The 1031543-nt window shown below is 36.2% G+C and overlaps 3 protein-coding genes, 1 non-coding gene and 1 pseudogene across 53 annotated transcripts; 3 read left to right on the forward strand and 2 right to left on the reverse strand.

The window, feature by feature from the left end:
- Positions 1–165480: 165480 nt before the first annotated feature.
- LOC101442176 (heterogeneous nuclear ribonucleoprotein A1) lies at positions 165481–166815 on the reverse strand. The gene has a single exon (XM_058306984.1). The coding sequence runs from the start codon at positions 166769–166771 to the stop codon at positions 165809–165811; it is 963 nt and encodes a 320-aa protein (XP_058162967.1). The 5' UTR covers positions 166772–166815; the 3' UTR covers positions 165481–165808.
- A 238544-nt stretch (positions 166816–405359) lies between these two features.
- RIMS1 (regulating synaptic membrane exocytosis 1) lies at positions 405360–944127 on the forward strand. 50 transcript variants are annotated; one of them, XM_058306985.2, is made up of 32 exons: positions 405360–405879; positions 490337–490417; positions 625325–625538; positions 682466–682806; positions 684766–685631; positions 731039–731106; positions 737046–737156; positions 739111–739210; positions 743206–743329; positions 746652–746698; positions 753731–753843; positions 758336–758466; positions 758927–759098; positions 759224–759377; positions 760447–760518; positions 765247–765403; positions 766116–766241; positions 767652–767714; positions 771381–771458; positions 772321–772410; positions 788707–788778; positions 794538–794720; positions 795796–795908; positions 799811–799840; positions 809618–809730; positions 814443–814609; positions 853462–853697; positions 923550–923688; positions 924468–924580; positions 939532–939633; positions 940095–940234; positions 941843–944127. In XM_058306985.2, the coding sequence occupies exons 1-32, from the start codon at positions 405716–405718 to the stop codon at positions 942059–942061; spliced, it is 4899 nt and encodes a 1632-aa protein (XP_058162968.1). In that variant the 5' UTR covers positions 405360–405715; the 3' UTR covers positions 942062–944127. The 50 variants fall into 50 exon arrangements, with proteins under 50 accessions (XP_058162968.1, XP_058162975.1, XP_058162969.1 ...); XM_058306992.2 differs by lacking the exons at positions 788707–788778; positions 794538–794720 and adding an exon at positions 779336–779419; XM_058306986.2 differs by lacking the exon at positions 799811–799840.
- LOC139440050 (ras GTPase-activating protein-binding protein 2 pseudogene) lies at positions 914023–915475 on the forward strand (annotated as a pseudogene).
- A 7365-nt stretch (positions 944128–951492) lies between the features above and the next one.
- On the forward strand, positions 951493–951599 carry LOC111761544 (U6 spliceosomal RNA). The gene has a single exon (XR_002794879.1). It is a non-coding gene; the product is annotated as a U6 spliceosomal RNA (small nuclear RNA).
- Positions 951600–1002182: 50583 nt separating this feature from the next.
- LOC139439945 (endogenous retrovirus group K member 8 Gag polyprotein-like) lies at positions 1002183–1004177 on the reverse strand. The gene has a single exon (XM_071218377.1). It carries the CDS (start codon positions 1004175–1004177, stop codon positions 1002183–1002185), a length of 1995 nt encoding a protein of 664 aa, XP_071074478.1.
- Between the last annotated feature and the right edge of the window lie 27366 nt (positions 1004178–1031543).

The following is a 1031543-nucleotide window of genomic DNA, read 5'->3' on the forward strand; positions in this document are numbered from 1 at the left end:
AGCTTAATATGCAAAAATCTGTAGCATTTTTTCTATACACTACTAATCAGTGATGTGAGGAGGAAATCAGAAAAAAAATGCTATTTATAATAGTGATTTTGAAAGCAAATATTTAGGAATAAATTTAACCAAGGACATAAAGGACATGTATTCAGAAAATTATAAAACATTGCTAAAAGATACTGAAAAAGTCAAGTAAATAGAAGGACATTTCATTTTCCTGGATGGGAAGACTAAATACCATTAAGAAGTCAATTCTACCCAAACTGACTCAAAATTCAATGCAATTTCAGTAAAAAATCCCCACAGCCTTTTTTGTAGAAATGGAAAAGCCAATTACCAAATTTATTTGGAAGGTTAAGTATAGGCCCAGAATTGCCTGTCTTAAAAAAGAAAAAGAAAAACAAAATTGGGTACTGTTACTTCCTGACTTAAAAAAATTACTTAGTTACAGTGGTAAAAACAGCTTGGTACTGGCATAAAGAAAGACAGACTGACCGATGGAACTGAATCAAGTTCTCAGAAATTGTCCCTCACATATCTGGTCAAGTTATTTTTGACAAAACTCTCAGCCTTCCCAGCTGGGTCAACAAATGGTCCTGGGAGAAATGGATATCCATTTCCAAAAGAAAGAAAGACAACCCTTATCTCACAACTTATACAAAAATCCACTCAAAATGGATCATGGACCTAAATATAAAAGTAACAACCATAAAACTCCTAGAAGAAAATGTAGGAATACTGTTGGAGAAAAATACAGTGCTTACTGGGACATGGAGACTGAGATGACTATAGACAAAGAATTTATTGAGAAGCTCTCTCAATGGAGGGGGTCTGAAAAGCAGACTTCAGCCCCCCCTTGAAAGGGGGGAACTTATCTAGGAAATGATAGTTGGTGGAAGGGGTTGAGGGTTCGAGTGAAGTACAGGGGCCAATAGGAAGCCCTAGAGGTGAAATTTTTTCTGATAGTGACCAGAATATAGTGGGTTAGGGAGTTATGGTGTTTTGGAATGCTGCAGGAGCAGATGTTTCTTTGTTCTATAGGAATTTTATCTCCCTCTGATATGTAGGTAGAGAAGGTTTTCATTTCCCTTTACTTCTGTCTCTATGTGTTTTTTTAATTTAACATTTAGGGAAGTGCCATGCTCTTAGGCAAATAGGCTTATGGGGAATGGAATTAGCCTTTTCCCAATGCATATTAGGGGAAACTGAGCTACAGCTTGTTAATTATTGCAAACCTCTAACAAATACATTTTCAAGGTCTCGTGGTTACCAGTAGTTTCTTAAACTTTACACCCAAAGCATGAGCAACAAAAGAAAAAATAGGAGTTCATCAACTGATGAATACATAAACTGTGGTGTATACACACAATGGAATATTATGCAACTCTAAGGAGAAAAGAAGTTGTGAAGCATATGCCAACATAGATGAACCTGGTACATTATGTTGAGTGAAGGAAACAGACACAAGGACAGATATTATATGATTGTGATCTTATGAACTAAATATATTACGTAAACTCATGAAGTTAATAATTAGAATATAGGTCACCACAAAATAGAATGAGTGTAGAGAATGGAAAGCTGAGGAGTAATCTGTGCTGAATTGCTTGTGAGGTTTTCTGTAAATCTTTGGAAATGGACAGAAATAGTGAAAGAACATCATAGAACTTGTAACTAGCAGAGCTATTAAGTGAGTCTCACAGTTGTTGAATGGGAAAGTCAAAAGACATGTATACTGCTAGAAGGAAATCTTAAAAATGTAACATGGGGCTGAGTAACATTGGAAAACCTCACATGAAATACAAATACGGTAACATTGCATATATAATACTTTTTTTTACAAAATATAAATACAAATAAACTATAGAGATGGTAACAGAATAGCAGCAATGAACAGTGGGGAAAGCACAAAGAGACTGAGTTGTGATATTTTTGTTTGTTGATTGGTTGGTATGGTTTTTGTTTATTATTATTTGGATAATGAAAAATCTCTAATAGTGATTGAAGTAATGAATGCAGTAGTTTGTGATTATTAACTCATCAATGGTATTAACCAAATACCATCGATTTTACACGTTGAATGGATTTATTCTTTATTAATATGTGTCAATAAAATTTATTTGTTTAAAAAAAAAGAAAGAAGATATTGGTCTCCTTGGCCTCAGTTAAAAAGAAGTTCAGCATAATTTAATAGACAATCATTGCACCTACTTGCACATTAGCTGTTACCCAGGCTGTTAAACAAATAAACAAAAAAAAAAAAAGAATGAAAAATAAAAAAAAAACAGGTTCAAGGCTCTGTGAGGAAAAGACGATGGTGTTCCACAATTTTATTTCACATATTTATAGCTTTCTCACTTTTGTGAAAACACTTTGCCTCTTCCAATATGCCCCACAAACATGTTATGATTTTTTGTTTCTATTTGCCACAGTCAATCTTATAAAAGAAGTGTACTGCCATCTTGTTTTCCTTTCCTCATGAACAATTCACTTTGAAAATTAATTTTTGATTCTGTAAAAATGGTACATGACCATTTAAAATTAAATATAAGCAATATAAGAAAGTTTTTTAAAATGAAGAGAAAGGAACCACTAAAAATATCTCACCACCAACCTCCCACCTCCTCCAAATTATCATCATAAGCATTTGATGAATATTACTTAGGAAATCTTTCCTTTCAAAAAGAAGAAAAATCTAAGCCAAACTCAGCATATAAATGCACTACCTTTCCCTGGCGTGATACATGACTCCCTAGCACAGAGGGATTATTACCAAGCACCAACTAGCAATGCATTTGGAAAAATACTTTGATCAAAAGAGGGAAATATTAAATACAAATGAGTTTTTATGGCTAAGAAATTTCAAAGTGAGTCGGGAGATCATTCCAGAAGTTAACACTTATGCACATCTAAGAGGGATTTCATTGACTTCCTCAGTAAACAGTGCCTCAAACAGCAGGGCTCCTGAGGGCTCTAAAGATATCTAGACACTATAGGCAGGGCAGACAATCTCAGAAATTCAGCATCCTGTCAGCAGGCCCTACTTTGGAATATATGCTTCCCAATGTAGTAGAGTTAGACTAATTTATAATAAGTCTTCATGCTTCTGCTCCTTTTATTTGATTCTATAATTAGCACTATACTTGTTAAATATATGTCTCAGCGCCTTAAATCCTTGGTCTGTTCGTATGTTGGTTGGACCCTGAATCTCAGCAGAGTTGCAACATCTACTCTCCAATTCATTGGACTCACTCAGGACAGCTAACAAAGGAATGATAATGGACAATGTCCAACCCACAAAACAGATAGTATCCACAACTGCAAGCAAGATAGTTCCAGCCATCTGCTCCATGGTATCTAAGCCCACTCTCAATCAGAAACAGAGTGGGAATCACCATTCCAAAATTCTCAATATTGAGAAATGAACAAATATAAGGCAAGAATGCAACTATGGACTAAAGTAGACCTAATATTATTCTAGCAATGGAAGAACTTGTATCATTGATAGAAAGGCAGTGGCCACCAGAGGTTCTGAGAGGAGGGAAAGGGAAGAATAGGTGTAACATGGGCATTTTGGGGGCATTAGAATTGTCCTGTATGACATTGCAATGGGAGTACAGGCCATTATACATTTTGTCAAAACCTACAAAATTGCACAGTGCAAAGTGTAAACTATATTGTAAACTATAGACCATGCTTACTAGCAATGCTTCAATATGTGTTCATTAATTGTAATGAATGTACCACACTATTGAAAAATGTTGTTAATGGGGGAAGTGGAGGAGAGGAGATAGAGTGAGTGGGGAATATGGGAATCCCCTATATTTTTGATGTAACATTTATGTAATCTAAAGCTCCTTTAAAAATAAATAACACCCTCACAAAAAAGAACATGAGAAATATGTATTTTAAATGTTAGCAGAATGGAATTATACTATTTATTTATTTTTTTTTTAAAGATTTATTTATTTATTTAATCCCCCCCTCCCCTGGTTGTCTGTTCACTGTGTCTATTTGCTGCGTCTTGTTTCTTTGTCCGCTTCTGTTGTTGTCAGTGGCATGGGAAGTGTGGGCGGCGCCATTCCTGGGCAGGCTGCACTTTCTTTTGCGCTGGGCGGCTCTCCTTATGGGTGCACTCCTTGCGCGTGGGGCTCCTCTACGCGGGGGACACCCCTGCGTGGCACGGCACTCCTTGCACGCATCAGCACTGCGCATGGGCCAGCTCCACATGGGTCAAGGAGGCCCGGGGTTTGAACTGCGGACCTCCCATGTGGTACATGGACGCCCTAACCGCTGGGCCAAGTCCGTTTCCCGAATTATACTATTTATGCTCTTTTCAAATTAAAGTTATTCAATTATTTATAGTTCTTATCAACTTTAATTTACATACAATAAATTACATCCATTTAGTTGCACATTTTTGAGTTTGACAATTGTATACACCTATCAAATCACCAATTTAATTAAGACACAACAAATTTCCCTCATCCCCAAAAGATTTCTTATACCCTTAGCATTCCATTCTTTATTCTGTCCCCAGTCTCAGCCAACCACTGATCTCGTTTTTGTCACGACAGAGTTGTTTGTATTTTATATAAATGGAGTCATATAAGTATTTAATCTCCTGTGTCTCTCATGGAGAAATTTCCTGAGTACAGCATTGCATAAATATCATGTAGGTCAATGTCTTCACTGATTTTTTTATAGTTTTTCTATTAATCATTCAGTCAAGGGTGTAAAAATTTCCTTCAAAGATTGTGGAACTATTTCTGCTGCTAATTCTAGCAATTTTGCTTCATGCATTTTAAAGTTCTGTTATTAGGGATGTATGCATTTATAATTATTGTTTCTTATTGATAAATTGAATCTTTTCTTATTAAAATGTGCTCTTCTTTTTATTTGGTAGTATTCATCTTGAAGTTTATTTTTGAATTTCTGGCATCATTTCTCTTCAACCTGGTGGGTTTCCTTTAATATTTCTTGTTTTACAAATCTGGAAGCAACAAGTTTCCTTAGTGTTTTTGTTTTTGTTGCTGTTCTTTTGTTCTTAAATTTGAAAATGTCTTTTATCTCACTATTATTATTAATGGATATTTTTTCTGGATTTCGAATTTGGGGCCAACATTTTATTTTTTTTTCCCCACATTTAGGTATTGGTCATTATTTTCTGGTGTCCATGGTTCCTGATGAGATGTCAGTGGTCATTTGACCATTATTTCCCTGTATTTAATGTGCCATTTTTCTCTGGCTGTTTTCAAGATTTTCTTGATATCTCTGGTTTTCAGCAGTTTGACCATGATATGCTTAGGCATAGTTTTCTCATAATTAATCCTGTTTGGATTTTACTGTGCATCTTGAATATATAAACTTATGATTTTCATGAATATTTTAATCCTTTTGGGCATTATTTCTTCAAATATTTTGTTTGGGCCCCATTCTCTATTACCTTTTCCTCTGGGACTCCAACTACCCATATATAATTCTTTTAAAATCATCCCCCATTAATGATGATTTGCTTTGTATAATCTCAAACTCTCTCTTCTGCTCATTGAATGTTTTCCATTTATCTCTCTTCAAGATCACTAACTCTATCCTCTGTCATTTCCATTCTGCTAATGAAATCTTCAAGTTAATTTTCATTTCAGATGTTGTATTTTTCAGTTATGAAATTTTTAATTAGATCTTTTTTTTACATTTTCTAGTTTTCTGCTTAAATTTTCAATCTTTTCACTTATGAACATATTTTCTTTTATCTCACTGAGCAGAATTAAAGAAGTTGTTTTGCAGTCCTTGTATGAATTTCAGCATCTGGGTCATCTCAGAGTTGACATTTCTTGATTGTATTTTTCCTTAGGAATAAGTCACTCTTTTATGGCTTTCTGTGTGTTGACTATCTTTAGATTATATCAGGGACATTGTGAATATTATGTTGTGCTGACTCTAGATTCTGTCACATAGCCTCAAAGAGTGTTGAACTTTTTTTTTTTAAGTGGGAATTGAATTGATTAGATTCAAATTGTACACATTCATGCTTTACAGTGACAGCTCAGATATCACTTTAGTGTTACTTACAAACTACTTTCTGTTTATCCCATGAATGTGTGGCTCATATATAAGACAGAGACTTGAGCTGAATTTAGACACACAATGTTGGGTTTTACTTCTCTGCCTCTCCACTTACGGTTTTCTTCTCACTCTCCAGCAGGCCTGAGTTCTGAGGCCTCTCATTTTGTGGCACTAAGTTATGGCTGCCTTGGAAACAAGACACAGGCTGATATTTGTTTCCAGACATAAAAAAATACATTTAGAGTGTCATGATCTGCCAAAAATCTTTCCCTAGGACTTTTGTTTTTGTCATTGGTATCATTGTTTGTCTAACCTACATTTGATTATCTAATCATTTTTAACTCTGTCTCTGTTTATTATCCTTTGTTTCAGAAGTTCAAATTCCCACACTTCTTTTTCCATCAGCTGTCTCTCTTTCATAGTGGCAAATTTTACTGTGTAGTTTAATCTGTACCATAGTTTGTATGAGAAACCTTAGAGAGGGATTTCTTTTTGCCTTTTCAGGAGAATTACAGATTTTCACATGTCTCAAATATCTTTCATGGTGTGTGTGTGTGTGTGTGTGTGTGTGTGTGTGTGTGTGTGTGATGTCAAAATACTATATACAGTACTTTATTGAAAAATAGCAAAAACAATGCAGGGCTTTTTTTTTTTTTCCTTTTTTTTTTAATTGACTTTGTAATAATATTACATTAAAAATATATATGTGAGGTCCCATTCAACCCCACCCCCCCACCCCCCCTCTCCCCCCCCAACAACACTCGTTCCCATCATCATGACACATCCCTTGGATTTGGTAAGTACATCTTTGGGCACCTCTGCACCTCATAGACAATGGTCCACATCATGGCCCATACTCTCCTCCATTCCATCCAGTGGGCCCTGTGAGGATCCACGATGTCCGGTGATCACCCCCGAGGCGCCATCCAGGGCAGCTCCACGTCCCAAATACGCCCCCACCTCTCATCTCTTCCTGCCCTTCCCCATACCCATCGTCCACCATGTCCACTTTTCCCAATCCAATGCCACCTCTTCTATGTGGACATTGGATTGGTTGTGTCCATTGCACCTCTATGTCAAGAGGAGGCTCAGATTCCACATGGATGCTGGCTGCCATCCTCCCATTTTCAGTTGTAATCACTCTAGGCTCCATGGTGTGGTGATTGTCCTTCTTCAACTCCATCTTAGCTGAGTGTGGTAAGTCCAATAAATCAGATTGTAGGTACTCTAGTCTGTTGAGGCTCAGGACCTGGCTATCACATTATCAGTCCAGAGATTCAAATCCCCTAACTATATCTTAAACCCCAACGTTAACTGCACCTCCAGCAGATTAGTATGAAAGTCCTATGAAGGGAGATCCCATCTGAGTCCAGATTCATCACACATAAACACCATTTCCAGAGAGGGGCCATCTGCCCTTGTAGTAAACCCCGTCGGCCATGACCATAACTCTCATGGGTCTCTTTAGCCTTCATAGGAACCAATATCTGGGGGTTGTATCTGCTTTATCTGTCTCTCTGACTCTGCTCAGTTGTGCATGAGGGCAATCCTTCTGCCAGCCTCCAGACTCTTTTTTAGAAACTCGTAGCCATATAAACTCATTTCTCCTTTCCATTTCCCCCTTACTTTAGGTCAAACAGCATTTTAAAGTCATGTTATTTTATGTAGACATGGATATTCTGCTGATCCGCATTGAACCTTCCATATAAGGTCCTTTTCCAGTTGCATCATCAGTTGGTATTTGATAGTGGTCCCTCGTTGCCAGGGAGGCTCATCCCCGGGTGTCATGTCCCATGCTGGAGGGAAGGCACTGCATTTACATGCTGAGTTTGGCTTCGAGACTGGCCACATTTGAGTAACATGAAGGCTGACAGGAGGAAATTCCCAGGCACAATGTTGCTCTAGGCCTTGTTCTTATTTTAGGTTTATCAGCTCACAAGCATAGTCATTAGCATCAGGGGCTCACTGTTGAACCCTCACTCCCTCCCGGTCCCCGCCGCTGTACCTGGGAGACTATCGCTGCTCCCCTAGGGACCACGACAGAGCACCACTGGCCAGGAACCCAGTACCCCCCCTGCTGGGTTTTTAATTGTTGCCACTATGAGTATATCCAATCATTACCATGCACCCTGGACATATGTTCTGTCAGCTATATATCACCTGTCATTGGTATCCCATACCAGTATCCCTCCATTGCCATTGTTGAAACACTCTGTGATCCAGAACTCCCCGAAATTTGAAGCCCAATATAATGTCATGGTCCCTTACTAGGGAATGGCATGAATATTCAACTAGAAGCTTCTAATCCTTATTTGAAACTTAACTTTGATGGGTATATTAGCTTAACTGACATTCGCTGACTTAGGAAAAAGTATGATCCAGCATTGTTTAAATTAAGGCTTTGCATTTCAGTTTTTATTTTTCTTTTTTCCAAGATAATTTTTCAGTCAATTTCTCAGAAAGGGGTTTCTGTTCCACATGGGTCACAATAATTTAAACTATACATGTGTGCAACACAGGACTTATTTTATTACTTCTTAGAGATGAATCTTTTTCTAACAATGGCTCTGGGAAGACAGTAAAGTTTTTAGCACTTTTCCAGGGCTGGGTGGATATAGAATTTTTCAAATCTGTTGCAACTGCAGAAGAGCACCTCCTGACAGTAGGCTGTATATCAATAGCTCAGTTCCAGTTCCCAGCATACTTCCCAAGGCAAATTTAACATCTAGACCAATTCTTTGTGAAGATTTCAGATTCAATTACTGTGATGGTTAATTTTTTTTTTAATTAGAGAAGTTGTGAGTTACAAAACAATCATGCATAAAATACAGTATTCCTGTATAGCAACCCACCACCAACACCTTGCATTGGTGTAAAACATTTGTTACTATTCATGATAGAGCTTTAAAAAATAATTTTACTATTTTTTAACAGTAGTTACCTTTATTGCAATTGATGAAATATTATTAAACTAGTTCTATTGGGGAGTGTATGTGGCTTAAGGACTTGAGTGCCTGCCTCCCATGTGGGAGGTCCCAGGTTCAGTTCCTGGTGCCTCCTAAAGAAGACAAACAATGAGCAGACAATGAGCAGACATTGTGCAAAAAAAAAAAAAAAAGCAGACAATAAGCATAAGCAATGAGCAATGAGCAGACAATGAGCAAAAACAAAATGAGCAGAGAGCAGACGTGACTCAAGTAGTTGAGTGCCTGCCTCCAACATGGAAGGTCCTGGGTTTGGTTCCTGGTGCCTCCTATGGGAAAAACAGACAAGCAGATAATGAGCAGACAACAAGCACAAACAATGAGCAAAAACAATAAGCACAAACAGCAGGCACAAACAACAAGGAAGCAGATGAAGGAGCCATCTCAGGAGGGGAAAACATTTTTTTTTAGAAAGTTCTATCATCCATTTTTTTTTTACATTAGGTGCATTTCCCCCCATATATCACCCTATTATTATCACCTTGTATTAGTATCACACTTATAAGTTATAATTCATGAAAGAACATTTTTATGCTTGTATACTTATATACCTATAGGCTATCATCTACAATAGGGTTAACTGTGTTGTAAAATCCTATGTTTTATCTAGTATATTGATTTTTATTCTAGTATTATATAATCATCATAATGTTTCCTCTTTTAACCACATTTCCTATACAGTTCAGTGCTGTTGATTACACTCAAAATAATGTAATACTGTCACTATCAACCATTTCCAAACCTTCACCATCAGTCTAAATAGAAAATCTGTGTAATTTAAGCATTAACTCCCCACTCTCTAACACCAGTTTATCTCCTGGTAACCTGTATCATAGATACTAATTCTATGACTTTGCTTATTACAATCAGTTCATAACAGTGAAATCATATGGTATTTGTCCTTTTGTGTCTGGCTTATTTCACTCACTATAATGTCTTCAAGGTTCATCTATGGTGTCACATGAATCAGGACTTCATACCTTTTTACAGCTGAATAATATTCCATTGTACATGTATACTACATTTTGTTTATTCATTTTCATCAGTTGATAGACAATTAGGGTGCTACCATCATTTGGTAATTAAATTAGAAATTTTTGTGCATCAAAGGATTTGTCAAGAAACTGAAAAGAATTTCCTCAATGGATGAAGTATTTAGAAACCAAATATTTGATAAGGGCATAATATCCAGAAAATATAAGGAAATCCTATAACTCAATAATAAAAAAACAACTAACCCAATTTAAAAATTGGCAAAAGACTTGAATAGACATTTCTCCAAAGAAAAAATACAGATAGCTAAAAAGCACATAAAAAAATAGTCAACATCATTAGCTATTAGGGAAATGCAAATGTAAACCAAAATGAAATATAATTTCACGTTTAGTAGATTGGCCACTGTTAACAAAATAGATAACTACAAGTGCTGGAGAGAATGTGGAGAAATAGCAACACTCATTCATTGCTGGTAGGAATGTAAAATGGTGCAGCCACTGTGGAAGACAGTTTGACAGTTCCTCAGAAAATGAAGTATAAAATTATTATATGAACTGGCAATCACACTATTACACACACCAAGAAGAATTGAAAGCAGGGACTTGAACAGATATTTACACATCAGTGTTCATAGTGGCATTATTCAAAATTGCTAAAAGATGGAAGCAACTCAAGTGTTTATAAACCAATGAATGGATAAACACAATGTGGTATATGCATACAACAGAATATTATTCAGCTGGAAAAAGGACAGAAGTCCTTATGCACATGACAACATGGATGAACTGAGGATATTAGGTTGAGTAAAATAAGACAAACACAAAAGGACAAATATTGTAAGGCCTCACTGATTTGAACTAATTACAATCAGCAAACTCAGAGTTAGAATCAAGAATATAGCTTACGAAGGGATAGGTTGAGGGTAGAGAATGGGGAGCCGATGTTTAATTTGTGCATAATTTTTAGTTTGGTTGATTGTAAAGATTTGGAAGTGAATGGTGGTAATGGTAGCACATTATTGTGAGTATATTTAACAATGCTGAATTACGTATATAAATGTGGTTGAAAGGGGAAGTTTTGGGTCATATATCTTACTATAATGAATGGTGGAAGATAAAACATGGGGCTGTATAATAGTGAAGGAGGATGGACTGGGGTTAATAGTACAAGAATGTTCTTTCATGAATTATAGCAAATGTGCCACTAATGCAAAGTGTTAATAATAGGGTGGTATATGCCAAAATTACTCCTAATGTTAACTATGGACTATAGTTAACAGTACTATTTTGATGTTCATTTATCAATTGTAACAGGTATCACACTAAGGCAGTGTCAATAATAAGAGGGTATATGGGAATACTGTATTTTTTCATGACTTATTTTGTAAATCCACAACTTCTCTAATTAAAAATTATAATAATAATTTTAAAATATCGTGCTAAGTAAAAAAAAACAAAGTATAAAATGTAAAGATAAATAAGTCTGTAGACACAGAAATAGATTAGTAGTTAAGTGGGGTTGGGAAAGACAAGAAAGACTGAGAAGTAACTGCTAAGGTGTATGAGATTTTTCATTTTGGAATCATGAAAATGTTCTGAAATTGATTGTAGTGATGAATGCACAATTGTGATCATACTAAATAGCCATTTATCTATTTTTTTCTTTTGTCGTTCATGCTCTGGGTGTAAAGTCTAAGAAACCATTGCCTAACACAGGATGCTAAAAATGTTTCCCTACACTTTTTTCTATGAGTTTCATAGTCCTTTTAATTAGGTCTTTGATTCACTTTAAGTTGATTTTTGTATATGGTGTGAGATAGGGATTCTCTTTCATTCTTTTGCATATGGATATCCAGTTCTCCCAGCACCATTAGCTGAACAGACTATCTTTCCCAATCGAATGGACTTGGCACCCTTCTCAAAAATCAATCACCCTGGACAACCAGCAAGATGGTGGCAAAGTAGAGTCAGCTCCTGCTACAGGGCAGTTAGTAAACACCCCCAGCTCTCTGGAGCTAGCTGAAGCACCTGTTTGGGGGCTCCGGGCGACCAGAAGAGCATCCTGCAACATCTTGAAGGAGTGTAAGGAGGAGTCTACCCATCTGCAGAGAAGACTTGTAAGTAGTGCGCTCCATGCCATGGAGGTCAGTGTCCATCCTCCACTGGAGGCACAAGCCACCTCGGGAGCTGTTCTGTGGCTGGAATCCAAAGCTCCACTTCCCCAAAACAGGGGAGGAAGAGAACAGTTGGGCACCAATTTCAGCTACTGATGAGGAAACCCAGTGGGCTACAGTATAATCCTGAACACAGCTTAAGTTTGAGCCTGTCCAAGTCAGAAAGAGGCTGAGAGCTGCCATCTTAATACCATCTGGCATGAGGGGAATTGGGGTGGACTGAAAATCCCAGTGCTGGTGGAGACCAGCTTCTTCCCATCCAGATCATATTGCAGGTCTAGCCTAGGCCCCAGTGCCACCTCCAGCAGGGAGGAAGCTGCAGGCACCTGCGCCAGCCTCTCTGGAAAATTACTGGACAAGCCACAGAGGCCGGTGACTATACTACTCTGGCAGCAAGAGCCGCTCCAGGAACTGTTCTATGGCTGGAATTGGAAGCTCCATTTCCCAGAAACAGGGGAGGAGGAGACTGTTGGCTGCTGATTTTGGCTACTGATTGGTAGACTTGGCTGGCTAAGAGATAACCCTGGGAAAAAAGGGGGTGTGAACCAGCCCAAGACAGAGAGAGGCCAGTAGCCCCCATTCTGACTCCACCCCTGGCCTGAGGGAAGCCGATTGACTGAAACTCTCAGTGTCAGCAGGAATCAGTTTCTTTCATGCAGATCAGCCTGCAACCCACCTAGGCTTCAGCACTGCCTCTGGCGGGGAAGAGGCTGAGGAACCCTGCACCAGTCTATATAGGTAACTGCAGGTAACTTTGGCTGCCATTATTGAAAATCAGAACTTTCTACCAGGGCAACTGCAGTCATTTTGGACCCACACTGCATAGATTGCTGCCCACACCTGGAATCCCATCCCTACCCCAGGCAGGGGAGAAAGGGATGTGAAGCTTCATCAGTCTCTCTGGGCAACTACAGTCTAGGACTGTATTTGGATTATTCCACATAGCTGTGACTCTGTCACTATCCCTGGCAAAGGAGAAAGTTTGAAGAAGCTGCTTTGGTCCCTGGTGCAATGAGGGCAGCTTGAGCCTCCACAACTTACAGCACCAATTACATGCTTGGCTCCTACTGCACAACCAGCAAGGGAGAAATGATAGGAAGCCCTAAACTAAAGAGAAAAACAGCACCCAGAATAAATACTCTAGGAAGCCAGATGCCAAGACACCAACAAAGAATTACAATCCATACCAAGAAACAGGAAGCTATGGCCCAGTTAGAAGAAGAACATAATCCTCCAGATGACATAAAGGAGTTGAGATAACTAATTATGGATATTCAAACGAATCTCCTTAATAAATTCAATGAGATGGCTAAAGAGATCAAGGATATTAAGAAGACACTGGATGAACACAAAGAAGAATTTGAAAGCATACATAGAAAAATAGCAGCTCTTATGGGAATGAAAGGTGCAATCAATGAAATTAGAAAAACATTGGAATCATGTAATAGCAGATTTGAAGAGGCAGAAAAAAGGATTGGTGAGCTTGAAGAAAGAAATGGCCTCTGAAGGTGAACATACAAAAGAAGAGATGAAGAAAAGAATGAAAAAAATTGAACAAAGTCTCAGGGAACTAAATGCCAGCAAAGGACATGCAAACACACATGTCATGGGTGTCCCAAAAGTAGAAGAGAAGGGAAAAGTCACAGAAAGAATATTTAAAGAAATAATGGTAGAAAATTTCCCCACCCTATCGAAGGACAGAGATATCTCTGTCCAAGAAGCACAACATACTCCCATCCGAAAAAATCCAAATAGACCAACTCCAAGACACAAACTAATCAGAATGTCAAATGCCAAAGTCAAAGAGAGAAATCTGAGAACAGGAATGCATAATATATAAGGGATATCCAATAAGATTAAGTGTTGATTTCTCACCAGAAACCATGGAGGCAAGAAGACAGTGGTCTGATATATTTAAGATATTACAAGAGAAAGACTTCCAGCCAAGAATCATATACCCAGCAAGACTGTCTTTCAAAAATGAGGGTGAAATTAGAATATTCACTGATAAATAGAAACCAAGAGAATTTCTAAGGAAGAGACCAGAATATCAGGAAATATTAAAGGTTGTGCTAGAGCACAAAAAGAAAAGACAGGAGAGAGAGGCCTGGAAGAGAGTCTAGAAATGAAGATTATATCAATAAAAGTAACTAAAAGTGTCAAAACAGTGGTGAAAATAAAATATGACAGATAACCACTCAAATAGGAATAAACTTAACCAATGATGTAAAGCATTTGTATTCAGAAAACTGCAACTCAATGTTAAAACAAATCATAAAAGCCCTAAATAAATGGAAGAACATTCCATGCTCATGGATTGGAAGACTAAATATCATTAAGATGTCAATTCCACTCAAATTGATATACAGATTCAAAGCAACCCCAATAAAAGTAACATCAGCATTAAAGAAACACGATCATTAAATATATTTGGAAGGGTAAGGATCCTGAATAGCCAGAAACGTTATAAAAAGGGAACGTGAACCCTCATCTCCAGACTTTAAATCATAATACCTACCTATAGTGATAAAAACACCATGGTACTGGCCTAAAGACAGACACAATATACCAATGGAACCAAATTTATGGTTCAGAAACAGACCCTCACGGGTATGGTGAAGTGATTTTTGACTAGCCTGTCAAACTCACACAACTCGGGCAGAACAATCCATTCAACAAATGGTGCTAAAAATATTGGACATCCATAGCCGAAAAAAGGAAAGAGGACCCCTATCTCACACCTTTTCAAAAAATTAACTCAAAATGTATTTTAAAAAAACTAAAAATAAAAGCAAGAACCATAAAAATTCTAAAAGAAATTATTGGAAAATATCTTCAAGACCTGATGGTAAGTGGTGGATTCTTAAAGGAGATAAGAGAAGGGCTGAGTGAACTACTGAAATTTAATGTATGTGGAAGTTTTAATTAGCTTTACTGTAAAATTGAGGAAATGTATAGAGTGGATGGTAACACATAATGAGTAACAGCTACTTTATAAATGGAGATGTGACTGAAAATAGTCTAGTTATGTAAATGCCAATTGATAGAATGCTTGAGAATAATCTAGGAACAGGATAGCACAGTAAACCAAGAGGTGTGTAAGAATTGTGGTTGATGGTACAGATGCAAGAGTGTCCTTTGTTAGCTAGAACAAATGTATATCACTACTGCAGCATGTTGGGAATGTGGAGAAGCATGGGAAAAATACAGCTGAAGTGACCTATGGACTGTGGTTATGAGTAATAATATAATATTCTTGCATCTATGCAAAAGATGTAATGTGTTGATACTGAAGCAGTATGAAAAATGTGAGCCAAATGTACACTATGGACATGGTAATAATCAGATGATATTATTTTATCTGTAGCAAATGACACACCACATTGTGGTGTGTTGATGGAGGGGTGTTCTTTGGGAATTCTGCACATGTGCATGATTATTTTATAAGTTTACAACTTCTGTCATAAAATATATATTTAAAAAAGAATAATAGGGTGGGTTGGGGTAAAAGCACACCAAATGTAAGATAAGGACTATGATTAGTAATAAGATTTTGACAGTGTTCTTTCATAGTTTGTAACAAATGTCTCATGACAATGCAAGTTGTTGGTGGAGGGTTGATGTATGGGACCCCTGTATGATTGTATGCATGTTTGCTTTGTAAGTTCACAACTTTTACTATACACTTGATTGTTTATGTATGTTCATATATAAATGATAGAAAGATAATAACAATCGGATTGGTTAGGGGAAACCTACTTCGTTTAGTAGTAATATTTTGACAATGCTCTTTAATCATTAGTTAAAAATGTTTAAAAACAGTGCAAGTTATTGGTGGTAGGGTGAGATGTTATATATGTTTGTTTGATCTTATATATGTTTGGTTTGTAAGTTCACAACTATTATACACTTATTGTTTATGTATGTTTATGTATGAGTGATATATTTCAATAAATTTTAACAAAATCAATCACCCGTAGGTGTGAGGATCTATTTATGAACTCTCAGCTCAATTCCATTGTTCATTATATCTATCCTTGTGCCAGTATCATGCTGTTTTGACCATTGTAGTTTTGTAATATGCTTTAAAACCAGAAACTGTGAGTCCTCCAACTTTGTTTTCTTTTTAAAGATGGTTTTGGCTATTTGGGACTCCTTCCCTTCCAAATAAATTTCATAATTGTTTTTCCACTTCTTCCAAGTAGGCTGTTTGAATTTTACTTAGGGATGCATTGAATCTGTAAATCATTTTGAGTAGAATTGATATCTTAGCATTAGTCTTCCAATCCATGAACACAAAATATCCTTCCATTTATTTAGGACTTCTTTGATTTATTTTAGCAATGTTTCGTAGTTTTCTGTGTTCAAGTCCTTTACATCTTTGGTTAAATTAATTCCTATGTATTTATTTTTTAGTTGCGATTGTAAATGGGATTTTTTCTTGATAGCCTCCTTAGACTGTTCATTACTAGTGTTTAGAAACAATACTGATTTTTGTGTGTTGATCTTGTACCCCACCACTTTGCTATTATATATATTGGATCATGCCATCTGCAAATAGTGAAAGTTTTAGTTCCTGCTGTCCAATTTGGATGCCTTGATTTCTTTTTCTTTTTCTTTTTCTTTTTGCCTAAATGCTCTGGATAGAGCTTCCAGTACAATGCTGAATAACAGTGTGATAGGGAGCATCTTTGTCTTGTTTCATTATTAGACGGAAAACTTTCAGTCTTTCACCCATTTAGTATGATGTTAGCTGTGGGTTTTTCATATATGCTCAATATCATGTTCAGGAAGTTTCCTGCTAGTCCTTCTTTTCGAAGTATTTTTATCAAGAAAGGATGCTGAATTTTGTCAACTGCCTTTTCTGCATCAATTGAGATGATCATGTGGCTTTTCCCTTTCATTTTGTTGATGTGATGTGTTACATTAATCGATTTTCTTATGTTGAACCACCCTTGCATACCTGTGATAAAATCCACTGTTCATGGTGTATAATTCTTTAGATGTGCCATAGAATTCAATTTGCAAGTATTTTGTTGGGTTATCTGCATCTCTACTTATAAGAGAAATTGATCTGTAATTTTCTCTTCTTTGTAATATCTTTTTTGGTATTAGGGTGATGTTTGCCTCACAGAATGAGTTAGGTAGTATTATCTCCTCTTCAATTTTCTGGAAGAGTTTGAGCAGGATTTGTAATAATTCTTCATGAAATGATTGATAGAATTAACCTGTGAAACCATCTGATCCTGGGTTTCTTTTTTTAGAAGATTTTTGATGACTGATTCATTCTCTTTGCATGTAATTGCTCTTTTGAGGTCTTTTTTGTTGTTGTTGCAGACTCAGTGTATGTTATTTGTGTGTTTCTAGGATTGTGTTCGATTCATCTAGGTTGTCTAATTTCTTGTTGTTCAGTTGTTCACAGTATCCTCTTATGATTGTTTTTATTTCTGTGGGTCAGTAGTAATTTTCTCCTCTCAATTCTGATTTTATTTATTTGAGTCATTTCTTGTTTCATCTTTGTCAGCTTAGTTAAGGGTTTGTCATTTATTGATAAATGGTGTCCTTCTTTATCTCTGAATACAGCTTTTGACTTAAAGCATATTTTGTATGATTTTAGTATAGCTACTCAAGCTCTTTTTTGGTTCCTATTTTCATGGAATATCGTTTTTTTCAACCTTTTCCCTTTCATCCTATTTGTATCTTTGGGTCTAAGATGAGTTTCTCATAAACAACATATATTAAGGTTGGATCATGAGTTTTTTTAATTCGTTTTGCCAACCAGCGTTTTTTGACTTGGGAGTTTAACCATTAACATTCAATGTTTTTACTGTAAAAGCAGTACTTATGTCAGCCATTTTATCCTTTGGTTTTTATTTATCATATCTTTTTTTATGTCTCTCTTTTTCTTTATTGCAACTCTTTTTTTTGTATAGTTTATCTTTTGTGATATATCTGTCTGATCCTTTTCTCATTTCTCTTTCTATATATTTTAAAAATACTTTCTCTGTCATTACCCTTGGGCTGACATTACACAATTTATAGCTATAATGTATTAATTTGAAAAGATAACTTGGCTTCATATTTTACATGATGGTTCACTGTTATACCATCCCAAGTTTCAGTTTTCAGCTTCTCTTTTAGTAATATACATGTCCTTAGACATTCCTTTTAGACCACTGTCACAAACACCATGATGAACTCTCACCATTTCCATTCATTTCCAAAGATTTACAGACAACATTTTTACATATTCTGCACATATTAATCCTCAGCTTTCCATTCTCTACCCTCATTATATTTTCTGGTGACCTATATTCTAATTATAAATTCCATGAGTTTATATGATATATTTAACTCATAATAGTGCAATCTATTTGACCTTTTGCCCTTTCATGTCTGATTTGCTACATGCAACATAATTCCTTCAGGTTCATCCATGTTGTCATGTGCTTCATGACTTCATCTCTTCTTATCAATGCATAATATTCCATCATGTATATACACTACAATTTGTTTATTGACTCATTAGTTGATAGACACCTGGGTTGCTTCCAACTTTTGGCAACTATGAATAATACCATAAAGACTGTCAGTGTGCAGATGTCTGTTCGTTACTGCTCTCAGATCTTCTGAGTATATACGTAGTAATGGTATTGCCAGCTAATATGGCAAGTCTATATTTAACTTCCTTTGGAACTGCCAAACAGTTCTTCTGACCAACAGTGAATTCCTAGCTCTCCACATCCTCTCCAACATTTCCAGTTTTCTGACACCAGTCTAAAAGATGTGAAATGATTTCTCGTTGTAGTTTTGATTTTTCATTTCCCTAATCCCTAGTCATTTTGAACATATTTTCTTCTTTGGACAATTGTTTTTCAAGTCTTTTGCCCATTTTTAAATTGGGTAGTTTGTCTTTTTATTTTTGTGTTGTATTATCTCTTTATATATCATGGATATTAAACCTTATCACATATGTGATTGCCAAATATTTTCTCCCATTGAGTCAGCTGCCTTTTCACCCTTTCAACAAAGTCCTTTGAGGTGCAAATGTATTTAATTTTGAGAAGTTGCCATTTACCTATTTTTTTTTTTTTATTGCTTGTGCTTTGGGTGTAAGGTTTAAGAAATTATTGCCTACCACTAGATCTTGAAGATGTTTTCCTACATCTTTTTCTAGGAGTTTTATGGTTGTCACTTATTATATTTGTGTCCTTGACCCATTTTGAGTTAATTTTTGTATAATGTGTGAGATAGGGGTCTTCTTTCTTTTCTTTTTTTTTTTTTTTTTTTGACTATCCAGTCCATCCAACATCCAAGACCAGTTGTTGAAGAGACTATTCTGACCTAGCTGGAATACTTTTCAGCCTTGTCAAAATAACTTGACTGTAGATGTGAGGATTTATTTATGAATTCTCAATTCAGTTCCATTGGTTGATCTGTCTATCTTTATGCCAGTACCATGCTGATTTTTATCACTGTAGCTAAGCAATATGCTTTAAAGTCAGGAAGTGAGTGTCCTCCAATTTGATATTTTTTTTCTGTTATTGATTTCTAGCTTCATTCCATTCTTTTTTTTTTTTTAAGATTTATTTATTTATTTCTCTCCCCTTCTCCCTCCACCCCCCACCCCGGTTGTCTGTTCTGTCTATTTGCTGCATCTTCTTTGTCCGCTTCTGTTGCTGTCAGTGGCACGGGAATCTGTGTTTCTTTTTGTTGCATCATCTTGTTGTGTCAGATCTCCGTGTGCGTGGCACGATTCCTGGGCAGGCTACACTTTCTTTTGCGCTGGGCAGCTCTCCTTACAGGGCACATTCCTTGCACGTGGGGCTCCCCTACATGGGGGACACCCCTGCGTGGCACGGCACTCATTGTATGCATCAGCACTGCACATGGGCCAGCTCCACATGGGTCAAGGAGACCCAGGGTTTGAACTGCGGACCTCCCATGTGGTAGACGGACGCTCTAACCACTGGGCCAAGTCCACCGCCCCTCATTCCATTCTGATCAGAGAAAATGTTTTGTATAATTTCAATCTTGGAAAATTTATTGAGACTTTCCTTGTCACCAAAAACCTGGTCTACCTTGGAGAAGAATTCACAAGCACTTAAAAAGAACGTATATCCTGCTGTTTGAGGGTTCAGTGCTTTGTTGATGTATGCTAGTTCTGGTTTATTTATCATATTGTTCAAGCTTTCCAGTTTTTCTTTATTCTATGCCTAAATGTTATATCCAATACTGAGAGTGGTGTATGTAAGTATCCAACTATTATTGCAGAGACATCCATTTCTCCTTTCAGTTTTGCCAGTGCTTTTCTCATATATCTTGGAATACCCAGGTTAAGTTCATAAATATTTAGTAAAGTTATTTCTTCATGGTGAGTTGCCCCTTTTATTCACATGCAATGACCTCTTCATCCCTTATAACAGTTTTGCATTTAAAACCTATTTAGTTCAATATTTGTATCACTAGTCTAGCTCTTTCTCAGTACTATTTGCAAGCACTAGCTCTTTTTTCCACCTTTCCCTTTAACCTGGTTGTATCCTTTTGTCTGGGGTGAGTCTCTTGTAGACAACATTTAGATGGCTCGTATTTTTTTATTCATTCTATCAGTCTATGTCTTTTGATTGGGGAGTTCAAGCCATCAACATTCAAAGTTATTACTGTAAAGGCATTACTTCATTCATTTTGTCTTTTGGCTTTGTGTTGTCCTATTTACTATTGTCTGTATTTTTAACCTTTAATTTACCCTTCCTAGTAGTTTTTATTTCTGCACTCTTCCCCAAGTCTCTCACTCTTGTTTTTTCCCTTCAGGCTGTAGCACTCTCTTTAGTATCTCTTGTATTCTGGTCTTTTGGTACCATATTCTATTAATTTTTGTCTGTGAGGACTTTGAATACACCCTCATTTTTTAATGACAATTTTGCCAGATACAGAGTTCTTGACTGGCAGTTTTTCTCTTCCAGTACCTTATATACATCATGCCACTTTCTTCTTACCTCCACAGTTTCTGATGAGAGATCAGCACTTAATCTCATTAAGTTCTCTTGTGTATGCCTATTTACTTTTCTTTTGCTGCTTTCAGAATCCTCTCTTTATCTCTGATATTTGTCATTCTGAATTGGTCTCAAGGTAGGTCTATTTGGGCTTATTCTGTTTAGGGTACATTGTCCTTCTTGGATATTGATATATCATAAGTTTTCATAACTGTTTCATAAGGGTTGAGAAGCTTTTCGTCATTATTTCCTCAAATATTTTTTCTACCCTTTTTCCATTCTCTTCTATTTCTAGGAAACTGATAATGCAAATGTTTGTTCATTTCATGCTGTCATTCAATTCCCCAAGACCCTGTTCTAGTTTTTATCATTCTCTTCTCTTTTTGTTCCACTGTCTTTTCTAGTTCATATGTTCTGTCTTTCAAATCACTAATTCTATCTTCAAGCAATTTGATTTTGCTCTAATGTGCCTCTAATATACTTTCAATCACATCCATTTTGTCTTTCATTCCTATAAGCTCTGTTACTTTTCTTTGCAATTTTTCACATTGTTCTTTAAGCTCACAGAGTAGCTTCTTAATATCCTTCATCTCTATAGTCATATTTTCTTTCAATTGTTTGACTTGATTTAGGAGATTTGTGTGTTTATCATTGATTAGTTTTCTTAAATCTGTCTTCTGTCAAGATATTTGGCTTGTTTGTCTGGGCCATTTCTTCCTGTTTCCTAGTATGTCTTGTAAGTTTTCACTGATGCCTGGGCATCTGAATATGTTGGTGAATATACTCTGATGGCCAGTTGCTCTCTCTTGCATTTTTTTTCACAGCTCTTCTTTGATATTTGGTTAAACTTATTCTAAGTATTTAAATTGCCCAGCTGAAGTTATCATAATCAGGCCAGGGACTCACTACTGGGGTATACATTTTCTCCCAGGATTTAAGGTACAGTCAGACCCAATAGCGGTTTTTGTCTTTGCAAAATCCAGACTGGCCAGTGAATGGCACTCATTGGCACACCTTTTCACTGAGGTATTCTTTCAAGCTCTGCTTTCCTGTGTTTTGAAGAGGCCAGAGTCAAGATTCAAAGTGAGCTCTGTTGTCTGAATTCGCTGAAGAGAAGCCCTCCGACATCCCCTGTCTTTTTCCTTGCAGGGAGCCAGGGTTTTACCCAGATGCCATATCTTGGGGATGGGGGGAGGGGAGCCCTTTCTGGCTGCCAGGGAGTTTGATAACTCAGGTTTGTTGTTTAGGTTTGAGTGTAAGCAATTTTTTGAGATATGCAAAAACTTATGTGATATGAAATGAATATTACTGCAATTGACTGCATATATTCATAAGTGAAGGAAATGCTAGATTTTAGTTAGAGATTGGAGAAAATAAAGATAATAAGTAGATTTTTTTCAATTCAAGCTATGGACCCCTGAAATCTTTCCATGGACCCAGTGGGAGGTCTGTGGACCCCTGGTTAAAAACCCCTGCTTTAGGAGATTTGTTTGAACATCTTTGACTAATTGTACTAATTTCTGTGTCCCCTCTGAAGATTTGTTCATTTGACAGAAGCATATCTTCCTGTTTTTTAGTATGTCTTTTAATTTTTTGCTGATGTCTAGGCATCCAATTATCTCGATGAGTTAACTCTGAACGTTTTTTTCTATCTCTTATCTATGGTTTTATTGATTGGCTTTGTCTTAAGAGTCTTCTTTGAAACTAGGTCCTCCTTATTCTGGACCTCTAAAGTAGCCCATGTATAACTGTTCAGATTTTCTCAGCTCTTCTTCATCTGATTCTTGCCCTGGATATGTGGTGCAATTTTTAAGACTGCACTTTTTGTGGACTTGTTTCACCTCCAGTAGAGATCTTCCTTTCCTCGATTCCTTCTCCAAGAATCTTGATCAAGTTTTTGGTGTTTGTGCATGCTTTTCTCCCCTTTCTGTTTAAAATTTCCCCCTCACTCAGAGCCCCACATTCCTTACACTTTTTAGTTCTGGGACCCATGCTACTTTAAGACAATTCAGTTTAACCCTTACCTTTTTTTTCCGTAAGGCTTTTCTGCCTCTGTTTTCTTCCCCATTAAGGTAACCTGCCCTGGGGGGCCTGATGGGGTCAATCCAGAAGGTGCATCTCTTTAGAAAAATCTTTTTTGCTTTTAGGTGGTACGACTGACTGAAATTAGATAGAGAGAGGATAAAACAGTTCTTACCAGCCTTTCTATCATGGTCCCTCTCTCCCCCTCCCTGGGATTCCTTTTGTAGGCAGCACTCCTCAACATTTTGTGTTCTGCTTTAGGTTACTGCAGACTTAAGATGTGTGCCTGTATATGCATGGTATTCTCACTTGCTGCTGTGAGTTGCTCTACAGTCTGTTTGCAGTGCAAGAGAACTGGGCTATGCTGCCTCTGTGTGACTCCTAACCTGCAGGGCACTGTGTATGGGGAAGGGAAACAATGGGTCTGGGACAAAATTTTCCTACCTGGGATTTTTCTTTTTCATAGATTCAATATTTGTGACATCCTTTTCAAGTCTCTACCATCCTCCAGAATTCCAAGCAAGCGGAGTTTATCCTGTAATTCACTAACTCTCTGGGAAGGCTTTCTCAGGCAATATCTTATGTCGTCATGTTGACAACACTTCCACCACATATCTCTTGATATTTCTACCTTTTATGTCTACTCTTTCTTTCCATCCTTCCTGATTGGGAGTTTTTTATGTGGCATCATCCCTGGCAGTTTGTTTTCTTCTGTGTATGTGCATATAATTAATTCATTCTCAAAGCTAACTTTTACCACGATGTATATAATCCCCAAATGTATCACTACAGTTCTGACCTCTCATTTTAGCTCCAAGCCTGTATCTCTAACTGTGCAAAATATCTCTACTGCAGTGTCCAGCTATCATTGCATACTCTCGATCTGGAAAGGGCCCAGTTTTCCCTTCCAACTCTTTGAAACTTCACCGAAGCCATGATCCATATAATCTAGCTTGGGAGTGCCATCCCAGTCCAACAAGACACTCTGTGGCCAAAAATATTTTCATAATGGTTGAAATAATTTTCTGATGACTATGAAGAATAAGAAAATAATATATAGTCCATATAAATACTTCTTAAAGTCCTGTTTTCCTCTCCCATCGTCTTTCATTCCAGACCATCAACTTCTCCCAAGTATTTCTTCTCTCAGTATCTCCTTCAGCATCTATAGGTCACTCACCTCTCTCTCCTCTCTTAATTCTGCATCTCAGGAGTCTCCATTGCTCTTTAGTAATAAAATATCTCTCCCTGGAGGACATGGGAGGAAGAAAAGATCAGCATTAAGAGCCAGCAGTCTCTTTTCCAAAGGGGCAGGTATACATCAATATTTGACCTTGACATTACCTATTTCTATTACCCATTGGTTTCAAATCACAGCCCTGAAAACTCTTAAAAGTTTATTTTTTTAATCAGCTCTCTAATAAACACTTCTTGGAGTGTCTGCCCAGCCCACAAAGGCTCCTTAACTTTCTTCCTCAATCACAGTGAAGGTTCTTGGTTGTCATTTTATTAAATATAACCATAAAGCACTTGGCCACAGATAACTAGACCCAGACTCAGGCTGGATCAATTACTGTCTGCTTCTGTGAATTTTTGAAAGAGGACTGAAAATGATAATTTCTCTAGCTAGCTGGGTCTGTAACTTACAAGGTCAAGAACTGCATTCTCTGGTAGACGTCAAGAAGGAATGCACATGATGCTCAGACTAATGCCACCTCTCTTCTGGTCTACACACCTCTACTACGCAGGGTCAAATGGGGGCCCCCCACACTTGGGGTGTGACTGAATTTTTGTGGAATTTGTGCTCCATTTTCAGAATTTAGGAGAGAACCAAGTTCATCCCTCTATGGACTCCATGCCTCCATTTTTGAGGTCAAGTGGACTCTTCTTTAAGATCCATCTCTCCCTTTCCTAATAGTCACAACCTTCATTGGCACCATCAAGAAAAATCTTACCATATTCTCGTTTATGGAAACGACCACAGAAATCTCCTATAGCTCTGTACTTCCCCTTTTCTGACTCCAGGTTTAGGAAGTATCTAAACCTCTTGTGTACCTCCTGGAATGTTTGGTTGGTCATCAGTGTAAATCTGTGTGTCCAACCTCTTTACTGAATGCTCCTTTATCTTAGTTTGACCAACATCTGGTTCTTCCCTAAGGATATGTTTTCTTCTATAACTCTCATTTTCCTGAGCTGGGAGGGAGACTAGAAATCTTTCTTAATCCTCAATGCTGCTTCCAGACTCTTATCCCTCTCTTTCCTAAAAATCTCTAGCCCGAATTTCCCATGAAATGCTACCATTCATCAGCCCTCCTTGCTGAGTCTTTGACCAACCTCTGGGTTCCTCTCCTCATCTTAAAGAACTTGGTTCCTGTATTACTGCCATCCTCCGGAGAACCACTTTGGTCATTATCCTTGATGAGTTCAACATCCCAACATGCTGGCCTTTTAACAACCTAACCTCTTCTCTACTCATGAAATGCCCTTTTATATCTCAGTTTCCTTCTTGTCAGTAAAATAGAAATAATAATGACTTCTCTACAGGGTTGTTGTAAGAATTTTTAAGTGATATTCAAAAAACATGCTGCATAAAGGTTATCCAAAGTTCAATCTGAATGACCTAAAATAACCATTTCAACGGTTCTGATTTAGCTTGAAAATTGTGCTTTAAATGAAATATTATACGGAAGTCTAAAGTGTATAAAAGTGGAATTACTGGGTGCTGTCCTTGAAATAGGACTGGGTGTGGGGTTGGTGTAAATGGAGTGTTCTATGGAATACAACCAGCTCAGCCCAGAGGCCTAGCCTGGAACTTCTAGATCTCAGCCCTTAAGAGTTTGAAAATCACTGAACTACAAGCTATTTAAACCTTGTTCTTTCCTATTTATGATGTACACATCAAATGAAATAATTAACCTAAAAATAAACTTTCGTGCCTTATAAACACAAGAGAAAGACAGTATTTATTCCTTGACTGTTATCCACAGTTAATAAGTGAAATCTGGTAATATGACTGTTTTTAGTATTTTTGTAAAAATTGTATAGGCGATAATTTTTCCTTCTATAAATTTTGAAATGATGTATTTTGATCTTTAGAGATTAATGCTTGGAAAAAGTCTTTTTTATTGAATTATTGCATTTCTTTTTGTTGGCTAATCAATATATAACATAGTGTGCTTTGTTTTTTGCCTTACTTGCCAGGAAGTTCAGAGAAAAATTTATACTAGCTGCTCTTAGCTTATTATTTTGTGATACAAATATCTTAATATCTAGTTACCTGAATTAGATTTTTTATATTAGTAATTTTAATGATATGATTTATTGTGAACACTGCAAGTAATTTTGGCAACAGAAAACATATGAATTGAAGTAAGCATGATCTAAATAATAATGTGTAACTAACTAGTTTCTAACAAAACTGCCTCGGTTTTGTTAGCAACTCAAATTTTTAATTATTTACACAACATTTATATTGCCAGCATGTGAAAATACTGCTTAAGTTCTTTACAGCACTCTGTAGGAAGGCATTTATTGAGTCAATAGTATATCTTTAGGAATTATAGAAACCTTAACTCCCTAGTAAAAGTAGCTACACCTAGTCTCTTAGCAAAGTGATCTTTTAAGGAGACAAGAAAATGAGAACAAATTAGATTTTTCTATTCACTTCTGTAAGAGATTATGTTAGTTTGTTTTAGAATATGTAAAACATGTTCTAGTTCTATTATACCTAGTTCATTTCAAGAAAAAGTATACTTATTAACTTTTAGAACCAAAGGTCAATGAATGATATCAAATAATACATTTCTTCACTATTAGATCACTTAGAAATGTGCTTCTTAGAGGTATCAACTTACTGGCAACATATTGCCAATGCAACCTGAATAAGTAGTATCCTACAAAATTTTATACAAGTCTGTCTTTTGATAGATTTATTTAAAATGATACTTTTAGCAGATTAGATTATGCAACAAATAGTGTTATTTTAGTGCAAGATTTCCATGTCATTACTACTCAAATTGCATTTCCCCTTCCAAAAACATTCATAACAAAAATAGGTGAATTACAGAATGTTCTAAAAAGGTCAGCAGCAAGTTTTCAATTTTAAATCCAAAAGATAAAAAAGAGACAAAGAAAAATTTTAAATGTTTTCAAATAGAAATAGGCATATAGAAAAAAATTCCAACACCCCAAAACAGATTAGATTACAAAACTAACATTACTAATGGGTTGAATAAAGCAACACACTATGGCATAATAAAAAGAATGAACTTAAACCTTTCATAAATAAAATTAAGAAAAAATACTTTGCTTCAAATGAAAAGGCAAGGGGAGAAAACTTGACCTTTTGTACTTATTTGAGAAAATGTATATTGGGCACATTTCCAAAAAGACTTTAGAAGGAAGAAAATAACTACAAAGAAGCCTATGTTTAAATATTATGGTTGTGACATAAACTGACAAACACCAGGCCCTTCAGTCTGTCATTCTCCCAGCTGAAGAAAGCAAAGCAGAGACGGGAGGGAAGAGTGGCATGTCCGCTGAACGCACAATTTTCTGGCTTTTGTCATCATGTCACACATTGTATTTCTTTTAAAATTTGCTTTTATATTTTATACAAAACTCTCACGGACCTGGGGCATGTGACAAGCAGTCTAGAAAATAAAAAAATAAAAACAAAGACAGGGGTGAAATTTAAAAATGTATCCCTTAATCAATCATATTAGGTGACATGAGACACATCATTGTGAGCAGCATGCTAATGTTGTTAGGGAGAAAATAGAGAGACGAACATGACACATTTTAATCAGTTGCACTTTTGTGTTTTTGATATGTCTAAAATCAAAGTTAAATTTTTGCTTATTATTTCTGTCTCACCATCTCTGCAATCATCAGCTGGTAAAAGATTAGGAAACAATAGGTCAGAAATGCAAAAAAAGAAGTGTAGCATAAAATACTGTGCTTGGTCATTTTGCCTAGTGTTTATTCAAAATACTCTAAGAAAGATGGTCTGACCCAGAGTAGTGTACCTTGGTTACTGAACATTAAAAGGTAGATATAACCCTTCCGATAATGGCTTCACTTCAACCATCATTGCAACAGTTTTCAGATGTGCAGTTCATTCCAACATTCATACTCTAGCATGGGGTGCTGTGTACATAGTAAGTACTTAATACATACCCAGACTATACTTTGCTCCTGGGTTTTGACCTAGGCAACAATGTGTCACCTGGCTATGACCTAAGGGCCTCAGGCAAAGCACTCACCATAATTATACCAAATAGAGCTATACTGGCCACAGGAACATAATTGATCTCTGACTTAAGGCACTTATTGTCTCATGTTACTGAAAACTTTAGATATCTGCAGGCAGAGGCCAGATCCAGGTTGCCAAATGAGGTCATTGAGATCTCTTTTTTCTTATCTTTAGGTTCTGCTTTCCTGTGTTTTCCTCTTTATCAGACAGTTTTTTCTCCATTTACTGGCAAAGATAGTGACTAGCAGCTCCAGGCTTACAGCCTAGCATCTCAGCAACCCCACCAGAAAGAGCCTCTCTTTTCAACAAGTTTCAGCAAAATTTCCCAGGATGACACTCTTCCAGGGGTTCTTAACCTTTTTTTGTTCCATGGATCCCTTTGTCAATCAGGGAAAAATTATGGATCCCTTCTCAGAATATTGTGGCAGACAGTTTTATGACACTCAACACTGGAGGCCAGAGAAAATAAAGATAGTAAGTCAATTTTTTTTTCAATTCAAGCCCAAAGACCCCCTGAAATCTTTCCACAGACCCCTAAGGTGTCTGTAGACCCCTGGTAAGAATGCCTGCAACAGATTCGAGCACTTGCCCCTCTCTAAGCAATCATCACCACCAGGGAGTAGAAGAATTGATTAGTAAGACCTGGGGCATATCTCTATGCCCAGAGTGGGGCATGGAGGCAGATGGAGAAGGATGGAGGTCTGAGTGCAGTCAGACTTATACAAGCATGGGGGGAGGGGAGCGGGAGGAGGACATGGTTTTCCTGTGAAAAACCAGAAAGTCAAAAGGCAGGAGACTAACATGATAATCCATTCTTACCAGCCCCAACTATTCACATTCTCTGTTTTCAAGATGTCTCTAGACCCTTAAGGAAAAAGACACGTATTTTACTGATTAAACAATAATTTTCAAAAATGCTCCATAGTTGTAGTCTTTATATGTTTAAGTGATAATTTCATTACACTAATATCTGATTCGCAAGTTTCCCTGAATTATCCATACACAAACCAGTACTGTTTGCATAAATCCCTGCAATTAAGGGTTGGTATCTACTTTGTATATATTTTCCTTTTTTATAAATTTTTATTTTTAAAGAAGCTTTAGATTACATAAATGTTATATAAAAATATAAGAGATTCCCATACACCCCACTCCCTCTCCCTCCCACACTTTCTCACATTAACAACAACCTTCATTAGTGTGGTACATCTGTAACAATTGATGAACCATACTGAAGCATTGTTACTCACCATGGACTATGGTTTACCTTATAATTTACACTTTGTTCCACACAATTTTGTTTAAGTTATGACAAACTATACAATGGCCGGTATCCATCACTGCCCTGGTATACCAATGCAAAGACAAACAATTTACAATGGGGAAAATAAATGGCCAATGACAGCATATTTATCTTCCCCTGAAAAGGGTAATTGGTGAAGTGCAGGGGGAGGAGGCTCATGCAGATTCTCCACTGCCATCATGGAAGTGATTTTGCCCAGAGCACTAAGTGACTTTACTGTGACCTAAAACTTCTTTGAAGACAAAATGAAAAGAAAGTAAGATACTGGGGAAGAAAAGGAAGAAAATGTCACTGTACATACAGGACAATAGATGTTACAGTGGCGAAAGGCAAAATGTAAAAAAATTTTAAAAATATTTTTCATTATATTTTAATATCCCAATTTAAAAATTTTATTTTAGTTTTTCTAAATTATTATGTATTTTATTTCTGCATATATTTTTTAATCCTTGTTTTAAAAAAATAGCAAGCCATACAATTGTGTATAACCACACTTCTACAAAATGAATTCAATCTAGTTATTACTCTTCTCATACACTTAATAGATGCCTTTATACATCCTAGCTGAGTGAATATCAGCCTGGGTCCAGTGAGGAGAGGAGTGAGCAACCACATCGTGAATTGAACAGGGTATGTTTAATATAGACAGTTAATAAGTATAACTTGGGATTAGACTCAATGTATTGGGTAGTAGGAATTGAGAGAACTCTAAAAGAATACAGGAATAGCAGATATAAGGAAGAGCACTCCCTCTAGGGCTGACACAGGTCACCCAAGGAAAAGTCACCTGGGCTGAGATCCAGACCTTGTTGGAGAGAGCATGGTGAGAAGTTCCTGGCAGTGTAGTTGCTGTGCCGCCATGTAGGTGGAGCCAGCTTGAAATCCCCCTTCTGGAGTGTCAGGGAGGTATCTCACAGGAGGCATTTCACTATGAAACAACCAGGGCGAGAAGGAACTCTGTGGAAAGCTGCTGGGTGCTGCCTGCCACCATGTGCGGCAGAAGCTGGGCATGGGAAATTTCACAGTGCTGCAGGATCTTGAGGCACTTAGCTACAAAATTACCAAGAGAGGGTAGTGGCAGCAGGGTTAGGGTGGATGGGTGGTGGCGGGTGGCATTGCTTGAGGAAGCTGCTAGTCACTGAGCGCTGCTGACTATCGTGCACTGCAGAAGCCAGACACTGATGCAGGAAGGGCCTGCTGAGTGTGCACACTGGGACCAGGAAGCAAAACCCCCTTTTCTGGCAGTTTCTTTCCAGCATCCTGTACTGACAAACTTCAGTGCCAGCTGACAAAGAAAAAATATTTAAAAGGCTCAGATCCATTTTCACTGAGCAGGAAAACAATATGAATTTGGAGGTGAGAGGCAAAAAATAGGCAACTAGCACAGAAGCATTGTAAAGCTATATTTTTACTTTGGTACTCTCTATTATTTAAAATGCACATATTCTTTATTTTCCCAAGTTACATTTCCTTTTCCTATGGGATAGTGAGTATAAACATGTAAATCCATTTGTTGGGCAACATAGAGATGATTCCAAACATCTGCTGTCTAGCTGCAGAGGAAGAATTTGTGAGAAACCACATGGGTGGATTTGAGAAGCAGAGATCAAGTTCGAGATAATTTTTATTTTGCCTAGTAGTTTTTTCAAAAAACTAAGGCACAGGGAAATGGCTGTGGCTCAGTCAGTTAGGCTCCCGTCTACCATATGAGAGGCCCTGGGTTCGCATCCCAGGGCCTCCTTGTGAAGGCAAGCTGGCCTGCAGGCTGCAGACAGCTGATGGCTCACGCCACGGAGAGCTGATGCAGCAAGATGACCCAACGAAGGGAGATAAGCAGACACAGAAAAAATGTGCAGCGAATGGACACAGAGAACAGACAGCAAAAACAAGCCACAAAGTGGGGGAATAAATAAATAAACCTTTAAAAAACAAAACAAAAAACTAAGGCACATAATTTATATTACCAGTATAGAAACAAATTTTCTAAAGATTTTAGGAATCCTTATCGTATATTTACCTTGTGACATGGAGAGGGTTAATTATTACCATGCATTTAAGTTTAGCATTACAAAAGCAGTGGTTCTTAAACTTCCAAAAATAAAAGTCCTTTATCAGGTGTACTATATAAAATATTTTATACATACAACTTGACAGATTTTCATAAACTGAATCCACCCATGTAACTGGTACAGAGTTCCATAAACTGCTGAAGTGCCAGGAGCTCCTTTGAGAATCTGAAGAAAGTTATTACTTCTTGTTCTAGAAAATGCACAAACCCAAAATGTTTAACTTGATATTTGAGTTTTCACAAAACCCCAGTAAGAACTCCCATACTAAATAAACACGAAATTGTTTTCTTCTTCCCATGTGAATAGAACAGCATACTTATTCTGTTTTAGTTTTGTAGTCCAAAGAACAAGAATGACTGATAAGCACTAGTAATCACTAAATAATTTATGTTGTGTTTTACATTTTAATTTGCAATGTATACTAAATAATAAACTGACATTGCCTTGATAAAAGAGGAATGGATTTTGTTGCTTTTTTTCATCTTAAATATATAAACATATAGTCAGATGAATTCAAATTTTTCTTGGATGATAGCTGAGGAAATTTCCTTAACTTTTCTATATTTGATTTTTACCTCTCTCAGATTCAATTGAATTAAACAATTTATTAACCATATACTCTGTGGAAAAGGCGAATCACAAGTAGAAATGGTAACATTCTTGAGACTACATTTATATTCTAAATTCCTCAAATATTTGGACTCAACTGGACATTTCCAATTTAAGAAAATAGTTCACCAGTCACAGTCAAAGATGTTATTGACTGGAAATTATTACTTTGGCCACAAGATGGAGCCAGGATTGTTTCAGAAATTCAATGAATCCTGATAATTTCACATTTTCCTACAATCTCTCAACCTAAGAGTTTTAAATTTGCTTCCGAATTTGGTGAAGGATTCCAAAACAACTATTATTCATTGGATATATTCTTGTTAATTAAACCTATTTCCACTATTTCCTACCAAAACATACCTAAAGTCCTTATATATAAAATGAAGGGATTGTGTTAGGTGACCTTTGGGGTCTCTTCCCAATTTAGAATGCTACAATGTGTGCAGGGAATATTTTAAGAATACATTTCAAATTCCATTATGCTATCTTAGAAGCATTCTTGAATATTTCATTATTCACAATCATGACATCAATACTGATGTTATGTAAGACAAGTTAAAGCATACATTAGGGAATAAAATGGAGGGAAACAGAGATCGAGGTACACAATACCCTTAAATGGTATCTGTTAGGAAAGTCTGGTGAATGCCTATACAAGAGAATGTAAGTTTGTGTTAGTTTGAGGTCTGATCCTGAGGACTAAATCCTGAATAACCTTGTCAGTTACCATCAGGAAGATATAGGGAGGTAACATTGTCATGCTTATGTTAATTGCAAAAATCTGAATGTTTGAAAATTTTTATCATATATGAAACTTCTAAAAATTTAAGACTCTCATAAATTAGAATTTATGATGTATTGAAGGGAATATATATATATTTATATAATTTTTTGGTTTCTGCTGGACTTTTCTTTTTCCTTTCCACCTTTTGTGCATAATAAATATCTGTATTCCAAGAGATTGAGATATAAAATTCTTTTTGTAATATCATTTTTCAACTTTCCTTTTTTGCTGTTCACTTATTCTCTGACCAATCAACATTGGCACCAAATCTGAATATAGGGTTGCTGCTGAAACAGAAAATTGGATCTGAGAGAAGAAAAAATACCCTAGAAGAGCAGGAAAGGGCTAATCCAAAATGAAGCCAAGGTATTCTTTTAGGGAGGTTGTGTGTGTATTGGCGGGTAGGTGGTGACAGAGCTCAGCAACCTTTCAAAGCTGGGAACTCAGGGGAATGGGATTCACACAATTAGTTAAGCATGAATTGTGAGAACGGATTTGACAAAATGTGAATGGCAAGCACATGAGGCAGTAACTGATTTCCCTGGTAAGAAGCCAGAAAGGAGGCTGGAGGTGAACAACAGGAGAAGTTGAACGTTTGATGTTATATACACTTAATGGGAATAGTTTGGAAGCAGCATGTGGTCTCTAGGTTACTTTCAATTACAATTTATAAGTAAGGAAACGTTGCTGTTGCTAGGATTGTATCTAAATTGAATTATGCGATGATTAGTCTAATGGAATATAATTGTGTTTGGGGGAGTGCTCACTCTCTAAATGTGAAACTGGAGTAAGAACAAGGATGAAAAGGAACAAAGGAGTAGAGCAAGTGGCTTACAATACAGACTGGTGATATTGTGAGTTCTAAACCCTGTACCACCACTTCCAAACTGGGTTGCTTCAGCTTTCCTTGTCTATGTTTTTCATCTATAAAACAGAATAAAAGAGCTAAATTGCAAGGGGTGGTTGTTAGGATTATTTTAAATAATACATGACAATGGCGTTCAATTTGTAATAAATGCTCAATAAGTTAATAATACTGAAAAATCTTAATATCTTTAGGATCTTTGTTCCAGGTGATACCTGCATGGAACTGAACAGCAAAGGATATCTCATAAGAAGAGACAGGTGTATCCTAGTTACTTAGGTGAGGAAATAGTAAATGGCTAAATTTGCCAAAGAACTAAATGCTTCTTAGTCTGCCAGGAAAAATGTAATCCATCCAATGAATGAAATTCCTTGGTGAAATACTAAAAGAAGAATATCTACCTTCTAAGGTATAGACTTACAAAGCTCTTACTTGTGGGTCCTTGTTCCAATTTACTAGCAGGGACCTTGGGAAATGTTGCTTAATGAACTAGGGAAAGTATACAAGAGTACCACCCACTGTACTTCTTTAAAGCCTTGTAACTTGGGAAAGTGTCAAATTCTTAAGAGGCTATTTCACTGATAAGGAAATTTTGCTTACAGGAGTAAAAGAGATACAAATGTGATTCAGGGGATTTGAACTTCAAATTTTCTACCAGAAATATAATACTGCTAAAAGCAGAATGTATGAAAATTCTTGACTTGCTCATGAGGACATTTTCATTACATAGAAGATAGAAAAAGCAATGAAAAGATTGGAAACTTCAGATTTAACTTGAAATAGTTGTGTTATGAACAAAAAACAATTAAATGACATGACCTGTCCCAAAGAAAGAGACCCTGGCTCCAGATATTAAAATATGGGGCATATTGCTAATATGGTGCATGATAGAATAAAAATAAAATTATTCTTCAGTCTTCAAAAATGGTTTTCAACTGGGAGTGATTTTGACCATCAGAGGATGTTTGGAAATGTCTGGAGATATTTTTGGTTTTCACAACTGGGGAGTGCACTGGTATTTGGTGATTATAGACCAAGGATATAGCTAAACATCCTATAATGCACAAGACAGCCCCCTACAATAGAGCACTATCTCACTCAAAATGTCAATCATACCAAGATTGAGAGAGCCTGGCCTACAATGATGATCCAAACCTAAAAGAATAATAATAAAAGGAATAAATATGAGGCATAGAATATAACACAGTAGATGGTAAAAGATGAGAAAGACTCAAACTCAGGGATGGGTCCTAGCACTATGGGACTCTGGCAACCTGAGGTCATGAAGTGCGGTCACCCCTCGGGCTGAAGTGTGGTTTGCTGGCCTGGCGGGGGAGCAGCCGCAGCAGGCCAAGCCGCTGCCCCAATAATAGGGTGGCTGGTCGGACTCACCGCCACCCCTGAAGGAAGCTCGGCATGGGCGCAGAGTGCCCTCGGGTCTCCCCTTCTTGGCAGCCATGCTTCCACGGCCACCCCTCCTCCCGGATAGCGCCACACGATGCCTTGTAGGGCGGCACCCTTCTTCTTCTTTCTCCCTGCGCAGGCGCAGGGCGGAAGATTCCAGTCTGCCCTTTTCCCTTCCCCCGACAGCAGCAACAGCCAGGCGTGGGCGGAAAAATCCAGTCTGCCCTTTTCCCCTCCCCCGACAGCAGCAACAGCCAGGCGTGGGCAGAAAAATCCAGTCTGCCCTTTTCCCCTCCCCCGACAGCAGCAACAGCCAGGCATGGGCGGGAAACTCAAGTCTGCCCTCCACCCCAGCAACAGCAGCCACCACTCCCTAAACCCTGCCCCTTCCCCCAGCAACAGCGACAGCCAATCCCTAACCACCACCCCTCCCCCGTCCAGTACCGCCCACTGACCTTTCGCCGGCAACCAATCAGAACAGGGCGTGGCTTCGACCAATCAGCCTTCCCCAGCCCCTATAAAACTGTTGCCTCTCCCTCAATAAAGTGGACTTGCGTGTTTACCTTGTCTCCGCGGTAGTTCTTCTGCCATGCGCCCTCCAGTCCTGAGAGCCCCCGACAAGGGCCTGGCCTCCCTTGTCCCCAGTTCGTCGCCTGCTTCTCCGGGCGACCCCTTCGTCGCCGGCTTCGCCGGGCGACCCCGTCAGCCGAACCGCACAACCCCTTGTGAGACCGATCCCTCGTCTGCTGCCGGACCGACCCCTCGTCCCAAGTGGGACCGACCCTTCGTCCCAAGCGGGACCGACCCCTCGTCCAGAGCTGGACTGACCCCTCGTCCGCAGCCAGACCCCACCTCTACCGACCGAGCAAGCCGCCGCAATGAAGGAAGACTTGTGAGCCTGGTCCAGGTAGAAAAGCCCCTTACAACAGAGAGACACAAGCTGATGGAAAATAATTTCTCAGGAGGTTAAAATTATAGAATGCATTAATTTGGTTTGATGGTTTTGTCTTCTAAAAAGTAGGAAACAACAATTTATGGTGTCAAATTGGAAAAAAACGAAGTCAACTTATGATCTTTATATGGAATAGCTTTTTCAGCTCTATAAAATGTGACGAAGAGGAGCAGCAGTTCCTTTACCTACCATCAACACTAAGTCCATACATCCCTGTGCATAGATTTGGTCTCTAATACTTGTCTTCACAGAGGAACATCAGAGTTTTTAGGGGAATCACTGATTCCTTATCTTGGGAAATGAGAGATTCAAACCATCTTGTAATATCTTGAAAGCAGAAAATCTTTTCAAGGATGCTGGGGGTTGTGCTAAAAGAATAAAAAGCAGTTTAATGAGGCTCCTTTTGGCCAAGTTTTGCCAGTTTGATTAGAATGAATAGAAATAAGTGTTTTATTAATTCTTGAAAATTCAAAAATAGTTAATATAAAATACACAACTAATAAAAAAGAAGAAAATATAATGATGTATTTTATTGATTTTAATAAGTACAGGAGTATTTATATATGTATGTCTTATTTTTGTTATCAAATTTATACTATATTGATATGCACTTCTTTTATTCTGTGAAAGTAGGTAGTGAGAGAGACAAAGAGACTTGAAAGATTGCACTATACCTGGAACTTCTGGTACTAGTGGGCACACTACACAACCAGGTAGAACAGGGTCCCACACCTATGAATTAGGATCTTTGAAGATATTATTAGTTCAGATATGCTCAAACTGAATGAGTGTGGGTCTTAATGCAATGTGTCTGAAATCCTTATAAGCAAAGGAGATTGGATTAGAGAGAGAAGAACCAGGATCAGCCAGAAGCTGAAAGTCAACAGAACCTGGAGGAGAAAGAAGCTACTACCATCTGTACTATCAAGTGACAGAAAAGCCAAGCAGCCCCAAAAATTGCTGGTCAGCCAGAAGATCCCAACTCTGGGAGGAAGCAAACCTTCTAGCCTTTGAAACTATGAGTCCATAAATCCTGTTGTTAAGCCAACCCATTGTATGCTAATTGTTTTAGCAGCTGGGAAACCAAAAGAGTTTTTGATACTATAAAGTGGGATGCTGTTATGCAAATACCTAAAAATGTGGAAATGACTTTGAAATTGGGTAATGAGTAGAGATGCTTGATGGCAAAAGCCTAGATGCTTTGAAGACAATATTGGTAGAAATGTAGAAAGTAAACATACTTCTGATGAGGCCTTAGAAGGAAAAGATGAATGTGTTACTGGAAATTGAAGGAAAGACTATTCCTGTTATAAAGTGGCAGAGAACTTGGCAAAATTGTGTCCTGATGTCAGATTGAAGACAGCACTTGAAAGCAATGAATTTGCATGATTAGCTAAAATTTCAAGCTAAGTGTGAAGAGTGAAGCCTGATGTCTCCTTGCAGCTTATAGTAAAATATAATTGTAAAGGGATAAGCTGAGAATTAAACTCTCAAGAACAAAAGAAACAATTGATGATTTTGAAATTTCTCAATCTGTCCAGATAATGTACTCTGAGACAAGGGCCAGAAGTTGCTCTTTAAGATTCTTTCTTGAGCCTTTGAGAAATGAATTCCAGAGAACAGGATTCCACGTGAGGGTTTAACTGAACAACCCTTTGCTAAAGAAGGTGTGTCTGAACATGGATCCACTCAGGTACTTCAGTGGAAGTCAAGGTTGGAAATGTAGGAGGATATATAGAAAGTTCTATTGTCTGATGATTTGGACACACTTGCACTTCAAGCAAATCTGGCTTTTGCAAAATTTATATGAACAGAAGCAATGTGTGAAATGGACAGAGAAAGGACAACTTGAAGAATAACTTCAAGGACAGAACCATGGAAGCCAAGATCTGGACAGAAGAGATATTCTCAAATCAAGAAAGTAGGTCCAACCACATTTGTGGAAAGGGCAGTGAATTAGTCAGAGTTCCCTAGGGAAACAGAACCAACAGGAGATATCTGTAAATATTATGAGATTTTATAAAATTGTCTCATGCAACTATGGCAAGTACAAATTTCATAAGGCAGACTGCAAGCTGGGAACCCCGATAAAAGGTTTTCGATGAAGCTGACTGGTTGAAGTAGAGATGGGAATTCTCTCTTCTGACTGTTAAAATCATCACTTCTTTTAAGACATTCATCTAATTAGATGAGACATCTCTCATTGTTGAAGGAAATCTCCTCAGTTGATTTAGATGTAATAAGCCACAGAGAAAATCAACTTACTAATGGATTAAGTCCACAAAGTGTCCTCACAGCAACAAGTAGGCCAGTTCTTGTCTGACCAAACAACCTGGCATCATTACTTGGCCAAGTTTACACATGAGTCTAACCATCACAGGCAGGTACTTCCCTACAATTGGAGGGGGCAGGCCATCTGTCCCAGGTATTCAGGGAGCAGGCTTTGTGCCTATTTATTCAGGAGCACTTCCACCAACCAAATGTTAGGAGAGGGTGGGCCTTGCACCCCAGTGTTCTGGGAGAGCACAACAGCTGCACAAGCATATGGAAAAGGTGAGGTTGCTTCTGCATCAAGTCCAGAGGATGAAACATTGGTCCAGAGATGACTCATAGACTTTGAAATCTAATGGAATTTGCCCCGTTGGGTTTCAGACTTGTTTGGGACCCAGGACCCCTGCTTTCCTTCCAATTTTTCCCATCTGGAATAGGAATATTTATCTTATTCTTGCCCTACCATTGTGTATAAGATAACGTGTTCCCTAGGTTTAATGAGTCTATAAACAGAGAGGGTAGAGTTATAACAATTGGCCAGGCAAGATTAAAAAAAAAAAAAAAAATGAGAGGGGGTTAGGTGTCAAGTTGCCAAAATCTAGGTAAAAGCATGAAGTTAAAAAGTTTTAGTTAACTAAAAAATAAACTTTAATAAAAGCAAACCAAATAAACAAAACCTCAGATAGATAACTAGTAGTTTACATGTGAATTACCTTGGAAGAAGCAACAAGATGCTTATCCCCTGTTTTCTGGCTGATGCCTTCTTCCTCTGGAAGCAAGCATGTTAGGAGGCTAAATCATATTTAGAATCTGGCATAATGGTTGGGGAATCACAAAAGGCAAATGGCTTACAATGGCCACCTTTTCAGTGTCTACCATGCACCAGATGCTTTGCAAACAGTATCTCATTTAATATCCTTATGATCATCCTACATGAAGGGTACCACCTGAGCCCCACTTTACTGAGTAGGAAACAGAGAGGTAAAATAAAATCCCAAAGGTGACATGGCTAGTGAGCGTGGAGCCAGGATTTGAATACAGTTGTTCAGTCTGAAAGCCTTGGAATTGTCCTTGATAGTTATCGCTCTCACAATTCATATTCAATCTTCTGAGAAATCCTGTCTGCTCTACCTTCAAAATATATCCAGAATATGACTTTACCATCTTCATCACTACTACCTCAGACCCTGCCACCATCACCACTCAACCAAATTGTAGCAGTCTTCCTTGCAATGGCCTATAGTGGTCTTTTCTTTTGACCTTATCTCTTTCTAATTTACCATGTTCTCACTAAACTCCTGCCCTCCTTGAAATTCCTCAAACATGTCTGGGAAATTGCTCTAGTTGTTCCCCCTATCAGTAATGTTCTTCCTATTAGTAAAGTTCCTCACCACCTTCATATCTCAAAGATGACTCATTCATTCTAATCCTACCCTTCCTTAAAAGGCCTCGCAATACCTTATATCTTACTTTATATTTTCATGTTCCATAGCACCCATTTGTTTCAAAATATTATATAATTTATGTGTGTATTGGGTTTAGCGATTATTGTCTTTGTTTCATTGGAAAAAGATCTTCATCTGTTTTGTTCCCTGATACATCCTAAGTGTCTAGAAAAAGTACCTGCACACAATAGGTGCTATGTAAATATTTGTATAATTAATGAAAGATTTATCTGACTGGGAGGTCCTTGATTCTTCCACCATATGATTTCAGAATTTAAAAATGTCTTTTCCACTGTAAGACCATTATCTCAATAATAAAGAGAAAATCTAACAAGTCCAAGTCTCTGATCAAGGATGTCCCTTATTGAAAGAATTCTTAAATGAATAATGAAAAAGTTTTCTTTTCTAATTTTGCTTTCATAGCTCATCTGTTCCTTTTTGACATATTCTTCCCAATAAGACATATTCTTCCTCTATATATGGAAGAATTTTAAAGTATGGACCAGCCAATTCTGGCGTCCTAGAGCTATTATCTTTAACATGATTTTTTATGTGTCTATTTTCTGAGAGTGACCTTCGTCCCAGTTTTTAAGGACGAGGTTTATTTCATGGCACCCTCTAAACTGCCAATACCTTAGTGCCCATAAATCACTGAAATGTACCAAATTTCCAATATTGTGTTCAAATGATAGTTTCCATTTATATAAAAATAACATTAAATTTCTTTGACAAGTCTTTTATAAAGGATTTTGATTTGGAAAATATATTTATTATACATATTGATGAATTTTTGTTCTCAAGGTCAGTTCTTTGCACATTTTGAGCAGATCAGAAGAACACTGGTGCCCATAGAGTCCATGCTATTAGAAAGTGGTTGCCTGCTCCCACCAGCTAGTGGCTCACTCAAGCAAAGAAGCAGGGTCAAGGAAAGGGGAGGATCTCCACCTCCCCAATGTAAATAGTACCAGAGATTCCACAATTTGTTCAGGGAGGATAAAAGCAAAGGACCAGCAGAATCTTGACTAACCTCAACAGAACTAGTGGACATTCCTCAATTATGCATCTATTTTTTCTATTGTCTACTATGAGAAGAGGCAAATGTCAAGGAAGAGTATTGGAAAATGGTGAAACAACACCAGCCTATTGTGCAAAGATAGCTGCTACTTCTTTTTCTCTGCCCTACACACTGTACATGGGAAGAGCTTGTTCTCAGTGCATAAGGATGTCGACCATGTATTTATTCTTTCCCACAGTGAGGTGGACAGGTGACATGAGCTAGCTTATCAGAGTATTCTTTCCTCCCAAATACAGGGATTGGTCCAACTGTGGCTTGTGACCCAAGGAAGGTCAGTGCTGTAGAGTGAAGGTAAGGCCTTTTCAAGAAAATTAGAGAAAGCAGTACTCCTCATTCCCTAAATGCCCTGCTACCTGACTAGTAGATTTTACTAACAAAAGGAGAGGCATTCTCTAAGTTATCTTTTTTACCATTTGCCACTTACTAGCTGTGTTACCTTGATCAAATTCTCTAACCCCTCTAAGACTTAGTTTTCTTATCTGTAAATGACAATTATGCTATCTACATTGAATGCTCCCAAAGAGTAGTAATGCAAAAAGACAAAGTATTTAAACTGACTGGTTCAGAGTATTCAATAAATGTTAGCTATTTTTATATTATCACTATCACATTACTTTTGCTCACTATATTTAGAATCAGGAAGGAGGATGACGTAAAGAGGTATTCTTACTCAGTCTTTAAGAATAGCTGAGGAAATAGGACATTGCTAGCTAAGCAAGAAAATTTGTGTCTCTATTTCATGCCTACTTTTGCAGTAATGTGAAATAGTTACAAAATTAAGTTTCTGATCTAGAATAAATATTTTAATAGCTATTTTATTTATGGTAGGCTCCATGTTTTCTATCTTTCTATCATTGCTTTCTTATTTTTCTCCTGTGTTAAAGATTCTATTGAAACGATAAAACCAGTGAGGTGTATCAGCAGAAGTGATGACGTCCTAAGGGAGAGAATGTTCTTTACTCATATGCAGATTCAGCATGGCTTTTCTGTAACAGAGCAAACCAAGTTTTAGTGAGTGAGCTGCACATTTGACTGCAGACACTTCCCCTGAAGCAAGAATTTTACCAAGCCCAATAATAGCATCTATTTCTGCTGTACTGTTTCCATTATATATATACTATCTATGGCCTAAAATTCTAAGTATGCAAAGTATGCATGTAGCCAGAGAGGGTAGAAGGATGCTGAAGGAAGATTAAGATGGAGACATTGCCTGGCCGCTTTATCAGTTTTTCAGAGGCAAAGATTTTTCAGGGTGTTTTTAAATTTTCCAGTGACTGATAAAATGTTCATATCAAAGGTAATAAGGATCCTTAAATATAACAAAAAATCTTAATGTTCAGAGTTTTTTAATAATCATGTAACATGGTCTTGAATTAATTCTTTATTTTTCTCATAACTGATATGAGTAAAAAATGTCTTACATCTTCACAGTGCTTTAAGACCTTACAAAGTGTTTTCATATTTTATCTCAATTTACCCTCTTAATAAAATAGTGATAGAGGTAGCCTACATGCATCCTCCTCTACATTTTAAAGCTGTATAATCGAGACTTAAAGCATTTAAGTAATTTTCCAAAGTTCACAAAGCTAGTAAGTGATATACCTAGGGTAGTTTTTTGGAGCTCAGCATAGTGATCTTCTGTGCTGTACCAGATTTCAAGGGTTGTTTTCTGTGTTTGTTGCTCATCAATATATTTTATTTGCTTTAAAGCATTAAACTTGATTATATTTTGTTTATTAAGAAAGTCTGTTTGTCGGACAAATGCAGAAGAAAGCCTTTGTTTTAATTTGATTGAAGGAGAGAATCAGTGGGCTTTTTAAAACCGTATCGGTCCTACAAGATACTGATGATGATGCCTCATCATCTTTTAATAAGTAGAGAGTGGTGATTTGGGAAGTATCAATGGTTGGCTGATAGTACATTCAGTTCACTGTTTTTTCTGGGGTAAAGAGAGCTTCAAACCACCACACCCAGGTTCTGTGCATTCTTCTATCCCTCCTTCATACCCTATCCCTCTCTTTTTCTTTCTTCCCTTTTCCAGTAAATGGAAAAGGAATGAGTCAATCAAATTTCTCTCTGTCAGCCACAGTTAGTACCTGAGAATATATCCAGATTGATATTGTCTCCTGATTTAACCAGGAAGAGTATTGTCATTTATTAAGCATAGAGGAAAGCAGAAGATAAGGGGCTAAAAGCTAGGAAGAATTTCAGAGGTCTTATTCCTGTTGTGGAGACAAAAATTATGGATGAAGATTCACTAATGTGTGAACCAGGTAATTACCTCTGGCATTCATGTAGGATTACAAAAGATCTAAACCCTAGGAACTGAACAGACCAGGCCTTAAAAATAGCAAAATCAAGATTTGACTCTTGTTCCCTGATTTGATTAAGGTGATAACATACTACACTAACTGTTTGGCAGAGCTAAATGTAAATTGTTCATCAAATACAATGAATGTGCCACAGTGATGAAGAAGGAGGTTGTTGATGTGGGAGGAGTGAGGGTTGGGGAGTGGGGATATATGGGAAACTCTTATATTTTGTAATGTAATATTTTGTGTAATCTATGTATCTTTAAAAAAAGATAATAAAAAATGTAAAAAAAAGGGGGGCTTAATTGTCTCTGGAAAAAGCTAATAACATCCAGAGCTTCTAGAATATTTTATATGCAATGCCCTGTATTCAAGAAACAACTACCAGATATGCTAGAAGATAGGGCCAAGAGATAAACAGACCATAGAAATAGATCCACAGGTGATTCATGGTTACCTGGGCAAAATTTTATGTTATTTGTGATTACTATAGCAAAGAAAATAATTGAAAAGGAAGATAAACTAAGAATTAGAATCTATAAGTAATAAAAATTCTGTAATTATAAAATGCAATAACTAAAATTAGTAAATCTATAGATATGTTTAATGACACCTTAGACACAGTCAAAGAAGGGATTTGTGGCTTGAAGGTAGGCTAGTAGAAAATATGCAAACAAAAGCACAGAACAAAAGAAAATTGAAATGAAGAAAATAATGCAAAAATTTGTGGGATTCAGTGAGAAGATCTAATGTTTGTATTATTGGAATTTCAGAAAAGAAGGAATGATAGTATGAGGCAGAAGTAATACCTAAAGACATACCAATGGAGAATTTTCCAAAGGGCATATTTGGGTACTACTGTCAAATTCAAGCTAAGGAAAGCAAAAGATTAGGGAACCACTAGTGGGAAACAGAACTAGTCCCTATCAAGGAATATTCCCTGTCCCTAGATTAGTGGGCCTTAACAACATGTGCCTGGCAGAATTTAAAAATTATTATGGGCCAGAGATTGCTATGATCCTCTGCTTTTCTCTGTTTGGGATGCAAGTGTTTAATTAAAGTTAACTTCTTCTTGTTTTATCAATGTGTGTTGGATGTATGGGGTGCAATAATTTAACTATTTAGTTCAGAGACCTCTGGTTTAAGAAAAGTAGCTTCAAAGAAGCTACACTTGAAAATTTTTACCTAAGAAGTTTTAATTGCATCAGGATCTTAGGCAGATTTTTGATACTGGATGTCAAGCCATATGCAATGGTTGGATGAGATTTTAGGAGTCCTGGAAAGGGGGATAAGTTTATTTTGCCTATGGAAGGGATGTGTGCTGGTTTGAGTCTTTTATGAGGACCCCAGAAAATTATATTCCTAAATTGAACCTGTTGTGAACCTTTGATTAGATTGATCAGTCAAGGGCCATTTGATTAGATTGCTCCAGTAGGATCTTAGCCCAGAGTGGATCTTAATCCTCTTATTGGAATCCTTAATAAACAGAAGAATAAGCCACAGAACTGCTTATCAACAGAAAGGCTAGTGCTAAGTGTTTCTACCAGAGGCTTCTATTCTAGATAAGCACATCTCATCTGTTACTCTGAATGTACCTGTTTCACCAGAGTTCGGGGTGAGAGTTTGCCATGATGCTTCAATTCTCAGATGGGTACCAAAAAAGGTCATTTATTTTTCAGTTATCTACATTTTTTGACAGGAACAATGGCTTCCACAATTTTACTGGTCGGAGCTGAAACCAGAAGTTTCCCTCAGTACATTTGTTTTTAAAGAAAATATCTGCACATAGAAAAGGAAGAAAGAAACAACACAACATCTAAGAACTGTGGGATAATTTTGAAAATGGAAACGTGAGCAAGTGGAATACAAGAAGAAGAAGAAAGAGAAAACAGAACAAAAAAAAATATTTGAAGTACTAATGACCGATAACTTTACAAAATTAATGATAGACACCAAACCACAGATTCAGGAAGCTTAGAGAAAAATAGTAGGAGAAAGGATAATCTTTTCAATAAATAGTGCTGAATAATTGGATGTTCTTATGCAAAGAGAGAGAGAGAAGAGAGAGAGAGGAAAGAGTTTAGACATGGACATTAATCCTTACAGAAAAACTAGCTCAAAATGGATCATAGCTCTAATAGCAAAATGCAAAACCATAAAACTTCTAGAAGAAAGCATAGGACTATATTTAACTGACTTTGAGTTTAAGAGCTTAATGAGGAGTTTTAAAATACAACATCAAAAGCAAGATACATAAAAATAACTTGTTAAGTTTGGACTTTTCAAAATCAAAAAACTTTATTATTTGTGAAAGTCACTGTTAAGAGAATGAAAATACAAGTCATAAGCTGGAAGGAAATATTTGCAGAAAGTTTATCTGATCAGAATTTGTATACAAAATAAACAAAGATTTCTAAAACTCAATAATAAGAAAACAAACAACTCAATGAAAAATAACAAAATTTCTAACAGATGCCTCACCAAAGAAGATATCCACGTGGTAAATAAGCATAAGAAATGATGATCAATATCATTTTTCATTAGGGAAATGCAAATTAAAACAACAGTGTGATGCCATGGCACTTTTATGAGAATGGCTAAATTTAAAAAAATTGATAATACCAATTGCCAGTGAGGGTGTGGAACAAAAGGAATTCTCATTTATTCATCATGGAATGGAAAATGGTACAGCCACTTGAAAGACAGTTTGGAAGTTTCTTACAAAACTAAACATTCTCTTATTATATTAGCCAGCAATCATGCTAATAGGTATTTATTCAAATGAGGTGAAAACTTATTTTCACACAAAACTTTGCACATGAACGTTTATAGCAGTTTTATCCATAATCAAAAGCTGGAAGAAAGCAAGATGTGGTACAATTTGTGACACATCCATAAAATGGAATTCTATTAAGCAATAAAAAAGAATGAACTGTACACAAAGATATGGATGAATGATAAAGGCATATTGCCAAGTAAAAGAACTTAGTCTTAACTTATACCATATAATTCCATTTTTACAGTACTTTGCAAAAGGCAGATTTATAGAGACAGTATACAAAACAGTGGTTTTCAGGGGTTTGGTAGGTCAGAAGGAGAGCTGAATATGCAAAGCACAGGTGATTCTTTTTTGTACAGTGAAACTATTCTGTATGGCATTGCAATGGTGGATATATTACACTGCGCATTTGTCAAAACCCATAGAACTTTACAGCATAAAGAGTAAATCTTAATTTCTGAAATAAAAAAAAAATCACTTAAGTGTTCAGGGGATCCCAGGATGTAGAATGTGACAACAGAATATGATTGCATTACAAATGTAAGAAACAATTTCACTGAAGTGTATGTGAGAAAACTGTTGACTTCAGTAACAGTAAGACTAAAGCAAAAGAAACTGTATGTAAGTACTGTACTATAGTTGATAGAGTTGATTCCCATGGGGGTATGAGTTAACATTTCTGAAATTATTGCCACTATACATGTCACTATAATGGGCAATAACTATAGTTGTCATTTAACAATTAAGTGAATGGATGGCAGATGGTGGGAGTCAGATTTCTCACTTTTGGAGTGAGATATTACATCATATTTATGTATTCAGTTAAAACTGAATACATCAATAAATGTATTCAGTTAGAACTGAATACATCAATAAATGTATTCAGTTAGAACTGAATACATCAATATGAATGCATGATTAGCTTAATATAGTTACATATAAAAATATTTATAAATATGTATATATACAGAGGCTAGTATACGTAACATACGTTTTCTTGCTATTTTATCTGACTGGATCTTGAAGCAACAACACTCCACTACAATAAGCACACCTACCATCCAGATCTTGGTTTTTAATACCATTCTCCAAAACAAGGAACCAGGATTCCTTGGAGAAATGAGTGGTTCTAGGACTGGGACAGAAAACATCAAGATGAGCTTGGAACATATTGTAGGTCCAGAGATTAAGGATGTGTTAAAAAAAAAAAGAGAGAGAGAGAGAGAAAGAAAAGTGAATGGAATATGTCAAAGGGACAGAAGAGTAAACTGAGGGAAGAGATGTGGCTCAGGCTACTGAGCTCCTGCCTACCACATAGAGGTCTGTGGTTTGGTTCCCAGTGCCTCCTAAAGAAGACAGCAAAAGCTAGCATGATGGGCAGATGCAGCAAGCTGACACAAGATGATGCGGCAAGAAACACAAGAAGAAAAACATAATGAGACACACAACAAAGCAGGGAGCAGAGGATCCTGGTGGCTCCTAAAGAAAATGAGCAAGACAGCAACACAACAGGCTGACACAGTGAGCTGACTCAGCTGGATGATACAACAGAAGACAGAAAGAGGAAAAAACATAATGAGAGACACAACCAAGCAGGGAGCAGAGGTGGCTCAAGAGATTGGGTGCCTCCCTCCCACATTGGAGGTCCCAGGTTCAGTTCCCAGTGCATCCTAAAGACACAGCACACAGCAAGTGCAAACAAAGAGGGGGTGGGGAGAAATAAATAAATAAATAAATTAATTAATTAATTAAATCTCAAAGGAGAGTGAACTCAAAAAGCTCCTAATGGCCAGAGTTGAAACAATTTGAGCAAAAAAATACAGTAGTATTGAATTATACCTTCAAAGTATAAAATAAATATTCCTTAGTCCATAGTGATATAAATAAATATTGAATAGTAAATAAATAGTGGAGCAGACAATGCTAATGTAAGATGTTATAATAGGGGGAAATCATTGTGGGCCGTAAGATAGCTCTCTACTATCTTTGCAATTTTTCTGCAAATCTAAAAATATTCTAAAATACCAAGTTTATTTAAAAAATAAAAGAGTTGGACTACATATTAGTAATTGCCTAAAATTCTCTCTCTCTTTTAATCTCTTTTCATCTCTTTTAATTGTGGTAATAGGCACTGGTCATGGTCTAAATGAACAATATGAACCCCCAGTAGCTTGTTTAATTCTGTTATTTGAATGTGTATTTTTAGATATAACTCTTCAAGATGCTTTCATGGTATAATTCTTCTAAAAATTAGGTAATTTATCCTATGGGTTGCTTTTAAATTGATAAAATTGTCAGTAGTTACAATCTTCCAGATATTTTTGTTTTGTCTAAACAAAATGATATGGAGCAGAAATCATGGATGTTAGTCCAATATATTGTGCTTCAGAAGATCTAAAAATTTAGCTCTAGAATAAAAGGAGCCTGCACACTTGGATTGAGACCAAGCCTCTCTAGCCTTCTATCCCTAATCATCAATGGTGAAAAGGATGCATCTCCCATTAAAGCACTCCCAAACCTGATAAAATAGCTGGGCTACCCAGGATTTCCACTTCTACTACCAGAGTCTCAGACAAATGTACACATTTGGACTAAAACCAACTATTCTCCTAGGTCTTTGACTTCATGTTCTAGGATCAAGGTAAGGTTTGAGATGGAATTAAGACCACATCTCCACTGTAGCTTTTAATCCATTACAAGGTTGCCAAATTTAGCAAATAAAAAACCAAGATGTCTTGTTAAATTTGAATATCAGATAAACAGCAAATCATATATTACATAAGACATAAACTTTAAAAAATTGTTTTCCTGAAATTAAAATTTAACTGGACACTATGTTTTATCTGGCAGCGATACCACTCTCAATTGAAGATGGGGTCCTGAAACTCACCTCTTTCTACACCCCAACACACATGAACTTGCCACCTCAATCTGACTTGAATCCACTTGAGTTAATCTCATTATGAAATTTTATCTATGTCAGCTACCATAAATGAACCAGACTCCCAAATCAACCCTCACATTCCCTACTTTAATTCCCATAAAGTTTTGTATTTACAGTTTTGTCCCCTTTTAAATCTCCAGAACACCCAAGCATAATTACCCCACTGTATTTCCAGAGAATTTATCTCCTACCAATATAAATTTATTTATTTATTGTATTACTCATCGTGAAGAATGTAAGTTTCAAAAGGGCAAGACTTTTTGCCTGATATATTCCAAGAACCTAAAATATTGCTTAGCACACAGTGCTCAATTAATCATTCTTCTGGCTGAATTGAGTGAAAAAATGGTTTTACCTGCAATGTTCCCTCTGACATTATGAAGTGGAATGAAATATATGGGCATTTTTACAGCCACTTTTCTGTACCTAACAACCGTTATTCTTACTTGAACAGTGATTGTGACCATCTGGTCTACAGAGTTAGCACTGCAGTTACATATGTGGGCTTTGTAAATTCCATTACTTTAAAATAGTCTGTACAGGAAAACCTCCTTAAAAACTAAATACATCTGTAAATTTGATAAAATTTTTTTTTGCTCATATTATGAAAGGACTGTTTTCCTTAATACATAGAGTTCATAAAATAATTTTTAAAACCATACCATGCAATAGAAAAAACGGTCAAAGGATATGAGCTGTCAAAAATAAAAAAGAAAGAAAAATAAATTCAAATACCTCTTAAAATATACAAATATATTCAGCATCTCTTATAAAAGAAATGCAAACTTAAACCAAAAAGAGTATTTTTCATGTTGTCAAAAGCAGTAAGGCTGTGGGAAAACAGGCACTCATATATTACTTGATGGAGATTAAATGGAAACATTAATGATGAAAAGAAATTTGATAATATCTAACAAAATTACATATGTACATGTACTCTCAAGAAGATTTTCTACCTCTAGAAATTTATACTAAGTGTACTTAGTGTGAAATAATATATGTATAAGATTAATCCATGTTTATTTATAACAAAAATTTGGGGAAAATATCCTGAAGTTCTATCTATAAGACATTGTGTGGTTAAATAAATTGATTTATTTTTACAATGGAAGTCTATATAATAGTTAAGATGAATGATGTAGATTTTTATCTACTCATGTGGAAGGATCTCCAAGATAAATTTTTAGGGTTATAAAACGAAGTACAGAAAGCACACATAATATATTAGCCTTTGTGTAAGAAAAGACCCTGTGTTTGTATATAGTATATATATACCACCTGTAGAAGTATATGCAAACTTATAAAGTGGTTGCTGCTTAAAAGGAAACTGCGGCTGGGGACAGAGACAGGAGGGAGACTTAATTTGTGCCATTTTTCACTTTTTCCAAATCCATACCATGTTGTATTTAGGTCTGGGATCAAACAATGGTTCTACCACATAATTGGTGTCAGACTCCATTGCTCTTAGCCTCGGTTATCTCATCTGTGAGGTGTGGACAACAGTATTATTATTCCATAATTGCTGTGAGAATTAAATAAAGCATATGTGTGTGACAAGTGGTTAACATAGTGACAGTAGCTGACAAGCTCTTAATAACTATAATTTTTATCTTAGGTATAATAGCGAATTCATTTAAAATTTGACTGTGATTGTGCAGTTGCAAAAGTCTAAATGAGACCTCTGGTATATATTCTTCAGTGCCCCAGGTTGTCTTAAGTTCTAAGGTATATGTTCATTTCTTTCTGCAACTCAATTTCAAGTGATTAATATTCATGCTGCCCTGTATTTTATTCCAGGGTCACCAAATAGCATCACTACTTTATACCAGCAGTAAACACACTCTAATCTGAGTCATGCTAATTCTAGTGCTTCATGGCACCCAGTTCACTAAGACTCTTACCTCTGCTGTCTGCCTGGCAAAGTCCATATTAGTAAATGCCAGCACCTCCTTCCTCATGTACTTGTGTTTCTTCAAGCTACAGAGATCAAAGTTTAGAATAAAACTGAGCAGAAGCAAAGACAGTGGGCAGGGAAAAAAGGACAAAATAATGAGACAGATTTTCTTTTAACTCCATATATTTTTTTCTGATATTAATTTCAAAATCATTTGATTGGTTTAGGTTATTATAGGACAATATTTGTTTAGATGTAACATTGTAGTACATTTGCTCAATGTATAACCACTTTTTAGTCTTCTCATTTTATAGTTTATAAAAAATAAGAATTAAAACAAGTGTAATCACTATTAAAAGACACATTGTGAAGGAATGACACCATTTCAATTAAACTTTTGAATCTTTTGACATTTTGAAGCTGAGAATTCACAGAGGACCAAAGGTTGGTTTATGCATTTTAAGGCAGTCAGCCTTACATAACATGTACTGTGACCAGGTGATGCTGCTAGTTCTATGGAATGGAATCTTTAAAAAGGACACAGCTTTGAGTTTTGATGATGCAGACCCATTCATTACATGCTATCTCCTTCTCTTCTACTCCCTGTGTTTTCATGTCGCCCTTGGATTCTCCAATAAAGTGACATCTTATTGAGAGTTGTCTTTCCATATGGCAATTTTCTCTTTACTCCTACATGATTAGAGTAATATATATTTCCAAATTAAAAATATCAGGAGGAAATTTTGCTTCCAACCAAGATGTAGTAACAGGGGCTAGATTTGCTCCAATGCCTAAAACAACAAAAACTGGACCAAAATATATGAAACTATGTTTTTTTAAGATATTGGGCATCAAACGAAAAGCACAGTGATCCCTAAGAGAGAGGAAATAAAGGAGGGGAGCCATATTTTTACCCCATATTATTGCCTTGAGAAAGTTTCCAGGTTGCCATGTAAAGAGAGGAACACAGAGGACAGCAAACTCTCTGGGATGAGGAAACAGAGGTGAGAGTCTCAGAGAACAAGGTTACTAGAGTTTATAGAACGGAGAGAAAACAGCTGTACAGAGAAAAACTCTGAAGATCTGTAGAAGGTGCTGCTTGGGTACTTAGTAGAGTCCTAATCAGGATATTCAAGGAGCAAACTACTGAAGATCTGGTAAGGAATCTCACATATGGCCCCAAATAGTGCCTTTTTCTACCTGCCAGACAGGAAATCTCACGATTAGTAAGGCATTAGGTAGAATACACAAGGATCTTGCTTCAGTTGTGAGGAATAATTAGCCTTAGACTGAGAAATTGCTCCAGTCCTACCCAATGGATCTTAAAAGATAATAGTTTTATTTTTTTAAGATAAAACATATGTCATTTCAAAATAGTTTGAAATGATCAAACTATTTGCAGGTAACTAAAGTTTACAACAAAAAAATAAGAGTACTTACAGTAGTACAAAGATATCCAGCACTCAACAAGGCAAAATTCACAATGTTTGGTATCCAAGAAAAAATTAAAAGGCAGGCAAAGAAGCAAGAAATTATGATCCATAATGAGGATAATAATTGATCAATTGAAACAGACCGAGAATTGAATCGATCAATTGAAATGGACCAAAAATCTGCTTATACACAGAATTAGCAGAGAAAAACATTACACACTTATTATGACTGTATTTCACATATTTGAAAAAGACCCAATATTGAATTTCTAGAGATGAAACACTACAATGTGAGATAGGAAATGTAACTGGGTGGGATAAACGGTAGATTAGACATTGCAGAAGGAAAGATGAGTAAACAAAGTGCAGCAGAGAGAAATGAAAATTTTTAAAAAATGAGCAGAGCATTGGCTACTTGTGGGACCATATTAAATTGCTTAATATGTGTGTAATTTAAGTCCCTGAAGAGAGGGAAAATATATTTAAAGAAATAATGGTTTAAAAGTAAATTAAAAGTATATTTAAAAAAAGAAATAACAGCCAAAATTTTTCCAAATTTGATGACAATGATAAACCCATTTATTCAACAAGTCCAATAAACCCCAAGTATAAAATACATGATTAAAACAACATGGATGCTTATCATAATAAAATTCATAAAAACAAATGATAAATAGAAAAACCTTAAAATCAGTCAGAGAGGTAATACATAGAGGAACAACAACAACAAAAAAGGATAACAACAGATTGCTTCTTGTAAACAATGCAATCCAGAATCAGTGGAAAACATTTTTAAGTATTTAAAGAAAAACACTGTTAACTCAAACTTCTGTAACTACTAGAAATATCTCTCAAACAAAAGGTGAAATAAAGACTTTTTCACATATTAAAATAAAACTGGTTGATTTCACCACAAGCAGATCCTCACTACAAGAAATATTTACATCCCTCAGGCAGAGTGAAAGGATAGCAGATGAAAATATTGGATCTACACAAAGGAAGAAGGAGCTCTGGAAATGGTAACTACATAGGTAAGTATATGAGATTTTCTTCTTATTTTAAATCTCTCTCTCTCTTTTTTTTTTTTTTTTTTTTTTTTTTGCTATACTGGGGCTGGGAACTGAACCTAGGACCTTGTATGTGGGAAACCAGCACTCAACCACTGAGCCACATTTGTCCCCTGAGTTGGTTTTTGGTTTTTCCTTTTTTTGCTTGTTGTTTTTGTTTTTTGGAGGCACTGGGGACGAAAACTGGAACCCCCTATCCCCTCTGTGGGAAACAGACGCTCAACTGCTTGAGCCACATGCCCTCCCCTTAAATCTCTTTTAAAACTGTCTGTTTTTTGGTGTGTATTATTGTTATTGTTGAAATAATGAAATGCTCTAATAATGACTGAAGTGATGAATGCACAACTATGTGATTATACCAAATACCATTGATTGTACACTTTGGACAAATTGTGTGCTTTATTAATATGTATCAAAAATTGATTTGTTAAAAATCATTGAATGCTTAAACAAAAATAATAGCAATGTAGTATGGCGTTAATAGTATATGTAAATGTAAAATACTAAAAAAGTAAAAAAGGAGGTTACAGGAGAAATGGAGGAATACTTTTGTTAGGTCCTTACATTATATTAATAGCAACATGGTACAATATCTTTTGTTTGTTTGTTTTTTTCAAGAAACATGGATCTGTCCTTTTATTTTTTATTTTTATTTTTTTCCAGGCACAGTTATCTTTTTTAATCCTAAAACCAAACAATTCTTTCTCCAGTGTTCAGGAAGCCATATAAAGCACAGGTTGGTTAAATGACATGACCAAGGTCTCCTTGTTAGTGAAGAAAATGAAGAAAAAATGCTTAATCAGATTCATATCTCATAAACTAAACCTCATATTCATTTTTTGACTTTCAGCATTAAAAAAGTATCATCTTTGCCTTTGCTACAAAACTATTACGTTATTTTGTTAACTACACTCTGTTACATTAGTTGTATTTTCCACATATATCATCATATTCTTGACACCTTAAAATAGAAGACCTTTCTTGTATTTATATTATTATTATTATTTTTTTAAAGATTTATTTATTTATTTAATTTCCCCCCCTCCCCTGGTTGTCTGTTCTTGGTGTCTATTTGCTGCGTCTTGTTTCTTTGTCCGCTTCTGTTGTCGTCAGCGGCACGGGAATGTGGGCGGCGCCATTCCTGGGCAGGCTGCTCTTTCTTTTCACACTGGGCGGCTTTCCTCACCGGCGCACTCCTTGCGCGTGGGGCTCCCCCACGCGGGGGACACCCTTGCGTGGCACGGCACTCCTTGCGCGCATCAGCACTGCGCATGGCCAGCTCCACACGGGTCAAGGAGGCCTGGGGTTTGAACCGCGGACCTCCCATCTGGTAGACGGACGCCCTAACCACTGGGCCAAAGTCCGTTTCCCTGTATTTATATTATTAACCAAAATCCTCATCTACCACCAAAAGCACTGTTATATAGTCCCTAGATTATTCTCTAGCTGTCTTTCTTTTTTTCCTTTTTTTCCTATTTTTTTAAGTTAATAGATCACACAAAACATTACATTAAAATATATAAGAGGTTCCCATATACCCCACTTCCTACTCCCACCCCATCATTTTTTTAATCGTATCTTTTTAAAGATATATAGATCACAAAAAACTTAACATTGAAAAAATGAGAGGTTCCCATATACCTGCCACCCCCTCCACTCTACTCCTCCCACATCAACAACCTCTTTCATCATTGTGTCACATTCATTGCATTTGGTGAATACATTTCAGAGCACTGCTGTACCGCACGGATAATAGTTTGCATTGTAGTTTACACTCTCCCCCAGTACATTCAGTGAGTTATGGCAGGATATATAATGTCTAGCATCTGTCCCTGCAATATCATTTAGGACATCTCCAAGTCCCGAAAATGTCCCCACATCACATCTCTTTTTCCCTCTCCCTGCCCTCAGCAACTACCGTGGCCACTTTCTCCACATCAGTGCTACAATTTCTTCCATTACTAGTCACAATATCTTTTGGAAGTAGACTGTGATAAGTTAAAGATATATACTATACATTCTACAGCCACCACTAAAATAATTAAACAAAGAATTAGAACTAATAAGCCAACAAAGAAGATGAAATGGAATAATTTAAAATATTCAATTAATTTAAAAGAAGGCAGAAAAATAGGAAAAATGGAACAAAGAACAGATAAAACGAACAGAAAACAAATAACAAGGTGATAAATTTAACTCTAACCATATCAATAATCATATTCTATGTAGACTGTCTAAACACTTCTGTAAAATCAGAAATTATCAGATTGGATAATAAATGAAACCCAGCTCTATGCTACCTACAAGAAACACACTTTAAATAAAAAGACATAGTAGGGTAAAAACAAAAGCAGAGGGAAGTGGCTGTAGTTCAACAGATAGAGCATTTTCCTATCACATAGGAGGTCCAAGAGTTTGATACCAAGGCCTCCTGGCTCGTGTGGTGAGCTGGCCCACACATAGTGCTGCTGAGCACAAGCAGTGCTGGCCCATGCAGGAATGCCCCCGCGTAAAGGTGCCCCCTGTGCAAAGAGTGGCCCCTGTGCAAGGAAAGCTGCCCTGAGCGAAACCGCAGCCCACCCAGGAGTGGTGCCTCACACCCAGAGAGCAACACAGAGAGATGACACAACAAAACAGACACAGATCCCCAGTTCCACCTGATGAGAATACAAGCAGACACAGAAGAACACTCAGCAAATGGACACAGAGAGCAGGCAATGGGGGGGGGGGGGGGAGAAATAAATAAATCTTTTTTTAAAAAAGCAGAAAACATATGTATCATGCAAACATTAATCAAAAGAAAGCTCGACTCTGTATATTCATATCTGGAAAAGTAGATTTCAGAACAATGGATATTATCAAGGATAAAGAGGTTATTTCATAATGCTAAAGAGTCATTTCACCAGAGGAAGGATAAAGAGGTTATTTTATAATGCTAAAGATTCATTTCACCAGAGGAAATAACAATCCAAAGTGTTTATGCAACTAATAACCTAACTTTAAATTATATGAAGTAGAGTGGAATCACATTAAGCTGGTGGCATAAGACATACCCAGAATTGTTTCCCCTTAGAGATAGTTAAATGAAAGGGCAGATTCAACTCTTGTGGAACTCTGGAGGGTGATCAGCACTGGAAACTAACTTTATGAACCATTGCATTGAGGGGGAAAAGAGCCCACCTAAAAAAGGTAGGAGAGGGGTGAGGCAGACTTGCCAGTCCAGACCCTTCCCCCATGCTCAGATCTATGTGTTTAAAGAAACACACAGGGCCTGTCCACCCTGGCCATATTCTGCCATAGTTACTAACCATAGAGCTACCTACAGCAGTGGCCTAGGGTCCCATGGACTTTCAGGCACAGAGACTGAAGGCCTCATAGATCCAAGGTGGGGCCTGGTAGTTGGCATGTGCTTGCTTTCGAAGCCCGCCCCCCCTCCCCAGGAACCAAAGTAACCAGCAGCAGAACTTTTTGGCAAGTTGTACACACTCCCAGCTCAGAACAATTGCTGGTTAACGTAAGTGAAAAAAATTGGATGTGTTTGAATATTGACCCATCTGACTCCATGGGTCAGAATCCCATAATGTGAAAGTTACTGGAGACACAAAAGCCACATGGAAAGAGAAAACTGACCTGTTATATAGTAGTCCAGACTCAGAGCTGAAAGCTGGAGTGAAAGGGCAAGCAAGAGTATGGAAGAGAATTTGAACAAAACGTAGATACTGGAGAATAAAATTTGTATAAAAGCAAAGAGAACAGTCCAGACAGAGGGACAGAGAAAAGATAATCTTCTCCTGGAGGGGAGCCAGTTACACATGTTAAGGTAATTTTGAAAGTTATACATTGCCCGGCATAAGTAAAAGATGTAATAAAAACTAAACTATTGACCACAGGTTGCTCTAAGTGTACAGTATAAACCAGACAAGCATTGAAGAGGAGCCTTAACATACAGTTGATATACACTACAATGTAAAGCAAGACAGAGAAACTGACATCCAGAGTGAGCACATTAAAATAAATGTCCAGGCATCAGCACAAGATCAAAAGTCATACAAAGAAAGGAAGAGATGGCCATTCAAGGGAAGAAATTTAAAAAGGGGGAAAGCACAGAAATTGGAAAAACTAATCAAAGCATTCAGTAAAATCTCCTAAATCAGACCAATGAGCTCAAGGAAAATACAGCTATAGAAGAAAAGAGCATAAAAAAAAGACAATGCACAAAAAAATAGAAGAATTAGGAAGTTTAAAAAGAAATAAAGAGAATGTACATAGTTGAAAATGCAATAACTGACATTAAAAATACACTAGAGGGGAGCAGATGTATGAGGTCCCAGATTCAATCTCCAGTATCTCTTTAACTTCTGGTAACATGTTACCTGTGGGAGAACTTCTGGTAAGATGGCATTGTAGTAGGCAAGCAGGGGCTTAACTCTCTCACAAAAACAATGGAGAAAAGAAAAAAAAGCTGTCTGAGGTAGATGCTTTGGGGGTAAGTAGGCCAGGACAGTGCTAGTTAACCCCCAGATAGAGAGACAAAGAACCTGAAATGACAACTGTGAGCTACTAAATCCCCAAGGGGGCCTGGATTGGCACCTATCCTGCAACAATAAGGTGCAGAGCTGGGATAAAACCTGTGGCTTACTGCAGCCTACTAAGAGAGGTACAGGCAATTTATTCCCTAGCATGACAGAGGGTGCAGCAGAGAAAGGGGAGTGGTTTCCCTTCAGTGAATTTGGCCAGCAGAGCCCACTTTGACCCTCAGGTCTCACCAGACCTGAATTATGGGCAGGTGGAAGTTGATAGAGACACCACTGTGGAAATATTAGTCAACAAGCATCATCTGCTGGTCAGCTGGGAACCTGCATGGAGAAAAACCACTTTTAGGTCTCTCTTGTCCTGAATACATGAGAGAATATCTGGCCCCATTAGTGAGTCCCTGACCCAATTCTGATAACTTAAGCTGGCAATTTTAAAGACATAGAATAAGTTGGCCCCCAAATCAAAAGAAAAGCAGTGAAACAAAATCAATACACAAGAGAGAAAAATTGACTCTAGAGTAAATTCATCAACATATTCAGATGCCTAGACATCAGCAAAAATTTACAAGCCATACTAAGAAACAGGAAGAGATGGCCAAGCCAAAGGAACAAATGAAATATCATGATGAGATGCATGATTCTAAAAAACTAATCAATGACAATCACACAATTCTCCTAAATCAGTTCAAGGACTTGCAGGAAAATATGACTAAGGAGATAAAGGATATTAAGAAGACACTGAGTGAGAATAAAGAACTATTTGAAACCATGCAAAGAAAAGTAACAGAGTTTATTGGAATGAAAGACACAATGGATGAGATTAAAAAAACATGAGAGGGAAACAGATGTGGTTAAAGCAGTTGGGCTCCCATCTACCATATAGGAGGTTCAATACCCAGGGCCCCCTGGTAAAGGCAAGTGGCCTGCACAGTGAGCTGACTGATGTGGAGTGCCAGCCCATGTGGGAGTGCCTCCCAACACAGGAGTGCTGCCCCACAGAGGAATACCACTTTGTGCAGGAGTGCTGCCCAGCATGGAAAGCTGGTGCAGCAAGATGATGCAACAAAAAGAGACACAGAGGAGAGACAATAAAAGTCATAGCAGAACAGGGAGCTGAAGTGGTGCAAGAGAATGATTGCCTCTCTTCCACTCTAGAAGGTCCCAGGATCAGTTTCCAGAGCCACCTAATGAGAATAAAAGCAGACACAAAAGAATGCACAGTGGATGGATACAGAGGGCAGAGGGGAGGGGGAGAGAAATATATCTTTTAAAAAAATACTTTAGAGGCATTTTTAAGGCAGATTTGAATTGATGGAAGGCAGAATTAGTGATATCAAGGACAGATCATCTGAACTTGAAAAAACAGGAGACCAGAAAAAGAAGCGAATGGAAAAATTGAACAGGGTCTCAGGGAATTGAATGACAATGTGAAACACACAATCATTTGTGTTATCAGTGTCTCAGAAGGAGAAGAGAATAGAAAGGGGGCAAAAAGAATCTTTAAGGAAATAATGACTGAAACTTATGAAAGACATCAATATCCAAGAAGGACAATGCACCCAAACAATAAATATGTATAGACCTATTCAAAGACACCTACTTTCAGAATAACAAACAACACAGATAAAGAGAGGAGTCCAAAAGCAGCAAGAGGAAAGCAAAACTTCACATACAAGAGAACTTCAATAAGATTAAGTGCCTAACTCTCATCGGAGACCATGGGGGTGAGGATAAACTAGTATGATGTATTTAAGGTATTGAAAGAGAAAAACTGCCAACCAAGAATTCTGTTTCTGGCAAAACTGCCCTTCAAAAATGAGAATGACTTTACAGTTTTTGTGAACAAACAAAAACTGATAGAATATGTGACCAGAAGATCAGAATTACAGGAGACACTAAAGGGAGTGCTGCAGCCTGAAAGGAAAACAAACAAACAAGGGTAAGTGACTTGAAAAAGAGTGTAGAAATGAAGATTATTAGGAAGGGTAAATTAAAGTGTAAACATAGACAATCATAAGATATGACACCAGAAAGCCAAAGGGTAAAATGGATGAAGTAAGTAATGCCTTTACAGTAATAACATTGAATGTTAATGGATTGAATTCCCCAATCAAACAACATAGACTGATAGAACAGATACAAAAAATAGAAGCCATCTATACACTGTCTATAAGAGATTCATCTCTGACAAAAGGACACAGATTGAAAGTTAAAGTTTGGTGAAAGATATTCCATGCAAAGAGTAGTCAAAAAAAGTCATTCTGAGTAGTGGTCCTAATATAAGACAGATAGATTTTAAATGTAAAACTGTTATTAGAGATAAAGAAGTTCATTAAATATTAATGAACAGGAGAGTTCACCAAGAAGATATAACTAAAATAAATATTTATGTGCTGAACCTGGATGCCCCAAGTTACAAGAGTCACACACTGGCAAAACTGAAGGAGAAAGAGATGTCTCTATAATATTAGTTGGAAATTTTAATACCTCACTCCGAGCATTGGATAGTACATTTGGGCAAGGGTAAAAAGGAAACAGCTTGAGTAATATGATAAATGTACTAGACCTAAGAAACATTTATAACAATTACTCTCCAAACAGAGTAGAATAGACCATGTGTTGGGTCACAAGACAGATCTTAATAAATTTAAAAAGATTGAAATTATACAAAATACTTTCTCAATGGAATGAAACTGGAAATCAATAACAGACTAGAAAAGGGAAAATCCACAAATATATGGAGATTAAACAACACACTCTGAAATAATCAGTGTGTCAAAGAAGAAATTGGAGGAGAATTCAGTAAACATCATGAGATAAATGAAAAGCATGACCCACTCTCTGGTACCTATTAGTCAGCCAAAGTGGTGCTGTTGCAAAATACCAGAAATTTGTTGGTTTTTATAAAGGGTATTTATTTGATGTAGAAGCTTACAGTTACCATGTCATAAAGTATAAGTTACTTCTCTCACCAAAGTCTTTTGCCATGTTTTGGAGCAAGACGGCTGCCGACATCTGCCAAGGTTCAGGCTTCCTGGGTTCCTCTCTTCCCAGGGGTTCATTTCTCTCCAGGATCAGCTCCTTTGTTTTCTCCACAGGTCAGCTGTAGACTAGGAGCATCTCTAGGCTTTACCTTTCTCCACAAGGCCTGCTATAGACTATCAGGTGACCTGCTATGTCTCCCTCTTTAGGGCTTGATTCCCTCTGGGCTCAGCTTCTCTGCTCCTCTGTGTGCTTACTTCCCAGGCTCCAGTTCAAAAACTACAGCATCAAAACTCCAACATCAAAACTCCAACTAAACTGGGGGTGGGGGGGAAGGGGAGAGAAATAAATAAAAAATAAATCTTTAAAAAAAAACAACAAACTCCAACTAACTCCTCTGCTCTGCTGTATAGTTTTATCTGTGAGTCCCCACCCACCAAGAGGGCGGGGACTCACTCTCCTATTGACTTGGCCCAATCAAAGCTCTAATCATAATTTAATCATGTCCAGGTACAGATCAATTTACAAACATAATCCAATATCTATTTTTGGAATTCATAAACTATATCAAAATGCTACAAATATTATGTTGAGTGAAATAAGCCAGACACAAAAGGACAAATATTGTATGTTCTCACTAATATTAACCAAGTACAATGGGTAAACTCTAGAGTATAGGTTGCTAGGAAATAGTATGTAGGTTGAGAATGGGAGGTGATGCTTAATGTGTGTAGCATCATCAATAAGATTAATTGTGAAAGTGTAGAAATGGATAGAGTAGATAGTATAACAAGCACTGCTGATTTATAAATGTGATTGTGGATTAAAGGGGTAGTCTGTGTATATAAATGTCAATTGAATAATTGAATAATATAAGGAATGTGTAGCATAGTGATTCTGGTGGTGGATGAGGATTGTGGTTAATAGTATAAATACAAGAATGCTCTTCTTTTACAAAGTGCAGAGAATATGGTGATAGATGGGGAAATTACAACTAATGTAACTTATGGATGAGAGTTAACAGTAATGTAATATTTTGTAGCCATGGCAAGAATTTTTTTTCAATTCTAAGAGTCAACAATAGGGGTGTATAGAGGGTTATGGGATTTTTTCTTTTGGAGTAATGCAAATGTTCTAAAATTGAATGAGGTGATGGCAGCACAACTCTGTGATGAAAATGAGAGCCACTAATTTGAATCCACTAATTTGAATGGATTGTACAAAGCCTGGGATTGTATAACGCAGGGAATCCAGTGGTAGAAAATGTACTGTGGTTAACAGGACAAATATAAGAATGTTCTCTCATGAGTGATAACAAATATATAATACTAATAAAAGGTGTTAATAATTGGGAAAGTTGGGGGAAAATATTCCAAATATAAAACATTGGCTAGAGTTAGTAGTAATATTTTGATGAGCCTTTTTGCAGTTTGTAACAATTGTTTCATAGCAATGCAAAGTGCTAGTGGTGGGGAGATATATGGGAGCCTTATATGAGGATATGCATGCTTGTTTTTATAAATTCATAACTTTTACTATATAAATTTTGTTTATGTATGCTCATATATGAATGTTATATACTTCAATAAATTTTTTTAATTTATTGAAATATATGACTCATACATAAGCATACATAAACAATAAGTGTATAATAGTTGTGAACTTACATACCAAACATATATAATATCAAACAAACATATATAACATCTCACCCTACCACCAATAACTTGCATTGTTTTTAAACCTTTTTAAATAATGATTAAAGAACATTATCAAATATTAAGACTAAATGAATTATTTTTCCCCTAACCAATCTGATTATTACTACAATGTGGTGTGTCATTTGCTACAGATAAAATATCATCTGATTATTACCATGTCCATAGTGTGCATTTGGCTCACATTTTCCATACTGTCTCATTATCAACACAGTACATCTTTGGCATAGATGCAGGAATATTACATTATCACTGCTAATCGCATTTCGTTGGTCACTCCAGCTGTATTTTTCTCATGCTTCTCCACATTCCCAACACCCTGCAGTAGTGATGTACATTTGCTCTAGCTCACAAAGGACACACTTGCATCTGTACCATCCACCACAATTCTCACCCACCTCTTGGTTTACTGTGCTATTCATTTCCTAGGTTATTCTCAAGCATTCTGTCAATTGACGTTTACATAACTAGACTACCATTTTCAGTCACATCCCCATTTATAAATCAGCTGTTATACTGTGTGTTACCATGCACTCTATACATTTTCACACTTTTACAGTAATGCTAATTAAAACTTCTACATACATCAAACATCAGTAGTCCACTCAGCCCTTCTCTTATCTCCTCTAAGAACCTACCACCTACCACCAGGTCTTGAAGATATTTTCCAATAATTTCTTCTAGAAGTTTTATGGTTCTTGCTTTTATTTTTAGTTTTTTGATCTATTTTGAGTTAATTTTTGGATAAGATGTGAGACAGGGGTCCTCTTTCCTTCTTTCAGCTATGGATATCCAATTCTTTCAGCACCATTTGTTGAATGGATTGTTCTGCCCGAGTTGTGTGAGTTTGACAAGCTAGTCAAAACTCACTTGATTCTACCTGTCAGGGTCTGTTTCTGAACCATAAATTTGGTTACATTGCTCTATTGTGTCTGTCTTTATTTAGGTCAGTACCATGCTGTTTTTACCAGTATAGGTAGGTATTATGATTTAAAGTCTGGAGTTGAGAGTTCACTTTTCCTTTTTATGATAATTCTGGCTATTCAGGACTCCTTACCCTTTCAAATTAATTTAATGTTCATTTTCAATTTTTTCTTTAATGCTGGTGGAATTTATCAGGATTGCATTAAATCTGTGTATCAATTTGAGTAGAATTGACATTTTAATGATATTTAGTCTTCCAATCCATGAGATTGGCATGTTCTTCCAGTTATTTAGGGCTTTTTAAATTTGTTTTAAAATTGAGTTGCAGTTTTCTGAATACAAGTGCTTTACATCATTGGTTAAGTTTATTCCTGACTATTTGAGTTTTATCTGTCATATTTTATTATCACCACTCTTTTGACACTTTTAGTTACTTCTATTGATATAAGCTTCATTTCTAGACTTTCTTCCAGGCCTCTCTCTCCTGTCTTTTCTTTTCAGGCTCTAGTATGCCCTTTAATATTTCCTGATATTCTGGTCTCTTCCTTAGAATTTTCTCAGTTTCTGTTTATCTGTGAATATTCTAATTTCACCCTCATTTTTGAAAGACAGTCTTGCTGGATATATGATTCTTGGTTGGAAGTTTTTCTCCTGTAGTATTTTAAATTTATCAGACCACTGTCTTCTTGCCTCCATGGTTTCTGGTGAGAAATCAACACTTAATCTTATTGGATATCTCTTGTTTGTTACGCATTGCTTTTCTCTTGCTGTTCTCAGAATTCTCTCTTTGTCTTTGGCATTTGACATTCTGATTAGTATGTATCCTGGAATTGGTCTTTTTGGATTTTTTCGGGGTGGGAGTACGTTGTGCTTCTTGGACAGGGCTATCTATGTCCTTCAATTGGGTTGGGAAATTTTCTACCATTATTTCTTTAAATATTCCTTCTGCCCCTTTTCCTTTTTCTTCTTCTGGGATACACATGACATGTATGTTTGCATGTCTTTTGCTATCATTTAGTTCCCTGAGACCTTGTTCAATTTTTTTCATTCTTTTCTTCATTTGTTCTTTTGTATATTCACTTTCAGAGGCCATTTCTTCAAGTTCACCAATCCTTTCTTCTGCCTCCTCAAATCTGCTATTATATGATTCCAATGTTTTTTTTTTAAAATTTCATTGATTACACCTTTCATTCCCATAAGATCTGCTATTTTTCTATGTATGCTTTCAAATTATTCTTTGTGCTCATCCAGTCTCTTCTTAACATCCTTAATCTCTTTAGCCATCTCATTGAATTTATTAAGGAGATTTGTTTGAACATCTATAATTAGTTGTCTCAACTCCTTTATGTCATCTGGAGGCTTATCTTGTTTCTTTAACTGGGCCATAGCTTTCTGTGTCTTGGTGTGGATTGTAATTTTTTGTTGATGTCTTTGTATCTGGCTTCCTAGAGTATTTTTGCTGGGTGCAGTTTTTCTCTTTATTTTAAGTCTTCCTATTGTTTCTCCCTTGCTGCTTATGCAGTAGGAGCCAAGCATATAGTTTGTGCTGTAAGCTATGGAGGTTCAAGCTGCCCTCATTGCACCAGGGACCAATGCAGCTTCTTCCAACTTTCTCCTTTGCCTGGGGTAGAGACAGAGTCACAGCTTTGTGGAATAATCTATGTGCAGGCCTAGACTGTAGTTGCCCTGAGAGACTGATGAAGCTTCACATCCATTTCTCCCCTACCTGGGGCAGAGATGGAGCTGCAGGTGTGGGCAGCAATCTATACAGTATGGGTCCAAGATGATCACAGTTGCCCTGGTAGACTTGTTTTTCAGTCTATGCCAGCCAAAGTTACCTTCAGTTAACTATATAGGCTGGTGCAGGGCTCCTCAGCCTCTGCCCCACCAGAGGCAAGGCTGAAGCCTAGGCAGGCTGCAGACTGATCTGCATGAAAGAAACGGGTTCAAGTGGACACTTCAGCCTGGCTTCCCCTCAGGCTGAGGGTGGAGTCAGAATGATGGCTACTGGCCTCTTTCTGACTTGGGCTGGTTCACACCCCAGCTGTTCCCAGGGTTATCTCCTAGCCAGCCAAGTCTCCCGTACAGTAGCTGAAATCAGGAGCCAACCATCTCTTCCTCCCCTGTTTCTGGGAAATGGAGCTTCCAATTCCCATCACAGAACAGCTCCTGGGGCGGCTCGTGCTGCCAGAGTAGGATAATCACTGGCCTCCTTGGCTTGGCCGGTAATTTCCTAGAGAGGCTGGCGTAGGTCCCTGCAGCTTCCTCCTGCTGGAGGTGGCACTGGGGCCTAGGCTGGAGCTGCAATCTGACCTGAATGGAAAGAAGTCTGTCTCCACCAGCACTAGTATTCTCAGTTGGCCCCGCTTCCCCTTGTCCCAGGTACAGATTTAAGATGGCGGCTCCTGGCCTCTTTCTGACTTGGACAGGCACAAATTACAGGATTATACTGTAGCCCACTGAATTTACTCCCCCATTTTGGGGAAGTGGAGCTTTCAATTACAGCCGCTGAACAGTTCCCTAGGTGGCTTGTGCCTCTAGTGGAGGATGTGCACTGGCCTCTACAGCGTGGAGTGCTCTACTTACAAATCTTCTTTGCAGACGGACAATCTCTTCCTTTCACTCCTCCAAGGACATTGCAGAATGCTCTCCTGGCCTCCTGGAGTACCCAAACAGGTGCTTCAGCTAGCTCCAGAGAGCTCTGGGTGTTTACTGACTGTACTGTAGCAGGAGCTGACTGTAAGAGCTCCTTACTCTACTGCCATCTTGCTGGTTCTCTCTACTTCAATAAAATTTTATTTAAAAGCACACTAGAGACATTCAACAGCAGATTTGAACAGGCAGAATAAAAAATCAGTGAACTAGAAGGGAGGGCAATCAAAATCATACTGCCTGAAGGGCAGATAGAGAAAAATATGGAAAAAAGTTAACAGATAATAAAAGACTATGGGACAACATGAAGCATACCAACATATGCATTATGGGAATCCCAGAATAAAGGTGAAGGGAGATGTGGAAGAAAGAATATTGAGAAATTAATGGAAGAAAATTTCCCAAATCTAATGAAAGACATGAATATACACATCCAAAAAGCTCAATGAGCTCTAAAGCAGATAAACCCTAAGATGTCAACTCCAAGACATGTATTAAAATGTTGAATCCCAAAGATAGAGAATTCTGAAAGCAGCAAGAGAAATGTGACTTATCATATGCAAGGGTCTTCCATTGATGGGCAGATTTCTCATCAGAAACCAGAGAAGCAAGAAGGCCATGGTACGACATGTTTAAGGTACTGAAAGAAAAAAACTGCCCATCAAGAATTTTATATCTAGAAAAACTGTCCTTTAAAATGAGGGAGAGTTTAATACATTCGCAGATAAACAAAAGCTGAGTAAGTTTATAATCAAGAGACATGCTTTATAAGAAATGCTGAATGGAGTTCTTCAGGTTGAAAGGAAAGGAAAGGAAAAGAAAGGAGAAGTATGAAGAAATGAAGTTTTCCAGTAAATGTAATGCACAGGTAAATGCAAAACTCAGTAGTATGGTATATTCAATATGTAACTCTCATCTTTATTTCTTATAAGATTTAGAATGCAATTAAATACACAATAATTATATTTCTATATTATGGGTGTGCAAAAAGAAAGAGGCAATGTGCGGCAAAATCTACATAAAGAGGAAGAAATGGAAGGATAGAGCAGCAGAGACTATGTATGGTATTGAAGTGAAGTTGGTATCATTTCAACCTAGTAGGTTATACATTTAGGTTGTTCATTATAAACTCCAGGATAATGGCAAAGAAAATATTTTAAATATATACAGAAACAGAAATGTAAAAGGGATCAATCAATTACACTAACAAAGATCAAATATACAAAAGAAGGCAGCAATAAAGGAAAAAAGGGACCAAAAAGATAGGCCATATAAGAAACAAAGAACAAAATGAATAAATTAAGTCTTGCTTTGTCAATAATTATGCTGAATGTAAATGGATTAAGCTCTCCAATCAAAATGATACAACCACTTGAAAAAACAATTTGACAGTTTCTTAAAATGTTAAAGATATACTTACCAAATAACCCAGACATTCTACTTCTAGGTATTTTCCCAAGAGAAATGAAAATTTGTCCAAAGACCTTTACCTAAATGCTCATAAAATCCTTATTTTTAATACCCAAAAACTGTAAAAAATAAAAGCCTGTCATTATGTGACTAAATAAATATTCTCTGGTATATCTAAACAATGGAATACTACTTATCAGTAAAAACAAATAACCTATCAATTCATACTACAATATCAGTGGATCTCAAAATAATTACACTTAGCCAAACAAAAGAAGTACATACTTTATGATTACATATATAATATATATATATAATTCTAGAAAATGCAAACCAATCTACGTTAACACAGAAAGCAGATCAGTGGTTGCCTAGTTGAGTGGAGAGACGGGAGGTTGATAGAAGAGGGGGGCCATGAGGAAACTTTTGGTAGTGATGGATAGTCCTTTATTTTGATTGTTATGAGCATTCCAAAGGTGTATATATACTTGAAAATGTGTCAAATTGTAAACCTTAAATACAGTTTATTGTATGCCAATTATAACTCGATAAAATGTTTTAAAAAAGAAGAAATCAGAAAAATATCAGGATATATAACTTTAAAGGTTTTTTTCCTAATTTTTGAATTTATATGATGAAAATCTTGGAAAATATAAAAATTATCTTCAGTAATACATTAATCAGTTTTAAAACTATGAGAAAGTGTATATTTCAAGGAAATCCAGAATTTGTCATTATAATATGCTTATCCCAACCTAACTTCCACTTACAATAGTTATCTGATGATCTGATTTTAATTGTTAATTACAAGTCATCTCTCTATTAAATATCATTGGGGGGATATTATAGAAAGAGTATTATGCTTGGAATCTTGGCTCAGACATTTGCTATCCCTGTGATCTTTAGCAAGTTATTGTGCTTTCTGATATGAAAGCTGTGCTCTACCCACTGGGATCCTTTTACTATTTCCTTAGACCCCTACCCTGGCTTCTGTGAGTCTGGTAGTTTGTTTCCATATGCCCATGCCATCCCTGAAGATAGTTTCATAAATTCAATGGGGATGGCAATCCATATCTTGTAAAATCATTGCTAGCACCATGACATAAGGGCAAAAGCCCCTGGCCCACTAGGGGCTTTGTTTAATAGTAATTATACTCCTCTCTTTACCTAGTGCAATTTAGCCCAAAGCCAGGTATAATTATTTAGGAGAAACAGAATTACCAAGTAGAAAAGAGGATGAGCTACTTGTCAGAATTACATGAGTTCAAATTCCAGTCCTGTCATTTACTAGTTGCATGGCTTAGTAAGTGACTTTTTCACTTTGAGTCTCCTCTTCCTTCCTGTAAAATGGGAGCAATAATACCTACTTCACAAGGTTGCTTGGTTGATGATGAGTTATAACTGAGACTCAGATCTGGCATGGGCTAAGCAATCTTTCCCTCTTCTGTAACTATCTATTGGGGTGTCCTGAACTGTCTTTAGACTGAAGAATATGTCCGTATTCATATCCATGGGCATTTGGGACTTAGGTACATTTGAGTTACATGAAAATCAAATGATAAAATATATGTGAAATGCTTAGTATAAGCCTAACTTTATTTCTTTCTCATTTTCTTTCTTGCTTGTTCTCTTATACAAGAGCAATTTATGATATATATATACTCATATTACAATATTCTAATTAGCACTTTTAAGGAGAAAAAATATGATGTAAAAGGCATCAAGGGAATAGAAATTCACAAAAAATTATACTTCCTTCTAAATTATTTAGATGAACACATTTTATCGCATAACCTCTATGAAGAAAAGCCTTTTAATAAAGTTTAAGACATGTATCTGACATTCTTTCAATAACTCAGAATTAAAGAAGTCTTGCCAAGTATGATATCGTGCCCAAACACATTTATTACTTTCAGTTGTGAATAAAAATATTCAATTCTTTATCCCCATCCGCCTTCAAGAGCCTGCTTAGAAACAGTGCAGCAGTGTAGAACACAAAGGTTTTCAATCTGTATTCCAAAGAGCCTTAAGGTTCCCCACAAAGTTTACTTAAGAGGAGGTTTGTAGGTGGCCAAGGGAGGGCCAAAGATCTTCCATAAGTTTTCTGTTTTAGATATTTATTGTGGTTCCAAGTAAGATTCATTTTAAGAAAAAAAAAATTCTGCTATTAGAAAAACTAAAGGGGGCAGAGACAAAGCCATAGATATAACAGAAATACCATTGACTTGAAATAAAGATTCCCAGGATGTAATCTAATATATGACTTGGGGAAAATTCTTTAATTTTTGAGTTTGGATCTCAGCTGCTGAATTTGTAGAATAAGGGTAATGTAGCAACTATAAAATAAACCTACAATGGATCAACAAGGTGATGTTGCTTTCACCTAAAAAAAATTGATCGTCTGAATTTCAATACCCTATTTATGGTCATATGGCAACTATTGAAGCGTTTTCTCCTAGGTAGATCACATATATATTTTTTTAAATTATCATTTCCTTGCCAAATAATTAAAATTACCATTTATTGAAGGATTATGCCATTTAATCAAATCCTTCCAACAACCCTATCAGTTAGGTATTATCCCCATTGTACTAATGAATAACAATGACTCTCAGAGTAGTTCAATGACTTGTCAAAATTGCTCAGCTCTCCAGATCTTTCTGGGGCCTAAGTCCAATCCTCCTATGCAATACGTATCCTTGTCTTAAGATAGGTTTGGGCCAGTGGTTGGACTTATTTTTTAAATCAATGACTTAAATGTCAGGTTACTTTTGGTTTTGTCATTGTTTCCTTGAGTCAGAGTCTGGATAAGGATATTTACATGCCGATCATATGATCAAGATTTTCTTCAAGGGCCTACTGGATGGAATGGAGGAGAGTATGGGCCATGATGTGGACCATTGACTATGAGGTGCAGAGGTGCCCAAAGATGTACTTACCAAATCCAATGGATGTGTCATGATGATGGGAATGAGTGTTGCTGGGGGGGGGGAGAGGCGGGGTGGGGGGGTGGGGTTGAATGGGACCTCACATATATATTTTTAATGTAATATTATTACAAAGTCAATTAAAAAAAAAAAAAGATTTTCTTCAATACACACAGTTGTGATTATTCCACTCCCCCCCCCCACCACCACCCTTTTATGCATTAAAGGCAGCACTTCCTTAAATAGAATTTACCCAGCTAGTTAAGTGGCAGAACTAGGATTCAAATCCCTATTGGGTCTAACAGCTATGCTCTTCTGTCTCCCAAATACTTTCCCATTGAATTTCAACACACTCTACAATTAACACTTTAATTTCAAAATGGTAATTCAGTTAAGAAAGCTAACTGTTTGTAAGACTGAACTTCTTCCTTTTTCCCTTATGCACTTGACACACTTAAATGCTGCATCATTTATCCTGACAGAGATCCTGTATCTGAAGGCATTAAAAAATATTCAATGTCTGCATAAACCACTCTCTAAATTAGTGCTGTCTGAATTAATGAGGTATGTTTATGTGTACACATACAGTTACATGAAATACCATGTCTCAATAAAACGCATTTATGTAGTTTATTAGGTTTTCCTATTCTTGGGTGGTTTAATGGTTGCTGAATAAACTGCATTAAGTGATGCTTTAATTATTGACAACTTAAGACAGTGGAAAAATGCACACCTCTATTTGAAATGTGCCTCAACATTATAACAGTCAATTACACTGTTTAATGATTGTTAATTTTGCTTCTGAGGTGGAAAGTTATTTTTCCTGGCTGTTAAACCAATATTACAACTGGATCTAAACTGTCACAGATCCTTTGAGCTTAAATATTTAATATTTAAGGAAAGTTAATACTCAGTGTCTAAGACCCCGGATGCCAGCATAGGGCTGCAGTTTAGATGTTCTTTCTTTCTTTTCTTCTTGTAAATCAAAAATCATAGGAGCGTCCTGTTACCATTGGTGCTTACTGCTGACTGGGTTTCTGTTTTAGAGTGAGAAAAAAGGTCTGCACATGACTAGGTGTACAGGAAACAGTCATACCTCGTATAATTACCCTTCACTATGCTTTGCAGAGACTACGTTTTTTACAAATTGAAGGTTTATGGCAACCCTATGTAGAGCAAGTGTGTCAATGCCATTTTTCCAACACCATGTGCTCACTTTGTATCTCTGTGTCACATTTTAATTAAAGTATGTATATTGTTTTTGTAGAAATAATGCCATGGCAGACTTAATAGAATATAATATAGTATAAACATAACTTTTTTATGCACTGGAAATCAAAAATTTGTGGCTCACTCTTTTGTGATACTTTATTGTAGTGGTCTGGAATCAAGCCCACAATATTTCTGAGGTCTGCCCATATGAAACACTTTATAATTGAGTTGTATTTTATAATGTCCAAAACTGATATAGGAGGAATTAGAGTTCAAAATTCTAATTCCTAATACAAAATTCATAATTGTATTAGTTACTAATGCTACTAGAGTTCCTGCCCAAAAAATTTATAAATTTATATTATTATGGCAGCTCTTCTCCCAATAGCCTAAGACACTTTTCACAGTGTAATCCTTCCCATGCCTCTGGGAAAAAGGGAGGAAACCAACCAAAAATCCCTCCTTTTCTAATTCTAGACCAGTTTCAATACTCTAAGTAGTATTGTGGGAAGGGTATGTTCTTAACCCTAATATACCAATGGTTATATATCATATCAAATTAATATTATATATAATTACATTAATTTAACAGATTGAAAAAAAAGAATATAAAGAGTATCTTTTAATATTATTAATGTTTTTAAGGGAGATAATTATACATAGGTGCTACATGTCTAGATTCTTTATTCAGACTGCCTGAGTTTGAATTCAGGTATCTGGACAAAACAACCTTAATGATGGATTACAGCTAATGTAAATTATCTCTTCATTTCTCCTTCTTCCTTCCTTTTTCTTTTTTTTAGGGGGAGATGCAAGGTGTCACAATGGAATAAGTGTATTCTAGCTCTGCATCCCAACCTGCTTCATAATTTGGATTCATTTGTCACTAAGGGAATTGAGCAAGATCACTAAACGCACTTTTACTTTCAGACTACATAGGGAATAAATTCAACATGGTTTTCTCTGGAATCCAGAGTTTTGAAATATTTGGTTCAGACAATTCCTGCCTGTTGAATAGTTTTGATGGTAGAGGGACTGATTAATGGAGCTTCCTATTCTACCATATTCCCACAATCCTTTAATCATTGTGGATCTTAAACAGCTACTCCAATTAGGACTGTAGACTATTGCTTACCCACAACAACTGTCACTGATGAACATTCAAGAAAGTTAATAAATCAAAAAAATATATATAGGAGAACCTGCAAGATAGCAGCAGAGTAATGCTTAGAGTCAGCTCGTACTACAGGGCAGTTAGTAATCACCCAGAGCTATCTAAAGCAACTGCACATCTGCAAAGATGATTCACAAGTAGAGCTCCCTATGTCCTGGAGCAAGTAGAGCTCCCTATGCCCTGGAGGCCGATGCCCATCCTTCACTGGCTGCCCAAGCAGCCTTGGGAGTTATTCCGTGGCGGGGATTGGAAGTGCCACTTCCCAAAAATGGGGAAGGAATAGAATTGGGCACCAAATTCAATGAATGATTAGGAAATTTGGTGGGCTGAAGTGTAATCCTAGTAACAGCTAAAGTCTGTAACTGTCCAAGTCAGAAAGAGGTTGGTAGCCATCATCTTAACTCTACACCTGGCATGAGGGGAATAAGGAGGCCTGATAATGACAGTACTGGCAGGGACTGGCTTCTTTCCATCTAGGTCAGATTGCAGCCCTAGCATAAGCCCCAGCCCCCTCTCCAGCAGGGAAGAAGCTGGGGGGACCTGCATCATCCTTTCTAGGAAAATACAGGCCATGCTGCAGAGGCCAGTGATTATCCTACTCTGGCTTGTGCCACCTCAGGAGATATTCTGTGGCTGGAATTGGAAGCTCTATTTCCCAAAAACAGGCAAGGAAGAGATGGTTGGCCACCAACTTCAGCTCCTGATTAGCCTCTTTGCCTGGCTAAAGTATAACCCTAAGAAGAGCTAAAGTTTGAACCTGTCCAAGTAGGAAAGAAGCCAGTAGCCACTATTTTGACTCTGTCTCCAACATGAAAGGAAGCAGGGCTGACTGAAAATCACAGTGACAGTGGGAACTGGCTTCTTTCACCCTGATGGGCCTGCAGCCCTAGCCTAGGCTTCATCCCTACCTCTAGCAGGAAGGAAGCTTGTGAGCCAACCTCTCTGGGTAACTGTAGGTATATTTCGTTGGCACAGACTGAATAGTTAGAAGTCGACTGGGGCAACTGCAGTCATCTTGGACCCATACTGCATAGATTGCTGCCCACACCTGCAGCTCCATCCCCACCCAGACAGGGGAAAAAGGGGTGTGAAGTTTCATCAGTCTCTCTGGGCAACTACAGACTAAGCCTGCATGACTTGGCTTACTCCACACAGCTGTGACTCTTCCTTTCCCCTGGCAAAGGAGAAAAGTTGGGAGAAGCTTCATCAGTCCCTGAGGCAATGAGAACAACTTGAGCCTCTACAGCTTATAGCACTAACTATATCCTTGGCTCCTACTACACAACTAGCAGGGGAGAAAAGGGCAAGAATGTCTTAAATTAAAGAGAGAAACTGTAGCCAGAATAAATACATATAGTAAGCCAGATGCCATGACACAAACAAAAAAATTACAATTCATACCAAGAAACAGGAAAATATTGCCCAGTTAAAGGAATAAGATAAGCCTCCAGATGACATAATAAAAGAGTTGAGACAATTATAGATGCTTAAACAAATTTCCTTAATAAATTCAATGAGATGACTAAAGAGATGAAGGATATTAAGAAGACATTGGATGAGCACAAAGAAGAATTTAAAAACATAAATATAAAAATAGCAGATCTTACAGGAATGAAAAATGGAATAAATGAAGTTAAAAATACACTGTAAGTATATAATAGCAGATTTGAAGAGGCAGAAGAAAGGACTGGTTACCTGGAAAAAAATGGCCTCTGAAAGCAAACATACAAAAGAACAGATGAAGAAAAGAAAGGAAAAAATTGAATACATTCTCAGGGAACTTAATGATAGGAAGAAATGTGCAAACACATGTCATGAATGTCCCAGAAGGAGAAGAGAAGAGAAAAGGGGCAGAAGGAATATTTGAAGAAATAATTATAGACAATTTCACAACCCATTGAAGGATATAGATAGCCATATCCAAGAAGCACAACATACTCCCATCAGAATAAACCCAAATAGACCAACTCCAAGACACACACTAATCAGAATGTCAAATGCCAAAGACAAAGAGAGAATTCTGAGAGCAGCAAGAGAAAAGCAATGCACAACATATAAGGAATACCCAATGAGATTAAATGCTGATTTCTCATCAGAAACCATGGAGGCAAGAAGACAGTGGTATGATATATTTAAGATACTGCAAGAGACATACTTTCAGCCAAGAATCTTATATCCAGCAACATTGTCTTTCAAATATGAGGGTGAGTTTAGAATAGTCACAGATAAACAGAAACTGAGACAGTGTCTAACCAAGAGTCCAGATTTGCAGGAAATACTAAAGGGTGTGCTATAGTCTGAAAAGAAAAAACAAGAGAGAGAGGGCTGGAAGAAAGTCTAGAAATGAAGATTATATCAGTAAAAGTAACTAAAAGTATCAAAAGAGTGGTGAAAAATAAAATATGACAGATAAAACCCAAACGTTTTGTAATAAACTTAACCAACAATGTAAAGCATTTGTATTCAGAAAACTACAACTCATTGTTAAAAGAAATTTAAAAAGACCTAAATAATTGGAAGAACATTCCATACACACAGATTGGAAGACTAAATATCATTAAGATGTCAATTTTACTCAAATTGATATACAGATTCAATGTAGTCCTGTTAAAAAATTCCACCAGCATTTTAAAAATAAATGGAAAACACAATTATCACATTTATTTGAATGGTAAGGGTTCCCAAAAAGTCAGAAACATCTAAAAAGGAAAATTGAAGTTGGAGGACTCTCACGTCCAGACTTTAAATCATATTACCTAGCTACAGTGGTAAAAACAGCTGGTGCTGGCATGAAGACAGACACATAGACAAATGGAACCAAATTGGTTCAGAAACAGACTCTCACATCTAGGGTCAAGTGGTTTTTGACAAGACTGTCAAACCCACCCAGCTTTGGCAGAACAGTCCATTCAAGAAATGGTGCTGAGAGAACAGGATATCCATAGACAAAAGAAGGAGAAAAGACCCCTATTTCACACCTTTATACAAAAATTAATACAAATCAATCAAAAACTTAAATATAAAAGCAAGAGCCATAAAACTTCTAGAAGAAAATATAGGAAAATATCTTCAAGACCTGGTCATAGGTATGGATTCTTAAAGGAGATAAAAGGACTGAGATGGATTACTGATGTTTAGTGTATGTAGAAGTTTTAATTAAGTTTCCTGTAAATGTGTGGAAATGTATAGCATTGATGGTGACACATTATAGTGAGTAACAGCTGGTTTATAAATTGGAATGTGACTGAAAAGGGTAGTCTAGGGATGTAAATGCCTGTTAAAAGAAAGGTAGAGAATAATATTTTTGCTCTTCTTACTTTCACTTATTTAAGTTTAAAATTTAACATATATTTCTTAATAACAAAAAGGTTTTTAAAAAAATAAGGGGTCTAAATACTTCACATATTGCTTCAGAAATAATAAAAGGAAAGAATATCACTAATTTTGGTGGTTGGTGTTTTTGCTGACAAATTTAAATAAATATTTTAAATGAAAGAAGAATGCTATATTGGGAGAAGGTCAGTTACAAAAGGGAAACCCCATGAATCATGTGGTAGAACATGTACTCCATTTTAGACATGTTCTTAATCTTATTCAACATTTCTGCAGGTGTGAACCCATTTTAAATAAGATTTCTTGAAGATATTATTTGTAGTTAAGGTGTGGCCCAAATGAATGAGGTTGATCTTAATCTGGATTACAGGGGGGCTTATAAAGAGAATAAAAATAGATGCCAAAGTTAAGAGAAGGCCACTGGGAGGAGGTGGAAGCCAGAAGTCAACAGAACTGGAAGAGAAAAGAGAGGACATTGTAACCAGATTTTGTCTAGGTTCTTGACTATGCTTCAGAAATGAATTTCAAGAGTACATTGGGTGAGTTAGGCCAGTAATTTATTAAGGTAGAGAGGGAAGAGAAATGGAGAAAATAACAGATCATGGGTCCCAGGTAGAGAGGAAGGGGCTGAAAAGTGCTAAAGTGGGCTAATTTACAGACTACAATTGCCCATTATAGATTATAAATGCCCAGGTTTTACTTGAGTGTTGATCCATGTCGGGGGGACATGGCAATAGCAGGGCACAGAAAGCAGGAACAGGGCAGGAACAGTGCAGAACCAGCACAGGTACAGGTCAAAGGCAAGAGAGCAAGAGAGCTTGGCACTTGCTTTTTAAACCATTAATTATTCCACCCCTTTGCTAATGGCGGGGAGGAGTTCCAGCTGTTTGCTGTTAGATTGATTACCCAACCCATCAATCCCCCAGAAGGGCCCAATTATAAAGTCCTTGGGGAATATCCAAGACTTCTCCTGGCTTCCAGAGGAAATCTTGTTCTGAATGTCAGAATCTTGTGTGGGGTGGGGCGTGGGGTCTTCCAGCAGCCATCTTGGGGTTATTGATGTCAATGTGGACTCTTTGCTAGGTTCCAGATCCATCTATTGATTCCCTGTCTTACTAGCTGGCTTCAAAATTACCATGTGACAGGAAAGCTAAGGAACTGAAGGATTGCTGGCCAGTCAGAACTCTACAAGCCCTGGGAAGAAGTAAGTTCTAGCCTCCAAAATCATAAGACAATAAATTCCCATTATTTAAGCCAAATCACTATGTACTATTTGTAGGAGCAGTCTGGAAAACAAAGACAAATTGTAGTTAGATAAAGTTTCTGTATTTGTCCAGGGTCCTTCAGAGAATAAGAACCAATGGTATACATACATACACACATATATATACACATACACACACACACATACATTTTATATATATATATATATATATATATATATATATATATATATATATATATGAACTGGCTCGTATAAACGTGGAGATTGGCAAGTCCAAATTCCATAGGACAGGCTGCAAGTTGAGAACTCTGAGGAGGTTTAACATTGAATTCTACAGGAAAAGCTGACTGGCTAAAGTAGAGATAACAATTTTTTTTTGACTGCAGAAATAATCAGTTCTCCCTTTAAGGCCTTCAAGTGATTGAATGAGACATCTCTCATAGCAGATGGCAATCTCCTTTGTTGATTGCAGATATAATCACCATAGACACAATCAACTGACTATCAATTTAAGTCCATGAAATATCCTCACAGTAACAATCAGTTTAGTGCATGCTTGACCAAACAACTGGATATCAAAAGCTAGCCAAGTTAACACATGAACTTAACCATTTCATCCTCTTTATTGATTATTAAGCATTTTGTTTTAGTGAGTAGGAAGTTTTAAATGATGAAAAATGTTTATATTCCTTCTCACTTACCAAAAGTCACCACAGCTTGAAACATTCATTTTTCTAGTATTCTGGCTTCCCTGATTTCCAAGCAGTAAAATAGAAAATGAACCAGACCTAGAGAACCAGATTTGAATCCTGCCTGTTTCTTTTTCCTTTCTCCTTTTATTATTATTTTTTAAATGTTACATTAAAAAAATATAAGAGGTCCCCATATACTCCCACCTCCCTCACCCCACACCTCCCACATCAACAACCTCTTTCATCATCATGGGACATTCACTGCATTTGGTGAATACATTTTGGAGCACTGCTGCACCACATGGATAATGGTTTACATTGTAGTTTACACTCTCCCCAGTCCACCCAGTGGGCCATGGCAGGACATAAAATGTCCAGCACCTGTCCCTGCAGTACCACCCAGGACAACTCCAAGTCCCTAAAATGCCCATATCTCTTCTTCCCTCTCCCTACCCTCAGCAGTTACCGTGGCCACTTTCTCCACATCAATACTACAATTTCTTCCATTACTAATCACAATAGTTCCATAGTAGAATATCAGTAAGTCTGCTCTGGTCCATACTCTATTCCTCCATCCTGTGGACCCTGGAATGGTTATGTCCACTCCACCTCTATATCAAGAGGGGGCTGCTTCTTATTGTTCTAAGCCTTTGAAAAAATCACCTGTAAGCATTGGTGTCCTTATCTGCATTAATTCATTATTTTCATTATGTCCTATACCAGGCTCTGCTGTAAATTATAGGGAGACAGTAGTGAGCAAGAAAGATATAAAGTACTTTGACTTATAGATCTAACCTTCTAGAAGGGGACATACAGATAATAAAAAAGCAAACAATTTAAATAATGTCTAAATTCAAAACATGCTATGAAAACAATAGGATAGAGTAGGTGAAAGTGATTCACTGTCTTGCTTCACATAGGGTGGTAGTAGAAGAACTTTCAGGGAAAAGATGTTCAAACTGAGACCTGAATGTTGAGAAGGGGATCTTGGGAAGCTCAGGTAAAGAGTATTCCAGGACTAGGGACAGGAGGAGCAAAGTCCTGAGGTTGAGAGAAGTTTGTTTGTGTCAGAAACAGAAGGAAGGTCAGTGTGATAAGAACATGAGTGAGTGGTCAGACATGAGACATAGGTGTAGTTACGCACCTTATCAAATAAGGAATAATTATAGATAACACTTACCTGAGCTCTTACTATATTGCAGACAGTTCTTTAAGACTTTTCTTGAATTAATTCAATTAATTTCACCCACACAACTCCATGAGGCACCTACAAGTGTGGTAAGCCTTATTTCTTAGATGAGAAAACTAACATTTACGTAGATTAATTAATTTGATCAAACACGTCACTGAAAAATGGCTAGGCCAATCTTTTGAACCAAGGAATGCAGTCTCAAAAATCCCAAACTTAATCAGATGCTTTTCCAATTAATTTAATCAGGCTATCAGTAAGGTTCCTTTCCAGGAATAGTTCTGTGATTCTTTTGTATATTAATTTCCTCTTCTTTAACTCTAGAAGCCAATTTATTAGGAAAGAAATTAAGCATAGAGTGAATCCTCCTGCAATGAAATTTATTTCATCAATTTCCACTCCTTAAGAACTAAACTCATCCATGAGGTAGTATATGGAATATTAGGGGAGCTCCAGTTGTAGGTCAGCAGTGATAACTGCCTTTCTTCTGTTTTCATTTCAGGAAAGTAACCATTGAGAATTAGGGTGCTTAAAAGGAAGGCAATTTTAATAATAATATTAACAACAGCTAACATTGAGTATATATGAGCCAAGTACTGTATCACAAGATTTCAGTTAACCCTAATATTTACTGTATAAAATTATTATTATCATTTTTAAGATATTGAAATGAATCTTTAAATTGGTTAAGTTCTGTCCTGAAGATCATAGACTGCAAGTGACTGAGCTAAGATTAAACTGTGTGAAAACTGTACCAACTGATACATTTCTGTATAAAGTGACACATTCATCTGTGAGTAAATGATTCTCACTTTCCATGAACATATAGTCCAAAAATGGGAGAAGAAAAAGGCACAATAATTAACTACTAGTATTGTCATTGTGTTAGTAGCTAACAATCATTAAGGGTTTACTCTGTTCCAGGCACCGTTTTCCATGCTTTAAATGTATAAATTATTTGACAAGTCAACTGCATTGATATGGCAGAGATTATTTCTTCTCTCCTCTTTTGCTATAATAGTGGAAGTTTTAACAAATCATAAGGTTTCCCTTGATAATAGGTGTGGCCATTAACTAGATTCTGGCCAGTGGTTGTGAGAGGAAGGTGATATGGTAAAGTTCTGGATCGTGTCCTTTAAGGGAAAAAAGGCATGCTCCCCTTTATCTTACTTCTCTCCTGCTGCCTAAAATGTGGGCATGATGATGGGTATCAGAGCAGCCATCGTAGTCCATGAGATAGAAGCCATATTTTGAGAAAAGCAGAATGAGACACAAAGAGACTAATTTCAGAGTTGTGGAGCCACCTTATCAGTCTTGGACTTCTCTCTCAGAGAGAAGTAAACTTGTATTTCAAGTGGCTATTACGTGTGCATTAATTATTATACAGCCAAAGCAATGTGCTTGCTAACACCATTATTCTTATTTAAAAGTTGAGTTTAAATGGAGGCACACAAAGGTTAAGTGACAGAATGGTAGAGTCAGGATTTGAACCAGGGAGTCTAGCTCCAGAGTCAGACCTCTTAAAAGCACTAAACCGCCTCTGACCAAGTGTCATGTGTGTCTATTCTTAAATAATTACCAAATGTAATTTTCTGCCATTTTTTATTTAGGGATGGGGAGCTTTTCTTTGCCCATTTGCACCTTGGAAGAGGTAAGATATGTGGTTAAAGTCAATCTGGATATGGCTAGATTTAGATAAGGAAGGACAGTAGGGATAAGAAAGGAAACCAGGAAAATGGTGGCACAAGGAATGGTGGGTGGTGTGGGGAGGTAACAAAATGGAGAAGAGAACGTGATTAAAGAGATTCAATTCCTGCACAGCTGACCTGGTGAGCAAATAACAAGTGTGATAAAGAGACATGAGATAAAATAAGTGTTTTAATACAAGTGGCGTATTTGGTTCTATAGTAGGTGCAATCAAATTGCCTGAAATCTTGCAGTTGATCCTATCAAGTGCAAATGGACATGATTATTTTCTCTAAGGATGAAGCCTAGAGGAGCATATCTTTGTCTAAAACCTTGAGTTTCAGTATGATCTGCTTTACAGCAGTCTTTCAGTTTTAGAAAATCCTGATAACCTGGAAATCACTAACAAGAAACATGTACCCAAAATGAATTTCATGAAGCAACATTTAAAGCTGTTTCACTCCTCTTCCACCTATCTTAACTTCTCTTTCTGTCATTTTCTTGATAGCAGGAGCAAGATAACACTGGGAGTAGTAAGGTATGATACCTTAAATATGATTCTGAAACTATCTTGAATTGACCTACATTCCATTTTAGAGCAAGCCATGAAATAGGTGAGCATGTTATTTCACCTCTATGGTGGTTTGAAGCTGTATGTACTCCAAAAGAACATGTTCTTAAATTTAATCCATACCAGTGTGTATAAACCCATTGTAAATAAGACCTCTTGATGAGATTACTTCAGTTAAGGTGTGTCCTACCCCAGTCAGGATGGATTTTAATCCTAATGCTGAAATCCTTTAGAAAAGAATGAAATTCAGGCAAGGAGAGAGAAAGTCATGGAAGCAAGAAGCTGAAATCAATGAAACCTGGAAGAGAAGGGAGAAACCAGGAGACACTGCCATGTGCCTTGCCATGTGGCAGAGGAGCCAAGGATCCCCAGTAGCCAGTCTTTAGGAGGAAACCACTGCCTTGATGATGCATTGATTTAGATATTTTCCTCAGCCTCAGAACTGTAAGCTAATAAATTCCAATTGTTTATAAGCCAAGTCATTTCATGGCATTTGCTAGAGAAACCTAGAAAACTAAAACAACTCCTCCGAATTTCATTTTCCTTGGGTGTAAAAAAGGTTTGGACTGAGTGCTGAGGTCATTCTTAGGAATAGAATTTCATGATTTATCTGTCTCCATAGCTTCAACGTCCCAGAGCACCAGAAAAGAAGTCATAGACCATGCATTTTCTTAAACACTCCTTTATTCTTCACTGCTCCAGTTACTTAGATAATTGGAAGTTTTATGCCGTCACACCTTTGTCTAAGAAACCCTGAGAGAGGTAATGTCTCATTAGAAAAGGTGGCTTGTATTTGCTTCTACTGTGACTAAGGCAAAAAAGACAATTCCATCTTTAGGAAAGTAAAATTGTTCCAGGGAAAACAATAAAAAGATTCATCCAGGCTTCACATTTCTGCTATCCAGGCACAGAATTTCTCATTGAAAGGAGAATTTCCCAACTTTTAATTTCATGAACATTGCTTCAGGAGAGGAGTGTTGTTGACTCTCACTAACATAGAGTGCAACACAATTCAGAATAAGCTTGATGCAAATCATCATCTAGGTGATAATGCTTTATGATGGGCAAAGTGCTTTCACAGTACAAAGCCTCCTGCCCAATGTGGGTGAAACACAATAAATAAAATATGATGCCTGCTCAGGAGGGGTCCATATCTAGGGTAAAAAATAGACACATAAATAAATAATTCTCATTCAAGACAGACCCTGATATATGGTTTATTAGAGAAACAGATAAAATACTAGGAAAATAGAGGAAAGGGAGAGATTACTTCCCAGGAGTTTGGAAACAAAGGTTTCTTGGAAGAAGTAAGAATTATCAGAATTTATTGCTGACAGCAAACCTAATTAGTTACTTCATATAGATTATTCATTTTATTTTATTTTTTTAGTTCTCACAATAACCCAGTGAGGAAGTACAGGATGAATAAAATTTATAAAATGTGAAATATATAAGGTATTATGGATATATGTAGTAGGAATAGATGCTACAATTATTCACCCTGGAGCAAACCACGTAGAGTTATCTGTGTCAGAAGCATACAGATATCAGATCACTGTCTGCAATTACACAGTCTGCCCTTATGACTTTTGACATAGGGTTCATAAAGGAAATTATACAAGACTCACAGCTTATATTTTGACTGACAATACCTAACATACCTTCCAGATTTGGAAAAGATCCTCTAAATATTTTTACCTTACATGGTGATCAACAAATGGAAAAATGAAGACTCCATTTTATAATGTTGAACCACATGAAATTACCATCTTTGTAGGTCAATATTAGTCCAATATTGAAAATTTCATTAAGTTTGGACTTGGATTGTCTTGAATGATATTGCAGGGACACACACATGACATTATATATATATATTATATATCCTGCCATAACTCACTGAAAGGACTTGGAGAGAGTGTAAACTACAATGTAAATTATAATCCATGCTGTGTAGCAGTGTACCAAAATGTATTCATCATATGCAATGAATGTACCACACCAATGAAAGAAATTATTGATGTAGGAGGAGTGGGGGGTGTGGGGAGTGGGGTATATAGGAACCTCATATTTTTTCAGTGACATTTTGTGTCATCTATGGATCTTTTAAAAAATTTAAAAAGAAAGATTAAAAAAAAAACAAAAACAAACATATACGTATATAGATACATTGGGTAGCCATTACTTGACTTTAGGCTGTAGGGTAACATTATCAGATGTAGGTTATGTATGGCTAAGTCTAGGAAGTTTAGAGGATGCACTGGAGCAAGGAGGCTCTGGAGACAAGAAAGACCTAATACAGTAGTTTTGGTGAGAGATGATGTCTGGATGGTAGCTGTTCTTCACTAGGTTGCAGGCTTCTTAAGAGCAGATACCATGTCTGTGTAGAATGCCTACTGAACCTGGAATAGGTGTCCAAAAATACTTATTAAGTGAATGAGTGAGACGGTGGAAGTAGAGAATAAAGAAAGGATATGAGAACTATTCCAATTGTAGGATCAAGAAATTTGTATCCTTGAATGTAGAAATGGGGTGGATGGAGTAAAAGAAAAAAGGAAGTTATTAAAGTTCCAAGACTAAGAAGGAAACTTAAGAAAAGAAAAATCATCAAATAATAGGATAGCTCATCTTCCTGACTTCTTCCATTGGCTGACATTTCTGACAGGGAAAATTTAGAATCTGCCAATGTTATGCCAAGAAAAGACTCACAGACATTGGGAATTCTGAAAGCTGAATGCTATACTCCCAGATGTAGTTTCCAAATGCACAGGATTCCTAAGTGACTTCATGTTCCCTTTCATTTATGGCCTAGATGATTTGAAGGCCCCTGTCTTCCTGTGTCTTTCCTTATTAACCACTATAGGACAAGAGTAGCCATATGGAATAATATTTTCCTTTAAAAACTCATCATTGGAAATAACTCTGGAGAAGAAGCTAAGAGGATGCAAACCAGAGTTTGTTCCTATTTCATAAGACACTGATAAGTGCAAAACATTTAAAAAATCATGTACAAAAACATTTAGGAAATGTTGAGCTGAAAAAAAATTAAACAAGTTTTTTCTTTTCTTAACTACTGATTCGTTGAAAGATTTTTGTAAAGTACATTGTGAATCTCCAAAATGGGATGAGGATGTGAAATGTTTCCAAAATTTATTTTACCAGTAAACTTTTTTCTTAATACCATTTCATGGTTCTAATATTTTATGGCACACACTTAAGGAAATGTAGATCTAAGGGAGTTGAAGCTTATCTGAGTTATTTATTGACCCTTGAGTTTGGGGCTGTTCCCTTACTGTTGATTAAATTTTTAATAACAACTTGAGTAACTATAGCAGAAATTCCACCAAAATATAACTGGTTATATAGGATAATTATAGAAATGTTTTAAAAATATCTAGCTCTCGGGAAAAGAATAAAAGGAATTGTTTTATATTATCAACAGTTGTATTAATATAGTAGAAATATGTGACTTTTTCTTATTTAACTTATTACAGCCTTTTGTTGCCCCAATGCATACTTATACAATGATAGAAATTTAGACCAGGACAGCCCAGTGGACTCCTGTAACGCTTGCTCCAGATTCCAGGAGGGGAATCTTAGGCCCAAAGAAAGAAATAGTTCAAAGTCATAGAAATGGTTCTTAATGGAGACCTGATTCATCTTGAAACTCCTGTAGTACCTATATATGAATCACAATGGTTAGAACTTGATTATACAGTTAATCTTGAGATACAACTACTTGCCTGTAGAGATTAACTTGATGAGGTGTTCAATTTAGATTTTATAGGCTCCCCTTGCAAACACCTGCCAAGGGGTCATCTTCATAGCTGTAAACCTAGCACCTGTTGACTTAAGTTTTCCTTTCAGAATACTTGGGTTTGCTTAGTTATAAGAGTGATGGCTTTGGGTTTCATTTGCATTCTTAAAATCCTTTCAATTATGACTTTTTTTAGTGTTAATGTTCAATTACATAAATAATGAGAATCACCTATGTGCTTTTTTGTGAGCATAGTCTTGAGTTAACAGTAGCAAAACCAGGAAAGCTAAAGGAACCCAGTCCCCTGCCATATTACAAAACAATTCGGGTAGGGAACTGCCTTATTATCTAGTGTTCTGATTATTTTATTAGCTCTTGAAATACTCGTGTCTATTTTAATGGAATTGATATTGTTTTGGCATAAATCAGTGCTATTTTGTGTACCATAGCTCCAAAAACAAAAACAAGAAACAAAAAAACAAACAAAAAAACCCTGACACTTTTCCCTTAATATTAATGATAATAAGTTTTCAATTTAGGAGAAATAACCCCATGAGAAATTTTTTTCAGTATGGAATTATCTCATTAGGCAGGGAGAATGTGTCTTACACTTACGCCTAGTTTCCTGTCAACTGTCTCTTCTGAAGGCGCCAGTAGGCTCAGTGATCTTGATTATTGGATCCTCATAGCCTGAAGCACAGATGATTGCCGGATAACAAACCCCTATGGACAGTCAGGACTCTACACAAACCAGGCAGGAATTCCAGGAGAGTTTTAGAAACGCTTCTGCACTGCACACGACTTCAATCACAATACCCCATTTCTAAAGCGTTCTTCATGCTGCCTTTAGACATGGGTCATCCTCCTAGGAACTTTTGTGCAATTTGTATTTTGTGATTTTTAATATTTAGTAATTCCATATAAGTGCAGATATTTAGTACTGTAGTCAAGTTACTAAGAAATAATGATTTAGGCCACATCTCTTCAAACATATTATACACTTCAAATTATACCTTCTCAATCCTATCAATGGCCAAAATTAATTTTCACAGGTCTCTTTAAAAACAAAAAAGAAATAAAAAGTGTGCGTGGGGGGGAATTTGACGTTTTTCCAAGTGGCTCTTTCGGCCGCAGACAACTACGTCACAACAGTGACAGAGCGCAAGTCAACACAAATACCTGCCACTTGCTAGTCAAGTGCACTGGCGGACCCGCACGCGCTCTTCGTCCTCTATGCTCAACATCGTGACTTTCCAGGAACCCAGCACTGCGCTTCGCTGCTTCTCTTTGCGTTCACAAAGGAGCCAGTGCCCCGAAGCAGACTCACGCTCCTGCGGCCCCACCCCAGCTCTCCGCTGCGCGGTAGAGCCCAGGCGCCGGGAGCACTTCGCCGCCGCGCCCTCGATGCTCCACCAACAGGTGTCGCTCAGGAGTGCGGGGAGGACAGCAGGGGGCAGTGGCTCCGGGGTTTGAGGGGTGGATGAAAGTGGCAGGAGGAGAGGAACAAGGCCCGCACTCTTTTATCATTACCTGACAAGAAGGATTCCATGTTCTGGCAGCAGGTGCAGGAACCTAAAAACTCGTGGATATCCCAGGGCTGAGCTGGAGGAGCCATCTTTCCCATTGCAGAGTTGGGTGGTGTCCCATGCAGCCTTGCTGTCACAGAATTATACCCCGATTTTCAGAATCTTGTTAGTCAGAATTTCTAACCCCACTTTCAAGATCTTACCAAAGGTTCTTCTGATTGACTACTATAATTTATTAATTTTCTCTTTTAAACCGGCAGCAATAATTTTTTTCACTGTGAGCACTCTTAAATAAACCACGCTTCTCTACAACTGTGTATCAGATTTTTTTGGTCTGCAACTTCATGCTTTACCTACCATTCAGCCCCTTATTTAGTGTCCTCTAATCCAGGGTACATTCAAGTCTCCCAATACACAGCTAACTCTTTGAAAGCATGTGGGACATCTGTCGAAAATATAATAATTGCCCTGCGGTGTAAAATATTGTTTGCCAGTTAGCCTTTTTCTTATTCTAGTAGCATACAGCATGAATCACACTAGGAACATTACTGGGGAATTATAACCCATTAATTAACATAATTTTCCTTAACACTTATGAGTCATGATCATGAGAAAACTGCTGAGAGTTAGAAATAAGGGCAATGCACACACCTTTTCCAAATGGAGATGCATTCTCCTCCTGTCCTTATCCTAATTTCCCTGGGGATTAGTGGGTAATATTTTAAAACTGTAAAACTATTAGAGATGGGGATGCCAGTGAAAAAGCTGCTAATTTTATTTAGCTCTAACAACTCAGCTAATTAGCTAAATAATAGTAATAATGCTACAAAATGCTGAATTGTAATAATTAGTGCCTCATCCTTCCAGGAAGCAAGGCCTAAATCAGGTGTGGTCAGGGTAGTAAGTATACAAGGAAAGGAGGGAGGGCCAGGGTGAGGCGTTGGAAGGAAGGGCCTGAAATTTCCAACTCCTCTCTCCCTCTCTGAGGGGGAAGTTGAACTGTCCACTGCTTGCCCAATTTGGGTGATCCCAGGGAGCTTCCTGCCAGGGTGAACCTCCACGCGGCAGTCTCTTCACAGCTCAGTGCCCCTCTCTTACTTGTCAGCTGATCATACTGCCCTCTCTTATCCACAGGCAGGTCACTCTGCTCAAGATTTCTGTAGCAGGAAAAGTGTGAATATTTCATCTTCTTCCTGTCTCCAAACAAGTGTCTGAACCTCTTAAAGTTTTGAAGTTTTTTGTCTTCCTCTTACTATGTAAATATAAGAAATGGAGAAGTTACAAAATGACATAATAATTTTGCAATAAAATTTTCCTGGAAACTGATAAAGTGCTTTGGACTTGGAGGCAAATTTTATTTGGAACTTCACTAGCTTGGCATTTGTAGACACCCAGTTGGTGAGTTGGCTCTATAAGCCTAAGAGTCTTCATTTAAAATTGAGGACGACACTATCTTATCCTACTTAAACTTCTCACAATTGTTGTGAGGATTAATCTAATTTATAACATATAAGCCATATATTAACCTGGTTAATATATGATTTCTAAATAAGTGTTAGTTGAAGTTTTAAATTACAGAAAAGTTACATCAACGTATAGGGGATTCTCGTATATCCCACCCACTCTCCCTCTCATGATTTTTCCCTATTAACAACATCTTATATTACTATGGTACATTTGTTATAACTGATGCAGAAATATTGAAGCATTGTTACTAACCAAGGTCTATAGTTTACATTATGGTTTATCCTTTGTACCACACAATTTTTATGGGTTTTGACCAAATGTGTTATGGCCTGTATCAATCACTGCAATATTATGCAGAACAATTCCAATGCTCAAAAAATGCCCTGTGTTCTACTTATTCTTTCCTCCCTCTCAGAACCTCTAGTGACCACTCTTTTTATACTAATATTACAAGTTCTTTCATAACTACAATAATAAACCTGCTTTGGTCCATGGTTGCATTTCCCCCCTTCTGTTTGTTCATTCCTCAATCTGGAGGATTTGGGAGGCCCACTTTGCTTCAGACTGTGAGAGAGGGAAAGTTCAGTGTCATAACACTTGACCTAAGAAAAAGAGATACCCCTCCACTCGGAGGAGGCTACTTCTTACGCCTAAGGTTAAAAGTATCCCTGTGCGGTGGTTTTGAGAATAGTATCAAAACTGCTTATCTGGCATCAGAGGTTGGGGTGGGATGGGGGTTGGGATGAGAAAGAATATGTTTCTATTACAAATTTTAAAATGTTTAAAAATTGTTTGATTGTCAGATCACTTGACTGTCAAACACTTGATTCAACTTTCTCCTAATTTTCTCTAAAATTGAAGGCTTTTATAAAGACAGAAGGCACAGTTCTTCCTAACATACAATGCTTGATCTTTGCTTTATTGGCCAGTGCTTTAGGGTTAAAACAATATAATTTGTGCAAATGTCTGAGAAAGATCTTCAAACAAGTTTATTTTCTGGAACAAAAATTTTTATAGGGTTGAGGCAGGATGGAAATGAGGGCTAAGAAAAATCTAACAAGACTGCCTGTGGGATGTAGATCCTTGCTTCCTAAATGAAGACCGGCTGCTGAGGGTTTTAGATCCGGTGATTATGCAATCTATTACAACATAAGAAGGTATCAATTTTAAGCTCAAAATGGATTTTCCTAGTGGGTCACGTGTAGAGGCTCTTCCCAAAAGAAAAAAAAAATCTGATTGTAGTTAGCTGTAATATATTTTAGCTGAATAGATCTGTGAAAGAGACTGATTTGGGTAAGGAACTTACCCGTTTTCATTATAGTCTTTTTTTCTGAAACACAAAATCAAAAGCAGATAGGTATATGTGGCTTAATTACCTGAGTAATCCAGGAAATGGTCTCAGTTATGCTGGAATTGTATTTGTATAGAATTTTTTTCCTGTTAAATTATGGTTTTACTTTCATAGGAAATAACCCAGTGTGAACTAAATTTGATTATCTATAGGCAAGATTTTATGCAGTTCTATTGAAGAAGAGAGTCAAATTCCTGGCCTGGCTTCGCAAAGGGACTGGGGTCCACAGATACATTCATAAATATGCATTTCAGATTTCATTTATAAAATATTACACAATTTATAGGAATTGTGCAGATTATTTAGAATGATCAGTATTGCTAATTTCCAAAGAAACAAGAAAAAGCTTTGACCAAAGTTTCTGGAACATTTGTGTGACTACTATTTTGAGTTCCAGGGATACGTTTACAAAAGGCAAAAAGAGTTTCAGAACCCAATCCCCTCCCCCATACCCTGAAGCTTATTTTCACTAATAGGATTTTGAAGTAATGTTAAATAATTTATAATTTTCAGCTATATTTAATTAATTTTCCACTTCATTACTATTTACAAATGCTATCTCATACTGAATAATGACTTTGTGTTTGTTTGCTGGTTAGACCATTACAGGCAGAATAAAACTACAAATTTGCAAATATAGTGAGGTGGTGTTTAAACAATGAAAAGAATAAGAAGACTTAATTTATTCTATGACATTTAATTATGTTAATTGAAATTTAAAACAGAGATTCTTAACGTGAGGTTTGTGGACTATGGTCAATTTTAGGCTGCAGAAGCTAGGCCAATCCACTGATACTGTAAACAGAATTTCAAAAGTGTGTACATTTGTGTTTTTTACTAGATCTAGGTTTCCACACTTTCATCAGATTTCCAGTGGTATTCTAGACTTTTAAGAAAAATCATTTAAGTACCACCATTTTTAAAGATTTATGCTAATTTTATGCTGATTTTACACTAATTTTTAAATAAAAAATAAACGAAGTCATAGAAAATTTATAAAAGTTGTCGTAAGAATTTGATACTGTGAGGATGTCTGAGAGCAGCTTTTGGAAATAAATGTATTTCTAAAATGCTTATTACAAACAAGGAATACTCTGTACTTTACTGTCGTAAAGTACTCATCCTAGTATTTAAGACTTGAGTTTTGTCCTATTGAATAATAATAGCCACTTGTAAAATTTGATGGCATGGGATAATAGAACAAACTTGTTATTTTCACAGGAAATTGAATCTTTCGGTTATCAAAGAATTAACTTATGTGCTTTAATAAACATGAATAATCAATCTCCAGCAATTTAAAACAATGTTGTTCACTCATTTTTGTTTAACATTTCAAAGTTTCCCAATCACTTTCATATCTACTATCTGGTTTGAGCTTCACAACCACTTTCTGATGCATATTTGGCAAATATTACAATCATCTTTTTAAAAATGAGCAAATTGAAGTAGTTGCATGATTTTACCACAAACTTGAGACAAACTTAGATGTAGGTCTTTTGGCTCCTAAAATTGTATTCTTTTTAAAATCACAACATGTTGCCTCCTTTTATATAACAATAACAAGTATTATTCTTACTTGAATAATTTGAATAATTCAGAAAGCACCCCAGGAACATATGTTAATTATTATTGTGATCATTGTTTTCACCGTACAGTTCAAAATAAAACTTCTCACGATTTAAGCATTCTAATTACTTGGATTCTGAACAAGGTGATAAACACTGCCATAAGATTATGTTCTAATAACAAAAGTGATTGTAAGCAAAATTCACTTTACACTATATGGCAGGTTTGAGACTCATTTTTAGTCACTTCAGTAAAATTACTTACTCTCTTAACTTCATCATTTAATTCCTAACTTACCTAGACCAACACTTTCCCACATTTGTATATGTGTTATATATAACATAGCAAGAAAGCATACTCATCTCCACAGAGCAGCACCATAAAAAAACAAGCATGCTATGTTCATGGATTGAAGGCTTAATATTGTTAAGATGTCAATACTATCCACAGTGATCTACAGATTTACTTAATTCCTATCAAAATTCCAGTAGTCTTTGTAGAAATGGAAAAGCCAATCCTCAAATTCATATTGACTTGCAGGAAGCCCTGAATAGACAAAACAATCTTAAAAGAGAAGAACAAAGTTAGAAAGCTAATACTTCCTGATTTCAAACCTTATTACAAAGCTACAGTAAGCAAAAGAGTGTGGTACTGGCTTAAAGACAGACATATTGACCAATGGAATTCAGCTGAGTGTCCAGTAATAAACCCTGATACATACAGCCAATTGATTTTGACAAGGGTGCCAAGTCCATTCAATGAAGGAAAGAATAGTCTTTCAACAAATGATGTTGAGAATCCTGGATATCCAGGTGCAGAAGAATGAAAGAGGAAACCTATCTCACACAATAAATATTAATAAAAATCAATTCAAAATGTATAGAGGATGAAAATATAAGAACCAAAGGTATAGGGAAACGGACTTTGGCCCAGTGGTTAGGGCGTCTGTCTACCACATGGGAGGCCCGCGGTTCAAGCCCCGGGCCTCCTTGACCTGCGTGGAGCTGGCCCATGCGCAGTGCTGATTCGAGCAAGGAGTCCCGTGCCACACAGGGATGTCCCCCGCGTAGGGGAGCCCCACGCGCAAGGAGTGCACCCATAAGGAGAGCCGCCCAGCGTGAAGGAGGGAGCAGCCTGCCGAGAATGGCGCCGCCCACACTTCCCGTGCCGCTGACGACAACAGAAGCGGACAAAGAAACAAGACGCAGCAAAAAGACACAGAAAACAGACAACCCGGGGAGGGGAGGGGAATTAAATAAATAAAAAATAAATCTTTAAAAAAAAAAAAAAAGAATCAAAGGTATAAAACTCATAGAAAATAACATAGAGAAACATTTTCAGCACCTTGTGTTAGGTAATGGTTTCTTAGACATGACAACAAAAGCATGGACAACAAAATATATAAATAAACTGAACTATATTAAAATAGAAAATTTTGTTGCATCAAAGGGCATTATGAAGAAAGTGAAATGATTTACAGAATGGAAGAATATAGTTTCAAATCATATATCTGATAAGGATTTAATATGAGAAATATATAAAGACCTCCTACATTCAACAACAAAAAGACAAACAGCCCAAATAAAAAAAGGGGAGAGAATTGTGGGAAGATGGCATCAGATAAGACAGGCAAGGGTACAAATCTCTCACCAAAATAACAGAGAAAGAGGCAAAACCAGTCTGATGGATCAGCTTTAGGGGTCAGCAGAATAGGACAGTGCCCAATAACTCCCAGTAAGGTGAAGGAAAAAGAAACAAAGAACCTTAAACAACAAACATGAGTTACCAAACCCCCACAGTGGCTGGGAAGGGATGGCCTCCCCTACTGCAAGATATTAAGCTAGGATAAAACCCCTGGTTCACTGCAACTAACTGAGAGGGGAACAGATATCCTCCTTCCTGTCAGCTGTTACAAGGGATAAGGGAAGGAGAGTCAGGAGGCATTTCTTCAGTGAATTCAGGCAGCAGAGTCCACTTTGAATCTTGGCTCTGGCCACACCTAAGCACGAGAAAACAGAGAGTTCCTCTCCTTAGAAAGGTGCACTGATGAGTGCCTTCTGCTGGCTGGTCTGGAAATTACATGGAAAATAATGGCTTTTAGGGCTCTTTGCCCCCTAATTCCTGGGAGAAAATCTGTGCTCCACTAGTGAACCCATGGTCCAATTTTTAAAAATTAATTTATTGAAGTATATCACTCATACATAAACATAAACAATAAGTATATAATAATAGTTGTGAACTTACAAAACAAACATATATAAAATCATACAGGACTCTCATAACTCACCCTACTACCAATAACTTGCATATTGTTAAATCTTTTTAACAAATGATTAAAGAGCATTGTCAAAATATTACTACTAACCAAAGTATTTTCACCCAACCAAACCTATTATTATCTTTATATCATTTTTATATAAATATACATAAACAATTAAGTGTATAGTAAATGTTGTGAACTTATAAAGCAAACATGCGTTATATCACACAGGGTCCCACACAAACCTTGCATTGCCGTGAGACATTTGTTATGAATTATGAAAGACTATTGTCAAAATCTTACTACTAATCATAGTTCTCATTTTATATTTGGTGTGTTTTCCCCCCAACCCACCCTATTATTATTTTTAAAATATATTTTTTATGACAGAAGCTGTAAATTTATAAAACAATCATGCATATGTGCAGAATTCCCAAACAACTCCCCTCCATCAACACACCACACTGTGGTGGAACATTTGCTACAGATAAGATAATATCATCTGATTGTTACCATGTCCATAGTATACATTTGGCTCACATTTTCCATACTGCCTCATTATCAACACAGCACATCTTTGGCATAGATGCAGGAATATTACATTATTACTGCTAATCACAGTTTGTTGGTCACTCCAGCTGTATATTTCCCATGCTTCTCCACAGTCCCAATACCCTGCAGTAGTGATGTACATTTGCTCTAGCTCACAAAGGACACTCTTGCATCTGTACCATCTACCACAATTCTCATCTACCTCTTGGTTTACTGTGCTATTCAGTTCCTAGATTATTCTCTAGCATTCTGTCAATTGGCATTTACATACCTAGACTACCATTTTCAGTCACATCCTCATATATAAACTAGCTGTTACACACCATGTGTTACCATCCAAATTGTACATTTTCACACTTTTATAGTAAATCTAATTAAAACTACATACATTAAACATCAGTGGCTCACTCAGTCCTTCTCTTATCTCCTTTAAGAATCTACCACCTACCACCAGGTGTTGAAGATATTTTCCTACAATTACTTCTAGAAGTTTTATGGTTCTTGCTTTTATTTTTAGGTTTTTGATCCATTTTGAGTTAATATTTGGATAAGATGTGAGATAGGGGTCCTTTTTCCTTCTTGCAGCTATGGATGTCCAATACTTTCAGGACCATTTGTTGCATGGACTGTTCTGCCCAAGCTGTGTGACAGTCTAGTCAAAAATCACTTGACCATATATGTGAGGGTCTGTTTCTGAACCATCAATTTGGATCCATTGATCTATATATCTGTCTTTATGCCAGTACCATTCTGTTTTTACCACTATAGCTCGGTAATATGATTTAAAGTAAGGGTTTGCTTTTCCTTTTGATGATGTTTCTGGCTACTCAGGAACCCTTACCTTCCAAATAAATTTTATGATCATGTTTTAATTTTTTTTTAATGCTGGTGGAATTTTTATGGGATTTTATTGAATCTGTATATCAATTTGAGTAGAATTGACATCTTAATGATATTTAGTCTTCCAATCCATGAGCATGGAATATTCTTCCAGTTATTTAGGCCATTTTTGATTACTTTTAACATTGAGTTTCAGTTTTCTGAATACAAGTGGTTCTGAATACATCATTGGTTAAGTTTATTCTTAGCTATTTGAGTTTTATTTTTCATGCTTTATTTTAATCACTCTTTTGACACTTTTAATTACTTTTATTGATATGATCATTTTTGAAAGAAATGAGGGTGAGATTAGTTTGGTTGCTTTTATTGATATGATCTTCATTTCTAGACTTTCTTCCAGGCCTCCCTCTCTTGTCTTTTCTTTTCAGGCTCTAACACACCCTTTAGTATTAAAATATATATTATTTGACAAATATATTTTTTATGACAAAAAAATCTGGTCTCTTGTTTAGAAATCCTCTGTTTCTGTTTATCTGTGAATATTCTAATTTAACCCTCATTTTTGAAAGAAAGTCTTGCAGGATATAAGATTCTTGGCTGGAAGTTTTTCTCTTGTAATATCTTAAATATATCAGTCCACTGTCTTCTTGCTTCCATGGTTCCTGGTGAGAAATCAGCACTTCATCTTATTGGGTATTCCTTATATGTTATGCATTGCTTTTCTCTTGCTGTTCTCAGAATTCACTTAATTTTTGGCATTTGACATTCTGATGAGTATGTATCTCGGAGTTGGTCTATTCGAGTTTTTCCAGATGGGAGTATATTGTGCTTCTTGGACATGGATATCTATGTCCTTCAATAGGGTTGGGAAATTTTTGACCATTATTTCTTCAAATACTTCTTCTGCCCTTTTTCCCTTCTCTTTTCCTTCTGGGATACCCATGACACATATATTTGCACACCTTTTGCTGTCATTTAGTTCCCTGAGAACTTGTTCAATTTTTTCCATTCTTTTCTTCATCTGTTCTTTTATATGTTCATTTTCAGAGGCCATTTTTTTTCAAGCTCACCAATGCTTTCTTCTGCCTCCTCAAATCTGCTATTATATGATTCCAATGTTTTTTAAAATTTCATTGATTGCACCTTTCATTCCCATAAGATCTGCTCTTTTTCTATGTATGCTTTCTAATTCTTCTTTGTGCTCATCCAGTGTCTTCTTAATATCCTTAATCTCTTCAGCCACTTCATTGAATTTATTAAGGAGATTTGTTTGAACATCTATGATTAATTGTCTCTACTCCTTTATGTCATCTGGAGGCTTATCTTGTTCCTTTTTCTGGGTCCTATCTTCCTGTGTCTTTGTATGGATTGTAATTTTTTGTTGGTGTCTTTGCATCTGGATTACTAGAGTATTTATTCTGGGTACAGTTTTTCTCTTTAGTTTAGAGCTTCCTGCCCTTTCTCCCTTGCTGGTTGTGCAGTAGGAGCCAAGGTTGTATTGGTGTTAAAAGCTGTTGAGGCTAAAGCTGCCCTCATTGCACTAAGGACCAATGAAGCTTCTCCCACCTTTCTCCTTTGCCATGGGTAAGGACAGAGTCACAGTTGTGTGGAGTAATCCAAGTCATGTAGGTCTAGACTCTAGTTGCCCAGAAAGACTGATGACACTTCATGCCTCTTTCTCCCTGGCCTCGGGTGGGAATGGAGCTGCAGGTGTAGGCAGCAATCTATGCAGTGTAAGTCCAAGATGACTGCGGTTGCCCCAGTAGACTGCCGATTATTCAGTCTTTGCCAGTCAAATGTACATATATTTATGTGGATAGGCTGGTACAGGGCCTGCAAGCCTCCTCCCTGCCAGAGGCAGGGCTGAAGCCTAGGCTATTACTGCAGGCCAATCTGGGTGAAAGAATCTGGTTCCTACTGTCACTGTGATTTTCAGTTCTGGCTTCCCCTCAACTGGGGGCAGAGTCAAAATGGTGGCTACCAGCCTCTTTGCAGCTTGGGCAGATTCACATTCCAGCTGTTCCCAGGGTTATATCTTATCCAGCTGAGTCTACCTATCAGTAGCTGAAATCGGCAGCCAACCATCTCCTCTTCCCCTGGTTTTGGGAAATGGAGCTTCCAATTCCAGCCACAGAATAGCTCTATGGGTGGCCCATGCTGCCAGAGTAGGATAATCACTGGCCTCCATGGCTTGGCTGGTAATTTCCTGGAGAGGATGGTGCAGGTCCCCGCAGCTTCCTCCCTGCTGGAGGTGGCACTGTGGCCTAGGCTAGACCTGCAATCTGATCTGGATGGAGAGAAGCCCATCCCTACTAGGACTGTGATTTTCAGTCTGCCCCTCTTCCCCTCATGCCAGGTGCACAGTTAAGATGGTGGCCATCTGCCTCTTTCTGACTTGAACAGGTTCAAACTTTAGCTGTTCTTAGGATTATACTTTAGCCTGCTGAATTTACTCATCAATAGCTGAAGTTGGTGCCCAACAGTCTCTTCTTCCCCTGTTTTTGGGAAGTGGAGCTTTCAATTCTAGCTGTGGAACAGCTCCCATGGTAACTTGTGCCTCCAGTTGAGAATGGGCACTGACCTCCATGGTGTGGAGTGCTCTACTTATGAGTCTTCTCTGCAGATGGGCAATTTCCTCCTTCTATTCCTTCAAGAATGTTGCAGGATGCTCTTTGCACCTCCTAGAGCCCCCAAACAGGTGCTTCAGCTAGCTCCAGAGAGCTCTGGGTGTTTACTAACTGCCCTGTAGCAGAGACTGACTCTAGGAGCTCCTTTCTGCCGCCATATTGCTGGTTGTCCCCCTGGCCCAATTTTGATAACTTAAGCTGGGAAATTCTAGACTTAGAAAAAGTTGAACCAAATATCAAAGAGGATTTGTGGGGGGAAAAAAAGGCAAGAGAGAAAAATTGGCCTCAGAGTAAATTCACCAACATATTGAGATGCCTACACATTAATAATAAATTACAAGCCATACTAGGAAATAGGAAGAGCTGGCCCAGTTAAAATAACAAACCAAATACCTGAAGAGACACAGGATTTAAGAGAATTAATTATAATCACAAAAATCTCCTACATCAAGTCAAAGAATTGATAGAAAGTATGACTAAAGTGATAAAGGATGTTAAGGAGACACTTGGTGAGCATAAAGAACATTTTAAAAGCCTGCAAAGAAAAGGAACAGAACTTATAGGAATGAAAGATATGTTGGATGAGATTAAAAATACATTAGAGTCACCTAAGGGCAGATTTAAATTGCTCAATGACAGAATTAGTGATTTTGAAGACAGAGCACCTAAACTGGAAACAGGAGAAAAGAAAGAGAGGAGAATGGAAAAAATGGAACAGGGTCTCAAGGAATTGAATGACAATGAAAAACAAACAAATATACACATTATTGGTGTCACAGAAGGAAAAGAGAATGGAAAAGAGAAGAAAGAATATTTGAGGAAATAATGACTGAAAACTTCCAAATCCTTATAAAAGACACAAATAATACTATCCAAGTAAAACAATGCACCCAAAACAGAATAAATCTGAATAGACCTAGCCTGAGACATGTATATAAAGAATGACAAATATCAGAGATAAAGAGGATCCTGAAAGTAACAAGTGAGAAGCAAAACATCACATACTTCAATAAGTTACCTCTAATCAAAAACGATGGAGAAGAGAAGAAAGTGGTCTGATATATTTAAGGTACTATAAGAGAAAAATTGTCAGCCAAAAATTCTGTATCTGGCAAAACTGTCCTTCAAAAATGAAGGTGAGACTCAGATGGGATCTCCCTTCATAAGACTTTCATGCTAATGTGCTGGAGGTGCAGTTAGTGTCGGGGTTTAAGATATATTTAGGGGATTTGAATCTCTGGACTGACAATGTGATAGCCAGGTCCTGAGCCTCAACAGACTCCAGCACCTACAATCTGATTTATTGGACTTACCACACCCAGCTAAGATGGAGTTGAAGAAGGACAACCACCACACCATGGAGCCTAGAGTGATTACAACTGAAAGTGGGAGGATTGCATCCAGCATCCATGTGGAATCTGAGCCTCCTCTTGACATAGAGGTGCAATTGACACAACCAATCCAATGTCCACATAGAAGAGGTGGCATTGGATTGGGAAAAGTGGACATGGTGGCTGATGGGTATGGGGAAAGGCAGGAAGAGATGAGAGGTGGAGGCGTCTTTGGGACATGGAGCTGCCCTGGATGGTGCTTCAGAGGCAATCACCGGACATTGTAAATCCTCACAGGGCCCACTGGATGGAATGGCGGAGAGTATGGGCCATGATGTGGACCATTGACCATGAGGTGCAGAGGTGCCCAAAGATGTACTTACCAAATCCAATGGATGTGTCATGATGATGGGAACGAGTGTTGCTGGGGGGGGGGGGAGAGGTGGGGGGGGTGGGGTTGAATGGGACCTCACATATATATTTTTAATGTAATATTATTACAAAGTCAATAAAAAAAAAGAAGAAAAAAAGGAAAAAAAAATAAAGTATACTTTAAAAATTAAAAAAAAAAAAATGAAGGTGAGCTCAAAGTCTTCACTGAAAAACAAAACTGACAAAATATATTACCAGAAAACCCGAATTACAAGAGATACTAAAGGAAGTGCTGCAGTCTGAAAGGAAAACAAGGCAAGAGACTTGGAGAAGAGTGTAGAAATAAAGATTATTAGGAAGGGTAAACTAAAGGGTAAAAAGAAGACAATAATATTTCATGACAACAGAAAGCCAAAGGACAAAATGGATGAAGTAAATAATGTCTTAACAGTAATAACATTGAATGTTAATGGCTTGAATTCCCCAATCAAATGACATAGACTGATAGAATGCATAAAAAAAAATTGAACCTGGTATATATATACTGTCTACAGGAAACTCACCTCAGGTTAAGAACACAAGCAGGTTAAAAGTGAAAGTTTAGAAAAAGATTTTCCATGCAAAGTAAACAAAAAAGAGCTGGAGTAGAGATACTAATATCAGGCAAAATAGATTTTAAATGCAAAACTGTTATAAGGAAAGAAGAAAGTCATTACATAATAACAGAAGGGGCAATTCCCCAAGAAAAAATAACTGTACTAAATATTTATGAATCTAACCTGAATGCCCTGAGATACATGAGGCACACACTGGCAAAACTGAAGGGAGAAATAGATGTCTCTACCATAATAGTTGGAGACTTCAATGCGCCACTCTCTGTATTAGATAAAACTTGTGACCAGAGGATAAATAACAGAGAGCTTAAATAATATGATAAATGAACTAGACCTATCAGACATCTATAGAGCATTACAACTCAAAACAGCAGGATATACATTCTTCTCAAATGCTCATGGATCCTTCCCCAAGATAGACTATATGGTGGGTCATAAGTTTCAATAAATTTAAAAAGACTGAAATTATACAAAACACTTTCTCTGATCAGAATGGAATGAAGCTGCAAATCAGTAATTGATGGAAAAAAGAAAGTTCATAAATATATGAAGATTAATATTCTAAAATAATCAGTGGGTCAAAGAAGAAATTGCAAGAAAATTTAGTAAATATCTTAAGATGAATGAAAATGAGAACACAATATACCAAAACCTATGAGCTACCACAAAGACAGTGCTGAGAGGCAAATTTATAGCCCTCAATAAATACATTAAAAAAGAAGAAAGTGTGAGAATTATAGATCTGACAGACACCTGAAGGAGCAAGAAAAAGAAAAGCAAACTAATCTCAAACCAAGCTGAAGGATAGAAACAACAGATAATCAGAGGAGAAATAAATGAAATTGGGAACAAAAAAAACCAAGAGAGATTCAACAAAACCAAAAGTTAGTTCTTGGAGAAGATCGACAAAATCGACAAACCCTTAGCTAGACTGACAAAGAAAAAAAGAGAGAAGATACAAATAAATAAAATAAAATCTGAAAGAGGGGACATTATCACTGACCCTGCAGAATTAAGGTAGAACATAAGAGGATACTGTGAACAACGGTAAGCCAAAAAACTAGACAATATAGACAAGATGGGCAAATTCCTAGAAACACATGAAACACATACACTGACCCTACAAGAAATAGAAGACCTCAACAAACCAACCACAAGTAAAGAGTTTGAAAGAGTCATCAAAATCCTCCCAAAGATGAAAAGCCCAGGACCAGATGGCTTCACAGGTGAAGTCTGCCCATCATTCAAAGATGATCTAAGACTAATCTTGCTCAATTTCTTCCAAAAAAATGTAACATGAAAGAACACTACCAAACTCAATCTATAAAGTCAATATCACTCAAATACCCAAACCAGGTAAATACTATGAGAAAAGAAAATTACAGACCAATATCTCTAATGAATATAGATGGAAAAATCCTCAATAAAATTCTTGCAAACCAAATCAAAAAACACATTAAAAGAACTATACACCATGTTTAAGTGTTTTTTGTCCCAGGTATGCAAGAATGGTTCAACACAGGAAAATCAATTAGTATAATAAAACATATTGATAAGTTGAAGAAGATAAATCACATTATCCTTTCAATTAATGCAGAAAAGGCATTTGACAAAATACAGCAACCTTTCTTGAACACTCCAAAAGATAGGAATAGAAGGAAGCTTTCTCAATATGATGAAGTGCATATATGAAAAATCTACAGGTAGCATTGTACTCAGTGGTGAAAGACTGAGAGCTTTACTGCATGAAATCAGGAACAAGACAAGGATGCCCACTGTCATCATTGCTGTTTGATATTGTGCTAGAAGTTCTAGATAGAGCAATTACACTAGATAAAGAAATAAAGGTACCCAAATAGGAAAGGAAGAAGTAAACTTTCTCTATTCACTGATTATATGATCCTATATTTAGAAAATCCTGAAAACCCACAACAAATCTACTAGAACTAGTAGACAAGTTCAGCAGAGTGGTACGATACAAAATTAGTATGCAAGAATCAACAGTGTTTCTATACACTACTGATGTGCAATCTGAGGTGTAAATCAGAAAAAGAAGACGTTTATTATAGCGACTAAAACAATCAAATATTTAGGAATAACTTAACCAAGGACATAAAGGACCTATATTTAGAAAACTACAAAACATTGCTAAAAGAAACCTAAAAAGACTTAAGAAGTTCATTCCATGTTCATGGATTGGAAGACAAAATATTGTTAAAATGTCAATTCTACCCCAACTGATTTACAGATTCAATGCAATCCCAATAAAAATCCCAATAGCCTTTTCTGCATAAATGGAAAAGCCAATAACCAAATTTATTTGGAAGGGTATGATACCCAGAATAGCCAAAAATGTCTTGAAAAAGAAGTACAAAGTTAGAGGACTCTCACTTCCTGCTTTAAGCATAATACTTAGCTACAGTGGTAAAAACAGCATGGTACTGATATAAGACAGACAGATTGATCAATGGAACTGAATTTAGAACCCAGAAATTGACCCTCACATCTATTAAAGAACTTGTCCACAGGATGAAAAGATAATCTTAAGACTAGGAGAAAATATTTGCAAACCACATACCTCACAAAGGACTTGCATCTAGACTATATAAAGAACTCTTATAACGCAGAAGTAGAAAAATAATTCAATTAGATAATGGGCAACAGACTTGAACTGACATTTCACTGAACAGAATATATAGCTGGCAAATAAGTACCTGAAAAGATATTTAACATCTCTAACCACTAGGGATATGTAACTTAAAACCACAATGAATTATCTCTCCACCTATGAGGAGGGATAACATTTGAAAGAAAGTAAGTATTGACAAAGATGAAATGATTGAAACCCTTATATATTTTGGTGAGAATATTAAATAGCACAATTACTTTGGACATCATTTTGGCAGTTCCTCAAATGATTAAGCATAGAGTATATATGCCCAGAAATTTCACTAACTCTGTATCCAAATATCTTCACAAAACTTGTATAATATTCATAATAATCTAAAAGGGTAAACAGCCTAAATGTCCACTGACTAACGAATGTATAAGTAAAATGTAGCATATCCACCTAAAAACAAATGAAACAATAACAAATACATGCTACAACATTGATGAATATTGTAAACATGGGAGAAACAATTGTAGAGTATTAGGGAATTTTCATTTCTATAAGTCTAGCATAATTCTGTATTCAGATTGCTTTACATGAATCCTTAAGTTCTCATTCTATTTCAAAGAGCTGGAAATCGTTATAGATATTGTTTATTAAAAAAAAAAAAGGTGATGAAGTACAACTTAGCAGCTTCCACATGTTTAAAGTTGAAATAAAATGGTTAAGGTTAAAAAGAAAAAAACACAGTGAGATATCATTTCACATTTATTTGATTAGTCACTATGAAAAAGTCAGACAACTATAAATGTTGAAGAGGATGTGGAGAGATAGGAATGCTTATTCACTCTTGGAGGGAATGTAGAACCATACAGCCACTGTGGACTGTTTGGCACCTCATAAGGTAGGTGAACATAGAATTGCCATGGAACCTCACAATACCATTATTAGGTCTATACCCAGAAAAACTAAGAGCAGTGACACAAATAGACATTTGTACACCAATGTTCATAGCTGCATTATTCACTGATAGCCAAAATTTGGAAAAAACCCAGGTGTCCATCAACTGATGAATGTATAAACGAACTGTGGTGTATTCACATGATGGAATATTATGCAGCAGTATATAAGAAAAGAAGTTGTGAAGTACATGACAACATGGATGAACCTGGAAGACATCATGTTGAGTGAAGGAAGCCAGACACAAAAGGACAAATATTGTATAATTGTGCTATTATGAACAAGATATTATGTAAACTTCTAGAATTAATAATTAGAATATAGGTCACCAGAAAATAGAACGAGGGTAGAAAATGGAAAGCTGATGGTTAATCTGTGCAGAATTGGTAAATATGTTGTTTGTAAATCTTTGGAAATGAATGGAAATGGTAAGAGCACATCATGCCATTTGTGACTAGCAGAGCTATTACAGGGATATGACAGTGGTTGAAAGGGAAAGCCTAAGAACATTTATGTTACTGGAAGGAAAGCTGAAAAATGTAAAGAGGGACTGTATAACATAGTGAAACTGTGTAAAATATGAACATAGGTGGTATTGCATATATAAGACTTTTTACAAAATAGAAGTACAAAAAACTAGAAAGAAGGAAAGAGAATAGCAACTATGTACAGTACGGGAAAGACTTACAGAAAGATTTAGAGGTGATCAGTTTGTTTTGTTTGTTTGGTCTTTTTTTATTCTTATTATTACTAGATTAATGAAAATGCTCTAAAAATGATTAAAGTGGTGAATGAACATCTATGTGATTGTACTGAATACAATTGATCAAACATTTTGAATGGATTTATGCTATATTAATATGTATCAAAAATTGATTTGTTTAAAAAACGGACAAGTAACATACCTTGTTACAAGAATAAATTAGCAAATGCTGAGGGGAAAAAATGAGCAAAGGATTTGAACAGACATTTCTCCACAGGAAATATAAAAATAGCAAATAAACACATGAAAAGATGCTCAGTGTCATTAACCATCATGGAAACGCAAATCAAAACCACAGTGAGATACCATTTTATACCCACCAATGCTCATTGCAGCATTATTCGCAATAGCTGAAAGGTGGAAACAATCCAAGTGTTCATCAACAGCTGAATGGCTAAGCAAAATGTGCCTTATACATACAATGGAATATTATTTAACTATTAAAAGGAATGGTCTTCAGTTATATTTTACAGCATGGATGAACCTTGAAAGCATGCTTAGTGAAATGAGCCAGACACAAGAGAATAAATATTATATGATTCCACTGATATGAAATGAAAACGAGCAAATTCATAGAGACCAAAAGTAGATTAGAAATTATCAGGCTCTGGGTGGAGAGGTATATAGGAATTATTGCTTAATGGGTATAGAGTTTCTGTTTTGGATGATGAAAAATTTTGGTAATGGAGGGGGTGATGAAAGCACAACACTGTAAATGTGATTAATGTCATTGAGTAGTATGCTTTAAAAATGGTTAAATGGAAACTTTTATAAATATATTAACAAACTTTTTGATAGAAAAGGAAAAAATATATTTATGGACTAGATATGTCAGAAAATTGTTCAGGTGATTTACATATGCTTGTTTTATATTATAAAATTATAAGCTTAGTTCAAAATTATTGAATACCTTGATTGCCAGTCGTAGTGATGAGCTATAGGGATACATGGTGAATATAATGGGCCCTGTTCCTACTCTCAAGGAACTTGTATGTAATGGAGATTTGGATTATGCTAACTGACTTTTTAAAATACATATTTATACAATACTTATGTCATGACTATGTATGAAAGAGTAGAAACCAGGATATCCAGATATGGGTGTTGATCTCTAGATTTCATAAATAGCTTCAATTGGAAGTTACAGAGTCCATATTTGAAATTGCTGTTAGTGCTTTCCAAAGATATAAACTTTCCCTCTTGAAGAAAACAAGTCCTCTGTTATGAAAGTTCTCCCAGCAGAGATTTTTTTTAAAAGATTTATTTATTTATTTATATTTATTTCTCACCCTTTCTGCCCCGCCCCAGTTGTCTGTTCTCTGTGTCCACTTGCTGCATGTTCTTTCTTTGTCCGCTTCTGTTGTTGTCAGTGGCACCGGGAATCTGTGTTTCTTTTTTTTTTTGTTGTGTCATCTTGCCGTGTCAGTGCTTCGTGTGTGTGGCACCATTCCTGGGCAGGCTGAATTTTCTTTCGTGCTTGGTGGCTCTCCTTATGGGGTGGGGATCCCCTACGCAGGGACACCCCTGTGTCGCACAGCACTCCTTGTGCTCATCAGCGCTGCGCCGGGGGCCAGCTCCACACGGGTCAAGGAGGCCCGGGGTTTGAACCCGGAACCTCCCATGTGGTAAACAGATGCCCTATCCACTGGGCCAAGTCCGCTTCCCCCAGCAGAGATTGGACTAGCTCTTGTGAGAGTTCAAAGCCTTTAATTCAATACTACCTTGAGTTTTTTCAGCTTTTAAAAGGATTTTAAAAATATTTAGTCTATCTACATCATAGGATTGTGATGGCCCTCTGGATAGGTTGACAAATACATAGTGGCATAAAATTACTGATGATTAATAATTTGCCTTGCTAAGTTTTTGCTTTTTTACAGTTTTGTTTTCTTGTGAAAAAAATTTACATATTTCCTGAAACTAAAAAAAATAGCCCAAATTGTCTAGTTCTTGATAAAATCTCTTGTTACTTCTGAAAAAAAAAAAAGCATTAAATACAGACATATTAAATTTACCATTGTGCTTGTTTATTTAGAGCAACATGGAGGGAAAATAAGAATCTATATTCCTTTATTCCTTTTTGTAATGGCCTTACAGAGGTGTAATTTACATACAAAACAATTTCACCTTCGAAAGAGACAATGAAATGATTTTTAGTAAATTCATTAAAATGTGCATCCATCATCAAAATTCAGTTTTAGAAACTTCTACAATTCAGAAATATTCCTCAGACCCATTTGCAGTCACTTCTTGTTCTGAATTCCAGCTCCAGGGAACCACTGATTTGCTTACTCTTTTCATAGATTTGCCGTTATTGGTAGTTTCAGATAAATGGAATAATACGATCTGTATCTTTAAGAGTAGGACTTCTTTCAGTTCACATGTTTTTGAAGATCAGCTATGTTGTAGCATGCATTAGTATTTCATTCCTTTTTATCACTGAACAGTAGTCCTTAGTAGAGATATATACATTTTGCAGATTAATTCACCACTTGATAGATGTTTGGGTTGCTACTGGTTTCATCTATTACCAATAATGCTGCTGTGAATATTTATGTATAAATCTATGCATGGATTGGGTAGATACCTAGGAGTAGAATTACTGGAATGTATGGGAAGTATATGTTTAATTTTAAAAGAAACTCTCATACCATTGGCCAAAGTGGTTGTACCATTTGACATTACTACTAACAATGCATGAGTGTCCCAGTTTTTCCATCTCCTTCCTTGTCAACACTTGGTATTGTTAGTCTTGTTTTAAATTATAATTCTTCTATGTGCAGTTGTATTTATTTGTGACCTTAATTATTCTTTTCCCTAATAACTAGATATTAAACACCTTCTCAAATGCTTATCAACTATTTGTATATTTTCTTTAGCAAAATATTTATGCAAATCTTTTGTCCTTTTATTTATTTTTTGTTTTATTGAAGATGTCATAGGTTTCCAGGATAGTCATGCATAAAATAGAGGATTCCCATACACCACCCTATTATTAACACCTTGCATTGGTGTGGACATTTGTTACAATTAATGAAAACACATTTTAATAATTGTATTTTTAGTTATAGTGCATGGTTTAACTTAGGGTTCACTGATGGTGTAGTGCAGTTCCAAGAATTTTTTAAAAAAATTTTATTCTGTTACCATATATACAACCTAATGTTTCCCCTTTTAACCACCTTCAGATATATATTTCAGTGTTGTTAATTATGTTCACAATGTTGTGCTACCATCACCAATATCCATTATCCAAATATTTCCATCGTTCCAATACCCTATCTCCACCCCATTCCCTGGTAACCTATGTTCTAGATTCCTACTCTGTGAATTTCCTTATTCTAATTATTTCATATTAGTGAAATCATTCAATATTTGTTCTTTTGTGTCTGCCTTATTTCAACCAATGTGATCTCTTTAAGGTTTGTTCATGTTTCCAGTTTTAATTGGGTTGTTTTTTTTTTCTCTATTATTGAGTTGTAGGACTTTTTAAATATATTCTGAATACAAATTCTTTATCAGATACATGATTTGAAAATATTTTCTCCCAGTCTTTGAATTGCCTTTCAATTTTTAAAAGAAGTCATTCCCAAAATCAGTTTTCAATTTTTTGGAGTACAATTTATTAATTTTAGCTTAGGAATTTTGCTTTTGGAGTTATATCTAATCAATATTCACCCAACCCAAGGTCTCAAAATGTCTTATGTTTGCTTCCAGCAATTTTATCCTTTTAGGTTTTACATTTAGGTCCATGACCCATTTTGAGTTAATTTTTGCATACGATATGAAGTAAGAGTCTAAAACTGTATGTGTGTGTGCATGTGAGTGGGTGTTTGCATATGGATATCCAATTGTTCAGCAGCATTTGTTAAAAAATAATCTATGCTTTCTCGATTGAATTGCTTTTGTATCTTTGTCAAAAATCAGTTGTCCATAAATGTGTATGTCTATTTCTGGACAGTCTATCATGTTCCTTGGTTCTGTTTGTCTATATTTATGCTAATACCACACTGCTTGATTGCAGTAGCTTTGTAAAAGTTTTAAAATCAGGTAATGTAGGTCTTCCTATATTGTTCTTTTTTGTCAAAATTGTTTTGACTATTCCATATTCTTTGCATTTCCACATAAATTTTAGTATCATTTTGTCTATTTCTAAAAGTTCTCTGGGATTGTCTTGAATTTATAAATCAATTTTGGAAGAATAATCTTTAATACTGAGTGTTCTGATTCATGAACACAGTATATTCTATTTATCTATGTTTTATTTAATTTCTCTCATCAATATTTTGTAGTTTTCTGGTGTACAGGTTTTTCACATATTTGTCAGATTTATCTTTAAATATTTAATATTTTTGAAGCTATGTGAATGGTATTATTTTTAAAATATTGATTTCCAATAGTCTTGCTAAATATTAAATACAATTGACTTTTGCATATTTATATTGAATCCTGCAATTTAGGTCAATTCAATTAATAGTTCTAGTAGCCTTTTTGGTAGATTTAATCAAATTTTCTATATAAATGATCATGTGTAAAAAAGGAAATTTTCATTCTTCCTTTAGAGGGTAGATGCCTTAAATCACTTTTTATTGCTTTTTTGCATTAGCTAAACCCTCTAGTTCAATACTCAATAAAAATGGTGAGAATAGATGTTTCATGTCTTGTTTCTAATCTAAGCGGGAAAGCATTTAGTCTTGTAACCATTAAATATGAGGTTAGCCATAGTTCCATTGACAACCTTTATTAGATTGAGAGAATATATTTCTATTCCTAGTTTGAGTATAGATTTTTTTAAAAAATCAGTAATGACTGTTGAATTTTGTCAAATGCTTTTTCTGCATATATCAAGATGACCATATGGTTAATCTTTTAAAATTTGTTAATATGATGAATTACATTGATTTTTGGCCTAAAGATCAACTTTGCATTCTTAGGAAAAACCACAGTTGGTCATGATGTACTATGCTTTTTATATATTATTGGATTTAATTTATTAAATTTCCTGATAGAAATTTTTGTGTCTATGTTTATTAAGGATACTGGTCTCTACTTTTCTTCTAATACAACCATCCGATTTGGTAGCAGAGCATAGTATGAAGTGGAAAGTATGCTCTCCTATTCTATTTTCCTTCTAAGACTTTTTATAGATTTGGAATTGTTTCTTTTTAATATTTGGTAATATACCCTAATGAAGCCATTTGGGTCCAGAGTTTGCTTTGTGAGAAGGTTTAAAACTACAAATTCAATTTATATAAAAGATATGACTATTCAGATTAGATTTTTCTTCTTGGTTGAACATTCGTGGTTTCTATCTTTCAAAGAATTTGACAATAGCTAAATTATAGAATTATTGGCATAAAGTTGTTTATATTACTTATATATTCATGTTCATATATTATTCTTTTAATGATTATCTAATCTATGGTTACTAACACTTTTTTGATCCTAATTATTCATTTATTCATGTTCATAAGCTATCTTTAATATCTATAGGAGCTATTGTTACTATTCATTTCTTGATTCTGATATTGGTAGTTATGTCTTCTCTCTTTTTCTCCCTCATCAACGTAGCTAAAGTTATAAATTTTACTGATTTTCTTAAAGATTCAGTTTTTGGTTTTATTGATCTTCTCTAATGCTTTTCTGTTTTCTATTTTATTATTTTCCACTCCAACATTTTTATTGCTTTTTTGGGGCCATTTTTGGGCTTAAATTTATCTTTGTTTCTAGTTTGTTAAGATGAAAGCTTAAGGTATAAACCTGGGACCTTTCTTTTTTCCTAATATGAGCACTAAGTGTTACAAATTTCCTTTTAACTATTGCTTTCTCAGCATCCCACCAATTTTGATATGTTTTGTTTCTATTTGCACTCAGTTAAAAGTACTTTCTAATTTTCCTTTTGATTTCTTTCTTGACATATAGGTTAGTCTAAAGTATCTTATTTCGTTTCTAAATATTTATTAATTTTCCAGAGATATTTCGGTTATTGTTTTCTATTTTAATTCCATTGTGGTCAGAAAAACATTATATATGAGTTGAACCCTTTAAAGTTTATTTAAACTTATTTTATGGCACAGAATATGATTTACTTTAGGAAATGTTCCATAAGAATTTGAAGAGAATGTGTATTCCACTGTTATTGGGGAGAATGTTCTATATTTATCAGTTAGGACAAGTTGATAATGTTTTCAGATCTTCTACATTCTTACTGATTTTCTTGTTTGCTTTTCTGTCAATTATTGAAATCTTTTATTAAAACTGAAGCTATTTCTATTTCTTCTTTGCAGTCTATCAGTTTTTGCTTTATGCATGCTGACAATCTATTAGATTTTCTTTTCTTTTATTTTGAGGTAATGGGGCCAGGGATTGAACATGGGACATTGTAAGTGGGAAACCTGCACTCAACAGCTTGTTGTTTGTCTTTGTTTTTAGGAGGCACTGGGAACTGAACCCAGGACCTCCCATGTGGGAAGCAGGCACTCAAGTGCTTGAGCCAAATCCACTCCCTCTTTTAGTTTTATTAAACATTTGGGATTATTATATCTCTTGAAAAACTGAACCTTTGTAATTATCAAATGACTTTCTTTGTCCCTATTTATTTCCTTTGCTCTGAAATTTGCTTTTTCTAATTGTTCCCAGTGTGGCAAGGAACTGTGTACAGCACAGCTTCCAGTGGAACTAGGTGGATACTCCACACCAGAGAAAGTCTCAGACAAGTCTATCCTTGCCAGTGATGTGTATTTACTTAGAGGGCTTATGTGGGATCCTCATTCTCAGTGGTAGGAGGATGAAATGGTTCTGAGCCTAGCTGTGGCCTAGTCCTCCATTTCGGTGGCAAGAGGAGAGATGGTGCTTCCCAGATTTGGCATCTCCACTCACTGCCAGAGGAGAAGAGTTCTTATGGGGCATGTCTACCTGCCCCTGGGGGGCGGGGGAGGGGCTGGTTTCCAAGCGATGCAGAGAATTGCTCACAAACCAAAAGGACAATAATTACAGAAAACACATCCTAAAGGAACAGATGTTTTTAGCAAGGCAGAAAAGGTTTGTTGATATTGGGGTGATTAAGCAGTTTGGAGAAAACAGATGCCATAGACGGCTTCTGGAAAAAATAGGTTAGCTGCTTAGTGCAAGATCCATTGATGAATCACAAGTTTACAACGAGTTTCTGAGGCTTGCAGTTTGAACTATTTAGGAATGTGCCTCCAATTTTGGGAGGAAAGAACTGGAAGGTTTGAGGGAGAAAATACTTTGTATATCTTTTACCTTTTTTTTTGGAAGTGCTGAGGATTGAACCCAGGAATTGCTACATGAGAAACAGATAAGCACTGAGTTGCATGACTCCCCTTCATTTCCTTTTAAATCATTTTCTCTATATATTTAAAGTGTTTTTCTTATTGTATAGTCTAAAATATAAACCACAATGTAAACCCAAACGTTACCTTGTTTGAAAGCTATTGTCTCAATATCTGTACATTAGTTTCAGTAAATATAGTATGAATATGTAAAAAGATTATTGCTGTGAAAGGGAAAAAGGTTTTATGTTGGATATGTGGGAGTACTGTATATTGTATATATGAATTATTGTGATCTAAAACTTTGTGAAGATAAGCTTAATAATTAGGAAAAAAAAGAGAAAAAGATAGGACATAGACACTGAGGAAAAGACGGAAGTAGTTGCCTTGCCAATTTGCATACAGGGCAACACTTATTGCAGTGATGGAAGGCAAAATATCAAAAACAAAGCTTTTGCATTTTTAAATTTTTTGATACCCCTATTTATTTTTATCTTAATTTTTCTAAATTAATATGTATTCTATATCTAACCTTTAAACTCATCACTATATTCCATTTTACTATTAATGGAACCTGGCAACATATTGGGCTTCACTTTTGAAGAAGTTTTGGATCACAGAGAGGTTCAACAATGGCAGGAGAGGAATACTGGTGTGGGATGTTATTGACAGGAGACACATGGTTGGCAGAGAGTTCTACAGGGCCTATATCCAGGGCACACAAAAATATTTGGATATTTTCATAGTGGTTACAATTAAAAAACAACTGAGGGAGTGCTGAGTTCCTAGCCAGGGGAGCTCTATCACAGTCCCTAAAGGAACAGCAACAATCCCCCAAGTGCAATGGCAAAGTCCAAAAAAGAAGGAAGGTCCAACAATGAGCCCTTAATACTAATGACATGCTTGTGAGCCTGTGCACCTGAAATAAGAACAAGGCCTAGAGCTGCAGGGTGCCTAAGAGTTACCTCCTGAGAGCCTCCATATTGCTCAAATGTGACCAGTCTCGAAGCCAAACTCAGCATGTAAATATATTGCCTTCTCCCCAGTGTGGGACATGACTCCCAGGGATGAGCCTTCCTGGCGCTGAGGGATTACTACCAAGTACCAGCTGATGATTTAACTAGAAAATGACCTTGAGTAAAAGGGTCAACTCGGACCAGTAGACCTGAAGACCTGAAGAAAAGGGGGAAATGGAAAGGACAAATGAGTTTATACGGCTATGAGTCTCCAAAAAGAGCTGGGAGGTTATCAGAGGGGTTGCCCTTATGCACACCTGAGCAGAGTCCCAGAGACAGATAAAGTAGATACAACCACAGGTATTGGTTCTTCTGAGCACTACAGAGACCCATACGTTCTATGGTCATGGCAAATGGAGTTCAGTGCCATCTCAGTTGGCCCTACTTTGGAGTTTGTGTTTCTGTGCGATGGAGCTGGACTTAGATGTGATCTTTGTCCACAAGTCTCTCCTGTTACTTTTACCGGAGCTGTAGTTGGTGCTGGGGTTTAATGTATACCCAGGGGGCCTGAATCTCTGGACTGACCATGTGATAGCCAGGCCCTGAGCCTCAACAGACTTGCAACTCCTACACTCTGGTTTATTGGACTTACCCCACTCTGCTAACATGGAGGTGAAGAACCACCTCACCACACCACCACACCAGGGAGCCAAGACTGCCTCCAACTGAAAGCAGGAGAATTGCATCCAGCATCCATGTGGAATCTAAGCCCCCTCTTGATATAGATGTGGAGTGGACACAACCATTCTAAGGTCCACAGGATGGAGGAATAGAGTATGGATTAGAGTGGATTTACTGATATTCTATTCATGAACTATTGTGACTAATAATCGAAGAAAATGTGGCCTTGGTGTGGAGAAAGTGGCCATGATGGCTGCTGGGGGTAGGTAGTGGGAGGAAGAGATGTGATGTGGGGGCATTTTTGGGGGTTGGAGTTGTCCTGGGTGGTGCTGCAGGGACAGTTATCAGCCATTGTATGTCCTCCCATGGCCCACTGGGTGGACTGTGGGAGAGTGTGGGCTATGATGTATACCATTGACCATGAGGTGCAGTGGTGCTCAGAGATGTATTCACCAAATGCAATGAATGTCTCATGATGATTGAGGATGTTGTTGTTATGGGGGGAGGAGTGGAGTGAGGGGGGTGGGGGCATATGGGGACCTCATATTTTTTTAATGTAACATTAAAAAATAAAGACAAAAAATAAATTTAAAAAATAAAGTGTTTTTCTTGTTGACAATGTATAACTTGGTCTTGTTTATAAAGTCTAACTTTTAATTGGGGTGTTTAGGTCATTTATATTTAATGTAATTATTAATATTGTCTTAGGTAAATATTCGATCTATTTGTTTTCTATTAATCTTGTTTTTCATATTTTTTATTTATTTTAAAAATATACATAGGTCACACAAAATGTTGCATTAAAAATATGAGTTTCCCATATACCCCACTCCCCCCACTCCCATTTTTCCCACATCTACAACTTCTTTCATTAGTGTGGTACATTCATTACATGATGAATACATTTTCGAGCATTGATTCACTGCATAGATTATAGTTACATAGTAGTTTACACTCTCTCCGAGTCCATTCAGTGGGTTATGGGAGGATATATAATCTCCTGCATCTGTCCCTGCAATATCATTTAGGACAACTCCATGTCTCAGAAATGCCCCCATATCACACCTCCTTTACCCTCTCCCTGCATTCAGCAGCTCCCATTGCCACTGTCACATCAATGATATAATTTCTTCCATTGCTAGAGTCACAATAATTCTATAGTTGACCACCAGTAAGTCCACTCTAATCCATATTTTATTCCTCCATCCTGAGGGCCCTGGGATGGCAATGCCCACTCCATTTTCACCTGAGAGGGGGCTTAGATCCCACATGGGTGGTGGATGAGACTCTTATGCCTGTAGCTGTAACTCTCTCAGTTCCTTGATGTGATATTTGCCATCCTCACCTACCTGTCAGCTGACCTGGGTAATCCAATGAACTGGAGAGTGGGTGCTGCAACATCAGTAAGGCTCAGGATCCAGCTGGCACATGGGCAACCCAGAGATTCAAGTCTTCTGGGCATCCACCAACCCCAGCACCAACCATAGTTTCAATAAAAGGGACAGAAGAGGCATGTGTAGAGGAGTCACATCTGAGTCCAGCTCCCTCACATTCAGGAGCTCAAATTCCAAAATAAGGCCCACTGGGCAAGGCACTAAACTCCAGAGACATCCACCATGAGTGTAGGATCTGGGTTTCTCTGTAGCCCTCAGGAGTTTAATTACCTGGGGCTGTATCTACTTTGGCTGTCTCCAAGATCCTCCTGAGACATGCACAAGTGCAACCCCTCTGATGACCTCCTGACTCATTTTGAAGTCTCTTAGCCATATAAACTCATTTGTCTTTACCATTTCCCCCTTTTATTCAAGCTCTTTCTAGTTGTATCACCAGTTGGTGCTTGGTAGTAATCCTTTAGTGCCAGGGAAGCTCATCCTTGGGAGTCATGTCCCATGCTCAGGGAAAGGTAATGCATTTATATACTGAGTTTGGCTCAGAGAGTGGTCACATTTGAGCAACATGGAGGCTCTCAGGAAGTAACTCTTAGGCACCCTGCAACACTAAGCCAAGTCAAAATTCCAAGCTCAGCAGGCTCCTAAGCATAGTCATCAGTATCAAGGGCCCATCATTGGACCATCTTTCCTCACTGTCCATTGCCCTTGCACTTGGGGGATTGTTGCTGTTCCATTGGGGAATATGACAGAGCTTTCCAGGATGGGAACCCAGCACTCCTTCAACTGTCATGCAAATCTCTACCACTGTGTCAATACCCAATGAACATTTGAACATATCTATATATGCTGTATGCATACCCAGGCAAACTGCTTCCCATGCATCCCCCATCAATGACACCCCACATCAATGTTCCTCCTCTGCCAGGTTGAGCCTCTCTGTGATCCAAAATGTCTTCAAAAATGAAGCCTAATATGCCAAATTCAATTAATAGGAAAATGAAATAGTAATGATAGGTTTAAAACATTAGAAATAAAATGCATAATCATTTTTAAAAATTAATATAATGTAAAAAATGGGGTATTAAAAAGGAGAAACATTATAAAAATAATTTTTTGATGTTTTGCCTTCTGTCACTGTAATAGGTATTATCCTGTATGTACAGTGGCAAGGCAATCTCTTCCATTTCTTCCTCAGTGTCTTACCTCTTTCTTTTCTTAATTATGTCTTCCAAGAAGTTTTAGGTCACAGTAAAGTCACATGCAGAATATTGGGGATGCCCATATACCCAACATCCTCCTCCTTTTCCCCTTCCCCAGCTATGATATCTTTACATGTGGATGTTACATTTGCTACAGCTGATGTACAAATATTGAAACACAGGTACTGACACATTATGGTTTACATTTTAGACTGTACACTTTTATGAATTTTTGATGAAATTTACCATGACCTGCACCCATCATTGCATGTTCATGAAGAATACTTCCATTGCCCTCCAATTGCCTCCTCTTCCATCTTTTCTATTTCTCTCTTCCCCTCCCCTCCAGGCCCACCTTGACCACCAAACTTCACTGCTTGAAGGACAAGATTCATAGATACTTGCAACAATGCTGAAGGCTTGACACACTAGTCTGTCTTCCCCCATTAGGAGCCATGCTCTCAGGAGACACCCTCCCCTCTGTTTGAGAATGTCAGGCCTCCCCAGGATGGGGGTACAACACTTTCCTGTTCATTGTATGGGTCTCCACCCACTGATATAACATGCTATGATAAGATGAGCATTCATGTATTCCCTAGAAGCCTGCCCCAGGTGCACCCTGTGCCAAATGTCCCCCATCCAACCCCCAAACCAGCAACACTTCTTTACTATATTGTCTAGAGTGTTGGTAATATTGTCTTAGTTAAATATGCCATCTAGCTATTTGTTTTCTATTAATCTTGTTTTAACTTTGTTCTTTGTTGCCTGTTTCTTCTCTTTCTACCTACTTTTGGATAATTTAGAACATTTTTCATGATTGCATTTTCTCTCTTTTTTGTTGTTGTTTATTAGCTCTACCTCTTTGTTTTGTATATACTGGTTGCTTTAGGGTTTGTAGTAATAATATTTAAATTATTACATTAAATACTGTTCAAATGATATCATATCACCTCATGTATAAAAAGAAATTTATAATAGTATATTTGTATTCTCCCTGACTCTGGCCTTTGTGTTGTTGCTGTCATAATACACTTCATTTTCCATGTTATAAATTTCACGCATTATTTTTGTTTAAATAATTATATTTTAAATATATTTAAGTAATGAGTATATATGTGCATATGTAAGTATGTATACATATTCACATATATATGCATGTGGTTACCATTTGTTACCATTTCTGGTATCCTCTTTCCTTTGCATATATCTATATGTCCATCTAGTATCTTTTTCCTTCTTCCTGCAGGGCTTCCTCTAACATTTCTTATAGTGAGGGTCTGCTGGTAACACATTCTTATAAATTTTGCAGGTGAAGAGAACTTTATTTTGGCTTTGATTTTGAATGATATTTTCCCTTGGTATAGAGTTATAATTTATCAGCTTGATTGGTTAGTTGGTTGGTTTGATTCTCAGCATTTTAAAGAGGCTGCTTTATTGTCATGGTGCTTGCATTTCTTCTGATGAGAAACCGATGTCATCCTTATATTTGTTCCTTGATAAGTAATGTTTCTTTTTAACTCTGAATGATTTTAAGATTTCCTTCCTCCCTCCCTCCCTCCCTTCCTTCCTTCTTTCCTTCTTTCCTCCTTTCATCTTTCCTCCTTTCATCTTTCCTCCCCTCCCCTTCCCTCCTCTCCCTTCCTCTCTCTCTTTCTTTCATTCTTCCTGTTAGTTTTAAGCAATTTGATTGTGACACTGTAGTTTCCTTATGTTTTTTGTGCTAGTAGTTGGCTGAGCTTCTTGGATATATGAATTTATAGTTTTCACAAAATTCAGAAAAATATGGCTATTTGTTCAAATACTTTTTCCCCCTCTGCTTTCACCTATTCAAGGACTTTGATTGTGCATATGCTGGGAAACTTGAGGTTGTCCCATAATTTATTGATGCTCTAATAAAATTTTAAATTATTTTTTCTGTGTTTCATTTTGGTTAGTTTTGATTGCTATGCCTTCAAGCACACTTATCTTTTCTTCTTCAATGTTCAAGCTGCCATTAATCCAATCCATTGTATTTTCCAACCTACACATTCTAGTTTTCTTCTCTATAACTTTGATTTGGGTCTTCTTCCTTATTTCTACTTACCTTTTAAGTACATGCAATACAGTTATAACAACTGTATTAATACTCCTCTTTTGAATCAGCTTTAACCTACTGATTTTTTTTCTTACCATGGGTCTTATAGTTCTACTTCTTTTCATGTCTAGTAATTTTTATTGGATCACAGACATTATAAATTTTATATTGCAGTTATTGGATATTTTAGTATTCCTCTAAACATTATTTAAATTTATTCTGTGATGCACTGAACTTTCTTAGAAACAGTTTGATCCTCTAGAGTCTCGCTTTATAGTTATGTTAGGTGGGACCAGAGCATATTTAGTCTGGGGCTAATTATTCCCCAGTACTGAGGTAAGATCCTCCTGAGTACTCTACAGAATACCCTGTAAATTATGAGGCTTCCAAAATGACTGGTGGGAACAAACACTATTTTTGGTCTTATGTGAGCCCCATGTACTGTTTCCTATTATGGTTTCTTCACATCCATGCAGCCAAATACTCTAGGGAAGGCTTTGCAAATATCTAGAGTTCTCCCCCTCTGTATTTCTCTGCTCTTCAGTACTCTTCCCTGAGAACTTTAACTGCCCTGGTTTCCCTTATTTAGGGGGTCTCCTGACCCCTACTTGGTTTCTTTCTCCATCTCATGACCTGGAATCTTGCTCATGTCAGTAGGCTTAGTCAATTTTAGGGCTCACCTCATGTATTTCAATTCTCACTTTGCTTTCTTGTCTGATGTACGTTGCCTTGAAAATTATCATTCCATATATTTTTCCTTTTTATTTTATTGTTTTAAAAATTCATTCAAGTTAGAGGCTAAAGATGGCTGTTGATATCCCAATTTTGCAAAGCAAAAGTCCCTCTTAATCTACTTTGGTGAGAGGAATTTCTTTATTTTCCAATAGAAAAGATAAGGCTTATTTGGGGATACAATTTGCTTTCCACATATTTGCTTGCTAAAGACCCAATTTTACAAGTTAATCTCCTGAGGAGTCTTCCTGATCAATTTTCCCAACAGTAGCAAAGCATCTTTTCTTTAATCTCAAGTGATCCTTATAAAACATAATTTAATTGATAACGCTATTTTTATTACACAATTCTCATTAGTCCTGGTAGCTTTCTTTACACTGCTTTTCTTTTTTATGACTTGATTGGATTGTAAAACTAGCAAAGAAACCCCACTGCCTCTGAAATAGATACCTCTAAAGAAGTTTTCTTCAGGCTGACTAGCCTAAAGATGGTTTCCTCCAGCAACAATTTAAAATGTGGAGCTGAAAAGAAAGTCCTAATTTGTTTTAGTCCTGATTTGTATGATAGCATACAGCTCTCTGTGTACAGTAGAGAGCTAAGGTCAGCTGCAGCTAATCATTGCAGAAATTGAACTTCAGAAAAATGGAAATAGTGGTTTTCACAGAAAGCTCTTAGATCCTTTTGCTTCCTTTCCAAGATTTGCAAGAGCATAATGTTTTTTTCAGCAGAATGAAATCATTATTCAGACTTGTCCTAAGGGATAAGCATCTAACTAAATACCCATTTAAAAATATTTCCTTTTCTCAACATGTACATTCCTCATTGGACTTTGTGAGGATTACAGAGCTCTTGTTTGTGTTTTTCATTTTACCTTTTAATAAAATAGGCCATGCTCCTTAGAGAAAAGTCATTCAATAGAATACTTGTCTAAATTGTGAGGTTTAAAGACATTTGCTTGAGAGGGCTAGACAAGGGAAAAGGGAGGAAATGACTTATGTATAGAGGCTCCTCTATGCAAACAAGCCCTTTCATTTTGTGGCTGAAGAGTTACTGGCAGATTCATTAGGCATGCAGGGGAGGCCTTGGGCTCTGAGCTAGGTACCTGAATTCAAATCCTGATTTGTCCCCTTACTAGCTGAGGATAGCTCAGAGGTTATATAACTTCTATCTCCATTTCCCCAACTGGAAGTATGGGGAGTGATAGCACCTCTTTTATAGGTTTGATTTGAATATTATTCAAGTTATTACATATGAAACACTTATATTATTAGTTCCTGGCACATAATAAGTGCTATGTAAGTGTCAGATGAAATATGATTTCTTAAATATATTAGCTGGGAAATATAACCATTTGGTGACCCAAGAATCACTCCTTATTTGGAGCTGTCATTTTACACAAATGTTATAGAGGTTGAGCTCTAGTGGAAAATTGAACTCAAATATCAGTAGAAGTATTTGAATAGTAAAGTTTATTGATTCCTGCCATAATAAATTAACCAAGTATTTTTTTTTTATCACATATGTATTGAGAACTTCCTGGGACTTAAGCACAATGCAAGGTATTAAGAATTCAAATATAAAAAAGGACTGAACTGTGATTTAAGGACTATTATGTTAATGGATAGGCAGATCCATAAACATTTCAGTTTAAAACAATGTGCAGATGCTGTATTAGTCAGCCAAAAGGGTGCTGATGCAAAATACCAGAAATCTGTTGGCTTTTAATAAAGGGTATTTATTTGGCATAGAAGCTTACAGTTACCAGGCTATAAAGCATAAGTTACTTCCCTCTCCAAAGGCAGTTACCACATGTTGGAGCAAGATGGCTGCCAATGTCTGCAAGGGTTCAGCCTCCCTCTTCCTGTTAAGGTTCCATGGTCCCAGCTTCTTCCAATATCAACTGTAGACTGGGATAAGTCTTGTCTCTCTCATAGGGCTCATTTCTCTCTGGGCTCAGCAGCTATGTTCTCCCCATAAGGCCAGCTACAGACTTTCAGGCCTCTCTTTTCCCAGGCCCTTTGCTGTGTCTATGGATAGTCATCTCTATTCCTCTGTGTTCTTCTCCTGTGTGTATATTTCCCAGGATTTCAGCATCCAAAAAACTCTGCTCTGCCATGTAGTTTTCTCTGTGAGTCCCCACCCACCAAGGGGGTGGGAAGTCAGCATCCTACTGAAGTGAACAAATCAAAGCCTTAATCATAATTTAATCAAGTAAAAGTGAAACCTCTGAAGTTAATACAATCTAATATGCCCAGAGGAACAGACCAGTTTACAAACATAATCTAGTATCTATTTTTGGAATTCATAAACAATATCAAACTGCTACAAATGCAGTAGCAAGAATGTACATGAGTACTAGATAATAGCACCTAACACAGGAGAATGTGCAGGGTTGGGAAGTAGGTCAAGGAAAGCCTTCTGGTCTTGGTGAGTGTAAGTCAACAGGTCATGAGGAAGGTAAAGGTATTCCTGCCAGAGCAAGAGAAACAACATTGTGATGAAAGGGAAAAAGTAAGTCTTTCATTCAACATCGTTGATGACTAAGTAGGAAGCAGTAAGTTCTGAAATTTTGTAAACACTATTCCTATTTTTAACATTTTTCAAAAGTGCTTTTGTTATATTGGGCCATATTGTATTTAAAAAGATAGTAAACAAGAAAAAGAAGTTGGATGACAAGTTAGAGGCTGGGTCCTGCAAATTGGGTAACTATAGATTCTGGGATTTGATTCCAGCTCTGAAGTTCAGGACACAGTTTTATTACTTCTGCCACAGGTGAACCAAGTCTCAAGGTTGACACTTAATAACCAGATTCATAAGAAAATGATTTCCATTTAGATGTCATATTTTTAAAAATACACGTGACTCTAAATATTGCACAATAGGAAATTGATCATATGCTCACAGTGCCTCCACTACCCATTCCATTGGTCAAATCCATTGAGGAAATCAAATTAGAAATCAAAATGCTGATTGGTCAGCATCATAACTGAACAAAGTTAATAGGCATTGTTGGGATTTCCCATCAGGAAGACTCTTCAAGGATAGGACTAGAGAATTGCTCACAGATAAGGGGCAAGGTAAAGAAAGCAGAGGATGCTTCAAAGGAGTGTCATAGAAACAGGGGACAAAGAGTAAGTGAGAAGAACATGCACGTCACAGAAGAAAAGAATGGGTAACTGGAAGGGGTCTTTGATTGGCCAAGATATGGTCAGAAAGATGAATTATAAAAAGAACATTTCTTTAAAAATGGAAAACTACAAAGAATAGTAAGACAAACATATATTTTCAGGATTCAAGATTACTATCTGTGAACATTCAATCACATTTGTTTTCACCTAACTCTATTCAAGAACATGGCAGAACTGGATAAATTAATTAAATGGTAAACAAACTATATATTTTTTCTTCAATACTACATATTCCACAGTCTGTTAAAGAAGAGGTCTTAAAGAATCCTATAAATTTGGGACAAAAATAATGGAAGTACATGAATTAGGAAAAAAGTTCTTAAATAGCAGATATTAATCATTTTTTACTATTAAGATTTTGTTGAAAATTTATTCTAATATTTTTATAACTACTTTTTATTTAAAATCTCCAAATACCTGAAGTGAATTGCTTTCTTCCCATCATCAACTTTATTTTAACTAATTGCTACTTCTGAGAAATTTTTTCTGTAATGAGATGTAGATATTTTTATTTGCATTTTGAACAACCTATATTAGTGGATGACCTACTCTTTTTCAGTTTGGAAATATCCCTAAGACAGTGGCACACATAGTTCCTTGAGGGTTAGAAAAAGTGTTCTCTTATGGAGACAACTGAATAAAAACTTACGTTTTCTTGCTTTATGATTCCTTAATTTTAGAATCTGTGCAGGATTTGTACTTATTATAACTTAGCCTTATCTAAGACTATTATTTTACAATATGATTGACTTGGCAACAGATTTTCTAATACCAGATCCATAAATACACAACTAGCATTAAAGAAATACTGTGGTCTTCTTGACTGCAAGCAGTGGGTTCCTTGGTTTCTTGACAAAACAGTTACAAAACTTTTCCCAATGTTACCTATTTCTACCATGTTAATATCATCCACGTGTTGATTTTTATTAGATTTCAAAGGATAACTAATTCTAGACCTTATCACTTTATTCAGAAGACTTTTTTTTTTTTTTGCAGCTAATTACTTATTTACTAAAGACTTTAAGTATATTTCCTGGGCCCAGCAATGAAGGAACCAATTTCCAGAAAGTAGAAAGCATTGGGATTAAAAGGTAAAGATAAAAAAAAAATACAATGAAAGAGAATGTAACTCTGCTTCATTTTAAAAATTCAGAAGCAGAAGAAAAATCCATATGGATTATATTTTCATTCTTTGTTGCTCTCTTTCTTTGCTTTGTCACCTAGACCAAATCAATACCTTGACCTTGTCAACACATCCGGGTCAATCCCTTACCACATAAGCTCATTAGATATTTTCCGTGTCTTTTGAATTTTGTTTTACATGTAATCAAAGAATCAATAATGATTTACTGAGTCCAGCACTGTAATATCTGCTATATGGGAAAACAGAAAGAGCTCAGAATATTGTTAAGGTAAAAAGATACATACAATGCACGAAAAATATTAAATGTTATTTATATTAAAAGTCAGTATATAAAATTTGTTTTACTGGAGAATATAAATACTAATGAAGTTTGGTAAAGAAATATTACAAGCATTTAGAGCAGTTAAGGTTTTATGATTCAGGTGGGACTTGTGATGAATCCTAAAGAATAGATACATCAATCAGTAAAGAGGCAATGGGAAGGACATTTCAGAAATGTTAAGTATAATAATGATGACAAAACAGTGACATGTGTACATGTGCCTATGGGTGTGTTAAAGAGCAGACTGTACTTACAAGTGACCTGGGGAGGGGAGTGTTCCTGTCTGGAAATATTGGCAAATATATTTGAATAGGTAAAAATAGTTATCATTTATAAAGTGCTTATGATCCTGAATATCTTACAAATGTTCTCTCTTTTTATCCTAAACAAAGACCTGTGTAGTTTCCATCGTCATCCCCATTTTATTATTCATTATTTTTATTTTTTAATACACTTTATATTTTAGGGAAGTTTTAGATTACAGAAAAGTTACATTGAAAGTATAGGAAATGCCCATATAACCCCCCCACACACACACATTTTTTCCCTATTTGTTTCAATTGATGAATCAATATTGAAGCATTGTTACTAGGAAAGGTCTGTAGTTTACATTATGGTTTACACCTTGCCCTGTACGATTTTATAGGTTTTTAAAAAATGTATAATGGCCTGTATCTGCCATTGCAATATCATGCAGAACAATTCCAATGCCTGAAAAATGCCCTACGTTCCACCAATTCTTTCCTCCCTGCTCCTCTCAAAACCTAGGGTAACCACTATCTTAATTTCAATGTTGCAAGTATCTCCATTACTACAACACTAATAAGTCTACTTTGGTCCATGGTTGCATTCCCCCCTTATATTTGTTCATTCATAAATAGGCTTTGGGAATGATGTTGCTGCTCTTCTCCAGATTAGGAAGGGGCTTAGATCTTATGGGTCAGATGGAAGGAACTGTCTTGCTTGTAATTGTAGATACTCTCTGTTTTTTGGGAGTCCATCATCATCATTTTGTCAGTTGTCTTGGGTGAGTCCAATGAACTAGAGAGTAGGTGTTAACTGCAACTCTGCTGAGATTCAGGGTTTAACTGGCATATGAACAGACCAAAGATTTAAGTGTATGGGACATATATTTAATGGTTATAGCACTAATTATAGGCTCATATTAAAGTGGTAGAAGAATCATGAGTAGGGAAATTATAAATGAAACTAACTCTGTTATATTGGGGAAACATAATCACATATACCAGGGTAAGGCCTCCGCCATGGGTTGGTAATTTCATGAGGCTGTGTGTCTTGCCTATAGTGTCCAGATGTTTCTAGAGCCCTCAAGAGCTCCCCTGTGTGAGGTTTTGTTTACAGTGGCAGTTAGGGAGGTCTGCCTGAGACGTCATAAATGTAACCCCTAGAGTGACTCCCCGACTCACTTTGAAATCTCTTAGCTACAAAAATTCTTCTGTATTTAATGTTTCCTCCTTTTGATCTAGGTCTTTTTCCAAATGCTTTGCTTTGTTGGTTAGTACAGAGAGGCACATCTCTGGGAGTCATATCCCACAACCGGGGGAAGGATGTGAGTTTATTTGATGAGTTTGGCTTAGAAAGAGGCCACATTTGAGTAACGAGGAGGTCTTCAGGAGGTAACTCTTTGACATTAATTTTTATTAGGCTGAATTTCACTTTCACAAGAATAAGGTTCAGACATTAATACTGAAGTCTTGGCATATTGATTTGTTTTATTTTATTAGGTACTGCCTATACTCCAGAGATTTTAACCACTCTATTTGAGAAAGTAGCAGGACTTCCCAGGATAGGAGTTTAATACTTGGTTGGTTATTTTGTGGGCTTCCACATATCTAGAAAACACCCTATGACCACATGAACACTTTCGTTTTCTGTAGTGGACTGCCCCAGGCGTGCCCCTCCCCACACATCCCTCCCCCACTGGCCTCCTGCACCAGTGACACTCTCCTGCCATAGATCCCACAAGAATACTCCCACCCTTGTCTTCTCAACCATGGTCCTCGGCCTCCCCAGTTCACCAAGCCCCGAATTCACCTGTTCCTTCATCCATCTCCATTTTAAAGATGATGAAACTGAGACTTAGGGCTCAAGGTCTTACAAACAATAAATAGTGGACACAGGATTGGTACCTAGGAATACTGACTTCTGAATCCAGGCTATTCTGTAGGGAAATCAAGCCACATATTTCAGAGTCTTAATGACAAGAAACAGGAATTCTGACTTGCTGCCTTAAGGGAGCTTCTCTGAGTGACATGAAGAAAGTGACATATAAGAATGAGTAGCCTGTCAGGGAAAAAAGGGTGATTTGGGATGAGCTCATGAAATAAGTACTACAGTGAAAAGGTAGATGGTTCAGAATGAAAGGAAAACTTGAGAAGGGATAAAAGTGAGGATAAGTCAGTGGCAAATATTATCACTATATCTTTTCCCTCTCTGCTTTTTGTGGCTCTACTACTGATGGTTATTTTGGATACGGTAAAAACGCTGAAAAGGTTAGACTCCCCCCATGTCACACCCCACCAACCGCCTTTCTGCTCTGGAGCTTTTTCCAATTTAACTCAAAGAACTTGACGAGTAAGATACTTTAAAAAGTTCCGTAATTTGGTCAACTGGGAAGAGATTATTTTGTGAGCCAGTAAATCAAATGAATTACACCCTAGACACATCTGGAGTGTGTGTAATTTGTTGCTTGAACCATGCATCATTCTCACCTTAAGCCTCATTTGACTTTCCTATAATTCAGGATATGCTGTTATTTTGTTAACACACACCACTACCGTGAATATATTTCCTGCCTGATCTGATATCGAACTTCCTGATTTCTACTTCCACTTACACCTTGGTTCTTAACTAAACCCCACAACACTGATTGTCGTTTTGAATGATTCATGCTTTTAATTTTTCTCAAAGCTTCCAATGTGATTTGATATAGGAAGTTCCATAAATCAATGAAATAAGTAGAGAAACAAGTCCAAGCAGTACTAATAAAAGTATTCTTTTGACTGTGCAGGCAGAAATGGTTTTCTAACTCCCTAGTCTACCCATTACAGAAAAGCATATTCCTGTTAAAAAAAAGGAAAAAGAATAACATAAAAGTATATATTGCCTGTATTCAGAGGCTACAGTCTCTGAAATCTTCCGAAACAATAACAAAACAAGCATGCTTCTAGTTTATACGTCACCAAACCTTAAAATTCAATGAATGACATTATTGCCAAAAGTAATTAAGCTATTCAGATTTTGAACATATGGGATATAGTTATAATAACCATTTTAATGTCCTTTTCTACTAATTCTATCATCTATGCCATTTTGCAGGCTGTTTCTATTGATTGAATTTTCTCTTTATTATGCATTGTATTTTCCCATTACTTTGCATATTTTTACTTTTTTATTGGATGCCAGACATTGTGAATTTTATACTATTGGCCTGATATTTTTGTTTTCTTTTAAATATCTTAGAACTTTTCGGCGGGCTGGGGGTGGGGGGGCGGGGTGACAGTTAATTACTTGGAAACAGTTTGATCCTTTATAGTCTTACTTTTAAACTTCGTTATGTGGGACCAGAGCAGTTTTATATCTAGGACTAATTATTCCTCACTACTGAGGCCATACACTTCTAAATACTCCACTTAATGTCTTTTGTATTATGAGTTTTTTCTATTATGGCTGGTGGGAATGTGAACTATTTTCAGCCTATGTGAGCTCCAGACATTATACTGCCCACTCCTTTCTGGTGGCTATTTCCCCCCCTCGGGTGCTCTCGGCATACACAAGTGCAGGTTAGCAATCAGCTGAAAACTCAAGGGAACCCTCTGCCCATCTGGATCTCTCTCTTCTCCTGTCTTCTCTCTTCTCTGTGTCTCTCCTCCATCTGTGTGTGTCTCTCTCTCTTCTCTGTGCAACTCTCTTGTATCTGTGTAGTGCTCTCCTCTGTGAGCAACTTTCTTTTTTCTTATTTTATTATCTTTTTTAAATGACACGTAGATCACACAAAATTAAAAAATATAAGAGGTTCCCATATATCCCACTCCCCACACCCCTGACTCCTCCCACATCGACAACTTCTTTCATTAGTGTGGTACATTCATTGCATTAGATGAGTATATTTTGGAGCATTGCTACACAGCATGGATTATAGTTTATGTTGAAGTTATCACTTTCTCCCAGTCATTCAGTGGGTTATGGCAGGATATACAATGTCCTGCCTCTGTTCCTGTAAGGACAACTCCAAGTTCTGAAAATGCCCCAATATCACACCTCTTTTTCCCTCTCCCTGCCTTCAGCAGCTCCCATGGCCACTGTCTCCACATCAATGGAGACAGTGCTAGAGTCACAACAATTCTGTAGTAGACTACCAAAGGCCACTCTAATCCATATTTTATTCCTCCATCCTGAGGACCCTGGGATGGTGATGCCCACTCCACCTCTAAACGGAGAGAGGTCTTAGATCCCACATGGCTAATGGATGGAATTCTCCTGCTTGCAGCTGTAGAGTCTCTTGGTTTCCTAGTGTGGTGGTTGACCATCCTCACCTCCCTGTTAGCTGACCTGGGTAAGTCCAATGAACCAGAGAGTAGGTTTTGCAACTCTGCTGAGTCTCAGGACCCAGCTGGCACATAGACAGTACAAAGATTCAATTCTCCTGAGCATAGACCAAACCCAGAGCACCAACCACAGGTTCAGTAAAAGTGATAGAAGCAGCATGCATAGAGTGATCACATCTGAGTTCAACTCCATCATATTCAGGAGCACAAATTCCAAAGTAGGGCCCATTGGCAAGGCACTGAACTCCAGAGCCACCTGTCATGACCATAGAACCTGGGTGTCTCCATAGCCCTCAGGAACACTACTACTTGGTTTGTATCTATTTTTGCTATCTCTGAGATCCTGCTGAGATGTGTGTAAGCGTGAGCCCTCTGATGACCTCCTGACTCAGTTTGAAGTCTCAGCCATATAAACTCATTTGTCTTTACCATTTCCCCCTTTTATTTAAAGCCTTTTTCTAGTTGCATCACCAGCCTGGTGATTGGTAGTAATCCCTCAGCACTAGGGAGCCTCATCCGTGGGGGTCATGTCCCATGCTGGGGAGAAGGCAATTCATTTACATGCTGAGTTGGCTCAGAGAATGGCCACATTTGAGCAACATGCAGGCTCTTAGGAGATAACTCTTAGGCACCCTGCAGCTCTAGGCCTAGTTGAAATTTCAAGCACACAGGCAATAAGCATGGTCAGCAATATCAAGTGCCCATCATTGGACCATCCTTCTTCATTGGTTTTGCCTTTGTACTTGCAGGATCGTTGCTGCTCCATTGGGTAGTGTGACAGAGTTTCCTGGAATGGGAACTCCGCACTCCCTCAGTTGTGTGAAACTCTACCTCTATGTCCATACCCAATGAACATGCGAACATATCTATGCCCTTGCACTTGGGGGATTGTTGCTGTTCCGTTGGGTAGCGTGACAGAGTTTCCTGGAATGGGAACTCCTCACTCCCTCAGTTGTGTGAAACTCTACCCTCTATGTCCATACCCAATGAACATGCGAACATATCTATGACAAGATGAGCACTCACACACTCCCTAGAAACCTGCCCCAGGCGCACCTTGTGCCAGATGCCCCTGTCAAACACCTTAAACTAGTAATCCTTACTACACTGAATGTTAATGGATTAAACTCACCCATCAAGAGACACACATTGCCATAATGGATAAGAAAATGTGTGCAACTCTTTCTACTCCAATCCTCTGCTCCGCAAATTCTATGCACCTTGACCTCCTGGAATTCTCACCTCTGTCACTTTAGCTCAGGAAAACTATCAGATCCCCCATGCTGTGACCTTGAAACACTTGGCTGGCAGGATGCTGGGGAAACCCTAGGGCTCACCTTGTTTGTCTCCCACATGTCAGGAATTGCTTTCCCTCATGGCCTGCTGCCCACTGTCTAAATACCATTGTTCTATATATTTAGACTGAATTTTAGTTATTTAAGAATGGAGGGTCAACTTGGCCCCCATTATTCTGTCTTGTTTGGGAATAGAAGTCCAGTTATTCAGATTTAGGATATGTCAAAAAATAAAATAAAGTTTTGAACACTTCTTATGTTTAAAATAAATTATGAGGAACTTCCTTGTGCTCAAAACCAAATCTGAATTCGTTTGTAGATATTCTGTAAGTCCTGGGAGAACATGTATCTCTTCCAGATCCTCATTCTGCCTTTTCACCATGAAAAAATTGATGTTCCAAAAATTTTGTTATCCTACACATCACATTTTTGTGATGGGGAATGAGCCAAAAAAAGGAATTTCAAGCCCACCAGGTGTAGAAAGCTATTAACTACCCTCGGGGCCAATACTGTGATGTGTATATTTATGTATGTACAGTTTCTTACATGGTTTTTGGCTTGTGGTATAAATGATAACTGATAAAAATGTTTGGGTGTAATAGATATTATGATTAATTAGATCTCTGGTTAATTAATTTTTATTAGTTACATCCTGTTTCTTGCCATGCATAGAAAATCTTTTTAATATTGTGTTATTTATTTACCTGGTGTTTTAGCTGCCTAGGACTGCCATAACACATGTCCATAAACTTGGTGTCTTGAAACAACAGAAATTTATTCTCCCACCGTCTTGGAGATCAGAAGTCTGAAAATAAAGGCATCAGTAGGGCTGTGCTCCCTCCACAGGCACTAGGGGAGAATCCTTCCATGCCTCTTCTAGCTTCTGGCTCAAGGCATTCCTTGCTTGTGGTGCCTAATTCCAATCTCTGCCTCTGTCTTCACATGGCCCTGTCCTCTGTGTCTCTGTCCTCTTCTGTCTCTTACAAAGGCACATAATTGGATTTGGTGTCTGCCTGGATAATCCAGGTTTAGCTCATTTCAAAATCCTTACATGAATTGTCCAAGTAAGGTCATATTCACAGGTTCTAGGAGTTAGAATGTACACATACCTTTTCTGTGGCCACAGTTCAACCCAATAGAGCTGGTAAATAGAGAAATGTCAATATAAATTAGCATTTCTCACCTATCTGTAATTCCAGTAGTATTTTCAGGTCAAAGTGTTGAAAACCAATACTTACTTTGTAGTACTGTAGATGTAGGTAATGTAGTTTAAATGGTGCAGTTGTCAATATATGATCAAATAAGAGATACTTAGCATCCAGAAAAGTAGACACAGACATATTCCTACATCAGGGCTGCCAAACTGCCAAGGGGAATTTCAGGGGAGCCAGGGGGATAAGTCCTGACTAGTGCAGACTTGGCTACCAAAAAATCAACAGGAGGAAATAGGTGACCTGCAGGTAGAAAGGAAGATCTATAATTTAGAGCGGAATGTTCAAGATAAAGGAGGAATGCAATTATTTGGAACATCTGGGTGTATGTAATATGAGCAGACACATGGAAATTATAACTTTACCCTGAAAAAGATGGAGTAGGGAGAGACAGGCAAGACCCTGCTCCCCATGGAATGGTGGGGATGAGAAGAGGGGGCCTGGAGAAAAACAGGAGGGAAAATTACCAGTAGTATTAGGAAGTCACTTGGTTGAAGATACACTTGCGACAGGACTAAGGATACAGCTAATGTAAGGCTGTGGCTATGGCACTGATCCCCTTAGTTTTATGTAGGGTTGAGCCTAGGATATAAATGAATTTATCACCAGTGTGAGAGGCTTCAGAGGGAGTCAGCCAAACAGATTAATTTATAGCTTTCCCATTTAGTGGTTGGAGTCACCTCTCTGAGCCTTGGTGTCTCCATGTATGATTATAGATAATACTTTGCAACTGTGTCAGTTATTAATTTATTGCCTCAGTTCCAAAGGCACCCTTTGATATGTGCTCTGTGGTAATGGAATTCCTTACAGCATTTCTCCTAATCAAGCCTGATATTATGTTTCCTTAGTAGAGCGTTCTGGAAGGAAGCTGCAGGAGGAAGGGGTTTCCTGCAATTTCAGGTATGGGTCAGAGGGCTCAGCAGGATGGGTATGAGTACAGCCTGTCAAGTCTCCCCTAGCCAAGGCCAGAGCATGGTCCCCTTGTGGTCATGCAGTCTCTGCCGACAATGATATTTCTGCAACCCTCTCAATACAGAACTCAGAGCTGGGCACAACCTGCACACAGACACCCATCTGGAGTCCCTTGAGAAGCTTCCCCTTGGCATCCTCTACAGGGCCTATAGGAAGCCACGTGGTCTAGAGGCTCACATAACAGTTGTTCTTTCTGCCACCTCTGCTGCAGTTCTCACATCCTGAAGGCCTCTACCCCAAATGGCACACAGACTCATAATGCACACCCATGCCCCTGGTTGCTGATCCCCTGCTTTCCCTTCTGTACTCTGGAGAGTTGTCTATTGTTTGCCCAGAAACTCCAGACCAATTCTCGTTTGGCCAAATCAGCAAATTTCTCTGTTATCTGGCAGCCAAACCATACCTACTCCAACGAGGTCTGAATCCTTTCCAAGTTTGTTCGTCCTTTTCTCCTTCAGCCCTAGGATAATATGCAGTATTTCTTTGTATTTTAGTTATTCTTTCATCAGAGTTTAATAATTATTTATATTAAACTTCTTCTTGTTTAATACACTGTGTGGTTTCTATTTCCTGATTGGACCCAGACCGCTGCAGTAAGTTCATCATGAGGATTATACAAAACAGCATTTGGCAGAACAAATGATAGTAATTATAATTATTATTGTTTCTTCTTCCCGATATGCCTTTCTAGCACAAATCCTAAAGTTTGCTTATAAGAATGTGCGAGGGTGTGGGTATGTTTAAAAGCTCATGTGTGATTGTATGTTTACTGCTAGTAGTGCTTCCCTGCCCTTCAGGGAGCTACAATATCATTTATTTCCAGAGATACAGATTTTAGAGTTACTAAGGAAGGTTTAAGATCATCTAGTACAATTCTAAATTAAAAAAATGATTAACAGGTAGATAAAAATTCTTGCTAAAGGTCACACAGTTAACTCTGTGTGGAACTTAGATAAGAAGCTATCTGCCCTGAGGACCAGAACAAGGTATTCTCTGTAACTGGAACTTGTTCTCTGTACAAGTTTGAATTACAGAATTCTCTAGATGGCTTTATTAGTTTCCTATGGCTGACATAATGACTTACCACAAACTGGGTGACTTAAGCAACAGAAATTTACTCTTTTACAGTTCTGGAATCTAGAAATCTGAAATCTGGCAAGACCATGTTCCCTCTGAGAGCTCTAGGTGAGAAGCTGATCTTTGCATTTTCTAGCTTCTGGTGGCTGCCCTGAGACACTTCTTTTTTTTTTTTTTTTTTAAAGATTTATTTATTTATTTCTCTCTCCTCCCCTCCCCCTGCCCCGGTTGTCTGTTCTCTGCATCTATTTGCTGCATCTTCTTTGTCCGCTTCTGTTGTTATCAGAGGCACAGGAATCTGTGTTTCTTTTTTTTTGTTGCATCATCTTATTGTGTCAGCTCTCCGTGTGTGCAGCACCATTCCTGGGCAGGCTGCACCCTCTTTCGCGCTGGGCAGCTCTCCTTATGGGGCGCACTCCTTGCACATGGGGCTCCCCTACGTGGGGGACAACCCTGCGTGGCGCAGCACTCCTTGCGCGCATTAGCGCTGCACATGGGCCAGCTCCACACGGTCAAGGAGGCCCGGGGTTTGAACCGCGGACCTCCCATGTGGTAGACGGACGCCCTAACCACTGGGCCAAGTCCGCTGCCCCTGAGACACTTCTTGATTTGTGACTGCATCACTCCAATCTCTGCCTCTGTCTTCATATTCCCTCTGCCCCTGTGTTCCAATCTTCTTCTCTGAGTTTCTTTTATAAGGACACTAGTCATTGAATTTAGGGCCCACCTGGATAATCCTGGAGGCTATTTTTTCAAATATGATAACATTCGCAGATTCAAGGGATTAGGATCTATCATTTTCCGTGGCCACCATTCAGCCCACTGTAGTCCATCCTCTGGGCCCTCATAATCTATGCGCACCTCATGTGCAAAATACATTCATCCCACCCTGACATCCTGAAACGTCTCAACCCTTTACAGTGTCTACCCAAGTCCAAAAATCTCATGTAAATATCATAAGCTTGAATCAAGTATTGGTGATATCTGAGTATGATCCATCCTGGGGCAAGATTCCTATCTATTTGTAGCCCTTTGAATGTAGAACACAAGTTATCTGCTTCCAAAATACAATGGTGGGACTAGCATAGTATAACATTTATAGATGCTCCCTATTTAAAAGAGAAAAAATAGGAGAAATAAAGGAGTTGCGCGTGACAAACAATTTCAAAATTAAGCAGGAAAAATTCCAGTGAGTTTAAGGTCTAGGAATAATCCTCTGTGGCTTCAGGTACTGTCTTCTCGGTCTGTGGTCTGCCCTCTGGAGGTGGTTTGGCCTACTTCTGCCCAGTGGCCTTTGCCTTTGTACCTGCAACTCTGCCCTTGGAGTCATTCTGCAGTTTTTCATGAAGGGTAGTATGTGTTTGCAGCTGAATCCTAGAAGTCTAACAGCCTTCCTTCATCTCATTCTGTCTCTTTCCCTTTCAGTCTAGGCTGACAGTATTTCTGCTAATACAAAACAATCTTATTGATATCCTACAAGCCATCCTGTGGTTATCCTATATTTGATCAGGATGATATCCTGATCTCAAACTCCTTACATTAATTGCATCTGTAAAGATACTTTTTCCAAATAAGGTAACATTCATAGATTCTGAGATTAGGATATTGACATTAATTTGAGGTCCACCATACTGTCCATTACAGCAGCTTTTTATAGACTTAGATTCCAAGGGTGCTGTGGCAGTTTGAGATTATTTTATGAATCCCAAAATGACGAAGATTATGCTTGTAAACTAATCTATTCCTCTGGGAATGATACCTTTTGATTGCATTAAATTCAGCTGAAATGACTTTGATTAGATTACCTGTTAAGATTAGGGTATTTGATTTGACTATGCCAGGAGATGTGACCCAGGTTGAGTCCCCACCTCCTTGCTGGGTCTGATATAAATGGATACTTACTGAAACAGACACAAGAAGAGAGAGCTCTGTCATTTTTGATCCTGCCATGTGACAGAAATGAGAAGGCTCAAAGACCTAAAGCCATGGGGAGAGATGAACCATTTTGCCTGATAGTTTACAGCTGAGATTAGGAAGAACAGCTGAGACTAATATGGGAAGCCCTATGCCAGCCTTCAGCTGATTCAGGAAGAAACAGAGTAACAGAACCTCAAGAGGAAGAGGAAGCCCAGAGGGGAAGGCAGAGACCAGCCAGAGATTGGCTACCATCTTGCTTCAACACATGGCACCTGGCTTTGGTGAGAAAGCAATCTTGAGTAGGACTCTTTACAGCCTTTTAACTGTAAGTTTTTACCTCAAGTAAATACCTTTTATAAAAGCCAACAGATTTCAGGTACTTTGCATCAGCACCCCTTTGGCAGATGAATACAGGTGCCAGGATAAGTACTATACTAGCTCAGTGAATAACACCAAGGGTATCTTGCAGTAGGTATTTATTCTACAGGCATATTACTTTCCCAAGTGATTTGCTTAGGTTTTGTATTAAGAGTCACACTATGGAAGCTTAATTCAAGAAATATTTAGTCTTTTCATTGTTAAGCATTATAATCAATTGGTTAAGCTTTAGAAAGCATACCTGAATATCTGAAAGGTTATGTGAAATATTAAAATGTCTAGGTAGAATTTTGGGACAGTGATCCTGTGGACAAGTCTGTTGGTTGCATTCTATAGAGGTTTATTCACAGAATTCCTTCAGAGGTTCAAATATAACCCATTATTGCTGCCTGGATGACACTGACATGATTATTAGAAGATTTCTCCCTATATTCCATAGTTTCCCTTTTCTCTTCCTCTTATATGCATGCCAACCAAAATTAAATCTAGGGTTTAAGTAGAAGTGTTTTTAATATTCATTAAATTAAATGAGGTTTATTTTTAGCACAAAAATGGGCACTGCTAGAGCAGCAAGAATGTGTTGATGCAAAAGCAGGGAAAGATATTGTTAGTGATCTCAAATAGGAACATTGGTGAAAAGATATGGATTAGATTGAGAATAATTTCTCTGTCACTTCTAATCAATTCTGGAATGTGTACAACTGGAATGTAAGGTCTTTTCCCCTTCCCACCATGGAATCAGATCTATAAAACTATACCTTCTAAAAGGTAATTTTGTTCCATTTCTTACTTGTACTCATGGAAAACAAGAGACAACATTTTTACAAAATGTATTGATGGCTACCTTTCTTCCCACACAGAACAAACAAGGAATGATGACTTTTCCTAAGCCAATTTTAGGACTTTTAAGGAATAAATTAAGTTAAATTGACTAGAAGTTAAATTCAGATGAATTTATTTGCAAAACTATATGTGAAAATACTAAAAGTCATTTCTTCTTTTCTGCAACAGCTAAAAAATACAAAACAAAACACAAAACTCCTACCTTCTAGAAAATTGTCTTCCCCACTTGGAATATTACCTACAGTTTTTTCTGTCTGACATTTACTATGACATTAATACCACAGATTCTTCCTACATATGCTTTCTAACAAGAGGAACTCAGGATCCCTTTTCCATGCACATAGCTTCAAAAGACTTCAATAAAGGACAAAGCCATGAGTATTTGTTCTTGACTCACAAACACTTTGGACATTTGCCCTCTTTTTCAAGTGCTCTCCATTTCAGAGCTCTTTTAATTCCTATGACCTCAGAGGGAAATCATAATCAGATGCTCTCATTAACATCTGCAAATATCCCTTTTCTGCCGGAAGATGTTGGCAGACAGCATCAATAGCAGTCAGGGAGAGACTGGGCGTGAACCTGGCAGTGTACCACGAAGCAGCTATTAGTGTCTGAGAACCTAGACAACTTCCTGGTCCTGCCCCTTTTCACAGCACTACTGGTGAATGGACCTCTAGGAAGATGAGAAAGAGAGGAAGAAGGGAGATGAGTCAGGAAATAATGAATCTCTGGCTTGGATGAAAGAGGCTGCTTATGTTCTCTAACATTTTATTCTGTCTCTTGCCTTCCCTTCCCTCATCCTTCTCTTATTCCATCCTAGCCATTTCAGCCTGCAGCCCATCTACACACTAGGAAAAGTCTAGGCATCTATTCATTCAACAAATATTTATGGGACTTAACTATGTACTTTGTACTATGTTGGATACAGGATATAGAGTAATGAACAAATATAATTCTGGCTCACATGAGCTTTTAGGCTAGCAGGGAAGTTGGATACTGAACTAACAGTTCTGTGAGTCACAAGGCAGAGGAAATCCAGAGAGCTGTTCCCTGTAAGAGAAAAATTGTCAGCAAGCTAATCCAGAGTCCACATCCAGGGCTGATTTAGGACGGAGGATTCGGAGCAGAGCAGCAGAGTGGAAGGGTAGCACACTAGTGGTAAAGGGACTGGGGAAAGGAGGGGGCGTTTTGTTAGCTGAAAGTAGTGAAAATTTTTAAGGAGACAGATTTCTAATGTTTTTTGGAAAGCCTTCTACATGAAGCACTATGTAAAATAATTGAGCTTCTAGGGTTTGTTTGCTGTTGTTGTTTTTGAATTATTCTCCAGGGTTTCCAGAATGGGATTTTCACTTGTGTTTGTGTTTCTGGGTAGCACAAACTCAGCTATATTCAGAAGGATCAAATAAGACGAGTGCTGTGACCAAGAAAAGTACAGGAAATAAAAGAAGCCTCCAATAGGTGGGGGGTGAGCAGTGGGCCTTGCTCACTCAACCCATCTGGTCTCTCTTGCCTGCTCTTTGTCTTTCCTTCTTCTCCATGTCTTGGTTCTGCTCTTAGCTCTGTTTATCTAATTCTCAGCTAGGCTCAATTCTGATGGAAAGAAACCTCTTTCCCAATAATTTCTGCCAAACTTCTACTAAAACCTTTGACTGGCCCAGCTTGTGTGATAGGTCTATCCCAGACACATTCATAATATTTTGAGTAGCCTTGTAGAATGGGTCTCATGGTCATCCCCCAAAGCCATGGGACCTGGGGGTGGGGGAGAAGTAGCACCCAATAGAGAAAGAGTTCCTCAACCATGAGGAGAGAGAAGGAATTCTGGACAGGCAAAAGAGCAGGTATTCACTACAATATTTAATAGAAAATACCAGCTTCCATCTTAAATATTTCCTCTCTTTTCACCTTTGAAACTCTTCTGCTTATCTTTTCTTAATAGTATTGTTAATTAAAACTTTTCTATTAAATAAGTCCTTTGTTATTGTACACTTAACTTTTAATTGACTTGCTTCTCCTTCCAAAGGTGAAAAAAAAATATCCTCTGGGGTAAGGCTATGGTGAAAATGGGATTTTCTGATATTGTGGCTAGACATATAAATTGATACACTCTCCAAGAAAATGAAAATATATATAATAAATTTAAAGAGGTTCATATTATTTGATGCAACATCTTTATAGTAAGATGATTTTATATAATCAGAAAGGTAAATATTTATGAAAGTTTTTGTTAACCTTTTTATTTATAAGAGTGAAAAATGAAGAATAGTTAAGTTCCAAACATAGGGTATTCATTTTAAAAAGTATGAAATATCTACATAATTATTTACTAAGCATGCTTAAATTTCAGGTCCTGAAAAATATTTAGGAATGGGAAATTTTCAGTATGAACAGTTAAAAATATTTAAAGTACAGAGAGTTGTAAGTACTATGTATTATTTCAGTCTTTCATTTATAAAAATTATTGATAAGCAAAGTTTTAAAGAAGTAGAAAAATATGAGTTTTTAAAATAAAATTTTATTGAAGTATATAATTCATACATGAACATATATAAACAATGTATAGTAAAATTTGTGAATTTACAAAACCAACATACATCTCCCATACATCTCCCCACCCCTAATACCTTGCATTGTTGTGTAATTTTGTTATAAACTATGAAAGAGCATCCTCAAAATTTTGCTGCTCACTATAGCCCAGATCTTATATTTGGTGTATTTTTCCACCAACTCACCCAATTATTTACACTCTATATTAGTATGATATATTTGTTATCATTTAGGAGTAAACCTTCTCATATTTGTCCTTTTAACCACAGTCCATCATCTATCACTGGATTCCCTGTGTCACACAGTCCCACGCTTTGTACAATCCATTCAAAGTGTACACATAGTGGCTCCCATTTTCATCACAGAGTTGTGCTGTCATCCTCTCATTCAATTTTAGAATGTTTTTATTACTACAAAAGGAAAAATCCCATATCCCCATTTGCCCCCTATTGCTGTCCCTTAGTATTGAAAAAATATCTTCTTGCCATTGCTGCAAAATATTACAGTATTACCATTAGCTATCATCCATAAGTTACATTAGTTATAATTTTCCTGTGTATCACCATATTCTTAGCACTTTGTAAAAGAAGAGCATTCTTATATTTATACGATTAACCCCAATCTTATTTCGTCACTGAAATCACTGTTATACAGTCCCTGGACTATTCTCTAGTTTCCTGTCAACTGACATTTTCTTCAACAGATTACCCCTTTCAGCCGCAATCACATTTATAAACCAGCAGTGTTAGTTATACTCACTATAATGTGTTACTCTCAACTCCATTCATTTCCACACTTTTACAATAGACCTTATTAATAATGTTGCCTACATTGGGCATCATCTCCCATTCTCAAACCATCTTCTATTTCCTATACTCTATAGTAACCTATAGTCTAGAATTTACCTCTGTGAGTTTACTCATCATTTTCCGTTCATATTAGTGGGACCATACAATATTTGTCCTTTTGTGTCTGGCTTGTTTCACTCAACATAAGATCCTGTAGGTTCATCTGTGTTGTCATATGCATCCTGATTTCATTTCTTCTTACAGTTGAACAGCCTTCCATTGTGTGTATATACCACATTTTGTTTATCCATTCATCGGTTGGTGGACACTTGGGGTGGTTCCATATTTTCATCTCCTGTAGGGGCTCTTGAAGAATCTCCTAACCTCCCTTATGTCCCCAGAAGAACTTAGTCTTTAGAAAATGCAAGACTGATCACTAGACATGCCTGCTAATATATCCTTTAGTTTCCTTTGCTCTAAGGATACAGGCAAAATACTTAACCTAACATGCTCTCAAGGATTGCTGTATTTATTTTCATTACTTAATTCTTTCCTTCCCTTGTTGTCATTCAGTCCCTGCTACTTACCTCACTCCCCTGCACCCCTGAGATTGTGTATATGTTGTTTTCTCTGTCTAAAGTACACTTCCTTTACCCCTTTCCTCTATGGAACTCCTCTATGGAACTGTAGCCTCTAGTTTTTTCTCATAGCATAGAGAAGACATTCAGTAACCTTTGGCTGAATGAATGAATCGATAAAATGTGCATTTAATATTCTAGAAGTGTTACATTCATATTAGAGAGCCAGCCTCACCTAACATTTTCTTCACCTAGTGCCTCTTCTTTAGGAAGGGCTAACTTTCAGGTAAACAAAGACATTTATCTTTTAGCTTTAGGGATATGATGGGGAAAAAAACATACAGCTATGTGGCTGTTGACTCAAAAAATATATGCTACCCAACATCAACTGCACCCTCAGTGGCACTTAGCAATGCTTTCCACACACTTAGCACAGTCTCCAATTGCCCACAGTGGCTCTTCCAAATCCAAATTGTTCTCTTTAACTTATCTGCTCTGACACCATGCCCTTCATCATTCTTAGCCCAGTATCTTAGCAGAGAAGAGAGTTTCTATCAGGTTTGAAGTCCATCCTAATACATACATCGTTCCTGAGCCTGTCTTAATCCCTTCGTCCTATCTAAAACTAATCTTTCCATTTGTGTTCTAAATCCACGTCCTCCTATTCCCTCTAGGGCCCTACAACCTCAATAAACCACTCTTTCTACAGTATTTTCAACTTTCTCTTCACTGTCTCTCACCCTCCAATGCATGTATTTTATTAAAAAGAATATAAGTAAAACATAATACATAAATGTATTGTAAAGAACAATGAAAATTCCTCCTTGTAAATTAAATATACCTTATTCTAAAATTATGAATGCTGGAATTTTGCTAACAGTATTTATATTATAACAATAGTAATATCTTCTCTCTCTTGGGCCTTCCAAAATCTCCTCCCCACTCTATACTCTGTCATTAACTTTGCTTCATGCTTCTTGGAGAAGATAGGAGCAAACAAAAGAAAACTTTCAGTACTTCTACATAGTAACTGCTGAGCTATTGGCATTTGCCCATATGCAGTTTACCTCTGCTTACTGGGAAAGACTTGACTTCTCTTCCCCTCATAACCTACCCATGATCTATTGATAAATTTTTTTACTCTATCTACAATTCACCACTCTCAACACTTTCACTATTACCTTCTTTCATCTAGATTATGACAATATCCTCTTTTGTGGCCTCTTGTTTTTGCTCTTGTTCTTGCTTGCCCCCAGCACACACACACTGTCTGATCTCACAAAGCAGACATAGAGCTCTTTTAAAAAACATAAGCCAGGGAAGTAACTGTGGCTTAATCAGTTGGGCTCCCTTTTACCATATGGGAGGCCCTGGGTTCGCGTCCCAGGGCCTCCTTGTGAAGGCAAGCTGGCTAGTGTGCCACAGAGAGCTGGCACAGCAAGATGATGCAACAAAGGGAGACAAGCAGATACAGAAAAAACGCACAGCAAATGGACACAGAGAAGAGAGATAGCAAAGAAAGGAACAAGCCGCAAGGCCAGTGGGGGTGGGGGAGTAAATAAATAAATAAATAAATCTAAAAAAAATAAATAAATAAGCCAGATGCTGTCACTCCTCCATTCCAAACTTCTCAAATGGATTTCCACAGAATGAAAGTCTAAGTCCCTGTGGTGCTATCTTCGTACACATCTCTAGAACCCTGCTACTTTTCTATCTCTTCTGTCCACGTTTCCCTTCTCACTCTCTTCCAGCAGCACTGCCTCTTTGCTGGCCCTTGAATGCCCTGAGCACATCCTCAACAGAGCGTCCTTGTACGGCTGATTCTCTTCCCTGAACACTCTTCCTCCAGATAACTTCATGACCTCTACCTTGATTCTGGCATCTTTTTAATGCCACTTTATCAGTGAGGCCTTCCATGATCAATATGTATAAAGTAGCCTTCTCTTATCCTCAAATTCCCAATAACCTTTTTACTCTTGTTTTTCTCCAGAGTAGCATTTGTCCTAAGTTCCTCTCCTCTAAAAGAATCACATTTCTAAAAATAGGATTGGCTCACTAATTGATTAGTACTTTATTATCATTTATAACTACTCCACATCAAAACCTGGAATTTGGAAATTCCCCTCTCTGCCCACGCCCTTCCATCTATCCTTTAAACATCCCTTTTACTACTTCTTCATGGTGATCCCATCTATTCCCACATTCCATCTTCCCTCCTGGCTGGACTTGTAACTTGGTTTACTTCCTCATTTAACTCCAGTCTTGCAAGTAGCCCATTCCCATGATCAGTTTCCCCAGGCAGTTTTGTGCTGGTAGACATTGCTATCAGAAGGCCCGGCAGGAACTGTGCCCAGTAGCTCTACCATGGCAGGTCAGCCTTTACCCTTAACTGGGGTGTAAACACTGCTCAGGGCTAGTTGACTCCCCTCCCTCTGATTCACTGTACATTCTTTTCTTGCAATGACTCCTCCAAACTTTCCCACCTGCCTTAAGGGATCCACTTCTGCGCTCACTGACTCTGAAAACTTCGTTGCTTTTCTTGTTGTTCCCAGAGACCTTTGCACTTATAAAGATTGCACTCCATCAAGTCTGCCTTGTGTTAGTTATATGCATAACTTATTTTCTTTATTTCACTCCAAGAGTCTTTGTGGAAGGAATTGTGTTTTAATAGCATTACATCTTCTTTTGTGTCTATCAGTAGTGTGCATGAATATGCTAGGTGCTTGCTAAATTTTGTTGGAATTGAATTAATTGATATTTGAGAGATCAGGATCATGGATTAGAGAGCATCATCCTGTTCCATGGTCACAGGCCAAGCCAGGAACTTCAAGTATTTGCAGTCTCTGAGGCAAAAGGTGAAGTAGGTAGTAGGTGTGGCCAAATTAACAAGACATGACAAATCTTGTGAAAACAAATAAAAATCATGTATCTGAAAAAAATCTTGCATGTATCTTATGGCTAGCTATCAAATTTCCTTAGAATTGAAAAAAATGAAACCCCAATATAACTTTATCCATCAGTTAAATCATAGGGTTTTTAATATTTATTTTGCTTTCTGACTCTTACAACTGTTCTTTGATTGAGAAGTAGGAGATATGAAAGAATATTACTACAGCTCTAAATATTGGACATAATCTGTAGGAATGAAATTAATTTTTGGTTTAGTTATTTATATAAAAATTAGAATTATGTATAATTAATTTCTATTAGAATTATTATTTATATTTATAAATGTTTATTGCTATACTATCTATTTCTTATAATTGATTATATTAAATCTAACCTCATCTTGCATTCTATTTTAAAATTTGTAATTTCTTTTAATCATTTTTCTATTTATTTTACAATTTTACAATAAATGACTTTTTAACAGCTAAAAAAAAGCCATTGATTATACGCTTTGGACAGATCACATGGGTGTGAATATATCTCAATAAAACTGCTTAATTAACAAATAAATAGCTGTACATTAATAACCAGAAATCGCAGCTATGTACAGCAGGGGAAACAGAGAGCTTGAGAGGGGAGGAATTTCCTTATTTGTATGTTTCTTATTTCTTAGTCATCGGTTTTTGTTTATTAGTATTACTGAAGTAATGAATGCAAAACTATGGGATTATACCAAATACTATTGATTGTACACTTTGGGTAAATTGTATGCCTTATTAATATGTTATCAATAAAATTGATTTGTTTAAAAAAATAGGGTGGGTTGGGGAAGATATCACAAATGTAAAATGTAGTAATATTTTGATGATGCTCTTGCATAGTTTGTAACAAATGTATCAGAAAAATGCAAGGTGTTGGAGGGGTGATGTATGGGATCCCATATGATGTTATACATGTTTATTTTGTAAGTTCACAATTTTTACTATACACTCATTGTGTATGCATGTTTATATATGAATGATATACATCAATTAAAAACAAGAAAAAAAAAAGAATATTACTATTTGTTAGCTACCATAACTATGTGTCAGGCATGGATGGAACAATTCCATTTGATCCTCACAATACAGCATGTGAACTATGATAATTTTCATTTTACAAGTGAAGAAAATGAGACTTATTTATGTAGAATCATTTGCCCGATGTGGATCAGTAGAAAGGAAACAGTGTCCACCTGACTGCAATGTCCCTGGTTTCAAATAGTGTGCAATCTAAGTGGGAGTCAGACACCTAGAAGCCGAATCTCTCTTGTCAGAGGTGTTGTGTTTGGATGTTAGAGTATTTACATATATTCTCTCTGTATTTGACTTCTTTAGGTTGGATGTGCTCTAGCCCCAGCTCTCCCTCTAGATGAATATCCAGCTGATTGGCACACCAGCTGTGCCTAATACCTTTAGTAACTCGAACTATCCACTTCCAAGATAAGGCACCTTTACTGCCTTAACTGAGTTTATGTTAGAGTTGGAGTGGTAAGAATAGAAATCCAGAAAAGATAGAAAATATAATTTTAGTAGAGGCTAGGGCTATTTTAGGGATCCCCATAGGTGGAAGAAATGAACTATCTAGCTATAGCTCACATTTATTAAGCTATGTGCTGGAAACTGTACTGGTTAATAATTATCACCTGATTTATGTATCCCACTAACTCTCTGAGTTGGGGCTTTTATGAACTCCATTTTACCCTTGAGATGCCTGGACTTTGGAAAATTCGGGTCATTTCCCAAAGCCACATGGCTGGTACATGGTGGAGCCAGCACTCAACCACAGGCCTTTGGACTCCAAGTCCAAAATGCTTAACCACCACTCCATACTGCTTCTGTTTAATCTTTTGCATTCTGAAAATGGAGAAGGAACAGTCTCATGTTAAAAAATATAACATGGGACTGTATAATATAGGGAAACCTCATGTGAAATACAAACGTGGGTGATATTGCATATATGACTGTTTTTACAAAATATAAATACAAATTAACTAGAGAGAATGAAACAGAATAGCAGCTATGTACAGTAGGGGAAGCATGCAAAGATTGAGATGAGATGGGTTTTGTTTGTTTGATTGGTTTTTGTTTTTAGCTTTATTATTACTGTAATAATGAAAATGCTGTAAAATGATTGAAGTGATGAATGCATGACTATGTGATTATAGTGAATACCACTGACTGTACACTTTGGATGGATTTATGCTTTATTAACATGTATCAATAAAATTGATTTGTAAAAAAGGGGGGAGGATATGGAGGCACTTATAATGGGATTTCAAAAAATGGTTATGTTGAACAAAATATACACTCAGAAAAGTGCACATATCAGAAATATATACCACCATGAATGTTCACAAGCTTGCCACACCCAGAAAATCACTCAAATAAAAAAGCAGATCACTACCAGCACCTCAGAAGCCCCCACTTGTGCACTGTCCCCACCCCAATCCTCAAGGTTAAACACTATCCTGTGTAGTAGCATAAATGCATTCTGCCTGTCTTTCTGATAAATGGACTGCCACAGTATGCACTACTTAGTGTTTGCCTTCTCTCATTTATTACATTTGTGATATTCATCCATATCATTGCCTGCATTTTTTTAGTACATTTTGTTTCATTGTGGTATTATTTAATGGAATTTTATTACAACATTTTGTTTTGTTTCAAATAAAGATACTGCAAAATGTTTTCTCTCCTGACACTTAAAAAAAATGATGCTCAATTAATGATTCTTCAAACACTATCATTTAAGTAGAAGCAAAGAGGGACTAAAAGTTAAGAACAGCTCATGCTAAGTGTACTTGTAAATTTATAGCAGCTGTGATGAGAAATGTTGTGGCCTGTTTTGGAAGTTTACATATATTCCCTTAGTTTTAATCACCTGTCATGCATACTTAGCTTGTTTAATGGGAACTGCTTGTTCTTACTGTCTTTAAGGAGGCTTCATATTCTGAATGAGTGATATATGATAAGATGGAAAAATGTCATGAGCTAAATATTAATCATAAATATTTAAATAAATCTCACATCTATATTTTAAAATAGATTCTTTAAAAAATAGGGGTGATAAAGAAGAGTGAATGGTATATATTAATATTAGTTTAAAATTTTCAAATTTTATAGTCACTTAATTGCTTTATACTCCATTTTGTCCTCTTCAAAAGTTTCTTCAAACAGCCCTTACACTATGAATCTGAAGGAAATTAAAATTTTATAGTTCATCTCCAGTGAAATTTTTTATTTTATGAAGTTGCTCTCTCCTCTAGGCTTTTCATCCTATTACTATATCCCTCCACTTTCCCCCCCAGGGATAGAAGTTAAACAAACATATCAGAAACAATTACACCCCTTTCAGTTGTAGTTTTCTTTTTTTCTTTTCAGTGAGAATTAGCTAAGGTAAAAAAACTTGTGGCACACAATAATGATTATTTTAAAGTAAAACAATCTACCAATTGCCTTGTGTTAGTCTCTGGTGAATATCCATGACCCTACCTTGAACCACTCTCTCTTAGTTCTGATCTACAGCTGTGCCTTGGTTGTGGATTTCCAGAAAAATATCAGGCCAGGCTTGCTTCTACTCTTCTAGTCTTGCTTTGGTCCTTCTGGGTTAGATTTCCTTCCATCTCCACAGCTTTCTCTGCCTGATCCAGATACTTTCAATATAATTTTGAAACTTGTGACTACCGCAGTTATCTTTTTCCCAAAGTCTGAAGATAGTTGATCACTTGTCAGCCTGGGAGTTTTGTTGCCTTCAGAGATAACAAGGGAAGTTTATTCTGCTTGACAAACTGTCATAGTTTGCCTGAGATGCTTTCACACATAAAAACAGACAAACAAAAAACCTGATTTTGGCTTAAATAACAGGAATGTATTGGTTCACGGTTTTGAGACTAGATATCCAAAACCAAGGCATTAGCAAGATGATGCTTTCTTCCCAGTCTGTAGTATCCTGGTGCTGGCTGCCAGTGACCCTTGGGGCTCCTTAGTTCTGCCTCCCATCAAATGGTGATGTCCTCTCTTTACTTCTTCCTTGACTTCCCAACTCTCTTTATTAGGCCTGCAGTAATCTGGGGTAAGATCCACCCTCAATTAGCTGGCCACACCTTAACTAAAAGAACAAATTCAAGAGGTCCTTTTCACAATGAGTTCACACCCACAGGAATGCAGATAAAGTTTAAGAACAGGACTGTGTTGGGGTATACCACAGCTATCACCCTAGAGCAGTGGATCTCATCCTGGCTGGCCATGATAATCACTTCCGGTGCTTTAGAAAAGCACTGAATCCCAGGACCTAACTCCAGATTCTGATTTATTTGGCATGGGGTATGGCCAGGACACTGAGATTTTTAAAACTTGTGCAGCTAAATTTGAGGAATACTGGTACAGGATTATCACACTTGCCTCTTTTCTCTGAAATCTAGGGCATTCTAATTAGAGGCAGACTCGTGTCTTAACAATGTAGGGAAGCCCTGCATTTGGGACCATAATAACTGTTTCCTTTGCAGGTACCCTATTCTTGTGGCATAATATTTTTGTCCAACTCTGACCATGAATACACTTTTCTTCTCATCTGAGTTCTTAATCCTGTTACCTGCCTATTGGAACCTCTTTTTTTTTTTTTTTTTTTTTAACTTATTTATTTATACCCCCTCCCCTGTTCTTTGCACTCGCGGTCTAATCGCAGGCCATCAGCTCTCTGCGGTGGTGTGGGCTTGCCTTCAACAGGAGGCCCTGGAAATCAAAGCTGGGGTCTCCCATATGGTAGATGGGACCCCAATTGCTTGAGCCACATCCGCTTTCCTGGAACCTCATTTAGATTATAGGATCTTACGTCATCCTTCACATTTGGCCTCTCCCAGGGAGCACAGTTACCCTGCTCTCACTGCACACCAAGCCCTTTCCCATACCTGTGGCTTCTCTGTGAGCCCTGGCCTCCAGCCACCTGCCTGCCTCATCCGACACCTCTTTCTATTGATATGTGTTTGGCTTACTTCACCTCTCCTGGTTTTTGCCTCTTAAACTGAATATGGTACCTTACATACACTATGGCATAGTTAGGGAGCAGAGGGCAGATTGTAGGCCTACTTTAAGTCCCTGAGCTTAGAGCTTAATTTGTGCTCTCTCGACCTCCCTAGAACTATTTGTGATCATTATCTGGCATGTCTTTTTCTAACAAAGCCCCTTGCACTGATAGAGTTAACAACATCAATTTATTAACTCATTCATACAAAATCATTGTGTAACTTGTGAGTCTACTTTCAGTTTTATGAAGTAATCAAAGGTTGATTTTTTTTACTCCATTAGCTATTTATGCATTTTCACATACAAGTAAAGACCAGAGTGGAGAAGCCTCTTTTCAGAGAATCAATTAGCGCACTACCAATTTAAAGATACAACAGAAGTAGGCACTGATATCTTTGATACTGTCAAAAATACATTCCAGCGTCTAGATAGCTTATTCAGGGTCAAGGAAATAGTACTACAAAATGATCCTGATTCTTTTTTTCATTAGTCCTTTGATTCATGCAACAAAAGTTATTGGGTATTAATCACATGAAAGACATTGTCTCTGCCTTTTATAGTTTAATGGAATACTCAGACATGTAAGAAAAATAATGAGAGTGATATGTGATACAGACACACATTTAAGAGAGATAATAGATAATGTGGTAGAAACATAGAACCCACAGAAAGTAACTCTGTGTGGGGAGATGAGCAGTTGGAGAACTCTTACTAAGGAGGTGCCATTTAAACTGTGTCTTGAACAGTGAGCAGACTTTTACAAATGTGAAGATGGGGCATGGATATCCCAGACGGGACATCATGTGTAAGGGCATAGTGTAGTTAAAAGACTTTTGGGAGGATTTACATGTGTTAAAATAGTAACATGAGTGGCTTGCAAGAATTGTGTACCCAGTATTTAGCACAGAGTAGACACCCCATAAAAGGTTATCAAATGAATGATTGGTAGGAAAGAATCCTTAAGGAATTCTCTAGATGGCACTCTTTCTTCTTTGGCAGCTTCTACAAGCTAACTGGCAGAATGTTTGGAATTATTACTTAACTTTGGGTGTCCTCCAGATGGATGGTGTACAGAGATACAACCTGAGGCAGTACAGCCTCTCTGTCTCTGTGGATGGTTAGGAAATGCTAGGAATGAAGATTTTCAAGTGACATGGGAAGCCCTTAACAGAGTAATTGAGAATTTTAATGTGTGTGACATAGTCTGGATTTTTTTTTTTTTTTTTTTTTTGCCTTGGCAAATTTTTGTCTGTATTCTCAATTCCTCAATTTCAGTTCTTTATTTAAAAGTTTTCTACTCCTGGGGAATATTTGTAAAATGTTTTGAATACTTGCATTTGTTTGAAAGCCATTTAAAGAATCTATTAGGATTAAAATATTTATTTCAACTTTCATTTTAGAAAGATAAATACTAAAATTTAAGTTTCCATAATTTCTAAGCCATATAATAGATAATGTCATGAAAGTATTTTACAAATGTAGAGAAAATTTTTAATTACTATCAATTCAATATATTCTGGAAATTGTTTCAATATGTAAAATCCATCAATAAAATTATAGCATATATTGGGTCACATTTAATTTTGAAATATATAACTTCTCAAGTCAATTCATCAGGTATTATTTTTGCCATTGATTTTGACATCTTTGTAAAGAGATTGGCAGGTATTTTAATAACATATGCGGTGCAGTGATAATTTAAATTCAAAATTCTCTTGAATAATTACACTTCCAATTATCCCTAATAGTACTGCAGATCACATTTTGTTGTTGCTTTTTAATGAAACATGAAACATTGTCCTTATGTACCCTTTTCAGGTTCTTTACTTTCTTAAATTTTAATTATTTAGGAAAAATATTTGAAAAGTTGATTCCAATAGTACCTAAAATTTAAGTAAGATCATATTCTTAAAGGAATTCTGATAAGAACATGGGAACAAATTTTCATATGACTCACAGAAAAACTATTCAATATTTTCCTTATTGAGGATTTAACAAGAAACTTAGGGGAAGATAAAGATAGGAAAACAAAAAAAGCAAGTAAACAAAACTTAGTAAAGAAAGTTTGGGAGTGGTATTGTTGTATATTAGATGCATGAGAAGTTACACATAGTAAAAATATAAGCATAATGAAAGGAGAAGAAACTAAAAAATAAAATATAGAAAATGTCTTTTTGTTTTTCTTTTTCCTATTTTCTTATTGTTTGGACCTAGAGTAGGGTTTAGAAGTTGATTGCTAACTTGGTTTGGAAATACCCTTGTCATGAACACGGACAACCATTTTGAAAAGTAGTTGCCTTTTATATGTAGGCTTAGTTCCTCACTTCTGCCATGCATCCTCTACCACATTTCCCTTGAGATCAATGATAAATGTATACCAAGTTAATGCCCTTAACATATTCTGTTTTTGAGGTTTGGAATACTAATTACTAATCTCCCACTGAACTCTTCAAGACTCAGAGTGAATATTTCCTTCTTTTAAATATCTAATGACTACTTCTCTGTTCTCCCCTTTCTTTCCCATCCACCAAAGCTGATCACTTGCTTTCCAGAGAATGCCAGTGCTCACAAACATTCAGGTTTCTCTCCTTCCTACATGCCCAGTAAGCTCTATTTCAGTTTAGTGGAACCATTTTGATTCTGGCCAATTAAATATGGATGAAAGTGATAAGTGCTACTTCTAAGTTTGCTCCATAAAACTTTCTCACATGCAAAACTTCACTCTCATCTACTACTTGCGCTGGTGACTACTGAAGATGGTGGTATCAATAAGATGGAAGGAGCCAGTGTCCCCTGTGTCACAGCATGGAGGAGCAACCCTCATTGGACTGTGGAGTGAGGAATTAAAGTTCATTGTATCTAGCCACATGATATTTGTGGGTTAATCTATTACAGAAGCCAGTATTTCTGAGGTCCTCCTCTCTCCCCACTACATTCCTTGTTCCCATCATCCCCCTTCTCGCAAACTACTTTGCGAGATTCTTGGTGGCCTACATGTTGCTAAATCCAGTGAGGACCTGCATTTGATGGACCCTTCATTTCCCTGATTACTCTTAAAGCAATAGCCACCCCCTTCTTTCTTGTTTCACACACATATAATCTGTGCTCATTGGGTGTCATTGCCTAGATATTTCCCAAACATCTCAAATTGAATTCTCCATCTTCCTCTCCTAATCTCTTCTCTTGTATATCAGCATTCCACTTACTGGTTCCCCTTAACAAATCCAGAGACCCTACTTTCTCCCCCATATCAGTCATCCAGTCAAGTTTAAGCCCTACTAATTTTATCTCTAATCTCTCTTATGCTTTGCTTTTCTCCCATCTGCCACCATCCTGGTCCAGGATCTTTCTCCAGATTGTAAAATCGCCTTTGCTTTTCTCCTGCCTGCCACCATCCTGGTCCACAGTCTTTCTCCAGATTGTGAAGTTGCCTTTGCACTGGTCTCCTGACACTCAAGGTAATCTGTATTCTGTCCTGAACTGGGGTGATGAACTTCCAAAAATGTAAATCTGATCATGTCTCTCCCCATTTAAAACTCTTCAGTGATTTCCTATTACCTTTAGGGTAGAGCTCAGTATAGCTTTGTTGGTTTTATTAGGCCTCCCATGGCCATTACCCTGCATATTTCTCCAGTTTATCCCTCTTCCTACTGTCAGTAGAGGCTTCTAAGATAAAAATTTCATAGCTCTTGTTATAGGCCAATTCTATCTTGCCTCTAGGTCTCCACACTCACCTTGTCTCAGATCTGGTAAAATCCTAAGCAATCTTCAGATAAAAGCTTAAAGATCACTTCAGGGATGTCTGCCTATTGTCCTGGATTATACCTTTAACCAACATGTTTCCTGTATTCAGTTTATGTCTTTAGAGTCTATTCTGTCCACCATTAGATGCCCAAGTCTTTGTTCAGTGCCTAGCACAAAGAAGTAAAATAAATTAATTATTGTATTTATACAGTAACATAAACATTTATTTCCATGTAACTTTCTTCTACTATATTTTGAACTCCTTGAAATAAGAGGCCAGAATTTCCATTGCTAGCTCAGAACCTGGTACAGAGTTGGTGTCTAAAACATTTAAAGAAGGAGCAAATGAATGAATAATCCAAAGTGGTGCTGTGCTTGGACTCTGCTAAGTGCTGGGATGTGACAGGTAAGTGTGATCAGGGCTATGATGGTGGGAGTAGAGACTCCTGAGAGACTATAATCCTTGTGTGCATGTGAGTGTGTATTAGAGTTCTATGCATCACATATTTTTTTAAAAGGAACATAAACTACAAATGTGTGAATATTCATGGCCTATATTTTCTCTCCCTTTGAGGAAAGATTTTGAGGGAGCAAATGGGAGTTGAAGAGGAAAGCTTGCACTAGCCAGGTAAAAGTAATAGTTTTTGGTGCAGGGTTAAGAATAAGGCATACGAGGAGAAGATTCAGGGCAGATAAAAGATAAGTGGATTATAAATTCATACTCAAAAAATAAAACTAATGGAATCATTAAGAAAATCATGGGAAGTAGACGTGGCTCAACTGATAAAGCTTCCGCCTATCATATAGGAGGTGCAGGGTTTAATACCCAGGACCTCCTGGCCTGTGTGGCGTGTGCTGCCATGGGCAAGAGGTGCCCCACACGCAAGGAGTGCAGCCTGCCCAGTAGTGGTGCCGCCCACATGGAGAGCTGACACACACACAAAAAAAAGATACAGAGAAGAGACAGTATGAGATGCAGCAAACTAGGGAGCTGAGGTGGAGCAAGAGAATGATCACCTCTCTCTCATTCCAGAAGGTCCCAGGATGGGTTCCTGGAGCCGTCGAAGGAGAATACAACAAACACAGAAGAACACACAGTGAATGGACTCAGAGAACAGACAACAGAGATGGGGGGAGAGCGGGTAGAAATAAGAAAAGAAAAAAAAACTTAAAAAAAAAGAGATCATCTCAAAAACCATTTTATAGTTTTATAAGAAACAAATCTTGCCTTTACATGCTTTGAACATCAAGCTTATGTGCCTATTACCTGATGAGAGACCTGTTTATATTCAAGCCTGTTTCCTACAGATCACAACATTGACTGGGTGATTTTTCAATTCATTCATTCTTTTATTCAGCAAACATTTATGAGCACTTACTGATACCTGCCAGGAGACTGAAATAAAAATAAAGAGAGTCCCTGTTCTCAAGAAGTTCACTCTCAGTGGGCAGGAAGATATATTAATAGAACATGAGAACACTATGAAGTTAAATGCATTTATAGGAAATAGACACAATGTTAGGAGATCATTAAGATGAGTCATCTAATTTAGTCTGGGAATAAGGTCATGAAAAGCTTTGTAGAGCTTGACCTGAACTGTTTATAAATGGAGAAAGAATTTCAGACCGTTGGACCAATATAACTCTAGCTGGAGTGGAAAGACACTGTGTGTGTATATGTGTGTGTGCATGTTGGATTGGACTACAATCAGGTATGACTTGCTGAAGCTTAATTAACGAATAAAGACAGATATGACCAGGTTATGAAGGGGCTTGTATGTCATGTCAAGGAGTATAGACTTTGTTATAGTTGGGGAAAGTCATTGGATAGAGAAGCATGATTATATCTGCATTCAGATAGATGCCATAGATATTGGGGGAAGGACAGGCTTGAGCAGAAGACTGGAGCTTTTTATTTAATTATATTGGGCTCATATATCTTATGAAGTGAAGATCAATCTAATTCATATATTCATATAAATGAAGCAATGGAAAAGGAAATGAATAACCATACAGGAATAGAACCCAATTCAATTTTCTCATATTTTATAGTGTTATCTATGTAAACAGTGTCTGATAATTTTGAGGCTTCAAACCCTTGGCATATATTATAACTTAACAGGGTAAGAGTAAGGAAATAAAAAAAATGATGACAAAAAGTATTCAATAATGAAATTATTTAAAAAGAGAAATTAACTGCTCAATACAGAAAAGAAGGATTTAATAAAAAGTGTTTCTGAAACAATCAGAAAGAAAGAATTCATGAGAAAGATGAGACAGTCAATGATCAGGGTTGACAAATAAGGACATATTAAGTTTGTGTAGCAGTTGGGACATTTGGACCATACGGACCAAAGTTTTCATCTAAAGGATTTGTCTTTAAGAGAGAGCTCAAAGACCCTGGAACAATAAAGGATTAAAAATACAGCCAATCTTTTAAGGGTTAGAGGTGATGGATATCATGGCCAAAATTCTCTTTCTCTTATCTTTTTCATAATAAAATGAGGGATATATACATACCTTGAATTTACAATCAATTACAATTACAAAGAAATTATACTACTATATTTGGGATCACAAATTATTTTCTATTGATCAAGATTTCTGGCACTCAAATATACAAATAGGCATGAGGGAAGAACAGTTTTAAAATTTAAGGGATAAGACTGAATTTCTACAGATGGTATTAAGTAAAGTTAATGTGATGCGTGGCAGCAATTGCCACAGGTCTCAGTGAAGTATTTTAATCTCCGGCCATATTTCCACATTTCCCCCTTTTTGTTTTTGTAAAGTAATGAATACAGCTTCAGTGGGTTTGAATATTGCATCTGAGGGCGTCTTCCTCTCAAGAGCAGGGGGGATCTGATGTCAGTCATTGGCATAAGCATGAAGGAACTTATGGGGATGTCTATGAGCTGTTGGCGAGTAACAGGCAGCTGCAAGTGCTGGGCTAGGCACCACAAGGTTTGGTACTCACGGCGTTTGCCTTTTCAGTGGAGCCACGCTGCCTTTTTTCAGGTTTCGGTGGTAGGGTCCTGGAACTTCACAAAGGCATCTGCATCAACAGTCCTAAAAGGGAGGTTAGTGGAGTGGGCAGGGACATGACAGTCACCTGTTACTGCTAGCAGGTATTCCGGATGTTTTTCCATAATCTGAGGGTGATTTATAACAGTCCATCATTTCTCTCTTGGTTTTAGTATTTGCAATCTACCCCTGGATAGGGATGGCAGTCTTTAGAGTGACCAGACACAATTGGGTTAAGTCTTTCACTTTTAGCAGGGCCTCCCATACTGCACACAATTGTCTTTATATTTTGCTTTTAACCTCTTTCCAGAATTGTGATTAAAACCCAAGAATTACTTGTTTAGAATTTTGCTTTTGCCACAAATCTACCCAAAGCCAATATGTGTGCTTGCTACATCCAATTCATAGGCTAAGTTAATGTCCACAATCTACCTTTTTATTATTATTAAAAGCAGCTTGCTGGAGGTTTTCCTACTTTCATGAAGGACCTTTCCCAATTAATAAATACAATGGTTTTAATATTTGAGACTAAGTGAGAGATGAAAGCTCTTCAGTATTCCAACAATATTACAAACTACATTAACATGAGAAAACATTGTACTTTATCAATTACAGCAGGTTATGGTTTTGTTTTACCGAACTAAACATCACTGAAGAATTTGATAGAACAGCAGGGATCCTGCAGCCTGTCCCAATTGTTTGCTTAGTTCAGGCTTTTAAGCGAAGATACTATTATCTCTCATGTTTCTTTTCATTCTGAAAAAAGGATTACTGGTTAACATAATGTCATCAGTAGAGTTTCAGCCACCAATTTTTTTCTGTGCAGATAGATTATTATCACCATGCCAGGACAGATGGTTGGGCTATGCACACAGCCTTGGGGAGGCACTGCAAAAGTCCATTGTTGACTTTTCTACAGGTAGGAGAATGCAGGCTGGCTTGATGTGCCTAAGGAAATACTAAAGAAAGTCTTAGCACATTTTAAAACAAAGTGAAAGTGACATAGTTGGATGTTGACTTCTTGCAACAAAGTAGCAATATTTGTGACTGCTGCATACTACAATGTTGTTATTTTAATTTATGATAAGAGGTTGTTTCTGTGACACATACCTTTTTATAATAATTAAAACCATAATTAACCATATTGTACTTCTGTTTAATATTATGCTGAAATATTGGTAAATTTATACACTCTTAAGTATTCATTTGAAACTTTTACTCATACAACTTTAACAGGGGGTTAAAAAATCTTGCTAATTTTATAACACTTTTAAATACTCTCTACTTAACTTATAACATATTAAATGAACTTAACTGTTACTTTTAATTTTTCCTTCAAGGTAAAAAAACAAATCTCTTTTTAAAAATTTTTTTTAAATTTTTTGTCTTTTTTTTTTAATATTACTTTCAAAAAATATGAGTATACCCCCCACCCCTCCTGACCCCCCCTCCTCCCCCCATAGCAACAATCTCCTCCATCATCATGAGACATTCATTGCTTTTGGTGAATGCATCTCTGAGCACTGCTGCACCTCATGGTCAATGGTCCACATTATAGCCCACACTCTCCCACGTTCCATCCAGTGTGCCATGGGAGGACATACAATGTCCGGTAACTGTCCCTGCAGCATCACCCAGGACAACTCCAAGTACTGAAAACGCCCCCACATCTCATCTCTTCCTCCCATTCCCCACATCCCGCAGCCACCATGGCCACTTTCTCCACACCAATGCCACATTTTCTTCGATTACCAATCACAATAGTTCATGAATAGAATATCAGTAAGTCCACTCTAATCCATACTCTATTCCTCCATCCTGTGGGCCTTGGAATGGTTGTGTCCACTCCACATCTATATCAAGAGGGGGCTTAGATTCCACATGGATGCTGGAAGCAATCCTCCTGCTTTCAGTTGTAGGCACTCTTGACTCCATGGTATGGTGGTTGACCTTCTTCAACTCCATGTTAGCTGGGTGGGGTAAGTCCAGATAAACCAGAGTGTAGGAGCTGAAGTCTGTTGAGGCTCAGGGCTGGCTATCATATGGTCAGTCCAGAGATTCAGATCCCCTGGGTATATATTAAACCCCAGCACCAACTAATCAGTTTGGAATAAAGAGCTACTTTTTAGGATTTGATTTTTAGAAAACAGGTTTAAACATTATTTTCCTTTAAAAGAGATAAGACCCTTTCTTCTTCAAACACTGAGGAAATGATGAAGTTAAAGCACAAGAAGCTATTTTGATAAAACAGACTTTCTTTGTATACTGATTATTCAGGAAACTTACTAAAACAGACTAATGACTTGAGAGACTTTGAAAAAGATAAAGTTCTTATCTTTGCATTAGTATACTACTTGATACTAAACCTTTTAAAACTTTATAGACAGACCCATCAAATCTTACTCCACTTAAATCATAAAAATTTCTTTTCCATGAACCTTCTACACTTTCAGTATTCCTTTAGGTTTTGACCCACTATTTTACTCTTTCCCAATAATCAATCATTTTATCTTAAGACAAAATCATCTCCTGTTTCCTTAACAATAAAAACACATTCCATATATCCCACATACTAAATTACCAGGCAAACTTCTTACAACATATAATTGCCATCAATACTAAACAAGCTTGTTAAAATAATGAACTTTTCTTCACTTTAAATACTTAGTAGCATGCAATACTAGAAACAGTCCCCTAGAAGCAAGTTGGCAGGGGAGACTGGCCACCAACAAGTTTTCTTGTTTTAAAATTACTTTTTGTTATTAGTATTATCAATTCAGGTTTTATTTAATAATGCCTTTTTGGATTAGCCATTTAAATACCTTAATTTAAACAATGCTTCATTAAACTTTTTATAATTATTTATAACCATATAGACTATAATTATATTATTTTAAGACAAATTTTACCTTCACAGAACATATCCCCTTACTTAAAGTTATCACAATACCTTCTATAATTTGCCACATGCATTTAAGTTCCAAGAGTTTATGAAAATTAGCCATCCTACTTTAGGACAAAACACACCTTTTAGAAAAAAACTTATTAAATTTCAGTCAGCATTTCCACAAACTTTTAACCTTCTTTAATATTCATTTAAGTTTTACATCCTTCATTTTATCCTGTGAAGAAAAATAAACTATTCATTTCAATCTAGGTAAGAACAACTTTTTATGAAAACTTATAGTAATTTTGTTAATGAAGACTTACAATTTTTATCATTGTAGAGATCTTATTAACATTTAAACTTAAGTATTAATATAAGTGCTTATTTTTGGCCATTCGAATAGAGCTCTTTTTAAAATTTTTACTTATTAATTTATATTACCATCTGGAGGTATCATAATATACACTGACATTGAACAAACAGACAAACACAGAACAATTACAACACATTAACAGAAACATACTGTTCACAATTGACTCGTAATTCTTACTTTCTTGGTATAGTTGCTTTTAAGTTCTCTGTTATATCACATCTTACATTGCACTTTTTAAGATTTCTTCTGGAATCCATGTTGCCTGTAACATGCAAGCTTGTGCTTGGAAACATTTTTATTAGTTATCAGCAATCAGTTAAGATAACTTGAGCAGCATAAATGTAGCTAAGCTCTTATTTAGCAGTTTAGACAGACCATTAACACACATTTTTGGATTACTACTCTGTAAGACTATACTGAGCACCTCAAGCTTCTGTTCTTGTTCCAATTTACTTTCTTTCATTTCAAATTTACTTATGGGCTTAGGAAATATAGTAATTTCATCTTTCTCTCCTTCTTCAGACTGTAAAGGATCTAAAGCTGCCGCTATCTGGTGGCATAAGGCCCATACTGATAATGGAATGAAGTCCCTTTTTTGATATGCTCTTCATAAAGCTTTCATTACACATCTCCACTGTTTCAAATTTTAAAACATTACATCCCTGAGGCTGAAGCCAGAAACAATGCTTTTGTATGGAAGCAAACATTTCTTTTAACTCACAACTTTTTTACAAGCACCCCACAACCTTTCAGTAAAGTTTCTAACGCGAATATCCTTCCACACATCCCATTCGATTACCCATTACCCTGATGACTTTGTGGAAAGTGTTACTTACTTAAAAGAAGACTCGAGTCACACTGCTTTGGATGTCACATGACCTTCAACGAGGTCTTTTCCGCAGTTCCCGATACTGATTTGGAAGACTCACTAATTTCTTCTGGCCCCACGTTGGGTGCCAGATGTTGGAGATTTGGACCCAAAGGGTATCAAGAATGAAAGAAAGAGAAAAGAAAGAAAAAGAAAGAACGAGGGAGCTGGGATCAGGGGGTCTGCAAGTAATAACTCCTCAGACAACTTTATTGTTTACAAGGGGCTCTTTATATACCCCAGTGTATGTAGCCTACATGCCAATAAGCATAAACACATAGCCTACGTGTCATCAAGCAGCAAAACGTATTAACTATCAGCATTACCCATAGTCTAAGGAATTTTTTAAAAATCTTATCACAAGGTACAAAGTCTAAGTGTTCTATTCACTACAAAAGGTATGTGCTCATCTTTTCAGCCTTTAACAGCTTCATCCCAATTGCTGGGAACTCTTAAATTACCGCATTCCTTAGGTTGCAAGCTTAGCCATGGAGACACCACTAGTGTAGAGATAGCACGTCTCTCCTTGTAAGGCCACTGTGCCTCAGTTTCCAAAAATTAAGCATCTTTTGAAGGATAATATATTCACTATTATAAAAATAGTATAGTTAGAAATAATCCAAAAAAAATAATTGGTGAATTTTTTTTCCAAGGAAAACTGTAGGTCTACCTTGCCTGTCAGACTGTTTGGAACAACATTAGACTCATTATAATATTATTATAGTTTCAAGAGAGTTCTTCCTTTACTCATTCTGTGGGTAGAAAATCAGAGGCTTCATACAGTAACTTCATTGAAGTTACTGCTAAAAGCAAAACACTGGTAGAATATTTTTCCTAAGGAAAAATATATTCACTCAAAACTTATCTGTTTTTTAAAATTCTGCTACATCCAGCCAATCTTAGCATTCTAATTGTTCTTAAATTTTATTGGGCATTAGAATCACTTGAAGAGTTGTTGAATATATATGTCCCTGCACTTCACCCACAGTCTAGTCAGATATTAGGGAGCATCCCACAGTTTATATGTGCTTTGTAAAATATAAAAAGAGAAAACTGCTTTTAGATTGAATAGTGAATTATGGTCCAGTGCAATAAAGTGATTTTTAAAAAATGAAAGCCACTGCTCCTGTCCTATCCACACTGAAGCATACAGACTTTTCAGCATTTATGTGATTCAGGGAAAGGAAGGATCAGTACAAGATGGTGTGGTAAAAAATTTATCAATCATGGCAAGTTCCAGTTAGTTAAATTCAAGGATTCAATTTTCCAAAAAAGAAGAAACAGTGGTGGTAATATTTGGATTTTTGCAGTGATTATTTCTGAGAACTGGTCTCTGTAGAAATCTTGATCTGAAGTAGGAAGAGTGGTCTTGAATCTGTAGCTTTCTTTGTTTTGTTTTTTTATACTGTTTTTTTAATTAAAGTTAGTAGATCACAAACAACTTTACATTAAAAAACATAAAAAATATGAGGTTCCCATATACCCCACTCCCCATTCCATCATTTTTGTGAACTGTATTTTTTTAAAGATAAATACATCACAAAAAAATGTTACATTAAAAAATATAAGAGGCTCCTGTATACCCCCCCCCCACACCCTACTCCTTCCACACCAACAACCCCCTCCATCACTGTGGCACACTAATCGCTCTCGGCAAATACACTCTGGAGCATTGCTACACCACATAGATAATAGTTTACCCTGAGGTTCACACTCTCCCCCAGTACATCCAGTGAGTTATGGCAGGATACATAAAGTCCAGCATCTGACCCTGCAACATCATCCAGGACAACCCAAAATCCCAAAAATGTCCCCACATCACACCTCCTCTTCCCTCTCTCAACCCCCAGCAACTACTGCCACCACTTTCTCTACCTCAATGCTTGGATTGGAACAATAACTCAGAAGAGAAAAAATTTAAGAGATTTGTACTGTAAATAAACTTTGAAGTATTGGCATAGACACTTGGGAGGAGGATGAAGGAAATGTCAGGCACTAGATCTTTTGGTCATCACCACACTCTGTGAAGAAGAGAATTTCCCAGCATCTCCTTGAATGCAACAGACTTCTGGGAGACTGGGAATTATCACAATTTCTTAATAATAAATTGTCTATATTTAAACTGAAACATTTTTGGCTCAGGGATCTTTTTAAAGTTTCTTTAATTCTTTGTATTTTGGATTCCACAGTAATTAGCTGTAAATTGGCTCATAGATAAATGAGGTTTCTTTTTGTGATTTTCTTTATTTCTATTTAGTACTGGAAATGATTTAAGTTAAAGATTCATACTCTTTCATCACCTTTTTTTTTTTTAGGATTAATTGTCTTTGGGCTATAAGAATGTCCTCCCCCCAAATAATGGGTAAACAGAGATCAAAATTAAAAATTTCAAAAAATTCACAAAATTAGGAATTCAGTTTACATTTAAGAGAGACACACATTTGAACATGGAAGTGAATTTTATACAAATCCTTGTCCTTTCTCAGCAAATGTTTTTTGATCAGCATTATATGGATGTGACATTTGTAAGATGGGAAAAATTGTTTAAATATCCAAAAAGGTTTAAAAAGGAAATGACACACTTTCTGGAGTACTCTGACATGGGTTACAAAACATCAAGCTTATTTTCCCAAAGAAATTTTCATTTCCTGTATTGAAAAAAAAAATAGACCACTGTACAATGACTCCATAGAAAAGCTCATAAAAACAAGTGCCTTCCCAAGTGACTTCTAGTGAAAATACTTTATAACATATACTTAGAGCAGGTGTAGTCAGTGGTTGATCACCTGTAACTCAGTGGGTGAGCACCTGCTTGGCACGTACATGGTTCCTGGTTCAATCCCCAGTACCTAAAAAAAGAACTACACACACACACACACACACAAGCACACATATAAATATTTAGAAATATGCAAGAAAATATTGTATAAGATGATAAACTTTTCATATTTCACGTGCATTTTTATTTTAATGTGTTTAACTAATAAATTATAACAGTATATGCAAAAGTATAATGATAATATTTTGTAATTTCTCCATGCAGCCTACACAGAGTAAATAAAAAAGGTTTGCACATGGCCAAAAATCACATGAAAAAAATGTTCAACATCATTAGCTATTAGGGAAATGCAGATCAAAACTACATTGAGATATTAATTCACACATTATAGAATGGCCATTATTACAAAAACAGAAAGCTATAAGTGCTGGAGAAGATGTGGAGGAATAGGAACACTCCTTAACTGTTGGTAGGAATGTAGAATGGCCTTTGTGGAAAACTAAATATAGAGCTGCTGTAAGATCCAGTTGCATCTCCTGGCGTCCATTGCTCACTCACTTGACTAGCCCATTCCTAAGATCAATGAAGACCATGCACAGAGTCCCTTGGATACCTCCTAGGTGGAACAAAATGTGGAGTATTTCAAGCCTCCTGATAAACACCAGGATAATGTGCGAAAGAGCAAATATGAAAGATATCACGGAGAGATGTGGAGAGATAGGAAGTGGGAGGAAGTGACTTTGTCAAAGGGACAACTGAACGTGTAAGAACATCAGTGGGATGATCAGTGCTAAGGAAGGGAAAACTGTCATTTATGCTCCTGAGGCTCAAGGACATATCTGATATAACAATATCAACCTTTACCCAACAGTAGGCTCACTTTTGGTGCTTGATATTCTTTATATTACTGTGTCCAGGCACACCGCTTTTCTGGAAGAAGTTTTAAGAAAAAGGGCTTGATTATTATCTCCAGACAGTTGTATGAAATTTTGTCTGTCTTTGGCTTACACATTTCCCAACCAACTTTCAAAATGCAAAGTAATGTAATGAAAGGCTCTGCAAACTGAGGGATACATACTTCCTGAGCTATTGAACTTTCAAGGGAAAACTAATATAGCACCAACTTTACTTTCTTTTGATCAGGGGAAGGTTTAGAAGATTAACTAAAGATTCATTAATTCATATAGAGAAAAAATCAATTTGTTATTACATAATTTTATATAATAAAACAAAAGTGACTATACTATGATGTGGGATAAAAGGTTTCCATAAATTTTAAGATAAAACAAAAATTTTGTGAAAATTAAATAAATGAAATTTAAATTCAGATTTTTAAAGTTTAAAACTAATGGAAAGTAAAGTTTGAGGCAGAATAATAAATTATGAAATAAGATTTAAAGTTGAAGAACACAAGAAAAAATAATAGAATAATAATAGTTTTAAAAATAGCAAATAAAATTCAAATTTTTTTTAAAAAATTGAAATAAAAAAACAAATACAATATTTAAATTTTTTTGGACATTTTGACTTTCATCACTGTAAGATCTGTTGTCTTTATGTACAGAGACATTTTCTTCTGTTTATTCCCCCAATGTCTTATTTTTTCATTTTGTCTTCAAAGAAACTTTAGGTACTGAAAAGACATGTACAGAATATGGGTAATTCCCATATATCATTTTCTTATTAATTGTATTTGGTTATTTTGTTGGCTTCCATTTTGAAGAAGTTTTGGATCACGGAAGGGTTACAGCTGTGGCAGGGGAAGATCATTGGTGCAGGGGTGTCAGAGATGGGGGAATGCATGGGAGGAGGTTCACCTGGGGCATACCTATAAGGCATATGAATGTGTTCAAGTGTTCATGGAGCATTGTCGTGGTGGATGAAGTTTCACACAATAACCAAAAGTATATAAAATTCCCATCCTGGGGAACTCTGCCACATTCTCTAATGGGACAGCAGGAATCCCCTGAGTACAGGGGCAGTGACTAAGTGATGGAGGATGGACCATTGATGGGCCCTTAATAGCGTTGACTGTACTTATGGACCTTTACTTTTGAAATTGAAACTTAGTCTAGTATTATAGGGTACCTAAGAGTTACCTCCTGAGAGCCTCCTTATTGCTCAAATATGGCCCCTTTCTAAACCAAACTCAGCATATAAATACAGTAACTTCTCCCAAGCGTGGGACATGACTCCAGGGGATGAGCCTCTCTGGCACCAAGGAATTACTACCAAGCACCAACTCACAATGCAACTGGAAAAAGACCTTGACATAAGGGGGAAAAGGTAAAGACAAATGAGTTATATGGCTATGGACTTCAAAGTGAGTTGGGGAGGTCATTCCAGAGGTTATGCTTATGCACATCTCAGCAGGATCTCATTGACTGCCAAAGTAATTTTGCCTCAAATAGTAGGGCTCCTGAGAGCTCTTAGAGACATCCAGACAGTATAGGCAAGGCAGACAGCTCAGGAGTTTGGCACCCTGCCAGTGGGCCCTACTTTGGAATTTATGCTCCCCAATGTGATAGAGTTGGATTCACTTGTGGTTTCCTTATACATGGCTCTTCTGATCCTTCTACTTGAACCTATAATTAGTACTAGGGTTGATAGGTGTATGTCCAAGAGTCTTAAATCTTTGGATTGTTCCTGTACCAGTTGGGTCCTGAATCTCAACAGATTTGCAACACCTACTCTCCGTTTGATTTGACTCACCCAGGACAACTAACAAGGAGATTATGATGGACAACAACTATCCCAAGGAAAAGAGAGATTCTGCAACTGCAAGTAAGATAATCCCATCCGTCTGCCCCATGGGATCTAAGCCCCCTCTCAATTAGAGGCAGAGTTAGAATCACAACCCCAGAATCCTCAAGACTGGGGAATGAATGATGGACTAAAGTAGGCTTACTGGTATTCTACTATTGACTTATTGTGATTCTAGCAATGGAAGGACCTTTATCATTGATGTGGAGGCAGTGGCCACTGGAGGTAATTTGGGGGTATTTTGAGGACTTGGGAATTGTCCTGAATGACATGCAATGACACATATCATTATATATAACTTACAAAAATGAGCGGGAGAGAGTGTAAACTATAATCTACACTTAGTGGCAATGCTCCAAAATGTGTTCATAAATTGTAACAAATGTACCACACTAATGAAAGATGCTGTTAATGTGGGAAAATGTGGGAGGGTAGGAATTCCCTATATTTTTTTATGTAACATTTACATAATCTAAGTATCTTTTTAAAAGAAAAAAGTGTGTTTTTTTTAAAAAAAAGAAAATAATAGACTGAAAGAATTTAGAAAAAGAGTTAAAAGAAAGCAAATAACATTAGTCTTTAGCAGAATTTAGTTGTTCATTTTTGTAATATTTTTATTCTTAGTTTTGTGGATGATATATTTATTTTCTTAAAGACACAGTTTTGTATCTTCCATTTTTCTGTGGTTCTTTTGTTTTCAAATTTCATGTTAACTATTTTATTCAACATCTAACTATAAGATTTTTATTTTTATCTCTTCTCCAGTATCACTTAATTTTGCATGTACAAATTATCTTGTTTAATTCCACTTTTAAATTGTTGATGGTATAAAGAGATGATTTTGTATCTAGCCATGTTGCTAAATTCACTTATTAATTCTAATAGTATGTAGATTCTTTTGAATTTTCTCTAGGAATATAAAAACGTTTCTTTTGAATTCTTATCCTTTTTATTATTTTTTTTCTAACTGCATTGTATTAGTACAAGTACAATGCTGAATAAAAATGGCAAAAGCAGGTATGCTCTGTATACTCTGTAGAACATCAGTTCTTTGGCATTTTTTGAAATTATTTATGGTTCACATTTGGAACCATAATTTTGGAAAATATATCATAAGGGCCTGAAAAATGTAAATATTGAATATAGTGTTCTATATATCTCAAGTCAAATTTGTTAATTTTGTAGTTTGTCTTTCATATCTTTATACTTTTTAATATCCATGTTCTATCAGTTACTGAGAAAGATGTGTTAAATCTTTAATTTTGGAATTTTTTCTTTTTTATTGTTTAGTTATTTTTTCATTAGGTATATTGAGGCTGTATTATTATGTGCATATAAATTTATAATTCCATGTTACTTGTTCATTGAATCTTTTTTTTTTTTTTTTTTTTTTTTTTAAAAAGACACATTTATTCAGCGTCATGATCAGACTATTACATTTAGCAATCAACAGCATGGGTGCAAAAAAAAAAAAAAAAAAAAAACTACATTAAAACCCTTTGTTGGAATGCTTTACACTTTCCACAGAACAGAAACTAAAATAACCTGTTATACAATTAGTCACAAATACAGTCCTCGTGTTTTTTTTGCCCATACACATGAGTATTGTCTAAAACATGTCTTCTTTGTAGCAGCTAGGCCCTGCCACCACTGTGCTTGGCTGAGTTCACAAATCTGTTGTAACCTGTAGCTTCCCTGTCACTTCTCTGGCTCTCCTCTCCTGCTAAGCTTTGTTTCCTTGCAGTAATTAAAACCTTCTGCCACTGCCGTAGCTACTGCTGCTGCTGGAACCGCCATAGCCACCTTGATTTCGTGGTTTGGCAAAGTATTGGCCTCCACCCCCATAAGGGCCAGAGCTTCTGCCTCCAAAGTTTCCTCCCTTCATGGGTCCAAAATTTGAAGACTGATTGTTGTAATTGCCAAATTCATTGTAGCTTCCACCACCTCCAAAATTGCTTCCATCATTACCAAAGCCATTATAGCCATCCCCACTGCCACCATATCCACCACCACCTCGGCTGCCACCAAAGCCACCTCTACCACTGAAGTTTCCTCCACGACCAAAGTTGTCATTCCCACCAAAGCCACCTCCACGACCGCCACCAAAGTTCCCTGAACCACTTCGACCTCTTTGGCTGGATGAAGCACTGGCCATCTCTTGCTTAGACAGGGCTTTCCTTACTTCACAGTTGTGGCCATTCACAGTATGGTATTTCTGAATGACAATCTTATCCACAGAGTCATGGTCATCAAAGGTTACAAAAGCAAAGCCTCTCTTCTTGCCACTGCCTCGGTCAGTCATGATTTCAATTACTTCAATTTTCCCATACTGCTCAAAATAATCTCTTAGGTGATGCTCTTCAGTGTCTTCTTTAATACCACCAACGAAGATCTTTTTCACAGTTAAGTGGGCACCTGGTCTTTGGGAATCTTCTCTTGAGACAGCCCTCTTTGGTTCCACAACTCTTCCATCCACCTTGTGTGGCCTTGCATTCATGGCTGCATCCACTTCCTCCACAGTGGCATACGTGACAAACCCAAAGCCTCTGGAGCGCTTGGTGTTTGGATCTCTCATTACCACACAGTCCGTGAGTGTTCCCCATTGCTCAAAATGGCTTCTCAGACTCTCATCAGTTGTTTCAAAGCTTAATCCTCCGATGAAGAGCTTCCGCAGCTGTTCCGGCTCTTTAGGAGACTCTGACTTAGACATGACTGCAGCTGGAGGAAAGACTGTATCGATGCTTCCTCAGCGCCGTCCACCTGTTCATTGAATCTTTTATCATATGAAATATTCTTCTTTATGTCTACCAAAGATTCTTGCCTTAAAACCTACTTTGTCTGAAATTAATATAGGTATACCATCTTACTTTTGCTTAGTGTTTATGACTTTGTCTTTCAAATTTTGATTACTATTATATTAACGCAGGAGTTCTTAACCTTTTTTGTTCCACAGACCCCTTTGCCAGTCAGATGAAAACCATGGACCCCTTACTAAGTCCACACTATTCTGTGTATTATTTAATAAATATATCACACCCTCGCCAACACATCCTCACAAGAATAATGCTTTGTTGAGGACCCCTGTATTAAATGTATGCCTCATTTTAAAAAATGTAGTCTGGCACACTTTATATTTTATTTAGGATATTTAGCCCAAATAATTTAAATGTAGTCACAGATACATTTGGGTTTAAACTATCTTACTCTGTTTTCTGTTTCTTCTTTTCTTTTATTTACCTTTTCCTCTTTCTCCTCCTCCTCTTCTTTTTCTATGATTTTATCATTAATTTTTCCATTTATTAGAATTATCATGATATAATAAATAGGACTTTTATTCACTTTCCAGAAAATGCAAAAAACTTAGAACATTTTAACTATTTTTAACTCTTGCCCACATTTTGGACTATTATGGTTATACATTTTCATTCTATGTAGTTTAAATCCATATGACATTAATAACTTTGTTGTAGACAACATGTTGAGTTATACTTACCCACACATTTACCCTTTCTGTTGTTTTTAATTCCCTCCTACATTTCCAACCACATACCTGGGGCAGTTTTTCTTTGGCCTGAATTGACTTTCACTTTTCTTTCAGAGTTCTTTTATAGAAAAATATTCTCAGTGGTACTGCTTTTATTTTTTACGAACTTTGTTGCTACATATTGAATTCCAAATAGGTTTTTTTAAAATCCATTTAAGAATATCAATTCATTTTCTTCTGGCTTACATAGTTTCTGTTTAGAAGTTAGCTTTTAGTATTTTTGTTGTTTATTTGAGTGCAATATGTCATTTGGGTGGCTACTATAAAGATTTTCCTTTGTCTTTGACTTTCAGCAATTCAGCTGAACTAAAAAGTAAAGGTTCAATATCAAGGGTCCATCAATGGACTATCCTCCTTCCCTGGTCACTGCCCCTATACTCGGGGAATTTTTGCTGTTCCATTAGAGTATGTGGCAGAGCTCCCCAGGATGGGGATGAGATTTCTGAGTTGTTTCTTGGGTTTTGGGAATTAGTTCTCTAAACTAATTGGGTTGAAATCCACTATGACTCTATTTCCAATGATCAAGATGGCCCTTACTTTAACAGCAGATATGCTCAACTGCTTCAGCCACATCCGCTCCCCGTTATACTTTTGAAATCCACAAAACTCTGTAAGGTATCAAATACACTGTCACCCTGATCCTTGCCTCTTATAAGTGTTTGAGTAGGGTATCCAGTTGAGTGCCAACCTCCCACATGGGAGGTCCCATGTTCAGTCCCCAGTGCCTCCTAAAAAACAAAATAATAAGCAAAACAAATGATAGGGTCAACTCAGGGAAGCTGATATGGCTCAGTGGTTGAGTGACAGCTTCCCACATTCAAGGTCCTGTGTTCAATCCCCAGCCTTGGGTACCTCCAAAAAAAAAGTATAATTGCATTGGATGGCTGTTCCTAAATAAGCCGCATACAGTTGTTAAAGAAAGATGAGTTCAAGACTTCAAATTCCAAGCCAAAGCATTTCATAAAGGATTTCTGTGTGTGCCCTGAAATAAACTCTTATTCCTTGAAGCTGCAGAATCAAGATTTCTGAAAAACAGACCCAGAGTCTCATTGTGCAAATGACTAAATTACAACATAAATTGAGTACCCAATGTTGCAGCATATCTGCTTTTAAGTAAGGGCATTGACTGGGAAGGAATGGGATCCTGAAAATTGGAATGGGGCACATAGGCTGATACTGATGATGGTAGGAACATTGAAACCCTAGATTCTGCCAGGTATTAGCTTGCAAGACACTGTTAATTTCTCTTATGGTACACCCCGCCCCGCCATCCCTCATTTCTTGAAAACCTATAACTAGAATGAAGTCCAAATAGGCCCCAAAAGGTGAGGTATAAAGTGTGACCCATGAGGAAACATGCTATACTCTTAAAGAACTACATGACTTTTCCAATTTATATAGTGAGAAATCAGGGGAATATGTGTGTAAAGTGAATTTTAAGGCTATAGGCTAATGGCAGAAGGAACATAAAATTGGATCAGGCTCAATTTATTGATATGGGTTCATGACACAGCGATTCTGGGTTCAACAGTGTCACTAATGAGATAAGAAAGGGCTCTAAAAGTTTATTCAGATGGCTGGCTGAAGCATGGATGAAAAGGTCAAAATTCCAGAACTAACCTGGTGTAATACAGGTGAAGGTATCCAAAGGCTTAGAGATATTTGAATGTCAGAGTGGATTTCTCATGCAAAACCTGCTCATCTGTCCCAGGAAGTCTAAAGGATACACCTTTCACCAGGACTGTGAGGAATAAATTTGTAAATCTAACTCCATCTTCCCTGAGGAGCTCCATGGCCACTCTTGTCTATAGTTCACATATTAATGTGGGAATTGATTCCACTGAATGTGGATCCTTAAACACAATGAGGATGATAAGATCCCATGTTGGCAGAAGCCAAGGGGCAATTTTACATTGCCAAAGACAAGGTGGGCATGGCTACCATAGTGGACAGCAGGATCAAAGCAGTAATAAGAACAGTCTGACTTGCAGAGACCTCTGGCATTGGCCAGGTGATCATGGGGTACCTAGAAGTGAAATAGATGAACAGTCTACTAAATGCTTACTTGATCTGTATAAGCACAATGGTCCTATGGTCAAGTAAACAAAAGCCTGATTTGAATCACTAAAACAGCGAATTATGGTCCCTCAGTCACTTCCAGACTGAGACAGTTAACACAGTCAGAACACCTTGAATTAAGAGAAAACTAGTTCCCATTGAGGAAGGACCCTTCTGCACTGCCAAAAATTTATACTGTTAATTTTACTCCTAGCCTTCCCTAAACGGACCTATAGCCTTTTACTAGGGTGACTGTGCATTTGGGAAAAGGAGATTATCAGACATTTCAGGGATTATTAGACACTGCTCTGAGCAGACATCAATCCCATAATGTCGCTATGGTCCAGTGGTATAGGACATGCTGAGATACCCCTTCTATGGAGCAGGATAAGCTGTTGTATATGGTCCTTTCTACATGAGGAAGTGACTCAAATGCCAATGGCCTCCACTCCTGCCACATTACCTTCTCTTCCCAGTGCACAATTCTGGCATCTTAGGGAATTCCCAATAATCAGTTGACTGAGGAAGAGAAAACTCAGGTCTGATTTACAGGTTGTTCTGTGCAAAATGGACAACGGTAGCCCTACAGCCTGTTTCTGGGTCATCCCTGAAGTGATAAAGGGAAGTCCACTCAGTGCGCAGAACTTCCAGCAATGCACTTGGTTAACTTCATGTGTCTAATTGGCTCAGTTATAAATGTCCAGCTGTTTAGCCAAAAAAGCTACTTCCAGGATTTAAATTATTAATCAGTCATTGCATCTGTGGCTAATTACATCTACAATCAACGAAGAAGTTTGCCTTCAATGATGAGAGAAATCCCATCCAATCAGTCAAAGACCTTAAAAGCAGAACTATTGAATTCAGGAGTCAGGAAAGACAAATTTCTATCTCTACTTCACTCAGCCAGCTTGTCCTGAGGAGTTTGTCATAAACTACATCAGAGTTCTCAACTTTCAACCTGCCCTATGGAATTTAGGCTGACCAATCCCCAGAGTCACTTGAGCCAATTCCTATAATACACATCATAATTATATGTCCTATTGTTTCTGTTTCTCTGGAGAACCCTGACTAATACAATTGGCTTAATTTTCAAGCTTTACCTATAATTAAAATGATAAACCCCAAGAGAAAGTCATGGCTATTGGCTTCTCAAACTCAGTGACAATTTTCCACATCCTACTTCTACCCCTCTCCAATCTCCCATCTTACATGTACAAATGATGCTGAGAGGTAAGGCTAGATGAGCATGACTTGTGAAAACTGTAGACACAAGATAGGTAGCTGACTTCTGATATGGTAATAACTACATTGGCTTTACTGTTTCTATTCCTATTTGCTTTGGGCACAAAATTCTAGAAACGCTAAAGCTGTTTACCACTGTCAACATGTTCCAATAATGATCACTGTGTAAGTGCCAGCTGTTGCTCCAGGGAATAGATTTTTTTTTTCCAATTTTCCTGCCTTTAGGGAAGGAAAGAAAAAAATGTTTTAAATTTTTGGAAGACAAGTACTTAGAAGTCATCCCTTCCCTGGTTCCATATCTTCTACCTGTGTTGTACGGCTAAGGATAAAATTCCCCCATTTGCTCTTTAACTAAATTTTGATGCTTAAATTGTGGATTACATCCTCATTACATTCAGAAATGGTTGGGTTGCATCATTACATTCACATGAAAACAAGAGAGAAGTGCCAGCTCCCCTTCTCCTTAGCCTCTCTGCTTGCTTACATTCTTTAAAATTTCTGAAAGGTTTTCAAGGAGAATCCAGGGCTTCAAACAGTCTCCATTTAATTTCCTCTGATGTCTGGAAGTAGCACTGATCACATCCACACTTAGGGAGCACACCTTCTCCTTGGAACTAATAGCCAGAACCAAACTCAGTCAGTGATAAGGCACCTCTGTCTATGTGGGGCATTCTGGGAAGGGGAGCAGGGAGGCTAATTGCACGCCACAATTCCCAAAGCCACCTTGCCACGGTGTTCACATTTATTTCAGCTGTGGCCCTGTCAGGTTGATTACATAGTTGAAACCAAGAGTCTTTTGCATAGATTTCTGGAGCAACTCAGATGCTTAGTTCCCTGGAAGCACTAATAACCTGGAATCAAAGATACAAGAGAGTTCCAGGCCCTAGACCTCTACTATGAGCTGCCGCCAATGTCTGTCTGTTTTTGGGCAACTGGCAAGTAATAAGTTTGCTCATGCCATTTCTCCTTGAATAATAAATACTTTTACTGCTCATTGATGGCTTATTCTGTGCCAACTAGCTTACATAAATGATCTTTAATTCTTACAACCTAGCTAGAAAGCTATTTTGGTTTCCATTTTTAAGGTAATAAATTGATGCTCAGGGAATTTAAGGGATTTCCTAAAGCCACACAGCTAAAGCTGGCAGAGCCAAGATCTGATTCAAGATTGCCTGACATCAAAACTTGGGCTCTTTCTCCCGAACACTTTCCCACAGCCATAGTGGGAGAAAGAGGTATATCCTGCCCAATATTAGTATCAACATGATAGAAGGAAGTGAAGAGAATAATAGTTTGGACATGGAGAATGGCAGGTAAATTTGTTATTACTGGGGAAGAAAATCAGTATTTAAAATTTACTAGAGATTTTTAAAAAATTTTTTATTGACTTTGTAATAATATTACATTAAAAAAAAATATATATATATATATGAGGTCCCATTCAACCCCACCACCCCCACCCCCCCCTCTCCCCCCCCAGCAACACTCATTCCCATCATCATGACACATCCATTGCATTTGGTAAGTACATCTTTGGGCACCTCTGCACCTCATGGTCAATGGTCCACATTTTAACATGAAAAAAGTTCATAATATTTAAAACCAATTATGAAAACTTCACAGTAAAGATTTAAACTGGCCTATTTCCCAGCCACTCATCACTTTCTCTCTCCTTTTCTCACTCCACACTGGGAAGGATCTAGGGCACTCCCCAGCCTATGTAAAATATATCATGTCACTCCTTCCCTTATAAATGGTCTGAGTTTCCTGGCTGTTATGAAAAATACCACACAATGATTTGGCTTAACAACAAGAATTTATTGGTTCACAGTTTCAGAGGCCAGAAGTCCAAATCAAGGCATTGACATATAAGCTCATTTCCTTCCAGGGTCGGTAGCATTCTGGTTGTCTGGCAATCCTTTGTTCCCTTGGCTAACATGTGGCAATGTCCTCTCCTTTCTCTTCTGGGTTCTGTTGACTTCCAGCTTCTTGCTCCTCCCATTGACTTTTTCCCTGTTGCCTTCTCTATAAGATCTCCAGTAATTGGATTAAGAACCATCCTGATGCGGATGGACAGCATTAATGAAAAACTATACCTTCAAAACCTATTTATAATGGATTCATACCCACAGGAATAGATAAGATTAAAACATGTTTTTTCCTGGGATCCAATAATCCAAACTACCACACAGACCTCCAAAGATTTTCCATCATCTTAAAGAGTAATTCTAAACTCCCTAATGTTCTAACTTCTGCAGCCTTACCTTTCATCTCTTCCCCATTAAATTCCCTGTCCCCTCTTGGTCTACAAATATTGAATTATTTGGAGTTCCTTGAACAAACTCTCCTCCTGTTTCTCTAAGGCATTGTAGACTGTTACTTCTAGCAGGAATGCTCTACCACCCCATTCAACCCCTGTGCCCATCCCACCTGTGCTCACTCCATGGCTCTCTTCTGAGACTCAGCCAGTAACTTAAGAGTCACTTTTTTCTTGGAGGTGTTCCTCCACTGAATATCACTTATCTTTCCACATTAGCCCACATTAAGTGCTCTTCCTCTTTACTTCTATCATTCTGTACTGACCATATCGGCACATATTCTGATGAGCTGTGATTTAGTTTACCTGAATTCTTACCAACTAGACTGTGGACTCCATGGGAGTGTATTTTGTTCAACTCTATCCATAGTGATACATACTAAAGGAGTTAAGAACTGAATACAACCACTGAGTTAGACTCTCTAGCAATTTCTAGATTCTTGGGTCAGAGAGGCATAAGAGTTCTGGATAACTACTTTCTCTACAAAAGGATAATTACTTTTGAATCAACAGTGTATTTGTTCACATTGAAGATCAACTTCGAGTATTCGTTGAACTTCTACAAGATCATCTTTGAGTCCTATTATTTCAGGATAAATAGAAATACTGTTTATCTAAAATGGGAGTTAAAATAGAAGAGATTGCATGTTAAAATTTTTGAAAGAAAAATTTGCTTCAAATAATATGAAATGTTTATTGTATCCCAAATAGATCATATGCAACAGTGAGTCAGTCAGTAAACTAATAATCAGTCTGATAACAGGTGCAAGGAATGGATGAATGTCTTCCAGGGGAGATAAACAATGAAAAAATCTGCTTAAAATATTTCCTTATATGAGAAATAATTTAAAATAATATGGTATAGTTTGACTTCAAATGTTTTCTTTCTCTATATTTTTGTCTACATGGAATTAGAGGTGTAAAAATATATTGTTTTTATGAAAATTGTAGTTTGAGCCTGAAATTAACATATATATAATTCAAAATGCCGTATTCATGGACAATGATCTGCTTTTTGTTATAGGTTTAGCTTAAGTGATTTAAAAAGCATAGATGCCACTGTACTATTTCATACATAAATATCAAATAGACATAGTTGAACCACAGGACTGGAAGAAAGGAAGTTGGGGTTTTCAATGCCAACCTTATCATACTCTGTGGTTCACAGCTGAATGTGGTATAGACTCGCAAGTAATAATAATATCAGGAGCAGAATGAGTGCTTCTATGTTCAATCACATAATTTACAATGTATTTTTTAGAGGAGTACTTTGACAGAACTCTTCTAAAATAAAGCAGCATAAGTTCTTAGTGCAGTAAGAAGTAAAACATATTGTACATACATTTCTCAGTTTCACAATAATTTTTAATGTTGACAAACTAAACCAATATATGGATAGTTTGTACAATTATTTTGCATTTGAGAGTTAAAAGCAAAGCAAAAACAGGGTACAGTTGTTCAGTGTGGTCGAAGAATAAGCAATATTTACCTAGGTTAAAGAATTTGTTTCTAGATGGCTTCAGCAGCATTTCTCAAGCTTTTTCAAAACCTCTTAGCCCACTAACCACAAAGATTTGATGGAGCTTAAATTCTCTGCAATTTGAATTACAAGCTCAAGTTTACTTTGTTTATTTCCCAAATGTAGTAATATATTATTAGTCATGCTTTTTCAACTGCACAGTATCCTCACCTCAACTCTTTTATGCACAGAAATTAATCCATCACTTGACCAAACACCAGACTTCAAAAGAAATGTTTTATATGAGAAATGCTTTGAGGAGATCATTTTCTAACCAGAGTCATTAAGCAATGTAGGAGATATTTCCTACCTGGTCCAAGAGGTTTATTCTTGTAGGGGAATCCCAGCCTGTAGGAGGGGTTCAATGGAGTGACTAAAACTTTGGGGAAGAACTAATTACATAGAAGTCCGCTTGCTTAAAGGGAACAGGGAAAGCACTGACTTGTGCCATTATAATTTCAGCTTTTCCTTGAACTTCAAGATGTAATACTTTGTCTCTGTAAATACTTATTTCAAGTCTTGAGTTCCCTCATTTCTAAATATCATAAAACTCTCAATTACATTTTCTAAAAATAACATTTTAAAAACCTCCATGTTTATTCTTGAATCTGGATACATGATGAAACCTTATTAATTTTACCTTAGATAACTAAAATCTGAATTAAACATTTGAAGATGAAAATATAAATATTTTACCATTTTCCCCCTTGGGGGTTTTTAATTTGGTAATTTGCTTACTGTTTCATTAGGTGAGCAATGCAATATTAGACACATTGTAGCTATAGAAATTACTGAATTTAATCAGTCAGGAATTCCCCTGAAGTGAAAAGAATAACTAAACTGAATAATCTAAATTGATTAGTATTGCTTGTATCATAAGATCTCTTGAGACCATAATATTAAATCTATCACTTGAATATTTTTCATTAATTCATTTCATGTATATTCTAGTATCCAAAAGCAATTCTCCCAATGCAGTTTACCATTTTATTCTTTTTTTAAAATTGTTTTTGGCGGGAAGCGAATGTGGCTCAAGTGATTGGGCTTCCTCTTACTATACAAAAGGACCCGGGTTTGGTCCCTGGAGCTTCCTGGGAAAAAAAATAAATGTGCTTGCACAGTGAGCCAAGTGTCCGCACAGTGAGCCAAGTGTCCGCACAGAGAGCCAGTGCCCGCACAAGTGAGTCATGCAGCAAGACAATGATGCAACAAAACAGAGACAAAGGGGAGAGTCAGTATGAGTGGCAACAGAAATCAGGAACTGAGGTGGCGCAAGTAATATGGAACCTCTTTCCACATCAGAGGCGCCCAGGATCAAATCCCAGTGAATCCTAGAGAGAAAAAGAAGAGAAGACAAAAAAGAGAAATAGATACAGAAGGTCACACAGCAAATGGACACAGACAGCAAAAAACAGTGGAGGGAGAGAGGTACAAAAATAAAGTTAGTCGTTTATAATAAATAAATAAATGAATAAGTAAGTAAATAAAGGACTGGTTAAAAATTGTTTTTGGCTCTGTCCTTTGGAGACTTTTATCTCTTACAATGTGAAATCATTATATAAATATCACAATCAAGGATCATTTACAATATAAGGACTATTTCACTTTTTAAATGATATACTGAAATACTGAACACATTGTATGGCCCTGTTAATTAGTGCTTTATAACCAACTGCACAAAAATATAGCATTGTGAAGAATTTGAACATATGAGGTAGAGGTGCTTACAATCTTTGATTTTGAGAAGACAAAATATTTTTTCAAAATTTAAATAATAAATGGCAAATTGAGGTAATTAAAATACACAATGTTATTTGTACATTCAAAAGAATGTTGTCATCCAAAGAGCCTCTTTGGCAAACTCTCCATTATATCCACCAGGGCTGCCACAGAGAAACAATCTTAGAATGCTGTCATTTGGATTTGCCTTCAGAGTTAGTTACAAAACCACTTAAATGTGCCTCTCTCTAATTAACATGCTTTTAAAAAATCTGAATATGGTTCAGATTTTTTTGATTGACTTAGCTTTTACTGACATTTGACTGCCTTGAAAATCAAATTTCTCACGCTGAGGATATTAAAATCATACAAGTGCTCAAGTATCTGAGAGCAATTCCAATAAAGCATTGCCCATATGGGGTTACCTTAACATAAATGTATGGATTTTCAGATGACACATTTGAAGGAATGCACATCGAGGACTTCTATTATATTTGTTTACTATGTATTTACAATATTTGTATAAATGTATGCATTATTTTTATAAAAAGTTTATATCTACATGATACAGAGTAAAATGCTATAGGATTTCAAATGAATAAGATTAGGAGAGATTGAAGGGATGGGATATTCCTGATGGTTAAAAAGGAAAAAAGAATGGTAGAAGGAATTAAATGCCGTTTCCACCCCAAGGAAGAGGCCAATAAGTACTTCAAAAGATGATGGAGTTTGATGGTGACACATTTTGAAAAGGATAAAAAAGAGGGAAAAACTCAAACATAATTGAAAGATTTCTAGCTTGGGTTATTAGTGTCCCTTACAGAATAAGAGGTGTTGATTCTAAAGTAAATAGGGTGATTTTGTATTTAGAAACATGGAATAATGTTATTTTAGAGCTAGAAAAGACTTTACATGTTATGTAGTTAGAACAACCTTCATTTTACAAAAACAAATAGAGAAGATATTTGTCTACCTCTACCAGCCAGGAGAGGTAGAGCTGACACCTGATTAATATTTCCACTTTAGAATAGGGGCATGCCTTTCTAAGGAGGGTAAACATTCCAGTGGAGGCAAGAGTAATTTGGAATAAAATATAAAGTGGGACAGGAGAGGTTTGGCTTTATTCCCAGAGAGACAAAGGTAACTCAAAGCCTCAAGAGTCTCAGAGGGAAGGAGGGTAGACAAGTAGGCAAAGCAGAGGCCAAGAACACTGGGAACCTTTGGACACCAAGTCAATTAGAGAGGAATGTGGTGGCCATTCCTGCTTTATAATTAAAAAATAATAAACTGGGAGCAGTTCTGGAATGTCAGAGTAATGACCTACAGAGATATGCTTTTCCATAAAAGCAATGAGAACATAGGTAAAAACTGTCAAATTAATTTTTTTAGACCTTTGGAAATAACTAAAGTGTTTCAACATCTGAGGAATGTTTATTCAACAGTGGACTCTCAGTAAATACAGTGAACATTGTGCTGTTTTAACTTGTCCTAATCTAAACCCCTTCTCCCTAGTAGCCTTGAATACCAAAAGCCTCACAACTATGATAGCTGTGAAAAGCAGTACTCTGCAGCAACTGGAGAGGAAGGAAAAAATTTGGAGATCACTAAAAAGCCCCATCCCCCGAAAAATTGTTACTATTTTATGTGCCTGGCAACTCATTGAAAAGCTCAATTATAAGGACTTGTCTTTATTATACCTGAGTCAGAGCTAATCTGTGCAAACAGCCATATACCCACAGCATTTGTTAAAAATCAAGAACAATTATTTAGCATCACAGTAACATGAGGAAGTTTTACTAGATGGGGCAAACAAAGGATTGATCAAAAAACTTGAAAGGAAAAAACTAGGAAATGAGACATCCATGAGGGCCTTGAAAAGCTCCAACATGTTCCTGTAAATCTAGAAGGCTACAAATATGCACAGGCTGTCTGCATGTCCAGGGCTTTTTGCAGGCCCCGGAAAGACCTTAGGAGGCCCAAGTATTTCACTGGTGACTTAGCTTGAGGCTTTGCCCAAGGAAAAGGTGAAGGCTAAGGCAAAGTTCTAAGCTGCTTGAAGGAGCATTGAAATTATGCCCGGTCACACACATACACAGACACACACACACACACACACACACTCACACAAGAACAGATAGAAAAAGTTGCATGACAAAGAATGAGAAACTGATTCAAAGAACCTAAGGAAATCTTGGTCTAATCATTAGTCCAATCATGGAACTAACTAAGCTGAGACTTCGCTGGCCATATGTGACAAAGAATACAGACTTTTCAGAATTAGTGCAGTAAAGTTACTAAAAAACATCAACAGTACCAAATCCTTGGAAGGGAGATTTGATTTCCAGAGTTTCCATTTTCAAGAAAGATTTTATAAGACATGAAAAGAAACAGGAAATTATGGCGCATGCACAGGAAAAGAATATGTCAATAGAAATTGTCCCTCAGGAAACCCAAATGTTGGACTTACTAGACAAAGAATTTAAATTGCTGATTACAAATATGTTCAAAGAACTAATGTAAACCATGACTAAAGAATTAAAGGAAAGTATAAGAATCAAGTATAATCAAATAGACAATATCAATAAAGAGACTTTTTTTAAAGAACCAAGTAGAAATTATGGAATTGAAGAGTAAAACTGGGATGAAATATTCAGTTGAGGGGGGCTCCACAGAGGATCTTTAACTGGCAAAAAAGGAATCAGTGAGCTTGAAATCAGATCAATTGAAAAACCCATTATAAGGAACATACAGAAAGGCAGATTGAAGGAAATTGAACAGAAGATCAGAGAACTGTGGAACACCCAAAAAAATCCAACATATGTATAGTAGAACTCCAGAAAGAGAAGAAAGGGAATATCTGAAGAAATAATGGCTGAAAACTTCCCAAATTTGATAAAAATCATTAATTTTTACATCCCAGAAGCTCAATGAACTCTAAATTGGATAAACACAGATAAACAAATATAATCGCAACAGAGCAGAATTGTCAAAACCAAATACAAATGCTTCTCTTAAAAGAAGCAAGAGAAAAGCTGGTCATCATTTACAAAGGATCCTCAAGACCAACAGTTAATTTATCATCAGAAACAATAGAGGACAGAAGGCAGGAAGATGATATATATTCAGAATACTTAAAGACTATCAAAAACGATGGAGAATTTCTGATTCCAGAAGAAAGTAAATGTACCTTCCCCTACTTCTCCCACTAAGTGCAGCTAAAAGTCTAGACATCAAATACAAAATAAACAAAAAAGATTTGGAAAGATTGAGAGAAGTCAGACTAACTAGAAACATCAGAATGTGAGAAAAAATATGGTTGTCAGTTTCCTAGATTTTCTTTTTTCTTTATATAGCCTGGACTTGAGTGTAAAGAAGCTGAAAAATCTGAAATGGAAACAGACACAGACAGTATAAACAGTCCAACAAACTCCTGCTCTTCCTAGTCAAAGGAAAAGGAAAGGGGCAGCCTAGCAAGGTGAATTCTTTAGACAATAACCTCTCTATTTCAATCAAACATAAAGTAAAGCTTTGTACCCACCCTCACTCATTCCAGCAAAGCCAAATGGGAAGCCTAGACTTCTACCCTCATGAGGCTTTAACAAAGCACCCCAACATATCCACTAATCATGATTATAGAAAGCCAAGTAAAGGAGGCAAAGTAGGGGTTTTCATTCCTACTAATTGCTAGTCAGATGCACCCCTTTCCAATGGGGTTTGTGTTTACCATGTAGGGATCCTGTACATTCACCTCACCTGGCAGGAATAAGGCACCTTCACCTCAGAGGAGCCCTAGTGGATAGTTAGGACTTTCATCAATTCCCAGCAGTAACAAGGCCATTTTCACTGTAATACCAGCAGAGACTACATGGGGAGCAGGAATTCCTATCCCCAACTAACAGTAATGAGGATCCTACCCTCATCTTTGTAGTCAATGTTGGCCAAGTGGAGAACGTGAACTTCTACCTTCATCTTGCAGTAATGAGACAACATCCCCCTAGCCTGTCTGAGAGGTTTATCAGAAATCTAGCTAAAACAGAATAACCAGAGTCTTAAAACATAGTATTAAAATGCCCAAGTTTCAATAAAAATAACTCATCATACTAAGAACCAGGAATGTCTCAACCTGAATGTAAAAGATCAATAAATAAATGCCAATAGCAAAAACAGCAGAGAGATTAAAATTATCTATTTTTACAGAGATTTAAAAGCTGCCATGATAGAAATGTTTCATCAAAAATTATGAACACACACAAATGAAAAAATAGACTCAACAAAGAAATAGAAAACATAAGGAAGGTCAAAATGGAAATTTTAGAACTGAAAAATTTCAGTAACCAAAGTAGAAAGCTCAGTGTATGAACTCAACAGGAAGATGAGGGAAAAGAATTAGTGAACTGGATGATAGAACAATATAATTATCCAATATGAACAATGCAGAGAGAATAGACTGGAAAAATAATTATTAAAATTACAATTATTTAATCATTTATTATTTAATAATAAATGAGATTTAGGAACTTGTGGGACTGTAACAAAAGATCTAATTTTAATGTAATCAGAGTCCAGGAAGGAATGGAAAAAGACGGTTGGGCTTACAAATTAATTAAAGAAATAATGGGTGAAAAAAACCCAGATTTGGTAGTAGATATAAGACTATAGTTTGAAGAAACTGAAAGAACCCTCAAACAGGATAAACCCAAACATACCCTGTTCAATACATTATCATAAAACTTCTGAAAACTAAAGACAAAGAAAAAAATCTTGAAAGCAGCCAGAGGAAAACAATGCTTTACCTATAGGAAGAAAATAACTGTATGCCAGCCAATTTCTCATCAGAAACCTTAGAGGCCAGATAGAAGATACACAATATTTTTCAAATTTTTAAAAAAAGAGAGCTGTTAACCCAGAATCCTAAACTCAATGAAAATATCTGATATGAGGGGAAATTAAGACATTCTCAAACGAAGGAAAGTCTCCAGAATACCTACCCTAAAAGATTGGGTGAAGGAAGTTCTCCAAACAGAAAGGAAACAGCAACAACAAGCAAAGTAGGAACTTTGCAATATCATGAATATCATGAAGGAATAAAGAATAAGTAAAAATATTGACAGATATAATGTGACTTTCTATTCTTGTGCTACATTACACACCAAGAAGAAAGTGAAAAGATAACTCACTAAGTGGAAGGACATATTTGCAATTCATATATCTGATCAAGTACCTGTGTCCAGAATATATAAAGAACTCTGACAACTCAACAATAAAAATAAAAATAACTAAACAATGAACAAAAGATTTGAATGTCATCCAAAGAAAGTATACAAATTCCCAGTAAGTACATGAAAAGAATCTTAACATCATTAGTTATTAGAGAAATGTAAATCAAAACCACAATGAAACACCACTTCACAGCCACTAGGATGGTTATAATAATAATAGAAGGGCACTAGCAAGTTTTGGCAAAGATGTGGAACTATTGGAACCCTGACATATTGCTGGTGGGTATGTAAAATGGTACAGCAGCTGTGGAAAACAATTTGGCAATTCCTCAAAAAGTGAGACATAGAGTAATCATAAGACTCAGAAATTTCACTCCTAGATATATAATCATATGTCCAAACAAGAATGTATACACAAATGTTCATAGGAACATCCTGTATTTATAATAGTCAAAAGTGTAAGCAATCCAAATATACTATCAAATTATGATTGTAGTGACAGTTTGAAGTTTTTGTGGACCCCAGAGAAGATCATATTTTTAGAGCTAATCCATTCCTGTGTCATTCCTATGGAAGTGGGACCCTTTTATTCGATTGGATTCAGTTGGGGATCTTTAATTGGATTGCTTCAGTAAAGAATGACCCAGGTGAGTATTGTTCCTCTTGCTTGAGTTCTTCCAGAGAAAAATCCACAGAAATGAAGAGAAAGAACCCAGGAGCTCAGACAGGAACCCAGAAGAAAGGAAGTCACAGGCAGAGCAACCAGAAGCTGGAGCAATGAGACCCAGAAGAGAAGCAGATGCTTCCATGTGCCTTGCCATGTGCCAGAACTGCAGGACCTCCTGCAGCCCACCATAGGTGAGACAGTATCTCTGATGATGCCTTGATTTGGACATTTTCACAGACTCAGAACTATTAGTTTTTAACCTAATAAATTCCCATTATAAAAGCCAACCCATTTTTGGTATATTGTTCTCATCAGCTTTTAGCAAACTAAAACAAACATACAATCAAAAGTTTCTATATCCATACAATGAAATATTATTTGACTTAAAAAAGAATGAAGTACGGATATGAGTTACAACATGAATGTATCACAAAAATATGCTACATGAAAGAAGCCAGACAGAAAAACTCATATATCGCATGATTCCATTTATATTAAATGCCCAGAATAGGCAAATCTTATACAGACAGAAAGTAGATTAGTAGTTGACAGGAACTGTGGGGAGAAGAGGATGAGAAGCGAGTGCTAATGATTATGGGGTTTCATTGGGGGCTAATGAAAATGTTCTGTAATTATAGTGATGATTGTCACACAACTCTATGAATATACTAAAATCCACTTAACTGTACACTTGAAAGGGGTGAACTTTATATATCAATCTTAATAAAGTTGAAATTAAAATAATAGTGACAAGCTTATAAATATAGTACTTTAATATTTTTTAATATGTTAAATAATATTTTAAATATTTAAAAGATATTTAAAATCATTTCATTGATAAGAAGCATTAGAAAATCAACTTTCTTGGAGTAGGCTAGCTGTGGTCAATACACCGAACATGAATGTTTTCTTTTCCATTAGAGAAAAGGCATGGATTGCTGAACTCAATAATTGAAAATTTTATGAAAAGAAAAATTAAATAATACAAAGGTCTATTGGTATTTGTCTAACAATTGCTGCCAATTACAATTTCTTATTCTTTATAGAAAAGTGAAAGCATTATGAGGTTGAAATGCTTCTATCTTATATGAGATCTTGAAATTTGTAAACTAATCTTACAAAATCCAAAAAATGCATCTTTACTCTATTTTTAAAATCAGTGGGAATCTGGTAAATTAATATGCAATTTTGTTATTTAAAATTTTCATTTTAGAACATTCACTGTCTCTCTTGGCAAGGACAGACCCTGAATATTTCTGAAAGTTTACCTATACACAAGCAATGAACAGATGTTCTGAAAAAAAATACATATATATATATTATATATATACATTTCTCCAAAGTTAGATAAACCATTCCTGCCTCATTAGGAAAACCTTGTGCTAAAGTGATTCTATTACTCATGATGATAATCATGTATATGAGAGTTTATAATAACCAAAACAAGCCCACTGTATTATTCTTGGTGTGATTATGACAGAAAACCTATAGGTTTTTTGTTGTTGTTATTGCTGTTTGTTTGTTTTTAAGGAAGATACCTGCTTTATTGAGTGCTATCTGCTTATAGGAACTTACAATCAATGTTAAAGCACAGAACTCACTTAGTGAACGGTGAAAACACTATCTTGATTAGTTTTATAATTTAAAAAAATTTTTAAAGATACTTAGATTACACAAATGTTACATAGAATACATAGGGGATTCCCACGTGCCACACTGCCCACACTTCCCACATTTTCCCACATGAGCAACATCCTTCGATAAATGTGGTACATTTATTGCAAATGATAAACACATTTTGGAGCATTGCCATTAGGCATGGATTATAGTTTACATTGTAGTTTACACTATCTCCCACTCAACTCTGTAGGTTATGGCAGGATATATAATGGCCTATATATGTCATTGTAATGTCATTCGGGATGAAGGCCTGTAGGCTTTTGTTTATGCTGTTGTTGATTTGTTTCATTGTCTGTGATGTGAATAGAAAGAGGAGGGAGGGGCCTAGAATTACTGGTCAGATGCATACTTGGTTTAGTTACCATAAGTCTCATATTGGGGTGTCAGGAGAGACCTCCCAGCCTATAGCTTTATTGACCTAGGCTTTATAACTAGGCTAGTATTTTGTTTGCCTGTAGTGCTGAAGTCCTCTATGGACATTAAGACCTGCTCCAAACTGAAGTCAGTTTGGTTGGTATCTTGTCACCTTGCATAATTCGTACAATGTTGCTCTTCTGGGAAGATAGATCTTTTTGAGAATTGTTCTTTTGGTCCACAACTTCCAATATATTATTCCAACTTTTAATATATTGACCCCTGTCAGAACCAAGTCTAACATCGCCACGTGCCACACCCCTGCTTTGGATTCCCAGTAATCCCTCCATCCCTGTTCCCACTCTCCATGTTCCAAATCCCCTCACCCACAACACACACAGTGAGCTACCTGTGCATGTCAGTCTGTTTTCCCTTATTATTCTTGGTCTCAACGTCCTTCCTTAGCCTCTAGTCCACAGTTCCTGGAGCCTGAAACACTGGTAATTAAACCTTCTGGTATTCCTTGACTTGTTATGTTCTATACTCTTCTCATAGCCCTTTGTGAATTGATGGGCATGTTAGCACAGTATCTAGTCAAACTTAAGGTTGCAGTAATTGAAGATGTTTTATTTAATGAAAGAGTAGTATTTTAGCTTGGCCTTGGTGGATAGATAGACTTTATGCCATTCATAGATATTGAGAAGGGTTTATACTCTAGGAGGCAAATATCAAGATAAGGAAAGCCCAGGCCAAGAGTGCAGGGGGCCTTGTATCCCATACTGAGAGGAGGAATTTGCTACCCTTAGGCATTGGAGAAACCCTGAATATTTGATAAGTGAGTCAAGTACAACAGAATTTTTGTCTCTGTATTATTATGGTACCTCTTAATGGTCTCTATCTCTAATCTGAATGTGCAGCATATTGTTACACAAAAACTAGTCTTCTAATAATAATCATTTCATGTTTTAAAGTCATCATTAATTTAATTTCTACACAACTCTAATAGTGATGATGAGTCAGATGCATTACCATCATTATAACATAAATTTTGTGTCAAATGCTAACTAGGTTTTTCTATTTCTAGTTAAATATTTTATCACAGACCCTTAGATTTCATGCTAGTTGTTTTGTAGCTGTGACTGAGCAACATTAATGTTCAAAATTTTTAGCACACAGGTTGCATAAGTTAAAGATAAATAGCTTCCTTAAAATTAAAAAAAGAATCGATAATCTATAACATAAATTCTTTGGTATCAGATAGATGAGAATGTGAGGTATGATTCATTTGCAAATAACAGCCACATAAGCAGATATCTTTTTTGTCACTGGCCTCCTGTCAACTTGATTTGACATAATTTTAATAAGATTCTGACAGGATCCAGAGAATCAGTTTTGATCACTGCTGCTCTATTTTCCCTTCAGTCCATTTAGGTGATTATTAACTTACTTATCATAATTATCATCATTCTATTTACAAACAGTGTTTAGAATATTCTCCTATGCACTTTTTTTCCCAACTGGAATTGATCTCTTCCTCCCTTCAAGTCTCTGATGTTTCAGTTCTCATTTATACCTTTCAATTCCTACTTTATACCTACTTACTATATACAACTAGTCTTTTCCAATCTTGATAAGCAAATTGATGGCCAGAACCATGCTGTTTTTCCAACCCTCCATTGTCCTACCAGAGGACCAAGAAAGAGGAGGAGCTCAATTGTCTAAGAACAAGTGAATAAATGAATGGTATTACTATATTTCCACGTGGTCCCTTTTTAAATTCCCCTGTTGACCTTAGTTAACCTTTACTCCTCTCAGCCATGCACTGAAATTCCTTTTGAACTTATAGATATCCATCATATTTCAGTATAAATTATTGAATATCTGCTTCGGGAAAAGCACTATATTAAGAGGGTAAGAAATAGAGTACCAAAAGAACTTCAAGTAGATTATACACACACACACACACACACATGCTAATATTATGTAATCTAATCTCACCTAATATCAGTTTTCCAAAGAACAAAAGTCATGAAATTGGGCATTGTCATAGATACATTTTATATATCTTTGTAGCAGTTTGATATGGTTTTGAATTCCAAAAATAGATATTGGATTTTTTATAAACTGATTTATACCTGGGCATGATTGAATTATAATTAGGACTTTGATTGGGCCATGTTGTTAGGGCATTGTTGGGTGGGGACTCACAGATAAAAGGCATGGCAAAGGGCAGAGTTGAGGGCTCTTCATGTTGGAGTTTTGATGTTGGAGTTTGGTGCTGAAGTCTTAAACTGGAGCCCCAGGGAGAGACAGAGCTGTTCACCTGATAGTCTACAGCTGACCTTGTGGAGAGAGGCAAAGCCTAGAGAGCCTCATAGTCTACAGCTGACCTTGTGGAGAAAACAGAGGCGCTGAGCCCAGAGGAACCCAGGAAGCCTGAACCCTGGCAGACATCAGCAGCCATCTTGTTCCAACATGTGGAAATAGACTTTGGTGAGGGAAGTAACCTATGCTTTATGGCCTGGTACCTGTAAACTTCTACCCCAAATAAATACTCTTATAAAATCCAACAGGCTTCTGGTATTTTGCATCAGCACCCCTTTGGATGACTAATACATCATTTTTACTAGTTGTTTGTTTGTTTGTTTTTATTGAATGAAAAGGAAGTTTCAAAGAAATACTGGAAATCCATCTCTTTCAAATAAGCACTCATGGCTTGTCTGCTTTGAGAAAAACAATGTCTATTTTGTGCTACTCTTGGTTAATTTTGATAAAATATTTGTTCCTTTAAGTTAAGGTCACGTGCTCTTTCCCTAACCAAAATTATGTCTAGATTTTGGTTGACAATTAGCAAGTGTTTATTCTTAACATAATTATTTAACTTTTTTAACAATTCAAAGATTTGTTAACTACTTTAAACTTTTATGTCACTCAGTTCCTATATAAAACATTGTTATATATGTTTGGATATATCTAGGTGTTGTAATTGTTTTTAGTGTCTCACTGTTAAGTGACACAAAGAAAGGACTGGTGATAGGTTTGGAATTCTTTTTGTAAATTGATATGTAACACATTCCAAAATAGAATACCTGATATGCCCATATTAGGTAATGAATTTGGAGTACACAATATTATTGCTACATTGCCCAATAGAAGGAAGTAAATTCTACATCTCTCAGATCTTCATTAAGATTTAGTAGGTAACTTTATTGGCCTCAAGAGTTTGTTGGCTGGTGAGCAACCTTGGCTGATGGGAAAAGATTCCTTTGTAGCTCTGTGGATTTGTTTCATAAATTAAATTTGTCAAGGATAAAGATATACTGAAGACAGAGGATAACTTAGTGAAGAGATGAACTGTTGTAAAGTAGGTAGAATCTTGAAGCATAACAATTCTGGGAAATAAGAAACTTGAGCAGGCCTGCCATATAAACCCAAGGATATGAGGATTTGAAGCCTGAAATAAAAATCTAAGAGAACATATAGTCCTGTGTGGTAATTTTGAGACTATTTATAAATCCCAAAAAGAGAAAGATTATGTTTGTAAAGTAATCTATTCCTCTAGGTGTGATAACCTTTGATTGTATTAAATTCAGTTGAGGGACTTTTGATTGAGATTACTTGATAAGATCTATTTAGGGCTTTTGATTGGGCTGCATCAGTTAGGCATAATCAGGTTGGGTCCCCACTGCCTTACTAGATCTGATATAAATAGAAACACAGAGAAAGACTGACTGAGACACACATGGGAAGAGAGAGCTCTGTCATTTTTGTTCTGGCCATGTGACAGAAAGAAGGCTCAAAAGGCTAAAGCCCAGGGAGAGATGAGCCATTGCCTGACAGTTAACCTCAGGAATAGAGCTGAGACTGATATAGGAAGCCCTATGCCAGGAGAAAGAGGATTTTGCATAAGCATTAAGCCTCAAGAGGAAGAGGAAGCCCAGAGAGGAAGGCAGAGACCAGCCAGAGATCAGCAGCCATCTTGCTTCAACACGTGGCAACTGACTTTGGTGAGAAAGTAATTTTGGACTGGACTTTTTACGGCCTTGTAACTGTAAGCTTTTACCCAAAATAAACACCATTTATAAAAGCCAACCAATTTCTGGTCCTTTGCATTGTCAGCCCTTTGGCAGACTAACACAACCCTCTATGAATGATTAACAAAATGCAAAATAATTAGCCAGAGTCACAGAGTTCAAAGTCATTGCCAAAACTAAAATGTGCAATATTTTTTGAGCTAAAAACAATGAAAAAATACCATAAAATTTCTAAATACAGTAGCATTTTGGTGCTGCTAAGATAAAAGGAGAATATTGAACTAGAGAAAAAGATGTTCAGAATATAATTTTGAGGAGTACAATTGCATCATTTTAACTTTGCAGAAATTACTGTGTTTTGGGTTTTCTTTATGAAAAGCTTTTCTCTATGAAAAGGAATATAGTTGAATCAGATACATTTGAGCATTAATATAGCCCTAATATAGAAGTTTTTTTAAATTTTATTTTTAAAGAAATTTTGGGTTACAGGAAAATTGCATAAAACAATATAGGGGATTCCCATATACCCCAACCCTCCTCCTCTCATATTTTCCCCTATTAACAACATCTACATGAGTAAGGAACATTTGTTACAATTGATGAACAAATATTGAAGCATCACTACTAACCATGGTCAATAGTTTTCATTATGGTTTACACTTTGTACTATACAATTTTATAGGTTTTCATAAAATATATGATAGCCTGTATCTGTCATTGCAAAATCATGAAGATCATTTCCAATCCCTATGTCCCACCTATTTGTATATAAAGATATAGTATCTTTATATCAATGTTACAAGTTCTTCTATTACTACAATAATAATTCTACTTTGGTCCATGGTTGCATTCCCCACTTTATGATTTTGGGATGGTGATGCTTTCCTGCTTCAGCCTGAGAGAGGGCTTAGACCTTATGGTGCAGATAGAAAAAAACTATTTTGCTTGCAGTTGTAGATACTTTTTGCTTTTTGGGATGGACATTATCCATCATCATTTTCTAAGTTTTTCTGGGTGAGTCCAATGAATTGGAGAGTAGGTGTTGGCTACAACTCTGCTGAGATTCAGGGCTCAAAACAGCATATGAACAGATCAAAGATTTAAGTCTCTGAGACAAATATTCAATGGGTATAGTGCTAATTATGGGTTCAAATAAAAGGGATAGAAGAATCTCGCATAGAGAAATTATAAATGAACCTAACTTAGTTAAAGTGAGGATATAGGTTTCATATATTCCAAGGTAAGCCCCAATGACAGGATGGGCTGTGTGCCTTGTTTATAGTGTCCAGATATCTCTAGAGCACCCCTATTTAAACTTTGTTTTTATGGCAGTTAGTGAAAGCCACCTGAGATGTGCACAAGCGTGACCTCTGGAATGACATCCTGAGTCACTTTGAAATCTCTTAACAATAAAAACTCTTTTGTATTTTTTTTTTCTCTCCCTTTTGGTCAAGGTATTTTTCCAAATGTATTGGTGGCTGGCACTTGGTAATAATCCTGTAGTGCCAGAGAGGCTTATCCCTGGAAGTCATGTCCCATGTTGGGGGGAATATGGTGAGTTTATTTGCTGAGTTTGGCTTAGAGAGAAGTCACATTTGAGTAAGAAGGATGTTTTCAGGAGGTAACTTTCTTCCAGATTCTACCTCTGTGATTCTGTTCATAGCCTTAGTTTATAACAATAAAATCATGCAATATTTGTCCTTTAGTGCTGTCTTACTTCACTCAATACAAGGTCTTCAAGATTCATTCATGTTGTTGCATATGTCAATACTTCATTCCGGCAAACAGAATGAAGCTGTGAAAGGCTGAAAGAAAAGATGAGCAGATATACTTCAAAGTTAGATGGAATGCTTGGACTTTGTACCTTGAGATAAAGATTTTTTGAGTTCCTTAAAAAAAAAAAACAACTTCATTCCTTCTTACAGTTGAGTAATATTCCATATGTATATACCACATATTGTTTATCCATTAATTTATAGATGGACACAGGCTTCTTCCAACTTTTGGCAGTTGTTAATAATATCGTGATGAACATTGGTGCATATATACATGTTCACATCCCTGCTTTCAATCCTTCTGTGTATATTCCAGTAATGGGATTGCCAGATCATATGGCTATTCTATACTTAGCTTCCTGAGGAACTGCCAAAATGTTCTGCATTCCCATCAGCAGTGGATGAGTGTTCCTATTCCTCCACTTTCTCTCCAACTCTTATAGTTTTGTTTTTTTTAATAGCAGCCAGTCTAATAGGTTTAGGAAGATATCTCATTGTAGTTTTGAATTGCATTTCCCTAATAGCTAGTGATGTTGAGCATCTTTTCATGTGCTTTATAATCATTTGTATTTCCTCTTTGGAAAAGTGACTCTTCAAATCTCTTACCCATTTTTTTAAAATGTGTTTTTTTCTTTTTATTTTTTTTTGAGACGTAATAGTCCTTTATATACTGGATATTTGGCCCTTATCAGCTTGGTGGTTCCCAATTATTTTTTCCCATTGAATGGGATGTGTTTTCACTTTCTTGACAAACTCCTTTGAAGCACAAAAGTTTCTAATTTTGAGGAGGTCTCATTTATTTATTTTTTCTCTTGTTGTATGCATTTTGGGTGTAAAGTTTATGAAACCATTTCCTATTACCAGATCTCATAGAAGCTCCCCTACATTATCTTCTAGGAGCTTTATGGTCTTGGCCCTTATATATAGGTCTTTCATCCATTTTAAGTTAATTTTTGTATAAGGCATGAAATAGTGATCCTTCTTCATTCTTTTGGATATGGATGTCCAGTCCAAGTCTCACTTATTGAAGGGACGATTCTATCCTAGTTGCATGAGCTTGGTGACCTTGTTGAATATCAGTTGTCCAAATATTCCTGGGTCCATATTTGAACTCTCACTTCAGTTCCATTTGTCAATATGTCTATTCTTGTGCCAATAGCATGTGATTTTGATCACTGTAGCTTTGTAGTATGCTTTAAAGTCTTGTATTCTGTTTCTCCCATTTTTGTTTTTTTCCTTTACAAGATGCTTTTTACTACTTGAGGCCCCTTTCCCTTCGAAATAAATTTGATAATTGGCTTTTCCAGTTCAGCATAAAGTGCTGTTGGACATTTTATTGGGATTACATTGAACATAAATCAGTTTGGGTAGGATACACATCTTAATGATATTTAGTATTCCAATCAATGAATATGTAATATTCTTCCATTTATTTAGGTCTTCTTTGTTTTCCTTCAGCAATGTTATGTAGTTTTCTTTGTACAAGTCCTTTATATCTTTAGCTAAGTTTATTCCTAGATATTTTATTCTTTTAGTTGCTATTATAAATGAAAATTTTTAAATTTCCTCTTCATATTGCTCATTATAAGTGTACAGAAATGCTACTGAATTTTGTGTGTTGATCTTCTATCCTCCCATTTTACTGAACTCACTTATCAGTTGTAGAAGCTTTTTTGTAGATTTTTCTAGACATACTATATATAGGATCATCTCGTCTGCAAATAAAGTTTTACTTCTTCCTTTCCAACTTGGATACCACTTCTTTCTTTTTCTTGCCTAAGTGCTTGAGCAAGTACTTCTAATACAGTGTTAAATAGGAGTGGTGACAGTAAGCATCACTGTCTTGTTCCAAATCTTATAGGGAAAACCTTTATCCTTTCACCATTGAGTATGATTTTAACTATGGGTTTTTCATATATGCCCTTTGTCATGTTGAGGAAATTTCCTCCTAATACTATCCTTTAGATTCTTTTTGTCAAAAAAGAGTGCTTTATTTTGTTAAATGCCTTTTCTGCATCGATAGATAGGATTATGTGTTTTTTTCATCTTTGATCTGTAAATGTGGTGTATTACATTGATTGATTTTCTTATGTTGAACTATCCTTGCATACCTGGGATAAAACCCACATGATCACGGTATATAATTTGATTGATGTCTTGGATATAATTAGCAAGTATTTTGTATCTAAGTTTATTAGAGAGACTGGTGTGTAGTTTTCCTTTCCTGTGACATCTTTATGTGGCTTTGGTGTTAGGATGATATTGGCATCATAGAATCAGTTAGATAATGTTCCCTCCTCTTCAGTTTTTAGGAAAAGTTTGAGCAGGATTAGTATTAATTATTTCTGGAATGATCAGTAAACTTCACAGGTAAAACCATCTGGTTCTGTGTTTTTCTTGTTTGGGAGGTTTTTCATGACTTGTTTAATCTCACTGCCTGTGATTGCTCTGTTGAGTTCTTCTATTTCTTCTTTCATTAAGGTAGGTTGCATGTGTTTCTAGAAAGTTGTCCATTTCCTCTAAATTGTCCATCTTGTTTGCAAACAAATTTTTAAAGTATGCTCTCATGGTCCTACTTATTTCTGTGGATTCAGTAGTGATATCCCCTCTCTTATTTCTGATTTTATTCATTAATGTCTTCTTTCTATTTTTCATTGTTAGTCTAGCTAAGGGTTTGCCAATTTTATTAATCTTTTCAAAGAACCAATATTTTGGTTTTGTTAATTATTTCTAGTGATTTTTATTCTCAATTTCATTTAATTCTGCTCTAATCTTTGTTATTTCCTTCCTTCTGTTTGCTTTGGGATTAGTTTGTTGTTCATTTTCTAGTTCTTCCAGGTGTGCAGTTAGGTCTTTGATTTTAGCTCTTTCTTCTTTTATTAATGTAGGAATTTAAGGCTAAAAATTTCCCTCTCAGCACTGATTTAGCTGTATCACATGAATTTTTATATGCTGTGTTCTTATTTTCATTCTCTTCAAGGTAGTTACTGATTTCTCAGTCAATTTCCTCCTTGACACACTGATTAAGAATGTATTGTTTAACTGCCTATTCCAGTTCTCCATCCTTTATTGATTTCTTGCTTCATTCCCTTGTGGTCAGAGAAAGTGCTTCGTATAATTTCATCTTTCTAAATTCATTGAGACTTTTTCTATGACCCAGCATGTAATCTATCCTGGAGAATGAGCACTCAAGAATAATGTATATCCTGCTGTATTGGGGGATAATGTTCTGTATAAGTCCATTAGGTCTGGTTTCTCTAATATATTATTCAAGGTCTCCATTTATTGAAACTCTGTTGCGATTTTCCTTTAATGGTGATAATGGTGTATTAAAGTACCCCCATGACTGTAGAGGGATCTATGTCTCCCTTTAGTTTTGGCAATATTTGCCTCAAGTATTTTGGGGCTCCCTAGTTAGGTACATAAATATTTATGATTGTTCCTTCTTCTTGGTTGAATATCACTCATTAAAATATAGTGTCCTTTTTTTTCTCTTACAATAATTTTGCATTTAAAGTTTATTTTGTCTGATACTAGTAAAGCTGCTTCTGTACTTTTTAGGTTATTGTCTGCATGGAAAATCATTTTCCAACCTTTTACTTGCAACCTGTTTGTGTCCCTGTATCTCAGATGATTTTCTTGTAGACACCATATAGATGAGTCATATTTCCTGTTACATTCTGCCAATCTGTATCTTTTGATTGAAAAGTTTAATCCATTAACATTCAATGTTATGATTGTAAGCACAGTACTTACTTTAGCCATTTTTTTCTTTGGGCTTATATATGTTATATTTTATTGTTAATTATTTTTTATCCTTTTAGTTACTCTTACCAATAATCTTCCTTTCTACACTCTCCTCCAACCCCCTCACTCATTTTTGTTTTTTTTTTCTTTTCAACCTGCAGAACTCCCTTATTTCTTTTTTTTTTAAGATTTATTTATTTGTTTGTTTGTTTGTTTATTTTATTTCTCTCCCATCTCCTCCCATGTCGGTTGTCTGTTCTCTGAGTCTATTTGCTGTGTCTTGTTTCTTTGTCCGCTTCTGTTGTTGTTAGCGGTACGGGAATCTGTGTCTCTTTTCTTGTTGCGTTGTCTTGTTGTGTTAGCTCTCTGTGTGGGCGGTACCATTCCTAGGAAGGCTGCACTTTCTTTCCCACTGGGCAGCTCTCCTTATGGGGCATTGGGCTCCCCTACGCAGGGGACACCCCTGTGTGGCACAGCACTCCTTGCGCGCATCATCACAGCACATGGGCCAGCTCCACACGGGTCAAGGAGGACCCGGGTTTGAACCACGGACCTCCCATGTGGTAGACAACGCCCTAACCACTGAGCCAAGTCCGCCGCCTTAAGTATTTCTTGAAGGGCAGGGCACTTGTTGACAAATTCTTTCAATTTCTGTTTACCTGTGAATATTCTGAGCTCCCCCTCAATTTTGAATGACAATTTTGCTGGATACAGAATTCTTGACTGTTGGTATTTTTGTTCTTTTTTTTCTTTTAGCACATTAACTGTGTCATACCACTGCCTTCTTACCTCCATGGTTTCAGACTAGAAATCAGCACTTAATCTTACTGAGCTTCCCTTATATGTAATGGATGTTTTTTTCTTGCAGCTTTCGGAATTCTGTTTTTGTTTTGAGCTTTTGACAATCTGATAAGTAAGTATCTCAGGATAGGTCTGCTAGGATTTATTGTGCTTAGAGTATGCTGCCCTTCCTGGACATATTTATCTATGCCCCTCATAAGAGTTGGGAAATTTTCAGCCATCATTTACTCATATATATATATATATATATAATGTATATATACCTTTAAAAATATTTAAAGATACTTGGATTACATAAATGTTATATAAAAAATATAGGGGATTCCCACATGCCCCACTCCCCACCCCTCCCATATCTTCCCATATAAACAACATCTTTCATTAGGTTGGCCCTGCCCCCTTTCCCTTCTCTTCTCCTTGTTGAATTTTACCTCTTTTTTTTTTGTTGTTGTCTATCTGTTCTGTTATCTGAGTGATTTCAGATATCCTATTTTCTACATCACTAATTCATTCCTCTGCCTGTACAAATCTGCTGTTATGTGCTTCAAGTGTATTTTTAATTTCTTGCATCTTGTTTTTCTTCACCATAAGATCCATTGTCTTTTTATGTATGTTTATAATTTGTTCTGTCTGTTCCTCCAGTGTCTTCTTAATATCCTTTATCTTTTCCTTCATTTCCTCCAGTTGATTAAGGATGTTTGTTTGGACATCCTTTATTAGTTTTTCCACAATGTGCATCTCCTTCTGCTTTTTAGTTTGTTCATTAAACAGGTCCATGACTTTCTGTTTCTTAGCATGCCTTGTAATTTTTTGCTGATGTCCACGCATCCGCATTTCTTAATGGGCTTATTCAGTTGTTCACTTTCTCTTTCTAGTCTAGGATTTTATTCTTATTTATTTTGTGTTAGGAGTCCTCTTTATCACTCGGTTCCTCTTAATTTGTATCCTTGTGGTTGTTTGTGTTCAATAAAAATTATTAGATTCACAAAAAAGGAAAGAAAGAAGAGACAAAAGAAAAAGGAAAGAAAAAATAAGGGAAGGAAAAAGAACAAAGAAATAGAAGGGAAAATACTAAGAGGGAAAAGTAGTAAACAGAAATAAAAAGTTTTAAAGGTGAAAAAAGACACAGGAAAAAATTAAATTAAATTAAATGTCAGTAAAATGAGTAGAGAAGAAAGACAAAACAGGGAAAGATAGGAAGGAATAAAAGAAGAGGGAGAATGACAGAAAGCTAAAAATGAAAGAAAAAATAAAAAGAGGGAGGAAGAAAAAAGATAAAAGAAGGCAAAGTAATAAATAAAAGATAAAGGGAGGAGAAAAGAAAAAAGGGGGGGCGGAATAAGAGATGGAAGTGGAAGAGAGGAAAGAAAAGAAGAAAAATAGGAAAAGAAGGAATGAAAATGAGGAAGAGTAGAAGAAGAAACAAACAAGCAAAAGGAAACACAAATCTGGGTCTCTACCTTAAACCACCAGGAACAGCTAGGCTCCTCTTCTCAGACTGCCTGTTTGGGAAAATAAAAAATTTTAAATATAAATAAAATATGAAATAAAATAATAAAACAAAACCAACAGACCTCCCTTTTAGGCTACCAGTTACTCACTTGTGTACTCCTCTCCTGCTGCTTTTACCTGCCAATTAATCCCCAACAGCCAGCCTCTCCACCAATACCTGGATAAAGAAAAAAATGTTTACATAATGAGTAATTTTAAAAAGAGAGAGAAAAAGACCTCTGGCTAAGTTCCCTCAACTCTCGCCATAGCTCCTGGGCTCTGCCTACCCTAAGAGTGCTGGGCATATCCCTGCTGATGGGATCGCTCCTCAGCAGCTCCTTTCTCCCCCAGAGCTGGCTGCATGGCTGGGCAATCTTTCTCTCCTCCTGGGTGGGCAGGTACCTTCTTCTCTGGGGCCAGCTGATAAGCTCCTTCCTTCTCCAGGGCAGGGGCAACATGTCCCCGTTTACCAGGTGCTCAGCTGGGAACCCTCCCTCTCTAGCTGCCCTCTTCTTATGGCCCCTACAACACAGCAGATTACTTTATGCCCTGGAAGCCTGCCTCCATCCCCACAGTTTCTTGAGTAAGAGTGCAGTTTGCTGTTCCTTACTCCATTATCTTGGATCTCCTCATGATGTATCTATAATGTTGTTTTGTTTTTAATAATTTCTAAAATACTTTCCCATTTTGAATCAAAGTAAAATTATAAGTTTTACCATGGCTAAAACCCCAACCTGATCTGACTCTTGCTCCACAACCAAGCTTTCTGCTCTCATCTCCTACAAGACCCCCTACCCACTTAATCCAGTGTTTCAGCTACACAGGCTGCCTGTGCTGTTCCTGGAACATGCCATGTAACTCTACCTCAGGGTCTTTGCACTTGCTGTAACCTCACACTAGAGGCTTGGCTTTTGTATAGCCAGCTTTATTTCTTATAGGTCTTTGCACAAATGTCCCTTTACTGATGCATCCTCCCTGATAAACCTGTAGAATATACCATCCTTTTGTCAATTTCTGTCCCCTTACCTTGTTTTAATTTTCTTTATGACATGTAATGCTCTCTGACATGCTATTTGCTGACTTAATATTGTCTCCCAAATGTATCATGCAAGCTCGGTGAAAACATGGACTTCATTTGATCATCACAGTACCTTCAGTACTTGGAACAGTACTTGGAACATGGTAGGCACTCAGGAAAAGTAAGTGGCGATATATATCTACATATCTATAGATATAGAACTGATATAGATATATAGATATATATCTATAGATATAGATATAGGTCTGTAAGACCTATGGTTTTAGAACTCCCTTGAAATAATTCTTCTAAAGGAGAGAACTTATCTGGTTATTCATGAGAACTTACAGAGGGCAGGGGTGGAGTCATATTTGTTTGCTTGTATCTACTTTTTGTTACTGCTGGAAAAGAAGCACCATAGACCAGGAAAGGCAGATAGTTAAAATCAATTTATCAGTGAATGGTTGGAGGGAGCAGTAACACAGATAAGCCAAAAGAGCAAGCAATTGCCAAATCTTCAGAGTTGTGCATTGATACTGACATCTGCACACCTGGAGTGACTTGTCCCCTCTCAGGAGCGAGAGCTTCTGTAAGACATAACCTCTTTCTCTGCTGGATGTTGCAAATCTAGTCTGGGTATTTTTAGTAGGCACATGCAGAGTGAGGCTCAATACCTATTAATATATTAGGGAATTATCTGTAAAGTAAATATGCTTACTCATATACAGCCATTACCCCATTCTAAGTTGTTGTTTTTTTACACCTTCTGATATATGGTGATTTTCACAGAATGTGTTCTACCGATACTAATCATATAGTTACAGAGTCAGGAAAATGGCTTCTCAAAACAGTCTGAGTTAAATTTGAACAGGTTTTCCTATGATAAGCCTTCTCAGGGCTTTTAAAGTGTTCTTGGGAAGTGGATGTGGCTCAATTATAGAGCATCTGCCTACCATATAAGAGGTTCAGGGTTCAGTAGTCAGGGCCTCCTGGCCTACCACGCACAAGGAGTGCCATGCCATGCAGGGGTGTCCCTTGCGTAGGGGAGCCCCTTGCACAAGGAGTGCCCCCCACAAGGAGAGCCACCCAGCACGAAAAAAGTGCAGCCCACCCAGGAGTGGTGCCACACACCCGGAGAGGTGACACAGCAAGATAATGCAACAAAGAGACACAGATTCCCGGTGCCACCTGACAAGAATGCAAGCAGACACAGAGGAACACACAGCAAATGGACACAGAGAGCAGACAATGGGGGTGTGGGGGAGTGGGAAGGGGGAAGAAATAAATAAAAAAATAAATCTTTAAAAAAATAAAATAAAAAAGTGTTCCTCATGAATAGTAGAAATCAGGCCTTTAGATTAGAGTTATTTGCTGTTTCTGACTGAATACTATGCCTTTCCTTTCTGTCCCTCCTTTTGATGTTTGTAAAATTTGCAAAAAATAAAAAATAAAAAATAGCACTCTCTTTCTATAACCAGCACACCAAGTAGTTGAGCATTTATTTTTTGCACTTATTTTTTATTATTTGTTTGGGAAGAACATGTCTATAATATAGACTTTTTTCATTCAAGAAAATGTTGTTTTGAGAAGACATAACTGTGGGAGAAGATAAAATGCAAATTCAGGTGACTTGTTGACTAATTCTCCCGGATTTGTACATCAGTTTTAGTATTCTCCCTATCACTCCCTTAACAACAGGCAGTGTTGGGAGGAGATCAGATGATGGGGAGCATTTGCCCTCTGTGCTCCATATGCCCATGCACACGTGCCTGCACTGGAATACCAGTCCTGAGCCTGAACCCAGCCTCTTCCTTTATTGGCTTTCACCTTGGAGAAAGTATGAATTATCGATTTGGTGGACCATGGATGTTGATCTATTCTTCCATTAGGGGCTGATAATCTATTGAAAGACCATAAACTTGGGTGATTGGTTGATTGCTTTTCTCTTCTTTCCTCATCACTCCAGATCAGGGTGAGGCAGAGATCCTGGGCAAGTGTCCTAATGACTTTGTAAAAAAATGATGTAATGCTTAGCAATGAATGGGACATATGTTACTCTGTTCAATTTTTTAAAAAGAAGCCTTATTCTTTAGAATGGTTTCATATTTACTAAAATTTTGCACCAATAGTACAGAGAATTCCTGTAACCCTTCTCCTGGTTTCCCCTATTATTAACATCTTACATTAGTATGGTGTGCTTTTTACAATTAATGAAACAATGTTAATATATTATTATTAACTGTAGTCCATACTTTTTGGTATTTTCTTAGTTTGTACCCAATGTCTTTTTTTCTGTTCCAGGATCCCACCCAGGCTACCGCATTACATTTTGTCATCATTTCTCCTTAGGCTCTCTTGGCTCTGACAGTTTTTCAGATTTTCCTTGTTTTTAATGACCTTGACAGTTTTGAGGCATACTGGTAGGTATTTTGTAGAATGACCCTTATTTTGGATGTTCTGGCTTTGTCCCATGTTTAGACTGGGTTTATGAATTTGCAGGAGGAATATTACAGAGGTAAAGGCCATTTTTATCACATCATATCAAGGGTGTATACTATCGGCATGACTTATTACTGTTAATGTTAACCTTGAACCCCTGGCTGTGGGATCATTTGTCAGGTTTCTCCCTGAAGATATCCCCCCCACACCATCACCATTTCTACCCTGTATTATTTGGAAGAAAGTCACAGTGCATAGCCTACACTTAAGGAATGGGGAGTTATCCTTTACGTCCTTGATGACTGAGCATACTCTGTTCAATTTTAACATCAAGTCTTTGATATATGTGTTTGTTGTCTTGTAACTTTTACAAGAGGATTATATTGTTCACTTACTAAGGTTATTACATGCAGTATAATGCAACTGACAAAATATTGTGGCTTGGGTAAAGGTACACTACAGGGTAAAGAAAGAAAATCTGTTCTTTCATTAATTTGACACTTTTTGAGCAGGATGATCCTGCTCAGCTTGATGCTATGGGCTTCAAAGACCTGCTATCAAGAGTTTATAGTTAAGCACAGTAAAAAAAAATGAGTTTTTAATAATATATAACAAGAAATATGCTCAAGAATTTTGAGATACAAAGAAACCCAAGTTGCTGCCTGAAGGCAAATTTCCAGAGTAGTGCAAGGCTGTTTTCCAGACATTTATGGGAATCTAGTGCCAAAAGACACATAAAAGTCTATCTTTCATGTAGCCAGAATATAACACTGTTGATATTCTAGAGAAGAGGCTTGGTATGTACCCTCAGTTATCATATTTGGGTCTTCTACAGGGCTTGAGGGCATCATGATTCCCCAAGGCATCAGAGAGGTAAATAAGAAAATGACTAGGCCAGTAAAAAAATTTCTTCCACCTTATCCAAATGACTTTTTCTCCAAGCTGCTGAGATTTATTAGCATCACTCCCATTTGGAATAAAAGAGCAATTTTAGTTCATTTTTAAAATCATCAATTGGGGCTTCTTGTGTATCTTGGACAAGTGCCCAAAGAATAGTCCAAATCACCAGGTCACAGTATGTCCATAAATAGTGCACAGCAATTGTTTCCCTGGTTAAACAATCTTGGAGTTCATGAGGCCTGGGGAATTCTGAGATCTATTTCAATGTTTTTCTTCCTGTGACCATTTGTGAGCAGGAGGTATGTAGCCTGGGAAATTCAGACATGCTAAGGATGGCAGAACAGAAAGATGAATACAATTTGGTGCCCATGATGTCACTGGACAACTGATTAACAAACCCTACAGCTATTTGTTTGTGATATAATTTTTCATCCTTATTGTGCCCATGATGTCACTGGACAACTGATTAACAAACCCTACAGCTATTTGTTTGTGATATAATTTTTCGTCCTTATTGTTAATCAATTGAGCCAGGGTTTTATTTTGCTATTTGCAGCTAAGTCATTCTACCAGATCTAGGACCCTCTTGATGTAGAAGGGACTGGACATAACCATCCCAGGGTCCACAGAATGGAAGACTAGAGAATGGATTAGAGTGGACTTACTGGTGTTCTGCTGGGGAACTATTGTGATTAGTAAGGAAAGAAATTGTAATAGTGATGTGGAGAGGGTGGCCATGGTGGCTGCTGATGGTAGGGAGATGGAAGAAGGGATACGGTGTGGGGGCACTTTCAGGATTTGGAGTTGTCCTGGGTGGTGCTGCAGGGATGGATGCTGGACGTTGTGTGTCCTGCTGTGGCCCTCTGGGTGGCCTGGGGGAGAGTGTGGACTACAATGTGTCCATGTGGTGCAGCAGTGCTCCAGAATGTATTCGCCAGGTGCAGTAGATGTGCTGTGATGATGGCAGAGGTTGTTGATGTGGGAGGCGTGGGGTGGGTGGGATGGGGGTATATGGGGACCTCATATTTTTTTAATGTAACATTTAAAAGAAAATAAAGAAGAAAAAATAAATAAATAAAGTGAAGGAAAAAAAACACGTGCATGAAGAGACTTAAGATAATATAAGGTATTTCAATGATAATTTTATCTCACTTGGTTTTGCAATGTGCACTGACTTTAGAACTTAATCCATACTTAAGGGGCAACTCCAAGGAATATGCTCACTATATAAAGCTGGTAATTTCTCTTTCATGATGTCGTTCCTGTTGTCTTAGACACCTTTTGGTTAATGGACTAACCTATGCTTACCTTGCATGGAAACTTCTCTGTCCCACTAAAGTGGTATGACTCATTGTATCTCAATATCCTACCCTGAGCTATAGTTTGGACAAGAATGGACATCTGGCCCAGGCTGGACCACTTAGATTCACTCTTCAGGGTATTTGGATTGGAGTCTCTGAGACTTCGGATCAATCTTTATTAGACCCTGAACTAAGATGTGATGCAATTAAGGTTTAGGCCAGCCATGTGTGGCCTTGTACCTGCTAAAGTAGAGAAAGAAATTGTTAAAAAAAGAGAAAAATGAAGGGGAGAGAAGCAGGAACAAGAAACCATGTCACTCTGGAGAGGTAGAGAGAGTAATTTCAGTTTCTAGTTATCTGGTTTCTGGATCCATTTGCTTCTAAGTACTGACTTTGTGTTACAGGACATAAATGTATATATGCTAATAAGTTTTACCCTTTTGTTGAAAGAAATTGAAGGGGTTTATGTAACTTGCACTTTTTAATACTTGACCAAGATACTTGTGAACTAAAAGATTTGATTTTTTCCTTTTTTGGTAATGCCACAGCAAATCATTCTTTTATGGTACTAATTTCAATCTGCTTTTATTAGATCTGCTTTGGTGACTTGTGTAATCCACTCTAGTAGGTTGGGAGTTTGAAAGCAAAGATTTGCCAATTTTTTTCATCTACTAAATCATGATGCACTACCCTTCACCTATAAAAAGAATTTAAAATATTTTTTGAAAGGGAACTGTAGCCTGAAGAAGGAAATGAGACTTTCATCCAGCTAAATGGAATGATTATTTTAGGTATGTTACAAATACCCTGAGCCATTGAAGAAAGACATATCCAAATAAAGACCATTTTGTTTATTCACAGCTATTCAATACAATTAAATCCTTTTGTAGCACTAATCAACACTGTTACACTAGGAAAGTTTCAAAATCATTAGGACTGCTTTTGAAATGTTTGTCCATATTGTTGGAGATTAAGCAATACTTTAAAAACCCACAAGCTTCTTTTTAATTAATTTAGAGAAAATAAATCCAAATGGGATTTTATTGACAATGATCATAGGAGTTTTACTAAGAGAAGGCTTTGCTGTACGGTTGGCACAGTTCTAATGACCCTTATTTTAAGCAGTGAAGAATTATGCCCTTTGAATACTAAGAGTCAAGGAAATCCTATAAATATTATGTAAAAGAAAAAGGCATTTTCCCTCAGCAATATTTATAAAATGTTCTTGGAAAACTATTATTCTTAAATGTGTTAAATATTAAGATATTTAATTGTCCTACACATTTTATTTGTGAGGTAATAATATATTCCCTTTAAATAAGAATATGCTGATAGGCCTGCATCACTTGCTGTCAGAGATTGCCCTACCCAGATTTACTTCTGCTGAATTGCGTGAGGAGTCATTCTATTCACTGTTAGTACTGGGTGTCTGGAATTTCTGGAGGCATTTACTTCCAAGACTCAGGGTGCTTAAGAGCTCCCTTCTATAATAAACAAGGATTATCCTGTTAAAGGTTGTCCACTCCCTTCTTTCTGATTTTTAATACTTGTAACACTTAATTTATAAACCTTCATGTTTTGATAACAGGCATTTTCATCTTTTGCCAAATCTTTTTCCCCAGGTCTGATCAGTGTATCTTTTTATGTAAGTGCACACATGTTCTGGAACTAGCTGCAGGCAAATGATCAAGCTGCTTTCTGTGCTTTCTTCTTGCCTCCCACCTCTGCTTACTTCCCCAGGTATGTGACCCCTTCAGGTGGCTCATTTTACCTGAGATTCCCCACCAGGGAGGCTCTCTAAAGACTGGATTGGAGTTTTACTTACATCATAAGGATGAGGGTGCAAAGGAGAGCACACTGCAAAAAAGTGTCATGGAACTAGGAGAAAAAGAATAAATGACAAGCCTGCATGTCATAGAAGATAACAATGTGCAACTTGAAAGGGCCTTTGGTTGGCCAGGAAATAGTCAAGAAAATAGGGAATTATGAAAAGAACATTTTAAAATAAGGAAAACTTCAAAGGATAAGAAAGACACACTTATTTTATGACAAGATTACCATCTGTAAACATTAGATGGCTGAGCTGATTAAATTAATTAAATGGTAAACATCCTACATCTCTTCCTCTATACTACATAACCTGCAGTCAATTACAGAAAAGATTTTATAGAATCTTATAAATTTGGGACAGGAATAATGGAAGTATTTGAATTAGCAAAAAGTTATTAAATAGCCTATATTCATTTTTTTAAATATTTAGATTGAAGGTTTATTCTAAATTTTAAAAACTATTTTTTATTTAGAATCTCCAAATAACTGAAGTGAATTGTTTTCTGTCCATCATCAATTTTATTTTAACTAGCTGCTACTTTATGAGAGATTTTATACATAGTGAGATGATATTTTTATTTACTTGAAAGGTGACCAGTCCTCCCTGGTCTAGTCATCTGGGAGAGAAGTTGGCTGGGTGAAGACTGGGCTAGGGGTTGTGCATACAGCAGGGAAGGTGAGGTCACTGGAAGGTGCTCATTTGCAGAGGATGAAGTCATTGCGTTAATGGAGGGTCAAAGAGAGAGCGGAATCCTGGATAGTAGTGTGGCAGTAGAGTGACTTTGGGAAGAACAGAAATTGGAATCAGTTTTAATTAAGCTGATTCCTGTATAGTGTACATTTAAACCTTCCATGTTATCCTCAAAATGGTGCAGCAAAACCAAAGGAAAATTCCTTAAGGAAAATCTACATTTCTTGTTCCTACTTTTGATGTGAGATGATTATGGTGAGTAAAGGCTAAAGTTGGCTTCAACAGAGGCTGTGCATGAGTCAGCTGCATCAAGGTTGCCTGTAAATGACTTGATATGGAATTCCTTCACCATCTACAAATGGAAAAGCAAGTCAACTGGTAGCATTTAATGAATACCCAGTCTGTGTCAATTTTGTTCTAACACTTCAATTGATTTCTATGTTCGATAAGAATTGACATAAGCTATTGACATTGTCTATTTTACACAGAGAGTAATATGATTTGTCCCACCATTTTTACATTTTATATTTTGGTTAGATTTAAATACATAAGCATGGCCTTTTATTCCTTGGTTATGGAATTACTCACTTAGAAAGCATGTATTAGGCATATACTATCGCTATTCTAGGTACCAAAATGCCAGAGATGGCTCTCTCAAGTAGCTCATGCCTGAGGAGCTGAGAAAGACGTCTGAATAGATGATTATGATACAACACAACATGTGCAATAATAGAGGAATTTTTAAGTGTTATTACATAGGAAAAGGTAGTGATTATTATCTGAGAACAGAGCAGATATAGAAAGACATTAAATAGTATACCTGTTTATACTATTATCTTCCAAACCAGAACTTTCCTATAGACTTTAATAAAGGCTTTCCAATTATGGTTTACCAAGTAGGAGCCATTCTAATAACACAATATAGTTTGCTAGAATACAGTTTTTTTCTGGTCAGTTAAGAAACATTGGCATTAATGTTCTAGTTATGTAGCTTGGCACCCGTACTTTAGAACAGGGAAAAATCAAAGCAATCTGCTCCAAAATGAAGCCAACAAAATATTTCTGCCAAGAGATGATGGCAGTGTTCTAAATCGAATATTCCTGTGCTGGTAGAACTGTTTCTCATTTTCCTTTCCTGTATAGCACATCTTGTTTACATTTGGATAATAAATGCAAATGTAATTGTCACCACAGAGCAGGCCATTTTAAACAAGTCTGTTTGCAGTGAATTTCATTTAGACTATGTTTGACCCACATTTGTCTATGGAGCACCATCACCATGTTACCCATTTTGAGTACATGTAGATAGCACCTAGTAATAGGACCGCTGTGCACATATTTGGGTTCCATGTGAGGCATATGCTCACTTAGGCAGCTACTATAGTTTCTGTTATATCAGTGGAATTCTGTAATGTGATCAAGACAGCACTTACTAGCCCAAAGACCTGAAAACCAGTGATTTTCTTTTTCCAGTTGAGGTAAGACTAATATTCTTGGATAAACCAGAAGTACAGACATCAAATATTAGAAAATGAATAGTAGCAGTAAAATTTGTATTAAAAAAAAAAGGTTGAAGAAGAATTGTGGTATAGGTAGGGTAGAGGACACCTACTGCAGGAAAATACTTTAGAATCTTGGTTGCAGCATAATGTGTAGAAAAGAAAAGGCCATCTCTGTTAGGATACCATCTCCAGATGTGGTTGCTGTCTGTCTATAGTTGGTGGCAGTGGTGATAGTTTTTTTTTCCCCATCCTTTTTTTTCTTATTAGAGAAGCTGTAGGTTTACAGAACAATCATATATAAAATACAGTATGCCCATATACCACCCTTTTATTAACACCTTTTCTTTGGTATATTTGTTGCATTTTTGTATCATGCCAGTAGTGATTCTAATTTGGTCAGACTCTAATTTTCCTGAGCAAGCATAATTTCTTCAATACCAGTGGGATCCAAATTTTGATTGGTTCTTAGTCAGTGGTACTGAACTGAAAATGTAGCTACCCATGATTCTCCTTATAAATTCTGTGTGAGTATACACAGGAGGTAGGACCTAAGAAGCTGTATTCCTATAAATAGCCCTAGATAATTTTATCTTTGTTTACTGTTAATATGTTGGATATACATTTGAATATGCCACTTGTAATCTTTTGTAAATTGCTACTTCATGTCTTTAGCCAATTTTCTACTTTCTTTTTTATTGATTTATAATAAATTTTGATATATATTACTTTGGTCTCTCATGAATATTGCACAAATTTTCTCTGTGAGGTGTTAGTCTTTTAATTTTGTGTATGTTTGTGTGATAAAGCAAATAGTGATAGGCAGTGATTCTTGGTCCCATGATCTTATACATAATCCACTGATTAGCTAGTAAGAACTTGAGTTGCCTTCTGTGGAATAATGTTTTTGAAATATTAACCAAATCTTTCCCAATTTCCCCCTGAGCATTTTCTGTTCCTCTGTTCCTTTATCCCTGGTCAAGTTTAAAGGTTATTCTGAGCTCATTGCTTTAGAGAAAGGGTGTGTTGGCAAAAACAGCAGAGAAAGAGATACTCTACCTTTTACGTTTCTAGACGTCTGGCCCTGAAAAAATTGAAAGGGCTAAGAGAAGCACACAACAGATTTGAGATAATGATATGATAAGTGAACCCTAGGATATCTGTCCCAATTTTAGGGGGAAAATGTGTTCCTCTGGCCTAGAGATGGGTCACTTGAGAGAGAATCCAAGGGTTCTTAGATACCATGGAGCTGCCTGTGAGAAAAAGTCATGGTCTCTGCTTCCCCAGGTGGATAGAATCTTTAGTGGGTTTGTGAGATCTGAGAGAAAAGGCAAACTCTGGCCCTTTTCTTGGTTGATTCCTTAATAGATCCCTGGGGATGCAGCAAGTCCCAAGAAACCATTTCTCTGTGTCTGGGAACCGAAGACCCTAGATGGCTTCATAATTTTCTAGGTCCCCAACATGTTGGGGGAACAGAATGAGTTCTATATGCCTGAGATGTAGGGAAAAAATAGGAGAGAGAAATGCTGGATTTGGAGGGAATTTTTAGACAGAAATAAGAGTGGCCTCTGGCTAATTGTGTGAAAGAGCAGTTGAGAATCCCTATCTCTTGCACTCCCTTCACCCCACATCTTAACAACATGCAAAAACAATCTGGGTGGATGTAAGAAAGAAATCTTCTTCTGGAAGAAAATAAGGCTCACCCAATTGTGAAGAAAAGAATTTATTCTCAATCTTGCAAGAAGGGGCACACAACCAGAAAATGTGGCTGGCACCCTGAACAAAGGAAAATGACACAATTTACACACCTAAGTCCAGCATGCAAGCCCTTCCTCTGTTTCTCCATAGATTGGATACTTCAGAGGTCACAGCCTATCCAAGAGGTCTAACTTTCCTGCACAAGTCCCCCAGTTTTTTATTAAGTTTCTCCCATCAAATTCCAACCATTTTTGCTTTTACCTGCTCCTTCTGCCCAGTAAGGAACAGAATTTAGTGCTGAATTGCTATTGATTTAGCTCTTCCTGTGCATCCTTTACCAGTTATCAAATTTACCAGGTATAGAATTGGCCTTTGTTCCCGCTTAACCCGGGAGTGGAAGACTGAGGCAGCAGGCTGCCAGGTTACATTAATAATTTTTTTTCCTCCCTGCTTTATAGTACCTTTATGTGAAAACTAAAACTGATCTCCATCTCTTACAATCGCCCCTCTTTCTTTTAAACTCCTTTTAGTTTTCACTTTTCCATTCTTCAAATTTTCTAAGAGCTATCTTCACCATAGGGATCCCCTTCTTTAAGGGGGTATAGATAGTTTTGTCTATACTATATAGGCATTTGTTTGGTTAGGGTGATTTCAATGAGTCTTTCAACTAACTCTTGAGCACATGGAATGATACATCTGACTGTGGTAAGCACCTCAGCTGAGATAATGAGGGAAGTTAAGATGGACAGTGCATGCCTTTCCCCTGGTGTGGGACATGACTCCTGGGGATGAGCCTCCCTGGTGCTGAGGGATTACTACCAAGTACCAGGTGATGATGAAACTAGAAAATGACCTTGAAAAAAAGGGTCAACTCAGACCAGCAGAATATCTCAGCCTACGTGTAATATCGGGAGTTAAAATGCTTTTTGACCCTGAATAAAAGGGGGAAATGGAAAGGACAAATGAGTTATTTGGCTATGAGTCTCCAAAAAAGATCTGGGAGGTCATCAGAGGGGTCGCCCTTACACACACCTCAGCAGAGTCCCAGAAACAGCTAATGTAGATACAACTCCCAGTATCGGTTCTTCTGAGGGCTACAGAGACCCACAGGTTCTATGGTCATGGCAAATGGAGTTCAATGCCATGTCAGTTGGCCCTACTTTGGAGTTTGTGTTCCTGAGTGTGATGGAGTTGGACTTAGATGTGATCTTTGTTTACAAGCCTCTCCTGTTACTTTTACTGGACCTGTGGTTGGTGCTGGGGTTTAGTGTATACTCAGGGGACTTGAAACTCTGGATTGTCCATGTGATAGCCAGGCCCTGAGCCTCAACAGACTTGCAACTCCTAACTCTGGTTTATTAGACTTACTCCAGCCAGCTAACATGGAGGTGAAGAAGGTCAACTGCCGCACCAGGGAACCAAGAGTGCCTACAACTGAAAGCAGGAGAATTGCATCCATCATCCATGTGGAATCTAAGCCCCCTCTCGATATAGATATGGAGTGGACATAACCATTCCAGGGTCCACAGGATGGAGGAATAGAGTATGGATTAGAGTGGACTTATACTGATATTCTATTCATGAACTATTGTGACTAGTAATCAAAGAAAATGTAGCACTGATGTGGAGAAATTGGCCATGGTAGCTGCTGAGGGTAGGGAGTGGGAAGAAGAAATGTGATGTGGGGGCATTTTCAGGACTTGGAGTTGTCCTGGGTGGTACTGCAGGGACAGTTACTCGACATTGTATGTTCTCCCATGGCCCACTGGGTGGACCGGGGTAAAGTGTAAACTATAATGTGGACCATTGACCATGTGGTGCAGCAGTGCTCAGAGATGTATTCACCAAGTGCAATGAATGTCCCATGATGATGGAGGAGGATATTGTTATGGGAGGAGTGGGGTGAGGGGGTTGGGGGAGTATATGGGGACCTCATATTTTTTTAATGTAACATTAAAAAAAATTTTTTTAAATGATGGACAGTGCAACCCCTTTCCATTTTCCACTCCAATTTTCTAGCCATCCTGTGAGTGAATTGCTAATGCCAGAATTCTTTGCTAATTCTCAGGGCTGTTAGACCTTGTAAAGCTTTAGTGATAGTTCCATCAGGGGCAGTGATATTGGGGATGAATGTACAGCAACTACCTCCAATCATAACACAGACTCCCCCTTTCTCAGCTAACATCTTATCTAAGGCCATTTTATTTTCCCATGCCATTCTGCTAGTAGTATCTAAGTGTCCTGCAATTCCCTTACCTGCATCCCTGGTGTAATTAATAAATCTCTGTTGATTATAATAAATGTAATTAATCCAATCTACATTTTTTATTAATGGTGACCTATCAGAACAAGAATGACTCAAACCCAGCTGCTACCTGATTTCTAGACTTAAATTCATCTGGGATTCCTCAGGGAACTCCTATATGGTCTAGATAGATCTGCTCATCAGAAGAACCAAGTAGACTTCTCTCTCCCTCCCTGGGATGTTATTTTAGCTTTTTTTCAAATGCCAAGGTGAATGGGATAGCCAATTGGACCAGAGCACAGTTTCCACCCCACCTCTCAGGTAACACCAATTGGAGGATGCACTTTCTGCAGTACCACCAAAGGTCTGCTTGAGGTATGGCCAAACTAGAGAAATTGCCAGTACTACCCTCACATTCCATACTTGTGTACACAAGGCCATGGTCCCAAGATCCTGGAGCCCTTTTCCCCATCTAGAGAGACAGGTAGTGACTTCCTGGACCAAGGTAGGAAGTGGTATGGCTTTGATGTTTCCCTTTTTAACAGGAGGGAAGAGAGTGGACAACATACTACAATTTTCATCAGGAATAGCATTCTGAAAGAGGAATACCATGCATTTAAACTCCCTTTCATGCTCTTCCATACCTAATGGAAAGGGTACAATAAAAACAGTGTGCCGTCCTGTTGCATAAGTGTAACAGTTGCTTTTGTTCAGACTCTGGACTGTATATTTGACCCATTCTACCCAGGCATTTGTGTCTCCATATCTTGTCTCTATTTCTATGGTCTGCATTAAATCCTCTGCCTTAAGTATCCTGACTGCTTTGGGATCATTCTGCATTGGGGAACTGGTCTTTGGTGGGTTTTCCCTTGGTATCTCTGTAGGGTTAGCTGGAAGGGACGTTGTTGACACCATATCCACAGGGGAAGGAAGAACTCAAGTATGGAACCTCCCCAGAGGATCTTTACCTGTAACGTCCACCCCCATCCCATAGACTCTGTTAGGGGAAGAATAACGGTTGTTATTGCTGAATTTGTCTGCCTTTCTAATGGTTATTACTATCAGGTTACACTGGAGGTTTTTGTAGTCTGGTGTAGAATTACCTTTATAAAAGGTTATCTTGTCCTCTAATGGTTTCAGGTGAGTATGGTCTCTGTTCCTGGCAGTCCACCCCTATTACGTGATAGTCCACTACACAAGGCTCCAATTGAGATGGGGGAGAGTTGAGATAACTTCTCCATGACTCTGGGTATAGATATTTATTTTGCTCATTCATCTGCCACTGCTGTCCTAAATCTCCACACCTTATCACTTGACAGGCATCAAACTGCACAGTCTGGGAATCTAGGCCTTCAGTTATATTTACTAGCAATTTAACGGGGCTTGTGATGACCTGAATCTGAAACATCATAGTCAGTATAGTTATTCTCATTTTCAGAAACTTTAAATCCTTCCTCTGCTAGTCTCTTGAGGCACTAGACAAGGTGGATATAGATAATAGTCTTCCCTCTAAGTGGAGGGATATCTTCCCACAAAGTTCACTGATACAGGTTCTGAGCAGTTCCTCCCCCTTTCTGATATGCCCTCCCAACTATTGCCTTCTCAGAGAGATCTTTAAGGGATATGAAGTTGAAATTATGTCCCAGGACTTGGACAGTGTTACTGGGGACTTATCATCTGGCTCAGGTACTGGTCCCTTTACTCGAGTGTAGTGAGTCCAGCCTTTTTCTGCCATTCGGACTGTGGTTTTAATTGTCAGCAAGACTTGATATGGTCCTTCCTAGGTTGGTTGGAGTTTGGAATCTTTCCATGACTTGATTACACCCAGCTGCCAGGTTGATGTTGGTGTACTGCAAATTCAAGAGACAGAGGCTGAACCAGCAAACCATGATATCTGAAGGGTGACAAAGTAAGAAGACAAGGCCAGTATATAATTTTGAAGTAAAAGATCCTTTAACGTGAAGAAGGGGAGTTCTCCAGGCTTCTCAGGGAAGGGCAGACCAAGAGCATTTCATAAGGAGAAATTCCCAGTTCCTTCCTAGGGGCAGTCAGGATCCTTAACAGAGCTATAGGCAAACATTTAATGCATGGTAATTTGGTTTCTAAGACCAAATTAGAAAGTTTTTTTAAAGCTTTGGTTCATTCTTTCTACTTTTCCTGAGGATGGTGGGTGCCAGAGTGTATGGATGTTCCATGCAATGCCTAGACCCTGAATAATATTTTGAAACACTCTGAATGTAAAGTGACTATCATTGTCTGAATCTTTATTTCTACAAATGCATTTTGGGGAATGATTTGTTCAAAGATAATTTTTCAAGTCCCTAATGCTGTAGCAGAAACTAGAGGGTATGCTTCTACCCACACTGTCAGGTGATCTACAATAACCAGAACAAAATTTAGTGGACCTACGGGGGGCATTTCAGTATAATCAACCTGAATACTCTGGAATGGTCTGAGGCCAGGCTCCCTCCCCCTTGGCACTTGCTTTCTTAAAACTTTCTTATCAACCCTCTGACAGATTATGCACTATTCACTTATTTATTTGGCTATAGTATAAAGGCCCTCACACCTGAAATGCTTGAGGACCAGGTCACACTTGGCTTGTACCCCACAATAACTCCCTTGGTACAAAACCACTAGTACTCCCCTCATTATTTGTTTACTCAACATCTGCTGACTGTCTGGAAGAAGCCACTTCCCTTGGATATCTAAGGTTACCCCCCAATTGTTCTAGTTCTTTCACTTCCTTTTTGGAGAATACAGGGATTCCAATTTCTTTGGGGATGGAGGGCATCAGGACCATCAGTTCCAGAGAGGAACAGAGGTAAGCTTCTTTGGCCTTTTCATCAGCCAATCTGTTGCCTTTTGCCTCAAAAGTGTGACACTTCTGATGCTCATTTATATGTACCTGGTTGGACCTTTCCAAAAGAAAAAGGCTGGGTTCAGACTATGATCTATTGTCAGTATCAAATTGTCTTTTTCCATTAGAATTGCCTCATATTTCAGAATTCAGGAATCTGTTAACCACCTTCCTACTTGTTGAGATAAAATAGTCCTGACCTGATGAGGGATGCTAACAACTAAGGCCCCTCCAAAGGTCAGTTTTCTGCTTTCTTCTACTAAGAGAGAGGTTGCTGCCATGGCCTGAACACACACAGGTCATCCTCTGGAGACAGGGTCCAGGATTCTGGAAAGAAAGGCCACAGGCTTCTTTTGGCCTCCCAGATCTGGGTTAGGACTCCCAAGGCTGTCCCCTTATTTACTGTAACAAACAAATGGAAAGGTTTTTCAAGGGAGGAGAGGGCTAGAACAGGGGTTTGCCCCAATGCCCATTTGAGCCCCTCTAAGGCCTTTACTTCCCTCTCCTTCCATTCTAATTTGTCAGGCTTCTCCTCCAATAGTTTTAGGTATAACCCCTTGGTTTGGGATGCATAAGAATCTATCCATAATCTACACTATCCCACCAATCCCAAAAATCTTAGTTCTCTTTTTGTCCAGGGAAGAGGCAATTCAGTAATGGCCTGAATTCTTTCCGGACTTATCTTCCTTTCTCCCTCATTAATGAGATGACCCAGGTATTTGACATACTTTTCTATAAATTGTAGCTTACTTTTTGATATTCTAGCCCTTGATCTCCCAGGAAATTCAAAAAGCTCTTTGTAGTTCAGGCCACCATTTGCCTTCCTTCACCTGATATTAGCAGATCATCCACATCTTGTAAAAGGAAAATTTCAGGCAGTACTGCAAAATTCTCCAATACTTTTTCCAGTTCCTGCCCAAAGAGGTTGGGGAATTCTGTGAAGCCTTAGGGTAGAACTGTCCACCTATATTGCTGTTTTCTTCTGGTAGAGGGATCCTCCCATTCAAAGACAAACAGGTCCCCACTCTCTGGATCAAAGGGATGGACCCAAAAGCCATCCTTTAGATCTATTACACTAAATCATTTATGTTGGTAGGTTATCTTACTAAGGAGAGTGTATGGGTTGGAACTACTGTGTGGCAGATCTGAACAATTTGATTCATGGTCCTGAGATTTTTGCCATCCTCCAACTACCATCCAATTTCTGATTGGGCAAGATAGGAGAATTGAAGGGGGACATACAGAGCTCCAAGAGTCCATCCCAAAGAAGACCTCCTCCTAAAGGGAATGGGATATTGTCTTCAACAAGCAACTTCCCTTTCCTTTGTCAATTTGATCTTATTAGAGGATACCTGCAACCTCCCTCTATTCCCTTCTCTCACCTTCAGTGAGCATGGCTAAGACTACTTCTATCTGCCCATCCCTTACTTCCAAATCCAAACCCATGAATACTATTAAGTTCCTTCCCAACAAATTACTCCTGGCTTCTGGGATGTACAACAAAGGGCCTACCCTTGATTGTCCTCCCAACAAATATTAGTAGGATAAAGAATGGGGGCCTCAAATCCTTCTCCTTTTGCCCCTGAGACTATAAGGGAGCCGGGGAGTTTGACCCCTTTGGGGAGATGAGCCACAGAGGATCAGGCTGCCCCAGTGTCCACTAAAAATGTAATTTCTTTTTTTTTTTTAAGATTTATTTATTTATTTCTCTCTCCTTCCCCCCCCTCCCCAGTTGTCTGTTCTTTGTGTCTATTTGCTGCGTGTTCTTTGTCCGCTTCTGTTGTTGTCAGCGGCATTGGAATCTGTTTCTTTTTCTTGTGTCATCTTATTGTCTCAGCTCTCCATGTGTGCAGCACATTCCTGGGCAGGCTAAACTTTCTTTCGCACTGGGCTGCTCTCCTTATGGGGTGCACTCCTTCTCTTGGGCTACTTCAAAGGCCTTCTTCAAGTTTTGAGATTTGGGTACAGCCAGTCTGATCCCCTGTATAATGAGGTCTCTAAGATCTTTCATCTGTGCTCTATCCACCAGGTGGTTATTATTCCAATTAGGGTCCATGTTTGGGAACGTCTGTTCTGCTGCCATTACCCCCTGTCTGGGTGGATGCTGCCTTTCCCACTCCTTCATACCCTCCACACCATTCCTCTTTCTTCTCCCATAAAGAGAATATTCAGTATGGACATAAATTCAGGCCAGGTATATAAACTAGGACCTAGGAATTGATTTGTTTGTCCAACCAGACCTGCTGGATCTTCCATTAGTGATTTCATCTCCTTTTTGAAGTTCCTTTCTTCAGTACTCATCAGTGTGGCATTTACATAGCCAATCTCCCCTGGCCCCATTAGTACTTCTCTCAGTGGATACAAAGGCTCAATGGAGTTTTGCTCTTTCACCCTCTTCTCCTCAGGTGCTCTGAGGAATGGGAAATTTTGTATATCTTTCTTACACTGTTTTAGGTCTTTCCTCAGCTCTTGGTGGGTTGTAACCAGTGGTGCTGTTGGCCCTGCTTGATTCTCTGTTTGATTCCAGGGTTTAGAATGGGTTCTATTGGGCCCTCCAAGTCTAAAGGCTCTTGTACCAGGATGGGAGGGGGAACATAAGGAGAATAAAGATTCAACAGGGGGTACCAGGGTTTGGTTTCTGTGTCTTTAGTTTCCATAGCCTCAATTTCTGCAGCCTTAGTTTCTGCAGCCTTAACTTCTGGGTCTAGAGTTTCAGCTTTCATAGGATAGAAAGTAGCCCCCTTTCCCTGTAGCCAGCACACAGCATATCAGATTCTTATTTGGAGAAGGGTGTTTTCCTGTTAACATACAGTACAAGGTAAGCACAAAGCCAATCCTCATCTGCCCCATATTTTGGCCAGAATACATTGGACAGTAAAATACTTTCCTTGGCCCAGGTACAACAGCAGTATTTAATCATTTTCTTCTTGTCTTTTCCCTTGGTCAGTCACTATCAACCCAATGCCTTAACATCTTCCCTAAAGGAATATCTGGAAGAATATCTCTGGAGGATCCTACAGATATACCCTTCCCCTTTTTCCCCACCTACCAACTTTCTCTATTTTCCATTCCAAATCTTGTTTGGGTCTCTTTCTCTCAAATCTTTCACTTCACCCATCTCTGGCCCTTTCCCTCACAGGAGAAGGGAAATGCAAATTGGAACTCCACATTCACTTTGCCCAGTGTATCACGTCGCATGCACATACAATCAACTTCAGACTCAACCAAATTTCTGACCACCAAAGTAATACTTAATAACATTTGTTCTTACCTTGGTCCATGCACCAAGTCACCTAGTCAATGAGAGCCAGATTTTCCCTTCCCTTTTTCTCACTCATCTACAATCAGGAGATCTAAGCATCTGTTCTGGGTCCCTTGGCTGTCAGAGGCAAGTCCCCTGCCTGTGGAGTCCAAGACTGCTTAAACAGCGGGGCATGCCTCCCCATCATCCACCCCAGGGGTCTGCTTTCTGAAGCTTCAGAATCCCAGACAAGCCCTCAGAGTTTGTAAGAAAGAAATCTTCTGGAAGAAAATAAGACTCACCCAATTGTGGAGAAGAAAAGAATTTATTCTCAATCTTGCAAGAAGGGGCACACAACCAGAAAATGTGGCTGGTGCCCCGAACAAAGGAACATGACACAATTTATATCCCTAAGCCTAGCATGCAGGCCCTTCCTCTGTTTCTCCATAGATTGGATGCTTCAGAGGTCACAGCCTATCCAAGAGGTCTAACTTTCCTGCACAAGTCCCCCAGTTTTTTATTAACTTTCCCCCATCACATTCCAACTGTTTTGGCTTTTACCTGCTCCTTTTGCCAAATGAGGAATGGAATTTAGTACTGAATTGATATTGACTTAACTTTTCCTTGTGCATCCTTTTTATCAGCTATAGGACTGGCTTAAATTGGTTTCCTTTGTTCTTGCTTAACCCGGGAGTGGGAGACTGAAGCAGTAGGCTGCCAGGTTACATTAGTTAATATTTTTTTCCACCCTGCTCTATATTACCTTTATGTGAAAACTAAACTGATCCCTATCTCTTACAGTGGACTCAGAGGCAACCTCAGTAAAGGAAGAGGGAGGTATCAAAATATAAACTAATTTTATTTCTGAAACATCTAGAAAGGTATACTTTGTGTGCATCCATTTTGTGTCCTAAGCTTAGCCTTGTAAAATGTCACCTTGGAGCCTACGCCCTCTAATCTTTCCAATGGTTTTAGAGGAAGAGTCCTATATAGTCTTTCCCTCTATAGTCTGTTCTGGATTAAAGCCAAATGAAGGTTACGTGCACACAAAAGCCACATGCCAGAGAGTACTCTGGAACAAGAGACACTTGATCCTCCTCCAGATCACTCCTGATTTCAAAACAGCTTTGTGTTAGTTGCATTGAGAAACTCCCATAATGATCCTGATTACCAGTGTGGGAGGTAGCAGGGCTATGGGTTCAGAACAGAGTATCATCTTTGCAGTAAGGCTTTGTATGCTATGTCACCGAAAAGTGTGCTCTTGCAGTGAATGGAATTTTGCTAGATGAGCTGCTGAACTTGTTTCACTTTCTTTCACCTTGCTCTTTTTCTTGACTATGATTTTGCTGGGCTATAATTCTAGGGTTCTGGTTCAGTTTAGTCCTTTAGGTTTATTCACCAGGGGCTAGCTTTCTAGATCTGACTGCCTCCTACTTTTCCTGACCTTAGATCAGGTGTCAGTAAATTTTTTCAGCAAAGGACCAGATAGTAAATATTTTAGTGTTTGTGGGCCGTATGGTCTCTTTTACAATTACTCTACTCTGCCCTGGCAGCACAAAGCAGCCACTGCTGACTTGTGAATGATGGGCATGGCTGTGTTAAGATTTACAACAATGCAATGGATTTCTCAATCTGCCTGGGATATGAGGACATTGTGGTCTCTCTTGGGGTGTGAGCACATAGTTGGGGGGTAGAGTTGCATTTCTTTTCTGAGAAATGGAGGGTCTGGTGAGTAGGAGCAGAGGAGACTCTCACCATGTTAGGGACCAGTTTATCCCAAGGCTGGCTTTGGACACCCCACAGGGTCATTTCTTGTAGCAGTAATTGGCAGGTTTCTGGACCACACTTCCCTTACCCACAGGCCCAGAGAAAGATGGAATAAATGTCACTACTTTTCTCCCTGTGCTGTGGGGGACAAAGTAGGCTACCAGTGGTTCCAGTGCAGAGCTATCTGCAGCCCAGGATCAGCAGGGCTGTGAAAAAGAAGCTGAGGGGCTTGCCTGGAGCTCATATGAACTAGTGACCTGGGAAAATCCCATAACAGTTGCCAGGAATGCAGCGAGCATGGTGGATCTTTTGACAAATGCATCAGAGGGCCACTGGAGTTATGTTAATTGGAATATAAAATGAAATATAATCTCATTTCGTATTTGGCTGCTGATGAGGCCACTGAGAGAGTTGCAATGATATCTAACCCATACATATGCACTTATCTATGTACATAGGTTACATTCTATTAGCAGTCTTATCTTTGGAATTCCTCCATATATTTAGGAGGTTTCAAATTTTTCAACGTTATAAATAATTTTTGTAAATCTGTTTGTGTATAAAGTGTAGTCTGTGTTTCTCAAATGATCTGCTTGAGATAGATTACTAGAAAAAAATGGCTGAGTCAAATTACATGAGCCTTTTTAAGTTTCCTGATACATACTGATGTTTTATTTTCTAGTATGGTATGAAAGTGCCTGTCTGGTTTGGCCTTCATCAACACTGGGGATTTGGGGAGATCTTTGCCAATTTAAGAAATATTTTAACCTTATTTATTTGATTATTAATGAAGTTGAATGTTTTATGTGTTTATTCACTATTTCTATGTTATTTATGTTTGAATTGGCAAGAACCATTATTGTTATTCCCCAGATGAGGAAGCTGTGACTTAGAAAGTTTAAGTGACTTGTCTGAGATCAAGCAAGTAGAAAGTTACGCACCTGGGACTTCAACCTAAATTCTGATTCTCATTCCATTATACAACAATACCCTGAAAGAAGATGGTAGAGGGATTTCTCAATTCTCTGTTTATGATTCTCTCTCAAAGTAACCTTTTAAAAAATTCCTGGAAATTGTAACTGATACCAGATACCTCAGGAAAATTTATTATAAGCACTTATAAAGAAGCTTCATTCAAAGATGAAGGGCAACAGAGACAAAGTAGATACAATTTCATTCTGTTTTAATGAATCAAGATTGATGGAATGAATTTTTTGTGCATGTGAGGAAAAAAAAAGACTGTTTCAGTGGTTTCCTCTTAAAGATTTTATTCAGTCTTTGATTAAATGAAACAGAATATAATGTTTCAAGGACAGAATTCACATTTTCCAGCTGTAGAAACACCTTCTCATTGAGATTCCATACTTACTTTCCATTAGAAATTAAATTCATAGAAAATGGGACTGGGGTTATATAAAAAAGACTGAAGACTAAGAAAGCCCTTCAGCAAAAGCCAAATGCCAAAAGAAGTATTTAATCTAGTAGATGATTTTTTTGAATAACTGAAAATCTTGACTATCTGGCTAATCTTCTGTACCTGTCCTTTCCCCTGTTGGTGGCCTGCGTTAGTGACAACATTACCTGTGCTCTCCTCTATTGCACATGCCTCTGATTTTCAAGGGTTTTCTTTAGGAAACTTCTTTCTTATTTTCCCTGGACTCCTCTATATTTAGATAAATTTCTTTTAAGTAATCCAGATTTTGCAAGAAATCTGTTTTTCATCTTCTGTTTCCTCCTGTTAGATTTTTACTTTCCTTCTTATTCATCCTTTTCTTTTTCTTATTGCCCAGTGTCTCCTGTCACCACAAGCAGTCTCAATCCTGGGCAGAAGTATAAAGCAGGGAATGCTTGTTTATAGTGTGCCCAGATTTCTTCTTATGTACCCATTTTGCCTCCCAAACAGGGTAGGAATGGCAGCTTCCTCTCATGAGGATGACATTCTTCTAAGGAAGATTTTCTGTCTTCTGGGTGAAATAAACTCTACCAGCCTCTGCAGTTTCTATTCATTCTGGCTTCTATTTCCATTCTCCAATTGGTGCCCTCCATTGTCATCTACCACTCAGGTGTTTGCTTTTCTCATTCTTTGCTTTGCTAGCCCTCTATCTCTTCAGTTCATCTCTTTACACCATCATGGAAAATATTCCATTCTCTTCTAAACTCATTTATAGGTTAAAAAAGCAACACTATTTCACTACCCAAACCACTTCCCCTTCTGTACTCAGCAACTTGTGTTTCTAGAGCCTCAAATGGTCAGAGAAAAGTGAGCATGAAAGAAAACAGAATTATCATTCTTTATTTGCTTGTTTCACCCTACTTTATTTCAGAAAGGCTTTAAAGCAGAGAATCAGAATATTGGCTTTTTCACTTGACTCCATGGGAGCAAATTTGTGAAGGGAACTTGGTCTATCCACTCCCTTATTGCAACTAATAAAAGAGTTGGCCAGATTTCTGGGCAACTGTGATATGGTCACTGCCATCCCCACCAGCCTCCAAGAGGACTCACAGCACACAGAACTCCGGCAGACACACATATTTATGATTACCCAGAGCATTAACACCCTCAAATCCCCATCTGGTCTATGTTGATGGGCTGAGCCTAGCAACCCCAAACCCTGGGCTGGGTACCTGCTCTTTGCCAGGGTCCACTGGGGTAACTGATCAGAGGACTATGCTTTTTCAGCTTTGAAGATATTCTCCAAGTTTTTACCCATTCTTTCCTCTTCTTCCTCATTCTCTGATATTCCTCAAACCTGTAAATTTCACTTCCCACTTTGAATTTTCCCTTTTTTCCACATTTCCTCACCTGAGGAATCCTTCTAAAAAAGACTCCTGAACTGGCTTAGGGACTGTGTGTACTTCTTCAGTCTGCTCACCCAGGACCCATGAGGAATACTCTCCTACGAGAAGCTGCTGCTTAAAATTTCCATTTTATTTAGGCTTGAAATTTCCTGGACAGCTTTCCTTCCTCTAAGGTTAGCCACATTTCATCATCTTTTTCTGCCATGGATTTTTTCCTGAGAGCCATTCTTTAGTTCAGGTTAGAAGGTTCGGGGATGTGTGGGTGTAATTTCTCTATAGATAGGGCTTGGGTTTGGAAGGCTTCTGGTCCAAACAAGGCTTTAAAAAAAAGTAATTAGAGTACAAACGGGAAGCCCAGGGACCCGTGCTCAGGTCCACGTGTAGGTTGAGCTTGTACTAAAACAGCCAAGAATAGATGAGAGCTGTATGTGGGCTAAGTGATTTTTTAAAAGATGGGAAATCAGATGGAGAAGTGGAGCCAGGTTAACAATAAGCAAAGACTTACCTGATGGCGGGGCTGGGGTGGGGAGGATTTCCACACTGGGAAGCTATTAAAGACCCAGATTTTTGGAACAGCAATAATCTCTTTCTCTTGGAAATTACTTACATTTACTATGAGCAAGTACTTCATTTTCTTGGCCTGCTGATGCTAGAAGCACTTTAAAGAGGGTTTAAGGGTTTAAGGACAGTATCACATTGGTGCATATATAAAAACTAACCCATATTTTGTGAGACAAGTTATTTTCTATTCACTATAGACTATTGCCCTTAAGTACTAATGTAACGAAAATTCTTCAGAAGACATTCTGAATAAAAATCAATTTAAACCCTAAGTTAGTACCTCATAGATTTTGTGAATTTTCTTGATTTGTGTACCCAAATTCTGAGTTATTACTGTGACTTATCTGGCCCTTTATTTTAAAATAAGTAAAATAGTTTCCCAAACCAAAATTATATAATTATATATATTTATTTATATTTTTTCTTGGCTGTATCCTATTTCTCTGATGAACATATATATATTCATATTTTATTTTAAAACATACAATTTAAAAGCCTGTCTACACAGATCAAAGGACTTTCTTGAATATATTTTTCTTTCTTTAAGCAGACCAGTTTTGGGTACCACCTGTATGACTTTAGGAAGGTTATTTAACTCTCTCAGACTCAGTTTCACCATCTGTAAAACAGAGATAATTCTCCTCCTTAAGGGATTTTTTATGAATGTTAAGAGATAATTAATATAAAGATTTAGCATGGTTTTTGGCTTATAGTAAGCTCTAAATTTATTATAGACTTTATTATACTTATTATTATAAATGAGTCTATTACCTTCATTTTATTAGATGGGGAAGTTGAGGTCCAGGGAATTCAAGCCCAAGGTATTTCAGCTTCTCTAATTCATTCCATGATAGATTTATAGAATCTAACCTGATTCCCTAATTGAAATAAGATTTGCAATCTGAACACTGGGGGTTCTAAACATTCCCTAACCTCTATATCTCTCCAGAAATATAAACATAATATTACTGAGCACTTGAGGGATGCAAACTCAAATCACCCCTCCCATTTCATAAAGCAAAATGTAGCTATACACACACACACATACACACACAGAGAGAGGGAAACAAAATATATTATGTGTTTATTTGCCATGTCACTGTAGAACACCTAATCCTGAATGATCAAGGGAATATTTTATGAATGTTCTGCTCTAGAGACATCTGTGGGATAGTCAAAGCTAGCAACTATTCACGGGTCAGAAGACCTCCACTGTAGTCCTCGTCCCCTTTTGTGCCATGTCATATAAGCAAGAAAATCAATCTTTCTGAGCCTCCATGTGTACATCTATATATGAGAGATGATGTTTACTTCTCAATGCTGTTATAAACTTCAAAATGTTTAAGGATGTAAATACGGATTTCAAACTCTAAACATCGTAAAACTGAGAGAGATTAGGGGACAAGTTTAAAACCCAATGGGTAGGAGGTAGTTACAATAGCTTTTTTGAAAACATGTTTCAATTAACAAGATGAAAGGAACACATACATTTTTGAGCTAAGGGAAAATATACAAATAACAGTTGAAAATATAATTTGAGGCTGGACTGTATAGTAATATGTATACTATATATAATTTTATGCTATTTTTTGCAGCTATTTTCTTTCAAATAATTGTATATTTTTATTTGACTCCAATAGCACAGTTTGTAATAAAAAAGTAACAAATGTTTTTTAAAAAACTCTTAATTATAAGCTGATAATTTTGAAAACAGAAAAAATGAGGAAAATGACACAAGTCTTATAAGTTGGAAAAATATAAAAGAAGGGAGTGAATAATATAGATCAGAAAAATGAGAATGAAGAAGATTTAGGAAGATAAATGCCCTTAATCTTTTCAGTGATGTTGAATTTGAGTTTGGCATTAGTCATCAGGATGAAATCAACTAGACACTGAGATGCAAAATGTGTGATTATTTATTATGCAGATGGTGGTTTGTGTGGGTAAGATGAAATCACCTTAGATAAAAGTAGGGAGAATAATGGAAGTCAGAGACAGAACGAGAAACATTTTTATTACATTATTTTCAAGAATGAGCAGTGTGAGAAGACAACTAGCAGAGAACATAATCCTTAAATCCAGGGCAATATAAAGCTGACAGATTAAAGGAACAAGAGGAGAGGAATGGAGCAGAGTAGAAGGAGAGAAAAAACCCCACAATATACAGAGAATAAATTCCATGGATAGAAATGTTGGCATTTTGTAAAGCCACTGGAATTTATCCAGTCATGATCAAAGACAAGATTTTCATTGGGAAGTAGATACACAGCAGAATGTAGATAATAAAGTAGAGGTGAGGGCAGGAAGGATAAGAAATAAATTCCAAGCCAAATTTTAAAATTCTCTTCCATTTGATTAACTTAGGTAATTTTTGCTAGTATGTGTGAGAAATTATAAAGAGCTGGGGGAAAAGAGGTGGTCTGCAATTATTCTTTCATCATTTTCTAAAAATGCATTTTATTGAATATATTTAGACATTGCCATGTGTATATGCGTGCTTGCGCCTAAAATTAATGACATCTGTGTAAGGGCTACAATATTAATCTGAATGTGCTAAAAGATGTTCATTAAGATATTGTACATAAAAGAGGAAAAAAATATGTAATAGTGTCAGGCATAACAGACATAAAAAGTGCCTTTTGTTTTAGAAGGTGTTAATTGGCATATGCAGAAAAATCACAGCATTTTATCTTGGAATGATTTCCAATATTAATAAATTATTGGGCTATAGGAAAATAGCCCCTAATGGAAAAGATAGGTTAATGATTCAAAGCATTGTGATTTAAAGGCATATGCTTTTTAAACAAACAAAACATTTATGTCAACAGTTCATTTTATAGAAAACACTAACATATTAAACATAATGTTGGTAAAAATGCAAGACAAAAAGTTAGTGGAATTATCAAGGTAGGTTTTGTAATTTAAATATCATAAAACATAAAATGCTTCTCTCATTACCTGCTAGGGGGTTGAAAGTTGAAAACTTTAATGTATAATAATGAAAAAAATCTCAAAAACCATATGAGGTTTGCATAATCACAAACAAAAAAATAAAGTGGTAACTTGGCAAAATACCCATTCACTGATTCACTTAAACCTTTGACATATGTATGGACTGAGTACATACTAGGAGCCAAGGACCATTCTGTGTCCTGGGTACAGCAGTGAACAAAACAGACACATCCCTGATTATATGCTGCAAATATTCTGGTGGGAGGAGACAGAAAATAATATACAAATATATATATTTTGGTTGCTTCTAAGGACCATGGAGAAAAGTTGAGAAAAATAAAATGAAGAGAGAGACTTGGATGAGAAATAGTATTTTAGACAAGTGTTTAGAGAAGGCCTCCCTCAAAGGACGACATGGTGCAATAACATGGAGCAATAAGATGAAAGTTAAATAATGGTAGTTTGGAGCAGGATGGTAGGATGGAGCTGATAAAAATATTCATAGCCAAGGTAAGTTTTGAACATAGAGCCTACAGTATTCTCCAATTGATTGGCTATGGGGAAGTAAAGATAGAGAAGAGTCAAGGATGATTTTGAAGTTTAGAATCTGAGCAACTGGTTGAAGTACAGGTTCAAATACTGAGCAGGGAACACAGTATATGGAGCAAGTTTTGGAGGGTTAGGAGTATCAGGAGTATAGTTTTTGTTACAATAACTTCGACATGCCTGTTAGACATAGAAGACTCAGGAGTTCAGATGAAAGGTCTTGAACAGAGATGTAAATTTTGGAGTATTTGCCAGTAGAGATGATATTTAAAACAGTGACTGTATGAGCTATCTAAAAAGTATATGTAGCTGAAGATGAGATGAAGTCAGAAGACTTATCCCTGAGACTCTCTAATATATAAATGGTGGGACAGTGAGGAAGATCCTATAAAGAACTAGCAGGAACTGCCAGTGTGTTGGGAGGTGAAGTGAAGAAAGTACTTTATAGCAGGAGAAATGACCCATATGTCAGATTTGAATAACCATTGCATTTGCCATCATGGAGGTGACTGATGATCCTGACAAGAAGAGATTAGGTACAGGAATGGTGATAAGAGCCTTACTGGAATGGTTTTAGGAGAGGACATCAATGGAAGCGAGAGAGTGAGTGCAGTCAAACCTTTCCTGAGTTTTGCTGTAAAAGGAGGCAATGAATGAAGCACAATTTTTTAGAGAAGGATCTGAGAGGTGAGTTTAAATATCAGTTCAAAATATTTTTGATAACTCAGATAATACATACGATTAGGAGTGGTAATATAAGAAATTCAGCTATATTATTTTCAGTAATTCCAGGTGCTTCATTTGCATTTCTGAAAATAAATGTATGTTTTTATGCACTCAATTACACTTAAAATTCACTGCGAATAACTTGCCCAAAGCACCAACAGCTCTTCTGTTTTTTCTCATCCAAATCCCTCCTGATCTCTGTATCCAAATATTACATATATTTTCAACTTGCTACAGGTAGTGATTGCAATTGCCTTTAAAATTATAATTCAGAACATTTTAAAATCATGAATATTGTGTTAAATGCTGTTAACTGCCTACCCATCAGCCAGAAATCCTTTTTCTTTGTTAACAGATTCCCAATTGTGTATAGGCTGGCAAACTACGTAACTCTCATCAATGAAAATCCCCTTCCTCTCTGCCAGATATTATATTTGTAGCTCTGGCAGCCATCTTGTGACCATAGGAAAAACTAAACAATAAGCTGAGCATGGTAGAGGAGCAAGATAATATGAACCTTGCTGCTTGATAGTATTGTACTACTGCACCAAATCAGTGATGTTTACCATTAGTCTTCTTATTATGTAAAAGATTTTAAATTTTCTTTATTGATTAATGATGGCAACTCAATATGCTGTTGTTTGTAAAGGAAAACATTCTTTATTGATGTAATTTTTATTTTAGTTGGTGACTAGAAAATCACAAGGTAGAAGCACCTTAGATTTCTCACTGAAGAACATTCTTTATTTCCATTTACGTACTTTCATCTAAAGGAGACTGTAAATATAATAATTACCCTCAACATAATAATAACAACAACAGTAGCTAATACTGACAGCACTTACTATGTTACAAGCTTTATTCTAAGTATACCTTAATTATAAATAACATTTAACCCAATGAGATAAGTTCTACTATGTTTCCCATTTTTGCACATGAGAATGCTGAGGTACAGAAAGATTAACAACCTTCCCAAGGTTACACAGGTAGATATTGACAAAACTGAGATTAGAATCTGCAATGTCAGCCTCCAAAATCTGAATTTACAAGGACAAAGATTCCCCAGGATTATGAGGAGGACCTCTGTTTATCCCTGCCTTCAATTTCTTCCCTTCTATTTTCCCATTCTGCCCCTATGGTCAACAAGATCTGATTGCCAGAAGTCCCTGATTAGTTTGATTCTTTTCCTTCTTAATGTGCCCTAATCATTTCATTCTAATTGTAGTACCAAACAAAGCCTTTGTATTCTAGGAGGAAGGGATGTGAATGCATCAAGTATCCTCTCCTCTTCGTACCCTAAATTTTATTTTGAAATAACTTCAAACTTACCAGAAAGTTGCAAAAAATAATACAAAAACAACATACAGAACTCCAACATACTCCCCACCACAACACACCAATTTACCAACTATTAGCATTTTGGTCTTCTTTGTTTCTTTGTTTCTTTATTTCTTTTTTCTTTCTTTCATCTATCTCTATCATCATCATCACTCTCATATATCATCTATATATATACATATATCTGCTGTCTATTTTCTAAACTTTTAAGAGTAGATTGCATAAATCATGCTCCTCTAACACCACTTCCTTATATATTTTCCCGAGAACAAGGATAGTCAATTATGTAATCACCTTAAGTATAGCTATCAAGTTCAAGAAATTTGACATCAATAGAAAACATACAGTCCATATTCCATTTTTATCAGTTGTCCAATGTCTTTACTCCTCCATTATTAGTTCTAGTCCATGATCATAGATTGCATTTAATTTTCATTGTCTCCTTAATCTCTCTCTCTTTTTTAATTATGGTAGCATATATACAACTTAAAATTCCTCATCTCAACGATTCCCAAGAATACAATTCAGTGACATTAATCACATTCACCATGTTGTACTACAATTACTACAACCCATCACCAAAATATTCCTTCACCCAAAACAAAAACACTGCATCCATTATGCATTATCTCCCTATATCCCTTACCCCCACCCCTTGTAACTTGTACTCTATAGAAAAGGTAAAAGGTTGCCTGCAATATGTTTTGAAATTGGGAAGTATTAGTCCTTCAACTTTGCTTTTCTTTTGCAAGATGGTTTTGGCTATCTGGGGTCCCTTCCATATGAATTTGTTGATTAGCTCATTCTCTCTGCAAAGAAGGCTATTGAATTTTGCTTGGGATTACATTGAAACTGTAAATCACTTTGGGTATTATTGATATCTTAGTGATATTAAGTCTTCCAATCCATGAACACAGGCTAGCTTTACATTTATCTAGGTTTTCTTTCAGCAATTATTTGTAGTTTTCCATGTACAAGTCCTTTACATTCTTGGTTATATTTATTCCTAGATATTTTATTCTCTCACTAGCTTTTTCTTTTAACTTTTTAAATTATAAAAGTTGTAGGTCTACAGAAAAGTCATGTGAAAAATACAGCATTCCCATATACCCTCCTATTGTTGACCCTTTGCATTAGTGTGGTATCTTTGCTACAATTGATAAAAGAATATTACTAACAATAGTCAATAGTTTACATTAAGTGGATTTCTCCCCTGTGCCATCCTATTATTTACACCTTGTAATAGTGTCATACCATTTTTATAAATCATGAAAGAACATTCTCATATTTTGTTTTAGTTTGCTAAAGGCTGCCAATGCAAAATACCAGAAATGGGTTGACTTTTATAATGGGAATTTTTTAGGTTAAAAGCTTACAGGTCTGAGGCTGTGAAAATGTGCAAATCAAGGCAGAGATGCCGTCTCACCAAAGGCGGACTGCTGGTGATCCTGAACTCCTGCCACATGGCAAGGCACAGCAGTGCTGGTCTCCATCAAGGTCTCCGCCTTCCCCCCAGCTCAGCTGTAGGCTATCAGGCACATGACTCACCTCCTCCCCTTCCCCTTCGCCAGGACTTTCAACCTCTAATGGGCCTCTTTCCATATCTCTGTGTTCCTCTGATTCCAGCATCTTGGGGTTTCTCTCTCTCTGCCACTTTTTCTCTGTATGTTTCTTCCATTTGTAAAGGGCTCCAGTAAGAGGATTAAGACCCACCCTGAGTGAGATGGATCACATATTAAGTTAAGATCATACTTGCCAAAACTCCTACTTACAATGGATCCACACACACAGGTATGGATTAACTTTAAGAACATACTTTTCTAGAGTCCGTACAGCTTCACATACTTCTAGCTGCTAACCCCAGTCCATTTTCCACAACAGGGTTCACTGTGCTATACAGTCACCTGTTCTATCTTCTAATTTATGCTAACAATATACATGACCCAAAATTTTCCTTTTCAACCACATTCACAAACATAATTCAGCGCTGTTAATTATACTCACAATAATGTGCTACCATCACATCTATCCATTCCCGAACATTTACAATCAACTGGAATAGAAATTCTGCACAAATTAAGCATCAGCTCACCACTCTCTACCCCCAATCTATCTCCTAGTAACCAATATTCTAGATTCTAACTCTGTGAGTTTGCTTATTATAATTAGTTCATATCAGTGATATCATAATATATCCTCATCCATTTTGTTGTTTGCATTAGGACTTCATTCCTTTTTACAGCTGAATGATGTTCCATTGTATATATATACCACATTTTGTTTATCCATTCATGGGTTGATGGGCATTTAGGTTGCTTTCATCTTTTGTAATTGTGGATATTGCCACTTTGGACATCACTGGGCAAATATTTGTTTTAGTCCCTGCTTTCACTTCTTCCAGGTATGTACCTAATGGCATGATTGCCTGGTCATATAGTAATTCTGTATTTAGCTTCCTGAGGAACTTCCAAACTGTTCTTCCATAATGACTACACCATTTTACAATTCCACCATCAAGGAATGAGTGTCCCCATTTCTCCACACCCTCTGCAACACTTGTAATTTACTGTTTTGTTAATAGAGCCATTGTAGTGTATGTGAAATGATATCTCATTGTGGTTTTTATTTGCACTTCCCTAATAGCTAGCAATGTTTAGCATCTTTTCACGTGTTTTTTAGCCATTTGTATATCCTCTTTGAAGAAATGGCTATTCAAGTCTTTTGTCCATTTTTTAATAGGGTTGTTAGTCTTTCTATTGTTGAATTGTAAGGTTTGTTTATATATTTTGGATGTTAAACCCTTATAAGATATGTGCTTTACAAATATTTTTTCCCATTCAGTCGATTGTATTTTAACTTTCCTAATAAAGTTCTTTGATGCACAAAAGATTTTAAGTTCAATGACATCTCATTTATATATATTTGCCTTTTGTGGTTTGTGCTTTGGGTATAAAGCCTAAGAAACATAAGATTGTCTAACACAAGTTCCTGAAGATGCTTCACTACATTTTCTTCTAGGAGTTTTATAGTCCTGCTTCTTATACTTAGGTCTTTGATCTATTTTGAGTTAATTTTGTACATAGTGTGTGATAGGGGTCCTCCTTCAGTCCTTGCATATGGATGTCCACTTCTATGAGCACCATTTGTTGAAGAGGTTATTTTTTTCCTAATTGAGTGGACTTGGCAGTCTTGTCAAAAATCAAGGTTCTAAATGTGAAGGTCTATTTCTGAACTCTCAATTCAATACTGTTGATCGATATATAGATCCTTGTGCCAGTATCATGCATTTTGATCACTGTAGCTTTGTAATAACTTTATTTTTTTTAAAGATTTATTTATTTATTTCTCCTTCCCCCCACCACCCCCAGTTGTCTGTTCTCTGTGTCCATTTGCTGTGTGTTCTTCTTTGTCTGCTTCTGTTGTTGTCAGCGACACCAGGAATCTGTTTCTTTTTTTTTGTTGCATCATCTTGCTGTGTCAGCTCTCTGTGTGTTTTTGGTGCCATTCCTGGGCACCATTCCTGGGCAGGCTGAACTTTCTTTCATGCTGGGCGGCTCTCCTTACAGGGCGCACTCCTTGCGTGTGGGGCTCCCCTACATGGGGACACCCCTGCATGGCAGGGCACTCCTTGCACACATCAGCACTGCATGTGGGCCAGCTCCACATGGGTCAGGAGGCCCGGGGTTTGAACCACGGGTCTCCCATGTGGTAGACGAATGCCCTACCCATTGGGCCAAGTCCAGTTCCCACTTAGTAATAAACTTTAAAGTCAGGAGCTGTGAGTCCTCCAACCTCATTCTTTTTTTTTCAAGATGTTCTTATCTATTCAGGACCCTTTGCTCTTCCAAGTAAATTTGTTAATTGGCTTTTACATTTCCACAAATTGGGCTGTTGGAATTTTTATTGGGATTGCATTGAATCTCTAAATCATTTAGCAGTAGAATTGACATCTTAACAGCATTTTTTTAGGTTGCCTTTGATTTCCTTTAGCAAAGTTTTGTAGTTGTACAAGTACTTTACATCCTTGGTTAAATTTATTCTAGTAATTTGATTTTTACTTTCTATTGTAAATGGAATTGTTTTCCTGATTTCCTCCTCACATTGCTCATGACTAGTATATAGAAATGCTACTGAATTTTATATGTTGATCTCATACCCCACAATTTTGCTGAACTTGTTAGCTCTAGTAGCTTTGTTGCAGATTTTTTGAGACTTTCTATCTATAGGAGCATGCCATCTGCAAATAGTGAAAGTTTTAGTTCTTCCTTTCCAATTTGGATGATTTTTACTTCTTTTTCTTGTCTAAGTGCTCTGGCTAGGATTTCTAGCACAATGTTGAATAACAGAGGTGACAGTAAGCATCATTGTCTTTCTCCAGATCTTAAAGGGAAAGCTTTCAGTCTTTCACCATAGTGTATGATAGCTGTGGGTTTTTCATCTATGTCCTTCATCATGTTGAGGAAGTTTCCTTCTAGTCTTATTTTTCTAAGTATTTTTATCAAGAAAAGATGCTTAATTTTGTCAAATGAATTTTCTGCATCAATTCTGATGATCATGAAGTTTTCCCCTGTATTTTGTTAATGTTGTGTATTATATCAGTTGAGTTTCTTATTTTGAAACACCCTTGCATTCCTTGGTTAAAACCCACATAAGCATGATATATTGTTCTTTTCATATGCTGTTGGATTTGATTTGCAAGGATTTTATTGAGGATTTTTGCACCATATTCATAAGAAAAATTGATCTGTAATTTTCTTTTTTTATAGTATCTTTATATGACTTTGAGATTAGGGTGACATTGAGTTCATAGAATGAGTTAGGTAGCATTCCCTCCTGTTCAATAGTTTGAACAGGATTGATACTAATTCTTGGAATGATTGGTAGAATTCACCTATGAAGTCCTGGCTTTTTTTTGTTGTTGGGAGGTTTCTAAAGACTGGTTCTATCTCTTTGCTTGTAATTGCTCTGTCGAGATCTACTATTTCTTCTAGAGTCAGTGTAGGTTGTTACTGTGTTTCTAGGAATATGTCCATTTCATCTGGGTTGTCTAATTTGTTAACATAGAGTTGTTCATAGTATCCTCTTATGATCTTTTTTATTTCTGTGCGGTCAGTAATAATGTCCTCACTCTCATTTCTAATATTATATATTTGCATCTTCCTTCTTTTTTCTATGTCTGTCTAGCTAAGAATTTGTTAATTTTATGGAATTTTTCACAAAACCAACTTTTAATTTTTTTTAATGCTCTAATGTTTTTAATTCAATATTTCATTTATTTCTGCTCTAATATTTGTTATCTCTTTCCTTCTGTTTGCTTTGGGGTTAGTTTGCTGTTCTTTTTTCCAGTTCCTCCAGGTGTGCAGTTAGTTCTTGAGTTTAGTACTTTATTCTTCTTTAATGTAAGCTTTAAGGCTATAAATTTCCCTTTCATCACTGTCCTCACTGTATCCCATAGGTTTTGATATGTTGTGTTCTCATTTTTATTTATCTGGCAATATTACTGATATCTCTTGCTAGTTCTTCTTTGACCCACTGAATGTTTAACTGTTTTATTTAGGTTCCATATATTTGTGGCTTTTCCAGCTCTCTGCCTGTTATTGATTTTCAGCTTCATTCCACTATGGTCAGAGAAAATGCTTTGTATAATTGCAGTCTTCTTAAAATTTTTGAGACATGTTTTGTGATCCAACATGGGGTCTCTCCTAGAGAAAGAGCCATGTGTCCTTGAAAAAAATGTATAAACTGCTGTTTAGGTATGCAATGTTCTCTACATGTCTGTTAGATCTAGTTCATTTTTCATATTATGCATGTTTCTGATTCCATATTTATCTTCTGTCTAGATCTTCTGTCTATTGATTAGAGTGGTTATTGAAGCTTCCAACTATTATTACAGAGATATTTATTTCTCCATTCAGTTTGCCAGTGTTGGCTTCATTTATTTTGGTGCATCATTGTTAGATGCATAAATATTTATGATTGTTATTTCTTCTTTAAGGATTGCCCCTTTTATTAATATATAGACTCCTTCTTTGTCTCTTATAATAGCTTTTGATTTAAAGTCTATTTTGCCTGATATCAGTATAGCTACCCCACCTCTTTTGTGATTACTATTTGCTATGAATATCTTTATTCATCCTCTCACTTCCAACCTGTTGGTGTCTTTGGATCTAAGTTGAGTCACTTGTAAACACTGTATTGTTGGATCATTCTTTTTATCCATTCTGCCAACCTGTTTCTTTTGACTGGAGAGTTTAATCCATTAAAAGTTAGTATTATTATTGTAAAGGCAGTGCTTACATTAGCCATTTTATACTTTTGTTTTTACATGTCATATCATTTTGTTTCTTTTTCCTTTATTGCTTCCTCCTTTTCTGTAAAGTTGATCTTTTGTGATATAGCTAACAGATCCCCTTTTCATTTCTGTTTCTGAATATTTTTAAATACTTTCTTTGTGATTACACTGAGATTTATATTACACAACCTATATCTAAGATGTACTTACCAAATGCAATGGATGTGTCATGATGATGGGAGTGAGTGTTGCTTGGGGGAGGGGTGCAGTGGGGGTGGTGGGGTCGAATGGGACCTCATATTTTTTTAATGTAATATTTTTACAAAATCAATTAAAAAAATCAAAAATAAAATAAAATAAAATCTATCAATTTGAAAAGATACCTTCTTAGCTTCTATAGCATACACATTCTCTGCTCCCATGTCCCTCTGTCCCCCTCTTTATGTTTTTTGGTCCCACTTTACCCCTTTATATTTTGCACATCCATTATCAGGAAATACATTTTTTTTTCCTTGTTATATCTTAGAGGATACCGTACTATTAGGTTTTGCATTTACCTTTTTAGTTACCCTTACAGAAGATCTTCATTTCTTCACACAACCCCATACATTCTCTCCTGTCTTTTCCTTTCACTTGCAGGACTCCCTTTATTAATTCTTGTAGGACATGCCTTTCATTAATGAACTCTCTGTTTCTGTTTATCAGTGAATATTTTAAACTCTTCCTCATTTTTGAAAGACAGTTTTGCCAGACAAAGAATTTTGGGCTGGTAGTTTTTTCTTTCAGTATCTTAAATATATCATACCACTGCCTTCTTGCCTCCATGGTTTCTGATGGGAAATTGACATTTAGTTTTATTAAGGATCTCTTTTATGTGGTAAATGACTTTTCCCTTGCTCCCATCAGAATTATCCCTTTGTCTTTGGCAGTTTACAATCTGATTAGTATGTGTCTTAGAGTAGGTCTATTAGGATTTATTCTGTTTGCAGTATGTTGTGCTTCTTGGACATGTATATTTATATCCTTCATAAGAGTTGGGAAATTTGGGGCCATTATTTCCTCAAATATTCTTTTGCTCCTTTTCCCTTCTCTTCAGATTTTGGGACACCCATGATGTCTATGTTTGTGTGCTTCATGCTTTCACTCAAATCCCTGAATCACTGCTCAATTTTTTATATTTTTTTCTCTATCTGCTCTGTTGACTGTATGATTGCAATTGTCCAGTCTTCTAGTTCTCTGATTCTTTCTTCAGCCTGTTCAAATATGCTGTTGTATGGCTGTAGTGCATTTTTAAGCCCTATTATTGTGTCTTTCACTTCTCACTTCTCTTATGTTTCATTTTATATTTTCAAATTATTCTTTATGCTCACACATTGTCTTCTTAGAATCTTTTATCTCTTTCTGCATGCTTTCCTTCATCTTCTTATATTGATATAGGAGATTTGTTTGAACTTCTTTGATTCGTTGTTCCAAATTCTTTGTCTCCTCTGAAGTTTCCATTTTTTTTCCCTGCTTCTTTGTATGGTTTATAATTATTTTTGCTGATAAATGAGTATCTGATTCTCTTGATGAGTTAAGTTTGAAAGTCAGTTTTCCACTGTTTTCTACAATTTTCTTGTTGATTGACTTTTTATTAAGGCTCTTCTTTGATGCTTGGTCCAACTTATTCTGGACGTTTAAAGAACATCATGTTTAACTGTTCAGATTTTCACATCTCTTCTTCATCTGATTCTTGTGCTAGATATGTGGTACAATTTTTAATGTTGCTCTTTTTGCAATTCTTTCACCTCTATGAAAAAATTTCCTTTCATTTCTTCCTCCTCCAGAAATCCTGATCTGCTCTCTTTGCTTTTGTGCAGATTTGTCTCCCTAGCTCCTATGACTTGTTTAGATTCTCTCCCTCACTCAGTGCCTTCTTTCCTTCACACTTTTCAGTTCTGGGATTTCCTGTCCTGTCTTACAGCAGTTCAGTTCCCCTCCCCCACTTGAATTTTTTTTGTTCTGCCTCCTTTATCTTGCCCATTAAGGTATCCCTCCCTGGGGAGCCAGATAGAGTCAATCCAGAAAATTCCATTTAAGTGGTCCAGTCACCAGAAACTGTGGGGTTCTTTTGTATGTAGCACAAAGACCCAAAGCACTATTGGCCAGAATAATAGGTGTCCCTTTGTCTCAAGTGTTTCATGAGTATTTATGAGGATGTCTGTACAAAGAAACTGTCATCTCTATCACCCTCTGCCTCATATAATTATTTCTCCTTTAAGGAATATTACCCAATGATTTTTCATACACCATGCTAAGAAAAACGAGCTTCAAAATCATTTCTAGGCTACGAGTTTCTAAAAAAGAGTCTGGAGGCTGGCAGAAGGATTGCCCTCATGCACAACTGAGCAGAGTCAGAGAGACAGATAAAGCAGATACAACCCCCAGATATTGGTTCCTTTGAAGGCTAAAGAGACCCATGAGAGTTATGGTCATGGCCGATGGGGTTAACTACCAGGGCAGATGGCCCCTCTTTGGAAATGGTGTTTATGTGTGATGAATCTGGACTCAGACGGGATCTCCCTTCATAAGACTTTCATGCTAATGTGCTGGAGGTGCAGTTAATGTTGGGGTTTAAGATATATTTAGGGGATTTGAATCTCTGGACTGACAATGTGATAGCCAGGTCCTGAGCCTCAACAGACTCCAGCACCTACAATCTGATTTATTGGACTTACCACACTCAGCTAAGATGGAGTTGAAGAAGGACAATCACCACACCATGGAGCCTAGAGTGATTACAACTGAAAATGGGAGGATTGCATCCAGCATCCATGTGGAATCTGAGCCTCCTCTTGACATAGAGGTGCAATGGACACAACCAATCCAATGTCCACATAGAAGAGGTGGCATTGGATTGGGAAAAGTGGACATGGTGGACGATGGGTATGGGGAAAGGCAGGAAGAGATGAGAGGTGGAGGCGTCTTTGGGACATGGAGCTGCCCTGGATGGTGCCTCAGAGGTAATCACCGGACATTGTAAATCCTCACAGGGCCCACTGGATGGAATGGAGGAGAGTATGGGCCATGATGTGGACCATTGTCTATGAGGTGCAGAGGTGCCCAAAGATGTACTTACCAAATCCAATGGATGTGTCATGATGATGGGAACGAGTGTTGTTGGGGGGGGAGAGGGGGGGTGGGGGGGTGGGTTTGAATGGGACCTCACATATATATATATTTTTAATGTAATATTATTACAAAGTCAATAAAATAAAAAAAAATTAAGGAAAAAAAAAATCATTTCTAGGCTCAAGTTCCCTTCTAAGGAAATCCACTGTCCATATTCCCTCATGAGTGAAGCATCTTTATGTAGTTCCTTAATCATAAATTGCCTCACTGTAACTGCCTAACCTCAGGCCTGATCACAGATAATGGAATTGGATGTGCATTTGATAAAAGTAAAACATAGTAGAAGGCTTGGCAAGGAGCATTGAGGGTAAGTAACATCTTGATTGTCTCAGCAATTTTAAAAGAAAGATACAGAGGAAACTGAGGATTTAGGTAGTAGAAAAAGATACTGAAAGGACAAGAAGAGACATAGCAATAGGTAGAACTAATGAGATAGTAGGGGTTGGCAAGAGTACGTTTTTCTAGTTTGCATGTCTGTATGAAAAATAGGAAAGTTGAGGTAAACATGTCTAGATGGTCTAATGCCCTAAGAGAATTTTTTCTGTTAAAATGCTGTGTTTCTGTGTAAAATCAGACTCCTTTTTATAATATTCTTCTTTGGAAATTACTTTTAATAATGTTCCCATAGTATTTTCCAAGATATAAAACTAAAATTCACATTTTAAAAATAATTTCCAGGTTTGGTTCTTTTTACTTTTGTAACAATTATTTGCTTTTCATTTTGCATTTTCCAGAAAACACATCATCTGTCTATAAATTGTCAGAATTTTCAGTTTGCGGTTTCCAGGATATTCTGCAAGTTCTCACACTACATTTTTAAAGTGGCCAATAATGAGTATGTATAGAATTTTAGGAAATAATTTTACTAGAAATGCAGTACTCATATAGGGAAAGGAGATAGTCATTGATTATTTATTAGGTGTTAGATGCAGGTATAGTAATGACTTGAGTAAATAGGATTTGCTAATTTTCTGTCTGAGTAAATACAATAATAAAGGAGACTCAAATGGCTGTTTATCATGATTTTTATTAGCCATCTGACTGAGACATGGTGATTCAGCTGTGACTGTAGACTTTCAACATATGCAGTACAGCCCTATAACTGGTCTCTTGCCACAGAATATGTTTGGCATAATTCAGAGTCACCAGGAAGCAATAAGGGACACATTGGATAACTAAACATGTTCTGGTGTATTTTGCAATCAGCAGTATTGTTATTAATTTGATTTTCTTTTCTAATAAGTTGTCAAGATATTTTAAATTGAATATATTTATTCTAAGCTAGTCGTGGCAATTTTGTACTTTTATCAAATTATTTTTAATTTTTCCTTCTAATACATTTCTCAAGTTTCTTTGACTTGATTATTTTGTTTGCCTTTTATTTTGTTTTGTTTATAATGGATAGTGGCAATTGTTTTTGTCAATATTTTTTAAAAGCTTTTCATTGTCTGATTCTCATTATTTTTGTTGCATAATGAAATTGTTATCATACTATAATACCTGGAAGAAAAAAATAGGGTAAGTTCAGGTGTTGTGTAGCTAACATTTCTTTCATTTAATATCGATTGAGAAAATTTAAACTACAAGGGATATCATATGTATTTTAACTATAAGATACAAATGAAAATTTGAACCAACTCCCAGAATTCTAAATATTTATTAACTACTTTTACAACTAAAAAATGAGAAACAAGAATAATCCCAATTTTTGTATAAAGAAAGATAATGAACGCAAGAGTGAAAAATAATAAATTAGAAAAATTATGTGTAAGAGTGAGGATTGATTTTTTAGGGACCATTTTTCGCCATTATCTATTCTTTTTTTTTATTTTTAGTAATATAATATGCTATTTTTACCTGGACACAGAATAATAACTACATTTATAGCTAGGTGTAGTTATGGGAAAAGGATTTGGCCAGTGGTAGGTTTGTGAACTGTTTTGTAGAATCGTCTGGGAATTTTCTTTAAAAGACAACAATTTGGTAGTTTTTCTCCATTTCTTATTTCTTTCTCTAACTTGGACCATGTTGTCAAAGATGAAATGATGTACTGGAAAGCAGCTTCTCCCTTGGTGTCTTCATGACATAAAGCCACTAGGATGAACTTGGAAAGCCCTTCTAGACTTGGAAAAATGGAGAAAAAATTGTATGTATTAAACTGTTGTTATTTGGGCTTTCCCTGTTAATGTCATCTAAAATAAACCATACCTGATATAATAAACTAAGCCAAAAAAATGGGTCTTTGAATTTTGTTTTTAAATTGCACATATCTAGGTAGAGTTACCTGTCCCTCCAAAAAGGAAAGGTTAATGAAAAGGAAAAAATGATAAAACACAGAAGACTGAAATATGTAATTGAGGGACTAGAAAAAGGAACATTACTATCAATTCTGCTGGTATTACAAAGATAAGAAAAACATGGAATGTGAAATATTATATCAATAAATTTTAAAATGTAGATGAAATTCTAAGAATTCTTATCAAATTGATTTAAGAAATAGAAATCCTGAATATTCTTATAACCATTGAAATGTAATGAGTGTTTAAAAATACCCTCCCACTCTGTATTAGTCAGGGTTCTCTAGGGAAAAGAATCAAAAAGGGATAGCTGGGAAGCAGACTTGGCCCAGTGGTTAGGGCATCCATCTACAACATGGGAGGTCCACGGTTCAAACCCTGGGCCTCCTTGACTCCATGTGAAGCTGGCCCACGTGCAGTGCTGATGCGAGTGCGGTGCCATGCAGGGGTGTCCCTGCATAGGGAAGCCCCACACACAAGGAGTGTACCCCGTAAGGAGAGCTGCCCAGCATGAAAGAAAGTGCAGCCTGCCCAGGAATGGCGCCGCCCACACGGAGAGCTGACACAGCAAGATGACGCAACAAAAAGAAACACAGATTCCCATGGCTGCTGACAACAACAGAAGCAGACAAAGAAGAACACGCAGCAAATAGACACAGAGAACAAACAACTGGGGTGGGGGGGAAGGGGAGAGAAATAAATATAAATCTTTTTTTAAAAAAAAGGGCTAGCTGTCAATAGTATGTGATTTTATCCGAGTCTCTCATGTGATGGTGGGGATGCACAACTCCAGGTTCCACAGGCAGGCTGCAACCAGGGGCTCCAATGAAAGTTTAGTGAAGGTTCTTGATGAGTTCTGGGAGACATTGGCTGTCCAAAGATGAGCTGGGAAATTCCACTCAATGCTGGAATCACTTCCCCTTTTAAGGCGTTCAACAGATTGGCTAAAGCGTCACTCATTGCTGATGGCATCTCCCTGATGGATGTAATCATAATCAGCTATCTATGATTTCCCACTGCAGTAAAGTCAGTGGTGACTAAAGTCCCTAAATGCCCTTGCATTGCAGTTAGCCCAGTGCTTGCTTGACCAAACTATTGGACACAATTACCTGACTGAGTTGACACAATAGCCTAACTATCACACACACGCACACACACACAAATAAACTTATGGTGACATCACCAAGATAGCAGAGTGAGGCACTGCAGAGTTCCATACACCAAAAGAAGCTTTAAACAACAGGCTAAAACTGGCAGAATAATCTTTCTTTAATATTTTTCCAGTAACAGGGTAAGCACTGAATCAAGAAAAAAGCAATTTGAAAATCAGACGAAAACCTGAAAGCGCCTTTGCTGGCTCTCCCCTTACCCGTTTGGAATTAGGTGTGGCGCTGGCCCATACTCCCTGTGTAGTTCTCGGTTCCTAACACTAGAGAGAGCAGAATAACCACTGGGCAAATAGTACGGTGCGTATATATCTGTGGCAATCTGTCTGGTTGCAGCTGGAAGAACTGGACCAGGACACTTCCTCAGGCTCATCATCCTAGAACTTGCTCTATTCATAAGGCAGCTTGCAGGGTGACTAGAATACTATTGTAGAAGAGTCAGATCACAGCTACCTGGCGTGAAGGATTGCCAGCTGTGGAACAGACAGTGAAGCACTCGGGACTCAGAGAAAATACTATTTTCTGGGAAAATGGGGTATTTGGATCAATATTATATAGGAATTCCTAGAGGCATGCATCTCCCCAGGACAAGATGCACATTCATCAAAGCCTGGGGAGGGCCCTATGATTTTATCTCTGTCTTTTCTTAAACTCATTGTTAGGCAACCAGTTAACCTAACTTAGGTTAAGTTAGGCAATGTAACCAAGCTCTGAAGGAGAACATTAACACAGGTCAATCTGTAAAGAATGTAAAAGATAGTTTCCATTCTTTTTTCCTTTTTAATTTTTGTGTGACCTCCTGGTATTGAAGGGAATCTGTGTCATAACACTAGCTATATGTAAGCTTAGGGAACAGATGCTTCAGTGACAAAATTCCAAAGGTAACACATGAAAATATCAAAATTTCCAGTGTGCAACAAAAGCTTACATGATATGAAAAGAAAAAGGAAATGATGGTTCATGCAAAGGTGCAAATTAAAGCAATGAAAAGGACCAGAATTTGCACATGCCAAACAAAGGTTTTTAAACAATTGTATCAAATATGCTCAATGAGCTAAAGAAATACGTGGACTAAGAACTAAAGGAAATCAGGAAAACAGTAGATAAACAAAAAGAGAAAGTCAATAAAGATAAAGGATATTTAAAAAAGGGAAGAAACAGAGCTGAAGACCACTGTAAAAGAAATTTAAAATTCCCTAGAATGATACAACAATACATTGGAACTGGTGGAAGAAATAATCTTTGAACTCGAAGTTAAGACAATTGAAATTATTCAGTTTGAGGAGTCGAAAGAAAAATAATGACAAAAAGTGAAAGAGCTTGGATGACCGGCTGGATACTATCAAGTCCATCTTCTCACGTTTTGGGGTGCCCAGAAGGAGAAGAGACAAAAAAAAGAGTAGAAAGAATATTCAAAGAAATAGTGGCTGAAATTTAATGACCAACATGTATATACACATCCAAGAGTATCAGTGAATCCAAATAGGATAAACCAAATAGCCCCACACAAGACACATTATAGTCAAATTTATGAGTGACAAATCCTAAAAGCTGTAACACCTAATGTACAAGGGAACTTTGTAGGAGCCCAGAAAGACATATTCTTAAACTTAATCCATTATTCTTGTAAATAGTACCTTTTGGTGAGGTTACTTCAGTTAAGGTGTAGCCCAACTGAATCAGGATGTATCTTAAAACCATGACTTTGTCCTTTATAGACAGAGGAAATTCAGGCACATGGACAGAAAGCCATGGAAAGGAACTGAAAGTCAACTGAACTTTAGAAAGCCAGGAGAGGCCACCATGTGTACTGCCACATGACAGAAAAGCCAAGGACCAGATCCAGAGAGCCACGGTCTTCTGGAAGAAAGCATTGCACTGATGACTTCTTGATTTTGAACTTCTCCTATCTCAAAACCATGAGCCAATAAATTCCTGTTGTTTAAGACAACCCATTGTATGGTATTTGCTTTAGCAGTCAGCAAACTAAAACAAACTTCAACAAGATTTAATGCCACTTTCCCATCAGAAACTATGGAGGCAAGAAAATAGGGGGATGACATAAAGTGCTGAAAGGAAAAAATAATTGCCAACCAAGAATTCTATATCCAGTAAAACTCTTTCAAAAATGAGGGCAGCATTAGGACATTTTCAGAAAAGCAAAAGCTAAGGGAGTTTATCACCACAATATTGGCCCTACAATAAATCTACTTCATCTTGAAAGGAAAGGACTTTAGTCAAGAGATTGAGGTTGCATAATGAAATTAAGATCTCTGGTAAAGGAAATGACATGGGAAAATACATATGCCAGTACCATTTTATATTTGGTTTGTAACTCCACTTTTTATTTCTTATAGTATTTAAAGTGGTAATTCATAAAAGTAATGATAAATATATGGTTTTGGACTTATAATGTAAAATATGTAATTTGTGAAAAGAACAGCATCAGGGTGGGATGGAAGGATATAGGAGCATGTTCTGTGTATGCTACTCAAATTAATAGCAAATCAAATGAAATTGTTACAGATTTAGGCTGTTAAATTTAAATCCATGGTAAGAAAATATCATAAAAATATGTACAAAGGAAATAAGAAGGCATTCTAAAGGCTTCATTACAAAAGATCAACTAAATACAAAAATCAGCCTTAATGGAAGACTTAATGGACAGAAAAGGTATAAGACTTACCAAGAACGAAGAGCACAATGGCAGAAATAAATCATCAGTAGTTACTTTAAATGTAAATGAGTTTAACTCTTCAGTCAAAGGCAGAGTTTGGAAGAATGGATAAAAGAAATGTATGATCCAACTATATGCTGTTTATAAGAAACTTGTCTGAAATTAATGGCACAAATAGATTAGAAGTGAAAGGATGGGTAAAACATTCTGTGCAAATAGTAACCAAAAGAGAGCAGGGTGGCTCCCTTAATAACAGGCAAAATAGAATTAAAGTCAAAAACTTTTAAAAGGAACAAAGAAGGACACTGTATTAATAAAAGTGTTAATTCCTCTATTTGGTATAATAATTACAAATACATTTGTACCTGATAACAGAGCCACAAAATATATAATGCAACCACTGACAGTTTTGAAGGGAGAAATAAACGGTTCTATAAAAATAGTAGGAGACTTCAATATATCACTTTCAATAATGGCTAGAACATCTAGACAGAAGTTCAATAAGGAAATGGAGGACTCGAACAATACTGTAAACCAACCAAACCTAACAGACCTATACAGAACATGAGTTCACACTGATACAATCAATTCCAATCCAATACCTAAGAGTTCATTCTAGTCTTCCCTCTTTCCTTATTTGTTACTCCTTTCTCTGACCTGGCTTTTGTTATCCTTAGTATATTCATCAATTACTCAATAATAAAAAATGCACATTATTGGTTTCAGAATTGCTAACACATACCTCCTAGAAAAATTACTAACTAGAACACAATATTTGTGTACAGTTCTTTTGCCTTACTTTAGTATATGTTGTTAAAATACTTTTTCCAAAATACTTTAGTTCTTTCCTTCCCACCTACTTTAATGTGGCTGTGTTATTTATTTGTAATACAATTAGGTTCATTTGTAACTCTGCATATTCCCTTGGGGTTTCTCCACACCATGCTTGATTTTAGTTATATATTTATTTGTTTAGCCTGCAAAAATTAACCTGTTTCAAAAATCCAGAGTAATAGAAAAAGATTTCCTCTCAGAAATTTCACTTCTCCTCATCCCTTCTACTTCAATTCCATTGTCTCGTTCTTTCCACCCTGTTCTTATACAGCCCTGTAGGTAGCTATTGGTTTGCTAGGGCTGCCATAATGAAGTACCACAACCTTGCTGGCTGAAAACAACAGAAATTCATTCTCTCTCAGTTCTGTAAGCCAGAAGCCTAATTATGTTGTTAACCAGGCAGTATTTCCTCTGGAACCTTGTGGGAGCAATCGCTCCTTGCCTACTTTATCTTAACTGGTGGCATCTAGCAATCCTTGGCATTCCTTGACTTGTCGCTACATCGCTCTGCCTCATCTTCATGTGGTCTTCTACTCTATGGATCTGTGTGAAATCTCCCTCTGCCTCTCACTTAGAGGGATCCTTGTGATTGCATTTGGGGTCCACCTGGATAAAACAAGTTATTATCATTCTTAAAGATTCTTCATTTAATGATGTTTTCAAATATCCTTTCTCTAAAAGTTCTGGGGATGAGGATATGGACAAATCTTTGGGAACCATGATCAGTTTACTACAGCAATCAATCTCATTCGTTTCTTACTTATCTTTCCTGTGATTTTTTTTTTTACACAAATGAGCAGATACATATAAATGTATTCTTTCCTTTCCTTTTTAACGTGAAAGGTAGCAATCATATGACAGATAATCTTTTGCACTGCACTTTTTTTCACCTAACGGTGTACCCTGGAAATAAATCCATATCCATTCATACATATCACTTTTTGTTTTTAGTTTCATAGAACTCCACTGTGTGGATGTACCATAGTTTATACATCCATTCTTCTATTTATGGATATTTAGGTTGTTACAAGTACTTTGCAGTTTAAAACAGTGCTGCATATTTTTTCTAGAAGTTGTGTCTTTGGAGTAAATTCCAAAAGGAGAATAGCTAGGTCTAAGGTAAGTGCATATATATAGTTTTATTGATATTTCTAAATTCCTTTCCACAGCAGGTTTGTATTCTTACCAATAACATATGATAGTTCCTCTTCCCAAGAACCTCACCTCAGATTATGTTGTCTTATGTTTTAATATTCAGCAGATAAATAAGACATGTTTTAATTTTTACTTCTGTAATCATAAGATTGGACATCTTTCCATACATTTAACATATTTTTATATATATATTTTTTTAAAGATTTATTTTATTTATTTCTCTCCCCTCCTCCCCCCACCCCAATTGTCTGTTCTCTGTGTCCATTCGCTGCATATTTTTCTTTTTGTCCGCTTCTGTCGTCAGCGGCACGAATCTGTGTTTCTTTTTGTTGTGTCATCTTGATGTGTCAGCTCTCCATGTGTACAACTCCATTCCTGGGCAGGCCGCACTTTCTTTCATGCTGGGTAGCTCTCCTTACGGGGCACACTCCTTGCCCATGGGGGGCTCCCCTACGCGGGGGACACCCCTGTGTGGCAGGGTACTCCTTGCACACATCAGCACTGTGCATGGGCCAGCTCTACATGAGTCAAGGAGGCCCGGGGTTTGAACCTTGGACCTCCCATGTGGTAGGCATATGCCCTAGCCACTGGGTCAAGTCCACTTCCCCATTTAGCATATTTTAATTCTTTTCATTCATATGGGAACTTTCTTAGTCAGACAAATTATACCTATAAAAAAAATCTACAGAAATAAAGAAATATTTAAAGTATTCCATTTTAGTTTAGGAATACTAAAAGAATGACTGCTATTACCCCTTTTATTGAACACTGAATTTATGTCCTGCCTAGTGAATTGAGGAATGAATAGAAATAAATGGTAAAAGGATTCAGAAAGAAGAAACAAAACATTTTTTCACAACTTACACATTTGTCTATGTAGAAAAATCAAAAGAATCCACAACTAGTATATAAGAACTAATGAGATGGCTTAACAATATTCTTGGTTGTAAAATCAAAGATTGATTGCATTTCTAAATACAAAAACAAATTTATAAAAAGATACAATGAAAAGTAGAATAAAATGTTAAATACCTAGTAACAATTCAACAAAACTACTCAAAGCCATTAAGGAGAAAATTATAAATTTTATATTTCATTGAAAAACATTATAGAAGACCTAAAAAGTAGAGGCATTTATTTATGGACAAAAAGGATACTTTGGTTACAGTGCTATAATATTCCTACTTATAATATATACCAGACACACTGGTTACAAAATAGAGCCAGTGTAATTCCATTCAAAATCCCAATAAACCTTTGCGGTAGAGCTTACAAACTGAAACTAAAATTTAAGCAGAAAATCAAAACCATTCCCAAATAATTAAGAATGAGATTAGAATACTTAGAGCATGAGAAACCATGACTTCACAGAAAAGTACACCTGAATGGTTAGTAAGCACAAGAAAAGATGCTCAACCTCGCCTATACTGATGGAAATGTAAATTAAAAATCACAATAAGAACCATCTTACATTTATCTTGTGAGCAAAACAAAAAGATGGGCAAGTATTGGCCTAAATCAGAAGCAAATGGATACTTATATTTTGCTGGTGGGAATGTAAAATGTAAAAAAACACTTCTTAACTCATTTATTTGCATCCAAAAGAAGTTAAAAATGAACACATATTTTCACTGCAGATGTTCCTTTTCGAGACATACACCCTAAAGGAACAATTTGAGATGTGCACCCAGAGATAAGGACAAGAATATTCATAGCAGCAATATTTTTAAGAATAAAACATTGATGAGAACTCAAATGTCCATACACCAGGGAATAACTTAATAAATTGTTGTATAGCCTTAAAATAAATATACCATGTAGCAGTGAAAATAAATGATCTTCAGCTACCTAAGTCACCATGAAAAAATCTCAAGAATAACACTAAGCAAAATTCAAGTTGAAGAGTACATGTATTTTAAGATTTTTTAAAAATTTGTTTCTCTCCCCTTCCCCCCTTCCCACCCCAGTCCCCCCTGCCATTGTCTGTTCTCTATGTCCATTTGCTGTGTGTTCTTCTGTGACCGCTTCTATCCTTATCAGTGGCCCCGGGAATCTGTGTTTCTTTTTTTGTGTCATCTTGCTATATCAGCTCTCCATGTGTGCTGCGCCATTCTTGGGCAGGCTGCACTTTCTTTCGCACTGGGCAGTTCTCCTTACGGGGTGCACTCCTTGTACATGGGGCTTCCCTATGCGGGGGACACCCCTGTGTGGCACGGCACTCCTTGTGCACATCAGCACTGTGCATGGGCCAGCTCCACACGAGTCAAGGAGGCCCGGAGTTTGAACCTCGAACCTCCCATGTGGTAGGCAGACATCCTATCCATTGGGCCAAGTCCGTTTCCAGTACATGTATTTTATAAAGTTTATGTAAGTAAAGCTCAACAATGTATTGTTTAGAGAGACGTTATTCGAGATACATGGTAAAATTGTTTTAAAGAGTAAGAATAAGGCAAACACAAAATTCAAGTTAATGACTGCCTCAGATGTTGGGGAGGGGTTGGGCTGGGATCAGGAAAGGTCACACAGGATTTTAAGTTACTGGAATGTTCTATGGCTTAAATTAGATGCCAGGTATACTTCAAAGCTACATATGTGTAAATACTTATTTTGAATATATAAAAACTGCATAAAAGAGATAGATACCAATTAGAAACAGTAACATGGCCAATAACCTTTTGAGAAAATGGTTGTGTGCTTTGACTTGAGAGTTCTAGTAGCATCTCTGTCCCCTACTCCACATAGTGTGTGCATGAATATTTATTCACTTCTAGGTTGGTCTATTGTATTCTCCACTAAAGAAAAATCAAGGCTCAGGAGAGTCCCTGATACTATGTCTTGAAACAAGAAAAGTCTTTGAGCTTTGAGGTCTTGTTAATAGAAAGCAAGGAGCTTCCAGAGGGACAGAGGAAGAAATGTGTAGTAAATTTAGAAAAGATAAAGTGATCTTCACTAAATGAATGCCTCCACTTTCATAATACAGATAATTTGTGTATCTAAAAGAAAACAATGATATAATTAATCTGAACCAATTGAGTTTGGGAAAGGTAATAAGACCATAATAATGCCCAAGGGTAAAATGCTATAAAATGCTAGAAAATATCATACCCACCAATGAGTTCAACTTGACTTCAGTTTCTCATAGAAGGAGGAAGAGGTTAATTCACCTGACTGGTAAAGAAAAGTGGGCTACTTTGGTTTGTTTAATTAGAACAACACCATCCTCTCACAGAGTAATTCAAGCGGTTATTGAAGTATTCGTTCTTCTCTGGCTGGGCTGTAGGAAATGTTTTACAATGACAAATAAAGATGAGCCTGCTGAATTAACACCGTGTGCTATTAGTCTGAGGACAGCAGCTGGATTGCAGAGATGCCTAAAGATTTGTACACCTGGGTACTGAACCTGCAGCATGAGCAAAGATGATTCCAGTTATTTTCACCTCACCTGATGAACCTGCAGGCATGCAGCCAGAAAGCAGAAGAGCTGGGAATGGAGCTTCAAAAGGAGCTTCCTGGGATCATTCCAGTCAGGGGGAATTACTGACACCAGGTCTTATGGCTGTGAAGGCCAGTGTTTTGTGTGCCTGTTCTGTGAGGATATCTATTATATCCTTTATTTACATTAAAGCCCATGTATTCTCAGTCTGGATCTGCCTTTTCATCAATCACTGACATTATTGTGACAGCTATGCATGCTCCAAAAGCACTAGTTCTAAGACACTTAAAAATGTGTCATTAAAAATAAAAAGTACTGTGAGATCAAATGAATTTGGGGAATTCTGTGTCAATCAGAATTAAACAGGAGTCATTGAGACTTCCCAGAGCCTTTAATAGGCCTTGTGAATCTCCATGAAAGGGATTGCATATAGGCTGGGGCCTCCATCCTGATTTTAGCTTGAAACACTTATTCTAAGGAAACTATCCCTTCCAAGATTAGTGTTCAGAGGAATTGTGAAAATGCTTAAACCTCTCACTGTACTGGCTATTCCTACCCCTCTGTCATAAGAACCATTGATGAGTTACCTGGATGACAAGGAAATCAGTAAATGATTATATATATATGTATATATACATATATATATATAATCTTTACATTACCATATTAGAGTACTGTGATTACAGATTATAGATTGTGATCATCTGAGGTTTTTGTGGGTCCCAGAAAATTGTGGTTTTAAATTAATCTATTCCTGTGGCTGTGAACCTATCACAGGTGAGACCTTTTGATTAAATTTCTTTAGTTAAGGACCTTTGATTAGATTGCTTCAATAAGGTGTGACCCAGTGTGGGCCTTAATCCTTTTAATGGAGTCCTGCATAAACAGGATGACTGCAGAGAGAAAAGGCCCAGGAGCTCAGGGAGAAAGCCACAGAAGCTAAGAGAGAAAGTCCTGGAAACTAGAAGCTGAAATCAATGGAAGCTGGGAGAGAGAAAGTCAGAAGCTGAAAGCAATAAGACCTGGAGAAGAGAGAGACAACAGATGCTGCCACTGTGCTCTGCCATAGGACAGGAATCCAGGAAAGTAGGCAGCCATATTTTCAGAGTAAGAGCTTCTCCTGATGACTTGACTTGGACATTTTTCTCAACCTCAGAACTGTAAGCCTGTAAGTTAATACATCTCCATTGTAAAAGCCAACCCATTTCTTCCTTTAACAAACTAAAACTGTTTTTGTAGCAGGGCACCCACATGAGATTATGGAATCTACCTACCTTTCTACCTTCAGCCAGGTGAGGTGTTATCTATATTTTGCCCAGACAAAGCCCATAAATGTTAAATATGTGTCCACATTTGGCCTGAAGTGGGAAGTGTATCTAGAATAGAGGTCTCTGAGTTGTAAGGGAAATGCCCGAGTTTCTTTATAAGAAGTTATAGACAGAATACCTTTCTCCAGCTCCCTTCCTCCCCACCAAAAAATGTCAAAGTTTTATCCCTGTAACCTGTGAATATTTTAATTAAATTGAAAAAGAGACTTTGCAGATATGATTAAGGTAAGGACGCTGAGTTAGAGAATAGCCTGGATTATCCAAGTGTGCCCATTTAATGACATGACTCCTTAAAAGTAGAGAAACTTTTCCAGGTGTGGTCAGAGAGGAATTAGACTACAGAAGAGTGACAGAGACACAATGTTGCTGGCTGTGCAGATGGCGAGAGAGGGTCATGAGCCAGGGATGCAGCATCTCTAGAAGCTAGAAATGACAAGGAAACAGATTATCTCCTAGACCAGAGTCTTCAAAAAGAAGTACACCCTGTTGGTACCCTGATTTTAACTCAGTGAGACACACGTCCAACTTCTGACATACAGAAAAGATAATAAATTTGGGGTGCTTTAGGCCACCAAATTTGCATGACTCATGTTTGCAGCCAAAGTTAAAAAAAAAAGAATGAGAAAATAAGAATTGTTTATTATTTAAACTTTCCATAGAAGGTTTCAAAATAGAGCATATTCCAGTAACTAAGGTTCAAAGGGTTGGGGTAAAAACATTCACTGGCTGGCTGGCTGTTTCAGGAACTGACTTGTCTAGGGTTAAAAAATCCATATAACACTAAATCCTCCTTCACAAAAGAGCAAAAGGTATATTTTTCCACTGTCAAATGTTGACAGTTTCTTGGGAGAACTATAGCTCTGGTGCTAGCAAAAGGGTTTGCTTATTGTTTATTTTGTTTTGTTCCTGATGTGGTGAGATAATATCTCATCCTTGCCATGAATTTGGGAATTAATGAAAATTTAGAATTCTTATATATATGAAAGATGAAGAGTTTTAAACACAATTTGAGTTTTATAAAGATGCCTGTTTTTAGTTAATTTATTATTTATTTTTGAGACTATGTGGCAGTTATTGTTGCTTCACCTCTTTCATTATAGAAGGTACAATCTTCTCGTTTATGATTCATCTTCTTTTCCTGCCTTCCCCAAAAGAAAACAGAAAGCAGGTATACTGGGAATTAGAACATCCATCATGCTCAAAATACTTAATTAAACAACACATTTGGTTACTTCTAATCATGTTGAATTAATCTGCTTAGTTCTTTCCTTCATCAGAAAAGTCTAGGGTATGTTTCAGGAATGTGTAAATTCTTGGAGGCTAAACACAAAATAAGCATATCTTTTACACGAAGTCTGCTATCTTGCTAACACGGATTCTGACCAGGTAATAAACTGAAAGTAAAGATTTTTCCCAAGTGTGACTAGACTTCTTACATGTGCCTGGGCAAGGGCAGAGAGCACTGGACAATTTCAGTGAAATCATTCAGCTTTTTAACACTTTAGTTCAAAAATGTTACTTGTCTCTTTTGCTCATATCCCTTTGCCAGAACCCATCACATGGCCTACCAGCCTTCATGGGAGCTGAAGAATTAGGAGGATCACATGGATATTCAATGAAAATTAAATGTCTCTGCTACCACTCCCCAAGTCCTAATACCCGGTTTCCCCAGGAAGCAATTATGACATGAAAAATTTCTATTGGTAGTTTAAGGAAAATAAATGCTGTAAGTTGTACTTCTTTGTCATAAGCCACCAATTTGGCCAGCTATATAAACAATTATCTATATTTTAGAAGTTCACACAGAAGGAAGGAAAGAAAAAAAACCAAAAAACTAATAAGGCAATAGATAGATATGGTCCCAGTAGCAGATAGCAGAGCAGATGCAGCTTGTAACAAAAGCACTAGATGAGGAATTGTTTCTGGACCTATCTCTGTACATACTGGAGCTCCACAAATTCCTGAATGAATGAGTGAACTCCTAATGAAATCCAGATAAAACCTCTCCATGCCTGTGTCTTCATTTATAAAATGGAGACAGGTTAACAATCATTTAGACATTTTCCATGTCTAAAATTCTATTAGTTGCAGAATTATAGAACCCCAAATATCAAAGTGAATAATTCCATTTATATGTGTAGAGAAATCATTCACAAAGTCTGGTGTTGGAGACCCTGAGGGCCCCAAAAACTCTGTCAGGGATCCATAAGGTCAAAATCATGCATGAGTAAAATGTCCATTCAAAGTGCAAGCTAAGCCAGTCAGTCTTAATGTAACAATATGAAAAGTTGATTGTTACGGTTTCAGAATTTTTAAGAAATTATTACATATTAAGTTTTTAGTATAGCTTTAACAAAGAATAGCCATTATAATTTTAAAAGGCACTGTATATCTATGCAAAGTTATATTTTATTTTAACCAAAACAACATATTACAACAGATTGAATGCAGAATCATTTATAAAGATTCAGCTGTCTTCTATTAAGCCAGACACAAAAGAGATTTGCAAAAATGTAAGATAATGCCATTTTTCTCACTACAATTTCTTGTTTTGGAAAATATAATTTTGTCACAAAAATCTGCTTTTTGTGTTAACATGTAATCAGTTTGTTATTTTTTAATAAGTCATTTTTAATGAAATTATTTTTGATGTATTAATATATGTGTAAAATATTTGTCGGTTTTAATTTCTAATATGAGAAATACCAATAGATATAACTTATATAATCAAAAGCTCGTTGGTCTCTTTAGTAATGTTTTTAAGAGTGTAAAGGAGTTCTGACACCAAAAAAAAAAAGTAAACAACTGATTTAGAAGGTAGGCATGGAATTTATTTGACTTTGAAACATATTTCTAGTTAAAATGAACATGGCCTCAAATGTGAAGACATTTTGTACTGCAGTTAGGAGCATGATTTTTAAGATTTTCATTATAGAATTTAGAATTATAGGTTTACACAAAAATCATGCAGAAAATACAGTTCCAACATAGTCCCCTCTTACACAGTTTTCCCTATTATTAACTCTTTGCATTCATGTGGTAACACTGTTAAATTTGATAAAACAATACTAATACAATTATGCTGTTTAACCAATATCCATAATTTACATTTGGCTTCACTGTTTGTGTTGTACAGCCCTAGAATTTTTAAATTTTATTCTATTAACATATATACAGTGTATAATTTCCCTTTAACAACATTCAAATATATAATTCAGTGATGTTAATTATATTCACAATATTGCTACCATAATCACCATCCATTATGAAAAATTTTCCATCACATCAAACAGAAACTCTACAAATTAACAATTAATTCCACATTCTCTATTCCCAACCCATCCGCTGATAACCTATATCTAGATTCTTGCACTATGAGTTTCCTTATTCTAATTGTTTCAAATCAATGCAATCATACAATATTTGTCCTTTTGCACTTGTCTTATTTCACTCAACATGATGTCTTCAAGGCTCATCCATGTTGTTGCATGTATCAGGACTCCATTCCTTTTTATGACTGAATGATATTCCATTGTATGAAATGCCACATTTTGTTTATCCATTCACGTATAATTAAACACTTGGATTGTGTCCATTTTTTGGCAATTATGGATAATGCTGCTATGAACATTAGTGTGCAAATATCTGTTCAAATTCCTGCATTCAATTCTTTTGAAATTGGGGGTCATTTGGTAATTCTACACTTTACTTTCTGAAGAACTGCCAAAATATTTTCCATAGTAGCTGTATCATTTCACATTCCCAGCAACAATGAACAAGTGTTCTTATTTCTCCATGTCTTCTCCAACACATGTTATTTCCCACTTTTTAAAAATAGTAACTATTCTGTTAGGTATGAAATGGTACCTCATTGTGGTTTTGATATTTCCCTAATGGCTAATGATGTTGAGCATCTTTTCATTTGCTTTTTGACCATTTGTATATCTTCTTTGGAGAAATGCCTTTTGCCCATTTTTTAATTGTGTTGTCTTTTTGCTATTGAGTTGTAGGATTTCTTTATATATCTCAATAGATGAAAAGTCCTTTGCATAAAAGTTTAATTTTGATGAAGTTCCACTTATCTATGTTTTTTACTTGTGCTTATAGCATAAAGTCTTATAAGGCATTGCTTAATGCAAGGTTCTGAAGACACTTCCCCATGTTTTCTTCTAGGACTTTTGTAGTTTTGAGTCTCATACTTAAGTCTTTGATCCATTTGGAGTTGATTTTTATGGTGTGATAGGGGTCTGCTTTCAGTGTTTTTTGTAGTTTGTTTGTTTTGCATATGTGGAGGTCCAGATTTCCCAGCATCATTGGTTGAAGAGACTGTTCTTTCCCCTGTGAGTGGATGTGGCATCCTTGTCAAAAATCTGTTCTCCATTGACGTAAGGATTTATTTCTGAACTCCCAATTCAATTCATGGTCCTATATGTCTGTCCTTGTGCCCATACCATGCTGTTTTGATACTGTAGCTTTTCTATAATTTTAAAATTGTGAAGTGTGAGTCATCTAACTGCATTTTTCTTCTTCAAGATGATTTTGGCTATCCAGGGCCCCTTACCCTTCCATATACATTTGATAATTGGCTTTTCCATTTCTGCAAAGAAGGTTGTTGGTGTTTTGATTTGGATTGCTGTGAATTTGTAAGTTGTTGGTAGAACTACATCTTAACCATATTTAGCCTCCCAATCCATGAACATGGAATCGACTTCCATTTATTTACATCTTCTTTCATTTCTTTTAGCAATGTTTTGTAGTTTTCCATGTATAAGTCTTTTGCATCCTTGGTTAAATTTACCCTGGGTATTTGAATGTGTTGTTATTGAAAATGGAATTTTTTTCTTGATTTCCTCTTCAGATTGTTCATTACTAGTGTATAGAAACATTACTGATTTTTGTATATTGACCCTTTGTCCCAGCATTTTGCTGAATTGCTTGTTAGCTCTAGTAGCTTTGTTGTGGACATTTGGGAATTTTCCATATATAAAATCATACGATTTGCAAATAGTGAAAGTTTTACTTCTTATTTTCCAATTTGGATGCCTTTTATTTCTTTTTCTTGACTAATTGCCCTGGTTAGAACTTCCAGTACAATGTTGAATAGCAGTGGTGACAGTGGGCTTCCCTATCTTGTTCTTGATCGTGGAGGGAAAGCTTTCAGTCTTTCACCACTGAGTGTGATGTTAGCTGTGGGTTTTTCATATGTACCATTCTGGCTTTGGTATTAGGGTGATGTTGAGAATTACAACTTAACTTCAATAGCATATACATACAAGGTTCCTGTACCAGTTTATTCCCCCACTTTCTCTGTTGTACCTGCTACATATTATATATTTATACATTGTATATCCAAAATCATACATTTATTTTTACTTTTAATGCTTTTGTATTTTAGGATCTATAAGAAGTAAAATGTCCAGTTAATTACTTACCAAATAATACAATACCATAGTACTGGAATTGATAATTACCCATATAGTTCTCTTTACCAGGAGACTATTTATTTATTCCATTTTGACACTCTAGCTTCTTTCATTTCAGCCCATTTAGCATTGCTTGTAGGGCTAATCTAGTGGTGATGAACTCCCTCAGTTTTTACTTATCTGGGAATGCCTTAATCTTTTTCTTTTTTCTTTTTGAAAGACAGGCTCACCAGATATAAAATTTGGATGACATTTGTTTTCTTTCTGTACTTTAAATATTCCTTCCTACTATCATCTTGCTTCCATAGTTTCTGATGAAAAATCAGGACTTAATCATTTTGGGACTTGATTGTACATAACATTATGCTTTCCTCTTGCAGCTTACAGAACTTTCTTCTTGTTTTGGTATTTCAAAGTTTGCTTACTATGTGTCTCAGCTTTGTTCTCCTCTAATTTATCCTGTTCAGTGTTCTATAGGCTCTTTGAATGTGCAATTCATATCTTTTGTTAAATTTGAAATTTTTCTTCCATTATTTCTTTGAATATTCCTTCTCTTCTCTTTCTCTCTTCCCTCTGGGATTCCCATATTATATATGGTGGTTTGTTAGATGGAATCCACCTGTCTTTTAGGCTCTATTCACTCTTTTTCATTCTTTTCACTTTCTGCTCTTCAGCCAGAATCATTTCTATTCCTTGACTTCGAGATTACTGGCTCTTTCTTCTTCCACGATTTGGAAGCTCCAATTTGCTGTTGAAACCCTCTAGGGATTTTTTTCATCTCCCTTATTTTGGTCTTCAACTCCAGTATTTCTGTTTGACTCCTTTTTAAATTATCTATCCTGTTATGAGAGTCTTATATTTTTCACTCACTGATCGTGATATCCTTTAGTTCTTTATCTTTGTTTTATTTTATCTCCTTGATCATATTGGCAATCATTTTTTTTGTCTTTGTGCAGTATGTGAAAATTCTGTTCTCTTTGATGGTTTCTGGACTTTTTTATCTTGTTCTTTGAATAGGTGAGCATGTCCTCTTTCTTTGTCTTGTAATCTTTGTTGCACATTGTCTGTTTTAATATTTTAAATTGTTAACACTGGGGTTTAGTCCCTGAGTTTTTGTTGCTTAAATTTATATCCAGGTAGTGCTATGATAGAGATTTCTTCAAATACCAGGAGTTAACAAAAACAAATGAACCAATGCAAAAAAAACATGTTTCACAGCCTTTGCAAACTGGCTCTGCATTGTTTGGTGATCTGAGAGTTTAACCATCCAGTCAAGGATATTAGCCTGGGGCATATGTGAAGTACAGGGTCCGCTTTATCTTTTCCAAGCCTGTGTGGTATTCTAGGATTGTGGTTGTTTTAGCCTTAAAAATTCCCCATTTATGGAATTTGCATGCTCCTTTTCCATCCTATGAAATACTTTCCTCGTGCTGAGGAGGGGATAAGGAAGAGGTTAGTAAGGTATAACAACCTTCTCCACCATTTTTGAAGCTGGGTTTTCTTGAGTCATCACTCACTCAGTTACTGCAGCACTTTAACTGTTTGCTGGAGTTTTATTAAAGGTAGTTCTGCTGCTTTTGCTAGTTGTTCAAAGGTTATGTGGGGTAACCATACCCTGGAGCATCTTGGTTGACCAGAGTAGGTGTATGTTTTTAAAGGAATTTACCAAATGGAATAACTTAATACCACATTCTAATTGTATTGTGTGAAATAATTTACAGCTGCTTTTATGTACTGCTGCAGAGTATTAATTTTCTCCTTAATATACATTCTTTCCTTCCTCTTTCATAAGAAAATTACAATTTTGGGGGGAGTGTCAGTCTTACCAGTAAAAACAAGCTCCCTTGCAGATAGATAAATGTGTCCTGGCCAATAAAATATAATTGATATTATAGGAATTCATTGTGAAGAACTTTGGGGAAGTTTTTTGTTTAAGTTAAGAGTAGATATTTTCCTTGTTTTCTGATTTTACTCTTGTTCCTTTTGCTGTTCTCCCTTCTCCTTTTGTATATAATTGTTATGTATTAGGTTGAACTCAGCACCTGTTTTAGTTTGTTAAAGACTGCCAACGCATTATATCTGAAATAGGTTGGCTTTTGTCATGGGCATTTATTAGGTTAAAAGCTTATAGTTCCAGGTTTGTGAAGATGGTCAAATCAAGGCACCATTAGTGATGCTGTCTCACTCAGAATTGGCTGCTGGTGATCCTGGATACCCGCCACATGGCAAGGCGCAGTGACGGCTCTACCAGTCTCCACCTTTACCTCCAGGCTCACTTTCTTCCTGAGCTCAGCTGTGGGCAACCAGCCAATGGCAGGGCAGAATGGTGGTGTCAACTTTTACCTCTCCTGGCTTCTCTTTGTCTCTAGCTTTTTTCCCAGTGTCTGAGGCTTTTATTCTCCATTTGTAAAGGACTCCAGTAAGACAGTTAAGACTTATCCTGGGCTATGCCCTACAGGAGCAGTCTAATCAAATGGCCTTTAACCCATCTAATCTAATCAAAGTTTCACAGTAGGTTGATTTAAGAACATAATTTTGGGGGGGTTCACATAAAAGACTCAAACCAACAGAGCATCTGTACTGAAAGTATGAGGAGAAGGGTCCTACTAAGTATGGAAGAACAAAAAGTAGAAGAAGCTTTAGTCCCTGATAGTATCAAGTCACTGCACTAATCTAGGCCTGCTTCCCTATCTCTTCTTGGTATGTAAGAGAGAAATATATTCTTTTCTTATTTAAATTGATGTTATTTATGATTTCTCAACTCAGTTCCTAATTAAGGCATAGGCATTATCTCACTTGATTTCAACATTTCCTTGTGAGGTAGATAAAGTTACTATTATTTCCATTTTATTAATGAAGAGACTCACGTTCTGAGAGTTTATGTAAAGGATCCAAAATCACGTAGCTCTCAATCGGCAGAATGCTACACTACAATCTTCCAATCTTCTAAATTCAGTGCAATGCCTTTTCTTCTAAAGCAGTGTTTCTTAAATGGTCCATCATTCACTTTGTCAGAACCACTTGAGCATGAACATGTATGCATTTTAACTTGTAGATACCTATGCCCTGCCTCAGACTCACTTAATCAAATACTTTGAGGGTAAGAAACTTGGATTTTATTTTTTTAATATATATGTAATCTTATTTTTAAAATTAAAATATAGTAATAATGACATTTTTGAGATAGAGTTCTGTGGATTTTCACACATGTATAAATTCATTAAACCACTAATACAATCAGGGAACGGAGCAGTTCTATTTCCTCAAAATGTATCTGATGCATTCCTTTTAGTTATCCTCCACCCCCACCTCTAACCCCTGAAACCCTAGGTCTGTTATCCATCACTTTAGTTTTGCTTTTTCAAGAATACAAAATAAATGGAAACATACAGTATGTAACTTTTTTAACCTGGCTTCTTTAACTGTAAATAATGACTTTGAGATATAGACACGTTATTGCATGTATCCATGGCCCTTTCCTTATTGTTGCTGACCAGTGTTCCATTGTGAGGAAGCATCAGTGTTGGCTTAGCTGTTCACCCAGTAAAGGACATTTGGATGGTTTACAGGTTTTAGTGATTATTAATAAAGGGGCTATTCGTGTATAGATTTTTGTGGGAATTTAAGTTTTCATTTTCTCCTTGGAATATGGTTCTGGGTCATATGGAAAGTATATATTTAATTTTAAAAGGAACAGCCAAATTGATTTCCAGAGTGACTGTACCGTTTTGCCCTGATTCTGAATTTTTAACAAGCATTCTGGGTGATTTTTATGTACCAGAAAACACTCCTGCCTAATGTGTCCATGGTTCATCCAGAGAGCAAGTCTATTAGTTAATAATGATATCGTATGTGGTAAAGTGCAATTTGTTTTTCCTCTATGGTAACACTCACTGTGTCTATCAAGTAAGTTATAATCCATCTTCAGAATTTAAAATATGTTCCTTCAGTGATGGGAATACAAATACCCAAAGACAATATGCCTTCACATCTAAAAATAACTTGTTTTCTATTAACAAAATCCTTATTAAAGCAATTTTAAAGCATGCTACCTTAAATACACACAGAGAATGGAGATTGGATATAAATAGTTGTATTGAATAATTAATCCAGATATCTCCCTGGATGTATATATTATTTATAAAAATTGTCTCAGATATGTTTTTAATTTTTAGGTTTTCCTTTATAAATAAAATAAAATCTGATTTGAGACTTATATTAATAAAAATTCAATCCTTGATTTTCAAAACCCATTACAGATTGAAGTTTGTCCCTCTTTTCTGTGGGATACTGCCAATTAATATTGATACAAACAATACAACTGAAAATCATAAAAGCATCTCATGACCCTATATAAAACATCTGAGGAACATTGATTTCAATCATTGCTATATGAAAAAATGCAATTGGACCAGTTAAACTATTTTAAAACAACAACAATAAACAATCAAAACCCTATATGGGTCATTTCGGTAGCATTGATTTTAACCTCTATTACTGGAATCAATCTAGTACCATCTCCAGGGAGCCAAGAGTGCCTACAACTGCAAACAGGAGAATTGCATCCATCATCCAAGTGGAATTGAAGCACCCTCTCAATACAGAGGTGGAGTGGACATAACATCCCAGGGTCCACAGAATTTAGGAATAGAGTATAGATTACAGTGGACTTACTCTATTCTGGAAATAATGTGATTAGTAATGGAAGTAAATGTAGCACTGAGATGGAGAAAGTGGCCATGGTAGCTGCTGAGGGTGGGAATGGGAAGAAGAGATGTGATGTAGGGGCATTTTCAGGACTTGGAGTTGTCCTGGGTGGTACTGCAGGGACAGTTACTGGACATTGTATGTCCTCCCATGGCCCACTGGGTGGACTGGGGGAGAGTGTAAACTGTAATGTGGACCATTGATCATGTGGTGCAGCAGTGCTCAGATGTATTCACCAAGTGCAATAAATGTCCCATGATGATGGAGGAGGTTGTGGTTATGGGAGGAGTGGGGTGAATGGGGTGGGAGGGTATATGGGGACCTCATATTTTTTTAATGTAACATTAAAAATAAATTAATTTTTAAAATCTAGTACCGTCTATTTTCTGCAGAATAATCAGTATGATGACTGAAATTTTCATATATAGTGTGGTAATAGAGAAATATAACATGTAAAGTGGATTTCTGTAGAAAACATATTCTGAAGTATACCACATGGGAGACCCTAACAAGAAAAATAGTAACAACAGCCCCACACCTTTTTTTTCAACTGTGTGCTTTACAGATCTCATCATTTCTGCATCAGCCAAATTAACTACTTCCTTGCTTCTCACCTCTAAATTTGGCACCAACTAGCATTATTGCAAGTTGCAAGCATCTCTTTTGTTAGGTTTATAGAGGAATAAATAACGAATATAAAGTGCTCTAGAAATTTAATATGTTATTTAAGTACTAAAAAAACCCTTGTTTGCTTAATGAAAATAACCATTGCAGTGTACTAAAATTTGTTTTTGTTTATTGGACTGTGTTTTAGTCTGTATAATTGAATATTGGTGGGGTCTTTTGTCATTAATGTTCTGATTTTAATACACTCTTATGGTCAATAGCTACTAGATTCTGTCAGTAGGACTTGTAAATGTATTTGATAACCAGCATTAATCTTAATACCATAAAAAGTACACATTTTATTGGTCATTTTTAAAGCTTCAGATATGGTAGGTAACTTAGTCGTATATGTGCAAAGTTCCTTAATATTCTTGGTGAATAAATAGAATTTTAGCATGTGGCCGGGTTTATGAGTGTTTGTGTATCAGAGTTGGATGTTTATTATTGTTTTACAAACTAAATTATACTTAATTTTTACTTCAATTTCTTATATATGAAGACTGATATTTTATTTGATATAGGTACTGAAAAGTTTAATTGGTATGGCAACATTCAGTTTTCTAGATCTTATAAAACTTTCTGCTGGAAAGCCATTGAAAGAAGACCATCATAGCCTACTCAAACTTTCACTAATCTGGCATTTACTTCAATTTTCAGAGGCATCACATTAAAATTTTTCTATTTGTCATGAAACAAATGTTCCCTAGAAGCCTCTAAAAACTTACTAGGTTTACATTAGCTTGTTTTTTTTTTTTCAGATTTTTAAAATTTCTCTCCCCTTCTCCCCCACCCCAGTTGTCTGTTCTCTGTGTCCATTTGCTGCATGTTCTTCTTTTAGTCAGCTTCTGTTGTTGTCAACAGCACGGGAATCTGTGTTTCTTTTTGTTGTTGTTGCGTCATCTTGCTGCGTCAATTCTCCGTGTTTGCAGCACCATTCCTGGGCAGGTTGCACTTTCTTTCACGCTGGGTGGCTCTCCTTATGGGTCGCACTCCTTGCACGTGGGGCTACCTTATGCGGGGGGCACCCCTGCATGGCACGGCACTCCTTGCACGCCTCAGCACTGTGCATGGGCCAGCTCCACATGGGTCAAGGAGGCCCTGGGTTTGAACCATGGACCTCCCATGTGGTAGATGGATGCCCTAACCACTGGGCCAAGTCTGCTTCCCTACATTAGCTTCTTAATGGCCAAGCACAGAAATTTATGAGTCTAGGACTGGAAGCATGGATGGTGCTTAATAAATGTACCAATAAATGATTAAAGGGAGTTAAAATAAATGCAGTTCTTAAACTAGACAAAATGATGCATGTTCATGTCTGTAAGAGATATAAAATTCTTCTATAAGCATATTGGAATCCCCTTTTCCATTTTATTATTCAAAATGGAAGTAGCCAGGATTATAAAATATGCCCCATTTATTACTGTTGGTTTTTTTAAAGATTTATTTTATTTCTCTCCCCCTCCCCACCCCCCCATTGTCTGCTTTCTGTGTCCATTCACTGTGTGTTCTTCTGTGACCACTTGCATTCTTGTCATGCAGCACAGGGAAACGTCACTTTTTTTGGTTGTGTCATCTTTCTGCATCAGTTCTCCATGTGTGCAGTGTCACTCCTGGATGGGCTGCACTTTTTTGGGGGGCGCAGCTCTCCTTGTGGGGCACACTCCTTGTGCATGGGGTACCTCTATGCAGCACAGCACTCCTTGCATGCGGCAGCACTGTGCGTGGGCCAGCTCACCACATGGGCTGGGAGGCCCTGGGTATAGAACCCTGGAATCTCCATATGGTAGGCAGATGCTCTATCAGTTGAGCCACAACCACTTCCCTTGTTGTTTTAATAACATAGAGTTTCTGCCTTTCAAAGGATGACTTTAGAATTGACATCAGGAAGTTGAGTGCCTGTATCATAGAAATCAGATGAAGAATGAAGAAATGACCTTTGCTGACACTCTTGTATGTGAAATACAAATTATTTGTCCTATCAGATCAATACATATGTATTTTTTTAAACCCACAGAAAAAGCAATGATTTGACAGCAAACCAAAAGATAGCAAAACAATGACAATCTCTGAAAAAATTGATCTCTGTAAAATTTCAAAGTTTGACCCAGCAAATGTGCTAAATATTGAAAATAATATCCTGGTATATTGTTTCTCATTGCTTAGCAATTTCTGAAGTTCACTGAATCTAAGATCCCATTGATTGGAAGGCATACCATTATTTTATATAAAACTAAGGGGAAAATACTGTGAATTATTGCTGAATGTCATCAGTTATACCAATTTTAGAGATGAAAAAAACTGTGCATTGTATAATCAACAAAGTATAATATATAAAGCAATGATTCAAGATAACAAGTACTGCTTTGTAGCTGAAGCTGAAACTTAACTTATACTAAATCTGCAACAATTTGAGCGTCAAAATAAATAGTATTATACTATAAAGTATTACTGGGTTATAGTCCAAAGTAAAATAAATATCTGAGGCCTTACTTATATAAATAAATGGTTGAAAAATAAATTGGAGGAAGAGACATATTTCCCAACAGAAGTATTCCAAAAAAACTTGTATATAACTTGCCCTCAAAGAACTGAAGCATAACTCCCACCGTTTAGTTCTGACCTGCACATAGAGACTTCCTTCCAAAGAGTAGAGTATGGAAAGGGCAAAAAAAGAGTGTTTTACAATGGACAAACAAGACAAACACAATCTCAGTGAGGTGATCAAGATTAACTTCAACAGTGGTAAGTCATGCTGATATATGCATTTTAGTTTCCTAGTAGCAGATATCACGGTTAGCTTTAAACAATGGGAATTTCTTGACTTACGGTTTGAGGCTGTGAGAATGTCCAAATCAAGGCAATATGAAGGTGATGCTTTCTTCCCAAACACTAGTTGTCAGCAATCTTTGGCTCCTCTGCCACATGGCAAGACATTTGGTGGCATATGCTGGTCTCTTCCATTTCTTCCAGGTTTTATTGATTTCAGCTTCTTGCATCCATGGTTTTCTCCTCCTCTCTGTGTATTCATTTTATTTATGAAGGGCTCCAGTAAGAGTTGATTAAGACCCATCCTGAATGAAGTGTTTCATACCTTAACTGAAGTAGCCTTATCAAAATGTCCTAATTACTATGCAGGAATAGATTAGCTTTAAGAATTTGATTTTCTGGGGTGCATGCAACAGTTACAAAACACCACAGAATGTGATGAAAATAACACTTTACCTCTGTGGTCTTCTTCTTTAAAGCCAATAACACTAGTCAAATGAGAAAAATTTCAGACAAACCCCAAAGGTGGGACAGCCTCCAAAATACCTGATCAGTACTCTTCGAAACTGCCAAAGCCCTCAAAAATAAGGAAATTATGAGAACTGTCAGAGCCTATAGGAACTTAGAGAGACAAGACGACTAAATACAATGCTATATCCTGAATGGGATCCTGGGACAGAAAAAAACACATTAGACTAAAGAAATCTGATAAAGTATTGACTTGAGTTACTAATAATGTATCAACATTGGTTCGTCAATTATAACAAATGCCCCGCACTGTAGTGAAACCTGGGTGTGAGGCATATGGGAACTCTGTACTAGTGTGCATGATTTTTCTGTATATCTAAAACTGTTCTATAATAAAATGATTTAAAAATGGCATTATAATCAACAAAATACAGTATATAGAGTACCAATAAGGGATAACGAATACTTCCCTCCCATTTTCAGTCAGAAGAGAAACATTTCTTGGTATATTTGTACCTAATGGATCCTTAATGAACTTGGTAAGGATAATTAATGAATATGTTATTTCATGATGTGAAACTAAGGGAAGGTGATAGTTTCTATATTTATTGAGCATCTTCATTTTTCAAGGCACCATGCTAGGTGCTTAATTTAATGTTCATATCAGCCCCATGGGAATTATGCCTTTTATTAAATAAATCTGAATTTAAGATGTTAACAAGTTTTAAATCGTTCTCCCTGTCCCGCTCCGTCTCCACCCCAGTGATGGTGGTGTGGTTCTAATTCAGGTTTTTATGACTCCAAAAACTGTGCTCTTTCCTTTATAGGCCATTGTGCGTTGTCATTAGGCATAATTTGTTTATGTTTCCTATGATAGTTAATTCACAAAAGTTAGAAATCTTCCAGGTTTTAAAAATAGATTTTACTGCATATTGAACATTTTATGTACAAGTGGGAGGTAGTGGTATCGCAGAAAGAACACTGGTTCCCTCCAGGGACACCTACATTTAGATACTCGATCTTCTGCTATGTAACTATGTTATCTTCAGCAACTTAATCTTCTTTGTTAGTAAATTAGAAACAAAGCACTTTCTTTCTAGGAGTGTAGGGAGCACTGGATGAGATTATTTGGCAAAAAAAACTTAGCTTGAAATAATTATCAGCATTCCACACAGAGAAAACAATCATATAGCAAATATATCTGCCTAATAACTACAGTAAATATTTAAAGACTGCAGTGAGATGTTCTTCAGTAATTTGGAAATAAAAGAAATAAGATTGCTTTTTGAGAGTTGAACTTGAAAGTCATCATATAATGGATAAAAACAGACACTTTTTCTAACAGCAGGAGTTGACATAATCTGACTAGAGCTATTAATACAACTAACGGAAGGATGTGTCACTCTGAGGTAGGGGATTAGACAACCCATGGAAGTTTGAAAAAGGAGTCTCAGAGACAAATAGTAGCAGAACCCATCTGGGCCCTGTTTATGAGACAGGGAATTTTAGCCAGTAGATTTTAAAGTACTGAGATCCTATTGCCAAGTACCCTGTTGTGGGATAAATCCTTCAGCCTCTTTTAGTCTTTAACCATAAAATATTCACAATGAGTTCCTGTAAAGACCTGATCAAAATATAGTTTACATATGCTTATAGATTGTGTGTTCTATCATGCTACCATGGGTATTCAATAACTTTTTAAAAATTTTTCCTAAAGTAAATAGACTTTTATGAACTTGGTTAATATGACTGAATTATGGACACAACGTATGTTACTGAGAGGGTCTAGTTTCCAACCCTGAAAGGCTGTGGACCCAAGTCTAACATATTGTGAGTTTAACCTATGAGAGCAAACAAATAAAAATATAGAATGTCCAGTTAAATTAGAATTTCAGATAACCAAAGAATGACTTTTTAGGTTAACTATGTCCTATGCAATATTTGGGATATATTTATGCTAAGAAAAGTTGTGTTGTTCATCTGATACTCAAATCTAACTGGATATTCTATATTTTATCTGGCAATTCTAAAGAGACCTCTCTTAATACAGCTCCTGGGTTTGATGAGCCTAAAGCCCTTCGCACAGATTCTGGCACATAAACATTCTATAAATGGTAGCACATTCTAGCTTTATAGAAATTATATTGAGTGAGTAGTAATCATGTTTGCAGATATGTTAACTAAATGGGAAACAACAAATCTTTGTGCTTTTACTCTTCAAATGAAAACCTCAAAAGCCAGTTATTGCCTTCTGATTGAACAAGATTTTATTGCTTCTATTTTGCCTATGAAGTCTCCAATAAAGAGGATATTTATGAAACTTCCCAAAAGTGTCAATTTCTCCTAAGCCTAGATGATTATAAAATAATCTAAACTCCAATTGAGATTACTTCTTGCTGATAGGGAACAAATTTATGATAGACATTAACTCGACATTATCCCAGTTTTTTTGAAGTACTTCTTTTCAATCTAAGCCCCACCCCCTCACCCTCAAATTATGCCTGAATCTTGGGTCATGTGGGTGTGAACCCATCTGTAAATAGGACCTTTGAAAATGGAGTGAGGGTTTGGCTTAATCCAATATAGTTGAAGGCCTTATGTGCAAAGGAAATCAGACACAGAAAGAGAAGTCCCAGGGAGCAGTCAGAGTTGGTAGTCAACAGAACCTGGACCAGAAAGGATAAGGCACCACCATGTATACTGCCACACAACAAAAAAGCCAAGGAACCTCAAAGATTGCCAGCCAGCCAGAAGATACCAACCCAGGAGGAAGCAAGTCTTCTAAAACCATGAGTCAATTAATTCCTTTTGCTAAACCAATTCCATGCATGGAATTTGTGTTAGCAGCTGGGAAACTAAAACACCTCTCTATACATCTGATCACCTATTACTAGCAGGAATAGAAGCAGCATAGGTGGGGTAACTGATCTGAAAGGCTCTAACACATTCCTAGGCACAAAATATTTGACATTCAGGGTAGATGAATGTCAGAAAAACCAGAAAGGTTTGGCAGCTACAGTCTAAGCTATGTAAAGCCTTAACAGACTTCAAAAAAAAAAAAGGAAAACTTGGTGAGTAAATTTAATTTAAAAGTCCTTTTTTGTCCAGGTTTTCTGTTAGACAAAAATTTCCATAAATTAGAAAGCTCTTTTCAATCATTTGGTGGATTGCTGTTAAGCAGCAACCTTCTCCAGATAAAGTGTCAAGTCAGTCAATACAGTATTCCCTTTCTTTCTTCCTCCTCTTTTCTGCATTTTTCCTTTAAAGAGACCCCTGATGTCATGAAATAGGCTAACTGGCTCACTCTCTGTTGGAGGGACTCCTCTTAAAAATGGCCACATGGAGAAGAATTCTTCCATTCTAAAGGAATGTTCAACATGCTTCCTGACTTGGATATAAAAGACAAAGTGTAAGTGACCAGTCAAAACATATGGTTAAGCTAGAGCTGAGGAAGCACTTTTTCCTTTGAGTCTGTTTGCTTCCTCTCTTTTCTCCATTATGAGAAGAGAATGTTGTCATTAAAAAGTCAATGCCCAAAGCACATTAATAGATGTGTTTTATAAGAGTGCTGTATATTTTCACTCAGCAGTCTACATTCGTGTATGAATCTGTTTAATATGACAACAATGAATATGAAAGGGAAATAATTGTAAAGCCAATTTTCATTTGTGGGAATTATACATAAAAGCTCTGAACTTCCTTGTTCAGCTCATTTTAAAGAAGCAGTTAAAATAAACTCTCCTCCTGTTACTTAATTTCAACAAGTCAGATAAAATGGTGGCTTAAATTACGTGTCTGGTGGAGTGATGTGGTTGGCAAAGCCGAGGTGTGTGCATTCTTTAGGAAATAATTACCCTAACAACAACATGCATTTCCTTGGCTTCTTTTACAAAGATTCACAAGCTGCTTTACAATTAAAACGCAGCAAGCCGACCTACTTTCTTAAGGGTGTTCAGGAAGAGGAATGAATAGATATGTGCTTAGATTTAAGTGTCCAGACAGAAGGGTACTAAGAATAGATTTTGGGTGGAAATTCCAGGACTCCAAGAGCCTGGAGCTATGTGCGTGATAAAGCAAATAACCTGCTGACTCTGACCTTAATGATTAACCAGGGACATATGGTCATCACAAAAGATCTAACAAATTTCCTGGGCCTCAGCCATTAACTGACTCATCAGTGAGTAATACACCATTTAAGTCAATATTGAGTTTTATGGAGATTCAATTCTGGAATGTATACCTGGAGGGCTGCACCCCCTGAGCAAAGCAGCCAACAGCATGGACTGAGGGCTATCACACCTAAAACTGCAGGTCACAGGAGGGCACTGTATCACTAGTGACCAAGGCCCAGGCTGTACTCTGAAGTATGTGTGGTTGGAGGAGTCTGCACCAGGTCACACATGCAGCAGCTCTGATGGAGCAGACTCCTCTGGAGTCAGCACTAGTAAATCTCAGGGAGGCCTGTGGCGCCAACATCTCCAAAGGCTTCATCTGACTTTTCAAACCAAAACAGCTTTAGCCAAGTTGCTAATCCACACAGTCAGAATGTTAAGGGCGCATTTATCATCTCTGACCAGACTTTCTTATATTTAGAGTCCTCTAACTGGGAGGTGACCTGAAGGAAGAACCTGAACACTTCCCAGGGATTTGAGCTTAGCCCCAGTATGTTCAAGGCTCTAGGCAGGTATTTGGAAATAACCAGCCAGCACATTTTCATTACAGAAATTATACTTGTTGAATTACGTGCCATGCCTAAATTCCTTTTTCAATAACAAATATAAAAACCAACTTCAGGGTAAATCAGTGGTTCCTAACAGAGGGCAATTTGCCCCCTCCCCACTGGGGGACATTTGGCAGTATCTGGAGACATTTTTGGTTGTCACATCTTGGGGGTGCTGCTACTGGCATCTACTGGAAAGAGGCCAGGATGTTGCTAAATATCCCCTAATACACAGGACAACCCCTCATGACAAAGAATTTTTGGCCCAAAATGTAAACAGTGTCACAATAAAATTATCTCGGTCTGGTTCACAAGGCATTTAGATAATTTGAGAAACTTTCAATCACGTAATTATGGCCTACAAGTAGAGTATAGGTCTACATGCGGCAGGATTTGAGACTTCTCCCAACCTATACTGACCCATCTATGAAGGATTATGAAGCATTGCCAATTGAACAGCAGTGCACAATGTACTGCTGGTTGGGAGGCAGTGCCAACAGCCATGGAGCCTTGTGGGCTCCAAGAGGACTTAGCTACTCAGTAAATTCAGAAACTTACAAATTAATGCACATCTCAAACTGTCATGCCTTTTACATTCCCTACAGTCACTGTAAGGGGCTTTGCTTTACTCACATGGGTCTTATTACCAGAATCTGTCATCTATTTCTTTGTCTTGTGAGGTAGCAAAAGTTGTGTGACTCTCAAGCCATTTTAGTGTTTCAGTTGGCCTGAACACAGAATATGTCTGCCCTTAAGTACTCAGAACATGTGGACACAGTAAGGTCAGTACCAGGTTAGGGAAAAGGGACTCTTTGAAACTGAAGGTAGTAATAGGTTAAGCTGCCCTTTTACAGATATAACTCTCCCTATTAGATGGGTTTGGTGACATTTTCCAAATTCCATTTACAGACCAGAATATACTCTCAGTTTACAGGGACTTTACTTCAACAAATGTGATGAAATGGTTATCTGCAATGGTATTGGTCTATGTGATGAGTATTAAGAGTTTAATAAGTAGTACTACTGTTTACTAGAAGTAATTGGTTTATAAGTAATAAGTGAAGTATCTGGCTGGCAATTTGCTACCAGATAAGATGGTAATCTCTGTGGAGTCAGAAAAACGGAAATTTAAAGGGCCAGTATTTGGGAATTGTTATTCATCAGTGTACAGGAATATAATTTTCTGATTCCAGAAACACATAATTTTTGAGTTAAACAGAAAAATTGTTCCTCAGTAAGGTGGGTCATTTCTCAGACACTTGGAGACTGTTCACTTTGTTTTGATACTATTTGATTTAATGGGCTTCTGATCTTGAATTTGTTCCCTTGAGCAGCCCTGCCCAGTAGAGGGAATGTCTTATACATGGGTGCTGGGAATTTTTTCAAGCTTAAGACCTCTGCCAGGACTTTCAATTTGTAGAACGCTTAAACTTCCTCATAATTTTGCTCCAGGCTACAAACTCAGTGAGTTCAAGGAACAGTAAATATAATTCACCCACTACATTGAAAAAGAAAATGAAAATCAGAAATCCCAACTGGTTTGTCAAAGTTCAGTCAGTTAATAAGCACCATAGCTGAGACCCAAATGCAAGCCTACCAAACCCTTCCCATAATACTGCTATCCTAGGAGAGTTAATAACTTGGAGGTCAGGAGGTAAGAAAATGAGCCCCAGGGATGCAAAATGTGAATATTTCTCTGTCACACTTCTTGCAAACTATGCCCCTCCCAGGTCTACTGCCTTCCCTCTCCCTTTGTTTTATGTGACCATGGTTTCCATTCTGGAGCCTGTTGGCTAATGCATATTCCTCTTTCCCACCCTGGAGACATTAGAGGATGATATCAGAAACGAGGGGGAGAAAAACTTTGGCATTTCCAGAGACATGCTTAGAGCAGGAAAGATTCCTTCTAGCCTGTGAGAGAAAATGACAGTTACTGACGTGAATGCCACAGTGGTCTGAGGAGTCAGATATTTTGAATCCTTCTTGATTTGCCCTTCTTTGTCTTTAGGTAATTGGACAAATTATTTTGTCTTTCTGCCTTGGTATAGTTGTGTGTAATACTAGAATGAGGATTCAAAAATTACTTGCTAAAAAAATAGTAGGGGGAGACAGATGTGGCTCAAGTGATGGGGCTTCTGCCTACCATGTGGGAAGACCCAGGTTCAGTCCCAGGACGTCCTGGTGAAAAGAAAGAGACAGCTTGCCTGCATGGCAGGTTAAGTGCCCGCGTGGCAAGCCAACTGCCCCACAGTGAGTCGAGTCCCCTCACAAGTGCCCACATGGTGAGCCAGTGCCCACATGGTGAGCTGAGCACTCACGAAATTAGTCAGTGCCCGTGCAAATGAGTCATGCAGCAAGATGATGACACAACCAAAGAGAGACAAAGGGGAGAGTCAAGGTGAAGAACAGCAGAGACCAGGAACTGAGGTGGTGCAATTGACAGGGAACCTCTCTTCACATTAGAGGTCTCCAGGATTGAATCCTGGTGAATCCTAGAGAGAAAAAGAAGAGAAGACAAAAAGAGAAATAGGTACAGAAGATCACACAGCAAATGGACACAGACAGCAAAAAAAAAAAAAAAAAAAAAAAAAAAAAGCAGGAGCAGGGGGAGGGAGGGGGAAGGAAGGGGAAGAAAAATAAATAAATAGTGGGTACTTCATTTTTAAAGATATTAAACTAAATGGTAAATGTGTCATAATGAATTGAATGTCTCAAATCATTCTGCTCATCATTTCTTTCATAGACTCCCCACATTTAATCAACCTGATAAATTAATAATGTTTTCTGACTTTTTTGTTTTGTTGTAGTAGTTTACTGATCCAATTCCTTTGTGAGTGGGGGAGTGATATATATGAGACAATTCCTGGGATATAGCTTCTTACCTAAAATATCCCATATTATTACTAAAAGGACTATCTTAAGAAATATTGAAAAGCAAAACCTTTAGAGAAACTTCTAAGTGAGAATTATGGACAAATTCAATCACATTTAAGACTATAAATTGAAAAACAATTTCATACAAATATTTAGGGTGGTTAACATTAACTTTCATTTTATCTGTAAAAGACAAATGGGGGTTTGAGAATTTGAATTATTAAAATGCCACAGAGTCTGTGGTGCAGAGTTAAAAACCTCAGAAAAGCAAAACCTAGCCAACAACAAGTTAATTATTCCTTCTTGTTTTAAATTGCCAGTTATCAGATCTCAAATTTACTTAACAGCTTTAAGGAAGAATGCATAAATTTGTTTATGTGTATATATTTTCAGATGCAAAGGTTTGTCACCTTGTTTCAGTTCAAAGTGTTTTTTGTTTTTTTACCTCAGAGGATGTGAAATACAGATATTCTCATCATATTTTTTCAGGAAGTGCCATGTGCCTCTGGAGCTGCCTAGGTTCCATGATTGTGTACTTTATGTTCTGCCAATTTTGATTCATTCTAATTCCTTATGAAATCTCTGTACCAGAAGATTTGGGAGTAAAAAGATTTGCAACAAAATCTCGTTAGTACTTGAACCTGCTGCTGCCTATTGTTTTTATCTTCTTTATATAAGGAAGAAAAATATCCCAATATTTTACACTGCAAAACCCCGAAGAACTTTCTCTAAATGAAGATCGAAATTCAAAATCCCCGAGCTGAAAACTAGGACTTTATTAAAATACCCCTGATCAGTGTTTGTCATCTAAATTTAGCTGCAGTACATGGACAGGTTTTTAATTAGGAAAGTGTGAAAACAAATGGAATCCTAAGCAAATGTCTTATTTTGGAATATTCATGTGACTCTAACACTGAGAGTTTGCAAGAACGTGCCTTAGTTTTGTAAAACTTTTCCTTGTAGAAAAAAATTGGGGAACAACAGATTTCTATTTTTTCAATAATATGTGTGTGTGTAGGGGTGATTGTTTATAATAACACATGGTAAGCCTACTGCTTTCTGGGTGGAAAGTGCATTCTTATTGTGAATCTGATTTTTGAGACTCTCTTGATTCATTTACGCTTCATTCTAGGTAAATATTTCTTGAAATTCCCCTCCTTCTTTAAGTGTGTTCCATAGTATAGCAGACAATCAAAATTATAGCACAGCAGTCTAAAAATGTTAGAAAGGCATCTGTGAAAAATATTGAGAAACCATAGACAATTTGAGGATGATTTATTTTTGAATAGAGAAGTGGATGCTTCATTAATATGATCCAATAAAGAGAAAAGCTAAAGAAATATTTGTCATATTCCCTTGAATAGAAATTCAAAATTTTAGAAATGGTAAGATATGTTCCTAGGAATCTGTTTTCCATTTCTGAGAAGTTTCCTTTCTTGGCTTGGTTACCCCTGGAAGTATTCAATTGAATTAAACAGAATTGAATTTAATGCAAATTACTAAATATACTAGAGAACAAAAAAAGCTTAGTAAGACATTGTACTATGTTTTTCATAACATGTCTCATATAAAAATAGCATAAAAATTCTACTAGGATATTTATGTCTATTGTAATTGTGCTGCTTCCTCTTCCCTATTAGACTGTAAGTCCCTTGAATATGAGGGCAGGGACTTGTGTATCTGTATTACCAAACACATAGTACAGTGACAGAAACATAGCAGACACTTGAGATTACTTACAGAGTAAATGCTGAGGTTTGTTTTAGTATACAAAATGAAATGATATCTAATGTAAATCTATTTCTCTGTAGGTTTCTTCTATTGACACAATTTTGCTAGGTCTTCCAGATTAAAATAATGATTTTTAAAAACCTCCCAGATGTAATGGGTTGAATTGAGTCCCCTTAAAAACATATGATGAGGGAAGAAGACTTGGCCCAGTGGTTAGGGCATCTGTCTACCACATGGGAGGTCCACGGTTCAAACCCTGGGCCTCCTTGACCTTTGTGGAGCTGGCCCATGCACAGTGCTGATGCGCTCAAGGAATGCCGTGCCACGCAGGGGAGCCCCATGTGCAAAGAGTGCGCCCTGTAAGTAGAGCCATCCAGCGCGAAAGAAAGTTCAGCTTGCCCAGGAATGGCGCCACAGACACGGAGCGCTATCACAACAAGATGACGCAACAAAAAGAAACACAGATTCCCGCTGACAACAACAGAAGCAGACAAAGAATAACACACAGCAAATAGACACAGAGAACAGACAACTGGAGTGGGTGGGCTGGCAGGGAAGGAGAGAGAAATAAATAAATCTTTAAAAAAAAAAATTAAAAAAAAAACATATGATGAATTCCTTACCTCAAATGTGACCTTATTTGGATATTGGGTTGTGGCAGGATATAATTAGTTAAGATGAGACCATACAAGTGTAAGAGGGGCCCTTAATCCAACATGAGGAGTATGTCCTTCTAAGAAGAGAAGAAGAGATACAGAAATACAGAAACTAAAACATAGACACAGTGAGGGGAAGATGCCGTGGGAAGATGAAGGCTGATATCGGAATTGTGCTGCCACAAGCTATGGAACACCAAGGACTGGCGGTCGCCACCAGAGGCAAAGAAAGATTCCTCCTTAGAGCCTTCACAGGGAGCCAGTCCCTGCTGACACCTTGGTTTCAGACTTCTAGTGTTGAGAATTCTAAGAGAATGCATTTCTCTTATATTAGGCCAACCAGTTTGTGGCACTTGGTTGGGGCAGCCCTAAGAAATTTCATTAAGCCAAGATTTTGGTTTACTACATACAGGTAATATCTAAAAAATATTACTCGTACTTTGTAAGTGAGAGTGTCACTTTAATCGGCCCAGAGTCATCTTTTGGGGAAAGGGTTAGTAGTTGGGAAAATAGGCATACTACAAGGATGACTATAAAGAGAAAAAATCTAGGTAATATGCAGCTTTGGACTCTCAAAATAGATTTTGCAGTTAGTCAATATCCTTTCAAGCCATGCTATTTTTCAGGAAAAGGATTTTCCAAATTTCTTTAGCTCTAATTTAGCATATCAAAGTTTTCATTGGCTTTAGAATCAGCCAGAAGGATGTGATATAGTGATAGTGATAGTGAAGGGAAACTCAGCACCTGGAATTTTCTAGTACCTGGAAATTGTGCCATAGCACAATTGGAAAAGGCACCAGGAGCAGAGAGAGCTAATCAATTTTATTTGTCTGTTTTCCTTTCTATAGGCTTAGCTCACTAAAGGTAGATAAGTTAAGATCCTATTGTGGGTGATAGGACCAGAGAAAGGCTCTCCTCCATATATGCAGTTTGAGACTGGAAAGACATATATTCTTGAGCTTACCCCAGATAACCAGGGACATGACAATATCAACTTAAAGTTCAGTGGCGTTTAAAAAGCAAGAACCATTTTAGCTTTCCAAAGTCACTCATAATTTCCATGAGGCATAAATACTGAGTTGAGCTTTGGAGGACCAGCCATCAGGTCCATTCTGGCAGGGGGAAGTAAACCTGCCAACAGGGGCCAAAGGTAGATTACCAGGCCAGAAAACTAAAAGAAGGGAAGTGCTGAGTCAGGGGTCTTCAGGCAGTAGGATTTGAGAAGGGAGCCAGAGAGCTCCACCAATCTCTGACCAAACCAAGGCCACACTGCACATATCACCAGTCAAGGACTTAGCTATGAGTATGGGAGCAAGCAGCTGAATTTTAAAAAAAACATGATCCCCTGAGACTACATGACTTAACTTGACAGCCTGTAGGAAAGAATTTCTGAAGAATATCTAATCATATATGGATGAATATGTTACATTTTGTCTGCACATCCAAATTGTAATTAAATATTGCAACCATAATTATGAGAGCAGCAGTTTTGTTCACAACACTCTGGGGGCAGAATGGACTTGTTTCAACTTGTCAATGATCAGTTGCTATTAGTACAGGGCAAGGTATCTCTTAATAGCCATTTGGAGAAGTGCAGTTGCAATTCTGTAATCAAAAAGTGTTACTGAAAAGAGAACTTCAACCTGCCTAAATCCTTTGAGATTTGTCATTCCAAGACACAGTATAAACAGACTTGAGTACATTAGTTTTAGGGTTAGAATAAGGAGGCAACGACTACTTTCAATTCTCTCCATAATATCCACAATAATAATGACTCAATAATATAGGCTCCTAGTTAGAAATGCTTGTTCCATTTTGTCCTGTTCAACTGCAACAGCAGCAGTAATAAGTTTATAATATACTAAATTCAATTTACATATATAACCTTCTAAAATTTCACAGTCATTCTGAGGATAGAAATTGTTACCTCCATGTTTGAAGGAAACTGGTTCTCAAATAGTACATGGAAGTTGCCAAATAATACAATTAATACGAGAAAGGGGCCTGAATTTGTGGGTGCTTACCATGGGTCAAGAGTTTTACGTAAATGATTGGAATTACTCTTCCTGAAAACCCTGTCATGAGTATTAATATGTGTATTTTATAGATGAGAAAAAGTGTGCAATTTGCTCAAGATTGTATAGATTAGAATCCAGGTCTGATCTATCTAAAATGCTGCTGCTCTTTCCACTTTTTGATCCTGCCTCATAATTGTGTCTATTTGAAGATCAATTTGACCACTCTGGAATTCATAATTTATTTTATAGCCTCATACATTATTTGGAACCTCATATATTATTTGAAGGATGAAAGAGCAAATCCAACAAAACAGATTGAAATGCAGTCTAAACTTTCTGTCTTTTATTGCCCTATGTTTAGTCTGCTATGTTGCAGGGATTAAATGAGATAATATCTGAAATGTGTAAAACATAGGCCTGGTATATAGTATACATTTAAATCATTTTATTCTTCTACAATATCAGAATATATTCATATATATAGAGAGAGCGAGAGATATGTAATTTCATTTGTGTTATACTATACAGTTATAAAACCTAAAAGTAAAATATTTTTTGCCCAATTTGCTTTTGTATGTTTTATAAATGCAAAATAGGGAAACAGACTTTGGCCCAGTGGTTAGGGCGTCCGTCTACCATATGGGAGGTCCGCGGTTCAAACCCCGGGCCTCCTTGACCCGTGTGGAGCTGGCCATGCGCAGTGCTGATGCGCGCAAGGAGTGCCGTGCCACGCAAAGGCGTCCCCCGCGTGGGGGAGCCCCACGCGCAAGGAGTGCGCCCGTGAGGAAAGCCGCCCAGCGTGAAAAGAAAGAGCAGCCTGCCCAGGAATGGCGCCGCCCACACTTCCCGTGCCCGCTGACGACAACAGAAGCGGACAAAGAAACAAGACGCAGCAAATAGACACCAAGAACAGACAACCAGGGGAGGGGGCGGAAATAAATAAATAAATAAATCTTAAAAAAAAAAAAAAGCAAAATAATTTAAAATAAGATTCTTACAAAGAATACTAATTGAATACCCTAGTAAGGAGAAATGTCACAATTTGATCAAGTTCCAAAATTTGAAATTAATATCATTAAGATTATAAATTATTTGTTCTAGTGTTAGCTGGTTATACTTTGTTGTTCAAAGAAATAGTATTGGGTATAATTAGGGAAAGGAGCTTAACTGTATTTTGCAAAACAAAATGCTCTAAAATAATACAGCAAGTTGTGGTTTTAATAAAAATTATAATTAAGGAAAATACACTTTGATAAATGCACAGGGCAAAGACACTTTGCAATGCTGGGCAATGGAATGTTTAGCTCTCTTGCTCTCTGGGATTTCAGCTAGGTTAGTCCATATGGTTATCTATTAGGGGGCCTGAAGACTGTGGGTGATCTCAAAGACCATATGTGCTGTGATACCTAGGAACAACTAGGGCTTGGCTAATTATGTGGCAAGAACCTAAATTTGGAATCAACTCATTTTTATTTAGCAGAACCTAAACCTCACTGTTATTTTTATACATTGCTTGTTTTGTATATCATTAACTTTGAAATGGGGCTGCAAAAATATATCTGTTTTCAGTAGAGACATGTCTCAAGTGACCTGTTTTACAAATATCATACCTCTCATTCTATGGGAAAAAAATGTCAGAGTCAAGAGAAACAATGTTGCAATTCTCCTTTAGCTGAGGGCATTGAGAATGGAGCCACCAGTGGGTTGTCATTGGTATTACAGCTGTGAATGACCAGGGTTACCTCATTGTGCCAAGTCTCCCTTAGTTTCAGAGCTGAGGTAAGAAAACATGAATGTTCAGCCACTGAGATTGTGATAGAAGCCTATGGGGGGTGACTAACTTCAGGAGTGGGCACAAGGAGAGTCAAAATAGATGGAAAATAAAGGTCTGAAAAGATGATCACCAAAATCATGAGATGAATGGAGACGATTTAAGTGATTCAGCTTCCCCAAGTCCTGTGTGCTTTTGGCTGTGAAATTGTCCCTCCTATCTTTACTCTGTTGTCTGTTCCTAGATGAGCATCCTCCTTTGTAAGAGACCGTTTTATTTATTCTTTTTTCTTCCACTTATTTTATTTTTTAAAAGATACTTCGATTATATAAATGTTACAAAGAATATATAAGGGATTCCTATATGCCCTGCTCCACACACCTTCCACATTTTACCACATTAGCAACATGTTTCATTAGTGTGGTATATTCATTGCAATTGATAAACACATTTTGGAGCATTGCCTCTAAGCTTGGATTATAGTTTACATTGTACTTTACACTCTATCCCATTTGACTCTGTAGATTTTGGCTGGATATATAATGGCCTGTATCTGTCATTGTAATGTCATTCAGGATGATTCCCAAGTCTCCAAAATGCTCCCCAGAACATCCATTTGTCACTGCCTCTACAACCATGGTATTTCTTCCATTGCTAGAATCGCAATAAGTCTATAGTAGAATATTAGTAAGTTTATTTTAGTCCACAGTTCATTTCCCAATCATGAGGACTCTGGGATTGTGATGCCCACTTCACCATTAATTGAGCTGGGCTTCAGTCCCATACATCCTATGGATGGGATTCTCTTGCTTGCAGCTCTAGACACTCTCAGTTCCTTGGTATGTTGTTTGTCCATCACCTCCTCCCTGTTAGTAGTCCTGGGTGAGTCCATTGAACTAGAAAGTAGGTGTTGCAGGTCTCAATTGGCACATGGACAGCCCAAAGATTTAAGTCTCTTGGATGTACACCTACACACTCTAGTACTAATTATAGTTTCATACAGAAAGACAGTCAGAGTCATGCATAGGGAAACCACTGCTGAGTCTAACTCTGCCACACTGGTGAGCATAAATACCAGATTAGGGTCCACTGGCAAGGGCCAAATTCCTGAGCTATTTGCCCTGACTACAGTATCCAGATGTCTCCATATCCCTGGGGAGCTTTGCTATTTTGGGTAGTATCTACTTTGGCTGTCAATTAGTTTCTGTTGAGATGTACATAAGTGCTACCTCTGGGATGGTCTCCCAACCCACTCTGGAGTCTCTTAGCCATACAAACTCATTTGTCTTTAGCTTTTCCCCCTTTTGGTTAAGTTCTTTTTTTTCCCCCAGATACATTGCTTGTTGGTACTTGGTAGCAGTCCTTTGGTGCCAGAGAGGCTCATCCTTGGGAGTCTTGTCCCATGTGGGGGGAAGTTATTGCTTTTATATGCCGAATTTGGCTTAGAGAGAGGAGAGGCCATTTCTTTTTAATACTCTGTCTTCCTCAAATCACTTCAACACCATTTACAAATACAGAAAAATGTATCATCAGAGAATAGGGAATAGCAGACAGAACAAAGTAAGAAGACATTCAAAGGGAGTGATAGTATTCTGAGTTGTGTTCCCTCTTTAAATTCACCAATTAATTATTCATTTTATCTTCAATTTCACGTTGATCATTAGACCTTATTAAAAAAAGATAATTGATATTGAGAAGCTCTTTCTCCATTCAAGATTGGTGCAAAATATTATATTATGAAATCAAAGATATTTATTTTTACATTTAAATAGGGAAATGTCTTTATAATGACTGATGCATTTATTTAGCAGAAATTCTATACCTCTAAAGAGGGAAATAGATTTATTACATTTAAAGAACTACTTTTCTACTGCCATATCTTTGTGAACAATTTACACTGGATTAAGGAGCATTAACTCTGATCCTCCTTCTTAGGTTATACATAACAAAGTCTACATTTGATGTTTAGAGGCAAATTATAAGATTCAGTTAAATGATATAAATTTAATTTAATTTTATAGGTTAGAAATCAGAAGGATATGGGGATAATACATAATTTGTATTATGCTATTTTAAATTTTGTTCTGGCTCACCATTTTAAAACTTGAAAATGTGCCAGGGAGATGCCATATTCAATTCAGCTATGTGTTGTCAGATTGTTAGGAAGTAATTTTTTTCTTGAACAGAAGTAAATCATTTGGGTAATATTAACTTTTATGTTCAAAATTGACAGGTTACTCTCAAAATTATACTTAATGGAAAACTACAAAAAGGGAGAACTAATGCTTAGGCATGTGGAGCATTCTGGACATTTTAAACACTGAATTCTTTCAGTACAAAGTATCACTAAGTAAGAAAATTTATTTTATATTTGTGGAAACTGATTTAGAGAATGTTATTGAGAATATGAGTGGTTTAGGCATGTAGCAACTGTGTCATGAGAAGTATACTCCTGTTACTAGTTCTACAATAAGGATGTTGGATTTCATATTGAACATAAATTCCCAATTAGTTTAAGTGAGCAACTATAATTCATAATACACCATACAATTTTTATTCAAGATAGAGGCAATTAAAAATAGTTATCCAATGGAACAATGAAATTGTGGTGATTGAACTAGATCTAAAATGAGATTGAGCCCAGATGATGAGAATTCTCCCATCAAAAGTCTTATGTGTATTTCTCTGAAATGTTTTAGGCAGAATCTCACAAGGAGCAAATTGTTTTACTGAACTATTCTACAAATATGTACTATTTGTATCAGTCAGAGCCCAGTTAGAAGGCAGAAACCACATCCTTAGGTAAGTTGAGTAAATATATTATGAAGAGTCAATAACTAAGTACACAGTTACTAAGTACCTGAAAGGATAAAGAAAGAATCTTAAGTGTCATGAAGCAGCAACTACAGGAACCTTCTACCATCCCACAAAACTGAGCAAAAGAAATGATTAATAAAACAATCTGTAAATCTATAGATTATAGGGCTGATAGATGTATTATGATCACGTAAGGCAGAATCAGATCCTGAATAGACATCTGTTTTTGCAAGTACAAATTTCTGCCCCTTCCATGATGGAAGAGATCCACTGTAATAAATCTGTCATCAAGTGCTGACTGGTCCCCCAAGGGCATAGTGCCATATTAGGGGCACAGTGTTGGTGTCTTCTGTTGGTTGGCAGGGAAGTCCGTAGCAGTTGTAGACAGGTCAGACTTAGGGAGGATCACTTTTTGTGCAAGCAGTGGGCCCATTGGGGAAAGAGAATAACTGACGTTTAAAAAACATACTATTTATTCACCTATTTACTAAAAGCCTTTTTTGTAGTTAATGCTCTTTGGTAAATATTTACATGGAACATAAAAATCCTGACATTCTGTGCCTATCCTGAAAAGTCCATCTGCACACCTATTTCCCAAATGACTTTATCACCAAGCTTTCAATTCTGTTCTTTCCAAATCCCTAACCATCCAGTCAAATCATTAGTTACCACCTATAAATTAGTGCATATAGGTACTTCTGACAATCTATTTCCACACAGAGTGAAAAGTTAAACATGCTTCTCAAAGCTCTTTCCACTGAGAGGATTTCCTTTCACTATTATTCTTCAGGTCACCTCTAAGTAGGGTTTTAATACTACAGAACTCCATTATTAAGCATCACTCTCATTTCTAACAAAACCATCTGGAAACTAGGACCAATGTTTTTTCTCCTCAATTAAGTAGTCAAAAGAAACTCCCCCAGGAGGCAGTAAGTGTGGATTGAGGGAGAGGACTCAGTGCATCAGGAGTCTGTGTCAAAGAATCTGAGACAGAGCTCAAGTATCTTACTTATGTTTTCTATACCTGCTCAAACTTGAACTTTTATATACCATTTCCATTTGTTGATATATGGCAGATGTACCTGCAAAGTGTTATGATTTTGTGGGTCAGATAATAACCAGTTTATGATGGACATTTGATGTCCCATGGTTAAGTGTTCAGTCTCTACCAGAACCCAATTTAATATGCCAGCTGCTATTTCCCAAAAGGAGAATGATCATCTTCAGAAGAGAGTAAGTATTTGATCCAAAATGCTTGAGATATGATTCTTTTGTAGCTGCTTGCCAGAGAGCCCATTCAACACTATTTGTCACAGCTATTAAGAATATCTTTGGATATGCTGGATCTCTAGGTCCAGGAAGAAGAGCAGCTTGTACTAACCTCTAGACTTAATGCAGAACCTTGCTCTGTTTTTCACTAAATACTGGAATAATTCTGGATTACTTTATACATAAGTCAAATTAGAACACACAAATGTGTAATGTGTTGCCTTCCAAACAAATGAAAAGAGCACATTAAATATTGTGTTTCCTTTTTGTGGTATGTGTTGCAAGATGCCACAACTTGTCTTACACTTTAGATGGGATATGTCAACAGGCTACGCCACTAAACTATCAGAAACTTCATTGAGGTGAAACGTAACTAAGTTTTTGTATGGTTTAATTCTAACTCTCTACTTCAAATGTGTCTTAATAAGGCATTTAAAATACTTGTTATGCCAAGATATTTGAGTCCAATTGGGATATTTTCATTTTATATAAGGGCAGCGGAATGTTGGGTAGAATGCCATGATGGGCAAGATCTCTAGACTGTATCACAACAGAATACAAGAATGGACTTGTACCAGATATAAGACTGTGAAGGCATATTGTTGTCCCTGTTAGGTAAAAACAAACTGCTTTCAGCCATCTTTACAAATTTTTATTGAAAGAAAAACATTCTCTAGGTCATATATGCAAAACAGATGTCAGAGTCTGTGGTGATTTCTTCTGGTAAAGATGTTCATCTTTACCACCTACAGTTGGAGTCACCAAGTGATTGATTTTACAGCAATCCATAATTGTTATCCAAACTCCATCTCCCTTCTGCATGGTCTAAACAGGAGAGTTAAATGAGAATGTGCTAGATAGTGATGCCAACACATTTCCCAAGTCTTTGAGAGTAGTCCTAATTTTCAATTTTCCCACTGATGTTCTATTTTGGTTTAATACACTCGTGGGGGAGTATATTTCTAGGGCTTCCATTTTGACCTTTTGACCATAATGGACTTTATTCATGTTGACAAAATTCACAATGGTGGATGCTATGTTTCCTGGGAGGGGTGTACTTTAGGACTGAAAAACTCATTTCCCCAGCTGGTATGTAGGCTGTATATAGTTCACAGTGGCATACTGCTTCAGAAATTTTCCTGAGCTGAAGGAAGCAGCTTCACCTAAAGTTGTGCCCACTTCCTGGGCGGCATTGCACACCCAATGACTGTTAAATACAAGGGTAAAAGACCTGAATCCCTAGCCTCAATTCAAAGTATCTCTAAATAGCCACCCCATCTTAGAGCTTCCTATGGGATCAGTTGATTGTATTACAACTGCATCACAGCCCCAATTTTTTCCCATCCAATTTTGTATCCCTTTCTTTCTCCCAGTATTTCTCTTGGGGTACTCACATAAGCCCCTCCTGAATAAATATCTCAAAGTCTTAGAGTCCATTTCCTTGGGACCTGAACAATGAGGGTAGGTGTGAGGAGTTGTCCTAGGAAGCAGATTGTAGAGTTAGATAACCAGCAATTCAACTTGCAATGAAGATCTCATCACTGTGGTTAACCTCTCATACGGTTAAAAATTTTACCAGTGGTGTACTGAGATTAGATAACAGTGGAAGAACTTGAAAACCCATAAGAGAACTTTATTCTTCAGGAGGGCCTGTAGAATACCCTGCTCATTGAAGTACTAAGGAAAGTGCTCATGAGGGAGCATCAGTGTTATTGTAAACCTAAAAGTGCCTATTTTCTGTAGTTCAAGTCTAACAATAGGAGATACTGTTGAAAAACTGGGTTCTCTGAGGATGATAGGATCCCAGAAATAATAGAGTACAAGAAGTGATTCTTATTCAACAAAAGCAAGGTTAGCACAATTATTGTAATGAGTAGCGGGAATAGATTGGAACCCAAGAGGGCCTGACCTGCGGAAATCTATGGGGATGTTTAATAAAACCTGATGGTCTCAGAGGCAAGATAGATAGGAATCCAACAAGGATTTTGTTTGTTCTATGCAATCAAAATAAATCCATGATTGATGATTAAGGGGCTGAAGTAACTACTTGAATAAAATATTATGATCCTTTGAACTATTTCTAGACCTAGGCCAGTTTTCAGATCCAGAAGCCACAACTGAAGAAGAAGCTGGATTGCCAGGAGGAAGGACCCTTCAACGCCATGGCAATTTTATACAATAATTTTATTCCTGCATTCCTTTCCCCAAAATGACTGACAGCTTCAGGTTTCATATACTGAAAGAAGAATACTGTTACACATTTTGAGGACTGTTGAGCATAAAGTGTGAGTTGACACCTATTCTAAGAGGCCCAAAATGTTGTCATCATGTCCTTCCTACTATAGTGAGAAGCGTGTGGGCAACAGGTAATAGCTGCAATCATTGCTCAGATTAAGATCCCAGTGGGTTGCCTATGTCTACTCATCTACCCAGTAATCATTTCCTAGCTTCCCTAATGTATAATTGGAATTGACATATTCTGTAGTTGACAAAACCTCCACATTGCTTTCTTGGTTTATGGGGTAAGAGCTATCATAGTGGCTAAGTAGAACTCCTGAAACCTCCTCTCCCAAGGCAGGATGTTACGTCAAACCCAATATTGCATACTGAGGAAACTGCATAGATTGTTGCCACTCTCGAGGACCTTAAAACTTAGGGTGGGAGTTGTCATCATATCTTCATTTAATTCATCAGTCCACCCCTGCATATACCAGACAGATTCTGAAGAATAACAGCAGACTACCACAAACTTTTACCAAGTAGTTATTAGCCCACTTTGTAACTGCTGAGCAGATGTGATAATCTTTGCTAGAACGGACTAACACAGCTTCAGTGTCAAATATGGCTATTGAGCTGGTGTACTGGCTATCCTAGGGGAATATTTGGCAATGTCCAGAGTTATTTTCATTGTCATGACTGGAGTGGTGCTATGGACATCTAGTAAGTAGAGGTGAAAGATGCTCCTAAAGAACTTACAATGCCCAGGTCAGACAACTGCAACAAAGAATTGTTCAGTACAAAATGCTAATAATAGTACTGATATTGAGAGACCCTTAACCAGTGAATGCATTTTTTCCCATCTCCATCAAGAGAGAAGACCAGAAGCAATACACATTCAAATACATCAAAAAAGAATATAGAGAAGAATTGTGGGAACATGGCCACCAGGTTAGACAGATAGCCTCAGCTCTCACAAAAACAACAGAGAGTGAAATCCTGCCCAAGGGACCTGCTTTGGGGATCAGCAGACAGGACAGTGCTTCTCAACTCCCAAGAGAGTGAGGGACAGAGAGATGAAGAAGCAGACAACAAACTGTGGGTTACTAAACCTCCCTGTCTTGGGAAGGGCTCCCTCCCCCTCCCCCCGAGATATTAAGAAGGGTAAAACCCCTAGCCCATTGCAGCCAACTAAGAGGAGAGCAGACATCTTCCTCCCTGCCAGCTGTTATAAAGGGAAGAGTGAGTGGAGGGCTTTTTTTCAGTGAATATGGTCAGCAGATCTCACTTTGAATCTTGGGTCTGGCCAAACAAAAACAAAGGAAAACTGAGACAGAGACACCTCCTCCGAAAGGTGCATCAATAAGCACCATCTGCTGATTAGTCTGGAAATTACATGGACAGAAATGGCTTTTAGAGCTCTCTTTCCCTGACTCCAGGGAGAAAGTCAGCTCCCCATTAATCAGACCCTGGCATGATTTTTGTATCTTAAACTGGGCAATTTTAAAGACTTAAGATAAGTTGAACCAAATATCAAAGACCTGTGGGAAAAAATGATAATAGACAAGAGAGAGAAATTGGTCATCAGAGTAAATTCACCAACATATCAGATACCTACACAACAGCAAAAAAATTACAAGTCAGACCAGGAAACAGGAAAAGATGCCCCAGCCAAAGGAACACACCAATATCCTGAAGAAATTCAGGATTTAAGACAATTAATCAGTAATGATCACACTCCTCTCCTAAACCATTTTAAAGAATTGAAAGAAAATATGACTAAAGAGATAAAGAATATTAAGAAGACACTGGGTGAACATAAAGAACAACTTGAGAGTATGCAAAGAAAAGGAACTGACCTTATGAGAATGAAAGATATGATGAATGAGAGTAAAAATACATTAGAGGCACATAAGAGCAGATTTGAATTGCTTGAAGACAGAATTATTGATTTTGAAGATATAACATCTGAACTGGAAAAGACAGGAGAACAAAAAGAGAACAGAAGAGAAAAAATGGAACAGGGTTGCAGGGAATTGAATGACAACATGAAATAAACAAAAATTCACATTATTGGTATCCCAGAAGGAGAAGAGAATGTAAAGGGGACAGAGAGAATATTTGAGGAAATAATGACTGGAAACTTCCTTGTCTTTATGAAAGACATAAATATCAATATTCAAAAAAGACAATGCACCCCAAAGAGAATAAACACGAACAGACCTACCCCAAAATACCTACTTTTCATAATGACAAATATCAGAGATAAAGCCAAGAGAAAAGCAAAGCATCACATACAAGGGAAACTTGATAAGATTAAGTGCCAGCCTTTCATCAGAAACCATGAAGGAGAAAAGAAAGTGCTATGATGTCTTTAAGTTATTGAAAGAGAAAAATGGCCAGCCAAGAATTCTGTATCCAGCAAAGCTCTCCTTCAAAAATGAAGGGAAGTTCAAAGTATTAACAGACAAACAAAAACCATTAGAATATGTTACTAAAAAGAGTGCTGCAGCCTGAAAGGAAAAAACAAGGGTGAGAGACTTTTGGTTTTGTTGATTTTCTCTTTTGTAGTTTTGTTCTCAGTTTCATTGATTCTGCTCTAATCTTTACTATTTCTTTCCTTTGGCTTGGTTTGGAATTAGTTTGCTGTTCTTTTTGTAGTTCTTCCAGATGGTTAAGAAGCCCTTCATGCTCAAGTTCATTCCCTCAAATATTACCAGTCCATTGCCAGCCAAAAACGTCTTTAAAAAGAAGAATAAAGTTGAAGGACTCTCGCTTCCTGATTGTAAGCATATTACTTATCTGCAGTGGTAAAAACAGCATGGTACTGGCATAAGGACAGACAAATGGACCAATGGAACTGAATTGAGAACTCAGAAATTGACCCTCACATCTAAAGTCAAGTGATTTTTGGTGAGGATGTGGAGAGATAGGAAGGCTTATTCACTGTTGGTGGGAATGTAGTAGGATGGCACAGCCACTGTGGAGGACTGTTTGGCAGTTCCTAAGAAAGTTGAATATATACTTGCCATGGGACCTGAAAATACCATTGCTGGGTATAAACCCAAAAGAACTGAGAGCAGTGATACAAATAGATATTTGCACACGATGTTCATAGCAGCATTATTTATGGTAGTCAAAAGTTGGAAACAACCCAGGTGTGCATCAACTGCTGGGTGGATAAACAAATTGTGGAGTATATACATGGTGGAATATTATGCAGCAGTGAGAAGAAATGAAGTTGTGAAACATATGACAACATGGATGAACCTGGAGGACATTATGTTAAATGAAGCAAGCTAGACACAAAGGAATAAATACTGTATGATTGCCCTATTAGGAAGTAAATATATTATGTGAAATATAAATATATGTGAAATATGAATATGGGTAGAATTGCATATAAAAGACCTTTTTTCTTTGAATTTGAATAAATATATGTTTATAGTAAAGAATGTTAGTATCAGACAAAAGAAAGTATTCTAAGTGAAGAAGAACAGACACAGAGTACTACATATTGTATGATTCCACTTATAAAAAATGTAAATATAAATTTACAAAGGTGAAAGGAGATAGTGATCATGTAAGTCTGAAGAAGGAATGCTAAGTGGGGTGGAGCCCTTCTTTTTGGAGTAATGAAATGGTTCTAAAATTTTTGAGATGATGAATGTACAACATTGTTTTTGTACTAAAAGCCATTGATTATACACTTTGGATAGAATAGCCAAAAACAACAGCTATGTACAGTGGCGGAGGCATAGAGAGATTGAGAGGTGAGGAATTTTTTTGGTTTTTTTTTGTCTGGTTTTTGTTTATTATTATTATTACTGAAATAATGAAAATAATAATGATTGAAGTGATGATGCACAACTATGTGTTTAAAGCAAATACCATTGACTGTACACTTTGGATGAATTGTGTGTTTATTAATATGTATCTAAAACTTGATTTGTTAAAAAAAAGAATATACATTTTCAGTCCACTCTAGGGCTATGTTATTTCCCCCTTCTTCTATCATAATAGTCCAAAAACATCTGAAGCATTTGGAGAGTCCACAAAATGTCACACCATCCACTACATGGATAATTTCGTATTAATCAGAGAAAATGGCAAATACGTTAAAGGTCTTGGTAAAATCATGTGTTTCAGAGGGTGGGAGATAAATCCTTCAAGGTGTCAGGATACCTTAGTATCAGTGAAATTTATAGATGTCCAGTGGCCTAGGGATGCTGAGATATCCCCTCCAAAGTATAGGATAAATTATTTCATCTTCCACTTCCCACAGCTAAGACAGTTGTACAATGTCCTATAGGCTTCCTTGGGTTCTTGAATACTGGGGGAGTATATTCCACACTTAGGTTCAGATCCATTTACTAAGTGACATGGAAAATGGACTGCTTTGAGTGGGACCCAGAGAAGGAAAGGGATCTAGAAGTACTGGCTGGAGGATAGTACTAACTCATGGGCCGTGTTACCCAGAAAACTCTGTGCTATTAGAGATAACTGTGGTGGGAAAAATGCTATGCAGAGTGACTACTGTGAGGTTAACGAGAGACGCGGAGGCATGAATAAAAGCTTTAGTGGAGGAGACAATGAGAAATATTAAAAAATATATTCAGATATATTTAAGAATTGAAGATACAGTAATTGATTGGATTTGAGGGTTATAGAGCAAGTGGCAAATCAAGCATGATTTTCTGCCTAAGCAACTGAGCCCATGTTCGACACATTAACAGAGATTAAAGGAAGAGAACATTTTAAGTGTGCAGGTGTGACTTGAGAAGGTATCTTTTGCAGCATAATAGAACAGGGAAGTAGCATCCCAATTTTTGTGCTTGCACTGGGCTGGTCATTCTCATATTTGAGGGAATGAGCTTGAGTATGAAGGGCTTCTTAAGCAGAATTTTTAAGTCTTCAGTCCTTAGTGGCACCTGGTTAATGAAAACATTGGAGGATTGGGTGAGGGAGTGGAGGTAACAGGGATCTTTTCACTTCAGTTGCTTAGCTAGAGAGGTGAGTCATGGAAATCTACCTGTTACTATTTATGTGAACTTTTTATAGCTCTGAGCTATACTGGTCAGGAAAAACCTGTTGCCAATTCAACCTCTGTCTTTATAGAAGTGCAGTGGATTTATGCCCAAGCATCATGATCCTTAAGCAATAAAAATCCAAGAGCATCTGCAGATTCCAAAGGTTAGAGTGCTTTTAAGACATGCAGCTGTATGAAGGATCATAAACAACCTATCAAAATCCCATTATCAGCAATATTAAATGCATCTGATAGGTCTAAATACTAAAGACTCGAATTTCATTGGGGAACAGAAGAGACTGTCATCAGGTGTTGAAATTGCAGTGTTCTCTCTTAAAAGAAGACCTTTTTCTAAACATTGCACAAAATCATTTTTTTTTAATTAATTTTTTTATTTTTTAAAGAAGCTTTAGATTACATAAATGTTACTTAGAAAATATAGGGGGGGCGGTGGACTTGGCCCAGTGGTTAGGGCATCCATCTACCACATGGGAGGTCCACGGTTCAAACCCCAGGCCTCCTTGACCCATGTGAAGCTGGCCATGCACAGTGCTGATGCACGCAAGGAGTGCCCTGCCACGTAGGGGTGTCCCCACATAGGGGAGCCCCACATGCAAGGAGTGCACCCCGTAAGGAGAGCTGCCCAGCGCAAAAGAAAGTGCAGCCTGCCCAAGAATGGTGCTGCCCACACGGAGAGCTGACACAAGATGACACAACAAAATAAGAAACACAGATTCCCGTGCCACTGACAACAACAGAAGCAGACAAAGAAGATGCAGCAAATAGACACAGAGAACAGACAACCGGGGTGGGGGGGGAGAAGGGGAGAGAAATCTTTAAAAAAAAAAAAAAGAAAATATAGGGGATTCCCATATGCCTCACTCACTCCCTCTCTCATACTTCCCCACATTAAAAACATCCTTTATTATAATATTTGTTACAATTGATGAACACATATTGAAGCACTGTACTAACTATGTACTACAGTTTACATTATAGTTTATACTCTGTCCTGCACAATTTTGTGGCTTATGACAAAATTTATAATGGCCTATATCCATCATTGCAATGTCATGCAGAACAATTCCAATGTCCCAAAAATGCCCCCATATCACATCTATTCTTCCCTTTCCCTCCCCTCATAATCTCTGGTTGCCACTGTCTTTATATCAATTATAAAAGTTCTTCCATTGCTAGAATAATCATAAGTCTATAATAGAATAATAAGTCTACTTTATTTCATTGTTCATTCCCCAATCTTGAGGAGTTTGGGATGGTGATGCCCACTTTGTTCCTAATTGAGAGGGGGCTTAGATCCCGTGGGGAGATGAATGGAACTATTTTGCTTGCAGTTGCAGACACTGTCTGTTCCTTGAGATGGCTGTTGTTCATCATTATCTCCTTGTAAGTTGTCCTAGGTGAGTCCAATGAGCTGGAGAATGAATGTGGTTTTTTTTTCCATCTCCATCAAGAGAGAAGACCAGAATCATTACTCTGAGATTCACGACTCAACTGGCACATGGACAGATCAAAGATTTAAGTCTCTGGGACATATATTTAAAAAGTATAGTGCTAATTATAGGTTCAAATAAAAGGAGCAGAAGAGCTATTTGTAGGGAAACTATAAATGAGTCTAACTCTGTTACACTGGGGAGCATAAATTCCAAAATAAGGCCCACTGACAGGGTACAGAATTCCTGAGCGTGTCTGTCCTGTTTATAATGTCTGGATGTCTCAAGAGCCCTCAGGAGTCTTGCTATTTAAGGCTGTCTACTATGGCAGTCAATGAGATCCTGCTGAGACATGCATAAGTGCAACCTCTGGAATGACCTCCTGATTCATTTTGAAATCTCAGCCATAAAAACTCATTTGTATTTACCATTTCCTCCTTTCTATCAAGGTATTTTTCTAAATGCATTGCTAGTTGGCACTCAGTAATAATCCCTTGGTGCCAGGGAGACTCATTCCCAGGAGTCATGTCCCATGCTGCATTTATATGCTATTTGTCTCAGAGAGAGCCCACATTTTAACAACAAGGAGGCTTTCAGGAGTTAACTCTTAGGTAATATATAATAATAGGCTAAGTTTCAATTTCATAAGAAAAGGTTCATAAGTATAATCATCTATTTCAAGGGCCTGGTGTAAAGTCTGTCTTCCTTCACTAGTCACTGCCCTTTTACTCAAGGGATTCTCGACATTCTGTTAGAGATTGTAGCAGAATTTCCCAGGATGGGAATTTGATATTCTTTCAGTTATTGTGTGGGTCTCCACACACTGAGACAACACCCCATGAAAACTTGAGCATATTCTTATACCTTAGAAGCATGCCCCAAGTGAACCCCTTCCCATGCATCCCCCCATCACCAATACCCCACACCAGTGATCCCCCCTGCCACAGCGGTGATCCTTCTTTGATCTAAAATCTCTCCAAAAATGAAGCCAACAAAATAACCAAATAAAATTAATAAGAAAATGAAATAATAGTGTGGAAAATAACACATAAAATGTTTTTAAAGATTAAAAATTTGAAATAAAAAATTTTAGACATTGTATCATTCATCACTTTTGTCTTGTATGTACAGTGACATTTTCTTCTATATATTCCCCCAGTGTCTTATTTTTTTCATTTTATCTTCAAAGAAGTTTTAGGTTATAGAAAAGTTATAGAGAATATAGGGGATTCCCATATATCCAACACCACCCCTCTTCCCCTCTCCCCTATTAATAACATTTTACATGCAGAAGGTACATTTGTTACAGTTGATGTACAAATCCCCTCGAGACCTATGGCAACCACTAAGTTTCAATTTTTGAAGAATTAGATTCATAGTTACTTGAAATAATATATTAAAAATTCTTCAAGTATATTATCAGATAAAAGAGCCCAAGGAATGCTGCAATAAAAATATATGTTTTTTTAAAAATAACCTACAGTTTCCAAATGAAATTGTTCAGTCTTTGTGCATCATTCATAATATCCAAAGAAACACTAGTGACACACTGATATATTTTGAGAATACTGCTATAGGTAATTTAGACATAACCTGCACCCTCCAACTGTGCAAATATTTGGGTTTTAAAACAACACATTGTGTTTTCACTTGCTTTTCCCTGTTTATCAGTAAGATGAACATCTGTTCAGATGTTTAATGAAAGGTCAGAAGGCTTTCAGGGTTGCTGTTTGTGGTTGTGGATAATTCAGATAAGGGAAGAAGCTCCACAATATATAGGAGACAGAAACTAGTGTTCTGGGGCAATCAGTCATTTAGAGGCAGAGTCCTGGGGTTTTTACTGATAAAAGTGCAGGTTGTGGCATGGCGTTCCCTCCATGAAACTTTTTTTCAAAATGGTGATATTGGAGGGCTTCATAGCATATTCATCTGTGTAGCCTGAAAACTTAGCTCAGCACATGCTAGGCTCTTAAAAGATGTCTGTAGAAAGAAAGGATGAATGATCAACATTCCTGCCATGACATTCCTGGACCTTGATAAGGGTTCATGGACATTATCCCAGCAATTGTACTTCTAGGTGGTCTAGTGACACTGCTTTAGGACTTTTTATAATGGACCTTGAGTCCTGCATTCCTTCTCTCGCCTGAATCTAGCAAACTATTTTTTCCCGTCAGTCTTCTTGCATATCTGTCCATCTCCCACACACCCTCTCTCACACTCTGTCTCACTCTGCCTCTGTCTCTGTCTGTCATCTCTCTCTCTCTCTCTGCATGTGTGTGCATGTTCCAGAGAGAGAAGGCGCTTTGTTTTTTATTTTCCCTTAGGAAAGGGGTTTCTAAATAAGTCAGGCCATTAGGAATATTCTAAAAGGGCTTGGGTGTGCACCAGAATCAATTAGAATCGAGACACTGGCCATATTTCTCCTCTCCTGCTGAGTTTTCTTGAAGATATACATCTTTGCCTGACCTCTCATGACCTCTTAAGAGGTTTTGGGAAATGCCTGACAAATTTAGGATGTTGACTTGTCTAGCTCCAAGAGTGATTACAAATCTATTTTTCTTTAATATTGCTTATTTTATACAATCTAAAAGAGGCTAAACCATATTAAATAAGGCAAGAAGACCTTTACTCCACTATGACAAATCTCTACAAAGTAGAGAATATCTTATATACCCTAATTATATCTAGATCTGCTCTTTGGTCACTGAAGAGTTCCAAGAGAATTTTCTCTAAATGTAAGGTTTCTAACCATTTCTATTACCTGATATTACAGGCTTTTTTTTTGTTTTGTTTTACCATTTTTCTATTCTAAGTGAAGCAATTAAAAATGAAATACAAGAGAATTCTGACAGAATAATATTTGGAGCTGTCCTTTCATTATTTTTTTCTGACCATTGGGAAGACATACTGCATTATTAATGTTGTCATCTCATTAAGTTAAAAGATTTAGGACCTATCAATATTTTATATTTTTCTCTGTAGTTCTCAGTCACTTGGAGAAAAATACTTCTATCTGCTTTTTCATTAGCGAGAGAGAGGAGACTGTAAATCAAATCCCCTCACCATCCCCACTTGTGTTGTACGGAATTTCATGCTATGGAGAAAAGATGGCAATTACAATGCTTAATTAAATTTGATATAGCATAATTACTAAATTTATTTTCTAGGAACTTAAAGCATTGTCATTTATATAAATTTAGTTGGTTACATATAATAGTTCATAAATATCCATGTGACAAGAGAAACAAGAAAATTTATCTATAAGCTAAAGACTGTGCGAAACAACAACATAAATTGATTTGGAGAAAGAATCTAATCCATGTGTAATCTTGTTTTTCTTTGTAAATCTAATCCCTATACTATAATAAGGAGTACAATTTACCTATTTGTATAATAAGTACAAGTCTATTTCCTCTGTATGTTTTTCAGACAAAGATTTTAGGTCTTTGAATGCAGACAATATACCAGTTTCAGGTATCATTTATGTATTTACACATTTTAGCCACTGTTTAGAGAATTCTACCTCAGCTATTTAATGTGAGAAGATGTCGTGTTTAATATTTTCTTGTTTATTTTTGGGTCCCCACTCACTGAGATAACACATTATATAAGAAGATGAGCACTTTCGTATTCCATAGAAGCCTGCCCCAGGAGTGCTCCATCCTGCATATCCCCACCCCCGATGCCCTGCACCAGTAACCCTCCCCTGCCAAATTGTCAGAACATTCCCACCATTGTAGTTTTAACCACAGACCTACATCCCTAGGGTTCACCTGCTCCTTCCTCCAGGCTTCCTCCCAGTTCCACGGATAGTCCTACCCAACTCCCCAATTCTGTTCCCCCCTTACATTCCAGTATCATTGAACCCAATCACATCACTGCACCACTATCACCCCCACCCACTCCCCAAAGACCCCCTTCTACCTTATCATAGGTTTTTACCATATTAAGCATCAGCTCACCACCCTCTACTCCCTTTCCATCTCCTGATAACCTGTCTTCCAGCTCTAGCTCTGTGACTCTGCTCAATTTATATCAGTGAGGTTATGTAATAGTTGTAATATGTAATATGTAATAGTTCTTCAGTGCCTGTCTTACTTCATTCAATGTAAGGTCTTTAAGATTCATCCACATTGTCCTGTGTGTTAACACCGCATTCCTTCTTACAGCTGAGTAATATCCCATTGTGTGTATGTACCACAATTTGCTTATACATTCATCTGTTGATGGACACTTGGGTTGCTTCCAACTTTTGGCAATAATGATTAATGCCGCTATGAACATTGGTGTGCATATTTCTGTTCATGTTCTTGGTTTCAATTCTGGGGAGCTCTTTAGAACAATTTTACTTCTGGCTCAACTTCTCAGGGGAGAAATTTTGGTGAAATTGTTCAGGCTCTAACTCACGCTAAGGTCTCTACCACTTACTGCCTGGGGTCTCTCAGGTATCCAAGCCTAGTTTCTCACCTCTAAAGTGGGTGTAAAAATTGCATCTTGAGATTATGACAAATATGTGAATTAATACATATATTAATAAAATAACTAAAATAAGCTAAGGACTTGGTAAGTGATAAAATTATTAGGTTATAGGGAAAATTTGTTTCAAGAACTCCTAAATGATAGCTGAACTGGTGAATAGAAAACAATTGGGGCAATGAGGATTCTCAACCTATTGGGAGATCGTATAGAAACAGGTTTACTGCTCGAACAACTGTACCATCTGTGCGTGGTAGAATTCCTCTTCCCTTCTGAGGAGTGGGAAAAGACACTCAGTACAGGATTATGGCTTTTTCATTTTTTGTAATCCCAATAACCCAGCATGGTGTCAGAAACCTAGGATGTGCTTAAAAAATGTTTATGGCTAGGTCTGGCTACTTGTGGCTATTAAATCTTGGTACAAGCAATAAGAGACCATTCTCCCATACAATGCTAAAGAAAATATATTAAGTCTTTACCAAGGGATATTAAAAAAGAAAAAAAACTTGAATAAATGAAAAGATGTCATGTTTCTGCATTAGAGAGAGTAAATATTTTAATATTATTTTTCTCAACTTAAATTATGTGTTCATTACCTTCAGTAAGAATCTCAATGAGATTAGATAGATAATAGACAGATAGATAGATAGATAGATGATAGAGATGGATACGTTTAGAAACTTCCAAGGCGATTTCAAGTTTATTCTGAAAAAAAGCAGTGTAAAAATTTTGGGAAAAGTTGTCGTGAGTGGGAGGTATCCTACTAGATATAAAAACAAAGGCTCAAACCAATCCTATGATTTTCAGTGACTTTTGATTTTGATTTGACTTTTTAAAAATTTCTTTAAGAATCAGTCCTGATTATTTAGAGAAGTAGTTGGCCATTATCCCTATACATACTCATTGCTTATGGCCTCAAATCAATGGTGCACTTAGCCCATTTGGCAATAGAGAAGGTTGTTTTTTGTTATCCACCTCCTCTGAACAACAAAACTATATTCACTAATAGTCATAAAATAAGATTAAAATTAATGTCCAGCAAAAATGCAGTGAATTTTTTTAAATTTTCATATATATGTTCATGCTAGTAAAAGTTTTTAAGAATTAAAAAATAATTTAACTATAAAGTACAAAAAGGGAAAAATTATGTATTTAATAATGTCTAATTACAATAATGTTTTTGAAAAATAGGGGAAAACCTTGTGCCTTTTGACTTGTCAGAGTGATAATGAATATAAAATTGTAGTTACTATTTTCAACACATCAAATTATTAATGATTTTATGACAGTTGATAGGGGTTTTTTTGCATACTCATATTCAAAAGAGTACAGCCAGATTTGTCAATATATCTTCACTTATAACTCCTCAAAGAATACTTTTTTTTTTTACCATTTTACACTCCCACCAACAGTGAAGGAGTGCTTCTATTTCTCCAAATGTTTTTTTATCATTTTACACCCCTATCAAATAATACTTTACATTAGTTTTAACTTCAAAAATGCTTCTTCTCATGAAAAACAGACACACAAATTGTTAGGAAAAGTTTTATGCATAAGGACATGTTTGACAGATTTGTAAAATCCCACTTCGCAATAAATTCTAGAAATTTTAACATCTTTTTTTTCCTCAGGACCAATTCTAGCAACTTTCAAATGTCTGTAGTGGAAATTTTTAAACACAATTAAAAACTCCAAGTAGTCACAGTAGTCGCAGAAGTGAAGTAACTCAAGTTCTATTCACCATTACAATAACTGTATTATTACTGTTTAAATATAGAAATATGTAGTCCTTTGTGGGTTGGACATGCAAACTGCTCATGAAGTAATCTCAACTTATTCTGACTGTGGCAAACTTACTCTTAAAACAAACACAACTGACTGACTCATGCGTTGGTGGACTGACTGTACAACTGGAAGTTTTCCAAATTAATTCTGAGGTACAAGACAATGTTTATTAAAGAAGAATAAAACGTGTTGATAAGAGTATTACACATGTATTATTAAAACTCATCTGTAACTGCAGCAAATGAAAAATCAGAGCAACAAAAATTTGATTGTTTTCAAAAGAGTATTTTATCACCGACATTATCTGAGATTGCAGGTTACCTTTATTGCCTGCACCCAGGGCAGAGATTTCCCATCTGCTCTTTTTTTTGAGACCGCATTGTTAAAAGACCATTTTTCATGGGTTTCTCATATTTCTGATTGTGTTGTGAGTTAAGGCACTGGCTGTTTTGTTCCAGACTGTCTTTCCCAGGATGTTTGTATTCAAAATAGTCTTAGAAGACAGCAATAGTATCTCCTTTTAAAGCAAAGGGCAAGTTTGTTTACTGTCCAACATAATAAAGATAATATCTCCTTCCCAGGCAAAGATGTGTTTACTATCAATTATAAAAGATTCAGGTTCCCAACCTTGGAATTCTCTTCTGTAATATAACTCACTTTGTGCAAAACCATCCCAAAGCCCTCTATGTGTCACCCTGGGGGAATTGGAGCTCAGGAAACTGACACAAATGCTTATGTTCTACCTACTGCTATTGCAGTGTGTAATAAAGTCCTTTGTCTCTGACCCAGGAGTCTTGTGTCTTTTGCCAGCATCCGTGAAACTGCAGCAGGTTAGCTTGTTAGCTTACAAGTAGGCGAAAATCTCACTTAACGTATAACACAATCATATTGCTAATATTTTGAAGGTAAATTAACCTGTTAAAAGTGCAGAAGAAAGTATGTGGCTTAAAAAAAAAGAATGAAGATTTGTGTTTTTTTTTATTTCTTGGGTGAAGTAATATACAAAATGCTGTATCCGTCATACTTGGGTCATCTGTGTGTCACCATGGCGACAAGCAGCATGTCAAGATAAACTCACAAGCATTCAAGAAGTGTGCAAAGAATGAGAGTGAAAAGAAGTTAGATATGTTCCTTAACAAAAGCAGTGGCTTTTGGGGAGAGGCAGGCAGGACTCAATATGAACATGAACAGTTAAAAAGGAAATACTAGAAAGAAGGTGGGTAAAAAGTGGAGGACGAAAGTGAAGAATGAGTGATACCAAAAGAAGGAAAAGTAGCTGAAACCTGGCTTAAAGGAGGCTGTGCTACTGCTACTGTGCCTTATCCCTGGTTCTTTAAACTTGCTGTGAGGATGTATATGCTATATTAACCAAATTCAATGAATCTGCTACACTAATGAAAGAGGTCGTTGATGTGGGAGGAGTGGGGGGGGAGTGGGGTAAATGGTAACCACATATTTTTTAATGTAATATTTTGTGTGATCTATGTATCTTTTTTAAAAGGATAATAAAAAATTTGCTAAAAAAATGATGCTGCCTAGGATCTGTAAATCTGTGGGCATGGTACAAATCTAACTTTCATTAAATCTTATTTCTTTACATATATTTTTTCACTTTGGATCACTATCTTCTAAGTCTGAACAGTTAAAGAAAAACATGAATTAAAGTTAGTTCATCACACTTTACTACCTCTGCATACTATTGCAGAACATTTTGTTTTTATGCTTCCCTTTATTTTAATTTATTGTTCATGATCTCCATTACAACTCATTTAGAGACTTCTTTTTCCTGGTTTCTAATCCCTGTAGAGCTGATGACTATATCACAAGTATTATCATCATCATTACTATGCACTGGCATGTTCTTAAGGAGACAGAGTAGGAAACGGAAAGCATTGACACCTTTTCCCTGGAGGAAACTCTAAATGGACTCGATAGAGGCTAAAGAAACTATATTAATGTCATAGACTCTAATGATATATTATCTGCAGACATGTTGTAATCATACAGATATTACTAGAGTGGCAATGTATTAAAGTACCAAAAATATAATTTAGGCTAGAATTCTAGAAGTCTAAAATGACCATTAAAAATAAAACAAGAGGTTATATGAAATGATGCTTAAAAATTTTCCTCATTCCCTTGTATCTAGAGTTGATTTTCAACTGTAAGAGAAGACTCTAGCATGAGAGACAGACTATCTGGACTTAATTAAATACAATTCCACATATACTGAGCACCCACTAGAAGTCAGCTTGGGAGTTGTTGCTGAGGATCAGAGGTGAATTAAAACGCAAGGCCTTCCCTTCCAGAACTATAATATTAATACAGGTAACTGGGCATCCGTATGAGTTTCATGAAAAAATATTTCTGATATTTTAGAAAGAAAAAATGCTTTTGAAGAATAATTCTTCATAAAAACTGGATAAGGTACCATCATCTTTCCAAATGTAGAGACATTTTTACTCATTTTTGGCTATAGTAGTGCTCTGATTTTAAGGACAAAGATTTTCATCAGGCAAACTTCTTTGAACAAAATAATTCTTTTTATTTGATGCTATAAGCAATATCTTAAAGGCAACTTACAGAAATGATCAGTCTATCAATATGTGTTCTAAAAAAAAAAGCTCGTGATGAGGAAATCTCATAAAGGAGGCAACTTAGTTTCTTGAGACTGCACCTAATCACATCCACTCAGTCACAGTTTCAGATGGGAAGCTTGAGCAATGTGAGTGGGAGCAAAATAAAACTTCCCTCCTTTGTGAGCAAGCATCAGCACAAGTGAGCAATGCAAAATGCTTCTCAGCAAGCTGGGCATGGGAGATGAAGCAAGAGGCCCCTTTGTTTTGCCACGTGCCCCCCCACCCCCTGCCCCTTATTTTTATAGTATTTCACATTGTTTTTCAGACATTTATTTTTATTTTCTTTTGTTTATTACATTTATCAAAAGGGGAAAAATAAGCCCTGCTTATTATGGGAAGTGGAAATTATTGGATAAGATGAAGACTTAAAAATAAATTCAGTTTGAAAAGTGATTAGAGAAAGGAAAACAATTTTAAAAACCGTGGGGGTTAAGAAATATAGCTGAAGAGTAATTACCATCTTTAGCGTCTCTCTTCATTTGACTTATTCAACCTTTACAAACTGATGTTTATGATGGATAGATTTTTGATTATCAGAGCTGGAGATATTTGTACTGTTTACAAAGAAGTGAGAGTTGCTGTAGATGTCTTGATCTTGTCCATGTGCTGGTTGCATGCTATGCCAGACAAAGATCATGTCTCCTGACATGATCTACTGAGCACCTAAGAGCCAACTAATAATATGCAAGGTGCTCTGTAGACACTCAACAAGTCCTTACTAAATGGACTAGTTTGTATATAAAGAAGAGTGAGGAATGTATAAAGAGATATTCTTTAAACAGGTTTCTAAATTCATCTTTTCATGCAACTTTATATTCATTCTATTATAATAATATACATATCTTTTTGCCTCAACTATTCGACCTGTAAATTCTGTCAGGGAAGGGATTATATATTTTTCATATTTTGTAATCCCAATGAGCAGCATGGTGCCAGAAACATAGTAGGTACAAAATATATGTTTATGGCTTTATCTAGCGTCTTGTGGCTACTAATGCTTAGCACAAGCAACGAGAGACCCACCCCCATTCAAAGGAAACACATGTAGTCTTTACCATGGGATATTAAAAAGCAAAAACTAAAAACTTTAATAAATGATAAGCAATACCATGTTTATTAAATGGAAAGATTGAGAGTTTTAATACTAATTCTTCCCAAATTAATGTACATGTTCAATGCAATTAACTAAGAATCCTACTGAGAAAGTAGATGATTGATAGATATAAATCAAAAAACAGGTAGATAGGCAGACAGACAGACAGATAAATACATAGGTACATAGATACATAGATAGATACATAGATACATAGATAATGTTTTGGAAACTTAAAATGTGATTTCAAGTTTATTCTGATAAAAACAGACAAAAAGAAATTTGGGGAAAAAAATTGCCATGGGTAGGAAATGCACTAACAGACATAAAAACAAGAAGTTACACTATTTAGAAACTTGATTCTGAAAGATTAACAGCCCAAAAGAACAGACCAAATAGCCCAGAAATAGATAAGGCATATATAGGAATTCCATCTATGGTAAAGATCGTATAACTAGATATTCATCAGAAAGATTATTCCATAATTTAAGCTGGGAAAATAAATATAAAGTTAAATGATCACTTCTAACCAAAACTTTGTCAAAATGAATTTCAGAGTTTCTAAAACATTAAGTGGAAGAAGTGAAACTATTAGGAAAAACTAAAGACAATATAGAAGATTACTGATTTTAAATTCTACACATAAACATAATGCAAGAGCACTCAAGGGAAAAAATTCATATTTTTATTAAAAAATTAAAGTGTCCTATATATTATAACAATTCAAAGACAAAATGATAAATTGGAAAATATATTTTGTAACATCTAACAAAATGTTTTATTGTTTATATGTGCAGACTTAATGGAAAAATCTCTATAAATTCCCCAGTTAAGATGGGCAAAGGACATCATAGGGAAGCGGACTTGACCCAGTGGTTAGGGCATCTGTCTACCATATGGGAGGTCCGCGGTTCAAACCCCGGGCTTCCTTGACCCGTGTGCAGCTGGCCCACGCACAGTGCTGATGCACGCAAGGAGGGCCTGCCTCGCAGGGGTGTCCCCCATGTAGGGGAGTCCCACGCGCAAGGAGCGTACCCCGTAAGGAGAGCCGCCCAGCGCGAAAGAAAGTGCAGCCTGCCCAGGAATGGTGCCACACACACACAGAGCTGACACAAGATGACGCAACAAAAAGAAACACAGATTCCCGTGCCACTGACAACTGACGACAACAGAAGTGGACAAAGAAGAACATGCAGCAAATAGACACAGAGAACAGACAACTGGGGTGGGGGGGGTGGGAAGGGGAGAGAAATAAAATAAATCAATCAATCTTTTTTTTAAAAAAAGGACATCATAGTAGCCTGCCAGCTGCCCAGTGAAACCCATTGTCCTCTCTTCTACAGTAATGGAATTGTAGAGTAGAGCATGGCAATACTCATTTCTAGTCTCCCTCATAGCCACAAATCTAAGTTCTATCCAGTGCAAGAGGGGTAATATGATTTACCAACTGGTGGCCACAGCTTTAAATAGAGTGGGTATGCCTGCTCCACATACTTCTTCCTTCCCATTCTGCCTGCTGAGATCTGTGCTACGTGACCCAGCCTCAACAATAGGGATTAATGTGGTGGCAGAGGCAAAAGAAAAAAAGAAGGCTGAGTGTTTCTGTCACCTTGTGGAGGCTATCCACCTGCAAGCCTAACACCTGCACCAAAGAATGATAAATGAGCCTTTATTGACTTTATGTGGTAGCCATTTGATATAGCAATTTAGCCTAATTGCTATATGAAGATACACAAATGGCTAGTAACCATTTAAAAAATATATTTACTAATTCAAAATTATATTTTAATATACTGGCTCAAATTCTTCAGAAATAATTTTGCAATAGATATTATTTGAAGAGTTTTAGAAAATCATATATTTGATAAGTTCTCTTTGATAAATTTATTCTAAGTAAGCAGTTATTAATAAAGATTTATATGCAAATATGTTCACTACATTGTTCTTTATAATAACACACCTTTGGAAGCAAACTAATGTTTATAAGTAATTAAATGGTTAGCTAGCATTTAGAGTAGTGATGTGATGGATTATTATATAACCATTAAAACTATGTTTAGAAGATTTTTTAATTAAATGGAAGAAATATTCATATCAAAGTAGTTGACATAAAAAAGCACACAAAGCAAAATATAGAGTGTAGGTCTAATATTTGAAGAACCAAAATGATATACATTTATAAATAAAAATAATTATAGAGTGATATTTGAAAGTATAAATACTGAAACAGTAATTGTATTTAGTACAAATGATTTATATAATCTTCCCTTTACCTTTCTACTCTTTCCAGAATTCTTTACCACAAGTATTTTATTAGTTTATAATTAGAAAAGAGTTATTTTGAAAAGAGAAAACAAGCTGTCATAAACTGAAGTACGTTTGTGAAACTATTTGTCAATGTAGCAACCATTATAACAATTTTAAATATGCTGTTATTTAGAAGACAAAGTTAGGTTTATTTTTGTTCCCTGGTTATGAAAGTTTTTCTAATTTTATTGCTTTAAAGATGTAGCTTTTCTATAGAGTGGTATGAAGCCTGATACTTTGGATGCCAAATATTTTAAAAACCTTTTTATTAAAGTATAATATGCATGCAAAAATGTGCACATCTTCAGTGTATATCATGAATTCGCACAGACTGAAAGAACCCAAGGAACCGGCACCCAGGTCAAGAAACAGAACATAAATTTCTTATGCTCCCTTCTAATCTCTTACTCGCAAAACAACTGCAGAGACTAGTCTTATCTATTTGCTTATGTATTTTTCTTATAGAAAAAGAAATGAAATCATATAGTGTATTTTTTCTTGTGTCTTGCTTCTATCACTCAAACTTATTTGTGTGATTCATCCATATTATTGCATGTTGTTTAGATTATTCATTTGCATCGCTTGGGTGGTATTCCATTGTGGAAATAGACCACAGTTTATTTGCACGTTCTGCTAGTGATGGGTCTTTGTGTAATTTTGAGATTTTTACTACTTTGAATAGTGCCCAAAGCATTCCAATACATGAATTCTGGTGTACATATGTCTGCATCGTGGGCTTAAAAATGTAAGAGCCAAAAAAAGTACATTTTTAAAAAATCGTAAGGAGGACATCTCTCAAAGCTTAAGCGAAAATGAATTAATTGGATTAAGAAAAAATTGATGACAGTTTGTAACTCCAGTAGTATTAAATTCTACTTAGGTTCTTGTAGTCCTTTAGGATCCAGTTCTATATTATGTGTTTTGGAAACTCTCATATACTTTGTTATCTCCTCAGTCTTATAGAGAGTCATAGGAGAAGGGTTCCAGATTCAATCAGACAGACAGGGAAGTTAATTTAGAAGCTTCGAATTTAGAAGTTTTGAACTCTCAAGTTTACCACTGACTTACCACTTACTGTTGCTTGACACTAAGTCAGCTTCATACTCGTACTTGGTCCCTGGAAGCATTTACATTTGTGGCTCCTCTACCTGGGCATGTATCAAGGGCTTTTTTATGTGATGTTTAAAATAGCCTTTTAAAAGGCAGAAAACTGAAGCTTAAAAACTTTAAGTAACTTGCTACGTAGTGATAAATGAGGATTTGAATATCAATCCCTCTTTATTTCAACATTTGTTCTCTTTTTACATAGTCATTTGATTCTCTCTTGTTCTACTTATGATGATGACAGGGAAAAGGCACAAAAGGACAGCCAAGAAGTCAAACCCATGTGTGTGAGTGGTGATTGCCTTCTACTGAACTTGAAGACTGGGAGGCTGGATGTGGAGAGAGAAAAAGTAGTTTTAACTGGCCTCACAAATGCGAACCTAAAAGTGAAGCTAAAGGCACAGTAGTAAATTTGTGTACCAATCCTAAATCAGAATATTTAAAGGAAAAACTATGTCTGTTGAAGTCAGGTAGACCTGTGCTCATCTCAACTCTATTACTTTACTACTGGTTTAACTTTGGGCAAGTTACTTCAAATTTGTAAATTTCTATCTCCTAATCTGTAAAATACAGAGAAGTAATACTTATAACCAGTGGTGTGCTGATAAATGTTAAACAACTTGTTCTCTGAGGAAAATATTTCCATATTTATACATAGATAAGTTTATTATAAATATTGCTGATATTAATAATTATGAATATTAAATATAAAATACTATTTGTTCACATTTGAAATAATCATAAAACTTCTGTGTTACTTACCATTTCTGTAAAAATCCACTATTACTCTTATACTTTTTATAATTCTATTGCCAACAATAATGTCACAATTTTAGACTAAAAGTAAATGTTTGAGTACTATCCAATTCAGCAAAGAAGTTGTTCATGTCATTGACAAGAGAGCATAGTTATGACACGAATGTCAGGTGATATTTTCATTTATATTAATGAGTAAGACAAAATGCAACATTGAAGACCCAGGTTAGAATTTCACTCATTTATCAATGGCTTGAGGGACTTCTTTGCTGAATCAAACAATAGTTTTCAAATACTGGATGAATGTTTCCTTAATTTTTGTCCATCCACAATATAAGAGCTATAGACATAAAGAAGCAAGAGATGTTCTGCTTTTTCCTTCTTAATGAAGATTAGGTTAAGGGAATACTGTAGCAGCACTTTTAACACTTTACCATTAATCTACATAGATACTCACTTTCTAGACAATCAACAAAATAATGGATATGCCCTGATTTGTAGTGTTGGCTGATTTCCGTCCATGGCATTGACTGTGGAGTTGAAAAGAGAACTGCAAGTAGCTCACATATGATTATGGTAGCAATATGGTGGAAACATATTGCTACCATAATCATAAATAACCTCGAGAGCATAGATACTGGTAAAAATTAGTAAAATAATTTAGGAAGTGATGGTTTTTTAGTATTTATTACTTTTGTTTTTAATATGATTAATTTTAAAGTATGTTCAAATGTATTAATATAAAGTATGTATAAATATATAAAAGGTAAATTAATATAATGCTCATCTTTATTAACTGGCTCAAAAATTTCCTGAAAATTTAACAATTAACTGGTACAGCCAGCTCTAGCACATGACTACTTAATTGCAGGACAGTTGAGGTGCTTAGTAGGTAAATTTCCTGATAAATAGAAGTTGCTCAACCAAGGTTAGCTATAAACTATATAACGGCCCTATGCCCCACTTCCATGCCTAACCAAGAAAGATTGGCTCACCAGAAATATTTTTATTTTGTTGTGGAAAAAAAAGAGTGGCATGTTGTAGAAAAATCTCTAAGGTAAGGACACAGCACAGGGGAGGTAGACTCAGAATGGTCGGCATATTAAATAAAGGAATGCACATAAAGTCCTTATAATAGCACTCCACAAGGATGGTGTTAAATTTACAGTCACAGGGCAGCAAATTCATCTCTAACAGTTCCTACAATGTATTAATAACAAAGGTCTTATTTATTCTTCCCTCCTCTGTGGGCCCGTTTATACCCGCTGCAGTGTCACTCATCTCTGTAGCACTAAAAATCTTCCACAACCCTTCCTGCAACACTTGAAAGTGCTCATCTGATAATAGCGCTTTACATGCGCATGTACACGTGTGTGTAGGAAATAACAGCAGAAACAAGTCAGTCTCCAGACCTGTGACAAGACTACACCTGTCAAACTGTTTTTAGCAGTATATTACATGCATTGAAATGCTACAAAGCATAGATTTGTTATGTAAATTAAAGTGATTTAAGATTTGATTTGGCTTAGAGAATTTTGGGGGCATTACATGATACTCCTTGAGTTAATAGAAAACAATTGAGGTGTCGCAAAATCAGGAAAGGGAATAACTGAGAGACACTTAAGCAAAGCATTAGTAAGCCGCGAGGAAGAAGAGTGCAGCAACCTGAGGCCGCTGAACCTGGTACTAAACGTAGAGAAGAAGGTTGTGAAATAACAAAGAGAAAGGGAGCCTGAAATGACTCTCTTTCCTCCATGAAGCTATGTTGGGGATAGAATGAGAAAGGAAGATCTTGTAAGAAGAGAAAAGTGAGAGAAAGCAAGTAGTCTTTCCCTGTTCCTTCTTTGAAGGCCATTTTGCATGGGATCTAGAACTTTCAGAATAATTGCAGAGGTGGGCACGAACTAGGAAAGACAGCAGAGCTATCTGCTTCCCAAACCTAGTTATAAGAGAGTTGGAAGTTAAGCATTCAAACAAAGAGATAAGAGAATATGTTGGAGGAACTGATGTCAAGGAGCTTGATACAGGAAGATCTCACATATCTGCAAATATCATGAATAAATTCAAATATGTATGATAGTCTTAGTGGGGGGGCAAAGAAGGCTTGCAGCTTCTTCTATCATTTGACATGCTAGTATAGTTTACACCCAGGATTTTATTGTAACCAATATAATGATGGGCTGAACTCAGCAAGTAACACTTTGTTTTTCTCCATCCTTTCTTTCACACAAACTGCATCATATCTTCCAAGCTCTTGGCTGATGCCATAATTTTAGGTCATTTTCAGGTATGAAGAACAGGCCTATTTTTAGTAAAATTCTAGCCTAGCATAAATCCAGTTCTTAGATTTTTTTCCCTTCTTAGAACCCATAGATTGGAGTACAGCAGTAGGAAGTAGAGTATGTGTATATGTTGTAATTACAATCTTCATCCACCTTTCTCTTTCTTGCGCTATGTTGTTTATATGTATGACTTCTTCAAGTTTGAGAGGGAGGAGGGGCAGGAAGAAAGAAAGAAGAGTAAAGGTCTTTTCATTCAGCCTGGGAAGCTTGTGATTCCTTTTAGTAAGAGAATGTCCTTTGTCATGGCAGGTAAACAAATACCAGCTTTTCTACAGAGCACCTTATTGGTCTCTCTAGATATCACTTCTGGGAAAATTTCAAAAACACTGTTTCCCAGTATGAGTGATGTCCTTTCTACCCAATTCCCTTTATCTCCAGTGTCTTCATTTGCTAGGGCTGCTAGGAAACAAATACCACAAAATGTGGCTTAAACAAAGAGAAATTTATTGTCTTACACTTCTATAAACTCGAAGTCCAAGGTGGCAGCAGGGCTATGACTTTTCTATAGAGTTATTTTTAAAATTACTATTTTTATTTAATTATTTGGTTGTATTAAACTGTAATAGTATTCATTACTGTGACGGGCAAATATGTAGATATATTTCCCCAAAATAAATATTAATGTGATTATAAAGTGTTAAACTACAGTTATTTTGTACTGTAATACAATTTTGTTTTTACTTATTTTTATTGGCATTATTATGTATATGAAGCTTGAGAAAAAATGTTTACAGTCTACTTTTATTTTCTGGACAATATTTGTTTTATTTTAAGATTATTACTGAGGAGGTGGGTGTTAATAATGACTGGCTCTGGGTATGAGATACAGGGATTGCCGTTGAGTTGGGAATTAAGATCCCAATATACTCACCTTGTAAACACTTTTCCCACTGTCTCCAGAGAGTTCTTTTGAAACCCTCTCACTTGGTTTGGGTGTTTCAAATCATTCAGACTTTGAGATTAAAGGGAACCTTCACAGTAACTGCAACATTTGCCTCATTTTTCCTTATATTAAAATTTCTTTCTAAGATTCTACTACCCTTTCAGTAAACACATCTGCAGATGCTTGTACAGATTGGAGTTTACATCTAATGGAGATAAAGGGATACAGTGGCAAGAAGGGGGTACTCTCTGACCCATTCCTCGTGGGCTTCCGTCAGTGGGGAAGTGGAGCGATGGTGTAGTGCCTCAGCAAGGGAAGGGCCCAGATAAGAGTTGTTAGACAGTGCTGGAGAGCACCCACAGGGAAGCCAGCACACACAGGAAGGCCCACCATTTCAGCAACCATGTTGCAGAGAAAATCTAGGGCAAAGATTTAGACCAAATTTTGGATTGCCTTGTCAATTAGGAAAGCCTGCTCTTCTGAAAAGAGAGCAAGAGGCCCCAGGGAACTCCTGGGTTACAACCCTATCCTACAAGTGTTTGCAATTTATGATGTGCCCTGAAAAGGACAGAGCCTGGTTCAACGTAATAGATACTCCCTGGTGTGCTATATACCCTACAAAGCAAGCCATTCATCCTGATATTTGTGTCTGCAAGAGTCAGCACAGAAGTGCCTTTCAATTCTGACATATTTCTTACTACACTCCTGAAAGCCCTCTGCTCCAGTCCCAATGACCACCACACTGAAGCTGATATACACTGTATTTCAACATCTTCACACCTTGCTGTTAAATCATTTCCATTCTCTAAATTTGAACTCAAATGCCACCTCCTTGATTAAATCTTCCCTAAATCCCTTAATTAGCTACATTTTCTTCTTTCTTCTCATGATCCTGATTCTACTTATTTTATAATTTTTTATTTCATTTCAAATGGTAGATGATTTGTTTTCAATTATTACCCTTACCAAATGTCATAGACTGAAGTTAGAGTTCACGTCCTATGTACCTTCAGACATATATCTACTTTTGTCTTCAGTGCTTATTGAAACACATTTTTAAAAATTTCACCCCAGCACTTACTCACTAAACATATTTGGAAAACAATTGAATTCAATGCCAAAATAATGGCCATGGATGGAGGTTATTGCATATTAATCAAACACCAAACACGACGTTTCTTGGGAAAAAAATCTAATTTTTATTGAATACCTACTATTATCTATAGAGTATTCATAACACAATATATATTTCAGTCAATGAAGAAAATGAAAAACAATTTGTCTAATTGATTCTAAGATTAGAAATATAATAGCATCCAGAGTTGGAGAAAACAGGGAAAGAAAGGGTGCCTTATCTGATGAATCACTGGGAATAATTTAATGAGTCTATGCTCAGGTGAAAGGCAAAAACCCTCAAGTCAAATTGTCATTAAAGGGATGAAACCAGGCATCAGAATTGGGTTACCAGACTGGGTTCAGAGACATCGAGACAGGAATCTGCCAGTGAAGCAAATTTGAAAAAAGTAAAAAGAAAAAAGATAACACAAAAAAGCCAAATTCTGAATAAAAAGGAGAGAAGAGGTAATTTTGTTTGCCCATTATTGAAATAGAATGGGTCGGAGGATTAGATCTTCATCCGGAAAGGACTCTGAGGTGCTCTAAAGTTGGTGGAATCTGATAGTGTCTTTTCTGTTTACTTTTCACTCCCTTTTACTTCTCTTTTGCAAGCTATAATTCATGTTCCAGAACAGCTTCTATTAAGAATATTGATTGAGTTATGATTTGTGAGAGAAACAAACACAAATCAATCAATATTCAACAAGGAGGCCACTTTCAAAGGTAGTATATAGTTTTGATATAGAAAAAGACATTCTGCTTTAGTGTCTCATTCCTCATCTGAATGTTCTATTTATATTTAGTCTCAAATAATAGAGATGTGTCCCACTTTCTTAAGAAGAACAACATGCAAGGATTCAGATCTTCGGCATGGAAAATAATAATTATTTCAATTATGAAAGAAATATTTTAAAATTCAAAATATTGGTGCTACAAATAATACATTATTTGATTCCACTAAAAGTGTTTTTTTTGATATAAGATTCTGGTTCACAATGCTTTACCTGGGAAAGTGTTCAGAAAATTTAAGGTCTCAGGTCAGTGACTATAAGAAATTGAATATCCTTTCATTCCTAACTCAAATTCCACTCTCCGAGTAAAACCTTCCCATTCTTTCCAGTCAGAATCTCTCATATCAATAAGTAGGAAGGAAACCAAAATCACTCTATGAAGTAATATTTCTTAATATACTAAAAAAGTAATTATGTACAACTTCATAAACTAATACATCACATAAAGTTGTCTGTAGACATACCTTCTGCTAAGCAATGAAATACTAAAAATGTATCATTCAGCATGACATCATGGAAAATCTAGAAATACCAGTTCTTTTGATTTCCCAATTTAAATCTTACATTTATTGTCCAGCATTGTAGAAGCAAACAAGAATAAAAAATTCATTTCATTGGTATGAGATGCATAATTCATTTCTGTTCTCATCAGAAAACTTAATTATGCTTTAGTGAGAAAGTATTAAACTAGAACACAGAACATCTGAGTTTGAAATTGGACTTTTACATTTTTAGTTGGTAAACTTGAACAAGTCATTGTATCCTTCTGAGATTTAGTTTACTCATCTACAAAACAACATAAGTTGATACAAAAAGCTGTTGTAAGAATTTATTGGGATCACATATGCAAAACATGTATTACACAATATCTGCCACTGAGCAGAAGTTCAAAAAAGACTTATTTGCTTTTCATTTTTACCCACATAATGATGAGTTGTCTGCCCTTTCATTCATCAATTACTTTCCAAAATAGAGAAGACAGGCATGAAAACTTATTTGTGAAAATGTAAACCAGAGAGAGCTGTGTATCAGAGCACATCACAGAACTTTTCTTGACAGGTAAAAGCCAAATGTGTAAATCTAGAAGGTACTTTGGAAAACTCCAGATGAGAAGCTGCAGCTCCTGGAGCGAGTGCTTCCTCGAGATGTACGGTTTGCTCATTGGGTGGAACAGGTATGGAAGAATGACCAGCACATAGTTTTACTATTGATATTGATATTGCTTTAATTTTAATTCAGTTTCCTTTAGATTGGGCGTTTGCTCCCTCACTCTCCAGCTCTCTACAGTCTGCATCCCTCGTCCTTCTCTTATATACCTTGTATGTTGCAAAGTGATGCAAGTTGCTAGGTCTTAACCCCTACAGTACCTGGATCTCATCTCTCCCACCCCTCAGTTTACACTAGGTATCTAAGGAAGGTAACAGGACTGTTCAAGGATAAAAGAGCTCTTCATGGACAGAGTTACTGAATTGAGAGGCAGTGTTCTAGTTCCAACCTCAATCAACAAAACCTTTAATCTCTCTGGATTTTCAGTTTCCTTATTTGTAAAATCTTGGTTATGGCTAACACTAGATGATCTCTAAGATCTCAAATTCTCAAACTCTGAATTCAGGTCTTATGAAGCTGAATCAAATGATCTTTTTGCTATAATTGTAATGCCTCCCTTCTCTCCTGTAAGGGAATAGGTAATGTCTACACTTAGGAACCATTATAAATTTAATTTCAAAAAAGGTGAGTATATAAGTTCTTTACAGATTCACTTTTGAGTACGGAAACTAACATATTTCTAACCTATGAAGTCCAAAAGGCATTGAAATGTAAAAGGAAAGTAAAAGGCCAAATAATTTTACTTTTTCTGACATAGAAATAAAAAGTAAGTTTGGTTCTAATATTGTGACTATTTATGACAATTCATCATATCAGAAAAAATGGGTCAGGTTTAAATATCCTGCTGTTCATAAAAATACATGAAACTATAAAGTCTATATGTATCTTTTTTTAAAGAGTGGATATTTTAAATGACCTGGCTAGCTTTGTGGACCAAGTCTTTGTGTCGATGACAGTGCTAATGGCAAAAGACAGAAAGCTAGTTGCTTCTCTGGCTTTTTCTAAGAGGCAAAGCAGATTGCAGCAGTTTGTTTCCTAACACCGATAAGCACTTATTTTATTAACTTTTAAAAGAATAATAGAAATTATAGTTTCCTTCAATTTTATTTTCACCTAATTCTTCTTTAAGTTCTAAATGTGAATTGAGAAATTTCCAGTGACAAAGATATACATCACACATTATATTCTTCACTGATTTGTATTCCTCATTTTATGATTCTCTTCCTCAAATCCCTCATCATGTATATTAAAGAAGATCTTGTCTCAAGGCCACTTGTAGGGTGATCAAATCACTTATTTTTATTGCATAGTCTTCCATATACATCCATATGATCGATTTTGTTTTAATCTTATGCTAAAGACTAGAATTTCTTGGTTCTGTCATGAACTCCTTTGTATTTGGACAATTGCCATGATCTAGCTACAAGATTATAAATCTATTTAAATAGCATAAAACTTTCAACCTGACACTTAACCAAAAATACATTTAATTCTCTTATTTTTTTTTATTTCCCCTCCTAGAAAGTTCATAGGACCTCTTACCTCAGGGAGGAAAGGGGTGACACTGGAATGACTTATTGCCACCTATAAATTGAATGGGAAGGAGGAGAGTGGCAGGAGAGGGACATAGGAGGTTCCATAGACCTTGAAGAGGCCACTTGGGGCTGCTCTTGCTGCCAAATCATCAGTATTTATGATCTCTTCTTTGATGTTGTAAAATGCTGGCCCTGAGTATTATATGGCAGTCGTATTACATGGGTCACCTATCCTGCTTCTTTAATTTTTGCTCAAAATATCCCTTATGCCTAGACTTGTCTCTCCCTGATCCTTCAGTTTTACATTTCTGTCTAAACTTGATTCTAAATTCTAAACTTAATTCTTTAAGAAATCCTGTCTGAGTTGATGCAAAACGGTGTTCCACCTTACCAATTTAAGCACTCTTCTTAGCCTTCCATAGATAATTATTTCTATTAAATTTAAATTTTAAGAATACAGTAAGTACCTGATATAGTAGGTACAAGCACATTTGTTGCATTGTCAGACTATACAGATTCTCAGATTTGAGGGGGACTGGGTAGGACCTCTGACCAAAAACAATCCTCCCATATATTAGAAGAGGGAATCCAACCATACCTTGGCTCTCTCTATTGTTCTAAATTAAACACACTAGTCCTGAGTAAGGTGAAAACAAAATTTGCCATTAACACTTGCATGTGATAAGTTTATTCAGCACTTTAAAATGAAGGGTGTGGAGAAAGGGAAGCAAGCCTGTAAGGAAGAGAATATGCTATAACTGTACCACAATGGCGATGATCTGAATCAAGCCTACAGTTTCCATATGCATCATGAGGAAGGCAAAGGAGTTTTCCAATTACTTTCCAGGAAAGCCTAAGAGCTCAGTACAGTATAGTCTTCTCTGCAAGTCTTCCTCTTCAGACAAGCAACTCTAGAAGGAAAGAGGAAAATTTATTGCACATTCAAAAATATCAAAAATTTTAATAAAAAGTAAAGAGCTCAAAATGTTCATTGACATCTCTAAAGAGAGGTTGTTATACTCTCCGTTATCCTAAGCAGAAACTTCAGCACCATTGCTTTCATAACCTGAAATCACTATCACTCCCTGCATTGATAATGGTCTTCATAGTACCTCTCTATCTCCATTAAGGCTGCTTATGAAGCAACATCATCAGTATCAAACCCCATACTTCCCTTTACAAACATTTGATACTAAGATATGCATTTCCCCCACACATGGGTTTGAAGTTCATTTTTTATTTTATTTTTTTAAGGATTTACTTTTTATTTATTTCTCTCCCCTCCCCCCCCCCCCCCCCCCCCGCCCCGCAGTTGTCTGCTCTCTGTGTCCATTCGTTGTGTGTTCTTCTGTGACCACTTCTATCCTTATCAGTGGCACCGGGAATCTGTTCTCTTTTATGCGTCATCTTGTTGTGTCAGCTCTCCATGTGTGTGGTGCCATTCTTGGGGAGGCTGCACTTTCTTTCATGCTGGGCAGCTCTCCTTACAGGATGCACTCCTTGCACATGGGGCTCCCGTACGCGGGGGACACCCCTGCATGGCAGGGCACTCCTTGCGTGCATGAGCACTGTGCATGGGCCAGCTCCACACGGATCAAGGAGGCCTGGGGTTTGAACCATGGACCTCCCAAGTGGTAGGTGGATGCCCTATCCATTGAGCCAAGTCCGCTTCCCCATTTTTTATTCTTATTAGCAAATATGTCAACAGTCATTTATTACCCCATTTCTGAGAGATGAGAGATAATGAATAAGTTTTCTTTAACATGTGAATTAAAATTTTATTACTTACCCTAAACCTAGTACTTGTTTATCCAAGCCTACTAGTTATTTAGTTATTTGTCCCATGCCGACTATGGAGCATTTAAGGAATAAAGGGGAAGTTTCTTTATGCATTTGGACTTATGAACTTCTTCTCTGGGCTCTTTCACCTTATCATCTCTGTGCCTTGATGTTGCTTTGTTCTTCTGATCTCACTGACCAGCAGTCATTTTATCTCTGGCTTATCAGCCAGCCCAGTGTGAGTATGGGCCTTTCAACTTTACTTGCTTCCTTGGCTTGGCATCCCCTGAAACCACTCTCAGGGAAACACCCTCTTTGTTAGCTTGTCCTTATTTCTCAAATACATCTACCCCTCATCCTAACACTACAATAGGACCTGGAAAATTGCCTTTATTTCTAAAAGTGTGGAATCTGGGCTTTAGTTTTCTCACTGTCAGTGTAATTTTATTAATAAATATCAGGTATTGAAAAAACAGTACATTCTTACTTTCTTTCAACCTCCTAAACAGAAATTGCTTTTTTTCTCACCTAGGACCATACATTTCTACATTTGGAAATATTTGTGTATCTATGTCACTTATAACTGGAGGAATGATCAAGGATATATCTAATACATTGAAAAATCCAAGTCTGAATGCCTTTGTCCATACCTGCTAAGTACAGAATGTTATTAGTCCTTAGAGCACAGTTTTAACAAAACAAATAAAAAGTATTTCATGTATATTGGAAGGTACTGCATTCAGGTGAATTCTGTATTTGGAGTTCCTGGAGTATTTATGGGGATGCATTTTAGCAGGAAAGAGGCTGGCTACTCACACATAGTTCCTTATCTTTATTTCCTATCTCTCATCCACAACAAAAGTGATGAGTGTCAATCATATCATCAGTATCAAACTCCATTTTTCCATCTACACAATTTTGGTACTAGATCATGCATTTTTATGGGGTATCAGCAAATTCCAATCCCTGGAGGCCCTCTATCCTGACCTTATTGCCCAGATGGCTTGTGTGGATTCCATTATGTGCAACAAAGGAGCCAAACAAGCAGACTTGCTCCTGTTTATTTAGAAAAGCTAAGGTCCTCAGGACTTGCTCAGTCTTCAGGTAGGGTGTCACTACTGGGCTCTATGATTTGCCAGGTGTACTAAATTATTTTTATAAATAAAAAGAATTTTGTTTATAAAATAAATAAACCATTATTATTTATGAATAAAATTTAGAATTAAATTAAAATTGTGCATTAAATATCACAGGTACCCAGGAAGGAAAATCTCAGTATCCCTGAGGGCTCTGCAATAAGTGTTTGACATGAGAGAAAGAAATAACTGAGTGCAATCAAAAAGAGGTGTCTTATCTGAGAATAGACAGCTGTCCCAGGGAAATTGCCTCTTCCTTCTTTTCCTCCTTTTCCCCCTCCTTTTCACACACACAATACTCCCACTCAAAGGGCTGATCTCACCTAGTGTGAGTTTATTAAAGCAGGTGACACTGAAATGCTATGGCTGAGAGGTTTAACCCATTCAGAGAAGAGTTTTTGATCCAATTTCTATATTTCTTTGAGATATAGTTCTTCTGGCATCGCCTATTTGTTCTGAGAGGTCCCTAAATTCTGATCTACTGGGATTTATCCCCTTTTCCTCTCAGACTCTAGACTGTATTCACCACACATGCGTCTCACCTTGGTCAGCTGCTCAATACTTTCACAGGGTTCAGCAAAGTCTTTATCCAGAACAAAACTTCAGGAGCTGTCAAAGCAAATGGAAAATCCAGATGGAGATCTCCCCATGCAGAGGATCTGAGTAAAAATTCAATTGTGAATATAAATGCTGCTGTAACAAAGAAATCATGCCTACTTTTAGTGCTAAGTATCACATTTTTCCTTTCACTCTTTTTGTAATTACTTCAAAAATGTTTTTAATGATATTTTTAAAAATATTTGCCAACTAATACCTAAATACAGCTTAAGTCATGTGCTCTAAATGTCAGTCTTATGTTCTACCTCATCCTATCCCTTATTTTTGATCCTCATAAACAACCACATTTAACACTTTTAGCTCTTTCTCTAGCATTTACTTTCATATTTGTAACCAGTATTCTTATTCTGCCATTTGTTTCTAAATAAAGTTTAGCCAGCCATTTACTATTTAATTAATAGTCTGCGTATAGAAAGCTGGGGTGAAAATTATTTCACTGAGGATTTTGAAAGCATTAGCCTATTGCCTTACACCTCTCAATGTGAATGTTGAAAGCTCATACCGAAATAGGGATTCCCAAATTTGGAACAGAGATGGAATAGAGATGCCAAACTTCTATATAGAGGACAGCTGGAATAACAACAACTTTATGCAAGCAAAATAAGCTTTTGTTGTGTTGCTACCACAGCAAAACCTTGGGTATCCTAAGTGATTCAGTTTCCAAGAGGCTTTCTTGAGATTTCATTGTTCTCTTTTTGTAGCATCTTGTCTTCATTCATGAGTATGATAGTTTTTCATAGCCTATTTTGCTTGTTTTGGTCTCTGAATTTTCTCAAATGTTAGGGGATTCTTGTCTCTCAGTTCCCTTTAGAGTGAATCACTAAAAAGCTGATTGGAAACTCCGTATGTATGGCAGGACTTATTGGTTGTTGAACTTCACTGTAGCATAGCCAAGTGAAAGCTTGCTTTTCCCTGGAAGAATTCCAAATATCATACCTGCATGTGTGGGGCCATTCAGGTTCTCCAGAGAAGTTTCCTCACCATCATTTCATGTTAGATGGGATAAACTTGGTTTCAGGTGTGGTGGGAACCAAGCTGAAGAAGGGATGTTGGAATTTGTCAAATGCCTTTTATACATCAGTTGAGTGGTCATATATTATTTTTCTTCCTTCTGTGGTGTATCACATAAATTCATTTTGTTATATTAACCACCCTTGTATACCTGGGATAAATCCCACTAGATCAGAATGTATAATTCTTTTAATGTGATGTGGAATTCAGTTTGCTAGTATTTTAAGGATTTTTGGATCTATATCCTTAAGAGATATTGACCCAAACTTTTCTTTTCTTATGGTGTATCTTTATGTGGCTTTGGTATGAACATGATTTTTGGCATCATGGAATGAATTAGGGAGTTTTCCCTCCTCTTTAAATTTTTGTAAGAGTTTGAGCAGATTGGTGTTAATCCTTCTTAGAATGTTTGGTAAAATTCCCGTGATGTCATCTGGTCCTGGGCTTTTTTTGTTGGGAGGATTTTGGTTACTGATTCATTCTCCTTATTGGTTATTAGTTTGCTGAGATCTTCTATTTCTTCTTTACTCGGTATAGGTGGTTTGTGTGTTTCTAGGAATTTGTCCATTTCATCTAGTTTATATAATTTGTTGGCATACAGTTGCTCATACTTTGCTCTCATCACTTATTTCAACCCACTTGCATCTTGTGTCCATGTTTTCTAATGAGAAACTGGCACTTAATCTAATTAGGACTTCCTTGTACATTGTACCCTGCTTTTTTCTTGTATCTTTCAAAATTCTCTCCTTATCATTTGCATTAGATGGTTTGATCAATATGTGACAGGGCATAAGTTTCCTTAAGTTTTTACAATTTGGTGTTCTCTGGGCTTCTTGGAGATGCATATTCATTTCTTTTTGCTAAGTTTAGGAAGTTTTCTGTCATTATATCTTTGAATATTCCTTTTACCCCTTTCTCTCTTTTATCTCCTTCTGGGACTCAACATGCATATTGGTATGCTTGATGGTATCCTTCAGGTCTCTTCAGTTCTTTGGGGTTTTTATCATTCTTTTTCTTCTGGTTCCTCAGCCTGATTCTCATTTCAATTGACTTGTTTCAATTTCACTGATTATTTCTTCTGCCAGCTCCAATCTGTTCTTGAAATCTCGTGGGAATTTTTAATTTCAGTTATTCTCATCTTCAACTCCAATAATTGTTTGGTTCCTTTTTAAGATATCTTTCTTTATTGAAATTTTCATATTGTTTATTCATTGTTTTCCTTGTATCTGTTAGTTCGGTTTTTTTTTTAAAGATTTATTTATTTAATTCCCCCATCCCCCCCCCCCCAGCTGTCTATTCTCTGTGTCTATTTGCTGCGTCTTGTTTCTTTGTCCGCTTCTGTTGTCATCAGCGGCACAGGAAGTGTGGGCAGCGCCATTCCTGGGCAGGCTGCACTTTCTTTCACGCTGGGCGGCTCTCCTTACGAGGTGCACTCCTTGCGCGTGGGGGTCCCCTATGCGGGGGACACCCCTGTGTGGCAGGGCACTCCTTGCGCGCATCAGCACTGCACATGGGCCAGCTCCACACGGGACAAGGAGGCACGGGGTTTGAACCGTGGACCTCCCATGTGGTAGACGGATGCCCTAATCACTGAGCCAAGTCTGTTTCCCAGTTCTTTCTATTCTTTCCTTCATCTCCTTGTTCATAATGAAGATAATTTATTTTTTAAGGTCTTTGTCCAAATGTCCACATTCTGATCTTCTTTGTTGATGTTCTCTGGTTTTTTACTTTCTTTGTTTGCATTGGCCATCTTTTCCTGTTTCTTTATTTATCTTGTAATCTTCAGTCATGCGATATACATTTTAATATTTTAAAATGTTGAATCTGGGACTTATTCCCTGTGATGTCTGTATTAGTTTGTATCAAGCTAGTGATATGAAATTTTCTTGAGTGTCTGAAGCTAACAAAACCAAGCAAACCTAAACAAAAACACCTTTTACCATCTTTGCAATTTGGCTTTGCATTGGCTGGTGCTCTCATTCAGGGTTCAGCTCTCCTAACATGAAAGTCAGGCTGAGGTAAATGCAAAGTGCAGGGTCTTCCCTATCTTTTTTTGGATATAGCTTGTCCTCATATTGTGTTTGCTTGTGATCTTAGGAGTTCCTCAGTTTATAGGAGTTTGAATGCCCCCTCTACCTTTAAAGAAACATAGTGTATTAGTCAGCCAAAGAGGTGCTGAGCAAAATACCAGAAATTGGTTGGTTTTATAAAGGGAATTTATTTGGGGTAGAAGCTTATAGTCACAAAGCCATAAAGAGTAAATTACTTCCCTGACCAAAGTTGGAGCAAGATGGCTGCTGGTTTCTGGGAGGGTTCAGCCTTCCTCTTCAGGCTTCATGGTTCCAGCTTCTTCTGGTCTCAGGAGTAGGCTGGGAAAGTCTCATCTCTCTCTGGGGGATCATCTCTTCCTGGGTTCAGCTGCTCTGGTCTTTCCACAAGTCAGCTGTAGACTATCAGGCTCTCTCTCTTCATGGGGACTCTGCTGTGTCTATGGAGCTATTTCTGTGTTCTTCTGTGTATTTACTTCCCAGGACTCCAGCATCAAAAACTCCAACACTCTCCTCTGCCATGTTGTTTTCTCTGTGAGTCCCCACCCACCAAGGGGGCAGGGACTCGATGTCCTACCAAATCAACTTAATTTTAATTTAATCAAGTAAAAGTGAAACCTCTGAACTTAATGCCATCTAATACTCCCAGAGGAATAGACCAGTTTACAAACACAATCCAATATCTATTTTTGGAATTCATAAACAATTCCAAACTGCTACACAGACCTTCTCCCTCTCCTGCATGATCCACTACTGGACTTGAAACAGGTGAGCCTTTACCCCAGGCCACCTGCCTCAGTTGTATCTTACGCTGCTTTTGTTGTCTCAAGCTGCTTTTGCCTACAGGGAAATTTCTGGGAGGGGGTGCACACCAGAGAGGAGTTTCCCAAACCAGTGTATCCCAGGTTCCTTGACTTAGCACTTGTCCAAGAAATGCAGTACTTTAACTGTCCTTTGCCGCTCTGAGGGAGTGTATAGTCTTTAAGTCTTCTCTGCTACCTTTGTCCAGGAAGGGTTGGAACAATGGCCTCCTTCAGAGCTGGGCCCTCAGGGATCCAAAGTAGCTAATGAAAAGTAGTGATCAGCAAATGGAGCCCCCTTTCCCAATCTTTGGGAACCAGTTTTCTATGTTCCTCTCTAGCATGAGCAAGCTACACGAAGAACCAGAGCCCACTGCTGCCTGCTGCAAGAGTAGCAGGATAAGATGGTAAGTGCTGTGCAGAGAAAGCAGTTTACTGGTATTTACCATAATTTACCAGCCTCTTCCTCCCACTCTTTCCTGGATGATGTACAGTGTTCTGTTGGACTCCAGAGTTTTGAAATAATTGATTTCAATCATTTCTGCCTATTTAATAGTTTTTCTGGTGGGTGGACTGTGTCCTGTAGCTTCCTACTCCACTATCTTCCCACAATTCCATTCCTGTCAGTATGACTTTTAAATATATATTTAGGAACTTAAATTGTAAATGAAGACTTGGGAATTAAGAGCGTGTGTAAAAATGAGAATAGAAAACCTAGGAATGAATCCTGTGGAGCATCTACCTTTGACAGTTGGATGGGAAAATATTCTGAAAAGAATTCAGAAAAGAGTAGTCAAAAGGAAAGGGAGAATGTCAGTAGAGCATTATGCTAAAGTCTAGGATAAATTGCATTTTAAGGAGAATGATCAATAGTATACACCGCTAAAATGACATCGGTGAATTTAAACATTGAAAATAATGGGGTCAAGAAAGATTTAGGAGACATAACTTAAAAGTATCAGAGACTGAATATGTGAAGTGAGGGGGAATTGCTATCTCCCAAGTTTCTACCTTGGGTACCCAGATAATCAGTGTTACTAATTCCTGAGCCTAAAAATCTCAGAAGAATGGTCAGATTTGACAGGCAAATGTTTCAGGGAGTTTGAGCTGCCTCTGAAATATTCAGGAAAATATTCCTTATGCAAATTTATGTTGGGTTCAGTCTTAAGAATATCATCTGAGTTTCCCAAGGTGAGGGAAGATAAGGAAATAGTCAAAGGTTTTGCAATAAGCAGTGCATCAGCTATCTTGGAGAAGCAATTACAATAGTCTGGTGTTAGATAGCAACCAGATTGCAGTGACTTTGGAAGAAAACTAGAGGGAAAGTAGAGTCAGCTACTGTGTGTCTTCCAACATCAACATCTCAAACTCAGTTCTTTAGTAATTCAGGGTAATTTCTTTAGTAATATCCACTTTCCACTCTACTGTCCTCTGTCCCCACTCTCTGCTCCTCCAAATTTACCCATTAATTGCTGGTTTCATCTACATATTCATTAAAAAATGGCATTTCCACTATAATTACTGAGCTAACCCCTAGCACTAAATCAATAGTCTTTTCTGCTCTTATACATAAGTTGTTATATAATTTAATTTAATATCCACAACTATCTGTTTTGTTTCCAATAAAAACTCATGGTCACCAACCCTATTACAACCTGTAAATCTTAAATAACTATCTCCTCCTCATTCCTCAGAATCTATTTCAAACCTCCAAATTTTTTAATAAAACGTAATACTACCATTTTGCCTCCATAGGAAAAATCTCAGCCCACTGACCTAGAGATTCTTCAACTTTCTACCTGTTAAAATATGCATCTTAAACCTCAATGTCCTTTTCTTCTTTATGTAAGAACTAATTTAGCATTTTTAGCACCTACTTCCAACCACGGGTGAATCTCTATAGATAAGACTTAGAAGATATAGCTCTGCTTGCCCAATCAACCTTCTCTCAAGTAGCCTGGATGCATCTTTTTTAAAATGTAAATGAAGTATGTCACTACTGCTTAATATTATTAAAAGATTCCCATTGTCTTCATACTGAAATGCAAATTCCTTTGCATCCTTAAACGCTTTATATAAAGGCATGGAATTGTGAATAAGCATGACTCTTTAAAAAAACTGAAATAATTTCGGATAAATAAAATATTGGTTGAGATGGGACTGAAGAGGTAGGCAAGGGACAGATCAGGGAGGACTTTGTATCACAAGCCCGGTGGCAGGTCCCAGGAGGAACTGAAAAAGACTGAGAACATAGGCTGATGTATCAATATGCAAAGGCTGGTCTCCTGGGATCAGATAGAGGCTGAGTTGAAAAGACAAGTGAATATTTTGCATGCTACACTGCCCTTAAGATGATCTCTTCTGATCTCAGAGTGAGTCCTTCCTATTTAATTATTACTTTGAATGTGTCCATTGCCAAGCTAGGCTTGGTGGAAGGGGAGATGTTCATAGCTTTAGAGGCTGAGGTCAACCTTCATTCTCAATTGATATATTCATTTTCACCCACATGAACAATCCTGACCAAATCGACTGTGCTTGCTTGCTCCTGCCTGGACCTTGAAGATAACCAATTGTACAACCCTAAATCTTAGTCAACCTTATAAAATGGCAATCAGAATATGCAATGCATAGTCATTATTAATACATTCCACCCATTCCCAGGCAACTTCTTTGTGTCATTATAGATTACTTGACAATTTCTAGAGTTTTATATAAATAAGTTATGTAACTCATGCTCTTTTTTTCCTGATTTCCTTCAATCAGCATAATTACTTTGAGATATGTCCATGTTGTTGCATGTATCAAAAGTTCATTATTTGTTGCTGACTAGTAGTCCATTGTATGTTCTCAAAAATGTATTTATTCATTCTATTGTTGATAGCTATTTGGATTATCTCCACTTAGAGGCTATTATAAATAAGTCTGCTATAAATACTGGAGTACAAATCCAAGTCTTTGTATGGACATGTATTTCCATTTCTCTTGGATAAATACCTAGGAGTTGGATGCCTTGATAATGTTGTTGGTATATGTTTAATTTTTAAGAAATTGCCAAACTTTTCTAAAGTAGATGTACTATTTTACATTCCCATCAACAGGGTATAAGAATTAAAGTTGCTCTACATTCTTACCCAAATTTGGTGTGCTCAATTTTTTAAAATATTTGACATTCTAGGGAAGCTGCTGTGGTTTAATCAGTTGGGCTCCCGTCTACCATATGGAAGGTCCTGGGTTCACATCCTGGCACCTCCTTGTGAAGGCAGGCTCACCCTTATGCCACAGAGTGCCACCTGGCCGGTAAACCATGTGGACAGCTGACTCAGCTGATACAGAAGAGCGCACAGCAAATGGACATAGAGAGCAGACAGCAAGCAAGTCACAAGGGGGAGGCGGAATAAAAATAGATATTCTGATAGGAATGTATCTCATTATGGTTTAAATTTGCATTTTCCTAATTACAATCATGTTGAGTATTTTTTCATATGCTTGTTTGTCATATGTAGATCTTTAGTGAACCTGTTTGTTCACATCTTTTATTGGTTTGTTTTTTTATTATTTGGTTTTGAGAGTTCTTTATATATGCTAGATATGGTTCTTTTATAAGGAATAAACTTTGCAAATATTTTCTGTCTGTGGCTTGCTTTTCATTCTCTTAAAAATATTTACATAAGAGAAGATTTTTAAAATTTCTTAAGCCCAACTTTATTTTTAAATGGTCATGATTTTGCATCATATCTAAGAAAACTTTGCAGAACTGAAGGTCACAGCAATTTCTCCCTTGTTTTCTTATAGAAATTTTACAATTTATAACTTACATTTATCATATGGTCAATTTTGAGTAATTTGGTATTTGATGTGAGGTATGGATGGAAGTTTTTATTTTTATTTTTGTATATGGATATCCAGTTTTTCAACATCACGTGGTTGAAAGACTATCCTTTACCGACTCAATTGCATTTGCAACTTTGTAAAAAATAAAATATATTGGTGTGTTTCTGAACTTTCTATTCTGTTCCATAATATATTTGACTAACTTTACACTAACATCACACTGCTTTGGTTACCTTAACTTTATAATAACCATTGAAAACAGATAATGTTTTCCTCTTACTGTGTTTTTCTTTTTTGAAATTCTCTTGGTTTCTATGTCCTTTGCATTTCTATAATAAATTTTAGAATCTCCTTTTCAATTTCCAAAAAAAGAACACATAAAAACAAAAAACCTCAGATTTTGGTTGAGATTATGTTTAATCTATGGATCACTTAAGTAAGAATTCTCATCTTCACAATACTGATTTTTTCCTATCCAGAAAATGGTATATTTTTTCATTTATTTAGGTTTTCTTTAATTTTGCTTCCTTAATTTTACCCAGTAATGTTGTACAATTTTCATTGTGCAAGTCTTGTGTCTTTTGTCATATTTAAGAATTTCATATATTATGATATAACTTTTTTAAAGTTCAATTTATAATTTTCAGTATACAGAAATAGAATTGATTTTTTTCATATTAGTCTTATATCCTGCAAATTTACTATTTGTTAATTATTACAATTATTTGTTCCAGTAGTTTATTTGTAGATTCCTTCACATTTTCTACATCAATGAATGTCTCTGAATAAAGATAATTTTAATTCTTCCTTCCCAATATAGATGACTTTAATTTTTCTCACCTTATTCTACTGGCTAGACTCTCAAGCCCAATGTTAAATAGAAGTGGTGAGAGTAGACATCCCTATTTTATTCCTGAACTTATGGGTAAAGCATTTAGTTTTCTGCCAATAAGTATAATGCTAGCCATACTTAGTATTAATATATTATGCTTCACAGTAATTCTCTTTATCAGGTTTAGAAAGTTCCCTTTTATTCCATGTTCACTAAAAGTTTTAATGGAATGGAATGGTTCTTGTCAAATGTTTTCCCATCTATGGAGATGATCATATGGTTTTCCTTTTTTATTGTGTTAATATGGTAAATTATACTGATTGCTTTCTAATGTTAAATCAAGTCTGCATTGATTCTGATTTGCTACAATTTTGTTACATTTTGGGGGGATCTCTGTTCCTAAGGTATACTGATATATACTTTTCTTGTGATTTCTTTGCATGATTTTGATATCAGGACAATACTGGATTCAGAAAATGAGAAGGAAGTTTGTAGGCCTTGATATTTTGTGTTATCGCATGCATAAACCTTTAAGATTTTTATATCCTTTGATAAGTTGACACCTTTACAATTATGAATGCCTTTCTTTATCCCTGGTTATAGCTTTGGCTCTGAAGTCTACCTTGTGTTATATTAATATAGTCACCACTGCATTTTTATTTTTAATACTATTTCATGGTATATCTTTTTTACATTACTTATTTATGTATGTATTTATGTATTTAAGGATGTACCAGAGATTGAGTCCAGGACCTTGCATGGGGGAAGCAGTGTGCTCAACCACTGAGATAACCAGTTCCCCTACTCTTTATTTTTAACTTCTCTGCACATTTACGTTTACAATGTTTTCCTTCTATGCAGTATATTGTTGGGACTTTTGTTGCTGTTGTTGTTGTTGTTTGGCCAATCTGAAAATCTCTGCCTTTAATTGGGGTATTTAGACCATTTATATTCAATGTGATTAATGATTTTGTCGGCTGTTCAAGGATTTTATCTTACATTTTGTTTTCTATTTTTCCCATTTGTATTTGTTCCCTTTTCCTCTTTTCTGCCTGCTTTTGAACTCATTTTCTTATGGTTCCATTGTATTTCTTTGGGTGGCATAATAACTATAACTTTTTTTTGTCATTTTAGTCATAGCTTTAGGAGTAATAGAAAACCTCTTTATCACAGTACTATCTTTGAACAATACTGTATCATTTCACATATAGTACACAACCTTACCTCCATTTTTCCCCTCCCATAAAAAGCATATATGATATTGTCATATATTTTAAACATGCATATTCTACAACTCCCATAATACATTATTTTTAACAGTCAGTAATCTTTTAAAGAAAACTTTAAAATGATTTAAAAATTTTATGTATTTACCAACATCATTATCATTTTTAGCAGTCTTCAATCTTTGTTGAGACATCAGTTTCCAACTAGTATCATTTTTCTTTTGTGTGTAGTATTTCTTACATTTCTTTTAGTACCAGCCTTCTGATAGAGTCTTTCTATTTTTGTATGTCTACACCTTTGTTTTTGAAATATATTTTGCTACCTAAAGAATTTTAGGTTGGCAATTTTTCTCCTTCAGTAGTCTAATGATTTTGCTCCACTGTCTTATCAGATTACATTGTTTCTAACAGGAATTTGGCTGTAATCCTTATCTTTATTCTCATATACATAGGGTGTCTTTTTTCTCTTTCTACATTTAAGATTTTCTCTTTGCCTCTGGTTTTGATCAATTTGATTATGATATTCACTGGTGTAATCTTCATCATTTTTCTGCCTAGGGTTTGTACAGCTTCTTGTATCTGTGGATTTATAATTTTATCAACTAGAGAAAAAGTTTGGTTATTATTTCTTTGAATATTTTTCTGATCTCTCTTCTTTCTCCTCCCCTTAATGACTCCCATTACACATATATTACTCCACCTGTAGCACCCCACAGTTCAATGATGCTCTTTTCACTCATTCTTTTTTTCTCTTAATGTTTCTTTTGGTATAGTTTCTATTTCTGTTTTCAAGTTTACTAATCTTTTATTCTTCAATGCCTAGTCTGTCATTAATCCAGTCTAGTGTATATTTTATCTCAAACATTGTATCTAGAAGTTTGATTGGGTTCTGTTTGTTTTTTATTGTCCATATCTCTACATAATTTTTGAGCATATGGAATACAGTTAAAGCAACTCCTTTAATATCCTTGTCTGTTCATTCAAACATCACTGTCAGGTCTATGTCCACTTCAATTTATTGATTTTCCCCTTATTATGGCTTGTATTTTCCTGTCTCTGGGTATGCATTCTAACTTTCATTAGGTGCCAGTTATTGTGAATTCTATCTGCTTGGATGCTGGATTTTTTATGCTTATAAATTTTTTTAAACTTTGTTCTGGGATACAGTTAAGTTTTGCAAACAGTTTAAGCCTTCCATGTTGCATTTGTAAGATCGTATATTGGACCATTGGAGTTACTCATCTAGGGCCATTTATTCTCCACTACTGACATAAGACACTTCTAAATACACAACCTAATGCCCTGAGAATTAAAATGTTTTCCAGTCTGGCTGGTGGGAACAGACACTATTCTCAGACCTGTGTGAACAAGAGCCATTACTCCTTCTAAACCTTTCACATGTTTTATTTCCCCAAATTCATGTAGTTTCCTCATGCACATGTACTGGTGGGAACTCAGCTGAATGTTTGAAGGGGACCCTCTACAGATCTCCAGAGCTCTCTCTGTGTGCAATTCTCTATTTTCCATTACTCCTGTAGACCCTAGCTGCATTTGTGATCCTAAGCTCTCAACTCCCTCTCTTCAACACAGCCAGCCTGTCAAGCTCCATCTCAGGGACCCCCTCAACTGCAGCCTGAAAACTTTGTCAAAGCAGGGAGGTAAGGGAATTATAGTCCTTTATTGCTTGCTTCTGGTATCCCACAACCTGTATTCAGATTTTTTTGTCTAGTTTTGTGGTTGTTTCAGATGAGAAAGGAAATCTAGTCCTTTGTACTCCATCTTGGAAGAAAGCCTAAGTCCTGAATCATTAATTTTTAAAGTTTGCTTTTAAATGATAGGAAGATTTGGGTTTTGCTTCTACATACTCACTCTCTGGTATATCATTTTAGCTTGCAGTATATTTTTATAGCAGGTAATAGTAGCTTCAATTTATGCTTTGTAAATCATTGATGCGGGTTTTTTTTATCTTCTTACTTCCCTCTACCCTTGTATTTAGGCATACCAGTTAGATAGCTTTCTGATTCACAGAAAAATGTTTGCATAAATGATGATTTTGGCATGAAATTTCCTTGGAAGTCTCTACATTATCAATTCTTTTTACAGATTTACCCAACCCTTTCTCAAGTTTATAGCATACTTTTATTTGCACCTTTCTTAAATCCAATAAAACTTTGTAATGCAAAAGATGATGAGTACTAGCCCAAAATGGCAGTGGTCATTGATTTCTATATAATTTTATTTGCAAGATGGTCAGGATTTTATCTTTAATGAGTTGTAACAAAGCCATTCTTTCACTAATATACTATAATTTAATGAGGTTCTGAGGTAAAAACTGTAACTTATATAAGTGTTTATGTATTCTAGTAAAAATCACATCATGCTCTATATTATCTATTTATGAAAACAGTTATTGAAATAAAGTGTTTTGCTTTGATGAGGATAAGTGTGACTCAGGAAGGATCTTCCCTGAAGCAACCCGACTCTCTTTCAATAATTGGCAACAGTCAAGATAAAAAGTCATGTAATAGGTAAGTCTGATTATTACATATTTAGATTTTCTCTTCATTGATTTTTAGTGATGAGAAGTCATGGAAATACTTTTTACTTTTTTTTTCCCTCAGTGCATTGATTAAGTAAAATCTTGCTTGAAAACTCAATATGAGAAACAGATGAATACAGGTGGAGCTACTGACACCTTGAAAGCACCAAGCACTGCAGTGTAGCAGTTAAGAAGGTAGTAGCACAATTTGTATTACCAAATGGTAGGCAAAGCATCCTGCATTTTCTCAGAAAGCCAGTGGTTAATATCTGATACCAGGCCAAAGTTGGTGTGGACCAAGTCCTTAGACACATGATGATTAGAGAATTGACTCCTATGTCCTCCATATTGGCTGACAGAATATGAGAGCTTTCCCTGACAGGGGCATCTTTCAATAACCATCTTTATTACTTGTATATTACCATCTGTGTTCATTCACCTATTTTAGAGCATCTCTTTTGAGGCTATAGTAAAGAATGATATGGAGGACTGAGAAAAGTTAAGTCTATGGTGCATGCCTAGGACTTTGAATTTATTTTCAGTTCTGATGTCCCCACTACTTTATTAAAGAAGAGGATGAAGCTGCATCTTAGCAACAATCAGAGACAGACTAAGAGGCATTCAATATCAAGGGAGGATTTGAACAGATTTGAAAAGTTAAATTTCAGAGCAAATTACTCCTAAGTCTGACCCTATAAGTTGATCATCTGGTGGTGACTGCGTAGTATAATTTGTGAGCCAAAGACACCATAGTTCCTTTGGGCTAAAATCTTTTCTTGTCTGATAATCATTCCTAAATATAAAATCATTATTGTATTAATTACTCCCAACTTCGTTTAGTTGGATCTATGGGGAGTCAAAAACCAGATTCATATTTTCAGTGTGAAACTTCGCTAAAACTCAGTAGGTGATAAAATGTCCTTGTGGGCTTCAGAATTCTATTTTTGTACTTCTTTTTCTTTTAAATATGTCCTCTATTTGTGGACTCTGTGTTTTCCTGTTGACCTATTATAGCCTTAGAAAATGTCAAGGCTGTTACTTAGGAGATTTTCACGCTCATCTTGGTGCTACCACTGACTAGCACGGGGATCTTTGGTCTCAGTTTCATTTGTAAAATGAGAGTTTGGTCAGTATGATGCCTGAGATTCGTTAAGGTTCCCACCTTCTGAAATACTAAGTTTTCCATTAAGGAAGAAAGAACTCAGTATGTTCAAATGAAATGCTAGTGACAACACGTGTCACAAATCACAGAAAAATTGCATCTAAAATAGAGGTATACTTGAAATGGGTATGCTAAGTGTTGAAAACTTGGGAGTTATAGCATCATTATTTCTACTAATGCACTCATTCTAAACCACCCAAATATAATCACTTTCCAGTTCCATTTGAATGTGCTATTTATTTACTGGTCTACTCCACAAATATTTCAAGAAATATTAAGTGCCTGCTATGTAGTAGTCATTGTCCTGGGTGATATTGCAGATGCCTTTTATTTCAGATCATTTTTCTGCATACTAATATCAAGAGAGAAAAATTATGAGGGCTGTTACATGTGTTCTAGAAAATTGTGAAAGACTGAATTATATACAAGAGGATGGTCTATCACCAGAAATCCATCTCTTACACCCTAGCCAGTACTTTAAAATCCCTTCTCAAATATTTTGATTGGAATGAGTGGGGGCAATTTTGACATATATGATAGTACACAGAAAGCAATAACAGGGTAAAATATTCAGGCTGGCATTCTGTTTCTCCAGACATGGGAGAAAAAGAGCCAGGAGAGAGAGGGATCTAAGGCAAAAATGCATATTTTTGCATAGTGTTTGTCATCATGCATCCCAGGAATAGCTTTTGTGTTTGGAGGTGAGTGTTGTGTAAAGGCACAGCTTGGGTATGAGCATATGCATGTGTGTGTCTGTGCTTACACATACACAAACACACACGTACATACAGATTTTTTCTATTAATACATTATAGATATTACATCTTAAATGTCCAAAATGTTTTGCTTTGTGTTTTTTACCAGATTACATTCAAATTTCCAATTTACTTTACCCTATTATTGTGATAAGTCTGCAATCTATGTATGCTAAATTATTATGTAAGAATATGCTTGTATTAGAAATAAGGGCCTTAAATTAATACATGTCCCTGTGAGTGCAAGACTAAGTCCTGCTTGTCTTAATGATAGCATCCATTTTTTCTGTTTTCTCCAACTCTCATAATGCATATTTGTCATCTTCATTTCTTTGTTTACATGTTTATTTTGGGAATGCAACATTTAGAAAACTGGAATATGCTTCACGAAATATGAAGTGAGAATTCCATCACAAAGTAAATACTGAAATCGAGTGGCATTTATTTTTCACACATCTTTTATTGGATTTTGTATTTTTGGATATCACCTTTTAGAGAGCTTGTAGCGAACAGGATATAAAGCACCAACCAACTGTCAATTGAAATAAACATGCTGAATTATGGTAAACGTTTGAAAATTTGAACTGATTGTAAAGCAGTCTTCTAAAAGTCAAAAAGGTCTTTCTTTTTGACTTCAGAAAAGTGAACAGTTAATGGTTTAGAAATTGAACAACTTTTAATCCAAAGTATATGCCCAGTATTCAAAGATATCACTCAGAAAGGCCTCAGAATATTTGCACAGGACAGGATTTATTTTAAAAATGCATATTGGAAACCTAATATTTATATAACAGAATGCTGGGCATAGGAGGTGAAAGAGAAAATTACAGAAAACTATAAGACACAACCCCTACTCCAATAGTTTACAAAAGATACGAAGAATAACCTCTGCAATTCTAGTGATTGACTTGTTGATAAAATACATGTCAGATATTTATTTTTTAAACATCTTTTGGGGAAACACTATGAATCATTTGCCTGAGGGCTTCTATTATCATACTGAGCAGAATTGGTCTAAGAGAAGTCCTTTAAATCCATTATGAAGAGTTCACTGCAGCAGGGAGCCACCATCTCAGAAGGAAATCACTATTCCTGCCCTTTAATCAAGAGGATCAGTAAATATTAATGGCAACTCCCACTCATATCTAGGCAGTTCATTTATAGCCACCACCATATATTCAGGTTCTATAAAGGCAGATTTGTCTGTTGTAAGTTGTCCTTGACCACAAACATCACCTTCAGTTCCATGAAATGTCTAGGTCCACAATTCATGGTGGGAAGGTTTTCCAGAAGCAAAAGCAGAAGGTGTCTAGGGGATTGGAATAAAAAGGGAGTTTTATAGGAAATTCCTTCTCAATTCATTCTGTAAACTAGCTTTTTGCACTTAGCCACCACAACCAATTGTAACCCAGGTGACCCTATTCCATAAATTTAAACATGGATGAGACTAAATTTGTTTTCAAGCTTATCTTTTCTGTATCTGAATTACTCACATAAAGTAAAATGCTGACAGCAATTTACTATTTCCCCAACAAAACAACATAGTTACAATGATTCCCTGAATTTTTAGTGTTTATAAATATAACCCTAAAATAAATCCTTTAGATGAATAACTAAACAGAAGAAAAATATTTAAATAAGCACATAAAGACAAAGTGAAGGCAGGGAACAAGATATAAGAGAAGCTATTTCCAGCATTTGAATAACATACATTTTAACACAATGCTAATCATATAGTAGTGGTCTAGAAAACTTACAGAAAGTGAGCAAGGATAGGGTAAATACAGAGAAATCTACAAAAGTGGCGGAATCTACACTTTTTAAAATATTTATTTCTCTCCCCGCCCCCCTCCCCCGTTGTCTGCTCTCTGTGTCCATTCCGTGTGTTCTTCTGTGACCGCTTCTATCCTTATTAGCGGCACCAAGAGTCTGTGTTTCTTGTTGTTGTGTCATCTTGTTGAGTCAGCTCTCCGTGTGTGCAGCGCCATTCTTGGGCAGGATGCACTTTCTTTCGCGCTGGGCGGCTCTCCTTACGGGGCGCACTCCTTGCACGTGGGGCTCCCCTACGCAGGGGACACCCCTGTGTGGCACGGCACTCCTTGCCCCTATCAGCACTGTGCATGGGCCAGCTCCACATGGGTCAAGGAGACACAGGGTTTGAACCGTGGACCTCCCATGTGGTAGGTGGATGCCCTATCCATTGGGCCAAGTCCACTTCCTTGAATCCACACTTTAAAAGCAACTTTGGAGTGTTGAAACTTACAGGAGTATGAAGCTATAAAATAAGTGGGGTCACTGGTTAGCAGGGAAGATATATAGGATGTTTATTGATCTCTGCTACATAACTGTATGGGGAACATTACAAAGAATTTGTTGATTTTATTGTTTGTTTTCTTTTTGAAGAACTGCTCTGTTTTATGGCCTTAAGTTCTTCTTGCTGGTTCTGATTAAACAAACTCCTTCATTTTGTAAGCCAAGAAATAAAATTAGACATATATAAAATGCCCATAGCAATTGTTTTAAGTACAACTCTTTTTTTTTAAAGATTTATTTATTTATTTCTCCCCATCCCCTTGTTTGCATTTGCTGTGTCTGCTTATTGTGTTCTGGTCTTCTTTTCAGGAGGCCCTGGGAACCAAACCCTGGACCTCCAATGTGGGAGGGAGGTGTCTAATCAACTGAGCTACCTCTGCTTCCTGCTTTGTTGAGTCTGTCATTATGTTTTCCTCCTTGTGTCTCTTGTTGCATCATCTTGTTATGTTAGCTTGCCACACCAGCTTACTGTGTTGTTGCTCATCTTCTTTAAGTGGAACAAGGAACTGAACCTGGGACCTCCCCTAAGTAGGCAGGAGCTCATTCACTTGAGCCACATTTGCTTCCCAAGTCACAACTCTTTGTGCACTAATTTTTAAGTCCAATTGCAAAAGTTGCTAATATCCTCCAATCTGTTATTGGAATATGCAATATATCTGGGCAGCAAAGAAAAAGGTAAAGAACTTTCGATTCAATATGGCAATGCAACATGAAATGGGAAACTTTTCCTGCATTATAATATTATAGGTGATTCAACTGAGATGTCTCTCCCCTTTACCTAGCCATAATTGAATAAATAGTAGATGATAAACATATATTTGCAAATCTACCAATTTTATTATCTTTACCAATGTGGCTGCTATAAGGTCCAGAAGAGGAGCGACTTGGCTTGATTTATTCACTGCTGCATCCTTTCAGTATAGAACTCGGTGGTCATTAAATAAATATTTGTTGGCTAAATGTATGAATGAATGGATTTCTCTAGTGGATATATTTTGTCTATAACTGTCAATGAAGTAGTAAGCAAATAATTTAATTTCCTTCTTGTAAATCAAAATTTTATATATAAAACAATCTTAAATACATCAGCGAAACATCATTAAGTTATCTAATAATCTTGATAAGTAAGGTACCCTCTTATACATTTTTTTAATTTAGCTTTGTGTATTAGTATATATAGATTTCCATATATTTGAACTGGATTTTATAAGTGGAATATCTACTAGTAGAATATTTAGTGAAATTTTTTTATGTGGCTCTATTTTGAAAGAGAATTTTCTTTTAACAACAAAAAAGAAAAGTATAAAAGGGAAAAAAAAAAACTACTAAAGCCTTTTCCCTTCCTGAAAATTCATAAAATTAATTTTAATCCACTCATTCGACAGACATTTAACATGCTCATTTTATGGGTAGGACTGTTTATAAAAGAAGGTTAACCATGACCTTACATAATGGATTTACCAAGAGTTTTTCTCCATTGGGAGTACAGAGCTCTTGGGGATGTGCCAAAACCTCTGTTCACTTTCTTCTGAGCACTTGGTCCAGGTCGTGGAAAATATCAGTGGCAATGGGACCTTGCCCCATTTCTCTTATATTTTATAACTTTACCCACTTTCTGGATCTTTACCCTCAATATAAAACTACTCTCAAGTCTCTCCCATCTTCCTTCCTAAACTTAAGGATCTTCTAGACCAGGGGTTCTTAACAAGGGATCTGTGAACTTGAATTGAAATTTTTTAAAAACACCATTATTCTTGTGGGGATGTGTAGGTTGCGGGTATGATATATTTATTAAACAACACACAGTATAGTATGGACTTAGTAAGGGTTCCCTGGTTTTCACCTGACTGACAAAGGGGTCCATGGAATGAAAATGGTTAAGAACCCCTGTTCTAGACACCACTCTATTTATTTACTTCCATTCTTCACTAAAAAAGAAAAAACAAAACAAAACAATAGGATTTGTTGTCTCCACTGCCTTCCACTCTACCTCATCTTTCCCCAGCCCATGACAATTAGCTGTACGTAGCAAGGTGGTTAGGAGTGTGGGCTCTGAACCAGGCAGACTGCGTTCTAAACCTGCTTGTGAATTTGACCAGACCCACAAATATAGTACCACTTCAACATGCAGTCCTGCAGTTATTATGTTTACAAGCATTAATATTGAAAATCACCTAAATGACATTTAGGAAATAACTATTCCCTACCCCAAGACTTTGCTAAATCCTTTCAGTAGTTAGATTTCAATTTCTTCTCCAGATCTTCAGCTTCTGCCCTTTGAAATCAAATATTCTTGCTTTAGGTCCAACCCATGGCCTCTTCAATAGGTAAAAATATTAAGGTGAAAAATGATGGAAAAAAATTATACATATGATTTGGGAGGTCCATTTCTGAGAAATTACTTCACCATGCCAAAATGCATAAAACACTCATTGAGTTTCAATCTCTGAAATATACACTTTTTTTAATTTAAAAAAAATTTTACAATCAATGACTTTTAGTATAATCAAAGCGTTGTTCATTCATGTCAATAATCAATTTTAGACATTTTCATTGCTTTAAAAAGAAAAGCCCTATACCCCTTAACAGTCACCTCTCAATCTCTATTCTTCTCCCACCCTACATCATCACTAATCTATTTCTGTCTTTCTGGATTTATTTATATTTAAATATTAAATAAATGGAATCATGCAACATGTAGCACTTTGTGTCTGGTCTCTTTCACTTAGCATAATATTTTAAATTATTATTATACTTTTTAATTAGAGAAGTTGTAGGTTTACAAAAAAGTCATGTAAAAAATACAATGTTCACCTATACCCACATATTCTCAACACTTTGCTTTAGTGTGGTACATTTGTAATAATTGATGAAAATACATTAAAATACTAGTGTTAACCATAGTTCATAGTTTATATTCTGTGTATTTCCCCCATATACCACCTTATTAATACCTTGTAATAGTATAATACAATTGTTATAATTCATGAAAGAACTCTCTTATAATGTACTACTAACCCCAGTCCATTATCCAGAACAGGGTTCACTGTGTTTTGAAGTTCCATATTTTATCTTCTAACTTTCATTCTATTACCATACATGGCACAAAACACCCCCCCCCCATTCAACCACAATCATATACATCGTGATACTACGATCACCCCATTCATTTCTAAATCTTTACAATCAACCTAAATAGAAATTCTGTACAAATTAAGCATCAGCTCCTCATTCTCTACCCTAGTCTCTGGTAACTTATAGTCTAGAGTCTAACTCTGTGAGCTTGCTTAAAGTAGTTCATATCCATGAGCTCATACAATATTTGTTTTATTTGCCTAGTTCATTTCACTCAGGACAATGTCCTCAAGATTCATCCATGTTTTCACATGCATCAGGACTTCTTTTTTACAGCTGGATAATATTCCATCATTTGTATATACCACATTTTGTTTATCCATTCATCAGTTGATGGACACTTGGGTTGCTTCCAGCTTTTGGAAATTGTAAATAATGTCATTTTGAACATCAGTGTGCAAATATCTGTTTGAGTCCCTGCTTTCAATTCTTCTGTGTAAATACTGAGTAACAGGACTGCCCAGTATATGGTAATTCTATACTTAGCTTCCTGAGGAACTCTCAAATTGTCTTCCGCAGTGGCTGCACTATTTAACAATCCTACCAGCAATGCATGTTTTTATTTCTCCAATCCTCTCCAACACTTGTAATTATTAGTTTTATTAATCATAGTCATTCCAGTGGGTGTAGATGATATTTCATTATGGTTTTGATTTGCATGTCTCTAATAGCTAGTGATGTTGAGCATACCCAACATAAGAAGCTAGTAAAGAACAATAGAGTAAGTCCATTAGAAGTTGATGGAAGGAAATAATTTATGATAAGTGAGGTGCCTTTTTATATATTTTTTTTTAAGTTTAGCTCTGTGTATTTCTGTATGGAAATATTTCTAGTATATAAAAATAAGAATAAAAATTAAAGTAATAGGAAATAAGTATACAATATAGAGAATCCATAAAGCAAAAAGTGAAAAAAGTTGCCTGAAAATATTAAGTATTGGAGGGAATATGGGGCTCTGGTTTGAACATTTATATGCTTTCATATTACAGGTACAAGTATAACTTGGTACCATCACTTTGGAATATAATTTGGGATACCTTTTGTAGTTGAAGATAAACATATCTCATCTCTCAGCAGTTCCTGTCCTGGGTAGCTATACCAGAGAAACTCTTGGCACTGTGCACCCAGAAACAAGTGCAGGAGTCATCTTAGATGCCCTCTCTGTAATAGCAGGGGGAAGTGGTACAACAGCATGAATGATATTGAAAGTAAATGGATAAAACATGGTATATTATAAAATGAAATGATATACATAGATTAAGATTAATGAATTACAGCTACATGCAGTAACACTGACTAATCTCAGGAGCATAATATTGAATTAAAAGAACAACTCAGAGAATAATGCATACTAATATTATATAAAATTAAAAGAACATGTAAAACTAAGTAGTTTATTATTAGGGATCAATCAGTACTTGGGTGGTAAAACTGTGAAGAAAAAAAGGGAAATACAAATAGCAGTTTTCAGGAGAGTTATTTGTCTCTGAGATTAAAAAAAAAAAGGAGATGGGGTCAGAAATGCGTACACAAGAGCATTAGGAGAAATAATGTTCCTTTCTGATATTGGGTTCTGGATTCAGGGTTGTCCATTGTGTCGGTACGCTTTACACTTTACAGATATTCCATTAATATTAGTTTGTTTCTACTCAGAATTTAATTTTAAAAACTTTTTTTTAAAAGAAATGGGTCCTACATTTGTAAAATGGGGCCTAATGAGAAAAGATTCCATAGCTAAAGAAACTTGGACTTGCTGTGCATTTAAGTTGTGGGTAGACTAGACCCTCTAACATACAGGATCCATTCACCAATAAGAGGGTCAAAATGTTTTTTAAAACCTATTTTTTAAATAGAAATGTTTTCAGGAAGAATCAATCCTATCAAACATTTACTCTCCTCAGAACATTACTTCATTCTGCTATTTCTCTCATCCATCCAGTTCTCTCCATCTCTTCACTGCTATCCTAGTTCAAGTTGCCCTTATTTTTTTCCCCTTAGATGACTGCAGTCATCTTGTAAGCAGACACCACAAATTTACTCTAAATTTCCCCAATCCAATTTTACTTTGTAGCTAGGGTGATTCCACCCCCCTCAAAAAAAAAGAACACCTTCCCCCAAAACTCCTATTTACAGTGCGTCCCTTTGATAGCTTGTCAAAGGTCTCTCTCTGCGGTATAGTTACAGTGGCTTTCTAGTTTCTGACAAATGTGACAAATGCCTTTGCTCCCTCTCATTTCAGTGCCTCTGCAAATGCAGTTTCCTTGGAGGAGAATGTTTTCCATACTCCTCAATTCCGGTTGCTTTAAAATCCTCGACAATTCATGTTATGCATGTTGTTTATTACTAGTTAAAAGTGGAGTTGTAAAAGTGGAGAGAAGAGGAAGAATTAATATAGGCTTATTAGTGGAAGGGGAAAGAGCAATTTGTGGAAACTTTATACCATCAGAGAGTAGGATATTAATATTTATGACTAAGGGAAAGGAAATATTAAGAGTTAGGAGAGGAGAGCAAAAGAAGAGTTAATAATAATACCTTTGTTTGTGGTGAATTTGAGGAACCAGATAGAAGATGAACAGCCGAGGAATTAACACGAATCAAGGCTTGTTGTATTCTGTGTCCATCCTAACATTTGTTTCATACCGCTACCTCCCAAAATACACCCTGCCCTGTGCAGCCCAGTTTACCTCGTGACCACAATTAGTAATTGCGGCTTTCTCTCATTTGCCTTTGCTCAAGACGCAACTCTTTCCCAGAATGCCATTCCTCCTCGCCCTCCATTCAAATCACGTCTTATTCAAGGCAGAACTCGTTTCTCCTCCCACAAGATGACTTCATTGATCATTCTCTACTCTAAAGTACTTTGGACTCTCTAGTCCATAAGACTCAGTTTAGCATTTAATTATTTGTAGTGAGGTACAATTACCTAAGAGTCAGACTTCTTCAACTTCAACCATCCAGAATAATTCCAGGGAATTTGGAAGGAAATATTTAAAAGACAGATGACTTTAGAGAAAATAACTGTCTTAAAAACCATGCATGCATGAGTCAGGGTCACTTGAGGTCATGCACTGGGCTCTAAGTGTATTGATGAGCCTTCTGGTCTCTTTAGAACACACATAAGGTTCATGAACTCTACCCTATTCTCTAAAGTCCTGTTATAAGGACAGGAAAAGTTTTGTTTTGTTTTTACTTCTTTCACTGTTTTCACTGTTTGACAACCTGGTTACCCAGACCACTAAAAATTTTGAATTAATGTACTACTATAAAAAGTCTCCAATATCAGGAAGCGATGTAATGAGATCAGCAATGCCAATAATTTATCAAGGAAGGAGTCTTGGATGAAAGGCTGTGTTAACTATATTCAGGTTGATTTGAGGTAATTTTGAATGAAGGAACTCAGCGTGCATGGAGTGAATCAGATGAGTGAGACTGGAAGTATACTGAATCTTAAAGGAAAAAGGAGAATTGTGCAATATTGTGGAGTTAGAATCAGCAGAATTTAATGACATTTATACATCCAGCTCTGGAAGTTTGAGATGAAAATTCAAACTTAATCAAATCTAAAGGTTACCTCTTACGTGGTACTCTTAGATAATGTCTTTCTTTTCTGCTTTCAGTGCCCAATCCTCCATAGTTCAAGAATCCCAGGGGCTTTTTCAGTGAATTCCTCAATAAATTACCCCAAGCCCTAGTGGAATAGGAAGCATCTGATACATCAGTAGGCAAGCCCCATTTACTGATTACTGTTGAGCTGGCTGTTTAGTAGTTATTCAAGGGCATGCTTTTCAGTTTTCTCTTATTATGCCCCTCCCCAAGGAGACTTTTTACACATTTTTCCTAATTATCCTCTATGAGCTCCATGAAATTTTAATACCATATATATACTGTGTGTCTGTTGATGTAGTGTATACGTCTCTGTGCTTTATGTTTAAAAGAATAAGCGTAAAGCTTATTAGTTTTATTCAATGCAAGGTTAAATTCAGATTTTAAATTTAAAGTTAAATTAAAAATTGAAAAGATGTTAACACTTAACTTTTTAACTGTATTTGCTGAAATATTTTAATATAACTTATTTACTTATATATAGTAATGTGTCAAATTACCTGTGAATATTAGCAATTTATATAAAAATATCATAACAACCACAATATAATCAAAGTTTTAACTTCATTCAAACTTATTTTCCCACAAGTTAAACAAATGAAAAAATTAATTTCTTTAAAAATATTTTGGTGGACATAACTTTTCATTATTTACTTGATATGGAAAAAAATAAACCTTAATTTAAATATTTAGATATTTAAATAATGTTGCTAGATATTCATTCATATTTTTTGACATTTTTCAGCACTTGACATAATTTTTCACAGCCTGAGTAACTTGAGTAGAATGAAATGACAAAATGTAATCTTTTTTTTTTTTAATCTCAAAGTCCAAATCACACATAAAAGCACTGAGGAGGATCAACCATAAACAACATCCATGGTTGCCAATGAGAACCAAGAGAGCCTCCTGCAACTGGACTTGAGACGGAGCAATCAACTACTACAAGGTCCTCTAATCACAGCCATCTTTTCACCATATTTTTGTAGCACTAATCTTGCAAACACTTTGTATATGTCCATGAACTCAATATAAATTCATCTAGTGCAATACTCAAAAAACCCAAAACCTAGTGAGAGAAACTATTCTAGGGACTAAGATTTTTATCAGATAGAACTGAGTTTAAAAAAAAACCACAAGCCATTGTAATAACAAAGATCCTGAAAAACCAAATTTTGGTTTGATTTTGATAGTTATCTTGAATTCTGTAGATTTGCTAAACTTAATTATAGTATTTTTAAGATATATCTTGGAATTTTCTGTATATGTCTTCCTTTCCAAACTGTATGCCTTTTATTCCTTTCTCTTGCCTTGCTATATTATCTAGATTCTCTAGTACAATACTGATTAGAAAAAGTGATAGTATTCAGTCTATAACCACTAGATAATTAGTTATGCCTCTGTTTTATTTTTTAATGGTTGCGTCAGAGTTTACAACATACATGTTTTACTTATTCCAGTCTACCTGCAAATAATACCAGTTCACACAGAGCATAAGGACCTTAAAACATTCCTTACATTTACCTTATGCATTTTATCATGTAAACATAAATTTTACTTCACAAAATCTATAAACCCTCAATATATTATTAATAACTTTCATTATACAATTATTTTAATGAAATAAAAATAATTTTAAATATATTTTAAGTTTATCCTCAGTTTTTCATTGTCGAGGCTCTTTACTTTTTTCAGGTAATTCTGCATTTCCATCTGAAATCATTTTCCTCATCTGAAGAAATTCTTTTAACATTTGTTGTGTGTACCCTTGCAATGAGTTCTCTTAGCTTTCGTTTTGATCCAAATGTCTTTAACATTCATTTATAAAATTTAATTTTGCTGGATCTTGAAATTTAGGTTGACAAGTTTTTAAATTTGCTTCTTTTTCATCAGTACTTTGAAAAATGTCCCAATGTATACTGGGTCTTACATAGCTTCTGAAAATAGGTCTTTCATCATTCTCCTTCTCCATTTACATGTATGTTTGTTTGATATTGTCCCACAGCCCTTAAATGCTTTGTTCTCTTTTTTTCTGCTCATTTTCTCTTTTGTGTTTCTGTTTGGATAATTTCTATTGACCTGTCTTCAAGTTCACTGATTCTTTTCTCCCTTGCATCTGTGAATAGCCCCACAAAAATTCATCTCTGTTATTATGATTTTCCTTTATAGTAGTTTCATTTGATGCTTTCATCTCTCTGAAAAATTCATCTTTTCATCCAGTTTTCTACCTTTTCCACTTCATCTTTTAGTGTATTAATCACAACTACTTTGAAATCTATATATGATAGTTCCAACCCCTGGATAATCTTTGAATCTGGTTCTGTTGACTATTTTATCTCTTGAGAATGTCTCCTTTTTTCTTGCCTTTCTGTGTATCTTGTTAGATTTGATTGAATAACTGATACTGTGTGTAAAAAAAACAGCAAAAACTGAAGGAAATTTTATATATGTCAAGAATGGTTATGTCTTTTCTATACTTAGGTTTTTAATGTGGAGGGCTGAATCAACCTAGTCAGGTACATTTAAGTTGGGGATGGATTTTCTTGTTGCTGTAGTTACCTGCAGTGTACCATAGCCTTCTAATTCCTCCAGTAGTAAATTACTGTTTTCATATGCTTAGAGTGTGGCCTGGACTGCCAGAGGATGTCTTACAGTGCTCCTCTTCCACCCTAAGATGGAAGCAGAGCCTGAACATCTGTGCCATTGACAGGTCCTCTCATGTGCCCTTTATATTATTCCTGCAGCAAATAGCTGTTGCTTCTTACTCAGTACAAGGTTATTTATGTGAGCAAGGAGAGGGATTCTTGATTCTTCTGCTTCAGCATCAGTTTTAGGCAGGTATTTTCATTGTTAGAATTTGAGCATGTTTTCTTAAGGTTTTGTTTACCCTAATTGGATGTAGAATTCTGAATCTTTAAGGAACCTTGGAGACAGTATTCCTTTAAGTAAAACATGAATAAAAAATTATTAAGAAAAAAGAAAAAGAAAATTTTAAAAACTTATTAAAAACATATTGCTTCATCCTATAAGCCCATGCTTACATGCCTGAATACTTTTAAGGACCCCATTGCTCTAAAGCTGTCATGAGAGGGGTGCTTTTTCAGTGCATGCTTCCTTGGCAGGACCCAGATTGATTGAGGTGAGAATCTAGAAGTACATGTACAATAAGGAATTTAGTTTTTAGGGAATTTAGAAATTTACTGCTCTGCTTTATCAACCCCAAGGATATTCTTACACAAAACACTTAAAATAGAAATTATATGCTAGTGGGCTTTTATTCTGAATGAAAGTCCCACTTCAGCTTGGTATATGTCTTCAATTCAGTCACTTGTTCATTAAAAATATTTTTTACTTAAGCAGTATATTTCAAATTTTTAAAGAAAAATCATGCATACCATACAACCATCACCCTCAACCAACAACTTAAATTATTGTGACACATTTGTTACAAATGATGAAAGAACACCATCACAATATTTCTGCTATCTAAAGTCCATAGCTTATATTTGGTTTATTTTTTCCATAAACTATCCTATTATTAACACCATATATTAGTATTATATATTTGATGTAGTTCATGAGAGAATATTCTCATAATATATTGTTAACCACAGTCCATCATTCACCATGGTGGGGTTCACTGAGTTATACAGTCCCTTGCCTTGTACAATCTATACAAAATTTATACTCAGTAACTCTCAATGTCATCAGAGTTGTGCTGCCATCAGCACAGTCCATTTCAAAGCATTTTCGTTACTCCAAATGAAAAGCCCCATATCCCCTTATTCCACCCCATTATTGACCCTTAGCATTGAAATAGTACTTTCTTTTCCATTGTTGTAGATATATTACAATATTACTATTCACTAGAATCAAGACATTACATTAGTTATAGTTTCCATGTGTATCTCCATATTCATAATACCTTATGAAAGAGTACCATTCTTGTATTTGTACTATTTTACATAATCATCATCCACCAACAAAATCACTATAAGTTCCCAGATTTTCCTCTAGCTTCCTTTCTATTGAAATTAACCTCTCTAGACTACATCTATTTATAAATCATTATTATTAGCTATACTCACTATAATGTGTTAACATCTACTAAATATATCTCAATACATTTACAATTCATTTACTAAACATTCCACATACATTCAGCATCAATCTGCTCAATCTGCATTCTATCTCCTAGTAACCTATATTTTATAGTTTAACTCCATGAGTTTACTCATCATATTTAGTTCATATTAGTGAGACCATACAGTATTTGTCCTTTAGTGTCTTGCTTATTTCACTCAACATAATGTCCTCAATGCTCATCCATGTTTTCATATGGATCCAGGCTTTATTTCTTATAGATGAACAGTATTACATCATATGAATATACTATATTTTGTGTATCCATTCATTGGTTGATGGACACTTGGATTGTTTCCGTATTTAACAATTACGAATAGTGCTGCTTTGAATATCAGTGTTAACAACCTTGCTTTCAGTTCTTCTGAATATATTCCTAGTAACAAGATTGCCAGATCCTATTGGATCTGGAAGCTATATTTACAAATATAGAGGAACTGCCAAACTGTCTTTCAAAGAGGCTGCATCGTTTTATACTTCCACCATGTGTTACTATTTCTCTGTATCATCTCCAAAACTTGTAGTTTTCAATTTTTTAAACAATGGCCATTCCGTAAGGCACGGAGTGATATATCATTGTAGTTTTGAGCTGTGTTTCCCTAATAGTGATTTTGAACATTATTTTCATGCACTTTTTGACCATTTGTATTTCCTCCTTGGAAAAATGTCTGTTCAAATCTTTTGCCCCTTTTTAAATTGGGTTGCTTGTTTTTTATTACTAAGCTGTATGATCTCCATATATAAAATAGAGCTCAAACCCTTATTGCATATGTAGTTTCTGAAAAATTTCTCCCATTCAGTAGGCTGCCTTTTAACCTTCTTAACAAAGTCATTTGAAGCACAAAAGTGTTTGAGGAGGTACAGTTTATCTATTTTTTCTCTCATCGTTTGTGCTTTGGGCTTAAAGTTTAAGAAACCACCACCTACCACAAGATCTTGTAGATGTTTCCCTACATATTCTTCTAGAAGTTTTTGAATTCTAGATTTTATGTTTATTGGTCCTTGATCAATTTTGAGTTAATTATTGCATAAGGTGTGAGATAGGGGTTCTCTTTCTTACTTGTAGCTATGGATATCCAGTCTTCCCAGCACCATTTGTTTAATAGATTGTTTGAACACAGCTAGTTGGGTTTGACAGCCTTGTCAAAAATCACTTGACTGCAGGTATGAGAGTCCATTTCTGAATTTTCAGTTTGATTGCATTGGTCAATATGTCAATCCTCATACCAGGACCTTGCTGTGTTTTTTTTTTTACCAATGTAGCTAAGTAATATGCTTTATTTTATTCTTTTTTTTTAAAGTAGCTTTAGATTACATAAATGTTACATCAAAAATATAGGAGATTTGATTAGAATGGACTTATTGGCATTCTACTATAGAACTATTGTGACTCTAGTGATGGAAGAAATTATATCATTGATGTGGAGACAGTGGCTGCAGGAGTTGCTGAAGATAGGGAGAGGGAAAAAGAGGTGTGATAGTGGTGCATTTTCGGGACTTGGCATTGTCCTGAATGATATTGCAGGGACAAATGCAGGACATTATATATCCTGCCATAACCCACTGAATGGACTGGGAGAGAGTGTAAACTACAACATAAACTATAATCCATGCTGTGTAGCAATGCTCCAAAATGTGCTCATCAAATGCAGTGAATGTACCATATTGATAAAAGAAGTTGTCGATGTGGGAGGAGTGGGGGGTGTGGAGAGTGGGGTATATGGGAACCTCTTATATTTTTTATTGTAACATTTTGTGTGATTTATGTATCTTATAAAAAGGGATAATAAAAAATTCTTAAATTTAAAAATAAAAATATAAGGAATAAAAATATATATAGGAGATTCCCATATACCCAACTCCTTTCCCCTCCCACATTTTCCCTCATTTAAGAACATCTTTCACTAGTGTAACAAATTTCATCTTGCGTTTGTTACAATTGATGAACACATGTTGAAGCATTGCAACTAAGCATGGTCTATAGTTTACATTATGGTTTACACTTTGTACCACACAACTTTATAGGTTTTGACAAAATCTGTAATGGCTTGCATTCATTGTTGCAATATCATGCAGAACAATTCCAATGTCCTAAAAATGTGCCATGTTGCACCTATACTTCCCTCTCTCTCCCCTCAGAACCTCTGATGGCCATTGTCTTTATATCAATGTTGCAAGTTCTTTCATTACTAGCATAATAATAAGTCTATTTTAGTCCATAGTTGCATTCTCCTCTTGTATTTCTTCATTCCTCAATCTTCATGATTTGGGAATGTTGAGGCCCACTCTGCTTCTGATTGAGAGGAGGCTTAGATCCCATGGGGCAGATAGGAATAGTGTCTTGCTTGCAGTTGTAGATACTCCCTTTTTTAGGGAAATGGGCTTTGTCCATCATTATCTTTTTGTTATTTGACCGAGGTAAGTCCAACCAATTGGAGAATATGTGTTGGGTGCAACTCTGCTGAGATTCAGAGCTCAACCAGCATATGAATAGACTAAAGAATTAAGTCTCTGGGACATATATTTAATGGGTATAGTGTTAATTATAGTGTCAAATAAATGGGGCAGAAAAAAACATATTTAGGAAAATTATGAATGAATCTAACTCTGACACATTGGGAAAATAGGTTATCATATATTCCAAGGTAAGACCCACCAACCGGGTGCCAATTTCTTGGGGTTGTCTACCCCACCTATATTATCTAGATGTCTCTAGAGACCTCAGGAGCACCCCTGCTTGAAGCACCATTTACTGTGGTAATCAGTGAGATCCTCCTGAGACATGCATAAGCATAACCTCTGGAGTGATCTCCTGACTCAGGTTGAAGTCTCTTAAATATAAACTATCTTTTGTATTTAATATTCCCCTCTTTTGATCAAGGTCTTGTTCCAAATGCACCACTAGTTGGTGCTTGGTAATTATCCCTTGGTGCCAGGGAGGCTCATCCTCGGGAGTCATGTCCCACATTGGGTGGGGGGCCAGGGAAGTAGTAAATTTATATGCTGAGTTTTGCTTAGAGAGAGGCCACATTTGAGCAACAAGGAGTCTTTCAGGAGGTAATTCTTTGGCAATAGATGTTACTAGATATAAGTTTCAAATTCACAAGAACAATATTCATAAGTACAAGCATCAGTATCAAGGACCTGGCATATTGGTCTGTCTTCCTTTGCTAGGCACTGTCTATGTATTGTAGAGATTCTTGCCACTTTATGCGAGAATGTAGAAGAACTCCTCAGGATGGGAATTCAGTATTCTGTTGGCTATTCTGTGGGTCTCAGCCCACAAAGACAACATCCCATCACCATATAATCACATTCATAATCCATAGAGGTATGCCCCAGGTACCCCCTCCCACACATTCCCCACCACCAATTCTCCACACCAGTGATCCTACCCCAGCCCAGTTGCAACACTTCTGCAATCCAAAATCTCCCCCAAAGCAAAGCAAGCAGAAATAATAGTAGTAATTTAAAAATGAGAAATTTAAAAAAACTTTTTGCATTGTGCCATTCATCACCATAAGAATTGTTATATTTTGTGTATAGTGACTATTTCCTCTGTATGTTCCCCCAGTGTCTGATTTTCATTTTCACTTTATTTTCCAAAAAGCTTTAGGTTACAGGAAAGTCACATAGAAAATATAGGGAATTCCCATATGCCTTACCTCCTCCCCTCCACATCCTCCCCTAATAGTAACATCCTATATAAGTATGGTACATTTGTTACAACTGATGAACAAATATCAAAGCATTGATAGTAACCATGGTCACTGGTTTCTGTTATGGTTTCCTTTTGTACCACACGCTTTTATAGGTTCTAACAAAATGTGTAATGGCCTGTATCTATCATTGCAACATCATGCAGCACAATTCCAATGCCCCAAAATGCCCTATGTTCCACTTATTATTCCCTCCCATCTCCACTTGGAACCTATGACAGTCACTAAGTTTCAATTTTTGAAGAAGAAAGTTCATAGGTACAAGCATTAATATTGAGGGCTTGACATACTGGTCTGTTTTCTTTTATTATATGCTGTCTATGTACTCAAGAGGTTCTTACCCATCTATTTGAGAATATAGTAGGACTCCCAAGGATGGGAGTTTAATATTTTCTTGTTTATTGTGTGCATCTCTGCCCACTCTAAAAACACCCTATGCCAAGATGAACACATTCATATTTGGTAGAAGTATGACCCAGGTGCACCCACATATCCCTGCGTCACCAATGCCCTGCATCAGTGACCTTCCCCTGCCGTATTTATCAAAACAAAAACAAAAACATTCCTGTCGTTGTGGTTTTAACCACAGACCTACACATCCCCAGAGTTCAACTGCTCTTTCCTCCAGTCCTCCCCTAAGTTCAATGGATAGTCCATCCCAAACCCTCTACCCTGCTCATCCTCAATTCCAGTACCATCGACCCCACTCATGGCCATGCACCACCACCATCACCCTCCACTACCAAGCCACACCCTTCCACCTTATCATGGGTTTTGGCCATATTGAGCATTGGTTCACCACACTCTACTTACTTTCTGACTCCTGATAACCTATCTTCCAGACTCTAACCCTGTGAGTCTGCTCAATTGGCTTAGGTCATATCAGTGAGAGCATAAAATATTAGTCCTTTAATGACTGGTTTACTCATTCAACATAAGGTCTTCAGGATTCATCCATGCTGTTGTGTGTTGATACTTTTGATACTTCATTCCTTCTTACAGCTGAGTAATATTCCATTGTAGGTATATACCACATTTTGCTTATAAATTCATATGTTGATGGACACTTGTGTTGCTTCCAACTTTTGGCAATAGTGAATAATGCCACTGTGAACATTATTCATGTCCCTAATTTCAATTATTCTGGGTATATGCCCAGCAGTAGGAAGTCTGGGTCATATGGCCATGCTGCAGTTATCTTCCTGAGGATCCACCAAACTGTCCTCCACAATGGCTGCACCATTCCACATTCCCACCAGCAGTGGGTGAGGGTTTCCATTCCTCCACATCCTTTCCAACTCTTGCAGTTCCATGTTTGTTTAATAGACACCAATCTAACAGGTGGAAGATGATATCCCATTGTAGTTTTGATTTGCATTTCCCTGATAGCTAATGATGTTGAACATCTTTTCGTGTGCTTTTTAGCCATTTGTATTTCCACTTTGAAAGATGTCTATTCAAATCTCTTGCCCATTTTTAAAATGGGTTGTTTGTCTTATTTTTGAAATGTAGGATTTCTTTGTATGCTGTATATTAGACACTGTAGCAGTTGATATTATTTTGAAATCCAAAAAGAGATATGGATTTGTTGGTAAACTAGTCTGTTCCTCTGGGTGTATTGTATTAGAGTCAACTGAGATGTCTTTTATTAAATTATGTTAAGATTAGGGCTTTGATTCAACTATGTCAGTAGGGTGTAACTCAGTTTAAGTCCCTGCCCTCTTGGTGGGCTATATAAATGGACATTCACTCAAGAAGACACACAGATGAAGGCACAGGAAGAAAGAGAGCTCCATAGACATGGAAGAGGAGAGAACTTTGGTCATTTCCATCCTGCCATGTGAAGAAAGGAGAAGACTCAAACAGCTGAAGCCTCTGGGAGAGCTGAGCCATTCACCTGATGGTTGGCAGCTGAAGAGACCAGAGCCCTAGCAGCTGAGAAGAACCAGAAAGAAATGAGCCCTCAGCCCACAGTTGAGATCAGAAGAAGCTGGTCCCACAGAGCTTAAAGAGGAATAGGAAGGCTGAACCCTGGCAAAGATTGGCAACCATCTTGCTTCAACACAAGGCAACAGACTTTGATGAGAAAATACCTTTATGGTAACTTAAGTTGGACCCTGTATGGTCTTGTAACTGTAAGCTTTTACCCCAAATAAATACCTTTATAAAAGCCAACAAATTTCTGCTACTTTGCATCAGCACTCCTTTGGCTGAATAATACAGACCCTTATTGGATAACTGGTTCCAAAATATTTTCTCCCATTGAGTAGGCTGCCTTTCCACTTTCTTGACAAACTCCTTTGAAGTGTAAAATTTTTAATTTTGAGGAAGTCCCATTTATCTATTTTGTTGTTGTTGTTGTTGCTCACACTTTAGATTTAAGTTTATGAAACCATTTCCTACTACAGTGTGGGGAGCCGCCCGGAGCTACGTGCATTTGCGGTCTCCAGCAACATGACGGTTTTCATAAGTACGCCTACTCCACCCCTGTGCTTCCGCCTTCTTCTTCCCCTTTCCCCAGTTTCCCGGGCAAAAAGTGTCGCACCTGCGCAACAAGATGTTGAAGCCATGACCAGCATTGAAGACTCGCAACCTATAGCAAGTGGTGTAACAGCATTTTATTGCCTTATATGGAAGAGCCGCTTCATCAGCCTATCACCCCCTCCTAATACCCTCCCCTTAGTATATATTCTGATGCTCTACCCTCAATAAACGGAGACTGTCTTGTCAGAATCCTGTCTTGTCTCCCTTTCTCTCGCCTCTTGTCCCCCAATTCCCACTCCCTCTTTCAGGTGCTGGTTCGTTTGACCTGCGGGCCGGGTCACTATAGGATCTCATAGTTAATTCCCCCCATTATCCTCCAGGAGTTTTATGATCTTGGCTCTTATATTGATCCATCTTGAGTTAATTTTTAAATAGGGTGTGAGATGGTGATCCTCTCTCATTCTTTTGGAGATGGATAACCAGATTTTCTAGCACCGTTTGTTGAAGAGGCCATTCTGTCCCAGTTGAGTGGGCTTGCTGGGCTTGTTGACTATCAGATCATAATGGTTGGGAAATTTCAGTCACTATTTCCTAAAAAATTCTTTCTGTCCCTTTTCTGTTCTCTTTTCCTTCTGGGACACCTGTAATGTGTATGCTTCTGCATTTTCCATTGTCATTCATTTCTGTAAGACATTTCAATTTTTTCCATCCTTTTTTTTTCTGGCCTCCTGTCTTTTCAAGTTCAGATGCTCTGTTTTCTAATTCATTAATTCTGTCCTTAACCAATTCAAATCTGCTGCTATATGTCTCATGTATTTTTAGCCTCATTTATTGTGTCTTTTAAGCCCATAAGATCTGTCACTTTTCTTTGCAGGCTTCCAAATTGTTCTTTATGCTCACTCAGTATCTTCACAATATCCTTCATTTCTTCAGCCATATTTTTCTTCAACTCCTTGAATTTATTTAGGAGATTTATGTGAACATCATTGATTAGCTGTCTTAAATCCTGTACCTCATCAGGATTTTTTATTTGGTCCTTTGACTGGGACATATCTTCCTGTTTCTTAATATGGCTTGTAATTTTCAGCTGATATCCATGCCTTGGATTATATTGGTGAATTTACTCTGATGGTCAATTTCTCTGTCTTTCTTCATGGCTTTATTTCATGTGCTTTTTTATTTTTTGGTTCAAATTCTTCCAAATTTTTAAAATTGCACAGCTTACAATAACAAAACAGGGCCAGGTTCAAGAGGGCCTGAGACATGAGAGACTCCAAAACACTTTTTCTCTCCTTGCAGTTTCCAGGCCTGCCAGCAAAAGGTGCTCTTCAGCTAATCTTTCTACAGAGGTGTCTCTTTCAAGCTTCATTTACAGGACTGGCAAGAACCAAGACTCAAGGCAGGCTCTGCTGGCCAACCTCACCAAAGAGAAATCACTCACCACCCTCCACCACACCCTCCCTCTTCCCAGGAAGGACACACTTTCCCCTCTTGGTTGTAATGAGCCATGGGGTTTACCAAGGGTGCTTGCCTTGAGGGTGGGGGATGGGTGCCATTCCCAGCTATGGAGGTTGAGTAGCATTTGGTTTTCATTTTGGCCTCTTCACTCTCTGCCCTTCTCTCTCCTGTATATACACAGCACTCTCCTGGTCTGCAGATCTTCAAATGGCTCTCTCAGACAGTTATTTGTCTTTCCTTTCATTTTGTAAGAGAGTTGAGCCCTGCCAGCCTTCTCTGACACCATCTTCTTCCCAACAGCAAGCCTGAGCACGTATTTATTAGTGTTACTGTGTGCTAGACATTATGCTATGCTCTGAAGATAAAATAGTCAACGAGTCAAAGACCTTGCCTTGTTGACTCTGCTGACATTTTTACTGATGAGACAGTCTACAAAAGTATATTTGACTACATAATATAACTGAAGTTTTCAATTTTAAAAAGCAGTATAAGGCAATAGAGAATAAGAATGGCTTCAATAAGATCATCTGGATTATGTGCACGTATTATTATATGACCTAGCCTGTACTACTGTAAGAGCTATGTTTTGGGCCATCAGAAGGTAATGCTTAAAACTACAAAACTAATGAAAATCAACATGTCAGTGAACTTAAAATGCATTTTGAGAAATAATGTGGTTTAGACTGATCAAAGTGATATGCTTTTGAAAAATAGTTGTATATATAACAAATCAAAGTGAAAACATTACTGCAAGCAAGTTACACAAGTTTAAAATTGAACATTCTTAGGCCAGATGTTTTTGATAAATGTGTGAAAGATTCTTTGGTGTCATATATTTACAATACCTAGAGTAAATTTAAAAATTTTTAATACCTTGACAATTAATAAAAAGTAAGAATTTTGTAAAATCTTAAATCCATTCACTCATTCCTTTAAAATGCATATATCAAATTGATATAAACTGACCTACCTTATTAAATAAGAATTGTTTTCAATTAGACCATTACCTGTTTTTTTCCAAATTAAATGAGTGCTTATCAGTGCTTTTAAAGCTGAATCTAAGACATTAATATAGGCTCCCCTGAATATTATTTGTACCTAATTTTAATAATTTATCTAACAGATAGTACAACTTTAAAATCCCATACTCTTGCTCCTGTACATTGCAAATTTTGATAAGACTCTACTGATTGAAGATAGTCTAATTTTATGAAATTTTTCTGTTTCTGTTTTGGTTACTTGCTTGAACCATAGTCTTTCAGGAGCCAGATCAGGAACTTCAGATGCTCACAGTAGATCAGGCACAGAGAGACTTATATTTAAAGAGATAATGAGAGCCAACATTTTAAACTTAACAGGAGCGATGTTTTCAAATTATGGGATTCAGTGAGATTATCTCATACTCCCCATAGATGAAGCAGAGATTCATCTATCTTATGTGCCCTATGACAAAAGTGTTTAATGAAATTATTGTGCAATTCTACAAAAATGAAAAGCTTTTCTTTGTGGATTCCGTATTATATTTGACATGATATATGAAGGGGAAAAAGTCAAACTTTAAAAATTTTAAAGATTCTGACCTTTTTAACTTAAAGATCACCCTCGGAAATGGAGGATACAATTTTCCAGAGATTAGAAAAGGAAGAGGCAATCTGACTAGAGACCAAGAAGAAACATTGAGAATTACAGGAAGATTGGTAATAAGTTGGGGTTGTATCAACTGATTTTATTAAAAAACAAAAGCTTACCTAGCTGCTCTGAATGAGTTCAAGTTTCCAGGCTCTAAATGATTTCATTACAAGTAATGAAAATACTTGCAGATATGATTATATAATACATGCTTGTAATTATAAGGGGCTGGGGGTCAAGCAAGAAGCAGAAGAATATAAAAGATGAACAAATTCATTATTCAAAATTTAGGAAGACTGTGGATTACAGCTGAAAATAACATGGGATTAATAATTCTAGTAAAACTTTAGAGCTGTGCTTTAGGCAGATGAATTGTGAATGTTAAGAATAGGAGTTCACAAGAAACATCATGAATTTTCTAAGAACAAGTCCTATCAACCAAATTAACTTCATTTTGAGGCATTTGACAAAGTCTCATGTGAATACATTGTGGACCCTTGTAAGTAAGTTGTGAAGTTGGTTCATGGTTTTGTTCAGTGGGCTGAGATAACTCTCTGATAGGCTCTGCCCTATTTAACATTTTTATCAACAACATAATTGAAGATAAGCATGCCATGCTTAGTACATTCTGGAGGTATCAGAACTAGAAATGGTTAACATGTTAAATGGCAAAATAGAACATTTGGAAGAACAAAATAGATGAGGTGATGGGCTAAAATAATATCTAACCATGGTAAACATAAAATCCTGCATTGAAATTTTAAAAGTTTCAAAAATCAACCATGTAGCATATACCTAAATTAATTTTAGGCCTAAAAACCATCTAGTCACTACTTTTAGCCTATATTCAGACTGACATATTGGCTGAGGACATTGCTTTTTTTTTTTCCTTTCATTTTGCTTATTCTTCTAAGTTTGCCTATATAAAGGGGCCACTCTTTAGCAGGGAACAATATGTATGTCAATGCACATTGGTGCTGGCTTGGCAGAAATCGACCAGCTTGCTTCAAATCAAGTCAGGGACCCAGACCGTGGCTGGAAAAGGAAATGGTAAAGGATTTACAAAATAAGGATATTTGCCTAGGTCCAGAGGTTCAATGTAGAAAATAAAGGTCAGATTAATTGGACCTGCAGGCCAAATCCAGACTGCTGCCTGTTTTTGTGCAGCCCTTGAGCTAAGAATGGTTTTTACATTTTTTAATGTTTGGAAAAAATTTTAATAGTATTTTATGGCATGTGAAAATTATATGAAATTTAATTTTGCATCCATAAATAAAATTTCATTGAACTATAACCACACTTAATCATTTGCAGTTTGGCTATGAATACTTTCACACCACAATGACAGAGTTGATTAAGTGTGATAGAGATCATATGTATTAGAAAGCCAAAAATATTTATCTGACCCTTTACAGAAAAGTTTGCCAACCCCTGGTGTGGCAGTTTGAAATTGTTTTCTGAATCCCAAATGGAGAACTATTATGTTTGTAAACTAATCTATTCCTCTGAGTGTTTCACCCTTTGGTTGCATTAAATTCATTTGAGAGGCCTTAGATTAGATTACTTGATAAGATCACTTTAGGGCTTTCGATTGGACTAAGTCAGTGAGGCCTAATTCAGGCTAAGTTTCCACCCCCTTGCTAGGTCTGATATAAATGGAAACAGAGAGAGACTCGCTCAGAGAAAGAAAAAGGGAGCCAACATATTTGATTCTGCAACGTGAGACAGAAGACTGCTTAAGCCCAAAGCCCCAAATGGCTGAACCTTTGGGATAGCTCAAGAGGAGACAATGAGCCTGGAGGGGAAGGCTGAGACCTTCACAGAGATCTGCAGTCGTCTTGCTTTACCACAGGCCAACAATGCCAGGAGCAACAGTAACTGACTTTGGTGAGAAAGCACTCTGTTGATGCCTTGGAACTAAGCTTTTACCCCAAATAAATTCCCATTATAAAAGCCAACAGCTTTCTGGTACTTTGCATTGGCATCCCTTTGGCAAACTAAAACACCTGGTTTAAAGGAAAGACTCCATTAATGAAGCACAGACTGGTGCTATGATTCCTCCAAATTCTGGTAATCTAATGATGATATGAACATTCATTAAACAGTTATAAGTTCTCCCTTTTTCTGTAATAAATATTATTTGAACTGTAGTAAAAGTTGATAATGAAAAAATACATCCTAGGATTTGATAAAATTTTAAATCTTAAAGCTAACTCCTTTTACAACCAAATATTTCAGAAAGTCACCAATTGTCCCCCTGCTCACAGATATCCACTCTAAACATGAATTGCCTTCCCAGCTATTGTTGGACAAATTATCTTTTATCCATCTATTTATTTATCTATCGTTCTATCTATCTATCCATCAATTGATCTATCTATCTAAGTAAAAATGAACTCAGAATAAATGTGCTGTTCTGCAATTTTCATTTTTACTTACTATTGAGTGGTGAATATTTTGCCATTAAATATTTTTCTGCCTCACCTTTAGGGACCATGGCACATTCTTTTTGTACAAAACATATTTGATGAATCCCTCATTAAGATACATTTTTAAATATTTTTGAAATGCTTTTATAACCAGTTCTATCACATTTGATCACAATGAACTTCACATGTTCATCAAAGTAATTGGGTACAGAGAGAAATTCTACCTATGTCCCACTTCTTAAAAACATTAAATCTTTGATGGGTATACATTATATTAAAACATAAACTGTTACTTTATTTGGGGGCATAGAAAATGCTCAGTTTTTACATATGTAATTTAATTTTTGTATTGTTAGTTAGGAGTTTTGTCCAGATGGTAAGCATAAATATAATTGGTGAAACGGAAAAGTAGAACTCAAATTGTATTTTCAAGGTTAATGGACTTTTAAATTCACTAAATTGTATGAAGGAGAGAGTAGGAAGAAATGAGAAAAAAACAAAAACAAATACTTTCCATCCATCCATGATATTTCAGCATCTAACAGAATAATCTTCAATTTGAAAGTTTACCCTCCTCGTGTCTCAAAAAAGAAGGTTAGATTAATGAATTTAAATGCCCTGTCAAATGCTAAAATCTCATGATTAAAATATTATTACAAAATAATTTGTTAAAAACTGGAACAGTTGGACAACCCTGGCAATTTTTCCCCAGGGAAACTTTCCATACATGTGCATTAGTGAAATTGACTGGTCTCAGCTTTCAGCTACAGATGAGAGCTAGGTGTGAATCAATATAGGATCTAGAGTCAAGTGAGGCTGTCTCCAGTACCCTGCTGAAGCATGCTTAAACATCACCCCCTAATGACCTCCTGTCTCTTTTTTGGATACTCTTAGCCATATACACTCACTTGTCCTTTCCATTTCCCCCTTTTTATCCAAGTCAAAAAGCAGTTTTTAACACCTGATATTACATGTAGGCTGAGATATTTTGCCAGTCTGAGTTGACCTCTTTGTTCATGGTCTTTTTGTAGTTACATCATCAGCAGGTGCTTGGTAGCAATCCCTTAGTGCCAGGGAGGCTCATCCCCATGCTGGGGGGGAGGCAATGCATCTACATGCTGAGTTTGGCTTAGAGAGTGGCCACACTTGAGCAACATGGAGGCTCTCAGGAGGTAACTCTTAGGCACCCCACAGCTATAAACCTAGGTGCTGATTCTCCTGAGGGCTGCAGCGGCCCACAGGTTCTATGGTCAAGGCAGATGGCTCTGGAGTTCAGGGCCATGTCAGTTGGCCCTACTTTGGAGTTTGTGTTCCTGAGTGTGATGAAGTTGGACTCAGATATAACCTTTCAACACATGCCTCTTCTGTTACTTTTATTGGACCTGTGGTTGACATTTGGTTTGGTGTACACTCAGGAGACCTGAATCTCTGAACTGTCCATGTGACAGCCAGGCCCTGGGCCTCAGCAGACTTGCAGCTCCTACCCTCTGGTTTCTTGGACTTACCCTGGCCAGCTGACAGGGAGGTGAAGAGGGTCAACCACCACACCAGGAATCTAAGAGTGCCTACAACTTCAATTAGGAGAATTGCATCCATCATCCATGTGGAATCTAAGTCCCCTCTTAATGTAGAGGGGGACTGGACATAGCCATCCCAGGTCCACAAGATGGGGGAATAGAGTATAGATTAGAATGGACTTACCAGTGTTCTGCTGGGGAAATATTGTGATTAGTAAGGGAAGAAATTGTAGTAGTGATGTGGAGAGGGTAGCCACAGTGGCTGCTGATGGTCGGGAGAGGGAAGAAGAGATATGGTGTGGGGGCATTTTCAGGATTTGGAGTTGTCCTAAGGGGTGCTGCAGGGACGGATGCTGGACATTGTGTGTCCGGTTGTGGCCCACTGGGTGGACTGGGGGAGAGTGTGGACTACAATGTGGACTACTGTCCATGCGCTGCAGCAGTTCTCCAGAATGTATTCCCTGGGTGCAGTGGATGTGCCACAATGATGGAAGAGTGTGTTGATGTGGGAGGGGTGGCGTGGGTGGGGTGGGGGGTATATGGGGACCTCACATTTTTTGAATGTGACACTTAAAATAAAGAAGAAAAAATAAAAGAAAAAATAAAACAATATGTTAAAAGGACCAATCCTAAAAAAAAAAAAAAGAGTCAAGTGAGGTGTGCAGGAAATGAAGTCAGAAGAGTGACGTTAAGGTGCATCTGCAATAACTAGGTTGGAAGTGGTTGTTCACACCAGTTCTCCTTTCAAAGGTCTAGAACTTGACTGCCATACATTTCTTGGTTTGAAGACAAGTTGTTTGAACCCTATGTCTAATAAATCAGTACTCACTGGCTTGGTTTCTATGAGTTTCTGCTTGTCATCTTCATTTCTGCTGTGGGGCAAGCTGATAAATTGGTGCAAATTCGACTGAACAGAGTCCTGTCCAGGGTAAATAAATAACAGACTTAATCATTATGATAATTTCTCATGTAAGATTCTGGCAACTCATAAACCTAAGAACAGATACAACACAAAAGAGCATAGATCTTGGTCTCTCCCCTTCTTCATCCACACCAGTCCCTTCGTGATCTCATCTAGTCTCATGAATCTAAATACATCTATAATCCTACTACTCCCACATTTATGTATCTACCTCAGCCTTTCTCCTGAATTCCAAATAAGCATGTGTCCAAACAGCCTATTCAACATCACCTCATGGATATCTAATAAGTGCCACAGACTCAACATGTCCAAAATTAAAATCCTGACGATCTTCCCAGAACTTCTCCACTTGTAGCTTACCCAGCCTCACTAAATGGCATCTCTTTCCTACTAATTCCTCAGAACAAAAACCTGGAACTCATTCCTGACCTTCCTTTTTCTTTCCCCTCTCACATCTTATTAGCTCCACTTTAAAAATAAAGCCAGAATCCAAATGCTTACCACCACCACCTTTTTTATCCTACTGGTGTGAAACACCATCATATTTCACCTGCACTACTGTGCCAGGTCTCCGTTTCTACCTTTGCCCTTCTATGTCTAGTCTTAACACCAAGCCAAAGAAATACTTTTCAAGTCTGTAAATCATACCAACTCTCTTTCAAAACCTGCAATGGTTCCCCTCTGCTTAGATAGTAGAAGGCCAGTCCTTATACTGTCACTCAAGGCCCTTGAACATCTAGCCCTCCTTACCTCTTTCACATTACTTTTTCATTAGTTTTCTACTTTTTTTTTTTTGCAACAAACTGTCACAAACTTATGGCTGAAAACTATACAGAGTTATTATCTTACAGTTCTTTAAGTCAGAAGTCTGACATAGGTTGCATGTGACTAAAACCAAGGTGTCAGCAGGACTGCATCCCTTCTGGAGGAACTAAAGGAGAATTGGTTTTCTTGCTTTCTCCAGGTATAAAACTTTTCTCCAGGTTTCTAGACACCACCTGTGTGCCTTTCCTTGTGGCCCCTGTCCTCCATCTTCAAATTCTCACATCACATGACTCCAACCTTGTTGCCTGTTTCCTACTTCTGCCTTTAAGAACCTCTGTGGTTACATAGAGCCACCCAGATAATCCAGTATAATATCTCTATCTCAAGGTCAGCTGATTAGCAAACTTAATTCCATCTACTTTCTTATTTTTGCTTTGCCATGTTACATAACTTATTCACAAATTCTAGGGATTAGGATGTACACATCTTTAGGGGAAGGGGTCATTATTCTTCCTACTGCTCTATCCTTACCCTCATTAATCTCTAGACACAAACTTCTCTGAACACTCCAGGGACACTCCAATTAGGGCTGTTGTTCCAGGCATTCCCTCTGCCAAGGATGTTCTTGACCTCAGTCATGCTTGGCTAATTTTTTCACCTCCTTATCAATGGGACCTCCCTTGCCATCCTATTTAAAATTTTCAACCTTCCCCAACCACTGTTCCTGAATTCTGTAAAACTTATTACATTCTAAAATACTTTATTTTTCTAGTTATTTGTTACATTTATTGTTTATCATCTATCTTCCCTTCCACATGGACAGGATATTTGTATGTTTTATTTTCTGAGTCTCCCCAAACTTGGCACAGTGCCTATTACATAACAGTATTTAACAATTATCTATTGAATGAATGAAGAGAGCAAAATATTTTATTGCCAGAAACCCTCAGTTACTCTGAAGTAAGGTGTGATTGTAGCATTATGATCATGAAATCCACAGATACCCTGAAACCAGGTAGGGAATTTCTGATGTGTTCCTGCTATATGTGGCACAATTTTTATGAAAAATATCATTGTGCACATTGCAAACTTTTAACTTGTCAGGCTCGCCACCAAAGCAATCACCGAGCTTTGTAATTAAGTAGTGCATGTGTGTGTGCTTGCTTCTGTGATGGACATAAGTCATAGTCAGCCAACTTGACTGTGCTAGTCAAATTTTATATTTCATAACTTAGTATCTGTCTCTAAGTTACCATTTTCCTGGACTAGGAGAAAACTGAAATCTATCCTCCTAGGAACAGTTCTATGGGAGCCAAGACATTGGTGGGAAAGGGACTGAGGGACAGAATCCAGCCATCCAACCTAGGTCTAGCAAGTTGCCATGAGGCCACCATCACCTCGATCCACCTCTCTTCTTCAGGTTCGGTGGCCCTCCCCTGGGAGCTGAAGATCTCTTACTAGGCTGTCTGTGACCAAAAGGATTGTTTGGGAGCAAGATACAATTCCTTACCTTTGGTTTACCAACAGGCCTTTCTCTTGCTTATACTTACCAATCTGGTGAAATCTTTCTGTAGTCTTTTCTCTTCATGTTTCTTTAGATATTCTATCTGCTAACCTTTTACTCTTTTTTTCCAAAGATTTATTTATTATTTATTTTATTTTATCCTCCCCCTAACCCCCACCCCAGTTGTCTGTTCTCTGTGTCTATTTTGCTGCGTGTTATTCTTTGTCTGCTTCTGTTTTTGTCAGTGCATGGGAATCTGTGTTTCTTTTTTTGTTGTGTCATCTTGTTGTGTCAGCTCTCCGTGTGTGTGGCGCCATTCCTGGGCAGGCTGAACTTTCTTTCGCACTGAGCGGCTCTCCTTATGGGGTGCACTACTTGCACATGGGGTTCCCCTACGCAGGGGACACCCCTGCGTGGCACAGCACTCCTTGCGCTTCAGCACTGTGCATGGGCCAGCTCCACATGGGTCAAGGAGGCCCCAGGTTTGAACCACGGACCTGCCATGTGGTAGACGGATGCCCTAACCACTGGGCCAAGTCCACTTCCCAGCTATCCTTTGTTCAACCTCATGAATCTTCTTTACATGTCCTAATTTCTCCAAAGAGCTTAGGCTTTTGGAAAGCAAAAGCCACAAAGACTTTTATAATATTCCTGTTTTTCACCTTGTTTTATAGCTTCATGAGGCCATTAACAGCAGTTGTCTCTTTGAGGGGGAAGGGCAGAAAAGGGAGGAAAAATATGAGCGATAGTACCTCAAATTGTACTAAACTCCTTTTTAAAAGCACATTTTCTCAGGCGAGGAGCATTATCTCAGGTTGGTTGTTAAATTCTCTGCCTACTTATTTTGTTAAGTGATTTTGTACCAAACATATGACCTCTCAGATAATTTTCACAACTATTTTTTCAATCAATGACATTTTTAATGAAACAGCTTTTATAGTAGCACTGATATCAGCTTTACTGATATATACAGTCATATAAAAAAAGAAAACTCCATATGATGTGGGAGTAGCTTTATTTCTAGGTGTTCTACTAGAATGGGGACTACGGTGAAGACTAATGTAGACCTTAGGAGATGTTTCTGTATTGGAATTCCTCCCTTTACCTAATTTTTATTGAAAACATCTTGTAAGCCTTTTCTTGGAGTTCTCAGAGAACTTCCTTGGAGTCATTTCTCAATAAGGATTCACTTTTTTTCTGAATAAGATATACATAACCTTTTCATGAAAAGGGAGGAAAGTAGTTTCAATCTCTTCTCCAATGGACACAATTAATTTCCTTTTAAAGGGAGTTGTGTTCCCTGTATTAGGAAAAAAGCTGAAGTTTTTATCACTTTAACTCACTTGTAAACTTTCACCCAGTACTTCAAAAATCAACCTATAGCTTTTCTTAAAACTAGGATGTTTCACTTTCTCATTAGATAACTGAAATTATGCATTTCAGTCTTTAAAGTAAATTCAATAAGTCTCTTCCACAATCATCTCTATCCTATAACAAACTTTGCCTAAAATCAGTAGTACTACAATAGGACCATGATGTGTGGTTTTCTGTTAAAGAACCAGATTCCCACAACTAGCCCTTGCTGCCTACACTCCCCTCACTGTCCCATCAAAGCTATCAAGATTTCTTCTGAAACAAGCCTAGCCTTAACCTCTAGTTGTTTATAACTGACCTACTCCTCATCTCCTTAAGAATGTATTGCCACACTAGTGCCTTCTTTAGAGTATCACACTCATTAAAACTGACAAGGTTACAGTAAAATAATAATTCCTCATAATTCTCATCACTGATAAATTCAACACTTTACAAATACTGGTAGTTAAAAAGCAATAGGAAAATGAGCAGAGTGCTAATGTTGGATCTAAAGAATCAGAACAAAATCTCAAACGTGCTCCTTAATACCTGCTCATGTTCCTGCACGAAGATGCTCATGTTAGTAGGTATTTTTAATAAGCATAATTATATTGTATATATCACTGGGTGAAATAAAGAAATGGCTTAATCATTGTGTGGAATTAATAAGTGGCTGAGACACAAAAGAGAAGAAACCTAGCTGCCATGTAAGACATAGTCTTAGTTTATTTTCATATATATTCTTTCAAAAGAATGACATACGGCTATATGTTCTGTTTCATAAGGATAGTGTGTGAAAAAAAAGATTACAATTGAAATTTTAAAATTCAGTACATGAAAGAAATGTGAAAATTATTTTAATGCATTAAATCCCATGATGAAACAATTCATGGTAAAATAGTTTGGCCTCAGGGCAATTCTGAGTAAGTGTCTTAGACTGTCTGGTCTCTAAATCAGCACCCCGAAGCATGTGTTCAGACGTTGGACTGTTGATACCTGTTCTTTTGAGACTAATGCATCTGAGAGTGTTCCCCAAGGAGCCCGCTTTCCCGCCCCTATATTCCCCAAGGCTGGTGACGGCTGTAGTCGCCAGGGCTTTGGGTTTGCTTCCGGGACTCTGGGACTCTCACCGCCTTTGTGAGGAGACTCCCGACAGAGCTCACAATTACCTTCAGTACTAACCCTCCAGGACTGGAGCTGTGCCATCGTCTTTAAGGCATAAACCTTTCTCTTGCTATCATATTTGGTTACTCTTATTGTGTCTATAGGATATCATGGAATAAATCAAGATAAAGCAAGCTAATAAACACAATTTTTAAAAAACTGAAATAATATAACTAAACTGCTGTTTAAATTATTCCCATATCACATACAAAAGCTATTGCAGTTAACTCCAAGGCATAATAATTTCCAGTTTCTTCTGAAAGGGGAGCATATTCAAGCTGTCATTATATGCTAAGGACCATTTCCCTAAAAATTGGGGAATGTTGTTCTATCTGTAATTATGCTGCTTCCACAAAGCATTATTCCAAAGATCAAAGAAATAGTATTCCATCTGGAAAAGCAGTCATTTCAAATTCAGTATCCCTGCTAATTATTATGGTATAGGCCTTCTAGATATAATTTTAGGGATTCCAAGGAGCATTTTGCTTATGATAAATTAATTATGAACATTTCTGTACCTTATGAGCTACTGAATCATGCTATCTCTGTCTCTTACTTCTGCAATTACTTGGAGAAATACAGGTGGCTCTTAATTTACACAAGGAACATAAAAATGACAATTATACAAGAATAAATTGGGATGCATTTTTTTTTTTATAAAAAGGAAATTAACAAAACCTTAGCTTAGATTGGGGATGAACAAATTTGAACCTGCAGACCAAATCTGGTTCACTAACTATTTTGATAGATAAAGTTTTATTGGCATGCAGCCACATCCATTATTTACATTTTGTCTATATGCCTGTTTTCCGGTTACAAAGGCAGAGTTGATTAATTACATCAGATACTATAAGGGCTGCAAAGCCTGAAATATTATCTGCCTTTTTTTACAGAAAAAAATTGTCAACCACCCCTGGCTTAGATTTTCAAACAGGAGTATTTTCAACAGTAGACATCTCCGGTGAATTAAGAGATTTCCTTGATAAAACTTCAAATTGTTCATGACATTTTGAGAATGAATCTCTTATTAATAGAGGGATCCACCCATACTTACAATGACTCTAAAAGGCTCCATCATTTTCTTTGAATGCAGAAGGGCATTGACTTATGTTCTAAATGATGAAAGAGGGCAAATCATCCTTGTCCCTAACCTGCTTTCTCCCCTTTTTAAAATTAGGATACAACTGCTTGTCCAAATGCAGCAGCCTGTGTTTACATTTCATGTCAGTGGATAGGGCTGTCAATTTGGGTGAGTTGGACATTCCTACTTGTTTTTCTTACAACTACTGTAGAAAGTGATTTTATATCTCTTTAAACTCGTAAAGTGTAACAAGCATGTGTTTATCCAGAATCCAAAACTCATTTATTTTTTCCTCTGCCTCTACTTTTTACAACATTTTTGTCAGTTCCTACAACTCTCTTTTCCCTTATATTTATTCTATGCTCATGTAGAAAATCTCCAGCCTTGAATGAGTCCAGTCTTCCATTCTTTCTGCTCCTGTGTCCAGGCTGCCAAATTCTATTTTAGAAAAATCTCCTATCAGTTCAGACATTCATGGTCAGCAACCTTGACCAGGCTTTCTTAGATATCTTGTTCACATCTCTAGGCATATCCATTTCCCATTCTCACAAAAGTTATTTTGCAACTTCATGTCTATTCTTCCCTCATGAATTACTCTTAAGTGACAATCTTCACCTTTTGGATCTCTAGCTACTAGAATGGTACCTGTAATAAATTAGATGTTTAATAAATGTTTATTAAAATATGAAAATACAGAGATCTCTGCCTTTTGATGCTCTTTACAATGAGGCAGGGAAAAGCACCATAAAAAGAAGTGTTTAAATACAATGTGGGTGGTGGACTTGACCCAGTGATTAGGGCGCCCGTCTACCACATGGGAGGTCCGTGGTTCAAACCCCAGGCCTCCTTGACCCGTGTGGAGCTGGCCCATGTGCAGTGCTGATGCACGCAAGGAGTGCCCTACCACACAGGGGTGTTCCCGTGTAGGGGAGCCCCATGAGCAAGGAGTGCACCCCATAAGGAGAGCTACCCAGCGCGAAAGAAAGTGCAGCCTGCCCAGGAATGGTGCCGCACACATGGACTGCTGACACAACAAGATGACGCAACAAAAACAAACACAGATTACCGTGCTGCTGACAACAGAAGCGAACAAAGAAGATGCAGCAAATAGACACAGAGAAGAGACAACTGGGATGGAGGGGGAAGGGGAGAGAAATAAATAAATCTTTTTTAAATAAATAAATACAATGTGATGAGGTATATATAATAATTAATATATATTATTGCAAAAATGTATAGGAACTTCAGATGTAATCATTAACACTCTTCCAGGTAGTGAAGTAGATTTCACAAAGAACAGGAGAAATGAAGTTGTGTTTTCAAGAGAAAATAAATTTTTGCCAAGCAGAACAAAGAGAAAGATGTTGGGCACAGAGAATACTATACCTGAAGTCACCATCGTTCTGCAATACTCAAATGTAATGAAAATTATTACGTAGGTACCTCATGTGATAAATAATTCAAGTTTTATTCTTTTGTTTAGTTAAAGAAAGCATCTGTATTTCAGAATTTACAAAGGAAGTGAATTGAGCCCAACATTTGTATTACTGGATGATGAAAGTGCATTTAAATTAGTACATAACTTGAGGACAGATTTTTTTGTACATCATAATGCAATGAATATTACAGATGTACTGTGAATTGTTGATTTAGTAAGCAATTGAGTTTTAAAACTGCTAAAACTAAATTTAAAAGCTTTTTATTTCTTAAATGAGTCATGTGTCTGAGTATACAAACCAGTTATATTTGATAGAAAACCCAATATTGTTATTAACAAAATTGCCAAATAGCAAAGGTAAGTTCTTGTCAATTGCCCTGACATTTACAATGACCTCAGAACCTTAAAGTAAATTTTTCAATATGAAAAAGGTATGGAAAATTGGCTCTGTAAAAGAAGCCAATGACACATGAACTCATAGCAAGTTTTAAGGGTAAGTACTATATAGCACAACAATATACATAGCAAAACATTTCACAGTGAATTGTAATTTGCAGCAAGTACCACACCATCACTATTGCCACTATCAGTGTGATTTAATATTCATTGCTGACCAATTTTGGCAAATAAATGGGCTGGAAGAAGACACAGGGAGACACCAAGAGCTTATGAATGTTTCCTGAGCTCTTACTATTTATTCAGATGATTATTTGCAGGTTCTTGGGTCTCTGGAGGAGCAGTGTAGGGCCCGCAAGGACATTTACATACTGGAGCGGCCAAGCCCTGCTCACAGAGGATTTGATGTCCATGGGGAAACTAGGAAGACAAACATACAATGGAAAGAGTGAAGAAGGGATATAGAAGGAACCACTAGAACACTGGTTCTCAACCAGGCACAATTTTGACCCCAGAGGACATTTGGCAATGTCTGGAAACATTTTGATTGTCACACTGGGGGTTGTATTACGGACATTTAGTAGGTAGAGGCAATGGATGCTGCTAAATGTCCTACAACGTTCAGGACAGACCCTTAATAATGAAATATTCCACCCCAAAATGTCAGTAGTGCCTAAGTCAAGAAACTGCCCTAGACCTGTATTGACTGATACATTTTTTTTTATTAAGGAAACAGAAACATGGCTAATAAATGAGCTGGTATTGCATTACTTTTTAGATTATAAATATAAAACATAATTTTCAAGGTTGTACATTGTGAAAACTTTTGGCAAAAGCAAAAGAATATAAAGAAAAAAAATAAAAATTACTTATAATCCCACCATTCAGAGGTACCGACTATTAAATTACAAATTTTTTTTTCTAGCAATTTTTGTGTGAATACTTTGAAAGGGAGATCTTTCAGAGAGAGATCTGTTATATTGGAGAAAGGCAGGTTAACAAGGTCAATTGGTAGAAATAGCATGAAATATGTTAGTAAATGTAAAGAAGAAATGTACAAGTTAATGAGAACTTGTGAAAAGACTAATAAGGAGTGAGAAGAGCCAAGAATATTCTTGGAATGAATGAAATAGAGTTAAGGTATCTATAGTAGCCAAAATATACATGGCCCACTTCCTATGGTTTTAACAATGGAGCCAATATCTGATAATATTTAATGAGAAAAAATAATAAAACAAAATTAACAATTTGTAAGTGAAATAAACAATATAAGCAGAGGAACATCTTGGCAAGCAGGAGAGAGCCTCTGCTGCAATTGGATGATGAAATTTTGGTGGGCTGGGGGTAGGAATTTGTGTACTATATGACTTGGTTTAACTAGCCCTATATGAGGAAGGATATGGATATGCATTTGGATATGGCATGCATTTGTGCCTCCCAGTGATTTGTCTTGACCAGCACCAATAACCTAAAGATTGTAATGCACATATTTTTCATCTGTTCCATCTATTATTAATACCATTGCTGCATAGAAGACTTCGAAATGGCAGGATGGTATCTCTTGGTGCCCTGTGAAAATTGGTTTAATGTTAGAGTAATTTTCACAGTCACTACAGTAAATCACTTCTATTTCCCAAAAGGGTTGAGATAAGTGGGAAAAATAAGTAAGAATAGTACACTGTGTGGTGCTGCAGGGACAGATGCTGGACATTGTGTGTCCTGCCATAGCCCACTGGGTGGACTGGGGGAGAGTGTAGACTACAATGTAGACCACTGTCCATGTGGTGCAGCAGTACTCCAAAATGTATTCACCAGGTGCAGTGAATGTTCCATGATGATGGATGAGGTTGTTGATGTGGGGAGGAGTAGGGTGAGGGGGGTGGGGGATAGAAGGGGACCTCAAATTTTTTTAATGTAACATTTAAAAGAAAATAAAGAAGAAAAAATAAATTTAAAAAAAAAGAATAGTACAGGGACACAATTATCAAATTTATTTGGAAGGCTAAGGGGTCCCAAAGAACCAGGAACATCTTAAAAAGTAAAAGCAAAGTTGAAGTACTCTCACTTCCAGACTTTAAATCATATTATCTAGCTACAGTGGTAAAAACAGTATGGTACTGGTTTAAACATAGACACATAGACTAAGAGAACCAAAATGATGGTTCAGAAACAGACGTTCACATCTATGGTCAAGTGATTTTTGAAAAGCCTATAAAACCCACCCAGCTCAGGCAGTACAGTCCATTCAAAAAACGGTGCTGGGAGAACTGGATAAGCATAACCATAGAAAGACAGAGGACCCTTATCTCACACCTTATACAAAATTAACTCTAAATGGATTATAGACCTAAATATAAAGGCAAGAACCATAAAGCTTCTAGAAGAAAATGTTGGAAAACATCTTCAAGACCTGGTGGTAGGTGGTGGATTCTTAAAGGAGATAAGAGGAGGGCTGAGAAGAACTACTGATGCTTGATGTATGAAGAAGTTCTAATTAACTTTGCTGTGAAAGTGTGGAAATGTATAGAATCAATGGTAACCCATTATAGTGAGTAACAGCTGGTTTATAAATGGGAAAGTGGCTGGAAAGGGTAGTCTAGGGATGTAAATGTCAATTGAAAGAAAGCTAGAGAATAATCTAGGGACTAAATAACACAGTGAACCCAGAAGTAGATGAGAATTGTGGTTGATGGTACAGATGCAAGAAAGTCTTTCTGTGAGCTAGAGTAGATATACATCACCATTGCAAGGTGATAAGAATGTGGAGAAGCATGGGAAAAATACAGCTGGATTGACCTGTGTACTGTGGTTAACACCAATACTGTAATATTCATGCATTTATGCCAAAGATGTACTGTGTTGATAATATAGGAGTATGGAAAAAGTGTGCCAAATATACATTATGGACCATAGTTGGAGGTAATAGACTGATTATATTATCTCATAATTTGTGACAAATGTTCTTCCACAGTGTGGTATGTTGATGAAGGGGTGTTGTACGGGAATTCTATACATATGCATGATTGTTTTGTAAGTTCACAACTTGTATAATAAAAATATATTTAAAAAATCATTATGGGGTGGGTTGGGGGGAAAATACACCAAATGTGAGAGATGAGCTATAATTAGTAGTAAGATTTTTAACAATATTCTCTCATAATTCGTAAGAAATATCTCACAATAATGCAATGTGTTGGTCCTGGGTTGATGTATGGGACCCCTGTATGTTTGTTTAGTAAGTCTGCAACTTTTACTATGCATTTATTATTTGTGTATGTTCATGTATGAATGATACATTTCAATATAAAATTTTTAAAAGAATACTACACTTAGTGTCCATACATACACATCTCTTATAACTGCATTATTTAAAAACATGAGGTCATTAAGCGTAGAAAATTTTTAAATCATATTTAAAGCCATTTATTGGATTGCATAAGCCACAGGCATACATGATCTAAAGCAAGACTACCATGTGGTATTGGGTTTTCCTGACTAAATAAATAACAGTTGACAGGACAAATATTTTCTTAATTTTTTGTGTTTTATAATTCTCACAGGCAACTATGCCTGTTGACAAATAAAATTTTCATTCTTTCACTTATTAAATATTTAAAGCACCTACTACATGCCAAGCCCTGAGCTAGAACTAAATTTTTAGAAAATCTCTATTACTCACCAGATAATAGAATAATACTAAGTGCTTTTCATGCGTTATCACATGTAAATCTCAAAATAGTGAGGTTTGAACTGCTATTAGCCCTGGTTTACAGATGAGGAAACTGAGAGTTAACAAATTAGGTACCTTGCCCCTAAGTCCCACACATAATTAGTAATGGAGCTGAGAAACTGAATCTGAATATGTTTTGGTGATTGTACAATGACCTCAATGCTTTTTGACCCAAGAATACTGTTTGTTGGTATTTACTGAATGATTTAAAGACAGACATCCACAAGGCTTTTTTTCCCTAAATTTTTTATTTTTTTTATTCTTCTAACATTCACACAAACTAAAATTTCCCATTTTATCCTTTTGCAATTATACAATTAAGTGGTGTTAATTATTTCACAATATGGTGACGCCATAACCACCATCCATTACCAATATTTCCCAACATCCCAAACAGAAACTCCATACCAATTAAGCATTAGCTCTCCATTCCCCACCTTCAGCCAACACCTGGTAATCTGTAGTCTAGTTTCTGCCTTTATGAATTTGCATATAATAATTATTTCACATAAATGAGATCATATAATATTTATCCATTTTGCATCTGGTTAATTTTACTCAACATGATATCTTCAAAGTCCATTGATGTTATAACAAGCATCATAACTTCATTTCCATTTTACAGCCAAAATATTCCATTTTATGTATATGCCACGTTTTGTTTATCCATTTAGTTCTCGATAGACACTTGAGTTGCTTCCACCTGTTGGCAATTATGAAAATGCTGCTATGAATATAGGCATGTAAATATCAGTTTGAGTCTCTGCTTTCAGATCTTTTGGGTATATACCTAGAAGTGAGATTGCTAGGTCATATGCTAATTCTATCCTAACTTTCAAAAGAACTGGTCTTTGCCCATTTCTTAATTGAGTCTTAAAAGGACGAAGGAAGAGACCAGGCAGGGATCACCTGCCACCTTGTTCAACATGTGGCAACTGACTTCAGTGAGAAAACCACCTTGAGTTAAACTTTTTAGGGCCTTGTAGCAGTAAGCTTTTACCCCAAATGAATATCATTTATAAAAGCCAACAGATTTCTGATACTTTGAATCAGAACTCCTTTGGCTGACTAATGCATTGTCTTTGTAATAACTTTTAAAATTGGGAAGGATGAGTCCTCCAACTTTGTTTTCTTTTTTTTTTTTTTCAGGATGGTTTTGGCTATTTGCAGTGCCTTCCCTTCCAGATGAATTTATTTGATGATTGGCTTTTCCAATTCTGCAAAGAAGGTTGTTGGAATTTTGCTTGTGATTACATGGATTCTGTAAATCATTTTGGGTAGAATTGACATCTGAGCAACATTTAGTCTTCCAATTCATGAACCTTGAATGTTCTTCCATTTATTTAATTCTTCTTAAATCTCTTTTAGCAATGTTTAATAAATACCCATGTATAAGTCATATACATCCTTGGTTTAATTTATTTACTGATATTTAATTCTTTTAGTTACTATTATAAATGGAATTTTTTCTTGTTTCCCTATTCAGAATGTTCATGAGAAGTGTATAGAAACAAAAAGAAATAAAAGGCCTCCAAACTGGAAATGAAGAACTAAAACTTTCCCTATTTACATATAATATAATATAATCTCATATATAGAAAATCTTGAAAAATCCACAGAAAATTTACTAGAGCTCATAAACAAAGACAGCAAAATTGATGGGTACAATCTCAACAAGGAACATCAGTGGTATTTCCTGGAGAATATCCCATGTGCACTAAAGAAGAATATGTATGCTGTTGTTAGGTGAAGTGTTCTATATATGTCTTTGGGTTCTGGCTAGTTTATACTTTTTGTTCAAGTCCTCTATTTCCTTATTATTCTTCTGTCTAGATGTAGCATCCATTATTGAAGGTGGTATATAGAAGTCTCCTACTATTATTGTAGAACCTTCTCTTTCTTCCTTCAAATCTAACAAAATTTGCTTCATATATTTTGGGGCATTTAAAATTGTTTTATCTTCTTGTTGAATTGACCCCTTTATCAATATATAGTGTCTATTTTTTTCCTTGAAGTAGTGCTTTACCTAAAGTCTATTTTAACTTATATTATAATAGTATAGTTCTCTTTTCATTACTATTTGAATGGAATATTTTTTCCACTTTTTTATTTTCAATCAACTTGTGTCTTTGAATTTAAAGTGAGTTTCTTGTAAACAGCATGTAGTTGAGTCATGCTTTTTTATCCAATCTCTCAGTCTTTGCTTTTTGACTGGAGAAATTAATCCATTTATGCTTAAAGTAACTACTGAGAAGGTAGGGCTTTCTTCTTCCATTTAAATATCTGGCCTTTGTAAGTGTTATACCTTTTATAACTTTTTATTTTTATTTTTAAAGAAGTTTTAAGTTGCATAAATGTTGCACAAAAAATATAAGGATTCCCATATGCCCCACCCCCCCATCCACTCTCACAAGTCTTACACTTTTTTTCCCTACAATTCTTCTATTACTGCCTATTTTCATATTTGCTTATTTTGTAATGGACCATTTTGAGTCACTTTTCACTTCCTTCTGTGTATTTCCAATACTTTCTTTGTGATTACTGTGGGGCTTAAATTTAACATTGTTCTATAATAATCATGTTTGATTTGATACCAATGTAACTTCAATAGCATATACAAACTATGTTCCTATACCCATCTTCTCCCTATTTTTTGTAGTACTTGTCACAATATATATTTATATATTGTGTGGCTAAAACCATAGGTTTATCTTTACATTTTATGCATTTGCATTTTAGAACCTGTAAGACTTAAAAAGTGACATTATATACTAAAAATACAAAAGTAATAACATTTGTAATTACCCATATTATTACCTTAATAAAAAATATTTATTTCTTTGTGCTCTTTGATCTCCTTTTAGTGTCCTTTCCTTTCAATCTGAATAAATTTAGCATTGCTTGTAGGGTAGATTTAGTGGTGACAACCTTCCTAAGCTTTTGTTCCTCTGAGAATGTCTTACTCCCTCCCTCATTTTTGAAAAATAGACTCCCTGGATATAAAATTCTTTACTGGAAATTTTCTTTCAGCACTTTAAATATTTCGTCCACTATCTTCTTCTCTCCATAAGCTCTGATAAGAAATTGATAGTTAATCTTATTGGGACTCCTTTGTACATGACATTGCTTTTCTCTTACAGCTTTCAGAACTCTCTCCTAGTCCTTGTCATTAGAATTTGACTCAGTGTGTCTGGGCATGCTTCTCTTTGAGTTTATACTGCTTCGGGTTCTTTGCTATTCTTGAATATGTATATCCATGTGTGTCATCAAACTTTCTGATGTTGTTTTCTTTGCCACTTTCTCTCTAGCTACTTCTTTATGACTCTCATAATGAATATATTGTTGTTTGATGGTGTCCCATGTGTCTCTTAGGCTCTCCTCACTTTTCTTCATGCATTTTTTTCTCTTCTGCTCATCTGCCTGAATATTTCAATTGAATTATCTTCATATTCACTGGTTCTTTGTTTGGTTCCAGTCTGCAGTCAAAACTCTCTATGGAATTTTTCATTTAAGTTGTTGTGGTCTTCAACTCTAATTACGTCTGGTTCTTTTTTATTATTTCTATCTCTTTATTAATATTCTCATTTTATTAGTTTATCGTTTTCCTGAAATCCATTATTTCTTTCTTTCGGTTTTCCTTTAGCTTTTTGAGCATATTTAAGATCTTTTTAAAAAATTCTTTCCTAGTATGTCCAAAGCCTGGTCTTCAACACTGATGGTTTCTAAATTTTTATCTTGTTCCTTTGACTGGGCCATCCTTTCCTTTTTCATTGTCTTTTTTAAAATTAATTTATTGAAATATATCACCCACACACAAACATGTATAAACAATAAGTGTATAGTAATAGTTGTGAACTTACAAAACAAACATATATAACATCATACAGGACTCTCTACTCACTCTACCACCAACACCTTACATTATTGTTAAGCCTTTTTAACTAATGATTAAAGAGCATTGTCAAAATATTACTACTAACCAAAGCATCTTCCTCCAACTGTCCCTATTATTATTATCTGTATGTCATTTTTATATGAACATCCATAAACAATTAAGTGTATAGTGAAAGTTGTGAACTTACAAAGCAAACATGCATAACATCATGCAGGGTTCGCGTACATCAACCCTCTACAAACACCTTGTATGAAACACCAAATGTAAGAGAAGGACTATAATTAGTAGTAAGATTTTGACAATATTCTTTCATAATTTTTCATTATCTTTTAATCTTTTGTTGTACACTGTGCATTTTACTATTTTAATGTATCCAAATAATGATATGACAGAGATTTTCTTAAGAGCAAAGATCTAACAAAAAAGAATAGTCCAAAGCACACCTTTCACAATCTTTGCAAATTGGCTCTATGGTGGCATGTATTATCTTTCAGTGTTTAACCCTCATATGAAGAAGATCAGCCCAAAGGGAGAGCATGGGTTTGTCTCCATCTTTTCTGAGTATGCATCCAGTCCTGGGCATGCACTCATGATCTTAGGAATTCCCCCATTTACAGGACTCTGAATTTTCCTTCTAATCCAGGGATTCTTAACCTTTTTTTCCCCACAGACCCTTTTGCCAGTCAGGTGAAAACCACGGAACCCTTACTAAATCCACACTATACTGTGTATTGTTTAATAAATATATCACACCTGCAGCAATACATCCCTGCAAGATTAATGTTTTTTTAAAATTTCAATCCAAGCTCATGGACCCCTTGTTAAGAACTCCTGTTCTACTCTCCGAAATAGATTCACCCCACCCCCACATCTGGGTACTCTATTGTATGTCTTGAAACTGGAAATCCTTTGCCCCAGGCTGCTTCAATTTTATTTTTTCTTACACTGCTTTAGCTGTCTGCAAGGTGTTTCTGCCTGCTGGACAAGCTCTGGAATGGAAAGAGAAGTGTGTCCTGGTTCAGTCTTTCATGCTGCCACTCCACATATTGGCACCAAATTACAGAAATGCCAGTATGTCTGTAGGGATTACTGTTCTCTCTGGAATAGGATCAGGGACCTACAAGGAGAGTGAAGAACTGCTCCAAATCATGCTGGGCAGAGAGGGGAAGAAGTCAGCCAGGGTGTCATGAACTCCTTCCACTGTTTTTAGCTGTCCTTTCTTGATTTGTAGCTTTTGTGTTACTGCAAACTTCTATCTATTTTCTGGAGCTCTTAGTAAGATGACTGCCAATTTTTGCTAGCTGATCAAATATTCTGTGGAACATCCTACACCACCATCTTGGTTGACCAGCAGTCCAATCAGAGATTTTGATAGTCTGTTTCTGCACTTGGCAGTGTGAAATGGGCTTTTTCTCATCTCATTTTTCTTCTAAACATGATTGAAATAATCTTCCAAACACTAAGAATTCATCATATTTCTCTACCATAATTTATTTAACTAATGCCCTATTTTTGAAAATTTAAGCAGCTTATAACTCTTATCTATTATAAAATATACCACACCAAGCATAATTATACAATTTTTAATGAAAGAATTCAGAAATAAGTGTTGTGAAGACAAGAAACATACTGTACGTTTTTGTTATTAACAGCTTTCTTGAAGTATAATTTATATATCATAAATTTGACCCAGTTCAAGTGCATAATTCAATGATTTTAGTTTATTTACAGAGTTGTGCAAGCATCATGGCAGTTGAAATTTAGGACATTTCCATCCCCCCCCCAAAAAAAATTTTGTGCCCATTTACAGTCATTCCTCATTATCACCCCTATCGCTAAGAAAATCCTGGTTTACTTTCTATCTCTATAGATTGGCCTTTTTTGGACAGTTCATATAAATGGACTGTTAAAAAAACCATGCTGTTTTGTGACTGGTTTCTTTTATTCTGCATAATGTTTCTGAGGTTAATCTATGATGTAGCATGCAGCAGTCCTTCATTCCACATTGTACAGTTTTTCAGATAATTTTACTAAAAATTTCTGATATTTATTGTTATCCATTGTGCAGGATGGACACTGGGATGCATGATTGGTGACCATTATTATTCTTATTTTTTATTCTTATTATTATTTAGCAAATCAATTTTATTGATATTAATAAAGCATAAATCCATCCAAAATGTACAATCAATGGTATTCAATGTAATCACATATTTATGCATTCATCACTTCAATCATTCTTAGAGCATTTTCATTATTCCAATAATAATAATAATTATAAAGAAAAACCAAACAAACAAAACTCATCACCTCTCAATCTCTCTATGCTTCACCTACCATACATAGCTGCTGTTCTTTTTCCTTCTCTCTAATATATTTATATTTTTTTTGTAAAAACAGTCATATATTCAATATAACCTATATTTGAGATTTACATGAGGTTTTACTACCTTGTATAGTCCCATATTACAATTTTAAGCTTCACTTCTAGTAATATGCATGGCATTAGACTTGGCCTTTGAACCATTCTCATACCCATATAAGACTCTGCTGCTTATAAACAACATGATGTACTTTCACCATTTCTATTCATTTCCAAATATTTACAAACAACCATTTTACCAATCTGCATAGATTAACCCTTAGTTTTACATTCCTTATCCTCCTCCTATTTTCTGGTGACCTATATTCTAATTATTGATTCTGTGGGTTACACAATATATTTAGTTCATAATAGTGCAAGCATACAGTATTTGTCCTTTTGTGTCTGGTTTGCTTCACTCAACTTAATGTCCTTCAGGTTCATCCATGCTATCATATGCTCCACAACTTCATTTCTTCTTAAAACTTCATTATATTCCATCACATATATACATCAAAACTTGTTTACCTATTCATCAGTTGATAGGCTCCTGGGTTGTTTCCAACTTTTAGCCATCATGAATAATACCACTATGAACATCAGTGTGCAGATGTATGTTCATGTATCTGCTCTCCGTTCTTCTGGATATATAACGATTAATGATATTGCCAGGTCACATGGCAAATCTATATTCAACTTCCTTTGGAACTGCCAAACATTCCTCCACAGTGGCTGTAACATTCTACACTCCCACCAACAGTGAATAAACATTCCCATCTCTCCACCTCCTCTCCAAAATTTAGTTTTCCAAATTTTTAATAGTGACCAGTCTAATATGTGTCAAATGATATCTCATTGTAGTTTTGGTTTGCATTTACCTAATCGCTAGTGATGTTGAACAGTTTTTCATGTGTTTCTTTTCCATCTGTATTTCTTCTTCGGAGAATTGTCTTTTCAAATCTTTTTCCCATTTTTAATTGAGTAGTTGGACTTTTAGTGTTGAGTTGTATGGGCTCTATTTTTTTATGTTTTTTCTCTTTTTATTTAATTTTTAAAAGAAATTTTAGATTACCTAAATGTTACATAAAAAATATAGGGGATTCCGTATGCCCTACTCCCTCCCTCTCCCACACTTTCCCACATTAACAGCATCCTTCATTAATGTGGTACTTTTGTTACAATTGATGAACATGTATTGAAGCATTGCCACTAGTCATGGATTATAGTTTATACTCTGTCCCATGCAATTTTGTAAGTTGTGACAAAATATATAATGGCCTATATTTGTATTATCATTGCAACATCATGAAGAACAATTCCAGTGTCCCACAAATGCACCCATATTTCACCTATTTTTCACTCTTCCTCCCCTCAGAAACTCCAGTGGCCACGCACTGCACATCAATGATAAAAGTTCTTCCATTGCTAGAATAACAATAAGTCTAAAGTAGAATAATAGTAAGTCTATTTTAGACCATTGTTCATTCTCCATTCTTGGGGATTTGAGGATGGTGATACCCACTGTGCCTCTAATTAAGAGGGGCTTAGATCCCATGAGGTAGACAGGTGGAACTACCTTGCTTGTGGTTGCAGATTCTTTCTGTTCCCTGGGATGGGCTTTGTCCATTGTCATCACTTTATTAGTTGTCCTGGGTGAGTCCAATGAATTGGAGAGTAAGTGTGCAACTCTGGTGAGATTCAGGGCCCAAGTGACACATAGATGGACCAAAGATTTAAGTCTCCTGGACATACAACTATCAAGAATAGTACTAACTCTAGATTCAAATAGAAAGGACAGAAGAATCATATGTGCCAAATACATGGCTTTTGTGCATAAGTATAACCTCTGGAATGACCTCCTGACTCACTTTGAGATCTCTTAGCCATAAAAACTAATTTGTATTTACCATTTTCCCCATATGATCAAGATCTTTTTCCAGGTGCATTGCTAGGTGGCGCTTGGTAATAATCCCTTGGCACCAGGGAGGCTTGTCTCTGAGAGTCATGTCCCACACTTGGGGGAAGGTAGCATTTATATGCTGAATTTGGCTTAGAGAGAGGCCACATTTGAGCAACAAGGAGGCCTTCTGGCAATATGTAATACTAGGTTAAGTTTCAATTTCAAAGGAAAAGTTTCATAAGTACAATCATCAATTCCAAGGGTCCAGTGCAATGGTCCATATTACTTCACTAAGCACTGCCCCTGTAATTGGGAGATTCTTGCTGTCCCATTAGAAAATGTAACAGAACTCCCCAGTATGAGAATTTGATAATCTTTTGGTTATTGTGTGGATCTCCACCCACCATGGCAATGCCCCATGAACACTTGAACACATTCATATGCCTTAGAGGCATGCTCCAGATGAATCTCTTCCTATGAATCCCCCCATTACTAATACACTATACCAATGATCCTCCTCTGTCACAGTTGTAACACTTCTGTGATCCAAAACCTCTCCAAAGATGAAGCCAAGAAAATAACCAAATAAAAATGATAAGAAAATGAAATAATAATGATAATTTTTAAAATAACAAATAAAATACAGATTTTTAAAAAATTTTTTAAATAATAAATTTTTTAGACATTGTCTTTCATAACTGTGAAATCTGTTGTCTTGTATGTATAGTCACATTTTCTTCTGTATATTCCACAAGCATCTTTTTTTTTTTTTTCATTTTATCTTCAAAGAAGCTTTAGGTCCAGAAAAGTCATATAGAGACTATAGAGGATTCCCATATACACAGTGCCCTCCCACCTTCCCCCCTCTATTATTAACATTTTACATGTGGACGGTACAATTGTTATGATTGAGGTACAAATATTGAAGAATTGCTACTAACCATGGTCAATGGTTTACATCATGATTTACATTTTGGACCATTCACTTTAATAAATTTTGATGAAATTTAAATGGCCAGTATCTGTTATTGCAAGATCTTGCAGAACAATTCTATTGCCATAAAAATGCCCTAAGTTCTATCTATTCTATTCTTCTTTCCCCCTCCCCTCAGGAGTTATGGTAACCATTAAGTTTCACTTTTTGAAGAATAAGATTCATAGTTACTTGCAATAATATTGAAGACTTGACAGATACAGGATTTAAGACAATAAATCAGTGATAATCACTCAACTCTCCTAAATCAGTTCGAAGAATTGAAGGAAAATATGACTAAAGGGATAAAGGATATTAAGAAGACACTGGGTGAGAATAAAGAACAATTAACAGAATCTAATTGAAAGACATGATGGATGAGATTAAAAATATATTAGGTTATAGAAAAATCACATAGAAAATATAGAGGATTCCCATATCCCCAATGCCCTTCCCCTTTTCCACAATCCTCTATTATTAAGATTTTATATGCAGATGTACATTTGTTACAATTGACGTACAAATATTGAAGCATTGCTAGTAACCATGACCAATGGTTTACATTATGGTTTACATTTTGCTCTGTACACTGTTATAAGTTTTGATGAAATCTGAAATGGCCTGTATTTGTTATTGCAAGATCATGCAGAACAAATCTAGTGCCCTAAAAATGCCCTATGTTCCATCTATTCTATTCTTCCGTCTCCCTCCCCTAGTAACCTACTGTAACCACTAAGTTTCAAATTTTTGAAAAATAAGATTCATAGTTACTTGCAATAATATTGAGGGCTTGATATTTGGTCTGTTTTATTTTATTAGGCACTGCCAATGTTCTTGAAAGACTCTTGCTCCTCTATTTGAGTACATAGCACAACTCCCCAGGATGGGAGTTTAATATTTTCTTTTTTTATTGCGTGCATCTCCATCTGCTGATATAACACACTATGACAAGATGAACACTTACATATTCCATTGAAGGCTGCCTCAGGTGCACCCTGTCCTGTATGCACTCCCCACCAAATCCAACACCGTACACCAGTAATTGTCCCTTGCCATATTTGCCAAAAGAACATTCCCAATGTAGTTTTAACCACAGAACTGCGAATACCCAGAGTTCACCTGCTCCTTCCCCTCCCCCTCCCCCCAGGTTTATGGATAGTCCAACCCAACCCCCCCACTCACAGAGCAGCACCACCAAACCCAATAGCATCACTTCACCACTGTCATGCCCACCACTGCTCAAGTACACCCTTCCACCTTATCATAGATTTTGCCTTTATAGGCATTGGCTCATAACCCTCTACTCCTTTCTGTCTCCTGTAAACCTGTCTTCCAGACTCCAGCTCTGTGAGTCTGCTCAGTTTGCTTAATTCATATCAGTGAGGTCATATATTTGTCCTTCAGTGATTGGCTTGCTTCACTAAACATAAGGTCCTCAAGATTCATCTATATTATCCCATGTGTTAATACTGCATTCCTTCTTACAGCTGAGTACTATTCCATTGTATATATATATACCACAATTTGCTTACCCATTCATCTCTTAATGGACATTTGGTCGCTTCCAACTTTGGCAATAGTGAATAATGTTGCCATGATCATTAGTGTGCATATGTCTGTTCATGTCCCTGCTTTCAAATCTTCTGGATATATATCCAGCAATGGGATTGCTGGATCATATGGCAGTTCTATAGTTAGCTTCCCGAAGAACCACCAAACTGTCCTGCATAATGGCTACACCATTCTACACTCCCACCAGCAGTGGATAAATTTTCCTTTTCCTCTACGTCCTCTCTAATGTATGTTCGCTTTATAAATCACGGATATTAAACCCTTATCAGATATGTGACTGCCAAATATTTTCTCCCATTTTTGACTGCCTTTTACCCTTTGACAGAGTCCTATGAGGTGCAAAAGTGTTTAATTTGGAGGAGATCCCATTTATCTATTTTCTCTTTTGTTGTTCATGTTTTGAGTCTAAGGTTTAAGAAACTACCACCTACCACAAGGTCTTGAAGGTGTTTTCCAACATTTTCTTCTAAGAATTTTATGGTTGTTGCTTTTATATTTAGGTCTTTGATCCATTTTGAGTTAATTTCTGCATAAGGTGTGAAATCAGGGTCCTCTTACTTTCTTTTGGATATGACTATCCAGTTCTCTCAGCACCATTTGTTGAATAGACTATTCTGACCCAGCTGTGAGTGCTTGACCACCAATCAAAAGTCACTTGATTATAGATGTGAGGGTCTATTTTCAAGTTCTCAGTTCAGTTCCATTGGCCAATGTGTCTGTCTTTATGCCAGCACCATGCTGTTTTTATCACTGTAGCTAAGTAATATGCTTTAAAGTCAGAAAGTGAAAGTCTTCCAACTTCATTCTTTTTTAAGGTTTTTTGGCTATCTTGGGTGTTGCCTTTATTTTAATATTAAAATGCAGTTTAGGGCCTAAGAATTTTTCTGTTCCTCCCAGCTCACACAATTTCTTCACACAATTTCTTCTTGCATTCCTTGCTTTCCATATAAGGACTTTAGTCACAATATGACCCTGTAAGATCTAAAAATGATTGCTCCAAGGCCAAAATATATTTGGTTTGCAACTTTAATCTAACTAAAGTCACTGTGTTGGTGATTATTCATGAATTTTATTTTCAAGAGTAATACATCAAGAGACAGAAGTATATTTTTTAAAGAAGTCATCTTTTAAAATGTCATCAATCAAGAGAACTTAAATGCAGATTTGTTGGATAACAGTTTGCCAAAAATCTCATAACCAAGTATAAGGAAGCAATAGAATGGCCCAAGATATATTCTAAGAAGTCTCAGAGCAAGGGATTATTTGAGTTTGGAGATATTAATAAATGTAAAATAAAATGTCAAATATTTCCAAAAACAAAACTCAGAAGACAGGTAAGGAAGTGAGGAATAGACAGAATAATAAACCTAGCTCCCAGAGATGCACGTCCTTAATCCCCAGAACCTGTGAATATGTTGTCTTACTTGACAAAAGGGATTTTGCAGATGTGATGCTATTAAAAATTTTGAGATGGGGAGATTATCCTGGATTATCGGGTTGGGCCCCAATGTAATCACAAGGATCCTTGTAAGAGAACGAGAGAGGTGGGAGAACAAGAGAAGGAGATGTGAAAATGGAAGCAGATGTCAGCAAGATGTGTGGTCATAAGACAAGGAATGTGGGTAGCTTCTAGATGCAGGAAAAGGCAAGGGAACTAATTTCTTCCTAGAGGCTCCTGACCTGTTCACACATTGATTTTGGCCAGTGCACACCATTTTGGACTTCTAACCTCCAAAACTATAAGATGATAAATTTTCATTGTTTCAAGCCGCTAAATTTGTGGTAATTTGTTACAGCAGCAATAGCGATAAAATAAGAGGCTTAAGATAAGGGCAGGAGAGTTGTTTGACTAATTATCAGATAGGGAAATGCGGAGGAGAAGTTTGCAGGGCAATCCTGAGCTGAGGAAGGTGGAGAGAGATGCTGGGAATAGGCTTCCAGCTGCTGCCCCTGCATCAGCCCCTGGCTTGTCTTTACAGAGCACATCAACCCATATCTCCCTGCCCTTACCTCTCTGCTCTCAACCCCTAGCATACAAATTAGCCCAAAATAGTTCATCCCAGGATACCTCCAAAAAGGCTTACTTTCAACATAATTTAATTTACATAAATTAAGTGTCCCCTGGTTTTATAGGCATGCTTTTGCTTTGCCTTCTCATATGTGATTGAAATTGATATGTTCATTGTAAGGAGCAAGGATCTTTATGTAGAGAGTCTGGTGCGGTAAGTACACCAGAGATGTGCAAAAGAAAAATTTAATATTATTCACAGGTTCTAGAACAGAGAGGAGCAGCAGACTTCACAGGGTCACATGGGGAAATACATCAGGAGAATAGGCCCACACAAGCAGGCAGGTAGCAGAAGGTTACAGTGGCCCTAGGGACAATGTCTTTATAGTGTTACAGGAGTTGAGCTGTAGTGGCCAGTCCAGCAAGAGTGGGAATTGAGGTGTTTGTATTGTAATTTTGTGGGAGCAAACTGAGGTAGTACAAGATAGAGAGGATGAAGCCGTTTATTTTGAATAAGCAGGGGTCAGGGGTGGTCACTGAGGGACCTAACCATAGCGTCTAAGATGCTGAGGTAGCATGACAGTTTGAAAAGTCACTATTTTGTTTCGATTCACTCCAGTATGATCAGACAGTTCTAGTTTTGTATATTGCTTTTACTACTTTCCAGCTGTGTCATGGCAGGTAAGTGATTTAACATATTTGAAGTTTAGTGTCATCTGAAAAATGAGGAAACTTTAGTACCTGTCTCTTTGAGATGCTGAGCAGATCAAAGGAAGCACAATATCTGATTCTCAGATGGTCATTAAAACAGTAGCTATTATTAGCATCATCACCACCCTCATCTTCTTCATCACTGAAAATCACTTAGGGCCTAGCACACAGCAAGTATATATGAATGTCTGTGATGAAAACTAAAAAAAAAAAAAAAGAAATGGAAACCAGATAAGGCTAGAAATAGGTGACCGTGAAGACAAACTGTATTTCACAGACATGGCAGATGGTTGGAGCTACATATTTTGCAGAGTTGCTGTGACAAATAAAAGCTACAAATAGAGGTATTTCATTCCTACATGGCTGTTCAACCACTTACCCTACCAGTTTTAAATGAAGTATGATCATTTCAAATAGCACCTTCAGAGTTTACTTAATGGAATTAACAATAACTCGATGTATTTTCCCTCCTGTATGATAACGCGATTTTAATTTCAGGAAAATTCTAAAAAAACCTCCATTGCTTCATAAATAAATAAAAAATATATATCTGTGAATAGTTCTTTTTCACTGAAATACACCCTCATTTGCATGTTATTTGTTTATTTTATTTCTTATTACTGTACATAGTCTTATGCATTTAGACTTGAACTCATTTACTACACAGTGATGTGCATCTTTAATAGCAAGCATGCAATAGCAAATAATTTTACCAAAATTACTATGTAGAAAAAAGGACAATATCAATGCATTTTCCAGGGTCAATTTATTGGTCAAATAATTTGACATGGTGAGAAGAACCAGCACTTTCTTCCTCAGGAAAGCTCGTATGCATTCATTATGTCACATTAGATTATCTGCATGGCTCTCTCCCATTCCTCCTTCAGATCCTGCTCAAATATTATCTTCTTAGGGAGCAATATTACTCAAAAACCATTTTACTTAATATTGCATTCTTCACTCCTCAACCCTCAACATTCACTTTCTCTATTCTTTATTGTGTATTTCTCTGACACACAATTTGTGATACACTTTATATTTTACTCATTTATTTTCTTTTTTGCTGGTCTGTGTATAAACTCTAGGAAAGCATGGTTTTTGCCTATTTTATTTTATTTCTGTGTCAGCAACCTCTAGTATGTGCCAGGCAAATCGTAGGTGTTTGATGAGCATTTATTGCATAAATGAATTAATAATTGCAGAATGTGTTGTAATTTTGCTACCTGGTTCTCCATTCCCAACAGAGTGAAGCAAAACTTCAAACTAGCCTAAATCTCAATCACTATATTCATACAATTTGTTTGAGGCTACAGTGTTAGTTTGGTAACTGAAATTAGAACATGCTAGTGGTCCTTGGAGAAAGGTATATAGATCACTAGACTGCAATCAAGAAATTGAGGAACAATGACTATTGCTATGCACAGAAGTTGAGGTGTCAAAGAAGACAGACTGTTAGTTTCTTATAAACCTTTCTGTATGTCCTTCCTTTGAAGGGTCTAGACTTCGCCCAAATGTTTTGGATGGTCAAAACGCCAGGCAGAGCTAAAGCCCAGGTGATACAGCAGTTAGGATTACAAACTGTTCCCTTTGTCATGGGTCCCCCTCATTCATAACAAGGAGGACCTATCTGAACTAATGAGGACGCCCTTTTCTTCACTACCACTTTATGGATTGACAGACAGCAGGACTAACTTTTTCCTTACAAGTAAAACTTATTTAATTTTGACGCTGCTTAAGAAGTGGTAGCTACTATAGCAGAGAGAGCTGTGTAGCTGAGCTGTCAGTGTACATTTTCATGTTCTTCCACATTCTGAATGAAAATATGCCTAATGATTCACCATGCCCTGGCTCCAATTCCATCCTCAGTGTGCCTATTCAGGAAGATTTCCCTCTTAGGACTAGAGCCTCTTTCTGCTTTTGTTCAATCATCCTGGATTGTGAATTAACGAGCTGTCATTTCCCAATTTGTTAGGGTTTGAACACTTAGAATGGCCTTTTCCTCCATTTTAATTAGGGTTGTAAAAGAAATATAGCCACACTGGTTTAACTAAATATTTTCATTTCCTCTCATGCAAAATGAAGTCCAGAGGTAGCTCCATAAGGCTATCAAGGAACCATTTCTTTCTGCCTTCCCTGGTGTGTGGCTTTCTTCCTCTTATTTAGGAGAAAACTACCACAACTCCAGGCATTGTATCATGTTTATGTCCCGTTCAGACACTAAGGGAAGGAAGAAGGTGAAAAGACAAAAACCAGATGTAGACAGAGACTCTTTTTTAATCAGGAAAATAAATAAGTTTTCCCATTAGACTTCTGCCTACATCCCATTGGTTAGAAAAGGATCACACCGCACTGCAGGAGGCCCAGGAGTCTGGGAGGAATTTTGAAATGAAAACGTTGTCACTTCGCACAATTGGAATTTGCTGTTAGTAAAAAGAAAGGGGGAAATTAGTGTTAGATAACCCAAAAGCAGTGTCTGCCACAGCTTGTTACCTTTTCCTGACCTCCACACCCTCTTGTCTTTTCTTCCTGTATTCAGTTCCCTCCACGGTTTCTATCTCACTGTGCTATCCTTATTCATATCCTTGCCACTTCAAGCGTACAAAGCTGTGAGGCAGTGACCACATAAGTAAATGATCTCTTTCTTCTCCTATTCGTCCTGCCATGCCCAGGCCTTCTTCCTGAAGGACCATGCATGCTCTATGTTTTTCCCTTACTCAGAAGCCGTCACTTACTAAACAAAATCCTTAGTCCTCAGTCTTATATTTAAGACCCTCAAACCCAGCCCCAATCTATTTTAGCCTCAACTACTCTAGATGATGCAAGATCGCCCTCCAGCCAATCTGCAAATACTTGCTTTTCTCACTCATTGGGTTTTTCCCATTCGCTACCTTGTTTCCTGTTTTAAATGTCTCAGTATACTTCCTTCTTTCCAGCCTTTCAAGATTGTATCACTTTTCAAAGTCTTGCTCAAATTTCTTTTCCTCTGTCTTGCTTTTATAGATTCATCTTGTTGGAAACTCTCCTCTACCAGTTCCCATTCTCCTACTCCTTAGAGGGTTGACACAAACACAGCACTCTCCACTTACTACCTTGTACCTTAGATGACAAGTACCATGTAGTTTTTTAATGTACTTTATTTTTAGAGCAATTTTAGATTTACAGAATTGCAAATATAGTACAAAGAGTTCCCATATACCCTATGTACAGTTTCCCCTATTATGAACATCTTACATTAGTATGGTACATTTGTTACAATTAGTGAATGAAGATTGATACATTATTATTAACTTAAGCCTATGGTTTATTCAGATTTTTCTTAGTTTTTATCTAAAACTCCTTTTCTGTTCCAAGATAACATATAACATTTAGTCCTATCTCCTTCAGCTCCTCTTATGTGACAGTTTCTCATATTTTCCTTGCTTTTGATGACCTTGACAGCTGTGAGGAGTACTGGTCAAGTGTATTGTAAAATACCCCTCTATTGAAATTTATTTGATTTTCAGGTTTTCATGATTAAGCTAAGGTTATGGCTTTTGGGGAGGAAGACCACAAAGGTAATGTGCCATTTTAATGACATTGTCTCAAAAGTAAATGCTAGCAACATCATTTATTACTGTTGACGTTGACTTGATCACCAGGTTGAGGTGTCAAGTTTGTCCACTGTAAAATTACTCTTTTTCATCCCTTTCTATACTGTACTCTTTGAACAGAAGCCACCATTTGCAGCCCCAGTTTAATGGGTGGGGAGTTATGTTTCACTTCCTTGAGGGAAGGGCATACATGTAATTTTTTTGGAATTCTTCCAAATGGGAGATTTATGTCTAGTCTCCTATTTGTTTATTTATTCAATAACTTATTTATATCAGTAGGGACTCACATGGACTTTGAATTATAATATAATACTGTTTTATTGTGTTGCTCAAATTGATCCAGCTTTGGTCACCTGTTAGCACCTGTGTCCTTTTGACATACTCTTATCAATATGGGTTTTTATTGTTATTATTTCAGCAATTCCTTATATTCTAACACTATAGGATGATGTTCCAGGTTCATCTTGTATTTCCTGTCACAGCTCTGTCTTGTATCTCCTTTCTCCAAAGACTCATGCTTCCTTTTATTGGAGAAAGGAGTTAAAAACCAAGATCTTGGTGCTAGGTGTGCTTGTTGCTCCTGGAGAGTCACTGTCTTTAGGCCCTTTCAGCTGTCAGTGCAAGGATATAAATGTGTGTAAACAACCTGTGTATGTATACTATATATAAATATATCTGGATGTGGCCATCTGTACCTGTATTAAGTTAAGCATGAGTTCATGCTGCTGTATCCAACTTTAATCTATTATACATGGATCATTCCTGACACCTTTCCTTGCTTACCTGTAAATTTCCTCTCCAATGTCAAGAAAGCTGGTTCCCATATTTGTGCCATTAATTACATGATTGTTCAAGGCCAGTCCACATGTAGAATGTTTTCAGACTTGTTAATCCATACCTCATGGGGAAAACTTTTTCAACTAAAGGAGAGTGTTTGTGTACAGCTCCTTTTGCCTTAGTTTTACAGAATCCATTCATTTGGAAAGTTATCTAGTAACCTCTTTGAAAAACTCCAGCAATGCCTTTAGGGATGAAATCATACACAGTATCCAGCTATGCAGCTGTCCTAAGTTACACCCATGAGTTTCTTTTTCTTCACTGGTATGCCTGATGCCATCTTAGAGATCCCTGGGTGACCACTTAGTTTCAGGAGTTGTTATTGTTTTTTTATCTTTTTTGGGATTTTCTACATAGGCAACTATGTCATCTACAAAGACAATTTTATTTCTCCCTTCCCAATCTGTATACCTTTTATTGCCTTTTTTTGTTTTACTTCATTAGCTAGGACTTCTTGTATGATATTGAATAGGAGTAGTGAGAAGGAACATGCTTGCCTTGTTCCCAATTTAGGGGGAAAGCAACCTGTTTCTTACCACTAACTATAATGCTAGTGGTAAGTTTGCTGTTGATGGTCCTTATTAAGTTAGGAAATTCCCTGTCTTCCTAGTTCGCTAAGAATTTTTATCATGACATTTGTAAAAAGTCCAACTTACCAATTTTTTCTTTCATGGATCATGCTTTTGAAGAAAAAATTGGTAATTTGGATTTTTGGTATTTTAACAGTACCAAAAGCGTGTCAACTGCTTTTTCTGCATCAAATGATATGATCATATGATTTTTCTTCTTTATCCTGTTGATGTGTTGGTTACATAAACTGATTTTAGAATGTTGAAACTGGCTTGCATACCTAGAATAATTTTCACTTGTTATAATTCTTTTTATACATCTATGGATTTGATTTGCTAATATTTTATTGAGGAGTGCTACATAAATGTTCAAAAGAGATATTGGTCTGTATTTTTTAGTCTTGTAATCCCTTTATTTGATTTTAGTATTAGGGTAATACTGGCTTCATAGAATTAGTTAGACAGGGTTCCCTTGAATTCAGTTTTCTGGAAGAGATTATACAGATTATGTATCATATCTTTGTTAAATATTTGGTAGCATTCACCAGTGAAACCAAATGGGTCCAGTGCTTTCTTTTTTGAAGGTAATTAATTAGTGATTCAATTTCTTAATAAATTTAGGTCTATTCAGATTATCATATTACCCTCTATGAGTTTTGTCCATTTGTGTTTTTTGAAGGAATTAGTCCATTTTTATCAGAGGTATTAAATTTTTGGGTATAAAGTTACTCATAATATTTTTTGTTATCCTTTAGTATCAGTAGTGATGATCCCACTTTCATTTCTGATACTGGTAGTTTTTGTCTTCTCTCTTTTATTTAATTAGCCTGGATAGAAGTTTATCAAATGTATTGATCCCTTCAAAAAACCAGCTTTTGAGGCTGTTTATTTTCTCTATTTTCTCTTTTCTATTTAATTTATTTATATTCTAATTTTTATTACTACTTTCTTCTGCTTGCTTTAGGTTTAAATTGCCTGAAGTTTTTTGTTTACAATTCCCTAAAGGTTCCTAAAGATGAAGCTTAGATTATTAATTTTAGACCTTTCTTCTTTTCAGTATATCCAATTTTTGTTATCAATTTTCCTCTGAAAACTGCTTTTACTGCATCTCACAAATGCTAGTAAGTTGTATTTTGATTTTCCTTTAGTTTAAAATATTTTCTAATTTCTCTGGAGACTTTCTTTTAACCACCAATTATTTAGAAGTGTGTTGTTTCATCTCTAAGTATTTTGGGATTTTCCAGCTATCTTTCTATTATTGATTTCTTATTTAATTCCGTTGTTTTCTAAAAACATTATTTATATGATTTATATTCATTTAAATTTGTGAAAGTATGATTGATGGCTCAGAATATGGTTTTTCATGGTGATTGCTCCGTGTCACCTTGAGAAGAATGTTTATTCTGCTGTTGCTGGATGGAGTACTATATAAATGTCAATTATCATGTTGGTTGATAGTGCTATTCAGGTCAACTATATCCTTATTGATTTTCTGCTTGTTTGATCAATCAGTTACTGAAAAAAGGGTGTTGGGGTCTCAAACTATAATAGTGGACTGCTGTATTTCTCATTGTGGTTTTATCAAGTTTGTTTCTCACGTATTTTGATATTCTTTTGTGAGGTGAATACAGGTTAAAGATTGTATGTCTTCTTGAGAATTGACACCTTTATCATTTTGTAATGCCCCCCTTTATCCCTGATAATTTTTATTGTTCTGGAGTATGTTTTGTCTGAGACTAATATAGTTTTTCCGGCTTTCTTTTGATTAGAATTAGCTTGATATATCTTCTTCATCCCTTTATTTTAACCATGTAAGTCTATATTTAAAGTGGTTTTCTTGTAGGCACCATGCACTTGGGTGTTGTTTTTGTATTAACTCTGACAATCTCTTTCTTTGAATTGGTATTTTAGGCATTCATATTTAAAATCATTATTGATAAAGTTAATTAATATCTACAATTTTAGTAACTGTTTCCTAAGCATTATACTTGTTCTTTGTTTCATTTTTTGTGCTACCCCCCCCCATTTTTCTGCCTTCTCTGATTTTAATTCAACATTTTATGTGATTCCATTTTCTCTTCACACTTAGCATATTAATTATTCTTTTTAAAAATTTAAGTGGTTGCCCTAGAGTTTGTAATATAAATTTCCAACTAATCAAAATCATTTTAAAATAACATTCTACTACTTCATGTGCACTGCAGTTATCCTATAACAGGGTATTCCCCATTCCTCCCTCCCATCCACTCTAACATTGCTGTTATTTACATCACTTATGTTACCATCGCCCAATATATTAATAGTATTATTATTTTTAACAGTTTTATTTTAGATCAACTAAGAATATGAAAATGAGAAGGATTTGTTTTATTTTCATTTATTCCTTCTCTGACATTCTTCCTTTCTCTTTGTAGATCCAAGTTTTAGACCTACATTATTCTCTTTCTCCTTGAAGGATTTCTTTTAACATTACAAGATGGATCTACTGTTGATGAATTCCCTCACTTTTCTTTTACTAAGAAAAGTCTTTATTTCTTGTACACTTTGGAAGAACAATTTTGAAGACTATAGAATTCCAGGTTGGTGATTTTTTTCCTTTCAGTAGTTTAATTATTTCATTTCACTCTGTTCTTGCTTGTATGGTTTCTGAAGAGAAGTCCTCGGTAATTTGCCTCACTTTTCCTCTAAATGTAAATTTTTTACCTACTCCCTCTTCTTTTTAAGATTTTTTTGGCATATTTTGTTTTCTTCAAATTGACTATGACATGCCTAGATCTCATTTTTAGTTGTTATTTATTCTGATTGATATTCTCTGAGTCTCCTGTATCTGTGGTTTAGTGTTTGCCATTAATTTGGAATGCTCTCAGTCATTATTTTTCCTTCTCCTTTCTTTCTTCTCCTCTAAGTATGTAATTATGCATGTATTATTACATCTGTTTAAATATACCACTGTTCTTATATATTCTGTTCTGGTTTTTATTCATTCTTTTTTTCTTTGATTTTCGGTTTGGGAAATTTGTATTGATATGTTTTGAGCTTACTGGTGCTTTCTGACACAATGTTTTGATAACTAATATTTGTTTTTTATTCTTTCTTAGGATTTCCTTAGGTTTGCTTACATTACCTATCTGTTCTTTCATGTTGGCCACTTTTTCAAGTAAAGTTCTTAACATATTAGTCATAGTTATATTCATTCCCTGTTGATATTTCCAAAATCTTCTTCATAACCGATCTGGTTCTGATGCTTGCTTTTCATTCCAGACTTTGATTTTTCTTGCCTTTTAGTTTGTTTTATAATTTTTTTGTTGAAAGCCAAACAAAATATATTGGGTAAGAGAAACTAAAGTAAAAGGCCCTTACTATGAGATTTAGAATTAATATGGCTAGGAGTTGGGCTATGTTTAATGTTTACTGTGGCTGTTAAGTTCCAGAAACTTCAAATTCCTCTAAGGTCTTTGTTTTGTCTCCCCTCTTGTCTTTGAGTATATCAGGGCACTCCTGAATAGGTTTTGTGCCTTGTTCTTTCAGCTATAATACACTCTTCTTGTACTGACCTGTCTATTTGTTGATATGTTGTGTGGGAGGGAAAGGGTCCTATAATCTTATGACTTATTCTCAGTCTTTTTGCAGGCCTATGAGCTGTGAAAGTCACAAGTGCTTCTAAAGGTAGAGCTCTGGATTTGAGTAAATTTTCTTTTCCCTGGCTGTGATAAGTGTCTGGTAAAATTCTGGGTAGAATGATAACACTATTTTTCATTTTCGATGGCTCTGGTCAGCTTGGTATTTTTCCAAACAGTCACAGTATTTGATATTTAGTGCAAAAAACATGATTTTTACATATTTCTTACATATTTTACATATTTTTACATTCGATAGAGGCCTATGTAAAAATGGTCAAGGAAGAAAGGGGAAAAATAATCTCCATTCCTTTTGCCATTAAAATGCAAGTTTCCTTATACCTTCCAGAAAATGTTTGGGTCACAAGAGGAAGATTTATTTCCATGTCTTAGTAAAGCAAGTGTATACTGTTATTACAAATAAGTGAAAGGAAAAAGCATGCCAATTCCTTTCCTGGAAACTTTGATATTTAAATAAATTCTACTATTTTGTTCAGGTGATAAGTCAGAAAATGTTACCAAGAAAATGAAATTTAGGGTTTTGTAGTCTGAGAACACAGTTAGTTTGAGATTTTCAATTGATTAAAAATAAATATCTTACAAAATACATTTTTTAATACTTTAATTGTGACTCAGCTTCAGGGAATATATTTATTTATCATAAAAAATATCAATGATACATTTTGATATCCAATATTACCTTAGGAAATAGTGGCGTGGCATTGCTTGCAATTAAAGCTAATAGACATATATTTAAATTTGAGGCAAAGAATGATAATGAAGGAAGGAGGAGAGAAATGGAGGAAGAGGAGTAGAGGGAAAGAAAGTGAGAAAGAGAGTAGAAAGAAAGAGAGAAAGAGGAGAACTATGTGGCTATAAAACTAACAGTTTGGGTTTTGGAAATCTGTGGATTATAGACAAAGGTTGGATATATCCTAAATGGAAGCTTTGGTCTGCAATGTAGGAGTGTGCTGAGAAGGTCGCCTGGACCCAGGATGCACCTGGAGGATACTGATCACAATCCTTGGAATAAGCAAAGCTGAAACCTTAGGACTGGCCTTGGGCTAAGCCAAGCAAATGAGATTATTGGAGTACAAGGGGTCAGGGGACAATAAAAACCACTATTTATCCCCTGTTTGTTTCTGACACGTAGTTCTTTCCCTGCATATGGCCATACAGCTTAGGAAGTTTCGTCAACTTTCTCACCTGACCCATTCATTGGAGGAACTCAAGCATTGGTACCAAGTCTCATAAATCTTTATAAAATGGGGATCGGTGACTATTAAAAAAAATGTGTCTCAGTTCTAGCAATTGTGAATCAAACAGAAGCACAGTAGTCTCAGACTTCAGAGGTTGTCTGCAGCAAAAGTCATTGGCAACTTTCATGGAAAAGCTGGCACATTATCCAAGTATAGTCCATTCTGTAATAACCATCTAAGCTCATTTTGCTTCTTTCTGCCTCAATTATTTCACTACATCTGTGACCCACTCTATCAACCATCTACCTATCTATTTGGTTTACCCACTTCTGTTGTTCAGACCCCAGAATAGACATGTAGAGAAATATCTTTAATATGCAATCTGACCATGTCATCCCCACCTAAAGCTTTTCTGTGACTTTCCTTCCCCTTTCAATACGGGCCAGAAGTCTTCATGTTACATATAAAGTCCTGCATGATCTGGTACTAACTGCCACTCATTTCGTCTTAAACAAAACCACCTTAACACTCACTATTTTTTAGAGAACCATTGTCCAATAAAATTTTTGTAATGATGAAATATTCTATATCTGTTGTGTTCAATACAGTAACCACCAGCCACATGTAATTATTTAAATTTAATTTTTCAATCACACTAGCCATATTTAGTGCTTACTAACCACATGTACCTAGTGGCTACTATGTTGGACATTGTAGTTATAGGAATTCCCATCAAGGCAGAAAATTCTATTAGAAAGTGCTGGTTTCTTTTGTCACCACCTCCTTGCCTATTTTTATTCTTTGTTGGATTTTTAAAATGTATTTCTTTTTCTCTTTTTCTCCTTGCCTATTTTTATCCTATTCATTTCAGAGGAGTCTTAAGAGACAAACTGGGTTAGATTCCTTTGTTTTACCTCTCAATCGTAGTAATTTTCATAATTGTAATTAATTATTGGTTCATCAGTTCTTTCTCACCAGATATTAAACTTTTTTATGGCAGAGATTATGACTGTAATCCCTTTTCTAGTAGACTGTCTAACACTTAGTGGGTGCTTATTAGAGGTTTTATTTAATGAAGGCATAAATAAATGAATAAGTAATAGAAAGATAGCTACATGGGATTGAGAAGAATATTTCTATTAATAAAATGCTTCAAAAAGGAAACTGGGGGAAAACTGTTTTGGGTAAGAAATTTAATATTAAATTAGCATTAGAACTTTTGACTTTGAGGTGGTGGTGGGTTGTGGCCATTTGGCCATCGGAAAGGTGGAACTGAAGCCTAAGAGAGGTATCAGAGCTGAAAAAGTAAAAGGCATTTAATTGATACAAGTATAGACAGTGACTACGTGCTGAAAATGGAATTATATGTGCTGCTCCCACGATAAGAAGTCATTGGAGAAGCCAGAGAAAGAGCAGTCAGAGAGACTGAAAGAGTTCCAAATTGTCTAGGATCATAGAAGCAAAGGAATAAGCATTTGTGGAAAGAGCATATAACCAACAGGGTCACAGGATAGGCCTAGGCCAATCAGAAAAATTACTTTTTCAATATCCTGCTAGAGAAAGTGAAGGTAACCTGGGTCAAGCATTGACACAGTCAACACTGTAGAAGGAAAAGAAGTCAAAGTAGCCTTCATTAAGGACTTCATCCAAAGGGATGATCCTGGAGCCCAGAATGGTCAGCGGTCATTCCATTCACAAAGGGATAAGTAGATGAGCTTCCTGGGGTGGTGATTGGGAGCCAGTGACTGGAGAAACTGATGGAAGTTAGTGTGCATGAGACTTTGGGAAGGGTGATAAGTATGTGTTACAGGTCAGGTTCCTCAAGAAACAGACTAAGAGTCTGTAATTTGCTTGCAGGAAGTGTTTATTACAAAGTGTTTTGGAATCAACACCTGGGAGAGAACAAGAGAAGCAAGATTGGACAGAGAGAAAAAAAACTGTGCTGGAGGGAGTTGCAACAGTGACTTCTACCAATCCCATGGAGAGCACTGAGCTATGAAGGTTCTTCAGAATGCCAGTAATGGAAACCAGGGTCCAGGCCATTGTATACCTTTATTGGGCAGTCATTGGATGTGAGTTCCCTGGGGAAAGGGGGTAAACTTGAATGAGACAGTTTGTTTAGGTCAACAATTCCCAGAAAGAGATGCAGTTGTGAGCTGAGAGATACAGCTAGCAGTTTGGAAAATATGTTTCTCAGTCCAAAAGGGAACTTCATCCCAGTTATGGTGCTGCTTAAATCCATGTGCTTCATTAGTAAGTTTACTTCATGTGGGAACAGCTTCTCCAGAGTCCTGGTTAGTCTTGTTTTTCTTGGAAATTTGCAAAAGGAAGTTTAGTGAAAAGCTACTGCAGCTAGTTATGAGACTACCACTGTTAGTTATCATCTGCTTCTTCTATTTAGTCTACATTTCCATCATCTTTGACAAGCATTTCTGTTGTTCTAGATGGCTGATCTAGTGAAGTGTTTAGAATATTAACTCGAAAAGTTCTGATCCCTGATCACCATAACTTTTCAGGCTGGTGCTGTTGTTCTTACACATTTTCTATCAAAATTGAACAGGAGAGTTCCAAGAACACCCAGCATATCATCTGAGTGTCAAACATGTCATAATATTCCCAGACACTCACTGTGGAAGATCATACACCTCCTCCTGATAATCAGAGTCAATTTCATTTGTCACTATAGTATTCTTTCCTTGCATGCTGGTTCCTTGGCCCAAGAGAGTAACCAACAGTCACCCATAGCTTAAAGTTAATGGGACTCTTGCTGTCCCTGGTGAAAGTGTTCCTTCATTGTGAACCTCTAGACTCAAGATCTTAGACATTGGGTGTGGGGGCTTGGAAGAAAGCACAAATTCCCCTAGGGCATTATTAGAAGTGATGGTAAATTATGTGACACAGCTACCCCTTTCTCCCTGGACTCTTGCATTCTGACTGTTGGGGATATGGCAACAAATAATGATAATTTATTTAGGATATATAATGCATTATAGCACCCCATTCTTTTAGGGACCATCTTCAAGTTGGAGCTTCAGCTGAATTTTCAAAAGGATGTTCTATTACTCTATCGAAACTACAGTTTTTGCATTGTACAAGTCAAGATGAATTACTCTCCATTTCATGTTGGAAGGGGTCCAATGCAATCAGCTTGCCTCCAAGTGCCTGGTTGGTCTATCAAGGGATGGTGCTATAATTGAGAGCTCAGCATTAGTCTATTGAATATTTGGCACTAGGAAGCCAGATAAGACTTGTTGAGTGGGGAAAAATACTGTTGGGCTCATGCATACTCTCCGTCTCTACCTCATGGCTTCTCCGTTCATGGGCCCATTATGCCAGAGGATGACTGATATCAACTGGCTTAGTCATTCTGTCTACCAGGCAAGAAGTTTCTACTTGACCTTTCTCATAAAAATAGCTCTTACCTCACAGGCAAAGGACTCCATGTGGAGAGTGCCAACTACTAAGTATTTTTATTTTAATTTTATATTCAGAGTTTGAGGAAATGACCAAGTGGAACAACCATAAGCTATACCTAGTGGATGCAATATAAACCAAACCCATGTCAGAACTATCTATTTAATCAAGACTGTACACACTCTACATAAAATGAGAAACCAGTGTGGTGTCTTGTGTCCTTGGTTGTCAGTATCAATTAAGCCCCTGTAATGAAAAGTTATTAAAAAGTCTAGGTGGTCTTCTTTCCCAACTGTACAGTTACCTAAGAATATGGGTATAGGCCATACTGGAAATCTCTCTTATCCAACTTTATATCCAGTCCCCCTGGATCCAGGTCACTCACTCAGGAATCCCATATGTATTCACTCAGATCCTGTTGGTACATGTTTGCTATGTCTTATGATTCCTTCAGAGTATAGTACCTATTCTTTCTTAGCAGGCCTAACACTTCCCCAGCTGGGTTATGCTGTGATTTAACCCTAGTTATGATTACTCTCATGGCCAGAAGCAAAGCGAGGGAAACCTTCATGGGGATACTTCGTGTGTCTTCAACTAAGGAGGAGGTCCGACCTTTAACTTAAAGGAGAAGTCACTTTGACTGGCTCAGAGAGTTCAAAGTAAACAGAGGATTCAGTCTTTCTGACTGCATAGCCGTAGATGTTCTCATCTCAGGTCTCAGGGTTCCAAGCCTTCTCAATTTGGGCCATGATCTTGTTGTATCAGACTTTCTGAGGTTTAGGATTCAACCACTTATGGAACTCTATTACTCTTTAGTCCTGGACCTGAATATCATTTTCTTTTTTCTGTCCTCCAGCTGCAGAAGAAAAGAGTCACCATATAAACTATCAAGGAGGCCCTTTGGCTTTTACATCTAGACTTTACTTGGCAATTAATCACCCTCAGTTTTTTCATTGTTTTTCTCCAATGCATCAATTTTATCCAATAGTAAATTTTACCCATCCAATTCCATAGTCTTTTTTTTTAAAGATTTATTTTTATTTATTTCTCTCCCCTTACCCTGCTCCGGCATTGCCTGCCCTGTGTCCATTCACTGTGTGTTCTCCTGTGTCCACTTGCATTCTCGGTGGCACTGGGAATCTGTGTCTCTTTTTGTTGCATCATCATCTTGCTGTATCAACTCTCATGTGTGCGGCGCCACTGCTGGGTGGGCTGCACTTTTTTCGTGTGAGGTGGCTCTCCTTGCATGGTGCACTCCTCACGTATGGGGCTCCCCTATGAGGGGTACAACCCTACATTGCACAGCACTCCTTGCAGGTGGCAGCACTGCGCATGGGCCAGCTCACCACACAGGCTAGGAGGTCCTGGGTTTGAACCCTGGACCTCCTATATGGTAGTGAACGCTCTATCAGCTGAGCCATATCCGCTTCTCCATAGTGTTTTTAATTAACCTTCTCTCATATCTCTCAAATGCCTGGGATATTGCACTCATCAGCACAGCTCCATCCCCTGGTGTTCTGTCCCAAGCCACTATCAATAAAAGTTTAAACAATTACATTGTTGTTGAGCGATAGGAGCTATACATATTCTGCCTACACCAGTGTTTTTCATTGCCAGCTGCCAGGAGGTTATTTCACTCCTAAATCCAATTTTTAAGCCTTCTTCCTTAGACCACTCCTGTTAGCAAATGTTGCAGTCTGGTTTCCCAGAGAAACGGATTTTAAAACCTTGTGATCAGCCTGCAGGAAGTTTATTGTGGCATATTTTTGAGAACACCTGTGAGAGAACAAGGAAAGATGGATTGGGCAGGGAGAAAATTTGAACTACCACACAGTTGCAACAGTGAATATCACCAATCACACAAGGAATTCTGAAGTTAGGATAGCCCTTCAGAGTTATTCCAAATTGAAGTAAAGAAGCTGGATCTTAGTACTCCTGTACCACTGACCAGTCATTAAATGAGCACTTTCTCCAGGGAGAAGATATAAGGTAAGGTAACTTTCTTAGGCCAAGGACACAGTGATGAGTTGTAAGCAGCCAAACTGCTGGCTGCAGGGAGAATAAGTACCTCAGTTCTGAAGGGGGATCTCAGGAGCACTTAAAGCTAATATTAAAGATCTCTCATGGAGAGTCTATTGAAAAATATCAGATTAAGTTAGTGGATTGAGGAAAAGATGAAGAAACTTAAGTCTTGAAGGAAATGGGGATGATGTTGCATAGATATTAGAATATCTATGGACTTACTGAGAACAGTGGTTTCATGACTATAATTCCATGATTCTATTATTCATCCTGAAGTATGGTCACTAGAGTATACTCATTTTACATGCTATACTACTTATAAGAGAAGGGTTAAAATCATTAATCATTGTGAAGTTAAAGTGCATTCCAATATAGAATAAAATGTTGTACTATTCTCAATATGGATTCCATAAAATTGATCTGCCTATCAAAAAACACATGCCAATTTCTGAATCAGTTCCTGTGGCCAAAGTGATGCTATCACTGTGGTAAGGTGAAGGGAATTTCATTGCTTGCGTTAGGCAACCAGATCTCATCCCTGAAGCTGGGATTTGGGATTTGAGAGTGAAATGAATGCAAGTAAGAGCACTTTTTAAGGTATATAGGAATAAAATAAATGATATCACCAGCTTTTTAAACCTTTATTTTTAAATCTTTATAGACTTACAGATAATTACAAAAATAGTAGATAGAGTCCCACATACCATCATCCAGTTTCCCTCAATGGTAACATCTTACGTAACTATAGAAAAAAATATATAAAAACCAAGAAATTGCTATTGGTTCAACACTTAACTACACCTTATTCCATTATCACCATTTTTACATGCATTCGTGTGTACGTGTGTATTTAGTTCTATGCAGTTATATTCCATGTATGGTTTCATGTAACCACCAACAAAATAAAGATACAGAACTGTTCCATCACTACAAAGGAACCACCACATACAGCATCTTTATATTCACACCCACCCTACTCTCTCATCCCTGTCTCCTGGTAAACACTAATCTGTTCTCCATTTCTATAGTTTTGTTACTTTGAGGATGCTAGATAAATTAAATCATAGAGTATATGACCTTGTAGTGTTAGCTTTTTTACCAATCAGCATAATTCCCATAAGATCCATCCAAAATGTTGGGTTTATCAGTAGTTCATTCCTCTTTATTATTGACTAGTATTCCATTGTATGGATATACCAAGTTTTGTTTGATCATTCTGCCAATGAAGAACATTTGGGAGGTTTTTAAATTTTTGCTAAATTTTGCTAAAGCTTCTATAAACATTTGACTATAGATTTTTGGATGAACATAAGTTTTCATTTTTCTGGGAATGATGCTCAAGACTATGATGGATGGGTTATATGGAAAGTTGATGTTTAGTTTTTCAAGAAACTGCCAAACATTTTCCAGGACAGCTGTAACATTTTAAATTCCCACCAGCAATATATGAGAGATTCATCTCTATATCCTTATCATCATTTGATATTATCAGTATTTTTTATTTTGGCTCTTCTAATAGGGGTGTAGTGATAGCTCATTGTGGCTTTGATTTGCATTTCCCTGATGGTTATTCATGAGAAACCGTAAGTGTTGATTCAAGCAAATTGCCTAAGTTAACATTTCTGATTTTTCAGCATACATTTTTTTCATTATCATGATAATCTTAGTTTACATCATAGTTTTCTTATACTATTTGTTAACGATTGTGTGCCATATATAATTTACCACCTTTTTGTATGGTAGCTAGAACCTTTAACAGTATGGGTAGAATCAATTTTACAGAAAAGTAAGCCAAGTCTTAGATATACTAAAGAGCTTATTCAAAATGGCATCAATAGTCAGTGGCAGATGTGGAACCAGAATCCAAGCTACCAGTCTGTTGGTCCAGCATCCCTTTTTTTGACACCAGCATTCCTTGATGTCTGGTCTTTGAGGCTAAATTAGATATCTATAAGTATGTGTGTTTGTGTATGTTCCTCTAGATCTCCTTCTGCATCTAGCAATTTTCCAGAACAAAGCAAGAGCTAAAATTATGTTATCAATAGACTGAGAGTTACAGATATATCCTCCAGATACATTTTTAAAATCTGCCAGATAGGCCAGATGCTTATCTTTAGACTACCTATCTCTTGCTTGATTTGAAATCCAGTTAAATTCTTCATTTCCATAATGACTGTTTTTGGTCTACTACTCTCACTGGCACCCTGACTTTCCAGTACCCTTAATTTTATAAAGCTTTATAAGGTCTATCTAGCTGGATTCCTGGGAACATGTTAATTTGCGTGGGTGAGGGTGGAGTGGCCAAGGTGGATAAAAGTAGATACAATCTAGTTGATAGAAAGTGAATGGAGCTTTGAGCTGTTAAGGTTTGAAGAAGGAGAGAAGTAGAGAGAAGTAGGTCCAAAGTTAAGAGAATTTCTTTAGAAATGGATACTCCTATAAGAGGGTGGACTGGGAAAAATTTAAACTCCTTGATGGCTTGTTTCTTGAAGCATTAAGTTTAAATCCCTTCCCTATATCTTACTACTATTACAGTAATTACTATTACAGTAATAGTAATAGTGCAAACTGCACTGCCTTTGCTACCTCTTCACTTCAAGGGTTCTCAAGCCTTATGAAACATGAGTCTAAGGGTTCTGCAATCCCTGAGTTCTAGTTGGCCTTGAGGAAAGTGTGCAGTTGACCATGACAGAAAGGAAATAAAGATGTTCAGTAGAGGAGAAGCAGGCAGGTGGTCACATTGCAAGAGAGCATGAGACAGCATGCTCTTTCTGTTTTCCTTTCCAAAAATACAAGAGGGAGAGAATTCTAACTCTTAATATTACTTAAGAAGGAATCATGGACTGAATAGGAAGGTAAATTGAAACTAAAATCAAAGTGAAAACAGAACAAAAATTAAGGGATTAATGGATTATAGGTCTCCAAGTTGCCAGAAAGTTTGGGTACTTACTATTAGTGAGTAGAGGTTTGGGCTAGTGATTTTTAGAAATGGCACAATGTGTGGATATTCAAAGTCCAAGGAATGGTCATGAAAATGGATGCTGAATGGAGAAGATTTGGGAAGATTGAGATATGAAAAGTTCAGCATTCTGAATAGACCATCCATGAAGATGTTGAAGATAATTTTCCAGATTAACAGGTTTTGGAGTAGAGAAGAAGACTGTGAGCTCATCTTTAATAAATGAAAATGAATTATCAGGAGGTCAGTAGAAAATTTTAGAAGAAAAGAAAGAGACAATTATGGCAAGATGGTGTAAGCCAAAGAACAGAAGATATTTTAAAAGTGGAAAGGAGAATAATGATCTGGGAGTTGGATCTGGATCAAGGAAAATATTGAGTATATCTCCTGACACTGAAGAACATAGGAAATAAGGAAGGACCAGGATCTACACTGGTCATGCTAAATAGAGCCCTAATGGATATTAATAGTACCTTCCATTGTTGGGAGAAAAAATCTGATAATGTATATAAAGCATTTAGCAAAGGCGAGGGACACATAAAATGCTCAGTAAATATTATTGTTATTATTAAAATGTTGAGCTATTTAAAGGAGATGTGATTGTCACAATTTTACAGATGAGGAAGTATTTGCTCAGAGAGATTGAGTAACTTGCTCAAGTTTGTAGGGCTGATTATTGCCAGAGCAAGGAGTCAAATTCCTGTACTCCTGTACCAGGTTTCCCATTTGCCTGCAACAGGTATGGCACTATGCACGGAAGTGAGAGTCTTATCTAGGGTTGGGCTATGTGAGGATGGATTGCCCATCTCAAATTCCCCATCTCAAATCAGCAAGAGGATATGGCGAAAGGAGTTGCAGAGGTTAAAGTCAGAGCATTCTATGAAGGCGTACTTGTTTAAATCCAACTGTTCATGTCACTTTGGCTTAAAGGAATATTTTAATGAAATATAATTAATAAATACTAAAATATAGTAAATGTGTTTTCCAACTTATTTAAATGTTTAGTGTTTACAAAATAATCTGTTAGCAATTATTATCCAAATCAATTTTCTACTTGGAATGTTTTCAGCTTTGTAGGTAAATTAAAGTAATTTTTAAAATGTATTTTAGGTATCTATATTATTGGATATGTAGTCACATAATAAAATAGGATTGACAAATTCAGGAAAGTTTATGTTTGATAAGGCCATATCTCATGTTTCTAACATGCCATTATGGTTTCAATTTTAAGTCAATTCAATTTATCATATTCTTTAAGGCAGAGATATATCATAAATAGAGGAGGATCTCATTCCTACACTGGATTAGGGAAATGGCATTAACACTGATACTTCAATCTACAAAGTACAAACTCTAGGCACTTTCAGAAGAATAAAGCTAATAAATAGCTAAGGCATCTGAGAAGGAAACTTTTCTTATCTCACAGAATCAAAACTAAAGATGTCTGAAGTAATTAATCAACACAAAGAAAGAAACTGGAAGAGAACAAAATGTGGAGAAACTATGCTCAAACATTGCCAGTTAAGTATTCTGAGTTTGATGAATATAGAAGGTGATCAGAAGAATGCAGAAGAGGCCATGAACTCTGATTTTGAATCAAGACAAGTATTGGAACACTCGAAGAAAGAATAAGAATATAAACTTCGTGATCTGACCAACCAGAAGAACTAGGGTGATGTACCTTCTTTTCAATTTAAATGCAAAGACATTCCCAAATATTGAATTCCACATGAAATAAATGACAATAGTGGAACCTTACCAAAAATCAGATTAAAATAGGTATTTGGCTGAATTTGAGCCAAAATCTGATATCCAGTTTCAGCCAAATACTTTCAGTGAAATCTCTTGAGAGACAAATGTTCTTTCATGCCAGAAAGACTATATTTTTGCAAATTACTATAAGTGTGTATAAATAGGGTAACCATATAATTTATCATCTAATGTAGGACACTTTTAATAGCGAAGGGAGAGACTATTGATGCTAAATGCCAGTACACCAGGCAAAAATTCAGATGGCCATGGACAAACTGGGACATCTGATCATCTTATATATAAACCATTCTGGTATAATAGATTATGGTGGTTTTCATATAAATAGTGTTGAAGCATATAGATGCACTGTGATGGCCATTTAAGTCAAAACTATAGGAAAAGAATGTACTGGTTATTGAAGATTTCATCTCAAGGTATTGAAGATACCCCAAACTAACTCATTTTTAAGTTTTTAGAGATTAAAATCACTTAATTTAGCAGGCACAGATTTTCTACTTGCCTATTCTTGAAGAAGAAATTAGCTAGCACTTTGTCCTTCGCTATTAGATGAATGTTCATATGTACACCAATTTCTGTTGGTTATACACTGGTGAATTCTTCACTTTTCTCATTGTGGAAAGAGCAACAAAGGCTTCTTCAACTCTCATGTCAAAATTTGATGAAAGCAATCATCAACAGAAAATTTTCTCTCTTTAAGACTGTGGTAAGAAAAAATATTTTGGCCAAAGGGATCGGTTAAAAAATTAGATTAAAATACATTTCTCTTTCTGAGAGGGTAGGTGATGACTGAGATTATAATGGCAATGACAACAACAACAACGCAACGACAGGTACTAATCTTCTGTGCCACAACTTTTGGTATATCTACCTTGGGAGTTTGCTTGCTAATTTAAGTGCTGATAAGTTTGATTTTATGGAGGTGAATTTGTATAAGTACAGTTTTCTTGGGTTTTGAAATATGGCTTTAAACCCCTCCATAATGGATGAGATTCCTGACAAAAGGGGAGACACTGAGAGACTTCACCTTGGTTCCCACCAACAATATTAGTCAACTCATTTATTTATTCCCCCACTGATTCCACATAGTCTTATGGAGCCAAGAGAAGGAGAACATAAAGATGATTGAGACTCAGGTTTATTTTTTAAATTTACTTTTTTATTTTTTAAAAAGATACTTAGATTCCATAAATTTTACATAAAAAATATAGGGGATTCCCATATGCCCCACTCTCTACCCCTTCCACACTTTCCCACATTAATGACATCCTTCATTAGTGTGGTACATTTGTTACAATTGATGAACTCATTTTGGAGCATTGCCGCTAAGCGTGGATTATAGTTTACATTGTAATTTACACTTTTGCCTGCACAATTTTGTAACTTATGGCTAGATATATAATGGCCTATATCTGTCATTGCAGTGTCAATCGGGACAATTCCCAAGTCTTGAAAATGCCCCAATATTACACCTGTTTTTCCCTCTCCCTCCCCTCAAAACCTCCAGTGTCAGACTTGTTTTGATTAAGGTGCCCAGGTAATATATGTCAGTCACCATTTCCCATAGTAATTCTAATAAATGGAAATCACTGTTAATTGTTCATTATGTTCCTACCCTGGAGAGCTTTACTCACCTGCTACTAATTTCTACTGAGACTTTATAATTCCTATATTTGCATTCTACAAGAATTTCTTGAGAACCAACTTGATTGTAAACTTCTGGAAGTAAGGCCCTTGTCTGATGCACTGTTGTAACTTTGCATTTCCACACTGGCTATATATAGCCACATTGGCTAATAGTGACAGGCACCTGGTAGAATGAATATATCATCTAAATTTCTACTCCTCTGTGTGAATAATCAAGAGATGACCTGATACCACTCTTGAAAAAAGCAATAAAGAAGAGAAAGGGAGCTACTAAATGTTAAGCACTTAGCTAGTTGCTTTAAATATGTCTTCTCATTCAATACTTCTCTTCAACTTTAGTGTAAATGTTTTTAAACGCTTTTCACTGATGAAGAAACGGAAGTTCAGAGAGGTTAAATGATTTGGCCAAGATCATAAAATCATTGGCAGAATTGGAAATTCAAACTCAGTTTTATTTCATCTTGAATATATGTTGTTCCTGGGGGGCAGGTTATGATTTTAAAAGAATGAAGAAAAGCATTGATTTTAGTATTTTCACCAATTGCTTGATTAGAAGAAATAGGAAATCTGGCTAGTCAGCAGCACTTATGAAAAAGTGAAAATTTAAAGGACTACAAGCTTATTAATGGCATACTCATAAGTGACATGACTATCCAAAAAGTTAGACCAATTGTAAGTTGTACAAGTAAAATAATGACTCCAAAGCACTTATTGAGCATTTAGTAAGTGCCAGGCACTGATCTACATTTTTAAGTCATATTCTTTATACCATAATTCAGGAGGGCTAATGAAAAACTCAACTGTCCAAAGGCATGTGAGCAGAATGATCAGAACTTTAGGTCATGTTACACAATTACTGGTTGGAAAAATGGGGAAGCTGTACTCTGGAGAAGACTGAAGATGGCGTATTAGCTGTCCCAAATAGTTACTAAGGGTATTCAAACACATGTATCCATATTGAAGCAATTCCTCCATTTGATAGGAAATCAACTAAACTTTTGTTGTTGTTTTTTTTTTCATCTTGAAGATATTAGGAATTTTTGTATCCATAAATATCATCTTCTTCCTTGAAAAAAGGCAGGCTTGGGAAGAAAATATATAAGAGCTCATTCCTTCTTGAAAGTTTAGAAAGAATTTCTCAGGAGAGAAACTGTCAATTCTCTCCTCACCTTTGCTAAGTTAGATATTCAGTAGGAAATTGTTGTTCAAACTTGGATCCTCTCAGTATTGATTCTTTTATATCACCAAAATTCAGTCTCCAAGTTTCCAAGGACAACTTACATGTTTTGGAAAGGATTGTGTATTTGTTGTTGCCTTTCTCAGCAACAGGAGGGCATCCTTAATGCCTATCATTGGACCAGGTGCTGATCACAAGCTCCTTAAATACAGTAAGATATGGCCAGGTGTTTTTCTTACCTGGGATCAGTGTTTCTTGAGAAGTATGAGCCAGAGATTAAGACATGAGTACACGATGATAGTGAGCACCATTAAAGGAATTAGAGCAGATAATCCATTTGTAGGCTGCAGAGAAGTACGGTTGTGACAAATTAAAGAGTTACTGTGCTGGGGTATCTTGGAGGAGAACAGGATACATTGCAGAACATTCCTAGTGAGGGCGAGCTAAAAAAGACACTGGATTGAAGAGTACAATGTACCCAGAAAATTCAGACTGTTGGAGGTGCATGTGTATGTGTGTGTGTATGCATCAAAATTATCTAAAAAATTACAGTGTTGTAGCTGGGAACATTTGAGTAGTTCACGGGAAAGATATGGTGGCAGGGGAAAAAGAAATGTATCCAGAGGGTGTTCCAGCTGCTGTTCAGGACATTGTGGATGCTCAAATAATATTAATGCTCGATGATGAAGATGGTAGCGAGGATGATGATGATTCCATGCAACCCATGGAAAAACAGGGTTGGGTAGGATGACACAGACTAGGGACCTGGAGAGGGAGGATGACTCACGGGTGAGGGGTACCTGGGGATAAAGCGATGTAGCGAGCACACTGGCGAGCGTGGAGGGAGCGGCTGGGGCACGCGTGGCGCGGACCTGGGGAGTGGGCGGGTGGGCGCCCGTGGGCGGAGCGGCTCCGGGACTGAGTGGCTGGCGGCTCTGTCTGCGAGAGCAGCAGCAGCATCACCCGGGAGCGAAACATCGGAGACTCCGCCTAACTGACACCCAAACTCTCGCTCTCCCTCCCGCAGCCCCAAACTGGAGGCAGCCGAGCCTGGGAGCAGCAGCGGCGGCGCCCGCGGCCGCCCGAGCCCCAGCCCCGCCCCCGCCCCGCGCGCCCGGCCCGCGGCGCCCCGCTCGGCGGAGCCCGGCGCGAGCCCTCGCCCCCTCGCCGCGCCCGCCCGCCCCCGCCGGCCGAGGCTGGGCTGCGGGAGGCGGCCGGGCGGCCCCGAGCCTCGCTAGGGCGACCAAAACAAAGGCAGCATCCGGGGCTGGGTGGACGCAAACAACCATGAAAGCTGGGTTCTCTCTCTCCGGCTCTGCTGCTGCTGCGGCCGCGGCTCCTCCTCCCCCTGCCGCCGCCGGGAGGGCTCCGCTGTGAGGGGGAAGCAGGGGCGCAGCTGCTGGGCGTGAATCCGAAAGGTGAGAGGGAGAGAGAGCAAGAGGAGGGGGCGGGCAGGCCACGAAAATGTCCTCGGCCGTGGGGCCCCGCGGTCCTCGCCCACCCACGGTGCCTCCCCCGATGCAAGAGCTGCCGGACCTGAGCCACCTGACCGAGGAGGAGAGGAACATTATCATGGCAGTGATGGACCGGCAGAAGGAAGAGGAGGAAAAAGAAGAAGCCATGCTCAAGTAAGCCACCCCCAGCCGCGCCATCCGTGCCTCCGTGCCTCCATCCGTCCATTCACCACTCACTCACCCAATCCTCTCGGCTGAGTGTGGGGGAGGGGCGGGCGAGGGTGCTGGGTGCGGGCGGAGGCACCCGCCTTGGGGCCAGGGGCGCAGGGCTTGAGTGGGGAGGAGGTTGGTCCTGAGGAAGAAGGGAATGGCACAGAGCCGGGAGAAGATGGCTTGAAATCGGGTGCATAGGAAGATTGGGTGGACACGGGCCACCCTGGTGGTGGGATGTGCAGAAGCTGAGGAGAGCTGATCCCACCCAAGTGGAAGGGCCCTGGGCTGAGAGCAGCTTAGGGGGCAGGGGATGAGTAGAAGGGGAGGTGGGATGAAGAGATGCTAAGAGCAGCTCCTTTTCTCTTGTTGGAGTTGTTTAGCAGGTTGGGATTACCCCAATCAAGGGTGCCAACATTTATATAATAAAAATGCCTATTTTTAGTGTTCATTTTGGTACTCATTCATCTCGCAGAACAAGGTTGGGTCTTTTTTTGGGCAGTTGCCATCTTTGGTAACCTGCCTCCCCCGCTTTTTCTTTTACCTTCTATTTGCAGTCTTCCACACAGAATACCTGTGTAAAGATAAATTTTCTCACTCATATGGAATGCATTGGCAATGCAAAGTTTGGAATAAAGGGAGAAGCTGATGGGGACTCTGGCCTGATTAAAAATAGAGGTTCCTCTTTACTGGTTTCCTGGAGACCTCTGAGGCCGGCTCAGTTCCTCGTGGAAGCAGTACAATAGGGGACTGAATAATTGCAGCCTCCCCTTATTTAGAGCCCATCAGCCCTTCAAGGGCTCCCTGTCTGGTGCCACATTTTCCTGGGGTTAGGGAGATGGAGCTCATTGCTGGTGGTGCAAGAGTGTGTGACACTGATAGTGCTGCTGCTTGCCTTAGCCTCAGCCAAAACTGCTTAGAAGGTGCTCTCATTGAGAGTGGGCTTCCTGCTCTTTACCATCAACCATGGAGGGAAGCTGGAGGGGATTTCAACCTGCCTTTCCTTGGGAGGTCTTCATATATTCAGGAAAGTTTTCAACTCTGGTGTAGGGGAATTTAGAGACCCTAACTGGAAATAATTCCTTGGTGTCCTGCACGTAGGCCAGAAGGTATATTTGGGGACAAGGGATTGGTATGAAGAGCCAAAAGGAACCTGTTGCATCTGGAGTTAGCTGATAGTAAAGAAGGGACAGGGAGGAACAGGGGTGACACCCAGGTGCAGAGCACACCTAGCACAGCCTCTCCCCCACCCCTAAGATTACCTCCTCAAGAGAAGATGCTGTCATGGAAGGTTTCTTCTGCTTCCCCTCAGTGCAGCAATGTCTAACAGGAAAGGAATAGAAGGAGGCTGATGGGTCCCCGACCAGTGTCAGTGCCACCACTGGGGGAGGAGGATGTGTGTGGCAGGTCACAGAAAAAGAGTGGAATTCTAGACATTCCTGCCCTTACATTGTAGACTCAGAAAGGAACCATTACCTTCAAAGGCCAGAGCTGGTCTGGTTCTACTAAAAGCAGCAGGTTTCTGAAGTCCCTGCTCCTCATCAAAAAACAAACAAACCAAAAACAAACAAACAACAACAAAAAAAACTTTAACCTGTCGGTTTGAGGGAGGCAGAACTCTTGTTAATCTGCTGCCTGTCCCTAGAGGAACAAAGACGTCCCTGGTGCTGCAGGCTTCCCCTCTTCTGAGACTGGAAGTAATGGATGGTGTCTGATGGTGCTGCTGTTTGTCTGTCTGGTTGTCAGTCTGTCTGTCCTGACTGGTTGCAGTTTTTCCCACCTGTCTGGACACTTTTCTGCTGGTCAGGATTTACGGTTTGCTGCTGTTCCTTTTGGTGTTTGCTGCAGATAGCTGGTAGATGGAGGCCTCCAGCAGCCACTGGAAAATATCAGCTACTGCTTGACAGTGTCCGGATAGGAAGGGGAAGGCACAGTGCAAGTAGTGGCCATCACGACTCTTCATTGGCTGTTTCAGGGATGGTGGAGAGTGAGTGATTTTAAGTGGGAGAGGGTGAGTTTTAGGACAGAATCCCAAACCTGCTAATTTCCTAAGGACAACAATGATAAGATTATAAGAATTTATGTGGGCAAATAAAAAATTAGGAGGACCATCCAACTGTTCATGTGTAAAACATCTATTCCACTGCCGTTCCTGTGACTGCTTTCCACTTGCTTGTAAATATTGTTCCCTATTGCAAGGATTCATAAAATAGTCTAGTAGTGATGTAGTTATACAACAGCCCTCTATAATTTCAGTCTCTGCATTAACTTTAACAGTCAGCCTCTTTGCTAATGCCTTGGCCTTTTGAGCATTGGCAGATTGGTGAGTTTGCAGCCACGTCAGCATGTGATATTGCCCACAGTTAGTGGAGCAGTGCTGTACATTTTGTCAGAGGGCACTTTATTTCCTAAAATATGGGGACGATGAGGCTTATTCAAATGACACATATATGTGGGCACCTAATGACATGTATGTATAGGTGGTGGAACTTTCTAAACTTTGCATAAAAATAAGTTGGGAAATGCACACTTTTCACAGGACTTTAACATTTGATAAATCAGATAGACATTTTTGCAGTAATGCTTGCTCCATCATATCACATATCTGAAAATATTATTTTCACAAGAGACTCTACAAAATGAAAGTTCTGATAATGGAGCAATTAGACTTTAAATTCACTTTTGTCATCACTGCAGAGCCATCACTTTGGGCTACCTATTGTGCCTGGTCTCACTTTACAATGTATAAAAGTAGGTGTTAATAGAAAATAGAAAACTGGTGAGTGAAAATGCCAAAGCAGTATTACAAAATATCAGTTAAAAGATGTTTATATAGCTTTATCAGCCTTGATTGTAAATTACTACTTGAATTATGTTTTGGTAATGTCTTTAAATAAATGTCAGTGGGAAAAAGTAAACAGGCTACTTTCATCACAAGATTTTAGAAAAACTTTCTTCAAGAATATAAAGTACTTGTCATAAAAAGAATACATTTTTACTGGCAAAAACACATGTTTTAAACACCATTTTCATCTAAGTAGAAATAGTTGACTCCTACAAATTATTTTTAATGACTGATTTAACTGTCTACAAATAAGACCCTTTTTTTTCAATCTCAGAAAGTTTTTTGGTGTATGTGTGTATGTGTGTGTATGTGTTCTGGAGGCTTTCCTAAACATAACTTCCTCAATGAATGCTCTTAAACTGTCACCAGACACCATGAATCAATATATTATATGTGTTGGGAACTGCATTTTCTGAGGTCTATATCAGAGAAGAACTCATTAGATCTAAAATATTTCTTTTTTATTAAGGCTTCATAGAGAAAGGAGTAAAAGAAGAGGAAAAATTGAAGTAGAGCGTTGAAAGGATGGTTTGAGGATATGAGCTGAGAGCCATATAGATATTAATAAAAATAATTAACATTTATTGAACATTTACTTCATGCCAATCATTAATTCTAAGAAATTATTTGATCTATTCTTAAATAGTCGAACCATGCTAATGTTTCACATACACACATATAAGTAAGTATAGGTTAAGTCAGGTACTATAATACTCAAAATCTCATCTTAGACTTGTAGAATTTCAATAATTTCCTAAATGGATTCATATAACATGGCCCAATGAGAACTTGATTCTATACCTTTTATTCTAAGTCCAAATATCTGCCCATATACTATATTCTTTCTACCAAGAAGAAGCTTCCATTTCATCTACATCTTCCTTAAGTGAATTTCTGGTCTTTACTCATTTTCGAGAAGTGGTTTGGCAAGCGGTTAGGCTGATTCAGAGAATCAGCTGCTGATTTTTATAAAAGGGTCCAGAGCTTTACAGATACTCATGATAGAACATTCTGTGGATGGAGAAAAAGGGAATTGTCTCCAGTTCAAAGATAATAAACAGCTTTATGGTATAGTGGAAAGACCATTAACTCTGGAGTCAGGCATTGCTGGGTTCTAATTCTAGTTCTGTCACTTACTATCTGTGCAAACATGGGCAAGTAAATTCGATTGGGGTTATGTGACCTTTCATTTTCCATCTGAATTCTGAAACCCATGACGTCAATTGATTTGTGAGAGTATTGACTTTGGACTTCTCAAGCTCGCCATAACAGTAAGCGTAGTATTCACTTTTCAATCATTTGAAAATCTCCACTTGAGAGAAGAGACAAAAAGTTGGATGAATAGGGGAACTCCTAACTTCAACTCTTCCTCCCACCAACCAAGAAGAGTATTGTGGTCTAAAATGTATCCATAAGACTCATTATGAAAGACCCCATTTAGCAACTGATAAAAGAAGGAAAAGTGTTCTGGGGAAATTGGTATGCGGTAGGCATAGACTTACCACATGTACAGGTATCATATTTTCATTGAAGTTTGCAAAGATTTTCAAGTCTTATGTCCAAAAAGATTCTGTCATTTTGCTGACTCAGGATGGGTGAGAAGGGAAAGGGGAAAGGCAGGTAGTGGAGAGAGAGGGGGGATAGATGTGAACAGGTGTCTACTTGTTTCATGATGCTGTATAAAGTGGAAAAGACTGGGGAAAAAACTTGCTTTTTCACCCATGATCTAGTAGTCTTTACACCATTAATAGATAGGGTCAAAATAAGGGACAGTTAATCCTGGACTCTATTGGAATTCTTCACTTTTAATAGCAACGTATCTTAGTTAATGTGCATACCCACAACTGAGTTCCCAAATGCTCATGGAAGAAATGTAGAAAAGACAAACCTGAAAAATGAAAGATGCTGTGAGTTATCAGGAGGACATGAGCCGTAACCACTAGTTTCACATTTTTTTCAACCATGTTTGACTTTTCTTTTAACTTATATGCATTCCTTCTTAACCTGAAGTGAAGAAGGTACCATGTAAATAATAGACTTGTAAATTAGAAGTAGCTTATAGATCTAGTATGAATTATATATGCTACAGCTGGCTCAAATAATAAAAATATAACACCTTGGGGGAGGTATGTGCTTAATTTGTTAAATGGGGAGAACAATTTATGTCAGACCAGTGCAGTTAGCTTCCTGAAAAGATAAGTAAATATAAATTCTGAAATAATACTATTTTTCCACACCTTTAATAAGCAGAGCAATGAGGTGGCTACACCATGGATTATAAACAAAGTCCATTGGATTGCATTTCACTTATCTTCATATACTTTTCATATTTTTAAATAACTTTTTATATTTGGTTCCATGATGTAAGTTGGATATTTTTCATATGAATGAAGTTTAACCATGAGAGTTGAAGTCAGTCTCCATGGCACTTAGAGTAACAGAATCCAGGACCCATATATATTGACCCCACATCATTAGGGTTCTTTTAAGCCTTTTAAAAAATTCCTCAAGCTTTGGATGGTATGGTTTGTTTCCCTCATCTATTGGTGAAGGAGACTAATGTTTATTGAGTACCTACTATACATCAGGCATTGGACTGGGCATTTTAAATATCTTCCTCTGTTCCATGCTCTCTTACTTGAGGAGAAGTCTATCTTGTCAGTTTTCTGTGATTTTTCTAATATTAGTAAAACACCACAGTTAGGTAGGCACCTTTCTGATGCTTTGCTCAGGATCTTTGATCCTGGTTTTCAAAACCCACAAGGAAGAAGAGAAGAACTTTGGTTAGTGGCATTATTTTACCCTTTTCTGAGTACTGTTTTTGCTTACCACTTCTAACTGCATGTGACTCACTTACCCTGGATGTGCCTGGGACTTTTATGATCTAGCTGCTCTTTTGCTCATGCTGTTCCCTAATACATTAGCATTTTCCTACTGTTCTCCTCCACCACCAGGTTATCACTTCTCCCTCCTATGGTTCTAGATTGTATTTATTAGGTAGGGTATTTCTAACAAAGTATCATATGATGTTAAACTGAACAATAAGGTCATTTCATGTGTTAGAATTGGAACAGACCTTGGGCTTCTTGGATAACAGCCTAACTTTTGCTTCGTCCCTACTTTAAACCTGTCATGGAGGGAAAGAGTGGTGGACTTGATTCTGGTCTTAATATTACCACTTTCTATAGGTTTGAATATAAGCAATTTATTAACTCATCCAAATCTCAGTTTCTTCATGTGCAAAGTAGAATTTATAATGCCTGCTATGAGACTTTGGCAAGAGAGTGGAGGCACCTTTAAGCTGCAAATTGCTGTACCAAAGAAAGATGCCATTATTACCTGTACTCTTGAAAACACTAGAAGAATCTTACAATCATCTTTTCTTTGTTTGTCATAGCTACTGGGTGTCCTATGGAAATGAGAACTTGTATAAGGCTCCATCATCATATCACACTAATGGTGCACTGTGGCCAGGGCTTTAAATACTTGTATGAAAATTAGACCTTCCATGGTAAGAGGTTTAAGGAAGAATAAGAATCCAGGGCTTGAGCTGAGTTTACATGTTCATTCTCTGTATTCTTCCTTCTTTCTCATTAAATGACCGACGATATTACCACAAAGAGCAATGTGGGAAAAATGATAAAGTTTAAAACTGGTGAAAGGTAACCCTGTTTCAGAATAAGAGAAACTAGCGTTAGGTTGATTTCCCCATTGTTTAACAGAAAAAAATTTGGAGAAACAGTCTGATGATTTTAGTGTCACTGGAATTAATAAATTATTCATTTTCAGCATTAGCTGAATAAGGGGCCATGTACTTGTTAAGTACCATGTAGTTGTTTCTCTTTCATGTCAGTTTACTATTGAGGAATATAATAAGCTGTATGTGTTAAGGTTTTTTAAAGCTTCTGTACGGGATGGTGTAGGTTTTCTGCATGTGTATTCTCATACTCTTACATTAGTCTTATGTACACTTAATTTTATCTGGGCCAGCTATTTGTGAATGGCAAGACAGGGGCATACTACAGAATTGACTTTAGATTTTCCTCTCTCTGTTGCTATCTTATGAAAACTTCCCATGCACATGAATGTCTATTTAAATACAAAAGAGAATTATTTTAAGAGGTGACCATACATGTTGGCTTGCCCAGTACTGTACCTGTTTATGCTTCTTTTGTTACTATGATTACAACTAGTACCACTTTCTCTCAGTTTTGTGTTGTCTGGACAATAACTTATATATTCTTCCCCTTTATTTTTCTTGCTTCCCCAACCCCAAATTATTCATTTAACATTTGAGAAAAGCAAACAATCGGCAATCATGAAGTATATCCTAGCAATAAGTATTGCAGGCAAGTTGTGGTTATCGAATCTTCAAAATCATTGTTACTGAGGATGAAATGCTACATTTTATGGAGCACTGGTGGAAAGTGGTCTCTTTTGGAAAAGTTGAATTTAAAATTCCAAAAAAAAAAAAAAATTAAAAGTATCTGAATTGTAACTGTAATGTACAGGACTCTATGGGAATCCTCCTTTGGGCATTGAAAAAGAGCAACCTGCAGTTTAGAGAAGACATCTTTGATATGAGAATGTAATATTAGTTTTTAGAATGTAATAGTTTGATAATTCCTCTAAAGTTTAGATAATAAAATAAGTTAATGGTATATAAGGTAATTTCATGCACTCTGTAAGTAATTAATGCACTTAATTATAATATTAGCTATTTTAGAGAAACACAATGAACTAAATGGATTTCTTTATGTAATATAGAATACAATACTTTACTAACAATTTACATATTATTTAGTATATTTTTCATATTCCTTCTCATTATAACAGGTAATTATTGTCAGAAAGATGCTATTATATTTACTATGTGAATTGTAAACCAATTACAGTAGCTGTATGTCATATAAATGTCTTACATTCTTTAGTTTCTTTTAATGGATTCTCATGCATAATATACATATTCACAAATGGAAACTAGTTTGGTAGTAGTTACTGATAAAGTTTCCTAGGCTTTATATTTTCAACTTATATTTTTGTTCTCAAAGCATTATTAACAAACATAATAATTATTTATTAGGGTGGATAGCTCTTTTCACTTTAATTTGTGTGGTTTTCATTTTGGAAAAATTAGGCAGATGGCATGTGAAATATCTAAGGTATGTTTAAATCAGTTTATCAACTTTCTTTAAATATAGGACAGTATATATCCAAATTTAGGAGTTCTATCCATATCAGAAAGATTACTTAGTATATTGGTAGAAAGAGTAGAAAGAGATGAAAACAAAAGTAAAGTAACCAAATGGCTTTTCCTTTTATATTTCACATAGCTTAGGAGATTTATTTTCTTCATTTATCACTGTATTGTAATATATTGAAGCTTAAGTCTTATTTTATAACCCTTTTTTTTTTCCTGGGATAAAATGGCTATATCTTACATCCTAGTATTTGAAATAAAGGGATATTGAAATGAGCTGGCTTGTTTATTTTTGGATATTAAGAGCAAAACTTGTAAAAAAAAAAAAGACTCTCCTTTTATACTCTTCATGATCATCTTGATAATTTTCAGAACAAAATAATTCAGAAAAATATAGTGAAGTCTTCTTATAATTAAGCTGGCTATTTCAGTTTAAAGATGTCCATGTACCCTAGACCAAATGTAGCACCTAATACGTAGCAACCTGTAATAAAACTTGATATTAGTCTGTAAAATATTATGGTCTGAATCTTATTTCAGACATAGACTTTAGAAAGAGAGTTCACTGTATTTAAAACTTCGAGGCATAAACTGTAATAGTCACTATGAGGTAGAATTAAGATTGATCAGTCAAGTGGTTTTTAGTTCCTGCCTGTCATTTATGCAGCATGGTTAAAGGCTCTAGGATGGCCACGTACAGTAAAAAACATAGTCCTAATCCACAAGAAGCACCTGCCTTTTTTTGGAAGGTAGTGCAAGTTGTACAAAAGATGAGACATATACTTTAAGGAGACTAAATACTTAGCAATACAAAATATTTTTGAAGTTCTTTCTTGTCTTCATTTCTATAATTCTATTTCCTCCTGATATTCCTTCTACTGATCTAGATGGTCCTATTCATTCCTCTTGTGAATGTCTAATGTTGGCCTTCTCAGGGATCCTATTCTTTTCCTTCTACTCCCATTTTATTAGTGCTTTCTGGTTAATCTCAAACATACTCATGTTATCAGCCACACTTATACATCAATGAATTTCCCCAAAATATTTTTACATAAGACTTTTCTACCAAATTCTGGATTCATGTACCTAACAACCTGTTAAATGCCTCTACCTGGTTGGCCCTATAGACACTGCAAACTTAAAATGACCCAACATGAATTTCTTGACTTTTTCCCTAAACTCTCTGCTTCCTCTATACTCCATCTTTGTGGATTGCATCACCATTGCAACTTCCCATTCAATCGATTAGAAAATCCGACAGAGTCAATCTTCTTAGAAACCTTTGAATTTCTCCCTTATTTTCCAATTTCATTGCTATTACCTTAATGTAGGCTCATCACTACTCACCTGGGTGCTTGAAATAGCTTCCTGCCAATGATTAGCCCTCCCTCCATTTCTTCTCCACACTGCTGTCAGAGTCATCTTTCTAAAATTCATCTGATCATGTCTCTTCACTGAAACAACATTGCTATCAGAGTAAAGTTAAAACTTCATAGTCTGGGCCCTGCTAAGCTCTTCTTCAAGCGATCCAGGCACACCTCACTGCCAGAGCCTTACTAAACTAGTTCTGAAGTTATTGCTTCTTCACAACTTGGTGACTCCACCCCTGCTTTTTCCAGTCAGCCTCTCCTTTTAAACCTAACTAATATTTATCTGGCCTTTAAAATTAGCTCAGGTGACACCTCATCTGGTACATCTTCCCAGACTTCCCAGATCAATGTTATTATTAGTATTTGTTGTCTGTGAACATCTTCCTCATAACCTTTTCCCACAGTCTTCCCTCATTATAACATAAATTCCTGAGAACAGGATCATGTAAGCACAATGCCTTACACATAATAGGTGCCCATTTTTTTAAAAACCCTGAGTATGAATGAATGAACAGATTCAGAAGATGTCAACTGGAGGAGTTACCTAAGGTCCTGGCTAGATCAATAGGGGGTGAGTGGGTGGATGGAGTGGGACTGATACTCTTACCAAGGAAATTCTATCCTCATAAACATGAAAATAAGAATCAGCTGAGTATTTTTGGCTATTGAGAGAACTAGGTAAAAAAGAACATATGAGGAGAATATATTGCATATGATACATTACAAGGCGAAATTGAAATATAATTTTCTGATGGTCTCTTGGGCTCTTGATTTATCATTCATGGATTTTTGAATGGCATCATTGTTAAGGTGTTTAAATGCCAATGTGGGAGAGCATAAATAAAGCATTTTAAATAGCAACCCTTTGGGCAGCCATGCTTAATATTTCTTCTGTATTGAAACATCAATAACTTCAGTAACAGTGGGAAACTTAATATGTTTTCTGATTTGTATTTAGAAGTAGATTAGATGCTTATGATCATAAAGCAATCACATTGTATTGATTATATTTTTAATATTAAAAAAAAACCTTTGGCTATGTCATCCTCTATACTTAAACTACCTTAAGGCAGTTATCTGACATTAATCATGTTTGTTGTTCCATTGCCCAGCCTGTGACTTATACATAATAGGGACTCAGTAAGTGCTTGTTGAGCTGAATTGGACAATCTCTGCCCAGAACACAAAAGCACTGGTATTTGACATCTCACAGTTGAATTGAGTTGAGATATTGATGGGAGCTTAAAGAACATCTAGTACAGGGATGGCAAATACTCAGCACACTGGCAACCTCCTGTACCTAGAGCAGCATCAGTAAAAAATGGCAGATGCCTCAGAAACTTTCTCAGTTTAGTGCTCCTAGCCATCAACTGTTGAGAGCTGGCAATCAAGATGAAACATTTATCAACAAATATTTATTCCAACTCTAATTTTAAGAAGAGAAATTTGAAGTCCAGAAACTCAGGTTTCTAGGAATAAGCAAGGAATAAGACTTGAGTCTTTTGTCTCCTAGGCCAGTGATTTTTCTACTGTCACACTTTCTCTACATGGTTCCATTTTAACTTCCAACAAATTGGAGCAATTAATTTTTTAAAATTCTGGTTTGATTTGCCTGCTCTGTAAGATTACATCCTGTTTTAGAAAACTCCAGAAAAGCCTCTAATTACTTTGTTGATTTTGAGTTTGTTTATATTGAGTATTATTCAAAATAAGTGGATCATTGCTAGAGATTAAGAAATGTTTTCTTTAAAGATTCCCTTTGCAATGGTATGTGTTGCAATGATATTTAAGATGAACTAAGTTTTAATTGTGATGATTTTATTTTTAATTTTAATACTGGTCTGAAAATACAAAATTTTCAGTATGTAGTAATTTATTTATGATTCCAATTAGCTTTTACTACTATGCTTTTGAATTATGCATAAATAACCATCATGTTTGTTTGCTTTCACTTAGAAAATTCAGTTGGCTTTTATTCACTGTGGGAGAATAGCTTTCCTTTGTTCTTCATTTGTAAGTTTGGCTTCAACTAGACTGTTGGTCAGTGATCCAAGGAAAAAGTTAGTTGATGGAAAAAGACTGGTTACTGACTGTGCTGAAACAACTTGAAGCTTGTATACATACATCATGAACTTATATCTTCACCCACACATATCCACTTACCTCACTCATACATCTACACTTATAATCTCTTATACCCATACACCTGAAGACTTAAAACATTCCTTCCAGAAAGTCTTAAAGATTAATTTTGTCTCATTTATAGAAGTTGCATTACCTTTCCCACAGCTGTGTTTCCTTTGGCCTTCATGAAATAGGCAGTCCTACAGCCACGTTATCCCCCTGGCCTTGGCTGGTTGGACTAAGGGTGGATATTTTATCTAAGGCCATGCAGTTCATTGACTGGCCAAAGCCAAAGAAGATTCTCTTCCAAATTTGAAATAGTAAACAGAGGGTCAAAGTAAATGAGTGATCCCTACTCATAGAAGAAAAATGGATTGGGCCCTTATGACATGCCAAGCAGTCTGCTAGAATTAAAGATATGGTGGTCAGTTGAACTAGGTATGGCCCCTGCCTTCTGCAGGAGTAGGTATATTTTATTTAAATAACTTAAATTTAATTTAATATTTAAATAAACACCCATGTAAAATTAAAATCTATGATAAGTACAATACATGAGAATATATGATATTTCGATAAGATATTTCAGACCTAGTAATTTGACTAGGAACAGGCTGGCCAAGAAGTGTTCCCCACGAAAAGTGCAATGATGGTTGAGCTCAGATCTGAGGATAAGTAGGAGTTAACTAGGCAAATAGGGAGGAAAGAACCTGCAATGCAGAAGAACAGAGGATCTCTGGTGGGAGGAGGACTAGTGAGCCTGAAGAACTGAAAGAAAGCGGGTGCTGAGGAAGAAGAAAAAGTCAGGAGAAAGGCAAGAACAGTACGGCTTGAGAGGAATTAGGAGAGACAGGCAGAGGCCAGACAATGTGACTCCTTCTAGATCATGCTGTAGAGTTTTATCTTTATCCTAAGAAAAGAGGGAAACCAAAAGAGTTTTCTGTTTTTGTTTGTTTGTTTGTTTAGAACTTATTTCAACTTCAAAAAATAAAATAACAGAGAAAAGGCAGCTTAACAAATTACAGAAGCATTATACTAAAATTTCTGTCCAGTTACATTTATCTCATCTAGTCCTAAAAGCAAACTCAGTTGTTTCAGAAAGATACATAAATAAGCACAGAATGTTTAAATGACATAACCAAGATCTCCTTGATGCTTAAGCCTATTTATATGTGTATAGGCCAGTCCTAACAGAATAGCCTCTGAGGGAGAGAGATTAGATACATGGTCCTCAGTGGTGTTGGCAGAATGTTGAGATTTGAGAAGGATTTGGGAACAAAAGCTACAGATATTTTTGTTTTGAATGGATTGCATATGAGTTGACTTCTGGCTTGTGCCATTGGGTTTGGGGAGTATCTGGAAGGATAAAAGCGATCCTAAGTTTTATTTTGGCTATTTTGGCTTTTGTGGTGACTTTTCGCAATTCAAGAATGAGATCAAATAGGCTATAGGTCAGAAACTCAGATGAGAGGATGGGTCTGGAATATAAATTTGTGAAGTCAAATATGCACAGGTGACAGTGAAACTACAGATGAGGATGAGTGATTAGATTTAGAGAAGAAGAAAGCCTATGACTGAGCATTAAAGAACCTCTGCTTTTAAAAGTCAAAAGCAGATACTGACCCTGCAAAGACATCAAAGAATAAATGGCCAGAGAGGTAGGATTAAAAACCAGTAGAGCATTGTTTTCCCAAGTAAAAGTCAAGAGTATTTTAAGAAAGCTAAGGCACACTCACTAGGATGGCTAAAATGTAACATACCAAATGCTAGTGAGTATAAAGTGAGTGGGAGCATAATCTGGTAAAACCACCTAGGAAAACTGGCATTTTCTTAAAAAATGTAAATGTGCGTCTGTACTGTGACCTAGAAATTTCACTCCTAGATACTTACAAAGGAAAAATGAAAACGTATATCTACAGAAACTTTTGTATAAGAATTTCATAGCAGCCTTATTCATAATGGCCCCACATTAGAAATAGCCCACCCAGCTGTCGATCACAGATGAATAAATTTTAAAACTGTGGTATACTTATACAATGGAATACTATTTAGCAATAAACAAGGATAAATCGCTGATATAGGAACAACATAGACCAATCTCAAAAACATCATGCTGAGTAAAAGAAGCCAGACACAAAAAGTTCAAGCTGTATGATTCCATTTATATGAAGCTCTAAACATACAAAGCTAGTTTATGCTAGCCAAATCACTTGTGAAAGGAATGAGCAGTTAACTGGAAAGCAGCAGGAGAAAATTTTCTGGAGGGATGTAAAGTTCTTTATTTTTGATAAAGATGTGTTCTACACATGTGTAAGCATTTGTCAAAACTGATCACACTGTAATTTAAGATCTTTGCATTTTACTGTATGTAAATTATGCCTGAATTTTTAAAAATAATTTTGTTGAGACATCAAATATGATAAGAACTGAAAAATAGCTATTGGATTTAGTAACGTGGAGATAATTCATGACTTTAGAAAAAGTGTTTTCTATGAAGTGATGGAGCCAGAAGCTAGGTTGGAGTCATTAGAGTGAGGAAGGTAAATAAATACAACTAGTATACGCAAGGCTTACCAGAATATTGTCTAAGAAGTGAAAGAGAATGGAGAAAATGTGTGATCCAGTGTAGATTTCTTTTAAACGGAATATAAGTTTAATAAAACAAAGAGTATTTAAAAGTCAATGGAGGGAAGCGGACTTGGCCCAGTGGTTAGGGCGTCTGTCTACCACATGGGAGGTCCGCAGTTCAAACCCCAGGCCTCCTTGACCCGTGTGGAGCTGGCCTATGCGCAGTGCTGATGTGAGCAAGGAGTGCCGTGCCATGCAAGGGTGTCCCTGGCGTAGGGGTGCCGCATGCACAAGGAGTGCACCCCATGCACAAGGAGTGCACCCCATAAGGAGAGCTGCCCAGCGCAAAAGAAAGTTTAGCCTGCCCAGGAATGGTGCCGCACACACGGAGAGCTGACACAAGATGATACAACAAAAAGAAGCACAGATTCCCATGCCGCTGACAACAACAGAGGCGGACAAAGAAGAAGATGCAGCAAATAGACACAGAGAACAGACAACTGGGGTGGGGGGGAAAGGGAGAGAAATAAATCTTTAAAAAAAAGTCAATGGAAAGAATACAGTGAAAAAGATGGTTTGAATAAAAGAGAAAGGATGTATGTTTGTGACTGGAACGATGAGGGAACTTCTGACTTCTGGTTTCTATTTTTTCTGTGATTACCTTCTAAAAATTAGGGGAGTTGGAGAAATGAGGATGAGAAAGTTTGAAATAGTCAAATTGGAAATCAGGATTGTGAGGTTATTAGAGAAACAGATGATTACTTATCTACACAAGAAGTCATTTGGGCCTTGTGCAAGGTTAGTCAACAGAGAAGGAGAGATTGGCAACCAGTTGTGTGGTATTTGTTTTAGCAGCCAGGAAAGTAAATCAGGCATTGAGAGAAGAGTCGGTTCCTGATATCTCAGACCAAATCACTGTGAGGCCTCTTTGAAGATTTTTCTATGAAATCGTGATCTGAGTTTGAGCAGGTTTCTGTTTCTTTCAACCAAAAGAACTCTGAGTACGAGTTTTTTTCTTTTTCTACACGAAAGAATTAGATTAAGCCTGCATATGGAGTGTTCATATTAGGAAAGAAAAGATATTTCTAAATCAATAATTAATTCATACATTCTTATATATTATATTCTTATATAAAATCTCCATAAATTAGTACTGTTATCATCCAGGTAAATTGTCTCTCCCTGTTTTGCAAACATCTTTTATCCAGTTAGTTAATGTTTCTTGCCCTTTCCAAAAATGCCCATGTTAATTTTAACTTGAAAGCAATTGGCGATACAGAATAAAGCTGATGTGATTTTCTTCAGATCATTTACCTTCAGAGACAGACTGGTTGGTACCTACCATGTGATAGGAAAAGCTCTGACCACACTAGATTGACTTGTTTCCCATCCCCAAGTTGCAGGGCAGGTTCCCTAGAAGCAGACTCTGAAGTGGAGACTTTTGTGCAAGAAGTTTGACAGAGTTTTCAGGAGCCTCACTTGTGTGGGTAGGGAAGCAAAAGGTTGGAAAGAGGGAGGATTTGGGCTACAGGGTAATAATAAGGCCTCTCTTCATCCCCTGGAAACTCTGAAACTGATCATCAAATCCTTACTTTGACCTCTTACCAGATTCAGACCTCCCCAGGCATGAGACCCGACCTTAGGAGAAGTAGCTCTCTTCAGGCGAGTGCAATTTCTAGGGAGCTCTGACAGCTAAGAGCATCTCCAACTTTTCCAAAATACTTAAATTTTAGAAAAGTTAAGTATTTCTCAACTACATAAAAATGAAAGGTCACAGATTAAACATGAAGTCAACTGATAGAGTGAGCATAAACCTAAGTTTTGTTAACAAAATTCAATATTTAAGTCCTTGTCTAAGAGTATCTATAGTTTAGACTTCTCTTGAGAATTGATAACATCACCCAAATCTTAAATTATAAATCTATTTATAGAACACTTTCAAATGCCTGGGAGGCAATGAATGAAGAATTCATTGGGTAGTGACTTAACTTGCAAACTGATTTATCTCTCTTTTCTACATTTGATTTGAAAAGTTTGTTTTCATGAACTCTTTAGCTCTAAAAGATTTCTTCTCACCAATATTCTGTAAGTTAGACAGTCTACATGGAACTGCAAATACTACTGAAGATATGCAATAATGGGATTTTAATTTAATGACACATGTTTTAGGGTAACTATGCCCTATGGTCTTTAGGAAAAGCCCCTCCACTCCCTCATTAAGGTCATAGTTCCCAAAACAATCTTTACCTTCTTCCTCGGAGTGTGTGCCTTCTATAAGCACTGAACACTGAGGACTCCATGTTATATAGGAAAGTTGAACAGTACATTTTAGAAGACCTATTCAGTAATCCTGTCTAAATATCTCCATTAAATTAAAAGTATGTATCTGTCAGAAAAATTAACACAAGCAACTTCCAAATCTTAGTTGCTTAACATATTAAAGCTTTTTTCTTGCTTATACAAAGTTCGATATGTGCTAGGTGGCCCTCTTCCCTCTTGAAGCAGTGATCTCTGGAACATGTGGTCAGAGCTGGGAAGGAGAGGGTTGGAAGAGGTGGAAATAATGTACATCACTACTGCTCATGGGTCATTGGCCAGGATAAGCAAGAGATGATGATAAACGTATGGGAGCACATGGAATATCTTGTGAGCACTAAATTCAGAAACGTATGTTATAATAATTTAAAAGTAAATATTTTACTAATCAAGTCACCTATTTCCAAAAAAGGTGATAGTCTGCTATTTTTATATAGGAAGAAATAGCTTATCAAATATAGACATTAATATTTAGACTCATGGAGTTTGAGTCAGAAGAGGCTTTGGCATCTATACTGTGTGGTTGTCACACACTGTGTCTGGTGGAGTTGTACAGGGTACTGGGGAAGAAGGAAACCCTGGTAGAAGGGTTCTAGCAATCGAGATTCCATACTGCTGCTTCATTCTCTGCAGCTCTGCCTTGATCTGTTTTACATTTTGAGATTTGCAGACCTAATTTGAAAAAAAAAAAAAACACATATATTCTTCAACAAAAGGAAGTTCCTGAAATCTGCTTGTCTATTTTAACACCCTCCTTTTATAGCTAATGCACATATTTCCATCCTCTCAGCAAATATTTCTGAGCACCTGCTAGGTAGCAGGCCCTGACTTAGGCTGTAGGGACAGAGACGCAGTCCTTCTAGAGTTTATACTCTAGTGTGTCCCAGAGAGCTCCAATGACTTCCCCAGTATCAGAATAAGACCTAGAACCAGATTCCCTAACTCCCAGTCCTGCCTGAAAGGACAATAAGATAGTTGCCTGAGAATATTCTGAAGGCATCTAGAAAATCCTGCCATGGAAATGAATATCTGGGTATCTGTACTTCCCATTGAGAATGTATTCTATCTTGGAGAAAGAACACAAACCTGGAAATTTTCTAAGTCCAACATATTGGGGGAGAAGGGTGACAGTTTGAGATTATGTTTGTGAATCCCCAAGAAGAAAGCTTATATTTGTAAACTATTCCTCTGAGTATGATACCCTTTGATTGCATTAGATTCAGGTGAGAGGTCTTTGATTAAATTATCTGTTAAGATTACTGCTTTGTTTCAATCACATCAGTAAGGTGTGACTCAGGTTGAGTCTCCACCCTCTTGGTGGGCCTATATAAACAGATGCTTACTCAAGAAGATACAGAAGAGGGAGAGAGCTCTGTCATTTTTCATCCTGGGGCCCTGGGAGAGAGATGAGCCATTTGCCTGATAGCTTGCAGCTGAACTCCATGGAGTTTTAAGAGGAAAAAGCTGCCAGCAAGGAGAGACCACTCAGAGATCACCGTGCTTCATGTGGCAGGTGACTTTGGTGAGAAGCTTCCCCTTATGATACCTTAGTTGGACTTTCCACGGCCTTGGGACAGTAAGCTTTTACCCCCAAATAAATACCCTTTATAAAAGCTAACAGATTTCTGGTATTTTGCATCAGCACTTCTTTGGCAGATGGGGGCATTGTTTGGGTTTCCCTTCCTTCTCACTTATAATGTCTCATTGGCTAGCAAATCCTATCTACGGCTTCATCTCTGACATCCTTATATTTCCTTTGCATTATCCATAATAGCATTTTATCATCAAAGCATTATTAAGGCATCATCATTACCAACTAATATTTGCACCTATGCACACCTGCTTATTTATCCTCACTCTGACTCTATGAATAAGTCAGTTTTTTGCTGCTATCCCTACTTTACAGAGAAGAAAATAAAGCAAAAACGGTTTAGGTCAAGGTCACACATGGCAGGCAGTAAATGTTCTGTGGAGCTAGGAAATAAACATAACTATTATTGCAACCGGATACTGAAATGTAGGTAATAAGAGTTTCTCTAAGATAACCTCTCACCACTACTAGTAGTAGTAATTATTATTGGATGCAGCAGAGAGGGTGCCTGAGTCTGTGTGTATCAGAACCAAAGAAGCCTGGGTTTGGATCCAGGACTCCTTAATTACTGTGTGATCTTAAGTCCCTTAGTCCCTTAGTTTTTTCATCTGTGAAGCAGGGGTGGGTGGGAGGAAGTACAAGAACAACAGATATATAGTGCACTTGGCACAGCTCCTCATACAAAGGCAGCATTAATAAAGTTTGGCTTTAATAATTATTATTATTTTATAATAGTAAGAATTTAAACGGTACCTTACACCCAAATTGTCACATCTCCTTGAGTATTAAGAGAGGTGCATCTAAGCTGCGTGAGCACTGTTCCAGCTTGAAAGTACAGTACTTGCTGTGTTGATACTATATAAAGGAATTTTGAATCACAATTGGAGCTTTGGTTCTTACATTGTGCTAAGCCAGAATACTCTTCTTCGTTCTAGTTATTTCAGCATAATGCAGTTACCTGAGCTTTGGGAACACACAGAAGTAGTTGGGTGCTTTCTGTCAAACTACCATAATATTCCTTATTTTAGCAGCATTTTAGAATAGATTTACCCTGCAGTAGACTCACAGATTTAATTCTTCAAATTTGTTGGTTCACATTGTTGTTACCAAGGAAGCATTTTGGCTCACCTCTTTAGTTTATAACCTCAGAAGAATGCATAGAGATTTGCATACATAATTCATGTGGCCTCTATTCACTGGAAAAGAATACCCTACCTTGAGTTTGTAGTATAGAGAAATACCTCCAACTGGGAATACTCAAACTCTTTGTATAGTACAGTATTGCCTTATTTTTAAAATTAGCAGTCTCATGTTGAATCCATTTAGCATCCTGAGTAAATATTCATATTAAAAGTTGAATAAAATGTACAAAATACCTCTGCAAAATATCATTTAAATGTAAGCCTAATGTGAACTTAACACCTGATGAACAGTTGACATAATGCTCATATTTTCATACAAAATTAGGAGTGATGAAGATAATTTCCAAATATTTTTAAAAGACATAAGTCACAGCTTTATACTTTTGTTGAGTTCAAAGGTATAATAAAAAATACCAAAGAGATAATCGAAGGTATAAAATGTACTGTCATTATCAAGTTCTACCTCACTGTGTGAATGCCTCTGTAACACTAAACATGTCAAAATGTCTGCTATTAATTCATGAGAAAATAAGTGCAAATAATAAAGGTCTGTGTTTTATTGGCAAAACTGGTTATTTTTATGTATTTTTCTAGAGCATTTAATACAAGTTTTCTAAAAGATAAATTTTCTTCCCAAGTTTTCTTTATACTTAGGAGGCAATAAGAATCAATGTAACTGAGAATTAGTCCTTAATTTTTTCCCCAAATTTGAATTTGAGAGCACCATATTTGCCTTTGTCATAGGAGTCATTGCTAAATATTTTACACTGAATGGCTGATCCTAGGCCTTGGTGACATGAAAGGTGGGGAATATGTTTTCATTTACCTTTTAGGGTTCTTGGTTCAAGTGGGACTGGTGTTTCTTTCCCACCCAAAGAGGATACTCTTTGGCTTTTAGTTTCTGTTTTTATTTCTTTAGGTAAGAAATAGTAGGTAATTTGGGCAGAAATTTAGGCACTCTATCTTCTTTCTTCCCTTCTTTGCTCTCTACTCCTCCTCATTACAGGAAACAGAAATCTGAGTCTCAGTGGGGAATTTTCCCAGAAGGGAGAAATGAAGCATCCATTCCTCTATAATGCCAGTCATTTCTGGAGAGGAGTGGTTTTCTTGTTTGGCCTTTGATCTCTCCCCTGCTGAGTAAATCCAACTTTTTCTGCCAGTCCACTTAGGGCTGATGGAAAGGGGGAAGGGGAGTGGTGCAACAAAGAGGTAGACTCTTTGACCTTCCTTCCCTGAGACTTAGCTTCTTACATTGAACTCAACATCTCTGACTTCATATGGGCGGCTGCCTATGGGGTATTTAATTTGCTTATAGGCTCTGAGGAGTTACAGACAAAAGCAGAAACTGTGGATGAGGCACAGTAACACTTTTAGAAAGGAAGAGGATGCTGCGTTGGCTGCACAGTCATTAGTAAAGTTTGAGCACCCCCTATTATTTTCCCTTCAGCATCACATTACAATATATTTTGTTCAAGCCTAAATGAACCTTTTCATCTGGTAATTAACATTTTTACAGTGTTTCTCCTACCACCATGTATTTTTGTTTAGAAAATTAAGACCCAGAGACAGAGTCAATGAGTAAAATGTTTATTTTGCAAAAAGTATGTATTTAAACCCGTAAGAGATGATTAAAGGGTAAAATGAAAAAGTTAAAAATCATTTAATCTCAACTTCCTTGATTTCTCTGTATATCAATATTTGATCTACTGTCTTTTTGCAGTTTATTTCATACTTATGTTCTTAGAATATGTTTCTGAAATTGGCTTTCTACTAACACAGTGACATCAGCCACTGAGTGAGTTTCGTGGCATATTTTTCAGGTCATGCATTCTGACGTACAGGGAGGACTCAGCCTGTGAAATCAGTGGGGCGAGTTGACATCCAAATCACCAGGTAGATCAGGAATATCTGGATTATAGTCTTGATTCCACTTTCTGTAATCTAACTCTCCAGGGTCTCTGAGTTTTCAAGAATGTTTCATTCATTTTAATTAATTAATTGCTTAATTAAAATAATGCCTTGGCTCTGGCTTGCATCAGGAAATACAGAGGTGCACTAAAATATACAACAGTTATATGATTCTGCAAGTTATTACTGTGCTTATTAAATTTCCATAAAGTTCTGTTTTTTAGGAACATGTCAAAGACAGTTTTTAATTTATATGAAGTAGTTTGTAATAATTGGTAATGCTGATAATAAAACCTAAACTATTTGGATCAGAAAATAATTGGAATAGACTAAGCCTTGGATTAAATGCAGTATGGTCTAAAATGTTCTTCCTGGTGCTTCCCATAGAGTAGATGTGATTCTCTCTGCCCTCCTCACATAAAACACAAAAGCAGCCTGAATGAGGAGTCAACTTGCCTCTTTCCAACCACCGATTGTTTGCAATAAACTGGATTGTCAGATTATTTCATCATGACTGCCTAGGTGGGGGAAATAATTCAGGCATGGAAAAAATTCTCCAGTAGTAAGACTATTTGGAAAGCTGTGAAAATCAGAGAGAGTTGCTTTTCTAAACACATTTTCCCTTAGGAGAAAATTCAAAGTAACTGCCCATTTGACAGATTATCTATCAGATAAGACTGTCTATGATGTAGCCTAGGGCTTAAGAGGAAATCTGAACATTCCACACTTTAAAAGTACATTATGTTTGAAGGGGAAAAGGTAAAACAAAGGTTTCAGTGTACTGTCTGACTGGGAGCTTTGAAACACAGTGACTATTATGCATTCTTGGACTGGGCATATTTTAACCAATGTGCTGGCTCTGCATGCCTGGACTGACAACAGAGTCTGGCACAGTTGGTGGTATGGTTGGTGTACAATGTCCAGCCAGTGAACACACACTGGATCACATTATGCTAACCAGTCTCATGGAATATTGTAATTTTATACTAGACCTTGACATCTCATAGTACATGTAGATGATTTGGCATCATCAATACTATGTAATTTTCTCAGGCTTTTTTGAGTTTTCTTTCTTAAAAAACAGCTTTTAAGGTTGTGTGAAGTGAAGGATTTATACTGACAAGGGCCATGTTGGCAAAATTCAGCTAAATGCCTGTTAATTGCCATGATGACATACAGTCCAAATTTTAAGATTGAAATCACTGTTAATAGCCTGCTCACTTTCTTGGTCTTAACCAAGACACTTATCCCCTCCACTTCACTCCGTATTCTCTGTAATCCAAGGTTCTTTTTAGAGAGGTACTGAGTGTATGTTTTTTTGATGATGTGTGACACACACAATGTTGTTCTTGGAGTTCTTTAAATGTGTACTTAATGCCTTAGGCAGAGTACAGAGAGCAAATCAGAAAGTTAGTTGGGGTTATTTAAAAGTGAATTTGGATATGCCAGGAGTGGTGCCCTCTGATAGTTTGAGAATTTACCACAAAGCAAAGATTGATGAGATTGATCACTCTGGCTCCAGGATGGAGACAATAATTGTCCACCAAATCTTAGCAAGGGTAAGATTAGAGTGGAGTCAAATCTAATTTGGGCTCTAGGTTCTAAATGAATGAAGTAGGTGAGGTGAAATTTGAGTATGGATAAAAGTATCTTTCAAACCTCTTTGGATGGAACTACATTGAAAGCAAACACATAATTTCTCTCAGTTATGCTACACATGGGCAACTCTCCAGTATTGGGTGAGACAGTTATTTATTTTTTCTGTCAAGCACCATATCGTTTAGTTGGCTTATGTTTTAGGGGCCATGTTGGATGAAAAATATGTCTTGAAATTCATTTGAATACCACAGTCTCATTCAACTTGAAGAAGTCCTCTGTGGAGGAGAACCACATAAGAACTGAGGCTAGTTATAAGGGTGGAAGATTCTTATCTGCGTGCTCAGTCAGGGTAAATACTTATGGAGATAATCAGAATAATTAATGGACTCCTGCCCACTATTTAAATTGTGTTGTTATTTTTTTCTCTTTGACGTGCATAGAGTTAAATTCTGCTTGTATGATGCATGTGCACTATCTTTGTGATCAGCTGGCAATAGCCAAAGAAAAGAAGCTTCCCCCAGATCCCCATAATCTGACTCTTGGTGGATTTAGCACTAGAAATAAGAAAAAAGCACCCGTTTAAAGATTTCTCCCTTCTAGATAGATTAATTCTGCAGAAATAGGCTAGACTTGCACTCCCAAAATCTAATTCACCATTGCTTTGAAACATGCAACATTTATGAAAGCTTTGTTTCCTTAACACACATCTGTCTAAAGGAGAAGGCTTTAAGGGCGCTTATTTATTAAAACTCTTTTGGTGCTTTTGAAGTATAAAATACTACCTGGTGCTGATGAGTCCTTATTTAGCAAGGCATATGAGTTGCAGGCATTTACAGGGCTTCCATTTAAATCTGACTTTACTCTTTCTGTTACATTTGATATCTCTTAAATTTGATCTCAATTGACCTCCATTTAAGACCACTGCAGGTGAGTTCTTCCTAATCTTTCTTCCTCATTGGTGTTACAACTCTTTTATTTGATTCCAAGAAGGGCAGGCATATGTTCCCCAATTTTTCTGTTCTCTCATCTATAAGGTATGTTTATTGATTAAATCCTCCAGTGCATATACAGAAATTAGTGCCAGTCAAGTCAAGATAAGAATTTGGAATTAGGTATAGAATTTGGAATTAGGTAGGTTACTACTGAAGATGAAGTAGTAAACTTAAAAACTGGGACTCAATTTTGCCTTTTCTGTAGTCTGTGAAGTTACAGGAGAAGGGAAGAGCAGAAAGTGTTTCAAAGAGGCCAGGACACTTGTCTTGTCATTTTGGGTAATACATCTTTTTAGTTCATAAATGTTTTGTTATTAAAAATCCAAAAATGAAATCTCTAATACCCAAGTTAATTCTTCCCTTTTTATCGATCCTTTCTTCCCAAGGTTCTTCATTTCTTGTACACTTGTCCCTCAAAAAAGCAAACATAAAACCCAGATATATAAAATATTGGAATAGAATTGAAATAGTCTCTTTTTATTGCTGCTGTTTATCATAATCCCTATTAAATTATAATAACTATTTGGTTTATTTGAAGAGCCTTCATGCCTTTAATGACGCTTCTTTTGTATACCAGCATATTAATTTAAAATGTCACAATTTTTCCCAAGGATGGTCGCATAATCTTCTCAAAACAATGGCTTGTTGCAATGAACATCTATAATGGTAAAGAAGGTGCCCAAGAGGTCCTAATGAAACATTTGGTAAATATTAGACTTTAGAAATGAACACAAACCTAAACACTCAATTTAATTGAACAAATATTTATTGAGTAAGTATTATGTGTAAGGTACTGAATCATATTGTCCAACAGGAAAATCTGTTAGTAAAATAAATAGAATTTTAAAGCAGAAAAGCATTTGCTATGTTTTGTGGCTCTGGTGGAATGGGAGAGAAAGATTTAATATTTTAGTATTTTTTGCAAAAGAAGGCAAATACCTTAATTACAAAGTCCTAGACAAAAGCAAATGTGAAAATGAACTTCATACAAGCTCCTTGAATTTCACACACCATCCTTTGTTCTGAAAACAAGTGACTGCGATCAGATATGGTTAGAACTTTTTAAAGAAACAACTCAGCCTCACTTTTTCTTTGTTCAACCCAAAGCTACTTTGATGCAATTATTAAATTTTTGTAGTAAAGCCTTAATATAGCCTTATAGTTTGAAAATTCCATATTATCTGTTTTTTTATTTAAAATTATTGTAATTGTTTAAAATATGTGAATTCTTTTATTATTCCATTTAAAAATATTAGTGATAAAATTTTATATTGAAAAATATCTGTAAGCTTGGGTCTTATAAGAAAATATTCCTGGGAAGTAATTAGGCTTAGATCTTCAATCTGTAAACAAATGGACCAATTGATATGGCTACTCAGGAAAGAGGTTTGAAGGAATGATTGGTTGATAGAACACCAAACATATTTTGACAAACACTAAATGCTTTTTGTAGACTAAAAAGTTGTATTAAGTTAATTATAAAATTATAATTAAGTTTATAATTAACTTAAATATGCTTGAAGATTTCATTTCCCTCCATCCCTCTTCACCCTCTGACTATCTGTACTGGGATTTTCATAATTTAATGCCTTTAAATAAAGAACAGTTGCATCTAATCCTATTTAAAATGGTTGCTAAGGGACCATTCATTGGAGCTTAGAAATGACACAAGATCGCCCTTTAAAAAGTAAAGCAGAAAAAAAGCAATGAGAAAATTTATAGGAAGTACTTATTTATAGGTTTGTATTGTGTGGTTTCTGGTATTTTGGATGAGGTGATCCTCTCCCAATGTATATTTTTTAACTTATTTTTTATTTTTAAAGAAGCTTTAGATTACATAAATGGCACATTTGCCCCACTCCCTCCCCCTCCCATACTTTCCCACCTCAACAACATCCTTCGTTAGTGTGGTATATTTGTTACAAATGATGAACACATAATGAAGCACTGCTACTGTGGACTACAGTTTACATTATAGTTTACACCCTGTCTTGCACAATTTTGTAGGTTATGACAAAATATACAATGGCCTGTATCCGTCACTGCAGTGTCATGCAGGACAAATCCAATGTCCCAAAAATGCCCCCATATTACACTCCTTCCTTCTCCCATCCCTGAGAACCTCTTGTGGCTACTGCCTTCTTTGAGACTCCATTGAGCTCCGAACCTTCTCCTAGTATGTTGCTCTTCTGCTCTCCTCAGGATTTCTAAGGGAAACAGGTTTATACAGCTGAGTTGGGAGTGAGAGAGATACCTCCTTTCTCCACAACCCGCTTATGGTCAAAAGTGAACTTATGATAACTACAGAGTTGATCGATATCTCTACCTGTCAGGTACTTCAAAAAAGGGGCTTAAGAGTAGTTTCTGGGAGATGGAAATGAGACCAGCTGACCAACTGTGCTCAGTTCTTTAAGGCCAATTTTGGGAAATGTGGAGTTCTATCTCATGATGCTCAGCAAATCTGACTTCTTTTTTTTTTCCTGTTTCAGGATGAATATGTAATATGTATTTTTCTCTTAATCTGTGAAAGTGATTTTTATTTTGCTTTGTGAAAAAGAAAATACAAATCCTAGGTTCTGCCAAGGTGGATTATGCTTCTACTGTAAGCATTGTCTTTGATTTTTTGCCAATTACAATTATTGAGGAGCTGATTAAAAGGGATTTTGAATGCCAAACCAGGCATTTCCTTTGGTGAATAGGAAGTTAGAGATCTCTTTGCCCACAAAAAATTTAAGAGTGACTATAGAGCTTTTTTTTTAATCAATAAATCAAAATCTGACCAGAGGTTTTAAAGCAGAGAACACTGTGAGAAAGTTTTAACCCTAAATAAAAAAGTTTCAGTGAATTAGTTCTGAAAACTAAAGGTAGAATTAAGGTGAGATTAAATATTAAATTTTAATAATAAAGGTGTTGAATGACTCTTGAATGTTTGTATTTAGAGTAAGAGCTAAATAGATATATTTATATACCAGTGATAGCTAATATTTATTTATTGATTATAAAATACAGATTCTCACTTTATAAAACTACAAAATCAAAAAGTGGGAAACTGTAATAATCTCCATCTCATTTTTATCAAGCATCTTTCAGATCTATCTGAGATATCATAATTATTTGTTTATAACTTTGTTTCTGTTTCCTGGCTGCTAAAACAATTACCATGTGTGTTAGTCAGGGTTCTCTAGGGAAACAGAATCAACAAGAGATATCTGTCGATAGTATGCAATTTTATCAGTCTCTCAAGTGACTGTGGGGATGCACAAGTCCAGGTTCCGCAAGCAGGCTGCAACCAGGGGCTCCAATGAAAGTCCAGTGAAGGTTCTTGATGAGTTCTGGGAGAGGTTGGTTGTCCAAAAGCAAGCTAGGAAATTCTCACTCAATGCTGGAATCACTTCTCCTTTTAAGGCATTCATCTTATTGCTGATGTCACTTATTGCTTATGTCAATCTCCCTGATTGATGTAATTGTAATCAGCTATCTATGATTTACCACTGCAGTAAAGCCAATGCTGATTAAAGTCCAAAAATGCCTGTGTATTACAGTTAGCCCAGTGCTTGCTTGACCAAACAACTGGCACAATTACCCAGCCAAGTTGACAGAAGAGCCTAACCGTCACACCACGCAATGGGTTGGATTAAACAATGGGAGTGTATTGGCTTAAAATTTTAATGCTAAAAGAAGTCCAAAATCAAGGCATCATCAAAACAATGCTTTTCCCCTGAAGACCGTAGTGTTCTAGGACTGACTGCTGGTGATCCTTGGTGCCTGCCTTTTCTGCCACATGGCACATGGTACACATGGTGGCCTCTCCTGGCTTCTCTGGGTATTGTTGACTTCTGACTTCTTCCTATGACTTTCTTTGAGTCTGAATATCATTCTGTTTATAAAGGACTCTAGTAAAAGGATTAAGACCCATCTTGAATCAGTTGGGCCTTGCCTCAACTGAAGTAACCTCATCAAAAAGTCCTTTTACAATGAGTGCACACCAAAAAGAATGGATTAAGATTATGTTTTTCTGTGGCACATAGCTCCAAGCCACCACAAACTTTAGGGGGAAATAGTATCCCCCTCATTAATTTTTATAATGATGATACCAATTTTCACCAGGCAAAAACATAACTAGGTTGTGCACACTAACCCAACGCCTCTTATTCTTAGATTAGGGTAGATGATTTCATTTTTTCCTCTTACCCTGAACCCCTGTCTGCCTATGTACTGACAGAGTTTCTATTTATAAGATATCCTGAGTAGTGATATATATGTACACATATTTTTTCCTTTTCCAGGTCTCATTCTTTATCTTTCTCCAAGTATGTTCCATATGCTTTTCATCTTTGCCTCTATTTTCTCTCCAACTATGGTAAGACTGTTCAAGAAGAAACTAGTCTATGATCCATGATATAATCTGCCTTTCTTTGAACAGCAGTTCTCAATATATCAGGCCAGCATCAAGGAATATGTTTTCTCTGTGAGGTCATCCAAGCCTTCTTTTCAAAATGCCTTTTCCTTTTCATCTCTCAAGAATACGCACTATCCTTTGCTCTAAAGACTTTCTTTTTCTTCTTCAAATATTATAACAAAGTGTAGTTATTGAAAATGTCAAAGAAGCAGCAGTTTGGTTAAGTTACTTAACCTCTCTGTGCCTTAGTATCCTCATTTCACAGGACCATGTGGAAGATTAAATGAGTTAATATGTGTAAAGCACTTAAAACAGTACCTAGTCGTGGTAAGGACTCTCAAATAGATTGTTAAATAAAATAAATAAAAATAGAGGTGAAGAAGAATCAGTGCTAAGAAAAAATGGTGATATTTAGGAAGTGGAGTAGAAATTCTTTACTTTTATTGCAAGGTTTGAGAATTCTGTGGGTAAGTGCTTGAGAGACTGCAGTGAGCTGCAATGTGAGTTTCTCTCCCTGGTAGTCAAGACATTTCCAGTAAAAGCCAACTATAGTAACTACCATTCAGAAACTCATTTCATGGATTAGAGTGTTTTAGAGAAAGCTTATAAGCAGTTTCCAAAGATACAGAGTGTTTTCTAACAGACTCTATAGTTGAACCTATTGTCCCTCTGAGCAATGAATTTTTAATTTTATATATTCGTTCTAAAAATTCACTTCCTGCTCTTTTCCAATGTTTATTGAGTCACCTAAACTAATTGGCATTTATCATTCCAAGAATTTACTCTATCTTTCAGTAATTCTATGCTGGCTTAAAAATTACCCTTATAAAATTAGTGTTGCTCTAGATTTCTCAGTATATTATTAATTTGTTAATCTGGAAGTCATTCACTTCTAGCGTAAAGAGGAAGCAAGAATACATTTTGAAAAATGTTTGAGAAGCCAAAAGAAATTTTACTCAGTTATCAAATTTTATTTCAAGAACTTTATTCCTAGGCAAACCCTTCATTCTCTCACACTTAGCCTGTTTATTCTAAATTGTCTATACCATAATTTTATTTATTTAGTTATTTAATTTTTTGTTTAGTTAGCTTAAGTTAGGAGGGGAAGTGGGTCAACCAGAGGCAGATATATGCATTTACTAATCTATGCAGTACATACTGAATGCCTACAGTTCAGGGGATATTATAATACCATGATTACCAGACAAAGTTTCTACCCTTATAAAGCTTACATTATAGTGGGAAAAAAGCACAATGTGGTGGTGTTAGAGGCACTTAAAGTCAAGTGGTTGAGTAAAGACTTACATTATCATTCTGATTCTTATTGTGCAACTATGGAAAGATTTTTAGCCTCTCTTTGCTTTCTTTGGTTTCTCTTTGTGCAAAGTAGAAATAATAAAATGCTTACTGAATAGGGCTGTTGTGAAGATAAAGTGAGTTAGTGCTTAATATAATAAGTGCTATACAAACATTTGTCATTATTATTAATTAGTTACATAACAAAATATCAAGCAAGGATATGAACCAGGAGAGAAAAGCAGGTTAAGGGAATGCAGAGAGAAAGGATATGCTATTTTAGGTAGGACAGTTAGGAAAGCCCTCTTTGAGGGAGGACAATATGAGAAGAAACTTGAATGAAGAGAAGAAATGAACCATATTGATATCCGGTAGAAGAGAATTCTAAGCAGAATGATTAGCCATGGCAAAAGTCCTAAGTTAACAGAGTGGTTGGCATGTTTGAAGAGTAGCAGTTCAGTCTATGTGATGGATGTTCACTGAGCCTAAGGAAAAAGATGTAGGTTAAGAAACTATGTGAAGGGGAGGTCATTTCGGGTCCATTGGGACAAAATTTCCAGCTGTGAATTATATTCTAAATATAACAAGGAGCCAATGGAGTTCTGATTTTAGGGGAGTATCTGGATGCTATGAGGAGAATATACTCTAAGGGGACAGAGGTGGAAGTGGGGAGAGCACTTAAGCAGTATATTGCATAATTTCAGGTAGGAGATGATTATAGCTGGAACCTAGAGCAGCAGCGAAGAACAGTTAAAATGTAACAACTGAATGCAAAATATATTTCAAAGGTGGAGTTGACTATTTACATATAGATTTGAGGGCGTCAGTAAAAGAAAGGCATCAAGAAAGATTCCAGTTTGTTCCTGAACACCCAGATGACACAGGTGTCATTTACTGAGATGAGATATGTGTGTTTAGAGAAGAGGTTCAATTGGATAAGAGTTCAATTTGGGACATGATAACTGAGATGATGAACAGATATCCAGTTGGAGATAAGAAGCAGGCAATTGAATATTCAAGTTTGAAGTTTAAGAAAATGTTGGCGCTGGGGATATAAATTTGTAGCAGACAGAATAAAGATATTTTGGAAAACCGTGGGACTGAATTTTGTCATTGAGGACTGAGAATAGATGGTAACGAGAAGAAGCTGAAGAGTGATCTGTGGGATTGGAAATTTCTAGAGGTAGGGAAGAGGAAACAGAGCCAGTAAAGGAAATAGAGGTGATCACTATGATAGGAAGAAGGCTAGGAAAGTGTGGAATCCTAGAAGCCAAATGAAGAAAGTTTTAAGAAGGAGAGACAAAAATGCCCTGCCAAAAATTCCTGCCTTGTGAGAATAAAGTGAAGGCTGAGAGTTGCTCGTTGGATTAGGAAATGTAAAGATCCTGGTACCTTGTAAAGAGCAGTCTCCTTGTAATGATGAGAACAAAAACAGTTGGAGTGGGTTAGGAGCGAATGGGAAACTGAAAAGATGAATGTCTTTTTAAGACATGTGCTATAAAGGGGACAGAGAAACGAGATGTTATTTGAGGGGGTATGGGTTTAATAGTGTTTAGTTTTTTAAAGGGAGAAATTATGTCAAGGTTATGTGCTATAGGGAATGAAACAATCAAGAGTTAAAAGAAAAACTTTGATGATGTAGAGGAGAAGTGGTGTAGTTATAGGAGCAAAGTCCTTAACTAGACAACAGGGGAGCAGATAGGAGGAGCAAGGACATTTCATCCATTGTTATTGAGAAGAGGTAGATTAAATGGTATAGATGCAGAAGTTGGTATATGGGTAGGTGTTTAGGGAAGAAGTGGAAGTTCTCTTTTGATTGATTCTCTTCTCAGAAATATAGTTATCAGCTGGGAGTAATGAGCAAGGGAAGTTGGAGAAGAAAGGAGAAAATATGAAACAGCAACCTCAGAGAGTGAATGAGTGAATTCACCAGAAAAACTATAGAGAGTTGCCAGCAATACTGACAGCTTATTTGAGGTTCAAGATGATAAATTTAAATTCAGTCAGCATGATTGTGTGATTTTCTCCAGGCTTGGTCAGCTGTTTGGTTGCTGGCATAGAGAAAGCAAAGAGCTGTATTTAACTAGGATTGGAGTTTTGCCAAGTGGTACAAGCAATCAAAAAAGGGGCAAGTGCACTGAGGTCACACTGTTATTATAATCATGGTACATGAAATTTAAGTGGAAAAGTGGATAGAGTCAATGAATTTTAGATCTTTCTGGGTCAAAGAATTGTAATGAGCAGGTTCTCAAGTGAGTGGGCAGAAAAAGAGAAAGTGATATTTGAGAAAGTGGAATGTGAACAAAGTTGAGATTTTGGAGAAAATACAGAATTTATAACAATAAGGTCTGGGATGAAATTGTGAAAATGGTTGACTGAGTTGCAGAGAGGCCCAGATCCCTGGAAAGAGAGGTTGAGCTCCTGAGAGGCCAATATAGGATGAATCATTTATATATCCAATGAAATTGCTAAAACTGGTGACAGGAGTAGCGCTAGAGGGAAAGACAGTAAGTCACTGCAAAAATGTGCAGGGAATTGGGAGTTGTTTTCTTGGAGGCAACAAGGAGGTTGGTGGGTATATAGGTTCATGATATATGCTTTGAATTTTGGAGGACTTTCCTGGGGGGGGGAGGGTCCAGCCACCTATGATGTTTGGAATAAAAGATTCATGAGCAGTTATCTGAAGGAGTTTGTAGTCATATGATAAGGGAGATGAGAAATCTGTGTGAGTAATTTTCAAAGCAGAGTAAAATGTGATACATGAAAAAATGGAGATATAGCTAAAACACAAAGGTGGGTTAGCAGAAGACTATTTTCTGATGGGGGATCCAGGAGAAGTTTTTTGGAAAAAGTGTCTTTCAGGTGGACTTTGAAGACTGATATTGGATTTGAATACAGGGATGGGAAAGAGGGAATTTCAGGCACAGAGAAGAATGTAAACAAAGGCTCAGAGGTAAAGAATTATAGGGAAGCAGCAAGTGGTCCATTTCCGCTCCGTGGTGCATAAATAGATTGGAAAGAAGAGGATGGAAAGTTTGATTGGGGCCAGATAAAAGAAATCTAATTCCAAGAAAAGGTCTATCATTCTGTAGGCCATAAGGAACAGAACAAGACCTGTAATATACCAGAGCATTTTTGAGCAAAAGAATGACTTGATTAAATGGGGCTTCAGAAAGAAAAATTATGTGACACCGTGTCAGATGGATGGAGGAGGAAGAGTTTAGGGGAACAAGAGGTATTAAAATACAACAGACAGGGGTAATTTATTTGTTTTACATTAAATAAACACCTATTAGCACCATTTTTGATGCTAATAGTGATGATGGCCTTAGGGGAGTGGGAAGCAGATTAAAGAAATCTAATAGGTAATCAATAAAAATTGACAACTGATTGGCTGTGGTGTTGAGAGGAGAGAGGAAATCAAGATAATAGCAAGGTTCTGAACTTCACTAAGGTAAAGCATCCTGATATCATTAATACAGAGATAGGACACAAGAAAGGACCAAGTATGAGTGGAAGGATTATCGATTCTTGATAACTGAGTTTAAAATGCTGCCTGTATCCAGATAAAGTTATCCAGCAGGCAATGTGAAATTCAAGACTGGCACTTGGGGGAGTTATCAGGGTATTGCTGATGGTAAAAGTCCTAATATTGGGTAAGAATGCCAATGATAGGTCCTTGTGGCACGTTAGATTGTGAGGACAGAATGAGGAGAAGTAACCAGAGATTGAGGCAGAGTAGGAGTAATGAGAGCCAGCCAGACAGCAAGCCCAGGAAACTAATGGCACTGAATCCAAGAGAAAACAATATTTTTTAAAAAATGAAAAGACTGTTTTTTAGTATCAAAGATCCAGAGAAGTTAATAATCAAAATTGAAAATATGCAGTTGGATTTTGTAACTAAGAAACCACAACTGATGAACTATAGCAAAACATCAACACAATAACAACCCCACAACAGCTTCAACTCTATGACCAATACTACAATGATTTATTTCCAGGGGAGGAAACAGACAGTAAAAAAATGCTATAAACATCAGAATGTACTCAAATTTATGGCTCTTTGGGGCCAGTTAGTATAAGATTCAAAGAGTATAACCATCTCAACAAACCCTGAAGGAATAAGTAAATTGTGGCATAATATAATTGATGCTCACAATATTGAAACCCAAGTTATTAAGAAAAGATGAATTCATGTTACAAATACTTGGTTTAAAAATCAGTGATGCTAAATGTAATGTGGTATCCTGGATCAGATCCTGGAACAGTGAAAAGACAGTAGAAAAACTGATGAAATCACAATAAAGTTTGTAGGTTAGCTAATTGTCATGCACCAAATTTAATATCTTAGTTTTGGCAAATGTACCAAGATTATTTAAGATGTAAGAATTAAAGGAGACTGAGTAAAGGATATATGGAAACTCTCTCTAGTATCTTTGCAACTTTTCTGGAAATCTAAGTTATTCCAAAATTAAAAGTTTATTTAAAATAATAAACAATGATGTATATAATGTCAAAATATATTCAGGCCAAAAAGTTAAATGAATAATCTCTAGGTACTTACGTAGGTAAATTTTAGTTAATGAAATTTTAATTTATGAGACTAACTTACTCCACAATGTTTTTTTTTGAAGATTTATTTTATTTATTTATTGCCCCCCTTGCCACTTGTGCTTCCTGCCTGCTCTGTGTCCATTTGCTGTGCGTTCTTCCGTGCCTGCTTGTCTTCTCTTCTCATCTTCTCTTTTGGAGGCACCGGGAACTGATCCTGGGACCTTCCGATGTGGTAGAGGGGCAATCAACTTGAGCCACCCCAGCTCCTCAGTTTGTTGTGTGTCTCTCATTGTCTCTCCTCTGTGTCTCTCTTTTTTTTGTTGCATCAGCTCGCCATGCAGGTCAGCTCTCTGGGACAGCTCACTTTCATCAGGAGGCCCTGGGAACCGAACCTGGGACCTCCTACATGGTAGACAGGAGCCCAGTTGCTTGAGGCACATCCACTTCCCCACAATATTTTAAACAGATGACTCAAGAGGAATACTGAATAAAATCTCCTTCATGTCACCTAAATTCTTTACTTGACTTTTAGATCAGTAGCCTAAATAGTCAGCACTAGGTGGGCCTGTTTACACAATGAAATCAACTGCAGTTTTGTATTTGTATTTGGTCTCTACTCATAAAAAATACTTAATTCATATTTATGTATTTCCTCGCTAAGAATTTGCAGACTGATAAAGATATCTGCTTGTTGTTTATAAATAAATAAATATGATCTTCTAACTATGTATGTGTGTATTTGCTCTTCCTAGGACATATTTCAGCTTAGTGGGTGATTATTGGATTGATAAGTCACATTAACAGCAAAGCAGAGCCATCTCCTGGAAGTCCTGGGTGAAAGCATGGTCATGCAGCTGTGGCATGAGTGCCTCTGTCTGGTCCATGATTGAAGCTAGCAAGATTGTTTACCAAAACTCTGGTCTTTGACATATTCTATTCTTCAGCCCCGTTCTTGTCAAAGGGAAGTTAAAGTTTCAAAAGCCTATTTTCCAATAGAATGTATTAAAATATCAGATGGTTTCAACCACATTTACACTGCTTTCTCTGGTTATCTGGTATCTGGTATGACTTGTACTGAGCATACTGATTCACAAACACTGTATGCTTTTGGCCTCTTGTAGAATCACATTCACTGAATTGCATTTTGGCAGTATAAGATGCTTGCCTTCTGCATTAACAAGCCTGGAAGCCAAAATTGATTATGAAAAAGATACTGGAGGTGGCAAATTATTGAAGGCTTTCTTCCTATCCAGGTGTTGAATCATTCAAAATCTAAAATTTGCCTCTATATTGTAAAGTCTCAAATGGGAACCACAAATATTAAAAACAGTCATTTTATAGAAACAGCAAATAAAAAGAAACCCGTCTTGGTCTTTATTATGCGAATGTAGTTGAGGAAACTGGTTACCTCATTACATGATATCCCCACACACACACACACTCCTTTCCTCAAACAGTTGTTTTGGTTGTTAGGTTATAGATATTGTAAATTGTTGTCTAGGCTGTCAGGAAAATCAGAACAAAATTTGCAACTTATCTTTAGCCACTTTGTGGAACCCAATAGCATATATTAGGCATACTGACTTGAATTACAGCCTATTTTCCTGCTCTTATTTTCACTGAGTTCCAGGTTTTATATTCATTCATTTTTTTATGCTACTGTATACAGCTCTTTCTCCTTTATCAAATTCTTTCTGAAAGAAGTCAGAATTTGAAAAAAAAATAAAAGGAATAAAGGAAGCTAGGCTAGGTCATTGCTCAGGAAGGAAGTAATTGGAGGTTGTTAGAAACAGACTTTGTGACTTTGGCAAGACTTTGTGACTTTGGCAAGTTGTCTTGATTCTCTTAGCCTTAATTTCTTCTTGTATTCACAGGAACAGTGAACCTAACCCTAGAGAGAATTAAATATAACCTAATATGGTAATATACCTAACATGTAGTAAGTGCTCCATAAAAACAATGGATTAAAAATTACTGGTGTTACTTTCCTTGCAAACAAGACCTGCCCCTGGGATAAGCTGCGATGAAGGGAAATTGATGTATAGAACTTTTCTCCCCTCACTCTTGGTTCCTCTCTGCCATCTTCTGCTCTCCCTGTACAGGTCTCAAAGGCCCGGGCTCTCTTTGTAATGCCTTAGTCTCCACAGCCAGGGCCCCATATTCTACCTTTTTCTGAAGTGTTCACTTCTTTAGTATTCAACCCCTAGTCGTCCTTAACAGGCTAAGGTGTGATGAGCAAATTCATGCCATGATATTAATACCCAATACCCAGTACCAATTTTAATGTAATACGCTTATTTGTTTTTAATTCAGAGAAGTTAGAATTCTAATGTTGGAATTTCAGATTCCACAGATGACCAATGTCATTTTCCTCAGGATACAAACATAGTGGTGATATGAGGGCTCAGCCTTTCTTAATCTCCCCAGGCAAGGTGCTTGGGGAGGGGTGGTGTGCCTGTTTCACTTCCCTTGAGTGGTTAAGGACAGCCCTGTTGGTTATAGTCAGAGAGCATGTTTCATGCCATGAGACCAAGTGCATGCTTCTGAGTGCTGTGCCTCTTTCTGTGACTACTTAAAATGGGATTTCGGGAATCTCGCTACCTAGAAATAGTTTGATGTTCTTTTTTTCTGCATAGAAAAGGGAGACTAATTCTACTCTTCTATTGAAATTTCAGTTTTGGTAATTACCTAACTAATCATCTATTTATATTCTCCTTGAAAAGCCTTCCTGAATTGCCTTTCCTTGCACTGTATCTCTTCCATTTCTGCAAAATTGTTCTGTGGGTTGTAGTTTTGCCCTGCTAAGCACCTGCACATTTCATATTTGAAATAGTTTTGTTTTATTGGTGGAAAAATTGTTCCATCTAAGTAGTCTGGTAGTTGGAAACCAGGTTAGGCTTGTAACATGATGAAGAATACAAAATATTTATAGTGTCCCAAACCCTTTAAAAAATGTTTTGCAAACTTGGGCTCAAAGAACATTCATTATTAAAAAGCCAAGTTTCTTTCTGTCTATGCCTCTTGGGGAAACAGGCCTTGCTGACCCAGTAAACAGTTTGCTAATACCATTGGCCGGGATTTATTCTCTGGTTAGTTCCTGTAAAGGGATTTAGGGATGTAAAGCTTGTGAGCTGATTGCTTATCACAAGTCAGTAAAGTATAAATATTTATACACATGTCTGTGCCTTTCTCTCTTCTTTTATTTGTTTCATACCCAAGAAAATATTGCTAGAAATCTCTTTGAAGATGTTGCCTTCACCAATAGTACATTACCTCTTATTTTAAGATGTTAAATTTCCTCCTTTTCAAGAATGTTCTGGTACAAGGATCTGAACTCCTCAATGGCAGGGCCTGTACTATACTACCTTGGCTTGTGAAATGCCAGGTACCTAGAAGGTGCTTCATGGATGCTCCTGAATGCATGTATCAATAGATAATAACTGCTTCTAGAACACTGGTGTTTATACCGCATTTTCACAATGCCAGTTGGTTAATTGCAAATAATTTAGGAGGATTACTAATTCCACTTTTATGGTTTTTCTCTAAATGTGCGTTTTAAGATTATAATGCCTTATGACAATTGGGATTTGTCAATATGGACAATTAAATGCCCCTCTGTTTGAGCTTATCCACCCCTCTCCCTCTGCCTCCCTGGCAAGAATATAGTGAAATCAATATGACAGTGTCTGTCAGAGCTCTATTTATTATCTGTAAGATGGAGATAATAAGACTTTAAAGAGTTTTTGTGAGAAAAGAAATAAAGAGAGGGTCAGGCATAGGATAAATTAACTGTTATTTTCCTTTCATTTGTTTGATTTGGGAGTTGTGGCAGGCAGACCAGTGAGACAAATAGTTGTCAAGAGGCTGCAAAGAAGGAAGTATAAATGCAACTGAGAAAAAGGATTTAATAGACAATTGGAGTTCTATTAAATTGGTATATTTGTTTTAAGTAGTGTGTAGAAAATGTCTATTTAGCTGAAATAGTTAACAACAGAGTTAGTTGGTATTATAAATTACATCATCCAATAACATAAGTTGTGAGTGATGCAAAGGTAAAATATGGTCCAATTGTTTAAAATAATGAGTGAATTTCTCTTTATTTTAATCTGAAGAAATGGAGAAAAATTCAGATGCAAAAATAGTTGGAACTTCTTAAAAACCCTCAAAACTAGGACTAAATTAGCCTTAGCCTGAATGGTTATGATTTTGGTCAGCAATATTGTTGTTTAACCTCCATTATTTTATAGATTTTATCTCTGTTGATTTTAAAACTAATGTTTCTGGTGCTTTCTTATAGCACAGATACCATTATAAGTTTGTGGAGAATTGATAAAGTGTCCAATTAATTCAACCAGTTTAGACATGAACTTTGGATAGTTCAAATCAAAATATATTTCTCCTCTAAAGAACTTTTCCATATATATCTATGCAAATCCCTTCCATCTCAGTTTCACATCAATAATGTGGACACACATTTAAAGATTCTGATTTGCTCAAGTTTGAAATTCTAAAACACACATTAGAAACATCGCTGAATTAGTTTTATGTATGTAATGTCACATGCATAAAACTAATTGCACTTTCTAGATGTCCACATAAATTTCTGCTCCGCATTGGACAAATACCTGAATCATTTTCTCATTTCATCAGCAGAATCAAAGACCAAATATTGTTATCACTTCTTGGATATAGTTGATATCTCTCAACTAAGTTTAACCAGTAAAACCTTTTACAGATTTCAAGATGTAAGAGCAGTCCAAACTCTTCTATTTATGTTAACATCAGCCTGATAAATTTTATATTAGTCATGATGTGAACTTTAAATCCATAGGTATATTTCATGGCATGACTTAACAAAGGCAGGATTCTAATATTAACTGAGTAACATCTAGAATACCTGAATCACAGCCATTGTGCAGGGTGATATAAAGATTTAATGAGGAAGATTATTTTAAAATTCATTTCACATATTAGAAAATATAGTGAAGTTCATAAAACCAGCTTGTGACAAAACTAAGATACATATGTCCTAAGTTTGTTTAGGTCCAAAGCCAGTGTCTTTTCACTTTGCATATTGCCTCCTCCCATTCCAATCTGAACTTTATCTGAACTTCTTAGAGGTTAAAAAATGAGGCAAAAGAAATTTGGAAATTAATGAATGGCAATTAATAATTTCTTTCCCCACACATCTTTGCTCTAAAATGGGGAAAAGACAGGAATATTCTTCAGTCACCTATGTACTACTCTATACTTGCCTTTAGCAACGTTTTCTTTTAGCCTGGCAGAACACAGCTACTCCTATATAAATCTAGCAGAGTTACTATGAAGGATAAAGACATTCAGAGTGTTTAGACCTGACTGATTCACAATTTTCTTACTTGTTACTGCACAATTTTGTGCAATGGTTTGTGAAATTATCATAGCCAACTGCATAATAAACTCCAGCAATGCTGAATATGTGTTAGTGTATCTTGTAATGAATAGTCACAGTGAATTAGAATTAAAGGTTAGTTTTGGTTGACTAAAGACAAATGCTATTAATTGACTTGTTAGACAAATTCGGCCAAATTCTTAAGAGCATGCAGTTTGTAGTATGTGACTGTGAAGTTGGGTGTGTGACTATCTAGTAGGTTTCTTCTTTGATTACACAGTACGGAAATATATTATTGAAAGAGAGTGTGTAGGGCATTGTTTATTTTCCAGAGAAATCTACACTTCCTAATTTCTAGCCTTACGCCAAGTAATGGTTAGCTCTCATTTTTTTTGGAAATAATGAAGGGATGTCTTGGCATCACTCTTAAAAACCCACATATAATAAAATAAAAATTAGAGACCAACTCATAATTTAAGAAAATATTAGTAGATTAATTTGCCAGGCAAGCAAAATGCATTTATAAATTGCCACTTGGCCAATTTTCTTTTTGACATCTTTTCATTCCTAACGTATCCCACATCTTATTGGTTTTTATAATATCCCTCTTTATGCATGTGACATGCATATTTAGCTAATACCCTATTGATACTTTCTCCTTTTTTTAATTTTTATTTTTTTTAAAGATTCTTAGATTACATATGTGTTACAGAAAAAATATAGGGTATTCCCACATGCCCTGCTCCTCACATCTCCCACCCTTTCCCCCATTAACAATACCCCTCATTAGCGTGGTACATTCATTGCAATTGATGAGCAAATTTTGGAGCATTGCCACTAAGCATGGATTATAGTTTACATTGTAGTTTACTCTCTTTCCCACCCAATTCTGTAGGTTATGGCAAGATATATAATGGCCTATATCTGTCATTGCAGTGTCATTTAGGACAATTCCCAAGTCCCCAAAATGCCCCCATATTATACCTGTTTTTCCCTCTCCCTGCCCTCAGAACCTCCAGTGGCCACTGATTCTACAACAATGATATAATTCCTTCCGTTTCTAGAATCACAATAAGTCTATTGTAGAATATGAGTAAGTCTACTTTAGTCCATAGTTCATCCTCCACTCCTGAGGATTCTGGGATGGTGAAGTCCATTCCACCTCTGAATGAGAGGAGGCTTCGATCCCATAAGGCAGATGGATGGGACTCTTCTTTTTATATGATAATGTACAAAGCATTATCTTTTTACATATATCCTCTAATGTGATTAAATTTGAATTAATTTTCTTCTACTTGTATTTGATTATCCTATGGAGGATATTTTAAAGTTAATATGAATTGCTGAGTTATAGAAAACCAGGAGAAAGAATATGAATAAACTAAAAAATGATCCATTGATAGTATGTTTAACTCTGTTCTTTCTTTATCATGTATTACTATAAACCAATACATATTTTTTACTTCATCACATCCTCAAATTTCTAGAAAATACTGTATGGAGCAATGTTTCTCAATCTCGGTGGCACATTAGATTTTATAAATCTTGATTCCCAGGCTGTACTTATTAAATTAGACTATTGAGGGGTGAGACCCAGACTTTTTATAAAACCCTCCAGATGACTCCAGTGTACAGCCAGTGTTGCAAACCTTTGACTCCGAAAGAATAGGTCGTTTTGAATGAGATGTTTCGTGAAGAAAAATAGAGAGGAAGCAAGGAAAATTCCAATAAGTCACTCGTTAATCTAGAATTTTAAAAATGTGAAAAACATGTCCACATAATCCTAATTTTTTTTTGCAAGAGACTGAAAGTCTCCGTTTTCAGTCTTAATTTGGTTAGTGCCAGTAAAGAAAAGAATCACTTTCTATTGCTGGGCAAAGGACTGGTCCTTCTCACCTGTTTTATTTTCTCTTGGCACCTCTCGTTCATAACACTTGTCTGAGTTGTATTTTGTATTTTCTATTTCATCATTCTTCAATTCAGATCTCTCTCCTCCAGCAGAGAAACCTGTTCCTGAGAGCAGGGCTTCAGGCTAAGCTCATGGCTGCATCCCCAGGGTCATGAAGAGTCCTGACACACTCGATCAGTGTTGGTTCTATGAATGAATGACTAGCACTTTGTTACTACAAAGAAGGGTAAAAAATAATCAACAGGTAGAGGTGAGAATAATGAAAGCATTTTGCTTTTGTTTTTCCCTCTTTTAAAGATTTATTTATTTATTTAAATTCCCCCCCTCCCCTGGTTGTCTGTTCTTGGTGTCTATTTGCTGCGTCTTGTTTCTTTGTCCGCTTCTGTTGTCGTCAGCGGCACGGGAAGTGTGGGCGGTGCCATTCCTCGGCAGGCTGCTCTTTCTTTTCAAGCTGGGGGCTTTCCTCACGGGCGCACTCCTTGCGGACGCGGGGGACACCCTTGCGTGGCACGGCACTCCTTGCTCGCATCAGCACTGCGCATGGCCAGCTCCACACGGGTCAAGGAGGCCCGGGGGTTTGAACCGTGGACCTCCCATATGGTAGACGGACGCCCTAACCACTGGGCCAAAGTCCGTTTCCCATGTTTTTTCCCCCTTTTAAAACTCTTGTATGCCAGACTGAGAACAAAGTACATTTTATTTGGAGAAATATCTGAATATATTTCACTTAAAGAGGAGTTTTATATAGAGTAAAGGATTTCGAGGTAAGATGATTTTGCATCATATACAAATGGGGGAAAGTGTGAGAATATTAAAATTTTAAAGATATTATTAGGAAGAAAAAAAGATATTAACAAGGTAGTGAGTATGTTCCTCAGGAAGGCAGAAAGCTATTATATACTTTTCTAGAAAACTTGTCTCGCATTTAAGCAAGCGATAGTTTCAAAGGAAACTTGGTTCCCATGAAAGTCCATTTTAATTAAAAAGAATAAGATTTGCGATGGAATTAAGACCACATCGGTAAGAATCTGCAAGGGTCAATTTAGTGCTACAGGGAGATTTTGAGACCTGTAGGGAGAATATAAGAAAGTGTTCCAAAAATTTGAATGAGATAGCTAAAGATATGAAAGTTATCATGTTTAATGTCTGGTATTAAAATTAATAGGACCGACATAGCACAAGAAAGAATATGTATGATTCTAATATGCTCAAGGACTCTATAAAAATTTTGGTGTGAAATATCGAATCCTCTTGTCTGAGAAAGAATAAAATATTTCAGCCTACTTTTGCAAATTTTTGGTGTATGTTTGAGGAAGTAATATTTATATGGTCAAAGAAATGCAGACAGCAGACATTTCAGATTAAGATAGATATGATTTTCACTATTGCATAAAATTCAGAAATTTAAAGTCTCAAATGTATGGGAATAAAGGTGAATACATGAAGCTATGGGCTTGTAAAAAGGAAAGTACTTTTTGTTTTGTCATGTAAAAATCATCTTTATCTTCAGTAAACCACTTATTTCTATATTAATTTCTTATACTTTATGTCCTTATTTATAAAGCATTTTCAAATTTGTCATCAGAAGGAAATAAAATGTTGAAATGAGCTTATTTTTATAATTTTACCATGACTCTCACCCCAAAAAATTCCATTCCGTTTTTGCAGTTATTTTTATTATGAACTCTTCAGTTTTCCTTGTGTTATCAGTTTATATGTTTTTATTATCAGTGTTCCATACAAGTATCAGTAAGAACATCTTCTCTCACAGACACAGGCATTCAGCATTTGTGGTTTCAAGTGGCCACTTTAAAACAGAATTTAAGGGCAGCCCTGGTTCATTAATAGTAATTTTACAAAAACATAACAACTTAGGTAGCCTATCGAAATATATATAGTTAATTATTTGGTATTATTTGTATTTCTAATAATACTGTTTCTCACGCTGTTCCTATTGAGAGGAGGACAGAGGGGTAGCGTTTTGGTAATAATAAGTGATGGCATTAAGAGAAGTTTTAATTACCATTTAGAGTATTTCAAGACTATTTTTTTAACAGTTTAATCATTTTTTTCTTTGTTTTTTAATGTTACATTCAAAAATATGAAAGGCTATTTAAATATATCTTCCATCCTAATTTAGAGTATTTTTCGAATTAAGATAACATAAATTTATGACCAACCAATGACAATAAAATCTGAAAGCCAGTGAAACTTGATATCATTTTCCATATGATAGTCTCCCAGATTTTAGGAAGTCTCATCATTTCATAAAATCAGGAATATATTGCTAGTGGAAAAACCCTAGAGATCAGTCTAGTACACTGTTTTAGTGATTAAAAACTGAGGCCCAAAGGGTAGTTGCTTAGAGAACTACTAACTATGACTAGAGTTCAAGCTCTAGTCTACTTCTCTTCCATGTCATATTTTATTGATTTTTGAGTTAATGAGGCTTCTATCATTTTCCTTTTCTTTAGCAAACTCAGAATTCCCTTTCTTCATGTAAATCAAAAGTATCACCTTCCTCCTTTCTAATGCTTGCCTGAATACATAAAAATGGAAATGATGTCAGTGCAACACAAACCTGAAGATAACTGTTTTGAGTATTTAGATTACATTAAGGCAAAGGTCAGTATTGGAGAAGTCAGAATGGATTAAACGAAGAGCCACTGAAAACAAAAAGACCAGCATCATTAAATATATGGAGCAAATATTGGCTACACATTGATGCTTTTTATTATGAAGAAACAAAGTTGAAATAAATCTCTATATAATTAAATTATTTATTGTTGTCATTAATGTTATTTACCCTTAGAGTAGACTTTTGTAATCATCATTTTATGTATTGATGTATAATTCCTTTTCAAAACACCAAACTTCTATAGGTTGACCCTAAGGAACTTAATTCTCTACAATTGCAACAAAAGGAAGCTCTGAATAATTTTATTAAAAGGTTAATATGCTTACCTTTTAAAGGGTCATGTCAGACCTCAGGAAATTTACTTGCTTAATGTCATGTATTTAAATATAGGGTGTTCATATTAAAAAATCTAATTTACATATGCTTATGAAATGTAAAAGAAAAAAGAAAAATGTCTTACAGGAATTTCTTAGGAATTGACCTCAAGAAACATACCTCATTTTGCTTTGACAAATGCTAGGAAATTCATTGTTTCAAAATTATCCTTCTACAAGCTCGACCATGTATAAAGATTTTAAGGGTAGTCATTTATGGGCAATTTAGATAATCTGTCACCTCCTAATACTAATAAACATTTCATCTCCAGTGATTTCTAGTGGATGTCATTCTAGAACACGTATCTTGACAATTTCATGTTCTACAAAATACCTTAGATTGCTTTTTTAAGGAATCATTTATAGGTAGGAAGATTGCAAAATAAAATTTTATAGAGTGGGATTGGAAAGTTTGTTAATATAAGGAAAGAGACTCTATAGAAGTTGCACATTTGAATAAAATTATGAAAAGGATAATGTAATAAAATGTAACTCTAAAATTCTTTATTGGACTCCTAATATTTCCTTTCTTTGGTGACATTTATTGAGCACATCCTTATGTGGCAGGTACTTTTCTTGACACTGAAGGATATAACTATTATCAGAATAGACAAAAATCTCTGCCCTCATAGAGTTTACATTCTAGAGATCTAATCCTTCTCCCGTCAAAGGCATATCATCAATGGCTTCAAAACTTACAAAGAATGCATAGCAGGAAGGAGGAGGGAGAATAGAGAGAAAGATAAAACAGAGAGTCAAGAAGCGCAGAAAATTGTTGAAGGGAGGTAGACTAACTTCTGGGACTATCTCCCTTTTGGAGACTTGTCTGATTCCACTTCTGTATGAAGCCTTTCTGTTCTCACTTCTGTGCTAATCATCTCATTCTGTTTTCTTTCACCACTTGAATTTCAGCTGCTTTGAGTCACTGATCTTTGTATCGTGGAACCAAGCATAGTGCCTGGCACATAGTGGGTGCTGTATAATCTATTAGTTAAATGAATACTTAAGTGATTATTTCACAAACTGTTCTTTTGTTGTAGAAGAACATGGAACGAGTGGACTTTTTTGGTTGATAATTGAAAATATCTTCCCTTCGAATTTTTTAAGTACAAACAGCAGTGGCAATGTGAAGGGGTCCCTTGAGGGAGAGCATTTTAGCAGCTTACCCTCCCTCTCCCCAGTATTTTCTGTCAGTTCTCTCTTAAACCATCACAAATGAACACAAAGGGAGAAAAATACAATATGCTTGTTATGTAAATTTAGTTTCAGAGCAATCCCATTGACTTCTCCTCCAATCAGATTTCCACTCCAGTATAGTAATCCAGAGCTGCTACCATTAAATTACTATATATTGGAAACAATTTCAAATCTTAGGAACACTTGAATATGTCTTTAAATCATGTAAGAATTATAAAAACACAATCTGCAAAACAAAACCCAAAAACTCACACCTCCCCTTTGTGGGCCATTCTAGTCATTCAGGGGAAACCCCTACCAGTATTCTGTATTGCAAGTGAGGAAGTATTTGAATTAGAGCCTGAAGAACTCCCGCACCTCCTTGGGTTTCCATGCATTTAAATTCTTGCTCAATTCTGTGCAGAAGATCCTCGACGTGGGAGTAGAAAGGTGAGCATCAGGTTGTGCTCAGTTCACAGGTAAAATTAAACTGCAAGATTTTCCCAGAGGAGTTCAGCTCAGTCCAGCATTTCCTCTGGTATTTGTTACCACAAATAATTTAAAACATAACTTTTGTCTTTCATTTCAGGTATATAATCAGACTGGTTTGAAAACTACTGGTGCCTAACATAAAAAGCAGAGATGAAAATGGAGCTTATTAACACTGAATTTAGGTTGTGATGAATCACAGTTTCTCAGCTTTCAAGTATTACAATTATCTACCTAAAAATACCTTACTGTACTCAGTCACCTTTTCTGGTGGTTTACCCTGCTTGTCACTTTAAAATGTTGTAGTCATTTTATGTGTTTATTTTCAGGTTATAATGTTAGCACTCTTCAATATTTTTTATGTGATAATTACCTGTTAATAACCATAAGTTGTCTATTGAAATAAATCTAGTTATTCACTAATCACAATAATGGGGTGGGCATTGGTAGCATTTCTGAGATTTATAGATTAGCCACTGTGGGGAGGAGGGGAAGTACAGGTTAGTTGGATTTTGTTAGTGCTGGCTTACTGAAGGGAGAGAAAAATTCATTTTGATCCTGGACTCTGGATTCCAGGGATAGTTGTCAAATCACACCACATTCCTGCTGTTTAATATTAAACATCCTAAGCACAGTATGGTTTTATTAGCACAACTGTCCCATTATTGGAGCATGAGAAAGGTCAGCCATTATTATACTTCACAGCCACAATGCCCCTGCATTGCATTTGCAGAAAGACCCCCTTTCCTTCCAGAAGGAATGTTTGTGTGTGTGCATGTTTGCTACCAAAAGGGATGGAATGGATGGGAAACGGACTTGGCCCAGTGGTTAGGGCGTCCGTCTACCACATGGGAGGTCCGCGGTTCAAACCCCAGGCCTCCTTGACCCGTGTGGAGCTGGCCCCTGTGCAGTGCTGATGCACGCAAGGAGTGCCCTGCCACGCAGGGGTGTCCCCGCGTAGGGGAGCCCCACGTGCAAGGAGCTTACCTCTGTAAGGAGAGCTGCCCAGCGCGAAAGAAAGTGCAGCCTGCCCAGGAATGGCACACCACCCACACTTCCGTGCCGCTGACGACAACAGAAGCTGACAAAGAAACAAGACGCAGCAAATAGACACAGAGAACAGACAACCGGGGCGGGGAGGGGGGAGGGGGGAATTCAATAAACAAATAAATCTTTAAGAAAACAAAAAACAAAAGGGATGGAATGGAACTCAGAGCTCTGTAAAATTCAATTAGTGTCACCATTGGGATCAGTGGTAACTTTAACATATTGGATAAAAGGACAAAGTAAAATAAATGCAGTTGGAATGGGAAAAAAGGACGGGCATGAGTATACATAGAGAAAGAAGCAGAAGATAGCCAGATGGATTGTTTCCTTAGAGATTTTCTTGCTCTTCTAGGTGAGACAAGAGAATAACCTAAAGAATTTAACTCTTTCCCCTTGTACTCAGATAAATATTTGGTTTGTGGTGGTTTGAAGCTTTGTGCCCCGGAAAATCATGTTCTTAAACTTAATCCATTCCTGTGGGTATAAATAGGACTCCTTGATGAGGTTACTTCAGTTAAGATATGGATCAACTCATTTAGGGTGGTCTTGATCCTCCATTACTAAAGATCTTATAGGGAAGGCTAGGGAGACCAGCACAAGGAGCAGTCAGAAGCTAGAAGTCAGTTGAACCAAGAAGCTGGGAAAGGCTGCCATAGGTATTGCCATGTGACAGAAAAGCTAAAGACCAAGGAGCAGGAGCAGCCAGCCCCAGGATGCCACAGTCTTCTGAGAGAAAGTGTCACCTTGCTGTCACCTTGATTTTAGACATCATGAGCCAATAAATTCATATTGTTTAAGCTAACCCATTGCATGGTATTTGTTTTAGCAGCCAGGAAACTAGAACCGTATTATATATTATACTGAAAACTCTTGAATTTAAACAGAGGTAAAGGATGAATATTTCGCCAAAGCAAGCAGAGATTGCTAGTCAAATGAATTTCCTTATCACCAAACTGACTTCGTATTCTGTAAACCAGGAAAGAAAATTTATAAGCCAGTTATAAATGTGCCAGAGCAAAGTCTTAGCTAAGTTAAGGGCTATGAATTATTTTTCTAATATCATGTTTTTTATCCATTCTGTCTGGACTGAGAGCCAACCAGGTTATGCCCTAACAACATGAGCAAGTACAAGTGGTGACCTGGAACTGCAGGAACTGGTTGTGCTTTCTCTTGTCCTGTCCAAGCTGTGATCCTAAAAGAGAAGTCTCTTCTGACGAGGAACGTAATTTTGAAATCTTGTTCTCATTACTTTCTTCCTCTCACTCTTAACCATCATAAACATAGAACTTTTCTTCAAGTACTTGTTCATTGAGAGCATGAAAGTATTACTGAAAGTGTGAGATATCATGGTTACTTATGTAGTAGGCTGACAAGATAACTTCTCCAATTCACTTCATAGAAAGAAAATGCTGAGAAATCCCAGCAACCACGTCCTTTGGACTCAGAGGGAACACAGTCCTGACTTGAAGGAAAATGAATTATGAGGGATGGTGGGTGCTGATGAATACAAAGCATGATGGAAGCATGTTGCATCTGAGAATTAGTTTATTGGCTGCCTATTTACACCACCTAAAGGAAAAATAATCAACCAAGAAGGCAATAAAATGCCCACACAAAGTGGAATATTCAGTTGTCTTTCCTTTGGAAATTGTATGTTGGAACAATGAACAGAATTCTCTTAAGAGAAGTACAGCTTCCTTTACAGAACCTGTCCTAGATTCTGGAGTTGGAATTAAGCCCATAAACAGCTGAATTTAGAGACATGTCTGGTAGATTAGAGAAGTTTTAGAATAATAGCTTTGGCTTTGGGAAAACATGGCTTCCAGTGGTTACTGTCTTACCTAGTGAGTGTGAGTGCTATGTCATCTGCACAAGACTAATGCAGAATATTGGATTCACCAGGACAACTAACAAGGAGATGATGACAGACAGTGCCCATCCCAAGGAACAGAGAGTGTCTGCAGCTGCAAGCTAGATAGTTCCATCTGCCCCATTGGGTCTTGTGGGAGGAGGGGCACCCGGCTTGCCTCAGTGGCAAACAGTGCTGCAAGAGGTGACACCGCCTCTGCCCACTGGGCTTAGACAAGGTGACCACGCCTGACTAGGCCTTTGCTGCTAATGGCTAGCCGGCACCGCCCTCCCCCTTCCTATCTCCCGCCTAGCCCAGCTCTCACTTCCCCTCCCCCCTCCCTTAAACCTAATCTCTTAGTACGCTGTTTGCCCAGCAACAGCTTACAACCACCTATCAGCTTAGTAACAGTGTCAGCCTATCAAGAGTTAGCACATACTCTACTGGCCAATCACTAGCCCAATGCCAGAACATTGCCTTATATGGAAACAGCATTTGCCCTAGCCAATCAGAACCCGCCACACCACTCCCCAATCCTATAAATCTGCATCCCCTTCCGCAATAAACCAGACTTGTGCCATCAGCCTGTCTCCGCAACTTCTTCCTGGGTCGTGCGCCCTCCACGCCTTCGGAGCCCCCAAGGGAAGCCTCAGTGGCCGTACGAGGCTTTCTTCCCCACGCCAGGGACCCCTCTCGTCCCACAACGGGACCCCACTCGTCCCTTAACAGGGACCCCACTCGTCCACAACGGGACCCCACTCATCCCGCAACAGGGACCCCGCTCGTCCCTTAACAGGGACCCCATTTCGTCCCTCAGGGTCTCAGTCCTCTCTCACTTAGGAGTGGGCATCACCATCCCCAAATTCTCAAGATTGGGAAAAGAACAATGAATTAAAGTAGACTTATTCTATTATAGACTTATGATTATTCTAGCAATGGAGGCACTTGTATCATTGATATAAAGGCCGTGGCCTACAGAAGTTCTGAGGGGAGGGAGAGGGAGGACTAGTGTAATATGGGGCCATTTTCGGGACATTGGAATTGTCCTGCATAATATTGCAATGACAGGTACAGGCCATTATATATTTTGTCATAACCCACAGAATTGTGCGGGACAGCGTGTAAACTACATGTAAACTATAGTCCACAGTTAGTAGCAGTACTTCAATATGTGTTCATCAATTGTAACAAATGTACCACACTAATGAAAGACGTTAATGTGGGAAAGTGTGGGAGAGGAGGGGATGAGGCATATCGGAATCCCGCATATTTTTTCATGTAACATTACTGTAATCTAAAGCTTCTTTTACAAAAATAAACAAAGGTTTAGACTTAAGAAAAAAAAGAATTCCCAAGAGCCCACATTTGTGAAGAGGAAACAATGTGTATACAGCAGAACTGTATTTTGGCCTCCTAAGACAGACAACACAGTTTAAAATAACCATATAAAAAGAAATTATTATGCTATTGGCTCCTGGGTCTCTGTTTAAATACAATTTCTGCTACTAAGTAGCTGTGGGAATGTGGCAAGATAATAAACTTGCTGATATTTGGTTTTCTCATCTAAATGATGCCAATCACAATATCCCCACCCCCCCCCCCCCGGGTTGCTATGAGCATTTAATGAGGCAATTTACATGTTTACATGATGCACAGTATCTGTTCCTTAATAAACAGTCAAATTATAGCTACCAATAGTTAGCAGTTACAGTGGTACTTGAGGACATTGAATGGCATTATAACTGGAATGCCAGAATTCTCCTTTCCTATCACCTCCATACTTTTGTTCTCCCCTCTCCTCTTGCAAACATTTCTAAGGGAGCATCCATCCAAATATGAAATAAAATATCACTTTGCTACCAGATGGGAGCATTTTCAATACCTTGTTGGGGATCTTTGATAAAGATTCTTTGACATACAGAATTCAGTTCCTTCTTCCATATGGCCAAAACCTAAACCTAGGGTCTTACTGCATCAGGCTGGCTGTATAGATGGAAAAATGGAGGAGAGAGGTTACTGGGCAAGACCCACATCTGCTAACCACTCAGGCTCAAACAGTGGGACAAATGAGCTTTGAAAACAAAGTAAACCTACCTATGGATTAAGAATGGTCTGTGATTCTGACAAATAGAATTTCTCCTTCCTTATATCATGATGTATCTATGTGCTTTTTGTCCCCAGAGCAGATATAGGCTAGTACTTTCTTGACTGAATGCTTGTAATGAATGAGTTTCCTTTTTAAAATTAAATGCAAGTTAAGAATATAGTAGAAAAATTTTGCAACTAAAGCAAGAGAGAAAAAAATAGTTTACTCACTAGTCAGAGACAGCCATTGCTTATATTTTATCTTCCCTATCTTTTTCTAGTTATACACATGTGTATACAAAAATTACAATCATATTATAATATCCATTGCAACCTATTTTTTACATAACAGTGCAGTTGTGACTATTGTTTCATTATTACTACACATTCTATGATTTATTCACATTTCTTTACTTGTAACTTATTTCTGTTGAATAATATGGCAACTTACCTTGCAAATAGGTGCATCAATTAATACTTAAGGGCCAATGGAACTATGGACTAAAATGGACTTATTATTCTAGCAATAGAAGATCTTGTAACATGGATATAAAGGCAGGGGTCATCAGAGGTTCTGAGGGGAAGAAGAGGGAAGAATGTGTAACATGGGGTATTTCAGGGAAACTTGAATTGTCCTGAATGACATCAATGGCAGATACAGGTCATTATACATTTTGTCAAAATCTATTACATTGTGCGGTGCAAAGTGTAAACTATAATGTAAACTATTGACCATGGTTAGTAGTAGTGCTTCCGTATGTGATCATCAATTATAAATGTACTACACTAATGAAAGATGTTGTTAATGTAATGAATGTAATGTAATGTAATGTAATGTAATGTAATGAAAATTGTGGGAGGGGGAAGAGGTGGCATATAAGGGATTCCCCCTATATTTTTGATCTATCATTTATGTAATTTATAGCTCCTTTAAAAATAAAAATTCAGTACTTAATGATTTGATAATCACTTATCCAGTTTTAATAATCACCTATCCAGTTTTAAAAGTTTTAACATTTTTGGTAAATTACATAAATTTGTGTGTTTGGGAAGTATGCATTTTCCCCCTATTATTTTCTGATTTTTTCTTTAAGGATAACACTTTATTCATTGAATGCAATCATCAGTCTGGTGCATAGTAAGTTTTTAATAAATAGTACCTATAATTATTGTATATCTAGATGGGAAAGAATAGTGTAAACTGGAGTTTTCATGGACACATTTCAAAATATTGTCTAATGGTTTTATTACAGAACATTTTTAGGTGTCATAGGTTTCATGAGCTACAGACTTCCCAATTTAAGGTGGCATCTTCGGGTTGGGAACAAAGACTAATTTGCCTGATTGCTTTTATTTTTCTTTTTTTGAGGAGGGTATGATTTGTAGGTTTTATTATTATTATTATTTCCTCTTTTAAGCTTTCCCTTCCTTCTCTCCTTTCTTCCTTGACAAAAGTCAGCTGTTCATTTTCTTTCTCCCACATATCTCCTTGACCGTGGTTCTGAGCCTTTTCTATCTTATTATGTTTGCTTTGAATCCATTTGCCACATACCTGGTTGTTTCTTCTCTGTTCAGCCTCTTCTGTTTAAAACTTGGGTTGAACTATCTACTTGGCTTTTGGAGGACATCATTTGTGTTTCAGATCTAGTGTTTTATAGCTTTTGACTTAGTGCTTACCCAATCTGAGGCAAGCCCAGGCCTCCTCATCTAAAACAGGAGTCCCAGGACCATGGAGGAAATTCATAGTAACTTTTCATCACTATTCTCTTAAATGTGATTCCAGTTCTCCAGGACCACCCTACTGCAAGTAGACATCTTTCCTTTGGAAAAGGAATCTTGGTAGGTTTATGTGTGGGCACTTATTTGTTGTTATCTTTTATTCCTTTCCTTAGGGGCTTTCTGTCAATAGTGCTTCAGAATGCCAAGGTGGGGGACTGCTACACTTCCATGGTGCCAGGTTGTGAGCATTTTCTTTTACTATGCAGGGCTTGGTGGAGGTCCCTGTCATATCCTTAACCACAGTACATGGTAGTCATCTACTTTGCCTGTATATAAGGCCACTCTTTTGAGTGTCACATGCACCTCCTGTCTACTCAAGCTGTGTCAGATTGGTAACTAATTCTGTTTTGTAACTAATATTAGGATTAAAATATACTTCTTTTCTTTTTTTTAATAACTTTATTTCAAATTAAAAAAAAATAAAATAACAGAAAAAGGCAGCTCAATGAGTTATGGAAGCATTATCCTAAAAATTTCTTTCTAGGCACTTTTATCTCATCTAATTCCAACTACTAACTCAATTGTTATCAGTAAAAATATACTTTAAATCTTATCTTTTCTTGACTCCACAAGGATGCTGTTAGTGATGCTTAAAACTAATCACTCAAACTTTGATTAAATCTCATTTTTAAGAGATGTCACTTTACTTAATTTATATATATTGTATGTATACTTGGCCAATTGGAATATTTTTATTTAACTATTAAAGTGGTCAAACTTGTTTGGTCAAACATATTTATGTATGTGTTACATACTTTATAGTTATGGTTCTGTGCTACATTTAATTGTAGCATTTATCAAACAACAAAGAGGTACAGGTAACTTTTTTAGAACCTTGGAAGGACTTTTTAAATGTATAACTTGTTTATATGTCATTAGAAATATTTGTTATTTTGAAAGAAGACATCAAAACTGACAAAAACAAATATAGCTTGGAATCAAAGATTAAAAACAGAATAACAAGCTATAAAAATTAAATGCTTACAAATTACATATTTTTTAAACCTATCTGAACTTTAGTAACTATCCATGGGTTATTTATCTAAACATACTTGCACTAAATTAGAGCACTACTTTCTGGTGTAAAATGTGTATAAATATGAAAGTAAATGTATATAAATATTTAACTATAGGTAATTAGAGACATGAGTATTAAAGAGGAGAATTATAGTATTAAAAAAGATACAATGTATATTAGGATCAGATGTGAGTCAGAATCTCAATACAAAAAATAAATATGCTATCTTAGCCTTAAAAAGGAAAGAAATCCTGATACATGCCACTATATCAATGAACATTGAATACATCATGTTGAGTGAAATAAGTAGACATAAAGGGAAAGATACTGTATAACTCCACTTATATGAAATACTTGAATATGCAAATGCATAGAGACAGAAAGTAGAGTACGGTACACCAGGCGTGAGGGGTAGGCAGGGGAATGGAGAGTTAATGCATTTTTAGTTTTAATTTTTAGTCTGTGTGACAGTGGTTACTTTATACATTTCCCACCATTTCGCACCAGAATTTTTTTTTTTCCCGCACAGACTCAGCACTTTTGGAGGGGTAGGCTTTCAAACTTCTGTGGGAAAAACTATTTCACAAGGATTAGGAACCATCTACTTTAGAAAAAGACAAATCTTTGATTTGATGAATTTTACCTGTGCTCAAAATTAGCACTACTTTAATAATTAGTAATTTTAAATCATGCAGTACTTATGTACATATCAAAGGAACTTGCTGTTAATGTGGATGCAGAATTATGCAAACTAGTTATTTAAGGGCAATTACATTTTTTTCAGCCTGTACCATATATTATAGGCAATAAGCAATTTTTCCTTCTCAAAAGTAGCAGTTAATTATTATTAATATCAAAGTTGTAGCTGTCATGGTTATTTTACTCCCAAATTGTTTGAGCATATCAGCTTTCTGATAGAGTATTTGAATACCAAAATTGTGATCTGTTCCTTGAGTTGCAACCCTGGAAATATAAAATGGCCAACACAACGTTCTAAATTACTTAAGCCTGTTAAGTGATTGCAAATTGATAGACTTAAAAATATTTTATGTTATTCAGCAGATAGAGATAATATTAGTTACTAATTTGAATGTAGAATTCTTTTAAAGTGTATTTTTAACCTTTTTTTTTACTGTCATGGAATATGTTATACGAAAATAAAATAAGATGCCTGTCAACTTTTAAAATATTACTTATATTGCTTGATAAAATTTTATTATGTTCGATATGACTTTTGAGAGATATTAGGGATTATTGTCATATTCATAATATGTTTAATTATTAAAATTCTTCTGAGACATTTAGTATTTAATTTGGATATATGCATAAAAATATTTAAAGGAAAGATAATCTCAATGCAGTAAAATGGCATTTGTATTTTGATTATAACTAACATTAATTTAGTCATTGATTAACTCTTCTGTAATCCACTCTACACTTGAACTTATTTAGGGATGAGATTTGGCATCCCTTTCCTAGAAGACTGGCGCATATAGGACATAGTACACTCTTTATATAAATGAACAAAAATATTAGTAATACCATTCAGCATTTATCAGGTGTACATTAAGCACATGCTTCTATGCTGAAGACTGTGGCAGTGTGGGGAATGAATCAGAAATGAATCTTGCAGTCAAAGCTGTTATTACATAGGGGCCAAAGTCATAAATGTAAATAATTTTTATATAAAGTATATAATGTAATTGAAACATAATAAACTAATTATAAAATTTCTGTGGATGAGATAGATGAGGAATATAAAATAATTTTTTGGAATAAAAAGGTAAATACAGAGGTGGTGGATGGGAGAGTTTTGTTCTACCAGACACTAAAAGAAAAGCAAACAAAAAACGATAAAGGTATAGTGATTAAAGCAGCAGAATATTCTGGTAGAAATAGCCAATGGTAAAACCCATCCTGCAATACTCATTTACATAAATATAGTGTTTTATAAATAGCATAGAGACATCTTCTATCTACTTGGAAAAAAGTAGACTCATGGCCCCACTGTATGCAAAATAAATTTGATGTGAATTCAGGGATTATACTTAAAGCAGCAAACAATATACATCTTAGAAAACCTTTAGGAAATTAAGTATGTAACTTTGGGAGTATGAAACGCTTTACTAAGAAACTGGAAAAGAAAGGTCATCCAGACATGAACACGTATAAATTTGAAGTCCCATATTATGAAACGAAAAACTTAAAATACATGTGACAAACTAGTTGAAAATATTTACAAAACACATAGTAGATGGGGGATAATAAATTAAGATTTTCTACAATTAATTAAAAACAGAAGATATAATTTACGCAAGTGTTCCATTTGCTAATAAATACTTAAACCTCTGTAATAATTATGAAATACAAACTAAGAGAACACAGAAATGTTTTACCTGAAAGATTAACAAATAAAAGTAAATAAAACAATGGGAAATTAGGTAGTCTCAAACACTTTTAGTGGAAATATAAATTGGACAAACCTTTTTGAAAGGCAATTCTGTAGCACCCTTTTAAATTAAATTTTGCTTTATTCTTTGACTCTGAAGTTTATGTCTATGAATATAGTCTTACATCTATGAATGAGTATACAGAAATATTTCAAATGTATAGAAAGATGTATACCTAGATATGCTCACTGTTGCTTTGCTTATTATAGTGAAGAATTGGAACTAACCATGATAAAGTAAACTCTGGCGCATTCATATATTGGAATGCCAGACAGCTCTGAAAAGGAATGGATTTCAATGTTTGCATTGACAGGTTTAGTATTCCAAGGTATTGTGTGTTTTATATATATATATAAAGAAAGTTGCTTAAAATGGGTAGAGTATGATTCCTCTTATCTATAAGCAACTATAACAGTAACAACAAACATGATATATACAGTATTCATGAGTATGGAAATGAATGAAAAGGACCTTGGAAAGGAGCACACTAACCATGGTTCCTCTGGGGAGGAAAGGGATATAGTTTTCAACTGGTACATAAAGGGCAAAGGAATGAAAGAAAATAGTCTCTTTTTGCCCTTTGTGATTCTGTGTTGTTTAAGTCTTTTATATGAGACCAAAATGAAGTGCTACTGTACATCTTTGGAAAGAAAAAAACAACAACTTGGCCTTGAAGAAAATTTAAAAGTACCTTAAGCAGAATATAATTCGAGAAGCATGCCAAGGTGAGGAACATTATGAAGATCTGGCCAATTTAAATGAAAAAATATCTTAACTATTGGGCATATATTCACACTCAAAACAGACCCCTGGGTCAGATACAAAACTCTTCAGCACATCATGGTGGAGTGGTGGACAGCAGGACCCTAGAGAAAGACTGACTGGATTTGATAGCTGTGTCATCTGAGCCATACTACATTGGTTTCTAAGATTCATTTTCCCCCTTTGTAAATTTAACAATAAGAGAACCCACCATATACAGACACTGTAATAATTAAATAACATAATATTTGTGAAGCTCTGTACAAAGTGCTTGAAACACAATGTGTGCAATTTGTGATGTTTTATAATTATTAGTGGTAATATTACAGGAGCCATAGTAATTTCATTGATGGAGATGAGAATAAAACTTTCTCTTGGCCCTGGAGATGGGCAGCAGTGACCTGAATTGAAAAGATAGGAAAGAACACTGCAGGCTGAAGTAACCTAGGAAGGCCATCTGGCTATCAGAGCAGGGCACCCTGGGGATGTGTAAATATTCTGGAATGCTGACCTCGTCAAATCGTATCATCTTATATTTTCAGCCTATGTGTATTAAGAAGAATCTAAATTTACTCATCAGCAAATAAATAGAGTGGGGGCAAAAGCTAATTCAGGGCTGCAAAGCAAAAGCAAAGGACAATTAGTAGGTCCTCAAGTACACCCGTCATATGTAAAGGCTGCTTTGTCCCTGGTGAATAGAGAAGTGCATTTCAAACTGGTAAATATATTACCGTAGTATGAGAATTGTTCCACCCAAGTTCTTACTGGCTCATTTATATGCTTTTCAATGCAATAGCTTAATGTGGTTCAGGGTAAATGTGGAAGATAAATGTGAGAATGAATGTGACTTCCAACTTTGATCTCAGTGCTCTACATTAGGATTTAAGCACCTTTGGAGGGTCATCTCATGAATCACTGTGTCTGGGTCTAGCAAGTAAACAAGAAAAGCCTTTAAGTCATATAGGCATCCTTTTCTCTTTGTTCTCCACAGGTAAGGAGATAACAAGAGAGACACTCCTCAGTTTGCCATGTATCATTAAATGTATTTTTTGTAGGCAACCATAAAATGTTTCCCACACAGTGAAGCAAGTTTTGGAATCATACTGCCTAGGATTGCATTCTAGATTTGCCACTTGTTTTGTGGGTAGGTTATTAGCCTTTGTAAGCTTTAGTTTTCTCATTTAAAAAATGAGGATACTAGGTTTACTCTCTTTGTAGAGATAAAGGAAGGATAAAATGAGCTAGGCAAGTTCATAGTATCAATAAATGTTAATTCTAACAACTCAAATGGCTAAGAATTGTTTAGTCATCATGTGATATTATACAGAATGGTTAATTAAAAGATTTCCATTTCAGTTAAGAATGGAGCTACTTGAATGCTCATATTCTGCTAGTGGCAATGTAAAATGGTATAGCCACTTTGGAGAACAGTTTGGCAGTTTCTTATAAAATTGAAATATACTTATTATATGACCCAACAGTTTCACTCTGAGGCATTTACCTAAAAAGAAATGAAAATAAATACTTTCACAAAGATCTGTACTCAATCTTCATTGCAGTTCTATTCACACAAATGCTGAACCCATACAAATGGCCATCAACTGGTGAGTGAATAAACAAATCATGGTAACCCCATAAAATGGAATACACAGCAATTAAAAGGAATCAACTAATATATTCAACAACATGGATGAATCTCAGAAACAGTATGCTAGTTGAAAGAAGTCAGACACAAAAGACTACACATTGACTGATTACATTTATTTGACTTTCTAGAAAGGAAAACATTATAGAAATAGAAAAGAGGTCAGTGGTTGCCATGGCATGGAAGTAGAGGGAGGGGGAAGGAAATTAACAAGAATGAACCAGGAGGAAAGGTTTTTGGATGATGGAAATGTTCTTTCTCCTGATAGTGATGGTGGTTACAGGACTGTATACATTTGTCAAAGCACGTCTAACTGTACACTTTAAATAATTGAATTTTATTATATATAAATGTACCTAAATTTTCAAAAAAGTAAGGAAGCAATTATAATGGTAACTTTTAGATAGGGAGAACACCAGACTCTAGCCAAGAGTTTACAACTCAGAAATGATTCAATTAAGAGGAAGCAAAGGCTTAGATTTTGAATATTTAAACTCTCTTAACTGTAGAGACTTGTACATTTGAGGCTGTCATTAGGATATGGTGATAGTGAATTAAGTCCAAATGGAATTAAAAAAAAAAATCAACAACCTGTTTAAAAATCTGCAGTTGCAGGTAATAAACTTCTAAAATTACCCTAATAAAGAGTAATTTTATTTAGGGTAATTGTAGAAGTCCTTCCAAAATTTGTGTATGTTTGACAACTAAAATTTGTCCAAAAGTTTTGAGACCTGTTAAATGACTTGCTATCTAAGCTTTCCTCAAAAAAAAAAACAAACACTTTTTAAATAATACAGCTTCTATTTTTACAGCTAATTTTTTAAAGAAACTTTAGATTATATAAATATTACATAAGAAATATAGGGGATCCTATATACCCATTCCTCTTCCTCCTATGCTTTCCCACATTAACAACATCCTCCATTAGTGTGGTATGTTTGTTAAAATTGATGAACACATATTGAAGCATTGCCACTAACCATAGATTATAGTTTATATTATAGTTTATGCTCTGTCTCATTAAATTTTCTAAGTTATGACAAAATATATAATAGTTTGTATCCATCATTGCAATGTCATGCAGGACAATTCCAATGTCCCCAAAATGCCCCCATATTACACCTATTTTTCGCTCACTTTTCCCTCAGAGCCTTTGTTGTCCACTGCCTTTATATCAATGATACAAGTTCTACTGCCAGAAAATAAGTCTATAGTAGAATAATAGTAAGTCTACTTTAGTCCATTGCTCATTCTACAATCTTGAGGATTTGGAGATGGTGATGCCTACTCTGTTTCTAATTGAAAGGGTCCAAGATCCCATGAGACAGGTGGATGGAACTATCTTGCTTGCAGTTCCAGATTCTCTCTGTTCCTTGGGATGGGTGTTGTCCATCATCATCTCCTTGTTAGTTGTCTTACGTGAGTCCAATATTCTGAGTTAGTCTTGGGAAGATGACATAGCATTCACACTCACTAGGTAAGAGAATAACCATTGGAAGCCATGTTTCCCTGAAGCCAAAGCTTTGAATTGCTGCTAGCAGAGTTACGTCTACTCTCCAGTTCATTGGACTCACCCAGGATAACTAACAAGGAGATGATGATGGACAATGACACTTTCTTCCATATATTCCCCCAGTGTCCTGTATGTGTGTGTGTGTTTTTTTTTTTTTCATTTTATCTTGAAAAAAGCTTTATGTTACAGAAAAGCCACATAGAGATTACAGGGCATTCCCATATACCCAATCCCTTTTCCCCTCTCTCCTATTAATAACATTTTACATGCAGATGGTACATTTGTTACAAGAGATATACAAATATTGAAGAATTGCTACTAACCATAGTCAATGGTTTGCATTATGATTTACATTTTGGGCCATATAATTTTATAAATTTTGATGAAATTTAAAATGGCCTGGATGCATTAATGCAAGATCATCAGAACAATTCCAATGCCCCCACATGCCCTATGTTCCATCTAGTCTATTCTTCCCTCCTCCTCCCCTCCAGACCTATCATTTTAATGCTGTAGTTTAATGCATTTTTATGCAAAGTGGTGAAATAATGCATACTTCCTCTTTAAAAAAAGAAAAAGAAAATTCAAACGGAAGAATGCCTGGAGCAAGATTTTTGTGCATGTTTGTTTTTCATGTTTACATATTTTATTGGACTGCCTGTACACAGAAAACCAGAAGTCTAAGATAACATTTAAAATAGGAATTATATTGTAAGAAACCATAAACTTGGGATTTAAAGTCTTTCTTAAAATCAGAATGCAGAAACCAAATACATTATTGATTTTTTCAGCTGTGGTAAGATGGGAAGACTTGAGAAACCAAAATAAGCATGCATGAAGGTTAGGATACTGTTTTTGCCCTTTGTTTCCTGTTATCATCTGTGATGATTTCTAAGACCGTGTTCTGCTACTGAATTAATAACATGGTAAAATGAAGTTTTTTTCCCTTTTTTCTTTTCCCTTCCTAACCCCTATTTCAGTTTCAGCTTGGGTAGCTCCTTATTGCAGGTTTTTCACTTTTCAGGTTTTTCACTTTTTTTTTTAACCTCTCAGAACCACCTGAACCTGACCACATCACCATATTAGCAATCATGATTACATTTATATAACCTCCATTCTTGCATTCAACACATTTTGGTAGTGCCTCTGTTTCCAAAATAATATTTAAAGTGTGGTGAAAAAAAATACTTTTTAAAAAACAGTTCTATACAATTTCATAATGCTTGAGTGTCTTCAGTGCATTTTATACACATTAGTTCATTTAGTATGTGAAGTTCCCTCCCAGGTCGGGTCCCAAAATATAATATTATGCCCACTGGTTTTGGCAATAATGAGACTCTGAAAGTGGTTTAGCTAAACTTTGCCAATCGGTATGTGGCAAGGCAAGCACAGAGCCCAGGTCTCAAAGCTCTACATATTTTCTGCTCTATCAAACTGACTTTCTAAGATAATATTCTTGCTTGCTAGTGAGATGAAAATTGGAGTAGTTGGACTTGGGTGTGCAGTTGTCCTGCTTTGCCCACCCAGGTCTCATGGATCACATGGAGTGTTATGGACAGGACCAGATTGCTGACCCCCTGGCCGTTCTACATGTCCAGGCATGACCCTGACTTATGCTGACTAATGATAACATATAGTGTTATGTATTGTTATACTGTATTTGTGGAAAACCTTTGTAGGATGATTTCTGAATCCCCAGGAAAGGTTTTGTGACCCTAGAGTTTTTCTCCCATTGCCCTTCCACCATGCCAAAATTCCCTGGTAACTCTATTTTTTGAGTGAATTCACTAAGTGCCTCTGTCAAATATAGCCGTTATCTATATTGAAAAAAAAGTTCCAACCCATTTTTTCTTCCATTCAGCAAATATATACTGAGCACCTATCATGTGCTTTAGGAATTAGAGAAACAGCAATGAATAAAATTAATAAAGTTCCAGACTTCATGGAGATTCTAATGATTCTCATTAATATTATTATGATTAACTTCAGCTAAAATCAGGAAACATAAGAGGATCTTGGGAAACCATAAGTAAATGGGTATACGTAGTTGATTGTGGAAAGTAGGGTACTATCCTCAGAGAATAGGCCTGGAGTTGGTGCCTATTAGGAATATGTGGAGAAGTGAAATTTAAGCATCATGAGTATATGCTATGTAGAGGCTGAACCTACTACAGTGGGGAGAATGGGTTATCTCAAAACTGTATATCTAGATAGTCCCCCACAGGGCCTGGCAGTGATTCTGGAAGAAAGACTAGGTATCAGCCCTAAAAATCCTATGGTATAAGCATTATTTTTTAAGTGTTTGTGGGCTGGCTTGCATTCCTGCCATTTTCAGCTTGAATGACTCATGCATCTTCAGAATGGCTGGGTGGAGGTGATACAGGTTAGTTTTGTCACCGCTTTGGCATCAAGCTGCTGGTTGGGTCCAGCTTTGTTCCATGTGTCTCGAGGTCATATTTGTCTCATGGTGATGGCCGTCCAAGAGGGCAATCTCTAATGCAGGAGCACACTCAAGCCCTTTATTTGTTGTATCTGCTAACATCTCAAGGCCAAAGCAAGTTACATGGCCAAATCTAAAATCAAAGACCAGAGAAGTACACTTTAGCTACCTTAAGGCTAAAGCAGTTGGCATGCTAAACCCAATTATAAAGAGGAGGGAACATGAGGTGGGAGATGGAGAGGGTGAATATATTTAACAATAATTTATCACAGATGAGAAAAGAAATTGGTTAAGGGCAGATAAATGAATCCATTGATACAAAAATTGTCTATGAAATCTCTTCAACATTTTTACTTACTTGTCATTATTTTTCCATTATTTCATATCCTCCCATTACCAATGATATTTTCTCTTTCGAAATATGTTCCTTCGTATAATGTAAAAACATTCTTACCTCTTAGAATAAAGGTAGATTGGCAAAACTTAGTTTAGTGACATCCAGCTGACTCCAGGATTCTCAAACCGTTTAGGTCTGAGTTTCCAAAGAGGAAGAAAGCCAAAGTAAACACACCTGCTCTTCTATTGAGATCACTGAGTTGCAGCAGCTATAATAAGGACACAAGAATTACAGCTTTGAGACTGTCTTCATGCTTCTCCCCAAATGAATTGAATAGACCAGTGTTATAGGAGTATCCTTTTCTACAATATTGCCTTCTGAGTCAAACTACTATTTATGCCTATAAAAGCAGTAGATAAAAGAAGTTGGGAATATAGTGCTGGGTAACTTCCACTTATATATAGAGAGAAAGATATATAGATATATAGATATATATTTCAAAATGTTTTCAAACTTACAGGAATGTTACAGAAATAATACAAACCCCAACTCCAACGTACTCCTATATCCCCATATACCAAGATTTACCAATTTTAACATTTTTCTACAGTTGCCATATCATTCTATCTGTCTAATAATCTATCTGTCCATTCTCTGAACACAAGTGTAGGTTGTATGTATCATGCTATTTGAACACTTCATACTATCATATATATTTCCTGAGAACAAAAATATTCACTTGTGTGTCCACCTTAAATCCAGTTATCAAGTTCAAGAAATTTAAGATTGCTATAATACTTTCAGTCTATATTCCAATTATTTCCTGTATCCCAATAATGTCCCTGTAAGCTATTTCTCCTCCTATACTATTTCCAGTCCAGAATCATGTGTTGTATTTGTCATTGTCTCTTTTGTTGCTCTTTTTTTTTAAATTGTGAGAACATATATACAATATAAACTTTCCCATCTCAGCTATTCCCAAGCATACCATTCAATGGTATTAATCCCATTTACAATATTGTATTACCCTCACCACCTTTCATTACTAAAACTTTCTCATTTCTCCAAACATAAATCCTATACCCATTGTGCATTAAGTTCCCTGTCCCCTGCCTTTGGTAAATTGTACTCTAATTTCTATCTCTATAAGCTTTTATATTCTATAATATTTTCTTTGTAGCTACCATGAGGCTTAAATTTAACATTGTAAACCTATCTTGATACCAACTTCACTTCAATAGTGTACATAAACTATGTTCTTATACTACTATGTGTCCCCACATTTAAGTAGTTTTTGTCAAAAATTACATGTTTTCACATTATGAGTCTAAAACCACTGATTTATCATTAAAATTTTTATATTTGCCTTTTAAATCCTGTTGGAGGTAAAAAAAAAGTGGAGTTATGAACCAAAAATGAAATACTACTGATACTTATATATACCCATGTTGTTATTTTCACTAGAGATCTTTCTTTCTTCATTGTGGCTTCAGTCTCTTGTCTCTTGTCCTTTCCCTTAACCTGCATAACTCTTTCATGCATCTCTTTTAGGGCCAGTCAACTGGTGACAAACTTCCTCACCTTTTGTTTATCTGGAATGTCTTAATCTCTCCTTTTTAAAGATAGTTTGCCAGATATAGAATTCATGGTTGGCAATATTTTGCTTTCAGCACTTTAAATATGTGATGACACTGCCTTCTTGCCTCCATGATTTCCAGTGAGAAATCACAATCTATCAAGGCTCCCCTGTACATGACATGTTGCTTTTCTCTTGTAGCTTGCAGAATTTTCTTTATCTTTGGCATTCAACATTTTGATTATAATATGCCCACAGCATGAGTTTGTTTGGGTTTGTCCTGTTGGAGTTTGTTGAGAGCATCCTGGATGTGTATATTCATGCCTTTTGTTAAATTTGAGAAGTCAGCCATTATGTCTTTGAATATTCTTTCTATGCCTTTTTTCTTCTTCTTTGGGACTCTCATAATGTATATATTGGTACACTTGATGGTGTCCCATAGGGTCCTCACGCTCTGATCACTTTTCTTCATTATTTGTGCTCCTCAGACTGGATAGTTTCAATTGTCTTATCTTCAAGTTTTTTTATTCTTTCTTTTACCAACTCCAATGTGCTGCTGACCCCACTAGGGAATTTTTAACTTCTGTTTCTTTGGTCTTCAGTTTTGTTTGGTTTCTTTTCATTGTTTCCATCTATCTATTGTTATACTCTTTGTGTTCATCTATCATTTTCCTTATTTCCTGTAGTTTTTTGTCCATATTCTCCTTTAGCTCTTTGAGTATATTTAGGTTGATTTTTTTTTTTTTAAAGATTTATTTATTTATTTAATTCCCCCCCCCCCCAGTTGTCTGTTCTTGGTGTCTATTTGCTGCGTCTTGTTTCTTTGTCCGCTTCTGTTGTCATCAGCGGATTGGGAAGTGTGGGCGGCGCCATTCCTGGGCAGGCTGCTCCTTCTTTTCACGCTGGGCGGCTCTCCTCACGGGCGCACTCCTTGCGCGTGGGGCTCCCCCACGCGGGGGACACCCTTGCGTGGCAAGGCACTCCTTGCGCGCATCAGCACTGTGCATGGCCAGCTCCACACGGGTCAAGGAGGCCCGGGGCTTGAACCGCGGGCCTCCCATATGGTAGACGGATGCCCTAACCACTGGGCCAAAGTCCGTTTCCCAAGGTTGATTTTTAAAAAGTGTTTGTTGGTATGTCTCAGGACTTGTCTTCCTCAGTGATGGTTACTAACTTTTTAATCTTCTCCCTTGCCTGAGCCATCATTTTCTGTTTCTTTGTATGTTTTGGAACCTTCTATAGATACCAGGATATGTTTTGTAACCTTCTATAGATACCAGGATATTTTTATATTTTAATGTGTTATTGCTGGAATGTAGACTCTGAGGCATCTGTTCCTTAAGCTTTCATCCAGCTAGTGTTATGACAGAACTTTCATTGATTGCCAGAAACTAACAAAAAGTAATAAAGAAGGAAAAAAGAACTTACCTTTCTCAGTGTTTGCAGATTGGCCTGTGCTTGTGTTCTCCTTCAGTTCTTATCCACACAATAAGCTTAGAGAATAGCTCCAGACCAAAGCATAGGGCCTCCTAGTAGCTTTCCGCACGTGCTTCTTGTCTTGGGCATGTGCACGTAGTTCTAGGAATTCCCTCGTTTACATGGTTCTGAAATCCTCTCTTCCCTGAGAAACAGTTTCTTCACTTTCTGGGCAATGCACTGTATGTCCAAAAACCAGAAATCCCCAGGCAGCAGAACTTGGACTCCTCTCCTGTAGTGTTCTGTAGGAGAGTTCCATGAGCTACCTTCTACATACAGGGCAAGTTCTGAAACAGTCTGTCCCTCAACCACCACCAGATGGATCAGACCAGACATTCATTCTCCCAGCATGTGCACAAAGGTTATTTTATTCCTCTGGAACCAGAACCAGGGATCTGCACTGGGATCATGGCTTGGCTCTGTGCTGAGCTGGTGAGGTATGAGGAAGGGTCCGTCTAGGTTGCCACAAAGATCTTACTGCTTTTAAGTAGTCTTTTTCTTGATTCAGCTCTTGCTCTCTTATAGCAGTTCTTTAACTGTTTTCTGTAGGTTTGAGAAAGATTTTCCTGCTAGTTCTTTCTGGGTGGTCAAAGCTTCTGTGGGGAAATGGAGTTCTGAAGCATCTCACTCTGCCATCTTGATCAGAGTGGTATTTACTTAATTTTTAAAATGATATTATTAGATATCACTTGTGTAATTATTACCCTTTTCAGCATTTTTCTAATGAAAATAATTTTTTAAAAAACCTTTTGGTGTTAGATATTGCCCTTAGAAGCAATAAGTAATGCTCAGGTCTAATTAGAGAATAAATGCCATATATATTGTCATAAGGCATATAACAAAAGGAATAGTTTCAGTTCTATGTAGATTGTGGATTGAGTCCTCCAAATTCTCAATTGTAAGATGTTCCTTCCCATTCATTAATGCTAGTACAATTCTTCGTAATATTTTACATGAAATGCTACATGTAAATTTATCCTTTAAGAAGTCTAATTTATAACAGGTAATGTTTTTAACATACAGTCCCATGGTTTGTCCTTTTCTTGAACTCTGCTTTAAAAGCTCTTTTATGATCCTTTCATATATATATATATATATATATATGAAATAATTCTTTTTGATGAAAAATACTCCTAAATAAAACAATGGCTTAGCTTCAAACTATACTTGCATTTATTCTGCTAATTCTGACAAGGGGTAAAGGAATAAATTGTTCTGTTTGGAAGATATATTAATTGACTTCTACAGTAGTTTATTGGAATTTTTGTTTTCCAAGTCTTTAAGTGATATTCTACTTCCATGAAAGATTACATATCCTTAAATTATGAGAATTTTGTCTTTATTCTTTGAGCAGTAATTTTCTCTTTGTTGTTTTTACCTTTTTGTTGATACATAATTTACTTAAAATGAAAAATGTAAATCTGAATGCTCAGTTTGATGATTGTTAACAGTTATATACACCTGTGTTACCAAAACTCAAAACAAGATATAAAACATTCCCATTACACCAGAAATTTGCTTTATGTCTTTTTCAAATTAACCACACACACATACACACACTCACACTCACACACACACACACACACAAACATACTCCTTACCCAGGGAAAACTACTTCCTGATTTCTATCACCATTGATTAGTTTTTGTCTTTTCTTGAACTTTATAAAAATCAAATCATGTAGTAAGAACTCTTGTGTCTGGCTTCTTTGCTCAACAAAGTGTTTTTTGGATTCATCCCATATTGTTGTACCTATCAGGAGTTCATTCTGTTGAATAAATAAACCATGATTTTTTCTATCACTGCTTCTGTTGATGATCACTAGTTTGGGTTGTTTCCAGTTTTAGGCTATTAGAAATAAGACTACTATGAACGTTCTTGTACAAGTCTCTTTGAAGACATATATTTTCATTTATTTTGGGTACATAACTCGGAATATATCTCTGGGTCATAGGGTAGATTTCTTTATATTATTTATAAGAATACTTTATATATTCTGAACACAGGCCCTTTATATGTACATACATGTAATGTATATGTGTACGTGAAATATATGTGAAATGTATAGATATAATGCAAATATTTTCACTTAGTCTGTGGCTTGAATAATTATGCTTTTAGTGCTGTCTTTTGGGAGTAAAATTTTTTATTTTTAGTTGCAGTATTTAAATTTTTTAATTAGTGAAGAATCAATAATTTTTAACTATTCACTTTCAAAACCTAGAATAATATTTCCAAAGTTAGGGGGTTATTTTGTGTTCCATACCAATAAAATGATGGGTGTTCTGAGTAGAGGAAGAAAGTGTCACATTTATCCTTCCTTGCCAATGTTCACATATTTTTTATTTGATTGGCTACTTAATATATGAGAAAACATAGAAAATTTGTGACAATGTGTCATATGTGGTTATAGAGAAAATATCTGACCAGTGAAATTTGTCTATAGGCCAAATAAGATGTATCATTATTTGCCTAAAGTAAAGGCTTTGCAATATATAGGAATGGTATGCATTTTAAGAGTTTATAATCTTCTCTCTCTCCTGCTGGGGTGAAGGTTTAGTCTACCTACTGCATTGATTACATTTTTATTCCCACACATATAACTTTAGGAATTGTAAAGAAGTACATTAGGCTTTGTGATTCTTCTTTAGTTGGTGCTCTTAAAGTTTATGTAAGGGGAAGTGATGTGGCTCAAGCAACTGGGCTCCTGCCTACTATATAGGAGGTGCAGGGTTCAATGCCCAGGCCCTCCTGGTGAAGGTAAGTTGGCCTGTATGGTGAGCTGGCCCATGTGGAGTGCTGGCCTATGCAGAGTGCTGGCCTGTACAGAGTACTGCCCCATGTAGGAGTGCTGCCCCATGTTAGGGTGCTCGCCCATGTAGAGAGCTGGCGCAGCAAGATGAGGCAACAAAAAGAAATACAGAGGAGAGAAAATAAGGGATGCAGCAGAGCTGAGGTGGTGTAAGAGAGTGATCACCTCTCTCCCACTCTGGAAGGTCCCAGAATTAGTTCCTGGAGCCGCCTAATGAGAATATAAGCAGACACAGAAGAACAAACAGTAAATGGACACAGAAAGCAGATACCAGGTTGCGGGGGGAGAGAAGAAATAAATAAAATAAAATCTTTTTAAAAAAAAATTTACATAAGTACATTGTTTGCTACCTGTGCGAGAAATAAAAATAAAACCACAACACCCTGGATTTTTGCATGAATAATTGTTAATTTGGGTTGAAATCTGTCCCTTTGGTGGACTTCTATTAAATGCTTAGACATACAGAAATGTATTAAGCAGCTTAATAAAGACAGTGTGTCATGTGTCTGTGAAATGAGAAAAATAGTCTAAAACTGTTTTGTTATTACTGAAACGAAACTTCTGTGAACTGGGTGGTATATGAATGAAGTGAAACAAAATTTGAGGCTGTGGCGTATGTTTAGGTAAACGTGGTAATACTGAAGACTAAGATAATGATAATTGAAAACATTCCCTACTGAAGTATCATTTGGGAAAATTTACCAAGCATTGATTTTAGCCTTGGAAGTATGCATTTTTCTTATGGATTACTATTACCATTGTTTCCTAAACTGAACGTTAGTCCTTGAAAAATGCTATCTACATACAGTGTATGTCTACCTTAGAAATCAACAATGAATGTATTTGTAGATTTTGAAAAGATAGACAGTAAAAAGAAACAAAAAACAAAACTTATTCACCATGTTTAGCCCATTTCCCTAACTTATTTGACTATGAAACTATTTCCTTCCTGTATGCTAACATTTATTGCGATTTCTATGGAATGTTTCCAGAAAACATTCTTTCAGAAATGCTAATTTAGTATAACATTTCAAAATTAGTGAGATGTCACCAAAGTAATAATTACAATTTATTATATATGTACTAAATACCAGGGTTTGTTAATTAAGGCATATTAGATTTCCCAAACTTAAGAACAATTGAGTCTTTTAATTTTTTCCCAGAAAGAGATAAAAACTTAAAAAATTTTTGTTTCATAAGGTTTTAGTATTTCTGTCATTCTCTTTTTCTTATTCTATTTTGCTTTTTCCAAAACATTAGTAAAATAGAAATTGAAACTTATGTCCTAGAAAAAAATAATGTTATAATGTCAATAGATTTTTTTTTTAATGATAAATTTTAGGTTTTGTTCTGGGTTTCCTTTCAGCCATGACCAAAATAAATCATGATGAGTTTTTGTAATAGAGAGGGAATGACATTTTTCTTGGCACTTAATTTTGAGGAAAAAAACCGTTTGAGGTTTATAGAATTCACACTGATGTAATAGGCAGTGACCTCACCAACATTTTATAGAAAAGGCAGAAACATACTTCATACAGCTATTTCTTCTATCGACCTGTCATAAAAGCTGAGGGTATAACATTGCAATGCAGTTCAGGGAAAGGTTTTTTGTGAGGGACTATATGATAATGTGATCCAAGTTATGGAGACTTCTTGTGGTTTATCTTCTTCTAAGACAAGGACTCTGACTATCCAGTAAAGTGAATGACTAGCTTATTCTTCACCATCATTTCCCAGACATCTTAATTTGGTGGTAATTGAGAAGTCCTTTCATAGAATTGGCAAATAGGAGAAAATGGATCTTGAGGAAAACTATCCAGGCAGTTCATTCAAGAGAGAGCATAAAGTTGGAAGTAGTCGAAATCAATAAGAAAGGTCAATTCCAAGAGACCCTTTAGAGGAAATAGCCATAGGCCTCAGTGACTTATTGACCAGTAGAGGTAGTGAAAGTCATAGTGGCATCAGTCTCATGAACATTAGTAATGGAAAGATTTCATTGACTATTATGTAGAAATTAGAAGGTGTTCAAATTTAAAAGGAGAAGAATATTGAGTTGAGCATTTTAGTCTGTTTATGCTTTGCTGTTGGGGGGGTTTTAGGTAAAGATAAAGGCCAAACAGATAATGGGAGGTGAAGTGTGGAAGTAACAATTCAGGAACTATCAGGCCAGTTGAAACTGCAAAAATGGCAGGCATGCCAGGACAAGGGGGCAAGCAGAGGGCTTGAAGAATGCTCATACTTGTCAGTGAGGAGTAAGAAATATTTGCTAGATTATTTTTCCAAAGGCCATGCCGGTCATCAACATTTTCTTAAATCTGTAGGTATGTACATCAATTTGGGTTAAGGGGATGAAAAAGAGTTATTGACAAAATTTATTTCCTTTCTCATTGTAATTAAAAAAAAAATTAAGACAGAAAGCAGTCACATTCAGGTATTAAAGTTGCTGTTAAAGTGGCAAATGATATGGTTTCACCTTTTGTCATAATTTAGGTGAAATAGGCATTGTGGCCTCTTGAGAAATAAGGAAATATCCATTTACAATAGAAAACGAATAATGTCCATTTCTTATATGGCATGTTTTTATATATTAACGATAGCTCACTTAGAACACATTTTCATGTCTGATTGGCTCCACTTTTCCTTTAGCTTTGTAGGCAGATGAATTAGTTGAGAAAATAAGGACAATTAATTGAAAGTAATAACTGGAATATTTCATTAATGCCTTTTCAAGTTTCATTTTCCCATTTACTTTATCTACTTAAAATCCACGTAAATTCCACCAAGGAACTAATAAGGACCTCTCAGAATATATTTATTTAGCTATCTGGCTCCTACATGAGGGAGGGGAATGAATAGTTTGTGAAAAAAACACATACTTAGATACACAGTACTGTCCTAAAATACAAAGATCTATTATTTTGTGATACAAATAAAAGGCAGAAAAGTCACTGGTAAATAAAAACTCTGGCAATAATCTTTATAAATACCATCCATTCCCTTCTCCTGCCAAATTACATTATTTACCCTGGACACAAATTGTAGACAACCATTATCTGACAGCTGTATATTATTCTTATAAAACAGTGACATATGGCAAGAGGATGCAAAGTAAAGGTTACTGCATAAAAATGTGAAAAGTTACAGTTGTGTGGTCTTTGCTAAAACAATGAAATTATTTATTTGATCAAAACAAAATACTTCACAGGTATCATTTTAAATATTACGTGGTTATAAAACAATGAATCGTGCATCTAAGAATTTGTGATATTTCAGAAATAAATGTGTAACTTGGATAACAATATCAGTTTCTTAACTCACAGAGCACCAAACACAATACATGACAAATGACTGGATGACATAAATAAAAGCATTTGGGATTCTTAGCACAGCTCCTGGCCCACTGTAGAGACTCCAACATTTTATCTGATATTATTAACTGTTATTTTCCAATTTTGTTGTTGTGTCGTTTTTATATGTAAAAATGTTTGCATTTCTTGAACTTCATCTTGTTTTGCTGAATTGCTTCTTCAAATTAATCAAGACCATTTTTACTTAGTTACCTCTGTGTATTCCTCTGAATATTCCTGTTTAATTGAGTAGTTGTTGCTGACTGAATAAATGTTCTCTCACACCTCACTCATTCAAGCTGGTAATTGTTCCTTAGGATGGAGAGACCATGCTCAGCCTGGATGGGACAGAGCCCGCAGCTTACACCAGTGGTTCTCCACTGGGCTGTGAGGCACATAGCAGTTAGTGGTGTAGGATGTTGAAACTGTTTGTTAATGAAAACTGTACTAAAGTTTGTAAACAACTTCCTCATTAAAACAACTTATGTTAGTTTCAAGATTATCCCTGTAATGCTCTCATTCTCATTCACTTTCAGACCAGTATGTTTTCTTTGTGGGAAAGAAATGGGTGGGGATTTCCTTTGTGCAAACTGGAGCCCATGGTGTTATGTTACAGACAGGACCACCATCTGTCCTGGCACTTGGAGGAACAAAACAGAGTGGTAGCCACTGATCCAGACTGTATTTCCTCCCTTGCCAGGGTAAATCAGATGTTTATTTAGTTTTTCTGATGTTCTCCCTAATAGCTGTGGCTTGTCACTCCCTGATGAGTTTAACTCCAAACCTAAAATATTAAGTCTTCCACATGGGCTTCAAATGGTTCACATAAGTAGCTCGAAAGGACACGGATCAGTTAGAGGGAAAGTAAAAGAGTTAGATAGAGTTAGGAGCATAGCAAGTCCTCTCCCAACCAGGCCTTCTAGGAGTGCTTACTGCAGGGAGGCTGGAAGTATAAGACAAAGTAGAAAGAGCTCCCTTTATGCTCATGTCCTGTAAGCAGAAGAGAAAACTGCAAACTTATTTCTGCTGTTAAGATGTGATAAGCCCACTCACAAGTAAAAACATAAATATTACTGGATGATAGTTGGGAGGTGAGAGCTCCCTCACACATTTCCTCCCTGAACAGGTAAGAATTGGGAAGAAGTTTTGAGCAAAAGCTTCTGCCTCTAACAGCTGGTTAGAAATATGAGGTAGAGGTAGAGAAATGATTTTTGCTCTCCAGAACTTTTCCAGAATGAATCTTATGGAGCACTATTCCTAAAAGAATTGTTTTTGGGGAAAGTGGAGATGGTGGTTACACTCAAATGAAAGGTGATATTTTCAGAATTAATTTGTTGAGAAATAATACTTTTTTCCTTTGTGTCATCCATCTCCATCTCCTAAGCAACCTTGCTTCCTAGTTAAATTGCTTCCCTTTTTCCTTTCTTTTCTTCTCATCTCTTCCCTTACTTTTAAAAAAAATTAATTTATTGAAGTATATCACTCATACATAAACATACATAAACAATAAGTGTATAGTAATAGTTATGAACTTATAAAACAAACATATATAATATCATACAGGACTCTCATAACTCACCCTACCACCAACACCTTACATTGTTGTTAAACCTATTTAATGATTAAAGAGCATTATAAAAATATTACTACTAACCAAAGTATTTTCCCCCAACCCACACTATTATTATTATCTTTTTATTATTTATGTATCAACATACATAAACAATTAAGTGTGCAGTAAAAGTTGTGAACTAACATCATACAGGGGTCCCATACATCAACCCTCCACCAACACCTTGCATTGTCATGAGACGTTTGTTACAAATTATGAAAGAATATGTTTTTTTCTCTTTATTTATTTTTTAATGTTACATTAAAAAAATATGAGGTCCCCATATACCCCTCACCCTCCTCACCCCACTCCTCTACCCATAACAACAACCTCCTCCATCATCATGAGATATTCATTGCATTTGGTGAATACATCTCAGCACTGCTGCACCTCATGGTCAGTTTGGTTCACACCATAGCCCACACTCTCCCACAGTCCACCCAGTGGGTCATGGGAGGACATACAATGTCTAGTAACTGTCCCTGAAGCACCACCCAAGACAACTCCACCTCCCGAAAATGCCCCCACATCACATCTCTTCCTCCCACTGCTTAGCCCCAGCAGCCACCATGGCCACTTTCTCCACATATTGTCAAAGTCTTACTACTAATTATAGTCCTTATCTTACATTTGGTGCATTTTTCCTCCAACCCACCCTGTTATTATTTTTAAAATATATTTTTTATGACAAAAGTTGTAAACTTATAAAACAAACATGCACATGTGCAGAATTCCCAAACAACACCCCTCTTTCAACATACCACACTGTGGAACATTTGTTACAGATAAGATAATATCATCTGATTATTGCCATGTCCATATTGTAGATTTGGCTCACATTTTCCATACTGCCTCATTATCAACACAGTATGTTTTTGGCATAGATGCAACAATATTACATTATTACTGCTAACCACAGTCCATAGGTCAGTCCAGTTGCACCATTAGTTGAATGGACTATTCTCCCTGAGCTGTGTGGGTTTGACATGCTAGTCAAAAATCACTTGACCACATATGTGAGGGTCTGTTTCTGAACCATCAGTTTGGTTCCATTGGTCTATGTGTCTGTCTTTATGCCAGTACCATTACGACTATAGATAGGTAATATGATTTAAAGTCTGGAGATGAGGGTTTGCTTTTTCTTTTTAAGATGTTTCTGACTATTCAGGACCCATTACCCTTCCAAATAAATTTGATATTTGTGTTTTCAATTTTTTTTTTTTAAATGCTGGTGGAATTTTTATCAGCATTGCACTGAATCTGTATATCAGTTTGAGTAGAATTGACATCTTAATGATATTTAGTCTTCCAATCCATGAGCATGGGACATTCTTCCAGTTATTTAGGTCTTTTTTGATTTCTTTTAACACTGAGTTGCAGTTTTCTGAATACAAGTGCTTTGCATGTTGGTTAAGTTTATTCCTAACTATTTGAGTTTTATCTGTCATATTTTATTTTCCCCACTCTTTTGACACTTTTAGTTACTTTTATTGATATAATCTTCATTTCTAGACTTTCTTCCAGGCCTCTCTTTCCTGTCTTTTCTTCTCAGGCTCTATCTAGCACACCCTTTAGTATTTCCTGAAAATCTGGTCTCTTGCTTAGAAACTCTCTGTTTCTGTTTATCTGTGAATATTCTAATCTCACCCTCATTTTTGAAAGACAGACTTGTTGGATATAAGATTCTTGGCTGGAAGTTTTTTCTCTTGTAGTATCTTAAATATATCAGACCACTGTCTTCTTGTCTCCATAGTTTCTGGTGAGAAATCAGCACTCAATCTTATTGGATATACCTTATATGTTATGCATTGCTTTTCTCTTGCTGTTCTCAGAATTCTCTCTTTGTCTTTGCCACTTGAAATCTGATTAGTATGTGTCTCAGAGATGGCCTATTTGGATTTTTTCAGATTGGAGTACATTGTGCTTTTTGGACATGAATATCTATGTCCTTCAATAGGGTTGGGAAATTTTGTACTATTATTTCTTCAAATATTCCTTTCGCCCCTTTCCCCTTCTCCTCTTCTTCTTGGATACCCATGGCATGTAGGTTTGTACACTTTTTACTGTCATTTAGTTCCCTGAGAACTTGATCAATTTTTTCCATTCTTCATCTGTTCTTTTGTATGTTCACTTTCAAAGGCCATTCCTTCAAGCTCACCAATCCTTTATCCTGCCTCCTCAAATCTGCTATAAAATGATTCCAATTTTTTTAAAAATTTCATTTATTGCACCTTTCATTCCCATATGATCTGCTATTTTTCTATGTATACCTTCAAATTCTACTTTGTGGTCATCAAGTGTTTTCTTAATATCCTTAATCTCTTTAGCCATCCCACTGAATTTATTATGGAGATTTGTTTGAACATCTATGATTAGTTGTCTCAACTCCTTTGTGTCATCTGGAGGCTTATCTTGTTCCTTTAACTGGGCCATAGCTTCCTGTTTCTTGGTGTGGATTGTAATTTTTTGCTGGTGTCTTGGCATCTGTCTTACCAGAGTATTTATTCTGGGTGCCGTTTTTCTCTTTCTCCCTTGCTGGTTGTGTAGTAGGAGCCAAGAATGTAATTGGTGCTATAAGCTGTGGAGGCTCAAGCTACCCTCATTGCCCCAGGGACCAACGAAGCTTCTCCCAGCTTTCTCCTTTGCCAGGGGTAGGGACAGAGTCACAGCTGTGTGAAATAATCTAAGTCAGGCAGGCCTAGAATGTAATTGCCCAGAGAGACTGATGAAGCTTCACGCCCCTTTCTCCCCTCCTGGGGTGGGGATGGAGCTGCAGGAGTGGGCAGCAATTTATGCAGTGTGGATCCAAGATGACCACAGTTGCCCAGGTAGACTTCTGATTATTCAGACTGTGCCAGCCAAAGGTACCTGCAGTTACTTGGATAAGCTGGTGCAGTGCCTGCCAGCTTCCTCCCTGCCAGAGGCGGGGCTGAAGCCTATCTAGAGCTACAGGCCAATCTGGGTGAAAGAAACCAATTTCCCTCATGCTGGGGGCAGAGTCAAAATGGTGGCCACCAGCCTCTTTCCCACTTGGACAGATTCATACCTCAGCTGTTCCTAGGGTTATAACTTAGCCAGCCAAGTCTACCTATTGGTAACTGAAATCAGCAGTCAATTGTCTCCTCCCCTAGTTTTGGGAAATAGAGCATCCAGTTCCAGCCACAGAATAGCTCCTTCAGTGGCTCGTGCTGCCAGAGTAGGATACTCGCCGTCCTCCATGGCTTGTCTGGTAATTTCCTGGAATGGCTGGCGCAGGTCCCTGCAGCTTCCTCCCTGCTGGACTAGACTTGCAATCTGATCTGGATGGAGAGAAGCTGTTCCCACTCTCACTGTGATTTTCAGTCTGCCCTGCTTCCCCTCGTGCCAGGCACCAAGTTAATATGGCAGCTACCAGTCTCTTTCTGACTTGGATAGGCTCAAACTTTAGCTGTTTTCAGGATTATACTTTAGCCCACTGAATTTCCTAATCAGTAGCTGAAGTTGGTCCCAACTGTCTTTTCCTCTCCCGTTTTTGGAAAGTGGAGCTTTCAGTTCCAGCCCCAGAACAGCTCCCGAGGTGGCTTATGCCTCCAGTGGAGGATGGGCACTGGCCTCCATGGTGTGGAGTGCTCTACTTATGAGTCTTCTCTGCAGATGCACAGTCTCCTCCTTCCATTCCTCCAAGGATGTTGCAGGATGCCCTTCTGGCCTCCTGAAGCCCCCAAACAGGTTCTTCAGCTAGCTCCAGAGAGCTCTGGGTGTTTACTAACTGCCCTGTAGCAGGAGCTGATTCTAGGATCGCCTTACTCTACCACCATCCTTCTGGTTGTCTCTCTCTTCCCTTTACTTTGAACTTCTCCCTTTCCAGTGCTAATTCCCTCCCCTATCTTGGCGACCATAAATATAACAAGACCATCTTCCCCTCATCACTCCTTCTTTTCTCAATTAAGCTTTTTACAGCAATTGCCTGAATTCACTCTTTCCTTTTTCACACCACACTTTTCTCCATCAACCCACCACAATTCCACTTGAGCTCCATCTGTGTTACTCTTGGAGACTTCAAAACTTGATTTTAATATTCATCTTACTTGATGCCTCTGATTCAGTTGACTGTATTGATTGCTTCCTTTCTCTAAAAATTCTGAACTTCTTTCTTACAAGATTGTTTGTCTTCTTCTTTTCCTTTTTTCCTTGTGATTTGAGCAGTGGTTCACCCTTCAATGTTTATTGACAGGAAGTATCTGGTGCTCCAGGTTTATCAAAAGTTGTGTTGTGTTTTGCATGGAGAATGCATGCTGGCTAGAAAGTAGGAAAATGTAAATGAGAGAGAGTATGGGACAAGGTAACATATATAAATCCATAGTGTGCATAATATTTTAAGAATCGGTGAATGGAGAGAGTAACTGATTATATGAAAGAAAATAGTAGTTTAGATAAGAACAGGTTAATTGGTCATGTTACTGAAATCTTGGAAAATATATTAGGACCTTGTAGAACTAATCCTGTTAGCATTCTGGAGCCATACAGGATGATAAACAGGGTATGTTTGAATAATCCAAAGAGCAGGGACTTGACTTTTACTGATTATTTTCTTTCTTATCTGTCTTTGAATAATTTGTTTTTCCAAAATTTAAGATCACTCATTAATCTCTACTGAATCCTTATCTTGTTATCACCTTTATTTTGGATTCCTAGCCTTTCTGTCTCGTAGTGTGAATAACTTCCTGGTCTTTTCAGGGGAAGTTCAGCAGCCCTTGTCACTCATGGTGAAAGATGGCCAACTGGTTTCTCTTTTCTTATATATTAGGAAGTTACTTTGCCTCTCCTCCACATCTTTTTGAAGTAAAAATTACTCAGATGTAGCTGCTGAGGGTTTCCTGAATGAGGTTTAACAGGTCTTGCAGATTAGTGATTAGTACATCTGACTTTTTAAATGTCTATATTCGTTTTCCTTTTCTGGTGTAGAATTTAAACTGTTCTATCTTCATTTTATGGATATAGTCAGGATTCTTATTTGTTCACAATTAATTGGCATGAATATAAACTTCTCTATATAAAATAAACTTTAAAACAATATTTTTTCAGCGTTTCCTCTTTCTTTAATTTGTTAATGAAATACCTCCTTTGACAAATACATTTGAAGAAATGTTATAAATTGTACTGTATTTAATTTCAGATGAATCTTTTATCTTTTTTAGCTTTCTTGAGGCTTTCCCTTATGTCAACTTTTTCCCTATGCACCAATCCGTGTTACATCTCATTTCCTGTAATATTCCTATTGGTTAATAAGGTCATTCTACATTTATAGTTTAGCCAACTCAACATCTTATGCGCACCATTTTTCTGCTATCCTATTTGGAGAATCTAGCCCTGTGATACTAGAATAATATTTAAAGAACATGAAATTATTTGAATATTTTCAACAACATTCCTGTATCATAAAATCAATGATATTGAGACATATCTGAAGATATTGGACTCTGTGACCTCATGATTGACTTTTATCACTCTCCATTCATCTTTTAAGGATTAAGGTCGGGTAACTGAATGGAATGGTGGAAAGGACATTGGCTTTGATGCCAAACCTTGATTCAAATCCTGGTTTTCCTTAACAGCAACATCTATGTATCATGGGACAGATAATTTAAACCCTTAGATCTGGAGTATTTCCTTTGCATCCGCCTTGCAGGATGATGTCAGTATTAAATGAGGTATGCTGTGTACATTTTTGGTACAGGATAATTGTTAAATATATAGGTGTCATTCATATTTTCCCACTCTGTTTAGAAAGATCAGAAGAATAAAGGGATTGATTTTCTCTCTTCACTATTAAGAAATTGACTCATATGCAATTACTTCAAATTCTTATTTCATAAAATATCCATACAGCAGATATTAAATAGTATTTCACTATTTCAAAGCATTAACTTGACATTAAAGTGTCTCTTCTACTAAATAATTCATGTATTGAGAAATACCTCTTTTTGGTTCAAAAGCAGAATGAAACTTAGTTAAGCCATATGAAGTCAAATTTTGTGGAGTTACTCAAATCATAAAAACTGTTGTTCATAAAATAACTTGTTTTTTGTAAATATTTTATAAAACATGCTATAATCTTCCAAAGTCTTACCTAGAATTCATTCTAAATAGATATGTTTTAGCATGTTTGAAATCAACAGCTTTTTATCCTTTTTACCTATTCATTCATTTAACAAGTTTGTAGCGAGTTTCTTTTATATTCTGGGCATTGTTCGAGAATCTTGAAATATGTCAGGGAACCAAATACAAAGGTCCCTGCTCTTGAGCAGCTCATATTTCAGCAGTGGGAGACAGTAAATTTTGGTAAACAGTACAGCAAAGTAAAGAAAGCACTAGAGGCAGTGGATGTGGTGGGGAGAACAGATTGTAGTAATAAAGAGGATTATCTGGGTAGGAGCCATCAAAGCGACATTTGAGCAAAGATTTGAAAGAGGTGAGGTGTTGAGTCTTAGCAATATTGAGAAGAGCACTAGAGAAAGGAGGAAAGGGTGCTACAGAGACCCTAAGGCAAAGTCACTGTGGAGCAGCAATGAGGTCAGTGTGGCTGGAGCAGAGTGAGCAAATGGGGCAGGAAGGGAGAACTGTAAGATGAACTACAAGAGTTGGGGGAGGCCCGATTATGTTCTAAAGACTCTGGCATTTTACTATGAGTAAACTGGGGAATCATTGCAGTTTTGAACAGAGGGGTCTCAACCAGATTTATCTTTCAAAAATGTCACTTCAGCTGTTGTGATGAGAATAGAATCTAGGAGACAAAGGTAAATGCTGGGCAAACCATTGAAAGTCTATTTTGAAAATCCAGGTGAAAGATGATGTTGGCTTGGACCAGGGCGGCAAAAGAGGAGGAGGTGAGAAATGTTCAAATTTCCACATATTTTGAAATTAGTGCCAACCTAGTGGACTGGACATAGAATATGAGAGAAGAAGAGGAGCCAAGTCTAAAATGTTTGCCCTGAACAGCTGGAGAAATGAAATTGCAATTAACAGATAAAGATGGCTGCAGAAAGATCAGGTGTGGTAGGTGAAGATGAAAAGTCTCATTTTAGAGATGTTGATTTTCATAGGTCTATTAGGCATCCAAATGAAATATTGAGGAAAATGTTAGATGTCTGACTCTGGAGTTATGAAGAGATGATTGAACTGGAGGTGTGAAGTTTGTATATATTTTGGGTACATCTTGACTGATGCCATGTTGCAGAGCTTGAAGGACTAAATTGGGAGGCTTAGAGGTCCCTGAGTTCTATTTTCCTTTGTTTCTATGTGTTTTTATTCAATGGTAAGCAAAGCAGAGGATTATATATTTGAAAGTGTTTCATTTGGCTCAGTCTTACATAATTTTAACTGTTCCTAAGGTCTCTAAGTACATCGAATGTAGGCTAGTACAATAACACCTGCGTGGAGTACATACAAGCACACTTTTCTCTCTGATTAACAACACTGTTTGGATGTAGTTATTGTCTCCTTGATGATAAGAAAAACCTTGGTAAAATACAAAAACCATAAGATTGAGAGCAGAAATGTAAAAATGTTAAAATCTGCTCTTTGTTGGCTTAGTGCACAGTAACCAGGTTCTTAGCAATAATAATGTAAAATAAAACAATTCAGATAAAGTTCAGATTCAGATGAAGTTACATAAAATAGTTTATTAGGAGGTGGGGGTAGTAATTTCAGGTACCAAAATGGAAATCCAAAAGGAGAAAGTCATTATGTAAATAGTGTTTTTTGAAGGCATTTAGAATTTTTTAAATTCATACACTCTTTGAGTATCTAGAAACACATTTAGTTCCTGTTTGGAGAGATGACAGTCTCACCATAGCCTCATCTGCAGACTTGTGTTTGTGGTAATGCTAGCTCCTCCCGTGTGTACGTGCACGGAAGAGTGGAAGTGGCTGAGTGGGCAGTTGGCAGCCATTCATCGCATTGATTGCAGTCATTCATAAAGCCTAGAATCGCTGAGGGCGCAGTCAGGAGGAGCAATCCCATGAGGTGGTTGCGGAATGTCTCATTTGCATAAATCTTGAGTGGTGCTTGAGGGCGGAGGGAATGCTCACGTGCAGTTTGAAGCCTGTAAGAGTCCGTATCTGAGAAATCCCTGAGTAATTAAGGACATTGCAAAGAATAAGAGGTCAACTCCCTGACTTCCTAGTCCCTCAGTCCACTGTAATTCTGGGAAGTCTGCATTGTGACAGCATTTGTGGTCTCCTCATTGTCTGTCTAAAGGAATAAATCACATGTAGAAACAGACCTTTAAGGACTGTAACATGCTGAAATATTGCGTTTCTTCAAGTATGAGGGATTCATACAATTGAAGTAAGCCTTACTCATGGCAGATAATGGAAATTGGTGGGATTCAACAATTTCCACACATTAGAGCTGTCAAAACCATTAAGATTTATTCCTACAAACTGTGATATACCAGACACAACAATTCAATTATAATTTTAAAGAAATGTGAATTTACACAGGCTAACAAAAATTTGCCTCTGGTGAGTGTATTGTATTGTTTGTATATCTTATTCTGAGTTTTTCTTTTCTTTTCTTGCTTATATCTAGAAGAAAATTCAGCCAAGAGGATGTTAAATTAGAAAATATAGGGATATATATTACCGTGGCTTAAAGAGTGCACATCCAAAATAATTAATAATTTATAAAAATCTGAATAATTAATCAAAAAATAGTTTTTCTCCCTTATCAAAACTCAAATTTACTACCTACCTGTATCACTTTTGTCCTGTGGTGAGGATATAAATTAGTATGAAAATAGTGCTTTCCTTTTCTCAGTATACTTAAATTAATTCTAAAGATACTTTTCTGAGGATTGGTGTATTTATTTTTATTATACAGTAAAACTTTAAAGTTCAGAAATTCATATGAAGTTTGTATCAGAAATTTTCTATAGCATATGCAGACTGAAGCAGTATGTCAGCAATTGTAATTTTAAACCAAACCCGCTGGGTTCTTGATATAAGATGAGAGTGTTTTTACATAGACATGACCTTTCACTCAGGGCAAATAAAATTTTACTTAGAAACCCACCCTTAGTACTAGATAGATTCCACTTTTATTATAAAATAGTTACTTCAAAATCATATCAAAGGAAAGCTTTGTAAACACTTGACCCTTTAGGAGGAAAAGGAGGTTGCATATGGTTCTTTAAAATTTTTCCTAAGTCAGTGATATTTCAGATATTTTCACAAATAAATGCATATAAAGAATGCTGTATAAACTATTTTTAGTTGACTGAGAATTGCTGAAAATTTTTCCAGTGCTATGAAATTTAACTCGCTAGGCATTGTACGTTGTATAAGTCAGATTGAAATTTTAGAGTTCAAAAATTTCTCCCTAACAGCTCTTTTCCAGAAAGCTCTTTTAATGCTGATGCCTAAGTGGCTTTCTCCTTTATAAGTGGAGCAGAAGCACAGGTTTTATGGTCCCTATGGACGTTTTTGATACAAATCTCTTGACCAATACATTGAGAGTTAAGCATTGGCTCTAGACACAACACCACAATTCTTTACTGTTCCCAGGAGTAAGGCATATTGAAGCTTTGAAATACCACAGTTTTCTTTTCTTGCCACGTTACATATTGATTTTTAAGTCTTACTTGACCTTGTTTGGAATGAGCAGTGTGTGTGTGCACGTTTCTGTGCGTTGTGTCCACGTTTCCCTGTATCATTTCTTTCAGAAGCGGAGAATTTTGCCATGTAGCTTTCAACTCTGGGAAAACAGTTTGTTTACCATCACCTCACTGTTGACCCACTTCTAGAGTAACATGACTACCCCTAAATATTAGCCAAATTCGTTCAGTCAAACCTCCAAGAAGCCTCCATCAAAGTTCTTAAGAGCCATATTCATGTTTGAAGATCCTGGATTCTAAAGGGCATTATCATTTAGCAAAGTCTAGAATGTAGGGTCTCAGCTTTATAACCAAGGCTTCCCTGTTCAAAGTAGTGTTTGTTTTAAATATTTTTCAGTGAATGGACATTTGGGTCATTTAAGCACATCCTCTCATGGGAGTGATTTCTCATTTTTGCCAGGAAATTCCAATATTGTGTGAGCCATCTTTACATGAAAGTAAGAGAATCTCCTCTGATGTATGCCATTTTGAAATCTGTTATATTGTCCACCCTCTATATTTATTTATTCTATGATGGAAAAAAAGGCACAGAGACATTTTACTCTGGTTTTCCTTTTTTTTTTTTTTTTTGGTTGGTATTTTTTGTACTTATCACATACACACACGTTTCATATATGAACGTTTCCTTCCAACATTTCCTCATATCAGAGTGAAAGGGATTTTTAACATGGGGTATCTTTTGAGGCCTCTGAGATCTCTTTTTGTAAAAAGAGAAGGACCTGTATGGTGATGAATGTGTGAAATGAAGGTCCATATCTTTTAGTAAAATAGTTGAAGCCACAGAAAATCCCACCCATCTTTTAATATATCAATGCAATGTCTACTATTTTTAGGCTTTCAGATATCCTCAGATAGTGAGGCCAAGGCTTTCGGTAGCATTATTGCTGTGGGGAAAGCTGCTAGAAACAGTTTTATTGATACTAAAAAGAAACTCTAATACAAAGGTTAGTACAAATTTTATTTGGGTATACTTGAGCTCTTGGAAGCCTAAGTAGAAGATGTCCAAACCTAAGGGCTTTTCCAGGGCCCCAAAGTTAAAATTGAAGGGACTTGCAAAGACTTTCCCTTAGACTGTGTTTACAGTACCGTGTTTAATTTCCAGATGTATTCTGCCCTTTTTATAATTAATAGTGCGTTGTGCTGTCTATCATGCGCCCCAGGTGTGTTGTCAGGGACATGGCGAAGCCTGCTGCCTGCAAAACACCAAGAAATGCTGAAAACCAGCCCCATCAGCCTTCACCGTGAGTATGGCATTGGCTTGTTGACTGAAAAATGTCGTCTCTTACACTATCACTGGTTACAGATTTTTAAATTCACATTGCATGTGAGAGTAGATACTCTGGCTACCGAGGTATGTGTGTAATAAAAAAAATACTATTAAATTAGATAAGACTATCTAAAAACATGAACTCTATATTGTTACTTGATTAGGTGATGTTCAATTAGGATAAAACTAATTGCAGGAAAGGAACACATTTTTAGGACTCTAGAGTGGTGAAAAATTTCTTTTGGATTTGGAATATATGTGGGCTGGGGCATAGGACTTTAGGGAAATAAAAAGGCAAAATACAGAGAGGGGAAGAAAGAGTACTGAGTGGGACAGATGAGAATAAAAAGGAAAGGCATGATAGGCCATGCCCACCCTCACACTAAACTGTTAAAAGGTAATTGTTTAAAAAACGGATTGTCCCTCTAGTTTTATTTCTATTATTTTCATGCTCAAGGGTCAATGTTAGTGAAGAGTTAAATAACCAACTGACAGGGAAAGAAAGGGAGTAGAGTAAAAAGCCAAATGAATAAATTCTGAGTTTCAAATGTGGATTTTAATGAGATAAAATGTAAAGAGCTTTAAAGTTTTGAAATGAGTAGCATGTTATATTCATTCCTCTGAATGGAATTGTTCTCTGGAAAGAAAAATGAAACAGTTCCTTAAAATTTCTCAGCAGTGGTAATACTCTTAGAATAACCATGCACGCAAGAGGTTACTGCTAGATAAACCTCCTTCCAGGGTTTGCAGCAAAAGCCTTTGAAGGAAACGTCCTAAGAGTGATTTTCTATACATTTCTTTAGCTATTCTAGAACTCTTTCAAGTAAAACCGAAATAAATGAGATGAAGACTTTTGAGGCTATGAGAGAAAAACTAAATTTTTGAAATGTTGACCAGTTTTGGTTTTTTTGGTTTCTCTTTTTTTTTGAGGTGCTGGGGCCAGGGATTGAACCCTGGACCTTAAATGTGGGAAGCCGGCACCCCAACACTGAGCCACATCAGCACTCCTGAATTGGTTTTCAGTTTTTTTGCTTGTTGTTTGTCTTTTCTTGTTCTTAGGAGGCACTAGGAACCAAACCTGGGACCTCCTATGGGGGAAGCGAGCACTCAACCGCTTGTGCCACATCTCCTCCCCACTGTGACTAGTTTTTATTAGCATTGGCAAAGACTGAAATTAAATACGACATTTAAATGCAATATTTAAACTTAAGTTTGCATGTTATACACAGTAACAAATAATTTAACATATTTATATGTTAGGATATAAAATTTTGGTAAATAAATTTCACACAACTCAATAGATGGGTTGTAGAGTTTAACACAGTAAGTATATTTGAATATCAAATTAGACATTTCTTCTATATTTAATCAGTATTTTTTAAGGACTAAAATAGTTTTGATTTAACTATAGTAAAAATTATTTGTAATTACATTTACAGAAGTATAAAGTTGGGAGGAATACTCAATGATATTGCCATATATTTTTCTATAAATGTTCTTACTATAAAACCATTTGCCTGGTGATGGAACTTTCCTTGATAATTTGTAGAAAACTCATGGCTCCTACTTTACTTCTTATGTTCTAACATTTGAAAAAATTTTACTTATATTAAGATTCAAGAAATTTCTGGTAAATTTCTTGGAGGGATTAATACTGATTTCAAAATATGTTATAGCTTGTGTATTGAGTTCTATTTTAATTGGTTCCACTTATTCTAACGTCTGTTTTAAATTAGACATTATTAGATATAATGTGATTATTGTCTTTTTCCCCCACAAAGACTTTAGGTCATTTTTCCCCTTATTTTATTTTTACTCTCCACAGATTTTTACTTACAGCAATCTGTTGTTGCTGATATTACAACTAGTGAAACTTTCCTGCTGGCGCCTTTGATTATAGTGGCCAAGAACAAGGAACTGCAGCCTCTTTGGCTCCTTCCTTTTCACAACCCCTTTGCTCACTCTATACTATTCTAATTAAAATAGTGAACCTCTTCTTAGGTATCTTGAAGAATTTGATGTTTGCAGTTCATTCCTTATTTCTACTATGATTGTCAAGAGAGTGGTATTTGTGCATTTAGATCTCTATATCCACATAAATAACTTGCTAAAAGTTATTTAGGAATAACTTTCTAAAAAGGGGAACAATAAATTGAGGGGGAGATCATTAAGGATGGGTTTAGTATGTAGGTCATTTTTTAAATTTTGTAAGTTATAACCTATTAGTGGATCTGAGAATCAATTTAGAGGCTAGTGACCAGAATTTTTTTAAAAATTTTGAATGAAATAGGAATAAGAAAAGTAAGAGTGCATCCATCCTGGATTAGTATTGTGGCATGAAATTTAAGATAATTTTTTTTTTGAGAACTAAGTCAAAATATAAAATCTAATAAACCCTATATTTAGTTATGGGAATGCATTAATGGGTTTTATATGAAGGTGGCCTAGTCAGATTTGCATTATGTGTGTATATGTGTATGTATAAAATACTATTACTAACTTTGACAGAATTGAGGAAACTAGAAAATGGATGTGATATAGGCAAAATTAGAGATCAGCAAATCAGTTAATAGACATTACAATAGTCCAGGGGAGGTGATGAAGTCTTGACTAATAGCAATAATAGAGGGTATGGGAAGGAGATATTTTAAGAGCCGCATCAGCAGTAAAATGGGTAAATTTTGATTGCCAATTGAATATGAGTTGTGAGAGAGGAGTTTTGGCGGAATACTATATTAATGACTTGGATGATGAAAGGCCATCAGCAGAGAAAAGGGATTAAAGAAACAAACCACTTCTGGGAGTAGGGGAATGGTGATAAAATCAGATTTTGATACAGTAATTTGTGGTACCTGTGAATTATCCAAGGATATAGGTCCAATAAATGGTTGGGTACATGAACCTGAAGCTCTCAGTTTATTAGTAAAGTGGATGACATCACAAAAGGAAATAGGGTTGGAAAAAAAAATAACAAAGAGAGCCCTAGGTACAACCAAAGCTTAAGGAGTGCCTATAGGTATTCTCCCAAGGCATAGAAATTTTACCACATGAGCGGGTGGAGATGCTGGATTATTATAAACTGAGGAGGAAATTAGAAGTAAGCAAGAGGAAATGGTGACTGGTCAAAATGCTTGACTGAGTAAGAAAAGAGACATAGTGTAGGTAGATATGTGGGGAGCAGTGTGACTATATTTGTGTTGCTTATTACATTCTATTACTCAAGTCTAGATTGATGAATATACATGTCAATATACTTTATATTTTTGATAACTATGTATATAACCTAACCAAAGATTCCCTTTTAGTTATCATTAAAACGTCACTTGATAAAACTTTAGCATGTTGCATGAGTTGTCATCACTTAATCAAGCTAATAAATATATCAGAATATTAGTGGAGTTCAACAAATTGAGTCTTAGGCCTGCTATTTCCTAGGTGTAAGATACAGAGATAAATGAGATACAATTCTGGTCTTAAAGGTTCCTTCATTGTTGGAAAGACAATTACCTAATCAAATAAATTATAATATAATGTAGCATGATAAGTACTACACTAGATGTAAGTTAGAAAGGAAGGAAATTACTTATTCTGTTTGGAATTGGTATATTTAGGGAGGATTTACAGAACCTGTAATAGTTAATATGAAATTTGAAGGATGAGTAGTTCAGTAGATAGGCAAGTTTGGGGTACAGCCTTCTGGAAGGAGAGAATAGTTACCTTGAGGTCTAAAACATCAGGTTGTGCTGGGATAATTTAAATCATGTCCTCATTGCGGGAGCCTTTGTGTATGTGTATTTGTGTATGTGGTTATGTGGGTGGGTGGTTGATGGTGTGTGTGTGTGTGAAATAGAGCATGTGAAAGAAAGGCAGGAAGTGCTGTATCACAATCTCTAAAGAGTAGGAGTTTATCTAATTTGGAAAAAATAAGCAACATGTGCCTCCTCTTCAGTTTTACTTTTACTACTGTATTTTCTTTTGAAAATTGATATATTGTAGCATTATATGGTATTTTTTCAAAGTAATATTGGGTTTGCAAAGTCTGAGAAACCACTTGGTTACTCATTAATGTCAGTCATGGATGTTAGTGGGATTAGGTAGAAAAGGTAGAGGGTAGGACAGACTTCAGAAAATGTTGCAGGTAGAATCACTAGAGTTTAGTGATTCATTAGATAGAATAGTGAAGCAAAGAGAGAAGGGGATGATAACTCCATTTTAGCTCAAAAGACAATGAATGTGATAAAAATCAAGAGAATTAAGGTGCTAAAGCAGGTTTAGATTCAGTATTAAATGTGCTTATTAGTGGCCAGAGAGATACCAGTTGAGAACATCCAGTAAACAATTGGCTATTCAGACCTCAGTCTCAGAAGAGAGATCTAGGTGAGATATCAATTTGTGAACAATGACTGCATAATAAAAAACAATGATAGCAGCACAGCATTGTAAATGTGATTAATGCCAATGAATTTTATGCTTGGGAGTGAGATGAGAAATTTTATGTTGTATATATGTTACTACAATTTTAAAAAAAGACTAAAGAAACAGTAACAATTATATGTAAAACATGATCCTCGACTGGATCTAATAATGGAGGGAAAAAAGCCAAAAATATATTACTGGGACAATTGAAAAAAATTGCAATATAAACTGTTTGTTTTATATCAATGCTAAATTTCTTGAACTTGATAAATTGTACTTAGTGTGGTTACATAAGTGAGTATCCTTGTTCTTAGGAAATATACATATTAAATAGTAAAGGAGCATGATATATGCAGTCTTATCTCAAGTATTTAGGAGATAGATAGATAGATAGATAGATAGATAGATAGATAGATAGACAGATAGATAAAATCTAAAAAGTCAGGAAGGGAGGGAAAGAGTTAGTGGGCTATATTTTCATTTTGTGATAGAGCCTTTGAAACAACAGTTTTAAATTTTAAGTTTAATTTTTCTATTTTTATTTAGTTGCTTGTGATTTTGGTGTCATTATCAAACAATTGCCAAATTCAAGGTCATGAAGATGTACCCTATGTTTTCTTCTAATAATTTTATTGTTTTAGATCTTAAATTTAGGCCTTTGTTCCTTTTTGTTTTAATTGATTTTTTAATTAGAGAAGATGTAGGTTCAAGGAAAAATCATGTAAAAAATGCAGCATGCCCACATACTTTCCCCCCATTATTAATACTTTGCATTAGTGTGGTGCCTTTGTTACAATTGATGAAAGACTCTTATAACTGTACTATTAACTATGTCCATCATTTAAATTAGGTTATATGTTTTTTCCCATATAATGGGAATTATTAACACTTTGCATTAGTGTATACAATTGTTATAAGGGTTCACTGTGTTATATAGTCCTATGTTTTATATTTTATTTTAATTTTTATTCTAGTAACAGATATATGACCTAAAATTTTCCCTTTTAATCCATTCATATATATAATTTAGTGCTATTTATTACATCTTTGATCATTTTTTTTGTCAATTTTTACATATGGTGTGAGGCAGGAGTTTAGCTTCATATTCTTTTGCATGTAGATATTCAATAATTTCAGCACCACTTGATAAAAAGGTTATTCTTCCCCTGTTAAGTTGCCATAGATTCTATGTTGAAAATCAATTTCTAGATTTATTTCTGACTCTATTCTATTGATCAATTGTCTATCTTTATACTATGCCAGTACCACTTCTTAACTATAGTTTTGTTGTAAGTTTTGACATCAGGAATTTGAGTCCTCTTACTTGGCTTTTCTTTTTCAAGATTGTTTTGGCTATTCTGAGTCTCTTGCATTTTCATATGAATTTTAGCATCAGCTTACTCATTTCTGGAAAAAAAAAAAAGCCAGCAGAAATTTTGATAGAGATTGCATTGAAGCCATAGCTCAATTTGAGGAGTATTTGCATCTTAACAATATTGTCTATCAATCCATGAACATGGGATATCTTTCAATTTATTTAGGTCTTTTTATTGTTAACTTTTTATTGCAATGCTAACATAGAGCAAAACATTTACCATTTTAACCACATTCATTTACAATTTAGTAGTAGTAATTATATTCATAATATTGTGCTACCGTCATCATTTAGGTCTTTTTAAATATCATTCAATGACAATTTGTAGTTTGTCTTGTACATTTTTTGCTAAATTTATTCCTAAATATTTTATTGTCTTTTGATTCTATGGTAAGTGAAATTTTCTTAAATTCATTTTTGAATTGTTCATTTGTAAGAAGCAGTTCTAGCAAATATAAATACAATTGAGTTTTACTTATTGATCTTGATCATTTAACCTTGCTGTTATTTGTTAGCTGTTATTGTTTTGTGTGTGTGTGTGTCTGTATGTGTGTGTATTCCTTAGGATTTTCTACTACAAGATATGTCATCTACAAATAGAGATAATTTTCCTTTTTTCTTTCCAATCTGGTTGCCTTATATTTCTTTTTCTTGCTTAATTGCTCTAGCTACAATCTTCAGTAAAATGTTGAATAGAAGTGGTGATAACAGACATCCTTGTCTTGTTCCTGATCCTAGAGGGGGAAATTTTCAGTCTTTCTCCATTAAGGACAATGTTAGCTGTGGGTTTTTAACAGTTCCTTTAATAGTTATTTGAGGGAAACAGACTTGGCCCAGTGGTTAGGGTGTCCATTACCACATGGGAGGTCCGCGGTTCAAACCCCAGGCCTCCTTGACCCGTGTGGAGCTGGCCCACGCGCAGTGCTGATGCGCGCAAGGAGTGCCCTGCCACACAGGGGTGTCCCCCGCGTATGGGAGCCCCACACGCAAGGAGTACGCCCATGAGGAGAGCCGCCCAGGGTGAAAGAAAGTGCAGCCTGCCCAGGAATGGTGCCGCCCACACTTCCCCTGCCGCTGATGACAACAGAAGCAGACAAAGAAACAAGACGCAGCAAATAGACACAGAGAACAGACAATTGGGGGGGGGGGGGGAGTTAAATAAATAAATAAATCTTAAAAAAAAACAAAAACAAAACAAAACAAAAAAATAGTTATTTGAGTATTCATATCATGAAAGGGTCTTGGAGCTTGTCAAATGCTTTTTCTGCCTCTACTGAGATAGCCACATAGATTTTTATCCTTTAATAGCATCATATCTTGCATTGATTTTTGTATGTTGAATGGATTTTGCAGTCCTGGGAAAATGCCACTTGGTTATCTATTTTATATGTTTCTAGATTTGGCTTGCTGGTATTTTTTGATGATTTTTTTGGGTGGGTGTGTATATTTATATCTTTTCATAGTATGTGTGTATATATATATATATATATAGTATATTCATATTAAGGAATATTGGTCTCTAGTTCAAGTTGTTTCAACATTTTTAATGATTATATATGTGTGTGAATCTTTAGCTATTTTAGTAAACCTTATATTCTTTATAAGTAAAGCTTATATTCAAAAGTCAGTTATACATAACTTTTTACCACTTATTATTTGGTGTTATTGACACCATCTTGATTTGTGATTCCTAGAAAGTAAAAATTTAACACTATATGTGCATGCATGTGTGTGTTTGTGCTCTAATGAGCTTCATGAAATAAAAATTATCAGTGTAAAATCAGTGGCTAGGTACAGAGTATTTAAGAGAGTCAACCAGAAAGAAAGAATTAAAAAGGCCTGTAGGTAATACTGATGAGACTCTTCAATTGGAGTTTCTGATTACATTTAGAAAAAGTAAAAGCCTGTTTTATTATTAATGTATTTTTCTTTATCAGAGAAGTTGTAGGTTTATAGAAAATCTTGTACAAAATACAGGATTCCCATATACTACCCCACCAACAAGTTGCATTGGGTGGAACATTTGTTACAATTGATAGCATATTTTTATATTTGTAATATTAATTAAAGTCCATAATAAATGGTTTAGAGTTCCCTGTTTTTATAGTTTAATTCCATGAATATTTACAAAAAAATTTTTGTAATCATATCTACAATCTAAATTTCCCATTTTAATTGCATTCTGATATATATTTCAGTGCTGTTATTTGCATTCACAATGATGGGCTACCATCACCACCAGCCATTACCAAAACATTTTTATCATTCCAAACAGGAACTCTGTTCATTATAAGCTTTAACTTCCCATTCCCAATCACTGTCTCTTGGTAATCTATATTCTAGATTTTTTGCTCTATGAGTTTGAAAAGCATGATTTTTTATGGCATTTATTTGTACTTACTTTTCTTTTTATTAGTTAGCTGACTGTATGTCCTATAATTAATTATCAATGTCATTCATTTAAAAGAATGAATTTAAGTTCTAGATTTTTAAAAAAATATGAATTTTTTTGTGTGCCAATTTTTGTCCTCTCTGCTCCCTCTTTTCTAGAAATGATCTTTCTGTACAATGATAATACAAATACTTAACTGGATCCTCTTGAGTACCATCTGTGTTGAGACTTTTGACATGGACATGTGTGTCACACGCTCTTCTTTTCCCCTTCACCACAGCTTCCAGATGAGTCAGCCTTTAATTGATGGGGAGGCTGCTATCCAAAATTTTCTTTTAGTAGGCATACTTTTTGAGATCTCAAGGACATGACTTTTTTCGCAATTGCAATCTTTGTGCAGGCAGTCACATCCAGGGACTTCGGAGGGCCAGCCTATATGAAAGCAGAATGATTACATAAATTTAATCATGTAAAAATAGTAGCTTCTATTTAACCTAATTTAAAAATAGTCAACCTTTAGTGCCAAAAATATCACCATGTAGAATGTATATTCATATATTAATTTTTCTCATAGCAATATGGGAAATATACATATATTTTTATATTTGAAAATATGATTTCTCATTTAAAATCACATTATCTAATATCACAATTATATCTTATACTATTTCCTAACAATTGTACAGAAGTCTTTGTTATTATAATATGCCACCATGCCTTTAAGCTCTGTGAAGCAGGCATGACCTTTGGGCTCTGTGGCCTAAGGCCAAGAACACAAAGTCCTTCTACAATAGTGGATGGCAGAAGTACTACAGATAACTCTGAAGAATGAATAACCCACTAGCAGACTGTCTCCACCTCTAGCACACCCCTATAGTGAATGCAGTGATTCCTTCCAAAAGTCTGAGAAAGACCCTATGAATCCTGGAATCTAGCCTTTCCTGGTCTTTCAGGAGCTTATATCTCTGTTCCTCGTTCTTCTCTGCTCCTAAAGTTCTGCAGATTTTCTCCCCAATCTTTTCCAAATATTTTAGAGTTCTGATTTCAATATAGTTATGCTCTCTCCCATCAGTGAAAACTGTTGTCAGCTTTGAATGAAAAAGTAGAACTGAAGGAAATGGAGATTAACCTCTTCAGCTAGTGGAAGGAGTATGTAATAGAAAAAGCAATTGGCTGCTTGCTTTGCAATGAATCAGGCTGTGTATTCCCCCTGCAGCTGTTTGCAGAGCACAGTTCCAGGCACTGGATATTATGATGAGCAAACCAGAGCCCTTGTTCTCATAGAGCTTGTAGTATAGGAGAAGAATATCTAAACAACAACAAAAAATATAGATGCTAACACTGTTCATTTTCAACAAGGGCCTAAACTGACTGCAGTGATAAGAGAACTACACTGGGAAAGCTCTTTAGAGAGGGTGGTCAAGGAAGGCTCTGAAGGGAGGTGACTTTTAAGGAGAGACTTGAAAGATGAGAATTCAGCTTTGTGAAAAGACAGAGAAAGGGAATTCCAAGCAGTGAGGACGGTATGTACAGTTGTCCTCATATAAAAAAGAGCATAGCATGTTTGGGGAAATAACAGAGGGCCAGAGAAAATAACTGATGAGAGCAATGGATGAGATTAAGGAGGTAAGGAAGGGTTCCATTCAAGGTCTGCAGGTCTTTGGATTTTGTGTAAGAGTGTTGAGAAGGCCTTGAAAGCACTTCAAAGAAGGGAGACTCATAATCCAATGCAGTGTGGCCAATAGATTGGAAGGGGAGATGAAACCTTTAAGAGGCAGTTAAGTTAGTTTAGGGAGGACATAATGGTGGTTTATACTCTGCTTGTGGCAAGAGTTGGAGCACTTAGAATTTGATCATGAACTTTTGGAAGCAACAAAAGAAAAGAGGAATTTCTGCACATTGAGGGAAGGTGGTTCCAAGTCAAGTGTGTAATTTCTAACATGCTTAATAGTCACTGCTCATTGAGTATATAAAGTCTGGTAGACAGTTTTTTCATAAAGTCTTAAGCATCTTATTATGTACACTAAAATCTCTCAAGTGGTATATTTAAGTGAAAATTTTAGAACTCTCAATAATCACTTTAGGTAAAATTTTATAGAACTTCAGATATTAAAGATAAATTATGAAAAGTAAAATTGAGTAGAAATTGGAATATAGTTATGGTTGGATTTTCCATTATGAAAAATGTTTGTGGTTGTTTTGATTTTTCACACTGATATTCTGTTGGGATAGGTGATTTAATAATTTTGTAGGTGATTGGATAGAGTAAACAAATAAGTAATTTAAATGATATATTAGATTAAAATATTGTTCCTTTTTTAAAAGATGTCTCATTTACTGAATAAAATCAAACTGATAAAAGAGAAAGCGTATTTTTGTACACAAAAAAATCTTTTGACTATATATTTTGTTCTAAAGGCAGTATTAATAAAGATAACTGATCTTAACAAATAAGTATTCTTTTTGAGCTATGAGTTTATATCAAAAGCCTCATGAGTTTTATTATTTTCTAAGTCATTTTTTAATATACTAGAAGATATATTCAATATCACAATTTGTAGTTCTATTACCACCTGTAACAGGAATCATATTGAACAGGTAGTAGTAGAAAAAGAAAAGGTCCAATTTAAAAACTATGTTTAGGGAAGTGGATGTGGCTCAAGCAGTTGGGCTCCCACCTATCACATAGGAGGTCCAGGGTTTGATACCTGGAGCCTCCTGGTGAAGGCAAGCTGGCCTGTGCAGTGAGCTGGCCCACATGGCAAGCTTGCCCAAGCAGAGAGCTGCCCACGCAGACTGCTGCCTTACACAGGAGTTCTGCCCCATGCAGGAGTGCTGCCCCGTGCAGGAGTGCTGGCCTGGTGCAACAAGATGATACAACAAAGAGAGACACAGAAGAGAGACAATAAGAGATGCAGCAGACCAAGTTGCTGAGGTGGCACAAGAGAATGAGGACCTCTCTCCCATGGCAGAAGGTCCCAGGATCAGTTCTCGGAGCTGCCTAATGAGAATACAGGCAGACACAGAAGAGTATGCAGCAAATGAACACAGAGAGCAGACAACGGTGGATGAGGAGATATAAAGAAATAAATCTTTAAAAAAATTTTTAAATAAAAACTGTTTCGTCTTTCAGAATAAAGTCAGTATTACCAGTAATTTGAAAATAGAGAATACTAGGATCACTGATATTTCTAATTCATAGCTATATTTAGGAAGTGACAGAATTTTAAAAATATGTGGCTGACATAGTCTTCATTTTCTTTATATTATTTGATGATTTATGTAAATCATTCTATGCCAGTTCTCTTAGTCTTCCAGAGCTTCTCTCTCTGCTGAATAATAATTACCTGTAATTATAATATTGTGTTTATCCTTTCTGAATGCTCAAAGTAGAAGGTACCTTCTTCAATGTGTTAGGTATTGAAAGATTGGTTAATTCTATTAGAGAAGAGCTGTAGTAGTTTTATATGTAGCAGTTATGTTTTGTGGAACTTTGTTAGTCCTGTGTAACTTTCACCAGTTATTCCTTGTTGACTGAACTAGGTCTTCTATTAATGCTCTGAGCAGTTCCTGTGTTGGTGACCCTGACATTGGAGATTTATATATTGTGTGTCCTCTATTCCTATGAATAGGGGATGTTTAAGTTAACTACAACTGATTTTCTTCTTGTACAGAGATTTTGCCTTGAATCCTATTCCTTACTATCTTATTGATTCAAGAAGGAAGCCTAAAAGTCACAGGTCAATTTTACCTGAATAGTGGGGTCAGCCCCAAGCAGCTAGCTCAGTGATTCTGCTTCCTATCAGCTCTCCTAAGCCAATCTTAAAAAACATAATATTTGTTGACAGGAATAAGGAATTGGTTTTTGAAAAATTTCTTGAAGAGACTAAGGCTGTACAAGCAAAAGTCAACTTCTGATTGAGTTCCCTTAATGTCAACTTTACATCAAACCACATGATATAGGCAACAACTAAGAATTGATGATGTGTGCACTTGGCTAACTTATGGAAGATAAGGCATGAGTCTTGTTATTGGACTTTCCCAGGGTCACTCAGTAGGACAGGGACAGATTCAGGTCTAGAATGTAGTTATCTGGATTTACAATATACGATGGATTCAATATATGTAGATGGCCTACATTATAAGCAAGAAAAATAATCTTTTTGATTTGTAGGAGAGGGATCATGGAATGAAGGAGAAATCCCAGCTTTAAGGGTTAGAGAGTTGTATTTTTCATCCTTGCTCTGTTACTTGCTGGTTGATATTGGCCCAGTCATTTTACCTTCTTAAACCTTAGTTTTCTCATTTAGAAAACATGAAGAAAACTGTTGCTAGTTATCTCATCAGGATTGTGTGGATTAACGGAAACAGTGTATATGAGAGTATTGTGCACTCTGTGAAGTACTATATAAATACCTACATTAGTCATTCATTATTTCATCCATTCAGAAATATTTACCAAGCTCTCACTGTGTGCCATGCACTCATATTAGCACAATTTTTAAAAATTGGTCTATCCAATCAAACCATAAGTTTTATCCTTTCATCTCTATTATAGTGTCTTATTGAAAGGAGTTGTGTAAAAAGGTATAAGAGGGGAGCATTGAAAATGAATACATCCCACCTCACACTACCCAGCATGTATTTAAATGTTCTCTACTGTGCATGAGTAGGGAAGTCAGGAAATGTGCGTTTGAAAATTTTCTCCAAGTTATACTGACAAAATATGCTAATTTAGAACTATTGATATGTTCTACTGATATGCCCAGTAAAAATGAAGATTAGCTGAGCTGAATGTTAATTCCATAAAACAATATTAATGGGAATATCACTGAATTAGATCTTTCAAAACCCATGCAGGAAAAAAGCAAGGGAAAATCAGTATTGCCAATATTTTTATTAGAAAGTTTCTGTGTCTCACTGTTACTCTGTGGATCACTGCTATTTCCTCCAGTCTTCTACACAGAGTCTTCAGCCCAGGATGAGAATGGTTTGCCTGTGCCAAGAAAAGAAATGGTTGTTGTGCAAAATAGGAGGCTTATAGCCAAAGGAGAATCTGGTTAGTTCTGTGATAGCATTAGAAGAAAGATATTAAATAAAATGAGAAGATCATGCACAGGATCTTGGACAAAGTATGCAGTCAATGAATGTTTATTTAGTGTAAAATGGTTATGGTAGATAAATAAATGCATGCCTCTGTTATGCATATAACAAATATTAATGTATTTGAATGTATCTAGGTTATCTTTAGTGACTTTGATAGTATAACTACTAATGTATAATTGAGGTCATTAGGTAGACAAATGCAGGGCATGAAACTTTTAAGTTGTATTTAACTTGTGGTCATGTTGATTTAGATCATTTTTAAATGACCCCACATATGCACCATATATTTTGACAGATATTCATTCATTTTCCTCATTTATTCTTCAAATATTAAAGGCATAAAAACAAGATGATGTAGTTTACTTAACTGACAGCAAGTAAGCAGATCATTACAGCACATTGCTATGAAAGAACTTAGAGATATGCAATTTGAAAACACACACGCACAAAATATAACCCAAAATTAGAGATGAGGAAGTGCAAGGAGTGCCCTGCCAAGCAGGGGCATCCCTGCATCAGGGTGTCCCTGCGCAAGGAGTGTGCCCCGCAAGGAGAGCCGCCCTTCGTGAAAAGAGCGCAACCCACCCTGGTGTGGTGCTGCAAACACAGAGAGTTGACAAGGCAAGATGATGCAACATAAAGAGATGCAGTTTCCCAGAGCCGCCAGACAATGCAAGCAGATGCAGAAGAACACATAGCGAATGGACACAGAGAGCAGACAATGGGGGGATAGGGGGACAAAAATAAACTTAAAAAAAAATCTTTAAAAAACAACAACAAAAAGACTTCTTAGAGCCAGTCACATTTGACATTTCTTCATATTCATTTTAACATTTAATTATATACCATCAATTTTTTTCTCTATTATTAAAAAATATTTAAGCACAACCTATGTTCTGAGTACTATGCTAATTACAGGCAGCAGGAGGGAAATCCCTCTAAATAATATAAACAATAAGTGCTGCACCCGAGTGGTTTAAAATTTAATTGTGAAAGATGGATGATTGGGTGGCTGGCTGGCTGGCTGGCTGGCTGGATGACTAGGTATGTAAAAAAAAGATAACTTTCAAGAAATGATAAAAGATAAGTGAATAACTTAAAAAACATATATAAACTTCCTTCAAGAAAAAATATATAATGTAACCATATATATATAATATATATAATATAAATATATAATGTAAAATATATATAATTGTGGCTGTAACAATTTGGAGTCAGAATGCTACAGGGGGAAAAAGAACTTCGGCTCTTCTTGAAGAATGAGTTATAGTAGAAAGGAGAGATTAGGGAATCATGGCCTGAGAAAATGGCATAGGTAAAAATTCAGAAGCAAGAATGAAGTCAGACAGAAAGGGTATTGAATATGTAGTCTTGTTCGAGAAGCTTATTTGGCAAGAAGTTGGAGAATATAAACCTGCAAGGGAGTTGGGCCAGTTTATGACTATCCTTCAATGTTCTTGAAGGCCCGCCTCTGGAGACTGGATTTTACTCTGAAGAGAAACATGAAATTATCTGAACTTGGAGCTATCCTGCTAAAATGAATGTTTCAGGATGATGCTTTTGTCAGAAAATATGCATGCTAAATGAGAATACGACATTCCTGGAGAGAAAGAGTCCAGTTATTAGATGAATAGACCAGACATGGTTAATAATTGTAATAATTGTAAGGAAAATGGCAGTAGTTACAGAAAAAAATGGATGAGTGAGGCATTTGGAAGGAGAAATCAGTAGGCCATGGTGACAAGTGGATGTAGCAGAGAAGAGAACAAGGAACAGGAATATGTCAGAAAATTTTCAGAGACTGTGAGGTTGGGAGTTACCTTAGGAAAGTTAATGAAAAATAAGGAAAGTTATGTATTAGTAAGTTACATTCTCTGAAGTATGCACGCTTTCTCTGTTTCCTAAGGAAAGCCCATGGGAAAGAAGACTTGTGGCATGATAGAGGGACCCATTCCATATCTGAGCATCAGAAAGAAAAGAGCACATGTCTAAATTTTAAAAACATCTCACCTCCCTTAGTCATGCATAAGTTCAGGACAGAAGAGTATCTAGTTTTACCTCTTTGATTCTCTGTCATTTGTGGTAAGGACAATAATAGCACTTGTATATAATTCTGTTTTATGTATTTCATGTGCATTTAGGCCCCGCAAAAACTTGATGGAGTTCTATTATTATCTTCATTTTACAAATGAGGAAGGTGAGGCACAGAGAAGTAAATTACATGATCATACATCCACTAATAATAGGGCCAGGATTTGAAGACAGCAAGTCGGACCCCAAAGCTTATGCTCCTCCTTGCTGGGCTGTGATCCTACCTCAGAGGCAGTCACCGAGTCATCCATTTGGACTATCAAAGAGAGAATCCACTGATAGCACTTGGTAATACTCCATCTTTTCCAGGGAGGTTCATCCTTGGGAGTCATTTCCCAAGCCAGGTAGAAGGTAGTAAGTTTATATGTTGAGTTGGCTTAGAGAGAGGCCTCATTTGAGCAACAGGTAGCTTTCCAGAGGTAATTCTTAGACAATATATATACTACTAGGCTAAGTTTCGGTTTCACAAGAACAAGGTTCATAAGTTTAAGCATCAGTATCAATGACCTGGCATATTGGTCTGTCCTCCTTTGCAAGACACTGCCCATGAGCGCTAGAGATTCCTGCCACTCAATGAGAGAATGCATCAGGACTCCCCAGGGTAAGAATTCAATATTCCATCAGTTTTTGTGTGGGTCTTCACCCATGGAGATAACACACCATGACCACAGGAACCATTCATAGAGGCATAATTTTCAATGTACATTTTGAGAAAAGAGTTGGATGAGTTTTGGTAAAAGTATTGTTGTGTGAAATGCTGTAACAGTTTCCTTATTTATAAAATAAGCAGCCTCTTAGTTGTTTTCTTTGCAGGAAGGGGGTTAATTTTCAATTTAAAGGTGAGTTTCTATATACTTTAAAAATGTGTTACTCACTTGGCAATAATTTATATGCTTGGGACATGTTTTCTCTGGTTGCCTTGGTTGATTTAAAAAATTATTTCATGAACTTTTTCCTGTCTTGTTCTTATCTGATTATTTCTTTAGTCTACTTATTACAGTGCCTAATACTATCTGGAATACCACTGGAAATTTATATAAATTGCTTTCTTTTGATTTGAAATAACTAATTAGGTCTGTTAATAAAAAGTATTTTGTTTGGGAGATACATTCAAAAATTAAGCCTAGTAAAAATTATCTAATGCTTAGCAGGAAGGAGAAATAAGGCAGAATATAAAAGGGGTAATATAGCTTTAACGTTAGAGTCATTTACTCCTTTCTCACAAGCAAAATTAGAGTCCATCCTCCCATCCATTAACTGTTATATATCTTACATAGAAAGACAGTTTGTACACCAATGTAACATGATCAAGAAGTGATATACAAAAGCATATAGGTCATAAAGAAAGGATTGTGAAGATGAATGGTAAAGTGAACATTTTAGTCCTCAAACTTGTATAACAACATCATATACTTTAGCTTTTGTAGCATCATATAATCAAGAGGATGGGTGGATTTTCCAGATTAGTTGTAAACTAATATTTGTTTTAACGGAGGAGATGCCTTTAAAGGAAGAGACAATAATAAGGCATTAAGATTCTGAAATCAGAATATCAGTATTCTAATTTGTCCTATCCGTATACAGACTTCCTTCTCTGTCCCTTAGCTTTCTCCATTCAGACTCTTATCATCTTTAACAAGAGTGTCTTTGATCTTTTCCTTATTGTACTTATTCTTTTTGGTATTCTTTCAGCAAGTCTTTGGGTCTGCTGCCAAAGCTTTTATTGTTTATTTGTCCTAAGTAAGGGATGATGAGTGCCAATTCTCAAATGATTCCAAGATTGTTCCTGTTATTCCCCTTACCAGTAACAGTAAACTGAGCCAAAAAATACTGAATAGAGAATACAGACCAGGGAGGAGAATAAGGCCTCTGTTTTTTTCCCTTTGATTTTTCTAACTGTGCATTCTGTACAATGCTAGGGAGACTTTTCTATCATCTGTTATCCTTTCAAGTATTAAAAGTGTTAAAATACCTGGGCTGGCCCTTTGCAGTGTCATTTACTATGATAGCTCAGGTGATTGTCTTTGGCCAGCTTTAGGATGAAAGTTCAGGCTTAGAAGAAGTGTGACTTTGAGTTTTATTTTTCTCTTGTGTGTATGTATGTGCACACATGCATTCATGTGAAATGTATAAAAATAAAATATATGGTCTTTTGCAATTATGAGTAGAGGGAATTTAACTTTTTATTTTCAACAAGGTGAGATTTCATTTACCACTGCGTTCCCTACAGTGCCCAACGTAGTACCTTATACATAAGGGTGCTCAAATAATGGTGTTTGGTCGGAGTAAAACGGAACTGATTCTTTCCATATCACAGCCCCAGCAAACACATGCACATTCACATGAAAGTATCCTTCTCCTTCTTTCTTCTACTTATGTCATTTCCATTCTCCCAGTCATCCAGATGGGAAACCCCTGAGTCATTTCCAACTCCTCCCTTCCTTGTGTTCCTTACATCTAATCAGTCACTATGTCCTGTCACTTCTAATTCTGAATCCTCTCCCACATCTGTTCCTTCTTTCCATTCTTACTGCCTTCCTCTTATTTCATACTTTCCTTCCCTTTTGCTTGGAGTTGCAAATATAATTGGCCTTTTTGTCTTCTCTTCATTCCCCAGTCTAATTCATTCCCGTCCCCGGCTTGGTCAAACCTCAGAGGAGGTCCTCAGAGCTTCCCAATAGCCCCTCACTAAATTACAGACCCCATGCTGCCTGTGTCTGTCTGGCTTACCACCCACAGGCCTTATCCTAATCATATGTTTTACAAAGCCATGATATTTCCTGCTTACTGAAGACGCCCTCCACACCTTTTTCTACCCTGAGCATTTGTCCCCACTGGTTTTAGTGCCTAATTTTTTCATCTATCCATACCTTTTTTAACAGTTAAAATCCTACCTGTGGGTAGCAGATGCTCAAATAGTTGAGTGCTTGTCTCCCACTTGGGGGTCCTGGGTTTGGTTCCCAGTGCCTCCTGAGAAAACAAAAAACAAACAACAAGCAAAACAAATGAGAAAACCAACTCAGAGAAGCTGATGTGGCTCAGTGTACACTTTTTTTGTGTACACTTTTAAAGATATTTTTTCTTGAATCTTATTTCCATTCTGTCATTTTCTGATTCAAAATAGACTTAGGTTTAGCTTAAAATACAATGCCTGAATTTCAAGATGTTTCTTCACCTTTTATTAGCTCTCTTCTTCACAAGTTTCTGCTTACATTTAGCCACATGCAAAAACTCAAAAAGATGTTAAATTTTACTATTGATTGATTAAAATAGCTGTAGTTGATCATTTCAACAACCTTATCCAAAATGTATTTGAGACGAGAATTTCTGCAATATGTTTGTCTCAGCTTGAGAAGAAAGTAAAAGGGCTTAAGAAACATCTTTCTATTCTGAACTATAAGTAATTCTTCGATGAACCAGAGGGAGACACGGAAAGGAAAATGGGAGTAAAGCTTCTGAATATGCACAGCAGGGACCAAAGCCATTACATAAAAAGCATAATCTTTGAGAGAGAACAAAGAGAAAAAGAAAGAAAAACTACTCAGCTTGAACTGGAGCTACACAATAAGATATGAGGGTGTGTCTCTACCTTGCACAGAAGCAGCAAATGTACATGTTCCTGGAAAGACACGTGGGATCTACAAATGATACTAACTAGGATTTTTATCTGGAAATTTATAGTTTACAGGTGTCTTGCAACATAAAACTTCAGTTAATTTTCACCTCGGAGAGGAAGGCATTATTGTTTTTTCCTTTATTGGTTTGAGGAAACAACAGACTGGTTATCAGTGAAGTGAGGAGTTATTACACAGATCAAGATCTCTGACTCAGTTACTCCTTCTGCATCATTATTTCATTACCCAGGGTGTGAACTTCTCTAAGTTCAGTCAAGATGCTAAGCCTTCAGTGTCTCCCTCTCTCTTTCTATATCTCTATCTCTTTATCTCTCTCTGTCTCTGTTTCTGTCTCTGTCTCTGTCTCTATCCCTATCCCTAACCCTATCCCTATAGTTCTGTCTATAAATGTATAGATTTAGACTGATGGGAGTTTGTATAAAAGGACTGTACAACACCTGCTGCTCCCCACAGCCCGCTGCCTTATCCACCCATATTTCTTCCCTCACCCTCCTTCACACAGACACTTTATACTCCCCCAATACTGCCTTCCAGTTAACGAATATATAGTGATGTGCTGGAGACAGCCCACACTGACTCCAGCTGTTAAATTTAACTGGCAGTTGTTTAATTTTCACAAAGTTCTTAAGCTGCTTTTTTTCCCCCAGAGCTATTATTAAAAATTAAATGATGTAAACTTACAGTTAGATAAATTACATTAAAATCAAGGTAGTGAATACTCTGAATTCACCTGTCCCTTATTATTTTGCTACATGTTGCTATTTATGTTCTTGAGTTATACACATCCATTGTGTGAATATGATGGAAACACTATGTAATGATGCACCATTGCATATTCTTTTATTATCTGCATGTTCAGTAACATCACATTTGTTGCTTTGAAATCCATGCTGACGGAAATATTTGCACCTTAGAAATTGACAGACTCTAAAAATCCACATTATTTAGAAAAAAATTTTAAACAGTTATTAAGCATTTATCAGTACACCACTACAAACAGTGTTGGTTCTCTTTCTTGCTTTTATAAATGGTCTCTCTTCTGCCTGAAATATTCCTTGCCCTGTATCTTCCCCTTCCTTTCTTTCACACACATACACACAAGCATACAAACACACAGACACATTATCTTCCAAATAAACTCACTCCTTTCTGAAAGTTTCTTAAGTCTACCAAACAAAAAATTATAGTTGTTTCATATTGTGAATAACTTTATTTTAGCATATGTCATCATTTCTTACACTTAGGATTTAGCCAGTAAAATATAAGACACCCAGTTAAAATTGAATTAAATTAAAAATTGAATAATTTTTAGTATTAGTTATGTTAACAGATTTTGTCTAGGTTCTTGACTATGCTGTAAAAATAAATTTCAAGAGCATGCCAGGTGAGTTAAGCCAGTAATTTATTCAGGCAAGGAGAAATGAGAAATGGGAGAAAATAACAGCCCATGGGTCCCAGGTGAAGAGGGAGGAGCTGAAAAGTGATAAAATGGGCTGATTTGCAGACTACAGTTCTCCATTATAGATTATAAATGCCCAGATTTTACTTGTGTGGCCATCAAGGCAGAGTAAAAACTGTGAGAGGAAGGTGCAGAAGGCAGGAACAGGGGTCTGAAGGTGAGAGCTCCCAGGCCTTGTGCTGGCTTTTTGCACCATTAATTACTCCACCCCTTTGTTAATGGCTGTATGTGAACCAAGCTATTTGCTGTTTTGATTGATTACTCCCCCATCAATCCCCCATGAGGGCCCAATGATAAAGTCCTTGGGGAATATCTGGGGTTTCTCCTTGCTTCTGGAGGGAGTCTTGTTCTGGATAGCAGAATCTTGGGGATGACCTTCCAGCAGCCATTTGGTGGTTATTGATGCCCACACGGACTTCCTGCCAGGTTCCAGATCCATCCACTGATTCCCTGTCTTACTAGCTGGCTTCAGGTTATGTCCCATACAATATATGGGATATACTTATACTTCTAAATAAGGATATATATAGTATTTATATATATACTTTTATATTTATATATAAAGTATTTATATTTTGATATTTTGGTATAAATACTTATATTAAAAAATGATTTGCTTAGTTTAAATTAAAATATTACTGGGTGTCCTGTATTTTACCTGGCAACTGTAATTTTTGTTGTTGTTGTTTTCCTAGTAGAGAGGTACAAGATCTCTTTTCCATGTCATGCACAATGTCCAACATAGAGAATGGTGCATAATTGGATTTTTAAAAAATATCTTAACTGCACGCCTATCTTCTTCTTCATCTAACTGTCTTATTCCTAAATTTTTCTGTTGGATGAAACCAGGAAACAGTTTTATGGAATTTGAAATGGTATAATAAGATTTGTGTTTTAGAAAGGCAACTTTAGATGCTAGATAAGAAATGGGTTATGCTGAGATGGTGGAATTAGAGTGACATTTAGGAGGGCCAGATGAGTGGCAACAGTATGTGAACCAAGACAATGACAGTGCCTTGGGATGAGCAGGAAAGGATGGATTTGAATAAAATATGGAGAGATAACAACTGGGCTTTATTACTGGATATGGATGTTGAGTGAGGAAAAAATAGAAATTGCTTTATAAAGTTTCCAGTTTGGGCAATGGAGTTGATGGTGGTGTCATTAACTAAGAGAGAAGATTTACGTGCTGTACCAGGTATGATATTAAAGATACTTAACCATCAGTAGAGCATGGGCATTGGCAATTACAATGAGACACCTATCAATAGGAATGGACAACAGGCATAAACATTCTTAAAATAGTACTGCTGTGTGAGGGTGTTTTCAATGTCTAATTAGAAGTCTTAAATAAGGTTCGAGAACTCAGGAGAGAATTTGAGTCTGGAGATTTCAGAGACCACAGTTCAAAGTTGATGTTGTTGCTCTGGGAAGAGATGAGACCGTTAACAGAGTATTTGGAGAAGAGGGTAAATGTTGGTGCCATGGAGAATGTCAGTATTTACAGGAAGAACAGAAGTGAAATTACTAAGAGAAAAAGCGCTGTTAGATTTTGCATATGGTGGAGGTGCTGGATTATCTTGCGTCCACTTCAACCTTCACACTTTTTCAGATCGAGCAATTGTTATGCTAGAGCTCAGTTATGAAAATCTAGGGGCTTCTATGACATACTTAGCACCACAGAGCTTTGGAGGCTTGCCCTTTTGTGCTATGGTAAGGCTACTTTTAGTTGGACCTGTTTGTTGACTACAGATACAGAGTGTCATTATCACTCCAGGAAGATGTGCCAGCACTGAAAACAAATACATTCAGACGGGGAGGCCAGGGGGCTTCTACTCAAGGGCTCAGCACTGATTGTCTAAGGCAGCCTCTCTGGCTTCACTCTGTGAAAAGAAAAGTGCTGGGAATAGGAAGTTGCCTGTGGTGTGTCATTGATTGTGTCCTTAGAGGGCTTTTGCGGTTGTTATATTCCTCAAACTTGATAATAGAAGCAATTTTGAGTTGATGAGAGAGCATTTGCATTTGAACAGTTGTTCTAGTCCTGCTACTCAAGGATTTCCTGAGGAAACTAGGACTGCAAGAGTCCATCTGGTCTAGAAAGGAACACCACGCTTCAATATGGGTGGGTCAACAGACCACTGTTTTTCCCCTCTTCAATTCTGAAAGGTTGCTTAATCATTTGTCTTATTATTAAAAATGTTACATTAATAATTATAAATATTTTTTTGCTTCCTATAGCAGCAGATCTAAATTCTTCCAGTTTACATTAAGGCCCATGCTAGCCTGGCTTCTGTTAACTCCCCTCCCACATCTAATTACCCCTAAATTAGACCACCAGTTTTACTGAATCTGGTTGTCTAATTGTCACATAGGACCAGCATGGTGGTGTCTGCTACCATGCCCTTGCCTGTGTTATTCCTTTCACTTAAAATCCCATTCAATTTCTGTTCTGCCTATCCAAATTCTTTGGTGCCTCTAAGACCTAAATTTATAAATCCCAGATCTTTTCCTTAGGAAATATTTTTTTAGCATCAAACTAAATACCCACTGTCCTAACAGTCCCATTTCTGGGAGTACTTCTGTCAGAAAGAAATTGCCAATATGTAATGATCAGTGTACAAGGATATTTACTGCAACAAATTGGAAAAACCTAAATGTCTATCAATAGGAAAATGGATGAATAAAAATTGTATAACCCTGGTATGGAATCCTTTTGATCCTTTGCAGCTATTAAAAGAGTCAAGTAAATCTTCATCTACCCAAGGATAGAAAATAGAACAACTCTTCTAAGAGGATGTTGGGATAAATAATTAAAAATAGCATTTGACCGGCCCACAGCAAACTTGCAGCAGTTAAGATTAGCTATTGATATGGTGATGTTGTTACCAGATTTTGTCTAGGTTCTTGACTATGCTGCAGAAATGAATTTCAAGAGCATATCGAGTGAGGTAGTCCAATAATTTATTACGGTAGGGAGAGAAGAGAAATGGGAGAAAATAACAGATCATGGGTCCCAGATAGAGAGGAAGGGGCTGAAAATTGATAAAGTGGGCTGATTTACAGACTACAATTCTCCATTATAGATTATAAATACCCAGGTTTTACGTGCGTGGCCATCATGGCAGAGGAAAAATGGTGAGAGAAGGACACAGAGAGCAGGAACAGGGGTCCAAAAATGAGTGTTTAGGCCTTGCACCTGCTTTTTGAACCATTAATTATTCCACCCTTTTGCTCGTGGCAGGGGAGGAGTTCCCGCTGTTTGCTGTTTTGGTGATTAGCCCACTATCAGTCCCCTGGGCGGGTCCAATGATAAAAGTTCTTGGGGAATATCCAGGACTTCTCCTGGCTTCTGGAGGAAATCCTGTACTGAATGGCAGAATCTTGGGGAGGGTCTTGCAGCAGGCATCTTAGAGGTATCGACAGCCACATGGACTTCTTCTCAGTTTCCAGATCCATGTGTTGATTCCCTATCTTACTAGCTGGCTTCAGTATTACTATTACTGTATATTATATCTGCTATTATAAACATATCAACAATGTATTTTTTAAATGATAAGGCAATTTATGCATCACCATCAACATGTGCTAATACAACATCATTTATATTTGTGTCTGTGTATATGTATATATATATATGAAGCAGGACTGATTCAAGTTATTAAACAATAATTATACAACTTGTAAAGCAGAGGCAAAAGAGACCCTTATCCTGAGCAACAGCTGGATTGCCAACACCATTGTGTAACCAACTCAACATAAACCCTGTGCTTAAACAAAGGAAGATGTATGGAAGAATATACACTCTTTTGCCAGTAGTGGTTGCGTATACAAGTGAGACTGGAGCGAAGGAGAAGATTATTTCACTCGAATACCGTTCTTGTTTCCATTGTTACAGTAATCATGTATGACTTGTATATTAAAATGACTGAAATGAAAAATAATGCATCTCGAGGAGCAAGTGTAGCTCAGTTAGTTGAGTGCCTTCTTCCAATGATTGAGATCCTGGGTTCAATCCCTGGTACCTCCTAAAAAAAATGAATCTCTAGCATAGTGGCTAGCACATGACAGGGGCTCAGTATTTGGTAGCTATTATCATCACCTTATGAATGCCTCAAGTTCAGTAAACTCCAGAAATCATCCCTAACAACATCTACCCTTTGGTCTTTTGGGCCACTGTAATACAAATATGTACAGCTTATTTACAACACTTTTACTTGCATGGACCAGGCTTTATTCACTACTGCCTCACCTGTGTGAGAGTTTTGTTTTGCTCAAAATAGTGTCTTTTAAGATAGGGTCACATTTTGTTCATCTCGTGGTATCAACCAATTTAATTGCAGACAAAATGTTAATACCATTGCAGTTCATTTATTTCAGATGGATCAAAATTTATGAGCTATAGGTTCTTGATTATATTTGTGTTATCATTGATCAATTTATTCATTCAACAGATACAAATATCTTGGGCATCTTTAACATACTAGGCATCGTGCTTAAAAGCGTGGAACACAACATGAACAAGACAGACAAGAGCCTTCCTGCAATGGAATTTAGATGATAGTGGGGAGACATTCAAATAAACATATATAAACATTTATTTGTAAATATATACAGATAAATATATAAAATAATTACAGACTAGGAAGGAAATGACTAGGATATTGTGATAGAGAATAATGGGTCTACTTTAATATAGAAGTGAGATGCATTCTCTATGAGAGACCTTGGAGCCCACAAATGAGAATCAGCCAGCCTGTGAAAAGCTGAGGAGCAGGCAGCCCAGGCAGCTACAGCCCAGGACGACTAGAACCCTCTTGAGTAGGGTTACAGTGCCCTAGGTGAGTTAGAGGAGCAGGCCTAGGCTAAGTCATGCAGGGCACAGTAGTGACTGAGTTTTAGTCCAAGTCTGATGGTAGCGATCTAAAATAATAGCCTCTATATATTAGTTTCTCGGTTGCTAGAACAAATACTATACATGGGGTTGGCGTAACAACAGTAATTTTTTGGGCTCACAGTTTCAGAAACTAGAAGGCTTGCTTCCTCTGTCTTCCATATTCTGTTGACTTCCAGCCTCTGTTTCCCATGGCTTCCTTTCTCTCTGATCAACTTCCTTTGCTTATCATGACTTCAGCAATATTGGATCAAGGCCCACCTGTATTCAGTTTGGGCACACCTTACCTAATAACATCTTCAAAGGTCCTATTAACAAATAAGTTCATAGCCACAGGCTGGGACCTAAACATATTTTTGTGGGGGACAATAATTCAATTTCCAACAATCTCTTAATGATATGAGGTCCTAGTCTCATAAGAAGACATCAGGAAATGTATTTTAAAACAGTTGATATAATAATAGAAAGCCATCATATCTAAGAAAGATAGAATGCCTTAAAAAGCATTTTTGTCCAAAATATTATATTTTGGTTGTAAATAATATTTCAAAGAACTGAAATGAATACAGAAAGTCCAGTGATCTTTTACAAGATAATTAGTAGCCTCAAATATATCCTATTTCTTTTATCTAGGACTTTTTAAGCTGCACTGAAAGGAATGTAGTAACTGCCTTATTTTTATACATGACTTTCTTTAAATTGCCAACTTTATTTTTGAGTCTGCATCAAGACTGAGTCACTTATCTTTTTATATTAAAAGAAAAACCTAAAATTTGTACAGTATTTTGTCAATTTATCCAGAACATCTGAATATATTTAAAAGAATATCTGAAGCTTTACTATTTGCTTTGTTATTTACTTTACCATGTACTTTTTTATAGATCTTTTGTATTTTATTAAGTCATACAAATGACTGTATCTTCAATGAATATCCCCAACTTGACTGTCATTTATTCAGCATTCATTTATTCATCAAATATAAGCACATGCCATCCACAAATCACTGGGCAAAATGTTGTGAAGGAATCAGAGGTGAAATCATACTCAGTTCTTGCCTTCAAGGATATTTATTTTAGTTATAGTTTCATTCTTGTACTCAACTGAAAAGCATTTATAATTTTATTTAAAAAAGGTACTGTACGACTTTAGAGAAATCATAGACTAAGTGGTAGACACAAGTAAATTGTAATGGGAATTTACAGAATGAAGAAATTTCTTCTAACTGCAATTCTCGAAGACACATAATAAGAAATGTTAAACTGTCCATTCACCTTTACCCTTAAAATTGTATCAAACAGAGAAGTCAGGACCTAAGAGCTGGAAGAGCCCTGTGGTAGGATCATCCAGTCCTTGCTTGAGACACTGAGGCTCAGAGAGGTCGATTAGAGCACTTCACCAGCACTTCCCAAAGTGTTGGTGTAAGCCTGATGTTTCCCTGACTGACAGACCCGGGTGCTTTCACCTTAAGGGCACCTGTGCCAGTGTGCATCAGGAATGTTGCAAGTAACAACTAAGGCTTATTCCAGAATGTGCTTTAGTCTTTTCATAATTTTTAAATAATCACATTTTATTTTCAGTGGATTGCTAATTGGAATTTAAATGAACAAGAACATTTTAATCATATTCTTATCTCAGCACACAGCAGACTGTTTAGTAGAAATTGCACTTAATAAAAGATGTTGATTAGTCATAGGTAAAGCTGTTTCTTGATGTTCAGGTGATTGTAACACCGGAATGCTCGTTCAAGAGAGGTTTCTGAAGCTCATTCCCCGGCATTTTGAATAAGAGAGAAGAAGCCTCTTTTGCCTACAGGTGTCAGATACTAACTGCCACAAGGTCTCTCAAGGCCTCTTTGTTCTATGACTTTATTTTTTCTTTTAATTGTTTTCAATGATATGAGGAGAAGGAAAGCTCCAGGTGGAATATATGTTGATGCCTGTTTGTTCTCAGGCCCAAAGTTCATAACATGCAGAACTGAAAAGTAAACAGGAGCATTGCTATTTTGGTATGATTGGCATCTTCACTTCTTGTTGAGTATTTTTAATATCGGAAAACTTCCTGGGTAGAAATCAATCATGGTGTAAAAGGTCTCTGTTTCTTCTTGCTGTCTTTGGTACATAAGGACAAAGCAACTACAAATAAATCCAGCTGACCATGTCTGATTGGAACTTCTAAACAGTGAAAGATTTGCATAAGTTGCAAATTGAACATATACAGTCATAATTCTTCTTTAGGTTTACAATTATTTTCAAATTATACAGTTTATACCATTTGGTACATAGGGAATTATATCTAAACTTCCAGGAAATGCCTGGGTGAAGGATATTTCCGTGCAGTTTTAAAAATTGGATTTCCTCTGGTAATTATGTATCAAATATGGATATTATTATATAATTTCCATTAAATGACCACAATTTGAAGCTTTTTACATTGTCATTGATTGAATGAGCAATGCTCAATGAATTTTAGATAATCCACAGTTTCATTCATATTTTGAAGTGCTTTATTTTCTAAACAGAATCTTCTAAGTGACTACAATTCAAGAACACTGAGTCAGTGAGGGTGGAGAATTAGCAGTGATAGTTTGTTTTATTAATATAACTTGTGGAAGAGAGCAGCAGGAAGCCCCCTCAGTTACTTTGGTTAATTTCACCTCCCTTGCCATTTTCAATATGGAGGACTTATGTGGGGATTTAGCTTTATTACTTTAAAATTGATCTTCAAAAAAATAAACCAAAACCATTTGGGGATTGGCAAAGTAATTTATTAGAAGAAAAGAGAAAATATTTCCAGCACACATATACTAGAAACTCTCTTTGCTTATTTACTCTGCCAAATGTTGATATGCCAAGTGTGTCAACAGTTCGAATAATGGCTGTGAAAGTATCATATAACAGGCATAAGAAGGATAAATGTGTTGACAGAAGGTCCTTGCCCTCAAGAAGCAGAAAATATAAAATGCAACTTGGTATTAATAAAAAACATTTTGATAGTGCTTTTTAGACAAGGTCGTTTTGACAATGTCATGGCGACTGTTTTAGTTTGTCAAAGGGCTGCCAATGCAAAGTACCAGAAATGTGTTGGCTTTTATAAAGGCTATTTATTTGTGGTTAAAAGCTTACAGTTCCAAGGCCATGAAAAGTCCAACTCAGAGCACCATAAGAGGCTCTTTCTCAAGCAAGTCAGCTGCCTTGTGTTGAAGCAAAATGGCAGGCGGTCTCTGCCTGGTCTCTGCCTTCCTCTCTGGGCTGTACCATCTCCTGGAGCTCAGCTGAGGGCAACCAGGCTTAAGGCTTGTCTCTTACTGGTCCTCTTCTCTCAGGCTTGGATGCTCTGCTTTCTTCCTGATTTCAGCTATAAACTATCAGGCAAATGGCTAATCTCTCCCCAGGGCCTCAGCTGCTTCAGCCTCTCCTTTCTGTCACATGCAAGACCAAAAAGGCAGAACTTTCTTTCTGGTATGTTTCTTTTTTTTAATTGGGCCCAGAAAGAGGGTGGGGACGTAACCTGAGTCATGCCGCACTGACATATTCCAATCAGAAAAGATCTCAAACCCACAGGAGCGGACCAGCCCACAAACATAATCTTTCTCTTTTAGGGATTCATAAAATCACAGCCTACATACAGACTTTTAATTGCCCCAAAAATGAATTTAACAGATACCCTCACTCACTGAGTCTTACTCCGTTCCCAAGACTTACCTAATGATATTATACATTTGGACACAACTGCCTCATAATGATACACATGCCATCATGGCCACTCAAAAGACTTGTCAATATCAGAAGTATTGTTTTGAACAAAGCAAAGTATAATAAACTGGAGTCAACAATGCAAATTTTGACAATTAATTGGAGATTACCTCTTAAACATATTAAAAACAATGTATTGAATGTTCTCCTTTAAATTTTATTGTCTTGCATGCTTTTATCTCCAAAGCTGAGCTATGAAACTTAGTGCCCAGAAGAAGATGGGTAGACTACCTAGAATAAGAAGGTCATCGTTCCACTTTTGTGTATCAAAGCTGAAAATAATTTTGAAATATAGGCTTAATAAGAAAGAAAAGGATTTTCCAGATTATTTTGGATCTCATTCACATATCAAGAACTGGGCTAAGATCATAGCATTTCCTTCATAGTGTGGAATTTATGCTCTTGCTGACAAGAAGATTGAGACTTGGTTTCCTGCTCCTTTGGGAAGAAAGGACATGTGATGTAAGGGAAGTCCATTGAGCCAGTCCCCAGATTTTATTTATTAAGAGAGTGATGATGCAACAGAACTATGAAAGACTACATTTATACCTGAAGGGCATTGTTTAAAACTAAACTAAAACCATTTCATTTATAAGTGATAGTGATACCATTAATTTCTAAATTTAAGTTGTTCTTCAAACATTTCTTCTTCCAAATTTTAACAATTAATTGGAGAGTGCATCTTAAACATATTAAATGTTTAAGATTTAATATGTTTAAATCTCAGTAGTCCTGAGGACTACAGTTTTAAATTATAAACCCCTAACCTCTCTTACACTCATGCAGTATAAACTTAGGTTAGTAGTTTTATCTTCAGTATTCAATTTTGTGATCTCTAGTAAGGCACGCGTGTGTGTATATATACATACATACTGGGTGTGTACTAGATGATCCCTTCAAACCTAAAACTTTGTTCTCAACATACACTATGATATTAAGTCGATACCATTTTTATATAATGGGGCTAGTCATAAGTGATAGTAACATTCATGTCTAAATTTTAACCATATTAAAAATATGAAAACCTTGCCTCCCTAATAATGCTAAATGCTTACATTTTATACCTTTAGGTCCTATTCTTTCATTATTATCTTCTTAAAATTTTCAACTAGTCAATTAAATTTAGACTGGATTAAGAGAAGAAGGTTTTCTGGGACATTCAGGAGTAGCTCAATTAGTACCATCAGGACCCATGACTTTTCTTTATAATCTGTGCTTTATTTTTTTCTCTTATAACAGATGTCTTTTCTCTGCCATCGTGTATATAGATGGCAGAAAATAGCAACCTCACCCATGAGCTCACATTACCTCCCCACTATAGCACTACTAATCAACTGGCTGATGTCCTCGAGTCTCTGTGCAGGGGGACTGTGGAGGTGCATAACAGGGGTCCAGCCAGGCATGAACCAGGCAAGGACAGAGATGGAATAAGATAGTACAACATGACCTGAGAGAGCCACCGCGCTGCTGGAGGGGCAGTTCTCTGGAAAGGAGGATCCTATATGGCTGTCCACAGAGCTATATAGTATTTGTCATCCATCCATTAAACTCACTGGGTTTGATTCATTATGTAAAATTCTCAATAATGACAAATGACAATACTTTGTACATCTAATAATTAGATAGGTGATAACTAACCAGAGGTAGTAACTGGTCTATCATCATAAATGCTTTTAAAGTTTGGATATGAAATGATGGATCCATTTGTATAATATTAATGTAGTTTTATTGGAATTTTAAATTTGTTTTGATAAATCACCTTTTTCCTTAGAGGGATAGCAACATTTTGTCTGAAACACTTCTCAGTAATTGCTCTGCACAAAAAGCTTACACTGAATTAATTAATTACTTTTGGAGGGAGGCAAAGTCCACTTGCATATAATTTTAGAAAAGAGATAAAATAAACATTTCCATATTCATGAAGAGTTCATTACCTGCTCCTAAAATTATTAAACCTTGGCATAAGCTTTCAAATTTAGCTTCATTTTAGAGTGATAGAAAATCAAAATAAGAATATATTTATAAGCTAGATAATACTGATGCGCTGCAAGATTTCTTTGAAAAATGATTCCAAATCCCTGATTATAGCAGGCAAGCCAGCTAAAATTCAGAGGGAATGCAAAAATCATAAAATAGCATGGCCATTTAAAATATTTAATTAACTGTGAACAAAGCTCTTCTGCTTTAAATGGTTGTCCCTTTCATTAATTTCTTCTCTAAAATCTGAACAATTAGGCTGGGTTGTCATAATGATTGCAAAACTTAAATAGCACTTTTGGAGAATGAGGTGTTTTGAAGCAGTTGTTATTGCATAAGAACTGAAAACATGAAAATAATTTTATCTTATCACAGAAACCAAGGTGTGTTTTTGGTTTGTTTTTTTTTCAATAAAGAGTAGTGTGAAAAGAGTAGAGGGGAATTTCAAAATAATTATGGACAGTAGGAATCTTTACACATATTTGTGTTCTTATAAGAGAAGCTAGCTAATGTAGACTATTCTTATAGAAATTAATAATTTTTTAACTCTAAATCAAAATTGACAGAAAATCAAATTGAGCAAAACCTAAATTGCCTTTTTTAAACCTATTTCTACGGTTATCTCTGTGCCAGTCTATACCAAAGAGCAAGTAAAATAGCCTACTCTTCTTGGATGTTCTAAATAGTGGAAAAAGAAAGATTTATAGAAATTGAAAAAAGATGTCATTTGTTCATATCCAGAATTATGAGTGAAAAATTAGACCTTAAAATGTTTAATTATTACTAAGAAAGGTTTGACTGCTCTCAGAGGGGGTCTATTGGTCTCTTGATCCCACTTTTCAATTTGCAGTTAAACCAAATGCTCTTCATCACTTTCAATTTAGAAACTTTCAACTACATTATTTAAATTTTTAATAGTTTTGCTTCTTAAATGTAAAATACTTATTTTATTAGGCTTCAGCGGTCCAGCCATTTATGTGCATGTGTGGATGCCTCTTCTCACTTCATTTTTTTGTTCCAAGGTCAATTGCTCAGCAAGGCCTTTCTGGGGCCTTCATCTAGACCAGTGCTTTTCCTATTCTTCCTCTCTCTACGGTTTTATTATTGTCTATGGCATGCATCACAACCTAAATTAAATTGTTTATCCATTTCTTTATTCGCTTATGGCCTTTCTCCTCCATTAGAATGTAAACTCTAAGTGGGCAGGGAACTTTAATCTCTTCACCCTAAGACTTAAAATATTTGGTAAAATTTTGTTATCCAGAAAATTTTTACTTAAAGAAAGAATAGATCAATTCATATTTCCCTATTGATTTGAAATTCATACGTATCACATGTTTATCTGTATATTGATTTATTTTTAGATTCTGTTTTCATTTCAGGACTATTTTTTTGTTAGTACCAAGTTATTTTAATTAATAAAGTTTTAACATATACATTCATACGTTGAAAAGTAAATACCCCCTATTTCTTCACTGTTTCAAATACATTCTCACTGTTCTATATTTTTCCAGGATGAGCTTTAGACTAATTTTGTCAGATTCTAATAAACATCCACATAGATTAATAATAAGGTTTAAAAATGAATTTGCCTTTTTAAATATTGAGTCTTTTAATTCCAAATTAAGGATAACTTTTCCCTTATTTCATTTTCATTTATGCATATTGAATTAAGTTCTATAGTTTATATATAGAAATAGTCACAATTGAAGTTAAGGTATTTTTATGGTATTTTTTTTCTCTATTTTTATTAGGATCTATTTTATTGTACTTCTGCCTGGTTATTATTGGCTGTAGAAATGCTTTTGATTTTTCTATATAAGTGATAACCTAATCAAAATTTAATTGCAACATGTAATTTCATTTTCATTTGTTATGTTTCCAGCTAGACAATCTTGAAAAATGCCAGTATATTTACATCTTCTTTTCTGATTTTTAGAATTCTAAATTTATTTGCTTATTAAAATGCTTTGAAAGAACAACACTAAATAATAATGGTGATAATGATTATCCTTGGTGTGCTCCTGACTTGAATGGAAAATCTGCTAGTGTTACCAATATAATGCCTTTGGATATTAATTGGTGAGATGGACAAATAATACAGAGATTCAGATAAATATGTGACTATAAACACAGGTATCTTTAGTTCTTTAAATTAGGTTCAGATATTTTGTGCTATCTCTGTTAGGCTTTCCCAGTAGGATTCTCTTGATTCTGTAAAATAAATTGGTAGGAATATCAAACACTTTGATCTGAGTCTGGCATTTTAGGGTAAGGAAGTATAATTCTTTGGTAACTTTAAAAATTTCTCCATTTTTATTATTAAGCTTAAGAATTATATCTCTTCTGAATCAATGTTGGTCAAACTTTTATATTTACTATTGTGGCATTAAGTGGGCAGGGCTGCCTGCATTTTTTTCCATCCCTACCACTATTGTTTATCCGTGGTGGGAAGATATGTCCTCAGTAGAATATTTCCATCTTTCATAGTCTGCCTATACTTCCAGTTTTCCTCTCTCATACTTGAGTGGTCTTAATTTTTTTTCATAATTTCCTCTACTTCTAGTGTCATTTCATTCCTCTTGAGAAGGATAGTTGAATGTCAATTAAGAGCACATGATTAAGATTTGGAATGAAATATACTATATCTTAACAGATTTTTCTCAAAATTTGAGACATTAAGCTGATAATGTTCCCATGGATAAACTTTTCTTCCCTATTTTTTTTTATTCATTTCAATCTGTTTCTGAAAATGGGACAGAGGTTGGACAGAGAATGGTGTAAGCTTGCACATTTCCCCTACATTTCTTGGATATCAACATATGATATAAATCAAGTGGAACAAATGTCTTGCTTATAAGTAAAGCAAGTTCTCCTTCCCTCAGTCTTCTTCTATTCATTTCCTAAATGTTTCTCAGTTATCACTATGATGCAAACACATGCAGATATACACACACAGAGGGATACTATAATGTATATTCTATTGACTGAATATTGCCATGTCCGCATTCTTCAGTCTTCTTCGTTTAAAACACCCAGACAAAACTCAAAGACTCTATTTCCAGGCCATTTATGTCTAATTTCAACTAATGTCATAAATTTTTCTTTTCTTTGAAGCTAGAAATCTCATAGTCACCCTAAAGGAAAAAACTCAATATCCTTAGCATAGCACAAGACCCATCACAGTCTGACCACATCCTGTATTTCCAGGCCTTCTGTTACTCCATCCTCAATCCACCCTCCTATTACCCTATTGTGCTTTTCCAGACTTATACATCATGTTCTCTTGCATATCCATACATTTTATCCTGCCCCTCCCTTATCTTGAAATACATTTTCCATTCTTTTGTATCTGAAAAGCATATGTACCCAAATGTCAAAACACAATTCAAATATAATCTCATTCCCCAAAACAAGTATTTCTTTCTCTATGATCCACAGTATTTCATTCATGCTACAATTTTCAGAATTGTCTTATTATTTATTGTTATTTATACTTATTTGCCCCACTCCATATATACACTAGAATGTGTTCTTCTTTAGGACAAGAAAAGCATCTATGTAATTGTAATTGTATTACATAAGCAAAGTTTTGCTAAATAAAAAGAGTTCAATAAAGGAAGGAAGGGAAAAGGCAAGTATTTACTCCTAAGTGTGAGTATAGTCTAAAACCTTGACTAATTTAATAGTCATTTCTATTATATTTTTCAATTAAATTCTCTTGACATTATGGTTGCCAATACCAATACAAATAGTTTTCCAGGGTTATATTATAATGAATTTGTCTTTCTTGAGGTTTCATGGTTATCATTAGTAAGGTACATCCCACAGGTATTCTCGGTAGTAGACAAATCTTGATTTGCCCAAAATGGCATACAGAAAAATCCCATAAATAAATTAATAAGTGAATGAATGGTGAGGACATGGAAGTCCTCAAAAGAGTTCAAAATGCTTTTTAGCATTTTTAGAGCTCACTCATTTTATCATTTTCCTGTCCCTATGATGTGAGGTGGTAAAATGATTGAGTAGTTATTAAACACTAAAACTAAAGACATAGAAAGGGAGAGAGTTGTTAAAATTTGCCAGTGTGTTAGTGAGAGCTCTTAAGACTAGACCAGCACTCCAGTCCACCTAGTTACATTGCATCTCAGTTTTAAATATAGTCTCAGTTTCAACTTACGCGCTTTCCTACAAAGTACAGTGAGTTAATAATTCAAAGGGAAATATCCCCAAGAAAGATGGAGTATTGGGACTTTTAAAAAAGTGATTCAAACTCTGTATTGCGAGCAGCTGCCACTAAGGGTACAGGGGACAGAAATAATGTTATCAGCAAAAAATATTCTAAAATGTATAGAATATGATGGGTGATATAGCACCCCAGGCGCCATTATTATCAGACTTGGCAACAATACCTTTGAAGTATGGAAAGGGAATTTAAAAAAATAGGTTGAAAATAGCATCCTAAGGATAAAATGTTTAAAAATACCTCAGTGGGACTGGTGAGAACAAAAGACCAAAGTTGCACGCAGTGGGAGTGCACGGAAGCTGCCATAGTGCTCACATAAGCACATCATCGCAGGCAGGGAAAAGTGCCCCACAAAGCAGTTTGAGGAGGTGTCAGTGATAGCATCGGATTTCACTGAGTAGAGACAAGATCAGTAGTGATGCCTTGGAGTCCACAGGGCTGTGTGGACTGTAACCTCAAGCCATGAGGCAGGATGCAAGCAAAATATCACGGGGCAGTGTAAGAGTTGTTAGCAGATGAATTTGAAACTGGAAAATATGGGGGAAAAAATAGAACTCACCTGGGGTGCTGTTTACCCTTTCATCCAGTGAAAGAAAATGACTAAACCCATATCAGAAACCTGGTAAAGGAATAAAGAACAAAGAGTCATTGTTCTTGCAGAGCAGGCAGAACCTGTGTGCCTGGAGCAGCTTGTCTTCTATCCTTTTCCCTCTCACACACCAGCATGGTCAGAGGTATGCTCTCTGACCCTAAAGGAAAGGTCTGCTTTTATATTTTTCTCCAGAGCAGTAGGCTTCCAGGGTGGGCAGATCCTAAGAGAATTGTCGCCTTGGTGACTGAAGTGGAGGCAGAGATAGAGAGCGGACTCCTAAGGAGGTCAAGGGCTGATGGTGTGGTAGGTGAATGTGAATGTGGAAGAAGTGATCCCCTGAACTCACCCAGGTACCTAAGTGATCTCCTCACTGCACAAGCTCATGGCCCTTTGCTGGTCTTGGTTCTCCTTGCCATCTGTGCAACACTTGCCACCTTTGTCTAAACTTTTCCTTCTTGAAATTATCTCCTTTATTATATTCGGTGGCATCAGATGGTAAATTCCAGAAGGGTAGGGGTCACAAATGTCTTATTCTCCATAGCACTTCACAGAATACCTTCCCGCTTGACTGAGAAGATGAAAAATGAATAACAAAAGGACAACATCTTTGTCTTCCTGACCAGTCCTTTTTCACTTCCCCTGACTCCTAATTTTGAGCTTACCAAAATTATGAGACTTATCATTTTGCTGGTGGGTATAACTATGTGTGCGCACAATGAAAATTCACCTGAGCTCTATCCATAAATTATCTCTGCTATATGACTATATCCCAAATGTGTGCCTCTAACATAAATGGCAGGATATCAATTAGATGGGTTCACTTAACTATGTCCAGCCCTGTACTTTTCATTAACTATCTGCAATGAAGGTTCATTTTTCTTCAATTAGATTTGAAGTAATTTGAGGAATGGGGTCATGGCCCATCCCTTTTTTCTCTTCCTCTTAGGAACCAATATGGACCTGATCAGTAAGATTTTGCTGATTAATCAATTGTGGGGAGATGGTTTATTGCTTCTAGTTTTTAAAAGTAATTTGCCACTCCAGGAAACTTCCTTTGCTTTTTCTTAAATGCATGCAGGTAAGTAGACAAGGATCATCAGAGGGCACAGAAAGGACCCTTGAGGAATGCCCCTCTACTTCTTGCCTCTGTTGCAAGTATCTCTGGAATCCCAGGGACTGTTGTGCTGGTGAGGAAGGCTCTTTTGAACAATATTTACTTATTTATTACTCATCTAACAAACATTCATTCAGTGCCTTCTCAGCTTCATACTGGGAATGAAATAACAAAAGATAGATTTGATTTCTGCTGACATGAAACAAGTAGATTAACAGGAAGCAAAAAGTAATTAGGAAAACAAGTAAATGAAAAATTTAAGAAGTTCGGTTTTGTGAAGATAACACAGGAAGGAGACAGTAAAGGGGGAGACTGAGTTAGGGTTGTTAAGTAATACCTTCTTGAGAAGATGGCATTTAGTTTAAACTTGAAGGTTGAAAAACCAGCCATTAAAACAAACAAACAAAACCAGGAGTGGAGTCTTTTGGGAAAAGTGACAACATAGTGTTCTGAATCACAGAAGAGAATTTGGTGGGTAAGGGCAATAGTGCTGCGAGGTGAGGTTGTAGATATATGAGCTTATATATACCAGATATGTGATAAAGCATCTGGATTGCATTTAGAATGCAATGTAAAATCTTTGAGATCTTTTAAGCAAGGGAGTTACATTATCCAAATTATGATTTAGAAAAGATTACTGTTATATTTTTGGTATTATGGGCTAAGACAATAAAAGGTGTTTGGGTTAAATTGCATGATGACAGCATACATTTTATGAAAATATATTGTACAGTGTTATTTTGTATTAGGGTGTGTTTTACAAAGGCAATACTGGATTGGGAATCAAGACACCTCAATTTCAATTATGCCTCCCTCTCTCTATGCCTACCGAGGTCGTGTTGTGCAGACCACTCCTTTAAGTCTTGGTTTCTTAAGCTTTACTATGGTGGATTTTACCTCAGTGACTCTGAAAGGCCCTTCATACTCTGTAACTACATAAATCTATTCATATATTTGTGTGCTAATAACACGTTTGGGGCCAAGTAGACATATTTACAGAGTGCCTAGAAAATAGCCCCAGCATTACATATGCTTATCCTGAAAGACTTAATAAATCTTTGAACTCTGGACTTTGCCCAAAAAAAGCAGCAATGTAATTTACAAATATTATCTCATACTAAGTGCAGGGTTTATAATTAAGAATATTTTTACTTTAGATTATCCTGACTTAATATATTTATTTATCAACTATCTATTGAATATCCACTTTGTGTGTGAACTGTGCTAATTTCTGTGTAGATAGAACAAGATAGAATTTGTGACTCTAAAAAGTACCTAGGGTAATGGGGAAGACAGACATGGAAACATATGATGATAATATATTATGATTGTTATGTAAAAATGTGGATTGAGTACCCTGAGAATCCTGAAAAGAGGGAAGCAATTTTCCTAAAGGAGCTAGCAATGGCATTTATAAGCTTGTCACCATTTTTCTTTGGCTCAATTTCTCCTTCACTTCAAATGATAGATACAATGAAGCCCATTCCCAGTACTATTTTTTTTTATGTTTTCTTTTCTTTATTTATTCTCTGTAAGTCTGTCAGATGATAAATTGTAAATAACAATGATTTTAAAAAGCATACGACTGATGGATCCTTCTCTTTTTTTTTCAGTGTCCATTTCTTTTTTTATTATTATTATTATTTTTGGTCTTTATTCATTTTTTTAATATTACATTAAAAAAATATGAGGTCCTCATATACCCCACACCCCCCTCACCTCACTATTCACCCCAGAGCAATATTCTCCATCATCATGAGACATTCATTGCATTTGGTGAATACATCTTTGAGCATCGCTGCACCTCATGGTCAATGGTCTACATCATAGCCCATACTCTCCCATGTTCCATCCAGTGGGCCATGGGAAGACCTACAGTGTCTGGTAATTGTCCCTGCAGCACCACCCAGGACAACTCCAAGTCCTGAAAACACCTCCACATCTCATCTCTTCCTCCCATTCCCCACACCCAGCAGCCACCATGGCCACTTTCTCCACACCAATGCCACATTTTCTTCGATTACTAATCACAATAGTTCATGAATAGAATATCAGTAAGTCCACTCTAATCCATATTCTATTCCTCCATCCTGTGGACCTTGGATTGGTTGTGTCCATTCCACATCTATGTCAAGAGGGGGCTTAGATTCCACATGGATGCTGGATGCAATCCTCCTGCTTTCAGTTGTAGGCACTCTTGGCTCCATGGTGTGGTGGTTGACCTTCTTCACCTCCATGTTAGCTGAGTGGGGTAAGTCCAATAAGCCAGAGTGTAGGAACTGAAGTCTGTTGAGGCTCAGGGCCTGGCTATCATATGGTCAGTCCAGAGATTCAAATCCCCTGGGTATATATTAAACCCCAGTACCAACTACAATTCTGGTAAAGTAAAAGGAAAGTCTTGTGAAAAGAGATCACATCTGAGTACAGCTCCAACACACAGAAAGAAGGGCCCCCTGACATGGCACTGAACTCCATCTGCCATGACCATAAAACCTGTGGATCTCAGAAGAACCAATACCTGTGGTTATATCTACTTTATCTGTCTCTGGGACTCTGCTCAGGTGTGCATAAGGGCAACCCCTCTGATAACCTCCCGGCTCTTTTTTAGAGACTCATAGCCATATAAACTCATTTGTCCTTTCCATCTCTCCCTTGATTTAGGTCAAAAAGCATTTTTAACTCCTGTTATTATTTGTAGACAGAGATATTCTGCTGGTCCAAGTTGAACCTTTTATTCAAGGTCATTTTCTAGTTACATCATCAGCTGGTACTTGGTAGTGATCCCTTGGTGCCAGGGAGGCTCATCCCCAGGAATCATGTCCCACACTGGGGGGAAGGCAACACATTTACATGCTGAGTTTGGCTTCGAGACTGGCCACATTTGAGCAACACGGAGGCTCTCAGGAGGTAACTCTTAGGCACACTGCTACTCTAGGCCTTGTTCTTATTTCAGGTGCACAGGCTCACAAGCATAGTCATTAGTATCAGGGGCTCATTGTTGGACCTTCATTATTTTTTGGTCTTTGTCGTTGCACTTGGGGGATTGTTGCTGTTCCTTTAGGGACTGTGATAGAGCTCCCCTGGCTAGGATCTCAGCACTCCCTCAGTTGTTGTTTTTAATTGTTTCCACTATGAAAATATCCAAACATTTTTATGTATCCTGGATATATGCCCTGTAGAACTCCCTGTCAACCATGTGTCCTCTGTCAATAACATCCCACACCAGTATTCCTCCGCTGCCATTGTTGAACCTCATTGTGATCCAAAACTTCCTGAAAAGGGAAGCCCAATATATTGCCAGGTTCCCTTAATAGTAAAATGGAATATAGTGATGAGTTTAAAGGCTAGATATAGAATATATATTACTTTGGAAAAACTCTATATCCTCTCTTTTCTTTTTTCTAATTATTAAGCTTATCTTCACAAGAGTTTCAGATCACAGTAATTCATATATATAATATACAGTACTCCCACATATCAACATAAAACCTTTTCTCTTCCACAGCAATAATCTTTTAACATATTCATATCGTATTTACTGAAAATGACGTAAAGATATTGAGACAATAGCTTTCAAACAAGGTAACATTTGTGTTTACATTGTGGTTTATATTTTAGACTATACAATTTTCTAAATTTTTAGTTATCTTATGATTTACATTATGATTTACATTTTAGCCTATCAGCCCTTATATATTTTGGTGTAATTTTACATGTTTTATATCCATCCTTGCGTACTCTCGTGAAACACTTCTATTGCCCACACAGTTACATTGGTTCCATCTATTCAATACATATTTCCCCCTCCCCTTAGGGCCCACAGTGACAGTCAATCTTCATTTCTTGAAGAGCCATGTTTAGAGATACTTGCAACAGTGTTGAGGGCTTGACATGCTCAACTGCCCTAATGCCCTGGGAGCCACCATTTCTCTTGAGAGACACAGTTCCCTCTATTTGATGGCATCAATCCTCCCCAGGATGTGGGTATACCTTCACTCTCATTATATGGGTCTCTACCCAATGATATAACCCACTCTGGCAAAATGAACATTCACATATTCCCTAGGAGTGTGGCCTGCATCAGATTATCCCCTTTAAGTATCTTAAACAGGTAACTTTCCTTATTATATTTTTGAAAAGATTTTCTCAGCATTATACTCTCAACGAACACCTGACAATCTCTTATGTTCGTATGTTGCCCCACCCTCCCCCTAATTTCTTGGGCAATATTACCCATCCTCCCATCCCTAGCCCCGCTCAAGCCCGCAAAGCCCCACCCACCCAGTACTATTTTTAAACAATAGCTTTATTGAGATATAATTTACATTTTAAAAATCACCCTTTCAGAGTACGCAATTCAGTGGTTTTTAGGTATTCACAGAATTGTACAGCCATCATCACTATGTAATTCCAGAACGTTTTCATCATCCCCAAAAGAAATCCTGTACCCATTAGCAGTCACACTGCATTCCTTCCTACATTCAGCAACTAGAAACCATTAGTCTATTTCTGTCTATTTCTCTCTCTCTCTCTCTGAATCTGGACATTTCATGTAAAGAGAATTTTATAATATGTGGCCTTTTGTGAATATCTTTGTAAACTTATCATTTGTTTCAGTGTTTATCCATGTTGTAGTATGTTTATCAGTTCTTCATTCCTTTTCATTTCTGGATAATATTACATTGTATGGATAATATCCCATTTTGTTTATCTATTCACCAGTTGACAAACATTGGATTGTTTCCACTATTTGGATGTTATGAACTTCTATGTACAAGTCTCTGTGGACGTATGTTTTCGGTTCTCTTATGGATATCCCTAGGAATAAAATAGCTGGGTCATATCATAACTCTATACTTAATATTTTGAGGAACTTGTAAATCATTTTCCAAAATGGCTGTACCATTTTATAATCTTGTCAGCAATGGATAAGGTTTCTAATTCCTCCGCATCCTCATCTTGTTATTGTCCATCTTTGAATTTTAGCCATTGTCATTTTGATGGCAAAACCTTGATGAATAATGATATTGACCATTCCTTCATGTGCTTATTGATCGTCTGTATATCTTCTTTAGAGAAATGTCTATTCAGATCCTCTGTCCATTTTTAAAACTGGGTTGCTTTTTATTTTGAATCATAGTATATAGAAATACAGTTTATTTTTATATATTGATCCTTGTTATAGATTGACTTGTATCCCCCAGAGGGATATGTTCAGGTCCTAACTCCTGGTCCTGTGACTATGAACTTATTTGTAAATCAGGTGTTTGAAGTTGTTTTTAGTTAAGATGAGACCAAAGTGGATTAAGGTGACCCTAATCCAATGTGACTGGTGTCCTTATTAGGAGAGAAAATTTGGACATAGATGACTTGTGCAGATACAGAGGCAACCATGAGATGGATGCAGAGATTGAGTTAAGACAGAAAGCCACTGCCAGAGCCCTACAGACTTCAGAGGAAGCACAGCCTTGCTCATAAAACTGTTAAGACAATAAATTCCTTTGGTTAAAGCCAAACAGTCTGTGGTACATTGTTATAGAAGCCATGGCAAACAGAGACAATCTTGCATCCTGCCAACTTCCTAAGCCTGGTTCCTAGTTCTAATATACTTTTTGCGAGTATGCATGAATTCCTTAGGATTTTCTGTATATGAAAATACATCATTTGCAAATAGAAACAGGTTTAACTATTTCTCTCCAATATGGATGTCTTTAATTTCTTTTTCTTTCATTTGTTAGATATAGTTATCTTCACATTTTCCTGACTCAGTCTCAATAGTTTGTTTTGTTAGGAATTTTCCCATTTCATCTGAGTTTGCATTCCACTGTTTATAGTATTCCCTAATAATGCTTTTCAGATCTGTATTATCAGTAGTGATACTCCTCTCTCTCATTTTTGATTTTAGTGATTTGAGTCTTCTCTTTTTTTCTTGCGCAAGCTAGCTAAAGGTTTGACAATTTTGGTGATCATGTCAAAGAAATAACTTTTGCTTTTGTTGATTTTTCTATTGTTTTCTATTCCTTATATTTTTTATTTCCACACTTGCCTTTATTATTTCCTCCCCTCTACTTGCCTTGGATTTAGTTGGCTCTTTTTGTTCTAGTTTATTAAGGTGAACAACTAGGTTTTTTATTTGAGATCTTTCTTCTTTTAAATATAGAACACATATATCTATAAATTTCCCTCTAAGCCCTTCTATTGCTGCCTCCTTTAAGTTTTTTGTATATTTCCTCAAAGTATTTTCTAATTTCTTTGTGATATTATATTTCAACCATTGATTGTTTAATGTCCATATATTTGTGAATACACAAAATTCCTTCTGTTATTGTTTTAATTTCATTCCATTATGGTCAAAACATACTCTATTTAATTTCAATCATTTTAAATTTATTGAAGATTGATTTATGGCCTACCTGGAGAACATTTCAAATGCATTTGAGAAAAAATGTGTACTCTGTTTTTTTGGCTAGAATGTTCTAGAGATCTGTTAGGTCTAGTTGATATATTGTGTTCAATTAGTCTATTTCCTTCTTCTATCTCTCCATTATTGAAATTAATGTTCTTCTACCTATCCATTATCGAAATTAGAGTGATGAAGTCTAAAACTGTTATTGTAGAATTTATTTAATATCTTTGTCTAGTAAGTCCAACATCTGGATTATCTCAGGGCTAATTTCTTTTGATTGATTTTTGACTGATTTTTTCCCCTGTGTATAGGCTATATTTTCCTGTTTCTTTGTGTGTCTCATAACTTTTGCTTTAAAGTCAGACATAAACAATATAATGTTGCTTTTGTTGTTGTTGCTGTTTGTATAGTGACTTTTCTGAATTATTTCTGCGAAGTCTGTATTCTTATTTTTGTGTGTACACTGAAGTCTTTGCTTCGTTAATTTAATAGACAGCTAAAGAAAAGTTTTAAATGCCTTGAACCAGTAAATATTACAGCATTGACTGAGGGCCTCTGTGTGTGTGTTTGGGGCATGCCTTCAGTGTTCTGGCAGACAGTTATGCCTTAGCCTTCACTTTCTGCTTCAAGGTCAGCCAGAAATGAGACAGTGAAGGTTTCTCAGGTCTTTCCTGGATATACACACAGCCTTGTATGTGTGTGGCCTTTGAGATTTCCTAGAATATTTTACAGTTTTTCAAGTCCCCCATGTACATCTTGCTCCCCAGATTTTCCTTTTAAATATTTTGCCTGCCTTTTTGTTTGCTCCAACTTATATTGCCACTATAAAGAGGTATAATGTTATACAATTGCTCCTGATTATTTTCAACAAATACCCTAGAATTAAGACTTTCCTCACTGAGTGGGGCTCTTAATCAGGTTTACGAATGGCCTATGAATGGGGCTTTGCCAAGAACCCACTCAGCTGGCTGAGTTGTGACCATTCTCTAGGGATGGCACGTTTTAGGGAGCTACAAACCCAGTGTGTCCCCTCCAGTGGCGACTAGGCTCTTATTTTCACAGCTACCTCTGTTCTGGGGTATCTGGTCTTCAAGGCTGCTGTGGAGTTAGAGAAAGGGAAATCAGAATAGAGCACACTGAAGTCCCACAAAGCTCACTGTGATTACCAAGATTCAGCCATTTTTTTTCTTGAATAATTGCTCCTTGGATTGTGGAAAACTTGCGGTTACTTTCCAGAGCTCTAAAAAGGTTGATTTGATCTTTTTTCAAGTATTCCCCTTGCTTTTATGAAGAATAAAATTTTTGGAGTTCCTTTCTCCCCATTCTGGAACAGTTTCTCTCTCCAGTGTTATTTTAACTGTATTTTTAGAATAACAATGTTTACTGCAGTATTAATTTTAACTATATTTTAAAGAAGGAAAGTGATCCACACAATTTTGAATAGGTATTAGTTGTTCATTTTTGTGAATACAAAGTAGATGATGATATTATATAGATGAGAATCAAATCTTTCTCCAAAACTATTACAGGGAAGATAAAATCATGCTTCATAGTCATGTGTTGAGTATGTACCAATAACAAGGGACTGATTGTTGCCATAAAATGAGAGCCCTGATTATTTTTGTTTTAGTGAGGAAATGCCAATGTGTTTATAGATTTAACTAAAATATATATTTTTTTAACTGAGTTGAGTCCATTAAATCTTAAAATATTCCCATTTGAGAGAAGTCCATATATCAGCACACCTTTTAGGTCATGACTGCTGTATTGAGGAGGTTGGCATCTTCTGTTAATATTTATTACCCATTTTGAACTCTGCTCTATTTTAATCTCCAAATATTTTGATTCAATTATTAATACTTAATTTCATTCTAATGGGAACACATTAAGGCTGAAATATATTGCAGATTAGAGCAATGTTGGTGGTAATGATTGAGGATCTTTGGTTTCTGTGATTAAGTGATGCATAGTTGCCATTATGGTGGTTTGTTAAAACTGCACTTTGCCTTGTGAGATAGTATATAATCTCTCTTAAGATGTAATTCTCCTCATCTTTCTATATGAGTGTGAAAGATAACCAATTTCTGTTATTTGCACAAAATAATTGTGCAAAATGTAACACCTACTGACAGTTAAAATATAAAAAGGTTAAAAATTAGAATGGTGACTATTCACAGTATACTGCAGTGGTGGGTACATACATTCATTCATTTATTTAAAAATATTTAGTGGTATTTATTATGTGTCAGACACTGTTCTCGACTCTGGGGATACAGCAGTGAATGAGCCAGATAAAAACCCCTGCCTTTTTGGAGCTTACATTCTACTGGAGAAGAGTGACGGTAAGTAGATGAAACATATAGTGTTGTAAATTTTTAAAATTGCTGAGGGGGAAAATGAAGAAGAGAAGTGGGATAGATGTTGTTGCTGTGAGACAGTGTCATAACACATGGGTGGGCAGGGAAGTCTTAACGAAGAAAATGACACCTCATTAACACTTTGAAGAAATTGTGAGTTTGAACCCTTCCAGGCAGAGGGACCAGCAAATGCCGTGTCCACAAATGAATACAGGAGAGGCCTGTGTGTCTAGAGCAGGTCAGGGGGCAAAAGTAGCAGGAGATGAGGCCAAAGAGTTTCAGAAGTGGCAGATTCTTGTCAGTCACTGGAAGGGGATTGGATTTCATTCTGCGTGAGGTGGGAGACATTGTGGAATTTTGTGCAGAAGAGTGACATACCCTGACATATATTTTAACAAGATCACTCTGGCTGCTGTGCTGATAGGCTGTGAGATGCAAGGATGGAATCATGGACATCAACTGGGAGCTAGTGTCATTACACAGGCAACAGGCTATAGCTTTAACAAAGCGAGTAACAGACAAGGCTTTAAGAATTAGTGGGTTTCTGGATTTATTTTGAAAGTATTGTTGAAAGGCTATCATGGCAGATCAAATTTGGGATGTGAGTAAAAAAGAGTTAAGGGTGATTAAGTTTTTTGCCACAGCAGCCATAGAAATGGAGTTGTCATTTCCTGAGATGGGAAGATTTTGGAAAGGACAGATTTTGTGTGGGGGAGGTTGGGGGCGGGGGAGGAATTATCCACAGCTCAGTTTTAGTAATGTTAAATCTGAGATGCTTATTAGGTCTTCTAGGTGGACGTTCACAATAGACAGTTATTCACAAATCTAGAATGCAGGGAGATGTCGGAGCTGGAGGTATCATTTGAGTTATCAGTACATAGATGGCATTTAAAGCCACAAGACTGGATGAGTTTATAAATGACTTGAACACGGAATGAAAAGAGCAGCAATCCCAGGTGTGAATATTTGAGCACTCTATCATAAAGAAACTGGAGCTAGGAGGAGGATTCTCAGAGACCATGGTATCCTGAAAGCCAAGTGAAGAATGCCTCAAGGAAAAGAGTAAGAGCAAATGAGGACTGAGAGTTGACCATTTGGTTTAGCAATATAGAGGTCATTGTCTGATTGGGCAGATAATGTGCCCAAGAACGGAGAATTTAAAATTCCAAAGAGAATTCTGCTCTATATTTTGGACAATGCTGTTAAACATTTTAAGAGATGATAGAAAGTATAATACAGCAGAATCAGTCACAGCCATTATGCAAGAAGTCTTTTCACTGGCACATTAGATGACCTGCCTGATTAGAAAAGACAGTGACTAAGAGAGGACAATGTGAATCACACCCTGTGTGGATACACTGTAGAATTCTGGATGGAGAGGTGCAAACTCTGTGGCTCTTATAAATTATTTTACACCAAAGAAACTATTAATTGTATTAACTCAATGTTTGAGGTATAGAACTCTTTGAGTTCAAAAGGTAAAGCCATGTATTAAATTTTGAGTGAAATCACATCTGTGGGTGTGCGACTTTCAGAAAAGTATTTGTTTTCTTTAATTTAGAATTTGATTTAAGCAGAGCAGTATAGTTTTATCTGAGGTTTCTTTATAGATTGCAGTCAAGACAAACCTTGCTTAGCAATAGAGGTCACTAATATTTGTCGTGTTCACTTTCCAGAGTTGAGGAATGGAGTATATAAGAAAATGAAAAGAGGAAAAACATGAAATTATTTTGTTATATATAAAGACTTGAACACATGCTATGTTTGTTGTTATAATAGACCCTTTTACATTTTCTATTTGAGGGAATCTGTGGTATGGGTAATGCAAAGCAGGGAATAATCCACATATTAATTTATATTTTGAATTTTGTAATTTATTTCAGATAGCTATAGACCTAATATTCTGGAAAACTTTTCAGTTTTGATGATCTGATTAAAGAAGCTAAAAATTTTAAAAATATTTATTTTTTTTGTACATAATTTTCCTTGATTTCTGTGCTGAATCTTAGCTCTCTGGGAGAGAGTATGGATGCTGTGCCTTTGCAGGGGAATAAGAGCAATGGGATTTGATCCATTTAGACTTTGAAATCTAGGTGGTTGTAGTTTTTACCAGGTAGGTAAATGAATTTGTCTTGTAAGATCCCTGAGGGGAGGAATGTGCCTTATTTGAATCTGTTCTCCCATATTCTGTTTATCTCTGTACTGAACTTCACCAGATCCTAAATAAGTTTGAGAACAGGTGTAACGAAATCCTAAAAAGTTCAAGCTTTGGAGGCAGAAAACTAGGATTCAAATCTTGTTCCATTATTTCTGTGACAAATCACTGAGAGCCTGTTTCCTTATGTGAAAATTCTATTTATTTGACCTCATGTCTCAAATAAGTTCTGCACATAGTTCTTACTCTTAACTAATATAATTTGGTAATCAATTAATAATTTTAAAACTAATAAAAATAATAACATTCTGTGATGTAAGGTACGCCCTCAGCAGATCATCTTATTTCTCCTGCCTTCTTTGAAGACACAGAAAGCAATAAAATGTCTACAAAATACTTTTCATATAGTCCATACAGAAGTGAGAGTAAAATTTCAAATCACAAAAGAAAGTCTTCCCTGATTAAAATCCTTCAGTGGTTTCTTTGGAAAAATGACAACAACAACAAAAAGCATCTTCATTTGTTGGCATAGCCTGTGGAGGATTTGGGTGCCCGACCACGCTTCCTCTTCCACATGTATTGCAGCAGCACTGGCCTCCCAGCAGCTGCCTTAAAGTTCCAACCCCCTCCCTGCCTCAGGGGCTTTACCATCTTCTACTACACGTCTGGGGCTGGCTCCACACTCATTCTTGCCCTCCATCTCCTGGTCAACATCTGCTGTTTTACTTCTCAGTTTAATAGTGCACTTGACATTTCAATGATATTTGATTGTATTTGGCTGGCAGAGTCAGAAATGCTGGAATCCTCTTCCCATAAAGTTCCCAGGGAACAATAACAAATGGTAAAGAAATACTGCCTCATTTAGTGAACTAGTTCTGGATAACCTCCAAGAGAACTTTGGTAAAACAAGTTAGGGAACATGACTTAGGATGAAAAAAAGAATGGAAATAAAATGCTCTGGCTCCAAAAAGGAGTCTGACTCAATTTACCTGTCCCTCCTTAGGAGTGAAAAAAAATCTCGCTTGTGCTTTACCTTTTAACATCTTATCAGGTAGACAAGTTCCCCGATACCAAATTAAATTTAAAAATCTTACAAGCAATAAGATAAGACCTAATCAATGCAGTACAATAAGACCATTGGTTCCAAATTTTCTTTCTTATAATCTAGTGATAAAGAGAGTGGATGGACAGGCAGACATTTTCCTCTTCCCTCTGACATCCTCAGGAAAACGTCCGCTTGCTCTCGTTTTCCGCTACACTAGGATGTCAGTTTATTTGCCAGAGCTTGCTCTATGTGTCTCACTGGCTCTTGGGAGCTGCTGCCAACACAACTCACCGAGATCTCAGAGTAGGGTCCTTTGTAGATTTCTGTTCTGCTTTCTCCCTAGAGGTGGTGAAGCAGCCCCACAGTTCTGAGTGCTTTTTGCCAATATCAGTGTGGAAGGTCCTGAAGTATCCCAACCTTCTTTCCCACTTCCTTTTCTCATCATGGGCACTCAGAAGTAACCGTTTTTCCTTTCCACCATGAAACATAGTCTGATTCCTCTCTGAAGTGACTCTTAGGAGAAATAACTGGTCAGAACTGTGTTAGTCCAGGGCCTTAAGAAACAGATGCCAAGATGGGATTAAAGGTATGAGAAAATTAGGGAGGGAGCCAGAAAAGACTGGGAGAATTATGAGATGAAAAAATGGTTCCTCATGATGATGAAGTGCAAGAGGTAGGGAGGGTTGGGTGGAAAAGTCCTAGACTGCCACACAGCCTAAGGAAGGTTTGGCAAGGCTATCAGGGAGCCCTTAAAATAACATCAGTGGTGTCTCCTGGGAGCCATCAGGCTTTAGTATCCCTGGCTTGCTCAGCAATTGGCTGGGAGCAATTCTGGGAGGCTCGGTCTCCACACACGTTGTGATGCAATTTTCAGAGCACAGATCTGGGATTCTTGGTCAGTTATACTCCCTGCACTTGGATGTCTGTGAAGGTCCTTTCACATAGCTGCCACAACTACTTAAGTATGATTGCCTATAAAATACTAGTTCTTCAGTGTAGGCTTCATTGGGGCAAGTTAGAACATTTCAAGTAATTACCTTAAGTAGAACACATAAAGAAGACTCTGTTTCCCTAAATCTTCTCAGTGTCTCCAAACCTACTCCCAGATTTTAGGGTATCTCATTATGACCTCCTGACATCTTTTTCATCCTGATGATGATGTACAACAGGCTTCTGGTTTACTCAGGCTGACACAAATGTTTCCTCTTTCAAAGGATTCCCAGAACTTAGACTTTGGGGAAGCAGCATAGCAGAGTGAAAAGAAAATGATCTTTTGAGACAGATATTGAATACTGGTTACAAATCCTTACGTTGGTATTTACCATGAGAAGCAACATAGCACAGTAGTCAAGAGTGTGAGCTCTGGACCACTATCGTGTTAGTTTTAATCCCAGCTCTGCAGTTTATTAGCTGTGGATAACTGGGCAAGTTTCTTGACTTCTTCATACTTCTGTTTCCTCATTTGTAAAAGGAGCATAATTAGATAATGTTGTTATGGTGTTTAAATGAGTTAATACCCTTAAAATCCTTAGAAGAGTACCTAGCACATAAGTGCTCAAAAAGCTTGTTTTTAATGGCTATTTTCATTACTAACAGAATGAACTTGTGCAAATTATTTAATCCCACAAATTAATCTTCATTTTCCTCATCTCTTGATGACAATGCCTACACCCTGTAGTTGCTGTCAAAATTAAATGAGATAGTTTTATATAGAGCTCCAGGAAGGCTGCCTGACATGGGTACACAGTCAAAAATAGTATTTAAAGTTATTATCAGCAGCAGTACAGAGAGCAGCACTGTTTTCATAATAGTTTATTCTTTACATAGTATTCTCTTCTAAAGTAAAATCTGTTATATTAATAACCATTCTTTCAATATGCCATTACTGAGTACCTACTGTGGGTAAGTACTGAAGCTGTTTCAGATCCATTTGCTAATTAAAGCTGTAGTGAATATGAGAGAGTAGATGATTCAATCCCCTCTAATTTGCCTGCTCTTGTAAAAACATGCCCATGGATATATTAAGATTAATGAACTTGCCTTATATTACATTATAAATAGCTGGTTCACTTTGGATTAGAATTGTCTCTTAATTCTTTGGTCTCTTAATTTTCCACCAAATAGACATTTAAATTGGGAGACCATGTTTTTTTTCTTTCAAAAATAATCTTCAGAAATCAATTTTATTGTTGAAATTAAAGTACTCAGATATGAATATTGTTTAATTTAGATATATTAGAAATTTATCAGGATACTGTTGAAGGTTTTGTGGTATTGAAGCTGACAGGTTTTGATGAACTTGTCAGTGGTATATTCAAAATGAGTGAAAATAAGACTTTTAAAACATTTATGAACTCTTTTCTATTTCCATGTGTTTGGAAGATATAAAAGTGAATATGGGGAAGCGGATTTGGCTCAACTGATAGAGCATCCACTTACCACATGGGAGGTCCAGGGTTCAAACCGAGGGCCTCTTGACCTGTGTGGTGAGCGAGCCCACGTGCAGTGCTGATGCACACGAGTGCCATGCCACACAGTGGTGTCCCCTGCGCAGGGGTGTCCCCCATGTAGGGGAGCCCCACACGATTGGAGTGCTTCCTGTAAGGAGAGCTGCACCATGCAAAAAAAGTGCAACCTGCCCAGGAGTGGTGCCACACACATGGAGAACTGATGCAGCAAGATGATGCAAGAAAAAGAGATACAGATTCCCGGTGCCGCTGCTAAGAATACAAGCAGACACAGAAGAACAGACAGCGAATGGACACAGAGAGCAGACAAGTGGGGGGGGGGGGGAGGGGGAAAGGGAGAGAAATAAATTTAAAAAATAAATAAATCTTTAAAAAGAAAAAAGAAGCAAATCTTTAAAAAAAAATAGTGAATATGACATAGCTCCTGCATTTGAGGTACTTATTTAATCAAATAAATAATCGCAGTACATTTAGTAAGCTCTGTGATAAGCTTAAGCCTAGGATATTCTGGAGCACAAAGGAAGGGCACAGTGTCTCTTGGGATTATATTTGCCTGAGAGTGATAGAAATGGTAAAGTACCCAAAATAACAAGATTAAAGTTTATTTCTCTCTCAGGTCTAAGAAGAAGGGTGTAATCAATCCAGGAAGGGTACGGGGCCTTGCAGCATCAGGATGTAGGCTTCTCCTGTCCTGTTACTCCTCCTTTTACAGCTTTTATTCCCAAGATCACTCATGACCCAAGGTGGCTGCTGATGTACAGCTATTATGTCTATATCACATCAGCAGGAGGAGGAAGGGGAGAATGCAGTGCTCACCCTTGCCTTTTAAGAACAATTCTCAGTAGTTGTATATAGCACGTCTGCATATTACCCAATGACCAGAAAGTGACTACATGGCCATACCTATGTGCAGAGGGAGTTGGAAAATATCATCATTATTCTAAGCAGCCCTATGCCCAAGTAAAATCAGAGGTTACTAAGAAAGAAGGAAAGAATGAATATTAGGAAACAATTAACAATTTCTGCTACAAAAGCCCAACCCAGTCAGGAATGGGAGTAGAGGAAGCTGATATTAATAAAATCATAATAATATTAGTGTGTGGCATTTTAACTTTATATTGAGTTTCAAAAAATATTTATGAAAAATTCAGTCTAATTGAAAACTCATTGTATTAAATTTGCAGGCATTGAAAGCAGAGCATTTAAGTTGTTTGTGAATAGCTGTGGGAGGATGTGGCGTGTGCTGCAGGTTTATCTCAGTCGTTCTCCCAATAGGGGAGGAGTTCCCTGATTCCTTATTCAAACTTGTAGAGTATTATTGTTCTCATTCCCAAAATATTAGATGTAAATATTTTATATAAATGTGGAAAGGCTTGTGAGCAAAGTATTAATAGGTGATCTGTTTTTCTAACATACTCTACTATATTATTTTGCTGTCTAAATACATTTTTTTAAAATTTGTAGGCAAGGGAGTAAAGCGTTTATTAAGAAACAAGAAAAGAAAAACAGGACACAATCCAACTGTGAGTGTGTTACAGGATGAGTCATTACATGGGGCCCCAGGTTAGGCCTTTTAAGACCTTTCCTCCTCCCCTTCATCGTGTTGGGGAGGGGCCCCAGCTGTTTGCTGTTCTGATTGGTTGTGCCGCCTGTTAGCTCTCAGGGGGACAATGGTGAGGACTTTTGTTTGAAGGTAACCAGGGCTTCCCCTTGACCTGGGAAAGAGTTCCACATGGGACCTCATGGCTAGGGTCTAGGTGGGGTCTTTCTGGCTTTGTTTTTAGTAGCAGGGGGTTTCCCAGCAAGTTCTCATGGCCATGTTCTCTGACAGGTCCCAGCTGCCTTTCCTCTTTACCTATTCCAACCTGCCTCAACTCCCCTCTCAGAGAGTTTACACCCTCATTTTTAAGGATGAGTGGAAGAGTGATGGTCATTCTTCTGTAGTTGCTTCCTGCTGGTTAGGGAGAGCAGGCCCTGCCTGACAGAGTGTAAACTCTTCTGGCTTTAGTTAGTAGTAGTATTTTGATGATATTCTTTCATAATTTGTAAAAAATGTTTCACAACTATGCAAGGCATTGGTGGAGGTGATGTATGAGACCCCTGAATGATGTTATGCATGTTTGTTTTGTAAGTTCACAATTTTTACTATACACTTATTGTTTATGTGTGTTCATGTATGAATGCTATACTTCAATAAAAATTTTTAAAAGATTAAAAAAACCCTTTGGATATTCTATTAAGGTTGAGGGAAGGTGGGTCTGGCACCATGGTTGAGCTGGATAAAATCCCCGCATGACTAATACCTTGTTGTGAAAGGCATTGATCCTGGGAGAAGTAAACTTAGTTAGAATTTAAGATATGTGATCCTACAAAAAAGATAAAGAAGATGGTGATAAGCAGGCCCAAAAAGGAGCCAGCCATGACATATTGGATCACCAGAGTAACAAAGGCCAGGTGCCTTCAGAGGGTCATCCTCCCAAAGTTGATGAGAAACAGCGTTCTTTCTTGAGTTCCTTTATGCTGTTGTTTAACTCTAGGGAGAGATTGTGGTAGACCTGCTGGGTTTGGTATAAACTGCCAGTCCCAGTTCTCACGGTGGTGGGTATACCTAGGACAGCTAGGAGAGATATGAGGAGAGACACTGTCCTAGACATAAACTCACAAAGACAGTACAGGCAACAACAAGACAAGCATATGACAAGGAAAATAAAGGCAGTACTTAAGAGAGCCATTCCTTTATCTTATAGGCATGTTCATTAACTACTTAGAAAATAAATTAAGTTTACCAGGACTCTTAACATGCTCAATATCCCTCTGCATATGATCTAGAATAGAAGAGATATTATTATATTCATCAGGTATGTAGGTACAGTGCTTAATTTACTAGTTAATGCACTAATCAATACATAAGTTCCTCTTTGAGCTGCAGTTAATAGATCTAAGCTCCAGGTTCGAGATTCTATGCATGTTGTCTCTCCATGGGAGCAAACCATACTACAAGTTGTGTTTGTTTAAGTTCTACTCACATTACTCTGGTAATTATCTGTCTATGGCCATACCACCCTGAACGCCCCCGATCTTGTCTACGCACATTAGAGTATACCTTTTTGTAATATAGAAAGAACACTTAATTTTTGATGATTTACTGTATTGTGAACTGTAGTCAGAATACCTAACGGTTCATTAAGCACTAAACACTTAGGCAATTAGTGTCCTAAATGCTGTGTACAAGGTAGAAATCCTTTGTGAATTATGTATGTTTAAGAGTATTTTAGACATATTTGGGGAAATTGATTGGGAGGTTGTTGGATGTGCTGGGAATGCTTAGTTATTTCTCTCACTGAAAATTCACAAACACATTTTCAGAAAAAGTTTAGGTGCAGATAAAGAAGAATGCCTATAATCAGTGAATCCTAAACCAAAAACAAACAGTGGAAAGGAGACTGACTAGAAACATAGAGGCTTAATTTTAAAGTGTATTCTAAGTCTAATAGGAAATAATGAAGGAAGATTTTTATAAGTGATATTAAACACATTATATAAACACACAAACATGAAGATTCACATAAATGTAAAGGTATAGAATTTTGTTCTTTCATTCACAGACATTTTTGGTTGCCTATCCATGCGTGAGTTCTTCCTCTGTGGGAGCTGTTGAGAATTACAGACTAATTTTTTAAAGCACCAATCTGAGTTTGGAGTGATTTTGAATTATTTTACTTTCTACACATAATTTCTACAAAGAAGTGAAAACAATAGCTCAATCTTATCTGGGGTTGTTTTCAATGTGCTTTAAATCATTCAAATCATTTTAAAGACTTTTACATTCTATAAGAGCAAGAAAAATGTCATTAGATATTTGATATTTAAACCTATTACAGCTAACAAAAATTTTAGATCTAATTTATGACACAGAAGAGTGTCATGCTTACTCATTGTAAATAGGTCACACAGGTGGTGTCCTAATATGATCAAATTTAATATACTTTACAATTTTATGTAATCCTGTATATTCAATAATTTAAGTGAACAGTATTTTGTAGTTGTTTTTTTTAATTAATGTAGATAGGAGTAGATCTAAAAAATCTAAATTTTTATATAATACATTTTCTGTAGGTAAAATGATCTAATTTGATGAAATCCCTTTTCTAGTCAATGTTTTAAAAAATCAAAACCAACAAAGAAGAGAAAGAGAAAGTTTCAGGGATTATTATGTTCCTTGGATTATGAGACGCATAGATAAAACTTTCGAATCTTGTTTATTTTATAGGGCTTTTTCATGTCCATGTTATTTGTATCTTTGGGAATGAATAGTTTCATTATTCAGTTTTGTAGCTATGCAGGTTATCTTGTTTGTGTTTATGTTCAATTCATATGTTAAATTATAGTGTGTATTTAACATAAATTTACTTCATATATACTTAAATATATATACTGTATCTAGTTTTTAACAAGTGCTAAGGACATGCTATGTTTCAGGCATTCTATTGAGCATTTTAGGAAGCTAACTTGTTAAAATTTGAATCCTTTAAATATCGTCTCCCATTTACAGATGAGAAAGAAAATGATGTCTCAGTGAAGCTGAACTGCTTGTCCAATGTACATCTTTAAGGCCTTAGTAAGTTACTTATCACAAAACTCAGGATATAAAACATGCTTTTTATATATTAAGTAACTTTAAAGAAATTATATAGATGAGGTTTTGAAGAGAATTTCCTAAACTTCCCTCTCAAATAGTTCTTTTGCCACATCTCCTTCGCTCTGCCTCCAAATTTCTAATTCTTTATCTTTCTTCCTTCTTACCTTCTTTGTTCTTCATTGTAAAATATACTTATACATTTCTTTATAAATTCTCTATTACTTTTGTTCTCAAAGTTTCCTCTAGTAGGGTACATTCTGCTTTTAGTGAGATGGACTTGGATTTTTATTCATTTGCACGTAATCGTTCAGTCCTGATTTCCTCATTTCTGAAACAGGGAATCCAATCCTGACCTCTTAGGGTTGTTGTGAAGATTAAGTGAAATAATGAATGCAAAATGCCTGGCATATAAAAGATACTCAGATGATATTTATTTTTATTAGTATTTGACTTCTATGATTTCAACATGTCTATGTTACTATCTACAGTTGGGAATGAATTCCTTAAGTCTGCTTACTTTTCAAAGGTATCATTATCTCCTCCTGAGTAGACCACTAGCTTCCAACTCAATTGAAATAAAATAATTCAGAATCAAATAAGATACTTTCAAAGGCTGCTCTATGGCAAGGAGTGCAAAAGGAATTGTCCCAAATTATCTTAGTTAATTCTCACAAGAGCAGTCTATTTTCATGAAGAAGATATAATAAACTGAAATTCAAAAAGAGTGACATGTCCCATGTCACCTTAAAAATTAGCAGTAGAACATGTTCATGATTGTTTTCTAAGTTCACAACCTCTGTAATAAAAATATATTTTTAAAAAATAGGGTGGGTTGGGGGGAAAATACACCAAGTGTAAGATAGAGACTATAGTTCGTAGTAGTATTTTGACTATGCTCTTGCATAGTTTGTAACAATTGTTTCACAACAATGCAAGGTGTTGGTGGAAGGGTGATTTATGGGTCCCTGTATGATGTTATACATGTTTATTATGTAAGTTCACAACCTTTAGTATATGTTTATTGTTTATGCATGGTCAGGTATGAATGATATACTAAGCAGTAGAACTGAGATTTGAAATCTGTGTTGTTCCTTCTACTGCATGCTCCTTATGTTGTTGTTTTTTGGCTTTTGTGTACATTTGCAACTTTGAGTTTGGCTTCTCCCAAGGGCTCACTATGGTAGTAAGTAGGGCAACTTTATCACTCATCCTTACTGAGAAGAAAAGAAATGACTTAACCAAAGTAGGTGGCCGGGCTGACATTCAAAAATAGGTGAATAAACTTCTATGTCAAGTTTCAGCTGCTTCTCTAAAATGAAGCTGATCACTTCTGACAAAATTTTTTCGGTATACTTAGAGGTTAGTCTAACTAGAATACCATTTTAAGTAATCAATAATAAAACATTTTTCTGTCTATACTGGAGCATCTATTAATATTGCACAAAGAAACACAGTTGCCTTCATTTTCTAAAATAATGATTTTTCTAGTAAAAGTTACTAGTTGATTTGATGGCTAGGCCCTCTTTATATTAATTATATATTGCTGCATATAAAGTACCCCAAAACTTAGTAGTTTAAAACAACTATAATCATGTATTAACTCTCATGGTTTCTGTGGATCAGAAATTTAGGAACAATGTGTAGGATCTCTCGTGAGATTGCAGTCAGATGCCATTTGGTGCTGTACTCAACTAAAGGCTTGAGTAGAGCCACAAGATCCACTTCCAAAGTGACTCATTCATTCCACTGGCAAGTTGATGCTACAAAGTTGGTTTTTCTATGAATGAGACTTTCCATGGAGCTGCTGGATTGTCCTCACAAAATGGAAGCTGGTCGTCCTAAGAACAAGCAGTCTAAGAAATTAAGTTGGAAAGTGCAATCCCTTTGTAACCTAGATTTGGAAATCACACACTGTCATTTCCATCATATTTTATTGATCACACAGGCCAGCTTCAATTCAATGTGGAAAGGGACTATATAGAGTTTGAATACCAGAGGCATGGCTCATCAAGGGCTATCTTGGAGGCTGGCTACTGCATTTTTCAAGAATTACATAAGCATTTTCTCATTGACTGAGCACATAGAGGCAGTGCATTGTCTCTGAAAGAGCACAGATGTAGAAATCTAACAGATCTGGTTTCCATCCCAGATTTATCACATAGTAACTGGGCTACCTATAATGTATTATATCCAAGTCCCTCTTTTACAAAATTTTTGCGGTTCTCCATTGCCAACTGAACATGGCATTTTAAACTCTGTAAAATTCTCTCCCTAAGCTACTCTTCTCCCTTTATTTCCTACTATCCTTTTAAGCCAGGAAAGAATCTACCCGTGTGGGGACCAGTATGGGTTTAGAAGTTCCTAAAAAACTCAAGAATTATATAAAATTGTGTATGGAAGTATATATGCATTTTTTGCAGTGAAATTTACCCAGACTTTCTACAGTTCTTTTCTTTAAGGTGCATTTTAAATGAAAACTTTTATATGAACTCTCAGCTAATCAATGAATGGAAAGGTCATTCCCACCCACAGCTGCAACCACTAAAAATGTTATATGGGTACTTTGGTTTTACTCTAAAATGGCACTTTTTGCATACCATCTTATATTACCATTTGATAAATTCATGTCTGATTGCTTCAAAAAAATCCCCTTTAAGGCTCTTGATGGCAGAACTCATTTCTAAATTATTTTTGATTCTCCTAAACCTACTGTTTTTCTGATTAAAATATTTGCAGATTAGAAATTTTGAAATAATAGAAAATGAAATGGAAAAATAATCTCCACCCTCTCTCTGCAGTTTAGCTCTAAACTGAATGAAAAAATGAAAAATAATATATTAATGCATTTTAATCATTCACCCTTACAAGAATGAAAAAATTTAAACTGTATGGACTTGGGTCAACTTACTTGGACGGGCAAATATTTTATTGTAAAAGGTAACTTCTTAATTTTCTGTTCATTCTAAGACCAAACTGGCATTCTTACAACAAAATATGCATCACATTAGAAATGAACAAACCCAAGATCTAGGCCCAGGGGACTTGCACTGCTAAATAGGTCACTTGGCCCTGTGACTGGGACAAAGACTCTCTGCTTCTGTGAAGGGGCAACCACAAGGGTAAGCTACATAGAATGCCATGTCTCAGCTGCTGAAACCCTTAAAGACTAATAAGACACAGAGAAGAGGGAGCTCTTGAAATTGTCCTCAGAGAATGTAAATAATATGAATCATAGTTGTTTTATTTTCTGACAACTGTTTAATGTGAATATCCGTATTTTTTTTTCATGAAATGCAGATCCATCTCCCTATTGAATACTTGGAAATAACCGAAAAGGGACCAATTCTTCCCTCAGGAATTTGTACTTGCCGTCTCTCTTCATGAGTAAAAGCAATAAGAATTTTCCTTGGTTTCAGCCTCTTTTGTATATAGTTTCTTACTGTCAGGAAATATCTACATGAGCCTACTATCCTGTGCCCTAAGTAATCCAGTAACAACTTTTTAATTTTTGTGGATTTTTCACTGGAGTTGAGAGTTATTAGAAATCAAAGATTATCAGATTTATTTTGCAATTTAGATTTGAGATACTTAATCATGGATGTTTAAGGTAGTATCAGCAATAGTGGTCTTGATTTTTATCTCTTGCTGTGCTGTGGAGGCATCAGTTTTCATTGCCATGTGTTTTTGTCTTTGCTCACTAAGAACAATATGCAAAATCACTTATCTTCAGAATTCAGATTAAGGAAATGATAAAAAATTAAACAGCGCTCAACTACTGAGCTACATCAGCTCCCCAGTTTGTTTTTTTTTAAAGATTTATTTATTTATTTCTCTCCCCTTCCCACCCCCCCACCCTGGTTGTCTGTTCTCTGTGTCTATTTGCTGCGTCGTCTTTGTCCGCGCTAGTTGTTGTCAGCGGCACGGGAATCTGTGTTTCTTTTTGTTGCGTCATCTTGTTGTGTCAGCTCTCTGTGTGTGTGGCACCATTCCTGGGCAGGCTGCACTTTCTTTCGCGCTGGGCGGCTCTCCTTACGGGGCGCGCTTCTTGCGCATGGGGCTCCCCTACGCGGGGACACCCCTGTGTGGCAGAGCACTCCTTGCGCGCATCAGCACTGCGCATGGGCCAGCTGCACATGGGTCAAGGAGGCCCGGGGTTTGAACCGTGGAACTCCCATGTGGTAGACGGATGCCCTAACCACTGGGCCAAGTCCACCGCCTGTTTTGTTTTTTTTTGACCTAGCTAAATAATCATGAATAATTGGCCTTATCTACTCATGGAATATCAATTTAGTCAACAGAAAGTCATGGTCCAGGATAATTCTTAATTTCTCAGCCATGGTATTTCTACTGTAATGCTTCTAAAAGGACAGTTACTAAGAAATAAACATTTGGATATGCTTGTCAACCATTAACTAGATTGCCATAAAAAAGTCTATATGATTATTTGGTTGCTATAACTTAGCTATGCAAGCACTTATTTGATTTTTTTTAATGTTAATATTTATACTACATAGAAAGTCAAAACTATGTTTTGTGATTTGGAATTTCATATGTAATTTGAGGATGTACAATCTGTTTGATAGGCCAACAGTGAAAGCTAAAAAATGTTTGACAGTCTTGTCCTAAATCAATATCATTTTCAACATGATGGAAAATGAAATGCTTCCTTTTTCAGCTTCTGCACTATCACATTGGTGATGAGTCAACATATTGTTCTGCCAAATCTTCTAACAATATAAATGAAAGCATGGATGTCTTTCAGTAGTTTTAGTGGAATTTGCATATATTAAAATAGGATATTTCTTAAAATATTTTAGCATTTAAAAGTATTCAATATATGTGTTTCTTTTCCAAAGTATGCTTAACGCTTTTCCAAATATATTGATTCTGAAAGAAAAGTCTATGTAAAAATGTAGATTTAATAAACATTTACATATTGTTCACCTTTTATGAGAGTATTCCTCTGTTAGATTCTGCAGAACAAATTGTAGAATGGTTTTGCTGACGATCAGAAATGTGGAACAATGATATTGAAAAAATTGGACAGTAGAAGTTGTTAGATTTTTTTCTTCTTGCATCTGAGATAAAATTACTTAATGATTATTTCCAGGAAAACTCTTTGAAAAGTTAGTGAATAGATAGATTGTTACCTTGTTCTCACTTATAGTTGTGCCTTGATCCTTCCACCTCTGTTTCTACATTCTGCAAATGAGAATATCCATAAACAAAAATATTTTGGTCAAATGCAGGGGAGAAAATGATAACAGTTCCATCATGTTTATATGAGTTGGATAAACAATAAACAGCTCTCATGTTTCATGTTATCTATAATAGCTCCTATGAAAACTGGAGACATATCTTTGAAGGAGTGAGGTGAGGTAGAGCAATTGGTGGATATGAAATATCTATCTGTCCCATCTGCCCCAAAACTCTAGATCCCAGCATTTAATCCATTCCAATGAATTTTCTGTTCATTTAGTTAAGATATTATGCAGTTTGGCAGCTGTAACTAGTATGTTAAAAAAAAAAAAATCTAGTTCTATCTGTTGAGTGATGTTGTACTAAGGTAGAGTAGAGAGATCCATTGATTATCATTGTCACATAAAAAGAGAAAATGTGAGTGGGTGGGACCTAGAACTGGTAAGGTTTTTAGAAGGGAAAACTGCATACAGAGAAATATCTAGATAATATGATTTGGCCCTGAGAGAATATATGCAGCTGGACTTAGGATGCCTACGGAGCACTAAAGGAAAATCAAACAGTGTAAAAAGTTTTTTTGGGCCAGACCACATCTTGGGTATGTGTTTTAGTTTGGTAAATGCTGCCAATGCAAAATATCAGGAATGGGTCAGCTTTTATAATAGGAATTTATTAGGGTAGAATCTTACAATTCCAAGGCTGAAATACACAAATCAAGGCATCATCAAGACATGCTGTCTCACCAAGTTACAGCAATGCAGCAATGGGCAATCAGGCACAGGAGAAAAGATTCTCTCTTTTTCTTTTTAAGACTTTTTAAATTTTTTTTTTAAGACAAATATATCACACAAAACATTACGTTAAAAAACATAAGAGGTTCCCATATACTCCACTCTCCACCCACCCCCCACCCCCCGCTCCTCCCACATCAACATCCCCTTTCATTAGAAAGGCACTTTCATTGGATTTGATGAATACACCATGGAGCACTGCCACCCCTTATGGACCATAGTTTACATTGTAGTCCACACTCTGCCCATGTCCATCCAGTGGGTTATGGCAGGATATACAATGTCCTGCATCTGCCCCTGCAATGTCATTCAGGACAACTCCAAGTTCTGAAAATGCCCATATCACACCTCTTCCTCCCTCTCCCTGCCCTCAGCAATTCCCATGGCCACCATCTCCACATCAATGATACAATTACTTCCATTGCTAGAGTCACAACAGTTCTATTGTAGAATACCAGCAAATCTACTCCAATCCATATTATATTCCTCCATCTTGTGGACCCTGGGATGGTGATGTCCTCTCTACCTCTAAATCAAAAGGGGGCTTAGATCCCATATTGATGCCTAACTGCAGGTGATCAAGCACATCTCAGGTCACCACTGGTCTTTCCCCTCTCCTCCAGGCCTGTGACTAGTTCTGCTTCCTGCCACTTCACTGATTCTAGCCTCCATTCTCAATCTCTTGAGGTTTCTTTGTCTTTCTGTAGTTGCAGGCAATCCTTTCTTACATGGCAAGGTACTTCTCCTCTCCCCTCTCCTCAGTTTATATAGAACTCCAGTAAAGAATTATGATACAACCTGGGTCCCACAATCTAATCAAAGGCTTATAACTGAAATGAGCTAATCAAAAGTGATTTAATCAAAGGTCCCTTAACTGAAGCTAATCTAAAGGCCCCATCTATGATGGGTTCATAATCATAGGAGTTGATTTGCTTTAAGAACAGGATTTTCTGGGGTTCACAACAACTCAAGCCAGGACAATATGCAAGGACCAGTGCTTTTTAAACTTTAATGTACATATGAATAACCTAGGGCTCTTTTTAAAATGCAGATTTTGATTCAATAATAGGTGGTCTGAATTTCTAGCAAGCTTCATGTAATGCCATGTATTGGTATTTGGACCTCACTTTGAGTAGCAAGATAATAGATTACTCTATTTATTTTACTTGCTTTAGAAAGATTTTACTTTCTGTTATTTCCTATAGAGAGTTTGCCTACAAGTTCAGTAGAATATACTTGGGACTTTTTATTTTTTCTTAAACTGTTATACTGTTAGTTCTATAACATAATGTTGTTTGAAATGAATGTATCAAAAGGTAATGGAAGAATTATAAGCTATATGTTTTATGCAAATATGTATAATTATAATAACAGTTTTCTGTATTTTTGCTGTAATTTGCCAGATAGTTGGCCATTGTTTCCATAATTGTGAAAAATTGTGAATTTTAAAAGCCAATATTCAATTATTTTTAATCATTATAATAAATGTAATAAAGATTTTATTTTTAATGGAATTCTTAATATGGTTTACTTACTTTTCTTAACATTGAATGGTGTGAAGATACCTTTGAATCCAAAATCTGGATTATCTTTTTAAACAAAATTACATCAGATAGCTAGAAAAGCAAAATTTAAGAGATGTTACTTTCAACTGCTAACCTGTTTCCATTCTTATTTTCACCAAAATAGGTCACATAAAAGAAAGGAAATTTAGTTCAAAATATTCTTGTATATAAAGTAAAGAGCACAGAAACATTGGAAATAGTCTTTCTACAGATTTTTAACTTTGGCTTTGCTCTTTATCTACTTTCCATCTAACAAATCTCATGTAAAGGGGCTGTGATCTTCTTGTTAGAATAGGAACAAATAAGTAAGACAAATACCACACATGGCATAACAATCTTGGTAACATTTTATCTTGTGTTTATGGAACTTTCCTTTGTAAACCTTTAGGTTACCTGTGATCATTCCCATGTGACCAAACATTACACAGATGGCCATAAATAGCAATAAGAACAAACTAAAAGATGACAGCTTGAGGCTACATTAAAAGAACAGCTAAAAGGAGAGATATCACCTTTGATTTTTCTGAGTAGTGAAACTGTGGAAATTTTATTTCCACCACTGTTATATTTAGAAGTATATAAATGATTAAGTAATACTTCTGTCAGAGCCCCTACCCTATTCTTTATTCCCTAACTCATTCACCAACAAAGTATCTTCATCTTTGGCCTAGAATAGCAGTTCATTTATACATGAGTATAATTTGCCAAGGATTCTAAATAAGGAAGTGTTATTCTTGCCACTGGGATTAAAAATATAGAAAATGTTCCTCAATATGGAAAAGTAATTATAGAAATCAGATTCTCTTGAATTGGTGAAAAATAAAATCTGGGGGAAATAATTGGATAGGGAAAAGCTTCATATGAGTAAACACTCAGAGAGCAATAAAAACAAATCTACAGTATTGTGGTCCAGCTTCCCAGCTTCATTGTGGTTATTGGGAGGCAGAAGTAAAACCTACTTTGAATGTCAAAATGAAATATTTGTGGTGAAATCCTGAAGTCTTTTAATTCTAATATCTATTTCAATCCAGTCATTTGCTTATCACTCAAATTCTTATTCATTGAACATTTACTAAGTACACAACAATATATGGAGCATTAGGGGCATTTAAAAACAGTAGAAAAGAAGCCTTTCTATTGAAGCTATAACAATAGAGATGGAAATAGCCAGTCAGCACGTGTAAAATAATTTAAATACATAAGCAAATAATTGATAATATACGTCAAAGTATTGGCTTTAAGAGAAAACAGTGAGGAAAATTTTCAAGGAAATCTTGTAAAGCATCATATTCTAAACCAGTAGTGGCCATATATTAGAGAAGAAATGGGAAGGAACTCAAGAAATAGAGAACAATATAAGCAAAGACATTTAGTACATAAGAAAGAAAAAGTAAGGAGGGAGAGAGATAATATAGTTGTAGATATAGATATAGATAAAAAAAGAAATAGAATATATATAGAGAGGGAGAGAGCAAGCAAGGAAAAGGGAGAGAGCAATAGAGAGGAGTTGTATCTGTGTGTTGAGATATGTGGCATAGAAATGTGTGTATGAGTGAGGGGATTTCTATGTGTTCATAGATACAAGATCTCTATGAATTAAGCAGAAATAATGGAATATATGGGAAGACTTAGAAGAAAGCATAGAACTCACTGACTTTTAGAAGTACTTTATGATTTACTCATGAATTTTCACTGTTGCTTCCTGTGTAAATGTCAAATATCCGGATTCTCAAATAGACTCTAGCTTCCTAGAGCTCAAATTATGCCTGTATATATGGGTTTGGAGTTTGGTGTTCTCCAGAGCACTGGATTCCTTCATTTTAGTTGGAAATGGTGTCTTCAAAGAGAAGGCAGGATACCCTTGGAACACCATGGACTTACATTTATTCATAAGGGTTTAAGAGCAGTTATGTTTGTATAAAACATCTGTAAAAAGAAATGGTTTACTGCCATTTCAGTCAGATTTCACCTCAACCCCTTAAGAAGAAACTTGAAAATTTTTGTAATAAAATGTGCAAAATAAATTTATAATGTGAAGTAGCAGAGCCTAGATAAAAGAGTAGTATCTGTAAAGCATTCAATATATCAAATACTATGATCCGTACATCTGATTATTTCTATGTTCTATCTCACATAACCACTTTGTCACTCATTTATTCAGAAGATAGCTACATGGCACCTTTCGTGAGAAAGGGTCCAGGAAGTACTTGTGAATGGCACAGTTCTTATTCTCAAAATGTCTTTGCCTTGTTAGAAAAAAACAGACATGTAAACACCCAACTTGCTATAATAAGAAAGTAGCTGTGTGGGAGCTTTGAAGGTGTATTAAAAGTACCATGGAGTCATAAAGAAGAAAAAACTAATCAGGCCCGCAGGGATTCATGCAGATGAGGTGACAAAAGGTTAAGAAATATTTCCAGAAAAGGAACACTGGATTTGGAACCTGAAAGATAAGTGGGCATTTTCCAGACAGTGAAGAAGGAAAAGAACATACCAGGCTTGCCTAATATCCCTATTTCTTGGTTACTGGCTGTAGCTTATCCGAGGAGTCATCTTTTTATATCCGCATCCATCTTATATCCACAGCCTTTTTATTACTGGTTCCTGGTTCTTTACATTCACTGGCCATCCAGACTAAAGTTCCACTGGCAAAGTGTGTGGTCCACGCTGACTTCAGTGGGCAGTGGGGGGCTTTACATAGAAACTTGGCTCTTATTTCACCAAATAAATTCCTGCCTATTTCTTGCCCCACCCTGGACCTATGTTTGTGTTAATTACCTAATTATATGGGCTAGATTCTAAAGTATTATTCATGATTATACTTAGATGCTTTGGACCTTACCATGCACTTCTTTCTTTTTTTTTTAAGATTTATTTATTTATTTATTTATTTATTTCTCTCTCCTTCCCCCCCCTCCTGCCCCAGTTGTCTGTTCTCTGTATCTATTTACTGCGTGTTCTTTTGTCCACTTCTGTTGTTGTCAGCGGCATGGAAATCCGTGTTTCTTTTTGTTGTGTCATCTTGTTGTGTTCATCTTGTTGTGTCAGCTCTCCGTGTGTGCGGTGCCATTCCTGGGCAGGCTGCACTTTCTTTCACGCTGGGCGGCTCTCCTTACGGGGCACACTCCTTGCGTGTGGGGCTCCCCTACACGGGGACACCCCTGCGTGACAGAGCACGCCTTGCGCACATCAGCACTGTGCATGGGCCAACTCCACACAGGTCAAGGAGGCCTGGGGTTTGAACCGGGGACCTCCCATGTGGTAGACAGACGCCCTAACCACTGGGCCAAATCCACTTCCTGGCCATGCAATTCTTTTTGATACCAGATTCCATGGGTCTGTTCTTACCTCCAAAATGACCAAATTCTCCTGCTTTTGTTTTGCATGGACATTTCCTTTCTTCTAGTATAGTAATCGCTAAAGAAAACCCATCAGGATATTACAGATGAGCAACTCTGTGAGGGTTGATTTATAGAAAAATATTTTTTACAAAGATTTTATTGCCTACACTATCTTTGAATGCACTTTATTCTTCCTCTGTATAAATTATAATTTGGTGTTGGGTGGGCACAAATGTCTGAGGTAAGAGTGAAATGAAATGATACTGTGGGCCATTATTTCTCAGATGCATGCTTAGTGGTTCACAAGTTCTAATTATTTTCTTTTGGTTTTATGTTTTCACTTTAAGTAAATGATTCATTTACCAGTAGAATTGCCAGATAAAATATTATAAGATGCCAGTTAAATTTAAATTTTAATTAAACAGTGAATACTTGTTTTACATGTCTCAAAATTTTAGTATGTTCATAAGACTTGTACTATGGAACATACTTAAACTAAATACTCATGTCCCCCAGTTGGACATACTAAAATGTTATTTGTTGTTTATCTGAAATTAAAATGTAACTGGGAGTTCTGTGAATTTGCTGAATCTGACAAAACTTTTTAAATCAATGATAAAGACTGAATTCCCTTTGGGCAGGGATGATTCACTGCAAAATTAAAAGACATTTCCGTAAGTACAAAACTTGAGTTTTGAATCAGTGTTTCTCAGACTGAGTAACTGTGGAAATATTTTTGGCAACTCTCAAAGATTCCTGTATCCTTGAACACATTTCAGCTGCTCAGGTTTAAAAACACCCCTTAAGACTAACTAGGAAAGTCTCTCTGTAAAACCATGGAATTACTTTTTCATTATCTGAGTCATGATCATGGCGATAAAACAAATATCAAGATACTATAAAATCTAGGGATTTGGAGCACAAAGAATTTTAAAGATCACTCAGTTTAAGTGATTTTTTTTTTTTTTTGTAGTTAAGGAACTTAGACTCAGCGTTTAATGTTAAGTGACTTGTTAACGAATTAATAAGGTGAGACTCAATTCCAAGTCTCCCTGTCTGTGCTGTGCAGGTGTGTAAATATGAGAATGTGTGCTTGCTCCTCTATAAGGTAATTAAGATGCATAATTGTTAAACAATTAAAAGGAGGAAATTAATTGAATGCAATAACTTTTAAAAATGCATTGGCTTGGACATTATGGAGCATAACTAATAACGTAAAATAGCACTAATTGGTTACTATCTTCAACCAGTCATCCATCTCCAGTTGTTAAGAGCTAGGAGCCATACTACTTAGTTTAAAGGCTCACTTCACCACCAACTAACTGTCTGAGTTATTTTAGCCACTTAACCTCTCTATGCCTTACTGTCTTTATCTATAAAATGGGATTAGGATAATGGTAGCTACATTAAAGATTCTGGTAAGAATTACATGCAATATTCTTTGTAAGAATTTCCAACAATACCTGGTACTGATAAGGGTTTAATAAGGGTTACCTATTATTATGCTTTTGGTGGTGGTAGTACAAATGATGAGGGGAATAATCTCCCAAAATATGTTTTAGTAAATGTGATTTAAAATATGATAAAAAGCTGTAATTTAGGTATAAATTTTTAGTGATTTTATGGAAAATTTAAGGGCATAATATTCAGTGTTTTATGAGTTATTGCTTTAAAGATTTTAAAAGTTTTTAATGATTCTTAAAAGATTTTTAATCAACCAGACTAAACCTAAGTTCGTTTTCTATTGCCATCAGTAATAATCCGGCTGAGATTCAGCCCAAAGTTTCCTTTCATCTTTTTAAGATTAATTAGAAAAATGTGTCCAGAGTAGGAAATTGGCATTTGAAATTGTGAGGTTATGCAATCCTTTGAGAGATGTGTAAAAATCAGTAATTTAAGCGTTCAGGTTCCTCAGTGATTTTCCATTTTAAACATTCAGGTTCCTTCAGGGACTTCCCAGGACAACATTATTCACTCATGGGAAGATGAGAAAAAGAGTAACTTCCTGCATCGGTCCTGAGAATTCCAATTAGAAGTTTATAACCAGAAAAATTTGGGACAAGTTTCCAAATTTAGTTGCAGCAGTGTGTTAAATTCCCCCAGAGCCACAGGGGAAACTGACTTTATTTATCTCAGTAATACTGTTGAGCAGAAAATACCAAGATCAATTGTATCCATTTTTAAATAAAGCAAGACCTTAAATTTAACTAACAAATAGACAGTTGTTATCTTGTTGTTTGGGGAATTCATATCCATTTTAGTATCCTGAAAGGCAAAGAAACACTTGGGTATATATTGCTGAAATACTCAATTTCACAAAATCCTGCTAACATTATGTTAAAATGTACCAGATCAATTTCCTTCATGTTGGTGTCAGCACAGTGATGGCAAAGAGTGAGCGTGTGTTCCTCTTCTCTGTTATAGCCATAGTTGACATGAGAGCATTAAAAGTTATTCCAGCTGTGAAGACCAAAGTTGAGATTTAGGAAGGCATGTTGCTTAGTAAGAGCCAGAATTTAGGTAAGGAATTCCTTAATTTTTCAAGAGTTCTTGATAAAGAGGAGTTCAAATGGAACAATAGAGAAAGGCAACAGTTTCTTGTAGTTCAGTAATGTCAAGCATGTCTGCTGTGAGAAATCCTGCTCATTCCTTTTCTCATTGATCTTTTTATAGTCATTCCTGATTCCTGAACTTATCTTTGCATTTATTGATTCATTCATTGATCATGCATGCATTGAGGACTCAGGACTATGCAAGATATTGGAGATACAAAGATGAGTAAATATGGTTCCTGATCTTGAGGCCCCCATTTGCAACTTGAACAACAACGTACAAAGTAATCACGTCTAGTTACAGCCTCAGTTCTTTAAGTTGGCAGTGAAATAAATTCTATAAAGTCTTGTAACATTTTATTACCTGATAATATTGGGTGCCAGAGCAAACTATAATCTCCATGTTATCAGAGACCACATTTTCAACATGGTATCCCCACCATGCCTAGGACAGTACACAGCCTATATTAGGTAATGAGTTGTTTAAAGAATGAAGTAACATAATGTGTACGTGAGGTTGAGGAATTTGTCCAAAAGTATTGTGTCTTTTAGATTTAAACAAGCCCTAACCCATTTAAAGTGAAGTGTTGTCTTTAATATAAAAGGAGTTTTTCTCAAGCTAGAGGTGGAAATGACCAATATAGAAATTTCTAATGAGATAGGAGAATGGTTTAGCTTTCACATTTGCTTTTAGATCAGTTATGTCCTTCTTAGCCTGAACTTTCTCCCAGCAATCAGCACATCTGAATAAGTGTCACATTCAGACCAGAAACTACAGCTGTGATTTGTACAGAATTGCTTATTAAGGTGATGAAGTTCTTCTCAGCTATCCTGTCTGGAACGCTTTTCATCAAAGACCCCTTTTTTATTTAAGTTATGGACCTTTATTTTCCTTAACTCAGAGGCAGTTTGATGTTTGGGAGGGGTGTGGTAGCAGACGCAGCATTCTATGTTGGCATGGGGCTGAGGTGACAAGAGGATTTTTAGCAGCTCGTGGGTAGGTGTTTGAGGAGCAGGTGGCATTGGAGAAGGAAGTGACTATCAGGATTCGGTGGCATTTGGGGCCGTGTATAGGCAGGCTTAAAAAAAGAGTTGGGTATTCTAAAAACGCTGGTATTCTCATAATGAGAAATGGGATCCAGGACTTTCAATGTTCTAAGGCATAGCCTTTCAATTTGTCATTGTGTGCACAGTTTTAGAAAAAGAGCTCAAAGTGTTGAAGATAAATAAGAACAGTAACTAATTTTCAAGGTAAATCGACAAAACTTTAATAATGGTTGGAGTTTTGAGGCAATGCTTTGGCCTGTCACAGTAGGCTTTTTTTTTTTTTTTCTCTCGCAGAAAGTAAGCAATTTTCAGGGTTTCTGCTGTTGGCTGACTTGAGTGACCTCAATTGCCTAAAATAAAATGAAGCTGTTTTCAAAATGTTGACAGGAGCCATATCATTAAGAGGTTACCTTTAGCGCTTGTGTCCTGACCTGTACCTCTACTTGCTTATCGTAAGAAATCCATATACTCTGAAATGCAGAACGAAGAGCTGCCTATACCTCCTTTGGTTATTTACGTAACTAACATGATCCCAGCTTCTTTGGGGAGTTGGGGAAAATAAAAGTTTTGAATTGGTTCTCTGTTGAGCAAAAATAAACAAATATTAATTTTTCCTCTCCTAATTTCCAAAAAGACACTATGGACATTGAAATCAGCAGAAAGAAGAGTTAAACAGTAGAGTTATGCTAAACCCAGATACGTTAACCACAATGGCATTTCAAATACGTTTTTAGAGTGAATGATATAATTAACCACAATGGCATTTCAAATATGTTTTTAGAGTGAATGATTTCTTTGCAAATTGACTTTTGATAATCTGTGGGTCATTTGCAAACACTATCATGTCAAAATAATAATAATAATATAATAATAATAATAAACAGTATTCAAAACCTTTGGGGAAAATTTCTTCCAGAATTCAGTGTGATGTTTAAAGATAAAAGTATCTTTTAAATGCTTATGTCACTTTAAATACATGTGGGGTCTTAAACACTTTACATTTATAAGTTTAATTTGAAATGGTCATGTTAGGTCTTATGTATTAATAAGCTCAAATAAAAGTGGGGAGATTAGGTTTTAAAAGAAACGTTTACTTAATATATTTGTTAAACAGGGCTGTGAGAGTGAAAAGAATCCAGGTCAGTTACGTTGTGGCAAATTAACCATTTTGTGGTGGAAGTACTTTGTTAATAGAGAAACCCGACTGCATATTTTGTTCCTCAAAAGAACAGTGTTCGGGCTGCAAGTATATTAGAAATAACGAGGACATCTCTTGCTGTTAAGGCTTTGCAGGAACCTCCTGGGAACAAAGTATAGAGAGCTCTGACGTAGTTTGTGTTGGAATTTCTTCAAGTTACCTGTAATGAGGTGTTTTCCTATTGCTTGGAGCTGGCTGTGCTGGAAGAATATTCTTATGCAATGATTGTTTTAAGTGTGTCTCTCTTAAGTGTGTTCTAGTATATAATATTTTATAATTTGAAAGAACTGTTTATATTCTGAAAAATTTTGAAATAGCATTTAATTGGCTGAGAATTCATCCTGAAAATGATCTTGATTTTAATTGTTCTAACAGTTTCAAAAACGGTCTTTGAAAGCTCTGTTGTTTAAAATTTCTTCCCCAGAAAATGCCATTGATTAAATTGCTCTCCATAAAACAAAATATGAAAAATTTTTTTAAAATACCAGACCGAGTTAGCAACATACCTATTTAGAATAATGTCTTTTGGTAAACATTATTTGTCAGCATTAACTTTGAACATTAAATAATAGAAATCAATTTAATGATTTTTCCCAATTTTTCAGGGTTGAAAGCAAAAAAAAAATGAGGCACATTTCTCTTAATCTCAATAATTTAAATGGAAAATGTTAATTTTTTTTCTAAAATGATCTTCTTTTTTACCCGACATTCATTTTGACAGTATTAAGAGCCTGTGAATAGATATATCAAAGTGTGTTGACATTTTAGTGGGTTTCAAATGATCATTGGTATTCAGGCAGAGCTGATGGCATCATCTGCAGGTGAGCCATATTGTTAAAATATTGAAAGACTTCCCTAGCACTCAAAAAAGATCCACTTCACTGACTTACCCCCAAAATACTCCTGCCTCTGGAGCCCCTCACTTAGGCTCCAAGCATCTAAAAGTGTTTTGGGACAATGTATTCTTTGTGTAGAAACCATGTCTTGTTTTATGGTTTAAGCAGATATTAGTTTGCATTTTTAATTCATAAATACCAGTGAATTATGATTAATTTTATAGCCCAAATGAAGTTTTAACCCATGTGTTTTGTGTCAGATAGGTCTGTTTAATTTCAATATAATGGTTCAAAGCATTCATAAGATTTTTAAAAACTGATATAACTAATAAGGCTTTCTTTCGGAGGCAGACTTCATGAACCTACTATTAAGGAAGGGGAAAGAAATACTGAATCAGAAAATTTTTGCCAAATTTCTAACGTTTTTTTTCACTCTTTTTTTGCCTAGCTAAAGAATAAAGCTAGAACTGATAACTTTATACTCACATTGATGCAAATTAGTATTGTTCACAGCCTATCTCATTAATAATTACACAAGGAATATTCAAAAATAGTACTTTGGACTTGCTACTCACACCCTATAATATGGGATAGAAAGGGCTTAACTCTGTAGATTGCTGTTTTGTCAACTGTGAAATGAAGGGTAGAACTAGGCTATAGTTACAGCTGTATAATTTTTATTCTTTTTTGCATGCCCCATTTTCCATTTTGTATGGTTATTCTATTGTAAGACTAGTGAAGATAAACCCTGATGTCCAGTTCCTGCTTCCAACCATGAGTTATTTGGAGTGAAGTGAGAGCAATGACAGAATATAATGAATAGTAGTCATAGACTTTCCTGGGCAACATGACAATAATGTATTGTTTAGAAATGCCTGTCTAGATAGTAAATCCTAGCTTATCAGATTAGAGAATAACCTGAATTAGAATTTAGGGCTCCTACCTATATATTTGTGGACAAAGCTGACATTTTAAAATGGAAGCTGCTCTCCTTCATGTTATTATTCTTGTTATTGTTCTTGTTGCTATTATTATTATATAAAGTATCTGGGTACTTTTGGGATGAGATATCTCAGCAAACTACAGAATTTACTATATAAAGTGTGTCAGTGCCATGCTGTGAAAATATTTGTTGAATGAATACTGAATAGGCCAGAATGAATGTAATAAAATTTCCCTCTTTCTTTAAATTGTTTTAGCTCATTTATTTCCCATTAAATGAGAATTTAATTTCAATTACACTTTTTAAAAGTTAGGTATACTGACTTACTCTTCATGATCCTTATTAACAGCCTATTAACAATGCTGTCCTAAGGCAGTTTACTCTTTATTCAATAATAGTTGCAGCTTTGAAACCTAAAATTTTTAGCTTTCTAACAGCTCTGGCCAGGTAGATTGTTAGTTAAAAGACCATTTTATTTTCTCACCATTCTTCATTCACTCATCATTTTGCCACTAAAGTTAATTTAGATTAAAAAACAAACAAACAACTCTGCCAACTTTACAAATGACATGTATGTAGGCTTATTTCAGAGTTTAATGAAAACCGTCGAAGTATAACCTCTATTTGTCATCTATCACTCATTGCTATCACTCTTTCTATTTTCTGTCTGTGTGAACTGGAATCACACTGAGAAGACAGAACAATGCATGCTGGCCATGGAGATAATCTTGAATACCTTGCTATACCTTTCAAAGTCAACTGATACTATTTTTTGACCTTTACATTAATTCCCTTTTCTACCTACTGATGCCTAAAAATCTTCCTGGATTTCTATTCATTTTTGAAAACCTCAGGTCTTGAAAATTTATATGACTTTATAAGAAAGGAGTATAAAGTAAAAAATATTAAAAATATCTGTCTGATACATATATTTCAAATTGTATTTTTTATCTTAATGTCTTAAAATTAAAGGAGAATGTTTACCAATGAAAACATCTGAGAAATAAGAGCCAACTCTTTTTTTTTTTTGTCAGACGAGATCTCACCTTTATAGCTTCAGGAAGCTCTACTTTATACATGAGTGGTGTCTGTTTTGTTAACATATTTTAAATTATATTGCCGCTGTTATTACTTCTTCTGGTCTTATAGGACAGCACTTCACTTTCTATAAGTCAGTATCCTTCCACAGACCCAAAAGTACACTGCTCAAAAAACTACTAGGGTATAGGCATGAGTTACAAGGGAGTGTGGATCACTAGATTTATGGATTTGTATTTGTTATTGATCCTATACTAAGTACTTAGCTAGTACAAAACACACATCTTCCATGTGTTTCATCATCTTCACAACAACTTCTAAAGTAATTACTATTACTATTTCTGTTTAACAGATGAGGAAACTGAGACTTGGTGAGGCCAAGTAATTTATCCAAATAAAACTGACAAATAGCAGAGGAAAGACTCACACCACAGCTTTTCTAACCCCCAGGTCCAACCTAAAACCCTCTTGTTCTACTTCAATCCAAGACAGAAAAAGTTCATTTATAAGGCTTACACCTGTGAAACCCAAGTTTTGCTTTACATTATATCTTGTCTTCCTATAGTTACCAAATTTATGAACATCACAAAAAAATGTCTTTTATAAATGAGTATATTTTCAGATGATAATATATATAATTATTGCCATTTGTTTCATCAAAAATTCATTAAACCCTCTATCATCTCCTGAACAGATACAATATAAAACTAAAGTCTTAATATGATTGAGTGTTATCAACTGTGGGTAGTCTGTATTGCACATTCCCAGCAGTTTATACAACAAACCTTATTAATCAGGAGAGATTATGATGGCAACATATTTTTACAGAAGTATCATTGCAATAGCTGTGTTTTATGACTGACAAGTTTCTACTAATGTTATGTAAATAGAATGTTTTTAACTGTAGACAAATAAAATAAATATAGAACAGTATTACTCATAATTCCTCCATCTACATAGAATCAGGTGTTAAAATTTGGTGTATATATATATATATTGTGTTATATATAATATATTTCATGCCAATAAGTGTTCTTTTGCCACATTATTTTTAATGTGTGGAGAGCATTTCACTAAATAGTTGTACTGCAATTTATTTAAATAATTCTTTATCAGTGGACACTCAAGTTGACTCCAGTTTTTCCACATTATTAACAGTGCGGTGTCAAACACTCCTTGCTTCCACTGCATGCTGTAGTTTAGCCTCCTGTACCCTCAGTTGAGGTTACTATCCTGTGCTTAGACACTACAAATAATGTTCTAATCTAGTATTGCTCAAACAAAATTTTTAATAGGGTTAACTTTTCCCTTCAAATATTATAAAGTCTCAACATGCAGAACATGTAGAATATCTAAAAATGGGTTTACAGTATTTCTCCATCTAATATTTGGGTAAGATAGAAACCTACCACCCAAAATACACAGTCTAAAGAACATCTGTGATATTAGTAAGTGGAAGAATCATAGTCTTTTACATTTTCAAAATACCCCAGAGAAATATAGTTTTAATAATTAGAAATCACCTGAGAACTAGCTTCATATGACACCTAAATTGGAGAAGAAAATGAATTGCAATTTTTCTACTTGACTTTTTTAGCTCTAGCACTACACCCACTTGCTGCTAATTTTAATTTTTGCCATGTTTCAGTTTATCTTAGAATCTGTGGTGTGTAATGCCATAGTCATAGAACACATTTACTTGCAAGTCATTTATATTACAGATATTGTGGATGCAAATAAGAAATTCCTGAAAAGGCAAGTTCCGCCCCATCAAAATTCTATCATTCTCAGAAAAGAAGAGAAAGAAAGGGAAATAAGGACACAGAAGTGCTAATGGTTGTTGGTTGTCATTTTTATCTTTCTACCTTAAAGTCTAGGAAAAATATGCTTTAAAAAAATCACACTTTTATCCTTTGATGTTTTGTGTTTATTATATGGCACTCATAGAAAGTTGCTGATGACCTGTGAAATGAAGGGAGGGAGTCAAAATTAGATCAACATTAAAATTCACTGTGATTTTTCAACTAGAATTACATGCTCGTATCATTTACTGACTTTTGTAAAGGATATGTTCTATTAAGAAAGTTGGTTTAGTTCTAAAATACTATGTCTGTTCCTTTCAGAATATCCAGTATAACTATAAACGTGTCAAAAATAATCTGACATTGCTTTTGGTAAATACTAAGATACTATTAACCAGACCTTTTTTCCCTCTTCTCTCTAATGTACTACATCTCAGCTTTATTTACTGAAATCCTTATAGCTTAAGTAAGGATGTAAATCTGAGGAACCATTGAATCAAAATTTTAATGAATCAACTTTACAAATATTATTATAAAATATGTGTACATTGAAAAAAGGAAAAGTCTGTTAAACGTAAGAAAGGAAAATTAAAAATGCCTGGAAATATGATAAAAACCTGATAACTTCTTTGTATGTATTTTGGAATATATAATCTAATCATATACAAATCAGTTTTCTTTTCCAGCTTATTTTTTCACTTAACACTATGTCCTTAACATTTTGACATATTATTAAACAATCTTTTATATAAGCATTTACCAAAAAGTGGTCTGTATTTCTGTGTGATATTAGTAAGTCCTTAAGAATGAGTAAGTTTGTAATTAAATGTGAGTAATTTTTCAAAAGGACTAAGGTAATTCAATGGTAAAAAACTAGTCTTTGCAAAAAGTCGTGTTCAAACAATTGCATATGCCCCCCAACCGCAAAAAAAAAAGAATCTAGACTTTTCCTTGAACCATATATAAAAATTAACTCAAAATAGTTCAGGGAACCCAGTGTTCCCCAAACCCAAAACCCTGGTGTTCCCCAAACCCCATTGTTCTAGAACAAACTCCAGGAGTGAGAGGGTTCTGGTGAAGGGTGCAGAGGGGTCAGATGAGTGTGGGTTCAATTTTATGGACCCCCTTTTTTGAGCTTTGAGGAGCATACCAGCTGGCTTGAGGAGAAACTAGGAAGAGGTGAGAGGTGAATCTGCTGAGGCAGCCTCATTTAACTAAACACACTAAAATAGGGAAAATTTATCTGAGAAAAGGTGGAGTCAGGAGATTAACTAGTTCTGTGAAATGCATATGGGAGGGGGAAAGTATGAAGTGCTTGGTAGGTCTCCAAGATTATATTTATCTATTCCAGCAAGGTGTGGGTGCTCTCTCTCAAAGACACTGAGATACATTATTTTCTGTGGTGTGTTGGTTCACCAGAGTACCATTTTAGTCCTGGAGGGGAGCTGTCACATGGGCTTCTGCTTCCCTGAGAGAGTGAAGTGAGAAAAGGAGAAAGGGAGAAGGACAGCACCTAAATAAAACCTGGGACTAGATGGAGAAATTAATCAACAGAACAAACACACCAAGATAAAATGATGACCAGACAGCAACAAAAAATTGCAAACCATACCAATAATCAGGAAGACATGGCCTAATCAAATGAGCAAGCTAAAAACCCAGGAAGAGGAACAGAACATCAAACAACTACTCAAAGTTCTCCAAACAAATATCATGGACCAATTTAATGAAGTGAAGGAAGAGATTAAATATATATATATAAACACTTGGAGAGCATACTGAAGAATGTGTAAATGTATTCAAAAAGAAAAAAGATATAATGGTAGCGAAAGGCACAATCCAAGAAATCAAAAATAACATTCCCAGTACTTTGAGTTAATTTTTATGTATGACCTAAATATAAGAGCTAAAACTTATAAAACGAATAGAAGAAAACATAGGAGAAAATATTTGTGTCCTTGGGTTAAGCAAAGTTTTATTGAAATGGACACGAAAAGCAAAAATCATAAAAGGAAAAATGTTGATAAATAAGACTTTATCAGAATTAAACTTCTATTCTTCAAAAGACACTGCATGATATTGCAATGGCAGATTAAGGAAGGCCATTATCCATTTTGTCAAAACCTTTAAAATTGTGCAGTGTAAAGTGTAAACCATAATGTGAACCATAGCTAGTAGCAATGCTTTAATATGTATTCATCAATTGTAACAAATATATCACACTAATGAAAGTTGTTGTTAATGGGGGAAAATGTGGGAGTGGTTGGGGTATATGCGAATTCCCTATATTTTTGATGTTATATTTATGTAATCTAAATCTCTTTTAAGGGAAAAAAAAGACACTGTTTAGGAAATGAAAATCAAGCCACAGACTTGGAGAAGAAAAGTGTAAAACACATTTGTGATAGAAGGTTTGTCCCAAGAATAACTCGTTATCTAGAAGACACACAACCCTCAAAATGAGCAAAAATATTTTAATAGACACTTGACCAAAGAAGAAAACAACAATAAGCACAAGAAAAGATAGACAACATCTTTAGTCATCAGCTGAATGCAAGCTAAAACTACGATGAAATACCACTTGATACCCCCTAGAATGACTAAAAATAAAATCGACAAACAATACCAAATGTGAGCAAGGATTTAGAGCAACTGGCACTCTCATACATTGATGCTAAGAATTCAAAATGATAAGCCACTCTGGAAAACAGTTTGGGGATTTCTTATAAATTTAAATACATTTAACATATTAATTGGTAATCAACTCCTAGATATTTATCCAAGAGAAATAAAAAGTCATGTCTACAGAAAGTTCTATATGCAAATGTTCATGGCATTTTTATTCCTAATAGTCAAAATCTGAAAAGACCCTAATATTCATCAGATGTTGAATGGATAAGCAAATTGAAGTATATCTGTTCAATGGAGTACTACTCAGCAGTAAAAAGGAAAAAACTGCTAATACACACCGCAAAATGAATGAATTGCAAAAGCATTATGCCAACTGAAAGAAGCCAACCTTAAAAGGCTACATTCTGGAGCATTGCATTTATATGAATTCTAGAAAAGACAAAAATTATAAGATCAGAAAATAGTAATAGCTGACAAGGCCTAGGGGGAAGAGAGAATTGACTGCCAAAAGGATGAGGGGGGAAAGCGGCTATGGCTCAATCAGATGAGCTCCTGTCTACTATATGGTAGGCCCTTAGTTCACATCCAGGGGCCTCCTTGTGAAGGTAGCCTCGCCCGTGTGGTGCGGAGCGCTGCCCGGACGCATGCGCCATGGAGAGCAGACTCAGCAAGGTAATGCAACAAAAAAGGAGAGAAGCAAAGATTGCAGGAGCCCGCAGCAAATAGACACAGAAAGCAGACAGCAAGCAAGTCACAAGGCAGGGAGGGAAAATAAATAAATACAGACACAGAAGAATGTACAGCGAATGGACCACAGAGAGCAGACAGCACACAAAAAACTGCAAGGGGGGGATTAAAAAGAATAAATGGATGAGGGGACTTCTGCAGATTATGATACTGTTCCATCCATACCTGATGGTTAAAATTCATTAAGCTGTAGACTAAAATTAGATGTAATGTATTGAGTATAAATTTTACTTCAATCAGCTTGACTTACAAAGAAGAGTTGGGAACTGTACGCTCCTCATGAAGACCTCGCCTATTGATATATATTAAGCTCTAAGGCCTGAGAAAAATAATTTCAATTTAATTTTAACAGTCTCAGAAAAGCATAATATTTTATCTCATGTATATACAATATTATTTAAAATATCCTCAGTTATAAAGCACATTATAGGTTATTAAAATAAATTTAAATAATATGTAAAAATTCAGTGCTTTTGCTATATATTGACAGAAGTCCTCTGGAAAAACTGTGCCAATTTTCACAGCTGTAGGAACACAGGGCATTTTGTGTCATTTAAATCTTTTTTAGCTTTTGAGGTAAAAAGTTGTTTTCTGTTATCTTCATTTTAATTTCTTTCACTAGTAGTATGTGTAAATATTTTTCACATATTTCTATTTCAAACTTTCTGTGCATGTTCTTTGTTCTTTTTTTCTCCCTATTTGGGACTTTATATTATTTATTGATTCTCAAGATTATTTTAATTAATGTTTTTTATTTTTAAAGGAGCTTTAGATTACATAAGTGTTACATAAAAATATAAGGGATTCCCATATGCCCCACTCCCTCCCCCTCCCATACTTTCCCACATTAACAACATCCTTCATTAGTGTGGTACATTTGTTAAAATTGATAAACTCTTAATTGAAGCATTTCTACTAACCATCGACTACAGTTCACATTATAGTTTACACTCTGTCCCACACAATTTTGTAGGTTATGACAAAGTATACAGTGGCCTGTATCCGTCACTGCAGTGTCATGCAAGACAACTCCAAAGTCCCGAAAATGGCCCCCTATTACACCTATTCTTCCCTCTCCCATCCCTCAGACACAACGCCCATTCCAAGGAACAGAGAGTGTCACAACTGCAAACAAAGTAGTTCCACCCATCTGCCCCATGGAATCTAAGCTCCCTCTCAATTGAAAGCAGAGTGAACATCACCATTTCAAGATATTTTAAAACAAAATCCTTTGATTTAATATATCACATTTCAACTTTGAGTTTCATAGTTTTGAAATGCATTTATTTTTAATGTTCTGGTACTAGAAATTTCCCTTCGTGATGTATTTCCTTGAAATCATTTTAAACATATGATTTACTCTAAAATGGAAAAAAATATTTTGGTCCATGAATAAGTAGGTTTATAATTTGATTGATAGTGACTTTTCAGTAGCCTTGTGTCTCTTTAATTCTCAGGACCATCCTGAGTGGGTATTAACCTTAGTTTTAGGCTCTGTATTTACGTCACCATCAAGTCTGTTTGGAAGATACTACTTGACACTCTTCACAACTCCATTTGTGTATGTGTGAGAGAGAGATTGGGAGGGGTTAGGGAAATGAGATAGGGTGGAGGTTTCATTCTTAGTAGAGTATATTAGTCAGGGTTCTCCAGAGAAACAGCACCAAAAGATATGCATAAAAGAGATTTACTATAAGGAACTGGCTTACACAACCATGGGGCTGGCAAATTCAAGCTCCACAGGGCAGGCTGCAAGCTGGAAATTCAGGTAAAGGTGATACTGAGGTCCTTAATCTGAATTCCCCAGGAGAAAGTGGCTGACAAAAATTCCAGCAAGAACCAGTGCTGAAGTTGAGTCTGAACTCTTTTAAGAAGGGCTTCAGTCATATTGGACTAAGTCCCACCTTGATTCACTGTAGTCTCATTCCAAATAGGAGCTGCGTACAGTAGTTCCTATGTACAAATGAGTTCCTATACACAGGGTCAGAGATTAGGATTTGTACACATCTCTGTGGGAAACTTGATTCAGTCTATCACAGGGAGGGTGCTGACATAGAAGAAGTTTGATCATGTATAGATGCTGGAATCATTAGACTGGAAAAAGTTCGCAGATGTAGAGAAGAAGGAGGATGGTTGACAAACTAGGATCCTTTCTCATTAGTCCATGAGAACTCTGCAGTGGCCCAGGTTCAATCATAGTTAGAGGGATTAGCCCTGGTTAGAAGGAAATTATTACCTACTGAGACTATAGGGAAGGATGGGAACAGAGATAGATATATTTGCAAACAAGATGGAGGGACTTTGAGAGGAATCCTATCCAATGACCTCTATTATTTTTATAAATCAGGGCAAATTTATTTGCCATAAATTAAAGGAGGGGAACAGATGGTGAAAGATGATTTTGAAAATTCATATTAAGAACTAAAATTTTAGATTTCATTTTTGCAAATATGGAATTCTGGAGGGGTATATTTTGCTTTAATGTAATATTTGCCTTGAATATTTGTCTAAGGCCAATAGGCCAATTAAAATAAATATTTTGACAATTTTTCTATGACATTTATACTTCCCTGTTCCTCAACTACATGTTAAATAGTGTTCTGCTGCCCTCCTGTGATTAAGTCTTTGCATAAAGTAGATATGAAAAACTGGGATGATAAAAATATATTATTCAAAATGCTGCCTTTTGCCTTTAGGAAATAAATTTTGAAGTCCTAAGTCTCAGAAAAATAAATATTTTTATTAAAATAATTACTCAAATAATTCTATTCATTATAGAAGGATTATTATTTGAAGTTACAAAAAAATCTGTTTGATTTTAAATGTCTAAATTGATATATTTTGTAATTAAGGTGACCTGTGTAAAGAGACAATAGGTGTTTTTAAAAAATCAACTCCAGGTTTCTAGTTTTAGCTGCTCATTGCTTTTCTTTGTGATTGATTTCTTTGTGCTCCCCATTGCAGATCTGGGATTCTTTGAATAAGCTCATCAGACATAACTACTTACTAGAGCTATATTTCTGAGAAGCAGCATTGTGAGACTAAACAATTCCAAATTAAATCTAAACACACAAACTATGGAATTTTCAGTTTTTCAATTTCTTTGAAGCCCTGGTAAATACTGCCAAGGAGGGATTCTGTGCTGGAGTAATTTTAGAAATGATAATCATGTTAGCTATAGCTGAGCTACCTTATTTTAATTTCCAATGACCAGTCTTAAGCAGTTTGTTAAACTGCCTAAATGAAATAACTTAGATTCCCAAGTTTGAAGAGATGAATATAATGTATGGCTGAAAGGCATCTAATAGAACCAAAATACCCAACTTTAAATGTTTACTTGTTTACCTGAGCAAATCATGTCTTTAAAATAACTTACCTTATAAGCTGTGGGGGCCAGTTTGCAGCTTTTCTGGCCTAGTTGGCAAAGTGGAAGGAAGTAATTTAGAGGAAGTACAAACTTGACTCACTCTCTGTCTCAGTTAAGCTGCTAGGCCTTTAAAAAATAAGAAATTAATATTAATTACATGGTTAGATTAATTTGCTTTAACATCATATTCCTCATTGGGAAGTTTTTGTTGATTCTGTGTTCTTCATGTGGTCTGTGACTAAATAAATCATTTGGATACTGCTGCGGACTATTAGCCCAAACCTTTGAGTTTATTGGGTAGTTAATTTTGATTTGCTTCTGATTTCTGTTATTCTAGTTATTAAGTAAGCAGTGGATTCACACCCATTCCTTACAAATAACAAAACAACTATTCATCAGCAAATATTTATTGAGTGTTTGTCACGCTTTTACATACTTGAGATACAGAGTGAACAAAACAAAATTTAAAAATCTCTTCCTTATGGAGCTTCCATTCTATGCGGGGGTGGAGAAAGACAATAAACAAAATTAAAAAGCAAATAATGTATTATATTAGAAGGTTATAAATGGCAAGAAAAAAGCTGGGAAGTGGAATCAGAAGTCTTACTGGGAAGGATGTATTTGTATACTTAAATAGGGTAGTTTAGGCAAGTCTCAATGAGAAGGCAATATTTGAGCAAGAATTTGAAGGGGATTAGGAGGCGGGTTGAGTAGATACATAGGAGAAGCTGAAACAGCAATTGCAAAACTGTGAGGCTGGAATATTCCCATTGAGTTCTAGGAACAGTAAGGCCAGTATGAAGGGAAAGGAGAGAAAGGGGAGAGTGATAGGGGATGAGGCCAGAACAGTTTGTAGCCACACCTCTAATAGTAAATATGAAAGACTACACTTAACAATGCAGATTTTACAAATAGTTTACTGAATCACTCATAAACACACTAAAAATGATTTGTATAATTAGAGTTTTGCTTTCCTTGATGGAAAGACAGGCATTCTTTATGGCGGTAAAATTAGAATATATTTTAGAAAATAAGAAGTGAGAGACCTTATACTATAAAATGTGAACTTAATTAGCAAACGCTACTGTCTCATATGAATTTTTTCCATTTATACTTAATAAAGTGTCTTTAACTTATAGAGTTATACTCATTCTAGTGTGCTTCAGTTCTTCTAATCCTTTGTCCAATGTCTCAGAGTCAAAATCATTTTTGAAAGCAGATCTGACCTATATGTTTTAGCGGAAACTAACCAGTAATTGTACTTTGGAGTCCCTAAAATAGCAGTTTTCTATATAGGCATACCATAGAAATATTGCTGGTTGGAATCCACACCACTGCAATAAAGCAAATAATTCAATAAAGGATGTCACACTATTTTTTTTGTTTCCCAGTGCATATGTAATTTATGTTTACACTATATTTTAGTCTATTAAGTGTGCAATAGCATTATGTCTAAGAAAACAATTCATATCCCTTACTTAAAAAATAGATTTTTTGCTAAAAAATGCTAAACATCATCTGAGTCTTCAGCAAATTGCTATTTTTTTTGCTAGTGGAAGGTTGTGCCTTGATGTCGATGGCTGCTGACTGATTAGGGTGGTAGTTGCAGAAGGTTGGGGTAGTTGTGGCAATTTCTTAAACTAAGACAGCAATGAAGTTTGCTGCATCGGTTGCCTTTTCCCTTCATGTAGTATGTGGTGCTGTTTGATAGCATTTTCCCCACAATAGAACTTCTTTCAAAATTGGAGTCAATCCCACAAAACCTGCCACTGCTTTTTAAACTAAATTGACATAATATTCTAAGTCCTTTGTTATTTCAGCAATATCCACAGCATCTTCACCAGGAGTATATTCCGTCTCAAGAAACCACTTTCTTTGTTTTCATAAAAAAACAACTCCTCATCTGTTCAGGTTTTATCATAAGATTGCAACAATTCAGTCTCTTCTTCAGGATCCACTTCTAATTCTAGTTCTCTTGATGTTTCCACATGTAGCTCCTTCCTCCACTGAAATCTTGAACCCCTCAAAGTTATCCATGATCAACCTTCTGTTAATGTTGATATTATGCCCTCCTCTCATGAACCACCAGTGCTCTTAATGGCATCTTGAATAGTGAATTCTTTACAGAAGGTTTTCAATTTACTTTTCCCAGAGCCATCAAAGGAATCACTACCTGTGGCAGCTATAACCTTATGAAATATATTTCTTAAGTAATAAAATTTGAAAGTCAAAATGACTTTTTGATCCATGGGCTGCAGAATGGATATTGTGTTAGTAGGCATGAAAACAGCATTACTCTCTTTGTATATCTCCATCAGAGCTCTTGGGTGAACCAGGTGCATTGTCAATGAGCAGTAATATTTTGAAAGGATTCTATTTTTCCCAGCAGTAGGTCTCAACAGCGGGCTTAAATTAATCAGTAAACCATGTTGTAAAAAGAAGTACCGTCGTCCAGGCTTTGTTGTTCCATTTATAGAGCACAGGTAGGGGAGATTCAGCAAAATTCTTAAAGACCCTAGTATTTTTGCAATGGTAAATGAGCATTGGCTTCAACTTAAATTCACCGTTTGCATTAATCCCTAACAAGAGAGCCAGCCTGTACTTCTAAGCTTTGAAATCAGGCATTGACGTCTCCTCTGGCTATGAAAGTCCTAGATGATGTTTTCTTCTAATACAAGGATTTTTTTTTCTACGCTGAAAATCTGTGGTTTAGTGTAGCCACCTTCATCAATTATCCTTGCTGGATCTTCTGGATAACTTGATGCAGCTTCTACATTAGCCCTTGCTGCTTCAGTTTGCACTTATATGTTATAGAGATGGCATCTTTCCTTAAACCTCATGGACCAACCTCTGGTAGTTTCAAACGTTTTGTCTACAGTGTCCTTAGCTGTCCCAGCTTTCATAGAATTGAAGAGAATTAGGGTCTTAATCTAGATTAGGTTTTGGTTTAAGGGAGTGTTACAGCTGGTGTGAGCTTCTATCCAGACCACCAAAACTTTCTCCCCTTTTCAGCAATAATGCTATTTCAGTTTCTTATCTTTCCTGAGTTCACAGAAGTAGCACTTTTACTTTATTTCAAAAACTTTTCCTTTGCATTCACAGCTTGGTTAATTTTGGGGGGCAAGAGGCCTATCTTTCGGCTCATCTCTCCTTTTAACATGACTTTCTCACTAAGCTTAATCATTTCTACCTTTGAATTTAAAATGAGAGGTATAAAACTCTCCATTTCACTTGAACACTTAGGGACCATTGTATGGTTATTAACTGGCCTAATTTCAATATCATTGCATCTCAGGGAAGACATAAGGAGGGCTGAGGAGAGGGAAAAACAGAGCAATCAGTGGAGCAGTCAGGAAACATACAACATCTATTGATTTACATGACAGTAGTAACATCAAAGATCGAAGATCACCATAACAGATATAATGAAAAAGTGTGAAATATTTCCAAAACTACCAAAATGTGCCACAGAGACTCGAAGTGAACACATGGTGTTGGAAAAATGGTGTCAGTATGTTTGCTGGATGCATGGTTGTCACAAACTTTGTATTTGTTAAAAAAAAAAAAAAAAAGCAGTACCTTCAAAGCATAATAAAGCCAAGCACAATAAAGTGAAGTATACTTGCAAAGAGAGGGCAGCTCCCAGGCATGTTTTTGATTTTTTGGTTGCAGTTACCAAGCAGCATCCAGAGGATTCAAGAGGATACATGTCCAAGGAAGAGAATTATGGAGCTGCCTACACTTAGAATAGACTGTGAATTTTCCCTTGTTAGGGATACCTTTATCACTTCACAGTGGGCCTCCTATGGCAGCCACTGTTCCAAAGCTGTGGTTAGTCAACTCCACCTTCTAAACTTCTCCTTATCTCACAGAGGCTATTGTCTTCTTTTTTTTTTTCCTTAAAGATTTATTTTTTATTTCTCTCCCCTCCCCCATTGTCTGCTCTCTCTATCCATTACCTGTGCATTGTTCTGCATCCTCTTACATTATCCGGCGGCACTGGGAACCTGTATCTCTTTTTTATTGCATCATTTTGCTGCGTTAGCTCTCCGTGTGTGCAGTGCCACTCCCGGGTGAGCTGCACTTTTTTCACATGGTACCGCTATCCTTGAGGGACACACTCCTGGCACATGGGTCACGCCTACATGGAGATGCCCCTGCATGGCACAGCACTCCTCGCACGCAGCAGCGCTGCATGTGGGCCAGCTTACCACATGGATCAGGAGGCTCTGGGGATTGAACCCTGAACCTTCCATATAGTAGATGGATGCTCTATCAGTTGAGCCACATCAGTTTCCCCTATTGTCTTCTTGGCTAAAAGGGTCTAGAGAGAATGAACAAGCCACCTCAAATTTTAAAATAAAAACTTCATTAAATTTTAGGTTTCATAATATTTTCTTTTCAAATACTAGTTTTAAAAGACTTTTTGAAACTAGGAGTAAAATGTAAAATGACAGGCTTATTAATAATTATAATAATGGGTTTGGTTTGTAGTACCAGTGATATAAGTTCTAGTTTTAGAAACCTGATAGGTAAGGAGAAGAAATGAGGTCATTCAGGAAATGGCTTAGAGTTATTTGTTTAAATTTTTTTTTTGAGGTACCAGGGTGGGTTTGAACCCAGGACCTACAATGTGGAAAGCCAACGTGCAACCACTGAGCTACATCAGCTCCCCCATTTAAATTGAAAACATTTCTTTTTTTAAAAACAAGGAAGCTCTCCTCAAGATATGTGCATGTGCATATATGTATGTGTATGTGCATATATATATGCATTTATATATGTGTGTGTGTATTTACAATAGGGTAAAAAGCAAAGTTAAATTTACAAGGAATTCTTAACTTGAATGGAAAAAAAGATATAAAGTCTACATTTCTGAAAGATTTTTGTATGACAGACTTAATGAATGAAATAGTCCTTTTCTGGATGTTGTTTGGCTCAAAGGGATTCCCAAGGAAAAAACAAATGATATTGCTTTATGTTGGGTTTGAATGTAACATGAATTGTTCTCTCAGGACTTGTCTTATAATACTCTTGAGGTTAGGAAAGATTGTCCCCTAAGGCTTTTGTCTATCACCCTTTGGCTAAAATAGTGTATTTGTCAAGACACCTAAAATTTGTGATGATCCATCCAGAGTGGTGAAAATATATGCATGGTTTCTGGTATGGTGATGCTGTTAAGTAGGTATGGCGGGCACTGGGACACAAAATAAATCAGAAAAATATCTTCATTTTGCCTATTATATCAAGAGCTATTCGACTCACATTGTAAGACTCGAGGCCTGAACCAGTAGCTCAGAGGTTCTTGTACCCAAAATGAAAAGACGTCGTGATGAAACATTTAAAAATCACCAGCCTCATTGGTGTCTGTGCTTTTCTTCCTTCTCAAGCGTCTGTCTTTGCTGGGGCTTAGCCAGCGTAGCCTTTGTGAGTTTCTGCCTAATTCTGTAGCATTTTCCCGAGCAAGCAGCAAGAATATTGACTTTTTCTGTTGACAGTAATGCTTTTCCATTCATCAGGGGCTTTCAACAAAATGTGTCCTAGATGTTGCTTTCTCAAGAGTTACATGATAGATTTTATGTGGCTATGTCTTTAGGATGTGGAAAAAATGTTTGATAAAGAGCAAACCTGTGTTTACAGTGGTGGATAATAGTAGCATAATGAAGGAACTGGAGCTGGTGGGTGAAATGTTTCATCAGTAGCCTGCTGGGAAGTAGGATTAAATGTAAATCTGTAAATTTAAAAAAGGCTATTATCTTATCAAAAGATAGTGTCTTATCTTTAAAACTTTAATAATGCCAGCATTTACAAAATAGATTGAGAAGACAGAGTAAATTCAGAACTCACACCTGAGGTTAGACTACAGTGGCTTCTCAGTAGAGTTAACATCCTTGAGGAGGGGCCACAGCGGGTGGTTGTATAAGCCCTGCCATGTGAGAGAAAGAGGGGAGTGTGTGTGCAGGGAAGGGCTGGGCCGAGGTGGAAGACTAGAGAGAGCCACAGGAGCAGCAGAAAAGCTGTGAGGATGGAGGTGTGGCTGGAAGCAGGGGTACCCAGGAACTGAGGTCAGAGTAAACCAGGCACACAGTGAAGACTCAGGAGAGCATGAGCACCAAAACGGGAACATTGAGGGGCAAATACAAGGGATCTAGAGTCAAGATAAACCACTGAGGAAGCAAGGGTATCCGGACCCTGGCAGCCCGAGCCCAGTGAAGGAGGCAAAAACTGGGAAATTGTTGTTTGCCCCAGAGAAATGGCTTTCTTACATGTTTGCTGCCTGGATAGGAAGCAGCATGCATAGCTTATGTTCTGGGACTTTGTCTCAGCCAGCTCAGAGGGCTGAGAATGTTTTGTTATGGAAGAATTGACTGGTTATGATACCTCATTATAACTTTATTGGGATGGGAGCAGTAAGACAGTGAGCAAGGAGAAGTGGAAGGAATAAGTGTCACTGCATCACTTAAGCAGCAAAGAAAGAACAGTCAACTAAATTGCTTAGGTCTGTATAATACTGCGGTTCATTGGAAGATTCGAAAACAGCATGAAAGGAAGTACTTTGTTGCCTTACCTCCAACCCCTAAAATTTCTATCATTTTTGCTTTGTACACATACAGGCATTATTTGGGGAGAAGTAGTAAGGACAATCTAGAACAAAGAATATGTGTTGCAGTATTTCTTAGCACTTCCAATATTGATCCATGCTATCAAATTTGTAGTAGTTTATTCTAATACTCACATTTTTTCCCCAAAGAAAGCACTATTTAACATCATAGATATAAACTTAAACTATATTTAGTAAATGAGTAAATATATATAACTCATGTGACAACTATCTTATTTATTTTAGCTAAGGCATATTTTTAAATGTAAAACCGAAGGATCTATTATGAAGAATCCAATGACTGTACTTCCCCAAACTTAACAGATTCACTTAAGGAAAAGGAAAATAATTTTTTAAGAGTTTGAAAGAATGAAATTGGGGAAACGGACTTTGGCCCAGTGGTTAGGGCGTCCGTCTTCCATATGGGAGGTCCGCGGTTCAAACCCCGGGCCTCCTTGACCCGTGTGGAACTGGCCATGTGCAGTGCTGATGCACGCAAGGAGTGCAGTGCCACGCAAGGGTGTCCCCCGCGTGGGGGAGCCCCACGCGCAAGGAGTGCGCCCGTGGGGAAAAGCCGCCCACACTTCCCGTGCCGCTGACGACAACAGAAGCGGACAAAGAAACAAGACGCAGCAAATAGACACCAAGAACAGACAACCAGGGGAGGGGGGGAAATTAAATAAATAAATAAATCTTAAAAAAAAAAAAAAAAGAATGAAATTGTGATCAAGAGTTTGCAGACTTCCCGTGGTTCTGCAGGACATTAGGTTCTTTCCTGTGCCATAGGGCAGATCCTGAGCACAGTTTTATGCAGTGTGCCTTGACTGTGTCAGAGATTGCAATACATAATTTAATAAAACAAAACAACAATAAAAATTTTTGTTGGAGGAGTCACAACTCATGGCGAGTAGACATTAAATTATCCCTTTTTCCAGTGAGTCTGCCCCTAAACAGGCTATACAGAGGTCTTTTTCTTGCTCTGAAGCCATCTCTCTTAAAGATTGAACTTGGGACACCATATACATGTGAAGCAAGTTCTCAGTCACCTGAGCTATACCAGCTGCCCTTCAGTTGCTTTTAATAAGAGTAAACTGGTGTTAAGAGTTAGTTTATTCATCTTTAATATTTCAATTTCATATTTGACTCAGAGTTATTTCCCCACTCCTTCCTCTCCACCTGTCTCCATCCAGTGCAGGGCACTTGTAGCCCAGACCTGCGTGGGGGGCATGGGCCCTGGGGTGCAGGATGTGGTCTGGTCTCATGCCCTTGTCCCTCTTCCCTGCCCTGGCCTTCCAGTGCTGGGGCTAGAAGACGGGTGAGGGACAGACACTCCTCCTGTGGCATCCAGAATGTGTCTAACCTCCCTGATGGAGTTGCCACTGTTTGTCTGACTCACACTGACCTGCCACTGGTTCCCTCTATGGGGTGGACGTTGAAATACCTGCCTTCTCATGGGGTATATGTGGTAGATATTTAGAAGGTTCTGTGGGAACCTTTATCTGTATAATCCTCCAGTGTGGGATAGCCAGGGAAGGCCCTATTTTATCTCCCTTCCAGGCACCTTTCCTTGCCAACTGATGGGGATGCGTCTGCCAACACTCTATGTCTCTCTCCTGCCCTTCCCCCAGTGCCAATGGCATCAAGTCCCCTTTTGAAACAAGAGACAACTTGGTGGATGGAAGCATCAGGCCCACTGATCTGGTTGAAATGGGAGGATGAAAAGGAGGGAAGAGTGAAGAGAACTTCCATTATGTCAATCCAATGATTCCTCCCCAAAATGGTCATTCTTGCTCCCTGCCCTCTTCACTACCTCTCTCTGAGGAAGACTCCAACCTGGTTTAGTGTTTTTAGCTTTTGAGGGTATGAAGAATAGGACACTCTTTTGTCTTGCCCCTTAAGATTTTAGTTTATTTTTTCAGCAGGCACCATCTTTGCAATAAATTTATTCTATTTTGTAAAAGGTGGGGAGAAGGAAAGACTTCACACCAAGATTCAGTAACGCTGACTAAGTGTTTGTGGGTGCTATTCTCATTTAAAACGGAGATGGAGATAAGTTAGGTAACTTGTCCAAGGTCCTACAGCTAAGTGACAGTGTCAAATTTTAAATCTAGGCAGTCTGGTGACAGAGGCTGTGTGTTAACCACTGATTCTGAAAGCTTGTAAGATGTGATGCCTTTTTATGATTTGTGGAAGGAGGATCCTGAGACATTAGGTTGGAGACCTTAACAGACAAGCCTAGGAACACTCACTCCTCTTGCTCTGAGGATAACGTGAATCATAATACTGTGAAGCCTCATTAATCTTGGTTTCAGCTACAAGATGATAGCCGTAACGACCCCATGAATGGTAAGGTCCCAGAGCAGTGCATAAAACAATATTTAAATTTACTTAATCTTCAAATGAAAAGCCGATTGAAACCAATTATAATTATTTCAGTACACTACCCACTTGTGGTCAAATTAGCATTTTATTTTGCAGAGTATTCTAAAATTTGGCGGCTGGTTAGATGTTTTATTAATCCAGTGCACTCAAAGTGATTTATCAACAGTAAATTTATTAGATGACCAAAGAAGTTAAAAAAAATGGATGCTAACCAATTAGTGGTAGATACAAGCAAAGGAAAAGCAATTTTCATGCACTCTTCTTGCTATATTATGCTTCCCTAAAATTTCATAGCCAATTGTAAATCTCATAACCTATTCTGGATCAGGAATTCTACAGACATTATTGGTAAGATAGTGGTGAGCATAGCTAAATTTCAGGTGGTTAAATCTGTATTGAATTCTTCTCCAGCACAGGTGCATTTTCTCAAATTAAATACTGATTCTGTCTCCTCAGGTGGAAGTGTGGCCTTCATGGTGTTAGAAGCATCTAGATATCTTCCACCTTGCTGCCTCAGTAGCACATGCATGTGGAGCCCAATCTGGGTTGTTTAAGAGATACTGGAGTGCCTTTCAGAATGCCAGAGGGAATGACAAGGAGGACCAGAACACCATGAGGAATGGGAACTAGAGTACTTTTGAGAATATCAGAGGTTTTGTCTTCCCAAATCTAGATCCTTTTTTGGTCATTCATAGATTTCTGCTTTCATTCTTCTTCCTCTATTAAAATAAGAAAATATTAATAATTTCATTTCTTTGGAGGGTAAGCATGGTATAAGTAAAGATAATAGACTTGGAAATCTGAATGACCTAAACTTTTTACTTTAACTTTGTCATTGCTGGTTATACCGCTCTGAGTGAATCATTCAATCTCATTTCCTTAGGTGTACAGATAATACGCAATTTACAGGGTTTTAGTGAGTGCTAAATATAAAATGCTATATGTAAAGTATCTAATTTTTTGCATGTGTGTGATTCTCTACTTTGATTAATTGCTTGCTTAACTAATAATAATGTAGCACAAAAATAGTCATATGAGACACTTTATTCACTCAAGTGTTTGCAAATTTATACTCCTATTATGAAAATGGAAAGCACAAATTTTGGTATCAAAAAACTGGTGTAGAATTTACATCTGTGAGAATGCCACTGCAATTCCTTTATGTAATACTGTGTTGGACCTGAGTGTAAATACAATTTAACCCATTTAGGATGACCTCCTGGTTTGGGGGATAGGGATAGGTTCCTACTTCCTTAAAAGAATGCCCTAGTTTTTATGGCAGCTGCTATGGATCTGGGAACCAGACCTCTTTCTACAAAACTCTTTCCCAGCATCTAGCCTGAAACCTAATTAATTAGCCTTAGCATGTCTGGTGCCTTCCTCTAAATTGCTTCCAATTCTTTTGGTCCTCAGAATGAGCAAATACTCTTTAGTCTTTACTCCTCTTCCCCCTTGACTCACACATATGTATTTGTAGCTCTAGTTTACATAACTTCTTAGCACCATAGTCTCCTTGGATATAATATTCTAGATGGGATATCAGCATGCCTATTTAATTTGTTTTTGTGTTCATGAAATTTCTAAGAAAGAAAACAGCCGCAAAGTTGAACCTTGGCCTTTGTTGTTTTAATATTTTTTGGTTTCACTCTTGTATGAGTCACCTAACAAACCCAGTTCCTGTAGTTCTTTGTCACTTCACAGGCACAGATTTAGATCACTTGCTTAATGAGATGGGCAAGAGGAAAGGTTAACCTGAATGAGGAAGTCTTGCCAGCTGTATTAATCAGGGTTCTCTAGGGAAACAATCAATAGGAGATATCTGTCAATAATATGTGATTTTATGAGTCTCTCATGTGACCATGGGAATGCACAAGCCCAGGTTCCACAGACAGGCTGCAAACCAGGGTCTCTGATGAAAGTCCATTGAAGGTCCTTGATGAGTTTCCAGGAGACATTGGCTGTACAAAGACGAGCCAGGTAATACTCTTTGAATGCTGAAATCACTTCCCCTTTTAAGGCATTCAACTGATTGGATAAACTATCACTCATTGCTAACAGCAATCTCCCCTGTTAATTTAGATGTAATCAGATATCTATGCAGTACACTCACTGGTAACTAAAGTCCATAAATGTCCTTGTATTACAATTAGCTTGACCAAACAACTGGACACAATTAACTGGCTGAGTTGACACATTAGCCTGACCATCACACTGTCTATCCAGACTTTTCTTAGTTCCTCACTGCAAATTCATAAAGTCTCATGAAGGCATATGCAAATACTCTGCTAAAGCGAGGTACATTTTACTTCTTTGTAAAGAATAGTCCTGGAAATCAAGCTGATTCTAATGACTGAATGGGATAGAAAGAACATGAAGTGGTCTGAGAAGATAATGCTTAAGCAGAAAATAAATTCTGGTTTGCAGAAAATTAGAGTAGAACATCAGATCTGACTGGTAAAAATATGTGGCAGTACAAGTTTACCATATTTTCTAAATGTAATCAAGCAGTGGTGATTTATGAGAGTATTTCAGTGAATATTAAAACCAATCCCAAAATTTCACTTTCTGCATGACATAATTGAAGGACAATTGAGAATTGGGGGATTCAGAAAAATCTTCAGTTATCATCTTGTAAATATTCAGGAGCTGCTTTTTCTTTTATGACCATCTGCTATATGCAAGACATACTCCTAGATACTCTTTATATATTATTATTATTATTACATTTAGATCTCCCAGCAAGTCCAAGAGGGAGATGTTAATCCTGTTTTAAAGATGACAAAACTGAGACTCAGGGAGGAAATTATCTTGTTCAAAATCATACAGATTGGATTTCCAGTAGCAGCCCAAAGAAAATTTCAGAACTACTGTTAAGGGATTTCTAGATATTATGCATAGTTGAAAGAGTGCTCATTTTCCTCCTTCAAACCAGAAAGGCAAGCAACTTTTCCTTTCATATTTTCACTTTAGTAAATTAATGGATCTCTTGCTTATACGTTTAAGCCCCACCATGTCAGGTTTATGAGTTCTAACAATTGCCCTCTAATTACAAATAAGATAATTATTTCTAGCATGAGAGGTTGACAGAATATTTATTTTAATACTTATTTAGCATTTTTACATTTACAAAAGGAGTTTAAACCAAATATTAAAAACAAGGCTATTAAGGATAAAAAGTAAATAAATCATTTAAAATGTGCAGACTATATAAAGTTTACCTAAGAAAAGGCAATTTGTACATCTGCATTATTCTGTTTCTGGAAAGCAAGAAAAATACAATATATAACTTTGTGGGATGAATGCAGTTGGATACAATGTTATTAGGGAAGCCCATTGACTCTATTTAAAAAATCAAGCATTGATCCTGTAAAATTGGTAAAGCAAAAGTATCTCCTCTACATCATGGCCTTCTGACCTTGACCTTTCTTTCTGGGATTGCTCCCTGATAACCACTGAAACCCTCAGAATGGCCTCAGAGAAGCTCTGCAAAGCAGACTTTCTGCATGACCTCTCCTTTTATTTATACCCATTCTGAGCATTTAAACAGAATTTTACAAAAGGCTCAAGGATTTCAGATAGATAGCACATAGAAAGCAACAAGTGCCTTGATATCATGGTAGAGGAAAAGAATGAACTCTTCATCTTGTAAGGTCCTCTGGGGTTGGGCTGTCTGCAGTTTCAAGTGTTTCTCCACCTCACCAAGCCCAGCTTTTTCTTCCCAGGCCTTGCAGGAGCACTTTTTTTTTCAACTCCTAAAATTCCAGGCTGAAAAGAGGGAGGCCCACAGAGACTCTGATATTTCCTTTCCTTCCTTCTGTCACCTCCCCTTCAGGTTCTGTTTCCTCTCTAAAGACCTGTCTCTTTCCTGGATTATTGGCATATTCAAGGGAGTCCTCTTTCATCTTGCTTTGTTCCGAAAGAGTCCCTCCTTCTCTGCACATACCTTATACAAAGCAGAACCCAAACAGGAGAGACATGTGGAGAGGTGCAGGAAGATTATCTTGTTTCACATAATCCATGGAAGTTGTGCCCTTGGTCTAAAAATGATTTTAGTAAAACTAGTACCAACTGATTTCTTTATCCACACGGTAAGTTTTGAAAACATTTATGTTATTAAAACTAGCTATGGGGGAAACACAGCCTCCTTAGTATTTAAAGAATTAAAGTAGCATTATTCATTTAATCAATCATTTCAATATATTAATAAAATTTGATATATTAATAAAATAGTAAAAGGAATCTTTATTTGGGACCACTTACTAAGCATACTATATTCTCAACTTAGGGTTTTCCATTTTAAATTCTAATTATCTTTGGAGATATACATATGGTGTATTCAATAATTTAACTATAACATTGTTCCATTAGGGTTTTTCATAAATTTATGTAACTGTGACATGCTTTCCTTTTAAGCCATGTTGCTTTAGACCTGCTCACTATGTATTCAAAGATAATTTATCAATTGATTAAGTCTAAATCTTGTTCATCTTGAATTCCTCTTATACTAGGCACAGTTCCTTATATTTAACAGACACTCAATAATTACACGTTGAATGAGAAAACTTTCTTGTCCCAGTAGGCTTTCCATAACTCTTAACAGTTTTACTGAGATGCCAATTTTGATATTTATATTTGCATTTGCATTAGGTAGATGAAAGATGTGTATTTTTAAAATATTGATTTTTGAGGTATGTGATTATCTCAAACTCTAGAGCCTTTGATAATCAAATATTTTGCCTTCTTATTTAATCTTTTTTCCCAACAATCACCATGTCCTGGCTTGGTTTTTAATAGCTCTTACCTATTAAAATAATCGAGAATAATTATGAAATACCTATAGTTCTTCTCTATTATGCTATAATTCCCAACATTATAGTAGCATCATATCCAAACAATAAGAAAGACACAGCTCAAAAACTATTTATGGTCTTAAATTTTAGGTTAACTGGATGAAACGTGAATCTTGACTGGGAATACTTTGACTCAAAGTAGTCTTTAAAATCTTACGATTTAAAAAAATTCCTTTGGGTTATCCAGTTTACTAGACCAGCTATGGCTTACTGTTACTAACTCCAAAGCATGTAATTACACTTAGAATATGTTGCATATAAATTCTGGGTTGGCAACTTCTATGTGCCAACTGACCTGTTTTGTCTCATGTGGGCTGTAGTCACCTAGCAGGTGCACTTTTTCAGCTTTCTCACATCTGATGCTCTGCTCACTTTGCCTCTCTTTCTTCCCAAAGCTTATGTATTGATCATCTCTGCACACTTCCCTGTTAGTTTGTAGGAGAGTATGGATAAGTTGCTGTTGGAGGGAGAGACGTGGAAGCCGCCCTCTGACCCTGGACCTTCCACTAGTTCCTCAGATTCTCACAGAGAATAGTTGACTGCAAAATGAAAAAAGCTGACAAACATGGTCAACCTATGTATTGATGAAGTTCAAGTAAAAGCATTTTTTCCTTTAATATTTTAAATTTGTTACCAATATTTCTAAAAAATACTTACAGCACAATAACATTATTAGTTTTCCCCAAGAGGGCATCTTTAATTGTTTTTAAAGGCAGAAATGATTGCATTCTCATAAATATATTCATTATAATGTACATAATTATTCAGTACAGCAATGTCAGCAAGAGCTATAGGAATAACTTGTGCTTGACCTTTACTCAGAGTAGAAAAGAAAACCTTTTGTGTTTCATTTTAAATCCTTTGGTGAACTATTGCAATGTAGGAGTAGCCTACAATGGGTAATAATTATACTAGTGAAATATCTAATAAGGTACTTTGAAAATGTACAACAATTTTCTATTAGGGGCTCAATTTTTTTGTATCCATTTCTTAATATTTCTTATTTCATTAAAAGGATACAAGGAGTCAAATAAGTAAGAGAGTATGGCAATTCTGTCCTTACAGCACAACTATGAGCCAGAGTTTTCCAGATAGGAAATAATCTGGACTTGTTTAGTCCAGATTACTTTTTCATTTGTCTATTTTTACATGCAATAAACTCCTTGGATCCTGAGAGCCCTTTTATACCCCTTTCCCTTAATTCTTTCCTTCCCTACCTTTCCTTCTTAACAAACCTTTATTAAACAATGACTATATAGAGGAGATATTGTTATTAATAGTTATCAAGAAGGCATAGAAATAACAAAATATTCAGTATCTTTTCCCAAAGCATCTCACAATGTAATTTGAGAAATTTAGCTTAATGATGAAGACCCTGAGATACAAATTCAAGTGTTGGTAGTTTATTTATGAGGTAAAGGAACCACTAGTGGAGGATTGGGGAACTGAGATAACAGGTAAGGGAAGGAAGACAAAGGGTGAGCTTAGTCCCACTAAAGAAATACTGGGAGCACATGTGAAAACACATGCCTCAGAGTTATCCCACTCACTTGGACAAGAGAATGGGGCTATATATAAACCAATCCCAATCAGTCATGGGAAGGAAGTATTCATTCCCCCTTACTTCAGGACTACTCTGAATTCTGCAAAGCGGACTTCAGTGGTCAGAGAAAGCCCTCTGGCAAAGAAATGCATGTGATGCAGATGGAAGCTGTAATTTCCCTGAAGTAGTAAGAGTGAGGAAATAGGGAGGGTCACTGACAGCATCTGCAACAACACCTGAAGCAGTAGGTGAAAAATCAGGTAACACGGTACTAAAGACGCACAAAGCAAGTTAAAGCTGGGGTAGCAGAACAGAACGTTCACTTCGGTATCTTCAGGCATTGAAGAGACTGATAAATGTTTTCAACTAGCAGCAGTGAGGCCCAAGGCTGGATACAACAGGAATCAGTCTGGATGCGTTCGATGGGAGGAGCACCTTTGCAGCCATGGTGGGTCTCATTCTCAGCCTGTGACTCCCTGGTAAAAACCCTTTGCACACAGGTGAAAGTCCACATTTCTTAATGTAGATTTTTGATGAATTGGCTCCTGCTTGGTCCTCAGAGCTCATCTGTCTCATCTGCCCCTCCTGTCTTCACTTTGGGCATCCCAGATTTCTTTCAGTTCCTTGAAATTTCTCACCACTATCCCTTGCACAGGCTACGCCCTCTCCCCAGGACACCCTTCCTCATACTCTTCTCTTAGTTATTTCCTGTTCATTCACCGAGCAGATGCCTTCATGGCATTTCCTCCACAAGTAATTCACCATGTTTCTTTCAGAGTCCCTCTTGCTTGCTTCCTTAATGGATTCTGTATTCCCCTGTCTTGGCACATATGATACCATATTGCAAGTAACAGGTTAAATGTTCTTACCACTCACGAGGTAGGAAACTCTAAGAGACCGTGGGCTTCTAGGATGTTTGCCTTGGTCACCACTATAGCCTTGGAATGGTCCTAAAGCATAAGAAGAAGTCCTTAACTTATCCGAGAGAGAGAAAAGGGGAGAGATTAAGAAATGCTGGAAGGGATCATGGGATGGAGGAAGGGAGAAAGGGAAGGTGGGAAAAGGGTGGGAGAGAGAGGGAGGGAGGAGGGAAACTAAAGGAAGTGAATGATAAAGAGATGGCCTACTTGGGAAGTGGACTTGGCCCAGTGGTTGGGGCGTCCGTCTGCCACATGGGAGGTCCGTGGTTCAAACCCCGGGCCTCCTTGACCCGTGTGCAGCTGGCCCATGCGCAGCGCTGATGCGTGCAAGGAGTGCCCTACCACGCAGGAGTATCCCCCACGTAGGGGAGCACCCCATAAGGAGAGCTGCTCAGCGCAAAAGAAAGTGCAGCCTGCCCAGGAATGGCGCCACACACACGGAGAGCTGACAGCACAAGATGATGCAACAAAAAGAAATACAGATTCCCGTGCCGCTGACAACAACAGAAGGGGACAAAGACACAAAGACACGGCAAATAGACACAGAGAAAAGACAACTCCGAGTGGGGGGGAGGGGCAGGAAGAGGAGAGAAATAAATAATAAATAAATCTTAAAAAAAAAACAAAAACACAAACTAGGCCCATGTGGTTTCCATCATAGCTAAGAATGTCGCCTGGCATAAGAAATTCAACCTCCTTGGGTATTTTAATTAGCTAAGCTGCTGTTTTAGTTTGCTAAAGGCTGCTTGTAGCAATATACCAGAAATGGGTTGGCTGTTATAATGGGAATTTATTAGGTCAAAAGCTTACAGTTCTGGGAAACGGACTTTGGCCCAGTGGTTAGGGCATCCGTCTACCATATGGGAGGTCCGCGGTTCAAACCCCAGGCCTCCTTGACCCGTGTGGAGCTGGCCATGCGCAGTGCTGATGCGCGCAAGGAGTGCCGTGCCACGCAAGGGTGTCCCCGCGTGGGGGAGCCCCACGCGCAAGGAGTGTGCCCGTGAGGAAAGCCGCCCAGCGTGAAAAGAAAGAGCAGCCTGCCCAGGAATGGCGCCGCCCACACTTCCTGTGCCGCTGACGACAACAGAAGCGGACGAAGAAACAAGACGCAGCAAATAGACACCAAGAACAGACAACCAGGGGAGGGGGGGAAATTAAATAAATAAATAAATCTTTAAAAAAAAAAAAAAAAAAAAAGCTTACAGTTCTGAGGCTGTGAAAATGTCCAAATCAAGGCATCATCAGAGATGACGTCACCAAAGGTTGGCTGTAGGTGAACATGGCAGGGCATAATGGCAGCTCTGCCAAAACCAAGGCATCAAGCAAAGCTCTTTCCCCAAGCTCAGCTGTGGGCAATCAGGTATATGGCTTGTCTCTCCCCTCCTCCCCAGGCCTCTCTCTTAGCCTGTCAGGGTTCTTCTGTCTGCCAATTTTTTTCTGTGTATCTCTGCTTTCAGTCCTCCATTTATAAAGGACTCTAGCAAGAGGACCAAGACCCACCTTGGGTCACATCTCACTGAAGTAATCCAACCAAAGCCCCACATCCCACCCAACCAAAATCAATCCAATCAAAGGGCCCACACCCACAGGAATGGATTCCCCCAAAGACATGATTTTCTGGGATCCACCCAGCTTCAAACTGTCACGACTGCTCGAAGCAGATACCATGAGATGGGTTGGCTTTTCACAATGAGAATGTATTAGCTTACAGTTTGAGGCCATGAGAATGTCTAAATCAAGGCATGATCAAGGTGGTGCTCTCTTCCCAAAGAGCTGTTGCTGGAGATCCTTGGGTCTCTGCCACATGGCAAGGTACGTGGTGGCATCCACTGATCTCTCCCTTCTCTTTTAGATTTGCTTCCTTTAGCTTCCTGCTTTCATGGTCCTCTTTCTGTCCAAATACCATTCTGTTATAAAGGACTCCATAAGAGGATTAAAACCCATCCTGGGCCAAGCCTTGACTGAAGTAACCTCATCAAAAGGTACAATTTAAATAGGTTTATACCCACAGGAGTGGATTAGCTTTAAGAATATGATTTTCTGGGGTTACATACAGTCCTGTGGTAGTTTGAGGATTTTATGGCCCGCAGAAAAACTCATGTCTTTAGTACTAATCCTTTCTTGTGGGTATGAACCTATTATATGTGGGACCTTTTAATTTGATTCAGTTTAGGGCCATTTGATTAGATTAATTCAGTAAAGCATGTCAGGGTCAGTCTTCTTCCTTTTGCTGGAGTCCTTTATAAACAGGATAAATAAGAGAGAAACAGAAAGAAACACCCAGAAGCTGACAAAATCCTGAAAGCCAGAAAGTGACATCAGCAGAACACATAGCATGGAGAGAAAGCCCTGGAAGATGAGAACCAAAGCCATGGAAAGTGGGAAGCTGCAAGTGATGAGACGTCAAAGAAAAGGGAGATCCTGCCATGTGCCTTCCCATTTGACAGAGGAGTCCAATATCACCGGCATCTGATCTTGGTCTTCGGGATGAGAGCTTCATCTGATACCTTGATTTGGGCATTTTAGCAACCTCAGAACTGTAAACTTCCAAGTCAATAAAACCCCACTGTAAAAGCCAACCCATTTCTGGTATATTGCTTCCCACAGTATTTAGCAAACTAAAACAATTCCAAACCACCACACTGGGCTTTATCTGGCAAATAAAAGTACTAGATTTTAATGTCCTTCATTTCTATTGTGATAAAGATTTTTTGTCCCCTAGCAGCTAAGAGTGTGTTTTAGATGTACTTGGGGTGGGCTGGATTCTGGAAGACCACCTAGGAGCCTCTTATATAAATGCAGTTGTGAGGTTCTGTTTGAAAGAAAGTTAAAATGATGAATTTAGTTTGGGGATTTGGTTTGGACGTTAAATTCTACGCTATGTTCCTTTTTTTATCAGTGTATGTCTTTTGGAGACATGTTTGCTATAACATAGGCATAGTGTATGTCATCTAATACCACTGTCACCTCTTTAACAAAATTAAACAAAACGTTACTTATTTTCAGTATATAGCAGAGAGAAGTGGTATGCAAGCATTTGTTTGAAGTCTGTTTTAAATTTCTGCTTATATTGTGAATTAGGGTGGTATAATCTGTTATTAATGATGTGTGATCAGAGAACATGCCTTGGTAAAAAGGTCCAGGAAAGTCTTTTTTGGGTTAACATGGAGGAGAACCATTTGGAACTGAACAGCTCTCACTGAAAATCTGAACCTAACAGTGATCTTGTGGTGCTTAAAGAATACCAGACTCTTGCAGTGGCTCATCTCTCGTGTGCACCTACGATTACAAGTAAGTGAGCAAAGAAAAACCTAGTCTGTGGAGTGTTGAATAAAAGTTTCTGTATTATTTTTCCAGGACTGATGTAAAAAAGTTTAACAAACTGGGTGGCTTGAAACAACAGAAATTTACTGACTCCCAGTTCTGGAGCCTAGAAGTCTAAAATCCAGATGCCAGTAGGGCCATGCTCCCTCTAAAACCTGTAGGGGAGATTCTCCTCATCCAGTTTCTGGTGGTTGGTCAGCATGCCTTCTTGGTCTTCTTGGGCTTGTAGCACATAACTCTAAGCTCTGTCTCTGCTGTCACATATTCTCCGTGTGGTGTCTGGGTCATCACATGGCCTACTCCTCTCTGTGTTTGTGTGTATCCAAATCCCCCTCTTATAAGGACATCAGTCACACTCAATTTAGGACCCATACTGATCCATTATGATGTCATCTTTACCTGATCACATCTGCAAAGACTCTATTTCCAAATAAGATCACTAAGTTTCCAAGTAGACAAGAATTTTGGGGGGACACTATTCGACTGCATACAATATCTCATTTGATCTCCTGAATGGATATATAAAGGAATAATGAACTCTGCCTAATTTTACTAATACAAATTACAAAGATTTGTCAAGTTAAATCTTTTAAAGTGTTAAAATTTTAAAAGTGAATATTATTGCCTTTTCTATTTTTTAGAAATTTTCAACTTTTTTAATAGTTAATTGTTCTTTTCTGCCCCAGAGAAAAAGAGATAGGAAACACATGGGATTCTAAGTGCATGCAAAAATAATAGTAATGATAGTAATAACAATAATAAGAATGGCAAATGTTTATTGATCACTTAAACTATGCTAGGTGCTTTATTAAGGGCTTTGCATGTATTATCTCATTCAATGCTCAGACTAACCCTATCAGGAAGATTTGACTATCCTGTTTTACAGGTGAAAATTTCCATAAAGGACAGAGGTTAGGTGGCATGCCATTGACCATGTAGCTGGTAAGTAGAGGAGCTGGGATTAAAATTCTGGCTGTATTAGTGTAGCAACTATCATTTTAACCAAACATTCTATGTTTATAGTAGGTACTAAATAATCACTTGCTGAAAAGGAATCAAATGATTTTGAGAGAGAAATAATAGGATTAGAGCTCAAGGAAAGGGATGTTGGATATTGATAATCCAGTTGAATTCATATTGTGTTTGGAATGCCCCCAAGACTGTGTAGAGGAACAAGCAAATTTTCTGCTTCATTCAACTCATTCTCCACGATGGTTATATACACACAAATGAAGACCATGGAGAGTGTAAGATTATACTCAGAGTTCAGACAGCCTCTTTTCTTGAGTTATTTAGGTGCAATTTAGAGCCACACAAGTATGATAAGTGATCCATCACTATCTCTTAGATATTGATAGGTTTCAATAATACCTTAAATCAGTGGGGTTCATGAAGAAAAAATATTTTGCTTCTTTAACTTTTTTCATTGCTTTCCAGGTACATCTGTGGCAATTTGGTTCTATTATATGTCTGTGACTTGGTGAAATATCTCTTTTCACTGATTGCAACACTGGAATCTCATTTTTGAGATTATTTTGTATTACAATTAAAACTATGTTGAATGTCAGCCAATATCCGCATTTGCTCTAACATTATACATTTTCAAAAGCTTCCTATTGACTGTTCTTAGATTTATTTTCCTCTACCAACCTAGACATAGGTGTCTAGGTTATTTACAAAGAAACTATTTAAAGCTTTTTCCTCTTTTGTTCTGTTTAATGTTTCTCTGAACTCAGAAACAAGTTATTTAATTTCTTCTTAGAGTTTTGTGAGCATTAAAAAGGCTATGCATTTGTATCTCCAGCTAAACTACTTTCTTGAGATCCATAAACTAATAAATAACTGCTTATTTGACACTTACTCAGATCTCTAGTAGGTGTCACAAATTTAATATAACCTAGATTTTACTCTTGAATTTTCTCCCTTAAACAAGTTCTTCCTCTTGCCTTTCTAATCTCTGCAGTTGCTGAGGTCAAAAATTTAGAAATCACCCTTGATTCTTCTCTTTCACTCATACTTTGCAGTCAACCCATTAGTAAATAATGTGAGCCTTATGTTCAAACTAAGTCCTAACTCTGAACATTTTTCATTATCTTCCCTGCTATTATCCTTTTCTAACCCACCACCATCTTCACCAGCTCCCACTCTTGACCCTATATGTTTTGTTTCCTTCCTAAGAGCAGCCAGAGTGATCCTGTAAACCCTGAAAATAGACCATGTCTCTCCCTGTTTCAAATGCTCCAGTTGATTCTCATCCCACTAACAATAAAATCCATATAGTTCATTATATATAATACAACCCTACAGCATCTGGCCCCTGGCTGTGTATCCAGCTTTATCACCTTGCTCATGCTGCCACTGCCCTACTGATCTTGCTGTGACTCAGATATATCCAAGTGTGTTCCTGCCTCAGGAACTTTGTACTTGCCATTTCTTCTACCTAGACTATTCTGCCTTAGATATTTGATGACTTGCTACCTCTCTTTGTTTACATCCTATTCAAAATCACCTCCTAGTGGGGCTGGACAGGCCTATTTAGAATATTTTATAATAGCACTCCTGTATCCCTACTCACTCTCTAACCTCTTGCTCAGCTACCACAACACCTTTTACTGATGATATGATAGGCTATTTGTTTATGTATACTCTCTGCATCTTGAATGTATACTCCTTGAGCGCAGGGACTTTGTCTTATTCAACACTATATCTTCAGTGTTCACAAGAGTGCCTGGCACATGGCAGATTCTCAATATTGTTTTGTTAAATAAGTGAATTAATGCATGGAAAGCACTTGACATCCTGCCTGAAGCATACTGGGTTTTCGTAAATGGTAGCTGTTATTATCCTTACAACCTTTTCTAATGATATGCGTGAGAAAATAGGAGCCTATTGTATTTCCGTTAATATGGATCATGTTCTTTTACTTAGATTTACTTACATATTCCTCAAAAAAATTTTAGGCCAGTATTTCCGTTCCACAGATTGGATAACTTTATCAGAGTCAAGTAGTTAAATCATTGGGAGAAGTTCAGCATTAGCCCAAACTCTTGTTTCTACATCCAGTGGTTGTATAATAAAAATTAATTTAAAAGAAAAGTAACAACCCTTTTGATAGCAAAGGATGACTTGAGAGATCTCATTGCTGGACAAATGTCTCTTCTCTCATTACATAATGCTCATAGCCTGGAAGAAGAAAACATCCTAGATTGTGGTAGACCATGTTTTGATCCATGGTAACTAACATGCTAGAACTATACAAATTCCAACATACAGCATTATAATACTGTGCCACATCTGCCTCCAAAATCACTGCCAAAAATACTGCTTTAACTCTTCTTATTTTCTTTTATTTTTTAGAAAGATTTATTTATTTATTTCTCTCCCCTTTCCCGCCTGCCCCAGTTGTCTGTTCTCGTGTCTATTCTCTGCGTGTTCTTCTTTGTCTGCTTCTGTTGTTGTCAGCAGCATGGGAATCTGTGTTTCTTTTTGTTGCATCATCTTGCTGCATCAGCTCTCCATGTGTGCAGCGCCATTCCTGGGCAGGCTGCACTTTCTTTCGCACTGGGCGGCTCTCCTTATGGGGTGCACTCCTTGTGTGTGGGGCTCCCCTATGTGGGGGACACCCCTGTGTGGCAGGGCACGCCTTGCACACATCAGCACTGTGCATGGGCCAGCTCTACACGGGTCAAGGAGGCCCAGGGTTTGAACTGCAGACCTCCCATGTGGTAGACAGACACCCTATCCACTGGGCCAAGTCCGCTTCCCAACTCTTCTTATTTTAATTAAAGAAGTTGTAAGTTTACAGAAAAAACGTGTACAATATAGATTCCCATAAACCACCCTATTATTAACATGTTGGTCCTACATTTGTTATAATTCATGAAAGAACGTTTTTATAATTGTACTATTAACTATAACCTATGGTTTGACTTAGGTTCACTGTATTGTACAGTGCAATATTTTAAAAAAATTTTTAATCTAGTGTTTCCCCTTTTAACAACATTCAAGACAAGAGCCTAAGATTTCCCCTTTTAACAACATTCAAATATATAATTTAGTGCTATTAATTACATTCACAATATTGTGACACTATCACCACCATATATTACCAAAGTTTTTCAATCAATCCAAATGGAAACTCTGTACAGTTTAAGCATTAACTCCCATTCCCCAACCCCACTTCATCCCCTGATAAACTATATTCTAGATTCTGACTCTATGAGTTTCCTTATTCTAATTATTTCATGTCAGTGGGATTGTACAATAGTTGTCCTTTTGCATCTGGCTTATTTCACTCAACATGATGTCATCCATTCTGATGCAGGTGGCTAAATAATAATCCATTATATATGTATATGTCACATTTTATTTATTCAGTCATCACTTGGTGGATACTTAGGCAACCTAAGTATCTTTCAACAATTTTAAATAATGCAGCTATTCAAATCCCTGCTCTCAATTCTTTGGGAGTATATAACTAGAAGCTGGATTGCTGGGTCATATAGTAATTCCATACTTAACTTTCTGAGGAATTGCCAAACTATCTTCCACAGCAGTTGCACCATTTTATGTTCTCACCAACAATGTCTGTGTTTTCCTATTTCTTGACATCCTCTCCAGCACTTGTCATTTTCCATTTTCTTTTAGTAGCCATTTTAGTGGGTATGGGTATGAAATGATATCTCCCTGTAGTTTTGATCTGTACTTCCCTAATCACTAATGATATTGAACATCTTTTCATGTGCTTTTTGGTCAATGTCTAAAACCATCAACTTCTCATTACTTCTTATATATTTGCATTTTAGCACCAGTAAGAAGTATAATTCTGTAATGGATAATATAATACGACAGTACTACTATTTATAATTACCCATATGGTTACTTTGACCAGTGGTCTTCATTTCTTTATGCTGCATTGATCCACTCTCTTTCAGTCTGAAGAACTCTCTTTACTATTGCTTGTAGAGCAGGGCTAATGGTGATGAACACCCTCAGTTTTTATGTATTTGAGAATGTCTTAATCTTTCCCTAATTTTTGTAAGAAAGTCTTGCTGGATATAAAATTCTTGGTTGACAATTATTTTCTTTCAGCACTTTAAGTAATTAGTATCATTGCCCTTTTACCTCCGTGGTTTCTCATGACAAATTGACACTTAATTGTATTGGGATTCCCTTGTACATCATTCATTGTTTCACTCTTGAAGCTTTCAGAGATCTCACCTTTTCCTTGACATTGGACAGCTTGATTACAATGTGTCTGGTTATGAATCTTTTTCAGTTTATCTTGTTTGGAGTCTTTGGGCTTCTTGAATGTGCATATTCACATCTTTCTTTAAATTTGGAAGTTTTCTGCCATTATTTCTTTGAATATTCCTTCTGCCCCTTTATTTCTTTCTTCTCTTTCTGGGACTCCCTTTATGCATATATTGATACACTTGATGGTGTCCCACAGGTCTCTTAAGCTCTATTAGTTCTTTTTAATTCTCTTTCTGCTCCTCAGTCTGAACCATTTAAATTATCTTGTCTTTAAGATTACTGATTCTTTCTTCTGCCACCTCCAATCTGCTGTTGAAATCACGTAGGGAATTTTTCACTTCAGTTACTATGTTCTTGAACGCCAGTATTTCTCTGAAAAGATTCCCATATTGCCGATTCATTATTTTCCTCATGTCCTTTAGTTTCCCTTTACCTCCTTGAGTATAGTAAGTCTCTGTCCAGTAACTCCAAAAGTCTAGTCCTCTCCATTAAAGGTTTCTGTATTATTTTGTTCCTTTGGATGCGCCATCATTTCCTGTCTCTTTGTTTGCCTTGTAATCTTTTGTTGCATGCTCTACATTTTAATATTTTAAAGTGTGAACTCTGAGATTTGGACCATGAGCTGTCTGTTCCTTAAGTTCATATCCAGATAGCGATATGACAGAGATTTTCTTGAGCACCAGGAATTAATCAAAACAAACAAAGCAAGGCTAAAAGCACCTTTTCATGGTCTTTGCAAATTGGCTGTTCTTTCACTGTGGTTTCCCTGAGAGCTTAGCCTTCCTATCAGGAATATCTGCCTGAGGCAAATGGGAAGTGTAGGGTACTCTCTGTCTGATCAGAGTCTGGGTAGAGTCAGATCCAAGGAGCTTGCTTCTTTTCTTGGGCCTGTGCTAGCTAAAGGCCTTAGGAATTCCCTGTTTACATTTTACAGTTCATGTGAATGCCCCCTCTATTCCCTTTGAAATAGACCTCCTTTTTCTGTGTGCTCTTTTCAGTGACTTAGTACAGGTAGTCCTTTGACCCATGTTGCTTCAACATTATTGTTTCTCATACTGTCCCAGAGTCTGCAATAGAAAAAACTGTGGGAAAACCAGCCAGAGACATATTTCCTGCTAAGTCTCTCAAACTTCCTCCCAATAGATTGGCACTGACATACATGCACCCCAGTATGCACACAGCAGCCACTCTGCTCACTCCAGACCAAGGCCAGGAACCCACATGAAAATGCAAACTGGCTCCACCCTGCATTGGAGGATCTTGGGGAGGGGCCAGCAAGGGCTCCGGGAGCTTCTTCTATGACTTTTGAAGCTTTGTTTTCTTAATTAAGCACTTGCCTGGTTAATGCAGGCCTTCAGCTGTTTTCTGTAGTTTTGAAGAATGTTACTGTCTTTATGATTCCTCTGCTGCCTTTGCCCAAGTGCGGTTGGAATAGGGGGCCACCCTCAGAGCCAGCCTCTAGCAAACTGAAATAGCTGATGAAAAGTAGAGATCTGGGATTAAACCACACACCTGTGGAGTTTGGAGGACTAGTTCTTTGCGTCCCACCCTGGCACCAGTGAGCTGAGCCAGGAACTGGAGCTCCAGTCCCCATTGCTGCCTGCCAGCAGGCTGAGGGATGGAGGATAGGAGCTTCTGCAGGGAGGTTGACACTCACCTGTGTTTATCACAATTTACCAGGCTCTTCTTCTCACTCCTTCATGGATGTTGCTCAGTATTCCCCTAGACTCCAGAGTTTCAAAGTGGTTGATTCAGATCTTTCCTGCCAGTACAATAGTTGTTTTCATGGAGGCACTGATTCCTAGAACTTCCTACTCTGCCATTTCCTTCAACTCTTTTTCTTTAACCATTTTTTTGTAGCTTTTCTACTAATTTTCAACCTATATATTATGGGTGTTGTTATACAAATAAACTTGAAACAGTTTTGCTCACAAATTCACCATGCTTATGTACTAGTTGATAAAATCTTTCCTTTATTCTTAGCCAAAATTGTGAGTCTGTTCAGGTTATTCTCAAAGGCAGAAAACAGGTGTGGGAGAAAAAGCAGATAGCAATAAAGCTGACGGAGTGGGGCAGGGAGGAAAAAAAAAGAAACAGTTTGGTGAATGAGAAGATTGAAGGGAAGTGGCTAGATTAGCAACAGTGTCAGCAATGATGAATAAGGAGAGATGATGCCTGAGATGAATTTATGAGGTGACATGATTTTCTACACATGAGCTGATGAGAGTGCAGAAAGTAACTGAACTGAATAAGCAGAGAAAGAACGCTCTAGAAATAATGACAAATATGGAGAGTAGTCTGGGCTTGAAGATGGTGAGGTGTTTGGAAATCATGCAATTAATAAAGTACAATGGAGATTAACAATGTTTGTAACAGTGAAGGAAGTGAATTTAATATTGCCATGCTATAGAGGCACGGATTTAATACTGCACTGAGCTAGGGGAGAAATGGGAAGCTGGACTTAATTTTCCCTGCTGCTGATTTTTACTGCTCTAAGTGATGCCAGAAGCACCTAGATGCTTTGCTGCTAGTCACTCTACCCTGGTGGCAGCAGCAGCTTCTGTGGCAGTGCAAAGTGGGCAGGGCAGCCAAAGGCCCTGAAACCAAGCCTCAGTCCCCGCACAGTCAGAGAGCTTGAAAAATCCGAGCTCAGGGGCCAGCTTCTGTAATAGAGGTCTCTGGTGGTTTGTTGAGCCTGGAAGGGAAAACTGAACGGTACCTGTGACAAATACCAGATTGAAAATATTTGAGGAAGCTTTAACTCTGGAGGTTAGTGCTGTGGCAAAGGCAAAATAGCTGTTTCAGGTTCTGTGGAAATGAGACAATTGTTGCTGTTTCTTTTGCATATTTGGACCACCACTTTATTTCCTGGGCACATGTATCTGTAAAGCTAGCCCTGTGACCTTATTCAAAACAACACTGCACACTGCTGCTCAAAACTTTCATTCTCTCTAGCAAGATGGCAGGTTACAGGAGAAGGTGGGACCAGCAGGGCCTTTTACAATTTAGTAGATAAAAACTGACACAGGGTAATAGCCAGTCTGCTTTGCAAGGTTTTCCACTCTGATTCTAACAGTATCTTTGAGTATGGGGCCAGTCATCTAATTTCTGTTCTATATTAATAAACTGAGACATAGGGTTGATAAGTTTACCTTAGGTCAGTAGAGCAGCCAGGAGCTGTCCCCTCAATTCAGGCTTTCTTGTTCTTGTGTTTTGATCCACGACTGATTTGATTTGTCTTGTTTGTTTGTGCTGGGTTGGTGGGCCGTGATGCTTAGCATAGCTATAAGAATTATTGCCACCTGGTAAACATGGACCATGCTTAGTCACGTTTTCAAAAGTTTCAGTGTAAGTTTTAGTTTGATATAGTACTTTTGCTTATCATACCTTCTCCCTCCTTCAGCATCTTGCATACAATTCACTTATATTGATTCAGTTACTCAATTAACATATTTGGACACCTACTATGTGCTAGGCAAGGTGCCAGGTATAGAGATTATAATGGTGAGCAAGTACAATGTAGTATGTAAAAAATTCACCTAAGTAGACAATTCTTGGATCAATTTACATAATAGGTGGGATGAAATATGCCAGTTTAAAATATATAAGATGGGAAAGCATATGAGTTATTTTTAATACCATTGCATTCATGAGAACTTATAGGTCTCTGATTATAAATAGTGCATTGGCTTCCACTCTACAGAATGCACAGGCATTGTAATAAAGGATTTCAATAAAATGTAACTCTCTAATGAAGTCTGTAAGGGCCAGTACCATCCTGTCTTGCTCACCATTATATTCTCTTACCTTCTCATGACAAAATAAAGGTAGTCTTAGAAAGAAACTCTGAACGTTTCTTGTTAACAACTGTAATAACAGAGGCCAGTTTTAGAACTTGTGCTGTACATAAGGAACATCCAGGAAGCTTTTTTAAGAGACACATTCCGAGTCTCTCTCATAATTTATTGAATCAGACCCTTTTTTAAGGTAGATCCCTAGCTTTTGTATTTTCAGTGTTCAGGTAAATAATTTTTTTCCCTGAGCCCTGGTTATTAAGGACTGATTTGGAGTGAGTTTTCTTGGAGCACGCTGCATGGCTTTGAAGTAGATCTTGGCATACACATCGCTTTTAGTTGTGATTTAGATCAGGAATCAGGAAACTACATCCTGAGGATCAAATCTGTCCCACCACCTGTTTTTGTATGGCCTGATACAAAATGCTTTTTACATTTTAAATGGCTGAAATAAGTCAAATATAATAAAAATAATAATTCATGACACATGGTAAATATATAAAACCTAAATTTAAGTATGAATAAATAAAGGTTTATTGAAACAGCAACCCTTGTTTGTTTTTCTGCTAGCTGTGGCTGCTTCCTGCTATAATAGTAAAGGTGAACAGTCGCCACAGAGACTGTATGAGCCTCAACACCTGAACTATTTACTAATTTTTCCTTTACAGAAAAAATTAGCCTATACCTGTGATGAGGGTAGAATAGTCATCACAGATTTTCACAAGATATTTATCTGACAGAAATAGTAAATTAGATAAGATATTCACAACCAGACTCCACAATTCATTTGCTATGGAGTGATGTGCCAAATGTAGCAAGATAAAAATACAGTAGTTGAGATAGTAAGGTCCTATGTGTTGGCCTACATGAACTAACCACAATTATGAGCAATTTAGCTTTTGGAAATATACAAATGACACAGGACTTTTAGTTGACTGTAAGTTCAAATAGGTGTCAACTGTATGACTATGACCTCCAGAAATATAATGTGATATGGACCTATAACTAGAAATACAGTATAAAAATAATGAATGGTAAGCTCACATCTAAATCATTGACTGCAGTTTTGGGTGACCTACTTTCAGAGTGGAATAGATAACTGGAACATTTTTAGAGGGAGCAATTTGGATGGTGAAAGGATACAAAATCTTGCCAAATGATAAATGATTTAGCCTGAGGAAAAGCAGACTCCAAGGGTACATAACAGATAGCAGTCTTCAAATATTTGGATGAATGTCATGTGGGAAAAAAGTATTGTCTATTCTATATGAGCCAAAGCTATGAAGTCAATAATGAAGGTAGAAAGTGTAGGCATATTAGGCTCAATATAAATGAATGAACAAATTATTGTTCAAACGTAGAATTGTATGCCTCATATGATATTTCCTTATCTCACCAGAAGGTATGGACAGATTCTTGAAGAATACTGGGTCAGGATATTTTTTTATGAGATCTAAGAATAAGGAGGGAGTTTAGATTAAATTATACTTCAGGTCCCTCTCAACTGTCTCAGAGAATAATTCTGCTATGTTATGCACACATTTTGATATTCATTGAGCATTGACTATTTACAGAACATTCAGATTATAATTGTGAAGGATATAAAAGGAATCTGTGGTATGGTTTGGGGGAGACAAAGGAACTTTGCAAACAAGACATAAACACATAAAATTTCTGGATGAGTAGTAGAGACTGAAATTCTATAGCCTTCAGAGAGGGAGGTTTCATGTAAGGCCTCAGAAAGGACACTGTACTGAGCTTTGAAGACTGGTCTGAATTTGAATAGGGCAGCAGTAAGAAAGTAGATGTTCTAGATGATTAGACCAGCATGAGAAAATATCGGTTAGAGAGGGGAGGGATAAGGTAGACAGCATGTATGGTGGGGAGAGAAAAAAATGTGTCCTGGAACTTTCATCTACCCAACAATTAATGAGCATCTTCTATAGGAAACCACAATGCAAAGAAAGGGATTACAAAAATGAACCAAATAGAGATTCCTGTCCTCACGGGGCTCACCATTTTCTACAATGGCTTAATTTCTGGTTGATTCCGCCAGAAGATGAGAAACTGGAAATTTCTGGGACCATGTTCTTCCAGTTAAAAGAAAATTCACCAGCATTCATTCAACAAATATTAACTGAACTTCTGCACTGTTCTACCTTCTTAGGATACGTCTGTGAACAAAACAGTCTCATGCTGACCAGAATGTAAGCTGAACATATTTTTTCTTATTCCTGAGTACTCCAAGAAACATAAAATGTTTAGAGGGCAAAATCAATGGAAAAAAAAATATATTTTTGGGCTTTCAGAAGGATATTTAGTGCTCTGGCTATGAAGAAAATGACGTGAAATACTCAGCAGTGTCTCTTTAAACCTATGCTCCTTTCGTGAGCAGTATTTGTATTTTTGTCATCTATTCCATTTTTTATTTGTTTTTGTTTTTTAGCACCTGCAAAATTTAAACTGAAAATTTAATCCTTTGTGTCCCAGCTCTTGTCACTCTAAACGTCTCTTGTTGTGTGAATCAGTATTGGCTGTTCTTACAAATAAAATGCAAATCATTTCCTTGCAAGAGCTAAACACTTATCTTAACGAAATCAGAACAAATACTTGAAGGTTAAAACTGAGATTCATTGCTTAGTAGAATAAAAAGAAAAACACTGAATGCAACATGAATTTTCCACTGAGATGAATTCAAAATACAAGCCAAAAACTCAGTGGAGATAAATATACTTCTCATGCCAAATGATGGATTTTGATCTCTATAGCTAGATATCAGATTTATTACTCAGCTATTTGTCTTCCATGTGAAATTTAACACTGAGCATGATTTCTTCTTATTGTTGAAAAATGCCATATTAAATTCCACAAAGGAAAGTGTATTAACTATGATGTCCAGGTCAAATTCCTGTCCAAAAGGAGTGGCTCTTCTCGTTATTTAAACAAAACCTACTCTTCTATCCACTTTGTTCAGATCTGACTTTATCTGTATGATTGACTTCTTTGGCCCACAATTTCCTCATATGTTAACTGAGAGTCTGTGAGTACTACTGTATCTCATAAAATAAATGTCAATATATTATATTCCATTTTTTAAAAAGTACTCATATTTATGTGTCCAAGAATTAAAAATAACCACCTATATCACTATATCGTATACTTAGGTTTTAAAAAGTAATTTGATAAATTTTCAAAATAATTATCTTTTATAATTTTATATATTTAATGCTATATGCTGAAAAGCTATCTGAGAAGGGGCTCCACAGGCAGTCAAAGGGGTCCATGACCCAAAAAGTTTGGAACCTCAATTCTTGTATTAAATATTTTACTGGTAAGGGAGTGGGCATATCCTCTCACCCATTCTGCCTTTGCTTCTTATATCAACTCCATGAGAAGAGGGAGGCAGGGCCCTAACCATATGTAATAGAGAGATTCATGAAATAGGGTACCTACACAGCAACATTCATGCACATACTGTTTTGTGTTATATAATTGGTATTCGTGGTATTTTTTGTTTTCTTGGCATATCTTTTGTTTGAAATATAGGCAAAAACAAAACCACAAAAATTTAAGTATGGCTTGTCAAAAATTATCATTGTGTAAAATTGCATCTGTTGGCAAGGCACCAACTCAAAATTGATTGAGATGAAAGGTAGAAGATAAGTTAATGAGAAATACTGAAATAATGTAAGTATGCATGTTGTTATGGCAATTTAAATGGTTAATGGCTGTGAACAGTATGCATTTTCTGAGGGTTTAAACTGAGTTGTGTATGTATAATAAATAATAAAAACAAAGTCCAACATTGATACCGTAGGCATGAGTTCTCATATTTAATGGACACAATTATAGTTATCCTTTTGAGTATCTTCAAAAAAGAGAGGGGAGTGAGGAAACCTACCAGTTGGTGCTGTCTACCCATTCAGAAATAATCTTAAGGTGAAGTCCATTGTGTCCTTTGGAACAGGAACTATTCCAGTATGTCATGTTCTGGTCATGGTGAACTTCATTTCTCACCTCTGCCTGGGCTCTGGTTTAATGTGATTTCATCCTGGCATCTCGTGCTTGAGAACTTTAAAATATTATTCTGTTTTATCAAGAATAGAAAAATAAACAGGATATTAATGAGCTCCAGATCTACAATACACAGCAGTAGTCTAGAAATTTTTCCTGAGATATCTAACTAGCACACAAATCCAATCAAATTATAAATCTATAACTGATTAGTAACTCTGAATAAAGTGTTTTTTTAAATAGCAGGCCATGTTTTTCCAGAATTCTGCTATGAAGGTGATTCTTTTTAGAATAGACTTTAAAGATAAACATGTTCTGTAACTAAATAAACAACCCATGGTTGGAAAAACTAGAATTAATTTTTGTTAATATCATGATATAATGATATAATTGAAGATAGATTTTTACAATCACTTGTCTAAGTCTCTTATGAGTGTGTGACCTGTTGGTTTATGTGTAATTATATGTGGCCCACATTTCTTACAATATTAAAAATTCACTAGCACTCTTTAAGGATTTTAAAAATTATTGTTCATACGATTGCTTCTTATATTAACCACCATTTTTTAGAAACTTTTACATAACATTAATTATTGCTGATATTAAGTACCTTAATATGTGCCAGGCACTATGCTAAGCTCTTTGCCTAGTTTATTTCATTTAGATTTTATAATACTCTTGAGTAGACAATCTTGTTGTCCTCATTTTACCAATGAGGAAATTCAGAGTTTAAGGAGTTAAGTAATTTGCTTAATGTTACAGAACTGGTAAGTTGTTAAAGACTGAGCTCCAGAGATTTGCTTAAATAATACTTTATATTGGTATAATGATGTATTAATCAGGGTCTTAAGAGAAACAGAACCAACAGGCAGCAGATATCTGAATTCCGTAAGGCAGGGCACAAGGTGGGAACTTAGATCTGACAGGAGAAACTGGCTGTCTGTAGTGGAGACAGAAATTCTTTCTTGCTGCCAAAATCCTTAGTTCTCCCTTTAAATTCCCTTTAAAGTCTTGTATTGCATGAGGAGACTTTTCTCACTGTTGAAGGCAGTCTCTTTTTCTGATTGTAGATGTAATCAGCTATAGATGCAATCAACTGACTAATGATTTAGAACCATCTATGAAACATCCTCACAATTACAATCAGATGAGTACTTGCTTGACCAAACAACTGCTCACCATATCCTAGTCAAGTTGACACATGAAATTAACCATCACAGATGGCTTTTGACTTTTTCCCCTACTACGCTGACCACAAACACAGTGTCAAATAACTGTGTAGCTTGTCTCTCACCTGGACTTTCTTGCTTATGATTTGTTCTCCACATAGTAATCAGGGAGATCCTTTCGAATCTTCAGCCTCATCATATCAGTTTGTCACTCAAAATCTAGCAGTGGTCTTTCATCTCATTGAGGAGAAAACTGAAAGCCCCTCCAAGTCCTCCTTTAATAATTTGGCTTTGACCTCATCCCTAATCCCTCCCTGACTCTGCCCTGTCTGCCCCCATTGGAGCTCATTCCTGCCTAGCATTTGCACTTGCTTCTTCCCTCTCCTGGATCCTCTTCCCCTGCTAGGCAGAAGGTGTGTTTCTCCACCTCCTTTGGGACTCTGTTTCTTACACAGGGGTTTCCAGGCCATCCCATCTATGCAAGTGGGCTCCTTCCCCTGCAAGTTACTTTCTATCCTTTAGCCTCTTGTATTCAGAGCCTTTAGTGCTACGTGCTATTATATATATTCTTTTGTTCATGTACTTCATACTTGCCTCCCTTAGTTGAATTCAAGTATTCTGTGAACAGGGACTTAGTTTTATTCAAGCTTTATCATCAGTGCCTCAAACAGCACCTGGCATGTAGTAGATGTTCAGTTATTTTGAATTTATGAATTAATGAGTGATGACTCTAACTGGTCAAAGTGGACTAGTCTTATAAAGATAATGAAGGCCAGCTCAGAGGTGCTAGGGCTATTTCTCAGTATGTGAGAGGCAAACCCAGTACTCAAACCCAGGTCTTCTTATGTTAGTGTTCTTTCCATTACACTCGCTTCCCCTTTCCTGAATAAAGAAAAAACCATAGTACCTGAAAAGGGAAAGTGGGGGGAGAGCTAAGATTTATGGAGTACCAATTCTGTACTAGATAGTGCACCTGGCAAACCTCTCTACAATCCTAAGAGGTAACAATTATCATCCTCAATTTACATATGGGGAGAATAAAATGCAGGCAGGCTAACTCACTTGCTCATGAGCCTCTGGAAAGTCACTGGCACAGCATTTTCTCAATTCCTGCCTTTCATCTGGCAGTAAAGCCCTAACTTAGGAGATGCTGACTCTGGGACCTTGGATGAACTCCTCTCCTCCAAGTCTTCGTTAACTAAATGGAAGAGGATGGCTTCACATTAGATGATTGAGAGTTGTCTAGAACTTATAAAATGATCTACTTAGTCTTGTGTCTTGTGCTTCCTTTTTACCCTGATGGAATTTATATAAAAGCTAAGTGAAAAACCCGTAAACCTTTGACTTTTGAAACCAACCATTTAAAAATGTAATACCTCATGTCCTGAGGGTTTTCTACTTTAGGCCTGCAATCTGATCACTTGGTGAAGCCTGGATGATGTGCTTAAAGAAGTCCCTAAAATGCCTTTTCACCCAGAAGCTGCAGAAGGTTAACAGCAGGATGCTTGCAGTGACAAATTAGGGATGCTCCTAGTCAGGCTGTTTAAATTATTTTTAGGCAAGAGACATACTGTGCACACCAAGTTTTTGATGTGAGAAATTAATATAAAATGTTACCTCTCTCTTTGTCTGTAGTCACCCTGGGTCTTCCTTATTTCTCTCCCTTTCTTCCTATTTCTTCCTTTTCCCCAGGACCTCATGTGTCTCTCTTGCAAATCGCCCCTTTACTGTAAGGAATGTTCTTTTCTGTTGGCAATGATTCCTGTCCTTACAAAGCTGGTCTTGGTTGCAGCAGCCATGCATGAGCTCACTGTGAAGAGACCCTGTCACTCCCCTGGTGGAGCCTTCTGAGACCTGGGCTTCCCTTATATCATGTGCAAAAGGTAAATTTGCTCGGTATCACTAGTGCTGGTATAAGGAAGTAGAGCCAGGTTGCTACAACGGATCCTTTCTTTAGTCCACTACTCAGTCATTGAGCCCCTGAGTTAGAGAGAAGCTTCAGTTATTTGCTGAACTAGGTTTTTATTTCCCTGAACTAGACTTAGGAGAAAGAAGCAAAAGCAAAACAAAGAAACAAACAAAACCAAGGTGATATAAGAGATTGTTCAAAGAAGCGTATCTTTGGCATCAGTATGGATCTAACCAATTTCCCACTCCTTCCTTCCAAATCTATATTTATAACATTGTAAAATGAGAAATCTTAAAATGAAGACCTTGAGGCACTGCAATATCCAGGGTCATCTAATAAAGTTTACCTTCTTATTCCCTAATATAATTTATATACATATATTAAATGTTCCCTAACATAATTTATATACATATATTATACACACACATACAGATACACATATAATATACACACTCGCACAAAGACATTTAACATATTTGAGGAAGCTAACTCTGTCACAACACTACTGTTTAGGTTTCCATAACGACCTAAGAGAAGGTGGACCCTATTATAAATATAAGCAAAAATATATAAACTCTCAGAGGTGGAACTTTTCTTGTTTACTCATAGAACCTGAATTCTGTGACCAATATCCATTTAATATAATTACTACTTTCTTTTCTACCCTGGACTCAAAGTTTTGATCACTGGGACTTGGTGTTGGAACAAGAAGAAATGAAAAGGGGCAGAGGGAACACTATTAACTTAAGATGCCCATACTTGGGATAACTTTATATTCAAATTGTTTACAATATTCATAGAACACATTAATGGAAGAAAAGTTCTTGTAATTTAAAAGAGGTTCAGTGTATCAGTTCAGTTTTACCTTCATGCTTTGGTATTTACCAGACTTTAGATGTTGGGTGGGTGCCAAGTGGGTACCAACAGAGCATCAGATAAGTTTTTGTTAAATTACGAAATAATGTATCATTGTACTTCTGCATCCTCTTCTGATATGATAGTTCCTTCAGAGACAATTTTCTTTAGCATCACTCAGTCTGAGAAAGCTCAATACTTGCCACTTTGTGTGATTTGTCAGTAATTGTCTTTGATAGTGAGAAAAGATGTACAGCCTGAAATAGAATATGTAACCTGAGAATCTGTTTTTTTTTTAAAAAAAAAGAAAAAGAAAGAAAGAAAGAAACGACTGTTTACAATCATGAAAATAAAATATGCCTATCTGTATTGGCTCTGGGAAGATTAAAATCAAGATAAAGGAAAATGAAATATGTTAGCACTTCTCTCCACCACCACTGCAGGAGCTCAGGTCCAAACTTCCATCATCACTAATCTGGATTATTGTGAGGCCTCCTGACTGGTGTCCCTGCTTTCATCCTTGCCTTCTGCCTATTTCACGAAAGCCACAGAGTTCCTGGGAGAATCTAAATCCAGTCACCTGATTCACTCACTCAGACACTTCCAGTGGCTTCCCAGTTACCCAGAGTACAAACCAAATCCTTGACATGGCCTATAAGATCTACAATGCCAGCCTCCCCAACTCTTCCTCTCCCTTTGCTCAGCCCTTGCCAGCCATACTGCCCCATGTGTTTTATCTCTAGCCAGGCAGGCTCTCCCTCCAGGGCCTTCACACTTGCTGAGCCCTCTGCCAAGTCACGTTCTTTATGACTTGCTCCTTCACCTCCATCAGGACTTTGTCCAGATTTCACCATCTCAGTGAGGCCTTCCCTGACTACCCCATTTAAATGTTAAAAAGCAGGGAAATTAAGGACACAGCTTAACTAGTAACAATAAGATTAGCATTCCAAGTCTTTAGGTGATGGTAAAATATGAATTTAGCTCTGCATAGGTACAGTATATTCAGTATGCTACTATGTTGAAGCCTAAGAGGAACGAAGGGCAGTGAATCCTAAAGAGAAGGTGGGGGAACATAAATTTCTCCTTAGGATTAGCTTGGTATCCGTCCTGGACCACTCCATTGAATAGCTTCCAGTTTACTTAAACTCAATAAATTTTGAACTGATTGCTGCTTGTATGGGACTAGATGCAGGGGTTACTGATTTGGGTAAAAGGGGATGAGACTCAGGTTTTAAAGTCAAAATGACTCACACAGGGATTAATCAAATATGCAAATGAAATCACAAAACAATGCATAACATACGGAGTTGCTCAAAAGTGATGGATAGCAAAATGTTCTCTTTTTGATCAATTGCTACAAAATTGATCAGGTTGTTGAGCTGGCATTAGATCATGCTTAATTTAATACCATGATTATAGTGACAAAAATATAAGATTTTCTGTCCAGAGCTCTGGCATAACTTATTGAATTAAATGCTGTTCAGAGTATCTTGGTGGTATTCAAATTTTTTCATAGATAATGGAATATTATGAAAGGTAAAAGGGACTATTTCTAGCTTTGTGTGCACTGTGATTAGTGAAAGCTGATTATGACACATTTTTAGTGTCTAAATATAAAAAAGATGGTAAGTTTTAAAAATAGACTTGATTATTCCAAGGCAGTGGCTGGGGAGGGTAGAAGATGTCTGGAATTGATTAAATAGTGGTAGGGGTTCTGGGTCACATGGAAAATATTCAGAACTGTACATACATTCATATAAATTACAATTTTTTTCTGAGACTCTCTGAACTTTTAGCTTCTACATTAGTGATAAAGTCAGACTGATTTGCCATATGATCTCCCTTTCATGTGGATAAAAAACTTAAGTTATTTACAACACCTGTTATGCTATTTAGATGAGAGTTATATCTTAACTGCATATTAACAATGTATTTTAATTAAAAGATGAAAACAGATGTCACCATTAGCAAATATAATGGGAAGGAAATTACATCTTGTCACTTGTCTTGAAATGCACTTCAGAATGGCTTAGAGAATACTGTACCTAATGATGACTAATTCAGTATACTGTGCAAGTAAAATCCAGGAATCTTGTATTTTTTTGCTTTTAAAAAATGACAGAGGAAGCCTGTTTGGAATAAATTTCTCATTCTCATATTCAACGTAGGTTTTAAAATTAGGATATTTGATGGTACTGCTTTTTAAATATCTAAGCTCAACCTTAATACTTCTTAGTTCTAGATCCTTACATATTGCAATCCATTCAATAATATTTTTGTGTCACAGGGCAAAAGTAGATGATTTATATGATTTCTTTTCCTTACTCTTTCCTATGTGAATGATAAAAAGAGTATGTTTTACTGAGTACCTACTAAGTGCCCAACGTATTACTGAGTTCTTTGCATCTCCTAGCTATTTAAATCCTCACAACAACCCACTTTACACCTGAAGAAATTGTGGCTTTGAGGGTTAAATAACTTGTCGAACCACAGAGCTAGCAAGAGAAAGAGGCCAGGAAAGATATGAACCCAGGAAATTTGGCCCCAGAACCCCTGAACTCTCCTACCTTCCTAAGTACTGCCACAAACATGGATTAAATCCAAAACCAAAGAAAGATGCTTATACACTCATTTTCTCCAGGCAGGGGAGTAGAGTAGTCATGATACATTTCCCTTCCTCACCAAGAGTAGTGTTGACTCTTGTTCGCTCTCTAGGAATAGGTGGGTGATGCAGAACCTTGACCAGACAAGACAGGAATTTTCCTGGGGAGGGGGACAAAGACAGAGCCCAGTAAATGGAATGAGTATTCACTAAGCTTGGCTGACAGAAGAATTTGCCCATGGAGATGGAATCATTAGACATTCTACAAAGTGGGAACATTGCATTTCTAATCAACTCTTATGGTTCTGAGATTTCTGGGTAACAAGATGTCTTAAAGAGGTTTATGGGACTGTTGACATTGTAAAAGAATTATTCACATGGAATATTACAAATGTAAAGGAGTGATTATTTGTCCAAGTAACAGCCATTTCATCTCAGATCAAATATAAACATGCAAATGAAGAACAAGCCACAAAGCCTAATTAATTCACTAATAAGAAGGATATATTCAAAGTGATTAAACTTGTCGGTCATTAAAAGTGAGAGGGAAATATCTCTGACTTGTTAGAAATTTCTGTGTATATCATTCATCCATCCATTCTTTCAGAGCATTGGGGATATATGTAATTAAAACTATCTATACTTCCCAGTTCAAAATACCCTAATAGCAATACTCTTTTTAAGCATATTATATCTTATTAATAAAATCTTCCTCTTCTCTGTTGTGAAATAGCAATGATAATAAAAAATGCTGGAAAATATTTCAGATAAAATCATGTGGGCTCCCCCCAGTGGTTGTATCTCCTTACCATCCACAAAACAAATTAAGCTGATGGACTTGTCTTTCTTTACGGCTTTCATTTTATAAATTGACCTTTTTGCCCCAGATCAGCAGTCTATTGATAGATCCTTTAAGTCACTCATACTGGTATCCATATGCCAGGAAATCCTGCCAGTTGTGGCTTCTTCCCAGTGTTATCAACTAAATGAACTCAGAAACTTAAAAGCAAAGTACTGTCTTCCCTCATGTATTATCTATGTCTATGTATAATAATAGCTAACATTTACTGAGCACTTACCATGTGTAGACACTTGCTAAGCACTTTACATTGATTATCTCACTAACCCTTCCAACAATCCTATGAAGTTGCTTTTATTAATGCCAGTTTGTCAGGGAGGAAATTGAGGAACAGAGAGCTAAATAATTTCCCTGTGTTCATAACGTGAAGAAATAGGTAGAACTAGATTTGATCCTGAGCAGGCAACAGCAGGCTAGTGCCTAAACTGTTAGATTCACTCCTTCCCAAAGCATCAGGTTATAGAGCGAGGTTGGTTTATTGTTTTTTCTATCCTATAGTAATATAAATTAATAGACTGATGAAAATAGTAAAGAATAGAGCAAAGGCAAGGTTCAAAGTAGGTTGTGCGTTCCTGAAGATGCGGGTGTGAATTGGTCACTTAGCACTTCTGCTTGATCTGTGGATAGGGGCTGCCGTCCTCTAAATTCCCAACACATGGAGTTAACGCCGTGTATTAGGTAGATTAGCATGCTCACATACCACATTCAGGATAAATTAACATGGAATGTAGTTAGACCTATTTAATATTTATTGATTACATACCTATCTTATACAGGAACCAGCATTATCTGTTAGAGTATTTTCTTTAAAATTAACTCCTTTTAAAAATTCCATGCCCAGGTAATATCCTACTTTATGGTCTGGCACATTTTCATCAGACAGTACCAATACATGAGCCTTAATTTTGCACTTATAATTAAAATGTAGTTAAATGATAAAGATTATTTTTTGAAGTGATATGAAAGATTTATGAAAAAATTTCCTTAATTTTCAAGTTTGTATTTTCACTTTTTCTTCTTTTGAACTGTGCTCTGAGTGATATAACCTGTTTCTCAAACTATTAAAATCACTGGTTTTCCATTTTAGACCTATGATATAGCTCTAAAATTAGAAAGCAGAGATATCGTATCATAACCTAGAAACAATATTTCCAGGGCCCAACAATCAAAGCTTCTACACAAGCAGAGCCTCACAAAATCCAGGAACGCAGTGAAGATGTTTCTTGGGAGATGGTATACCTAAGAAGAGCAAAAATGTATGCTAGTGGGCCTCATTGTCCTGAGATGTCTTCATTTAATGCTTACTCAGGAGTGGCCTCCTATGGTAAATTGAAAACTGAATTAGAAATAAATGCTTGACTGAAGTAACAGGCTGTAAAACACTAATAGCTAATCATGAGTTATGCTCTCATTTTTCCTAAGTGTTATCTTTCAGTGCTTTCAGAACACTGTGGGATGCTGATTGGATGAGGTACATTTTAACAGGGCTAAATGGACAAAGAAAAAACAGAAAAAGTATACAACAAAACCTTTAATGTATAACAATTATTTTTTAAAAGGCATGTGGAATGACGGTCCTCCACAAAGGAGTAGAAATTGCAAAATTTAATAAATTTCTCTTTTGTTCTTTTCCAGCCACCTCTGAACATACATTGTTCTAAGTTACACCCTCTGCTGAATGTACTAATTTTCTTTAACATATTAAATGTTTTAAAGAAAAATAATTTAAGTAACTCTGAGAATTACAAGTAAAAATGGAAATCTTTAGTGCCATCTGCTGGACATTTGAAATAAGTAAAAAGTATATTTCATTTTAAATTAAGCATGTTTTAGTTGAACAACAGTTTTCTGGAACAACAGTTTTCTGGAACTGTAGTCGTTTTTTAAGATTACTCAATAACATGGTATAAATTTCTGAATCACTGAAATGTTTGGAGTAATACCTCCCAAAGTATGTATGTTCAAGCTTTGTACAAAATACTGATAATTTTTAAAACTTAGAAACATTATTATGTGTATATATGAGATTCATAAAATTGTAAGTTTTGAACAGTGATAGATATCAGGTTAAAATATATAATGTAATAATTTTTTCGCTATACTCAGATTTTGTAAATGTAGAAATATGCCTTTTACAAAACTGAGAAATATGAATGAAATAAGTGTAGCGTATTTTCATTCAGGCAGTGTGCCAAAACACGAGTTTTAATTTTGTATTTCTGATTAAAATTTAGTTACTTGATGAACATTATTTTTATAAAGCAAGTTGAGAGATTTATGAAAAAAATTGCCTTCCTTTTCAATTTAATCCTTACTCTATGAGATCTTTACCATTCTGCATAACCATACCCCACATAATCTACACCAGAATCTTCTGGATTAATTACTAAAAGTTAAGATCTCTGGAATTTATCCCAGGTCTACTGAATCATAAGCATTGGAGGATAATCCAAAATTCTGCATTTAAACAAACCGCTTACACAATCTGATGCACATTATGTTTGAGAACACTAAGAGATTACCCCTCACAAAGCAAGAACTTCCCATTTCTTCAGCTGTAATTCAAACAAGAGTTCCCAAATAGGATGGTGCAGTGAAAAGCTGGAAATAGAGGTCCTAATTATCACAAACTAGTTCGTGACATTATGTAAGTTACTTAAAGCATGGGCCTCCGTTCCCTCATTTATAAAATGAGGAAATTGTACCAAAGGATTTTCAAGGTTCCTACTGTATCTGTAGTTTCCTAAATATTCCTTTTAAAACTGGGTTTGGGAATATTTCCTTTATCTTGTCTTACTCTGAGAATAATGTTTAAATGATGCCAAAGTAATTATCCTCAAGCTCTGGCCAGCAAGAGGGAAGTCCTGCTGTTTTCAAGCTTGTATAACTAGTTTTCTTAAATTTCAGGAATGATTCATATGGGCTGAAGCAGACAACAAAGGTAAAATGTAGAATAATTCAAATTTCTTTCAAAAAAATGAGCCAACATGCTCATATAAAGAATAGCACTTGGGAAGCGGACTTGGCCCAGTGGTTAGGGCGTCCGTCTCCCACATGGGAGGTCCACGGTTCAAACCCCGGGCTTCCTTGACCCGTGTGGAGCTGGCCCATGCGCAGTGCTGATGTGCACAAGAAGTGCCCTGCTATGCAGGGGTGTCCCCTGCATAGGGGAGTCCCACATGCAAGGAGTGCACCCCATAAGGAGAGCCGCCCAGCATGAAAGAAAGTGCAGCCTGCCTAAAAATGGTGCCACACACACAGAGAACTGACACAACAAGATGATGCAACAAAAAAAGAAACACAGATTCCTGTGCCACTGACAACAACAGAAGTGGACAAAGAAGAAGACATAGCAAATAGACACAGAGAACAGACAACTGGGGGGAGGGGGGGAGAAAAATAAATAAAATAAATCTTTAAAAAAAAAGAATAACACTTATTTTCCTCAAGATTGTTAAGTGAAAAATTAACCTGAGTAAATTTGATTAACTAATGATAAGTAAAAGGTTAAATAATACTTGATAAAGGTTTAAGTTGCAAAACAATTTCAAAGCCGAAGGGAAAATTTGCTGCTGGAAAAGTGATTTCACCTCAATTACATAAATTTGCAATTGTAAATAATTCCTTTTGAAGAATACTATATGCTAAACACCTGTGAACAATTTGTATTTAATGTAAGACTATATGTCTAATATAAAAAATTTGCAAACATACTATAACATATTTGAACCAAGACTAATTGTTACTCTTAGCAACAAGATTAATTGCTTAATTTATTTAATAATAATAGCAAATTATGTCTTCCTTGAATTTATGACTAGAGGTTAGAATTATATTTTTTAAAAATAAATCAAGTTGTGCTTTACTTAATATCATGATCAAATTGCATTAGTATTAGAAAAGGCAAAAATACATCTCTAATATGGGGGACAATCCCCACATAGAAAAGGAAAGGACCATGTTTTGATATTTATTAAAAAGCCTTAAATAAAGTAATAAACTAAAAGCTGAAATTCACTATCTTCTTATGTTGTTCTCTTTGTAACCCCAGATGCTCAAGCAGTGCCTGTTGTATAGTTGGAGCTCAATAAATGTTTGTAGAATTTATGCTTGAAAGATTCTACTGTGTTTGAAAACTAGTGAGAATGTTTGATTTGACTGTGGTATAAGATGTGTGTGAAGTTGTAAGAGATGATGCAAGATAAGTGGGAACCTAGGGAAATCACCTTGGACCCCAGGATGAGGAATTGGAATATTTCAGAAGAGACAGGAGACTGATGTTGATATTTTAGCAGTGGATTGACATAATCAGGTCAGCTTATTAGGGAGATAATTCTGGCAGTGTGAAAGATGAGCTAGCACGAGGGAACTCATTGGCAGGAAGCCTAGTTAGAAAGTTGATGAAATAATCTCAGCTAAGAATAATGAGGTCTTTAATCACAGATGTGGATTTGTGCTATGTACCTAATCACCACAGAAATAAGTTTTTATTGTTTGATTGTATGTTTGCTTTTTGTCTGAGCTTTACTTTGCATTGCCATCACTGTAGTCACTTTTTTCTAGATGAAATGGACTGGGCAGACACAAGTACATATATGTTTATGTAACTTTATTAGGAGACTAAATCATCAAAAGAAATTCTCTGGTGGAAGCAAAATGCTTTCCATAGAAGTGTGTGCTTGGTGCATGAAAAACTAAAGAGAGAGAGATGGAAAATGTGAAATTCTAGACTCAGGTATTGCTAATCTTGAATGAAGTTGGTAAATAAGCAATTTGATATAAAACAGAGGGTTGTGGCTGAAATGGAAGACTGAGTCTTGCAACATTTGTTCTATACATATTCTAGAAAGCATTATGAAGAGGTCAGACACCAAAAATCTAAATTTCTTAGACTCTCTTGCAGCTAGAATTCCCGATGTGGTTAGGTTCCACCAATCAGATACATTTGCATGGGGCTTGAATTGAAACTGAGTTAAATGGTGGGGCCATGGCAGCATGCTGGACATTCCATTTTGTTGGAATCTCATTAGCAGGCTTGATCTGGCTTTGGTGGTGGCTTCCAGGTCAGTGCACCTCAGCTGAGGGTGTGGAATTCTAGCACCAGCTGTTTGGACAGTGGCTTTCTGATTCTGCAGTTTCCTGACTGAGGCACTTTGAGTAGTTGGTTTTATGTTTTGTTATGGAAGTGATTCATGGACATATTGGCAAGACCTTATTCCTATCACCCTTATAACAATTATGTAGCACTAAATTTCACTATTTAATCTTTCTGCTTAAAAGAGTGATTTTTAAAAATTTTCTACTCAACTCTGATACACGGGATCGATATTTCCAAGCATCATTTCTCCAAAAAAATACAGTCGCTCCTGAAATGCAGTGAAATTCACTTTGGAATCAGAGATGTAGTTGCTTTAAAAGGGGGACAATCATGTTTTGGTGCCAAGAAGCCAGTTTCTAACTGTACAACATTTGTTTTCACTTTGATGTCAGTTATGTTGATTAACTCTCAAAGGTAATTTGATTTCTTCTATCCTTTTGAGAAGTTTGGGAGCATTTACAATGTTTTGAATCATTATATTAGTATGTTTTCCTTTGCTTTGGTACTTCTATTAATTTTACTATATACCATACTTTTGACCATTTTTAAGTAATATCTCAAGTTCCAAATCATCCAGGAAGATAAACCATGTCGCTGGCCATTTCACCCAGAATTTAGTCTCACAATAAGTAACTATATCACTCATGGCCCTTTCCTGTATCTTGATATAGTTGCCATATACTGATAATTTATGTTTATATATAACCTTATTTCATAAATAGACTGTCTATTCCTTAAAGTCAAGAACTGTGCTTTATTATTAATTTTAGTGTGATCTTAAGCACAGCGATGTGGAACAATGTCAAAACATTTAAAACAAGCTCCTTTCATGTCAGGCTAGTAAAGCCTTCAGTTTAGTCATAATCAGGGCTCCTTCCCTGGACATCCCCAGATCTTTTGAAGTCTCCAAAAGTTCTCAGAAGAACTCTCCTTTCCTTAGTCTCCATGCCAGTAACTGGCCATTGATAGTGCCTGGTTCTGAATATTTTTGCCAAGGTTGGGAAGGGAAGCATGGGCGAAGCTTATTGTTTCCAGTACTCACATACTCCCTCTATCGTGTACACATCTCAACCAGTCTTCCATTTTGGGGTGTTACATGCAAACTACCCTGTCTCTGTCCTTCTCTTCATCTTGGGAAAAGCTCTCACTTTCCTTCTGGACTTGCCATTTGTACTTATGAAATTCCAAAGCACAAGTTCCCATCCCTTTTTTCCTCTGGGAAAATGCAGCTTCATATATCTAGACTTCACAAAGGAAAGCCAGGAAGTAGGATAGAATTGTATTCTAGCTCTGACCATTTTGGAGAAGAAGGAAGAAAAAACAAAAACTACAACAAATGAGGTGCTATGTTAATTACACAGATTTCTTGGCTTTCTGTTATTGCCAGTCACTCAATATCTTGCAAGGTTCCTTATTCATAGTAAGTGATCAACAAATTCTTATTAATTAATAAGAATGTTATTAACAATTACCAGTTTAAATTGTCTCTTTCGTATTTATAAAACAATATTTAACTTTTTAAATTCATCTTTATTTCTTTCAACATATGTACTATTTATCATCAAAATGACTTGTTTATAGTTGGAATGTTGGATGGTCTTGAATTTGGTATTTGATGCAGTTATAAAAATAATTAAACTAAAATATCTAAATTAAACTAAAATAATTAAAATAATGCAATAATTGCTAAATAGTGAAACAATGGGGAAAATCACATTTGGGGAGAAAACCCATGTTTCAATATTAATGCCTTTCTTTTGATAGCATTGAATATTTTATGAAATTCTCCTTTTTCTATACACATAATTTAATTTGAGATATGTGATTATTTAGTGTTTCAAAATTGCTAATCACTAAGAATATATTGTTAATTCTGAAATTGAAGTATACAAATAATTTTCACAAAAGACTTTATATTTGCAGTCCCACATTTACTGTAATACTAAATAATAAAATATGTATTTCTGTCTATTATTCATAACAGAACACTGTCACATTTGATATGGAATAAAGTATTAAAACATCAGATACAAAATATAAATATGCTGTTTATGGTTTCACTATCAGTATCTTGACTCCATAGGGATATTATATTATGAATACAGAATCTTGACAGTGTTAGTTATCAGAGTAATGGAAGGAGAATACAAATTGATAAGATGGCATAAGGTTGGGTTTTAAGAGAGTGGTTAGTGGAACACTGCAGAAGGTTATAGAGTGGATAGGTTTTGAGAAAGTGGGAATAATGAATGTATGTTTATTTTTGCTGTTACTTATTTTTTATATTTGATCTGTCAGTTACAGAGAAAGGAATTTAAAATATCTCACTTTGAAGGTAGATTTCTCTATTTATCCTAGTAGTTTTATCATCTGTTGCTTTATCAATTATTATATGCAATTAAGTTTAGAATTGTGTATTCCTGACGAAATGAATAATTTTTAAATTACGGTTACTCTTTGTATCATTAGTAATGCTTTCCCTTAAATTCATTACCAGCCTTCTTCATATTCCCTATCCTTTCATTTCAAACTTTCTTCCCCTTTGTGCTTTGGGGTTCATTTCTTCTAAACCTCATTTAGCTGGTGTGAGGCGAGCTGCTACAATGGTGCATTGTGGAACAGTGCATTGTGGAATGGTACATTCCACAGAAACTTTCAGCAAGTGACCCTTTTGTTGTACAGAATTACGAGTCCAGAAAGAGCAAATCTTCATGTCACTTACGTAGTACAAAGAGTCCAAAAGAGCAGTGGAAGAAGTCGTATCATGGGTGGTCTCCCAGGGTGGCTGAAAACTGCTCTGGTTCAGTCAGTCTATGCAGTTCTGCATGCCCCACTTTGTGCTCAAAAAAAGGGACTACACTGCATGGACTATAGTTTGTGCTCCAAAATGTACTCATCAAATGCAATGAATGTCCCTCACTAATGAAAGAAGTTGTCGATGTGGGAGGAGTGGTGGTGGGGATATTGGGATATATAGGAACCTCTTTTATTTTTTAATGTAACATTTTGTGTGATCTCTGTATCTGTTAAAAAAGAGAGACTAATCTATCCTGTTTGAGTGTGGCTTTTATCTCCCTTAGGAGAGGGGACTCTGCCACTGAGAATTCCTGTTCTGATAAGCATTTGGGACCTGTTGTTCCTGGTTTCTGGGTTTAAGGTCTGGCTGGGCCTTTTCATTAGAATTAACATCTCCAGGTTGTGGAATGGTACACAATAGAAAAGGAAGTGGGGGAGGTGAGGTCTGGGCTATGGCCATTTTATAGATGTCTGTAACTTCCTAACAGCTGGATTTTAAAAATCTAACATGGTGATATTTGTCTTTGTACATGTTGCAATCCATTAGACTTACTGTCACTACTTATGTGTTGAATTGTTTCTCTTATCTCACGCTGTGGTTTCTAATTGTACTGCCATGCCAGTGTTTATTTGTTTCAATTCTTGCATTCTTTCGGACTGACTTTTTTCTCTTTCCATGTTTTCTCTCTACTGGTTTGGATATTACACACACTATTTCAACTATTTATGATTGGCTACCTAACTAAAATTTTATTTTTGGTCATTTGTACAAGAGTTGGAACTAAAGTTCTTGATCACAGAGTCTCAGCAGATAACCTAAGGGCAGCCATCTGCTTTGGAACTATGTTGCTTCCTTAAATTACTGCTCCTTTTTCATTTTTGTCCTTTGAGCATTTCTGTATTTTCTTCCTAGCTCAACCATGCATTCAAAGCTATTGCTTTTAAATATTTGTCCAGTACTATCAGGGTTTGTGGTTTGTGGTAGTAGGATTCTTCAGCATATATTATATATATATATAGTCATCTGTATGAATTTCTTTGTGAATTTAATATTTGTATTTTAGTAAAATGGAATAATGAGAAAACACTTTTCCATTGTGTATGCATATATGTGTGTGTATGATTTTTCATTCAGCAAATGGATTTTTCCATTCAGTATTGCCTACTATTATGAGGTATGTGTCTTAACTACTTTGCCAAATTGTTCACTTCTACTACTCTTTACAGTTTAGAAAAGAGGAGCTGAGTACAGAAATAATAATAGTATATGGTAAAAACAAACAAACAAACAAACAAACAAAAATGGCTCATGAGTGACCAAATAGAATGCTATGAAATTGCAGTAGAGAAGGTTTCATGTCAGTAGTCATTGCCCTGCACATAAATGTTGTAAAAAGTTTTCCTGAAACAGATCCCATTTTGATTGGATCTTATTGAATAGATAAAAGTCCTTTTTGCTTGAATTTATAAAAAGAAAAGAGGCTTTGGGTTTATAACTATTATTTCTTTAGCACAGAGAATGCTAAGTTAGGAGTTGGCAAACTAGTTTTTGTTTAATAAATTTTTATTGGAACACAACCATGCCATTCTTTTGCATATTATCTGTGGTTGTTTTCACACTACAAGGGCAGAGTTGCATGGTTATAAGAGAGACTGTGTAGCCTGAAAAGTGTAAAATATTTACATTCTGGTTCTGTGCCAAAAGGTTTGCTAATGCTCTATGCTCTGTATTATAGACTAAAACCATACAGAAACTTTTTCCTTAGCCGAGGTTTTATTTCTCTTTTGTATTTCTTTAAATATATTGATTTGGTAGCCCTCAATATAAAGACTAATTCACTTAATTTCTCTTTGTATACAGTTTATTTTTTTGTTTCTTTGATAGGAAATACATATGTGCTCCCATTCCTTAAAAGTCATTTTCTTTAATAAAAGCTATAAGATTTCCAATGTTAATTTGTGTGCTATTGTGTGACTGAAGCTGGGACCTTCTTTGTGGGAAGCTGGAGCACAACCATGGAGCCACATCAGTTCTCCTGAGTTTTTTTTTTTTTCCATTTGTTTTGCTTATTCTTTTTTGTTTGTTTGTTTTTGTTTTTGAGGAGGCACCAGGGAACTGAACCCGGGACCTCCCATATTGATGCAGGTGCTCAACTACATCCATTCCCCTGTGGTAACTTTTGAATTCACAGATAGCCACAATTATTTTCCACCAGCTGATCCTAGATTAATTGAATTTAAACAATAAAAAAAAATGTATCAAGTAACTCCTCATTGTGAAATAAAGTGTCACTATATCATTCAATGAACTTGAAATTAATTTACCTTTAAATTAGGAAGGATTTCAGATCTTAAACTACTTTATGTGCTAGTGTATGTATGTTTGGTTTATTTATAGAAAATTAAATAGAAAAAGTATCAATTGGCAAAGCAGAAAGGGATTTTAACATTTTAAAAATAATCGTTAAAGTTCTGCTCCAGAGTTAATATTGAAAGGAAAATATAGTAGGATTGCAGTACCTCAAACACTGCAGTGCTTGGGCCTGAATTATTTGATTCCATTTCCAGAGCATACCAGTCCCTACAGTTATCTTAGACGGAAAGTGTCATATGAATTGCCTGAATTAACAATACCTTATGTGTACTCTGTGTCCTAGGGAATACTCGCATTCAACAAACTAGCTTAGATACACAGATAAACTTAATCAGCCATTTCCCAGGAGTTTCTCTTTTGGCAAAGTAGCCAATGGCTTTTGGATGGGCCTGGGAAAAAACTCTCTCAGTTCTCATTTACAAAACCAAGACATCCTTGCACTGGGGGATCCACAGGATGTCTGTTCTATACAGAATCGCAAATAGCTTCTATTTGTACCAATTTAAGATTGAGGGATTTGGATTAATTTGGAGATAAGGACTTGAATCATATTAAATGTAAGCATTCTTAAGGGAAATGGATGATTTGGTTGCCAATAGTTATTAATAAAGAGTGGTAGCAACCCTCATACAAATACCTTGGTAGAGATTAAAAGAAAACAAAAACAACAAAAAACCAGTAGGGTATATAAGATGTATTTTGGAACTTTAATGTGACATGGAAATACAAGCAAACTCAAATATGCTGTATAAGCTAACTTACTTAAATTCTGTACTGTATAAAATCAGATACTTGATGCCAAATATTAGCAGATAAGCAGTCTTCATGAATGGGGGCAAGGGAGGAATTCTGTGGAAGAAAGCTTGTCTGTCAGTGGAGTTTAAAATAGTATTTTTCAAAATACTCATCATGCTTAGATAATAGATAATGAAATCAATTCACTGTGAATTACCTTTTTAAAATTTTATGTGGTATTAAAGTTTAAAATAGAGTAGAAAATATCAGAGTACACCATATAATGTTAGGCTAAATATTTTGTGTAACTTTTGCTTCAGTGTTGTAAAGTTATTGAGTTCCTAGTCAAAATATTTTGAAAGCCACCTGTCTAAAAGAACCAGAAGTGATTATTTATATAGGGTCTTGCACACATGAGTCAGTGTTAGTAAGCAAAACTGGGGCTAGTAGAACACGTGCTACTATATTTCTTACCTTTGGAAGTAAGGTAAGTGGGAAAAACGGCTTTGTAAGTGTTGCTTTGGTTCAATAGCTACATTTCCTTCTCGTTAAGAAAAAATGTTGTTTGTTAGTTTTTGGCTTCCATCATTTGCTTAGTTTGCTACCATTTTCTCTTTTGCCCAGGAGATTGCATCAGCAATTTGAAAGCTATAAGGAACAAGTCAGAAAAATAGGGGAAGAAGCGCGACGTTACCAGGGAGAACACAAAGACGATGCGCCGACTTGTGGAATTTGTCATAAAACAAAGTTTGCTGATGGGTGCGGTCATCTCTGCTCCTACTGCCGCACCAAGTTTTGTGCGCGCTGCGGAGGCCGGGTGTCTCTGCGATCAAACAACGTGAGTGTTCCATGAATCTAAGGGGAGCTGGGAATGCTAGTTAAAATATTACGCCTCCCAATATACAAAATGCATTAGTGATATGAACTAGACACGTACATAAATATACCATTAACCCACACCTCCAGGTTTTGTTCGTTTTCATAAGGTTTCTTAGTGGAATAGTGATAGGGAAAAAATATAAAAACATATTTTAAGAAGTATGTACATAGCTTCATAAATGATTTCCACTCATAAAAGTAGATTACCTGTGGGAGTAAATTTATCTTCTGAAGAATGTAGTAAATGCAAGTTTAGTATCATGAATTATAAAACTCTTGGAAGTTGTCATGACCAATTCTTGTTAAAATGTTAATTGCTTTAAGTTGCTGCAGCATTTGTTTCAGCTCAACTGAAGGTAAAATGCAGGGTAAACGGGGCATTAAATGTAACCCAAGATAATATAAAACAGCAATAACGTTTATGATGAGTAATTTCGTATTGGCTATCATGTTAAAGAATAAATTGCTAGGTTTATCTCATGGGAATTATTTCAATGTTTAAAGAATATAAAAATACTCTTTTAAGGGGATTTATACTGGGTATCTTAATTCCATTAGAAAAGATTTTAGAGCACCCTACTTAGAATTCAAAGAGAATACCAAAGAATACAAGGTCAATTGGAAGATGCCTTTTAATTTTAAAAGTGATTTTCCCAATTAGGAACATAAAAAAGTGTTTAAAGCTTTCATGCTATTTTTAGATATAATTTTGTGTCATATTAAATTCAATATGATTAGACAATATAAGAAATTCCTTAAAGAAATACTGGGAATTCTTTAGGTGTATGATAATCCCAACCATTCCATATTATATTGTACGCTTATACCAAAGAAAACTCATCAGACATCCCTATCATTTTCTGCATAAGTAATTTTCAAATTTCATAGAGTATATAAAAATGCGGTATTAAAATGTATTCTAAACTAAATATTTGTTAGAATTAGCCTAATATCATGTAAATAACAAAATTAGGTCCTACTATATTAAATGTTAATGTCACAACAATTGCGTATACTTAACACATTGACAGGAAAGAGAAGTACCTCTTAATCTAAGCAAATAAGGATACTTTTTCAGCTAAGAATACATCTCATAGAGAAGAAAGTGAGGAATGCAAATAAACAAATAGATATAGCTTATACTTTAAAGTGAGACTACTATTTGTTTTGTGGCTTTGGGATGATAACCTCTGTCAAAAGTTTCTTTTTTTATGAAATGGGATAGTAACAGTTTCCTCATATGGTTATGGGAATTAAATAAAAATAATTAAAATCTGGACCTTTCTGATATGCATATTTAAATTTTCTTTGGGATCTATTCTTACGATCATGTAAGTTTTCTCTTTCCTTGCTAAAATTTATTTGCTAATCCTTGTATGACACCTTAAAGTCTTTCTAGAACAACTTGAATATCAAAATAGCATAACCCATAGAAAAGTGCACAGGATCGATTTGTTAATTTTCCTTTCTTTAATATCCATTCATATTTTGGAATGAATTCTAATGGTCAAGACCTGAGGGTGATATTGAAAAGCCGCTGGCAATAAACAGTGGGTACAAATAGCTGAGTGTCAGTGCTGTCTCAGCCCACATAGCTGTTGAATCTAATTAGCTTCCCATTATAGATCTGAAGCAACCTGGTAGCAATATGTTAACTATTGATATGTTGAGATTTTTAAGGTCAAACTTTGGTTTTGTAAAGGAGGGTGTGTTAAGGGAAATGGGAGCTAGCATGTACCTATAGTTTGGAGAGGACACCCTGAGCAAATGAAGTTCATCCATCTTTATGAGACTTATCCAATCTCGGAAAAACTGTCTAAAAGAACAAAATTTTAAAAAGACAATTTAAAATATTTTATCTTGGGCTTAAGTAAAAAATTTCTATAAAAATGATTTTCCCTGACATTAAAAAATGTTGAAATGGGTATCCAAATAAATATTACTTTTAGAATAATTAATCGCTACAAAAATCAGCATGTTTCTCTTCCCATTTTTATTTATTACAAATATTTTCTATCCTTATATGAGTCCAGACTGTGACTATAGATATTTTAACAATAATTTGAAAAAATGATTCACGTAGTTTTTATGTATTTTAATAAAATATTTATTTTCAATAATATGTATACTACATGTGGTATTAGAATAACTTACTTTCAGAATAGTGTCTTAAATGTAGAATTAATTATATAAATTATCCAAATTTCTAAAAATTTAGGAAATTATTGCCAACTCTTGTGTCTAACATATATCTAAACCCATATATATACATTTTCAATATAAGACTGAATGTTTTTTTTTTAGAAAGAGTAAACATTTGCTTTTCAAAATACTTGTGTTTAACCCTTTGAAGAAATACATAATTGTTTTCTTAAAAATTTAATTTATTAATATATCCTTATTTTTGTTTTTCTCTTCTTTTTTCTTCTTTCTTTACTCTGCTTCCTTGGATGCTTTCCCAAAGGAGGACAAAGTGGTTAGAATTCATCTTTTCTTTTCTATCATTTGTTATTATAATGTTGTGAATGTTTTACCTATTGTTGTTAATCACAATAATTTATAAAGAAATTATATGCTAGGAAGAACTCATTACAAGTTCTCATGAAAACATAAGATGAACATCTGGGAGCATTACAGAGTTTGATATTTATAGGCAAAATCTGGGTAGTCTTGTTCATGAGGACAGTCATATTTTAATATAACATGTTATGAGTTCATTTTTTTCCTCTTAGCTTTCTGAGTTTCGATGAGTATTCCTTCTGCCTTCAGGAACAATAGACTCAATGGGCTCTACCTTACTCAGCACACAATAAATGCATAGTCAGGTGATTTGAAACCTTATTGAGGAAGGAATAGACTACTGACTTAGAGGAGATAGAAGATCAAATTAAAATGAAGACCTCAAATTATAATTATTCTTCTACAGAACACAAGTAGCAGAGTTGCCATATTGAACCACATTTTATCCTTTCCTTCTCCCTTGCACGTAGAAATCACTCCCTAACAGACTGAAAAGCCACTTTAATTCTTATCAGCCATAGGAAACACAGTGGCTGTTTGTACTCAGGAAGAGAGAATCCCAGTAGAACCTGCAGTCAGTCTATCCTATGTTTCTATATTGTACACCTTCACTTGATATAAATGATCACTTTCTCACATCATGTTAATCTCCCAAATGAGATTACAGTAATCAACTCCAATACATCAACTCAGCTACCTTTGTTCAAAAATATTTTTTAAGTTTAAATGATGTACTGCAGTGAAAAAGTGGCAAGCATGAAATTAAGTGAACATTAACTCGTGCTTCTAAGTTCGATACTAGTATATGTTTATCAATTTCTACTATGGAAAAGGAAATAATCAGGTTGAACAATTATATAGAGCAGTCTGCTTTCACCAAATGTGTTACCTTGTACCATTGGTGATACTTGAAATCATCTTAGATGCTATTATTTTCATGCAATAACGAATTGTATTAGGGAACGAATATAACTAGAATAGCACATCTGTGATTTCATGAATGTTATTATATTGGATGAGTCTATGTTTGAAATGCAGATATTTTTAATTCCTTAAAAGAGGACTATTTTAAGTAAATAATAATGCTAGTGTTTACAGCCTTGATGGTAAGATTTCAGCTACTCCTGCAGGGCTGGTCAGACTTGTTTTCCTTTTCACAGCACTTCCCGGAATGGTAGGTTATTCACACTTCTTATTATTACTGGTTGTGTAATGAGAATTCATATGAGTCTTGTGGTTCTCAGGCTAAAAATAGAGTGGAAAGGCCTGTAAAATACAATCACTTTCAATTAAATTCAATGCATTGCCTTTCTAGTCCAAGGAAACTGAAGTGAGATTTTGTCTGAGTCACGTTAAAGAGAATAACTGAGCATTAAACAGAGGACCTAGTTGCAAGTTCTTTCTTCCTCTGAGCCCTTTTACTTTTAGTAGAGAAGGTATAATTTACTGATGTGTGTGAGTATTTGGGGGCGGTATGGGTGGAAAGGGAAAAGGAACAAGGGTGATTAAATTTTTTCTAAAAGCCATCTCCACCTTGATCAATACAATAATTCATTCTACTTAGTCTCTTAAATTGGAGAATAAATATGACCAAAAATGCTAGTGTATGTGATATGAAGAATTAAGGATAGCTAATGTAAATGTATTCTTTATTAAGTTGAGCAAAAAATATTAATGTTCATATTTTTTCAGTACAGCATTTTATTTTGAAATTTCACTCTTAGCCTAAATCATATCTAACAATAAATTAGAAGTTTTCTTATAAAGGAAATGGCTGTCATAAAGAATCACTTACAATGGATATATATAATAGGAAATTATTTTATGCAAGTACATACTCATAAATAAAAGTATGATTATATTTATTACTTCATTGAAAGCTTTCTTTGATGCCTAAATAAATAGGAATACTGCAAAATTTCCCATACCCTCTTCAAATTGCTTTTATATTTGTTTTGTTCTTTATTGGTTGGCTGAGGATTGAATTTTGTAACTCCCTTGATAATATTAATGTTTTATAGCTAGAAAACCAGCTAAAACCAGCTAAATTGAATCTGCAAATTCAGTTCCTTTGGATTGCCCTGTAAATGTTTGTCAGTGATTTTGTGTTTGGGGGGGGAGGGACTCGTTTGTGTAAATAGCAAGTAAAATTGTACTTGTTTTCTATTTTATTTTCACACAAAAAAATCAGGTTTAATAAGTTAAGAATATTTTGGAATAAATATCAGCATTGCCCTTAAAAGTAGAAACTTTTCATTTAGTTACACTTTCAGGCTGTGGAATCTGCACATACCTACCTTTCAAACTTCATGTGTAAAGGAAATTCTTGATGTTAAGGTAATATTTAATGAGGAGCTGTGTTTTACAGAGTCATTTTTTTAAACTGGTTCTTCATAACTTTTCATTGGTGTTTGTGTTTGGAAACTATCCCAGATGAAATGTTGATGAAGCAAATAAATTTTTGTAGAAAAAGCTTATAAAGTTGGGGGTGTGGGATAGGGTGGAACAGTGCTAGCTGAGTTTGAAACTGGTATTGTCATAAGATATTATCTGTGGGATTATTAACAGTACAAAATATTTCTCCCTCATAAACCCTGATCTTACATACCAAAGTGGTGATTTTGTTTTTTCTCTCACTAGGGTTAGATAAAGGCAAAATGGCAGTAGAATCAAAACAATTTTTAAAAGTGATTTGGATGATTGCTTTAAATGTTTATTCCTTTTATGAAAAAGCTTGTCAGTTATCCCCATTTTCAGTCTTTGCCTTGATGAAGTCAATGATTATAATTTAAAACCTTCATCTTTTAAAAAATGTAACTAAGAGTTTGCCTGGACCCACTTCACCTCCTCTTTATTTCTAGATAGTCTGATGGATTGTCTGTGACAGAATGTTCTTTTAGAAATACTTCCCAGGATGACAATATAGGCCTAAATTTTTTTAAAAGTTTATAATATAAATATGTCAATAAGGAAATGATTCAGGTATATCTGAAAGAGAGCTTTCATTAGGTGATTCAGTTGAATATATTTCTCAAAGTGGCTTCTTTCATTTTGCAGTGCTTATCCTAGAGGGGAATAAAAGTTAATATTTCAAAAACTTTTATGTTAGGTAATTCAGGAAGTTGTGAAATTTTTATTCAAAACCTGCTTTAGGACTTGGCTACTTTTCCCTTGGGCACATAATAATTTTTCATATAATAAACTTTTTTTAAAAGAAGTTTTAGGTTACAGAAAAGTTATATAAAAAATATACGGGATTCCCATATACTGTACCCCTACCCTGTTCACATCTTCCCCTATTAATAACATCTTAAGTTAGTGTGGAACATTTGTTACATCTGATGAGCAAATATTGAAGCACTGCTACTAACCAGGGTCTATAGTTTATATTATGGTTTACATTTGCACTGCACAATTTCATAGGAATTGACAAAATGTGTAATGGCCTGTATCCATCATTGCAAGATCATGCAGAACAATTCCAATGCCCTAAAAATGCCCTATGTTAATCTCTTATATTTAGCATTATTTCTGTAAAAATGTTTGGGAATGTTCAATAATTAATGGTAAGTTTGTATTACTGGTTTTGTCCCCAAATAAATTGCCTTTCAACTCAGTCATAGAATCTGTTTTGGGACGTGATAGTTTTTGTTTTGTTTTATTTTATACATTATACTATATATAATTTATGGTGATAGATCTTTTTACCTTGAACTGATATTATGCCTCAAACCTTTATGAAAGAAGCTATTAAAACATAGGCCTATGAAACCTATTACTACATTTCCCCTAAAATGCTACCAGAGACCTAATCTATCATATCAACTAGAGTAAACACAAGTCTCTCATAAATTTTTCTTAAAAGTAGTAGTAGGGGGAAGTGGCTGTGGCTCAATCAGTCGGGCTCCTGTCTACAAATGGGAGGCCCTGGGTTCGAGTTCCAGGGCCTCCTTGTGAAGGCAGGCTCACCCCCATGCTGCAGAGAGCCGACTCAGCAAGATGACACAACGAAAAAGGAGACAAGTAAAAACACAAAAGAGCACGCAGCGAATGGACACAGAGAGCAAAACAGCAAGCAAGCTACAAGGGAGTGGGGGGGGGATAAATAAAAATAAATACAGATACACAGAAGAATGTACAGCAAATGGACACAGAGAGCAGACAGCAAGCAAGCCTCAAGGTGGGGGGGGCGGGAGAGTAAAAAAAAAGTATTTGCGTACACTGAAGTATTAGTACGTTTTTATTCTTTGACAGTGAAAATTATTCCATGATCCCACCTCCCTTTTGGCTTGGTTAGGAAGCATAGAGCTCAGCCATGATGGGTTCATGTATCAATTTGTACACTTTCTTCCTGGTTACAGTTTAGAACTCTTAGATTTTCCTCCATTCTTTTTTCCAATTTTATCTGTAAGCTATCTTAAAAGACAAGGTGTAAAGAGGTAAGAAAATATACAAAAATGATTATAAATGAGAGGCAAGAAAATATACAAAAATGATTATAACTGAGAGGGGTATTTTTTCTAAAACCCACCCTATGTTTTTCTTAGATTTTAGGGTAAATGCTTCCCTTTCCTCTCTGGATGAATAAAGTTATATTTACTTTTGCCTTCTTCATTAAGAGTTAAGAAAAATCATTAAACAAAATCTGTTCTCTAGCCTAATTTGTTTCAAATATTTCAAATATTTTATCAAAGCTTTCTTACTATAAATTTTTAAAATTTCTTTTTCTCTTTTCAACAAATAAGTTTTACTGATATATATTAATTAATAAAGCATAAATCCATCCAAAGTGTTCAATCAATGGTATTCAGTATAATTGCATAATTGTGCATTGCATTCATCACTTCAGACATTTTTAGATCATTGTCATTATTCCAATAAGAATAAGAATAAGCAAAACCTAACAAACAAAACTCATAACCTCTCAGTCTCTTTATGCCATACATAGTTGCTATTCTGTTTCCGTCTCTCTAGTGTATTTGTATTTATATTTGTGAAAACAGTCATATATGCAATTATCACCCATATTCCTATTTTACGTGAGGTTTCATTATATTATACAGTCCCATCTTACACTTTTAAGCTCTTCTAGTAATATACTTTACCTTAGACTTACCCTTTCATCCACTGTCATGCCAGTTACAAACACTGTGATGTGCTTTAACCATTTTTATTCATTTGCAAAGATTTACAAACAACCTTTTTAACAATTCTGCACAAATTAACTCTCAGCTTTCCATTTTTTACCCTCCTTCTATTTTCTGGTGACCTATACTCTAATTATGAACTCCATGAGTTTACACAATATATTTAGTACATAATAGCGCAATCATGCACTATTTGTCCTTTTGTATCTGGCTGCTTCATTCAACCTAATGTCCTCCAGGCTCATCCATGTTGTCATATGCTTTACAACTTCCCTTATTACCACTGCATAATATTCCATCATGTGTATACACTACAATTTGTTTATCTATTCATCAGTTGATGGATACCTGGGTTGTTTCCAGCCTTTGGCAATTGTGAATACTGCCACTATGACCATCAGTGTGTAGATGTCTATTTGAGTCATTGCTCTCAGTTCTTCTGGGTGTATACCTAATAATGGTATTGCCAGGTTACATGGCAAGTCTATATTCAACTTCCATAAGAACTGCCAAACAGTTACCACAGTGGGTGTACCATTCTACACTCCCACCTACAGTGAATAAGCATTCCTTTCTCTCCACCTTCCTCTCCAACATTTATAGTTTTCTGACTTTTTAATAGCGGCCAGTCAAATAGGTGTGAAACAATAACTCATTGTTGTTTTGATTTCTATATCCCTAATCACTAGTGATGTTGAGAATTTATCATGTGTTTCTTCGCCATTTTTATTTCTTCTTTGGACAATTGTCTTTTCAAGTTTTTTGTCCATTTTTTAATTGGGTGTTTTCTCTCTTTACTATTGATTTATATGATCTCTTTATATATCATGGTTATTAAACCCTTATTGGATATCTGATTGCCAAATATTTTCTCCCATTGAATTGGCTGCCTTTTCACTCTTGCAACAAAGTCCTTTGAGGTGCAAAAGTAATGTTTGAGGAGATCCCATTTATCTATTTTTCTCTTTTGTGACTTGTGCTTTGGGTATAAGGTTTAAAAAACTAGCACCTACCACAAGATCTTGGAAATGGTTTCTTACATTTTCTTCTAGGAGTTTTATGGTTGTCGCTTTTATATTTAGGTCCCTGGCCCATTTTGAGTTAATTTTTATATAAGGTGTGAGAGAGCCATCTTCTTGCTTTCTTTTGGAAATGGATATCTAGTTCTCCCACCACCATTTGTTGAATAGTCTGTTCTGGTCCAGCTCTGAGGGCTTGACTGCCTTGTCAAAAATCATGTGGCTGTAGATGTGAGGGTCTATTTCTGAGTTTTTGATTTGGTTCCATTTGTCAATCTGTTTGTCTTTATGCCAATACCATGCTGTTTTTACTGCTGTAGATAAGTAATATGCTTTATTATTTTTTAAATTTGATTTTGTTTCTTATTATCTTTTTTCAAGTTAATAGAGCACACAAAACATTACATTAAAAAACATAAGGTTTCCATATACCCCACTCTCCACCCCCCATCCCCATCATTTTTTAAAATTGTATGTTTTTGAAGATATATAGATCACAGAAAATGTTACATTAAAAAATATAAAAGGTCCCCACATACCCTGCACCCCACCCCCCCACACTCCTCCCACATCAACAACCTCTTTCATCGTTGTGGCACATTGACTGCATTTGGTAAATACATTTTGGAGCACTGCTGCACCACATACTCAACATACAATAGTTTACATTGTAGTTTATACTCTCCCCCAGTGCATTCAGTGGGTTATGGCAGGATATATAATGTCCAGCATCTGTCCCTGCAATATCATTTAGGACAACTCCAAGTCCCAAAATTGCCCCACATCGCATCTCTTCTTCCCTCTCCCTGCCCTCAGCAACTACCGTGGCCACTTGCTCCACATCAATGCTACAATTTCTTCCATTACTAGTCACAATAGTTCTATAGAGTAATATGCTTTAAAGTCACGAAGTGAGAGTCCTCCAACTTCATTCTTTTTTTAAGACATTTTTGGCTAATTGGGACCCTTTACCCTTCCAAGTAAATTTGATAATTGGCCTTTCAATTTCTGTAAAAAAGGTTATTGGGGTTTTTATTGGGATTGTATTAAATCTGTAAATCAGTTTGGGTAGAATTGACTTCCTTTTTTTTTTTTTTTAAGATTTATTTATTTATCCCCTCCCCCCTCCAGTTGTCTGTTCTCTGTATCCATTCTCTGTGTGTTCTTCTGTAGGAATCTGTGTCTCTTTTTGTTGCATCATCTTGTTGTGTCAGCTCTCTGTATGTGCGCGGCTCCATTCCTGGGCAGGCAGCACTTTTTTTGCGCGGGGCAGCTCTCCTTATAGGGCGCACTCCTTGTGCATGGGGCTCCCCTACGTGGGGACACCCCTGTGTGGCACAGCACTCCTTGTGCTCATCAGCACTGCACGTGTGTGCATGGGCCAGCTCATCACATGGGTCAGGAGGTCCTGGGTTTGAACCTTAGACCTCCCATGTGGTAGGCAGATTCCCTATCCGTTGGGCCAAATCCACTTCCCAGAACTGACTTCTTAACAATCTTCAGTCTTTCGATTCATCAACTGGGAGTGCCCTTCCATTCATTTAAGTCTTTGGTTTCTTTTAGCAATGTTTTGTAGTTTTCTGAATATAGTCCATTATGTCCAGTTAAGTTTATTCCTAAATATTTTATTATTTAGTCACTATTATAAATGGAATTTTTTTCCTGATTTCCTCCTGAAATTACACATCAGTAGTGTATAGAAATTTTATTGACTTTGGCATACAATCTTTTATCCTGCCACTTTGCTGAACTTGACTATTGTTTATCGTAGCTTCCTTGTGGATTTTTCAGGGTTTTCTAGATATAGTATCATATCATCGGTGAAATGTGAACATTTTACTTCTCCCTTTCCTATTTGTGTGCCTTTTTTTTTTCTTTATCTAGCCTAATAGCTCTAGCTAAAACTTCTAGCATGATACTGAGTAACTGTGGTGCCAGTGGGCATCCTTGTCTTAGTCCTGATCTCAGTGGGAAAGCTTTCAGTCTTTCACCATTGAGTAAAATGCGAGCTGTAGGATTTTCATATATTCACTTTACTATATTGAGAAAGGTTCTTTCTCTTCCTATATTTTAGCATGTTTTTTGTTAAGATAGAGTAATGCATTTTGTCACATGCCTTTACTGCATCAATCGAGAGGATCATGTTATTTATCTTCTTCAATTTATTAATGTGGTTTATTATACTAATTGATTTTCTTGTGTTAAACCACCCTTGCATACCTGGGATAAAACCCACTTTTACTGTGCTTTTGGATTCAGTTTGCAAGTATTTTGTTGAGAATTTTTGCATTTATATTCACTATACATATTGGTCGGGAATTTTCTTTTTTTAATAGTATCTTTATCTGGTTTCGGTATTAGGATGATGTTGGCTTCATAGAATGAGTTTGGTAGCATTCTTTCCTGTTCAATTTTTTGGAAGAGCTGGAGCAAGATTGGTATTAAATCGTCTTTGAATGATTGGTAAAATTCACCTGCGAAGCCATCTGGTCCTGGACTTTTCATTTCTGGGAGTTTTTGATGACTGTTTGACTCTCTTTACTTATGATTGTTTGTTGAGGTCATTTATTTCTTTCAGGGGCAGTGTAGATGGTTCATTTGGTCAAGCAAACACTGGCCTGATACTGAGAGGACATTTCATGGACTTAAATCAATTTTGTAAGATGAGTGTATCTATGGCTGATTACATCTACAATCTACTGAGAAGACTGCCTTCAAAAATAAGAGAAGTCTCATCCAAATCAGTTGAAGGCTCTAAAAGAAGAAGTGATGATTTCAGCAGTCAGGAGAGAGAATGTCCATCTTTTCTTCAGCCAGCCAGCTTCTCCTGGGGAATTCATTGAAAACTTTCATTGAAATTCCCAGCTTGTAGCATACCCTATGGCATTTGGACTTGTGTATCCCCATAGTCATGTGAGACAATTCTTATAAAAATCTCATAACATTTACAGATAACTCCTGTCAGTTCTGTCTCCCTAGAGAACCCTAATACAGCTTTGATACCAGGAGTGGTTCTTGAGAAAGAGAATCTTAAGAATGAAATTCCAAATTGGTTCTGAGGTTTTTGGAATTGTTTCTCTAGTATGATTAGACACAAAGTCACTAATGACTCTATTTCCGATCATCAAGATGGCAGTGGTAGTCCCTGGCATGACTTGGCAATAGAGATATGCAAAATATCACCACTGGATAAGCTACTCAAATGTTTATAAGAGGCAAAGCTGTGGTTGAGAGTGTTTTTGACACCTTAACAGAGTTTTGTGGAGTTAAAAGGTATGATGTTGGCTGCTTGTTCCTAAATAGGCTGGATACAGTTATAAAAGAAAGAAATACACTCAAGGCTTCAAATTTGCAACTTAAGTGCTGCGTGAGGGATGTGAAAGTTTCTGTGTGCTCTGAAATAAAATTTTATTTTGTGTAGCTGCAGGCTTGAGAATTCTGAAAACCAGATGTAGTCTCATTGTACAAGTAGCTCAGTTACACTGTGAAGTAAATTTCCAACTTTGCAGGGTGTCTCTAGTTAAAGTGAGGGCATTGATTGGAAAAGAATGGGATCCTGAAAATTGGAAGGGGGACATATGAGTTGGTAATGATGGGAGTGGAGGCACTGCCAGATAAACCCATAATGGTCTGCCCTGAGGAATTAGCCTCCTGATCTCCTTCTGCCCAGTGCTTGGAGAGAGCAGGCCTCCTACCCTGTTGTTCAGGAAGAATGTTGCCACTCCAGTCTTCAGAGAAGGTGGAGTATATTCCTTGGGGATTTACAGAGAGTCTCCCATCACCCTGATACTTGAAGAGGGTGAAATCTTTTCCCCAGTGTTTGGGGAAAGCATGGCCACTGCACAAGTACTTAAAAGGGTGGGTTTGCCACCCAATCAGGCCCAGAGGACAAAACACCTGTTCATAAATGACTCTCAGACCTTAAAATCTAATGGAGTACGCCCTCAAGGTTTTGGAATTGTTTGGGATCCATTACCCCTGCTTCTCTTCCAAAATCTCTTTAAGGAAATGGGGGTGTTTATACAATGCCTGTCCTTCCTCTGTATATTGGAAACAAATCACTTATTTTCTAGTTTCCACTGTTCCATAGATGGAGGGGAGTTGTGCCTCAGGACACACCTATAACTAATTTTCATGAGATTTTGTATTTATTATTGTCACTGAAATGACTTAAGGCTTTTGGGATATTGTGATGTGATGAATATATTTCCATATAGAAATAACATGTCTTTTTGGGATCCATAGGATGGAGTGTGATGGTTTGAAGCTGTAGGTACCCTAGAAAAACCATGTTCTTAAATCTTACCCATTCCTGTCGGTGTGAACCCATTGTAAGTAGGATGTTTTGATGATGTTACTTAAGTTAGGATGTGACTCACCTCATTCAGAATGGGTCTTAATTCTTTTACTGGAATCAGATATAAATGGAATGAATAGAGAGAAAGAGAAAAGCACGGAAGAAACTGAAAGCAATGAAACTGGGAAGAGAAAGGAAAGACCAGCAGATGTTGCCCTTACCATGTGGCAGACGAGTCAAGGATTTCAGGCAAGCAGTCTTCAGGAGGAAAGCACTGCCTTGAAGATGGCTTGCTTTGGACATTTTCATAGCCTCAAAACTGGAAGCTAATAAATTCCCATTGTTTAAGCTGGACCATTTCATGGTATCTTCTTTAATCAGCCTAGGAAACTAAAATATATGGCTTACAACTATTTATTTCCAATAAATAGTTTGGCTTTCCCTTTCTTGATAATTTCCTCCAATGCACAAACATTTTTATTATTAACTTTGATGAAATCAAATTTATCTATTGTTTCTTTCATTGCTTATACTTTTGGTGTCATATCTAAGAAATTACAGGTTTGCAAATCAATGTTAGATAAGAATGAAAAGTAAGATTTAAGGGAGCCACATTGGGGTGTAGAAGAAGCAAATTCTTCTGAGTATAAAGAAAGGGACTATGGCAGGAAGAGCTTTGCTAAAGCTTCAGCCTGAACTATAGACAAACTCCCTGGTGGAGAGTGTCAGACAGCTAACTGCAAAAGATCAAGAACCAGGAAGTGTCCAGAATCAGGAGATGGAGAGGGACAGGATGAGAATGAGCAGGTAGAAGCAGACCATGTTGCAGTCACAGCTCTATTGCACAGGCATGAGCCAAAACTTAGAAAAATGGCCTTCCTAACAAGTATAAACAACAATAGCCATAAAGAACTTAGCTCAGAAACTGACTTTTGTGTTATTGGGAGTTAATAAAATGCATGTTTTAAAACTCTTCAAGAGGGCAAAAATTCTATTCATTCTCCTAAAATTCAATTGTAAAAGCTACATTCTATACATATGGCAAGCCACAAAGCACATCATGAGTTCAATGTCTATTTTATAGGCATGGAAAATAATTTAAATAATTAAAATAGTACATGCCCCCTCTCTTAGATGACCTGAAGAGTCATAGGAAGGCAGAAATATAAACCATTAATTACAATGTAATACGATAAACCAATATAGAGGCAAAATCAGCTATTCCAATATAACATTGAACATATGTGAAAAAAGAGACACTAGGTGAATCTCATTTTTACTGTCTTTACTTTTAAAGGGCTCATTATTGCTTAAGCATAAGATTCAAAATTATCGCTTTGACCCCAAAACTCGTCATTATCTGGTTCCTCCCAATCTCTCCACTCCATCTCTTGCTACTTGATTTTTAACCTTACACCCCAGCCATTGTCATATACTTGAAATTACCTGTGTCCTTGCAAGAGTTGTTTCTTTCTCAACTGAGCATCACCTTGTCCAGATGGTTTTCCATGACTTATCTCTTCTGCCCCTATGCCTCAAACTTGGGTCAGGTAAGGGCCTGTGTTTGAGTTTCTTTCATACCAATAGATTAATAAATACCTCTGTCACATCACTTATTAACTCTGCATTGTGTTTGCTTGTCCAAAATAAATAGTAAGGTACTTGTGGGAAGAACTTTCTTTTAATCTCTGTTGTCTAAAATATCTGATACAATATAAATGATCAATATATATAGTTTATGGAATTAATACCTAACACAAAACGATTATAAGACACAAAAGGATTAAAGATGTGACACTAATGTAGTCAAAAACTCCTAATTTTTGTCTCTATTGTGACCAAAGTAGCTAGCCTAATGCCTGACTGAGAGAAAGCACTCAACAAGTATTTGTTATTGCATAAATGAACAGGTAAATGAATCAATAAGAACTGTACCACTTAAGTAACTGTCCTATTGAATTTACTAGGATATTATGAAATTTGGATCTGCAACTCTGACATATATGAGGCCCATAGTACAGTGGTTCTTTCTCAATGACCCATGCCTATCCTATCTCATCCAGTAACTAAGATACTGGGCAGAGAGACTAGGAAAAATGTAGGTATTTAAGATGAATTAACACCTAAAAATTCTAAAACAGTAAATTTTCTAAAATGACTAATCATCCTAATTAGAACTGAATTCCTGCCCTCTTTTGATAGATATTTATATGCTCTGGTTTTCTAAATTCTCCAGCACAATTGTGGCCTACTTTTTGGGGATGAGGTGGGGAGAATGCTCTCTAGTATTCCAAATTTTCTAAGAATTTCAATAGACTTTAAAAAAAAACTTTATTGAGATATAAACATTCCATGCAACTTACCTATTTGAAATGTACAATTTGGTGGTTTTTAGTATTTTCACAATGTTGTGCAATCATCATCACTGTGTAATTTAATAACATTTTCATCAATCCAAAAAAGAAAATCTTTACCCATTAGCAATAAGTCCCCTACACCCAGCCATGGTCAACCACTAATGTATTTTCTGTCTCTATGGATTTGACAATTCTGGTCATTTAATACAAAGAGTATTATGCATTATAAAGCCTTTTGGGAATGACTTTTCATAGATGACCTTTATTAGACTGAGGATGCTTCCTTGTATCCCTGCTTCACTGAGAGTTATTGACAAGAATGGCTGTTGGGGTTAATTAAATGCTTTTTTATGTCTTGAGATGATCATCTGGTGTTTTCTACTTTTTTATTGATATGGTGTATTACATTATTGCTTTTTTGGATATTAAACCAACTTAGCATTCTGGGGACTACCTCATTTGGTCATGGTGTATAATCATTTTTATATAATGTTGGTTTCAGTTTTCTAGTATTTTCTTGAAGGCTTTTTAGTCTTTACTCATGAGAGATATTGAACTGCACTGTTCTGTGTTGTCTTTGTCTGGTTTTGTTATATTCAACTCATAGAACGAGTTGAGAAATGTGTCTATTTTTACTAATTTTGAAAGAATTTCTGAAGAGTTGATAATTAATATTAATTCCTTTTTAAACTTTGGACATATTCACCAGTAAAGCAAACTCCACAAGGATTTTCTTAATGTAAAATCTTTTAATTACTAATGGAATACCTTTGCACGTCATAATTGCTGTTTCTTCTGGAGCTAGTTTTGGTAGTTAATGTCTTAACAAGGAATTTTCCAGTTCATCTAAGTTTTCAAATTTTTTAGCCTATGGTTCCCTTATGATTACTTTTACTTCTGTAAGGTTGATAGTCCCCTGTTTCAATCCTGAATTTAGTAAATTTAATCATCCCTATTTTTTCTTGGTCAGTCTAGAAAAAGGTTTGCCCATTTTGTTGATGTTTTCTAAGAGACAATTTTTTGTTTCATTTATTTTTTTCTAATGTTTTACTTTTCTCTATTTAATTTATCTCCACTCTAATATTTATTTCTTTTCTTCTGCTTGCATTAGGTTTAGTTTGCTCTCCTTTTTTTCTGGTTCTTAAGTTGCAAGGTTAGATTATTTGTTTGAGATCTTTAGTCTTTTTATATGTAAGCATTTACAGCTATAAATTTCCCTCTAAACACTTCTTTTACTGCATTACATAGTTTGGTGTGTTGCGTTTTTGTTTTTATTCATCTCAAATTATTCTGTAATTTCCATCCTGAATTTTTTGGCCCATTTAGGAGTATGATGCTTAATTTCCACATTTTGTGAATTTTCCAAATTTCCTTCTGTGTTGATTTCTAATTTCATTCCTTTTGTATGGAGAACATACTTTTCATGACTCACTCTTGAAATTTATTAAGGAATGTTTTATGGTTTAGTGTATGGTCTCTCCCAGAGGTTGTTCCATGTATGCTTGAGAAGAATGTGTGTTCTGCTGTTGTTGGGTGGAGTGTTCTATAGATGTCTGTGGGTTTATAGTAGTTTTCTATATCCTTGCTGATTTTCTGTCTAGTATATTAAGATTCTTTGTTGACTTTTTTTCCTTTTAGTACTGAATGTGTCATCCTGCTGCCTTCTGTCCTCCAATGTTTCTCTTGAAAATTCAAAATCAGCTGTTAATCTTATTGAGGCTCTCCTGTGGTTTATGAGTCATTCTTCTCTTGCTGTTTTCAAGAATTTGTAACTATGATGTGTATAAGCATAGATCTCTTTGTGTTTAGCCTTCTTGCAGTTCATTGAGCTTTTTAGATGTGTAGATTAGTGTTTTTCACCAAATTTGAGAAGTGTTCAGTCATTATTTCTTTGAGCATTTTTGGTCCCTTTCACTCTCTCTTCTCTTTCTAATACTCCAGTTCTGAAAGTTTACACCCTTATGATGTCCCACATGTTTCTGAAGCTCTGTTCATTTGTCGTCATTCTTTCTCTTTCTATTCATCATAATCTGTATTGGTCTATCTTTAAGTTCACTGATGCCTTTTTTTTTTTTTTTTGACTGCTCAAATATATTGTTAAACCTCTCTAGTGAAATTCCATTTTGGTTATTTTACTTTTCAACTCCAGAATCATTTAGTTCTTTTAAAATAATTTCTATCTCTTTTTTTATCCTATTTGATGAGACATTATCATCATGTCTTCTTTTATTTCTTTACACATGGTTTACTTTAGTTCTTTGAACATATTTATAATAGCTCCTTTGACATCTTTGTGTGCTTAGACTGATAATTGGGCCATCTCAAAGGCAATTCACTTGTCTTTTTTCCTATGAATGAGTCACACATTTCTTTTCATGTCTCATAATTTTCAGTTTAATACTGAGCATTTTAGATAATGTAATTTACATATTGTAGTACCTTTGGATACTAGGTACTAATTCAACCCTAGGGATTGCTATTGTTTGCTTCTTTGCTTGTCTGTTTAGTGAGTTGGCTGGACTATTTCTGTGAAGTCTAATTTCCTTGCACCACTCAGACTCTGATTTCATTCCTGGGGTACAGTTTTGGACATGCACGTAGTCATCCTGACCCCTTACCCCCACTCTGTTATGATAGTGGTTTTAACCAGACTTTCTTTGACAGTCTTTTCTTAATTCCTTTCCTCTCTGCTATACGTCTAGTAGTTCTGCCTTTCTTGGTATCACATCAAGCTTCTTTCTTCCACTTGTTGCTTTCCAGTTGCTATATTGTTTTCAACAATGTCCTATTGGATAATTTGCCTTGTAGTCTGATTTGATTAAATTTGGTCTCCTTTGCCAGGATAATCTCTGAGGCCAGTCTTTGAGGCTTGCTTTATCCAAGGCAGACTCTTCTTGCATGTTACTATCCTTGTTCTCTCTGTTAAACTTCCAGCTTGTCTGCTGTTTCACGTGTTGCTATCATGTAGCAATGAGAAGGGATGAGAAATGCCTATACATCCCTCCTCCCTAGGAAATGCTGTAGCCCTTGACTGTGAGATTAGGGGAGAAGGAGCCCTATGTTCTTGCCAGCACCAGTCCAGAGTAGAGCTTCTCTCCAGTGAACCAGCTGGTAAGGAAGGAAGCACGTTTTTCCTCAAATGCCAGAGACTTGCTGTTCTCACCAAAGTTTAGTAGATTTTCTTGAATAAATATTTCTCCATTTGCTGCATGTCCTTAGGGTACTTTCCAGAATTTTTAAATGGCTGCATTTTTTTTTAATGTTTTTTAAAAAATAATTTTTACCATTTAGGGTTGTTTTACCGAGGTGTGGGTCTACAGAGCTCTTCAAGCTGCCATTCCAAAAGTATTCCTTAAATAAACTATTAATAGTTCTGTCTTAACTTTCATACATTAATTCATTTATTTTTTCATTCAATGATTTACTCATTTGTACCTTTCTCTCCCATATGGAATCATGTATAATTTTTTCAGAATTACTATCCCCATTCTTTCAGCAAATGTAATTTAAGATTGATATATGCTTAGATGCACTCTTTCAGTTCAGTTGAATATAAATGTTATTCAGTATTAAAGAAAAATTGATTACATCTCCTTACAAAGCTAACTTTTGTGTAATAAAGTAGCCGCCAGAATTAATGATGATAATTAAAAGCAAAGTTTTTTTTCTGGTAACATGTACTCTCATTCATTCATTCCTTGATTTAAGAACATTTTTATAATGATTATATTAGGTTCTGTGGTGTATATAAAGATGTGTACAATAAATCCTTCCTTCAATGAACTATTTTTTGGTAGATTCATCTTATATATATAATATATATTAAATATAATATAAATTATACTAGTATAACATAAATGTATACTAGTATATAGTACAATATATACTAATAAGTATTAAATATAGTTTAAACACAATGCTAAATTGATATATAATAATTTTTAGTGAAATGTTACATTAAAGAATGAATGTAATTAGCTAAAACCTCTGATTTATTTACAGGATGATAACTGTGGTAATTCTATCAAAATCCCTTTTAGTGCCAAAAGTATCTTGTGCCCATTTGCTTATAAACCATAGGCTGAAGTCTGCTGGGACATTATCATTCCCCACAATTTATTTATGATAGCAGTTTTGCAGATACTTAAAAATCTTTAAAAAGATCTATATCCTAAATCTTACTGTTATAACTTGAAGTTAGACATCTGGATCTTAAATCTTTATTTTGTTTTTTTAAATCATGTATCCTCTTATAATGGCATTTAATAAGCCAATTTATTCATTGAACAATGTATTTTGTTATGTTATATGTATGTGCAATATGTATAGATTTTTCCATATGTAAAACTGTAACAGCATGGATTTTGTTTTCAGAATTCCATTTGAATTGCTTTATAATGGTGGGAAATAATTTTATGGCTTTAATTTAAGAATATCTGCCTTATAGAAGATTTAAGTTTCATAAAAATAATTCAACTGTTTTTATTGACTAATACAGGTACTTCTAGGGAATTTGAAAATGTCTATTTAGAAACACAAAGACTAATAACAGCCATTGAGCCAGATGTAAAATTATAAGTTTTTTAGGTACAAGCTTAGTCAGGCGCGACCATCACAGGGAGAAGTTGCAAGTGTACGTAATGAACAGTGTCACATGAGTATTTTGGGGAGGACGGTAAGTCAAGTCTGAGGTGGGCAGTTGTGATAGATTATCACAAATATTTGTTTTGTTATTCACATTTTCATGTTATTCTTGTTTTGCTTGCTATTGTTATTGTTAAATTTTAGACACGGATGGAATTTTTATAACTCATAACAATTCCTTTATTCATTTGTGTGTAGGACTAGTGTATGATTTTTCCCCATAAGAAAATGTCCTCTTCAATCTGTATATTTCACTTTGAAACTTGCAGTTGCTAGAGGTGCCAAAATTGTTATTACATCTCAGAGAACTGTTTGTTGGGAGTTTTGTGGAAAATATTCACACATTAATGTAGTTTGGATTTTTTTTACCAGATAATCTTAACTACGAACATCCCTAATATAGCTTGCTCTTTTGTATTTCATATAGTTGCTTAGTTTCTCTCGCTCCAGGATGTCCTTTGTCAGCTTGTCCCTCTACACTCCCAGTTGATGGAAAGCAGTTTATGAAAGACCACCAGCAATTCCAGTGCCATCCCCCTGTGAAGTCTTCCCTGAGTGTCACGGGCAGTTAGCTCTTACAGCGCCTTTTACACTTCTTTATTATAACACAGTCCTTTTTGTTTTATGAGTTTCTTGAAGGTATGGAAAGAATGCATACTCTTTTGAATACTTCTTTAAATATTGCTTACATACAACATATATCCAATTCATATTTGTCAGAAATACATGAAACTAGAATGCAAATAGGTTTTCTTTATTCTGACACTTTATGACTGTATGAAATATTAATATAGGTAGCTACAGCAAATTCTTCCTACAAACTAATGTCTATTAGTTACATCTTTCTCAAACCCTAGATGATAAGTCTTCATTCCTTGGCAGTTTATGTCAAAGATCCAACAGCAGCCTCAGCATTTGTTGGTGTCACCCCAGTGTCTTTTTTTTTTTTACTCTTCCTTTTTGGACTACACCATTATCATTGAATTATTTTAGGAAACAAATCCACATTGTCACCTGACTCAGCTTCTCATTTCTACTTAACAGGAAAGCATGTTCTCTTCATAATTTTCTTTAAGATTTGTGTCTTTTCATGGAGACTGAGAAACAAGAAAGCTATTCTCCTGGTGTTATTGTGGATTAACTACAAATGAATACCTCTTATTTTGCCTTTCCTATGTCTGACTTTATTTTTTCTTTCTTTGCTTTATTTTCAATTTTTAATGTAGAGGAAAAGGTGAGATATTAAGGTGAATTATTGGAAATAGCATAGAAAAGTTAATAGGGATTATACAAAATAAGTTGAGAAACTATGTAATGAACACATCTTGTGTTCCCACCTCGAAATTATTCTTTAAAAAGAAAATTTTGTTGAGCCCATTTTGTTTATTTCAGTTTGTGTTTGAGGTACCCAGGCTGGGGATTGAACCCAGGACCTTGTTTGTGGGAAGCCAGTATTCAACCACTGAGCCACATTGGCTCCCAATGATGAGCCTGTTTTTGATGTCTTAAAAGTTTAAGGTTTCTTAATCCTCAAAAAAAAAAAAAAAATTGTATAACACATGACTAAGAGTCAGTATCTTATCGAATTTGCTTTGTTCTTTGTATGTCCTTTTGTTCTGAAAGCATTAAATCTGTCTTCAGCTAAATAAGTTGACTACTTCTTTGATTATTTCTCATCTGTCTACTTTATCTTCTTTTGTTATGCATATATTGAATTTCCGGTACCTGTCACCTCGTATTTTTACCTCATGATTTTCACTACCTTTCATTACTAATATTTTTCAAAATCTTGAAGCTATTTTTGCATGATTATCCTCCCAGGTGAACTTCTGAATCACCTAAAAGCAAAATATTCTGTTATCAGATTGTCCTGTTTTTGTGGAAGGAACGTCTTTGCAAAACTTCTTAAGTTATTTTGTAAGTACTTTTTTCTGACTCTCTTAGTATTATATAATATGGCTGTTTCTTAGAGAAATGTTTTCTCTGACTTCTCCAAAAATTCCCCTTGTTTTCAAATGTAATTTTTATCCATTCGTTCACCTTTGACGTTTGAGATTGATTCAATTTCTAAATTTTAGTTTTTGACAAAGATGAAATCTTACATTTTCCACATTTCTTATCTTTTCATTTCTGGAGGGGTATAAGAGTGCTGTTATGGAAGGAAGACATGCCGCAGGGATTTCAGAACAGGGCTCAGAGATTCAACTCACTCACCCAGTGCCACTCCCACCCCAGCTCTCCTATTCCACTTTTCTTTAGCAATGCCTCAGTGTCATTGAGGGGATTGAGATTTCTTTCCCTCCAGTTCTTCTATGGGTCATATGTTTCCAGCCACTGTAGGTACCCCTAAGCTTCCAAGTATCTGTAACAGGTCACATATATAATTGTCCTAGGAAATAGGGAGGGGATCACCAGTAGCCTCAGCTTGGCAGTTAGATGTATTTGTAGATGTTTAATAAGCTTTGCAAACTAAACATGTAAAAAAACTAACTCTTATTTTCACTCTCCAGACCAGTTTATCCCAGTCTTCTTCACTGAAGTAAATGGAAACTCCATTTATTCAATTGCTCAGAGTTGCAATCCTCTTGATCTCTCTCTCTCTCTCTCTCTCTCTCTTTTTTTTTTTTTCCTTTCTTATATCCAATCCATTGGGAAATTCTATTGGTTCTATCTTCAAAGTATATCCAAAATGCAACGACTTCTTACCACCTCCAATTTTATCAATCTTGTCCAAGTCACCCTCTATTTGTAATTATTACATTGGTCTCTTAAATAGCCTCTTGTAGCCCACCAACCCATTTCCCAAGCCTAATCTCAGTTAGAGTGATTGTTCTAAAATATAAATGGGGCCATGTGAAATTTCTGCCCAAAACCCTCCAGTTGCTTCCTATCTCATTGAAAATAAAAACTAAAACTTTACAGTGGTCCCCAATGCCCTATGTGATCTGTACTTCCCCCTTTCCTACATACAGACATCACCTGCCATCACTCTCCATCTCCTTAATGCCTCTCCCTGTCCCTAGTGCATACCAAATGAAAGCCTGCCTAGAGCTTCTGGCATTGCTCTCCCTTTCTGGAACACTCTTTTCATTCTGTACTCCTGAACTCTTTTTAGATCTTTGCTGAAACTTTTCCTTATCAAAGAGACCCTCTCTAACCATCTAACCATCTGACTTTTCTAATGACAAAGAAACACATGGAATGAATGTTGAGAAGTAAGTTTTGATTTCTGGGTATGTAGAGACAGTGCCACATCAGCAGGAGAAAGTATTTCTACTCTAATTGCCACAATCCTCCTATCTTGAGAATCTCACTGGGTAAAGCTCTGATGTACTTTTGATGCCACCTCTGCTATGTAAAGGTAATGAAACTTACAGCCAAAGGCATTGTGCAGAGCCAAGGTACAGTTCCCAAAGACCTTTTCTTTCCTCACCCACTATACTTCAGCTTGTCCCTGCTTTAATAACCTTTAGCATGGCATTTAGCTTGGGGATCTCTGGGGAATCCTGTATCTTTTCTAGGCTTCTCCTTGTCTATACTGGATCATTGTGCCAACAATTGTTTTAATCAGCTGGATTATTATCCATTCTGTACCTTCCAAATATTTTTTGTAGTTTCTAGCCTACTGGATAATGATATCCAGAACTTATCCACAGTTCTTTCTAATTTTTGTATTTTTATAGGATTTGGAGGATGAAGGAATTTCCTTCTTGAATTGAAAACCCTTCTTTTTGCTCTTGTTGCTTGTGTGCCATGGACCATATATTATTTTTCTTGGTACTTTGCTCAGCATTTGCCATAATGCTTCTACATCTAAGGCTCTGGAAGATACTTGAATTGAACAGGATCAAAGAAGACTTCCCAGGAGCTCTTCTGCTTAACTCAGTCCAAATCTGTTTCAACCCCAGTACTGAATGGTGCAAAATGGATGGAAGCAGATTTTTCTGGTTTAGACCTTTCAGTCAAGATTTGCAAGTAATCTAGTTTCCCTTTCATGCATGCATCTTAATCACACACTTATTGGTTGGTGCTGTATTATTAAATGGAATGAATTCCTGTACTTCAATTCATATATTTGGTAGGCATATGAATTTAGTTGAAAGCTAAATACTTAGGATAGTAGTTTCTTTGACATACTTAAAAAATATATATATTATTCACAAAGTATGATATTTTTAGAAATTGATTTCATCTGTTCTTTGAACTTACTATTTTATTAGAAGGAACTTACTTTTAGAATTCTGTGGCCCAATACATAATGCATATAGTATTTATGCCATCCTTTATGCATCAACTAAAATTTGCAAAATACCAAGTTGATGCAGTTAGAAAGTGATTAAATTTGTTACATTTAATTGGGATTATCTTTATTTAGCCTTGTCAGTACTTCTATAAGAAAGCATGTATCTCCATTTAGATTTTTTGATTGCTTTGAAAAATATTTGAATAAAAATAGAATATATATGAAAATGTTCCAGAATAAGTTATTACATGTATTTGTGATTTTGAAGGCTTTATGCAGGCATTATTTCTTTTTAAATTTTATTTCAGAAAGCTGAAACTGTGTAATTAATTCTACTACATAAGTATCAATAATTATAGCAAATATCTAATCTTCTCCTTTCTCAATTGTGGAGTTAATGTTATTTTATTAAAATATACAGTACAAATAACTTCCTACAGCTATTACTGGAGGGTTATTAATATCCTTAATTTCTCATATTAAGATGCTATTTTTGAACTGTAATTTTTCCACAAAAAGCCTCAGAACTAGTATTATTTTTAAAATACTTGATTCAAAATTGTGATACAAATATAAATATCCATATTTAAACATTTTTTAGAACTAGAGAATATGGCAAGTTGGAGAAAACTTTGATGACAATATAAATATATAATTGTTATATATTTTTGGTTAGGAATTATATAAATCATTTTCTGTTCTTACTTGAATAATTTCTTATGATGTTGCTTAGTTGACCCCTGAGGAAGTTTGGCTAAGAGTGAGGTGCACTAGAGTGAATGTTAGAAGGTCTGAGTTTAGGCACAAAACCAACCTATCTTCTCATGTTTGGCAACTCCTTGAACTATTTCTTTCAAAGTCTTGTACTGAGGGAACGTGCAATGCCCAACACCAATTACCTTACTGCTTGGATCCTTGTTAGGTTGGTGACAGGAGTCAAGATGTGTCTATGCAGGTGTTTTGGGGTGGGTGTGTTCGTACTACATCAGGAATTTATTCTGAGTGGAAACTAATATTTTATAATAAGGAGATGAAAGAGACCTTGATCAAGAGACCATAGTCAGAACCTAAGAAAACCTGAAGTAGACGGAAGACAAAGTTTTGCTGCTTTCTATTCATACTGATGTAACACAGAATGGATTTCTAAGAGATCATAACCTCATTATTTACTATCTCAAACCCCTATCCAGTTACACTTTCCATAATTATTTTATCTTCAGAGTTTTCCTACTCTACAGGGGTCTATAAAGGGTCAGATAGTAAATATTTTAGACTTTGTAAGTCTCAGTTTCTGTTGTAACTTCTCAAACTCTACCTTTGTAGATAACAGCCATGGACAATATATAAATGAATGAATGTGGCTGTCATCCAATAAACTTTAGTTATAGATGTCGAAAATTAAAATCCATGTAATTTTCACTTGCTAAAGAGTATTCTTCTTCTTTTTTCTTTTCTAAATTAAAAAAATGTAAAAGCTAATGACTCATGGACCATACAAAAATAGGCAGCAAAGCAGGATTTGGCTTAAAAGCCATAGTTTGCCAACTTTACTCTAGTACAATAGAGCTCCCTCTGATCAGTACTTCCAATTAGTTCTGAATGGAACTAAACGAGCAGTGAATCTCATTGTATTGATTTTATTCACTATATTGCTCACTTACTAAAAGTATTTATAAAAGAGATAACAATTATATACTTTTCATTGGACTTTAAAGCTCAAATAAGATGTATGTATGATAAGATATATATGATATCTATCATATATATGAAAGTATAATATGGCATAATAAGCATTCAATAAACTACATATTGTACATGTTTATATAACAATGTATATAACATTAATATATACAATATTAATTTATAATGTATTGAAAGAACTTATATTTATGCATGCATGTGCATGATTTCCTATATATGCAGTACAACTGGTGTCCCTTTTTATTAGTAATAGAAGTTATCCTAAGAAACTGATGTGTAAATTTTAAAGCCAAATATGTTATGAGCATGTGATAAATAACTTTCAAGGTCTAATAATCAAAATATGTAAAGCATTTATTGTGATAAGAAGTGAAATATTGATATTTTATCATAAAACAAAAGTGAAAACTCTTCCTTAATAATGTACAAATTATAGTACTTACCAAATGGTTCACTCTCTTAAATTACACGTAAATTACTTAAAACTGATAAATTGTGACATGAAAGAAGAGAATGAGTCCTTGGGAGCACTTGGAGGGAATCATCCTTTAAAAGCTCCAGAGTATTTGTAAACCTGTAAATTCTAAACTCACTTCTTCCTTTCTTTTAAGTATGAGAGAGTTGCCTTTCAATTATGAAAAATATAAAAATGCATATAAATTGTTAGATTTCTTTATTTTCCTTGCCTACAAAGTTTATAGCATCTTTTTAAACCACTATACTGACATTTATTAAAAACATGATTCTGTATTGTTTTTCCAGCTTGCATAAATTTAAGAATGAAATTCCAAAATTTTTCCTCAAAGCTTCTCTATATTTATGTCTTCTAATTTCCCTCCTATTAGAGAGGAAATACCTATCACAATGCAGATCTCCACATTACAAGACATAATTTCTTCCATATTTGGTACTTATTGATATTAATACTTTAAATTTACCTGTTTAAAAAAATCTTGCCAACTTTGTATTTATGGGTGTCTATTTCATTTTCCCACTTCTGATCTGAATTCTTTCTCCCTGTAGGCTACTACAGATAAGTGCTGTGAAGTGTTTTTTTTTAACAAATCAATTTTATTGAAACATATTAATAAAGCATAAATCCATCCAAAGAATACAATCAGTAGTATTTGGTGTAATCACATATTTGTGCATTTATCACCCCAACCATTCCCAGAGCACTTTTATTATTACAATAATAATAAACAAAATAAAACCCAAAACTCATGTCCTCTCAATCTTTCTATGCCTCACCTGCCATACATAGCTGCTATTCTTTTTCCTTCTTTCTAGTATATTTGAACTTTGTTTTGTAAAACTGTTTTATTTTTGCAGTATCCCCCATATTCATGTCTTACATGCGGTTTTACTATCTTATAGAGTCCCATGTTACAGTTTTTAGCTTTCCTTCTAGTAACAGATATAACCTTAGACTTTCCCTTTCAACCACTGTTATACCCATACTGTAGCATTGCTAGTTACAAACACCATGATATGATTTAACCATTTCTATTCAATTCCAAAGATTTACAAACAACCTATTTACCAACTTTGCACAGATTAAACCTCAGCGTTCCATTCTCTACCTTCCTTCTATTTTCTGGTGACCTATATTCTAATTATTGACTCCGTGAGTTAGCACAATATATTTAGTTCATAAATATATGACCTAATATGAGCACAATGAGATAGTATTTGCCATTTTGTGTTTGGCTCACATCATTCAACATAATGTCCTCCAGGCTCATCCACATTGTCATATGCTTCACAGCTTTATTTCTTCTTACTGCTGCATAATATTCCATTGTGTGTATGCACCACAATTTGTTTATCCATTCAAATTGATGGACACCTGGGTAGTTTCCAAGTGTTGGTGATGGACACCTGGGTAGTTTCCAATTTTTGGCAATCATGAATAATACCACTATGAACATTGGTGTGCAGATGTCTGTCTCTGCTCTCAGTTCTTCTGTGTATATGCCTAGTAATGGTATTGCCAGGTCCCATGGCAAGTCTATATTCAGCTTTCTTAGGAACTGCCAAACAGTCTTTCACAGTGGCTGTACAATTCTGCATTCCTACCAATAGTGAATAAGTGTTCCTATCCACATTCTCTCCAACATTATAGAGTTTTCTGACTTTTTAATAGTGGCCAGTCTAATAGTTGTGAAATGATAATCTCATTGTACTTTTGATTTTCATTTCTCTGATCACTAGTAATGTTGAAAATTTTTCATGTGTTTCTTCACCATTTGTATTTCTTCTTTGGACAATTGTCTTTTGCCCATTTTTTAATTGGGTACTTTGTCTTTTTCCTGTTGAGTTGTATGATCTCTTTGTTTTTCTTTGTCTCCCACTGAACCATCTTATATTTTTAGCTTTTAGTGGTATAAATTATGTATATTATATTTTCTAGCTTTAAGTGTCACAAACTGTATAGTGAGTACATAAAGTCAATTGAATCATCTTTATTTAGTTAAATTAACTTAATTCTGACTGTGAGACTCCATCCTATGAGGCCAGTTAGAAATTCAGTCACAGTAGTCATTGAAGTTTAAAATGTTCATCTCCTTTACCTCCCCATTATAAAGACACCTGTAGTCACTAAGTCCACATTGGCTACCACAGAGAATCTCAGGAGGTTCTGTGCCTATGTGAAGCATGGAGATCTTTGATAAAGCAGAAGCCTGTGCCTCTGATCCGGCCTCCATCAGTGCACAATAAAGTCATCTTAAAGGTTTTGCCACATGACTGGGGATTGTCAGCAAACTGTACATGACTTTCTGCTACCTTCAGGGCTGCCAACCTCCAGCCCCTCTATATCTGGGGGAATTTCTCCTACACACCTCATGATGTCTTTAGTGGCATCCCTACCTGGCCCCATCCTTCCAGGATTCTCCTCCTATAATCCACAATATGTTTATTATTTTACAAAACTTCCCTGACAGAAGAAAATAGGGAATTCTTAGTCTGATTTGAATATAACTTTAAAAACCAAGGAGAACAAGACTTCTGGGAAGATGGCATCAGAGTAAATAGGAGGGCTCAGTTCTTTTACCAAAAAAAAAAATGGAGGAAGGGCAAAAGCTGTCTAAGGTAGCTACTCTGGGGATCTGCAGAACGGGAGAGTGCTGCACATTATCCAGGAGGGTGAGGGACAAAGAGCCAAAGAAGCCAAAATGAAAATGATGAGTTACTAGCCCCTGTGGGCAGGAACAGCACCAATCCCTCACCCTCAAGGTGAATAGCCTGGGTAAAACCCGTGGCTTACTGCAGCCAACTCTGAGGGGAACAGACATCTTCCTCCCTGGAAAGAGAGAGGGTGAAATGGAAAGCAAAGAGTGGTTTCTCTTCAGTGAATTTGGCCAGCAGGGTCTGCTTTGAATCTTGCCTCAGGCCAGACCAGAACCATGGGCAAGTAGAGGTTGAAAGAGACACCTCTATGGAAAGATTAGCTGACAAGCAACATATGTTGGCAGGCTGGAGATTTCAGGAAGAAAAAATGCTTTTTGGAGTCTCTCATGTCCCAGGTCTCTTGGATCTCATCTGTGCCCCATTAGAGGTTCCCTGTCCCTGTATTGACAACTAAAGGAGGGCAATTTGAAAGACTTAGAATAAGTTGAACCAAAAATCAAAGAAGAGCCACGAAACACAACCATGAGTCAATAGAAAGAAAGTGACTGTCAGTAAATTCACTGACATAATCAGATGCCTAGATATCAGTAAAAAATTACAATCCATGCTAAGAAACAGGAAGAGATGGCTCAGTGAAAGAAACACACAAAAAATACTGATGAGACACAGTATTTCAGAAAACTACTTAATGATAATCACACAAATCTCCTAAATTAATTCAAGGAGATGAAGGAAAATATGGCTACAGAGAGAAAGGCTATTAAGAAGATGATATTTCATGAATAACAATTTTAATCCTGCAAAGAAAAGAAATAGAGTTTATGGGAATGAAAGACACAATTGATGATTTTAAAAATACATTAGAGGTGTATAACAGCAGATTTGAAATGACAGAAAATGAATAAGTGAAATCAAAGACAGAACATCTGAACTTGAAAAGTCTGGAGAAGAGACAGAAAAAAGAATAGATAAAATTTAACAGGATCTCAGGGAATTGATTGACAAGACGAAATGCACAAGCATAGAAAATGGAAAAGGGGCAGAAAGGATAGTTGAGGAAATAATGACTGAAAATTTCCCAACTGTTATGAAAGACTTAAATATCCAAGAATGACAACACACCCTAAATGGAATAAATCTGAATTGACCACCTACTCCTAGACACCTACTATTTAGAATGACAAAAACCAGAGAAGAGAGGGTTCTGAAAGCAGCACAAGAAAAGAAATGCGCACACACAAGGTAAGTTCATTAAGACTAAGTGCCGATCCCTCGATCTCTCATCAAAAACCCTGGAGGCTAGAAAGCAATGGTATAATGTATTTAAAGTACTGAAAGAGAAAAAGTGCCAGGCAAGAATTGTTTATCTGGCAAAACTGTCCTTCAAAAATGAGGGTGAATTTAAAGTCTTCACACACACACACACACAAATAGAGTATGTTGCCAAAAGACTTGGGGCAAAAGACTTGGAGAAGAGGGTAGAATGAAGATTATTAGTAAAGGTGACTTAAAGGGTAAAAAAACAGACTATAGGAAGACCTGACAACATAAAGCCAAAAGATAAAATGGGTTATTAAGTAATGCCTTTACAGTAAAACCACTGAACATTAATGGATTGAACTCTCTAGTCAAAAGACATAGCCTGACAGAATAGACCAAAAATATGAGCCAACTATATGCTGTCTACAAAATACTCATCTCAGACATTAGGACACAACCAGGTTGAAAGTAAAATGTTGGAAAAAGATATTCCATGCAAAAGTAACAACAAAATGATCTGGAGTAATGATACTAATATTGGAAAAAATGGATTTTAAATGCAAAACTGTTATAAGAGATGAAAAAGGTCATTATATATTAATAAAAGGGATAATTCACAAAGAAATAATAACTATAATAAATATTTATGCACCTAATCTGGATGCCCAAAAATACATGAGGCACAATACTGGTAAAACAGAAGGGAGAAATAGATACCTATACAACAATGGTTGGAGGCTTCAGTCCACCACTCAGCATTGTATAGAATATCTGGACAGAGTTTAAATAAGGAAACAGAGATCTTGAATAATATGATAATGAGCTAGGCCTAACAGACACTTAGAGAGTATTATACACCAAAACAGCAAGATATACATTCCTTTCAAATGCTCATGGAACTTTCTCCAGGATATGCCATATGCTGGGTTGCAAGACAGCTCAATAAATTTAGAAAAATTGAAATTATACAAAGCACTTTATTTGATCGCAATGGAATGACGATGAAAATATATAGATGGAAAAAGAATAAAAAATATAAAGCTATTAAGCAAAACATTCTTAAATAATAAGTGGGTGAAAGAATAAATTGTAAAAGATATCAGTAAATACCTAAGATAAATAAAAAGGAGAACACAATATATCAAAACATATGGGGCACTGCAAAGGCTGTGCTGAGAGTGAAATTTATAGCCTAAATGCTTACATTAAAAAAAGAATAAAGGGCTAAAATTAAAGACCACACTGCACATCTGGAGGAACTAGAAAAAGAATAGCAAACTAACCCTGAACCTAGTTGAAGGAAATAATAAAGATCAGAGCAGAAATAAATGAAATTGAGAAAAACAACAACAAAAATAAAATGAACAAAACCAAAAGTTGGTTCTTTTAGAAGATCAGTAAAATAGACAAACCCTTACCTACAAGGACAAAGAAAATGAGAGAGAAGATGCAAATAAATAAAATCAGAAACAAGTGGGGGAACATCACCACTGACCCTGAAGGAATACGCGAGATCATAAGATACTAATATTATGAACAACTCTAAGCCAATAAACTAGGTAATGTAGACGAAATGGACAAATTCATAGAAACACACAAGCAACCTACACTGACCCTAGAAGAAATAGAAGATCTCCACAAACCAATCACAAGTAAAGAGACTGAAACAATTATCAAAACCTCGCAAAGATGAAAAGCCCAGGACCACGAAATGTCACAGGTGAATGCTACCAATCATTCAACGATAATCTATTACCAGTCTTGCTCAAGCTTGTCCAAAAACCTTGAACAGGAAGGAGCACTACCAGACTCATTCTAAGAAGCCAAAAGTACCCTAATACCAAAGCCAGATAAAGGTACTATGATAAAAGTACAGACCAAATTCTCTAATGAGTACAGATGCAAAAATCCTCAACAAAATACTTGCAAACTGAATCCAAAAGCACATTAAAAGAATTATACATTATGATAAGTGGGTTTTATCTGCAGTATGCAAGGGTTATTCAACAAAAGAAAATCAATATGTAATGAACCACATTATAATTTAAAGAAGAAAAATCATATGATCCTCTCGATGCAGTAAAGGCTTTTGACAAAATACAACATCACTTCCTGATAAAAACTCTCCGAAGGATAGAAATAGAAGGAAACTTTCTCAACATGGTAAAGTACATATATGAAAAACCCACAGCTAGCATTGTACTCAACAGTGAAAGATCAAAATTTTCCTGCCGAGATCGGGAACAAGACAAGGATGACCACTGTCACCACTGTTATTCAGTATTTTGTGCTAGAAGTTCTAGCTAGAGCAATTAGTCTAGATAAGGAAATAAAAGGCACCCAACTAGGAAAGGGGGAAATAAAACTTTTGTTATTTGCTGATATGATACTATGCCTGTAACAGCCTGAAAAAATCATAACTAATAGATGAGTTCAGCAAAGTGGTTGGATGCAGGATTAATATGCAAACATCAATAGCATTTTTAAACACTACTAATGTACAATTAAGGAGGAAGACAGAAAAAATACATTTATAATAATGACTAAAAGAATCAAATATTTAGGAATAAACTTAATCAATGACATAAATGACCTGTATTCAGAAAACTAAAAATCGTTGCTAAAAAGAACCAAAACATACCTAAATAAATGGAAGGACATTCTGTGTTCATGGATTGGAAAACTAAATATTGCTAAGATGTCAATTCTACCCAAATTGATTTACAGATTCAATGCAATCCCAGTAAAAATCACAACACCCTTATACAAATATGAACTCAAAATGGATCAGGAATAAGGAGATACATGGAAAAACACAACTAATGTAACATATAGGCTATAGTTATAAGTAATTTTGTAATATTTTTACAACAATGGTAAATACTTTATCCATACTGAGTCAGTAATGGGAGTGTTTAAGTGGTTATGGGATTTTTTCTTTTGGAGTAATGAAAACATTCTGAAATGTGCTGATGACAGCACAACTATGTGATGAAACTGAGAGCTACTAAGAGTACACTTTGGATGGCTTGTGCAAGGCAGGAGACCATCTAATACAGTCAACCCTGTAGTGAATGACAGATTGTGGTTAATAGTATAAATCTGAGACCATTCTCTCATGAACTATAACAAATATACAATACTAACACATGGTGGTGGTAATAGGATAGTTTGTGGGAAAAATATACCAAATATAAACTATGGACTATAGATAGCAGTGATAATATAATGATATTCTTTCATCATTTGTAAAAAATGTGTCACAACAATGTAATTTGTTGGTAGTGGGGTGATGTATGGGAATCCTGTGTAGTATGCATAATTGTTTTGTAAACTCACAACTTCTTAAATTAAAAAAAAAGTACCAAGAGAGGAAACAAAGAAATAGAGAATACAAAATTTAAAAATTAAATACCAAGGTGAAAAAACACAAATTAATATCATAATAAATTATTTTTTCACCACACAACGATCATTATCTTTATTCTTAAATATTTTTGAAGTGGACAGAACTGACCAGATTCCATTAAGCATAAGAAAATTTTTTATGGAGGTATTTATTTCTTTTGTAATTTTGGCATTATATAGATTACTGAGATCTTCATTTTTAGTACAATGTTTTATATTTAACATTCTAACGTTCAACTTAAGCTTCTTTATTATTTTATGTTAACAAATTAACTCATTAGCATCTGTACTATAGCATAATTACTATTCTCATTTCATTATGGACTGAAAAAATTTACAGATTTTCTTCCCCATTTGAAATTGTTTTCTTCACTCCTCTTGTCTCCAGCAAATCTATGAACATTTTACAATTCTCCTTATTCTAAAGTGATCTTTGATAATTTAAAATTCTTGTAGCAAATTCACATGTGATTAAAGAACCAGCTACAGTGATCTTTCCTATCTTATCTGTGAAGCATCACAATACCCCATAGCTACCTCAATGCGTGTGAATCTATGTTTAGAAGGTTCCTATGAATTCCACTATGAAACAGAAAAAAATAACTTATACTGGGCTTAAGACATGACCATGTTTGGGGCAATGTTAGCAGTGACAAACTGGGAGTTGAGTCTTATTTTGAGTTGCAATCCTTTGACTTGGGAAAAAACCAGAGCCCCTCCAAAATAGTTTTGTTGTTTTATTTTTCCTTGTAAAATGGTAATAATATTATTACCCATTACTCACTTCTTGGAGCTACTGAAAAGATAAAAATGCTAAGAAATTTCTGATATTTGAAAACTATATTTCATAATAATAAGTTATTGTCATTTCATTCTCATTTTCTTCATAAGACCAACATTCTAAGTAGAATAGAAATAACTAATTGGACATTTGAAATTATTTGATTCAAGCCATGAGTAATGCAGTTGGTTTCTGATTTGATTTTTTTCCTCTTAAAATCTATTAAGCCCTATTTCTTGGACTCATTGCAAACTGCTAAAAATAGTTGAACTTGTTAACTTGTAATATCTGTAGTAAAATGATAACTGCTTTCAGCTGTTCTTTTATGGCTGCCTAATCAAATAGTCTCAAGAAGCATCCATGATTATAACAGGCAAAAGAAGGTCGGAAGTTTCTAGTGCAAAACTAGTTGTTTCTTTCAGCTCCTTCCTCTTCAGATATACCCATATGTGACATTTCTATGATCCCTCCTCTATAGGTACTCACGTCTACTCACATTATTTCATGGTGAGATCTTTTTTAGTCCTACAAAATAGGAATAATTAAAAGCCTTTTCAACCAATTGATTTTAGATTTTAGAAATTTCTGCAGATTTTGTTTCAATTATTCTTTAATAAATTTCATTTTTATTTAATATCTCTTTTATGTCTTTTTGGCGGCTTTGTATTTGAAGTTATTTTCTTCTTTTTATGTACCAGTTATTGTGTCAGCCCAAAAACTCTGACTAGGCAATTATTTCAGAAATTTTATTCTTTAGTATACTTGAATGACACTTGCTGTTATGTAGTATAAGCCATTCCCAGCTACTTTTTTCTAAATTTATTATTTTGTATTTCAGTTTTATTTTCCAGAGAAAAGCATGTTTTACCTCATTCATATATTCATTTATTTGTTGTGAGGTTAGAATATTTTAGGTCAGTAATTTATCAGTTCTTCTGTGCAGTAGTTACACATATATTATATTTCACATCTATTTCTTTAAAGAAAATATCAAAGTAGAAACTGATTATGGAAGTATAGGTAATAATGATGGATAATCTTCTTAGAGATATGACTTTTGGGGATATTGTGCATTTTGACCCACTAGATATTATTACAGCAGCATTAAGAGATTTCTCTTTACTGTACAATGTTTGATCTTGAGTGCTATTAATGTTTAAGTTATTATTCTTCCAAAAACAGCAAATTTTTCCTAAACATATTTTGGAATACATATATGATAATCATTTATTTTGTAAGGATAAACCAATTCCACAGACTATTTGGAAATGACAAAGGATTAAAATTTTTGAGGAAAATAGACTAAGGCACTGGAAAGAATATTTATAAGCCCATAATAAAGAATGAAAATAAGACTAGACATTTATTTTTTGAAACAGGAGATTGGAATATATATATATAACATGAAGGAATACCCAAAATATAAATAGTTGCAGATTGATATTTGAAAGCAATTTTGACAGTTCAGAAAGCACAAAGTTAAAAATGAGTTGGTGTTCCAAGAATGAAATAAGAATTGATCAATTTGGTTTCTCAGGCATTGATGAATTATTTATGGTGTATTTAATATATCTTTTTTACTCCATTTCTTTTATTAGTGCAGAGAACTATCCCTGGTTGATAATACAAATTATGATTAACAAGGAGAAGTTCATCAATCTTCATCCTCAAACATTAAGGGAGTTAGAATCTTCCTACACTGAATGGGGGTAGAAATTCGCCTGGTTTTCCTTAAACAATTGGGCTATTATTGACACAGATGTGATCAAATGAACATTAGGGACAGCAATGATATCAAAATTAGAGGTAATATGCAAAGCATACCAGATAAAAGTATCACCAATTGTGAAGGTATATGTTTTTTTTTTTGGGGGGGGTGTGATCTAATGCTTATTGAGCACATAACATTGTTGCAGTCAGTTTTCTCAGTTATATGTGTATGCTTGTAAAATATAAGAATTTTTATTTAATCATCAAGATAATCTTATTCTTAACTCCACGTGAGAGATGAGGAAACTGAGTCATAAAGAAATGGCCCAAAGTCATGCCGAACTTGCTCTATGTTTGACTTGGAGAATCTTTTACTCACATCTGGACTAAAAGAAACTCTAGGCCAGTGAATACAAATTATTTGAGGGGCTCATTAAAATGCAGATTTCTGGGCCCCACCCCCAGAATTTTCAGTCGAGTAAGTAGGGAGTGGGGCCCAGAAATATGCATTTCTAACAAGTTGCCAATAGTGCTGGTGCACAGACCATACTTTGAATAGCACTAATTCAAGCTACGCCAATAAACATTGTTCTATACGATCATATTATACCCTAAATACAAAGTATGAGTTGGTAATAAAGAAATACCTTATTCATCCACACCTCAGTGGTCTATTGACATAGTTTTTCTGAAACATAGCTAAAAACCAGAAAGTAAACAAAATGGTATCAAGGAATTTCAAAAATAATTTGACCAATCCACACATTTAAATTCATACTATTAACTCATAAGAGAGGCCATTGTACTCTTACTTTATTCAAAGCTCTTAAAAGCTAGGTTGTATTGTTAGTCTTCAAGTTTATATAACTACATTAGAATAAGGTAGAGGGACTGCTTCAGTTTTGCCAAGAGAGACCCTGTGTAGCAAGAGAAAAGAACATGGCTTCGGAGTCAGAGTAGCTTTAATTCCCAGCTCTTCTACTGACTTGTTCTGGATAACACTAAATTTTCTGAAACTTAGTTTTCTCATCTGTGAGACGGTCATAATATTGACCTCCATGGGTGGAATAAATGAAGCAGGTGGGCATGCTCACTAGGAGGATGCCAAGCACATAATAGAGATCCAAGTCACTCTTGCTATACTCCAGGAGCATAAAGATTGTTATAGATGGTGGGATATGGCATCAGACAGATCTGGTGTATTAGTCTGCTAAAGGGGTGCCAATGCAAAGTACCAGGAAATCTGTTACCTTTTATAAAGGGTATTTATTTGCGGTAAAAGCTTACAATTACAAAGTCCTAAAGAGTCCAATTCAAGGTTGCTCTCTCACCAAAGTCAGTTGCCACGTGTTGAAAAAAGATAATTGAGGGTTGCTCATCTCTAGCCTTCCTTCCTAGGCTTCCTCTTTGTTTTGTTTTTTTTAGCTTTAATTTAATTTTTTTTTAAAGAAGCTTTAGATTACATTATGTTACATTAAAAATATAGGGGATTTCCATATGCCCCACCGTCTCCCTCTCCCACTAACCCACATTAAGAACATCTTTCATTAGTGCGGTACTTTCCTTACAAATTGATGAAACATTGCTCTTAGCCATGGACTACAGTTTATATTATAATTGACACTCTCTCCTTCATAATTTTGTAGGTTATGACAAAATACATAATGGCCTGTATCCATCATTGTAATGTTATGCAGGACTAGTCCAATGTCCCAAGAATACCCCCATGTTGCACCTATTCTTCCTTCTCCCTCCCCACAGAACCTCTGCCTTTATATTAATGATACAAGTTCTTCCATTGCTAGAATAATAATAACTCTACTTTAGTCCATTGTTCATTCCCCAATCTTGAGGATTTTGAGATGGAACTCGGGATTTGCAGGTCTGTGGTTCTTTTTCCTCTTGAGGCTACATGGGCCCTGCTTCTTCTTGATCTCAGCCATAGGGTGGCATAGCACTTGCCTCTCAGGCTTTCTATATCCACCTGGGCCCTCATTCCAAGGTCAGCTGTACGCTCTCAGGTGAATGACTCGTCTAACCTCGGGGCCCCAGGATCAAAAACCAGAGTTCTCTCTTGTCCTGTGTCTTCTTGAGTGAATGTCGGTTTAATAAAGCTGAGTCACACCTTACTGACAAGGTCGAATTAAAGCCCTAACCTTGTAATTTAATCAAGTGAATCCAGTATAATCAAAAAGTAACATGGGAAGTGGACTTGGCCCAGGGGATAGGGCGTCGGTCTACCACATGGGAAGTCTATAGTTCAAACCCTGGGCCTCCTTGACCCGTGTGGAGCTGGCCCATGTGCAGTGCTGATGCACACAAGGAGTGCCCTGCCACACAGGGGTGTCCCCGCGTAGGGGAGCCCCACACGCAAGGAGTGGGCCCCGTAAGGAGAGCCACCCAGCGCAAAAGAAAGAGCAGCCTGCCCAGGAATGGCGCTGCACACACAGAGCTGACACAAGATGATGCAACAAAAAGAAACACAGATTCCTGTGCCGCTGACAACAACAGAAGCAGACAAAGAACATGTAGCAAATAGACACAGAGAACAGACAACTGGGGTGGGGGGGAAGGGGAGAAAAATAAATAAATAAATCTTTAAAAAAAAAAGTAATGTACCCAGAAGAATAGTTCACAGTCTTTCTTTTTTTGGGATTCACAAAAATAATCTCGAACTGTTACACCTGGGCAAAGATGCCATTGAACAGTTAGCTGGATAACTTCAGGCAAGTACCATCAGTACTTCAGTTTTCCCATTTGCAAAGTGGAGTTAGTGCTATCTATTTTCTTGGTTAGTGTAGGAATTGCCAATAATATACAAATAGTGCTTTGCACATATTAGACCCTCAATAAATGACGATTGTGATGATTATATTTATCATTCTCAGCATACAGGAAAACAAATCCATACTTTAATATTTCTAATTTTTGTGTTTTGGGTATATGTACATCTATACACACATGCATTGCCAGAGACTGGGAAGAAGCAGGTATGAGGAGTTATCACTTAATGAGCAAAGAGTTTGTTTAGGGTGATAAAGAAGTTTTGGAAATGGATGACAACATTGTGAATGTAATTAATGTCACTGAATTATACCCTTAAAATTGTCAAATGGCAAACTTTATGTTTATACATATTTTACCATGAAAAAAAGAAGTTAATGGAAGAACAGAGTTGAGGACCAAATCAGTGATCTTACAGATAAAGAATATTACATTAAGAGCAAAAAACAGATAGAAAATGTATTAGAACAGTTAATCTTGGATATTTAATGAAGCAAGTGTAGCTTTAATTAATAGGCATTCCAGAAGATGAGAAAAGAGAAAATGGAGGGTGTAAATACAAAAATAGAAGATAATATTCTACTGAAGGACTTTAGATTGAAAGGATCCATCAGGTAAGTAGCAAAATTATTGGAAAATGGGGATGCATGTTAGTGAAATCTCATTACTCCACATATGAAAAGAAAAATCCAAAAAGAATCCAGGAGTGCAAATGAAAAGTTTGCCTACAAAAGAATGATAATCAGATTGTCATCAGACATCTCTTTAACAGAGTGTTAGAAGGTAATTGAGCAATTTCAGATATTGTTTCAATATCTGAAACAAACTGTCTTAATCTAGAATTCTGTATCTAATTGTGAGGTCAAAATTTGCACATTTTTGGACATAAAAATATTCAGAAAGTTCATCTTTACACAACCTTTCTGAAATTAACAGTCGAAAATTTAGTGTGAGTAGTTGAGAAAGATTAAACCTAGAAAATATTTACATGGAATATGATAAATTATGGTGAGCAATAAAATTAGCAAAAATAGCAGTTACTAAATGATCACAAACAAACCAAAAAGGGAAAAATACCAGTAGACAACAGAGGGCAGCAGTGCCCTTTGGAAGTTATTACCATAGGCTCTTGTCTCATGTCCCTGTTTTAACAGGGAGATGTTAGCCTATCACCCTCTCAGCAGGTTGTTTATTACTCTGCACAAATCCTCTATTGGTTAATTCAGAATCAGAGGAAAGACTTTATAAGGACCTACAATTTCCTACAAGAGCTGAGGTCCTCTCTACTATTCCCTTCCAACTTAATCTCGTCCCTTCAAACAATCCCCTTCACATAATCCCCTTTTCGGACATTGGACCCTCTGCTGTTCCTGAGCACACCTAGCAGGGCTTTTGCACTTGCTGTTTCCTCTTCGTAGAATGTCCTTCCTTCAAATATCTTTCTGACCCACAGTTTGTACCTTGGCTCGTTTGAGAGGTCCTTCCTGAAAACTTCTAAAAAACTGCTCTCCACCCATCTCTCTTGCCCCCCACCCCCGGCCCTTTATTCAGTTTTACTTTCGTCATTTTAGCAGTCCTTCACATAATGTGTATCATTAATGTATTTGTTTAAATTGTCTGCCACCAGAATAAAACGTTGTAATGGGGATGGGTGGGGGGACTTGTTTCCCTTTGTTTCTCTAGTGTCTGATTAGTTGCTGCTATGTGATAGGCCCTAAGTAATATTTGTTGACTGTTAAATGAGTGAACCAGATTATAGTAATTATCAGAGTTTAGATGAAAGGAGAATTTCCGAATTCAGTTTTAATTTACACAATTTTTTTACCTTGCTATTTAAAATTTATGGATAAAATACAAATCGCATGTCTTTTCAAACTAATCGAGGATGCATGGTTTTATTACCTTCTTCCAAGCTAAATAAGTCACAGTTTAAAATAAAGTCCTTGATATTAGATAAGTTAAGATGTGTGAAGGTTGATTTAAGGTGTTACATGAATAGTAAATAGTAAAGTCTTTGACTTTACCTTTGTGGGATGACTCTAGCATTCATTCAAACAGACGGGACAAGCTCCCTTCTTTTTGCTACTCACGAGTTAAAAAATGTTCCTCATTCTTGTAGACATCTAATTTCTGATTAAATGGAACTATATGAAGACTATTTTAGAAACTGTTCTAATCAGTGATTTACAATTAACAGTAATGCCTTCCTTTGTGGCCACCTTTTGGTTTAAAAACATGATTTGAATGATCAACCTCCTTAAAAATAAAAATGAGAATTTTTTCACTTAACATCACTGTTTTTAAACTTAAATTGTTGGCAAGTGGACTTGGCGCAGTGCTTAGGGCATCCGTCTACCACATGGGAGGTCCGTGGTTCAAACCCCGGGCCTACTTGTGGAGCTGGCCCATGAGCAGTGCTGATGCGTGCAAGGAGTGCCCTGCCATGCAGGGGTGTCCCCGCATAGGGGAGCCCCACATGCAAGGAGTGTGCCCTCTAAGGAGAGCTGCCCAGTGTGAAAGAAAGTGCAGCCTGCCCAGGAGTGGCGCTGCACACACAACAAGATGACACAACAAAAAGAAACACAGATTCCTGTGCCGCCGACAACAACAGAAGCGGACAAAGAAGACGCAGCAAATAGACACAGAGTGGGGGGTGGGGAAGGGGAAAGAAATAAATAAAAAAAAAAATAAAATAAAATAAATCTTAAAAAAAAAAAACTTAAATTGTCAGCAAGAAGCCCTATTGTTCTAGGCTATGTGTAATCCCAACCGCCCAGCAGTAACAGAATTGAAAATCAGAAACTATGTGGGTAACATACATAGCTAACCAGAGAGCTGTCAGTAGTGAGGGTGTCTAGATACCAAATCTTTTTAAAGTATTTCAGCTTGGTTAGAATTTTTAAGAATATTTTGGTATTTTGCCTGACAAAAGTTACAAATCTTTGGGAAGACTAAATACCTCTATTACACATTATGATAATTTATGATTTGATATTTCCACCTGGGGTGATTATTGCGGCGGCTTGCTCAGTCGGTGGCGGTGGGGTCTGGCTGCGGACGAGGGGTCGGTCCAGCTTTGGACGAGGGGTCGGTCCGGCTTGGGACGAGGGGTCGGTCCGGCTTGGGACGAGGGGTCGGTCCGGCAGCAGACGAGGGGTCGGTCTCACAGGGGTTGCACGGTTCGGCTGACGGGGTTGCCCGGCGAAGCTGGCGACGAAGGGGTCGCCCGGAGAAGCAGGCGACGAACTGGGGACAAGGGAGGCCAGGTCCTTGTCGGGGGCTCTCAGGACTGGAGGGCACACGGCAGAAGAACTACCGCGGAGACGAGGTAAAAACCCAGGTCTAATTTTATTGAGGGAGAGGCAACAGTTTTATAGGGGCTGGGGAAGGCTGATTGGTCGAAGCCACGCCCTGTTCTGATTGCTTGCCGGAGAAAGGTCGGTGGGAGGTACTGGACGGGGGAGGGGTGGTGATTAGGGATTGGCTGTTGCTGTTGCTGGGGGAAGTGGCAGGGTTTAGTGATTGGTGGCTGCTCTTGCTGGGGTAGAGGGCAGACTTGAGTTTCCCGCCTTGTGCCTGGCTGTTGCTGCTGTGGGGGGGGGGGGGAAGGGCAGACTGGAATTTTCCGCCCTGCGCCTGCGCAGGGAGAAAGAAGAAGGGTGTTGCTCATAAGGCATTGTGTGGCGCTGTCCGGGAGGAGGGGCGACCGCGGAAGCATGGCTGCCGAGAAGGGGAGACCCGAGGGCACTCTGCGCCCATGCCGAGCTCCCTTCAGGGGTGGCGGTGAGTCCGACCAGCCACCCTATTATGGGGGCAGTGGCTTGGAATTAGGCCTACCGCGGCCGCTCCCCCGCCAGGCCAGCGAACCACACTTCAGCCCGAGGGGTGACCGCAGATTATTATATTTAAAATTTAATGTACTAAACTCATTACGTCTGTTATTTTTGTTTTGGTTGAGTTTGTGAGAAAAAGTGCCTTCCACATTCCAACAGGAAAGCAGACCCTGTTCCACGTATCAGTCAGACCTCTCACAGCCCAGAGAAGTTCAGGCTGGGATTTCAGGATCTAGATTTGCCTTGCCATCTTCAGGCTACTGAGGACTAAGTGACCGTCTTAGTTCATATTTGTGCCTCTGTCCTTAAATATGTCAACATTTATATAATATATATTCAAGTAGAACTGTTTGCCTGTCATCTGGATGAAAAGAGACACTTTTTAGGAAAAGTAAAAGGTCTCTCAAGTGTTTTGGGGTAAAAAAGAAAGTTGGGAAAAACAAAGAAGGAGGGAAGAACTTTCCTAAGGTGAAGATGTTCTTTCCTCTTCCTCAGGGTGGCAGAAAAAAGCAAAAACAAACAAACAAACTAGTGATTTACTAGTCTCCATAATTGATGATCAGTAGATTATAAATATCTTGCATTTGGGAGTCGCTGTGAATTCTAGTAATGGCAACAATAATTTGATAGACCAGTCTGCACATCCTCTGAGTAGATCATTTCTCACTGACATTTTAGAGTTTAATGAACTCTTTGAAACAGATCTATAAAGTTAGCCATGCAATAATGTAGTTATGGAGTTGGGATAAAGATTTACTGAGAAGTGATATGGTCATCTAAGAGCATAGTTCAGAGATGATATAAGGGAAAATGTTAACTGCCTACCTGCACCAGTGATATAGTGCAAGTTTGCTCTGCATGGCAGCCATCAACATGCCCTTAATGTGACAGTGACTTCAAAGGGACTTTGTATTTCCCCAATTTAAAAAATGCTTTAAATATACTTTCAAAATATGCTTGCTTAAGTCGAGTGACTAGTAGATCTTAGAACAAATCATTGTTATACTTGGTAAATTAGAGGTTGCAATTTGAGCCAAAGATCTCCTTAAAAAGTTATACTTTCCCTAAGAATTTTAGTGGTGATGGCCAGCATGTTAGTAGTAGAAAGAGTAACATTTTCTTTCAATCAAAGGGATATGAGGAGGGTCCTAATTAGTTTTTCCTCACATTTTCACATTTTGTAAAGTTACATAAACTTTATCACATGATTTAAATAACAAATGAAAGGGAAATATGGGAATAATAAATTTAAAAATAGATGCTTAGTAATTGTGAAAAAAATTCCTCTGTGTTATAGCTTTAAAATATGGTTTTGAAGATTTGATGTGCTTAGAGTATTGTTAGCTTAAAGGAGACAGGTGGTAAAAATGAAGTCACCAGACTTGTATTAAAGTGATCCGCCTCACCTCCCCTTAGCTGCTGATCAAATGGTCACTATGGGCAAGTTCTCTAAATTTCAGTTATTTTCCTGGAAAGCGATAGACATTGAATTAGGTGACCAATAGCTTCCTTCAAGTTCTAGCATCCTGCTAATGAAAATGTTTATAATTTTCCTTCCTTTGATAAATTTATATATCGTGCTTTTAAAGTATTAAAAATGACATTTTACATTTACCTTAGTTGTTACTGAGGCTTTTCAAATATTTACTGTCTTATAAGAGATCACTACTTAAAAAATGATAAACTGAATATGTAAGGGGAAATTAATTTAATTCAACACTCCTCTAAATACCAGGCACTGTGCTAAGCCACTTTATATAAATCGTCTCTGTCAGTCTATAAAACATCAGCCATTTAGGATTATTATCCTCAGTTTACAGAGGAAGAAACTTATGCTTAGAACTATAAATTGACTTGCTCTATTTAACAAAGCAGCAAATCATGTCTGCCTGACTCAAATGACTAGGTTTCCTCCCCTCTGTACCATTTTAAATGAAAACACATTCTTTCTTCCTCAGAAAAAGTATGAGACATTTTGTTAACAATTTTAAAGTGATTTTTGACGGAAATTAGTAGAAAATTAAAAATAATGAATCTATGTATTTTAATTGGTTAGATGGTAAATTCCTCATCTCTAATGTGACATCTTTCCATTTCCTGAAAAAGTAAACAATAAGTCATATATTTTTTCTAAAACATTATAACTCACAGCCTTATCATATATAATAATACAAAAAAGATAGATTTATTTGAGTTATCACAATCTTCTCTCAGTGTGAACTTCCTGTCAAGTGACATTTTTCTATTAGGTATATGGAAATGTGCTTACCTCCAGCTTAAAATTAAATAGGAATCATTTTGCAATGGCAGATGTTTCTGCTATGTTATGATATTTCCAAGGTAACCAATCAGCATCATAGAGGAAGGATTATGTTAGCAGGTGTGAAATAAAAAGCAGAACACTTTAAAAAGCTTGAAAATAGATGACGTTTTTGATAAACATATCCACCAGCAATAATACATATGAAGTTAGGGAGGGTATCAAAATATTACCTAGTATATCAAGTACATGATGAAAATAAAACCAATGTTAATTTGTAAGAAATAGGGAAGTTGATGGCAATGTCTCTTCTCCATATTGCAGTTTTATCGATAAGGTATTTTTGCAAGTTCTTTGATCACCATGGTTATGTTAGTTTGATATGTTGTTGTGTTTGCATAAAATTATGTCGGATATACAGTGTTGATAGTTGAAATTATTGTGTCCAAGTTTTTGTTTTTTTTTCTTAAACTATTTTGAAATAATTTCAAACTCCTAACAGTTGCAAAAATCATACAAAACCACAGAGACCTCTAACATAACCCCCATACAGATGAACCAATTTTAACATTTTGCCATAATTGCTGGATCATTCTGTCCATCTATGCATTTATCTATCATTTTTAAACATTTGAGAGAAGATTGAATATATCACATAATTCTTCCATGTATATTTCCTAAGAACCAGGATATTCATTTTCATTTTCCTTGTTTTTTTAATTGAATGCTAGTCATAAATACTTAAGCCTATGAGCAGAAAAGAGATATTTCTTTTTTTATTCCTATGTTATATTTATTAAGTGGAATATGGGTACATGTGTTCATTTTAATATTTTTTGTGGTTGACATATGTTTTATATGTATATGTCCTTTTGAATGTTCTCAATAATAGATATAATTTTTAAATTAAAAAACTCTATAAACTTTATTATAATAGATGCTCACAGTCTTGAATTGCTATATACACTTCCTTACCAAGCTCACCTAGCTTTAAAAGTGACCATTTGGGAGCCCTCATTTGGGTGCCTGCTTTGCATGTACGGGGCCCTGGGTTCACTGAGGTCCAGGGTTCACACGCCAGTACCTCTTCAGTTTCTTCTACTTTGGCAGTGTTGGAGATCATGGAAAAAGGAAAATATACGCACAGCCGAGCAGAAGCAAATCAGGGCCCTGGCCTACAGCTCCAGCCAGTTGACCTAGGCGGTCTGGGTGGCCCAGTATCATTTCTTTTTCGACCTATATAGTTGGCAATATGTGTTTGGAGAAAGAACGTCTTTAGAGAACTGGGATATGGAGTGGACCGTGTTTCTATTTCATTTTTTTAAAATGTCAAAATAGGAAATTACCTAGTTTCTGGACAAAGCCGATCAGTTTTGTTTCCTGGAAACTGGCAAGATCTCTGTCAAATGGCTCTGTTATTTGAGAAGCATGGCCAGTTTCAGACAGGAGCAGATCTTGTTGAGATTAGGGATGGAGTCAAGAGGCTGTCAACAACAGAATGTGGAAATGCTACATGTGGAATTTCACAGCTTCTGTGGCCAGGAGGTATGACTGGTGGCTGGACGAGCAGAGGATGGCTCCAGACTATGACAACTAAATTTCCCATCACAGTAACTGCCTTTTCTACATTATTATCTTTCTGTACCTTGTCTTCTAGAATCACAGCACTTCAACTACAAAAGTCACATTACTAGATAAGCCCTATACATAGAATGAAAATTCTGACCCATTTACAATTTTTGGTAATTAAATAATAACCTTTGCATCCTGGAAATAGAAAAATGATGGGAGAAAGTGAAGAAAAGGGAGATTAGCTATAACCCAACACAAATGTGTTCTGGTTCACAGTTTTCTGGGGACAATTTAAGAAGGCTTGTGTCTTCCACGGCAGCAGCTAAAGCCAGCACATTCCTTACACAGAAAAGCATTATCCAAGCCTATACAGCTAAAATAAGGAAAAAAGTATCATTATACACCTATTAAGTGTTATTCAAATAGTTGGTCATTAATAAGATAGGCTACTTTAAATCCATATGCTTTTATACCAAGATTTATAATCCAGAATTACTGCCAACCAATGCATTAGTGGTCCTGAATTTCAGAAAAGTAGCTAAAACAAATTCTCTGTCAGAGAATAAACGAAGAGGAATATAAATTTGCTGAACTCTTTCCTGTGCAGAGTAGGAGTTTGAAATTGTTACTCCAAAGCAGGTGTCTCTTGTTCTCATGAAGTGTCAGGAGATGTTATGTTTAAGACATTGAAATTTGGGGCAGGAAGATTTTTCCTCATGTTTATGAATAAAACATCAAAGAAAATTTGATTCTCATGGGCTTACTAGTCACAAATATATTTTATTGTGTAAAATCTCTCAGGCTGGCATAGCCAGGGTTGTTCATCTTACAGATGAGCTAATGTCTCATCCTCACTTTATAGGAACAGAAAACTAAAATAGGAGGTAGTTGTTTTTCTTTGCTCATTACTGTTAGCATGTCTCCTTATTCCTAAGTCTGGCCTTTTGCTTACCATTCTGCGTCTCAGGATTCAGTTCATTAAATTGTCCTCAAATTGAGGACTTCTATTCTGGTGAAAGGCCACAGGCAGAGATGATAGTATTGACACTTGAAGCTCTTTTCTTCTTCTTCTTTTTTTAATCTTTAGAAACCTAATATTCACATCCAGAATCATCATTCTATTTGATTCAGGTGGACTTTGGTGACAGCTATAAAAGCAGTTGAAAATCATTTTGGTCTAGGATTTCTGAAAGCACTTAAGGACTTAAAGTGAAAAGGCATGTATTATATTGTAATGGAAAAAGTAACAACTGAATCAGGGTAGAAATAGAAAGATGTCATATCAGAAGTTAAAAATTATGAAGAAGGGTTCTTAAGAGGTGTTCTGATTTTCTGAGTCCCTTCATCGCAACCTGCTCAGATTAGTGTGCTGAAAGTATTGTCTGAGGAAGAAAAACATGTAGTCCTGATTATCTTAGCTTTATTTGGTATCTCTTCCTATCAATAAGTTCTTTCTTATATGAGATGCTAATCTCTGCCACCATAATATGTGCTTATTATTCCTAGTTCCCTTCAGTGTAGCCAAGAAGAGCAAACAATATCTCTGATTTTCTCTCTCTCTTCCTCTCACCACACTTCTTCGTGGGTTTGTGTGTGTACAATAACATGCCATTTTATATAATACAGTCCTTTTTACTTCAGGATGCATAGCATGGGTGGGGTGGGAAATGTTCATTTATCAACCCTTTATTGTATTTGCTTAAAAATATTTTATAGCACCTAATATGTACCAGGCATTGTTCCAAGTACTTTAAAAATATTAATCCATTTAATTCTTACAAAAACCCTATTGGGGAGGTACTATTATTATGCCCATATTACAGACAAGGAAACAGACATGGAGAGGTTGGGTAACTTGCTCAAGTCACAACTGGTAAGGGACAGAGGTAGTTCTCAGGAACTGTTATATATTCCTTCCCATGAAATCTTCTGCATGCTTTTCTCTAACATCTTTAATGTATTTATGTGGTTCTTTCCTTAACCTTACCACCAGCTTTGGATTTATACTTCAGGTTTTTGTTCTGTGCACATCTACCTTGTGTGTGTATGTGCATGCAAGCATGTGTAACTATTCTCTTGTGGATTGTGTCTTTTATTACTATATTATCACAACATTCATGGATAGTGTCATTAGTGGAAACTTAAATTAGAATACAAGGGGTATGTATTTCAAAACCACTACTAATTAAATGAATTGTGAGACTCAACAATTCATGACTTTCCTGAGTCAATTTACTCCTTTGCAAAAGAAGTGAGTTGGATTCTTTGCTGTGACTTGTACTTAAATTCTAGACCAGGATCAGGATATATGTTGATTTCCAAAGCAGCCAGTAAGGATATTTCTCCTGCAGCTAGAGCATACCCTGAACATTTGAAAGAATTACAACCCAAGAATTTAATACATTCTAAGATCACAGGAACTACAATAGCATATTATTCTCAAACAAAATACAGTAAAAAATAAATGAATAATTATGTTACCACTCCAATCTTTATTTGTCCTAAAATACTGAGGCAAATCATTTATAAATTTACTACTACTAAATTATGCAAAAAATAAAAATCTATGTTATTATATGATATAACCCATCAGGTAAGAAACCACTAGCAATACACCTGTAGTTAAATGAAATTGAGTTTGTTTACTTGCTGCACCAAAGTGGAATGTTCCAGAGGAAACTTGGGAATGATTCTGGAGAAGGGAAGGGGACCATTATTTGATGGTAGGTTACTGAAGATTAGAGACAGGGTGTGCACGTCAGTAATGTTATAACCTTAACAAATATGTTACTTTACAAGTTTGGGAAGATGATTGTATGTGGAAAGACTAACACAATTTAAAGAAAGCAATATCTTTCTCTTTTCTTCTTTTGCTGGAGGTTTTTGGATCCTCCTAGAAGCAGTGTATTGCTGTGCTTATTGATGAATTGACTGATAGGTTAGATGTATTTAAAATACAGTGTAAAGGAAGAAATCGTTCAACAGAAATTTATTGAGCATAAATTGTGCTTAGGGCGTATTGTAGTTGTTATATGAGATAAAAAGAAATGGAGAAAGGCACCTGTCTTTCAAGGAGCCACAGCTTAAAAGAGATTTTACCAGCAAATAGCTAACGACTAGTAAGAATGTGAAAGTAGTATCAAAAACATGCTATGATTGGGGAGCAGGTGTGGCTCAAGCAGTTGAGCGCCTCTTTCCCACTTAGATAGGTCCCAGGTTTGGTTCCTGGTGCCTCCTAAAAACAACAACAAACAAATGAAAAAAAAAAAACACCCAACTCAGAGGAGCCGATGTGGCTCCCACATAGGAAGTCTCAGATTCAATCCCTGGCTCTGGAAAAAACAAAAAAACAAACAAAAAACATGCTATGAAAAGTTAAGAAAGTAGAAAGAATCCAGTGGATTGATTTATGTTAAAATTCTTACAAATGTATAAACATTTATCCACATGTAAATAAACATTTCATTCATTTACATTTATTGAAATAATTAAGTTATGTGAACATAAGACAACCAGAAAATCCAGGGCATATAGTCCCTGTAAATCTAAAGTAACTTCAATTTCTTTTAGACTAAATAAGAATCATCTTTCTAAGTAATAGAAAAAATGACAGTGCAATTGATCTGGTAGCATTAGTGCTTTAAAAATGCAATCTGCCCAATTCTACATATGGGTTATGGAGAAAAATATAATATTAAGTGTCTGACATTTGTTCTTTTTTTTTCAACATTGTCTGGGTTCTTCTTGGCCTTTAGCATTCCCATAAGTTTAGATCACCTTGTACCTTTCCAGAAAAACATGTTTTTTGGGTGTGTGTATGTGTGTGTGTGGGGGGGAGAGTGTAGTAGATATACCAAGTATTTTGGAACCACAAATTTTCACATGTTATTCTGCAGTTATTGAGTGCAGTTATATTTATATTTATCAATTAGGTCAAATTTTGTTCAACCTTTTTTTATACCCATACTGATTTTTTGTTCTCCATGTTCTGACTGTTATGAAGAGATATGTTTAAATCCCTACCATTCTAGTGATTCTCCTATTTTTCTTTTATTTGTCAAGTTATTCTTTTTATATATTGAGGCTATGCTATTAATGCATATAAAATTAAAATTTATATTCTCTTTTTATCTCTAATAAGGCTTCTTGCAGCAACTCTATTTGTCAGATATTAGTATAACTATGCTAGCTTTCTTCTGGTTAGTGTTTACATTATATTTCTTTTCCTCTCTCTTCCTTTGATCTTTCTGTAACCTTATATTCAAGGAGTGTCTCTTCTAATTAGTTATGCATTGAGGTAGGTTTCTATAAAAAAGTACAGAGCAAAATAATACAGTGGAACACAAAATAAAATATTTAAATTATATTTTTATTTCATCATTTTAAATTTACCTTTTGCATGCTTTATAATGCAAATAATGTATTGATCTAGTAGACATGAATAATTAAACAAATATCCACTCATTTTATAAACCTAAAATGTTTTATCAGAAGGAGTTGTGATCAAAATGTGTATAGATCTTATTTACATCACCCATGGAGTCTATTGTAAAAGGAGGCTGAATAAATAAGTAAGTGGTCAATCTGAGATTAGAACCGATGTAGTTTAACACTAGCGAACATGCTCATTTTTGGAGGTTAATGGTGAAGGGAAAGACTATCCTGTAAGTCATGTTGAGTCAATTAAGTATAAGGAAAAAAACTCAGTCTAGACCCCTAACTCTTCTTGTATATCAGAATAAATTCAGAGATCAAAGAGTAAATTTTTAAATGTTAAACATATAAATAGTAGATGAACATAAATGTAAATATTTAGCAAAGCACTTTCTGAGTTAAAGTGCAATAGAAGTATTGTAAAGAAAGAACAATAAATTATATTATACGTAAATGAAAACCATCTTCATGACAACAGACAAAAATAATCAATGTGGCAAGCAAGAAAATAAGAAAGCTATATCAAAGGGTTAATAAATCAATTTTAAAAAGTAAGAAAATGTGTGAATCCAATTATTAAATATATAGAAGGCACAAATAATTTAAATGCTAGCAAATATATGGAAAACATTTGGAAAATGTTCATCCTCCATACAAATTAAATGGACAAAGTTTTATACCAGTAAATGTCAATAAATGATCATGGACATGCACATATGTTTTGGAAATGTTTAGAATCACATGGAAAATCTTAAGCTGTTAAATAAATAAATAGAATCAGGTTACAGTGATCTCATATTTTAAAATTCACAAACAAAAGGAAATAAGCCAAAATGCTAATAGTGGGAGTGGGGATGTTTTACTTTTAAAAAATTAGTATTATATCTTTATCTTCCACCAATCCACGTCACATGTTTTATAAACTTCTCAAAGGAAAAAATGAAACAATAAACCTGTAAAATAGCAAAATAACAACGAAAGATTAGGAGTAACAGAAACACACGCACACATACACATTGAAACAAGAACCAAACACAACTCACTCATTCTCATCTATTCTGTTAGGAAAAGATTTAACAAAGTTGAAAAATTACCTTGATAATATTGTCCCCATCTCTTCAGCTGGAGGAAAAAATTTGCTGAATAGAGGAAGTGAGAAAAAGAGAAAAAATTTCAGAAAAATGCAGCAACTGCAAAAAATAGAATATTTCCAGTGTTTTGCATCTTTTACAAAATGATAATGCACTAATTTTTTAGAAGTATTGTAATGAAAGTCAATTTAAAAATTTATTTGTAAAATATAGAACAAAATTATTTGCAGAATATATTTTGTATTTATAACGTTTTCCTGCTTAATATTTATTTTCTATCTTAATACTGCAAATGAATTCTTTTAAGTACAATATTAGATTAATATAAGAATTCTGTACCTCACTACCATCGATTATTTTAGTAATATTAGCACAAGTAAATCTGAGGCTCATATCTTTTGCTCTGTGTGCTTGGATCTGTAAACATTTCATGTGAAGGCAAGTGTGTACTGTATTTCTTCCACCTAATACCATTTTTCTGCCTAATGCGGTTTTATCCAAGTTCTCCATATATATAAAATGGAAAGTATTGTAATTTTAATTTCTGAGTAAACAAATTCCAGTGCATTTTATAAAATGGCCTACTGACTATTGCTTAAGTATTCATGAAATGGAAAAACTGAATTAAAAACATTGTTATAGCAAAGGTCAATAAAATTTTCACTTGTTCTTCATTTTTCTGATGTAGGTCATGGAATTTCAGGAAGTCATATTAAATCACAATAATCTTTCATTTGAGTTTGTGCTTGGTTGCCTAACATATGTGAATTGTTTATATAAGTTACTATACAGACCTGCTCTAGTTTAGATTAGCTTGGAACACATCCCAGGATATTTTATCAAGGTCTAATTCCTGCATAGTGCAATCCGTAAAAGGTGTGTGCATGGGCATATGTGTGTTTAAACTAAATAGCATTTTTTGGTAGAGATAAGATTTGTCTTATCCTCTTTAAAAAGAAACCTGTTAAGAAAAGCTCTGTCCCACTCTTGGATTATCTATAACTCCAGACAAGCCTACTTTTTTGTTGTTGTTGTTGTAGGTTTATTTATTTCTCCCCATCCCCTTGTCGTTTGCATTTGCTGTGTCTGCTTGTTGTGCACTGGTCTTTTCTTCTTAGGAGGCACCGGGAACTGAACCTGGGGCCTTCTATGTGGGAGGGAGATGCCTAATTGCCTGAGCCATCTCTGCTACCTGCTTTGTTGTATCTTTCATTGTGTTTCCTCGCTGTGTCTCTTGGTTGCATAATCGCACTGTGTCAACTCTCTGCGCCAGCCCGTTGCATCAGCTCGCTGTCTTGCATGTCTTCTCTAGGAGGCACCGGAAACAAACCTGGACCTATCATGTGGTAGGCAGGAGCTCAGTCCCCTGAGTCACATCCACTTTCCAAGGCAAGCTTACTTAATTCAAAGAGAGACTCTTAAACATATTAATACATAACAGTACTGCTTCTTCATGAGTATTTGGCCATCTTCGTGTATGTCCATGATGTTTGGTATGCACTGTGCTGAAAGGTATAAAAACAATATTCTATTGTAATCTTATATATTTTTCTTTCCTTTATAATTTATTTAAGCAATTTCTTCCATTTTAGTGATAAACACTAATATGAGTAACATATATAGCTAAAAACAGAGTTTGGATGATACCATTTTTTAAATTACTTTTTTCTTTACTAGAGAAGTTGTGGGTTTACAAAAAAATACAGGATTCATATACATCATTCCCCACCAACATCATACTTTGGTCTGGAACATTTGTTATAATTGGTGATAGCAAATTTTTATAATTTACTATTAACTGAAGTACATGGTTTAATTTAGGGTTCATTGTGTAATATAGGCCCATGTTTTTTTAATAAATTATTATTCTGTTACCACATATACAATGTAACATTTCCCCTTTTAATAATCTTCAGATATATATTTCAGTGCTGTTAATTGCATTCATAATGTTGTCTGTCCATCACCACCATTCTTTACCAGAACATTTCCATCATTCCAAATAGGAACCCTGGACATTTTAAACCTTAGCGTCTAGTTAGAATCTAGAATATAAGTTACTAGGGGATGGGGTAGGAATATAGGGATAGGGAATGGGAGGTAGCATTTTAATAAAAATAAATCTTTTAACTTTTACAGTTTTTTCCAAATTGAAGGAGAGATTGATCACACTCACAATTTATTGTGAAATACAAAATATTGTTGTACAAAAGAAATATTTGGAATTAACAGTATTTTTATTAAACGTTAAAAATAGACAAAATTAATGAAGGCTCACAGATCTTCATTAAATAACATATTAAAATATTATTTTAAATACTATGCTGCCAAAGAAATTGGCATTGAAAATAAGTGAACTGTAAGATTTTACTGTAATTAATAAGAATATATTTTAATGACTTTGATCCTGTAGCAATACTGCACAAATTCAATTTTGGAAATTGCCCATGTCTAGTTATTTTTCTTTGACATTTTTTGTACCACTAAAAATCTTAACCTTAAAATGGGATTGTGGTATCAATTTTCTAGAAAACATTCAGTTGTATGATATGTAAAGAGTCTCCTTTTCCCTTCTATTTATCAGTATTATTATGCCCCTTTCAGTTTCTTTATTAGTTTAACTCCATTTTTCAAGCTTTGTAATAATTATCAATTTTGTTTTGTGTTTCTTTATAGTTTAATGTATATGGATATTCATTCTAAATATACTTTAATATTTTTGTAGAAAAGATGTACTTTTGATGGTGAGCAATAGTTTATTAGTTTAATGAACACAAATTTAATATATACATAGTTGCCTTTAAATAGGCAAAAGTTTATGCCATTCTCCTTTCCTACTTGCTTTCAGAACTTATCATTATTTTGTCAGCTCAACAGTCATCCAAAGAGGAAATACATTCCTCTCCCCATCCAGGGTTCTAGACAGAGGACACTCAGTGTTACTGTTCACTGAAGTTCTGGCCCTTACTGTCACTCATAAGGGTATCCTTGATATGTCCATCTTCAAACAATTGAGACTTCTCTGGGCCCTTATATATAAAGTCAAAGAGATGGTGATATAGTGTGCAAAAATGTAACCTTATTTGACTTGCCCCTTAAATTGATGTTACATTTCATAGATCCTATATTTTGGTATAGGCTTAAGAAGTAAATTGTCCATCTTATTTAATAGCTTACTAAGTGGGAATTTGGGGATATCAAGTAGAATAAATTGCATAGATGTTATACTTAACTGCTCTTCAGTGAAATAAACTTAGTGCATGTCATTTTGTTACCTGGGGAAGTCTAAAGGAATGAATTAGCAGATACTTCTGTTATGTCTTAATTTTTTCTGTGTTATTAATTTTTGTGCATTTTCTTGCTTGGGAAACGGCAGTTCTTAACAGTCTATCTGCTGTATTTTTATTTTAAAAACATATTGCGTCCCCCCCCCCTTTTTTTTCCCTTATTCTCGTTTTACCTTTTACTTTGTCTTATTCTATGGTTAGTTATAATTTTCTTTCTATTCATTTGAATATTTTCAGTAGTACATTTTCTCCATTTGCCAAACAAATAGCACTTCTTTCATTCTATCATATTTCACATTTAATGCATCCAGGATTTATTTATCTTTTTGCAGTATTTTTGAGTAATTAACTGAGTATTTGTGAAAATGAGTGCCTAGAATTTGGTAATAAGCCTCCTTGGGGTGCTGTTTCTGAAGTACAAAGACAAACTGATGTGCATTCAGAGGAAGGCAATCAAGGCAAGAGAGGTGAAATCACACCACAGAGAAGCAGAGGTGCTAGAAATTATGGACAAGAAAGCTCATGGGGACCCAGGCGTTATTTTTACTCTGTGAACACTACTTGTTGCTGTTATTATTATTCATTATTTTTGTTATATTATCATATATTCTTATTGTATTATTATATATTCTTATATTCATTTTAAATGTCATTAAGAGGAGAGCAGATATATAGATTTATTTTAAGCAGTGATATCATGTATACTTTATCAATGTATATGTTTCTAAATTATTGTTCCACAATAACTCTTGTAGTGAAAACACTACATTGGACTAGTTAGATATGAATTAAAGCAGCTTCAGGTTTATTGCTTTCATAAAATGGGCATGGAAAATTACATTTTGCAGCATAAAGTAAACTTGACGGTGGTGTATTACTAATAAACTAGAAAGAATATGCCTACCATCTTTTGTTGTTTCATGTGAATATCATTTTGAACTGGTTTTAAAAGTGGATGAATTTTGAGCAAATATCGTCTAAATCTCTTGATCTCCTAAATCTCTTGATCTCTATTAATATACATAAATATTCACTCTATAGCATTTACATTTATTGTTTTCTATTCAATCATCTCTCCCATTTGGAACATTTTTACTAACAGATGTTTTAAATAAAACTTTAGAGTCATTTAAACAAAGTGTAACAGATACATGGTAAAGGGTATCTCAGAATGATAGAATTAGAATTAGAATGCCAAGAAGCACTAAGGTTTCAGGTGGGTCCCAGTTCAGGCATTCGTATGCTTGTGACATGCGCAAGGATCATTTTCACACACAAAAAATGCAAACATACATATATGAAGATGACAATCACGCTTGTTTTCTTAAAGAGTATTTTAATGTTTTGAAAATAAATTATTTCCAAATAGCATAGATAATTTATATTGTTCTCTCTTCCTCAAATAGATTATGTGGGTATGCAATTTATGTCGAAAGCAACAAGAAATCTTAACCAAATCTGGGGCGTGGTTCTTTGGAAGCGGCCCTCAGCAGCCGAGTCAGGATGGAACCCTCAGTGATACCGCTACAGGTGCTGGATCTGAGGTACCGAGAGAAAAGAAAGCACGACTCCAAGAGCGATCAAGGTCTCAGACACCCCTGAGCACAGCAGCTGCCTCCTTCCAGGACAGTGCTCCTCCCAGCACACAACCAGACAGCAGCAAAGGGGCTGAACCCTCGCAGCAAGCCATGGGGCCCGAACAGAAGCAGGCTTCTTCCAGGTCTAGAAGTGAGCCTCCAAGAGAGAGGTAATAGTTCCTTCACCCATAAGCAAAAGTTAGGGTCTTCTTTTAAAAGCAAATTCATTTGCTAGAATTTAACGTCTATTAAGAGGAATATTTGGAGGTACTACTTTCTTTCTACAAGGAGAGAAACAGTAGGCTTAAGGTGCTTTATCCCTAGAGTGCATCAGTCCTTAGGGGACCTTTGTTGAAAAGCTTTTCTTTCTTATCATGCACAAATATAAACATAAGCTAAATTCACTGGACTGAGCTACTGACTTCCAACCTTGAACTCAGTAATGCTCTCAGATCATTTATTCATTTATAGAATTAGTTTTTTAATTAAAAATGTGCTCTGCAAGAATATGATGGAGGAACTTGACCTATTAGAGAGGATTCTGGGTGAATTAAAGAAACTTTCTTCAAGGACATTCTTTGTTGCTGAGCTCTGAAGGGTGATTAGGAATTAACCAGGAGAAGGATAGATAGATGTTCCAGGTATATGTTCAGGCAGGGGGCCTGAAGATACAAGGCACTGTCACACTAAGCTATTTGGCCCGATTAAAATGTATAGATTTTATCCTAGGAATGATGGAGAGCAGCTGAAGGTTTTTAGCAGGGTAGGATGATCAGATAATTTACTTGAATTGAGTCATTCATTTATTCAAAGAAAGTATGTATTATCTCCCTCCATTCAAATTCCTTTCACTTCAAAGTGCCAAAGTGATCTAAATACTTCATGCCGAATTTACCATGCTTCTGTTTTCCTTTTCCATGCCATTTGAAACCCTTTACCTTTTCTCTTCATCAACCATGCCCCCCTCAAACTGATCCCACAGCATCTTAACAATTACTACTTTGTTAACTCAAAATAGGAATTGCCCCAACTTCTCCTACCTTGAGTTTTTCCTCTTGATTTTTGTAACATCTGCTTTTGGACTGACTTCCAGTCCATTTTTCCTCTCAACTGCCTTCTCTGTGAAACTCAGGATTCCAAAGAGTCTTAGGTTGCAGCAACTTTTATTGCCTATTATCTAATGTTGGAAACACTTTACCAAGGCAGCTACTTTTTGTAACTTCTGGTATAGCTGCTGGAACTTTCCAAAATCAACTGAAAGGGCCGAAGAAGGGACAACTGAACGATTCACCTACAGGACTAAGAGAGTGCCAAACCCTTTATCTTAGACAGGGTCTTCAAATGGGTGGAAGGAAAAGTAGAACAGAAAACTGTATTCTTAAGTTACAGAAAAAGAGGAAGAGGGAGAGAAAGTGAAAAGGGAAAGAAAAAATGGAGGGAGACCTTGAGAATGAGAATGAATAATAATTTAAAAAAAGAAGACCATTTCCATTATTTTAGTCTGAGGAAGGTCGAACAAAGGCTGAGCGGTTCAGTGATTTTTCCCCTAAGCCACCCACTAAAAGGTGTTTAGGTACAGATAATCTAGTTAAAATTACTTTTGTTCTACTATTGAAGAAGTGCTTATTAGATTTGATTCCTAAAATTGATATTTGTATTCACATTTCTTTTAAATGTTTAAGCAATAAGATTGCCAATATAAATTGCAGTTTATATGTTAAGAATAGTTTTGAATTGGTATGTATATAACCTTACGCTTCTATATTATCTGTTATTGTCATCAAAAACATTTTGTCTTCGAGTCACATGTAGAGATAAGCATAAAACTTAGTTTATTAAATTAATGTATTGATGGTTGTTTTGATATACTCAATAGATATTTTAAAACAGGTTTTTAAAAATCCCCTAATATATTGTGAAGCAAAGGAGTCATACTGAGAAAGCTAATCAGATATACAGTTGTAAATGTGGCTTTTTTTTACCATTTCAGTCTTTTAATTAGACTTCGAATTGTAAACTTTTTAAAAGGATTTAAATCTCGAATGTGAAGAACAAATGTTTCTTAGGTCAGGTCTCACTTTTAGCTTTACAAATTGCTCTCCTTCTTGACGTTCCCTTCTATACCATAGGAAGAAGACTCCAGGACTTTGTGAGCAGAATGGTAAAGGAGTCCCGAAGAGCGAGCGGAAACGCGTGCCGAAGTCTTCAGCGCAGCCGGGCGAGGGAGCCGCGGAAGAACGCGAGCGGAAAGAAAGGCGGGAAAGCCGAAGGCTGGAGAAAGGGAGGTCGCAGGATTATTCCGATGTGCCGGAAAAACGTGCGGAGGGCACAGCAGCGGATGATGAGAAGCAAAGGAAGGAGGAGGAGTACCAGACCAGGTACCGCAGCGACCCGAACCTGGCGCGGTACCCGGTGAAACCGCCGCCGGAGGAGCAGCAGATGCGCATGCACGCCCGGGTGTCCCGCGCGAGGCACGAGCGGCGCCACAGCGACGTGGCGCTCCCGCGCACCGAGGCGGGCGCCGGGCCGCCCGAGAGCAAGCCCGGCAAGCGCGCGCCGGCCGCCGCCAGGGCCTCGCCGCCGGACTCGCCGCGGGCCTACTCGGCGGAGAGGACTGCGGAAGCCAGGGCGCCGGGCGCCAAAGCCCTGACGAACCACAGCCCGCAGGCACCCAGGCATGGGCCGGTCCCTGCAGAAGCCCCGGAGCCCAAAGCCCAGGAGCCGCTCAGGAAGCAGAGCCGCTTGGACCCCAGCGCGGCCGTCCTCATCCGCAAGGCCAAGCGCGAGAAGATGGAGACCATGCTGCGGAACGACTCGCTGAGCTCCGACCAGTCCGAGTCGGTGCGGCCGTCTCCGCCCAAGCCGCACCGTTCCAAGAGGGGCGGCAAGAAGAGGCAGATGTCGGTGAGCAGCTCGGAGGAAGAGGGCGTGTCGACGCCCGAGTACACCAGCTGCGAGGACGTGGAGCTGGAGAGCGAGAGCGTCAGCGAGAAAGGTAAGGGGGCGCGCCCGGCCCGCGCGCGCTGCGCACCGTGCTGGGAGCGGGCCGAGTTTCCAGCCGCTTGGGATGCTCATAGGCAGCCTCAGAACAGACAGAGTTTTACAATTTTTGAAAAAAATGTTTTGTGGCATTTTAAGACGTAACTATACGCTCCTTATTTGTCACTGGGAAATTCAGTGTGCAGTTTTATGTTTTTAAGTTCTTATTCTGGGATGGATTTATTTGTCGCGGAAAATAACTTAGTTTTTAAACCTAGAAAACCAAAACTGTGCTGGATAAAGGTAATCGTACATTCTTAAAGTTTTTGAAACAGTGTGTGGGATAATGGAACAAATTTCATGATAGGCCGACATTTTTTCCATCTAAGTATGCGCTGTGCAATGCAGGTAGGCACTAGCCATACATAGCTATTTATTAATTAAAATTAAATAAAATTATAGATTCGGTTTCTCAATCCCACTGGCTACATTTCAGAGCTCAAGGACCACTGTCACAGAAAGTTATACTAGATAGCACTGGTCTAGAAAATACATTAGTTTATTATTAAAATTATGTGTTTGGAAGAGTTCTCATTTTGCTGCTGTTCACTCAGATTTAAACAGTTCTAAACTTGATGGTGGTGGTTATTATCCTTGTGGTAGTAGTGAGTCCTTGTGCGTTTTTTGGGGAGGACTACTTTTACAGAATTTTTGCTTCCTTTGTAATTACTACATTAGATAGCAAATACAAAAGATACTTCACTTCATTGCCTTTCATCTCCAGAATGCACATTCTGTATCTCCCTATATGTACATATATACCCCAACAATCTAAAACAATATAGAACAATTGAGAAAACTCAATTCTGTCATTGTTACTGCAGTTCATCTTGAAATAGCCGTCTTTGATATGTTATGTGTATATGGGATCAGTTTGGCTCCTTCAGCTTCTAATGACATATTTCTAAGTTGCCCATTGTCTGGGCTTTTTAAAGGTCATATGGTGACTAGATCTCTTGACAGTCTTCATGACTTAATGTTGTTTTGTGGATACATATATTTTTTTTTTACTCAAGTAATAAAATAAGCTCAAAATGTAAATGCATGAGTTTAATTGCTGTGCAGATAACTCCTGATGCAGATGTGTGTGTATAAAATATATCTTTCCATTACTTAAAGAAAGGGTTCTATATCTCTTAATTAAATATGTATTATAAATTACAATAGGTATGGAATCAGATAGACTCAATTCTCAAAATTATGTACAGTAAGAACAAGTGAAAGAAAACATGGCTAGTGGCCATGGAGGGATGGAGCTGGTGATGTGAGGAAGTTTTTGCCACTTTATACTGTCTCCCTTCTTGGGAATTATCATTCTGATGGACATGGTGACAACCGGAAATGTACACACTTCTAAGGTGGGGTTAAACCAATTCACCTGGAGACATAGGAGATGTATGCCATCATCCGATTCAGATAACTGTTTTCTCTTAACTTATAATTCATCTTATTCTCCAGTAAATATCTCTGTTATATTCTAATCAAAGTGATTCTCCTACTCTAATATTTTTATCAGTCTAACTCAACATTTACAAATGAAACAATTATAAAAAACATACATTATGTACGGTAAGCCATTTTCCTTTTATAAACTTGATTAGAAATTCCACAATATATATCAACTTATAACTTTATTACCAAACACCACCATCGTCTACTAAGGGCTATGTTGAGAGCCAGCCATGATGATTCTATGCACTCTTACTTTAACAAGTTACTGAACTTCCAAAAATCTCAGTTATCACATTGGCACAATGGAGATAAGAATAGCGGCTTTTTTAAGTTTGCTGAATGGTTTGAATGAGATGATGCATATATTATAGAATGCTAATTTAGCATTCTTCCACTCTCGATTTTTCTTGCAGTGCCAATACCATAGATATCTAATATCACAAGAAGCATGACATAATCACCCACTTTTATAAAATACAAAGAGAGAGGTAAAAGAACTAATTTTATATCTCATGGGCCTCAGTGGGGTGAGAAGGGGAAGAATGATCTGGGGAGAGATTTCTGAGGAGAGAGTATATGCTATGCTGTGCGTTTCAAGGGCAGGAGATTATCCCCATGTTACAAAGGCAGTAGGAGAAAAAAATTAAAGTTGTGATTTGACTACATCTCATCCATTTCCTTGATGTTCTATTTACCAGTTGCACATATAAAAAGAATATTTAATACAGGACCTGGCATATGGTAACTACCTAATATATGTATGCTATTCTTGTCATTGATATCATTATCTTATTTTATTATGCTGAGTTGATTCTTATAGTTATTAACAAATATGTATTTAGCATCTTATGTGGGATTTCTGAGGTTTAAAAAAAGATTAATATGTTTCATGCTTTCATGGAGATTATTCTGTTTGGATAAATAAGCAATAAATAATAATTGAGCAGTGAAATATAATTCAATAAATGCCACAAATAGGCTATTTCTCCAATATATATTGGTATAATCGTGTTATATAATTGAACTCTTCAACAAAAACAGATAACCTGGACAAAACGGCACCTGAAAAACACACAGCTTTATATTCAATATAATCCTTTGCATGTAGTGTAATTCCACTGATACACAGACTCACATCCACACACAGGGTTTAGTAGTGACTTCTGCCTAGTGGGCTTATCTAAAATTTGAGGTCACCTACCACATATTTTAAAAGTAAATGTAGTTCAGAGTGAATTGTGGGAAGATGACAGGGTAGGAAGCTTAAGGATTGAGTCCTCCACCAAAACAACTATTGAAATGGAGAGAACTGTCTGCATCACCTACGGTGGAATTCTAGGGTCTAGTGCAGAGATTTTTAACCTTTTTTTCCATGGACACTTTTGCCAGCCAGGTAAAAACCACCACCCCCTTGTCAGAATGTGAGGGCAGAAAGTTTTATGGCACTCAGTATCGGAAGTCAGGGAAAAATAAAGATAACAGGTTGATATTTTTCAATTCAAGCTCACAGACCCCCTGAAATATTTCCATGGACCACTTGGGCATCCATGGGCCCCTCGTTAAGAACCCTTGGTCTGGTGGAAAACTTAACAGCATCCATTGAAGAACTTGATGAAGAAGTAAGCTTCAGGAAACATCTGTAAATTTCGCCTTCCATGTAGAGGCTATCCTGCATTTCCCAACCACATGGCAGGAAGTTGTAAGGACTACAGCCCTATTTCTGCTGTGGCTTGCTGTGTGCCGGTGTGAGTAATAATGACCTAATTCTCCAGACCTGGGGGTTTGTGGTCTGATTGCTGTTCAAATTTCCTAATCAGACACAAGAAGAAATAGAAACTCTCAGCAGACCTATAATTAGTAAAGAGATTGAATCAGTAATCAAACCCCCCCCAAAAAAGAAAACTTCATATGGCCTCACTGGTGAATGCTACCAAACATTTGAAGAAGTTCTTCCAAAAAAAATGGAAGAGGAGGAAATACTTTCTAACTAATTCTGTAAGGCTGGCATTATATCCTTTAAAAGTACAGATGCAAAATCCTCAACAAAATAAGGGAAAACTGAACCCAAAAGTATATTAAAAGTAATATGCACCATGACCAAGTGAGATTTATTGCAGGGATGCAAGCTTGGTTTAATATAAGAACATGAATTAATATGACACACCGTCTTAAACAATTAAGGAAGTACACAGCATGATCATCTCAATTAATGCAGGAAAGGTGTTTGATAAAATCCAACATATTTCCATGATAAAAACACTCAGAAAACTAGGAATAGAAGGGGACTTTCTCAACATCATAAAGAGTATTTATGAAAATCTACATAAAACATTACATTTAATGGTGTAAGATTGAGTGCTTCCCCCTGAGATCAGGAATAAGACAAGGAGGCCTGTTGTCAGTACTGTTATTCAGCATTGTACTGGAAGTTCTAACTCCAAGCATTCAGGCAAGAAAAAGACAGAAAAGGCATCCAAATTGGAAAGGAAGAAGTAAATCTATTAGATAATGGGATCTTATATATAGAAAATCCCAAAGAATCCGCAGAAAGGTATAAATCCAGCAGAGTGGCAGGATGCAAGATAAAAGTGAAAAATCAGTTGTGTTTCTATATGGTAGTAATGAACACTCTTTAAAGGAAACCAAGAAAATAGTTCCATTTACAGTAGCATTTAAAAGAATAAAATACCTAGGAATACATCTAACCACATGTAACCCAGAAAAACATGTTCTTAAATTTAATCCTTTCCCTGAGTGGGAACCCACTGTAAGTAGAACCTTCAGATGAAGCTACGTCAATTCAGGTGTGACCCACCTCAATCAGAATGGATCTTAATTCTATTACTGGATTCATTTATAAGAGAATGAAACTCAAACAGCAAAAGCAAGCCACAGGAAGCAAAAAGCTGAGATGGAACCTGGAAAAGAAAGAAGATACCAGGAGGCACTCCCATGTGACTTGCCATGTGACACAGGAACCAAGGATCACTAGCCCAGAAGGCTGGACTTCAGGAAGAAAGCACATTTCTTGATTTGGACATTTTCCTGGCCACAAAACCATGAGTAAATAAATTCCTATTGTTTAAGTCGACCTATTTCATTGTATTTACTCAAACAACCTAGGAAACTTAAAAGAGGTCAAAGATTTGTATGCTAAAAATTATAAAACATTGGGAGTAGATGTTGATTACTGGTTGCACAACTGCCTCCCATATACGAGGTATGGGGTTCCTACAAAAAAATTTCAAAACATTGCTGAAATAAATTTAAAAAGAGCTAAATAACTGCAAAGCCATCCCTGCTTATGGGTTGGCAGACTTAATATTGTTAAAATATTGATTCTGCCTAAAGTGATCTACAAATTCCGTGCAATCTTTATCAAAATTCCAGCAGAAATGGCAAATCCAATTCTCAAATTCACTTGGAATCATAAGAGATCCTGAATAGCCAAAACAAGCCTGAAAAAGAACACAGTTGGAGAGCCAACATTTCCTAGCTTCAAATGTATACAAGTCTACAGTAATTAAAATAGTGTGGCCCAGCATAAGCATAGACATATAGAGCAATGGAATAGAATTGAGAGTCCAGAAATAAACCCATATATCTATGGCCAGTTGATTTTCAACAGTGATGCATAGTCTATCCCCATGAAAGAGGATATTCAACAAATGGTATATAATAATGAACTTGGACCTTTGTATCTCACCATATAAAACATTAATTCAAAGTGAATCAATTACTAAAATATAAGAGCTAATAATATAAAATTCTTACAAGAAAACATAGGAAAATATCTTCAAGGCCTTGTATTAGGCAATGGATTCTTAGATTTTACACCAAAAGCATAAACAAGAAAATAGATAAATTAGACTTACTCAAAACTAAGAACTTTTGTGACTCAAAAAACAATATCAAGAAAGTAAAAGGACAACCTACAAAATGAGAGAAAATATTTGGAAACTATATATCTGATAAGGGTTTAATATCTAGAATATATAAAGGACTTCTACAACTTAGAACATAACTACAACCCTAACATTTAAAAATGGGAAAAAACTGAGCTATTATTAAATAAATTAAGTATTGGTGAGGATGAGAAGAAATAGGATCTCTTGTATATTTCTGGTGGGATTTAAAAATGATGCAGCAGCTATGGAGTGGTTTGGCAGCTCTTCAGGAAGTTAAGCAAAGTTACCATGTTTCCCTGCAATTCTACTTCCAGTTATGTTCCCAGAATAATTGAAAGCAAGCACTCAGACAGGTATTAGTACCAATGTTGATAGCAGCAACATTCACAATAATCAAAAGGTATAAGCAACCCAAGTGTCCATCAACATATGAATGGATAAACAAAATGTGATATATATACGTATAAGGGGATATTATTTAGCCATAAAAAGAAATGAAGGGCTGAAACGTGTTACAACATGGATGAGTATTAAAGACATTTTGAGTGAAATAAGCCAAGCATAGGAGGACAAATATATGATTTCTAATATATAAAATACTTAGAATAAGCAAATTTCTAGAGACAGAAAACATAGTAGTGATTACTAGAGGCTGATAACTAGGTATGGATTTCTGTTTGGGGTGATGAAAATGTTTTGGAAATAGTGGTGAAACTGGTACATGTTCATGTATTTGACATCAAAGACTTACGCATGTAAAAATAGTTAAATTACTTTTTGTTATATATGTTTTATTACATTAACTTATAAAAGTGAATGTTGTTTAGATTGCTGTTACCATCTAGGAAAAATAGAACAACCTTTGACTTGTAGCTTATGAATATTGACTAATCTATAGCAGTCTACTTTTTATAGACAACCTTTGGGAAAATAATAAAAATACCTCAAATGATAATCTAGATTAGTGTCAAAAATGGGCTAAACACATATCCTAATTTGTGTAAAACCTTCCTAAATGTGATAAATGCACATTAAAATTATGTATAACATAACCACGTTTAAGAATGTATTCCAATATCAGATGGCAAATTTCAACATTGCGAAAACCACATTTACTTTTGTACCAATCTAATAGAAGGCAAACAGAAAGCAGTGAACTATATCTTGCTTATAAGATTACAGATGAATTTAAATGAAATATGTAATATAATCAGTCCATTATTGGGGGAAGGTCTAGTGAAGATTTTGCCTGTAAGAAATTGAGGGAAGAGAGAAAAAGACCAAGATTGTGTCAATGTAGAGGTGAGGAAGGCATGGTGCCAGTACTGGGAAGAAACACAGAAGTCTTGCCTCAGTGCAGGGAAGTAAGCCTTTTATGCTTACAAGGAACTTAAAGTATAAGTCCCAAGCCAAAAGGATTTGGAAGAAGAGCCTAGCATTGGATAATAGGATTTCCTTCCTTATTTTCTCCTTTTTGCAGATTTTGAGTAAACTGAGAATTACAACACACATTATGTTATGTCTTTGAACCTTGAAGCAATTGGTCAATGACTTAAGAGGCCAAGCTGTAATCAAGGACTAGTTAGTTCGTAGGCAACTGTTACTGCTAGGCAGTCTTCAGTAGTCCTTTTAGGAAAGTGTAATATCTGAATTAGGCTGATAAATGATGACATGCAAGGATATGAAACAAGAGTGGATGAAATATAAGACTGTAGCAGTTTGATATTATTGATGAATTCCAAAAAGAAATATTGGATTATATTTGTAAACTGGTCTTTTCCTCTGGGCATATGAGATTATATTGGATTTAGAGGTTTATTTGATACATAATCAAGTAAACCTCTTGTGTCAGTAGGGGTTTGAGTACCTACTCCTTGGTGAGTGGAGACTCCCAGATAAAAGGCATGGCAAAGGACAGAGTTGGGGGTTCTTAATGTTGGGAGTTTTGATGTTGGATTTTGATGCTGGGCCTAAGCTGGAGCCCCGGGAAAAGAGACAGAGTCGTTCGCCTGATATTCTATTGTGGAGCGAGGCAGAGCCTAGAGAGACTCATAGTCTACAGCTGACCTAGTGGAGAAAACAGAGGAGCTGAGCCCAGAGGAACCCAGGAAGCCTGAAACTTTACAGACATTAGTAGCCATCTTGCTCCAACATGTGAAAATAGACTTTGGTAAGGGAAGTAACTTATGCTTTATGGCCTGGTATCTGTAAGCTCCTACCCCAAATAAATACCCTTCATAAAAACCAACCAATTTCTGGTATTTTGCAACAGCACCCCTTTGGCTGACTAATACAGAATTTGGTACCAAGGAGTGGGGAAGATCTTTTGCAATTACTGAAATGCTGTAACAGTTTTATAAATGGGTAAGGAGTGTTTTTTGAAGGAATTGTGAAATGCTTGATGGAAAAGGCCTAAATTGCTTTGCAGAGACTCTTAGTAGCAATATGGAACCTAAAGTTAATTTTGATAAGCCTTAGAAGAAGTAACTGTGAGATAGATGCTAAAGAGACTTTTTATGATGTCTTAGAAGTAAATGATGAAACTATTATTGGAAACTGGAGGAAAGGTGATCCATGTTTTAAAGTTGCAGAGAATTTAGCAAGATTAACTCCTGGTGTCTTATGGAAGGCAGAATTAGGAAATGGCTAGCCTGACATTTAGCTGAAGAAACTTCCAGAGTAAACCCAGAGAATGTGGCTTGGCTTCTGCTTGCAGCTTATAGCAAAATGCTAGATGAGAGGGATATGCTGAGGACTGAACTGTTGGGCACAAAGAAAACAAAAACTGATTCTGGAAATTCTAAGCCTCTGGAAATCAAGCTCCCAGATGAAAGTGCCCCATTGGAGGACTTTACTAAACTTGGACCTTGTAAATCAGGACCGAAGATGCAGTTCTCTCAGAAAGATTTGTAGGAAGTCTTACTGTCTGATGGCTTGGACCCCTGCTTCTTACATGCTAAACCAACAAGGATTTTGAGAGAACTGTATGAACAAAATCACTGTCAGCTTGGACTAAAAAGGACATAGAAAGGACAGATTGAAGGAGAAACAGCTTTAAGAGGAAAACCATGGAAGCTGAGATCTGGGATTAAGACATCACCTTGGGCCAAGAGAGGAACCTCACCCATGTGTGCAGAGAGGGTGAGTTTGCACCAGTGAGGGTTGATGTTCCTACCCAATATTCTGGGAGAGTTTTGCCACCCCAGGGGTACAGAGAAGGTAGAGCACATTCCCCAAGGATTATGGTGGTTAAGGTTAGTACCCCACAGGTCTGAGAGGGGTGGACCTGTCCCCCATGGATTAGGGAAGGCCCGGTGGTCAACTCGTTGCTCTGGGAGGGTTGAGCCTGTATGCCAAAGGTTAGAGCAAATGTTGTCTTCACATCACTGTACTAGGGGGATTAAGACTCTAATCCAAAATTGGGTAAGGTGTGGCAATCATCCCAACACTCTTGGAGGGTGAGGTCTGGAGCTTGGCCAACATCCAGATGCTTGATGAGGGTGGAACCAAGAAAATGGCCATTGAGCAAGCATATGGAAATGGTGGGTTCCCATAAGGCACCAAGGAGAAGAAACCATCCTCTTAAGAATGACTTTCCAACTAAAATCGAATGGATGATGCCCTGCAAGTTTACTGAACTCTAGAAGACCCATGACTCATGTTTCCCTCCCAATTTCTCCTTATTGTAATGAAAATGTTTAGCTTATGTCTGTCCATTTGTGTATTGGAAAAAGATAAATTATTTTATTAGTTTCAGATGTATAGCAGGACTTTGCCCCAAGACAAACTGTATTTCTTTAAATTGATTGTGATATGATTTAGTAATTGCATTGTTAATGATTTAAGTTTTTTTTGAATATTGTAATTTTTTTTGGAATTCAGAGGGTAGTGTGTAGCAGTTTGATATTATGAATTTCAAAAATAGATATTGGATTATGTTCGTAATCTGGTCTCTACCTGGGTGTGATTAAGTTATGATTAGGGCTTTGATTGGGTCACGTCATTAGGGCGTTGGTCATGCCCACAGATAAAAGGCATGGCAAAGGACAGAGTTGGGGACTTTTGATGTTGGAGTTTGATGCTGAAGCCTTAAGCTGGAGCCCCAGGAAGTAAGCTCATAGAGGAAAGAGAAGCAAGCCCCAGGAAGGGAAGAATCGAGGAAGCCTGAGCCCTCACAGATGTCAGCAGCCATCTTGCTCCAACATGTGAAAATAGACTTTGGTGAGGGAAGTAACTTATGCTTTATGGCCTGGTATCTGTAAGCTTCTACCCCAAATAAATACCCTTTATAAACACTAACCAATTTCTGGTATTTTGCATCAGTACCCCTTTGGCTGACTAATACAAAGGCTAAGGGCCCTTAATAACACATGTGAATTCCGCCCCCCCTTTAAGATAAATCAGTATTAGGGAACAAGGGTATAGTTTGGGGGCAATATGAACAATTGGCTATTAAGTCTGAACAAGAGGTATGAACTCTTGATACAATCTGTTACTTCTTTTTTTTTATTTCTCTCCTCGCCCCCCCCCACCCACACAGTTGTCTGCTCTCTGTATCCATTCGCTTTGTGTTCTTCTGTGACTGCTATCCTTATTAGTGATACCGGGAATCTGTGTTTGTTTTTGTTGTGTCATCCTCTTGTTTTGTCAGCTCTCCGTGTGTGCAGCACCATTCTTGGGCAGGCTGCGCTTTCTTTCGTGCTAGGCGGCTCTCCTTACGGGGTGCACTCCTTGGACATGGGGCTCCTCTATGTGGAGGACACCCCTGCATGGCACAGCACTCCTTGCGTGCATCAGCACTGTGCATGGGCCAACTCATCACACGGGTCAAGGAGGCCCGGGGTTTGAACTGCAGACCTCCCATGTGGTAGACGGGCGCCCTATCCATTGGGCCAAGTCCACTTCCCTGTTACTTAATTCTTGAAATGTAATTTACACATGAAATGCTTTATATTGTTTTTAGTCATTAAACTAAGGTTGGAAATGCTCTCTTTGGACTGCAGCAGTATAATCCCTACTGATCACATAGCACTCACAATACTGACAAGAAGGTGTTTACTCTTTTTTTTGAGAGCAAAAAATGTATTTTATGTCCTTTTAATAGACCTTGTGGCTTTTATTCTGTAACCTTAAAGAGGGTTTGCAGTTCAAACATTTGACTGCTTTTCATGAATTAATTTGTTGAATCAATATCTATAAGAACCTACAACATTCTAGACACGGTTCTAGGTTCTTGAGATACCAGTGACACATACACATCTATGCACCCATTTATATCTATATATCTTTTTTAGATGTAGATGCATATAAATAGGTACAGATATATAGACAGTTATGGCTCCTGCCCTCACGGAATTTTCTAATGGCTTTCTAGAGAACTCTGGAGACTTTTCAGACAGATAAAATAAAATCAGGTTCTGTGGCAAGAATTTGCCTACAGACATTTAAAAAAAAATCTTAACCTTAAAAGAATTGCAATTTATTAGGGGCTTCCTCTTCAAATGGCTGTCCAAACCCAAGTGTTTTTTACTCTTACCCCATGAGACTCCAATAAAATACCCCTAAGAGTGAAAAGAAAAGGAGACGAACTATGAGCAGACAAAAGATATTTAAAAGCTAGAAAGAGAGAAGTGCCTGCATTTTGATATAAGACTTACCCAATTAGGGAAGAGTATGTGGTGGTAAGAGAGAACCATCTAGTGCTACACAGAAGCTTCAGGCTTGACAGGAGACACCATGTGAGAAGGGGAGCTGCACCTGGGCAGATTCATTTAACATCTTCTGACAGAACAGCTGCAATACATTTTTGTTCTATATTCTTTTTACTAGTCTCTCCTCTTTATCTCCTTACATGCAGTGAGCTCAGTCCAATATTTAATTCCCAGGTAAAAAATTTAAGAAATAATGAAATGAGATGCCCGAGGAAAAATTAGAGATAACCGAGTAGGTGCCGCTCAGTTTTCTGTCCCCCATCCTCACCAGCCTAAACTTGTCTCCACACCTTACTCACCCTAAAGTAAAGACTACCAGTTCCCATGCTCCCTTCCTTCAGTGTTGTCAGAGATGGTTTTTGTGTTCATTAGAACAGCCTAGCTAGCAAGACCTCTACAAAAGTAGAGGATTAAGTATATACAAATGCTAAGGAGAAATAAAACTATTAACATTTTAAAGCAAAACAATGTAAAGAAAGTGAACTAAAGTCTCTTTTTTTTTAGATGAAGATTAAATCAATACATAATAATGATTGCTAATCAATTTTAACTAATAGATGCTATCTTAAAATTAGAAACCAATAGTAATATCCCAAATAAAGCAGTCAATATATAGAAGCAATTTATTTAAAAGTTGAGGTTTTCTCCTCTATAAGGATCAGAAAGGTAAATAATCAAAAATAAGGTTGGGAAGTGGAATTGATAGTGTGGGTAGGAGAGACATAAAGGGAAATGATGTAAGGTAGCTATTCATCATAAGCCTTTATGTTAATTTTTTCTTGTCCTTTGCCTTAGGTACTTAGCCAGAACCATACAGTTTTACTTTTTGTCATGTGCATGTATTAATTTTATATCTATTAAAGTTAGAAAACACTAAGAAAATTTTATTTAACATCTCTTTTATTAAGTTTCAAGTAGCCAGTTTTGGTGTCTTCTCAGGCCTCTAATAATAGGCATTTTAGCCATTAGGAAGTCAAAACATGTGTTGGGTCCACATGGAAGGATAACAGCATTGGCTTCTCTTTTTTGTATTAATCTTTAATTGAGTCCTTACTATATGACAGGCATTTACTAGCCACTGGGAATATATTGATTATTAATTGGAATATAGCTTAGTAGTTGACATTTCAGCACTAATGCCTAACAGTTTTACATGGACTGATTTTCTTTGGTATTACAAAAAATAACGATGAGAATAGGCAAAAAAGAAAAGAGAGAGTATTGTCCTGTATTGCTGAGAGAAGATAAATTTGGTTCTCTATCCACACTACTGAAAGAGAGAGGCAGAATGTAGGATTTCAGTGCTTCAGTTTAAATACCTTAGAGCATCTGAGATAATTTCTTCTTACATTGGATATGGAGTGGACATTAGTTCTTGTAATCATTTGTGCAGTTAAAATTTTAAGAATAGGTTGAGAGACACAGATAATTGGATATGGGGTATGAGCTAATATGCCAGTTCTTAATTTCTAGGAGGATGCATTAAGAAAAATTGGCCATCATCATGATGAGAAGCTGGATTTTCAGAGTTACAATTTCTGGCTAATATACAAATGACTGAAAAATCTCCTTGATTCTAAAACAGGAATTATGATTCAAAAGAAGTTCTATTAAAAGGAAAGAAATTAAATCTGTAAATCTAGCATGGTTATATCCAATAATATTTCTTCCAAGTTAGACCATAGCTAGAAATATTAGTCATTTAGTTGCATCTGAAAGAGATTCCTATTCTTGAATCAGGAGAAACTAAATCAAAATCTGGGCTACATTTTTAAAAATAGTCATGTGAATTTACATGCCATATATGCTTAGAATTTTAATATAGAAAGTTTTAAAATATGTGTAACTAAAGGTTATTTTAAGGATAATTATTTATTCCTCAAGTCCATTTAGAAGAAGATTTGGTGTTGAAAGTTTCAGTGCCATCTATTTTATCTCAGTAAGTTGTTCTTCAGTATCCTTTTAAAATGCAGAATCATACTGCAGTGTTTTTGACCCATTTTATCCAGTGAAGGAAAAGGCTGTCCTTACTTGTGTTTCAGTTTAAGAGAATCTTAGGTCTGGGAGATACTCCAGAAACAAACAGAAGTGCCCCCCTTTTACACACTATTGAACGTAGAAGATGGAATTATAGGTATTCAGATCTCCCTGATTCCCTGCCCTTGAAAGCCCTTTTCTCTCTGCTGCTGAGAGCTTGGAACTCATTCTGTCCCCTGCTCCAGCTAAACCCTTTGAAGACTAGCATCTCGTCAGTCCTGATACTTGTTCTAACTTCAGTATGGGCCAAATTCTAGCCATTTGGCTTCTAACTTATTTCTGAGAATAGGTCCCAAATTTGTGTTTAGTTCTGGTTATTAGATCCATGTCCTTGGAACTTTGCAACTGAGTCCAGTACTATTCCCCAAGTCCCTCTAGAACGAAACCTTTGCCTTGCCCTCATCCATCCCCATCCAGGGATTAGAAGCTGGATTCCTAGATACTGACTACAATGATGCCAACTGCCTCATTGGAAATCCACATATTACCTTCTGCATCATTCTTCATCATACATTGTGGGACAGCTCTGATTCTTACTGTTTTACTGGTTTAATACTTACTGCCTATGGCCATCTTTGAGTATCTTTGCCTACCTTTTGAAGTGAACTTCTGAAATTGGGTCTTTTTTTAACATAACTGTTCCAACCCAAATGGCAACTCTAATTTAATTAAAGGAAACTCTTTTGATGCTGATTTGTATGAAATGAGATAATACTATTCATAGGATGAGATAATAGTACTCATAAGAGGAATACTGCTCACAGGTCCTCTACAATTTTTGTATGCATCCATGATGAAAAACAGTGTTTGGCATGTGTCTCTACTATTGCTAATCTATGAAAAAAAGATCATCAGGAATCTTATTAAAGTAGTTAGTCAACGAAGAGAATTATATTCAAGACCCCAAATTATTTTAGGCACAACAGGCATTAAGCACCCTGGGCATGTTACTTAAGTTCTCTGAGATTCAAGTTCCATCATTTTAGAAACTGGAAGTAATGATTGTACATACCTCATATAGTAGTTGTAAAGATTTAATGAGATAATGTAAATATGGCCCCATGTGCCCTGTACCTATTGCACAACAAGAGCTTCATAAATATTATTATTTCCAAATGAGATGTACAGATAATATATAAGAACTAGGAAAAAGATAGAATGCCAGGGTTTCATGATGGAGCTATAGTAGTGTTCAGCACAAGTAATTGTTATTGTCCTAAAATTTTGCATTCCAGCCTGCTTGGTGTAAAACTGTTAAAGATCAGGTAATTCATTTGAATGAAATCCAAACTAGGATTTGGAGCTACAGCTCCAACCTATCTTCACAGACTTACATTCCCACTCTGCTCTTCCTGACTGATTAGTGTTATTCTCTGACCTTCACACACACCATACATTTTTCCATCTTTATTATTTGCCACATAATATATTGCCCTTTAAAATGACTCAATTCAGGGAAACGGACTTTGGCCCAGTGGTTAGGGCGTCCGTCTACCATATGGGAGGTCCGCGGTTCAAACCCCGGGCCTCCTTGACCCGTGTGGAGCTGGCCATGCGCAGCGCTGATGCGCGTAAGGAGTGCCTTGCCACGCAAGGGTGTCCCCCGCGTGGGGGAGCCCCACGCGCAAGGAGTGCGCCCATGAGGAAATCCGCCCAGCGTGAAAAGAAAGAGCAGCCTGCCCAGGAATGGCGCCGCCCACACTTCCCGTGCCGCTTACGACAACAGAAGTGGACAAAGAAACAAGAGGCAGCAAATAGACACCAAGAGCAGACAACCAGGGGAGGGGGGAAATTAAATAAATAAATAAATCTTTAAAAAATAAAAAATAAAAAAATAAAATAAAATGACTCAATTCTCAAGCTTTCCACCCTGTCATCTTCCCACAATCCACTCTGAACAACGTTTACTTCTAAAATATGTGGTAGGTGACCTCTGTGTATCAGTGGAATTACACCACATGCAAAGAATTATATTGAATATAAAGCTGTGTGTCTTTCAGGTGCTATTTTATCCAGATTATCTGTTTTTGTTGAAGAGTTCAACTATATAACACAATTATATCAATACATATGGGAGAAATAGCCTATTTGTGGCATTTATTTAATTGTATTTCACTGTTCAATTATTATTTATTGCTTATTTCTCCCAACAAAATAATCCCCATGAAGGCTTGAAGTATGTTAACCTTTTTTTTACCTCAGTAATCCCATTTAAGATGCTAAATACATATTTGTTAATAACTATAAGAATCAACTCATCATAATAAAATAAGAATAATGATTTCATATCTCTAGCCATAAACTAAAACTGAGGCCAAATTAGCTTCCTTCCATAGTATTCTTTTTAACTATTTAATAATTTTATTTTTAGTTTATGCATGTTTGTCTTTTCTTGAAAGTAATCGATTGTTTTATTTTTCAGTAGAAAATCATATTTTATACTTTTATATCCTGTTTTATACTTAATAAAGTGATAGTTTGCTGTAATGTACATGTGACAGTTTGAAGTTTTGTGAACCCAGAAAGGATCATGTATTTTGAACTAATCCATTTCTGGGGTGTGGGGCCTTTTGATTGCATTAGATTCAGTTAAGGGATCTTTTGATTAGATCATTTGGATTGATCAAGTTAGGGCCTTTGATTGGATTACATCAGTGAGGCATGAGCCAGGTTGGGTCTCTACTCTCTTGCTGGAATCTTATATAAACTTATATAAACAAACAGAGAATGACAGCTGCCCTTTTGCCTTGCCATGTGAGGGAAGATTAGAGAAGCCCCAAGAAACTGAGACAAAGGCCAAAGCCTGGAATCAGTGGAGTACAGAGGCATGGAAAGAGGCCTCCTGAGAGGCTAGGCCCCTGGAGCAGCTCAAAGCTGAAGAGATGAGTCCTGCCATGTGCTTGATTGCCCATAGCTCAGATTTGGGAGATAGAAACTTGGAGGAGAATGCAGAGACCCAGACCAAGAGCTGCCATTGTGGCTTACCATGTAGCAGGAAATCCGGGTTTGCCATATGCAGACCTTGGTGAGACAACATCTCTGATTGATTTGGACATTTTCACAGCCTTGGAACTGTAAGTTTATTCCCTAATAAATCCCCATTATAAAAGTCAACCCCTTTCTGGTATTTTGCTCCCAGCAGCATTAGCAAACTAAAACAGTACATATTAATGTATTTAATTAAGTTGTACACTGGAATGTAAATCTTTTTTAACTTATTTATTCTTAAAATTTTTTAATAACAAAATTAAGAGAGTAAGGAGAAAAGGTGCATCCATATGCACTGTTAAGGTTAATTGAGTTTGAAAAATGGACTCTTTTTCTCTGTCTTCTTATTGGCATATTCCTTTAGTTTATTGATTTAATCACCATACATTAGGAAAAAATACTTTAGTCAATAGTTACCTCTCATGAGATTACAAGAAATTATGTACTTTGCTTTTTGAGGTATTGCGACAAACTTTTCCATTTTCTCAGTTGTTTCTCTAATTATAATAGTAATTGGGACGTTGTTTAATTATTTGAAATATAAAGGTGGAACCACGATTTTACCACTATTAAAAATTAACAGTATATATTTTAATGAAAGAGAAAAAAAAACAATTGTCCACAAAAGAAATTATAGCATGAATTACAGTAGAGAATTGAATTGCCGTTAGATTTGAGGAAGAAATAAACCATCAATAACATCAACAAAAACAGTGAAAAACAAAGCAGTTGAAGGATAACTGGTAGCTAAGTGGTTGGAAAGGAAAGAAACTGAAAATTTAAGATTAAGGACCTTTGTGAGTGAGTGAGTGAATGAATGAATGAATAGGGATTTGAATTGGCTCCAACTCAGTTAACTCAATGTTTGGGATTGAAACCAAAATTTAGCTTGTAGCTTAGTTAGTGAGTAATATTTCAAAATTATTTAAGGTAATAATCCTTACTTCTAGCTGACCTATGTTTAGTTTATAAAACATTGTTGTATTTCAAAAAGTATCTTGATAGAATAAACACTTAATGATACTCATAGGCAAATAATTCTTACTATAATAGTGTGTATAATATTTTAAAAATTGGAAGCTGATTTCCCAAAAATAGGATATTGTTTAAAGGCACTGGTTGAAGGAATACTGTGTAGTCATAAAAATTCTCTGATGCGTTCTTTAATTACATAGAAATATGTTTCTGATAATTGAAAGGTGTTGCTAATTTTATATATATAGTGTGTTTCTGAAAAAAATGTCTTTTGAAAACAGAAAAGATGTACATCAAAATGTTGAATTACTTATATCTGGATAAGATAGCATGCATCACTTCTTTTTTCTTTTGTCTTTTTGTATTTTTGTACTTCTACCATAAACATATTCCATTTTCTTATTTTAGTTTGAATTTTATGGTTATCATGTATTTCTTTGTTTTGCTTTTCTTCCTTTCATGCATTCTAGTACATTGATCAGATTGGTATCTGTGCTTTTTCATTTCTTTTATAGCTCAGAAAGTACATGTTCTTGTCTATCCATTAATGAAAGCCTTAATTTTTCAATGCAATAATTAATTTTACATTTTTAGCAAAATCTAAAATTAAATCATTACCTCATCCTTTATGAACAAGAACTTCATCACACTTTAACTTTCCTCCAAAGTTTACTTTCTTCCTTCTAACCTCTTTGTTATTTTTATCTGAAATTTTAGGCCTGGCCTACCTTAAATCTTCTTATAAAGTAGATGCTAATATTATTGTTATTTTTATACTTAACACTTACTTAGGTTTACAAGTATGTGGTACTGATTTCATTCTTCTCTTTCTTGCCTTTGTTTTTCTCCTTGCTAGAGCATCTGTTTTATAAGTTCTTTCAGAGAGTCTTAAAAAAATTTTTTTTGGGAAATTAATAAAGCATAAAGATGGCTGGTGCTTGTGGCTTAGTATAAGCCAGAAAAAATACTAGACTTCTTTGTGATTTGGTTAAAAATTCAAATTGTGGTCAAACTTTAGTGAGCTTTCTATTCTGAGAAATCACAGGTTCTGATTTGTTTTATTTCATTTCTAAGCAAAGTTTTAAGAGTACTTCTTAACAAACAAGCATGACAAATGGATAAAAATAAACAGAAGAGGAAAATTTGATGTAGAAATAATGACGTGAAAACATAGCATTTAATTACTTAGTTTATATACCACTTCTGCTTGTCACTGCTCTTTCTTTACAAACTTTTTGTTTGAAGTCTTCTCATATTTATCTTAGCATTTCTACTTAGCCTTTATAGTTAGATGTTTTCTTAGTGGAGAAATAGCCCAGTAGGAAAACAACTAATGTTCCTGGCTATATGTTCCTGGGCCACAGAAGGTTAAACATGGCAGCACATTACTCACCAGCTATCACTACTTGTGTTGTAGTCCTTTAAAGACAAATAAATACATCTCTTTTATGGATTTTGAATTTACAAACCACATTTAAAACTGCCAACATATCAAAGGGAAAAAGGCTAACCAGGGCACAAGTTGGAGCTACTTCCAATTTATATGGCAGCCTAAGCAAAAGAAAGAAATGAACAAACAAAACTAACTTCCACTGCAAAAACAGAAATGAAGGATAAAAGATAATATTTTTAAAGGCATAATTGAATTTGTATAGGAAAAAAAATCCCCAAATCCCAGAAATGAAATGAGAAAACCAGACCCATAAGTATGTGAAGTGATACTTTGGTAACACCTCTGGTTGAATAAAGACTTGTAATGGTTAGGAGGCTTGGGTTTTTAAACCATACAGGACCCTAAGAGATAGCTCTGGCCTTGTAAATGGCAGGGGATTGGCCTTGTAAGTGGCAGGGGATTAGGACCCTCAGCGTCCTTCCCCCACAATAAAAGAAGGATGAATAAAAGCTCCATATAGCTCAAAGAAGTAAATAAAAAATAAGTTTTGTTTCTGTCTGAACGGTGGGTGTAAAAAAGAAGTCTCTTAAAAGAAACTAAAATCCCATTCAGTTTCTCAGGTAGATATTATAAATTGGATTAATGTTGCAAGTCTAGTAGTATAATCCTGAACCAATAAATTAACATTAAATTTGGTTGTTTGTAAGTGATACTTCTTTTTGTACCAGGGTTCAAGTTAAAAAGCCTTTATATTCCCCTAATTACAAAGAGCAGGTAAGCACCAGGAGATGATACTCAGAAAGCCAGTATTTTGATTTTGTCAGTTGGACTCCCGGTTTGTTTTTTCTGTTTTGTTTTGTTTTTGACCTGTTCTTTTTTACATAAAAGTACATTAATGGTGAAAGCATTTACTCAGAATTTTTACTGAAATGGTCAACTTCAGATTAAGTTTTCAATATCTCATTACCATAAAAAGCACTCAAATTTAAAATGTCCCACATTGCTACGTCTTCCATAGGGAACGAGTAAGATCAGTGAGAAGGTATAAATTGGAGACATGTTTCAAGATAGGTGAGCCAGGTTTACAAAGTGTTTCACCATCTGTAATACTGACTTGATTTTTATCTCTTGAATCTCCCTCTCATAGCCCAATTATCTCTTTCACTATTCTACAAAAAGATTCTTTCTGAAAAGTTTCCTACCTCAAACTGCCACTGTATGGCATCTTGAGCTCGTTCCTTTTCTGAATCTCTTTTACTGTATCTGGGAGATCTAGTATTTCCTAGACTGAAAGACAGTACATATCAAGGCAAGTTGTACTAAAAGTCCTTTCAAGCATGCTTGTCCACTAATGTACTGTGAAACAAAAACCAGCAGCCTTCATAGCCTTCATAGGATGCCCATATTCATTTGTAAATGGTGTTATTAGCACAACTTGAAAACAGTAATCCCTTTACCTGTAAGTTCATTTGAATTTCAGAGTGATAGCTCAAATTCTTTGTGTTGTTTTTTGTTTTGTTTTGTTTTGTTTCCATTTACGCTTCCCCAGGCTAAAATTTTATAATCATAATTGCTTCTAGTGTCCAAAGCACCCTTGTGGGAAAACTATGAATCCTGTTAAAGTATAGGTTGGCAATCCCTTATGACTCAGAAATTTCAAGTGTGAAAGAGGCTCTCAGTCCTGGGAAAAAATTGAACTGTATTAATTCCCCAAATCCTAATATTATATTCATCCTCTTTTCTCCAGGACTAACCTTGCCTTCTTTAATACTGTTGTTATACCACAAAGTTCCCTAATTACATTTTTTTGTTTTGTTTTGTTTTTAATGTATTGAAATATATCACTCAAACATATATGTGTAGTAATAGTTGTAAACTTACAAAACAAACATGAATAACATCACACATTGTATCTCACCCTACCACCAATACCTTGCATTGTTGTTAAACATTTTTAACTAAAGATTAAAGAGCATTGTCAAAATATTACTACTAACCAAAATATTTTCCCCCAACCCATCCTATTATTATATTTATATAATTTATATTTGAACATACATTAAACATCAGTAGTCCATCTCAGTTCTCCTCTCACCTCCTTTAGGAATCCACCACCTACCACCAGGTCTTGAAGACATTTTCCTACAATTTCTTCTAGAAGCTTTATGGTTCTTGCTTGTATTTTTAGGTTTTTGATCCATTTTGAGTTAATTTTTGTGTACTGTGTGATATAGGGGTGTCTTTCCTTCTTTTGGGTACAGATATCCAATTCTTTCAACACCATTTATTGAATGGTCTGTTCTGCCTGAGCTGTGTCAGTTTGACAGGCTAGTCAAAAATCACTTGACCGTACGTATGAGGGTGTTTCTGGACAATCAGTTTGGTTCCCTTGGTCTATTGTGTCTGTTTTTAGGCCAGTACCATGCTATTTTTACCACTGTAGCTAGGTAATATGATTTAAAGTCTGGAGATGAGAGTTCACTTTTCCTTTTTAAATGTTTCTGGCTCTTCAGGACCGCTTACCCTTCCAAATAAATTTAGTAATCATGTTTTCAATTAAAAACAAATGCTGATGGAATTTTTATCAAGATTGTATTGAATCTGTGTATCAATCTGAGTAGAATTGACATCTTAATGATATTTAGTCTTCCAATCTGTGAGCAAGGAATGTTCTTCCAGTTATTTAGGACTTTTTTGATTTCTTTTAGCAATGAGTTGCAGTTTTCTGAATACAAATGCTTTACATCTTTGGTTAAGTTTATTCCTGAGTATTTGAGTTTTATATGGCATATTTTTATTTTCACAATCTTTTGACACTTTGTTACTTCTGTTGATATAATCTTCATTTCTAGACTCTCTTCCAGTCTCTCTCTCCTGTCTTTTTTTTTTCAGGCTCTAGCACACCTTTTTAATATTTCCTGAAAATCTGGTCTCTTGGTTAGTAATTCCTTCACTTTCTGTTTATCTATGAACTTTCTAAACCCAACCTTATTTTTGAAAGACAATCTTGCCAGATACAGATTCTTGACTGGAAGTTTTTCTCTCATAGTATCTTAAATATATCATACCACTGTCTTCTTGCCTCCATGGTTTCTGGTGAGAAAATTTAATCTTATTGGATATCCCGTATATGTTATGCATTGCTTTTCTCTTGCTGTTCTCAGAATTCTCTTTGTCTTCAGCATTTGACATCCTGATTAGTATATGTCTTGGAGTTGTTCTATTTGGATTTTTTCAGATGGAAGCACATTGTGATTCTTGGACATGGGTATCTATGTCGTACAATAGGGTTGGAAAATTTTCTACCATTATTTCTTCAAATATTCCTTCTGCCCCTTTTCCCTTCTCTTCTTCTTCTGGGACGCTAATGATATGTATGTTTGCATGTCTTTTGCTGTCATTTAGTTCCTTAGACCTTGTTCAATTTTTTTTCCATTCTTTTCCTCATCTGTTCTTTTGTATGTTCACTTTCAGAGGCCATTTCTTCAAGATTGCCAATCCTTTTTTCTGCCTCCTCAAATCTGCTATTATATGATTCCATTGTTTTTTAAATTTCATTTATTGTGCCTTTCATTCCCATGAAATCTGCTATTTTTCTATTTATGCTTTCAGATTCTTTGTGCTCATCCAGTATCTTCTTAATATCCTTAATCTCTTTAGCCATCTCATTGAATTTATTAAGGAGATTTGTTTGGACATCTGTGATTAGTTGTCTCAACTCCTTTATGTCATCTGGAGGCTTATCTTGTTCCTTTAACTGGGCCATATATTCCTGTTTCTTGGTGTGAATTGTAATTTTTTGCTGGTGTCGTGGCATCTGGCTTACTGGAGTATTTTTTCTAGGTGCAGTTTTTCTCTTTAGTGTAGTACTTCCTGCCCTTTCTTCCTTGTTGGTTGTGAGCAGGGGCCAAGGATGTAGTTAGTGCTATTAGCTGTGAAGGTTCAAGTACTCTCATTGCCCCAGGGACTAGTGAAACTTCTTCCAAATTTCTCTTTTTCCAGGGATAGGGACAGAGTCACAGCTCTGTGGAATAATCCAAGTCATGGAGGCCTAGACTGTAGTTGCCCAAAGAGACTAATGAAGTTTCATGTCTTTCTCCCCTGCCTGAAGTGGGAATGGAGCTGCAGGTGTGGGCAGCAGTCTATGCAGTGCAGGTCCAAGATGACTGCAGTTGCCCCAGTAGACTTCCTTTTATTCAGTTGTGCCAGCCAAATGTACCTGCAGTACCTGGATAGGCTGGTGCAGGGCTTGCCAGCCTCCTCCCTGCCAGAGGTGGTGCTGAAGCCCAGGCTAGGGCTGAAAGAAACCATTTCCTACTGTCACTGTGATTTTCGATAAGCCTGGTTTCCCCCTCATGCTGGGGGTGGAATCAAAATGTCAGTTACCGGCCTCTTTCCGACTTGGATAGGTTCAAACTTTGGCTGTTCTTAGGGTTATACTTTAGCCAGCCAAATTTACTAATCAGTAACTGAAATTGGTGTCCAACCATCTCTTTCTCCCCATTTTTGGGAAATGGAGCTTCAAATTCCAGCCACAGAATATCTCCTGGGGAGGCTTGCACAGCCTCCTCCGCAGCTTGGCAGGTAATTTCCTGGAGTGGCTGGCGCAGGTTCCCCCATCTTCCTTCTTGCTGGAGGTGGGGCTGGGACCTAGGCTAGAAGTGTAATCTGATCTGGATGAAAGGAAGCACTGGGATTTTCAATCTGCCCTGCCTCCCCTTATGCCAGCTGGCGTTAAGATGAATGGCTACCAGTCTCTTTCTGACTTGGACAGGTTCAAATTTGAGCTATTTGTAGGATTATACTTTAGCCTGTTGAATTTACTCATCAGTAACTGGAGTTGGTGCCCAACCGTCTCTTCCTCCCCCATTTTTTGGAAGTGGATCTTTCAATTCCAGCTGCGGAACAGCTCCTGAGCCAACTTGTGCCTCCAGTGGAGGATGAGTAATGGCCTCGGTGGTGTGGAGCACTCTACTTACAAATCTTCTCTGCGGATGCACAGTCTCCTCCTTCCAATCCTTTCAGGCTGTTGCAGGATGTTCTTCTGGTCTGTAGTCCCCAAATAGGTGTTTCAGCTACCTCCAGATAACTCTGGGTGTTTACTAACTGCCCTGTAGCAGGAGTTGACTCTAGGAGCTCCTTTTCCGCCCCCATCTTGCTGGTTACCTAATTACATTTTAAATATTAATTTATTGTGTCTAGATGTTCATGGTGTTTATTTAGATTGAATAAGTGAAAGAAAGGTTTTGAAACAGAAGCTGTATACATGTAGTTCAGGAAGGATATAGCTGAACTGGTGTTTTGTGAGAGCATAATCACATAATAACAGGTATAAGAGTCACAGAGCAGGACAGGGAACGGTGCCTGTTATTAGAGAAACTACCCGAAAGAACACCCTGGTCCTGAACATCAACTCAATCTCTAAAATGGAGTCCAGTACTTCTCCTTAACACATTTTAACAAACTAGAATAAATGACATTAATAATGCATCATTTCTCCAACTGTTATTTCCTCAAAACAAAAGTAAGTTTTTTTAATGTATATACTGCCAGAAGTAGGTAACTGTGTTCAAATAAGTTTGGCTTTTCACCACCGTTAATGCTACTGTGCATTATATTTGCCCTAGAAAAGAATATTATATCCACTGTGTCCTAAATACATTCTCTCTGAGACCCTTTCATTTCTAACCATCTCTTTAAATGTTTGAGGTTAGGGCATGCAAAAGTTCTATTAGTGTCTCAAGGACCTTGGCTGGTAGCGACCTATGCATTTTATTTGGTGCAGGTGCATTTGCTGCAATCACAAATCAGCCATAATAGAGCCCTCTCCTACTAGATAAAGCCAATGCCCAAACTTAAGGATGTTGTGATCTAACTGAGGAGATAAGAAAAATGAATGCAAAATGCTGTTCCTCTGTCAGAACCTGGATAAACCTATATTACTTGCACAGTGAGGGAGTCCGTCTTGTTGCTTAGTGCTGATGAATGCCAGCACTGGAGCCACATTTGTGTGTTTATTTCCCACCTCTACTATTTACTAGTTATGTGATATTGGGCAGATTTATTGGTTCCTCCGTACCTTACTTCCTTTATCTGTAAAGTGGAGTTAATCATAGTACCTACATTTAGGGTTGTTACAGGGATTAAACAGCTTAATCTATATGACAATTGAAAAGTGTTTTGAACATTATTAGATTTCAAGAAATATTAGCTTTGGTGTAATGTTATTGTTGACTTCAGATTCTTGCTCTGTCATTGACTAGATGGGTCACTTATATGTAAGCCTTGCTTTACCCTTCTGTAATATGGTAACAATAATGGCATCTACATCTTCAAGGCAGGGACCTGACTTAGCTTTCTTCTAACTAGAAGTAAATACTCCCATGGTTAGGTTAGTACAGTCTATATTCAGAATTTTTGCTAGATGAAAGAAATTATGAATGAATGCATGAATGCAGTGATGACTGAAAACTTCCAAATGATAACAGAATAAAGTCCAGTGCAAAACTCTTCCTTTAAGACCTAAAGGGAAATGCAAAACAATGAAAAGATCCATATGGGCTGGGTTTAGTACATGAAAGCATATAGGAGAAAGTGTCTTGAACCTGAGCTTGTGTTTATGCAATAGCCTTTCACAAATTTATGCTATTTTTGTAAAGATTTAGATTCTTGGTTTTACTCAGAGAATATGGAGTTTACACATGTAAAATTAAGACCGTATAATTTACCTTTTCTGCCTATAGTATATCCTACTAAATATATATGATTCTTAAATGTCAATACAGGAACAGGATGACTCAGAAAGCAGATAAAGTCAGTCAATAAAATACGAATGTGTCACTTACTCCTGGGCAGTCCCCTAGAGATTCAAATGCTGAATTTTCATCCTATTCTGGGGTTTATAATCCAGGCATCCTTATTATTTAAAATTATTTGATATGTATGTCTACATGGAAGCATATGTTAATTTTTCTACATTACATAAATGAGTAGATATGTTTTTAACTTTTGAAGGTATTTGGAGAGCATTAGGAAATAATATGTATATTTACTGTCTAGTATTTCAGTGATACTTTCCTTAATATGCTGGTAGTATACAGAACTTAGAAAATAAATATTATTATAATTTTTATTATTACTTCAGAGTATACTTGTAAGAGATTTTGTGATTTGAAGATCGGATTTATTGTACATATGCAGTTACTAGGACTGTGGAGGAAAGAAAAACTAATTCCTAAGGTATTGTATGTAATTAGTATTTCTACAGGAAAAGTATTGGTATTTGGTTATAATAGCTTTTACCTGTACTTACTGGCTGTCATAATAGTTTTAAAGTTTAATTTGAAAATAAAAGTTTGGTGAAGTGGAAATCTGAGGTTCCACTAAGAAATTTATTATAGTTCCTAGGACAAGTTAGCCTTGGTATAGTCTCCATGTCTGTTTGTGTAAATGGTTGGTTTTTCTTATTAATGCTATCCATTTGGTTACCTCTCAGATTCGTTTTGAAGTTCACATAAATTTGCTGTAAAAAGTATGAAATGTATGCAAATTATTGTTGCTATTTACAATATTCTCTGTATTAAAATCCAAAAATGTAATAATTACATGCATAAAAATATGCTTAAATGAAAATTACACGGACCTATTTTTCTTAGTCGAGAAGACTAATTATGATAGAGAAAAAATAGAATTCCTTTTTTTTTTTTACCATAAAGTAGGCCTATACATCCCATCTAACAGAAGGTACTGCTCTTCACATTCAGAAAAGCTTGCACCATGTCATATATAGTAGGAAAAATCCCAGATTAATATAATAAAAAGCATTTGTCTCTGCTAGGAAAATACAGCAATTAGAAAGAGGCTATCTACTTTAAAAATTTTATGTAGTAGGAAGAAAAGAATATACAAAGAATATATAATATGTACAAAGATAGCCTAATTTCAAATATTTCTTTAGGAACAAAAAGAAAAACTTTTTTCCTTTACAAGTCAAACATATAATAAGAAATACCCCCATTTAATTCATTTTAATAGTACTGAACAAAAGCAGAAGAGGTATGTTTAAAGAAATCCTATGAGCTAATGGCCACTTTGTTGTCATAAAAATCCTTTATTTAGCCCTCTCCACAAATAAGCTCACAGCAGGAGAAGGGACACTGGTTAGAGTAATTTGGGGGATAAGTAAACATAAGGAATGGCTAGGAGCATAGTATCATCTGGCAGAAAGCTTATTTCCTGAATCCTGTGGATCTGGTTAAAACCCAACAGAGATGCCAATATGCTGCTTTTCCTCAGTAAATGCTACCAGTTTTCCTACCACCAGGCCCACCAAGGCTTGTGTCAGCTGTTTGATCCAAACAGTCCTTTGCGTAGCTGCATCATCATGGTTGCAATGACCGGGGTCAGTCATGCAAAGAGACTTTTTTATCCTTCTGCCATTGTTTTCTTTCAGTTTTCTTTTTCTACTGTTCCTGACACACAGTTGTTGTTGTGGTTCAGTAATATAAACAGAGTGATGGAAGAGTTTCTTGGATAAGATCCTGAGCAGCTGAAAGTGGTTTAAAAAGCAAGTCTAAAAGTTGCCAGGCTGGACTTCTTTGCAAGGTTTCTGTCATGTGTGCTCCTGGGATGCGTGTTTCTTCAGAAGGGTGGGAAGAAGTGAGGTCTGTGGATTGCAAAGAGGAAACAATAGAGGCCCGACGAGCAGGTGCTGGTAAGTCATACACAAGGAGTTTGGAAGGTAGTAATCCCACTTAATTTTATTTTCCAATTGGACACAAATCTATTTTTAACATTCCCTCTGTATCTACATTTCTGTTCTGAATATTCCCATTCTCTGTGTGTCATGTGAGGAGTAATTTTATCCCATTTTCTTAGCAGAGCAAAGTTTCTAGTTCACAAATTTATCTTTAATCTGTTTTTCTGAAATGAGATTATAGAGTTTACAGTATAGCCCTAAAGATTGTAAGATGGTTAAATCATATTTATGATGCATTTTCTTCTGTAATAGCCAAGTCAAGGAAGATTTAACTATGAGAAGTGTTTTATGAAAATAAGAAAAAGCAGTAGCAGGTTAGTTAATTGTGCATGATTTTTTTTGGTAATATATGCGTTCAGTGCTTTACTATCTCATACTAATCCAAAGACTGAAAATACATGAAAGTTGGAGCCATGATTAGTGTAAAATCAGCGCAAAAGCTGGAAGTTTGTGTCACCTTTTCATAATGATAGATCATGGGTCCTCGTGAAGGAACTGAAACCTTTCCACAATCACAAGTCTTGACCTATACTCCAGTACCACAAGGTCTAATGGCATATTTGAAATTAGACCAAAATTGCTATTGATGATAAGTTTTGTGTGTTCTCTTCTAAGGGAAATCAGTCTTCTGATCATTGGAGTGGCTACAAACTCATATTTGAAGGGGAGGGAGGGCTGTAAAATATATGATCCAGGGGAGGAATACATGTGGCTCAAAATGGACAGTGTGGTAGAAATGTTTTAAATATACAAATATGTTAACATAATTTCCAGAATTGATGAGATGAAAATAGAAGCATTCTTTCCCCCTTCTATGTGTACACTATATTTAGTGAATAGCCCTTGTTACTGTATATGGGATTTCATATTATTTTGTACCCAGAAATGAGTGAAAGGATATTTTAACAAAAGGTGAACATTAGCCTTTTCTAATTTTGTTATTATATTCCAATTTTGTAATTTTGAAAGCCGTGCATACTATTTAAGAGACCCTACTTGGTTTATCAGGATTTTTTTTTGTTAGAAATAAAATTTGTTACCATTTGATAAACTTTCATATATCTTGGCACATTAGGGATCTCAGTTTAACTGTAACAAATTAATATAAACCCATGTAATGTAATGAAGGATAGATATTATATAAACATCCTTCAAAATGATCTTAGATATGAAATAAAACCATACCAGATGATAAGCAAGCAAAACAAATTAGGGGAAGAGAAATACAGAAAAGAAAGATTCCAAAACTCAGGCACAATAATCGCTTCATGAAATGTATTAAAATGTTTTAATTCAATTTTCCTGATACTATGTAGACCTATTTGAGCTAGAGATTCTGAAGTTTCAATCACAGAAAATTACATGCTGCCAATTTCAACTAAGGGAAATAAGTAAATTGATGAATGTTTTGATTTTCCTTTCTTCTTTCTCTTCAGTATACTTGTTGGGCCAGCAGGTCCATTTCTAGGCCATGACATTTTTATGTCTTCCGTATGACAGTACCACAGTGAAAGAAACTTAAATTCAGCAAGCAGAAGTCTTCAGGCTTCCTAGTGCTCTGCAAATTCCTCATCAACTCCAAATATGAGAAATAGAGATAAATTATTTTAGGTCCTGCCTGCACTACCATGATTTTTCACACTAGCAAGCATTTTAGCAAAAACTGATACAGCTTTGAAGTAATTTTAGCTACCATGGTATAGTAAAAAGCTCAGGCATGGACTTTCAAGTCAGGCAAAGCCAAGTTCAGATTCCACTCTGCTGTTTATAAACTGTGTGACTTTGAGCAAGTTAATTAACCTTTCTGAGCCTTATCTGTAATACGAGATAAATAATATTGATTTTGCCATATGCTTGTGAGATATAAAGGAGTTAAGTAGAATTTATATTGCTAGCACAATATTTGGCAAGTAGCAAGCATTCATGTTTATTGCCTTTCTCTTCCCCAACAACAGTTAAGCCAATTTAAAGCATGCTTGGAAGTACTGGGATAAGAAAAAAACAAAGATTTGAAATAGAGACAAGAAGTCTATTCTTTTAAGAGGGGGAGAATGTGCAGATTATTCAGATTGAGGCTGATAATTTTCCCATTGATTTGGTGATGATGAGCTGATCCATAGTTCAGTATTAATTTTTGTCCTTATCAGATAATTATTTTTGGCAAGTATATGTAATTTAAGTAAACAAACAGCATATTTAGTTTAAATAAATGAAAAATGATTCCTAATTCTCCCTCTATCACTTGACTATTTTCTAAATCAGGGGTTCTTAACCAGGGGTCCGTGGACCCTCAGGGGTCTGTGGAAAGATTTCAGTGGGTCTGTGAGCTAGAATTTTAAAAAATCAACTTACTGTCTTTATTTTCTCTGACCTCTGATGTTGAGTGTCATAAAACTATCTGCCACTGCATTCTTAGAAGGGGTCCGTGGTTTTCACCTGACTGGCAGAGGGTCAGTGGAACAAAAAAAAGGTTAAGAATCCCTGTTCTAAAATGACCTAGAAGCTGTCTGCCTCTACTTTTCAATAAATATTCCCTAGCAGATTAAAGAAATATATAATTGTGCAATGTTGTTTCTGGAAACTGAGTGATGCACGATGATAAAAATGAGATTGTGGGGAGTGTCATAATTTCAGATCAACTAATTTTCTTATTGTTGCTGTTCTGTAATAGATGATATGGAGTAGATAAAGTATTTGTAGATGACTTAATGATAGGATAATTATTCTGTGTTTCTGGAGAAAAATCAGTTGTACTGTGAATTGGGTCTCTACAATCAGGAAAGGACTGCATCTTTAAAAATACCAGAAATATGAGCACTCCCTGCTTCCCCCCCAGCTCCCTGGCAAAACCTGTTTGGGGTTGTCCTTTTGCCCCCTGGAGATGAGCCACCATTAGCACTCTGGCCATACGGGAACAGCCTGAAGAAGCACTTTTCCTATGTTCCCAACAGTCACTTCTGCACTCCTAGTTTATACTTCCTGGTGCCAGTTGTTGTCACTGGGCTGAGTGAGATCCATTACTTAGGAAAACTGCAGAGGAAAAGCTTTGTTACACAGATTTGGCAGGACTATTGCCAGTGATTGATTATGGAACCAAATCATTTCAGGTGAGTCTGCCGTGTTCCGCAAGCCATCAGAGCTCTGATTGACTTTGTCATCTCAGCCTATTGATATCTCAGTGAAATGTCTCCGGGGAAGTAATAGGAGGAGCTCCCAAAGCATCTGCCTGAGTCTTTCTCCTTTGCTAGCTTCTAGAGACCACAGCGTTTCGTCCTCTCTGCATGCAGGAAGGTAGCAGCTTCTTTGCATTGTTACTGGAAATGGTTAATTGGGACTACCAGAGCTTTTGGTGTTTGCTACCGTGGTAACCTCTTTAGTATAGCACAGAGCACTATAGATTAATGCGGTAATCAATGAGAATCTGTACTCTGCAGAGATCTGTTTTGATGACAGCAGCACTTACGGCCTGTTTAGTGTCACCGTTGTATAATGTTGAATACTGCAGGTTTTTCTTGGTTTTGATTTAGAATGCAAGAACCACAGGGACTTGACTTTAAAATCTCTTTTGCATCTTGGTGGAATCTTGATTGTATAGTGGATTTGCTGCCATTGCTAACTGGCATTTAGTGATTTGATGCCAGTAGCATTTATTTAACCACTCTGATGCTGCTGTTATGTTTGCTGGGTTTCTACAGTTTCTGCTATTTCATACGTTGCACTCAGGAACAGGTAAACTAAGCTATAATACTCATCTTATGGATAAATATAATATTAATGGAATATAATACTGAATTATTTCCAAAAATAATAAGGGTTAAATGCGTCATTTAGATTCTATCAGTAAGCAATTAGAGTATTTTGTTTTGAATATGGAAATTACACAAGTATATTGTCATTTTAGAACGCACTGGTGATCATCTATTTGCATTATATGAAATTATTTTCAGGTTTTAAATGTATATCTATACCCCACATTAAACTGTCATCATGTTACTATTATGTTTAACTTTAAATGTAATGTATGTATAAGAAACAGTTAAGTCATAAAGTATATATTTTCTTTTGTAATGACCAAGACAGTTTATTTTTCCAATTTACTGAATTTCCCTAATTTTTTTTTAAATAGAAATATTTGTTTATAGATTTTAATTTCAAAGGAACTCTGAAGTGTTTGGACAGAAGCTGCTGAGGCCTGATTTCTCCTAACTGACAATCCTGACTATAGAGCACATCTGTGTGAATGCTTGTGTTTTTATGTGTTAATTGAGCCATGGGCTAAAGGGAAGCTGTTACGATAAGGGGAACAGTGGGTCCAGACAGAAGGATGGAAAGGGAAATGTACTCTGTTGTACAGAGTTTAGAGTGTGTGACCTTGGGTGAAAAGAGTAATAAGTAATTCCTTTTGGCCTCTGTTTCTGTTTTTCCGATTTAGAAAAAGGCTATTATTAATAATCCCACTGATTATTCTAGGTGGGAATGCCATAACATTTTTCAGGTGATCAAGATAGTCTGATATTAACTTTTGTATAGAAGGAGACACTATTTTAAGAATTTTTAAGTTATACAGTTTTCTTAATGAAGGGAGATAAAACCTAGAACTCTTTCATGTCCCTCACTCCTTCTCTCCCCCTTTCTCTCCCTCCCTCCCTTTTTCCTCTTTTGTAGTATTTTATCAGCTGAGGATTTTAGAAAGGAAGGTTATGGCTCTTTTAAGTTGAATTCTTAGCTCCATTGTAACTATTGTGCTCAGTACATGGTGGGCAAGCTTTAGGTGTCCTGAGGGCACTGTGCTGTTAGACTGCCCTGCTGGGGAGAGAGGAGAAGCATCACATGTTGTGTTGCAGCAGGATAAAGCCCTGGATGCAGAGAGGGGCTAGTGCTTTCAGAAAACCTGTCGGGGACAGGTGCTCTGCTCCCTCTTGCTCATCTGCTGAACATGGCGGAGGAAAGCTCCTGCCTTACTCTTCTCAGCAGATGTCTCTCTGGGAGTTCAGTTCTTGCTGAGGACAAGCTCCAAGTCCAAAGGATCAGAGACTACTGGAAAAGAAGCAGCCATCTTCCACTGGCAAAAGTATGAATCAGGTTGCTGCCTATCAAGTGTTAGTTATCCATGAGTCTTGACTAACTATGTTCCTTAGTGAGATTAGAAGGGTGTTATTTTAAATTGTATCCTGTGCTTCTAGAGTGGCTAATAATTGCTGGTTGATAAAGATCACGAATCTTGTCTTCATGGTTCTGCTTGTGTAGGCACCCGCCATTTTAAGAGGAAGGCTAAGACAGTGATGGCTCAAGCTCTCACACATGCACATGAGGAAAACACTGTGATTGATTTCTCTATCTCTAAGGAACCAGTCTGTTGATTTATAGTACCCATGCATATATTTATGAGGACAATAACTTTATTAGTAAGGTGATGCTCCATTGTGTAGAGGTTGTCCTCTTAGGCCTCTTCCACTTTTCTGATTTCATGTGGTGCTATTAGTTATTAGTACATGTTTAGAAAGCTCTTCAGGAGAGTGAGCTATATTCATTTTGAAGTATTGCCTACGAATGTACCTGGGGAGATTTCTGTTAGATTGTGGAAGTCATTTGGAAAACAAAGCCAAATTGATCTCAGTGAGCAGAAAGTATATATTTTTCCCTGTATGTCTCCAGGTAAACTAAGGGACACTTTTAAAAATAAAATAAATAGCTTCTGGTTCTCTCAAATTTCTAAGGCCAAAAAAATGGGAAAATGCATGTCAATTTATAAGAGAAAGAAATCAATGAAATAATTAGTAGTTAGTATATAAGATAACATCAGTAGTCAAGAAGTCATAATACTTATTGCCATGTCTTAAAATTTGTAGGCTAGTAAAATGGGTTTATGTTTTGTACAGCCTGGTTCAAGTAGGTCATCTTTTTTTCTTGAAGAAGGGAGTTGACTTAAAATAAGTGAATTGGTCTTGGTTGCCAAAATGTAACCAAGATTTTCAATGTTTAGTTAGTTTCACATGGTAGTTTCAGAAATGAATGTTTTATGAGTTAAATGACTTTTAAAGCACCTGGGAGGTAAATTCTTATTCTAATAAACTGTAAATGTTGAACAGATATTAAAAATGACTTTGGAAAGGAAGGCATATTGATTGTAATAGCTGGTGGATTTTAACTAACATGTCATGTTTTCAATGGTATAACATTTTATCATGTATCTTAAACTTATAATAGCTTTTTAAAATTTTTTGTAAGAGAGGCTGTTTAGTCTTTCATCATTTTTTTTTCCTGTAAAGAATTCTGAACTCTTAAAATTTGTTCTTACCTTCTAAGCAGGTCCAAATTGGAACAATTTTGATCCATTTCAAATTTTACTTTTATTTGTTTTATTTTATGTTTTCTATTGACTTGCTTAGATTATTTAAAGTTTACTATTTTTTCTATATTTTTTCTTTTGAGCATAGGTCATTGAAATTATTTAGTGACATCAGGGAAGAGGTAGTAGTACATTTATCTATAGTTTTCTGTCACCTGTTCTATATTAAAGGCTTCTAAAATTTATGATTTACTGGAGTGTTGATCGTTCATGAAGGTGCTTTCTAGGATGAATTCCATTACCCTCCACAGGCAGTCACAGAGCTTATTTTCTCTTGTATGGTTTCTTGATTTCCTAAGTGCCTGGCTTCATCTTAATGAAAGCATCCTCCTGAGACTTAAGGACCTGTATGAGAGGATAATTCTTGGAGCAAGAGATAAAGTTGGCAATACAGCACTGTCCCAGTGTGAGTCACTCATTCTTTTGGATTCTTTAACCATTTTTTCTTAATTTGGGGAGAAATCATGGGCCATACAATTTAAGGAAATTGAAATACTTAGGCACGCAAAAATTTACATGTAATTTGAAAGAGTACATAGATTCCCCAGACCTTATTATAGACCATGTAAACAGTTGACATATCCCTAGTTGTAATAACCCTTACTTCAAAGGTCACAACAAAGTGCTTGACATTCAGTGGAACAAAAAGTCATGCCTCCACACGAAGGTAAGCCATTTCTCATCTACGGTTAACAGATAAACTTAAGATCTGCTACGGAATGTTCTTGCTTAAAAAAGAACTTGCTATTTGATATTTTCATTGGCTATGTCATTTCACCTCATGGTAAAAAAAAAATCTACCCAAAACTTAAATCCCCAAAACATAAATAAATGATTTTTAGACACACTGGTAGAAGTGAAGGGATTAGGAATAACTGAAAATTCAAATATAACTCAGAGTGCTTTCTAAATGAACAAGACTCTGCACTTTATATGAACCTGCTAGTTAAGCTTTGCTATTATTCATAATGATTTGCCCGAGGGTCGCTTTCTTGCGCCAGTTGACTTCTTTTGACAAATACATTGTGATTCTCTGACTTAAGAGCCTAGTGCAGTTCTAGAGCATACCTTTAGTTATGGCGATCTCAGCAAGGTTTGTTGTAGTCTGTGAGATTCTTATGTAATCACAGCTCTTCAGTGAGGACAAAGAAGTGATGGAAAAATTGAGCACAGAGTAAAAGCCTCCCAAATATCTATTGGATTTGAAAGACCCTTTGAAAGATTAATGGAAACACATGGTTTGAAATGAGGAGAAGTCTCTGTCTTTGGAGTTTTGCTTGAAGCTGTCCTTTTTGAATTTGCTATTCAGTCTTTGAATATGTTACTATCTTTATTCTCCACTTTTTCCCTGGATCATTTTACAAAACTAAATTACAGTGGGTCTAGGTTTTATGTTTGTGAACAAACTGCATTTTATGGCTGTTTAATCCAAAATATCCAATGATAATTATATCAAACAAAGATTGTAGAAGGCTGAAAGAGCTGATATGTATGTGTATTTGTTATGGGTGCGGGCATGTAATACGTAATTTTTTGTCATCCAAAAATTAAGATATGACTTCTGAAAATAAATAGAACAAAAAGTCCTTACTTTAATGCCTAGTGAATCTGCAGCATTGCTTGATAAAGTCACTACATGTTCTGGTTTTGTGTTGTTATTAATGATTTAATTTTAGACTTATAAAAACTCACCTTCAGTTCCCTCATTTTAGGTAGTTTTTTCCAAGGTGCAAACATTGCCAACCAACTTGTTCTTACTGTTTCTAGTATTTACATTGTTTTAATTTAAATTTCTCTTAGCAGAATTAGAAATTTCCCTACCTCTTTTTTTCTTTTAAATCAGGAAGTGTGCAAAGGGAATTTCACCCCTGATTTCATAAAAGTTTACATGACATAAAGAAGTAATCTTTTTTTGTTGTTGCTGCTTATTGGATACTGTTTTAACATCAGTTATCATGTTGACTTTTAATGCGGTTATGTTCATATGGCTCCTTTCAGTATCACAGTGTCTAGTGCCAGGTAAACACCTAATCAATTTTCGGTTTTTTAGTTTTTATTTTTTTTTAGTTTCCCTTTCTCCCCACCCTTTACCCTTGTAATTCTTATTGCTGTCAGTGTGCTTGGCTATACCAACTCTTTCAGTCCTTTATCGTGTACCTCTTTAATGGTCCTGTGGGACTGAAAACCAGAAAAACTGCCTATGAACATGTCTAAAATTTTGACTGAGGGCCTAGTGGGGTTTTCTAGGAATAAAGCCAAGGAGCTCAGATTTTTTCATTTGGTTTTGCTAGATGAACATTCCTTTGTAAAATTTCCAAATAGGTTAAGATAAATTTGTTTACCGAATTCTGCTGATTAAGTAATGTGTAAGCAAATACCTATACATTAATTCCATGTAGTTTTTACCAAGGAGTTAGAGAAATTTTGAGTTTGATAGATGGAAAAAATCTATGTTTAATGAAAACAGAATTTACTTTGATTTTAATTCCCACTTTGAAACCTACATTTTTAATGTCCAAAGTTGCTTAAATTACTAACAAAATGTAAATACACGACCTTGTAAAATAAATTTCAAATATATAAAAAGAAGTAAGAAGAGGGAAGATAAGGGTAGAAAATTAGGCAGCACATTTAACCATAAACATTCTAATAGACATATTTTGAGAAAAATGCCATCAGTTACAAAATATACAGCATCCATAACAAAAAAGTAAATCAGTTAAGTATACAGTAATTCTTACTGATATGACACCAGAGAGAGGCTTATTTTATGTTGTTTCATGATAAAGATATCATGTAATGTCTTGAGCAACAGCAGCATGCTCCGTACAGTAAGCACTGTGATGTAATCATGTTGCACCGTATGATAAAAGCAGTTGTGGGAGCAGCGAGAGGAAGAGGCTGTATGGAAATGAAGTATAGCCAGATGCATAGTTGTATAATATTCTAGATTAATTCAGAGATAGATTTTAGATAATACCAGTTGATTTGCTGAATATTCTTCATGAAGACATCTACAGATATTGCTTTAAGTTAGAAATTTGAAAAATATTGAAGGATGGTACATTCAAGGTTATAGTTTTTAAAATGTGCTTGGAGGCTAGTTTAATGTGGCTAGGTAATTGTGGAGTATGTATTTTAAACAGTCAGGCAAGCTAGGCATAGGATTGTCTATCAAGGTTGCATTTTGGAATATAGGACCATTCTGTTATTCTCAAGAGAGTTCCCTGAGACAGGCCAAATAATGCTGTTAGGCCCATTAGGCCTAAGCCAGTGAGGTTTCCTCATTTGTGAAAGTAGCAGTTGTTGTTTTTTTAAATGAAAATTGATGATAAGCTGAAGAAATTTTGAAATTATTTTATTAAAAGTGACCCATTTATCTAACCTGAATATTTAGGAACTATGGAAGCTAGTTCCTTTCTTGACTCTGTAGGTTAGACTTTGACCAACTTTAACTCATTTTGCTTTATAATGTAATGTGCATATTCTGTCTGTATGCATTTGTGAATATTGCTTCTTTTCCCCATTTACTTTTGTGCTTTATGTTGAGTTTTTACTTCTATGATAATCGAGTTGGAGTGTAGTTGCAGGGATGTGCCTTGCTTTGTACAGCTTGACTACTTTTGCATTGCAGCAGAGATTTAAAACAGTGACCTTGCAGTGTTTTGCAACCTAGTTTCCTATGACTATGATTGTGAAGGTTTATGAATGTGGATACTTAGCAGTTTTCTCTGCAATGCTGAGGCATAATATAAAATGTTCTCCAAATTTTTATGCCTAATGATTTCTCAGTGCCAGTCAGGGAATTTTCAACTTAGAGAAAACAAAAAGTTCTTTAATATCTATAAATTTTTGTTTGCAATACTAAATAAAAACAAAAACAAAACAAAAAAAAGAAAAGAAAAGGTATTTAAAGTAACTTGCTTTGAGGCAGTTCTGGTTTCAGAACATCTGTTTATATTATCGAAAATGTTTACTTGAATGTAAATTTATTTTCTGTTTTTAATAGCCTAACACACATTTTTAAATGAAAACCAGTACCAGTCCATCATAAGTACTTCTGTTTTGTTCTGTATATTCTTATAGTTCATCTTTATCATCACTTGCCTTTATTCTTATTATTTTTAATCACTGAAATGATGATAATTTACCAATCTCCATGTTTTTCCTTTCCATGTTTTTGAGATGTAGAGGCAGATAGAAATTGATATGACATTCAAAATTATTGTTGCAAATTAATGCTGTTTTATTCGTTTGCCTGGGTGTGAAGTCTGGATAAAGACTAACATTTTTCTTTACCAAAGATATTTACATCTAGACTGCTTTCTTGTATTGTCTCTGCTGGGATGGGAACTTGCCCAGCACTACAATTTCTTAAACCTGTGGTTAATATCCAGTCCCCAAACAATGAAAGCAAATAAACCCGATTTTTTCCACAGGGTTTCCTGGCTGGTTATTCCGAGGCTTTGCACGTGACAACCTGTTCTCCCAAGTGAATGGAATACTCAGTGTCAATGTGGAAGCCTGGTCAGTTGGAAAGTTGCAGTAAAATATTTCCCTCCTGTGTACAGACAGCACTTACCAAATTCTTATTTGTGAAGAATAATTATGCTAGAAAAAAGAAAGTTTCCCTAAGATTTTCAGTTTTGTGATTTTTTATCCAGCATACTTTATTATTCTATATTTAAATTGTGAGGGAGAAGTTTCTGTCAGTAGGCCTCAAGTCATATTTAGATATGAAAAGTATTCTTTTCTAAATTATTTTATGTGGAAAGTTTTTTTTTTCCCTGTCATCAGTGACCTCGGAGAATTTTCTGCATTTTATTGTGATTTAATACAGATAATAAATACAGTCTTGTCTAGATTTCCCAAGATGGTGAACATCCTTATTTTATTTTGCTAAAGGCACAACATTTTGAAATGTGTGTAGTTTGTTGTTGTTTCTAAAACCTTCAAGACTTTTAACTCATCAACTTTTTCTGAGGTATGTAACTTCAGGTCAATACAGGTAAAGCATAAGGATATCACTGAACATAATGGTGTTGGGGGACTGTTTCTGATACCTGAAGCTTCATGCAGAAAACTAAATATATGTAACTTTCAATATTAGGAAAATTAAACTGTTAACCAGTATTTACTATATCAAATAGCTTGTTATTTCTCGACGTCTCTGAGACTAACCTTACAAATTTGTTTGTGATTTATCAAAGCCCCATCATCCAGGGCAGTCTTATTACATATTTAAAATTTTAGTAGTTGTTTTCGTATGACCATCAATTGTGTTTTTATTACTAATATTTAGATAATTGTTAGGAATGCAAACAAAATGTCAGGAAGCAGGAAGTTAGGAATCTTATAACCTATTTTAATATAAAGATTAAAAATTATTCCACAACTAAAATCTATACCAAATAATTTTTTAAGCTTTAATATCAGATGGTTTCACAAAAAACATTTTCAGAGATATCTTGAATGATGAGAAGAAAAATGTAAAGGAATAAAATATCCTGTTGATGATAAAGAAAAATTCAGTCTCAAATATTTTGCTTAAACACAGCTTACATTTTATTGTCACACAAAAATATGTTCATGTTAATAAGAAATAGCAAAATATGAATTTTCAGATTAGAATCCCTGATGTTCGTTTTGACTTTGTAGAAATTAACAGGAAGATATTTATTACTGTTTTTCTGTCTGATATCACCTTTTCCTCATCCTTTAACAATTGGGATAAACAAATATTTTTTCATTCCAAATATTTGAGTACTTATTTTATACCAGGCCAATTAAAAATTTGTTTTAAACATTTTAAACATTTCTCTAAGCCCACTTAAGGCTTATTTTGTAAACATTAGTGATGTTATGTATATTTTAATTAAAATAGTCACTTACTGTAAAGCTGATCTGTTAATGCCATGATTTCCATCTTCTTAATTTCAATAGTGTGATTAATTATACAGTAAACTCTAATTCTGAAGTCCATTACAATTCATGAATGTGGCATATCTCATTTAATGCTCATCAAACTTTCTTTAAAGAATGAAGCATTACCCCATATATTAGATGAGGAAAATGTGTTTAGAGATGAAGAATAAAATCACAATAACATCCCTTATACAGTTAGGATTAGAATCACACGTCTTCAACTTCAATTGCAATGCTCTTTTTACTACAAATAGCTGGTTTTTTAAATAAATTTTATAAGAAACAACAATTATAATTTCAGAAAAGATGTAATAATAAGTTAGAGAAATTAAAATATAGTGAGGTTCTCTGAGAAGTCATGGTTTCAAATAAGTAAACTATGGGACAGGAAAAAAGCTTCTCAATGTGTATATATTATCAGAATTGACAGGAATGCTTATTCATATTATAATTAGAATAAGTATATATTTTTATACTCCGAAGGACAACTTGCCTTTTTGTGCCCTTTTAGTTTATAAAGCAATTTCATATATATTATCTAATCCCATCCTAGAAAGAACAATAGAGTGATACAGGAAGTATATCTCCAGATTTGAGGGAGTATCCAGATGATTGAGCTCCACGTTCAGCCAGAAAATTTAATACTGAATTCCATATAACTGCTTTATTGAATTGCATGGTGGCAGTGTTGTCAAACCAAAAATTAGCTCTGAAATTAACCAAATACATGTAACTAGAAAAATACTTCCTCTAGCATTCTTAAAATGGATAATGCGCTTCCTTTCCTGTTCCCTAAAATTATAAAATATATAGATAGCACCGCAGGCCCTCAAGCAATTATTTAATCATTCTCTAGTGGTATTCTCCTCTGGAGATTCCACTGAAAATAAGTAATTTCTGAATACAAATACCTTTGCCATCTCATTAACTAAATAAATAATAGTTAATGCATTTACTTGAATCAGCAAATTTATATAATAAAGAGAAAGAGTGGTGCTGCAGCTTCTACATTAGAAGCAAGAATGCATTGTAACAAAGGGAATCTTAAAAGTGAAATTTCTAGGATATATTTAAAGAATGGCCACTCCAGTGAATCCCTGACTGGAGATAATGCCGTTCATCCAGAGAATGACAGTGTTTGTTTGCTTGTTCTCCTTTTTCTGCACTGCACTAAAACCAGAAACTGGATTTTAAATTACTTAGAAGCTGTTAACAGCTATTGACGACTGTTTCAGAGAGTATTCCAGGTCTGCCTTAGGCTTTGTGCTCAAGGCCACAAATCTCTTATCCACTTATGCAGTGTTTGCCTTCAAATATGTCTGGGGTGTACAATGGCAGGCCATTTTGAATGAAATCGCCAAAAAATATTTGAGAAACAATACTTTTATTATACTAGGGATTAAATTAAGAACTCAATTTTGAATCACATTGTACTGAGTTTTCATCAGTACATATATTTTTATTTATAGAGCATGCCTTAGTATTACACAGATATTATTAACCATTGAAATTAACAATTATATCTCCCCATCATATTTTAATGCCTAGGTATAAATCCTATTACATAATACTTTATTCTTATCCCTGATTGCTAAATTAACTTAGGTGAAATCAGGCATTTTAGGATTTTGCATAAAGCAAATTATTGCTAATTTATTCCCTAGTTATATATTATATACTCTATACTATATATACAAATATTATATTTGCCCACACTTTCCCTTTGCTGGCAAAGAACTATTTTAAATTATTTATTATAAATTTTCCTAAAATACTAGGAAACATTCAACTTATTCAGAGTGGTCTTTTCATAGTATTAGTCTGGAGTTAAGATTTTAACTCCACTTTATGAAAAGACTGTTTCCCAAATAAATGCCCCTTTAAAATATTAAAATTAATTAAAACGCATAACTTCTTTATCACATTGTATTCAATATTTAGTAAATCTTGTGTACTTAGTGTTAAAAATCCCCTACCTTGTTTCAACTTGAAAACTCATTCTGAGAACTGAGTTGGCCTTTGTGTATGCACTGAATGTAAACAATCGATCAACGTATTTTGCCTAATATTTTGTCTATGTGCTGTGCTTTAAGTAGCTTAGGAGTCACCTATTTATTTAGTCTTACCACACATCCTCCTGTAGAGGATTAAAAAGAAAAAAAGGGGGAAAAAGTTTTCAAGATCTAGGAAATCTCTGGGGAGTCTGAGTTTTCTGATATTTGGTCTATACATTTAATATTTTTTGAATTTTGGAAAATTTGAAAACAACCTATTTTATGTAAGGAGAACAACATACCATGAGTCAATCTTGGAATTGGATTGAGTTCATCATTCATAATAGTGATATTAAAAATATGCTGTATATTTCTGCTAGAGATTGGGAAGAAATTCAAAATTTTTTAATACTTCATGGCCTTAGTGTAGTTAAAATTTTTCTTTACTCGCTGAATATTAGGTACACATTCTATGTGGAAAAGTATAGCTGTTATAAATTTTAAAATAGATATTTAATATGTGAAATTACATGTATGTTTTTCTCCTATATAACTGTAAATTATAAAATACTCATGCACATTGAATCAAGTGTCTATTTAGAAGGTATTTTTTATTCAGTTGGTGTTGATTGCTCATACTGGAATTCATAGTGCTTTACCTTAGATATCTTAAGATAAAAAATTTTAAATCGTAGTAATGCATATTTATGCATTATTATATAATCAAATGGTAATCACCTGGCTTTAGGAAAAGCTGGTTCTCCTTATGGAAGGTGATTATGTGATTTAAGTGACTTCTATTTGTGCACAGAAAGTTGTGTGCTCATTTGTTAAGTTTACTTACCCTTTTCACAAGGTATTTGGGAAAAAAGTCTGTTTTAAAAGTCTTCACAAAAATAAAACTCAAAATTATAACACTTCATTGAACTTGGTAGTTATGATCTTGAACTTCAGTATACTCAAATATTTGTTATATTTCCTAGGTCTATATTAATGGGAATAGTAAATTAATTTCTTTAGAGTTATATTGAATATTTGGAACAAGATACTTTCATATTGTTTCACAAGCACATATCATGAATTTATCCCTTTGTAGCTATGCCACTTCACAATTGATATTTTTAATCACCTATCAGAGAAATAATCAAGGAAAATGTCTAATAATTGAAATGCTAGATTCGAAATGTTTTTGGAGTGCATTTTCTTGAATGTTACTTGTTTTATTAATAATAGGGCAATATGATGAGTTATAGAGACAAATTGGGGCATTAAAAAGTCAGTGTTTTTAAAACTTAGTAATTACATGAAAAAAGAAACAAATATAGTTTAAACTACCTAGATTTTAGAGTTTATTTTTATGTAAGCTTTTAAGCACAAATGCTATACTTTAATGGATGATAATGAAATTAGCAATAAGAAAACTGTTAGAAACTGTTAAAAATGTCTAAGAGGCTGTCACTGTGTACAAAACTATAAACAGATATTCTTGTATACTAAAATAATGAATGTATATATTCACATATATGTTTGTTATCAATTTCAGTACATATCTACAGTACTACATATGAGCAAATGGAAAAAAAATAATTTTCAAATCTTTATTGTCAGGATAATGTAAGAATTATTGCTGGCTTCACACTGGAAATAGCTGGAAAACTTGGAATATATGACATGTGCATATCCCATCCCAAACCAATTTAATCAGATTCTCATTCAAGATCATTATCCTACAAAACGTATAAATAATAGAACATGAATTCTTGAAAGCAATTTTCTTGTAAGAAAGAGTATGCCAAGTATCATCATTGATATTCACCCAAATCATCAGCTTTTGCTTTTCTTTGCATATAGGAAGCCCTTTTTGTACAGAGAACATTCACCAGATAAGTATACTTAGATCAACTTAGAATAAAGTAGGTGAAACATACAGACTTAAACCACCACATGAGGAGTTCAGACCTGGGCCAGAAGTTTTTCCAAGGAGTACAGCCGACTTAAGTTATTGAGGAACACATGAACTATTCTTTTCTTGAAGTCTTTGTATTAATATTAGGATAAATTTTTGTCATTTTAAAACTCTGTTTTCAAAACAGGTTTCAGCCGTATGACTGACTAATGTTTCACCCACAGGGAAATATAATTGTCCTCCCCAAGGACCTCAGTTCTTAATTTGTCTCAGTATTTCAAAGAGAATCTCATTAAAGAATATGTCAGGTCTGATTTCGGGGTATGAAATTATAGGAAGAAAGCATTATATTATTTAAAATAATATAATTATTATAATGTAAAGCTTTAAATTTTTATAATTACCTTGTGAATAGTAACATTTCTTTTGCTACTTAGTAATTTCATTATTATCACTATTAGAAAACATTTTTTCTTTCAAGAAGAATGGTGTCATAATACTAAACTCAGGAAGACTTTAAAATTAAATATGTGAAATTATTGCAAACATAAATGTAAGGACATTTCACAACTTCCTTATAGTCCATTAAATAAGGTGGTCTAGTAGAAGAGGACAAATCTGTAATCTTTGGCATTAAGCCATATATACATTTTAAAATATGTGATTTTGAAAGAGATGAGGACTAAATTTTAACAGAATAGTTTTTGCGAATGTCATTTCTCGTATTCATTCCTTCATAATATATGCTACTGTCATCTACAGTATCTATTATATCTATTATATTTATTATAGTATGTTCTTTATTATAACAAAATTCTCCTTCAGCATTTCTAAGATATGTCAAAGGGAAAAGAAATTACTAAGAAATTGATAAAGTAATTATCATTAGTGATAAATTAATAAGAAACTGACATGTATTGTCTTTTTATAACTACAGATTTTAAAAATTGTTTTATTGTTTTTTAGTGCATTTCTTTTATGCTACCTATCTTCGGCCTACCTAGCCTATCTATCATTGTATAAAATCCTTCCCTTATGATCTTCACGAGGATTAGCCACAACTCTTTTCCCAATAGTCACCTAAATGTCTCCACATTGGGTGGCATGCTTTACTCACTCTCTTGGTTTTCCTCTTTCAGGGTCCGTGAGGAAAATTTTTCCATTGATTTAATCCACTTAAAATGTGAAAGTACATTTACTCCATAACCCTGCATCCTTAATAGGATGTTCTTAGGAGGGTCGACCACTTTTTCTCTGGCCGCCTTCTTTGCAAATACTGGTAGCACTGCTGCTTTCCATTAAAATCTCCCTATTTTTGCCATATGCTTTATTTGGCACTGTATTTTTTAAGCCAAAAAATCAAAATCAGAATCTTTAAGCTTTATAAGTACATGTTTACAAAGTTAGGATTTTAAAAATATTTAGATTGTTTTAATAAAATAAAATATTCTGTTATTTGTACTCTTCTGCTAAAAGTTATTCTTAAAATTTAGTTTATTCGTCACTGTCCTAAAATGTATGTCATGTTTTTCATTTGGTAAGGGAAAATGATAGAAATAAGAGAATAATTTTGAAAGATATGATATAGTTTAGAAAAGTAGAAAGGGAGACACTAAATTTTAATATTTGTCTCAGTTCAATAAATAAAATTTTATCCAGCATCACTGCATGGCAGGCTGAGTCTTGGTATGGATAGCCTTTTTCTTTCCTGTACTGTTTATGAGTAAGTATTTCTAGGCTGATTAATGAGGGGAAAAGGTAGTCCTCCTATTATATGAAGTGCATTTGTAATACACATTCATTCAGTGATGCTGGTCACAGCTTTTACGTTGTAGGTATGTATCATTCTGGGATGTACACACACAAAATTATGATATCACAAACCTTTATAGATTGAAGAAGTCAATCTTAAAGCAATACTTTACTATGTAAGTCACTACACTTTTCATTATTTTCCTGTTCTGTAGGTGACTTGGATTATTACTGGTTGGATCCCGCCACGTGGCACAGCCGGGAAACATCACCTATTAGTTCGGTAAGCTTTCTGGGAAGAGAGTGTTTGGTCATCAGGTACAATGTGTGCTGTTCATTGTCCTTTGCTCTGATATGTCATAGATATTATTCTTACTTTAAGAGATAAAATATGGGTTTCTTTTAAGACAGTACATTTTGAAGGGAAAAAAAACTCATCTAAATATCACTAAATAGTTCTAAGAAATTTTAAGTAAAAAGTAATTATTACATAATGACTATGTTAATGAGCTATTATTTAGTTAAGGATATCAATGTTAATAAAATCTCAAAATACAGAGGAGAGGCAAGATGGTGGCAGAGTAGTGTTCTAAGAGTCAACTTGTCCTACAGTGCAGTTAGTAATCAGCCAGAGCTATCTAAATCACCTGTTTGGGGGACCCTGGAGACCAGAAGTGTATCCCACAATATCCTTGAAAGAAAGGCTGGAGGAGACTACCCGTCTTCAGTGAAGATTCATGAGTAGAGCACTCTCCACCACGGAGGTCGTGTCCATCCCCCACTGACTGGGCAAGACGACTCAGGAGCTGTTCCCTGGCTGGAGTTGGGAGCTCCATTTCCCAAAAATGGGGGAGGAAGAGACAGTCATGCACTGTCTTCAGCTACTGATTATTAAATTAAGCCTGCTAAACTCCAATCCTAAGTACTGCTAAAGTTTGAACCTGACCAAGTCAGAAAGAGGCCGGTAGTCTTTATTTTAACTCCACCCCTGGTATGAGGAGTAACAGGGCTGATTGAAAATCACAGTGATGGTAGGGAATGGCTTCTTTCCACCCAGGTTGGATTGCTGCCCTAGCCTGGGCTGCAGCCCCACCTCTGGCAGGGAGGAAGATTGACGGACCTGCACCAGCAATCTGTATTCACTTTCAGCTCACAGGAACTAGACTGTTGGATGTGCTACAGGCTCCATCCGCACCACCAACGAGCTAGGAGGAGGGGCAGTGCTCCCTCAGTCTCTCTAGGCAACTTCAGGGCTTTATTTAGGCCCACATGGACAAGATTGTTGTGTACATTTGTGATTCCATTTCCTGTTGTGCACTTGTGGAACTTCTTCAGTCTCTTTGGGCATCTACAGAACTTGACCTCCATGTCTTGTGTTACTGCACATGTCTCCAGCTCTGCCCTACCCATGGGAGAGGTGAAAAGTAGGAGAAGTTTCATAGGTTCCTGAGGCAACGTCGGCATATTCAGTCTCCGTAGCTTACAGTACCAACCACATCCTCAACCCCTATTCTTCCACTAGCAAGGGGAAAAGGGCAAGAAACAGATGAAAAAAAGCTGAAAAATTGAGATTGGCTAAACATGAGCCACTATGAAGTTCCAAAATAATTTATATTAAGGATCAAAGAGGGGCTGTAGCATAAAGCCAATCGAATAGAAAGCCCTTGACTAAAGAGAGAAACTGAGTCCAAAATAAACAATCAAAAAAATCAGACTCTAAGACAGCAACAAAAAATTACAAGCCAGACCAAGAAACAGGAAAATATGGCCTGGTCAGAGGAACAAACTAACCCTCCAGAAGACATAAAGGAGTTGAGACAACCAATCAAAGTGTTTCAAACAAATCTCCTTAATAAATTTGATGAGATGGCTAAAGAGATGAAGGATATTAAGCAGACAGTAGGTGAGTGCCAAGAAGAGTTTGAAATGAAATACAGAAAAATTACAGATATTATGGGAATGAAAAGCAGAATTAAAAAAAGAGACATGATACAAATAAATAAAATCAGAAATGAAAATGGAGATGTTACTACTGACCCCACCAAAATAAAAGAGATAATAAGAGGATACTATGAACAACTGTATAACAACAAACTAAACAATGTAGATGAAATGGACAAATTCCTAGGAACATGTGAACAACTTATAATGACCCTAGAAGAAATGGAACACCACAGCAAACCAATCACAAGTAGAGACTGAAACAGTTATCAGAAACTGACCTAAAATGAAAAGCCATGGACCAGCTGTCTTCACAGGTGAATTCTACCAAGCATTCAAAGAAGATTTTTAAAACACATTTATTTATTTATTTTATTTCTCTCCCCTTCCCATCCCCCAGTTGTCTGCTCTCAGTGTCCATTTGCTGTATGTTCTTCTGTGACCGCTTCTGTCCTTACCAGTGGCACCGGGAATCTGTGTTTCTTTTTGTTGCATCATCTCATTGTGTCAGCTCTCCGTGCGTGCGGCACCATTCTTGGGCAGGCTGCACTTTCTTTCACGCTGGGCGACTCTCCTTACGGGGCACACTCCTTGCACGTGGGGCTCCCCTGCACAGTGGACACCCTTGCATGGCAGGGCACTACTTGCACACATCAGCACTGTGCATGGGCCAGCTCCACACAGGTTAAGGAGGCCCGGGGTTTGAACCGCATACCTCCCATGTGGTAGGTGAACACCCTATCCATTGGGCCAAGTCCACTTCCCTCAAAGAAGATTTAATACCAATCTTACTCAAATTCTTCCAAAAATTTCAACAGGAAGGAATGCTACCAAATTCAGACAAAGATATTACAAAAAAAAGAGAAAATTTCAGACCTATTTCTCTAATGAATATAGATGCAAAAATTCTCAACAAAATATTCACTAATCAAATCCTATAACAAATAAAAGAATTGTTCATTATATTCCAGTGGGCTTTATTCATCCATGCAAAGGTGGTTCAACACAGGAAAATTGATCAGTGTAATACATCACATTAGTAAATTGAGGAAGAAAAAAAAAAAATCACATGATCATCTCGATTGATGAAGGAAAGGCTTTTGACGAAATTCAACATCGTTTTTTGATTAAGAAAACACTCCAAAACAGGAATTCAGGGTAACTGTCTGAATTCATGATAAAGGGCATATTTGAAAAACCCACAGCTACCATCGTACTCAATGATGAAAGAGTGAAAGCTTTCCTTTTGAGACTGGAAACAAGATAAGGATACTACTGTCACCACTATTGTTTAATATAATGCTAGAGTTTCTTGCTAGAACAATCAGGCAAGGAAAAGAAATAAAAATTAAAAAGAAAGAAGTAAAACTTTTGTGATTTGCTGATAAAATGATCCTCTACCAGAAAGTCCAAAGCAAACCCAGTAGAGCTAATAAATAAACAAGTTCAGCAAAAAGCAGGATACAAGATTCATATGCAAAAATCATTAGTATTTCTATACACCAGTAATGAACAATCTGAGAAAGAAGTCTGGAAAAAAATTCCATTTATAATAATGACTGAAAGAATCAAATATTTAGGAGTAAACTTCTAACTAAGGAGGTAAAGTACCTATATTCAGAAAACTACAATGCATTGCTAAAAGAAATCAAAGAAGACCTAAATAAATGGAAGAACATTCTGTGTTCATAGATTGGAAGACTAAATATCATTAAGATATCATTCTGTCCAAATAGATATACATGTTCAATGCTATCCCAATAAAAATTCCAACAGCCTTTTTTAAAGAAATGGAAAAGCCAATTCTCAAATTTATTTGGAAGGGTAAGTAGCCTCAAATATTCAGAAACAACTTAAAAAGGAATTACAAAATTGGAGAACTCTCACTTTGGACTTTAAATTATTACCTAGCTACAGTGGTGAAAACAGCATGGCACTGGCACTTAGATAGACATATAGATCAATGGAACCAACTTGATTGTTCAGAAACAGACCCTCACATCTATGGCCAAGTGATTTTTGGTAAGACTGTCAAACCCACCCAGCTGAGTCAGATTAGTTTATTCAACAGATGGTGCTGGGAGAACTAAATATCCATATCCAAAAGAAGGAAAGAGGGCCCCTATCTCACATCTTATGTAAAAATTAACTCAAAATGGATCCAAGACCTAAATACAAAAGTGACAACTATAAAAATCCTTCAAAAAAATGTAGGGAAACATCTTTAAGACCTGGTTTGATGTGATGGTTTCTTATATCCAAAGCTTGAGCAACAAAAGAAAAAATGGATAAATGAAACTTCCTCAAATGTAAACACTTTTGTCTTTCAAAGGACTTTGTCAAGAAGGTGAAAAGGCAGCCTGCTAAATGGGAGAAAATATTTGGAAACCACATATCCAAAAAGGGTGTGATATTCATGCTATTTCAAGATATCGTACAGCTCAATAGTAAAAGGGCAAGCAATTCAATTAAAAATGGGCAAAAGTCTTAATTCAGTAATTTTCCAAAGAAATCCAAATGGCAGAAAAAGCACATGAAAATGTTGAATATCACTAGCTATGAGGGAAATGCAAATTAGAACTACAATGAGATAGCATTTCATGCCTCATAGAATTGCTATTATTAAAATAACAGAAAATATCAAGTGCTGGAGAGGATGTCAAAAAATAGGAATGTTCCTTTACTGTTGACGGGAATGTAGAATGGTGCAGTCTCTCTGGAAAATAGTTTGACAGTTCTTCAGGAAGCTAAATATAGAACTGCTGTGTGATCTAGCAGTCCCTCTACTAGGAATTATATCCAGAAGAACTGAAAACAGTGTTGTGGACAGGTATTTGCACACTAATGTTCATAACAGGGTTATTCACAATTGCCAAAAGTTGGAAACAACCCAAGTGTCCATCAACTGATTAATGGATAAAAAAGTGAGCTATTATATACATACAATAGAATACTAAGCTGCTGTAAGAAGAAATGAGATTGGGACACAGATGACCACACGTAATATCCTTGAGGACATTATGTTGATTGAAAAAGACAGGCACAAAAGGCCAAATACTGTACAGTCTCACTAATATGAACTAAATATGAAGAATAAACACATGGAGTTAAAACCTAGAGTATAGGTTACTAGGAGATAGGGTGAGGGCTGGGAAGGGGTACTGATGCTTAACATATGTGTAATTTTTAATTAGCTTCACTGTAAATTTGTGGAAATGGATAGAGTTTATGGTAACACATTATAGTGAGTATAATTAACATGGCTGGTTTATAAATGGGATTGTGGCTGAAAGGGGACTGAATAACCCAGAGGTCGATGAGGATTGTGGTTAATAGTACAAATGTAAGAATGTACTATGAGATAGAACAAATGTATGTCATTATTATAAGGTGGTAAGAATATAGTGAAATGTAATTTATGGCTATAGTTAAAAGCAATATTGTAATATTCTTGCAACACTGTCCAAGAAGCTACTGTATCAATGCTAAGGGTCGTAATAGGGAGGCAGAAGATTTTTTCTCTTGGACTAAGGAAAACATTCAGAAATTTTACTGAGGTGATGACTGAACAACTCTATGATGAAAGTGAGAGTCACTGAGTATACACTTTGGATGGATTATACAAGACATGAGACCGTATAACACAGTGAACCATGTGGTGCATGATAGATTATGGTTAAAAGTGCAAACAGGAATGATTCTCTCATGAACTATAACAAATGTACAATACTAATACATGGTGTTAATATTAGAGAGGTGTATGGAAAAAATATACCAAATGTAATCTATAGACCATAGTTACAAGTAATATTTTGATGATGTTTTTTCATAATTTGTAACAAATACTCCACAACAGTGCAAGGTGTTGGTGGAAGGGTGATGTATGGGAATTCTGAACATTACACATGATTGTTTTGTAAGCTCACAATTTCTCTTAATATAATATATATATATATATATTTAAAAACCTCAAAATATAAAAGCAGCCTTATACATATAAAACCATATGATTTAATTTTTCAAATAATTTCATTTCAGTACTATTTATAGTGATACATATAAAAATTTTTATATTTTTAGTACTATTTAATGTAATAAATGACTAATACAAATAAAATATAGCTCTAAAGGAATTATTATAAGCCAAGGATTAAACCAACCAGAGTGAAGAATTTTCTGAAAGTATCTTTTAACTGAGGAGCATACGCCATGCTACAACCAATAATTATATGTCCCTAGAAAGAAAGTTAATTGTTTTAACTTTACTCTTATTTTTAATAGCATCCTGTAACGTGGCAGCCATCTAAAGAGGGAGACCGATTAATTGGACGTGTTATTCTTAACAAGAGAACAACCATGCCCAAAGAATCAGGTGCATTACTGGGTCTGAAAGTAAGTTTGCTGGTTTAAGTTGTTTCTAAAATGATAAATTACAATACAGACTGCATTTAATAAAGGTTTTGATAATGAATTTTAGATATCCTTATTTCCTATCCCAAATAAAGTCCTTCTAGTGAATATATCTTTGTTACTATATTGAAGTCATAGGGCAGCTTTAATAATGTTATCTGCATTAATTTCTTAAATCACATTATTAATATAGCATGCAAATTGTAATAAAATATAGGAAAATAAGTATTTTTACTGTTTGTAAAGTTCAAGAACAGTGTTTACAAATAACATTAAAATATGGATCTCATCAGTTTATTATATCCTGATAAAGCAGCATAAAACATCATTAATGAGATTGTATCCTAATTGCGGTAGCATTTATGGTGCTGCCAAAAATGTAAAATGTATTTTTTATAATTTTAATTGACTTCTAAGAGCTATAATTAGAAATTAATAAATTATAAAATATGCATGTCTCTAATATATCTATTTTGTATTATGTGAGTGCATGTGTGTGTTAAATTAGATGGTTTATTCACTTTCAGAAACTTAAAAGAAAATTTAAAGATGTCACATAATAGTATTTACCAAGAGATTGTATTACAGTTATGTGATAGTTCGACTTCTTCAAAGCCAATGACCATTAACCCAACAAAAGAAATTCAGTTTATATACTTAACAGTATCTTCATATCTTAATATATAGTATCTTAGTATATCTTAATAGAATCTTTAATATAATACTGATTATTGCCATTAATTATTGTTACTATGCAATTATTCTGAGCACCTACACTAGTGGGCATTTCCCTAAGAATTTTAGATTGACCTCAATCTTTGGTCACAGTCTTGCCCTCTTTAATTCTATATTTCTGAGCCCTTACATTGGGAGAAATTAAACTTAGAATATTTTTAGATATATTTAATTTTAGGTGTGGTGTAAAATCCAGATAAAAGTGTTAGGTATTCAAGAATATAATTCAGATATTGAGAGTCAGATGGGAACAGATAGATAATGCAGATGAGGAGATCATCCAGCTGGTCTGAAGCAGAAGAAAAATACATCTAAACTATTGTTTGCACCTTGTTCGATTGCTTCCCCAGTGGCCTGTTCTTCTCCTAATTCCCTAGTCTCTACAATTTTAGACTGTAAATATACAAAGATATCAAGATGTGGAGACAGTGGCCACTGGCGGTACTGAAGGGAGGGAGAGGGAAAACGAGGTGTAATGGGGGGGCATTTCAGGACTTGGAATTGTCCTAAATGATGTTGCAACAACAGATACAGGCCATTATATATCCTGCCATAACCTATAGAACTGAAGTGAAAGAGAGTGTAAACCACAATGTAAACTATAATCCGTGCTTAGTGGCAATGCTCCAAATGTGTTAATCAATTGCAATAAATGTACCACACTAATGAAAGTTAATGTGGGGAAGGGTGGGAAGTGTGGGGCGTAGGGTATATGGGAATCCCTTGTATTTGTGTAATCTTAATAGAATTTTGTATAATCTAAGTATCTTTAAAAAAAATAAAAAATGTATTTAAAAAAGATATTAAGATCTTTTAAAATAATTTAATCAGTGGGCATGAGTTTAGAGGATAAAGAACAATGAATCCTAATGTAAACAAGGTCAGTACTTGCTCTTTGATAGTAAGTAGTAAAGATCTGGCATCTTCCTTCTAAGTATATGCATTATTCATGGTGCCCTTATTTTTGTTAGATCAGATTAAGAAATCAGTATGTAAACTTCCTCCCCTCAAATTTAATGAGATATTTTCTTTAGAAAACCATACTGCCAGCTCCGTGAATCAACAATGTATTTCACTTTATAAATGCCCCTACAGTGAATTCTATAAACATGATAAAAGACTATCTGATTTTTAATTCTCAAACGAATGAACTTCTGTTTTAATGTAAGCATTGGGATCTTATAAATTTATAATTATCCAGGTTGTTGGAGGAAAAATGACTGACTTAGGACGCCTTGGTGCCTTCATCACCAAAGTAAAGAAGGGTAGCCTAGCAGATGTAGTTGGACACCTACGAGCAGGTAAAGTTTCTTTTTAAACATCTAAAGAGTGTGTTTTAGTGCATGAGTTGGTAGTTTTCCATTTGGATAAGTTTTATATAAGTAAATAAAACAAGTAACTAATTTTAATGCATAAATAAAGATAACTTTTCCAATATGGACACTTAACTATTGCCATAATAGATAGGTAGCTATAGTAGCAATTTGGGGAGAGTAAAAGTAGAAATATTTTTATATAAAAATAGTTGCAAAATACTGAAGGATTGCTAAATTTTGTGGATGACTTGCTAATACTGTCACAAACCTCATTCAAAATCTAAAAGTTTTATGAAAAATTATTCAGTATCATTACTTCTCTATTTTATATTTTTGGTTGCAGTGATTAGTGAGTTTTTCAGAGTGGCCCCAAAACACTTATTCAGGAGTAATGTTTTTATAAAACAAGCATATTCATATTATGAAATAAAACTTTTGTTAATTTAAATGTGACATATATTGTACTTACGCCAATATGCTATTTCTTGGTATTTGAAATTTTGCATTATGTTATTTCTGTAATCTTAACATGGCACAATGAAATCATATAATGTATTAAATATATATTCAGCAACAATACATTTTAAATCTGTTTTTGATATTGTCTACTCTGCATTTTAATTAAATAATAACATATTTTTTCCTAAATAACATTACCTCAGAATTTATCAAATCTTTCGGTTAGAGCATCTGCATATGTTTTTACCAGACAACCATAAAAAATACAGAGTGACTGAGCTGTAGAATTGGTATAGCACATATAAAGAGAACATTTTCTGTCAACTTTTATACCTTACAATTGTAATCCTAAAACCATTAAGAAAATATTCTAGGACCGTTAAAGGTATTTTTGATGTGATTGAGTACCTGTATTATCAGTTCAAAATCATTTATCTTTGATAGGGACTTGCTATGCAATTGTTGTATGGGAAGAAAACCCAAATTAGAGATGTTTTTCCATCTACTGTGTGGTTTTGAAGATGTATTGAGGTACAGTCTCTTAACAGAGACCAGTTATGATTCAACAAGAAAATGCACAATCAAGGGTGACTATATAAGTGAACTAAGTCTTTGCTCTTTAGTGAATCAAAAATAAGCTCAGGAAATATAAGAATTCCTTGTTGACTAATGTAAGATAACCTGAACTACAAAAGTGTGCCTTTGTAGACTAGACTATAAGTGCTTTTAAAAGCTTTTTAGAAACTTTTAAAAAATGCTTATAAAAGCTTTTGTTTTTGTCTGTTTGTTTCAATAGAAGATTACTTAAGAAGTCAATAGATTAGCTTCTCTTACATAACATATCCCTGTGATTAATTTCATTTTTTAACACCTTTATGAACCTGCAGCCTAAACTTAAATCTAAAATGTTCAAAGCACCACTTAAGTAACTGTAAAACAGACAAGTATACTTTTCACTTTAAGTAATTGATGTTATTGATCGTGTTTTTGTAAACTACCAAATATGTTCAATTTTACTTACATAATTTGCAAACTTTTGTATTCTATTTAGATCTAAACACTGGATTATAAAATTACAGTACTATTTCAGTGTGATCTTCATTTAACATTTGCAGTAGTACATTAACCTTGCCATAGTTTTCTCCAGTCCTGCTCCTCTCAAATCTATGCTCTGCACTCCATTTAGCCATCTAAAACACAGTATTGATACTGACACTGTCCTCATTAAGACCCTTTAGTTTTCCTGGTTGTCATTTGTTCTTTGAAGTCGGAGCTCTGTAGCTGTATGCTCTGCTTATGCTCTAGCCACTGCCACTTCCATTCACTTTACTCACTTCACTCTAACTATATTAGTCTACCTGTAGTTCCCAGGCTAGCTATTATTTCCCATTTACACTATGTGGTCAGTGTCTCTTGTCTACCTGTTTGCTCTTCTGCTCTACCTCTTGAAATCCTTTCCATCCTTCAAAACTCATCTAAAGATGCCTTAATTTTAAAGTGTTTTCTGATATTCCACTTGGGGCAGTGATTAATTACTACTTCTGACACTACCTGGCTCTAATTCTGGTCCTCAAATAAACTATTATTGAAAACAATATATTTTATTAAAATTATTTGTTTCTAATAATGTTTCTTCATCTTTATCTACCTCCGTGCCTGAAGAGGTTTTCATATATAACTAAATATTGGTAAACTTATTTCTTTCTGGCTTAGGAGTTTATTATTTGTAAGTAAATAAATACATGCATTAAAAGTTAATTTAAAAATAAAAGTTATGCTTCTCGTCGCTATCTTTAAAGGGAAAAATTTGGTAATGGAGTGGTTTTGCAAAATAATGCTTGCAACTCATTGCTGGAGTAAAGTCAATTTACAATTACTGGTTTCCATTTATCATTTGAAAAAATGAAATAGAACATAATAGAATAGAGTATGTCACTGTATACATTAGAAAGCAATAAGCAGGGTAAGTATTGTGTTATAAAATATTTTTTTCCAATTTATGTACATCTATACATATACTTATATACATTCATATTCATATTATATATGCTTACTAGGTCATAATGTAACTCATTTTTTTTCTTTGGTCAAAAAATTTGAAAGCACTCCTAATATATTGCAAATTTTTAATATTTTATTTTTTTCTACAGTGAAGCATATTCACTACCTATTTGAAACACTTTGTTAGGTAACTACTTAGGTCAAACTATTAGAAATCATTTAACTGTTGGTAATAACCAAACTCTCTTGCCAAATCAAAGCATCATCCTATGCTTTCCCAACATTTATTTTAAATTTTTGAGTAAGGAATCACCTGGGAAAAAAACAGAATTACTTTAATATCATCCTAGTAAAATAATTTTTTCTACTTTTTTAAAAAGACCTAGTTAAAAAAATAACAGAATTTTGTTTATACCTAGCTTTAAAATATATAATGATGATATTGATCCATTAGTTCAACACATATTTACTAAAATATTCTAGGCAGAAAGAGCAACAAAATAAATAGAACATAAAAAAAATTAGGACACCTCATGGGGTCATTGAAGTTGGGATATTTCAGCTGAGACAACATTGTGATTTGATGGTTCCCAGGGAGAGAACAATTTGGGATCTAAAACTGGTCTGAACATTTATGGAAAAAATATTGTCTGAAATGTACTGTTATGTATACTCTGCAGTTAAAATGACAAATATATTTTATTGGCCCAAATTTTATAATTACACTCTATTTCTCTGTTTGATTAATCTTAGAATTATTATTACCTTATTAACAAACTATTAAGTACTATATTGATTTTTTTGTTATTTTTTTAAGTATGTTCTACTGGTGCTTTAATGCTTGCAAATATATATTATGTATAGAATGTGTGTGTTTTGAACATCTGGAAGTGGGTTAACTGTCATGCAACAGTTTTACATCTGCTTGCTTTGTAACCTTGCCATAGCTACCTGCGTTACCCTATGGGTGTGAATTCAAATCCTTTCATGCATTTTTATTCTGTTGTGCATCTGGTGAAGACAATGAAGCATGACTTGTAATTTTAAAATTCATGCTAATAAATGTTAATTGCCTTCTCTGCCAAAAACAAAACAGGACTTATGCAGCATTTAATAAGAATCTTTCATATATAGAGCTGCCTACATTTATTATATGGAGGGCATGCTGCTAATTATTATTTTTTGATGTTTACAAATAGGCTGTGCTAATTCCATCCCATAGCATGAAATTATTTTTATATTATTTATGGTATATCTCAAAATATAACGGTAGTTTTATATTGTACTGTTTCCAGGGAACAGTAATATTCTGGGGGAAAAATAAGAAGAGAAAACAAAAAGAAAAGAAGTGTTTAGAAGAACCATTTAGCTGACATTATATGACAATCAATTTGCTTTGGAGAGCAGAGCCTAGATGATTTGTATATGTTTTGCATTTCTTTGTTTAAAAAAAAGAGAAAAGATAAGAAAAATAAACAGAATATATAAGGTAAAAAAATGCCCTTTTTTTTAAATTCAAGGGGATGAAGTTCTAGAATGGAATGGTAAACCCCTGCCGGGAGCTACAAATGAAGAAGTTTACAACATTATTTTAGAATCAAAATCAGAACCTCAAGTTGAAATTATTGTTTCAAGGCCTATTGGGTAAGGCTAAAAAAAAACTTACTTCTTAAGTTTAGTAAATTACATGTATTAGCAGGGTTTCAAAAAACCAGAAGTCTGTACATTCATACAGTACATGTTACATGGATAGTTTTTTCTTCAATTGTAAACACACATTTTAGAATTTTTAAATTTATTAATTTTTTACACCGAATACTGAATTCTCTCAGTACATTTTAGAAGCTCTACAACTTGACAATTATAATGTCAAAAAGTATTGATATGTGTTTTTTGCAAGTGAAATTTAAGATCAAAATATTTTCTTTTAATGGCAGAACTAATTTTTAGTAACATTAATTATGAGTAGTATTTCCTTTAAGAGTCACTAACAAACCCATCTTCTTGTGATATCTAAAATATTAATGATTCTTATATCTAGATAAATTTTCTATTAGTCTACTAAGAATATAACATTTTTTCTTATATTTTTGTTCATGGGTAGTTCTAACATTTATTTAAAATCAAGCAGGAAGTATGGAATATTTTAACTTTTTAATTGGTAATAATAATCGAGCATAGTATTTTAAAAACTTAATTTTCAACATAATTTAATTATCTGCAGCCAATGCAATATTTTTCATAACTCTGTAAAGAGCACCCCATATTGTTAGCTTTCTCTGGCTAACCCACATTTTCTAGAATAAATAATCTTCATGTCAGTTTGTGATTTTTGAAGGGCATTTTGACCTGTCTCATTACATTACAGTTGGCTTAATGTTTGAATGTATTCTTGTAAACAGTTTTTTTCCTAGACTCCAAAATATTATAGAGCCATATATTCATATTTTTTACATTGAAAAAAAAACACTAGCCCTAAATTTTTGTTCTCCTCATGAATATATGTCAGTGTAGAGCATACAAGAAAATATGATACTATTTCTCAAAGGACTGAAAATGTGTGATAAGTTATTCCAAAGAGTAATATTAAAATATATAAAACTCTAAAATGAGGCAAGATTACAGCCAATATTTAAGTGGTCAGTTAAGAGTAAACATTGAAGACATATGCAGAAGTACTGTACATTTCCATGCACATTTAAAAAATATCAACACTACAAAATTTATGCTAGCTTTACATGACATGTGTTTTAGTGCTGAGATAATTATGAGGCTGGAAAGAGGTAAGTAAATTGGAAAATTAATCAGAAGTATCAAAAATAAAATTTAAAGTCAAGTATGCCCATTATCAAATACTTTCAGATATATAGTGGGTTTAAAAGTAATAAACTAAAATATCATTGATTCATGGTGACTTAAAAGCCTAACAGACAATTAAAGTAGACTGGAATAACATTTTCTTTTAAAAAAATTTTATATGGAAATAATTTAAAAATTAATACCCTCTATAACAAACCCTAAACTGTACTGGATTATGGATTTCAAAGTAATATGGAATTCAAAGATTATATTTAAATAAAGTAAAACTTGGCATCGACATTCCAAGTTAATAGAGAAATTATTAGAATCCTGGAAGAATAATTCTAACTATATATGAATAATTATGTTGAATGTAGTTCTGTTTAGCAAATATTAATTTAGAGCAGAGCAAAAAGCAAATATTTATTCATAGGTTCTACAGATACAGTGGAAAACTGATTCCAAGAAACATTCCAAATATAGCTTAAATGGACATTGATCAGCACAGTCTAAGAATCATCAGGCATCTTGGGATATAGTGACCATTTCTTCCAACCCACAAAATAGGCTGCCCCTGTCCTTTATCTTATAACTAATCTAGCACCTTACTTGTGATAAGAACAATTAAGAAACCTTGTGCAAGTATCAAGTGGAAATTTATGCATAAAAATGTTACTAAAGCAATTAACATTAAATAAGTTTTGATTCACAATCACTTAAAGTTTAATTTCCCTATCATATTTCTTTAATAGAGGAATAAATCCAAAGTGCATACCTCCTTCCAGAGTTCCAAATTCTAATTTTTATAATTAACTTCAAAACAAATCATACTGTCTAATAAATGACTTTTAAAATTGTACTTTTATTTGCCTAGATATATTTAGAGGAAGGTAGCAAAGAATTTTAAGTGTTTTTTTTTTGTCCTACGCATTGCAAATTAGCCCCTTAATTATATGTTATTTAATTTACATGTAGTATTATTTATTTAAAATACATAATAAAATGTATTTTATAAAATATACAATGCAGAATGTTTTATGGTTTTTAAGAAGTATAAAATTGTAGATGAATATGAGAATTACCTTGCACACAATACTGAAAATCAGAAGTCAGGAAATCAGTCAAAGCAAAATTGTTTTTGTTTCCATTCCCCCCAAAAGTTCAAGGAAAATCAAAGTGAAGTTAGGCCACAAGGTAAGTGGGTAGAAATTCTTAAATAATATGCTCATAATTCTCTTGGTACTAGCTAACTCCAGTCTGCTTTAATATGTCATGTTAATACTTGTATATTGTTAATCTCCTTAAATTGGTATTAAAATATATTTGAAAAGAAACAGAGGTAAAGTAGTTTGTTCAGTGAGTGTAACTACCAGACAAAGCTTGTCCAGGATTCTTAAGGTATAGATATTGGATTAAGCTGAGATGGTATATATTTCTTCAGAGTAATTTGTGAGTGTGGTAGGAATGGGTGTTCTCACAAGTCACTTTCTAACCATATAGTAAATGCCATATATTTAGCTAAATTCAGTATAGAGATATGATCTCTATATAGGGTATATATGTGTATATATATAATATATTCACATATATAAAGTATTTTGGCTTTTTTGTTGCAAGCTTGAACCATTTTTAATTTCTAAAGCAATTCATCCTTTTCATTTAATTAACTTTGCCCATGATATTCATTGTATCATTTTATTATCAAGAGATGTTTCCATCCCTTTCATTCAGTAAACTCTTTCAGATGTGTTTGTAAAGCATATTACTGATCTGTAAAATCTGTGTCATTTGATTTTCTAGAATCGAGGTAAAATATTACCTTTAACATTTTTTATTTCCAAAACCTATTGTTTTGGTAGTAAAAATATTGTGGTAATTTTAGCCACAATATTAGTCTGATTGTTGTCATGTTAAAGTGTTTTGCTATTAAATATATGAAAACTTATTTTACTGCAGTTGTGTGTGTGTGTGTTTGTGTGTGTGTGTGTGTGTGTGGTGTTTGACATTCACGCACATTAGTATTTGCCTTAATAATAACTCTTGTCCATATCCACACCTGTAAAGACTCAAAAGGTTTTTTCACACCACTGAAATAAAATGTGGCTGTGATTGCCTCAGACAGGATAGTTTAGCTAATGGGATTTTCACCATTCCCTGTTTCTTTTAGTGACATTCCACGGATTCCTGAGAGTTCCCATCCTCCACTGGAGTCCAGTGAGTATAAGATTGCTTTTGTTATTAGAAAATATATTGAACTAAATTGAACAGTAAAGATTTTCCATTTTCTTAGTTATTTAACATAAATGAACTTGTATTACTATACTAAGAATACGTTCACTGATGTCAGAAGTTGGTGACAATAGTAATCAGGAAGTCCAGAGAAGTTCTACTTTACTCTAACATTTTTCATTTTTAACCCTTGTTTTTGTTTGTTTGGGTGGCTGTACAAAAATTTTACTAGCAATATCCTTATGCATCTGTTACAATCCAACTCCTGAAAGGCACAAATTGGTGAGGCCATGAGACCAAAGATCACACAGAGCAGAGAATCAGACATAAGCTTTATTGGAACTAATGGACCAAAGGGAATCTTTGATGGCAGCTGGTCAAAGAATGAATGAAGATAGTGCTCCACAAAGAGATGAGAAAATGAGGGGTGATATAGTAGGGGTTTTAGAACAAGGACATTCCATAGTATGAGGACAGAGTTCCTGCTAGGGTCATGTGTAGCATACACATGGAATGTGGTGATGTTTTCACTGTACTCATAGGAAGGATGTTTACCAAGGACAGTTACTACATTGGGAAGATTATAGTTTGTAATACCATCTATGCATTCTCTCCCCTCTAGGGAGAGTTATTAACCTTTAATTTATGTCATGGTCATGCAGGCAGCTATGTGCTTGGAGTGGGTACTCTAGGTCCCCACTTTCCACCCCCACATAGCAGCCTACATTGACCTGAGGACAAGCATTGAATCCACATTCCACAGCAACAGTATGAAAGACAACAGAATAATAGGAGTAATATATACACAACATTGAACATTTAAGGACAAGGACGGCACAGGTGCTGCAGTAAGAATATCTAAAGCCATCCTATTTTGTAAAACTACCTTTGGTAGTTGGGTAGTTTCTTTGTTTAATAAGGAAATTGCTACTTTGGAGTCATTACAGGCTTGAGCAGTGTGATTGGCTAAAGCCTGTATGTGTTTTTCAGTGACAGTTGTAACACTACTTGTCACAAAAACAGCCAATGGGTATAACAACCAGGGAGCATGCTTTACTCTAGCCTTGATAGTAAAATCACACAACTCAGGGGGTAGCCACCCCACACCACGGATTCCCTCTTGTTGTTCGATGCACACAGAGGTGATGCGATCTAGGGTGACAGACTCTGCCATTAACCATCCCAAGCCATTATATACAGCATATCCTAGTAATGGTCTGGGCTTATTCACCTGTTCCTTATAAGTGAAAAAATATAATATGAGTCTCACTGAAAGACAGCAACTGAATCTCAGTCTTGTATGACAAGGTCTTGTTCCCAACTTTTTAGTGGGTAACAGAGTAGTCCAGGACTTTGAAACTGGACCTTGTGACCAGGGTTTTTGGTGGGCTTTAGGCTGACCAGCCGCCTTTCCTGTTTCCTATACTAACCTGCCTCAACTCCACCTTTAGAGAGTTCACAGCCTTATTCTAAAGGGGTTGCTGAAGTGTAGTGGTCGTTCTTCTGCAGCTGCTTCCTGCTGGTTGGGGCAGTAGAACCTGCCTGACCAGAGGTAAAAGTCTGTCTGCTCTGTTGAGGTTAAGGGAAGGTGGGTCCAGCATTGTGGTTGGAACTGGATGATATCCCCACATGACTGATAACCTTGTTCTGGAAGGGGTTAATTCTGGAAGAAATAAATGTAGTTAGAATTTTGAAGATACAGGGTCCTGCTAAAAGGATAAAGAAAATGGTGGTACTCAGCCCCAAAAAGGGGGCCAGCTGTGACATACTGGACCATGGGAATGAGAAAGTCCAGGTGCCGCCAGAGGCTACATCCTCCCAAAGCTGATGGGCTTGACCTTGTAAGTTTGGAATGCAGTCTAGGAAACTACCATCCCCAGTTCCCACAGCAGTGGTTAGCCTAGAGAGGTAAGAGGAGAGGCACTGCCCTAGACATAAACTCACAAAGACAGTACAGGCAGCAACATGATTAGCGCATGTGGCAAGCAAAATAAAGACAATACTTAAGAGAGCCATTCTTTTATCTTACAGGCATGTTCATTAATTACTTAGAAAATGAATTGTTAATAGATTTTTAACAAGTTCAATATCTTCTGTATATCATCTAGAAAAGATACTATATTTGTCGGTATATACATACAGTACTTAATAGTAATCAAGTCACTAATCAAAGCACAAGTTCCTCTTTGAACTGCAGTTAATAGATCTAAGCTCCAGGTGTGCGGTACCATCCTTGTTGTCTCTCCATGGGAGCAGGCCATCATGCTAGTTGTGTCTGTTTAGGTTCTACTCACATTTCTCTGGTAATTATTGCTCCACTTGGTATATCCTTCACTCAGCCAGCACTCTTCAGCGTCATTGACTTTTGGAAGGAAGCTCCGATGTTTCACTAGCCTGGTGCCTGGTGTCCTTTGGCACTATGAAACAGAGCCAGTCTGGAGACAATGTCCTTTGTAAATTTGGCTATATTAAGCCATCACCGGCTGCTGCAGGAGTCAGAAATTGCAGCATACTCTCCATTCACTCCAGGAGCATAACCAGAGATGTGGTAGATCCTTTTATTATTTTAGAGATCAGAGTGACCAATCTCACCAATAACTCAAATTGAGAGAGAACCATGCAGGGTACTGGAGGCCTGGTTTGAATGCACAAGAGAGTTTGACAATACTGTAGTCTATCTCTTAATTTTTATACACTTTCTAAATACTGCCTATGTAGAGTATAACATATTAAATGAACCTAACTGTTTTTCGTATTTTACTTTTTACTTCTGTGCTTTTACATGATGATGTTAATTCACAGGTATTTTACTTTAGCATTATAGGAGAAACTACTTTCTTCATTGTTTTATGAAAATCAAAGATTCCCAGTGGAATCGAGGTTATCTTCCCCTACCACAACTTCAATATGCAGATTGACGTGGTCTCTGACAGGTTTCCCTGTTATGAAGTTACTTTTTGTTATCAATATCAATTCAAGTTTCTGTTTAATAATGGCTCCCTGAAATTAGCCATTCATATATTTCAATTTGGAAAATGCTTTTGAAAACTTCCTGTAACTATTCATAAACACATTGACTATAGTCACTTCATCTCAAGACAAATTTCACCTTTAGAAAATACATTTCCTTACTGAATGCTACCTTCTACAACTTTCAGTATTCGTTCAAGCCTTGTCTTACCCATTTCTACCCTGATTTTATGAAACCCAGCCATCTTATCATAGGACAAAATACATTACCTTAAACACACTTATCAAACTTTAGTCAGCATTGACTATGAATTCACTTCTACAAACCTTTTACTTCTTTCTCTATCCATTTAAGTTTCATATCCCTTCTCTTCTGTAAAGAAAAAAAGAAATTCATTTCAATTTAGGCAAAAACATTTTTTAAAAAGAGGTTTGTAATAATTTCATTAGCCAAAGACAATTTTCATCATCTTAAAGATTTAAAACATATAGTATTAGTTTATTTTGTTAATATCCTGTAAACCTTGAAAGATTACATCCAAGCTAAATAAAATTGAAACCATTGTAGTTTATTCAAGAAATGTTCTTTTTTCTTTAATAAGATTCTAAAATTTTGAATAACCTTAAGAGCATACTGATTGCCAAGTTCTGGAATATATTATAATTGTTTAATTTGTTTAATCATAATTTTGAAAAATCTTTCCATAGCTTTTAGGGACTTTTATCTTTTCTTACTGAAATTTGATCATTGGATTATTACTGTCATCTCAAAAGATGTGAAAATTTAGTTGGGGAATTACAGAACAGACGATATAAAACAAGGTTTATTCTGTAATTTCCCCTCTGTCCCTACTTTTTAATTTCCAGGCATGGTAGACAGAATTCTAGGCTAAACTCTCGTCTCCCCTATCTTTCCATACCCAGCCCACCCCCTTAGTTTCCTAAACCAGTTTTTCTGAAATTCAGCCAAGGTTAGGAAAAGACTCTTGGTGTAGGATGGGCTATAGAAAGATTTTGGGAGAATTCAGGATAAACTTTTTAGTCTCTTTCTTTTGAGTAAGTTCTTTATTCATATTTTATGTGACTTTTTGTCCTGTTTGGCTTCTCCAGCTTGTGCTTCAGGAGTACTCATTTACCTATATAAGCACCCATTTAATTTTTAGCAATTTGAATAGAGTTCTTTAAAGAGTTTTCATTTGTTAATATTACCATCCAGAGGTATGAAAATACACACCAAAATAACAAACACAAAAAGAGTTAAGACACACCAACAGAGACATAAAGCTCACTAATTTGACTCATAATTCTCACTCCTTTGTCATGGCTGTACCCAGGCTCACCATCATTTCACTTCTCTGAGTTTTAGCGCTTTTAAGATCTCTTCTGGAATCAGTAGTGCCTGTAATATGCAAGCTTGTTCTTGGAAACATTTTATTGGTATCCAGCAACCAGTTAGGGATACTTCAGCAGTATAAATGCAGTTAAGCAGTAATTTAGCAGTTTAGACAGACACACATTTAACACTTACATATTCTGGATTATACTTCAGGAGTACACCTAGACTTGAAGTTCAGCAGTGAGCTCTTGAAAACTGAAAGTTCATTTTAACAACTTGATAAAAATTCTGATCAAAATAAAATGTGAAAAAAAATGTGACTATAACTTAAAACATTGTCAAAATAGCATCCCATTAAACTCTTACAGTTTATGCAGGTTTGCATTAACTTGGCACAGGCCATCAGTTAAGGAATCCTTTATCTCTGCCTTGCTAGAATTTATTCCTTTCTAACTTTAACTTCCTTCTAAGCAGCACACAGAGGCCTTTGCCGCTCATTCTGCCTTGGTTAGCCCCCCACAAGTCTCCTAACAGGAGCCATACTCTAGCTGCCACTACCTGGCCGTCTCCCTTTTCCTTATTTAAGTGCGTACCTGCCAGCGATTTTGGGGCATGTTCTCTCAGCAGTCCCCGTTTATCCTGTAGGGTAGCAGCGTCTCCCCACATTATAGGCTAACCCAGGATTTCCCCTGCAGATTCTCCTTTTCCTGAGCTCAGGCCTGCTACTGCTAATGGTTCGGTCTCCTGGTTGTGGCTTGCTAATTGTTACAACCCAACTCCCAAAGGGCCTGAGCAAGGCCAGCCAACATGAGGCTGCAAGACCAAAGAACACACCGGGCAGAGAATCAGTCATAAGCTTTACTGGGACTTAGGAACAGGAGAGACTCTTTGATGGCGGCAAGTCAAAGAATAAATGAAGATCGTGCTCTGCAGAGATGAGAACATGGGGTGGTATAGAAGGGGTTTCAGAACAAGGACATCCCATGGGGTATGAGAACAGAGTTCCTGCTAGGGTCATGTGAAACATACCCGTGTGGTGTGGTGATGTTTTCACTACACCTGTAGGAAGAATTTTTACCAAGGACGTTTACTGCATTGGGAAAATTATAGTTTACCATAAACATGTATGCACTCTCCCCCCTCTGGGGAGGGCTGTTAACCTTTAAGTTATGTCTAGGTCACACAGATGACTACATACTGAGGACCTGGTGGGGGGAAGCCTGGGTCCCCACAGCATCATAACAGCCAGGACCTTGACAGAGTTCAAGTAATAGACCCAGAAATAGTTCTGCTTTCTGCATATAAAACTTTATTGTAATGCTGGAATATTCAATTTTATTTGTCATCAGCTCATTCTGATGAGCAGTCTAGTGATGGAGTTAGGTATATTAGCAAATAATTGTAATTAAGCAGAGAGTTGGATATTATCATGCAGGTAAGTGGGTGTAGTGGCTTCTAGATGAAGTTCATTTGAGATAAAAGGGTCAAGAGACTGAGGTTACAGGGTTGGAAGAATTATCTACATTGGCATTAAAGTCACTGAATGGGAGAAGATGATAATGTATCCAATAAAGTATAGTCAAGTATTGATGTTTTCAATGAGAATATTAGAAGAGACCCAAAGAAATTTACTTTGCAGTGGATTGGCATTAGCTTCATTAATTAGTGTTTGACCTTTATCCCCAAAATATTTTACCCATTTTATAAAAATATACAAAGTGATTTAAGAGGTAAACAAATGATATTGATTATAAGGAGGAATAAAATATATGGGTGGATAAACAAGGAAATGGGATTAGCATATAAAGTGCATGCCATCTTGTTCTTGCCTGCTTGATTTCGACCCAGCTACAATGTTGCTTAATTTAAGCCTTAATTTAGAGTACAGAAAAACTGTGTATAGGGCATATCCTCAGACAATGGTCCATAAATAGTATTTCTCAAGTAAGCTTTGCTGAATTTTTAATAACTTGAGTTGAATAGCTATGAATAGAGATATTAGTATTCTATATACAATGCAGTACTGCTGATTGTGGCAACTCACACTTTATCAGTTATCTGAGAAGAGGGGAGCTTCACCACGTGGCTGAGGGAAGAGTCAGCTTTCTCTAAACGAAGGTGAAACAAGTCAATGGTATTGAATTATGGTTTAATACAAACAACAGATGCATTCAACATTTTATAATAATGCATATTTAGAAGTTCAAGGGATTCATTTGTGAGATCAAAACTTGAGGTATCTGATAAATTTGATTTTTTAAAAATTATGGATCTAGGCTTAAATTGACTGTTAAATTATATATGGATTCATTGTAATTTCTCAGGAAGACATTTCACAGCAGATTGTCTTTTAGCCAAGAAGATTAACATAACAGGTACCCTCTTCCTTATCACTGAAGTATAAAGCCTTTACTTATATGTGAGGCTAAGCAAAAGCCTAAACTGTATAATTCTCTCCAGAAAAGTAGAAAAATAAATATTAACAAAACTAAAATACAATATTTTATTATATCATTTTAAATACCCTTAAAATAGGCAATTTACCAAAGAAGATAAAATGGTAAGTTGCTAGAATTAAAGCAAGTTCTACTCTTATCAATGATATTGAATTATGGCTTTATACAAATAACGGATGCAGTCAACTTTTTATAAAAGATTCATTACCCACATTTACAAATATTATACTTTTTAAGAATTTTTTCTCATTTTAGGTTCAAGTTCCTTTGAATCTCAGAAGATGGAAAGGCCTTCTATTTCTGTTATTTCTCCAACGAGTCCTGGAGCTCTAAAAGATGCCCCACAAGTCTTGCCAGGGCAACTTTCTGTATGTATTTTTTGCATATGTTGAAGACCATTAACCTTTGCTCCTGTTTTTAGTCCGTCTTTAAAATTGTCTGACTTTCCATGAAGCCTGTGATAAATCCATAATCGTTTGATTAGCGAATCTTCTTCATCAATATTTCATGCATTTTTATTCATATATTCAAAATATTTATTGAATACCTACAGCATGCCAGATGAACACAAACATTAAATGATAAATGATAAACAAATAAAATATCTACTCTATTTTTTGTTTGCTATATAAAAATTCCCAGATTAGATATAATATTCTTAGAAAGTCATGTTCCATTTATTCGACAACCTTATGAGCCTGGATCCTGAGAAACTTGAATTTAAAATATTCCTGTTAACCTCTTAAGACATTTCTTAAAACTCTTCATTGCGACCAACATTGCTCTGAAAAAGCCAGTTTTTGCAATTATTTCCTTATTTATAATCTAGGGAAAACTGTAAAGAAGCTTGGTTACTGTAAGTAAAAAGTCTTATCTGTATTTAGATTATGATAGAATATGGGACTTTTTTTCATCAATAATGAAGAGAAAATCTTGCTTCAAATTGTTCTAAGACTAGTTGCTCTCTTGTTCTTTGGTAATATGTGGACTTTTAGTTTGTCTATGATACTATTCATTTGGTTTTATTAGAAAAAGAAGATAACTAAGTATGCTGCTATTTTTGAAAGTTTTCTTTTTTAAATTTCTGTTTGTAGTATATTGAAGATTTTATATATTTTCTTGTGTTTATCTGTCCTCCCATCTTTTTTTAGCATGTTTGTGTGAATGTCTCTTTATATTTAAAAAGGGGATGAAAATACATTTGCATCATATGAAAAACACATCTCTGCTATTTACTGGAAACCAGAGAGATGAATTCGTAGAGATCTAGGTTTGGTTCCTTTATCGTCCCTTACATAGACCAGTCGTTATGTTACATGTTAGTTGATTTATATAAAATGACTTCTAAATATGTTCAAACCTACAACCCAATAAACAATATATTTATGTTTATATTTCTTATTTAACCATAAAGCCAAAACTACTAAATTTTTAAAAATTAACATTTTTTAAACAAATCCATTTTATTGATGTTAATAAAGCATACAGTTCATCCAAAGTGTACAATCAGTAGTATTTGATATAATCACAGTTGTTCATTCAGTACTTCAATCACTATTAGAGCATTTTCATATTTCAATAATAATAACAAACAAAAAACAGACAAACAAGAAAATTCTTCACCTCTCATTCTCTTTGTGCTTCCCCCACTGGGCTAGCTGCTTTTTTGGCTATTCTATCCAAAGCATATAATCAGTGACTTTTAGTATATTCACAATGTTGCACATTCTTCATCTCAAAATTTTAGAACAATTTTATTACTCAAAAAATAAAGATACTACACACCTCTTAGCATTCCTTCCTCAGACCTACATAACCTGTTTTCATCTTTATAATCTGTTTTCATCTTTATAAATTGATTTATATTTACATTTTCTATAAAAAAATTAACATTTTATTTTAATGTGAGAGTGTAACTGCCAGCCAGAAATACTATACTAACTCTTAGAGTTCTTAGGAGATCTGAAATAGTATTTCAGTGTGCTTTTCTCCATTTTCTTCATTCAAACTATTAGGAAACCTTAGTAGGAATGTCATTTGATCTTCATTTAGTTTGTAGGTATTATTTATGTCCTTTTCCCCTTCATGTCATAAAGATGAATACCATGAATAGATTAATTATAGAACTTAAATGAAAAAAAGTGAGAAATATCTAGCAGTGCTGGTGTGAAGTAGGTCCACAGTAAATGCATTTGCTGACATCATTAAATAGTTGTGTATCTTGTTCTTAATATCGAAACTCTGATTTATTTTAACTACATATGGACACTCTAAATGCATTTAGTGCCACTATAATCAACAGGACAGTTTGAATTTGTATTTAGCATTTGAAGGCTAATAATTTAGGATATCCCCTTCTTCTCTTACATTTCTGTGTATTATAGTCCTAACAGTGTATTTTATAACTTTATACATACTATTTATTACAATTTCTTTTCAAATCAATTTAGAGAAGAAGGAAAAATATACATTTAACTCTTTTGTAATTACAAAATTGTCTTTACCACATACCCTTTGTTTTTTTCCTGTGGTTTTGAATTAATGTCAGGAGAACTTCAACCTGAAGAACTTCCTTCAATATTTTTTACAAGATGTGCCCACTAGCAACAAATTCCCTCAATTTTTATTTGAACAAGACTTTATTTTGCCTTCATTTTTGAAAGACAACATTGTTGGATATAGGATTCTTGTTAACAGTTATTTTCGTTGAGCATTTTGGATATGTTATCCACTGCCTCTTGGTCTTCTGTGTTTCTGCTGAGAAGTTAGCTCTTAATCTTACTGGGATTTCTACTTGGAGTTTGTTAAGTTTCCTGTGTATTGTTTTTCATTAAATTTGGGAAGTTTTCAGCCATTGCTTCTTTGGATAATTTTTCTGCTCCTTTCTCTTCTCTTTCTTTTACTCCTGTTACACTTATATTAGTGTGCTTAATAATGCCCCACTTTTCTCTGAGGCTCTCTTCTTGTTTCTTCTTTTCTCTGTCTGTTCTTCTCTTTGTATAATCTCTACCAGTCTATCTTCAAGTTCACTAATTCCTTTACCAATTCAAATCTACCGTGAGCCTTTCTGGTGAATTTTTATTGTATTTCATTCGATTCTTTTTTATAATTTTTATATTTTTATAGTTATTTTACTATTGAATGAGACATTGCCATCATACCTTCCTCTGAGTCTTTAACCATGCTTTCCTTTAGTTCTACAACAAATTTATAATAGCTACTTTGAAGTCTTTCCTTTTAAATCTGAAATCTGGTCACTCTCACAGGCAGTTTCTGTTGTCTCCTTTTTTTTATTCTGGTGTATAGGTTTTACTTTCCTATTTTTGTGTTTGTATACCTTAAATGTTTTTGTTGAGACCAGGCATTTTAGATATGTACTTTTGAAATATCTGCCTCCCACTCCCCTCTCAGGTATTTGTAATTTGCTTATTTGTTTAGAGACTGGCTGGATTATTTTAGTAACATCTATTCTCTCCCTCACCCCATGTCTTAAATTTCTGATATTGCTCCTCATCCTTCACCCTGGATGGATGAAGTATGTCTCTGTTCCTCTGTTTCCATGACCACACACAGCTGTTAACCTCCACTGTTTTCCAGTTGATTGCTTTATTGTTTTCAACAATATCCTAGGACATGAACTGCTCTGCAATCTAACCCAAACAAATTGTGGGTTTTGAAGGAATAGTTTCTGAGGTCTGTGTTTGATATTTGATCTGACCCCAGGAGGGCCTCTCCCAGCTGTGTTATTTTCCTGCTTCTTTCTTGCAAGTTAAAGGACTATAGTCTAGGCTGTACTTCATTAAATCCACAAATCTCCTCTCAGATACCTTTCACCTCAATCTCCCTTGTGCTTCAGGGTACATTTAAGCTTGAACTGTAGCAGATGAAGTAAGTTCCTTTGGGAAGACTTTTTTAGGAGCTATCTGTTTTAAAGCCTACTTCTTCCTTCAGGCAAAATGTCTCACCCAGAACACTGGAGCTGGTGAATGGGACAATGGCAAACTTCTCTCCAAGTGACAACCTTACTCTAGGAATTTAGAGCTCATCGGAGGGGTGGAGGCAGCAGCAGGAGGTCCTCTCAGCTCTCCTTTCCTGCCATGGAACCACTGCCTCTTGAGCTAGGACAAGTGTAAGGGCCTCAGTATTGGAGAGGGGCATCAGACATACTCACCCTGGACTTAGCTATAGTAGCAGCTAGCTGAGGCTGGGTGAGAAAATTTGAAGCCCTATTCCTCCCAGGAAGAAAGCCTCCTGAATGGAAGCTGTGGAAAAGGAGCTCTGTGTTCCTGGCTGCCACATTGTGGAAGCGAGCCTTGCTGAGCTGGGCAGGGGAAGGTGAGAGCAGCCTTGGTTCAAATATCACAGACTCTCGCCTTTCTTACTGAATATTCATGGATTTTCTTGAATACATATGCCAGCACTTGCTGTTTGCCCTTCGTACCATTTCCAAAGGCTTTAATCATTGTGGTTTTGTTTTTGTTTTTTTTTTTAAATAATTTTCTCCAGTTCACTAGGGAGTGGGTCAGTGGAGCTCCTCTTGCTGCCATGCTGCAAGTCAATCTTTTTTCTTAATTTTTCTTACTGGTTTTATTTTCATAATGTGATACAATATAAGAGAGTAAAAATTAATACTGTAGTCCAGCCAGTTTAAAGTCATGTTTAAAATATTTGAAAAGTAAAATATTCTCAATGGTTATACTTTCAAATGGGCATTTTCAGAAATAGTATCTATAATTCAATTGTATTGAATTAAAATTTCTTTAAAAATAATTTTATTGTTATTTTTGTGAAATCATAATATCTTATGTTTTTGGTGTGTTTTTTTTCGTAAATAGTAATTAATTTCTGTGTTCATCTTAGGTGAAACTATGGTATGATAAAGTGGGACACCAGCTAATTGTAAATGTTCTACAAGCAACAGATCTACCCCCCAGAGTAGATGGGCGCCCCAGGAATCCCTATGTGAAAATGTATTTTCTTCCAGATAGAAGGTAGTGAAAATTTTAGAAAAAAATGCTAAATTATATACTAATTGAGAAGGTAGACTTTCTTCCCCTGAGTTATATTTTTAAAATATAAGAGATAATTCTGAGGCAATAAATTACATTATTGTGAAAAAAAAATTCCTTGGACCTTGTATTTCTCTGTAAATAATCTGCCTTTTTAAAAAATTTGAATTACCCTATTTATATATGTATATCAGTCTTTAATTGCCATACAACATTTAGAATGCATCTTTATGTGTATGCCTATAGTCACAATTACTGCTTAAATTGTAGTTGAAATTAGAATAGTATTAAACTAGAAAGTTGTTTTAGAGTTTTAAATTTTAAGAATAAACTATGAATTGAAAATAATAAAAATTCCAATGGTGCATTACTTGTAGCAACAGTAGATGGCAGCATATACTTATTTTTGCTTTTTTATTTACATGGCATTTTTATTTTTCAGTGATAAAAGTAAGAGGAGGACCAAAACAGTAAAGAAAGTACTAGAACCAAAGTGGAATCAAACTTTTGTCTATTCACATGTACATCGTAGAGATTTCAGAGAAAGAATGTTAGAAATAACTGTGTGGGATCAACCAAGAGTTCAAGAAGAAGAAAGTGAATTTCTTGGAGAGGTGATGTATTTTGTAAAGATTCAAGGCAGACGTTTTAAGGAACTTTTTTGTGATGTATTTTAATTATGATTGCTTTTAACATTATGCTTTGTAAAGCCATTTTAATTAGAAAACTTCCATTTCAGATCCTCATAGAATTGGAGACAGCACTTTTAGATGATGAACCACATTGGTATAAACTCCAGACACATGATGAATCTTCACTACCTCTGCCTCAGCCATCCCCTTTCATGCCCAGGCGACATATTCATGGAGAAAGCTCCAGCAAAAAGCTACAAAGTAAGTTAAAGGTCTTTGTTGTGATGATCCAGTTAGAAAGTAGCATTTAAAATGTTTTGTCAAATAATTTATCAGACATGAAAAGTAATTGGAAAATTTTTCATTAATATTAAGAGACTTGGCAACATTTTGTCCTACATTTTTGCAGTCTGCCATGTTATACATAGCATGATAGCGTAATTCCAGAGCTGAAAGTTGAAGTACTATGCATTATAATTATTTTCACAGGACTGATTCTGTTGCTGATTGCTTGACTAATAGTGTAATTATAGCTGTTGTTACTGGGTTGCTATGTGTAAAGTCATAATAACTTTGTAGTTTATAGGTATTTTTAGTATTATTCAAAATAAACATTTCAAAAATTATTGGAAAGCCTGCTTACTCGTATTCATCTAGTGATTGGGAAAAACTTTTTTTTTCTGTACTTATCCAATAATTTTTTAATAATGAGTGAATTTCTAATTGAACTGAAACTTAAAAGCCTCATTTTGGTAATCTGGGACTAAATTGGTTTTCTCATGTAATTGAATATTTCATGTTAGTGCCTCCTGATCAGTCATTTCCTCAAACTTAATGTTTAATGCATTATAATGGCTAATTTTGGAAGCTTAAATAAATATTTTATAGAGGACTCTTAAGCCCCTTCATTTAGTATGAGCTACACAGATCTCTAGCCAATAAAGTCTTTTTGAACCTTTCCATATAGCCTTATCTTCCCAGAACTGCAGGTGAGGACACTTAATTGGGTGGAAAACTGTAAATATACTTTGCTATAAGCTTTTAGTATAACATGTTAAATAAAGAAATCCCTGAAAACTCAAAGGTTTATTCTATAAAGTTCTCTACTTCTATATGTCGTTAGTGGTTATAAGGAAGAAATACTGAGAAAATATTATCCTTGGAGAATAATTATTTCTTTAAAAATAAGATCAGACTTTACTTTGAATTATTCTTGATCAAAAGAATTGAGTAGTGATATAATTAGCTTTTTAAACAATTTTGACTTTGTCCTTTACATTTCATAACCCAACAAGACACAGAGGTATCTGTTTGCCTTACTGTTGTACAGGATCTCAGCGAATCAGTGATAGTGACATCTCAGATTATGAGGTTGACGATGGTATCGGCGTAGTTCCTCCAGGTGCGTGGGTAAAGAGCATGGCCCTGCTTCACTGTGCGTCTTGTTTTCACTGTCAACTTCCAGACTTCTTCAAGATACTGAATTGGAATTTTATAGCATAGAGAAATCTGTATGAATTATTCCATGGTAACTTGTGTTCCAAATTACCAAGAACATTTAAAATGAAATAGTGCCAATTAATAAGTATTCCCACTTATTTAATTGCCAGGTTTTTTTGTTAAAATCATGGATAGCTAGGCTAAACAAACCATTATTTCATAGTGCTCTGAGTATAAGTAAAAATACAAATTTCATTTTAAAAGTATATGGTTCATTTTCTTAAGTAAAAATTTCATTCTCATGTTTTATATTGTATTCCTAAGATTTTCCTCCCTCTTTTTTTGAATATAATATAGCTTTCCATGGAATATACTGAGAAAGATGCATGGCAGGGTTTAAAATTGCATGTGGCATGGCTATAACTTCTAATGCTTTTGTGTTGTGATCTCCACTTATTCTTACCTATAATGTCTATTATATGCTAAAATAAGGAAATGCTTCAGAAAGATTCAATATTCATTTGAAGTCAACATCGTTTTGTCATTCCATAAGTTAGTAACATTTTTGTCATGTTGTTTATTTCCGAACTTTGTCTCCCATCTGACTCCTTTGTCAGGAAAATTAGAGAAAATCAAATAGTAGTAGATGCATACTTCCTACCATTAAGTCTGTCCTATTTCCTTGACTTACTAATAAAAGATAAGAAGAGAGTCAAAGAACAAATTAGAGACAATCCTGGCACATGCACATATGAATCATTAGCGGCAGTTCCTTGGACAATATTGACACATGTCCCCTTATTTCATGTAATTTCTCAGATGGGATGCACTTAATACGGTGCCATAAATATCATAAAACTGGTGGGCAGATTCCACATTAGTGACTAAGTTTACACCTTGGAAAGATGCATACAACTTTATTAAAAGTAGGAGGAAATTATGGAAATCTCTAAAATCAGGTTTTGATTCCTATAATTCAGAGAATACATAGCATTTATCACTTTAAGAAACAGTAAACCTACTGCTCTGCACATCTATTTAGATATTACTCTGCTGTCAGAGCATCGGTGAGAGTTTGAATTGCTGATAATGGTGGATAGCATTTCATATTTTGCTTTCTGTTTTTGTTTATTTTTTAAAGTGTCATAATAAATAGACACATTCCCCACAGAAACTTTTTCACACAAAAATATTACCATAATATTTTTTACACAATTTGAAAGTAAAATTGATTATATATTACTCCCACTGGCATATACAAATAGGTATTGGGTAATTCCTGTCAGGATAGTCATTGAACCTTTCTAATAATCTTGGCTATTAATCCGCCTTACCAAGTCATCTAAATAGAATATACTATTTATATTATGTAAACACAGATCAATGAATGTGGTTCGCACATTTTATTCATCTCAAATTTCATATTTTTTATGACGAGGCAGGAAAGTGAATGAATGAATGGCTAAATAAATACTTTAAAAAATGGTGAATTTTCTTCTCCTTTCCCTGAGAGACCATATGGATAACAGCCTCTGAGATAGCAAGATGAGAGTTATGGAACCCACTACAAATGGGATCAGTGCTTGGACACTACCAAAGAGCACTGTGTTCTAAGTATACATATATTTCATAAAGAAATATACTGTACTATATCCTTCATGACGTTTATAGAAGTGTACATTCTTTCATATCCAGAAGTAGTGTCTGAATTGTCATTTCAAGTAACATTGCTCCTTTTTCATTTTAAATGTTGTTCATTATCATTTTAAAATGTAATGAGATGAACCTAGGATAGACTATAATTATAATTATATAACCAGTAAGTATAATATTTTATGTTTTAGAAGTTCTTATAAATCAACAAAGGAAATAATGCAATTTACTTACATTTCAGTTGTACTCTTCATTGATCCAAAATGGATATATGGTAGCTTATAAAAATGTATGTGTGTGGCACATATTATATTGCAAGACACAATGAAATATAATATGATTTAAATGAGGAAGATTTGGCCTTTTAAAATAATGACAAAAAGTTAAATTAGAGTGAGAGGATAAGTTAATGAATAATCACTCCATGCAGTCCCATAGAGTTTTAGAGGTTGACTAAAATTTGATTATGTTTTCTAGCATTCAATAAGAGAGAAAATTTGTTTAAATACAGATGATAGTTCTATATACATTCAGTGTACTCTCTGAAGTTCCTGGTTGCATATGCCCTGAAGAAAATTAAAAGCTTCCTTCAAAATGATTACCTATAGCTAAACCTTATTTATGCCTAATAGCTTGGCTTTTCTAGTACTACGCTTTTATGCTTTTGTTTAAGTTATTTACTCTCTTCCTTGCTTAGGGACATATAGCAGGTTCTGAAAAGAGTTAAGACCTAGAGAGCTATATTTTATTAACTTTCTAGTTAATGTAGCCATATTATTATTTAAATTAACTAGTTTAACTGTTTAGAGGGAATACAATTAACCATATACACAATGCCCTTGTGTAAGACACATCATCTCGCAACCACGATTTTTCAGAAATGTACCGCAAATTCAGAAATTGGAAAAAAAAAATTCTCCAGTCTTTAACTCTGGGCCAACTTGAACTTTGAGATGAGCATAAAATAGCAGTTACCCCACCCATGGTTCTGAGTACCATGAGTACTTCATGAGTACATGTTGTCAATAATAAATTAAACGTCATATGAAGAAAACCAAATTTTTGTAAAAAGCCGATAGAAGATCTGTGAATTCATATTAATCTGCGGACATTCATTATAGCAACAAATCATAAACTTTGAGTATTATAACATATAATGACTGAATCACCAAAACAGTATATATTACCTTTAATAATATGCTTTTTGAAAAATCAGATTTTGCCAGTGAATTTTAAAAAACATTATTTTCCAAATTGTTAATGTAGAAAAAGATCTGGGACAGCCCATGTTTCCCTAAAACTTCTTTTTGATAATCAGATAAAAGAGACAAAAATTTTTATAAAATCTAAAGAATCCAGGAAGATGATATAGTTTTGGCATAAGATGTTTATATTTTCTAAAATTTGATTTATAATAATTGTGTCAACTCTGGACATCTGAATTTATAAGCCTTGAATATTCACTGAAATGAATATTCATCTTGAAACGATGCTCCCAATTCAATATTGACCTTCCATGAGTATTATATAATTAGGAATTACTTATATAATTATATATTTGATACTGAATGGTAATTTAAAATGTTTAAGTAGTGAGTAGGTACAAAATGTTTATAAATAAATAATTAAAACAAAATCATGTTTAAGTAATTCAAACCTCTGATTTACTAGCTTTTGAAAATAACCACCTTTTTTATGATGAGCTATGAAAGAAATTCATTGCATGTAAATAGTTACTCTCCTTTTAGACATGATATTACAATTTATATTTGTGGACAAAAAATTTTTAAGACAAAGATTTAGGAAAGTATTTAGAATTGTAAATTATACCATTATGGTCATTATTTTTGGTCATGTTAATGACAAAGTAATTATTCTTCTTCAGTGCCAATATTGTCAGATCCCACTTCTTGAAATATTTAAACACTTTTCCTCATACTTTAAGCTTAATCATAAGGTTATACAGTCAAAAGTAATAAACTTTCATGGGATATTTTAAAATTAATGGGGGCATTTTCAAGTAAATGAATGAACAAGATTTTGAGCTGCCTAGTTATATTTAATGTTTTCATGGCTATTATACATTTTATGTAGTTGTAAATATAATTAATTACTTTATCCTTTGGCCGCAGAACTTTTTATTTTTCTTAGAATAATAGGAAATAATGTACACCTCAAAACTAATGGAGATTACTGCTTCATCTAAACCAAATCAGAGGTGTTATAAGCCTTTTTACTTCAAGGGAGTAGTGCCTCTTAAAATTTAGTTTCAATTGCAGTTATGTAAGCTTTATTAATTTAATTATGTTACTAATGATCATAATTACGGTATAGTGGCAGGTTTCCTATGTAGATTTGGTGATTGAATCTTTCATTAGGTTAATCTTCTCTGCATTTTTGTCACAGTTGTTGTCATTCATACACTATTTACATTGGAAAGTGCAGTATTAACTGCACTTAATACTGGTTGAAAAATTCATAATGAATATTTGTAATAGTGAAGATCTACTCTTCTTTGATAACTAAAATTTGTATATCATTTTCACTATTCTTCTTAGTGAGGCCATGTCAGTCCAACTAAAATAATCTATCCTTTGGAAGAAAAATTCAAATAACATTTAAAGAGACACTAAATGTCTAAGCATTGAGTTGTATATTAACTAGTTCACTGTCCAGTGCTTGACTTGTGTTGCTAAAAAATGACTTTATATTTTAAATTCTTTATATTTTAAATAGTATCCCATTCATTCTTTATATTTGAAATTGTATCCCAACTCATCAAAATGTATGAGGCATCAACTAGCATTTTCATATTCAATATCCCCATTGTACCTTTGACCCAAATTGTAACCTCTTCTTATGCATGTATATGTTACACTCTGTACATATACTTAATACTTGTGAAGCTAAAGCTAAGATTAATTGCATGGCCTTTAATCTTAATTGGTTGATTGTGGCTTTAGATATCATTTGATATCTCTATGTAGTGTTTGCATTATTAAAGAATGCTAACTAATTTTTTGTGTACTCTTGCCAGTAGGTTATAGGTCTAGTACTAGAGAAAATAAGTCTACAACATTAACTGTGCCAGAGCAGCAAAGAACAACTCATCACCGCTCACGTTCAGTATCTCCTCATCGCGGTGATGATCAGGGAAGGCCGCGTTCACGTTTACCAAATGTGCCATTACAGAGGTAGGCTTTGAAGTGGGCTCAGTGTCTCTGATGGTACTTTTAAAAAAAATACAATGTAAATAGACACAAGACACTAACTGAATTAAAATAATGATTTCATCTGTCAAGTATTTTTTTTTTCAGAATCATTTGTAGGTAGATTATTCTGATATTCATTACCCAACCTGTGAACATTTTTTCTTTTATCTCAAGAAGTTTCCCAGAAAGTAGAACTTTGTCTCAAAAGCAGTTTTTATGAATAACTGCCTCATTCTGTTTGCTAGTTTTCATCACTATTAAGAGAAATTGTAGTACAATGAATCAAAGCAATGGAGAGTGGCAGAGGATAAGGTTAAGAGGCAGACTTATTTTTCAGAGATTTAGGATTATCTCTCTGTTGTAATTTAAATGCTTAGAAAGAAAGTATGTGTAATGTACTGCTTTATTTCATTTTACCCAGAAACATACTTCTGAAGTATTAATTGTACATATGAAAATTGTGGTCCTTTTTTGATAGAGGCACAAAGAAGTATGGAGAAATGCAGCACAGGTGAAGCACTCCTAGAATGAGTACCCTTAATTCACTGATAAAATAGGTTCTTGGTCATGACACCATCTCTTTTCAGGCCTTGTCAGTTATTGGTCATTTGCTGTTAATTCTGCCCCGATAGTCTGTTCGCCTGTTTGGTAAAGATTGTATACTTTTACACATAGATTTCTGTATTTATTTTAGGAGTTTAGATGAAATTCATCCAACAAGAAGGTCACGTTCTCCGACCAGACACCATGATGCCTCTCGAAGTCCAGTTGATCACAGATCCAGAGATGTGGATAATCAGTATTTATCAGAACAAGACAGGTATTTGTCTAAATTGTGATCTCAACATTATATTTTTTCTTTGCTCTGTTTTACTATGTAACAGACTTGACATAAAAATGAAAATTTATGTCTCTCCATTTTAAATATACAGTTTTTCATGGACTTGATTTAAATTACAGAAGAGAACTTGCATCAGAAACTTTCAAGTATTTTATCTCATGTCAGTTACAGTGTTGGGGATGCTATTTATGTAATTATCAAGATAGTTTTTGATCAAGTCTTTTGAAAGACAGTTACTAGTGTAGTTTCTGTTAGTATGTTGGTAATATTGTTTTGTGTTAATATAACTCTTTTTGCATAAAAGGTCTATAAAGTACAAAATATTGGGGTGGATTTTTTCTTATTTGCGTATGTGTTTAAATGTACTTCTGTGTTTATGAACAAATACTTCATGGACACAGTAGCTACAAATCTACACTACTCTCTTGTTCCATGTGTCCACAGAATTTCTTCTCAGAGTAACCACATAATTGTACACCATGCCTGAGTACAAGCTTGGAATCCAATGATAGGTTTTATGATATCCACCTTGTTGACTGTTTCTTTCTGGCTTTTTGAAGTAGAAAAACTTTTATTGATAATGGTGATGAATTATTGGTCTTTGCTCTGTAGTTGAAGAAGAAAATTCAAGTAGTGATTCTTACCTCATTGGTTGTCACCCTACTGTGGAAATGATGCCATGGGTACAGGGACAGGGAGCTGCTCTGAGGAACAGGATTCCAGACTGATGGGTTTGAGTTGAATTTAGGGAGACTTAAGTCATTTTGTCAACAATTATTTGGGCCACCATGACTTTAGGTGAAGAAAGAAAATATATATTGGACATCTTGACTAGCGTACCCAGTATATTGAAATTAATTTAGGTGTAGAAAAAGAATTTTAATATAAAGCAATCCTAATCAAGTACAAAATTAAAAAGAAACATAATAGTATGATATTGCATTTTCAGTGACTATACAAACAAAGAAATTTATGCTATAAGTTGCTAAAAAGAAATAAAAACTTTTAAGTCCCCATTAGTACTGGAAAGGCCAGCTCTATAGGCCTTTTAAAAGTCATTAAAATAATCCAAATGTCTAGTGTGGAAAATAGATTTTCTCTGTCTTATTCGGGGAAGGTTTATTTTGTTTTGTTTTGATATTATATAAAATCATTTTGAAATTCAATATAAATGAGCAACAGCTAGGATTTTGACCATATTTGTACTTTGGTGTTTATGTTTTTAAAATATGTTTATTTTTGTTTAACCTTTCAAGCAAATATGCTAGTGCAGACAATCTGGTTTCTTTCCTTTTTATGTTTTCATTGGCATACCATTGGCATAATCCATGTCATTTAATGCCTCATAATATATATCTGTTTCACTCACCACCCATCCTGTCTGTGCAGTGAGCTTCTTATGCTGCCCAGAGCAAAACGAGGACGAAGTGCAGAATGCCTACATACTACCAGGTAAATACAGGGATTTGGTAACCATAACTGTGTGTAATGACTCTCTCTCCATTCTACTATTCTTCCATCTTCCCCTTTGAGGTACTCTTACAAATAGGTAAAATAAATTTACCACACATTCAAAATTTGTTTTGTTATATATGGAGGTGTGGAAAAGTTTCCAAATACATTTTAAAATTCCAGTGACTGATGAGCCTCTGTGGAACTGGCCTAATTTCTTCAATTAAAATTCTAAATATGCTTTGAGTACCCTGACACACACACACACACACACACACACACACACACACACACACACCTGTCTAGTCACAAGAGGTCTGACCTTCAGTGCATGGCAATGTAATTGTTTTCATGGTTTTGAATTTGTTCTGTTTTAGCACTTTTATTTCATTTTGGAATCTACTGATGTTTGTATTGTTTGTTTTTATTAAAATCTATGTATTTTTGTGGCTGAACTGCAGCTTCCTTCTTAAAAAACAAGTGAGGATGTTTGACATGTTAACTTCTAAAATCCCTGCTACTTCTAGTTCAGAAGCACTCCAGGACAAACATACTCATAAAGACATGTAACAATGGATAGACCTCTTTAAAGAGGAGGAAACAAGGGATGCAATATTATCTCTAAACTAAAGCTTAGAATATTATGCTTTTTGTGGTCTCTCTGCTTCTTGAATTTCATATACAAAATAAAACCTCTTATAGTTTACTCATAGAAGATGGTCTATATATATATTTATTAGAAATTTGGAATAATTAGTAAGGTATTAATAAGTCAGTGAAAAAAAAAACTCCTTCAAAAAATGTATCCCATAAAAAGTAAGTAGAAAATGGAAGAAAAGAGCTATAACTGGAAGGCCTGCAGTGCAAAGACAACTGCAAGATTCCATGTGTCCATGTGGAACATGTGGTTCTGCTCAGTAATGCAAACATATTAGGTTAGTAAGAATTGTTTAACTTTTCACAGATATAAAATTATCTTATTGATAACTATTGTATTTTTTGCTTTAAGTACTGCAGGAAAGAATGAAGTATTCTGTTTACCAGCTGGGAAGAAAATAAAAAATCATAAATATTGTAAAAATCACCTCTAATTCTTTACAGTGCTAAACTACCCAGGTTTATGGTTGTTTTTCCTGATAAATAGTTAAACTTATGTAGTTAAATCTTTAAGATCACTTCTCTAATAATTCTGGACTCCCTTTTCTTCCCTTAGGTATAATCAGTATGTTGAGTTTACTTTTCTTGATTTAGGTAAATAATCCTATTTATATTTATACAATTTAAAAATCATTGAACACTCAGCTGAGGCAGATCAAATCCTGTTTCTGATACTGCTACCATAAGTTGAGAAGTGGAAGCAGAGCCAACCAAATGTGTAGATCTGAAACATGTGTCACAAATGTCTTCTCTTTCCTTCTTCCTCATGTTTTTCACAGTACCAGTAATTGTCTCAACTTATTCCTTATTCCTTAACACCTGCTAATTGTATTTTTATCAGAGTTACAAATGTAATTGTAGCCATTTTAATTTTATTCCTGAACTTTCAAAAACTTTGCCATTACTTTGATTTCCCAATATGTAACTCTAAAAGTGTAGCGGTATTGAAAACATGAGTTAAAAGATGTGTTTTATATATGTATGTATGCATATATAATATCTTCTGTGTTTACACTCAGATATCTATAAAAGCATTTTACTTGTGTCTTAATGAAAAGATAAACCAACATATGCACATATAAATAACCACAAATATCTATGATTATATCAGTAATATAACTTTGGTTTCATATAAATTGCAGACATTTATAATTATAAATTATAAATTTATAATTAAAGCTATCAAAATGCTTCATCTCAAAATTTACTACTTTCCAGTAAACATAAGGAAATTAACATTTATTAACAAGTACAGTGTTAATGTGCATCAGCTCAGTGTCCTGACAGTAAATATTATCATCTTCAGTTTACAAGCAAGGAAGGAGGCTGAGAAAATTTAATTTGTTAAATAGCCAAGCAAAGATTCAAAATCAGATCTATTGGATGTTTTCCATTACTCTAGTATTTCCAGAAATATTTTGAGGAATTGGTCTTGTGCAATGCTCCACCAAGAAAAGTTTGTGAGTCAAGTAAATTTTGGACCCTGAACATTTTAAAGCTTCTACTTGGAGATTTACAATGCACAGCATATTAAAATCACATTCTAAAAAAAATCTCATATTGTTTAATACTTTTTCTCTCAAATTATTGGCCGTCAAATTCTTTTGCATAAAATAATATACCTAAGAAATAATGTTGTGCAGAAAATGCTGTATCTGTCCTGCTATGTCCCAGATACTTTATAGCATGGTATCTCCCAGCATCCCTGTTAAGTAGATGTTTTTCCTCCATTATGTAAAGGTAGAAACAGGCTTAAGGATGTGAAATGAATTACCCATGTTTACAGCCAGTTAGTGACTAAGCCAAGGTGTAAATTTACACTTTCAGACTATAAATTCAATACTGTTTTACATTGTTTCTCATTTTATGCTGACTGCTCTTACAGTGTTTATGAGAAAATCACTTTCAAATCAATTTATGAGAAAAGTTATATGGCAACTTGTTCCTGAATTTACTTGTGTAAGGTTGGGAGTTGAAAAGAAGACTTTTTCTGTAGAATAAACTGAATCCTTATTTTAGGTAAAATTTGTCTGCAGTTTGTTCAGGATTAGGATACTCTGATACACTTTTAAACTTAAGCTTTAAGGAATTTCTCTTGATTTGACCATTGGTATGTATAAAGAAGAGTAAACCAGTAGGTATTTGAGATTTAGTATGTTCTCAGTAAATGTATATTCCCTTCCCTGTTTATCATACTTTAATGCAAGTAGAAATGGGTGATTGATTTTTATAATCAACAATAACATTTGTAGGAACATTACCACATTATGAAAAAATTAATTGATTGATTAAATCTAGTTTGCCCTTAGTGCTTTAGAAAGTCCAGAAGCCTGTGTTGACTTTAAAAGAATTAGGGTAAACTTAGACTTTATTTCTACCATTTTATGCCACTTAAAAATTCACACTCTAACTTGCAGGTAAATCCCACCTCACCTAGTTTTCCAATAGTAAAATTTAACCTACTGTTAAATGTGGTTTCAGAAGCTAATAAATGGAAAGTTGTTTCTTCGCAGTCACTTTTTGGCCTTCAGCTCTTTTCTTTCTTCACTGCAATCCAACACCATGACCAGCCTCATCCATGTGATGTTGGTCAACTCTTTGCTTATTGTCAGAATATTAATTTTTCTAATGATATTTTAACTTCCAAATTACGTAAGTGATTTGAATAGCACTTTCAGCTATGAGTTGTTTCCTTCCATGGGACAAGGTGTAATATTACTTCAGGAACTAGAAAATTTAAATATATAATTAATAGAGTATGGTTAGCTAATATTTTTGTAAGTAATTAAATTATCATTTTGAGTCTGTTTATCTTAATGTGAAATCAGATGTCTATGGTTTCCTATTTTAATAATCTAATCCTGCCCTCAAATAATTACTGTGGTTCTTTTGAGCTTAAACAAAAGAACCATCTAAGTAGTTTTACAGGCCTCCTAATTTCTTCAAATATTAGTAAAATTTGCTTCATCTATATTTTTCTGTTTCCTACTTTGTGTTGCCATGCTCCAGACATCTTGTTAGGCACTATAAAACATTACCACCCAAGATGCCTTTGTTAGAGAACGGTTCTCACTGGAATATTTACAGGTAAGATTCCTAACAGTGAGTCCTAGTTATAATCTAACTCCTATTCCCAAATCCTTTGCCTACTAAAAATAGCAAATTTATGCAATAAAACATTAACATTTCCCTTTGCAAGTAATTATGGAGAGAAACATTAAATTAATGATATCTAGAAATAGTTTTAGTTGTAAAACATTTTAATCCAAAAATATTTCTTTAAATAAAACATACATAAAAATTCTAGTTGTCCTTTTCGTCATTTATTCCTTTTTTACGTGTGCATTTTTATTTTGAGAATTTTATTTTTGAATATTTTAATTTATGAAGCTTACTTCTGCCTGCACATACTCAAACCAAATCAGTGACTAGACAGGACATTTCCCTTCATCATGAATGCATTAAATCAAGATTTATTGGTGAAATATTGGTTAGCTAAGAACATATGGAAGTGATATCTTCCACTTCCCTTGTCTAATGTTGTGAACCAAAATAACTGTGTTGCAAAATTATTTCTCCTCTAATGTCCTTCATTTTGTTTTGGTGTGGCATTTTTTCTTGGTAATGAAGTTTTAGGCATTTTGTTTCAGTGCTTTCTGTACCCAATTTTTCATAAGTAGGTGTGATTTAGGCTCATTTTTCAATCTGAGACCCTTTTTAAAATATTATGCAAAACAATTCAAGCATAATCTTTGTTTAGTTTCATTTTCTAAACAAAATTTGCACTATCATTCTATCAGCTCTCACACCCTTATGAACTGAATCACAGTGATTCTACATTTTTATGTAAAGGGGACATTATTTTATGCTTTACTCTCTAACATGGTCTTCCTTTCTTTGTTTTCTTTGTCTTTCTCTTCTACCACTGGATGCAATGCACTGGCACTAGTGAACTGCAGCCCTCCCTTGACAGGGCTAGGAGTGCTAGTACCAACTGCTTGAGACCAGATACTAGTTTGCATTCACCAGAACGAGAAAGGTATAAAATAAAGACTTTCTTAATTTTTCATCATTTGTACCAGTGAATTTTTTTTCGTTCACTTTGTTTTGTTCAATGTGTCTTTCACAGGTTTTTTCATTCATGTTCACTTTGCTGTCTCCATCCCCTTTCCCCTTACTACACGTCTATGTAGAGATATGCCTATGTGGATAAGCCCAAAGATACACATATACATATTTCTATGTATGTTGTTGCAAATGTTGTGATGTAATTTGTAACTGCTTTTGGCTGCTGCTTTGCCCCTTTTTGTTTCTGTTCAGTAGTTTTATTTACAGACTACTCAGGAAGCCTTCAGTATGCTGATAATGTTATAAAATACAGAGAGTTATCTTACGGGGAGACTCATTTTCCTATTAATTATACAGATAAATAGTATTTATAGGTTTAACTGTAATCTTCCATAAACTCAATGCAAGAATTTGTTTCGATGGAATAATTCCATTGTGAATTTATATACATTTTTAACCTGCTGTCTTTAAAACATGTTTAAAAACATGTTTTTGCATACTGTAGCAACAAAACAATGGTATGTTCATTGTAGATTTTCTGATGCTTTAAAAATAAATGCCCAATATATATATATATATAATATGTATACATACATAATTTTGCTTACAACTTTGAATTGGTTGATTAACAACTAATTCTGATTTTACTTCAAATGCACTCAGTAATTATTAATTTTGTGCTCACCTAATTGTGAACAGCTAATGTTTCCATTATGGTGGAACTTTCTATTCCTGTAAATTTAGGTATAATTTGTTATAATTCATCAGTGTTATTATTCATCACTGTTTTTCATTAGAAGTCATTCAGAGGAAGTTTGCAAATCGGCTTTTTACAAATCTTGAAGAAAACATTTATTCGTGCTAATGTAGCCCACTTCTTTTCCTTAGAGGCTGCTTAAAACTTTTCTTTAGTAATATTTCTAATCTGGCTCTATTCCTTCATTTATGAGACATTTTATTCTGGACATGAATAATAGGTACAGGTATAAAAACCTATTTTTTTAGTGTGTAGGTAATATTATGCTAAAAAAATGTAGACAGCACATGTCTCTTTCTGTGGTGAAGCCTATGTAGTATATATATATGTTCCTTTATAACACTGAAACCAGGGAGTTCACAAATCTGTGCATTGGTGAATGTCATCTCTCACATAATACCCATAAAACAGGTCAGCTCAAAGATGAATAAACTGGCCACAATTATTGCACAGGTCTACATGACATCTGAGTATATTTACTTTTACAGAAGAAGAAAAATAGGATTAAATCTATATTCACTCTGTATATTGAATAAAAGTTGAATAAAAGGAAATTTTTCATTTTAAAAAATCCGAGGAGACAGGGATTGGTACTATCAATGATCCTTAATTTATTGGGGTCATTTTCTTGCCAAAAAGAAGATAAAATGAGATAAGATTTCATCAGGTAAATTAAACAATTTATAGATGATTGTTGGAGAATAGCAACCATAAATACCCTTTTATGCACATACTTATAAGCAGCTTTGAAACAACATAATATTAGCAGCAGTGATGTAGGGGAGGAACTTGCAAACTTTTCTAGGTTGTTTAATTTCTCTGGTCGACCATAGGACTTACTATATGAATGTTAAATTTATTCATAGTGGATAAAATGTTAGAGAAATTTTTAAAACAACAGTTTCACATTCTTAAGACATTGAATGACTTCCACATCCTCATGAACTATTGGCATTTATATGCATTTTTGCCAAAGTAATGCCCTTTTCTGAAGTATCCACACCAATTGTTAAATTAGGTCTGTATTAATACAAAGGGTGAATTGTTAAGAAGATCAGTACCTAACACCAAACTTTGCTAAATGACTGAAAAGGTAAAGGAAGCAGTAGGTACTGGTGAAGCATTCTTTTCCTGAAGAAGCCTGGAACCATCAGGTTCATCTTTTCTTCCTTGTTAGGATGATTTGGCCAGGTTAATCAATGGGGAATGAGCAATGCATCGGATACACTGTTTGCAAAGAAAGTCATTTCAGTCATGGAACTCCATTTTATATTCTGTTGATTACACAAATAGAAAAAAAATGCTCATGGACTGCCCCATTTTACCAATCCAGTCTTGTCCTGTATATCAAGAAATTTCTGGTTGTTTTACAGTGAGTGATATAGGAAGACCATTTATAGCCTACTAAAAACATTATAAATAAGGACTTCCAAATACCATTGCCTGTTTACCAGGAGGTTGGTCAAGGTATATGTACTTACTCTCCATTTTTATCAGGGTCTGCTTCATTCCCCTACTTCCAAGGTAAGGGAGAAAGCTACAGGTCTGCTATTAGTTGTTCCCTTCCCAGGTTTTATAACAATTATATTATTTGAATGTTCAGAGGCATTGATTTTATAGCCACTGGAGAATAGTTACTTTTTTTAGAAGTTTTCTTATACCTTGACCTTTCAATAGTATTCATAGTCTTACCGAAGGCTTATGAAAGAATAGACTATACACTTCTGCCTCTAATTTTTATCCGCCATTAACGCCTTAATTTTTGTAATCTGACCTCTACCTGTATCCACTCCTCTCCCATTATGCTGAAATAATCCTATGGCTTACATTTGGCTCAGCAACATCTTGTAACATATTACATGAACCACCCTGCCACTTGAATATCTCCTCCCTAAAGTCCATTCTAAAGATTTTCTTGTGCCTGTTTTGAGTCAGTCTCGTTTGCAGGCTTCTCTTCCTTCCCTATCACATGAAGATAGTTATTTCCCTAGCTTCATCCTCAGTTTTCCGTTTTGCTGGACCCATACTTTCCCTTAAATTATATTTCTATTAAAGGGCCCTACTCCAATACCTGTGAAGACAGCTCTCCATTAGTACATCAAAATATATAAACCAAATTCATTATCTCCACTCCCATCCCTTACAGCAAAAGGCTTCCTCCTCCGGTAAACCAAATAATCTGGAAACACTCCTCCTCCTCTTTCACCCCCACATTCAGTGAGTCAATGAGTTTTATCCCTTCCATCAAAATAGATCTAACCCTTCTCCAGTCCAATGTCATATCTGCCCCATTACTTTTCTCATTATCTCTAGTAGTAATCTTTATTTACACCTCAAATTTTCTTTCCATTAAAATTAAAGTACATTCTTCCTTCCTTTGTTGTCTGTTTAAAAATTCTAGTTATTATTCAAAATGCTGATTAAATATCATATCTTTTGTAAAACCTCTCAACCCCCTCCCACCTTCCTTCTCTTTTAAGCCCAGTCAGATCATTTACTTTCTTTCCTGGGCCCATATAAGACTATATACTTAATGTTAAAACACAAAATGTTTTGCATAGTGTTGTGTTTGTCTCTTCCACTATGTTGTAATCTCCTTGAGGGCCGGGATCATCTTTTATTAGTCTTGACCTACTTTAGTGACAGCATTATTTTCCTTTTTATGCTTAGGATATACTCTGTTCTGGGATTCAGGAGCTTATAAATAACACCCCCCGTTTCCTGCCCCCATCTTTGGGTATAATTGGGAACCAGAAATGTAGAAATTCTAAGTATCAACTTAAATGCAATAAACGGGTGTTGAAGCTGTGTCCTTAGGTCTGTACTCTTGTTAATAACTCATCACTAGATCAGCCAGATTCACTGAACTACAACAGGCTTCCCATGCAAGTTAGGCTGGGCCTCTTGTGTCATGGCCACGGCTTGATCTGAGTGTTTGCTATTTGCGAGGGCCTTGCAGCAGGGTTTGGAAAGAGGACTACAGAAAGAACTGTCACTTGTGCCTAATTCTTTAACACAGATTCCTTTATCCTATAAAGCCCTACCTACCTCCTTGTGGGGGAATGAGTAGAAAGGGTGGAGAGAGGCCAAGAGCATATTTGAATAAATGTACCCTAAACACGTAAATGTGAGAACAAAGGGAAAGGAAGTCCCTACCTGTAGCTCAATTTACCTTTTCACTTGAATTGAAATAAATATTAATATTGTAAGTCTTGTTTCAAAATATAAGTATCTATATTAGATAAAATAAATGAAGTTCAGTTTAAAACAATATTGGGGAAAAAGTCCTAAAATGAATAATGGGAATAGATAACAATATACCTATTGTATACATTCAGTTATCTCATTTTTTTTCAGTTTTTCTTCTTTATGTTATAATAACTTCACAGATATCTTTGATTGCTGCTATTAATAGGTTGAATGATTTACATTTCCATCTAATTTCAGTTTTAGATAATTAAGCTGTTTAACCATGTTCAGCCAGGAGATATGCACCATTAAAAGATATGTAGCTATGCAAGTATGTATTAATTACACCCCTAAACACACACACACACATTTGCTTTAAGTTATATTAATGCCAGAGAGAAAAAAAAGCTACAACCAAAGAATCATTTAATTACCTACCAAGGCCTGTCAGCTCTAATTCCAAACTGTTCCTCCTAACTGTCACCACTGTCAAATTCTTTGTTAAGGTTCTCATCATTTCTTACCTATATTATCACAAAGCCTAGAGTCTTTATCTGTTTATTATATATTTAAATATTCACATGTTTATTGATTTTTTTTCTGTATGCATGGTAGTTGCAACTGTCAAAAAGAAACCACTGTAGTTCTCTTCCACAGGAAGCTTGCAGTCTGTATGATTGCATATGCATTAAGAGTGACCTTACTCCCCTTCTGAGCTTAGTGAAAGGGGTGACTCCCAAGAAATAGATGATCTTGAATTACTGAGTGTAGAATGTCTGAGATTATTATAGTGAGAATGTAACTAGCTAATGTAACTTACAGGCAGGCTAGTTTGGAAAAAGAGGAATAAAGAAGGGGCTGGTTTCGTTCAACTTTGTGGCTCACATTTCCTACAACATGCCCTGCCGTTTTAGTCTATAATATAAAAATGGAAGTTAAAGTTTTGTGTATTTCTCAATAATGTGAGAACAAAGATTCTAATTTTGGTCTTTTTCTTCTTTTAATAGGAGAAAAAGATAAAGATATGGCACACATACATAAAACATGTAAAAATATGCTAGTATACTTAAAATTCACAAATGTGTGATATTAAACTTATGTAATGTCTGTTCAAAGAAATGTGTACAAATTGATCCTGTTCTTATCATAACCAATATTTGAGGGAAATGGAAAATAATTTCTTGATACTACATATCAGCATATTCAGAAGGACTTTGAGTGGACAAATACGTATATATTATGCTGTAATATTTGTTTTACAAAATTACCTCATCTCCACAATTGCTTATTTCTAAATGTACACCTTTCTCCTTCATAATTTTAATTGCATGTTTCATAATTATGGCATTTTTTAAAATCCTTTTTTTACTTTTGTTTATGTTTAACTAAACACAAGGACTGGAATTTTACCTCAGGAAGCAAGGTTATTCATAATCCCATCAAGCTAATATTACCTATTACTTTACAGAAATGAAATTATATTAACTCGGTTTTTTTTGTTTTCAAATAACACCATGAGTTTTAACGTAAGTGAGTATAATAATATAGGAAACAAAGTGATTGTAAATGTTTTCAATATTTTTAGACATATTTTTCTTTTTTCTGCATACAAAAAGTGCAGTAAAATAGAAAAAAACATTATGATTATATTGATTGTCCGTTATATATATTTAAACCTAATCCAAACTGTTTTAAACTTTATTAATGTATAACACTTTTACACATACATTCTACAGTGTTTTATCTTCTCCTCAAACTTTGCTACTAAATATTTTCATTTGCTTCACAGCTTCTTCAAAGCCTGAATTGATTTTTCTGAATTTGTCTGTTGAAGGCTAATTGATTAAACATAGGCTTTCAAGAGTTTTCCGACAAGTGTCCTGGTCTCATGTTGACAGGCTTTTACAGCTTTTGTCTAAATTGTCTAATGAATCCAGTAATGGCAAGAAAGATGACCTTTTCCAGGAGTGAGGGAGGCGGACGTTAGCTGGATGTGTCCTTAAAGAGCTTCCAGTTATCCCTTGTTGCCTAAGAAAGCCAATAGCCAGAGAAATTATCCTGCTGAATTTTTCATGTCTAATATACACAAATTTCCATATCTGGCCTGTTCAGTCTTTTACTGTACTTTTCGGTTTTCATCAGGATGTTTATAATATGTGGTTATATACAGACAGACTCTTAATAATACTTTAACAAAAGAATGAACCAGGTTTCTGCTAATCACAAAAATTATTCTTGTAAAATTTTAATTAAGAGAGGCTTCTGCAATTATTAATACAGTTTTTAAAAGGTAATACTGTTTTACAGTTACTTTTATCTACATTGCCCACTTGCATTTATGTGGGTTTTTTACTACAATTTTTTTTTATTTCAATAATTCACCCTGCAGTTTTCCCCAGGAATACTTAAGACTTAACTGGTAGCATTCCCATGAATTATTTCTCCAGGTCATTGGTTCCACTCTAAGGAGCATTTTTATTTCTTCTCTTAATTGTGTTCCTGCTTTGTATTAAATTCACACAGCACACCTTTGCATTCTACCCAGTAATTTTAAACCTTGGTACCAAATAAGCATTGGTACCATATTGAATCTTTTTTTATTTAAACATGACCCAGACCGTTAAGGGTATACATTTTTTAATGGAAATTTATATATATGTATATATACACACCAGCATATTTTAAAAGAAAAAATTTGTACTAAACAGATTTTAACTATATTTCCAAATAAGTTGTATGCCTATTCACATTTAAATCTACAGGTTTTGTTTCCTTACAGTATTATAATTTATCTTTTTAAGACCTGTAAAAGGGAAGATTAAATTATAGAGCAAATAATCTATACTTTGCTTTTTTGGGTGCTTTTCCAGTCCTGTTGTTCCATATATTCTTTTATTTTAGGAGTTACTAAATGTCCTGTTTTTTCCTGTCTTGTTCATTGGGCAAACAGGGGTAGATGGTCCCCCTCCCTAGATAGGAGACGACCTCCTAGTCCCAGGATTCAAATCCAGCATGCATCTCCGGAAAATGACAGGTACTAGACAACTCCTCCTCACAGAAAAGTGGCTTTTAGAGCTTATAGGCCACCAAGTGAAGGATAACCAAGGGAAATGTTGGTTAACATGCTTCCTTTCAGGAACTTGAGGAAGATATGTTGCTATTCCATCAATAAATGTGTCTAACCTCTAATAAAGCACCTCAGAATTCTTACTGAAAAGAGGATTGAATGCAGATGGCACAATTTTAAGCACAACAAAGTCAGGATCCAGGAGGAGAGTTTCTATTTAATTAACATTTGTTTTAGTGTTTTGAATTTCTAGAAAGTTTTTAAATGTTTTTATTTACATGTAAATAAATTTTAAAAATTCTCAGGTGCTTTATACTATATTAAAATCTATTACAGAGTCTGTTCTTTCTTATATTGGTTCATGAGTTAATCTTGGTTGTTTTATTTTTTAGTATGTAAGGTTGTTAATAATGAAGATGAGGCTTTGGAATATATATATATATTTTTTAAATGTCTGGTTTAAAGTAGAACACCTGATTCTTAAATATTTTTTGAATACTGTGCTTTTAAAGAAAGTATTGTCTAGGGCTAGGATCAGTTCACAAGGTAGGTAGTTAAAAATAATATCAGTGCTTTGAATTTTTTTCCTGTTGTTATGCCAGAAGTGCCACAATATATAATTTTCATTGTTTTTTTTTTCCCTTCTCAGTTGCAATTATTTAAGTTTTTCTGATATATATATAATCCTTATCTTTAAATATTTTCTCTACTGGTCACAAAAGATTTTGGGGTGTTTTGAATGTTATTCTCTTGGAGTAAACAGAAATTCAGTCAGCACATTGATAAGATTTAAGTACATGAGTTTATACAGTGAACTCAGAAACAGAACAAGTCATGCAGTCATATGGTTTGTGTGTGTTTGCATGTGTTTGCATGTGTTTTGGTATGCTTGTGTATAGCATTCAGAGTAATTGTAGCCTTAGAATGATATAATTTATCTTGAGTCTGTGATATAAAATACCTTCAGGATTTCAACTTGAAAGAAACATTTAAAATTGCCAGTTAAAAAAAGATGTCATTTTACTGTTGTTGGGAAAGACCAAAAACTTGTTTCATGAAAGTTTCAGCAGTATTTTAGCATGTTTTAATCACTAAGACATTTACCGCTGAACATGATTTGTTTTTACATATTCAGAATGTAAAATTAATTTCTTCTCCTACTCTCTGATTTCTAGGACAGAATTTCTACTCCTAGAAAAATTATTAAAATCTCCAATCCAAAAATTGTTAAAATGTGAAGTGTTTTCAAATAAAAATATAGAATAATTACATAAATTAAATAAAAATTTACATCCACATTGCTACTCATTAATTTAACAAATATCTGTTGTGCCCCTACGGTGAGCACTATTCTAAGGGCTGGCTTTAGAGTAGTGAATAAGGAAAGTAAATTCTTTGCTATCAAGAAACTTGATTTTCATCTCTTATAATGATGGTTCGAGTATAGGGCAATTAAATATGATGGTTTTTTAGTGAATATAAATGTAAGTGTATGTGGGCATTGTTATCAGAATAGAAATCCAAATAATCGTTCCAGTTCTTATATACATGAGATTCATTAGCTTCATTTAATTGTATGTGAATTAATTATATTATCTGATACCCTATATTGTATATATAATTTTAAGGGTAGACTTAGGAGCAGAAATGGTGCTTTTAGTTTATCTAGCTCAGTTTAATAATTGTATAAATGAGAGGACAGAGACTAAAGTAACTTGCCCAAGGTCTTAATTAATTCTTGGATTCTTATCTACTCTTCATTGTAATCATTAAGATTATTAAAGGAAGCTCTTATTAAAACATAATTTAGATTATACATTTTGGTTTTTTATTTTGGCTTATTTGTAAATAAGTTCTATATTAAATAAATAGATATAAATACTGTTATATGATTATATTTGTAGTGAATAGAAAACTTTCATTAAAATACAGGAATAATATGTGCCCCTAAAAATAAGAGAAATTACTAAAGCATGTAATGTTTTTATTTGTAGGTACCATGCCAACACATGGTATGGTGATAACTTGCATTTCATCTCTCACCAGCTTTCTTATCTCATTCAGGATTTTCTACCAATTTCTAAGTGAATTTAACGTGGCATCAGATTTGGGTATAGTGAATGTTCATAAGATTTGGGTATTGGCTAGCTTTTGCCCTAGGATGCTGGTAGCCAGGAACAGATTCTAAAATCAGTAATACTTTATACAGGCAGCTTTTGGGTGTCCTGTCTTGGGGCCACATTTCTGTAACTTAAAAATAGTATTGTAATACCAAAAGTAAATTCTTGCTTAAGAAAGTTCTGTAGTAAATTCAAATAAGGAGAAAAGTATTTAGGTGCCCTCTTATTTCCCATAGTATAAATGCACACATGGACACATTTTTTATTTCATTTTCAGTCGTAAGCATTTTTTATGCCAACTCTGATGATACCGTAGATTTATTTGGAATTAACAGAGGTCAGTTCTTCTAGATATAGGAATACATCCCAGAAGGTGTAGATATTTTTTAAAGTGCTGGAGGAAAAAAATATATAAATTTGGAATATCCAGAGAAAGTTTCTAACTTTAAAATTTTAGTGAAAATTTCCTTCTTTTACTACTAAAAATGTTAAGCCTTTTTAAAATTATCATTCCATCAAGAGTGTCTCTTTGTAAATGGCATTTATTTTAACATGCAAAACTTTTTTTGAACCTTTATGTTCACTAATTCTGTTTGTGAATCTTAACACTTAGAGCTACTGTGACTTGAAATTAACCAAAATTAGTGAATCATAATTAAGAAGAAAATTTATTTGAATATATCCTTGAAGCATAAAATTTCTGAGTTTAGTGGTCAATCTTTAATCAATCTTTAAGCATGAAAGCATACTGTAAGTTATTATCTAATTGAATTTTAAACCCTTTTTGGTAAATGCCTTACTCAAGAAAATGCACTATTCTTATTTGGTGCATTTTGAGATGTATTTTAACACTTCATTAACTTGATGATATTATCATCAACATTTTGATTAAGAATATTTTTGCATCACCCTACATGATATTTTTTTTTTTTTTTTTTTTTATAATTTAATTTTTTTTATTGACTTTGTAATAATGTTACATTAAAAATATATATGTGAGGTCCCATTCATCCCCACCCCCCCACCCCCCCCTCTCCCCCCCCAACAACACTCGTTTCCATCATCCTACATGATATTTTTAAGGATATGATTTATCAATATGTGACCTAAATAAATACTGAAAATATTTGATAAAAATAACCCTGTTTTCAGGTATTCTAAATTATTAGGTCAACAAAAACATTCCACTGTGCTTAAGATTAATTCCTGAGTCATTCTGTTCAAGTAGCTGTATTTGTTTTGCAATCATATTTGTGTAGTTTTCCATTCTTGTCTGGTGGCAGCTACTTGTGAGTGAGAATTTTGGATTGACCGTATTATTTGGTTTATTAAGTAAGATTCACAATGAATGGATCTTCTTTTTCATTGAAAATATTCCTGGAATAAACAAATCACCCACTTTTTAATTCTGGAATTGCCATATGGGTGCACATTTAATGTAGAACCACTTATAAATTCAGTACATTACTTATTATTTATCATTTTTTAACCTTCATTACTTCCTTTATTATGTGTGCTTTTCAAAAACGCTATTTATTTGAATAAAAGAAATATACTCATGTTCTCAAATACATACTGATTTTTTAGTTAATGGCTGTGGTCATGTTTATAAATACTAATAATATGCAAGGGACACATATCTTAATTGCATGAAGCCATCTTCAGTGAATATGAACGTTTTATTTTGGTTCATTCTTTTCTAATGTATTTTTCTCTTCCCAAACTTATAAGGAAGTAAGATGTTAAAGATTTGCACTCTACAATAAAATAATGTAAGCCATCGAGGTAGACAGCCAGTATGCACACAGATGTATTCTCATGAAATCAGTGTTAATTTAATTAAATTAAATGGTAGTAGATTTTTGTTACATTGTAACAAAACAGAAGATGACTTATTTTCACTTTATTATAAAATGGTCTTAAATGATCTTACTGTTTTATTAATATATTAATTTGACGTTTTAATATACAATTTGACATTGTAATATCTACAGAAATGCTTTATTTACCAATGTCTCCAGGAAATTGTTCAAACTGAAATTAGTTATTGAACAGGAAAGTTGCATAGAAATATAACAATTATTTCTCTCTACATTTGTGCATTTTATAAATCTTTATACTTTAATTTAAAAATGGAATAATTATTGAAAGTGGAACTTAAAAAGATTTAGGTTTAATTAAGAAAATACTAATTTTCTGATTATTGCTTTAACATAAATTTAATAATTAAATAGTTGTTGCTATACTTTCTATTGTTCCTTTATAGTTTTTAAAGAATTTCATTTTCATCCTGAAAATTAGGAAGCATAATGCAAAGTCATAAAACTAGTACTTCATGCAGAAAATAACTTCAGATTTCTGATTCTTGAATTTTAAAACCACATCTGATTTAAACCAAAAAAACATTACTTATGAATAATGAAATAACAAAATTTTAAAGGAACTAAAAAGCATATTAAAAGTAAAATTAAATAAAATATGTTGAAATATTGAAACTATGACCTCTGTTTTTCATTTCTGTCCATTGAGTCCTTCCATAATCACCAGCTCATTTCTCTGTATAGAAGAGTTTAGAGAAGACCTAAGCACATGGTAACCTAATGATGTATCTTGACCACCTAATTAAGGCCTATTTACCTTGGATAAACCCCTTAACTTTCTAGAACTCAGTTCCCTCATCTGTAAATTTAGAGAGGTGCAGTCAGAGTAGCTGAATTCTAATGTTCTCTAAGATACTAAGATTGAGTCTGTGCTGTCTTGTTGCATCATACGACATACTTTGGGCCTATAATAATAACTGATTTTTTGTTGTGTATGAGACAGTGAACCAGAGGACATTTCTTACTTAAAGCATTGTGTATTTGTTAAAACCCAGAAAATAATGCAAATTTCTATTTCTACATTTGTTAGATTTGATTTAACCTGAATTTTGTAGCCCTAGTTTTTTGCTCATTGTAATTTTTAGATTCAGTGAAAGAAAATTTCAGTGACATTTGAAGACACAGAAAGACATCCTTAACAAGAGGGTAAAAAGAAATAAGATGTATGAACCTCAGCCTAAATATTTTTATCATCTAGCTATGGTGCATGAACTTTGAACATGATACTTTTTTAGATGAATGAGTCTTTGCCTTCAAGAAACAACTCTATGTTATTATTTTTGACAATGCTTTAATAACACCACTTGTTCTAAATACTAAAACTATAAATCCTAGTTCTAAATAATATTATAAATCTATAAATAATACAAATGTAAATACTAAGTCATACTGAAATACCTAGAATGAGCAAACTTTTTTTTAAATTTAAATGTATTAATGCCAAGGGGAAGGAAAGTAACAGGTCCTGACCCTCCAGCTATTTCCGCAGTCCAGTCAGGAACAGGATCTGCCAGAGGCTAGGGCCAGTGCTGCATAGTCTGTGGTTAATAGAGGTGTCTAGGGAGGGGTGAGCACATCAGCAGCTCTAGTCTTCGTTTCTTCCCCACAAATGAGGAAGTGGTCATGTATTACTTTAGGACTTCCCCTTCCCACCCAGTCCTCTCAAATTTTGGGATTGTATTCTTATTGCCACTTTGCAGATGAAAGCCTGAGGTACAGAGTGGTCAAGTCACTTGACAGAAACTGAGCTGACCTTAAACCCAGAAAGTCCGACTCTAGAGTTGATGCTCCTAACCACTATGCTCCAGTGCCATTTCTAGAGATGAAGTGTGATCCCTGCTCCTAAGATTTTGGACTCTCAGTTCATATCCTAGTTTGGGCACTTAATGACTGCTAGATAGAGCAAATTATTTAACCTCTCTATGCTTCAGTCTCCTTACTCTTAAAAGGGAAGGTTAGTTCCTATCTCATTGGATTGACAAGAAGGTTAGATAAATAATGCAGGTAAAGTGATCATGCTAGCATATACAGCAAGCTCTTAGTTAACATTATTAATATCATCATCATCGTTATTGCCACTGTCTTCACCATCAATTACTGTGATAAGCTGGTGTATTAATCCATTAAGTTTTAAAATACATAAAAAGTAGTAAGAGTTTAAAAGTGTCACAGAATAAGTGACATTTAACTTGTCTGTATAAATTAATAGAGATCACTAGAGGTAGGTGGAAAAGCAGGAACTTTGTTTTAGGTATCCATAACCTTTTTCATTATGCAGGGATTGAAAGTTTCTGCAAAAGCCTCTCAAGTTCTATACAGTCCCTCTTCCTACCTTACCCCACTCTCCTACTGTTGGATTCTTTCCTTTTATATTTCCTCTGGCTCTCTCAGCTCCTGTAAGTTACCGAGTTCCTCTGCCTGAGATTCTTCCCAGATAACAGGCATGGCTAACTTCCTCATCTGAAGTCCTTTTTAAAATTTCACCATCTCAAGGACTCCTTCCCTGTTCACCCTACTTAAAATTGCAGCCTGCTCCTGTCCTAAACCCCCATCCCACCAATACAGTCTTGATCTTATGTGTGTGTGTGTTTTTGTTAGCATTTATCACTTTTTAACACACTGTAATTTACTTGTTTTGAGTTTTTTTCTTATTTATTGGCTGTCAGGGCAAATAAACTATAAAATTGCTTGAAGGTGGATAGCTTTGTCTTTTTCACAGACTTATTGCAGGCAACTAGAGCAATGCCGGGCACATATATATGCTAAATAAATGCTTGTTGAATAAATAAATACATGAAAACCTTTAATGATGAGTTCATTAGTTTGCCTGCAGCACTCTGTTCTCACTCTGCCCTCACTCTGATAAGAGATGAGAAAAGGAACTTTTTTTTCTTCCAAACAGTTGTCCTGAGCACTCTTTGGGATCAAGCAAAAATTCCCCATACTAGAACACTCCATTTCCTTTTTTTTTTAATTTAATTTTATTTTTTTAAGATTTATTTTTTACTTTTTATTTATTTCTCTACCCTTCCCTGCCCCCGCCCCCAGTTGTCTGCTCTCTGTGTCCATTTGCACTGTGTTCTTCTGTGTCCGCTTGTATTCTTGTCAGCGGCCGCCAGAATCTGTGTCTCTTTGTTGTGTCATCTTGCTTCGTCAGCTCTCCATGTGTGCGGCGCCATTCCTGGGCAGGCTGCACTTTTTTCGCGCTGGGCGGCTCTCCTTACAGGGTGCACTTCTTGCACATGGGGCTCTCCTGTGCAGGGGGCACCTCTGCGTGGCATGGCACTCCTTGTGCACATCAGCACTGCATGTGGGCCAGCTCATCACAGGGGTTTGAACCTTGGACCTACCATGTGGTAAGTGGACGCCCTATCCGTTAGGCTAAATCCGCTTCCCTCCATTTTCTTCTGAGCTCAGGTACCACCTGGCTGTGTAGTCCTGCTTAGTCAGCTTCTCCATTCTCCTTCCCTTCGTTTACCTCCTCCTGCTAGGTAGCCCTCTCTTCTTCCCTGAGCTTCAGGAACAAGCTTCCTTTCCCAATTACTGTCTCCTATTGATTTCAGGCACCATCTGTGCTATGTACTTCTTGACTCTCTTACCCCACAACTCCCTTTCATGACCTCAGGAGCAATAAAGTAATTAATACTTGACCATGTATATCAGAGAACGATTCCTCTCTTAATCCTTCCCCAGGCCTGTAGCAGATTTCGTGGTTTCTTCCCTTCTTGAATCAGGGTGCGTCCACAGGACCATGCATCTGTTTTAATACATTCCCATCTCTGTGCTTGTGTTCCTCTACGTCCTTGATACTGGGCAATGTATGGTAAAAATAATTTAGGAGTCAAACAGGTGTACATTCTCATCGGTTCTTCTGATTGTTCTTGCCCTGAACCTGCTCCCTCCCCAGTAAAATGGAGAGGACAGTTCCTTAAAGGATTTTCTTGAAGGTTAAGAAAGTTAATCCTTCACACTGTTCCTGGCATAGAGTCAGTCTTCAGTATATTGAGTACCCTTTCTTCCAACTATTTCGGGAAAGTGATGTGAAAGTGTCTCCTGTTTCTTCCTTTTTTCCATCTTAGAATGGGATTTTTAAGAGTGACAGGTGGCTGAAGAAAACACGCCACACACCTGAGGCCTCACTTGGAAGGTTAAGATAGTGTGAACCAAGTTTCTGGCAATAGCAAAAGAGATGGGGAGAGCTGAGACACCCTAAAAGTCATTGCATCCTGTGAAGGCAGACTTTTTACCTTTATATGTGTTTCTAGCACCTAGCAGGAACTGATGTGTCCTGGACACTTGGTTAGGATGTATGTCATTAATAAGTAAAGGCTGTTGTCTCGTTAAGATTGCTGGAAAGAAGGGAGATCAGTAAAGAAAACTAGGCATAAATTGTGGAGAACCAATAATAAAAATATACATTCTACATTATGGTTTCTCTGTGTGTTTTTTTTAAGGTGTGAGTTTCTTGACGCACAGTATTTTTCTGTTTTTTTCAAATATGTGGTAGCTTAGACACATTTTAGTCTAAATAGGCATATGCGAGCTGCCTTGAGGAGGTAAGTCCTATATAAGACGTTTCTCTGAGAAACTGCATTTCAGCTTCCAAATGTTCAATTTGCAGATGTACTTTTGGAACATAGGGCAAATCAGGAACTTTATTTACATTAGTTCTTTAATTTGTGATATGTGCTTAATTTTTTAGAAACTCAAAATTACAAAAGCATCTTCAGTGTACAAAAAATTTTGATGGTTGATTTAAAACACTTTCACTTTTGTCAAATATATTTCACTATAACATTTTTCTTCTCTTCATAATTTTGTGGGGGAAAACACTTTGTGGCACACATGCTCAACTTGTAAGCTAAAGGGTGTATCACCCTTTTTGGTCTTTCAGTGCCTAAACCATTACCATCATCATGTTTACCATCCCTGCATTTCTCCATTGTTGAATTTGTTTATTCATCAGGAAAGGCAGAGTTGCTCAGCAGGGGCCCAAAAATAAATCATTTCATAGACTTACCTATCTTAGACTACTGAAATATCAGCTTCTCATGTTTCCTGTTGGGCAACTTGTGTCTTCTACACTGCACCCTTTCTGATTTTTATTTATTTTTATTTTAAAAAGTAGTGCCTGACAAAACCATTTAGGTAAGATACTTGCCATTTTTCTGGTCTATTGCTTTTATCATTGTATGCTATTATTGTAGCTTTATTTATCATATATTCTGTATTTCTTTAACATTTCATTCCACAGGCACTCCAGAAAGTCTGAAAGATCTAGCATCCAAAAACAGACTAGGAAAGGCACTGCCTCTGATACAGAAAGGTAGGCTTGGTGTTGTGCTGTGATGCCATCTTCTGCTGTACATATTCAGGGGTCCCATCACTCTTGTTTTACATGCTAAGTTTTTAAACACAAACTGTGATGTTTAAAGTCATCCATGTAAATACACCTACTCCTAAATGGGAATGTCCTCATTTAAGAAACAAGAGAAGAATAATTTGAAGGCAGTCTTTAAATCTTAGACTTAAAAAAAAAAAAAGCCAACTCGTATCTTTCCCTACTGATCATACTGATTACTAAAGAGGATTAAATCCATACTTGTTCCTGTATACATATTAGAACATTAATATTTTGTTTCTGGGACCATTTAAATGTTACCAATGAATATAGTACCTGTAATATGCAAGTATTTTGAGTGTATATTATTTATGTGAATAATACCATATTATTCTGTCAATCTCTTCTACAAGTGGATAGTCTAGAATTGTATTTATATTTTACAACCAATGATATTTGTTAAAACATGTAAAAATAAGGGATTGCTGACTTTTTTTGAAATTCAACTTCAACAGTTTTTTAAATTTCAGTATAATGTTACTCTTTTGCCATATCTATAAAAGCACATAAACTAACAACTAACATATATTCATTCACCCTTTTATTTATCCAACAATTATTGAGAGCATGTAGTGAGATACCACTGTAAATGAAGGAATTTTTCTATTTCCTATTAAAGAGTTACACACAAGGTACAGAGAGAACCCAAAGGAGTAGAATGAGAATGAGACTAGGAAAGTTTCTTAAACAGGTGTCACTTGAGCTAAATCCAGATAGAAAGTTCGATGAGCAGGAACAACCTGCAGAAACACTGAGTTTGGGAAATTGTAACAATTTTTAGATGGATGGAGAATAGAATTCAGGTAATGGGAAGAGAAGACTGAAAATAAAACTGCACAAATCATTAGAAGTTACATTGTGAATGATCTTGTGAGCCATGATAAAGAATTTCAACTTGGTTCTATTAATTCATAAGCCATTAGTGGGCTTTAAAAATGGGAAACAGATTATCAATTTTGAATTCAGAATTATAAATCACTTTCAACATTTTGAAAGGTGGATTACAAGATCCAAGGGTGGATGTAAGATACTAGCTAGATAATCACAACTGCTTTGCAGAGATAGAATCTGTACAATTCAGTGATTCATTCAGTTAACAAGTGCCAGGTTCTTTGCTAAGAGCAAAAACTACAACCTTGAGCAGTGAACAAAGAAAACTTTCCAGAGGAAATTATCCCTGAGTTGAAAACTGAGAAACAAGTAGATGATAGACAGGTTAAAGGATGTGAGTGAGGGGTAAATAACATTTATTCCTGACTAATGGTCTTTGGAGATACAAAATAATTAGGGAACTTTAGGGTAGAACAAGGATCCAAGGAAATTCCAAAAAAAATGTTGAATAGGAATTCACTTTTACAAAGAAATTGGACATCGAGGGAAGAAATGAAGAGTTCTAACAGCGATATATATAGTCTGTAATGAAATAATACAGATTGTTTCTATTCACACATTTTTTAATCTCATTTCAGCTAAATCCAGTTCTTTCTTTATAGCTATCATTTTAAATGACTTGAATTCATTAGGCAAGTTTTCACTCTCCAGCCATCCTTCCCAGTCCCACACACGCAGTTTTAATTATTTTGACATGATTGAAATGTTTCCTCAAAGTCAGGTTCTTTTTATTTCATTCATGTTTCTTTCATTAAATTAACAGTTAATAGTCAAGTGACTACTATGTTATGGGAGTTTGATATATCAACACTTTTTTAAGAATGGAATACTATTTTACAAAGTGCTGGATAATTTTAGAGGAAACCGAAAGTGCTTAACTTAGATGAATGATATTTGACCTCTGCAACACTGAAAATCATCAGTGGATAACAAATCTTCCTTCCCTCCAATAAGAATAGCAAGGGTATGATTAACTCCCAGTTCAAATGTTTGAAAGACCTACTGCTGAAGGACCGTATTCATATTACTCTTGCCTATACTCTGCTTGTAGGTCTTTACAGAAAACTTTGACCTTTCAGGAGAGTAGATTTATTTGATAATAAAGATTTTCATGATTTTTATATGAATACATATTACATACCTAGTTTTTGAGTATGAATAGTTTAATAGCTAGTTCAAAAGGAAGAAAAGTCCTAGCTTTTCTCTATTACTGTTAGCTCTCATTTCTTCAGAAGGTATTTTGAGTTGACATCTAACTATGACTGAACCAAGATTACTGATTCTTGGTCATTAAAAGTTAGCATTTTCCTAAAAGGAGTCATACCATGCAGTCATACCTTAACTCCTAGCACATTTGCTGTGAAATAAGTATAAGTTTGATGCCCATTGTCAGCCTTAACAAATTTGGCCCTATGAGGAATAGCATTCTTCTAAGAAAATATTTTGAAAGACATTGTGACCAGTTGTAGCAGACAGGCAGAAGTGATTTTGTGTGTGTGTGCCCAGCCATTTAGAAACAGTGCTTCTGATTGTCTTGGGAAACTCTTCAGTCAGATAAAAGTTTGGAATTTCACCCTCATGTTGACTCAGCTACATAAACTGCTAGCACCATTTTTACTTTTTCATGGGGGAATTTTAAATATGTATCCTAATGGGGGATATTTTGTCTAGACTACTATTTAGACGAGCTTAAACATTCATTTTATGTTCTGCTGCTGCTATTGGAAAGAGCCTCTGCAGGCTCCAATACTGTGTAACCTAGTCAGGAAGAATCATTTTGAAGGTGTGACTTTAAATACCATGTGCGTGTCCATCCCCTAACAAGGCATTTTTTAAAAAACCATAAATACATTTTAAAGCTACAGTCGAAGCAATTCATTGCAAGTCCATTTGCAACAATAGGAATGTCTGAGTAAAGAGAACCTAAGGTTTTGGTAAAAAAAATATTTTACTTAGGTTCAAGTCAAAACAATAGTCTTAGGAGAGAGAGTAGACATGAATTGAGCTCATTGGTAAATACTATATATTTGAAATGGAGTCAGTGAACTTGAGTCAGGCCTACTTAGGCTTGAATTGGAATTTTGTACTAGAAGCCTCATATTTATGTTTTAAACAATTAATAATATTACCTTCCACATAAAAAATGTTTGGAATATCAAATGATACATATAGCAGAGTAAGTACTCATTAAGTACAATTTTCCATATATTTGTTTCCTACCAACACTCAAAACATAATTATGTGAAGTATTGCTGAACAGTTCAATACTTGGACATATATTTGTGCTTTGTGTTACAAAATTAATACATACAAATATGTGAAATTACCATTTTTTTATGTCATGATATGGGAGAAAACCTATCTCAATAAACAGAAGGGCAAGTATTGGAGCTACACAATCTTTTGCTTCACATTAGCTCTGTCTTTTGGCAAGTCATTCTGTGACCCTTAATTATTCTATCTATAAAATGGTAGTAATACTACTTACTCATCTCAGTATTGCAAGGATACAAAAAGTGTGTACATTGTTTAAGAAAACACAAAAATATATAAATACACAAATACATACAAAACATACATATTCATACATATGCACACACATATGTATATGCATATACACACATGCATTCAGTGTCTCTGGCATGTATAGATGATTGGTATGACTACTCAGTAAAGAATGGTTAATTACTATCATTTTACTTATTCATTATACCTGTCCCATTCTTTAATCTGGTTATTCTAAATCTCTCTCATTCTTCTTACAGCCTTATATTCTTCACACATCCCATGTCATTGAAAAGGTCAAGGCTTTAAAGCCTGGATTCTCTCAACTTTCTACTTGTATAAACAAACTGTATGTGGTACCATTATCTCTAATATCCAAAACCTTGTTCTTTTCAAATTCTGCTTTCACTTTCTCCAGTTTCCCCTCTGGTATCCAGCCTTTCTGCCACACTCCTCTTTCTTCCTCAAGGGGTTTTCAGTGCGTCCCCTGTGGTCTCGACTCTCATACTTGTTATAAATTGGCTGGTGGCAGGAACTGTTGCATGACTGCAGGACTTTTAGTTCATGGAAAAAAAAAAAACTGACCTTGTGCTAAATGATTAACCTCTTACACCACCGGCTGTTTCCTCAGGTTCTGTAAGCCTCAAGCTGTGAGCTTATCAGGCTGTGTAATATTCACCCAGAAAGCCATATTTTTGTCTCTGAAATTGATCTTTGCAGTTTTGCCATTTAGTTTAGGTGTACCTCATAAGGTGAACCTAAATTATTCACATTTCAAGTTTCATTTAAGTAGTCTTTTTAGTGCTTATGAATTGCATTGAGGAATGAAGCAAGATTTTAGTGAAATTGCAGAACTCATGAAATTTCTCAATACTAGGGTAAAAACTAACATTTGGTTTCAAACCCCATTTAGAAAGTCTATTTTGAACAAGGAATGCCTAAAATTTATGGTCAAGATAATGGCTTTTAAAGAGTAATAGGCAAAAACACTTACCATAAGGGACTTGATCATGTAGTCCTTCCTACAGTGATTAATTCGATAAAATATTTGTAAGCACAGTTGAGTTAGAGTGAAAAGTCCATTCAGAATGAGCAGTTTTCATTACGTAGAGTATTTGTTTTTTTTTCCTTTAACTTAGATATATAGGTGACAGTCAAGGTTTCAGAGTCTTTATTAGAGTCTGATAAATCATTAATCCATAGCTCAATAAGATAAAATGCATATGTATTACAGACCTAAACTTTACCTTTTTTGGTTTTTGAATCCTGACCTCTTCCCATTTTATTGTTCTAAAAACGTGGAGGTGCCCTGAATCAAAATCATTATAGCTATTAAAATCATTTTACTTAAAATAAGAGGAATACAGTCAATCTGAACAAAATTGAATTAAGAACTCAATAATTAATATGCTTTGGGTCACCAATATTTATTCTTTACCCTTACAACACTTTAGTGACATAATAAGTGAATTTTACAGCCTTGCTTTAAAAAGGATGAGGGATTATTGCATTGCTTCCACTGTAAAAATCAAGATATTTTAGATGTGGGTTTTATTTAGAATATGTATAAGCATCAGTTTTTCATTATGAATTCTTTATTCAAAGTTGTGTTCATAATAATTTCAAACACTGTATTAAGGTAATACTCAATATAAGGATAAATATTTTTTCAGTTATATTTTTATCCATAGATCTGCCATTTCCATTTAATCAGTTCTGTAATGAAGCATTTTCTATCTCATATCATTTTAATTCTTTTGTTTGCTGAAATTAACCATAAAAGATATCCTTTGCAAAGTTTATTGAAAAGTAAATTTATAAACATTGTGAAAATATACACAGATTTCTGATTCCTTCAGGTATTATTTCTTCTTGAAGACAATTGCTTGAAATATCCCTGTATTCATCATTCTAATTATATTCACTCATTCAATTAACATACCTTTATTGAGCTCTTAATCTCTGTGTAGCTGTGTTCTAGGCTTTAGACATATAGTTCAGTAAAAAACAAACAACAACAACAAAAGCAAACATAAGTCTCTGCCCTGTAGAAATTACAAGAGGTTTATTACTTCAAATAATCCCTTTAAAAACCACATGGCATGAATATTTGCAGTAACAACTTAGCTTGACTTGAATTCCATTTCAGTAATTGTGTGATGAGTTTTCTTCTAGTTTTAAAAATCACTGTTTTAAAAGAGTAACCAGGTTTTCCTTGGACAGATATTTGGTATCAAAGTAAATGTGAACCTGCTGACTGAAGATCTTTTTTGACCCTAATGTTTTAGGGTTCTCCCACCATGTCTTTCTAGAAGGGGACACGCAACCCCAAGAGCGACTGAACAGCCAGTCTTTAGGGGGAAACATCCCGCTCGCTCGAGGTCGAGTGAGCACTCTAGTGTCAGAACACTGTGTTCTATGCACCACCTTGCCCCTGGAGGGTCGGCGCCACCTTCTCCGCTTCTGACAAGGTCGCTATTCAATGTCCAGCCCAGCATCCATGTTCTGCCTCCAGGTGTTGGTGTGGTGTTGTACCTTCCTGAGCACTCGATGCTTTCACTCATTATGACACCATGGTTTTTAATTCTTTCTTTGTGACACTTAAACCTCTCCCACATCCTCTATTACTTGCATCTATTTTCACTGTGCTGGTAGTATTCTATTATTCCTGCCAATTAGCTACCACTGAAAAATAAATTTGGCTGTGTATGTCCTTCCATCTGTTTGTGGCATATTCATATATATTTTTTAATTACGTGAAATTTTTATAAGAAATTACCTGAAATGAAAACTTGTATTTGCTATAAGAGGTAGAAGAGGAATTTTAAAAAATAGGCATTCATGTGTTCAGTAAAATATTAATGTTTTAGAGTTCTTAGTTTAAAAAAAAGTTGGAATGCCAGCAGGTGGAATTCAGCTTACTCCTTTGCAGCAGTAATGCATCTGTGTGCTACTCAAATTTTCATTTGTAATTTCAGATTTTGCAGTAGTAGGTTTCTGATCATTGATTGAAGGTCATTTTTTGAAATACTATTCAAGATTTTTCCTATTTAAAAATAACCTGTGATTGGTGATTTAGAAAAATCTGCTTCTAGAATTATACTTAACAGTTATAAATAATTCTAGAGTATATATCAACTTAATAGCTATTTAGGCAATGATCTCTTTTCACTAATTTAATCATAGCCTTAAGATACAGAGGCTGTAATTAATACATTTGGTTTAGCACTACCAAGAATGGATAACCTGCCAGAAAGCACAACTTCAAAGAAGCTTAATGAAAAGAAGTGAATCCAGTTCTCTTCAGTTCAGGAATTCTTTAGGCAGAACTGTGTGACAGATAATTCCCTCTTTCAGCCTATTTTAAAATACCCCTTATACACTTATCATAAGTAAGAAGTTTTTTATTTTGCTTTCAAAGGCCCAGTTGAGGGTTTTATGCCTGTTATAATAGTAATAGGAGGGAGGAAAATATTTTTTTTAGACCATGTTGGAATTTAACTGTTTCATTCTTCCCCCCACCCCTACCTTGTTTTTTGCCTGCAGAATGCACCGACAAAGAAGTCCAACCCAATCTCCTCCAGCAGACACGTCCTTCAGCAATCGCAGGGGAAGACAGCTCCCACAAGTGCCAGTGAGAAGTGGCAGTATAGAACAAGGTATCCAATAATGGGAGACCATTGTCCAAAATTCTTGGGTCTGAGAACCTCCTTTTTTTATACAACTTTTATTAAATGAATGGTAGTTTGGTTTAACCTAAAAATTTAAGTTTATTATAAAAATTTCCCCAGCACCTATCTGTAGTGGTTTGTTGCATATCACTCATATCCTGAGTGAGTGAATGAGTGAATACTAGATTGTCAATTAATAGAACTGAGTAAGATAAAAAAAAATACTTTTGTTCAAAGGAACAAAGGAAGAAAATAAAAATTAAAACCTCAGTACAATATGGTATTATATGTATTAAAAGGAGACATATTTACCTCATTTTAAAAACATTTTAAAAATTACACAGCTGATTTAAAAATTTTTTTTAACTTGCAATATCCCTGTATTTTTATGTAAGCTTGATGATGATAAAATGGCTTGGAACACACATTTTCCTATCCTTTTACAGTCCATTTTATTTTGTTTACCTTATTTTAAACATTAGATTGTATTTTATTTTCCTGAAGTGTGCGTGCATGTGTGTGTGTATGCTTGTGTGTATCTATCGACTATGGAGACTAAATTAACTGAACTATCTAGCCAAAATGATTGAAATACTGGGTTAAATAGTCAATTTTATTCATATGACTCAATGCGCTATCACATTTCCCAATAAGTGAAATGAATTGTTGCCAGTAAGTGTTATTACATATTTCTCATCAGGGATTTGCTAAGCAATTTATTGATTTAATTTTCTAATTTGGAGTTATAATATAAATGAAGTGGTCTTACATATATTAAAACACATCTTATAAATCTTTATCCCCATCAAACAACTGAAAAGTTAACATTTTGAGTATTTTTCAAGTTTCAATTGTTGCTGATGTAAAATTTGTATTTCCAGTTTATATTGAGGGTGCTGGGTATGTGTTTTACTCACTTAGTTGAAGTTCTTTCCTGAACATAGAAATGTTAAAGATCTAAGATAAATGCATTGTTTCAGAGACTGATGTGGTACAGTGTTTTGTTTTTTTTCGACTGCTCGATTATACTAGAAAAATTAATGTAGATTTTAAGAGGTAGCAGCTTACTAATAGAGAAATACTGGTATAGTGAACTTTGTATTTGTGTTTTTAAAAAACTCATATATACCATCATACTTCAATTTTCAGGGTTGCTCTAGGGTATTCTTTTAGTTATTCAGAAAAATATGCTTTGTGAAACTCTGACTTTCTTTTCTAAAATACCACTTAATTCATTTAAATGATCAGTTTACATGTTTAACAAATTTTCTCTTCTTTTTCCTGGGAATATTTTGAGAATATTTTTCATAATTAATGTTATCAAAAATAATTAGCAATTACCCAGATGAAATTGCTTTAAAATTTACTTTTCTAAAAATATGAAAGTTGGTGTTTATTAAATTATCCATTCATGAACTCCTGTTGCACAACTAAAAAACCTACAAAGTTTGGTATTTAGCTAGAAACTCACTGTTACTGGCTGTATTTTGCTAAAGATTGATATCCCAAAGGGTATTTGTTTCTAGAATTCTTTGCATTTCCTCCAATTTCAAATATAACATTCTGTGGCTTCAAAACATGTAAGGATACTCCATATAACTCTTACGTAGCAAGATTATAGTCATATTATTTCTTGTGACTAACAATTGCTTCTATGAAATCAGTTGTATTTTATGTTAGATTTTGTTTTAAAAAGATCATGTTTTATTGTAAATCTCAGTGTCACTGTTTATTATATTCATATTTACAGTTGTCTTTCAGAGAAATCATCGATTTGTAAGGATTGAATTGAGGTGGGAAGAAGGGAATGACTGAGGATGAAACTGATGGTGGTGTTATTTTGATACTTAATATCATAAATATACTAGTAAACACTTTTTGAGTGTTTCTGAAATATGTGATCTCAAGTGTCATGTGAATATAACCATTTAAAAATATGACAATAAACATGTATTATTGTATCTAGGTGTTCTTCTGTGATTAAAACATATATGGTTTATTTGTGATGTTATGTGCTTTGGGATTCTGGTATTTGATGATACTCTGCCATCATCTAATTATGGGTCTATTTCAAGTGAAACAGTTCAAATTATAGCCTTGTACTAAAATATGTTTTTAAAAGTAAATTTATTATTTGACTCATGATCTAGACAGGATTTAACACATTCTACTTAAGATCAATTTCATTGTTGCTCTTACGGCTTTTGACTGGATTTTGTTTTAATTTAGTTTAGTTTTTGCCTTTTATTAGACTTTAGCTCTGTCTCCTCTGAAGATGAATGCTGACTGTAATTTATTTGCAGTTAATTAAACTCTACTGCATTTGACTTACTTCCTTCTTCCTTTCTTTCCTTCTCTTTTTTTAAAAATTTTTAAAATTTTTAACAGTGTGGCTTTCTTTTTAAAAGATAAGCAGTTGATTGGTAAGAGTAACTATTTCAAATGGTTTATATTCCTAAATGATACTTAGCTTCTTGATGAACTTATAAAATATTTTTTCTTACACAGTTTCCATACACAATTATCTACAGTGTTTTTAGGATGTGTTTTGGGATGATTAGATTGTTACACTGGATACATATTTTTTCTTGTAATTCAGTTTTACCACTCCCTCTTTGTACCTTAAAAGGAATGTTTTATTTTAAAGGCTAACATATAAGTTGAAAAGACCTGTCTACTTAATTTTTTAGAAATTATTTTAAGTTTTTAAAAAAATTCATAATGTCACCTTATTGTGCAGTATGATTACTGTTATTATATACAATTATGCTAAAGTATATTTAGGGGAAAAAAAGAGAGTTGATTACAATACAGAATTTCAGATAAAGTAGTTGAGAAAGGAGTTTTACATTTTAGGTAACTCTAATGGTATGTGACAATTAAGATCAAAGATTTCCAAGAAATTTCTCTGGTTGTCCAACATTGCCCTTTGTGTAGAATGATGCTGAAAGTCATATAATCAGTTATAGATGAAAATATGTGTGATTTCTGAAACCAACCAAGTGGTGTTCTTCTATGCTCAACTGAACATTTTAAAGAAATTTTTAAAGATTATCCATAAACTAACAGTTAGTGGTATGTCAGTTATATATTATGTGTTCTAGTTTTATATTCGCTGCCTAAAACTCTAGTGGAATGAAGTATTCCACTTCAGAAATCTCTAGACAGGCATTATTTTTCAGTAAGTAATATAATGACAAGGAGGTGTAGTTAAAGCTTTATAAAATGTCTAAGAAGTATTGTCTTTAAAGGTAAAAGAAATTTCACTTTGGGATATTGTAATCTAATTAAATCGAGGAGAAAAAAAGATTACATAAGATAGAATGTATTTTTTGCCTCTAGAAAGTGTTATAAATATTTTCCACAATGAAAAGAAAATGCCCATTATTTAGTAAAAAAAAAAAAAGTAATTTATTTTTGCATTTAACTTATGAAATTCCAAATTATTTGAAATTCTATCATTTATGAAATGATAAAATTTTAATTATGAACATTAAATATGCTTTGAAATAAATTTATAATAAATATTCACAGTGGATTTAAATTAAAATATGTTAATAAAATTATTACTGAACTATTATGGAATTCTTAAAAGGCAAGGAAAAATACCATGAAATATACTTTTCTCAAATGCCAAACATATTAATTTCCCATTGTTTCTGTTTTTATTTTACACATATAAATTATTATATTCATTCTTTCTTTGATTAATTTTAGTACCATATTTGAGACTTACTCATGGTTTGTCACTGCAATTTATCATGTACATTTATATGTTAAGCATTTTTATTGTTCATGCCATTGTCTTAATTCATATTTACATGTCTAACTATAAATTTGCTGATTTCTTTCTTTTGTTTCCATCATTATGTGCATTTAATTCATTGAAGAACAAGAAAAATATAACTCTTCCACAAAAGGTAAATATTAATGTAACTTTTTAAACAATTTAATATTGTTACTTTTATGTTTTAATATTTGAGCATTATATACATATATTTATTGAAATAATTAGCAAAACTACCAGGTAGTTAGTTCCCTGAATAATTTTGTAACGTATTTAGATTTAATTCTTTCATGTTATGAACTGTTCATGTCCAATAAGTAAATATTAGATTAAAATTATAATATTTGGGCTTCAAAATTGATTTCTCTAAATTGACTAGAAAACCATTCTTTTTGGAAAATATTAACGTACTGTTTATTTGTTTATTTTTATTTGTTGTCATTTCCATGCTCTCATCAATAAAGGGTTTAATTCTTAACTTTTATTCAGGGTAATATCCAGGTGTAATAACAGTAACTTTATTGAATGTTCTGGTCCCCCTTGCAGTCATGAATCTAGGAAGTTGCTGCTAAATATTACTCTTCTTGGCCTCAATAATTGTGGTAATAATCCACTAATTTTGCATTTCTGAGGGACCTAGGAAAGGCATATCACGCAGCCTGCTGCATTGGCAGATTGCTGGCCTCCTACTTTATTGTCTTATGGATCACCATTTCTTTGTGGTCTGCCCTTGGGTTTCATGTTGGTGTAGGTCTCAACCCATTCTTATGTGCCGCCCACACCATTTCCTATTCAGTGTTATTTTGACCTGATAATTAAATGTTTTTCAATGAGTTTTTATCCAGATGTAATAATTATCATAAAATTTAAATATATATAATGTTGAACAGTTTAATAAAAACATATTTACTCAATATTTGAATTTAGATTAAAGATTAGATTAATTTTTTGCCCATAGTAATCCTCAAAGTAGTCCCTAGAGTAGCAGCGTTCCTATTTTATGAATGAGGAACCTCAGGTTCAGAAAGATTTAGCAGGTTTCTCATACATAACACTTATGAGTAGTAGACTACAATATTCATTCTTCTTCCTTTTTTGATCTCTTTACACTATACTTTGATGTATTGTATTTTAGCACAAATCCCAAATATATTATCCCTGACTCTTAAATATATTGTGCTATATGGTATGTACCTCAATAAACAAAGTGAAATGGGACTTAGTATTAAATTCCTTTAGTTTGAATTTATAAAAATATAATTATATTTTCTGACACATATACATATTCTGATATAGTGTCTGACATAGTAGGTATTAAATACATATTAAAAAAATATTATTCAATGCGATCAAACGGTTGTTCCCTAGACTTTGTGTAAATTTCTGGCCATCTTGCATTTGAAATTCAGATATCAGAAACATATAATTTAGATTCAGCAGTAAAAATTGGCCAATATATTTGGTAAGTAGATTCAAAAGACTTTAACTGGATAGTCAAGATAAATTTTAGTGTGATAAGAGCATTAGAATTTAGAGCTCTTCCATGTATAGCATATATTATTCACTTATCTAAAAGAAAGAAAAAGATAATCTCCATTTAGATAATCTCCATATATATTATTACTAGCAAAACGTTATAATTAGCTGATCAAAACCTACACACAAAACCCATAAGTAGTACAACCTACAGTCTACATGAAATGAGTACATTTATTTAAAGCCTTATAATGGAGCATCTTAGATTGTCACATTTTTAGAGGATCAGTCTGTCCTGGCTGAGAAGTATTACCACCCTGCCAAGTCTTCCTTCGAGACCAGAGGTAGAGATGCTTCAAAGAATGGACCACATGACCAAAAACAACCAAAGAAGCACATGCCGAAATACATCCTGCAAGACACAGCAGCAAAGGATGCCATACCTCTCCACAGAGATTTCAGAGAGGGCATCTCACTCTCCAGAAGTTCAAAAAGTCCAGAAAGTATAGAAGCAAGTTCAAGAAATTTCTTTAAAGTCAGTTTTACACTCACATATCTCAAAAAAAAAAGGCCAAGTTTTTTTTTTAGCATAGAAACCCTACTGCAGTGAGCTGAAGTCCCCTGTTTTCTGAGATCCAGCATGTTGCAGAATTCAAGTTAGCATGAGTGAGTGCTCCCTGAGCAGATGAGGACTAAGACATTCTATTCTTATCTGACAATAAAGGCTAAAGAACTCCTTAGGGCAGGGTTTGTTTTTGGTGACTAATAGATGACTTGTAGGATGGCTGATGGTCCTAAATTGCCAGAGACTGTGAGGTTTCCCAGATGCAACACTTTTGGTGCTAAAACCAGGACAGTCGCGGGCACACTGGGAAAGTTGGTAACCTTAAATGTGGGGGACAGACTGTTAATTTTCCAGTATATGTTTGTAAAGCGACCTAAAGAGAGATGTAAAATACTATTAGTATTATTAATAGTAAATACAGTTTGCTGAACACTTACTAGGACAGTGACTCTAACAGTGCTATAAACTGTCTCATTATATATTCATAACCACCTGAGAAATAGTTATTATACTGTCATTTCCCAGTGGAGAGAACTAAAGCATAGAAAGGTTAAAAACTTGTGTCTTTCTTAGTCATTCATCTGGTAAGAGGTAAAACAGGGAATTAGATACCAACTTCTCTGTAACACCTTGTTCTTAATGCCTTTGTTCTAGAGGATTTTCAACATTTGATTTTATTCAGTCAAATGGCATTTATTGAGTACCTACTGTTCATGTATATTCACTTAATTGCAGTAACAGCACATGAGCAACTGAAAGGAAGTATTATAACCCCAGTTTTATAGAAATAGAATCAAAGGGGTCAAGAATTATGCCTAAGGTTAATAAAAAACTGCTGTGTGTCAGAGCCAGATTTTGATTCCATAGCACGTGTTTCGTCTGCTTTGTCATGTTACACCCATCGTGACATCAGGATCTTAGAGAGGCCCACTTAGACTTCCTGCCTCCTCCTGAGGACCCAACTTTTCACCACTCAGCTTAATATTCTAATACCTGGCTTGTCTCTCAGATTACTGTGCAACTTGAGAGAACAAAGCTGGTGTATTTTAATAAAGGTAAATCATCCTTAGGCTTGAGGAGTTAACTGAGGGACTATAAATATTCATCCTATTTCACTTACTTTTTACTTCCCTCTTTTATGTTGAAAGCTGAGAGAGCATATCATTTTAGGCTTCACATTTTAGGCATATTTTAAAGTATTCCTTCAAAAAATAAGCCAATTTTTCCCTCTCTGCTACATTTCTTGGACAGTTTTAAAGAGCCCATGAATGTAGTTTGGGGGCATCGAAATAATGATATAAGAAGACCAAAACTGAACCAGAAATTAAATGACTTCAAGGTGAGAAAAATGTTATTGTCATAATAAATTTCTAATTTGCATATTTTTAGATAATATTTCTTAAGTGCAGTAACATTGTGGCTTTTAGGAGAAATTTTGAGTCATTACAAAACACATCATACTGTATTTTCTACAAGTATGTATTTCCTTTGTCATAAAAATTGTGTAATTTACACACATGGAGAAATGAGGCTGAGTTCAGGTGATTTAGAAAATGATTTGTAGAGGAACAGAGTAAATAGGAATTTTTTGCTTTTCATTTTTCACTGATAAAATATATAATTATTGTAACCAGATCATTGGTTCTATTAAAGGATTGTCTGTAGTGAACTGTATTAAGCATGCGAGGTTTCTATGACAATGCTCAAATAGATTATCTATACTTCTTTAAATGTTGGCAAGAACAGTTTGAATACTAAGTTATGGAAAATATAATTTTATGTAAATATTAAGCATTAACCTTAATTTGGAATAATTCATATGCAAAGGTAAAAAACATTAATTTTAATGATTTCTGTTATTAGTTATTGAATAGATCATTTTTGTGCACTTATTTTAAGAGTTTGTTATAGTTGTGAGACACATTATAGGAAGAAATTATATAAGTTGACTTTTGCTAAAATATGTAAAATATGTTTATTTTTCAGAATCAATATAATTTTAACTGTCAATGAATTGCCAAGGATTTCAATTTTATTTTCATTTTTATTATTATCTAGTAGTTAACATATTAGGCCAGGTAATCCTTTTCCTGTTGTTAAATATTAAGCTTCCAAAGATACAAATTTCTTAACCTTCTTGGGTATTGCTTCTTCTGAAAACTTATTTTGAATATTTGAGAATACATATTCATAAATATGTAGAATGCCATTAGTAAAGTTATCATTTATTCATTTCATGTCTTTTGCAACTAACCCATACATTTAGTTGTATTTCTAGCCTTCTCTTTAAACTACAGGGATACAGAGGGTAAAGCATCCTAAACAGAGCAAATCAGAAGTTATGGTTTTCACCCTTTTCCCCATTCTTATTCACATGTGTTTATTTATAATATTATTGTGGACTTTTAAAAATGTCAAAGTGTTTGCCACTTATATCAACCAAGTCTCAATTTACAAGAAATACCCAATTGACAAAGTCATTACTCCTTTCTTCCCAAGCTTTGTAGGAAAAGTGCAAAAGAAAATAGAATGCAGGTAGGCGTCTAGTCACGTCCTTAGGTTTTTTTGTCCTATAAAAATGTATAGGCCCTCCAAATCTCGTAAAATGTGGGAAGGGGCTCAAAATAAATTTGCTTTGAATTTAGCAAAGAAAATATTTAAAGTTATGCCACGTCAAGCCATTCAAGATATAATATACTGCAATTATTTTTATTGGAATAATGACAAATTATGGAGAAAAATAATAGAGATCACTTGGAATGAACAACATGACCCCTCAGCGTTTGGTTTCATTTTCTTCTGGAGAAGCCTTAATTACATGGCCTGCTCTTCATGAAGATCATATTCTAAGAAGTGCCTCATGAGTAACACGGTGTTCTCTCTCAAAATCTGAATACCCTTTAAAAAGCTCTTTAATCCTGTGTAACAAAAAAAGGACAAAGCAAAGAGAATACTCTTTCGCTGAGTCTTTCTTATCTCTCTGGTACTAGTATTTTCAGTGTTATACTGGGGCTTAGCAATTTTGGCACTGAGAAGTGGTGTTCAGTTCCTGAACTTGTTTTACAAAGCTCAGTGAAAATAAACATGCTAAAGCAGAGGTGGTCTTGTGGTTTTGAATCCAATAGTATTTGAGTAATTATATATATATATATATATATATATACAGCTTTACTTTTCCACATCTTCCAATATTTCATTTCAATGATCTAGACCAAAATTCATGTTTTTTTATTTAAAAGACCTTAAAGGATATGTGATATTTTCATTTTAACATTTGTTTACTTTTTTACTTCTAATGTTTCCCATGTTTGCCCTTTCTGAGAGATGCATTGGATCAACAGGGCAGCTCCACTAACATAGAATTCCCCCTGTATCTGCTGTACAGCAAGGAAGCAGAGACACCAGTTTTTATATTCACAAAGCTCAGTGGCATATTCTAGTTATTAGCCAGACAGACTGAATTATCCTGTCCAGTATTATCATGTATCACCTTGACACACGTACTAGCTAAAGTTGTTAGAAAATAAAATGATAATAGTCTTGATATTTTAGTATATTTCATTATATATTTTGATCATCCCTATCCTGTTTTACAGTCATATTTCACCTAGAACACTTGAAAAATATTTAAAAGTTTAGCAACATATTAATGTAGGTCACTTTTTCCTATAAACACAGACATTTGAAATTTAAAATTCATGTTAATTTCTAGATGCATGGGGGAAATGTGAAAGATTTAAGGATTTGGAAATCAAAACAAATGCATTTTTATGTGAATTCAATTCAGGAATAATCTTTAAGATTGTCTTTATCAAAGCCTAATGCTTAAAATGATTCTAACTGAAACATAACTATATTTGCTCTATATTTAAGCAAGTTGCAAATGTCTAGTAAGTGAAAAGTTTCCCAGAAAATCACATTCTGCTTGGAGGAGATGTTATCATAGAAGTTTACAGTGATGAGGGAAGGAAGATTTATTAAAGATTCTTTGGCTTTTTTTTTTACCCCTTGAATAAACGTTTGAAAGGGATGGGTCTGAAAAAATGAATATAAGAGACAAACAGCATTTGCAAATGATTTCAGCATATTTGTAAGCTCATCAAAGATCATCCACAATGCTAGATTAGAAAATCTTAGCAAAGCAGGTGACATGAAAGGGAAGTAATTTCTTATCTAAATTTTTATTTTTGATAATATATAATACTTTCCCTTAGAAAATTGTAATAAATTACAGTACTTTGTAAATTATATTTGCTTTTCTCACTCTGTATGCTACAATCAGAATTATTCTTGTTGAGTTTTAAAATACAAGGATATTTTAGGTTTTTAATTTAAACCCTAAAAATAAGTTCCAGTATTGTAATTTCTTAATTGTAATATTGAGTTGATTATGACACATATAGATTCACCTGATAAAAATGCCGGAGTGTGGAATTGCAATTTATGTAGACTAAAGTTATTCTAAAGAAAAGGGATCATATTCAATGAATATTTATTTTTGTAATAATAAACTTAATTTTAGAGAAGTTTTAGATTTACAGAAAAGTTATACCAAAAGTTTAGGGAATTCTCGCCCCCCCACCCACATACGCATAATTTCCCCTATTACTCATCTTACATTAATGTGGTACATTTGTGCAATTGATGAACCAACATTGAAGCATTGCTACTAACCAAATTTTATAACTTACATTTTGGTTTACACTTCGTGTTACATATTTTATGGCTTTGACAAATGTATAATGTCGTGTCATTTTGCAGTATCATACAGAACAATTTCACTGCCCTAAATATTTCCTGTGTTCCACCTATTCATCCCTTTCCTACCCTTCTAAACCCCTGGCAGCCATTATCTTTATATCAATCGTTACATGTTCTCAATTTATTTTCTTAAATAAATTAAGGTGTAATTCTAAGAAACACAATTTGTTCAACACAGAATATACATCCTTCAATTTTTAGAAAGTATAGTGAAAAATTCCAACCTAAAAATCTTATTTTATAAAATTTCAATGTTAATTACATTTTAGGGCAAAGAAAGATGAATTGTTTAATATACTATTTAATATTTAAAATGTTAATTACCTATAATTTACAATTATAGGTAAATGTATTCTGTAGTAAAAATACTTATATTCTGACTTTATCATATGAAGCTAAATTTTCATTAAAGACTAAGTAAAATTACATGTCATTGTTATTTTTTGTAGAATATGTGAGATTTACTTAACTCTATTATGTGGCTACTATGAAATTTCTTAAAAGCAAAACCCCCAAAGTTTACACTTTTCAAATTTTTTAATAAATTTTTATATAGTTGCATTAGTTTACAATGTTACCAGCATTCATAATGTTAACTATAATGTGAATTTAATGCTAGGATTTGGGGGAGAATTAAAATTTTATTTTATATTTTTTAAATTTGCCATTGACATTAGCAAATTCTTTTTAGAAATCATGTAAATTTAATGGAATCGTTTTCTGGTTCAAATTATGATAAACATCCAAATTTTTATCTATAAACTTATTTTACTATTAAGATCGACACACCTGTAATCCACAAATAGTGACTTTTTATTCCACAATGTAGGTTGAAAATTAAAATGCAAAAACAAGCAAAATCTTTAGCAGAGGTAAACAACTTCCAAAAGTGAATGTTTTCCATTGACATTTATGAAAAACCTTTTACTGAAACACAATAACTTGTATAAACACATTTCAAAATACACACTAATATACATATAATCAGGAAATAAAGAGAAATACTAAAAAAAATGGGTGCAATAATGTATAAGTATCTGATTCATATGAGTAAATCATTGATAAGCTATTTACGTTTTGCTTTGGTTCTTGGAATTTAATATCAAGCAATGAGATGGCATAGCAGTTCAGTTGGTGTTGGAAGACAAAGAGGTCCACTCAGATTTTGAGTCAACGTATGTATTTGTAGATATTCTTTCTCTGAGAAATTAAAAGTTGTCAGTTTTAACTTCTTTAGGAATAAAGCTAGTAAATTACTGAGTTTTGGATGGTATAAGTGAAGTCCTTTAAAGCCATTTTAAAGAATCAATTGGGCTACCACTATCTTATGATTTAGTTTTGAGTTTTGCAAAATGAAGATTTAAATCCAACTATATCATAAGCTAGTAATTCTATGTAGAGATGGAGGTGCTATCCAGTAAATCATTGCAATTTTTTTAGACTGCTTCAAGTAAGAAGCTCGCAGAAATACCCTTTCCAGTGTTATAAACAATTGTCCTCCCTAATAATTACAAAATGCTAAGAGTGAAGTTTACTAAGCTGTGGGCTAATCAATATAAAAAAATTAGTTTAAAAATGTATATAATCTGCATAAAGTAGTTATGCTGATATCATTTAAATCTGTTTATATTAAGTTGACATTGCTTTGAATTGCTTTAATCTTTAATTACAGAGTCCAGCTGATTACAATTCATTTGACTTCCTAAAAGTTCAAAGCAGATAACTGAGCCCTTACCCAGAGGTACCCTGCATTCCATTGGCAGAATGCAGAAAACAAATATTTGCCCATTTTCTTATATTGCATATGACTTCTTATAAATATAACTCATATTTTCAGTAAATTTTTCTCTATTCCTAATTACTCTCAAGTGGAATTTTACTTTATACTGTTCATTATGAATCTTATATACTTATATGCTGTCAGGTAATTAATTTCTGAAATGCTCTCCTCAAGCTTTTCATTGAACCATCTTCTAATCATAATAATAGTTACCATTTTCTGTCTCTGAAGTCAACATTTTCAAACCAAGTTTGCGTCATTGCTTAATTCACATAACTTTAAGGTTAGGGATTAATAATGTCTGTCTAATTTACTGAATTTAAGTAAAAGCTAAATGTTTAATAATTTAGTTTTTAAGGTATAATTAAAATATATAACCACACATTTCAAACTTTAGTAGTCTGTACCTGAATACATAAAAAAACTTCATATTTGCTTAATTTTCAAAATGGGTGCCAGTTTTTTTTTTTTATTAAGGATGATAGGCTAAGTTTAATCATCACAAGTGAAAAATTTGTCCACAAGTGCCTCTGTAAAACGTTCGTAGTTCATTGAAAGCTGCAATTCTTCCCCTCTAAAGAGTCACATTTGCTACATAGGAGAATGATAAAAGCTTAAATGGAATATATTTAAATTTGATTTAAACTGTAATTTACATATTACAAATTAAAGAAGTAAAAGTTTTTAGTCATATTTCAAAACTTAGTAATTTTATAAATGTAGTTCAGACAAAGCCATCCGAAACAGGGAACTAATCCTTTCTCTTAGTAAATCCATGTTTAGAACTGGCAAATATTTGTAAAAAGGTACTGGTAGGAATTAATGATTTAGTAAGAAATTTCACAGTAAAGTAGGTGCTTATTGATTAAAACAGTTTTCAGGTAACTACTGTTAGCTGAGGATATAAATGGGTGCGTGCATGCACATAAGCATGTGCATATATGTGTGATGTGTTAAGTATGTATATTTATTTTCTCTATATATGTACATGCAACAGCCAGTTGATTAAATAGAAAAGATTTTCACAAATAAATTTTCAGAATATCATTTCTGAAGAGTATAGAAAATATGTCATACTAAATGAAGAAATAGAATACTTGTCTTCTGTTACTAACATTTATGTTCCCCATTCTGTGTGATTTAAATCATTTTCATCATTAGATTAACAGTTGCTAGTATTGTATATTCTACTTTTCATTTATTAATCATGTCATATTTCTAAATTACATTTAATTGAAGTCATACCAAAAACATTGAACTCTTAAACCATTCAGTACCTAAAAGGTGCTTCACGTGTTTTAATAGGCTTCCATTGTGTGTTTTCACAGCAAGCTTAGTAGTGGAGGAGCGCACAAGACAGATGAAAATGAAAGTGCATCGATTTAAGCAGACAACAGGGTCTGGTTCTAGTCAAGAACTTGATCGCGAGCAATATTCCAAGGTAAAATTAGTAATATCCAAACAATAGTATCCCTCTTAGAAATGTACAATGTGTGTACAAGACAGAAACTAGCAAGCATAAAAGTTATATAAGAGAAGTTATTCAAACCATTCAAATGATAGTCTTGCATCATAATTCCTACCAAATCCTGGAAAGCCTCTCTCCTCTTGATATTTTTCACAAGATATAACTGTGTTTATTAAAATATTATTTATTAATAAGTTTAATATTTTCTGAAAAGGAAATACACATAGACACTTGAAATTAAAGTCAGATTCCCACAAGCAATATATGTGTAGCCATTTTATCAGTAGATGTCATTCAAATCTTTTATTTAAAATATTAAGATACATATTCTATACTCTTAAATAATAGATATATTTTAGGTTGGTATTGACTATTCAGATTTTTTAGTGAATCATTTAAGATTTCTTATTTGCTCTGTCTTTGGTAATAAAAGTAACTGATTTCAAAGTTTTAGAAACTGAAATCCACACATTTTCAAGTGCTGATTAAGCATTTAATTTATATATTAATATTATTTTCTAAGGAAACACTAAGCAATTTATAAACTGTAACTAATATCTAATAATTTCAATTAAGATTTGCATAGAATTTTATATTTCATGAAGTAATTTTATATATATTGTCTGATTTATTTAATATTTTTTTTAGAATACTATAAAATTGTCAGCTACCATTATAAGTGAAACTTTGTCATAATTAATTTGATGTTAAGGAACCCTTTTGGAAGTAATGATCCATTGGAAATTTAAAATTAAGTAAGAACTGCACTAAATTAGTACTGTTAGTTTGAAATACAAACCTAGAAATACATACTTATTTTGCAGTAATGAAATTCTTCACCCTATAACCATATGTTCATCAGAAACTAATACAAAAAATAGAGGTGCTTACAAAATATGATACATTACCACATAGGCTACCATAGGGTCATGTGTATTGGACAAAGTCTATCACTTTCCATCTTAGGTCATATAGGTTCCCAACTCAGACAGTGCTAAGGTCACTGTGTTTCAGGGAGGCATAATTTCCTAGAATCTGAACAACTTTTAAGAAGTAAAAATAGTAAATAGTAAGCCAAATATCATGTTGGTCCATAGAGTTGCTGATTCCATATGCATATATCGTCGCTACAGCTTATTCTTTATGATATTATCACTTTATCATCTTACTTCTCTGTCTTCCTTATGGATTTCACCATCATTTTTATTTTCTTTTACTACAAATACAGTAAGAATTAGAAGGCCAGGGTAATTTAGGTTTATCCTCCACAACTGGATGTAGTTATGTGAAAAGGCCTTTTAAACTGGAAATGCTTCATTAAACTGGAAATAATTCATCAATTTCTTAGCATTATGTAAAAGGATTAGGTGAAATAGAGAAGCAGGAGGAGAGAGGGCCAGTATAGGAAGCAAGAAAACATTAAGTATGGAACCCAGGGGAAAATGCTAAAAGTCTTCTGGATCATTTGAAATGAGCTTTCTGGTAAGCCAATAGAAAAAATCCACAAAATGAAGAGCTCTAGATGTCTGAACCACCAGTAATACTTAGTCATAATAAATCAAAAGTAGGCTTATCTTATATTGGAAAGTTCCAAATTCTGTGGCCCAAGGAAATATGAAACTTGAAAACACCTCAAACTCCCTTATTTCTACTCCAACTTCCTTATTTAGCAAAATATAAAAATGGAACCCATTAGAAAGATGGTGATTTACCAGGAAGAATAAGACTTCTTGTGTAGCGTGAAGCCTAGAACTCCTCATTTGGAACTTAGACACCATTTTTTTCTTCTTCTTATATCATTGAAATGTATATATTACTTCAGTTTAATTTGGAGTTTCTCATATGACTTTGAATTTGCACACAATTAAATTAACATATTTTTCTTTCCTTTGCACATGCTCCTTCTTTCTCTCTCTCATTGCATTAGAAGTCATCTAAAAGATCCATTCCTTTCAAATGTATTATCCTTGCTCTTACTATGTAAATTTATGCTGCTATATTAAGTAAAATTATTATAAATTATAATACCAATCAAATGGGAAATCAAAGAGATGGTAAATAAAAACTTTATAAGAATTTAGGAAAATATATAAGATAAAAACCACAAATGATTAGCTTATTTTTATATTTTATGTCAAGTAAAAGATAAAACTGTCCACAATTCTGTTGTTTGTAGTATGGCCTAATGCTGACAACAGAATTTTTAAATATTGTACAATAGCCATATCGGTTCATCCAAACCTGTTAGACATACTTGAGAAATTATTTTTTTCCATTTTTAATTTTTTGCACCAATATTTTTATAATTTACTTCATGAAAATCTATTTCATTACTATAATAAACAACCAATATTATCATAGATTAAATTGTGCGCTTCATTCTTTTATTGACTCTTTTTTGCTGTCTTAATCCATTTGATATTTTAGATGAAGCAATACACATTAGTTGATCCTGCCAAATTAGAAATTAGTTAGCCGTTCTCAAAATGTTTGTATCTAAACATCAATAGAATTAGACTTTCTTTGTGGTCATGAATTATCAGAGGAATGTAGTAAAATTTCTGAGATGCTTTTTGAAACCTGATACTGCTTTAAAAGTTTAAATGATCCTGACATTCATCTTTAATAAGTAATTAACTTTGCTTTTGAAAAAGCACAAAACTAATTTGGTATCCTTGAAATTTGTCACCAAGGTTTTTTTTCTTATTGATGATATATAGAGTTGCATGCCTAGATGATGGAGTAACAGTCATCACTTCAGTGTGAATTTGAATGTAGGCTCTTACATTTTAAAGTGTGTTTATGTTTCTCTAACCTAGGTACAGCAACCATATTTGAAGTGACAGGTTTTGTAGGTAGTTGCAGACTATGTTATTACTTCTAAAAGTAACAACCCCACAATTAGACTTCCTCTCACATCAATGACTTATTTCCTTGCTATAGTGATCAATATAATTTCCTCTTTAGTATATTTTGTTCCTCAAAGTGTATTAATGTAATTTCATTAAAATATTTAATTGCTTAAAAAGCGAATTTAATAAATCATGCTTGATATTGTATCAATGATTCTTTACATTTTTAACACATTTTGAAAAAAGTGAATGTAGTACTAAAAAGTAAATGTGAATATCTTTCATTTTCTTCAAATAATCAGTGTGATGGAAAAGTGAGCTCATGTCAAATGATCAGTTATTCTGTACCCCAGTGTAGAAAAGTATAATAGGACATGCAATCTTTTAAAATTTCTTGTTGTGGGGAGTGAATGTAACTAAGTGGCTAAGTGCCTGCCTCCCACATACGAGGTCCCAGGTTCAAAGCCCCGTACATCCTTAAAAAAAAAAATTCCTTGTTCCTAATTCTTTGCAGATTATAGAACTCTTGAGTCCTTTCTCTAAGATTATTTTAAAAATATAATTGTTATATACTTCTTTTTGTACATATAGATCCAGATTTTAGTATCAGTTTATTTAATATACTTTAACAAGAATTATTTGTATATTTTCTTAAAAGAAATAGAGTCCATTAAGATTCATTAAAATTCCTCTGATATGGAGCACGAATTACTTTTCTACAGGTTTAATAACATTTGATATTTTTACAACTTTATTATTCAGGCATCTAAAATTAAATTCCTTGGTAGGAAACTTGAATACTCAAATGTTTATGTGTTCTTTTAATTTATATGTTATCTTATATTCTGGTACCTAATATGAGGCACTCAATCATATATTATTTAAAATTGTGTATAATTGTTTATATACTCACAATTTGTTATAATACATTTATAAATACAATCATATTATATATAAAGCTGTCTACTGCATGATCTTTTGCAATATGACATTGAAGCAGAAAGAATAGGCTACCTGCTCTGACATTACATTTTTTAATCTTTTATCTGATGAGTCCTCATTTAAGGAATTAATACTAAAGATGAATTTAAAAACACCTTTAAATATGATATATTAAATACTGAGAGTTAAATAGGAATCACATTTTTTACTTTTGACATTGAGTTGGTAATTTAAATCTAAAAATATCTACTAGAACAATAATAAAGGTAAAGTTTGATTTTTGACTGTTGCTTTACTCATATTTGGCCCACCCCTTGGTTTTAAAATCAGCCCTTTTTTTGTAAAGAGATGTATTTTTGAAGCAATATAAAAGACAGTATATGAAGTCTGAGAATAGAGAATGTATGTAGGGAATTTAATAGCTTTGGCAAGAATCAAGAAGTATAGACAGATGGAAGCAGCCCCTACAGGACAGAATAGAGGGTGAATAAAATAGGCAATGATGAAATTAAAATCAAGGAAAGAGCAACTGATGTTTTAGAAAACAAATGAGTAATACAATTTTAAAGTTTTAAGTATATACAAATAATTAATTGAATGACTATTCCATCCAAACATTTAATTTTTATGTGTAATTTATAATTCAGACTATCATAAACCATGTCTTACCATTCAAAGTGTATAGAATTCTTACACTGGAAATTATATATTATGTTAGGGCTTGAAATGGCTGTAACATGTCATTTATGGATCATTTCAAATTCGACACCTACTTTTACAAAGGTACACTTCAAATTGATGTGGCCTAAGTATTCATTAACCTTACCATGTATGTCTCTTTTTCCCACGATCTGATGATGGAGCTCTCACTTTCTTGTTTTTGATCTTTAGTATAACATACATACAGATCAGTACAGAAGCTGTGATAACGTCTCTGCCAAATCATCAGATAGTGATGTCAGTGATGTGTCTGCCATTTCCCGAACCAGCAGTGCCTCTCGCCTCAGCAGCACAAGCTTTATGTCAGAGCAATCTGAGCGTCCCAGGGGTAGAATCAGGTGAGTTGGCAAAACTGTTGATATAAACTGATTCTTCATCCTTGGTATAAAAACCCAACTAGCCTCCTGAATATTCTTCTCGAATACAGTTTAGATCAAGTAATAGAAACATTTTATTAAAATATCTGGGCCTGGAATGAGGTGAACATTTATTGACTATTAATCACCAGTAGACTAGTACTGTCTACTATCAGATTTAGCTTATAACCATATTCATCATTTTAGAAATTATTCACAGTCACATTTGCAGGAGTTTCTTATGGTATGTTTAAATTCATAAAGCATAGTATGTTTAAATTCTGACCCTTTATTCCAGGGTCAGAAAACTTTTTCTGTGATAAAACATATGAAAAATATTTCAGGCTTTACAGGCCATCCAGTCTTGGTTGCAGCTACTGAATTCTGTCATTGTAGCACAAAAGCCACCTAAAGAAAATGAACTTGGCTATGTTCCAATAAAATTCTACTTACTAAAACAGGCAGCAGGCCACATTTATTCCGTAGGCTTTCTGGGTAAGGTTGGTGAGTCTGACATCACCATACATATCCCTAGTTTATGTTTTGTGAGTGGTAAGAAATTTGCATGAAGTTTGTTTAAATCACCAATCAATAGTATTCTCACATCCTTTACAAGGAAAAACCTGATGAAAGGGAAAAGACCTTAGAAATAACAAGTCCCAACTTAAGTAAATTGGACTCATTGTTTACAAAACATATTTATTTGTTCCTTAACCAGATTCCATAAATAGATGTTTCACTTAAGAAATATTGGGGTTGAAGAGAGACCCAATTATTATAAATGTTCAAAATAGGAACAGTTACCTTCCTAATACCCTGAAAGTCTGATATTCTGATAAATTTGGATGATTTACAATAAAATATGGCCTATTCCTTTTTTTTTGTATTGTCTCCTTGCAACCAGCTCATTTGTAAAAGCAAATTGAGAGTTGTTGTCTTTCTGTTATTTAACATTTTGTACTTTAATAATCTACATTAAAAATTGCAACTGATAAAGGTATACTAGAGCATAGTTTATCTCAACTTGACAGTCTTAGCATCTGGTTCTAACAGAATATTAAGTTCTTTAAAATTTAAGAAAAAAGAAAAGCAAAAAAAATGTGACTGTATTGAGTTGCCTGGGGTCATTGTGTAAAAACTATTCTAATTCCTTCTTATTGAAATAATATTAAGATACTATGTTTCAAAACCTATTCAGTTTAGCAAATGAATATACATAGAGGACTTTTTAAAACTTTTACTTTTAAACACTAAAATAATTTTTTAGAAGATTGAAAAACCATAAAACCTAGAAGTAATTTTTATGTTCATTATAAAGTGAATTACCTTGAGTCCTAGGTTATAAAATGCTACTATTTAATAGACTTCATATTACTAAGCAATTACATAGAATAATATGTGGATCCATGCTACTGAATATTCAAGAATATCCTTTCAAAACCATAGGGCTCTTCAAAAATTTATCTTCAGGAAAAATTTGATTGCATAAGTTTTGAGAAAGAAAGTGAAGAACAGAGAATCCTTAGGCAGCTCAGCCAAGCGACCATAGTGGATAGAAGAAAATTATGTTAGTGGGTTGAGGCCAGTATTAATTTGTGGAGAAAATGCTAATACAATAAACCAACCCTAATTACAACAATATTATCACAAAAAGAAAAAGAGAATTTCTTATTTTGTTTATTCATATGACTTTTCTTTTTTAGTGAATGTTACAGGGTATAGGGGTGCAGACATTAAAAGGGTACAAGAATTTTTTACTGACAAATCAAATTAATCTAGGCACATCTCTCTTTTCAGCATCCTTTTCCTTTCTCTATAGTTTAGAACCCACTTGATGTACCTCACTAATGAAGGATGTTAATGTGGGAAAGTGTAGTAGGGGGAGGGAGAGGAAATTTTTTATGTAACATTTATGTAATATAAAGCTTCTTTAAAAATAAAAAAAAATTATAATAAAAGAGGCCATTTGAACTCAGAGTTTATTTTTTTGTAGATAGATTGTGTAAATCTAGGTTGTAAAGCTAATGGCTGAACAAATCCTCCTCCTAAGCTAATACGAAAGAGCTGCATCTCTCATAGTCTAGATTTCAGCTCAGTGATTCTCCATATATGGCACACATTTTAGAATACTTAAGAGGAATAGAGAGAGAGAGAGATACAGGAAAGGAGAGATCTCTTCTGAGATTCAGTCTAGTTAATGCTTCTATAGTGTTTCTGCCTAACCCATTCTTCTCCCTACCATCATATGTCCTTAAAAGTTGGTGGAGCCACTTGCACAGAAACACATGCACACAAACACAGAGAAAGAATTATTTTCTTCCACTATGACCCCTGTAGTAAAAAGCTGACAGAAGGGAGTTTGGAATGAGAAAGCCAAAAAAAAACCAGTATAAAAACACCAAAATGCTGTTTCCCTGATGGTAATCAAGAGTTGTAGGTTTTTGGGCTTTAAATATTCCTTGCTGCCGTAGTTAACACTGTGAGGAGCTCTTGTTCTCAATGTATTAATGTTTTTCATTAATTTTTTTCTTTAGTAACTAACATCTGCCTGTGTTTTACACTTCTGTTTATTTAAGTTGATAGTTAAAAGATGAGTAAGACTTATCCATTGTGATTATAGAATATATTTGTACCATAAGTAGCAGCAAATTTTTGAGTTGCTATCACATGTAAGGACTTGATTGTTTTCTAAGACTACATTAAAGTACAATATATTACCCATCTACCTAAGGAGATTATAATCTCTTGAAGAGTTTAAAACCTCTCTCTTACATTCCAGTTCCCTTTTTATGTCTTAGCTGAAATCATCCTATGACTCATGACATATTTTATTATACATTGCTTTGAATGACCTTTATTCTGGAAGTCAATAAAAGCATCTGAAGAGAACATACAACCCAATCTTATCCTTATATAAAACTATGATGTATAGGCTTAAAATACCATGTATGGTTTTGTTTTCCTCTAATGTATTATGAACTATGAAAATGTCTAGATAAGCACATCTGAAATGAGCAGTGGGTTGCAAAGGCTTTCATGTAATTTATAGACCGGGGTTTTCCAAACACCGCTTACTACATTTTCCTGCAAAGTGTTCACAGTCCACATCAGTATTTTGAAATTTTTAAGATATTCCCTATTGAAACAATTTGTTTAACTTTAATTAATTGAATATTAAACTTATTTCTTTCTGGCATGTTTTCATCTTAGAGATATCTATTATTAAAATTTTGCAGAGTTCTTTTATGTTTTAGATAATCAGCAGTCTACATACAAGAAAAAATTCATAAAATTAGCTTCATAAAGCCTGTTTGGGGACAGTATATGATGTATGCAGGTCGAAAAGTATAAATATCCTTAAATAACTCTCTAAGTGATAATTTTCAAAGGGTGTTATGGATTCTAGGGCCTTATCCTGAATCTTTTGTGTTTAGAATAATAATTATACAACAAATATGTTGTCCCCTAAGAGCTACCACTGGCACAATCTTATGGCACTTGTGCCTGAGTTAAAAAAAGACACTTCTTCCTCTAGATGCAGTCATCCATGCAGGCTTCCCACCTTAAAGTGATTAATCTTTCTTCCTCTGGCTTAATTGAATAGTCATTTGAAATGGTCCAAAACATGGTGCATGTTTTCAGTTTAAATATGCAGGAGAGGTATCCTAGAAAAAGAAATACACTATAACATTTGTATTGGGGTAAAAACATTTTGCTATAATACCATTAGATACAATGAATTAAAATGTCATTCTCAAAAACCGTTGTCATGGATTAAAATTATTCACATAACTTTCTTTGAGCAGTTGCAAAAATGATTCTCACAACATAAAAATCAACATTTAATACTTAATAAACATTGATAAAGATTTGAAGTTGACCAGTTTTAAGAATTGTTTCACAAGTGCCTTATATATTTGCTAACAAATCAATTTTATTGATATGTATTAATAAAGTATAAATCCATCTAAAGTGTATAATCAGTGGTATTTGGTGTAATCACATATTTGTGCATGCATCACTTCAGTCATTCTTAGAGTACTTTCATTATTTCAAAAATAATAACAATAATAAAAAACAAACAAAACTCATCACTTCTCAATCTCTTTATGTTTCCCCTGCCGCACTTAGCTGCTATTCTGTTTCCTTCTAATATATCGATATTTATATTTTGTAATAACAGTCTTTTATATGCAGTATTACCCATATTTGTGCTTTATATGAGGTTTTACTATTTTATACAATCCCATCTTACAGTTTTTAGCTCTCCTTCTAGTAATATATGTGACCTTAGACTTTCCCTTTCAACCACCAACATACCCATTTAGTAGCTCTGCTAGTTATTAACGCCATGATATGCACATGCAGAATTGGTAAAAAGGTTGTTTGTAAATCTTTGGAAATGAATAGAAATGGTGTGCCTTAAAATTTGAATTTAATTTTGTATTAAATATTCTTCAGAAAGTTTTTTCTCATCCAGCTACTAAATATGAACATTGTATCTTATCTAGAAATGATATAATTCATAATAAAAACACACATATACTAGGAGCCAAAAGCATATGTTGGGTTCCTGACTGATCTGTAGTTATATTTTTTATCTAAAGATGTTCGTACCATAAAGGAGCTGAATTCCTATGGTGTAAGTCCTGAACTTTTGTTCAACTTTATTGTATATCTGTTTCTCTGCAGACAGATAAATTTCAGATGTTCTATATAAAATCAAACTTTAAAAGCAAATGCCAGCATAATCCTATAATTGCTCTCAGATGTTGCAGTTTTAGCATCTTTGTCAAGCCCAACAGTTTTCCAACAGCATTCAGATTTGTAACATATGTTCTCCTGGCTCTACCATGTTTTTTCGTGAATAGCTAGGTAGAGTGAACAAATTTGACAAACAAATTTTATGTAAATAGTTTTGGTCTTTTTTATCATCCCCTTTTGATGGGATAGTTTTAAAAGCAATTATCCTAGTTTTCTGCATTCATAATTTGATAGAAGGATATGAATGTTTTTTAAGGAGAAGTTTTGTTATTTTAAATTGTGATAGATGATAAATGTATAGAGTAGGATGGTCTGGAAAATAAATCTTGATATTATAATTATATTTGAAAACTTACATAAAATTTCAAATTCCCTTTAGTTTGCAATAGTTTTTCAATTCAGTGAAGGAATACAGGATAAAATTTATTTTAAAAGTTGTAATTTTTTGCAATAGTATTTGTTCTACATTGCAAAAATTTTATATTAATAAATTGAACTTTCATATGTATATATTAATTATTATTCATACTGACATAGAGTGTTATCAAGAGTGAGTCCAAGGGATATTTTTCTTTTTTATTTGATCCATTCACACTTAATTTTGCACTCCTGCCTGTAGGTATGAAAATGATCAGTCTATTGAGGTCTACAAAAGGACTAAAATAAATCTGAACACGGTGAAAGTTACTGAATATTGGTCATCTGATAAAAGATATTTTAGTGCTTTTCTAATATCTGCTTTCATAGCATCTTCTTAGTTTTAATAGTCATTGCCATTATTATTTCCTATGATAGAGTAAAACTGTAGAGAAGTGGAATGAATGTGTCATGTGCCTTATAAAAAGACATGATGTTTATAGTGGAAATGTGAATAAACTACTAGATCATATTAACTAATATGCCATAGGATTAAATCATTGTACTGTATGTCTAAATTATTATATCATGACATATTTATAACATAATCAAAATACTGCTTGACCTATGAATGTAAGGAAACACAGCAGTCTTGACAACAGGCGGTTACAGAGCTTTGGGACAAGATAGGTTTTCTGGTTAGGTTCTTCCTTGCAAACTATTTAATTAGATACTCTTAAGTTTTAAATGAAGCTGGTACAGTTTGAAATAGCTCCATCATCCCCTGAATTTACCTTAGTATTCTGCAAGTCTATTATAAATTTACTAATACACATTTACTTAATGTTCTAGGAGTCTCAGTACCATGTTAAATAAGAGCTTACTATAAAACAATGAAAATGGTTAGTTGTAAAAAATAAAGTTATCAAAACATAATAGAAACTAGGAATGTTTTATTAAGTTGTAAGTCTTTATGGAAATTATTTGTGTGTTTTTTTAAAACTTATTTCAAATTCAAAACATAAAATAACAGGCAAAAGTCAGCTTAGCAAGTTATGGAAGCACTACAGAAAATTCTCTCTAGGCACTTTTTTCTCAACTAATCCTGAAAACAAACCCAATTGTTCTTCCAGTGCTCAGAAAGATACATAGATGAACACAGATTGGTTACATAACATGATGAAGGTCTCCTAGTTAAAGAAGAAAATACAGGGGAAAAAATGCTTACTCATATTCTTATCTCATAAAACTAAACCCCATATTCTTTTTTGATGTTTAGCACTGATATAGTACCTCTTTGCTTTTGCTACAAAAATATTATATTATTAACTATACTCCATGTACTCCATAAAGTACATTAGTTATATTTTTCCCAGGTATCATCCTCTTCTCAATACCTTGTAGTAGAATACATACCTGTATTTATGTTATTAACCACTGGATGTTTATATTATTAACTACTGGATGGCTGTAGATGGTTTAATAAGGTCAGTTGTAAATGTGTGGTAATGGATGGAGTTAAAGTAGCACATTATGCAGAGTGTAACAAACATTGCTGATTATGGGCGTGATTGTTGCTGAAACAGGTAGTCTAGGGAAGCTGAGGCTAGTTGGAGGACAGCTGGAGGATAATATAGGGATTATATAATAATAGTGACTTTGGTCGTAGATGAGGATTGTGGAAATGATCATTTGTAATTAGCTCTTAGAGAATACTTCTGCCTGTCTGGGAAAAAAATAACTATATGGGAATTTATTATCCTCTACCTGTTCTGCCCATTTTGCTCCAAAGGTTTACCTCTCAGTCCCCTACTCCCCAGTTACCTATGCTCCCAGCCCTAGGCAGTCTGTCTCTCTAAATTTCCATGTTCTGGACGTTTCAAATGAATCGAATCATGTAATATGGGGTCTTTCATGACTGTTTTTTTCCCGCTGGGCAAATGTTTTCGAAGTTCATCCATGTTATAGCATGTATCAGTATTTCACTATTTTTATGGTGGAACATTATTCCATTGTATGAATATACTACATTTTGTTTATCTGTTTATCTGTTAATAGATACTTGATTTGTTTCCACCTTTTGGCTATTATGAATAAGGCTGTTATAAAAATTTGCATACAAATATCTGCATGAACATTTATTTTCATTTTCTGGAATATATACCTAGGAGTGGAATTGATGAATCATGTTAACCCTATGATTAATTGTTTGAGGAACTGCCAAACTACTTTCTACAGTAGCTGCATCATTTTCTGTTCCCGTCAGCAATGTATCAGAGTTCCAATTTCTCCATATTCTCATCAGTATTTAGTATCTGGCCTTTTGATTCTAGGCATCCTAGAAGGTATGAGTGGTAACACATTGTGGCTTTGTTTTGCATTTTCCTGGTGCATAATAATGTCAGCATATTTTTGTATGCTTATTGGCCATTTGTATATCTTTAAGAAAAGTCAAGGTGATGAATGTTTAACTATATGTTTTCTCTACATTTTGTTTTTGCTCTTATATTTTGATCTTTGATCCATATAGAGTTAATATTTTTAAGTGGTGTGAGGTAGGGGTTCAGCTTCATTCTTTTGCCTGTGGCTATCCAGTCATCACAGCACCTTTTATTGAAAAGACCGTTCTTTCTACATTGGATGGTCTTGTGACCCTTGTTAAAAATTATTTGATCTTAGATATGAGGGTATTTCTGGATTCTCAATTCTATCCCATTGATCTTTAAACCTATCCTTGTGCCAGTATCACAGTGTCTTGATTACTGTTGCTTTGTAGTAAGATTTGAAATAGAAAAGTGTGGGTTCTCCTACTTTGTTTTTATTTTTCAAGATTGTTTTGGCTGTCTGAGGTCCCTTAAAATTCCATATGAATTTCAGCATCAGCCCATAAATTTCTACAAAAAAAGTCAACTGGAATTCTGATAGGGATTGCACTGAATCTATAGATTCAGTTTGAGGGTTACTGCCATCTTAACAATGTTAGGTCCTCCAATCCATGAACAAGAGCTGTTTTTTCAGTCCTTTAGATATTCCTTAAATCTTTCCAACAATCTTTGGTAGTTTTCAGACTATAGGTTTTGCATTTCTTATGTCAATTTTTCCTATATATTTTTTTCTTTTTGATGATATTGTAAATGCAATAGCTTGTTAACTTCATTTTGAGATTTTTCATTGCAAGTATATAGGACCACAACAGATTTTTGTATACTGATGTTTTATATTGTTCACCAAGCTTCTATTAACAAGCTTTTATTAGTTTTTAGTAGATTCCTGGGATTTTCTATATACAAGATCTTCCTTTCCAATTCAAGTGCCATTTATTTCTTTCTCTTCCATAATTGCCCTAGCTAGAATCTCCAGTACAGTGTTGAATAGAAATGGACATCCTTTTTTTGTTCATGATCTTAAAGGGGAAGCATCCAGTCTTTATCATTAAGTATGATGTTACCTGGTGGTTTTTCATAGATGCCATTTATCAGGTTGAGGAAATTTTCACTATTCCTAATTTGTTGAGTGTTTTTTTTTTAAATGAAAGGGTGTTGGATTTTGTCAAATGCTTTATCTTCAATATGTGTTTTTTAAATTCTATTGATATGATATATTACATTAAATACATTTTCCTATACTAAACCAACCTTGCATTCCTGAGATAAATGCAGTTTGGTCATGGTGTACGATTCTTTTTATATTGCTAGATTCAGTTTGCTAATATATTGTTGAGGTTTTATACATCCATATTCTTAAGAGATATTGGACTGTATTTTTCTTGTCATGTTTTTTCCTGTTTATGCAATCAGGGTAATCCTGGCCTTATAAAATGAGTTGGGAAGTGTTCCCTTCTCTTCTGTCTTTTGAAAGAGTTTGTGAAGAATTGATATTAATCATCCTTTAAATGTTTGGTAGATTTCAGTTGTGAATGTGTCTGGGCCTGGGCTTGCTTTTTGGTTAGTTTATTTTTTATCATTAATTCAATTACTTCACTTGCTTCAGGTTTGTTTAATTTCCTCATTGATAAAGCAAATACCATTCAGTGGGTTAGCTTAGATAATGATCATTTACTGGCTAGAAGAAGTCCAAAATCAAGATGTCCTCAAGGTGATTCTTCCTCCCAGAAGACTGTGGCATTCTGATACTGGCTGCAAGCGATCCTTGGTCCTTTACTTTCCTGTCACATGGCAATGCACCTGATGGCCTCCCCTTCTTTCTCTCTTCTCTTCTGGATTTGGTGGACTTATGTTAATCTCTGTGAAGAACAAGCTTTTGGCTTCATTGATTCTATTTTTCTACTTTCTATTCCATTAATTTCCACTCTTCATTATTTCCATTCTTCTGCTTGGTTTAGATTTAGTTTTCTCTTATTTTTTACAAAGGCATGTGGTAGAAGTTTAAGTTATTGATTTGAGATCTATTTTCTTTCCTAATATTTATACCTATATAAATTTACCTCTAAGCACTTCTTTAACTGCAGCAAGTAAGTTTTTGTATTGTATCTTCATTTTCATTCATCTCAGAGTATCATCTGATTTCCCTTTTGATTTTTCCATGGATTCATTGGTTATTTATAAGTGTCTTGTTTAATTTTTATACATTTGTAAGTTTCCAAAGTTTTATCCTGCTATTAATTTATAACTTCATTCCAGTGTGTTTGGAGAACATACTTTGTGTGATTCCCATCCTTTTAAATTTATTTAAACTTACAGTCTAGTATGTGGTCTATTGTGGGGAATGGCCAGTGTGCACTTGAAAAGAATGTATATTCTGTTGTTGGATGTAGTATTCTATATAGGTATTTTAGTTCTGATTCACTTATAGTATCGTCCAGGTTTTCTCTTTCCTTCTTGATCTTCTGTACATTTATTCTATCCATTATTGAAAGCCAGATATTAGATTCACCACCACTGTTGAATTGCCTAATTCTCCCTTCATTTCTGTCATCATTTGTTTCATGTATTTTGGTGTGCTGTTTTATTTTCCTGGTGGATTGACCATTTAATCTTGTAAAATGATCCTCTGTCTCATTTATATATATTTTTAAACAAATTAGTTTTATTTGTAGATTATAATAAAGCATGAATTCATTCAAATTGTACATGCAATTGTATTCAGTATAATCACATTGTTGGGCACTAATCACTTCAATCATTTTTAAAGCATTTTTATTATTCCTGTAATATAATAATAGGGAAACGGACTTGGCCCAGTAGTTAGAGCATCTGTCTACCACATGGGAGGTCTGCGGTTCAAACCCTGGGCCTCCTTGACCCGTGTGGAGCTGGCCCATGCACAGTGCTGATGCATGCATGGAGTGCTGTGCCATGCAGGGGTGTCCCCCATGTAGGGGAGCCCCACGCGCAAGGCGTGCGCCCCGTAAGGAGAGCCACCCAGCGCGAAAGAAAGTGCAGCCTGCCTAAGAATGGCAACATCCACACGGAGAGCTGACACAACAAAAAAGAGACACAGATTCCCGTGCCGCTGACAACAAGAGAAGTGGACAGAGAAACAAGACACAGCAAATAGACACAGGGAACAGACAACCCAGAGAACAGACAGCCGGGGTGGGGGGGAGAGAAATAAATTTTTTAAAAAAAGGCAATATAATAATAAACAAATACTAAACAATCAAAGAAATAAAACTAATCACCTCTCAAACTCTCGATGCTTCCCTGCCATACATAGCTGCTATTCTGTTTCCTTCTCACTAGTTTATTTGTATTTATATTTTGTGAAACTCTTATATATGCAATAATACCCATATTCATATTTTACATGAAGTTTCACTATTTTATACAGTCCCATGTTGCATTTTTAGCTTTCCTTCTTGTAATATATATATGTCCCTAGACTTTTCCTTTCAACCACTGTCATATCAATATAATAGTTCTGCTAGTCACAAGCACAATGATGTGCTCTCACCATTTCCATTCATTTCCAAAGATTTACAAGCAACCCTTTTACCAGTTTGCACAGATTAAACCTCAGCTTTTCATTCTCTACCTTCATGCTATGTTCTGGTTTATCTATATTCTAATTATTAATTCCATGAGTTTACATAATATATTAGTTCATAATAGCACATCATACAGTGGCTTGCTTCATTCAACATAATGTCCTCCAGGTTCATCCATGTTGTCATATGCTTCACAACTTCATTTCTTCTTGCAGCTACATAATATTCCACTGTGTGTATACACCACAATTTGTTTATCCATTCATCAGTTGATGGACACCTGGGTTGGTTCCAACTTTCAACAGTTATGAATAACACCACTATGAACATCAGTATGCAGGTGTCCATTCATGGAACTGCTCAGTTCTTCTGCATATATACCTAGGAATGGTATTGCTGGGTCACATGGCAAATCTATATTCAGCTTCCTTAGGAACTGCCAAATAGTGTTTGCACAGTGGCTGTATCTATCAACATTCCCACCAATACCGAATGTGCATTCTTGTATTTCCACATCCTCTCAACATTTTACAGTTTTCCAATTTTTTAATAGAGGCCAATCTAATAGGTGTGAAATGATATCTCATTGTAGTTTTGATTTGTATTTCCCTGTGCACTAGAGATGTTGAACATTTTTTCATGTGTTTCTTCATCATTTGTATTTTTTTTTGGACAATTGTCTTTTCAAGTCTTTTGCCCATTTTTAAATCGGGTAGTTTGTCTTTTTATTGTTGACTTGTATGATCTCTTTATATACTATGGCTATTAAACCTTTATCGGATATGTGATTGTCAAATATTTTCTCCTATTGAGTCAGCTGCCTTTTCATTCTTTTAACCAAGTCCTTTGGGGTACAAAAGTGTTTAATTTCGAGGAGGTCACATTTATCTATCTTTTCTTTTGTTACTCGTGCTTTGGATATAAGGTTTAAGAAACTACTGCTAACCACAAGATCTTGAAGATGTTTTCCTAGGAGTTTTGTCTTTGTCACTTTTGTATTTAGGTCCTTGATCCATTTTGAGAGGTAGGGGTCCTCCTTCTTTTGGATATGGATATTTGGTTCTCTCAGCACCATTTTTTAAATAGACTATTCTGGCATAGCTGGGTGGACTTCACAGCCTTGTCAAAAATCACTTGTCTGTAGATATGAGGGTCTACTTCTGAGTTCTCGATTTCAATTCCGTTGGTCAAGCTGTCTGTACCATGCTATTTTTACCACTGTAGCTAATATGCTTTTTTTTCCTTCTTTATTTTCTTTTAAATGTTACATTCAAAAAATGTGAGGTCCCAATATACCCCCTACCCCACCCACACCACCCCTCCCACATCAACAAACTCTTCCATCACTGTGGCGCATCCACTGCCCCCAGTGAATACATTCTGGAGATCTACTGCAGCACATGGACAGTGGTCCACATTGTAGTTCACACTCTCCTCCAGTCCACCCAGTGGGCCATGACAGGACACACAATGTCCAGCATCCATCTCTGCAACACCACCTAGAACAACTCCAAATCCTGAAAATGCCCCCACACCATATCTTTTCTTCCCTCTCCCAACCATCAGCAGCCACTGTGGCTGCCCTCTCCACATCACTACTACAATTTCTTCCCTTACTAATCAGCTAAAATGCTTTAAAGTTAGGAAGTGGGAAGCAGATGTGGCTCAAGTGGTAAGGCCTCCACCTGCCATATGGGAGAACCCAGGTTTGATCCCTAGGATCGCCTGGTGCAAAAGAAGAGAAAGTGTGCCTGTGTGATGAGCCAGTGCCCACGCGGTGAGCCGAGTGCCTGCGCAAGTGCTTGCATGGTGAGCCAAGTGTCCATGTGAGTGCCCACATGGTAAGCTGGTGCCTGCGCAAGTGAGTCATGCAGCAAGATGATGACAACAAAAGAGAGACAAAGGGAGAGTCAAAGTGAAGCGCAGCAGAGACCAGGAACTGAGGTGGCACAATAGACAGGGAACCTCTCTCCACATCAGAGGTCCCAAGGATCAAATCCCTCTGAATCCTTTAGGTGAAAGAGGAGAAGAGAAGACAAAGAAGAGAAGTAGATATAGAATCACACAGCAGATGGACACAGCAAAATCAGAAGGGCAGGGGGGGAAAAAGTAAAAAATCTTTAAAAAATTAAGTCAGGAAATGAGAGTCCTCCAATTTCATTCTTTTTTAAGACATTTTTGGCTATTCAGGGCCCCTTACCCTTCCAGATCAATTTGAATATTGGCTTTTCCATTTCTGCAAAAAAGGCTGTTGGGATTTTTTTGGGGATTGAATCTGTAAATCAGTCTGGGTAGAATTGACATCTTAATGATAGTCTTTCAGTCCATGAATATGGAATGTTCTTCCATTTATGTTAGTTTTCCTCAGTTTATTTTAGCAATGTTTTATAGTTTTCTGAATACAGGTTCTTTATGTCCTTGGTTAACTCCTGAATATTTGATTCTATTAATAGTTTTTATTTAAAGTCAATTTTGTCTGGTAACAGTATAGACACTCCAGTTTTCTTTTGGTTGGTTGCTGTTGCGTGATATATATTTTCCATCCTTTAACTTTAAATCTCTTTGTATCTTTGAATCTAAAGTGTGTTTCCTTTTGCTAGCATATAGTTACATCACTTAGTTAATCTGTTTAAATGTAATATTATTATTGATATAATTTAATGTCTGCCTTTTAACTATTTTCTGTATGTATCATTTTTTTTTGTTATTCATCCTTCGTACAGCTTCATTTTCATTAAGTGAATATTTTCTAATATAGTATTTTAATTTGCTGATTTTTTGTGTATTTTTTAGGTTTGTTTTTTATTTTTAGTGATAGCTCTGGAGTATCAAATACAAGTTAATGGAGCAGAATCAGCTTCATATTTATACTAGCTTAATTCCAGGGATATATAGAGATATTATTCCTAGAAAGCTCTATTCCTTTTACCCCTTTTTGTGCTATTGTTGTTAAAATATATTATTTCTATTAATATTACAAAAGCAGCAATACATTGTTGTAATTATTACTTTGCCATCTGTAATCATTTCCTTAACTCATTACAGCTTCGCTTCTACCAGCATCCTATTTCTTAATATTAGCAAATAAATCCATTTCATTTTTCTGTATTGTAAGTTTTGCTATACACTACATGCATATTATTTTTAAGTTCCTTTTAAATCAGTTAAAAGAAGAAAGGCAAAAATATGCATTTAAACTTGTGTGTGAATGCTTATTACCATCTGGAATCACTTGCTTTCGTCCTGAAGAACTTCCTTCAGTATTTCTTATAAGGCAGGTCTGCCAGCAACAGACTCGCTAAGTTTTTGTTTATCTGAGAGATACAGAACTTTTATTTATCACTTTTGTTTATCCTCTGTATTTTTAAATACAGGTTTCTTTGTTGAGTTTTTTTCCTTTGAGCATCTCAAATACATTATCTTAATGACTTCTGGCTTCTCTTCTTTTAGCTGAGAAGTCTGTTGTTAATCTTATTGAGGTTTGTGACAGTTTGAATTTGGTGAATCCCAAAAAGAGATTATGCTTTTGAACTAATCCATTCCTGTTGGTTTGGGGCCCTTTTGATTGGACTGTGTCAGTGAGGCATGACACCCGCCCTCTTGCAGGGCCTTATATAAAGGAAGACACAGAAAGAGGACACAGAGAAAGAAAGCTGCCATTTTTGATCCTGCCACGTGAAAGAGGACACAAGGATCGCTAGCAGCCAAAGCTGAAGCACGAAGCTCCAAGAGGTTTGGCACATTGAGCAGCTCAAGGTTGAATTGCTGAGCCATATTCTTGATTGCGCACAACTGAATTCAGGAATAAAGTGGAGCAGCTGAGACTTCAAGAGGAAGCCTGGAAAGAGACAAACCATATGTGTGGTTGCCCACAGCTAAGCTCTGGGAGATGGCAGATTCTGGAGCGGAAGGCAGGGACTTCAGCAGACATGGGTCACCATCTTTGCCATGTGGCAGGACACCAAGATGACTAGAAGCTGACTGGTGAGAGAGAGCATCACTGATGCTACTTTTTTTTTGACAAAACTTTTTTATTACAGATGACTTGATTGGTTATACAGAAATCACCATTAAATTAGCAAAACTTTTAGAGGTAATTAGTAACTTTACTAAGGTCACAGTATCCAAAGTTAAGATAAACTTCAATTTCCATATACTAGAAATTTAATGAGAGATGTACTCAGTGTTCTTGGGACTGTAATTTCATGGTGTCAGAATTTTCATGTCTAGTTCAGTGGTAGATCCATCTAGGAAAACTACCCAATGTGCTGAGTGATCTGCTTAAACCTGAAACACTTTGACCGAAGTACCCAAGCAACCCAGTGTAACTCTTTACTGCCTAATAGTGGGAGTTATAAACAATATCATGTCAGGAACATGGATAGAACATGATGGGACAATCAAAAGTTCCAGGAGTGGCAAAGGGGCTTATGGAAACAAATGACATTGGGGAAAGATGCAATCTATGTTACTCATGTTGATGTCAAGGGCCAGGGCTTTATCATGATCAACATCTGTGAATTGACATAGCCAATGAAGGATGCATCAAAATGCTTTGCACTTCCAGTGAGGCTGGAAATCATGGTGGGAGAGAGCTGAGGATGATCCCTGCCTACAGGATGAGAACAATGAATTTATACTTGGTGAAATCCATGAAATAACTGAATTTCCCATGACTGCTTCTGCTGCTAGATGGTGCTTTAATATGGATATTTTCATGGCCTCAAAACTATAAGCTTTTACTCCAAATAAAATTCCCATTATAAAAGCCAACCCATTTCTGGTTCTTTGCATCAGTAGCCCTGTGACAAACTAAGGCAGAGTTCCCTTTGTAATTAATGAGTCATTTTTCTCTTGCTACTTCCAAGATTTTCTCCTTGACTTTGATATTCTGCATTTTTACTGTGATGTGTCTGTCCTACTTGGAGTCCATTGCATTTCCTGATCATGCAGCTTATTATTTTTTCAATAGATTTGGAACACTTTCAGCCATTATTTCTTTGAATATAACTTAAGCTCTTTTCTTTCTCTCTTCTCCTTATATTCCCATTGCATACATATTGGTGGACTTCATGGTATCCCACATTTCTCTTTCATTTTCCTTCATTCTTTTTACTCTCTATTCTTCAGCTTGCACAATCTCTATGTTCAAGTTCACTAATTCTCCTGCCAGTTTCAATCTACTGTTGAGCCATTGTAATAAATTTTTTTATTTCAACTATTGCACTTTTCAGCTCCATTATTTCCATCTGGTTCTTTTTTAATGTCTATCTCTGTTTGATACACCACTTTCTTCACACCTTCCTTTAGTTCTTTGATCATAGTTTCCTCTCTTTCTGTGAACATATTTATAATGTCTACTTTGAAGTCTTTTTCTAATAAATCTAACATTTGTTCTCTCCCACAAAAAATTTCTATTGTAACCCCCCCCTCATATGAGTTATACTTCATTGTTTGCTTGCTTGCCTTGTAAATTTTCCTTGTAAACTGGATAGATTAGATAATATATTCTAACAGCTGTGGATACACCTCCAGGGCTTGTCACTGATTTTTTTTTATTTGTTTAACTACTGGCTTGATTGTTTAAGAGAAGTCTCTTTCTTTCCTACAGTGTAAAGCCCCTGATATTGATCCTCAGGGAGGCATAGTCTTGGTTTTACATACAGTCACTCTGGAATGACAGTGGTTTGGATAATGCTTTCTTCTCACACTGGCGAAACCCAGCTGCCAGCTGAGACTGATTGCCCAATTATTTTCAGCAGTGACCTGGGACATAAACTGATTTGCAAACTAACCTGATCAAATCATGGTTCATTTGAAGAAATAGTTCCCGAGATCAGTGTTTGACATTTGTTCTGACCCCAGGAGGGCTGTTTCCAACTGTCTTATTCCCAGGTTCTCTTCTGCAGATTACCAGCTAATGTCTTGGCTGTCTCTTCCTCCCAGTTGCCTTTCATTGCTACTTTCATTGTTCTTGAGGTTGCTTTTAGGTTTCAGCTTCTCTGTGTTCTGCTGCAAATGAAATTCGTTCCTTTGGGAAGCATTTTGGAGCTATCTGTATTAAGGTCTACTTTTCCCTCCACCAGCCACCGTGGGCAAAATTTCTGAGACAGAGCTTTGAAGCTGGGGATGCGGATAACTACAGACTTCTCTCTAGGAGCTAAGTACTCAGTGGACAGGAGATAGCCAGAAGTCCTTTCAGTTTGATTCTCCTGGCATGGAACTACCACTTTTTGAGGCAGGGTTAGGGTGATCATGACATCAGTCTTCTCAGTGCACAATAAAAAGCCTGTGTTCCACAAGTGGATGCTTGGTGGCAAAAGGGAGCTGTCACCTCTCGCTTTCGTGGGACTGAGCCCCAGAAACAGGCAGATGGGGGTTGGATAAAAACACTGACATCCTGATTCTACTGGAAAGAATGCCCTTTGACTGAAAGTGGGGTGATAGAGAGCCCTGTGTTCTTGACTGTAGCAGTCTAAGGTGGAGTGTCTGCCTTGCCAGGCTGGGAGAGGAAAGGGAGAAGGTAATCACAACTCATATACCACAGACCCTCTCTTAGCTTACCATAATTTTATAGATGCTCTTCAGTAGAAGTATCTTCATTGGCTGCTTTTCCTCAGGACCAAAGGCTTCAAATAGTTGTTTTCACCAGTTTCATTGTGGAGCACATCAGTAGAGCTCTGCACATTGTCATGTCAGAAGTCAATCTTCACATTTTTTTCTTGTGTAAATTAAAAAATAAATCTCGGTCTGTCTTTGCAAGATGGCATGAAAATTTTATTCAAGGTAAAACAAAAACCTTTAATGTTCAGAAACTAAATCAATACTTTTGTAGTACATATTAATCTATTCATAATGGTGTCTAAATTACATCTTCATTGTGTAATAGTGCTTATTTTTCAATTTGCTTTAATTGTCCTAAAATGAGTTATAAATTTAGTTTAATATTCTGTTGTTAAATAAAATTAGAATGTAATGCTCCCTTCTTAATTATTATTTACTCTAAGTATACAAGAAATTAGCTTATGCACTGCTAACAGAATATTCTCAGTGTAATAGATAATTAGTTCATACGTATTTTATGTGCAAGGAAAATAATATAAGTGAAGTATCCTAAGTGAGTTGACAATATTAATGCAGTAGTCAAATATGATCAATTCATTCCCTTAGAGCAGTTTTCAAGACAGAAAAATCTCTCCTGAAATTTCAAGTTTTTCTTCCCTGTATAGGGATAGCATTGTGCTCAGAGAATGTGTTTTGTATGTTATTATTGAAATTTGATTTGTGAAATGTCATTATTCACATTGATGTATTACCTAATATTTAGTAATTTTTATAAATATAGTCTCTAAAAGAAAAAATTACCATACCCCCTATTATTGCACCTTAGCATTAAAATTGTACCTTCTTTGACATTGATGCAAGAATATTACAATATTGCTGTTAACTATAGCCATAACTTACATTAATTGTATTTTCTCATGCATCACTATGTTCTTACCACCTTGTAATAGTAACGTAATTTGTTCTAGTTCTTAGAAGAATATTCTCTTGTATTTGTACTGTTAACCACAATCCTCACCCACCTCCGGGTTCACTATGTTATTCAGTCCCTAGAATATTCTCTAGCTTTCTTTCAGCTGATACTTACATCCCTAAACTTTGCCTTTTAGCCACAAATCTATTTATTAACCAGCCATGTTAGTTACACTCACTATAGGGTGTTACCATCAACTCTACCCACTTCCACACTTTTACTGTCAAGCTAATTAAAAAATCTACATACATTTAGCATCAGTAACTCTTTTCAGCCCTTCTCCTATCTCCTCGTAACTTATACTCTAAATTTTAACTCCATGTGTTTGTTCTTCGTATTTAGTTAATCTAAGTGAAACCATTCATATTTGTTCTTTTATATCTGGCTTATTTCACTAATATAATGTCCTCAAAGTTCATCCATGGTATTATATGAGTCTCAATTTCATTTCTTCCTATGACAGCATAGTATTTCATCGTATGTATATACCACATTTCGTTTATCCATTCATATATTGATGGGCACTTGGGTTGTTCCATCTTTTGACAGTTGTAAATAATGCCGCTATGAATATCGGAGAACAAGTGTCTGTTAGTGACCCTGTTTTCAGTTCTTCTGTATATATTCCTAGTAGAAAGATTGCCAGGTTTTATATAGCAGTTCATTCTATATTTGGCTTCCTGAGGAACCACCAAACTGTCTTCCACAGATGCTGTGCCGTTCTACATCCCCACCAGCAGTGAAGGAGTATTTCTATTTCTCCACATCCTTTGCAGCACTTATTGTTGCCAGTTATTTTAATAATGGCCATTCCATGAGGTGTGAGGTGATATCTCGTAGTTTTGATTTGTACTTCCCTAATAGCTAGTGATAGTGAATATTTTTTCATGTTTTTTTTCCCCTCCATTTGTATTTTCTCTTTGGAGAAATGTCTAAGTCTTTTGCCCATTTTTAAAAATTGGATTGCTTGCTCTTTTATTGTTGAATTATAGAATTTCCTTACATGGCATGAAAATCAAACCCTTTTTGAATATGTGTTTTCCAAATATTGTCTCCCATTGAATGAGCTGCCTTTTTACCTTCTTGAGAAAGTCCTTTGAAGTACAAAAGTGTTTAAGTTTGAGGAGGTACCATTTACCATTTTTTCTTTTTTTTGCTCATGCTTTCGGTGTAAGGTTTCCCTGACTAGCTTTTTTGTTTGTTGGTTGGTTGTGGGTTTTTTTGCATTTTTTTTGCATTTTTTTCATTTATTAAAATATATCACTTATACATTAACATACATAAATAATGTACAATAGTTGGGAACTTACAAAACAAACATATATAACAACAAACATATATAACATCTCACCCTCCCACCAATAACTTGCATTGTTTTTAAACCTTTTTAACTAATGCTTAAAGAGCACTGTCAAAATATTACTACTAAACAAAGTATTTTCCCCTAACCAATCCGATTATTATCTTTATATCATTTATATATGACATATATAAACATTTAAGTGTATAGTAAAGGTTGTGAATTTACAATACAAACATGCATAACTTCTTACAGGGGTCCCATACATCAACCGTCCACCAACACCTTGCATTGTCATGAGACATTTGTTACAAACTGTGAAAGAACACTGTCAAAATCTTACTACTAACCATAGTTCTTATCTTACATTTGGTGTGTTTTTCCCCCAACCCACCCTATTATTATTTTTTTAAATATATTTTTTATGACAGAAGTTGTAAACTTATATAAAACAATCATGCACATGTGCAGAATTCCAAAACAACATCCTTCCAACAACACACCACAATGTGATGTGTCATTTGCTACAGATAAAATAATATCATCTGATTATTGCCATGTCCATAGTGTACATTTGGCTCACATTTTCCATACTGCCTCAGTATCAACACAGTGCATCTTCTGCATAGATGCAAGAATATTATATTATTACTACTAACCACAGTACATTGGTCACTCCGCTGTATTTTTCCCATGCTCCTCCACATTCCCAACACTCTGCAGTAATGATATACATTTGTTCTAGCTCACAAAGGACACTCTTGCATCTGTACCATCAACCACAATTCTCACCCATCTCTTGGTTTAATGTGCTATCCAGTTTCTAGATTATTCTCTAGCATTCTGTCAATTGGCATTTACATAACTAGACTACCATTTTCAGTCACATCCCCATTTATAAACTAGCTGTTACTTACTATGTGTTACCATCCACTCTATACATGTCCAAAATTTTATAGTAAAGCTAATTAAAACTTCTGCATACATTAAACATCAGTAGTCTGTCTCAGTCCTCCTCTTATCTCGTTTAAGAACCCACCACCTACCACTAGGTCTTGAAGATATTTTCCAATGATTTCTTCTAGAAGTTTTATGGTTCTTGATTTTGTTTTTAGGTTTTTTATCCATTTTGAGTTAGTTTTTGGATAAGGTGTGAGATAGGGGTCCACTTTCCTTCTTTCAGCTGTGGATGTCCAATTCTTTCAGCACCACTTGTTGAATGGATTGTTCTGCCCAAGTTGTGTGAGTTTGACAGGCTAGTCAAAAATCACTTGACCATACGTGTGAGGCTCTGTCTCTGAACTATCAATTTGGTTCCATTGGTCTATTGTGTCTGTTTTTAGGCCAGTTACCATGCTGTTTTTACCACTATAGTAGGTATTATAATTTAAAGTCTGGAGATGAGAGTTCACTTTTCCTTTTTAAATGTTTCTGGCTCTTCAGGACCACTTGCACTTCCAAATAAATTTGATAATCATGTTTTCAATTTTTAAAAAAAATGTTGGTGGAATTTTTTATCAGGATTGCATTGAATCTGTATATCAATCTGAGTAGAACTGATATCTTAATGATATTTAATCTTCCAATCCATGAGCATGGAATGTTCTTCCTGTTATTTAGGGCTTTTTTTGATTTGTTTTAACGTTGAATTGCAGTTTTCTGAACACAAGTGTTTTACATCATTGGTTAAGTTTATTCCTGACTATTTGAGTTTTATCTGTCAAGTTTTATTTTCACCACTCTTTTGACACTTTTTGTTACTTTGATTGATATAATCTTCATTTCTAGACTATCTTCCAGGCCCCTCTCTCCTGTCTTTTCTTTTCAGACTCTAGCACACCCTTTAGTATTTCCTGAAAATCTGCTTAGACATTTTCTCAGTTTCTCTTTATCTGAATATTCTAATTTCACCCTCATTTTTGAAAGACATTCTTGCTGGATATAAGATTCTTGGCTGGAATTTTTTCTCTTGTAGTATCTTAAATATCTCAGACCGCTGTCTTCTTGCCTGCAGGATTTCTGGTGAGAAATCAGCACTTCATCTTATTGGATATCTCTTATATGTTATGCATTGCTTTTCTCTTGCTGCTCTCAAAATTCTCTCTTTGCTTTGGCCTTTGACATTCTGTTGAGTATGTATCTTGGATTTGGTCTGTTTGGATTTTTTCAGATGGGAGTACGTTGTGCTTCTTGGACAGGGATATCTATGTCCTTCAATAGGGTTGGGAAATTTTTTACCATTATTTCTTTAAATATTCCTTCTGCCCCTTTTCCCTTCTCGTCTGCTTCTGGGACACCCATGACATGTATGTTTGCATGCCTTTTGCCGTCATTTAGTTCCCTGAGACCTTGTTCAATTTTTTCCATTCTTTTCTTCTTCTCTTCATTTGTATATTAATTTTAAGAGGCCATTTCTTCAAGCTCACTAATCCTTTCTTCTGCCTCCTCAAATCTGCTATTATATGATTCCAGTGTTTTTCTTAATTTCATAGATTGCACCTTTCATTCCCATAAGATCTGCTGTTTTTCTGTGTATACTTTCAAATTATTCTTTGTGTTCATCCTATGTCTTCTTAATATCCTTAACCTCTTTAGCCATCTCATTGAATTTATTAAGGAGATTTGTTTGAAATCTATGATTAGTTGTCTCAACTCCTTTATGTCATCTGGAGGCTTATCTTGTTCCTTTCACTGGTCTGTAGCTTCCTGTTTCTTGGTGTGGATTGTAATTTTTTGTTGGTGTCTTTGCATCTGGTTTACTAGAGTATTTTTTCTGGGTGCAGTTTTTCTCTCTAGTTTAGGGCTTCCTATTGTTTCTCCCTTGCTGATTATGCAGTAGGAGCCAAGCATGTAATTGGCGCTGTAAGCTGTGGAGGCTCAAGCTGCCCTCATTGCACCAAGGACCAATGAAGCTTCTTACAACTTTTTCCTTTGCCAGAGGTAGGGACAGTCAGTTATGTGGAATAATCCATGTGCAGGCCTAGACTGTAGTTGCCCAGAGAAACTGATGGAGCTCCACATCCCTTTCTACCCTACCTGGGGCAGGAATGGAGCTCCAGGTGTGGGCTGCAATATATGCAGTGCGAGGTCCTAAGATGATCACAGTTGCCCGGGTAGACTTCTGATTTTCTGTCTGTGCCAGCCAAAGTTCCCTGCAGTTACCTATATAGGCTGGTGCAGGGCTCCTCAGCCTCCTACCTGCCAGAGGCGGGGCTGAAGCCTAGATGGGCTGCAGGCTTATCTTTGTGAAGGAAACTATCAGCCCAGCTTCCCTTCAGGCTGGGGGTGGAGTCAGAATGGTGGCTACTGGCCTTTTCTGACTTGGGCTGGTTCTCCCCCCCAGCTGTTCCCAGTGTTATCTCTTAGTCAGCCAAGTCTACCAATCAGTAGCTGAAATCAGCAGCCAACCCTCTCCTCCTCCCGTTTCTGGGAAATGGTACAGAGCAGTTCCTGGGGCGCTTGTGCCGCCAGAGTAGGACAGTCCTGGCCTCCATGGCTTGGCTGATAATTTTCCAGAGGGACTGGTGCAGGTTCCCGCAGTTTCCTCCCTGCTGAAGGTGGTACTGGGTCTAGGCAAGACCTGCAATATGATCTGGATGGGAAGAAGCTGGTCGCCACCAGCACTGGGATTTTCAGTCTGCCCTGCTTCCCCTTGTGCCAGGCACGGAGTTAAGGCAGTGGCTCCTGGTGGCTTTCTGACTTGGACAGGCTCAAACCTTAACTGTTCTTAGGATCATACTGCAGCCCACTGAATTTCCTCCGCATAGTTGAAATTGGTGCTCAACCATCTCTTCCTTCCCCATTTTGGGGAAGTGGAGCTTTCAATTCCAGCCATGGAACAGCTCCCGAGGTGGCTTGTGCCTCCAGTGGAGGATGGGTACCAGCCTCCGGGGCATGGAGCACTCTTCTTACGAGTCTTCTCTGCAGATGGGCACTCTCTTCCTTCCACTCCCCCAAGAATGTTGCAGGATGTTCTTCTGGTCTCCTGGACCCCCCAAACAGGTACTTCAGCTAGCTCCAGAGAGCTCTGGGTGTTTGCTAACTGCCCTGTAGCAGGAGCTGACTCTAGGAGCTCCTTACTCCACCGCCATCTTGCTAGTTTCTCCCTGACTGATTTTTAATTGAATTATCTTTTAAAATTTCATTTATTCCCTTAATTTTTCTGGGAACAATATTCTATCATTTTAATGCCAAATTTAGTCTCTGAAATATATACATTTTACTATATGTTAATCTAAAATTAATAGTAAGTTCTACTCCATCCTAGGAAAAAAATAAGTCTGTGGTGCACTTTAGCTACCCTCTGTCCTTCATTTACATATTTATGTCCAATGTTTTATTTCTAAATTGGGTCTTTCTCCCAAAATTTTATTTTCCTATTTCTTTCCCACCCGTTTTTCATGCATCTTAGACCTATATTTGGGGTCATTTTCATTCTTCCTGAAATATAAACATTAGAAAGACTACAAGTATGGATCCATTGGGCTTAAACTGAGACACTAAGTTTTGTTTGTTGCTCTTTAAGGGTTTGGGCTTCATTCAGGGAGTTCAGTTCCAACTCCCCATCAGGCATGGCCCTATGGCTCTTAAGTTTCTTATCTGCAAAATCTCCTAAGTCATTTTTGCTAAGGAGATTTTCCTTTCTTTTCTGTGAGCTGAAATTCGTACTGTAACAGGTATTTGTTTCAGTTTTTCCATTGTTTGTCAGTGAAAGACTTTTCAGAACATACTGTCTACCAGATTACCAGAAATGGGAGTTCCTATATTATGTTGTTATTATTTTTTAATTAGTCACTTAAAAAGACAATTTTTAAAAAGAAATTAGTAAAAAAGAAAAAATGTCAGTATGAAAAGAAGGATCATGGAACTTTGTCCTAAGTTAGAGGAGAAAAGCCAAGGCAGAGCAAAGAGAATTGAATCTCAAAAGGGGAGTAAGGCTCTAAGGTACTTAAGAAAATAGCAATCAGGGATATATTGGGAAAAAGTGGAGAGAGCAGAGGACTGGAAAAGTCTTAGGTAACGATGTGGCAGCAGAAAAAAAGACAGTTTGGGTTATGAGGAGAAATGGAAGCTGGGGAATGGGAAACTAAATTGAGTAAAAGATTCCAGTTCATAAAGAGCAAGAGATTTGGGGAATTTAGAGGATATTGTAAATAAGGCAAAAAAATTGTATAGAACCTGAGATTAAGGGTTAATGTCCATCGAATAAAGAGCATCCTTTGATCAGAGTTTCCATGCCAGATTGGTATGTATGCTTTCAGCCTGCCCCTGGAGACTGCTTTTGACTCAGATGCCAGTCTTTGTTTCAACTATGGCCAAGATGACAGGTAAACAACCACAGCAAGCTGAGTATGAACAAATGCCTATTGCCTTCTTTATTCATTGGGAACAGTATAACTAACTGGGAGACATGACCAACACAGGTTTCTGCATACAAAAACACAAAACAAAACCTTTAACCTAAGTTATCACATTCCATAAATTCATACAAAATAAGTCTTGCCCAAAAAGAATGATTACTACACCATAAGTAATCAGAAAGAATTACATGGGCAGTATGGTATTAGGACTTAAAATAGTAATAATAGTAACTACTATTTATTTAATATAAATGCATTTTGTAAAGATTATTTCCATTTTAAGTTTATGGATCTCTTTTTTTTTTTTTTTAAATAGGTGAGGTATCTGAGACTTGAAAAACTTGTCCAATGAGATTGATAGAAAGTAATCATGCTGTCCTTAGAATCTAGGTGTTTATCTTAAAGCTCTCAGGTTATTTGTTACTTTTTGATTTTTGTTTTGTTTTTATCTGCAAATCTGGCTCTTTTTAAAAACTGGTTAAGTTTTTAAAGGCAAAAGTAGAAAGAAAAAGAAATTTAGGCAGTTGAAACAGCTTACTTGAAAAGATGTGTAAAATCCTTAGCTTCTCAGGAAATTGCAAGTAATTTCTCCTCATCTGAAGCTTACTTGTATATCCCACTGAAGTATACAGCAGAGGACTTAATAGTCTTTGTGATACCCATCAACCAAATTAATGTGATACAAATAAGACAACAAATACTGAAACCAGACTACAAAGAGAATCTTTGAATTATCTCTGCTATTATTTAGACATAATCATGATTTCTCTGTGGAACATACCTGAGTTGGCATCAGTTGTTTTCATACAACTCCTACCTCCTTCCTATGCTTTGAGATAATTTTCAGATTTTAAGTCTCCCTTATTAAGTTTAAAGTTATTGTTTTCATTGCTTACATTTTGCAAATTCCATATTTTCTGTTTTCTTATAGTTTATATTTTGAAATTGTACTTTCTAAAATACTTAGCATACTGATGGGCATATTGTTAGTGCTCAATAAATATAAGGATTACGATGATTATAGAAATCAATTAGCTGTATGTCAGACAATAAAATATATTATTTTAGTTGAATATTCTTCTAAAATTTCCTTGAGTTGCATCAATTCTATTAATTTGAGCTTGCTATAGAGAAAATGTTATGTCATTAACATCTTAATATGTATTTGATCATCTATAACCCTGTATCTCTATAGTAGATAGTTGTGAAATACTGAGATAACCACATAAAGACAGACTCTAAAACAGCTGTCTTACGGCTGTTTTTTGGCTTTATTGCTGTGAATTTTATTTTTGAAATTTTACTGCCCTCATCAATAGAAAACATTTCCTATACACATATATTATTTCTTCACATTTTCTTCCCTTGCTTTAAGATTAATTCTTCTCTACTCTGTTAAACCTAGCTATTCATACTGTTCTTCACGGACTCTATTTTCAGTTAACCTTTGTCATTAATAAACTCATCTATCTCAGTGCACTGTCCTCTTTTATGTTTGTATTACCTAATGAGAAGGTAAATTCAAGCCCTTCTGTTAACAATACTCTTTTTAACAATCTTCTTGACTTTTTTTTATTTTTTATTTTATCCTTCTGAAAATAGGGCAGTAGGAGATATGAAACATATCTTTTTCTGGACCATGATGGAAGATGACAATCCTATACATCTCTGGTATATTTGGGGTTAATTGGTATAATACTCATAGCAACTTCTCTATTTGTTTCCCAACTGTATCCATTGCCAAATCTGTACTTTATGTTTAATTACTAGAACTAGAAAAAATTCAAATAGCATTCTAACTTAGAATCTAATGTGATGCTTGTTTTTATGCAAGTGGTCATTGTGGCAGGAACTTTTCTGTGGTTCCTAATCTCCTGGACTCTGGGTCCAATACCTAGCACATAAAGTTTTGAACATTCATTTAACCTGTTTGTGGGACTTGGTTCATTTGCATATCACTTCTCAAATTCTCAAGGGAAATGGGTAGACAAGTTCTGAGGAGAAGAAAGTCTTCACCAAATATTGGCACAAAAAATATTACAAACATTAACCTTTACCTTACAAAACTTAACCTTTATCTCTCCTTTCCCTGAGCCTTTTCAAGAAGGAGGTAGTGGAGTTTGCAGAGCAGAGGTGTGTGGGTATCTTGGAGGTGGTGTTAAGTTACATATATCCCCATTGAGAGCATTTAAAGCTTAAACAAGTACCCATGAGAAGTCAATGCAAGTCAACTATAGAATACATTTTAAAAGGTTCCCACACCAATAGTCCAATTTTCAGCCAAGGAATGTGTGATTTATCCTAGAACTGGGTTCTTAACCTTTTTTGTACCACAGTCCCCTCTGCCAGTCACATGAAAACCATGGGCCCCTTACTATGTCCCCACTATACTGTACATTATTTAATAAATATATTACACCCGCACCAGCATGTCCCTACAAGAATAATGTTTTTCTGAATTTCAGTTCAAGCTCTTGGAACCCATTGTTAAGAACCCCTGTCCTAGAGCTTTGGCTCTGAAGGAGGTCACTCTGCTGTTATTTTCTATTATCTAAAGGAGGTCACTCTGCTATTGTTTATTATCGACTACAGCCCAAGGGGTTCTGCTCTCAAGTGGTAGGGCCATGTAGTTCCTCTCTATCTCTTGTAATCTACTTCCCTGGAAAGAGGAATACCTTCCAACCCTAAAAGTAGGAATCCTGTGCTTCCCCAAGACATAAATGTGAGAAATAGCACTTTTTCCTCTGAAATTCTAACTCTGCAGGGAGTGATTTGGAGCGACTCCTTAAAGTAAGTCTGGGTGTTTGTTGCCATACTTAGTTGTTTTCCAGATATTCTAGGAAATACTGAGGTGAGCTACTCCCCCCAAATTCCTGACTGAAGTTAAAGATCCCCTGTACTTCATTGCACCAAAGTGTATCCAAGTCTAGTCTGCACCGATCCTCTTTTCAGATATATCCAGTGTGCTACAGTAATCAGGCCTAAAACAGTAGCATCTTCGGTACTCTTTCAAGCAGAAAATTAAAGTATGGAGAAAAGCTTCTGAAAAGAGGGACAGGAAGTTGATGACAGCTTCTTACCAATTTATAATGGCAATAAACATATATAAAAAGGTATTATAGACTATGAATGAAAGAGGAGGCGGCCCTATCTAGATAGAAAAAAAATTCTCTAATGGCTTATGTTTTAAAGTACCCTTGGAAAGATCACACTTCTTGGCAAAATTCTCTATAGGCTTTAGCTACTTCTTGTATTCTGTTATCTTTATTTTTTCCTTATAGAATGGCATGTGATTAATTGACATTATAGTATTTGACACTGCTCAGAAATGATAGAAATGTGCTCATTGGAATCTATCATGTAATTATGGCACTGTAATTTTGAAAGGGAATTGAGATCAATCAATATTGATCAAATTGCTACCAAGAGGTTGATCCCTATTTTTAAAACATTGTCACATATTAATTTCTTCAAAAAATGTTTACTTAACTCTGCCTAAAATATTTCCTTTATATGTACATGAATTCTTGTTTTGGTAATACATTCTTTAATCAAAACATATAAAAGATACAGCTATAAAAGACTCAGTGTTTATCTGAGATTGATATAGAACATGCTAAATATCTGCTTTTAGTGACGTACTTCCCATATATTAAGAATCAAAATTACTTAGTTCTTCTATAAAGCATATTGAATTTACAGTTACTTATATCATTATTTTATCTAATTTAGGGCCAAATCATAGATCCAGAAAATGATTAGGCTAGAATCTCTGATAATGAAGAAAGACATTGGAGGACATAGCAAGAGCAAATGTAAAGTAATTTAGGGGTCTAGGAGGATGTGAATAAAGGAGAGATATGATTAGCACAGGCGCTTATCCTGTAATGGTAAATAAAGAACTGAAAATATAGTTAATATAATTAGGTGATAGATAGATAGATAGATAGATAGATAGATAGATAGATAGATAGATAGATAGATAGATAAATAGAGGTGCTATAAGTTATCAGTACTGAGATCTTCAGCAAGTACATACTTCTGTGGAATTCCGTTTTTTCTGTGTGGTCATTTATTCATTCACTCATTCACCAATCATTTATTAGGTGCCTATTATGTACAGAGACTATATTCGATGCTGAGTATAGTGCACAAAACAAAACAGACTTGATCCTTAACTCTGTGGTTTTAAGTGGGTCTTAATTTATGTAATAATATCATTAAGTATGTATTCATCTGAAAGGTGAGAATTGGACCTGCCAGTTTGCTTCTCAGGCCTTTGTGATAATAAAATGAAATAGTGTTTACCAGACAGCTTTTAAATCATAAATAGTATTATATTATTATACCTCAGTTACTGCATACATGATATGAAGTATTAGATGGGTTACTTTATACTTTTAAGAGTCGTCCTTATATGTCTAAAGGCCAAATGACTATCCTAATATGGCACAATACCTTTTAGAATGTTGATTTTGATTATTAATATTTCAGTTTTCCAGTTAACTATGATTTGTGGTGAGCTGAATGAATGTATGTGTTGGCTTTGACCATTGAGCATTTCAGTTTTATGTTTGGATATATGTAGTTCCAATTATATAGAATATAAATACATGAGGATATTTATCTTTCACTGGCTACCTGTAGTCATTAAGATCCTTAAACATTTCTTAGAATAAACACAAAAAATATTTTGACTTGTTTAGGATTCAAACGTATTATATTCTAGCCACACCAATATCCATGTGTTCTCAAATTTAAAAATCCACACTAATTTTTAACTATCCTTAATTTTGTCTCTAATGTTTCTCAATTTTTTTTTTTATTATACCCCTTCTCAGGAGCATCCTAGATGTCTTTATTGTTGCTTCCTAATCGCCCTCCACACATGAAATTCAAATGCCACAGATCCACCATATACAATAGCTCTTTGGGGAACCACAGATCTCTGCAATATCCAGGATAAATTTGCTCTCTTGAAAGCAATATTGCTTCCATTGAGAATGCATGTTCTAATGAGTGATCTAGTCCTTTTGACTTTTTTCCCAAATAGATATCATAATCTCAGATTGAAGATTACAAAGAACAGATGTATTTTTACTCCTCTTAATTGCCAACTGAAAACTACCTAAATTTTGTAAGAAAGAGAGAAAAACATCATCTACCATCAAACCAGGAGCCAATCATATCCTGAAATCATAAACTATAGAAAATGGCTTTAAAATTCAGTGAAATCTGGACCAAAAGGGAAAATACCAAGAGTAGAACCTGACACTTTGAGATACTGAATAAAATGTAGAGTTCTCTATAATGAATGGCATAGCATTTAAAAACCCAAACAAAATTCCTGATCTAGAATCTGCAAGACAAAGGAAAGCTTTAGTCAAGGAACACACTGGAACACTGCCTTATACCTCAGAATAGCAGTTGACATTAACTCAGAGAGAAACCTTACAGGCCTGTGGCAGATGCTGGGAGTATTAAGGTACATATAGGTATCAGTGTAGCAGAAAAAACTACTCAGTATAGTTTACAAAGAAATAAACTGATAAAACAGCATTTTATCACATAAGTCTTCATTACTAACCATAGAGAGCTTTTGATGACAACGTAACTGATCTGGATAACTCTACCCTTATTCAAAACTAAGCAACAAGATGGCATAGGCATTCCAGTTCCAGGCATGCTTAGACGTAAGCATTCTGTTTAATCAGCCCAGCTACTACAACTTCCAAAGCTCAACAAGCAAGCACACAATGAACTGTTTGGAGGCACTTGCAAGCACAAAAGCAAGAAGAAATTTGAGGAACTCCAGTCCTTGAAAGAAAGGAAGTTCATGAGGCAAATGCCAAAGTTATCCATTTCCTCTGAAGGTACTTTCCAATTCACAGTGAACAGGATAGCAGAGCTCAAGCAGAAAATAGTGGTCTGGATTATATGCTAACACTATTTTAACTTATAAGAATCTGCAAAACTGTTTTTGAAAATTGCTTCACCATTTTACATTCCCACCAGCAATGTACGGGAGTTCCAATTTCTCGACATCCTCACCAACGTTTGTTATTTTTCATCTTTCTGGTTATAGCCATCCTAGTGGGTTGTGAGGTGGTATGTCATTGTGGTTTTTGTAAAGCTATTTTTTTTATCCCCCGCCCCAAGCTTTTTTACTTGCTGCGTGCTGTCTGTCTCCATTTGCTGTGCATTCTTCTGTGTCTGTATTTATTATTTATTTATCCCCCTACCCCCACCCCGTGGCTCGCTTGCTCTCAACTCTCTGTGTCCATTCCCTGCACGTTCTTCTGCATTTTTTTTTTTTTTTTTTTTTTGCTTGTCTGCCTTTTTGTTACATCACCTTGCTGAGTAGACTTTCCACCACACTTGTGGGCTGGCAGCACTCCACCGTGCCTGGGCCAGTGGCTCTCCGCAATGTGTGGGCGAGCCCAGGGCCTCCCATATGGTAGACGGGAGCCTAACTGAACATTAGTCCCAAGTAAGGAAAAATCTGAGGCAAATTTTGCCAAGAACCAGAGCCAGAAACAAACAAAGTAAACCAAAAACTAGGGTCAGGGAAAAAAGAAACATGGAATTTCTGAAACAGTGTTCTCTTGCCACTTTAGAAGAAGTTCAAGCAACACAGTTTGATTGGCTCTAGCAGCTGAGTCCATTTGGGCATCTCTGGTGGGATTCCCAAAACTTTTATAATTCACTAAAATAGAACATAACTATCAAAAAAAATAGATAGCTCATACCAAAGTTGTAATTAATGTAGGAAGAGAACCAACAATATGACAAGATTGTTCCAAAGATCAGATAAATTCTTCTATTTATATACATACATATATACTTAGAAATAGCTCAATAGATAAATCTGGAAGTCAGGGGTAAGGAAAAAAGTGTTTTAAAAAGTTAGAAATTTACAGTGTATAAGTGGTATTTAAAGCCATGAAACATCCAGTTAGTCTCTTAAGGAGGAATATATATATATCAAAGGGCTGGGTACCAGAGAACTCCAACATTGAGTGATTAAAGGGAGGAGAAGGAACTGCCACTGAAACACGTGGAAGTAGAATCCATGAGAATAAAGGGTTCCAGACCAAACAGAATCAAATGCTTTGTCAGATACTTAACATATTGAGTGGTCAAAAAGGATAAGGACTGATAAGTGACTGGATTTTGTTATATAGAGTAATTGATGACTTTGATAAAGGCAGTTTTGGTGAAGTAGTTGGGGCAAAGCCTGATTCAAATTAGTTTAGGAAAGAATATAGATTCTCCTTGAGGAGAGTTTTCAGCAAAATCAATAGCTGGAGGGAGAGGGGTATCAAGGAAGAGAGGTGGTTTTGAGTTTTAAAGGTGGGTTTTATCACAGTCTATTACACTGATGGATCACTACTTTTACGTCCTACTCAGTGAGGCATAAGGTACATACCAATATGAAAGTAAGAGTCTTAATATAACCACTACAAAATAGAAAAGAAAATGCTGAGAGACAGCGGTCATGATATCTTCCAGCTAGAGAGAACTCTGAAAAGTTCATTAGGCATATTTAAATATATATTTGTATTTCTGTTTATATTTATATAAATATGCCTCATAAAGCATATTTAGCCAGGAGTATTTTTGCTTAGCTCACCGTGGTATATTGTGGTAGAAAGGAAATTACTGGGAGATAAGTTTTCTATAACTTGAAGCTGGTTTTGTGTTGCCTTCTTTTTTTTTTTTTCAATTTTTATTTTTAATTAATTTTAGACAGAGACTTGCAAAATAGTGCAAAGAGTTCCCTTAATTCCTCACCTAATTTTCCCTATATAGCTAGTATAATTATCAAGTACAGTGGATTAATATTGATGCAATATTATTACCTAAACTCCAAACCTTATTCAAAAGTCAGCAAACATTTTCACTAATTCCTATTTCATATTCCAGAATCCTATCCAGGATAGCCCACATTGTATTTAGTTACATATCCTTGGTCTCTCCCTGTCTATAATAATTCCTCCATCTTTCATTGAAAATTTTAAAAATATGATATTTCCATATAATAGGTTTGTTTAAACTTTTTATTTGAAATATAGTTTCACAGGAAATTGTAAAAAAAAAAAAAAATGTACAGGGATGTCTCATGCACCCTTTACCTAACCTTCCCCAATGTTGCATCAATATAGTATATTGTCAAAACCAGGAAGTGGACATTGGTACAACCCACAAAGATTGTTCAGATTTCACTAGTTTTATAAACACTCATTTGTGTGTGAATATGCCTGTGTGCATATACGTCTATGCAATTTTATCACATGTGTAGTTTGTTACCATGCCACAATCAAGGTACAGAACTGTGTCATCAACTGCTTACAGGGATACTTTTTGCTACCCCTTTATAGCCTCACTCTTCTCCCTTCTTTCAATCCCTACCCACTGGCAACTACTTGGAGATTTGTTTTTGACATTTACAGATCTGCAAGTCTGGGAAGGGTCAGAAAGAAAAAGTCAGAACTATGCATCAATAAAACATGTCCCAGACAGTCTTGTTTATCATGTAAAATCATGTTCCTTTTGATCCAGTGGAATTTATATGGGCCAAATAATTTTGAATGTCAGGTTGACATTCATATTTTATATGGTTGAAATGTTTCTAAAGCTCTTAAAGTTAAGTATTTAATATTTTGGGATGATGTTTCAAGGATGTTATGGAAATATCTATAAAGCATATATGTGATATCAGATGACAACTTCTTGAATAATTATGCTGACAATTTAGTCAACAGTGGTAAACTTGTAGTTGAGAAAAATAACCAGACATTTTAAAGAGAGAAACATTTTCAATTAGTTACGAAGGTACATTTCAATGGAAAGTTTATACATTTCTAGTAAGAAAAGTTTAAAGGGGATTTTTGCATTTTAGTTGAAAAGGAAGTGATTGACATAATGCACAGAAACATTAGAGATACATCTGCAAAAGGTTGAAAGCCAGTGAAAAAAATAAACTTGCATTGCAGTTCCAATATGTTATAAATAATGAAATTCATAATTAAATATTCACAATAACTTTCTTAGAGTTGCAAGGCGCCCTGAAGATTTGTTAACAGCTATAAATACGAGAAATTATTAAAATGAAGAACAATGATGAGAAACGTATATTTCTAAAACACTTCTTTATTTTTTATTTTTTTTTAATTATTTATTTATTTATTTTTTTAAATTACATTATGAAAAATATGAGGTCCCATTCAACCCCACCGCCCCCGCCCCCCACTCCCCCCACAGCAACACTCTCTCCCATCATCATGACACATCCATTGCACCTGGTAAGTTCATCTCTGAGCATCACTGCACCCCATAGTCAGTGGTCCACATCATAGCCCAGACTCTCTCACGTTCCATCCAGTGGGCCCTGGGGGGATCTATAATGTCCCGTAATTGTCCATGAAGCACTATCCAGGACAACTCCACGTCCCGAAAACGCCTCCACATCTCATCTCTTCCTCCCGTTCCCCACACCCAGCAGCCACCATGGCTTTAGAAATATTCTGCCCATGACAAATGCAGGAAATACTATTGTTTGCATTAAAATCAAAATAAAAGATTAAATTAGTAATTTCTACATAGACTGTATTTTGTGAGATAGTATTTAATTAAACTGTAGGATTATCTTTCATTTCAATTTCAGTATTGAATTCATAACTGAAAATTTTAAAAGGTAATTTATATGAGATTTGTTACAAAATGAAAATGAAATTTGTGTATCAAATTCAATATTTTATATTCTCGTGAATTTCTGGCACATGTGCAAAAGTGGCATTTTTGTCTCTATGTATACATTAAGTTGGATTTTTAAAGATAATTTAGTAAATTTAAAAAGTCAGATTTCCAAGGAAACTATATATAAAAATTAAAATTTTGTAACCTTCTTAACATAAAATCATTTTACATCACTTAAAATAGCAAAATCATTTTGCCATAAATAATAGAGAAGATGAATTTTGTCAACACTTGTCCACATGGCAAAGGTACTGATGTTAAAAACTCTTTAGGTTATGCTACCTAATTAAATACGCAATGTTTTATTGCTTATGAAATTCCCTGAAATCATTTTTAGATTTCTTCACTGACTGCAATTTTACTGCAGTGATTAAAGTTAAAAATAAATTAAACTTTGTACTGCAGCACTGACTTTCTGATTGATTTGAATTCCCCTAAATGCCCCTCCCCCCCAAACCATTTATTCTTAGATAGTCAGAGAAGTTGATATTGCCTTAACCTGTTGCCTTTAAGCATTATGGTATTCTAGGTTCTTTAGTAAGCTATACACTTCCTCAGATCATGTAAGAATACTTTGAAATTTCTAAATAAAATATTTGTCTTTTAAGGAGAAATTGTATCATTTATTCACAAAACCTCTTTTTTTTTTTTGAGGAGGTACTAGAAAATGAACCTGAGACCTTATATATGGAAGGCAGGTGCTCAACCACTGAGCTACATCCACTCACAAAATCATTATTAAAATAATTTTAAAATTTATTTTTAAGTTTTACAAACACTTCCTTTTTCCCACCCCCATCCCCAGTAACCTCTAATCTACTTTCTATCTCGGCATATTTGCTATTGGCAGTCACCTCTTAAGAGTGGTATCAGACAATATTTATGCTTATGTGCATTCTTATTTCACGGAGCATAATGTTTTTAAGATTCTTCCATGTTGCAGCATGTGTAATAATTTTATTCTTGAATGGCAAGATAATATTCCATTGTGTGTATGTGCCACATTTTGTTTATCCATTCAGTTGTTGATGGACACTTGGGTTGTTTTTACCTTTTGGCTACTGCTAATGCTGCTGTAAATATTAGCATATCATGTTTCATTTTTAACATTAGTGTTTTATGGGACTCTGTTTTCACTTTCTTTCTTGGTATTCCCAGAAGCGGGATTTCCAGGTCACATGGTCAATCTATATTTAACTTTTGAGGAACCACCATATTGCTTTCTACAGTAGTTGCACTGTTTTACATTTACCTGAACAATACACTAGAGTTTTATTTTTTCCTCATCCTCTCCAACACTTGTTATATTCATTTTTTTTAAAAAGTTAGCCATCCTTGTGCATATGAATTGATGCTTCATTGTAGTTTTGATTTGCATTTCCCTAATGGTTAATAATGTTGAACATCTTTTCATGTGCATATCTATCATTTCTATATCTTCTTTGGAGAAATGTGTTTTCAGGACCTTTGGTCATTTTTAATTGCGTTGTCTTTGTTGTTGCATTATAAAATTTCTTTATATATTCTGGATATTGAGCCATTATGTAGATGGTCTGCTACTATTTTTTCACATTCTGTAGGGTTTTTTTAAATTCATTTTCTTGATAATTTCCTTTGATCCACTAGCATTTTTAATTTGATGAAATCAAATAGATATGTTTGTTTTGCTGTTTGTGCTTTTGGTGTCATTTCTAACAATCCATTACTAAACCCTAGAACATAAAGATTTATCCCTTTGTTTTCTTCTGAGTTTTATAGTTTTAGCTCTTATATTTAGATGGTAACCTAATGAATATTTTACAGAATTTCACAACAGTATATTTTTTGTGGAATGATTTTAAGAATAGAAATTGAGAAATGTAATAAAATTACATTTTTAGGGAAAGAATGAGGAGATTAAAAGGCACATGTTAGTCTGTACTTTAAAGTAAAATTATCAAAAGGGGTTTCAGTAACCACTGTGGGAAGTATGTTAAAGAAATTAATGAGAGATGGAAAAGATAGATTCTCAGTATCTGGTATTTGGTTGAAGGATGGAAATTATGACTGTGAAATTGATCAAATCCTGATATTTCTGCATTTCTTAAAGTAGAAGTCTGCATTAAAATCGTAGAAAAAGCAGGTTGTAGGATTAGACGTAAGGATGGGTAGCAAATTTAGGTAATGCATTCAAATCAATTGGTGAGAACACAGAAGAAAGTGACCATAATACTTACCAGGAAACAAAGTCCACTGTAGTTGGGATTGTAAATATCAGGAATCAGTTTTGGACTTGTCATATGTAATACTGTTCTCATTAATGTTTTGATAAAGAGCTTGTATGAAATGCACGGCATAATTACCAGATTTGCAGTATGGTTTAAAAACTAAGATAATGGCAAGCTGATTAAAATGAATTGAAAGAATAAGGATATCTTATTATCATAAGAATTTTGATGTGGACAAATTTGAGTATTGTAGTTAGGTATTAAAAATTCCTAATTATTCCTTTCAAATAAAAGAACCTCTCAATTTTCAATTCACAGTGTATAAACAAGTTCTAAGTACAAAACGTCTTGTCTCTTTTCCATAGTTTATTAGCCCTTGTCCTTGGCCGCCTTATCTTCCTGAACTCTCATACTAATTTCTCTTTTAGCTAAAACACTCATATGTGACCACAAGCATGGTACATAATCCCAAGACTTTCTCTTTTATTATTTAAAAAATATTAGGGTTTATTCTGATTTACGTATTAAATATCATCATCATAAACAAGTGTTGAAGGTGTTAAAGCTAATGTATTTTGGTTCAAAACCAAAGTGGTGGTAAAAGTCACAAAAGTCACTTGTTCAAATATTGTGAAGAATCACACAATTAGGAGAGTTGTTTTAGATGTATCACATCAACTCTTTCGGATCAAATAGGGCTGGTATAGATGGCTGATACAGCTGCGTATGCAATGTAATGTAATTTGTAAGATTCTGAAAATCCTGACATTATGCTTCCCACCGGCTTGCCCTACAGCCCCTCAACATACTCGGGCAAGTGGAGAGGATTTTTTTCCCACTGACTTTTCATGGTGCCTAAACTTCTCAACAAAGAATAATTCGTTTGGGAGAGAATTCAGGAGTCTATTCCGATAAACTATTATAATCTAAGAACATGAACATGTAAGTTTCGATAGAGATGAACAAAAAAATGGAAAGTCTGAGAATAGAGAATGGGAGTTTGAAGCACTGAAAAAGGAAAATGAGATAAGGTTTGGGTGGAAACAATGAATCATGAGTGGTCAAGGAAGGTAAACTTCATTTGATAACCTTTTTTTCCTCAACAGTCTTTCCTAGGTCATTAAGCCACAGGTAGCAAAGAAATTTCTGTTAATTGGAATCCCATAGGGAAATTAAAGCAAAATGCTTTTTTCATTTTTTAAATCTTATCATAGGGCAAATTCAGAGTGTATCAATTTTTTTTTACCTATATTTTTTCCTCAGTAATGTATCAACTTTTCTCACTGATGTAAATATTTTAGTTTTCCCCTGAAAGTAACTATTTACAAAATTCATCAATAATATTCACCTTTCATGTATAATATAGGTTGCTTTTATTTTTCTGTCTTTAAACCATTTTGTATATTACTCTGTGTTGTAATGATATTGTTTTAATTTATATCTAATAAATAGTTGGGGGTGTGATGGGATCTTAATGTAGCCATATGCAACTGAATTTCCCCCCACATTTTGCCTGGATGATTGCAAAATAAATGAATTAGAGTTTTAGTTATGCTGACCTGTAATTTATGTATGCATATATGTTTTTACTTTATAAATATAGTTCATTTACCCCTAAAATGCAAGGCAGACGGATTGGGACTTCTGGAAGAGCCATCACAAAAAGCACCAGTGTAAGTGGAGAGATGTACACACTGGAGCATAATGACGGCAGCCAGTCAGACACGGCTGTGGGTACAGTGGGAGCAGGTGGAAAGAAAAGGAGATCCAGTTTGAGTGCCAAAGTGGTTGCCATAGTGTCTCGAAGGAGCAGAAGCACATCTCAACTTAGCCAAACAGGTAAGTGAAATGAATTCAACTTAAACATCTCAACTTCTTATTGGAGAGACAAAAGTTGATCTTCATACTGTGACTTGCAATGGGATTCTAGAGTGTATTTGGTTCTTCTTTGCAAAGAAAGTTTATTATTCTTTCTCTCAAAATATGTTAAATATGTGGGGGTTTTTTTTCTGTGCAGTAGTCTTAACAAGGGATCATTTTAAAGTGCCCAGATATTTTCCTATTAGTTAAAAAAAATTAAAGCCATGTTTACAAATTTGCAAGGAAATGCAAAGAAGTATTAGAAATCCAAATTAATTTAAATTAATTTGCACGAAAAGCAACAGGATTCTCCTTTTCAAAATGTTTCATAATTCAATTAGTTATAATTTAGGCTGTGTGCATATATTTTATAAAATATATATCTTTTCTATAGAAAAGAAGGTCAGTTGTGCAACTTTACATAAAGTCTTCAAAGTACTGTATGATATAGTAATTGAACTGTAATTGTTATAGTTTCAATGCAGGTAAACACCCAGCAGCTATTTTTTACTTGAGAAAAATGGGTCAGTGGATTCATGTAAAGTATAATGTTTTAATACAAATGTGAGTTTCATATATTTTCTGCAGGGTATAAATCTTAAAAGCTTTACTTCCTCAAGGTATATAGAAAAAAAGTAAACACAAAGGGGAAATGGTTATTTTTGTATTGTACATTGTAAAATATTTTTTAAAAATTGACTCAAATTATATAATATTAGATCAAACATATTAGATGATTCATCACTATGCTTACTCCTACATAAAACCAAAGGTAAGTGAAGTATCAAACTGATTTCAATTTCCAGCATTTGTTTCTACTCATAACCACTGGTTCTATTTTATTTTCCATGACAGCAAAAATATTGTCATAATATTGATTTATACCAAAAAATAATTTATATAGCTAACTTGGGCTTCCTGGAAAGTATACAACTTAAATTATGCATTCTATTGGATATATTGACAAAAGGAAGAAAATTGTGTCATTCAGAAATTGAAGTAATACTTATGACTGTATATCTAAATAGAGATTTGTCTTTCTTAAAACCATAGGATTAGAATGTACCTAGAATTACTAATACCTCTGTGGTGGTCAGATCTGCTTCAGTGCTATGTCAGAATGAGGATCTGTTCTATTTATTGTGAAGATGAATCATTTCTTTTCCTTAGGGTCAGATTTCTTCAGAGTAGGAGTAGGCAGCTTTTATGATTCTGTTTTGTTCTGTTTTTGATGGTGGTGGTTTCCAGTTTTGTTTTTGGTTTTGATATAATGATGATTTACAGTGCGGGGTGGGAAGAAGGCTTTGGCCACCACACTCTGAAATACTTCATCACTTAGATGTTCTTTGATGGTATTTTTAGGGAACCAGTGTCTCCTGGATGAGCGGTTATACATTTAGGAGATAGCTTTACTTCCTCCCCCAATTTTCCACAGCCCAATTATTACCCACTAGTTAGTTTCCTCTCTGTCAATAACTATTTGAATAGAATGCATTTTTCTTAGAATAAAACTGAACAATAATTTTGCATAGAACTCTACATGTGGCACATCTTTGTCAGGCTGTAAGTTCAAATGATCATTGTTGAAATACTCAGACTCTCTGCTTTAGCAGCGTAAATTTTATCTCAGTTATGGTCAATTGATGAATTTCAAACAGTGTCTACCTTGCTAGAAGTTGTATTGTTAATAACTTCCATGGAAAACCCTACTTTTGGAGATTAGGTCACAGTGCACGAAAACGAAAAGGACACTGGATTTATGAAGCCAAGACAGTAAAATAATTCTTTCCCAAAGTGAGTCAATAAATGAATCTGACTTTATCTCCCTATCAATTACAAATAATAGTCTTAATAATCTCTACCACACCATTTACTCATGGTGAGGTAGGAATAACTTAAAAAAATATATATGTATGAATGTATGTATTGTATATAGAAGAATGACATAAACTTATAAGAAGCTTTCCAAACAATACATCTAGATGCCACTGCTGGTAAATGCCTTCAGCCATAACCTATTCATCCAGCAGTAGCTTAATTAGACTGAAAATGGGGTGAAGTTGTGAAAGAAAGGGAAATTTTAAGAAAATGTCCCCGGGCAAAGAGTATTTTGTAACTGAATATATCTCTGGGTAAATTTAGAACCAAACTTTAAAATATAAAGATGTTTTAGCCTATGTAGGTTTAGACGTCCAACCTATGTAGTGTGTGGATTTGTCCCCTCACTCATGTACTTAACTATATGATATTCCACCAGTGGTTGTTTCCTTCTTAATTATAAAAGAAGGCATTCATGGAAAGGGTCCACAGATCTGTGAATAATCAATCCTAAATATACCCACTCCCTTATTGGTCACAACAAAGTTGAGAAGTACTTACCATTCCCATTTTGAAGCTGACAAGACTAAGATGTAAAGGGATTAGGTAATTTAATAACTTGCATAGGGTCATAGAGTAAATGATTGGACCAGAGTTTAAATCCACACTGTCTGGGGGCAGAAGCCATGCTCTGAACCATTGTGCTTAAAAGAAGTTTGAAATAAGGTTCAACATTTAATGAACAACTATATATTCTGGGCACTAGAATAAAAGCTAGGAATAATGCAAGGATGAACAAGATAGTGTTCCTACCCTCAAGGATACCACAATTAATAAAGAAAATCACATATAAACAAATATTCCAGCTCAGAATGGCAGTAATCCAAGTGTCAAGATGTGTCAGGGGGAGCACAGAGAAGGAAGTGGTTCAGTCTAACCTGAGAAAGTGAGGCCTGAGCACAAAAAGATAAATCAGGACTGTTACATAGGCAGAACATTCCACAGCAGAGGAAACAGCAAGTTGATTAAGTGTTAAAAATGGTGAGACTTTTATTCCCCTGGGACTTGGGAAATAAATCTATATAGATCCTAAAACTGTGAATGAAATATTTATTGAATTCCAGTGGGAGTGCCCCTCCTCAATAGAAGAGAAGGGTCATATCTAGAACTTAGGTTGAATAATTAGTGAAACCATGAATTCTGATGAGAACTTTTTAGCATTTATAAAGAGAACATCTATAAATTTAAAGTAACATCATATTTATAAAGTAGAAATTAAGCATTTTATTTTATTATATTATTGAATATCTGTTTCCTTAGTACTATGATAGGCACTCTATCTCAAAAATAGAAGCATCTTCTCCAGTGGAAAAAATCATTTGCACTTGAAATAAGCATGAACTAAAGAATTAAATGAGAAAATATAAAATAAAATGCCAAACAATAATATCCAGTGCCGTTATAGGTATGTTACCAAAGGAAGTGGGGAGACAAATTGGTCAAGATGGTAAGACTCTCAAGAAGAGGGTTCATGTAGAGTTGGCAGATGATTGTATCATAACCATTTAATAAATTACTATTTCATTAACAGCTGAGGAAACTCTACTATATAGATCAATATCATTTTTACTTTAGATATTGGCAGCATGAGGGTGTTTTATATATTTAATTATGGAAGGACTTTTAAAATTTTAAATAAGATCAATTATTATATACTAACAAAGAATTATAAAAATCACTTCTCTGTTTCTTTAATAATAGATATTCCCTACCATTCCAACATTTTCTGCCATCCACATTTCTTTTTCTCTGATCCAAATCCTTTCCTTCACAACCCAGCCAAAACCCTCTTAACTTACAAATTTTCCCTGTTATATCAGTCTTCGCAGCTGGCATATTTTTTTTCCTCTGAACTCCTGTAAGTCAAGCTCTTGACTTCAATATCAACTTCTGCCATGAACAGAGCTCTAAGAGGTATATATTTGTTAAGGAAAAAGATCTCTAACATGGACAGAAAAATTCCAGTGATCCACACTCTCAGAGTAGACAAATCTGAATCTATGTAAAAAAATATATTTTTGTCACATTAAAGTCTTCTCTTTATTCTTCCTCTCTTTTTCTGTTAAAACAGAGTACATAGAGCAGATTCTAGGTCCTTACAGACTCTACCCACTCACACTCTAAAGTAAACTTTCTCATCCTCCTTGCCCCACAAAGCCTTCTCCTCTCACATTTGCCTTAATCTATTTTAGAGTTTAGTCATTTACAAAAGACTGACTAGCCATTGACTTCTGGCCATCTCTGTTTATCTACAGATATCTCTGAAGCAATGAAGCCTACAGGGACTGGCTATTAACTCTGTGGAAAGGGGAAAGAAAAATAACAGGGGAAAAACACTATTGTGTATTTCAATAAATTATCCCGGTATATGAACCCAATTTTGCTAAAGTAAAGATATATGAAAGGGCCATAGTGGGAAATACGTTTAGAATAATAGGTTGGGACCAGGTCTTAAAAGCCCTTTAAGAGACTTTGGTCACTAACAGGGAACTGTTAATCAAGGGAATGAAAGAAACAAAGCTTTGTTCCTGGAATCCTAAACTGGAAGAAAAATGTAGAAAAACAGGGAGGAAGAGCATGGGAGTCAGCTTGAGACTACTATAATGATTGAAATGAACATTTGTTGGTAGTGAGCTAGGCCAGGAACTGTGCTAATGGAAAGGAGTAAGTTTATTCAGGTAAAGAAATAAACCAGAGGCGGGCTCAACAGAAGACCAGGAAATGTCCACATTTAGGAACAACTGGTGAGGAAAGCCAGGAGAAAAGGGGAGTTGGGGGGGGGGGCGGCGCAGGCAGCAGAGGGCACAACAGGAGCCAGACAGAGAGTAACCATAGAGGAGGAGAAAGAGTCCCAGGGGAGGAGAGAATTTTAAAGAGAGGCTGGTTATTCTTACAGAAAGATTGAAGAGACTACAGAACAAAAACAAAACATTGAGTTTCAGGACTGAATTACCATTCCTAACCTTCCGCATTTGATATGCTTTTGAGGAAGGGGCTGTGAGGCTAAAATGTGGGACAGGATTCAACATGGGTTGTAGCCAATTCCACTCCCGCTTTGACTTTTTCATCTTCCTCTCTAACCATCAACTTATCTATCCCCACTTTATACCCTCCATTGGATTTGGGGTGGACCTTTCATCATGGGAGAATCTGGAACAGGAAAGGCTATCGGTAGGAAGCCAAGGAGATGAGCCTAGAGGGTCTACAGTGGGATAAAGTGAGACTACCCCCACCCTCAAGACAAAAGGCAGTTCAGATGGATGGGGCTGGGGTTGGAGATGGGAAGATAGATAAATAAGAGGCAGTTATTATGAACTTGCCATCAGAAAGCTTACCATTAAATCCTGAACAGTTCTTATTCTTTCCCTCTACCAACATTTATTAAGCATTTTTATGTAACTAGACTATGTAATTAAGGGGGTGCTAGGAATAAATAAGGTGTGTGTGTGTGTGTGTGTGTTAGAGTAAAGGGGCTCTGACTACGTTTCCAGGATGAAGTGTGAAAGAAGCATCTCCTGTGGGAGAGATAAAAAAAAAAAAAACACAATGCAAAGAAGTTTAATTACTGGAGCAAAGCCCCAAAGAACAAAGGATATTTCAAGGACACAGTTTTTTCTTAGAGAGAGTAAAAGATGGGATGGTTCTTCCCCCGAGTTTAATTGGAAAAAGAAATAATTGAAATGCAGAAGAATATTACAGTCAGGATATTAAAAGCTAAAGGAGCCTGAGTCAAATGCCTTTGATCTTTTCAGTACAAATGAAACAAGAGCACATGGAGAAAAAGAGGAACAAAGTGAGAAATATTGTAAGAAATTAATTGGTATGAATAAAAGTACTGCCAAGAAGCACTGAATAACACAAATCATCTGAAAAGTAACGTAAGAGCATTTACGTGGTGTCAATGTCACCCTTATAAGTATCTATTTCACATTAGCTATGTTTTGTCTTTCAAGACACCATCTCCTGCTTTTGAACTTCTCCAGTCTGCTTGCCAGGATTTGTGAGATTATCAGAGGATTCTTTGAGATTATATTGTCATGGTTTTTTTTTTAAGATTGAGAGATGATATTTGGTTGGATCTGGATTCTTGGACTCATTTTAGAAGTTCACCTGTCTTGAGCTGCCTTTGCTATTTAGTTTGACTCTTTTCAGTCTGGATGTCATTCTTTTAATTGGAGTGAATTGAAGCTATTCCGTATCTTATTAATAATATATCATCTTCCCAAAGCAATGAGGAAATCCTTTTCTTATTCTTACTCTGAATACTATTCAAGACAACGTATTTTACTTTGGCAATTTATCACTTTGAAATTAAATAATTCTTTCATTATAATCAAAGGAATAAAGCATTTCAGAAGGTCCATGGTAGAGTTAAAAACTATATATATAGTTCACTACCCTAAGAAATTTTATAGGCAAAAATGTATGTATTCTGAGAAGTTTTCAGTAGATTTATAGATGCTTGATTTCAAAAGAGCTTTTTAAAAGAGGATATGAATTTTCAAGGAATATCACTTACGTCTCCAGATGAAATCACAGATGGAAACTAACGTAAAATTGCCCTTGTTCCACTGTCAAAAAAAGAGTAGCATATACTGATAGGACAATATCCGTAATCCACTTATACGTAAAGGGATAGTACTTGAATAAATTTATTTCTGTACATGTTCAATGCATTATTTCAAAACCCACATTGTCCTTAGACAGTAATCATGCCAAGACTGCCCGAACTATTAAATCCCTTTCAGCTAATCTTTTCTGAATCTTTCTTCCTTTTAAACTCAGACAGGTAAAGCAAGGCATCAAGTAAATCAAGTGAGCCCCTGCTTGGACCAGATGCTTAATTAATTTACTTTGAGAAAATGAATGTCTCATATTTGACCAAAGACTTGTTATTTTTTCTCCTTCCAGAAATGTGTCTGCTTTGTGAAGACTCTCTATCTTTTCCTTTACAAGGAGTAAGTTTATATCTGCAAGGAAGGAGGGTTAAGGTGGTCTCTTTGAACATTCTAAGAAAGGTTTTCTTGGCTTTGCTGAAAATGTTAACAGTGAGAGCCTAAAATTCTTACAAAGGATGTGGGTCCCAAAAGAACTTCAGAACTGAAAGCTATGACAGATCAAAACCTTGCTGACATCTAAATTCCTTATTTATGCCTTGTTTATTTTATTCATTTAATGGCAAAAGAAAAACATTCTCAGGGACATAATGTTTCATGTCCTTTGTTTTCTGAACGTAAAATCATGGTGCCAGAAATGATTCTCAAGTCTGCAAACCCATCAAATGAATGTAAGCACCGGTTCTTTTATTTACTGTTTCTGTCTGCCTTAGGAATTCACTACTGTTAATAGAGATTCAATTCAGCTATAGTAACTCATCTTCTGAAGAGATGCCCTAATAAGGATTAGTATTTTCAAACATACTCCAGCTGCTCTATTTTTGTTCTTTTCCTTGCTCTGAACTACAAATCTTGAGTCTGGCTAATATGTAAATGTACTATTAGGTTGGTTTGGCTGAAAAAAAAAATTGTACGAGTGGAATTAACTTTTACAATTAATTTGTATTTCAGAATTGGAGGAAGGTAACTAACCTTTATTCAAGTACCTTCAAGCACAAGACTAAGTCCTCAAATAATTATATGGAAGAGATCATTATTTTTAACTGTACTAATATAATTTTTAAGCATGAGATAAATTTCATATTGGTTGTAATAAAATATTTCAGGTAGCTGAAGATATAACTAGAAATGTGATTATTTTTATAGCAGATTACAAAGTTTTATTTTATTATGCTAACATATACATAACAGAGTTTGCCATTTTAACCATTTTAAGTGTACAATTCATTGGCATAAATTAAATTCACAATGTTGTGCAACCATCACCACCATCCATTTTCAAAACTTTTTCATCACTCCAAAGAGAAACTCTGTACCGTTAGCAATACATCCCCACTCCCCATGGTCCCCAGCCCCTGGTAGTTTCTCATCTATTTTCTGTCTCTATAAATTTACCTATTCTACATACTACATGTAAGTGGAATTGGAAATTTGTCCTTTGTATCTTAATTCACTCCACATAGTGTTTTCAAGATTCAACCATGCTGTAGTGTGTACCACAAACTTAATTTTTCTTTATGCAGAATAATATTCCAGTGTATGAATATATCTCATAGTCTATTCATTCATCTGTTGATGATCACTTGGGTTGTATCCACTCTTTGGCTATTGGGGATAATGCTGCTATGACCACTGGCATACAAATATATGTTTGTCTCTGTTTTCAACTTTTTTGGGGTGTATATACTTAGGAGTGAAATTTCTGAGTCGTATGGTAATTCTTTGCTTAACATTTTGGAAGAACTGTTAAAACCGTTTTCCTTAGATGGCCAGTTTTAAGTATCCTCATTTAAAGCAGAGTGGTTTTAAATAATTTGTCGATTTATTTGACTAATAATTTTTTCTGATTTTTTAATATAGAAAAGCAAAAAGAAAAATATATAAATCTCCTGCAATCCTGGCACTTATTGAAAAATTGACTGAAAATATTAGTGCATTATTGCCTAATATTTTTCCTGTTAATATTGATAAAAACCATCAACTAAAATAGCTATAATTCACTAAACAATTATTATATACCAGCAAGTTTTAAGTGTTTTGCATGTATTTATTTCTCCAGTTCTCAGGTCACAGCCATAAGGTGCTATTATTATCACCATTTTGTAGATTAAGTGGCTTGCCTGAGGATACACACTCTTAAAAGTATAGTAGAGCATATGTTCTTAACCACTTCACTATAATCCCATTCAACTGTGTGTATACACAGAGAAATAATTTTTAAACCAATACTAGGTTTATAATATTTAGTATTGCACTATAATACTGTCTCTTTTTTTTTTTTTTTACTTTAAAAAAAAACGTGTTTAGGAAAACCACTTCAAGATACCATTGACCGAGGCTCGTATCAGGGAGACTGGGACGAATTGAGTTTGAGAAGTTAGGTGTTAGAATAAACGGTCCTTTGTGACAGAGCCTGTGGGTGGTAGGGAGGAGGTGAATTCAGAGGTAAGGGTACATGTTTTCATTTACTAAGACTGATTGCTGGGAAAGAACCATATTTGTGTTGATATCATGAGTTCAGTTCTGGCATGCTGAAGTTGGGACATTGACTGGAAAAATTTTTTAGGCAATTTGATAATCAGTGTGTGTGTTTGCAAATGAAGTCAATGATGTTTCTTAGAAAGGAAATGTAGAATATAAGGAAAGATAATCTAGAAGAGACTCCCAAAGTAAATGAAAATTTAAAGGCCTTTTTTTTTTTAAGATTTTATTTATTTCTCTGCCCTTCCCCCCACCCCCCTCACCCCATTGTCTGTTCTATTGTCCATTTCCTGTGTGTTCTTTGTTGCTTCTGTTGTTGTCAGCGGTACGGGAATCTGTGTCTCTTTTTTTCGTAAATCATCTTGCTGCATCAACTCCCTATGTGTGCAGCGCCATTCCTGGGCAGGCTGAAATTTCTTTCACACAGGGCGGCTCTCCTTACCGGGCGCACTCCTTGCACGTGGGGTTCCCCTATGCGGGGGACACTCCTGCGTGGCACGGCATTTCTTGTGCACATCAGCACTGCGCATGGGCCAGCTCCACACGGGTCAAGGAGACCCGGGGTTTGAACTGTGGACCTCCTATGTGGTAGACGGATGCCCTATCCACTGGGCCAAGTCTGCTTCCCTAAATAAAATGAAATAATAATTGGTACCCACCTCAGAAGATTGCTGTAAGGATTAAATGAAAATTCTTATAAACAGTTTGGCAAGTGCCTGGAATGTAGTAAGGCTCAATGATAAACAGAATAATTAGCAATATTAATAATTCCAAGGAGCCAAATAAGAGGACAGTAGTTAAAGAATAGACATTTTATGTAAACAGCAGTGATGAGCATGTTAATATAGCCAATATTTTTCTCTGTTATAAGGTATCAAGTGAGTAATAGAATGTAACTTCTCAAGATTTAACTCTTAAGACCTTCTAAATCAGCGGTTCTTAAAGTTCCTCCTGCTTAAGGCCCCATTTGAATATTTGGTGACATCTTGGGTCTCTAGGATCAGCAGGTTGCACTAACTTACATACTATACCACATGAAGGTGATTTGTGTACACCCTGAAGTATATTCATTCCAAATTAGGCATAATCTGCAAGACAGTACTTCACATTCTTCATCAGTTACCTCCCTTTACCCAGCCATTTCTGTGACTGTCCAGGAGTTAGCGAACTCTAATCGAAAACCTGTTTTTATGACCTATAAGCTAAATATGATACTACATTTTTAAGTTCTTCTGTTTTCAGTGGAAGAATAATGTGATGTGACATGTGAAAACTATTGTATGAAATTAAGTTTTTGTCCATAAATAAAGTTTTATTGAATCCCAGCCGTGCCCATTCCTCTACATGTTGTCTTTTTCTGCTTTCTTACTATACAGAATATACCATAAGGCCCACAAAGTCAAAAATATTTACTATATGGCCCTTATAGAAAAAGTTTGTCTTGGCTAAGAACTTGGCACCTGCAATACAGATTGCAATGTTAGGGAACAATGATCATTTCTATGGTTCCTTAAACACGTTCTCTGCTATTCTGGGAGTCAGGGTTTAATTTATACTACTACCATGACTCTAAACTTTTGCTCTTACATCTGTAATGTTTTCACTTATACTGTGTACCTGTGGATATCATCTCTTACTAGACACAATGATTCTCTAGATTGAAGGCTTATCCTCTCAAATAAAAGAATCTTCTTACATCCAGCCTTGCCCAAAAAATTGATCCCTGGCTTAGCTCATTACATCAAGTAGTAAAATCACTTCCAATGACCCTTGCTTTCCAAATTTGGAGTTCAGGGACTATTTATTCACTAATCATTACATAACCAGACTTAATACAATTCCTATACAAGAGATATGCAAAAAATTTGCTTGAATGAAAAAGTTTTCTGTATTACTTTCCATATTTCCTCGTAATCCACTCAGTCCTCCTCACACTCCAGTCTATATTCTGCCCATCTTATCCTCCGCAACTTCTTTCTAAGGTCACAGAAAGTCCACAGGGAATGAATGTGATTTGGATACAATTTAACTTATGGTATAGGTCACAGGTATTGTACAAATGTAAAACCGATGAGACATAATTTTTTAAAATGTTAAAAGATGCCTACTTTTTATTTGAAATTATTAAATTTTTATTTCCCATTTTTCACATGGGCAATTTCATTTCTTGCTGTGCTCTAGCCAGACATGCCTACCTCAGATCCACAAAACATACCTTACAGCTTCTCTTTGCACTTTGTGGGTATTACTCCCTCCACCTGGAAAGTCCTTGATCTTTCATCTTTCCTGTCAAAATCCCATTCCTCATTTAAGCCCTGCCCAAATTCCAGCTCCCATCGGGGCCAAAACTGATACTCTGAACTTCCTGCAGCATTTATTTTTCATTTTCAGGTCGTGCTGTTTAAATACTTCTTTGCCCCCAAAATATCTGCATCAGTCTTGTCCCCAGATGAACTTCAAAGCTCATTAATGGTGGTAATCACATATCAGCTATTTTCTGTCTCGCATATCATGGTGCTTTTAATGGAAGAAGAATCTCAATAGAAGTCTCTTGAATGGGCGAGTATGATGCTTTGCTCAGTTAGAATAGTCAAGGGTAATTAATTGGTCACACCATGGTATTTCACTTAACATTGTGGCGTGCTATTCACAGTAGGTACATTTTCATGGCAATTCTTCTACATTGGGCTTATTATTTTTAAAAAATCAATAATCATGTATGTTTTTAATTTTTAACAAGTGATTTTTCTCTTATTTTTCCACCTCTTCTCCTTCTTCTTTGCCTGTACATTATCTGCAAAAGTACCTGGACATTGATCTGAATACATTTTACAGGTCAATTCTACAATTTTTGTATTTAAATATTAATCCTTCTATAAAGCCTGTGGAAAAGAGTACATGAGTATTTGGTTACCATTTTAAGATTTTGAGATGGTAAATGAATTGTTATGGATGGGAATTTTTTAATCAGTTATAGTAAAAGTCAAAGTAGCATATCATTAGAAAATTACAGAAAGGCGAAAATTTGCATTTATTAGGAAAACTAGATGGCAGTTGATAAAACTCTTAGTGTTTCCAACATCCTTCTGCATATATTCAATTGCTGAAGGTCTGGTGATTAATCTTTCAAAAATATTTAGGTAAAAAAACACAAAAATGTTCAGATTTTTTGGAAATTTTTTGTTGGGGAACAGATAGAATGCCTGTGCATAGAGGACCTACTTTCACCTACCATAACTTCTTTTCAAAATCACCTAACTCTTATTTGGAAATAAGTTTCTAATGTGATCTTCAGCAAATTTTGAAGATAAAATACCTGTTGGCTTATATAATATATTGGAGAGTTGAGATGCCGGTTAAAAGACCATAGTAGGAAAAATTTACCTTAAGAGTAAAACTGTACCTGTTCTTTAGTTCTTTGGCTTCCTATAGTACTTAATTTTTTTTTTCTTCTCATGGGTCATTTATTGTGTCTTTCAAAGTAAAGACTCAAAGGCATTATATTTGAGGGAAAAATCATCCACTTAAATTACGTAATAATTTAAAATTTGAATCCAATACTTACACATAGAAAAAATGAGGGAAAAAATCTGAATTCCAATATTTTGACATCACATTAAATGTACTGATCATGATGGTTCATCATGTTTCTTTCAGTGATGCTTGAACTTGGTAAAAGTGCAGTTTCAAGTATTGACTTTAATTTCTAAACTGTATGTGGCTTGAGTGATAGCTCCCATAGTGAGCGTGACTGAAATAAAGCAGCCCTGTAACAATAGATATTGACTTACTTTTGCTGATGTTTTGGGAGGCAGACAGGTGTCTCTTCAAGACCTCTGCCTGTGCTTTTCTCTTCTTCACATTCAGCGCATCCTAGATTCACTGGCCCAAACAGCTCAATTTAGTGCCTGTCTTTTTACTCTATAAATGATTTAGTGACCTTACTAAAAGTAACGTCAGTTGTCTGTTCTTTTTGTTCTGCTTTTTTATTTTTATCGTTATCAACCACTGTATGCCCTTTGGCTAAGCATTTGAAAAGAGTGCTTTTATAACTCTGCACTGAGTACTCTTGATGGTACATAAGAAATAGAAAGCATTTTCCTTGCCCTCAATTTGTTTATGAGCTCTTTTACTAAGCAATATATCAACAGATAAATGACGGTCTTATTAATATCTTTTTAATGAACTTTATTGTTTCAGAGCCCTATAATGCTCACCATCTATTGAATGCAAAATTAAAAGATTTTTAAAAAAGAAAATAAGAACCCAATCAGGTTAGGAAGGTTTTAACTGAGAATGGCTTCCTGAAGAAGATGAGTTTTAAAGTTAAATATATGTGCTCTGTATTCCTGAAAGCATCCATACATTTTAATTATTCTTAATAAGTTTTCTTTATTCCCATCTAGAAAATAATTGTGAGAATTAAATATGATTTTTAAGGAACACAAATATTTCAAATTTTATATACAGTGGTACCTCAGTACTCATTGTCAACTGGTTCCAGGAGGCTTGATGAGTACCAAAAACAATGAATACCACACAAATTTTTCCCATAAGGAATAATGTAAATAAATTTAATGTATTCCCAAACCAAAGACAATGCACATTTTTAAGGCAATATATAAAAAGATAGGGTTGTATATCATTACTTTACATGAGAAATATACCTAAACATAAATACTTAGATTAAATACAATAAAAACTTCACTTTACCTGTACTAGAAGTGTCCATGGCCTAATACAGTGGAAGGAGAGTGGTGAGGAGGAGAAATTACGTGGAGTGTTGCTTGGAAGGAGAGTCCCCCTCCAATAGAACATGGGGTGCTAGTGCTTCAGGTGTTCTTTCTCTTTCCTGCCTTTTTTCAACTTGCACCACAGGCTGTACCTCACCTTCACTAAAAACTTATCCAGTGAGGACTGCTTCTCTCTTTTCAGAATTCTTCCAGTGTGAAATCGTTCAGTCATTTCAATAAATTCACATTTCTGCTTGTCAAGCTTTGTCCAGATGGTACTTCTCCACAAAATTTTGAACTTCTGCCCATTTTGCACACAGTTCTTTTATCAAGGAACTAGGGACAACCTCCCTTATCTCTTCCTCACCTGAAGCAATATCTTCATCCACCTCTTGTTGCTGTTCCTTCTGTAGTTCCTGCATCTCCTCAGTGCTGAGCTCTTCATGATGTTCCTCTGTTAACTCTTCAACATGAGCAGCATCGACCTGTAGACCCATGGATTGACCCAAAGATACAATATCTTGCACAACTGTACTCTCTGTACCTGCAGGCTTGGGGTCAATCTCAAACCCTACCAAGTGTCTCTGAGTAACTGCTTCTGGTCACAGATTCTTCCATGCTAAAGTCATTGTCCTGTAAGAGACTTCATTCCAGGCTTTATCAAGAAGGTTAAGGCAGTACAAGATATTGAAATGCTCCTTCCAAAATTCTGTGAGGGTCAACTGCGTGTCAGAGGTCATTTCAAAGCATCTGCAGAAAAGCACCTTGGTGTACAACATTTTGAAGTTTGGAATGACCTGCTGGTCCATGGGCTGGATGAGAGGAGTAGTGTTGGGGGGCAGGAACCTTACAGTGATGAAGCTCAACTCCTCCAGTAAGTCATTCTCCAAGCCTGGAAGGTGGTCAGGTGCATTGTCCAAAAATAGGAGAGCTTTCAGAGGCAGATCTTTCTCCAGCAAACATTTTTTCCCTGAAAGACCAAACACTTCATTTATCCCCATCGTGAAAAATTGCCTCATGACCCCAGTCTTGCCATTTGCCCTCCACATCACATGGAGCTTGCTTTTTATGACATTATGCTTCATGAAAACTTGGGGGTTTTCATATGATAGACTAGTAAAGTCTTGAGATTTTAAGTCCCCACTAACATTCCCACACAATAGAATGAGCCTGCCCTTCATTGCTTTGTGGCCTCCTCTTTGATGGTGTAGGTCCAACTAGGCATTTTTTTTTCCCCAAAAAAACTCTGATCTCATCTCAGTTAAAAACTTGGTGGGGAATAAAACCCTTACCCTCTTATGTAGTCTTGAAATTCACTGTTGAATTCATCAGTAGCCTTTTTTTTTTTTTTTTTAAAGATTTATTTATTTAATTTCCCCCCCTCCCCTGGTTGTCTGTTCTTGGTGTCTATTTGCTGCATCTTGTTTCTTTGTCCGCTTCTGTTGTCGTCAGCGGCACGGGAAGTGTGGGCGGCACCATTCCTGGGCAGGCTGCTCTTTCTTTTCACGCTGGGCGGCTTTCCTCACGCGGGGGATACCCTTGCGTGGCACGGCACTCCTTGCGCGCATCAGCGCTGCACATGGCCAGCTCCACACGGGTCAAGGAGGCCCGGGGTTTGAACCGCGGACCTCCCATATGGTAGACGGACGCCCTAACCACTGGGCCAAAGTCCGTTTTCCTTTTTATTAGTACTCACTGCCTTGCCATGGCTCACAACACTATGGATGCTGGTCCTTTTTAAAAAATTATCAAACCAGCCATGACTGGCCTTAAAAACTGTCTTCAGTCAGCTCCAATATGTTTTCAGAAGATCAGCATGAAACACTTTCACTTTTTTACATATCAAGGTTTCTGATACACTGTCGCCCTCTAACTGCTTCTCATATGCCCAAATTAATAACAGCTCTTCAGCTTTCTCAAGTGTTCGGGAACACTGCTTTGCTAGTGGTTTAGCTCCTTTCACAACATCAGCCTTCTTTCTGCCTTCTTTATTCTTAATGATGGTGGAGATGGTTGTTCTAGGTGTACTGTATTCCCTAGAAAGGTCAGCAATGCAACTACCACTCGTATTTACCTATTCTTTCTTTTTTGGTCAGTGGTAAGGCGAAGTAATTTTCTTTTCTTCTCAGCGCTATTGCTGCTCATTTTCTTAGGACCCATGATGAGAAAAAAATGTACAAAATGAGCACAGAATCTAAGACAAGACTGACCACAGTAGGATGTACAAAGGGCAAGAGCTAACGCGTGATGCTTTGTTTTGGCTGGAAAGGGTAGCGGGTCATGAGGGAACTGATGCCAACAATTTCTAGCTTGGGTGTAGACTACCAAACAAATGACAAGTATTGGGACAAAACTTCCGTGTAAAAACGTGTCAAGTACCAAGTTTGTTAAATGTCAAAACAGTATAGTACCAAGGTATGACTCTATTTGGCACCTGCAATTATAATTTTTTTAAAAATCTCTTTTTAGTTGCATAGCATAACAATATCTGTCTTGTTCATTCTTAGTTATGTACTACTCTCTTCCCTGGGGTATAAAATAAGCCAATATTTTTGTTTTAAACTTTACCTTTTTCTCCACCATTAAATTATTAGTGACGGAAACCAGCAATTATTTCCTAGTGAACTTTAGTGGATACCATTTTTATTCCACTCGCATTTGCTGTAATGTTTATGTGATGACAAATATTCATTTTAGTCACTTTACAAGTATTTATCAAGTTGCTACCAATAGCTAATTATGTTGGCTAATACTTAGCCAGCCCTTATAATGGTACTTCTCCTGTGTAGAGACTTGAGGTGCTTTTTACATTAAACTGCCTCAGCAATTCTGTGAGGCTGCTAACTGAGCCTCTGACATAGTACAGTGATTAGCCCTGGATTTTCAAGGGAGGACCAGAGTCTTTGACAAGTTAAGTTACTTGTCTCAGGTCACTGTTGTGGTTGAATCATACCCCATAAACACATGTTCAAGTCCTAATCCCTGGTTCTGTAGATGTGATCTTTGAAGATGGGATCTTTGAAGATGTTATTGAAGTAAGGTTAAACTGAATCAGGGTGGGTCTTTATCCATATGACTGGAGTCCTTATGAGTGGAGGAAATTTGAACACAGTAGGAGTAAACTGAAGGAAACAAGGGCTATATGACAGAGGCAGAGATTGAGCGATGGACTGACAGCAAGCCACCACAGGAATACTACAGACTTCAGAGAAGTCATGGCCTAATTACACCTTGATTTTAGCCTCCAAAATTGTGAGACAATAGATTTCTATTGTTTAAGCCAACCAGTCTATAGCACTTATTATAGCAGCCCTAGCAAACCAAGACCATCACACAGCTAGTGAATGACAGCGAATTTGAATTAGTGTGTGTGCCCAGAGCTTCAGTCCTTAACCATTCTTCCACACGGCCTGGGTATGTTTATAGCTCTATTATGTACTAGTTAAGTATACAGTTGTCCATAAATATACTCAATATCCAGTGATAATGGTTAGCATTTGTCATTTCTACTGAAGTTTATATAACTTACAAATATATTTAGTTTAGCCTTTGTTTTCCTTTACCAGGAAACAACTATAAAATATATACCTGTGTCATACTCTGAGAATAAGCTTAAAGTACACAATTTTTCCCCTCCAATGATACGCTTCATTTTATTTTATTTTTTTTTAAGATATTTTATTTATCCCTCCCCTTTTGCGGCTTGCTTGCTGTCTGCTCTCTGTATCCTTTTGCTGCGTGTTCTTTTGTGTCTGCTTGTCCCTTTGTTGCATCATCTTGCTGCACCAGCTCTCCATGGGCATGGGCCAGCCTGCCTTCACAAGGAGGCCTGAGGATGCAAACCCAGGGCCTCTCATATGGTAGACGGGAGCCCAATCAATTGAGCCACAGCCACTTTCCACTCATTTGATTTTTAATTCCATTTTACTTATCAGGAAAGAAACAGATTAAGTACTTTGCCCAGGTTCAGTCCCTAGTACTACCTAAAAAACAAAAACAAAAACAGAAAAACAAGCAAACAAAAAAAAAAAAACAACTCAGGGGAGTGGATATGGCTCAGTGGTTGAGTGCTGGCTTACCACATACAAGATCCTGGGTTCAATCCCCAGCACAGGGTACCTCAAAAAAAAAAAAAACAATTTTCCACAAGGGTCACCTAATAGAGCTTGGTCAAGAACAAGTTGGTTTTGGCAGATGGAGAGTACTATAAGCAATTCATTCTTATTTTGTGGGATGCCTCTATATATGTGTGAGAAAATTTGGTTCACTTGTTTATCATGGTCCACAAAGAAAAGCTTAATTGCAGATACTAATAAAGGTTGAGTTTATTTAGGCATTTACACTGAGCCATGCTGGCACAATAAAACGTACCATTTTTTAAGATAAAGAAACTAAAGTTTAGGACAATGAAATAATTTGTCCAGAGTCACTTAGCTATTAACTGGCAGATTCAAAATTTGAATGCTAGAATTTATGTTCTTAGCCATCATACTGTGCTGTCACTCCAAAATAAATAGATATAATAGTTAACACAATTCCAGCTGCTACAATAAGTTGACTCTAAAAAGCATAAAGGCTCAAAAGCAACAAAAGTGTATTTAGTGTTCATTCAACAATTCAATGTGGATGCTTCTAGCTGATGAGCAGCTCTCTTCCACGCAGTGGTGCAAGAACCCTGGAGCATCACATTTTAAGCCTTCTCCATTCCCTAAGGTCTTGTCATCTGAATCCATTTGGCAGAAGGAGAAAAGGAGCATGAAGAAAGTACACCTGCTTCTTAAAACCTTACTGTATAAGCATGATACATCATTTCTATTCATATTCTGATTAGTGAGAACAGATAATATGGCCATGCCTAGATGCAACGGATGGAGACTGGGAAATGCAAATCCTGGCTTGATAGCCAGGTAGTATTATGAAATAGAAAGTGTTCAACAGCTAACTGTCCCTATATGTGTGACTTAAAAATTTTTTCATTATAACTGATTAAATTATTTGAGGGCTTAAATTTGTTGTTTTTTTTTTTAATAGAATCTGACAATACCAGTCATTTCCTATATTACTGTAAAAAAATATGTATACTGATAATGTCATCTGAGAGCCTTTCTTTCCCAGTTTCAAAGCCTAACAAATCCAAAACTGGCCCCAAGATTTCTGTTAATTCACCAGTCTTTAATTTTCTTGGCTTCTTCTGATTCTTGAAATCCAGCTTTTTATATTCCATACCACACAGTCTGCCATTTCTTTGCTTTTTAAAACAAAACTAAATTTTAAAAATTGTGAATATCAGCACTCGTGAGTTTAATAGACTTTGATAGAGATTCTTTTGGGAGTGAGGGGATTGGAGGATAGAAACAATTGGGAAGGGGGTCTTATCATGAAGAACACAACATTTTTCCATTTCTCTTGTTTTCTTTTCTCCTTCCCACTTGTTCTCCTCAATTATTTTCTCTTGGATTATAACAGTTTCTCTAAGCAATAAATATTTGCATTTATATATTATTCTTCTAACTGGATTGCTGATATTAATGCATTTAATCTTTTAAAAGTCCTATGAGATAGGTCCTATTATCACTGTTGACGTATACAATGAGTAAATAAGGTGTTAAGTAACTGGTGATTATTATAGCTAGGAATTGAACCCAGGCTGATTGGCTGCAGAGTCTGTACTCTTAGCACTAAGCTATCATGCCCCTCAATGGGGACAATTTTCTCACTAAGAAAAAGTCCAGTGCCAGCTCTTGATACAGCCCAGGAACACAGGCTTCACCATAAGACTGAGAACTAGTCATAGAGTTACAGAATACATCCCCCAATATTTCACAACTATATCAATATATCATGTCCTGATTTCAACAAAAAATTGAAAGTCATGTTACAACGGCAAAAACAGTCTGAATAAACAGTACGAGCATCAGATCCAGAGATATATGGCAGAGAGGTTGGAATTAGGAGACCAGAGAATGAGTAATGTAAATAGGGTGAGACTCTAAGAAAGAAAAGGAGATTCAAGAAATCAGAAACGCTCTAACAGAAATCAAGAATGCCTTTGATGGTCTCATCAGTAAGTAGTTTGGGCAAGAGAAAAATCAACAAGCTTAAATACATGCCAATAGAAATTTCTGAAACTGAAACATAAAGAGAAAAGAGAATAAAAAATAATTTTCTAGAAAATTATGGAAGAAGCAGAGGAAAAACAAAAACAGAAAAACGACTTACCAAAATAGGAGCATGGATAAGAATTACATCATGCTTTTCTTCAGAATTGATGCAAGCAAGGAGAGAAAAGTGAAGTATTTAAACTATTGAAAGATTAAAAAAAAAAACAAGAAACACCAGCCTATAAAACTGTATCCAGCGAAATTACCCTTCAAAAGTGAAAGAGAAGTAAAGGCCTTCTCAATAAAGCAAAAATTTAGGGATTTATTCCTAGTAGACTTGCCTTGCAAGAAGTGTTAAAAGACATTCTTCAGAAAGAAGTAAAATGATCCACATCAGAAACTTGGATCAATATAATGAAATGGAAGAGTATTCGAGAAGTACTTAATGAAGATAAAATATTTTTCTTAACTGATCTAGCAAGTTCAAATTAGTAATAGCAATATTATATTGGATGATTAGAGCTTATAGATAAATGAAATGAATGACAGTGTTATAAAGTGCAGGAGGGAAGAATTGGGTATGCTCTAAGATACATACACTGCCTCCGGAGTACTACTTAAGAGTGGGCTTAGAATAATTATAGTTTGACAACTGTATTTAATGTTACATTGTATTTGAACAACTATAAAACATGTAGCCACCCCAGTGTACTGGGCAACCTCTTTCATTCTTCACATCTTTTATGTGCTTGTTACACAAGTCTGAACCCAGAAGAAATACTAAGAGACACCTGAGTTCTGTTACTACCTGAGTTCTGTTACTACTGTGTACATAAAACTGTGCTAACTAACAATCTTGGCTTTAACTCTTTTGAATGTTCTTTTTGTTCTCAGAAGTATGTTCAAATATTAAAAATGTAAGGAAAATTTGTAAACCTTTGTAGTCAAATAGGGAGGAAAAAACTCTCACATGTTATATTTGTGTATTTAATTGTGTACACTCATCACTTCCTAAAATAGAAGATATAGTGTAAAACGATGGATGATCAAACACTTTTTTTCACTTGGTATACATAACTGAAGTTTTTTTAAATTTTTTGAACAGTAATGTATCACTTTATTGTTTTTATAAATGCAAATGTGGGGGTAAAGAGAGATGCAGTTGTTCTCTAGTCAATTTATGGTGGATTTTATGCAAATCTCTAATCACATAAGTAGTTCAGCACTTATATACAAATACTCTTAAGATTACAGTTCAATATACCTTTTTAAAAAAAATAGTTTATCATAAGATTTACTTGGTGCAGGCAGGTATCACAGTTAAATTTCAGTTTCTCAAAAGAGGAGAATAAATAATGATCATTCTGTAAGTACTTATAGCAAAAGTAACCCAGAAACCAATAGCATGACAGTGTATTTGGGCTTGACAAGATTATTAGAATCTTAAACTCTTGTCCATTGGTTGTTTGCTTTTTCTTTATATGTAAGAACGTGATTTTTCTTTTTTGTACTTGAAGATGAGTGAAAGCATATTATACACAATTTTTCACAGTAATTAATTATATAGTATTATAATCTCAGGTTAGAATTGCCACATCAAGAGACAGTGGATATTTCCACCTTCTAATAATAGTTACTTAGCATTTTAATGAATATGTAGTTCTTCCATTTATGGTTTCCCAGTAGTTCATTGTTATGGTTAGATGGATATTTGGGCTCTCTGTTTATAGTTTTCTTATATCTCAAGTTTTCTATCCATCCTTTACATCCATTTATTAGCCCCCTAAAAAAAACACACTTTTTTTTCAATCTTAATGAGTGTAATCCTGGTTTGTTGTTAAAAAGCAATTTTGGCATTCCTATCACATACATAATAATCCTTGCTGTTGATTCTCAGAAGGTGTTATTGACATATACTAAATAATTCTCTGGTTTATAAAGTGTCTCAAAAAAAATAAAAATAAAGGAGATTGGGTATCATCATTGACATAATTTTACCATATTATCTGTAAGGGGATCCCAGTCTAATATATTAGGCTATTCTATGATACCCCAAAATGGGTTGATATTTGGTAGCCAGTCATTTGACATGGTGATCTCTAAAATATATTCATTTTATGCTTAATGCTCTCTTGAGAAATTGTTTCCTAGCTATGGAATGTATTAGTAAATATTAACACCAATCACTAACCTTCAAGAAGATTTGAAATTCTATAATTTGCTTTCTGGAACTTGGAAATATACTACTGAGGTAGACAAGCAAATGTTCAGTATTTTTTATACTCTTCCATTGACTCTACTCTAATAGCAGAGGAGACTAGTGCAACTCCCAGGGGTGACTGTGGGCATAACCTAAAATAGCAGCCAAAGGGGAATTCTTTGAAGTCTTGAGCTTTACTATAAAATTCACAAGACTCTTGCCTTCCACTTATCATGTACTTGTGTTTATTTTCCTATAAAATTCTCCAAATGTTTCAGTAAAAATGAAAGAGCACTTGTCTTTAAAATTCCATATTTTTCTTTTATCTTCAAATATCCTCTAAAACACTGCTTGGTTCCCTCCATGAACATAACTCAGAATCTTAATGCTAGATGTATATAACTGTGGTTTAATAGCAGAGATTTTCATTGCAGTCTGTCACTATAGAGTAAAGTACAGCTAATTCAAAAATAGAGATGTCAAACTTATCTTTCAGGAGAGACCTAGGCTGGAGATACTGTTTCAAGCTCATCAACTCACAAATTATAACTGAAGTCATGTGAAAATCCTCATAGAGAGTTTAGAAAGTAAGTAGAAAAAATTCCTAGCACTGGACCTTTAGGGACTCCATTATTTAAGAAATAAATATAGAGGAGCCCATGAAGGAGACTGGGAAGGAGCAGTCAGAAAAGTAAGAGGAAAACCAGGGAAATACAGTGGTTTAGAAACATGAGAAGAAATGTTTTAAGGAAAATGGAGTGTCCGACATTGCCAAATGATTGAGAAGTAAAGTAAGACAACTACTGTGAAAGATCCATTAGATTTAGTAACAAAAAAGGTGCTGGTGACCTTGAGAGCAGTTTCTATGAGTATGAGAATGGAAGGAAAACGTCAAGTGAGGAAATGCAGTCACTGAATGTAAACTATTTAAAAATTGATTGTGAAAGGGGTGAGATGGCTGTTTTAGTTTCCTAGGCTGCATATAGCAAATACCATGAAATGGTTTGGCTTAAACAGTAGGAATTTAATTGCTCATTTTGAGGCCAGAAAAATGTCCAAATCAAGGCATCATCATGGCAATGCTTTCTTCCTGAAGACCAACTGCCAGTGATCCTTGGCTCCTCAGTCACATGGCAAGGCACATAGCAGTGCCTGCTAGTCTCTCCCTTCTCTTCTGGGTTTCATTGACTTCAGCTTTATATTTCTGGCTTTTTCTCTCTGTCTGTATTTCATTCTCTCATAAAGGACTCCAGCTAGAGGATTAAGACCCATCCTGGGCCATGCCTTAACTGAAATTACATCATCAAAAGGTCCTACAATGAGTTCACACCCACAGGAATGGATTAAATTTAGGAACATGTTTTTTGGGGATGGATACAGCTTCAGACCACCATTGTTCCTGTGGCTGGAGAGGAATTTGTAGTCATGAGAAGGTATTTTTTTATAGTAAGTTTTGAAAATACTTATTTTTTAAGGACAGGATAATTTTAAGATAGAGAGAATGTAATCAACAGAGCCCGGTCATTGAGAAGGCAGAAGGGATCCAGTCCAGACAAAGGAAAGATATCATTTACATTGTGACGAGAGCAGGAAGAAGACAAATATGGAAAGTTTAGGGGACTTGATCATCTGGTGGCACGTTAGACTCCAGCTAACTTTCCTGTGTGCTTCCTAAGCCCAAGTATAAATCAGGGAATATAACAGAGCCTCAGCCATGAATATCAGATCAAATATCTTAAACCTGATTGAAGTTACCTAAAGTTCATTCTCACTAACCAGTCTTCTATGTTCTCTGTCTCCACTTTGTTACATCATTAATAGCAATTTACCAAAAAAAAAAAAAAAAAGCAATCTACCTTCTTCTATAGCACTGGCCTTCCCAACTCTCATATAGCCAGTTATCCACATCTTCAATGACTCTCCTTAATATTGAGCATTTCAGGCAGGACCATAAACCTCATTATATTAACATTTTAATTAATGTGTAAAATAACAAAAATTGCCTTTCAGTTGACAAACTTTTTTCTTTAAGAGTCATGTGAGAGAATAAAAAATGCTTATAAACATAAATAAGAAAGGCAGATCCTATGCTATGTTACATACATCATCTCTAGTCCTCCTAGCAAATGTAACAGTTTCCGCTTTATGTATGAGGAAGCTTAAGATAAACCACTAGCCCAAATCATATAAGCAGTAGTGCCTAAAGTAAATATTGGTTTGTGTGGGTCTTAATAGGAAAAAAATTTATGTATGTATAGATATAGATTATATAGTTGCAAGTATCTAAACAAAATGGGGAAAAAGTTTTATTTTAGTGACTCTAGTTCTCAGGTGCTTCATAAATGATGTTTGATTGAATGGATCCCAAATGCAAATGCCTCAATTTCTGCACCTGTGAGCATCGTGTTTACAATAGACTATGCTTCTTGGTTTTAGAAATGCCCCTTATAATAGTTGTCTATTCAAAATTACATGGAAACCTTCCATATTTAGGTGCTGAGATTATATTACAAATAACACAAAATTTTAGGTAGGTCCCTTTTGTAAAGTGATAACTTTCTGAGTAATCTCCTGATAGGGGCAGGGTATTATTTCTTGTTGCAGTAACAAATTGCCACATAATTAGTAGCTTAAAATAAGAAAAGCGTGTTATAGTTTTGAAGGTCAGAAGTACAAAATGGGTCTCGCTGGGCTGAAATCAAGGTAACAGCAGGATTCTGTTTCTTTGCAGACACTAGAGGAGAATCTCTTCCCTTGCCTTCCCCACCTCTTAGAGGCAGCCCTGGTCCTGTTCCATCTTCAAACTGGCAATGGCTGGTTAAGTCTTTATTTTTCTGCATCACTCCTACCCTCACTTTGACTCTTCTGCTTCTCTCTGACCTTATGATTCTGCCAGCCCCACCCAGATTATCCAGGATAATCTTCCTGTTTTTAAAGTCAAGTGATTAGCAACCTTACCTCCATCTGCACCTTAATTCCCCTAGCCTTGTAAATAACATATTCACTATTTCTAGGGATTAGGATTTGGGCATCTTTGGGGGCAACTTTAAGGTTTATAGAGGCTAAGGTTTTTGGAAAGCCCTCTATCAGAAAATGAACACAAAATTACAAATAAAAATTAGTCACTGAAGCACATGTTTATTTCTAATGAGAAAAAAATGACAACAAAATACTGACTTTAAAAATCATATCCCATTTCACCCAAACTAAATGTATCCCCAAGTGTTTGTTGTATGCGTATATCAAAACCAGTACATGACAAAACTGCTGCCTTCAAATTTTCCACTTGTTTGGGCTAAATTAAAAATAAATAAGTAGAACACTTGGCAAAATTATTTCTTCAAAGTTTGGCTCCTCACCAATTCATTATTGATTTCTTTAAAATTTTCTTAATGAGAGACGTTGAAAGTTTACAGAGAAATCAGGTAGAAAATAGTGTTTCCATATACCCCACCCCACAATTAACACTGCATTCATGTAATACCTTTGTTACAATGGATGAAATAATATTATAATTGTACTATTAACTACAGTCTATAGTTTACATTTAAGATGAGTTTTTTTACCTTATACCACCCTGTATAATTAACACCTCGCATTACTGTGCTACCTTTGTTACAATTCATGAACATTTTTATAATCATATTATTAATTATAGTCTTATCATTTACAACCAGGTTCACTGTGTTGCACAATCATATATTTTATCATTTAATTTTTGTTCTATTAACACATATATGACCTAAAATTTCTCCTTTTAACTAGAATCACATATACAATTCAGTACTCTTAATTACACTCACAATGTTGTGCTACTATCACGATCATTATTTCCATCCATCACTTATGAAACAGTTTTGGAATTTCCAAATGGAAATTCTATACAACTTAAACATTAAAACCCCATTCCCTACCCCCAACCCAGCCCCTGGTAGAACCTATATTCTACATTTCTAACTCTATAAGTTTGCTAATTCTAATTATACTATGTTTATCTCTTTGTGTCTGGCTTATTTCACTCAACATATGTCTTCAGGGGTCATCCATGTTGTCACATGGATAAGAACTTAATTCCTTTTTAGTGCTGAATCATATTTCATTGTATATAACAAATTCAATCTGTTCATTGGTTGATGACATTTGGGTTGCTTCCATCTTTTGGTAGTTGCGAATAATGCTGCTATGAACTTCAGTATGCAAATATCTTTTAGAATCCCTGCTTTTAATTACTTTGGGTATATACATTTTTTGTTTTATTTTGTTTGTTTTTAGGAGGCATCGGTAACCAAACCTGGAACCTCCCATGTGGGAAGCACGTGCTCAACTCCTTGAGCCACATCTGCTTCCCAGACAGTTGGAATATTGATTAGGATTGTATTGAATCTGTGAATGATTTTTGATAGAATCGACGTCTTAATAATATATACTCTTCTAATCCATGAGCATGGAATGCCTTCCCATTTATTTAGATCTTCTTTGAGTTCTCCTAGCAAAGTTTGGTAGTTTTCTCTATATAAGTCCTTTACATCCTTGGTTAAATTTGTTTCTAGGTACATGATTTTGTTTATTGCTGTTTTAAATGGAATTTTTTCTTGATTTTCACCTCAGATTGCTCATTATTAGTGTATGGAAACACTAGTGATGCTGGCATGTCGATTTTGTTCCTTGTCATATTTCTGGATTTGTTTATCAACTCTAGTAGCATTGCTATGGATTTTCCAGGACTTTCTAAATATAGGATCATGTCATCTCCAAATATTGAAAGTTTTACTTCTTCCTTTCCAATAAGAATGCCTTTTGTTTCTTTGTCTTGCCTAACTCCTCTGGCTAGAACTTCCAGTATAATGTTGAATACCAGTGGTGACAGTGGGCATTCTTGTCTTGTTCCAGATATTAGAGGGAAATTTTTCAGTCTCTCACCATTGAGTGTGATGTTAGCTGTGGTTTTTTCATATATGCCCTTTATCAAGTTGTGAAAGTTTCCTTCTATTCCTATTTTTCTAAGTATTTTTATCAAGAAATGATGCTGGGTTTTGTCAAATGCCTTTTCTGCATTGAGATGATCATTTGGTTTTTGTCAATGTGTGGTGTATTACATTAATTGATTTTCTTGTGTTGAACAACCCTAACATGCCTAAGATAAAAACCTACCTGATCATGGTGTATAGTTCATTTAATGTGCTGTTGGACTCAGTTTACAAGTATTTTGGCAAGGATTTTTGTATCTATATTTGTAAGAGAAATCAGTTTGTAATTTTCTTGTAGTGTCTTTTTTACTTTGGTATTAGGGTGACGTTGGCTTCACAGAAAGAGTTAGGTAGTGTTCCCTCCAGTTCCGTTTTTTGAAAGAGTTTGAACAGGGTTGGTGTTAATTCTTCTTGGAAGGTTTGGGAGAATTCACTTGTGAAGTCCTGTTGGACCTTGACTTTTGCTGTTGGGAGGATTTTTAGTGACTGATTCAGATTCTTGGCATGTGATTAGTCTGTTGGGATCTTCTGTTTCTTCCAGAATCAGTGTAGGTTGTTTGTGTGTTCCTAGAAATTTGACAGTTTCATCTGGGTTGTTGAATTTGTCAGCATACAATTATTCATAGCATCCTCTTAATGATCCTTTCTATTTCTGAGGGGTCAGTAGTAATGTCACCGCTCTCATTCTGATTTTATTTAGTCGTATCTTCTCATTTTTCTTTGTCAGTCCAACTAAGCATTTGTTAAATTTATTGATTTTTTTTCCAAAGAACCAACTTTTATTGTTTTGTGTTGTTGCTTGATTCTGTTTCAATTATTTCTGCTTTAATCTTTATTATTTCCTTCTTCTTGCTTGTTTTGGGGTTAGTTTGCCATTCTTTTTCTAGTTCCTTGAGTTGTGCAATTAGGTCTTTGATTTTAGCTCTTTCATCTTTTTTCTTTTTTTTTTTTTTAGAAGGTACTGGGATTGAACCCGGGACCTCATACATGTGAAGCACGCCCCCAACCATTATACCTGCTCCTCTTTCATCTTTTTTAATGTAAGCATTTATGGCTATAAATTTCCCTCTCAGTACTGCCTTCCCTGCATCCCATACATTTTGATACGTTATGTTCTCATTAACATTCATCTCAAGATTATTTACTGATTTCCCTTATAATTTCTGCTTTGACCCATTGGTTGTTTAAAATTGTATTATTTAACATATATAGTTGTTGATTTTCTAGTTCTCTGTTATTGTTTTCCAGCTTCATTCTATTGTGGTCAGGAAAAGTGTGTTGCATAATTTAAATCTTTTTAAATTTTTGAGATGCTTTTTGTGACCCAATGTCAGGTCCATCCTGAAAAACAATGTGCACTTGAGAAGACTATGTATCATGCTGTTTGGGGGGTGCAGTGTTCTGTATATGTCTTTTCAGTCTAGCTCACTTACTATATCATTAATATTCTCTGTTTCCATAATGATCATCTCTCCAGATTCTATTGATGAGAGTGGTATATTGAGGTCTCCAACTCATTGTAGAAGTATCTGTTTCTCCCTTCAGTTTTGCCAGTGTTTGCTTCATGTATTTTCGGACACCATGGTTAGATGCATGAATATCTATAATTATTACTTCTTATTGGTGGATTGACATATTTATTAATATAGTTTCCTTCTTTGTTTCTGGTAGCTTTTGGCTTAAAGTCTATTTTATTTGATCTTAGTATAGCTACCTCAGCTCTTTTTTGCTTGCTATTTGCATGGAATATCTTTTCATCCTTTCAGTTTCAATCTATTTGTGTCTTTGAGTCTAAGGTGAGTCTCTTGTAAACAATAGATAGTTCAATCATGCTTTTTTATCCATTCTGCCAATATTTATCTTTTGATTCAGGAGTTTCATCCATTAACATTCAGTGATGTTACTGTGAGGCAATCCTTACTTAAGTCATTTTGTCCTTTGATTAATATATGTCATATCATTTTTTGTCTCTCTTTTCCTATATTGCGACCTCCTTTTCCTTTTTGTAATCTAAGACACTTAGATTACATAAATGTATTGTTGATAAACGAAACATGTCTGTTTCTGTATTTTTAAAATACTTTCTCTGTGATTATCCTTGGGCATTACATAACCCACAGTTATAACCTACTAATTTGGAAAGATACCAATTTCAACAGCATACATGTTCTCTGCTTTCATATCCCTCTTATGACTTTTTCCTGTTCACTTGTTTTCTGACGCATACAGAAATTAAAGATTAGAGTTGTATAGTGAGGATATAGTACTATTGGTTTTGCATTTACCCTTTTAGTTACTGATAATCTTCATTTCTTTTCACTATTCCAAGCTACTCTCTCCTGCCTTTTACTTTCAACCCGCAGAACTTCCTTTAGTAATTCATGTGGGGCAGTCTTGTTTCAGTTTCTGTTTATCTGTGAATATTTTAAACTCTTACTCATATTTGAAGGGCGACTTTGCCTGAGAAATAATTTTGGTTGGCAATTTTTCTATTTCAGTACCTTAAATATATTGTACTACTGCCTTATCACCTCCATGGTTTCTAAAGAAAAATCAGCACTCAGTCTTGCTGAGGATCCCTTTTATGTGAGAAATCACTTTTCTCTTGCTGCTTTCAGAATTCTGTTTTTGGCATTTGACATTCTTATTAGTGTGTTTCTTAGTGTTCGCCTTTTTAGGGTTTATTCTGTTTGGATGCATTGTGCTTCTTGGACATGTATTTTTATTTCTTTCAAATTGTTGGGAAGTGTTCAACCATTATTTCCCCGAATATTCTTTCTGCCCATTTTCCCTTCTCTTATCCTTCTGGGACACCCATGATGCATATGTCTGTATGCTTCATGCTGTCACTCTAACCCCTAAGACACTGCCTAATGTTTTTCTATTCCTTTCTCTTTTTGTTCTTCTAAATGTATGATTTCTATTGACCTGGCTTGTAATTCACTGATTATTCCTTAGGCCTGTTCAAATCTGCTGCTATGTGCTTCTAGTGTATTTTTTAAAATATATGTTTTTATTTTTTTCACCTTTTTTTTTTTAATATTTATTTATTATTATTTTTTTAAATTACATTAAAAAAAATATATGAGGTCCCATTCAACCCCACCACCCCCGCCCCCCACTCCCCCCACAGCAACACTCTCTCCCATCATCGTGATACATCCATTGCACCTGGTAAGTTCATCTCTGAGCATCACTGCACCCCATAGTCAATGGTCCACATCATAGCCCAGACTCTCTCACGTTCCATCCAGTGGGCCCTGGGGGGATCTACAGTGTCCCGTAATTGTCCGTGAAGCACTATCCAGGACAACTCCACGTCCCGAAAACGCCTCCATTTTTTAAAAGACACTTAGATTACATCAATGTTACATAAAAAATATAGGGGATTCCTGCATGTCTCCCTCCTTCTCCCTCTCATATTTTCCCACATTAACCAGCATCCTTCATTAATGTGGTCCATTTGTTACAGCTGATGAAAACATTTTGGAGCATTGCCACTAAGCATGGATTATAGTTTTCATTGTAGTTTATGCTCTCTCCCACACAATTTTGTAAATTATGACAAGATATATAATGACCTGTATCTGTCATTGCAGTGTCATTCAGGACAATTCCCAAGTCCTGAAAATGCCTCTATATTACACCTAGTTTTCCTTCTCCCTCCTCTCAATGTTCAAGTGTTCGTGGGTCATTGTAGAGTCACACAATAATATAGTGTATTTTTAATCTCCATTATTGTGCCTGTCATCCCCATAATTTCTGTTACATTTCTTTGTAAACTCAAATATTTCTTTATGCTCACATATTGTCTTCTTCATATCCTTTAGCTCTATATCCATATTTTGCTTCATCTCCTTGAATTAAGAAATTTGTTTAAATGTTATGATTAGTTGTTCCAAATTCTGTATCTCCTCTGAACTTTGAATTTGTTCCCTTGACTGAGCCATAGCTCTCTGTTTCTTAGTATGGCTTGTAATTTTTTATTGCTCTCTGGACATCTGATTATTTTGATGTGCTAACACTGAACCCTCTTGCCTAGGGTTTTATTGTTGATGGCCATGTGGTAATCGTTAATGTTTGGTCCAACTTATTCTAAACCTTTAGTATAGACCATATTTTACTATCCAGAGTTTCTTAGCTTTTCTTCACTTGATTATGCCTTGGATATTTGGTACAGTTTTTTTAGATTTCAGTTTTTGTGTAACTGTTTCATCTCCAGGAAAAAGCTTCCTTTCCTCTGTTCCTTCTCTAGAAATCTTGATCTGTTCAGTTTGTTATTTGCAGAACTTTCTCCCCAGCTTATACAATTTGTTTAAATTCTCTCCCTCACTCAGTGCCCCCTTTTCCTTTTTAATGTGGGACCTCCCTTTTTGCTCTGTGAAGGTTTTTTTTCCCTCTGGTTTCTTCCCCTTCCCTGGCGAGCTATATGGAGTCAACCTAGAAAGGTCTGCTTTATGTTAAAGTGGTCCAGCAAAGAGACCGTATTGCATATGTGCACCTCTCTCTTTTTCACCCCTGGGGCATTTTTGCATGCAACACTCCTCAGCCACATTATTCTGCCCTAGATCTCTGCACACTTGACTCCCTGTGCCTGCACACGTGTGGGGTTCTAACTCACTGCTGTGAGTGGCACTGTGACCTGTGGCAGGAGGGATGGGGCCTTGCAGCCTCTGTGCAACTCCTAAGTTGCACCAGGGAGAATGGGGGGAGTGGTGTGGACTGGTAGGTCCAGGACAAAAATCTCTTACCTGATTTTGGAGATGATTTTTCTTTTTCTTCAATTCTGCATTGTAGAATCCTTACCATTCTATCATTCTCCAGTGTTCCAAGAAAATAGGATTTATCCTTTCATTAGGTGATTCTGAGGGGAGACTTTTCCAGGAGATAACTTTCCTCACTGCATGGATGACATCACTCTCTTTATTCATTTGTATTCATGTTATTTTCACTACCAGTAGTACTGAGGATGGAAAAGATTTCAGGCAAAAGAAATATTATGAACAAATATTTGTGATGGGAAATCTGATACTAACTTTTAGGAACTAAAATAAGGTCAAAAGAACAGAGGAGAGAAAGAAAGGGTGAGAGACATGCAAGGACATTCTGGAGACCAAGGATTTGGAGCCAAGTGCAATAGGCATGCCATTGAAGGGTTTAAGCAAAGATGAGACATGATCAGATTAATAGATACTGCTTTGGAAAATAGAACAGGGGAAGAGGGAAAACTTAAAAGTGAATGCAAGGAAATAAATTAAGATGAAGGGAAATATTTGAAGTTGAGATATAAGGAACCAAAGGAGTCTTTTATGTTGCTTTTTCATTAACTATGTATGCCTTTTTAATAATGTTATTTATAAAGCACTATTTAAGATATACAAAGAAAGTAGAAAGTGTACCTGACTGGTTGCCTTATTGCAGAGACTCATTTGTACTGTTTCTTTGACCAGGTGTTTGCATTTTATTTCCAATTGTGTAAGGAAAACAGTTTCCTGAAATGCAAGAAACCTTTCAGGCATCAACAAACTCCTTAAAGAAGGGAATAATTGGAGAGTCAGAGGGCTTCTCCTCAGATCACACCAGGCCTTCTTCAGCTGATTTTAAAAGTTATCTGATTTAGTACTTTTTGTTGTTGTCTGGAAGGAGAGCCTCTTCTTTTGGGCTTACTCCTTGCTCTTAGACTGTTGCCTTCCTTACCAGGTTCTTTGGAACATACCTTGTCTCTAGACCAGTTCACTGACATCACCTCCCCCTCTCTGGGCCTCTCCTGTCTGTTCAAGCACGGTCATATTCCAAGTCTTCCCCCCACTTCTGTTAAAATAATTTTATTTCGTTTTTCTGTTTTTCTGCCCTAAGATGCCAAGTGGCATAGTTTGTGTTCTGAATCATTTCACATATCTTTAACTAATTTTGTCAAGCTCTTTTGTAATATCCTAGTGCCCCTTCTGATACAGTTTCATCTGTTCCAATGTGACAGGGAAATGTATCATTTGGATGCATTTCTTTGCTGATAGAGGCTGTAATTAAACCTTTAAACCTATTAAAGATGCCCAAAGGTACTGTCTGCCAAGCCATGATTTCTGTAAGATTATTTCTACTTTTCCTAATTTGCCCAAATGTACAGTATGTGCTTGCAGAGTCCCTTCTTCCATATCCTCTCTCAGCTTTCTGTCCCCTGTTGGTGTCCTCTGGCAGGACTTCACCCTGGTTCGCTCTCTGTCTTTCTCAAGGACCTTCCACCTTGGTCCTTGTGACCACCCTCTTCTGTCAACATCCACTAAATGTCATCCACTCTATGACATATAGTAAGTGTTAAAGTGTTGGTGTCCATCTACTTCCAAGCCTCTTTTATCTCTTTTCTGTATCAGCTTAAACTTTGGCTGTCACATGAAATTAATCTTATAAAGCAATTTTATAAACTGATGTTAAAATTTAGATGATTTCATATTACTCTTTTGGGAGAAATTGTATTTATTCAAGGGATAATGTTCTCATGGCCTGATTTCAGGTATCAAAAGTGGGCTACCAACCCCACAACTCCACTTAAGGACATCCAAAATAATATTAATAGCAACCTGAAAGGCTGCATGCCTGTAAGGAAGTCATTTCATAAATGAAAGTTAAAATATGATCAGGTCCCTTATCAATTACTCTGGCCCAAATTAAATTTACTTCAGTCATGCCAACAAATGTGCCTCCACACGTTTCCTGATGCAAAAGATCCAGACAAATATTTCAAATTATAAGAGCCAGAGACATTAGTAAGGCATCACTAGGTAAAACTTTTGAATTACATGTACTTATATTCCTTAATATGTAAATTTCAGTGACAGTCTAGTTGGCATTCCAAAATATCACTTGTAACTGTTTTGAGGCAGGTTAGTTTAATTTTATTTAACTTCTATTAGTTAAATTAAATTACTTGTATTTAGTTTAATTTAACTTGTATTTCTCTATCCCTAAATAGGGTGAAAATATAATTTATCACCCAAACTAGAACACCTTTGAGAGTGAAAAAGGAACATTATTAATAATATGTCAAAACAATAGGCATAAACCAGCATTGTCTTGGGTTAATCGGGAAATAGCTTCCCCCAACTGCCTTTTACCCATTTAGGCTATTGACATAGCATCAGAAGGAAGCAAAAACACTCTGATCTCTGGATCTTTTAAATTCCTCAGTGCCATTATAGAAGCGAGGAAGAATCACTGGGGGGAAACACTGTTCTGGTAAAATGGTCCTCTAGCCACCGTACTCACTCCCTAAATGCAATGTCATTAAAAAGAGGTTACATAGATTTTGGAGGGGATGGGTGTTAGTTAGAACTTTTTGTTTGGGGATGGTGGTGGTTTAGACAATCACCAGCTACTACTTAACTCTCTGGCCTCAGTTCCCATCCTCTAAAAATATGCCAGTACTGTTACCCGAGATTTAGTATGAGAGTTAATTGAAATGTGGACAAAGCATTGCACATTGGGCATAATTTGTTAAAAAAGTGCTAAAAAAATAAGTATTGGACTTTTTCCATTTTCCATGCTTTACCATTTCCTTGCCCCAGCAATTTCCTGGCAGGAGAGTACAGATGTTTGTGAAGGGTGAGAGGAAAGCAGCTGAAACACATAGTCCTTAATAAGTACGTTTTGAAAGTGTTAATTTTGACGGCTGGAGTATACTACATGAGCTAATTGGTACGGTGCAAACAATCAATACATGGAACCTTCCTCTTGTCCATGTAAAAGCCATTTTGAACAGGTTTATCCTGGAAATCGTGTGTTAGCCCAGCTTTGCTCTTACATTTTTTGCACATCTCAGGGAAGAAATATAGCTATATTTAATAAAGAAAGTATCATCTTTTCATTTCATTTTCTTTAAATGTGTCTTCCTTATGTAGTTTCTGATTATGTAGCAGTTTTCAAATTGTGACTAGCAGTTTTTAAATGTAAGTGGCAAATATAAATATGCTCAGTGATTTGTACTCGTAGTTTTTAAACTATAAGAAAGACTTGACAGAAGCAACTTAATCATACTTAATAGTGCTGTGTGTATATGTGAGAAAAAGAGGAGGGAGAAAGGAGGAGGAGGGGAAAGAGAGAGAGAAAAGACTTCTCAGAGAGCTCAAGTATTATTCCACGCAGAGACAGCACAAGGTATTTAAACCAGGTCAAAGCTTCTTTGGCTTTCAGTTTTCCTCTCAGAGCTATTTTGCTGCCGATTCTTAATTTTTTCAAGATAAGACAAGGTAAGTCTATGTTCTCTCTATATATTTACTGAGTCCTAAAAGGAGTTTGTGAGTTTATTTATAACTTTTCGTAAAATAAAACCAAAAGCCAAATTTCTATATTAGTCTGAAGCTTTAAATGATGTACTTTTGTAAAAGTTTTCAAACAAAAGTAGTGTTATAATTGAGATTAATAATTGAATGAAAAAGAGAAAAATGTACAGCTTTATGCATGGTGGATGAAATAATTATAAAAGGTACTGTGAGTATTTTTATAAAATTGCAATGTCTATATATGCAATTTTATATATCTACATAACTTTAGATCTAGACTTATAGGATTTTACAGCTGGATTTATAGTTGAGTACTACTTAAACACTTCCTACTTAGTCCAAAACAGGCATCTTAGTGTTATCCAAAGTTATATTTTTCTTTAAAGCAATTTAAAATAGTGTCAACTATTCTGCATACATTATAGCTATTTTACACACAATTAAATGCAAACACGTTATATGGACAATTTTTTGGAAATCCAGAAATACATTTATTTTTGTATTTTGAAATTAGAATTCATATTTTCTATTTAGGCTTCACAAATTTTGCCTTTCATTTTACCATATTCAGATACGAGCTAGAGAAATGTAAATTTTTACATGTAAATTATTCATGATAACTCATATTAACTGTTACTTTAAGATAGTTTGTACTATTTTTCCTAAGACTACCTATTTATGAAGATCCTTCCCACCAGCAGTGTTTCAGAAAAAAAAATTAAAATTCTCAAATGATAAATATGCTTTAATTTTCTTTAGATCAGAACATACATGTTAAGAATTTTATGACATTTCAAAAGTAGATTTATTTTGTGCTTTCAGATAATTTATGGAGTGAAGTAATTTGGTAATTTTTTTTCCTGCTTCATTTTCTTATTCTCATGTCATAAACAGTCCATCTGAAATTGGAAGTGAATTATTGTCATGACTAGAGTTTGTGCCAAAGCCATTCTGACAGCCCTCTAGAAAAGGTCATAAACACACACATACATTATATATATATTTAAAACAGTGCTGTTCTCCGGAGTCCAAGCATGTAATCCTTGTGGTAAACTAACATTTATCAGTAACTTCCTTTCTTCATATTTTCTAAATGGATTCTAAATCAAAATCTAAGGGAGGACACTTTTGCATATGGACAGTTCCATAAATTATCAAGGAAGAGTCTACCACATATTGCTGGTGTTTGGTTTATATCTTTTTCTTTTACAACCTGAATAATTATTTTATGGAATGAATTGCTAATATTTAGTTCCTTTAACACTTAGCATTTAACTTTAGAAGCAGGGCTCATCCATGGAATGAAGGCATAAATATACTTATGATGGCTGGAATACATTTGTGAATTATATCTTTCCCTGCCCTAATTGCCGATTCAGTTTCAGTGATTTGTCTTAAAGGGAATCAACATCTGTTTATTTTATGCCATCCTCATGCTTAACCAGCTGAGTGAAATGTTCTCTTGCTTCTTATCTGTGATTATTATTAATGGGAGACAAGAAGATGTTTTTCCACCTAAGTAAAAAGTTCATTTTTTTCCCCTCACAGTTTAAACTTTTATAAGATCAACAGTAAATAATCATTGTAGTCCTGAATATTTGGGATTCTATGGACATATATACAGTTAATATTTAAACTGTAGTTACTAAAATTCAGTCACCATCTCAGTAAATATTTACTGAAAACTACTTTGTCTTTACAAAGCACTCTGACAGAAAGTGCTGAAAGGAGGTGTATTATTTATAAGAATATATTCAGGTGTAAAGTCATATATAAGTAAAATATTTTATTAAAAGTCTATTATTTTCATCTACATGTTTCCATAAAGAAGTTCATAATCAATTACCAACTTACAGGGAAATAATATAAGAGTTTAGAGAGCACTGTCACTGCAGCTTAGGCGAGTAGATTAGATTTAAGAGAATAAACTTTGAGGTCATCTTAAAGTATTGGTAAGAAAAAGACAGGAAAGGCATCCCAGGTAGGTGGGATTGTAAAAGGAAAAACATAGAGGCAGGAAATGTCAACTCATTAAGAGCTTGATTGTTGCAGAGGGTTGCTGCCAGGGAACAGGGTGAAGTAAATGTGGCAGAGTTGATGGAAATCAAATATGGAGACACCATAAATGATCTACTAGGCTATGGGAGAGCCAGTAAAAGTGGAGGAGACCAACATGTCATCTCTTGAAAATTAATATGAGAGTTGTAAAAAACTAATTGAAATGAAAAGAATCTCAATATAGGGATAAAAGTTGAAGTAAGAAGGAAGGAATAGGTAAAGAAGATAAAGCAGTAAGAATAACAATGAAAATCATGTTTTGATCATGGAAAAATGGCAGCACCCTTAACAAAAATGGGAAATTAGTAGAGGAGGCCAGATTGTGTCTGTAAACCTGTATCAGCTGGGGTTCAGTCAAAGAAGCAGAAACCAGAATACATATATATATATATATATATGTATGAGATTTATTACAAACAAAGGACTGACTTACACAGTTGTACAGGTTGCCTAGGCAAGTCCAAATTCCGAGGACAAGCCATCAGGAAGAATAGCTAGAACTTCCCAGCAGGGCTGACTATGCTATTCACAAGTGGAATTTCTTCTTCATCAGGATGTCTCAGCTCTGCTCTGAAAACTGTTCAGCTCATTTACTCAAGGCCTCCCAGATTATGTAAAATAATCTCAGCTAGGTATGGACTTCAGTTACATCGACAAAAGACCCTCACAGAAACATAAATTTACATTAAACTGAATAACGGGACTGTAGCCAGCCAACAATTACAGTAAACTCTTAAGGTGAAGTTTCTACCAGAAAACTAGTAGAAATGTAGAATTAAAACTCAAGAAATTTCTTGAAATTAGAGATGTAACCATGGGAGTTATCCACATAGAGATGATATTTATTAGTCAGGAGAGTTGAGGAGATCCTCAAATTAGGCTGTAGAGAATTCAGAGAATTCAAAGATGAATTCTTAGGATAAAGCTGCCTTAAGGGGCGAAAGAAAGTTAGATAAAAGATAAAAGGAAAAAAGGTTAAAGACACGGGAAGAAAACTGTAATAGCACATAGCCTTAACTCTCCCTTTTTCCCAGAGTTTCTCAAATGGTTTGCCAAGTCTTTGGGCAGGAAACACTGCTGGTGGTTCCCCTGACTTCCTCCGCATTGAGGAGATCCAAACAATTAACACTGAGAAAAGGCCAGTGGTTTTATTGTGAACTTTCAAAGTACAAATAAGTAAAATAGATGAGAATCACTCCAGATTGCAGGTAAATCAAGACATAGTAGATAAAAAGGAATTAGAGGTACAACTTTTGATTATTTAACAGTGGCCTCCAGGAGGCTTTGCCCCCACAGTCTTTTTTGCCTCCCCCATTTGTCTAGCAAAAGATTTTTAACAAGGTATAGCTTAGGCATCTACTCCTCTGCAAGAAGTTTCTTTACACACCCAGAGATATTAACTTCCTTCTTTCTCCTATCACTCACTTAAGCATGTCTTATACTTCTTATCATACTGAAGTTGACTTTCCTATGTGTTTTTCTCTGCTACTCGTTTATAACCTCATTTTAATTTTGACTCTTCAGTGCAATCTAAGTGCTTAATATATATTTGAGAAATGAAGGGATGAGTATGTGTTTTGTATATGAGAAATCAGAGCATAGAAGGTGGACCTATGTATGTTTATAAACAGATAGTAGAAGGAGAAAATGTGGGAACTGTGGGTATTGAAGAGTAAAATTAAGGAGAATAAGGTGGAGAGGAGAGAGCAGAAGATTATGGTAGGAATGCTACCAAGGAGGAGGACTGCTGTGTAAAGCATATAAGGATTTAGATGGAAAAGAGAAGGGATGGGAGAAATGTGTTTTCCCAAGAAAGTTAAAGACACATTTGTGAGAAAAGACGCTAAAATAAAATTTTCCTTGAGGGTGAAAAGCATGAAATTTGTAAACTACATTTGTCAACTTTACTTCCATCTAAAGCTTTTTAAGTATGTGTAACCATGCAAGCTGCTAATCTTTTCCCTTCTCTTTTCTTTGTGTGTGCCTGTGGCTGAGGATCTATTTTGAGTGGTTGTTATGCAAATTTGTTTAATTGACATTTTACCTCTTTGTGTTTTTCCCCCAGCCACATGCTTTCCTGTGTTGATCTCAAGTGCTAGTAAGTCAAAATATATGTTCTGGAGGAAGGGTCTGGATTACTATTCTGATAAGCTTTTTTTTTCTGATAAACTTTTATGAAAACACTAACATAAGAGCATCCTGTGTTCCGTAAGTGCTAAGATGTAAAGCAAAATGCTTATCCTGGTCTTCCTTCCAAAGTAAAGCCAGAGCACTAGTATAAAACTTTAAGACCTGAAACGTTATCCCTTGTTTGAATTTTAGTCTCATGCTTATTAGTATGGTTATTAGAAGTGTGATAAGTGTATCCCCAAAAATAAATTATCTCCAAGCATACCTGCCAGATAGTGGGAGTCAGGAATCAGATGAAGTCCAGAGTAAGATAAACTGGGTCTGTGAAGCTTGTATCCTAAAGCACTGGACTGTGTCCAGGGAGGGTGTGTGGATAAATGAGCCATCTTGTCTTGGAGTTCAACTGGTGAGTGCCTGGAAAGGTATTTGATAACATAGAATGAAATGACTGGATTTTAATTCTGGTTTAGTCATTTCTTATGTTTGTGATCTTGGCAAATTGTTTAACCTCTCTTACCCTCATTTCCCTTATCAACAAAGTGAAAATGATTTATAATTCTTGGAATGCTTCATAAATGCAATTTTTACACTGTGGGTTAGAACAAAACAGGGACAGTCTAGACTGGCTGGGACCGTAGCAGGTCAGGGTATAGAGCAGGAGTTTTTAACAAGGGGTCAGAGCTTGAATTGAAATTCAAAAAAACACTATTCTTTTGGGTTGGTGCAGGTGTAATATATGTATTAAATAATACACAGTATAGTGTAGACTTAGTAAGAGTTCCGTGGTTTATACCTGACTGGCAGAGGGATCCATGGGGAAAAAAAGGTTAAGAACTCCTGGTATAGAGTGTTGGAATGAGGGCAGTAATTTTAACATATTTTAAAATGAAAAATGAAAATATCTGGGTCAAGGATTCTAAGCACAGTGGTTCTGGAAGTTTGTTTGAAATTGCTAGACCAGACCCCACACTCTTTGTTGAACATGCCATAGGTTTGTGTTGGTGATAATGACTTTCCATATCATTATTATATTGCATCATCCTAAAGAGGAAAGTATAAAGGTTAAAGAGAATTATCTCATTCTGCAATTGAAATTGCTTTAATATTTCTATGGAATTTAACTTTACAAAAGATGACATCCTTTCTCATCCTAATTGTTTACTTGAATATATTTCTGAGAAAATTATTTTCATCTATGCTTTCCCAGGTTCTATCTTTTTAATTTTTTTAGTTTTTTTTGCCTTTAACTTAACAAATGGTAGATGAAGTTTTCAAATCCATAATAATGCTTAATTTTCCCTTTGATTGGGTTAGTAACTGCTTATTATCTTTCAAAAAATATGTATTAACTCTTTTGTAAAGAAATGCTGCAGAAATAAATTCACCAACTGTCTAGGGTACCAGGAACAAACAGTGCTTTTTTCCCTTTGTACATTTTAGGGTCAATATCAAGAAACATTATTGAGAATCTTTCTCTATAGTTCTTCAAAAATAGGTTTACAAACAAATGTTCCCATCTCTAAGAATGGCAGAACTAAAAGGATTTCTCTGAACTATGTTTAATCTGTAACAATTGGATTCTTTTCATTGTGGGGATACTGTGTATGACTTCAACCAAGTTGTATCGCCTATTACATAACAATTTATTGTAGCAGAGAAATGGCTGCAGTCACTGGTGGTTGAACTTGGCCTGTTAAAGTGTGAATAAATGGAGTGTGAAAATATGTGTTCTTTCTGAAATAAACAGTCCTAGGAATAAAGGACACAGTCTACAGCTTTCATAATGAGACTTTTTTTCACAAAATGGAAAGTGAAATTTCAGAGTAAATGCCACAGACTTTGGAGTGGAAAGTTCAGACTCTAATTTTCACTGTGCAGCCATGGAATAAGGATTTAACCTTACATGCCTTGGGTTTTTTAAGCAAATACTTTGAATGAGATCACTTTTTTTCATTAGAAAAGTTGTAGGTTTACAGAAAAATCATACAAAAAATACAGAGTGCGTATATATATATACGTGTGTGTGTGTGTGTATACACTACCCTGTTATTAACACCTTTCATTAGTGTGGTACACTTGTTATGATTCATGGAAGGATATTTTTATAATTGTACTATTAATTATCGTCCATTGCCTGAAATGCAGTTCACCATTTGTATTTCACAGTCCTATGTTATTTTTGTTTTTATTCTAGTAACATGCATACAACCTAAAATTTCTCCCTTTTAACCACATTGGCATATATAATTCAGTGCTTTTAATTACCTTCACAATATTGTGCTGCCATCACCATAATTCATTACCAAAACTTTATGGTCAACCCAAATAGAAACTCTACAGATTTAACAATTTAAGCAGTAACTCATTTCTTGGTTTCAGATCTCTTCTATTGTAAAATGCACATGGATCAAATGATTAACTTAATCCAATTATCTTTTACATTTCAGTGTTTTTAAAGTTCAATGCTTATTTTTAATATTCTTTTAATCCTCAATTGATGTAGTCTGAGAATAAATAATGCAAATATGAAAGCAGTATACTTTAATGCAGTATACATAATGCAAATATGAAAGCATATTGCATAAGCCTCAGAATACATTGAATAAAGGGAGATATTTAATATTTTAAGTTTACATCTCTAATGAAAACGTGTCAGATGTGTTTTTAGCTTTATAGTGTTTTCCTTCTGGAAAAGAATTATCAGCTTTTTAATCTTGGGCACATTCATTTGTTCCCACTTGTTAAGTTGAAACCAAATAGAATCAAGCATTTTTGCATTGTTAGTACCTACTGGCCTAACTCCTGAAGCTATCAGGACTATCCTATCATTGCTTTACAATCAAGTTAGGACAAATCCTCGAAAGTAATAACCAAGATGTCAAAAGAGAGAGGCAGAAAGTAATTGACATTGCTAAGGATGTCGAAGTAGTGCCAATAATACGTACATTATTCCTGTCCCCCTTTTTATTAACATATTCAACCTGTTGATGCTTAGACATCTGTTTAGTCTCATTTGTTGTTCTCCCACAGAATCTTTAAATACTGTGCTTGAGATAATTCAGTTAATTCCTGTATACCCTAAGATATTGGTAAATGCATTCTGGTAAGCCTTGGTCCACTAGTTTTTCCCTTTCTAGGCATATTTTTAGGCTTTTATTGCATTGAAGATTTCAAGTTCTTCTTGATCTACTTTTCTGAAAGTAGAGGGTAATGGGGTGAAAATTAAAGATCATAATATTTTTAATATTCTGTTCTAGCAGTTTTCACCACCAATCATTTTCTTTTTATTTCCTGAGAGTTTTCTTTTGGTCTTTGGATATGCTTTGTTTTGTTTTATTTTATACTGATTTTAACAATAGTCAGCAAGGGCAGCAACCAGCCAGCAGTTTGCCAAATCTCCCAAGCACACAGGCTCAAATGAATCCTTTTATACAGGTTATTCTTCCCATTATAAAATCATTCTTCATGATTGACACACAAACCTCCCAAGACCTGTGTAGCCAGGCCTCAAATGATCAGGATTTACTTCATTTGCACATTTTTCCTCTTTGTAATGTCCATACTCTGAGATAAGTTTTGGTAAGTGTCAACCTGAAATGAAGTAATCAGAGTGTTTGCTTTACAAGGACAAACTGGTCAGAATCACATCCTGCTGGTGGCCACCCTCATTCTTATGGACTTTTTTCTTCAGGAAGGTTGGCCTCCCTGTCTCTATTATTTCATTCTCCTCTCAGGATCTGCAAAATTTCTCCTGAACGTATAATTGACCTCCTCCTATGACTACTGGCTAATCTTGGTATGTTACCCTTTTGATCAATTATTAAATGGATATCACTGTTCTGCTGCTGTTTTTAACTTTAATTCCCTTTCCACTAGAATAGGTACGTCAGCTGGTGTTAGACATTAAGCTGATGAAAGAACTGGTACCAACCAGATGTACCCAAATAAACCTCCAATTGTGACATATCACAATATTTTCAGAGAGTACAGCCACCTTAACTAGTTCTTATCTTTTCAGTCCTCTCCAGTGACACACAAAATCTCCTGGAGTCAAATGCAGGTTTCTGAAGGTATTGGGTAAGGTGTGGGTAAAATAGGGGCAGTAAATATGAATTGTTTTGTAATTGTCATTCTGCCTGTATGAGAGCGCTATAGTATTTACTGACTGGCTCACTGAAAATTTACCAGTGAACATTTTTATGTTTTTTGCCCGCTGAGTTGAAAGTATCCAGTCTGCCATAAAATTCCAAATGCCCCTATTAGTGAAATGTAAACTGTGTTATTTGAAGAACTAAACTAACAGTGGTAAAGCACTCTCTGACTACCTTTATTTCTTACCTCTTGATTTTGAAGCAAGAGGAAATAGATGGCTGTTACTGCATCTGAATTTACTTTCTATTTCCCCTGAAAATGCTGGAGTTAAAAAACAAGATTATGTGTTTTCCATATCCATGGGTGTTGTAAAAATTTATTTTTGTTATAGAAGTTGTAGGTTTACAGAAAAATCATGCATAAAATACAGAGATCTCATGTAACTTCCTCGTTTTCCCTATTATTGGCACTTTGCATTAGTGAGGAGCCTTTCTTACATTTGATAAAATAATAATATTATTATTATACTGATAACTATAGTCCATATGTTACATTAGGATTAACTGGTAGTGTTTTACAGTACTGTAGGTATTTTTAAAATTCAGGTAACATATATTACAACCCAAATTTCTCCCTTTAATTACTTACAAATATATAATTCAGTGTGTAAATTACATTCACAATGTTAAGTTACCGTCACCACTACCATTACCAAAACATTCCCATGAGACCAAATAGAAACTCTGCACAACTGAAGCATTAACTCTCCATCCTCTACCCCTACCCCAGCCCATAATAACCTGTATTCAAATTTCTAACTCTGTATTTGCTCATTCTAACTATGTCATATCAGTGAGATCATACATTTTTTGGTCCTTGGCATATAATTTATTACCCGCAACAGGAACTCTTCAAGCTTTATCCATGTTGTCACGTGTATCAGAACTTCTGTAAATTATATGGCAGAATAACGTTCCACCTTTTGCTGAACCTTTCTTCTGTTGATGAACCCTTGGGTTGCTTCCATCTTTTGGCAAATGTGAATAAAGCTGCTATGAACATCAGTGTGTAAATATTTGCTCCAATCCTTGCTTTCATTTCTTTTTGGTATATACCTGTAAGTGGGATTGCTAGGTCGTATGGCAGTTTTATACTTAACTTTCTGAGGAACTGCCAAACTGTCTTCCAAAACAACTGTGCTATTTTACATTCCAACAACAGTGTGTGAGTGTTCCTATTTGTTCATGTTCTCTCCAACACTTATTATTATATATTCTAGTGGATGTGAAATGGTATCTCATTGTGGTATTGATTTGCAATTCCCTAATGGCTAAGAGTGTGGAGCACCTTTCATGCTTTTTAGCCATTTGTATATCTTATTTGAAGAAATGTCTATTGACATCTTTTACCCACTTTTAATTGGGTTGTTTGTCTTTCTGTTTTTGTTTTGTTTTATTTATCTTATATGGATATTGAACCCTTTCCTCATATTTATTCTCATTCTTTAGGTTGTCTTTTTACTTTCATGTGAAAGTCATTTGATGCATAAAAGTTTTTAATTTGGTAAAATCCTATTTATCTATTTTTTTCTTTTGTTCTGCATGCTTTTGTTGTGAAGTCTAAGAAACCATTGCCTAACACAAGATCATAAAGTTTTCTTTTAAGAATTGTATGGTTTAAGTTCTTAATTTAGGTCTTTGATCCATTTTGAGTTTATTTATATGTATGGTTTGAGGAAAGGGTCCCCCTTCATTACTTTGCATATTTATATCCAGTCTTCCCAGTGCCTTCTTGCAGACTACCCTTTACCTATTGAGTGAACTTGGCACCCTTGTCAAAAATAAATTCATGGTTCTTCAGAAGGTTAAGCATAAAATTACCATATGACCCAGCAATCCCACGTCTGAGTATATACCCAAATAATTAAAAGCAGGGACATGAACAGATATATTCACATCCAAGTTCACAGTGGCATTACTCAAAATTGCCAAGAGATAGAAGCAACCCATGTGTTCCTCAATAGATGAATAGATAAATGCAATGTGGTATGTATATACAATGGTATGTTATCTAGCCAGCCATAAAATTAATTGAAGTTCTGATACATGTAACAATGTGGATGAACCTTGAAGACATCATGTTGAGTGAAATAAACCATACTCAAAAGGACAAATATTGTATGATCTCACTTATATGAAATAATTGAAATTAAAAAAAATAATCAAGTCAGAAAATAGAATACTTTCTGTTTTCTGGAGTGTGTGTAGGTAATAATGAATTAATGCTTCAATTTTGCTGAGTTTCTATTTGGTTTGATGGAAAAGTTCTGATAATGGATAGTGGTGATGGTAATGCAACATTGTGAACATAATTAACAGCACTGAATTATATACTTGAAAGTGGTTAAAATGGGAAATTTCTGGTTGTAAATATAAGAAAACAATTTTTTTTTTAAAAACAGGGTTGTACAACACAATGAACTTAATGTAAGCTATGGACTATGGTTAATAATACAATTATAAAAATTTTCTTTTATGAATTGCAGCAAATGTACCATGCTAATGCAAGGTGTTAATAATAGGGTGCTATACCAGTACTCTGTATTTTATGCAATTTTTCTGTAAACCAACAACTCCTCTAATTAAAAAAAGCACTGTCATAGATATGAGGGTTATTTGTGAAATGTGAATTTGATTACATTAGCCAATATGTTATGCCTTGTGCCAGTACTAATCTATTTTGCTGTATTTTATAATAAGTTTTAAAAAAGAGAATTGTGAATCCTCCAACTTCTCTCTTCTTTTTCAAGATGAGTTTGGCTATTCAGGACCCCTTACTCTTCCATATAAATTTGATGATTAGTTTTCCCATTTCTACAAAAAAGGCTGTTGGAATTTTGATTTGGGATTGCATTCAAGCTGTAAATCATTTTGGGTGGAATTTATATCTTAACCATATTTAGTCTTCTAGTCCATGAACATAGAATATCCTTCCATATACTTAAGTCTTCACAGATTTCTTTTAGCAGTGCTTTGTACTTTTCTATGTATAACTCCTTTACATCCTTGGTTAAATTTATTCCTAGATATTTGATTCTTTTAATGTTATTATAAAGATATTTTTATTTACTCTTCAGATTATTATTACTAGTATATAGAATTACTATTTATATTTGCATATTGATCTTGTACCTCACTACTTTGTTCATTTCATTTATTATCTCAGTAACTTTATTACAGATTTTTCGGGGTTTTCTATATATAGAATTATGTCATCTATATATAGGGAATATTTTACTACTTCCTTTCCAATTTGCATGCCTTTTATTTTTTTTTCTTGCCTAATTACACTGGATAGCCCTTACAGTACAATGTTGAATAACAGTGGTGATAATGGGCATTCTTATCTTGTTCCTCATCTTAGAGAGAGAGAAAGCTTTCAGTCTTTTACAATTGGAGATGATGGTACCTACAGGATTTTCATATATCCTCTTTCATGTTGAGAAAGTCTCCTTCTATACCTATTTTTCTGAGTGTTTTAGGCAAGGAGTGCTAGATCTTGTCAAAATTCTTTTCTGCATCAGTTAAGGTGATCATATTTATTTTTCCTTTTTTTCTATTGATGTTGCATATTACATTAAATTATTTTATGTTGAGCCACCCTTGCATACTAGGAATAAATCCCACTTGATCATGTTGTATAATTATTTTCTGTGCTATTGTATTCTGTTTGCTAGTATTTTATTGAGGATTTTTCCATTTTATTCATAAGTGATATTAGCGTGTAATTTTATTTTCTTGGGATAACTTTATCTGGCTTTGGTATTAGGATATTAGCCTCATAGAATGAGGGTTAGAAAATGTTCCTGCTCCTCAGTATTTGGAAGAGTTTAAGCAGGATTGGTGTTAATTCTTCTTGGAATGTTGGGTAAAACTCACCAGTGAAGCCTGGTGCTTTTCTTTGTTGGAAAATTTTTAATCAGTGATTCAGTCTTTTTACTTGTTACTGGTCTTTGAGTTCTAATTCTTCTTAGTCAGAGTAGATCATTTGTTTATTTCTATGAATTTCCCATTTCTTCAAGGTTTTTAAGTTGTTGGAGTACAGTTGTCCATAGAAGCCTTGTAAAATCCTTTCTATCTATGGGGTCAATAGTAATGTCCTTCTTTTCATTTTTTATTTTAGTTATTTGTGTCTTCTCTGTTTTTTTCTTGGTCAGTCTAGCTAAAGGTTTCTCGATTTTACTAACCTTTTCAAAGAACTAACTTTGAGTGTTATTAATTCTCTCTATTGTTTTTTTATTCTCTGTTTATCTTTGCTCTAATCTTTGTTATTCTGTTTCTTCTGCTTACTTTGGACTTAGTTTATTCTTCTTATTCCAGTTCCTCCAGCTGTGAGATTAGCTGTCCGATTTGAGAAATAATTTTTTTAATGCAAGCATTTAGAGCTATGCAATTCCCTCTCAGCCTTGCCTTTGCTACATCCCATAAATCTGGTATGTTGTGATTTCATTTACATTAACCTCAAGATATTTCTTAATTTCCCTTGTGACTTCTTTGACATATTGGTTGTTTAAGAGTGTGTCATTTAATTTCCACATATTTGTGACTTTTCCAATTCTTCCTCTTTTATTGATCTCCAGTTTTATTCCATTTTGGTCAGAAAAGATGCATTGTTTCATTTCAATTATATCTTTATACCACGTTTGTTCCCCAGTTCTTCCATTAATGCCACTTTGATATCTTTTGGATTTTTTGTAGTGCACCATTTTGAGTCCTTTCTTATTTCTCCTCTAAAATTTTTTACTGATATTTTCTTTGTGAAAATCATGGGTCTTAAATTTACTATCCTAAATCTGTAACAGTCACATTTATTTTGATACCAAATTAAGTTCAGTAGCATACACACTCTCTAAACCCCTCCAACCTCCCCACCTTTTGTTGTACTTGTTAAAATTATATCTTTATTCCTTTTGTATGTCCAAAACCATAGATTTAACATTACTTTTTATGCATTTGTATTTTACAACCTGTAAGAAGTAAACAGTCAAATTATATACCAAAATATATAGTATGATAAACTGGCATTTATATTTCCCACATGGTTACTTTTACTTGACGTCTTTATTTCTTTATTCCTCTTCTGTCCCTGTCCAGTGTCCTTTCCTCTTAGTCTGAAGAATTCCCTTTAGCATTTTTTATAGTGCAGATATAGTGCTAACGAACTCCTTCAATTTTTATATATCTGGGGGAATGTTTTTAATCTCACCTCATTTTTGAAAGATAATTTTGCCAGATATAAAGTTCTTGGCTGGTAGTTGTTTTCTTCCAGCATTTAATTTTTTCCCACTGCCTTCTTGCCTTCGTGGGTCCTGATGAGAAATGGGCACTTAGCTTTATTTGAACTACCTTGTATAACACAGTGCTTGTCTCTTGCAGCTTTCAGGTCTCTCTCTTTGTCCTTGGCATTTGCCAGTTTGACTTCTTTGTGTCTGCATGTGGTTCTCTTTGAGTTTATCTTGTTTGAGATTCTTTGGGGGTTCATGATTGTTTATATTCATGGTTTCCATAAAATTGGGGATGTGTTCTGCCATTATTTCTTTAAATATTCCTTCTTCCCCTTTCTCTTTTCTCTTTTTGTGAATACTGTAATGAATATCTTGATATGCTTCATAGTGTCCCGTGGATCTCTTCGGTTCTCTTCACTCTTTTTCATTCTTTTTTCTTTCTGTTCCTCAGCCTGAATCACTTCAAACATCTTGTCTTCAAGTTCACTTAATTTTTCTTCTGCTAGCTCAAGTCTGCTGTTGAAATCCTTCAGGGAATTTTCTATCTCATTTATTATTTTCTTTGCCTCAGTAGTTCTGTATTTAATTCCTTTTTAAAATTACTATCTCTCTATTAAAACTCTCTGGTTGTTCTGGTTGTTCATTCACCATTTTCCTGATATCCATTAGTTCTTTCTCAATGTTTTCCTTTATCTCCTTGAGCATATATTGGAGGTCATTTTTATAAAGTCTTTGTCCTATATGTCCAAAGTCTTGTATTCTTCATTGACGGTTTCTTAATTTTTATCCTTCTCCTTTAGATGAGCCATCATTTTGCATTTATTTGTCCTGTAATCTTTTGTTACATACTGTTTATTTTAATATATTATTGTGTTAAATCTGGGATTTAGTCCCTGAGCTGTCTGTTCCTTAAGTTTGTATCCAGATAGTGAAATAACAAGAGATTTTCTTGAATCCCAGGAACAAGGTTTCTGGAGATTGAGGACTGAACAAAGGGGTGGAAATAGAAGGTGTGAGCAACAGGGCATGGCAGGAGGTTAGGGTAGGTCAAATTTAAGCACAGAACTCTGATCAGTCTAAGAATTCTAAGTTGGAACTGGGCCTCGGTTTTTTAAAGTTATGACTTTTGAGTTAGGAGACTAAAATACATTTTCTCTAGCAGTTAATGTGCTTGGCTTATGACTTGTACACGATATTTACTACATGGGCGTCTATTTCTTGCCATGGGCCATGGGACAAAGTATACCAGCTTTAAGACATACAACTGAGCACTCAAAAAGTGATGGAAGTCTATTTTAAAGGGACTGGAGAGGATATTAGAATTCATGTAAATAGAGAATTTCTAAGGCCATGAGCAAGAACAATCTCAGAACAAAATGCAGGCTCAAAAAAGACAGAGAGGACCCTGCAATTGACTTTTGCCTCAGGTTTATCTTTTTGACATGAGGCCTAAATTCTGAAGGAGAGCACTAGCAAATGCTGAGCCAATTTACAAAGACCGTGAATGGGCGTTTGTATTGGTTCAAACTCTGCCCACCTCCACGTGGATCTGGAAGTTTAAGTGTGTATCTGAAATTCTCTCTTCACAGTTCCTTGAATATAGAGCATGCCTGTTAATACTGTGTAACTAATTTTCTGACTTGGTCTTGGTGACATTTCATTTTCCATACAGACCTTCTCCTATCTTCCAATTTTTATGACATCCTGGCCATTGCTGACATAATAATATTATATATACATAATAACAAATGTGTACAGCTAAAAAGATGGAAGGGAATCACAAATTCTTTTTTAAATGACCTTTGCCTTTTGGAAATAAACATATTTTATTCTGTCCCTGTAATATTTAACCACTTGTTATGGACAGTATTTATTCTCATCTTTCAGTAATTGCCTTATGTTTTCCTAAGTGATACGTCTGTCCCTTCATGCCAGGAAATACATATACATGATATCTGGCCTTTCTACTGTTGGTTGGAAAAATTGTAAATCCCAACTGAATGAATAAACTCTTCTATGATACTGGATACAGCTACACTGTTTACCCAAATAATAAACTACTTTTTTTCACACTCATCACCCAGCACTTAGAATGCCTAAAACTATGACTTTCCATTTCAATTTGGAGTTCTTTGCCAGTAGTAACTAATTACATTGACAAGTCTCTCTAAGACCTTGTACTCCTGTTTTAAGTTCTCTCAGGAATTACTCCTTGTATCTTTAAGCTCTATCAAATTCCCAGAAAGAATTTCCTATATATCACATAGTTCATAAAAGTGTTGATGAGTGTCCATCCAATTGGATTCAGTGGGTGTGATAAGAAACAGAGAAAATCTACTTTGTTTTATAGAATGTAGAAAAAATTTTACTCTTTCATTGTGATATCAAACTGTTTTCTACCCAAAATAACAAGTGCAATACAATCATCTCCAAATAATAATTAATAAGTTCATATATGTATGTTTGTTTCAGAATATTAAACTACTAAGAAAAGGACACCTAGATTGATTATACTCCACAGAATGCTTTATACAGTGAAGGAATTTAATGAACACTATTTATTGCTGCCCACCCCCACTCAACCTCTACTCTGCGACTTCATAGGGAAGAAAAATTCCCATTAACTTTATTGTTGGAGAAGGATCTTTTGTTATTCCAAATATGAAATTAACGAGAACTAATTAGCCCAAGTTCCCTTTCCAAAGTTAAAGAATTGAGGGTACTCTTTACAAAACTAATTTTTTTTTAATTTTAAAAATCCACACTGGGTTTTATTTAGAATATGCTACATTCTCTGATAGAGTGGCTGGACTGCTATAACAAGATACCCACAAAGAGAATGGTTGAATCACGACCCATAATAGTCCAGGTGGGCAGTCCATTTTGGGGTTGGTATGGTGACTCCACCATGCCAGGACCCAGGCTTTGCCAGCTTCAACAAGTGCTCCCATTCTGAGACCCAGATTAGCTCCTTCAGCTCCCACTATCTTGTTCCCATGCCATCCAGAAGAGAAAAGGAGAGAAAAGGTGGTCAGCCCTTAGCTGGGGAAATGGGGAAGGTTCTATAACTAAGGGAAGAAGGTGAAAATGGATGTCAGAGAACACAAGTGGTCTCTCTGGCATGTTACAACTTAATTATGCTGCATTCTAAATAGCATTTCATTTAATGTGAAGCCTAGGAAGGAGATGTACTTGAATAGAGCAAGTGGAATTAACATCATTCTATTTGGAAACCTAATCTGTGCAAGATACTTTGAGGTCTTATTGTGCAACAACAATAAATAACCTTAAAAAGATGCTGAGCACTAGTCTAAGTACTTTATATGGATTATCTTATATGATACTCAGAATAATCCAATGAGCTAGGAGTCCCCCTTCCTGCCATTCATAGATAAAGTCAGTAAGGCATAGAAAAGGCTAAATAACCTGCCCACTGGCACAGAATTGATAAGTGTGGTGGAGCATAAATCCAGACATTCTGATTGCAGGGTGTGCCCCTGAGACCACTTCCTATCCAGCCACCACTTGGAATTTTCTGCTGCCTTTTGAAATTGGATTGAAGGAAAGATCCCCTAAATAATAATGCCTTGAATTTAGATGAAAATTAAAAAAAAAAAAAAAGGCTAAAACATACTATAAAGCATTTGTTTTTCTTGGGGTTTCAGCTTGAAGTGCTGTTTTATTTCTAATAGCTTGGTAGACAGTGAGGAGATATTCTATGTTTATGCTTTATAAATGAAATCCAGCTTCATCTCAGGTATTAGACCTAAAAATATTTTTTAAAAAACAATAACAAAAACAGATTTGATATAAATGTGGTACATTTACTACACACAGGAAAATAAACAGGTATCTGGGGTTATTAAATCTGAGAAATTATTTGCTCAACTTCAAAGAAATGGTTAACAAATGATTTAGATATACCAAGATAATATGCCCAACTACTTTTAATCAGGGTGACCTGAAAATAAGTCTATCCCAGGATTTGAAGGGTAATATCATATTCAAATCATTTAGGTGATTATTTTATTCTATTGTACTTTAGTTAATAATTAAGTTATCATATCTGTTACATAAAAGAGAACTTTAGGGTGTTAAACATGTTTTGGAAAGAGAGGCTATGAAATCAAACAATTTACAGGAGTAGGAAGTTCAGCATTTGAGGGTCCTCCTTCCTTTACTTGGCTTTGGCCAAAGCAGGATGTAGTACAGGTGGTGTTTCAGTGACCCCTAAGCATTCTAACTTAAATATTTTTGGCAGCATTATTAAATTTAATATGTTGATTATTTACAAAATGTGAAAGGCTATCTTGGACTTGATACTGCTTACTTTTTCACCATATCAGTAAGTGGAAAAATCAAAGTCACAGTAGCAAACATCTGGCTTAAAAGATGGCGTGAGACAAGGTGAACTGAGCAGATACATTAATAACAGGCAAGGCATTACAGTAGCTCAGAACAATACCAGGTTTCTTATGAGAGAAACGTGGTATTGTTCTTCTGTTAGCCTTAGAAGAGCTGGGGAAACAAAGTCAGTGTTCAATGCAGATTAATTATTTTTCTCAAGTAGGATCTGTAGAGAACTTGAAGTATATGGCAGCCAAAGGAAACAGTTTATTTCTTTGCATGATAGGAATGGATTAAAAGAGGATAAATATATCACTGGAAAATATTTGAAGCATTTTCTTGAACAAAAATATCATAAGGAGATTTCATTCCGTCCATTTAACAAAAATATCCTGAGTGATACTATTTAACCATTTTTAACCATTATAAGTCTCTTTGGAAAATAGGAAGAGGAGAGGGAAATAGTGGAAGTTATGACTTTTAGGATTAACATGGAGACTAAATGAAGGAAAATACATGAAACCAGAAAAGTCAAAGAACCCTTGTGCAATTTTCTAAAAATAATCCTCAGACCTATGAAATTTTTACAACTTACACTTATCTGTCTTGGGATAAAATGTATTCAGAAACCTTGGCACAACTCAAAAGGAACATTTTGCTTGTTTAAAACACTAAAACACAATTTGACACTATTAGGACAGACTAATCAAAATTTCTAATTACATAGTTACCACAACAGTGGAGGCCTCTGGCAACAAAAGCTGCTGAATATTTTCTTTTAAGGAGTCATAGTTGGGTATCTATGACAATATTACTGTATCACTGTGACTAATAAACTACATTAAACATTTATATTGAGTGTTGAGAAGACCAAGACCTTGAGGTCATTAAAAAACAGCATTAATAATAGTACATATTTATTGAGCATCCCAAACGATATGTAATCATGCACCTTCAGAGCATGTACAATTCTTCCATTGCTTTTCTTTCTTTTTTTTTTTTATTGATTTTGTAAAAATATTACATTAAAAAAACAATATGAGGTCCCATTCAACCCCACCACCCCCACCCCACCACTCCCCCCCCCCACCACTCCCCCCCCAGCAACACTCACTCCCATCATCATGATACATCCATTGCATTTGGTAAGTACATCTCTGGGCATCTCTGCACCTCATGGTCAATGGTCCACATCATGGCCCATACTCTTCCACATTCCATCCAGTGGGCCCTGGGAGGATTTACAATGTCCGGTGATTGCCCCTGCAGCACCATCCAGAGCAACTCTAAGTCCCAAAGGTGCCTCCACATCTCATCTCTTCCTGCCGTTCCCCATACCCATATCAGCCACCATGTCCACTTTTCCCACTCCACTCCAATGCCACCTTTTCTCTGTGGACCTTGGATTGGTTATGTCCGTGGCATCTCTATGTCAAGAGGAGGCTCAGATTCCACATGGATACTGGATGCAATCCTCCTGCTTTCAGTTGTAGGCACTCTAGGCTCCATGGTGTGGTGGTTGTCCTTCTTCAACTCTATCTTAGCTGAGTGAGGTGAGTCCAATAAATCAGATTGTAGGAGCTGAAGTCTGTCCTCCATTGCGTTTCTAACCTCACATCTCACTTCCTTCACTCACCATTCACTGAACTCTGGTCATCTTGGAAATGTAGTTATCTCAGAGTTTATGCTCTTTATTGTCTCAGGAACTTTATGTGTTGTTTTTTAGTTTGTTTTGTTTTAATATACATATATTTTTAAGATACTTAGATTATGTGTTACATAAAAAAATAAAGGGGATTCCCTAATGCCCCACTCCCTATACCTTCCACATTTTCCCACATGGACAGCATCCTTCATTAGTGTGGTACATTCATTATAATTGATGAAAACATTTTGGAGCATTACCACTAAGCATGAATTATAGTTTACATAATTTTGTAGGTTATGGCAAGATATATAAGGGTCTGTACCTGTCATTGCATCGTCATTCAGGACAATTCTCAAGTCCCAAAAATGCTCCCATATTACAACTGTTTTTTTTCCTTTTCCCTGCCCTCAGAACCTCCAGTGACCACTGTCTCCACATCAATGATATAAGTTCTTGCTTTGCTAGAATCACAATATAGTAGAATACCAGTAAGTCTATTTGGTCCATAGTTCATCCCCCAATCATGAGGATTCTGGGATGGTGATGCCCACTTCACCTCTAATTGAGAGGGGGCTTCCATCCCATAGGGCAGATGGATGGGACTCTCTTGCTTGTGGTTGTAGACTCTCTCGGTTCCTTGGGATGGTCATTGCCCATCATCGTTTCCTTGGGCTCTGTTGTGGTTTCCTGCACATGACTCTTGTCACCTTTCTATATGAACCTATAATTACTATTAGAGTTGATTGGTGTATATCCAAGAGACTTAAATCTTTGGGCTGTCGATGTACCAACTGTGTTCTGAATCTCAACAGAGTTGTAACACCTACTCTCCAGTTCATAGGTACTGTATTAGTTTTCTAAATGCTGCCAAAACAATATCCCTGACGTGGTTCAGCTTTTATAGTGGGGAATTATTAGGTTAAGAGCTTACAATTCTGAGGACATGAAAATGTCCAGTCAAGGCATCATCATGAGATCCTTTCCCACCAAGCTGTAGCTATGGGCAGTCAGGCCCATGGTAACGCCCTTTTGTCTCTCCCCTCCTCCAGGCCTCATAGCCTTCAGATTCTGGCTTCTGGGTCTGTGGCTTTTCTCTCTCCCAGGTTCCTTGATTTCAACTTCTGGAGGCTTCTTTCTCTGTCTTTTTTTTTGTTCTGTTTTGCTTTTTGTTTTGTTTTGTTTTCTGTATCTGTGGCTTTTTATTTCTCCATTTATTAAAAAAAAAAACTCCAGTGAGAGGATTAAGGCCCACCCTGGGTCACACAGTCTAATCAAAGACCCTTTATTGAAATGATTTAATCAGAAGGTCCCGCCTACAATGTATTTACACACAGGAATGGATTAACTTTCAGAACAGGATTTTCTGGGATCCACAAAAGCTTCAAGCTTCCACAGGTACACTGCTCCTTTGGCCTGAAATATAGCTCCCAACTTCACCATCTGCACAGAGATAAAATTTCCTTTGAAAATCTCTTGGTTACCAATCCGTAGTCTCTTAGTAGGTCCAATACTGTCAGCATTTATAGTTAGACAGTATTGCTGCTGCTCTGTTTGAATACCAAAGTGGTTGGTTTGCTTTTAGGCAGCCTATTTTAGAAGTCATCATCCTCGTTAGCACCAGAATCATCATCAGGAACTGAACCAAAGTAAGAAAAAAGAAGACTTGGATTTCTTACTACATGATCTCCCCAGGTTTCATACTCATTAATTAGCATAGCAAACAACAGACTCACATTCAGTGTTTAAATTGTTCTCTCTTTCTTTCCCCTCTTTTTCTCTCTCCATATTGTCAGATTTACATAATATAAATACATAATGTTAAATACATGAAAAATAAACCCATTGTATAGTACATATACTGCATCAGAACTACATCAGTGTACAAGTAAGAACCTCGGTCCTTTTGCCACTTCCATGTACACTGTTGGATTTTGTTGTATGAGAAAATAGAGAAATAAATGTACAAAGCATGTCATATTAATCACAGTAAGCTTTTTTTCTAATTACTAAATTTTGTCAACATGGCTACCAAAAAGTGAATTTTATAAGTGATCCCAAATGCTACTTTGAGGGTGATCAAATGGTCACACACACTATAGATTTTCTTAGTGAACTAATAGAACATTATTGCTTTTATCTTTTGGCCCCAAATTGTCTAACCAATTAGGTGATATTCTTCTGCTGATTTTCTACTTAATTGATGGAATTGGCTAATCATTTTGGTGTTACAGGCTGACATTATCTTTTTTCCATCTATCCAATCAATAATATTAAACATAATAGTGCTATGATTTTCCCTGTTCATTGAATCATTCCCATCTCCACAGAAAGTTCTGAAATCACACTTCTCAAAAAATAGATAACCTCCCCTAATCCTATGTGACCCTCCAAACACTACCTCTCATTCACAACAAACCTTCAAATAGCCATAGGAACTATCTCCATTTATTCACCTCTCATTTCTCTCTTTTGACTGGTATTTCCATGCAGGCTTTCAAACCTCCTCCTTCACTTAATCTACTCTTTTTTTATTTTTAAGATTTATTTTTTATTTATATCTCTCCCCTGCCCCTCAGTCCCCCCGTTGTCTGCCCTCTTGTGTCCATTCACTGTGTTTTCTTCTGTGTCCGCTTGCATTCTCAGCAGCACTGGGAATCTGTTTCTCTTTTTGTTGCGTCATCTTGCGTTGGCTCTCCATGTGTGCGATGCCACTCCTAAGCAGGCTGCGCTTTTTTGCGCAGGGCAGCTGTCCTTGCAGGGCACACTCGTTGCAAGTGGGGCTCCCCTACACGGGGGACACCCCTGCCTGGGCATGGTACTCCTTGCACACAGCTGCACTGCATATGGGCCGGCTCACCACATGGGCCAGGAGGCCCTGAGTTTGAACCCTGGACCTCCTATATGGTAGGTGGACGCTCTTATCAGTTGAGCCACATCTGCTTCCCTGAATCTACTCTTGAAGTCATGGAGGCCCATGGAGCCAAGCACTGCCATCACTTCTGCGTCTTTTTCTTCTACTCTCAGCAGTAACCAACACATTGAACTTTATACTTCCTGAAATGTTTTCTTCTTCTGGCTTCTACACCATTTGCATCATCACACTTACATGGTTTTCCTCATACCTTAAAGTGTCCTTTCTTTTCAGCCTCCTTAACAGTCTTTATTTTATTCTGGATCTCTAAATGTGAAAATATCCAGGTCACTATCCTGTTTACTCTTTTCATTTCTTCCTATATTCCTCTATAGGTCACTACATTTAGTACTATAGATTTTAATTCCATCTGCATGCCAGTATATCCGATTTATTGACCTATCTATCTGTCTACCTATTTCTTCCTTGCTCTGACCTCTTCCTCATAGTCCAGTGTTTTATATACACTATTTCTTTACTCTCCACTGGGCTGTTTAGGAAGCCTCCCCCACGTCCAAAATAAAACTCTTAATTCTATCCACCCACAGTGTGTTCCTCTCCCTTTATACTAAATGACACTACCTTTCTACTAGTTGTTCTAACTAAAATCCTAGGAGGTATTGATTTCTTCTTTTTTCCTGAACCACTTAACATGTGATAGAGCAAGTCCTGTCAGCTCTACTTTAAAATATAATAAAAACCCACTCTCCTATCTCCATTGCCATGTTCTCTAATGTAAGCTACCCTTCTTAGGCAGGGAAGTAGCCTTCCAGTTCCCCCTAGCCCCTCCAATTCATTCTTCAAACAACAGCAAGAGTGATATTTTGAAAGTGTAAATGAGATCATAACTTTCCTCTGTAGCTTCTCACTCAGTATAAAATCCAGGCTGCTTCCCAACAGGTCCTACATCCCCAAGTCCTTTCTCCTCTTCCACTTCATCTCCTCATACTCTTCTCCATCCATCTTACTTCAACAGTCCATAGGTTTCTCAGACAAACCAAGGCAAGTCATTCCCTTCTGAGAGTTTGTACTTGCTCCTTCTGCCTGCAATATCCTTTCTTCAGAGCATCACATGGCTGAGTCATCTCTGCCCAGCTGGTCAAGGGTAACTATCATTCTGCCAAGCCAGTGTCTTCTGCTTTGTTTTTTATCATGATTACCAATATCTCAAATTATCATGTAATTTATGTTTTCACTTGTTTATAGTATGTCCTCTACTGTTATATCACTACTGTACGTCCAGCACCTAGAAAAATGCCTAGTGTTTTTAAGTGCTTGGTGCTTAATGACTAGTTGCAGAATGAGTTAAATCAGTGAGGTGTTTGCAAATATAACATACTTTTCTAAATACACCAAGAGTAAAAGAATTTCTATGGAAATATGACACACTTTAGAGCATTCTTTGAGAGAAAGTTTGTTTTAAATCATAAGTAAAATGTCATTCACCAAACAGAGATTTCTAACGTGTTTATGGATAACATAAAACTATATCTGTTTCCTAAACCTTTTGCTCTTTGTAAGTACTTGGAATGCAGTTTCTAATCAGATTTTCATGTCATAAGTTTGTAAGAGATTACATGTTATATAAGTAATCATTCTACAATGGATACAATAATTATTAAAGAATGATAGCATTCTTAATAAACTTCACAGTATTTTTTCTCATATTTAATGATTTTGAGTGCATTGTATTGCTATGTGTTACATATATGTAATATATATTTGTCTTATTAGTACAATGTATGTAGAGGGATAGATACAGATAATTATATACATTTGGACTATATAAAATATAGTTATTTGATTTAAAATTAACTTAGCAAAACAGTATGAGAATGGATATATGAAAATATCTGTGTAAATAAACCATTGCTTTATTTGTAAAATAAATGAAATTAGACTTTATTTTTTCCTAAACTGTGGAATAAAGGAATGATAAACTGTGGAATAAAGGAATGATCACAAAACAGTTAAGATTCAGTAAATCAGGTTTTCTAATACACCTTCTGTGGCTAGCTAGCATGATATTTTACAAGTTATCATACCCACTAGCATGTAAGCTCCAAGAGGGCAGGGATTTTTTTCCATTTGTTCATTGCAGTATCACCAGTGTCTAGAAAAGTTTGGGCCCGTATTAAGTGTTGAACAAGTATCTATTGCCTGAAGTGTACTTCTTCCTGCATATACTTTCCACATCTACAAAACAGTGTTGTTCCATCCAACCCTTTCATTCTAAATTAGTATTATACACTTATGAATGTAAATATGGCAAAGTAAAGGCTGGGACAATTATATTCAGTTTCTACCTAAATTGTTTAGTCAATCAAAGCTCTTTTCATTGAATATTTATTAGCATGAATACAACAAGAGCTAGGTTTGTATCAATCCATGTTTGCCAACCTCAGTCAGAAGGATTAAAACTAAAACCTTAAAGTTAAACATATGTTACTTAACTTGTAAGTCTTTTAATTGCCATGGAAAGGTACTTATTGCAAGCTCTCAAGGCTGGAGCCATATTTTGTTGAGTCAAAAGTGAAATTTTCCTTCCGCCACCGTGACAGCATTTGACATTGTGCAGCAAAGAAATGGTTATGGAGAAGCCCGGTCCTCTGCTTGTAGGGCGAAATTTGTGAAGCAATATTATACTTTGTTGAATAAAGCTCCAGAATATTTACACAGATTTTTATGGCAGGAATTCCTCCTATGTTCATGGTGGGGTAGATGCTATGGGAAAGCTCCAGGAAACTGTTTATGGCCAAAATGATATACATCACTAAGTGTTACCTCTGAGCTTCCGTAAATGTCATACTAAACTCCATCATGTAGATGCTCATGCAACCTTGAGTGATAGAGTTGTTGTCCAGGTCATGGATTTACTGTCTAACAGTGGACAGCCAGAGCAGAAGTTTATGCAAACCTTTGTTCTGGCTCCTGAAGGATCTGTTCCAAATAAGTTTTATGTTCACAATGATATGTTTTATCATAAAGATGAAGTGTTTCATGATTCTGAACCAGAACTTGATGAAGAATCAGAAGATGAAATAGAAGAAAAACAAGAAGAAAGGTAACCATCTCCTGAACCTGTGGAAGAAAATGCCAATAGTAGTAGACTCTGAAGCTCACTCTGACTAATGGCATAGAGGAACCTTTAGAAGAATCTTCTCATGAGCCCAAACCTGAGCCAGAATCTGAAACAAAGACTGAAGAGCTGAAAAGTGGAGGAGGAGAACTTAGAAGAATTAGAGGAGAAGTCTACTTCTCCTCTTCCTGCAGAACCTGTTTCTCTGACACAAGAACCACCAAGGCCAAGAGTTGAAGCTAAACCAGAAGTTCATTCTCAGCCACCTCTCTTGTATGAACAACGACATAGGGAGCAGTGTGGTTTTCCTCCTAGAGGACCAAGACCAGGTAGAGGAGATACTGCGCAGAATGATTCTGAGAACCATAGAATAATTCGCTATCCAGGCAGTCATCAACTTTTTGTGGGTAACTTGCCACATGATATTGATGAAAATGAATTGAAGGAATTCTTCCTGAGTTTTGGAAACATTGTAAAACTTTACATCAATACCAAGGGTGTTAAGGGAAAGCTTCCAAATTTTGGTTTTGTGGTTTTTGATGACTCCTGAACCAGTTCAGAGAATCTTAATTGCAAAACCAATTATGTTTCGAGGGGAAGTATATTTAAATGTGGAAAAGAGGAAAACAAGAGAGAGAGAGAAACTAGAGGTGGTGGTGGTGATCTCAGGGATATTAGGTATAATGATCAATGTCCTGATGGTCTGTAGAATTGGGTGGGGGGTGGAATGATGCTTGGCTGTGATGGAAGAGGACCTCCTCCAAGAGGCCACATGGCACATAAACTTGGCTCTGGAAGAGGAACTGGGCAGATGTGAGGCTGTTTTATAGGACAACGTTGCTGAAGCTCCACTGTGGCAAAATTTTGGCAGTGGTACAGTATTCTTCATGTTTGCATTCTTGTTAATTTATTTTTTTTGGCTTTGGAATGTGACACAGCCTTTTCGATCATTTCTTTGATGTGAAAATCATCTTTTGACTATCAGTTAATATGAGGTAGACATTATTTGCCAAATTTCACAACAGGATTCACACTGTTAATTTATAAATATAGATTTGGTAAATTAAGGACTGAGAAATGGCCATATCTTAAACCATATATAACCAAATGAACTTAAAAGGACATGCCCAACTGAATTCAGGTCCTTTGAGTAAAAAAAAAAATCCTCTGCTGCACATTTTAAGTGTTACTGCTTCTGCCTATTAATATTGGAAACAGTGCAATTTGTGCAAATGGAGAATCTTGCCTTTTTCTTGACACCCCCCCCCCCAAAATACAAACCAAGGGTAACTTGTTATGCACTCACCAAAACATGCTAATGGGCATTCTGAACTCCTCGTTAACATTGACATCTGCAACAGGAGGCAACAGGGGAAAAAATCATCTTTTACAGTAGAGAATAGTTTGTGAAATGATGAAATTATGAGAGCATTTTATCTGCTTGCTGTGACCAGCATGTGTACATACAAATCTTAACAAGACTATAAATATATTCCAGAAGGAAATAATCTAGTTATGAACTAAATAACACAATTCAGAACTTCAAATGCTATGTTTGAGTAGCAGACCAGAGTTTGTAGCTCCGTATCTAAGATTTTTCTACCAACTCCTCTTCATTCAGTGCAGGGATGGCTGGCTGCTTAACACACTCCTCCTCCCCCTTTTCCTTTCTTTAAGCTGTGTACATTAAAATTGTCTTTACTGTATTTTTGTTCTCTGGTAATGTAATAAGCATGATGGTGCCTTCTATTAATACATCACTTCCAGTCTTGCTGGTAGTTTTGTTCAGTATAGTGTATTAATTGCTATGCTGCAAAGCCAAACAGCTGCAAAATGTTGAAAAATCATTGGAGTGTGTAAAAATTGCAGTATCTTCAAAATCAGTAAAGTCGACTAGCAATTATTTTACCTTATTCTTCAGTTAACAACTTTGTGTTCTCTGTGGGAGGGAGTTTTGTGTGTTTGGGAAGGAGAGGGTCAACGAGAAAGTCAAGTTATTTGAGTCTAAATCCTTAGTTGACTTTTCTCTAAACCGAGTGTGAATGTAGATGCAATTCACTTGAGAGGTGCTTTGAAAAGTCAATCAACTTGATGTACATTTTTAGTGACATTTTAAAAGCAGTCAAATTTCCATAAAAGGCAAATAAATCTGAAGTGAGGATACTGCAGTTTTCAGAAAAACAAACAGCAGCTCTGAAGTGTTTACATTTTCTGTGGGAGGGGGGGAAAGGGACGTAGGGAACTGTCATTCATTTTGCACAATTCTTGAACTGACGTCAGCACCCACGTGGCTCTGAATTTTAGATCTGGGATGGCATCTTTTATTTTTCATGAATCTTTGAACAGTTCTGTAAGCAAAGTTTGTAGCCGCTAGATTATTGTCTGTCAGTATAGCAAGTTCCAGTAAACTGCAAGTATGGCAAAGGATAACAAATTTTATGCCTGGAGCATTCAGTACATACCAGTTTTCTGATGTTTCTGGTTAGCAGTAACCACTTAAAACTGCTTGTTAACATGGAAGACTTCTCCATTTGATTTTAGTAAAACCAAAAAATGCACTCCTCTCTAACTGCCCAGCCAAGTTCCTGGCCACCTTCGCTCAGGTGTGACCTTTGCCATGGGCCCTAGCAAATTGGTTCTAAATTATGCAATTGGTTGCTATCTAGTAAACTAGCAAATAATGCACGTATTTTTGTTTTCATGTACTGGGCAATATAAATAAAATTTTATCTGTCTTGTCTTGTTTTTTTCCTCTCTCTCACCCCCCTGACTGAGGTCGTCCATATTTGAGGTCTTGCTCTATTGCATATATTTTTGGGGACACAGATTTCTCATAGTTTCCATTGGCAGGGAATGTGGGGGCGAGTTAAGGATTTTTCCCCGCATTTTAAACACTTTTACATTTTGTGATGTTAGATAGAGTACTTGAAGTTTTTAGCAGAAAATTACCTTCAAGGTTTGAAGTCTTTATTCAAACTGCTTTTGAATAAGTAGTTTATTTTCGGTGTTCTTTTATTTTTTAGAGTGTTTTCCCTCTACTCTTTTCCTTTTTCCCATTTTGTTATATATAAAATTTCTAACCCATTATTGCCCTGGTCTGGTACCAAAAGTAATGACAAATGTTAAGTGTAATAAAAATTAAGAAGCCATTCAGCTTCAGTCTTTACATACAATGAATATCACATGGAGAGGTTTACATGGTGATTGTTTACCTGCAGTACTGTGGACTTTTAATGTTTTGTCCCCTTTTCAGTGAAACAGTAAAAATATTCATCTATTACCATTATTTGCAGTTTTATTTTATTTTTGATGCTAATAGTCTACCCTTAAGACACTGTTGCAACCAAATTGGGCTTTACTATCTTGGCCTTAGTAGGCATAGAAGACAATGGATTACCATCTTTATTGCTGTAATGTGTTAAGCATTATATACTTAGAATCTAGTTAGTTTCAGGTGGAAAGTATTCTTTGAGTTTCCATTCTGAATGTGTTTAAACTAAACATAACGATAAACAACTAATGTCCGCAGCAAAAAAAATTTTGCTGTGAAATTCACAAAATTAAATATGTATAAAAGAAATTTCAGTAACTTACCTCTCATGATGTTTTTTGAAATTGTGTAGCATTTATACTTCAGAAGCTATAAAGGCATAAAACTTCTCTAAGAATTTTGGTGCACCCTGTAGATATACTGTTCTTTAAAAAAATTTGATATGACAAATCTCAATTAAAAATACAAACAAATTAATGAAGACTGTTCACTCTTAAAGTTTTTTTTTCTTTAATTTAAAAAATATATATCAAAAGACAACTATGTGAAACCTGTGTTAGGAAGTGCAAGATAAATAAGGTATTCATCTGGACTTCTAGGCATGCATGAAGCCAAAGATCTCTGGTAACAGGGAGTCATCGTCAAAATTGAAAAATGGGAAAGAAGACCTGGAGAACTGTGTGCTCTGGCAAGACATCCTATCCGTTCTTACCACCCTTACTCACAGTCTCTCAAGCACAGTCCAGCTGAAAGTTCACCAGGAACAATCCAATCATTGGCTACTTCCCTGTTCCCTCATTGCTAGTTTCCTCACTTCCTCCATGGCCCTGCTTAGTGAGACACTGATCCCTTTTAAAATAACATCGTTGCTGCTCTAGCCCTGTCACTCTACTTTATTTTTTTCCGTAGGTCTTTTTTTTTTTTGTATTAGTTTTTTTAATGTTACATTAAAAAAATATGAGGTCCCCATAGACCACCCCCACCCTCCTCACCCCACTCCTCCCCCCATAACAACAACCTCCTCCATCACCATAGCTCTTATTGCCAGGCATATTATCTATCTATTCATTTGTTTGTTCATTGCCTTTCTTGTATGCACATACACATTAGAATGTAAGCTTCATGATAGCAGGAAATTTGTTATTCATCTATATATCCCCAGCACCTAGAACAGTGCCTAACACATGGTAGGTGTTCAGTATTTGTTGAATGGATGGATAAATGGATGAATGAATGAAAAAAAAATGTATTAGCAAGCACTGTAACCTGATCCTCTTAACTCTTTCCCTTCTAGTTTACAGTATCATTGTACCATTTAGATTTAACGTTTTCCCTAATTTTTCTAGCTATGATCCTACTCATTTTCAATAAGAATTGGATATTCCACCCTGGCTCTATTGCTTCATACTGCTTGGGTAAACATGTTTACTAACTATACTTGGCTCAGTACCTTTTCAATATACCCATGGGGTTTCCCCCTGCCTCTCAAGGAGAAGAGAGCCAGTAGATGTTGCTATACCAAAGTGACCATAAATGAACCAGATATAAGAAAGAGGCACAGTAGATAAATAAATAAATACCAAAACTAAATTAAGCAGCATTCAGACTGACCATAAATGAACTCTACCTTCAATAAATAAGTGTTCTACATCAAGAAAGAGACCAGAAAGGGAAAAGAAAGAGAACTCCTCTAAGATTTAGGTTGGAAATTGGGTACATCTAAATGAATGTTAGTAGGAATGTAAAATGCTACAGCATTTATGAAGGGCAATTTAGAAATAGCTGTTAATATGAGGGAGAGGGAGTGGGGCATATAGGAATTCCTTATATTTTTTATGTAACATTTATGTAATCTAAACCTTCTTTAAAAATTAATTTAAAAAATAGATATTTTATTTTTATTTTTATTTTTATTGACTTTGTAATAATTTTACATTAAAAATATATATATATGAGGTCCCATTGAACCCTACCACCTCCACCCCACCTCTCCCCCCCCCCCCCAGCAACACTCCCTCCCATCATCATGACACATCCATTGCATTTGGCAAGTACATCTCTGGGCACCCCCGCACCCTATGGTCAACGGTCCACACCATGGCCCACACTCTCCCCCATTCCATCCAGTGGGCCCTGTGAGGATTTACAATGTCCGGTGATTGCCCCTGAAGCACCATCCAGGGCAGCTCCATGTCCCAAAGACGCCTCCACCTCTCATCTCTTCCTGCCTTTCCCCATACCCATCAGCCATCATGTCCACTTTTCTCAATCCAATGCCACCTTTTCTATTTGGACATTGGATTGGTTGTGTCCATTGCACCTCTATGTCAAGAGGAGGCTCAGATTCCACCTGGATGCTGGATGCAATCCTCCCACTTTCAGTTGTAATCACTGTAGGCTCCATGGTGTGGTGGTTGTCCTTCTTCAACTCCATCTTAGCTGAGTGTGGTGAGCCCAATAAGTCAGATTGTAGGTGCTGGAGGCTGTTGAGGCTCAGGACCTGGCTATCACATTGTCAGTCCAGAGATTCAAATCCCCTAAATATATCTTAAACCCCGACACTAACTGCACCTCCAGCACATTAGCATGAAAGTCTTATGAAGAGAGATCCCATCTGAGTCCAGATTCATCACACATAAACACCAGTTCCAAAGAGGGGCCATCTGACCTGGTAGTTAACCCCATCGGCCATGACCATAACTCCCATGGGTCTCTTTAGCCCTCGAAGGAACCGATATCTGGGGGTTGTATCTGCTTTATCTGTCTCTCAGACTCTGCTCAGTTGTGCATAAGGGCAATCCTTCTGACAGCCTCCAGACTCTTTTTTAGAGACTCGTAGCCATATAAACTCATTTCTCCTTTCCATTTCCCCCTTACATTAGGTCAAACAGCATTTTAAAGTCATGTTATTTTATGTAGACAGGGATATTCCGCTGATCCGTGTTGAACCTTCCGTATGAGGTCATAAAAAATAGATATTAAAATTATACAGATTCCTTGCCTTTCACTAACATTTCGACTTCTAGGAATTTGTCCTATAAAAATTCTATTTACAACTATAAATATCCCAAATACCCATCAATAAGGAAAAGGTTTAATTCTGGTACAACCAAGCCATGCAGTGGAAGTGCAGGCGTTAAAAAGAATGAATATAGATAAGTTGGTTCTATATTATAATAATATATTGTATTAAATGGAAGGAGAACATTGCACATTAGTGTGTTTATACTATGTCCATCATTCTAGAGAGAGGGTAACTGAGCAATACTTACAATGTCCTGTGTTCATAACAACTGTATTCTAACTGAGGAAACATTACCAAAGGTTTGATGGCAGGCAGAGCAGGACTATGAAGAAAAATAAAGCACGGTAAGAGAATAAAAAGTGGTGAAGATCACCTCTCTGAGGATGTGGCATTGGAGCAGAGACCTGAATAAAGTAAGGAAACAAAGCAAGGTAGAAGAACAGGCAGTAAAAGTGCCCTGAAGCAGAAGTTTGTAGTATACAAGGAAGTGCAAGGAAGCCAGTGTGACTGTAGAACAATGAGGATGTGGGAATGAGGAGTAGAGGCTGAAATCTTAGAAGTAGACAGGGGTCAGATTATATAGCATCTCAGAGACAATGAAAACAATTTTGGATTTTGCTCAATCTTGAGCAAGGGAGTGGCATATTCAGATTTACATTTTTAAAGAATCATCATGGCTGTAAGGTAAAGATTATTCTGAGGATGTGAGGATGGGAGTAGAAACAGAAACCTGTTTGGATACAATACAAAAAATACAAAGAAAATCAGAAATGCATATAGAACATGTAGCTAGGTACTGCAGTGGTCATGGTGAATAACAATAATGACTTACACTAGGATTGTAGCAGTGGAGGGAAGAAAGAGTAATCAAATTTGAGATGAATTTTGAAGGGAAAGCCAACAGAATTAGATGATGTATTTAATGTGGGGTACTGTGGAAAGAGAGCTTAAGGATGATTACAATGTTTTAGGCCTGAGCCAGGATGAAAGGAGGTACCACTTAAAAAGGAGAAGAAATTTGTAGTAAGTGGTGCTGGACGTGGGAAATGAAGAGTTCTGTTTTTGAATATGTTAATATTGATATATCTGTTAGATTTCTAAATGGAGCTAATAGGCAATTGGAATAATGACTCTACCATTCAGGAGAAAGTTCAAAACTGGAGAAATATGTTTGGGAGGCATAGTATATAATGGATTTAAAGCCACAGATGAGATCATTTAGGAAGTGGAGAAAGAAGGAATTGCAAGGGCTAAAACCTAGAGCCCTCCTCCTTCATTTAAAAATCATGAAGAGGAGGTGGTTACAGCATGAGACAGGGGAGAAGCAACCAGTGAGAGGGGAAGAAAAAAAATAAGGGTGTGGATCACAGAAGCCAAGTGATGAAAAATGAATATATAAGAAAAAAATAGCCCCTAAATTATTAACCATAATTGTCTTTGAAGGGTGAAATTTTAGGGAATATTCAACTTTTCCTATTTTTGTAATATTTGAATATTATGCAATATACTTATTTGCCTTTGTAAACAGAAATAGTACTTAAAAGGTTAAGAAGCAAAAAGAACCATTAATATTTAATAAACCTATTAAAATAATGCATGACATATCAGCATTGAGTCTATATAACATAACCTATTATATTTTTGATCAGATAATTCACAATAGGATTACAGTGACCGAAAATGAGAAGAAAATGCAGACTTATAATATGGCTTATTTAGGAGTGTTTTCTGGGCACCTGCTTCAGGTTTCGTGAGAATTGAAAAGTGTTTGTATGTATGTGTGTATGTAGAACATTTTTTCATTGTCAATGAGCATTCAATGTACTATACCAAAAGTAGAAAGAAAATAAAAAATGCATATAGAATATGTAGGTGAGAAAAGCGTGTCCTGGTGTTACAAAGTCTAACAATTTATCTAGACTTTTAATATTGTTCTTACATATAATTAAATTTTTCAGAATTTCATTTCTACACTGTGAATAGAATGCTGGTTAGTTTATTTCAGTGAGTTCAAGGAAGTTGCTTTGAATGTAGAGTTTCTTAAGAAAATGATCAGCCAGTTTAATTCTCAATGGAAGAGGAGTCAGACTCACACTCCATGAACTGCTGGTCAGAAGTCATGCACTGAGTTAAAAGAGCATTGGAAAGCTAAAAGGGCATAAGATAGCTATGTAACATTGGAAAGTAGGATCATACTTTCCTCTACCTCATTAGGTAATCTATATGCTATCTCAGATGAGACAGTATACTAAAATGTTGTGAAGTTATTAATAAAATACTAATGTTACTTTTTATGCGGATTGCTGCTATGCAGTTGTGCCAAAACTGTGGTATTTTTCTTGCTTGGTTCCAAGTGTCTCTTCTCGTTTAAAGGATATGACCCATTCCTTACGACTGTTCCCATGCATTTGAAGAATACCACATTATTTTTCAGTGCCAAATCCAATTTTTTACTGAATTTATCAGGAGCAATAAAACAACGAGCATGCCAGTTATTAAGATTTGGGCAATCTCTGGAACTGTGGCAGTGGTACATCTTCCATTGCTACCCCACTTGGCCAAATCACACTTTAGCAAAGAAATTTAACTAAGCAGATTACTTTTTAAGATCACTATTCTTCTGATTACACTTTTAATTATATGTAAAATAAACTTTTGTATTTACAGAATCAATCAATATTTGGGAAAAAAATCTGTCTAGATAAAACTTAGAGTTACTTTTACTCTCTCCTGTCAGAGTCGGGCCACAAGAAGTTGAAAAGTACAATACAGAGAAGCACAGAAACAGGAATGGCAGCCGAAATGAGGAAAATGGTAAGGCAACCAAGCCGGGAGTCCACTGACGGCAGCATCAACAGCTACAGCTCGGAGGGAAAGTAAGTGATGCAAGTACATCTGTGTCACTTTAGAACCATGGATTTTACAGTAACTGGTAAAATAACAAAGCCACAAAGGGTTCTTGTGAAACTTTATTAAAACCGTCTGTTGTAAACCAGCTTGACCTCTTATGAAAAATGCACATGGCTGTACCTCAGTACTTAATCACTCATACATTTGAAAGAGTTGAAGAAATGCTGAGTTAACATGAATAAACAGATTTCCATCAACTAGAAAATCTCAGAACTGTCTTTCAATGGATACAGCTTTTCCGTAATTATTTATTGTCATTTAGATCACACATATATATACCAATCGAATAAGCACAATTTATTTCCCATTGGCCTCATTTCTTTTACTGCAGTTTCCTTATAAGTTCTGAAAATGAAATAAAATTATGTCAAGTTAATGTTTATGATACCCTTCCTCATTCCTAAAAGTAATGGATGCCTCTTAAATTGATCTAGTGATTAGTACACATGCTCCTAGCAAGTTACAGCTAATGTCAGAGAGCAGCAGACTTGAAAGTCATGGAAATACACTTGCTGACAAAATATTAATATTTGATGAGATCTATAAATTATATGCAAACCACAGATTGTTAGAAACATTGTTTTCTAAAACAAAAATCAGATCAAATTTACCACAACCCATGATAAGCCATTTAACTCTTTGTAGTAATTTTGATAGTCTCTGGATGGGACAAAATGTACCATCCCAAAAAGAATTCAAGGAGATCTAATGATTTTTGTTTTTGTTTTGTCTTTTTTGCTAATAGTTTAATATTTCCTGGAGTGCGACTAGGAGCTGACAGTCAATTCAGTGATTTTCTTGATGGACTGGGACCAGCCCAGCTTGTTGGACGACAAACCCTTGCCACACCTGCCATGGGTAAAAATTATTTTTCTACAGGAAAACTGTTTCATTGTTGATTAGGTCATATAAAATAAAAATATTACAATTGAGAAAGAACATTTTAGTTAGGTCTTGGCTAGTTGCAAGTAGTTATTCTAAGTTCTGATGTATTTTTAGACTTTACGCAAAATGAAATAAAGACATAAATCTTTGAATAATCCAAACACCCTATCAAAACAGAAAGTCTAGAATAAACTAGAATGTAGGATTAGGGTAGCACTTCATAGAAAGGAAAAATAGATTATTCAGTAAAGCATTTTGTCATAATTATTTACCTATGTGAAAGAAATTAATGAAATTGCCTCCCTACCTTACAAATTACAAAAACAGCAATATTTCAGATTGTAAAAGAAGAAAAGGGAGGTGGAAAAAGACACTAAAAAATTCTGGAAAATATTTAAATGTTTCCATAATTTTGGAATAGGAAAAAACCAAAAACCAGAAAAATAGAAAAATTCTACTAGCTAATTTGAAAGTAAACAAATTAAAAGGAATATGATAAATGGAGAAAATTATTTGTAATACATGAGAAAGATATTTTCCTGAAGAATATGCAATCCCAGCAAAATGGAAGAAAATGGGTCAACACAAAGGCACATCATCATGGAATTTGACAACATTAGGGATTAATAGAAAACCCTACAAGTTTCCTAGGAGGAAATATACTTTTATAACAAAATTATCAGAAGTCAGATTCTCAGAGAAGTGAACTTGGCTCAATGGATAGAGTGTCCGCCTACCACATGGGAGGTCGGCAGTTCAAACCCAGGACCTCCTTGACCCGTGTGCAGCTGGCACATGCGCAGTGCTGATGCACACAAGGAGTGCCATGCCACGCAGGGGTGTCCCCCGCGTAGGGGAGCCCCACACGCAAGGAGTGCACCCCATAAGGAGAGCCACGCAGCAGGAAAGAATGTCCAACCTGCCCAGGAGTGGCACCGCACACACTGAGAGCTGACACAGCAAAATGAAGCAAGAAAAAGATTCCCATGCCACTGACAAGAATGGAAGCAGACACGGAGGAGCGCGTAGCAAGTGGACACAGAGAGCAGACAACTGCAGGGGGGGCGGTGATAAATAAATAAATAAATCTTTAAAAAAAAGATGTCAGATTCTCAGTGGACTTTTCAGTGGGCATATGGAAGTTGGGAGATTATTGAGCTTTACGTTCAAAATTTTGAGTAAAAACTGATTTCCAATCTACAGTACAAATGGCCAAAATAAATATATGTTCAGACAAGCAAGGTCTCAAAACACTTTCCTTTTATCCAGCACTGCTCAAGAAAGTACTGGAGGATTTACATTTACAAAATGAAGCAATGAACTAAAAAAAGAGAAAGATGAGATCCAGGAAATAAAAGCTTCAACACTAGAGAGAGAAGATTTGGATACCCAGGATGATAGTAAAGGACAATCTCAAAATGACATCTGCAGCAAGCTTTAAAAGCAATTTGTCCAGATTCTGGCATATCAGAGATTGTATCAGATAAGATCTACAGAATACCTAATGTATTTGATTTTATCAAGGAAGTAGACAACCAGGAGAAAGTATGGAATGAATAGTGATATGTACATAAAAATGTAAGCAAACGTTCTTTTTAAAAGACTCTTATTAAGTCTAGGGAAATGGAAGAACTGTCTGAGAAATGAGAAGTTGTCATAATATTCCCCTTCACTCAGCTATAAAATGCTGCCTAATGATGATAATGCAAGCATTAATTTTGGGAGATATGGGTAACAAAGTGTCAGGTACATGGTGAATATGGGAAGTCAATGAAAGAAAACAAAATTGAAAGTCTGGTTAATATCCAAAACTGAAAAATTAGAAAAACATTTCTAAAATATAGTATTTAGAGATATGGAAGCAAATGTCCAAGAAGGAGAAATTCAGATAAAATATACTAAAAATATTGAAAGCTGTAACCTGTGGAATATAGTAAGTTGAAAGAATCTACTGTATTTCTTGGTTAACAGTCTTGTAGAACCAGTGGACTCTTTAAACCATTGTGTGTGCGATTTGAAAAATAAAAAAAGAGGCTATTCCAGTAAGTGAATTCTAAAATAGAATTATAAAATTGAGGAAAACTAGAATCAGAATAATAAAATTCAGTCAACTGATCTGACAAAAAAGTGAATTAACATCTGAGAAACTGGATATGATTAAGCCAACTAAAAATAACTTAGAAATAATTACATTTAACATTTTCAAGGAGATAAAGTATCCTATATAACGCGCAAAAAAAGAAAGGTGGTTAAACTGAAATAAACATTTTAAGAGTGAAATCAGGAAAATAAAAAATAAAGTAATTAAAATCTGAAACTCAATAGTTAAGCTAAATGGTATACATCTGAAGATAGACTCAATGAAATGCAAGGATGAACTTAAAATATCACCAAGAATACAGTCCAGTTAGAGGAAGATATTTTAAAAAATGAAAGAGAATGTGATAAATACGAAGAATAAACTGAAAAGCTCAAACTGATTCTAATAGGAACTTAGTATGAGGAAGAATTGAGAGGCAATTTTAAAAGAAATAATACTGAATAAACCATGGAAGAAAATTATGAAATCTGAAAGACTGATAAAGTACCCAGAGTGTTGAACTGAAAAAATGCATGCAAAACAAAAAAGCAATTTTGGATGCTTGATGATGAAATTTCAGGCCACATCATCCCAAATCAGGAAGAAGAAAAGAGATAGCCTAGTAAAGAAATATAATCAAATGATTACAGCTATTATTTCTTCAGCAATGCCAGAAAAAAATGAAATAATTCTTCAGACTGAGAGAGGAAAAAAAAACTATCAACCTAAAATTCTGTATTCAAACTAATTTTCAAGAGAAAAGATGAAATAAAGCCCTTTCAGTCACATGCAGTTCAGAGTTTATTCTCTTTGAAACGTCACTGAAACTTTTTCTTTAGCAAGAAAAATAAACCTTGAAGATAGGAGTGAAATAAAGAAGCAATTGTGAACATAGAAATCAGTGAAACTTTTTAAATCTATAAAAGTAATAAGAATTTAACAACATCAATAAAAGAGTGTGTGTGTTTAAAAGTAAGCTGGTGGGAAGTGGACTTGACCCAATGGATAGGGCGTCCGCCTACCACATGGGAGGTCTGCAGTTCAAACCCCAGGCCTCCTTGACCCGTGTGGAGCTGGCCCGTGTGCAGTGCTGATGCACGCAAGGAGTGCCATGCCACGCAGGGTGTCCCCCATGTAGGGGAGTCCCACGCACAAGGAGTGCACCCCGTAAGGAGAGCCGCCCAGCACGAAACAAAGTGCAGCCTGCCCTAGAATGGTGCCGCACACACGGAGAGCTGACACAACAAGATGATGCAACAAAAAGAAACACAGATTCCTGGTGCTGCTGATAAGGATAGAAGTGGTCACAGAAGAACACACAGCAAATGGACACAGAGGATAGACAACTGGGAGGGGGGAGGGAAAGGGGAGAGAAATAAAAAAATTTTTTTAAAAGTAAGCTGATAAAAAAAGCTAAAGTAAAACAAGCTTGTTCAAAAATAATGGTCAACATCCACATAGAGTTGAGAATTTGGGAAGTTCTGAGATAAATAAAGATGTTTGTCTTATGTGGGAATAAATAGAAACATTAAATAATTTTAGATTTTGTATAAAATATTAAAGTTGGGATTTATATGTTAAATATTTAATACTACACTCTTACATAATAAAAATAGAATATTTAATATCTAAACTAGTGAAATGGTAGAAAAATAAAGTCTGGTTATCCAACAGAAGGCAGCAAAGAAAAAAAGGAAAAAAGAAAGCATTGTCAATAAAAAATTCAAAATAAGTGGCAAAAATAATCCAATTTAAAAAGTAATCAAATGGAGAAACAGCTGTTGCACAAGCAGTTGGGCACCCACCTATCACACAGTGAGGTCCCAGAAGAGGAGAAGCAGGCAGCAAGCTGACACGACAGGCTGATGCGATGGGTTGGCGCAGCGAGCTGACACAACAGGATGATGCAGCAGGGTGGCACAGAGAGATGATACGCTGAAGAGACACAACAAAGAAACACAATGAGCGACAAAACAAGCAGAAGTGGAGGTGGATCTGGCCATTAGGCACCTCCCTCCATGTGGGAGGTCCCAGGTTTGGTTTTAGGTGCCTCCTAAAAGAAGATGTGCACACAATGAGCAGACATGGAGACATAAAGTAATCAAACAGAGCAGATGCAGTTCAAGTGGTTGAGTTCCTGCTTTCCATGTCAGGATCCTGGGGTTCATTTCCTGGTACCTCTTTTTAGGAAAAAAAGCAATCAAAATAAATGAAATGAGTTTTACTCATCATAAAAGGTTAAAATGATATTGAAGAAACAAAAAGCAGCTATATGTTGACATTTACCAGACATAAATCTAAATTTTAAAATATATTAAAAGCTTGGAAGAAAGTATGGAGTATTTCAGTATGTTAATGGGAGGGGGTAAGTAAATCAGACCAACTCTTCCACTAAAAATACATAGAATAGCTAAAGATCTGCTTATAGATCAGGTCCCCTGGGAGCATGGGCACCTAGATTGTAAACCTTGTGTTCAGGGTTTCTTTTCTTTTAAAGGCATGTTCTGATTTCTCTTTTCTTGTGAAAAGGCTAAAATGCTGAGCTGTACAGCTTCTAAGGATTAGGAGAACAAAAATTTTGAGTTGGCATGCTAGGCCTTCTGTTACATTTTATTCATATCCAAAAGGTCTATACCCTGGAAAGTAGATAGACCCCTGAAGAACTACAGTTCTAATCACTTAAGTCCAGTGATCTGAGACTACAGCATACCTTAGAGAAGCAAAAGTAAGTAAATCCTTTCTGAAGAAAGATGATATCATGTCCCATTATAAATACAGTATCCAGATACCAATCAAAATAACCAGGCACACAAGCACAAGAGATAATTTTTTCCAATGTAGAAACAACAGATAATAGAAACAAACCCAAAATGATTACATATTTTGAAGTTAAATCTTTAGATTTTAAAATAATTAGGTTTATTTGATTCAAGGAGATTAAAAGCAAGATTGGATATTCATCAGAAAATTTTAAAAAACCCAAAAAAGAATCCAATGGAAATTATAGAGGTGAGAAAAATATAACTGAATTTAAGAATTTCAGGGATGAATTGCCAGCTTTACAGACAGAGCTAAAGAGAAAATTGGTTAACTGGAGGATATGCCATAAGTATCCAGAATGTATCACAGAGACACCATGAGGTGGTGTGTGTGTGTGTGTGTGTGTGTATATATATACAGACAAAAGTCACACTTAAGGATATGATATAATGGTTGAAAATTTTCCAAAATTGACAATAAACATCAAGCCGTATTTTCAAGAGTCCCTACAAACCTCTTACAAAACAATCCAACATTAGAAAGGTAATGTATCACAACCAAATTGAACTTTTTCCACGATTGCATGGTTGGTTTAACATTTGAAAAAGCAATTAATGTAATTCATCACAATATTCTAATAAAGGAGAAAAATTACCATCTTAATATATGTAGAAGTATTTAATAAAATTCAGTTACCAATTTATGTTAAAAAATATCTTAGCAAACTAAGAATAGAGTGGAATTTACTTAATCTGATAAAGATTTCTACAAAATACCTACAGTAAAGATTATATTTAATGGTTGAATGTTGAACTTTTTGTCTTTAGATTGGGAATAAGAAAAGAATATTTATCTTTTCTACTTGATCTGTAGATCCTAGCAAAGGCAGTAAGGTAATAAAAGCAAAAATAAAAATACTGGAAGAGAAGTAATAAGATAACATTATTCATGTGATTCTGTTCATGAAATAATTTAAAACTACAGATAAATTGCTAGACTTATAAGTGAGTTTAGCATGGTTTCTGGATACAAAATCAATATATAAAATAAATCAATTGGGAAGCAGATGTAGCCTAAGTGGTTGAGAGCCTGCTTTCTTCATATGAGGCCCCAGGTTCGAACCACTAGCACCTCCTAAAAAACAAAAAAATCGTCTCTCATTGGGGAAGAGATACAGCTCAGTGGTTGAGCACCTGCTTCCCATGCATAAGGTTCTGGGTCCAATCCCCAATGCCTCATTTAAAAAAAAAAATCAGTTGTATTCCCATATACAGAAAATTCATTTAGAAAAAGAAATTTAAACGTGGTAGACTGCATCATGTACCCCAACATGTAAGATATGTTCTTCATCTTAATCTACGTTCTTCGGTTTGTGAAACCATTTGTAAATCGGACCATTCGAAGATGTTATTAAACTGGCCAAACTGAATCAGAGTAGGTCTTAATCCATGTGATGGAGGCCTTATAAAGAGAGGAAATTCAGGTGGATTCAGTCAGTAAAAGCCAGAAACCAGTAGAAGCAAGAAGTCAGAGAAAGCCACAGAAGGATATCAAGGACATTGCCATGTGGCAGAGGCAGATATGCAAGATAAGGAATCCGAGAATGCTACAGATTCCAGGAGAAAGCACAGTCTGTCAAGACCTTGATTTTGGAATTCTAGCCTCCCAAACCTGATAAAATATATTTTTGTTACTTAAGCCAACCCAGTGTGGTAAACTGATACAAAACATACTATTTATAATGGGATCAAAATATAATAAATACCTAAGAATAATCCTAATAAAACTATGCCTCCCCTCTATATACAATATTAAAAATAATCATTTAAAGAAAATAAGGAAAATTTTAAGAAATAAATTGGAACACTCAAATGGCCAAGTTATTCTATACATTTAATGCAATCCCCAACACTATCCCACTAATTTAATTAATCCATTGACAAGCTTGTTCTAAAATTTTTTTGAAATGTAAAGAGCCAAGAATTGACAAGATACTATTGAAGGTAAAGTTTAAGATGATAGGACATGCCAGATAGCAAGATTTACTGTATGTCTTAAGTAATAGTAATATATTGGCACAGAACTAAGAAAACAGACCATTGGATTAGAAGAGAATATTGATGAACAGGCCCACTCATGAATACTTGATTAAATCAACAGTGGCAGTGGTTTTGGGTACTAGAGAAAGGATGTTCTTTTCAATAAATGATGTTTGACAGTTATACACACACATGCAGATACACAAACACTCACCTTATTTCACCTATAACATCGCACACAAAAATCATTTCCATTTGCACTGTAGACCTAATGGGAATGAAAAAAACTAATTATTCTCACAATAACAATAAACTATCTTCATAAACTCAGGGTAGGCAAAGACGTGTTAAACAGACACAAAGGCATTGGCCATAAAGGAAAAGATTGATACATCTGTCAACATTAAACTTCTTGAGTATTTTTAAGACTCCACTGAAAGAGTAATAGAAAGCACATGTAAGATTAATATGCAAAAATCTTTTGCATTTCTCTGCACCAGCAGCAGATAACTAGAAAACATAGTAAAAAAAATAAGATACCATTTGTTATAGTAGCAGATAGAGATTTATCTAAGAAGAAATATCTCATAAAATATATGCAGGAGCACCACATGTAAAATTATAAAATACTATAAAAATATATCTTAAATATCTTAATAGAGATATATAGCATATTTATAAGAATTCTTAATATGGTACAGATATCTTTTTAAGAAAATAAACTATATATTTAATGCAATTCTAATAAATATCCAAGTAGTTGTTTTTATGTTTTGTTTTTATGGATTTTGATATAAGGATTCTAGAAGTTATATAGAAAAATCAAGGGAATCAATAGCTAAGATAATTTTAAATAAAAAGAGAAAGAATGAGAATTTTCCATGCCACATATTGTAATGTACTGTGAAGCTTTAATTATAATGGTGTGTTATTAATACAGGAATAGGCAAATTGACCAATGGACTATAGCCCATCAACTTTCACACTCGTATCTATAATTTGTCAGATCAATTGTGAAAAGATGAATTTTCAATACATGGTAAGAGAAAAGTAGATTATGTATTTGGAAATATATGAAATTGAATCGCTACTTCAAGCCACACACAAAATTCTACTCCAGAGGGAATAAGAACATAAGTGTTAAAAGCAAAATTTTAAAACTCTTAATGGAAAATATAAGTGAAATCCTTCAGACCTTGAGTTAGAAATAAATGTCTTGAGATGCTACAATGACCAAAAAGGAAAAGAATGATCAGTTTAAATAGATTAAAATTAAGAATTTTCACTTACTAAAGGGCACATTAAAATTATAAAGACAAATTCTAAACCAGGAGAATATACTTGGAATGCATGCAGCTGGCAAAAGATTGTTTCAGGACTATATAATGAACTCTCATAAATTATTAGGAAAAGCACAGGCAACTCAGTAGAAAAAGTGGCAAAAAGATGAAAAATATTTCACAGAAGAGAACCAATATACAATCAATACAACTTTTAAAAAGTGCTAAATCATATTAATAATAAAGGAAATGCAAACCAGGATTATATTGACTTACCATTCTATTTGTAAAAAGTATAATACTGATAATATGAATGCAGTTATATATTTCATAAGCTTCTAGTAGGTATGCAAATTGTTAAAATAACTTTGGAGAAGTTTATCATTATCTCCTAAAGTTGAATAGTCATATCCCTAGTACCCTCACAATTCCACCTAAAAAGTATATACCCGAGGGAAACTACATACTTAAAAACAGAAGACAGGTGTAATATTATTGTTCACAGTATTTTAACATAAAACTTGAAACATCACAATTGCCCATTAGTAAAAGAACAGATGCATATTTTGCAACATAGTTATAAATTCGATTACCAAATAATAAAGTTATGAATCACAAGCTGTATGCTATAATATGGCTGAATGCCAGAAACATGTTGAGCAAAAGAAACTAGTGGGAGCCTGTGTGGCTAAAGCAGTTGAGCACCCACCTCCCACATGGGAGGTCCCGGGTTCAGTTCCCTGTGCCTCCTGAAAAACACAACAAGCAAAACAAATGAGAAGACCAACTCAGGGAAACCAATGTGGCTCAGTGGTTAAGCGCCAGCTTCCCACATATGAGGTACTGGATTCAGTCCCCTGACCCCAATACTTAAAAAAAAAAAAAAAAAAAAAGGGAAAAAGAGAAATTAGTAACACTGAGGAGTAGATATGATTCAAGCTGTTGAAAATCTTCTTCCCACATGGGAAGTCCTGGTTTCAGTTCCCAGTGCCTCCTAAAAACAAAGAGACAACTAGAAAACCAACTCAGGGGAGCCATTGCTGCTCAGTGGTTGAGCACCAGCTTTGCACATATGAGGTCCCTGGTTCAATCCTGGCCCTAGTACCTCAGAAAAAAAAGCAAAACAAAACTTGTATCCCACCACTTTGCTGAACTCTTCTATTAGTTTTAATAGCTTTGTTATGGATTTTTCAGGAGATTTTAGATAGGATCATATTATCAGCGAATAGTGAAAGTTTTACTTCTTCCTCTCCTATTTGGGTGCCTTTTATTTCTTTAGCTTACTTGCTCTAGCTAGAACTTCTAGCACAATATTGAATAACAGTGGTGACAGTGGGCATTTAAAGCTTTCAGTCTATCACTATTGATTACAATGCTAGCTATCAGTCTTTCATATGTGCACTTTATCATATTCAGAAAGCGTCCTTCTGTTCCTATCTTTTGGAGTGTTTTTATCAAGAAAGGGTGCTATATTTTATCAAATGCCTTTTCTGCATTGAGAGGATCATGAGATTTTTCTTCTGTTTATCAATATGGTTTATTACACAAATTGATATTCCTGTGTTGAACCACCGTTGCATACCTGGGATAAAACCCACTTGATCATAGTGTATAATTCTTTTAATATGCTTTTGGAGTCTGTTTGCAAGTATTTTGTTGAGGATTTTTGCATCTATATTCATTAGAAATATTGGTCTGTAATTTTCTTTTTTTGTAGAATCTTTGTCTGGTTTTGGAATTAGGGTAATGTTGGCTTCATAGAATGAGTTTGGTAGCATTCTTTCCTGCTCAGTTTTTTAAAAGAGCTTGAGCAAGAAGTTAAATTGGGAAATTGAACAAGAAATTGAACAAGATTAATACGTAAAATCAATATCCTTTCTATACACTAATGTGCAATCTGAGGAGGAAATTAGGAAAAATTCCATTTATAATAGCAACTAAAATAATCAAATATTTAGGAATAAACTTAACTAAGGACATGAAGGACCTGTATTCAGAAAACTACAAAACATTGCTAAAAGAAACCAAAGAAGACTTAAATAAATGGAAGAACATTCCGTGTTCATGGATTTAAAGATTAAATATCATTAAGATGTCAATTCTTCCCAAACTGATTTACGGATTAAGTGCAATCCCAGTAAAAATCCCAACAGCCTTTTCTGTAGAAGTTGAAAAACCAATTATCCAATTATTTGGAATGGTAAAGGACTCCACATAGCCAAAAAGTTCTTAAAAAAGAAGAATGAAATTGGAGGACTCTCACTTCCTGGCTTTAAAGCATATTACTTAGCTACAGTAGTAAAAACAGCATGGTACTGTCATAAAGACAGACACATTGACTAATGGAACCAAATCAAGAACTCAGAAATAGCCCCTCACATCTACAGTCAAGTGATGTTTGGCAAGTCCTCCAAGCTGTGCCCGAACTGTCTAGTCAACAAATGGTGCTGGGAGAACTGGCTAGCCATGTCCAAAAGAAAGAAAGAGGACCCCTATCTCACACTTTATACAAAAATTAACTCAAAATGAATCAAGGTCCTAAATATAAAAGCGACAACCATAAGAATCCTAGGAGAAAATGTAGGAAAACATCTTCAAGATCTTGTGGTTAGTGGTAGCTTCTTAAACCTTACACCTGAAGGATGAGCAACAAAAGAAAAAATACATAAATGTGACCTCCTCGAAATTAAATACTTCTGCACCTCAAAGGACTTTGTCAAAAGGATGACTAGGCAACCATCTCAATGGGAGAAAATATTTGACAATCACTTATCTGATAAGCGTTTGATATCCATGATATACAAAGAGATCATATAACTCAACAATAAAAAGGCAAACTACCTGATTACAAAATGGGCAAAAGACAGCTGTCCAAAGAAATACAAATGGCAAAGACACATGAAAATATGTCCAACATCACTAGCAATTAGGGAAATGCAAATCAAAACTACAGAGAGATATCATTTCATACCTATTTGGCCATTATTTAAAAGTTGGAAACTTGTAAATGTGGAGAGATAGAAACATTTATTGTTGGCAGTAATTAGAATGGTACAGCTACTGTGGAGGACTGTTTAGCAGTCCCTAAGAAAGTTGAATATACAGTTGCTCTGTGACCCAGCAATACCATTACTAGGTATATATGCAGAAGAACTGAGAGTAGAAACACAAACAGATATCTGCAAACCAGTGTCCATAGTGGCATTATTCACAATAGCCAAAATTTGGAAACAATCCAGTTGTCCATCAACTCTTGAATGGATAAACTAGTTGTGGTATATACTCAAAATAGAATATTATACAGCTGTAAGAAGTAATGAAGTCGTGAAACATAAGACAACATGGATGAACCTGGAAGACATTATGTTGAGAGAAGCAAGCCAGACACAGAAGGACAAATACTGCATTCTTACACTATTATCAACTAAATATATTGTGCAAACTCATAGAGTTAACAATTAGAATGCATGTCACCAAAAAATAGAATGAGGTAGAGAGTGGAAAGCTAAGGTTTAATCTATGCACCATTGGTCAAATGGTGGTTTGTAAATCTATAGAAATATATAGAAATGGTTAAAGCATATCATAGTGTTTGTAACTAGCAGTGTTACTTGTATGGGTATGATAGTGGTTGAAAGGGAAAGTCTGAAATCATGTGCATTACTAGAAAGCTAAATGCTGTAACATGGGACTCTATAAGACAGTAGAACCTCATGTAAAGCACAAATATGGATGATATTGCATATATAATACTGTTTTTACATGATATAAATGCAAATATACTAGACAGGAGGAAGAGGAGTGGCAGCTGTTTATGGCAGGGAAGCATGGAGTGATTGAGAGGTGATGAGTTTTGTTTGTTTTTGGTTTAGTCTTATTATTGGAGTAATGAAAGTGCTCTAGGAATGATTGAAGTGATGAATGCACAAATGTGTGATCACACTGAGTGCCATTTTATGTACATTTTGAATGGATTTATGCTTTTTTAATATATATCAATAAAATTGATGTAAAAAAGAAACTACTAACAGACATATCCTCTGTGGTTCCATTTGTAGAAAGTTAAAAAAAAAGAAAAATTAATGTTTAGGGATGGATTCTTAGGTGAGTGGAAAAAGTAATTTCAAAGTAAATGTGACATTAATGGAGGTTATGATCGGGTGAGGATAGGAGAGTGGGATTATTTTTGGAATTTTGTTCTTTTTCTTGACCTGGTTGTGGATTGCACAATGCCTAATTTGTAAATAATTAAATCATACATCTGATGTATCTAATACATCCAATCTGGATAAGGAAAACAAGGATAGGAAACTTGGGTTATCAATTACGGTACGTATTACATAACACAGTGTAATATACAGTGGAATGGAAAAATAAATCACTGGAACAGACTAGGCACCCATGCACGTTTAGAAATTTAAATTTTTAATTATTTTAAAATTTAATTTTAATTTAAAAATTAAAAATAAATTAGGGAAAAATATTCAGTAAATGGTATGCAAACAATTTTCTTATGAAAAATAAGTTCTTATACTTCCTAACACCATACAAAAGAATAATTTCTGTAAGTATTGAAGCTTTAAATGTGAAAGAAATATATTAAATTTTCAGGGAAAAATACAAATCATGAAGGAAAATAGAGATTAATTTATCATTTTTAATACAAATGTAAATGCAGCTTGTATGATAATGAATATATAATAATAACTCCAGTAAATGAATAAGAAAATGACAACCTAGTAGAAAATGAGCAAACAATAAAAAGGAGGCAATTTACAAAATGAAACCGTAGTTAGTAATTATCCTCTTTATTAATAAGGGAACTATGAATGAATGAAATAATATTTTTCACCCATCCTATTAGGTCAAAAATTTTAAATCTTAATATCAAAGGGGGCAACAGTTTTCAGAAATATGCATCCTCATGTACTGCTGTTAGAAGTTTAAATTGTTGCAGTCACTAATTGGGGTACCAGGGCAATATCTAATAAAAATGAAAATGTATATGTGCTATGACCCAGCAAATCTACTTCCAACTGTATACCCTGAAAATGCTCTTTGAAGCCTTCTTTGTCACAACCTAAAGTATAAATATATCAAAATGTCCCCAATAAGAAATTGGATAAATAAAATGTGGTATATTTATACAATAGTGTATCATATAGAAATTAAAAAGAATGAGCTCAATTTCTATACCTCACCTTGGATGGATTTCTAAGAAAATGTTAAGTAAGTAGAGCAAGTTGTAGATTGAAACTATCTAAGTGTTTAAAATCTGGAAATTTAAATGAGTTGGACAATCCTGTCAAGAATTCAAGAAGATATGGAAGGTAAGGAAGACTTAAATAGAATAATTAGTATTTAAAACTATCCACAACAAGACACTGTGTTCACAGATTGTTTCACAGATGAGTTCTAACAAATATAAAAGGAAGAGACATGAAAATTCTAAACCAAACATTTCCAAGAAATAAAAAGGAGGGAACTCTCTTTGACTCATTTCAGATCTAATATAATTTTATATCAAATTGTAAATGGCCTAATAAGAGAAAAAATTTATAGACCAAATCTTAATTATTGGTATAAGTGCAAATATAATAATAAAATTTTAAAACATATAGCAGTATATTAATGAAATCTGATTTAATTTAGGTTCATCCCAAAATGCACAGATGATTGCAATAGATTATCTGTTACTGTAATCCTATCACATTACTATCTCAGTTGCAGAAAAAGCTTTTGATAAATTTCAGTAGCCATTTATGACCAAAAAGAAAGTCTTAGGATACTGAAGTTTTAATATATTAAAAGTACTTTCAATAAGAAAAAAGCATTGTATACCTCAGTAAAAATGAGTAAAGGTAATGAGCAAGGCAAGTTATAAGAGAGGGAATATAAGTTAAAAATAGAAATATGTTCAGCCTTCCTAATGATAAAAAAAATGCTAATTATAATATGACTTTTTAACCACCCAACTGGCAAAAATTAAACATTTTGTTAACACCAATTTTAGAGTTGTAGAGAATGGGCAGAGTTAGATTCTTCTGGTGATAACACAGGCTGCCATAACTTTTATGAAGGATAATTTGGCAGTATACTTGAAATTTTTAAGTTTCCATAAAATTTGATCCAATAATTAAAAATCTGTAATTTTTCTCTTAAGAAATAATTGACCAAGTTTGCAAGAATTCTTTATAAAGCTGTTCATTTTAGTGTTGCAACAATATAAATAACAAGTATTTCCATCAATGGGGGGCTAGTTATAGAGATAGAATTGTAGTCAATAAAATGATGACTTATGGTCATTAGATAGATAGATGCATAATACATTTATAGATACATAGATTAAAAAAAAAACAGCATGTTATGAGACTGGTGAATATACACCAAAACATTTGTAGTGGTTATCTCTAGATAATGGATGTACTGATAATTACATGTTTTTTATTAAGAAGTATAATATACTGGATGGAATAAAGGTTAAGAAATCTTACTAAAGAATTAGAATCAAGTAAATACTTTAGTGTTCTGCTATAAAAACTAATTTCTGAATCTCATAAGATGGATTAATGCCAGAAAAATGATAGACATTGCAAAAACCTGATTTGGAAGCAGTGAAGAAAAAGTGGGCTGGGAAGCTCTAAAGATTAGTTTTTTATCAGGATCATAAAGGTCATAATTTGCAGTCTGTTATGAGCCGCTATTTTTTTAAATTATATGTAATTTCAAAGAAGCTAAAAAATTTTGCTTACCTTCCACTTGTAGGTGATATACAAATTGGAATGGAGGATAAAAAAGGCCAATTAGAAGTTGAAGTTATTAGAGCACGAAGCCTAACACAAAAACCTGGTTCCAAATCTACACCTGGTAAGAAAAAGCATTACTGAGTTTGAATAAGAGAACCAATAGGCAAAAAAAAAGTTTAAATATTTACCATATTTGAATTTCATATGCTCTGTTTTCATCAACTGATTGATTAAAATTGAGAGCTAGCTTTTCTGTGTTCCTTGTTTCTAAAAGGAAAAGAATATGAAATTAGTTATGGCCATAAAAAGGAAATATGAGCTTTAACATATAAATCTGAATTGTAATGCCAGCTGTAATCAAAGTCAGTAAAGTTTTGTGATTACTTAACATTTACTTGAAATGAGTAAAATAATGGTAGTGGTAATATGGATTTTAAGGAATAAAATATATGTTACAATGGAAATTTAAAATGATTTGAATAGCCAATGGAAATATTCAATAAGCATTTCTGATTCTTGAATAAGGCATTTTAAATAAAGATTAAGTTTTAACTTCTTATATGTTAATATACCTTTGTTCAGCTCCATACGTCAAAGTATACCTTTTGGAAAATGGGGCCTGTATAGCCAAGAAAAAGACAAGAATTGCACGAAAAACCCTTGATCCTTTGTATCAACAGTCCCTGGTTTTTGATGAAAGTCCACAGGGTAAAGTTCTTCAGGTCAGTAGTAGTTTTTCTGTTTACATTGTAATAGCCAAATTACCCATGTAAACATTGGAAAAGTGGCCAAACATGAAAATAATGCTCAGTAAAGATAAATGTAGTATAATATTCTTGAGTAGAAAGAAACAATTTAAATTGCAAGACAAATAATGTATAGTATTATTAAAAACAGCTGGTGAATCTAATGGAAAACTTTTTTCTCTCTCTCCTTTCTTTTGTTCCTTTGTCCCATCATCTTCTACTTTTGCCTTATCCCACCCATGCTTTCTCCTCTCTCTCTCTCTTAGAAGGATGATAGATAGAGGACCAATTAGATAGATAGGTAGTTAGGTAGACAGATAAATTGATTGATAGATAAATAGATAATAGACACAAAGAAACAACGAAAAGAAAAAGATATGTCAGGACAAATAATGCTAATAAGAGTTTGAGCATTACTATATTCCAGACTTGTAATACAAAGAGGGAGAGGAGAGAGGAAAAAGAAGTGTGAAAAGGACTGCCAGATATTGCATATGTGCAGTGCTGAAGCACACAGGGTGTGCCCTGCCAAGCAGGAGTGTTCCTGCGTAGGGGTGCCCCATGCGCAAGGAGTGCACCCCATAAGGAGAGCCACCCAGCGTGAAAAAAGGTGCAGCCTGCCCAGGAATTGCACCGCACACACGGAGAGATGACGCAGTAAGATGATGCAACAAAAAGAAACACAGATTCCTAATTGAATGCCAAATGTATTGCTATGTGCTTACATATATCACCTCTTTTAAACTTTGCAACTATCCCAGGCAGTAAACATCATTATCCCATCCTAAAGATCATATCTGAGGATCGCAGAGTTTATGTAACTTGGCAAAGTTATTCAGTAAGTTGAAAAGTCAGGATTCTCCACTATTGCCTATGTAAAACAGGTGAGTGAGTTCGGTTGAGAACATTTTACAGATGACTAAATGATTAGAAAATAAAACCTGAGATTAAGTGTAATGTGAGGCTTGTCCATTGCCAACAGGAGTTGACCCAGATTCTGGTAGTTGTTGGAGAACTCACCAACTTATTAATCATGTGATCAAATCAAAATTGTACAGGCAATTCCTCATAAATTACCAGTTCACAGTTATTTTTTGACCTCCTTCATTAAAAAATCCATAATATAAAAGAAAGGCAATGAGTACTCTCATTCTTTGTTCATATTTCATCATACACACATTCCATCATACACTGTGTTGGGATTGTTTGTTTTGCCCTCATGGTTTGCACAAATTTTAATTTTCATATCTCTCTGGCTGTGCACATTGCTTATTAGATGATAGGTACTCAAGAAGTGTGTTCCATTTATATATGAATAAACCTATGTATCTATTTCTTTAACATGACTCATGCAGATAATACCCCTTATTAGTACTTGCCTTCCATTAAAATGTAAACATTCTTGTGAAGCATCACACTTTAATGTTAGTAATTCTTCTTATCTTTGCCTCCTTCTAAACATTAGCTCTATTTGTTTCCTCTTCTCCTTCTATCCCTGGCTCACTTTTACAGGATAGTTGCTTTGAACCCTTCAGATGTGAGAGAGAGATGTTCAAGTTACATTGTATTTCTCTGTCTCTGCAGGTGATTGTCTGGGGAGACTATGGCAGAATGGACCATAAATGCTTTATGGGTGTTGCTCAAATCTTGTTGGAAGAACTCGATCTGTCTAGTATGGTAATTGGATGGTACAAGTTGTTCCCACCTTCATCACTGGTGGATCCCACCCTCACGCCCCTAACCCGCCGGGCTTCCCAATCATCTCTGGAAAGTTCAACTGGGCCTCCCTGCATTCGATCATAGTGAACTCATACTAGAGTTGTACAATTAAAACTCTACCTTTCAGAATAATAATCTGAACCAGATATTTCATGATCAAAAGCATTGTTGGAGACAGACAATCAATTTGTGTTTTGCCTGTAGTAGTTTTTCAATAATATGTCCCAATTGTTGTTAAAACCTGGCTTCATATGACAGAACAAGGCAATCTATCAAATTACAGTAAGAGTCAGCGTGCTAGTGAGAGTCACTGATGCTTCTAACAAGTAGAAAAAAAGAGGAAACTTCAGATTAATACAAACACACACACAATTGAACAAACTGGAAACTCTCACTCTGTGAAAAGTTGTATTGTACACGTTTCTACACAGACCACAAGCAGTGTTCTTTCCCTGGTGTTTGAGATGTTTTCTTCTTCTGTATGTTTTGTTAATTTGCATGCTTTTTGTTTTTTTGTTTGTTGAGTTTCATTTTGTTTTTCACTGAACTTGTTATTTCCACTAGTTTCTGGCTGTGTTATGATAGTCCTCATGATGCTAACAGAGACCCTTCCTTTCTTTTTCCAAAAGTACCCAAAAAAGGGCTGAAGCAGTCTCTGTAGAATTCCCAAGTGTTCAACAGCAAGACAAGGTGAGGCCAGTGAAGGGTTTCACTGGTTTAAATTGTTTAATTCTTCAAATCAGAGTCTTTACATGTGGAAACCAAAAAAACCAAGTCATCTTCCAAAATAAATTATCACAATCATTTTTTAATGAAGAGCATATATGTTTGCCTTCTAGAAAATATATTTTTGTTTTCCATTGTTTTGCATGGAAGACTTTTAAAGAAGTCAATCTGCAACTTATGCTGGGGACTAAAACTAACCACATAATTGTTCTTTGGAAACACTCCTTATAATGCCTTTTCCTTCCTGATAGTCAAAAAGGAACAAAAAATGCTCATGTGTATAAACCATACTTTTGACTTCCCAAAATGGTGACTAGGAATGGATTTGATCCTATGACATTTTCAGCTTTGCCCAGGCTTCTCGGCCATGTCTCAATGTAATACACCCATGTGCCCTGGAGAGAGCATGGTATGAGATGTTCAATATTCCTCTGGATTCCAGTTGAAATATTCTGCACTAAACTACTGTTTTTATCAAATTTAGTTTACATTTCTTTGAGATTGATGCAAGCACAAAGCTTGATTTTTTAATGCAAAGTATCTTACTTTTTGGGGGGTAAAATAAACTCAAATTTCAATTTTCATTTTATTCATTTAAGTTGTACTTGGCCTTGAATTTCCCTCGTGACATTCTGTATATGTGCTCCAAACTGCAGACTGCAGTTGCATCAATATGTTCTCCCTCCTTTTATGAGTCATTCGATTTTTGTGATTATACAAATAGAGCAGCATGACTTGGAACTGTTCAAAGCTGCATGCAGGTTTTGTAAAAAAAAAAAAAAAAGGGAAAAAATAAAAGAAACAAAAGATTATTTAATAATGTATGTTAGTTCCACATAAGCCAGCTTGTATGTTGCATGTACTTGTACAGTTTGCTTGTTAATTACTATACTGAAATAACCAAGAAATCTAAGCCATCCATTTTTGTTATAGACATTTTGCAGGTTTTAGCCAGACTCAGTCTGTGAGTTTGGGGTGAAATGTCTATAGATGGACTTTATTTTTTACCCTCTGGAAAACATGATGTAGTATGGACCAAATTCCTTCTAATAAATATTTTGGTGTAGATTCCTACTGTGGGGCTGTAACACATGTAGACACTGTGCACACACTAGGTTTTAATCCATAGACATACTGCCTGCACCAAGTGAATTACTCATTATTATTTACACATGCCAGAATTATCTGCCCATCATTCCACAGGGCACAGGTTGACCACTGCTCACTGTGCTGAGCAGGAAGAACTGAAGCATTGGTGCACTTCTACTAGATTCCGTTCTGTCTTAGTGGCCAACAATCAACTAATTATAATTGGGTAGTATCTTTCTATTTCGACCACTTGTCTTAACACTCCCCTGTGCTTTTAAATGAACTTCCAACTCATGTTATGTAAACATGTTTAATAAAATTTACTTTTCATGTCAGTCAGCAGCCATCTGTGTTCTATGTTTTGCCAGATTTCCATTGTGGGTTCTATGGTGCAAAATGGGGGCCAGATCATGGGAAGGGGAGACTGGGATTTGTTGTCTGTTGTGGGCATTTGACTTGACTTGTCTCTGCATTATATATGTCTTAATCTGCGGCCCGAAGGGTATACTTTGCATCACATGCAAGTTTTTCACTATGTCACCCTGTCTAAATGAGCACATGACTACACTTCTGAAAAGTGGCATTATTAAAAAAAAAAAAACAATAAATCTCAGTAAGAATCAAATGAAAGGTGGTTTTTCTGCTGTTTGAGTGTGCTAATAAAAGAGACAACCCTATTTTCCAATTGCCAAATCATTTCAAGTTATGTGACATTTCAAAATATTGAGTCCTCCATCTCTCCACATAGCATCTGATTCCTCTTTCCATCTTTTCCTTCTGAAGTCTTGACTAATTTGTAGGACATTATCGTAGAGTAGGCAGACAACAAAAACAAGCAATACAGTCACTCTATCACCTTCAGTAGCCTTAGGGAATAACCGTACCTTCAATATAGGTAAGTAAGTCTCTAAAAGTTGTATGTCTAAAGAGAAATTAATAGCTTTCTTAATTTAATTTCATTATTGTTCTCTTCAGAAGTGAGTTTATATATTTCATAATCATCATGCCTCATGGAACACTTTGGTAAACACTAATTTCATGTTGCATTGTAGTAAAATAAGGAAATCTAGTCTCCACCTTCTCAGAGCTTTTAATTTTTTATAGACCTCATTTTAACATTGTAAAGAAAAATAAACACAACTAAATATCAAATTTGAGACAATAAAGCTAATCATGTCACCCCATCATTTGTGTAAATTTTTTTCAAGAGTTGACTGAATTGTACCCTATTAAGTCACTCAGTTCTTTGGTCTACAAGACATGAAATTTTCTGTTCAGCTGGGTCAACAGGAGGCACAAGCAACTGATCAGTTTAAACTATTAGAGTAAAGCTGTTCAATATTAAGCAATAAAATAGCACATAATGGGTGGAGGGTAGGCAGTTTTGTCACTGAAATGGGGAGCAGCTTTAAAGACGATGACTTTGGAATTCTTTCTCATCTAGGCTGAAACAGAACAGCTGTAATCACTCTTTAGATAAATTCAGGGAGGCTTACATTAATGGAAAGGGAAGAAACTTGAGGAAAAGCACTTTTACTAAGTCTTCATGGATTTTTGCTGACTAATTTCTTAGAACTCCGGATTCAGATACATGATCTGATTATACTTAATTAACATTGTTAAGGGATTTATTTAGTACTAGATATTAAGTATTTGGGGTATGAAAATGATAAAACCATTAACTATTGTAGGAGCTTTCTGTCTACTGAGAGCATTACATAAAGACATAATTAGAATACTATATATTTGATTTGTATACAAAGTGCTACAGAATTACATTTCTCACAATAGTCCCATGAGGCAAGCACTATTAAGTAAATTTTAAATGTAAATATCTGAAGCTTAGAAGCTGAGCAATAGGCAGCAAAAGGTCACATGGCTGGTTCGTCATAGAGCTGGGATATAAACCAGGGTCTAGCCGACTCCAGAATCTGTCCTGTTAGATCCTCTGCATCCTCCACAAAGGGCTGACCCTTGAACTGAATGTTTAAGCATGATGAGTCCAGATGGGAAAGGCCCCTAACCCAAACCATCCCCTAATTTTAAGGCTGCTCCCTGCAACTTGGACTCATATTACATGCTGCGTGAGTGTCTTGGCCATTACCAGGAGGAGGGGTGGTGGTGGATGGAGCAGGTGGACTACTCCCTCTAAGGCTTTTCTCCACTTCTCTATGTTCTGTGCATTCATGAATTCATCATATGCTGCTCTCAAGAACAGTGTAAATAAGGGTTAAGACACGAGGTTGGTTTTTTTTTTTTTTAGTCGAATTACATATTTATCCTTTGGATAAAATTAAAATTATCTTTTGAATTCCCTTACCTGGAACCCTGCCCAGAGTTCCAATACAATAATGTCCCTCAATTCTGCACATGTCATAAAGATTTTCACCTTAGAGTTGAGTTGTTGGCCCCCTATACCCACAGTGGTTTTTCTGTCCTCCCATCATCAGTCTATATGTTCTCTAAGGAATTTGCTTCCAAAATGGATTCCATGACTCTTCATATATGTGCAGGGTCACTTTTGGAGGAGCTCAGCAGTCAGTCACTTGCAGAGACCCACACACAACATAGTACTTCCATCCTGAGTTCCCTCAGCTACCTCCCAAGGGGCACAACACGTGCAAGTCTTCATATGTCCTCACTGTAAACCAAGCATAAACAGCATATGAAATAATTTTATTAGGTGGCCTCATGCAGGCTACTCTAAACCCAAAGATCAGGACAAAGTCCTTGCTTGTTTTATCTTTTGTTTTTATAATCACCAAAAAAGGTGCTACAGTGTCACTGTGTTCAATTACTGCTGAAACAATTTCCTCTATCCCATTAGGTCCCAAGATGAGAAATGTCCCCACACCCATGAGTGTATGTGTCAATCTCAGGGAATATGGCTCAGGTCTTCACTCTAAACGGACTCTTCCTGGTTAACAGAGCTTCCAGTTTTTCCCTCTCCATCCCTTCATTAAACTTTTCCAAAATGGTCTTTTCTACTTTCCCTCCAATACCTTTCCTACTGCTCTTTTCTGATCTCACTTTAGGATTGCCAGATAAAATACAGGATGGTCAATGAAATCTGAATTTTAGATAAACAATGAAAAATCAAAATTTGTAATTTTTATTTGCTAAATCTGGCAAACCAATCCCTAACGCCATCTGATTTATGTTTCCACCACTTTGCTGAACAGGCTCTACTAAATGCTATCTAACCACAGACAATTTTTAACAGCCTTTTCTCAGCATAGTTCTTGACCCTTCTGTATCTATTATTGAAGACTACCTTCTTGGAAATTTTTCCCTCCTCTATTCCCCCTAACTCTGCATTGTCCTAGTTCTCAAACTTAGATGGATACTGGATTTTGCCCCCAGTCTTCACCCCTTCTAATAGGATTATGCATTCCAGTTACTTTCCAGTGCCTTATGGTAGAGCAGGCAGCTAATACATCTCCCTGTCCCATTGGCTTTGGTCTTGGCCAGATAACTTGCTTCTGTGTGTCATGGAAAGTAAGTGGACATGGCACAAGCAAAAGGCCATTTTCCATGGAATGGGCTTGCTGCAAGCAGGCACTGCTCTTTTAACCTTGTCCTTACATGAGAGACTTGTAGAGCACACCAGAACCCAACTCTAACCTGAGGCTGTGCCACCCAGTTTACCCCCAGATCCATGGACAAGAAAAAAAAAGTTGTTTGTTGTTATGAGCCACTAGGATTTGGAGGATGTTTTTGATGTGGAATTATTCGCAAAATAATTGTTAGCAAAATCATTACAAAACCTATTACACTAACTTCTATAAGGTTCTCTTCATCAGCAACTGCTATGTATCATTTTTGTGCTAGGTCCTGAGGCACAAAGTGGCATAAGGCATAGGGTCTTTAACAGTCTTTTATTTCGTTTGTTCCACAAGGCTGACCTTGCTTCTTTTTTTCTTCTCTCCTCCCATGATCTCATCTACTCCAAGATTTCAATGATTGCCTCTATTCTAAAATGTTGCACAGAGTTCCAACTGTTTACAAGGGTATCTCCTTAATGACCCAGCATCTCAAGTTAAATAAGTCTAAAATAAGTTTGAGCGTATATTCCCAAATTCATCCTTTTTCTGCTAGGCATAACCGTTTTTGAAGGTTCCAAACATTTGATTCATTCTTGAGGTTGATGATAGAGTTAGTAAGAGTATAATTAATGAAAAAAGTCCATGAGGCATGGTTAGAAGATGTGTTCCATTCATACATTTTTCATTCAACATTTTGCACGCAGAATCTTACTAAGTGAACCAACCATAAAAACGTTATAGAAAATGAAAAGTAGCCCTGTCCTAAGGAAGCCTACCATCTAATGGGGAATTATATTGGAAGGCTCTTTGCATAGGTAATCAGGTGCAATAGTGATGACTGACACCAGAGATGTATGTGCCTTATAACTCTAGAGAGCTTACCACAGAATTCCTTTAATTGGAAGTATATACCTATATTATAACATATTTGGAGCTCCATACATATTTGGTAAATGTATTAGTGGGAAGGGTAACTAATGTAAAAAGTGGTCCCCAAAATATATAATGGCTCAAGCACAATAGAAATTTACTTCCTACTGGCCTACAGCAATGGTAAGGTAAGCACGTTGGAGGGATAGTCTTCCTCTATGCAATCATTCAGGAATCCAGGTCGGTAGGGTCCTGGAATCTTCAACATGGGAAATTGGCTCCATCCCAGCAATCTAGAATAGAAAAAGAACATGGAGGAGCACATGCGGAAGGTTTTTATGGACCAGATCTAAAGTGGGATACATCGCCTCAGCTCACATTCCATTGACAAGAATTCAGTCACCTGTCCTCATCTAAATGTAAGGGAGCATGTGGAGGTCCAAATAAGAGGAGAATGTAGATCATGATGAGCAATTAGCAGTCTCTGAGTGAGTGAATGAATGAATGAATAAATGAATGAATAGAGGTCAAAACATATTCTCTGTACCAGTTCTAGTCCTTTTGGTTTGAATACTTTTTGGTTTGAGCAACACAACTAACACACTTGAAACAATTAGAGGCCAATACATCTGATAGGATGACAATCCAATTACACACACAAACATCACTTCTTTTAAAAAACACTCAGTTTTAGAATGGCCTATTGTTCAGAACAATTTCACAAGAATATCCAAATGACTGGTCCCCCAAAGTTCTTTCTCCCCTCAGTGGATCCAAGCAAGGATCAACATTTGACCAGGTGGTCAGTATTTCCATCTGCTCTAGATAAGTTCTGTTCTTTAGGATTATGGTACCTTGGACAGAAGCACTTTTCTGTAGGCTCACTGTGTACTACACCACACACCTAGCAGTTGTGGGGCATGACCTAACCAACTATAGGTGCACAGCATGCCCACACAGAATCAGTCATCTGCACACTACCCTTCAGTTAACCCCCTCCTGGCTATCTCCTAGCAAAGATATATATCACTGACTAAGATCTCATGTTAGGATGCTTTTAAAAGGAGTGAGGGATGTACAGCAGAAAGAACATAAACAACAAAAAGGATTTATAAATTCACATAACAGAAAATTCTATAAGATCTGGTTTCACTTATAGGCTTGTGGATCAAAGATATCACCAAGAATCTGCCTCTGCCCCTCTGTTGGTTTTGATGTCTGCTCTGTTGACTTCATGCTCAGGTAGGTACTTCCGGAGGTGTAACCAAACAGTTGCTGGCAGTTCCAGACACACAACCTGCAGTTAAACATCCTCAAAGGAAAATCTTCACAAGCTTCCCAAGTGTCATAGCAAAACACCAGCCCTGACAATCTTGAACAATCCAGGGTCATTTCCAAATGCTGAACCAATATCACTGGCCACAGAAATATAAATTAATGCAAACACAAGTGTGTCAAGTGTCCTGCCTTGGAACCAGGAGTCAAGACAATTCCATCCAAATCACATAGAATAAAAGTGGAGATTTTTACCCCCAAGGCAATTCTGGATGCTATTAGAAGAAAAAATAATAATAGTGGTCAGACTTATGTCCACTTTAGATTCATTCTTTCTCTTCTCTCAAAACCTAGGGAAGGTGGGACAAGAGTTCTTCAGGCTAATCATGCCCAACCACACCCACACCTTTCTCTGATGACACTTATTTTTCCCTGTCTTCCAAATTATGGAGCTACTTGGCTGGTACCTTAAATATTTCTGAGGCACCGCAATGGCATTTTGAGGGATATTCCATTGTAATATCCATAGCAATTTATTTATTTTGATTTTTATCTCTATATAAATTTCTAAGACCAAGCTGAAATTTACCTTTGCTCACCCTTCTGGGAATAGCTGATATTGGGGACAACTGTTCTTTCCACGGTTATTTTATGATGTGAGTTAACAAAAAATATTGCAGGATGTATCTCTTAAGTGGGATGATAATAGAACCTACCTCACAGAGTTACTTTGGTTATTAAAGTAAATTGTAAATATTAAACTCCTAGGACAAAATTTGAACTCTAATTAACCACTCAATAAATATCAACAACTATAATGATTATGCATCAAACACTAATAATAATTCACCAAAGGTAAATGTGTGAAGCATATGAACACAGAATTCTTGGGCAGATCTAGCCTTATTGTGCCTGCTTATTTAACCCCTTACCACTGAAGGAATGTTCCTTCTCTATCCTGGCAGATAAGACCAGAGGAAAACTTCTTTTCTGTTCAGGCTGCAGAAGTGCTAGTCTTCCTAAGCTGTACTATATGAAAACTACTTGTATTTTTAGTAGATCTGATTGCTCACTCCTTTTTCAAGGTCAAATCCTTGCATTTTATCAACACCTTATCTTGGAAGCAGGCACAGAACACCCTCTCCAACCCTGCCCACCAGAGCTGTTCTCTCACCATCATTTTCAGCCCCATTTTCTTAATGATTTAGTGAACAGTCCCTGCAATTTTCCTGTTACAGAAATTCTCGACCTCTCAAGGTTCTCTGACTACCTTCTGTTGTTTGAAGTTACCAGCCTACTCTTTACCTGAAATTCACTGAATTCTCACCAATTTCTCTAGGTGGAGGGGGCTGACTTCCTCTCACCGAGATCAGCAACTTTTTCTTTTTCCCTTCTTGGACGTCCAGTGTAGACCTCTTCTTTTAGAAGCTAGAGCATCTCTTTCATTCTCTTCTGTAGGTACTTTCATTCCAGCAGACTTCTTTGCTAATACCTTCCAACTATGTGGCCCTGGCTTTTTCTGATTATTATGTACTATGATAGTTACTCATTCCTCTAGGTTTTCTGAGTTATACACAAAATGAAATCAATACACAAAATACACAAAATGAAATCAATGGAAAAATTTTTTAAAAACTTAAAAATGTCATCACTTTCTCCCAACAAGGTTGTAGTCATATGCTCAAGGACTCCATAGGCATTCATTCACTTAAAAATCAAGGAAAAGTCTATATTTTTAAAATCTTTTTAATTGAATCTTATCATTCATTCATGAGCATCCATAAACAATAAGTGTATAGTAAAAATTGTGACGTTCCAAAACAAACATGCATATTATCACAGAGCTCCCATACAAAAAGTTTGTATTTTTTGATTGCCTCTAGCCAAGATTTTCTTACATGCTAGAAGACTCTAGCTTGACCTCTGCCACCAAGTTCAAGCCACCATAAGTTCTCTAGGTTTTTCTGTTTTACTTTTGGCTTTCATTGAGTGTTCAGAAAAGGTTCTTCTGTGCTTGCTTCAGCAGCGCATATACTAAAATTGGATGGATACAGAGAAGACTAGCATGGTCTCTGAGCAAGGATGATGTGCAACTTCGGGAACTGTTCCATATTTTTTATTTCTTAATAAAGTCTTTATTCCCTTGCCTAAAAAAAAAAAGAGAGAAGGTTCTTCTCATATTGGCCAGATATTTTTGTCAAAGGATACTTTCCAAAATGTCACTCAATATCTTTCATTTTACAAATAGTTGCATACAATGCTTTCGTTTTTTTTGTTTTATACTTAAGGTTTACTGTCAGAAAAAGTTGTATTTCCTATGTACTTTTTACTCATTCTTCTATCACAAGTTCTTAAACTTTTGTATATTTGGGGCCTTTTTGGTGTCTGGTGAAGCCTGTGGAGCCCTTCCCAAAATAATTATTTTAAATTCATTTAAAAAATACATGGGGGGAATTGTGGGAACATGGTGCCATTTAGCAGGTAAAGCTCAGTGCTCTCACAAATACAACAGGAAAAACGCCTGAAGCTACCAGAGGGGCCTGCTTGGGGATCACCAGACCAGGACAGAGCTTCACAACTCCCAGGTTGTGGTGCCTTCTCTTATCTCTTCCAGGATCCCACTGACTCCCGGGTTCTGGCCTTCCTTGTGGCTTTCTCTGACTATCCCTGAATTTCTTCTGCTTATAAAGGACCCCAGTAATCTGGATTAAGACCCATCCTTATTCAGTTGGGCCATTCTATAGCTAATATAACATCTGTAAGAGATCTTATTTACAACTGGTTCATATCCACAGGAATGCAGATTAAGGTTAAGAATACGTCTGAATTGGAGTACATATTTCTAGCTACCACAGCTGGAAACATATCTAGTGTGGTTTTTTTTTCTTTTTATGTCCTATTTCAATAATGCCATTATAAAGTGGTTTTATGAAAAACTTCGTAAATCCTTTTTAAATAGTTCAAGTAAAACAAATAAGACATTAACTTGTACTCTAGTGCCCAGCACATGGGATATGTGCAAATACGTGATGGTTGAATGAATGAATAATGGGAAGACTTAGGATTCTGTGGTTTCCTAGATTATGGTTCCTCAGTCTATTAAAACTTGACATCCTTTTTATAAACTTACAAATTTCACTCCCTTCTCCCAAGAAGATTATTGTTATATGCTCTAGGACTCCATAGCGATTCCTTTAAGCTCAAAGTCAAGGATAAACCTATATTTTTTCGTTGATTCTAACCACAATTTTCTTACATGCTATTCTCTAGCTTTTATTCTTATGTGGTAAAGACAGGTCTGACCTTTGTCCCTGGCTCCTGGGGAGTTTCTTCTAATCCCATGAAATTTCCCAAGTGAGATGAGTGTGTTTAATTTTCACGGCAGGCACCTCAGACCACTTGGTATCAACCCAACCTCCTGGGAGGGGGTGGGATGGCTGGAAAATGGTCTGTCCACATGGGCAATCAACCAAATAAACCCTATTAAAAACACTGGACACTGAAGCTCACTGAAGCTCAGGTGAGCTTCTTCTCAGGAAGGCAAGACTCTGTGTGTATGGTCACACACAGATTGCAGAAAGATAATTCTTCCTGAGGATAATTGGAACCCTCCTAGACTCTACCAGGCATACCTCTTCTTTTGGCTGATTTTCCTGCATTTTTTCCCTGTCATCAACGATATCTGTGAGTGGAAGAGCTTTCAGTACGTTGTGAGTAGTTGGACTCTAACTCCTCGCAGTTAGGATCATTGATCTTTGACAAAATGCTGCTTTGCTTTCTCCACCTACGCATATCAATGTGGAGATCTCTGCCCTGGAAATGTAGTAAGAATAAAAATTGCAAGCATAAACAATATGAAGTACTCCAAGATACCAAGATTCAAAAAAGTCCTATTTAATTTTTTTCTACATTATGGCAACATCATATTTTTGTATTATATGTGGATTGAAAGTCTATAAATTCACTACCATTATTCCGAGCAGTTGCCCTTTGACATCTTTACTTCAGGGATTACTTTTCTTCTGAAAGCGGCTACCGCCTGAAGTTGAAGGCTCTTCTAGGCTGCTTTTTGACAAAACTGTAACTCTCCAGGTGAGGTAAAGTAATATTGGGAAAAGAGAGGGTGTGGAAGGGTCTTTGAGAGTGAGAAATGAAATAGAGAAGGGATTAAAGACAAAGAAGAGCAAATGCCACCTGATCACTAAGAATTCCTGCCCCATTGCATGGCAGAGCAATAGCTCAGCAGCGGCCAGACCATCCCAAAGTCAAGAAGCAATGGTCAGTCATTGTTCAACTTATTTTTTGTACTATAATGTTAGAACTGACTTTTTCCAAAAATTTTGACAGGTCACTAAGGTACAAAACAGTGGTTTTGAATGGGCTACTCCCTGTTAATAAATATTTTCCCCTTATTTTCCTTCTCTCTATGCCCCAAGGTTTAATCCTTTCCCAGGTGCTGCCCACCCACAGAGCCTTTAGTCCAGGGGTTTTTTAACAAGGCCTCCGTGAGCTTAAATTGAAATTCAAACAAACATTATTCTTGTGGGGACGTGTTGGTGGGGATGTGATATATTTACTAAATAATACCCAGTATAGTGGGGACTTAGTAAGGGGCCAATGGTTTTAGCCTGACTGGAAAGGAGTCCATGGAACAAAAAAGGCTAAGAACCCCTGCTTTAATCTAAATATCTTTTGAGTCTACTGCTCTGAGGAGAATGCAGATCTTCCCCTGTGTTCTCAGGCAAGGACTCACCTGCTGCTCAGTCATCTAAGCTCTCCTACTCCAACCGCAGAGCCTAGGCAACTGCTTCTGAAATTGCAAGGTTCCAACCTTCACCTAGGGATCTTGTTAAAATGCAGATTCTGTGTTCAGGGTCTCGGGAGGGGTCTCAGATTCTGCATTCCTAACAAACTGCAAGGCAGGACCTGCTACATAATTTGAGAGGCCCAGTGAGAAATGACCCAGTGCAGGGCCCCTTGCTCAAAATTATTAGGGCTTTTTAGCTGATGACAGTAGAGCATTAAAGGCTCAGGGCACTTCTAAGTGTGTGGGCCCGAGCTACTGCACAGGTTTCACACCTGTGAGGCTGGCCGTGTTCCCAGGTGAGGAAGGGGTTAGCATTCCCACTTTGAGTAGAAAGGTGTGAGCACCCAGCCCTAGAGAACAGAAGTTCATGGTTAGCCATCCTGTGCAGGGACTTTCTCCCTATTAAGACCAGTGTCCAGATAAAACGGACCGTGATATTTTAGTCATTTTTATCTGATTTATTTGATTGAAATTGATAAATTGAACAATGTTATAGGAATTCATTCATTTATTTTGCCGGGAAAAATGCTTCTCTTGACCAGTGATTTCCAGATTCTATTCCAGAGAAACAAGTAACAGTCTTTGAGCTTGGTGACCAGGCAGTGATGAAAGCTGTAAAAGGGAGAGCTAGCAGGAAATCTTTAAGCTTTCTCCAGGCAAAGTTCTGAGCTTTAATCTACCTGGAAATTTTATTGGGGATTGGAGAAGGGAATGTTGAGGCAAGTCAGGAAGGAAAGTTCCACTATTTTAAAAAAACACTCCAGATGGAGGCTAAGAGGGCATGTTTCATTTCATCTAACTGCAACCACACACCAATACGACAGTGGGTGTTAGGAACTGAATCAGGTTCGCCACAAAGACATATTCAAGGACTCAATCCTGGGGCTATAAATGAACTCGTTTGTAAATAGGGTCTTTGAAGATTCTACTAAAGCCAGGCCGAACTGAATCAGGGTGTGTCGTCATGAGTATGGCTGAGGCCTTCTAAGCAGAGGAAATTTGGGATGTAGGCAGTGGGAAATGGAAGGAGACAGATGCCCATGAGACAAGGTAGAGATTGAGTTACATATTGCCAGTAAGCCACCACCAAATTGCTACAGACTTCAGAGAAAGCTTGATCCTGCCAAACACCTTGATTTTAGAGTTCTAGTCAAAACAGTGAGACAATTAAGTTCCTTACCTGATTGTTTACGTTAACCCGTCTGTGTTATTTGTCAGAGCAGTCCTGGCAAACTAAGATGCTGGGTTATATGAATCCTTTTTTCTAGGAAATTAGAGCATCAAAACGCTAGTTTTTAGAGAGTTAAACAAAAATCTTCACCAGTTCAGGGTGAGACAACCTGTCAGTTTCAACTTGTAGAGTAAGAGGAAGCCCAGTAGCCAACTGGGTAATAGTCTGCTCAAATCCCAGCCTTCCTCATCCTCCTGCACTCCCGATGCCTGCCTGTTTGTTACCTCAACAACATAGAATAGGTGTGGAGTAAGAAAAGAATTGAAAACTCTTTAATAGTTTATCGAATAAGTTTTTACTGCTGGGTTGTACAATATTTGTGAATTTCTAAGGTTTTAATAACAGTAAAGAACAATAGTATTTTATGGTTCTTCTCAAGATTTAATTTCAAAAGAAATCTCACTCTGCCACACTAGCTAAATGCCAACAGCTAGAAAATTATAAATGGTGGTTTCAGTCTGCAGTCAAAGGGCTCCATCTCTGCCCTCTATTGGTGAAAGCCGAACTAGGTGTAGTAGTGCATGAAGGCCACAAGATGGCAGCAGTGTCTCATGCAGCTTGAAGACAGCGTTAAAGGCAGAGAGACCTTTTGAGGAGGCAACACTATTTTGTGGCAGTCTTAAGTGAGGAAGATTAAGACTAGAACTGGCCATCCCTAAGGTGAAGGAAAAAACTTCTAGGTAAACGACTTTTTCAAGGCATAAAAATCTCTGTTTTAGAGTATAACTATATTGTCATTATAAACATGCACAAAACTTTTCCATCTTGACCCCCATCAAGACTTGGTTGAGAGGTCTTTTTTGTTGTTGTCAAACGAAGTGTGTTGTGATTCATCTTCCTGGATTTAGTATGTTATGGTAATAACAAGTTGATCTGCAGTCCCCAAAAGTGTCTTGTCAGAGGCACTGTTTTCCTGTGGTAAGTGGAAAGTGGCCCTCTCCCCGGGACCAGTGCCACAATGTTCAACTCCAGCCTCGACATGGATCTGCCACGCTGTGGTCAGCTGCCAGGACACTGGGCGAGAGGAGATGTGTCAACAGCACTGAGTGAGGCTCCTAAGGGCCAGGCAATCTGGAGCCAACAGAAGGTTTGTAGGGGGTTGGGGACAGTTTATTCTCTAGCGTCTCTAATTATGCTCACCAGCATTACAGGCTTTCAGTAAATCTGGACATAGGCCGGCTAACATCAGGCCAGAGCAGCAGAGTTTACATCACTGTGAATGTGTGAGTTCCTGGAGATGAATCGCTGGTAAAAAAATCCCTTGCCCCAAAAGACACCTCTGTGAGTCCTTCTGTGATTCTATGAAATAATTTCCTAGTAACCTAGAACCACTTTGGGTTTAGATTATTTCAATCACGTGTGTGTGCACATTTATGGTTAATAACATAATAATAATGATATTCTCCTTCAAATAAGAATACTATAGTAATGATTAAACTATTATAATTGGATTAATCATTCGTTGTGAACTGATATGAAAATGGGATCTGAAGTCTCATTAGCTATGTGTCATTGGATAATTTATTCCTCTCTGATTTCATTTGAAAACTGGGGAAAAGAATACCCACCATTCTCACCTAAAAGGAATGTGTAAGAGGAATGTAGATGAAAATATGACAATGCAATAAGACATATAAACCCTACAAGAATGAAAGGTGTGCTTTTCTTCTTTTCTAGTTTAGCAGCATATACAGGTATTTGTGTACATATGTGTACACAGACACAGCCTGAGCCCTCACTGCTCAAAGCACAGTCCTCCAACAACAGCCTAAGCACCACCTGGGAGCTTGTCAGAAATGCAGACTATCAAGTCCCATCCCAGACTTCTGGAATAAGAATTTGCTGTTTAATAAGATTCCTGGGACAGCTGGGTCCTGAGCCTCAGCAGAGTTGCAACACCTATTCTCCGGTTCATTGGATGTACCCAGGTCAGCTGATGGGGAGGTGAGAATAGTCAACCGCCACACCAGGGAACTGAGAGTGTCTACAACTGCCAGCAGGAGAATCGCATCCATCAGCCATGCTGGATCTAAGCGCCCTCTCAATATAGAGATGGAGTGGACATCACCATCCCAGGGTCCTCAGGATGGAGGAATATAATATGAATTGGAGTGGACTTGCTGGTATTCTACTATAGAAATATTGTGACTCTAGCAATGGAAGAAGTTGTATCATTGATGTGGAGACTGTGGCCACGGGAGTTGCTGAGGGCAGGTAGAGGGAGGAAGAGGTGTGATATAGGGCATTTTCGGGACTTGGAGTTGTCCTGAATGATATTACAGGGACAGATGCAGGACATTGTATATCCTGCCATAACCGACTGGAGGGACTGGGGGGACAGTGTAAACTACAATGTAAACTATGGTCCATGTGGTGTGGCAGTGCGGTAGGGTGTATTCACCAAATGCAATCAGTGTGCCTTACTGATGAAAGGGGATGTTGATGTGGGAGAAGCGGGAGGGGGGGCGGAGGGGGAAGTGGGAAGTGGGTTATATGGGAGCCTCTTATGTTTTTTTTTTCAAGATTTATTTTTATTTTTATTTATTTCTCTCCTCTCCCCCTCCCCGCCCCATTGTCTGCTCTGTGTGTCCATTCCCTATGTGTTCTTTTTTTGTCTGCTTGCATTCTTATCAGAGGCACTGGGAATCTGTGTCTCTTTTTGTTGCATCATCTTGCTGCATCAGCTCTCCGTGTGTGCGCTGCCACTCCTAAGCTGGTTGCACTTTTTTTGCATGGGGCAGTTCTCCTTGAGGGGCGCACTTCTTGCACATGGGGCTCCCCTAAGCGGGGGATACCCCTGCATGGCCCGGCACTCCTTGCGCGCATCAGCATTGTGTGTGGGCCAGCTAACCACATGGGCCAGGAGGCCCTGGGTTTGAACCCTGGACCTCCTATGTGGTAGGCAGACACTCTATTAGTTGAGCCAAATCTACTTCCCTTATGTTTTTTAGTGTAACATTTTGTGTGATCTATTTATCTTAAAAAAAAAAGACAAAAATAATTTTTAAAAAAAGACTCCCAGGTGCGTTGTGTACACACTAACATTTGAGAAACCCTACTCTAAATGACCCCTGGTTGCTGAGTTGTATAAATGGGGATCCTCAATATATTTCTGGTCATTAGGATCTCCTTAAAAACATCCCAATTATGAGCAGTGTTTGAGGGGGCGGGGAGAGCACCCCTCAATGTGGTCTCTTTTTAATGACAATCCCCAGCAAGGCAGGTTATGGACTGTACCCGCCACACCAGGCTAGGACATGGGTTCAGCTTTGATCAATGTGGCTGTACTGGTAGGAAACTGTATATTCCCCTGTGATCTTGATTCCAGCAAGAGTTTTCACAGGCAACTGAAGAATAATCGCAAGGGAATGCCAGGGACATTGGTTAAAAATATTGGACAATCCTTGATCCTTTTACAGGGTCAATGTGAATCATGATGATGTTCACCTCAAATGATAAGTCAAGAGGGTAAGCCCCCTGTTGTGAAAACATCCCTTCTTCAAGGTGACCAGATGAAAGGTGCGCTGCAAATGCAAAATGGCAATTGGGTTGGCATTTGTGAGGGTGAGTCTTCAGCGTGATCACTTACATTTTAAAAGCACAGAGTTCAATGTCAGCTCCAGGGTTTCACTTGGCTCCGCTGTGGGTTGATGAGCTCTCTGGCTGGGCACTGGTTGCCAAGGAAACTGCTGCAGAAGCAATTGGGGCTGCCTGGTTCTTCACTGGTTGGTAGAATTGAGAGCAGGATTTCACATGAAAGACAAGCATTTTCAGTGACCAAAGAAAAAGCAAGCAGTGGCTACAGGAGAGGATAATGCCTGCCTTGTCCTCCAGCAGGGCTCAATCATATGCAAACTGTTGAGAGGGGAAGTAGCCTTTAAAGGATCAACAAATAGACCTTAGAAACCCTAAGCCCGACCTGTGGGCTCTATGGGGAGTCATTGTCTTAACGAGGCTTGGAAATCTTACCCTTCCCTTTGCAGGTAAACCCAGAAAAGGCAATGGCCAGGTCAGCCTCGTGCAGCATGCTTGTCTCATCTCGGCACAATTCCCTAAGGACCACAGAGAAATTTTGTCTTGCCATTTTCTCCTTTCTGAAAGGATGGGGTTTGGATGTGCCACTCATTTTTATCTCCCTCACTGAACATCTGTGAATTTTCTGACTGTCTTCAGACAGAATTCATGGTTTCTCTGAGCTCCCATAGGACAATTTCAAGCCTTTATTATCACATTCTTACTGTATTGTGGGAATGTTTTCTCTCTTTAGCAGTAAATAAGTTCCTTGAGATCAAAGATGATATGTATTTCTCTATTCCTAATGCCCAGTGCAGTGTCTGATATGGCAGGTATTCAATAATTATTTGAATGAATTACCCTCCCTTAATGAGGGCTGACAAAGAATGGAGCAGAAACAGCCAAACAACGAAGAGATTTTCGGAAAACCTCACTGAAGCACAGACAACATAATATTCATATTGAGGACTTACCAACTGATAACATTTTATATAGTTAGTTCATTTTCACATTTACACTGACCCTATAAAATAGGTAGATGGGGTTGCCCACACTTACGGAAAAGGAAGTCAAACTTCGGATAGGCTAAGTAAGTTACACAGATGTCACATTTAGCCCCTTGCTGAGTCAGGGTTTGCATCCAGGTTTATCTGATGCAAAGCCGGTGTTTGTAACCACCATACAGACTATTTCATGGCCTTGAAATGTATCAACTAGAAACGCTCTATGGCATTCTTCAGAGGTGACGGATACAAACCTCTCGTGGTGGTGAAACCATCCTTGGTGTAAGGACTTAAAGTAAGATACCAGGTTGCGTGGGATTCACTTGGGACAATTTCAGCAGAATAATTTAGATGAGACACGTTGGGGTCAAATCCAAGCTCACCGGTCCCTAGCTTTGTAGCCTTTTGCAAGTAACTTAAGCACTCGGTGCTTTAGCTCCCTCCTCTCCAAACTGAGGCAAATAATATTACCTTCCTAAAAGGGTTGTTACATGAGTTAAATTAGACAACATATGCAAATATGCTTAGTATATTCCCAGTACAAAGTAAGTGCTCAATTGTTTTAATCTCCATTATCTATTATGATAATTGACTATATTGTTTTATTATGAAAAGTGTTTCTTCTACAGGCTTAAGTAGCTGCTCAAATTTGAGCATCACCTGAATACAATTTCAGAACCACCCTTCTCTTAAAAGCTTAGAGAAGCTAGAGAGGTATTATCCAAGAGAAGAGAAAGCATCCTGTCTGGTCAGTTGACATTCTCATCACAACCTGCCAAAAAATAATCGTGGCATTTGCATAAGTCATTTGATGTCTTTTCTGCATCTGTGTAGAAAAAGCAGAGTAATTTATGGAAGTGCTTTGAAAACTAAAAAGCTCCACACATAGGCTCTTATTCCCTCTTCATCAACTAAATTTCATAAGAACACTTCAGATTTTCTTTCCTATTTAATGTGGACCCCGTGGAAAACCTTTGGGTTGTTTCACCTTTCCACCTGCCCAACCAGCTTGTTGGGGCCAAGACGGGAGAAAAACGCATTTTTTTTTCCCCTATGAAACTCATGATTGAATCACAGAGTTTTTAGAACATGATCTTTCCTTTATATTTCTTAGTGGCTTTTCTATTTCTGTAATTCATTATCCCACACTAATCCACATCCTCCCTAGGTAGAAGACTCTGTGCCTGGAGAAACAGTCTATAATTAATTTGATAGCAGGGAAGCAGGCTTCACAATGGCTGCAGGCCACGGACATAGCCAATCTCCAGCCACACAGAGGGGCCGAGCCTCCCCTACCGCCAGCTGAGAGAGAGCACCGCCCGGCTCTGCCTCCTTTCAGAACAGCCGCTTGGTTCTTACTGCCTGACAAGGGTAAGTGACCGATGAACTCTTCTCCCGGTCCTATGTTCTTCTGCCTGTCTTACGACCATGGTGTTGGGTACGCTGGGGTCGATGTTCGTTTCATTGGAGATACTTGGTAACAATGATGGCCTCCTTGGCAGCCGCAGTTCCAGAGCTTGCTCCCTTTCATCCCATAGTGTTTGCGCAATTGGGTTTGCTTTGCTCCAGAATGTTCTTCAGTTGACGGGATCTGTGTAAACAGAAATATTTCAACCTAAATGTTCATTCATTTCACTCAGTTAATACAACCTTTGCCTTAGGATTGTTTGTGATTCCTGATGTTTCCTATGGACAATTCTAGAAAGGCCTCGGTGGTGGGCTGTTGCATATGACCCCCCCGGCTGTGGAGCTTTGAACCAAACAGGCTCATCCTGGCTTCATAAAAGATGCCATAAGCAGAGACAGAAACAAAGTTAAATCATTATATTTAGAATTGCTTATGCTTCGGTCAAATCAACCTGACAAAATAGAAGTGTCAGAAACCCTGTTTAACTACCTTAATGTGATCGAATTCTAAAATGCTACAGCTGGAAGTAACTGTCCCTTTTATAAATGAACTAGGTAAAGTCACCTTCTTGGGCTCCTGATTGGTGGCAGAACCGGACTAAAACCTTTTCCCAGTATCACTCCCACTAGTCTCACTGTCTCTTGTTTTTGTTTGGAATTGAAAGTTAATGAACGTTCACAGACAAATTAGCTCATTTGATTGGCTCTCTCTTTGTATTGATTTCTATATAACAGTCTATCAAGTGAAAATACAAGCATCTGAACTGATTTACAATCACCCCCTTCTGTGCCTCAACTGGAAAGATCTCAATTTGGATCCATTCCTGCAACGTCAAAATGCCAGACGTCACATATCTGTGTGCTCAGAGGTAGCTTTGCTCCCTTGCTTTCCTTTGATATAAGCTCAGGGATTCAGAGTGATCTGAGCAGGCTCAGAAAGAATTATTCAGTGACAGATAGACAAAGTCAGCAAGTTGAAAAGGACAGCACATGAGAGAGATTTGTTTTGGAAGAGGCTCTGTTGCTCATTCCTCGCTTTCACTGGCGTTCAGAGGGATTCAGACAGAATAAAGGAAGAATGACAAACAGAACCTTCTGCTCACCTTGTCGCCCTGGGGAGGGAGCCGGGCCACAGACCTGCACGGGCCTTGACAGGCCACCGTCAGGAGGCCTGGGTTCCCACCCTGGCCCAGCCACAAGCTTGAGCAAGTCATTCACCCTCTCCGAACCGAACCCCTTTCTGCAGCTGGGATATGTGACAACTGAAGCACATTAGGGTATTTGAACTTATGATTGCTTTTCTGGTGATCATGATGATAGCAGCACAACCAGGCCTTGATCTTCAGAGGGAAAAAAGCACCTAACCTGTAAAAGAGCTGTTCTTTTATTTTTGTTTTTTTCCCGTGGGGTATTGTTGGTAGTCCTGATGGGTGAAATTCCTCTCCTTCCAGGTCCCTGGAGCAGCCCCTGCACACTCTGTCGAGCTGATGACAACAAATGACTGGTCTGTAAAGGTCTCTCATTTCTCATTTTATTATTTCTTCTTCCATTTAAATCTGTCCTCTGTACCAAGTACCTTATAACACATTGCCAGGAGAGCAATGAGATTCCAGATGGTTCACCTCCTAGCCTTGTGATCCTGAGTCAAGGTGAACCTGGCCATCCAGATGGCACTGAGAAGAAGAAACCCCGCCCCTGCACTGAGTGGTTTACGTGTTTCAAGGGACATGACACCCGGGGATGAGCCTCCCTGGCACTGAGGGATCACTACCACATACCAGCTGAAGAAGCAACTATAAAATGACCTTGAATTAAAGATTCAATGCGGAACAGCAGAATATACCTGTCTACATATAATAACATGACTTCGGGAAGCTGTTTGACCTAATGTAAGGGGGAAATGGAAAGGAGAAATGAGATTATAAGGCTGTGAGTCTCTAAAAAAGAGTCTGGAGGTTGTCAGAAGGAATACCCCTATGTACAACTGAACAGAGTCTAAGAGACAGATAAGGTAGATACAACCCCAGGTAATGGTTCTTTTGAGGGATAAAGAGACCCACGGGTTCTATGGTCATGGCAGAAGGGGTTCACTGCCATGACAGATAGCCCTTCTTTGGAGCTGGTGTTTCTGCGTGATGGAATTGGACTCAGAGGGGATCTCTTTTCACAAGACTTGCATGCTACTTTATTGGAATTGTAGTTGGTGCTGGGTTTAAGATATATGTAGGGGATTTGAATCTCTGGACTGATAATATGACACCCAGGCCCAGAGCCTCAACAGACTTCAGCTCCTACACTTTGATTTATTGGACTTACTCCACTCAGCTAACATGGAGTTGAAGAAGGTCAACCACCACAACATGGAGCCTAGAGTGTCTACAACTGGAAGCGGGAGGAGTGCATCCAGTACCCATATGGAATCTAAGCCCTCACTTGACATAGATGTGCAATGGACACAACCAATCCAATGTCCACAGAGAAAATGTGGAATGGGTGTGGGAACGGTAGCCATGGTGGCTGCTGGGTGTGGGGAACGGGAGGAAGAGATGAGATGTGGAGGTGTTTTCGGGACGTGGAGTTGTCCTGGATAGTGCTTCACGGACAATTACGGGACATTATAGATCCCCCCAGGGCCCACTGGATGGAACGTGAGAGAGTCTGGGCTATGATGTGGACCATTGACTATGGGGTGCAGTGATGCTCAGAGATGAACTTACCAGGTGCAATGGATGTGTCATGATGATGGGAGAGAGTGTTGCTGTGGGGGGAGTGGGGGGCGGGGGCGGTGGGGTTGAATGGGACCTCATATTTTTCATAATGTAATTTTAAAAAATAAATAAATAATTAAAAAAAAAAAAAGAGTCATTGCTGAATAGAACTTAAGAAGAATTTTTGAGGGGCTGGAGTGGGGAGTATGTGTAAAAGTCCTTGAAATTTCTGAACAACCATTTGGTAGAAGACTTTCTCTCAGTGAATATAAGATATGAGCTATATAGAAATTGACATAATAAAAAAAACTTTTATTAATGAGCGTGATGTCAATTGGGTACTTTCCTCAGTTTCATCTCTTGTCATTACAAGCATCTCAACCTCTGTCAGGTTCAGCATTTTCTGTTTGGGCAAGAACATTAAGTGCTGGCCTCTGGCATCTTAATCACCCATTGTTTTATTTTTGTCATCATTTTCTTGTATCTAGAGTGGAAAAAAAAATAGGGTTCAATACCCTGACTTAATGCAACAAAGATTTTCCTAACTAGAAATAAGTAGCCTTTTCCCAATTCCCATGGGTTTCTTTGGCTCTTAGTCTTTATAATGACTTGAATCTAGTACTTCGTACAGTCACGTATCTAGCTCAGTATTGTATACCTATAGTGTTTGTTGTTTAATACTCAAAATATGCAATATACTTCATACTGATTCCTAAGAGATTTTACAAAACAACCATCAACCACACTTTGTAATAAATTTGCATTTTCCCCTCAAATGCCATGAGTAACATTGCCTTAAAATGATTATATATGCAAGAGAACGCTAAGTGAGAATTCCCTGTTGTTTGAGAATACAGGCTGAGGCTCTAACTGAAAAGGAAGGGTGTTAATTGTCCACACATTCTAAAGGGAGATGCCAGAGAATCTAGGCAAACCTGCTAAGGAATAATCCAAAACTCAGTTTGGCCACGCTTACCCAACCTATCTCCCCTCCCCTCTGGGGGTTTATATTTACAAAAAGAGGAAAGACTGTGGGATAATGAGGAGAGTTGCCACAGTACAGTGAATCACCCTATTGGTAAGAAAAGAGAGCTGATTTTCTTCCATATCAAGTTATGTGAAGACTTGGCTTCCAGAGAGCCATTCATGGCGGGGAGAGGGCACTGGTGGCAGATGACCATCCATTCCCTAGGGATGAGTGTGAGCTGCAAAAATGTGCAGGTCCCACTGCCTCCCAGCTCTTAGAGATAGTGTTATGGTCTGCTAGGGGGTGGGGACAGAAGGATTAGTGTGTGACTCTTACCTGGAGAAGTCTGAGTGAGGGTGGCAGTCTGGAGTTTCCCTCCTGGAAAAAGAACAGAAGGGTTTATAATATGAGTAATCTTCATTCCCGTCAGGACTCCCTTAGGCTGGGTGGATGCAAAACCTCATAATGATAAAGACTCTGATCTAAATGGCTTCAGTGGAAGATTGAATTATGCATCCCAATTTCGACATGTTCTTAAACTTGACCCCCATTCCTGTGGGTTTGAACCCATTATTAACAGGTTATCTTGAATAAGTTATTTTAGCTATAGCATGGCCCAAATGAATGAGGGTGGGCCTTAATCTAATACTGGAATCCCCTATAAACAAAAGAAATTAATACACAAGGAAAGAAAGCCAAGGGATGGAGCTAGAAGCCAGAAGTCAAGGGAACTCAGAGAGTGAAGAGAGGACATTGCCATGTGATGGAAAAACCAAGGAACTCAAGGATTGCCAGTCAGAATGCTATGGATCCGGAGATGAAGCAAGCCTTCTAGTCTCTGAAACTGTGAGCCTATAATTACTGATGTTGAAGCCCAACCCATTGTGTGGTAATTGTCATAGCAGCATAGAAAACTAAAGCAGCTTCCTTCCAGGAGTGAGGTAACACTGGCAGAAAGAAACTACAGGTGTAATAAGACCAGAGGTAGGAGGGTAGGAGGTGGAGGTTGGGGTGGGTGTGGTGGGGCAGGGAGGTGGTAAATGGCCAACTGGAGATTTCAGGGCCTCGCCAAGGAAGTAGAGCAGCAAGAGGTTCCAGGTAAAAGGATTCGGGAATCTGTGTAAATCCATAAAAGCAAATGACCCTAAAACCCGTCAACCCTCCTGCCATGCCCAGGAGGGCACCAACACTAGAATACAACCTTCTAAGTCTCTTATTCTCCATACAGCTCTCAACATACCCCTGGAGCAATCTGAAGTAACACAGAGCACAAGGAGTTGAGAAATGTGTGGAAATGAAAAAGAAATCGCACGCCCCTCTCCACCACAGGTTTCTGAGCCTGAATGGGGCCCATGTTGGCAGAGTGAAAAGCTTTAATTATGAGAGACAACATGAGCAGTGAACCCTCAGGTAAACTATGGACTATAATTAATAGCACAGTTATAATAATATTCTTTCAATTGTAACAAAGGAACCACACTAATGCAAAATGTTAAAAACAAAGGTGGGTATTTGAGAACTCTCTTTTCTACCTGATCTTTCTGTAAACTGACATCTTCTGCCACTTAAAAAAAATCAGATGAGAGGTTAAAGTTTTAATATTAGGTTGGATTAGACTTTTAAAAACTATTATAGAAAATTTCAAATATACCAAAATAGAAAGAGTAATGTAATAAACTTCCATGTACCCTTCCCCCAGCACAAATAGTTTCATCTGGGTGCACCTATATCCCCTTTCCATATTAAATTGAAACAAGACTGCACTTGACTATCTGAGTACTTACATGCTTTGAGGAGTCTGACTCCAATCTGATGTTGGGATGCTGGCAGCTTTCAGGCCCTCTTCTTCTTCTTCCTCTTTTCATCCCACATTTAGGCAAGCCAAAAGGGTGCTCCCTCCCTAGGTGCAAACCCTGAAAATAGGATTGTGCCAATCCCATAGATTTCCAGATCCTTTATAGCTATTAATGGTTTATTTGCAGGGTTTGGTAGTTGTCCCATCAAGTCAGTCAATCTCCCACTCAGTATTGGTGTTGACAGTGAGACTGATGTATACACATAAAACCAAAAGGTCTGAAAAGTTTTACTACTCATATACTGTGAACTTCTGGGGAGAGTGGGGCAGGTATCAGGCCGCTATGGAATGGCTCGAGCAAAATGAGAACATGTGCTTTGGGTTTTTACTTGCGGTTAGGGTGTGGGCCCTGGGTGGGTGTCCTTGCTACCTGTGTCCCCTCTGAGCTGGACGGGCCCTTGGGTGGCACACAGCAGAGAGAGGAAAGGCTGCAGTGAGTGGTTCCTCCCAGTACCACAGAATTGTGCCAGCGCTCCGAGGCCAGTGGTGGTGTGGCACTTTTCCCAGCACCAGCTCTCGCTAGGAATGCCGAATGTACATGATTAACTATAGCGCTTCATAGATGGGTTTCTAGGAAAATTTTTGTTTCCTACTGGCATCACATGTTCCTACCTATTGATGCTCGAGGCACAAACTGGCCCATCTGAGAAGTGATTTAACTAATTATCCAGCAATGATATTGAAGATCCACCTCTGGTTTCTACAGCTGGATAAATATGTTTTCAACCCAGAACTTTGGGATTGGTTCATATCCTGAAAAACTATTCCAGGCCCTCCTAGGTTTAAGATAGAATACTATAAATTCTACCAGGGAAAGTCACTTCTTCTCTCTGGACTTTTTCAGGAATGATCCCAATGTACCAAAAATACCATAGAGCCTAAATCTCAACTCTCAGGGGTTTATCAATTCTCAATTACTAAGTGCCCATTGGAGACAGCACACAAGAAATGACTCTGCACCTCTTTTCCCAATTCCTCATTGAGTTATGTCTCAGTAGCTTGAAATCAGCCATGGTGTATTTACACCACAGCAATTGGCCAAGGCGGCAAATCAGGGATTTTATTTCATTAAGCCAGTTGTTAAACATTTACCAACATACAACAATTAATGTGGAACTGGGAGAAGGGGAAGGAAATGTTATATAAGGAGGGCAGAAATGTATGACATTTAACATGGAATGGCTTCTCATCTCTCTTTCCTTAGCTCTCATTTGACTTATCTCTTTGCTCTTTTCATATGTGTGAATTGCCACTCATCTTCTAATTCCAGGTTTGATTGGCCCCTGATTTAAGAGCTTGGATACTGAAGTCAGGATTCTGAGCCTGCCACTTCTTTCTAATTATTTTCCTCATCAGAAAATGGGAATAATAATAGTTCTGTTCTTCTGGAGTTACGTAAGAAATAAGATACTGTTTGGCCTATATGGGCATCCAATAGATATGTTAAGTGAATGTGGTATGTAAAAGTACTTTGTCAATGTTTGCCAAGAGTTTAATAAATGTTGAATAATAAAAACTGATTTTCAGTAGCCAAGAATTACATTCAGGTATAAATTCATTCACCTTTTTAATTCTTTCCACAGAAACACCATTTTTTCCAAATGGTATAAGAAAGGAACTGTTTTTGAAATTTTGGATTGATAGCTCTCAGATGAAACATTATATAGTTATTTGTCCTCAAACAAAAGCCCATCCACTGCTCAATCAAACCGGAGGAGAAGGAGAAGCTAGACTGAGGTTGGCAGGCATGAGTTGGCTCACCCACACATGACAGGTTGCAGATTCTGGGCATGCTATAGCATATCCTCAAAGAATATTTATCAACTATCCTTCTGTGCCTACTGCTTTATATATTTTGAAAATGTGAACTTTGAACATGCTCATTGTAACATTCATTTTTATATTTTCATTTTTTAATTTATCTGAACAAATTACTTTAGCACTTTCAAAGTTCAGTTACCAGATTTTTTGAAGATTTAGCTAAAGAAAATAACTCAGCTTGAAATTGCATCATTTTTAATTTAGGAAACTATATATTTCTTGGAGTGTCTGTCTTATTTGGTATTGGGGATAGAATTATGCCTCTCTGTAAGATTCAGTAGAGAGATTAATGGGAACAATAACTATTACGGAAAATAGAGACGATAGCAACTATTTGTTTTGTCTAAAAAGAAGGAAAAATAGAAACAAACTGCAAATTTAATGCACTGGTAGCCAGCTGTAGAAAGAAGCTGTTCCTTCTACATATAATGATACAGCAGTGAGTATATAGCAGTTTATAAATCATATTTAGAATGGAAAGAACTTTCATAAGGAAAAATAACCAGAATTAATGGAGTCTATACAGAATTCTTCCTATTGCTTCCCAAGCACCATCTCCATTTCCTATTTCTTCTCTATTCTCTGAAAATTGGTACAAATTCAAGTGTCAGCACATGAATTGCATGAGCAGCCCATTCTGCAAGATTTCATTAGTTAATCCAAGTCATATCATTATCACAATTTTTCTCCCTCCACTTTAGTAGACCTGTGGGAAACTATAGTTCAAGAAATAAGTATATGCTGAATGTATGTTCAGCATTTTCTTAGGGTAGACACTACAAAAGTGTGAAATGCAGCGTCTACCCCCACCACTTACAATCTATGTAGGGAATAGAGTTGGCTACATGCCACAATACTTAACACTATAGCATTGTGTATACTTCAGTGCTAGTTTTACACAATTTACCAGTTAGTGAACTAATTTAGATACAAGGGAAATAATGGAGACTCACAGCCATTAGTGTTGAGATAGGATATTGGAACATTTGAATGTTCAGGAGAAATGGAGGACTTAGGAGTTGGGTCAATCTTAAAAAAAGAAAAAAAAAACTTAAAAAAACAAGTGACTATCAAGAGGAAAGGCAGCAAGGAAAAGCTATTTGACCTAAATCTGTCCTTAGAGTGGGCAATATCTATAGATTATCTCCTTGGCTTTGTGGAATGCATATCTCATTTCCTCAGCAGCTAGCTGATCTCTTTTACTCTATATTGGAAACCCAAAGTAGTGATTTTTCTTGTGTCTTCTAAATGCACTTAATACAATCTGGTTATATTGAAATTGAACCATTTTTACTTCTGCCAGGTGCCGGTTTTCAGTATGCAAAGGACAAGTAGGAATTTTGCTCCAGAAAATTTGCTCTAGCAAAATATACCCATGCTTCTCTATTTACAACCCAGGTTTTGAAAAAATAAGTAATCAGAAACCTACTTTTACCTTTTAGATAATAGAGAGATGGTAAATATTATAATTGCCTCATTTAAAAAAAAAACTTCATTTAAAAAAAAACACCTTTATTTCAACATCAGAAAAATAGAATAACAGGCAAAAGACAGCTTAGCAAATTATGGAAGTATTACTTTAAAAAATCCTGTCCAGGGGCACTTATCTTATTTAATCAAAAATCAAAGTCAGTTGTTTCTCTAGTGTCCCAAAGATGAATAAATGAGTACAGATTAGTTAAATGACATGACCAAGTTCTCCTTGTTAATAAAGAAAATGAAATGAAGTATACTTGATCATATTCACATCTCATAAAACTAAATTCTGTATTTTTTACCTTTAACTTTGATACAGTTGCCTTTGCTACAAAAATATTAGAATAGTCTATAAATTATATTAGTTGTATTTTTCTCATGCATCACCATACTCTTAACACCTTGTAATAGAAGAATATTCTTGTATTTGTACTATTAACCACAAACCTCACCTACCACTGAAACCACTATATTACACAGTCCCCAGATTGCCCTCTAGCTGTCTTTCAGTTACTATTATCCTCCCTAGACCACCCCTTTCAGCCACAATCACATTTGTAAATCAGCAGTGATTTATAAATCACTTTTATATTACATGCCTCAATTTATAGTTATTTTTAATAAATGCAATAGTAGAGAATGTAATGTCAAATCACAAGGCCATCAAGCCACTACTAAAATATCCATAGAAGTCACTGTGTCCTGCCAAAACCTAGTTCAAAGTTTGTAGACATCAAGATGCTAAATTACAGTAGCACAACCATACTGGGCTATTATAAGCACTTTTTCTTTTTCATTATCAAATATAGAGCATGATTTTTACAAGCTAACAGTGACTTGGAGTTTTCATTTGCAGCATCACAGGGAGACATTTAAATGGTGGTTATAGTGACCTTAATAAAGCTGAGAATATTGGCTTAAGCCAAGAAAAGAATGGTTGACCTGGACAGACAAGCATTAGCCAAAAGGGAAAAAAAGTCTTTCTCAGATGAATCAGATTTTAAAGTAGATTTAAAGCCAAAAACTTTGGAAAAACTTCATTTTATTCCATCATCACTGTTCACTTAACAGATGGTAATTAAAGAAACAAGTAGAAACCTAGGGCACATTAAATGTGGCAACATTTAAAAAGCTGTAAGGCTGTCCAAAATTTCACAGCTTGCCAAATTTACATTTTTATTAACCTCTCCAACATTTTATTTCTTGGCTTCTTAGTCACAAACTAACACTCACAGGCACTCAAACTGACTCCTCAACTCATCCATTCAACATCCTTGACCAATCCTTCACAACTCCTAAATACCAGAGGTTCTGATTCCAAACAGCTGTTGTCCTTATTTTTAAACATTTGTTGGATGTTGGGATCTTATATTTAGCCATTTCAGGAATGGCTACAACCAAGGCAGCAATGTGTGCTCAGTAACAGTAACACCATCCCGATGTCCGGGAGCTACATCAGTGGGACTTGCTCCAAAGGCCATTTCAATTTTATTCATCTAACCGCGGCATTTCTCTCAGTCGTCCCCAAGCTGCCATCCCTGTCTATAGCATGCCCTTCACATGCCACAGGCTCTTGCTTTCTTGCCACTTCTCACTGAGATGGACAGAGATTTTCTTCCCATCTGTGTTGTTAACCCTGTATCTCCAATTGAAGGAAGCATTGCCTTTGGTTTCTACGAAGAGCCCCAGTGTTGAAAGACCTTCCTTTGCTTTACTTCAGGTTATGGTGTCATGGTACACTCTCCTGTCAGGTGTGTCCCATCCTGGAAAATGCCTCAGAGGACTAAGAGGCTACCATGATTCCTCAACACTCCCTGCCATGAGGTGATGGTGCCTCCAGATGCGCACGATCTGCTTTGGCTAGACCTGCCCTGATAGTCCCTGCCATCAAGGACATCTCAGTTTAGTAGAACAATAGGCATGTAAACCGATGTTTACATGGCACTTATAGAAATAAATGCAACTTGCCATAGGAACAGAGGAAGGAGGTGCTAACTGTGCCTAAGGGTGAGTGAGGCTATTCACCACAGAGAGCAGAGGCACAGCACACAAAACAGAGGAGACATGGGCCAGTCTCAGCAGCAGGAAGAAGATAAAAGATTCCCTGAATTCCAAGTGACGTAATTCCTAATATGCACAGGGAGGTACTGGGACATACCCAGAATGTGGAAGTGCTTTCATGCTTAGCTGTGAAATTTGGGTTTTATATACCAGGCGATGGAGTTCCTTAGAAATAATTTAAGAGGAGAGCAAGGCCAATCTTATATTTCAGAAAGATAACACCAATGGCAGTGCGGAGCATGATTAGGAACCTCAGGGGAGGGCCTAAGAATGTTTTGGTTTCAAAAACAAAAAAAAAATTTATTGCAAAGTGTTGAGTTATCTCACTTCATTGAAGAAATTATTAAACAACGAAGACTGGCAGAACCTGGGAGTAACAGGAGTCTGTGGTCAGTTTACAAAGTGATGCCATTAATGCATGCCAGTTCCACCAGCTCTTGGTCACTCTGTCCCTCTATTCCAGAAAGAGAAAATTCAAATTCCCAGGGGAAAAGAATCTAATTGGCCCAGCCTGAATCAAGCATCCATGTTCAGGGGGTGGGGTTATATAACAGAGTTGTAGCCAGTAAGTGTCCTGTCTTTTGGAGCAGCTGGTGACTTTCAACAAGTTTTTAGGCATTGTTTCCAATCAGAGAGGGATTAGTTGATGTTTATATTTATGGATAGTTAAGTTTTATGAAAAATTGTTAAAAATATTATATGATCTCTTGATAAATTATCAAAATACTTGGGATATTTCATTTCAAAGAATAAACATTTTAGAAAAAGTAAAACTTGAAAATCAGAAAACAAAACAAAACAAAATGAGTGGTGGGATTACAACTGTTATTTTCTGTAGCTTCCAAATTCTCTGAGTAGCCACCTACCACCAAAGAGATTTAGAAAATAATTAATCTAAACTAAGATAGAGCAGTGGTGATTAAGAGGAAAATGTGTGAAACATATGATACCTGTAGTCATTCATCAGAAGCAACATAATTTGGTAAATTATTGGACATGGGAACAAGTAAAGTAAACTAGAATGGTTCTTCTAGCTTGTAAGATGGAGAATGGCATTACTAGTCATCAGTGAAGAAAACAAAGAAGGAAAAGTTTTGACAGGGGAGATGATTGATTCCATTCTGGATTTATTGAATTTAAGATGCCTGTATGACATGCCCAGGAAGAAATACTCAGTGGAGAGGCAAGAATCTGGATTGTGGGCCCAAGAGAGATTTGAAATTTGGATGACATTAGTGTGATTGTTATCACTGGAAGCCATGGATATGAATGTGATTGGCCAAAGAGACCATGTAGAGAAAAAAAGAGGAGGGAACCTGGGGTTCATGACATGGGCAGGGCAAAAGAATAAACAGTGAGAGGTGCTATTGTACTGATTAGAAAATTTTAGGGGGCTTTTTTGTGGATAGGGATGGCACAATGTGGCAGAGACATGATTACATGAGACAATAATAAATTTGAGATAATATAGTAGAAACAATGAATATAGAATGACAGTCTATTTCAAGAAGTCTTCCATGAAGGAGAGAGAGAATGCATCATATTTATTACATTGGCTTCTTTGTATTTCTGGTGACAAAAGCTGTGCATACAAAGTTTGGAAAATATAGATAAGTATAAAAACATAGATTAGAAACTTTAATAATTCTTCAGAAGAGATGGACATGAACATACTTACCAGTGGAGGAAGAGACGTTTATGAAAGAATAACAGAGAAAATAATTGATGACCAAATCTTTGGAGAAAACAATAGTGGTTGGGAAAGATTAATTTTAAAAAGAAAGAGAACAACTCTTCCTTTGAAGTTGAAAGTTAGGAAGCTGAGAGAATATGTTAGCTTCTTTTCACTAGGAAGTAGGAGGCAAGACCATCAGCCAAGAGAGATGGGGAGGGGACTTGCAGAGTTAAAGAGAGGTGCTGTGTTGAAGAAAGTGGTGGGAAGTGGGAAAGTGATGTTTCCAAGTGCAAGAAATCCGCAGCTACATAAAAGGCTCATCTAACATTGGAAGTTGTACTTTTATACAAACTCCAATCTGAACATTTTGGGATTTAAAAAAAATCTTCAGCGGGCTCCCTGAGTCTTTCTCCAGAAAGACAAAAGGTAGATGGATGATGAATGCAGGACTGTGCAATCCAGAACAGAAAGGAGAGAAGTACAAGTTGTTAAGACTTTAAATCATTAGGAAAAGACCAACTGGCATGGCTTGACCACAGTATTTTGGGAAGGGAAGGGAAGGGAAGGGAAGGGAAGGGAAGGGAAGGGAAGGGAAGGGAAGGGAAGGGAAGGGAAGGGAAGGGAAGGGAAGGGGAGGGGAGGGGAGGGAAGGGAATAGGGAATTGAACAATTGAAATGAAAGAGAACAATCAAAGAACTAGGGTATCAGTTAAAGAGCAGGTTTGAAGAAAATAAATGAGAAAACCAAAGAGGAGTATGTAGTTGTTGAGGAGAATATCAAAGTTGTTTTTTATTGAATATTTCAGAGAAAATAAAACTGATTAATAATGTTTATTGTTTTATTCCTTCTTTTTTATTTTTTTATTATTTTAAATATACCTAGAATACATAAATGTTACATAAAAAATGTAGGGGATTCCCATATCTCCTACTCCCAACCTCTCCCACACCTTCCCACATTAACAACATCCTTCATTAATGTGGTACATTTGTTACAATTGATGAACACCTATTGAAGCATTTCCATGAACAGTGGATTATAGTTTACATTATAGTTTAAATTCTGCCACATAATTTTGTAAGTTATAACAAGATGTATAATGGCCTGTATCTGTTATTGCAATGTCATTCAGGACAATTTCAGTGTCCAGAAAATGCTCCCATATTACACCTATTTTCCCTCCCCTCAGAACCTATTGTCACCATGGCCTCCATATTGATGATAAAAGTTTTTCCATTGCTAGAATAACAATAAGTCTATAGTAGAATAGTAGTAAGTCTACTTTAGTCCATAATTCATTCCCCAATCCTGAGGATTCTGGGATGGTGATGTCCAATCCATCTCAAACTGAGAGGGGGCTGCAATCCATTACGACTGATGGATGAGATTCTCTTGCTTGCAATTGTAGACTCTCTTGGTTACTTGGTATGGTAGTTGTCCATCCTTGTTAGTTGTCCTGGGTGAGACCAATGAACTGTAGAGTAGGTGTTGCAACTACATTGGGATTCGAAGCCCAGCTGGCACATGGACAGCCCAAAGATTTAAGTCTCTTGGACGTGCACCTACCAACTCTACTACTATTTATAGGTTCAAATAGAAGAACAGAAGAGCTATGTGTAGGGAAACCACAACTGAGTCCACCTCTGTCACCCTGGGGAGCATATATTCCAAAGTAGGGCCCACTGGCAAGGTACCAAACTCCTGAGCTATTTGCCCTGACTATAGTGTCTGGATGTCTCCAGAGCTCACAGGAGACTCGCTATTTGGGGTGGTATCTACTTTGGCAGTCAATGATATTCTGCTGAGATGTGCATAAGAGTAACCTCTGAAATGACCTGCTGACTCACTTTGAAGTCTCTTAGCCATATAAACTCATTTGTCTTTACCTTTTCCCCCATTTGGTCAAGGTCTTTTTCCAGTTGCTTTTCTAGTTGCTGCTTGATAGTTATCCCTTGGTGCCAGGGTGGCTTATCCCCAGGGGTCATGTCCCATGCTGGGAAGAAGGTAATGTATTTATATGCTGAGTTCAGCTTAGAGAGAGGCCACATTTAAGCAACAAGGAGGCTCCCAAAGAGCCAACTCTTAGGCACCCCATACTACTAGGCTAAGTTTCCATTTCAGGAGTAAAGTTTCCTAAGCACAGATATCAATGTCAAGGGACCATCAATGGACCATCCTCTTTCACTAGTCATTGCTCCTCTACTCAGGGGATTCTTGGTGTTCCATTAGAGACTGTGTCAGCACTGTCCAGAATGGGAATTTGATATTCCTTTGGTTATTGTGTAAATATCCACTCAATGTGACAATGCCCCATGAACATCTGAACACATTTAAATGCCTTATATGTATGCCCAGGTGAGCTTCCTCCCTTGTATCCCCCTTCACTGATACCCCACACCAATGATCTTCCCCTGCCACAGTCGAAGTGCTTTTGTGATCCAAAACTTCTTAAAAAATAAAGCCAATAACACTGGAGTTGCTGAAGGTAGGGAGAGGGAAAAAGAGGTGTAATATGGGCTCATATTTGGGACTTGAAGTTGTCCTGAATAAGATAGCAGGAACAGACACAGAACATTATATATCATGCCATAACCCACTGAATGGACTGGAAGAGAGTGTAAACTACAATGTAAACTATAATCCATTCTGTGTAGCAGTGTTCCAAAATGTATTCATCAAATGCAATGAATGCACCACACTAATGAAAGAAGTTGTTGATGTGGGAAAAGTGGGGGGTGTGGGGAGTGGGGCATATGGAAATCTCCTATGTTTTTTTAATGTAACATTTTGTGTGATCTATGTATCTTTTAAAAATAAATTTAAAAAATATTTTTAAAAAAATGAAGCCAATAAAATAGCAAAATACAATTAAAATGAAAATGGAATAATAATAACAGTTTTAAAAATAAGAAATAAAATGCAAAAAAAACTTTAAAAAATAAAAATTTGGGGGTAATAGAAACTAATGAAAGAGTGTTAAAAATAATTTTTTCACTTTTTGCCTTTCATCACTGTAAGATCTGTTGTCCTATATGTACAGTGGCATTTTCTTCTGTTTATTCCCCCAGTGTCTTACTTTTTTCATTTTGTCTTCAAAGAAGTTTCAGGTTACAGAAAAGTCACATACCAAATACAGGGGATTCCCATATATACAACATTCTACCCTCTTTTACCCCCTGCCCTATTAATAACACTTTATATGTGGATGGTATGTTTCTTACAACTGATGTACAAATATTGAAACATAGCTACCAACCACAGTCAATGGTTTGCATTATGGTTTACATTTTGGACCATACACTTTTATAAATTTTGATGTAATTTAATATGGCCTGTTACCATCATAGCAAGATCATGTAGTATACTTCCATTGCCCCCCAAATGCCCCCTATTCTATTCTATTCCTCATTCCCCCTCCCCTCAGGACCATGGCAACCACCAGACTTCATTCCTTGAGGGACAAGATTCATAGTTACTTGCAACAATACCAAGGGCTTGACACACTGTTCTGTCCCCCCACTACTGGTCACCGACCAATACTGTACCACTCTACATTCCCACCAGCAGCCAATGAAGGTTTCCATTCCTCCACATACTCTCCAACACTTGTATTTTTCTGTTTTTTTAATAGATGCCAGTCTAATGGGTGTAAGATAATATCTCATTGCAGTTTTGATTTGTATTTCCCTAATAACAGTGACGTTGAGCATCTTTTCATGTGCTTTTTAGCCATTTGTATTTCTTCTTTGGAGAAGTGTCTTTTCAAACCACTTGCCCATTTTTAAAACGAGTTGTCCTTTTATTTTTGAGATGTAGGATTTCCTTATATATGCTGGATATTAGGCCCCTCTCAGGTACATGGTTCCCAAATAGTTTCTCCCATTGAATAGGGTGCATTTCACTTTCTTGACAAACTCCTTTGAGGTGCAAAAGTTTTTAATTTTGAGGAAGTCACATTTATCTATTTTTCACTGCTCATAATTTGGGTGTGAAGTTCATGAAACCATTTCCTATTACAAGATCCTGTAGATGCCTCCCTACATTATCTTCCAAGGTCTCTATGGTCTTGGTTCTTATAATTAGATCTTTGATCCATCTTCAGTTAATTTTTATATGCAGTGTGAGATGATTTTCCTCTCTCATTCTTTTGGGTATGGATATCCAGTTCTCCAAGCACTATTTGTTGATGCCATTCTCTCCCAGTTGAACAGACTTGGTGGCCTTGGTGAAGATCAGTTGACTGTATATGTTAGGGACTATATCAGAACTCTCAGTTAAGTTCCTCAATTCAGGTTGGTGCCTCAGAACCTCAATTCAGGTTGTTATGTCTATCCTTGTGCCAATACCATGCAGTTTTGACCACTGTAGCTTTGTAGTATGTTTTAAAGTCAGGTAGTATGATCCCTCCAATTTTATTTTTCTTTTTCATTATGTCTTTGGTTATTTGGGGCCCCTTGCCAATTCAGATAAATTTCATAGTTACTTTTTATATTTCAGTAAAAAATGCTGTGGTGATTTTTATTTTTATTGCATTAAATCTGTAGATCAGTTTGGGTAGGCTAGACATCTTAATGATGTTTAGCCTTCCTATCTATGAACAGGGAATATTCTTCCATTTATTTAACTCTTCTTTGATTTCCTTTAACACTGTTGTGAATTTTTTTTTCATATGTCATTTACATCTTTAGTTAAATTTGTTCCTAGGTATTTGATTCTTTTAGTTGCTATTGTAAATGGAATTTTTTTTTCTTGATTTCCTTCTCAGATTGCTCATTATTAGTGTATAGAAATGCTACTGATTTTTGCACACTGATCTTATAACCTGCGACTTTACTGAACTCATTTATGAGCTCTAGAAGCTTTATTGTAGATTTCTCAGGGGGTTGTATGTATAAGATCATGTCATCTGCAAATAGTGAAATTTTTATTTCTTTCTTTCCAATTTGGATGTCTTGTATATCTCTTTTTTTCTCTAAGTGCTCAAGCAAGCACTTAACACAATGTTAAATAGGAGCAGTAAAAGTGAGCATCCTTGTCTTGTTTCCGCTCTTAGAGGGAAAGCTTTTAGGATTTATCCATTGAATATTGTTAGCTGCAGGTTTGTCATATATACCCTTTATAATGTTTTGGAAGTTTCCTTCTATTCCTATCTTTAGTAGTTTTTTTTTTTTAATCAGGAACGTGTGTTGTATTTTGTCAAATATGCTTTTTATGCATCTATTGAGATGGTCAATTGATTTTCTTTCTTTCAATCTGTTTATATGGTGTATTACATTGTTTGATTTTCTTATGTTGAACAATCCTTGCATACCAGGGATGAAATCCACTTGGTCATGGTGTATAATTTGTTTGATATGCTTTTGAGTACTATCAGAAAGTTTTTTGTTTGTAGTTTTGAGGATTTTAGCATCTAAATTCTTTAAATGATTGGTCTACAGTTCTCTTCTGGTGTCTTTGTTTGGCTGTCATACTAGGGTGATGTTGGCATCGTAGAATAAGTTAGGCAATGTTCCCTCCACTTCTATTTTTTGAGTTTAAGCAGGATTAGTGTTGTTCTTTCCTGAATGTTTGGTGGAATTCACCTATAAAGCCATCTGTTCCAGGGTTCTTCTTAAATGGGAGGTTTTTGATGACTAATTCTCTCTTTACTTGTAATTGGTCTTTGAGTTCATCAGTTTCTTCTTTCATCAATATAGGCTGCTTGTGTGTTTCCAGGAATTTGTCCATTTTCTCTAAATTATCCATCTTGTTGGCATAATTTTTAAAAGTATCCTGTTATGATACTCTTTATTTCTTTGGGGTCAGTGGTGATATCTCCTTCCTCATTTCTTATTTTATGTATTTGCATTTTCTCTCTTTTTTTCTTTGTTAGTCTAACTAAGGGCCTGTCAATTTTTTGATCTTCTCAAAAAACTGGCTTTTGGTTTTGTTTTTTCTAGTGCTTCCTTATTTTTAATTTCATTTAGTTCCACTCTAATCTTTGTTATTTCCTTCTTTCTACTTCCTTTGGGGTTAGTTTGTTGTTCTTTTCTAATTCCTCCAGGTGTGCAGTTAGGTCTTTGATTTTAGCTCTTTCTTCCTTTTTAATATAGGCATTTGTAGCTATGAATTTTCCTCTCAGTACAGGTTTTGATACACTGTGTTGTCACTTTCATTTGTTTCAGGGTAGTTGCTGATTTCTTTTGTGATTTCCTCCTTGACCCACTGTTTGTCCAACAGTGTGTTCTTCAACTTCCATATCTTTGTGTCTAATCTGTCTCTCTGCCCCTTACTGACTTCCAGCCTCATTCCATTGTAGTCAGAGAAATTACTTTGTATAATTTCAATTTTTCTGAATTTATTGAGAGTTGTTCTGTGGTCTAGCATGTGGTCTGTCCTGGAGTATAACCCATGTGCCCTTGAGAAGAATGTATATCCTGCTTATTTGGGTGTAATGTTCTGTATATGCCTATTAGATCTAGATCCTCTAATGTATTATTTAAAGTCTTTGTTTCTTTATTGATTCTCTGTTGAGATGTTCTGTCTCATGGTGATAATAGTATATTAGAGTGTCCCACTATAATTGTAGAGGCATCTATTTCTCCACCTAGTTTTACCAGTGTTTCCTTCATGTACTTTGAGGCACTTTGGTTAGGGGCATAAATGTTTATGATTGTTCTTTCTTCTTGATAGATTACCCTTTTTATTACTATATAGTGTCTGTCATTGGTTCTTATAATAGTTTTGCATTTAAAGTCTACTTTGTCTAATATTAGTATAGCTACTCCCACCCTTTTTTCATTATTGTTTGCTTGTAGAATTGTTTTCCAACCATTCACTTTCAGTCTCCTTGCATCCCTGGTTCTAAGGTGTATTTCTTGTGGAAAGCATATAGATGGGTCATATTTCCTTATCCTTTTGCCAATCTGTATCTCTTGACTGGTGAGTTTAATCCATTAACATTCAATGTTATTATTGTCAAGGAATTACTTGCATTAGCCATATTTTTAGATTTATGTATGCCATATGTTATTTTCATTTCTTTTCTTATCTGTTTGGTTGTTCTAACACTCTCCTCCAACTTTCTCTCTCCCGTTTTTTTCCCTTTTGACCTGCAAAACTCTCTTTAGTAATTCTTAAAGTGCAGGGTTCTTACTGACATACTCTTAATTTCTGTTCATCTGTGAATATTTTGAATATTTTCCCTCATTTTTGAATGCCAGTTTTGCTAGATAGAGAATTCTTGGCTGGAAGTTTTTTTTCTCTCAGCACCTTAACTATGTCATACCACTGCCTTCTTGCCTCCATGGTTTCAGGTGAGAAATCAACCCTTAATCTTATCGAACTTCACTCATATGGGATTGTTCTCTTCTCTTTTGCTGCCTTCAGTATTCTTTGTCTTGAGCATTGGACAATTTGACAAGAATATGTCTTGGAGTAGGCCTTTTAGGATTTATACTGTTTGGGATGTTCTGTGCTTCCTGTGCATGTAGGTCCATGACCTTCAATAAGATTGGGAAGTTTTCAGTCATTATTTCCTCCCACACTCCTTCTGTCACCTTTCCCTTCTCTTCTCCCTCTGGGATGCTTGTGCATTTCATGTTGTCATTCAAGTCCCTGAGTCCCTGCTGGATTTTTTCCTATCTTTTTATCTTTCTGTTCTATCTGTTTGATTTCAGCTGCACTGTCTTCCATATCACTGATTCTTTCCTCTGCATGTTCAAATCTGTGGCTCTGTGCTTTCATTGTATTTTTTATTTCTTGTATTGTGCCATTCATCACCATCACATCTGTTATCTTTTTATGTATACTTACAATTTCTTGCGTGTGTTCTCCTAGTGTCTTCTTACTATCCTTTATCTCTTCCTTCACTTCATTAAGTTGATTCATTATATTTGTTTGGACATCTCTGATGTTCTGCAGCTTCTCCTGTTTTTTTAGTTGGTTCATTGCACTGGGCCATGTTGCTGGTTCTGTTTCTTATTATTGCTTATAATTTTTTGTTGGTATCCAGCATTGGTTTATCTTGATGGGTTTGTTCATGTGATTAGCTTCTCTTTATAATCTAGGATTTTATTTTGTTGTTGTTTTTGTGTGTGTGGTAAGTTTCCACTTTGACACTTCATTCCTCTTATTCTATTTCCCTACTGTTGTCTCTGTTCCTTTGGGGAAGAAATTAGGACCAAAGAAAAAGAAATAAATATGAAAGAAAAGAGAATAATAGTAATAATAATATGAAAAATGAATAAGAACCATATAAGACCTAGGAAAATGAAAAATTAACTCAAGTGAGAAGTGCAGAGGAATAAGAATATAAAAGTGGAGTAAAAACAACAAAATGAGAAACCAAATAGAGAAAATACATAGAATGAATTAAAATGTCAGGATAATAAGAGAGGGAAAGAGAAAAGAAAGGCAAAAATAGAAAAAAGTAAAAGAAGAAAGAAAACAGAGAAAAAAAGGAGAGATAAAAATGAACAAGAAAAATTGAAGACCAAATAAAAAGAGGTGGAATGAAAGAACAACAACAGAAAGCAAAAGATAAAAAGATTAAAGAAGGAAAATAAATAGCATAGGTAGACAAAATTGGTAAAGAAAACAAAGGAACACAACAAAGAAGAAACAAGACAGCAGCACTAATTAACAAAAAAAGGGGGTAGAAAGAGTATTAAAAAGAACAAAAAACAAACAAGAACCAATAAAAAACAGCCTTCCCTATTAGGCCCTAAGGAGCTTCTCAGGCTTCTGTTGTTCATGAATCAATTACCCTGCAGCCTGCCCTCTGCTGGTTTTGACCCATGATTTTGTAAGTAAACAAAGTTAAATTGAAAATTTTAAGAAAAATAAGAGATCCAAGAAAAGCAAATACAAAAAGAATGTCTATGTGTTTCCTTTCCTAAAGTATCTGTTGGATGTCTGATAACCTGGGGGATCACTTCTCTAAGAACAGAAGGGAATCAATCCAGGGACCTCGTATATTCAAGGTGGGAACTTCTCCACTGAGCTAAACTTTTCTTGGATCAGTTGGCCTATGAGAAAGTTATCTGTCCAATTTCCCTCAGGCAAATTAGAATCTTTGCTGTTGGCCAGACTCCTGCTGATTAGGTGCCTGTCTGTCCCTGCCCCCTTTCTATTCTAATTGTTTTCTCTCCCAGAGCAACTATACAGGACAGTCTGTGTGAGTGGATCCTCCCTCCCCTCTCCTGGTCAGGTCTAGGTCCCTTCTGAGATTTAAAGGGGACCCTGGTGATGGAATCCACCATAAGAAACTACTCTCCACTCTCTTCCAGACCCTTCCTTCTCCCAGGGGACCCTAGATAGGTCCTCGAAAGCCTATTGTAGCTTCCCACAACCTGCCTCCCTTAGGGGAATTGGAATTTTGATAGTTTTCAGCACGGGACTAGTCTGTTGTACGTCTCCACCCTCTCCATGCCCAAGTTTTTCTCTCCCAGGGTGGCTAGTACTTCAGGCTGCCTGAAAAGATTTCCCCCTCCCCTCTTCCTCCGTCCAACTTGGTGTGGCTGGTATGCTCCCTGAAATTCAAAGGGGGCCCAGGTAACAAAACCTACAGAAAATAAACCCCTCTCCGCCCTTCCCCAGAACCTTCTCTCTCCCAGAAAACATTGCCTCCTGCTAGGTGGATGGTGGGAGTCAGGCTTTTTGCCTTGAGGGTGTGTCTTAGACACCCGCTGTTTCCAGCCATAGGGGTGAGAAACTCATGGTTTTCCCTTGGGCTCTTTATTTCTTTGTCCAGTTCCCTCCAGATCGATGCCCTGAAGCCTCTTGCTCTATGGGTTCCCAAAACATCTCACTTGGGAAGGATTTTGTCCCTTCTCAGCTGTTTTTTGTGAGAGAGCTCAGGAGTGCACACCTAAGCCGATGCCATCTTGTCAGAACTTATAACATTTGATTTAAAATGGTCATGAAACTGAGCTTTATTTATGGGATGATTTGTTTCCTTTGCAAATTAAATTCTTTCAAGGTTATGGCAGTTGTTGAGGGAAGGAGGATTATTTGACCAGATATTAAAGTCCTCAAAGGGAACTTATCAGGGACATGAACAACTGCATGTGGCCACAGGTTTTATGACCAGAGAATGCTAGAGTCGGATGACATGAGTCTAGAAAAAAATTCCTTGATTTTTACAGAAATGTGGGAAAGCAATGTCCCACAATGACAGTGGACTAAAACATGAATGTCTACAGAATGCTTTTAGTTAGTTAGGTGAGGGAAGGGAAGTACATTGTTAAAGTGAAATGCCCTGTTAATAAGCGTAATACTATTAAGTACACTAGTTTTTATAAATGAATTTTTTCAATTTTTTGTTTTGAGTCCACTTTGTCAAGGTGTATGCAATTTTTTAAAACTTTATGATAATAACCTATATAAAGCACAGAATTTCCCACTTTAGCCACATTCAAGTGTACAATTCAGTAGTCCTAATTATATTTAATTATAGTAACAATATTGTGCTACCTTCACCAACATCTATTACCTCTCTTTTTCATCTCCTCAAGCAAGCTATTCACTTGTTAAGCTATAATTCATTCTTCCTGCCCCATCCTCCCTGATTCTGGTAATGTACAAACTACCATCTGCTTCTATGAAGTTTGGTTCTTTGAAATATTTTGTATATGTGAGATCATACAATATTTATCTTTTTGTGTCTGGCTTATTTTACGCAACTTAATGTCCATAAGGTTCCTCTCTGTTGTAGTGTGCATCAGAACCTTCTTCTTTTTTATTAGAGAAGTTGTGGGTCTTCAGAAAAATCATGCATAAAATACAGGATTCCCATGTACCACACTATTAGCAGTACCGTACATTGTTGTGGAACATTTGTTACAGTTGATGAAAGCACATTTGTATAATTGTGCTATTAACTATAGTTCATGGTTTAACTTAGAGTTCAACTGTTTATAGAGTGTAGTTCCATGGATTTTTAAAAACATTTATTCTGTTACTATATATACAATTTAAAATTTTCCTTCTTAACCACATTCAGATATATATTTCATTGCTACTAATGACATTCACAATAGTGTGCTACTATTACCACTATCCATTACCAAAACATTCCCATCATTCCACATAGGAACTCTTATTTTAAACCTTAACTTTCCATTCCCTATCCCCACACTGTCCTGTGGTAGTCCCTATTCTAGAGTCTGACCCTATAAATTTGTTTATTCAAATTATTTCAAATCAGCGAGTTCACACAATATTTGTCCTTTCCTGTCTGGCTTATTTAACTCAGCATAGTATCTTCAAGGTTCATCCATGTTGTTGCATGTATCAGGACTTCAGTCTTCTTATGACTGAATAATATTTCATTGTCTGTATATACCACATTTTATTTATCCATTCATAAACCAATGGGAACTTAGGTTGCTTCCATTTTTTGTCAGTTGTGAATAATGCCACTTTGAAAATCGGTGTGAAGATATCTGTTCAAGTCCCCATTTTTAATTCTTTGGTTATACATAGTAGTGGGATTGCTGGGTCATTTGGTAGTTCTACTTAGCTTTCTGAGGAACCATTGAACTGTCTTCCACAGTGGCTGCACGATTTTACATTACCACCAGTGGGATTACCGGGTCATATGATAGTTCTATTTTCAATTCTCTGTGAAAAAGTTGTTTCAATTAAGTTAGATTTAATGTGTGGAAAAAATAAGAATAAGTAAATGAAATAAGACCTTCAACTTAAATATGAGGCTAATGGAAGGCATAATATCTTATGAGGAAGCAGGCTTGCTTGCTGCAACATAGGGAATCATTGTATTTGTTGACAGTAAGAGATATCTACTTATTATGTTAGCAGGAGAAAAATATTCTTGCAAACTCCAGAAGTGCTTCCATCTGAAAATACTGTACATTTCCAAATGACCTTGAGTTAGATGTAATTTAAAAAAACTATACAGAAATGACTTCCAGAAACTATTCATAGAAGTAGGAAGCTGTTTATTTCCAACAATTCCAGTGGTCATTCTGCTGAAGTGTTCAGGAGATGCTACTGAAGGTGAGGAAATAATAAAATGCCAGGCTATCAAGGACCACAGCTATTGAATGACTGTAGTTCAAAAAAGAATTTTTTAGGTATATGTTTCCAATCAGAGGAGGATTAACTGATATTTATATATATGGATAGTTATATTTTTTCAAAATAATTAAAATATTGTATAATCTCTTAAGAAGTCATCAAAATAGTAGGGATATTTCATTTGAAGGAATAAACATTTTATAAAAGTGAAAATTGAGAAAGAAAAAAAATAAACCAAAATATTAATAGAGTATCTCTGAGTGGTGGGATTACACGTGTTCTTTTGTAGCTTCCACATTCTCTATGATGATCCTCTATATAGGAGGGTTAAACTCTGAAAGAGACCACAAGACAAAGCCAAGCCAATTTGTGAAGACTATGAGAGGTGCTTTTCGCTTTGGTTTTTGCTCATTTTTGTTTGCTCCTAGTACTTAAGGAAATCTCTGTCATATCATTAGCTGAATACAAACTTAAGGAACAGACAACACAGGGATTAAATCCCAGAGTTAACACATTAAAATACTAAAATGTACATTGTGCAACAGAAGATTATAAGACAAAAAAACAGGAAATGACGACCCACCCAAATGAATAAGATAAAAATCCAGAAATATCAACAAAGAGGACCAGAGTTTAGGCCAACTGTACAAAAAAAATGGTTCTCAATATGCTTATAGAGATAAAGGAAAACACAAAGAACTAAATGATATCATGGAAACAATGAATGAGCAATATGAGAATCTCAGTAAAGAAATCAAAAATATAAAAAGGAACCAAACAGGGGAAGCGACTGTGGCTCAATCAATTGGGCCCCCATCTACCATATGGAGGCCCTGGGTTCACATCCCAGGGCCTCCTTGTGAAGGCAGGCTTGCCGGCACACCAGAGAGAGCTACTGGCATGCAAGCGCCATAGAGTGCTGCCTGGTCCACAAGTACCCTGAAGTGCCACTGGCCTGCAAGTGCTATGGAGAGCCAACTCAGCAAGTCGATGCAACAACAATAAGGGAGACAAGTAAAAATACAGAAAAGTGCACAGTGAATAGACACAGAGAGCAAACAACAAGCAAGCTGCAAGTTGGGGAGGAAATAAATAAAAATAAACACAGACACACAGAAGAACACATAGTGAATGGACACAGAGAGCAACAGCAAGCAAGCTACAAGGCAGGGGTGGGGAAAGGAACCAAACAGAATTACTGGAATTGAAAACCACAATAATAGAGAAGAAAACTTCTAGAATGTTTCAATAGCAAATTGGAGAAGGCAGAAGAAAGAATCAGTGATAGACTTCTGGGAAGATGGTGAAGTAGAAAGACACAGGACTCTCTTCCCTCCCAGAAAAGTAGCTAGAGGACAGGCAGAAACACCTTGAAAAAATGTTCTAAGGTTTGGAAACCAGGGGAAGGCTGGACAGTACCCAGAAGAGAGAAGTGTAAAGGAAAAGAATTGTGTCAGTAAAACTATAGTTAAAACCTGCAGCTGCAACTGCTGGCATCTTCCCCCACCCTATAGACACTTTTACATTCTCAGGCCTTGGGGTCAGCAGCTACAGGAAAAGGGGACTCCAGGGATCCACCTCACCAGGAAAGGGGAGAGAAAGGGACAAAAGAGATCCAACTGGGAAGCAGACTTGGCCCAGTGGTTAGGGCATCCATCTAACACATGGGAGGTCCGCGGTTCAAACCACAGGCTTCCTTGACCCGTGTGGAGCTGGCCCATGTGCAGTGCTGATGCATGCAAGGAGTGCCATGCCACGCAGGGGTGTTCCCCATGTAGGGGAGCCCCACGCACAAGGCATGTGCCCTTTAAGGAGAGCCGCCCAGCGCGAAAGAAAGTGCAGCCTGCCCAGGAATGGTGTTGCACACACGGAGAGCTGACACAACAAGATGATGCAACAAAAAGAAACACAGATTCCCACGCTGCTGACAACAACAGAGGCAGACAAAGAAGAAGACACAGCAAATGGACACAGAGAACAGACAACCAATCACTAAATCTTAAAAAAAAAGAGAGATCCGACCCTCGCAGTCTCCCTCTTTACTGACCAGGACTGGTTGTTGAGGTCGCAGAAGGGAGTAGAATTAGTTCCTACCAGGGAAAAGAGAAGGGGCTACCAGCAAAGGTTGGAGAAATGCCTCTGAGAAAGTTTGAATTCCAAGGCTCGTACCCTCCAGGCAGGATCCTCTGCCACATTGATCTGGTCTGTGTTGCAGTGAACACACTCTGATCAGGTTTTGAACTGAGAGGACCACCAAACCATCCCATCTGCTGGACCAAGGAAGAGCACACGAGGAAATTAAATGCAAGTAAGGAAGAAAGGCTTTCTCCAGCCTTAAAGCCTCCCTCCCAAGGCCCTTGAAAGTGGATATGCAGCCTATTACTGCATACAAGGTTCAGATTTGAGCAACTAACAGGGACAACCCAAAAGACCCAGAACAGTTTGAACCAAGAAAGAACAGCCTCCTGCCACTAAATCCCTATGGAAGAGAGAAAAATTGAGCATCTGAGTAAAATCACCACCATAGTAAGATACCTATACAGCAGCAAAAAATTGTAAGTCATACTAAGAAAATGGAAGGAATGGCTCAAGGAAAGGAAAAAATCAAAGCCCCAGGAGAGACACAGGATTTGAGACGAGTAATCAACAAGATTTCAAGTTTCCAAGATCAAATTAATGAGTTGAAAGACAATATAGCTAAAAAGAAAAAGGACATCAAGAAGACACCAAGTGAGCATAAAGAAGAATTTGAAAACCTGAATAGAAAAGTAACAGAGCCTACAGGAATGGAAGACATGATAGGTGAGATCAAACCACATTAGAGGCATACAACAGCAGACTCGAAATGATAGAAGACAAAATAAATGATATACAAGACAGAATAGCTGAAATTGAAGAGAGATAAAGAATGGAAATTATTGAGCAGGGGCTCAGGGAGTTGAATGATAACATGAAATGCAACATTCATGTCATGGGAGTTCCACAAGGAGAATTGAAATGAAAAGGGGCAGAAAGAGTATTTGCTAGAACAACTAGACAGAAGGCTAACAAGGTAACAGAGAACTTGAACAATCTGATACAAGAGCTAGATCTAACAGACATATAAAGAATGCTGTATCCAAACTCAGCAGGTTATACATTCTTCTCAAGCGCTCATGGATCTTTCTCCAGCACAGGCCACCTATTAGGTCACAAGGCAGGTCTTAATAAATATAAAAAGATTGAAATTATGCAAAGTGCTTTCTCAGATCATAATGGGATGAAACTGGAAATCAATAATAGAAAGGAAAGAGGTAAATTTGCAAATGTGAACAAATGCCTAAATAATCAGTAGGTCAAAGAAGAAATCATAAATGAAATTAGTAAATATATTGAGATGAATGAAAACAAGAACACAACTTATCAAAATTTATGGGATACAGTGAAGGCAGTGCTGAGAAGGAAATTTATAGCTGTAAATGCCTATATAAAAAAAGAAGAGCTAATATCAAAGATCTAACTGAACAACTGGAGAAACTAGAAAAAGAACAGCAAACCTTTCCCAAAGTAAGCAGAAATAAATAAATAATAAAGATTAGAGCAGAAATAAACAAAATTGAAAATAAAAAACTGTAGAGAAAATCAGCAAACCAAAACTTGGTTCTTTGAGAAGATCAATAAAATTGCCAATCCTTAGTAAGTATAACATAGAAAAAGAGAGAGAAGATGCAAATAAATAAAATCAGAAATGTAAGGGGGCATTATGGATTGATCCCACAGAAATAAAAAGGATCATAAAGGATTTTATGAGAAACTATGCAAACAAACTAGACAACCTAAGTGAAATGGACAAATTAGTAATAATACACAAAAAACTTACAGTGACATTACAAGAAATACAAGAACTTAACAAAAGAATCACAAGTAAAGAAACGGAATCAGTCCTTAAAAATCTTCCAATGAAGAAAAGGGTCAGATGGCTTCGAGGTAAATTCTACCAAGCATTTTGAGAAGAATTAATACTAATCCTGCTTAAACTCTTCCAAAAATTTGAAGAGGAAGGAAAATTACCCAACACATGTTATGAAGCCAACATCACCTTAATACCAAAGCCAGATATAGGCACTACAAGAAAAGAAAATTACAGCTGAATCTCTCTAATGAACATAAATGCAAAAATTCTCAACAGAATATTTGCAAATAGAATCCAACAGCATATCAGAGGTCTTATGCACCATGATCAAGCAGGATTTATTCATAGTAGCAAGGGTGGTTCAATAAAAGAAAAGAAAATAACATAATACACCACATTGACAAATTGAAGGGAAAAACTACATGAGCATCTTGATTGATATAGAAAAGGCATTCAACAAATCCAGCATCATTTCTTGACAAAAACACTTTGAAAGATAGTAATGGAAAGAAAATTTCTCAGCATGATAAAGAACATATATAAAAATCCCAAAGCCAACATAGTACTCAATAGGTTGAAAGCTTTCCCTCTGAGTTTGAGAATGAGATAAAGATTCCCATTCTCATCACTGTTATCCAACATTGTGCTAGAAGTTCTAGCTAGAGCAATTGGACAAGAAAAAAATAAAAGTCATCCAAATAGGAAAAGAGGAAGTAAAACTCACTATTTGTTAATAACATGATCCCATATTTAGAAAGTTCTGAAATGTCTACAACAAAGCTACTTGAGCTAATCAACGAGTTCAAAAAAGTGGCAGGATATAAGATCAACACGTAAAAATCAGTTATGTTTCCGTACACTAGAATTTAATAATCTGAGATGGGAATCAGGGAAAAAATTCTAATTACAATAGCAGCAATAAGACTCAAATACCTATGAATCAACTAACTCAAAGACGTTCAGGACCTATATGCAGAAAACTATAAACAATGCTAAAATAAATCAATGAAGACCTAATTAAATGGAAAGATATTCCATGTACATGGATTGGAAGACTAAATACTATGAAGATGTCAATCCTACCCAAACTGATTTATAGATCTACTGCAATACCAATCAAAATTCCAATAGCCTACTTTACCAAAATAGAAAGGGCAAAAACCAAATTCATTTGGAAGGGAAAGTGCACCCAAATAGCCAAAAGCATTCTAAAAAGAGAAGAGTTATGGGAGGAATTTCACTGCCTGAACTTGAAATATATTACAAATCTACAGTGGTCAAAACAGCATGGTACTGCCATAAAGGTAGACACATAGATCACTGGATTTCTGGAATTGAGATCCAGAAATAACACCTCTTCAACCAATTGTATTTTGTCATACCTACCAAGTAAGTCCACATTAACAGGACAAAACAGTTCTTGAACAAATGGTGCTGGGAGTACTGGATATCCATAACCAAATGATGAATGAGGACCCCTAACTCATTCCCTGTACAAGAATCAACTCAAAATGGATCAAAGACCTAAATGTAAAAGCCAGAAGCATAAACTACTAGAAGTAAATGTAGGGAAACATCTTCAAGACCATGTGGTATGTGGAGGTTTCTTGGCCCTTACATCCAAATCACAAGCAACAAAAAGAAAAATTGATAAATGCGACTGCTTCAAAATTAAATACTTTTGCACCTCAAAGAACTTTGTCAAAAGGGTGAAAAGGCAGCTAATTAAATAGAGAAAATATGTGGAAATCACTTTTCTGGTAAGGTTTTAATATCCATGATATATAAAGAGATGCTACGACTCAACAATAAAAAGACAAATGACACAATTAAAAAATGGACAAAAGACTTGAATATGCATTTCTCCAAATACAAATGACAAAAAAGAAAACCACATAAAAAATATTCAACATCACTCGCAATTAGAGAAATGCAAATTAAATCTACTGTAAGCCAATACATTCCCATTGTTAAGCCAACCCATTTCATGGTGTCTGCTTTCAGCAACCTAGGAAACTAAAACCATCACCATAACATTAATCCTGTGTAGACATACTTTTAACAACTTGGCATGAAAATCAATAGTCTATTTTCCTTCAAGAAGAACCAAGTGCCTTTTTCACTGCCAGCACATGCATGTGTATTTTGTAAAGGGAAGTGTGGATTTGTTAACCTGTTTTCTTTAAAAATCACATTCAAAGTATTCAGCCCTCATTGTGTGGCAGGAAGTTAGGCATTGTCTTTTGGTGATCCATGTAATGGATAGAGAGGAGAATTGAAAAAAACCTCTTAAAATCTAGATTAATCTAGATTAGAATGCATGGAATAGCATTTGGTGGAAAGCATAAAGATCAAGAAAGAAGATAGAAAGCACTCAACATAATGTGGACTGAGTTTGGAGACAGTTTTGGAGTACAGGGAAAATAAATTTCCCAATATCTGTGTTTCCTGCTGATGGTAATCAAAGAGAGATGAGGAAAGAAGCTTGAAGATATATTCTGTGCAATATGAATGAAAACCTCCTTTGGCATAGATTTGAGTCATTGCAGTAAATATTTAAATTGTTTTTCAATTTTCTTTTGGATTTCAGATTTGTCTTTCTCTGCTGCAATGACAGTTGAAACTGACTTAAAGGATCCCTGACTTCCTGCAGGTTCAAACGTTCAGCATTTGAAGCTTTTCCACTAATAATAAAAAGTAAATATTAGAGAAGGGTATCATCCTTCAGGTAATGACTGTGACTGCACCTTTACTGAGGAGCAACTTCCCAACCAGAAATATAATCAAGCAGATTTCAGGGGCAGATACAATAGTGGATGAGTCGTAAGCAAATAAAATAGATAACACAATGTACCTCTCAGTCCAGCATCTTTGGCAAATGAGTATAACACCCAAATTAAAGAACTACATCTGAAAGAGAAAACTGACGGAAAAATAAAAGTCAGGGGGAGGCACAGGCTTCCTGGGAAATGACCAGGTTCCCTTTTGGTACAGCGAGTTCTGCTCCTTAATTGTGTTTAATTAATCTTAATTCTTTCCTGCTGTCCTGTTGGCATCTTGCAATACTAACAGTTAATTTCTACCCTTTATTTGGTTTTGGCCTTATAAAATGAAGTTAGCCATTTTCTCTCATATTTCTTACAACTAAACCACTCAAGTCACAAGTGACATTATCAAATGCCCCTTTTCCATGGCTCTGAGGTGTGCGGTTCAATAACATCCCAGGAAGTCACATGCATATTCTCCCACCCCTAACTCCTTCTTACCTCTATTCTTGTCCATGTCTGCTACCACACAAACCCTGTCCAAAAGAATTCTGTGGATTTTTCACTTAAGATATCTATTGATGTCCAACCCTAAATAAAGAGTGGGTTCTTTAATGTTTGTAAATCCAAATAAATAAGTTAGATAAAAATACTTCACCAACAGGGTCAAGCCTCTATTTTTTTTCCCCCATAAGGCATTGTTCTGATAAGCATCCTGGTAGAATTATCAAAGGTCTCTTGGTAAGATGAGCATTTTGACAGAAGACCCTTCCTCAAGGTCCTGAGCACTTTTAGACAATGAAAATTAGAAGAAGTATTTCTAAAAAGCAGAGAAAAGCAAATAAAGTCATTCCAAAAGAGCACCATATGGCCCACGAGATGTGTGGATATGAAAAGCTTGTATGCTAAGGGAAACACACAGATTCTGAAAATCAAAAATGAAAACCCCCCACAAAGTAGGTCATCCCTCATAGTTGTGTTAACATCTCTTACTTCTAATTTAGGTTTTCTCTGTCAACATAAGTGTATCTCTTGAAAGTGAATTCAATTCTCACCTCAGCGTGGTTCACATTTGTGGTATAGCTAAATGGCTTCCTCTTAAGGGTGAAGTGGAGCATATGCTTCTCAATTATAACATCATCTTCTGATTTGAAAAAGAAAGAGATGTGCATCCAAGCTCACTTGGGAGGCATATATACACAAAACAGCTCTCCTTTACAATATCAATCACTGCCACAAAATTTGAAAGTGGGCTCAGAAGTGGGAAAAAACTCTTGTGACGTCCTTCAGGGCAGGGTTTCTCAACCTCAGCATATTGGCTAGATAATACTTTGTTGTGGAGGGCTGTCCTGTGCTTTATAGGATGTTAGTAGCATCCCTGTGCTCTATACACTAGATGAAAGTAGCAACCCCAGTTGTGCCAACCTAAAATATATCCAGGCTTTACTGTCTCCTGGTGTGGACAACTGACTGCAATTGAAAACTATTATTTCAGAGCTTGGTCTTACCCCCTACAAGGAAAATAAAAGATAGATTCTGTCTTCTATTTCTTAATAGGTATCATCTTTGAATTGTGCTTGAATAAGTCAGCAGAACCTGACTAGATGTTTTATTTAAAGTATTTAATTTCTATAAAAGATTAAAACCACTATTTTAAAAGAAACAATGCTAAAAACTCATACAAATATTTGAGAAATATAAGACGATTGGAATGGAGGTAGCAGAAGGCATTGTGGAGGAAACCAGAGCTGTTCCTTAATAAAGACTTTCTACATCGTGGTAAGCTATAGTCTTTCTGTAGCCTTACAGGTATAGAAGCCCAATTTATTTTTCAAAAATTGATGAATTTGCCAGACTTAAATGTTTCAGTTCACAGAAACAAAGCTCACAAAACATTATTAAATATAAGAACCAAGGCAATTTGTTACTCTACTTAAGCAGCAGCATTATGAGAAGGACCAAAATCCTTGTTACCTTTAACTCTACAATCTCCTCAAGTAGATTAGCTGCATGGGAAACAAAATTGGCATAGATATTCAGTGAGGAGGAAATCAAAACAAGGAAAGTAGGACTTAGGATCTGGTTGCTTCAATGGCATCAGTGTTTGCTTATCCTTATCTCAATAACCACAGAACTGTACCCAGAGGGAACTGGGTGCAGTTCTGTGGAGAAAAATGTCTGCATCAGTGTTCCCACACATTAATGCACAAAAGAAGCATCCAAGGAGCTTGTTAAAATTCAGATTCGTGGGCTACACTTCCACTTTGGTAGAACTGAGATGATGCCCACTCATCAGCATTTTTAACAAGCATCTCAGGTACTGAGGGACACACTGGCCTGCAGTCCTTTGTAACTTCCCTTTCCTCTGTGCTTCTGTGGGTTTCTAAGCAATCCTGTTCTGGTTAACACCATTCTACTCTTGATATGTTAACACATTTACAGGTTGGAGTAATGCCTGACAGCCTGGAAAACTCTGTGTCTGTGAGGTGACTCTGACTGTATGGGGATTAATGTACATTTGATCTAAATATAACCATATCTCCTTTATTTCCTTGCTGGGATGAAGGACAGATGGTAGGGACACCAGAGTATCATCCAATGTGACATCTACAAGTATTTAAAAAGTGTGTTTCATAAAATATTATTCAAGATAATCAACTTGAGGAGAGGTTGTTCTTCTCTATTAAGTAGAATGAGACTGTTTTGTTGTTGGGTTTTTCCTATTGCTTTTAGTGAAAATACCTAAAATGAGCAGAATCATATGTGCTGAATAATAGACATCCCCACTTCTCTCACCAATACCCAATAACTAACCTGAATGTCCCATTCTTCATATTAAAAACCCATCTTTCCATCCATTCTAGACACTTACTGAGTGCTTATTATGGGGCAGTTGTGATTTTTAAGTTCTTGAGACATAAAGTTGAGTTAAATTAAAACTCTCTGCTCTGGTGAACAGAGCCTCATGACAGAGCAAAGAAATAAAGAGTTCTCTGGGTACAAAAAGGAGAAAAAACTTAACTCTGGTAAAGTAAGGGGTGGTGTGGGAATAGAAGGGAAGTAGGCAAGGCTTCTTAGAGGAGGTTAAACCTGACAGAATCAAGAGGGTAATGAGGAGCTCGCCAAGCAGAGCAAGGAAGGGATGATAGTCTAAGAAAATTAAATGGGCTGTGCAAAGACATGATGGTGGGAGAAAGCCTGATGTAGCTTGAAATCTCTCAGTAACTAGTTTTGCTTGTATGGAGGGTATACCTGGGGATATACGAGAGTTAAGCAGGAGCCACTCTCTGAAGAGTCTTGTACAAAATGCTGAGGAAGCATGACTTTGTGAATCAGTGTAGAGCTAAGTCCTTAGGTATCTTAAGCAAGAGAAATGATATGAACTAGTTTATGTTTTGGGGAAATCATCATATAGCAAAGGGGAAGTTTTCTGGAGTAAGAGACTAGAGGAGCACAAACAAGGACAGAGCATAGGATTGTCAAGCCATGTTGAACATCTTGCTGCAATTTTAAAACTTTAATACTCTAAATAACCCACTTGCTTAGGACAGTGCTCAGAAGCCCAATTGCATAGTAGAGAAAGGTCATGGTTGAATAAATTCATATTTGTCATGTAAAAATTTTTTTTTAGTTCAAAGAGATGTGGTGGAAGAAGATGATGAACAGGGAGGAATGCGGCTGGGGCGGCTTGCACCCCGACGCTGACTGGGGGGTTTGGAGGGGTCAGCTGGCCGCAAAGGCATCTGAGGCTGCAGCAGACAGCCTCAGAGGGGCTCTCAGGTGTGGAGGACGCACGGCAAGGGGAGGAAGAAAGCCGCGGAGACCAGGTCTGTACGCAAGTCCGTTTTATTAAGGAAGTGCAGTGGGTTATATAGAGAATGAGGAGGGCGGGGTAGAGCAGGAGGAGTGAGGGCTACGGGGCGGCTGGGGATTGGCAGAAACTTGTGGGCGGACTTGTGGTTTTGTGCTGTTAGCTGTTGCTAGGGAAGTGGGCACATTTCAGGTTATGGTGCAACATTTGCCCCTTTTTCTCTTTTTTATTAGGGGGGGTATATGTGAGAGGTTTGCTTGGGTGTGTACTTATGGACGTGTGCTGGCTATATTGGCCGCTAACAGGGGGCGAGTGGCAGGTCCAAAGAGTGGCAGGCAAGCAGAACAGACCAGCTGTGCTACACGTGAGTGGTGGGCTGCGCACTTCCCCCACTAGGTGCGGCTATGCTTGCCATTCAGACTCGGGCCTGCCCCACCCCCTGCTCCCTATTGATTGTTAAGCAGTTCTAGGGTGGCGGCGGCTGGGGAAGGGAGCGAAGTTGGCTGTTAAGGTGGGGAACGTGCGGGCTGGGGGAGCAATGGGATGCGTTGCGGGGTTTTTAGGTGTTGGGTTGTTCTTGATTTCTTCTTGGGGCGGGCTGAGCAGGGCTCGTTGGGGGGGCTGTCTTCAGTGGCGAGCTGATGGTACTGGATGCGCACGAAGGACGTGAGGATTGCGTTGGTTTGGTCCTTGGCGAGCTGGATGATCTTCTTGACAGCCCAGGGCCCTATGGTAAGAGCTAGGAGAATTATTATTAGCGGGCCTAGGAAGGGGAGGAGGTATGGGAGGAGGGTATGGAAGACTCCGGAAAAATAGTTAGCGGCTTCACGCTCTTTTTGACGCCGCTCTAGTCCTTCTCGGACCTTTCTTAGGCTGTCCTCGGCAAGGCCAGTAGAATTGGCATATATACAGCACTCTTCTCCAAGGGCGGCACAAAGGCCTCCCTCCTTGAGAAGGAGAAGATCAAGGCCCCAGCGGTTTTGGAGAACTACTTCAGAAAGGGAATTGAGAGAGTTTTTAAGATGGGAGATAGCGACTTGGAGGTGGGAGATATCACTGTCGACAGCTTGCCTGAGGGAGGAAAGGGAAGAGGATTGTGTGGTAAGAGCAGCGATTCCTGTGCCTGCCCCGGCGAGACCTAGAAGGGTAGCAACTGTGAGGATGGTGAAGGGTTCTCTCTTCTGGAGGTGAGCAGGGAGTTTGTGACTCTGAAGGGCGGAGAAGAACTCTTCGTCACTGTGGAAAAGGACTCGAGGGGCTAGGAGAATGAGTAGACAGGTTTCATTGGTGGCGTTGAGGGTAGCGACCTTGAGGCAGGGGGTTAGTCCGGTGGAGGTGCAAAGCCATTGGGAGGTGTTATGAGGGATTAAAAATTTGGCGGAAATGTTGGGAGAGGAGTAGTTGGAGCAGGCATTTAGGAGGGGATGGGGACCTTGGCGAGAATGAACACAGCGCCCTGTGGAGGAAACAGATTGAAAGGTTAAGGGGATAGAAGAGGCGTTCCAATTGCGTTCAGCAGGATTATGTTCAGAGGATTCACTGAAGGCGAGGTTAGTGGCAACGGGCTCATATAGAGGAAGAGAGGGAGAGAGACAAAGCCAGCAGTTCGCAGTTAGGTTGGGGTGGGAGATATTCAGAGAGGTGTAGGAGGCTCTGATTAGGTTAATGAGAGGGCTAGAATACTGAGTAGGGGGTTGTGGGAGGTAAGGGGGGCAGTAGCGAGGGGGGGGCTGGGCGAGGGAGAGGGTGAGGCGGAGTGGGGGGGAGAGGGAGGCTGTGCCTGTGGAGGATTGAGAACCTGATTTGGGCCCACTGGGATGGAACGTGTGGGAATCGGCTCCTTTTTTATAATGATAAAGGCACCGTAGTCATAGCCGGTTGCATACAGGCGGACTCCCCATGTGCGGCCAGACAGCCAGACTGGATCTAGGGGATTTTTGACTTGTAGGGTGACGGAGCGCCAGTTTGTGCTGCTGTGGATAAGCTTAATATAGGGGTCTTTGTTAGGGGCACCGGACCATCCGTAGGCGATGGTCTCGCACCCCCAGGAAGGGCAGTAATAGTGTGCAGGGTCATGGCATCCTCTGGAGGTGGATGGACAGATGTAGAAACCTGAGAAATGGTTATCATTGGGGCCACGGCACTCTTTGGGGAGGCCCGCACCGTACGTGGCTGCAGGGGTACGCCTGCTGCGGCGCGATGGGGGTGAAGTATAGCAATGAAGGGAGCAGCTATCGAAGGCACTGCTATAACTGGACGTGTAAGCTAGGTTGGTGAGATTACAGATGTGCACGGTGAAGGAAGGAGCGCTTGCAGTGACATTTACAGCGAGGAGCTTTTCCTGCTGCCAAAGGGTGAGCGTCCAGTTGAAGGGTTGGTGTGAGGGGTTGGAGAAGATAGGCGGGAGAAGAGGAAGGAGGAGGAGAAGGACTGGGTACAGACGAGCTTCAGTCCTCTGCTCCATTGGCGTAGTCGTCTAGGGGGGCGAACGAAGAGGGGGTGTTCAGTGGTGGACCGTTGCTTGATGGCGCAGGCGCAGCGTTCTCTGGAGGTGCTGGCGCCGGCGTGCGTCGGACGGCGGTGAAGGGTGCCAGGTCATCGGGTGAAGGGGTGTGGTCCGTTGCAGGCACTGTGGCAGGACGGATCAGACGAGCTGGGATCCACAGGGGCTGCGGCTCAGAATCTGGAAAGACACAAGCAAAACCTCGCCCTTGGGCAAGGAGGGGGGCTGGTCGTTGCCAGCGGTTAGTTTGGGGGTCTTTCCAATGGACAAGAGGGGCTTGGGTGGGACGCCACATGGGGCCCCAATGCTTGTGGGTGGGAGAAAGGCCTTTCTTGTCAAATGTGAGCAAGTTTAAGTGAATTAAGCAGGCGGTAACAACGTCTCCTGGTGGCTTTAGAGGAGCTTCATTTTGCTCTTTGTGAATAAGGAGCTTGAGCTGTTGGTTAATGCGCTCGACGATGCCTTGTCCTTGTGGGTTGTAGGGAACCCCGAAATGATGTGTGATCTTGTACATTTGTAGGAAGGCAGCAAAGGCGGAGCTCCGATAAGCGGGGCCATTGTCTGCTTTGAGGTCCCATGGAACGCCCATAAAAAGGATGGCTTGGCGTAGCGCACGGATGGCGTGTTTGGCTGTTTCTCCTGGAAGGGGCAGGGCGTAGCACATGTGCGAGAAGGTGTCGACGGCAACATGCAGGAACTTGAGTCTTCCAAAAGAGTTGACATGAGTAACGTCCATTTGCCATCGGGAGTTTGGGCGAAGAGCTCGCGGGTTGACGCCCTGTGGTTGTAATGGGCCGAGGGGTAAGAGAGGCGCGCAGGTGCGGCAAGAGCGCACGAGGTGCTTACAGGTTTCCATGGGCAGATTGGGAAAGAGCTTATGAATTGAGCGCGCTGAGAAGTGGAACTGCGCATGCAGTAGCTTGGCCTGGTTGACAACGTCCCCAAGATAAAGCGGCCAGGGCACACTGTGGTTGGCAAGTGCGGTGTGCCGTGGTTGGCATGTGCAAGGCATGCTGTGGCAGGCGAGCACAGCGTGCTGTGCTGGTGATGCCTGAGCTGGTGATGGCTGGACAGCGCGGTCGGCGGCTTGATTTCCAGTGGTTAGCGGGCCAGGGAGGCTGCTGTGACTTCTGATGTGAGTGATGAACCAAGGGTGGTCTCTGGCTTCTAATTGGTGCTGGAGGAACTGAAGCGCCCTATCGATGGCTGTATCCGTAGGGAAGAAGGTGGCAAGAGGCAAGGCATGGCACACCTGCAGGGTGTATAAACTGTCTGTGAAGATATTGAGCGGCTGGTTGGGGCAGGTGTGCAGAGCAACAGCGACTGCGAGCAGTTCTCCGACTTGGACGGAGAACGCGTTCGAAAACACAAGGGTTCGTGGCGTTGGGGAACCAGGTGAATAGATGACCGCAGCATAGGAGGTCTTTGAGGCATCTGTAAAGGCCGTTACTGCGTGTGGAAGAGGTTTCCTGGCCGGCAATGGATGGAACGGAGTGGAGAATGCGAGTCGCGAGAGGCCTTGGAGAAGTCGGTGATGAGGATAGTGGTTGTCGAAAGAGCCTCTGAAAGTTTCAGCGAGCACTTGCATGTCCACGTCGTGGATGAGCAGGTTGGTAGTAGCCTTGGCGTCAAAGGGCCAGACGATTGTGGAAGGAGGAACTCCGTAGGTATGCACACATAGCCCCACAAGGTCGGAGGCGAGAGCGATCCATGCCCTTGTGAAGGGGCAGATTTTTGGGAGCTTACTCTTGGAAGTGTGTAGCCAGAGCAGTGGCCCGTCTTGCCAGAGGAGTCCAGTGGGCGTTACTGGCGTGGGAAGAACCAATGCGAGGATTGGCAGTCCTGGGGCGTAGCGCTCAAGGTGGCAGGCCTGAAGGGCCTCGTTGACATCCTGCACAGCTGCTCGGGCTGCTGGAGTGATGACGATGTGCCGGGTGACTGCATCGGCTGGAAGATCCTTAGTCTGCAGGAGCTCGAAAAGAGGCTGAAGTTGAGCCGTGGTGATGGGGAGCGCTGACCGAAGCCAATTGATTTGGCCGCAGAGCTGCTGTAGCTCCGTTAGAGACATCTTGGGCGACACCTGTAGCTTTGGTGCTACTGGCTTAACATGGTGGTGAAAGTGAAACCCCAAAAATTGAAAGGGGGATTGAAGGCGAATCTTGTCAGGCTGAACAGTAAGTCCGATCTGTGAGAGATTGTGGAGAAGCTCCGAGACGAGAGTTTCCAGCTCACGAGGATCCTTAGCGGCAATGAGCAGATCGTCCATGTAGTGGATGATGTGGGTGCGCCTGTGGGCCTTCTTGCGGAGTGGATCGACTGCGCAATTGACAAAGAGTTGGCAGATGGCTGGGCTGTTGCGCATTCCTTGAGGGAGGACTCTCCATTGGTAACGCTGAGCTGCACCTCGATGGTTTGTTTGAGGCACCGTGAAGGCGAACCGTGGGCAGTCTCGTGGATGGAGAGGAATGGAGAAGAAGCAGTCCTTGATGTCGATGATGGCCGCGTGCATGTGCTGAGGGACAGCGGTGGGGTGCGGGCACCCTGGCTGCGGCGATCCCATTGGCTTGATGTGCTTGTTGACCTCACGTAGGTCATGGAGAAGGCGATATTTGCCACTGCTTTTCTTGGTAATAACAAAGACAGGTGAATTGTAGGGACTAGTGGAAGGTTCAATGTGTCCTGCCCGTAACTGCTCTTCGACGAGAGTGGAGAGGGCTTGCAGTTTGTAAGATGGCAAGGGCCACTGCTCGACCCAGATGGGCTCCTCTGTGTCCCATTCCAGAGGGATAGGGTCAGGTGTTGCGATGGGAGCAGTGGCCCCCACTAGGGGGGGGGCAGGCTGAGCGAGAGGGCCTCAGTAGTGAGGATGGCTCCCGTTTGGCTGAGGATATCTCTTCCCCAGAGAATACCACCAACGGTGGAGAGGATGAGGGGGCAGAAGTGACTGTGTCAGCCCTCTCGGTCCTCCCATTTGATAGGAGTGGCGCATCTCCAGGACTCAGCGGAGCCTGTGGCCCCAATTACCTGAGGCCCCTGCTCAAGAGCCCAGTGGTTGAAGGCGACGATTTCAAACGGGATGCAGGAGACCTCTGCACCGGAGTCGAGCAGTCCCTCTAACCATTGCCCTTCGATTTTGAGCTCCATGACAGGCTTGGAGGAGCTTCTGATGGGAACCGTCCACATCAAGGCTTGGGGGCTCTCTGGTGGGTGGCCTCTTTGGGGCGGGGCTGAGGCTTGCCCCGCTGGGAGTTTAAAGGTTGGCGAGGGCTTTGAGCGGAGCGGCAGTCGCGGGCCCAATGATATCCTTTTCTGCATCGAGGGCATGGGGTGGAAGGCCCTCTCGGGCGGGATGGAGGGCGGCTGCCGGATGCTGGGAGGGGTGGTCTCTCGGTCTGCGATTGTGGGCAGTCTCGGGCGAAGTGGCCCGTCTCACCGCATCTGAAGCATCCGGAAGAAACGGCTAGGGCCGTGGCGATGGCTTTGGCGAGGCTAGTGGCCTGCGGGTCAAGGTTGCGGCAAGCCAAGACCCAGTCATGGACGCCCTTATCCCGCATGGTGAGGATAATCTGCCGGCAAGCATCGAGGCATCCTTCAACGATGAGATCTTTGGCGAGAGCGACCTGGGCCTCCTCTCCACGGACCTTACGCTGGCAGGCCTCGATGACGCGGGCGACAAAGGTAGCGAAATCTTCGTCTTTGCCCTGGGTCATCTGGGCGAGCTTTTGAGGTCTCGTGGTGGAGACATTGCGGAAGGATCGCAGGGCTAGTTCTCTAAGCCGGAGCCAAAAACCGGGGGGCGCATTGCGGTACTGCACAGGATCGGTGAAAGTACCGATGCCTGTGTACGCCTCTGGGGGGTCCTGGATACCCGCACTGGCATTCTCAGCGATGCACCTCTCAGCCTCTGCCTGGAAGTGGCATCTCCATTCCACGAACTGTCCTGGGGCCAGAATGGCCCGGGCAAGTGAAATCCAATCATAGGGGAGAACAAGTTGTGCCCCAAGTTCCTCGAGCAGCTGTTGGGCGTACGGACTCCCGATGCCATCCTCCTTAACTGCGCGTCTAAGGTTTTTAATTTCATCAGTGGTGAAAGGGAGCCATTGCTGGGGGCGCGCTTGAGAGGGTGCTGGGTTTAAAGGGAAGAGGTGAGGGGTGGCCCCTGTCATGGGTGGGCCGGAGTGGCCCAGCCATGTGTCTGAACTGGTCCAAGGCCTGGACGCTGGCGCCGGCGGAGCGGCCAATGGAGGAGGAGGTGGCGGCCATGTTGTCTGAGAGGGGGGACAAGATGGACGCAGAGGAGTTTCCGGTTGCAAACAAGATGGTGGGGGCTCTCCTTCCGGTTGCAAACAAGATGGCTGCAGAGCAGTTTCCGGTGGACAAAATGTCCGCGGCAAGGCTTCCGGTGATTTATAAGATGGCGGAGGCTCTCCTTCCGCCCTGAGCCAAGATGGCAGAGGCTCTCCTTCCGGTTTGCGCCAAGATGGCGGACGCTCTCCTTCCGGTCTGCGCCAAGATGGCGGAGTGACCGGAAGAGGCGGATAAAGAGAGGCGGGATTTCCGCCTGAGAGCCCATACCTCCTCCCTTCAGGCGAAGAAGAAGGAGGAAGTGTGCCATCTTGGTGGCCAGGCGGGAACTTCCCCCTTTCAAGCGAAGAAGAAGGAGGAAGTTTGCCATCTTGGCGACTAGGCAGAAACCTCCCCCTTTCAGGTGGAGAGGAAAGAGGAAGTTCGCCATCCTGATAATGGTCATCCCGAAGAGGATGGAGCTCAAGGTCGGCATTGAGCTGACTAGATAAGGACTCAGTATCTGAGTCGGGAGTGTCCCCCTTATCAGGGTCGCAGTCGAGCGGCCGCGCAGCAGCCCCGGTGGAAACCTGGTAAGCGTCTTTCGGGGCAGGTGCGCCAAGGAGGCAGGCGCGGATGGCCACAAGCGTGGGCAGGAGGCCAGGGGGAAACGACCTGCCATCATGCTCCATAGAGGAGGTGACGCGGTCAATGAGACGCGAGTAAGTGTCTGGGCTCCAAAGGTGGCAGGTGGCCAGCCACGGATTGAAAGGCAGGAGGAGATCCCAGTACTTTTGCAGGTGGCGGAGGGAAACCCTAACGCCATTAGTGTCTAGGAGGCCAGCAAGCGCTCTGACTTGCGGCGCTTGGCGGGAAGATAGACGCCCGCCCATTTTTCTGCCGGGGGCCGATAACGGGGGTCCTTACCTTGAGAGCGCGGCGAAGGGGTGGGAGCAAGGTCCCACGGGGGTGAGGCAGCGGTCACGTCGGACCGGCCCCGGTCCCTGTTCGAGCGCCAGTTGCGGCTGGGGCGGCTTGCACCCCGACGCTGACGGGGGGGTTTGGAGGGGTCAGCTGGCCGCAAAGGCGTCTGAGGCTGTGGCAGACAGCCTCAGAGGGGCTCTCAGGTGTGGAGGACGCATGGCAAGGGGAGGAAGAAAGCCGCGGAGACCAGGTCTGTACGCAAGTCCGTTTTATTAAGGAAGTGCAGTGGGTTATATAGAGAATGAGGAGGGCGGGGTAGAGCAGGAGGAGTGAGGGCTACGGGGCGGCTGGGGATTGGCAGAAACTTGTGGGCGGACTTGTGGTTTTGTGCTGTTAGCTGTTGCTAGGGAAGTGGGCAGATTTCAGGTTATGGTGCAACAGAGGAAGGGGTAGGATCAAATAATATGAAGCCTTAACAAATCTGAAGATCATGTTTGTGAGGTTGTGACAGAGAGTACAACACTGAAGATTAACATTTAAGAGGCAAAACAATCTTAGGTGATGAATCAATACTGTTTATGACCATGGTAGGAAATCCCTACAATAAAAGCATTTTAGGGTATCTTCTCATCCCACTACTCATCCCCTTCCTCTTACCCCCCAAACCACAGTGACCAGAAAAGTGAGCCCTGTGTCCATGTTGATGATACTATGAGGGATGCTAGACCAATTTGTACCAATCAGTTTCTCACTCCTGAGTATCTGAAATCAGAACATCTGTCACTAGTGCTTGACCTGAGTTGAGATAGAGCATCATCAGCTTTGCCAGGTGCTTTTTTCAGCCAAGAAAACTCATCAAGAACTACACAGTTGGAGAGAGAGAGAAAAAAGGAGGGAGAGAGGGTGAGAGGGAAAGAGAGGGCAAACATGCAAAGAGAAAGATAAATGAGAACTCTTATATCCACAAGAGAGAAGAACAACCTATTTTTTCCCACAGGCTTTCCACACCTCAGTCCATTTCCTTGGATGTTTTTCCTGTAGTTGGTTTTCCTGAACTGGGCCTGAATGAAATAATTCCTTAGAATAAAATGCTCATCCATACTCATAAATTAAGTACTTCAAATCTAAACAACATTACTCACTTATCAGACTGGATAAAATCTTACCATTCAATAATAGTCAGCTTTGGTGAAGATATAGCTAAAAAGTACTCTCATATTCGTTGGGAAAGCACAGACACCATCTTTTCAAATGTTAATTTAGCAATATCTGTAAACATTTCATATGTACGTTACTTTTGTCCCATGGATTCCCTTTTATACACTCTCAAAAGTATAAAACATTTTCCTTATGAACAATGCTATCCTTCCAATATTGTTTGTAATAGCAAAACAAATTGGAAAGCTGGTACCCTTTCACAAGAGGGGACTGATTGGTTAGTGACATTATGATTTGTATACATAATGTAATACCCTTACTCTATGGCCCTTGAATGGAATGAGATAGATCTATACTTGCTGATATACAAGTATTTCTAAGAAATATTGAATTAAAAAGCATGGGACCAAATGCTGTGACTATTATAGCTCCACTTGTGTCCATTTTAAAAGTGTATACATATGTATGAAAATATACATATAACATTTTTCTTAATGCAAAATAAGAAATTGCTTTAGAGTAATTTACCTTTGGGGAGAAGAACTTGAGTAGGCTGTGCAATAGAGGTGAAAGGAAGCTTTTCCTTTTCATTTTATTCTTCCTTTGTGTACTGTTAATTTTTTTTAGTCTGTGCATATATTGCTTTGGTTTAAATAATATAACAAACCTAATTTCAGTAACAGTTCTAATATAGGTAATTTATACAAGTGCTGCTTGGCTACTCAAAGTACTGATCCATGACAAACTCAGGTTCTTATGTCAGGATTTAAATCAGCACATTGCTTCCCTCAGCAAGAAAGCCTTCCTATACAAAAAAAAAACATCAGCTGAACTAAACAATGTGCTTAGTGGTGGCGTTGATCTACATTCCAGTGCAAGCTTCTTATTACTCACTGGCTGGCAACAAACTGTTCTCATGTGGTTTTTAGACCCACACTTTGAATAGCTCTGATTTATATTTTAATATGATTTTAGGGCAAATTCTTACCTCTCCCCAGAGTACTTGTATGTTATGGCTGTTTCCTTGCATTAGTTGATAATAACTTCCAGGCTTATGGTTGAGGAACTTTCTTGGGTGGTCTTCTTTTCTTAGTGACCATGATCCATAAACACTCAGGGACCCAGGTTGACAGAGGCTTTGCCATCTTTAGCAAGGGCCATTAAGGGTAGCTTTGTTTGTTAACATTGAAAGAGCAACTGGGTAAAAAGAGAGGCTATGCTGGCAAGAACTGGGAGACATACCCACCTAGATGCAAGGGGGAACTTGTATATGTGGCTAGACAATTCCTTCCTAGCAACAACTTCACACTGTGGAAGGGGAGAAGGAATCTTTGGTTATTTCTGTCATCGTAATCTGTATTACCTGTTCAAACACAGAACAATAGAAATCAACTATACTTTTTTCCAGATTATTACAGATCTATTAAGAGATTATAATTATGACCATTAACTGTAAACACATCTTTTTATATACATAAGTGAAATGCCTTAATTAGCAAATTGTAATTGACAGTTGATGTAATAACACTTAGTAAAGGCTAGGTAACTTGAGAAAACAAAGTAACTAGTAATTTAATATGATACTTAGCCTAAAAACTGTTGTTGTAGATGTATTTTCTGGCTGTCTCCCAGCCTTCTCTGATAATAACTCACCCACACAAGGGATGAGCTCTGGCAGCCATGTTTAAATTTCATTACCCAATATCTTGCCCACAGTCTTGGATGAACCTGAACAACCTGGGCCAATCAACGCCTCTCTCTCTGTCTCTTTTTTTATTTTTAACAATTTAGGGTTGAAAGAAGAAAAAAAAGACTCTGCTGGGCTTTTCACCAATAATGAATGGGCTAGGGTGACCATGTGGGCCACGTGCTGACAGATATAAAAACACAATCAACAAAGAGGAGACTAAAGGTAACCGGCAGATAGAAGCAGAGATGAAAAACCATGTGGCCCCACAGAGGGAGCTTCACTGAGAAGATAGCGTTTGTATCCTAATGGTTTTCCTATTCTTGGGTCCACTCACCCCCACCCCACCCCCCAGATCTACTTGTACTCCTTGGGGCTTCATGATTAATTATCTCTTCGTGTTGTGTTTAATAAGTTAAAGTGGGTTTCTGTTACTTGCAAATGGTTCTAGGACAAATGTTTACCATTCTTTCATTCCAAATTTCTTGCTTCAGCAAATTAGGGGATGAAGGAAAATCTTCATTAGGCCCATACATTTCAGTTGTCAACTCTTTGGGGACACATGATTTATGACTTTAAATTTATTTTCAAGTAATTAAGACAGAGGTCTCTGCTCTCGTGATTTACTGTGGAAGACTTTGTGTTGCAAGCACAGGCATGAGGCATTTTTCTGCATTCTGCTTTCTTATCATTTTGTCTCATAAAGCACAATAGCCTCCACTTGTTCCTTGCAACTTGATTCTATGCAAGACACACCAGACTTTAAAATGCATAAGCTAGTCTGAACTGCACTAGATTTTTAATCTTCTGGCTCTTCACCAATTTTGGATCACAATAAAAAGCCCTTGAAGCTTTTGCTTGAATGATCATCAAAACCAAATTGCTGATTTTTATCCTGAAACCACAAGAACAAATATTTTTCCTTCTTAGGCCAATATTTATAAAAGACCTTGTGATAATTTGAAGCTGTATGTACCCCCCCAAAAGTATGTTCTTAAAGTTAATCCATTCCTGTGGTTGTGGACCTATTTTATGTAAGATCTTTGTGTGAGTAAGATCTTAAGTGAAGATGTGACCCACCTTATTGAGGGAGGGTCTTGATCCTCTGTATTCCTTTATAAGAGAATGGAATTCAGGCAAGAGAAAAGCCACAGAAACAAGAAGCTGGAAGCAATGAAACCCAGAAGAGAAGGGAGAGACCAGCAGATGCCACCATGTGTCTTGCCATGTGACAAAGGAGACCAGGATCACTGGCAGCCAGTCTTCAGGAAGAATGTATCATCTTGATAATGCATTGGTTTAGACATTTCCACAGCCTCAGAACCGGAAGCTTGTAAGCTATTAAATCCCCTTTGTAAAAGCCAACTCATTTTTTATATACTCCTTTCACCAACCTAGGACACCAGAACAGACTGCAATTGTGTTAAGAACAATAAGCACTGAGCATATTTTTCTTTAACTGAAGTGCCTATCCAGATTTGGTATTAATTCTTCTTAGGATGATTGATAGAATTTGCCTGTGAGGCTTTTGGGTTCTGGGCTTTTCTTTGTTGGGAGGTTTTTGATTAGTGATTCAATCTCTTTGCTTGTAATTGGTCTGTTGAGGTTTTCGATTTCTTCTAGAGACAGTGTAGGTTGTTCATGTGTTTCTAGGAACTTGTCCATTTCATCTAAGTTGTCTGATTTGTTGGCAAACATTTCTTTATAGAATCCCCTTATGATCCTTTTTATTGTTGTGGGATCAGAAGTAATGTCACCTTTCTCATTTCTGATTTTATTTGATTTTTGTGCTGTACTATATTAAGTGTTTTCTCTTTTCTACATTTTTCATCTATTTTCCTCATAGTTACCATGGGGTTAAAATTTAATATCCTAAATGCATAACAATCATATTTGGTTTAATATCAACTTGACTACAATAGCATACACACATACTTTTACTGTACCCTTCCATTAACTCACCCTTTTTTTGTACTTATTACCACTTATTTCTTTGTATATTTTTTGTCCAAAACCATAGACTTCTCATTATGTTTCATGCATTTGCATCTTACCACCTATTGGAAGTAAGAAATGGAGTTACATACCAAATAATACAATGCAATAATACTGGCATTTATAACGACAAAATGGTTTACCTTTACATGATGTCTTCATTTCTTCATTCTAGCTTTGAGCCACTCTCTAGTGTTCTTTCCTTTTAGTCTGAAATGGTTCCTTTAGCGTATTTTTAGGGTAGGTCAAGTAGTGATGAATTACATCACATTTGTTTATCTGGCAAGGTCTTAAACTCTTTCAATAAGGGATAGAATATCTAGTCAGAAGATCAGTAAGGAAATACAAGACTCGATCAAAACTCTATACCAACTAAACTTAACAGACATATGCAAAGCACTTCATCCAACATTAAGAGAATACGCATCCTTCTCAAGTGCACATTGATCATTCTGGAGGAGAGACCGTATGTTAAGTGAAAAAAAGAAGTCTCAATAAATGAAAAATATTAAAATCATAAAATGTATTTTCTCAAACCATGATGAAATTAAGCAAGAAATTTGTAACAGAGGGAGAAATGGAAAATTCACAAATATATGAAGTTAACATGCCTTTAAATAACCAATGAGTTAAAGAAGAAATCAAAAGGGAAATTAGGAAATATCTTGAGGTGAATTAAAATGAAAATAAAACAATCAAAATTTGGGGATGTGGCAAAAAGTGCTGAGAGGGAAATTTATGGCTTTAAATGTTTTATTTAAAAAGAAGAAAGATTTCAAAATAGGTAACTAACCTCAAAACTGAAAAAACTAGAAAAAGAAACACAATCTAAACCTAAGGCAAGCAGAATGAAGGAAATAACAAATATTAGAGTGGTGATAAATTAAATAGAGAAAAATAACAATAGAGTGAAAAAAAAAACCCTAAAAACTGGTTCTTTGAAAATATCAATAAAATTAACAAACCTTTAGCTAGGCTGACCAAGAAAAAAAGAAGATACAAATAAAAATGAGAAATGAAAAGGGGGACATTACTACTGATACAACCTAAATAAATGCATAGGAATAAATTTAAAGATGTAAATGACTTACATGCAGAAAACTACACAACACTGTTAAAGGAAATCAAAGAAGAATTAAATACATGGAAGAATATTCCCTGTTCATAGATAGGAAGACTAAACATTATTAAAATCCCTACCCTACCAAACTGATTTAATACAATCCTAAAAAAAGTCACCACAGCATTTTTTCCTGTATTGAAAAAATTAACTATGAAATTTATCTGGAAGGACAAGTCACCCTGAATACCAAAGACATATTAAAGGGAAAAATGAAATAGAAGGAAATCACACTACCTGACTTTAAAGCATACTACAAACCTGCAGTGGTCAAAACTGCATGGTATTGGCATAAGGATAGACATACTGACCAATGGAACAGAACTGAGAGTTCTGATATAGATCCTTGCATATATAGTTACATGATCTTTGACAAGGACACCAAGCCCAGTCACCAAGGAGAAAATGACATCTTCAACAAAAGGTACTTGGAGAACTGGATGTCCATATCCAAAAGAATGAGAGAGGAACATCATCTCACACCTTATACAAAAATTAACTCAAGATGGATAAAAGATCTAAATATAAGAACCAAGACCATAAAGACCTTGTAAGAAAATGTAGGGAAGCATCTACAGGATCTTGTAATAGGAAATGGTTTCGTGAACTTTACACCCAAATCATGAGCAGCAAAAGAAAAACTAGGTAAAGGAGACCTCCTCAAAATTAAGAATTTTTGCACCTCAAAGGAGTTTGTCAAGAAAGTGAAAGACACCCTATTCAATGGGAGAAAATATTTGGGAACCATGTGTCTGAGAGGGGCCTAATATCCACCATATATAAGGAAATCCTATATCAAAAATAAAAAGACAAACAACTCATTTTAAAAATGGGCAAGTGATTTGAATAGACACTTCTCCAAAGAAGAAATACAAATGGCTAAAAAGCACATGAAAAGATGCTCAACATCACTAGTTATTTGGGAAATACAAATCAAAACTACAATGAGATATTATCTTACACTCATTAGACTGGTGGCTATTAAAAAATAGAGGACTAAAAGTGTTGGAGAGGATGTGGAGGAATAAGAACCCTCATTCACTGCTGGTGGGAATATAGAGTGGTGCAGTATTGTGGAGAACAGTTTGACAATTCCTCAGAAAACTAACTATAGAGCTGCCATATGATCCAGCAATTCCACCCAAAAAAAATGAAAACAAGGACATGAACAGATATATCCATACCAATGTTCATAGTGGCTTTATTCACTATTGCCAAAAGTTGGAATCAACCCAAATGCCCTTCAACAGATAGATAAATTGTGTTACATATATATATATACACACACACACGCACAATGGAGTATTACTCAGCTGTAAAAAGGACTACAGTATTAACACACAGGATAACATGGATAAATTTGAGGACCTTATGTTGAGTGAAGCAAGCCAGGCACTGAAGGACAAGTATTACATGACTTCACTGATATGAATTAAGCAAATTAAACAGACTCACAGAACTAGAATCTGGAAGATACGTTTACAGGAAATAGAAACAGAGAATAAATCTGTGATCCAATGCACCTATGTGCAAAATCTATGATAAGGTGGAAGTGTGTAGTTATGCAGTGAAGGGGCATGACAGTCATGCAGCGATACTATTGGATTAAGCAGTGCAGGTATTCAGGGGGGTAGGGTGTGGAAGGGGGTAGGACTGTCCATGGAACTGGGGGGAGGGTTAGGGGAGGGAGCAGGTGAACACTGGGATTGGTGGGTATGTGACTGAAATTAAATGTTGGGAATGCTCTTTTGACAATAGAGTAAGTTAGGATTACTTGTACAGGGTGTTGGATGTGGAAGGCATTTGGGACAGGGAGCACCTAGGGCAGGCTTCTAGGGAATGTGTGAGTGTTCATCTTGACATAGTGTCATATATCAGTGGGTGGACCCACATAACGAGCAGGAAGGTGTTGGACTCCTATCCTAGGGAGGCCCTCTATGTTCTCAGATAGAGCAGCAGGAGTCTCTCGAGCGCATAGGCGGTGCCCAATAGGTGAGGACAGACCAGTGTGTCAATCCCTCCGGGTTGATGCAAGTAGCTCTGAATCCAGTCCTGCAAATAGTGAATCCTGGTGGTTGCTGTGGGTCCAAAGGGAGGGAGAGGGAGGAATAGAATGGATGGGAGAGGCGGCATTTTGAGGGTGATGGAAGGGTTCTACATGATCTTCCAATAATGGATACTGGCCATGTTAAATTTCATCAAAATTTATAAAAGTGTATGGTCCAAAATGTAAACCATAATGTAAACCATTGACCATGGTTGGTAACTATGTTTCAATATTTGTACATTATTCATAACAAATGTACTGTCCACATATAAAATGTTATTAATAGGGGAAGGGGGAAAAGGGGGAGGATGTTGGATATATGGGAGTCTTCTGTATTCTGTAAATGACTTTGCTGTGACTTAAAACTTCTTTGAAGACAAAATGAAAATAGTAAGGCATGTGGGAATAAATGGAAGAAAATGTCACTGTACATACAGGACAACAGATCTTAAAGTGATGAAAGGCAAAATGTCAAAAAAATTTATATTCATTATTTTTTATTATCCAAATTATTTTACTTATTTTTATTTTTTAATCTTTTGTGTTTCATTTCTTGTTTTTAAAACTATGATTATTATTTCATTTTCTAAGAAGTTTTAGATCACAGAAAGGTTACAACTGTGGCAGGGGAGGACCATTTATGTGGGGTGTCAGTGATAGGGATACAAGGGAGGATGTTCACCTGGACATACATATAAGTCATATAAATGTCTTCAGATGTTCATGAGGCATTGTCATGGTGGGAGGAGACTCACACAATAATGGAAGGAATATTGAATTCCCATCCTGGGCAGCTCTGTCACATTCTATAATGGATCCGCAATAATTCCCCAAGTACAGAGGCAATGACTAGTGAAGGAGAATGTCTGTTGATGGGTCCTTGATATTGATGACTGTGCTTATGAATCTTTACTCTCTTGAAAATGAAACTTAGCCTAGTATTATAGTATTATAGGGTGCCTAAGCATTATCTCCTGAGAGCCTCCTTGTTGTGATTCCCTAAACATGACTCTTCTTTCCCTTCTATTTGAACCTATGGTTGGTATTTGAGTTTGTAGGTTTACGTCCAAGAGACCTGAATCTTTGGGTTGTCCATGTGCCAGTTGGGCCCTGAACCTCAACAGAGTTGCAACACCTGCTCTCCAGTTCATTGTACTCACCCAGGACAACCTAAAAGTAGGTGATGATGGACAACCACTATACCAAGAACTGAGAGTGTCTACAAATGTAAGTAAGAGCGTCCCATCCATCATCTGTATGGGACTGAAGCCCCCTCTCAATTAGAGGTGGAGTGGGCATCACCATCCCAGAATCCTCAGGATTGAGGAATGAACTATGGATGAGAGTGGACCACTGGTATTCTACTATAGACTTATTGTGATTCTAGCAATGGAAGACCTTAAATCATCGATGTGGTAGCAGTGGCCACTGGAGGTTCTGAGGTCAGGGAAAGGGAAACCAGGTATAATACGGGGGCATTTTGGGGACTTGGAAATTGTCCTGAATGACATTGCAATGACAGATACAGGCCATTATATATCTTGCCATAACCTACAGAACAGCATACAGTGTAAACTATAATCCATGCTTCATGGCAATGCTCCAAAATGTGTTCATCAATTGCAATGAATGTACCATACTAATGAAGGATGTTGTTAAGGTAGGGAAATGTGGGCAGTGGAGAGCAGGGCATATGGGAATCCCCTTCGATTTTTAGTGTAACATTTATGTAATCTAAATATCTTTTTTTAATTAAAAAAAATTCATGTTGCAAAAAAAGAAGGGCATTTGACAAGATCCAGGGTGGTATTTGGGAATTCTGTATTTTTTTTAAAGAATCCTGTATTTTATGTATGATTGTTCTGTAAACCCACAACTTCTCTAATCAACCAACCAAGCAAACAAACAAAAACTCTTTAAGCAAAAAGAAAAGTATATTAACCAACACAAGCAGATTTTTAAAAGATTTTTATTTATTTATTTCTCTTCTCTTCCCCCGCCCTGCACCAGTTGTCTGCTCTCTGTGTCCATTTGCTGTGTGTTATTCTGTGTCCACTTCTATTCTTGTCAGCGGCACTGGGAACCCATGTCTCTTTTTGTTGTGCCATCTTACTGCATCAACTCTCCGTGTGTGTGGTTACCACTCCTGGGCAGGCTGAACTTTCTTTCGTGTTGGGCGGCTCTCCTTACAGGGCACACTCCTTGCGCGTGGGGCTCCCCTACATGGGGGACACCACTGCATGGCATGGCACTCCTTGCACACATCAGCACTGCACGTGAGCCAGCTCCTCATGGTTCTAGGAGGTCCTGGGTTTGAACCCTGCACCTCCCATGTGGTAGGTGGACTCTCAATCTGTTGAACCAAGTCCACTTCCCACAAGGAGATTTTAATCAACCTTGTAACATGGTCTTTATGGCTTGGTAAGTGTGAAAAAAAAAAACACCTTTGATATGCTCAGTTCATTTTGATCCTTCTAATTTTCCTCATTTCTTCCTGTTCAAGAAATCATGGTGTTTAAATGGGTTTTCCAAGAAAATTGGAATTTTGTTTAAGAATTATAGGGCATCAGAGGCTTCTGGGTAAGGCAAAATCTGAAAGAAATCAGTGTTATTTTAGTCAATAGCTCATTTATTTTCATATTATAAGATCATGGAAGCTCAGTATTCTAACCTTAGGTGTCACTGGGTTTTTGCTTTTTGTATGTTTTTTTTATTTTAGGAGATTTTTCTGATCTGCTCTTTATTAACATTTTCCAGTAGTGTGGTAACTTATTTACAATTGATGAAAAAATATCATTATAATTGTACTATTAACTATAGTCCATGGGTTTACCTTATGGCTCACCATTACTGTGGTACAGTCTTATGTTATTTTCTTAAATTTTTGTTCTTATAATTATTTGACAATTTAAAATTTCCTCTTTTCAAATACATTCAACAATGTACCTCAGTGGTGTTAATTATAATCACAAGATTAAGCTACCATCACCACCATCCATTGCCAAAGCATTTCCATCCTGCCAAACAGAAACTCTGTACCAATGAAGCATTAACTCCCCGATCCCTACTCCCATCTCAGTCTCTGATAAATTGTATTCTAAGTCCTGACTCTTATGATTTTGCTTATTCAAATTATTTCATGTCAGTGAGATCATACGTTTTTTGTCTTTTTGTGTATGGTTTATTTCACTCACCATGATATCTTCAAGTTTCATCAATATTGTTGCATGTATCAGATCTTTATTGCTTTTTATGACTGAATAATATTCCATTGTGCATGGTGTGTATATATATATATACACACCATATATAATCTTTTCATTGGTTTATAGGCACTTGAGTTGCTCCCAACTTTGGAAATTGTGTGAATAATACCACTTATGAACATTGTTTTACAAATATGAGCTCGAGTCCCTGCTTTTGATTCTTTTGTTATATACCTAGAAGTGGGATAGTTGGGTCATATGGTAATTTTATACTTAAGTTTCTGAGGAACCACCAAACTATTTCCACAGGGGCTGCACCATTTTACATTCCTACCAACAATGCATCAGTATTCCTATTTCCCTACATTCTTTCCAACACTTGTTATTTTTCATTTTTTAACAGTAGCCATTAAACTGGGGGCAATATGGTACCTTGTTTGGTTTGCATTTTCCTGATGGATAATGATGTGGAGCAGCTTTTCATGTACTTTTTGGACATTTGTGTATCTTCTTTGGAGAAATGTCTATTCAAGTCTTCTACCCATTTTTAATAAGGTTTTCTTTTTGTCGTTAAGTTGTAAGATTTCTTTTATATATTCTGGATATTAAACCCTTATTGGATATGTGGTTTTCAAATACTTTCTCCCATTCTGTAGTATGTATTTTTGCTTTCATGATGAAGTTCTTTGACACACAGAATGTGTTAATTTTGATGAAGTCACTGTTATCTTTTTTTTTTTTTTTTTTTTTTTACTTTTATTACTTGTGTGAAGTCTAAGAAACCATTGCCTACCACAAGGTCCTGAGGATATTTCCCTAAGTTTTCTTTTAGGAATTTTACAATTTTGGTTCTTATATTTATGACTGTGATCCATTTTGAGTTAATTTTTGTATATGATGTGATATAGGGGTCCACATTCATCCTTTTGGGTGTGGATATCTGGTTTTCCCAGCACCATTTGTTGAAGAGACTATTCTTTCCCAATTGAGTCCCAAAAGAGACTATCTTTTCCCAAATGATACCCTTGAAAAAAAAATAATTAGGCCATAGATGTAAGGATTGATTTCTGAACTCTGTTTGATCCATTGGTCTATATGTCTGTCCTTGTGTCAGTACTATGTTCTTTTGACCACTGTGGCTTGTAATGCATTTTTAAATTGGGAGTTGTGGTCCTCCAACTCTTTTTCAAGATGCTTTTGACTATTCAGGGCCCCTTTCCCTTCCATATAAATATGATGATTGGCTTTTCCATTTCGGCAAAGAAAGTTGGAATTTTTATTGTGATTGTGCTGAATCTATAAATTGCTTTGAGTAGGACTGACATTTTAATATTATTTAGTCTCCCAATACATGAACATGGAATGTACTTCCATTTATTTAGGTCTTCTTTGATTTCTTTTAGCAATGTTTTATAATATTCCATATATAAGACCTTTACATTCTTGTTTAAATTTATTCATAGTTATTTGATTCTTTTATTTGTTATTGTAAATGGATTTTTTCCCTTGATTTCCTTTTCAGGTTGTCCATTACCTGTGTAGAGAAACACTACTGATTTTTGCATGTTGATCTTGTACCCTTCCATCTTTCTGAATTTGTTTATTAGCTTTAGTAAACTTTATTGTGGATTTTTCAGGATTTTATATATACAGAATGAGATTATCTATTAATAGCGTAAGTTTTACTTCTTCCTTTGACTTTTTTTTAATGAAATGAAATATTCATCTCTAAGAACAAAGAGATTCTTGTGTTCTCTGTGGGTCTTTACATGAATCCCCAAAATCTAGCCTGTTTCTGTGGTTCCCATCTTGTTGCCATCTCTTCATCTCCTCTCTCTCTCTCTTTTTCTCTCCCACCCTCTCTCCCTTCTCTCTCCTCTCTCCTCTCACCTGTCTGGTCTTACTTAAAAGAAATTTTTGTATTTATTTTTCCTTTTCAGTCTTTTGTGAAGCTTCCTCTCCTTTCTACTTGCAGAACTTCAGCTTCAAGAAGTTAGTTAAATACCTGTTAGTCTCCTCTATTCGAATGAAGTCTTCAATTGGAGACTACTGTTTGCTCTAAGTTTCATTCTAATTCATGTTTCTTATAGATTTTTAATTTCCTACTACAAAGGGTAGCTTCCCCAGGTCTCTAGTCCTTTATATTTTATTCCTCTGTATAATGACTTGCTTTAAGAGTGTTATACCACTTATATGTGTTGAATATGTGCTTAATAACTGATTATTTTTATCTTATATACTTCTTGTATATTTTTAAAAACATCCTAACCATTTTGATTCAACATTTTGGAGGGTTTTGGAGGGATGCTAAGAAAGATTGGGTCTAGAGTCTACTTCCTTCTGGCATAATGCTAAACAGAAAACCCCTCTTCACAATTATATTATTCTTCTTACCTTTTCTCTTAACTCCTGTTTTCTTAACTTCTCTGGGCCTCAATTCCTTCATCTGGGAATTCAAAGATGTTTCACTAAATATTTCATTCCATCTCATCTACCTCAAAAATCCTTTTGCTTTGTTAGTGATGCATGTTTTTTTTTTCCCTTGTTGCAAGCATCTTAAGAATTTCTCCATAAAGAAATAACCAAATATATGTGATTCATTACCAGTTTATTTCTCTAAGCACTTGTTTTCAAAACTGTGCAATGACATGCTTTCTAAGACAGTTTTAAAACCCCAAATTACATAATGTTGCTATACATAGACTAGATTCTTCTGCCATTTAAATTTAAGCATATTTTTTCACTACGGATGATCATACACGCTTTTTGTTGTTATTATCAGAAATCAAAAACTCTAGAACCCTAGTGCATTTTCTGGCTATAAGAAAGCTTAAAGCCAAATTCATCAATCAAATGTTATAATAGGACAAATGCTGTCGCTGAGGAAAACATCTATTTCCTTTCAGATGGATTTTGTTATCTACTATCCTCAAATGCCTTACTTGGAGAGTTTTAATTTGCAGGTGTGAACAGAATGCAACAGAAATTCAACTCATAGTATAATCTTGAATTCTATGCTGACAAATTTTCAGGTTTATGATACAAATCAATCCACTCATTTGCAATTGTTCACCTCCCGAACTGTTGGCAGAAGTCTGTGAGCAAAGATTTTTCTTTCCTGTATGCATATCTGTCAGAGGATGAAGATTTTTGAAGGAATGGAATATGAAAAGATAGTCTCATAGAGACCAAAAGTTCATGCGGGCCAAAGTGGACAAGATGACTCAAGACTGCCGCAGTTTATACAAGAAACACTTGCTCACCTAGGCTCTAATGAAACTGTTCTACAATAAGATCTTGTAGCTTTCAAGGCCTATAGACTTTCTAATCTTCTGTGCTCCAGGGGGCATCTCTAGTACTGAGAAATATGCTTATGCTGATGCCTGAAGACACTTGGCTTCTTTCTATTTCTCTATCCTTCCTGGGTCCAAGAACTATAGTGTTTTTTCAGTGAGTCAAAGCAGCCACATACAAGGTTAATTGCCCGCAAGATATGCAGTGTACAACCCATACAACTGTTAACAGCTGCCTGCAGAGTACTTCCCTAACATGGTTACGAAGAAATCATTCTGGTCTCCACTTTTAACTATGATAATTCCCTGCACTATTCAGACTCTAATAAATGTACAAAAAATCAGATTCTAGCTGAGGAAATCCCTGATGTCACTAAAAATCACAACAGATACTATTCACTACATAGTAACTGCTTTCAGTTTAGACTATACTTTCCTCTATCCAGTAATAGCTTATTGGCAAAGGAGGACAATGGAGAGCTTGAAAAATCAACTGCCAAAAAATCATGGTGATTTTCAAGAAAAAATAAGGAAATAGAGGTTAGCTTAAATAAATCCAAGGATTATTCAATTCCTGGCTATTTGAAAAGCAGATGTCTAAAATAAGTCTGCATCGTTAAGAACTAAAAACAATAGAAATTGGTTTCAATTCCATCTAGAGGCCTTTAGTTTAAAATTCTTGTTGATCCATGAAAAAAATCTTCAGGAACATTTAGAGATATCAAGTCAGACAATTCCTTAGAAAGTCAATGGGCTCTAAATATTTTAAACTTGTATGTGCACCATGTCTAAGTTCCACATCAAGGACCAGACATTTAGGATATGAATAACTTTTTATCAGATTTCGAAAAGATTTATTTATTTTTGATTTGCTATATGGCAGTTATAGGAGAAAGGGGCTCATTATCAAAGAGATTACATTGGCACTTTTCAGAGGAGGTTCTGGGCCTGGTAGATGCTCAGTTTACACCTCTGTAACATCAAAAGATAAAGATTATTGAATGCTGACTGTATTAGTCAGGGTTCTCTAGGGAAACAGAACCAACAGGACATATCTATAAAGAGTATGATTTTTTTATAAGAATTGTCTCTGCAATTCGTGAGGATGAGCAATTCCAAATTTCAAAGGGCAGGCCACAAGCTGGGGAACTCAGAGGAAGATTTCCTGTGAATTCCCTGGAAGAAACTGGCTGGCTGAAGTAGAGATGGAAATTCTTCCTTCTGACTGCTGAAATCATCAATTTAGCCTTCACCTGATTGGATGAGACTTATCTCTTGGAAGGCAATCTCCTCACTTGATTGGAGATGTAATCAGCCATAGATGCAATCAAATTACTGATGATTTAAGTCCACAAAACATCCTCACAGTAACAATCAGGCCAGTGCTTACTTGACCAAATCACTGTACCCCAAGTCCTGGCCAAGTTGATAACATGGACTTAACATATAACAGTCTCAGATATCCACAAATCATTTAGTTGGCTTATCATTATTTTTCAGGAGAAAATAAGAAAAGAGCATGTTTCAGAAAGACTCTCAATGGTGAGAGTTAAAACAAATTTCTTGACTAACCCATAGTACATTTACTTTCCTTAGAAAATAAAAATCTCATGAGACCCAAGACCCCTAAATTTAATCTAGTTTATAGAAAACCTGAATTGGAAAAGGGAGATGGAGGAGTATATTTTTTCTTGACATTTGTTTGATAGTCTCATAGAAATATTCCCCATTTACAGTTCTGTAGCTGTCCCATACCAAAGACATGCCCCAGTTTCCATACTCCAGGGAACATCCTCAGGGTTGGGAAATATACTTGCTTTCTAAGACTTATCTCCCACACATTCCACAAACCAACATTCCATCTCACCCGAGTTTGTATCTTCACCTCCTGTTCTCCATCCTGCTTTATCTTCAAAGCATTTAGCATTGCCTATTTTAAAAACAATGAGAATGTGAACTCCAGGAGAGCAGGGAATTATTATTGTTTTATCCATTGCTATAACCCCAGTACCTAGAAAGGTTCAGTATGCAAAACGAATCTTTGAAAAATTTGGGTAAATAAAATATTGGAAAATTCCACTAGAGTGTTGTCCTTTATTTGGTTTTATTATGTTTCTGAGAAGAATCAGAATTCTAGCTAAAGTAGCTCAGTTTTTATGGCACTCTGAGATATTAAGTAAATGCCAAAGATAACTTAAAAGTTTTTACTTATAATTTAAAAATATCTTCTGTTTACTAAGTGTTTGATAGTGCTTTACTTTTTGTTTTTTGCCTAGTTACTTGTCTAGATACTGATTGAAAGTTCTGAATCCTTAATATCAAGATGTAAATTTAACTAGAAAATATATTTTATATCATTTAGCTGCTTAGTACTGATAGGAAATTTATCACAAAAAGGAGATGTTCAGCAGAGTTAGTCTTTAAGTGTGAAATCTTTCCCATAGGACACTAAACTACATTTTTGTAAAATGCAAAATTCTATTAAGAACTTCCAAAGTAGGACCTCTGATTCTCATTTGAAGAGGTGTAATGAACATTCTTTCCTTAGTCAATATTTATTTGGGATAAAGTTTTAAACATTACTAATCATGCATTATTTTAAAAATAATTTTATAGTGAAATAGAATCAACATACCCAAGAGTATATAAAAGATAAATTAGCAGCTTATTGAAAGATAAAACATAAATCTCTGTGACTTAAACTAAGATTTTAAAAAATAGGGTATTACCAGCATTCCAGAAATTTCCTCTCTGTCCTAGTACTATCTTTCTTATCCACACTGGGAGTCACTATGCTGAATTTTATTATATTCACTTCTGTGATTTTTCTTTGAAGTTTTATGGCCAAATTATACATTCCAAAACAATGTGATTTAATTTGGCCTGTTTTTGAACTTTTTATAAATGAAATCATACGGCATGCATTCTGTTGTGTTCTTTACTCAGCATTATACCTTTTAAGATTCATCAATGTTATTATGTGGGTCAGGAATTGAATCTGCATTCATACAATGGCTAATATACAGCATTCTTCTGTCGATGCATATTTGGATTGTTGCCAATTTTGGTCTATCGGCAAGAATACTCCTACAAATATTTTTGACCAAATTATCTTAATATACATCATATGTGTTTCTGTATAGTAACACCATGTAGTAGAATTGCTAATCATAGAGCATTAAAATGAGCATCTTTATTAGATACTCATAGACATTTTTCCAAAGTGGTTGTACTTTACACTTTCAGGAGCAGCAGACAAGTGTTCCTATTCGATCTACGTCCTCATCAACCTTAGGATTATAAGACTTTTGAAATTTTGACCATATACTATATGTGTAGTGGTATCTCACTGCAGTTTTTATTTACTTTTCCCCGATGGCTAATTAGGTTGTGCATCTCTTCATGTGTTTATTGGACATTTGAATTTTCTCTTTCATGACGTAACTATTCCTCTTTTTTCTTTCTTCATCTTTAATTGACTCTCAATGTGTTCTAGAGGTGAAGTTTTAGTCAATTATATGAGTTTCATATATATTTTCTTTCTCTAGGTTGCCTTTCAGTGGTGTTGTCTAATAAACAGATGTTCTTAATTTTTATGAGGTTAAACTTACCAATTGTTTCTTTATTATTAGTGATTTTTGTGTCCTATTTATGAGATTATTCCCTTCCCAATGGCCATTTAGGTATTATCCTATATTATTTTCTAAAAGCTTTATTGTTTGCTTTCCTTTGTTCTTTTTTATTGTTTTACATTTAGGTAAATGATATATCTACATCTTATGATTGCAAATGGCATGAAGTAAGGGTTCCCTTTTTTTTCCCAATACCCATTTGTTCCAACACTGTTTATTGAAAATGTCATTTCAAGACTGCTCTATCACAATTATCATAAATCACTTGAGCATATATGCATGAGTCTATATCTAAGCTCTTTATTTTACTCTGTTTAACCTTGTGCCAATTCCACACGTTCTTAATTGCTATTAGTTACTTACTTCTTAATTGTGATAACCAGAGGTAGATATGTGTAGGTATATGGATTAAAATTTCATTGAATTTATAAGTCAATGTTGGGAAGACTGACATTCCTATAATATTAAATCCCTTGATCCATATAGTATATATCTCCATTTATTTCAATCTTTTAAAAATTTCTTTTATTAAATTTGTATTTCTTTGTGATCTATTAACTTTAACAAAAAAAATTGTTTAATGTATGATTTCCTACAAAGAAATCTTACATATCTCTTATTAATTTTTTAAAATTTCACTCTCCTTGTGGCTTTTTTTTTTGCGTGCTATCTGCTCTCTGTGTTCATTCACTGTACTTTCTTCTGTGTCTGTATTTATTTATTTTATTTTCCCTCCCCCATTGCGGCTTGCTTGCTGTCTGCTCTCTATGTCCGTTTGCTGTGCACTCTTCTATGGTTTCTTTTTGCTTGTCTCCATTTTTTTTGTTGTGTCACCTTGCTGAGTGGGCTCTCTGCAGCATCTTCAGACCAGCTAGTGCTCTGTAGCATGTGGGTGAGCTTGCCTTCACAAGGAGGCCCCGGGACGAGAACCCAGGGCCTCTCATATGGTAGACGGGAACCCAACTGATTGAGCCATGGCCAACTAATTGAGCCACTGTTATAAAACGTATAATTTTGTTATACATTCTAGATTTTTTTGTTAGTATAAAGTGTATCTTTTTATAAATTTCATTCTCTGATACTTGTTTCTGATATAGTTATATAATCAATTTTCATGTATTGATAGTATATGTAGTAATTTTGCTAAATTCTCTTAAACCTGAAAGAGTATCTATATTTCCTTTTGAATATTTTCTTTCAAAATTATATAATTTACAAAAAAATGATACTTCCTTGCCAATTCTCATAACTTATATTGCCTTATTGTACTTGTTAAAAACCTCAGGACTAGTGTATTAGTCAGCCAAAGGGGTGCTGATACAAAGTACAAGAAATCCGTAGGCTTTTATAAAGGGCATTTATTTGGGGTAAAGCTTACAGTTAGAAGGTTTTAAAGTGTCTAACACAAGGCTGCTTTTTCACCAAATCTGTTGTGATATGTTGAAGCAAAGATGGTCGGCAATCTCTGCCTGGTCTCTCCTTATTTCTTCATCTTAAGTCTCCATGGATCTAGCTTCTTCTGATCTCAGCTGTAGGCTGGCATAGGGCTTCCAGTTGTGTCTTCATGAGTGAGTGCCCATTTATATCAGCCTACCAAGGGGGTGGGAATCAACCTGTGTCATGCTCTACTGACATGGTTGAATCAAAGCCTTAATCTTTTATCAAGTAAACATAAAACTTTTGAATTTAATACAACCAAAGGGCACCACACCCAAAGGCACAAACCAGTTTACAAACATAATTTTTCTCTTTTGTGGGAATTCATAAATAATATAAAACTGACAAAAGGTAAATTGATAGTGACATCCTTGGTTTCTATCTCAAAGTATATCATTAAGTATGATATTTCCTGTAGATGTTATGTAGATATTCTTTTTCAACTTTAGAAAATTTTCTCTTATCCTTATTTTTTAACTTAATTTTTAATTTTATTTTTAAAGAAGTTTTTGATTACAGAAAATTTACATAAAAATATAGAGGGGGAGTGGGGATAGCTCAGTGGTCAAGTGCCAAAAAAAAAAAAAAATAGGGGCTACCCATATACACCACGCCCTTCCTCTCTCACATTTTCCCCTATTAATAACATCTTATATAAGTGTGGTACCTTTATTACAATGAAGAACAAACATTGAAGAATTGCTACTAACCATAGCATATAATTTACATTATGGTTTACATTTTGAAACTTATAATTTTATAGGTTTTGACAGAATGTATAATGGCCTGTATCCTTCATTGCAAAATCATGTAGAACAATTCCAATACCCTAAAAATGCCCTATGTTTCACCTATTCTTCCCTTCTCCTCCCCTTAGAACCTCTAGTAACCACTATGTATATATCGGTGTTACAAATTCTTCCATTACTGCAATAATAATAAGTCTACTTTGGAACAAGTTTGCATTCCTCCCTTATGTTTGTTCATTCCGCAGTCTTGAGGATTTGGGGATGATGATAACCACTCTGCTTCCAATTAAGAGAGCAATTCATCTTATGGGGGCAGATGGAAGGAACTGCTTTGTTTGCAGTTGTAGATGCTCTTTGCTTCTTGGGATGGGGCCCATCATCATCATTTTGTTAGTTGTCCTGGGTGAGTCCAATGAACTGGAGAATAGGTGTTGGCCACACCTCTGCTGAGATCCAGAGCTCCTCTGGCATATGAACAGACCAAAGATTTAAGTATCTGGAGCATATATTTAATGGCTATAGTGCTAATTATATGTTCAAATAAAAGGGATAGAAGAATCCATGTATAGGGAAATTATAGATAAGACTAACTCTGTTACATTGAGGAAATAGGTTATCATATATTCCAAAGTAAGGCCCACGGTAGGGGTACTGATTTCATGGGGTTGTGTGCTTGCCTATAGTGTCTAGATTTCTCTAGAGTCCTCAGGAGTGCCCCTATTTGAGGATTTATTTACTGTGACAGTTTGTGAGATCTGCCTGAGATGCCCATAAGTGTAACCTCTGGAATGACCTCCCAACTCACATTGAAATCTATTAGCCATAAAAAGTCTTTTGATTTTAATTTTTCACCATTTTGGTCAAGGTCTTTCTCCAAATGCATGACTGGTTGGTGCTTGGTAACCAGGGAGGCTTACCCCTATGAGTCATGTCCTACACTGGAGGGAAGGTAGTGAGTTTATTTGCTGAGTATGGTTAGAAAAAGGCTACATTTAAGTAACAAGGAGGTTTTCAGGAGGTTACCCTTAAGCAATAGATATGTACTCTAGAGATTCTTTCCACTCTATTAGAGAATATAGCAGAACTCCCCAGGATGGGAATAAAATATTTTGTTGGTTATTGTGTGGATCTCCACCCACTGGGATAACATCCTATGACCAACAGTTTGTTGTAATCATTAACCAGTGTTGAATTTTATCAAATGCTTTTTCTGAAATGATATTATAATTTTCTTCTCTAATGTGTTAATATAGAAATTATATTGATTAATTTTTGAATGTTAAACCAATCTTGATTTTCTGGAGTTAAAACAATTTAGTTAATTGTAGGGTATATATTATTCTTATTACATATTTCTATATAGTTTTGCTCATTTTTAATGTATGTTTGCATCTATGTTCATCAGTGAGATTTTCCTATAATTTTGCCTTCTTAGTTTTATGCTATCCCCATAAAAAACTTAGGTCATCTACCCTCTTTTTCTGTGATTTAGAAGTTTTTGTAAGATTAGAGTTATTTCCTCTTTAAATGTTTGAAAGCCCTCTCTGATAAAGCTATTTGGGCTTGGAGCTTTCTTTATGGGAAAGTTTTTAATTACTTATTTTTTAATAATTGTAAATGAATTTCTCAGAGTTTTTTTAATCTTCTTGTGTCAGTTTTGGCAAGTTATATCAATTTTATTATCTTTTAAAAGGTTGAACTTTTGGTTCTTATTCTGTCAAATGATTTGTTTCTGTTTCATAAATTGCCATCTTTATGTTTGTCCTTCCTTTTACTTTTCTTGACTTATTTTACTCTTCTTTCTTTCTTTCTTTCTTTTTTAGGGTGGGATGTTATATATGTTTATTTATTTTTTATTTTATTTATTCATTAAAAAAAAATATATTACATTAAAAAAATATGAGGTCCCCATTCACCCCCACCGCCCCCACCCCACCATTCCCCCCACAGCAACACTCTCCCCCATCATCATGACACACCCATTGCATTTGGTGAGTACATCTCTGGGCATCGCTGCACCTCATGGTCAATGGTCCACATCATAGCCCATACTCTCCCATGTTCCATCCAGTGGGCCATGGGAGGATCTACAATGTCCGGTAATTGTCCCTGCAGCACCACCCAGGACAACTCCAAGTCCTGAAAATGCCTTCACATATCATCTCTTCCTCCCATTCCCCACCATGACCACTTTTTCCACACCAATGCCACATTTTCTCGATTATTAAGCACAATAGTTCATGAATAAAATATCATTAAGTCCACTCTAATCCTTACTGTATTCCTCCTTCCTGTGGACCTTGGCTTGGTTGTGTCCATTCCACATCTATGTAAAGAGGGGGCTTCGATTCCACATGGATACTGGATGCAATCCTCCTGCTTTCAGTTGTAGGCACTCTAGGCTCCATGGTGTGGTGGTTGACATTCTTCAACTCCATGTTAGCTGAGTGGGGTAAGTCCAATAAATCAGAATGTAGGAGTTGAAGTCTGTTGAGGCTCAGGGCATGGGTATTATATTGTTAGTCCAGAGATTCAAATCCCCTAGATATATCTTAAACCCCAGCACCAACTACAATTCCAGTAAAGTAGCATGAAAGTCTTGTGAAAAGAGATCCCATTTGAGTCCAGCTCCATCACACAGAAACACCAAATCCAAAGAAGGGCAGTGAACTCCATCTGCCATGACCATAAAACCTGTGGGTCTCTTTAGCCCTCAAAATAACCAATACCTGGGGTTGTATCTACTTTATCTGTCTCTGAGATTCTGCTCAGGTGTGCATAAGGGCAATCCTTCTGACAACCTCCAGACTCTTTTTTAGAGACTCATAGCCATATAAACTCATTTGTCCTTTCCATTTCCCCCTTAATTTAGGTCAAACAGCATTTTTAACTCCTGTTATTATATGTAGACAGGGATATTCTGCTGGTCCACGTCGAACCTTTAATTCAAGGTCATTTTCTAGTTATGTCATCAGCTGGTACTTGGTAGTGATCCCTCGGTGCCAGGGAGGCTCATCCCCGGGTGTCATGTTCCATGCTGGGGGGAAGGCAGTGCATTTACATGCTGAGTTTGGCTTCGAGATTGGCCACATTTGAGTAACATGGAGGCTGTCAGGAGGGAACTCTTAGGAACAGTGCTGTTCTAGGCCTTGTTCTTATTTCAGGTGTATAGGCTCACAGCATAGTCATTAGTATCAGGGGCTCACTGTTGGACCCTCATTCCTTCCTGGTCCTTGCTGTTGCACCTGGGGGACTGCCGCTGCTACCCTAGGGACCACAACAGAGCCCCCCCCTGGCCAAGAACCCAGTACCTCCCCAGCTGTTGTTTTTAATTGTTTCCACTATGAGTATATCCAAACATTTCCATGCACCCTGGACACATGCCCTGTATAACTCCCTGTCAACCATATGTCCCCTGTCAATAACATCCCATACCGGTATTCCTCCGCTGCCATTGTTGAACCACTCTGTGATCCAAAACTTCCTGAAAAGTGAAGCCCAATATAATGCCAAGTTCCCTTAATAGTAAAATGGAATATAGCAATGAGTTTAAAGGTTAGATATAGAATACATATTGATTTGGAAAAATTCTACATCCTATCTTTTTCTTTTCTTTTTTCCTAATTATTGAGCTTCTCTTCACAAGAGCCATAGATCACAGTAATTCATATATACAATATACAGTACTCCCACATATCCAATATAAAACCTTTTCCCTTCCACAGCGATAATCTTTTAACTTATTCATATCATATTTACTGAAACTGATGTACAGATATTGAGACAATAGCTTTCAAACAAGGTAACATTTGTGTTTACATTGTGGTTTATACTTTAGGCTATACAGTTTTCTAAATTTTTAGTTATCCTATGTTTTACAATATGGTTTACATTATTAGTCTGTTGTCCCCTATATGTTTTTGGTGTAATATTACATGTTTTATATCCATCCTTGTGTACTCTTGTGAAACACTTCTATTGCCCTCGCAGTTACGTTGGTTCCATCTATTCAATACCTATTTCCCCCTCCCCTTGGGGCCCACAGTGACAGTCAATCTTCATTTCTTGAGGAGCCATGTTCAGAGATATTTGCAACAGTGTTGAGGGCTTGACTTGCTCAACTGCCCTACTGCCCTGGGAGCCACCATTTCTCTTGAGAGATACAGTTCCCTCTATTTGATGGCATTAGTCCTCCCCAGGATGTGGGTCTACCGTCACTCTCATTATATGGGTCTCTACCCAATGGTATAACCTACTCTGGCAAAATGAGCATTCAGATATTCCCTAGGAGTCTGTCCTGCATCAGATTATCCCCTTTAAGTATCTTAAACAGGTACCTTTCCTAATTATATTTTGAAAAGGTTTTCTCAGCATTATACTCTCAACCAACACCTGAGAATCTCCTATGTTCGTATGTTGCCCCACCCTCCCCCCAATTTCTTGGGCAATATTACCCATCTGCCCATCCCTAGCCCACCTCAAACCTGCAAAGCCCCACCCAAAGGTAACACTATGCCCCCATTTTATCCCTTCCTTGTACACATACTTACTTCCAGCCTATCATAGACTTCACCCATGTAGATATCAGCTTACATCCTTCCTCTACCCCCCAATTTCCTGTAAGCCTATCATCCAGTCTCTAGCTCTCCGAGGCAGTTTGCTTATTTCATATCATTGAGGTCATGTAGTATTTGTCCTTCAATGCCTGGGTTGCTTCACTCAACAGAAGGGTCTCAAGATTCATCCATGTTATCATGTGTGTTTGTAGTGTATTTGTTCTTAAAGCCGAGTAGCATTCCATTTTATGTATATACCATATTTTATCGATCTACTCATCTGTTGATGGGCATTTGGGTTGATTCCAACTTTTGGCAATAGTGAACAATGCTGCTATGAACATTGGTTTGCATATATCGGTTTGTGTCCTTGTTTTCAGTTCTGCTGGGTATATATCCAGCAGTGGAATTGCTGGGTCATATGGCAAATCTATAGTTAGTTTTTTGAGAAATTGCCAAACTGTCCTCCAGAATGGTTGGATCCTTCTGCATTCCCACCAGCAGTGGATGAGTGTTCCCATTTCTTCACATCCTCTCCAGCATTTGTATTCTTCTGTTTTTTTCATAGCTGCCAATCTTATGGGAGTAAGATGGTATCTCATTGTAGTTTTGACTTGCATTTCCCTGATAGCTAAAGATTTGGAGCATTTTTTCATGTGCTTTTTAGCCATTTGTATTTCTTCTTTGGAGAAGTGTCTGTTTAAATCTTTCTCCCATTTTTTAAATGGGTTGTTTATCTTTTTATTTTCAAAATATAGGAGTTCTTTATGTATGCAAGTTATAAGTCTCTTATTGGATATATGGTTGCCAAATATTTTCTCCCATTGTGTAGGCTCCCTTTTTACTTTCTTGAAAAACTCCTTTGAGGTACAGAAGGCTTTAATTTTGAGGAAGTCCCATTTATCTATTTGTCCTTTTGCTGCTTGTGCTTTTGGTGTGATGTTCATGAAGCCATTTCCTATTACAAGGTCTTGTAGATGTTTCCCTACACTGCTTTCCAAGGTCTTTATGGTCTTGGCTCTTATATTTAGGTCTTTGATCCATCTTGAGTTGATCTTTGTATAAGGTGTGAGATGGTAATCCTCTTTCATTATTCTACATATGGATATCCAGTTCTCCAGGCACCATTTGTTGAAGAGGCCATTCTCTCCCAGTTGAGAGAGTTTGGTGGCTTTATTGAATATTATAAGACTATATATATGAGGTTCTATATCAGAACTTTCAATTCGATTCCATTGGTCTGTGTGTCTCTCCTTATGCCAATACCATGCTGTTTTCACTACTGTAGCTTTGTAGTATGTTTTGAAGTCAGGAAGTGTGATTCCTCCAATTTTGTTTTTCTTTTTCAATATGTCTTTGGCTATTCGGGGCCTCTTTCCTTTCCAAATAAATTTCATAGTTAGTTTTTCTAGTTCCTTAAAGAAGGCTGTGTTGATTTTTATTGGGGTTGCATTGAATGTGTAGATCAGTTTTGGTAGGATAGACATCTTAATAATATTTAGTCTTCCCATCCATGAACAGGGACTATTCTTCCATGTATTTAGGTCTTCTTTGATTTCCTTGAACAGTCTTGTATAGTTCTCAGTGTATAAGTTTTTTACATCTTTAGTTAAATTTATTCCTAAATATTTGATTTTTTTATTTACTATTGTGAATGGTATTTGTTTCTTGATTTCCTCCTGATCTTGCTCATTACTGGTGTACAGAAATGCTACTGATTTTTGTGCATTGATCTTATAACCTGCGACTTTACTAAACTCATTTATGAGTTCTAGAAGCTTTGTTGTAGACGTCTCAGGGTTTTCTATGTATAGGATCATGTCATCTGCAAATAATGAAATTTTGAATTCTTCCTTTCCAATTTGAATTCCTTTTATGTCTGGTTCTTGCCTCAGTGCTCGAGCAAGTACTTCTAAGACAATGTTAAATAGAAGGGGAGAGAGTGGGCATCCGTGTCTTGTTCCTGACTTTAGAAGGAAGGATTTTAGGATTTGTCCATTAGAAAAGATGTTGGCTGTGGGTTTTTCGTATATATTTTTTATCATGTTCAAAAAATTTCCTTGTATTCCGATCTTTTGGAGTGTTTTTATCAAGAAAGGGTGCTGCATTTTGTCAAATGCTTTTTCTGTATCTATAGATATAATCATGTGATTTTTTTCCTTCAATCTGTTTATATGGTGTATTACATTGATTGATTTTCTTATGTTGAACCATCCTTGCATACCTGGAATGAATCCCACTTGGTCATGGTGTATAATTCGTTTAATGTGTTGTTGAATACGATTAGCAAGTATTTTGTTAAGTATTTTTGCGTCTAGGTTCATTAGAGAAATTGGTCTGTAATTTTCCTTTCTTGTGGTGTCTTTGTTTGGCTTTGGTACTAGGGTAATGTTGGCATCATAGAATGAGTTAGGCAAAGTTCCTTCTGTTTCAATTTTTTGGAAGAGTTTCAGCA

Source organism: Dasypus novemcinctus, chromosome 11 (genome assembly GCF_030445035.2).
Source record: "Dasypus novemcinctus isolate mDasNov1 chromosome 11, mDasNov1.1.hap2, whole genome shotgun sequence".
In the NCBI taxonomy this organism is placed as follows: domain Eukaryota; kingdom Metazoa; phylum Chordata; class Mammalia; order Cingulata; family Dasypodidae; genus Dasypus; species Dasypus novemcinctus.

Bases quoted from the DNA above. Each gene is read 5' to 3' on its own strand.
- LOC139439945 (XM_071218377.1), bottom strand. From the start codon at position 1,004,177: ATGGGCGGGCGTCTATCTTCCCGCCAAGCGCCGCAAGTCAGAGCGCTT.
- LOC101442176 (XM_058306984.1), bottom strand. From the start codon at position 166,771: ATGTCTAAGTCAGAGTCTCCTAAAGAGCCGGAACAGCTGCGGAAGCTC.
- RIMS1 (XM_058306985.2), top strand. From the start codon at position 405,716: ATGTCCTCGGCCGTGGGGCCCCGCGGTCCTCGCCCACCCACGGTGCCT. The intron at 490,418-625,324 runs GTGAGTATGGCA...TCTTTTGCCCAG, and splicing joins CAGCCCCATCAGCCTTCACC to GAGATTGCATCAGCAATTTG. The intron at 743,330-746,651 runs GTAAGGCTAAAA...TGTTTCTTTTAG, and splicing joins ATTGTTTCAAGGCCTATTGG to TGACATTCCACGGATTCCTG.